At 46.5% G+C, this 1,153,433-nt stretch overlaps 8 protein-coding genes, 2 long non-coding RNA genes and 2 pseudogenes across 32 annotated transcripts; 4 read left to right on the top strand and 8 right to left on the bottom strand.

The window, feature by feature from the left end:
- Window positions 1–1,497: 1,497 nt before the first annotated feature.
- Window positions 1,498–1,553, bottom strand: LOC122484635 (annotated as a pseudogene).
- Window positions 1,554–158,661: 157,108 nt separating this feature from the next.
- LOC122483135 lies at window positions 158,662–162,246 on the bottom strand. The gene is made up of 3 exons (XR_006297312.1): window positions 162,016–162,246; window positions 160,454–160,706; window positions 158,662–158,916 (listed from the first exon to the last, which is right to left on the bottom strand). It is a non-coding gene; the product is annotated as an uncharacterized LOC122483135 (long non-coding RNA).
- Window positions 162,247–389,282: 227,036 nt separating this feature from the next.
- KIRREL3 (kirre like nephrin family adhesion molecule 3) lies at window positions 389,283–940,869 on the top strand. Of its 4 annotated transcripts, none has more exons than XM_043579789.1 (17): window positions 389,283–389,816; window positions 814,163–814,240; window positions 845,615–845,764; window positions 850,398–850,547; window positions 897,855–898,012; window positions 907,390–907,540; window positions 913,561–913,666; window positions 919,313–919,461; window positions 920,786–920,913; window positions 922,401–922,527; window positions 926,326–926,426; window positions 928,529–928,727; window positions 930,273–930,308; window positions 933,785–933,967; window positions 935,430–935,539; window positions 938,912–938,998; window positions 939,564–940,869. In XM_043579789.1, exons 1-17 carry the CDS (start codon window positions 389,762–389,764, stop codon window positions 940,005–940,007), a joined length of 2,412 nt encoding a protein of 803 aa, XP_043435724.1. In that variant the 5' UTR covers window positions 389,283–389,761; the 3' UTR covers window positions 940,008–940,869. The 4 variants fall into 4 exon arrangements, with proteins under 4 accessions (XP_043435724.1, XP_043435725.1, XP_043435726.1 ...); XM_043579791.1 differs by having other exon boundaries at window positions 389,286–389,816; window positions 933,785–933,892; XM_043579790.1 differs by lacking the exon at window positions 930,273–930,308 and having other exon boundaries at window positions 389,284–389,816.
- Window positions 447,600–449,611, top strand: LOC122483134. Its single transcript, XR_006297311.1, has 2 exons — window positions 447,600–448,558; window positions 448,960–449,611. It is a non-coding gene; the product is annotated as an uncharacterized LOC122483134 (long non-coding RNA).
- Window positions 940,870–951,998: 11,129 nt separating the features above from the next.
- ST3GAL4 (ST3 beta-galactoside alpha-2,3-sialyltransferase 4) lies at window positions 951,999–984,773 on the bottom strand. 7 transcript variants are annotated; one of them, XM_043579780.1, is made up of 13 exons: window positions 984,601–984,772; window positions 977,194–977,280; window positions 975,904–975,972; window positions 960,047–960,122; window positions 959,657–959,741; window positions 959,162–959,242; window positions 958,752–958,849; window positions 958,468–958,528; window positions 957,843–957,938; window positions 957,557–957,746; window positions 956,690–956,833; window positions 952,992–953,135; window positions 951,999–952,684 (listed from the first exon to the last, which is right to left on the bottom strand). In XM_043579780.1, exons 3-13 carry the CDS (start codon window positions 975,946–975,948, stop codon window positions 952,598–952,600), a joined length of 1,107 nt encoding a protein of 368 aa, XP_043435715.1. In that variant the 5' UTR covers window positions 975,949–975,972; window positions 977,194–977,280; window positions 984,601–984,772; the 3' UTR covers window positions 951,999–952,597. The 7 variants fall into 7 exon arrangements, with proteins under 7 accessions (XP_043435715.1, XP_043435720.1, XP_043435718.1 ...); XM_043579785.1 differs by lacking the exon at window positions 975,904–975,972 and having other exon boundaries at window positions 959,669–959,741; window positions 984,601–984,773; XM_043579783.1 differs by lacking the exon at window positions 975,904–975,972.
- Window positions 984,774–988,452: 3,679 nt separating this feature from the next.
- DCPS (decapping enzyme, scavenger) lies at window positions 988,453–1,038,622 on the bottom strand. 2 transcript variants are annotated; one of them, XM_043579786.1, is made up of 6 exons: window positions 1,038,371–1,038,619; window positions 1,036,781–1,036,955; window positions 1,005,481–1,005,626; window positions 999,396–999,509; window positions 994,836–994,946; window positions 988,453–992,833 (listed from the first exon to the last, which is right to left on the bottom strand). In XM_043579786.1, the coding sequence occupies exons 1-6, from the start codon at window positions 1,038,569–1,038,571 to the stop codon at window positions 992,567–992,569; spliced, it is 1,014 nt and encodes a 337-aa protein (XP_043435721.1). In that variant the 5' UTR covers window positions 1,038,572–1,038,619; the 3' UTR covers window positions 988,453–992,566. The 2 variants fall into 2 exon arrangements, with proteins under 2 accessions (XP_043435721.1, XP_043435723.1); XM_043579788.1 differs by lacking the exon at window positions 999,396–999,509 and having other exon boundaries at window positions 1,038,371–1,038,622.
- On the bottom strand, window positions 1,032,836–1,033,638 carry LOC122483132 (annotated as a pseudogene).
- A 6,249-nt stretch (window positions 1,038,623–1,044,871) lies between the features above and the next one.
- LOC122483129 (TIR domain containing adaptor protein) lies at window positions 1,044,872–1,061,787 on the bottom strand. 7 transcript variants are annotated; one of them, XM_043579772.1, is made up of 5 exons: window positions 1,060,798–1,061,787; window positions 1,052,532–1,052,591; window positions 1,049,819–1,049,974; window positions 1,047,555–1,048,156; window positions 1,044,872–1,047,001 (listed from the first exon to the last, which is right to left on the bottom strand). In XM_043579772.1, exons 3-5 carry the CDS (start codon window positions 1,049,880–1,049,882, stop codon window positions 1,046,927–1,046,929), a joined length of 741 nt encoding a protein of 246 aa, XP_043435707.1. In that variant the 5' UTR covers window positions 1,049,883–1,049,974; window positions 1,052,532–1,052,591; window positions 1,060,798–1,061,787; the 3' UTR covers window positions 1,044,872–1,046,926. The 7 variants fall into 7 exon arrangements, with proteins under 7 accessions (XP_043435707.1, XP_043435711.1, XP_043435705.1 ...); XM_043579776.1 differs by having other exon boundaries at window positions 1,047,569–1,048,156; XM_043579770.1 differs by lacking the exon at window positions 1,060,798–1,061,787 and adding an exon at window positions 1,060,355–1,060,779.
- Window positions 1,061,788–1,064,381: 2,594 nt separating this feature from the next.
- Window positions 1,064,382–1,071,730, bottom strand: FOXRED1 (FAD dependent oxidoreductase domain containing 1). 3 transcript variants are annotated; one of them, XM_043579766.1, is made up of 12 exons: window positions 1,071,546–1,071,675; window positions 1,069,396–1,069,616; window positions 1,068,585–1,068,695; window positions 1,068,193–1,068,311; window positions 1,066,948–1,067,042; window positions 1,066,572–1,066,673; window positions 1,066,146–1,066,222; window positions 1,065,800–1,065,960; window positions 1,065,560–1,065,689; window positions 1,065,234–1,065,338; window positions 1,064,752–1,065,010; window positions 1,064,382–1,064,680 (listed from the first exon to the last, which is right to left on the bottom strand). In XM_043579766.1, the coding sequence occupies exons 1-11, from the start codon at window positions 1,071,628–1,071,630 to the stop codon at window positions 1,064,756–1,064,758; spliced, it is 1,461 nt and encodes a 486-aa protein (XP_043435701.1). In that variant the 5' UTR covers window positions 1,071,631–1,071,675; the 3' UTR covers window positions 1,064,382–1,064,680; window positions 1,064,752–1,064,755. The 3 variants fall into 3 exon arrangements, with proteins under 3 accessions (XP_043435701.1, XP_043435699.1, XP_043435700.1); XM_043579764.1 differs by having other exon boundaries at window positions 1,064,382–1,065,010; window positions 1,071,546–1,071,730; XM_043579765.1 differs by having other exon boundaries at window positions 1,064,382–1,065,010; window positions 1,071,423–1,071,705.
- Window positions 1,071,731–1,071,831: 101 nt separating this feature from the next.
- On the top strand, window positions 1,071,832–1,077,872 carry SRPRA (SRP receptor subunit alpha). The gene is made up of 14 exons (XM_043579763.1): window positions 1,071,832–1,072,153; window positions 1,072,766–1,072,849; window positions 1,073,118–1,073,281; window positions 1,073,462–1,073,625; window positions 1,073,868–1,074,027; window positions 1,074,159–1,074,312; window positions 1,074,537–1,074,628; window positions 1,074,734–1,074,852; window positions 1,074,986–1,075,072; window positions 1,075,360–1,075,532; window positions 1,075,619–1,075,832; window positions 1,076,249–1,076,412; window positions 1,076,500–1,076,598; window positions 1,076,765–1,077,872. The coding sequence occupies exons 1-14, from the start codon at window positions 1,072,037–1,072,039 to the stop codon at window positions 1,076,891–1,076,893; spliced, it is 1,920 nt and encodes a 639-aa protein (XP_043435698.1). The 5' UTR covers window positions 1,071,832–1,072,036; the 3' UTR covers window positions 1,076,894–1,077,872.
- Window positions 1,077,873–1,078,129: 257 nt separating this feature from the next.
- FAM118B (family with sequence similarity 118 member B) lies at window positions 1,078,130–1,126,720 on the bottom strand. 5 transcript variants are annotated; one of them, XR_006297310.1, is made up of 10 exons: window positions 1,126,631–1,126,687; window positions 1,102,867–1,102,959; window positions 1,098,260–1,098,512; window positions 1,088,928–1,089,155; window positions 1,086,679–1,086,807; window positions 1,085,081–1,085,366; window positions 1,081,061–1,081,173; window positions 1,078,923–1,078,982; window positions 1,078,522–1,078,659; window positions 1,078,130–1,078,436 (listed from the first exon to the last, which is right to left on the bottom strand). XR_006297310.1 is itself a non-coding variant. In XM_043579768.1 (8 exons), exons 2-8 carry the CDS (start codon window positions 1,102,950–1,102,952, stop codon window positions 1,078,646–1,078,648), a joined length of 1,056 nt encoding a protein of 351 aa, XP_043435703.1. In that variant the 5' UTR covers window positions 1,102,953–1,102,959; window positions 1,126,631–1,126,720; the 3' UTR covers window positions 1,078,130–1,078,645. The 5 variants fall into 5 exon arrangements, 2 of the variants coding, with proteins under 2 accessions (XP_043435703.1, XP_043435704.1); XR_006297308.1 differs by having other exon boundaries at window positions 1,078,130–1,078,659; window positions 1,126,631–1,126,720; XR_006297309.1 differs by lacking the exon at window positions 1,126,631–1,126,687 and adding an exon at window positions 1,111,154–1,111,203 and having other exon boundaries at window positions 1,078,130–1,078,659.
- A 77-nt stretch (window positions 1,126,721–1,126,797) lies between these two features.
- On the top strand, window positions 1,126,798–1,136,388 carry RPUSD4 (RNA pseudouridine synthase D4). The gene is made up of 7 exons (XM_043579762.1): window positions 1,126,798–1,127,012; window positions 1,127,374–1,127,539; window positions 1,129,572–1,129,773; window positions 1,133,794–1,133,887; window positions 1,133,963–1,134,107; window positions 1,135,218–1,135,315; window positions 1,135,832–1,136,388. Exons 1-7 carry the CDS (start codon window positions 1,126,824–1,126,826, stop codon window positions 1,136,069–1,136,071), a joined length of 1,134 nt encoding a protein of 377 aa, XP_043435697.1. The 5' UTR covers window positions 1,126,798–1,126,823; the 3' UTR covers window positions 1,136,072–1,136,388.
- The last annotated feature ends 17,045 nt before the right edge of the window (window positions 1,136,389–1,153,433 follow it).

Genomic DNA, 1,153,433 nt, shown 5'->3' with positions numbered 1-1,153,433 from the left:
TCTCTCATACACACACACACACACACACACACACACACACACACACAATCTAAGCAGCACAGTGGTTGGCATTTAACAGTGTGAGTGGGAAAAGGAGAAAGCAAATGGTGGGTTTTACTCTTGAATGAGATGAGTGATGTTATCTACAACTAAGTTAAGGAGAATAGACAAGATAAAGCATTTGAGTTTTAATTTGTCAAGTTAGAGATGGTTATACACTGGATAATTTCTTTTTTGGCTATGTAGCATTGGAACTTGGGAGAGGCCAAGGCCATGAATAGAGACTTGAGAATCGTCATCGTATTGGATTGGATGAGATTCCCTGATCACACTGGACTGAATGAGAAAAAAGTCGGGGAATAAGACCCTGATGGGTTCCCTTCTGTAGGAATGGCAGACGCAGATGCCTCAACCAGAGGACTGAGAAGTAGAAGAAGAGGAGACAGAGCAGAGGATGTTAGCAAGGTAATGGTGAAAGGAAATGTACTAGGCGAAAGAAGGATATGTCAATATTATGAAATGGTACAAATTATTTTAATAACGCCTCCCAAACGCAAGAGAACATTCAGTAAAATAGTATAAAGGATGGTAAGAACAACACTGACCATTTATTGAAAATGTCACCATGCATCTGGTACTCAGCTGGAAATATTGTCCTGAGCCTTGGGAGGGAAGTATTTTCCTCCTATGTTTTTCAGATGAGGACAAGAAGGGATTAAAAGTTTAGGTAACTGTCTTTCACACACTAATCACACAGTCATAAATGGAGTGCTGAGAACTCAAACCCAGATCTCTATAACACCAGTAGCTATGTTTTTAACACTTAAAACAGGTTTTCCCAAATGTCACGTATCTCTCTGTCTCCGTTACTATTTTTGCCTAAAACGTTCCACCATCTACCATGTTTACCATTATTTCTCTAATATTTTTCATCCAATTTTTTTTTACTGTGGATTAGACTCATGTCCAAGGGTTTTATTTTGCATAAAGAAGAACTCTTACCGATTATACTTTATTAAATGCTCAATTAATTACATGCATATCTAATAAACATTAAACAAGTTTATTTAGAAATAGATGGATATATATTGTTAATAAAGTTTTTCTTAAACAAGTTAAGCCATATTTACAAATTTAGTATATCTAAGTCTTTTAAATATTTCAAACACCTTAAAAAAGCAGTACAACACAAATAGAGTTACTATCTATAGTATCTGGAGAAAGTGCTATACTCAATCTAAAACCCATTTTAAATTGTTGGTACCATGCATTTGGTTCATTTTGTCATTGTTTGTACACTTGTTTTTATACTTGCCTATACTTATAGTCATATGATACCATCCTAAGGCTATTCTCAAACTTATTCAGATATTTTCCGAAAGTCATAGTTATTTTCGACAAAAAGGATAAATGATAGCATCTCAGACCAGTCAAGGTTACAGGTTCTGGGTTATAAATTAATGGATTCTTGGCCAGGTGCAACATGTAGCTGTTTTTTCCTCTCCACAGAAATCTCTAGTAAAAGGCAACAGATTTATATGATCTGAAGAGAACCAGAGTATGTAGTTGCTTTTTCTGAATGTAACCCAAACTTGAGCTACGTAACATCAGATTCAGCTTCCTTTTTATGTCTTAACTTCACTAGGTATATTGATAAAGCTGTTGGGGCCCATGCCTTTTAGTTAGCTTTAAATATTTTGCCAACTGGGACTTTTACCTAGAATAATATTCTCTTAGAGTCATGTTTACCTGGCGTTATGTGGCTGTCTTGTTAATGTATTATATTTAACTGCCATTATTCACCATCACAACACGTTTACCAATTTTGCTATCATTGTTAAAAAAATAAGCCTTACAAGCATCTTTTTTTTTAAATTAGCAGTGTCAGTTGGAGGTATATGTCCTAGGATAAACAGAATCAATTGCATACTTAGTCTGCCTTGAAGGAGCATAGGGGGTATTATTTTGAAACAAACTAAACTTTGGCAGTAAATGGTAATTTGGTTATTTACCAACAAACCCTTTTCAAACTGATAAGCTACCAGGATAAGTATGATCAGTTTTATGGATAAGTTTTTTTAATGAGTACAGTTCCCAATTTGTCTAGAACTCTCTGGATTACTTCAAGTATTCTGTATCTACCAAAATCTATTTACACAGAAAAAGGCAAACAAGTATCTATGCTTTGCAACTATGTATTTTGAAGAACATATAAAATGCCCACATACAATAGCATTTGTTCAGTAATTAAACCGCTAAAATTAAAATTTCTGTTTTACCTTCTTTTGTGTGAAAACTTCCTAACCTTTCAAAACTTTGGTAATTAACCATAACTTTCATCCGCTTTAATATTCAAATGACTATAACCTTCCCAGTAGAGCTCCTTTGAGCCAACTTCTTTGTTCTTTATTACTGCCCTTGACAGTATTAAAAATGTCCTTGCCTTCTGTCAATAATAGTCATTTCTAGCACTATGCTGATTTTTTTCTTGACTCAAATTATTTTCCTTGGAAGTCTTAGTTCTTTTTTAGTGGAGAATATTGGAGACCAAATCTGAAATGAACTAGAAATGCTAGACATGAACATGACTGTTGGTATGGGCAAAAGTGTGGTGGCTACTGTTTGTCCATGTTTTGACTCAGAGGTGAAAAAAATATATATTTCCTTTTAGGAATCATTCATTACCTTTCTTTATCTCTTATTTCCTCAAGTTAACATGAAGTGTTGATGTTCCCTACTTCTGTAAGGGCTATGATTTTCATCACTACTAAGTCTTTCTACAGTCGAAACATATAGTTTCAATTCATTTACTTTTAAAAAGGAAACTTTAGGGTGCCTGGGTGGCTCAGTCAGTTGAGTGTGTGACTCTTGATTTCAGCTCAAGTCATGACCCCAAGGCTGTGGGATGGAGTTCAACAGCAGGCTCCAGACTGAGCAAAGCTTGCTTGAGGTCCTCTCTCTCCCTCTGCTCCTCTCCCCCACTCGTGCTCTCTGTCTCTCTCTCTCAATAAAAAAAAAAAGAAAGAAAGAAAGGAAGAAAGAGAAAAAGAAAGAAAGAAAAGAAAGAAAAAGAAAAAGGAAACTTTATGTCAGTACTTTAAATCACTACCAGTATAATCTGCCCTATGTTAAAAAAAAATCCTAAAAATAAGAGCCCAGCAATGCACCCTGGCAGCACACGCGCACGATGCGCGCACACACACACACACACACACTCAATCAAAATTACAGTGGGGACAATAATGTTTTGAGGATCTTTGAGGACCCACTTTCCAGCGAAACAATCATAATTGCTTAAAATTATTTTAGAAACAACCATTTAAAGTCTCTGGAAATTGTAAGGTTATGCAGCAAATGAGGAATCATTTATTCAAGACAGTCTACTAAATTTTGGTAAAAACAGTGAGATTTTCTGCCACTTGAGCCATAACATGTTACTTGGCTCCCCCCAGCCCAGCTGAGCATGATGGAAGCCCCACTTAAGGGACATATGGCCAAGAAGATAGAGCTGTCCATCAGCTTCCCATCAAGCACCATAGTACTTCCTGGGAGGGGCAGGTAACAGGCATTTGTCATTCCTCCCAGCTGCATGTTGCAGAAGCTACGTTCCAGGTAAGTATAGCTGAGAGAGGTGAGTAACTCCCTTTCTTCATGCATGCCCCACTGATAGAGTGGAAGACCACCTGAGAACACTGGAACCCTGTCCCTCCTCACTCCAGCTTGCTTATGAGAAGATCCTATACAGGAGAGAAAAGCCAAGAAGACCCAGAAGCTATTGCTGGCACCCATCTCTTTGAGTATAAAACAGAATATCTCTATGAGAGAAGCAGGCCACTGTCCCCATCTCACTTCTACATCAGTGGTTTAAAGATTTTGCCCAGGAAGAGAGTCAGGTAAAAAAAAAGAAAAAAGAAAAAACAGAGAATTATCCTCAAAGGAACAAATAGTTATTTGAAACAGAGTACTGATAGGGGAATTCGAGCCTCAAAAACGGTTGAGATTTTGATGGCAAGCAATTAAGAAAAGGTTGGTAGCTTCATGAGAGCAATAAGAGAAATTGTGGTCCAGCTAGTTTACCAGAGAGAACCAGGGAAAGAAAAAGCTATGAAGAGATCTCCCAAAGTTAGAACTAACCTCAAAGATTGACTTCAAAAGCTATTCCTGCTCAGGGTTCCAAACTGAATTGAATAAGACAGTGAAACAATTTATGCCCTTGGGTATTGTCAAAACCAATAGAACAATTAACTAGCAATTAGGGCAGTTTAAAGCTGGATGTAATGCCAACAGAGGCAGAAAGCTTATAATGGAAAGACACCGAGGGGGCCCTGCTAAAACCACTGTCATCACAAGGTGACTGTGTGCATGCCCAAGGCAGTGCCCTCTGTGGAGTGGCCTCAGAGACCTCACACTGGGGGAGAAACGTACTTCAATAAAATAGTCAGTGGAGCCAGGTCACTGAGAAAATAAACAAGCAAACAATGAGCAACAGAAAGCTCTGTGAGAGAGGATAATTATCTAGAGTTGCTAAATTATCAAAAATGTTAAGTTTTCAACAAAATGACTACAAGACATGCAAACATATAGGAAAGTGTGACTGTAATTTAAAAAAAAAAGGAAGCAACAAAAATTGCCTTTGATTCAGAAAGGGACTCAGAGGTTGGACTTGATAAAGACTTAAAATCAGTTATCTTGAAGATACATTAATAGACCATATGCAATCTGAAACATTGAGAGAAAAAGAAAAATTGACAAAGCCACAAAGAAATGTGTGTTACTAGTAAGTGCAACAAGATATTTGTAATGGCATTAGCAGAAGTAGAGAAGACGGTTGCAGAAAAAAAATATTGAATATATATTTCAAAAAACAATGGCAGAACATATCTCAAGTTTGATTAAAGTTGTTGATCTACACATCCAAGAAGCTCAAGAAGATTAAGGCAGAATAAATGCAAAGAGATCCACACCCCAATGTTTAATAGCAAAAATATTGAAACAAAAAGAAATCTTTAAAACAGCAAGAACAAAAATCTTGCCATGCACAGGAGACCATCAATAAGATTAAGGTCTTACTTCCTGTCAGAAGCAGTGGAGGCCAGGAGGCAGTTAATGACATATTCAAAGTGCTGTCACTAAGAACCAGAAAAACAATCCTTAAAAAGAAAAAGTAAAAACTTTCCCAGCTAAACAAAATTTGAAAGAGTATATTGCAAGCACACCCATTTTATAAGAAATACAAAGTTTTTAAGGCTGACAGCATCATTTTACTACGAAGGACATACCCAAGAAAATAATATGAACACACATAAAAAACCCACAAATGTGACCACAAATTCACCTATGTTCACACATTTGATAACTCAGATGACATGGACCAATTCTTGGAAAGATACAACCTGTCAAAGCACACACAAGAAGAAACAGACAATCTGAATAGGCCAATATCTATTTAAAATTTTGAAAAAAATAATCCATAACAGAAATGTCCAAAACAGAAAGCAGCAAATTCTCATGGATTCATGGTTAATTCTGTCACAAATTTAAGAAAGTCATACCAATTCTCTATGATCTCTTTCAGAGGACAGGAGCAGAAGGAACGTTTCCTAATTCATTCTATGAGGCCAGCGTTACCCCAATCCCAAAATCAGACAAAGACATTATAATAAATAAAACTATATACTAATATCTCTCATAAACGTAGATATGAAATTCTTAGTAAAATACTAGCAAATAAAAACCAACAATGTATGAAAAGAATTATATACCATAACCAAATGGGATTTATCTCAGGCATGCAAGGCTGGTTCAACATTCAAAAATAAATGTATAAAATCCATTAGATTAACAAGCTGAAAAAAAATCACATGATTTTATCAATAGTTGTGGAAAAAGCATTCCACAAAATCCAACACCTATTTATGGTAAAAACTCTTAGTAAACTAGAAATTGTGAGAAATTTCCTCAACCTCATGAAGAACATCTATAAAAAGACCATAGCTATCAACATACTTAATAGTGAAAAACTCAAAGCTTTCCTTCTAAGACTAGGTGAAATGCAAGGATGTCCCACTATACCACTCCTTTCCAACATCATACTGGAAGTCCTAGCTAATGCAATAAGAGAAGAAGAAAATAAACAGTACACAGATTGGGAAGAAAGAAATAAAACTGTTTTTGTTTGCAGAATACATATTCATCTATGTATAAAATCCAACTGAATCAACAAAAAAGCCTGCTGGAACCAATAAGCAATTATATTAGGTTGCAGGACTCAAGTTTAATATACGAAAGTCAATCACTTTCCTATAAACCAGCAATGGACAAGTGGAACTTTAAATTAAAAACATAATACTATTTATGTTAGCACCCCCCCTATGAGATAACTTAGGTAAAAATCTAGCAATATGGTACATTGTCAATGAGGAAGATAGCAAAAGTCTGATAAACAAAATCAAGGAATAACTAAATAAATGGAGAGATATTTGATGTCATGAAGAGGAAGACTCAATATGATCCAGCTGTCAATTCTTCCCAACTTCATCTATAGATTCAGTGCAATCCCAGTCAAAATGTTGTGAATATCAACAAGATGATGCTAAAATTTATGTGGAGAGACAAAAGACCCAGAATAGTCAATGCAATATCGATGTAGAAGAACAAAGTAGAAAGACTCACACTCTCTGACTTCAAGACTTATTTTATTTTTTTTATTATGAAATTTATTGTCAAATTGGTTTCCATACAACACCCAGTGCTCATCCCAACAGGTGCCCTCCTCAATGCCCATCACCCACCCACCCCTCCCTCCCATCCCCTATCAACCCTCAGTTAAACTGGCACCCTCTTGCACTGTTGGTGGGAATGCAAACTGTTGCAGCCGCTCTGGAAAACAGTGTGGAGGTTTCTCAAAAAATTAAAAAACAGACCTACCCAATGACCCAGCAGTAGCACTGCTAGGAATTTACCCAAGGGATACAGGAGTGCTGATGCATAGGGGCACTTGTACCCCAATGTTTACAGCAGCACTCTCAACAATAGCCAAATTATGCAAAGAGCCTAAATGTCCATCAACTGACAAATGGATAAAGAAATTGTGGTTTATATACACAATGGAGTACTACGTGGCAATGAAAAAGAATGAAATATGGCCTTTTGTAGCAACATGGATGGAACTGGAGAGTGTGATGCTAAGTGAAATAAGTCATACAGAGAGGGACAGATTCCATATGTGTTCACTCCTTTGTGGATCCTGAAAAACTTAACAGAAGACCATGGGGGAGGGGAAGAAAAAAAAAAAGATGGAGAGGGAGAGAGCCAAACCATAAGAGACTCTTAAAAAACTTCAAGACTTATTTTATTTTTTTTCAATATATGAAATCTATTGTCACATTGGTTTCCATACAACACCCAAGGCTCATCCCAACAGGTGCCCTCCTCAGTGCCCATCACCCACCCTCCCCTCCCTCCCACCCCCCATCAACCCTCAGTTTGTTCTCAGTTTTTGAGAGTCTCTTATGCTTTGGCTCTCTCCCACTCTAACCTCTTTTTTTTTCTTTTTTTCTTCCTTTTTTTTTTTCCTTTTTTTCCCCCTTCCCCTCCCCCATGGTTCAAGACTTATTTTAAAGCTACAGTTATCAAGACACTGTGGTACTGGCAAAAGAATAGAGAGCCCAGAAATAAACTCACATAAATATAGTCAACTGATCTTTGACAAAGGAGCAAAGGCAATACAAGAGAGTAAGATAGTCTTTTCAACAAACAATGCTGAGAAATCTGGACATTTACTTGAAAAAAAATCTAGACATAGACCTTACATTCTTCACAAAAAACTAATTCAAAATGGATCCCAGATCTAAATGTAAAGTATAATACTATGAAACATCTAGAAGATAACACAGGAGAAAACCTAGATGACCTTGGGTATGACAATGACTTTTTAGATAAAAACACCGAAGGCACCATTCATGAAAGAAATAATTGATAAGCTAGACTTCATTAAAATTAAAAACTTCTCTGTGAAAGATAATGTTAAGAGAATGAGAAGACCAGCCAAGGGCTGGAAGAAAGTATTTGCAAAGGACACATCTGATGAAAGACTATTATCCAAAATCTACAGAGAAGTCTTAAAACTTAACTATAAGAAAGCAAGCAACCCAAATAAAAAGTGGAAAGATATTAACAGACACCCCACCAAAGAAGATATACAGATGACAAATAAGAAAAGATGCTGTATATCATATGTCATCAGGAAATGCAAATTAAAACAACCACACTAAATGATAGTGAAGATGTGATACAAGAACTCTCATTCATTGCTGTGGGAATGCCAAATGGTTCCCTACTTTGGAAGACAATTTGTCAGTTTCTTATAAAACTAGCCTGACTCTTCATATGATCCGGGAATTGTGCTCCTCGATATTTACCTAAAACTCAAGATTTCTGTTGGCACAAAAATACACATACCAATATTTACAACAGCTTTATTCATAATTATGAAAACTTGAAAGCAACCAAAATGTCCTTCAGTAGGTAAATGGATAAACTGTGGCACATTAAGACAATGGAATAGTATCCAGCACTAGAAAGAAATGAGCTGTTAAGTCATAAAAAGACACGAAGGAATCTTAAATGAATATTACTTAGTGAATGAAGCCAACCTCAGGAGGCTACATATTGTATGATTCTAACTACACGTCATTCTGAAAAAAGCAAAATTAGGGAGACAATAAACAGTTCAGTGGTTGCTGGGGTTGGTGTGTGAATGGGTAGGAAATAGACAGAACACAGAGGATACTTAGGCCAGTAAAAATACTCTGTATGATGTTATAATAACGGATGTACGCTATTATACATTTGTCCAAATCCATGGAATACACAACACCAAGAGTGAACCCTAAAGTAAACTATAGACTTTGAGCGATTATAATGTGTCTGTGTAGGTTCATCCTTGGTAAAAAGAAATATACCATTTTGGAGAGTGATGTTGATAATGGGGGATGCTATTCATGAAAAGGAACTTAAAAGGATATTATTAAGAAACTGAAGGGGCAACCCACAGAAAGAGAGAAAAATTTACAAATTATACATGTTCCGAGGGTCTAGTATCCAGAATAAATAATTCTTACAATTCAATAATAAAAAGACAACTCAACTGAAAATGTGAAAAAAAAAGATCTGAATGGATAGATCTACAAAGAAGATATACAAATAGCTAATAAGCACACACAAAAAAACATCAACATAATTTGCCCCTATGGAAATGAAAATCAAAACCATCATGAAATACCACTTCATCACTTCTTTTGTAATCAAAAATAGAGATAATAAAAAGTGTTGTCAGGGTGATGGCTGCCCAGCTCTGTGTAAATACCAAAATTCATTGGATTGTGCACTTAAAATGGATGAACTTTGTTATGTGAATTCTGTTTCAATAAAGCTGTTTTTTTAAAAAAAACACCCACCTGGGTGGCTGTGACGATTGAGCGTCAGACTTCAGCTCAAAACGTGATCTCACACTTCATGGGTGAGAGCCCCATGTTAGGCTTTGGGCTGACAAAATATAAACATTACAAATATTGACAAAAATAAACATTAAAAAAAATGCTTGGGGAGTGTAATTTTTATGAGAATGTAGGGGTTTTTGTTGTTGTTGTTTATGTGTTTTTGAGGTAGAGAGTGCCAGTGGGGGCAGGGAAGGGGACAGAGGATCCCAAGCAGGCTCCACGCTGACAGCAGTGAGCCCGATGCCGGGCTTGAACCCAAGAACCCTGAGACCATGACCTGAGCCGAAGTCCTGATGCTCAACTGATTGAGCCACCCAGGTGTCCCTTATGAGAATGTAGTTTTATAAGAATATGGATAAGAGATCTTCAACTCAGCCTAGAGGTCCAGGATTTGGGAGAAGACAGCCTCTGGGCAACAGTTCTTGGATTTTAAAAGGAGTCATCTGGCCAACCAGAGAAAGAGAGAGACAAGGCCTGGAGTGGGGGTGGGGGATGGGGGCCAAGTGTAAAGAAAGAGAGAGATCATGTTGTGGTGGAGTATTCCATAGGAAAACTACAAATTCAGAGGTAACATGAACTCAGATGAAGCTTGCAAAGTAAGCAAAGGTCATAATACAGAGGGCTTTTTAATGCCAAGTTAAGATGTTCTAACTTAATTCTATGCCCGTTGTAAAACCATTGATGGACTTTTGATAAAAGACATAATGATGATGATGATGATGATGATGACGATGATGAAATTTGCATCTTCTGCACTGGGCAGTTGGATTCTTCAAGAAAAAAAGAAGCAGAATGGGAAGGATGAAACTGAAGGTGGTGACCACAGCTGAGATATAGACAAGAAATGATGACAGCAGGACATAGACCAAGGGGGATGGAGTTGAAGAGCAGTAGAGGAGGGAGCAGGTTGGAGGAAGACTGAGGAGGTTAACAAAAGGTGTTATGTCTGCTAGGTTTGTGATATTGCTTGCAAGGGGAAAGTAAGAAGAGAGAAGAATCCAGGCCCAGGCCCAAATTGCCAACAGAATCATCCAGTAATATCTGAACCAACAAGTGAGCTAGGGAACACAGGAGGAAGACTGTGTTTCGAAAATGCTGTGCGATGTTTGCTGTTGAAAATCAGTTATGTGCCTTTTTCATCTAGTAGATCCAACATATACTACACTGCAAAGCAAATAGCTGATGGGACATATTGCAATAGATCCAGATTCCCAAACCGAGTGTGCAAGAGCTCAAGTTCCTGCTGAGCCAATTCCCCTAAAGCCAAAAAGGAAATAGCCAGTGTTTGGGGCAAATGTGAGAAATAGCTGAACACTCTACAGTTTCTAAGCCTGCCTGGTCCTTCTACAAAATGAGGTCCCTGCCAAAGTTCATGGGGACAGGACTGGGGAGGGGAGGATGCTATTGGGGTGGAAAAATAGGAATGCTTTGCAGAATTTTGATTTAGAGCCTCAGCTGTAAATGCCCGTTGTTTCACTAACTTCATTTTGCTAATGCAAGAACAGCGTTTGCAGTAATAACATATTTCAGTGTGAATGTCTTTTTAATAATCCTTAATTTGAGTCCTAATTCCCTTGATAGCCACTTTGAGGAGACAACCGCATTCCAAAAGTAACATCGCATGAGCGCATTTGAGAAAAGACTAGCCATATGTGCACACACACACAAAATCATAAAGCGGGTACACGTATTTTAATTCATTATCATATTTCTTAAATGTCATCAAAGGAAGACCCCGAGCCCTGTAATAAGCAACCGTTCAGAATTTCATGGGCATCAGCAATTAACAGTCCGTACCTTATCACCAGTCAGAATTTGTGCAGGACGGAGATAGAAGACAGCGATGCTGTGATAAAAAGAGCAATAGCAGAGAAAGACAAAAGAGATGAATAGAGAAAAAAGCACTTCTAATGTAGCCACAGAAGCCAGGGCAAGCGCACAGCTATGGGGACAGCTGAATATATTTTATCATGGGATCTGATATAATTTAGCAACATTTTTTTTTTTTTTTTTATCCAGTGGAGAGAGCCAACAAGCTAAGTCGGATCAATGAGTTGACACTGATGGGTCCAGAGTAACAAAGCTGCCAAGAAAACATTAATGCCAACAAAGAAATATGTGTGTGCCCTCACCTCTCCCCTCCTGAGCCCTTGGTAGAATACATTTATTTTTGTGTTAAAGAAAATTGCTCACAGTAGCACCCCTACTCCTGATCCATTCCCAGCTGTTCTATTCTTCCCACCTGCAGTCATTCTTAACTCTTGCTCTGAGAACAGTTTCATGAGACCAGCTTTGAAATTTGGACCAGGAGTCTCAGAGAGGCTTAGACACCATAAAAGAAATACCAGCAACGCCATATGTTTATACAACATACTTCACCTAGCCCGCCTGGAGGGAAGAATTAATTAACAAAGGGGAAACCAAATATCAGATTCATTATTCTTCCACCTCCACAGTCCAGACCAAGTCAAGTCTCCTTGTTATCAGGGTTTTTTGTTTGATTATCATCCTACATTCCTCCTTTATTGTACTTATCAAAATGTTCTTGAATAATTAATTGTGTAAGTATTTTTTGTTGTCTGTTTCCCTGACTGTGAACTCCAGGAGAATAGGGACTGTGTTTGTTCACCAATCCCTTCCCCGAAGCTCATGAACACTCAGTAAATATGTGTTTAGTGGTTGAAGGAGGAAGCCAGGAAGAGGGAGGAAGGAAAAAGGCAAAAGGAGGACAGGTAAGACAAAAAGAAATGTCAACTCTTGGTTACTCATGAGCTGAGTATATAGCTAAACATTTCACAGGCATTTTGGTTCTATATGTTTAATAAGCATTTGGGCCATGTGACCCCACCAGAGTTTTACTCATACGTAAGAGGTCTTACAGTTTATGATCCAGGTTGCATTTGCCACAAGATATGCCTGCTACTGGCCTGCCATTTCTTTGTCCATTACTATGAACAGAGAAGGCAAGATCAGCTCTACAATTTATGAAATTTCTGTCTCAAGACCCAACAACGCACACATATTTAAACAGAAAGAAAAGCACAGCAGAGTGATCCAAAAGAAAAAAATACAGTAAGCATAATCTCATTTGATCACAACTCTCTACCTTTGCATTGGATAGTTCCATCATTTATGCACCACTTCAAAAGTAGCCCCAATCACAAGAAGTCTTAAACATCATGAAACAATCATCTACAAGTAGCAAAATAATTGTTCATTATTTCTGGTGATGCTATAAGTACAAAACACAACACACACACACACACACACACACACACACACACATGCACACATACGCACACATACAGATACCCCTGGTGGTGGCACCCTAAAGGTAACCCGTCTTTAAAATTTTCCAAAGGACATAGGTTCTACAGCACTAAGCAATAGAACTTTGTGGAATCATGATGTTCTTTATTGATGCCATCTCCAATAGGGTAGATTCTAGCCACATGTGCCTATTGAATACTTGAAATGTGGTTGATGAGACTACAAAATTAAATCTTTAATTTTATTTAATTTTAATCCATTTATATAAATTTTAATAGCCATATATGGTTACTGGCTACTGTGTAAGACAACTCATGATAACACTCAAACAACTTGGCTGACGAGGAAGTCTGGCCTTGACCTCATACTCTTTGACTTTCTAATTCCAAAAATAGTCTGAATAGGTACTTCTAGCAATATCTGACTATCCTTCAATTGATCAGCCAATAACTGGAGATACATTAAACTGTGCAAATAAATATTAACCCTCCGTTTCCATAATTTGAATTGAAATGTCTATTTCTGGAGTGACCTCTTTGGTTTATATACAACAGAGAAGGGGGCATTGTCTCTAAAATGTTGGAATGCACATGCCTTATATGAAAGAAGACATGTAACTAGGGATGCCTGGGTGGCTCAATCGGTTAAGCGTACAACTTTGGCTCAGGTCATGATCTTGCTGTTTGTGAGTTCAAGTCCTACATCGGGTTCTGTGCTAACAGCTCAGAGCCTGGAGTCTGCTTCAGAGTCTGTGTCTCCCCCTCTCTTTTCCCCTCCCATGCTCATGCTCTGTCTCTCTCTGTCTCTCAAAAATAAATAAACATTAAGAAGGAGAAGAAGGAGAAGGAGAAGGAGAAGAAGAAGACATGTAACTCTACGCCCTGGTGCGTCTAGGTAGTTCCAAATGTGGAAGACGATCGTGGGCAGGAAAGATCAGTGGAAATCTGAGAGGCTCAAACTGAGAGAAATAGAGTGGTTAGTTGACAGTCTGAATCTTACAAAGGCAGGAGATAGAAGTAGAGTGGATGTTTATTCTAACAAGGGCTCAGTAGAGGTTACCTAACTGTATACCAGTGAAAATCAGTCTGAATGCCACCTTAGCACTGTAGACTCTCAATACTCGTCCTGGATCATAAAGCACATAGAAACAAATTTCCGCCAAATAACTGTTCCTAAGGGTTCAAATAAACTTTAGGAATTATCTGAAGATTTTAGCTGTCAATGTTTCCTCTCTTTCTCATTCCCCTCCCCTAGTCTTTTACTTAATCAGTAATAGGGGCCCCTGGGTGGCTCAGTGGTTAAGCATCTGACTTTGGCTCAGGTCATGATCTTACGGTTCATGGGTTCGAGCCCCACATTGGGCTCTTTGCTGACAGCTCAGAGCCTGGAGTCTGTTTTGGATTCTGTGTCTCCCTCTCTCTGGCCCTCCCCTGCTCACACTCTGTCTCTCTCTTTCATTCAAAAGATAAATAAACATTAAAAAATATATATCAGTAATCAATTTTTGGCTATCTACTATGTTCCAGGCTCTGTATGGAGCATTAGGGGCTCACCAGTGAACTAGACCAAGACCTAACCTTTAAAGAGCCACCTTAGGTTGGAGAAACAAACAAGTAAACAGTATTAAGTTGCCCTAAAAAATAAAAAACTCATCGAAAAACTGACATCAAAAATTTTTGAGCTTCTGCTAAATGAAAGCTGGAATAAACACGTGGTATTTGCACACAGTTCCGGGCCCAGACACCACTACCACCAAGCTCACTGCCCTTACACGTACACAGGCACACACACAGGCACACACACACACACACACACATGCAATAACTTTTGTATACTCTACAAAGCCCAGAAAAATGACAGGGTGGACTTGTTTTTTTTTTCTTTTTGTTTTATTTTTATAGAAAATATTCATATCATGATTTTTGCCTGCCTTTACTTTTCCAGGATGCCAAAGGTAACACTATTCAAAATTTCCAAAACTTTTAATTAATTTATTTTGACTTTGCTACATATTTTACATTACTAAGGATACCAGGTATTGGTCAGTGGGATGACATAGAAACCAGGTAAAGATGCTGATGCCACCATCCAGGCTGGCAAGCTCTGTAGCCACATGCATTCAAGAAAAGCTCTAGCTTGGGCGTTAGTGTTGGATTGTTTACACTTATTTGGAGAAGGGGGATGTCGCCCTGACACACTTTTGTTCCAGAGGGATCCGTTGATTTTATAATTGAGCTGAGTTTAAAATGTGAAACAGATTGGCTTTGCTGGCAAACTCAGAGCACAGGTGTGTTTATTTCTTCATAAAACAATGGTGCTCCTATACAAAGCCCCAGGACCCCAGATGGACCCCCTATTTCTCTCCACCCAGCCTCATCACCTGAATCACAGATGGAACCTACTTAACTCATTCCTTATGCCTTCTACTCCTCTCTTAGGCTCACTTAATTACCCCGAGCTATTGCTGAGTTATTTTTCAAGGACATATCTTTAAAATTATATCTCTTAGTTTACCAACGGGCGTACATTTTTAAAAAAATAATCTGATGCCTGAGATGAATGAATATCTCTCTTCAGTAGTGAAAGTGCCATCTGTTCTTTAGAGTTTCAATTTCATGGAAATACTGTCTTTGCTTTGGTTGCCCTTGCTCCCACCCACCACGTTATCCTCTTATAATACTCCCCTCCCCCAAGATACTATCTCAGGATTCATCAAAAGCATTACACTTTGTCAAGTTTTCCCATGTTGAATTGAAACAGCCAGAATACTGAGTTTTCTTTTTATGTCCCTTTATTTATGACTCAGTATTCCTAACTCAACCTCTGCTATTGACCTTGGGTCACAGGGAAGAATATAACAAGAGGCTATTGTTTCAAATAACACACAATAAATAAAGGAGATGCGCAAGCAGTTTTAATACATGGCCATGCATATGATAATATAAGTATGATAACAAAGCTAGGATTAGATCAGAAAAAGAAGAGCAAGTCCGTATGAAGGGCCAAAAAACTCCCCAGAGGAGACTTCTTTTGTAGGGTTTGATAGGAGCCAATCATATATAAAAGCAGGAGGAGATTATTTGAGGTCAGAAGCAGGCAATTATTCCAGGTTTAAAGGATACATGACTGGGTGTTTATAACTAGAGATAGGTATAAGAAACTAAATATTTATTGAGCACTTGTTCTATGATAGACATTTAGTATGAATCTGAATACATTGTTTTATTTATTCCTACTGCCACCTAGAACCAGAGATAGTTTTCCCATCTTACAAGGGAAGGGACTGAAGCTTAGAGAGTGTAAGTAAACTACCTAAAGCCACAGAGCAAGAAGTAGGGACATAATTTAATACCATATGCAAAGTCTGTCTAGTTCTTCCACTATCTTTTGTAGGATTTTCTCAACTGATCTTCCTTCATGAGAAGCAGATTTGGCCAAGTTCATAGGCAAACATTATCTTGTGCTCTCTGCACCCCCCCACCCCCCGCCACCCCCAGAGTTCTATTCCTGTTATCAGATAACAGAACATCAAGTACAATTTCGTTCAGGGAGTGATGAATCCACAGGTAAGCTCTGGGAGTTCAGCATGCCTGGATACCTTTCTGGTGGGATGTCATCTCCACTGGAGGTCTCTGTTTCCCTCAACCCTTATTCCAAACTTTTAGAGAAACTGCTGGCAAGGTTATGCTAAGGATAAAGTTAAACTCTGCCTGACTTTCATCAGGCTCTAGGCTCTGGAAGTCAGTCCAAAGTCAAGAAAGCCAACAGTGCTTTTCCTGGTCATTAGGTTTATCAACTCTCTGTATCTCGTATACGCTCCATTAAAGGAGCTGTGTGACATCTACAAGAGAAACAAAACAACAGTCAGGATGACAGTAGCAGCAGCTCTTAAAATAATAGAACCACTTCCTTAGGGGGGAAAAACCTTAAAAGTTAAGTTACTTTCTCATTTAGTTATCTCTACCCATTATTCACACCAATGTACACTTAGCAGGGGAAACGCAAGGCAGCCCTTTATTGCAGTGAGTGGATTCTAACTTTATACAGGGTGCCAGTTTTCTGACATCTGTGGAGTTGCTCTCAGAACTTGTTCTTCCTGGGAATTAGACTGATGTCTCTTGGCCATGGCTGGTTAGCTCTGATGGTTAGGGCACTATGCTAATAAGGCCAGGCTCATGGGTTTGATGCCAGTGACATCCAGTCAACCATGCCTGTCCCTTTCCATTCATTCCACAGCCATTTATGGAATGTTTACTAGGTGCCAGATCATGTGGAAGGCAATACACAAAGTGAAAAGGGACTACTCCTATTCTGAAGGAACTCACAGTTTAATGGAAAGACAATGGCACAGACAGAATAAGTCATCAGTGGGCAAATGATCAAAGTGCTCTGACGGCAGACAGAGAAGCAATCCCAGAGCCTTGGCAGTTGTCAGGATATGGTACCATCCTTGGAGGATAAATGAACTGTACAGTGAAGAAACAATGGGCCTCACCAGACTTTCAGGTCATGCACACACGTACAGAGATGTTTGTTGCTAAATATGATGCAGCCTGCCTGTGAAAAATGAATGGATAACATCTTGGAAGAGCTGTGACTAATTCCACCTAAAATCGGCACCCAGTGGGTAGACCTCAGCCCCTGCAGTAAAAAGTCCCAAGATAGATTTCAGCCTAGGCCAGAAGCTCCTCTTCCAAATACCTGTCACAGTTAGTAAGGTTAATAAGGGCCAGTGAAGGTCTCCAACCTGATCCCTAGGAACGCTCTAGCCATAGAAACATACGTCCTTCCACCCATAACCATGAAGGAAAACAGCCAGGAGTATCTATCTGACCAATGTCTCTAAAATGGGAAAATGTGAATGGATCAATGCAAATCAACCACTCCTGAAGAAAGAAATCTCAAATTATATATCACACAAATTTTAGATATACATGCAATGCAGTAGTACAGCATTAATCTTACCACGGTGCTCTGGCAAAATTACTCTGCTGCATTTCCGATATTTGGAATGAGGGTGTTCTTCACATTTAAAATAGAAGGGCACTGAATCATGTAGCATAGGGATGACTTCTGCAAGGCTCTGTCATAATTCAGGAGTAAGGGCAGAAATAATAGAGTAACAAAGAGTAGTATGAGTAAGGAAACAATAGCCCTGCCCTTGGCTGTCAGCTAATCTCTCTAGAATGGGGGAATGGAAGGATCCTGGACCCAGACAGTCTTTGGCTCTGATCCTACCTCTGCCAATGATTGACTATGTAACCTAGTACAAGTTCACGGAATGTCCCCTGGCCTCAGTTCTTTATTTGTACAATAAAAGAATAATTCCACTGCCACGGGATGGCTGTGAGTTTTAAATAAGATATTGGATGCAGAGTACTTCAGATGACACATAGTAGAAATCAAAATATGCCAGTGGCCTTCTCTCATTTTGCTTGCATCTGAAAAATGTGTGCCACCTCCCAGATATGCAAAGCTCTGAGGTCCTGAGTGATAGATCTTCTAGAAATCCAAAGTCATTATTTGCGCTGTCACTTTATTCTGATATTTGAAAGATCTCTTTAGAACAGCCCCAACACGTGACTGGGATACAATTAGGGATTTGCATTATTTTGCTCCTGCTAACCTCTGGTCCTCCAAAACATAAGAGGGTTGAGCTAACTGACACATTATATGTTACAGAAACAGGCAGCTCACATTCAGGTTGAAGATTAAACTGAGCCTGCCTATTGCCAGAGCTTTGTTTATCACCTCTGCATGTTAACTGTTGCCATTTAGCAAGCCTGGGTGCTGTAATTATTACCTGAAGCAAATAATATAGTCAGCACTTTATAAGAAATGCAAACTCTTCACCCTTCCTTTGGTTCTCAGAGCAATACCATTAATTATGATAAATTCTTCTGATATTTCTGTGACTGTGGTAGGTAATTTCTTAGGTATTCCTCTGCAATTTGACATCAATCATTGTCCACTTAGCATAAATTAGGGCCAAGACTCCGTGGCTGAATTTCACCGCTTATTATGCCTCATTCAGGGGAGCTAATTCCTTCTTAAATATGTATGAAAAAATTTAAAGGTAATTTTTTTTAGCATTGAATGTTTTCAGGGCTACAGTTCTGTTGTTCCCCAGGCACAAAACTCATGCAGGGATTGTTAGAAGCCATCCTGTCTTTCTGCCCTATGAGGAGGATAAATTTCCTAGTAGAGTCCTGGAACTTCCAGATTCTGGGTTTTTGAATTTTGTACACAATGTTCAATTAACACATCCCACTACTTTGTCTAATTGTCTCTTGCCTTCCTCTTCTCCACAACTCATTTAATAAACTTGACAAAGTAGATTCTCATTAATTGAAAATCTGCAAAAGTGCTGGGCTATTGATTGCTTCTTTTCAGTGCATTTAAATCCTCAGAATAGATACCACCCAGGACGGAGGGTCAGAATAGTAGTATCTCCACATAGCAAGGTCACATGACATTGGGACACCACGAAGAACTTCCTGAGGAATTTGATCCCTCCTTTCTTTCCTCTCTTCTCATGGATTCAAACATCTGAAGTTGTCCCTGGAAAAAGTGGCTGACAGCTCTCCAGAGTAGCATGCCCATGTGAAGGAACCTCCCTGCTTATTGAATCTGCACTTAAAGTTGGGGACATCTTATGATTTCTATGATACAGGAATTTATCAGTAAACATTCATATAGCGATGTTCTAGAACTCAGCAAGGCACTACTGACACTAAGCAAACATGGGTATGGCCCACTGACTGTTGGGTGGGTGGGAGTTGTTTTCCTGGAATGGAATATAGCAGTGACAATTCCCACAGCTCAGTTGTCTGGCATTGAAAATAGCTTCTCCCATGTAATCAGATGTGGAATGAATCATAGGTCTGGAGATATAAGTGAGGATTCATGAGGAAGGTGAAATTTGAGTTGCAGCCTGAAGAATCCCCTGGGACAGGTAGGTGGGGTGGGTGTTATAATAATTATACTGGCATGAGAAGCAGTAAGTGGTTAAGAAGAGTGACATCCTTCACGAACCAAGGAGAAGGTTGGCGGTTGGCCTGCTGTGCAATAAAGGTCTGACTGGAGAGTGTAATGTCGGATGGGTTTGCTGAAGCCAACCTTACAGTGTTCATGCTCTTTCAGATCTAGGACCTTGGCACAGGACAAATATTGCAGCTTATGGGAGAGGGGGTAGGAACTTCTCTCTACTAAATAAAGAAGATAGTCTTGTAACCACTGTATAGACATCCCTCACAACTACAGAGTACAAAAAACACCATTTGACAAGGCAAAACAAAACAAAACAAAAAATGGTTAGACCCAAGACACTGAAACTCAACGTTTCATTTTTATAGATGAGGCTGGGTCTTGTACCTTTCGGTGACTTACCATCACATAGTCTGTCAGTGACTGCAAAGTGTTTCCTCTCGGACTACGGGGCCCTTTATTTTTGCTCTCCTTAACGACCCTCAACTCACTCCAACTTGTTCTACCCCTTTAGAGAAAAAACTTCCTAATGATCATTCACGAAGGCTGTCCCTCCACTAAAATCCTCTTCCATCCCAGATTAAGATTCCAAGGTCTAGCTCCAATGTCACCTCTCTGAAGAGGCTCTGCTGATTCTGGAGACCAGTCATGGTGCCGCCCCTTTCCTGAACTCACAGTCTTCCACCTGGAACTCTGATGGCTCTCGTTCTACGCAAGTCTTGTTCCTAGCCACTTAGATGCTTATCATATCTTTGAGATTATAAATCTCTCCAGGATGAGAATCTTGGGTTGTTCATCTTGGTATCCCCTCTTGGCTTAGCACTTAACGAATTTGGTGAATTATTGTACCAAGTGTATTCACATCAACCAGTAGCTATCAAACACAATGTGCCCGAGCCATGAGTAAAAGTCTAAGATATAGCTGAGGATGATGCCTCAGAAATGTATTTCAGAGCATTTCCCAACCTTCATCATCATCGTTATCATCATCATCATCATCATCATTATCACCGTTATTGCCCACGGTGTGCTAGGTGCTCATTGTGACTTAGAACATTACAAATGTATGGGCATTCTGCCCATAAGTGGAGCTACCAGTTGGGACAAGATATCCTCCCCTCTAAACTCACTCTGTGAAATGTTGGCAGGTCTGATGGATTTGCCAAGCTAGCCGGCTTTGGTGGGAACTGAAACAATTTGTCAAACTCCAAGGGTTTGTGAGCATGAACGTGTATGGGAAAGGAAACTTAATGTTGCCTGGAATGTGAATCCAGAACTTTTAGCCAAGGCCAGACAAACCAGAAAGGAAATATCCCAAGGACACTGAAGTGGGCAACACAAGCCCCTGTGCAATTGACTCTGGTTAAAGGTTGACAGCAGGGAAGATTGACATCCTTGATTTCTAAGCAGTGAGAGTGCCAGGCTCCTGCAGAAAGGGGGTTCAGCCTCAAATTAAAGCAGCTATTTATAGGGATGGAAGGGGAATTGAATTCCCAAACCACTACTCTCGCCCTTGGCCTCTACTGACGCTCAAGTGTTTGGGGGGGATTGTGTGCTGAGTCAACAAGCACAGGGAGTCAGAGAATTGCATGTAATAGTGATTTGAGGTACCTGTTGCTAAATAGGCATGGTCTTAGGTCTCTATCTTTAAGGAGCCTGGCCTCCGAATCAGGGGCTGTGATGGTGTTTAGAATCACAAAGTCTGAGTGACTGTGGAAATGCACTGGGAGGGAAAGGAAATTGGAATTGATCTATGTGATCTAGAGCGGGGTTTGAGGATAGGGATGGGTTGAGTATGGGGGGCGGGGAGATGCGGGAGTCCTGGAATGCCCACAAGCCACTATCTACCCACTGTGGGCACCTAATAAAAGTGGTCTGTTCCCAGACTGGTTGCTAGCTCTGTATCATCCAGCATTGTGACTTTAATTCATCGAACTCTGTGCCTAATCTTCTTCAGAGTATTACTGTGGTTAGACAGGCCAGGATGTTTCATTAACATGTCTCTATCAAACCCTGTCAGCAAAACTAATAATAGATACTATTTATCAGCTATTTATTTCAATGAACGTTGCTCTAAACTTTCCACATGTGTTCGTTTTACCCTCGTAAAAAGGCCAAGAGGTGGAAAATACTATCATTCTCCATTTTACTCATGAAAAAACCTTAGAGACAGAGAAGAGAGATAACCCAGTTGAGGCCACGCAGTTGGCAAGTGGGGGATCCTAATTCAGGCAGTCTACTCCAGACCCAACACTCTTCAGCTGTATGGGACACGGTTGCTGGAGCCCAGACTGCCAGAGATGCCTTAACCCCTGAGAAAGATGTGTTCACAGTAGGCTCCCCAAGATGGAGACTGGTCAACTTAGTCACAGAAATCTAATCTGATATAATCAACCCTTTGGTCTTCATGCCAAGGGCAGACTTCTCTTGTCTCTCCCCCTCCTCTGCCCACCCTGCTGACTGTGGCAGATGATAGACCTGACACTTGGGAAGGCAGGATAGACCACTGGCTTCTGCCTTTTTGCTCAGTTTCCCATTGACTCTGCAGGGGATTGGATGAGGGAACAGGAAGAAGAGAGGAGTCATAAACTTATAAGCATCGAAAAGTTCTCCTCTCACTCATCTGTCTTAAGGTGGCAGATGTTTAAGCCAATTCTCTGGACTCTGCATATTTCCCTGGGTTCCGAGCGCCGCTCCTGCTGGGCTCCTACACTGTAAATCCCAGGGTGCAGACCATGCATTCTATTCCCCCAGCTGCTGCTTCCTGCTAAGCCCAGGTAACTTTACCGGTCCACTCCACACAGACTTTTTCTTTGGAATCCATACCCTTTTAGAGTTTTAAACAGCCCCAGATTAACTCTCAATCTGTGGAGCCAACAGTATAGTCCATGACCCCATGTGGCACCTGCAGCTCTTTCTTATCCAAAGCAACTCACTAGCCCTCCTCTCCTATCCTCCAGATTATCTAAGTGTGAGTCAGATATTAGCCCACCACACCTGCCAAAGACACACTGGCGCCTTCTCAAGGTCTCTAAATGTAGGCTGACAGGAGGTTTCATGGCATTTCCATGGTTCCCTCACAAATTGTCTTCACCAAAAATTCTCAAATAGTAGACTCCTTTGAAATGACTCTGTCTGTGGGTGAAGGGAATTCAAGAGGCATAACACGTTTTCAGAGAGATCCTACTTTGCGTGTGCCTTATAGTGCACTGGCATCTTACTTTGGAATTTCTGTCATTATCTCAGTGCTTCAGTCAAAAGTTCCAACTCAACATCATTTCTTGAGCACTTGTGTTGTTTCAAGCACTATCAAAAGCATTCTAGGTGTATTACCTAAATTAAGTTTAAAAATAATTATAGAAGGGCGCCCCGGTGGTTCAGTCGGTTAAGTATCCAACTTCAGCTCAGGTCATGATCTCCCAGTTTGTGAGCTCAAGCCCCACATCGGGGTCTGTGCTGACAGCTTAGAGCCTGGAGCCTGATTTGGATTCTGTGTCCCTCTCTCTCTCTCTCTCTCTCTCTCTCTGCTCCTTCCCCAGCTCACACTCTGTCTCCCTCTCTCAAAAATAAATGAACATTAAAAAAAATTTTAGAACGTAAGAAATATCAATATCCACATTTTGAAGAGACTGCAACCTAGATTCCAAATACAGTTCAGTACAAAGTATGAACTCTTGGCCATTTTAAACAAAGGATCTGTACTTCTAAGTTGTCTACAACTCTACCATTTTACTCTGAAGCTCTTTCCAGTCTGACTCTCATCCCTCCCAACCTCATTAAAATGACTTTTTTGAAAGCCGTTGAGCACTTGTTGCCAGATCTTAGTACCTGATATAGTTGAGCACTTCTATCGTCTTGAAATACTTTATTCTCTACGATTCCACACACTCTTCTGATTTGTTTCCCACTTCACTGGTACCTCTCTGCTTAGTTGTTTGCTTGCTACTTCTCCATGTAGCTTTTACATGTTGACCTAGATCTTTGTATGAACCCTCTTCCCTTCTTTATTTACATTCTCACCCTAGGTTCTCAGCATGATGCTTTTAAATATCATGTCTATATTGATAACTCCAATGTATAAATCTCCATCCTGATATCTACAAGTAAATTTTTCACTTGGGCATCTTAATAGGTATATTTAGCAGAATTTTTCCAATATAGAACTTTTGATAACCTACTCAAATATGTTCTTCCTGCCCTCCGTCCAGATTTTCTTATCAAAAAATAGCATTATGGGGCACCTGGTGGCTCAATTGGTTAAGCATCTGACTCTTGATTTCAGCTCAGGTCATGATCTTACAGTTCATGGGATTGAGCCCCATGCCTCATGCTGTCAGCGCACAGGCTACTTGGGATTCTCTCGCTCCCTCTCTCTCTCTCTCTGTCCCTCCCTCACTCATGCTCTCTCTCTCTCAAAAATAAATAAACTTTAAAAATTAGCATCACAGTACAGCAACCATCCCTAAATGGTTACACCATCCATAAATACCCAGTGCCCTTATTCTCTACCTTTCTTCCATCATCAAATCCCATTGATTTTACTTTTTTAAATATATTTCAGTCTTCTGTAACTTCATCATTGCTTTAGTCCAAACCACCATCCCTTTCCTCCAGATTGCTATGATATATTCCAGCTAATCTTCCTGATCTCATTTTATGTTATTACATCATTACATGGGAGGCAAGGTGACTGCTTAGAACTCTACATCAGATCACATCATCACTCTTTGGACTGAAGCTTCTCAATGCTATCTCATTTCAATAAAATCCAAACTTGGTTCCATGGCCAACTTTTTTTTCCTTCCCCTCTCGAATTTCTTCTCTTCACTAATCATGCTTCAGCTGCAATGCCTACCCTTTATTTCTGAGCATGCCAAACCCTTTGCCATCTCTGGAAATTTACATTTGCTGTAACACAAAGTATTATTTATCCATGTGTTTGTTTGTTGGTCTCCCCTGCTAGTAACCAAACATCAAGGGAATATAGAACTTGTCTATCTTTTTGCTTGCTATATTCATGGGACCTCTCATACAGTAAGCACCCAAATATTTCTGATTGACTGGGTGAATCAGATGAATGAAGGAATGAACGGATGAAAGGCTGAATCATGATATGTTGATAGATTGAATACTCCATAAAGTAGGCAACCTATCAAATCCCTGAATAAAATGTAACAAATTAATATGCTACAAAATATTAAACAAAAAATGGATCCTGTTTTCAACTGGCCCCCAACTTTCCTACAGATAACAGAGTCCCTTTGGCAGTTGAAATCACAACACTCTCTTTCTAGGTAGGGTTCAGAGTGAAGGCTCAGAGAGGGAAACTCTGGACATCTGATGAGCCTGAGGCAGGCAGGGAGAATGGCAGTTAGAGGAAAATGACCTTTCCATCAGAAAAAAAGTCTCCAGTCAGCCTTCAGGATCCTGAATGATCACAGCACTGGAGGCTCCACTTGGAAGATTTTAATCTGAGAAAAATGGTTTAATACATAACATGCTGTGGGGATATTTGTCTGGGAGCAGATTGAGCTTAAGTCAAATACTCTGCATTTACAAATCCAACTGATTAATAAACAGCCAGAGAATTTTGCTCCTTCTCTACAATACACTCAGGAAAATGGATGGGTTTTATTATTCTACTTATTATTTTTTATCAGCAAAAGTAAAAAAAAAAGTGTTTTCACCCATCCCTCCTAAGCTGTAAAATGAGAGAGGCAGTATGATTATATATTGCTCGAAAGAGATGCAATTATAGAGAATTATAAATCATATTCTTTTGTTTGGTTGGCATTTTTTGTTTATTTGTGTCTAATGCAAAGAGCAGGAGATTTACCATAATTTGCGTTCTATAACCTGCAGTACATGTGACAGGAGAAAAAAAAATCTATTAGCAGAAATGTGTTTTGCCTTTCTGGGCCGAAAGCAAAATAGCACCAGGTTGAAATATTCATCCATTTCTCCTGCCAGGGTTTATTCCTTTTAGTGACAGTCGTCTACCCTTAAAAAACAAACAGACACTTCTACTCTTAAGAAACAGACACGTCTACCCTCAAAAAACAAACAGGCAAACAAAAACTCTTAGGGATTTTCTCAAAAAGATATTGGTCAAAATACAAAGCTTTGTCTCTGGGTCTGGTCTTTGCGGCTCATTAATAACTATAGTGATACACTTCTTACTGAGGAGAAAAAAGATTATTTCTCTTAGGTTTTGTTTGTAAAACAAATGTGAATGACCAAGTGTGTTTTGCACAGATTCTGACAGGAGGAAAATATGACTGGGAAATACATCTGCAGCATTATATGTACCCAAGGTAGGAATACGATATAGGAAAGAATTCTTCAACTGGGTTTTCATATGCTCTGCATTCTGAGGCCACATTTTATGGCAGTGTTTAAGCCTGTAAAAGAATAATGCTTTAATATATGAGCAGGTTTTGTGATCATTTTCTCTGTATTATTTTCTCTGCATCCATTCAGGGCAAGTCAAGAGGATATATATTTAAATGTTAGTATAAAATCTTTAAACTAGACAATTGGAAAGTCGTTTAAGCTCTGAGGATAATAAGATATGAGACTGTGTTCCTAAGACAGTCTGGATATTATAATCCATTCCAAATAATTTTAGTTTTGTGTTATATATTCAATGACATACTCCAGGGCAGATATAAAACAAGTAAACCCACATGTCTCTTTGTGTGTGATCTATACATTTACATAAAAAGTTGCCCTGAGATACACACACACACACACACACACATAATTAGTAAAGATGCTTATAATAAAAGGTCAAAATGAGATAGAGATATTTGACTTTTTATGCCTTTTTATTTACAGCACTTTCAAGTTCACTGGAAAATTAAGGGAAAGGTACAGAGAATTTCCATATGTCTCAGCCCCCCACCCCCACATTCATAGCCTCCGCTATGTCAACATCCCCCACCAGGATGGTACATTTCGCTGTGAGTGATGAACCTACACCGACACATCACAATCACCCAAAGTCTGTAGTTTACATTACAGCTCCTTCTCGGTGTTGTATGTTCTACGGGTTGGACAAATGTACAGTGACACGCATGCACCATTACAGTATTCCACAGAGTATTTTCACCACCTGAACCATCTTCTGGGCTCTGCCCATTCATTCTCCTCCCATTCCTCACAACCCCTGGCAACCATTAGTCTTTCTGATGTGTCCCCAGTTTAGTATTTTCCAGATTGTCATATAGTTGGAATCATACAGTCTTATAGACTTTGCAGATTGGTTTCTTTCATTTGGTAATATGCATTTGACTCTCCTCCATGTCTTAGCATGGCTTAATAGCTCAGTTCTTTTTGTGAAGAATAATATCCCATTGTCTGGATGCCCCAGAGTTTACGTATCCCGTCACCTATGCAAGGACATCTTGGTTGCCTCCAAGGGTTAACAATTATGAAGAAAGCTGCTACAAACATCTATGTGAACGTCTGGGTGTGGATGGAAGTTTTCAACCCCTTTGGGTAAACACCAAGGAGCATGACTGCTGGATCATACAGTGAACTGCCCAACTGTGTCCCAAAGTGGCTGTACCATTTTTCATTCCAACCAACAATGAATGCAAGTTTCCTTTGCTCTGCATCTGCACTGGCATTGGGTGTTGTCAGTGTTCCAGGCTTTGGCCATTTTAATAGGTGTGTGGTGGTATTTCACTGCAGTTTTAATTTTCATCTCCCTGCGGGCATATAATATGGGGCATCTTTTCATATGCTATTTGCCATTTGTATGCCTTCTTTGGTGAGGTGTCATTTAAGGTCTTTGGCTCTTTTTTAATTGGGTTGTTTGTTTTTTCATTGTCAGGTTTAAGAGTTCATATTTTGGGTAGCAGTCCTTTAGCAGATGTGCCTTCAAATACTTTCTCCCAGTGGTTTGTCCTTTCATTCTCTTCCATTTTCTTTCACAGAGCAGAAGATTTTACTTTTAATGAAGTCCAGAGTAGCAATTATTAATTATGGACCATACCTTTGGTGTTGTACCTAAAAGTGCATCCAAGGTCAGGTTTCCTTCTGTATTACATTCTAGGATTTATATAGTTTTATGTTACACCTTTAGTATGACCCATTTGGGGTTAATTTTTGTGAAGGATATAAGGTCTATGTCTAGATTCATTGTTTGGCATGGAGATGGCCAGTTGTTCTGGCATCATTTGTTGAAGAGATTATCTTTGCTCCATTGTATGAAGCATGGAATATCTCTCCATTCACTTAGTTCTTTGATTCTGCTCATGAGAGTTTTACAGTTTTCCTATATGGATTTTATATACACTATGTTACATACACATCTAAGTATTTCATTTTTTGCAGTGGTAATGTAAACAGTCTTCCTTTTTTTAATTTCAAATTTTACTTGTCCATTGCTGGTGTATAGGAAAGTGATTAACTTTTACCTATTAACCTTGAATCTTAGGTTTTAAAATGGATTCTGTTGGATTTTCTGCCTAGTCAACCATGTTATCTGTGAAATAAGAGTTTTATGTCTTCCTTCCCAACCTGTATGTTTTTTTCTTTTCTTTTCCTGCTTTATCGCATCAGCTAAAATTTTCAGCTCAAAGTTGGAAAGGAGTGACAAGAAGGGATATGCTCAATGTGAACCTGATCTTAGTGGGAAAGAATACCATTAAGTATCATTCTCACCATTAAGTAAGTTGGGGTTTTTTTTTGTTTTTTGTTGTTGTTGTTGTTGTTTTTGCTATAGGTTTGTTGTTGTTTTTTTTTTTTAGCATCTTTATTAAGTTGAGGAAGGTCCCCTCTATTCCTGGTTTACTGAGAGTTTTCGTCATGAATTGATGTTGGATTTTGTCAAACGCTTTTTCTCCATCTATTGATATGATCACGTGAATTTTCTTTTTTAGCCTGTTGATGAGATGGTTTATATTAATTGATTTTCAAGCATTGAAACAGCCTTGCATCTTGCATACTTAGATAAACCTCACCCCACTGCAGTACGTAATTTTACGCATTTTTAAATTCAATTTGCTAATATTTCATTGAGGATTTTTGCATTTATGTTCATGAGATACATATGCTGTCAGTTTTCTATTCTTGTAATGTCTTTGTCTGGTTTTAGTATTAGGGTAGTGCTAATTTTATAGAATGAGTTAGAAATTATCCTCTGTGCCCCTTTCCTCTGGAAGAGATTGTAGATAATCAGTTTAAATTCTTCTTTTAATGTTTGGTAGAATTCACCATTGGGCCAATCTGGGTCTGGAGCAATATTTGAGATTTTTGTGACAAAATGAGTTTTAGTCATGTGTGATATGATAGAAATTTGACAGAATAAAAGCCAGAAAGCATTAGGATTTGTTGGTTCCAGGGAAGCAAATATTAAGCATGATATCCAGCCTGTGATCTAAACTCAGATGTATGCAATAAATAAATGAAGAAAGACAAAAATAAAATCAGATACATGCAGAAGTAGAAGGAGGAGTTGTCAGAGAAAGACAAAGGCTAAAAGTTACCTAGGAACTGACAAGAGTCAGGCAGATCTTTTGCTACAAAAATAAGCTGAGGATAAATAACTAAGCAAAGTACCAGAAGAATCTGAAGAGGAGTAGCAAACAATGTTTTGGTGCAATCCAGCACAATCTTCTTAAATTTTATTCTCTATTGTAGAACTGCACTCATGCTAACTCTGGCTCCATGGATCCTAAGGACATCACCTATACCCTGACAGTTTTGAAGGTTAATGAGTTAATTGCCAGTTTGGTATGGGTTTGATTAAATCAGGAGAAGGCTTACTTTTTAGTGCGTGCGCACATACAGACTCTTATGCACTTTAACTCAAATAACTTTTATTAGTTCCCCATTGCTCAGGTAATCTATTTCTGTGCAACAAACCAACTAAAAACTTCTAAAAAATATACCCATGGAACTTAGGGGTAAGGAATTTGGACACAGAGTAGCAGAAATGGCTTGTGCAATGGATGACATGTGGGACCTCAATTTTGAAAAATTCAAAGACTTTGGGTGAGTTGTTGGCTGGAGCTTGGAAAGGTTTGGGGGGTTTTCAAGCACATCTGGCAGTTGATCCTAGCTGATTGCAGGAACCTCAGGTAAACTGTCAACATGGCCTTTTTGAGTGGTCTCTACATATGGGCTAATTTAGACTCTTTCTCAGCCTGGATGCTGAGTTCCAACATGTGCTCCAAGAGAACAAGGTGGAGGTGCATAACGTGTTTATGATGCAGCCTCAGAAATCACATAGTATCACTTCTGTAGTATATTCTTTATTAGCTGTTGCAGTCAAAAAGTTCTCCCCAGCTTCAAAGGAAGAGACATAGACAACACCACTTGATGGGAGGATGTCAAGGTCCTATTGGAAGAAAAGCATGAGGGATACAAGATATTGCATTGCCCATCTTTGGAAAATACAAACAACCACACCAGTAAATCAATACAAAAAATATCACTAAATTTACTAAAAATAGAACACAATAAAATAATTTTGACCTTCAAAAAATTATCAATATTGAGCTAATAATGGGATAGATTTTAAAACTCTCTCATTCAGCAGCATTTGAAAGACGAATTCAGTAAGTCAGAGTGATCATCTGTATCTGTGGTTCTCTACTTTGGGGACCCCCATCTTATGACATTGTTGGGCTCTTGTTAAGGACCAGACTGCTGAAATACAGGGGTGGCTTCACAGCTTGTTGCTTAAAAAGGCTTAAGATTTGTGTTTATACTCTTCAGATTATGAAAGCAAGAAGATGGGGTATGCAGTTTTCAAAAAAGCCTGAAACTGTGAAGAAAACTGATGGAGAAAGTTTTAAATAACCAGATCTCTTAAAGAGATACTGGATCCATTCATACAGCACGCTAACCTATCTGTCCCACTCCATAGTCTCTCAGGGATCCAAAACCTGGTTGTTCATCTTCATACATACCTTGGGCAATATCGGTATCCCAGGAGACATGAATGCTGATTTGGACCACCTCTTCAGCATCATTGCTTTCTAGTTTCTCAAATATCATCTCCAATGACATTTTCCATTCTACTTAAGCTACTCATTCCCATAGTCTCATTCTAGACCTTGGCATTACTCAGAATTTCTCTATCTCAAAATCGTCCATCCTTTTACTATTCATGGTCTTCAAAGTCATGGAGAATTTTCATCTATTAGCTATCTATTTTCACCTAATTCTTCATCCCTCTCTTTCGTCCTTTCTGCAACCATCTAGGATTACCCCCTTATTATCATCTCAGATTGCATGGTCTATCTTTAAAAAAAATTGTTTTAATGTTTATTTATTTTTGAGAGAGAAAGAGTGACATACAGCATGAGCAGGGGAGGGACAGAGAGAGAGGGAGACACAGAACCCAAAGCACACTCCAGGCTCTGAGCTGTCAACACGGACTCTGACACGGGGCTCGAACTCACGAACCATGAGATCATGATCTGAGCCAAAGTCAGTCGCTTAACTGACTGACCCACCAAGGCACCCCAATCTTTTTAATTATATTCTTGTCATTGCCCTTAAGCTCTGTTTTCCCTCCTTTTTAACCATTCATTCTCCTTAGGTCTTAGTCTTTGAAAACCAAAAGCAGGAAGACTCCTTCATTTTGACTTTCCCATAAGTCTTCTTGAGGCCATGCTTTTTTTATTATTATTATTATCTAAATTCAAGTTAGTTAACATACACTATAGTCTTGGCTTCAAGAGTAGAACCCAATGATTCATCTCTTACATATGACACCGAGTACTCCTCCCAAAAAAGTGCTCTCCTTAATACCCATCACCCATTTAACCCATCCCCCCACCCACCTCCCTTCCAAGCTCCCCTCCCCAGCAACCTTCAGTTTCTTCTCTGTATTTAAGAGTCTCTTATGGTTTGCCTCTCTCACTGTTTTTATCTTATTTTTCCTTCCCTTTCCCTATGTTTCTCAGGTTTCACACATGAGTGAAATCATGATATGTCTTTCTCTGACTGACTTATTTTGCCTAGCATAATACCCTCTAGTTCCATCCACATTGTTGCAAGTGGCAAGGTTTCATTCTTTTTTTCATTGCTGAGTAGTATTCCATTATATAGGCCATGCTCAAATGTGGGAAAAGGGAAAAGAGGAGAAATACCTGGAAGGAAAAACAAACTTGACTAATATTTAGCAAAGAATATCTGGCCACCTGAATAATTTAAAAGTTAATGTTGCTAACTACTGTCAAGGAGAAATTTGTTCACTATCAGAATATGTCATAGTGATCTTAACTGTTCCCTCATTAAGCGCCCAAGGAATAGGGTGAAGGCTTCTGATCATTAAAGCAATGATGCCCATCCTTCTCCCAGCATTTTATACTTAAAGTCGGTAAATCTGGCTCCCATCACCAAGAAATAAAGATGACGTAGTCTCCACTCCTCCTATGCAAGTTTCTCAGCATCCTGCTGCCTTTGATTTACTTTTGTTTGGAGGGCTTCCTTAGACAATTGTTTACTTTCCTCTAATTTTGTCTGAAAAATGATGATGGGTACAAGTGAGGATGATGCAAAGTGAAAGAGGGAAGTGAAAAATCTCCCCAAACCCGTCCTTCCCTTAGGATAAACCCTGACTCTGCATTTGTACCCCAGCACCCCTAGCATCTGGGGCCACAAAAATCACCATGAAAGGTGATTGGCATTGAACAAACCTGACATTCATCCTCTGTTGAGCTTTGGCAAAGAACATTAATTTCTAAGCGTAAGTAGTCTTTCTCTGGAAGTTAATGAGAGACAATCATTGTGTTCAAAGATGGAAAAAGAGACAAGGGCAAGAGCTTAAGTTACTATTAAGAATCAGCAACAAATTCTGAGTCTTGAATTCAAATCCCTTTTCATTTTTCCACCAAATGATCTGATCCATCCATGCCTGCTGACCATCAGCCACAGATCATTGGCTTGTCTTATGGCAAAGTCAGTACACGCCGGAACGTGGTTGCCTCATCTGAATGCCCGAGGAAAGTCTACAAGCTTCTCTCTCTTTCAAGTTGCTCTCTTTCTCGTCTGTCTCTTTGCACCAGATCTGCCAGCCTCCAGGAGCTGAGAGGGGCAAGATAGCGACGAGGCCCCATCCTAGTGTATGGTGTGTCAGTTGCTAACATGGGTTCGTGGTGGTGGGTCCTTCTGTCTGTATTCAAAATCATAGCAATCCATTTAGGCACCGCTGTTCCTTCCAGGCAAATGTGCAATAACACAGTTGGCCCATTAACATTGCAGCTGCATAGAAGATTAGTCACTTTGCGCTGTGCTGCCTGGTTAAAGCATCCACGACCACTTATGAATTTGGGAATAGCACTGCTGCAATGAGCTGATGCACTGTTTACAATCATTCTCAATACAGACAACACATCATTCTTGGTTTTCTGTGTGGGTTGGGTGGCTGAAAACATCTCCCACCAAGCTGATACTTTTTATACAGCTCTAGAGTGGGGGAGAAAAAGAGCCTTCCTGATGCTCCTTCTGCTCTCCATTGGGATTCTCCATTGAGGAAAAAGATGGGTTTCATCAACCGTCCCAAGAAAATAGGCTGATAACTTCCTCACTTAAACTGTGGCTTCTTAAATTCAGGGCTTGTGATTGGTTACAATGGTTCCTGAAGCCTCTACAGGATAAGAACTACGCATGATTCTCCTGAAGCATTTAACAGCATGGCACATGCTATTAGCCCCTTTGGTTTTAATTTATCCTGAGAAACGCATCTCTTTTCATGCAAATATTTTGCAGATATTGACGTATGGACAATTTAAAGATTTTAGGATCAATGGAATACAACTTTGCAGAAGCTATTTCCGTTTTCACTCCACGTCTTAAATATAAGGAAGAAAGGCCCTTGGCACAAAGGGTGAGCCTATTTCCAAACGTTCACTGGAGTCGGCTTCTTTGGCCCTCTCTGGGATGTGAAGCGACAACAATGTGAAATAGCTCTCAAGTGCAAAAATAACTAATGGCATCTGAAGGAGTTAGGCCAAAGATGGCAAATACCTCGTCCCAGGGTTTCAACTGAAAGCTGACCACACTTACCACATTTCCACTTTGGAACAAAATGAGGGGCGCCTGAGTGGCTCAGTCAGTTAAGCACCCAGCTCATGACTTTGCTCAGGTCATGATCTCATGGTTTGTGAGTTCGAGTCCCACATCAGGATCCGTGCCGTCAGCATGAGCACGTCCTGCTTGAGATTCTCTCTCCCTCTCTCTCTCTCTCTCTGCCCCTCCCCGATCATGCTCTCTGTCAAAATAAATAACTTAAAAAATAATTAAAAACAAGAAATATAGCACATCAAACTGTAATTAAAATAAAAACTTAAACAAATATATACATAGAACATACTAGAGAGATGGACGGGGGGGAAAGTCAGCTTTATTACTGGTAAAACATACTTAAGAAGTCTTTTTAAATGTGTCACTGCAACTGGGTTTGCTAACGCCTTCCCTAAAATGACAGCCTCACCCCTGTTGCCACAAGACATCACAGACAGCCCTGGAATTAGTCTGCTCAGGCTGCCGTAACAAAATACCACAGGCTGGGTGACTTAAACAACAGACATTTCTTTTCTGACAGTTCTGGAGGCTGGAAGTGCAGGAACAAGGTGTCAGAAGATTTGGTTCCTTCTGGGGTCTCTCTCCTTGGCCATCTTCTCGATGCACCCTCCTGTGGTCCTTTCTCCGCATGTGTCTATGTCCTAAATCTTCTCTTTTTATAAGGACACCAGTCAGATTGGAGTAGGGCCCACCCTACCGGCCTGATTTTAACTTAATTGCCTCTTTAAAAACCCTTTCTCCAAATAGGGTCACATTCTGGGGTACTGGGATTCGGTAGGCAAGAATTTTGAGGAGGTGAAATTCAGCCTGCAACATCCCTCCAGCAAGTGCAGACGGCTTGCTACAAGGAAAGGCAGAGAGGAGTTTATTTTTCTGGGGGACAGCTCAGCTGATCGTTTCTCAGTCCTGGCTGTACATTAGGGCCAGCCAGGGAACTTTGAAAGCCATCAGTGCCCGGAGCTCGACCACAGGTAAACTGAGGTCTAATCTCTGGGACTGGGGCCAAGATATGAGTGGGTTTTGGAAGCCCCACTAGATGATGATGGTGTGTAGTCAGCACTGAGATCCACCAGATTCACTCAAAAGAGGGAGAGAGAAAGGAGCAGGATGGGGGCACACACTCAGGTCCTTCTTACAGTATTCCCGATTCCACGAGGTGCTTCCCTTCAGAAAGATGAGAGGGGAAGGAAGGAGACTGACCACCCCTAAGTATTCCTTTCCCTATGCAGGATGTAGGAGACAGGGAGCCTGGCTTAGCAGAAACACATCAATTATGCCTGGCCTGGGGGGAGGAGTGTCTTGCCCCCCACCACTCCTCCTGACATCTGCAAAGGAGGCGAGGCTCAGTGTCTAAGAACCAGGTCCTGTATTGCCAGCTCAGGCACAACCTTCTCAAACCTTCATCTCCGACCATCTCCCTGGGGCAGCAAATTGTTCCAACCTGCCCTTTGCACGGGACACTGATGGACCGTGGGAAGCTGAGATTTAGTTCTCCATTTCCTGCACCCCTCTGGCTACTGGATCTCAATTCTGGGCAGCTGGTCAACCCATCAGGAATCCACTAAAGCAAATCATTTTGCTTCTCCACAGCAGGCTGACTTCAGTAACCACCAAGAATTCATTACTGCTCTGGTTTGTTTACACTCGCTAGGAACAGACAGTGCCTGTGAATTATTTGGAGACACGCCTTTCCCTATAAATCAGGTTTAATCTATGCTTCAGATATGTAGGACAGCATCTAGAGCTTCCTCTTTTTTCCCCTTTTGTTTCTTTAGTCAAATGGGTATGGAGGCACCTCCCTTTACAGGTCATATCCAGTAGGAAAAACAAAACAAACAACAACAACAAATAAATAAATACCTTCGAATTCAGCTGTATGGATCTGAAGTGGTTGGACACCTGGGTTTTAGCCCCAGCACCACTGATAGCCATTTATATGAATTTTGGAAAAGTTACTTATCTCATCTCTAAAAGGATGGAAGTATTAGACTCGCCATGATTTACATGATGTGGAATCTCTAGATGAATAATGACAAATGAAGACAGAAGAGAGACACTGGCCATTTTTCATTTAATTAAATTAACTAAATTGTTACTGATCACCTACTACGTGCTGGGACTGTGCTGGCATCGATATAAAGCCATCTAGAGCATGCCTCTGCCAAGAAGTCCACTTTTAAATACACACCTTGGTTAGCATGGTAGAGAATAAGCATCTTTACTGGCCATGGCAGTTATAAGGATGTCTTGATCGATTTCTTTAAAAGAACAAAATATTAAGGTTTGGGCTGCATATATATAAATTTCTTTGGAGAATGTTAGGAGCACCCTTTCCCCAGAGACAAGACAACCAATAGCGAAGGTAAAAAAAAAAAAAAAAAAAAAAAAAAGGTAAAACAGAAGCCCAAATTGAAAGAACAGCATCAATATTTAATCACAGCAGGCCACGGGCTGTTGAAGCAAAAGGTATTAAATGTAATTGAAACCAAAGTATTCCGATTCCCACTGCGGGGTATGAGGTGGACCAAGGGCCTTTTCTCTGGGTGTCTCTTTCCCACAACCTGCTGGAATATTCCCTAAGTGGATTGTGTCATTAGGAACACATCAAATCAATATCCTAGGAAGGGTTCGTGTGTGCGGGGCCAAAGCATACCTTGGGTAATTTCACCTCATGTAACAGATTGGTCTCTTAGCCATACAGTAACAGAAGCATTTTCTTTCTACAAAATGGATAGCACAGAAGAATAATCTAGCTAGCATACTAATAAAGGAAAATAAAGGTATCTGGGAAAACTCTTTGAAACCCTCAATGGCTAATTTGGGAATTCCAGACTTTGTTACTGGAGAGACGCAGTGAAGGTATTATTAAACAACTCTAATACACGAGATGTATTACATCAAGGATGCACTCTTACTTTTGTAATTGCCACTTATCTCAAACCTTTTATTCATGACCTCAGAGGACATTTTCAAAAGCTCATACTGTCACTATACCTTGATCAAGGTTAAGTGAGTCTTTCTTTTTCTTATAGAATGATCACCTTCCTGGTCCCTTCTCCCCAACTCTCCAGTTTAATAACTGTGTCTTTTCTGGGTACTGTTATTAACCTGGGGTTTAGGATCACCTCTCTGGAATATCAGTTTAATAATATCGCCCATCGTGAACCAGGGACAGAGTATCTACATTCTTTATGATTTGCCTTTTTGGGTGCCAACCTTGATTACAGTCTTAACTATGGTTGTGTGTTTGTATGTGTGTGTGTGTGTGTGTGTGTGTGTGTGTGTGTGTAGGGGGGAGAGAGATGTGGAGCTACCCGTTTTCTATACTTGGTCTTTTTGTCTTGTTTTGTTTTGTTTTGTTTTGTATATATACTTGTTCTTTAAAGGTAAGTGACTGGCCATATTCTTGGTCCACCTCTCCAAGTACAAACAATTTATGCATCCATGGGCCACCATCACACCCTTGGCAGAACTAGACATAGAATCAATAAAGAGATACTTTGAAGGTAAAGGGGAGAGGCAAAGTGACCCTCAGTCTTAAGCACAGCCACATGGTGGGTTGTCCCTTCATTAGACACAGATGCTCTGAGACATAGGCAATGACACTTGTGGGTGATCAGAAGACCCAGAACACATTGCTCTTGAAGCATCAAGTGAACCGGGAGCAGGATTTTATTTTCCCATAACTTTTCTCTTCACCAGAATTGTGTTCTGATGGGGTATTCAAAATATGCAGCCAAAAACATGTTTTGCAATCTGCTGGACCAAAGCTATTTAAAGATTGTTTTTCCCGAGAAAGAGAAAAATTCTAAGGAAAGGATGCATACCCGTGAGCACAGTTAATTTCAATAAATTGAAATGTTCTCATCACCATCATAACAAACATTGAGATACTAGGCAAGACACATAACTTTTTGGTGCCTCTGTTTTTCCATCTGTAAAATAAAGTGGAAATTACCATTTATGGAAAAGGTGATCCATGTATTATACGCTTCCCATATAGCGTGAAACAATTTGCACATTACGTTGGGAATATATGTTGTATTTATTTCAAAATCCAATGTATTTTTTAAATGAGATAAATAACAGTCAACATTTCTATAGTACCGATTTATGAATTTCCTTTATTCTTTTAATTTTGGAAGGGAATAAAATTCTGCTGAGTCCCTCAGTGCATGCCCGTTTCCACATAGATGCCATGGAAAGCTAACAGTTGTAAGATTCCCTTGGAGAAGACAGAGTCTTTAGTGTCCAATAACACCCAGAGTCATCCAGAATATTCTTATGATGTTTTGCAGGCCAATTTTTTCTTTACTCTTTTATTGTTCTTTAGCTAGTAAATTGATATAGGACAGATTAACAAGAGAAAAACAAATTTAATTATGTATGTATGGAAGCCACAAAAAATATGATACCCAAGGAAAAGTCAGGCAATTGGCACCAGGAAAGACACCCAATTTTGCCACCCTGAGCTAGGAGGGATGGAGTCCGGGGCTTCAAAAGGGAAGAGGGTAGTTCGTAAGACAATAAGAACAGATACTTGGTAATTAGATGTTTGCCCTGCCATACAGATAGGTCATTCAGATAAAACTTAGCTCTCTTTCTGAACCAGACCCCCTGTCTAAATGCTTTTAATTAGTTCAGGGCAAGGTAAAGTTTTTCTTGAGTTTGCTGGGTCTTGATGGCCTTCAGTTCAAAATAAGCCACACACCGAAGTGGCAGATTTGGGGGTCACATGTTCTGTTCTCCTTCAGTGACAGTGAGGCCTACAGACTTTTTACCTACACTTCCTGGTACCTGAGGTGTTGCTGACAGCACAGGACAGGCCCCAGGTCTTTTTTTCACTAGTAAAAGGCTTATCTGGAATTTAGATACGTGCATGACCTCACCCCTGGGCAAGCTGGTCAGGTGCAAAGAAAAGTGCTCTGGAGTTGTCAGGTAAAATGGGAGCAGTGACTTTGTAGGGCAAGATTAGGCAGGAATCTCCAATTTAGACTTGACTTTAGAGTGGAACTTTCCAGAGGACAATCAGATATTTGCTTGACAAGCAATTCAATAATCTAATTTTATAGAGCCTTTAGGGGTGATGTAATCTAATCCTGTATTGCTACAGATTAGGTTATAAGGGCACAGGGAAGTTAACTTACTTGCCAAGTCACATTGCTAATAAATGAAAAAGGAGACATTGATACCAGAAGTTCTGACTCAAATTCCAGTCTTTCTTCTCCATGACGTGTTGCAAGTGGGGGATCCTGAATTCTCTGCCTTGGTCTGGCTTTACGAAAGTCTGTCCAGTCTGCTTGGTATAATTCAGTCAAGCACAACTGAACTATCTCAGAAGAAACATCGCAGTACACAATGCCCTGCTAACCCAACCCTGGGCTCACTATTTTTATGACATCTTTATTTACGTACTGATTAACTCCACCAATACTTCCGGGATATACGCTTTGAATCAGTTTTTGACATTGTGATTTATGGGAAATGTATATTTGGTCATTCAGATGACCAAAGTACATTTTCCATATTGACTTAGCTTTTGTCCATGGTTTTTGGCTCACCGGTCCCCAAACCATAAGAGTTTGCTGAGCAGTAAAAGCCGATGGGAACAACTTTTTTTACAATATTTTGTCTCTTATCCAGTTTCTGAAAAGCTTCAGAGCCAAAAAAGTGAAATGGATGTCTTGTTATTCATAACAAGCCCCTTCCCACAACTGGGTTTATGCTAACGAGATGACTTTTGAAAGCACCTAAGAATAGGGGTTGGTTGCCAGGGGAACCAATCATGAATAGAGGGTTGGAATTTTCAGCTCCCCCCTCCAAGGCACACCTCCAAGGAGGCTAGAGGAGCTGCAGGTTGAATCAATTACCAACAGCCAATGATTTAATCAACCATGCCTATGTCATGAGACCTCCATAAAATATTTAACCAAAAAAAAAAAAAAAAAAAAAAAAAAAAAAAAAAGGAGGGGGCAGATTTTGGAGAGCTTCCAGCCTGAGGAATCAGAATGCTTCCACATATGCCACCATGCTGGGCCCCAAACTCCACAAGGGCAGAAACTCCTTTGTTTAGGACCTCACTCTATGTATTTCTTCATCTGGCTATTGATTCACATCCTTCAATATCCTTTGTGATATGTCTGTAATCTAGTGAGTAAATGGGTTTCCTGAGTTCTATGAGCCAAATTAATTGAACCCAAGGTGGGGGTTGTGGAAACCTCTGATTTATCACCAGTCAGTCAGAAACACAGGTTAACAACCTGGGCTTGTGAGTAGCCTCGGAAGTGTACCAGGGATGGTAAGCAGTCTTGTGGACTGACCCCTCAGCGTATATTTCTGAAGCGATTGCTGGGTAAGTAGTGTCAGAGTAGGACACCCAGCTGGTGTCCAGAGAGCTGTTGAATGGGTGGGAGAACCTCCTCCATACACCCGCATTATACTTGGTAGCCAGAATCTTGTGCGGTTACTACACTAGACTTGCGGGTACGATGTTAAGAAAGACTTAGCTCCTGGCCCTGATGAAATTTCAGTGTAATGAAGGAATCAGACGAATAGGGGAAAAACCTGCTATCATTGGTGCTACGAAAGAGGTAACCAAAGAAGGCTATAAGAACACATAGGGTGAGCATTCGGTCAGCAGTGGAAGTTAGGCAAGATTTACCAGGGGGGGATGAGGTCCAAGCTGAATTTTAAAGGAGGGATGGAAGAACAGAAGGTGATTCAGAAAGAAGGTATCATTAGTACCAGAGACAACAGAATGTTTAGCTGCACAGGGACAGGAAAACCAATGCAACGTTCAAGAAAACAAGTATTTGGACATGGCAGGAATGTGGATGTGGTGAAAGCTGAGCCTTGTGAAATACATAAGTGACAAAATATGAAGGAGCTTTATAGCATACTGTTAATAGGGCTTCAGCTGTAATTGGAAGGCAATGGGAAGCCATGGAAATGATCTACCAACATATCTGTTTTAAAAAACGTTCATTCTAATAGCTGAGTGAAAATAGATTAGGGTGGATTGGAGGTGGGGAAACTGGAAGCTCAGAGAAATCAGATAGGATGTTGTTTCAGTGACCCCCAAAATAAGTGTGGTGGACACTATAATGTACTACCCAGATCCCTCTTCAGGGACAAAGAGCTTATACCCCCAGCAGCTGGGAGTGCTGCCAGAAGGTGGACCTCAGTTGTCAGTCTTCTTTGAGGATTGCCTTGATAATTGCTGTGCCCAAGGTCACACCTTCCAGAAGCAACTCGTGCCTAATAACTGTTCAGCATGGGGTACAAACGCCCAGCTTTCTCCTCTTATCTCAAGACAACTCCAAAGGACTATGCAGCTATACAGCTCCCTCTGTGCTCAGATGAAGGCTTTATTCGGACTACATTGTGGTCCAGCTTCTCCTCCTACTCAGTTCTGTTTCCTTCCACTCCAAAGTGTTGATACCCAAAGCACCCCCTGGTAAATGACCTGCCCACTAATTGCTAAGATCCACCCAGGGTCTGTGTCCCCAGGAAAACCAACTTGTGATAAAGTTGCAGGTCTGTACCAGGATACTGGTATAAAGAAATTGGGGGAGGCACAGAAGTAATTCATATATATGTGTGTATATATATACCCATATATATGATTGACAGTATATATTAAGGACCAGTGGAGTACCAAAAAGAGGGACAATTTTCTGATGTGGATTATTGACTTAATGATCTTACTGTGAGATACCTGTAAGACAATGAGGAACTACATTACACAGACAATTGAATTCTTGAATTGAACCACAAAAGAAAGATCTGAAACTATATATATCTGAAACTATATATATATATATATATATATGAGATAGATTAGATAGGTAGATAGATAGATGATAGATAATATGCATATATTCCCTTTGGAGACATCATTTAATATTCTAGATGGAATTAAAAGCTATCTAAGTAGATGAAGTCATTAAGAAAAGAAAGAAGTCTCAAAACTGAAGAGGGCAAAATTCCAGTGTTCACAGATCTGGTAGGGGCAGCTCACACTGACTGAGAAGGAGCAACCAGAGAGACAGGGCAAAATAAAGACACTAAGATTTCACAAGAGCTAAGAAAAAGGAGGGAGGCTACTGTTGATTAAGTTAAAGTCTTTTGAGGAATCTAACTGAGCTGAGAACTAAAAATGTTATTGACTTCTTCAATATGGAAAATACAGATAACATTAGCAAGGGAAGTTTGGGGGATGTAATGAAGTAGGGGCCAAATCAAAGCAGGCAGAGGTGTGAATACGGCATCTATTTTTGAATAAAAATCTTGGATTGGGTAAAAAATGCTGGCATGAGTAAGCTGCAGGCTACATTTTTACCACATTCATAGAAATTACAGAAAAGCTTTAATTTTAAATCTTTAAACAATCTATAATAATAATGGAAAATGAGAAGGGGGCCCATCAGTGGGCCAGCTATTATGAAGAATCTCACACACGTGCAATGCAGATGGGTCAGACTGGATGAGGATACAAAGCTTCATTCTGGAGAGTTGTTCTAAGATGTCAGATATAACCAGCACCTGACGTTTGGTTGGAGAACAGAAAGAAGAACCATGCAGTCTGGCCCCTCCTCTACCTGAAGGCTGGGGCTGGAGAGGAGGAGCAGTGGCCTGTGTCTGGTGACACAAAGAGAAGAGGGGCATCAACTCACCACAAACCAGTTTCTAGAACATCCACTCAATAGTACTGAGCAGTACTCAGCAGTACCGAGTCACGGAAGACCGTCATCAAGACCAACATTTTAAGAGAAGGTGATAAGTTCATGATGAAACATCAGTATCTGAGGGAGACCACCACCAGAAAGAGGCATTTCTGCCCAAATCGGTAGACAGAGATATTTTTAATATAGTAGCAGGATAAGACAGGATTCATGACGTGAGGTACCCAGCAGCAGTTAGGGCACCTACACAAAGAAGCACCATCAACATGCTCAATAAATGAACACAGTGGACACAGCTGTGGAACCAGCTAGTGAAGTGGAACATCCAGTGGAAGAAATATCCCCCCAACGCAGAAGTTAGAGACACGAGGGATACATTTAGGTTTTCTCATACCTTTTACGGCAAATTGAGAAGCGACATTTCAGGATGTCAAAGACTAGAGAAAACCACAATGGCGTATGGAGATTTGGAGACGATGACCTCCAAAGGGATGGGAAGAAGACGGAGTAAGATTTATTACTAGCAGCGCTTCTTTCAAGAAGATAATAGAGATTACCTCTGAGGTAATGACGAAAAATAATTTTTGAACAACAGAAACACACTATTCCCAGCCATATTATCATTCAAGTATGAAAAGTAAACAAAGATATCTTCAGAAATCAAGAGTCTTAGAAATGTTACTGCTCTGTAAGAGTGTGTTACTAGCTCAGCTGCGTAAAAAAAATGAAAGAGGATGGGGTAAGGGGAGACATTGGTCACCTGCAGCTACTTCTATTCTCTCCTGAAATCTCACTAGCAGAACTCTAAAGGTATTTTAAAAGCAAAGCCCTCGAAAGATGGGAAGACAGGAGAAGAGAAAACAATACAATTTTGAAGGGTGTAAATCAAATAGACAATGAGTAACCTATTCCGGAGGCTTGAGAAAACTGAATCCCAAACAAGCAAGAAGGAGAGTTAAGAGCAAACCCAATTTATACCAGAATCTCTGAAAGACCCAGGAATTGAGGAAACAAAGCACCCTGGAAGCCAGTTTGAAGGGAAAGACCTAAATTAATGAGGACTGGTTGAAAATTGATTTAAGAAGCAGTCAGATCCTCTCACTAACCCGGGTTGGTGTCTTGCCAATCTTTCCCTCAACCTGGTGCAAGACTGGAGATTGGTGTTTTGAGAGAGGCAGCAGAAGCGCTCTGTACTGGTGGGCACAGGGCACAGGAAGGACAGGAGTCAGTATTCTAAAAACAGGGTACGTCAGTGCATTGCTTGGATACTGGATGCTGACAACTCCTGTCCTATTTTTCTTTTTCTTTTTCTTTTTCTTTCTTTTTTTTAATTTTAATTTTTGAGAGAGAGATAGAGCACACGAAAGTGAGGGGTAGGGCAGAAAGAGAGGGGAACAGAGGATCCAAAGTGGGCTTTGTGCTAACAGCAGTGAGCCCAACGTGAGGGAGCTCAAACTCACAAACCGTGAGATCGTGACCTGAGCCAAAGTCGGATGCTTAACCAACTGAACCACCCAGGCGCCCCCTATTTTTCTATTTACCTCCAAGAATGAGGGCAATCAGCTCTTCACCCACTAAACAAGAGACTAGTAGAAGCTTCTCTGCGGAATCTGACCCATGCCAAGAGAAGAGACCTCAAGAAACCGACCCTAGATGTTTCTCCACTCACTGGCCCAGCCAGATCACTCAAAGTCTACATAAACCACAGTCACTCACTCAGGGTTTCCCATAAGCTTGGTAAGGAAGATCCTGAAGCAAGAGCTGAAATCAAGGATTACCAAGCATCTGAAGATAGATTATAATACGAAAAACAGAAAACAAAACATCTAAATGAACACAATCGAGCAAAAACAGAGACTGTTCAGAGAGAAAAATATCTTTCTCTCTGCTTTCAAATAAGAAAAAAGTGCAACCATGAAATAGGAACAGGACGCAAAGTAAAGAAAGCCTGGGAGCTTAAAAAGAAAGCCCTGGAAATTACCATATGAAAAATATATAATATTTAATAATATAATACAATGATAAAAATTTATATGGGAGCCTGGGTGGCTCATTTGGTTAAGCGCCCGACTTTGGCTCAGGTCACAATCTTGCGGTTCATGAGTTCGAGCCCTGTATCAGGCTCTGTGCTAATGGCTCAGAGCCTGGAGATGGCTTTGGATTCTGTGTCTCCCTCTCTCTCTGCCCCTCCCCTGCTGACACTATGTCTCTCTCTCTCTTAAAATTAATAAACATTAAACATAATTTTAAAAAGGCAGATATCAGAAAGCATATATATATATATATCTCAAAGCAAAGGTGAGGAAATTATAGGGCAAGTGGAAGAGGTACAAATATAGATGAACATATATACAAATACATAGGATCAATATATGTTCAATATATATGTTCATATATACAAATATAGATGAACATACCCCCACCCCAGTCACTGGATTGCAGGTCCTCATGACCTCAAAGGATTGGAACTGTGCGGGTATTTGAGCAAGTGCATTCAAAGATCAGCATACTGGGAGGAACACTAGCAAAGAAAACAAGGGAGAGAATTCCCTGTGAGTTAGTGGGCTCTAATTCTGCAGCCAGGGCATATAAAGATGGAAAAAGAGTCATAATATTCCATAATCAACAGGCCATTGGTCATCGGGACCTTGGCAAGCAAAGTTCCCTAGCAGTGACAGGGGCAGAATCCAGATGGCACCGGACTGAGTACTGGTTGATAAATGATAATGTGAGAAAGTGACTGTTGGCTGCTTTTTACCTTTTTATTTGTAAGGAGGTAGGCGTGAATAGGGGTATGCCGTGCAGACAGGCCATGGACCTCACGTCAGCCACAGTGCACAGTGGGCTACCAGAGGTTTGGCCTAGAGGAAAGATTCCAGAAACCCACTTCCCACGCACAAGTCAATAAAAGTTTTCTCAAAAAATGAAAAACAAAACAAAGGCACAGGGAAGGACAGTCCTATCCCACCAGGGGAGGGATTCGGAGAGCTGGCCTTTGTCAGAAAGGGCCTCACTCAGCACCTTCCTCTTCCCAGGCTCCCCAACATCCCATAAATACTCGGGCCTGCATACATCATTGGATTTTGGAATCATTCTAGAACCTTCTCTCTGAATCTCCTTCAAGCTATCTTGACAGTGTATATACTGCAGACTTTTCAACCTCAGATCTGGATCCTCTTACACTTTTTCCTTGTCCTATCAGCACAGTGCCCGGTATCCCTCAAGCATAAAAGTCAGTTGTTTGCGTGGTTGGCGCTGTTAACAGGGACGACCAGCCAGTCACCTGCCCTCCGCCACAGCACAAAGGAAGCCGGGGCGAAAAGGGGGAAGGTGGGGGCTCTGAGCCGCCAGCCGTGGGCCATGCTACTCACCGTGTTCATTATTTCCTGTCATCTTCCTAATAATGCCGCAAGGCACCAGTCCACCCTAACTTTTGCCCATGAGGATTACAAGGCTTGGAGAAGGAAGAAACTTGCCCAGAGCTATTAGGTGGCTGAGCCAGGATCTGGGCCACTCTGCTGCCACGCCGCGCGGGGAAGCATTTGACAACTGATCGAGATGCGACCACCGCACCTCATTTCTAAGGCATTTGCTCTTCCGATTAATGTAACCTTCCCGAACCAGACGCACCATCCACAATCTGAATTGAAACGAGCTGACTAGTGTTCAGGCGCTGAATGAGCAAAAGGTATTCCAGGGGCATTTTGTTCTCGGGTCTCCTGCTGCCAAGGGACGATCAGATTACAGAATTTGGCCTGGAGGCCTTCGTTCCCCTCCCCGGTCCCCTCCATTTCTCCCCAAGTTAGTTTTCATTTCCTAACAGTCATTAGCCGAGCTCTGGGAATGGAGCGTAAAAATTTCCCCTCACCTCCGGAGCCCTAACTGGCAGAAGTTCCTTCAAACTCCGCAATCAGAGCTCCATTTAAACCATCAGAACCTCATCAATTAGGCCTCAATGTACAGGGACCACGTGGTCTGCCGGTCACGCTGAGACGGGCGCGGAGGAGTAGCGCAGGCCTCATTATTGGCCTTAAGCTTTTGTGAAATTCCTGAATAAGCAGCCCAGAGAGTGTCTGCAGAAGGGCTGCTTTTTTTTTTTTTTTTTTTCCTCCTGGCTTTAACAACCGCTTTTATGGACAATTTAACACTGTGGGTTGCCAGCTGTGTTAATGCCAGGCCCCCTTCCCTCATGATGTCGGCCTTGTGAAATGTCCATCATGTATAGAGCCCGTGCCCCCATCTTCCCAAGAAAACCGGGCCTTTCTTAACATCTAGGGCCAGGGATCCATGCCAAGGACAACGATTGTCGTCCCAGTTGCTGCTGGCACACAGGCCAAGGCACACACTACTGCCTGGGCTCATTTCAGAAGGGTGAGGTCTCTGGTCTGGCGCAACTAAGTGCATGAAGTCAGGGCTCCCCCACGCAGTTCACTGGTTACTGAGAAAAGGTTACAAATGGGGAGGAGTGATGTCCAGAGTCTAGGCTGCTTCTTGGGTGGGAGGGGTTAGCAGATGAGGAGCCCGAGGGTCGCTTTGGTCGCCATAGCTGTCTGCAGCCTCTACACTAAAGGGGCTGTGTTTTTATCTAAAGTGTTTATCTAAAGTGTTTTGATCTCATTTGTTCTCCAACTAAGGTAAGTCCATGTCTTGGATAATGTCTGGCTGTTCAGGCTGTGCCTCACGTAACTGGATCCAGCCAGATCCAAAGCATGCTTCTTCCTGTGAAAGATTCAGGAACTGAGTTTTATGGCTTTGCTCGGCGTTGATTAATTTCTAGGGTATCTAATAATCTGACGCGATTCCTATCAGATATAAACCAGGGGTCTGCAAATACAGTAATTTGCAGCGAAAAATATTAGAATACTTAGGTCCCATTGTCAATGTCTTCTCTCTTCTAAGACCTTAAGCAAAATAGAAAAAAATAAATAAGGAAACTGAAAGTGACTTGAAATCTATTTCGAAGCCATGAAAATATTCAGAAAATTTGAACCTGCAATTCCACTAAAAGAAACAAACTAAGGAAATCATTAGGATTATCACAAAGATTTAGTTATAGAAACTGCTGCTCATACAAATCTATTTTGAAAAAACCCCAATGTCCACAAATAGAAGATTGACTTTAAAAATTGATTTAACCATGCATATTAAATTTTAGATTACCATCCTTGGTGTAGGAATATAGTATGATGCTCTACATTCAACAGTGGGCAATACACTTCATTTTCTTGTGATAAATCAGGCTAAACAACCTGAACAACCCTCCTGCATAAAAAAAAAAATCTTTGGATGAATTATATATATTAAATATCTCCTGAAGGCCTATAAAAAATGAACAACCAAATAAAATGAGCATTTTTATTGCTTTGATTGTAGTTTTACACTATGATTTCCCATAAAAGAAGGCAGAACTTCTTGAAAAAATAGCGGAGTCTAAGTCTGGGGCAGGAGAAGGGCAAGAGGAGCCTGGAATATGTAGGGTCTTGTCAGAAGAGCTTTGGAGGGAACTTGATGAAACTGTCAAATAGGATGATGGAATGGATAAAAAAGTGAGACCCATCTATATGTGGCCTACGAGAGACTCACTTCAGACCAAAGACACGTGCGGATTGAAAGTCAGGGGATGGAAGAACATTTATCATGCAAATGGAAGTAAAGAAAGAGCAGAGGTAGCAATATTTATATTGGACAAAATAGACTTTAAAACAGACTGTAACAAGAGACAAAGAGGGACACCATATAATCATAAGGGAACAATCCAGTCCAATAAGAAGATACAACAATTATATGAGGTGCCTGGGTGGCTCAGTCGGTTGAGCGACTGACTTTGGCTCAGGTCATGATCTCACAGTCCATGGGTTCGAGCCCCACGTGGGGCTCTGTCCTGACAGCTCGGAGCCTGGAGCCTGCTTCTGATTCCGTCTCCATCTCTCTCTCTGCCCCTCCCCTGCTTGTGCATTCTCTCTCTCTCTCTCTCTCTCTCTCTCTCTCTCAAATATAAATAAATATTTAATTTTTTTTAAAAGAAGATACAACAATTGTAAATATTTATGCACCCAACATGGCTGCACTCAAATATATAAAGCAGCTAATAACAAACAGAAGGGAAGTAATTGGTAGTAATATAATAATAGTAGGGAACTCTAATACCCCCACTTATATCAGTGGACAGATCATCCAAACAGAAAATCAGTAAGGAAACAGTGGCTTTGAATGACACACTGGACTACCTGGATCTAACGGAACATTACATCTTAAAACAGCAGAATATCCATTCTTTTCAAGTATGCCTGGAATATTCTCCAGAATGGATCACATATTAGACCTCAAAGCAAGTCTCAGCAAATTCATGAAGATCAGAATCATACCATGCATCTGTTCTGACCACAATGCTATGAAATTAGAAGTCAATCCCAAGAAAGTATCAGGAAAGAACACAAATACACGGGCCATAAATAACATACTGCTAAACGATGAAGGGGTCAACTGAGAAGTCAAAGAGGAAATCAAAAAATACATGGAAACAAATGAAAACAAAAACACAATAGTCAAAATCTTTGGGATGCAGCAAACACTGGTCTAAGGGGGAAGTTTATAACAATACAGGCCTATGTCAAGAAGCAAGAAAAATCTCCAATAGACCACCTAACCTTATCCCTAAAGGAACTAGAAAAAGAAGAACAAACAAAACCCCAAACCAGTATAAGGAAGGAAATAATAAAGATTAGAGCAGAGATAAATGAAACAGAAACATTAAAAAACAGTAGAGCAGATCAATAAAACCAGGAGCTGGCTCTTTGAAAATATCAACAAAATTGATAAACCTTTAGCCAGACTCATCGAGAAAGAGAGAGGAGAGAGGGGGGGAAAACTCAAATAAGCAAAATCAGAACAAAATCATAAATGAAACAGGAGAAATGACAAATGACAACGGAAATACAAAGGATTATGACAGATTATTGTGAAAAGTTATATGCCATCAAATAGGACAACCTAGAGGAAATGAATAAATTCTGAGAAACACACAATCTTCTAAAGTTGAATCAAGAAGAAATACAAAATTTTAACAGACTCTAATTATCAGCAATGAACTGAATAAGTAATCAAAACATTACCAACAAACAAAAGTCCAGGACCAGATGGCTTTATAGGAGAATTCTACCAAAAAAAAAATATTTTTTTAATGTTTATTTTATTTTTGAGAGAGACAGACAGAGCATGACTAAGGTAGGGGCAGAGAAAGAGAGAAAACAGAATCTGAAGCAGGCTCCAGGATCTGAGCTGTTAGCACAGAACCTGACGTGGGGCTCAAACCCATGAATTGTGAGATCATGACCTGAGCTGAAGTCAGAAGCTTAACTGACTGAGCCACCCAGGCGCCCCTTACTAAAAATGTAAAGAAGAGTTAATACCTATTCTTCTCAAACTGTTCTAAAAATATAGAAGAGGAAGGAAAACTTCCAAATTTATTCTATGAGGCCAGCATTACCCTGATACCAAAACCAGATAAAGACACCACTAAAAAAAGAGAACTACAGGCCAATATATTTGATAAACATAGATGCACGATTTCTCAACAAAATACTAACAGACTGAACTGAACAATACATTAAAAAACTCATCACAATAAAGTGGAATTTATTCTTGGATTGAAGGGTGGTTCAATATTCACAAAGCAATCAACATGATACATCGCATTAATAAGAGAAAGGATAAGAACCACATGATCCTCTCAATAGATGCAGAAAAAGCATTTGACAAAGTACAACATCCATTCATGATAAAAACCCTCAACAAAGTAGGATTATAGGGAACATATCTCAACCTAATAAAGGCCATTTATGAAAAACCCACAGGGAACTATACTCAATGCTAAAATACTGAGAGCTTTTCCCTAAGGTCCACTGTCACCACTTATATTCAACATAGCAGTGGAAGTTCTAGCCACAGCAATCAAACAACAAAAAGAAAAATAAGGCAACTAAATTGGTAAGGAAGAAGTAAAACTCTAATTATTTGCATATGACATGATAGTATATAGAGAAAACCCTGAAGACTCCACCAAAAAACAACTAGAACTCCTAAGTGAATTCAGTGAGGTTGCAGGACACAAAATCAATATGAAGAAATCCATTGCATTTCTATATATTAGTAATGAAGCAACAGAAAGAGAAATTAAGAAAACAATCCCATTTACAATTGAACCAAAAATAATAAAATACCTAGGAATAAATTTAACTGAGAATGTGAAAGACCTATACTCTGGAAACTATAAAACACTGATGAAAGAAATTGAAGATGACACAAAGAAATGCAAAGATATTCTATGTTCATGAATTGGAAGAACAGATATTAAAATGTCCATGCTGCTCAAAGCAATCTTCAGATTGAATGCAATCCCTATGAACATATCAATAGCATTGTCCACAGAACCAGAGCAAATAATCCTAAAATAGCCAAAGCCATCTCAAAAAAGAACGATACCGGAGTATCACAATCCCCGATTTCAAAATATACTACAAATCTGTAGTTATCAAAACAGCATGATACTAGCACAAAAATAGGTACATAGATCAATACAACCGAATAGAGAGGGCAGAAATAAACCCATGTCAATTAATCTTTGACAAAGGAGGCAAGGATGTGCAATGGGAAAAAAAATTTCTTCACCAAATGGTGCTGGGAAAACTGGGCAGCCACATGCAAACGAATGAAACAGGAGCATTTTCTTACATTTCCTTGACATTGGCTGTAACAACATTTTTCTACATATGTCTCCTGAAGCAAGGGAAACAAAAGCAAAAATAAGTTATTGGACTACATCATAACAAAAAGGTTCTGCACAGCAAAGGAAACAATGAACAAAAGACAACCTACTAAATGGGAAAAGATATTTGCTAATGACATTATCTGATAAAGGGTTAATATCCAAAATATATAAAGAATTTATACAACTGAGTACCCTAAAACCAAAAAAATCCAATCAAAAAATGGACAGAAGATGTGAACAGACATTTTCCCAAAGAAGACATACAGATGGTAAATAGACATGTGAGAAGACACTCAACATCATTCATTATCAGGGAATCAAAACCACAGTGAGATAGCACCTGACACCTGTCAGATGGCTAAATAAAAAACACAAAAACAGTAAGTGTTGACAATGATGTGGAGAAAAAGGAACACTCTTGCACTGTTGGTGGAAGTCAAACTGATGCAGCTACTCTGGAAAACAGTATGGCGGTTTTCCTCAAAATTAAAATTCCCCTATTGGGTAATTACATAAAGAATATGAAAAACACTAATTCAGAAAGATATATACACCCCTATGTCTATTCAGTATTATTTACAATAGCCAAACTATGGAAGTAGCCCAAGTGTCCATGGATAGAATAGATTTTTTAAAAAATGTGGGGGGGGCGCCTGGGTGGCGCAGTCGGTTAAGCGTCCGACTTCAGCCAGGTCACGATCTCGCGGTCCGTGAGTTCGAGCCCCGCGTCCGGCTCTGGGCTGATGGCTCAGAGCCTGGAGCCTGTTTCCCATTCTGTGTCTCCCTTTCTCTCTGCCCCTCCCCCATTCATGCTCTGTCTCTCTGTCCCAAAAATAAATAAATGTTGAAAAAAAAAATTTAAAAAAAAAATGTGGGGTAGATTATATATTATATATAATGGAATATTACTCAGCCATAAAATGAAATCTTGCCATTTGCAACAACATGGGTGGATCCAGGAGTATAATGCTAAGTGAAATAAGTCAGTCAGAGAAAGACAAATACCATATGATTTCACTCATATGTGGAATTTAAGAAACAAAACAAACAAAGAAAAAAAGAACCGAACCAAAAACAGACTCTTAACTAGAGTCTGAGAACAAACTACTGACTGCCAGAAGGGAAGTGGAGGGGGGGGATAGGTGAAATAGGTGAAGGGGATTAAGAGTACACTCATCAAGATGAACAGTGAATAATGTATCAAATTGTTCAACCACTACATTGAACACCTGAAACTAATATAGCACTGTGTGTTAACTAAACTTGAATTAAAACTAAAAAAAAAGGGGGAGCCTGGTGGCTCAGTTGGTTGAGCATCCAACTTCGGCTCAGGTCATGATCTCGCAGTTTGTGTGTTCGAGCCCCACATCGGGCTCTGTGCTGACAACTCAGAGCCTGGAGCCTGCTTTGGATTCTGTGGTCTCCCCCTGTCTGCCCTTCCCCTGTTCATGTTCTGCCTCTCTCTCTCTCTCAAAGATAAATAAACATTTAAAAAATTTTTTAATTTGTCAGATATATTTAAATACGAGTGCTTAATTATATACCCACTGTGTCTATACATATTTCTATATATAAAATATAGTAAATATCAAATAATATATAAAAATATGTATGTGCATTCACACACTAATCACCTGCAGATGAATAGGAAATCAATTCACTAGAGTAAAAACTTGTATATAAACAAATCAAGCATTATTCTGCTTTTCCCATGTGAACTGTATCACTGGATAACCAGCTGGTTGATGAGAAGTATCTCTTTATAAAAAGATTCAAATTAATAAATGCAAAAGAAATGATAAAAATATCATCATTGACAACCCCTCATTAATGAATAGGTCAATGCATTGAGCGTAAACAGATGCTAATACCACATAAACAGAGACGACCAGATGTGATATGTCTCTTGATGAAAGTGCACACCACCATGGAAAGACATGCAAAACGCATGGAACCTAACCCTGGTGCAGCCTCTGGGTCTAGCTCACGATTTGCAGGCAATACAGAGAATAGAGGAACCTCTTGAACATCACTATGAATGCTTAATCAGCAAAACCCATTCTGGGCATTTGGGTTTTCAATAGATGAATTGTTAAGGAAAAGATAGGGTTATAGATGGGGCCCCGGTAAATTATAAAGGACTTCAAAGATACACCAAATAAGAAATGGACATGATTAAGCTTTAATGTCCATGAATGCACCTCTGGGATTGAACTACATGGAAACTCAAGAAAGCGATCACCATGAAGGCCAGGTTTGTGGTTATTTTTGGAGGAGAAAGAAAGATATGTGGTTGACACTGAACAGAAGATGGAGGTAAAGCCCTATTTCTAGACCTGAGCGTTGGGATTAGGGTGTGTGTGGTGTTCTGTATTTGCTTTTGACTCTACAGTAAAAGGTTAAAATACATTCAATACATCGTTGAGTTGGCAATAAAACAAAGCAAACCCTGGAAGTCCAAAACTGGAGCAAAAGGGTGAATTCAGAGAGGTCAATGAGGATTGGCGATAGCTTTCAACCTGAGGGCAAACGCTTCATCTTGAAGTCTTTGAGCCTCTCTGTTTCAAGGGCAACACGAGGTACTGGTTTGTAGGATCCCAGGGTCCCTGTCAGAAGAAAATTAAAATCCTCTCTGAAAGAGCACAGCTTCGGATCAGGCACCAAAAAGTTCCCACAGATGAACTTCAGAGGGTGTGAGCTCATAGTAAAAATGCTAAAACTCATGAGAAAACAAGGCACCATGACGATGAAACATGGAAATGACCAACAGCAGAATCAGGCCTGTAAAGAATTCAGAAAATGCAACTAAGAAAAGACAATAGATATTAAGTACGTTGAGTATGTTTTAAGAGAACAAAGTTTTGAAGGCAACCAAGTCGATTTTTGAAAAAACATCAAATGTAATTCTAAAAAATTTTTTTAGCATTTTGTTTATTTTTGAGACAGAGAGAGAGATAGAGCGTGAGCAGGGGAGGGACAGAGAGAGGGAGACACAGAATCTGAAGCCGGCTCCAGGCTCTGAGCTGTCAGCACAGAACTCGACTTGGGACTAGGACCATGAACCATGAGATCACGACCTGAGCCAACGCCAGAAGCTTAACTGACTGGGCCACCCAGGCACCCCTCAAATGTAATTCTATAAGTGAAAAGTAAATAAAACCAAAATTTATGACACCAGCGAGGGACATCCAAGTTCAAGTTTGATGAAACAGCCTGTGGCAGAGCAATGTTCTTGCCAAGAAAAATTGGAAACGCAGAATAAAATACATAGAAACATCTATTTGAGGAAATTGTAGAACCAGTAAGGTAAATCAGGTTTTGAGGGGGAAATTTTAGAAAAGAAGAAACCTCTGGAAGAATTGAATCCACTTCTGCAGCAGATTTTTACCTCATTGTAGTTGCCAGTGTGAGGTACAGGACAACAGTCTGATGTGCCAAGCCAAGAGCTTAGGCAGAAGGGCACACGCCGTCAGCCGGAGAAAACAGAGCCTATTTTGACAGTCCGGTGGGTTACAGAAGGAAAAAATTACAAACCCGAGGGGCCAGGTGCTTATACAAGAAGGGAGGGGTAAAGGTCTGAACCTAATTTTTTCCTTAAAGACCTGTAACAAATTCTGAAGCTGCTTGGGGCCTGAGGCTTAGAGGCCAACCAAGAAACAGCTATAAAAAGCGCTGGTAATCTGACATGGCCCGGGAGAAAAAGATGAGATTTTAGGACCTTCCAGTGAGGAAAGTCCTGGAGAATATTCCAGGCTCTCAGTTGGGAAGGGGACAAACCAGAGACAGATGAAACGCAGATGGCACAAAATAAAGTAATATTTTTTTAATCATTTAAAAATAGAGAATTAAAATGCAACATAACAGGGGCGCCTGGGTGGCTCAGTCAGTTGAGCATCCGACTTCGGCTCAGGTCATGATCTCACGGCTCGTGGGTTCAAGACCCACGTCGGGCTCTGTGTTGACAGCTCAGAGCCTGGAGCCTGCTTCATATTCTGGGTGTCCCTCTCTCTCTGCCCTCTCCCGCTCATGCTGTCTCTCTCTGTCTCTCAAAAATAAATAAACATTAAAAAAAATTTTTAATGCAACGTAACCATAATATAAAAGACAGGAGGCGTTTAATGGAATTCAAGTGTTGTGTGGTTTATGCTCTGTTAAATTATTAAAAAAAAAAAAAACTGACTAACCTGTTAGGAAAGCATGTTTTAATCTCAACATTTTCCACTGAAATAGTAGTAAAGTATATTCACGATCAAATAGAGGAAGATAAACAAAAACTTTGACTAAGCCAAAAGCAGGCTAAAAAGAAGAAAAAGAACACGCGACAGAGATAAAATAGCAAAATGGCGGATATACACTTAACTAAGTGAGCAAGTTCATTAAATGTAAATTAGACTAAACCCAATTAAAAGACTAGGAACTGCCAGACTGGAGCAAGCAAATATAAGTCACAAAAGATGTCACTCCAATCTGAAGATTGAGAAAAACTGAAAGTACAAGGACAGGAAAATGTGTTCCAAGTAAACACTAACACCGCTCCCCTTCCCAAACACCACCAGGACATGTGTGTAGTTTTAAAACATATGGCAATTTAGGCTTTCAAAAAAAGAAACAAGAAAAGAAGTAAAGAAGGCATTTTTAATAATAGAAAGATATCACAATCCTCCATCTACAGGCATCCAGTAACCCAGCTTCAAAACATATGAAGCAATAATTGACAGAACTAAAAGGAGAAATAGACAAACTCCCAATCATAGAAGGAGATGCAAACACAGCTCTTTCACTAAAGGCTAAAATGTGGATAAAAAACTGCAAAAAATATAGAAGATCTGGACCACATAAATAAGAAATGTAATCTAATGGATATTTATAGATTATGAATCCAATATTTATCTGATATTTACAGAATATAGATCCAATAAATTACAGTTGTTGGCAAACTTTTCCTTAAAGGTCCAGATAGTGAATATTTTAGACTTAACAGGCCATGTGCTCTCTGTAGCAACTTCTCAAATCTGCTATTGTAGGTGATCAGAGACATAGACAGTTCAAAAATGGATGGACGTAGCTGTGTTCTGATCAAACTTTATTTACAAATGCTCAGCAAATTCCAAATTGCGATCATTCAGAACACATTGCCTGACCACAGAAAATTTAAGTAGAAATAAATGAATAAAGATAGGTCGGAAATGGCCCATTATAAAATTAAGCATACAGTAAACTCTAGTTCAAAGAAAATCGCAAAGCAAATTAGAAATATGTTAAGCTAAATAAAATAACAATATCACATACGAAAACTCATGGGATATCTTAAAGCTGTAGTTAGAAGGATATTTATAGCTAAAAAAAAAAAAAAAAAAAAAAAAAAAAAAACAACACAGTTACCTAAGGATCTATGTGAAGGATTCAGAAAAAGAGCGAGATAACAGCAAAAGCATAAGCAGCAATTTAAAAAGAAACAAGTACGCCTATATCACACTAAAGAGCTTCTGCATGGCAGAAAAAACAACAAAATGAAAAGACAATCTACAGAATGGGGAGAAATATCTGCAAATCATAGATTGGATAAGGGTCAATGTCCAAAATACAGCTGACCCTTGAACAACATGGGTTTAAACTGTGCGGGTCCACTTATATGTGGATTTTTTTTTTCCAAGAAATAGAGCACAGTTCTGTAAATGTATTTTCTCTTCCTTATGATTTTATTAATGTTATTTTCTTTTCTCTAGCTCACTTTATTGTAAGAATCCAGTGTAGAATATACATAAAATATGTGTTAATTGATTGTTTATGTTATCAGCCAGGCTTCCAGTCAACAGTAAACTATCAGTAGTTAAGTTTGGGGAGCGGGAGGGGGAATCTAAAGTTACATATGGATGTTTGATTACATGGGGGTGGGAGTTGGCATCCCTAATTCCCGTGTTCCGTGTTGCCCAAGGGCCAACTTTATATTAAGAACTCATGCAACTCGACAGCAAAAAAACAAGTAACCCAATTTAAAAATCAGCAGAGGAACTGCATAGACCTTTTATGAAATAAGACATGCAAATGGACAACAGATACGTGAAAAGATGCTCAACATCACTCATCATTAGGGAAATGCAAATCAAAACCACAATGAGATATAATTCCTCACGCTTGTTAGAGTGGCTATCGTCAAAAAGACAAATGATAACAAATACTGGTATGGATTTGAAGAAAAGGGAAGCCTTGTGCACTGTTGCTAGGAAAGGAAATTGGTATAGCCTCTATGGAAAACAGTATAGAGGAGCCTCAAAATATTACAAATAAAAGTACCATATGATCCAGCAATTCCACTTATAGGAATATATTCAAAGGAAATGAAAACACTATGTCAAAGATATATCTGAACCATCATGTTCATTGAATTATTATTTCCAATAGCCAAGCTATGAAAGCAAATTAAGTGTCCATTGATAGGTGAATGGGTAAAGAAATTGTGTTTTATGTATATATATTCATATATATACACATACATATGAATATATACATATATATACACATATATATGAATATTATTCAGTCATAAAAAATATATGAATATATATTCATATATATGAATATATATACATATATACACATATATATGAATATTATTCAGTCATAAAAATATGTGAATATATTCATATATATGAATATATATATACATATATGTACACATATATATATACATGAATATATACATATATATACACATATATATGAATATTATTCGGTCATAAAAAAAGAAATCTTGACATTTATGACAACACAGATGGACCTTTCATTATGTTAAGTGAAATAGGTCAGAAAGGAAAGACAATGTATGATTACACCTTTATGTGGAATTTGACAAAACAAAAAACATCACAGAAAAAGAGATCAAATTTATGGTTACTAAAGGCCAAATGTAAATGTTGGAGGATTGGAGAAATGTGGTCAAGAGGTACAGACTTCCAGCTATCAGATAAATAAGTACTGGGGATGTCATGTACAATATGTCAACTATAGTTGGAGTAGATCCTAAGAGTTCCTAAAAGAACTGAAGTTTACCTACAGCTTGTCTAACCGATTTTGGGAGAACCACACCTCACCTACAGGTTTGTGAAAGTCAACAAGAAAACAAAAGCCTGTGGAAAGCCACTTACTTTTAAAGTTGTTTAGCATTATTGCAGTCAGTTTTGATTAATACGTCCTTGAAAAAAAATAAAAGCAATTTACCAATATTGAAAATAGAAGAAATAAGAAATCTACATATTCCTATGTATACTAAAGAACAGTATTATTTAAATACAAATTAATCAGTTAAAAACAAACTTCCTTGGGTCTTGATAATTTCTCCAGAAAGGTGTCCTAAATTAAAGAGAAAGGATTGTCAGTATAGCAAAAATTCTTCCACAGAATAAAAACAGAGTGAACATTTTATAACTCATTTTTAAAAATCATCATTGGGGCACCTGGGTGGCTCAGTCAGTTGAGTGTCCGATTTCAGCTCAGGTTATGATCTCATGGTCCATGAGTTTGAGCCCCGCATCTGGCTCTGTGCTGACAGCTCAGAGCCTGGAGCCTGTTTCAGATTCTGTGTCTCCCTCTCTCTCTGCCCCTCCCTCCACCATTCATGCTCTGTCTCTCTCTGTCAAAAATAAATAAACATTAAAAAGAATTTTAAAAAAATCATTGTCTGGATTACAAATCCTGGCAAGGAGATTATAAAAGAAATTAAGGCTATTCTCTCCTATGAACATAAGGGCAAAAATTGGTAATGGAATGTTATCATATAGAATCCAGTGATATATGAAAAGTATACTATATCATGGACTAAGTGGAATTTATTTCAGGTATGTTGGTAGAACTTCAAAAATCAATCATCATAATTCAGCATAGGGGAGAAACTAGGAAAATTGTACAATTATTTCAATAGAGGCAGAAAAAGCACTTGTAAAATGCAAACCCATCAATGATAATGGAAAAAAAATTACCAAATTAAGAGAAATGAAGCTTCCTTATGCTAATAAATGGTATATTTAAAAATAACTAGAAGAAAATATTTTTATTTGTGAAATATTGAAAGTTTTCCCTCCAAATTTGGGAGGAAAACAAATATGCATAATACTGTCAATTCTATTCAGCACAGAAATAATGGTTCTTTGGGGTGCCTGAGTGGCTCGGTCGGTTGAGTGTCCGACTTCGGCTCAGGTCATGATCTCGCAGTGTGTGAGTTCAAGCCCTGTGTCAGGATCTGTGCTAAAAGCTCAAAGCCTGGGGGCGCCTGGGTGGCGCAGTCGGTTAAGAGTCCGACTTCAGCTCAGGTCATGATCTCACGGTCCGTGAGTTCGAGCCCCGCGTCGGGCTCTGGGCTGATGGCTCAGGGCCTGGAGCCTGTTTCTGATTCTGTGTCTCCCTCTCTCTCTGCCCCTCCCCCGTTCATGCTGTGTCTCTCTCTGTCCCAAAAATAAATAAACGTTGAAAAAAAAAATTAAAAAAAAAAAAAAAGCTCAAAGCCTGGACCCTGCGTCATATTCTGTGTCTCCCTCTCTCTCTGCCCCTCCCCCACTCATGCTCTGTGTCTCTCTGTCTCTAAAAAATGAATAAATGTTAAAAACAAAAATTAAGAAAAAAAGAAATAAGGGTGCCTAAAAGTGCAATAAGTAAGGGGGGGAAAGAGCATAAAAATTAGAAAGAAGAAATAAAATTGTAATAATTCAGATATGGCATGACTCTGTTCAATGAGATAGATAAGTGATTGGATAATCTATCAGAATTAGTAGTGAATTTAGCAAGTTACTTAGATAAAATTAGCCAAAAGCATATTTTTGTATGCAAATATAAGTGAAAATTTAAAATAAACTATACCATTTATAATAGCAGAAATTCAAATATAATAAAAGATGTGTAATAGTCTATAATAGAAGCTATAAAACATAACTGAGAGAAATTTTAAAAGACCTAAAGAAATAGATAAATAAGCTATGTTCAAAATTGAAAGACTCAAAATTATAAAAACATTAATTCTATCCAAATTGATCTATAGAATATATAGAATGTCAATAAAAACTCCAGCAGAATAACTTATAGAAATAAACAAGTTGCCTTTAAAATTTACATAGAAATACAATAGAAATTTTTCATAAAATGTGTTAGGTCAATTGGATAGTCATATGAAAAAAAAATAAATCTTTATCCCTACCTCATACCATATATAAAAATTAATTCTAGATGGAGCATGGCTATAAAAGTAAAAGAACAATCAAGCTCTTAGAAGAAAACATAAAAGGATATTTTCATGACATTGTAGTAAACAACATTTTCTTTAATGCATACAACCACTAATCTTAAATAATATAATTGATGTATTGTACTACTTTAAAACTAAGAAATTTTATTTATCAAAAGTCACTGTTAAGAGTGTAGAATATGCCATAGAGTAGGAAAAGATATGAGTAGTATTCAATTAAAAATTTGCATCTATAATATTTAAAAACTCCTACTTACTATGAAAATACAGACTACTAAAAAGAAAAATATGAGCCAGTCTTGAATAGGCATTTTCCAAAAGAGGTTATCCAATGGCCAACAGAAATATAAAACTAAACTGAACTTCTTTAGCCCAAGAAATGTCAATTTAAACCACAATGTGACTGGACACTTCCCAGAAGGACTAAATTACACAATGTACATAATTCCAAACCCAAAAATGTGGAACAACTGGAACATTGTTCATGGAAGTGTGAATTGGTACAAGCACCTCGAAACAGTCCTAACAATATTTATTTAAAGCTGAGTATATGAGGGGCGCCTGGGTAGCTTGGTCGGTTAAGCGTCCGACTTCGGCTCAGGTCATGATCTCGCGGTCCGTGAGTTCGAGCCCCGCTTCAGGCTCTGTGCTGACAGCTCAGAGCCTGGAGCCTGTTTCAGATTCTGTGTCTCCCTTTCTCTGACCCTCCCCCGTTCATGCTCTGTCTCTCTCTGTCTCAAAAATAAAAAAACGTTAAAAAAAAAAAATAAAGCTGAGTATATGAACACCCACCAACCAGCAAGCCCATTTGACTACAAAGAAATACATACATATGTATACCAAAAGATACATATATAAGGAAGTTCCTAACACACTATGTAATGGACAAATATTGAAATTAACCCAAATGTCTACTGATGGTTGAATGGATGAAAGCAATAGAATATTCTACACCCATGAAAATGAGCTACATTTAGATGTAACAACATGATGAATCTCACAAACATAACTTTGAGCAAGAGAAGTCAGACATAAAAAAAATTTATATACTGTATAGCTCCATTGTATAAAGTCCATAAAAGGCAAAGCTAATCTAGGTTTTGAAATGGAAGATAGTGATTAACTTTGGGGGGTTATTTTAGAGGAAGGATCATGAGGGAAGCCTCTAGGGTGCTGTAATGTCCTATTTCTTGGCTAGGTGCTGGTTACGTGGGTGGATTTACTTACAAAAATTTCTTCAATCTGGACACTTCTGATTTCTGCATTTTTATGTGAGTATATTATGTAGCAATAAAAATGTGTTTAACTTTGAAATAAAAGTACTTTCTGACAAGCCAAACTGAGCATTATACTAACAGACCACAGACAGAGGCATTTCTGAGGGCTTTTATATGGAAGAAGTAAGTTGATTCCAGATAGACCTGAAATGCAAGAGGTAGTAGTTAGCAAAGGCACTAGTAAATAGGTGGTTAAAACAAAGAAGTAATGATATAAAAAGATTGTATTAATATTTTTATTTATTTTTTAAATTTTTTTAATGTTTATTTATTTTTGAGACAGAGAGAGACAGAGCATGAATCGGGGAGGGTCAGAGAGAGGGAGACACAGAATCTGAAACAGGCTCCAGGCTCTGAGCTGTCAGCACAGAGCCCAACACCGGGCTCGAACCCACGGACCTCGAGATCATGACCTGAGCTGAAGTCGGCGGCTTAACCGACTGAGCCACCCAGGCGCCCCTGTATTAATATTTTTAAATACGTTAGATAACTTTACCTTTCAGTTATAAGATGGAGAAGGTCTTAAATAAACATTTTTTAAAAATGTCAGTTTGCGCTGAGTGCGGTATGGAGCCTGCTTAAGATTCTCTGTCTCCCTCTCTCTCTGCCCCTCCCTCCCTCTCTCTGTCTCCCTCTCTCTCTGCCCCTCCTTCCCTCTCTCTGTCTCTTTCTCTCTCTCAAAAATGCATAAATAAACTTAAAAAAAAATGGAGAAGGTCTGAGTATCTAATGCACAATATGATGATAACATTGTTATGTATATTGAAATTTCCTAAGAAACTAGAACTTAGATGTTCCCACCCACCCCATCCCACTCCCCAATAAGTAAATATGTGAGGTGATGGATGTATTAATTAACTGGATGGGGGAGATCTTTTCACAAATAAAATAAATAAAAAAAATTATATCAGCAAGAGAATAGATTACTGGAAAAAATATAAGTTAAAAGGAAGGTAAATATATATACATTTAAATATATATATAATATATAAATATATAATAATATAATATAAATATATAGATACATACAGTAAATATGTATATGGTAATTTCAATTATTATGTGTGATATAATTTACTGAGTAACCACTAAAAGAGTAGCAATAGTTTATATTACTTCCAAACTAGTAGATGGGGTAAAAAAAAATCTTGAAATCAAAAAGAAAAAAATATGTATTTATATTTATACACCACACACACACACACACACACACGCACACACACACCACAGTATTAGTTATCTATTAGTGTAACAAATTTCTCCCAACACTAAGGTTGGGACTGTTTAAAAAAACAGTCATTTATTATCTTGCAATTTTTATGAGTCAAGAACTCAAGAGTGGCTTAGTGGAGCAGTTCTGGCTATCTTTTGTGAGTCTGCAGTCAAGATGTTTTCAGGGTTATAATAATCCCCTGAAGATCTGATGGGGATTGGGAGATAGGCTTCCAACATCACTAATGTGGCTGTTGGCAGATAGCCTTAGTTCCTTGCTGGCTATTGGATAAGGGCCTTAGTTCCTTACCACATGAAGCAAATATTAAGGAAACTCCAGGGGAAAATAGATGCATCATCCATTGTTGTGGGAGATTTTATTGTTCTTCTTAGTAATTGATAGATAAAAAACCAGTAAGGGTAAAAAATTCTGAGCAATAAAAGCGTCAATCTGGTCTAATGGACATTTATAAAGTATCAGCCGATAATTGGAGAACATATTTCCTTTTTCAGCATACATGAAACATTTACAAATATTGACTGCATCGTGAGCCATAAGTCAAACCTCAACAAGTATTCAAAAGCTAGGAAATCATATAACACAATGAAAATAGAAGTTAATAACAAAAAGATAGGAAGAGATATTCGCTTGGAAATTTAAAACACGTACTAAATAACTCAAGCATCAAGATGTGGTCACAATGACAGTAAGATAGTATTTAATGAAACACTATAACCAAAATGCTTGTAAATTTATAGACTCAAAATATACAACCTTAAATTATTATTTAAGAGAAGAAATAATTTTTAAGATGAATCAAACATTCAAATTAAGAAGTCAGGAAAAGAATAGCATAATAAAAACGGGCACCTGGGTAGCTCAGTCAGTTAAGTGTCTGACTCTTGATTTTGGCTCAGATCATGACCTCACTGTTCATGGGATCAAGCCCCACATCAGGCTCTGCACTGATGGTGTGGAGCCTGCTTGGGATTCTCTCTCCCCTCTCTCTCTGCTTATTAGCTTCTGACCCTTACCCTATCTTGCTTTCCTCACCTCTCTTCCCGAGAGCCTTCCTTCAATAAATCACATTCATAGAAATTGCCCTCTCAAGCTCTACTTAAGGAAGCTAACCAAAGACACAGCCTTAATTTTTTCCAGTTAAAAATTATATTAGATACCATGTTATGGTCATTACTACTGGATTAATCATTGTTTTGAGACCTTTGCAATGGAAAGACCTATGAAATACTTTTTCATGAAAAAATTATGACATTTCCAATTCAATTTTAGGATTATAGGGATTTACCTAACTTCTTTAATTTTATACCTGCAGTTTTCTCTCTCCTGCTGAAAATCCTGGCTCCTAACACATCAACATATCCATTTGCTAAATTAAAAGTTCTAAACATTGTTGACATTAGAACATAAACTGATAACGAAACAATACAATCTTTTGAATATTTAAATTTGTATTGTTTTAGTTCAATATTCTTTATGCAGAGTATAATTATTGCGTTAACTGAATTGCAAACCTATTATATAATAGCCCTTAATTATTAACTTCAACTAAGAGTTTATATTCTAAATAGTTTCTCTTTTTAAAGAATAATATTATGCGCCATTATTTCGTTCATATGAAACATGTCTTGTCATTTGATATTCTATCTACAGTTATGGCCACAAGAGGTAAAAAAGGATATGTTCTCCAGTTGACAATTAAGTTCTTTTCTTAGTGTTTGCTACTTATAATTGCCTCTTGATCACCTTGTACCTTTCATATTGCATGATAGTTTTATTTATTTGTTTGTTTATATTGAGATATAAGGGACATATAACATTGTATTCGTTTTATGTATACAACATAATGATTTGGTAGATGGAATTACAAAACCATCATATCTCCCTTTATTGACTATAAAACAATTTGATTCAGATCAAAATCCCAACAGCTATTTTCTTTTCTTTTTAATTAAAAGTGCATCTAAATATTTTGGTAGAATAAGACAATTCTGAGTTAATAAAATAATTTAGGGGAACTTTTCCTATCAGATATTAAGACTTTAAAACTATGGTAAAGCTATACAGTAATAGATCAATCAACAAATGGAACAAAATCAGAGTCTAAAAAGTGACCTCCACATAAATGGAAAATTAGACTCTCATCTTGGTCCAGAGCTGACATTGCCAATTAGTGAAAAAAAGATAGACTTTCAAATCAATTATTTTAAAGCAATTAGCTTTTCATGTGAAGGAAATGAAAATTGATTTCTATCAAGTCTCATCATATGCAAAATTTTATTAGAGTTGGATTCTATTTCAAACACCTTTAAAAGATAATATAGTCTATAAAGAAAATGAATAGACAAGCCAGCAATGGGGCACTGATATTTGCAAATGTTTGCAACGTTTGGCATAGAATCAGTGTAGAGAATATATAAAGAATGACGATAAATCAATAAGAAAAAGATAAGCAAATTAAAAGTTGGCAGAAGGCTTAAGTTATTATTTCACAGAAAAGAAAAATTGCCACAAACATAAGAAAATATCCTGAACATTATTAATGAGACACATGCAAACTAAAACCATAATACCATGGCATTTTACAGTCATCAAAAATTAGAAAGTCTGACAATTTTAAGTGCTGAAGAGAATAGGATATAATACTAATAATAATGTACTGCGCAGGGTAACGTTTATCATTGATCATTCTGGAAAAAAATTTAGCTTTGCCTAGGCTCCAAGAATTCCTTTTTTTTTTTTTTTAACATTTATTTATTTTTGAGACAGAGAGAGACACAGCATGAACGGGGGAGGGGCAGAGAGAGAGGGAGACACAGAATTGGAAACAGGCTCCAGGCTCTGAGCCATCAGCCCAGAGCCCGACGCGGGGCTCGAACTCACGGACCGCGAGATCGTGACCTGGCTGAAGTCGGACGCTTAACCGACTGCGCCACCCAGGCGCCCCTAGGCTCCAAGAATTCTAATGTGAGGCATATTCTGGTGCGTATGTGCCATAAGAATGACAGAAATTTTTAAGGAAATGTATAAATGACTTATAGTACATCTATATAATGGAGTACTATACAAGCAATCAATACATATGAATTCCATTTATATGATGAATCTCAGGAACATAAAACAAGATTAAAAGGAAAAAAAAGATACAGAAGAATATATTCAATATCATTCCACATATAAAGTTCAGAAAAATGTACATGTGGTTAACAATAAAAAAAAATTGAAGAGATATAAAACAGATTCCAGGATTATAATGTAATTATTTGAGGGGGAGAGGTGTGGGAAATGATGCAAATGGATAGGAAGTACATTCAGGCCTTAAAAGTACTGCTAATTTAATTTTTCTATGTGAGTCATTGCTTTGTTGTTTTTTAAGCCTGCACGTATATTAAAGCATTTTTGTATGAATTAAATATTTCAGAAAGCTTTGTTTAAAATTAGGCTATAAAAAGTGCAATATGATTACAAAAAGATAAAAGACAAGGAAGGAAAAGAAGGAAGGAAATTATAGAGATTATAACATTTTCAAAAACAACAAATTGATTATCTTAAATAAATATTTAAGTAATTAGTATGTGCCAGAAGAAAAAAAACCCTTATTTTTTAAATTAATTAATTTATTTTGAGAAAAACAGAGAGAGTGCCATTGGGGGAGAGGCACAGAGAGAGAGAGAGAGAAAGAGAGAGAGAGAGAGAGAGAGAGAGAATCCCAAACAAGTTCCATGCTATCAGCACTAAGCCCCATGCTAAACTCAATCTCACAAACCGTGAGATCATGACCTGAGCTGAAATCAAGAGTGGGATGCCCAGCGGCATCAGGGTGGCTCAGTCAGCTGAGCGTCCCACTCTTGATTTCAGCTTGGGTCACGATCTCAGGGTTGGTGGGATCCAGTCACACATTAGGCTCTACGCTGGTAGCACAGAACCTACTTGGAGTTCTCTCCCTCTCTCTCTGCCCCTCCTCTGCTTGCATTCTCTCTCTCAAAATAAATAAACTTAAAAAAAAAACAAAAACAAAGTGTGGGACACTTGACCAACTGAGCCATCCAAACTCCCCAAAGAAAGACTTATGCTTTTAGCGTATTGAATAGATGCGAGGCTCAGAGAGGTGATTTTCCACAGGTTGCCAAATTGCTAAATGGCAAACCAATATTTTAAACTGGTTCTTTTGATTTCAGGTTTTATTCTGTTTCTTTGATTTTGGCCTTCTTTCTAGGAAAATGCAAGCCAAAGTTTGGAAGTTTTTGAGTCTTTAATATCAATCAATATCCTCCATTATGAGGGTGTCTCATATCAAGACTGGACTTTAAAAAATGCTTATTAGGTTATTTATGGGCATTATGAATTTTTGCTTTACTTTGTAAATTAACATCCTACAGTGCTCACTTTAAAAAACAGATTATTTTGGGGCGCCTGGGTGGCGCAGTCGGTTAAGCGTCCGACTTCAGCCAGGTCACGATCTTGCGGTCCGTGAGTTCGAGCCCCGCGTCAGGCTCTGGGCTGATGGCTCAGAGCCTGGAGCCTGTTTCCGATTCTGTGTCTCCCTTTCTCTCTGCCCCTCCCCCGTTCAGGCTCTGTCTCTCTCTGTCCCAAAAATAAATAAACGTTGAAAAAAAAAATTTTTTTAAAAATAGATTATTTTCTAAGAATAATATAAAAACACAAACACTGTAATTTAAATGTTTGATTCATTTGACTACAACTATTTTTTTTTTTTTAGTTTCTGTGTGAAAAAAAAAGATCACCATAAACAAATTTGAAAACCAAGTGGAAATTTGGAAAACAAAACTGTTTATACCAGACAAAAATTTATATCTTCAATATCTTCAGTGATCTCTGGGAATTGGGGGGGAGGGGGAAGGGGGAAACCAAAATAACAAACAACAAAAAATAAAACTCCCCCCAAAAAAGAAAAGAAGGAGAAAAAGATACGGAAGTAACATTTCAAATAATAAATGCTAAAGATCCAAAAATACTGACTAATCAAAGGAACATAAAGAGGAACTTTAATTTATAATTATTATTATTATTACTATTATTGCTATTATTTTATTATTTACCCTTCAGTTAGCAAAAGATTGACAAGATAAAATGTTGTTAGACCTTGGCCCTATTTCTATTTTTATGCTCTACTGATACTAAAGTAACTTGGTTTCACTTTTCAAAAGTACATTTGGCAATGTTTCAAAAGACAAAATGTGCACATCTTTTGATAAGCAATTACATTTCTAGAAATGTTTTCTAAGGGGAAAAAAAAGCTTTTCAAAGACATATGTATTTGACGGTTTATCACAATATTCTTTAAATAACTAAAATTTGAAATAATACTTATCATTACTGGTTTAATAAATTATGGGTTGGTATAAATGGAATAATATGGAAACATTTAAATGATCATGTCAGTCAATATTGTTGACACAGAAAATATCTGATAGTTGGTTAAAAATGGATCATAGAACTTACACAGAATTCTCTGGATGATGGAATTTTATAGGATTTTCATTTTCTTCTCTACAAAGTTCTCTATTTGACAGTGAGCATATCTCTGTATAAATAAGCAAAAAAATAAAAGAGAGAGAGAGAAAATAAATCCTCTAATATACATTCATAGTATTAGCAAATGGGTTTTCAATAATATAACTGCTACCACTTACTGGATATCCATTTCACGTCAAATGTGAATTTCCAAAAACTCTGAAATATATGGCTCAGAAAAGTTAAGTGACATGTTAAGTAGCAAAGGAGTGGCTCAGTCATTATTTTGAATTCAAGTACCTCAGGCTTTCCTCAGTCCATGCTATTGTGTAAAGAAGCATCCCTTAACCTTGAATCAGTGAACCATGGGCAGGTTTTGGAGGGACTGTGAAGCTGCTGAAATCATAAGCAAAATTCTATTTGTATGTGAATTTTTCTGGGATAGAGTCCATTTATCATAAAGTTACCTTATCAGGTCTCAAAAGATTAAGGACCACTCCTTTTGAGGGAGCATGGATTCATGTAAGATCATTAATGGCGTTGATATTTCCCAACCAAAGAAAGCAACATGGTTTCCCTATTTCTCTGCCGTATTCTCTTGCTGACCCCAGCCCCTTGTCCCTGTGAGCTTCGGAAGTTTTCTCTCTTTTTAAGAGTGGCATTTACATATTTATTTAAATGAAGATTGTATGTATTGAAGCTGGGCTACATGAGGATTTGCTGTACATATTCGTGGTGAGAGCTTTCTTTGAGAGTAAGTGGGCAGATGCTCTGTGAGGCTGTTCCCGTGACTGTGCTGGCCAGCAACATCAGGTGTAGCTGGCTGGGCTACCTGGGAGCAACTCACTGCAGTCCAGTGTGTGTCTGTGTGACCAGGGCTTTCACCTTAGTGGGAGCATCAAATAGGGTCAAAACCTCTCCCTAGTTACCTTTTTACCTTCTTCCTGACACCAACCATCTGGCCACCCACCGGAGTACTATGATTGAATCCTAGCTCTAACGGCCAGGATTTAGTGCAGCTCCCACAGGTTGAAGGTCACATTCCCAGCAAGACTGCCCCCATTTCAGATGCCAGCCACACTTTGAGGGGTTCCAGGCCACCTACACTTCTAAACAACTGGTTACAAATTCAGGGGCCCTTCTGGTTTGAGAATTTGCTAGAGTGACTTCCAGAGCTCGGGGAAGTGTTACACTGATAATTACATTTGTATTATAAAGGAAGGAAATCACAAACAACCTCATGAAGAGACCCAAAGGGCAAGGCCTACGGGGGTCCTCAAATGCAAAGCTTCTATGCCTTCTCCTTATGGAATCAGGGTGTGCTCACTCCCCCAACATCACATCAATGTGTTCACCAACCAGGAAGCTCCATTCAGTGTCCAGAATTTCTACTGGAATCTCATTACATAAGTTGGGTTGGCTAAATCAGCAACCATGTGATTTAACTCCATATCCTTGCCTTCTCTCTTCGGGGGTTTGCCTGGCTCAAAGACCCAACAGTCTGATCACATGGTTGGTCTTTCTGGTGATCAGCCTCCATCCGTATCTGGAGGCCCACCATGAGTCACCACATTAGCTAAACTAGGGTTTGATTCATGTTACTGATGAATAGCAAAGGTACTTCTAACACTCAGGAACTTCCCAGGGTTTTGCAACCACGATGTCTGGAAACTGGGACAAAGACCAGCTCTTCATTCGGTAATACCTTACTCTCTCAACATCGGTTTCCCACCTCCTATTTTGCCTTCTTTCCTTAATTTGTACTCCCACCTTTCCTTAGTCCTTGCTTTGGTTTTTTGGGTTTTTTTTTTTTTTTATATTTTTTAATGTTTATTTTTGAGAGACAGAGAGAACAGAGAGTGAGCTGGGGAGGGGCAGAGAGAGAGAGGGAAACACAGAATCCGAAGCAGGCTCCAAGCTGTGAGCTGTCAGCACAGAGCCCAACGTGGGGCTCAAACTCACAAACCAGGAGATCATGACCTGAGCCGAAGTCGGATGCTTAACCGACTGAGCCAGCCAGGTGCCCCACCTTAGTCCTTGTTTTAACTGTTCCTCCCACTCTGTCCTATCACTTGAATTTTAAACTGAAAATGTTACCTACCCTTTGTCTCATGAACTTGTAAGAGGACACAGTTATAGGCACTACACAAACATCAACAATTGAGATTATCTGTAAGAGAAGGTTATATGAATGAACCCTCTGGTAACTGAAGGCAGGAATAATGAAAACTAAAAGTCACACACATGATGCAAGAGAAAAAAACAACACGCTACTTATTAAATTTTTTCTTTATGATTGAAAATGTTTCTACACTCTTAGGGCACTTATATGTTACCTGAGGGTCTTGTTAATATGCATATTTTATTTAGTACTTCTGAGTATTCACAGGACCACCTACATAAGGTGTGAAATCTAGGGCAAAATGGAAATTCAGGGTCCCTTGCTGAAAAATGAGGAATTTCAAGATGGTGACAACACTACATTAAACCAAGCACACAATCCTTCTGAACACAAGTCATGTGTCACTTATCTTGGGCTGTGCATTTTTAACAAGCACCCAGGTGAGACTAATGCTGATGATCCAGGGACCATAATTTGCGTACAAACGGAGGGGATTAAGAACAGTTCCCCCCAGAATGTGCCACTTTGGCATGCAGATTATTTTGAGCTGAAGGCAACTGAGACCCTATGGTCTCCAGAGAAACTTTTGCCCCTCCCTGAACTACATAGAAAAAAAATCTAAATTGGGGAGTCTTTCCTAGAATAAGGGTTATTAACAGAGATAAATTTGAACTGAGTGAGCCATCTGCATGGCAGGGCAGACATCTAATTACCAAATTTCTGTTCCTATTGCCCTGTGAAGTGCATTCCTTTTCTTTGAGGTCCCAGATCCCTACCAAATTCTCCTTAGTTCAGGATGACAGTCATTTTGCCTGACTGTCTTTGGAATTTCCATGTCTGTGTGGATTCCCTGTACCTACACTTTTAAGTTTGATTTTCTCCTGTTAATCTGTCTCTTGTCAATTTGCTTCTTAGTCCAGTTCAAAGGACCCTTGAAGGAAACCAGGAAATCTTTCTCCCTGAAAGAAAAACATCTAAATCTTCTAAATTGCCTGTCTTCCGTACTGGATTTATAATTCTGTGGGTTTATTGACTTTTGATTTTCCTTAAAACAAGATATTTAGCTGGTAAATTAACCAAGAAATTGGAACGCTAGGATCATCTCAGAGACAAATGTTTGTGTTTGTTTTTGCTGTAGGCTATTCAATAAATATTTGATAAATTCATCAATAATATGGTATAAGGACATATAAGAGATTTGTTCTTTTTTGCTCTTGAAGGGTAGCAGAAAATGCCACCCCAAAATATGCCTCTTTGGCATAAGAATTATTTTGAGCTGATTAGTTTTGTGAGACTCCAGGCACAGGAGAGGCTCTGAGAACAGAATGGACGATACCCTTTTGTAAGGAAAATTTACATTAAGAAGGAAGATTTACCAGGAAGAGAGTTACTGCCAAAGATAACTTTTTACCTAAGACACTCATCTACGTAATAAAGCAGCTTTGTTTATCAAACCTCTCTTCCTTTCACTGTCCAGTAAATTACCTCCCCCATACCTTTATGTGACTCTGGTATATACGTCATTAAAATTGTTTTGTTCTTGTTTGCTAATTAATCTGCCTTTCGTTACCAGGATGGTCCTAAACAAAATCCTAGAAAGGTAGAGGGAAAGTTGTTTCCTCCCCTATACCCTCTGTCCCTCCTTCCGTTCCTTCTTTTCTTCCTTCCCATCACTTCTTTTCTTTCCCCAATTCTGGACTTCAGATGACCTGCCTGAGCATTTTCTTCTTCCCCTACCCTCCGTTCTGCTCACATTAGTCTCTCCGGGAAGTTCATGCTACTGGCTCCCTTCTTGTGCGTGACTGTGGCATCTCAGCGGGTCATTCTGGTGACAGAAGTAGGTGAGTGACCTGTCTAAACTCTAGCAAGGAGAGGGTTTCGTTTCAAGTATCCTTAATTTTTGCAACCATTTTGTTATGGAAGTATTTCTAAACTGTATCATACAGAGACATTGCCTTTCAAACAGAAGATAAGATCCTAGCGTAAGATATGGCAGAACCCTTATAGGTATTGTGGTAGGTGAGGCTACTTGCTCCTACTTAGAGCGATCCAGCCCTCAGAAACACTGACTTCTTGTTTTCATGTTTTGTTTCCTGTTATTAAAAGTTCTCCCCAAGTGGTCACCTCTAGCATCCCAGTCTGGTCAGATTGTTTGCCTAAAATAGTATTTTCACTGTCACACTTTGCATTTTTTAAGTGTGGTTTTGGAAGACCATACAGACACGCTTATTATGATAATTTGGTGGCAAATTCTGTGGCAAATCAGTTATTTATGTAGACTGACTGTGGATGGGAGGAATTCACCATGAAGAAAGAACTGAACTGTAAGCTTTGGTACACGGACTCTATAACATCAATTCTGGATAATCAGAAACCTTTTACTCCTGTATTCTTGGTGAAACGATCAGTGATTCAACTTGTTGTGGTGTTTTCACAAGTTAGCCAGTAAAGTCCCCAATTTCAATTTGCATTTGGATTCCAACTGATCACTAGGTCTCTGTGGATAGTAATTGGTCTGCCATTTCCAAGTTTTTGAGGGTTTTTTTTTTTTGAACTGTGAAACAGCTTTAGTCCCTGCCATTAAAATGTTTCTAAGTTCATGTGTAATAAACCACTTTGCTATTCAACTGTTCAGAGGTCAGTCACTGTAGGGGCCAAGGTGACACATTTTGGTGTAGCCTGCCCTTGGCCTCTACATCATCCAGCATGTAGCTAATTTGATGCCTTTTCATTGTCACTGTATCCTTCCTATCTCACACACACACACACACACACACACACACACAGAAATAGACACGCACATATATACATATCACATTATGGAGAAATTGGAAAAGGGAAATGAACGAGGAGTTCCTAAGGTGAGCAATTGGCAGGAGAGAAATGACATGCCAACAGTAGTGAAATAAAAACACAGCACAGAGTCCTGTTCCTTCTGAGCTTCTGTTTCCATCGGGGTTACTGAAGCATTTTCAACTAGAATACAAAAATTTCAGAGAACAGAAAAGCTCTCCAGATTTATTTAAGCAAAACATAACCCATGACACAACAAAGCGCCTTTCGGAGGCCAAGGCAGGAGCAGGAGCTGAGGGAGGGATGAGGAGGAGGGAGTTTGGTGTAGACGCCATTCTCTGTCCAAGACGCAAAAGCCAGAACCACGGGTGGAAAAAGATATCTCAGTCCAAATACGTCGTCGGTGTTAAAGAGACTAAACATCCCTAACATTACCCGAGCTGAAAAGGAAACTTGGTACAGCTCCACTCACACGGGATGCATTTCCCTGGCACCATTTCTCTGTATAATTCTTACAGTTTGTGGTCAGAGACTCTGTTCTCCAAATCCCTCTGCTTTCTTTCTTCTTGACCTCAGACACCTCTGGGCATGTGCATTGCAGGAAGAGAGAAATGGCTTGGGCAGAGGCCTACGACGGTACACAATTCCGTCATGAGTTCATCTTAAATCAACTGAGCGCAAAAGAAATGTCTTCCCCAAACACTAGGAAACGACCGTCTTTATTTTTTCCTCATCCATGTAGCTTTGGGGCCACCAGATGGCGATGTTGCAGACCAGCGCTCAGAGCCTCTGGATGCAGGGGAAGCCTGAGAAATGACAGGAAATGTTCAAGCAAACCCAGTGTGTTGGGGGGTGTGTCCCTAAGGGAAAAACAAACAAAACAAACGTAGTGCGAAGAACAACAGCAACTTAAAGGTGATAACTTTCCTCCTAAAATTCATTCAGAAACAGCAGGAAGCTACTAAGCAGCTTCTATGGGATTCGATCAGTTTCCACCTTACCAGCCAGGTCACCAGTGAAAGGAAACACGTTTGCAGAGAGCCAAAGTGTACTTGATGACTCCAGAGCAAGAGGCAAAATTCAGTGAAACCAGTGGCATCAGTCAAAACAGGCTCTCAAAAAGCTCACATCACCCCTTTCCTCTGTTTTATTCTGTCCTTTGATCTGACTTGGTCCTCCCAGCTACCTCTCATTGCAACCAGTCACCCAGTCTGGCAACACGGGAACATGCTCACATTTTAGAACGGAAGTATTGCAGAATTACCAATAACCACCCTGGTCAACCAAAGACAGCTTCCATTGATTTCCTGTGTTGTAAATTGATCCAGATAATTTCTGTAGTTTAAGGGGCTCATTAACTCACTAATTTGAAATAATCTGAACATAAGCTGAGCTAAAGTTTTCTCTTGCCCTGTGTCCAGACTCATTTAACTCAATTTCTTGGAGCACACTGCTAAGAAGGCCAAAGCTCAATGTTCAATACCCACTTGATTTTACTGTTCCATTGACAAACTCCTGGCTCCCACGCTGGCTAGGATTAGGGTCAGAATAAAATTAAGGAGTGGGAACAGAATAAGAGTGTGAAAGGAGAAATACAAATACACTCTAATTGTTGGGGGAAGGGGAAAGACCTCAAATCCAATCTCTGGTTCGGGTGCAAAGCCACATAGAGTTAGCACAATTCACACTGTCTCTCCCATTGAATGCAGGTGTTCACGGTTCATTGACTAGCTCTCTGAGGTCTCTAAATAGTAAGTAGTAGCAGAAGGGTTAGGGAAGTAGACTAAAACTCAAAGTAGCACCAAATTGTCAGGGAGTTCCACGTTTTTCTTCCTCTTTCCCCCAGGGTGAAAGCATACTAGCATAAAACCTGGAGATGGGCGCTGACCTGTGCATAGAGGGCACTTTGGAAGAAGCCTGAAAAATAAATAAAACTGTCCCTGTTTACAGATGACATGATTTGCTATGCAGAAAATCTCAAGAAACCTACAAAATGTTCCCAGAAATAATACCTGAGTTTAGCAAAGTCCTGGGATGTAATAAGGCAACCCACAAGAATCAGTTGTGTTTATATACAGTGACAATCAAGAGTTGAAAACAGAAATTTAAAAAAAAAAAACAAACACTGCTTACAATGGCTTTAAAAAACGTAAAACACTTAGATATAAATCCCACAAAACCTGTACCGCCTCTCTGTGCTCACACTGTAAAATGTGCATGGAAGAAATCAAAGAAGACCTTAAGTAAATGGAAAGACATACAGTGCTCCTGTATTAGAAGACAATACAGTAAAGACAGCAATTCTCAAGCTGATTTATAGGCAACTCAATTCCAACAGTGAAAAACAAGCAACCCAACTAAAAATGGGCAAAAAATTTGAACACTTTACCTAAGAGGATGTGTGTATAGTAAAACACACACACACACACACACACACACACACACACACGGATAATCAATATCACTAGCCATTAGCTATTGGGGAAATGCAGACTAAAACTGCATATGCTACATCTATACATTTATAACAATGGCTAAAATATAACATACTGATAACGCCAAGTGCTGGTGCAGACACAGAGCAGATGGACCTCTCACCCACTTCTAGTGGGGATGCCAAATAGTGCAGCCACTTTAGAAAATAGTTTGGTAGCTTTTATAAAGCTACACATACATTCAGCAGGGGACCCGGAAATCCTACTCCTGGGTATCACCTTACAGATATGTAAATTTGTGTTCACACAAAAAGTGATACATCAAATGCCTACAGCAGCTGTATTCATAATTGCCAAATCTGGAAAGAACCCAAGTGTCCTTCAGTGAGTAAGCGAATAAACAAATGATGGGAAATAGTATTCCACTCGGCAAGAGAAAGGAAAAATTGGGGGCACCTGGGTGTGAACTCAGTCAGTCTGACTCAGGTCATGATCTCATGGTTCGGGAAATTGAGCCCCCTGTCGGGCTCCTCACTGACTGTGTGGAGCCTGCTTAGGATTCTCTCTCTCTGCCCCTTCCCCGCATGCATGCCTACTCCCTCTCTCTCTCTTTCTCAAAATAAGTAATAAACAAACTTAAAAAAAAAGAGAGAGAAACTACCGATACCCAACGGCAATTTGGGTGAATCTCAAAGGCATTATGTGGAGTGAAAGAAGCCAGTCTCAAAAGATCATATAATAATCATAATTCCATGTACATGATATTCTCAAAAGACTCTATAGTAATGGAGGGTTTATCAGTGTTTGCCAAGAGCCAGGGGTATGGGGAGTCTACAAAGACCTTGCACAAGGGAGTCTTTTGGGAACATGGGGGTATTTTGCGTCCTGTGGCTATTATAATCTCCTTACCTGTCCTTTGCACCTACTTTGGCTCAAGGGCTTAGGAACCTTTGCCTGGATGATTTTAATAGTATTATACACTGGTCATTGTGTGTCTGAGTACTCCCCACAGCCAAAAGAACCACACATATGTTTCTAAAACTCAACCTGATTTATATTACTTCATTACTTAAACTTTTTAAATAGATAAGATAGAGGCCAGACTATTTAGCAGAACATTCAGGACCCATTAAAATTAAAACTCCATCTTCCTTTCCAATATCATTTTCTGCTAGAAACCTATTTGTTATTCTCTGAACAGACTCCAGTTTTATCACCATCTTTACTTACGCTATTCTTTCTGCCAACAAGAACCTTTCTTCATTCTGCCACCTGACGAAACACTACTTGGCTGCAAGATCTAACTCAAATATTACTCCTTTAATAGAGACTTTCTCATCACCCACTATTGGAAAGAATTAAGTAACTTAGGTATGCAACGTGTCCATCACAGGGAGTAGCTTTTATAGGTACTCAATAAATCCTAGCTACTGTTAATCAAACCATCTCTCGCTCTCTCATAGTATTTCCTCACATTTTTCTTACAGCTCTCTCCCCTGTGTGGTAAGTAGCTATATATGTCTGTTTCCCTTGCTGAAATAAGACCTTTTTGAGGAAAGAAATTAAGCACGACTTATTTTGACAGTGTTTATTGCCGAGCCCAGCATGTAGTAAGTGGTCAGTAGATGTTGAGGGAAGAAAAGGAAGCAAGGGAAGGAAAAGAGGAAGAAAAGAATTAAGAGAGATTACTAGCCAGGAGGTGGGTTTTCTCCCAATGATGCAGAAAGACTGAGCCTACAATTAGCAGGAAAGGTTTCCCCAGAACACATTGGCAATGTCTTTAATGACTCTTCATCTTTTACTTTATCAATGCCAGGGAAGTGGGTAAAGATAATCTTCTTATGATTACAAGGAGCTGTAAGCTGCCAATAGATGTTTCACCAGCTAACCTCCTCTTAGCATCTGCCAGGAATTTAAGTGAAAACAAATCCATGGCTCACCGTACCAGCCTCTCTGATTTCCTGGTCTGGTTTGCAAGCTAATTGGGTGGATAATACAACCTTTGGGGAAATTTTTCAGTATATTCTGTGATTCCTTTGCACACACGAAATTAGTGACAATAACTATTAGTATTAATAATCATTAACACGATAATAGGATTCAATGTGCACCTACTATGTACATAGGCACAGTGCTTGGTGTTGTCTACAAGTTAATCAGAGGTAAAGAAAATCTGGACACAATTTATGTTTACGTGGGTGTTGAGCCATTTTCTTTTTTACTAGTGAACACAAACACACGAACAATTCTTGATCCAAAGTTCGGGAGAAGCAGTGTCTTAGGGAAGGAAAGCAGTATGCCTGGAGAAAGTAGACTTGTAGGCTCTGATTTGTTGTATGACACCATCTAATAGCTCTCTAGATCAGAGCCGCAATGTCCTAATCTATAAAATGAGGGCTTTGATCTAGAACAGTGCTCCCCAGACTTGAATGTGCACATAAATCACTCAGGGATCTCATTAAAAGGCATGATCTTACTCAGGAGGTCCGAGGTAGAAATTCCACATCCCTAGCCAGCTTTCTGGTGACGGCAAGGCTACTGTTCCTCGGAACACATTTTCAGTAGCAAGAATCTAGACGATCTCAGAGGTAACATTAAGTTCTAAAGTCCTAAACCAAGGAAGACATTGTCTGCAGGCCATATGGAGGTCTCTGGCTTACAATTTCAGGAATTCAACCCACCGCAGGAGCTATGAATGACAGGTGTCTCTCCTTCAGTATCCCTTGAGTCATGCGGGGATATGCTCCTATCCAACCTTCAAGAAGAAAAGCCATTGAAGAGAAAACAGGAGTGTGAATGCCATAGACCCTCCAAATCCAGTGAGCCCCATAGCACATTCCCTGCCACAAAAATTTGGAACACATTGCAAAAGCCCTATTTAATTCTAAAATCCTCTCTTTCCCTCCTGCCCCACCCACGCTGCCACACAACCCAATATTTTTTGAAAAAGCCCTGGGAGGCAAACCAGAGCTCAGAGCAAGGCTGGGGGTGGGGGATTATCAACGCAAATGGCTTCAACCCGGTTTTTTGTTTGTTTGTTTTTTTTTTTTACTTTCCTTCAAAGATCTTGGCCTATTCTTTCATTTCATGGACTAGACCTTATTAAGAAAGAAGAACTTCTTTTTTTTTTTTAACATTTTATTTATTTTTGAGACAGGGAGAGACAGAGCATGAACAGGGGAGGGTCAGAGAGAGGGAGACACAGAATCTGAAACAGGCTCCAGGCTCTGAGCTGGCAGCACAGAGCCCAACGCAGGGCTCAAACTCACGGACCGTGAGATCATGACCTGAGCCGAGGTCGGCCGCTTAACCGACTGAGCCACCCAGGCGCCCCAAGAAAGAAGAACTTCTAAGCACTACACTCTTCCAACTGCCAAAGCAGTGACTTTCCAAGTTGCATTGTAACACCAACTTTAGAAAGAGGGAAGCACAGGAGTAAAAAAGTACAATAGGGAGAATAAAACTGGATTCAAGAACATTCCTGAATGATCAATCCAGTCATGCTGGCTTATGACACATCCTAGGAATTAATTAGAAACCAGTTAATCTCTAATCTAAGAAAATAATATAGCATATCTTGCTTTAATATGTTTGAGTTTCGACTGACATTTCATTTCTTCAAGAGGATAGAGGATATATATATTTTTTTGTTCTTTCCTGTCAAGAGCCGTTGGCAAAGCTGTGTGTAATCAACTTGTTCATTCTGTCTGGCAAAGACTATTAGACGTTAAGACAGGGAGACGTACATTGCCTTTGTCATGGATTTGGATATACAGCATACGGATATACAGCCGTGAAACAGGAAGTTTTTAATGAGACACCTCAGCCCCCAAATGTGACCTGTTTGAATACCGTTCAAACTCTAACGCCCCCAATGCTCTCTGCTGGCATTTGCAAGGGGGACGGAAGTAGGCAACAGTAAATTGTCTTCCTGAGTCTGCAAATACCTTTCCCATGTGAGGTGCCTCCATTTCCCCCTCTGGAAAATGGTGATGGAAATGACCTACCTTATTTAATCAGTGTTTATAATACTTGATTAGCCCCTCAGGCCACAGCAGCGAGGTTAGGCTAAGAATGGAAAGTTCTGTGCATGGGGCTTTTACCTTTGCTGCTTCTGGGAGAGATTCAGCCTGCTCCAGCGCAGCTGACAAGAGCAAAGTGATTTTCAGCCCCATCCGGCCTAGGTGGATGGAAAATACGCAACTGTGAGAGGGAGTTAAAAATGAGGCACAGTTCAACTGGGCTCCTAGGAGAGCCTAAAATGGAAAATGGGCCAAACAAAATAATGTATATTTTTAACTTATAAATAGGCCAGCAAAACTGTATTCAGTCTTTAGAAAGTGCTCTGATAATAATCTGGCCACTAATATCTTCCTTTGCCTGGCCATCCCACATTTCTTAATACATTTGACTTTACTACATGAAGGAAATAATAGGAGGCTTTGTTAGCTGATGATTCTACAATCAAAAGGAATTAAAGAATATAAGTAATTACTTGGATGGTTTAAATTATCGTGGCTATTTTAACTCTAATCGCATGAGTATTTCAGGAAGGGTTTTATGCACCACCTTGCCCCCTACTTCCCAATAAAAATTATCTGGGTAAATATCGCTGTTCCCCTAAACACATTTTGTGTAGGCAAATTAAGTCCTCAGTTTTCTCACTGGGAAATTAAGTATTAAATCTTTCCAGCACCTAGATTCTATGACAAACTTTACATTGTAAATCATAACCCTGTCTTTAGATATTTACAAACCAAAAATTCATTCATTTACTCTTTTTTCTTTTTTTTTTTCAAGAAACAGCTCATGAGCATCCGTTATTTGCCAGGCACTGTTCTCTATATATGAGGGCGACCACAACCAATAAGTTCAGTGGTAAAGACAAGAAGTCAAATAATCAAACAAATAAATCCTACTTAACCACTGTATTAAGTGTCAGTTCTATGAAAGGTTAAGATTGGGGGACTTAATCTGTCCTGTGAAAGTGACATTTCACCTGAGCACTGACAGATAACAAGAGGCAGCTGGGTGAAGGGTGTAGTAAAGGATTGCAATCAGAGACAATGGCATGCACAAATGCCCTGGGGTAGGAGCAAGCACAGTGTATTTTTTTTTAAGTTTATGTATTCATTGTGAGAGAGACAGAGACAGCACAAGTGGGGGAGGGGCAGAGAGAGAGACAGAGACAGAGAGAGGGAGAGAGAGAATCCCAAGCAGGCTCTGCACTGCCAGTGCAGAGCCCTTTGTGGGGCTCAAACCTACGAACCACGAGACCATGACCTGAGCCAAGAGTCGGACGCTTAACCAACTGAGTCTCGGATGAAACCAAGAGTCAGACGCTTAACCAACTGACCCACCCAGGTGCCCCACAAACACAGTGTATTAAAATAAGTGAAATGAGGGGCGCCTGGGTGGCTCAGTCAGTTAAGCGTCTGACTTCGGCTCAGGTCATGATCTCACGGTCCGTGAGTTCGAGCCCCGTGTCAGGCTCTGTGCTGACAGCTCAGAGCCTGGAGCCTATTTCCGATTCTGTGTCTCCCTCTCTCTCTGACCCTCCCCTGTTCATGCTCTGTCTCTCTCTGTCTCAAAAATAAGTAAACGTTAAAAAAAAATTCTTAAAATAAGTGAAATGTGACTGGAATCAAGTTGCATGTAGCATAAACTGTACAAACAATGGATGCCCTAGAACATGAGAGAAGGTGTGGTTCCATTCAGGAGATGTGGTCAGAGAAAGCTTTCTAGGCAAAATGACTTGGAGCTCAACTTTTAAGAAAGTGAAGGTTTTAGAAAGGAAACTACTACATATTTCTGGCAACTGGCACAGCAAAAACAAGGGCATGAAAGAATGAAAGCATAAAACAGATTATTTCTTTTTTATTGACTTGCTCTCAATGTATGTATATGTGACCTGATTTATTTGAAAATCAAAGAAATATGTTGCCACACTTTCAAATTGAATTCTTACAGAGAAGGGACCTAATATGAAAAGGATTAATCCTTCGCACACAAAAATTAACTCAAAATAGATTACAGACTTAAATGTAAAAGGTAAAACTAGAAAACTCTCAGAAAAAAACGTAGGATAAGATTTTCAGGACTTAGGGCTGGGCAAAGAGTCCTTAAACCTGACACCAAAAGCACAATCTGTTAAAAAAAAAAAATGCTTGATACATTGAACCTCATCAAAATTAAAATTTTTGTTCTGCAAAAGCCCATGTGAAAAGTATGAAAAGACAAGCTAGAGACTGAGAGAGCATATTTGCAAACCAAATATCTGACAGAGGACTTGGATCTAGAATATGTAAAAAACTCTCAAAATTCAACAGTTACAAAAATGCAATTAGAAAATGAGCAAAAGACAGGAGGAGACATTTTGCTGAAGAAGATATACACGGAGGGTTGCTTTACATATTAGCCACCAAGAAAATGCAAGCGAAAAACCTTGGTGAAATGTCACTTTACACCTACCAGAATGGCTTAAACAAAACAGGGACCACACCAAATATAGGCAAGGATGTAGAGAAATGGGATCACTTCATTGCTGGTGAGAACATACGATGGTACGGCCATTTTAGGAAACAGTTCGATAGGTTTTATAAAATTAAATATTCAAAGACTATACGATCCATCACTTGCCTTCTTGAGAATTTGTCCCAGAGAAATAAAAACATATTCACACAAAAACCTGTGCATGACTGTTCATACCAGCTCTATTGATAATATCCCCAAACCAGAAATACCCCAGATGTCCTTCAACCAGTGAGTGTGTCACCAGCTAGACCCCAAGACCTGACATTTTACTGCCCACCTGCTTGTACTCACTAACCTTTGTGTTACATTTCTCCTTAAGCTCTTCTTTCTGACAAAAAGCTTTATCTTTAAACTCAGGAAAGTGAAATCAGAAACCACCCTTCAGAGGATGATGGCTTCCCCGAGAAGACCTCTCGTCCACACAGACCATCCAGACCTTTTGAGCTAACCCCCTGACTGGTGCCTGTGCAGATGGACCATGGAGTGGCCTCTGGAATGACCTACAATTACCTTTACCTCATCATAATACTAAAACCTGCACTCAAGAAGGACACGCAGCCTCATTTACATGACATGTAATATATGCATAGGCATGTTTCCTTAGGACACAGGAGAGGCCTTATGCTTGCCTCTACACTTGATGACAAAGCTTCCCTATTTAAATAGTCATCCCAACCCTAAACAAAAGTAACCCATTTACCCTCTCTTGAGGAGTCACAGCCTTGGAAGCCTTTCCCCATCCATGATCCCCTTATTTTCTGCAAGTAAAAGTTTTCTTTGTGTGACAACTCACCCTGGCTCAGCTTCTGACTTAACCAAGGAGTGAACTCATGTTAGTTTGATTATAGGTGGTCAAAGTGGGACACATACCTAGCATGCAGTCCTATCCAGAAATGAAAATTAACCAACTATTAGTATATACAGCCACTTGATGAATACCTGGGATTGTATCGAGTAGAAAAAAAGCCAAAGGTTTTATCTGTATAATTCCATTTATATAACATTTTGGGGAAAAAATTTTATACACGGAGAACATATTAGTGCCTGCCAGAAGTTAAGGACATTGAACATCCTCTATACCAAAAAAAAAAAAAAAAAAAAAAAAAGGATATTTGCCATCTAGAATATTATCTTCCCTTAGAACATTTTCTTCCAACAGGTAACGAGGGAAGTAGCAATCCCAAACCACCTTAACCCAATAAAAGATTTATATGATTAAAGCTAGGCATCCATCCATGCAAGATCTGATTCATTTAGGATTTACCCCTGCTCCTAACATATTTCCCTCTGTCTTCACCCAAGCATAAGAGATTCATCAAGGCCCTTGTACTTGTGGGCTGTGAACTCAAATACGTGTTCCCAAGTCATTCGAACTGGCTAAAGCTTGGCTCAGCCCTGCTTCTTAAGCCCATAGATGTCCCTCTAGTTAAAAGCTTACCCCTCTCTAGGCTTTCTTCTTAGGAAATTTTGGCTTCATACTTCATTGCCTTAATTCTCAGTACTTCAAACAGATTCTCTTTTCCAGATTTTCTGTTTTTTTCCCCATTGGGTCTAAGCTATTTAGCTGCCATTAGTAGAAGAGGAAGTCTCAGTTGCCTTTTTTATGTTGATTTTTATGTAACTTATCTCACATTGCCTCTGGAGACTTCCACTCAGGCCATCAATGCTTCCTCGACAATATAAAATTTTTACTCCCGATCCTTGCCCTGGTGAAATCTCAGAATTCTTTGTCCTCACATATCTTGACCTTATATGCATCCGATTCGACTGGAACTTTTTCTGGTTGTGGTCACGTAGTGCGACCACCACGTTCATTCAAATATTTGAAGGCATCTGCTGTGTTATCTCTCAGCACCCAGAGCTCCTGATGAGAACACAGCTTTATTGGATCTGAGGAATTCCCTTTCTCTGCTTCTTTTTCCTGTGCCTGTTTGCATATTTCTGTTCCTCCTCCTTTTCCATATCCTATTTTGTTCCTCCTTTCCCCCTACTCCTTCTTACTCTACCTTCTCCTTTGTTTATAAGTACTTCCCTTCTGTTTCTCCATGTTGAATTTACTACTTTTTAAAGTTTATTTATTTATTTAGAGAGAGACAGAGAGACAGAGAGACAGTGCACATGTGTGCACAAGTGGGGGGGGGGGCAAGAGGTGAAGAGAGAGAGAATCCCAAGCAGGTTCTGCGTTGCCAGCGCAGAGCCCGACATGGGGTTCGATCTCACAAACCACGAGATCATGACCTGAGCCTAAATTAAGAGTGGGTAGCCCAACCCACTGAGCCACCCAGGCGCCCCTCCATGGTGCATTTACTATTGTGTGGATGCTAGATGTTCATTACTAGTGATCTATATTCTTACTCTTGTTTTCCAAAATTTTACCTTTATGGTCTCTCATAATAAATTCTGAGCAGCATTCTCAATTTTTAAGTTTTATCCCTACTATCATATTTGTATGCATGTATTTCAGCAATCATATTCGTGATTTTTACCTTTAATTTTTCATAGTTTCTTCTTATTATCTCACTATTCCATTCTTGTAGTATTATGTGCTTATTTTAGAAATGAAGTAACCTCTTTTACTTAAGAATGTTCATTTTTGTATGTATCTTTATGTGGTGTTTTAAAAACATTTCTACAAAATCTTTTCAATCCATGCCTCAAATGATACAGACTAATTCCCCTCCCCTCGAGTGTGTGCTGAATTTAATGACTCACTTCTAATGAATGGAACATGGCAGAAGTTGTCACCAGTAAAATGCCAAATTGAACAGTTTACAATCTAGAAGTACAAATGTATATATCCTCCAATCTCATTTATCTGCTTTAATAAGTTATGGAGTAACTTCTCCATAACAATGCTTATGAATATTTCCAACTTAAATACAAGTTGAAATATTTTAGAAAAATGACATTTAAAAACAGAGGAGCAGGTTACTCGGATAGTGAGTTTAAATTACACAAGCTACTAGAGGTAGCTTTTATGCAATCAGGCAAGTTAAACCTTTCTTTTCCAGCAAAGCAAAATTTTCCATAAAGGACGAGGCAGAAAATAAATAAGATATGTGGGGGCACCTGGGTGGTTCAGCCAATTAGACGTCCGACTCTTGATTTCAGCTCTGGTCGTGATCTCGGAGTTTGTGGGATAGATCCCTGCATAGCAGTCTGTGCTGATAGCACAGAGCCTGGTTGGGGTTCTCTCTCCCTCTCTCTCTGCCCCTCCTCTGCTCATGCTTCCTCTCTCTCTCTCTTTCAAAATAAATAAATAAAAAGTCAAAACTAAACTAAACTAAAATAAAATAAAAAAATGCCAATTTAAAAAAATACAAATAAACCAATAAATAAATATCGTATTCAATTAGTGGGATATGTGATTCCATGTAGAGCAGACGGACAGATTGCTGGCTGAAGCTGCAATAACCCGGACCTAATGGTAAATGTACCAGTGGAAGTAACAAAATTTGGTTCACCGTCTATCATGAGGTTATAGTAATCCTTGCTAACTTAGTGGCGTAAATTACTGGCTCCTGAATGTGTGGATATTAACTCACAGGTTTTTGTTCTGTTTCGTTTTAGTAGTTGCCTGTGTCAGGCACTGAGCAAGGTGCTGGAGATAAAACGGCAGGCAAAAAAATAGACTTGGGGTCTGTTCTGAAACTTATTTTCATGAGAGAAATAGAAACATTAATCAAACAGTCACATCAATAATTATTACACTCAGTCAGCATTTCCCAAACTTTGGAACACAGAATTTATTAAAAATGAAAATGTATTGATGCAACACCAATAAAAGATCATAAGATATAATGTGCAAATGAATGAAAGTAGACAGCAGGAAGTGGTACCAGAGATTACTTAATTACTGTGAGGGGTGATAAAGAAATTGATTCATGTGGGGTTTTTATTCTATAATAGGAAGAAAACCAAATTATAGAGAGAAAATATTTTATTAGAAACAAGAATAAACAAGATAACAAAATATCACAATGCATGTAAAAAAATAAGATGAAATATACAAGATAGACCAGCAAAACCAAAATAGACCACATACATCAATATGATAGTTTGTAAATGCTGCCTATGCATCAGTGCACAAGCTGAATGTCATTTCTACATGCATCAGGTGATCAATCATGCAATATCTTGGCATTCTTCCTGACTGCACCCCACTTCTTAAAAGGCAGACGATAGCATAGTAAAGCAAACAGGGATCTAAACGTCCTTAACACTTTTTCTTACATATATATATATACATGTGTGTGTGTGTGTGTGTGTGTGTGTATATCTTAAAGATATATCTATATATAATATATACTATATATATCCATTATATATATATATAATATATATCTATCTATATATATTTCTTAAATACTTTTTTAAAAGTTTATTTTGGGGTGCCTGGGTGGCGCAGTCGGTTAAGCGTCCGACTTCAGCCAGGTCACGATCTCGTGGTCTGGGAGTTCGAGCCCCGCGTCAGGCTCTGGGCTGATGGCTCAGAGCCTGGAGCCTGTTTCCGTATCTGTGTCTCCCTCTCTCTCTGCCCCTCCCCCGTTCATGCTGTGTCTCTCTCTGTCCCAAAAATAAATAAATGTTGAAAAAAAAAATTTTTTTTTAAAAGTTTATTTTGAGAGAAAGAAAGAGAGCACAAGCGGGGGATGGGGGGAGGGGGAGAGAGAGAAGGAAAGAGAGAATCCCAAGCAGGGTCTACACTTTCAGCCCAGAGCCTGACGCAGGGCTTCATCTCAAGAATCATGAGATCATGACCTGAGCCGAGATCAAGAGTTGGATGTTTAACCAGCCGAGCCCTCCAGGCGCCCCTATATTTTAAATACTTTTTATAAGAAAACCTATTCCATGCATTGCTATCTTTTTTCATGGGTGCTCCCTCTCACCCAAGTAGTTTTTTTGTTTTTGTTTTTTTGGTTTTTTTCCCCCAGACACTCTGTTTAAGTACAAATGGGGAAATCTCTGGAGGAACATATTTTAACTCTTTATAGAATCACGAGATAATAGAAAGTTAGAAAAATGGACCTCAGAGATAATTTTAGTTAAAATCATCATAATACAAAAGAGGAAGTCCAATGTTTTCAGAAAATTGCAGTATTTTGGAGGTTAAAAATATCATAAAAGATATCTAAATGGACCTTCTATGGGAATGATGACATTGTACATAATTCTTAGTCAGCAGTCAGTAGTGTCTGCCTTGAAGTTTTCACTGATACATTCATCCCCCATTTGTTTATTCAGTGAAGTATTAATGGACAATTTTTGTTGTGTTAGAGATAATTACAAAGCTTCAGAAAGCATGATGTGGGAGGCCCTCAAACCACTTACAGTTTAATAAGGGGTCATAACAGCAATGAGGTCGTGCTTGACTTATGCTTCAATAGAGGAAAAACATGAAATACTACAGAACTTCAAATCAGTTAAAAATTAGAGACTCAGCATTCAATCTCAAGTTTATAAAAATATGTTAGTTTTTCATGTGCAATGTTTGGAATACAGAAGGAAAGCATTCTAAATGAAAGAACTCATGTTAATAGAGGCATGTAGGTAACCAGCCACTGATACATCTGGCTGGGGTGCATCTAATGTCTTCTTTATTGAAGTCTGTATTTTTTCCTTTCAACCAAGATAATGAATGTATCTGTGGACCCCAATTGTTTTCTTTTGCTCCCTTATAATTCCTCCCTCCCCTTCTACCCTCACACTAACACTAGGCAACCACTGATCTGCATTCAATCATATATCTTAGTTTACATTTTCTAAAATTTTATATATGTGAAATCACAAAGTGTGTACTCTGATTTTGCCTGGATTCTTTCACTCAGCATTATTATATTAAGATTTATATATGCAGCTACATGTATCAGTAGTTCATTCTGTTTTATTGCTGAATAGTAGTCCATTATATGGATATACCACAATCTGTTTATCTATTCATTTATTGACGGACCTTTAGTTTATTTCCAGTTTGGGGCAATTACAAATACAGCTGCTATAGCAAATTCTGTACCAGTCGTTGCATAAATATATGTTTTTATTTTTGTTACATCCATCAGTAGGAGGGGAAAGATTGAGTTGGATAATAGATGTATGTTTACTTTTTTTAATTTTTTTTTTCAACATTTATTTATTTTTGGGACAGAGAGAGACAGAGCATGAACGGGGGAGGGGCAGAGAGAGAGGGAGACACAGAATCGGAAACAGGCTCCAGGCTCTGAGCCATCAGCCCAGAGCCTGACGCGGGGCTCGAACTCACGGGCCGCGAGATCGTGACCTGGCTGAAGTCGGACGCTCAACCGACTGCACCACCCAGGCGCCCCAACTTTTTTTAAATGTTTATTTATTTCTGAGAGACAGAGAAAGACAGAGCACGAGCTGGGGAGGGGCAGAGAGAGGGAGACACAGAATCCTAAGCAGTTTCCAGGCTCAGAGCTGTCAGCACAGAGCCTGGCATGAGGCTTGAACCCACAAACCATGAGATCATGACCTGAGCCGAAGTAGGATGCTTAACCTACTGAACCACCCAGGGGCCCCTAGATATATGCTTACCTTTTTAGAGAAACTTTCAAACTCTTTTCCAAAACTCTTATTCATATCATTTCTTACCCCTGCCAGTAATATATGAATATTCTGGTTTTTTATATTCATCCAAATATTTGATATAGTCAGTCTTTAATTTTGGATATTCTACTACATGTGCAGTGATATCTTATGGTTTGATTTGCTTTTCCCTAATGGCTAATGAAGTTGGTCATGTTTTCCTGTGCTCTTTTGTCACTTATAGAATCTCTTACCTGTTTTATTATTGGGTTGTTACTGATTTTTCTTATCAACTTTGAGAGTTCTTTACATATTACAAAGGACACAGGTCCTTCATCAAACATGTGGTTTGCCAGAATTTTCTCCTAGTCTGTGACTTGCCTTCTCATTTTCCTAACAGAATCACTTAAAGGGCATTAAGTTCCTAATTTTAATGAAGTTCAGGGTGTTAAGGTTTTTTCATGGATTGTGCTCTCTGTGTTGAGACGTGTTTTATGGCCTAAAGCAGGGGTCAATAAATTTTTTTCTGTAAAAGTTCAAATCATTTAGACTTTGAGGCCATACGGTCTCTGTCATAAATACCTAGCTCTACAGTTGTCGTGCTCTCACAAAACTCTGTATTTATTAAAATATAGAAGGGGCTATATTTAGCCCGTGAGCCACAGTTTGCTGACTGCTCACCTAGAGGACCACCTATCTTGGTAAAGTTCCATGTACAGTTAAAAGAATGTGTATTTTGTTGTCGTGAGAATTGTTCTCTAAATGCAATTAGATCAAGTTAGTTGATAGTGTTAAGTCTTCTATAGTCAAGAAGCCTTATAATTATTAATTTGGCCATTTCCTTTATCAGTTCTCCTTCATGCACAGGCACACCTTGGAGATTGCAGGTTCAGTTCTAGACCACGACAATAAAGCAAACAGCACCAAAAAACATGTCAAATAAGTGTTTGGGTTCCCCAGCACATATAAAAGTTATGTTTACACCATAGTGTAGTCTATTAGGTGTGCAATACCATTATGTCTATAAGAACAATGTACATACCTAAATTTTAAAAATCCTTTACTGCCAAGAAAGGTTAGCCATCCATCTGAACTTCCAGTGAGTCATAATTTGTTTCCTGGGGGAAGATGTTGCTTCAGTGTCATGGTTGCTGACTGATCCGGGTGGTGGTTGCTGGAGGTGGGGCAGGTCTGGCAATTTCCTAAAATAAGAAAGCAAGCAACTCTGCCATATAGATTAACTCTCTTGTTCTTCTCGTGAACGGTTTCCCTGTAGCACGTGATGCTGGTTGATGACATTTTCCCCACAGTTAGAACATTTTTTTTTTTTTTTCAAAACTGGAGTGAATTCTTTCAAACCCCGCCACTGGCTTATCACAGAAGTCCATGCAATAGTCTAAATCCTTTGTCGTCACTTCAGCAATCTTCACAGCGTCTTCACCAGGAGGAGATTCTATTTCAAGAAAATGCTGACCACCATAACAAATATAACAACAACGAAAAAGCTTAAAGTATCGTGAGAGTTACCAAAATGCAGCCCAGAGACCCAAAGCGAGCAAATGCCCTTGGGAAAAACGGTGCCAACAGACTTGCCTGACACAGGGTTGACACAAAATTCCCATTTGCTAAAAAAAAAAAAAAAAAAAAAAAAATTTAATGAATATCTGAAGCGGAATAAAGCAAAGCACAATAAATGGGGGAAGGCTGTATTTTAGAACTGTTAACTGGGTAAAAAACTGCTTAGGATTATGTTCTCTGCTAAATCGACATCTTTATCACTATGAAATGACCCCCTTAGTCCCTGGTAATAATCTCTGCTCTAAAATCTGCTTTGTTGGACATTATTTGTGTTAATGAAATATCCTTTTATGGGGCGCCTGGGTGGCTCAGTAGGTTGAGCGTCCGACCTCAGCTCAGGTCATGATCCCACACTCCGTGAGTTGGAGCCCCGCATTGGGCTCTGTGCTGACAGCTCAGAGCCTGGAGCCTTCTTCGGATTCTGTGGCTCCCTCTCTGTCTCTGCCCCTCCCCTGCTCATGCTCTGTCTCTCTCTGTCTCAAAAATAAATAAAAACATTTAAAAATATATATCCTTTTATGATTCCATTTTTTTTATTTTTAGCTACAACTTTTCACTGCACTCTATTTGCTGTTTCTGATATACATCTTTAACTTATCAGTCCACCCTCAAGTGATACTATTTCATGTAAGCCTACAGTTTACTTCCACCTGTAGTCATTCTACACTTATGCTACTCTTGTTACGTATTTTCTTTCTACGTGTGTTATAAACTTCACAACGCATTGTCACTGTCTTTGGTATAGGCCCTCAATTATCTTTCATACAGATCTAAATAATTAAAAGTTTTCGTATTTACTCATATAATTCCCGTTTTCAGCAATCTTCGCTGTTTTTCATAGTTACAGATTCTAGCACCCATTTCTCCTTCCTTTACCATTTCTTACAAATCACGTCTGCTAGTAACGAATTCTTTCAGATTTGTATGCCTGAGAATGTTGCTATTTTACCTCAATTTTTGAAAACGAATAGCGTAGGGTGAAGAATTCTAAGTTGAAAGTTTTTGTAATGTTTTGTTTTCCTTTGTATTGCCTTAAAGATGTTCCACTGTCTGGGGGCGCCTGGGTGGCTCAGTCGATTGAGCGTCCGACTTCAGCTCAGGTCATGATCTCGTGGTCAGTGGGTCCGAGCCCCCCATCAGGCTCTGTGCGGCCAGCTCAGAGCCGGAGCCTGCTTTGGATTCTGTGTCTCCCTCTCTCTCTGTCCCTCCCCCACTCATGCTCTGTCTCTCTCTCTCTCTGTGTCAAAAATAAACATTAAAAAAAAAAAAAAAAGATGTTCTACTGTCTGGCCTGTGTTGTTCCTCATGAGGAATCTGCTATCTTACTCTTCTCACTCTTTAACTAACGTGTCCTTTTTTTGTCTGACCAATTTTAAGATTTTCTAGTTATCACTGATTTCATGCAAAGTGATTCTTATATAACTAGTGTACCTTCGTGAATCATGTGCTTGGGATTCACTGAGTTTCTCAGATCTGTGAGTTTCGAGTTCCATCGAATTTGGGAAAAAAGATTATCAATATGTTTCTGGCTTCCTTGGCCTCTCTGAACTCCCTATCCCATCTCCCTAACTCGGGGAGACTCCGGGCTCTTTTCTGGGTTCCTTCTTCTGGTACCACATTCTGGAAACCCTTTCCAGGCAGTGAGGTGGGACAATCATAGTCTCTCCTCAATGGATTTTTATCCCTGAAGGATCACTGTCCTTTATCACCTGATATCCAGTGTTTTAAGAAACATTTTAGATAATATTTTGTTCATTTCCTATGTTATTTCAGGTGGGAGAGGAAATTCAATCCTTATTACTCCATTTTACCCAGAAGCTGAAATCCATACTTGTAGGTTTGTAAGTCTCCCCTTTTTATGACTGGTTTTAAATTTTATTACGTTATGATTGGAGAAGATCATCTGTATGCATTGAACTTTTGAAATTTTCTTTTTAAAAAAATTTATTAAAAATTTTCTTTTTAGGGGCGCCTGGGTGGCGCAGTCGGTTGAGCGTCCGACTTTAGCCAGGTCACGATCTCGCAGTCCGTGAGTTCGAGCCCCACGTCGGGCTCTGGGCTGATGGCTCGGAGCCTGGAGCCTGTTTCCGATTCTGTGTCTCCCTCTCTCTCTGCCCCTCCCCCGTTCAGGCTCTGTCTCTCTCTGTCCCAAAAATAAATAAGAAACATTGAAAAAAAAAATTAAAAAAAAATTTTTTTCTTTTTAAATTTAATTTAAATTAAATTAAATTTATTATTAATTTATTCTTTTATTATTATTATTATTATTAATTTATTCTTTTTAAATTAAATTTATTAAAATTTTCTTTTTAAAAAAATTTATTTTGAGAGAGACAGAGAACATGCACACGAACAAGGGAGAGGCAGAGAAAAAGGAAAAGAGAGAATCCCAAGCAGGCTCCACACTGTCAGGTGGAGGCCCATGTGCTCCTCAAGCCCATGAACCATGAAATCATGACCTGAGTCGAAATCAAGAGCCTGACGCGTAACCAACTGAGCCACCCAGGTGCCCCTCTGAGACTTCTTTTCAGGTATAACACAGGATGCATGTTTATAAATATTACATGTATACTTGAAAAAGCATATTAAAAGATATGTTTGTCGGGTCTAAAATTCCACATATAGTTGCATGAGCTTAATAAGTTTATTGTTTATGTGTTTAAAGTATTTTCTCATGTTTTGTTCCTCTGTTCTATCAGTTTCTGAAAGGAATATGTGCAAACTCAATCTGAAATTTTTGTTTCATCAATTTCCCATTTCAGTTCTGATAGCTGTTCTTTAAAATATTTAGAGAATGTATGGATAAGTCCATATGAGTTTGTGCTGAATATTTCTTACTCTTTTATAGTCAATTTTAGCAGCATGAGATGTCATTCTTTGTTCTTTATAATATTATGGTCTTAATTCTGGCTTTCAAATATTAAGATTCATCATATAGCCTTTTTATGGCTCATATTTATCTACTGTATCTTTCTTATCCATTTATTTCCAACATTTATTAGTCTATTTTAAATGTACCCCTTTTGGATAATATAATATTAGCTCTTTTGAAAAATATTTACCATAACATTAGAAAACATGGGAATATGTATAACAGTAGATATTCAATATCCTGTCACAGAAAATGTAAAATGTTATGGAGATAAAATAAGGAATACTTAAATAAATACAGGCATATACTGTGTCCAAGTGTTGACAGATTTAATACTATAAAGATATCAATTCTACCAAATTGATCTATACATTAAATGCAATTCTAATAAAAAATCTCCCGAAGCTATTTTATAGAAATATATAAGCTGATTCTAAAATTAACTTGGAAATGCAGAACAATAAGAAGAACTAAGGTATTTGCCTTAGTCTGTTCAGACTGCTATAACAAAACGCCATAGACTGGGTAGCTTATAAAATACACATTTGTGTCTCCCAATTCTGGAGTCTGGGAAGTCCACGGTCAAGGCAACCGCAGATTTGGTGGCTGGTGAGGACTTGCTCTCTGGCTTAGAGATGATTGTCTTGTTGCTGTGTCTTCGCATGGCATAAGAGTCTCTGAAGTCTCTTTTTTATTTTTTTAAAGACTTTATTTATTTATTTATTTATCTAACGGGGGGGGGGGGGCGTGCGTCTATAAGTAGGGGAAGGATGGAGGGAGAGGAGAGAGAAAATATTAACAGGCTCCACTCCCAGTGTGGAGTTCAACATGGGGCTTGATCTCATGACCCTGAGATCATGACCTGAGCCAGAATCAAGACTTGGACGCTTCAGTGACTAAGCCACCCAGGTGCCCCTGAAGTCTCTTTTAGAAGGACACTAATCCCATTTATAAGGCTCCCACCTTTATGACCCAATCACCTCCCAAAGGACTCACATCCTAATACCACCATATTAAGGTTTAGAATTTAACATGCAAATTTTAAGGAAGTCACATTCGGTTGTAAGAGTAATCCTGAAGAGAACAGCAGTGAGTCTTACCTTACCAGATATCAAACTGTAGTAATTTTTTTTTTTGAAATGCAATATTGTCACAAGTATAGACTAACGGATAAGTTGAGCAGAATACTGTCTAACATCAGACCCACACCTGATTTATGATAAAGTTAGTAGTACAGACCATTGTAAAAGAACCGACTAAATAAGAAATGTACTATTCAATCAGTTATCTGTGTGGAAAAATGAAAACTGACTCTCATTTCACTTTACTTGCAAAAATAAATTCCAAGCAGATTGTAGATATGTGATTTCTATAAGTCAATATAGAACTCAGGATATAGAAGTTTTTCTTAAGCAAGACACAAAATCACTAGTTACAAAGGAAAAGTTGATAAATTATCCTAATTATAATGAAGAAGTTTTGTTCTTCAGAAAACACCATTAAGGAAGTAAAAATTCAAGACAGTAAAAAAATAAAAGATGATATTTACCCTGGTCACATTCTATAAATAAAAATTCACATATGTCAAGAAGAAAAAGAAAAGCAGCCAATAGTTAGGAGTGAAGGACTTGAATAGCTACCTGAATAAAATATTAAAATGGCCAAAAAATATGTAGAAGTGTAAAACCTCACTAACAATTAGAGAAATATGAATTAAAATAACAATTAGATATTACTAAAAGACCTCCCATAAGGATTAAAAAATTTTTTAAAAAACAACATATTGCCAATATTAGCATTGCCGAGGATATAGGACACCTGGAATCCTTACCTATCCCAAGTGGGAGTATACATTGGTGTGATTACTTTCAACAACAATTTGGCACTTCCTAAGTCTTATTCTATGACTTATGTGTACCAAGAGACATATACAGGAATATTCACAACAGTTTTATCCGTAATAGCCCCAAGTGGATACAACCCAAATGTCCGTCAAGGGTAGAATGAATACATTGTGTTGTTTTTACACAATGGAATGTTATGTAGCAATGAAATTATCTTAACTACAGTTACTAGAATGCATGAATTTTATAAAATATTTTTGAGAGCAAGAAAGCAAGAAAGAACATATACTATAAGAATATATATAAGGAATACTATAAAGAATATATACTATGTGATTCTATTTACATAAATTCAACAACATAGGGCTTAGGGATGGCTATTGGGTGGTAAGTCTGTAAACAAAGTAGGAAGTTAATTATTGAAAATCAGAACAGTTCTGAAAAAGGAAAGAAAGAAAATCAGAAAAGTTCTTATCTTGGGAAGACAGTGGAACCAATGATGGGAGGGGCACATGGGGTTTCTGGGGTGCTAGCAGCTTCCATTTCTCAACAGGGTATTTTCTTTTTAATAAATTGGGAAGACTAAATCTTTGCCTTATGTATTTTCTTTACTCGTATTTTATGTTAAAGATTTTTTAAAATATAAAATCTCCATATAATGAACTAAAATGTATCTCTCACAGTTTTATTAATTTTGCCTCTGTCTTTTGGGCTGCACAAAATGAACTTTACCCTCACTTTATAGAATATCCTTTCAACGATTTAAATACAGCAAAGCCATGTGGCTAAGGTTACACTGTTATTTAAATAGCAGCAGGGTTGAATATGAGATTCAGGTTCATTTGGTTCAACTATTCATCCACAAAGTTTTGTCCAGATTGATCTAACCAATACACAGATGTCTCAAAAAGCGAGGAATTCATGAAATATACAGGAGACGATACCATGTGGCAGATATATAATTAGAGCCCTGTGATAATAATAACACAAAATTTCTCAATATATCTCTATGTCACACTCGGTAACAGTCTTCACTGCTTCACAGATACTAATAGTTGTGTTTAATTTCACTAATTCCACTATTTTTCTTTGGAAAAGAATACCTTAAAAACTTCGTTTGAGTTGATTAGAAATAAGGGAACAGAAATGACATATTCCGTGGGGCATCTTTCTTTTTTTTTTTTTTTTAATTTTTTTTCAACGTTTATTTATTTTTGGGACAGAGAGAGACAGAGCATGAACGGGGGAGGGGCAGAGAGAGAGGGAGACACAGAATCGGAAACAGGCTCCAGGCTCCGAGCCATCAGTCCAGAGCCTGTCGCGGGGCTCGAACTCCCGGACCGCCAGATCGTGACCTGGCTGAAGTCTGAAGTCGGACGCTTAACCGACTGCGCCACCCAGGCGCCCCTGTGGGGCATCTTTCTAACTGCAGATTTCCAACCTGTCAATTCAGTTAAGTAGTCTTTGCCTTTCATAGGGAGAGATGATCTTTTCCGATGACTTAAATACTAAAGAAGGCTATTTAGGCATGAGAACAGGGTTGTGTCTTGGAAAGCAGGAAGGAAGAGGGTAGAAAGTTTTAGACAGTGGAAAGGACCTACCACGGATTAGTAAATAAATCAGGTATTGGGGCACCTGGGTGGCTCAGTTGGTTAAATATCTGACTTGGGCTCAAGTCATGATCTCACAGTTTGTGGGTTGGAGACATGCCATCAGCTCTCCGCTGTCAATGTGGAGCTCATTTGGGATTCTTTTTTTCCCTTGCTTTCTGCCCCTCCCCCACTGGTACACACTTTCTCACCTTCTCTCTCTCTCTCTCTCTCTGAAAAAGAGACATTAAACAATTATAAAAGAAAATAAGATAAATCTGGTATTATAATTAACCAGTTGGGATGGCCTGGTCTAACCCTTTGCCTTGCTGTTACGTTTTCCTCATACTACTACAGAAAGTAGCTTGGGGTTTTTGAAAGTATGCGCCACAATTAGGTCATGAAGCAATTTCTAAGTCTGGAGTCTTGCTTTGAGGCTTCAGTTAATTCCACTGAACTACGTGAGAAAAATTGCCTTTCCTAATGTCCTTTGTTTTAGTTATTACATGCCACTTATGTTGCAAGCAGTTAGAGTACTTTGAACTTGGAAGGCAAGTAGATCTTTCTCAGGAATTTGTTCAGTAGCATGCTAAAAGGTAACGGTAGATTGAATCTTGGAAAATCTACCAAGTCATCTGGTATTAGAGGGATATTTCCATTCTTTCTTGGAGCCTATACTCTGGATGTGTCATCCAGAATGCCTTTGCCCTTTTCATTTCACCAAATCCTTCCAAGGATGTATAAATGGTTGGCCCCCTTCAAGATGTTTCAAAAAACAAAACAAACAAAATAAACAGCTGTAGAAAATATACTTCTTTCTTTTTTAATGTTTATTTATTTTTGAGACAGAGAGAGACAGAGCATGAACGGGGGAGGGTCAGAGAGAGAGGGAGACACAGAATCTGAAACAGGCTCCGGGCTGTGAGCTGTCAGCACAGGGGCCCGACGCGGGGCTCGAACTCACGGACCGCGAGATCGTGACCTGAGCCGAAGTCGGCGCTCAACCGACGGAGCCACCCAGGCGCCCCGAAAATATACTTCTTTATAACTGGTATTCTATCATGTTTTACCAATCTGCTTACTAATTTGTTGACAAATGGGCTTCCTAGTTTGGAGCACACAATTTAGTTCTGAAAAATGTACAGCCTCTCCACTAGTGGGTACCTGCATCGTATGATTATCACCAAAGCTAATTTATAGACAATTTCCAGGTCCAGTTAAGATAGAGAAGGATACTCTATCCTGTCTCCGTTATTAAGTGCAATTAAAATTCTTGGATAAAATGAATACAACAGTTATGTAAAGACTCTGAAAGTAAGTGGTAGTACATGTGTTGGAGAAATAAACCAGAACTTCAGTTTCAATAGGTTAGCAGTGAATTTCCTGGTTTGTTTTTCCTTCCATATCTCTCGGCCTGGATTCAAAGGCAACATAAATCTTAGAGTTGTGCACCATGTATGGATTCAAAGGGCTCTGAGAGAAGCCTTCTCATTCTGATTCCTGAAGGGGGAGAAAGGCCCCCTATAGGGCAGAGAAAATATGATAAACTCTCTGTTCTTTTTTTTTTTTTTAATAGATTCACATGTATATTTTTGGAGAGAGGTTGTATAGCTTTCTCCAGATTCTCAAAGCAATCCATTGCTCTGAAAACGTTAACAGTCACTGTAATTAGAATTGCTTCTTTGTTAAAAAAAAAAAAAAAAAAACAGTCTCTAGGTTTTATACAAAGTATTGAAATTTTAGGTCTCTCTTGCTTGCCTAAGCTACCATCATTTCTCTTTATTTTCTAAATTATTCAGAGTAAAGGGATCATATTGTTCTGCCTTTTGTATTTTTTATTTTATTCTTGTCTATGTCTGGGTAACTTTCAGAAAAGCATAAATCTGTGTTTGCCTTCTCATATTACTCTTTTTTTGGCACAGGGCTTCAAACACATTTTATTTTTATTTTTTTAATAGAATTTATTGTCAAATTAGCTAACATACAGTGTATACAGTGAGCTCTCAGTTTCTGGGGTAGATTCCCGCGATTCATCACTTACACACAACACCCAGTGCTCATCCCAACAGGTGCCCTCTCCTCAATGCCCATCACCCATTTTCCCCTCTCCCCTGCCCCCACTATCAACCCTTAGTTTGCTCTCTGTATTTAAGAGTCTCTTATGGTTTGCCTCCCTCTCTGCTTGAAACTATTTTTCCCCTTCGCCTTTTTCCCCTTGGTCTTCTGTTAAGTTTCTCAAGTTCCACATATGAGTGAAAACATATGATATCTGCCTTTCTCTGACTGACTTATTTCACTTAGCATAATACCCTCCAGTTCCCTCCACGTTGCTGCAAATGTCAGGATTTCATTCTTTCTTATTGCCAAGCAGTATTCCATTGTATATAGAAACCACAACTTCTTATCCATTCATCAGTTGATAGACATTTGGGCTCTTTCCATAATTTGGCTATGTTGATGGCACTGCTATGAACATTGGGGTACATGTACCCCTATGAATCAGCACTCCTGTATCCTTTGGATAAATTCCTAGTAGTGCTCCTGCTGGGTCAGAGGGTAGTTCTATTCTCAATTTTTTGAGGAACCTCCACACTGTTTTCCAGAGTGGCTGCGTCAGTTGGCATTCCCACCAACAGTGCAAGAGGGTTCCTGTTTCTCCACATCTTTGCCAACATTTCTTGTTCCCTGAGTTGTTAATTTTAGCCACTCTGACCGGCGTGAGGTGGTATCTCAGTGTGGTTTTGATTTGCATTTCCCTGATGACGAGTGATATTGAGCATCTTTTCGTGTGTCTGTTGGCCCTCTGGATGTCTTCTTTGGAAAGTTGTCTATTCATGTCTTTTGCCCATTTCTTCACTGGATTGTTTGTTTTTTGGGTGTTGGGTTTGATAAGTTCTTTATAGGTTTTGGATACTAACCCTTTATCTGATATGTCTCTGTTCTTTTCTTTCTTTCATCGGTGCACCAGGCAACCCCACTCTCAAAGTGCAACTATTCTATGGTAGTTGCTACAGTGGCCATTCAGCTAAAACTCCAAGGGAGGAAAGTCATTCTCTCTGACCAGAGCAACTATGGTCTAAACGTGGGGCGGGGGGGGGGGGGGGGTGGACTCCTGGGTGCCTCAGACTTCAGGTCAGGTCACGGTCTCGCGGTTCGTGAATTCCATCCCTGGGGTGGGCTCTGTGCTGACAGTATGGGCCCCGCTTGGGATTCTGTCTCCCTCTCTCTCTGCTTCTCCCTGCTCCTCTCTCTCTCTCTCTCTCAAAATAAATAAACTTTTTTAAAAGTTAAAAAAAATAATGACTGTGTAGGGAACCCACATTGTTCTTTTCTCTTCCATTTTTCTGGTACTTGGCCCTGAAGACTAACTCAAATGTGAGAGATAAGCAGCAAAACACAGGCAGACTGAAGTCCCAGTTTTTTTTTCCCCAAAGGACAATAAAGGGGGACCCCTACAGTTCCAAATACTGTGAGTGAGAGAGCAAAGAGGACAGACTTTGAGAAAGAGAAGCTTCTGAGCTCAACCTAAGCTTCTCATGCAGGGATATGTCCCTAAAGGGCCTGGCAGGGTCTCAAAAACTGTGAGAACTGAGCTATGGCTGAGGCCACTGTCAGGCTGCATACTGCTCTTGGGACATCCCAATGGCACTAGAAGTCCTTTGAAAACAAAACTGACTTTAGCAACGTAGCCCACAGAAGATGAATCAGAACTTGTGGCCTGAACATAACCAGATTGATTGATGGCTAAAAAAGCAAAAATAAAAACACAATCTCTCTAAGATTTTTTTTTTTAAAGACTCGGAGTCTCATAACCTGATTTTCAAAATGTCCGGGACCCAATTCAAAATTACACAATATACATAAGAATAAGAAAATTTGACAACTTCTCAAAGGATGGGACAATAACAGAAGCCTTGAGATGATACCGGATAATCAGATACTTTGTCAGAATTATCTGACAAAGACTCGAAAGCAGCTGTTATCACCATCACGAAGTAAAAATGAACACTCCTGAAACAAATGAAAAGACAGAAAGTCTCAGCAGAGAAATAGAAGCTATAAAATAGAACAAATGGAAATTTTAGAGTTGAAAAATAGAAGAATTAATAAGAAAATTCAAAGGATAAGTTCCATAGCAGAATCGAGATGACGGAAGTAACAGGCAGTAAACTTGACAATGGTCGGTCAGTAGAAGTTACCCAGTCTGAAAAAGGATTAGAAAACTGGCATTTTTTTTAAATGAACAAAGCCTCAGGTACACCTTTAAGACAGTATAAGAAGGCCTGAAACATATGTTATCAGAGCCACAGAAGAAGAGGAGAAAGGGTTTGGTGCAGAAAATATATCCTAAGGAAATAATTACTGAAAACTTTCCAAATGTGTTGAAAGATATAAACTGACAGATAAAGAGGCTCAGGGCACCCCAAAAGGACACACTTAGAGAAATACATGCCCAAACGTATCACAGTCAAAGTACTGGGGGGGGGGGGGGGGCGGGAGAAAGAAAAAAATCTTAAAGGCAACCAAAAAACTCTAACACACCGCACATAGGTGAACGCTTGAGTAGATTGCAGTCAATTCAAACGACTACTGATTTCTCATGAAAAAGCATGGTGGTCAGAAAATACTGAAACAACATTTTTAAAGGGCTGAAAGCAAAGAACTGCTGACCTGCCATACCATATCCAGTTATTTTATATCTATATTCAGAAATAAAGGCAAAATAAAGATATTCTATGATGAAGGAGAACCAAGAGGATTCATCACCACGTGATAAGCTCTGAAAGCAATGCTTAAGAAAGCTCACAAGGGGCGCCTGGGTGGCTCAGTCGGTTAAGTGTTTCACTTCGACTCAAGTCACGATCATGATGTTCGTGGGTTCAAGCCCCGCTGTCGGGCTCTGTGCTGACACCTCAGAGCCTGCATCCTGCTTCCAATTCTGTGTCTCCCTCTCTCTCTGCTCTTGCCCTGCTCACACTCTGTCTCTTTATCTCTCAAAAATAAATAAACATTAAAAATTAAAAAAAAAAACCAGAAAGTTCACAAGAAAAAGATCTGTAACTACAAGAAAAGTTGGCACTTTAGGAATGAGGAAGAGCAAGAAACATTTCAATTCTCAATGTATATAATGGGCTAATCTTATGTTCTTAAATTCTTTAAAATGTGTATTCTAAAATATAAAAAATATATAACATTTTCTGAAGGAATTTCCAATTTACGTTGATAAGTACAACATGAAAGAGGAAGGGTAAAAGGACCTATATGCTGGCAAGCTTTATACATTCCATTTGAAAGGATAAAATATTAATTCTAAGTAGGCTGTGAACAGTTAAATATAAATATTGTATCCCTTGAGTGGCCATTGGGAAACATGAATAAAAGAGGTAGAGTTAGGAATCCCATAGAAAACATAAACATAAACAAAAGAGTCATACCGTGTTCATGGATTAAAGAACTCATTGCAGTAAATATGGATAATCTTCCCAAACTGATCTATTGATTTAATACAATTGTAATCAAAATATCAGCAGGATCTGTTTTTGTTTTCTTTTTGTGGAGACAAGCCTACTCTTAAGATCATGTAAAAAAGGCAAGTAAACTAGAATATTCCAGACAATTTTGAAAAAAGAAGAACAAAGGTAGAGGATAAAGACTATCCAATTTTAGGACTTACTATAAAGCTACAATGTCAAGACCGTGTGGTATCGATAGACACAGACCACTTGAACAGACTAGAGTCTAGATATACTCACATAAACAAGTTAATTTTTTGAGAAAGATACAAAAACAATTCTGTGAAGGAAAGGATAGTCTTCTCAAGCAATGGCATTTGGAGAATTGGAGATCTATGTGTTAAAAAGAAAAAGCACCTAAACCTATCCCTTATATCTCTTACATAAAGAGCCTGGGTGGCTCAGTCAGTTAAGCATCCAACTCTTGATTTCAGCTTGGGTCATGGTTAGTGAGTTCAAGACCCACTGTCAGCACAGAGCCTGCTTGGGATTCTCTCTTTCCCTCTATCTCTTGCCCCTCAGTGCTTGTGTTCTCTCTCCCTCTCTCTCTCTCTCTCTCTCTCTCTCTCAAAATTAATAAACATTTTTTTAAAGTAACTTGAAATAAACCATACATTTATTTGTAAAATGTAGAACTATAAAACTTTTAGAAGAAAATACAAGAAAGAATCTTCATACATTTTGTGTTTGGAAAATAATTCTAAAACGTGACCCAAGGCTACAATCCATAAATGGGAAAAAATGGACTAGATTTTAGCAAAATAAAAATCTTTAGTTCTTCAAAAGACACTTTTAAGAAAATTACAAGAACAGACCAACTTGCAATCCATGTATTTGACAGTGTTCAGATCCTGAATATATAAAGAACCCTCAAGACTCAACAATAAGAAAATAAAGAACCTATTTTAAAAACAAATAGGTTAGAGATTTGAACAGACACTTCACCAAAGATTTATGGATGGCAAATAAGCACATGGGTAGGTATTCAACATCATTAGACATTAGGGAAACACTAATGCACACCTATTAGAACAAATAAAGTAAAATAAAAACTATCAACCACTGGTGAGGATGCAGAACAATTCAAACTCTCATTGACTGCTGGTAGGTATGCAAAACTGCAAAGTCACTCTAGAAAAACAGTCTGGCAGTTTCTTAGAAAGTTAAATGTACGATTACCATATGACCCAGAAATTGCCCTCTTGTGTATTACTCTAGAAAAATTATAACTTATGTTCGCGTAAGAACCTATATGTGAATGTTTATAACAGTTTATTCATAAGTGCCAGAAACTGGAATCAATTCAAATGGCTTTCAATAAATGAATAAACAAACTGGGTGTCCATATAAAAAGGACCATAATAGTCCCCCCCCCTTATCTGCAGTTTTGCCTTCCACAGTTTCAGTTACCCACAGTCAAACACGGTGTGGACGCAGAAGGTCCTCCAGATGTATCCTCACAAGGTCAACAGCAGCATAACACTACGTCACGGTACCTCATTCCATCTCATCATGGAGGCATTTCATCATCTCACATCCTTACAAGAAGAAGGGAGGGTACAGAACAATAAGATATTTTGAGAGAAAGAGGCCACACTCACCTCGCACTATAGTATAACGTTATAATTGTTCTACTTTATGCTTAGTTATTTTTGTTCATTTCTTACTGTGCCTAATTTATAAATCAAACTTTATCATAGTTACATATGTATAGAAAAAATCATAGCATATACAGGGTTTGGGACTACCAGGGCTTTCAGACATCCACTGTGGGGCTTGGGAGGGATGCCCCATGGATAAGGGGAGGGTACTCAGAAAGAAAGAGGGGGCAGGTATTGATGCACATACAACCTGATGAATCTAAGTGAAGAATACAGTCTCAACAGGTTGCACGATTGTTATACAGCATTTTGGAAAGTGTAAAACTAAAGTACAGAAACTAGATTAGTAGTTACTAGGAACTGGGAGTGGGAGAGGATTTGACCATAGAAAAAGGGCAGCAAATGTATTTTTTTTTTATTAAAAGACCTGTTTTGTATCCTGATTGTGGTGGTGGCTACATGAATCTCCACACGTATGAAAACTCATAGATGTGTTCACACAAAAACATGAATTCTACAGTATGTTTATTTTTTTAAGTGACATTCCGATCTCTTCAAAGGCTGTAACTCTTATTTATACCTCTGGCAAAACCAGCAACACTAAAGATCATGCTAAGCACAGTTTCATCGATTTCTTTTTAAATTCTCAATAGACCACCATGTGAAACTTGAAACCATTTATGGCAATTAAATACACATGAATATTTTAGCAGTGTAATCAAGATCTATCAGGTAAAATTCACAACAAAGTTAATTTAACGTGTATGACTGTTATGAATCATGTTTTGGGTTGCAAGGTTTGCCGGCCATTTAAATGGCGGTGATCAGTATGACTTTTATAGTCAACTCATTTAGAAAATTTCACCAGTCTCTGCAACCATTGTCAATGTTTTTAAATCCTGATGCTCAACAGATGCAAACCCCCATTCCCTTCTCTTATTTGGGGGCACGAGTAACAAGAGAAAGAATTTCTTGGAAGTAGCAACGTTGATTTACTTAAGAGAAATGTTGGATTGAGTAGAAAACAAATTGTTCAAACTTAAGACTTCTACTAACCCGCAATGATTTAATGCACACCTATTGTGTACCGTGTAGTGCCTTAGAAATTTTAGCAGATACAATTACAAATAATCCAAGATCTCAGACCCTCAAAGAGATTCACAGAAGACTGAGAAATACAGTCCATGAGATAGCAGAATGCAAATTGTGTGAATTGTGAAGTGTTATCTGAAATATAAATAATACAAAGCAGGCTTTGATATCCATAGACGACACCAGAAATAATAACACGACTCTATAGGTTTTTATAGAGAGAAAAATTATTTGTAACTGAAAAGATCTAGGACCTTGTTGGGAAGACAGCGATTGAGTTGAACAAGTTAGAGGCAAGAGCGTGTCGAGGGTGCAATGGATATTTGCGGTGTCCATAGCTGAGCTGGGTGACCCATTGAGTTGGGACACATTGAAATGAGGCATGGATTACACTGAAATGCCAGTTGGAAGCTCAGGGTTGAAGTCAGAGGAGGAAGAGCAAAGTGCACAGAGGTAAGATAAGTAGAACAAAGGGAAAAGATATGAGCTCACCAAGAAAATGGATGAGAAAAAAGGATTGTGAACAAACACCTAAATCATATGGCTTTTAGTAGGAGAAGAAGTCAAGGTTATAGGCTGAGCAAGGGCTAGCAAGGTAGAACTAGGGAAGTTTATTAGAGAGTTAAGAGAGAAAACCGTATGAAACCCCAAAGGTCGCTGACGAATCGTTTTTCATAGGCTGATGTCAATGGAAGCCAAATTTTAGGTAAATGAAGACAGAATAAGAGTCTAGGAAGCAAAAACACAGAGTAAAGATGTTTTAGGATATTAAATATCAAGTGCAAAGACTATATAAGCCTGATTCTCTACGACATTACTTGGTCTCAAATGATGGTATGACCTCCGCAGACGTGTGGATTACATAAAGCATTGCCCCATTTCTTCTTAGAATAAAATATCTGTCCCTGGTTTGCCTCAGTCATTAAATTGATACGTGTAACTGTGTCTGGACAACATCAGAGGCTGGGAAGACATTGGGAGAGGCATTATTTTTCAGATTATTCGCAATCTTCTGAGAAAAATAATGAAAGAAATGTAAGTAGGACTTCTCTCCAGCTGTGACCAATTTCCTCGCACTGCATTCAGACAATCAGCTTGGAACCCGCAAACTTGGATAACTTGGGCTCTCAGTAGAACTCGGTGCACAGCCATGAGGGAATAAACAAGTATCACCTGTTTCTCAGGCCATGACTTTATTTTTTATTTTTTGTCATTTAGGGCACATTGTTATACCACCCATAACTGATTCCTTGGAAAATCTGGCCACAAGATTTTGTGGAGTATTCTTAAGGTTCAGGGTTCTGGCATTTCTTATTTGCTATGACCTACTCCCTGGTCAATAGTGGTAGAAATAGTCACAGTTTGACAGGTGGGAATCACAGGTGAACAAAGCAGACTAGCGACATTGAAACAGGCTTCTCTCTGGGGGCCCTTGTTCCATTTTTTTTTCCAGAGGTCACACATGATAGTAGTCCCAAGGGATGATTTGTGACATTTCACACCCAAGAAAACAGATAACAAAAATAGTTCCCCTCTTACACTACACCAGCCTCTTCCCCCAGGACTTGGCCACTCCGAGAGAGTAAAATATCCTCATGGAAACAGGCTAGTGGGTTGTCCTGGTATGTGCTTTTGTTTCATTTTACTGTAGTTTTATTCTACTGCTGTGGAGACCTGGCTTGAGGGTATTGGATAAATGCTAAATAATAATCAGGCTGAGAAAAAAAAAATGGATTTCCCAGCATAGTAGGTATAAAGAGAACAGGCTTAATTATTGATTCTCATTCCTGCCTTGTTCACACTTCGGCTCACATTCAAATAACTTGAGGGAGAAAAGAGTTCAGAATCTAGTAAAGCAGAAATTATTCTAAGGCTGTTAGGGTGTCAGTTCCATACTCCCTTTAACGTGGAAATGTATTTCTACACCGTTGTACTAGATCAATAAAGAAAATACAGGAAGAAAGTTTATTGATATATATTCTAGCTGCTGAAGTTGTAGTTTGCCAGATGAAAGATTAAGCCAAGGAGAAATCAGAGAGTATGGCCCGTGGGAAGTTCTGAGGCCACTTTTCTATAGGATTGTCAATTTAGAAATGTGTGCCTTTAACTACCAATTAGAAACCTCCTGGAACCCTTGGAGGGGAGGGATGACATGGCATGGATTTTGCTTTGGTATTTTGTAACAGTAAGATTTCAATCTCTTAAACTTTTTACTAAAGGGACGTATTTAAAAATTAAAGTCTTTCAAATTTATGCAAGTAGTTTCGAACTATCTCGTGGTATCTAAGGGTCAAATCCAATGAGTAAATTTGGATGGAAAAAAACATGTGCCAGAGACATATTACCTTTTCTGTTTTCAACATGAAACATGAGATTCAGGCTTTTCAGTGAAAAAAAAAAAAGCCTATGAATAATAGGAACATGTTTGTGATTGTTTCACAAGCTTGACTTTCAAGATGTTTCTACAGAAGCTCAGTGAAAAAGAGAGTTAGGCAATTACACATTCAATCTGGATGTCAGCTGAGGTCACCCTGTCCTTTGAGACTTAGATGAAATTAACGTCAGCCACTATTCCCATCTTTAATGAGAAGCTCGATATCCGCTCTAAGATTCTGGCATACATCTTAAATGTACTTTCTATGGTTATCTGTATTTTTAATTAACTATTCCCATTGAATTGCATTTCCCCTCCCATGACTGTTCTTGTTGTCCAGTGCTAATTCATACACTAACACAGCCCCTTTATTCCCTAAAACTCTATTCTTAAAAGACATTTATATGAAATAAATGGCTATTGAATTATAGCAATATACAGAATTAAATTTAAAATAAGTTGTCCTAAAATTCTTCCAGTCTTCCCTACCACCAGGAAATTTTGATTGTCCAGTCTTCTTTCCTTACTTCCTTCCTCCCTCCCTCCCTTCCACCCTCCCTTCCTCCCTTCCTTCCTTCCTTCCTTCCTTCCTTCCTTCCAACTAGAAGTTCATACCTCTGGATCCCCATCGCACAACCCACCTCTCCTTTGTCAACCACCAGTTTGTTCTCTGTATTTATGAGTCTGGTTCTGGTTTATTTGTTTGCTTTTTCATTTACTTTGTTCTTTATATTGTACCTATAAGTGAAATCATATGGTATTTGTCTTTTTCTATCTGACTTATTTCCCTGGGCATAATGCCCTCTAGCTCCATCCATATTGTCATAAATGGCAAGATTCCATTCTTTTTGTGGCTGAATAATATTCTCTCATATATATGTGTATGTATTTTCTTTATCCATTCATCTATCTATAGACACTTGAGTTGCTTCCATATCTTGGCTACTGCAAATAATGCTACAATAAACATAGGGGCACATACATATTTTTGAACTGGTGTTTTCATTTTCTTCAGGTAAATACCCACAAGTAGAATTGCTGGGTTCTATGTCATTTCTGTTTTTAACTTTGGGGGGACCCCTATATTGTTTTCCATAGTGGCTGCACAAATTTATTTTCCCACCAACAGTGTGTGAAAGTTCCTTTTTCTCCACATCATTGCCAACACTTGTGATTTCTTTCTTTTTTTTTTTTTAATATAAGCCATGTTGACTGGTATGAAGTGATATCTTACTGTGGTTTTGATTTGCCTTTTCTTGATGATTAGTGATGTTGAGCATCTTTTCATGTGTCTGTTGTACATCTGTATGTCTGCTTTGAAAAAATGTCTATTCAGGTCGTCTGCCTATTTGTAATCAGATTATTTGTTTTTGGTGTTGAGTTGTATGAGCTCTTTATGTATTTTGGATATTAACCCTTAATTAGATATATCATTTGCAAGTATATTTTCCTATTAAGTTGGTTGCCTTCATTGTCCAACTTTTCTTCATGGAATTCTTCCCATGTATCTCTGAACTTCTCTCAAGTTGCGTGGCCCTTTCTCCAGGTATCAGAACTTTCCCCCCTTCCCTTGCCTTTTGTTTTTTCAAATAAGCATTAACTTTCATGCCAAACAATTTAACTGTCTCTACATTCCATTATCTTCTTCCAGAGTTTCTTAGAGCTTCATCTATCATGCTTATGAGCAAGTTATTTTGCTAAACAGAAAACCATGCTCTTAGGAAAAACTCATGCCAGTTCCCTCTGAGACAAAATAGCAATTAGCTATCGTGAGTTTAAAAACATTTTTTTTCTATGTTAAATATAATCAAAGCAAGCCACAAAGTCAAGAGTACCTCATTGTTTAGATATTTTAGATCCTCAAGGTAGTGTCAGATAACCAATGATGCCATAACTCTTCCTTGAATATTTTCACTTAAGGACCAGCCTTAGACAGTCAACTGTGGTCACTTGGCCCATGAAAATGATATTAAATTTCATGTGACCTCCTATTAAATACAAATTACTAAACATGTGATCCTTTCTCAAAAGATAAGCAGATAAAAAAAATCAACTTATATGAGATATAATAGGGAACAAAGTTTTCATTTTCTGGAGAAAGAGACTATGGCTCACTCTACCTTCTCTTCTCTAAGATTATGGTTATATTGGGACAAGGAGCCTTGAGAAATAATCCAGCTCCTGGCCCAGATTCAGTCCCTAAAACACAACTGCTAATTAACAAATTACCAGATTCTTAGTATTTGAAGAGGGCTTGCAGAATATGAAGTCTTATCTTCCACGGAATTCCCGATAAAATATTTTATGAAATTTTATTCCAAGAATAGCAATAGTGTATTTGGAGAACATTAGATATTAGAAAAGTGAGGTATATGTGAAAATAAGATGGTGCAGTCTTGCTCATAATATAACCTCAACAAATGAGGTGTTAATTCCTTCCCACCTTTTCTCTTACTTCATACTGAAATGAACATTCCTCTTTTGAACTTCCATTCATCAGACACCATTCTATTGAATAAATAGAAAGGGGAATATGTACTTCCTCTTCGACATGAGAACACTTAAGATGCCGAAAGACAATTGTGTTGCCTTCTCTTTTACAGTTCCTTCAACATTATTTTACACGCTTGACTATCCTCCTTGTCCAACTCTGATTGCGTTCCCTGGTTCCTAGGACTTATACAAAGAAAAGAGCTCCAAATTTTGTCCAACCTGCACACAGTATGGTGAGGACAGCCTCTGCTTTGTGTTGACCATCAAACTATTAGCACAGTCCCCCTTGTTCTTGCTTTTTCAGGAACCTTGCCGCACCATCACTAATCCTGAAAATTGAGTCATCCGAAGGTATAGATATGTATGGGTTCTTTTTTTTTCCCCCTGATGGATTGTTGTTAAGCTATATTTCTCCATTCTGCATTTAATGGATATTCCTATACTTTAAGTATAGGAATATATATCTAGATATCTAGATATCTAGATATAGATATAGATATAGATATAGATATAGATACAGATACAGATATAGATACAAATCTTTTGAACTTCACACTGTGCTATTTGCCCTCATAAGTCCAATCTGTCGAGATCTTTTAGAATTTTGCTGCCCAGAATTTGGGTAGCACTAGCTCTAATTTACTTAAATCTATACCTGTTTCTAAACGTGTTTACAGGATATTAAAAAGTAATCATAATGAACAAGAAAGGCAGCAGTAGTTTTATGCCATGCTGTCTTAAAATGTACCAGGATTTGTTGTAACCAGATACGGTAAGAGACACAGACGTGGGAATGACTGTCACAAAGGAAGAAGTTGATACTCACAGCTTGAAAGCAAGGCACACAGCATGTCAGGGGGAGCCACACAGGGAAGCACCAGCACCATTCGGGAGTGAGGGGAAAACATGGTTGTGAGCCATTAGTGTGTTTTTTGTGGGAAGCAATGGGCAAGCCAGGCAGGGTAAACAGGGTAGGCAGACTTAGGATGGTCTATGTTGAATAATCACAGTGCACTCTGGGACACAGGGGTGGTCTGTCTAGTACCTGGCCCCTGGGTGACTTAAGGCAGGGAATAGTGTCCCAGCCTGCAGGCCCTGAAAAAAGAAGGCAGGAAGGGATATGGGCTTTGAATTGGTGGGTTTGCGTTTGGAGAGGGTACTGTCTTGAGAGTGTTTGCTATCTCTGGGCATTAGCTAACCTTAAGAAAGGTAGTCTCCTCCCAGATGGTGAGGTCGCGGACGCCAGAGCATCAAGAACATAGAAAAATGAGAAAATACAGTCAACACACACACCACTAAGGTCTTCTATTCGAGCCACCTAAAATAGCCATGAGGGAAACCGAGGCTTCTCTGACACTGTCCTACACCACTGGCACTGTCTCAGGCGCATTCCATGAATTAACTTTAATCTTCATTATTTCATGTAGGGTAAGTATCCTCATTGAAAGACGGGCAAACTTTAAGCAACTTGTTCTTCAAAACACACACATGTTAACAGTGGAACTGACCTGGTCATTCAAGCCCATCTGGCTCACAAACCCAAACTTCTTCTTTTATACCATGAAAGGTGCTCTTTCCATGCATAGCCTGCTCTGGATGCAGTTACTCAACCAACACAAATCCAACACGTGATGCCTAGCCCATGCTTCACACATTATCCGAAAGGATATCAAAATAAACTTGGCCAAAAAAAAAAAAAAAACTAGTTGCTGGTGAAAATGCACCAACCCTAAAGTTCTACTTTATCAACTACTCTTTTAATTCCTATTTTTTTTTAAGGGATGCCTGGTGGCTCAGTTGATTAAGCCTCTGACTCTTGATTTTGGCAAATGTCATGATCTTATGGTCTTGAGATCGAGCACCATGTTGGGCTCTGCCCTGGGCATGGAACCTGCTTGAGATTCTCTCTTTATCCCTCTCTCTCTCCCCCTCCCCCACTCACACTCTCTCTCACTCTCGAAATAAAATAAAATAAAATAAAATAAAATAAAATAAAATAAAATAAATCTTTTTAAAAAGTGACTAAAGTTGGTATAACTAAATTTCTTAACAATGAAGAATTAGTAACCTGTTCAAATTCAAGTTCCATTCAAATTTTAATTCAAGTTGTCTTCTCCGCTAAACACTTATATCGTTTATATACATATATGTATATATGTATATGTATATATTTAACTTTCCAGGGATAATTGTCAATGACCCTCTTCTCTACTTTAAAATCCACCTTTTTCCATAGAGAAAGAGTAAGACAAAGTTTGTTTATCTCAGGAAGTCTTTGGCATGGCTCCATCCTTCAAACTACACCACGATTGATTCCTGAATTGTTTCTGTCATTTTTTTTTCTATACCCTGGGATGTAAATTGTTTATACCAAGTAATCTGAACACAATTATACAGCCAGGCATCTTTTACCGGCTTTATTCTATATGGTTTTCCTTTACTTTCTTTGCCTCTGTTCCTCATCTGTTTTAGGTTTTATTTTCTAATTATAAAACAGTAGAGTTAAATCATAGAGAAGACAGTGGATTTTTTTTTTTAATGGGATTGGCTTTTGCATTTTGCTGTCAAGTATTTTGGTAGCTGTTGATTTCCAATAGATACCCTTTTGCAACTGAGGGCTTAATCTTCTAAACCTATTTTGTTTAACATGTTTGCACTTTTCTAAAAAGAAAAAAATTAAAGGAGTATTGATTGCTATCAAATATTTTAAAGCATCTTTTGAGATTATTTTTTCTTATATTGGACTTTGAAATATGGCATATTGTAATCACATCCCTGCTGGTAATACACCAGCCTTTCAATCTTAGTACAAATCCTACTTGGTCATGGATGATTATTTGAAGATATCTTGAATTTGATTTGTTAATAGTTCAAGAATTTTGCATCAGTATTTGTCAGTGAACTCATGTGTAGGTTTGGGGGATTTTTTTTTTTCCTGATAGGTGGGAACTTTCCCGTACTGGTCTTTTTACGACATTCGAGCTTAAGAAAATGAAGTAGATAACAAATCTGTCATTTTCAGTGCTTTAGAATAGTTTGCATAGCCTGGGAATTACCTCCTCTGTGAAATTCTAGCATAAAATCATTTGATCATGGATCTGTTATTGAGGACTTTTTTATTATTTTATATGATTGCTATATTCAGATATTCTACTCTTCCTAAACTTAATATTGGCCATTGATCTTTTTCCTATAAAATCATCCATTTAATGTAGTTTTTAAGTTTGTTAGCATAATGCGTATGTAATATTTCCTTGAATTAAAAACAAATCTCTTTTATTATGTTCCCATTTTTTTTAAAAAAAAAATTTTATTTTCTGTATTTTGTCTTGATGGGATTTTCTTTTTGTCATTTTTGTTTGTATTGGAATGTTGTGTTAAAAGAAACAGTTCTTAGATTTACTGATAAATGACATGTTTTTTGGTTTTGAATTCATTAAAAATCTCTCTTTACATTTATTACATGCTCTCCATTTTCTTAGGTTTATTTTGTGGTTGTTTTTCTAACTTATTGAGTTGATTATTAAATTCCTTTATTTTATTATTATTTTAATAATGAAAGCATTTAAGATGATTGCCTCTAAGAATTAGCTTTGGCTGCATTGCACTACAATAATAAGTAATTTTTTTATTTCTATTATTTTCTAAGTAGACTATATTGTAATTTTGATTTCTTTTTTGTCCTAATAGGTTTCTTAAAGAATGTTTTAAATTAGCAAATTGCTGGGTCTTATTTTTCCTTGTTTTTAAAACTTTGATTATTAATTTACTGTTTGTTATGTTGTGGCTGGACATTTTCCTGCTCAATTTCTGATTTAAGAGTTTGGTTTGTGACCTGGAATCTAATCAATTTCTATTGTTCTTTGAAATGTGAAGACACAATATATGCTCTGAGTGTAGCATATGAAGTTCAACATACCCATGAATTAAAATTCATTATATTAAAATTTTCTAAGTCTTCAAGAAATATTTTAATGTTTCCTGTAACAATCATGTTTCAATCAATTTCTTATTTATCCATTTAACAAGTGTTATTAAGCACTTTCTTTGTGACAGGCTCATCTCCGGGTGTTAGGGACACAGTAGTGGGCACAATGTGGGAGCACCTCTGAGGGCAGGAGCTAACCAGTGAGGCACTGAGGAAGCGAAACGAATAATCTGAGGTTGCACATGAGGCAAGAGATACATGAGTGGGTTATATGCACATATATACATATATATGCCCCACTTTTCAAATGCACATGGTAATGCTTCCATAAATACTATGCTTTCTGTACACACTGTTTTATCCTTCACTCTTTACCATTTTTCTTTTAATTTTAGTTGTAGTGCATCTTATTTTATTGTGTCTTCATGAATGTTGAGTGGAAAAACCTGGCACCACCAGCCAGACATTTTTAAATGGCTTCAGTTTTCCCTTGATTATGCTTGGCTTATCTCTTATAGTTTTGTGATTTTTTTCCCCCTTAATAGAGCAGCTGTAGTTGAGCTATTTTACTTTCCCTTTCTTCTCTCCGTGTACATGACACCATCTTCCTCAACCACTTCGTAGACAAACTTCAAACTCTAGGCTTCAGCCCTTAATTCCAGCCATGGCTGCAAGCCGCCGGTTCCCAGGAGGCTTCTGCCGACCCCAGCTACCACACCAGTGCCCAGTGTCCACTGTGATGTCTGGGGTAGCCAACTTAGTCCTCACCCAGTCGTGACCTGGAAGTGCAAGGGAATGAACACCCTGGGCACCAACCCCAAACCCCGAAGGATGGGAACTGATGGACGATGCATCCACCTTGCATTTGTAGGTCAGACAGACATAAGACCCACCTCAAAAGTGTTTTCAGAAGGTTCCGTGGTCTCCAGCACCGGTCCCTCTCAACACTGACCAAGTCTAATGTGTCCCTATATGGACTTTCCCTCCTTTCTTGTTTCACTCCCTCTGCCCCAGGCCTGCTCCTAGGGATGGCTTCTGAGCATGGTATCTGCACCCAAGCCTTTGTTTCTGGCTCTGCTTTCTGGGGAACCCAGGCTGAGGACTGAGACACCTTTCTTGCTCATCTCGCTCTATACATAGCTTTACATAGCTATACATAGCTTTTAAATTTCTTTTTGTTTTTTTTAAAGCATCTTTCTCAAATCTTTGTCTTATTTTAACATTTAGGCTACCTAACATTATCCCTATAGCCTGGTGCTGCTCTTTTGTATTCTCTTGATGTTTATTGTCCTCCTTCAATATTTAATATATGTCCTTTTAAAATATGAACTCGACTTTCAGCTATATTAATTCCTTCAGATTTATATCCTTTTTTCTTCATCATTAGAATAATTTCTGACTATATGGGGCTTACTTTCCAAGTGCTCAGACCATCTCATCTCTCCCAAGCTGTGTTACCTTTCAAGTCTCTTTCTGAAGTCATGTCTGTGTCTTTCTAGGCTTTCGTGAATGTCACAGGATGACTCTCTCCAAGGGCCTCGCCCCTCTCACAACAGTGACCAGTTTTGCCTCACTGCTCAGAATTAAATCAGCACAAAAATTTCCTCCTTGGGACTTTCTTTGCCATTTAAAATACAAAATAAAAGCAAGCCATGTCATGGCTTTAACAAGTTGCTCCGCCTCCAGAAGAGTCAGACTTCCAAGCGCTGCCTGGATAGTCACAAGAGCCCATCACGTCAGTAGCTTTCCCCTGAGGCATTTTTTGTACTACGATTAAGGTACATCTATATGGTGGGTTTAGAGAGTCTAGAACACTCCTCTGCCATGAAAACACTTCCATCCATTTCTGCTTTCCGCACACATTCAAATATGTGCCATTAGATTGCAATGGTTGGTGGAAGATTGCTACTGATATGCATATCTTTACACAGTGGTCTTCTGCAATTTCCATTAGATTAATTTTGGTGATGCAAGGTATCCCTTCTCTGTTACTACATTGCAGCCATCTTCTAATCCCTCTTAATGTCAGTGCTATTTTAATGAAATCATATACAGTGTGTATCCATATATATGTGTATACATACAACTTTGCATGTATGTTATATACAAATTATGTAGGTATAGATAACTTTGTATATACATTACTTTTTATTGAAATATACACCACATTTTACTTATTAACAATGTTCAGTGTCTGACACAGAGATACCTGAGGTCCACTGATATTTTCCTATTAGATTCATTATTTTCTCACTGTTTTTCTTTCCCCCTGAGGCACATATTTTGCTTTCCATGGCATTAATCAGTTTAATCTGGGGTTCCTCTGCCTTTTCATAAAATGTCTATTTTTAAAAATTTTGATCGCATTGGCAAGTATGTTTCCACAGTCTTCCAGGTGTCTGAGTAATGTTCTCCATCATTTCCTCAAGGGAACATTATTCTTTCATAACGAGCCATGGTGCAGAAAACCAATTTTAGTCCTTATTATTACGGCAGTCAGTAGATTATTTCTCATAGCCTCTTCCTAGTAATAATAAAAATAACAACTACAGTTGTAAGTAACTGAATTTCTTTGATGCACTAGATTTAATGCTTCTTATGTACATTGTATCTAATCCTGATGACAGCCAGGACAGATGAGGCCTCCTGGCCCCTTTTCCCAGTTAAGAAGACTGAGTTCTCATAACTAGAAAGTGGTGGAACCACTATTCACCCTAAGTTAGTCTAATTCCAAATCTCCTCTTTTTTACTACTGCAGTCTATGTGCAGATTATGCTTCCAAAGTTGTTGCAATGTCCCTTGGTTGTTACTATCACAGGGAAGACAGGCAAGACATTTTTTTAAAGCCTCATTGTTCATTATCTCATCAAGTATTCAGACTGAATACGGACGTTTTCTATTTTTCTTTGAACTCTACTTTTTCCCCTTGTGAAACACATGAACTAAGAAGTGCTCTGAGAAGTTGGTGATGTCAGCGCACAAGGAAGGCACCACCCTTTGCCATTTGCATGTTAGTTGTACGTTGGCTGTTTCTGGAGTGCTCGCCATGACAGTCTTGTCCTCCTGGGCGCGTAATGGGATCCCCTATGCCCTGTTCTGTTGCTCTGGGTAGCACGGGATGCCGATGCTTCTGCAAACATCCCGGCTTGGCCCTCCACGGGAAACTACCCCAAACTCTCAGGTTTCCCGTTTGAGCTTGTACTGTAGTGTCCAGTGGTGGGAGATGAATAGGTACCACAAATGAGTTCATTGATAATAAAAATAGTTGAATATTGTAAAGCGATGTTTAAATAGTAGAACTGACAGTGATATTCTCCCTACCTACTTGCACGTACTTGAGGAAATGAGAGAGAATTGTAATCTCGCCTGAATGAATGTCATTATTACTTAAAAACTCATTGAACTCATTCTTCCAGGAGTCCAGAGTCTGACCCTGAATGATGTCGACCCTGTCAAACTGAGCCCTCTTGAGTCAAGTTGACATCAAAAGTCAAAGAACGCTGATCCTTTTTTTGTGGAACGGATTTTTTTTTCCTTTTGAATGATGTTTATTTTTATGTTACAATTATGCACTCCCACTGCAGAATATTTTGAAAGTACATCGATGCATGCCAAAAAAAAAAAAATTAAAATTAAAACCCTTGCAATCTCCCCTCCAAAATATAACCACATCTGATTTTTATGCCCCTTTCTTTCAAATAATTCTTCCAGGATAATGTATGGCTCATGCTCAGATTGGAACAATCAGTTTCCATGTTCTCTTTCATTTGAAGAGACAGTTATTCCCAACCCACTCTGTTTCTGGAGACTTTCTTTTCAAGTTTTTGTTTAAATTCCAGTTGGTTAACATACTGTGTAATATTAGTTTCAGGTGGACAAGAGAGGGATTCAACACTTCCATATAATACCCAGTGCTCATCACGAGTGCCCTCTTTAATTCCCATCACCTATTTCACCCATTCCCCCCACCCACCTCTCTTTTTTGTGTGGAACTAATTTAAAGAGCCTTCCGTGCGATTCCAAGCTCCATCAGTTACTAGCTCTGTGTTCTTCAGAGAGTTACTTAGACTCTCTGTGCCTCAACTTCCTTACCTTCTACAGAGCTGGACTTTAATGTCCATAGCTACCATGGGAGTCCACGGTCCCCTTGGTGTCTCAAATGTCAATGAGTTGTGTAGATTGCAAATCAGTAAAGATTTCTGTGATGCTCTAAAAATCTCTGTAACCTTCTTATCTCTTGCTGCATTGCCCCTATGGTGGTGAAATTGCTATTTACCACTGTGAGGAGGAAATGCTCCATTTGGCAATTACTTTTTTTGGAAAAGTATCCATATCCATACGGCCCCAGACCTCAGTCCCTGCGTCTCTGAAATGTTTGCTTACTGTCTTCTGCAGGAGCCACCTTCTTTTTCCTGTGAGAGCGAATCCTTGACAGCCAACAAACAAGTTAATGGTTTACTTTTCTTTCCAAAGGAAAGCGAGGTTATACTTTCGTTTTCTAGGCGAAACTGGAATATACGTCTGAAAGAGACTAAGAAAATGTCCCAAGGTCTTATGGTGACCCACGTGAGGAAGCCAGGATCAAACCCCGATTTTCTACACACTAAATCCTATGTTTTTTAATTTCCACACTATTATTCCTGTGGGAAACGTATGTTGGCAAATATATTTATTTTCTTTTTTAAAATGCAAAAGGCATACTGCAAAGCAGATGAAATTTAAGAGGAAAGTAGGGTTTCAGGAGAGTGCTGGGATAAGATTTGGGACATTCTACGTAGAACCCTGCATAGAGGGCCTAGGAAGATGATGTGGACCCTGGAAGATCTCAGGAAGAAGGTTCTAAGGGGATAACAGCAGCATCAAACAGGTGAAAGCTCTCTGAGGACAAAATCAATTTTACAAATTCGTCTTTGGCTGACAGTAGTTCTTGAAGTTCTTTATGGGTCAATACCCAAAACATGAGATATTTCCTTCTGTCTTTTATATAATTAAGCTCAAATCTTCCATTGTAGGGGGAAAAAAGAGTAAAGTGCCCAGCAACCACGATTTTTAATAAATATTAATGGATGAGGAGGGGAGAAAGGAACGGAGACAGCAATGGTGTCTGGCCTTGGGACATCATGCAGAACCCACCTCTTTAGTTTTGATATTCCCAGGGGACTAGATACTAGTTTTGCTGCATTGATTGCTGTTTCATAATATAAAATTTAATTATCTCTATTATTTTACAATAAGCTTTTCTGCCTTGGGGCTTCTGGCACAGGGCACGGTTAGTAACAAATCTAATAAATAAAGAAATAAAACACTTCATTTCCTTTTCAAAAGGAAGTTGTGTTTTGCTCTGTATGCTTTGAGCTTAGGGGAATTCACTGTAGCTTTCCCAAACACACTTGTTCTTTGGCTCAGAAAGGCTACCATCCAGGGCCCCAGGACATCCAGCCACCGGGAACCATTGTGCTCCCCTCCCCAGCAGGGACTACAGTAAACAGATCGCACCTCTGCCCATGCTCTCAAGGGCTGTTTCTTACTCTTCATGCTTTTATCACTGGATTCCCCTTCATTGCATTTATGCAGTCCAAGAAGCATAGAATTAAGAACACTGATTTCAATTAATCCTTTACCCACTTACATTTTGTTTACCCTCCTGTTTTCTTTTGAGAAAAGATTCCAATATTAGCCAGATGCAGGTTAGCTGATACAACATGGAGCTTCTGAGAGATGAGACAATGCTATTGAGAGTGTAATTGAAGTCAAACCCTAAGCAGATTGTGCACAATAGTTTAGGAAGATGAGGAATAGATGAGCTATATTTATTACTAAGCTGTCCAGACTTTAGAGACTATGAAATAAAGGGTCCTCCATGCAAATATATCCTGTAGGTATCAACATCATGCCTTTAATAAGCATCTTATAAACATAATTTATGCATCGTCACTAGGTCAAGTGCTATTGAGGATACAAAAGAATCTGAGACAAACACTCTGCCTCTAAACGCCTAACCCAAGGGCTAAAATAAGAGAGCTGCAAAACTGTCTTACAAGGAAAAATACATGAACTCCTGGAAAATAAGGGAAAAATAAATGTTCCACCACAGGGCACATTGGATCAGGTAAAGGATGAGAAAGATTCCGTGGAAGAGATAGTGCTTATAGTAGGTCTGGGAAAACATGATCTCCTACTACACACACCAATGGGAATGAATAGTAAACATCATACTGACCAAGAAAACAACTCCAAAGAGGGTATCAGTCCCTCTACATATCACAATTTTAAAAATTAAAAATGCGTTGCTTAGAATACATGAACAGGTGGAAGTAGAAAGAAAGGTGGAAGGGTGAAGGGACCTGGCCCAGGGCTCTCTCCTAGCTCCTAGCTGCTGCTGACAGTCCTTGACATCCCTTGGCTGCAGCTGCGTCACTCTGATGTCTGACTGCGTGTTCACATGGCCTTCTCTGAATAAAAGGCAACATGCACTCTTCTGTCGTATAAAGTCAAACTCATCTACTCCAGGGAGTAGAGTGTGGACATTTCCTTTTGGAGGCGACCATTCAGCCTGCTACAGACCGGATGGTAAGCATTTCTGAAGATAACAATATGATCGCACACATTGGCATTATAATACACTTGCATCTTCTTCAATGAAAGCTTGATCCTTACTGATAGCAATATTTTTATTTCTACCTGGAAAACTCCCTCATTCCTTTCTTCAGAGATCGTTCCAAAATATTTTCAAATCCCAACTCCTCAACCTTCTACCTTACTTTCAGCAGATGACTTTGCCTCATATTTTCCAGGAAAACCAAGTTCACCCAGTACAAGTTCTTTAAAATTCTCTATTACCGGGGCACCTGGGTGGCGCAGTCGATTAAGCATCCGACTTCAGCCAGGTCACGATCTCGCGGTCCGTGAGTTCGAGCCCCGCGTCAGGCTCTGGGCTGATGGCTTGGAGCCTGGAGCCTGTTTCCGATTCTGTGTCTCCCTCTCTCTCTGCCCCTCCCCCATTCATGCTCTGTCTCTCTCTGTCCCAAAAATAAAATTAAAAAAGAAAAAAATTCTCTATTACCTACCCTTCCAACTCATTAAACAAAACACCTAAACTCTTCTTTTTTAATTTTTTTGACATTTATTTATTATTAAAAGACAGAGAGAGACAGAACGTGAGCAGAGGAGGGGCAGAGAGAGGGAGAGACACGGAATCCGAAGCAGGCTCCAGGCTCTGAGCTGTCAGCACAGAACCCAATGCAGGGCTCGAACTCATGAACCATGAGATCATGACCTGAGCCCAAGTTGGACGCTCAACTGACTGAGCCACCCAGGCGCCCCGCACCTAAACTCTTCTAAGTATTTGGGATATATCTGTGAATTAAAACAACAACAAAAATTACAAAATTACATAAGGAACATTCTGGAAGGGGGATAAAAACTAAATATAATAACTTACTAATGTATAATATGTTATCTGATGATAAGTACAGATGATCCTTGAACAACATGGATTTGAATTGTGTGGGTCCACTTACATGTGGATTTTTTCCAATAAATACACAAGAGTAGGGTAAATGTATTTTCTCTTCCTTATGATTTCCTTAATAACATTTTCCTTTCTCTAGCTTTCTTTATTAGAAGAATACAGTATAGGGGCGCCTGGGTGGCTCAGTTTGTTAAGAGTCAATCATGCTTCCAGCTCAGGTCATGACCTTACAGTTTGTGAGTTCAAACCCTGCTTTCGGTTCCATGCAGACAGACTGCTGGGATTCTATCTCTCTCCCTCTCTCTCTGCCCCTCCTCCACTTGCTCTCTCTCTTTCTCAATAAATAAACAAACATTTTTTTAAAAGAAAACAGTACATGATACATATAACAAAATATGTGTCAATCAACTATTTCTGTTATCAGTAAGACTTTCTATCAATTATAAGCTAGTAGTATTTCGGGGGGAGTAAAAAAATGTGAATTTTTAACTGTGCAGGGGGTCACTGCCCCTAACTCCTCGTGTTGTTCAAGAACCAACTGTACTATGGTAACAAGTAAAAGGCATAAGAAATAGCAGGCATGAAAATCAAAGGTAGGATAGATCTTGTTGTGAAGGTAAAATCTGAGCAGCCTTGAAGGAGGTGATGGAATTAGCTGACAGAGAGGAAGCAAGAGCACTCAGATCCAGGGAAGGGATAGAGCAAAAAGCTCAGTGATGGAAAGATGCCTGGTGTCTTAAGGAACCAAAGAAGAAGCCAATGTAGCTGGAGCAGAGTAAGCAAGGTGAAGAAGGTAGTGACATAGTCAGGAAGGTAAGGGTGCGGTGAGGGCAGATCAGGCAGAGTGTCACCAGTTGTAAGGACTTGGGAGTTTGCTCTGACAGAATTGGAAGGCCATTCCAGAATTTTACAAAAGAGAAGAGTTATGAGATGACATTGATTTTTAATGAGCCCCTCTAGCTTCCAAATTAGACTTTTCTTTAAATATAATTTATTGTCAAATTGGTTTCCATACAACAGCCAGTGCTCATCCCAACAAGTGCCCTCCTCCATGCCTGTCAGAGGGAAGACAAGTACAGAAGCAAGGAGACTGGTTAGGATGCAGCCACCATAAAGTATGTGACAGATGATCATGATTTAGACGTGGGACATAGTTGGGACGTGGGACGTCTATGTCCCACATAGACGTGGGACAAAGGTGGTGAGAAATAGCTGGGTGGGGGGTATATTTTGCATAGGGACAACAGAAGTTGTTGATAAGGTGCTAGAAGAAGAAGGGCTCTGACTGGCTTGAGCAACTAGGAAGATGGAGTGGTTATTATCTGAGATGGAGAAGATCACAGCGGAGCAGACCTGGAGGTGGGTGGAGATCTGTAGTTTAGTTATGGGCACAGTGAGTTTGAGGGGTCTACTATATAATATACTAATTGCATTATTATACAGCAATAGCTATTATACAATATAATAGAGGGGTCTATTATCCATAAATAACTATATATAATAAATGTATAAATTGTACATAGATACAATTTTATTGAATATAATAGATATTCATATATCTATTAAACTACTTATATGAATCTAGATACACAAATCCGGAATTTGGGAGATTATTCTGGACTGGAGATACGACGTCCATATTTCTCTAAATCTTTATCCATGAGTCCTTTGTCCTTCTGGGCCAGAGGAAGAAGTGATACCTTTCCCAAATCTAGCACCTAACCTATGCCCTTGATTCCACCCTTCACAATCCATTCCGATTTCTTCCTTCAGCTAGTCTCCATTTTTCTTTTGAATCACGAGTGTCTAATTCTACTTTGGCTTTTTTTTCCCCATTTCCTAAATCAACTAGAGCTTTTTCTATCCAAATCCACACCTCTCTACTCATGTAAATAGAAAGTTTTTAGATCTCTACTCTTCTTGATTCACCCTTTTCCCTGTCTTCTATCTTTCAAGGTCCAAAGCCTTGAAAGAATTGTCTATGCCTTACATCTCTAATTTTCTGACTGAGTTTCAAGATATTCCTGTATTCCAAGATATCTACTTCCTACCTTGATTTTTTTTTTAATCATGACCAAATTGGGAATATGACAAATAGCAGCCAATCATCTCCTTTCTTCAGTCTTTATACATTAAGAGGGAGACATAAGTGTGGTCCAAAACAGTAGCAAGAATAAAAATTGGGCTTTGACACTTTATATGATTTTATTTTATTTTATTTTATTTTATTTTATTTTTATTTTTATTTTTCATTTATTTATTTTGAGAGTGAGTGAGAGAGAGAGAGAATCCCAAGCAGGCTCCATGCTGTCAGCACAGAGCCTGATGCAGGGCTCAAAACTGTGAACCATGATGAGATCATGACCTGAGCCGACATCAACAGTTGGATGCTTAACCCACTGAGCCACCCAAGTGCCCCATGGTCTTTGACACTTTAGAATCAGTTGGAGGAATCCTAATAGCTCTCCTATTGGCTCATACTACTCCAGCCTCAGTAGCTTCCTTGCTAGTTCTGAAATACTTCAAGATTTAGCCTCAGTGCCTTTGAATATGCTATCTTGACACTCCACTTCCCCCCAGATATTCACATAGTTCACTCCCTCAGTTCACACAGGTCTCAGCTCACGTATGCACACCTCAGAGGGTCCTCCGGAACCACCCTCCTAAACTAGTACCTCTATCACTTCCCATTGCTTGACCCGCCTTTTTTCTGTCATTGACATTTTTTCTACCTAACATTTCATAAATTGAGATGCTTATTTGTTTTATCTGATGCCCACACTGAAATGTAAACTCTGTGAGAGGCAGGGCATTTTCTCCTCTGTGTGCTGCTGTTTCCCGAGTATTTGAAGCAAGTCCTGGCACATAGTAAGTTCTGATAATGATTTGCTCAATGAACGTGCTTGTGGTTGAGGGATTTGGCTCTTGTGCCCTAAGAGTTGGCCACACACCTGGCAAATAAATACCATGAGTATCTTCCTTTCCTGCTCTTCCTGCTGGCCAATGGGATACTACATTGGATGAGGACTGGAGTGAAAAATTAAAGAGAACAGCAGGGCTAAAAAACAATCATTCTTTCCACTTCAAGTCAGTTTTAGAAAGGATCCAGGCAGGGCGTCGCGGTGGTTCAGTCCGTTAAGTGTAGACTCTTGATTTCTGCTCAGGTCATGATCTCAGGGTTCAGACATGGAGTCTGCACCAGGCTCCATGCTGACAGAGCCTGCTTAGGATTCTCTCTCTTCCTCTCTCTCTCTGCCCCTCCCCCACGTGATACTTGCACTTGCACGTGCTCTCCCTCAAAATAAATACAGAAGCTTTAAAAAAAAGGATCTAGAACTCCTGGCGAATCTGAGGGCAACACCCAAGGTGGGTGTGTCCATAATCCCTTTATGGTACAACAAACAAACAAACAGGCACAATCAATCCCAACTTGGTTTAGAAAGCCTGTATAGCACCAGGATGAATTCCTTCCCAGCCACCTCTCCTGCCCTGCCTCCCTCCCAAGAAGATTATCCCTCTAATGTAAAAATACAGAAGTTACTAATATTGAAAAGATGAGTCAGATGTATTTTGATTCCGCTGAGCACGGGGAAGCTGATTCAAGATTTGGACACAACAGGAAAGGCTGCTCAAGTGCAAGGGTGGAGAGGGTCTGCTGAGTTTCACTAGAAGAAAGAACTGGCAAGAGCGGAGTGCAAATGAGGAAAATTAGGAGAGGGGAGGAGGAAACTTCCAGGGGTATCTAAGAACCGAGACTATGAGATCGTAAGTGTAGAGGTCTCCTCCTTATGGATGCTGTTTTCAACCTTCTGTTCTGCATACTATGAAGACTGTCTAAAAACCTACTCCTGGTGCCCCCATGCCAGTCTGCTCTTTCACTTCCTACTGACATCACATATGAGCAACTGTTGCATGTGGCTCCTTTCCTTTGAGCTTTCATGAGGTTTTGCGTGGTGAGACCATCCCACTGTGTTCATATTTTGTTTACCTACAATACTACTATACGGTATTGAATTGAAGAGCATTTGAAAAGTGGGATGAAAGGAAATGAAAGCTTGTCCTTACCTTGAATCTCATATCAGGAGCTGAAATTAGATCCCACCTACTGGGAAGGGAGAGAGATTGTGTCACCCAACAAAGCTCAGCCCCCTTGGCACATCCAAAGCCTCATATCCCTGCCCCCTGGCTTTGGCACCAGGGGTTCCACGGCTGTGCCCAGGATAAAAGCGCCGTCCCCAGCTTGCTCTCGGGCAAAGACAGCCTGCTTTTAATTAGGAGCAGGAGCCGTTGTTAGATTTGTATTTTTCTTTCCTTCCTTTCTTTTTTTTTTTTCCTATGCTTGATGGCATGATGTGTGTTACATATTTAATTAAAGAGGATCTAATGAGTACTTCTAACAGCCCTGGGGTCATAAGAGCCACTGCAGAGATTCATGCAAATGAGCCAGGCTTTATGGCTTCCCTAGTGAGCAGCAGTGAGGTTGTCCAAAATGGCAGAGCCTGTGGGAGCCCATCAGCTTTCCGACTCCCACAGGAAAAACCCAAGAGGAAGCACACAGAGGGTGGGGAGTAGAAGCTGCAGACTTTGTGTCTGGGCCCAGAAATAAGTCTAAATGTACAATGGGGTAAGTCTAAACTTTATGAAATAAAATGTGGAGGGGGGGAGCCAGTGGGGTCAATAGGCTGGGCCAGAGAGCAACCCAAGAGGACTAAGACTCTTTGGAACACACATCTGAGCATAGGAAGGTGAACCAGAGAACAGCGAAGGCAGAAGAGGTAAAGCAAAATGTGCTAAGGCATCTGGGTTTTATTTTATGGGAAACGGGCCATTAAATGTTTTTTATATGTACTTTCTTCACTGTGCTCTATGCTTATGTCTGTTATAGCACTTCTCTCGTGATTTATCTGCAGATATATCTATCTCCCTATTAGACTATGAACTGACTCCTCAAGAGTGAGGACCTCCTCTGTCTTTGCTCCCATGACTCGTATTAAACTTCCTCTGTTATTCCATTATACCAGATATCCTACTAGATTATAATTGCCTATTGAGTTTCTGCCTACCCTGCCTAATTGAAAGTTGATTGACTGTGAAGATTCTGGGTTTTCCCCCCATAATATTTTTCTCATATTTGTGTTTAGATGTCTAGCATCTACCACAGAGCCCAGAATGGAATATGCCCTCAATAAGTTATTGAATGAATGAATGAACGAATGATCCAAATATAATCAGTCTGATTTCAGGCCAACCTTAGCATATTTACCGCATCCGAACAAAGACAGACAGCAGATTTGCTCCTGAAAGCATTACAGAATTGTTTAGGATTTTAGTGAAAGTCAGCTACTTGGGCAAATGGAGAATGATGTTATATTGCATATTACACCATAAGATCTCTTTAGAATTTTGTTTAAACTAAGATATAGAATAAGAAATTTAATGCATTGTCCTTAATTGGATCCTACTTTGGGGGGAAAAAAAGAATCAGCTATTAAGGACATTTCTCAGATAATTGGGGGATAGTTGGTGTTAGATGATATTCAGAAACTATTTTTGTTGTGTGATAATAACCTTGGTTATATAATAGTTTGTCTTTGTGGTGGCTTTTAAAAATAGCTCCAAAGTCTTTCACACTCAGCCCATGCAGAGGAGGGGTTCTATGTCTCCGCCCTTGAATATGAGCTTGTTTATAGCTGCTTTGGCCAACAGGGTAGGGTAGAAATGAAGCTGGAAGGTTTCCAAAGCTACGTCAGAAAAGCCTAAGCAGGTTCTACCTAGTTTTCCTGGAATGGCCATTCCTTTTTTAAGATGCTCCTGAGAACACAAACGCCATGCTGTGAGATGCCCAAGTCACATGGAGGGGCCACATGTGGATGCCCCGTTCCATATACCCAACTAAGACCAGACTCCCTGAATCACTCCTAGGCTTATCTGTAGAATCTTCCAGATAATTCCAGCCCCCAGACATTTGAATACTCCCAAATGAAATCCCAGATATTGTGGATCAAGGGGAAGCCATCCCTCTGTGTATTACTGACCCACAGAATCCCTGAGTGTAATAAACAGTTGGTACTTTGTGCTACTAAATTCGGAGTGGTTTGTTCAGCAGAAACAGTAAGGACAGGCGTCTCTGACATTTTTCGGAGATGCATGCTAAAGAGCGTAAGGAGAAAGTGCCATGATACCTTCTGCTTGCTTTTAAATGGTTACCACAAAGTGTGTACAAAGACAGCACGATTGATCGAGCAAATACAGGAAACCATTGCAACTGTCAAATATAGATGGTGAATATGTTGTTTATTGAACTACTTTTTAAAAAATTTTGACAACCACAAAATTTTCTTTTACAGTGCTTTTTAAACTGCTCTTTGTTTCTCTAAAGTTCTCTATCTCAGGAAGACGTAAGTTTATCACTCATCTCTTTAATCTCTGAGTACAACCCTCTCTTCCAATGGGTCCTACTTCTTCCTCCTTCTTCCCTCAGGGGCTCTTCTTGTGGGCCATTGTGCCTTTCCCAGTGAAGAGCCAGCAAAACCCACCTCTCTCTTCTGAGATAAGTCATTTTTCAAGGCAGAGGAAGGGATTAGGGTTGGGATGACTAACACTTTAGTGTGATTTCTTTCAAATTAATGACATAATTTAAAAAAAGACTTTTAGAGGGGCACCTGGGTGGTTCAGTTGGTTAAGCTTCTGACTCTCGATTTCAGCTCCGGTCATGACCTTGAGGTTTGTGAGTTTGAGCCCTGCATTGGGCTCCACACTAGCACTTGGGATTCTCTCTCCCTCTCTCTGCCCCTCCTTTGCGCTCTCTCTCTCTCTCTCTCTCTCAAATAAGTAAACTTAAAAAAAAAGTTAAAAAAAAAAAGACTTATAGAAACTACTTAGTAAAAACACCAGAATGGAACCTCATCAGATTCAATATGTATTTAGTAAAGCAAGGGCAAGATTTCCTGCATTCAACACTTGAAATTTTCAAAGCAATTCAATGGATTATTATTCTCATCAAAAGAAACCAAAACATTTTTCTAAGTCATTGTAGGGAAAATAGACCCAAAAGGGGAACATTTAAAAAGGGCTCTGATAAAAAGTGCTTTTCCCTCTCTCCTGACTCCCTTCACTGTAGAATTGACTTTCAAAATTCCAGCGTGACTCCCTCCCTCTTTCCCCGGCTCCCGGTCTCTTCCCCAACAAGCTGCTCCCCCCCCTTTAACGTTCACTGCTTCCTTGAGGAACAGAACCAGGGTGAACCTTGGAACCCCAATCCTATTGTAGAAAAAAAATCTCTTACATTCTTTTTTTTCCCCGAATAATATTCCATTTTATTAATATACCACATTTTCTGTATCCATTCATCAGGTTCCCTTACATTCTTTTTTTTTTTAATTTTTTTTTTCAACGTTTATTTATTTTTGGGACAGAGAGAGACAGAGCATGAACGGGGGAGGGGCAGAGAGAGAGGGAGACACAGAATCGGAAACAGGCTCCAGGCTCTGAGCCATCAGCCCAGAGCCTGACGCGGGGCTCGAACTCACGGACCGCGAATTCGTGACCTGGCTGAAGTCGGACGCTTAACCGACTGCGCCACCCAGGCGCCCCACGTTCCCTTACATTCTTGATATTTTCTTCAAATACTCCTTCCCATCTGGCTATAAAAACTAAAACAACTTTCTCCCTGTTTAACACCACTTCCTACACACGCTTTCTAAAAATAGTAATCATTATTATTATAATCAACATGGAAGCTGATTTTTATTGAATACTTACTACATAGTGCATTTATGCTGCTCTCTTTTATTACTTCTTTCGATCAATCTTCTCACCAACCCCACGGGCGAGATATCGCCAGTATTCCCCTGCTGGAATTGAGGAGCTGGTAGCTTACCCATGACCAACCAGCTAGGAAGGGACGGAACCAGGATAGAAACCAGGTAGTCCGACCAGGGACCCCTACTTGGAACCATCATGCATCATTGTCTCCCCTTACTGGCTTCCCAACAAGCTTCATTCCTTTTTTTTTTTTTTTAATTTTTTTTAATGTTTATTTATTTTTGAGAGAAAAAGACAGAGCGCTAGTGGGGGAGGGACAGAGAGAGGGGAGACACAGAATCCGAAGCAGGCTCCAGGCTCTGAGCTGTCAGCACAGAGCCCAACGCGGGGCTCGAACTCAAGAAGTGTGAGATCGTGACCTGAGTCGAAGTCGGACGCTTAACGACTGAGCCACCCAGGCGCCCCTTCATTTCTTTACTCCCACCCCTGACAACGCAGAGCCAGAAGAAGGGGTTTGCGTGTGCATCCTGCAGCCTCCAAACCGGTGTCCCCTCATCCCCAGGCATCTGCTAATCTTTGAAGCCCATACCATACTGTCCTCCTTAGCTATGTAGTTCCAGGACACTCAGTCACTTCTTCCTTGACTTCAGCATGTGAATGCCATTATCGTCTGTGATTGTTCCCTGATCCATGATTGCAGCATTCATGCCCATATCTTATAACTACAGCATCCTCCGAAACTTGCTGCTCTGTGCACACTCACAGCCACACATCTCTGCTACTCAGAACCTACTCTTGTACATCTGGGGCCCTGAACATGCAGCAGCTCCTTTCTGATTTCTCGCTCCTTCTTCTCCATGTCCCTTTTGCCTTCGCTTACACTAAACTGGCTCTTTGGTTTAGCCATGAGTTGCAGTAAAGCATGGCTTGTTCCCCTTAACTCGTCACGTCCACTCTTAGCCTACTCCTCTCTCTACACACCTGAATGCTGAGTCATTCCCTACCACCCTCCAATGCCTTGCTGCCCTTGCCCTGTTTCTCCCTGGCAGCCCTCAACTCTGGAAAACTACTCTTTGCTTTTTCTATTCACCCTCCAAGGCTGTGAAATGCGACTGGAGAATTTCACGAAAACATGTTTAGTCTTCGTCATTTCAATCCAACTCAGTTGAATTTTTCATCTCCCCTGAAATCTCTTTGCATACTTCGTTCTTATCGACTCCACATTCCATTTCCCCTGCGAGTTGCCTGAAATCTTGCTATTTCCTCACCCACTCAACCTGTTTGTGCTCCAGCAGAATATTTACGCAAATCTTCCAGGAGACGAGAATGCCATTTTCTGCTGCTCCTTTTGTTCAAAGTCGTTGTACCAGAAGTAGCCCCCTGTTTTTTCATATGACCAAGCTCACCACATAGGTTCTTTCTATGCCTCTTTCTCCTTCTCAAAGACTATCAGAAACTCTCATCTTCTGTCTTTACCCATAGAGTGAAAAGTGATCTGTCTTCAATCACTCTTCACCCATAAAATTTAATGTCCTTCTGCTCTCTTGCTAACCTATTTCCTACTATCTTACTAAGCTGCTACCCTATCCCCTCAACAGAGTGCACCTCTAACCCCTCAGCAGACAGAACCACGTGCTACCCTAGTCATCCACTCACCAGTTAACTCTGCAAGATGATTTTCCCTCACCAGTCTCTCAAAATGGTTCTCCCGAGGACACCAGCAATCTCTGAATCTCTCAAGCCAAGAATTGTTTCTTAATCCCCATTCCTGACTTCTCTAAAGAATCTGAAACTTTTCATTGTTGTCAACAGCATGAAATTCTATCCCACATGAATGTCCTTGCTTTCTCACTTTTTCTCTCTTTCCCAGTTCTCTTTCTCAAAAAGAGACCTCTGAGATCAGGTCTTTTTACCCAAAGGCCCCATAAGATCCCTTTCCTTTCCTAAGCTCCTTCAGACTCTCAGCTTTATCTAAATTTACACATAAATGCATGTATTTCCCTATTTTTTCCTGACCTCCAAGCTGGAATTTCCAGCTGCTCCCAGAAAGCTCCATGAATTGCGTAGACATTTCAGATCCATCATCCAATCCTGGACCCCCAAAGTACTGAGTTCTTTCCATGACTCGTCTACTGCTATATAGTGCATCACTCTTTATCAGGTGCCTCTCTGCTCTACTGACACTGATTCAATTCCAACCTTTTGAACCCGCAGTCAAGTTCTTCCATCCTCCTAGGCACCCTCATTCTTCAGCGTTATCTCTTCTTCTATCACATCTTTATTCGTTTATCTGGGAAGTCAGTGTGTGAAGAGCTCCGCTTCTTTCTAAAACAGTATATCATCAACACATTTAGAAAACTACAGTGCAGGGGCGCCTGGATGGCTCAGTCGGTTAAGCGTCCGACTTCAGCTCAGGTCACAATCTCGCAGTCTGTGAGTTCGAGCCCCGTGTCAGGCTCTGGGCTGATGGCTCGGAGCCTGGAGCCTGCTTCCGATTCTGTGTCTCCCTCTCTCTCTGCCCCTCCCCCGTTCATCCTCTGTCTCTGTCTCAAAAATAAATAAAGTTTAAAAAGTTTTTTTTTTTAAATAAAAAAAAAAAAACTACAGTGCCTACCTCAACATGCCTCTGAATACCCTCTAGGAGAGTGTAGTGATTAAAGGCTTGGGCTGTGTGGTCACATTAAAGCCCCTTAGAATCCTGGTTGTGTGTTTGGGAGCTGTATGCCCTGGACAAGTTGTGCAAGTTCTCTAATCTTCAGGGTCCTCATCTGTAAAGTGGAAGTTTTAAGAATCAAATGAGATTCTGCCAGCAAAGTGCTGCCCGGAGTACCTAACATTATAAGTGCTTTCTATTTTTATCTTATCAAATTGTTCTATAATAATAGAGCTCTGCTCCTTCAAGCTGGGCCCCACCCAAAGAACATTAACTCCCAGCCACTTCATAAACAAGCAGTGGAATTGTATAGCAAAGAATTGGAATTGGATCTCATCAGGCAGGCAGAGTTCTACTGTTCTTGGTCAGGAGAACTGACCCAGGGATCTATGTAATCCCTCACTTTCCTGGAGGCCATTTAATTTAGTAAGTAAAACTGTCCAAAACAAACTGAAACCAGAAAATGAGCACTTGGGTTTTCTGAGCAGCCCAACAGAAGCCCAAGGATTCATTTACTAATTGGAGTTTCCCTCGTTTGTTATCTCTGACTCTGATCCCCCAACCAGCCGACCATGTTCTTTCCGAACTTGGAGTAGGGTATGTGAGTTCTCATTATGAATCCACAGGAGGTCTCTGTGTGACCAGGGTAAAGTACCTATCTTTTCTGGGTTTTCATTTTCTCAACCTCAAAATGAAAAAAACTCGGAATTCTCCCTGCTCTCACCTGAAAGCCCAGGAAATGGCACATGTTAGGCGCTCAATAAATAATCTGCTAAATGAATAAATGAGTAGGTGACTGAATAGCTTCTCTGAAGTCCACATGAGTTGTTAGGAGTAATCACGCTTTGAAAAAGGAAATAATAATTAAATTTACCCAACGAGCTATTAGATAGCAGACGATGAATACACCAACCACTTTAGGTTCAGGGCTTAAAGAGCTTCCCTCTCGTCTTCTAACTTCTCAAACCCTTCGGACTCTCCTAGAAGCCTTGACAGTATGCATACAGAACAACATAGCATGTGCATCACTAGCACTCAGAGACCCATCTAAATATCAATACTTTCTCCAAGATGCCTGTCACCAGTTCCTTTTAGCATCAAATGAGGCCAGAAAGCCACAAAAGCTCCTGGGTGCAGCACAAGCTCCTGGCTCCTGTCCTGGCCTGTCTGCTCTCCGCGTGACCCCAGCCTGCAGACAGCCCCCAGAGGTGGCTCCCTCGCACGCGAGCCCCAGAGCTCACTCCGATTGGCTCCCGGGCCCCAGCCCTCTCGGCTGAGAGGCAGTGACTGAGGTAAACCTTGGCACCACAAACCCCACAGCCATAAATTTCACGTACGTCTAGTAAAACACAGGCATCCAATTAAACCCATAATCCCATAAACTTGCCAGCAATCAAGCGCACGGTTAAAAATGAAGATGGACAGGTGCACTCAATCAATACCATCGAGGTTGCAGCCTGCAGTTTGTAAGCTGTTTTACATCGAATCTTCTGCAGTTTCTCGATGCGGTTTGTTTTCTGCCTGGGTAGAAATAACAAATGTTCTTGCTTACTCTTCCGGCACATTGTCCTGGGCGCTGGAGCATGGCTGAACCCTGAGGCCAACCAGATGCAGGACATGCAGGAGCCAGAGGAGGGCCTTCCTTGGTGTGGCCCTTCTCTCTGCAACCCCCCCACCCCCACCATGGTCCTTTTCTGGCCACACCACAGATTTACACCCTAGTACCTGGAGGGTACCAGGGACCTCTGCCTCAAGGGCCTCCTCTTACCTTTCCATTGATTTCCTTGGCCCTCTGGCCACCTCCACTGGTCGTGCCCGCCAGGAACAATTTATAATGCGCTGGCTTGCTATGGTTCTCCAGTTTATAGGCAACTTGGTTTAAAGATTAAAACATTTGAAGAGCATGAAAAAAGCTGATCAGTTAACATGTCAGTAGGCAGCAAGCGCGCTGAAGGGGAGCTGCTGAGTACAACCTCCAGCACTTTCCTCAAGATTCATCTAGCATCTCATTGTGTGTCTTCCTCCTCCCTTTCCTCCCGGTCATGCCATGCTCTCCTTTCCCTTCTGCCTGTCGCTCCCGTCTTCCTCTATGAATCCCTTCTTGTCTGCACACCTCTTTTCTTTCTCCAGCCCTGCGCAATATGAACTAACCTTACCTGATTGTTAAATGAAAGAGAAGTTACGGTTTCGTCTTCACCGTACTCTGATTTTTCCAAGAATAACATGTCTGTATGTCTCTCAATAGGTTACTTTGCGAGCCGATGTCTCCCAAAGCTCTCCTAGCCTGTTTTGCCAAGCTGAAATAAAGATGTATAATGGGGAATTTAAATAATCAGTAAGGAAAATCCATCTAAGAAACACATACAGGAACTATCATTTGCTAGAATCAAAGAAGATTTTGGTGTCTAATGCTTTTTTTTTTCCTCTCTGCAAATTCCTAATGGAGCTTCCAGTTGGACCTTCCGACTATTAGCTTCTCTGATGTGGACGTCTCCAGTTGGCTCTGGTACTAGGGACTGGCATTTGCCAAGTCTTGTTCGTTATCCTGGGGGCATGAGTCATTACAACATATAGAAGAAATGTTTCTGGCAGCACACATATCTGATCCCTGCAAGCAACAACATCAGCGAGATAGGAAGGCTTTGGAAGAATTTCAGCCCTACTCCTCATGTAAGCATCTATGTTTCCCTTGTCCACGGATCATGCAACTCTTGGATTAGGGGAAAGGGATGGATAAATGGCATAAAGAGGATTGCTTAGGAAATCCAATCACAGGGCAATATTCTTCCTCTGAAAAATCGTCCAACTCACATTCGCAAAACCGTATATACTATTCTTATACGGACATGATGTTGCTGCACAGCGAGATTAACTCTGTAGGCTTCATTGGTCAGATCCTGAGGCTGGAAGAGAACACAAGTCTTTTTACACTCTACCTCCAGCAAGGCTACCCATCAGCCAGAAAGCAAGCCCCACATGCTCCAAGTCAAGGGAGCTCATTTCACACACACATACCCACACACACACACGCTACAAAACAGCCTCTCAGTTATCAAAGACATCCAGACTAGTATATGCCAAGTATATTTGTGGTCTGGGCGCTTGACCCGTTGCTCCCACTAACAGTCTGGTTTCACTGTCAAGACAGCCCCATGACTTGACTGTTGTCGTTCCCATTTTGTAAGTGCGGTGTCATAGCCAGAACGGAGACCTAAACTTGGGTCTTCTGACTCTGCAGTTGGAGTCTGGCCCCTGCACAGTGCTGTCCCCGCCTGGGCGTGGGCTAACCTGGCACCCAAGAGAACCAGTCCCTACGCCATTTGGCGTGTTGGGCAAAGAAGACATTATCTGGCCAACTCAGCCCCAGAAGAGCGGCTTAGTGGTTCTTTCCCTCTCCTGCCCCTCCAAACCTGGTGACGGGTATAAGCCCCACAAAAAGAGTAGGCTTCAACGAGCATGGATAATCTCCTTCAGACACTGGTGGATGGGAAATATATACATATATATACTCCGTCATTAAAATAACCCCGTTTTTCTAAGCTGCTAATAGGATTATTCAAAATGTTTAAAGCAAAATCCCAAAGCCTGTTATTGGTTTGCCGAAGAAATGAAGCCTTTTTTATTTTTTTATTTTCATCTCTCTCTGATTGTCGATTCCGAGTCAGGCAAATGAATGAGCACCAGTTTCTCAGCTGTGCTACTCACTCAACATGCAAGGAGTTCCTAAGTAGGCTTCACCAGCACTGAGTCCCTAAGCATTGCTTTCTCCTCTCACCCCCTTCGCAGCCCCCTGCCGCCCCTTCTTTGCACCACCCCAAAACACAAATGTGTCAAATACTAACTCGCCAAGCTTTCCTGAAGTAACCCTAACAGATGAAGTCAGCCATTTTCTTGTTCTTCCCTTCAGCATTCAGGTACTCAGCTTGGAGAGTAAGAACTCATAGTTGTCTGAAGGTTATTTTGTAAGTGCTCTTGAGTCACTTAAAGTTAGTCTGTTCTCCCCCATCAATTAGACTTTAAGGAATTTGAGGACTAAGGTGGATTTCCGTTCCTTTATTCTGAGTTGTTGTGGCTCTGTCACTCAATGCTTCCTCGCCACCACACCTCGCGATAATCCGTTCATTGACGTAGGCACGGTACATGGTGCTGACTGGTTACGTGACAAAAACCAGGGTCAGAAGTCAGCCTTGGCAAAAGAGAACTGTTTCGTTTTGGTGTTGTTTTGTTTTGTTTTGTCTGAGGGAGTGATCATAGGTCCAATGAAACAGTATGGAAAATATTTTGGGGAAAGAACGCCCAAGCAGATCAAGACTGAGGAGTGAGATGCATAGAGATATAATATCCAGAGTGATCACACACTTGTGAACATAAGTTTGCAAGATGTTTATAAAAGCTATTTATGAAATGCAAAGCAGAACACCTGTCCAGCTAGCTAGCTAGCTAGCTTCTGCATGGTTTGTTTGGGTTTTTTTTCCTACCTCATATTCTCTATCCACCTCCTTTTCCCAATCTCCATTCTCCTCCTCACCCAAATACCCTATGCCATGGCCACTTAATATCACCGAGCCTCACTAGACATAAATATCACCTCTTTGTAAAAGTCTGCCCTGACCGTGAGTGGCCCTGCCCACACCTTCGCTAGCCCTGCTCCCAGCTGCACAGCTGTCCTTCTGAACTCAGAGTCCCCAGCGTACTTGGAGTTGAGGTCTACTTGCTCTTTTCCCACCGTAATTAGTTCATGTTCATTTTTCAAATGTCTAATGCCAAGAACATAAGGAGAGGTCATCGAGTGCATACTCAGCGAACATTTAAGGTATGAAAGAATTAACAAATGACTGAATGAATCAGATTGGCAAGTCCCTCAGCCAGGTTTTATCTCCACTTGTCATTCTTCCATATGTTGCCACCCTAAATACACACTGCTGAACTGTACGTCCCTCATTCTTCCACGTGGTGCGTCTCAGATTGTGCAAATAATGGCAGGAAAATTCCAGTATAATAATATGATGGCATTTATTTTTAGACTGTCATTTCCTCCTGTAACCTGACACTGTGCGTTTACATGTACAAGCACTGGCATGCTATGGTTGCAGTCTACCCAGGGGGCTGGCGAAGCCTTCCATGGATTGTGTTTGGAGGGATAGGTCATTTGTCTGAGAGATACGGGAGGAAGAGTTGATATTATGGTGAAAGAGAGAATTAGCATAATGGGGTCGTTAAATTGACAATGGAAGAAAGCACTGCTCCATGGTCCCCCAGAGCAATCAGGGTGCCCTGAAATGGGAGACTGGCAATGATAATAAAAGAAACAGAACATACTCCGCCTCCCTTTTGTAGTTCCCCTGGGTCCGGGTTTCAGTAGCATCTGTATCTGGGGAAGGCTCTGACCATGTCCGCTGCACTCAGATGCCTCTACTCTTGCAGCTAAGTGACCAGAGAACAGGAAAAGATGATAGGGAAAGGAGGCCGTAAAAAATGCTAAGACAGGGAAATTGGGAAAATTGCCAATGGAAACTTGTAGGCCAAAAAATCCTGGGGAGGCTTGAAAGGGAGCTGGTGTTTTTTGCAAATTCTTTTTCCTGGAACAAAAATTTGACCAGGGCTCTCACCTTCTAATGGGAAAATAGAAACCATCCCATGTAGGGTCTCTCGTTCTCCAAACCTCAAACCTATAAACTTGTTTTTCCTTCACCTTTCTTCTTCCTCCCTTCTGCCACAAATGGGCACCCCAGCCACTCATTCACTCAAGTGAGAGAAACAGTTCTCTTTGATTCTGTGCATTCTGCCACCGCCCTCCAGTGATGCACCAACAAATTCTCAGTATCTCTCGAATGTGTCCACCTGCTCTCCCTCCAAGGTCATAACCCTCATCGGGTGAGCACTCCTCTCTTACTTGGACCTGCACAATAGCTTCCTCACCCATGTCCGGTTTCCACTCCAGCCTCCCTCTGATCTATTCTCTACCCAGAAGTGGAGTGATCGCATCCATTTCCAAATTGGATAATGTTCCCATTCTGCTTAGAAGCCCCAGATCATGTCATATTCTACTTAGAATAAAGTCCAAGCTTCTTACTGTGATGTTTTAAGTCCTATAGGATCTGGTCCTCCGTGCCCCTCTCTCCAGCTTTCTGGACACACTTTTCTCTGTTCGCTAGCCAGTGGCCATGATGGGCTTCTATGGGTCTTAGAAAACGCCAAGCCCTTTTAGTCATTTACTTACAGCAGAAATGCTCTCCCCTGCGACTCACTTTGCTAATCCTTAGTCATCCTTAAGCCCTTTCCTGACTGCTCTGTCTAGAATAGACCCCTACCATAATTCTCTCCTTTATTGCTGCCTTATTGGTTTTCATAGACTTTTTACAGCTTGCAATGTATCAATTTATGTGTTCATTTACCTCTTCTTGGGTCACTCAGTAGATTGTAGGCTCCGTGAGGGCAGTTACCCTATGGGACAGTTTTGTTCACTGGGTTACCCCAGAATCCCCTACCATGCCTTGGACATATAGGCTTGGGGTTAATTGAGTGAACTCCAGCAAGTCAGATGAATCTAGAAATGAAATAGGGGACTAGCATAATTATAAAGAAATGCACTTTTGTGACTTTCAGGACATACAACGCATTCCTGAGGACGCCTAATTTATTGGATGGATAAGACTCATTTGTAGCTGGCAGCATCTTATTTGTACCGTCTGCATCCCAGTAATTAATGCCAAGTTCTTAGAAGCAGTCTGTTCCCTTAAGGAGGCTGAATCTGTGCTTAAATTTGATAGAAGTGGCCTGGGGAATAGCAGAACTTGACTATATCGTCTTAAATTGTTCTCTCATTTGTTCACGTGTCAGAGTCTTTTCAGACTAACTTTAAGACGTTCAATAGGGAGGATGTTGCCCTATATTTTCTCTCTTTATTAAAATCCTAAAAACTATACACTTTTCCCTCAGCTGATTCCAAAGAACGTATCCTTCATACATGAGATAAAGGAAGTGGGCCATGTATGCGTGCACAGGCGCGTGCGTGTATGTGCGTGCACGTGTGTGTGCGCGCGGAAGATTGTGTTGGCGCACTGTCACTGCCCCTATCGTGCAATGAATAACGTGTGAGAATCTCATACTACCCTTTAATTCAGGCGAAAAATATATTTCTGCTATGCCTCCCTCTGATTTTCGGTTTCTATCCCAAATATAATAAAAAAAAAAAAAAAAGTGGTTTAATTTCCTATAGTGTAAACTATGAATTCCGTGAGGGCAGGAGACAAGGTCTGTTTTGTTTGTCACCGATTTACCAGACAGCACATAGCAAGCACCATGCCTCCTGCATGGTAGATCCTCCATCGTGACTGAACTGAAATAAAAATTCCTATAGGTTTTGATTATTTTCATAGGATATTTCCTCTGCAGAGCCTCCTCCTGGCCCAGGACTTCACGGGGTTCATGGCAGGTACTTGCAAAATAAACACCTGCTGATTTTCCTTGACAGCTTAGCCTGTCGATGCCTTCCTATGGCTCCAATTCCTCCAGTTAAGCTCTTTTTGGGGGCGGGGCGGGGGGGAAGGAATAATACCTCCCCGGCAATTTCAGTAGCCACAGAGTTTATCTGTAGACAATTTTTAAAAATAGCCAAAACAAGCAAGGGGCGATGGGACCTAAAAGGAGGGTTTATTTCTGCCCAGCTCATAGGGGTAGCCCATAGGTCTGAGCCCTGCAGGGTCCTCGGGGAGGGACACTTTCCCGTCTGTTCCTTCTGGCACTTCCAGAGTTAATGCTTCAAGCATTTATCCCTGTACCTTCTCTGTTCTCAGATAACTCAGAAATGGTTGGATTAAGAATGTCAAACTTGGCCTTTAGGTAATCCTCAGTGCAGAAGGCAGCAGAGTTAAATTTGAAGGGAAAAATGGTTAAAAGATAAAGGAGTTCTGGAGCAGCATGAAGAGCCAGCACCCCACCCGTCGTTTTGGGGAACACAGAGACATTTTCAAAACCCTTGTCATCAATTAGATGGCATGGCATTTTCTGCATATTCCCCACGGCCCGTCTGGTGGGGGCTGCAGCAGGGCGAATGCAGAGGGGAACCTCGAAGACCCCCCCCCCCCCCCCCCCCGCCACGGGTTCCATCTCGGCTGGGGGACCCTCCCCTTGCTTTCAGCGCTGGGCGTGTCCTCCTGCTCCTGCCACGCGGAGCAAGCTGTGGGAACTGAGACAAATGACTCAACCTCTCGGAGCCTGTTCGTCCTCTGTCCAGTATCGGCAACAGTACTTGCTGTGGGGCACAGCGCATAGCGACTGCTTGCTCAAGTCAGCCCTCCTGCCATCCTCTTCCGGTTCATCACCGTCCTCCACGGCACCCAGCCCTTGCCTCTCCCTTCCCCAGCACCACAGGGTGGCACACCAGGACCACCATCCTACCTTGGCAAGAATGCGAGGACTCACCCCATGGTTCTCCCCTCCCCCACCCTGACTTAGGCTCCTGCCAGCTAAGGCCCCGACCCTGGGCCTGGCCACTTGGGCTCCAGAAGCTCTCCACCCCCAGATTCCCCCTGCTCACCTTTTCCTTTTTCTCTCTGATTCTGGCTCTGCTACTTAACGAGTCCTTACTCTTGTGGCCAGTGCGCATGTCTCCCTGCTCCCACGTAGCTTAGGTCCATCACTGTGGCCTTAGTCAACCCTTTTTAAGTACCTAGACTGTCCGCTCTCACATGTCTGCTTCTTCTATATAAATTCAGTTTAATGCCACCTTCTCCGTGAAGCTTTCCTTGACTATTACCTCGGATATCAAACCCTCAATTTCTCTAACACTTTATAGCCTATTTCTCTCTTTCAGGGACATGGTTAATCAGACACCACCTTATTCACGATTAATGTAGAATGCTATATTGGAGAACAAACAAATCCTGGTTCTGTCTATGTGACTTTGGAGAAGTTATTTAAACTCTTGGCAAATCAACAGATAATGTATAAAATGGAAGTAATTCCATATAGCTTGACTGGTTGTGTAGAAATAAAGTAATCTAAGACAAGTCATGTAGCATAGGCCAAGTTCATATTAGGCATTTAATAAACAGCAGTGGCATTGCCCTATGTTTGTGAATATCTAGGACCCCTTCAAGGACAGGGCTTTATGTTTCTTAGTATGCTCCATGTTGCCTAGAAATATGTCATACTCGCTATATACCCTTCGTTTATAATGATTAATACCTATTTGTTGAATGAATGAATGAATGAATGAATGAAATATATCTTCTCCTGTGTCAATTAATGTGTTTGCCATCCAGCTATTGTGGTGCTGTGTGTGTGTGTGTGTGTGTGTGAGCACATGTACCCACATGCATGCATGTTTTGCAATTCCTTTAATAGACCCATCTCCATATGTAAAATAATTAGAACCCTCTGGTGATCTTTGTGCTGACTTCTAATACCAAAGTGTCACCGAGACTGAAATTCCACAATCAGAGAGATTATCCTGTGGGGTACACATTGGACTTACCCGGCAGTCTTTCAGGTAATACAAAGCCTTGTATCAGGGTCTATATCCTTCAGCCTGGGCTGCCATGACAAAATGCACAGACTAGGGGACTGAGACAACAGAAATTTACTTTCTCACAGTTCTGGAGGCCGGGAAGTCCAAGATCAAGGTGCTGGTGGGGTCGGTACCTGGTGAGAGTCCCCTCCTTAGGCCCCCATCAGCTGCCTTCTCACTGTGTCCTCACGTGGACTTTCCTCAGTGCATGCAGGCAGAGAGTGAGATCTTTCTCTCTTCCGATCTTATAAGACTACCAATCTATCAGATCAGCAACCTGCTTTTATAACCTCATTTAACCTTAGTTACCTCCTAAAATACAATCACATTGTACGTTAAGGCTTCAACATAGGAATTTGGTGGTGGTGGTTGGGGGAACCATCCAGCCCGGAGAAAAGTCCTTTCTCCTTGGCCTTCCAGCAGCCGCTAGAGACTGAGGTCAGTTCTCCATAACAAAGGGACAGTGTAATTAGTTTCAAGTACCTGTCCCTATCTATGGGCCATCGTGAAGATCAAAGCCTTAAGGCCTACTGTCTGCTCAAAACACAGAGCAGATATCTCCATAAAAAAAAAAAAAAAAAAAAAAAAAGGACATTCAAGAGACAGAAAAACAAAAATTGAGTTGTCAAAACTCAGTGTGAACCAAGTTTCATAAATCACTGCCAGCCAGGAGGGGTTCTGGGATTGTTGGTGCTCTGTATTATTATGTATTTGCTCTCTTGTTGCTCTTAAACTAGAATCTTCCCCTTACCTTTATGTCTATGTGTGTGTGTGTGTGTGTGTGTGTGTCTGCATGTGGCCATGATTTTTTGGGTAGTACAAATCAATTGTCTTGTAAAATTCCCCTCCATTAGTTTCTTGTTGCTGCGAAACAAATTACCATAAGTTTAGAAGTTTAAAATAACACTTTGCTATCTCCCACTCTCTGTGAGTCTGGAGCCTAGGCCTGGGTTCCATGGGTCTTCTGCTGAGAGTCTTGCCCGGCTGAACTCAAGGTGCTAGAGATTGCAATCTCATCTGAGATTCGGAGTTCTCTTCCAGGTTCACTGGTGTTAGGAATCTGTTTGCAGCAGCTGTAGATCTGAGGCTCTTCATTCCCCAAGGCCACCACCTGCCACTTGGCCATCTCCATGACAAAGTAGCTTCCTTCTTTGAGGCTGAAAGGAGAATTTCTGCTCCTGCTTCTCTCCCTGGGGAAAGGGCTGAGCCCTGATCTCAGGCCATCTTAGCAATGAAGTTATTTCTGCCCAGATAATCTAATTTTTTTAAAGTCAACTGGTTAGGGACTTTAATTACATCGGCAAGTTCCTTTCACTTTTGTCATGTACGTACCATAATCAAGGGGTTGACTATCCTATCATCCACAGGCCCTGCCCCTCCAAGGTAGGAAGTTACAGAGGGCATGTGCTACTAAAGGCAGGAATCTGGGAGTTTGATGGTGGGAGAGGAAGGTTCTCCATGTTTGTCTACAGACTGTAATCCAGAGTGTCTGCATGGCTTCCTCAGTTGAACGTCCAACTCTTGATTTTGCTTTGGGTCATGATCTCATCGCTCATAGGACCACTCATTGGGCTCTGTGCTGACAGTGTGGAGCCTGCTTGGGATTCTCTCTCTCCCTCTCTCTGCCCCTCCTCTGCCCATTCTCTCTCTCTCTGTCTCCCTCCCTCTCTCAAAATAAATAAGCAAACTTGAAAGGCTCTAAACCCATCAGGGTATCAGCTGACTTAAATGGGCATCTCCCCAGGATGCCCCCATAAGAGGAAGAATCTAGTCCTAGTTGGGAGTACAGCTCCTGCAATGAGACTGCCTGAATTCAAATTCAGCATTTACTAGCCAGTGACTAAGTCTTCATTTTTCTATGTAGAAAATACAGACATTAATATCCCTGTATTGAGCCCAGCCTTAATATTATCAGGGTCTAGAACAAGAGGACAAATGGCAGCCTATATCAAAAAGTAAAATTTAAGCTACCAAATTACTGAATAAAACAGGTAATACCCTTCCACCTTGGCAAACATGTTTGTAATCACCTGGAAGCTCAAGGTTTGAGTTTAGAACTCTCAGCGGTATAGGACGTAACACACCCCACCTTTCTTCCCCTCCTCTTCCCACACCAGGCTCCGACCCTCATTACATGTCCTGTGGAAATAAGTTTACTGGTGTTCCAGCTCGCACAAAACACTCTCTGTGCACCTGTGGACCATGGGGAGAGCCGGCCCTTGGCTTGAAGATGTGGGATCATATTATGAACAGAGTTTGCATCAAAGGCAGACCCAAGTAGGAGGCCTCCTCAGAATCTCAGTTGGGTCCAGAGATATTAGAGAAGGAAACTGCTTTGTCCCAGGTGTCTGGTGGCACGTCCTTTGGTCCCCATGGAGCCGCTTCTCATCTTCTGGAGAGGATCACCCCTGAAGGAGAGCCAAAATAGACCCCCTGAAACAGGGTCCAGGTAGAGGCCTCTCTTGTCTGAGTCTAAGGGCAAAGTTGACCTCTCCCATGAGTTTGGGTGAGGAACAAATAAGATCATATGTGTTGAACGCTTAAACCAGCGTCTGATACGACATAAGCCTTTAACAAAGGTTACCTCTTACTGTTTTCGGATTCCCTACAGATTGAGAGGTAGATAAATAAATAGCTGAGCATATTCCCAGTTTCACCAGCCCCTGGCACTAACATCTTGCACTCCTGCATTTTCTAGCATCTTCTCAAAATTGAAGACAGACAGAGAGGGAAAGCTGTGGGCAAGTTGTATTCTCAAATCAATTTCTGCAGCCAGGGATGATGTTGTGTTCTAAGCCATGCAAGTCAAATTAAAATCCCTACATATTCCCCTACCTCAAATAGAGCCTGCCTGATCAAACCACTGCTCACAGACAGGGACAAAACACACATCTCGCTGTGTTTGACATCCCAGATTCCTTTTTCATTTGGCTCGTATTCATTCGCTGTCTCTCCGAACCCCTCATTCTGTTTGTGAGTTATCGTTAATTACAGAATAAATCAAGAATACATGCTAATCTGGAGGATCTTGTCTTTGAAAATCTTCTTCGTGCCTTCCCAGTGTGTAGAGAGCTGTGTTGGGAAGGCGAACGCATCCCCGGCTGGCAGACTTTGTCTTCCTTAGAATTTAGGTGTGATCTATATTCAAATGACAGTTTAATGAGCCTTTTCCTATTTCCAGAAACCTTATCACATCATTAAAGCGTAGAAATGAATAATACATCTAGCAGTTGGATTAAGCTGAACTTGAGACCTGACGCATCTTCAAAGAGGGGAAAGAAAAAGAAAAAAAAAAAACAAAAAAAAACTAGAGCACAGGCAAAACCGAGGGATGCTGAACTGAAAAGAAGGGGTTAAATGAGAGGTCAGGAGGGGCTATTTTTATTCTGATATACCAACATAGGTAAATGTCACCAGCATTTTTTCAAAGTCTTAATGGGGCCCTCCTATTTCTCTGAGCATAGACTGGAAGAGAATGTGGGAACATCATCTGCTGTCAGTCATCAGGGCTTAGGATGAAGAGTTGGCCTGCCATGACTTCATGTGAGTCAGGTGCAAGCTGCCTGTGTTAGCGTCCAACACCGTTTCCAGCCTCTTCCTCCGGGGTAGAGGAACTCACAATACTTAGAGACCGAAGCCTCAGGGTCAGAATTTCTGCTCTGTCCCCTATAAGCTGTGTGTCCTAGGGTTGAGTAGCTTGGCCTCTTTAAGCTTTGGTGGTTTTCGTCTGCAAAACGAGAGATAATAAACATACCTGTTTTGGTGGGTTGTGTAGAGGACCCAGGACCCAGTGAGTAAGCCTGGGTCAAATTCCCAGCATCGTGCTTGGTATACAGTAAGAGCACAATACATGTCAGCTATTCTTTTTAATCTCTTGGTATCTTGGCACACGCTCTTTTCTCTACGGGAAATGACCTTCACCCAGGTCGACTCTGTTGCCTCAATTCCCCAGTCCTTTTTCCTTGTGAACATTTCTATTCATCTTTCAAAACCCGGTTGAAATGTTCTCCACTATCCTCCTTCCTGATACCCTTAGATCAAATATTTCCTTTTCCAGATCTCTCTAATTCCCTTGACATGCTTTTGTGATCAAAATAACACTTTGTTGGGATTTTGTATTTTGCAGCGGGTTCTTAAATGTCGGCCGAATGAGTCTAGAGTCCCTTTTCTCTCCTTTCCAATGTTTAGAAATAGAGGTGATGGCACATTTCCAGGTGGCCTCAGGGCTTTCTGTCCAATCCTGACAGATGCACATGTTGGTGATGAGAGTTCTTTATTGCCCCAGAGAAAATCCCTATGATAGATGCTGCCAAGACAGCATAAATTCTAATCCAACCACACCCCATACAGAGTATTGGTATGAAAATGGCAAGTCCAGCCCCGTTCCACTGCCCTGGACAAAGTGTCCTAGAGATGTTAGAAGCCTGGAAGGTATCAATGACTGCTCCCTTTCACTCGCACACCACATTCTGGACACGGCACAGGTCTATAGGCTCTACTCAGGATGCTTCCATTCACCCCTTCTGTATCCCCCTTACCACATCCCTGGGTTCGCATCCTTAGCATCTCCTTTCAAGATCCAAAGTCTTCATCCTGGCTCTCATCCACCTTCCTGAGAAATAAATCTAATAATATCTTCTTCCTTTAAAAAAAAATGGCATTTTTTCCAACAAAAGGAGCCCAACTTCTAAGCCAAGAGTTAGAACCCTCCATACTCTGATCCGGCTTTCTTTTTAGATTTGCTTCCGACTGCTTTCCTTTGTGAGTGTTATCTTGAAGCTAAACCTCTGTGCCATTGTATTCCTTCAGCCAGTGATCTTTTAAATGTGAAAATCAAATCCTGCTACTCTTCTGTTTATACCCGTTTTTGTATAGCTGCATTGGAAAATGATCTGGAGATTCCAATAAAACTGATCACATGTATATGCTATGACCCAGCAATTTCTCTCCTGATATATACCCAACAGAAACCCACATGCAACTTCACCAGAAATATGCGTGCAAAGATGTTCAAAGGAGCATTATTTGTAATACCACTAAAGTGAAATATACCTAAATGCCCTAATAGTACAATGGTAAACTATGTTATCTTGACACAATGAAATACTATACATCAATGATAAAAAATTTTCTTGAGCTATATGCAACAATATGAATGAATCTCACAAACATAATTTTGAGGGGGAAGGGAAGCCAAACATAAATAGTATGAACTTTGTGATTCCTTTTATGTGAAGTAGAAAAACAGGTGAAACTATTAAAGTCAGAGAAGCATTGCCCTTGGGGAAGGAGTGACTAAAAGGGATTGCAGTGAGTTAAATTATATCTCCGAAAAATATGTTTCTGTTCCTCCTCCTTGATACTTGTGAACATGAGCATCTTTGGAAAATAGGGTTTCTGGAAATGTAATTAGTGAAGGACTTCAAGATGAGATCATTCTGGATTAGGGTGGTCCTAAAGTCCAATGGCTGGTGTCCTCATAAGAGAAAGGAGAGGGAGATGTGGGACACACAGAAGGGAAAGCCATGGGAAGGCTGAGACAGAGGTCAGAGTGATGCTTCTATGCGCCAAGCAGTGCTGAGAGGTGCTGGCAGACCCCAGAAGCCAGAAGGGAGAGACATGTGGAGTGGATTGTCCCTCAGAGCCTCCAGACGAAAATAACCATGCCAACACCTTGACTTTAGACTTCTGGCCTCCAGAACTGGAAGGAAATACATTTCTATTGTTTTAAGTCACTTGGGATTTGGTAATTTGTTACAGCAACCCAGAGAACCCCATGTAGGGGCATTACACAGGTTACTGGGTTGCAGCTAGAACTCTGTTTCTCATTCGAGGTTCAGTTTATGAAAATCCATTGCTCTGTGTACTTTATCACTGTGCACTTTTCAATACGTACACATTTCAAGTATACACTTTTTTTTTAAATTTTTTTTAATGTTTATTTATTTTTGAGACAGAGAGAGACAGAGCATGAACGGGGGAGGGTCAGAGAGAGGGAGACACAGAATCGGAAACAGGCTCCAGGCTCTGAGCAGTCAGCAACAGAGCCCGACGCGGAGCTCGAACTCACGCACTGCGAGATCATGACCTGAGCCGAAGTCGGCCGCTTAACCGACTGAGCCACCCAGGTGCCCCTCAAGTATACACTTTTTATTACACTTTGAAAGAAGCCTTCTTACCCCTGTGCAACAGTCAGAATAAGACAGGTTGTTGTCTAGTAACAAATAATCCCTATTGACCCACATCAGCAAAGGTCTGTATCTTGCCCACGCAGTATGTCTTCTGGGGGTCAGCTGTGGCTCTGCTTTACATCATCTTCATGAACCAGATTGAATTTTAACTCCTTCGTGGAGCTTTCCCGGAATTCTCCAGGCAGACAAGACAAGTAATACAACATAAGTGTCTTTCTCTAGTTACATTACTTTTATTTTGGCTATTTGCTTGCACCTTTATTTCTGGCACTAGGTGTGACTGCCCAGATTGCAGGCACATCATCTTTACAGAGTAGAACGATTGGAAGCACATTTTTCCTATCAGCCTTGATGTCAGGCAGATTTGAATTCCATCTCTAGTGATCTTCCAGTTAGTTTCAGTCTCCAGTCTCCCACCTGTACAACGAGGGTACTACTCCTCCTGACCTTATAATAGTGTGAGGATTACAAACAACATGTAGGGGTGCCTGGGTGGCTCAGTTAGTTAAGCGTCCGACTTCAGCTCAGGTCATGATCTCGTGGTTCACGAGTTCGAGCCCCGCATCGGGCTCTGTGCTGATGGCTCAGAGCCTGGAGCCTGCTTCCGATTCTGTGTCTCCCTCTCTCTCTGACCGCCCCCCCCCCATTCATGCTCTCTCTCTGTCTCAAAAATAAATAAACGTTAAAAAAATTTTTTTAAAACAACATGTGTAAAATTCTTAAAACAATCCAAGGCATAAAAAAGGCATTCAGTAAACATTCCCTATGTACTTAATATTATTGCGTTAACTATTACAAGTCAGGCTCCGATCCAGGGTTCTAGAATTAGTGGTGAATAAAGCAAAACCCTGGCCCTCAGTGGGCTGGGCTGCTATTGTCACTATTAGAGCTGTTATCTCTCTGTCCAGTAGCCAACCCAGTGACTGACACATAGTAGGCCCATGATAAATATTGTTAAACAAGTAATTCTCATCCTCTTACTCCAAAATGCCAAGCTTGCTCCTAACTTCTTGCCCTTATAGATGCTTCTTTAGTAGTGTTTTCTCCCTGGATTTTTGTTCTCTTTTTCTCATGACTCATTCCTCTGAAAAAATTAGCTTTTTGGGTGAGTGTTTGAGCCTAATCACGTTAGCATCGCATACATAATAATCCATGTTAACAGATGCCCTATTTACGGGGAAATGTAAAGTCATGATGTGGGGAAATTATTCATCTCATGTTTTTGTTGAAGAAGCAAAACACACAGTAAATTAAGTCTAGTCTTCTTGAAATTCTGCCTTTAAAAAATTGTGATCGAAACTAGGAAGCACACTCCGCACAATGCGGCATTAATTATTTAGCCATTCTGAATAGGTTTCAATTGCATTACATGGAAAAATGTAAGAGCCCTCCAGTGGCCAAATAATCCCTCTCAAATCCCAAGGGTTATTTGCTGCAGACGGCATCTCCAACTGAATGAAATGCCTCCTTCATCTTCTGCAAGGAAAGAAGGAGGGCAAGACCTATTAAAGTCCCATTTTCCCATTTTAAAAAGGACTCTTGTCTGATTCCAAACACTCAGACAAGTTTGAAGCAAATTGTTTTATCTCTTTAAGCAGAGATAATACCCTCTTTCTGATAGCTAACCACAGCAATCCAATAACACTTTCTTTTTTTTAATTGAGCACCTACTGTAGGTCCAACACTGGATTTTGTGGAAGGAAGTAGCCTATGGAGGGAGAGAGAAAGATGAGGTAGAACATACAGATTCTATTCTCGAGGGGCTTATGGTTGGCTGAGGAGGCAACACTGACTACTTTGGACATGTACAGTGCAAAACTCGATCTTTCTTGTCAGAAAGTGTATTCGGCACTCTCTTCAGGGCAGGGAAAAGAAGGTACCTCATAAGAATAAATTAAACTTACTCACAATTTACTTATTTTGCAAAGTATCGGAGGGGCCAGAATCAATATAGACATGGTCCCTTGCTTTGTTGGCCCTTAGAGTCTGTTGGGAGAGAAAAGGCATTGAATAAGCCCTTGTAAAGAGGTGTGTCAAGTGCTGGGGTAGAGAAAGTTCAGGAGCAATGAAGGCGTAGGGAGGAAGGAAGCAATGAGTCAAAACTGAGAAGGGAATGGTGGTCAGGGAAGGCTTCCTAGAGGTGGTGACTTTTATTTAGGTCAGTACCTGAAATGAAGAGATATTTATTAGCCAAGTGATGAGGTGACGGTTAGAATGTCCTAGGAAGAGAGAACAGAGCATGTTAAGAGCTGATGGTGGAGAGGGTGAGGGGTGGTGGAGAGGCTAAAAGATGTTCTGTGTGATTGGGACAGAAGGGAAGGTCATGGGGAGAGGGGAGGCGGGAACCATGTCACATGAATGGCAGCTAAGGCCAAGTCCCACTGCCCATCAGATTCCTGACCAGGCTCCAAAAAGCACGTTCTCCCATAATCTCCTATCCAATCACCATTGTGTCTAATCAGAATTCATTTTTTTTAAATTTCCAATTCCCAAAAATATATTTTTATTCTTGACCCTGGTTTATCTTCCAAATCCACCCATCCCTATATCAACCCCTTAGTGCCAACGTATTTCTGGTTCTTGGTCTTCCCTTTCACTTGCTAAGAAAATCCAATCCTCTCACAGGACCATTTTTCAATACTATTTCCCAAACCATTTCCTCCTGCCTTTCCTTGGCCAGTCCACACCATGGTTTAGCTCCTCCACTGGGCCCAGTTGAAGTTCCTGGAAGGAGTCAGCAGGGATGCCTGGGACAGGCAGGGGAATGCTAGGACACCTAGGAAGCCAACAGTATTGACACCTCAGGGGTCAGAGGGGGGCACCCTGCTGCCCTCACTGTCACCTGCAAGAATCACCAAATCAAGAAGGTGGAGGGAGTGGTCCAACATCAAAGTCAAGACAAGAGAAAACCAGGGGGGTTGCATATGAAACTTTTGGGTGGAATAAACTGCAAATCTGTCCTGAGCCTTGGACTTTGTTGTGAAATGATGCTCCTACCTAATACCACTGTGCATCAGCACTCCCCCTCCCAAGAATGAATTCACTCATAGGGGCAACAAGAGAGGGCACTGCCCTCTTCTGGATCTGACCCGGTTACATGCAAAACCATCCCCACCTCCCCTGGCCGACCTCATCCCAGTTGCCATTAAACCTCCCCATGCTTCACTGCCATCCTGAAAATGACCCGGCCTGCGATATGGGAAAGGAATGATTCTCAAAGGGAAATAAACACACTTTCTTTTTTCATCACAGAAAACACTTTGCAGGGGTGATAAGAAAGCCTAGACCTTTGAGCCACGTTAGCCTTGAAGGGTCAGGATGACAGAGTCACTCGTTCATATTTGTGCAGAAAGTAATTGGGGCCCAACAGCTTTCTGCTCAGTAGAGAGCAAACTGAGCAATTTCCATTAGCCAGGACTGCATGTTACCTGCTGCCCGATAACTTACTCTGGCTGTTACCGATCCCAGTGAGGTGGATTCCCAAGGGAAGATGCATGGGAATTTTGAAACTGAGGAGGGTTTTGAAACCATGAACAACAACCCCCGAATCTGTGCCTCCTTGCATTGCCATTGCCGAAGTTAAATGCAAACCCAGTTATGGCTTAACTTCCTGCATTTGCAACTCTGATCTCACTTCAGGACAAATTTTCAACCTTGGGGCTGTTTCAGTCTTTGGTAACAAGATGGAGAAGGGCAAAGTGTATAGAGATTCCATCCAAACAATTCTAGGCCTCTACTGCCTTTTCTGGGGATCCTGGGGAAAAAAATGCAATGTGAATTCTGTCACTCACCTACTGTGCCCATCTTCTTCCTGCCCCCCCCCCCAGTGTCTTTTTTTTTTTCCTTCTTCTTCTTTATTAGGACAAGAACATTTAACTTGAGATCTCCCTCCAGGCAAATTTTTAAGTGCATGATTCAGTTTTTGAGTTCAATAGGCACAATGCTGTACTGCAATCTCTGAAACATACTCATCTTTCTTAACTGAAACTTTATACCCATTGAATAGGAACCTCTCATTTCCCCCAACTCTCAGCCCCTGACAATCACCATTTTACTCCATTTCTTGAATTTGAAGGCATTTCTGAAACTTGGTAGCAATTAAAAAAAAAAAAAATGACCCTTAAATTGGGAGAAGGAATTGAGCAGACATTTCTCCCAAGATGACATTAAACTGGTCAAAAAGTGTATGAAAAGATGCTCAACATCACTATTCATCAGGAGATGCAGATCTCCCCCCTTAGTTTCTGAGTCATCTCTAGGCCAAAGGAGGAGGAAGAGAAATATATAAGGGTAACTCCCCATCCAATGATGCCCTAAGAGTGCATGCGCATGCGTGAATGTATGGGTTTGAAGGTCAGCAGAGGGAGAGAGTGGGAGGCTGGGGTGGGGCTGGTCAGTGGGTTCCCAGAGACTATGTTATGTGTGGCCTGGGATAAATGCTTTTTAGCCTGCAAGCCAGAGGTTTGAGTCCTGCCTCTGACACCTACTAGCCATGAGAGCTCAGCCAAATCAGAGTTATCTCTTAGTTATAGCTTCTTCACCTGTAAGAGGGGGAATAACAACAATGCCTTCCCTACGATGATCATGTGGTTTCACAAATACAGTAGGGAAGTCAGAAAATGCAGGGGACAATATGGCCCATTATAAACAGCAATAATGTAAAAGTTAAATCCACCTTGGTAGAAAACATGACAGGAAACCAGGGGCTGGGGCAAACTGGAAAGTGCATGCCCCAACATAAAGCATTTTAAATTCAATTTGAAACAGGATGATCAATGTACATCTGGGAGCCAAATATGGTTCATTGCCCCCCAACTTTTTATAGAAAAATGTCTGGCCCTGAAAATGAGGCTGTGGTTGTTCCATTACTATTCTCTCATCCAGGAAAAGTTCCAGCTCAGACATTCCAGACTTGTCCAAAGGTGCCTGGCCTAAATCAGAGCCTGCTCAGGAACCTGACTGCTTGTATGTCCAGTAGAGTAGAGGCCCTCCCTCATGGAGACCAACAAAGAACTGCTGATTCATGGATGGAAACAATGTCTATTTCCAGATGCTTCCATAGTTTCCTTCTGCTGCGGTGCCTCTTCTGTCTCCCTCCTCCCTCTCACTCTTGCTGCCAGCCCAAATCCAGGGACAGCCAGGAGAGCTGGCAAGGCCGCTTGGCTGACATCTCAGTAGTCGTGAGCCAAGTGTCTGTTCCGTCCCCTTTGGTCTCCTTCCACCTGCTCTCCTGACCACCCTGTATGATTAGGCTTTGGGGAGAGAAGCTTGCCCCTCCTTAGTCCTAGTTCTTGAGAAGCAGGACTGGGGTCTTGTAACAGCAGACTGATGACTTGTGGAACAGATCAGGAGCAAATTAGGTGGAATTTCTCGCTTGTCTCTGGGGAAGCCTTTATCCTAGAGGTTACAGACTGAAAATAGCCATTGACTCATGCTGATCCTCCCTAGAGGTCAGGGGCTTCTTCCCACCCAGACTGATCTTCCAATGTTAGGATACGAGAGAAAGAAGAGAGGAGAAGAGAAGAGAAGAGAAGAGAAGAGAAGAGAAGAGAAGAGAAGGAGAGGGAAGGGAGGAGAGGGAAGGGAGGGAAGGGAAAGGAGGGAAGGGAAGGGAAGGGAAGGGAAGAGAAGAGAAGAGAAGAGAAGAGAAGAGAAGAGGAGGGGAGGGGAGGGGAGGGAAGGGGAGGGGAGGGGAGGGAGGGAAGGGAAAGGAGGGAAGGGAAGAGAAGAGAAGAGAAGGGAAGAGAAGAGGAGGGGGGAGGGAAGGGAGGGAGGGGAGGGGAAGGGAGGGAGAGGAGGGGAGGGGAAGGGAAGGGATGAGAAAGAAGAGAAGAGAAAGGAGAGAAGAGAAGAAAAGAGAAGAGATGAGAAGGGAAGAAGAGGGGAGGGGAGGGAAGGGAAGGGCAGGGAAGAGCAGGGAAGGGAGAGAAGAGAAGAGAAGAGAATGGGAAGGGAGGGGAGGGGAGGAGAAGGCAGGGAAAGGGAAAGGAGGGGAGGGAAGGGAAGGGAAGGGAAGGGAAGGGAAGGAATGAGAAAGAAGAGAAGAGAAAAAAGAGAAGAGAAGAGAAGAGAAGGTGAGGGGAGGGGAGGGAAGGGGAGGGAGGGAAGGGAAGGGGAGGGATGGGAAAGAAGAGAAGAGAAAGAAGAGAAGAAAAGAGAAGAGAAGGCAAGGGGAGGGAAGGGGAGGGGAGGGGAGAGAAGGGAAAGGAAGGGAAGGGAAGGGAAGGGAAGAGAAGAAAAGAGAAGAGAAGAGAAGAGAAGAGAAGAGAAGAGAAGAGAAGAGAATGGGAAGGGAGGGGAGGGGAGGAGAAGGCAGGGAAGGGGAAAGGAGGGGAAGGAAGGGAAGGGAAGGGAAGGGGAGGGAAGGGAAGGGAAGGAATGAGAAAGAAGAGAAGAGAAAAAAGAGAAGAGAAGAGAAGAGAAGAGAAGAGAAGGTGAGGGGAGGGGAGGGAAGGGGAGGGAGGGAAGGGAAGGGAAGGGATGGGAAAGAAGAGAAGAGAAAGAAGAGAAGAAAAGAGAAGAGAAGGCAAGGGGAGGGAAGGGGAGGGGAGGCGAGGGGAGAGAAGGGAAGGGAAGGGAAGGGAAGGGAAGGGAAGGGAAGGGTAGGGAAGGGAAGGAATGAGAAAGAAGAGAAGAGAAAAAAGAGAAGAGAAGAGAAGAGAAGAGAAGAGAAGAGAAGAGAAGAGAAGAGAAGGGGAAGGGAGGGAAGGGGAGGGAGGGAAGGGATGGGAAAGAAGAGAAGAGAAAGAAGAGAAGAGAAGAAAAGAGAAGAGAAGGCAAGGGGAGGGAAGGGGAGGGGAGGGGAGGGAAGGGAAGGGAAGGGAAGGGAAGGGAAGGGAAGGGATGAGAGAGAAGAGAAGAGAAGAGAAGAGAAGAGAAGAGAAGAGAAGAGAAAGAAGAGAAGAGAAGAGAAGAGAATGGGAAGGGAGGGGAGGGGAGAGGAGGGGAGGGGAAGGCAGGGAAGAGGAGGGGAGGGGAGGGGAGGGGAGGGGAGGGGAGGGGAGGGGAGGGAAGGGAAGGGAAGGGAAGGGAAGGGAAGAGGGATGCTTTAGGTTTTACACTTTGACATCAATCACAGCATTGTGTTTCGTGGTTTGTGTGAGACACGAGTTATCTTGTACCTGGTTTCCACTTCCTATTTCTCCCGGAAGCCCTGAGGGCCAGAGACGGGCCTGGCTGAGATGGATGCTTTTTCATATCAAGTTGGTGGTCCACATCCCTACACACACAGACCTCATGCAGGGTATTTACCAGGGCAGATTAGGAAAAAGAATAGGCTGAGTCCTCAGGCTCTGGGGATTTCTTCCAGACTACCAAGGGACACTCACTCTATCCACTCCCTCCTCCAGGGTCAGGGAGAGACTTACTCCTTTCCTTGACAATCCCCAGGGTGCTTCAGAGTTGGTCTCTCTGTGCAGTCCCATTATTTACACAAGGGACTCTGTCAAATCCCCTCTTATGCAAAGTTGTGCAAAGTGCACACCTATCGCCCCTTCCCAGGAAATTCTCATTCAGTTGTTGAGAGTGCATTTTTTTCAAAATGTCCTCTGGTGGCTCCAACCGGAGCTCCTGGCTGAGCATCACTGCTCTGATGAATGGAGAAGAAGACAGGTGAGACCCCGGTGCCCTCTCGCACTTCCTGAGCTCCAGGAGGCAGGGGAACCACGACTTCCAAACATGCTGTTGTCATCAGAAGCTCGTGCCGTGTACTTCAAGAGACTTTTAGCGTCACAATTGTCCAACAGAGGTATAACCCAAATAACCAAATATGCCCACCGCATCCCCATTTCCTATGGAAATCGTGAGTGGGGGAGAGGGAGACAAGAGCACTCGACCAGGACATCTGAGTCCCCATCTGGTCGTGTCACCACGACTCCGGTGACCTTGAGCCAGGCAGGTAGGTGAACCCTTTCCTAATCTTACTTTTGTCACCAGTAACAAGATGGGAGTTGGGGTGGGGGGCACCTGGGTGGCTCAGTCAGTTCAGCATCGGACTTCGGCTCAGGTCATGATCCTGCAGTTCAGGAGTTCAAGCCCTGTGCTGACAGCTCAGAGCCTGGAGCCTGCTTTGGATTCTGTGTCTCCCTGTCTCTCTGCCCCACCCCCACTCATGCTCTGTCTTTCCCCAAAATAAATAAACACTAAAAAAATTTTTTTTGTAAAAGACAGAGTTGGGATACATAATAAGTTCCCTACTAATATCAAAATTGTGTCATTAGAATATGCAGGGAAATAGTTGGTGCTGGCAGAGCACCCGAGTCCCCAGAATTAGGCATGGGGCTAATGGGTTGTGGAACCCATGCCCTGGCATTCTCATCAAGGCCCAGTCCCAAATCTGGGGACTCCAGGTAGGGGCTAAACAAAACCTGTTGCTGAAACTCCTGGCCAAGAGAGGTTCTTTTCCCTCGCAAAAGATTCTGCAAAACAAAAAATCAGGGAGGGGGAAGAGGAGACAAATAGCTTTATTTGAAGTAGAATCCTGAATCTAAAGAGAATGTTTTCAAAGATTTCTACGATGCATCAGCAGCTCCTTAAAGTAACAGCAAACAGTTTAGATCCATTATTTAGTTTCCGTGGAAAATAAACAGGGTCGAGGAGAATAGTAATAGTGGATTTAGCTCTCTGTCCCCATTCATCTTCTGTGCCCATGCATTTTTAAGACAGGAAAGCATTTTCCCAATTATAGCTGGAACAGGAAGGAGGGGAGGGAGGTAAGCTGGCTTGCTAGATGCCTCTCTTGTGTCCTCAGGACCCAAGGTCAGAACAGATGTGCCACTGGGGGGAGAGTAGCTGAGCACTGGCTTCAGGGTCAAGGGGATACTTGGTCCACTCCAAGCCAGGCCAACCCCTGACCAGGAAGGAGACCCTAGAGGTTTAGGAGCCCACTTTGGCTATGCTGTTGCAGCAGAAATGTTTAGAACAGAGCACCTCCACCCCCAGGCTCTGTGTTCGATGCCCTGCCACTCGCTCTATCCATTCCCTCGCTGGGGTCAGACGTCATTCCTTTCTAGGACCTTCCTTGTCAATCCTCAGGGTGCTTCAGAGGGGTCTAAATCTGCCTATTCAGAAATTCTGCTCCGTGGCCCCAGCGCCCAGCCCGGGGACCTCACTCCGCCCCGTCATATCTTGTGCAGAAAATCCGTGCAGTTGCCTCCTGGAAAGCAGAGTGGGGAGACGATAAGAGTTTTTGCTTTCTCGTTCGCTGGGACAGATGCTAGGGCTCTGAAATGTGGGCTCTCGCTGTCTGACCACACTTCCTCACTTAAGAAATGACTTCACAAACCCAAAATAGCAGGAGCCAAGAAACAAAACGCAGTGAGCTTCTGAGGTTCAGGCACCAAGAGACATGGAGAAATGAAAACAAAAGGTAAAGAGGAGTATCTCCCCTCAGATATTCAAGGTGGGGCTGGAGTCTTCTCGCGGGGCTGTGACAAGGTGAGGTGGCCCTCCGGATGGCTCCCTTCTAACGAGGCGGCCGGGAAACTCGACTGAATGTTCCCAATATCCTGCCGTAGTCCTTTTATGAGAGCATTTTGAGTATGTCAGGTTTCACATGGGGTGGATTTGCCCAGATGTTTCACATGGGGTGGATTGGCACAGATTCTTCTGTGACCAGGGCACAAGGCATCCAGAATTCCAGAATTCCAAAAGTCGTCCCATCCTCTGGGGCCAGAGGGCTGCACTCTCCCTTGTCCGCGGACATTAACCCCGGGAGAGGGAACCGAAGCAGGCCAGCTCCAATCTCCCCCATCTCACCTTTCAGACTAAATTCGTGTCTAGCAATTACCGCCTGTGATTCTGAGCGGTAATACATAGTTATCAGCGAGCACTCATCAGAGAGGTTAGCAGAGCAGGGCTTCCCACGGTAGTCTCAGAGAAGAGGCTTCATTATGTTTTTGCTGAGTTTCTTCGCCCTGTGGCTGTTTATAGAGTTATCTCCTCTCAGCATGACTGTTCTGCTCTCCCCAGTCCTGATTATGGACCATTTCGCCTTCCTCCCCCTGGAAGCAGGGAAGAATTCACAAGAGCAGACTTCTGCCCCCCGGAAGAGGAACCACTAAGGCCTGTGGCACATTTTCCGAGTCCTTCACTCCTCCTTTCTCCTCCCAGGCGCACCAGCCTGTGGAGCCGGAGCCCTTACTTTTTAAGGTCTCAGCTGAATGGCCCTCGGACATATCCTTAATCACACTGGGGCTCAGCTTCCTCTTCTGTAAAATAGGAATCAGGAATACCAACCTCCTAGAGCTTTTGTGAGGCTGAAAATAAATAACAGGATTAAAACAATTAACATGTAGAAACTAAAGAGGATGTATGGTAGAGTTTGATCTGTACCCGCGGTGGCCTTATTTTAATACGTGTGAGTTTTGAGTATTGAGCAAAGACCACTTTTCTCTCCTCAGCTTCTGTCTCTATTTCCCTTTCCCCAAATCAACCTCTACGGGGAGGAGATGGTCGTCAGAATCCCCACAGAATCCCCCCACCCCAAGCCCAATTTTACCAGCCTGAGGGAGTCCCACATTAACAGAAACAGAAGTTTCTTGTGTCTAACCTTTTTAGCTGCCCTGGGAGGAAGAGGTTATTACTCCTCTTTTACTGTGATCCTTTTTTTTTAATGTTTATTTATTTTTGAGTGGGGGGGGGGGAGGTAGGGGCAGAGAGAGAGAGACGGAGACCTAGAACTGAAGCAGGCTCCAGGCTCTGAACTGTCAGCACAGAGCCCCACTCGGGGCTTGAACTCACGAACCAAACCGTGAGATCATGACCTGAGCTGAAGTCAGATGCCCAACCGACTGAGCCACCCAGGTGGCCCCCTCCCCATTTTTTCTCTCTCTCTCTCTTTTACTATGATTCTTAAAAGCTTGGCCTGGCTCAGCAACTCGCCCTGGGATGCGTACGTCGTCACGGGGGTGGGTCGGAGGAGATGGCGCGTGCGGAGTGTCTGGCTTGTGCTGGCACATGCCATCTCAGGGACCGATCTTTCCCCTCCCCTTGTCCCCTCTCAGGTGGCACCTCACTGTGTGGAAGCGGGTCCTGCCAATATCGTACCCGCCTCATCTCCGGCTCTACACCCCTCACGCCTCTTGCTGCAGCCATAGGGAGCTTCTCACCGGTATCCAAGCGCTGCCCTTTAACAGCCAAGCAGGCTTTGTCCGGGCAATCTTCCCCCTGCCCCCCAGCAAACTTCGCCACTCGCCGTTTTCTAAAAATTCCGCCAATAAGAAACTTGCCTGATTTCCTGAGAATGCTGGTCATTATCTTCCCCTGCTCCAACAACAACTGGCCATTTCATATCTCTGATTACAACTTCTCTTTTTATTTGACTTTCTCCCGCTAGCTTCAAAATATCGTGTGCCAGAGTTTGTCCATTTCTGTATTCCCGGCATCTAGCAGAAGGGCCGCACATAGTAGGCGTTTCATAAATAGTTAAGTGAATCGAGGAGGCCGTAGAACAAAACTGTGGACTCCCGTGATTTATCGGTCCTGGGCTGACTCGCTCGAACACGGACAAAGAAGGCTGAACTGTGGGCGTGATAGCAATCGAGAACCTGGAAAGAAGCACGGGTAAAATTAAGGCCCTGCCTAGAGACTTACCAGCCCAGGGCAGTGTCCGAGCAGGAGGCATTTCCATTCTTTCCAGCTCCCTGGAAACTCTGGCCACCCCTCTGTAGCGAAGAAGAATGGAGTGCCACCCCAGCCAATAACAGAGAAGTCTGTGGCATCCCCATTGGCCAACTCAGCCTGAAGACAGCAGCACAGAGCCTGAGAGCAGAAAGGTGAACTCTTCCAGGCCTGACACTGTGATCGAATAGTATTGCGGGCACTTCCAGGAGGCACTTTGGATGGTAGTCCTGGCCCAGTTTGCATGCAGCTGCAGAGAGCTGTGTGAGTTCCAGGAGAAGGCATTGGCATAAACGCACCCAACTTCCATTTTTCTTTTTCTCTTCTTTGTACGTTTTCCAGGACGGGGCCAGGCAGTCACCTGACTAGATGCTCACAACTGCCCAGCTGCATTGCCCAAAGCCAGACCAAGAAAGAGGGGGGAATTCTTAAAAGGCCAGGAGAAGGAAGATGGAGGAGAGCTCAATAAACAACACATCGGGGATGTATGCACATGACAAAAACCGGGGGCTGAGTCTAAGCAGAGGAGAGCGATCTAAACTGGTAGTCTGGGGGACGCCTGAGGGGCTCAATTGTTTAAGCCTCTGACTTTGGCTCAGGTCACGATCTTACGGTTCGTGGGTTCGGTTCGTGGGTTCGAGCCCCGTGTCAGGCTGTGTTGACAGCTCGGAGCCTGGAGGCTGCTTCAGATTCTGTGTCTCCCTCTCTCTCTGCCCCTCCCCCACTTGTGCCCTCTCTCTCTCTCTCTCTCTCTCTCAAAAATAAATAAAAACCTTAAACCAATAGCCTGAGAGATAGCATCCTTGCCGATAAGCCAGGGACTGACTCACCCCCTCTGAGTGAACCTGAACTTAGCCTGATCCTGGTCTACAAAATCAGGAGAGTACAGTTGCATCATCATAGTATAAGAAGAAACTCCAGAGATCTGATAGTCCAGAGACCCTAATTTCAAGAACAGGCAACAAAGGCTCAGAGAAGCCAAGTGATTTGCACAGGATCACACAGCCAGTGTGTGACAGAGCTGGGACAAGGACCCACATCTCCTTTCACCCGCAAGTAACACGTTTCCTGTGAACAGCATTGCAGATTCTTAGAAGACAACTCTCTGCCCCCCAATAAACGTATAGTGTCGCTCTGTGTTGAATCTGGTAACTGGAAGGCGTTAAGCACCAGCTCTAAAGCTTCGAGGGCTGCCGAGATAATTCGTCTAAGGTTTGTGCCTATGAATTTGTGTTTGTGGCTCGATGCTGCATTGAACATGAAAGTCAGGTAGTGTAAGGGAAGTATAACAATCAGATATTTCTTCCCCTGGTCCTGCTCTCTAACCCCAAACTTGATGAGGTCCCTAAGGATTTTTTTTTTCCACCGTGCTTTCATTCCTGAAGCTTCCATGATTTGATTTCCCATCAGCTCCTGCCCCGACCGTCCTGGTTTTCACACACCGGCATGCCCACCCACACTCACCAAACAGAAATAATTTTATCAAGTGGCCATGCTGCAGATTGCCTCTCAACAGCTGGGCTCAGGAAAAGCTCTGGGGATGAGTTCGGATCAGGAGTTATCTTCCCTGACACGCTGTTTCTGGATTTGCATACACATGGGTTGGATGTTTTAATTAGCACTGTCAGCTGGTCTGGTCACAGCTCCCCACCAACTGCTTTGCTTCTTAGGTGAGTGGCCGAAAGCTGTTGTGCTGTGAGGTTGAGTGCTCTGGTTTCTAGAAAAAGAAAACAGACACCTGAGTGTCTGCCTCCTATTTGTTCATTCATGTGCAACCACGTTTTATCGAAGCTCTGTTAAGTGTCAGGCACTCAGCTGCAATGAGGGGGTTCTAGGAGCGTCAGACGTGACTCGTCCTCATAAACAGACACACCTGAGGGACACTAAGTGGACATGTTATAAACAGATAATGGATGGTACAGGTGGATCCTTGACGATACAGAGATGCACAAGGTGCGATGAAAGACCAGAGGAGGAACATTTTACCCAGCCTTGGGTTTGTGGTAGGAGGGGGCCAAGGAGCGGTTTCCATTGCTGAGAATCTGGGAAGGCTTCCTGGAGGAAGAGAAGCTAATAAGAAACAAGATGGGGTTGGCAGCTGGAAGTAGTGTTGACGAGTGTTTGGGGGTGGAGAAAGGGAACGGGAGGAGGTGCAGGCAGGGGACGCATACTTGATATTCGTCTAGCAGCTCACAGTCTCTTGCTTCACAGGCACGGAGCAGCCTCATGAAGTGCACACGGGAGATGCCAGGCCCTCTTGGATCTACCAGTGGTCCCCCCATTACCAGCCCAGCGGTTCACCTTTCCTCTCCCTCCTGCTCCTGCACAGGCTGCTTTCCCCGCACCCATCGTCTCTCGGCCTCCAGGATCTCGTTCATTCCTGTGTTCCCCATAGCTCTCTGGCTTTCCCTTTCAACCTCCGCAATAGCCGATCGGCATCAGCATCAGCCCCAAGTGTTCCCTTCCCTGGGGAGGTACCCTCGGACCTCCATGCGCATTGCCATCACTACAGGTGCATCCACAAACCCAGGCAGCTCCTGCCTTTCCCCGGAGGCGTGGTCATCGACCCCTACCTGACCAAGCAGACACGTCTACGGAATATGTAGCAAGCACCTCATCAAATATGTCCAGAGGTGAACTCGCCATCTTTCCACCAGATCTTTTCCAAGCTGCAGTGTTGGTGTCGGGAAAACTAGATCTCATTCTCACTCTGCCTTACCCCCCACCCCCGAATCCTTCTTCTGCCCCCAAACCTCATCTATAAACTGTCTTTTCTCATTCAGGGCCATCTTCTAGATCAGCTCCTCTCACTCTGCCCACCCACCAGCTGCCCCCGTCATAAGAACTTCTTGCACGGAGGTCTACCACCAGTACTCTCTCCCCCAGGCTCTTATTTCCAATTTCACAGGAAATCCCTCCCCCCCCCCCCCCCCCCCCCCGCCAAAAAAATTCTCCATTGTCTCAGGATAAAAATCCAAATGTTTAGCTAGGCACGTATGACCCTTTATACCATTCTCCAGCCTTACCATTTTGCCCATAGACACTGCACTGGGGCGTGTGGTGCCCTTCCAAACTCCCAACCTGTCTTCTCGGCTTGAAATTCTTCCCCTGCCCCAGGCTGAGTTGGAGCTCCTTCTATAAGTGCTCATTACAACGTTTAACATTCCATATGGCAGTGGCTTGTCTCCCTAATCAGACTAAGCATCTTAGGGGTGGGATATTTGTCCCATTCACAGTCGTATCCCCGAAGCCTGGCACTATTAACTGATACAGGGAAGGAATACGCATGCGCACGCGTGCACACACGGCGGTTAATTTGCATTGAATTCTTCCTCTCGCCAATTCGCAGGTATTTGAGACCTTATTCAAATGTCACCTCTTCTATGAACACTTCCTTAATTCCACCAGGCATCCACAGATGTTTTCCAGGTCCCAATAGAGTGGAATTCCACTCAATAGAGTGGAATAATAATTCCACTTGTTACACTGCATTATTATCCCCTTTTTTAATTCATCTACCACCAGAGTTCCTAAAGGGTAGAGAATAGCACCCCACCCCAACACTGTGCCTGGTTCAAGGTTGAGACTCAAACATTATGTGATGACTGAATGAACCATCAGGTCACATGGAGGAAAACTGGGGTTTGGGGGAGAACATTGGTACATCTGCGACTCAAACTCTTGGCTCTGGGTTCACGGATTTTTCCTTTAAAGAAAAAACTAGCATCTCTGATCCCACCACACAGCTCCAGCTCTGCGGAGAGACTCTCCACAAGGCATCACTCTTTTTCCCGGGTGGCAGAACCTTCCGTGAGTTCACATCCCACTGCACGTAGGGCAGCCAGCCGTCCGCAGTGCAGGCCACCAGGTACTGAGAGCCCTCACAGTTGTGCGGCAAGTTAAGTTTTCCAAGTTATTCTTGGGAAACAGTGAGCCTCCCAACAGATACACGGAGCCACAGCCTGAGCTCCTAATATTGAGTCGTAGCTGCGTTCGACTCCAGCTCTGCCATTCGCCAGAACGTGACTTTAAGCAGGTCACACCTTACACTCGAATTTTCTCCAAGATAGGGATGAGTATAACGACTCTTCACAATTGTGCAGAAAATAGGTAACAGTATCAGTGCTGTATACATTTTTCATGTACCTTGTTATTGAATCTCTGTAAATATATCGACATAGCAGGAGCCCAATAAATGCTCACCATGAGTGGCATCAAGCTATGCTTGGTCTGTACAACAATCTGTTCTCTTTCCAATAATTTTTCTGAGCCCTGAATCCTCCTTAGCCCTCTGTGTTGACCTCCTAGACCTTGAGAGCGCATGGGAAGAAGAATTCTAATTCAAAAAAAAATTTTTAACGTTTATTTTTGAGAGAGATGGGGAGTGGGGGTAGGGGCAGAGAGAGAGGGGACACAGAATCCAAAGCAGCTCCAGGCTCTGAGCTGTCAGCACAGAGCCCGATGCGGGGCTCGAACTCATGAACCATGAGATCATGACCTGAGCCGAAGTCGGACACTTAACCAAGCCACTCTGCCCCAGAAGAATTCTAATTCAAAAAAGAAAAGAATTACACCGTCCTCTGATATGTTGTAGATCCACCATGGTTGTGTTTTGCATAGCTTCTGTGATCCTTATTGTGATCATTTTTTACAAGATGCTTTGATATACTCCAGGGGAAAAAAGGCATGCAGAGGAATCCTAGAGTAATGGTAGAAACCTATAGAAGAGGTATTCCCTGAAGGCTCAAGGCATTTTCCCAAATGGGCCCATGTGCACTGCATGTTTTTTTTTTTAATGTTTTTAAGTGTTTATTTTTGAGAGAGAGACAGAACATGAGTGGGGAAAAGGCAGAAAGAGAGGGAGACACAGAAGCCAAAGCAGGCCCCAGGCTCTGAGCTGTCAGCACAGAGCCAGATGTGGGACTCAAACCCACGGACTGCGAGATCATGACCTGAGCCGAAGTCGGACGCTCAACCGAATGAGTCACCCAGGTGCCCCTCCACAGTTTTCATGCTCCTCTGAAAGAAAGGGCCAGTCCGCTTCTGGTATTCAAAATCCAGCCAAACAGTCTAAGCATCCAGGAACATGTTATGTCTATTTCTGGGAATTCCCAAAGGCTTAGTTACCCCAACTTTTATATATCTCACAAGATAAAACAAAAATCTCCAACCCATGTGCCAAAGGTCCTTGAAGGATGTGGATTATGGCGGGCAGTTTCAAATTTGACCATACATTGAGTGTCGTCTCTCACCTAAAAAAAAAAATGAGTGTTTTGTAAATACGCCTACCTTTTTTTTAATTTCAAGTGTATTTGATATTGTTATAAGTAAATGTATATCTGTATAAGATCATTACTGAATTTTTAATAGCTGTTTGTAATTATACATTTCCCTACAAAATAAGTATTCAAAGGATTAATAATAACTTAAAATTTCATTGTGGGGAAATTGACAAGGGGCGTGTTTTGCAAAATGCTTGGCTTAAAAAGCAATGCCAACACCAGCAGCGTTTAGGATTCTTTTAAGTCAGGATCCAGGATCTGAGTGGACCAAGAAGGCAGCTTTCCCGAGCAACTCAGAAACATATGTATGTTGCAGAGTGACCTTGAGAAGGATCTTTCTGCTCCCGAAGATGGAGCTATTCGGGTCTCTCTGCCAACCTAATCCACCACGCAGCCCTGGCACGAGATGCAGGGAGAGCTAATCTTTCCTCCTTCCATCTGGGGGGCCCGGGCGGGGGTGGGGGGGAGCACAGCAGCAGCTGCCAGCCGAGGGCTACCAGGAGGATGAGCGGGGGCGGGGGGGGGGGGGGTGGAAAGGGCAGGACAGCACCACCCAGACAGACGCGGGGGTCTCTCCTCTGTTCCTCCCGGGTCCCTCTCCGTCAGCCCCCATGACAAAGTAGCAGCAGAAAGTAAGTCTGGCAGCCACGTGGCCAGGAGAACACAGAGGTAAGGAGCAAGGTGACTAACCTCATCAAGCCATCACAAATTAAATACTGTCTGTGCAGGAGAGTTCACCTCCCAGCTTGCTCTGGGAGCAGGAAGCTGAGATTTCCTGTGCTTGGACCAGATAAGAGGCTGCAAGCCAGGTAGCCAGCCTAGGTGAGGACAAGATGCGTGAACCATACGGACAGCAGGTGTGTGTCGGGTTGGCAACTAATTACCAACGGTACACACCGGTCACCGAGGCAGGTCACCCCCTGCCACTTTGGGTGACACGGACCTGGACCCTGTTAACCTGACTGAAGGCTCCTCTCTTCCCCACTGACCAGCGTTTCCAGAGGAGCAGGCCGCTGGGCGAGCCATGAACTCCATCCACCGTGCCTTTGTTTCCACGCAGGAGAAAGGGTGCTATTAATACCCGCTTCCCCTCCACAGGGGGCCGAGAGCCTTAATTAAGTGTGGTTTGTGAAGTGCTCTGAGGTTACCGGATGGAAGCTGAGCTCTGAGTGCAAACTATTATTGTTAATTAATTATTGTCAGTGGAATTATTTACTCTGTGTTTTCAGGTCTAGGAGCCCTTGTTTACAGCTCTAAGAGTGCTTTTGTTTGATATATTTTCCATTCTCCTCTCCCACCCACGTCTATGTTCCCTTTCGTCCCCTTCCCCTTTCTCTTGGCCCTGGCTGGAAAGCAAAGCATTTAGCTTCCCCCTTGCACCTCAGACATAAGCAGGCTTTCATAAAGAGAGGAAGAGAAATGCTTAGGAATGTAAATGTAAACTGAAACACACGAAAGAAGGGATCTAAGACAAAATACATGTAGCGTTGGCTGGGCAACACAGACCCCCCAGTGGTGGGGCGGGGGGGGGGGGGGGGGAGTATGCAATTAATCCTAAACAGAATATAGAGCTGAAATATGGAAGTCTCTTTGCCAAGATGGTTTCTGCCGGTGCATGATTATGACCTCTGAGGGGCAATGATACCCAAGATGAGGAGAAGGCGTCAGAAATTCTCAGAGCAGTGAGCCTATCGACAGGACCAGGAGGCCCCCTTTTTACAACACCCTCCCTCCGCACTCCAACCCCTGCAAAACAAAAACAAAAACAAAAACAAAACACAAGGCCGGCTCAACTTTAATTTCTATCTTCAATTAGTTAGGATAACAATCCTATAGAATTTCTAGAATAAAGTGTGCCTCTGAGATTAAAAAGAGGGAGACCAGAGGCATTAGGGGAACAAAGCAAACCGGATGGAACAATGCGTGACTTCCCATCTTGGCTGCCACCTGGCGCTCACCAAGCTGGCATCTGAATCAAGGGCATTGTGGATGCAAGACGAGAGAATCCCCAGTGAACTGTAGCTTTTATGAATAAATTGTACTTGCCAAAATTGGTCGGTTGTTTGTGGACATTGATTTATTTTCTCTGATTCTTTCTGATTGTTATATTTTGGATGGTGCTTACTGATGTGAAAAAGCCATCTAGTATTGCTGATAAATCTAGAGATAACGGCAGAGGTCAAAAAAGTGGAAAGAAGGAAAAGAAGGCGTGCTTGCCACACAATGGTAAAACTTTCTTATGTATAGAACAACTCGCTGGGGCCATTTACAGGCCCTTTTGCCCTGTTTCATAATTGTATAATTGGTGGGGTCACTTGTTTCTTTCTTCCCCTTCTGGAGTTAGAGGCAAAATGGAAGGGCTGTGTTTTATCTGGGTGTTCAGACATCGCGTTGCATGTATTTTTTACTTCTTTTCCTTCCCCTGTTTTTTCCTCTGCACATGCGTGTGCAGTGTGTGAATGCGTGCGTGTGCGTGGGTGCGTGGGTGAGAGAGAGAGAGAGCAGAGAAAGAAGGTGAGAGCAGGCTTTCAGCATAGTCACAGCACCAGTGGAGATCGGATTTTTTCTTAAGACTCCTTTGAGTGGAGACACCTAACATTTTCAAGGTCACGCAGTGGGCGCCTTCAATGCCTTCAGGGTGAGCCCGAACCTCTCTGATTCCCTGGGTCTCCACGCTCCCTATACTGGAGTTCTAGGGCCAAGCTTACCTCTTAAAAAAGGAGCGTGGAACTCAGTTAAACTTCCAAGTGGGATGGTTAGGCATTGAATGTGGAAACACGGGGAGGGGAAGCGGGGAATGAGAAGGTGGCAAAACGCTGCTGACTGACTCTGCTTCCACCTTTGTATCGCAACTCTTGAAACATTACACCTAAAATAGGTCGACGGGGATTGGGGATAAAGTGGGATAAGCCTTAGCTAATTACCCCGATGTGCAGAATGCCTGCTTTTAAATCTTGAGTCGGATTTCATCACAGAAGCTGAGAAGATCTCCCAACATCCAAATGCATTTGAAAATTGACCAGAGGGGCACTCTATCCAAAGAGATAGCTTGTTCCGTAATAGGGTAACAGACGTAACAATTGCACAGAGACAGGAGCATACAATGGCTCGTCTCTGTGCTGGCTCCTGGTGTCATTCAAAGGAGCAGCACAGCAGACAGAATTAAGGAGTGAGTGCTGGCTCTGATCATTTTTCCACATCCTCCCTGTCAGGCTGGGTCTCCTCAGCAGAACAAACCTCAAATTCAATACAACAGAGACACACAGAAAAAGACAAGGAACATCTGCGATCAATTGGTGGGGAGACATTAATAATGGAGATGCTGAGGTTGCGGGAGGGAAGATATTTTATTAAGCCTCGCTTTTAGATACGCGTTGTATTTTGAGTTATCTTCACTTTTCAGTAATCTTGCGGGAATGAGGGGACAATGTGGGTCCGTTTTAAAGAACACAAGCCCTGGGGCACCTGCGTGGCTCAGTCGGCGGCTCGGGTCATGATCTCACGGTCCATGAGTTCGAGCCCCGCGTCGGGCTCTGTGCTGACAGCTCAGAGCCTGGAGCCTGCTTCCCATTCTGTGTCTCCTTCTCTCTCTGTCCCGCCCCCGTTCATGCTCTGTCTCTCTCTGTCTCAAAAATAAATAAACATTAAAAAAAATAAAGAACACGAGCCCTCTTGAGGTAAATTGTCACTAAAAAGACTAGTTTTTGCCTATCAGCCTAACTTCAAGTTGATTTATTTCGGGAACAATTTGGAAACTATCACAGAAAATGGTTTGGATGATCCTCCACCGATAGCTTTTGAAAAAAATCTTTCCATGAACTTAGTGAAGCAGGTGGTCCAGAAAATACCTTCCCACACTTCTTTCTCAACCACAAATCTATCCTACCCCCTCCACTCACAAAGGCATCGCCCTTGGAAGGTCTGGTGTTGAAACTCTACCATCAGATCCCATGTTAGTTGGTTAGCTTTATATTTTAAATATGGTTTTGTTTTGTTTTGTTTTTTCCATTTGGCCATCTCCTTGCTAAACATCTCAAATCACATATTTGCATAGGGCAAGAATTACATCAATTTCAGTTTTTGTTGTTCAAAATCTCAAATACCACCATTTTGCAGAGAGCTGCAATATGGCTGATGTTCCGTCAATGGTGATAATGAACCGAATTGATCTAAGAAACATTTATTGAGTAGCGATTATGCATGAGGCATTGCAATGTTTGCAAAAATTTAAGAGTCCTTACCCTCAGGAAGTTTGTAAGCTAATGGGAGGGAGGGCCATAAGCAGAAGACATATGAATACACATAACTGAGGAAGAATAAACGGGCAAAACATGAGTGGTACAAATAACATGCTGTAAGAATACAGAGTAAGAAGGAATTTGCCTGGGCGCCTGGGTGGGTCAGTAGGTGGTGTTCAGGTGAACCTGAATCTTCGGTTCAGGTGGTGATCTCATGGTTCGTGAGTTCAAGCCCCACATGGGGTTCTCTGTTGTCAGCTCTGAACTTGCTTCAAGTGCTCTGTCCCCCTCTCTCCCTGGACCTCCCCCACTCCCACTCTCTCTCAAAAAAATTTAAAAATTAAAAAAAAATTTAGCAAAAAAAGATTTGCCTGAGATGACAAGGTGAGCCTCACAGAGAAGATGACAGAGGAATTAGATTTTATAGAAAATTAGGCTTTTGGTAGAAGAGGGCGGGAAAGGACTTCTAAGCTGACAAAGGTGGATGAGTCCAAACTCAGAGGAAAGTGACAGCCAGGTCCAACTATACAGGCAAACTAGCCTCTGCTTAGACAAGGGTTCCCAGACCGATGTGGTAAGGTCAAAGCCAAGTTTTCCTGCAGAATTAGCTCACCTGCTTGCTTCTAGGATTAAGGAATTCTGTTCAACACTCAGGACTCGGAGAAATCAAGTGACTTGCAAAATCACCTTATCACAGGAAGGCAGGGTCCACAAAGTGATCTTGGAGTCCCAACTCCCAGGTATCAGACAGATGAGGGCCCTGAGTTCCCCAGACGTCACTTCTGTAAAATCTCCAACCCCCATGCCCATGGGTCTTCTGAAAGGCCCCACACTGTCACAGGTACAGAGCTTTCTGCCAGACTTCAGAACAAGAATTTCACCTCGGAGGTGAGAACGGATATGAGAAATTTCAGCCCAACGAGTGATTTTCCCTCAAGGCTGTCATGAGCACCTGAAAACAGGGGTTTATAATGGAAGTGGCATCGCAACTGTGACTACGTGGCCGCAGAAGTGTGACACTGTCCTTAAGTACAGGAACTGTAATAAGAAGCAGCATTTGAATGGTGCTCAGAAGGACGGCCAGGATACACGCTCCTCCTTTTCTAGATCACCACGTCTCCCAATCTCTTACATTTCTAGCTAAAAAGACACACAAGTTAAGGGGGGGGGGGGACAACAACAACTTAGCGCAAGAACAGGAAGTTTGGTAACAAGAGAAAAATCAATTATGAAGGATGCTGGTCTCTGACTTGAGGCAACTGTCACAGGGAAGCTGTCATAACCTCAGGGCTCTTGGAGAGTTCACCAGGGTTCAATTCCCTCCTGGCCCCAGCCGGAGCCTCTCGCAGAAATTCCCAAGTATCATGCCGCAGCTAGTTACCTTAACATTCCATTCGAGTTTAGAATCAAACTGCAACTCTTTGCTAAGGAGCTGTAGCCAATGTGAACACAGAAGGAGGTTCTTTGTCCAACAGTCGCAGAAACCACTCCATTGATCTGCCTCCATGTACCGAGATCATCTAGAACGTCACCAAATTAGTAAAAATGCCCCAAGTCACAAAAGGAAACGATTGAAATTCACATGGGACATCAGGTTAAAAAAAAAAAACCTAACAGAAAATAAAAATCACCCATTCGTCATCAGAAAACCACGTGTGCGAGCGTGTGTGTGTGTGTGTGTGTGCGTGTGTGTACGTGAGTATGTACATTCACACATTGTATATACACAGTTCAAAGCTATAAGCAAGGTTTTACATTGCATATGCCTATGTAAATATCTTTTTGATACAACAGAGAACTATAGCAAAATCTGTGGGTCTCAGGCTTTCCCCCCCAACGTGAAATAGGGACAATTTAGCTAATTTACCTTGACTTTCATTCTGTTAGTAGAGTTCTTAGCCTCTTTGGATGGTTTGCTGATTTAAAGAATAACAAAAACCCCTCCTCCACATTTAGCTTAAGATAGCATTTATTGAGGGGTGTTTGATGTTCCAGGAAAAAAAAAGGCACATTAGTGTGGGGAAACCTCTGTATTTATATACTGAGAGTTCTGAGAAATCCTGCAAAAAGCCCACGGATTTTCCCAAACTTATTTCCCCATACTACTTAATATTCCCCATGCTGATCTTAATTATTTTCCTAACATGACAATTTTCTGTAGGAGCCCATGTGGGCAATTCTGGCATTAAAGGCCGCGTGCACTCTATATAGAATATAACAGATTAGAGGCCGAGGTCACCTGGACAGGCTGCAGTGTGGACGAGCAATATCCATCCCCTGGCTCGTGTTCCAACGCAGAAGTTCTTACACTAGAGAAATGCATCTGGCCACCTACTCTCTCCCCTCACTGGATCATGCCCGTCCTGGGCAGCTGGGGGCAAAGACTGGAGGTTAAGGGTAAAGTTTTAGCAAGTACCTTTGGTAATAAATCTAACGTTACAGTCTCCAAATGGTTTCACCTCCACACATTCTGGAGACATTCTGGAACTTGATCTCTGATCTCTGTTGTATCTATTGTTCAAATGGTCCTGAACTTGGGAGAATAGAAAGGTACCGTACTGACACCTTAAATTTAACTAGCAATGGAAGCGCTCCCCCCCCCACCCCGGCTTACACCCAGTAAATTGCTACTACAGTACTGAGCTCACTTCACAGGTGCACTATTCACAATGGCTTCTTTTCCTGCCCATGGGATGCTCTCAAGACCAACACGAGGAGCAGAATACACAGAAAGGTCTCCCAGGCAACTTTGCTAACTGAATATAGTTCACTGGCCTGTTAATGCTTAAAGTGAATTCTTTGACTTAAAGCCCTTAAAAATCGTCAAACGCACCTGGGAAGAGTGCATATTAAGCTGTGTAGACATCCTTGACATGAATGAGCTGATTAGATGCCACCTTGGAAGCAGGTCTGGAGGATGAGGAGAAAGCAACAAAAGATAGTGGGGGGTATTGGAGAAGATACTGGGGGGACTGGAATCGATAAGGCTACTTAGCAAAGGGACAGAGACAAGGGAGGGGAGTACGGAGTACTCAAAAGAGATGGCTTGATCCAGGCAAGCCACACACCAATGCTCATTCCTGATCACGTGCCTGTGGATGCTTTGGAGAGAATCCATCACCATTTCCTCACTAGGCACCCGGGGCACCTACTCGTTCATCAGGTTCATCTTTATATTCAAAAATATATAGGGGCACCTGGGTGGCTCAGTAGGTTAAGCGTCCGACTTCGGCTCAGGTCATGATCTCACAGTCTGTGAGTTCGAGCCCCACGTCGGGATCTGTGCTGACAGCTCAGAGCCTGGAGCCTGCTTCAGATTCTGTGTCTCCCTCTCTCTCTGCCCCTCCCCTGCTCACGCTCTGTCTCTGTCTCAAAAATGAATAAACTTAAAAAAAAAATGTTACAAAAGGCTTTTGACCAGGTTTTCTCAACCACGTCGAGATCAGCTCTCAAGCGGTGGTGACTTTTCTGAGATGGTGCAGGTGTATGGCCAACGGTAGAACCCACGGACCCTAACATCCAGCCTGCTGCATCAAGCGTAGAGTCAGGCTCTTATACATATTAAAGGTGAGACGGCTGCCTCTTTCCAGAAAGTTTACGTTGTTACAAACTCTTCTAATAACCTCCAAAAATAACGAGGACCAAGGTCTCTTTCCTTCTCATTGATATGACAGCCTAATAATTTGAAGTCTGTGAGGCACATCTTACATAAATAAAAGGCCTACAATTTATCGATGACTACAACCTTAGCAACAAGCACACACAATTTACTACCTTCTTTCTTCTTTCAGGTTCTCAGGACTGGCAGGTGGGAGAAAAGAGAGTCATCTGCTCATTCGATTTTGTAAAATCCCTCCCTGCAAAAGGACTTCTGGTTTTAAAAGAAGCCCAAGGAAGTGACCTCTGTTGTTATAGCCCACTCTCCGGATTCTGCTTTTCTCTCACCAGCCTGCACACATCCTACTTGAATAGGAAGGTGACAACGTGGAGAGAATTGTAACATGCCTTTCTTGAAGCCCAGGAGACAGTCATGCAGAGGCAGCTGGAAGGGGAGAAGGGGACTATGGAGGAACTCAGAGAGCTCATCCGGAAGTGGCTGTGCTCGGCGATGTGTGCCCTGTGCTTTGAGGATCCGCCCTCGGGGCAGTCTCCAGCCAGAGAAAGTTCTAGTTCTTCAAGACTCAAGCTCCCCCCACACCCGCCCCCGCACTGCACAGTCACTGTCTTGTCTCAGATGGTCACTTTTTCGAAGCTCCAAAAAGAAATCACTGCCATTCTGAGAGAAAAGGATTACAGATTTAATGTTGAACAGGACTTAACACCAGCGATAGTCTGTATTAGATGATTCACAGGACCTCACAGGACTGTATTAGATGAATCAAATGGACCTCAATTCAAATCTGGTGCCTCCCACTTGAAGTGAAACCCACTGAACGCAGCTACACATAATTGGAGACATGTATGGATTGAGAGGCAACATGTGGCAACGTGTGACCCTCCTCCACGATATTAGCATGAATGAATACATTAGATCACCAATGTCACTGCCCCTCCTCCCACAGCCCTGGGTAGAAAAGAAAGAGCAGGGACGCCTGGGTGGTCAAGCATCAGATTCTCGATTTTTTGATCCCAGGGTCGTGGGATCGAGCCCCATCTCAGGCTCCAAACTGAGCACGAAGCATGCTTAAGATTCTCTCTCTCTCTCTCTCTCTCTCTCTCTCTCTCAAAAACTTAAATAAATAAAAATAAAATAAAGAGCAGAAGGGCCAAGCCCACAGGACCTGATGGAGGAGCCCTAGGTAGGACAGACAGGAGAGAGCCCCAGTCAGAGATCTCTGGTAGTTAAGTCCAGTCCCTGCCTGTCTCCTCCGAGATGCTGCCTGAACTAATTCTGACCAGATAAATGAATTGCGACCCCCTGGCCACTAGGTTATTTCCTAGGATGCCAAGAAGGTACAGGGACCCTCTAGCACCAAACCCTACTCTATGGTTCAGCTAAATATGGCCCCGTGCCCAGCAACCTCCGCCCTCCCAGCCCCCAGGCAAGCAGGCCAGCCTCGGGGCCCCTCTGCAGAGCCCCACTGCACCGTGCCTTCAAGGGCAGCAACAGCCCCGTTATGGGCAAACATCGTGCATGTCATTTAAGTCTGCACCATCTGTTCTGGGCCTTCATTACGACTTCATGCTGAACATATGTGACAATTACATCTGTAAAAGGAAAAATGGGATTTTTGTGATTTAGCTTCAAGTAAATGCTCCTGGTGCAAGCAAGCATGCATTTGAGCGAGGCCTTTCTTTATTTTCGTTTCTTCCCCTACACTTGAGAAACTGTTTGCCACAGATAAGTTTTAGTTCTAGGCTCACCCACTGAGCTTAGAGTGACCAGAAATGAGAGACTGTAGCTCCCTGCTCTAAGAATAAAAAGTAAAGTGAAATAAAATAAGATAAGATAAGATAAAATAAAATGAAATAAAATAAAATAAAATAAAATAAAAATAAAGTAAAATAAAATAAATAAAATAAAATCTAGGTTTATCCCAGGGATTATAATCAAGTCAAGATGCAGTCAACAACCATACTGCAGAGCATGGGCCATGCAGGCTGACCTCTAGAGCTGAGTCTTTGCCCAACCACTTGCCAACCCTGTGACTTCAGGGCAGGTTGCCCTGAATCTTGTTGTCTCTGCATAATGGAAATAATACCAGCAATGCTGTCATAGAGTCATGAGGAGTAAGGACAGAAATCACACAAGGCAGTCAACACAGTGCCTGGCACACAGGGAAGGCACAAGACACAGGGTAGCTTCATCATGGGCTCTCCGTTTTCCCAACCTGGAGGTGGGGAATGCTTGACATTGAATAGATAGGTAGTTGGAAATAGATCTAGCCCTCACTCTTCAGCGGACTAGAGTCTTCCAATGACAAACCAGAAGGCTTAACACCTGAACAACAGTTTTTAGTATGTGTGTGTGGATGTGTGCGAGTGTAGACATTCATAGGTAGAGAGATAAAAGAGAGAGACAGAGAGATGGCAGGCACAGAGGACACAGGGAAAATAGGAGACCATATTTATCATTTTAATAACGATTTCCTCTGATAGCGGGATCGGAGAAACAGAGGAGGGAGGAAGTTTAGAAAAAGAAATGAAAAAAAATACCCCAAGTAAGGGGCTATATGAAGACTCTCGAGAGTACTGTCTGAAGAGTTAGGGGTCGAACACATGGATGAATGTAACAACGGGGGGCGAGGGGGGTTCTCTGTTCCTGACAGCCAACACAAGGAGCTATTACAGAATGCCCTGGATGTATTTGCATATATGCCAACCGGGTTAAGTTAAAATAAAATAGTTCTGAAACGTGGGAAACGGAACTCACCACCTGCCTCACCTGCCTCACCTGCCCCTCAGGAGGGTTTGATAATTTGGAAAAGCACCTGACGGGCACAGGGCACCAGGAGTGTGGCCGGGAGACTGACTGCGTGGCTCACGTCGGCAGCAGTCAGAATGAGCCAGGGTCCAGGAAAACAACTGTGCGCAGGGCCAAGGAGCTAGTTAATCCTATCTGAGCACTGCAGAGGGGTGGGGGAGAAGTCTGCCCCCCGAAAGCAAGTAGAAAAAGACCTGTAACATGCCCATGCCACATGGGGTAGATTTAATGAGCTTAACACTTCAGTCGGTTGCTTCTACCCCTAAAAGCAAAGAAAAAGCTTAGGGCCACCTGGCGAATGGTAATTGCTAGCTCTCCATCCGGGAGCAGATCAGGCAGAGCAATAATAGATTTTTTTTTTCTCCTAGAAGAGGTAGCGGCAGACAGCTAGCAATGCTCAGCCGATCCAAACTCTGCTTGGTAAGGGCCTCTGCGGCACCTGTGAGCCCAGAGTAGCATCGATTGCCCATGCATGGGTGGCCTAGATGATTCTATGGCACTCAGTACACCCAAGGCATTGCATGGAGGGCTTGGGGATATACTCAGTCCCGAATGGTAGCGCTTGACAGATGGGGAGTAAGGGCGGGGATCCATCCAGGGAAATGGAAAGTGACATGTGTTAGGGCTGTGAAGTCTCTTAATTCTACCCTTCACCTTGTTCGCTCTGGAGACCTGAACACACATAGTGATCACCAGCAAACTGAGAACTGAGTATCCTCCTTATTAATCTGCCAAAGTACCTCAGAGCCCCCACAATGTAAGGTTTGGGGTAAACCCCGCTGTCCAATACAGCTTTTTTCTTTTTTGTTGAGGTCAAAATGCAACATTCTATTTCTCCCCTTATACCTACCCCTTGTCCAGGTGGGCCTACCTTGAAGACATGGAAAATGAGAGCACGCACGGGACCTAATCCCAGAAGACCATTATCGGGGGGAAAGGATTCTGTTGGACTGATTTCTACCTTCAAGATACAGAATTCCACGCGCTAGAATAGATGACCCAGTGGACCTCCAAACTTAAACATTTGGTTTCGGCTACAACTCCTCCTGCCGTGGGGACAGAGGGAATGGACAGAGGGATTGGAAGTGACTTCTTTAACATTTCTCTGGTGTGGGGAGAGGCAGCAAACTGTTCTCTCCTTTCTAGAACTGGAAAACAGGAAAGTGCGTTCCCCCTTTTCAACATGGTCACCCCAACAAGTGGGGGTTCACTAGACCTTCCTTCCTTCTTGGGCCACCCCAGGAAGGAGATGCCGAGGAGGGCTTTGCTGCTCAGAGAGCTATTTCGGGATTCCATGCATTCTGACCTCCTCTACAGGCTTGAACTCCTCACTTCCTTCTGAAGTGCTTTCACTGTGCAGCCAAGAAAAGGCAAGTGTGGAGAGAGGAGTCGCAACACTCCCAGTGCAGAGAAGACTGAAATTTCTAAGTAGCCCTGGTTTGTTTGGGAACCAATTCAAAGGTTAATTTAGAGAGAACCTCCTGGTAAGCACACCTGCTCACACACAAAAGCCTGCATCATCTTTTATTTTTTAACTGAAACTTGGGTGACAGGGCTACAGCCACATTTCAAAGATCCTGTGGTTTAATCCTCCTTCTCCATTTTATATATAAGAGAAATGAATGAATCTTCCAAGGCGCAGGCTGTCTGAATGCTGTGGAGGGTTTTCCCTACTGCCTTGTCGATGACTCAATCTCTGCCTTTACCCATCGTTCTCTCTGATCATTACCTTTTGGTCTATAGTTTCCCACTTTTGAGAGATTTTTTAAAATGTCTATTTAATTTTGAGACAGAGAGAGGAGGTGGGGGGGGGGGCAGAGGGAGGAAGAGAGAGAGAGAGAGAGAGAGAGAGAGAGAGAGAGAATATCCAAGCAGGCTCCGCACCGTCAGCACAGAGCCCAGCACAGGGCTCGATCCCATGAACCGTGAGATCATGACCTGTGCCGAAATCAAGAGTCGGAGACTAAACTGGCTGAGCCACTCAGGCAACCCCCATTTTTGAGAGATTAAGTCTTGCTTAGTTCAGAGTGTATCCCAATCATCAGTCCTCAAGTTCCTGCCCCCTCATTGGCAGTAATCCTCCTCACTTGGAAATTGGGGTGAGGTTGTGGGGAGAGAGGATAAAATATTACAGTTTTCACTCAATCACATTAAAAATTATAGCTGAGGGGTGCCTGGGTGGCTCAATCCATTAAGTGTCTGACCCTTGGTTTCAGCTCAGGTCACGATCTTCCAGTTTCCTGAATTCGAGCCCTATGTCGGGCTCTGCACAGACAGTGTGGAAAGCGCTTGGGATTCTCTCTGTCTCTCTCTGTCTCTATGTCTCTCTCTCTCTGTCCCTCCTCGCTCATGCTGTGTCTGTCTCTCTCAAAATAAATACATTGTAATTATTGTAAGCATACAATAAATAAAATAATCAATAAAATAAAAATTATAGCTGAGATTCACTAGAAGGAACCATGGACTGGATGACTTCCTGCCTGTCCCCCTACCTCCTGGATCCCCCTGTCCACACCATTATGCAAATCTGATCCTGTTGGTGCCCTGTCTCTTGACCTTTAGTGGCGACCCATTTGAACCCAGGTATCTGACACCTGGGGGTCTTCAGACATAATTCAATAACATTAGGGATGTTTCTAATGTATCTTTTCATTTCTGATAATATAAAAATGAACACAGGCATTTTCTGGGTCACCAGGATGCTGGCCTCCTAATGGAACACAGCCAAGCAATCGAGTGTTTGTGTTTGTGTTTACGACAGCGATGGTGACAACTTATACTTGTTTAATACTGAAAGTTAATGAGAAAAGGGCACAGGCCAGCCAAATACATATGTTTTGCTTTCTTTCAAAGTGAAAGTCAAATGACCTCAATGTTCACTGTGTGAATGAAGATTTCCCAGTAGCTGGCACAGAGAGGATAGTAGAAAGTGAGTCACCGCACGGCATATGGTAATAGAAGTATGACCCACACAAAAAAGCCTGCGCAGTGGTGGTCAGTACCTCATATGACTGCAATTTAGACAAACGACCTCGTGCACCATATTGAACTCTGTTGTTAATTTTTATTTTATTGGCTTTCGGAGTTTTGTGTGCGTTTGGACATTTCTTCCAATTTTTTTCAGTTTGATTAGAGCTACGAAGACTGTATCCCTTAATATGCTTGCACATAAAAAGCTATGTTATAATAAACAATATTTTAGTCAATATTGAGGGTGGATGGGTGAATCAGTCAGGGTCCCAACAGGAAAGAGCTGGCACTTGTGGAAGGATTTCACTGATAAGAATTGAATGAAGGGGTATGAGCAGGGCTGAGGGACCCAACGAAGGTTGGTAAGGAATCCAAGAACCAGCAAGACTGGGCTGAGGGTCAAAGAGAGGCCCACCAGAGAGCAGAAGAAGGTAAAGCATCTGGAAGGCGGGTGCTTGACTGGAGAAATAGCCTACAGAAACTGAACTGCTTCCAGAACATGGCCTGAAGCAGGGAGGAAGTAGGGGAATAATACCTGTTTCCTCTTCCCACCACTCTCCAGTGCCTCCCCGCTGTCCCAACCATCTAGAAGCAGCGGGAAAGCAAACCCGGATAGTGCAATCCATTGAGAACAACCTTCTGGCCCACAGAGCAAGGCAAAGAAGGGTAGACACGGGTGTGGGGGCATCGGCAAAGAATAACCAGAATAATAGGGATTTTTATTTTTCCCTTTAGAAGTGGAACGCACATTATTCAAGTTTGAGAAACACTGTCCTGAAAGCTGATATCCATAATGTTGCCCCCAAGAGGCCCCTTTGCCTGGAGTCGGCCCACCTCTCCACCCTAATTTCTAGCCATGTGAAACTACCAGCAACTTCAACCAATTTCAGTCATGTTTCAAGCCTCTCTCCTTTCTCCAACATTAAATTCCCTGCCAAATCCTAATCCCACCTGCTTCTTTACCTTCAGTCTACAAACAGTAACTCAACTTGCAAGATTCAACACAAATATCAATCCTTCGACAAAACCTTCCTGATTCCCTTTTGCACAGATGAAACAATAAACTACTCCTCCTCTGGATTCCTAGTGCAATATCAGCACACTGGTACAAGAGCACTTAAGATAGTATGATAATGGTTGTCCTTAGCACTAGAGTTATATTCCTAAAGGGGAAAGTACAGCTCCGTATTTCACCAATTAAAAGAGTCTATCGTGTAACAGAACTCAATAACTGCTGGGAGGAAAGGAGGGAAGGAAGGAGGGAAGGAAGGAAGGAAGGATAGTAGGAAGGAAAGAAGGAAGGAAGGAAGCAAGGGAGGGAGGAAGGGGAAGGATAGGAAACATTAAATAAGACCACATGAGCATCTAAGTTTTGTCATTATATGGTCTTGAGCAATGTATAGCTTCTCTATAGATCTCAACATTCTTCTCAATAAAATGAAGAGAATAATATCAAGGTCCTCATGGATCTTGAAAGTACTAAATAAGGAAAGACAAATGCAAGCTCCCAGCACAGTAAATGACTTACTGAAGACAAGAAGGAATGTTTATTTATCTATTCATCCACTGTCTTTAGTCTTTCAGGGAAATGAAAACATTTGAAGCTCTGGTCCAGCCAGTTTTCTAGATCTACTCCTGAGCCTAACAGAGCAAGTGTGTGCCCCATGGATAGATCTGTCCATGGGTGCTTTTATTTCCCGCTAGACAGGAAAAAAATGATGCTTGGCTGAGCAGGAAGGAAGAAAGTACACTGTTAAAGAGATATGGATGGAAACATGTGTTCTTTCTGTTGAAGAACAAAAACAATATATACATATATATATATATATATATATATAATTTTCCTTCACATGACTGACTGGATGGATGGATGGATGGATGGATTTTCTTCGGTAAGTGAATATGTTACTTGCATGACTGGTTTCCCTGAAACACAGCTAATTTTACCCAAGGATAGAAATTTTAAATCCATGCAGAACCCACAGAAACCCCCAACTATATGGGAAGGAGAAGCATGAAATCAACACCCACTGCCTAAAATCAAGTTAAATCAACTCAGTCATTAAGATCTTACCTATAAGGTCATCACTGCCGGAAGATAGTACCCCAACAACCCTAAATCAGACTGAAACAAATTGAAAACAAGAAGTATTATCGAAGGCTCTAACATCTTTCATGAGTTTTGGTTTTACCCATAAATTCCCAGATGTCCAAATGGACCTCTATTGACTCGTGTGTTTCTTCCTCCAAGTTGAAAATGAATATCGAGTGTCTGTCGGTTGACAGAAAGGGATTTGCTCCCAGGCTCGTTCTGTTGGAGACATTGAGCCCATCTTGTGAGTCCCTGTGTAATGAGGCCATTCTACAAATGCCAATGTTATTTTTTTATTAGGCTCAACATATTATTACATCTTTGCACTGTTGCAGTAGAAAACTTACTAGTTTAGGGGCGCCTGGGTGGCGCAGTCGGTTAAGCGTCCGACTTCAGCCAGGTCACGATCTCGCGGTCCATGAGTTCGAGCCCCGCGTCAGGCTCTGGGCTGATGGCTCAGAGCCTGGAGCCTGTTTCCGATTCTGTGTCTCCCTCTGTCTCTGCCCCTCCCCCGTTCATGCTCTGTCTCTCTCTATCCCAAAAATAAATAAACGTTGAAAAAAAATTTTTTTTTAAATAAATAAATAAAAGAAAACTTCCTAGTTTATAAAACTTGGTTTCGGAGGTGCGTACTCTACAGGTGAGCCAACGAGTTCAACAGTGGCTCCTGTTGGATAGGTACTTTCTGTAACTCAGTTGCATGTACCGTTGTAAATGACCAGAGAAAGGGAATAAACCACCTGAGCAAAGAGGGTTGAGTTGACGACTCTCTGGAATGGAGGAAATTCTTCTGGCCCAGAACTATGTGAGGTTGCGACTTTCTAAATCTTCTCCAATTTGTCTGTATCTCCTTTAAAAGGCAATGCGTAAAATCCTAATAATATAGAGCAAGCTCTTGTGAATAGAGTACTTTAAAATTTTACAGTATCCTAGTACTTTCATTTCTATCCCACTATAGCATCTTCTTGCTGATTCATCTACAGCTTGTGATGCAGTGTGTGCTTTAGATCTTTCCTTTGATACTTCCCCCTTTTACCACATCTTAGGTATTTTGATTTTCTGGCTTTAAGCGTCCTATTTTGTACGTCTTCATTTTGAGTTTTACCTAGCTTGTCAAGGTCATGTCAATGACTTGCCAAGGTCATTCGGAAATTTCCTTTTTCTTTGCCACAGGTACATGTTATGTTTACATTGTCTCACTTCCGTGCTTGGAGCCTACAATGGTTTGACTCCCGTCTAAGGCCCGCTCTCTGAAATGCCACTTGAATGCACCTCTGGTTTGCTTACAAATTGACAACTACCTTTTGGGAATGGTGTTCAAAAGAATCGTTCACCCAACGAGCAAGATCATAACGTTTCAGCTTATAGTTGAAAATATTATATACACAATAAAAAACCTTATTGAGATTAAGAAAGATCATCGTCTGCTTTCAAATAGGAAACCGTATCGATTTACAAGCCTCACTTGTCAAAGTGTGGTCCGTCCATCGACAAGCAACACCACCAGCAGCAGCTTCTGGTAGCTTCTTCGAAATGCAGAATTGCAAACCCTACTTGAGACCTCCTGAATAAAAATCTGAATTTAACAAAGCCTTGCCGATGCATATGCATATTCAAGTTTGAGAACCAGCGCTCTAGATGATTTATGCCTTTGATAAAGTACCCCATGTTTTCCTAGGTGATTATAAATTGATAGGTTAATGATTTGCCTTGTGATTGCCCAGATATGGATGGGGCTGCAATTTTCAGGGTAATCATTCCTCAAGGGTGGCTCCACATGTGCCCTCCAGCAGTCCACAAAAGAATTTTCTACTCCCACATGATTTCTTTGCAGAAATATTTAGAAATTGTGTTGCCACCTCAACGTACTTCAAACTTTGCTCCTTCTCACTCCCCTCGCACGCAAAGGAACACTGAATAGTTCAACAGTTTCTATAGAGTAAAAATAAGATTATTGCCTTTCTTAGCGTGGGCACCAAGTGCCACATTCTTAACTGAATGGAAAGTGCAATGTTTAAGGAAAATATAAGCATAAACATACATGCTTACATTTACACGGTGGTAATTTGATTCTGAAGCCACTGACTCTTTGAATAAGCTGCTCTATGATCCCCTGGGCAACCACGTCACTTCTTTGGACCACCAGACTTCACTGTGTAATGTAAGAAGTGTGGGTTGGGACTGAGAGTCGGCTTGCAATGCTCACTCCATTACTAACTATGTGATGGTTGGCATATTGCTTAATGTCCCTCAGTTTCAGATTTACCATTTGTAAAATAGAAATAATAATGGTACCTATCTCATTATGTACTTATGAGAATCAAATAATATAAGGCATGAGAAAGTACCATCTGGACCATATGGAGTACCCAACAAGTCGTTGTTGTTACTGTTGTTGTTCTAACGTTAATTCTTATCAAGATCTCCAAAGATTGACGCCCCCACCCCCGAATTCATTCAATGTTTTATCTCCAGTACCTGGCATATGGAAGGGGTTCGTGAAATATGGGTTGAATTAACGCTTAAATAAATGGTGGATGGATGGATGGATGGATGGATGGATGGATAAATGGGTCTAGGGTTCCTAATCCGTAAAATGAGAAAATTTCACTAAATAATTACCAAATTCTCTTTTAATTTTGAATATTTGAGCTGTATCCTACATAATCCCTGGGTTTGTGTTTAGCACTGATTTCCAGGTAAGTCCCAATCTTAAAAGCAAGAATATGGGCAATTTCAGGAGAAAAATTGTGCTAAGGCCAAGGATAAAGTTACCAACCACAACGGAAGAAGCCAAGGGACAAAACTGTGATATCCCAGGGAACACATTCAGCCAGTCATTCTGGTTGTGAATGTCATCCATTGTTGCTTTCAGCAAACCAGGGATCCAGAAAATAGGTAAGTGCTAATGACCCCAAGGAAAAAGCAGCCTATCTATTTTCATACGCACACCTAGAAGAAATTACACCTTCCTGACAACTTGATTTAGATGAAATGTCATGAGAAAAAGAATGTGCACAATTTTTCAACAGGGGGAAAAAATCCAGTAGGGAACTCTGTCAGGTCTTGGGGGTGAGATTTTCTCAATATTAAGCTGATGATGCCCTGGGTATAAGATCAGCCCCCTTGACTTTTATTTGTATAAAGATCGTTTTCTTCACAGATTCAATCATTTGTAATCATTGTCCACGCTTGGAACCTGATCCCATCAGAGCAAGAGCTCAGAAAATATTTCTTGAATGGAATTAACCCTCACAACTACAATTCTGGGTGCTAGGAACAACAGGTTTAGGTATTTTTTATTTTATGGAACAAGGTACCAAGGCCTTGAGAGGTGAAAAATTATTTAAGTATATTTGGTAAACAGTAGTAAAGTGAGGTCTTGAACCACTGACCACCGCCCCGAAGTCAATGCACTCCCAGAATGCCACACTGCCTTTCTGTAGCTGCAGAAACTGAATTGGGACTAGGATTCATTCATTCAATTAATATTCATTGGGTACACGCTAGATCCTAAAGAAGTATACAATAATAAACAAATCAAGCATGATTGCTGCCTCAGGTAAACTTGTCAGGCTGGAAGAGGACAAAGATATATTGCCCACTTCCCACAAGGACTACCCTTTGGCAATTAGATAACCCATCTTAAAAATATTTTGAAACAACATATAACCTCTCGAATGACCTAGTGATAGACTTTCAAATAGAAAGGCTTTGTAACCAGGCAGATTTCCATGTAAATCTGTCTTCTATGCCTTGTTGACTGAAACACCAACAAAGGAGGTTCTTTTTTTTTTTCTTGAATTTTGTTTATTTATTTTGAGAGAAGGGGGGATGGAGGGCAGAGAGAGAGGGAGAGACAGAATCCCAAGCAGGCTCTGCAAAGCACTGTCATTGCGGAGCCCGGAGCCCAGTGCAGGATTTGAACTCACAAAAGGCGAGATCATGACCTGAGCTGAAATCAAGAGTCGAGCGCTTAGCAAACTGAGCCACCCAGACACCCCTGAGGTGCACCTTTCTGAACACCAGTTTCATCACCTGCAAAAACTGGGAAATAATGCACATTTTTTTTAATTTTTTTTCAACGTTTTTTATTTATTTTTGGGACAGAGAGAGACAGAGCATGAACGGGGGAGGGGCAGAGAGAGAGGGAGACACAGAATCGGAAACAGGCTCCAGGATCCGAGCCATCAGCCCAGAGCCTGACGCGGGGCTCGAACTCACGGACCGCGAGATCGTGACCTGGCTGAAGTTGGACGCTTAACCGACTGCGCCACCCAGGCGCCCCAGTGCACATTTTGAGAAGTCATGAGAATTAAACGAACTTTAATGCGAGAAAGCCTGGAATGTAGGGTCTATCATGTTAACAGAAGCTCAAACAACTTTATTGTCCTCCCCCTCTTTTTAATTTCCTAGCCTAAAAGCCAATGGCAAGCTCCCTGTTATTCTTCACAGACATAAAGTCTTATGAAAAGCAAACAAAAGAGGAATAGAAAGAAAAAGCAGAGTGATTGGATCCCCAATTGGAATACATATCAATGGCCGAATTGGGCTCCACATTTCAGCAAAGGAGACTGGATGATATCTTCCCTGCAGCCCCTGAAACATCCAAATAGGTGGCTCAGAGCCACTGACCATGTGACTTATCTGCCTGCAGAGTTTAAGCAAGCGGGCAGCCACGATTGCATGAGCCTTAGGGATGGCTCTCCCAGAAACCAAAAAGTGGAGTGGACAATCACCAAGGTCTCTGGCTCCAAGCATTCTGCATTTACAAAATGCTGAGCATCTTTGATGAAAATCTAACTATTAAAAATTATGATGGTGCTTCCATGATTTTTTTCCCCAATCTGTCTTTCTATTCTGTTCCACTAGTCACTCCTCCTTAAACATCATGTACTCAATCCAAACTGAAATATTTGATTTTCCTTCAGTTTGTTCTGAGTTTTTGTGACTTGGATCATGCTGCTTCTCCCCAGGGAATGACTCTGCTACTTCAAATCTTATCTATCCCACAAGACTGAGGCCAAACACTCCTTTTCCATCAAGCTTTCCCCGAAATACCCACCTCCCGTCCCACTGCCACCGAGAATTCAAACTCTCTCTGCTCTGATCTCTCATTGCACTTTGTATCTATTTCTTGCTGTATACTGGCTTTCTGTCTTGTAATGTTATTTCTGTATGTATCTTATCTTCCCTTTTAGGTCTGAACTTCCCTGAGGAGGGAACCACATTGGATTCCTTTTTATGTCCTGATGGAACCAGAGTGATTGATATATAATGAAGACTATACACGAATGAACGAAAACGAATGAAAATAATGGCAGCAGTGATTGATGATGATGGTGGTGGTGGTGGTGGTGGTGATAAGCCTCTATCATTAATTAATGGTAACTGTGGGGGTACCTGGGTAACTCAGTTGGTTGAGTACCCAACTCTTGGTTTTGGCTCAGGTCATTAATCCTAGGGTCGTGGGATCAAGCCCCATGTTGGGCTCCACAGTGAGCATAGAGCCTGCTTGGGATTCTCTCTCTCTCTCTCTCTCTCTCTCTTCCTCTCTCTCAAAAAATATAAATAATTAAGTAAATAAATAACAAAATAAGAAGGTAACTGGGTGCCATGCCTTCTTCTTGGGTTCTTTATATGGCTTATTTCAATGAATCCACTCAGTTAAACTTCTGCAATAGCTGTAGTTATGATCTTCATCTAGTAGATAACAGAACTGAGGCTCAGAGACGCTGAGTCACTTACTTAAAGTCCAAATTTAGAAGCAACAAGAAATAGGGTTTTAACCAAGTGATTCTTCTTCAGACATAGTAATAAGAATAATAGTAATTACTGCGATGGTTAACTTTATGTGTCAACTGGACCACGGCTGTCCAGAGTTAATACTGTTTCTGGGTATGTCTGTGAGAATATTTCTGGATGAGTTAGCATATGAATCTGTGCACTGAGTGAAATGGGTTGGCTTCCCCAGTGTGGGTGGGCATCTTCCAGTCCCTGAAGGGCCTGAAGAGGACAGAAAGGTAAGGAAGGAGTTCATGCCGTTTTTTTCCTGCCTCACTGCTTGAGCTGAGGCATCTAGTCTCAGTTGCTGCTGCGTATGGACTAAGATTCAGATCATTGGCTCCCCTGGTTCTCAGGCCCTCAGACTTGGACTGGAATCATAGCTTTCCTGGACTTCCAGCTTTTAAATGGGAAATTGTAGGACTTCTTAGCCTCACAATTGCAGGTCTCAATTCATCATAATAAACTAGGTGATAGAAATAAATAGATAGATAGATAGATAGATATGAAAAGATAGAGACAGAGGTATATAGAGATAGATGAAGAGGTAGAAGGAGACAGACAGAGAGAGAGACAGAGAGAGAGAGAGAGAGAGAGAGATGCCCTATTGGTTCTGGTTGTGTTTCTCTGGAGAACCCTGACAAATATAATTACCTAGCTCACCTTCTCTCTTGCTCTCACGTTCCCATAATTTTAGGAAAGCACCCCTGTAATTTTAGAACTATGTAGCTTCTGAAGAAAACTTTCAGACTCATTTCTTCTTTATATTCTTTTCTCCCCCTGTCTTTCAAAAATGAGGCTTTTAACAACCACTTAGTGAAAGGACATCTGTGGTTAATTCTGAGCGGACCAGAACTAAAAGGACACCCCCCACCGAGCAAAGACAAACCTTTGATGCCCACTGAGTCCCGGCTGAGTCAAGCGCTTTCAACTTCCTTTCAAAAGGAGTCATTCCTACAGGAATCTATTTAGAGCCCTGTAGATATTAACAAAAGCAGACAGCATGGGACAGCACTACATCCACTGAGGATGGTGAGAGAGAGGGGATCCCCACGTTCCTCCTTCATCCCACAGGTCAAGTTAAGTTGGTAAATCTCGTTGCAGCATGTGGACACCCTAAAGAAGTGGGTCTCTCTTTACCAGTTAGCATTCTAATGAGGAGACACATGGTTACATACGGTCAAGGGCTAAAATGGGTGCAGGCAGAATAACTGGGGAAGGGGAGAGAAATAATAAAAAAAAATAGCCTTGGGTCTAGCACAAGGCTAGGGTGTGATGGCCAGAGAAGAGGGTGATGGGATTCCAGAATCTCTGAGCTCTCTGCAACTCATCTTCCCCTCTGGAATGGTCCTCGGGGGTTCAAAGGTAAACAGAAGCGGTACAATTTGGGGGTTCATTAAAATGGCATGGGCTGCGATTCTATGAAAGTTCTTAACACGTGGATGGAGAATAAGGATCTTGGTCGTTCCCTGACTTGCCCTCTCCTCTGTCGCATTACCATAGCCCATTGTCTTGCTTTGCATTGAGCTCTTTCTAGTCTGGGGCACCATTTTCTCTGTATTATGAATTTGTTCAGCCCTTTCTGCTTACACTCGCCATGTACAAACATAGCATGTGGCCTTACGCTTTGTGGACACTCAAGAAACACTTGGGGCGCCTGCATGGCTCAGTTGGTTAAGTGTCCAACTTCCAGCTTCGGCTCAGGTCATGATCCTGCAGTCCATGAGTTCGAGCCCCATGTCGGGCTCTGTGCTGACAGTTCAGAGCCTGGAGTCTGCTTCAGATTCTGTCTCTCTCTCTCTCTCACTGCCCCTCCCCCTCTTGTGCTCTGTGTGTGTGTGTGTGTGTGTGTGTGTGTGTGTGTGTATGTGTGTGTGTGTGTGTGTCTCTCTCTCTCTCTCAAAAATAAACATTAAATTTAAAAAAAAAAACACTTATGGGGGCATGATTTTACAAAGATAGCCTAGTCTTTTTATCTTTGGCACTTAGCACATGATCAATAAATGCTGAATGGAATGGGATGAGGAATGTGCCGCCAAGGAAGGGTCTTTTGGAGCTCAGTGAACTCAATTGCTTGATTTCGGATAGCTGCTGTACCTTGGCAAGAAGGTATCCATCTCCAAATTTGAAGCATAAATTCCATTTAGTTAGTGACATGAACTAGACGCCCACAGCTGCTGTTTCTTACAATGGCCAAGGGCCTGGGGGGAATCACAGCAATGAGTGCAAAATCAATCAAAGGGGCAGGGAGGGAAGAGTGGGCACAGATGGGCTGTGAAGACCTCCTCCTACTCCACTGATCTTGACCCAGTGGAAGTGACGTCAGAGATGCAGAGACACCTAGCTCTTGGCATACTGGTTTTTGATTTCTCCAGGAGAGTCCTGGGGGCCCAATAGACTTTCATCTTTTTTGTTCTCATAAAAACAGGCAGAGAGAAGCCATGAAGCAGCAAAGTTTAGCGGACTAAACACCAAATTTACAATCAAAAGACCGAATTTAACACTTGACTCCATTTGCGACACCAGCCTCCTGCCCTCAAGCAACTCCTTGCATGGCTTGGAGCCTTAGTTTTCTAACCTGCTAAACGGGAATGACAATTCTAGCCCTACCCACCTCGATAATATATTGAAGTCAAGTGAGTTCATGTATAACAGGTACATGTTATGTAAAAAGCATCACGTAAATGCAGATGAATTAACAAATATTTACCAAGCAAGAGCCATGGCCTACTGCCCCAGTAGGGACTTTTTTTGCTCAATAATCTCATCCACTTTTAACAATACTCCTGTATAGTTATACTGTCCTCAATTTACATGGGAAGAAACTAAAGATAGTTTTTATGTTGGCCAGAAGTCACTGAGTTCACACACCCGGATTCACAATCCCTTTCAATCTTCCAACTCTTCATCTATCGTCCGTCCCTACTCCAATGTAAGCGGTGCCACTGACCCTGAGTCTAATTTCCCCTGTGGCTCACGTCCAGCTGAAAGCTTTCAAGTGCAGTATAGTTACTACCCTCTGAACTACCAGAGTCAGGAGCGACTCACTCAGCCCTCAATCTGCACGCTCCCACTCTGCATAAGGCGCTATTTCGGGCCCTGTGGAATGGTTCCAAATGCATTAGTGACAGTATCTTCCTTCATGGAGCTTGCATTCTGGAAAGAGGGACAAACCAGGCAAAATGATGCATAATAGCAAACATCACAGACAGATGACAACCACTGGTGGTATTAATCATATTTACTCTGTGCACTATGTTCCAAACTCTCTTCTGAGCATCTTCCCTATCCTGGTTGTGGAAATAAATGAAGACCATCTAAATGAGGAAAGGCAATTTATTCAGAGATCACTATGGCAAGGGAGTCAGTCACCAATACTAGCATTTGGGAAACACCCAACTGCAGGCAGAGAAGCGGGACAGCTTTCTAGAAGATGGGCGGGAAGGTTGCAAGTGTTCCCAAAGTGCAGGTTGTTGATGTGGACAAGCTGGAGGTTGGCTAATTAGAGGTAGTACATCCTAGGTGACCGGTGAGGAGAGCATATTTGGTTCTTTCCAGTAGTTGGTCCTAAGTTGGAAGTGTGGGCAAAAATCAGGGAAGCTGGCAATTATTGATTAACCCTTGACCATCAGGGGCAGTTTGCTACAGAGGCTGTGGTTTGATTTCCTGAACTAGTCACTGAAGATTGTGGGGTGTTCTATTTTTAGACATCATCTGGTCATTGTCTGTCTACTCAGCCTTTTATAATTCTCCTCAAGCTCACAAAAATCATGGGACAGAGACATTGTGTTGGCCAGAGGAAACTGAGGCACAGAGAGATTAATTAACCCGCCCAGAATCACATAGCTAGTAAGAGGCAGAACACGATTCTAACTAGTTTCCTCCAGAACCTGCACCCTCACCCACTATGCTAATACAGTTGAAAAGGAAAAGATCAATAACACAAAAAGAAATGGGCAAAGAACCTGAGCAGAGAGTTTACAAAAAAGAAATGCAGTAACCCTTAATATAAAAAAGGATGTGCAGATTCAGTCAAATTAAGGGAAATAGAAACTAAATTGTAATCAGAAAACCTTAGTATTTACCTATCTGGTTGGCAAATACCAAAAAGGTTGATGATATACATTGTCGGCAAAATTGTAAATTGAAAAATCTGTGCAGGGGAATTTGACAATATCTATCAAAATTACAAAGATACCTCTCCTTGACCGAGCAGTTTTATTCCTGCATATTTATTATACAGGTGTTAACCTGTGAGCGAAATGACATACATACAGGGATACTCATTGTCACATTTATCAGGGCAAACGCTGGAAATGACCTAAATGACCATCCACAGAGGATGGGTATATCCGTACCAGCAGGAACATATTTATACCACATGTGCCCTCACTATTCTGGATGCTTTACATGTATTAACTCATTTAATCTTGATAACAGTCCTTTGAGGTGGGTACTTTCACCATATGTTTTCTAGATGAGTCAGTCAAGTTAGAGGTTAAGTAAGCTGCCCAAGGTCATACAGAGGCTTTAGACTCAGGCGGTCTGACTCCAGTCTGTCCTTCTTTTTTTTTTTTTAAGTTTATTTTTATTTTGAGGGAGACAGAGAGAGTGCGAGCAGGGGAGGGGCAGAGAAAGAGGGAGAATCTCAAGCAGGCTCCGCACTGTCAGCACAGAGCCCATGCAGGGCTCAAACTCACAAAGCTGTGAGAACATTGCCTCAGAAGAAATCAAGAGTCGGACACTCAACCGACTGAGCCACACAGGCACCCCTCCATTTGTTTTTAACCACTATGCTAAACCCAACAGCTTTTAAAATAATGAATGGCACGGCGGCGGGGGGCACCAGGGGCGGGGCAGGGGGTGCTCAGGAGGCTCAGTTAGTTAAGAGCCGGACTCCTGATGTTCTTTCAGGTCATGATCTCACAGTTCGTGAGTTCAAATCCCATGTCGGGCTCTTCACTCACAGTGAGGAGTCTGCTTGGGATTCTCTCTCTCTGCCTCTCCTCTGCATGCTCTCTCTCTCAAAATAAATAAATAAACATTTAAAAACAGAATGACATCATTCTATATGTACCAATATATAATGATCTTCAAGGTATGTTATCAAGTGAAAACAAAAAAAAAAAGAGAGAGAAAGCTACAGAATACTATGCATGTATGTTTATTTTATATATAATAAAATATAACACTACCTGTTATATTATTATATATTATATTATATTATATTATATTATATTATATTATATCTACATTATATTATATATTATATGTATCTTGGATATGTATAAAATATACAATATATTCAAGAGGATATTCAACTTGGTAGGAAAGCTGAAGGACAGGGATGAGAAGGAAATAATTTGACCATAAAAACTTACTTTTTGAAGTTTGGACCATAGACATGTTTTTCTATGAAAAACATAACTATAAACACTAAGTCAGCTCATATCATCACATTCTTGCTGGACACCCTTTTCACCACTTCCTATGGCACTTAGAACAACCAGCTCCAGACTCCCACAGATAACAAGGTCCCACCTGATCTATGCCTTCTCCTTGTAAACTGTGCAGTTCTCCTGGCTTTCTCTCAGGCCTTCTTTTTCACAGGCCTTCTTTCAGAGCTGGAACTTGACAAACCTTTTCCTGCCTCAAGCCCTTTGCACACTCTGTGCCTGCTGCCTACTATCTCTTTCCCCATGTAGAGTGACTGATCAGCTGCCTTCACTTAGCTCCCCAAGCATTCAGTTTCATCACTTATCACAGGACCCTGTCTTATTGTTTTTCAAGTAGCTCTATTTAATAATAATAATGATTTAGAAATCATTATTTATTTTGATTCTACATTTTTACTGCCTTTTTTTTTTTTACTGGAATAGTCTTCATTTCTCTCCTGTTACATGATAGTGCTAGCACACAGCACAGAGCTTGGCAAATAGTAGGTACTCAATAAACATTTGGTTAATGTCGTTCACGTAGAAAGGAACCCAGCGTGTATGGGGATTTGAAAAACAGGATTTCTGATCCCAGCCTACAGTCAAGTAGGAGACAGGAGGTTTTTCCCAGGCACTCTTAGAGTCACTTCTTAAAAAGCTCCCCAAGGGGCGCCTGGGTGGCTCCGTCGGTTAAGCATCTGACTTTGGCTCAGGTCATGATCTCACCATTTGTGAGTTCAAGCCCCGTATCGGGCTCTGTGCTGACAGTTCAGAGCCTGGAGCCTGCTTTGGGTTCTGTGTCTCTCTCTGTCTTTCTCTACCCCTCCTCTGCTCATGCTCTGTCTCTCTCTCTCTCTCTCTCAAAAATAAATACTAAAAAAAATTTTTTTAAAAGGTCCCCAAAACTCTTGAATGAAAGTTGTATGATCTGTGGGGCAAAGATAGATGTGTAAGCTTTGAAAACAGGCAGGCCAGCATTCACATTTATGTCTAGCTGCACGTTCTGTGACTGGGGGTAAAAATTATTTAACATCTATGAGCTTGAATGGTGTCATGGGCAAAATCGAGGTGGTGGAAATATGGTGAGGACCAAATAAAACAAAAGCGTCAATCTTGGCCCATGCGAGTCCCTCGATTACTGGTAATTACAAAAGCGTCTCTCTCCATCCCTCTCTTAAATGCTCAGATACCTTCAGAAGCCAGAGACAAAGTGTGCTTGAAGGCCTGGCGTGCCTCAAAGTCTGGAAGGAGGGTCCTTCCGCCCCCCCACCCAGGACTCTGGGACTGCTATTTCTCAGGACCTGATGATGCTGATGATGCAAGACAGGAGCAAACCCTACAGCTACTATAACAGTCCCCACTACCCTCAGGCCCCCGCGTACTCTCCACCCTGCAGCACAATGCAGCTTTCTATAAGGAGCGCAGTGTGTTCCCGCGGATTGCTATTTCATTAGTATTACCCAAGTTCTGTTGTAGTAATAAATTTAGAGCACAATGACTGCATGTCAGTTCCTTTCAAATGCTTTGATGAAGGAGGATTTGGATGTCTTTTTTTTTTTTTTTTTTTTTGAATTCCATTTCTCCTTGGGCTGTGGAACCAAAGTTGGCTGGCTCCTGTCAAGCAACAAGCTGATCACTGACCTGCCTTTTCCCTCGGTCCCAGAAGATCAGAGAAGGCGAGTGCGCGGAAGAGGGGGAGGACCCCGGGACTTCAGGCAGGTCTGAGCCCCAGGGGAAGCTGTGCCCCAGATGGGCCTGAGCCACTCGCACATAAGTCACGCTTCCCCCTGACTGTCCGTCATGACTCACAGGAATGATCACAAAGAACTCTACACGGCAGTGCCCTTGGAGGTGGTGTCCTTCTAGCCCACCAGGAAGGGGACCATCAAAACTGAGCGGAGAGGGAGGCGGAAACTTCCTGAATGTCTTTACCCAACGCCGGAGGAAGGACGTGGACTCCCGGGGTGCTGTTTTCCTGAGACAGGCTTCCAGGCCCCTTAGACTTCTTGCCACCAGCCGGGAGGAAGAACTGCATTAGAAGGCTAGCCAAAGAAAGACAGAGTTCTGCCAGCCAAACTCATCGGTCTGTCTTCAGGCTCTGAGAGTGTGAAATGGAAATGGATGGTATCCAGGGAGCCTGCTCTCTGATTTTATAATTTCGAAACGCTCTGGACACAGCTCCACTCTCGTTGCCTAGAGTTTGGCTTGTTTCTCCTTCTCGTTCTTCCTTTAGGGGGCGGGGACACGACGCTCGGCGATACATTCACGGGGCAGAAGTATGTCTCCATCACACCCTCTCGACATGGGTCTCGTGTCTTCTGCGGGGGGCTGCTGCATCTCAGAGCCGGGCTCCCACTGAATCAAACTAGATGCATTTCTTCACTGCCGGCCCAAACAGCCAGGCCGTGCTCGTCAGGGAGAAGGGAGGGTCGAGAGCTACAGGGTGGCTATTCCCCTGTGCAGGGGCGGAGGGCACCCATCAATCTCCCGGCAGTCTGTTTCCCATCGTCAGGGGGTGTCCGTCCACTGTGCCGTGATGCAGACGGCCTTTCTCCGGCAGTGTTTAGCTGCCTTGCTTCCAGCGCCTCGAGGAACCCTGGCGGGAGGTGGGTCACCTAGAATGAGTGACAGTGTTGGCCTCCCCCAAGTTAGTGACCCTAACTGTTCCAGACACCATCTGTGCAGAACACGGACATCCAGAAAGCAGACAGTTCACCCTGCAAAGCAGCCACGGCCGTGCCAAGGGTTAATCTGAATAAGGCAGTGCTGCTCATGAAACCACCTGAGCCCTCCTCTTTCAAGAACAAACTCTCTGAATTCGTGGAACACATTTATCACCCTTGGTTTCCCCATCCGTTCAATGGGATGATTCCTAACTGAAAAAATGATGTTCTTTTTCTTTTTTTTTTTTTTCACATTTCTCATACACTATTTTATCTTATTATGTTTATTTTTATTTATTTTGAGAGAAAGAGCGAGAGCGAGTGGGGGAGGGGCAGAGAGAGAAGGAGACAGAATCCCACGCCGGATCCCCCTGGGGCTGGAATTCATGAAGCGCAAGATCCTGACCTGAGCCGAAATCAAGACTGGGAGGCTTAACTGACCGAGCCACCCAGGCGGTCCTCTCATACACGATTTTAAGTCCTTTGGCCTCTTTTAACATGTGCAATGTCTTCTTTTCCAAGGCAGCATGGAGGAGGGAAAAAACAAATAGGTTGCAATACACGACGATATCAGCTGAGGTCTTTGTTGTCCGGCCTTGGGTAAATTGTTTTACCTCTTTGTGCCTCAGTTTGCTCATTTGTACATTGAGGATTAACCCTGTCTGCCCTGGATGAAATGAGATAAAGATTTGAAACAGCTTAACATGGGTAGTCCCTCAGGTAGTTAGTGGTAACTAACTACCAGCAAGGAACGTGTTTTACGTAAACGTTCGATCCCCTTTCATACCCAGTACAGTGTCGGCATGGAGTAGATCCTCAGTAAATATCCGCTAATTGGTATGCTTTCAAGCTTCGAGGCAGAACAGAACCGTATCCACTGATGGTGTTATTCTTGCAGAATGATTTTATAACCCCATTAGTTTGAGAGAACGAAATGGAGCTAAAAATGTTCACGTCAAGAGTTGTAGTATCCAGGCCACTGAGACATTTGATTTTCTTCTCTCCATCAAGTGCCAGCGTGTGAGTGAATTCATCTCGACTCTCTCCATTTTGATGTCTGTCTTGATGCGAAACCTATCCTGGGAATGAGCTGATGACACCCAAACCGTAGCCTATTAACACATCTTCTTTTCAGAAGCGGCTGCTATTTTACAAAATGCCTTTGGGTGCCTTGCAGAGAAAACCGCCTGTGACAAAGGCATCTGGGCTTTGATCAGAATTGTTTTCCTTTGCACTTCTTCTTAGGCACCGCAGAAAGTTTCCTCTCGCAGCAGATTGACACAGTTATCCGTGGTTTTCGTGAAAATCAAGGTGAAATATTGCTTCCGTTCTCCCTGCATTTCTGATGCAAACACTCTTCCCGAGGACTGCAAGCCATGCAAGCGTTGATGTCCTGGTATGCGTGCGGTCCAGCCCTCACCACCTTGCCACTGAGGCTTTGGCAGTTTCGTAAGAACCGGTTTACTCATGGGGACCTGAATATCCCTGATCTGGGAAGCTGCGGTCACTTTGCCACCATCTACCGGTTCAAAGCCCACGCCCAGCCTGGGAGACTGAGCCTAACCCCACACAGGGATGATGCAGGTGCTCTAACTCAGAGCTTCTGCAATCCCCGTGCTGACAAAGATTATGAAATCAGACAGCCTGCAATGTCCCATTTATTCTTCTCAACAGCTCTGTAGGGCAGGTAGCAGTACCAAAGAGGTTAAATCTCTTATCCAGGTCCCATAGCCAGGAAGTGTTGGAGCTACTCAGTCAGACACGGGAGGGTAGAGGGGGGTGAAGGGGCTTTGTTTTTAACCCCTTCCACATCCCTGTCTCCCAGCTCTGCCTGTCCTTGTCCTGCAGCCTGATCTCCCCAATACCGCAGTCTCCTTCAGGACAGGACTTCTCGATCTTGACCTCTACACAGAACTTCTCAGACTTTTATGTGCATGTGCATTTCTTGTGAGTGACCTGGGGCAGGGCAGGGCTTGCCAGAGCAGGGAAGAGGAAGGGCATTCCAGGCAGAGAGAACAGCAGGGGTAAGGAATTACAGACAAGAGCAACCAGGGGACCGGCAAGCAGCCCAGCCCATCCGGCGATGAGTCAGTCTCCCTGGCAGTTCCCATCCTAATAACACGCTAGATTGCCAAGACCAGACTGTCCAGATGAGGCAAGAGACAGAGACAAGGCCTGACCTCCTGGACTGCCAGTGACATTCAAGGAAACCAGATGTGAGTTCCCCGAGAAGGGTACACGGAGCTGTAGGGCAAATCCCAAAGTCTAGAGCCGGCTTACCACGAGATCTAGCGCCCAAAGCATCAAAGAGAATGCAAAACATGGCACACATCCATCCCATCCCTGCCAGGACCAGCCAAGCAAAGTGTTAGGTAGCACAGGCTCCTGGCAGGGAGGCAATCCTTGGTTGACATATTGGGAGCCGGGCCCGCATTCACTAGATTTTTTACTATTCAAAACATGGTCTGGGACACAATATCACCTCTGTGGGATTCTTGCCAAAAATCCCTGAATCTCATTATGAAACATCAGCCAATCTCAAATTGAGGGGCATTCTACAAAATAACTGGCCTGTACTCTTTGAAATTGTCAAGGTCAAGGAAGACAAAAACAGCTGAGCAATTGTTCCAGATTACAGGAGACTCGGGAAACACATAACCAATGCAACGTATGCTCTTGAATTTGTATGCTGGACCCAGGGGGAGAAATCTCTGCAAAGGCATTGTTGAAACAATGAAACATTTTTTTTTTAATACTGTCTGTATTAGGTAATGATGTTGACCAATATTAAATTTCCTGATTTTGATAAATATAAGAAAATTTACTTTTTCTTACAAAACACACATGGGCTAAAGAATCTAGACGTAGAGGGGCACAGTGTCACCAACTTACTTCCATATAGTTCAGAAATGTGTGAGGATATAAATATGTGACGAGAAAGGAAGTAGGGCGAAATCGTTGAATTGGAATTATTTGAATCTGGGCAAAAGTATATAGTGTTTCTTGTACCACCCGTGCAACTCCTCTGTAAATTTAAAATGAATGTCAATTTTTTTAAGTTCCAAAAAACAAAGAAAAAAGTCTTGAGATATATAAGAAGCAAGAATAGGCCTTCAACCAGTAATTTACTAGAATGACAGACTCTCAGGCCCCAAACAGGACCCACAGAATAAGAATCTACATCTTAACAAAATTCCCATGTGATTTATATCCACATACAAGGTGGGGCATCTCCACCCTATTACAGTGCGGGCTGGCCACCTACCTGGTCCTGGCTGTGAGACATCTCAATCACACATCACCTCCAAGCTGTGCCCCAAACTCCTATTCATCCCTCAAAACACAGTTCAGACAACCAACTTCTGCATGAAAATGTTTTTTTTCCCCTCTGCCTGCAGCTGTCTTCTAAGATATCATGCTTTATTCAGTGCCTTCTAAGGAAATTTTTTAATTGTCTCCCCATTTTCATGTTATATTGGAATTCAGTGCCATTTTCCTATTTTACCGTTTTCAGTAATAGGATAATTTCCTATTAGAGTAAAATACTTATGTTTTGTGTATCCGCAGCACAGGCAAATGCTAGCACTAGGGAACTTTGGAGTCTATGAATGAAGAAATACTAAAGAAATAAACTCAGTTCTATGTTGTCAACTCCTATGCTTTTAGTCAAAGCTCCAGGAATCTACTGCTGGAGTCTCAGAAAGGACCGCAGGTACATTGGATTTGAGCAGACATCGGGTATCTCACCAGCGGGGAACCAAGGGGTTGGTAGGCAGAGAAGTTCCGGCGTGTAGATATCCAACCTCTAATCCGACATTGTTCCAACGTACTCAGCAGATAACTAGTTTCAAGTTTCCTCCCCATTCCAGCAGTTATATAAATTGCCACTGGCTTTATGACCCGGTAACACATTGTTATAGTAACAATTCATTGGTAATGTCCACTTGCCACAAGATGTGTGGGTGTTCCAAAAATACAATAAATAGCAAAAGATAAGCTTAGCCCACACCATGACTTAATCATGGTTACTAGGGGGAAAAAAAGAAGACAGGCCAGGGAGACACATATTAGGACGGGCTTGTTTGAAAGCATGTGACATTGTTATCCTAATGGATCTGCGCCTTTAAGAGCCAGCCCTTTCTCCCAGCTCTGGCAGGTGCAAACAGAGATACAGGACAGAACATCAGAAAACGCAAATGACTGGAAGGAAAGGAGAGGCTTTGGCTTGGGAGGCATGACGCCCCCTCCCCCTTGTCTTCAAATACATGATAAAGGATGGATTTATAATGAGCTGCTTCTATCCAAGAAGTGAAGCAAATTTAAAAGGACCTACTAGTTACAATCCAGCCTCCCTGGTGCTTTCAGTAAAAGGATAATTTCGAATATCAAACCGAAGCATCCTAGGGTACGGAAGGCTGTGTGGACTCTAGGTCTTTCAATACAGCCAAGATCTGCTACCACAGTACTTGCAGAAGAAATATTTTATTTTAACTCAACATGGAACTTTCTAAGAATTCCCCCAGGAACAGGGTTTCGCCAAAAACTGGAGCTTAATTTAATGAGGGTGAAAAGTTTAAGGAAGAAATATAAAAGGGAAGTCTTGAAAGCACAGAAGACATTTGGAGCAGGAGCCTGAGCCTAACTCGCTGAAACGTCTCAGCAATGGCACTGAGCAGATTCAGGCCCTGATGAAGTTCTGAGACTTCTCTGGGGATTTGCAGTGAAACTCTCATCAGCCTGCTGCATGTGCAGAAGCTTCTCAAATGTGCAAAGAAGAGCCACGTAGAATTGCTTGAGGGAGTTTATTTATTTTAATACCTACGGCGTGCTAGATAACTTCATTTGAGTCTGTAAGAAGGCAGCCTAACCCCCATTTTGTAGATACCAAGGCACCGAGAGACCACGGCGGCCTCCCCGAGATCACAGTCTTCGGAAAGGTCCCATCTCCCAACATGAGTGGGGCTACAAAAACCCTTTAAAAAGCCATCTCTGTTTATCAAGATACCTCTCTGGTGCCTTTTCCTACTCACCCTCTGAACCGCCTGGCCCTGCTGGTTTGCAGACAGACGCTTGCTCTGATCTCTACTTGGGACCCGTTTGCGTCTGCTGGTCCCCAATAGATTCATCATTTCAGTCTCCACCTTTGATCCAAAGGCCACCGTCTCTCGTGATGTGCCTTCAATTCCTTTTGGTTTCCACTGTAGCAGCCCAGAGCCCATGCACCCAGCAATTTTGCCTAGCGCTGGCTCCCAGGGTGCCAAGCCCACAGAACACACATCCCTGGGCTCTAGGAGAACTCGGATTGAAATCCAGATGTCTAACTCCAAGTCCAGGCTCATCCACGAAGCTTCTTGGCAGGAGGGACTTTGTTTCCAGACATAGAACAGGAGGCTCCATAATAAGTAAATCACATAGGATATAGATTCTAATGAAATTTGGATTCCATTGATTAAGAATGTGACTTTACCGGGGTGCCTGGGTGGCCTGATTCTTGGTTTCGGCTCAGGTCATGACCTCACGGTTCGTGGGTTTGAGCCCCACATCAGGCTCTGTGTTGACGGCATGGAGCCTGCTTGGGATTCTGTCTCCCTCTCTCTCTGCCCTTTCCCTGCTTTCTCTCTTAGAATGACCATCACCAGGAAGACAAAGGATATAGGCACCTGGGTGGCTCAGAAGGTTACGCGTCCAGCTCTTGGTTTGGGCTCAGGTCATGATTTTGTGGTCCATGAGTTCAAGCCCCCCATTAGGCTCTGTGCTGACAGCGCAGAGCCTGCTTGGGATCCTCTCTCTCTCCCTCTGTCTCTGCCCCTGCCCTGCTCATGCTCTCACTCTCTCTCTCTCTCTCTCTTTTTCAAAATAAGTAAAATTCAAAAAAAAAAAAAGAACAAGACAAAAGATAACAAATGCTGGCATGGATGTAGAGGAAAAGGGAACCCTTGCGCCCTGTCACTGGGAATGCAAATTAGCGCAGCCACAATGGAAAAGAGTATGGAGTTTCCTCAAAAAAATTAAAAATAGAACTACTATGTGATCCAGCAATTCCCCTTCTGGGAATAGATCCAACAGAAATGAAAACATTAACTCAAAAAGGTATCTCTACTCCCATGAACAAGGCAGCATTATTTCCAATAGCCAAGACATGGAAACCACCTAAGTGCCCTTCGAGAGATGAATGGATAAAGAAGCTGGGCTGTGGGTACACGACACAGTATCATTCAGCCATAAAAAATGAGAAATTCTTACTATCGGTGGCAGCACAGATAGACCTTGAAGGCACGAGGCTAAGTGAAGTAAATCAGACAAGAGAAAGACAAATACTGTGATCCCACTTACATGTGGACCCTAAAACACAAAACACACACACACACACACAAAAGCACCAAACTCATAGAAAAAGAGATCAGATCTGTAATTACCAGAGGCAGGGAGGAGGAAAAATGGGAGAAAGATGGTCAAAAGGAACAAACTTTAATGAGTCCTGGGGATGTCACGTACAACATGATGACTGTAGCCAATGCTGCCATAGGATAGATAGCAAAGGTGTTCAAAGAGTAGATCCTAAGTGCTCTCATCACAATGAGAAAGTGTTTTTTCTTTTTTTTAATTGTACATAGATATAATATATGAGATGATGGATGTTAACTAAATCTGTTGTGGTAATCACTTCACTATACATGGAAATCAAACAGTCATGGTGTATGCCTTAAACTTCTACAGTGATGTAGATCAATTATTTCTCAGTACAATTAAGGGGGAAATTCCAACAGAAAGAAAGGAATGTGGGGGCACCTGGGTGGCTCAGTTGGTTAAGTATTCGACTTCAGCTCAGGTCATGATCTCACGGTTCGTGGGTTCGAGCCCCGCATTGGGCTGTGTGCTGGCAGCTCAGAGCCTGGAGCCTGCTTCGGATTCACTCTCTCTCTCTCTCTCTCTCTCTCTCTCTCTCTTTGTCTCTCTCAAAAATAAACATAAAGAAAAGAATGTATCGTTATTCCAATGTTGGTAGGCCTGAAAATTTCCTTAATGATGTGTATGAAGAAAAGCCCATGTTAAGCAAATGAATGATATAAACAGAATCAAAGGGAAGAGGGAAGGAGGGCCTGTGGAGGACTCAGCCTATTTTACTGGCGGAGGGCAACCTGGAAACGGCAGAGTAGACGACAGAAAGAAAGAAGCCCAAATTGGGGTCCCAGCATGTCATAGATGGGGCGATGAAAAAGCAGGGAAATCAGGAGCAACTTCTGAACTATTTCAGTGAGAAAGAAGTTTCCAAATATTGTGCAGTCAGTGTCATAATTATTCAAGTGTTCTTTTTTTAAAGTATTAGTTTCAAGCAGGTAACTGAAGATTTTGATTTACATCGTTAGTCTCCTGTTCTGAAATACGTGGGTGCCCCCTCAGTGCCTACGGCGCCCGTGGGACTGAGAGACAGCTTTGATCTAGTGTGCTTACAACACCACACCATGTCTGGCACACACAAATTACCCAGTGAGTGTGTGCATTAACAAACGCATCGTGCTTTAAACTATATATTTGCTAATCATGTCGTTTTGTTTAATTATCTTTCTCTTTATAGACCACCAGCCTGTAAGCTTCATGAAGTGAGAGCCCACGTCCTGTTGTGTTTACCTCTCCAGATCAACTAGAGTTCCTACCTAACAGAAAAATTATTTGTCTTACGTGATCAACCACCAGTGACTGAGCCTGGCATTCATGATATTCAACAATCTGACCCAATCCAGCCTCACTAACATAATTTATCACTAATCCATTACCCAAATATTATACTTTGCTCCATCCAAATTAATGTTTTCTTAGCCCCCAAGTATACCCTGTATTCACAAGCATTATATCTCAAGCTCAAGGGGCTTTGTAAGATTCCCTTATATTCTACCCAGCAAAGCCCTGTTCTTTGACTTCTATTTCCATTAGCGTCCCTGGACCATTCTTTTCAACACCTTTGCAGCTAAGATCTCTTTGCCACTTAACTTAACCTGCCTTGCAAATTCCTTTAGCTTTTATAGCGCTCTGGTCTTCTCAATGCTAAGGGGAAGAAATATGGCGGCAAACACCAATGCCTTCTATTTTCTTTATACATAACCATACCTGAAATAATAGAACTAGGCAAACAGTAAGAATTTGATGATGTTGTGGGGTTGGAAATGATAATAATAAAACTGCATTTATACGATCATAAATTCAGAATGTATTGCATCTAATGTTCAAATAAGGACACCTAAGTGACTGGAAATTACCCCATGGTTCGGAAGAAGGGATAGCAGTTAGACTAGAGAAATTTACTTGTAGTGCTGTTCATTGTTTAAATATACCTTTTTGTCAGTTTAGTTTTTTTTTTTTCAAGTTCCACACTTCCCTTAGGTTTTCTTCTCAGCATCAGCTGACGATGTTCTGTGCTCTCTCATCCCTGTGGCTGGGCAACCAAACATATTGATGTGTCTGCTTCTCTGCTCCCAGGAGGAACTTGTCTTCTAAGTTGAGAGGCCTAATTTTTTCAAGATTCACAAATCAAATCCAAGGATTCTCCTGCTCACATCCCATTGTCCCACAACCAGCTTAAGAACCCCGTGATGCTCTATCATAGACCTGTAATATATTATTTAATCTAGGCCCTAACACAGTTAAAGTTTTCCAAAAAAAAAAAAAAAGAAGATATAAAATATTCATCTCTATCAATTACTCAATAAGTAAAAAAAAAAAAGAGTGCATGTCCTCTGACACTCATGGTATGAAGAGGGCAACAGGAAAGTGAGGTATTGGCAGATTGGGAGAAAAAACTGATGGTTCTCAACTTGTATGAGTCAAATTCTTTGTCTTCCAAAAAACTCAGTGCAAACAAGTTTATGCAGAATGGGGAAGTCATTGGCCCATCTTAAGACTATAGATAGAGTATGTTTGGCAACTCATACAAAGCGGGATGCTGATTAGCCTCTTTCTCTCACCTACCCCTTGTGAATATCACCTTCCATTTTTCATGCTAGGTATCTCCATGAGGCTGGACCCATGGCCACGGGCAGTTCTAGAACTTTTGTCTTCTCACCTTTATGACAGGGTGTACAGTAGTCTCTTTCTTTGGATTCATTTCAAAAGAAGTTCCCAGAGAAAGATTCTGATCGGCCTGATGTGGATCACATGACCAGCCCGATGGCCAGTAGGACTCAACCGAATAATTGCCCACGGATGGAATTTCAAATACGTTTCAGAGGAGAGGAGAAGTGAACTTCTCAGAAAAAACAATTGACCTCTATTGCATACTTAAAGGAGGGAAAAAAATGTTTTTTAATCCACAAGAGTTGATGGTTAGAATGAAAGAAAAAAGAAGAGAAGGCTTTACAGTGATGAATTCTATCCTTTCCTCTAGTGAGCCCCAATACACAGACACAGTATTTTGCTATAATCGGTGAAAAGGCTGAAATCAATATCTGCCATAGCCCCCATCACATTTCATTATAATTTCCTGTACAAGACTGTTTTCCCAATGACATCTGAGCTCCTTAAATTCAAGACCCTATTATATCTTTACCCCTAAGGCCAAACCCAGCACCAGAATATGGTAGAGGATTTTCTGCAAACACAGGAGCATGGAATAGAAAAGTAGAAGAGAGAGAGAAGAGATCTTTTACTCAAGTTGCCCACCATCTGGTGAAAGATGAGACGTGATGCAAGCCACTACCAACCAAGACAGAATAATTAATACTGAGTAGAATTTTAAAAGCATCCCTCAGGAGTTCAGAAGAAATGATTTCATCTACCGAAGAAAATCAGATAAAAATTCATCAGGAAGTTAACTTTTGAGTACTCCCAGGAAAACTCAATTCAGTGACTCCAAAAAAGGAGATGGTATTCAGATCAGTAACAACAGACAGAGACACTGCATTGCATGCAGCCTTAAAAGACAGCTGTCTTTCCTGCTTTATACACAAATAGGAGGATTTCAGGGTTTAAGGAAGACCTTTTGCCCCTTTTCTCCATAAAAATATCTTTTACCTATTCATATTTCCCGAGAATGGCTCGTAAGGAACAAAACCTTCCATCCACTCCATAATTAGGGATAAGGCTTTAAAATGCAAATATTCCTTAAAACAGAAACAGGGTGGTTTATGGTAAGGAGTAAATGACTGATAGTTCAGGCTTTCTTAGAAGCTAACTGTGCTAGAAGTATAAAATGCAGATCAGAATGATAGTGTCAAGTGGAAGGAAATAGAAAAGGAGATAGACCCGGTCCCAAGTGGGCAATTCCTGAATTGTACGTTGGGCTGGAAATCCACAGTGGCATTCCTTCTGATGCTTGACCCTCTGCTAGGAAGTAAGACAAGCAACCATTGGCTTTGTTTCAGCGTGTCGAAATTTTATTTTTTTTAATTTTATTGTAAAGTTGATTTATTTATTTTGAGAGAGAGGGCAGAGGAGAACAAGAGCTGGGGAGGGGCAGAGAGAAAGGGATGGAGAGACAATCCCAAGGAGACTCTACACCACCATCGTGGAGCCCAACGCAGGGCTCACACTCACAAACCTTGACATCACGACCTGAGCTGAAATCAAGAGTCGAACACTTAACTGACTGAGCCACCCAGGTGCCCCAACATGTCTGAAGTTTAGTAGATAAAACTTAGGTAGGGGCTTGGCTTACCACTGGACTCTATGCTCCGCCATGTCAGTGGAGATCAGTATTCTAATAAGAATCAAATTAGCCCATAAAAAGCAGGGAAGAGTTCTTGTTTAGTATAGCAGGTATCTTTTGTTGCACTGTTCTATATGACAAATTTAGGGACTTAAAAATAAACTTGTATCAATGTTCACAGGTACATGGTATGATGAATAATTTTATGGGCCAACTTGGCTAGGCTGTGGTTCCCAGTGGTTGATCAAACACCAGTCTAGATATTTCTGTGAAGGGATTTTGTAGATGCAATTAACATTTATAATCGGTAGGCTTTAAGTGAAGCAGATTACATTCCATAATATTGGTGGGCCTCATCTGAGCAGTTGAAGGCCTTAAAAGAAAAAAACTGAGCCCCCTGCCAAGGAAGAAGAAATTCTGCTGCAGGACTGCAGTGTAAAAACTCTGCTTGAGTTTCTCATCTTCTGCCCCAGTCCACATATTTTTAGACTTAAGACCACACTATCATCTTATTTGAATTTCCAGCCTGCGTGACTTCCCCACGGATTTCAGACTTGCCAACTGCTACAACGAATGAATGTGGCATGTGAATGAAAGCCAATGAATGGCATGAGCCAGTTCTTTAAAATCTGTCTCCTTCTCTCAATAGATGGATAGATGATGGATGGATGGATAGATAGATAGATAGATGGCAGACACTCTATTTCTCTGTAGAATCCTCACGAATACACATAATTGGATAGGTGGACAATTCTTTGGATCTCAGCTCCCCAGGGCTCTCTCACATATGTGGGTATCCAATATCTGTAAGCTGGCCTCCCATGTTCTCACAGGCAAGCCCAGGCTTGTTCTCAGGGTAGTACAGGCATGGCATAACAGTGAAGGTAAAGAAGCAAAAGAGAGGACGGAGGGCTTCCTAAGGCCTAGACCTCACTTCCACCACATTCTGTTGTCCGCGGCAGGTCACAAAGCCAGTATGAACTCAAGGGGTGAGACAGTAGACCCCACCCTTTGGTGGGAAGAGTGGCAAAGTCAATTACAATGGGTGTGGACCCAGGGAGGCCATTAGTTGGCGCCATTAATGCAGTCAACATAACTTTCTTAGAAAACGAGTCTGCAAAGACTTAATGATAATGCGTTTATGATCCGTCACCCAGTTTGATGACTACCCACCCCCTCTAGTTGACGGCGGGAATGTGGCTGTCTTCTGAGTTTTTCTTAACATTTGCCCAAGCAGCCAGGCTGTTAAAAGGAATACGTGCTGTCAGATGAAAAGTATCCTGTATATAATAATCTATAGATTTCATGTTTCTGGATACACAGCACTTAATACCTCACAAAACATTGTTATATTCAGTATCAGTTTGGATACATAAGATCCAGGAAGTGCTAAGGGTATACATGGAATTTAAAAAACTAATAATAAAACAAAAGGGAGTGTGAGGAATGAAGAAAGAAGGGGGTTGGGGCTTCAAGGCATTTCCACCTCAAGACAAATGCTACACAGAGTACTTCTGGGGAGACTCCTGTGAACCTAAGGGAAATCCTGAATTCGATTTGGAGATGGATAGTGAGTCGACCGAGATGACAGATGATATTAGGAGGGATATATGGCACCAACTCCTGGAGCAAAAGAGCAAAACAATATCTTTGGAAGATGAATTTAGAGAAGAAAGTCTTCCTAGGTGTAAACAAAAGTATATTAAATGTGGATATGTTTTTATTTGTTTGAAACACATTTGTTTGCACCACCTTCCCTTTCTTAGAAAAAGGGAGCAGGGGCAGGAGAAAGAAAGGGGCCCCGGGAAAGAATGCAGGAGAGGGAAAGAGCAGGGAAAGGCCTGTAGAGACTCTCCTGCGAATTACTCCTGAGGCGCTTCTAGAAGTCTGGAGGCCGAGTGGGCGGGTGCCGTGAGCCGTACAGGTGATGCCCAATATCGGAGCTACAATGCACGCGCGTGTTGCTGTGGCAAGGACTGGGAAAACTAAAGCAGCCCGGAGCCATTCACAGCCAGGCTTCGCTCTGAAACGACAAGAGATTTAGGCAGATGTGCTAAGAGTATGAACATCATTGTCCCGGTGGGCACCATCACAGAACTCCCCTCACGGCCGTCCCTGGAGTAAGGTCAAGTGTTAAAAACATAGCCAGGATTGAACGGTCTGATCACAGCATGAGGACCTTTTCAACTGCTCAGGGATATCAGGGCAGCAGTTTGATATTTATTAAATATCAGCGGGGGCTCAAGCAGAGTACCAATCCCTATGGAAGCTCAGGTCCCAGCTCAGAGCAATTTTAAAGGCGTAAAGCAAATGGGAGGCTGGGTCTGGGCAGTTAACCATCACCATAGAGTCAGGCTGAACTTTTATAATGTAGCCACTGTGAGCAGGGAACGAGTGCTTTTAGCATGAGATGTTTTATTAATCTTCTCCCTCTTGGAAACTTTTCTACAGTCAGCCATCAGAGAAAACCCTACATGATCAGGAAACGTTGGAGTACTTTCTCCAGCAGGGAGTATAAAAAGAGATCAGAATAAATGATAGGAGAAGGCAGGAAGGGCCGCAATCCACCCATTCCAGGATCCTCCCTGGTCACTTCCATCAGGGGAAGTGGCTGGGAATAGAGGGAAAGGGTCTGACTGGGCCCAGGTGGAAGAAAGAATATTCTGCTGAACAAATCCGTAAAAGGAAGTCCAAGGAATGAAAAGGAATTTTTAAAAATGGTATCCAATACCACAGATCAGAATTAATGTGAATTCAAGACGATTCTGGGAAAGAACATAAAACTAGAAATGTGATGAAGCGGGTTTAACGTCTGTGTCCACGACTTCCTGGTTGTCACTTCATCTTCGTGAACCTCAGTTTCTCCCTAGCGAAAGGGATAGTAACCCTAACTCACAGGATTTGGGGGAGCATCATGGAAAGAAGGTCTAGGGATGTGCCCAGGAAGCTATAAATGCAGCCATTCAAATGTCAATGTTCATAATTGATATTATCACCATGTTTGATAAAATGCTGATTCTGGCACGTAAATTTGCATATTCATTCAAAGCTATGAAAATGCTGATGTTATAACTACAGTCACTGATGAGGACGCTGTAGCCTTCTAGATGTATCAAAAAGAAAATTATAGGAACATGATTGAAGTAGACCAACCACCGCCCCCCCCCAACACTGATAAGGAAAATGAAAACTGGACCGTATCCTTAGCAAGAAGGTCTCTTTCACCATCTTCAAACTACATATTCATTCCTGCCAACTCTCCAAGCTATTCTGAGACAACACAGAGATCCCAGTTTTTCTCTTGGGGTTTTAATAGCCCCCATTTGTATGGATTGAAAAAGGGAAGCACATGGAACTACATGGCAGCTCGCTCCAAATCCATGTCTGGTGGAAACATCCAGACCTTTCCTACCCGAGAGGACACCCCTGCAGAGAGCCCAAGCGTCAAGCTGAGGAAAACACAGAAAAGATGTAAAATATTAAACAAATAAAGACCAAGTAGGGAAAAGAGATTGATCATATTCTGAGACATATTTTTAAAATAAGAAAGATAAATTTCAAGAATGAAACATGCCGGGAGAACAAGACAAATGTTGAAATAAATATGAAAAGGAGACAAATCTGGGCCCTATAGAAAGTGAAACTCTAACATGTTAAACAATGAGAGAAGAAAAGGTAAAACTGGCAGAGTAAGATAAACACCAAAGGGCAATAAATCATAGAAATAGCACTTCGGAGAATTCCGAAGAAAACGCAGCCCACAAAGTAAGTCCACGAGAGTAAGACAAATGCAGCGTGACTCACAGAATACAGATATCATGACAAGGATGGAAACCACTGTTGGGAAGATAAATGCCCAGGGTAAAACTGACCGCCCTGGCCTTCCATAGGGAATCCCATTTGTAAGACTTTCCCTAAACTCTTCCCCTCGCGTTGTTTCTCAGTCTCTATCTTCTCAAGTGGCGGTCACCTCTCTCTTGCCTGATGGTAGCTCCCATTTACATTGTGAGTGACAGCTGGACTCAGTCTTGGCTGGACTCCGTGTCTCAGGAGAGACACTGGGCTCCTGGGCCACCGACAACCTCTCCCTCGGGCAAGAGCCACAACACTGCTCTCTTATTCCCAGATCCAGGCCTTGTCACGTGGAGGTGAACGACTCCAGAGATGACTTTTGTCATCACACAGCGTGTTCATCTTTTCCCAAAAGCTCTCTCGCTACCTTCCCACAGGGCTGTCGAGTTCAGGGTTTCGGGTTAAGGTTCGTCATGAGATTCTACTGGGAAAATCCTTGGACGAGATCACTTGTCATGAAGAAGTCGAGACAGGCTTTGGAATCAGACAAACTAAGACTTGAAATTCTACAGCAGTGAGATCAGCTGTGTCACACTGACTAGGGAGTTAAAGTCTCTAAGGCCCCTGCTGCCTCACCTGGGGTATCGGAATAACACTTAACATTCAGGGATAGTTTGAGACAAGCATATATTTTACATAACACATCTAGCTTCTCTTGGGACTCAAAGACGGTAGCTTGCAGAATCGGTATAATTCATCACAGTCATAATCCTTACCTGCCTGTGGGATCTGGGTCCAGATAGACTGGAACCTGGCCACCACAGCAAAGACCAGAAATGGCCAAGATGAGATTGGAAAACTCCAGCGTCTCGTCTCTGAAAGCAGGAATGAGTCAAAGTAAGGAAATACAAAGCGTCCAGAACATAGTGATAACCAGTATGCGTAATATCTGTGTCACACGTTGCTGAGTTATCAAGTGCTTTCCACTCAAGAAGGGACTTCAACTTTGGCTACTGAGCATAAATGGCAGGATGGTAAGGCTCCTTACTCTCTAATTTATAAAACACATTTTGACTTTGTGAAGTAGGTTCACATCCATTATCTAACGTGATCACTTCCATTCCGTAAAGTCATTGGGGCAGGGGCTACCCATCAGCTTCTCACACAGGAGGAGCCTGAGGCCCACAAAAACACTGGGACCCACCCAAGGTCATGCAAGGTCGTGCAACTGGTAGGTGGCAGCTAAGTTAATGGCTCCAGAGAGACAATGATGCAGCCCCATTCTTCTGAAAAGAGAAACATTGTTATTTATGCTGCATCAAGAGGACCCTCTAGCTAAAAACACCTCATGCAAATGAATTCTCCTCCAGGGAAGAGAATACAGAACCAAACAATCAGTGAGGGAGTAAATGCAGGTTAAACAGGAAAATGGAGACCAGGAAATTGGCTCTCCTTTCCCCACTCAACGTGCCAGGTCCTCAAACCAGAAGCACTGAGTTACTTGTGTGCTTGTAAGAAATGCACAATTATTTGTCAATTATACCTCGATTAAAAGGAAAAAAGATAGGGCGCCTGGGTGGCTCAGTCGGTTGAGCGTCCTCCTTCAGCTCAGGTCATGATCTCTCAGTGGACGAGTTCGAGCCCCGCGTCGGGCTCCGTGCTGACAGCTCGGAGCCTGGATGGAGACTGCTTCGGATTCTGTGTCTCCCTCTCTCTCTGCCCCTCCCCCGCTCACGCTCTGTCTCTCTCTGTCTCAAAAATAATGGTAAACATTAAAAAGAATTTTTTTAAAAAAAGAGAGAAAGTTTTTTAAAAATGTGGAATCTAGGGATCCGCTCCAGACACCCTGAATCAGAATCTGCATGTTAATAAGATTTCCAGGTGATTCATACAGATTAACGTTTGAGAAGAACTAATCTAGAATAATGCAGACAGGAAATCATTTTGCCATTGATAAAGTTCTGAATTCACCCTGCCACGTGAGAGCTCTATTTTGCACTGCTGGACCAATATGACTTTTAGGATTTACCTACCTAATTACCTGTCCTCACTCCCTCCCTGAGCACACCCATCCAAATTGCCTATATCAATTTGTCTACCTCAATCCCAATTGGCTCTTCCCTCGATAGAACATACCCAAAGAGACCATAGTTGGGGAATATCTTTGCTTCAGAAACAGACTTCATAGAGCTGAAAAGGGAATGAACTTGACCTAACCTAGAGCATTTTAAAGGTCTCCTGCATTCCTAAAATCCCATGGTCCAGTGTTTCTGTATTGCATTCTTGGTTTGAGTTCCTTGTTCTATGTAGGTGTCAGAACTTTTGCTTGCCCTGATAGGTGACATTTCCCTGCCCTTTTAACCTATTTACCTGGAAATAGATTTACTTGCATAGTGACTATTCTCCTGACTGCTTCTGACCTATGTTATCTGGAGAGTCACCCAGTAATAATTGTCTGTCCATGGTCACTCTTATTTGAACTGCTACTTTTGGGGTCCCGAGGAACAGTTTCCTCAGAATATTCTTGAGAGAGGCATGCTCAGTCCATGACCCAGTTTCATTTGTTTTGCAAAAACTAAGGCAGCTATACCTGGCTCTTTCGCTCGGGAGCTGTGAGGCCACATTACATCATGCACGGGGAGGTCTCCGAGGGTCCCACACAAAGATGCATCATTATTGAACAGTATTATTATCCTATTGCCCTGCAATTAAAATAAGTAGCACTTAAAAATGCAGTAACAGCTGCTCCCAGCAGTGTCTCCTTGCAAAGCATTTGGGTTCTCAGTTTTCACTTTTCCCTACAGCCTTTTACATCTTTGTTTAAGCTGTGCTTCATACTTACCATTGTGAAATCCACAGGAATCTCAAATATGAGATGTCCAACTCAATCCAAAACCAAGAAAGAGCTAATGGCTCAAGAGGACGCTACATAATTCTCATACCTGGACCCTGAAGGCCCTTTCCTTTTCCCTAAGAGCATTTTGTAGCCATAGCTTTATTGGGTCTTCTTGCGATGCGGTCAAATCCATAGGCTTCACGCTTGGGTCCTATAAGAAGCTAGTGGCATGCAATGAAAGGAAACACAATATGTCAACTACATATGTTTACGATTGGGGAACAAATTCAAATGCATCTGACTTAAAAGAGAAGGATCTTCGTGCTTATTTTGTAGGGTACCTTTCGTGCCATAAAATAATTAGTGTCAAATACGGGAAGTTAAAAAAAATAATCGACGGATTGTTTTTAACTCTTCCTACCTTCTATTCTCTTCTCAGACTTCCAACAGCTCCTTCTTCTTCCTTACTCTTAGCTAATGACCTTCCTTCCTATTTCTGAGAGTTGGTGAAGAAGACCTTTCCTAAACCTGTATCTATCGCATCTTAGCTCTTATTCTGATCTTCCTTGTGTTAATCATTGATGAACAGAGCTTACTACTAGTCCAAACCAGCCCCGAACCACGGGCACCAGATCGCATCACCTCTTTCCACTCAAGAATATCACTACAGGGGGCGCCTGGGTGGCTCAGTCGGTTAAGCATCCGACTTCGGCTCAGGTCACGATCTCATGGTTTGTGAGTTTGAGCCCCGCGTAGGGCTCTGGGCTGATAGCTCAGAGCCTGGAGTCTGTTTCGGATTCTGTGTCTCCCTCTCTCTGCCCCTCCCCTGTTCACACTCTGTCTCTGTCTCTCTCAAAAATAAATAAACATTAATTTTTTTTTTAAAAGAATATCACTACAGAAATTCTCTTCTCTCTCATGCATCATCCCTTATTTCCTCTCACCTGCTGGACCATCCCCATAAACATCCAAACATACTGCATTTTTTCATATTAAAAAAAGACTCTTTTTAAATTACACCTACAGCTTTTTCAACTTGCTGACTGCCCCCCACCCCGCTTTATTTACTACTCCAAGAAACAAATTTCCCTGAAACTGTTGTCTATATTCACTGTCTTTGATTTTGTTTTCTTCTATTCCTTCTTGAATGCTTTCCAGCCTGGCTCACACCTTCTGCCCACCTCCAATAAAACTGCTCTTGTCAAGATCAACAGGAACAACATGAGGTTAAATCAACTTTGAATTTTCAGTCCTTATTTCATTTGGTCTATTAGCAGCATTTGATAGGATTAATCACTCCTTTCTTGGTACACTCTTTTTGCTCGGCTTCCAAGATTCAAAAGAACATTTTTTATTTTCTTTTTACCTTCTTAGTAGGTCCTTCTTGGTCTCCTTCTCTGGATCCTCCTCACTTCCTTGATTCTTAAACATCTGAGTGTCCATGGACTTGAGCCTCAGTCCTCTCCTTTTTCTGTCTACATTCATTCCCTTGGTGATCCCATCTGCATAAAGGCTTTTAATGTCATATTCATATGGGTCACTCCCAAATGTAGATAGCCAACACTGACATCTACCTGTAACTCCAAAAATTGGATATCTAGCAAACGTCTCAAACTCAGCCTGTCCCAAACTTCCATCCTTATCTTTCTCCTCAAAGCTATTCCTCCCTCAACTGTTCTCATTTCAGTTAATGGCAACTCATCTTTTATTTATTCAGGCCAAAACCATAACTTCACCTATGACTTCTTTCCTTCTCTCATACCCCACAGCCAATCCATCAACACTTCTGTTTTATTTACCATGAAATCATTGAGAACATGACTACTTCTCATCAACTACCTGTTCCCACCTTGGTTCAAGCCACCATTATTTCTCACCTCCTAAACAGCCTCTGGGTTTCTGTTCTCATTTTCCTCAGTTCACATAGCATCAGAATTGATCCTTTTAAAATACATTAAATCATGTCACTCTTCCACTCACTTTCTAATGGCTTCAAATCGTGCTCAATGGTTGAGCCAAGTTATCATGCTTAGGACTCCATTTATGCATTTGTGAAATGATGACAACAATACTGCCTACCTCATAGGATAATCATGAAAAGTAAACACAATAATGTTTATAGCTTGCTTAGGACAATTTCTGGAATGTTCTAAAAGCCCCAAAATATACACTACCACCATCATCATCACCATGCATACATTGACAATATATTTAATCAGTAGGATCAATAATACTATATGTCTACCAAATATAATATTTAAAGATAAAACTAGGAATTCTGTTCTACTTTCTGTCCATGCGTTCTAAAGAGCCAGACTTAACATCAGGCACATGATAAGCACTCTTAGGCATGGAAACAAATAAGATTGCTCGGTTGGCAATGAAAGTTTCTAGTGGAGACAAAAAGGTGACAGTAATAACAAAGTCAGTGAAGTAAGGAAAGTTAGTGATAACCACCAAGAATTCAGACAGGAGATCCACCCTGGGCACATCCGCCCATGGGCATTCCATCTCCCTGGCTTTTCTTCTGCCAACTCAAAACTCTGCAGCCCTGCCTCACGAGTAGAAGGCGTCCAGACATCCACAACAATCTGCAAGTGGACCCTTCAAGTCCCTCGTGCCACCTTACCTCCTCCCCTGAGCTCTGACATCCCCATTTCTGCCCCTTCCCCAAGTCCTCTCATGGGGCCCCTCTCTTGCTTTTTGAGGACAGCTGTGTCAGCTCTGCACCAGCTGGCAGAGACCCGTATGAAAAGGTGCATGTATCTTTGTGCTGGCGTCTGGTGATTTTTTCTCTGGGTGTGTGGTTTCTTTTTTTCCCCCTAAATTGACTATTACCATGTTCCTATTTTTTTTCTCTTTCCTATCTGAATGGCACCACTAATGCAGTGAGAGAGAAAAAGAAAAAAAGCCAAAGCCCATTAAAATATAACAACAAAATAACCCAAGGCTCAGAATGCTGAGGTGGCGCAAAGGAGTCCTCTTTCCCTTCTCATTATCTCTCTCCTTCAGCCACCTTCCCCCCACATCAAGCCCCTCCCTCTCCCGTGATATTTTCATTTTCCCCATTTGGCTTCCCAGGTGTCCACATTCTCTTTTCTTCCCTTCCACTGTCCCATCCCCTTCTTCTCTCCTTCCCTCCTTCCCTGAAAGATTTCCCTTTACAGCTTCAGCCTCTTTTCCTTTTGGGCCATTTGGTAGGGCTATTGTGACAGGGTCTGTGTGCTATTAATTCTCACAATGACAACATCCCCAGGACGAGGACGCCTTGAGGATGGTGGTGAATGACAACCAAAGCATGTAGAAGCCAAGCTGTTTCCACCTCGTAGCAATCCATTAGCAGCAGATGATGAGAGACTGGTAAAAAACAGGAATGGGGGCCTCCGCTGGGGAGAGCAAAGAGCACAGGGCTCTGAAACAGCAAGTCAGGTAAAAAAAAAAAAAAGAAAGAAAGAAAGAAAACTGGACGAGGAGAGAAGACAGGTTCCGTGGCGGAGTTGCTTGGAAACCAGGCACAGGTCATTAAGCTTTGTTAGTCTCACCTGTAAAATGGGCACCATGAACTCTACCTCCCTCTGAGCCTGGGAAGGTCAAGTGAATGGTAAGCAGGAGAAATTAGTACAACTACAAAGTGCTATACAAAATAAGGCGGTTCTCCTCACGCCAGTCAGAGTGGCTAAAATGAACCAATCAGGAGAGTATAGATGCTGGCGAGGATGGGGAGAAACGGGGACCCTCTTGCACCGTTGGTGGGAATGCAAACTGGCGCATTCGCTCTGGAAAACAGTGTGGAGGTTCCTCAAAAAATTAAAACTAGATCTACCCTATGACCCAGCAATAGCACTGCTAGGAATTTACCCAAGGGATACAGAAGTACTGATGCATAGGGGCACTTGTACCCCAATGTTTATAGCAGCACTCTCAACAATAGCCAAATTATGGAAAGAGCCTAAATGCCCATCCACTGATGAATGGATACAGAAATTGTGGTTTATATACACAATGGAATACTACGTAGCAATGAGAAAGAATGAAATATGGCCTTTTGTAGCAACGTGGATGGAACTGGAGAGTGTTATGCTAAGTGAAATAAGTCATACAGAGAAAGACAGATACCATATGTTTTCACTCTTATGTGGATCCTGAGAAACTTAACAGAAGACTATGGGGGAGGGGAAGGAAGAAAAAAAAGAGAGGGAGAGAGCCAAACCATAAGAGACTCTTAAAAACAGAATAAACTGAGGGTTGATGAGGGGTGGGAGGGAGGGGAGGGTGGGTGATGGGTATTGAGGAGGGCACCTGTTGGGATGAGCACTAGGTGTTGTATGGAAACTAATTTGACAATAAATTTCATATTAAAAAACAAAACAAGGCGGTTCTGATTACTCCTGTGGAATCTCTTTGAAGGACAAGATATATGTTTACTCATCCTCGCGGCCCCAGAATGAACAGATGACTTCATACATGGTAGGCAGAATTATCATGGAGTACAATGAATTATTGTGGACCTGAATTGACTTGAATTCCCATTCTTCTCACATACTCTGGAAAACCCCTAAATGTTTTATTTCAACAAGAGCCATTTTTTTCTACTTCTCAAAATTACCAGGACTAACTAAAACACATTACTGTCCTATCATGAAATACCATCTATGCAACCATTAAAAATTACCTGCTTAATGAGTTTGAATAGCCTGACAAAATGCTCTTGCTTTATTGTTCAGTTTTGAAAACAAGATACAAAGCTGCCTATATAATGAGTCCAAATTATTTGTGTTGCATATGCACATACTCCAAATATTACCGTGAATATCCAAAGTACTAATACACCAAAGTAGCATTCTTCTAAAATACCGATAGCAGGGATTTCTGGATTGTGAGGTTACAGTTGATTTAAATAATTTTTTGCCTTTTGGTAGTTTTCCACAATGATTATGTTATAGTTTCAGATAAAAAACATGAAATGTTATTTTATTATTTTTTAACAATTTTTTGAAGTTTGTTTGTTTTGAGATAGAGAGAACGAGACAGAGACAGAGAGAGCAAGGGAGGGGCAGAGAGAGCAGGAGAGAGAGAGAATCCTAAGCAGCCTCCACACTGTCAGTGTGGAGCCCGATACGGTACTTGAACTCATGAACCGTGAGATCATGACCTGAGCCGAAATCAAGAGTCAAAGAAAGCTTAACCGAATGAGCTACCTAGGTGCCCCCATAAAATTCTATTTTAAACAAAAATTACAATGGCCAGGAACAACTATACGAACCCTTCCCCACATCCACCTCACCAACAGTACTGGATTCTTCTAAGATGAGGAGAGAATGTAGGGTCAGAAAATCCATAAGAGCATATGAGTTACTTTATTTCTGGGGCATCACACCTAAAATCGCAATGCCTTCGTTCTCTCCAATATCAAAAATCTCATCTCTCTGGGCAGAAAATGTGAACTGTTGGTGAGTCCAAAGATGAGTTACCATACGGTAGGAGGCAAAGGCAGAAGGAGGTGTCCAGAGTCAGAATGCACGTAAACTTTCTGAGGTCTCCTCTCAATCATCTGACAGCGAAGGTCTGTGAGTAATTTATTTCTACTGAAGGAGATGTGCTCAGCGATCACTGAGGGAGAGTTAGCCAGTTGTTTTAAACCAGTGTGGAATCAACACGGTTAGTACATCAAGACCCTGCTGGATTGAACAAAATAAGGACACTCTTGATACAATAGGACACTCGATAATGGGCAAAGAGGAGGTAAGGTTTATGAAAAACACCACCTTTCTGTGAAAAACCTGTGTTTTGAGGTGTTCACTGATTTTCTAAAGGATACCACATCTATCCAAACACTGACTCATTCCATACCAAGCTCCCAATCTTCCCGTAGACAGTGGGGAATGTTTCCTCACACTTATTTGATGTTTTTACATACTAAAGGCTTCAATCATCTTACTCCAACCATCTCAGTCCTATTAGTTGCTGGAGAGGGCTTACATCTGCTTGTCTGGAACATCTCTTGGGTTAAGTGAGGCATACCAAAGGCTTCCAAGTCAAGAAAACTAAACAAAGGTTATCATTTTAAAGAAAGGAAAATGAAATATTTTAAACCTTCCAGATATAGTCTGAATCAGAAGGAACTACAATGTAAAATCATGGCAAAAGACAGGTCTTCTATGAAACTGTGACTTGAAATTTAATGCAACTACTTAATGGGAAGCTAACGATTGGCCAAGGTAAGCAAGGGCTCAGAAGAAAAAAGAGAAATTTCTTGGACTCCAGGAGTGAAACTGTTCCCCAGAGGCAGAATCTGTGTGGAGAAAATTCCATTCTTGGATCAGCCTTTTCTGGAACTCTATCCCTGGAAGACATTTTTTTTTAAGCATCTAAACAAAAATGTGCCTGTCAACTGTATTAGCCCTTGACTTGCGTCTTTTAACTGGAAAAAACCTCCAAATGAGAGAATCTCCGGTAACATTCTCTGGTGTATGCAAGCACTTCACGAATTTTGGTTTACTGGAAGAACTGTGTAAAGAGAAGCCGGGCTTATAATGTGGACCTGCGATTTAGTCTAGGTGTTCTTTATATTTACAGGGCACGCTTCATTTTTGTCTGCTCTGGCTGTGTGTGTGGCACATTCCATTGGGCACTCCACCTCACCTACCCTTTTCTTTTTTTTTTTTTTTTCCAACGTTTATTTATTTTTGGGACAGAGAGAGACAGAGCATGAACGGGGGAGGGGCAGAGAGAGAGGGAGACACAGAATCAGAAACAGGCTCCAGGCTCTGAGCCATCAGCCCAGAGCCTGACGCGGGGCTCGAACTCCCGGACCGCGAGATCGTGACCTGGCTGAAGTCGGACGCTTAACCGACTGCGCCACCCAGGCGCCCCATCACCTACCCTTTTCTAACATGAAATTCATGTATGGGAAGTCAAACAAATATCTTACGCCAGAATCCCAGCCCCCGTGATGAAAGAAAGGTGTGGTGATCATTTTTTCCTTAGGTTATCTGATACCGTATATATATCCCCTACTCCCAGTGTGTGTTATTTTTACTTCAAACTTTTACTTGAGTGAAAGTTCTCATTAATACCTGAGTCATTTATCTTAGCATGGACTACCCCCCCCACCCCACCCAATTTTTAAGCTTATAAGTTTTCAATTTTTGGTTGAATACCACTCCTGGGACACTTCTCAACCTTCACAATAAATCTTTATTTTTGATATTGGGTCACTGGGTACTTCATACCTTCCTACAAAGCCATTTATCCTAATCCATGTATTTGCTCATTGGCTGTATGAATACATATACGTTTTCTTGTTTCATTCACCTTGCAGCAGAGAGGGGAAAAAATGAACCCTGACAATATAACGTGGTCCTCTTCTGCCACAGTCACAGCAAGAAAAAGCAACACAGAGAATGTCAAAACCTGGAGAACGCCTGAAGTGCAAAGCCTTTTATAACTAGATTTTACAATAGAAACCACTTTGAGAAGCTTCCAGAATGGCAAGCGCAATAGTAAATCGACAGTGCCATCTGCCAAATGGCCTGGAGATGCGGAGAACCATTGGACTCATTAATTATTGATGACAATCAGAGTCAATTTGACTTCATTATGGGCCAAGAAGAGGAAATCATTAGGAGCTTGTTCTTAATGGACCTAAGAATAATGGGGGGTATCGTGGGGGTGGGAGAGTCCCTCTCCCACCTCTTCTAGTCCATCTCTTTGAGAGCAGCATTGTAACCAGAACTACGTGAAGTGTCTAAATAATTTAGGCAAAAGTCAAGTGGTAGGAGGCCCTGAGTTTCCAAAACATCTATCTGCGTGGCTCGCAGTTCGTCAGACAACCGTACTAGCCTCTCCTGCAGGGAGGGAGACTGTTTAACCAAAATTGGGTTTCTTCGAGAATTGGGACCTGTTGTTATTCCGCCTCTTGAGGGGATAACGCAAACCACCTCCCCGAAGATAACACTGAGGAAGTTAAGCCATGCCATTCAAGTGCGGGAATGCAAAGGGTACACTGAGGCTCTCTGTCGCACTTACTCAGCTTCCTGGGCCTTTCACTCACCCCTTGAATGCAGCCCTCTTTATCAGAGCACAGGCGTCAGAAAAGAAATGAAGCTGAGTACCATATCTGATTGGAACTGCAGGGGGCTTTCGGTAGACAGGATGCAATTACTCAACTTGGACTGCAGCCAGAGCCGAGACTCCTGTGATCACTCTGATTTCTTTGTATTTCTCTAGCACCTTCTCTAGCACAGCTCATTGCAGTTCTCCCATCAGACCTTAAGAACCTCCGTGCTTCCCCAGCAGCTTTTCTTTTACACAATCACTTCCACTGAACAACACAGAGCCTGTGATGTTCCCAGCGTTGTTAAGTCAGTCATAAGCAAAGCGTAAGGCCCAATGTATGTGATCGAGAAATTGAGTCTGTTTGTGGGCACAAAATCTAAACCAAAGAAATAATCAGAGAGCAGTAGAAAACATATGCGAGTGCAACAAGGGGCCACAAGCTAATGTTATTGTTATTCTTAGGTGGGAAACTGAAAGCGTACACTCTCTTCTCGGCTACAGGGAACACAAAAACTGATCTTGAATTTAGTCAATTTGTTAATGGTCATATCTAGACACTGGGAAATTAATTGGAATGGTATGGATGTGGTCTGATCATCGACACTATCTCAGTTCATTTCTCAGCGTTTAGACCTGGATGTTTTCTCCTTCCCCAAACGGGGGGTTTTTTAAATCGTACTTTCCTAGAATCGTTCGTTAGCAAGCGGTTTGATCACCGTGGTACTTCGCGCAACTCCTCTTCACTCAAAAACGAATGTGTTTTGAGCTTCCAGCGATGTGAACGCCCCTTAATCCTTAGCATGGTGGCACTTTACTTTCACAGTGTCGTATGCACTCATGTACCTTTCTCACTAGAAACTATAAGAAATTAACTCATAAAAACCTCTTCTGCTCTTTTGAAGTGTCCTTTGCAGTTCACTTGTGTTTATTCTTTAAAATTACTACTTTGGAATTTTAAATGGCCATGGAGTTTATTGGACATTCCTGGTAAGCCTAATAGGAAGCAAATCAAACACAATCTTGAGAAATGTCCATGTTCATTAGTGTCCAATATGCAGCTAGTGTGGTCCTTCCCAAAATCTATGCTAGAAAATTTATTTGAAGAATATTTCAGGAATACTGCTATTTTTCAATTCAGCAAAGTACCTTCATGACTATTCAAAGTACTCATACACACATTCTCATTATCGATTCTCATAAAAATACTCTGAGGTAGATTTCTCATCCTCATACTCCTGGCAAAGAAACTGACGTTCAGCATGCTTATGTGACTTGTCCAAGGTCACACTTCTAGGAAGTATCATAACCAGCTATCCTGACGCCTGGACAAGTGCTGTCTCTGCTGCAATCTTTTGTGACATTCTTAGAACTGAGAAATTAAGTAAGACAGATTTTACACTATTTGCAAGTTGACCAATTAGATCACCACAGTTTCATGGATGATGGCAGAAAATATGAAACTCCTGGTTCAGAAACAAAGGACTACTACTCATAGTAATCGTCACAGTCAGAATAACAGCATTTTATTCTCAGTTGCCATAACCCGGTTCCCTCAGTGAACTGGACCAGATGACTGCTGAGCCTGCAGTAAATCCCATTGTGGTAGAGTAACTGTAACTATTGGGAACCCAAGCCTTTTATAATGTGCATTAGGCATGCTTGCCCTTTGCTCTGGAAGGAAATACTCTATGATACCAGACAGTAAGAAAATCTCCCCTTCTCTTCAGAGGGATGTTTGTTATACACACATTCTTTAAAAAAGAGTCTACAACAAAGGCATTCAGTGCCTCTGTTTGTAAAATGTGCAGGAATATAGGAGACTGAGCAGAATTGTCTCATGATACTAAGTCGTGCAGGAATTACAGCTGGCTCCAATTTAAGCAACCAAGTGAAAAAAACTGGTAAGTGGTTGAGTGACATAGGATGTAAACTAATGCCTTTTTACTTTGGATTCCATATTCTATTATTCTCTGCTCCATGTTCCAGGCTGAGGCAATATTTGGGGACAATGAGTATCTCTATATCCATTAAGCCATACCTTTTGGCCAACCAAAAGGACTGAAGAAGAACTCTTCTTCAGTCCTGGTGTAGTGGAAATACCAAACATCAACTTCCCATACATATACTCTACCCCTTAGACGTAGCAGGAAAATGTGTTGTCACTCTGAAGAGAATAAAGATAGAAACAGAGGGACTTTTGATCCTTTGAGCTACTTGTCAAGAGTGTAAGTCAAAGATTTGGAGCCAGAGAGAAGTAGATTGCATTGAATTGAAGAGTAAGCAGACCTTGAAGTGGGAAGAGGAGGACCAAGAAGGAAAGGAGAATACCTGCAGAGCCTTAAGGGTAAAGGGAATAACGGCAGTTACTTAAGGAAACAGATTTAGCTAATAAGAAGGTCAATGTTATGTTTCACCTTAATGCCTTTGTAGGAGTTGTGTCTTTGGGAAGAATTGACAGAAGTGCTGCATTTCATTTCTGGGTCTCCATGGTTTAGAGACAGCATCAAAGCAAGGGTTCTGAAGACAAGGGAATCGAAAGATCACATCTCTCCAGAAGCTTACCAAAGTCTTAGGAAGGCTCAGAATGTTTCCAGAGATGTGTTATATTACAAAAAGTCAACTTGTATGGCCTGTATCAATTGACCTCCATCCCTTCCAGCTTCTAGTTGAGTTCAGCCAATGGGAGGGAGCAACTGAAGATCCAGAGGGCAGGAGGAAACCACCTCCAAAGCATTAATTTCCCCAGCTCCTTCCACAGTTGACTATCTCCTTCTACCTAACCTCACAGTTCTTGTCAAGTCTTTCTTTTCAGAGACCTACTCGCTCTAGCTTCATATCTTGATCTCAAAGAAAGCCCAGTTGCCATCATGGTAGAGTCAAGTGCATCTCTTGGGTTCCTTATTATTTTAATGTTGATTTATTTTGGAGAGAGAGAGAAAGAGAGAGAAAGAGAGAGGTGGGAAGGGGCGAAAAGAGAGGGAGACACAGAATCCAAAGCAGGTTCCATGCTCTGAGCTATCAGCACAGAGCCCCATGCAGGGCTCAAAGTCACAAACCATGAGATCATGACCTGAGCAGAAGTCGGATGCTTAAGCCACTGAGCCACCCAGGCATCCCACCATCTCTTGGGTTCTTAATTAAGCTTCACCACTTGCTACCTCTGTGACTTTGGTTAACTAATTAACTTCTCTGTGCCTGACATCTTTATGTATAAACTTGGGCTAAAAATACCTTGGAAGGATGTATAGGTTTAAATAAGGAAGGCTTCAACATAGTGCTTGGCATATAGCAAATAATTGATAAGCATTAGGTCATTTTTACTCATTTTGTTGTTGTTGTTATTGTTATTTTTCAACATCAACAATGTGTAAAAGAAGGAAATTTTGCTCTCAAAGCCCCATTAGCTTTTAAAACTGAAAGACCTAGCTAAGGACCCAGTAAATGTCAGTGAACATATGGTCCTCCTAAATGGAAAAATGTCTAGAACCTATCATATTCATAGCATATTCAGAGCATAGGTTGCAAATATTTCAATTGGCATGTCAAATATTAATAGCCCGTGTTTGAATATGTTCATTCAGTTCTAGAAAGATGTCATCTCCATATCAAGGGATTAAAATCATTGTGTGAATGTTTCCTCTAAGCTGAGATTTCTTGCACATTATAGGATTCTCTATTATTAATCATTTTCTTTAATATCTTAATAATGTGATAGGAAAATCAAATTAGGCTGGTAGAAATTTCCCATCAAACTATATTAACTGTCTACTAAAGACTTCAGTTTTCTTCCTAATGAAAATGCTAACAGCCAGCTTAGTCTGCACATTGCATGGATGGGACAAGCTCCCAACCCTTCCTTTTTGGAGACTGTGTCACAGACATCTTGGGATCTTTCCCCTTCGTTGCCATTTACAGCTGGTCAGTTTCCAATGCTTGTCAATTCTGCCTTTTTACCAGCTTCTCATTCTCTGTCTCGATACACCTGCAAAGGTTCCCATTAAGTCTTGTCTAGGTGACTATCAGAGCCTCCACCAATGGCCCCTGCTTGCCTGGTCTTTTAACACTCAAATTCATCTTCCACATTGCTGCCATATTAATTATCAAACACATATCCCTGATTATGTCATTTCCCTGTTCAAAAAGTCTTCTGTGATACCCCATTACCTACCAAAGGCAGCAGTAGGAGGATACTTTCTTAGCATTTCAGGTACTCCACATTCTGGTCCTAAATTACTTTTCCAACCTTATCTACTCTCTTTACTTTCTTTGATAGCCCAACTGGATTTGTAAGATGTGCTGGATATTTTCATTTTGCATATCTGTACAATATTTCTAAATGCACTCTCCACCTTCTCCACCCTGGTCTGTGCACCAGGAAGCTGAATAATGCGGGCTTTCCTTCTGTCTGGTTTCTAACTGGGTTTGACATTGGAAACATGAACAAGGGATCAGAGAGCTGGAGAAAAGTTAGTATAGGGTCCCTCTAACTAAAAGCCAGAGGTGCCGTCAGGAAGCCTTCTCCATACAGCTTTCTCTATTGTTGATCTAGTGACTTTCCTCTCCTCTCTAGGCAAGACTCCAGATACTAGACCCGCCTTTGTTGGTTTCTCTAAAGCCAGATCACACTTTTGCGGACAATCCCTTTATTAAACTCTCTTCACCTCTACATTTCACTATTTGCATCCAACTGTTCCTGCTGGCACCCTGGCTGATATAGTAAGAGGACCAAGACTGGCTCCAAGAAATGAACTCTCAAGTGTGATCCGGGGGATGGATTTGAGGAACACAGGGATAACCTAGAACTAGGAGAGTGATCACTGGTTATCCAGATTTCAATGTCATTAAGATTTTACAAATTAATTTCTCAAATTCAGTAGCATAGGACACATAGCCATCTGGAAGGTATGGCACTGTAATGACAATAACAATTCTAAAGTTGTGAGAGCAGATCAAACCACTCCAGCCAGTGAGAGAGAGAGAGAGAGAGAGTTCACTGGGGAAAAAAACATATTGAAGTCCTTCAATATTCAGCTCAGTCCATGGAAGGAAAATTAGAAAGGCTCCATAACAGCTTTGAAGGAGGCCCTGATCCCTGGAGTTGCAGGGCAGATACGGCTGAGCTGGGTCACAACGACAATTAAACCCCAGAATTTGCCAGATATCTCCTGTTAAAAAAAAATTAAGGGCACTGGTGGGACAGGAGTGGAGTCCCATGACACAAGGTGAGGACTTGTAGGCAGATGAACCAGAAGAGTCTGAGAACTCTGAACTTGGTAAATCCCCCTGCACCTCCCTCATCAGAAAAGGCAGCTCCTCCTCATTCCCACCTCTTCTAATAGAATCCACCTTTCCCTGCATAAAAAATTGTAGTGACTTACATGAGGTCATTACTTTATAAGGCAATACTGACTCTCCCACCACCACCACCTGAATTGCCTCCAGGACCGTGCTAAGAATCAGATCCCAGAAAGAGAAGCTTAAGGCCCAGTCCAGGAAGGTGTGTCCTGTGCATAGAAAGAGTTGAGGACTTTACCCCCTTTGGGGTGCACACCGTATAAAAATGGAAGACAGCAGATTTGAAGGATGTTAGGTCAAAGCTGCCATTGCTAATGCTATCCATCTATAGCAAGTTATAGCTCCTGTCTCGCAGCCTCTCCCCACTGCTCCCTTTTCTGGGTTTCAGTAATCGCTTCCTTCCCTTTACCCTTCAGATTCAGAGGTAGTCATGGTTCCCCATTGTTGCTAGCTAGCCCCAAGGAACTGCGTTACAACCCTCCTTGACTTCACTTAATTCTGCCCACGGTGTTGAACTTTCTTTAATTGCCCCATCCAGTGGGCTGATTCCTGCCAGGACCTTGACTGATACACTTCCTGGTTTCATGCTTTCTTGCCTTGGTGCTTTTATTCATGCCATTCCCCCTGCTCAGAATTTCTGCCTACTCATCCTTCAAAGCCCAACTTAAAAATCAGTTTGGAAATGATGTTTTCTTATTCCTGAAAGTGGTACTGATTTATTCCTCCCTGAAACCATATTTTTCTTCCTACATACCTCTTTGATGTTTCTTAGCAATTTCGTCCCTGCGCTGTTGCTATTTCTAAACATGACGTATTTCCTTTCTCCATCAATAAGCTTCCTGCAGGCAGTATTATGTTTAATTTTTGTTTTTATCCTTCATTGACCTTGTCAAGGTGCTGATAAATAACAACCTTTAATTTAATTATTTCTGTGTCACAAGTACCGTTCGATGCCCCCATTAACTGATTTGATCCTCTAGCAAACTTTAGAAGTTATTACTGTAATAATGTCCATTTTACAGAGAAGGAGTTGAGGCTCAGATAACTTGCTCAAGGTCATACAGCTAGTAAATAGAAGAATAGTCTTCAAGCCTAGCCTTCTGGCTCCAAAGCACATACTTTCAACCACAGGAATACAGTCTTCATTAAAATGAGCAGAAACAAAAAGGAAGGACATTGTGACGCACATTACGACATAGACAAACCTTGAGGACGCAATGCTACTGAAATAGAGTAGTCACAAAATGGCAAATACGATTCCACTTACATGAGATCAAAAAAAAAAAAAAAAAAGTCACAGAGAAAGAAAGTGGGAAGGTGGTGTCCGGGGGCTGGGAAGAGAGGAGAATGGAGTCATGACTCAACGGATATGGACTTTCAGTTTGGGAAGGGGAAAACTTTCTGGAGAAGGATGGTGGTTGCACAATAGTGGGAATATACTTAATGCCACCGAACTGTACTCTTAAAAATGGTAAAAATGGTGAATGCTATGCTGATGTACATTTTACCATGATTATCAATTCATTAATTTGTGAATGAATTTTAAAAAGTGAGTGGGAGGAATACATGAACCAATTAACTGGCTGACTGGGGCGCCTGGGTGGCTCAGTCAGTTAAGCGTCTGCCTTCAGCTCAGGTCACGATCTCACAGTTTGTGAGATAGAGACCCGCATTGGGCTCTCTGCTGTCCATGCAGAGCCTGCTGTCTCCTCCTCATTCTCTGCCCCTCCCCTGCTTGCACTTGCTTTCTCTCTCTCTCAAAAAAAAAAAAAAAAAAAAAAAAAAAAAAAAAAACCTTAAAAAAATAAAAGACCTACCAATTAATTAATGATGAGGTAGCTTGTGGAGTAGATGGCCGCGAGCCTGAGAAGGTGAGGCAAGGCCATCTCTCTGCATCCAGTTTTATCACACAATCTGGATCAGCTTTACTTCCGTGGCTGTGAGTTTAGGTTTTAGCATATAAGCCCTGAAGTTTCTTACATGGGGGCCCTAGAAATAAACTATAGCTGGTACCACCTAGCCTGAGGGAGAACCCCAATCACTTACCCCTAACCAATTAAGAAAATGATTGGTTGTCTTAGACTGTGAAAGAACTAATCCAATTACATCGGATTTTTCTAAGAAAATTGTGTCACAAGTAGGACCATAGTGAATGAGAACGGAACGTTGTGACCTTTTGTGAGCAGGCTCCCCTAGGAAAAGGGAAAGACCACCAGCTCTCCATGATGATCTGGGCCCCATCTTCCTTCCTCTTCTCTTGTTATTTACCTTCTCTCCCAGAGTGTTAAATACCCTCTACCAGCCAGTGGGGTGGAAGTCTGCTTCTCACCCCAATCCTTCCCATTTAAACAAATGCCACCATTCTCCAAACAATTGCTCAAGCACTAAAGCTAGAAGTCACTCTCAACTCTTTTATTCACTGAATCCACTCGCCCCCCTATTGCGATTTGCAAGTTCTCTCTACCCTACCTCCAAAACATATCCGAAACTTTACTATCATCACCTTTATCCAGTCCACACCCATTTCTCCCCCACCCTACTGCGGTCACTCCTACCTGGTCTCGCCTCCACTCTTACCTCCTGCAGTTCGTTATCCACGCAGAGCCACCGGAAATGTAATTTTAAACAACCTGAAGAATATCGTGGCAGCCTCTTGCCTGAATTCTTCCAATGTCTCCATTTGAACTTAGAATATAATCCAAATTCCTAAGGCCGCCTTACAAAACTCCATGTAACTTGGGCCCCCACCTACCTCTCACACTTCACCTCTTATCGTTTTTATTCTTGCCCGTTACACGGAAGCCTAGCTGCCTTATTATTATTCTTCAAAGAGGATGAGCTCATTCTTCTTTGATAGCCTTTACACTAAGCTGTTTCCTTTACTTGCTGTTTCCTGTACTCATACTACCCTTCCCTGTGATTATTCCATGCTTCCTCCTTTAAGTGACTCAGACTTTAGCTCAAAATTACTTCCTCAAGGAGGCCTTCCTTGACCACTCAATCTAAAGTAGACACTGACTCATTAGTCTTAATTAATTTCATAGTCTCCTTAACATTTCCCTTCCTTTCCCCTCCCTTTCTCCCTCCTTTCCTTCCCTCTGTCCCTCCATTCCATCCTTCCTTCCTTCCTTCCTTCTCTCCTTCCTTCCTTCCTTCCGTTTCTTCTATGTCTTTCCTTTTCTCTTTTCTTGTTACCTATCTCCGCAAATAGAATGAACATTTGTAATGAATAAAGACCATTTCTTTTTTTTTTTTTAATGTTTATTCATTTATTTTGAGAGAGAGAAAGAAAGAGCTCGAGCAAGGTAAGGGCAGAGAGAGAAAGAGAGGGAGAGAGAAGATCCCAAGCAGGCTTTGCACCGTCAGTGTGGAGCCCAGGGCATGGCTTGAACTCATGAACCATGAGATCATGAGCTGAATCCAAGAGTCAAATGCCTAACTGATTGAGCCACCCAGGTGCCCCAATAATGACCATTCTTTTTTTTTTTTTTTAATTTTTTAACGTTTATTTACTTTAGAGAGAGGGACAGACAGAGTGCAAGTGGGGGAGGGTCAGAGAGAGAGGGAGACACAGAATATGAAGCACAGAATATGAAGCAGGCTCCAGGCTCTGCACTGTCAGCCAGAGCACAAAGCAGGGCTCCAACCCACTAACCGTGAGACCATGACCCGAGCTGAAGTCGGACGCTTAACCAACTGAGCCACCCAGGTGCTCCAGTGACCATTTCTACCTTAAGTATATTCCCCATAATATCAAGTCGTATTTAGTACATAACACAGTAAGCACTCAATATATGTGTGTTGAATGTTGTTTGTATAAGGCATTTTCATTTCTGGTAAACCACTTGTCCAAATGGAGTACACATTTACTTGCGTTTAAAAGTTTATTTGAGCTTCATTGACCTTCCAGCCTGGGAACAAAGCAACAATGTTAAATTCCAGTGTAAGATATTATCCATAATAAGGAAACGTGGAAGCAACCTAAGAACCTACTAGCCGGTGAATGGATAAACAAAAGGTGGTATATCCATGGAGTGGAAAATGATTCCACGATAAAAAGGGATGAAATGCTAACACATGCTACAACATGGATGAATCTCAAACACATGATGTTAAGGTTGAAACATGAAACTAAATTTGAAACATGAAACTAGATACAAGGGACCACATGTTGTAAAATCCCATTCATACTAAATGTCCTGAATTGGTAAATCCACAGAAACAGAGATTAGTGGCTGCCTGGGGCTAGGATAAAATTGGGAACTAACCATCAAGGGACCTGAAGGTTCTTATCAGGATAATAAAACTGTTCTAAAACGGGATTACACTGATGGTTGTACAACTTGGTAAACTTACCAAAAAAAAATCTTTTAACTGTGCAATTAAAATGAATGAATTTTGTGATATATAAATTACTCCTCAATACAATTTTTTAAAAAAATTAAAAAGGACTGTTTTCCAAACCCCAGTGAATGCACTTATAAACCATTCCCAAGCATTGCCTGTTTGGGGATATAGATTCCTTCCTATTTTTAACTAGCTAACTAAATTGATTTTTTTTTTCCAGTCAGAAATCTACAGTTTTTCCTATTTACAGTGGCATCATGCTTAGCTCATCAACTTTTTTCAGCTCTTTCGTCTCAATGACACTTGGCACCTGTATTGCTGTAACATAAACACAAAGTAATGAGTTGTAGTTGCAATTTATAAGGCCCACAGGAAGAGAAAGAGAGTCCCAGAAACTGAGATTTTAAGCAACGACATGTAAAAATATCTCACTCTTATAAATGGCACTTTTCTAATCTTACACTTACCAAATTGGTAAAGAGCTCTATTTTTCTTACTGCCTTTTTACCTTAAATAACAAAGATAAATTTTAGAGCGATCACAAATATGCACCGTGAGCCTACTCTGTGTCAGACAATATATTACAGAAAGCATAATGGTGAACCACAGGGAAAGCAGGGTGGCGTGTTGGTTGAGTATAAATTTCAAAGTAAAACTCGAGGTCAAGTCTGGGCTATTCCCTTTATTAACTATGAGAACTGAGGTAATTTACTTAACCTCTTTAAGCCTATTTCCTCATCTATAAAATGGGGATGATGTATGACCTACCTCATAGGAATATTTACAGAGTAAGACAAGAGAATATATATGAAAGTCTTAGCACAGTGTGTAAATAGGTACTCAATAAAATTTACCTTTTATTTCCTGAGAGCGTTTGTGAAAAATGGTATTATTTTTTTTTTCTTTCAATGTTCAGAGAAATTGCCAGTGAACCAATCTGGGTCTGGAGTGTTCTTTGTGTGATAGTAAATTCAATTGCTTTAATAGATATAAGACTATTAAAATTTTCTATTTTACTAGAAATAGTGTAATAGTTGTATCAACTGGTGACTGTGTTTTTTAAAATACTTGATTCCCTCAACTAACTTGTTGAGTTTAATGACATTAGTTGTTTATAATATTTACTTATTATTTTTGTATGTGACATTTTATATATGATACATATATAATATAATAATGTATTATATATTATATACCATTTATTACATATTTGTGTATATATATATGTGTGTATATGTGTGTGTATATATATGTGTGTGTATATATATATATATATATATATACTTTTTTTTTCTTTTCTTCTTGATGAGTCTAGCTAGAAGTTTCTCAATTTTGTTGCTTTTCTCCTTAGAACGAAATTTTGGCTTTGTTTTCTCTATCTGTGATTTGCTCTTTCATTGATTTCTGCTCTTATCTGTTATTTCTTTTCTTACACATATTTTGGGTTTACTTTGATCTCCTTTTTCTACCTTCTTAAGATACAATCTTAGACCATTGATATTCTACCTCTTTTTTCTATAGTAGAAGCTTTTAATGTTATAAATTGCTTTCTAGGCACTGCTTTAGGAACAAATTCTAATATATTGCATTTTCATGATCATTTAGTTACATTTTCTGATGCTCTATGTGATTTCTTCTTTGACTCATGAATTATTTAGAAATTAGTTGTTTAATTAACAAATGTCCAAGTTTTCTAGCTAGCTTATTTTTGTTCATAATTTAATTCCATTGTAAAGAACATGCTGTGTATGATTTCAATCTTTTTAAACTATTGAGGTTTCATTTACAGCCCAGTATATAGTCTATCTTGGGGAACACATCACGTGCACTTGTAAAGAATATTATCTGGATATAATAGCTTATAAATATTAATTAGATCTGTGCTGTTCAGAGAGTCTATATCTTCAGTAATTTGGGAGGAGTCAAATAGTTTTACCAATAAGAGAGAAGGATGTTACGGTCATCATGTGATATTGTGGATTTTTCTGTATCTCCTTTAAATTCTGTCAATATCGTATTCATGCATTTTAAAGCTCTACTGTTAGGTGCATAACCCTTTGTAATTTATAATTGTTAAACGTTGTGGTATGTATGAATTGATTCTCTTATCATTATGAAATGTGTTGTTTTATCTCTGGTTATCCTCCTTGCTTTGGAATCTACTTTACCTGATATTAATGTAGCTGCTCCAGCTGTCTTACGCCTACTCTTTGTATGTTATATCTTTACCCATCCATTTTCTTTCAACCCACCTGTATCATTACATTTAAAGTGCATATCTTGTAAATAGCATATAATTATACCTTGCATTTTTTAACCCAGGCTGATACTCTCTGCCTTTAAACTGGAGTGTTTATAGTCCACTTACACTTAATGTATATATGATGCTGGATTTAAATCTATAGTATCACTGTATCTCTTTCTGTTTGTGCCTCTGTTACATGTTTCCACTTACTATTTTCGAGACTCTTTATTATTTTTGGTTTAGATTCAATTTTAATTTGTCTACTGGGCTCTTTAAGCTATACCTCTTTTCGTTTTCTAGTAGTTGCTAAGGATTACAATATATATCTTTAACTTTTCACCATATACTTAGAGTTAGTATTGGACCACATCATATAAAATGTAATAATCTTGCAACTATATGGATGTATTTATAACCTGTTGGTCCTTTTGGCTTTGATTGTCATATATATTATATCTACATATGTTATTAACCCTACAATGTACTACAATGTACTTTTTGCTCAGATAGTAGCATGAACTTTTTAAAACTTATAAATCAAAACTTTTTAAAACTTTTATATTTACTCAAACATTTAACATCCCTGTGCCTTTCAATTCTTCCTGAAAGTCCACCTTTCCATAATATGTAACTTTCTCTCAGCCTGAGAAACTTCATTTCGTACTTGTTGTCATGCAGATCTGCGGGTGATAAATTCTCTTCGTTTTTGTTTATCTGAAGATAATCTTTATCGTATTTTCATTTTAGAAGTACATTTTTACTGAATGTAAAATTCTAGCTTGATAGGTTTTGCCTTCTGCACTTTGAAGATGTTAGTCATTTTTTCTACCTCCTGGCCTCCATTGTTTCCAATGACAATTTTTTTTTTCATTTTGTTGAACATTTATTTATTTTTGAGAGAGAGAGAGAGCAGGGGTGGGGCAGAGAGAGGGAGACAGAAGATCTGAAGCAGGCTCCATGCTGGCAACAGTGACCCTGATGTGGGGCTTGAGCTCACGAACTGTGAGATCATGACCTGAGCTGAAGTCAGAGGCTTAACCAACTAAGCTACCCAGGCACCCCTCCAATGATAATTTTATAGACATCTTATCGTTCATTGTTCTCTGAATACTATGACTTTTTCTCTGGTTGCTTTCAAGATTTTCTTTGAACTTTTGGTTTTTAATAGTTTGTCTTTCATGTGTATAGATGTGTGTTTCTTTTTCTTTATCATCAGAGTTTTGAGCACTTCTTGAATCTGTAATTTATGTTTTTGCCAACCTTGAAAATGTTTCAGTCTTTGTTATTCAAATAGTTTTGCTGCACTCTCTCCTCTCCTTCTGAGACTCCAATTACATGTATGTTAGAATTTTGCCATGGTCTCTGACATTTCTGAGGTTTTTTTTCCTTTAAAAAATATTTTGTTCTTCAAATTGGATAATTTCTACTGATGTATTTTTAGCTATCCTAACTCTTTATTCTGTTTTCCTTTTGTCATTGACAGTAAATGCTTAGGCTTATTAAGTGAATTTTATCTTACTGTATTTTTTAATTCGAGAATTTTCATTTTATTCTTTTTTTATACTTACAGTTCCTCTAATGAAATTTCCTATTTTCTTATTCATTACTATCATATATTTTTTTTACATTCTTGAATTATGTATCTGCTAAATAAAATATCTGGATCAGTCTCTTTTGATTGCCTTATCTCTTGAATATAAGTTGCTACAGTTTTCTGTTTTGTTCTATGTCTAACAAATTTGTTTTTTATTTTTATTTTCTTCCAGGATTACTGAGTTATAACTGACATATATTATTGTGTACATTTTGGGGAACTTGGGTGGCTCAGTTAGTTGAGCATCCAACTTCACCTCAGATCATGATATCATCGTTCGTGAGTTTGAGCCCCACATCAGGCTCTTCTGCTGACAGCCTAGAGCCTGGAGCCTGCTTCAGACTCTGTGTCTCCCTTTCTCTCTCTCTGTCCCTCCCCCACTTGTGCTCTGTCTCTCAAAAATAAATAAACATTAAAAACAATAATATTGTGTAAATTTAAGGGGTACAACATATTGAACTGATATATTTACATCATGTAAAATAATCCCCACCATAGTATTAGCTAACACCCCCATCATGTCACATAATTGCCATTTCCTTTTTGTGTTGAGCACATGTAAGATTTACTTTTCAGTATATAATACAGTATTATTAACTATAATCATCATGCTGTACATTAGATCCCCAGTTCATCTTAGAACTGGAAATTTAGGGGCGCCTGGGTGGCGCAGTCGGTTAAGCGTCCGACTTCAGCCAGGTCACGATCTCGCGGTCCGTGAGTTCGAGCGCCGCATCAGACTCTGGGCTGATGGCTCGGAGCCTGGAGCCTGTTTCCGATTCTGTGTCTCCCTCTCTCTCTGCCCCTCCCCCGTTCATGCTCTGTCTCTCTCTGTCCCAAAAGTAAATAAACGTTGAAAAAAAAATTTAAAAAAAAACAAAAGAACTGGAAATTTATACCCGTTTACCAACATCTTCCCGTTTCTCCTAGCCACTATCTCCTTGTTATAGCTACCACTCTACTGTTTCTGAGTTCAGTTTTTGTGGATTTCACGTTTAAGTCGTATCATACAATATTTGTTCTTGCTCTGACTTGTTTTACCTAGCATAATGCCCTCGAGGCTTATCTATGTTGTTGCAAATAGCAGAATTTCCTTCTTTCTCACAGCTGAATATTTCATTTTACACTTATACATTTACTTTATTCATTCATCTGTTGATGAACATGTAGGTTGTTTATATATCATAGTCATTGTGAATGATGCTGCAACGGACATGGGGGTACAGATTCTCTTCTAGATTCTCTTCTCATTTCCTTTGGATATATACCCAGAAGTACAATCACTGGATCTTATGATACTTCTATTTTTTAATTTTTTGAGAAACCACCATACTGTTTTCACAGTGTATTTTTTCAAACGCCTTTTCATCTATTGAGATAAAAATCATATGATTTTTATATTTTGTCCTATTAATGTGGTATATTACATTTATTGATTTGCATAGGTTGAACAATCTTTGCATCCCAAAGATAAGTTCCTCTTGATCATTGTATATGATCTTTTTAATGTACTGTTAAATTTGGTTTGCTAATACTTTGTTGAGAATTTTTACAACTATATTCATCAGGGATATTGCTCTATAGTTTTATTCTCTTGTATCTTTATCTGGCTTTGGTATGTGGGTAATATTGGCTCCATAAAATGAGCTTGGAAATGTTCTCTTCTATTCAATTTTTTGGAAGTTGAGAAGACTTGGCATTAATTCTTTAAATGTTTGGTAAAATTCACCAGTGAAACCATCTGGTCCTGGGCTTTTCTGTGTTGGGAGGTGTTTGATTACAGATTCAGTCTTCTTACTAATTATCGGTGTGTTTACATGTTCTATTTTTCCATGATTCGGTGTTGGTAGGTCGTATGTTTCTAGGAATTTATCCATTCCTTCTAGATCATCTAATTTGGTGACATATAATTATTCATAGTGGTCTCTTACAATCCTTTGTGTTTCTGTAGTATCACTTGTAATGTCTCTGCTTTCATTTTTCATTTTAATGAGCTGACAGCTCAGAGCCTGGTGCCTGCTTCAGATTCTGTGTCTCCCTCTCTCTCTGCCCCTCCCCTACTCATCCCCTCTCTCTCTCTCAAAAATAAATAAACATAAAAGTTTTTTAATCTTCCCTATTTTTTAGTCTAGCAAAAGTTTTGCCAATGTTGTTTATCTCGTCAAAAAATAGCTCTTATTTTTGTTAATCATTTTTACTGTTTTTCTGGTCTGTATTTCATTTATTTCTGCTCTGATCTTTGTTATTTCTTTCCTTCTACTAACTTTGGGCTTAGTTTATTTTTCTTCTAGTTCCTTGTGGTGTAAAGTTAGGTTTTTTATTTGCCATCTTTTCTTTTTTTTTTTAATTTTTTTTCAATGTTTATTTATTTTTCTTTTTTTTTAACGTAGCATCTATCACTATAAACTTCCCTCTTAGAACTGCTTTTGCAGCATCCTATAGGCTTTGATATGTTGTCTTCCCCTTTTCATTTGTTTCAAAATATTTTTTATGTCCCTTTTGATTTCTTCTTTGGCCATTGATTTTTTAGGACTGTGTTGTTTAATATACACATATCTGAGAAATTTCCACCTTTCCTCCTGTTATGATTTCTAGTTTTATACCATGTGGTCAAAAAAGGTACTTGGTATGACCTTAAATTTGCTGAGTTGTTTTTCAGCCTCTCTTATGGTCTGTCCTGGAGAATGTCCCATGTACACTTGAAAAGAATGCATATTCTGCTGTTGGATGGAATATTCTATATATTCCTATAGGTTTATTTGGACTAAAATATGGTTCAAGTTCAACATTTCCTTTTCAATTTTCTGTCTAGATAATCTATCCATTGTTGAAAGTGGGGTACTAAAGGTTTTTACTATTGTACTGTTATCTGTTCTCCCTTCACTTAATATATTTAAGTTCTCTGATGTTGGGTGCATTTATACTTATAGTTGTTGTACCTTCCTTTTTTTAATGTTAATTTAACCTTTGTGAGGGGGGGGGGGTGGATAAAACAGATGGGGAGAGGCAGAGAGAGGGAGAAAGAGAATCCCAAGCAGGTTCCACGCTGTCAGCACAGAGCCCAATGCAGGGCTTCAACCCATGAACTGTGAGATCATGACCAGAGCCAAAATCAAGAGTCAGATGCTGAACTGACTGAACCACCTAGGCACCCTCTTTCTTTTTCAAAAAATGTCTATTTACCCATTTTGAGAGAGAGAGAGACAGCACAAACTAGGAGGGGCAGAGAGAGGTAGAGAGAAAATCCCAAGCAGGCTCTGGGCTGTCAGTACAGAGCAACTGTTGTATCATCTTGATGAATTGACCCCTTTATTACTGTATAATGATTTCGTTGTCTTTTTTAAGCATTTTTAACATAAAGTCTACTTTGGGTGATATAAACATAAATATAGCTACCTCTGCTCTTTTTTTTAATATTTTTTTTAAGTTTTGTTCAGTATCGAGAGACAGAGAGACAGAGCATGAGCTGGGGAGGGGCAAAGACAGCAGGAGACACAGAATCTGAAGCAGGCTCCAGGCTCTGAGCTGTCATCACAGAGCCCAATGCAGGGCTCGAACTCACGAATGCCAAGATCGTGACCTGAGCCAAAGCAGGCTGCCCAATTGACTGAGCCACCCAGGCACCCCTACCCCTGCTCTTTTTTGGTTCCCACTGGCATGAAGTATATTTTTTTATCTCTTCACTTTGAGCCTATGTGTGTCCTTAATGCTGCAGTGAGCCTCTGGTAGGCAGCATTTAGTTGGGTCTTGTTTTTGGTTTTGTTGTATCCATCCAGTCACTCTGCCTTTCGATTGAAGAATTCGATCCATTTCCATTTGGAGTAATTATTGAAAGGTAAGAACTTAATTAACACCATCTTATTAATTGTTTTCTGGCTGTTTTGTAGTTCCCCCGTTCCTTTCTTTCTCTTCCTGCCTTCCTTTGTGAATTGATGACTTTCCCATAGTGCTATGCTTTGATCTTCCTCCCTTGATCTTTAGAGTGTGTGCTATAGATTTTTGCTTTGCGGTTTCTATGAGGTTTGTACAAAATATCTTGTCAACATAATAGTTTATTTTACACCAATCGCGACATAATTGTGATCACGTACAAACACTCTCTTTCTTCTCTCTCTTTTATGGTGCTGATGCCACAGCTTACACCTTTTTATATAGTACACACATTAACAAATTATTATAACTGTAGCTATTTTTAATGCTTTTGTCCTTTACCATTTATACTAGATATAATTGGTTAACACATATAATGTAATACCATATTACATTATTACACATGTTACATTATATGAGTATTCTGAATCTGACTATATCCTTACCTTTATCTGCATATTGTATATGTTCATATCTTTTCATGTTACTAAGCAGTGTCCTTTCATTTCAGCTTGAAGAATTTATTTCAGCATTTCTTGTAAGGCAGGTCTACTGGTGATTAACTCTCCCAGCTTTTGTTTGTTAGGGGAAAAACTTTATGTCTCTTGCATTGATGAAGGGCAACTTACTGGGTAGAGTATTCTGGTCTGGCAGTTTCTTTATTTTAGCACTTGGAATATACCATCCCATTCTCTGCTGGCCTGTCAGGTCTCTGCTGAGAAATTTGCCAATAGTCCAAGAAGGGCTCCCTTGCAGGAGTTGTTTGTTGGTTGGTTTTGTTTTGTTTTGTTTTGTTTCCTCTTGCTGCTTTTAAAAATCTTTTTCTTTCATTTTACACTATTTTATTATGATGTGTCTTCTTAGAGAAGACAGTTTGAGATTAAACTTTTGGGGAGAATGATTAGCTTTATAAGTTTGGATGTTCAAATCTCTCCCCAGGTCTGGTAGGTTCTCAACCATTATTTCTTGAAATAGGCTTTCTACTCTTTTCTCCTTTCTTTCCTTCTAGGATGCCAGTGATATGTCCATTGTTTCTTTTAATAGTGTCCTTAAGTCCCATAGACTTTCTTCATTCTTTTTCATTCTTTTTTTTTTTTTCCTTTTTGCTCCCCTGGATAATTTCAGTTGATCTGTCTGCTAGCTCACATATTCCTTCTTCTGCCTAGTCAAGTCTGTTGTTGAAGCTGTCCATTAAATTCTCCAATGCAGGTATTATATTTTTCAGCTCCCAAATTTGTGTTCGATTCTTTTTTCTTTGTTGAACTTCTCATTCTGTTGTTGAATGGTTTTCCTGATGTTGGTAAATTATTTATCTGTGTTCTCTTATAGCTTTCCGTGCATCTTTAAAAACATTACTTTGAATTCTTTGTCAGTCGATTCCTGGACATCCATTTCTTTGGGACCAGTTACTTGATGTCACTGTATTCCTCTGGCAGAGTTAAGTTTCCCTGATTTTTCATGACCCCTATAGCCTTGTGTGGTTGTATGTATATTTGAAGAAGCGGTCACCTCTTCCAGACTTTATGGACTGACTTCACTAAGGTAAGACCCTATAACCCATGGGTTATAGCCTTCTGGAGCAGGTTGTGATCCCAGGTCTAGTGATACAAGGCACCAAATGCAGGGATGTGTGCCAGCACTGGATCTGAGGGCCAGTGGATGTGATTTCTCTTTGGCTCAGGTCGCTGTGATCCACAGCACCAACTGTGTGGTAGTTAGCAAGCACTACAGAGTTCTGCAGTGTCTACAAGGGGTGTTGGAATCATCAGCGGCAACTCTAGGTCCTGCGGCAGGTACAAGGGCAGGCGATAGTGGTGGCCAGAGTTATTGGTGTGCATACACTCACTCGGCTGCAGGGCCCAGCTGCGGGTGGCTGTGTGGTTCCAGGTTTTGCAATGGCAAGGGGCAGGGTGGGCAGCGAGAGTTGGGGCCAACTACAGGCTCACTGGTAGCTGTGGGGGCCTCTGCTGTCATTGTGTACCATCATGGCTCCTAGGTCTCACCATGGGCACATGGTAGTGGAGGTCTGTAACAGAAGTCAAGCCTGGAGTGTGCTGATGCACGGTTTTGTGTTCAGTGCTAACTACAGATGAACAAAGTGGTGCAGGCCACTGGCAGAAGACAGGGCCTGAATCAGAGCCTACAAGCATCTGTGGGGGCCCTGGATGTTGATGTGCTCTCCCATGGCCCCCCAAAACACCCCATGTGCATCCTACAGTAAAGGCCAGTAGCAGGCATCCAGGCCAGCAGCATGCAACAGCGTTTAAGAGGCCAGCCCCAAGCGCACACCCGGCAGTGGGGGTCAACTGTGATGATCGAGGGTGGCATCTCACGTCGGCACAGCTGCAGAGATCTGAGCTCACTGCTAAAGCAGTTCTTGGACTGAGGCAGAGGGGAGCAGAGACTCAGATGTATGACGTTAGCAAATACGAATACCTATGGCATAAAATCAGGTGAAATCTGCGGAATCAACAACAGCTGGGAAGACCACTGACTTCTTTGGTGGTGAAACCTGCTTGGTTTGTCTGCTGAGCAGGTCATTGCCAACTGCGATTGTTCCCACAGTGCGGTTGTTACTGGTAGTCCTTCTCTTCTTCCTGGTTCCTGGTCATCTCTATACATCGCAGCTTTGCTGGTCTGGGTTAGGTAAAACCCAAGTGGGACCACTAGGTTCTGTGCTCAGGAAAAACAGACAAACAAATGTAAAATCAGTCATTTGAAGATAAGTTGATAACACTGCAGAAATTAAATTGACAAACCTATCACCCGATTAGGGATAAAGGAGTACAGTAGAAATCAAAGATACACACACAGTTTCTCTCGTCTGGAAAGCCGTCCTCTCCTTCTGCACACACTGGAAGTCAATTCATCCTTCCAGGCACAGCCCAAGCTGCCCTGCCCAGTCCACCATCGCTCATTTCCATAAAACATCAAGTAGGCACAGCCTTAGGTTGTGTGGGATTGTGTGGAGTATATCCCTCGCACTACCCAAGGTGATTTCAAGCTCTCTGAAATTAAAAGCATGCTTTATGCATCACTGTACAGTCACATGGCCTATCACAGAGTAGGTGTTCCATAAATACCTTTTGATTAATTGATTCTCTGGCTAATCTCGTCTCACACTGTCTCTGATAGTAGAGAAATAGCTCCTAAGCATCTTTAATCCTTACCACGCCTTCTTAATACTTGCCAAATCTCTTCTCAGAAGGAATTGCTACTCTTGCTATCAAGTTGGCTCATCACTTTATAGTATCATGCCCATTTTAAAGGGACAGAGGAAATACCGTACCGAGAAGAGGGAACTATTCTTTTTGAGTAGCTAAATACCTGAGGAAATATAGTGGGCTGGTAAATATGTCCCGGTAGAGTGGCTCTAGCAATGCTGTGACTGTCTTTGATCAGAAAGAGGAGGAATGAAAGAAGGAAAAACATTGTCTGTAACCATAGGGCACTCCCTTTGGCCTCTACCTGTTGATGGGAGCCCAAAGAAAATCCAACTCTTAAAAATGCTGATGCACTACACTGTAGGCATAATAAATGTTAATATGCATCTGCTCACACCCAAAGGCTTCTTAGTATAAATAACAAAATGCAAAATTAGAATAAATAGAGGCTCTGTACTTCTAGAAACTTCCCAGAAGGCAGAAAATTGAAACAGCACAAAACCCCAAAGCAATAGTAACAGAGAGAAGAGCCAAGGTGCCTTGGGTCACTAAGCCCTGAAGAGCCCTTAGCAAGGCCAATGAAGAGAGCAGCTGGCATCTCCTATGAGAGAAGCACATGGCTAGCTGACAATTTGATGGATCCTGTTTTAAAACTGCACACACACACACACACACACACACACACTTAACCCCTCCTTCAATTAATGGAAAGAGGCAAGTCTGGAGATATAGAGAAGCCTCCAAACTTACTCACGTTATCTTTATGATGGCAAGATTGGCCTGATTGAAAGCAAAGCCTTGTTTAGAAACTTTTATGACAGAGGATGAGATTTAGGAGCCCAAGCAGAGACAAAGGTCAGACCAGAGCAGACATAGAAGAGGGTCAGGTTAGTCACTGCCTACCACCCTTCCAAAACCACCGCAGTCCTGCTCCACACACCTCTCCTGGATTTACAGCTGGTGATGCAGGAGAATGTTCCCTTCAGTTTTTTCTGGAATTTGACTAGTGAGCCCTTTATCCATTCTTTATTAAATAGCCCCTGCAGGTAGAACAGGTGCATCCAGATCCCTCATACCTTAACTAATCCTGCAGCTTCCACGACCTTGGGATAGGGTCAGTTCATCACGGGGACATCATTTGCTTCCTAGTCTCTGTTCCTGGATGATGAGCTCCATGATGACAGAGATGCCATCTAAGTTATTCTTGCAACCACCATGTTTGGCAAGATCGAGCTTGGCACATGGCACACAATGTGTGCCTCACTAGGTTTGTGTCTTGGTTGGTTTCCTCATCTTTAAATAGGGACAATTAAAATAGCTAACTCACAGGATCTCTTTGTTATAATGCATTAAATGAGTTTAAACATTTAAAACAGTAAATCAATGGTAAGCCACAATAAATAGCCACTAAGTGTTATTCATTATTATAATAGTTGTTATTGTTAACATTAAATTGGACCACTGAAAATGACCTTTTATTTTTTAAAAAATTGTGACTTTTGAGAACACCTAAAAAGACCTTCTATTTTAAGATGTTTTCCTCACTGAAATAAAAATTTTACATATAAAGATGCAGATACAAAGATTCCATACATAAAGATTATATATATATAATAAAAAATGTTCCCCTTTACATACTGATCTTTTTTTAACATAAAACCTCTGGATAGAGAAACACCTTAACTCTCAAAGTTTGGGTTTTTAATATGATTTTTCCCCAGGCAGAACAGCAGCACTGAGAATCTTGGAAGAGGTTGGGGGCTAACCCAAAGATAGAAACCAAAAGAAGAAATACCAACTTCTCTGGGGTTCAATTTTTCACTTATAAAAGCAAGTGCCTGGCCTACAGGATTTTTAATGAGCTTTCATTTCTAATAAGCCATAAGTGCATTTAATAAGCTAGTTTGGTTGAATTTAAAATTTCATCTACACTCAGACTTGCCAGTTGTTGGGGTAGAATCCAGCTCTCTTGGTTTTACTTCGGAAGCTGGCTTTCTGATTATCTGGACTTCCATTTTTCTGTCAAATGGGTTGAGAAGAAAACCTGAGAGCCTCCTTTGCAGTAACGGCTCACAATGAAGGACAGAACTGTTTGTTCCCAGTTGAGAGTCCAAAAAGAGTCCCACACCAAGAATTCATGACTACTACGATAGTCAGTCACCTACAATCTTCTGCGCAAATGTTCTTTCTTAGATCCCTGTACGTTGGCGTTATATGTAGGCAAACACTTCAATACAAAATGACTTTGTTCCTGCACTGGTTGTATGTGTGTGCACATAAATGCATACATGAACACAGGTAGAACAATGCTACCCAAAAATATTCTCCCAAACATCAGATTTATGAAGATACAACGTATTATGCCCATTTTACAGGTGCAGACAATTCTCTACAGAGTCCTACCTAAAAGTCGCCCCGAGGGCCAATCCTGAAGATACTAGAACACCCCGTGAATGGGTCCTTATGCTCTTGTGAGTAGGCTTCTTACAAGAAACACTCAGTAACATCTTGAGAATGAAGTACATATTTTCAAGGAGTAGAAATTCTAAGATCAACATAAAACTAATCAGATCCTATATCGCCATCAATCCCAACTCCAGAGAAAACTCATCCTGAACTATAAAATATTGCATACTCCCCAAAGAGCAGTTCAACAATAAAGGCCAGAAATCCTCCAAATAGTAAAGATTGCAACAGCAACAACAATACCTTGGTGTTACATCTAAAGGTGCAAATGCGACCTCGTATACACAACATTGCTCCTGGCTTCACTGGTGGTATCCAAACTTCTGCTTGCCTCATTCCGGCTGGTGTGGACCAACAGCACTGCTCCAGGCTGCTTCCGCCTTCTTTGTTCTAACTTCTGGGAAGATAAAGATGCCCAGTGGGTATTTTCAATTTTGCAGCCTCCTTACCTCCAGACTTAAAGAAAGGAGGTGGGAGTAGGGAGAAGGCCAAAGTGTCAACTTCTTTCTCTCTGTTCCTTTACCTTTTCAAATGGAAAGAAAGGGGAAAGGTGAGATGTTTAGGCTGATCTCCAAGCCAGGAAAAGAAAGATCTGAGGCCCTGCTCAGCAGAGTAAAGAAAAAGATCTCTTACATCCAGAGGTGAATAAGGAGGCATTTCTGCTTGCCAATAGACTCTAAGGGAAATATTTATTTACTTAGAAGCTGCCCAGGCTTCTGGGGTTCTTACGTGGAAGAAACTAGCTCATTGACCTCCCATTGACTGTTCTGGGGAATGTAGAGAATTCAAACACAGAAGTGTTGCAAGTAGGAAACAATCCCTCTCTGTCTGTGCCTTCTAGAAATGGCAGTAAGAAATGGCTCCTGGGTCCTGAGTGCTAGGGGCATGGAGCTCTGGGCCCCTATCATGGAGTCTGTGAGCAGCCCCTCAACAAAGAGAAAAGCCAGGGATCATAAAAGACAGGCAAATCTTGCTGATGTCCTTGGATGAATGGCAAAACCATGTCCATGAGAGCAAAGGTGAGCTCACACTGAAGGGGATTCCAGTCGGGCCATGGGGCTCCTGAGTTTCCAGAAAGATACACAGGGCTGAGCTAGAAAGACACACATTAATCTGGAAGGGGGGTGGCCTCAGTAGTCGAAACTAAGCCACTGCCCTGGAGAATAAGGGAGGGAAGGGTCTCCATTCAAGCAATAGTTGGCAGTAAGGCTGCTGTGGTAAAAAGGGGAGCCACAGGCTGGGGCTCCTGGGTGAGACCTTGGACCAGCCTCTTGGCTAATTTTTGGCGACCAGACCCCAAGTAGAATGAGTTCAGTGACTAGCTCTCCACCTGAAACCCTCCCCCGGATCAAACTGACAAAGAATGGAAGGTATTGGAGTTGTAGAATGACTTTCCTGGGGAAGGATACTATAGGGAAGTCTCTTGAAGCCCATAACATCTGCCTCTTATCAGTAGATTATTTTTAGCAATGTGGCAACAAACCACACCTGATTAAATTTAGAGGAATTAGGTAGATTTCTGATGATGGAAAATAAGAGACAATAGGGAAACATGAGTGTTTGTTTAACAAATAAATTTAGTCCAAGGGTTGTAAATGAATGCCTAAGACCTAAAACTGGAATTGGCTCTAGAAATACTATATATATGTATATATATATATATATATATACACACACACACACACACACACACATATATATATATATCCACACACACAGACACTTAAGTATATGATATATTTATACTTAAATAATACACCTTGTATAATATATATGGCATGCATTTTCCAATCTTCCCATTCAAGATGGCCCCACCAATCCCTACTGTAACTATATTACTTACCTGCTGGGCATTGTAAGTTTTTGAGCCTGTTACTGGTTGTGATCTTATTCCAATTCCTTTTATTTGATTGTTAAGGACACTGAGACCCAGTGAGTTAGGGGCAGAGATGCTTTTTCTTTAGGCTGCCTTTCGTTACGACATGCTCCTTCCTCTATGATAAGTAAATATAGGAATTATTTCTTCTAGTCCTCCAAGGTTTTTAGTTCTGTACAAAGAATTGGGTCATTTTCTGCCATAGAAACTCGGACAGCACCATTCCCATTTTTTGCATTGGCTTTGGGATGACATTGTTCTGTAGATGAATCCCCTGGTGAACGTTCCAGACCTGAATGAACTGTTCCATCTGGGTCCTTCTGACCTTTCCTGCATTCATCCAGTTCCTCCAGGTTGTAAGAAAGGTAATAGCACCTTTTCTCTCTTCTGCTCTCACAATTCATCACCTGATTCTCAATACAAGTCCATTACCTTTGAAAGGATCATGAAGAATTGTTTTCCTATTGTGAAATCTAAGTTGAAGCAAGTACTCTTATTTAAGCTTTGGCCTGAGATTTAACTGGCTTAGTCTCTAATAACACTTGCTAAATACCCCTCCTGGCAACTAAGTTACTGGCGATTTGTCAAGAGTTCACTTTTTTTGTTAGACGGTTGTTGCCTTGGCACCCTTTACCACTCAAAATTAAAGGGTACTTGGACCAAATGTTATAGGAATGTGGCTTCCTTGAAGGCCTTCAGACATGTGTCCCTCAAACCTAAGGGCTACACTCTTAATCAAGGCAGCTTTCAGAGAAAGGCAGGAAATTTGCCTGAATTTCTGATCTTACGGATCTCTTTTATGATTGCTTCCATTATCTGATCAAAAAACAAATGCTGTCAAATGACATCCTTGTTGCACAAATGAATGTATAATAATAGACTGAGGGGATGAATGAGCACATAAACGAATGCACGGGTGAATCAACAGAAGAAAACAACAAACAAAGTGGAATAGACTATAACCGGTTGAGTTGTTCAGATTTTCAATTCCATACTTTTACAGTTTAGAGAAGAAAGGTGCTAAGCATTCCTTGGGATAGTCCAAGAATTTTATCGCAGCAAGAAAACTTAGAATTAAATTCGTTATCTTCTTTGTACCACAATATCACTTGCTATTTTCTTGCGTTCTAAATCAAAGTCACCCAGACAAGGGAAAAGACGGGAAAGCACCCAGGTATTGGACTCCCGGATCCCGTGCACTGTCCACCACCCCAGGGCTCTCCTTAGCTGGACAGGTGTCAGGGAATTTTTGAATGTAGCAGTGGAGGCATTCCAGAAACTACCTTACAGCTTTTTTTTTGTTTGTTTTTTGAAGTACTCATTTCTTTTTGTTTCCCAATGTGGATGCCAATCTATGAGGGATAATGCACCTTTTAAACACAAATTTTGCCTGACACTATATTCTCAGAGAACAGTCAATAAATAACATTTCTCTAAAACACATATAAATGGCAAAAAATGATTATCTATCAAACGGGCTTGACATCAAGAAGAAAGGTTTGCATTATGCCTAATGGTCAATAGCCTGAAGTCATTCAAAACTCTGAAACTTTGACCTAAGAACTGTGTTCCTCGAGGAAAAAAATATTGTTTCAATCAGAGGACGGATGGCAAGGTGCAGAGGAAACTGATGTGACTTGAGCTACAAGTGTTTCTGACACTGAGGGATAGAGCAAGGCAGGGAAAGGTGATTGGCCATTTGACAGATCAGAAAGGAAAGGTAAAATTGTTGAGGTCATCAGGTCCACTGATCGTTATGGGCAGATCCAATTCGCTGCCCACTGACTCCAAAAAGGCCACTGTGCATTCAGAGGCCTTCGATCCGGCCTGGGTGGACTCCACAGCACCTTCATAAGGACTGACAGCTTGGCAGACAGATGGGACAGCACAGACACCCAGCCCTACTGCCTCACTGGTCATCCGTCAGCACTTTTAGAAAAGACACAGAATGTCTCTTGGAGGAAACAAAGGAAGAAAAGAGGGAGGGACACATCTCCTTAAAAATAAAAACGCTCATAGAATTTGCTCTGGTTTGAGCCCTGCCCATCCTTTCTCTTAATGTGAGTTAGATTTGGGCTGTCCTGCTAGGATGACCTTGACCAAGGGCTGTTTTACAGTCAGCAGACGAGCATGGGCTGCTTCAACATCCATCCAGTCATCCTGTGGGTGGCTGGAGTCTTGACTGCTTCCTGCCTTCTCCTAGCTAACCCAGGCAGTCCCCAGAAGCATGAACTTCACCATGAACTTATGGCCCGCATTACTGAGCTATGTTCCTCCCGCCTATGGCCCGTAATTCACCTCTCTGAGCCTGGAACTCTCGAGATCCCAAGAAGCAGTCTGTATCTGACTTGTTCAGTTATAGCAGTGGCTAGAAGATGGCAAACACAGGTCAGGTACTCAGAAATATCATGAATGAATGAATGAATGAATGAATGAATATGTGACATCCAACTGTAAACCAGACCAGAAATCTTGAATTGAACAGCTCACGATCTCACGAGTGCTAGAAGGAAAATCACCTTTCTGAACCCTCACTTCTTCTATCCTTTGTATTGTAGTTGCTACCTGATTTATTATAGGTAGTTATTTTTAACTTGGTAATGAGCTCTTTAGAGCAGAATCTGTGCTTGCTTCATCTTATATCATGCATTTGACACATGTTTATTGAATACTAACTGTTCTAATAGTTCTACAGAATAAAGAGATAAATTAAGTCGGTATTGTTTTCTCCAGCATGGGTGTCGGTTGGAGGTAGGAGGGAGAGAGGATGTATGCCTGAGTTGAACGGTGTGATGAGTGGGGAGAAGTGGATAATAGCTCATGGTTATTGGGTGCTTAGGTCTAACAGGTACCTTACTAGATGCTTTATAAGCATTATCTCAATCCTTACAAGACCCTCATGACATAGCCATAACGATTGTGCCCATTTTACAGATAAGGAAACGAACAGGCTCAGAATGGTTAAGTAATGAGCAAAGCAAAAGAGCCAGAAGACCTTTCTGATTCTAGAACCCATTCCTCTCACTCTCTCTCTCTCTCTGTCTCTCACACACATACACAAACACACACGCCACCACATACACATACCACACACACACACACACACACACACACACCACATTTGGGGCTGCGCTCGTATTTTAGTGGCCATAACTTCCCTATTACTTGAAAACCAGTCTCATGTGTGGAACTGTTGAATTCAATGAACTGGACTTGATGAAATACAACCAAAAGAGTAAATTTATTCTTCCTTCCGTAGGCCCTACAAAATCACTCTGGATTAGTCTTCTCTATCCCTCGGATAAAATTTCAGGAAAGTCTTAAAGCTGGCCAAGCTCCTTTTAATCACAAAAGGAGTCTCAATTCAGTAATTGAGTCCCCAAACGTCCAGTACAGGGTACTCATCAAAATGCCCAACTTCATTCAACTTTCAGGTTCTCCTTAAGCCTGAGTCTGAGTTCTTTTCAGTTGGCAGCCGGAAAGGAGGCAGTGAGCGTGTCTTTCTCTACTCCCCGCCCTGCTCTCCTCGTCCTATACCAGTCCCTGCCCCTGCAGGATGAGAGGGAATTAGCAGGAAACAACAGTTTTCATGGAAGGTGGAGCTGTAATCTGGAGACGGGCACCCTCTGGGTAGCAGATGCAGGGTTGCTAGCCTTTTTGCTATATTTTGTTTGCTGTCTTTCGTTTTTAAAAGCCTCCTGCTGGGACTTCTCACTGCATCTCCTATATATGAGCACAGTCTTCCCTCTAGGTATCACAGAGGACCTCCCTTCCAGAAACCCAGCCCGCCATTTTTGCCACCTTCAAGCAAAATCCCATGGAAACATTCCCAGGCCAGCCCCCTACTCCCACTCCTCTGGAGTCCACGTGCCGGTACTGGGACACATCTCGCCTTTATTAGAAGAGAAGTCACTCTCAAGAGTCTCTCTCTGTGCTGGCACCAGGTGACCAGCTCCAGCCTCAGACTTGGTCCTCCTCAGGCAGAAACTGAAGACCAGTCCTTGGGTTTCCCAAGCTCCAGAGGGCTCCTGGAAGGCTATCTGAGTAGCCCTCTTGAAGTTTTGTTTTGGTTTTTTTTTTTTCCTCATCTGCCTTAAAATAAGAAGAAATAAAAATGCCTCGTTATTCCAAAAACTCCCTCCCAGCCTCTCCAACTCCTGTGCGCTGGAGGAGGTGGCCTCTAACTATGAAGGAGCAGCTTCAGAACCTCCTAGAAGGTCCTGCATAGGTGATCTGGCACTCCCTTCTGGAAGCGAAACTGCTTGGCCCTTATCGTATGGTTCTCAGCCTGTCAGGCATCAGGGGAAATTGAGCCGGAAGGAGTCACTTTACCCTCTTATCATTTATTTGCTTGTAAGACCCCCACCCCCACCCCCAAGCACACTTACTTAACCATTGGTAGCAACACTGTCTCACTCTTGCATATAGGTACCCTTTCACTATCATGGTCCAAAGTCTTATTATTTGCTCTCAACCCGATTTTCCACAGGTTGCAAAGGTCATTCTAGCACCCTGATTCTGGACCCTGGACCCTAAGAATATCATGCTAAGAGCCCCCTCTGAAGGACTCTCCAGAGGATGCTCGTTGTCTGCTTTTGGGCACTGGCATAGCCCATGCTTCTGACCACCAGCCAGGTGGGCAAGGTAAGGGTTGCCCATGTTAAGGCTCGGGGATCTAGCAGGGGCAGGGAGCTGGGAGGGCAGGAAAGCACTATGAACAAGTACCGTGGCTAGGAAGGTCAAAATGACTAGCAGAGAAGTTTGATAGGGGAACAGTAGCCTAAAATGACTGTCATCAAATATCTGTTTGCCAGACATTGTTCTGGGTGCTCTACATATGCACTGACTGGTTTAACTCTTCACACGCTCCTAGGAGGGCTCTCCCACTCACTCCACTGGGCAGACGAGAACACTGAGGCACAGAGCATCTACCTAACTTGCCCGAATTCACACAGGGAGCAGGTGGAGAACAGGCAGGCTGGTTTCAGAACCCACGCTTGGAAGAACCTCACTCATTTGCCTCTCCTAGATACGGCAGTGGGAATTCAGAGGCGGACTGTGGAGGGCCACTTGTGCGTAAGATGTTTAGAGTTATCCTCTGCGAGTGGTGCAAACAATGGGCTGTTTTTGTATAGGCCATGAACTAAGAACAGATCTCTACATTGTTTAAGGGGTTGTGAAAAGCAACTCAAGTCACAGTAACAATAATATATGACAGAGTGACAGACGGATGTGGCCTGCAAAGCCCAAAATATTTACTATCTGTCCTTTATGAGAAGTTTGCTGAGCCCCGGCCGGACAATGGTTCTCATCTCGAGTTTTCGGGTTCTGCGAGGATTTCAGTGACCACTGACAAGGAAGCTAGTGGAGGTTACCAAGCAGGAAATACTCCAGATTTCTCCCTCAACATCCCCTGAATGGAACCACTCAGCATTCGTAAATATTCGAGCTGTGTGCTAATATATTGTGTTTCAAGGATTCTACCACAAAAAGAAAAACCTGTGTAAAGAAGAAAAGAAAGCCAGTGATGTGGCTACAGGAAACCATTGCTGGCCTGCCGCTGGGGGAGTGGGCAAGAAAGCAGAAAGAAGCAGAGGCTGGTCGTGGTGTTCAGGACCAACTAGAGGAACAGAAACTCAAGACAAGAATTAGAAAAAAGTTAGGAACCCATTTTAATCATCGCAGCCAGAGGCTCTGGGGACAGGACACGAGGGGCGATGACCGACAGGAAGGGCAGGGCCCGAGGGACACCGTGCAGGAGGACAGACGGGCCGAATAAGTTCCCACACAGAAGAAGATGGAAGTCTCAAGGCTGACGCCAAGATTTCAAACGTGGGTCGCTGGAGGAAAAGGATTCTGCTGAGGGAAGTAGGTACGACAAGAAAGATCTGGTGTGAGTGAGAAGGTGGAGCAAAGCCCATGTGTGTGCTGTGCTTCCTTACAGACCTTAGTGACTTAAGGGTTGTGTCTTCCGTTGCCCAGCCTGAGGCTCACAGGACGAGAAAGGAGACCCCGGCGAAGCAAGGTGATTCTGCATCCAAAGTCCAATCAACAAGGGGGAGTTCACAGATGTCCCAGCTCCAAGAGGGCTGGCCGCAAGTGTTTCTACTTAGTCACCTTCTGAGGAGGAAGAGCTGGGGTTTGGGCTTTCATAGGTTTCTTTCATCGCCTCTGTTTTCTCTCTCCAGATACATTTGATCAACAGAGAGTATGTTTTGTCTGCGTATCTGAAATGAAGTTCAATGCGATTTTATCTGACTCCCCGCCCCCCCACCCCCCAACCAATGAGCCTTAGAACTTTCTTCTTCCTTTAGGGGCACTAACAAGCTGCAATGGGTCCCTCGGACTGGATTCAACTTCCGGGTAAAGAATATCAACTTTCAGCCAGAAGACTTTAATTCTCTCCCATTCCTTTAGATCAGTGCCTGTGTCAGCAGGGTACTATTACAAGAGACTTTATTACATCTTATCCAACTGTTGGCAAGTTCTGAATCTTAAAGAGAACTGTTTTGTAGTACAAAGATTAGAGCGCTCCATAGAATACTAAAAAGGAAAAGAAAAAAAAAACTAAGTCATCAAGAAAAGTTTCTAAAAACCCTCTCTGCATATGCTTATTTGAAGAGCCTGGATTATGCACTTGGAATTTACTTTAATTATTAACATTGAAAGAAAACGTTTCTTCTAAGCATAGAAACTTCAAAGGGTAAATAGTCATCAGGGTTCAGGTACCTTCTTCTTACAGTGCTTCCATAATAGCTTTTGCAGCAATGAAGCTGTTTCGAGGTTTGGTTATTGTTGTTGCAGGGGTTTTTTTTGTTTTGTTTTGTTTTATTTTGTTTCATTTTGTTTTGTTTCGTTTTACTCAGTGATTGCAGGGTGCTTTATAAGGAAGAAAAATCAATAAGGCTTCCACCCAGTTGGAGTAAACTGGGATACACACTATGGCTTGGCCCCAGGTCATTCTGCCAGTCCTCAGAGCATGCCCTGTTGTCTACACTCATCAACAGTGGAGGAGCTAGCTTCTAAAGGAGAGTAAAAGAGGGATGCATGTGTGGCGGCCTGCTCATGCGAATATCTGAGACATGCCAAGGATGCCAACGCCAGGAAGAGAGGGATTGATTAGTGACACTCAAAGTCAGAAGGATGCAAACCACTGTTGGAAACTCACAAATCCAGCTGGATATACACACATGACCTTGGATGTCCTGTACGTGGCATGTGGTTCCCCAAAGCATTCTCCATCATTGGTGTGGTTTAACCTAAACTCAAGGACACACTGGCCCTCCATCCCCAGGGACAAGAAAACAACCAGCTAAGTCACTCGCTGTTTTCACATCTTCCCATCTGTAGTGCTAGGTAGTTCCACGCTCAACAATGGCTCAGAAGTCAGAGAAGAAGCTGTCTGGGTAACACTGACCTCTTGAAAAAGGTCATCACCATTTTTTAAGTTCTGGGGTAATTATTTCCCCCATCTAGCTCATATTTATTTGGCCAGATTTCCCTGCACTCCTTAAACACCCATTTTCACCTAGGCTGCCCTTCACCTTGTTACCCTGGGCTGGAAAGTTTCTTTTCAACTGTAGTCTCGTGACCTTGTCTCAGCCAATTAGATTCTATCGGTGTCTCCAAAAGTAACCTATATAGGAGGATGTAACCTTTATGCTCATACGTCCCTGGAGGTTGCCAAGAGACCTGTCACTAGAAATCCATGAAGTCACCTGCTTGGTTCTGTTGGGAGACATACGCGCGCGCGCACACACACACACACACACCATGCACTCAACATTGGTGTTTTTCGAAGATTAGAACTTGAAGGTGGCAGGAGAATAAAAAGAAGCACAAACGATAAACAACACTGACTGGCTCACTCGTGAATTCATTCAAGGAAAATTTCTTGAGTTTGTAAACTTAAAATATTCATTTGTACAGCCTTGTTCCTCAAGGAACTTGCTTCCACACAGAGTTCAGCAGAAGGCAATTATCTAATGAAATCAACCCTCAATGACTGACAATGTCAGCTAAGCAAACCCTGTACTCTCTCTTTTCTTGAACACTTTTGCCTTCATTTTTAGATAAATGCAGAATCCTAGGGCCAGCCCTACTTGCAATTAATCGCACACATTCAGCCTAATTTCAGGTTTCTCATCTTTAATAACGCTCACTTAATTGGTGTCATCATTGCCATTGTCATTGTCATCAATAAATATTTACGGAGCAGCCACTGGGTAGCTTGTACTAAACCAAGACCCTTAAGGATTTTACAACCCAGAGAATGTGCTGTCCCTGCTGTCTACAAACTTAAAGCAGTAGATGTTAAACAGATTAGCTAATTAATGGCAGACAGTTGTTAAAAAGCCATGGAGCTAACCAAACCTGAAGAAAAAATTCTCTGGTATAATCCGTTATTTTGGACTTGTGGAAAATACTCTCTCTTCCCTTCTCATAACAAGCAGGGAAATAGCTATTTTCTGTTTCGCCCATAGGGATCTCTGCATACAAATAATTCAAACAAAACTAAACTTTCAAACTTCATGCTTTCCCAAGGGAATCATCTTTTATTAGAAATAGTCACTTCAAAGGTTTGAGTAAATGTGGGTTTTTTTTTTTTTTTAACACTGCAAGCAATTTACATTTTTGTGTGCACATTCACTAAATGATTCTGATCAGATTCAGGGTATTTATCCTGCCAGGAGGGCTAGGAAAGTATGACACTTCCTACCACAGTGATGTCAACCAATTAGTGACAGAAATTGGGTGGGTGTTCAAATCGCCCCAGTGAGCTTTGGGTCAGATGATTTTTCTGACCCGAACTCAAAAAATGGTAGCAGGAGTTGGTGTGGACGCGAAACCTCTTCTCCAGCAATATCAAGGTCTTTTAAAGACATCCTACTTTCTGACAAATGTCATTTACAATAAGGACCTGACATTTTCTTAGCACCTTACCGAAGTTTCCAAAATGCTTTGTCACCCAAAATTTTACGCATGCCCCCTTTAAACAATTCCATGAGTGTGATCTTGTTATTCATCTCATTTTATGATCAGACTAAAGACTGAGCTCGACGAGAATTGCACAGCTCAAACATAAGATCTTGAAGCCAGATTTTATTTTAATATATTGGAATCTATCCTAAGCTGTTAGGGCCTGAAATTTTCAGATGGTTTTATATCAAACAGTATAGGGAGAGAAATGGTGATGGGAAAAGGAATCTAGATGATCCAGAATGGCAGTATACGCATTACAAATATTCTAGATTAGGAGCGCCTGGGTGGCTCAGTCGGTTAAGTGTCCGACTTGAGCTCAGGTCATGATCTCACGGTGCGTGAGTTCGAGCCCCGTGTCAGGCTCTGTGCTGACAGAGCCTGGAGCCTGCTTTGGATTCCCTCTCTCTCTCTCTCTCTCTCTCTGCCCCCCACCCCTGATCGCTCTCATTCCCCCCCCCTCTCTCTCTCTGCCCCCCACCCCTGATCGCTGTCTCTCTCTCTCAAAAATGAATAAACTTCAAAAAAAAATTTAAAAACAACAAATACTCTGGATTAATGGTGACCTTTTTACATCCCTTGATGCTAAGCTGGACTACATCAATAAAAGACTTAAATCAAATTGCCAACTAGTGCTGTCTTCCTAACCACTAAAACCATGCAATGTGGATAAACTAGCAAAGACCTGAGACTCAGTTAACATCCAGAGCTGGTAAGTATGAGTACACACTGGTACAACCAGGTTAGTTGTCAAGTACCAGCATCCTTCCTGATTACTGAGTACCTGCAATTAGATCTTAAATGCTTTCTATAAGCCCAACTCTAAGCTAGGCATTTTTTGAAATTGTAGCTCGTAGAACCCTAGCTCAGCACCACTCTGTGATAAGCATCAGCCTAATTTTGTTTTTTGTTCTTCTTTTTTGGGGGGGAGGGGGACGTCTTAAATAAATTGCAGAATCGTTGGTGGTGACGTTCTGTAACTCACACAGGCTGTAGGGACACACACTAGGAAAAGCAGAGGCTGGCTATATTTAGATGGAGGGGAGTGACACTAGGTATTTCATACAAGGGGCAATTATAACCTATTGTATAGTCATTGTAGGAGAGATGTGTTTTTTAATCTGCTTATCTTCCATTTAGGCTTTACTTGCCTTTGACAAGACCTCTCTCTTAGCATAGTCTTGCATAATATACAGCAGAATGCCAATGAAGCATGGATAGCTCTCAGTCCTAGAAATCCTTAGGAAATCATCAATTCCCCACAGGGACTGGAGTCATTGATTCCCTCCTGGGAATTGCCTTTAGAAAGAATGATCTCAGAGGAATTTAGAAGAAGCATTAGCTCTGTCAGTGAGCCCAGAGGGAAAAAGTAGAGACAAATTCTACTTTCAATTCAATTCAATTCAGCAAGTATTTATTGAGCCTAACACAGACTTCGGCATGTAAAGTTGGAAGACAGTCCTTGACCTCAAGGAGTTTGCCATCTTATGGTGGGGGGAGGGAAGCTGATCCCTTAGGCCTCCTTGAGCCCGTGTCCTACAGAGTGGACCTACATCGCCCCCAAAATAAGTTTTCCACTCCCATTGATCCACAAGACCAACTCCTTACCCTCGCCTACCTTGTTTTCCGAGACTTTGTCCGTGTTGGCACATCCCTGTAAGCGTTTGGGGTGTATCTCAACGTGGGCTACTGATACTTCCCAGCTGTTCTCTACCGATATCTTCCCTCTACTCTGTTCATGATAGTTTGTCAGCTTTCCTTTGTAAGCATCACAAGCTCACCTAACCACAGCACAGTAGTCCCTGAACACTGCGCTGATTTTCTCATTGGCCAACCTCTCTCTTTTTTGTTTCTCTCGGAAAGGGCAGAAAGATCTAGATTTGTTCTTTCCTTTGCAGTTGTTTTAACTCGGGTTTGTGTGGTATCTACACATGAATCAAGTTCCTAAATAAATAAAGCTCATAAAGAATGAGGTTCCGTAGAACAAAGAAAGCCTGTCAGACAGGCGCAGTGAGTTGGAGAAGAAGCTTAGGACCAATCAAGAGGATGATTTTGAAGAGGGGGGAAAAATGACAGCTTATTTTCTACCAACGAGTGTAAAATGGGTGTGCAGGTCAGACAGTACTAGTCAGATTTACCTTATTATCCTGAATTGGAAAATACTAGTTAGATAAATGTCAACTTCACGTGCGTGTGCACACAAGCACATACACACATACACTCACGTATACTCACACACACAAGATACAAATTCTATCAGCCAAAAGTAATCTTGCCTTGTAGGCATATTGGGGCTTATGCGAGAGAAGACCCACATCTCTGTCTAAATATTGGAAAACTTTAAATAATAAACTAAGTACAATCTGTGCCATTCTCCTACCATAAGTATAATGACCTAAAAGATCAGATTCGAATTTCAAATTGTGGCACTCCTCTGAGTTCTATGTTACAACCGTGCAAGGAGAGACCTGGTGCTTAGTCTGTTCACACCTCTGGCTCTGATCCACAACATGAAAAGCCTGATACACAGATCTGTGGACCCTAGTCTGCATAGGGTCATCCTTACCCAACTCCAAGCATCATCCTTACCCAACTCCAAGCCTCCCTCAGTTCCCCACAGGCCTAGTATGTGCCCATCAGTGGGCACCTCAGAAGGACAGACCACGAATGAGGACCATTCAGATGCAGTAAATGAGCTAAGAGCCTTTTGGGCGGAGAATTTGGGGATCCTGGGTAGCCAGAGAGGGACCTTGGAAAGGGATAAAGGTTCAGACTATGCACAGTCCCCTTACCTATGGACTCCTTACCCCACAAGGAAAAGTTGGACTCTGTGCTACCTCCAAAAGTCGTCTATGGATTAGCACCATCCACATCACCTAGGAGATTCCGGTTGCATTTTCTCGAGACCCTCAGATGAATTGAATGCAGTGATCCCCTGAAGTGTGGAGCCCCAAAGCAGCCAGTCTTGCCTGGGTCCAAGGTCAGGGCTGACCATAAGCAGTGTGTATCCCTCGGTCCCTCTCCCACCCCAAAGATACGCACAGAGTACCAAATCAATGGCCAGGGATTCTTCCCCCATTGCTTGACCACCTCCTGATATTGGATAGCGCCTAATGGTAAATCGTGATTTCAGCTGTGAGGCATTCAGTCACAAAGGAGGCTTCCCAGTTATTTCAAGTGTGCTTTCCTGGTCCTCGAATGCATGTGGGAGAGGCTCAGAGATTATCACAAGAAACACAACTTTGATACCAAAGAAAGTGCTTTCCTTCGTGACCCCAATGCAAAGTAGGTCAAGAAACTCAAAGATAATCAAAGTGTTTTAAATTGGAAATCAGCTCCCGGATACCCCATAATGGTTTGCAAATGCAGGCTTATCTTTTTCCTGTTTAATTCCTTGTAGTAGGTGCAGGTAGAGAGAGGCCTACTTTATTCCAAAATATCCTTAAGTCATAGCCCCTGGAATCCAGTTACTGCAAACATTACAACATCGATCAGAGCTATGATTCTGAGCTAACGGGTGTCTATTATTGGAAGATCCAGCTGCTAGACAACATCAAGAGGGCTAGAGGGACTTTAGAAGGACATTAAGAGGCCCTAAGACAGGAAAGAGTTCCCCTGACTGTCATGACTCCAATAGACAGATCCCAGAGTGAGGAAAGGTGGAGAGAGGTGCAAACACTGTTGAAGAAAATCAGGGCACTGACTTAGGAGATCCCATATCTCAGATAGGGTTCCTCCAACCTGTTGAATACTTGAGGCTAAGGTTTTCAGAAGGATCAAAAGCATTTGACCACAGGTGTTAGAAGATTTTAGGGATACCTCTTCTGATCCAGGTAAGGCAGACAGGCTGTTTTTGACACTTCCACATTTTAATTTTTATAAGGACTTTATTTATGCATGTTTCCCAAAGTTCAGGCTTTGTCATTCGCATTTTCCCACTTATAACCAAATGGAAATATTTGGACGGTGGAGTTTTCGTTCTGATATTTAAAGTGGGAAGACATGTTCCAGAAAGTCCATTTTTAGGAAAATGACTAATTAATTAGAGTCATTACTAATAGAACAGGTTGACATAACTCGAAGTGGAATGCAGGGACTTATCAAGATAATTTATAATTCAGTTCAAATGTGCAACAGAATGTCTGCCTTAAAATCCCAGTCTATTACATCAGTGGTTCTCAAAGTATGGACCCCAGACCGGCAGCATTGATAATGCTGGAAAATTCTCAAAAACACAAATTCTCAGACCCCGCCCCAAGCAGGATCAAAGTCTCTGGCTACAGAGCCCAGTAATCTGTGTTTTTACAGCATGATTCTGACGCACAATGAATTTCACTGCACTGGATCACTGGCTGGCCATCTTGGACGCTCATTGGAATTACCTGAGGAGCACTTCACAAATACCAACGCAGGGCCCACCTTAGACCAATTAAGACAGGATCCATTGGGGATTGTATTTTTTCAGCTCCCCAGGTGGTTCTAACATCCAGCCAAGGGCTGAGAATCCCTGTGCTGGATAATTTTAGTTGGGTAGACCTAACTCGCGTGTACTTCTATGAAAACTTTCATCCAAGAATCAGCAGGCCATTTACCAACAGGGGCATATTATAAAAGACCTATGCCATCGAGGTGTGATCACAAAGTCAACCCAGGCTTTGGCCGTACCTTGCTCAAAATTCCTGTATTCCAGGCTACCGAGCATCCTTTGCACAGCTACAATTATTTCAACTGGGTTAAAAATGAGAAGGAATTAAATTAGCTTGCAATCTTTTTACATGTTTCTAGAGAACATGTCACCTGTCACTCGGAATGAGATGTGCCTCTCCCTCTCTCAGGATGTGGTATAATGAGGTCTCTCTCTGAGCTCTGAATGCAGAAATGTATTTATGGCACAAAGGGAGATTTATGTATTTTCTAAAAATCCTGGCAGCCAATAATAGCCTTGACTGACTCTCTGGGGCTCCAAATGCAACTAGATTGTATTTGGATATAAATCTGGATGCATTGTAATCTTAGCTCTGCTTCCCTCCATTAAAGGCCAGATGGGGCAAAGGAGTTTGGAGGGGAAAAGTCATAAAATTATTGGTAAAATGCTTAAGAATAAAATACTGAGCCAGAGAAGGCCATTTCAGTATAATCTGTGCAAAATTCTCAGAGATACCATGCGTCAGCACCATCTTTGTGAGTATGCTAATGAATTGTGGGATAACAAGGATTCTATACAACCACAGCTTGGTGGGCAACAATTTTTTTTCCCTTAATGTCACCAAAAGTTGTAAGAAAAGTATATTCAGTAAAGGATTCATCCCAGGGTAGGGAAGAGATTCCAAAACTGTTTAACATCTGTCAGCTGATAATTCCTCTCTCCTGGATCATTTATTTCATCATTCAAAAAATTATTAACAAGACAATGAAACGTGAGGAATGGCACCAGCATACCCTGAGCCGCATCTGTAATTGATGGGCTGGCCCTCAGTCTCAAGTTGGCTGGGGCTGAGGCAGGTGGTAAAGAGTTCCAGAATCAGTGGCTCTGAAATGTTTTCCAACAGCTGCGTATTAGTGCTAAACAAACAAACAAAATCTTAAAAGAGTTGCCACGAAACAATCTCTGCAAATGTGCCAAGTAAGTAGCATTATCACTGTAAAAACTCAGAGAGGGGAGTCTTGAGCTGGGTCTATATGGTACCAGAATCTGCCAGTTCCATGAGACCTAGCCTCTACACCAGGATGGAGCATTCTTGGAACTTATTGTTTTTAAAACTAAGTGTCCTTCCGTACTGTTGGATCCTGACAAATTGTATCCACGGCCCAGCAGTTGGAACCAGCTGTAGATTCCTGACCACACAAATGAAGACACCAGCAGAGGCCCAGATCTGTGCACGCTGGGTGACCGAAGCCCAAGGGCCATTGTAAGTGCCCCAACTGAGGGTAGCAGGTCAACGCTGCCGTAAATTGCTATCCTCTTGGATGGTGACCTATATTAGTTTTGGCTACTGCCATTTGGAGACTTGAGAAGAAAAAAAAATTATCTGTCCTATAGAGCAGAACCAAGAGTAGCACAAATGCCCTAAAGACATTTTTCCAACTAAATTACATGCATTTATTTTTCACCATGGGGGTCAGAATCGAAAAGCTAACAGGCTCCAGAGGGACAGTGCATGCTAATTCCACTCATGGTAAAGGTCCTTTAAAATGCCACTCATGCCCGAAGCACTGATGAGTTTGTGAGTTGCCAGGCTCGAGGTATGCTGCTCACGCTCCCATTGGAACCCATTAGACGGCCCACAGATAGATGAGTTCTGTACAACCGCATATGTATACCCACCATTCAAAAGTTTAAAAAAATTACTAAGCAATTACACAGATTTTCCAGCTCTAACAACGAGGCTAATGGCAGCCCATTTGCAATTGAGTACAGTAGATTAGTATGGCACTAAGAGAACTGAACTGTTTAGCACCGAGCGCAAAGCTCCCATGGACCGTGCAAATTGCATTCAATTGCAATAATAGAAAATACTGGGGAGGGGGTGGGTTTTATGTCGCAAACATTGAGGACCACACTCACCCGTGTGGAAACAGACCATATCCAACCCCAACGTGAACACACCAAAAGCTACAGAGATGCTCTCCTGTGGAATATATAGACTCATAAACACGATCTTCAGGTATTCATAAAGTAGCATAGACGCGTCTTGCCGAAAGCAAACCTAGTTTGCCTATCCTTTATTTTATGAAGAAGGGAGACAATGAGACTTCCCAATTTATATGTGAACACACAGACACGCATACATGTGGACATGTACACATTCACACTCACACACGTGTAAGGGTGACCGACCGTCTCACTTTGTCCCAGGACTGTCCCAGGTTTTGCACTCAAAGTCTCATGTCCTGCAGAACCTCTCAGACCTGGGCAAACTGGGGTATTTGTTCACCATGATACACCTCTTTAATTAACCCCATCTAATCTAAAAAAGCTTGGGGCGCCCGGGTGGCGCAGTCGGTTAAGCGTCCGACTTCAGCCAGGTCACGATCTCGCGGTCCGTGAGTTCGAGCCCCGCGTCAGGCTCCGGGCTGATGGCTCGGAGCCTGGAGCCTGTTTCCAATTCTGTGTCTCTCTCTCTCTCTGCCCCTCCCCCGTTCATGCTCTGTCTCTCTCTGTCCCAAAAATAAATTAAAAACGTTGAAAAAAAAAAATTTTTTTTAATAAAATAAAAATAAAAAAGCTTAAAAAGCTGAGTACTATTACAGACTCTTCCAAAGGGGTATCATGCCAACAAAATTCTCTTCAACCAGTTACCCAGGTTGGGTTTCCAAAAGCACAAAGTACAGACACTATCCAGGTTTCTACCTATTGTCACATAAGTCGGAGCCCCATGGCACTTACCACAATTGTAATTAACAATCTACTGCACAACTGCTTGTCTAATATCTGCCACTTGCTGCTGTAAGTGCATGAGGACAAAGTGTGGTCACAGGTTTGTCTACTATCTTATGCCCAGTGCCTGGAACAGTCCCTGACACATGATAGGCATTCTACAAATATTTGTTGCATTTAAAGGACAAATTAAGAAAAATCAGGGGTCAGGGGTCATGGAGCAACCCCAGCAAAGCATTGCTTTTCTTTACCAATAAACCCAGAGAATATGCAGTTGCTCTCCCACAGGCACAAACTGCCTCACCCGATCGTGCAACCCTGATCTCAATCTTTGATTACTATGAATAACACTATTACATCTAATAATAACAATAATAGCTATAGCAAGAAAGTCTAGTGCTTTCTACATGTCAGTAAAGTATAAGGTACAAGTTTCATGCTATCTCAGGGCAGAACCACCATTCTCATAGCAAAGGATATTTGGGGAAGGCTTGTCACTCTCCACGGTGCCATCAGGCATTGGAAAGGATGGGCTGGACCCATTTCAGGAAGGTTAAATCTATCACTAGCCGGCTCTAAAAAGTAGGGTGGGCAAAGCCAGGCTGGGGTCTTCTCAGACAGGGCATTAGAAGGGCACCCAGCACTGAGTAGGAGTTCAAGAATGTTTGTTGGGGGAGAGCAGGAGGGGGTAAGGAAAGATGATAATTGAGGAAGAAAACAAGTGATCATGGCGACGATGCCTCACTCACTTTGTGTCTCCAGTTCTATCAGAGGAGACAGAACACGGTAAGTGCGCAATGATACAAAGGGAGATTTTTGGAGATTTACATTCTAAACTCAAGTACAGCTTCCTGAAATCTGAAGAGAAGGATCCAAAGTGATGAATGCTTTGTTTCTTCAAGGAAAATTACTTGGTCCATCAGCTCAGCAAATCAACTGAAGTCTCCCAATGTAACATGACTTGCACCTTTGATCTGACTGTTCCCTCCACCCTGCTACAAGAAACCTCAGCATCCAGTGACCCCCTGTCCACTCTGTGTCTCTCCTCGTCTGTTTCATTTCCTCCTGGAAGACCAGCTGCAGCTCAATTGTGGACCATGTAATTCAATAGATTCGCAGATACGTCTTGAGTCAATTTTAATTCTATTTAAAGGACAGTCGATAGAGTCATCTCTGGGGCTTTCTAAGACGAATTTCATATTCCATACACTGAACAAAATGGAAGGGAAAAACGCACTTCTCTTTAAAGACGTAACAACTTAAATTTCTAAAGTGTTCCGATTGGTCCCATTTCTCCATTTCATCAAGATTCTGGTTAAACTTGGGAGATTATTTAGAAAATCTGAATGGCACAGGAAGCATGAATTTATATAGAGAAAGTTTCAGACTGACCATTGTCCTTTGAGTTTGCCAAAATGGAACTTGTAGTCACTGGGGGTTTTTTTTGTTTGTTTTTTGTTTTTTGTTTTTTTTTTCAGGTATTTCTCAGTCTTGTACCTTTCCCTGAATGCATGCTATTCCCTCTGTCTGGGATGCCATTCCTTGCCTTTCCATATGTTCTTGTCCCTCCATGTTTCACAATCAAATGCCACGCCCGCCACGAACTTCCTTTTATCCCCTTCCCTGCCCACTCCCACGCCAGAAGAAACCTCCCATAAGCATTGTCTCTTGGGCACTTAATCATGCTGGATCTCCTACTTTTGCTATTAAATGTGTTCATTTTATTTTTCTAGTTCATCGGTAGGGTTCATCTAGTTCATCTAGTTCATCGGCAGGCCCTTGAGGGCAGGGTTTATAGATTTGATTTACTTTGTATCCTCCTGTATTAGGTTTTCCCATTATTAGTTTGCTGTTCTAATGATGTCTAATGAAGATACCCAAAGGTTCCCTGGATTACAACAGACATTGGCTTTCCCCCACTTGTGAGTCTAGCAATCAGCTGGGACCACTCTTCCCGAAGCTGAGTTCAGGTCTCTCTTCTGCTGGGCAGAAGCAGCAGCAGGTACCTGGGGCACGCTTTTCCTTTGGTGACTAGGAGGGGAGCAAGGGCTCAGGCTAAGCCACGAAAGTCTATTGAAAGCTTCCACTCATGTCATATCTACTCCCACATCATTGCTCAAAACATGGCATGTGGCCAAACCCAAAGTCAGTAGCGAAGGAATGCATCCTCTGCCCTGCAAAGTCACGTGGATAGATGTAATTCTTCCACATTTTCCTCACCCCCACAGCCTGCCGGCTTCTCGTGATGCTTGCCTGAGGATCTAGGAAGTCCAGTGGATGTCACGCCTATTCCTAGGAAGCATGGGCATGCCGCCTATTGCCTGTACTTGGCTCTGCACGTGTCCCAAAGTTTCTGAGAGTTCAACAAACAAGCAAGGGACTAGAGCCTGTAAAGCAACTTTGTATGCAACCCAGTCTAGCTCTTGGTGACTTCCCAGCCCAATGTATATATACAAATGGGTAAAGGGATGTCAGGAGAAAGCAGACAGTTGTTGCTAACTGATAGTTGAAAAGTTTTGGAGGAAACCGGGGTGCCTGGGGGGCTCAGTTAGTTAAGCGTCTGACTCTTGGTTTCGGCTCAGGTCATGATCTCACAGTTTCGTGATTTTGAGCCACAAGTCGGGCTCTGTGATGGCAGCCTGGAGCTTGCTTGGGATTCTCTCTCTCTCTGCCCTTCCCCCACTCGCACCGTCTCTGCCTCTCTCACATAAATAAATAAACTTAAAAAATCATAAAAAAAAGGGAAAAGTTTGGGGGGAAAGTAATCTATTTTAAGACACAAGTACTAGCAAGAGTATCGCCACTGGCCTTTATTGCCTGAATTCTGGAGATGGAAACAAAATCCCTGCTATTTAAGATTTTCATCCACTCCTGCTGCTTTTCCCCACCTGAAGCGCTAATCCTCTGCTGGCCTCGTCATAACCACCTCTGTGGCAAGACTCACCGCAGTGTCCAAACACTCAATTGTGGGTTCAGGTGGTGAATGGCCGGCAGGTGTGTTTGAAACAGACAAACAACTATAATCCCAATTTCTCTGGGACTGCAAAAAAATAAAAAGAGGGAAAGGAAGACAGATTGTCTAGGGAAGAGCCTCTTGCATGTACTTGACTTAGCCAAGTTCAAAATGTTGTCCCTACATTACTTCATGAATACTGAAGAGTAAGTAGTTTGGAAAGACAGTTCACACACCTGCTCTTCCTCAAAGGATAAAAAACAGGGGCCCAGGAGAGGCCGGTCATTTTCGGAAGGTCAACAGGGATTCAGCAGTTGGGCAAGGTCTCGCATGTCTAGAGGGTGCTTCCCAAAGGCGCTGTGCTTGTAGCCAGACCACAGTCCGGAAGGCAAGTGTTATTATTAAGGCGCTTATTTTGCTCTCGTATTTCATTCCAGTCAATGTTCGAGTGGGTTGTTAATTGTCTAATAAAGTCCATTTGTTTGATCCGCGATCCCAGCTTTCTAAATTGTGTTTGCTCCCATACACTGTAATCCACGCTGCTCACTGCTCGGCAATTAGTCAAGGCGGTCCCGGCCCTTAGTGTAAATTAATGAGCTTCTACCAGAATGGGCTTCTGAGGTTTTGATGAGACATGAGAATGGTTCTCTCTGCCCTCCTCCACTCCCATGATATATGATCAATTTATTTAACTCAAATTGCAATTTCAATAGCCTTCTCTTCCCAGAGTCAGCATGTCTGCTGTAACTTACGCTCGCGAAAGGGAGCGACAGGGCGGTGTGGCTGGAGATAAGCCGGGTAGAAATAAGAGTGTTTTCTTCTATGCTACCTTGGATAAGCACAGTGACATGTGGAGCACAGACAACAATGTCAGCGGCAGCCACGGTCCTCCTCAGCCGGGAACAATTACCTGGGGAGCATGGTGTTGCTTGGGCTTTCTGTAGAGATCTCTCGATGTAATGTTATTGGAATCATTAATGTATATCAAAGTGGAGCCTGGACCAAGTGGATATTTAAACAGTATACCATGGTCCCTTGTCAGATGGCTTCTTTTTTAACTGCTTCGAAAGCCCAAGTGAACATTTACTCTCCTATCAGCCCTCAGAAATGAACTTAAACGTCACTAATAATAGCATCACGTTAAAACATAAAGTCGAGAGAACATATTCTCCATCGTCACCACCATGGCATATTTGTCTCCTGCTTAATTTGCCCTCACTGTGTATTATTAGGAGTTAACACTGTAGTTTTGTTTAATAACTGGCTTCACCGCCCATGGCTGACTCCAAACTGATCACTCAGGCCTGCTGATGAAAGTCCTAATTCATCCTTGTTAGAGCAATTAGAGGGAAATTGGATAACCGTGCCACTTCTTACAAAGGTCTATATGCAGCTATAGCCTATCCCCCAAGAGGTTAAACAAATGCTCACTTTGGCTGCAAGTGAAATAGATACTTTCCTCGTAAGTGAGATAGTACCAAATTAATTTAGACTTCAAGAAGTTTTTAAGTGGGAGCTGGAGCTCAGCTTCTATTCTCCTCCTTGCTCCGTTCCTCTGTCTGCACCCGGCCAGGTTAAATGTTCTCTGCCATTAGAAATCAATTATGATTCCCTGCTATATTGCATATGCTGTTGTGGCATGAGCTACACCTCAGCATACTGACTTCAGCTGCCTTTTCTTCTTGCCCTTGACAGGAGAGTAGTAATTTGAAAGTGGAAAACTTCTCAGACCATTACAACACATCCTGTCTCAGACTGACTACATTTGCCCGGTGGGAATGTCACCATGTACGGCTCCGTTTCTGATCGGGAAGGTGGCGTTTCCGCTGCAGATGAATTGTCCACCAGATTGCGAAGGTTCAGGGGTTGGGGAGAGGGCTATGACACGCTGGAGACTGGGGAGGGGAAAAGAAATGCAAGCGTTACATGAGGTATGACGAGGGATGTCTGCTGGGTTGTGGCAGAGTCGGTGTGGACCCGGAGACCAAAGGAAAACGAGAAGCAAGTGCCATCCAAGTATCGTGAGATTTCAGATCCCTGGGCCAACGTTTCTGCCAATTTTGCTGCGAGCCTTGGGTATGTCATGGAACTGCTTGGGTCTCTCTTACCTGGTGTCTTATCTGTTAAATGAAGTGCTTGTGATCTCAGACATTCCTGCTGAGTCTGTAACAGTCAGGAAGGCTTTCTGTCACAAGTCACAGAACAACTGGGCTTCTTTGTGTCACATCACAAGAAGGCTAGAGACAAGTGGCTCTTGACATTAGCTCAGCAGCTTGTAGTTGACCAAGATCAGCACCCGTGCAATTCCTTGGGGCCCTTTCTCGTTTTGCCACCTGATGGTCACCTGGGGGGCTCCTGCCTTTCAGCTGTGACGTCCATGGTCCACACAAGAACAAGGAGGAACCTCCCTGTCCAGAGGCTCTGTCTTCTTGAGGAAAGAGAAGCTCTCCCAACAGATTTCTGCCTGTATCTGGACTCCCCAGAACACTTACTTGGCCACCCATCGGCACAAGAGAAGCTGGGAAGGATTCCCTTTCCAGTCTCCGTAGAAAAGGAGGCAAAACAGAAGGGTGCTGAGATGGGTGCTAATCGACCTGTAGTATCTGCCACAGGCTTTAAGGCTGGAAATGTGGCCCCCCACCTCAACTTGCCTATCGCTTTGCCTGTCTCAGACGTACGGGGTACTGCTCATAAACATTCCCGCTTCCTCTCCCTTTCCAGCCACATGGGAGACAGGTGCAGCCAGGTCACTTGCTCTGACCAGTAACATCATGTCGACAGGACATGTGTCCATTCCAGATGAAAGCATTGCTGGGCCAGGGCGCATTCCTAGTTCCTCCTCATCCCCCTACCCCTGCATCTAAAGATGTTCCGGACGGCAGAAGCTCCACCAGCCCTGGTCTGCGGTGAGGACAACGTGGAGCTGAGACGAGGGCCTCTTAGAGCCCCGCGGCTTTGTGCTGTGACGAGGCCCCATGCAGGCTCTCCTTTCAGGGTCTTTTTGTCAGGTTTCTCTCTAGCTCCTCAAAGCAGGAAAGAATAGGGATGCTTCCCAGGCCACAGCATGTAGAATCATTTTTGTGCTGTGGCAAATACGATAATAATAACAGCAATGGTTTTGTCACAAAGTTCCGTGCGATCCATTATCACCATCATCATCACCGCTCCCATCATCATCATTACTATTGATGTCACCTCTAATAACAGTTAACATTTAGGGAGCACACCCACTGGGCTAGGGATGGAAACATATAATCGCTTCCTACCGAAAATGCATCTTTTTGAAACAAAAATTTTTTGGGGGGTTTTATTTCCTTTTGAGAGACAGAGCACAAGCGGGGGAAGGGCAGAGAGAGAAGGAGACACAGAATCCGAAGCAGGCTCCAGGCTCTGAGCCGTCAGCACAGAGCCCGACGCGGGGCTCGAACTCACGAACCGTGAGATCCTGACCTGAGCCAAAGTTGGTCGCTCAAATGACTGAGCCGCCCAGACGCCCCAAGATGCATCTTTTTTTTTTATTTTATTTGAGAGCGAGAGCATGCACATGAGTGTGAGAGAGAGGCAGGGGGAATGAGAGAGAGAAAAAAAAATCCCAGGCAGGCTCCATGCTCAGCCCAGAGCCCGACTCGGGGCTCAATCTCACGACCCTGGGATCATGACCTGAACTGAAATCAAGAGTCAGAGGCTCAACTGACTGAGCCACCTGGGCACCCCGGGAATACACATCTTTATTTATTTACTTACTTACTTACTTATTTATTTATTATGTGCATCTTTAAATTTTTTTTTTCAAAGTTTTATTTATTTTTTTTGGGACAGAGAGAGACAGAGCATGAACGGGGGAGGGGCAGAGAGAGAGGGAGACACAGAATCAGAAACAGGCTCCAGGCTCCGAGCCATCAGCCCAGAGCCTGACGCGGGGCTCGAACTCGCGAGATCGTGACCTGGCTGAAGTCGGACGCTTAACCGACTGCGCCACCCAGGCGCCCCTATTATGCGCATCTTTAAAAAGCCACGGGGAGAAGCAAGTCACAGAAACCCCAAGAAAGATGGATATTCCTCACTTATAAATACAAAGAGAGGCAGAGTAAGGATGTGAGGAAGGAATGGACCAGGCATTCAGGAAATTCATTTCCTACTCACTTCTAGACTAACCTCTGTGACCTAAACAAGGCTCTTACCTTTCGGGGGTTCTGTTTTCTCCAACTGACTATTACAACTAAAGAAAATCTGCATGCGCTCAAAACCTTCCTGTATTTTAATGAGCCCAGAAAGACAAACGCGGACACCACATCGTATTTAGTCGTCACTTTTCCTCAGTCCCCTCCGACCTGTGATAACTTCTTTTTTTTTTTTTTAATTTTTTTTAATGTTTATTTTTGAGAGAGACAGAGACAGAATGCGAGTGGGTTAGGGGCAGAGAGAGGGGGAGACACAGAATCCAAAGCAGACTCCAGCTCTGAAGTGTCAGCACAGAGCCCGACGCGGGGCTCGAACTCACGAGCTGCGAGATCATGACCTGAGCCGAAGTCGGGTGCTCAACCGACTGAGCCACCCAGGCGCCCCATATAACTCTGTCTTTCCTGTGTTTCACAACGGTGGCAGCTTTAAAAGAGTGCTCATCAAGCCTTCTAGAGAATGTCCCTTGATTTGGATTTATCGAATGTTTCCCTCCTGATTAGATTGGGATGACGAGTTTTTATGGTGACTATGACAACGGGTGAAGTGTCCTGGCATCATGTATCGGGGTGGGGGGGGTACACAATATGGACACAACCTACCACTGCTTACGTGACCGTTGATCACAGGGTTGAGGTGGCCCCGTGCAATTCCTCCACCACAAAGTTAACAGTGGTTTCGTTCCCATACAGTTGTTCTGCTCTATTCTTTGGAGGCTCGGTCCACACGCAAGAAGAGGGGAGTTCAGCTACACCTCCACATCCTAATTTACATATGCTATTTAGAATTTTTTTGTGAGAAAGGTCTGTCCCTTCACCACCCTTCATTCATTTATGTTAGTATGAATTTATGTATATTTGTTTTAGACCTTGGGTTATAATTCAACACTATGTTATTTGTTTGCTCGCTCCAAATATTCCAGAATTGGCCACTGGGAGTGCTTTCAGGCTGATTCCTGTGTTCTTCTGATATGCCTCCACCTCCCTTCCTTCCCTCCTCCCTCCCTCCCTCCCTCCCTCTTTCCTTCCTTCCTTCCTTCCTTCCTTCCTTCTTTCCTCCCTCCCTCTTTTCCTTCCTCCCTCCCTTCTTTCCTCCTTTCCTCCCTCCTTCCCTTCTTCTCTTCCCTTCCCTTCCTTTCCCTTCTCTTCCCTTCCCTTCCCCTCCCCTCCCCTCCCTCCCTTCCCCTCCTTCCCTTCCTCCCTCCCTCCCTTCCTCCCTCCCTCCCTTCTTCCATCCCTCCCTTCTTTCCTTTCTTCCTCCCTCCCTCCCTTCCTCTCTCCCTTCCTCCCTCCCTCCCCCCTCCCTTCTTTCCTTTCTTCCTCCCTCCCTCCCTTCCTCTCTCCCTTCCTCCCTCCCTCCCCCCTCCCTTCTTTCCTTTCTTCCTCCCTTCCTCTCTCCCTTCCTTCTTCCCTCCCTCCCTCCCTTCCTTCCATCCTCCCTTCCTTCCTTCCTTCCTTCCTTCCTTCCTCTCTCCCTCTCTCTCTCTCTACATAAAATTTTGAGCACTTCCTTGCTGGCACTACAATATTCTCTAAACTCACCTTGCATGTTCCCTGCCCCAGCCTTCTCTGCAAGCATTGGTCCAAGGAACTCTAGCTCCTTTCATTGAAGAATGGTGTATAGAAACCAAATCCTAGTCCTGCATGTGCTGCTTGCTACTGGGGTGTCACTGCCTCTAGGCCTCAGCAAACTGATCTGGAAATATATGTATGCATACTATTGCATGTATGCATACATACATGTATCTGTACATATGTGTGCATAGAGACAAACATGAGTTAATACTGACGCCTCTGGCAGGAGCCCAGCACCATGGGATTCATTCTAGCCTTCCACCCTTACTTATTGGAAACGTCTTTCTCTGACAATTATTCCTATTATCTAAAATCCGTTTACTTATCTGTCCAACTTTTAACCTCATTTTAAGTCTCTCTAATCCTTCAGTCTCAGTCGGGTTCCTACGTATAATCTCTCCGCATGCCATTCATATCTTACAATACCTGGCACACAAACTACCCGCATGACGTCTGCCTCCCCTGCCATGTCGAGTCACCTCGATGGCAGGACCATGGTGACTTGCTCTCTGTTGCACACTGTGCAAGGATTTACTAAATGAATGAAAGAGAGAAGTAAGAAGCTCAAGGTGATAGCTGCCTTTATACAGATCCTTCCAGGCAGTTCTCATTTGTGCTATTGTCCCATTGTACAGAGGGAAGGATTCCTGACCACACCCCAGCATTCGATCACGTGACCCTGTTTTCTCATCTTCAGAGCAATTAGCGGCCGTTATCTTGATTGTTTCCTGTCTCCCCTCCACTAGCCAGTGAGTTCCACGTGGGCAGAGACCTTGTATCCCAGAACAGTAAATGATCCAAGGCAGATTCTTGATTTTTAAAATTACTGAATAATGAAAAAACTGCATAATTAGCAGTAATAGGAATGTTACTAAGATTATTGGTGTTTTGAGGGGTCCTGGGTAGCTCAGTCAGTTAAGGGTCCAACTCTTGATCTCAGCTCAGGTCATGATCTCGCAATTCATGAGTTTGAGACCCATGTTGGGTTCCCCACTGTCAGTGCAGAGCTGGCTTGGGATTCTCTCTCTCACCCTCTCTCTCTGTCCCTCCCCTGCTCTCTCTCTCTTTTAAAAATTTTTTTAAAAAGATTATTGGTTTTCCTAATTTATATCAATGCCTATATTAACCAGATGTGTGATTAGTGTTGTTATTTTTGGAATTTGTTTTGGTGACCTCATCATACAGGCGTATATCATACAAACAAAAAAAGACCTAAACAAAGGGGAAAGATGGGGTGCCTGGGTGACTCAGTTAGTTGAGCGCCTCACTCTTGATTCCGTCTCAGGTCATGATCCCAAGGTCATGGGACTGAACCCTGCATCAGGGTCCGTGCTGATCTTGGGGCCTGGTTAAGTTCCTCTCTCTCTCTCTCTCCCGATGCCCCTCTCCCCTACTCTTATTCTCTCTTTCTCTCTAAAAATAATAATAATAAATTTAAAAAAGAAAAAAGAAGGAAAAAATAAATGAAAGCCAACGTTAAGCGTCAATAAGAAAAGAAGTTTTTACAGATGCAGGTTTTAGAGGTCACAGTTCGAGTCATTTACAGCCGGGTTGGGGTTTTCTGGCATTTTTCTATAACGCTCTTCATATTTATTTGTGCAGCATTGTGTGCGCATACTGCTGGCTTATGCTTTTTCCCATTTCCCCTCCTTCATCCATCTTCCCCTCCCACAAAACTTATGAAACTTATGAAAAAATATAAATCACTCAAAACCCAAACGAACTGGAGATTTGTTGGCTGATGTGAAACAAGGCAAGGGTTTGCCCAGGCTGGAGATGACGTCAGACTTGCCGGTTTCCCCTGTTGATGACTTCGGTCCTTGGTTCTACTCCCAAGTCCTTCTTTCTGACTTCACCGATCTGTAAATGGCCTCACTTTGAGAATTGAAGCTTACGCACTGGGACACTTTTAAATCAACTTTAAGGAATTTTGGAAACATACCAGGATAATGTTTACTTCACCACTATTTGAAGGAACTGTTTCCCTCACTGGAGGCGTATAACCTGGCCACGCATCAGGGTCGCCTGAGATACTAAAATGCGGATTCCTGGGCATCACTCCAGCCCAACCAGAGCCCCACTCTGCAGAGGCTCAGCCTTAGAAGAGAGGCTTTAAACCCACTCCCAAGCAGCCCAGCCTTGGGCTGGGCCCAGTACATGTAATAATGATTTTGTAATGGTACTGCTTAAATTAAATAACACAACTTCTTCTCAAGAATTAGAGTTCTGCTGGGGTGCCTGGGTGTCTAAGTTGGTTGGGCAGCTGGCTCTTGGTTCTGGCTCAGGCCATGATCTCATAGTTTGTGGGTTCGAGCCCTGAGTTGGGCTCTGGGCTGACAGTATAGAATCTGCTGGGGATTCTCCCTCTCCTCTCTCTCTCTCTTCCCCTTTCCTGCTCGTGCTCTCTCTTTCTCTCTTCCTCTCTCTTCCTCTCTCTCTGTCAAAATAAATAAATAATTTTTAAAAAAGGATTAGAATTCTGTGTATTCAAACCTCTAATTAATTAATTTTTAAATAGTATCATTAAAGGAAGCCAAAGTTGTTTTTTGCCAGGACCTACAGGAAGAACCCCATTTCACATTGTGTTCCAGTATACATACACATACATGTATGTGTGGGCATGTATATAAACCAATAGAAAATGCACAAAATAATATAAAGTAAGAATGCAACTCATATAAATTATGATGTTTGATATGATAAAATCTCAAAGATCAAATAAAATGCAGAATCATCCCAAATAAACAATCCAAGAATATTCTAGTAAAAAAAAAAATCTATAAATATTGATTTTGTAACCCAGTAATGAGATTCAGTCTGTGGTTTAAAAACCACTGAACTAGCCCAGCCTCGATACCCCTGTGCGTTATTCCAGGCATTACAAGTATTTGAAAACATCAAAACTGCATTAAATTTGTTTTTCAAAATTGGGAAAACGAGCTCAAATTCCAAGGTGCTCTTGGATTTATGAAACTACTTCAGGCACTTTTGTAAGTTACAGCTGCAACACCAGTTACAAGGTTTGCTTGTTCAGAACGTTATTAACTTCTTAACTCTAAAAACTCACTTAACGATTCTCCCTTTTCCTACCCTGCTTTTTTTTCTGCAACTTACTACGTTTCCTCTCTCAGTTTGGACTCAGGGTTTTCAGGTATCATTTATTCCCTAGAGACCAGAGGAGTGGTGAGTCCAACCACACATTGTAGAGGGACCTTATATTAAACTGTTGGTGAACTGCTGTTCAAGTCCCTAAACCTTGTCTTTTCTCCTTGATGACTCATTTCCATAAAACAGACCACAATATCCCTTTTGATGTCTCTGTTTGCTCCACAACGCTACCGAATTCCTACGTACTCTGCAAAGTTTTAACCAAACTCTGTCCAAACCAACTATCCTGGCCACAAATCTTCTGTTTTTTATTTCCTATCTTGTGTTTTAAATACTGTCTTGTGCTCGGGGGGCCTGGGTGGCTCAGTCCATTAAGCGCCTGATTTCGGCTCGGGTCATGATCTCACGGTCCATGAGTTCGAGCCCTGGGTTGGGCTCTGTGCTGACAGCTCAGAGCCTGGAGCCTGTTTCGGATTCTGTGTCTGACCCTCCTCTACTCACACACTCTCTCTCTCTCTCTGTCTCTCAAAAATGAATAAATGTTTAAAAAAAAATTTAAATACTATCTTGTGCTCTTGAATGCTATTAACTGTGCTCATCTGCCTGTTCACACTTGATTCTTCTCTCTGCCCTTCTTGTTGCAAAGTTCATGGGATCAGGGTAATAACTTCATCATGTTGAATAATAACGTCAGAAGTGCTGATAATAATGATGATACAGTAAATCTATGTCAATCCCTCCTCCAGCACCTTGGGACACCCAAGCTTACAAAAATACTATATACAGAAACTCACTATTTTAGACTAGGGGAAATGGGGAAAGAAGGAGGCATTCTTTAAAACCTGAATTAAATACATATAATAAAGAAGTTTGGCTTCATTTTTAAAATGTAATTAATAATAAAAACCAGGTTTAAAAATTATGCACACTGGTGCAGCCACTCTGGAAAACAGTATGGAGGTTCCTCAAAAAATTAAAAATAGACCTATCCTACGACCCAGCAATCGCACTACTAGGTATTTATCCAAAGGATACAAGACTGCTGATTCAAAGGGGCACGTGCACCCCAATGTTTATGGCAGTGCTATCGACAATTGCCAAAGTATGGAAAGAGCCCAAATGTCCATTGACTGATGGATGGAGAAAGAAGATGATGGAATATACAATGGAATACTACTCAGTGATCGAAAAGAATGAAATCTTGCCATTTGCAACTACGTGGATGGAACTCGAGGGTATTATGCTAAGCGAAATGAGTCCGTCAGAGAAAAGACAAATGTCATATGATTTCACTCACATGTGGAGTTTGAGAAACACAACAGAGGAACATAGGAGAAGGGAAGGAAAAATAAGATAAGAACAGACAGGGAGGCAAACCATAAGAGACTCTTAAATAGAACAAACTGAGGGTTGTGGAGGGGAGGTGGGTGGGGGGATAGGCTAAATGGGTGATGGGCATTAAGGAGGGCACTTGTCGGGATGAGCACTGGGTGTTGTATGGAAGTGATGAACCACTGAATTCCACTCATTTTTTTAAACTTTTATTTATTTTTGAGGGAGAGACAGAGCACGAGCAGAGGAGGGGCAGATACAGAATCTGAAGCTGGCTCCAGGCTCTGAGCCGTCAGCACAGAGCCTGACGTGGGGCTCGAACTCATAAACCGTGAGATCATGACCTGAGCTGAAAATGGACGCTTAACCCACTGAGCCCCCCAGGTGCCCATACTGGGTTCTATTCCTGAAACCAATACTACGCTGTATGTTAACTAATTTGAGTTTGAAACAATAACAAATTAAACAATAATTGTTGAATATAGATCCTAAGGGACCCACTTTAACATAAGTAAATGCTATATACTTGGCATTTCACATCTGATCTTAACCCAACGTTAAATGCCAGTTTCCATAAACAGCAATGGAAATAGATAACTTTTTTCAGATGCTCACTGTGGACTGCTTTATCTGAGACTATCTACAGTGCACTATAATTATGCCCATTTACAGATTTGAGACTGAGAGGTCAAGATGTAATTTGCCCAGAGGTCACAGCTGACACATCCTGGGACCCAAAGTCTAATTTCGGAGCCCTTACTCTTAACCTCACTTCCTAAAACTTCATTTATTCTATTAACTTGCTTTGAAACCCCTGTACAGAGAAACTGAATTCCAAAGCTTTATCTGAATCGTTAAGAATTTGGAAGGAGAGCGGTCAGAAATGGTGAAATGTTACAGTAACTACCTTGGGATATAAGAAGTGAAGGAATGAATTGCTGAAAACAGGTCCATCATTTCAGGCTTTGCAAACAATTCCTCTGTGAACTTTTATTTCCAATTCTTATAAATATTACCAGATCAATTCTGTGGGGATGCCACTCGGTTCCACCTCACTTTGACTCAGAGGAGAGTCCTTTGGAGAGTTTCAGCTGAAGAGAGGTGCCCTTTGTGAGTTATAGGCCTGAGAAAAAATTAACGTGTTTGGGTTTGCTTGTTCTGTTTTGTTTTTAGAAAGTCAAGACCTTTTTTTCCCCAGCTCCCCATAAGTCACAAATAGCTTTTCTTTTCAAAGTTCAACCTTGTCAGGCCGTTAATCCTCCATGAGGAAAAGAGTGTGTGATAGGTTTAGAAAGGTTTGGCTTTCAAATAAGGAAGTTATTAACTTTTACATTCCTGTTTGACGCCTTCTCGATGGTTCTAGAAGTCTCTTGGGGCTAAATATCCCAGAAGCGCCCACAGTGAGGCAGCTACCAAAACCTTTTCCTCTGTGACTGCCTGCTCTTAGCTTTCTACTTTCTCTGTTAGGAGAAAAGGCACCCTGGCAGGAGAAGTCACCACAGGGCACAGGGCAAGGCCAGAAAAGGGAAGGACACTCAGGAGCTAGCCAGCCTTCTTGGATGGAGGCCACCTAGACTGGGGAGCATGGCAGGTGGGTCTCAGGATCCAAGAAGCGACTCACATGAGACTTCTACTCATGGAGGCCAAAGAGTGTAATTTAGGCCTCAAATATCTTTGGACATATTACCTTTCCTCTTCATTACCCATCCATTCATAAAGATATTACTCACCCAGATTTTCCAAGGCTGCTCTGAAAGGTGTATGCAAAAGAATGGGGACTTTTTTTTTTAATGTTTATTTATTTTTGAGAGAGAGAGAGACAGAGTACGGGCAGGGGAGGGGCAGAGAGAGAGGGAGACACAGAATCGGAAGCAGGCTCCAGGCTCCGAGCTGTCAGCACAGAGCCCAACGCGGGGCTCGAACCCACGAACTGTGAGATCATGACCTGAGCCGAAGTCAGACGCTCAACCGACTGAGCCACCCAGGTGCCCCAAAAACAGGGACTTTAAATCAGAACGCCCGGTTTTGAAACTCAGATCCAGTTTAAGACAAATCGACATCCCTGAGCTGGTATTTCTTTGGCTTTAAAATGGAGATCATAATATTTTTATGAAAATAATATTATCTGGTGTTTATCGAGTGCTCACTATGTGCCAAGCACTGTGGGTTTTCCCCCTTTTCTTTTTTTTAAATATAATTTATTATCAAATTGGCTAACACAGTGCACACAGTCTCTTTGTTCCGTTTCCCCCTTTTCTTATTTAACCCCACCCCTGCCCCCAGCAATCCTAGGAGGCACACACCTGTCATTATCCTCATTTTCCAGTTGAGGAAGCTGAAGTTGACGGAGGATGAGATAACGGTTAGCCCAGGAGAGCAGAGATCTTTTCCAGGCTAGTGCAGTTCAGACCCCACTCACTTAGCCATGGAGCACACTGCCTCCTGAGGTAATGAGTATGAGAGCATCTTGTAAATTCTAAAGGGCTGCACGAAGCCTTTCTCTGTATTGTCTTTATCAATATGTGACACCCTGAGTACAATTCCAGACTCCCCAAGTCACCTCAAACTAAACCCAGCAGAACAGAAGGAACCACGAGGCCCTGGCAAATGATTTTGTGTAATGCTGTGCTTCTCAAAGTTTAGCATATACTTCCGGAGAGTCCCATGGAGGGGTTCCTAAAATATGAATGATTGGGCCCCAAGCCCAAAGTTTCTGCTTCAATACGTCTGCAGTGGAGGGGCACCTGGGTGGCTCAGTTGGTTAAGCGTCCAGCTCTTGGTTTCGGCTCAGGTTGTGATCTCACGGTTCGTGTGTTCGAGCCCCACATCGAGCTTTGCGTTGCTGGTGCAGAGCCTGCTTCAGGTTCTCTCTCTCTCTCCCTTGTTCTCTGCCCCTCCCCTGCTCTCTCTCTCTCTCTCTCTCTCTCTCTCTCAAAATAAATAAATAAACTTTAAAGTTTATTTTAAAGCCGTGGGGCCCAAAACTTTACACTTCTCCCAGGTTTCTGGATGGAGCTGATGTTACTAGCCAGAACCACACTTTGAGCGCTTACTGGTATAGTGGTTTCAAACATGGGTCTTGGAACCAGACGTCTGTTTTGCCGCTGGCTGACTTCAGTGCTGTGAGTCTCAATCTTCTCATCTGCAAAACGTAAATAATACTAATATCTACCCTGTAGACTTTCAACGGAGGCTAGAAACAGCTCAACACCGTTAGAGTCAGATCTGGAGTATAAGAGGCACCATGGTAGCTGTTGTGCGGGGTGGGCATCCTGTCTTCTGCAGACCCAGCTCTGTATCCTTTAGGAAAATTTACCATCAAACCCTGAAAGAGTTAAATAGACTACTGTAACTTTATGTCTTTTAAAATCCGTAATTTCATCTTTCATTGAAAGGGGGAGGAAGTAATACTAACATGTTGTATCAGTCGGGGTCTCAACAGGAAACAGATGGTCTGCTCAAAATAGGAAAGTTCCAGGAGGGTTTATTTACAAAGGGACTGTTTCTAATGTGTGGGTGTTGGGGAACCACAAGGGATAGTACAGTAACCTGGAGCTTAATAGTAGGTAAGCTGATCTCACTCAAGACCAGAAGGAATAAAGAGGGAAGACGCAGTTATTGGAGCCATGGTGTGAAAGAATTGAGAGTTGACCACCTTGAAAGCTGTGATCTTTGGTGAAGGAATACAACCCGTATAGACTGCCCAGCAGGAAGACAGCCCAAGAAATTAACACTCACTCTCCTTCCTCCCTCTATCACCTGCCAGAGCTCCCAACTAAGGGCAGATTTGGACTCTTCAATCCAACAGCCACCAAACCCAACGGCAGGCCAGAGGGCATGGAAACCAGGATGAATCCAGCAGAAATGTGTTGACATGTGTTGTATCATTTGATCATTCTGCCAGCCCTCTTTTCTGCCCATTCCACAGATGAGGTAATGGAGTCAAACTACTGGAAGTAATTTACCCAATATCACACTATTTGGAAGTGGCTGAGAATTGAAACTCTTATTCTAGGGCCCATCCACTCAACAGCTATAGTAGAGGAAGCCTCTGGAGAGAAATAAAAGAAACTGAAATGTTTTATTCCTGGCTAGTACAAAAACAAATACTGTAAATGGTGGATGTCATCTAGCTGTGGGCTCTAGGGCCTTAGTGACCTCATCTGTCTTGTTAAGTTTAAAAATTAAAAAAAAAAATGGAAACAACTTTTTCTGTATACTACTATTATCAGCTGGTAAAATATGGATATGGCAATTGATAGAGTTGGCAATAATGGGACATTAGGATGATGAATGATTTTCTTTTTATTTTCCCCATTTCCTGAAGTTCTGTAACACGGCCAGATTGAACTTACATTTTTTAGCATAAAAGCAATCAAATAAAAATTTTAAAAATAAAGTAAAATGAAGGGTGAACCAGGCAATCTCTAAGTTCCCTTGAATGTTTTATGAGCCTACAATCTTGATGTCAATCTTTCTATTTCTCCTCTTTTAATATTAAAGCAATCCTACAAATACGAATAAAGGTCCACAGCATCCACGGCAAGCCTGTTGGTCTCATTCTTTAAGAAGACTGTGGGGGTAGGCATGAAATGAAAGAGGTAGGGCCAAAATGCAATGAATCCCCTGAGTAGAAACAGTTGTTGTTACCCTCTAGCTGCCTCTTATCCGTCTTCTGTAGCATTTCTGTGACTTTTAGAAAGGTCATAGAGATTTAGAATAGGGCTGGACAAAACTAATATGGGGAGAGAGTCTGCTGTGGAGACATCTCTGGCAGAAATGCCCCTGGAAGCTTAGTTCTTGAAATGAGAGTCGAAGTATCCCGTGATAGGCATCTTGCTTGGAACATGGGCATCACTGGCAACAGCCACAGGTTCTGGAAAGGCTTCCAGAGGGAGGTGTGGTTTGAATGGGGCTATAGGGATAGATCACGTGTTGTGCGAGTGATACACAAGCAAGAGCGTTCCGAGTGCCAAGACTAGGACAGAGCAAGAAAGGAATGTGGCCAAAAGTATGGAACAGTGGCTTAGCTCCACTGGAACAGCCCATAAAATGTTTGCAGGCGTTGTAAGGGAAACAAAGCCAGAGAGATTGGGTGGTGCCATGTTACGGAGTAGCAAGGAGTCACTGGAGGTGGTTGAACAGGAGATCAGCACTCCAAGAAGAAAATATGGACCAAATGTGAAGACTGGATTGGGACAGTTAGGAGATGGGGAGACCAGGCAAGGTTCGCGTTGATCTTAGCAGAAAGTAGTATGTCCTGAACTAAGGGGGCAAGAACTATGTACCTAGACATAAAACCTAGGTGTTCTGAGAGTTTCCGTATGTTTGATCATATTGAGTCACATCTTTGTACAGTCCTAAGTGGTCAAGGTGTGTGTATGGAGTTTACAAGATTGAGCTCGGCCTACATTATTCTCCGCCTGGTTGCGAACTCAGAGAACAGGAGCGGGTTGCTCGTGGGCAGGTATGTAAATTCTCACCAAAAGAAGATTACGCTGGCAGGAGCCAGTGACCCAGCAGGTGACCAGATAATGACAGACTCTTCTGATTCCCCAAAAGGTGATTACCAGGTGAAACGGACCAGGAGGTAGAGGTGAGAAATCCAACGTACATTTCTCTTCCTTGACACTAATGGCTGCCAGCATGTGTGGGGGTCCCTGAAACACCACTCACTAGGAATTCAAGGTTCTGCAAACCTGAAACCACATGTAAAATCGCTCCGCACACAGTACACAAACAGGCCCTTAGAGCAATTAAAGTCCTGGGCGTCTGCTCTCTCGCAGACTAATTGGCCAACGTGCAGCATGTGGCGTTGTGAGTCTAATTGCTCAGGGGCAGCAGGCTCTTTAGGCCTTCTGACCTAGATCCGGCACACGGAGACTGTTCACCCACCACCGTCTCTGCACGGAGAGGCCCTGTACTCCATCCGTCAGATGGAGACCTTGCTGCCCCATACTGTGGGAGGCAGATGTTTTCCTCTTTAATTGTTGCAGATTAAGGTTTGCAAACCCAAAAATAAAAACACCTCCCCCAGGCAATTATGGCCAATCAAATCACAGGCTTTGGGAAGAAAGATGATGGATATATCCTGTGCTCGTCCTGTGGGTGAATCACCCCCTCCTGAGTTCATTTGGCCACCCCGTGGCTTTGTGCTTCCCTCAGCAACCCTTGTTATCCCATGGTCTCGTCCACGAGAGCCAGGGAGGCTGGGCACTTGGTCCTCAGGGAACGTGTGTGTTTCACCCACTCATTTTGTCAAAAAAAAAACCCACAAGCCTATCCTTTCGAAGCACTGAGTTAGACACAATGAGGGATAAACGTGGAGATTCAAGTACTAGTTCACTCCAAATGAGAGAAATCAGGGAAGTCAGCTTTGAGCTGCTCTTTAAGGCTAGGAAGGATTTTAACAGGCAAAGATGAAAAAGAGGGCATTCTTTGGGAGAGAAATGGTCTCTGTAAAAAAAAAAAAAAATGTTAGGTGAATAATTACTAGTCATGTTTGGGGTCTAGTATGGTAAGCCAGATTGGGAGCATCACATGAGCAATTATATGCAGTTTATGCCTGAATTATGTGAAAAGATGAATAGATAAATCTTGTATTATTTGCATGACTGGCATAGCAGCAATAACCCTTTTTATATTTTATGGGAAATGTGCATGATCTAAAAGTGCTTCCAAGAGTTAACTTGGTTGCAGAACAATGTATGAAATCAAATTAGAATGTAACACACACACACACATATACACAAATTCTAATTGTCCTATAAAAGGAAAGAATTGATTTATCAGCAATTGTTCCTAATTAGACAAGTCCACTCCACTGTCTGGCTAGCCAGCTGGCAGACACAATAATCTTTATGCATCCACACTTGGCAAAAATGAGCTACAGTTCATTTTGAATCTCCAAGTTTGATTTGAAAATATATACACCCCTTTGGATCTAATGAGATACAATCTGAATGATAAATATCAGTTGATTAATGTATACAGGGCTTTGGTTTAATAACAGTTTAACAAAAAATTATTTGGCTATTGTTAAATCTTAATAAATGTTTTAAATAATAAATTGGCCTGTATTAACGGCTGGCTAATAGCTCTGTTATTTGTTATTATCTGCTAGCATAGCACTTTAGATTTAATAAGGCATTTATCATTGTTTACTTTCACAGTTATTGCTTACACCTAATACTGCATTTTTATTCCTCCAGATTTTCAGAATTCTTTTCTCATATTAACAATGACTTCCCTCTTTTTCTAAACCTCTGATGACCTCCACCCAAACACAGCTGTACCGCTGGGCTTGTTCAAGTACCTACCTACTCAAGTGAAGAATCTGCTTCCAGAATTCTTCCAGACTCTTGTCTTTCTAGGTCATGGTTTTGACTTGGTTTCCATTTCAATGATGCTTCAGGACTTACTGCAACCTGTGACTCATTCTGGTGATACGCACCTCTTGACGGGACTTCCCATGAATGCGAATTCCTCTTCTGTCCTCTTATTGTGATGAGGGGCTTGAAGAGTACATTTAACGAGAAGGAACCTGTGGCATCATAACAGAGGAAAGGACCCATAGTGCCCACGACACTGGATCTGATGGGGCTAGATCCCAGCCATCTGTTGGCTTGAACCCTTGGAACAGGTCTCGGCTCCTTTAAGAGCCTCCAGTGAGAATTTAATAATTGTCTCTGTGGAAAGTATGAGTTCCCCCTAGTGCAGCATGATAAATCTCGGATAATAATAGCTCTTTCCAAAATAATCCTTAGGCAGAAGCAAAATCCAACTGAGAAGGTTGTTCAGAGTCAAAACGTGGGACCTGGATCTGTCTTTTATTTAGCTCTATAAATACATGGAGTGTTTCTTTTGTCACTGCTGTTGGCATAATGTGTTATTATTACTATTCAGCTATTATTCCCTTAATGCCTATATTTTTGTTTGTGTGGTTGTTTTTTTTTAATTTCCTGATAAGTCTTCATTCAATAAGCCAACTGTCCACTTTTAACCCTTAGTCTTCTCCTGGCCAGATTGTAGTTCTAAGCCTCTCCACTTTTACTACCAAGAGTCAATACTAAATTTAGGGAGATTTCTAGAACCACTAGCCTAGTCGGGGTGGAGCAGACCCAGGCTTCAAACTTGCCCTGATTTTCACTCTCTGATGGTGGGAACTAATAGAGATGGGTGTTGTTTTTTTGTTTTTTTTGTTTTTTCCAGACATAATCTCCGTAGTATTTGTTATGTCATTTTCACAGGATAGAACAAATTGAACTTTTTATGTGTGTACACAGGGATCCTCAGAATGACTTCCAGCTCTGTTCTGACTATAACTCATTGTGATGGTTCGTTTTATGTGTCAATTTGACTGGGCTAAAGGATGCCCAGATAACTGGTGAACATTATTTCTGGCTATGTCTGTGAGGGTGTTTCTGGAAGAGATTAGCATTTGAATCCGCAGACTGAGTAAAGATCTCCTTCACGGATGGGGGTAGATATCATCCAATCCATTGAGGGCTCAAATAGAACAAAAAAGCAGAAGAGGGGCAAACTTTCCTTCCTCTTCAGCTGAGACAACAATCTTCTCCCGCCCTCAGACATCAGATCTCTAGGTTCCCAAGTCTTTGGACTTGGGGACTTGACACAAGGGGCCCCTCAGCTCTCAGGCCTTTGGCCTCAGGCTGAATCACATGACCAGTGCTCCTGAGTCTCCAGCTTGCAGAAGGCAGACTATGGGACTTCTTGGCCTCAGGAACCACATGAGGCAATTCCTGCAATACATCTCCTCTTGTATGTATCTACATGCATGCTATTGGTTCTGTTTCTCTGAAGAATCATGACTAATGCACTCAGCATCTTGGATTGGCTAAGATTGGCGATAGTGTGATTTACGTGGCAGAGACATGGGCATTTTGCCAGTGGAGTGTGCAAACAGAGGGTGATTCACCAGGTAGCTCCTGGTGGCTGCCACAGAACCTCCTGGAAAGCTGGCATCCCGTCCTGAAGACTCCATGTCTTCAACATTTCTACATTCCAAATCCCCTCTACTGTCTCCTGTGACACAGCTACCCACAGCCCACTAGGCCAGGCCCCATTATCAGGCACTTTAAGCATAAAACCTACGTTTCCAAGACCCCAGGTTATTACCTCATCTACAAGTTCATACTTTGCTTCTTTTTATTTATGGGACAAACCCGAATCATCATTCTATTTTAAAATATCATAAGGCAGATTGTTTCATTTTCCTTCTTTAGAGTGTAATTATTCCTAATTCCACAGTTACTTTGCAAAGTGACAGTGTAGTGATTAAGAACACTCACTTTTAGCAAATTTTTCTTATCACCAAACTCTATAAAAATTTAACTTCCTCCAAAAATTATGACGTTGTTGGGTAGTTTTTATTAGACAATTTTGGGACTTGAAATTTCTTTGTGACTAGTTCTCCCATACTCCGGCACATATATAATTATAATTAATTGCTTCTCTGCTCATTTCCTCTTTCTCTGGAAGGAAAGAAATAGTTTGGGGAAAATAAGAACAGTAGGAAAGGCAGGGAGGGGCCCTTTTCTTTGTTAATTGTATGGGGCTGACTGCCTTTCTAGCGTATAGTCAGCATTTCAATCAACCTGACGTTTCAAATCCTGGCTCTGAACAGCCAGAATGTGCTATGAGACATGGGCTAGGAAAAAGACCATGGCATTGCGTGCAGGCCTTCAAAACTAGCAATCAATCTCTCTGTCTCTCTGTCTCGGCCTCTCTCAGACACAGAGTGTGTACAGGGATTAGGAATTGAACTATCCCAAAGCCTGTCATTATGCAGACCAAAGCATGTCAGTTGGCAGACCTAGGCCCTTGGCCTTCTCTGAATTCCAAGTCGGACCGGAACCCCAAGTCAGGAAAAACCTAGGAGAACAAGTAGACTGTTCACTCAGGTGCATGCCCCTTAGCAGCCCGGTCAGTGATTGCACTTGCAGGTGGTTTGGAAAGTCTAGCTGCAAGTCTGGAGTCTCACCCGGCTGTGAGCTAAGGTTCAGATGCCCAGGGAGCTCACGGACTTAGAGGAATCGACTTTGGTCATGAACTTTCTCCCATCACCACAACAGAATCGGCCTCTATTTGGGGGTAGTTGTGACAGGTCAAGAAGAGAACGATACACCTTATTTAGATAATACAGTAGAAGGTGTATAGAAAAAATACATAGCATTTGATGGAGACCACAGGGAGGAATAATTCCTCATACCCGGGACTCTTAATTCTCCGAGACTCAATGAGATCTGGTTAATCCTCCTTCCATTTCCTCCGACCCCAGCTTTCTGACTTCAGACAATGGAATTTGAAGCTGAAAGCCGGTTTAAAGGCAGGGGGACATATCCTCATACTATTTCTAGGAGGAAGTGCCAGAGAGAGCTTGTGAAGCTTCCGTTTTTGCAAGCCCAAGAGGTGGGGATAAGAATAGCTCCCTGCTCTGTGTGTGTGCGCCCGTGCGCGCGTGCACACACACGCGCACGCACCCGTGTGCATGCCAAATATGCTAACTGCTGCTTAGACATTAGCTCGTGCAGACTCATGGTTCCCTAGTGCAGCAGGTGAAAAGCCCTGATGCCTATATCACACGTGTTGAACATCAACAATAAAAGAGGAAAGCCTCGGAGAAAGTCACCAGTGCCAAGAGAGTTGTTTCCCTCAGCAACACCAAGATCTAACAAATATGGGTTCAGGCTCTGCTCTGTGCCTCAAATTGTTTGGAGTGAAATAGACACACTGGGAAAATGGGAGATACCAGCCTTCTTCTTGATAACCTAACACTTTGAGGTCAGGAAAGCAAGCAATGTATGTGTGCCAAACAACTAGAGATGAAAAGAAGGCAACATGGCCCCGTGTGGGAGAACCGGGGTACGGACTATAATTACTGCTGAAATCCTCATGCTTTGGGCTTCAAGAGCAGCCTTGGTAGGAGACTGTTGTAGTTCTCTTTTTAATGTTACAAATAAACCATTTGGGACATGTGGGATCCCGCATAGAACTGCTGTCATGACTTCCACTAGTGTTAAGACTTCAGCGGTTTTGTTTTTGAGATTCTGGAACTGCTTTCAAGACTCGGTCTCCCTTGGAGTCCTCCAGCCCAGCTACCACAAGGACAAACGCACGTCCTGGAAACTGCTGATGGCCCCTCAGAGACGCAGTTGGAGCCCCTAGATGTTCCGGGGGGGCAGCTGACGGCCTCCGGTTGGGAGGGCGCACGTCTTCCCGTGAACTTGCACGCCGTGGTTCTTCCATTAACGAGCCGGCGGGTCAAACCCGGAGCTAAAGGTGGAGCACGATTCTGCACCGCCCTGGCCTCCCGCCTTAGGGTTGCGGAGGGGAGTCTCGAGGGCCCAGCTGGGCGGGGAGAGGCGTTCCCCCCCTGTCTCTCTGTCAAAAATAAAATAATAATAATAATAATAATGTTGATGATGAAAAGCCCATTATGGCTCGAGGGTGAAAATAACATTTTCCTTCTAAAGTCTATATGAGGCGTCGAGACATCTTCCCACAGAAAATGATGAACTTGCACATTGGGAAGTGCAAAGAGTATTTAATCAAAGCCTTTAAGAAGATCAAACCTAATCATGAGATGTTAAAAAAATATACAAAAGCAGATAAGAAGAGGTTTTGGCTGCATGACCAGAATCTAAAAATCAGAAAAGAGCTTTTTAGTTTCTTCCACGACAAGGGAAATATGTCATTTTTTCCCTCTCACTCAGCAATCCAATTTACTCACTACAGTGGGGACAAGATAGGACTTAAATAGCATGGCCAGTTAGACAGCCTGGAAAAGGGGGATGTTCTCCGCCTGGTTTGCTATTGACTGTCCCTTTTGTCTTGTTTTGGTTCGTTTTATAAATGATTTTTAGAAGAGGGAGAGGTAATAGAGACATTCCACAAGATATAAAGGAGCAGGTGCCATGGAAAAAATAAACGAGGTCTCAGGAGGGTGTGGGGGCCCCTCCTGCTGGCCCCTGGGGAGGCTCGAGGAGTCAGGTCTTCACCTTTATGACCAAGTCAAGGTCAGCCTCACAGAAGGCCCCCCGGTCAGACTCACAGAGGGCCCCGTATGGATAGTGGGATACAGAACCGCAAAGAAAGCTTATAGAGAAAACAGGGGTGGAAACAAACCATGGGGGCAAGGTCAAGGATTTAGGGTAGGCCAGGACTTTAATGCAGTGATGTATGCATTTGTTACGATTATTAATATGTCAGCGTGATTGAAGGCCATCAGTACAAATTGAAGTGTACCAGTGGGGGAACTGTTTATGACAACAGCTACCATTGGACATTTACCATGTGCCAAGCACGACCCAAGTACTTTTGTACATCGCATCTCATTCTGTCAACAACTGCTCCAAGTAGGCATCCTTTAACCTCATCTTGCCCAGAGTCAAAAAGTTTAAGTCACTTCAATGCTCTATGTCATAGCTCGAAAAAAACAAGACGTGGAACCCACCACAGAATCTGTGTCATTACAAAGGCTTTGCTCTTTTCCTTACTGAGTAATCCCCAGCTCTTTTAACTTTTTTTTTTTACGTTTATTTATTTTTGAGACAGAGACAGAGCATGAACGGGGGAGGGTCAGAGAGAGAAGGAGACACAGAATCGGAAGCAGGCTCCAGGCTCTGAGCCATCAGCACAGAGCCCGACGCGGGGCTCGAACTCACGGACCGTGAGATCATGACCTGAGCCGAAGTCGGACGCTTAACCGACTGAGCCACCCAAGCACCACCCCCCCAACTCTTTTAAAATATGAACACCTCTTTCTCTAACCACCTCCAAAAACAATTCTCAAGTTTTACAGAAAAGTAGTTGTACTTTCATGCACGTGGTCTGCAGGCAATACTTGATCTGCGCTCACCTTCATGGCCCCCAGCCATCTCTCTACAGCCCCAGAGGCTGTCATCCCTTATTGCAAAGAACTACTTTCCAAAAAAATGTACTTATATACATATATCCCGAATTAAGCACACAGGAGCAATGGGCAGGCTTCACACATTCTCGCGCCCCCAGCACTCCCCATATAGAAGAGAGAAAGAGGGTCAGTTAGCAAGTAGGCTACAAGACATAGCAGCAACCTTCGTCCCCACTGGCATCCTTGCAAGCTTCTTACCCTTGTGTAATATCCTCTTCCTCCAACATGAGTTCCAGATGGCTGCTTTCCTGCCATTTACTCGCCAGCCTCCCTCGATTAAGACAGCCACTGTCGTTTTGTCAGTTTTCATCCTCAGAAAATCATGGGGCAATTTCCCAGCCTCCTTATAATCTGCCAGGGATGGCTCTGGGTCGTTTGGTGGACAGGTGAACACATAAAACACACACACACACACACAAAATATGAGATATCAGCACATATAAGCACCTATCAGGACATAGGAGATATCAGCACAGCATAAACACATAGACATATAAATATAAATATATAAACAATATATAAGCGTATATAAACACGCATATGCTATAGTACTAATTATGATAGCATGAAAACGCACAGAATTACATTACTAAGAGTATGCGGCCGATAGAGGATGGGTAGCCACATGAAGTTATTTAAAAGAGGTTTTACTTAGGAAATGAGTTATAAACAGATTTTGAATGGAAGGGAGAGAAGATAAAATGAACAGTGCCACGATTAAAAGTAATCAAGTAGCAATTCAGGGAGAATAGAGAGCATGAGTTTTGATATGTTTACAATTGAGCTGAGGACAAATAAATCAAACCACATTAATAAAGGGAAAAGTACAGGAAACAATATAAAGCATCTTATAAAATGCCACTGAGTTTTGTTCTCTCCATGACCTTCTTCTTTCTGACCACCTCCCAGGGGAAGGACTACTCTGGGGTGGGGGTGAGGGGTGCCGGGTAGGGGGAAAGGAGACAAAAGGCCCCAGAACTAAGGCTGGGCTTTTACCCTTCCCTGGCTTCCTGTCCCAGCTTCTCTTGAGCCCAGGGCATCCCAAGAAACGCCAGCGGGAGATACATGCAGGGCACACAGTTTCTAAGCCAACGTTGCTTTGGAAATTGTACATGTGTTTGCTCCCACTTAGAAAAGAATAAAGATGAACGTAAGAGACGGCATAATGTCTGCACGTGCCTCTGTCTCTCTCTTGCTCAAACCTGTCACCTCTCAAGAAGGGAGTGAAAACAGGTCTCAAGAAGGCTTTTGCAGGGAGGGGTGCTGGTTGGTCTCCACATTCTGAGACAGCAGGGTGTGCCCCCGATGCCTGGGCTCCCTGGAAAGGACGGGAGTCTCAGCAACTTTTTTTTAAGTTTATCTCTTTATTTTGAGAAAGAGAGAGAGAGAGTGCACACACGTGCACTCACAAGTGGGGGAGGGGCAGAAAGAGAGGGAGACAGAGAGAATCTCAAGCAGCCTCCACACCCAGCACAGAGCCCGACACGGGGCTCGATCCCAAGAACCGTGAGATCTTGACCTGAGTGGAAATCAAGAGTCAGATTCCTAGCCCACTGAGCCGCCCAGGCACCCCAACCTCTGCAAGTGTGAGATAGCTTTTTTCACTCTTCCTGAGAACAACTTGATCTTACGATTAGTGTGGTTGTGTGATCAGCCAATACACCTGAGGGCTCCCACGCTTTAAAACATTCATCAAGAAGCTTCCTACCACTTTGGGGAAGTAGACTTTAATCGTCTCACATCATACATACATACAGAAACACTTAGAGATTATGGCTCCAAATCCTGGGACACTGGCCACCAGCATGGGGAGTTCTGGATACCAGGATATTCAGAAAGTCGTTATCTCCAGCCACATTGCTTCTTGCTGCTTTCTCAACTCGGCGGTTCGATCTGGCCTGGGGAGAAAATGCCACCCAGGTTTCCTGAGCACCTCTCTGCATTAAGCCCTCCCACATTCACTGGCTCCTTACAACAAGCCTTCCGGGGACGCGGTATTATTACCATCACTTTATGGGGAGGAAACGACAGTTCCTAAAATCAAACAGCCCGGCGGGGGCTGGTCCAAGGGCACATCAGTCTGACCCAAACCCCGGAATTCCCACCACGACGCGCTGTGAAGACAAGAACACGGACAACGTAAACAGACACCTGCTCTTTGGAAAACCCCTCGCAAAAGGGATGTCCAGAAAGTGCGGGTCTGAGGAGCAGAGGCCCATCCATGTTGTGGGAGCTGAACCCACTGCCAAGCTGCAAGCATGGTGCAGAGTAGCGAGGCTGGCCCCAGCGGCATCCCGGGAACCACGCAGTGCCCTGCTGGGCCCCACGGACGCCCACCTGGCCAAAGACGCAATCCCTTCTACCTTCCGCAAAACAGCGAAGCAGGAGACTGCGGTGTTGGTGTGCCCAGCCACCCACCTCGCCCCCCCCCCTAGTTCTCCCTTCCCAACATGGATTTAAAAATCTTCCCCTATGTTCCTTCCCCCCACATTGAATTTCTTGGAGGCGCGCGTCCTTTGTTTATGCTCTTCTAACCTTGGGTCTTGGTTTCCCCCTTCTCACTCTTGCCCCTTCTCCTTTCTGTAATACTCCCTTACTCCTTGCTCTCATTTCCCATCCTTTTTTTCCTCTCCTGAGATAGCAAAAGAACAAAAGAACGAGCATGGCAGAGATCCTTTCCATCGCCCTGAATGATTCATTATTTGAGTTGTTTTCATTACATTCTTTGAATGAGCTTCATAAGATCTATGGTAACCAGATACCCCATTTGTGTCAAATGCTCTTTTGATATGTTGGCACTGTCTCAGTAAGCATTTTGGAGCGTCTTCGTGCCCCTTTCTCTTTCGCAAGTCCGATGGTTGGGCTTCCAGCTACAGAGAAGAGAAGAAAGGGAAGAGAGAAAAGATTTGCAGAAAAGCCAGCCACTCAGAAAGCAGGCCCTCCTACTCCCTGGTCTATTTAGGCCTTTGTATTCCTGGGGGGAGGGGGAGGGGGAGGGGGCCGGGAAGACGGTCAGGATATGCCACCCCAAAATACGCCTCTTCGGCGTATTGATTACTCTGAGCTGAAGACACTTGAGAGACTGCAGGTACAGGAAGGGCTCTCTACCCTCCCCTTTTTAACCTAAAATCAGGTCATAAAATTTCCCACGAGACAGACGCCCTCCCTGTTCCAGGAAGAGAAGAACATTCTTATCACCAGAGACCGGGAGTCAGCAACAGACTGGATCTGCCCCAACAGACCTACCAAAATAACCCTGATCTTCCGTTAGTTTCCTCCACACATTTCCCAGTGACTGTGCCCCAATTTGCCACCCTGAATAGCTTAAGCCCCCATTCCTTTGTCTTGGCACTTCTCCACAAATTTATCTTTCTTTGTTAAAAACGTATACATCTGACACCTGGGTGGCTCAGTGGGTGGAGTGTCCAACTCTTGATTTTGGCTCGGGTAATGATCTTGTGGTTGTGGGTTCGAGTCTACCCCCCTTCCATTGGGCTCTGTGCTGAGCTTGGAGCCTCCTTGGAATTCTCTCTGCCCCTCCCCTGCTCATGCATGCTCTCTCTCTCTCTCTCTCTCTCTCAAAATAAATAACTAAACATTAAAAAAATGATATATAGACTCTCAGTCCTAACCACTCTTGTAGGCCTTCATTTTTCCTATGAAGGACTCCAGGTGTATGTGAAAGTATTTAATAAGATGTGTGTGCTTTTCTGCCATTATTCTGTCTTTTGTCTTTTGTCTTTTGTTCGTAGGCCCCCCGCCACAGAATGAAGAGGGTGGAGGAAAATTCTTTTCCTCCCCTACAGCAGCTGTGAGCGCACACACACACACACACACACACGTGCACGCACACATGCCAGGGCATGCACACGCCCCACAGACTCCAGAAATGTCTGAGTTAAAAATGTACAAAATCACATAGACCAGCCCTTTCACTTTGGAGCTACAGAAACTGAGACCCAGAGAAGCAAAGGGTCTTGAGGAAGATCTCACAAGCGGCTCGTGTTCACATGAGGACTAGAATCCGAGCACCTTGCCTCCCACTTTTCAGCGTTTTTTCCATTGACCCATCTAGAGATGGGGCTCTGAATCTTTCTGACTTTCCCTTTAGGAATCATTTTTGGCTCTATTATCCATGAACTTGTCTGAAGTCTTCTTGAAGCTATTTCTGTTTTCAGTGTCATGCTCCCAAGCAAGAGTCTGGAGCCACTGGGACAGAGGAAGAAGGGAATACGAATGGTTTTATTTTTGTGCTCTCTCAGATCCATGACCTCATTCCTTCCGAGAAAGTCAGAGGCCTCGCAACTTACGAGAGAGATCTAGAGGGGAGCCCTCTGTTTTGGAGGGGCCTCATGGCAAGCTAGAAGAATTTCCCAGGAAATGAGTTACCGTTCTTCCCGCAGGTAGAGGCTGGCAGCAGAGATGTAAGAAGTCATCTGGTCTGACTCTGTTCCTGGCCACCTGTCCGTTTCTTACAATATAACCCTCAGTGAGCTCAGAGTCAGGATGGCTGGTCAGTGGATGCCTCAGCCGGGGGCCCGACGGGCATCCAAATCTTCATCAGCCCCTAACAGACAGACATGGCACCAAACCACCCAAGTAGCCTCGAAATACTATGAAAACTAGCCAGTGGAAACCAGCCAGTTCCTTCTCTAGTACAGGATCCTGGGAGAGGCAGGAATACGACAAAGGTCCAGATTCCCGGGCAACCAGATCAAGTTTCGCTTGGTCCAGGGAGAGGTTTGCTTTGGCTTGGTCAGAATGTTCAGAATGGAGAGGTGTTTTTCAAATGTCTCTTGAAAATCAGAAGTTGGGGAAGGTCTTTTTAAGGATCTCAGCCCCCTCCTGTTAATTTCCCAGCAACGTGGCCTTTCATCTACCTCAGGTTCCACGTAAAAGGGCTTGGATCCAAGGAGAAAGAGATGGGAAGAAGATAACTGCGGGACCTCAGGGCTGGATTCTTTCCATTTAAACTCAGAGGATCCTGGCCGCTTGAAGGATTTGCATAATTAAAGGAGCCTCTGGATGGAAAAACCTGGGGTGAGCAGGGATAAAGAAGGCTACCTAAGGGGTGGGAGGCAATCGAGTGGGGAGTGCCACAGTAAAGACTGATGACGGGTCGTGCCACAGGAAAACGAACCAAATCGTTCCCTTTCTTCTTAAGGAAATTATCATTTCAACTTTGCTCTGTCTTCTCTGTGACCATTTAGAGGAAAGAAGGCTCCCAATCTGCATTTAAATGGAATGATTTCAGGAAGCACAGAATAGAGTGTAGGCTTTTCACCCGCCCTTCAGGAGGAGGCCTTAGCTGCATCAAAATTGACAACCGCTCTTTGCAAATGCACAGGGCAGAAACCTACCCATTTCCAGGGGCCCCGGACTGACCACAGGCTGCTGTGATTTGGTTTGGGGGATGAAAAAGGTCCTTTGCTCAAAGGAAAAAAAAAAATCGAATGCCGTCTGGAATCCCACCATTTAATTTAATTGAACTTCCTCCCATGTTGCTTTGATCTGGTTTTAAACAGCAGATGTCCCACAAGAGGTAAAGCGTTAACCTGGTATCAGTCACTTCTGGCTAGGTATGATGGGAGGAGGGGCTTCCAGAAGAGGTTTTCGTTCCTTTGACAAGTATGTGAGAAGGAGCTCAGCCAGGTAGGCATTGAGCTAGCTTCTGAGAATGCCACAGTGAACAAGACAGGCCCATGGCCTGGCTACCTGGCGGAGGGCTCTGCTTCCGGGGCGGGGGGGGGGGGGGGGGGGGCGGGAGGGGGAGAGGAGGAAGTAAAGAAGGCACAAAATGGAGAAGGGGAGTTTTAGCTCTATGGAAGGGAGGGCGGAACAGGAAAAGGATCTGGGGAGCAGTGAAGAAACGCGTCTGTGACATTTTTATGATTTTCCATTTCTGTCACGGGCTAGTCCTGTCTCTGATAAATGGCTCCCTGCTTGACTTCTGGGGATATAAGGCACCTGTCCTTATCACGCTATCCCCGAAAAGGCAAGCAAGGGACAGGAGCTGTTCCCATACACTGGGATTTTATTTCTAAGTCTCGTCCACCCCCACCCTGGGGCCACTTCGCTGCCCAAATGAGAGTCCCATCCTCTTATTTAAAATCTCCACTCCAGTTTGCTTGGTCAGCATGTGAAGCATGGAATGTGCCTTTTCATGAAGATTATGTCTATTTCTGACAGGCCCCCGGGTGGGTCATGGGGACAGACGCCTCAGTCCAGGGCTGACTGATGTCCCCTGCCACCATCGGTCTTGGTAATTACTTTTGGAGCTGGCTCCTCACACACCTGCGTTGCCTGTGGGCCAGGGAGGTCCCATAAACCCGTCTCAGTGGCTTTTGGAGACAAGGGAGGGAGAGATGGGTGAAGGGGTGTGTGGATGGGCACACACTACGAGGAGTGTGTGAAAGAACCCACGTAAGCACTTATCCTTGGCTTTCAGAAGAGATAAATCAGGGCTCACTGGGGAGGAGGGGTAGAGATGGTGGCACACCTCTCACAGCCTGGAATATTCACCAGGGAAGCCTCCTCAACAGGACAGGCTGCTCAGATCATTGCATTCACCCCCCCTCCCCCCCGAAAAGATCTTTATTCCATTCTTCCCTCTGAGGAATGAATTCTGCATTCTGGCTTTCCTACACAGGCCTTGGAAACCTTTAGAGAGGTGTTACTGGTTCATCCATGGGGAAAGGCTCGTTGCCGGTGGAGGGTGGGGGTTGGTGGAGTGTTGAAGACAGAGGCCCATTTGGAATGTCCCAAGAAGGTTGCCATCCTTGACCCTCACCACCTGGTAGGCCACCGCAAGGATTCAGGATTTGCCAGGCAGATCAGTAGAATTTCCAGGGTGTGCGGATTGATGGTCATGTGGATCAACACTTAGAGAGAAGCGCTCCTCACAGCCAGATAACGTTCAGGCAGAAAAGATCCTTAATACGACTATTTTTTCTTCCACAGCTGAGGTAAGCAACATCCCAAACGGTAAGGCTATTTCCCCAGGGCCCGTCGAGGATGGATGAGGGGGTTAGAACCCTGGTCTTCCTCCCGCTCAGGCAGGGATTCTCCTAAGCCCTTGTCCTCTCTATTTGGGGCTTAGAAGATGATGGGGGCTCAGGATAAGGAAGCCAGTACCACTGAGAAGACGTGCTCAGTTTCTGGGGCGAAGGAAGCTTCCTGGACCCCCAGCTTTCTACTCACCCTCACTGGGCAGTGGCTGGTCAAGGCTCTGTGGGGAGATAGTCGTCCCCACTGAAGAGTCATGATGGATCTTCTGCAGCAGCTTCTCTTGGGAACCAAAAAAGGCATTTTTCACAGTTGTTTCTCCTCCTACAAATGATCTCTATCTTGAGACAGTTGCCAGAAACTCATGGCCGCCAAACCAACTGTGTTATTCATCCATGCATTCATTTTTGAGCACACTGGCTTTGAGCGCAACTGGGCGACTGGGGGGGGGGGGCTGGTAGGGGACACCGAGATAAAGGGGACCAGACCCAGCCGGCCAGGAACTTACTACCCGATAGGGGTCCAGGCATCACCCCCCTCTCCCTCCTCGAGCTAATCTTTACAGATCAAGCTCCCGTCACTGTCCTTTGTGTTTCACGGATGTCCTGTCCTAGCTCAGAGCAAGCCCACGAGGTCACACGAGGTGCCAGGACTGTGACTCAAAGCTGGCTGTCTAGCAGCAGAGCCTGTGCTCTCAGCCACGACACTGAACCCAGGCAACCAGCTCGTGAGGAGGGCCGGAGTATCAAGAGAGTGCTGTGGTGTTTCAGAGGTGGGGGCCATCTCTTCCACTGCCACGGTGTCTGCTAGAGTGGCTTTTGAGAGCCGCTTCCCCTCCACCAGAACAATCTGGCAGCTTCCTTCCCTAGGCCAGCTCCCAGACAGGGGTTGGCCCGTGTCCAAGAATAGGAAATATTCCTCACTCCTTGGTCTTCTGGGTGAAGAGGGCCTCCCTCGTCTCCTCTCAGGGAGGAGCTCCCCGGGTTCTCTGCCTCTTGGAAGTAAGATAAATATTTAAACTGGGAGGGGCCTTAGAGATACCTAGTCAACTAGACCACCGCTGTCTGCCAGTGTACAAGGAAGGAAACTGAAGTTCAACTCACCTTATCAGTCACAGCCAGAGGCAAAGCGAGGACCTCAGCCCCCGGCCCTCTGAGTTCCAAATCTCTGCTATTTCTCCACTGGAGCTAAGCAGGGAGATACAAAGTCAGACTTCTTAAGGGGAGTGACTGGCTTTAGCATGTGCTCTCTAGTAGGTCAAACTGGGGAGAAACGGAGAAGCACTGATTTGGGAGTCTTAGCTTCTGTCAATCTCACCTCTTTCCCAAGCCTGACACTCGCTGAACATCAGATTCTGAAAACTCCCGTTTAAAGGAAATCTCTCTCTTTCTGTCTCTCTCTGTCTCTCTCTCTCTCTCTGTCTCTCTCTCGGCTGATTAACGCTGAGCTTTATCCTAACCAACAGCCTTTATTGAACATACCCTGCTAAGCTAAAGGTCCCTGGAGAATTGATTGTATGATCCTTGCTCTCCTAATTCAAGGGACTGAGTCTTTGGGAACACCTGGCCTGGAATTTCTCTCCAGGGTCTTGTGTCCATGTTCCCTCTTCTCAATCCCATCAACGAATGTGCAGCGATGGGCAACTTGGGGATGTTTTGAGACTGACCAAATCTGGCAATCTAAGGGGTGTGTGTGTGTGTGTGTGTGTGTGAAATTAACTCCTGCTGCCACAGGTTTTATGAATGAGGACCCAGGGTCATGCTGGATTTTGAGTTTGGAGAAGATGTATCACCCGGGGTCGTGTCCTCAGTAAGAGAGGTTGTGGAAATAGCGGGGAACGCGGAAGGGCTGGCGGTGGTGGAGATAACATCTCCACCCTGAGGAGCAAAGTGGATGATTTACAGGCCTGCGAGTCTAGAACCTGATTCAGCAGAAGCTCTTTGTTTTATTGTACCCGCTGAAATTCAATCATTCCCGGGGAGGGCCTTTGCCCGGGAAGGGGGAGAATCAGGCTCTTGTTAAGTGAGGATTAAATTGCTGATTTCAGCAAATGAAAACTAATAACCACTGACGGTCTCTCATTTGCAGGGGGTGCCTGCAGAGATAATTCAGCCTCCCCGGTGGGGTGGGGGGGGGGACGGGTTGAGCAGGATGAGGGTTTGGATGAACTTCTGGGGGTGGCGATGCTTTAGGGCAACTTGGCTTACCTCGTGGACTCTGACATTTCAAAGAACAGGATTCTTGCCGGGGCTTCCTTACTTTCTGAGTTGGCACAGAAAGGAGACAAGAGGGTGAAGACGTGAGCCCCGGTTTCTGGAACGGTCACCCAAAGGGTGTCTTGCAGGCTTTGGCACAAGTGGCAAATCAGTTAACCTGGGCTCAGGGCATTGGAGTCGCCTCTTTGAGTTTGCTTTGTGGAAAGTGTGGAAACATGTCTACCCCCACTTCAGCAGAAGCCACCGCAAGGGCAAGGGCAAGGGCGTGTCCAGTCTCTGTCTTCTCCCTCTCAGGGAAGGGCGGAAGACAGCTGCCCTCATTTAGGGGCAGTATCAATTTTCTGTCTTCTAGTATCTCCATCTCAAATGCAAATGCTTCCTTAGCCCAATGCCTCATCAGGCAACACATTAGCCTGGCTAATAACAATCAACTGATAGTAAAAATGAGACTTAGCATCTACAATAATGATATTATCTATTGAATAATTACTATGTGCCAGGCACTATGCTAAGCTTTCTGCAACAGTATCTTTCTTCCTTCTTTTCTTTTCTTTCCTTTCTTATATTTTCTTTTCTTTTCTTTTCTTTCTTCTTCTTCTTCTTCTTCTTCTTCTTCTTCTTCTTCTTAATCCTCACCACAGTTCTGAGGCAGGTATTGCATTTAATACTCAGAAAGGTTCAACAGCGCATCCAGGGTTACACATCAAATAAGTCAAGAGTCAGTTCATTTGACTCTCTTGCCCTCTGCTACAGGTGCTTAAGGTTGCAGAAAAAAAGTTGGGGGAAAGGGAACGCAGAGGTGGGGGAAATCTCGCTTCAAGGAGACAAGGAAATGAACAGAAGAGAGCATGATGTGATTGCATAGTTAATGCACTTAGAGTGAGACAGACCCTGATTCAAATCTCAGTTCTGATATACTCTCTCCAGCCTTGTGTGAGCTTGTCTCTCAAGGTCAGTTTCCCTATCTGGTAGATAAGGATAATGAGGCTGCCTTCCACCCACCTACTCTCAGGTCTCTGCTCAGGCGGTCTCTTTCTCTTGGAAGCTTCCTTGACCTTTCACCCCACACTTATTTAATGATATATGCAGGGCACACATCACACCTGTGTTTTAGCACTTCCTCAACCATATTCTTTAAAGACAGGGAATGTATTCTGTTCACTGTTATATCCTAGGAACCTCCTAAACATGAATGAATGAATGAATGAATGAGCTAGCAATGGGGAATAAGAGAACCTGGGACACAAAAGACATTCAAGAGATTCACCCCACTTGCCCCTTGGCAATTTTGCCTGGATCCGTTTCCATGCTAAGGCTCAGGAACACTGCTGCAAGGTGACAGCCATCAGGACGAAAAGACTTTTATTTTTAACATTTCCCAGCTTTCGTCATTCTGGTTCTTGGTCTGGGGCTAAAGTGTCCAGCAGAGTGGTGATGTGGTGCTCAGGGAGTTGAGTTTCTTGGAGGCACCAGTGTTTTTTTCAACCTTGCCCTTGACCAATCGTTCCGTGAATATTGAGTTGACTGAAGGTGGCATCCCTCTCTTGTGTGTGTTCACGAGGATGCTCGCCTCATTCTGAGCCCATTCTGAGGCCACAATGTGGGGTCTATATGGTGTAGAGTCGAGAGGCCACAGCTTGTGTGTGAAGGAATAAGTGCAGCCCAGGGAGTCAAGTGTGATCTCTGTGAAAGTGGATACAGGCAACTTTGTGGGAAGGGTCTGATGCACGCAGCTATGCAGCTAAGGCCTTGACGCTTTCTGCATCTGAAAAGGAAGAACCTACAAATAGCATTCCAGGAAGGTGGGGGGGGAGCAGCTGGATAGGAGAGAGGGTCGGGGCAGAGCACACTGCCTCATAAGGACAGATCCCTCCTCTCCACCTTCCTTTCTCTCCCAAATTTTTCCTCCGGCTCCCGGCTACTTCCCCTCCACGTCACATGCTTCCCCTCGGGCTCTTTGCCCCACAAAGCACTATGGGGTAGCAATAACAATAAAAGCTAATAGATCATAATTTGCCCGTCCTAATCTGAGCTCTCACAATAACCCTCTGAGGCAGGTACTATTATTCTACCCCTCTTACAGATGAACAGAAAACTGAGGCACAGACGGATTAATTAGGTAGCTTGCCCAAGGTCACACAGGTGGAGAAGCCTGAAATCAAGCCCAAATAGTCTGGCTTGAGAGTCTATGCTCCTGGGAGACAGAGGAAGAGAGGGTGGGCAAGGAGAGGGGGGATTGTGTGTAAACAATAGAATGAAATTATCCGCGGGGGGACAGCACGGGTCTCCTTTGAAGTTACTCTGTTTACCCTCAACCTTTCATTGACGTGCAACTGTGTCTCCCACTCACGACTGGGTGTTATGGTTGTTGGGGAACATGACATCAGAAATGTGCTCTTCACCTGGAAGGTGGCTGGTGGTGTAGTCTGTCCTCCAGGTAAATGTCAAGCCAGTTCCCTCACTTGGCAGACCCAGGACACAGAGACACCCCTCTACCAATCGCTCCATGGGTTCTGCACAGATGATGTCAGTGAGCTGAGACATTGAGCTTCCCAACACCCACTTTTCTCTCTTCCACACACACGCACGCACACACATACATGCACACACACACGCACACATTCACTTCTACCCTAAGCTTCACGGCGGGTGTCCGCTGCTCTCCTTCGCAGGGAGTGACGCCATTGCCTCGTGTCACAGGAACGGCCTCCTTCCCATGCACCTTCCTCACCCGGGTTGCCTTTTGACAACCAGGCAGATATTTTTCAAACCACTTTTGTTTTTTACCGAACAAAGAAAAAAGAAATGTCCCTGTCATTGTTCACTGTGCTGTTCCTTCCTCCTATTAGCTCTGCTGAGATGCACCCAAAGAAAAGAAAATACAATTGCATACAATTAGCAATGGAAATTATTAATAGGAGCAAGAGATTCAATCCATTCTACAAGTAATTCTGTAGTGATTTTAGTAATTGATAGTAATTAAACCCTAATTAATTCATTTCCCAACTAATGTATTTACTTTATTTATGGGTATTCACTTTAATTACATTTGTTTGCATTCCTTGGGTTAAGTAATACAAATTTGCTCTCTTTTCTGAAAATATTTATTCGGGCTTCTTTAAGTCATTCTTTGAGAACACGTGGGAACAAGGACTAATTGCTCTGAATTGCAGCTAACCACGTTGATTTTGTACTCTGGAATGTGGAGCTAATGGAAAGTGAGGTGTGCTGCCTACCTCTACTGGAAGAAGCCTCACCTCCGCTGCCTTAATTTTGGGTCCAGCAGTCCGGCAACACTTCCTGTGAGTTCTCTTTAGGAAAGATAAAAATGACTGTGGAATGTTCTCATTCCAGGGAATGAAAATCTCATTTCTGGGTCTCACATTGGCATGAGTACGATGGCCCTAGAGAGGTATGGCAGGCATGAGTCTGTTCTTTGGATTGAGTGGCTGTTAGCTAGAGTAGCAAACAGCCCCTGTCCCATCAGCCGCTCAGCTGATGCTCACATGTTTCTATCAGCTGGCCGTGCCGCCTGTGTATACACAGTTCTCCTGATGGGACACTCTTTCCAATATTCCATCTCTGGGCAGCTCCAACTGTCAGAAATTCTTCCTCACACTGAGCCTAAATCTGATACTTGGTAAGTATCTTCCTCCCTGATTCTTCCCTGACCCCCAACTACCCTATCCGTAGGCCATAGAGAGTAAATTCAGTCTGTTTCAATCTCTTTCTCTTTCAGAGGTTAGCCCATCTGATGCTCAACAATTAACATGGCAGCACCGGATACTCTGATTCGTTTAACCATTCTCAAGTAGAATGCATTTGTATCCCTTTAGCATCCTGTTGGCTAAAGGAAGTCTAGCCTCTTTTCATCTCCCCTGAAATATGTGAATGGCTATGGTCCGACCATTACAATGGAAAATGGAAATGACCTCTCTCAGTCAAGATTCTGTACTTCTGGGGCGCCTGGGTGGCGCAGTCGGTTAAGCGTCCGACTTCAGCCAGGTCACGATCTCGCGGTCCGTGAGTTCGAGCCCCGCGTCGGGCTCTGGGCTGATGGCTCAGAGCCTGGAGCCTGTTTCCGATTCTGTGTCTCCCTCTCTCTCTCCCCTCCCCCGTTCATGCTCTGTCTCTCTCTGTCCCCAAAATAAATAAAAAAACGTTGAAAAAAAAATTAAAAAAAAAAATCTCCACGTTTCCAATTGAAGTGCCCATGCTTTAAAAAAAAAAAAAAAAAAAAGATTCTGTACTTCTATTAATGAGTGCCTTAGCTTGGGTTGGCCACATAACAATAATAGCCCATTTGAGATATTGGCCCTGCTGAGAGCAACGAGGAGTATGCTGAGTGTTTCTGAGAACTGTTGGGAATACCGGCAAGGTCAAAGTATGAAAGAGACTCTCAGTCACAGAAAAGGTTTGGAAATCCCAGCCCTGGCATCTGATAGAGGAGATATTTGCCTCATTGTGCCTCCCTTTTTATACACGCCACGTTTTACCTCAGACTGGCCAAGAGCAAAATAGGTGAAGGGTCAACAAGTGAGACAAAGCATGTAGGTTGAGGATGGCAAGCAGGCCTCTACTCATAATGCATCATCTTGGCCCTTGGAGTCATCATTCAGCACCTCAAACCTCCCTTCCATCCTGGAAAGGAAGGAGGATGAGTTAGGGCAGCAGTAACTGAAGTAGGAAGGGACAGGAGAGTTGGGGGTGGGTCTATCTTTTGGGAAGCCCTGCGTTGAATTTCTATGACAAGTACATGACCCTGATAAAAGGTGAAGCCCCAAACACACTTAATTCCCACACTCAGGGGCCGCCCCATAAGACCATGATTGGATGTGTCATTTTTTTCACTAATTGGTCTAGACAAAGACAAAATGAGACGCTGAGGCTGCACAACTGGCTCATTGCTCCTTCACTGGCCTGTGGAGGCACTGGGCCCCTGTACCTCTGGCTGGCTGGAGCCAGAGGAAGGGAGCGGAAACCCAGGGAAACACTGGGTCAGAGGGCTCAGCCTGGAGCTGTCCAGAAGTGAGAGTGCTGAATCAGCCCTCAGCCCTGAGTAAGGAGGGTCTGTGGCAGCTGCCCCCAGGACCTGACTTCTGGCAATCCACCTTTTCAAGGAGGGCAAGAGGTGATGGAAATAGCCACCCAACCAAATTATTACAGAATTATATTTGGGATTTGAAATGCTAAAAGAATTACATTAGAGAAGGAGTTGGGGGGTAGTCCTGGAAGAAAGCCCCATTCCTGGCCTGGAGAAACACATGCATGTTCCTGATAAAGAACACCTGAACCCCAAAGGAAAATGGCAGGAATGACCATTATTCCCTTCCATGCTTGATGGAGCATCTGCGCCGGTGGAAGAGAACCCCAGACCTCCAATTCTCCCTATTAATGCCTGAGCTCTTAGAAACTCCTTTCATCCTATTAAATAACTCCTGCCTATTGTTTTGAAACTGCAAAGGGGATTTCCAACTATGTAGAAGTGAATAGATCAGCAATGTAGATGTATGTGGATTTGAATGAAAACTGTGTGTGTGTGTGTGTGTGTGTGTGTGTGCATGTGTGCATACCATCTAGAAATACACAGACGTATGGGGTTTAGTTTCACCAACATGCAGTGTAGGATTTGCATCTGCTAATCAGTTCAGGATCCAGAAGAAAAGTAGCTGCCGATAGAAAAACCCATTACTAGTCAGCCGGCTGTGAAATACTGTACCTGTTCCATACCTTATAAAGAAAGGCCTGTTTTCATCTCCTATACGCACACACACACACACACACACAAACACACACACACACACAAACACACACCACGTGACCCTGACATGCCACAGGGGAAATCAGCCAAGAATTCATGAAAAAGTCCATGAAAGAAGGGGAAAAAAAGTCAAGGTTCTTTGAATTTAGTTTTTCTATTAACTGGAATGAGATTTCAGGATGAGAATCTTTAACATGCTGTTTTATAATGAGGGAAGGAAGGAAGGAAGGAAGGAAGGAAGGAAAGGAAGGAGTGAGGGCAGGAGGGCAAGAGGGAAGGAGAGAGAGAGGAGGGAGAGAAGGAGGGGGGAAGGGCACTCTCACAGACACAGGGGAGGGCGTGCTTGGTGAAAAGCTACTAAGTTGAAATTGTAATTATGGGAATAAAGCACATCTTACCAAGAGAGGCCAGATTCTCTCACCGTCTTTCCTTCCCTCGTCATCACTGGAGAAGTGGCATTTAAGTATTGACTGGAGTTGCACCTCCCTGAGCCATTACTCACTGGGGTTTGGCTCCGAGAGTTTAACGTTAACTAAACTTTAAGGAAATGAGAGTATTAAAGAGAAAAGATATCAGATGGAGTGTAATGGAAGAAGAATGATAGGACATCACTGAGGATGAAGTCCATTATCGTGTTTGCGGCTCATCATGACCTTTTGCCTTGGTTTATTCTCCCCAAAAATAGAACCTTCCCACATTCAATGTGAGTTGTGTGTTTGACTAAATGTAGGGAAGGAGATTCCTAGCCCAAAAAAGTAAGGGGAACACAGCCACCCCTCTTTAAAGGGAATAATTCAAATTGGCAATGGAGCACAATCCCCACCATTCAGTACATAGGCTGGGACAAGCTAAATATTCTGACCAGTTTTCTATTTAAAGTGAATTTCATAATCAAAAGCCTAATTACTGAAAGTCTCTCATTGACATGAGATGAGAACTGGGGCAAAGCAAGTGACCTGACAATTTCGTACCTAATAAAAGACTAGGAGCCTAAAATGAAGCAAAATGAGCTGAGTAAACCAGACAGCATCTAATCAGGACTTGGAACCAAGGTAAGGGTTTGAGGAATCGACGTAACAAGAAAATATTCAGTTGCACATAGTACACTCTTGTGGATATATGATGATTCACTTAGTGCTCTCTCCCCATTCCCAATTTCGCCCCATTTCTTTCCTGCCCCTTGCTTATATAATTCTCCCCCCACTCTGGACACTTGGATCCACATGCGATGCGTGCGTGTGCTTGTACTGCTGTGAGCCTACCGCCTTCACCTACGAAACCAGCTGTTTATCCATCCTCATGCATTGCTCCTTTCCTGTATCTCACATTATTGATCAGCCCTATTCCCTTGATTACTGATACACTACCTTTCCTATTTTCTTTTGACCACGTGGAATTGAATGTACCAGGACTCCGGAGGTGCGTGCATTTTAATCTCTGTGTGGTCATGTTAGCTAGGGTTACTCCTCTTTTCCCTTCTCTCTTCCTTCTGCTTGTATATAAACATTAACCTCCACCAGCCCTTTAATTGTCTCTCTGTATGATCGCTCGTAACAACTGCATTCACTTAGGAGGCTTCAACTATCACCTCTATAAATATGATTATCAAATTTAACCTCAGTCGTGAAATCAGCCCTGAGAACCACATCAGCAAGTCAATGGCTTGCTGAACTTCTCCATCTGGATGTTCCCACCCAGACTTTACATGCAACCCTTCCCGACCTGAATTCACTCTTCTGCTGGTACCGCATCAAGAAGGAAACGAACTTCTCAGGGTCTCGCCTGTGTCTGTTATGATGCCTCTGCCATCTCAGGTCCCAGACCCTCATCATCCTCCTTCCTCCTCCACTCTGCAGCTGATCCAACTTTGAGGATTGTCTGTGGGCCTCCATGATATTTCCTTTATCTGCCTCTGCCACCGCCCTATTCAGATTCGCGTAAGCTGCCTTCCGGTTACTGTAATAACCTCGTAACTGCTTTTGATGCCTCTAGTCTTCCAAATCTTTAATTCGTTTTCCAAATCCCTGCCACAGTGATCTTCCTAAAGCACTGCTCTGATCATCTTACTCACCTGCCTAAAAAAGTTCCATGTCTCTTGTTTCACTCAATCCGAAAACGGACGATTTGATCTGCATGTTCAGCGTCCCAATGATCTAACACAGACTGACCACACCTCCCGCAGATCCCTTCACCCACCCCGAGCATTTCAGCCTGACTGAACCACTTGTTATTCACTAAATACCCCCATTTCTAAGCTCTATGCCTTCCTTGCTGGAGCTCACTTGGCTTGGGATGCAGCGTCCATTTCCACAGAATCCTTTAGTCAAGGACCATCTCCTCCTAGAAGTCGTTCCTGGTCTCCAGCTGAGAGCATGTTATATTCATCTGATCTCAAACACCTGTTTGCCACACAACACTTACCTGTGCCTTCTACACAGTGAGTGCGTAAGAGGCACTACATTAACGAGTACATGTATGAACAAATACAGATGTATAAATTCTCATACCTGTTCACTACACGTGCAGCCATTCATGGCGACAAAAATATGAATCAATCACTTATATAAATCAATCACTTAACCACAAATTTACAGCGTTCCTGCCGTGTGTATATAATGGAATGCCTACATGCTCTCGTGCTTAAAAAGACAGAAAAACTAACTCTTTAAACCCATGGGCAAGGATTCTTTCTCGGAGTACTGAAAGCCACGCTAGCATGAGCACCCGTGTAAAAGAAAAAGAAACCACCGGTGTTGCTCTGAAAATGCCAGACCAGGTGAGAGAGAGCCTGGGAAGGGAAGAAATCAGCCCACACATCGGACAGATGTGAGAGCAAGGACTGGGCCAACGCAAGCTGCCGCTGACGTGGAGAAGAACCCCAACACAAGAATGTGCTAAGGGGGAGATTGCTGAACTGCAGACAATCCCAAAATGGCTCGATGTGAAAAACAGCCTCCCAAATATACAGCAAACAGCATTGACATGGCTGATATGTAGCTGTGCGTGGGTGTGTGCATGGGGTGGGGAGGGAGAGGGGAATGAATGAATGAATGAATTCAGGGCGCCCTGATAAATTCCCCCTGGGATAAAATCCAAACGTCTGCTTCTAGGAGATAAACAGAAAGCTCTGCTCCTCAGAGGCATGGCCAGTGGCTGAACACCACACTAATCTCCTTTGCACCAGGTCCCAGGCACCACGGCAAATGTGTGTCAAAAAAAAAAAAAAAAAATTTTTTTTTAAAAAGAAAAAGAAAGAAAAAAAATGGAGGCAAAAAAGAGCATCTCACTGAAGGCAATAATGTGAATTCAAATACTCTTCGCAGTCCGGATGAAAGCAACCCAAATTGATGTTGTTTCAAAGAGGGTATAGAAGCAAGAGCAGAGGAATAGATTAATTTGGCTGGATAAATGAAGACGACTCCCTAGCTAAGGGGTGGGGACCGGCCAGCTGCCAATGAGCATAAAAATGCCATACGTTTCCCCAGCACTTTGTACTCTTCAGAGCACTCTCCCGTTTATTGTCTCACTTGATCTTCCAAGCACCACAGGGAGCAGCAGCAGGGGCACTATTCTCCCCTGACCCACCCTATGGAAGAGGTGAACTGAGGCCCAAGAGACCCCCAGACTGGCATCCATCTCCTAATCCGGAGCTTTGGCTGCTACTGCTAAGGCTTTAATGTAAACATCACCTGGAGAACGAATTGAAATTCAGATTCTAACTCCGGAAGTCCGAGGTGAGGCCTGAGATGCTGCATTTTATCACACGCCCGGGCGAGACCCACGCTGCCCCGTTCAGGACCACACTTTGAATAGCATGGCTTTGGATGTCCCATCAGGGCAACTTGCAAGACTTGTCTCAGTAAAGGCCAGACTATCGGCTCTTCATCTGGCAGGATAGTGTTGAATTTACACTACTGAGAGCCTAGAGCAGATGTCACAAACAGCTCCTGGTGAGGACTGAGCACCTTGAGCTCCGACACCCATGATCAGCTAGAGGAGATGCCTTCCCCTTCCTGACTCGGTGACTGTGTAAAGGTCACAGGCCCTCTCTAGATCTCTGTCCACATGAGCAAAATCGAAGCACATCCTGTCCCGTATCCTCAGCTATTGCTGAGCTGAAGGAGCCCAGAGGAGACCCCCTGTTTTGGTTGATTTGCCTCTTGCAAAGCCCTCAAAATGTCCCAGAACGCTGAGACTCCAAAGGATGTTCGTTGGTACCATGACATAAGCAAATTTGACTCCTTGTTTTCCTTCAAGAACCTCGACACACGTCATCGCCGTCTTCATGCTCCTCGTAGGGTAAGAGCAGGCGGATATCACCTCACCTTGAGGAAGAAGGAAGGAGAGCCCAGGGACACAGCCTCCCGGAGCGAGGTCAGGTTGGCATTCTGGTGCCCTGATGTCTGACCCTCTGCTTTGAGTTCAGAGTGCAAAGGAAAAGCCAGTTCCTTCATCCTCCCTCACTGACCAAGCACAATGCTTGCATCCCTCATTTAAAACATATTCCTTTGGGACTCTAAGGGGGTTTTTAGAGCTTCAACATGTGGTACAGACACACAATATTATTCAGACTTAAAAAGGAAGGAGATTCTGCCACGTGCTGCCACACGGATCAACCTTGAGGACACCATGCTGAGTGAAATAAGCCGGACACCAAAAAGACACACACCGTGTGATTCCATCCCCTTGAGGTATGGAGAAAAATCAAATTCGTAGAGGCAGAAAGTAGGATGGTGGGGGTCAGGGGCTGAGGCAGGGAGGGAATGGGGAGTTAGTGTTAATGGATACAGAGTTTCAGTTTTACAAGACGAAGAGAGTTCTGTGGGCCGAAGGGGGGAGGGGGATGGTTACCCAACAAATGCGCCTCATGCTCCTGAATTGTGTACTTCAAAATGGTTATTTTTTCACAATAAAGAAATGGGGGCGGGGGGTGGGGCGGGGGAGAAGTGTTTTTCTAAAACCATAAACCGTTCTGGGAGGAATGTTTAATGCCTTCAAACTCTAGTCCATTGACAACGTTTGGAGAATTCATTCGTTAGATTGCTTGGGACAAGCAACAACACAAAGGCAGTCCTAGAAGGAGGTAACGGAGAGGCATCTGGGGTAAGGGAGGGCCACTAAAAGCGGCGGAAAGAAGCCACCAAAGGCCACCATTGATTGTCTCCTAGTTCTGCAGAAAGCCAGACCTGTGTCCTCACTTGCCTCCCCTCCCCACCCACCGCCCAGGAACCTCTGGGGCCTGCTCGGGGTGCCTGGACTGACCTCAGAAGTCACATGGCCTGCACATCTCCCCGGCCAGATACGGTCCTTCCCCAGCCCCCTGCCCACACTCGGGCTGCGCTATAACTAGTTCAGGCCGGGGGGGGCCAGGGGGCCTTCGTGCTGTTTCAGAGGACGTGGCTTAGGGTCAGGGACACCGGGTTCACCGATTTTGCAGCAGCTCAGAGCTGAGCAGACACTCTTTGCCCTGACTGTTCTCAGCGGGCTCGCTGAGAAGATGACAAAGAAAGAGAACTCCAATATCTTGATTCCCCACTCTAGGGCCTGCCGCCTTGGCCTCGTCGCCAGCCCCAAATGCCCTTCAGAGACAGCAAACCTCCAGGAAAAATTAAATCCTCACCAAACACCCTTTAATTTTATCCACTTGGCTTAATGAAGGTTCCGGTATTAATGACCTCGGAGGCTTTTTGTCCGACAGTTCGGCCGGTAACTAAACCCTGTGCTATTCCCCCCTCCCCCCCCCCCCCCCACCCCGTTGCCTGAAATCTCAAGCATCGCCTCTAATCTTATTTTCTATTTCTGGGCTATATTGCATTAGCACCTTTTTATTTCTCCTGGCATGTTTGACAGTGAGTTCAGGCTAGTGAGAATCATCTCTTTGTGCTGGCAAATGGGGATTGCTTCAGTTGTTTTAGAATAATGACTTATAGTTAAAATTACCCCCAGGATATCATAATTATATGGTTGTAGCTTTCTTCTTTGACAAGGTGGAGAGGCGGAGCTCAGGTGGCCTGTGGGAAGTTGCTTGGGGTGGAAGGGAGAGGAGGGATAAACACATGTGTACCAAGAGCCCCCCAGGAGGCATGAGGACAAGGAACAGAAGCTTCAGCTTATAAGATGTGCTCGGGGAGAGAGCTGTTCACCCCCACCCCCTGCCACATGCCTTCTGCCCATCTGGATGGAAATAGCAGAGCCACAGCACCAGCCTCAAGAAGAGCCTCACAATTTACAGGAATCCCCCAAACTCCCAGTAACCTGAATATCACAGCCAATGGGGGGGAGGGGGCACCACCAAGCTATGTGAAATTCACAAATGCAATTTCCCTTTGGCCTAACTCATTAAACAAAAGGTCTCTGCTAGAAGGGAAATGTTATTTGGGAGGGGCCCTGTTATTAACATTAATAGCACCAGCTAGGTTAATTCTTGGATACTCTATTGCAATTTTTGGTTTTACATTTGTTTTCAGTAGGGAGACCAACATTCTCTTACCTGAACCCTATAGTAGAAAGCGGTGGCTGGCTGTATGTATGGAGCTTTGAACAGACTTCTGTCTCCTCAGCCCTCCCCCCACCATCCCCAAGTGCGTCCGATGAGGAATGGTGATGGGGACCCACCTTGATAGCCATTGCTCTACCTAAACTTCTAGCAGGGTTCTGAGGGAGTGATACCCAGAATCAGGGAAGGCAAAAGGTCGCAGATGCTGATTCTGCCCAGGTGAGGGGTCAAAGGGGAAGGTCTTGGCCCAGGCCGGGATGATAAGGGTACTGGACCCAGGGGAAAATGGTGTTGGGCCAGAAAAGGAGCAGAAATGGGAGGGGCGATAAATTAGTGCATCCTGGGAAATGACAAGTCACGCCAAGGGACCAATACAACAAGTGGATATACTCTTTGGAGTCAGACCTAGGATCTAACCCTAGTTCCAACAAGATGACCTGTGCTCTGGGCAGATCACTTAACTTCTCTGAGACCCAGTTTCCCCATTTCTAAAGTGGGAACAATGACAGAACCTAATGAACTGAGAGCTAGATCTGTTAGTGTAAAAATGTGCTTCACAAGTGTGTGGCACATGGCTTGCCTTTGATGAGCCCAAGCGATTCCATTCATAGGATTATTTCCAGGTAGCTCTTGTTAGAACTGCTCCCCTCAGCTGCCCCAAATTGCTATTATCTTGCTCTTCTCATTTAGAAGTCCCCCAGATTCCACAGTCAGCCCCTGGAAAAGGGGGTCAAGGAAACCATCCCACAGGAGGTGTGGAAATTGAATTAGTCGAGTCTGGAGTAGGTGCCTTTGTGAGGGATGAACCGGCTGAGCCTGGGACGGGTCCCCAGCTGTATTTACTGGTCAGGAGGGTGACCCGGAGCCTGATGGAGGACTGGCAAGTGAGGCAGGGGCCCGTGAGAAAGATGATTTTTTTTAAACACGATTTCTAATCTGTGTAATTACTTCTAATCTGTGTAATTACCTCCGCTGGGCCAAGGCACAGGAGAGGAGGAACCTTGTCGACCATCTTCTCTTGTTGTTTTCCTCTCCATCAGAGAGACCTTGAGACCTCCCCAAGGTTTTGAAACAAAATTACATTTTTTCCTACTGCAGGGCAGACTCCAGCCTGCAGGAATGAGGCTGCGGCTGTCTCCAGGATTGCCAACGGGGGCTCCAGCAGACATGAGTGTGCAACGGGCCATTTTTCAAATGACACTAATTAATATGGGATTATTGGGAAAGCACATCAACTTCACCTTCTTGATTAAAACCCTCTGTGTTCCCCGGCGACCCCTGTCTGTCCAATGGGCTTTGGCAGGCATTATGCTGGGGCCACTCTGGGAAAGAGGTACATTGCATGATCCCCGGTCTCCTTCCCAGCTCTGCCAGTGGGGCTAGTATGTCGCCTGAGAGGCTGACTCACGTTTTGCCCAGTCTCATGAGCGGGGGCGTGTGATCAGCACGGAGGAGGGGCGCAAAGAGCCTGTGTTATCTTAGGCAAGGACCCAGAAGACCCAAGTTTACAACCAGCTTTGTCTTTCCCTGATCAGGCTACCTCACCTCAGTGTCCTCGACGGCTATCAGGCTAGTACTGTCCACCCGCCTCACAAGCCTGTGTTGGAGGAAGCACTATGGTAATAGATATTAACGAGCCTTCTGAATCCCAAAGCCTTGCACAATGTGACGATCAGGAGGGTGCACAGAGACCCAGGAGGGGCGGAAAAATCCATTCATTCGGTAACACCATCATGGGCAGCGCAAGTCTCGGTCCTGCAGGGACAAGGGAGTGAGTCCATGGCTAGCCTGGCAGCCCGGTTCACCGTGACCTCCTCTGGCAACAGCTCTGTGTTAGAAAGATCTCCAGCCCAGGCTCCTCGACTCTCCTTTCTCTGAGGCTGCTTGTAGACATCTTCCTAAGCCCCGCCACTCTGAGGGCCACCCTGAGAGCCCCCCGGGTGAACAGGGAGCTCCTGCGGTCACTGAACTCACTCTCCACCCATGTGCTTTATTTTTGCACGTGTAGACGTCTTGCCTCCTCTCCGGACAGTAAGAGCTTTGGGGCTCTGTCTGCGGTACATTCCGAGCGCCCTCATGGCAGGGTGCCCGTGGCCTGGTGCATACAGGGGCTCAAAAGCAGATATTGACTGACCGAACTGAGTGCTCCCCCGGTTCTCTGAATGCCTGGCTTTGCGAGGAACCCCTGACTTCTTGGTTTTGTTACACCTGCAGGAACCTTGCTGAGGTCAGGATGCCTGTGCTGCCTCACTACAGGACCAGGCTGGAGAGCCCGAGGGCCCCCCACACACCCTCCTCTCTTGGAGAGAAGTGAACACCTTTCCCCAGCTGCCCACGCCCACCAGAGAGAGGACCAGGGCAAATCGTTGCAGGGCAGACATGTGAAGAGCCTGTCATAACAAGCCCCGCCTTCAAGTCAGCCGAACGAGATTAGCATTCTCTGTATCACTAGCTGTTATTCTCTTTATCTCTCTGGGCCTTGGCTTCCACATCTATCAAATAAGGGCCTTGAACCAGGTGACCCTGAAGTCCCTCCCACGTCTAAGACTCTAGAGTCCACCTAGAGGACAGGAGGGCAGCCAGGAATTACAGAAAAGAGGCTGAAGCTCAGACAGTCTGTTCCCACACGTGGGGGCTTCAGTTCTGGAGGGTTCTCCATCCTACCCCCTTTCCTAACCACGGGCAAGAGGCGCACAGGTGGTTGGACCTAAGCTTATAGATAAATGTGTTTTTATGTAGAAAGATCATTCCAACCCATGCCCTATATTGTGTCAATTTTACCTCAGTAAAACTGCTAAAATTGGGGGGGGGGGGGAATAATGGCTTACCAGAGAACATCTACTTTTCTACCACCACTTTGGCAATATCATTTTGCTGTTTCTATACAGGAAAGGAAAAGTAAGGGATTATTCAGGAGGCATGATGTCTATGTCCTGTTTTCTTGCTTTGTTGTGGCTCGGGAATAAATCGCATGTTATCCTGTGAGAGCGGAGGGATAGAGTTAAACCCTTTCATTTTATTTCATTTTATTTTATTTAAAAAAATGTTTAATGTTTATTTTTTTTTTGAGAGAGAGACAGTGAGAGTCAGGGAGGGGCAGAGAGACAGAGAGGGAGACACAGAATCCGAAGCAGGCTCCAGGCTCTGAGCCGTCAGCACAGAGCCTGACATGGAGCTTGAACCTACGAACTATGAGATCACGAGCTGAGCCGAAGGCGGATGCCCAACCGAGTGAGCCACCCTGGCACCCCAAGCCCTTTGATTTTAGAGTTGGTAGCTTGTGTTCAGATCCTGACTTTGTCTCTTACGAACTTTAGGACTCGGGCCAGGTGATCATTGCCCTGATCCTCAGTTTATCCATTTGAAAAATGGATGACAGGTGTATCTGTCAAAGGCTATTTGTGCCAAGATGATGTGATGCCTTGGGTGCCTGGCACATTGTCGGTGCTCCATAATTAGTTCAGGCATTAAAGCAGGGGTTTGGATGTGTAAGTCACACCCAGGACCATGTTAAGTTTCACCTGGCTTCTGAGCTCCAGCCCGTTTCTGTGAAATGTTTTAGGTCATTTTGTTTTAAATGGAAGGGATCTTCAAAATTACTCTTCAGGATCCAATATTATGAGACGTGACATATTGGGGTCCAGTGCTAACTAGATTGGCCCTGAGCTGACATCCCACGGCTCCTTTGTGATTTTTCCCCCTAATACACGTGCTTACCCCGTTTCTTTTACAGTAGAAGCTCTGCCTCTTCTCAGCTTTCTGAGCCATCCGGTCTCAGAGGCACCAGCTCCAAGCAGCGACCCCCCAATTCCAGAAGAATGCAAACAGTCTGGTTTCTTGGCACCTTAAAGCTGTGTCGTGCCACTCTCCTGAGATGGCAATTTCTTTTCTGTTGTTCTGTTGAATACATTTTTTTAAAAAAGATTCCCTTGGCCGCCGCCGCCGCCTCGCTTTTCTTTGTGGTTAGGATGCAATGACTAGAATCTTGCACGTACTTACAAGTCAATTTTCCTTTAATGATGATTTTACCTGCTCCGAAGCTTATCAGAAGGAGGGTTCACGCACCCGGGGTCTCGGCTGGAAGCTTTCAGTGGGCCTCAGCAGCTGTTCTATAGGCAGTGCACCTGTTTTGAATGTCGTCAATGCAATGCTAATATGCAAAACGATTTGTGGTGCAGGAAACCGGAACCAACAGCAAAAGAAACTGTGTTTGGGATTATAAATCACTTCCCCATCAGCTGCCGAGCTTTCTCTGGGATTCAGCGGAGGAGGCGCTGTGGGCAGTGGGACCCTGTGACAGCCCGTTTCCTGACTTATGTTCTCTGAGAGAAGGATCCAGAGGGACATTGTTATATCTGGCAAGAAGGGATTAGAGGAGGTCACAGTGGAGGAGGAACCTTCGGCAGAAGGAGGGAGCAAGGAAGAAGGAGTTTATTAGGCAAAAGGCACCAGGCATGTGCTTAGATCTGCTTCTATGGCTGTGGCCGGTAGCTTTTGCAGCGGTTTGAATAGAGCATTCTGGAAGGGCCGCTTACCACAAAGAAAGGGCTCCATTAAGGTTCATTAGAAACTAACGTCTCTAATCCCCACCTTAGACACCTTCCACTTCAGAGAGTTGCTCTTGTGACTGAATTAACCTACTTCCATTAGCCAAACAGGAGAGTGAAAGTGCACGTCCAGTAAGTGGCGCCGATAGCCTGGCTCCTTCCACAGCTGAGCGTCTTGACGTCCGTAGTCCCAAGAGCACCCCTGAATTGCAGTCCGGGCATGGCTGCCTCAGTTAGCACATCTGTGAAATGGGTTCAAACCATCTACTGAGGTGCCAGCCTGGAGAGTTTCTCTCTAATGAGAGCCATGCAGATTATGAGGCCCGAGCTCACCTCCTCTCTTGTTTCAGAAAGAATGTGGGCAGGTACAGCAGAAAACAGTCCCTGACCATTGGCCATAGCTCTACCTACAACTGCCACCCTTTTATTGTCACTCAAGCTACATGCTCATCATCTTTGAAAATAGGCTTAGGACTAGGCTGGAATTCTTCAGACCAAGCCATAGAGTTCACACTGGGTTTGTCAGTACTGGCGACTGAGAATTTTCTAGAAAGTTGCAGGGAAGGTTTGGGCTTGGGGGGCCAGGGGATAATAAGCTGGGGGTGGCAGCGGGTGAGAGGGACCGCTTTCAATCTGCGATGCTCCTAACCCAAGGATGAATTTGTAAGTTACTGCAGGATGTCAGCTCTGTGGGATAAACAATCCTGGGGCATCTGCTCCTTGCAGGACGCCAGGCAACCACCCGCCCTCAAAGAGTTTACATAGCCATAAAAAGCTAAATGAAAGCACAAGGTGGCATATCCCAAATGTAAGATCCTTAAATGCTGTAGGATTTCGAGGGAAGAAGAACTTATCACAGTGTGGGCAAAGAGGAGATGAAACTCAATCTGGAGCATACGGAACTGGCACGGAAGTAGCAGAGAACATTCTGGGCAGAAAGAGTGTCAGGACCAAAAGTGTGGCGATATGCGAGCATCACAGGGCCAGGCCACGGGGGCGCGAGGCGGGGCCTGAGGAAGCAGCAGGGGCGGAGCTACCGAGCGCTGGGGGAGGTGAAGGCCGTGCAGTAGAGGGAAGCAAGGAGGGGCAGGTGAGCAGGCCTGTAGTGGAGTCGGAAGGGAACCCAAAATTCAGAACTGGGGCTCTCGCTCCTGTGTGCCTGAGACGCAGGAGCGCTGAGGGGGCTGGTGGGGAACCCACCGAAAAGTCCTACCACCCCAGGGTGCAGGCTGTGTTTTCACAGCGGCAAATAGTCTGTTTTCATGGACACTAGAGGGGGTTAGCTGGCAGCGTGAGGACCTGCAGGTGTCTGGGAAGGGCGTTTCCAGCTCGGCTCACTCCCAGGCTCCGCGGGGACAAGCGTGGAGGGGGGGGGGCAGAGGGTGTCTCATCCACCTGAGAACAAGGATGAGAATCACCCGGCAAGTCAGCGGGTGCACGTCCCTGAAGCCCCATTCTGGGTATCATCGTTTTCAAAGCTGCAGTAGTCCCTAGTCCCTAGTCCCTCCGGATTTGCTGGGAGAAAGTAGTTATTTACTTCCTGGGTTTATTAAAAATGCACCCATTACCTGAATGCCTCCAGGCAATGGTACAAAAATACATTTTTACAGGGTGGGAATTCAATTAAGCAGACATGCAAATGAACCTCCAGCAAGTAGGCCAATGAGGCTAGCCCCTGTCAGGTGGATGACAGCCCAGATGACAGGTGTCCTCAGTACGTTCAGGCTCCCCCAGCCAGGAGCGGAAGAACCATGCAGATGTAAAGGTCCACGGGTGATTTCTCCTCTCTCTCCTCTTTTTCACTCCAACCCGGGGCTCCTACAGTGCTTCTCAGCCTGGGCGTCGTGTCTGTGATAAGGCCGGGAAGGGATGGGCCGTCTCGGGGAGCTGAGGTAGAAACATCTGGGAAGGGGATTTGGAAAACATTGCTTGGCAGCTGCCTGTGTAGTCTTTTAGCCTCATGCTCAGCTGTAATCTGAAACAGGTCTGTGGTGAGGCTGCGACTCTTTCTGCAGAAATCTTGTAGGGTAGGTAGCAATGTTTCTAAAACTCAGATGCAATGATGTCCATCAGGATCTCCGTAGGTCCCCGATGCATTGGGGTCCAGATCCCACCCTAACATGGTATGGGTAGTACTTTATGATCAGACTCAAAGTAAGAGACTAAGACTCAGAAAAGTGAACTTCCTTGCCTAAAGTCACAAGAAAGGTAAGGAGGTGGCAGAATTGGAATACACACCTGTGCTTAGCCAACTGCAAAGGCCCTGCCCAAATGTCTGAGCTCCCCACCCCCACCCCCAGGGTCTTCAAACCAGAAACACCAACCCCCGGCTGGTCTCTGCCCAAATGGCAAACCCATTTCCTCTACAGGTGAAATGCAGACTTCTGGGTTCTTCTGGCTGAAGAATTCAGGGAACCTTCTTCACGCTAATCATCCAGGGCAGCGATTCTGAGTTAAGTTTGGTATAGACATATTTGTTTATATCCGGAAAGCATAATAGTTTAATGGAAGGAGAAGGGGACTGAGGTCAGCTGCTAACCAATGAGACAATGTTACCATATCAGTTCCTTTCTAACCCTTCCTTTCTCCACTGTGATATAAAGATTTTGGAATCAATTACCTCTGTGGTCCCATCTATCTCTGATTTTCGGTGCTACATAAGTGAACTAAAAGAGCTAAGGCATCCCAGAGTCAAAATCAGCCCTGGGGTTGTCTGCTCTTGGATAACACACTGCTCCTGTCCTTGGGCTTGGATAATCAAAAGCTGGCGGTACGTTTCCCACGACCACCAAGGTGAGGTCACGGTGGTTAGGTGAGCCACAGGGAGAAAACATTCGTGCCAAGCGAAGATGGTTCAAGCCTCCCTGAGCTCCACCAGTCTCCTGGGGAGAGGGAAGCAGGTCAAGACCCAGGGCCTGCACCGTCTCCCCACACAGTGCTCAGAGACCAGTCCGTCCCTGCCCCACGGATCTAGGGAGGTGCTTATCTTGGAGGAGGAGACACTTAAGGAAACTGACACTCTCCCATCAGCTATACTGCAGGAGATTGATCAGCTGCTGGCCAAGCAGTTGCTACTAAGAGACCATTCTCCACTGGGGATCACAGCTGTGTTTACACTAACCGTCTAGGGTGACCTGCCTTCCCCAGAGGCTGCCCCCCCCCCCCCCCCCCCCCCCCCCCCCGCACACTTCGCACAGAGGCTCAGCTCCGAGAGGCTTTGCTTTCAAGGAAAGGCGTGTGTTTACCATCGATGTGATCATGCAACAGGGAGCCTGAGACCTGCCTGGCTTTGCCCGCAGCCGTGCAAATGGCTGTCATAAACTTCTCTCCGTCTGGCCCGGATCACCTAGAGCTGTCAGATAACCCTCCCTACTTAGCAAGTGGTTAGCGTCAGGGGCAACCATAAAGGCGTCGTCTCCAACAGGCTGCCCTTTGCTGACCCCAAGAGAAAGCCCCGGGTTGTAGGCACCGTCACCGGAGCTGTGCAAAGATGGCTCTTGGCGGGCTCCATCTACCATCGTCTCGTTGGCATTTATCCATAACAATGCCTACCTCACAGGTTTGTTGCAGAGGTGAAGGGATTAAGACATTCAAAGCCCTTAAAACAGCGTCTGGCACAGAGTATGCTCTTTGCAAGCAGTAGCTGTTATTTTTCTTCCTCAGTCCCCTGAATATTTAGGGAACACCTATTAGGTACCAGGTACTGAGCCAGGCACGGGAGATAGAAAGCGGGAAATGAAGACCCAGTTCCTTCCTGCCCTCGAGATGCCTCAGCTCTATGGGTGGCGCCCACAGGCATTCTTGGGGACCTCCTCCAGAGCACAGCCACCCACCCTAGGGGGGAGGTAAGAACAGTCACTCAAATCCCCACCTTCCAAGGTAGTAGGTGAGAAAAGTCGCTCACACTGACGTCAGCCTGCAAGGCAGGGGACGGTTCCTACCCTCTGAGCCTCCCCTTGGGCTCTCCAAAGCACCAGTGGTCAAAGCTGTTCCCGTGGACTGAAATCCTATGCCATTTTTGTCCCAACCCCGTACTTATCTACTGAAAAACTGCCTTTCGTCAAGGCTTTCAGATTTCATTTCCTAAGCAATCCATTCTAGTTAAAATTAATCCCCAACCCAACCCTGTCAGTTGTCCTTTGTCTATAAGAAACAAGCTAAATAAATAAATAAATAAATAAACAAAAACACTGAGAGAATTATCCCGTAGCCACCTTCTAATATCTCATTTCTGGTACCACGTAAAACCTTATTGTTAGGTGATGCTCTGATGTTAAATGGCTAATCTCCCTACTGCAGCTAAAACATCTCAAGCTGGCCTCCTTCTCTGCAGGCGTGGAAAGTAGCCACTCCATGTCCTCGGTGGATAACCCTGGGGGATGGAAGGTATCCAACACTCTGAAATGCCAAGCCCATATCAAGGAACATCTGGGATTCTTCTTAGGAATTAATTTTAATTGATCCAGCATTCAACAAATATTGACTCCATAGCATATACTAGGCACTGGAGGTAAGGAAGATAATAAGAAACATCTCTTCCTTCAAAGAGTTTGCAATCCTCTAGGAGACGACAAATGTGGAGAAGTCACAATACAGATAGATGAGTTTGATAATAGTAATATGCATCCAGTGACTCCTTACTGACAAGTCATTTGTTAAAAATGTTATCCCACTGCTAACATGCTTTCCATACGCAACTATTCTCATCTGTCCTCTGGAAATTCCTTGAACAGACCATGTTGATTGGTTCCTTTACCTGCCATGCCCTTCTTTCCCACTCTGGGTCTGTATGGCAAACTCCTTTTCATCCTTTAAAACTTTTTTCAGACTATCCCAATCATTTTAAGCATTCCTTTCCCTAAACTACTTCTCTACATTCTTTTCATGTTTCTCTTTTTGCACACATTATCTTATATTCTGATTAATCATTTGATATCCTTATTCTTTGCTAGAACATATGTTTCTTTAGGACTTTAATAAAGTACCTGCCTACACTAGATATTCTTAAACGTTCATTGAACTGAACTGTGTATAACAATATAATGATATCACTACTATGACTGCCATCATAACTACTATTTTTTTTGTATTTTTATGAATCAGGAATTATCATAAGTACTTCACATATATTTCCTCAATTTTTCCTCAAAACATCATTGAAAGTAGGAGGTATCATAGATGGTTTCTCCAGTAAGAAGTGATACCTAGCACAGAGTGTATTGTATGAATTGTTACTTTTCTTTCCTTCTTCACCTCTCTGTCTGTCTCTCTCTCTCCTCTCTCCTCTCTCCTCTCTCCTCTCTCCTCTCTCTCTCACACAGACACATACACACACACACACTCTCTTATAAGCCATGCTTGAACCTCTTTTACTATTTTGGAGTTGATATCTGACTTAGATGCCTCGTTTCTGTATTCCCATAGTACCCTTCATATGTCCATATAAACACATAGGAAGCTGCTATAACTACAGATTTAGCACTTTGCTTCCTTAAACTGTAAATTCTTTGAAGTCAGGCATGTCTCATTCATTTCTTTTACCCCAAATAAACATCATGCTGTCTAGTACACAGTAAGTGTTCAATGAGTATTTATGGTAAAAGGAAGGAAGGAAGGAAGGAAGGAAGGAAGGAAGGAAGGAAGGACATCTTCCACAGACGAGGTGAGTTATTTGGATAGAAAATACTATTTTTCATAAAACCCAAACACTCTTCAGCCAGGCAAAAGAGAAAGAAGATCAGTGAGCATACTAGAGCCTGGAATTACTGATACATGGCGTTTTTTATAGAACCCCCATTTTGTAAAGCGAAAACTAAGGAATATTGGTGAAATAAATGGCCTTCAAATTCTCAATTGACTTTGAGGTCTTTAACTTCTAGCCTGTCGCTTTCACTATGGAACCCAACAGTCTTCAAAGGCAACCCCATTGGCCTCTTGTACCCTCTAACTCCTCAAGCAAAAATGGGTAAGAAATGGAAATCGTGTGTCCACTTATTTAGGAACACTTTTTTGCCACTCATTCTGTGCCAGGTTCTCTACTAGGCGCTGGGGACACGGAGCCCTGTCCTCTGAGAGCTCCTATTTTTAGAACTGTCATCCACACTGCTATCTTATGCATCCTTCTACTCAAATCATCCAAGGTGAGCACATCAATATGATAACATCCACGTACTCAGCTAGCCGATACAAAGTTTCAGTACTTAAGGGACAAGGAGAGAAAAATAGTAAACATTCTGAAATTGAATTGGCGTCTGAGTTTAGCTTACATATTGGAGTGACTATGGGAAGAAAAGTTAGGCGTAGAAAATAAATGTAGAGTGTGCCCACTTTATTTTTCCCTGCAACATATTTAACAGTTATTTGGAAGAAAAAATATATATAAAAATAAAAAATCAGAGGCTTCTGGGTGGCTCAGTCACTTAAGCATCTGACTTAAGCTCAGGTCATGATCTCACATCGTGAGTTCGAGCCCCACGTCGGGCTCCGTGCTGACAGCTCGGAGCCTGGAACCTGCTTCGGATTCTGTCTCTCTCTCTCTCTCTCTCTCTCTCTCTCTTTTTCTCTCTCTCTCTGCCACTTCCCTGTTCACTCTCTGTCTCTGTCTGTTACAGGCAACCTCCTGCACATCTCATGGTCATGGGACAAAACTCGTCCTTCTCCTGAGACACTGGGGGTGGGGGTGGGGGTGTCGTTGTTTGTGCTGAGACGCCCATGGGTGTGGATGCTCCGAATGGTCCACCAACCTCCTTGATCACTTTCCCCATCTTCTCCACTAATAAGTGCACTGCTCCCCTCCCACCTTCTGACTTCTATGGGAGAGTCACTCAAGGTCAGTCTAGCCTGTCACCACTGACTCTCAGGTGGTAGTCGTTTACAGGATGAGCCAGATTCCAATTAAGCTGAGGGGAAGGAAATCGGAAATTCAGCTTCTTTGAGGTAGAAGCAAGCCCTCCCCCGCCCCCCACCCTCCGCCCGCTTGCAGAGCCGCTGCTCACCTTATCCTTCACCTTGAGACCTCCCAGACACCTGTGGCTACAAAGCCCCAGGCAAGTGTTAGGTTGTCACACCAAACCTTGATGCCCAACGTGCCCCCCACCCGCCAGGGCTGCTCAGGCAGCGGGGAGGCGATTAGAACCTGTAATTTCTCATCTCGGTTAGCAGGTGACAGGCTCCGATAACATGGCATCCATATGGTGTCACCCCTTCTGTTGAGCACAATTTTAGGGCAAGATTCATACCGCTTCTCTCTGTGCTCAAAATAGATGCCCAAAATTGGGATAGAATTTACATAAGTTGGCTGAAGAGACTGTGTTCAATTAAAAAGCTTTTGTCGCCAAGAAATTTTTTTAGTGGATACATATGCTCCTTTATTGCAGTCCTATGGTGGGGGGAGAGTTTGGTTCTCTCTCTCTCCTTTTCCTTTCTCCCTTTCTTCCTCCATCAATTAATAAATAAGGAGGGAGTGGTTATCTTCCCCAAAGGCTAAGTGAGCAACAAACGAAGGTGCAACCCATATGGAAATAACAGGGAACCAGGCCCATGAGAAAAAGAAGCAAATGGTGCCCTCTTGCCTAGCCTGGGGCAAGGCAGTCTGCAAATCTCCTCTCTGCATGTAATCTGGGCTGTGTCCCAGAGAGAATGGGCTGCCCCACTTTGCAGCCACCATAAATTCATTGGGATGCATTTTCAATTGCACTGACACTGAGGCATGAATTTAGAAATCTACAACGTGTTTTTTTTTTTTCAATCATGCAAGAATAGTATTCTTGGGCAAAAATTGGGAAACAAAAAGTATAAAGGAGAAGAAAACTCACCCGTGATTTTACTTTGCAAAGATGAAACTCAGTTAACATCACCGCGTATTTCCTGTAAGCCTTTGCTGGAACTGTGTACATTCATACAAATTTGGGATCCGAAGACACAAATACTTTTGTGTCTCTGCATTTGTGTTTACCGCTGTATCATAATTTCCTGAGCATTTTTCTATCTCAAGTACATTTCCAGAACATCACTTTTCATGGATATACTATCATGCAGTTAACTATTTCTCTATTTTGGAGATTTATGTCATTTCTAAATTTTTAGCTATCTTCCTACAAACACTGCTGCAATTAACAGCCTTGACTTTGTATGCACCTCCGATTACTTCCTTAGGATAAATTTGCATGGGTTGTGATTTGAGGTGTCTATTCCATCGTGAAGACAAGTTGCACAGAGCTTTTCACGTGCTTTGGGACTGGTTCATCTTATGATTAATGCATGCACTTTTTACAATGCCTGTTTAGCATCAGAAATGAAATCAGTGTTTAAGAAAGTAATTTGTTTCGAGTGTTTTCCTATGGAAAGCTAAATAACTCTGGATTGGACATCTGTTGTTTTTGCCTGTTCAGCATCCACCCCCTTCTCGCCTTTTTCTATATAAGAAATGTATTTACGGTTATATCCAATCTCCATTCTTGTGGCTCCAGTGGAGCTAAGGACCTTTGGATTCAGCAGTGGCCAATCAGACTCACAATGAGGGGCAGATTTTGGACTTTCATTAGGACTCAATCTTTCCTCTGAGTTTGCTGAGTGGGTAAAATATAAGCCCAGAGATGCTAAGACTCATCTTTGCTCTGACATGGAAATAGTCCATCCAAGTATCAGGTTGGCATGGAAGAAAGAAGAGGTAAGAGAGGGAGATGAATAGACTCCTGACGACATTTACAAATTCTGCTCTACCTGTGCTTGAAGCTAATGAAGTTACCCCCACAGATGTTTCAGTTATGCGAGTCGTCAAATCCCTTTATTACTTAAAACGATTTGAATTGGGTTTCCATCAGGTACAACCTTAAATGCCCAGCTAACATAGGCCACCTTCAGGAATCAAACTTAGAGACTTGGGTTTCATCGCATCTATGGCCTCTGCAAATAAGCCAACTGGTAAACCACACGATTCTCCGACACCTGCTGTGGGTGGAGTTGTATGCTATTATTCACTGGCAAAACCCCAGCTCCAGGCTTACAACAAACTGGAGGGCAGGACATAGGATCATGAGGGCGTTTGAAACTGGGCATTCCAAAGGATGTGTAGGTCATGCCTTACTAAAAGGGATAGAAATAGTTTGGTTTTGGTGGGATTTAACTTGAGCCTGGAAACACTGATAGGATTTTCATGGGCGGAGCTTGGGAATGAAGGGGTAACAGGACAAATTAAAACTGCATGAGAAAAAGGACCTAGGCAGGAAAGTGCTCGTGGTAGGCTGATGGCGAGTGAGGAGACATGTCCACACACCATTAACTGAAGAGGGAGCCAACCATTACCTGGAGTGCTATCATTATGGATTGATAATTGCCCTGGATTACATATTGCAATGACCTATTCCAATTGTTTTTTTCACCTACCGAACTGGAAGGCTACTTGATGCCGGGCACAGCCTTTCCTTTGTACACCAAGCTCTTGGTACATTGCCCTTTTGTACTACGCATATTCCCAGAAGATGCATTGACCAAAAAAATAGCGTAAAGCTGATTGCAACGTTCAGTTGAACATGATCTATCAGAAATTGAGAGATAACATCCTCCACCTGGTGTCAGTACCTCTCCTTGGAAGTAGGTCAGGCAAGTGAGTACATTCATCGCCTTAACCACCAAATGGCCGGTAGCTCTGATACCTGGCTCTTTTGCTTTCCAGGACATTCCTGACCTGACATGCAGGACCTAACAAGGCGCCTTGCTCAGAAATAAGAACTCAATAACTATTTGGTAAATTGAATTGATAAGCCCTGGACTTTGTTCTTCTGGTCCCTCCAGCTAGCCACACTCTTTGCCTCTCCCCTCATGACCTTTTCACGTCTTCCTAAAACAGCTATTCTAATGTCTGGTGCAAAGCTGGCCAATGAGTGTTACGGGCAGAATTCTCTGGCCCAAGGTTTATTTCCCAGCATAAGCTGATCATGAGAATCAGGTATGTGTGTACTCAATACACAGGTTATTGGGTCTCTCCTCTGGGAATTCTGATTCATAGGCTTGGATTAGGGTCCAGAAATCAGGGTTCTGGACGAGCACCTGAAGTGACGCTTTTGGGCAAGTTTGAGAAACCCTACAAATTAACAGACCCGTCCTGCTGTAACATGTTAGCTCGCCATAATCACAAGCAACTGGTTAACGCGTGGAAAAGCAGTCCTGCGGACTGGGAGAGACCACGGTCAAGGGAATCCACTATCTTGGACTCAGGGCCTAACGCTGACACTTGCCGGCTGGGAGGCTTTGAACAAATTATGTAACCTCTTTGAATGTGTGCTTCTGCCTTTGTAAAAAAGGAAGGGGCACTTGTCTCTTCCCCTCCAAGGAATCTAATTAGGTGGTGCATGTAAAAGTGTATCATATATGGGAAGAGTTTTTAGTTTGGTGTCTTGATTGGAAGCAAGAGCCCAAGGATCATCTGTCTGATGGAGGAGACAAGCCTTTTGCCACTGGTTATTTGTAACTATCAGCCCCACAAAACCACTCACTGCATGTTTCACCTCTTTTATGCCAACACACCGATGCCGGAAGGTCATCTCGATAAATAACAATTAGCATTTATTGAGCACTTGCTCTCCATCAGGCATAGTTCTTCTAGATGAATTATTCAGACTGATCAATGTAATCCTCACAACAGCTCCATGAAATAGGTACTATTTTTATTGCCATTTTTTGTTTTGAGTTGAGAAGAAACCGAGAGGTACCGAGGTATATTTAAATCATCCACCGCGAGGTAGCATCGGCGTATCATCAAATAACCTGTGAGAGGCCGCACAGTTATTAAGAAGCAGAGCTGGGCTTTGGATCCAGACAGTGTGACTCCAGAGTCCCTATTTCTGACCCACGAAACCACATGACTTCTCAAGATGATGGGTGGTCCCCATATTGATAGGCAGAACATTCAGGGTCTCCTATTATTTACTTCATCATCCCTCTTTTAAAAAAATGCAAAAGGGATCAATAAAAGAGGTAAGTAGACAGGACACAGAAGATTTGAGGGCAGCGAGTCACCCTGTATGACACTACAGCAATGGGTCCATGTCATTATACATTTGTCCAAACACACAGGATGGACAAATTGAGAGTGAACGCTAATGTCAACCATAAACTGTAGGTGCCAATGATGTGTCGATGTCGGCTCATAGATTGTAACTAAGTCTCACCTGGTGGGAGATGTGGCTCGTGGAGGAGCACACATGTGTGGGGGCAGAGGGTGTAGGGCCACCCTGTTCCTACCTCTCAGTTTTGCTGGGAGTCTAAAACTGCTCTAAAAAAAAAGCATATTAAAATAAAACTTCAAAAAGTAGTACTTTTCCTATAGACCACCCTATTGGTCAATAGTTATTACAGAGTATTAGCACTTGATGGTGTGCTGGCAAACGATGAATCTAGGAGGGGGGTCACAGAATAGAGGCCCACCTACCAAATGGGTCCCCACAACCTCCGAGTGCTCTTCAGTTTAAGAATGCCTTTTAGGGGCGCCTGGGTGGCTCCGTCGGTTAAGCGTCCGACTTCAGCTCAGGTCATCTCACATCGTGAGTTCGAGCCCCGCGTCGGGCTCTGGGCTGACAGCTCAGAGCCTGAAGCCTGCTTCCAATTCTGTGTCTCCCTCTCTCTCTGTTACATACACAAATAAATAAAACATTAAAACATTAAAAAAAAAAAAAAGGATGCCTTTCAGAAAGGCACACACTATGCACTTAGGTATTGTCTATACCTGGCCATTCACACCTGCATTACCTGCCTAGCCTCTAGAGGCACTTGAGTTAGCTCCTTTAATCCAATCTCATCCTTCTAAGAGGAAACAAAGAGCCCAGACAAATGAAATGCATTGCCCAAGTTCAAAGCAAATTAACAGCAGAGCCTGGAATAGATCCCAGCTCTCCCAATTCCAAACCACAATAAAGGAGAGACCACAGCAATGTCCTGGCGATGAGAAAACAAAACAAAATAAAGCAAAGCGAGCATGAAGCACAGACAGAGAGAGTGTGAGGGTGGTTGGAGGCAGGGAACAGAGGCCACTTAATGGTTCCCAGCACCCCTCCGAGTGGACTTGTCCTCGGCAGGGTTGGAGGACAGGACAGGTGCCCAGAGTGGCCACTCTGCCCTCACAGCACCCGGTAATTGCGTGGCCCCCCAGTCCCTTTGTTCATCGAAGCACCCCGCCGGGAAGGTGGGAGCACTTGGAAGGGCCCCTCTGCCCAGTGAGGCAGGAGAGGCGAGGCCGCACTTTAATTGAAGCCGGCAAACGAGAATTCTGGAGCCTGGCCGCCTTCTCTTTGCCCTGCGAAGAAAGGCCGGGGGAGGAGAGCGGCACAAAGCCGTGCACCCTGGGCTGCCTTCAGATTGCCGCCTCAGAGCGGCTTGTAGCTCTGGAGAACTTTTAATAGAAATCTGCCGAATGAAATGGGCTACAGCTGTTTGCCTTGATAAATATATTTTATGCTACATGCCTCAGCCGCCATCTGTTTGCTGATACGAGCACTTCTTCGTGGCAACTAAGGAGAAGTCATCAAAAGGAATAGCAGGAGCCGGGTTTCTGAGCAGGTAGAGAGGGTGAGGCAGACAGGCAGGGAGCAGGTTCCAGGCTGAAAGGGACCGGCCTGGGGATAAAGGAGGCGGCAGAGGGCAGGCGCAGAACCGAGGTGCACTGGACAGGTCAGATAAGCCACCCCACCCCATCCTCTGTCCCAGGATTTTTCAGCGTGCTCGCCTAGAGTCCTCAGTCTCTCTTCCCTCCACCTCCCGCCTTTGGCATCTAAAACGGAAAGCGAGAAGATGACAGGGAGTGCAAGGTGTCTGCCTCGGAGCCAGCACCGGCTGGTGAGCACCTCCAGTGAGCGCCCCACACCTGAGTCAGTCCTGGCCACCAAGAAGTCTAGGGTCCCTGCACTGATTCCACTGTCTGCTGAGCCCACGTCCCGATCTGGGGTGGGTGCAGACCAGTCCCAGGGAGGGGTTGAGGCCAGCGCCCCGAGAGTCATATCACCTATTCTGGGACCACCGAAATCAGGGAGTAGTTTCCCATCACCTCTGCCAAGCCCTGTGGACGCACAATTACCCAGCCCTGTGAGGACTGAAGAAATGGTCCACTATTTGCTTAGAATGGATACGAGGGAGGAGGGGTTTACCTGTTCTGGGTCTCTAAAGCATTTTGGTGAACGACAACAGATTTGTTTACTCTTGAACCATCAAAGCAAGAGAACACAGGAATATCCTTAAGAGAAACCAGCTTCTACAGGGAAAGGCTTCAAAGCCTCAAGATTTCCGATTTCTGAATGCAGAACCTATGTGAATTTCCTCCCTCCCTCCCTCCCTCCCTTCCTTCCTTCCTCCTTTCCTTCCTTCCTTCCCTCTCTCCCTCCCTCCCTCCCTTCCCTCCTCCCTCCCTTTCTTCCTTCCTCCTTTCCTCCCTTCCCTCCTCCCTTCCTCCTCCCTTCCTTCCTTCCTTCCCTCCCTCCCTCCCTTCCCTCCTCCCTTCCTCCTTCCTTCCTTCTTTCCATGCGCAGGGACAAATGTGAGAGGCCAATATGACACACAGCTGTCCTCAGCGGCTCCTTATTTCTGGCATCTCATGGCATCACCCTTGTCTCCCACCCACCAGCTCCTGTCACTCCATGAAGAGAAATGCAGCCTGCCTGGGAAACAGTGAGCACCACACAGAAGCAAACTGCCCCCCAGCGCGTCTCCCCCGCCCCTCCTCCTTCTTCCGCCCCTCCCTGAGTCATGGCAGGGAGGGTACCGCTCTGACCCCTCCTGTTGGCACTAAAAGGGGCAAAGTGTCCTGACCAGCTGCATCCTGGCGCTTCCTTCCTTCTCCTAATTGGCTCTGCAAATCCAGAACGGCCAGGTAGGAGCAGGTTTTGATGCTGAGGGGGAAGAAGAGCAAAGGAACAGCCCAGACACAGGCTGCAGCGAGAGGAAACGGGGATGTGTAATCGTGGAAAACAGGGCACAAGCTTCCAACACATATTAGTCAAAAACAAACTGGACGAAGCACCTGCTGCTCAATGCACCTCCTCCCAAGGACGTGGGCAGGGTGACTGCTGGTGACATGCTTTGAGACGCTCTGACAGAAGGCACTAAATCATTGTGTACTGAGGATTGTGATTTTCAGTCCAAGAAACCAAGTGCTTTGGACGCGCTTGTGAACTGCTGGCTGTTCATCGGAGCCAGAGCGGGCCTCCGGCTCCATCGGACCACCAGCCCCCGGTATTAATAAGTGTTTCCATGGCACTTGATATTTTATGATTATCTTTGCTAACATGTCTGCCTTAGCAGAAATAACCGGCCAAATGTAAATCCTTCTGCCCCCCGCCCCTGCTGCCCGCCAGCCTTGGAGGAAGAGGTCCCGGCTCGCTCAGACACCTCGAGAGGAGATTAGTAGGTCTCACCAGATCTCTGAGTTAGCACCCGCTTCCATCCACACCCACTTGCTGGCTCCACACTCATGCTTCCACTCCTCAGTCCTCATTCCCAGTCCAACTCAAGACAAACTCCACGCACTCATTCACCCTCTTACTCATTCCACAAATACCTGAGCACCTACTGGGTGCAAAACAGTGTAGGTCCTGAAGATACAGCCGTGAACGAAAGCAACAAACACCATAATCCTGTCCCCGTGTAACTTACATTCAGTGAGTTACCCCAGCTGAGGGGTAGAGAGTAATTGAGAAGGATATTATTATAGATCTAGCGATCCAATGGCCTGACATCCGAGCGGATATCTGAATTAAATGAGGGAGTAAGTTAGGCTTCTGGGGAAAACCACTGTAGGCAAAGGAGCCAGCAGGTGCAAAGGCTCTGAGGTGGGCACACAGTGTTGAGAAATAGCAAGGAGGCCGATTTGGTTGGATTGGAGCCAGGGCAAGGCGTGTGTTTCGTGTCATAGACATGGCGAGAGATGTAACCTTGCTCTCATCAGATGCCCTTTCTTCTCCCACAGGTCCGGCCCCCCGGGCTCACCCTTTTTTGAAATTCTATACTGGCCCTGCCTTCAGTGGTTCATTTGGACCTGCCTAACACCTATTTTGTGGTATTGCCATTTTATGCCTTTAAGTTTTCTGTATACATAGAAAAGCGGATGAAGGCTCCCCAGATTTCCTCCTGGATTGCTGTGTCTTTCCTGAGCCCCGTGGTAATCCTATCCATTCTTCCTTTTCGCACATCCTGACCATCTCTCCATTCCCCCCTTGACACCAGGTGTTGAGAAAGAATCACATTCCATCAGAAGCATGTTTCCAGGCACCCATCCGAGTACTCCTTGTGGAGCACATAGTACTCTATCTGCTAGACATTGTGCCAAATTCCGGGGATGAAAAGATGAGCAAGACGGGTTCGCCCAATAAGCAGCAAGTCTAGTGGGCAGGCAAGTTATCATAAAAGTAAATGCTCACAAAAGAAAAAAAAAAACAAGTAAAGGACAGAGGACCAAGCAATTAGCTGTTAACTCTTCCTGGAGAAGACAAGGAAAGCTTTACGGTGAGAGGACAGTAGAGGTAGGCATTGAAGATGAGTCAGTATGTAACAGGGAGACAAAGGAATGAGAAATGTTAGAATAGGGGTTCTCAAACGGGGGTGATTACAACTCCATGGGACATTTGCTGAAATCTGGGGACATCTTTGGTTGTCACGGCTGGAGGGAGGGAGGCGCTCCTGGCTTCTCCTTAGGTACAGAACAGCCCCTCCAGCAAAAACTACCCTGCCCCAGATGTCACCAGCACCGAGGCTGACAGACCCCACATTAGAGGCAAAGCACCAGGAGAAATAAAGAGCGAATGAAGACAGTGGCAGGACGTGGTCCTGGAAGCGGAGGTTGAGCCAGAGAAACGTCTCATGCCAGACTCTGAAGTTTTACTCTACAGACAATAAAGAGCCAATTAAAGAGAAGTCAGAAATAGATAAAAATTACAGCTGCCAATTACTGAGCCTCTACTCTGGGCTAGGTGCTTTACGGCATTACCTCTAATTTTCCAAAAGAGATACAGAGACAGAGAAACCTAGAGGGCATTTATTATTATTTCTACTTCACCGATGAGGAAATAGGGAAACCAAGGCTCAGAAAAGGGGAGCTGTTGGCTCAGGGGTAGTGACAACAAAAGATCCAGATCCAGGTGAGATCCATCCAGTTCTGGAGTCAGCAACATTGGGCCAAACAGCCTCTTGGGGTCTGATCCTGGGGGGCACTGTGAATCCACACTGGCTCCCGTGGAGAGCTACTCCCACTCATGGGTTATGACCACAGTGCTCTGAACATGGCAGGCACTGAATAAAACCCTTCTGAAGGAAAAGAACACTAGGTAACCCATAGATTTCTTTGGGAATCAGGTGACACGACATATTCTGTGTCCCAGGAAACATGCTTTAATTATTTCTGGAGAACAGTTGAGCATTTGCTGATCTTTCCCTCTTCTTTCTTTCCCTTCCTTCCTCCCTTCCTTCCTTCCTTCCTTCCTTCTTTCCTCCTTTCCTTCCTTCCTTCTTTCCTTCCTTCTTTCCTTCCTTCCTTCCTCCCTTCCTTTTTCGTGAAAAGATGTGCTTGGCAAACTATGAACATTCACCAAAACTCATTTCTGTTTCCTCCTGGGCACACAACCAAATGACATCCCCCAGCTGCCTTTGTGGCCATGTGACTGATTTCTGGCCAATGAGAACTCGGTGGAGGTGGCTAGTGCAGTATCTGGGTGTAGCCCACAAGAATCTCCCACATGCTATTCCTGCCAGCTTTCCCCACCCACTGCCTGCATCAAGAGGACACAGAGGGCATATAGTTCAGCAGAGATGGAAGGGGCAGAGCCACCTGAGTCCCAGAAAGCCTGCCCGCTAGCCCATTATCACTGCATTAGGCTTAATGTGAATGGCACTAGCATTGGGTGAAGCCAATAGGATTGGCAAGTTGTCGCTGTAGTTGGATTTACTTGCCCCACCTAAGACAGGGAGCACAGGGGAGAGGTAAGTAACATAGAACTGAGTTTCCCACTTGTACAGAAAATTCAAACACATGGCTTCTTAGGCAGAAGTCCCAAAGGCAACTCTGGGCAGCGATAGCAGTCATCCAGGAATCAGTGTCCTCCTAAATGTCTACTTCACTATCTCTCGTTACGTGATTCTGTCTTCGTATCGACCTCCAGATACAGATGCCCACACTTCGGGCAGAAAGAAGGAGGAAGGGCACATAGGAATTGCCCCCCGCCCCCCAGCTGAAGTCAGCCCCGTTGAAAGACTTGCCTAAAAGCCTCTCCTAATGACCGCTGCTCACGTCTGATGAGCCATGCGTCCTTGCAAAGGAGACGGGAAAACATCATCTCTTTCCTGGTATCTTGCCACCCAGGATAAAATCAGAGTCGTACAGGGAAGAGGAGGAGTGGATGTGTGTGGGAAACTAGGAGTCTTCATTAAAAGAAGGGAGAGAACAGGGGTTTTGAATCAGAAGATCCTGTCCCGGGGCGCCTGGGTGGCTCAGTCAGTTAAGCGTCCGACTTCGGCTCAGGTCACGATCTCGCGGTTTGTGGGTTCGAGCCCCGCGTCGGGCTCTGTGCCGACAGCTCAGAGCCTGGAGCCCGTTTCAGATTCTGTGTCTTCTTCTCTCTCTGCCCCTCCCCTGTTCATGCTCTGTCTCTCTCTGTCTCAAAAATAAATAATAAAAGCATTAAAAAATTTAAAACAAAAATAAAAAGAGGATTCTGCCCAGACTGGTTCTGTGACTGCTGGCTTCCCCTCTCTGCGCTGGACTGTCTCTGGTTTCAGTGGTCTGTGGGGTAAACATGTGGGTGGCTAAAATGGCTCTGCCTGAGACAGAACGCTTCCCCCACTCATCCCCTCCACTCAGGCCAAACCTCGTGCCCGCTCGCTATCACCTCATCTCCTGCGAGCCCGTCCCTGCACCGCAAAGCATCCCTCCTTTCCCCCGGTACCCCTTCCAGCACATACTCCCACAGCACAGAGCACCAGGGCTCCTGGGAAGGAGCTGCGTTTGCGCTCCTGAGCGCCGGCTGCTTTTCACCCCTCCACAGTTAACACCATAAAAACACACAATCTCCTGCCATCAGACGAAGCCAATTTCCAAGTCCTGCGTGAAGTTAACGCTGCTCTCTGCCTCTCCCTGCTTGGCGTTGCTAAACGCTGTTCCCTGTGGCACTCGGCACAGGCCTGCAGGGAGAAAATAACACAGAATTAACCTTGAACATAGGTGTGGGGGAGAAACTACAGCTTTACCAAAATGAGGATAATAAAGGGCCGGTAATCACCCCTTTAACGCCAGCGCTTTGGGGTGCCACGAGGGAAAAGAATCTGTGCTAGATTTTCCAGTTGTGTAATAGGACTTACTGCAGTCAATTAGTCCCTCTTCTTCCCACCTGTGTGCCCAAGCTGCAATAGCAAAGAGGCAAGTGGGGGAAATGGAAGTCAGCCCGGCCTGGCCTGTGACCCCCCATGAAGCAGGTATAGGAGAGGGGCCATCTGACTCCACGGTGCCACGGGTCACGGATGAAGAAGGCAGGCTCCTATAGCCTAGGCTCTGGTAACAGTGTGCCAGGATTTTAGAAATAGACTTCCCATAGTTTGGTAGAATGCAATGATTTCCCCAAAGATCAGAATGCCTCTTTGGGTTTTGCCCCCTTCTGTTTCATTGAGTCTCATTTCTTTCTCTCCCTCTTTTTTAAAAAAATTTTTCTTTAATGTTTATTTATTTTTGAGACAGAGAGAGACAGAGCATGAACGAGGGAGGGGCAGAGAGAGAGGGAGACACAGAATCAATCGGAAGCAGGCTCCAGGCTCCGAGCTGTCAGCCCAGAGCCCGACGTGGGGCTCGAACTCCCTGAATGCGAGATCGTGACCTGAGCTGAAGTCGGACGCTTAACCGACTGCGCCACCCAGGCGCCCCTCTTTCTCTCCCTCTTAATGAGAAAGATGAGTCGCCTTCCCCCATCAAGGAGGCTTGGGGAATCTAGAACAGGGCTTCCCAAATGCAAACGTACAGACACGTCACCTCGGAGATCTTGTTAAGTTGTAGAGCTGAGGGTGGGTCTGAGGGGCTCCTGAATTCTCACGGGCTCCCCAAGAATGCCAACGCGGCTGGTCCACGGACCAGACCTTGGCCTTGACATCCTGGACAAATGAACTTGGATTGAATTCAGCAACTGAGACTTGAAGGTATGTTTGTTAGAGCACGGTCTAGAGCACTGTCAGGACCTTGGATGCAAGAACCTATGACCTTTTTTTTTTTAAGCTTTGATTTAAATTCCAGTTTGAACACACAGTTTGATGTTAGTTTCGGGTGGACAAGACAGGAATTCAACACGTCCACCTATCGCCCGGTGCCCCTCACAAATAGTGCCCTCCATAATCCCCTATGTAACACATTGCCCCCCCCCACCTCCCTTCTGGTAACCATCAGTTTGTGAAGACCCCTATGACTTTTATTTTTTTATTTTTTTAACGTTTATTTATTTTTGAGACAGAGAGAGACAGAGCATGAACAGGGGAGGGGCAGAGAGAGAAGGAGACACAGAATCTGAAACGGGCTCCAGGCTCTGAGCTGTCAGCACAGAGCCCGACGCGGGGCTCGAACTCACAGACCGCGAGATCATGACCTGAGCCGAAGTCAGACGCTTAACCGACAGAGCCACCCAGGCACCCCCCATGACTTTTAGAATTGCTGATCCCTACAACCTCAAAAGGTCACGAGTCTAAGACTTGGAGGCATATTTGAAGTCGGAGTACTCTGACAAAGAGCCGCTCACTACACCAAGGCGTGTAGGATATGCATGCGTTGTTTCCTAGGGGCGCCGCTGACTTCACACAGGCTATGGGCAGCTGACTCTTCATTGTATGGCGGACCCGTGGAGAATTTTGTTTGCAAGTGGCCTCCCAAAACAGAGGCGTCAAAAGACATGTTCCCCAGAGCACAAATCTGAAGGCCCTTTCCTTTTAAACTAGCTTCCTAGTGATCACCTGACAGTGTTAGGAATCACAGTGCCCAGCTCGGCATCCACGACCATCTTCCAAGCACATACCAGGCGCCATGCGAAAGGGTGTGTTAAGGCTAGAGAATCCACAACAATACACTGAACCACTTTTTCTGCCCAGCACTTCGCCCCTCATCTGACCTTCCTTCTCTTGTCTCTCTTCTCGTTCTCTTCCTCTCCTAGATGCCGCCAGTGGTACTTTATGTTGTCTTTTCTTCACTCTTTGGATAGGACATACCCTACCGCCTTCACAATTACAACTGCGTTGCTTCAGTTTCTCTTGTCTCCCATTTCTGACTTTGGGATGAGAACTCTGTCCTGCAGCCACCTCAGGTAGGCCTCTTCCCCCTCCAGACTTTCTCCCAGGTGATCCCAACCACCCATGGTTTCAGTTCCCATCCGTGTGCCACGGTATCCCAAACTCCCATCTCCAGACCAGAGCTGTCTTCAGCATCCCAGACACAAACACGCACAGGCGCATCAGGTTCAAGGTGCTTTCAACAGTGCTGGTCATTAGATCTGAGAGAATAAAGGACAAGAGGTAGGGAAAGAACTTGCTCGTTAATCTCCCATCTCATGAAGTGACACTGTCACCTTCCCACCTGCTCTGGACTTCTGGGAGCCATCCCCCACTCTTCCTCCTTCTCAGCCTCCTACAGCTCAATCGACAGTTAGGTTCTGGAACTCCCATTCTCCGCATTTTGCTGTGGAACCTGCCATGTTTTAACTATTTCCGTGTCTTCACATAACCTTTCCTCTCCGCTTGGGTCATGTTCCTCCTCTTAAATGGCTTATTGTTAGCCACCTGGAGGACTCTGAGCCCATCTTCCTTAACTCTCCTGCAGGGTTTTACTGTCTGTTACAGAAAGAGCAGCATGGGAACACGAGGGACGAGCGACTCAGCCAGGAAAGGCTCTTGGTATATTAGAAGTTGTACCTGGAGCTGTATGGTCCTTGGCATTCCTGCCATTTAGCCAATGCTGTCGGGAACACTGATATTTTCCCCAGGAGAATAATTCCCAATTATTCCAAGAAAAAAAGAATCACCCCCATGACTCAGCATAGAACAGTAAACTCTGTCCACTCATGATTTTTTTTTTTTCATCTCTAGAGAGCTTGTCCCTGCAGGTGAAAGTTTGCCACACAAATTCCCCTCAGACTTATTTCTTGTCAACAGGGAGACAGGAGAGATTAGAGACTGTTTGGCAGAGGTTAATGAGCCCACGTGCCCGCTGTTCCAGAAGCATCGTCTTCCTCCCCTTCTTTATGCCTCTTCTGCCTCTGCCTAGAACACTTCGCATGCAAGGGTCCTTCTAGGCTGTCAGTTTTCTGAAGTGCCTCCTTTCCTGCATATCCCCCAATGCTTTGCAGGAGCTGATAAACGATGCAGACAAGTTACATAATTTCGTGTGAACTAGAATCTCAAGACTTGATTTTCAAATGCTGGGTCTGCCACTTGCCCGCGACGTGCAGGTGGGCAGGTTACGTAACATCGCCAAGGCTCAGTGTGTTCGTTTATAAAACGGATCCCTGCCTACCTCAGTTCTCATGCTAATTATTAAAAGTATTATCAGCATTTTACAAACTCTGAAGCATGCAACCAAAATAAATGCTACCACTAGGGCTGATAACAGCAATAAGTTATAAACAGGCTTTTATTTGTGGGGGTGGTTACAAACTGCTCCAAAAGCATTAAACATTATGAAGAGGAGAAGATCAAGCAGGGAGAAGATGACAGTGAATCATAAAAAGAAGAGAGAGGTTGATGATGGGTGCTTCGATTCTGGAAGAAAGGTGACAGGAGGTAGCTATGGGAATACAAGCAGCATCCGTTCATGTAGACCCATGGAGGCCCCATTAAGGAGTTTAGATGTTTTTCTGGAGACCCTGGGAGCCATAAAGTGCGCTAAGCAGCAGAGCTTCATGAGGAAGGTTTTATCTAATTAAGTCATTTATGCTGCACTGTGGATATTAGACGTGGGTGGGTCAAGACTGGAAGTAGGGAAAACAACTGAGGACTCTGGCAGTCACCCAAATGAGAAATGGCATTGGCACGGCTTGGAGAGCGCGGTGGGGATGGGAAGTGGTAGACAGATTCAAGAACTAATGGCCAGTCCCGTCCACATGTCACAATCTCATCTCTGAAATCTCAGCTCAGCAACTACAAAGGACTGTCTCTAGGAAGGAAGGCACTAGACTTCTAATCAAAAGATCTGTGTTGTGTTCGATCCCTAGACCGGCAGGTCATTAACTGGCATTAGCTTCAGGCATTTGGGAAATCTGCTAACAAGCCTCAGTTTTGTCATCTGTAAAATGGGGATAATAATAATTGCCCTGCCTCGCTTACCGGGTGGTTGTCTCAAGTCAGATGTGACACAGGAGGTCTGCTTTATAAATGGCTAAGAACTGCTTACATTATAAAGCAGCCACCAAACACAAATGGAATAGACAGAAGAGGAAAAGAACATTCAGCTCCTCATCTGGGCCTTCTGCCTGATGCTTCCCTGGCCCACCTTGACTTGTATTAGGCCAGGGCTTATTTCCAACGTTCTTTAAATTTTATAAAGCCTTTCGTAATGAGAAAACTTCGCGCGAATCTTATTAGACATAGCAAAGACCAAAATCAGCACAAAGCTCACATAGAAAAGCTTTAGGAAAAAAATAAGGATTTCTCTAGAGGCTCTATATGTGCTTAAATGGTGCAGAGAGCTAAATTGTGAAATTACAAATGAGATGTGGAATGGCATATTTGATTATACAGAGTCATCTGCAATGCCTCATAACATGTAAGAAATTTGAGAGACTGTTTATCTGGCACTGAGCTCCAGGAGGAATCTGCAGGAGAACTGGGTAAGCTCTAATAGGGCATTCAGAAGACAGAGGGTGTGCTTTGAGGGGAACCGCATGGGCTCATCTACCCACCTCGGGTCTCAGATCCACTTTCTCCCCCAAATTCCAAAGGCTCACGTGGACTTTAGTTGAATTGCCGTATTTGAGCAGAAATGGAAAGATTATCCCTGTTTCACAGGTAATGAGCCTGTGTCCTAAGACAATTACAAGAGATGGTCTCTACTCTCAACCAGCTGACAATCTAATCGGGTCCACACGATAGGTGTCTGATGCAAATACCCAGCCTCCGTGGCCCGGTGCTAACACACGGTGGAGAATAGAGGCGCTGAAGACAGGCAGACTGTAATTACGTCCTGACCGCTGCTTACTGGCCTCGAGGCCCTGGATAAGGTGCCTTAGTCTCCCTGAGCCTTGATTTCTTCCACTGTGAAGCAGGGAAAGCAACGCCTTGTCCTGCAGGGTCGGTGGGATCGAATAAATTGGGCACGTGGGGTGCGTACCCAGTGTCCCCCTCCATTAATATTCCGTGTGCATTGGAGGTGGTTACTACTCTACAGGTGTAGTGGGGAGTCATTCAGCGAGGCAGGGGTCACACAGAAGGGAGTATTGGGCCTCCTGTGATTACTGGATCAGAACAATTCTCTTCATCAAAGTCCCAAACATCACTTAGGTACACCTGGGTCCTAGCCGCGGTAGCCCAAGATACGGATGTTTCGGTAACAACCAAAGATTTCTATATTTCTCAAGTACAAGGCAACAGGATCAGACAAAAGCAGGTGACCGCCCTGATCCAGCTTCTGCTGGAGCATCCAGACCCGGTCTTCCATCCCCACCCAGCTGGGCCTCAGAGGGGCCCAAAGCTATTTGGGCCGGCTGGCTTCGGAAGACCAGCTTCCAGGGTTGCTGACGTTGCAACAGCACCCAGCAGGCAGGTGTGCAGGCGGGAGGCACTCACAGGAGGGAACAGATTGAGAAGGGCTTCGGGAAGTCTCCAGCACAGATGCCAAGGCAGAAGGGAAACTCTTCCCGTGCTCCATCCTCCTACCCCTCCCAGCAATTCAGGGACAGAGGCAAGGAATTTGAGATTGGAGCTGTTCATTTGAATCCAGCAATGTCTAGTGCCTTCTCTTCAAATCTGGGCAGTCAAGGCTGTGACTGTGACCCTGGAGGCCAGCGTCAAGGCGTATGTATTAAAGCCCCTGTGTGGCGTTCTGCACCACTCCTGACCATGAGGATTTATAATCTGACTGCAGAAAACACAGATGAGTTCTGCACAGGTAACAAACACGTAATGTGCGTGTGTGTGTGTGTGTGTGTGTGTGAGAGAGAGAGAGAGAGAGAGAGAGAGAAAGAGAGAGCATGTACTGGGATAGGGGGGCTAAATTTTAATTTGACTTAATTCTTAATCATTTATTAAAAGAATGAGGATGGGGCGCCTGGTGGCTCAGTCGGTTAAGCACCTGACTTCGGCTCAGGTCATGATCTCATGGTTCGTGAGTTCAAGCCCCGCGTCGAGCTCTGTGCAGACAGCTCGGAGCCTGGAGCCTACTTTGGATTCTGTGTCTCTCTCTCCCTCTCTCTCTCTCTGCCCATCCCCCGCGGCTCTATCTCTCTCTCAAAAATAAACAAACATTAAAAACAAACAAACAAAAAAGGATGAGGATGGGACTTGGAGAAAATAAGGAAAATAGGACAAAGGCTAAAAAAGAAGGATTTTTCCTGTTGGACCCTCCTGTTTTCCCTCAGGCCATAGATACCTCCCAAGGAGAACCTACAACAACATTTCCTCATATTGTCCCATTTTATAATTCATACACACCCATGCACACATGCAGGATTTAAGTAACATTTCTCAGCTTGGGGACACGTTGCTTAACCCTTTGTCTTAGAACTTGACATAGAAATATACGTTAAGAAATTTTGGTTATAAGACCCTCCCAGATAATCAAACCACACACCTTTCCAGATTCTGCTGTCTCCCCTAAATCAATCAACAGGCAGGTGTTAAATGCCCACCAAGGGCAGTGTCCTGTACAAGAACTTCCAGAAGACACAAGAAGGTCTGAGATTATTTTCTCCGCAGCTACAATCAATCACAAAGCTCTACTGATTCACTCCACTAAATTTATCTCTGATCTGCCAATTCCTCCCTCTCCCCACTGCCCTCATCATCTTATTCCCAGACCTCCAACTGGTTAGCCCAGTTTCCAGGTCCTCCAAGAAGACTCCCCCAACCCAATCCCAATCCCTGGCTTTGTTCAATGTTCCCCATCATTGTCCTGAGACCTTGAGTTTACATTTCTTGCAGCGCTTACCACCTGATATTAAAATAGCGCTATTAAAATCGCTTTTGGGTCTGTCCCTTACGCTAACCTGGTTGCAACTTCTTAAAGGGCTCTGTAAACCTTTAGTGTATAACACGGTGCCTCCACTCAGTTGACGTTCCAATGCTTAGCCTCTGTCGTACATAGCATGTGTTACTGTGCTTCAATGACTTTTGTAGCCGGCCACCTCACCTAACCAACTGTGGGGCCCATCAGGACAACACCTGATTCATCTTGGAATCCCCAGTGTCGAACGCAATGCTTGGTGCCCAGTTACAAATAAATGAAAGAATGAATGAATTACACATGAATGAATAAACCTCCGGATTCCCTATGATTTCTCTGAGGCTCTTTCTAATTCTAAAATAAGAGTTGATGTGTACCACATGAGTGCACAGACAATAAGCACTATTATATCTCTCGGGAGGGGAAGATCACGTTCAGCTGGAATGATTGGGGAAGATTTCAAAGAGAAAATGTGACTTCAGCCAGGACTGAAGGATGGGTAGGATCTGGGGGTGTGGATGGGGGGGGCGGGTAGAGGGAGAGCCTTCCAGGAGGAAGGAAGAGCAGCAGCAAGGGTGCAGAGTTGAGAAACAACAATCCTGATAACCACCAGATTTGTTTTCTGTGTCTGATCCATATGGAAAAGGGAGAAACAGCATGCACTTCAGCACTGTCAGAGCTAGCATGTTACCTGATGTGCTCTTCACATCTGATCTTTCATAATTAAAGTTTCTGGGGTGGGGGCGGGAGGGTCATAGCGTGACTGCCTGTCCCAGTTTGCTTAGGCTTCATGGGTTTTCGGGACTCAGGACTTCCAGCACTGAAACTGGAAAACCCCAGACCAATAGGGATGAGGCGGTCACCCTAGCCCCCAGGAAGCTACGGAGCCACTGAAAATAACCAAATGAAGCTTCTAGAACCACTTCGCCCCTCTCCCCCTCCCGTGGATCCTGGCTTCTGATGTATTTTCTCCTCTACAGACAACAGGAAGTGGTTTTACAACTGAAGGAAAATGATTTACCGTCTCCAAGAAACTTTCTCTCATGGCTTCCCCTCCTGATTGAGGTGCCCCACCTCAATGCTACCATATGAAAATTGCCATCGTGCGTTCACCAATTAACATGTGGCAGTGATCTGTCTACATTCCCCCAACCCACAATAAACCCTTTGCTGCCACGGACTGTGCCTTATTTATTCTTGCAGCCTCAACAGAGAGAGCACTGCCAACCACCCCGTGCATATTTGTTGAGGGAGTGGATGCATTCATTTGTTGGTTTCCTGGCTGGCTAGGTAACTGTGACTCGTTACTTGAATATTCCACAGAAACTAGTGGATCAGTCTGACAGTGACTAGTGTAGACCCTCCTGGGAACAATCAACTCTACTCGCAGTCCTCCATTTTCAAAGGAAGATTGAGGCAGCTTTTGCTGTTGAGTAGAAATACATCGTGTGACACCAACTTATAGTCTTAGGTACCAGTTCTGTGAGGCTGAAGGGCTAAGCAAGCCTTAGGCCACTGAGGCTCCTAACTCCCCAGACGCTCTCTTAGGTTCAATGATGAGCCAAACAGCTTTCATAATGGTCCCTGCTGGTGCGGCAGCAGAGCCCAGAGGTGGCAGCCGGTGGCCAGCCCTCTCCGCAGACTTGTTGGAGGCCCTGGCCCCAGTGGGCCATTAGGCTCCAAGCAACTCTTGCTATATCATGCTGAGATTTGGGGGAAGAGATGAGCTGAAAGGGGAGAAATTCCAATCTGGATACAGGAAAAAGAACATAGGGATGAACCAAGGTCAGCTAACTGTATTCTGCCCGGCTTTTATTTCTAAAACTTTCAAACTGGGGCTCCTGGGTGACTCAGTCGGGCAAGCGTCCTACTTCGGCTCCGGTCACGATCTCACAGTTCGTGGGTTTGAGCCCCACACCAGGCTTGGTGCCGGCAGATGAGAACCTGGAGCCTGCTTTGGATTCTGTGTCCTCCTCTCTCTCTGGCCCTTCCCCACTCGCACTGTCCCCGTCTCTCTCAAAAATAAAAAAAAATTAAAAATAAGTAAAAATAAGTAAACAGATAAAACTCAAACCTACAGAAGGTCGAAAGTATAGTAGGAGTGAAAACGCGTATACCTTTCTTTCCATTCCATTCCCTAATTGCTAACATTTTTGCTCTATTTGCTTGAGATGCCTCTGAATGTTCTTGCTAAACCTCATGAAAATTAGTTATAGATGCTTTGAAATTTGACCCCTGAAATATGATAGCATGCACCTCCTAAAAACTAAGCATTATCTTACATAAACACAACTGGGTTTTTTTTCACTCCCAAGACTGTTATCTCCCAAGACATTGATACAGTTATAGTATCTAATAGATCGCCCATGTGAAAATTTTCCCAATAGTCTTAGTAAGAGTCTTTATAACATTTTTTTCTGACCCAGCATCCAGTCAAGAATCACCTGCTCCATTGTCGTTCTCTTTGGTCTGGTTCATCTTTCGATCTAGAACAGTCTCTTACTTTGTCTTTTGTTTTTGTTTGTGTTTTTGTTTTTTGTTTGTTTTGTTTTGGTTTGGGTCTTTTATGATGGACAGTTTTGGCATCCAGATGAGTGTCTTATAGAATACCCTGTAGTCTAAATTTGGGAGTCTCTTTCTTCACTATCAGATCTAGAGTAGACATTTTTGCTGTAAGGACTGCATAGATGATATCGCAGCTTTCTCATCCCAGCTGCTCAGGGAGCTCAAATTGTCGTTTTGTTTCAGCGTTGACAGTGATCCCACCAGGCATGGAAGCCTGGGGAGCAAGACTGAATGAGGCAGTCGGGCAGGTTATTCTTTTTCTGTCACTTGGTTAAGGTGATGTCTGCCAGATTTTTCCACCACAAAGGATCTTCTACTCTTTGTAGGCAATAAGTCATCTATGGGGTGAGACCATGTGAAAAAGCTGTTCTCTAGCAGCATTCACCCAATGGATTTATCATCCGTTCATCGATGGTCTTTGTTCGCGTGGATTATGGCACTAGTGATTACAAGAGGTGATCTATCCGATTCTATCACTTCTTCTACACAAATAGGCTAGCATTTTTCCGTAAAGAACACCATCCCATCATCCACACACGTACACGCTCATTTGTTAGCTTTTTATCTTGAAATCATTATAGATCCACACAAAGTTGTAAAAATATTACAGGTGTTCAGTGCACCCCATACCTAGCTTCCCCCCCCCCATGATAACATCCTACATAGTACATTATCAAAACCAGGAAGTTGACCTTGGCACGATACGATTAGACTACACATGTCACGTGGATTGTGCTACTTTATTTTTCATTTTTAAGTTTTATCTTAATTTTGCATCATCACTTTAGACTCATTTTTTTCATTGGATTATAATCCATTACCACTGTTATTGTGTTTGATGCTTGAATGGTCTCAAGTTTGGCCTGTGAGAACCCCTACAAGCCAGTTCATGTACCTTGCTGTAAGCCACCCCAGCCTTTGAACTATATTCTTTGGTTTCTGGTACAAGGTGTCTCAAGCTCCACACCTGTAATTAGCCATTTCTCCAAGGACCCCAGGGTTTTCTTTCATTTTTTTTTTCCCTCAGAAACTCGATCCTGATTCCAAGCCTGGGTTTCTTTTCCCCAGGAATGATATTTAGATATAAGATCTGGGTACCAGGTGAGGTCGTTGCTATTGAAGTTTTGCTTCAAAGCCTTTTCAGTGGACAGACACCGGAGTCCCTCTGAATTAGAAACAGCACCAATGTATTTAACTCATTTGTGCATTCCTACAATATACTCAAAACTCTTGGCATTATTATACCAATACCACTACCAACAGCAGACCTACTAAGTAAGTTCAAGGTGTCCTTACAGTGCCTTTTTTTAACAACCTAGTCAAAATATACAGTTGAAACACTGTGCTTGAGTGTTTTGAATTCATGCTTTATTTTCTGTAAGCTTATGCTATCAATTTGATATGTGGTTGGCTTCCTTTGTTTCATTTGGTATTCAGCTTTAAGACGTATTTTGTATTTATCCTTACTGATCTAATTTTATTTTAAAATATAGGAAACATTGGTATGATTTATAAGTCAAAACCATATGGAAAGATGTATTCCGAGAAGTCTCACGATCACCCTGAATAATCCCTGTTCCCTTATTTCTGTGTATCCCACATTTTCTTTGGTTTCTGGTTCATCCTTCCTGCATTACTTTTTTTGAAGTTTATTTATTTTGAGAGAGAGAGAGACAGCATGAGCAGGGAAGGGGCAGAGGGAGAAGGAGAGAGAAAGGGAGAGGCAGAATCCCAAGCAGTCTCCACACTGTCAGCGCAGAGCCCGATGTGGGGCTAAAACTCATGAACTGTGAGATTATGACCTGAGTTGAAACCAAAAGTTCAGCCACTTAACTGACTGAATCATCCAGGCGCCCCTGCATTACTTAAAAAGAAAAAAGCAAAGAGCACCTGGGTGGCTCAGTCAATTGAGTGACCGGACCCTCGATTTCCGCTCAGGTCACGGTCTGGCGGTTTGTGAGTTTGAGCCCCGCCTCAGGCTCCACAGCTAGCAGCACAGATCCTGCTTAGAATTCTCTCTCTTTCTCTCTCCCTCTCTCTCTCTGCCCCTCCCCCCCTCACACTGTCTCTGTCTCATTCAAAATAAAGATGCTTTGAGAGAATAAAAAAAGCAAGGAAATAAGTACATGTTTTCTTGTTTCCCTCTTACATAAAAAATAACGTACTGTATTTACTCTTTCACATCTTACCGTTTGCTCTTAACATATCCTGGAAATCACGCTCTATCATTTCACAGAGAGCTTCCTCATTCTGTGTTACATTGTGTGTATTCTCTTGTGCGGGAATACCATACATTATCCACCATATCTTCTATAAAAGAACATTTAGGTTGACTCTGATGTCTCCTCACAATAAACAGCATCACAATGAATAACCTTATCACAAGTGGTTCGTATTTGTGGAAATGCATCTCGGGATAAATCCCAACAAGAATCATTGCTAGCTCAAAAAGTAAATGCACGGTTTTGTTCAACATGCCAGATTTTCCTCCATGGAGACAGATCATTTTGCTTTCCCACCGCAATTTACGAGAGTGTCCGTTTCCCTACAGCCTCGTCAAAGCGTGTATTGTCAAACTTTTGAATTCTGCCAACCTGACAGATAAAAAATAGCATCCGAGTGTAGTTTGATTTTGCATTTCTCCTATTAAGAGCAAGTTTGAACAGTTTTTTTTAATATGTTTAGAGACCGTTTGTGTATACTTTTCTCTGAAGTGTCTGCATCTCTGGCTCATGTTTCTTTCCAGTGTTTGGTCTTCCATTTCTTGATTTTCAAGTATTCTTTAGTATTTGGGAGGGATTAGTCCTTTATGATACACATTGCATAGACTTTCTCCAAGTTTGTTGCTTGTTCTTCTGACTTTGTGCGTTTGTATGTGCGTGGTTTTCTTTTAGCTATGCAAAATTTGGGGGTTTTTTTTAGTATTTAAACATTTTTAAAAATAGGTACTTTTATCAATCTTTTTTTCTTATTAAATCTGGATTTTTCAATCACGGTTAGAAATACTTTTTCTATACCCGGATTATAAAGAAATTCACTCACTTGTGTGGTTTCTTTTTTTTTTTTTTTCACATTTAAATCTCTGATCCATTTGGAGTTTAATTTAGGAGATGGTGTGAGATATGGATGCGTTTTTATCTTTTCCCAAATGGCCATCCGATTGTCCAATCCTTTATTAGGAACTTCATCTATTTTCCGGAGTTGCTTCAATTTGGTGGCTTTCTGCACACACAAGAAGTCCCACCATCAATATATTAGGCATGCCAAAACAGAATTCGACACTTAGAGCATTTTCTTTCTGTGCCTGTTCCATGTGAAACTGCCAAACCCTAAAAGGGCTGAGGGTTGGGAACTCAGAATTTCTAGCTTATATATTTTGTTTAATTTTTTTTTAATTTTTTTAATGTTTATTTTTGAGACAGAGAAAGACAGAGCATGAACGGGGGAGGGGCAGAGACAGAGGGAGACACAGAATCAGAAGTGGGCTCCAGGCTCTGAGCCATCAGCCCAGAGCCTGACACGAGGCTCAAACTCACGGACCACGAGATCGTGACCTGAGCCGAAGTCGGACGCTCAACCAACTGAGCCACCCAGGCGTCCTTGTTTAATATTTTTTAATGTTTATTAATTTTTGAGAGAGAGAGAGAGAGAGAGAGAGAGAGCATGAGTGGGGAAGGGGCAGAGAGATAGAGAGAGGGAGACAGAATTGGAAGCGGGCTCCAGGCTCCAGGCTGAAAGCACAGAGCCTGACGCAGGGCTTGAACTCAGGAAACCATGAGATCATGACCTGAGCTGAAGTCATGGGCTTAATCGACTGAGCCACCCAGGCTCCCCATATTTTGCTTAACATGTCTCAGAAGCCTATGTTAGTGACAAAAATTTCAAAAAGAACAAAAAGCTGTATCGTGAAAAGAAAAATCACCCTCTCATATCAGATCGCTCTAGAGGCCACTACTGCTTCCAGATTCTTTGTGTCCATTCACATAATATATGACTGTGCAGGCAAAGCAAATGAAAGAGAGGGGGAGAGAGGAGAGGCTTTTTTTTTTTTTAGTTCATCTATTTATCTTGAGAGACAGACAGCACGAGGGGGGGAAGGGGCAGAGAGAGAGGGAGGGAGAATCCCAAGCAGGCTCCGTGCTGTCAGCGCAGTGCCCGATACGGTGCTCAAACCCACGGATCACGCGATCACGATCTGAGCCGAAGCCAAGAATCAGGCTCTTAACCAACTGTGCCACCCGGGGGCCCCAAGAGATACTTTTAATGAAAGAGGAGGAAAGTGAGCTCTTATCTACTGAAAGATCCTTAAGCACCTGCAGGGTGTGGGTGGTCACCACAGGGAAATGGTTGCTCAGAGCTCATGGAGGGACACTAAGGAGCAGTCACAGCCCTCAAAAATGACTCGGCGGTAGGAGGAACAGGATATTCAGATTGCACCAAGAAATGAACATGTCATGTCATACTCACGTGCTCCTTGATGTGGAGCTCCCATGGTCATAAGGGCGGTGCATACATCAGGACAAAACCTCCCATCCCCACACATTGAATTTTTTCCGTAAGCTCTGCAACCAAGAAAGAAAAAAAAAATCAAAAGAAAACTGGATTGTGTCAAGAAACGTTAGCAGCTATGACTCAGGAATACATGGGGGGGGGCAGATCTGTTGACTCAGAGGGTCCATTTCTTAGTCACTTAGCAGCTTTTACCACACTTTAATCTTTTAGAAAAAGAAAGTGATTTACAATGTGGGGGGGGGGAGGTAAAAATAAAGGACTGTAACAGAAGGATTTGCTTCACAACAGCAGTTCCATGGCAGCATGCAAGAAAAATATAGAGGAGAAAGCATTGTTATTCTATTCTAGAGAGAGGGCTTTTGAATACCGAAGTAGATGGGTGTCAATTTCTGTATATTAAAACATTCAAAACACAGCTCCATTCTCACAGAAGTTCCCTCTATTGTAGCAGAAATGCATTTTTTTCTCATCTTTATGGATTACAACTCTGTAGAAGTGCACATGCTAGAAGGGGATGGGGGAATGGGGGAACAGCTCTCCTGGAAAGTTCACAAGCTGTTTTCCATTTCCCTGGGGGTTTTACTTCTTCTAGACTCAGGCGCTTGAACTGCTCCATGCCTTGAGATACTGGAGTGTCTGATTGGGATGGACTCTCCAATAGGCACTTCATTAGCACGTGGCAGAGTTCTAGCTCATGATCAATCCTACCTAGGCCCACTCTGTCCCCTTTCCACTACCCCCAGTTGTCACTACCACAATTTTGAGGCACTAGAATTCTGGATTCTATAGTTGAGCTACAGGTGTGTATATTCTGAACCTGCACTTCTCTTGCAAGGGTACTGTAGGCCTTGCACAGATGCCCATCTTTGCACGGATGCCCATCTTTGCATGGACGCCCATTCTTGCACGGATGCCCATTCTTGCACAGATTCCCATCTTTGCACAGATGCCCATCTTTGCATGGACGCCCATTCTTGCATGGATGCCCATTCTTGCACGGATGCCCATTCTTGCACAGATCCCCATCTTTGCATGGATGCCCATCTTTGCATGGACGCCCATTCTTGCATGGATGCCCATTCTTGCACGGATGCCCATTCTTGCACAGATCCCCATCTTTGCATGGATGCCCATCTTTGCATGGACGCCCATTCTTGCATGGATGCCCATTCTTGCACAGATGCCCATTCTTGCACAGATTCCCATCTTTGCATGGATGCCCATCTTTGCATGGATGCCCATCTTTGCATGGATGCCCATTCTTGCACAGATGCCCATTCTTGCACGGATGTCCATCTTTGGATAGATGCTCATGCAATGAGCTATTTGCCCGAGGACAAGTTTCCTTCCAGCACTTAACCTCTGACCTCCCAGCCTTACATTAATTCTCCTCCCTTTCTCCGTCCTTTACTTAATTCCCTTCAACTTCTATTCTACTCAGATTCTAGCCGAGGAAATATGCTATCCCCACTCATCTCTACAGTCAGGAATACTCCTCTGCTATTCCTAGCAAGTCTCCACACCCCTTCCCATTTAAAAATTCTATTAAAAATCCATGATTATAGCAAACCTCCTTGTTTCAAACCTACAATGTTTTAAGTAACTCCATTCTTACCCTTTAGCATCCATCTACCCATCCCTCAATGAGCGCATTTATTGGACACTTGCTATGTGGTAGACACTGCTAATATGAGGAAAAATGACATTTGTGTAATGCCTTACAGTTCGCAAGGCAGTCTCACATCTTTTTTCCTCTACGATCTCCACAGTAACCCCCAAAGTAGGAAGAGTAGATTTAATTACTAATCCCACATTACAGATTCGAAAGCTCAGGCCCAGAGAGGTCAGGTGGGTGCTGTGAAGTGACAAATCCAAATTTTCAAACACAAATCTTGTTGGGAGCTTAGGCTCTTTGTATTAACCACAAAGCCTTAAGCATGTGACCATCCACGAACCCCCTCCCCGAAGCCCACACACGCCAACACACGCAGAATCTATCTTTAGAGCTGCAATTTGGTTTAAGCATGTTTTTTTTCTGTTTCTCTAATGTGTTTGTTCTGTCTTCCCTTTAATCAATAAGGTCCCCATAGACTGGAGCCCAGAGTGGCTCTCTGAGCATGGTGCTGAAAGGGGTAAGGAAAAGTCAAATAAATCCACAGCTTCTAAGAGCAAAGCTGGGTAAAGGTTTCGACTTGCACAGATGCTATCCCATCTGAAATTGCAGCTAGAGGTATTGAAAGCCCATGCAGGTGAGCTCCTCGGTGCTTTACCCATTTAATAAGCATTAGTGTGTGTGTGTGTGTGTGTGTGTGTGTGTGTGCGTGTGTTGTAACGCAAACGCCATTCCATCAACAAAACCCAGAATGAACCAGCTCTGCCCTCCCAGGCATACTCCCTCCCCTAACACAAACGCCAGTGCACAAAAAAAGCCCCCACCGTGGGCATATAATTATCATCAGACTGCAAGCCCATTTCTCGAGGATCCTTTCCCATTGCTGGAGAACTGGATTAATCAGCACAGGCACAGTGGTTTTCGCATCTCTTAATTTACTACCAAACACTCCTTCCCTCCTGAGAGGAGATGTTTTGTTACGTGTAATTAGACCATGTACGCAATCCTATGTGGGACTTGTTACTTTTGCACAGGAGGATTACAGAGCTGTCTCCAGGTGCCGAACAGTGACATGCTGTATGAACAGAGGTATGCTGCATGTTCATTTGCAAACCTCGTCTGGCTGGGCGCAGGCTCGAGTGGGGAGATGTTAGGGCTGGAGGCGCACGTGGGCTCAGCAACTCTGCCTAATTGTCTGGGGCCTACAGGGCCAGAAGAGAAGGGCTGAAGCATATGGTCTCTACCGCTTCTGAGGTTTTCTGCCTCCTGAGAGCACGACTGGCGACAGCCAGCGCAAGGCCGAAGGGTCTGGCAGCGGCTTCGGAGCCCCTCCTTCGTTGGACACGTGTTGGGGACCATGGAATCTTTATGTGGAGCTGCATCTGATTTCAGGGAACCAAGAGGTGACCAGACTTTAGACAATGAGCATCCATCTGGGTCTTGAGCTCTGATCTGGGGGCTTTTCCTTGTGAAAGCCTGAAACCCCTAACTCCCAGCATCACCTGAAATGCAACTCTTGAAGCTCTGTATTATAGCAGAAGCAAAATGAAAAAAGAGTACTGAAGCACCATCCAGCCTGCTTCAAAACTTCTTCGCTAACTTGCTTGGAACCTCCACTCCTAACTCAAACTGTACTGGAAAAAGCCGTTCGGAATCCAAGTCTGTCGGTAAAAAACACACTACATTTCTGCGCTGGTCCTCAGCTGTCCTGATTTTCCTGTTAATGATGGAAAAGCAAGACCTGTTGAGATGACTTGTGGTCAAGTACTTCTCAGAAGCCAGAAGCACGCTGGTCAGACGGGAGGAGGGAGGTAATTGCTACCAACCACTAAGGCCGGGGTTAGGGGGCCCCAGAGTGTGGACGTGCCTTGGATCAGAGGTTCCCAGTTTCTGCTTCATCACTTACTAGCTGTGTGACTTTGGGCGACTCATGAGCTCTCTGGGCCGCCGTCTTCACAGATACCCGAGGATGGTAATAGTAATAACATCCGACCTCCCTCCCAGGGCCTTGGTAAGAATGAAATGAGACAATGGCCATGAAAGAGCTTTGTAAACCATATTCCGCTACACAAAGGAAGGGACTTGTTATTAAGAATAGTGACTCTTCCAGCTAGTAATAGCTCTACTCTGGGAGTTGGGGTGGGGGTTGGTCCTCCCACGCTGCCTGGCTCTGTTAAGTCTCTTTGTAAAGGAACAGCACTGAGGAGCTCCGCGTGTGCCTTGTCACTCACCAAGGGACCGCTGGCAGAAGACGCTGGAGGAGAGGCGCCAGGGCCTTGTGTCCCTCAGGTTTGACACAGCATAATTGTTTTGACATATGATGGAATTTGTCCTCGCATGGGTCAGAAAAAAGCCCAATACTGATGCTTTTCATCTAATTTCAATTACAGTCATTAAAACCCTTATTCCTGAGTCAAACCTTTCCAAAAAGCCATCAATGACAGCCCATTACAGATGAGTTATTTATAGCGGCGCATGTTAATTTTACAATACCACAGACCAATGATTCATGGCTTGGCATTGGTGAGAGACATCATTCACCGGGCTGAGTGATCTCTGACATAACAAGCGTTGCTCTGTGTCTCTTAGAGGACGATTCAAGGCCTCAGACGAAAGGGCCAGACCCTTCACAGAGCAGAATAACCAGAGTATCTTGGCCTTGGCCCATTCCACCTATGGAGAAATTCTGCCCTAAGTGGGGAAGAATGGTACAATCTGCATTGGTGTTGGAGCGTGACATCTATAGGATTCTGGCTGAGATGATATCTTGGCCTGGGCCAGAGTTTCAGCTTTTCTTTGTCACGATTATAGCTATTGGCACAGGCATTCAGTAGGCTTCAGATTATTTGCTGCTATTCAGTTAGCCTTGGGGGATCTGATATTCACCTGAACTTGATAGACAAAGATGGCTCTGAGGCCATCGAAAGCCCAGCATCCTTTTATCCAAACTACTTCAACCTCAGGTTCATAAGTACCACTTTGACCGATCAATATTGGGCCTCTTGATTCTTGGTCTATTTGTAGCTGAAATTCTCCCCCTTGATTAAAAATTCACCAAGAGGCAGCCTGATGTGACATTTATGAGTTCCTGGAAGTCCATAAATGTTGAATGTTAGAAATTAGCACCGAGTTTTTTTGATGATAGAAAGCAATAACAAAGCAAGAGGGCTAATATTCAACACTCTGGTATTTTTATTGTCTGTCTGTGGAAACTGATAGCCAAGTGGAACAACTAAAACTTCATACAAAGCACTTCCGTGTGGGATGAAGCTTTGTACCAGTCGGTTCCTACCTCTAAATTAAACCTCCTTCCAATGAAACTGTGTTGGTCTCCATGAAACCAACTGCCCTATTTCCTTCTGAGTTCGTAGCACTTGACAATGGGATGCTTGCCCAAGTTCCCTGCTGTATTTTCTTATGGGCCATGAGAAATACTGAAGTTAATCACTTTTGCTCTTTCTTCATATAATAGTAGCTCCAAAATCATTGAGAGGATAGGTTGGTAAAAAGAAATTTGTGACCTCAATATTTAGGAGTTTTAACCCACAGCACTGTTTTACACTCTATCCTTAATGATTTCTTCCAAATTATTTCCTGCCCATATCCCAGCACATTTCTGAGACGCTTTTCCCTTCTTTTACGTGACTTCTTCGGGTACTTCTATAATGTTCTCCCTGTAGACCCTCCTGGGCCATTGATCAGGGTTCTGGGAGCTTTGCACACTTCCTGGGAGGCCTTGTCTAGTCTAGGCTGAAGTCAATGATGAGACAGAGAAGGTTAAATGACTAAGGCTCTAATCACTACCCTGAGTGCCATTCTACTTCTTTTACTGCACGGTCGTCCGAAGAGTTTGTATCTGGAATTTCAATTCTGCCAGGTTGCTGGTACATTTTACAAAATATAATGAGATACTCTTCTTGACTCTCGAATGGAGAAAGCTTGCTATATTATGCATGGATGGAGGAGCGTGCAATGGGAAGAGGACAGAAGCTAGAGCCAAGTTGTTTGACTCGTCTCCAAGCTCTACCATTTCTTAGGTCTGTGACCTTGTTCTCTACCCTCTCTTTGCAACAATTTTGTCTTCCGTAAAATGAAAGTAATGCTGGTACCTATCTCAGATAGTAAATGAACTAATATTTGAAGGCGTTACCTAGCACATAGTAGATGCCAGATAAGTGTTTGCTAAATAAGTGGCTTTTTAATTTAAGAAATATTTATGGACTACCCGCCGTCCACCCGTATGGCATGATGTCAGGCAATGCGGGGATGTAGAAAATGAACCAAGCATGTCAGCCTTTAAGGACAATTGTGGGATGGGCATAGACGTAGATGGAAATAACCAAGAGAGTGGGGCTGGTACACGCTGTTTGTGGGTCTATCACACAAAGGTGATGATGGACATACAAAGGAGGGCGGGACCACTGTACCTGGGAGGGGACCAAGAAGGTTACACAACGAGAAATGGTATTCGAATTGCTCCTTGAAGGATGAGTCGTATTTCCATGGGCACTCAGTGCGGAGCAATTGACAGAAGGCGACCCCACATGCACCCGGCACCAGCACAAGGCCAAACTTCTACCCTCCATGTTCCCCAATGCCGTATTTGTCTTCCCTATATGTCTCGCTTCCTACGTCCACCTTTCTTTCTTCCTTTTATTCCATCCTTCCCTCCACCTGCACGTGGTCTCCACCGGCCACACCTTTTTTCTCCAAATACTGTCTTTTTTTTTTTCTTTCAAGTTTGTATTTCAATTCCAGTTAATTAACATACAGTGTAATATTAGTTTCGGGCACAGAATTTAGGGGTTCATCACTTACATACAACAGCCAGTGCTCATCGCAAGTACCCTCCTTAAGACCCAACATCCAATTAGCCCATTCCCCACCCACCTTCCTCCAGAGACCCTCGGTTTGTTCTCTATAGTTAAGAGTGTGTTTTCTGGTTTGCCTCTCCTTCCTCCCTCCACCACGTTAATCTGTTTTGTTTCTTTTTTTTCTTTTCTTCAATATAATTTATTGTCAAGCTGGTTAACATACAGTGTATACAGTGGGCTTGCAGCCTCAGGAGTAGATTCCCATGATTCATCGCTTACATACAACACCCAGTGCTCATCCTAAGTGCCCTCCTCAGTGCCCATCACCCATCTTCCCCTCTCCTCCACCACCCCCATCAGTCCTCAGTTTGTTCTCTGTATTTAAGAGTCTCTTACAGTTTGCCTCCGTGAGTTTGAAACTATTTTTTCCCCTTCCTTTTCCCCATGGTCTTCTGTTAAGTGTCTCAAATTCCACAGATGAGGGAAAACATATGATATCTGTCTTTCCCTGACTGACTTATTTCACTTAGCATAATACCCTCCAGTTCCATCCACGTTGTTGCAAATGGCAGGGTTTCATTCTTTCTCATCGCCAAGTAGTATTCCGTTGTATATATAAACCACATCTTCTTTATCCATTCTTCAGTTGATTTTGCTTTATTGCTCTTTTAATCTCAAAAGTTCCACAAGGAATTTTTAAATAAACCAAATGATAGAGAAAGCCACAACATGAAAAGCTAAATCTGTTTTTTCCACCCCCCTGCTCCCTGGAGGTGACAATGGTGTGGTGGTTATGAAACGTGGCCACGAATTCTTGATACCCCTCCCTCTGAAAGGAAGACCTTATATCCCTTCCCTGGAGTAGGCTTACAACTGCTTCCACCCAGAGAGAAGCACAGAAGTGATGGTGTGTGTCCCCCAAGGCTAAGGCGTAAATGGCCACGCAGCATCTACCTTGTGGGCCATGAGCTGCCGTTTAAGAAAGTCAGCTTCCCTGAGATAGCCCCGCAGGAGAAGCTACATTTGGGCACTCAGCTGGGTTGGCCCAGTCGCTCAGCTGTCTCCAGGCCTTACGTAGCCACGCCTCTTAGTTAACGTGTGCCATCCCACAAGTACACCACCCCTCATTTAACCACCTTTTAGTGACATCTATGTAGTAACTTCCAGGGTTGTTAGCAGTACAAAAAAAAAAAATCCAGCAATGAACACTCTTATCCGTAGATCTTTGTGCATTGTAAGGGTGTTTCTGCAGGAGAAACTCCTAGAAATAGTGTTGCTGAACCAAAGAGTATGTGATTTAAAAAAAAATTTTTTTTTTTAGTAGATACTACCAAATTGCTTTCCAAAAAGGCCCTGCCAATTGAGACTTTTCCCGATGGTGCGTAAGAGTACCTGTTTCCCTATAGCTTCACCAACACTGAGTGCTGTCCAACTTCTGCATCCTTACCATTCTGACGCCATCTCTGCCTTTGTTATGATGTGCCCTAGCTGTAAGCAAGCTATCCCAAACGTGTCTGGTCCAAACCTGCAAATCCATGGGGTTTAGGTGCTCGTGGAAGCGGGGAGGGAGCATTCGGGATGGTTAAGGACAAAGGTGATACAGAAGGGCAAGCTATTAATAACTTAGGGGGCAGAGAACTAATTTAACATAGAGGTGAGCCACAGAACATCACAGACTTGCAGAGCAAATGTGTCAGAATATAATGAAGTTCAGCTCAATGGCATTCTGCTAATGGCAGGTGTTATCCGAGATCCAGAAAGACCCAGATGGAAGAAGGTTAGGGGTTTATGAAATGAGGAGAGAGGAAAAAAGGAGGTTCTCTCATTCATCGGAGTGCTCGCTGGACAGCTGACTATAAATGGAACATTTTATAATGATTGATTTCAACGTGGGCAAGTCCATAGTACAGTCAAGAAGAGTGGTTCTCAAACCTAGCTGCCTAGCAATGTTACCTGGAGTGTTTTTTAGAAAAATATGCATATTTCATCTTCCTCACTGTCACCTTCAAACACATAGACAGTCATCATGGATTCGCATTCATTTGGCTTGCCCTTTTGACCAGTGCATGAGATAAATCTGAGACAAAGTTAAGGACAAGTTTCGTGGATCAGAGCTTCTTAAATTTGAGCACACGACAGCTTCCCTCGGGGGCCGGGGAGGGTGGGTATTAAAACACAGATTGCTTGTTATTTTGCAGAAAAGTGGGGCTGTAGTACCAGTTCTGTATGACTGTAATGGGTTATTATTGCTATCAATGAAACTTGACTCATTAGTCTTCTTTGAAGCAAAACTAGCAATTAACTAACTTACCCTTCGACAAAGGGTCCCCGGTAACATATCTGGGAGAAGAAAAATAAGTAAAGGTCAAGAGAGCAGTCATAATAATGAGGATGATGATGGGAAAAATCAAGACATGCTAGTATTTCTTTAGATATTTTCCAAGTGATTTTGTGGAATCTCCTTCACTTAAGATCTTCCAAAAAAGACAGATAAATGTAAACTATAAGATATTCATTTCCCAAGAATGGCAACAGGAATATTCCACTGGGCAGCGAGTTCTCAGAGGCTACACAAAGACAGGGGCAAACCATGGTCGCTAATGTGTTGCTCAATTTTGGCAAGTGTATGCGAATGTTTTATGGATGTGGTCATCGAAAAGCCGTTGTTAATACGAGACCAAAATCCTAGGACCACCTCAGCTTTGGTAACAAATCTCCAGGACAGTATCCCTTGCTGTCCAGTTTACGGGAAATGGTTGGTTTATGATTACTGAGTCCCTCCTGAGATAAGTTTAGAAGATGTTTCTCATACTGGCCTTGAAGCAAACTCACACTTTAGTAAGCAAGGGCCAGGACCTGAAGTTCCCCCAAGATTCTTCCAGCTCCACAAGATGCAATTACAATGTATTCATTCAATAAACATCAATCATGTGCTGAAAAATAAGAATAAAGCACAGATTGCTAGGCCCCACGACAATCACCTCTGATGCGGTAAATTTGCAGTCGGCCTGAGAATTCGCATTTCTAGCAAGCTTCCAGGTGACGCTGGTCCAGAGCGACAGCTTGAGGACCATCGCCACAGCAGCAACACCTGGGAGCTTGCTGGACATTCAGAATCATAAGCCCCTGATCAGACCTAAAGAACCTGAATCTGCATCTAACAAGATCCCCCAGGGATCTGTGTGTTTATCAAAGTTTGGGAAGTGTTCCCCTGTACGTTTTATTTCTCTTGCTTTGGATACTGTCCAAAGGAGAGAAGGCCTGAGGGAGTAGAAACCTGAAAAGTTGCAGGACAGACCTGGGTTCCAATCCCAGAGCTACTACTGATAATCCCAGTGCTACTACTGATAACAAATGACTTCACTAAAAAAACAAATCATTTCATTTCTAGTGGTTTCCTATTCCTTGTAAATAAAATGGACAGACTGGGCTAAGTAGTCTTTTAGATTCCTTTCTGTTTTTCCTATGATTCTTATGTAGCAATTTACCTGTTTTTATGGGCTGAATTGTCTACCCCCAAAATACAGAGGTCAAAGCCCTAACCCCTAATACCTCAGCGTGTGACCATATGTGGAGATGGGGTCTTTAAAGAGGTAATTAAGGTCAAGGGGAGGTCCTTAGCCAGGGTTCTAATCCAGTATGACAGGTGTCCTTACAAGAAGAGGCGACTGGGACACACATTTACAGAAGGCAGACCATGTGAGGACACAGTCAGAAGATGACTGCGTACAAACCAAGAAGAGAGGCCTCAGGAGAAACAAGCCCTAGCTGATACCTTGATCTTGGACTTCTAACCTCCAAAATTGTGAGGAAATAAATGTCTGTTGTTTAAGCCACCTCGTCTGTGGTCCTTTGTTCCAGCAGCCTTAACAGATTAAGACACACATATTGAGCTTTGTAACTAAATCCCGTTTAGATTCTAAACACTGAAGTCCAGCTTCTGGGGCGCATGGGTGGCTCAGTCAGTTAAGTGACTTCAGCTCAGGTCATGATCTCACCATTTGTGAGTTCAAGCCCCACGTTGGGCCCTGTGCTGACAGCTCAGAGCCTTGAGCCTGCTTCAGATTCTGTGTCTCCCTCTGTCACTCCCTTCCTCCACTCACACTCTCTCTCTCTTTCAAACATAAATAAACATTAATTAAAAAAATTTTAAACACTGAAGTCCAGCTTCTTATTACAGCTCATCTCCCCCAGCAGACGGATTAGCTCCCAAAGCAGGTTCTCCAAGAATGCCAGGACCCTCCCATATGCAATCCATCAAGTGTTCAAGGCAATACGCACACTGGTGGAAATTCATTTTCCTGGATTCCTTATCCAAGAACCATGGAATCCCATTTATGACCGAGCCCTCATCCACTTTCCCTGATCTCCTTGTCACTACGACACCAGCTCCCACCAGCCCTTCCCACCCTACCTGGGGTCAGCTTTACATTTTGATCTCTGACCTCTGATCTCCATAACCCCCTCTTTTCACAAATCAAGCAAATGACACTTCTATGCCCTGATCCTGGCTGTTTCATAATCCTTTTGCCCAAGAACAGATTTACATTGAATGCTTCTTCATTCAGGTCATTTTTTTTTTCCTGCTAAACCAAGGTACTCTTACAGTGCAAATATAAACGAGAAACATGTTGAGGATGTAAACCCTCCAGTGTAGGTGCATTCAGATTATTTTCCCTCTTCACTGTAGCTCCTAGAGTAATACAGTTTCAAACAAGGTTTCTAGGGTCATCTGGGTGCCTCAGTCAATTAAGCAGTGGACTCTTGATTTTGACACGGTCATGATCTCAGGGGTTGTGGGATCGAGCCCCGTGTCAGGCTCTGCTCTGGGCATGAAGCCTGATTAAAAGTCTCTTTCTGTCTCTCCCTCTGCCTTCTTCTCCTCCCCACTCTCAAAGAAAGAAAGAAAGAAAGAAGGAAGGAAAAAATAAGGATTTTAGAATTATTCTAGTCAAATGCAAAGACCAGGAATCAAAACATTAAGAGAAGAATCACCATCGTTTTGAGAGATCTAAGGTAAGGCTATTTTTCTTTTTTTTTTTTAATTTTTTAATGTTTATTTATTTTTGAGAGAGAGAGAGAGACAGAACATGAGTGGGTGAGGGGCAGAGAGAGAGGGAGACACAGAATCCGAAGCAGGCTCCAGGCTCCGAGCTGTCAGCACAGAGCCCGACACGGGGCTTGAACACATGGATCCAATCTCCTTGCTGTTCAAAGTATAACCAACAGACTAGCAGAGAGGGCTTCCACTTGGCGATTCTTGGAACCCCAGATCTACTGAACAGGACCCTCAGGCAGCATGCATGCATGTACGTTTACATTTGAGAAGCACAGCTCTAGACTACCTGCATGGAAAAACAAGAAAAAAAAAGAAAAAGTTTTGACACTTTCCTCATCGCTCAGAAAAAGTCTAAACATTTTTGCTTCTGTGGGACTTTGACTATTCTGTGTCTCTACTGAAAAATGCTCGAGGTACGTATTTCCTTTGCTTATGAAAAATAGCCTTGGGGCACCTGGGTGGCTCAGTCGGTTGAGCGTCCAACTTCGGCTCAGGTCATGATCTCGCTGTTCCGTGAGTTCGAGCCCCACATCGGGCTCTGTGCTGACAGCTCAGAGCCTGGAGCCTGCTTCACATTCTGTGTCTCCCTCTCTTTCTGCCCCTCCCCTGCTTACACTCTGTCTCTGTCTCTCTTTCAAGTAAATAAATAAATAAACATTAAATTTTTTTTAAAAAAAGAAAGTAAATCTAAGAAATTTACATTTAAAAAAGTCAACAGTTTTTTTTTTTAATTTTTTTTTCAACGTTTATTTATTTTTGGGACAGAGAGAGACAGAGCATGAAAGGCGGAGGGGCAGAGAGAGAGGGAGACACAGAATCGGAAACAGGCTCCAGGCTCTGAGCCATCAGCCCAGAGCCCGACGCGGGGCTCGAACTGACGGACCGCGAGATCGTGACCTGGCTGAAGTCGGATGCTCAACCGACTGCGCCACCCAGGCGCCCCAACAGTTTTTTTTAAAAAACAAAACTCAAAAAAAAGCTGATTAAGTTCAGATGAAATATAAAACCAGGAATAACAAAGAAAGCTCTGGAAATTAAGAATCATGCGAGAGGGGCACCTGGGTGGTTCAGTCGGCTGAGCGTCCAACTTCAGCTCAGGTCATGATCTCACGGTTCGTGGGTTCGAGCCCCGCGTTGGTCTCTGTGCTGACAGCTCAGAGCCTGCAGCCTGCTTCGGGTTCTGTGCCTCCCTCTCTCTCTGCCCCTCCCCTGCTCGTGCTCTGTCTCTGTCTCTCAACAATAAATAAATGTAAAAAAAGAAAGAAAGAAAGAAAGAAAGAAAGAAAGAAAGAAAGAAAGAAACGGCAATCATAGATGTCCTTTGTATCTCACCCAATTTTCTGAGTAAACCCATTGAGCAGTCTTCCAAAGTTGTCCGTATATTAGGGTCACCTGGGGAGCTTCAAAACTTGCTATTGCTGGTGTAATCCCAAAACACTGTGATTTAATTGGTCTGGGGTGTGCCCTGGGCTTTAGAATTTTCTTAAAGACCCCCACACCAACATGATTCAAATGTGCAAACAAGTTTCAGAATCACTGCTACAAGAGTATACGGATTGAGTGCAAGGATTGGGGGGAGAGAGGAGCTCTAGGTTTCTGAAGAGACCTGCCACTCAATTTTTTATTCATTCATGCGCTTATTCATACACACAGGCAGACGTATATGCAACAAATAATTAGAACAGATTTTGTACCAGTCCTACGCTGGGTCCTTAAGGTTCAAAGAAGAAACATGTAGCCCCTACCTTCTTAGGGTTTAGAGTCAAGGTGGGAGAGGTAGATGAGTAAACAAACAAGGAGGGTACAGTGAAAGGGTTCTAGGTCAGTGCCCTGGAATATCTAAGGGATGGGCACCTATGATACAGAGCCATGTCTCTTGTGCAATTACCTTGTCAGTTCAAGAAACCAGGTAACACTTTTGATGGGGTGAGCATGCTGTTTTCACTCATTCAACAAATATTTAGTGAGCACCTCACGTACCTATCATTGAGTGAGTTGCTGAGTAGGTTGTAAACGAAGCAGTCGATCCAGTAAGCACAAAATCTCATGCCCTTCTCAGAATCTCTGGACTTCCTGGTAGAGGAGATCTTTCTCGCCTTTACCTGCTTGCCATCCATTCTCCCTTCTGCCTAGTAGCAGAATTTCCTTTGCTTTCCTTTCCTTTGCACTCAGAATTTCCTTTGAGGAACAACTGATCTACCCTCCTCAGTCCCTGTTATCTGGGAGAGCTCCTCTCCTTTCCGTGGAGCATCAGATCTTCCTGGCTCTGATTTTATCCTCGGACTTAAACCAGGTATGTATGTAGACAACGGAGCTATTGGCCGCCATCTTGCAACCAATGGATAGAGGAGGAGGATGAAGGCAGCTTGGAGAAGAGAGCCAGGAAGTAGAGGCTGCATCCGACCACACTGTTTGCCTGGATGGAGCCATGCCTTTATCCCTACTACATATGCTCATAAATTTCCTTTGGGGCCTAATCCAGTTTGAGTTAGTGTTTCTGTTAGTTGCAACCTGAAGTGTCCTAGCTGCTGTAGCTAGAATGGAATTTTTTTCAGAAACATTTCCATTTGTGATTAAAAAAATAAACAAACCCATTACTATCTGTTCGTGAATTGCTCAGTTTCCTGTTTTGTGAAAATGTGTTTTTTACAGATTCTATTCTAATATGTATTTAGGCATATAAATGGAACTCTGTAAAGTAAGTCAGATCATGAGCTCAAGATGTTTTTCCGAGAAGTGTTTAAATGATGCTATACCTAGTTAGTGGCTGCCAGCTAAAAGCTCAAAGAGCAGATGGTGAGAAAAATTTCAGATTGTTCTATTCATCTTCTAACCGGTACCTGAGAAACCGAGGTTTCAAAGAGACTGAGTTGGGGGTTTTCACTTCTTGGATAGCATGGCTGCGGGATTGGGACCACAGAGGAAACAGAGCTGGGAATTACAGAGATGCCACAGCCATCTGGGAGTCCCAGAAGAAGGGCGCGCTCAGCTCCTAGAGGGGTAGGATGTCCTGAGCCCCAAGGTGCACAACGATCACCCGGAAGGTTGCAAAGGTTTGAGGTGAGCCGGACGACATATTGCTAAGCAAAGTGTATCTCTTCACCAAGTACTATTGCTCCTTCTAGATGTCTCTATAACTTACAGGCTTGATTCCAAACATACCAATATTTTGTCCAAATTCTCATCATCACCATCCTAAACTAAGAAAACTCCTCTTCAACCTTCAAAACCAATTCCTTCTTCAGGAAGCCTTTTCTAGAATCCTCCTACCTTTAAAGGCAATTTCTCCATCTTCTGTACTAATTTCCACTTACATTTCCCCCTGGCATTCTATTATATGTTTGTCCTTCTGCCTAAATTTGAGCCCTTTTAACATAGGACCCGTTTCTTATTCATTTTCCTGCCATATGGTAAGCACTCAGTAAATGTTCAGTGAATTAAACCGATTGCCTTTATGCTCAAGTCAGTGTTGAGAGTGAAAGAAACATCCTGATAATCTGGGATAGGATCCAAATTAAGTTGAAACGTGATGGGTAATAGCTAAGAAACAATAACAAACTTTACCCACATGTTGATGTCTTCTCTTAAGAATTATCTAATTTAAGGGGTGCCTGGGTGGCGCAGTCGGTTAAGCGTCCGACTTCAGCCAGGTCACGATCTCGTGGTCCATGAGTTCGAGCCCCGCGTCGGGCTCTGGGCTGATGGCTCGGAGCCTGGAGCCTGTTTCTGATTCTGTGTCTCCCTCTCTCTCTGCCCCTTCCCCTTTCATGCTCTGTCTCTCTCTGTCCCCAAAAAGTAAATAAACATTGAAAAAAAAATTTTTTTTTAAATAAAAAAAAAAAAAAGAATTATCTAATTTAACATGTAAAACTTACCATACTTGGCTTTTGCATTAGAAGTAATATATTGCGACGAATATCGAAAGAATGTGCATGTATAAAATGTGTAGGTTTGAGTCGGAATCTCCATAGAAATCTCAAACACTAACACCTTCTACTTCACTCTGGGGGGAAATGGGGTTCTAATTACCTACTCTAAATTAAGTACAAATGTCTAAGAGAAAAAGGAATTCTTTAAATAAATAAATAAAAAGACATTCCCTAATTCCTAATTATGCCCAACTAAAATTAACTAGTTGGGACAATCTAGGCTGTATCCCAGAGGGTCAGAGAAGGCAAAGGGAGAGAACAAATCCTCATCACCAGCCTGCCGCCCCGACTCAGGAGACGACGGGGTCCCTGAGCAATGATTTCCAAACAACCTAGCCCAGAGCCAGGGGCACGAACCAGATGGCCCCTCAATTTGTTTTTCTGAGCCCACATTCCCCCGGCTGTATCTGGGTTGTGTTTCCTTCTAGTAACCATTAGAGTTACAGCCTCACATCACACCAGCTGCAGTAAAAGAGAAAAAGGGAAAACGGCGAGCGAGAGGGAGCCAGAAATTGTCTTGTAAAATTGCGGAAGACTTTCACTTGCTTTTGGCTGGGGCTCTTAAGTTCAGAGCTGGTTTTCATGTTCCGGGGGCCCTGTTTTGTTACTGACCGACACTCAGCTGAAAAGGTAGGGAACCAGGGGGCATTTTCCCCCTGTTTTACCTCTTTGCTTGTATCACAACTTCCTCATAACACAACATTAGCCTTTCCCTACAGTGCAGGTGGCGCCCTCCCTGCCAAGGACACAATCAGGTTCGTAAGTACATTCAATCCTTAAAAAATAAAAATCAGCACTCAAGAGACAAATGTAACAACGTGGAATTTCTGGATTCCCCGCCAATTTAATTACAATGGCTGTGAAAGGACGTTTCCCTAATTAAACTGCCAATCAAGCCGAAATGATACGCATCCTATTTATACTAATGTTTACCCCTGGTTTCAACCAGTCCTGTTGACAGAGGAAGCAGCAACCAGTGAGTGATTCGAAGAGAAGAGAGATCAGGCGTCTCCACCAATGAGGAAAAGTAACTTAGCCTTGGAGGCTCAAATACTTCAGATTCTTCTCCTTTCCCTTAAAAAAATCATATCTTCTTATGGGAAATGCACATCATGTGTGTAGTTTGGTCAATGTCCCCAGATTGAATGCATCCATTTCCTAGCACCAATCACAGAACATGTCCAGCACCCCCAAAGTCCACCACTTTCCCCTTCTGGTAACTCACCCCTCTCCCACCCCCAGGATAGCCACCATCCTCACTTCTGTCACAGAGCTTAGTTGCGCCTGTTTTTGTCCTTTGTACACGTGGACCCGTAAAGAGTGTCCTCTTTTAAGTGCCTGTCTCTGCTCCTCGGCATGATGTTGTGAGATCCACCCACTGTGCTGTGTTTACGTTGTTCATTCCTACCACAGGATAGTATGATCCTGGGACTGTACCACAGTTCACTGATCCATTCTGCTCTGGGTATTTGAGTTGTGTCCCGTTTGGAACTATCATATGTACAGCTGACCCTTGAACGACACAGGTTTGAACGGCACGGGTCTACTTCATGTGGATATTTTTCAATGAATATATTGGACCATCTTTTTGAGATTTGAGACAATTTGAAAAAACTCCCAGGTGAACCTCATAGCCTCAAACTATTGAAAAAATAAAGAAAAATTTAGGGATGTCATGAATGCATAAGCTATATACAGAGATTGTCTATTATATCACTTACTACCATAAAATATACACAAATAAATAATAAAAAGTTAAAATTTATCCAAATTTACACCCAGAAGCACAGATCATGTATTATCTTTTAATTTGTGATGTCTAGTGTAAGTAATACATGTAGCATCTTACAGGGCTTTATATCCCAGGAGACAGTATGAATGTAGCTACTGACTGATGATTCATCTCATAAACAAATGACGTAAACTTACGGGTATTAATAAATACAGTATAGTACTGTAAATGTATTTTCTTTTCCTTGTGATTTTCTTAGTAATATTTTCTTTTCTGTAGCTGACTTTGTTGTAAGAAGACAGTATAGAATACATACATTGTACAAAATACATGTTAATCGACTGTTTACATTATCCATTAAGCTTCTGGTCAGCAACAGGCTATTAGTTGAGTTTGGGGGAGTCGGAAGTCATATGCAAATTTTCAACTGCAGAGGAGATTGGCACGCCTAACTCCTGTGTTGCCCAAGGGTCAATTGTATTGCTACCATTCCAGTACACGCCTTTTGGTGAAATACATTGTCCGGGACGATTGGGTATGTATGCGGGATTGTAATTGGCGGATCATAGATTATGCGTATGGTTAGCTTTCATTGATATCGCCACAATTTTCCAAAAACGGTTGTACCAGTTCACACTCCCTCCAGCCCGGGGACGCTAGCTGCCACTCGAATGCCCCTCTTGTGGTGCGGACTAGCCAGTGTGTCACAGCCTGTTTTCAGATGAAACAGAGAGCAAGAGACTTGCTGAGATAATGCTAAGTAACATCTAGGGCGCCAACTCAGGTCCTTATCACCTGAAAACTGGGGCTCTTATTCTCTAAGCTCACAGCCTCCCAGGGGTTCTTATTTGGCGTGGTGAAAGGTACCAACTACACCTTGTTCTTAAGGGAATTCCCAGGCTCCCTTCTCCTTTGTCTCGTGCTGTGGGGCTTGTTGACTTTACTCACCTCTACCGGTCATTTCACACTGTGGAAGACTCTACACCGAAGTGGCAAAAGCATCACTTGCCTTCCAGGGATCCGTGTCATTCTCATGCTCCTTCTCGATCTCTTTGCTGGTTCCTTCTCGCCCCCTCAACCTCAGTGTCACATGATCCCAGGACTCATCATTTGGCCTCCTTCTCTCTTGAAAGATTGCAGAGACCATGACTGCCCAGACTCCAGATGTTTCTGCCTCTCTGGCTTTCAGGCACACGCCGGGACCACTCTTGTGGTACTTCCTGATGCCTCTTGCACTTGGCTGTGTGTAGTCTGGCCAGTGACTGAGCAGAAGTGACGCGTGTCTCTCCTGAGCTAGAACATTTCATTGCCGATGCAAACCTCTCCAGAACTCTCCTTGCCCTCTGCCCGCTCTGTCAGCCTGAGTCCCGGAGTGAAGAAATACAGAGAAGGCTCACCATCAACTCACAGTGGGCATATGGCATAAACAAGAAAGAAGAATGTTGAAGTTACAAGCCACTAAGATTTGGGAAGGTGGCAGGGGGAGTATTTGTTACCTAGCATAACCAAACCCGTTCTAACCAATACAATGAGAACGTTTAGTTTTGCGAATTTAGTTACAACATATTTTGGCGGTTCCTAAATTCCCTCAGCTGATCTTGAGCCCTTAATTCCAAACTCATTTATCCTACTATCTTTTCTAAATTATCTCTTGGAAAAGCAATATATGTCTCAAATTGGACATGTCCAAAATGGAATTCCTGATCTCCACTCACCACCCCCCATCCCCCACTCACAATCTTCCACATCTCAGTGAATAGCAGCTACCATATTCCCATGACTCAGGACAAAAACCTTGAGAATGTTCTTGTCCCTCCTTTCTCTTATACCCCACGCTGAATCCATCAACAAGTCATACGTACTGACTTCATTTTCAAAATATATCCAGAATGTGGCCCTCCCTTGGTTATCTGATTCTAGCTACCGTGGCTTTTTCAAAAATGCATTCTTCTCTATATTAGCATTTGTAACCCCCTTTCTTTGAAACTTCTCACAACACGCCCTCTTACCCTAGCCCCGACCTATTTGCCATAACATCGTACTGTGCAGCTCTCCTATACTTCTTTCTTTCCTTGTAGTTCTCTACCCACAGTCTGTCCCTCACTTGAGCTCTCCTAATCCTCCTGTCGCTCTATTTCTATGAGAAAATCAGTGCTTCTTATGGCTTTAATTTTCATTTTTATCCACGTTTCACAAGATGCATAAACCACATGGGATAATGGTACCAGGAACAATTTTAGGAGGTATATGGCTGAATATTTCTATTTTAACAGTTAGTTTATTTTAATGTGTATTAGACAAAGTACAACTAGCACATAAAGCCTGAGGTTTCACAGACGTTACTGTTCACGGGAAGCCAAATAAATCAGCTTAAGTCAAACTACAGTAAAATACTAAATAAACAATGTTATAGGAAGTATGAGATAGGGAAGAAATGTAAGTACGCAAATGAAGTTGAGAGAACACAGTATGGATCCTCAAATAACAAATGCAGTTAGTTCTCCGTGGACGAATACTCCTGATGGCCACCCTGAGGGCTCCGTGTGGACAATGCCCTCAACATTAGTAAATAAACCTCAGATGGATTCTTCCCTTAAAATCTGTGCCTCCACTTATTCAATGATACCACTCTTCCGGAAGGCCATGCCCACTAAGTGGACATCTCTATCTTTTGTTGCCTTTACTCATTACATTTTAAGACCCTGAAATGATTGTCAGTTCACCCTTTCCTTTTTCTTCTCTTTAACATCATTCCAAGCCATGACCCATGTACCCAAATGCATACCCAAATCATTGCAATGACCTCCACACTAGTCTCTTGTCTCCATCTAAATCCAACTGCATTCTGTCAGTGCCCTAAAACCATCACTCCCATGTTCACTACCTCCAATAGCTTCCCCCAGAGGCAATGCCCAAGATCCCTAAGCCCATGCTAACAGTAACTAACATTTGCTCAGTTTTCTGTGCTAAAGGCCTTCCAGGAATTTTCTTAGTTAATCCTTACAACTCCATAAGGTAGGTCCTACGGATGAGGAAAGTCAAGTTTAGAGGTTAAACGACTTGCTAAGAGCTAGTCAGTGGCAGAGCAAGAATTCCATCCCAAAGAGCCTGCTCCCAGTATCTTCAAACAACCACGCTAATTTCCACATGTGTTACGGCTTCAGAGAAAGAGAGTCAGACGTGTGTCCTGCCTAGAGAAATCATGGGCTCACTGAGCATTTGGTCCACCAGGATTTTTTTTTTTTTTTTTGCTCTCTCAGTTTCTTTAATCTGCCAACTTCTTCCTTGAGTTGTCCTTTCTCCAGGAGAGCAGGAAAAGAAGTAAAGATGGTGAAGATAAGCTGTCTCTTCTGTTCTTTTTGCATAATAGAAGGCGACTAAAACCCCCCAAAAAGAACACAAAACAAAAACAAAAGCCCTCACCGAATCGGAAGGGAACCCATCATCTAGTCTCACCCGTCTATTTCAGAGAAGACAAAACTGAGGCTCTGGTAGGTAAAGTGACCCACGCAGGGTCACACAATTAGCAGCAGTTCTGGGATTGGAACACGGGACTTTGAACCCCAGCGAAGTTTTTTTTTAAATCCTGATTCTACTTAATGGGGTTATAAGCTTTTAAACATGGATTCGCCACAGAGTGTCTCTGGGATTCTGTGTTCTTAACTCCTCAACGAGGATAATAGGGATGATTACATCTATTTTAAAGGATTGTTAAAAGAATCAAAGTCAAATGAAATAAGTAGTGAGCAAGTGTTTAACACATAATAGTTGTTCAATAGATGTTCATTTATTCACTCAAGTGGTTAAGTCAGCTGACACGAAGGAAGATTCTGGAAACGACATATTTTAAGAAGATAACTGAAGGATTGGAGACCTAAGCACACAATGTTTCTGAGAAGCCGAGAGAGCTTTAAGATCAGGGTGGGGAGAAAGGGAGGCAGCAGTGAAGGGGGACTGTTAAATGGTGAAGGTGTCTCGTTTGTTTGTTTTTTAAAGAAAAAGGTGTGTGTCAGCTGGGTGACTCATGAAACACTAATTAAATTTTTGCTTCTTTTTATCCCCATAAAACAAACAAACCACTTTTAGCAATGCCGAGCTTTCTGAAGACCCAAGAAAATCATTGCCTGAGTTTCACATTAATTACTCCAAAAATTAGCTTTAAGTTTTAGTTGTGACTTTGTTTTTCAAGACGTTAGAACCAAGCCATGGGTTAGGTGGTGACTCCTAATCCAGAAGAACGAGGGGCAAAACTGAGGGGACTTATTCCCTGCTCTGTCACGCTGTCTGAATCGAAGATGTTGTCCCCTTACCGGGTCTCTATTCAGCACAGGGTGAGTGTTGTGCCTGGTCCCAGGGCTGGGATGTCACACCCAGTCTCTCTAGAGACTTGAAGGCTTAGAATTGGCTTCTGAGTGATCATATTGAATGATCAGGATAATTCTGATCTTGCAAAATATCCTGAGTTTTTTAATTATGAAAAATGTGTATGTGCAGGGAAGTACACAGAATCATTTAGCAGATACTCATGTACCACTCAGATTTGACATGGTAAGTGGTTTTTTTTCTATATACTTTAGAAAAGCAAGTTTAAAGCAAAAATTTACAGATAATTGAGCCCCCCCCATACCATTTTGCAACCTCCTCAGGGGTAACCAGCAGTCATGCAGTTGAAAGTCATATCTATATAGTTGATATTTTTACTGTTTGTATATTCACGAACAATATATCAATTTGTTCTTCCATTGTATATAAATGATATCTTCTGCATATATATTTTTGTAACTTGCCCTTCTCACTGCAGCACATGTGTTTGAGATTTATATACATTGACGCATTTGAATCTAGTTCATTTTGTTGCAGCTACTAGAAAATATTTCTCTGTATGAATGGACTACACTTTACCCATCATATTATTTATGGATATTTAGCTTGTTTGGAATTTTTCACAATTACTGACAAGACTATAATGAATTATTTTTGATCATATCTGCTTGTGTACATGTGTCAGATTTTCTCTAGGATATACAGCTAGAAGTCAATTCCTGGGTCATAGGGCATTTATATCTTAACTTTACCAGATATTGACAAATAGGTCACACTAATTTATAGTCCTATTTCCAGTTTATGACAGTTCTGTTTTCTTTGCAGTGCTTGATATGAGGAGAACTTTAACTTTTTTCCTAATCAAATGAATGTAAAAATGACCTTTCTTTGTTCAAACAGGTATTGTCTCTTTTACTAACAAGTTTACACATTTTAAAATGTATATCAGCTATTTGAATCTTCTGTTCTGTAGATCTTTTCATTCGTGTCTTTTTTTTTCCAACTCTCTTTTTTTTTTTTTTTTTTGACACATTTGTAGAAAGATACTTTCAATATTCTGGGAAATAATCCTTTGCTGGCCATGCAGTAATGACTTGCATGTTCCTGGACTCTCTGTTACTTCTACTAGGCCCTAAGACTCCAACGTGAGTGCAGCCACAGATAAACCCTCGTGTTCAGTTGCCCAAGTGCATTTTGTATTGGATAACCACAACAGATCTCTAAAGCAATATGGCAGAGTGGCTGGAACACTGGGTTTCTGAAGCCCTGGCTTCCTAGACTCAGTCTGACCCTTGATAATCTGAGAATTTTCAAGCCACTTTTTTTTCTCATCTTTGAAATCATATTAATACCAGCCTCAAGAGCTTTTGTGAAAAGCAAGTAAATAGATAATATCTAAAATCACCTTTGTAAATGCTCTACAAATGCTAGGTGTAATTAGTAACAGCAACTCGACTTCAAGGTCACTGTATTATTTTATGCAGGCTGCCATAACGGAATACTATAGACAGGAAGACTTAAATAATAGAAATTGATTTCCCTAGAGTTCTGGAGGCAGGAAGTCCAAGATCAAAGTGCCAGCATGATCTGGTTCAAGAACTCTCTTCACGGCTTGCAGATGACTGCCTTCTTAACGTGTCCTCACACAGCAAAGAAAGCAAGCTTTTCTGTTTCACCTCCTTCTTACAAGAGCACCAGCCCTATCGGATTAGGGCCCCCCCCACCCACCTCCTTAAGTCCTCACTGAATCTTTATCACCTCTTCATAAACCCTTGTCTCCTCCAAATATAGTCACGCCGGGTTTAGGGCCTCAACATAGAAATTTAAGGACAGCACTCAGTCTACAGCAGTAAGGGTACATTGATATCCACTCATTTATTTCCAAATGGACCTACACTTTTTAATTTTTCACCAGGACTAGATGGGAGCACCATTAGTTTTGTGAAGAAGTTATCTATGGCTTGCTCTGCTCAAAAGTGTTATGCTATCAAACTGAAGTTTGACCATTTCTGTGACTGTCATTCATAAGGGACAAACTCTATCAGTCCTGTTCCCATGCCTGTCAGCTTAAGAGTGATTGGGTAAGCAGCGTTATTTACAAGAGCCAAGATATGGAAGCAGCCCAAGTGGCTGTCGATTGATGAATGGATAAAGAAGATGCCGTGTGTGTGTGTGTGTGTATGTGTATACATACCCACACACATATATACACATACAAAATGGAATATTATTCAGCAATTAAAAATAATGGAATCTGGCCATTTGCAACAACATGGATGGAGCTAGAGAGAGTATTATGCAAAGCAAAATAAGTCAGACAGAGAAAGACAAATACCATATGATTTCACTCATATGTGGAATTTAAGAAACAAAACAAACAAGCAAAGGAAACAGTGAGAGCGAGAGAGAGTGAGACAGAGACAGAGAAAGAGTAAAAGTAAGAAAAAGACGGGAAGCCTGCGTGGCTCAGTCGGTTAAGCGACTGACTTTGGCTCAGGTCATGATCTCGCCGTTCATGGGTTCGAGCCCTGCGTTGGGCTCTGTGCTGACAGCTCAGAGCCTGGAGCCTGCTTCGGATTCGGGGTCTCCCTCTCTCTCTGCCCCTCCCCTGCTCGCTTTCTCTCTCTCTCTCTCAAAAATAAATAAATATTAAAAAATTTAGTTTTAAAAGCAAGAAGCAAACTCTTATAGAGAAAAAACTGGTGATTACCAGAGGGACTGGGTAGACGACATGGGTGAAATAGGTGATGGGGATTGAGGAGGGCACCTGTCGTGATGAGCACCGGGTATTGTATGCAAGTGTTGAATCACTATATTGTACTCCGGAAACTAACATAACACCGTACATTAACTAACTGGACTTAAAAACTTTAGAACAAGCGATTGGGTAAAGAGAATGCATCCGTGCTGTCAAACAGAACGTCCTGTGACATTAGAAATGGTCTATAAAATCCATAGCAACAGAAGCCACTAGCCACGTGTAGCTACTGAGCGCTTCACATGTGACTTGAATCACTGGAGAGGCGCATTTTTCACTTTACTTAATTTTTTTTTCTTAATTTTTTTTTTCAACGTTTATTTATTTTTGGGACAGAGAGAGACAGAGCATGAACGGGGGAGGGGCAGAGAGAGAGGGAGACACAGAATCGGAAACAGGCTCCAGGCTCTGAGCCATCAGCCCAGAGCCCGACGCGGGGCTCGAACTCGCGGACCGCGAGATTGTGACCTGGCTGAAGTCGGACGCCCAACCGACTGCGCCACCCAGGCGCCCCTCATTTTACTTAATTTTAATTAAAAGCAAGATTAGGCCTATAAATATGGAGAACAAACTAATAGCCGCCGGGGGGAAGTGGGGTAAAAGGGATGGGCAAAAAGGGTGACAGGGAGTGGGAGGTCCCAGCTTCCCGTTCCAGAATGAGTAAGTGACAGGAATAAAAGGCACAGCACTGGGAATAGAGTCAGTGGTGTCGTAATGGCCTTGTACGGTGACAGATGGCAGATGTACTTGCGCTGAGCACGGCACAACGTAGAGAGGTGTTGGGTCGCTACGTCGTGCACCTGAAGTTAATGTGACACTGTGTGTCAACTACACTCAAATTAAAAAAAAAGTTAATTAATTAAAGGTAAAGGCCACACATAGGCAGTGGCTACTGCATTAGGCGACGCAGGCCTACCTCATAGGAGCTCCCCACACGTGAAGCGACTACTCCAGGAGAAGTCCTGTCTTATTGCGTGCTCCTAGACCCCAGACTCTGTGCACAATGGTGCTTGGATATTGAACAGGAATATCTGATGACGAAAAGGAGCAAGAAGAGAAGTCAGAAGCTCACAGAATTCCAGACTAAAGTATGGGCGTGCATAGGCCGAGGCTTAGGGAGGCAGGAGTGGTCCAAAGTACGGAACAAACAAATCCTGGATGGAAACACTCTTGCAGAAAATGCAGCACTGGCATGTGCTTCGAAGACCAAGCATTTGGAAAACATCACATTTTTAGCTTTCCCAACTTTTCTTTTACTTTCAGGGAGTCTGTGACATAATCCCCAACAATAGAGGGTTTCCAGATTTATGATGGAGAGGTCCCCTTGCAACCACTCCAGACTAAAACTCGACACGCCTGAAATGAGAATCGAAAAGAAGCAGCCACTCGTTACTTCAAAAGGTTGCAGCTTTCGAAATGGTTTTCCCAGGGTCCCAAAGGTAAGGGGATCGCAGAGCAGAGACAATTCAATCACCGGTCAGACTGCAGGACCTGTCACCACCCCATCCCTTCCGGCTCCGTATTCTGCCCCCAGCTCTGGTCAGGACCCCCCCATGGAAAGTTACCAAACGTAAGTTCCCAGAGCGTCTGAAACCAAAAACAATTAGATTCAAATGAGCAAGGTCCCCTGGGCTCGTTGATAAGAAAGTACAATATCGTAGATATTTATGGAAGCCAAGATCCTGAATCATTTGTCAAAACCGAAGACAGACGGGTCCACATCTGTTCCAGAAAAGCAGGCTTTTTGACACCGCGTTTAGAATCTTGAAGGTACCTCTCCAAACACTGTGTCTGAGTTCCCCCTCGCTGTCTCTTCTCTTTGGCTCACCCCTGACGCAAACTCCCGAATTGTGTTTACCGGGTTTGTGATTTGGCAAATGCCTTTGTGTGTCTGACAATATAGGCGTTCGAGTTATGAGAACTATCTATTGTGTTCAGATCAATAAGCCAAACCCACACTTAGGTTTTCACTCAGAAAAAGCTTTCCGTTTGCTCCCCTCAAAGCCTTGAACATCTGGGCCTATAACCATCAAGCCAGGATGAACTGTTCCAGAGCTTGAGAAGGGAGGTGGGACAGAAGCCACGGGTTACCCCTTCATACAATCTGCCAGAATCTTAGAGGTTCTGACGTCCCAGAGGAAATCTTACGCTCCAAAGTGTCCACCCCCTAATGAAGTCACCCATCACTCCATGCTGCATTGTACAGACGCTTCCAAGGGCCACTGTGTGCCCCCTGCCCGCATGCCCTTGCTCATTGCAGTGGCTCTCCGAGGTGATGTCAGGACCCAGGTTACCACAGTGACATGATCTGGCCACCTCAGGGAGGAACAAAGCCCAGAAGAATCTCAATGACTTTCCCAAAGTCTTATTCTAACCCTATTATTGACTCGGTGGACAAAAAGAAGAATAACCAGCCAAGGTTGGAGAGTGATCTACAATTAACAGCACACTTTTTTTTTAAGTTTATTTATCCATTTTGAGAGAGAGAGAGAGACAGAGAGAGAGACAGAGAGAGAGTGCACGTAAGCATGAGTGGAGGAGAGGCAGAGAGAGAGAATCCCGAGCAGGCTCTGCACTGTCAGCCCAGAGCCCGACGTGGGGCCCAGTCTCATGAGCCATGAGATCATGATCTGAGCTGATATCAAGAGTCAGATGTTTAACCAACTCGGCCACCCAGGCACCCCAACAACACACTTTCTCTAGAGGGAAAGTTCTAGTGGCCACTCTAGCCAGTCCCCGCTTGGCCTTGGGAAACACTACTTAACCTCTCTCAGCCTTGTACCGTGGGGATCATAATAGTAACAGATCTCGTGTGGTTATTGGGACTTTCGAGAGAGAATTCTCCTTCAAGGGGCCTCCACGGGCACGGCGCATGCGCTGCCTATATTAAAACTTACACAAGGTGAGATAGCGCTGTTTCTCACCACCTCTTCTCTCACCTAGACTCAATAACAACAAATCATGATAGGTTTAACACTATCCATGGTGGCATTTGGCCACGTCTTGCACCTATAAATTTGAAAAAAAAAAAAGGAAAAAAAAGCAGCAGCCTCACTCGAGTCGTGCCATGAAACGAGCACAGCAGAGCTCAGGGGTTTGCAGTCTCTCGGCTGGGTGCCTTCTGTACTTCTCCCTCCCCGGATCCCCTTACTAACTTTCTTTACAAACTCACCTGCACAACCCTGTGGGCCTCGGAAGGCCCAGCCCTGGGGGCCCCAAGGCTTCCTCGCGGCTCGTAAGGACTCCTTGGCCGGTGCCTAAGAGCCAAGGTGTCCCTGACTTCTCCACAAATCCCCCTTCCCGTGAACTCCTAGAGACTTCGTGCCTGTGCCCTTGCTGATCCCATAGCAACAAGCAGAGGCAGCAGGGAGCAGCAGAACTGTTTCTTCGTTAGAGGTTTGGCACGTGTGCCCTCGGCCTTGGGGAGTTGCCAACCAGTGGTCCACTTGGCAATTCCTCCTGGGGATCCCTAAGACTGTGCTGCCGAATGTGCTGGAAATCCTGTCTGTGCCGAGCAGGTCTGTGTCCACCTACTGGTGAGAAACAGGAAGAGACCCTCTCAAGGAGCCCGGGAAGCAAGGCCAAGTCTGTGCAGGAAACAGCCAAGAAAACCAGCACTCGATCATCGGAAGAGAGAGAACACCAGACAAAGAAAAATGCTTTTAAAAGGAAAGATGGTATGTTTGGGGGTAGAATTTGCTTCGAATTATCATTGCACATGGGAGGTTTAGAAGGAATTCCTTTCCAGAAAGACCTGAATTTAAAACATGGGATTCAAATGTTAAAAATAAAGGGGGGCAGGGTCGCAAGGGGGTGCCGTGTGGAGAAATCAAGGAGCACAAAATAATTATGGGTTTTAGAGAAGCTGATCGTACTGTCTCTTTAGATTTTCTTTTTTTTATTGGATAAAAATCAGGTGCAACTTGGTTTTTTTGGAAAAGTCTGGCCACCAGTACTGATGTACAACCCAGTCCAAGGGACCCGGTGCCCAGTGTGCTGTGTGTATTTCCCCCAATTGTTACGTACTTACAGCGCGTAGGCAAAGCCCATTCCCAACCACAGATCAGCAAGCAGGAGAGAGAGCTATTTTTCCCGACGCATATGTTGATATGCAGAAAGGGGGACAGAGCTACTCGGTGCAAGCTGTCCTATTGAAGCCTCGTTTCCTGTCAATCTTCCTTTTTTTTTCCCCCATGAAGCTTTAATTTTTTGCCACAGCACTTTCTGCATTTTAGTTTCCTGCAAACCTCAGGAAATAGCCTGAAATTAATATCGTCAGATGCTTCTAAAAGTGCTGGCTTGGCGGCATTGCAGAAAGCTTTCGGATGCCATTTTTGGATTGAAATATACCAGTTATGCCCCCATTGTTTGTAGGAGGGATCTGTGAAAGGAATTGTGTCTGGGATTGGACCATATGGAAAGGTAGGTGCAGCAAAGTGCGAATGGAGACCCGACTTCTCAACACGGGCAGAGCCGGCAGGTAAACAAACTAGAAGAGCAAGCCGAGAGGAAACACGCCTCCAGGGATCCGAAGGCTTTCTCAGCACCCTACCGGCGGGCAAAACTGAGGCCAGAGCACCTCGCTCTCATTTTCCAGTTCGAATTTTCAAGCCCCGGGTACGACGACATCGAGGGCTCTAGTGCCTCGAGATCTGGCTCCAGACAGAACGACAGTGTGTCACGAGAAATAAAAAGAGGTAGAGAGATCGTTGATTAGCCCGTGTATTCCGGATCTAGTACTGAGCTGGAGGAGGAAGCACCCAAATCCTAGCTTTTCTCTCGTCTCGAAGGCCCTAAGGAGTCAGGTCAGTGGGCAGTTTTGAGGGCCAGCTCTGTCCCTGACCCGCCTTGACACTTGAAACGGATCCCTCTCCTCTCTACCGGGGAGAGGTGACAGGGTCTTCCTGCTTCATCGTGCAAGGGCATCACAATTATAAACTTGTAACAACTATCCAAGCATTCTTCAGGCTCTTGAGGGGGGACATGTGGCATCAATTGAAGTTATTTTTATTACTGTTGGCTTCTGCATCTATGACTTTCTAAGAGTGTTAGATGAGGTCACACTATTGCAACATCTCCAAAACTCTATTTTGAAATCTTTGTAATATTGAAGAATACTTGGTCGTTGATAACATGTCCTTTGCGTTCTCTTCACCTTTTGGATCAGTCGGCTACAGCATCTTCCCTCTACAACACACAGCCTCTGTCCAATCAATCTGGGAGACCTACTGATGGCACAACACTTTGTCCTGTATCTCCCGGCCCCTGGTTCAAGTCCTCACTGCCTTCTTTCTCTTCAAGTGTACAAATCACATAATTGCCTTTCCTGGTTTGAGCTCTTACTTCTTCAGGCAGTCTCCACGTTACCTCCTGCCATCTTCCCAATATGTTGCTCTAGTAAGGAAACAATGGGTCTCAATGGTCTTTCAGAGATCTTCCAAGAAAAGCTGTATTTTATAAGCGAGGACATTGTTCCCAGAAAGGCTAAGTGAACCACCCTGAGTCACCTCACTAACCAGGGGCCAGAACTGGACTAAAAGGCAGCCAGATCATGGAATACCATCTCTATACTATTATTTTTCATGTCCAGGGATAGAGATGGGCCAAAAGCAAAGTCCCCTAATACCGAGTGCATACCATGTCTTATTGGCCTACAGGGGTTCCACATATCCTACAGAATAAACTCAAGCACTCAAACACTGAACTAGTATATGCAGCTTCATATAACAGAAATCTGACTAGAGAGGCTTAAGAATTGGGGTCTGCTTTTTTCACATAACAGGAAGTCAGGATGTGGGTATTTCACCACTGCTGCGGCCGTTCCAGGAAGTCAGAGAACTCAGGTTCTACCTTGTTCCTTTTCTTCTCCCAAGTGTGAGCCTTTGCTTCAGGGTTACACGAAGTCTGTTCCACTCCCAGCCCTCAAGTTCACATTCTAAACAGGAAGAAGGAGAGACAAGCAACGGGCAAAAGGCATGGGCCAGATGAGTCCCATTTGACCCGTCATACACTGGCTTTCCGAGGAGCGGCCACTGGTGGGTTTCTATTGACCTGTGGGTGGTGAGAACTAGGTCACGTGATGCTCCTCTAGCTGCGAGGGAGCTGAGGAGGTTCATGGCTTTAAATGGAGGCAATGCCACTTTGAAAAACATTGAGGTCCTGTTAGAAAGGATAACGAGGATAAGGAATACTCAACAGGTAACTGGCCATCTCAGCCCCAAATGCCTTTGTGCTGCCATTCAGACATTCCAGGGCTCCACCCCGACCGATGTTTCTGGTCCCACTGCTTCCTGCCTCTTGCCACCTGCTCCATGTTCCAGCCACCCCAGAGCCTCCCTGCCCTCCCAGGCTGGTGCTGTGTTTGCCCACCTTTCAGCTTCACCCAGCACGTTGCCCACCTCTTCTTTAAAGTTCACCTCTTCTTCAAAACCCAGCTGAGAAAACCACTCCGCTCATCCCAACGCTCACAAATGCAGTCAAAACTAATCTCCAACTTTTCTATTCTCTTGTAATATATTGTATTTATCTCTATTAAAGCACTAATCACATCCTACTTGGGATTATCATTTGCCATGCACATATCTGCCTCACTGAGCACAATGTAAGCTTCAGAAGAGCTAGGATCATATCTTGTTCATCCCAAGCACAAAGTTTAAAATGCTCTGTGTCCCATTGCAAATGCCTCAGTGTTTATAACTGAAATGGTGGGTATTTTTTTTTTTCATTTTGCTTGCATGGCTAATGATAGGTGAAAATGAACAACTCACAAGATCGTGTGAGTAAAAACCTAGTACTACCCCCTTGGAGGCAGAAGTGTGAATTCTGTAATTCTCTTCCAGCCTGTGGAGTCTGTGATAGTGTCCATACCCAAAGGATCAGGGCTCTACAATTCAATGACTGGTGTTTTTACTCTGCATTCTTCAAGCTCTAAGCTCACTAGGGGGTATGGACCACACGTGGTTCTTTTGGTTTGGTTTTCCCTTTTGATTTGAGCTGAACCTCTTGCACCTCTGCCAAGTTTTTCTGCCCTGACCTGTTTTAGTTTCCAGTCTGAACCTTTATGAAGCTGAAGCGATGGCTATTCTCTGTATCCCCCTCACGGCTATCACACCACGGGGATTCCTTCTCTGACCTTCCTCACTCTGCCCTGTGCCCTGAGGCACTGCCTCTGTGGCATTCATCTCCAGATTCCTTTTCCTTCCAGTTTCTAGATGGAGTCACCAGAAAGAGACGGGAGTGCTGGGGGAGAGAGAGAGGGAACAGTATTTCTTCCACTGGTTCCCTTCTACTTCAGGGCTACATCCTGGCATCAGCGACGGCCTGTCCCTCTAGGACTTGAGCCCCTGCCAGGTGGCTCCCCTCCAGGCTTCGGTCCTCAGAAGCTCCAGTTACTGGTCCTTCCTCTCACTACTTCAGGGCTAGGGCAGCGATGGCTTAACCACCGCTCCTCGTCCCTGAACGCCTCAATACCAGCTCCTATCGGGTCCCTTTGTTCTGTCCACACCTCTGTATATAGTCTATGAAATTTCCCTCAGAATCCCAACTAAGTTATTTTGTGCCAGGATGCAGACTGGCGTGACCACCTGGGGCCTTGCTCCACGATCTATAGCAAACTTTTCAACATAACGACTATTCAGAATTTTGAACTGGCTCCACAAACCTGCTTTCAGTGACAGTCTCCAGGGAAGCCCGGGGTAGTGTTTTCCTTGCATTCTCCAAGGACTGAGTGAGTCTGCACCAAAGACTCAGATCCGGTGTCTGTTTCTACAACTGCACTACAGCCTTCCCATTCAAGAATCAATCCCCTTCTCTGATACAAAAAACCTGACACCTGTCCTGGGGAGGGGGACAGGGGATATGTGCCCAATGGATAGTAGAGGGTCTAGTCAACTGGATCCAAAAGCCAATAAGTTAAAGAATGCCTCCTCTGGGGCACCTGGGTGGCTCAGTCAGTTAAGCGGCCGACTTCGGCTCAGGTCATGATCTCGCGGTCCGTGAGTTTGAGCCCCGCGTCGGGCTCTGCGCTGACAGCTCAGAGCCTGGAGCTTGTTTCGGATTCTGTGTCTCCCTCTCTCTGACCCTCCCCCGTTCATGCTCTCTCTCTCTGTCTCAAAAATAAATAAAGGTTAAAAAAAAATTAAAAAAAAAAAAAGAAGAATGCTTCCTCAAAGACTCCATCCCTCTCCGGAGTCAAAAGGCTTGAATGGGGAGAGCTGATCTAAGAAACATTAGACGGTCACTCTGTGAACTCGGGAGAAACCCTTTCCTGCTTTGCTTGTGTGCCCTTGGATGGGCTGAGAGAATGGAAGTCCCCAAACTCTCCCCAAGATGGGGGCCAGAAAAACTCAGCCTCAAGAATGTAAAGGGCAGAGACAGGCTTTTTCTCTTGACTTTCTCTCTCTCTCTCTCCCTCCCTCCCTTCCTGCCTCCCCTTTCTTTTCACAGAAGAGGGACACTGGTGGAAAGAATATCACTAAAGCCACTTGCTAATTACAAACTGTGGGTTGATGGGGGTGGAAGGGAGGGGAAAGTGGGCAATGGGCATTGAGGAGGGCACCTGTTGGGATGAGCACTGGGTGTTGTATGGAAACCAATTTGACAATATATTATATTTAATAATAATAATAAAGGAAGTGATGAGCAAGTGTGAGCTTGATATGATTATTTGGAGGGCAAGGCTGTCTTGCCCCCTGAGGCCTGCTGATCGTTGTTTGCCTGTGTGTTTCAAGAGTTAAATTTCTGGTCCTGTTTTCATTTCCTATAGTTGGGCCAGAATAAAAAAACCCTGCAGACTCAGTGCGGCTCATATATTCACCTGTGCCCTCACCTCTTCCCTTGTGCCCCCTTTTCCTGATCAGGACAACAATGATTGCCTCACTGGGAGCTTGGATCAGATATGAATGAAAGAAAGGAGTCTTCCCTTGGAAAGCAAGGAACAAAAGGAAATGAATGCTCCCATTTCTGTTTCCTTCAGACATATTAAAGCAGGCTATCTTTGGAATATAAGAGATATATTGTTAAATTCAAAGGGGACATAATTGCAGAATAATATATATCATCTGTAGTTCCCATGCATATTTATACAGAGTGCCTATTCCTAAACGTGTCTGTAAACACATAACAAAAGACTAGAAGGGTCCACACAAAACCATGAATAGTGGTTACCTCTGAGAGTAGATCTGGGGTGAGGACTGGTGAAAGAAAGTGTTCACATTTTACTCTCTATGATGTAATATTTAATTTTTTTAAATGAGATTGTCTTTTTTAGCTTTTGCTTACATTAAGAAATATATAAATTCAATCACCAGTAGTGGTGAATTCTTTAAAAAAGCAATTTAGGTCTTTCCTTTCTTTCCCTTATGTTCTACAAGGAAGAACCAAATCAATTTTTTTAAGTTGAAAAAATAGAGATTTCTTCACTTGAAATACATTCTCTATCATGTTGGGGTGTCATTGTGCTTCCTGATGATGATTTAAAATAGATAGTAATGAATCATCTCCCACAGCAAGTTTGACTCAGTCAAGTAAAAATGATTCAAAGGAGATCAAAATTAGGAATTAATCTCATTCTCTGTTACAATTATGCTTCTCCTATCGGGTTTTATTGCTTGTGTTCTGGGAGATGGAACATGAAGTGGAAACTAAGGGGGCCGTGGGGTGTCAGCGTCTCTAACTTAACTGGGACTCCTGTCAGACTCGAACCCTGTCCCTTCCTGCTCTAGCTGAGGTCTTTTGCGAAACTTTTCTGCCCACCTCGCCCCCTTCTCAGAGCATCTATGTCACTAGATCACTGTCAGCTTATCTCAAAAGCTCATGCTATTGTCCTTTATGTCTTAACTAAACTGGATCAGCGTCCTAGAGGACAGAATGCAAATGTCCTTCATCTGGATGCTGTCAGCACCTGCATCGAATGCCTGACACAAAGTAGGTGCTCAATAAATGTACCACATGAATATTTGAATGTAGGAATTAATGGTTGGCTGAATCAAACAATGTGTCTGATTTGTGTCTTCAACTGCGTTGGAAGGTACTTGAGGACAGGGACCTGTCTCTTAAGTCTTCTACATTTTCTATAGTGTCCTAAGAGAGGTAAGCATTCAACAAATATCTGTGGATCAATTTCTATTTTAAAAGATGATAAAAAAATATTCACAGAGATTTATGTCTTGATTTTTTTTTTGCCAACCTGATGACAAGCAAGAGAAAAAGAGATGTATTCTTCCCCCCACTGTAGATAATTCAAGCGAGGTATAGACAAGTGGGAAATTCTGACAAATGAAGAAAATGGAAATTCATCTTCTGACTTTTTCAGGCTACGGTCTCAGAACTTTTCTGTTTCCCTCAAGAGCCCCGTGTTTTCGTGCTGTGTCCTTTCCCCTCCTCTTCAGAGAGCATGCCTGAAGGTAGAGAGTCCATTGCTGAGTGATCTCTGAATTTCAGGTAGTTAAAGTAGAAAGTGGCACTTCCTAATTATATAGTAATGGCATAATTATCTGAAGGTGCCTTATAATTACATCCCTCCTCCCCAAGCTCCTTGAGCTGCTTCAACTGGGATCCATGGTTCCTGACCCCTTCCTGCCCTGTGTCAATGCAATGCCACTGGGCCAATATTAAGTGTTTACCAGGGATGGTTGTATCTTAACAAAGAAGGAAACATCCAATGGATTCTCTCAAAAACTCAGAACTCACGGGCTATCACCGCTCCTATGCGGAAAACTCTATTCCAAATCATTTGCACGTATAGCTAGATAAATGAGATGGGAGGTTGAGAGATCATGGTGACGCCATTACATCTAGATCCTTCTTATATATTATCTCAAAAGGACTCTGTGACCTCAGTACACCATGCTGGAACACCACGCCCCCTCCTTACTGCCCTATGTAATTCTTCCTTATTTGTAATTTCCAATCCCATGACAACCAGACTGCCTATCGGGTTAGCTTTGAAAGGAGAGAAAAAAATCACCACCGCTCTCCCCCAAAGAAACATATCTGCATTTTTCCTTCCTGAGGCGGAATATAGCTCCAAACCGCCAACCTCTGAGCCAGCAACACACCCAAATATAAGGACAGAGAGTGAAAACAATCAGCTCAGGTGGGAATAGAAAGGGAACTTTCAGTCAATAGCCTACGTCACTTGCTTTGAAAAATGGCTCTCTGAATGAACACCCCGTCTCAAGAAAGGAAGGGCCAGGGGAGTCATCAATGAAAGCAAGAAACTCAGTTTTACATCTCATTCGAAAGATGGATTCACTGTACTCGTCTCGATCCAGGTGGGTGAGTTAGTTTAGTGTGGAATTTTTCTGCCCTCACTGAAAACTCCAGTTAGGCAATGAATTATTCCAAGTAAATTAAGTGTATCGATCCCCTCCCCTTTCTGACACTTTGCAGATATTGCTATCAAATCATGCTCCATGCAAGTGTCAGTTTTTGCCACAGACATCTGTAGAGGGGAGCAAATATTCTCTGGAATTTCTCAGAGCCTAATAAGTACTCGTAGAGTATAATAGAACTGGAGGGGCCCGGACAATGAGATACCCCTATGATGAGACGGGCTGGTTAACATGGAAAGGTAGCACACTCAGCTGATAAGATCAAGGTCATGGGTGTACCCTTGTACTTTTCAGGGAATATCAGGTCCTGGTCACTGGTTGTATCTTAACTCTGGCCCATTTTCATGCAAATGCAAGTGAAGGAACCATAGAGAACCAAATGCAAGAGAAAGAACCATAGGTCAGGCAAAAGAGTATGGAGAAAAATTGGGACTCTATCACGATTCTGGGAAAACAATCAGACCCTCTACCCCATGAGTAAGATGTAGCCTGAAACTTTTATAAACTGTAAGGGGTCAGCCTCTTTCAAGGTGAAGACGTGCATCATTTCCTTAGGATCCTCAAATAGGGCTTGCTTCTTTGACATTAATTTTTCATCGCCATCATAATGACCAGACTCATCGTTTTCTGAATAATAATTCTTAATCCAAAAAGGCAAAAAAAAAAAAAAAAGACATTTCTCTGTCTTATCTAGTTGAGCTGTCTTTTTGGGCCAAAAACCACCATACAAAGGCTGTGGAATGTATTTTAAGGATGAATTGCCTCAAGATGAATGGTCTGGCTCAGATATCTAACAAATGTATACTATAAAGTATTATTTTCATCCACATTAAAGTCCCTTATCACATCGTGAAATACTTACGGATGAAAGGATGCGACGTCTGAATTTGCTTCAAAATAATCCAGTGAGATGGGAGGAAGCAGGGAGGGATAGATGAAACAGAATTGGCCATGGCTTGATCATTGTTGAGGCTGGGTGATGGTCCTTGGAAGTTCTGATAGTGCTTCTCAAACATTAGCAGGCCTCAGAATTATCAGAAGGCTTGTTAAAACATGGGTGGCTGGGCCCCACACCAGGCATTGTAATTCTGGACGTCTGGGGCGGGACATAAGGACTTGCATTTCTTACAAGTCCTCATGGGAGGCTGATGCTCCTGGCCGAGGAACCCCACACTGAGAACCACTGCATTATACTATTGTCTCCGTTTCCATATGATTAAAGAAAATCAAGGGGGACCGAACTGGGCCGGCACAACAAAGGAAGGTGGAGAAGGAGTTTTTACCTTAGCCCACTCACACTCTGAGATAGCAACAAAACACAAAACAAAACAAAAACGGAAAAGAGATACAGACAACAGGAAGAAAAACAACACTGAACAATCAACTCAATCCAAACCGGATGGAGTTTGGGGAAAGTGATGTTGGCTTTCCTCACTTACGTTGAATCTGTATCCATATAATTAATTGTTGCGGAGTGGGCTAGCTTCTCCGCCGGTTTGGGCCCGTGCTGTTAAGCAATCTGAATAACCAGGGTTTCTAACTATTCCTTTAATACAAGAGCTAGAGTTGGGGTGGGGGTGGGGGGTGGGGCGCCTGGGTGGCTCAGTTGGTTAAGCCTCCAACTCTTTTTTTTTTTATTATTATTATTATTTTTCAACGTTTATTTTTGGGACAGAGAGAGACAGAGCATGAACGGGGGAGGGGCAGAGAGAGAGGGAGACACAGAATCGGAAACAGTCTCCAGGCTCTGAGCCATCAGCCCAGAGCCCGACACGGGGCTCGAACTCACGGACCGCGAGATCGTGACCTGGCTGAAGTCGGACACTTAACCAACTGCGCCACCCAGGCGCCCCAAGCCTCCAACTCTTGATTTCAGCTCAGGTCGTGATGGTTCATGAGATCGAGCCCCATGTCAGGCTCCAGCTTGGGATTCTCTCTCTCTCCATCCCTCTCTGCCCCTACCCTGCTCACTCGCGTGCGCTCTCTCTCAAAATAAATAAATAAACTTAAAAAAAAAAAGAGCTAGAGTTGGGCTGTGTCTTATATAGAATAATGGCACCACTTCCCCTATTTGTCTGACACTTGGGTTCAAAATGTGTACTCAGAAATCTTCCTTTCCAGTTTTTCAGATGTGCCTAGTTCCAGATGATTGATACGGAATTTCCTGGATCTCCTTGCATCTAAAAGCATCAGATGATGAAGAAGGAAAATCTCAAGCCTGAGATTGGAGAGTCACAGGAAGGACACCAAGACTTTTTCAGCCTAAGTGTATTTTGTTTAGGCACCATTTAGCAAATAATTACTATATGCCAGGCATCGACCAATACGCTCTGCAAAAATAAATTCCATAAAGTGGTCCTTGACCTTGAAGATCTCACGTACAGGATAGAAGGTAAACATGTAAATAAGTAATTATAACAATTAATAGTCACATAATAAAAGCTCATAAATGCTGTGGTAACTTAGATGAATAAGCTGTTCATTTTTTTTGACTGAAGGGAGGAAGAGGGAAGCAAGGTTCTCATGGGATGATAGCCCGGCTGGTTCTTGAGCAATGGGCACCTGTTCATAGGCAAAAGAGCGAGTGAAGGCAGAAAATCGTGCCAGGAGAGGAAACAGTATGAGAAAGGTGTGGAAGAAGAAAAGTGTCTCTAACCCATGAAGAGTAATTTGGCTTTAAGCGTGGGTTGTGAAGGAGGGGGCTGGCGATGAGGCAGAAAAGGCATGTTTGCTTGACAAACCCATGTATATAACATGACAGAAAGTTTATATTCTATCATAGGGAACACCCACATTTTTAAGCAGGGGAAGATATCGCAGAACTGAGTTTCAAATGGACTCATGTGGTACAACAGTGGGTGAGACTGGGCAATGAATTGAGGAGGCTGGGGTTTCAGACAGAGATGAAGAAAACTGGGTCTAGGGCTCCCGAGCTCAGAATATTGGGTAGGAGGTCCATTGCTAGCATTTAAATAGAAAAGGTGTGTGTGTGTGTGTGTGTGTGTGTGTGTGTAAAGTTTGAACATACATGAACTTATATAACTTTATAAAGATGGATGTATAAGTCTTATATCTATCTATTGATAGATTTTTTTATATAGATAGAAGGAAGGAAGAAAAGAAGGGAAGGAGGCAGAGATAAAGGGAGAAAACAGAAGGAAGGAAAAATACCACACACAATAAGCAGAAGTTAAACTTGTCACCTAGGAAGAAAGCTCTAAGAGGTTTCGAGGGAGGTACAGCTGTTGGATGCTGTGAAGGTTCACTAATATATCACATCAGTGTTTGTGTCGGGGGGGTGGTTATGAAAAAGAATAATGGAGAAAAAGAATAAACACAGTATAATTTCAAAGACTTTGAATATCACCAATGAGTCATAAACTGGAATTTCACTTTGTCTTCCCATATTTCCACAATTAGCCTATTCCTGTACACAAAAAGCACATGGCGTATTCTGAAATGACACAAGGCTTGTTGCAAGCCCTGAAGAGGGATGCTGAGACTTGTCTTCGGTGCCTTCCCCAGAGTCTGGACAGAGGTCCTGGCCTATGCACTCGGCCAACGCTGAGACAAGGCGTGAGGGATCTGTCACCTCCTTTCATAACGTTTCTCATATCTTTTCTTCCCTGTAAATTATCCTCTCCAGGCCTTTGCTGAGAGAGAGAATGCTGCTCCCATGTGAATTGAATACCCAGTGCCCTGCATGCATGAGTGTGTCAAGGCTAACCAGGTCTATTGTTCTTAAACAGGGCTGCCAGAGAATTGTCTCCTTGTGCAGAATGATGCTGGAGAGATAAAAATATCTTTCATTTCTATAGTGCTATGCATCTTAAAGTGTGTTCCACATTTTGCAAACTATATATAGGCTCAATTCATTACCCATCCCCATAAAATACAGCCAGAGCAGTGGCAGGCACATGCCAGATGTTTGACAATGGTTTAATAACACAGCGAAGAAGAAGTTAAATTGGATTCCGAAAACAGGAAATGGGATGTGGGGCACTGGGTAAAACTTTACCATTCATTCAACATTATGTACTGAGTGCCTACCACCCACCAGGGCGAGAGCTGGTGCACCCTTGTGAACCGAGGAAGCCCTGCCTCTGATCGCGAGGAAGATTCACAAGCAGGCACATTTTCCTGGCAAGGATGATTCGTATTGAGATGGAGTAAACATACAAGGTGCTGTGGTCCTTGTTGCCTTCCAAGGGAGTCTCTGGAGCTAGCCACCCCAGTATGCGCATTCCCTTGCTTTAATAAAAGGTCTGCCTCAATGCAGTTATAGAATGTATGCTCAAGAAAGCTGTTCTGGATCTCAGGATCCAGGCGTGGTTCTGGGGAAGATAAGCGGAGGAGGGAAGCCACAAGTTGAGCAGGTTGGGGAAAGATGGAGAGCATTCAGAGTAGGAGCGTGGAACAGCTTGGGGAAAAACTGTGACCAGTGAGAGTGGAGGGGGCTATGCAGATTCCAGGGCTGCCCAACTTGTTTTCCCATCAGTCACTCACAATCACCTGCCCTGACATGCGGAGCCTTGCGGAAGGGGCTCCAAATCTCTCCAGGCTGAGCGGTGTAACCTCTGGAGGATAGGCACCAGAGTTTCAGGACTGGGAGGGATCCTGGAGAGTCATTGCCCCAAACCAGTCATTTTCACAGATGAAGAAAGACATGTCCCAGTTCATTAAGGAGCTACAAAAGTTTGAGGTGTCCCGGCCAGAGCCCAGGTCAATAGACTCACCCTGATCCCCTCACTTAAGCTTGGTCTTAGGTGAATCAGGGGGACAGACTCATCCTGCCCTTTGAGAGATGCTCCTGGCAGCTGGAAACCTGGTCTTTGGGGCCCTTCTGCACTACGGACTCAGCACGGAAGCACAGCTCACCGTCTTATAATTCACCTCCGTAGATATAATCAAGAAATTTGGCTCAGATAATAAAAAAGAAATCAGCTAGAAGGTTGTGACTGTCCAGGCCAGACAGGCTGCCACCCAGGGAGGACCCCTGAAGACCATTTGGTCTCTGGAGGTATATGTGGCTTTGAGCCTTATTGACTTACCTGGGACAGAGAGTCAGATTACCCTAAACTCCCCGGAGGGGCCTGTTCAAGATGTGTTTAAATCCCTGGACAAGAGGGTATTAGCCAGCACTGGCAGGATATATGAAAAACAAAAGGAAATGTGGTTTATAATGTATCTGTGCAACAAATATTGTGAAGAGGCATTAAACAGGAAATGCTCCACTCGTGATGACTGCCTGTCTCATAAAACAGCCTCTCCCTCTTCCTCTCTTTATCCAGGGTGGTGACCCTTTGGGAACACAAGAAGACAGGGAGAGGGTGTCCGGCCATCAGGAGCGGTGCAGGGGAGCCCCAAGGGCAGGGCAGTGCAAACACAGGACCAAAGGTTGGGGCTCTGGGCTACATCTTAGCTGGGCAGTTTCCTGTACTGCCTCAGGCAAGTGGGCCTAGACAGACTCATCCAGAAAGGATCCAGCCTGACAGACAACCTCCAGGGCAATTTCTATCTTATTAAAGAGCCAATGAGATGTTTCCTATTTTTTCCCCATGTGTTTACTTTTCCCCAATTGGAGGACAAACTTTCCAAGAACAGGAATTCATGTATTCATTCCACACGTCGTTATTAAGTACCCAAACAGGCCTTTGCACAAATGGAGGAAACAATAAATATTCCAGACATCGCACTAACATCAAGGAACAGTCACTGGAAAGTAACGATGAGCTAGGGTCTGCATGGTCTGTGGGAACTCGGCCGCTCAGGGTATTGAGAGGCAGTATCCCCACAGCGCTGCACCTGGACCCCTCCCGCCTGGTCTCTTTGTCCCAGACCTCAGAAAACTCTAGGGGCACGCTTGCTGCCAGGAGAGCAGGGCTTGGAAGCAGTCCTGCGGAGACTTGGCCCTTCTGAAGCTTCTTGGCCAGCGAGCAGCAGAATTTGGAGCCAGCCCTATTCTCTGTGGGCTCCGGCCTCCGCGTATGTAACGCACGCCAGAGCCGGGTGGTTCAAAGGACACAGGACTGGGCACTGAAGGCCCTGGAGAAGGGGGCTGGGGATTGATGAACTCGGCCTCCTGGGCTATGGTCCAGGACAAGAAATGCTGGAGAGGATGCCACCTGCTGGTGAGGGACCACGGCTTGCACTGTGGGCGCATCAGAGACCTGGAGCCGGCATGTGCACAGAACAAGAATTCGGGCAGTTTTCCAAGTGTTGGTTTTCTGCTGTCTCTTTAGGGCTGTCACGTCCACAGGCCGTGCCCAGAGCCCCAGCGCCTCCTGTCCCGGGCTCTGGACGCGCAGGCTCCCACGGTGGGATGGGGGTGGGGAGGCGGTCTTCCTCTTTCCCTCCCCTCCACGTCCCTCCCCTCTCCTCGCCTCCCCTCCCCTCGCCTCGCCTCGCCGCGCCGCGCCGCCGTGCACGCCGAGGTCTAAGACTCTCCTCTCCATCAGGTGGAGCCGTCCGCGCCTCCCGCCTCCCGCCACCCGCCTCGCCCGCGAACTGCGCGCAGGCACCTTGCAGCGCCAGGAGGTTAACCGAACCCCCGGAGGAGGTGAGGCCAAGGACCCGCCGGGCGGAGATGGCCGGGCCGCCGTCGAGGCTGGCGCCAGAGCCCGGCCGGCTGTGGGTCCTGCAGGTACCGCTGTCGTTCTCGCTGCCCCACGTGGTGACTGCCGAAGATTGCCGTGGTTTTTCCGGCACTCAGGCTTGAAACGCCTCCCGGTCGTTTTAGAGGCAGGCAGCTCACCACTTAATCCAAGCTTTTTTTTTTTCCCCCCTTTCTGCCGGAGACCGGAGGCTGCGGGGAGAAGGGGGTGGGGGGGTGGGGTAGGCGGAGAAGGGAACAGGCCCAGCTGGCCAGGGAGATCAGAGCCAGTTTGAGGGTCACGAGGCCAGTCTCAGGGACCAGTGGGAGAGCAAAACAAGGTCCTTCCAACCTCAGATTCCTACCATCCGTCTCTTGTCCAAGGCTGAGCGTGACTGTGTGTGTGTGTGTGTGTATGTGTGTGTGTGAGCCTGATTTTCTTGTATTGCACAGTTCGCTAGCTTCCTGACCCCGGCTTTGCAATATTTCCCTGGGGGCCGAATTAAGCAAATCTGGGCCCCAGGCCACTTAGGAATTAACAGTCAACATGAAGCAGCAGCTTAAGGGATAAATGTTAGTTAAAACACCCAACGTTGCTTTGTGAAGTACAATCTACATTCTAATGTTATCCGTCTTACTCACTGCAAGGCTTGCCTTAGGAATGGTGCCCACACCTTAACATTTCTCCCCGCACCCAGTAGATTTCATGGAAAGCTCATGCCGTGTGCTCCCTCTTAATATGTTGTCTGGCATAGGTTGTTTAGAATTATCATTCATCTTATTTATGTGCTAGGTTTGCCTGTTCTGTTTCACTGCGTGGTCTGTCATCAGGTTGGCACGCTAAGGCTGTGCTGACACTCTGTTTCCGTACCTTGTTTGCTAATGTAGCTGTTAGGGTGCCTCTTTGGGGACCTCTGAGTTTCTGTTGCTCAGCATTTCTTTTTTTTCCCCCAAAGCTTGCTTACAAATTTCCCTTTGATATGTTTAACAGCCTCTAAGGGATGCAGTTAAATAAACTATTAAGTTAAGAATAGAAAAGTCAACAAAGCAGACACCTACTAATTTGTAGATCTTTGATGTCAACTACCAGATGTAAGCTCTTACCAGCACACACTTTCTCTTGGGGCCCTATTCCTCTTGTTCACCAATACCAAGGGATACATTTTTAAAGTTAACATCCATATGGAAACTTGGAGTTGGAAAGTGCCTTGAAGTCAGCAAAATCCCCCAAGTATGTAACACTGATGGAAGGAAGGCTAAGAGTTTCCCAGAAAGCCTCTCCAAGGTCCAGAGACTGAAGAAAGTAATGCTTGGTTTTATACTGAAAGGCACACATCAAGAGAACATCTTTCATTTTTCTCTCCTTACTCTTTACCCCCTCCCCCCCCCCCCCGCCTTCTTCCATGCAATGCTGCATATTAGACTTGGTTGTAACCATCCTTATAGTTTGTATCTTCTGTACATCCTCTGCTTCCACACTATACCGTGAGCTCTTGAAGACATGGTCTGTGCCCTAGGTTTTATTTCCCTCGGTGCCCGTGTACCCCAGGTATATCTAAATGTCCACCAAGAAAATAGGCCTAGGTAAATTCACTTTGTTATCACCCAAGACATGGAATTTGATTTGAGTGTAGGTTTCACCGCAGGTAAAAAAGACCTGAAGGTTCTTGGGAGGCAGTTGCCTATGACCTTGGCCTCTCCTTCGCAACAGGATTCACAGCACCACTTGGAGAAAAGACACTCTCGGAGTGATGGAGTGCTTATTAGAGGAGAGGCTGCAAATGCCAAGACGGGCTCCCGTCTCCTTTTTAGGAAATGCACAAACCACGGTGATGATAATAATAATAAATGGGCATGTGTCACATACCTGCTTGATTTCCCTCTCGGTCCTTCCTTTTGTTTTGCAGGAGTAGTGCAAAGCAAACTAAGGTTTGCACGTTCAGGTTTTATTACCTACCTCCCCCTCCTAGGAAAGTCTCCAAAAAAATGCAAAACGTGCTTATCTCTTCCCCAACTCCGGAGACTCCCGCTGCACACACTGGCCAAGTCCTTCCTGGGGAAAGATGCATCACCCCCCCCCCCCCCCCCGCTCCCTCCAACCCTCGCGGCTTCCCTTTTCCCTTTCAGCCGGTTCCCAGTCCCCTGTGCAAAAGGCAGGGCATGCATATTTTAATGCGTGTGCATGCATATAGTCATGCTTAACTTCACTCCCGTTGAACAACATTATGTGGTGTGGACAAAAAGTCACAGCCTGCTCCCTGTTCAAGATGCCTTTTGGTCAATAACGGTGACAAAAGCTGAATTTCCCCCTAAATGCGGGGGTGGGGGGTAGGGGGGTGGGGAGAGAAGGCGAGAAAGAACAGAGCCTCCCCCCTCCGCCCTCCGCTTCGCATAGATCTCCTTTCTCCAAGTGTTTCCTCTTTAATTATGACCTGTTTCCCCTCCCTCTCCCCCCGCCCCAGCTTCAGTGAAAGGAGCCCTTCTGTCACTCGTCACTGGCTCCCTCGCCCGCCCGCCCGCGAGCTCGCGGTGGGAGGAGCCCGCCGGAGGAAGCCGTGAGCCCGGGCTGCCGAGAGCCACAGAATGGATCTGCTCCGAGCGGGGACGTCGCTGACGATCCCGGCTTCCCGCGGCGGCTAGGAGCCGGCCACTGGCCTCGGCAGGCTGCGGAGACCCGGAGGCCCAGGGAGAGCCGGGGGCCGCGCGCGCGGAGGCACGGACGCACGGACGCGCGGACAGACAGATGGTTGGCGCGAACCCGGGAGGACCGCGGCGGAGGCTGAGCACGGCGAGCCGCCCGGGAAGAGAAACTAACTGCAAACCCAAGTTGCCCCGCCGGCTTCCCCTCGCTGCGCTAAGGAATGAAACCTTTCCAGCTCGACCTGCTCTTCGTGTGCTTCTTCCTGTTCAGTCAAGGTAGGACCCCCCGCGCGGCCGGAGTTGCAAAGAAAGTCGGCTGGGTTGTTGTCAGGGCGCGGGAGGCTGAGGGCAGGAATGGGGGTGCAGGCTTCGGAAACTCGAACTGAGGGACGCGTCCGAGATGCGCTGGCCTTGCTCCTTTGCCTTCGCAAATGCAACAAAATGGTACTGTTTATTTTCCTTTGGAAGGCAGGGGGTGGGAGGGGTGACTCTCTCCTCTCACTTGTCAACATCCAGCCCAAACTCTCCGATGCAAATGAGTTCTTTATGCTCCCGGTATGTTAATTAGGCGGTGGCTGTGTGGCGATGCCGCTCTGAACTTCTGGGCACCGCGTCTCCGCCAGACTCAGGTTGGAGAAGGAGAGGGTAGGGAAGGAGGGCTTTGTGCAAGGTGGATATTTCAGCTCCAATACGTTCTGACTTGCCTGAGTGTATTCCAAAGCCACTGTGTGCGGCTGCAGATTACCGAATGCACCGTGGGGGTAATTTGCAGCGGTTGGGAAAAGCTTGTAAAGCGTTTTCCTTGAATCTCATCGGGTCCTCTGAATAAGGCTGAATTCTGAATCCTACACAGCTGTGGATTCAGGGTCTCAAGTGAAATTTCGCCCCTGGTGCTGATTGTTTCCTTTCTGCAGCCTAGCAGGGGCAGAGAAGCTGGTGGACTTTTCTGCAAAGAACTTTGCTACCTCCGGGCTGGCTCCCTGCCTCTGGGAGCCTCGGGGCCAGGCGGTGTTCCTGAAGGGAGGGGAGGGCACTCTGGGGAGGGATTGCCAGTGCCTACTTAGCCAAAGGCATCAAAAGTCACCTGTGGAATTGAGTGTGAAGGGGATAAGTAAACCGCCTCCTTCCCACTCTTTTGGAATGCCAACGCTGCCTCTGCCATCTGAGGCAACATTTGTGCCAGCCAGCACGGCTCTGAGAGGGACAGGACTCTCTCAGAGAAATCCACAACAGAGCACGTCCATCTGTTGATTAAATGAAGGGTAAAAGTTTTCAAGAAAGCAGAGCTCCGCCATGGGTGGCTGGCTTTGCGAGCAAACAGTATGTCTCCTTCTCTCTCCCTGTCAGGGAGAAGCCACATGTAAGCAAAGACCCACGCCTCCTTCCTCTGCTTCTTGTGGTCACTGCAGATTCGCCCCCTGTCAAACTTTGCTTATGGCCATCCTCATTACCCCTGAGGGGCCTTTCCGCGTAACAGTATGTATACGCCCACCCCTGTATGTAATTATAATGTGTATACACACACACAGGCACACACACTCATGTATTCATATGGTTGTGTGCATCTCACCAGGGCTCCCTACAGCAGCAGGAAGATAAATTGCCTTCCCGAGAGTTTTCAGGCTGAATGAATACGAACTATCTCAGAACACTGGTACAGAAACAGTTTGGGTTCTATTACCATTTTGTGAGATTACCCTCTTTCTTGGATGCCCCTGTGCTTGCTTATGGGCGCGCGCGCACACACACACACACACACACACACACTCCTGTTCTCCTTTGCCTCTTACCAATTTACTCAGGAAGTTGCATGGAGAATCCCTAAAAGGAGGAGCCCACCAGACCCCTCCACCCATGTTCACGGGACTAGTGCACGTCTTAATCAGTCCACGAGTTGTTAGAAAGCTTGAGCTCTGATTCCCCTCTAGACTGGCATAAGAAGCCTTTGGTATCTAAGTGCCTCTTTGGCTGTCTGAAGCATCGCAGTGTGTGCATCTTCTGCTTTTCTTATCCTTTTCTCAGCACCGAGCTATTTCTTCTCTGTCTCATATGAATCTTTAAATATTTACCTATGGAGGTTAAATGCTGTGTTTCATCTACCCTTAGCCCTGAGAGCACTAGGAAGAAACCACAGCATCGTGCAGTGCCTGGTTTCTTATTCCTGAGCGTTCTGAGCTTGGTCAGCACTGGCCATCCTCCCAAATGATAGATGTCCTACCTAGCCCACGGGGCTCCAGAACGGGCCGAAAGAAAGACAATGAGACAAAGTGAATGTAGCCGGTCAGAATACTCCCTCCCCGGACCCTGTACATTTTGTGAATAGACAGCCTCTAATGACAGGAATTAAGGGCCAAGTGGGACAATTTCTGTGGACTTTTGTGATATACCTTCTGACTTGATCGGTGGACATGTATTTTAATGTGGATGCTGTTGCGAGTATCGTGAACTCCCCCCCCCCCCCAGGGGATTCTGTTTGACCCTCTGCACATACACGATTAGTTCACATCCTGTGCCCACCTCCAGAGTGCCATGTATTTACCAAGTTATTAGCCAGAGCGTGTCCACTTCCAAGAGGTCGTGAGGGGACGAGCCCGCAGGCCGTAGGTGACACCCGCGGACATCCCCCTGATGGAAGTTGCACCCTGCCTGGCGTGCCCCCCGCTGAGCCACCCATCTGACCCACCCCTCCTCCTCCTGGGCTACTTTTGGAGCAAAAGTGCAGAGACTCAGGAATGCCCCCCCCCCCCCCTCAGAGAAAACAAACGTCCAGGGTTCTTTTTAGGTCTTTCTCTGGCACTCTGGTGACACCTCCATCTGCTTCCCAGCACCTCTCACCCTGGGAGCCTATGTGTCATGTTAGAGTTTCTGGAAACACAATTCTGGTGCTTCCTGTTCCCGTCGCCTTCGTTTGCACAGTGAGGGAGAGCGCCCAACAGTGCTGTGAGGACTTTGATGCCGAAACATATAAGGAAAGACTCCTAGAGTCCCTCTCTTCTAAGTCGTCCATTCCTGGTTCACCTTTACTTTTCTCCGTAACCCTTTAGAGAGTGAAATTCAAGTATAACTGATGTCCGTGTCGTGCTGTATCCCCTCTTCTTTTAAAGTTTGGGCTTTTCGTGTAGATGGAGATTAAATATTCATTTCCCTTTCCTAAGGTGGCAGTAAAAGGCCAAATGGCATCCCTCCATTTCCGCCCCAGCCAACGTCCGTGGGCCTGGCTCCCCCCACAGAGAAATGGAGAGCTGCCAGTCTGTGCTGCGTGTGGGTTTCTCTCTTGCTGGGGTTGCCTCTTCCATCAGCTGTCAGGGCCGCGTGCTTTGTACAGAGAGGGATAATGTCACAGCACAATTTGCCTCCTGCAGAGACGAGGCATGTTCTGCCCCTGGGTGAAAAAGAATCGATTCTCTTGTCATCCATAAAGTTAGAACTTGCTGTATTTTTTTCCCTTTATCATTTAAGTTGGCCCACAACGATTTCCCTCTGTGCCCTCCTTCATCTTCAAGAGCCACCCCATCCAGCCCGCACATCCACCTCTTAAGTAGCTACGGAGGACTAGTGTTCTAGCAGGACTCAAGATCCCTGCCTTCCAGCCCATCTCAACGCCGAGACGGTCTGGGGAAGGGACAGGGACACAAAGGTGGTGGCTTGAACCCAGACGCTGTTTGCAAACTTGTTCTCCTCCCTGCTCGCTGACCTTTTCGCCTAGCACTCCCACGGAGTCTGGTCCGGCCTAATTACTTTGTGGATCTGAGGGTTCTAACTCTGGAGAGCCCAGACCTCTTGTTGGGTTGACATGTGTGCTGTGCTGCTCTGAACGTGTTGGGGTGGAAATGAAAACTCGCCTTTACCTGTCCATGACGTCCCTGAGTTGAGGATTAATCTGGGGTGTCACCTCCCCATTGGGAAGACTCTAAGTGACTTGCCCTCCTGACTTGCTGGCAGGAATCACCAAAAGAGCTGTCAGATGTCTACCAGAGGAGCAGGGAGGTTCGTGGTGACACGACTCTCGAAGGGAATAGGACAGCCTGAACCAGACGCGGGGCGCATAGCTTGTGAGTGGAGACAGCCGGCTAAGACGAGGGAAGCCACAGGGGATGGCAGGAAGCATGGAGAAGAAGGAGGCCTTAACTTGCAAGAAACGCCCTTGGGAACGGGGAGGGGCACCAGAAGATAGCCTGAGCACATCAGAGGCAGCCGAAAGAATGGAGGGATCATAGGGGGTACAGGCTGAGAAGGCACTGGAACAAGAAACTGGGAGTGAACAACTTAGCAGACATTTCCCCTTGCCCAGAACCGTCATATAACAAAAGATGAGGCAAGTAGCAAGCACGATGCTCCTCCCCCCACTGGCACCCCAAGTGATATGACGTCTTGTCTAGAGGAGGAAGAATAGCTTCTTTTGTCCTAGAAGGTCAATGCCCAACTGCCAAGGGTGCGGGACCACTTCTTTAACAGAGCTTCTGGGTGAGGGCAGCTGGGACGTGTCTCTTGGGCATGGGGGTGGTCTCTGTGAAAGCCCAGCAGGGAGCTTTCTGTTGCCAGCCGGACCTATTGAGGAAGGAAGAGATACTCCCCAGGGGAAGAGGGGTGCGGGTGGGGTCAGAGCCTTCACCCTGCACTTACAGGGTATGGAGTGGGGCCTCCCTCTTGGGTTACAAAGAAGGATCTTCCTTGGAACATGGCAGCAGCCAGCTAGGCATGGGACCAAGGAGCCGCTCTCCCTGGTGTGCCTGTGTGGGTGGGAGCCAGGGCCAGCAGGAGACGGGGTGGAGCAGGGGATTAGGCCTGAAGATGCAATTTTTCTTTTTTGTTCAGCCCAGTGGGGGTGACTTAGGCGGCATTATATTGCAGACCCAGAAAAGCACATGAATAATCCAGAGTGAATTCAAGAGATTTCAATAGCAAAATAATAACAATACTAATGATACCTTTGATTTGCAGAGTACTTTTCTTCCAAGGAGATAAAAAGATAAACTGTTTTGGAAACATGAACAAGGAGAAGAAAATTGCCTGCCTAGAGGAGTGAGCTGGGGTGGGGGGCAACAGCATTTCACTTTAGGGTCTCCTGTAAACCAGGGGTGGGGAGGGAGGCACATGGGCGCGGGCATTATCGCAGGCCACAGGCCTTATCCTTCTAAAACCCTGAACTTGTAGGTGAAACACCAGGGCAGGCATTTTTAATAGGGGTCAACCTAGAAAGAGTGAGGCCCTGTACCCCACCTGTGCCTGGGAGCAGGGACGCTCTAATTCAGCAGTGGGGAAGCTTCTAAAGATCATGAGCAGGCAAGACTCTTAACCACTCCAATAATCCTGATCTCATGGTGGTTCTTGCAGCACAGCGATTGGGGCTCCAGCCTTTCCGTAGGTCAGTGGACACCCCAGTGTTCATGGTGCCGGGGCTGGTAGGGGCTCCAGCTCCAGGCGTTGTCTGTTCCCCTTGGGTTTCACGTCCGCGTCACTGCTGTCCACAGGGAGTGAGGCAGTATCCCGTGCTGGAATGTACGAGCTTCCCCCTGTTTTCCAAATAGAGAGGGTTTTCATTCCCAGCGAGGGGAGTGATCCAGACAGCCCTCTACATTGAGGCACACTGCTGTCCCTGATGTCACTGCATATCACTTTCTTTTCCCTAGGGAAAACCAGAAACTACAGTTAGGTGTGCACGTCCAGTAGTACAGATACCTAGGGGCGCCTGGGTGGCTCAGTCAGTTACGCCTCTGATATCAGCTCAGGTCATGATCTCCTGGTTTGTGAGTTTGAGCCTTGCGTTGGGTTCTGTGCTCACAGCTCAGAGCCTGGAGTCTGCTTCAGATTCTGTGTCTCCCTCTCTTTCTGCCCCTCCCCTACTCTCTCTCTCTCCCCCTCCCAAAAATAAATAAACTTAAAAAAAAAAAAAAGAATATAGATACCTTATAGATCATTGGAATACTTCTCCCACATTCACGCAAAGAATGTCGTGTCCTGCTTTCTGCCAGAGCTTGGGAATTCAGCATAGAAGGGCTTCAACATTCCACCCGCTCTCAGAACCCACGCTGTTGCCATAGAGTAAGGATCTCCACCACCATATTTAACGTGAGCGTGAATTAACTTCTTGCTCCTGAGCCACTGAAGGAGCTAGGGATCAAACATTGTGCTTTTCCTCTTTTCTCTTCTCCTGACTTTAAAAATGAGTACTCTGGCTGTACATTTCTAGAAGTCAGTAAATGTCAATATTGGATAAGTGTTTCCTTTATATCACTGCAATTTAGCATAAGCTGCTTGGAAACAAATGTCTTCCGCAAGCATACAATGTTTCGGTGAGTACACAGTCAACACCACTACGAGGATTAAATAAATGTCAGCTTTTCTTGGGTATGCTCGTAACAAGGCAAACCCATGGAAATAGCGGCCAGCATGGATGAATCGTCCTCCCTGCGGAATCACTCTGTTGCAGCCCTTGCTGGGGCTTGGAGGGGAGAGTTCACACTCCCCCATCTCCTTCCTGGAAATAAAGGCAAGGGAGTAGCCAGATCCAGGTTCCTCGGGCATGCCCCGGGGAGGTTCCCCTCCCCCATCCCGCCCCACAGTCTAAAAGTCTTCTCTTGCCCTCTCCAGATTCCTCCCATCTGTGACCCCACCCTAGACGGACACCACTCATTGCTAAAGTGTAGCGATGTCCAGAACTTAGGACAGATCCGCCCTTTTCCTTTTCCTTTTCCTGAAAGGGGAGGTGAGATCCCCCCTGTAATCTTCCACCTGGGGTTGGTTTCCTCCTGGGCAGAGTGAGAGAGATTTTACCTGAGGCTGTTTTTTTTTGAAAACTGAAACCAAAACTGCCATGGCTGGATTGTCAGTATGAAAAAGATGTGTGATTATCAGGCTGAATTATCAAGATGGTCTTCTTACTTGGCCTGTGTTCCCTGGACAGTTATTGCAAGTTCAGTGTCTTTCTAACCGATGCCTAGAAGACAGGAGTTTGAAATCTGACACCGACTTGGAACAGTGACCACCAAGCCTCGCATTCGTCTTTCCACACTTTATCCCCAGGGGCTCCGTGTCGCCTGGTGTCTCAGAGAGCCACATTCTCTCAGTCCGTCCTTTGTGATCAGATAGCACGCTATGACACCGAAGCTCAGCCCTTGACCACTCGGCCAGCGCGCATCGTGGGCCTACTGTGCGGTGGGCACTGTGCCAGGGACTTTTGATTCCAAGACCCCTCAGACAGTATTTCTGCCCCAGTGGGGTCAGTCGGGTCAGGGAGCAGACACTTTGACCCACGGTCACAACGTGATGGGCTCAGAGTTGCCAGGAGTATTCTGAGAGCAGCCGAAATGGCCGAGGGCATCAGGAAAGGCTGTATCGATTTCAGAGGATGTCTGGGAGCCCTCCCGGCGGGGGGGTTGGGGGGAGAGAGAAGAGTATTTCAGGCTGTGGCTTAGAGTGTATGCAAAAGAAAGAAAGCAGGATAGAATGTCATATATTCGGAAGCAATGGGTAGTGTGGGTGGCTGGAATGTGAGTGCGCTGAGGGTAGTAAGAAGCTTGGGAAGGAGAGGGTCAGCTTGTCAAAAATACCATGCTAAATGTTTGATGATGGACCACCAGGATTAAATCTGTCTTTAGAAACATTGTTAGTATCTCTGGGTCTGTTCTCCTCTCTACGCCTTGGGTCCTATGGACAAAAAAGGGGGAAGAATCCACAGGTGATTTATTTTTCTTGGTATCCCCTGTTTCTTATATGGGACTTGAATGGAAAAATACTCACTCTTTCCAGTTCCTCTTCCTCCATAGCCAGCCTCCAAAGGGGTGGAAAAAAGTGAGCAAGAGGGTAAGTATGGACGAACCGACCTTAACTGTTGGTCTCCATTCCGGAGGAAGGCAGAGAAGAAGGTTGGGTAAACACACACTTAGGAACAGTGCGTTAGATACAGAATGTGGAAAGAAAGAAAGAGACATGGAAGCTGGGATGGCTGGGGACACACTGGATTGTTAGATGGTGTGTGCACCGAGGAATGGGATTTCCCCATGCCAGCCCCGCATTGAGGACGAATGGTAAACCAGGTAGGGAGACAAGAACAAGAAGGAGATAAGGGGGAAATGCCTAGAGACCTTCTGCTGATGATTTCTTTGCTCTTCTGAAGAGAAGCTGTGCTGTCTTTGGGGAAAACAAGGTTACAGGCTAAGTGATTCTACCCAGAAGACGTTAGGGATGCTTACAGGTCTCTCCCACCAAGTAACCTTTCTTTCAAGAGTAAAGAACGTCATCAGATCCTCTCATGTGTTCCGTGTTTGAGCCTGCTCTCATCAGGAGTGAGTGGGGACTAAGAACAAGCTCGATGGCGAAGCAAAACCTGCATTGTTTTGCAAGAAAATAGGCAGTGACGTTTCTCAGACGGTTGCTATTTAACTCTAGTGTCTAAGGCCAGCCTATTGAATAGTCTCCCATTGCTGAAAGCATTCTAAGAGTAGAATTCGGGCCACCAAGACTTGAAGAGTCCCTTCCCAAGCAGTGGATCAAAGAGTTAGAATAGATGTCATCCAGATTCCCCCCCCCCCCCAAAGATTCCCTGAATCTTATCTATTAGCCACAGCCTATTGATTTGGGCTAATGAATTTCTAGAAGATAGACGACGTGTTACAGATGGCTCTGTCCGGCACATTTTCTTGTCCGTGCCAGGCACATCCTTTTGGATGGTGGTGGTGGTGGTGGTAATAAGAATGTTTGCATGAGGATGATGAGGAGGAGCGTTGATACCGAGCTTCCCAAGCTGTGGAGTGCTATTCACAAGCACTGCTTATAGCATGAGAGGCAGCTGTCCTGCCCTCCGAAAGGTCGTGTCCCTTGACCAGAGTCACTCTCCTCTGGTTCCCTTTTTCGCCTGCCCTGGCGCTTCTCAAGACGCGGGGAGGCTTAAGCTGCTCCACGTCACCCACGCTGAAAATTGCGTAGAAAGTTCTAGGCCGTGGCACAAGACGGAACAGGTCCTCCTAACTTGTGGGAATCCTCCATGTTGAGGCATAGAGAAGGATTTCAAGGATTTCCGGTGACAATCAGGGAGCTGACCTTCGAACCACGACCTAGCCCTGCAGCTCTGTCTTTTGATTCCCGACTCTTTCTGAGTGGGTTCCTTCATCTTCTGGCATTCAGCTTTTACCTTGAGGGCACAAGGTTTCCCCAGGGGAATAAGAGGCCAGCCTCTTGGGTTGACTGGCAGTCAAGGAGATGTTGCTTGGGTAGTTCCTTTTGGAGCTGTTTTTTTTTTTTAAATTTTTTTTAAATGTTTATTTATTTTTGAGACAGAGAGAGACAGAGCATGAACGGGGGAGGGTCAGAGAGAGAGAGGGAGACACAGAATCCGAAACAGGCTCCAGGCTCTGAGCTGTCAGCACAGAGCCCGACGTGGGGCTCGAACTCACAGACCGTGAGATCATGACCTGAGCCGAAGTCGGACGCTTAACTGACTGAGCCACCCAGGCGCCCCCTTTTGGAGCTGTTTTAACACACACACACACACACACACACACACACACACACACACAAAAGGCAATGGCAGTGGGGAACTTTTATTCTCTGTTGGGTGATTAAAATATCCATTTCTTTTATCCATCCACCCATGTGGATGCTAGGCACGCTATTCGGCACATAGGGGACTCTGAATAAATGTTGAAATATTGGACTGAATGGTGAGAAACAGTAAAAGGAAGAGAAAGCCGTGTTTCTGACATCACACGTGCAGGGGCTGACAGGCCCCCACAGGAGGGCAGAGGAAGGATCCCCACTATTCGGAGTGGGAAGTTGTTCCTCTCCGAGTAAGGCCTTGAATGCCCACTGGGTCACCAGGGACGCTGCCAAGAGAAACATCCTCTGGCAAGCCACCCACTCCTCAGTTTCAGCGAAAAACCCAGCCCTGTCCTTCTGTTCTTTAATGCATGTCAGTTCCCATTTCTGTCAGTCACCTGCAAGTGTCACAGGTGACTCGGCTCTGGTGCAGTGTGACAGTCCACCTGTCACCCTTGGCGATGCTGGGAGCTATGACAGCTTCAGAGTGACACTGGGGCCAGGTTGGCTCATCATGCAGGCAACCAGGGGACAGAAACGTAGAGCTTTTTCCTGGAGACCCATCCCAGGTACCACAGGAGAAGCGACTGCCGCCCTCCCTGCCTGCCCCTTGTGACAGAGAGGTTGCCAGTTAACTTCCCAGTGGCTTTACCCTCCGTACTCTAGGACTCTTCCACACCTGGCTGAAGGATGCTACCCCACATTCACAGGGAGTCCCATTTCAGCAGGGAGCTGGCCTCTGAAGCCTTTTTCTTACAGAGAAAAGGCCGTGTGAGGGGCCACAGTCCCTTCTGCACCTGTGTGAGGGGCCACGGTCTGGGCCTGTTCTTCCCTTGGGTCCGCATCAGGCAGGAGCTGGCGGGAGGTTTGGGGACCTAAAATCCCGGGAAGGTTTGGGGACATAAAAAGAGCTGCAGTTCCTACATCCGCCTGATGGTGGCAGCAGCAGCGCTTACAAAGCCCAGGAGTGAGCTGAGCTGAGGCCCAGGGAGGCCCTTAGTAGCAGGAAGAGCCAGGCTCTCTAGTCAGGGTGCCTGGCCCTCCTTTGCCCACCACGGGTGGGGCTGGGGCATGGAAAAGGCACGGAGGGAAAGAGCAAGCCTTCCGGATGGCAGCAGCTCTCCTGGGAAGCTCGGGTCCTTCCTGCCTGTTTCTGATGGATGTGAGGGCAGAGTGCTAAGGGGAATGTCTGAAAAAAAAAGGTAGGTGGGTACAATTAAAAATGCCCAGGGACGAGAAGGAGCAGAGGACCTCAGCTAGCTGTCCATTTCCCCGTGGCACGTGTTTCCCTACGCTGGTGTCCCTCCTGTGGGTGATGAATGCATCATTCCCCTCCTGGGGCGGCTGGTAGCCAGGAGCTCCGTTTCCCCCCTGCCCCCAGCCCCCAGCCTGGGCCCACTGCCCCTCTCTCCAGGTGTCTGCCCCTTGAATGACCCCGGAGCCAATATTTCTGCCCACAGCTCCCCTCTCCTGCTGAAAAAGGCAAAACAAACAGTTGCGAAAATTCCTCCTTATTGTTCCTGATCTCCTGGCAGGCTGAAGAGGTGCTACTCTGTTTCCATCCCCCCCCCCCCCACACCGGACAGAAACAGACACCATTAAAACACACCTCCCTGGGCAGTGGCTGTTTGTTTCAGAGTGCAACTTACCAGGCTGGGTAGCCAGGTCCTGATGGCAGGCACTGGAAGAGGGGCCTCCCCTGCCGGGGGTAGCAGCTTGCCTTTTTCAACCTTTTGAGGATTGCCAAGGAGGATGTGTGTCAGACCCTGGAGTCTGTGTATGTGGGGCAGGGGTGAGGGAAGGGTGAGGCCATCCCTGGAGCAGCTCTCTCCTGGTCTCTGTGTGGCTCAAGTGGCTGGTAGACTGGCCGTTTATGCTGCTTGTTTGGTAGCTATCAAGTTTGGTTGCTGGTAGGATTTTAGACGAGGTTTGCTTAAACCCAAGTGGCCTTCTACACCTGATTCAGCTTTCTCACTAGCAAGGAGACTTGCCTCAGGCCCAGTCTGTCCATGCTGTCACACTGTCTGTCTTCCTGGGAGCCGGGGTGGGGTGGGAAGGGCGTGTGCAGTGGGGTTGGTGAGAAGGTAGGATCGCTCTGTCCATGTTATCGGTGTAGTCATGGCAGGTGACGACTCGAGCATCTCACACCAGAGAAGAAAACTTTTTGCCCAGAGTTGGCAAAACCTCATTTCAAACTGCACGGGTCAGCGAGGAAAACTAGAACCGTATAGTCTGAGAATTTGCTGAAAGTCGTGGAGATGGTTCCCCTCCCCGTAGAAAAAGATATTATACCAATGGGGTACGTGCTGTTGGCTCTGCTTATGTCTGGCCACCTGCTCGCCTTTCTACTTTCATAAACATGACCTTCATTAGGACTATGGGATCCCTCGATGGAAAGCTGAATGGGGGAGAGGGGAAATGGTGAGAATGGGAAAGAATCAAAATGTGTAACGGGCTCCAGATGCCGGCCTCGGAGCGTGTCTCTTCTCTCCGTTACTAATGCCTCGTGGTTGCTGCCTTGGAGCGAGCCATGGGGAGGCGTCATTGAGACCTAGAGCTAAGTTTTGCTAAGCTTTGCATGCATTTCCCTGTATCATCCTCCTAGCACCCCGGTAAAGCAGGGATTAGATTCCCGAGGCTTCGATTAGATTAGATTATGAGGCTTAGATGCCTTAACTTACCCACACGTCCCATAAACCTTGCCTCTCCCTACTGGCGAGTGATAGGACGGCCATTCAGACACTGATATGTGCACCTCGAATCCCCCCCCTCCCGTCCCGGCCACCTCTTCGGGAGGAATCCCCTTCGCACCGGTACCTGCACAGCCATGTGACTTGGCGGTATGCTGCAGAACCCCTGGCCCGGCCAAAGGTCCCCCGCCTTCCTAACTTGCAGGGCTTGGAAAGAAGAGTTGGTCCAAGTGGAAGGAGAGCTCTCCCCCAGGACAGAAGCTGAGTAAGAATTTGAGAAGCTCTGCTCCGTGGCTGGCAGCTGTTCTTACTTTCACAACCCGGCTCCAGTTTAGCTGAACATTTGGAAAGCCAAATGCTGATTTCTTAACAAGAGCCCATCATCACCTAACTTTCTTCCAGTGGCTTTAAAAGAAAGAAAGAAAGAAAGAAAGAAAGAAAGAAAGATTAAATCCCATTCTGCTTAGGGAGAGGTTCGCCTGGTGTTAGTTCTGTGCCGTCAGAGCGGAGCTACTCTGCATGAAAAGGCATTCCAGGACATCAAAACCCTCCTTTCTGTCAAGTCCAGGATCGTAAAAATGTCAGGAGACCACATGGTTCTGAAATGATTAATAATGGTCGTTAGGGAGAAATAGAAAAGACTCCTGGAACGTCAGAGGGTCTGAATGCCGTTCAGGCTCAGTTCTCCGCACTTTGGTTCCGGCAGGTACATCTTACCTGATGTCAGCAATCATTTCCGAGATGGCACGCATCCACCTAGGCCATGCTCGAGATCATAGTATTAGTTTAAGATAGACGCTTAAGATAAACTAGCAAAACACAAAAGTTCCTTGACGTTTTCAAAGCCCCTTTAAGACTGAGTCAGAGGAATACAGAGGAGGAACATGAGGCAGATCGCTGCGTGCAAGACATAACATTTCTTCTTTTCATGCCACAGTCTGAGCGTTTCAGTGGGACACACGGATCACATCGGCAGTGCATTGTCAGCTGTTACCAGGGCTCCAGTTCCACGTGGATGCCCCTTGCTCCGGCCATGAGCTTTGCTTTGGGTTTTCTCTTCATCGAACCAGGGCAGAGTTATTCACAGATACAAGTCCGTACTTTGTAGTAAAAACAACTAAATGCTGAGCTGACCAGACTCAAATACCATCCGGAAAACCTTACTATTTCCCTCCCCTGTTCTCCTGCTAATAATATTAGGTAATCTTAGGATGGCCTGGGTGGCTCAGCTGGTTGAGCGTCCGACTCTTAATTTCGGCTCAGGTCATGATCTCACTGTTGGTGAGTTCGAGCCCCGCATTGGGCTTCTCACTGACAGAGCAGAGCCTGCTTGGGATTCTCCGTCTCCCTCTCTCTCTGCCCCTCCTCCTGCTCTCTCGCTCTTCCTTTTTCTCTTTCAAAAATAAATAAATAAACATTAAAAAATTTAAAAAAAAAGGAAATCTGCGTTTCCCTCTCATCATCAGCAGTTATTTATTTTCTAAGATCCGTACCACCGAATTCTTGCCAAGGAAAGTGAAAATATATGTACTGCTGCATGTTTTCAGTAAAATTATCTTCTTTTTATGTTACGTCGTCTGCCTTAAATGTTCGCACAGTCAGGGCAGGGACGCTTGTATCATTCCTAAGGACGGTTGCAACCATATGGACTGAAAAAAAGAAAATTTTCCTGTGAAAGTAGGAATGCCCTTTGTACCAGGCCAGTTTGCCCCTTTTTATGGAATCAGTATTCAGAGTGTTTCAACGCTCACGTGGCACCAAGTGCATGGGGCATGGAGGTCACAACCTCCCTCTCAGTAATCATTGAGATGCTTGAAAACAGCTGCTTAGTAGAGACTTGTCCGGAGAAAGAAAACCAGTATCTGGAAGGGGCGTTTCCGGTACGGAAATCACCTGCATCCCGACTCCACCCTGCCCACCCCACCCCACAGGGGCCTCCCCTCCCTGTGAATATTGTTTATATTCACTTGGGCTGTACAAGTGCTCCTATTTAACCAGAGGAGGTAAGGTGACTCATGGGAGCTGCCTTGAAGAATTTTGATGTCACGTTATCCCAGGATGACATATACAGTGAGAATGGACTCGGGAACGACCACGGGTCCACATCAAACAAGAGGTAAGGCCAGCACATACAGTTTGGAGCATGATGGCTTTGCCAGTCTGTCACTGACGTCACTGCTTTCCTCACGGCGAAGAATGTGGGTCAGTCCTCTCCACGTGACTTGCTGCCTTGTCCCACCTGGGGAGAGCCCAGGAGGGCAACGTGATCATCTGTGCTGACAGGCAAGAATGTGGTTAAGAGCGCCATAGATTTTCTTCCACCTGCACACTAGAATGTTTATTTTAGGCCGACGCTGTGCACCAGAGATGCTCATGTCCATAAAGGATGGATTTTCTGCTTTGCACAGTGAAGAGATTCGCAATGTATATAATAATGCACCCCGAGAATTCTCGTTCTGTTTTTTAAAAATCTTCAAGGTCAATACAACCACAGACATTGCTATTCTCTTCATTGTGAACTGGGATCTACGAGCTGTGTACTGTCATTTTATTTTTCAATTCATAAAAAAAGATGTTCTCATCACCAGGCCTCTGGGCCTCTTTATTCAGCCCAGATCACCAATGGGAAACCAAATGCAGGAGCCGATGAATGCGGCAATGGAGAGGAGAGAGAGAGGTGGAACCAGGGCCAGATTTAAAGACACCCTCAACTTCCCTGCTGGCTGCTGTGTGCTTGTTGTGCACATTCCCGGATGGAGCGCGTAGTGATAGAAGAGAAGAAGGGGGAGGGGAGCACAGCTGGCTGTGGCTGTCAGTCTAGCGAGGAGGGACAGACAGGTGGAAAGATTGAGCAAGCTGAAATGTGTGTAGAAGACAGGCATTTTAGTCTTGTGGAGACCATAAGACCCCAGGATTCAGAACAACTGCTTTAACTCTCCCTCAGCCAGATGGGGACCAGGAAGGCTCACTCCTGTACACAAGAAGGTTTGGAAGTTTCCATTCATCAGCGTAGCCATGAAGAGAGCCAGTGTGCCAGATGTCAGGGACACAGAGGGCTCTGTCTTGGATGGTTGTCTCTTGCTTGAACAGCCATCCCAGCACCTTCAGGAGAAGGATCTTCAGGCCAGATGTCTGGCCTCTCTCCTCCTCCTCTCTCACACACACCCTTCCCTCCAGCCGAACCGAGCTGCTGCTGTCAAGGGTGTGCTCTGCTCCCTCACACGTCCTGGCTTGCTCATCCATCCTTTTTTCCCTCTGGAATGATGTCAGCTCTCCGCCGTGTTGGTCCAGCTACCTTCTACCCTGAGGATCTTCTCACTTTCCTTCCTGGAGGAAGTTTCCTTACCTCTCCCCTCACAAGCCAACTTACGTGCTCGCTCTTCTTCCTTCCACAGCCTTCTGTGCCAACCCCTTGTAGTGCTTGTAATAATATATTGAAGTGGCTTTTTCTTATCCGCCTTCCCTTCTAGACTGTGAGTTTCTGGAAGGCGGGGACTGGGTCCTGTTGACCTCAGTCTGTGCAGGGCCTCTGTCTGACTTGGGCACGTGGTCGGCACTTGACCAGTGGTTCTGGATCATTCTACCTTCTGTGCCTGGGATGTCACTTGCCAAGCTGTGAAAGTGCTTTATCAGAGAACGCACTCTACCTATCATTATTATTTCATTCTGCAACTAGAATACCTGTGAGCACAAAAGTAATCCTTGGGGAAGAGGTGATAATAATTTAATCCCTCCTTGCGTTTATAAAGCACGTTATGCTTTCCGAAACCCTTTCCCATTTATTAGGGTCGACTCTTACCCTCACCTTGAAAAATAAGAAAAACGAGACCGAGTGATGTTAAGTGGCCTCTTTTAGGTCATACGGGTGGTAGGTGTGGAAGGTAAGAGGAAAACCCAGGACTTCCTAATCCAGGCCCTGTGGTTCTCCCACCGCCCCTCCTGTGTCTCCCCCTGGGTTCCTCCCTCTGAGGAACTTACTCTTAGAGGGTGCCGGGTGCAGTGGGCCCTCGGGGGTATTTCCTGCATCATCCCATGGAGCGTCATGGGCTGAGTACCTCCACCGTGAGGCAGGATAGCAATGTCTGAGGAGCTCGGACAGAGGTGCTGGTGAAATAGTAACAGCTGGTTCCAGCTAAGGCACAGAGTTCTCTGTGCAGAGGCACACACACACACACACACACACACACACACACACTGCCCTTGACTGAGGCTCTCTTGTAACTGAGGCATCATAAAGAAAAGATAGCAGCTCCATTATAGTAAGGACGGTACCAGTGCCTGGGAGTAGCCTGGGTGCTCCCCCAGGGCAGCCTTAAATCATTGGCACATTGGCCATGACTCTTCCCATGGTGCATCTGCCACGAAGAGCCAGTTCGTCAGCCTGTCAGTACTGTTGAGTGTCCATTGCACCCTGTGCAGCTCTTCATCCCGAGCCTGTGACACGGGCTCTGGACAAGAGGCCAAGAGGCCGCTGCGCTGTCCCATACCGGTGGCCTGATTCTGGGCCTGGCCCTCAAAGGCAAAAGGGAACCAGGCTTCCTCTCCTACCTGCCCTCACAAAGTAGTTACTTACTAAGTGTGCCTTGAAACATTGTGAAGGCAACATTATTATGAGACACTGCGCAGAGGTGCAGTTCGGTGTTTCCAGATGTGTTGTGCTGGTGCCCAAGGACAGAATAAGACAGCTCAAGGGTCCCCGGTCTGTTTTCAAGACCCGATACTGGGTGGCTTTCTGGGGGAGCAGGTGAGGCCACGCAGCCCTACTCAGCAGAGTTCATCGGAAGAATTAAGCTCTGATGCCCTAAAGGCATCCATTGTATTAATGAAATAAACTATTTGCTAAGCATCTGAATCAGTGCTAGTTATGAGAAGAAAAAATATTTTATTTATTATTATTTGTATTATCTTCTGGGTTCAGACGAGAAACCCCAGTTGAGAAAAGCATTGTAGGGTCTGTTTTCGTTTCTTGCGTCTCCTGTGGCCACGGACAAACTTAAATGGCTTAAGACAACACAATTGTATTATAATTCTGGGTGTCTGAAGTCTACCGTGGGTGGGTCTCTGTGGGCTGAAGCTTACGTTGGTTCTTTCTGGAGGCTACAGGGGAAAACTGGTGTCCTGGCCTCTTCAGGCTTCCAGTACATTCCTTGGTTCGTGGCTTCTTCCTTGCATCATGGCAACCTCTGGCTTCCATCATCACCCCTCCTACTGAAGCTGGCCCTCTTTGCCTCTCTCCTGTATGGATCTTGTGATTCCCCGGGCCCACCCACATAATCCAGGATAATCTCCCCATCTCAGGATCTTTTAGCTGAATCACAGCTGCGGTGCTTTTTGCCTCATAAGGTAACATCTTCAAGATGTTCAAGGATTACCTTCAAAGAGTAGGACACGGATGTCTTTCTGGACTCATTATTCTGCCTACCACAGGAACCAGAGACAAGATGGAGTTGGGTGGCCCCCTCCTTTCAGGAAAATGTAGCCATTCTCTCTGTGTGAGAACTCTGTGCCTCAGTCTCCCTGTCTGTAAACTCAAATGATCTTTCTGCTCATTTATATTTATAAATGATAATGCCACTATCATTGGGTCTCATGGGGAAGAGATTAAGGGGAACATCTATTAGATTCTGTAGTTAAACCTCACTAAATGATTCTTAATAGCAATTTACTTTGGCTTCATTAGCGTGGAGTATGGGAACTCTCCTTTAAAATACCATATAGCACAGCCTCCTCCTGTCTTTGGAGTAATTGAAATGAAACAGAGATAAACAACAACAACAACAACAACAACAACAACAACAACAGTGTAAGACAAAGGAGAAATAGGCACTGTGTTTGTCTACATGTGATTTGCTGTAGGGTAGGAGGTTTATTGCCTGAACTTTGATTTTTCTCTCTTTGCCTCCATGCCTGGTTGAGTTTCTGGCTTTTGACTGAGGATCTGGCTGGGAAGGAGGCACGAGGGAGCGGATATAAACTGTGTGGAAGTGAATGTAGGGTTGCAGGCTCAGGGATGAGCTCGTGTGTCTTACCATGTGACAAAGCAAGGGAAAGCGTATATTATCTCGGTATTAGACACCCGCTTTGGGCCATTCAGGTCATGAGATTCAGTACAAGGGTAGACACATAAGGTTAGTAGCAGACCTGTCCACTGAAACCTGGCAGTTGTTACACCTTAAAGGCTTTATGAAGTCTTCCTCGGGTTAGAGTTTTAAGAAATTTGGAAGCTTAGCCCCTCCCTGTCTACCCCAGCATGAGATACACCAAGATGCTGTAGGAAGCTTGGGGCAGAGAGACCCCTTCCCTTGGTGTATGGGGAGGGCCAGACTGACCAATCCTGTCTGAGGCCAGTTCCTGGGCCTCCGGAAGTAGCAAAATTCTAGTCCCCCGGCCGGGCATCTGAGTCTGCCCCCATCCCGTGCCCACCCTCCCAGTTCCCCAAGAGTCTTGGAAGGGCAGGAAGAGACACAATCAGCGGACAATGATAGCATCTTTAGATATATAAAATGTTCAACCCTCCAAGAGCCTGGGCCCAGGAAAGGTTACGTGGTGGCTGAACAGTCCCAGGGAGAGCATCACAACTGGCCCTGGTTCTCAGGGCTCTGGGGAATTAAAGACAAGCCCTGAGAATGATTATAATCCCATTATGCAGAGCTCCCCCTATTTATTTCTTCCTATGGATGAATTTGTATATATTTGCATTTTGTTCTATCTGATAATATGCATAGAATTCAAATTGAAATGACTTGAATAGATTTGAATATTAATGAGGCGTTTAAAGGCTGCCATCCCTGGCAGAGCCCCTGCGAGGGAGTGTGTGGTGCAGGAGCTCAGAAATCTCCTAAGGCACCACCACCACCAGGCACGACCACCAGAGGCCCAGCTGGGCCCCGGGCTGGGGCAGGGGAGGGACCTTCTAGGGTGGGGTGAAGATAGTCGCCTCCCCTACAGCTTCCAGGCACCAAGCTTGGAGCCTACTTCACTGAAGGGGTGTGTTGAAAACAGCCCCCCAGATGTATGCGGCTTGAGGTCTTTTCAGACACACGGTGTTAATAACGCCATAAAAGGCAAGATGTTTTTCCTTCTTAAGAAAAACCTAATTGCCTTTCCCGCATAGAATTGGATAGTCAGGGGCAGAGTCCATTTTCAGCCAGACAGGTACAGGTGTGGAAGGGGCTGAACTATCTTCTGCTTGGAGCCCTCTAGCTATAGGATATCTAATACCTCCTGGTTATTTTTCTACAGATAATGGCAGTGAGTCAACATGCTTTCAGTGGGCCTGAAGGCCATCAGTCCTTCTCCAGGCTGTAGTGAGGGAATCGTTTGATGTCGGTCACTGCAGCCCCTCAGTGTTGACATCTACTGTAGCCTGCCTAGGCCCTGGGCTAAACTCGAAGAATATATAAGATAGAATAGCTTGTAAACATAAAGGCCCACTGGGGTTCTACTGGCCATATTTTCTTCTTTTTATCAAAAGTCATGGGTTCCTTCTCTTAGGACCTCTCAGGTGGGCCTGTGGTGTGGCTTCGATTACTCAGCCTTAAAATCTATAGGCCCGTTGTGTAAGAATAGCACTTTGTGGGAATTTCAGTTGGGTTACCAGTTGTCCCCTGCGTAGAGCTCTAAATATACCATCGTTCCTTGCTTACGTACTGGGGATCGACATTCCAAAGCGATCCCAAAGTGTTTTATCTTGTCCTAACCGAATCTTGGGTAGTTCCAAGTTTATGTTCCTTGCACACATGCCAGTGGCCAATTATGAGAGCAAGTAGCAATGAAAATATACTTGTGAGTCACTCAGTTTCCTGCTCCAAGAGGCTCTCGTGTGTACCATTGTCACGTCGAATTCAACAATCTGAAAATTAAACTCCTCGTTTTATCCCCCATTGTGGTCCTAATCTCAGTCAAGGGTAGCCCCGTATTCCCACCTTCTTCTGAAATCTGAGTCATTACCAGCCTCTCTCCTACATCCGACCAGTTCTCTGTCATGACAAATCGTATCCACATTGTCCCTTCTCTTCCCCTACTCATGCTCATCATTTTCTTCCAGAATATTACAGCATCCTATCAAGTCCATCACTTTTTTCCAAAGTCATCCATCACCACCGTCACTCTTCACTACGTGTATCTTCCTAGGTCACCTGTCAGATTCACTTCTTCCCCATCGCACCCAGGACCGTGGGCTATCCTTGGCTGATAAACTGAGGCCCAAACACCCCCACTTGCTCTCTGAGGTCTAACCATCACCTCACACTTAAAGTCCTCTAATATCTGGCACCAGCTGCTTATCTAGCATCATCTTGTCTGCATTCCTCTTTATTCTCCAAGCTGCAGGAAAAGAAAGAAAGAAAGAAAGAAAGAAAGAAAGAAAGAAAGAAAGAAAGAAAGAAAGAAAGATATTCTCTGGATATTCTCTACCTCATGTCTTTGTTTATGCTGTTCCTTTGGCTTAGAATGTTCATTCCTCACCATTTATTGAAATACTCTTCATATTTCAAGGCTCAACTCAAACATCACCTCTTCCCTGAAGTTATTTCCTGTGCCCAGCTCAGAGTCGCTCATTTCTTTGTCCTCCTGTGACATGACATATGTATTCTGTTGTCTCCTGTGTTCAGTGCTGTTCAGCTTGTTGTTTACTTGGTATCTTACCAACTCAATTGCAAGTACCATAAGGAGAGAAACCCTAATGCTTTAACATTTTTTGTACCATCTGATCATCTATGACAGTGCTCAACAGACGTTTAATGAGTAAATGAAATGAACCCGTGGGAAAGTTTCAGTATTGTTTAGGGCATGTCCAGGTCTCTGCATCATCCTGTTCAGTCCTGGCCCCTTTAGCACCCAGATATCTTGAAAAGACACTGACATTTATGAAGCACCTGCTCCGTATGCTCATGATCACTTAATTCTCCACTAAAAACACTGTGCAAAGATCCTCATTTCCATTTTGGAGGTGAGAAAATGGAGTCTCACTGAGGTTAAGAAATTTGTCCCAGGTCGTATCCCCGGTGGATAATGGAGCCAAAGTGAAAGAAAGCTCAAGCCTTCTGACTCCCCGTCTCAGGTTCTTGCCCATACCCCAAGCTGCCTGCAGTCAACCAGAGAGCAGCCAGACTCTCCGCTTTCCCCAGACTCTGTGTCAGGCTTCAGTGCTCTGGGAGAATGAGTTTCCCTCAAATCAATCCTGGATGCAGTTATTATTTTATAGGGATGTTGTAAGTTGATAAGGTAGCTGTTACATGTTAATAGCTATTGTAATGTTGTCCTTAAGGCCTATTACTTGTGCTAGTTTGTATTTTAATGTGTGCAAAGGTGATTACAACTTTAATATGAATGTTAAACAGATTAGCTGATTTATATGTAAAATAAATAAATAAAGGAAACTCATACTCTCATTGCTATTCATTTCTCTGTCCTTCTCTTCCCGCTCTGTCCAAGAGCAGATGTGGTCTGTGGAGCATTGACAATGGAACAAAAAGGGAGTGTTTTCTGGATGATAAATAATGGTTATAGATGGGTCTTTTGTTCCAGGTGAATTTGGACTCTATGTCCTTAATCGGCGCTTGTCTCAGACGGTGTGCTTCTGACAGTGTTGGGGAGTGCGGTTTTGTTTGAGAGTTGTGCATTTGCCATTCTCTCCCTTAAGTCCTATCTCCCACCTCTTGCTAAGGTCCCTGTTGTTTTCTCATGCCCACTGGAAAGTGTGCCAAACTTCCAGAAAGGCAAGTGCATCCCAATGTATCCAGGAGTGCAGGGCACAGAAGGGAAGACAGATAAGAACACAAACAATTAGAGTACAGAAAGAAGGGCACTGAGGGTGGGGGGAGGTCTGTGCACAGTTATTTCTGCGGGAGCAGACAGGAGGGGTGCTAACCCCCCTGGTGGGGAGGAAATACCTTTTGTGAGGCAAAAGTTCCAAAGATGAGTTGAAGGTAGCTGAGAAAATGGACAGAAGGAAGGGGGGTGGTGGGAGATAGGGAGAGAGCTTAGGGGAAAGAAAGGGCATTCCAGGCAGAGGAAATGCCATGTGCTAAATCCTGGGAGCGTGAGAATGCATCCCCCCATTCAAGGAGTTGCAAGGATCTCAGTGTGGCCCCAACCAGGGGCATTGAGGCCATTGGTAGCACCAGTGACTTAATGCACTGTGCACAGAACCAGAAGTCAAGAAGCTTCCCAGCCAAGGAAACGTGAAGGAAAATGAATACTAACCTTAAGAATTATGATAAAAACAGGACACTGAGCATGGTCAGATACCTATCCTAGGCTGTAGATCTATCACGGAAATCCGTAGAAAGGGAAGTTATAAAAAGATGCATGATCAAAAAAGGTGGCTCCAGAAAGATGGGAACTTCAAAAAACAAAAGTTACTTTGATAGTACCGTGCAAATTATCCTGATGAAGGGAAGAGGGCAGCATCTAAAGAAACCAACATAGCCTCACACACAACTGTCAAAGGAGCTCAGGTTGTAAATAGACATGTGCAAAGGATGGAAGGTGGGGCATAGAGCACGCAGTGGGGACAGAAGAGGAGGGCTCTGTAACCAAGTTAGCAGGTGACCTGAAGACACAGAATGAGCCAAGCTTACAAAAAAAGAAAAGAGTGAAAGATGACCGTGAGAAACAACAAAATGAAGATCTTTAGGCTCTACGAGAAGGAATGAAAAGGGCGGCTCGTCTTGAGAAATAAGCATAATACTAATCAGTTGCAGAGAACTTCTCAACTTCTCTCTTGGTATTACTTACTCTTCTGGAATGCTTTTCACATTTGAGGGAGAACAAACTTGGCCGAGAAAGGACTGAAACCTGGGATGGGTGTGGGATGGTAAGAGACTATGGCAGGTTACAGTGGAGGGTCACCTGGATCAAGGGCTGGGTGTCAGCTCCACCATGTAATAAATCTGTGCCAGTGGGAACCTCTCCTGGCTCAGTTTCCCCTTCTGTAAAAGAGAAATAAGTATATGTAAGTCAAATGTTTGTTGGGTAGATTAAGAGGTATGATGCAAATAAGGCACTCGGTGTCTGATACGTTAAAAAATTCATTGAATGCTATCTATCATGATGATGATGATGGTGGTGGTGATGATGCTTAAAACAAATCTGATTACCAGGCCCAATATAATTAACCTCCCAGGATATTGAAACAATTTGAAGGTATGATCCAGGAATCATTCTGGGTGAGCAGTAGTCAGGAAATATTGGGAAATAGGAGAGTCCAGAAAAATACCATGATTTTCTTTAAAGTGAGGGTAAGATGGCAGTAGATTCTAGAACAGTGGACAGGTGGACTTCATATAGACCTCCAGGAAAAAAGATCTGCCAAGAGATTAATTTCATGGTTCATAAACACCTTGAAAGTCACCGATGGTCACGAAACCTCCTTGGGCTTGCTGAGAGCAAATCGTGCTAACATCTCATTTAAGAAAGAAGAATAGGCATTTCGTGATAATTTCATAATCTGCCTCTCCTTTGTATGTTGTATTATTTGCCAATTTGATAAACAAATCTTTCTGTGTCAGGTGTACCATAGAGTCTTAATTAAAGGAGGTTTATTTATTGAAATCACAATATGAGCCAGTAGCATGGCATGGTTACAAATAATAGATGCTTTGGCTTTGTCAGTAGACAGAGCTGTGTTCATACTGGGGACGCAAGCAATCCCATGGTACTGTCTGCTGATGTAACCACATCTGGAATACGAAGAAGGCTTGGAGAGCCAGGATGGTGAAAAGTCTGGGAGTTATGTAATCTGAGGGAGGGTAGAAGAATTCAGCATTATTTAGGCAGAAAAGGCAAGACTTGGGGGTTCTCCAGCTTTATTGTGCATGAGAATCACCTGGGGTGTTTGTTTAAATTGCAGATTCCAGTGATTCCGGTCCCTAGATTTGTAGAGATTCCGATTCATTAATCCCAGGAGGAGCCCAGGAAATTACAATCAAACAAACATTCCAGGTGATTCTCATTCCAGCGGTCTAAGGACCATCTTTTAAGAAACATGACTTAGAAGGAACAAAATAACCATTTCCAGATATAAAAGTTAGAGTTTCCCATGTGGTCTAGAGGACAGAACCCTAACTAACAAGTCCTCAACTCTACCATCAGCCATTGGAGGGTGGGAAGCCTGGCGTGCTCATATCTGTATCTCTGGTTCCCAGTATGGTGTCAGGCACACAGTAGGTGGTCAGCAAATACTTGTCAATGAAGTTACAAGAAGGTCAGAGAAAGAAGCTTGCGAGAATGAAAGCTTATTGAAAATGAAGCAGGTGGCCTTGTTAGGCAGCCAGCCTGCCATCAACAACCATCTTTATGGGGAGCCTGGATAATAACGGGCCAGAGATAGCATAAAGGAGATTGCTGTATTGGAGGAGGGATTCACAAAGGTGACCGCCAGCACTTTCCACATTCTTAAAACTCAGTTGAAGAAATAAAACGTATTGGAACAACCCTCTGATGGCAGTACAGAAATAATGGAGTCAGGTATAGATAAGAAAGGAAGCATGGTGACAAGCACTATGGAAGAGTGAGAAGCAAACATTTGAAATACGAAGAGATGATACAATCTGAAGAACTGAACATAAAGCACTGAATGTTTCAGTTGTGGATATGGCACCTGCAGTGTTTATTATGCACAGATAGGAAGCAGAGTGGATTGGTCTCTGCTCTCCAGGACCTCACAGGGTAACTGAAGAGATCATGAGCTCTAGTTTTGCTCCCAGGATCACAGAACACGAACCTAACTCCTCTAGTCGGGAAAGAAAATGTGAGCACCACAAGGGAAGATCATTGTCTGTCCTGTAAACAGCTGGATCTTCAACACTGAGAATGGCCCTGGCACATGAATCAATGAACCAGCGAATGAATCGATGAATGAATGACACCAGCTTTAAATAAATCCCACCTTGTCAGACAGCGTATTGTATACTTTGTGTATATTATTGCTCTTAAGTCTCCCAAACTCTGTAGAAAGTACTATTGTTTTACAGGTGTCAGAATGGAAGCACTGTTGAGTTACGCGCCCAAGGTCATAAAGCTTATGAATGACAGCTGAGGTTCCTGAACTTGAGCTGTCTAACCTCCTAAACTTGGGCGAGGTTCCTGAACTTGAGCGATTCCTCAAGCGATAACCTCCTAAACTTGGGCGATTCTTCCACACCATCCTAGTCTAGACAGCTCCATTCTGGACAAGAGAATTGAGACTCAGAGAGGTGAAATGACTTCCTCAGGGTCGTCCAGATAGTTTGTACTAGAACTGGGTCTGAACCAAAGCCCTGAAGACTGGTTTCAGTAGCGGCCGGAGCTCCCCACACGGCAGCAGCCGACCCTGCTCTACCCACTGCCTTGTTTCCACTGACCCTGACAGACCCTCGCCCTTCACACAGCTCTCTCTTTCAAACTGATTGGAGGCTATCTCAGCATTGGTTGGGTCAGTTTGAACTTGGGAAGGCGGGGGGCTTCTAATCATAGTGATACAGAATTTCTAGGAAGACGCCCCCACCCTAAAAATGAGCAGATTTTTATGCAAAGGGACATTCGGGCTGTGATTAACATGCTTCTGCAGATTGGCCTCAGGACTCAATTTCTGTGTCTTTTTCTTGAGACTTGGGAGCTGACCGTGGAATAAGTTGTATGCTGGAGTACCTGGGTGGCTCAGTTAGTTAAGGGAGGGACTTTGGCTTAGCATGATCACACGGTTTGTGGGTTCAAGCCCCACGTCGGGCTCTGTACTGACAGCTCAGCGCCTGGAGTCTGCCTCAGATTCTGTGTCTCCGTTTCTCTCTGCCCTACCCTGCTCATGTTCTCTCTCTCTCTCTCTCAAAAATAAATTAAAAAAAAAAAAACATGAAAAAAATTTTTAAAAAATGTTGCATGCTAGATTGTTCTCCAGTCGCTGTGGGTTCAGCTCTGCCCTTACTTATATAAATGTATTTCCCGTTGACTTTGGCCAGTGCCCCGCTTGAGTGGAAGGGAGGGCAGATTTCAGCCTATCAACTCAATCAGAGTAGCATATTGTTCCTTCTTTGTCACTTTTTATGTGGATGATGGGGGGGGAAATGAAGAAAGGCCTCCCCCCCCCCCGCTCTGCAGTGTTTTCCAGCCAGCTGTAGCATACCATTTTTTCAACTTAAGAAAAGAAGACTGTGTAGTCAGGGAAGAGAAGCTGTGTGTGTTGTGTAGTGTGTGCCTGTGTGCGTACACGCATGGGTGTGTGGGCACTGCATCCATCAGGGGCTTTAGTGACGTGGCTGACCCTGCCTGGGTCTCGCCACAGCTGCCAGTGCTGCTGGGAGGGATTCTCTGTTTGACCCTTTCTTAGCATCACTAATGGTCCAGGGAGACTGAGTCTGGGAAGTGGGTCAGATTAGCAGCGACTAGGTCCTGGGTCTGCGCTCCAGTTGTAAGGGAGGACGAGAAAATCAGGATCTGGAATTTTGCAACTTCTACCTGGAGCCGGAAGGAGCCTGTGTTTCCCACCAAGACTCATCAAATGATGAATTTCCCCCCAGTCTAAGGAAGAGCAGCCATTAAGAATGATACCCACCACAGGCACACCTGATGGGCTTTTACTCTTACCCTTGGGGGGAAACACAGCGTGGGAAGGAATATGTTTGCACAGTCCTCTCTGCCTGGCTTTTTCTGCCCAATCAACAAGGTCTAGGAAATGCATACGAATTAATTATACCCTCTGACATTTTTCACCGGAGAAGAAGATGAGGTGTTACACACTCTAGCTCATCTGGAGTTCTGAACTTTCCAAACAAAAGAGACCAGATTAGCTTCTGTCACTTCCATGCAGTGGGTTTGTAATCATAAATTGGAGGAAAGGCTGTATACATCCTCTACCATGAACCTGTCTATCCTAGACTGATTGAATTTTCATACATACCTCTTACCCATTGAGTTCCCTTTCTGGCCATCCTGTCTACCTAAGGTACTGGGCCCAACTCACCCAGAACAGGCATATCTGGGTATCATTAGAGCTTTTTAACATAAATCACACGCTTTCCCTGCCTTTTACCCACAAGCCTTACAGGATGGACTGTAGGAAAGATGCAGAGGGAGTCTCTCCGTGCCCTTTGCTAATTTGGGTTCGAGATGTTAATTTATTGATGAGTGCCTGCCTTGAGAACACCTCCGATGGAGTTCGAAGCAGAGACCCAGGATGATATTTTTTCACTTCCATGGTTCCTCTGAGAGCTTTTACTATAGTAACTCCCCCTCAGAGGATTGCTGAGTTGAGGTAACGTGATCCTATTTTTCTGGGTGCAAAAAAGAAAGATTCTCAGTGATACGCCAAAGGTCAGATGACGGTATGGGAAGACGGCACCCAGCGCAGAGAAAAAGCCTGTCCAGCTCCCGGGGGCTTCTGATGCTCATTTTCACATCCAGCTGTTATCTCTTGAGAGTTTCCAAGCAATTTGTAATGATTACAATCTTTTAGATAAAGATCATTATTCTCGAGGTGTAGCTGGGAAAAGTGGGACGCCGAATGGGTTACTTCTGCAACCCCTTTCATTCAAGAATCAGGAACATACCTTGATGCTTTTCACTAATGGTTTAACCTCGCCGAACGGTGTACTCTTCGTGATGTTTATTCAGTTTTGTTTCTGGGATTTATGTCACCAGAAATAGAGGTTATACATTCAGCTCATAAATAGTCAAATACCACGTAAATAAGAATCTGCTTCTTAGAGGGAGATGACAATGAAGAGATACAAAGGAAGGCAAAAGCTGTTGTGTTTGGGGATAAACCATAAATTAAAGAAAAATTGAAATGCAGTATCTGTTTAATATTTTAAATCCTAAAACTGTCTGAGCTTTTCACAGCCACTGTAAGTGAGGGGGGTCAGGGAAACTGGAGGCCTAAGTAGAGGCCACAGCAGCACCACAGGGTCTGTCTGGCCTTCTGTTCCCGTGTAGACACGTACTAGAAACTCATCGGATTCTAACACATAAGCATTTCTACAGCTCCTTAGATATCACTTATTTGGAATTCAGCAAACATTGTTTTCAGTGAAGCAGCATTCGAAATTAAACCGGATTCCTTAGCCAATCCACAGAATTTTATCTAACTAGGAGTGTGGTTGAAAGGCTGTATGCTTGTCATTTCAGACAAAATAGGGGGGGATGCCTGGGTGGCTCGGTCAGTTAAGCGTCCGACTCTTGATTTCGGCTCAGGTCACGATCTCATGGTTCAGGAGTTCGAGCCCCATGGAGGGCTCTGCCCTGACAGCGTGGAGCCTGCTTGGGATTCTCTGTCTCCCTCTCTTTCTGCCCTCCCCCCTCAAAAATAAACTAAACCCTTAAAAAATAAAAAATAAAAAAACTAAATAAATTAATTAAATAGAAAAATCTCCTGTCACATCATCAGTAAACTCATTAGCAGTTGAATAATTGAATAAACAAAGATAAACTCCAAAGTCGTGTGTAATTTGCCCTTTAATAAGAATCAGGTTTTGTTAGGTGACAATATATTGGTGCTATACATACATGACTTTGTGGACCCTCTGAGAGGTTGACTGGGCACACTGGTCAACTGTAGATACTGGTTTCTTTCTGTCTAATTTTGCCCCAAATCCATGGTGTTGTGTTTAATTGATAGAGCCCTATCACTTAGCCTCATATTTATCTATCTGTAATAATTAGAATGCTGTTTAGTAGAAAGAATGTGGGAGAACAGAAGAAAGGAGAAGGCAGAATCAAAAGGCGAGAAGTTCCCAGGGAATTAAATTTTAAAAAGCAAAAAAGGAGCTAAAGAGAAATGTGTGTAAATACAGAAAACACAGTGACCGAAGTGGAATTCATTGAAATGTGACCAGTGAAAATCCGGGAAGAAGAGAGGACTTTTCAAATGCACGGTATCCCTGAGGGCAGGAGGATGACAGCAGAGAAGGGGTTTCCGTGTCAAATCCACAGGTGGCAGTGTCCATCTGGGGCACCTTGGCCGTCTGCGGTTTGGTTAAAAGGAGGCTCATTTCAGCCAGCTTTTCTTTTGTATCGTGTTGCCTTAACTCAGGTAGAGTCTTCCGTTAATCTCATTGACACAAAGCTCTCTCTGTTTCCCCTCATTGGCTTTGCTGGAATTAAAGGGCAACCCTCCAGAATTATTTTGTGTATGTGTTTGGACGCCAGCACTTTGCAGTTCCCGGGCAGTCTATAGGAGGGAGAAGGTAGAGGAGGAGAAAATTCAGGAAGGCTCTCTCTGTTGCCTCTTCCCTCCGTCCAACACGAGAATCCCGGAAGGAGCTCCTGTCCAACTTTGAGTAGATCCACCAAAATGAGCCATATTCAAGGATGTCCTCTCTCTTCCTCAGTTAACTCAGATTAGCCTTGTACCATCAATGGTGTGAGAGAACATCAGAGCCACCCACCGTCACACTTCACTGGAGGCTCTTTCTCTACTGAAAGATCATTCTTCTCTTTATTCCCTCGGGTGGGATTTGCCTACGTGGACATTTCTGTGTTCTACTGGGGGATGGCTTGCGGTGCCCCAAACACCCTGTTGCATCGTCCCCCTACCCACAGCCCCATAATCCTGACAGGGTGTTCTTACTCCTTCTGCCCTGATTCCAGAACACCTAACCCTAAACCCAGAATCCTGGAATTCTTGAGCTGGAAGGGCCCTCCGAGAGGCCACTTGGACAGAAGTCCTCATTCTCCCAGACTCTGCGTGGGGGTCACCTCCTCAGCAGATTTCTTTGCCTCTTTCTGTGAGTCCCCAGAGGAACCATGCTTCTCTCCGTCCTAGTACTCACGACGCCACACTGAACTGCCAGTACGCTTGCCCCGGTGGACAGCCCCCCTCTCCCTGGAAGACTAGCGTTTATAAAGATGGAAATCTGTCTGCTCTCGCCATTCCCAGTGCCCGTGGGAGGCGTTGAGCAAGTGTTGACTGAATAAGTGAATGCAGTGCATCTCCCTTGACCACACTGAGGTCTCCTGACCCTTTTGCCTCCAATCTGTTTTCCACCATTTCGAAAGGGCCTACTTGGCCCCTGCATGCCCTCTTCTGTCCAAGCAGAAGTTTGCCTGGTTCTCTGACACCTGGGTCACAGAGCGCTGGTTCTCAGATGCAGCCTGAAGATGTTTCCTCCTTTCAGAAATCTATTCAAGGGGCACCCGGGGGGTCCGTTGGTTAAGTGTCAGACTTTGGCTCGGGTCCTGATCTCTTGGTTTGTGACTTCGAGCCCTACATCAGGCTCTCTGCTGTCAGTGTGGAGCCTGCTTTGGATCCTCTGCCTCCCTCTCTCTCTGCCCCTCCCCTCCTCAAAAGTAAACATTAAAAAAAAAAAAGAAATCTGTTCAAGGATGAGGCAGTTTTTCTGTGTCTAAGACTGCCAAGAACACAACTAATTGTCGCCTTTTAGAGCTGAAGGGATCTCAGAGATCATCCAGTCACACCCCTCTTTTTACAGAATGAGGAACCGAGTCCCAGAGAAGTGCATCTCCTTTCCTGGAGTCACACAGCAAGCTTGCTGGCAGGCCTGTGGCTGGCAGTTTCATTTTCCACCCCGCCCCATTTCTATCGCAAAGTCCTAGTGTGCCCAATTCCTGATTCGTGGGCTCCCGAGAGCCTTCTCCTAGGATAAAGTAAGCAAAAGGGTGCCGTTTTATAAATGGGCTAAATAAATAAATATGGCAGCTCACCACCTTCGAGCAGCTTTCTTCGGGAGAAGCTTAGCGCGTTTAATAGGGTGCTTGTAAACAGGAGCGATTTGAATACTTTCTCCGGCACACTGTTAACATTTATACGTGCCCCATTTCATCTGTAATCTGCTTTTACAAGGCACTGGTGAGCCTTTGATGGCAGCAATGAATGACCCAGACGGCTTCTTCCCAAATGTTCACACCGAGCTGAAAATTTGGGAGAATCGAAGGTATTCATCTCCCTAAAAAATCCAAACACATCCACTGAAATCGCTCTCCTCCATCCAGATACATTAACTTCTTCTTCTTGTTTCCTTTCTTCCTTTTGCATTTGGCCATTACCATGTTCTGGTTATTGCCCACATCTGGAGCACGGCAGCTGTCCTGTAATGTGCAAGCTGCGGTATGTAATTTGGAGAACTTGAATACAAATATCTGTTAATTAAAAAAAAATACAGAACCATGTTTGTCAGCTTGTAATTATGTAAAGAAGAACACCAACTCCCAAACTAATTTAAAAAGCAAAATGAAAATAACTTTACCAGCGGCTTTATAAAATCCAGCAACTCTGCATTTAGCTATTAACTTTCTTCCGAGTATCCCAAAGTCCTTTGCAAACGTCTGCGAAGTTTCTCTGGGGAAAGCAGGTGGGCCCGACAGGGCAGGCAGGAGAGCAGGGCTGGGCCGAAGGTTGGGTCACTGGATTCTGCCATTTGCCCCCTTATGGTAAGTCTAGGGTGGGCTTCTCACCCCCAGCACGGTTGACATCGAGGCTGGGTGATTTTTGGTTGTGACGGACTGTCTTGTGCGTTGGGAAATGCTTAGTGACAACTTTGGCCTCTACTCACATGACGCCAGCGGCCAGTGGATGCCCTCCTCCCCACTTGTGACAAACAAAAATGTCTCCAGGCTTTAACAGGTCCCTGGGGAAGGAGGGGGTATCACCCCCAGTTGAGAACCACTGCCAGTTCCATTTGCTATGGAATGAAGGAAGGATCCCAGGCCTCGGCCCTGGAAGACCTGGGTTTAAGTGGCCGCTTCCTCATTGTACTGACATGACCCTGACCGACCGAATCGCCTGGCTTTTCTGTCCACCTGCTTCCTCATCTCCGAGGCAGGCGGTGGCGAAGATCAAATGAGATGTGGAAGATGTTCAAATGTAAAAAACGTCGTCACGAAGGTTAAGTTTTGTCATCACTATCATTGCAGGGTGGCTCCTGACGTGAAAGTTTGGAGGGATTGGCCCCGAGGGAAGCCACATCCTGTTAGGACACAGACGTCGTTAGTACAGAGCCCTCCACACTCAGGGCTTGAGGGGCAGGTAGAACTTTCCATGTTCTTTGCAGACCTCTGTGGGCATGGCGAAGGAGCACTGAGGGAAATAAAATTGCCGAGGAACAGCTCATACCAATGGACTCATTTTATGTACACAGGAGGGGGTGCTGAATGAGGGGCCCGACTCTCCTTCCTATACCGACTCTTCTCCCCAGAACAGGTCAAGAGGTGTTTGAGTTATTCAGGCCGCGCTGGGCTTGTGTAAACACTAGGTTTCGGGTCGGAGAGAGCTTCAGAATCTTTTCGAATGGTCTTTTAAAAGTAAATTGTCCACTGTCTGGGCTGATGGAGGGCAGGTGGATGGGTGAAGTGGCCTCTCGGTGGGCCCTTCCAGCTCAAGAATTCCAGGATTCTGGGTTTAGGGTCAGGTGTTCTGGAATCTGGACACTCCCTTATTTCATCGGCAGATTCCTGTGAAAGCAGTAATAACAGTAGCTGCCACTCACTGAGGATTGTTCTATGCCAGGAAGCGTGCCAAGTGTTTCTGGCTTATTTTTAAGTTTATTTGTCTATCTATCTATCTATCTATCTATCTAGAGACAGCATGAGCGGGGGAGGGGCAGAGAGAGAGAGGGAGAGAGAATCCCAAGCAGGCTCCACGCCATCAGCACAGAGCCCGATGCAGGGCTCGACCTCACAAACCGTGAGATCATGACGCGAGCAGAAATCAAGACCGAGCCACCAGGGTGCCTCGCGTTTTCGGTTTATTGTCTCATTTAATCTTCCAGACAATTCTGTAGAGTAGGTATTATTCCCATTTCACAAATGGGAAAGCTAAGGTGTTTACACGGGAGGTCCCCGGTCTCAGGGGGGTTAAGTGCTGTTTGCCAGAGCAAGTTTGTGAGTATCTCGTCGGAGCTCATGGCGAGAAGGGCCTGTGGCGTAACTCTGGACCCCACGCCCACGAGCACCAGGGGAAGGAGCCCGGTCGCGTGCCCCAGAGGAGGCTCACTGAGCTGCCACTTGCGGACGGAACCAGCATTCCCCGGGGGGCCCCTGGGTCTCCTCTGCTCAACGCTCCCCAGCCCCTCGGCCTCAAGTTTGAAGGCCAGGCGGTATGTGTGAGTTTAGCAGGATGCTGTGATGTTAAAAATAAAAAATAAAATAAAGACAGGAGGGAGAAGCTGACAGCTTGACTGGAGCACACACAATCAATACACCCAAGATAACAATTTCTGCAGAACGGTGCCTTGCTTATCCAGACCCCCAGGAGACGCATGCTTCTCTGACAATCGGCAGAAATTCTGACTGGCTGCAGATCTTTTCATCTCCTGCCTGCTCTTGCCGGCTTTTTCATTTTACATTATTAAATATTAAACCCTGTAAACAGTTTCGTTTGCCTGCACTATACTGTCAGTCAAATTACCCTTTTGTAACAGTATCAAATCATATTGGTATCACTTACTTCCCCGAGTAATTCCCAAATCCTGTCGCAGGATAAAACAATGATGTGCCTTAACTGCTGGGGGTCAGGACTCCTAAATTCTTTTTGTTTTTTTTCAGACCCTGGCATCAGCTAACCATTTATACCTCTTCAAGTCAAATCGGTTCCTTTCCAAGTGAGTGGAAGGGGCATGCTATTCAGACCCCACTCTTTCCCTCCAACAGATTTAAAGATGATTGAAATAACTTTGAAAATTCAACATTCTGGAAGTTGAGCCCCATCAACTCAAGTAGCTGTCTGTGGATTACACAGAGCACCTCATCAAGGCTGCCGTCTTGATACCCAGAGCGTGTCACATGCTGTCACTTCTCTGTCACTTCATTTCATTTCATTTCCCTTCCTTGGCTCTGGAATTACTCATTATTTCCCTGTGTTAAATATCCAGAGAAAAACATAATGAGGCCGACGTGATGCATGGGGAAATACTACATTCCAGAGTCAAAAGGAAGGAAGATTGTTGGGTTGGCTTATGTTTTGGGTTATCCAAGTCTCTGCCCTCTCCAAAGGTAATCAAAACTTCGTAATATTTAAAATTCCATTTTGAGGCAATACAAAAGAAAAGATAATTGGATCCATGTGTTCAAATGTCAGTTACTTACATGTTAGTGTTTCTCAGTACCACCATCCTAGGACTCTACTGTGAAAGTCAAGAAAGTCCTGAGAATTGGAATCGGATGATAACTATTGCACAAACAGAAGAGTAGTCCATGAATCTGTTCCCTCCCAGTGACCACCAGTGTGGTCAACTCTTCTTCAGAGTTGAGTACCCGTGTTCAAAGGATAGAGCTTATGATTTTAGAGCCTAAAATCATCCCTGGAAATAAGCAGCACAGTAGATTTTAGCAAGATTTTATGTAGGGTTTTACCAGGAATTTTAATGAAGGCAGTATCTTATAGACCTCTGCTAACCACCCCCCCCCCCCCATAACTCCCAACCCACCCTTATCCCCAGTGTTCTCATTCTTCTGCTGGTTTTTTTTTTTTTTTTTTCCTGTAGCCAGGGTGAAATTTTTTAACCTTTTCTTGGCTTCAATGATCCATCTGTTGAGTTGGGAGAACAAGGTTCTCTTGCATCTGGCAGAGGATGGTGCACTGTAATGAATGTTTGGAAAGTTCTTTGAACACGAGTGCTTAGTATTAATACTGCTTTCCAGTGCCCTAGACAGTCTGAGGAAATGGTGTCTTAATCTGTGTCACAGCTAATTCATTTTGGAACTGAATCTGCTGAATGCAGATTTCAGTTTGGGGGTCACTGGGAAGATTTATCTTTCCTTGGGGCAAATATTGACCTCCTGAGCCTCCATTAATATTTACCTCTTGGGTCAATAAATCTCAGTGTTGACCTTGATAAAAGTCAACATTTCTGCAGAACCTCGGGGTCTTCTTCGTCTGTGATGCCTTAGTTCCAAGTCTGTCGCTTGATTCTATTCCAATAAATCCTTATTTACAGGAGTTTATAGGACCAGCTGTTGGCGTGCCCTCAGGAATAAAGCTGTTGGGTGTATACCTGGGCACTTGTGTAGAAATGCTGAGGTGAACTTGTCAGAGTGCCTTCTAAGAGAATTCCTGATCTTGAGCTCACATTCTTCTTCTTGCAGGGAGGGATGTCCTAGGAGGGCCTACTGAACATGCGATAGGTGCAGGCCGTGTCATTCAGTAGTTGAATTCGTTGACTCTTTTTGCCAGGCCCTTTGCACAGAGAAAGTGCTGGCTCCCTCTCAGTTTCCACACTCGCCCACCATCTACTGGGGGCTGGGAATACAAAACTGCGTGAGACCAGGCACTGGCGCCGAGGGAACTTTCTCCATGATGTGGACGGGGTCAGTTGAATGGCTTCTTCATTTTTCCTACAGCTCACCTCATGCAAACACTCATACCCACACCCCTCCCACTGTGAACAAGTGTAGACGGGAGAGATGGTGCATGTGTAAATCTTTAGCTTTGGAGTCATGTGCTGACAGGACCGAGGAAGGCCATGCACTCCAGGGGCAGCCCTTCTAACCACCTTCAGACATTTTGCCAGCATCACATCTTCAGGGAATAATCAGGGAATTGGCCATGACAGAAGCGTGAGGAACATGATTTCAAAGAGGAGGGGGCATCTGTCTGCCTTGTAGGGCCTGTGGAGGGGGTGATGTACAAGAGGGAGAAGGGTAGTCGTGAAATGCCAAATCAATAGTGCGGCTGCTACGTTCATCACGTTTTGTCTTTGGGGTTTGAATTTAATTGCTTTCCGTATAGATTCAAGTAGAGAGAATGGTTCATCACAAAGTATTTTGTTCAGAAATGTTGCACAGATAAACAGATTTCTAAAACAAATGTATGTAAAACTGAAAACTCTGTCCAACATGTCCTATGATGAATGAGACTTTTTTATGCACTTCCCATTGATTTATCTGCTTTTAATGGGCCCATTGGAAAGCAGGAGTGCTTCCAAACTTTCAAGGATTGGACGTGTGTGTGTGTGTGTGCGTGTGTGTTTCTGTTTGGCAATGGATGGTAAGGGAGACGGCTAGCGGATCATTCCTATCAAAAAGGTGAACGTTGGAAGGCTAGGTCCCTTCCAGACCTGTTCTTTCTTCTCCATGATTTTGCTGGTGCTGTTAGTAACTCAAGCTATAAAAGCCAATTTTTCATTTCCCTAGACATTTCCAAATAGTTGAGGAAAATAGATTAAAAGGAAAGGGAACTCTGGAGTTGTTCATAAGTAGCCTCTAGTCTGGATTTTTTTTTCCCCCTTAATTTGCAGCTTTCCATCCTGCACTTTGCTGGGTCCTGGGTGCACTGTCTCCATCCAGGAGCCAGCTCAGCAGTCTGGTCTCTGGACTGTTAGCAGCTGCCTGGAACCACAATTCAAATCAAATTCATCTTGATGAGTTTGATTAATTGAGCTTCAGGAGTTTTGCTCTGGGCTATTTCTTTGAATCGAAGTCTTAAGATCCCAGGCAGTGTCTGTTGGGAGAACTTTAAATATACCCTAGGGTCTCTTTAGAAAGATTGGATTTTGTCCTAGACTCCATTTCTGAAAATGGCAAAACAAAAACAAACAAACAAACAAACAAACATAACCTCTTATAGCGGAGCTTGTCTTAGCCCACAGGGGATACTTAGGATGTTAGCTACCTTGCTCTTAAGAGAACTGCGTGTTTCTGTTTTCCTCATTTCAGATTTAATCAAGGAGAATTTGCCTTTTATTTATTTCTGAAAGATAAATTAACTTCTTTTTCTGTTTCTTGTTTCCTGGGGTCATGCCAAGGTCTTATCAGATGCTCTGCCTTTCTCCCTACTTGCCATGAACTTCCAAAGGAGGTCATTCATTCATTCATTCATTCAATCATTCATTCAGACAAGAGCCATTTATTAAGTATCTGATATTTGTCAAGCACTTTTCTGGGATTAAAAACATCAATCAGGGGGCACCTGGGTGGCTCTGTCGGTTAAGCATCCGACTTCGGTTCAGGTCATGATCTCACAGCTTGTGAGTTCGAGCCCTGCGTCGGGCTCCGTGCTGACAGCTCAGAGACTGGAGCCTGCTTCATAGTCTGGGTCTCCCTCTCTCTCTGCCCCTCCCCCGTTCATGCTCTGTCTGTCTCTCTCTCTTTGTCTCTGTCAAAAATAAATAAACATTAAAAAAAAAACTTAAAAAAAATCAATCAGGACTCCTGCCCAGAAAGAAGACAGAATCTAGCATAGAAGGACAGGTGTATACAAATATATGTAGTAGACACATAGAAGAGATGAGAAACAATGACCTAAGCAGGACTAATGGACACAGAGAGTAGAGTTGAGATATGAGAGGAGTCAAGAGGTTAAGTGTACTGTCCTGAGCATTAGTTGGATTTTGGGAGTGTCAGATGGATGGCCCCAAGGTTGGGTAACAGAGTGGAAGGTGGGACAGTCTCTGAAATGGGGACCAGTGCAGGGAAGGTAGGTTTGTATAGAAAATGCTTCCATCTGTCTTTGGACAAGCTGACTGGGGGGGGGGGGGTGGGCAAGGAGACATCCAAGGCAAGAGACTAGGTTGACAACTGAATATATGATATTGGAGCCGGAGCTCAGGAAGGATCTGGACCAAAGAGAAAGGTTTGCAATTTTTTAACATATGGGTGGTGGGTGGTTGGAGCCTTGGGAGTGGGTGAGATTATCTAAGTACAGCATGTGGAATAAAGAGAAAAAATGGTAAGACAAAGCCCCAGTAAAAAACCAACATTTAGGGGTCTATTAGGGTTCTCCAAATAAATAGAATCGATCGCATTTATATATACATATATATGTGTGTATATATATATATACACACACACACGTATATATATGTATATATGCATACACATATGTGTGTATATACATATATGTATACACGTATACACGTACACATATACGTGTATACATATATGTGTGTACATGTATGTGTATATACATATATGTATACACGTATACACGTATACATATATGTGTATACATATATGTGTGTACATACATATATGTATATATATATGTGTGTATGTATATATATATATATATGTATGGAATTGGCTTACTTGGTTATGGAGACTGAAAAGTCCAACAATCTGCCATCTCTAAGATGGAGAACCAGAAGAGCCAGTTGTACAAATGTCTGTCCAAAAGCTAGCAGGATAAAACGTGGGAAGAGCCAATGTTTTGGCTGAAGTCCAAAGGCAGGAGAAAGTTGACATTCTATGCAAACAGTCAAGCAGGAAGAGTTCCCTCTTCCTCTTGGGAGGTTCAGAACTTTTTGTGGTAACCAGGCGTTCAACTGATTGTATAAGGCCCACCAACATTAGGGAGGGCAATTAGTTTTACCCGGTCTACTGATTTAAATATTAATCTCATTCAGCAGTACTCTCACAGACATACCCAGAGAATTGGGTTTGACTAAATACTGGGCACCATGTGAACCAGTGAAATTGACACATAAAAATTAACCATCACAAGGAGCATGCAGAGGAGAAGGAAGGGAAAGAGACAGAGAAGGTAAAAGAAATGGAGGAAATGCTCTCTTTTTATGAGTAATCCTACAACCACCTTAATTGCCTTTTTCTAGGGAGGTTTGGGGCTGGCAGGTCTCAGGCTCCTGCAGGTGGGTCCCTCTTCTGCCTCATCACTTGGTGGTGGGGGAGGGGTCCCCTGAACCAGATAGTGGGAGCTGTGCTCACGTGAAGGAGATTCTTACAGACTTTTAACCGGAGTTTAAAGGAGGATATTTCCGTGGAGCAGTCCATGTAAACTTCACTTGGGATCTGGCCACCTCTGAAGACATCCCCGTGTTTTCCACGTTCTGCCTTTGTGCTTGATCACTGGTCACGATCACACGTTCATACTCACACTCGCAAAAGTCCTTTTATGTTGTTTCTTAAAACTCGAAAACACAACTGGTAGAAACTAGGGTAAGGGAACACTTGTGAAGTACCAGGCACCGTGTCCGACATACATCATCTCCTTCACCTCTTCCAGACATTCTTTGAAATAGTCCCGGGCACCTGGGTGGCTCAGTTGGTTAAGCATCCGACTCTTGATTTCAGCTCAGGGCGTGATCTCACGGTTCATGACTTCCAGCCCGGCGTTGGGCTCCACGCTGACGGTGTGGAGCCTGCTTGAGATTCTCTCTGTCTCTCTCTCTTTCCCTCCCGTGCACTCTCTCTCTCTCTCTCTCTCTCTCTCTTTCTCTCTCCCAAATAAATAAACTTTAAAAACAAAAAAGGCTACTTTGAAATAGTCCAGCAAACCTAACACTCAGTCCGCTTCAGATCATAAGAAGCCCCAAGGCTTTAAAGACAACAGAGACCTCTCTTCATTGTGCTTTGTAAGCTGCAAAGTAGCACACAGTTGAACCATATTATCACTGAGTAACACAGGAGCCTTTGACACAGAAGGCACCCTGCCCACTTTAGAGAAGAGGAAACAAAAGTTCCTTGAGACCGCTTTGCTAGTGAGTGATGAAGCTGCCACCAGATCCAGGTCTGGAGACATCTAGGTCTGTTGACACAGCCTGGCCCTTCAGGTGACCCTGTGGTCCTTCAGATTGCCTACGTAGGAAGAGGCCAGGGCGTGGCCTCATATCTCTCTTTTCTGCCCAGGCAGAAGTCAGCACTGACTCAGCAGGCAGCCTGAGACTTGCAACAGAGCCAACCTCGCCTCTCGCTTCTTAGAAACTTCTCCCATCGGAGAACTCACTAGACTGCCGTGGTCCCACCTTCCTCTGCAGCCTGTGCTCTTTCTCAGACTCCAAAACTGCAGATCTGGCTGTCCTAGAGGCTCTATCCCCAGATGGGCTGAACATCGGGTAAGGTAGGTCTGAGCTCTCACCTTCCCCTGGAAACCTTTGGAAAGCTTTTGCAATAAAATAAAATTACATATTAATACTTGACAATTAATCTCTGACTCGGAAGAGCCATATACACCATATGTGTAACCTCTGGACATTTCAATTTTCAATCTGCACAGTGAGATAACATCCTGAAAACGGAATGTAATCATCAATTAGCAATGTTCCTTAGGACAGACTGATCTGCAGTAGTGAGCAGTTTTCAGGATCTGAGCGATGGCTGGTTTTAAGCCAGAAGAAGAGTCAGAGGAGTCAGAGGAAGAAAAGACAGATGAGTATTTGAGCCTAGTGATAAGTCATAGAGGCTGGGCTGTGGAAAGCCAGCTTCCACGAGCCCCTGGCTAGCTCTGTCCTCCTAGGGCTTAGGAATGCGTCAGTGACAGCGACCATTGGCTGGGCCACAGTGGGGTTAACTGAGAGATATCAAAGAAGCAGAACATGTGGCCCCTGCTATGAAGACTTAGAAATTGTGTTGCGGAATCAGATCATACGCACGCAGAGTGGATTAAAAACACCACTCAAAGAGGCACACGCTGGCGAGTATGAATTGATACTGGGCCTGGTGGTCATGGACCTGTTTTCCTGCTTCTGTGTCACCAAGGATGACAACTAGAATCGCCGAGCAGCTGTTGTAACAAGTGCTTGTAGATCCATGGTGAGAAGTCATCAGGCCAGAACAGTGCATTGTGTTTTCTTATTATATTTAATGGAAAATTGAAGCGCTCGGATATTTCCAAAGTGTAATTTGTTCTGATGGGTAGGCCGACAGTGAATTGGGCTGCTTCACTAGGGAAGAGGCAAAAAAAATAAATTAAACAAATTAATGACTGTGACGCATTCCGGGGGAAGGAAAATGCAGTTGACAATCCACCCCCACTACCACCCCTGACAAAAATCATCATTTTTATTGCAGTCACATCTCCTTGGGCTGCTGCTTCTTGTGGGTATTTTTAAAGAAAACTTCCCCTCTCGTCGTTTTCTTTAGCCCAGTAAGCACAGTTGCTAATTTTCTCTCATTTGGAGATTCCCCCCTGGAACCATATGCCATTAAAAAGCTTAGACACGTGGAAATGGACTGATGGAGATATGAGGAGACAGGGAGTTTCAGACGAGGAGAGACTTTGTCAGATGGAATGACTCTGACATCGGATTCGCTAACCAAAAGAGAAAGATCCTGCCATGGAAGGCGAGGAAGAGAGCCTTTCCCTGGTCTCTGGAAGGGTCCAGAAGGCATGGTGTTCCCAGGGCACAGCTCAGGGCCCGGCCTCTAGCAAGTGCCCATCGGCTGAGAGAATGAATGAACATGAATGAACGAATGAGTGAGTGAATGAATGAATGAGTGAATAGGACAGATGAGCATCTCTGAAGCAGAGAGGCAGACCGGAGCCTGGGAGGCTGGTCACAATGAGAGGCAGGACTTGCGAGCAGGTTGGCATACGTGGGACTCAGATGACACAGAGCACCACAGAACACAGCACGGAGGTTCTGGCGAATACCCCTGATACAATAGGGACCCCTAGTTCCATGTCCCTTTTTCCATAGAACTTTTTTTATTTCGCATATATTTGAGTAATTATTCAGGTTCGTGTTTCCAGGGTAGTGTTCAAACTATTTAAGAAACGGGAACCCTCTTGCCCTTTTGGTGGGAATGCAAACTGGTGCAGCCACTCTGGAAAACAGTGTGGAGGTTCCTCAAAAAGTTAAAAATAGATCTACCTTAGGACCCAGCGATAGCACTGCTAGGAATTTACCCAAGGGATACAGGAGTGCTGATGCATAGGGGCACTTGTACCCCAGTGTTTACGGCAGCACTTTCAACAATAGCCAAATTACGGAAAGAGCCTAAATGTCCATCAACTGATGAGTGGATAAAGAAATTGTGGTTTTTATACACAATGGAATACTACGTGGCAATGAGAAAGAATGGAATATGGCCTTTTGTAGCAACGTGGATGGAACCGGAGAGTGTTATGCTAAGTGAAATAAGTCATACAGAGAAAGACAGACACCATATGTTTTCACTCTTATGTGGATCCTGAGAAACTTAACAGAAGACCATGGGGGGAGGGGGAGGAAAAAAAAAAAGAGAAGGGAGAGAGCCAGACCATAAGAGACTTTTAAAAACAGAATAAACTGAGGGTTGATGGGGGGTGGGAGGGAGGGGTGGGTGAGTGATGGGCACTGAGGAGGGCACCTGTTGGGATGAGCACTGGGTGTTGTATGGAAACCAATTTGACAATAAATTTCATATTTAAAAAAAAGCGTGGAGGGGGACAAAACATAAGAGACCCTTAAATATGGAGAACAAACTGAGAGTTACTGGAGGGGTTCTGGGAGGGGGAATGGGCTAAATGGGTAAGGGGCATTAAGGAATCTACTCCTAAAATCATTGTTGCACTATATACTGACTAATTTGGCTATAAATTTAAAAAAATAAAATAAAATAAATTTAAAATATTTAAAAAAACCCTGGTATATTGATGGCACCAACCATCCAGAGCAGATGCAATCAGTGGACACAGGCAGTACAGGCCCAGACCGCCATCCAGAATATAAGTCCTGAATGTTTCTCTCTCACTGGACCTAAGTTTTCTGGGGATGAGTATCATGTTGGCTTTTTCATGTATAATTTTTTTAATGTTTATGTATTCTTGAGAGAGAGAGAGACAGAGCTCAAGCAGGGGAGGGGCAGAGAGAGAGGGAGACAGAGACCCTGAAGCAGGCTCCAGGATCCCAGCTGAAGGCACAGAGCCCAACATGGGGCTCGAACTCAGGAACTGTGAGATCATGACCTGAGCTGAAGTCAGATGCTTAACTGACTGAGCCACCTAGTCGCCCCTTTTGCCTTTTTTTTTTTAAGTTTATCTGTTTATTTTGAGAGAAAGAATGAGAGAGAGTGTGAGCAGGGGTGGAGCAGTGAGAGAGAGAGAATGCCAAGCAGGCAGTCAGCCTGTCAGCACAGAGCCTGATGCGGGGCTCGATCTCGGGAATTGTGAGATCATGACCTGAGCCAAAATCAAGAGTCGACGCTTAACCAACTGAGCCACCCAGGCATCCCTCGCGTTTGCTTTTATACTTCATATCACACCTCAGCACCTAGATCGAGCCTTTGATATAAATACACTTCCTCAGTTTAGCCTGCTTTGCATTTAGTAGCCACTCAATAAATATTTGTGGAATGAATGAATGCATTACGCGAGGAAGAAATGCACTGAGGGGTGGGGGGGGGGGATGGAATGCAATGTAGCCTTGGAAATCCCCCTGGCCTGCTCAAACTACACAGCAACCTGCCCTCCCTCTGGGCTCCCTGGGACCACCCTAGCGCATTGGCATGCAGGATATGGGAGGGCAGAGGCGGATCCAGTTCTCTGGGCAGCCAGGGTATTTCCTGCAAAGCACTTTCCTTGACTTGTGTAAGTAAATCTGTTAATGCTCTCCTACTTCCTCCCCTTTGTTAGCGAGCCCAGTGTATTAATTAAAAACTGCAGGCAGCTGTAAGTATCTCCAGAAGAAGGATTAAGCCAGCTTTCTGTCAATTGCTTTCAAAGTGATTGCTATTTGCTAGAGAAACGCTTTCTTCAGGGGTTAAAGCAACCTATTTCCACTTTTCCGTCTCCTACATTACCTCATTAGCCCGCTGGCCCCTTCCCCGAATTCATGCTTCAAGCCCATTGTGGCAGGAAGACCGCAGTGATATGCCACATGCCTACGACAGTACCCCCTGGGACAGACATGGCCGTCTGGGCACTAATGCAATCAGAGCAAGGCGTCACCAGTGTAATCGTGAGCGGGTCAGTTCCCCTTCTTCCTGCTGACCTCTCAGCTTCGGCTGACTTAGGGCACCTGTGACATGTTTGTATCAACCATGCTTAGGGCGCTGATGAGGGGAAAAGCCAGGGACATGGCTGTCTCCTACACGATGTATCTATCTCAGTTAACCCTTCTTTTTTGCACCCGTCTATGGTACTGAGCACATCAGGAGAGACTTTTCTGCCTCACGCGAGGAAGAACGTTCTGACAGAGCCAGGCTGTCTCGAGATGAAACCTACCATGGTAGGCACTCAGTAACGACTGTTAAAATGAACTGCCCATGAGATTCAACCAGATGACCTTTAATGGCCCTTCCTGGGTTGAAATATAATGTTGTGAACCAGGCTGTCTTATGGGGTTTTCACTGAGTGAGTGGAAAAGACTATCTCCCTTCATGGACAGGCAAGGTTTTGCACTTTCTGGGCCATCTGCTCTGCCTGGCCAGTCTTAAGGGCAGAGAGGGAACAGGGCAAGGGGAGCGGGTGATGGACAGGATGGCACCAGAAAGCCAGGGTGGAAGGAAGTATTTCTGAGCCCCCAGACAATTTGTAACCTGCACAATTCATATTATCAGCAATGAATGTTAAGTAAATCAAATTCTCCATTGAAGTAATAAACAATCAGCTATCATAGCACAAAATATGTCTGAACTCAACTCTAATGTGACTGTAAAATAAAGTGTCAAATCTCAGGCAGTTTTTTTTTTTTTTTTTTTTTTTTTTTTTTTTGAGAGAGAGGACTGACTGATAGGAACTTCCCAAGCTCCTTCTATTCCTCCCTTGGGTGCGAGCAGTGGCTGACTCTCCGCCCTCTGGGCCCTACGGCAATGACTTCAGTTACTCAGTCCCTCTGCTTTGGAAACCCTGGGAAATTACATGTGTTATGAGAGATGCTCACAGCCCCTGGTGAGAATTGGGATTCTGGGCGAACACACACACCTACTCACACACGCATGCATGCACACCGCACATGCATGCACACACACGCCCGTGCACACGCGCCCACACGTCTGGCAGACTTGCATCTCCCCTGTATGCCACTCAGCCGATTGTGGTGTGAGACCCAGCCTCAGCAAAGAAAGAAAGGGGGGAAGAAAAGACCTAAGTCAGGATAACATAAATAAGTCTGTGGCAGGCAGAGAAAAACCCAAACAACTAATAGCACCAGAGAAAAGTCACTGCAGAATTTATATAAAAAAAAAGCGTATCAGAAAAGCTGTTCCAGAGGCCTCAGAGAGGCAGAAATCACGAAAATTCTTTCCTGCCAGCCTGTGGCTTAAATGTGTAAGAATTACTCTTTCGTGAAAAATCGGTGACCGATTTGATTATTTTCTGTCAACAGTCAGCCCTTTTGTTTGTCGTCATACTTGGTGGATTGACGGGTCTCTCCTTCTCCCTCTCCAATGTGTGTGTACGTGCATGCATGTGTGTGTGCGTGTATTTAACTCACATTGACGTCTTTGGTCTTCTTTTGCATTATCAACGTGTTTAAGTCAGAAACAGGTAAACAAAACTCCATCGGTGCTTAAACCCTTACTGTTCCTCTCTCTCCTGTCTTCATTTCAACCTTTTACAAGACAAATTTGTAGGATAAATATATAAATAGTTGTCCTAGCTGGCTTTTTTTTTTTTTTTTTTTTTGTAGCATGATTTCGGTTCTTCTTTCCCTTTTCCTTTGGCCGATTGCTTCTTCCCTCGAGAGGAGTTCATTGCTACAGACTTCAATAAAGTGGAAAGGCTGTCCAGGGAACATTTGGCCAATTCCTCTGCCTCTCTGCAGGATTGATTGGACCAGGCGATTTGTGACTCCTGCCTTTCCTTCCATCACTCAGAGGCTTAGTTTTCCTTCTGGTTGCTTTGTCTCCAGTGTCTCATATGCCAGCATGATGATTGGCACAACTGTCTTGAACACTTCAAGTGCAATTAGTCCTTCCGTGAGGAGGAGGAGGAGGAGGGAGGCAAGCGTTCCTCCTGACACAAAACAGTCTTCTTTTTTAGGACTGTCTACCACTTCGAGCCATTCCTAAGCAGAAGACACCCATCTTCCAGTAGCAGATACCCCCGTGCCTTCCTCGTTATGCCAACCCTCACATTGGTCAGTAAGGCATTATTGAGAGTCTGTTGTGGGTCCTGCAGAAAGTCAGATGCTCCGGGTGTCACGCTACAACTTTAAGACATGGCTTCTGCCCCTTTGAAGCTTACGTCTTAATTAGAGAAACATCCAAACATATGAAGGTCCTGATCAAATGCCTGAAGTGTGTCTACTGATGCACCCACCTCCAGTGTCTAGATTGTTAGGTCTTTTCTGTTTCTTTTATTTTATCCTACACGTTAAAAAGCATATGTGGCTTCTCCATTCCAAGGCTATCCTTAGCACATGTCCTTTGTACCTCTTGGGGTGGACAGATGATGGCCCCAGACGTGTTCACATCCTAATCCCCCGTGCCTGTGAATTTGTTACCTTACATGTCAAAAGTGACTTTGCAGATGAGATTTGGTGGAGATGCGATTTAAAATGGGGAGATTTTCCTAGATTATGTCGGTGGACTCCACATAATCACAAGACAGGGGCAGAGTCTGAGAGGGGGAGGTGGCAACAGAAGCGGAGCTTGGATGATGTGGGGCCGTGAGCCAATGAATGCAGGCAGCCTGTACAGCTTGGAAAAAACAAGGAAATAGACTTTCCCTTGAGCTTCCAGAAGGAACCCAGCCCTGCTGATAATGTTTTGAGTTCCGACTTCCAGAACTGTAACATAATACATTGGTGCTGTTCTCACCTACTGATTTTGTGATCATTTTAATACAGCAGCAGTAGGAAACATACATTGATTGAGCCATCCTTGGTCACCTGACCCACATTTGCGTCTTTGGTCTTTATCTTCTTTTCCGCAGGCTATGAGCGGCCAACAAATCTAGGTTATAAGTGAACAAAACTGTTTGTTTTTAAACTTTCATTGTTCCTCTACCTTCTGTCTTTTTCAACCTTTTGTAGCCAAGTTATTTTACAAACAGTCTGAGGCATTGATTCTCAGATCTGTCTATGCCCAGCATCACCTGAAAAGTTTTTCAAATAATGCGTCTGCTCAGGCTATTCCACGGATCTGCTGGAGTGGGACCCCCACCCCACATCCACTCACTGAACTGTAGCACCTACCACACCAGTAAAACAATTCGTGAGAAAGTTAATGAAGTTACTCTTTCCCACCCCCCATCTTCATAATCCCCAAATATGGCACCACATTCAGTCTGTAAACTCTGAAACTCTGCTACATCTAATGTGCTGATGATCACCTTATTTCTGGAGATTCTTTCTTGGCTTCCTAATTTTATCACTGATTGCCCATTTGTTTTCCTTCCTAACCTTAAAGATGAGTCCTCAGATCTGTGTATCTATGTTATCTATGTATGGATCTTTGTATCTATGTGTCTGGTTTTAGTGTTTCCATCATGAATTCCTGTCTCTCTTCCGTGGAGCTCAGCTGTCCTGAGCATCACTTCCTCCCTTGTGTGGACAACTTCTAAACTTGTAGCTTCTTCTTGGACCTCTCTTCCAGCCCCAGTATCGCTTTCCCAACTGGCTGCTAGACCATTCTCTGTAATAGCTACCATTTGTTAGATGTTTTTAGTCTTCACGACAGTCCCCCAAGATCTTAGTCCTGTATTCACAGATGAGGAATCTTAGGCTCGCAGAGGTTATGCAACCAGCCAGGAGTCATACGTCCCTGTGAACCAGATTCAAAATGTACCCTCAATATTCAGCGGAATCCTCAATTCTTCTTTTGGCAAGTTTTCAAAATCTATTTGCATAGGGAGCTTCCTTGGGGGGTTCTGCGGGCCCAGGTCCATTACCATCCTTCCGTTTCTTCTCAAGGCAAAGAGGGAATATATTTAAGTGTGTACATTTCAAGCGTGAGCTGTTCAAGAGAAGACACCAACTTTTCTCAGGGTGAGGCATTCCTTATTTTTCCACTTGTTTAAAACCTACCCTTCCTTCAGTACTCAACTGAAATGCCTCTGTGCACATGAGGTCTCCTAGACCCAGCTCACACAGAAGAAATTGCCTTTCCTTTGAACTAGGGGTTTTCAGGACTGTGACTATATAGTAAACATTTCTGTCCACACCCCTCCTAGCCCTGTGTATCTGGCAACATGCTTCTAGGGCTTTGCCAAAGAAGACTTGAATGATGAGACACTATTGGGAATATTTTGCTCTGCCATCCGGAAACTGGTTTTTCTGAACAGGTCACATATCTTTGAACTTTCTCCTACCTCTGAGTAAGTTCTCTGCCCTCATGGGGCAGGAACCCTCTCTCTAAACTAGGCTGGTCTTGGAAATTCCCTTTATTTGGAAGGATGAATGTTTCTTCCCTAAGAGGCCTCTCAGCTCAAGTTCTGCTTTATCACTTTTTCTACCAAGGAGTCTAAGTGCTCTGTGCAGATGAAACTCCTAATATCCAGCCCTAGCACCCTAGAATTCCAATGATAAATCTACAGATGGTGGCTCCCCACCTCCACCCTCTTCCGTGTAATGTGAGATGTGGAAAGAGAGAAATCAGCCCATCTCGACACCAACTGGTAGAGGCATCCCCAGCAGGACCTCAGAGAAGGATAGGTCTTCCTACATGGAGGAGGAAAGTGTAAGCTTCCTTTGTAATGCATCAAGCAAGAGTAGAGACTCACAGGTAGAAATAATGAGTGACAGGAGAAAGGCGGCCACAGTGGGGAGACCACCCTGGTTGAGCTGGAGCATTTAAGGGACATGACATTATCTCAGTAAATGGCTTCAGATTCCAAAGGATCTTAAACACCAGCCAATGGAGATTAGCCTTGACGTTAGGGGCACTGGGTATCCTTGTATATTTTAAAGCTGGAAAGTGATCTAATGCTTAGGTTTCCATAAATAAATAACCAAAAGGAAGAAGGGAAGAGTGGCCAAATGTCTTAAATTCCTCTTGGGCCTATTGCCTGATTTATCTTGGACCCCAAACACACAGACATGTGCAGATTTTCTTGGATTATTTATTTTGGTTTTAACGTACACAGTGGAGAACTCGATGTGAGCTTGGCTGGATGCTTCAGAGAAAAGGGCTGTGTTGTGTATGCATCTGTTGTTGCAACTGGTGCAGGCCATCTGTGGGTGGTTCCTGCCATTCTTAGCAGCCCTCCTTCTCTCTTGGAGAATGAAGGCTCCTACACTGAGTCATTTGGTGGCCGCTGAATTTTATTTTCGGAATGTGTCCTAAATACTGCAGGCTGCCCACTCACTATGCCGAAGAGAATGCCCTTTGAGAAGAGGATTCCTATTTGTCTAACAACAGCTTGCTGCTGGGGCGATCTCTCTCTTTTGTCACGGGCTGAATGGGGAAAGGCTCAGCCTTTGATCTCCAAGGCTGAGAGCGTCCAGGGAGGAAGCTGAGCAGCCCGCTATGGTTTGAGTCTGAAACACATCTTTATGTTGCTTCACACGACGTTGCATGTGGATCACTATCTCGGTGTTCTAGAGAAGAATCGGAATCGTAAAGTTTAAGAACTGGAGGGGACCCCAGAGTCCGGCTGCCTACAGATCACCTGAATGTCCTTTACAGTAGTTCCAATCAGGGGTCATTCTGCTGCGTCTTGCTAGCTTCTTGTGCCAGAAGACTCACTACCTTGAAAAGATTTCTAATCCAGGGTAGCCAGTGGCCTCATACAATACCCTGTTTATGTAAGCCTTTCTAGAGAGATTGAGTTAGGTGTTTTAAAAGCCCACCAAAAATCATACCTGCAGAGCCTGCAAATTCATATCGAGGAATGTGGCTAAGGAACTAAATGAATGAATGAAGCAAAATGTAATATTCCTTTCCATGGCCGGTAGTAAGGAGATAAAGTGAATTAAAAACCATGTTGTAGAATAGTAAGTGTTAATATGAAGAGGCAGTAGTAGCTATCATTTTAAGCACTTGTTCTACGTCTTTTCTAGAGCTTTCCATGTACTATTTTATTTATTATTCATTCATCATGTGTCATGATGTGTGTGTGTGTGTGTGTGTGTGTGTGTGTGTGTGTGTGTGTGTTTTGAAGGCTGGGAGGGTCAGGGATTCTGTGAACACTTTAGTTTTTTGAGGATGAGCTAATGGTGTCTTCCATCTCCTGTCTCCTACACTGGCTTCTGAATTGCTATCCCCGCCCCAGCCGTCTGCTTTCCTGAGGCTCCACGAAACATTTCCCCACTTTGCCTATCCTGTGGTTGGTTGGGGTCAGTCGCTTTTTCACTTCCATCAAGACAAGGCAGGCTCCCTGAGGAGGTAGGCTTTTTAGGAAGACTTAAAGGGGGTGAGGGACTATCATTAGGTAAAGCCCTGAAGAAAGGTACTGAATGATGGATCTTCTAAATGCATATTAATGCTTAATTGTTTCTGATGTTCTTTGGAGAGCCTGAGCCTCTCCTAATTTTCTTGATCTCTCAACCCTGAGGAAGAGCTGTACTATCTGTCACACTGGACCAGGAACTTGACCTCCCGCATGGCAGTTCTAGAACGATTCCACTGTCTTCCTAGCTATGAGCATAGGATGTGACAGTCTTGGACCTTAGTGAATATCACAGTGGTTACAAGAGTCTCTGGGTCCCTCCCCCTGGGCTCTCGCTCTCACTGAGATCCTTCTGTAGGGGGGCCCAGATGCATCCAGAGTTTTTCTCATGCTGTGTTTGAAACTTGACCATTTTTTTTAATGATAAAGAATAATTTCAATAATGTAGAGTTGGTTTCTTATTAAATCAAAGGAGAAAGATTATCAAGCGTGGTAGGTATTGTACTTTAAGTTGATTACAAAAAGCTTTATTGAGGGTTAACCACTAGGCAATGGATAGAAAATCAATTACACGGTAGTTAAACATCCAATAATATGTGTTGTAATGAACAATTCATATTTAACACCTCTTATGAAATAATGAGCTGTGTTGGAGTTTTGGGGTAGCCAAGCAGCAGTTGGGATATGAGAGTAAAATCTTGAGGAGGCTGACACCATGTTTTATCAAGTAGCATCTCACGGCATCATGGTTATGTGAGGGCTGGTTCACTTCCCATTCCGGTATCATGCCTCCTGACGGCTGCCATGACCACACAGCTTCTAAGAGTCACCAGTCTAGACTGAGACCCAAGACTGCACTGACGTCAGATTGGTACGAAAGAGCAAGTCGTTAAGTCACTAAGATGATGCTGTGCATCATGAAATTAACATTTCCAGATTTCCTTAGGTAATGTGGACAGCCAGGGGGTCCTTTTCTCATCCTATCCCAGTCTATAGAGACCCATCTCTTCACCGTCTGCCATATTGTCTCCCACGTGATACATAAAAGCCTGACTCAGAACTCTTTATATTTAAATGGTATTTGCATGTAGTGTGTTCATGAATAACTCAATTCAGTTGCTATTCATGCTTTTCCTTTTTCACCACACCGCCCAATCAAATGTGATTTCAAGATAGGAAGGGGCCATCCAGTCTCAAAACCTGCCAAGCCACCCACATTTCTGGCTTCACTGAAGGTTGTTCTGTAATTCCCTGTGTCTCCTTCTGCTCTGGGTTCTATAATATGAAGCTAGTATTTTCAAAGGAGTTCACAGTTTGTGCCTCCAGAATCAGACCATGGTAGAGTCCTTCAGTTTAGCCAATTCACAGATATTTGGCAGAGTTACAGGAGAGGTGAAGGAGAAAGCAAAGAGTGGAAGACAAGAAGAAAATAGCAGCGCTCAGGTGGCAATTGGAAATGAGAACCAGTGAAGCGGAGAGAATACAAAGCGGCTATTTCATGGGTAGAAGATCGCGATGGGGAAGGTTCACTCATGAGTAGGAGAAGCTGAGTGAGGAAAGGACAATAGGAGGGAGTAAGCTATTGGCTCAGAAAACACTGGCTTTGGCTGACATTGTGAAGATCATAAAACCAACCTGAGGTAAGTAGGATAGTTAGCATTTGGGAGCTTAGGCTCTAGAGCTTGGCAGACTAGATTTCTGGTCCTTTCTGCCACTTGATAGCTATGTGGTTGGGAATTTATTTAACCCCTCTGGGCCCAGTGATGCAAAATCTACGTGCTTACACCCAAGTACCTAGTATAAGATCTGCCGTATCCTTGTCACGCCATAAATATTGGACAATGTGTGTGTAATCGTATCTACTTTATATGGGCATTTTTGTGCAGACAGATTGCAAAAAGCCAGGTAGGACATTTCATGTATTGCCTGGTACATATAATATAATTATGAGCATACTTATTACTGCACTTATTTTTAAAATATGCAAGCATTTGATTTTCTGTAGCCATTTGATCTTACTACGTAAACGATGTCCCTCCTGTTGCTACCACGCTGGGAACTGCTGTGAATGCTGGGGCATATTTTGTGAGCTCCCATCATAGTGGCTGGCATTAAACATGCTCCCGAGATAGGTTAAATAAGTGAGTCGCTTGCGGAATCTTAAAGTGGGAGCTCACCTTACTGAACATCTAGTCTAGCCTGTAGATTTTATAGGCACAGCCTATAAATCCTTTTGGGACCAAGTAGAAATCGCTGTAGCAGCATGGCATTTTGTTAACGAGGATGCTGTGGCCCAGGGAGGCTAGGTGGTTTGGGCTGGGCAACCCAGTGTGTGATGACTAAACCAGAAGTATAGCCCAGGTCACGCAGTTCCCAGGGTGGTGGCAACCAAGCCTTCCCTTCCAGGGACAAGGGTGGCTAACCAGTTGTAGAGCCTGGGGGCCGCTGTGACTTTCTCATTTTGCAGTCTCCAGGGGCTCCAGTGTCTTTTCGGAGGAAGAGCTACAACCCGAGGCCTGGAATCTGAGGTCCGGGTTGTCACAAGGGGGTTGAGCCCAAATTCTAGGGCTGTGGGTTCCGAGGTAGAATTCTTGACAGTTCCCAGTAGGATTCTGGACTCCACCTGAATTTCTCAAACACCAGCCTGGGATTTGAGAGCTGGAGAGGCCCTGATGTATCAGCAGTCACGATAGGTTGTGGGAAAGGCATGTGAAAAGTGATGGGAATGAGATGAAGGAGGTGTCGAGGAGCAAGAATTCCCGTCCCCTTGAAGGTCCTTGTAGCTGGATTAGGAATCAGATTGACACGAGACAGAATAACAGGAGAAAACCAAATTTTACAGGTGTGTATAATGGGACATCCACATAGACATGGAAATTCCAAAGACCATCAGGCAGCATGGAGTATATATGTCATCCTGAAACTAAGGGGAAGGGGTAAGAGTCTGGGACTCCAGAGGAAAGGAGTGTACTTCACGGGACCATAAGAGGAACAGACGTTTGGTAATTAGATGTTTGCCCTGCCATACAGATGGGCCACTCCGAGAAAAACTGATCTGTTAATAACCCTTATTCTGGGGAAGACCCCCAATTTAGATTCTTCTGTGTGGTTAAGGGTGGGAGAAAAGTTTCTCTTCAGCCCGCAGGGACTCAATTGCCTTCAGCTCAAAATAATCCACATGCTAACGTGGCACTTTCTGGTTTGGGGGGCTTTCCTGAACACCATCAGAATCAGGGCATTTGTTGGGGGCGGGGAGTGGAAGTTCTGCTCCTTAGACAGGCCATCCTTACTGTTTACAGCTGGTGTGCTGGTTAATCCGAGGGGATTTGCATAGATGCAGGGACCAGGGAAGAGAAGATTTGGGGACCCTGGGGGACAGCAGAGCAAGAAGTGGGAAGGGTGTGTGAGGGCCTGCATCCAAGAAGCTTCCAGTCTCATGGCCCCTTCCATCCTGGTTTGCTATAACCCCTTTCCCTTGGGGCTTGAATCCAGGGAACTCTTAGGGAAAGACCTGACACATGACAAGTACTCAATAGGTATTTGATGAATGAATGAATGAATCCATGAATGAAAAGAATTTTAGAGCTAAAAGGGACTGTAATGGGCCTCAAGTGATGGCTATAACCAACACCATTCAATTATTAATTCCAATAAAGCAACTCTCAAAGCACTAACAGAAGCTTGAAAACGGAGAATTTATAATCACCAACATGCTTGCTGTCAAAGTCATGATGGTGGCCTGCTTGGGACCTGTCCCCCTCTTCTGCAGCTGCCTCAGGGAGATGAGAAGGCTTCGGTGTAGGAGCCCAGTGCAGCAGGGGGAACATCTGTGGTGAGTCTAATGAGGCTATTAGGGTGGAGGTAGGTTAGCAGCTTCCCCTGAAGGCACCAGGGGAGACCTGAGATCTGTCTCCCCACCGCCTGGGGGAACATATCTAAAGACTGGCTCAATTGCAGGTGCAGACTGAAAAGATACTGAACAGCCCCAGGCCACATTCTTCTAGGGACCTTGTGGAGACGTGGTGGGGGTGGTTTGGGGTGGGGGGCGCAGAGAATGACTTCTTTCAAAAGGCCTGGATGGGCTGGCTGGAAGGAGGGTGAAGAAAGGAGCAGAAATGGTTCTGCGGGCCCTCCAGGGAGCGAGCGGAGGTATTCTCCCGCCGCCCCCGACATAGCCCGTCGTGTCGCACTTGGGGGCTGAATGTCGCTGATAGGTAGCAGAGTAGCTGCTGACGCCGGGGAAGTCTGAGTGGTGGGTCTTGTCGTTACAGAAATCACACCGGACATGCAGCGAGGTAGGGGTGGGGACGGCAGAGAACAGGGCCCTGAGAATCTTCGAACGTGTCAAAAGCAGTTTTGTCACCGTGAAGGCAAACCCAAAGTGAAGCGTAATGGAGAACTCGAGGCAGATAGAGTCTGTCAGTGAGATTTAATTTGTTTCAGAACTGAGAGAGTTGCGAGAGCCCCCGTTCTTGATTGGAGTGGACAGCGGAGAGGTGGGAGCGCACAGGGCTGGAGCTACTCATTCCAGATAGGACTCCGGTAAACCAATCAGATAAATCTCTTCATTAGGGTCTTGAGTAAAAGGCAAGTGGAAAGAGGGCAGAGCGCAGCCTGTAGATTAAATTTGGTCAGAGCCAATATCTGACAATCCCCCATGCTGTTATCCAAATGAAAGCTAATGCAACTATGAATTAGCAGCCCCAGGAGCAATGGAGGAGGGAATTCAATTCTCTCCAACTCTGCTCCAGTCTAGACTGAAAGAGGAACCACGGGAGGCTGGCGTCACTCCCTCCAGGCATGCAGGTGTTGACTGGGGGGTGGTGGGGCACAAGGTGCCCCACTTGGGCTTCCCCACTCAAGTCTCGGAGTGTGGGCCTCAGTCATGTCTTAGGTCTGCTCAGCCAGCTCGGGGAAGGCCCAGGGTGAGCCCTACGTCTTCCAGAAGGTTTCAGCTGCAAGGGAGCCTCATCCCCTCTGAGGAAATTTCGCCTTGCCTTCCTCCTGCCAGCCTTGAGCATGACTCTTTTCTTCACAGTGAGCCCTGGACAGAGTTCCCCGGCTGGCCCTTGATATTTCTAAATCCAGAAGTCCCCCAGATGGTAGCTACGCTTGTCGTGAGCCCAGTCTGACATAGAGGATTGTCCAGTCACTGTGTCACCCACCTGAAACGAATGTAGCATCGCATGTCAGCTGTACTCCATCACAACAACAAAACATAAGGAGTCCCCACCTAGCCTGAATCCAGTGATAGTGTATCACTCTCCCCTGCCAAACCTTCAGAGCAACCGTTTCCCCTCTTTGTTTTCAACAGAACAGAATTTTAATGAAACTAAGAGCACATAGGGGGCCATGGATGGCCTTCCTTCCACTTATGGAGATTGATCTTTAATGCTTTCCTTGGAGGAAATGCCTGCCCTTGACCCCTCACATCTGTCATTCTGGTCCCACTGACCCTGCAGTCGTGCCCTTCGCCCTGCCTTCCAACCCACATGGCACTTACCCTCAGATATGTATTCGATATTAATGCATTATTGTTCATTTATCTTTCGGTCTGTTGATTTAATCTCGTCCTGGGCTTATCCTTCACCCGTGTGCCATGGTATCGTGTAAATATGCTCTTACGTTCCTAATAGGCAAAGTCAGCCGTGTCTAGGTAATTCTTCGGTTTGCACAATGCAATCTACAAAGGGGCCTTCTTTTCATGATGTTGGCGATAATGATATCAGATTGTATGGAGAAGGGCAGAGAAAAGCCGCGATTAGTTCCAAGAGGGAGGCATTGAGCGGCAGAGACGGAATCTCCTCCAGCCCTCCCTGGGACGGGGTCTCGCTGTCAGCTCGTGGGTAAGAGGAGAGAAGGAATGAAGATGAATGTTTTACCGTGGTGGCTGCCCAAGGCCCGAAGCCATCTCAAAAGCCAACCCCCGAGACCCCCAAGGGAAAGGGCCAGTGGTGCAGCACTGGGGGCCTATGGCCCTGATGGGAACATTTATCAGAAATCTGTGCAAATGAGAGCAGGGAAGCAGAGCTTGTCCCAAGAGACGTTGTCTGCACCGGGTGGGGGGGGGGTGGAGGGGGGATATCTTAGAATAAAATCCTTTAATGTTTCTCTCCACAGCAATATAGTCTCCTTAATATGACAAATCGGAGCTCCTGCCGTACTTTACTGCCTGCATGTTAATGAGCCGAGCCCGTGTAACAGAGCCATTTGGTGGAGGGAGTTTACAAACAACTTGGTTTTGAGATACTCAGAGAGAGAGGGAGAGAAGGAAGATGAGGTTGCATTGAGAGCCGTAGGTCTGACGGAGGAGGCTGCCTCCCTACAAGCCTTGGGACTCAAGGAGAGCCCCCTGGAAGAGTCTTTGCTCTTGGAGTGGCCACGCAAAGAGAGCCGGGGGAGACCTCTAAGACTCTGAGATTGCATTTCACTGAAGGACCCGATTCATTAAAATGATGTACAAAACACTCTCCAGGGGGCGCCCAGGTGGCTTAGTGGGTTGAGCATCCAAATTCGGCTCAGGTCATGATCTGGCGGTCTGTGGGTTCGAGCCCCGTATCGGGCCCTGTGCCGACAGCTCGGAGCCTGGAGCCTGCCTCAGATTCTGTGTCTCCCTCTCTCTGCCCCTTCCCCACTCATGTTCTCTCTCTTTGTCAAAAATAAATAAACATTAAAAAAAAAAAACACTCTCCAGCACGTGCTACAAGATTCCCAGGGTGAATGCAGGTCACTGTCCCCATCTGGCTGCCACTCTGTGGTGCTTGAGTGACCCTCTCCAGCTGGAAGAGCAGGGGGGAGAATGGGACCTAGGCTTTCACAGAATGGGTCAGCCTGTTTTCTGAATCCAGGGTTAGGGTAATGTCCAGATTCCTTATCACCAGGCTCGTGAGGTCACTTTGTTATCTCGACAGGGTGAAACAGTGGCCAGTGTGAGTGAGCCCTTTGGAACACTAGAGATCTAGTCATAATGACGACAATGATGGCGATGGTTATGATGATGATGGTGACAATGTCACATAACGTACTCTGTGCTTACCAGGTGCCAGACCCGGCAGTAGGGGTTTTAGATGCATGTATCATTTAATCCTTACTCAACTAAGTGCTTGATAATACTGTTATTCCATTTTTATGATGAGTAAAGTAAGGTTCGAAGAGTTCAGTATCTTGATCACAGTTACAAATCTCCTTAGTGATGTCACATGCAGAAGTATCAATCATTGGAAGGACATGTATGGAGCCTCCTTGAAGGATGTTGTATTACAGAATACTTGAACTAGAAGGAATCTTGACATGATCTGGCCCAACCTTTCTCACTATCCAGGTGGAAAAACCATCAGCCTGGAAAACAGAAGTGACCTCTGCAAGGCTAGGCCACCAGAAAATGGCAAAGCTGGGGTTAAAGTCCAGATCTTCTGAATTCCAGTGCTTTGTTCCTCTCTGGCACCCTCATTGTCTTTCAGTTTGGAGTGTTGCAGGATTTTAATTTTTAGGTAATGTGCTGATGGCTGGTGGTGAATTAAGCGCACGTGGGAACTAAAACATCTAAGAATTGGGAAAGAGCCGAGGGGAAAGCTGGTGTCCACTGAGCAGCTATAGTTGCACTGAGAAAGAGACCTGGGACACCCGCCATCTTGCTCTAGGGACGCATCACCTGAGATGGGAGCAGCCCCCTCAGGGAAGGCTGCGAAGGTGGGAGGTGTCTGGGTCTGGTTCTGGGATCCTTGTTCATCCAGGCTTGTACCTGAATACTCAAAGAGGATGAATTCCAGAGAACAGGGAAATGACCAGAGATGGGCCTTCTCTCCCATCCACCTGAGTGTGCCCAGCCCCTCATCTGGGCTGGAGGGATGTAAATGCCAACTTATGTACCATGTGGGGCTGGCTGCCTAAGAATCACCTGGAGAGTAATTTATAGACAGATTCCCAAGCCCTACTCCCAGAACTTCTGATTCAGAAAGTCTAGGTTACTATTCACCTATATTTTTTACATTGCCTCCAGGTGATTCTGATTATCAGCCAGAGTTGGAGCCACTACTGAAGGCTCTGATGTCATCGGGCAAACACAGAAGCAGGTGGAAAGATCAGCGAACGAGGAGAGCCAGTTAAATGCAAAAAAACGGTGATAGAGGGCTTTTGGGTGGTTTTTTGTTTTGTCTTTTGCTATAACCCCTGGGATCCTGCCAACGATGATGCTGAGGGTGATTCCAATGTTGAGGGACAAGAGAAAATGGACTTCTGGGTAAGATCCATTATCTTAATGCAGATGAAATTTTCAATAATTACAACTTCTTGTCAAACATGCAGGCTCAATTGAAATAAAGTCGTGAATGGTGCCAGGATTATCTAGATCAATTCTCCTGTATGTGTTATCCCTGGTAGTCTCTCGAGAGATAAAGCACCCATCATGCTAGGTAATTATGTGGATAAGTGTGGCAATTCCACAATAACCCAGCCATAAGTGAATTCAGTGGGAACAATTCAGGCTGATGTAGCTGGAGGAGAGGAGGGGACCAGAGCAAAGTCCAGATAGCATTGTGACAATCATGGCCTCATTTGTGCTGTCAGCAATGAAGCACTAAATCACTGCCTATAGGATAGGCACAAGGGTAAGTTAATTCTAGACCATCCCTCAGTTTTCCAGCTGGCAGATTCCCGAAGTGCAGCACTTATGAGCCATGTGACCGGAAGAACATGGCAAACTCAATATTAAGAACATGGCCTTAGCATGTAAGATCAGTGTGTGGCTCCTCTTGGTAAAGCAGAGAATGAACACGCACATGTGTGAGCACACACACACACACACACACACAGTCCATCAAAACGGGGAGAAGTTACTTCTCAATGTTGTAAATTTAAATGAAGTCCGGAGTAGTGAAGGCCATTTGTAAGGTCTGCTGAGCTAATGGATTCATAATGACTTTTCAAGCTTCGCTCGGGTAAGAAATACTGTTCATTTTTTAATTGCATATAATTATACTTTTTCATAATCTAGGGCAGCATAGCAAAAGTAAATCTACTGGCTTAATTATAAATCTTTTTATTATCTGGAACCCTGCTGAAATAAAAGGAAAGAAACAACTATTGTGTTTTTTTTTAATCTAGTAAAAAGGATTAAAAAAAAAAACCTCAATGTTAAATGAGTTACGATGTTTTTGATGGGAGAACACTGGTTTGTTTCACGTTTGATATTCTTTTGGTGGGGGGTGGGGGGGAAGGCTGTTTGTAGAAGTGCCCGGACATTCTGACCTGCCTGTGGTCCAAACTGCCTCCTGTCCTAAGGGAGTGAGCATTTGCTGGTCTTTTCAATAATCTGAGAGAGTCCTTTTTTTATCCCTAGAGGTGGAGTCTGGGAAGAGCTTCAAGCTTGAAGGTGCAGCAGGTTAGGGGGGGAAGGGGTTGCGTTCCGGGAAGAGGTGAGAAGTCTGAGGGAGCTGAAGCTCCCAGGATCATACTCGGATTATTCTTTCCACTGGGTTTCTCCTCCTGATCTTCCCAAGACTCTCCTGTGACTCTGTGGCTCGCTCAGAATGACCCTGGGGAGAAAGATGCACTTCTGAAGGACACGGGATGATAACCTGGCCAGGAAGATGCATTGCTTTCACGGAGATGAGATTGGCTGTACCCTTCGTTCCTTGTAGAGTAGAAATGCTGGACCAATCACGTGTAAGGGAGCAGCACCATTCCGGAGGCATGAGCAGGTTCGGGCCGATGCAACTGTGTCTGAGGCAAGGAGAGCAGGCTCACGAAAACACGGGCAGTTCTCCATATTCAGCTCTCCACTGTCACCCCACAAGTCAGAGAGGGTCGGAGGCACCTGCTTCCAGGTGGGCAGCAGAGGGCCTGTTAGCGCCGGAGCCTGGGGGAAGCGGGGAGCCCCTGGGCGGCACCAGCCGAGCCCTCGCCAAACCGTCCTGAAGACCTGGCTTCTCCCTGACCCAGAATTCCACGATCCCTTGAAAAGTCATCAATGCTGGATGCCCCTTGTTTAAGCGAATCAGGTACTCAGTCATTGCTGGGGAGGCAGGGAACCCAGAGAGAAAAACTAATTAAGCTCTTAAAGGCTCGGTAGCCCATATGGGCCTGATGGACATGGATGGGGTTGCAGCCCCGTCTCAGAAGAGGGGGACATTATCCTGAAAGGCGACGGCGGTTCGCAGTGAACATCTCTAAATCCCTCTGCGTTACTTCTTACCACTCTGGCCCCAATTCCGACCCCACGCACACGCCCCCGTGGCACCTCAAGTGTGGGACACACTATACATTCTGTGCTTCGAATGGCAACCGCCTCTGGTGGCGTGTGCAACCTGTGCCTGGCTCTGGCTGAGAGCCGCTTCTCTCCCTGCAGCCCCTGCTCCGGCAGCCACCTCTTCACCCCCGACGTAGGGGTTCCCTTCTCCTGGTACTTACTCTGGGCTCCAGATTGCTGTTATCAGGCCGGTGCTGCCAAAAAGTGGCCCCGAATTTGAACCCCTCTCTCCAGAAAGAAGCAGAATCTCACATCTCCCGTGGAGAACTCCCTTTCATGCCCTCTGATGCCTGCAATCAGGGAGGGGTTCCTGGAAGAGGTGAACTTGACAGTACAAGAGTGGTCGTGAGCAGTGAAAGGACAGTTGTGTCCAGAAAGTTGCTTTAGTAACGCATTAAAGTAAGAACCCCCCCCATCCTTGCAAGGGTGATGAGTCTGGGTAGCCAACCTGAATCCCACTAGGGATCATCCAGACCCATTTCCTAGGTATATGATGCTTTTCATCAGCCGGTCACTGAATCCCAGGGAGTATGCTTTACCCCTCTGGACTCTCCTCAGAACAGATAAGACACATGCCAGTTTAGACTCCTGGCACCACCACTTAAGAGCTATGTGGACTTTGACTTCATCTTTCTTAATCTCTATATGCTCATGCATAAAATGGGTATAATACTAGCGGGCCTGAAGAGTCCTAAGAATTAGAGAAAAGTCAAGGACCTAGTGAAGTCAGAGGCCTGCTACCTACTCAGTGCTCAATGGGTGTTTTTTGTTGTTGTTGTTGTTGTTTTTCTTTTTTTTTTTTTTGCTGTCTCTGTTGTGGCTATTACATTCCTAGATTCAGAAAGCTGGGTACACATTCCTGTTTTTCTCGTTGCTGGCAGCTTGGCCTTGGTTGAGTTGCATAGTTTTTCAAAGCTTTAGCTTGGGCGTCTGTGAAGTGCAGCTAATGACTTCTGCCTTAACCAGGTAGCGAGAGGTTTTGCAACAACCAGTAAAAGTAAAAGCCTAGCACAGTGATTTAAACAAGCAGGAAGTAACACCCCCTCACTTACAGAGCCTTCCAGGATATGCTGTCGCAGTTGGTTTGGCAGCTTGACCGTGTCAGGACGAGCATCTTTGGGGCTCTCTGGGCCCTTCTGTACCAGCTTTTCCCTTCGTGGTCCTTGACTTTTCTAATTCTTAGAAATGCCTTGCTCTAGGCACAGAGAAGGGGGAAGAGGAAGGGACAGAAGATCAGCCTCTCTGTGTCAGAAAGAGGAAAAGCTTTCCCAGAGCCCACCCGGTAAACGTACACTCACATCTCCTTGACTGTGACTGGATGAGGGTCAGGCCAGTCAGCCAGTGGTGTTCGTCCCACATCCACCGATGGGGCTGCTGTGAGAACAGACAGACGAGTGTATGTTAAAGCATTTTGTAAGAGGGTCACAAAAGTAAGTTACTATCCTTACTCTAGCTCTTGTACAAAGGAGAGGCCAGTCAACTGGGTAAGTGATAACTCTATTGTTCAGGCCTTTTAACCCCACCGAGATGAATGGAAGACATTCTGGAGGCCATGGTTGTTTTAGTACAGGCTCCTAGATCATAGCCTCTTTCTGGCCAAGCTGCGGGTTACCCGTTTCATTTTGCTAGTGGGATGAGGCTTGAATTGGGCTTGGTGACTTCAATTGTCTCTGCTTGATGTAAGTGGAAGACTATGTTTCCAGGTAAATATGGTGAATTTCTAGTGCCCAGCAGGAGGTATTCCTGAAAGGCTCATTCACCAGTAATGGGGTGATGTTACATTAATCATAGGTAGTCGTCTTAATGTGTGCCCTCCCATTCTTGTACCCTCATGACATCCTTAATAAGCATCTGCTATCTTTAACAGCTTTATTGAGGCATAATTTACATACCATAAAATTCGCTAAGTATACAATCGAATGATTTTTAGTAAATTGACACAGTTGTGCAACCGTTACTACGATGCAGTTTTAGAACAGTTCAGTCTCCCCTGAACAATCCTTCCTGCCCGTTTGCAGGCAATCTCTACAACCCCACCCGCTCTCACCGTGCTCCAGGCAATTACTAAGCTACTTTCTGTCTCTAGATTGCCTTTTCTGGACATTTCGCACCAACAGGATTGTACAATATGTAGCCTTCTGTGTCTGGCTTCTTTCACTTAGCATGTTGTTGAAGTTCACCCACATGGTAGCTATCAGTCGTTGGTCCATTTTTGTACGGATGAACAGTCGATGATGAACATTTTAGTTCCTTCCACTTTTTGCTCCTTATGACTTTTTGTTCCTCATGAAGATGCTGCTGTGAACATTCATATGTATGTCTTTTGTGGACATATATTTTCCTTTCTCTTGGATAGAGATCTAGGAAATGAGTTGCTGTGTCATATAACTTTATGTTTAACATTTTAAGAACCTGTCCAACTATTTTCCACCTTTTACCAGATTGTTACATTTGTTACTGTCGATGAACCTACACGGACACCTCATCACCCAAAGTCCATAGTCTACGTTACAGGGTTCGCTCCTGGTGTTATACACTCTGCGGGTCTTGACAAATGTATGATGACATGGATCCACCATGACAGTATTGTAGAGTAGTTTCACTGCTCTAAAAACCCTCTGTGCTCTACCTGTTGATCTGCCCTTCCCCTCAGTCCCTGGCAACCACTGATCTTTTTACCATCTCCATAGTTTTGCCTTTTCCAAAATGTCATGTGGTCATTCACAAAGTCTGTAGCCTTTTCAAGTTGTTGTTGTGTTTTCACTTCGTAATATGCATTTTAAGTGTCCTCCAGATCTTTTCATGGCCTTCTTCAGCTTATTTCCTTTTAGCTCCGAATACTATTCCATTGTATGGATGTACATGTATGTATCCATTTACCCGTTCCTACTGAAGGACATCTTGGTTGCTTCCACGTATTGCCAGTTATAAATAATTAGTTGCCATATGTGCAAGTTATGGTGTGGACATAAGTTTTCAACCCATTTAGGTAAATATCAGTATGCTTATTGGATCATAAGTGTATGTTTAGTTTTATAAGACACTGCCAACCAATCTTCCAAAATGGTTGTGCCATTTTGCATTCCCAGCAGCAATGAGTGAGAGTTCTCTTGCTCCACATCCTCACCAGCTCTTGCTGCTGTGTGTGTTTTGGATTTTGACCATTCGAATAGGTGTATAGCGTCGTCTTTTGGTTCTTTTTATTTGCAGTTCTGCAGTGGCACATGAGGTGGACCATCGTCTCATATGCTTATTCACCACGTGTATATCTTCTTAGGTGAGGTGCCTGTTCAGGTCTTTTGCCCATGTTTTAACCAGGCTGTTCGTTTTCTTATTGCTGAGTTTCAAAAGTTCTTTGTATGTTTTGGATAACAGTCCTTTCTGTCAACTATGTCTTTTGCAAATATCTTCCCTTCGTCTGTGACTTGTCTTCTCATTCTCTTTCTGCCCATTTTTCAGTTGGGTTGTTTGCTTTCTTATCATTGATTTTTTTGAAAAGAGTTGTTTCTGTGTTCTGGATACAAGTTATTTTATCAAAAGTATATGATTTTCAAAGCGTTCTCCCACTGTGTGGCTTATCTTTTCATTTGCGTAATGGTGTCTTTTGAAGTGCAAACGTTTTTAATTTTGATGAAATCCAAATTCTTAATGCATTCCTTTATGGATCATGCTTTTGTTGTTTATCAGGAAACTCTGCCTAACCCAAGGTCACAATGGTTTTCTACTGTGTCTTCTTGTAAAAGTTTTATAGTTTTAACTGTAACAGTTAGGTCCATATCAATTTGGGGTAAATTATTGTGGTGTGAGGCAAAGGTCTAAATTCACACTTTTGCATGTGACTATCCAACTGTTTCAGTACCATTTGTTGAAAAAACTATTCTTCTGCCATGGAATTGCCTTGACATCTTTTAAAAATAGCAATTGACCATAAATGTAAGGGTTTACTTCTGGACTCTCAATTCTGTTCCATTGATTTAAATGTCTATCCTTATGTCAAAGCCACACTGTGTGGGTTACTGTAGCATGTTTCAAAATCAGGAAATGTAAAATCCATAGTACTCCAACTTTCTTCTTTTTCAAAATTATTTTCACTCTTCTTAATTTCTTGCATTTCTATATAAATCTTGAGATTGGAGTGTCAAGTTTCTGAAAAAAAAACCTGCTGAGATTTTTATAGGGATTGTGTTTCTAATTAGAATAATTTGGGAAGAATTACCATTCAATATATTAAACACTTATTATTTATTTTGAGACAGAGAGAGAGAGAGGGAGAGAGAATTCCAAGCAGGCTGCACACTGTCAGCACCAAGCCAGACTTGGGACTTGATCTCGGGAACTGTGAGATCATGACCTGAGCCGAAGTCAAGACTCAGATGCTTAACCATTGAGCCACCCAGGTGCCCCGCCATTTAATATTTTGAAATCTTCTGTCCGCAACCGTGGAATGTCTCTTCATTTATCTACAACTTCTTTAATTTCTCTCAATGATGTTTTTTAGTTGGCAGCATATGAATTTTTCACTTCTTTGGTTAGATTTATTCCTAAGTGATTTATTGTTTTTGATACTATTGAAAATGGGATTGTTCTCTTAATTTTTTTTTAATTTGGATTATTGCCAGTATATAAAAAGAAAATTAATTTCTGTATATTGATCTCCTGTTCTGTGACCTCGTTGAAATCATTTATTAGTTCTAGTAATTTTTTCATAGATCCCTTAGGATTTCTTTACATATAAGGTCACCTACAAATAAAAGTAGTTTTTCTTCCGTCTTCCTTCCGATCTGATTGCCAAGTATCTGTTCCTCGATTTGAAGTTCCATAAAACACTCAAGAAGAGTACAGACGAGGTCTCCAGGGAAGATCATGTGACGAGCAGGGGGGGAGGCAGGGCCTGACCGTTGGAGCTCTGCGGCAGAGGGGATGGGGAGTTTCTCATTAAGCTGTGGTGACTTTAGGCTCCCTTCTTCATTTCCCAAGGTGCTAGCATGAAGGAACCACCAGAGAAAGGCATGCCAGGGTTTGATGGTAGAAAGTTCGATGGAGAGACAGAAGATGTATTATTGTTGAGGCCCTTTCCATGACAATTACTCTACTCCAGTATGGGTTTTTTTTTTTTGTTTTGTTTTTTGTACTTTGTTCCATGGAGACATGGTCTGTTCCTCTCCCATTAATGTGGATGTCCTCTTCTGCTAAGCAACGACTGGCTGGTACCCCACCCCTTCCAAATGGACATGGGGAACTAATGACACAGTGGAGGCCAGTGAAGAGTCAAAAAGGCCTTGTGTACGTGAGCGTATCGACTGCCACAACAGTGGTTCCAGACTCGAACGGCCACGCTTCCTCCTTTCCAGTGAAGTGCCTTTTAAATAATCCCTCATTATTTCACATGCAATGGCTATTATGGCTATGTGAGCTGTTATCTATTTATGTTGACTATTAATAAATTATTAGACCATATTGTGTGGGTTTTAATAACTCCATAGGAAGAGAAGCGTGGCCAGGAGGTGAAATCTCAAGCAATTACAAATTCATAGGTTGAGTTAATTTTTTTTCTAACACACAGAAGCTGTTCACTTACAAGTAAATTAAATACATAGGCCCGTTGCCCTTACTTAGAATTCTCGTCGTGCAGAGAGAAGAAGCTCACAGCAGATGCACGGCTCCTGGTAGGAAGTACCTGCGGGGAGTAGGCTGTTGCAGGGACTGCCCAAGGCAAGACCCAGGGCTTGTTAGGTTGCCTGCCTTGAACCTTGTCCTTGTGTGTGGGCCGAAAACCTCCATCAGGACATGAATGTTGATGGTCGCGGTCATATCTGGGTGAGACTAAGCAGGGCTTTTAAAATGCACTATTCTAAATCAACCTTGAAATACCGGCCCCCGAACTGGCCCACTTGACTGCTTCCCAGATGAGACTCAGGAAGCCACACTGTACCACTTGCACACATGTCCTTGCTTCTTCTAGACAAACCGGGGAGAGGCTCTTTGAAAGTCAGGATTAGAGTGTCAGCCCGGGAGATTCTTGATGAACTCTGCTCCGAGGGGTCAGACAGAGGCAGAGAAAGCACCGGGCTTCAGCCGCAAAATGGAAATGGACCCAAATCATTTTCTTGTCAGCCAGGATTTGAAAATCAATACGCAGCCTCCTTGATACATTTTTATTCTTTTTCTTCTTCTCTGGCTGTCTGCTGAGGGTGATGACAGATTTCCTTCTCCGGGTAGCTGTGGAAATGAAATCCTCCTACCCTCCTGGGGACAAGAGTGCTGTGTCCACACCCATGCAGGTTTGGAGCACAGCCTCCACAGCAGTCTGGGCGGCAGGTCGCCACGGTTCTGCAAACCACTTCTGCTCCTCTCCTCCTGGCTGTGAGGGGCGGAGTCCGCCTTGCCTCCCTTGTCGCTAACATCTGCAAACCGGTGACAGTCTTTCCTATGATGTCATGAGGAAGAATGAATATCGGTACATGGCTGTTTCCATTCCTTACTCGAGTTATTCACACGATGAGTACTGAGCGCCTGGGAGGCTCAGTCGTTAAGCGTCTGACTTCCGCCCAGGTCATGATCTCACAGTTCGTGAGTTCGAGTCCTGCTTCGGGTGAGCTCCAGCCTCGCATCTCTGAGCTCGAGCCCCACTTCAGATGATCATGAGCCCTGCTTTGGGTGAGCCCTCTTCTCTCTTTCCCCATCTCTCTCTCTCTCTCTCTCTCTCTCTCTCTCTCTCTCTCTGTTTCTGCCCCTCCTGGGATTCTCTTTCTCTTTGCCCCTTGATCACTTTTGCTCTCTCTCTTCTCTCTCTCTCAAAAAAAAAAAAAAAAACCAACAAGATGAGGACTACTCAAGATCTTTACTCTTCCCGTTGCTGCTAGAGAACAGATTTGGACATAACAGGGGTTCATTCTCTAGGATACCATCGTAGGGTGTTTATATAAGGGAGTGCTTGAAACATACATATTATGAGGGTGCCCCAAGTGTAGAGCCCACAGCACCTTGGGCTCCTGGAGCATGGGGGGGTTCTTATTTCTAACCCCCCCTCTTGTTCTCGTAGTAACAGTGAATGCTGCATAGTAATCGACACGAAAGCAGGGGAAAAAGGAAAGAGGAGGGTGAGAAAAGATGGGTAAGAGATTCCAGTCTGTCCACTCATTCCCTCAGTCTTGATTTCGGGACACATCATGTGCCAGGCATCCCTAATGGGTGCTGGACATACAGCAGCACCCAAGACACAGACCCTTCTCTTAAGAAGCTTCTCGACAAGCTGGGGAGGCGGGCAGTAAATGTAAGCAGACAGACATACATGGTGCGCCTAAGTCCTGTGCTCGGATAGGCACAGAGGGCTGTGGGAGCTCAAAGGGAGGATGCCCAGTTTCCCCAAGGTTTCTGAGAGGTGACATCTACACTTGTCATGTGTGAGAGTGGGAGATGGGTAGGGAAATTGGGCCAAGGAAAGTCCATGCCTAAGAAAGCTTAGAGAAAAATGACTGGCCTAGCCTGGCAATTTCCAGGTACGCTGTGTGACTGGGAAAGAGCATGGAGAGGAGAGTGGCAGGCCACATGGCTGGTGTGTTAACCAGTCTACAGATCATGAAGAGCCCGGTGAGAGGCCATGTGAAGGATTTGGGACACATCCCTGAGAGCAGGGAAGGCCGTGGGGGTAACCCATGCGGGCTACCCTTGGAGAAACTTCGAGGGAGGAAAGGAGAGCCCCTACCACAGGGCTCTGGGGAGCTCAGGAAGCTAAGGAGAGGCTTGCCCTCAACTCTGGAGGAGAACAGGAAGGTCACGGGCACCCAGCATGGACTTGGAGACAGTTGGGAGTGACCCAGGTCCAATGCACCGAACACGGGGCTCGACAGACAAGGGTGGGATCCAAAGATTACAAAGAATGGAGGAAAAGAAGGCTTTGGAGAGCACAATGGGGTTCATTCATGAACTTACCAGGTTGCTTCTGTTACCACAGTAACATGTCAAGGGTTTTTGCGGATCTGGGAGAATAAAAAAATCCCTGCGTTACAGTACTCAAAGCAAATTAGGTCACTGTTACGAGTTATTAATTTTAATGTATTAAGAAAAGTGTGCAGGGGGGAGTGAAGTGTTTTTTTTTTTTTTAAACACAGCAAATGGGAAGCAGCGAAAAGTACAACAATAATTATGCTGAAAGCAAAGTGAAGTGTTCCATAAAATGTAAGAAATGAAGAAATTACACACCCCTCCTCCCTCCTCCCTCCAGTGTGGTTAGGAGTCGGTGGGGGGGGGCGGTGGGTGACTCTCCCACGGCCTTCTGATGCAATTATGAGCTCTCATTTCACTTCTTTGTGTTATGTCGCGAGGTGTTACTTAAGCCCGGATGAAATCCCGCGTCGGAATGAAAGCACAGAGGGGCATTTTTCTGGGCTGGGTTATGTTTAGCGTGGAATCGCTCGTAGGCGAATGTGCAGTCTGAGGAGGGGAAATTGGAAGCTGTGAGTAGATTCTCCAGGAACTTTCGTACCCACGGGGACTCCAGGCAGGCCAGGGTTTTTGGTTTCTGGGCCTGTTTGACTTGCTCTGGCAGCCTACCTCCCGGCTGCAGAAAGCTGCAAAACTGGGTCATGTGCTGCTCCAGCGTGAAGAGGCGGCTTTGGGTGGTTTTTGTCCTGTCTCCTTTGACTTCCTGTTGCTGCCGCTGCTGTTGTTGTTTCATTTGGCTGTTTTCTATCCGATTGGTTTTGCTTTGCAGTTTCGGAGGGCACTCAGAAATTCCTCCTTCCAGATGGTGTCGCGTGTGAAATTGATCTCCTTTATCCTAGACACGAAAGGTCTCCCTCCCCCGCTGACCCTGTGTCCCTCTTCCTGAACACACGTGCCCACGCCTTTCCCCCCATCACTGCCCGTCAGGGTGACATTCGGGTTTAGGTGCGTTTTAGGCTGGGGCGGAGAATGGAGGGCTCAGCTCTAGGCTGCGGCTGCACGGTCTCACTTGCTCCTTGAAACACTTCTCTCCTTTCCTTGCAAGAAAATCCCATCTCGTGAGCCTTTTCTCCTCTCTCTGACCACACTGTGCGTCGTCCCTACTCTCTGATCCCACTCCCTGCCCACATTGTTTTAAATTTTTTTTTTTATTGCTTATTTTGAGAGAGAGAGAGAGAGAGACTATGAGAAGAGGGGCAGAGAGAGAGGGAGAGAGAGAGAATCCCGAGCAAGTTCAGCACTGTCAGTTCAGAGTCCCACGTGGCAGTCAAAGCCACGAACCATGAGTTCATGACCTGGGCCAAAACCAAGACTCTAATGCTTAACCGACTGAGCCACCCAGGCGCCTCATCCTTGCCCACATTCTTTTTTTTTAAATGTTTTATTTTTTTAAGTGTATTTATTTATTTTGAGAGAAAGAGAGAGAGAGAGAGCGAGAAAATGAGTGGAGGAGAGGCAGAGAGAGAAGGAGAGAGAGGCTCTGAAGTGGGCTCTGTGCTGACAGCAGAAAGCTTGATGCAGGGCTCGAACCTATGACCCATAAGATCGTGACCTGAGCCGAAGTCGGATGCTTAACCTACTGATTCACCCAGGTGCCCCTTTGCCCACATTCTTAAAAGCCCTGAAAGGGATCTCTTGTCTGGACTCCAACACCACCTTATCCTGTTCTCTGTTTTCTCCAGACTTCCTTCCTTCCTTCCTTCCTTCCTTCCTTCCTTCCTTCCTCCCTCCCTCCCTCCTTCCCTTCCTTCTTCCTTCCCTCCCCCCTTCCCTTCCTTCCTCCCTCCCCCCTTCCCTTCCTTCCTTCCCTCCTTCCTTCTGTCTACCAGTCAGAGATTTTCTCATGACTCCCACGCCCATAGTATGGCCTTAACCTTTAACCTAAGCTCAGAGGAACCAGTGAGGTGCCAACATCCACAGAGATCATAAGCACTACGAAACCATTTGTTTTAAAAACTAAACTCTTCTCCTAATTTTATCCTCCCCAAGCAAACAAATAAAACAACCTGACTTCTTTTTTATTTCTTACCATCATTGAAAAACAACATGTATCTCCCTGCCTGTTGCTCGGGTGAGGGGCCTTGAGTTAGCTGAAGTTTCACCCCTTCTCTCTGAGCATGACGAACGCTTCTGAAGAAGCCGTTGACTCTCCCTCTCCTCCTGCTGCTATCAGTCCTGGGCTCCAGCCCTCGCCCTCTCCAGCCCATGTACAGCTCTCTAGAACACAGGATCAGTCTGCAGGGCCCCCCATCTCTGGGCCATTCTCTGCATGGATTTCAGAGTTTTTCCAGAACCTGGCCCTGACTGGGACATTCCCTGCCCGTAGACGGAAGAGCTTCCTTGGTCTCAAGATGAAAGAGGAAGCATTTCCAGGCCCAGTGAAATCTGGCCTCCACCGGTCAACTTCCGCACTCTTCTTTTCTGGCTACTCTTCCCCACCCCGTGATCTAGTCACACGTCTGCTCTTCTCTAAATGCCCTGTGCATGCGTGCATGTCTGAATCCTTGCTGCCCATTTCCGTCTGTTGGAATCCATCCCGTGTCCTCTCTACCCAGCAAGTTCCCACTCATCCTCAATGCCACTGAAGCCACGGCGAAGACCGAGTCTCCCTTCTCTGGACTCTTGCAAAACACCTGTACTGTAGCACGTATCACAACACACTGTGTGCGTGCACACTTCTGGCTCACCCTCGTTAGATTGTGGACCCCTTGAGAAGCACTGTCTTTGAACCCTCACCCCAAACAGGAAAACTTCGTCCTTTGTTATTCTTTGTTCGTATCTTACTCTTTTCCTCGACTAAAATCTCCACTTATAGTGGAAAAGTTGGGCGGGTTCCTCATAGCCTACTTAAGACCGTTGATCCCAAAGATGGCAAGACAGAATGAAGTGTGAGGCAGAAGGGCTCAGATGGTGTCCTCTGGGTGACCGTCTTTCTCTAAGGTCACATGTTCTAAGAATGGATACTCTGAGAGTTTGAGAACCCTTGAGAGCTCCAGATGGATGACAAAACCAGTTCTCGTGCCTAGCTTTTATGTGACTCTTGCTGCAAGTTCAGGGGCTCCGGGGACGGGCAGGGGAAGGGGAGGAAATCCTTGAAATTCTGGTTTCTTTTCTCCTCTGTTATTAAATGGCTGTAGTAAAAGCCATGTCCACATCATTCTGTAAAGTAGTCCGAAGGCAGAGAGGGCAAAGGAGACCTGGCATCTTTCATTTACTACAATGATGCATTATTTTTATCAGAAAGGGAGAGAGAAAAACATGTAAGCCTGAGAGAATCTCACAGGAGCCCCGACGGATCCCATGCCCAGCGCCGCTGAGTAGGAACACGTATGGAATGGTGTGTGGGATTGGATAGCACATATAAATATATTCGTGTGTACACACACACGATCAGAAATCCGGCCGGTATTTGCTGAATAATCAGGTGTGCAGCGTGCGTGCGTGTGTGTGCGTGCGTGCGTGTGTGTGCGTGCGGGCGTGTGCGTGTGTGTGCGTGCATGTGTGTGCGTGCGGGTGTGTGCATACGTGCCACATGCTTTTCCTTTCAGTCATTTGTGTGACCCCATCTCAGCTTTCTAGCACATTCTGGACAGTGAGGAGGGGGAAACGGACTTTTTTTTTTTCAGAAGCTAATTTACCTTGTGAGGGCAAAGCTCCATTTTAATTGATTCTCTCTTTCAAGATCCAAGTAACCTATAATCTCCACTCAATTGTCAATATTTTGCCGGCATCATCCCTCAGCCTTTAACATGCAGATGGAGCGGGGGAAAAAGCGGCTGTCGTAGCTCAGGATGAAAAGCAAGAGCGGCTCAGGGTAATAATCTGCTTTTGATTTTTTTCCCTTCCTTTGCCTACACCCTCTCTCAAATCCACTAAAACGGGGGAAAATCCATAGCGATTAGAAAAACTTCTGACCGAGACATCTTTCTCCTTTCTCTTTCATTTTTTTCTCACCCTCTTTAGTATTCAGAAGCCACCCAAACATCAGAGGTTTCCACGATGCTCGGCTGTGCATGGCATCCCAAACAGAGTGGGAGAAGACATTCCCACTGGACGTTTTGAGGTGCCTTTTGGGCCAGTTCCAGGTGGCTTCCAGCACACTCCCAGGCGCGATTCTAGCAGCAGGTCACTGGGATAGGGATGGCAATGGTCCGGGGCCTTCTGCGGAGGCAAAGAGGACACGTAGGGATAGCAGTGCAGCAGGGAGCAGTCCCTGACTCTACTCACTGGGTCTTTCAGCAGCCCCTCAGAGCCATGGCTCTTCCCCGGGGAAGAGCCTGGGAGGTGAGACCTTGGGGTTTTATGGTGACTCCACAGAGAGCTGCATGGGTCACCTGTGACAGGAAAAATCTCAGGTTAACAAAGGAGACTCTATGATGATATCGGGTACGTGCTAGGAATGCTTAGTGTTAACATTCATTCTCATAACCCATGAGCCAGACAGTCTTCTCCCCATCTTCCAGAAGAGGAAACTGAACTGTTTGGCTAAAGTGGCCCAACCGGCAGGTGGCCGATCCAGGTTTCAAACCCAGCTGTACCTGCTCCTGTCCTTCGTTACCAGCGGGGCATCGTGGGCCTCCACTGTCTTATTAACCAGCATCTCCGCTCCTGGGGAGGTGGGCCAGGGCCTGATGTGACATGTAGACGAGGAGTCTAAGGCCTGGGGACATGGAAGAAGGGGAGGGTCACGCAGGGCTGGACGCCAGGGGAAGACGGCCAGAGCGTCTCGGTGTGATGACCGTCCTGTATAAGACAGGTTGGATTCTGGACGTGGATGTCCCAGGTCCGGGTGTGTCTGTTTTCTGTTGGCCTCAACCTGGCCGACAGCCCTGTTCTCTGATTGCTGCAGACCCAATGAGGAAGGCAGGTGCTGGGAACGCACAGTGGCAGAAGGGGGAAGGAGAAGACAGGTACTTGCACTCATAGGGCCTTGGCCAGGGAGCAGTGGAAGAGACGTGAGGGAAGGAGATGCTTTGAAGGCTCTTAACTTGGCCAAGTCCCCAGTGGCGACTCTGGGATATTGGCCGTCCTGAGCCCTGTGGAGAACGAAGCCAGGGGACTGGTGGTCACTGACAGCAGGGAGACTTAACACCAGGGAGGAGAGGGCAGACTGGGCAAGCTCCCAGTCACTGACATCTGCTCTCCAGATCAACCCTTGTACTGAGCTCACTCCAGTCCGATGGCCTCTTCCATTTAATCCATAAATCCCCCTGCTGCCTCACGTGGCCTCTATGACTCCATGCCTCTGTCGTGGGGTAGCCACGGAACTTTTCTGCTGTCCTCTCCATCCCTTTTACACTCCCTGGCTCCCATCACTGACTTGCGTGCTGGAGAAAAGCCGATGCTTGCTGCTGCCTGGAAGCCTCATCGTGACCGTGCGGCCCCCACGCACCTGTCAGGACATAGGCGCACGTGCAGTAGATCCCACAGCATTGACAGCCTGAGGAAAGGGCAGGGGAACCTTCCAGTTACCAGTAGATTGTAATGGTGTGTGGCAGGGGGAGGGGTGGCAGGGGTGCATCTCTGAAAGGGCTGGCATGATCCTGTCAACCTTCTCCCTTTTCCTTATGGAAGGAGGAAGCGTGGAAAAGCACACAGCAGTCTCCAGGAGAGCCCCTCTCAAGACCCTGTGCACCCCCTTTGGCTTTTCCCTGAAGCACAGCCCCGAGGGATTTCCTTTTATTCTTTTCCTGACTCTCTTACCGCACTAAACACACACACACACACACACACACACACACGCGCGCGCGCGGCCACAATGAACGTCTGTGCTGTTGCAAAGTGAAATGTGCTAACAACAGCCTCCATTCTCAAGATCCAGAGAAACAAACCAGGAGGGGTGGAGAAATGAGGGGAGTGTGTTAGTGAGACAGGGGTGAGCACACAGCCGGCTTCCAGTCACCACCATCAAGCCATGGCAGGGGTGAGGGGGGGCATCAGGGCGGCCACATTTGCTTAGAGAGACAGGGACTTTAATGGAGCAAAGAGTCTGTGTTTTTCTCTTTTTTTTAACGTTTATTTCTTTTTGAAGGAGAGAGAGAGAGCGTGAGTGGGTGAGGAGCAGAGACGGAGGGAGACCCAGAATCCCAAGCAGGCTCCAGGCTCGGAGCTGTCAGCACAGAGCCGGACACACGGCTCGAACCCACGAACCTTGAGATCTGACCTAAGCCAAAGTCGGACCTTCACCGACTGAGCCACCCAGATGCCCCGAGTCTGTTTTTTCCTTTAACCCTTCTTCCAGATCCCCCAGATGACCCTGCCTTTCAGTAAATGCTCCTCTGGGCCAGTTTCAGGGAGGAAGTAAACAGAAGCTGAAGAGCAGCCTGTGGGTTGAGTATGTGAGGCCAAATACGTTCCTTGTGGCAAATGAGCAAATACAATAATGACATAACATTAGTGGGCATTAGACTTCCTGTGTGTCTGGAAATCCTCTTATGTTAGATCCCAATCATTTTGTTCATTGAACAAATATTTTTGGAGCACTTGATAAGCATCTGGCACCACGTTAGGTGCTGGGAGGGAGCTCTCTGAAGGATATAATCAGGAGAGTTAGAAGGCCTGATGTGTGTTTTGAAAGGTCAGTCTGTCTACAGTGATGAGGATAGATGAGCCAGAAGAGGAAATGAAGGCAGGAAATCAGTTGGGCGGATTCATCCAGGTGAGAGATGGTGCTGGCCTGAGCTAAGAAAGTGGGGAAGGAACAGAGGGGTAGAGTCAGGACATGTCTGATCCACCAGCCACAAAATCCTTGTTTATTATTTACTCTCCGTAAGGCACAAGTGTTGGGAATGCAGTGATACAAATATTTATGAGTAAGATACAAAGAATGTAGGGATCGCCCGTAAGGAAAAGAAGATGCCATAGACGACTGGCTCTCTAGTTTCTGGGTGGACAGAAGAGCCATTCACGGTGATGGAGATCATGAGGAGGAGAAGGTTTGGGGGCAAAACCCTGAGTTCCATTTTTTACATGTTGAGCCAGAGTTGCTTCCGGGATCTCCAATTAGAGATGTCCAGGAAAAAGTGTGGCTGTAGGGGGCTGGGGCTTCAGAAAAGAATGAGCTTTGGGGTTATGGAAAGAACCTCGGCAGAATCCTCAGTGAATGCCAACATTTAAGAAAAGGGTTAAAAGAAAAAATAGGAGTCCATGAGTGGACTGGGAAGAAACATCCAGAAAAGCAACAGGAAAACCGGGAGAGCATGCTGTCATAGATGTCAAGGCAGGATTGGTTCAGTGAGAGAGAAATGACTCTAGTGACATTGAGACAACCCGTGGCCATTGGAATTCAGAGCCACAAGGTCAGTTAAACCTCAGAGAAAGATGTGTAGGAGGAAGCATAGACACAGACACTGAGAGGAGAAAATGGGGAAGTGGCTGCAGAGGAATACCAGGTGAAGGGACAGTTGTCAGTGCCGCCCTGTTTTTAAGATGGGAGATGTTGTCACATATGTGAATCCTATGGGGAAGAAGGAGAGAGGGTGAAATGGACAGGGCTCGGTCCTAGAAGTTGGAGGACGGAGAATCCGCACCACAGACGGAAGGATTAACCTTTCACTTGTCTCATATAACAGGAGGGAAGGTGGGACATGTGAGTACGGATGAAGTCAAGGTGAGGAGTTTGGATATAAGACATTGAGAAAATACTTATCTGGTGACATCTGCTTTCTCTGGGAAGCAGAGAGAGGTCGTCTGCTGAGAGTGGGAGCCAGGCAAGAAGCAGTAAAGTTTAAGAAGAGTGGAGAATGTTTGATTTAGCCTTTGTGGGGAGTGGCAGGGAGATCTAACCATAGAAGCACAGAGGTATTGGGGAGACGGTGTCGGAGGGGGCATCTAAGGTCGCAGATCAGACATACAAATGTGGCCAATCCGCGTGCTGGGGTGATTATCTCTGGCTCCTTGCAGCTTCCCAGGATTAGGCGCAGAGGAGGGAGATCGTGAAGTGATCTGGGGTTGGGGTTTTCTAGGAAGGTAAGCATTAGGGACGAGCGGTAAATGCGCTGGATGAAGCTATGGACCATGGAGTCTGAGCTGCATAGGGAAGAAAGTGAATGTACGGGGTGGGGTCTGTAGGTTAGGGAGAGAGTAAGGAGGCCATAGAGGGAGGTTTCAGTGATGACCAAGAACATCACGGTCTTAAAACTTACTCTGGGAAATAGCCAAGTGAGACCAGGAAAATCAGGAAGCTGTGAACAGGAAATAAAGTGTCTACATTTATCCTTCCAGAAAAAAAGGGCCATGACACTGCCCCACAAGGGAAAAAAAAAAAAAATGAATGCCAAGAGCATCTCCTCCCATGATGACTTCTTTAACTGGAATCACAAATCCAGATAGCGAATGGATTAATTCCGCAGTGAAGGGAGGATCCTTGACTTCACAGAGACTTAACTGTACCTTTTGTTTATCAGTGCAGTGATTTGACGGTAATTATTATAATGCTGTGCCTTTATCTTTTTCTAATCAATAGGTCTCTTGGGATCTATAGATACATGTTATGATGATAAAGAAAGGACATTTCATGGATAGAGGCAGCAGCGGGAGGGCGTACCAGATTGTGGGAAGGCAATAAAGCATGGTAGTTAAAAGCAGGAATTCGGGGGTCAGATTCCTAACCTAGCCACTTATTGTCATTTTGGCTTTAGGAAAGTTATTTCATCTTTCAAGAGCTTCCCGCTTATGCGGTAGGGAGAAAAAGTACTTCACGGGAGTGATGTGAAGGTTAATGGATAGAATTAAAACATGAAATTAAATAATAGAAACACATTTAGTTTCATATCAGGCACATAGTAATTGCTCAATAAATAACAGTGATGGTAGTAATGTTGTCACTGCTGACAGTGGAAGGGTAAACTAGAGTCTAGGTACGTGTCTAGGTGTCCCCGTCACGCCTGCGTTTTCCTCGGCCAGCTCAGCCAATCCCACACAGCCTCTACAGTTCGACCCCTGTCTGCTCCAGCGGCTCCTGCCTGCCCTTTCTGGAAGCCTTAAACGCCTCCACATCTAATCTGAAAGTCCCGTACTCCTATTTCACCCGTATCAGGCAAAGTATTTCTCTTCCAGACCACAGCTGACTGTGTGAGTTCAAAGAGCTTCTGCACAACTGGCTTCGCTAAACTGAAGCGTGTCCCTGGCACGACAGCTTGAACAACCAAATAGCCTGATCTCAGCTCTGTTATCTCCGCTAGCCAGAGAAGCGGGCCTGCCGCTGTGTTGAGGCCTTGGGTGGTGGTGGCTCGACATCAAGGACCTCGTTATCGATGATTCTAATTGGTATTCCTCACCATGGCCAGAGCTGCCAAGGTTTAAAGTAGCTTCCATCCTCCAGATCCATAAACTTGCCCTTGGCTTATTGAGCCAACCACACTAGTTTAACAGAAGTGATTTTAATTACTTAACTGGAGCTACAGAAAGGAGGAAGTGAGGAGACTATGTGGCTGTGATCAGTGTTTAACCAAAGGGCCCGGAATTCCCCTGTCTTGGGAGCAAAGACATTAACGATGGCCCTACCTACCGCACTGTTCTCTCCCACCCGCTATGCGCAAGCATCCACACAGAGGCGTCACACTTACTGAAATTCACAGAGGTCCTGTACCTTGATTCTACAAGTTGCACATGTATTTACCACTTGGAAGGTGGTGAAAACTTAAGTGGATGCGATAAAATTGTATTTCCTTTGGTCTGTAACAATATACCTCTTTGCCCCTGCTAGGAATGACTTTCAGTTCTAATTCTTACTCTCTCTAATGAAAATGGACCAGGAAGGCCTGGCACATGCTTGCTGCGATCCATTGGTACTGGCTGCCTTTCATTAATGTAGGGAAAGATGCTGATAAAGAACACTGTACTCGATTAGTAATGTCTGCCACAGGCACAGGCGTGAGGAATGAAGTATCCTCTGTGTGAACTTGCGATCCCTATCTTAGATTCTAAACTTCTAGGTGGCAGGGAATGGATTATCTTAGTTCTGTGTGTAAATGTACCTAACATATGTCATGAGTTACTGATGGTGATGGCAAAGACTATTTATGCAGAAATACAGTAATTTAACTAGTTAGCTAAAATCTGGTGATTGCCCTCCAGCCCATAAGCTTGCTCATCGCCTTGTCAGAGAATAAGCAACTCCGTTTACAAAAGACTTCATTCCTTACACTAAAACTACTTCGATAGTCTAAGCACTGTCATAAATATTAGACAACAAAATGTCAACATAAATGAAGGGGGAAGTTTTGTGGTGTGGCAAAACTTCTCTTCTGCTATTAAATCATGTTTATTTGCTTACTTGCAATTTGCTGGATGTCCCCAGCATCCAGTGATGTTTTTGAGGCTCAGCTGGACAGGAGAGGGAGCAGCATTCTGAGCAAATGAAGGACAAACATTCCTTTTGCCTCGGTACTATCTGCCTCACTCGAATTGCATGTCCTTCAATGGCTGTATCGTGGGTCTCTGTCTCTCCTCTGAGAGGCATGTATATCATTATGTCCTAACCTCGTATTTCTGAGAATGCACAAAACCAGTTTCCCAGGCAGCAATAAACGTGCCAGATATCGGTGCGGACTCTTATGGGAGCCTGGCTCGAGGAGATGGGTCACAAAATCTAAACTCTGCCCCATCCCCATAAGCTGCGTAATCACACCCCAAATGAAATAGAGGGCTCAGTGATGACCAGAGGCACAGCCCGGTTGGAGGGAGGAATAGGCATCCTGCTGCCTCTGTCATCCCATTCTCCAGAAACTTCACCCTGATTCTTGAAGTCCATCGCTAAGCTTAGGAAATTAGGGGAGGGCACAAAGTGAATATGTGTTGCAACCAGAAATCATGGCGGCCACCAAAAAATTTATACTGAGAACTAGATTTTTTGAATTCAGCATTATTCATCACCAAAAAAATTACACCTGTGTGGTGATGGATGGTCCCTGCAGGAGCAACTCCTGGAGAACCCCTGCCTGCCTTCGATCATGGCCAGCAGGGGAAGCGTCAGACTTCGGGAGGACCTGGGACGCTTGGTCGGGCATGGTTATCTGTCTAAACCTTCATGTTCTTTTCACAGGTGTAAAAATGAGTAGGTTGACGAGTTGGCCACTAATGTCCTTTCTAGCTCCAATATGTCAGTTTAATTAAGACTTAAATTCATATTCAATAAAATTTTAGCTAACATTCATTCAAAGTTGGAATCACCCATCCCATGATCTATATTAAGTGTGTTTGTTTTACTTTTTAATGAAGAAGGAAAAAGCTTTCTGCAATTAAGTTGCACAGCCTGGCTTTCCACACTGATTAGCTGACTGTGACGAACTTTGTCATAGTCTCAGAGAATGTTCGGTACTGTCTGTCTCTCTTGTGGGCTTTTGTTTTGCTCCTGAGAAGATATGACCTTCATGAGTGGTTCTCAAAGAGTGGTCCCAGGACCAGCAGTGTCAATATTGCCTGGGAACTTAATAGAAATGCAGATTCTGGTTCCTTCCTCAAGATGTGAATTGACACACTGGCTAGAGCTCAGAGATTTGTATTTTAATAAATCTTCCAGGTGATTTTAAGACATGCCAAACCTTCAGAAACACTGACCTACAGGGAAAAAAAATAGTACATGCTGAGAATCAGGGGACCAGTTTTCCCACTGACCGGCCATAAGATCTTAAGCTATTCACAGTAAACTAAGGATGACTTTGCCTTTGTTACCCACTCAGAGTATCAGCAGAATGCAACTTGTTGGTAGGTGTGGAAGTGCTGTAAAAGGTTGAATGTATCTTACATATGATTCGACTTTCATTTGTTCGTTCATTGAACAAATATCATTCATCATCTGTCTGTGCCAGAGAGCGTTCTAGGTGCGAAGGATGCTACATGAAGAAGACGGACGAGGCCCTTGCTGTCATGGAGCCCGCATCCTAGAATGGATCCTTTGTGAAATGTTTTGATAGTTGCAAGCAGTTATATGATCCATTTCAAGATTAGGTTCAGGGCTCTCAGGGGAATGAGAAACTGTGAAATGCTCATACCTAAGAAGAGTAAGAACAGGTTATGTCAGGCATAACAAGGAACCCGTTGACTTAAAGCAATGTCGGCCTCCAGGAAACAGCACAGGGCGACATTTAACACTTGTCAAGCTGGGTCTTGCCTTGATGAGACAGGAGACTTGAGAGAATGATACTCCCAAGTTTCATCCAGTTTATGATACTACAGTTCTACCCTCTTCATGTGAGTCAACTGTTCTGGCTTGTCTTGCACAAACCTGTACATTAAAAAGAGTAAAGCAAAGCATATATATACTTCCTGAGCTCTTTTCCAGAATCATAATTGACCAGATGTCTACCATCTGAGATGTGGGCCCAACGAGAATAGACAAATGTTCCTCAGATGGATGGGCCCCCAAACAAACTTTTAGAATTGGGGTTTTCATCCTTGGCCACTATCATTGACAAGCGGCTTTTTTTTTTCTTTTTAAAACCAGAGCTAAAATTCAATTTCCTAAATTTTATGAAAAGAAATGAAAAATATGCTTGGGGGAAAAGAGTGGCTCAAGAGAGTTTTTGGACTTCAAAAACCGTCAAAAATCTTTTAATGATTTAACTGTAAAGGAATCAGAAACACACTGATGAAATCCCCCTTGATATCCACATGGTGCTTACAGATTCTGGAGGGAAGATTCCAGCAATGAAATCTGCCGGGTTTTTTTATCAAACCCAAACCATTCGAGATGCCTGGTGAACTCCAATATGATGTAATCTTATCTTTTTCATAACAATCCTTTCTCCCCAAAGACAGAAGGGGAAGGAAAGGCCTAATTAAGGAACGTTGGTTTTTAAGGTCAGAGTCTTCGGGGGATATCAAGTTATCATATGCCGAGTTGCTTGTGATGTTTACACTGACCCACAGATGTGCCGTGAATGTACAAAATTAAAATGTTAATTGTCTAATCTTGTGCTACTTTTCAACATACGTCTGGCAAGACTTGTTGCGTGTTGAGTTCGAAAACAGTACATTTCCAAGCTGTCATAATATTGAAGCCTCCTGTGTATTGCTTGCTCTGCATAATTAATTGTAAAGTGATAATTTGTACACTAAGATATTTCCATTCAAACACGAAAGTGAACGTCTCAGCATCTTTGCCTCCAGCAGGCAGAAGAAAAAGTGCAGCGGAGTGTGGTCCCTGGGCATTCGCGGTGTCCCTCCTCTCATGGAGGCCCGCTGACAAGGTGGGCGGGGAACCTTCAGCTGGTCAGGCCTTGGCACCTACCTGTCGTTGGCCCCACTACTTTGTGAGTCTCATCCGTTCTCGAAGGTGGTCCCGGGTAGTGTACTCAATACTCTAGTCTCCTTCTTCTCTCTGACGTCCGGTGGCTTCCCTCGGTCTGTGTGCACAGGGTATCCCTGAATTCTGTACTCGTAATCCTTTCTGGTGTTTTCCTGTGTTTGTAACCTCCCTGAGAACAGACACCATGCTTCATAATCCTGTGTCTTCCAAATCTCTTTTCGGAGTCCTAAGAATATAGCGGCGCTCGATGTAGCCTTGTATTTGCTTGGCTACCATACCAATCAATCTCAGCGGCCTACCACAAGAAATATTTACTGCACATTCATGGCTCAAGCGGGCCGTGGGTCAGCTCTGGCTCTAATCCACATGCTTTTTCATTTTAGAGCCACAGTGGAGGGAGTAGCCCCTCTCTGAGACATTCCTTTCTTATTATGGAGGGAAGAAGTTGGCCAAGCCAAAAGGGACACCTGCCTTTAAAGTTGTCTGATCACCTGTGGCGTCCATCAGGTTCACTCATAGTCCATTAGCCAAAACAAGTGGCAGAGCCAAGTCCAATGCAAACCTAACAAAGGAGTGAGGAAGAAAGCTTTGCCTAGAGGGAGCACTACAAGTCATATGACAGTGGCAGCGGAGGGGGAGTCAGATAGCTGGGAACAAACTAGCGTCTCCCCTAATCCTGCTGATTCACTGTCCTGGAGGTGGAGAGCGATGATCTGTTCTCCATGAGCATGGATTAGTGTTCTGCCTGGTAATGAACTCCCTCTGAAGCCTGCATAAAAGTATCAATCAGAGAGACGCCCCTCCTCTGCTTTGCAACGCTCACAATCCACGTGCACTCTGTTCTGCCAGGTGCTCCGAACGCTCATAGGTGACGGTCTCTTCCCCAGCAGGCTTGAGAGGAGGTACTTTTCCTTAAAGTATTCTCTGGGCTTCAGATACCCAGAAACTAACTCCCGTTGGCTAAACCTATGAGAAGTTTTGCCGCCCATCATGGCCAGAAATCCAGAGTGAGGCACCGTTGAATGGAGGCACTGGGTCCATCTCTCTGTGTTTGTCATAGCCCTTCCTCCTCCATGGATTGGGATTGCCTTGTCCCCCCTTGCGGGCCTCCTTCTTGGCCACACAATAGCTAGTGACAGCGACGTAGGCAGTGTGCTAGGTTTACATCCATCACTCTGCGAACACCTTTCAGCCATCCTTTCTTGCATCTCTCGGGTCTAACGAGAGTCATAAGATCTTAGTTAGGTCACTAGTTCCTAGGGCCACTAGGCCACCCAGTTCTGAAGTGGTTACTGAGAAGGGGGATTGGAGAGCCCTTAAACCCATCAGGCTCATCCAAGGAGCTGGTCATTTCCTTAAGTGGTATTGCTGCTATCCGACAGAGGAGAAATGGAATGGATTCGGGGGGTAAACCACATCCGCCAACCACATCTCAAAAATCTGGTGTCACCTCTAGACACCACTGCTCCCAGGTCATCTCATGGAGAAGGGATATTATACAAAGATGGGAGAGATGAGCCCAGACCCTACAGGTGTTGGAGGACTACAACATTCTTAACCTCATCGGGTAATTAAGGCCAGAGGTGCGTTTTAAATTTCACCTGCCTATCAGCCACTTCAGTGAACTACATTTGCTTGGCTGAGAGCCTCTTCGAGAGAGCCGGTGGTTCCCAAAGGCATTGCCTCTCTTTCCTGTGCTGACTGATTGGTGCACCCCAGATGTCACGACTCAGCACCCTCTTGTGGGTCATCATGACACATCGGCACTGATAATTATAATAATGGATGAAGTTCATCACTAGGTTCCATTATCACTTCGAGTCCCTCTTGGCTACGCTTCACCTGCCAAGCCAGTGGGAATGAAGAGAGAGGCTGGTAATTAGGTTGATACCGCAGGATGCTTTGTGGTGCCTCCAATTCGAAACAAGAAACCCTGGAAACATTATATAATGAGTGGCAGGGGCAGGAGCCCCATAGCTACACAGCATGCTCTCGTGGATGAAGGCACGGTTCTTCTCCCTTCCTCTGTGCATCAGGATCTTATTCCAAACTAATGGACAGGATGAGTTATTTCCATCTCACAGCTCATGGTGGGTTGCCTGTTTTGTGTGCGGGTGTGAGATCTTCTTGGTTGGGGCCTAGTGTGAAAGTGCCAGGGCTGGAGTCACCGAAAGTCTTTAAGCAAGTTCGCTGAAGAAGTGGCACTTGCAAAGGGGTGATCGGTGTAGAAGAGGGTGAAGAGATACCTTGGAAGATAGCATACATGGTCCACAGAGCTGAAGGGACAGCAGGGGCTGAGGAGAGACGACGAGCTCAAGGCACATGCTGACAGCACGGTCTAGTCCCTCAGAGCCACTCTGGGCCACCTGAGCTTGCCAGGGGCCGGGGGGTACAGACTGTGGGCACACCTCCAGGGAATGTGTCCATGCTTCTTCCTACTCGCGCTTTCGCCCTGCCTTGTCTTCTTGAAAAGAGAGTTGGGTCTCCAGACTCGCCTTTTAGAGGCTGGATTCACTTTGTGGGCCCTCCAGACTTAGTCTCGCTCTTGCCGGTGGTCTGAATGACGATTTGGGCCTCTCTCCATAGAGAGAGGGCTTGTCGCTGGAAGAAGGGCTTCTTCCCCAGTCTCAACTGGGTCATCCCACATGCTGTCTTAATTAAAACATCCCCGTATCCACTGGGGCCCAGAAGAGGAAATTGCTCCGTAATAGTCCCTCTGTCCTCTCCCCTGACCTCTTACCCTTACCACTTCCTTGTCCGCATGTCAAATCATGCCTCTTGCGGGGAGAGGGGTGAGGCAAGGAGAAATCTGGGCTGAGCCTTCCCTTCTCTGGCTGCCAGTGGCCAGCAAGACCATGAAGGTAATTTAATGGCCGGGCAGCTTTAATACCAGAGTGCCTGCCCTTCTCTGTCTTTGCAACAAGATCCATGTTGGATTGAGCCATAGGGAGCCTCCTTCAGCAGATGCATTGGCCGCTTCCTTCTGTCTGCAAATTCTCCGTTAAGTTTTTTCTAATTAGACAGTGTCAGTTTTTCATTTGGGGTGAGAAACTGTTTTCCAAGTTTGACAACAATGCCATTTTTAAGGAAGAATCTCAGCATGAGGACTGTCTTTTATTTGGTAGCCTCCTATCCTTTTGTGACTCCTACTTAAGAGAGGAAGGGTGTTTCTGGAAATACGTCTTTGTCATTGTCATCGGCACCACCACCCTCTCTCTCGGTCATCCCTTGGAGCTTCATGCTTTTTGCTGCTTCCCCTCCCTCCCATCTCCTTCCACCCCTCTTCCTTCTGATCACAATGACTTTCTCCCCCAAAGAGGATAAAATACAGGGAGAGTCACTGTGGTCCAGGGGCAGTTGCAGAGCAGGGTTCAAAAGCCCACCCTTCCTTCCTTCTGGCCATTGGAACATGAATCTTTCAGTCTTGCTTACTGCTAAGCCCGAGGGTCCAGTCCAGAGTCGCTGCTGGGCCTCTCCTGCCATGGACGTCATCTGAGAGTGAGGATACCCAGTGGTCTCCTCCATCAGACATGTTGGCCTCTACCAACTGAATGGGTCCTGAAGGGTTAAGAATTTACTGTATTCCATCAGAGTAAATATACTATTTCTTGGGAAGCAAGGCATGTTCTGGCTAATGCATTAATGTAGATTAGTTTATTGGGGTTTGAGCTCCAACTGAGCTGCCCTATTAGCCATCTGGTGTTGAGCCTTGGAGACGCTGAGAAACTTGCCCAAGTTTCTCCTCCGTAAAATGGGGAATCTTGGATTTTACCTCATGGGATTGTCTAAGAATTGAATGGATTCGTTTATGAAAATACTTCAACATGGGATCTGGGCCTTAGTAAGCTCTTTGTAAATAGCAGGATTTATCATTCAAACTACCCACTGACTCAGGAGTCTGACATACTTCTTCTCAAACCCTTGTTATGCCTCTTGTCACCCATATAGACAACTAGAGCCCCATTCAAGGGTTTAATGGCCTTTTCTGATTGCTAGCCCCCAATTCCAGAAAGAACAGAAGATTCCCCAGAAGATCCCTTCTTCCAAGCCGGACAGAGTACTCCTTGGTTAACCCTTTCCTCTTCTTTTAAACGAGAGCCTTTGTACCAAGGGCTGTGTACGCACCAAATAGCTACCTCCTTTCCTCTTCTCGAGCACACATAGTCCACCTCCTCCAGGAAGCCCTGAGATGGGTCTTTTCAAAGCCCGGATGCTCCTGGGAGTGGAAGATGGACCTGTATGCCACGTCCAGGGGAGTCAAAACACTATAAAGAAAAAGATGTCTGGTGATAGACTCAGGACTGAGTTAGGTTTGTTGCTCTGAGTTCAGATAGACAATTTAGGGTGATTTTAATGACTCCGAAATGTTTTATCTTTTACAACCCTTGGAACTGCTGCTCTGCAACCTTAACAAATTGCTGGCTTTCCGTTTCTCGCTCCCTGTCATCTTCAGTTAATACAGGGTCCATTAGGAGTTGAGAAACTTATTATTGCAATAAAAAAATATATCCTATCCATATCACAGACCATATATCTGAATCTTGCATAACACCCTCCCAGGGATTAATCCATATTTTAACCAAGTGTTTTATAATGGTGGTGCTTCGGCCCCATGCACAACTATTTCCACGAATGCTGAGACAGTAATAGCCAAAGGTCATCTCTGAGGTCTGGATACTGCCTTTTCTGGGTTTATGGAGAACAAAGATCATTTCCCCTTCCCCTGGCGGCTTCCCAGGAGACTCCTCGCCTACTGAAAGAGTGGAAAGCACCACAGAGTCGGCTGCTGTTGTGACCCCGGTCAGCACAGCCCGTTTCCAGTTGTAAATTACCCATAGCGGTGTTGGGGGGTGTGTGTGTGTACCTGAATTTAGAGCATCCCTCTCATGGTCAGAGCCACACCGGTGAGTTGGTGCTTAGCAAGTGCTGAAGAAGCAGGCTTTGGCCTCATTCTGTGGGTACCTCTTGGGTGCACTCGCCAGGCATTTCTACAATACAAAGAAAGTCCTTGCTCTCTTGCCTTGAGGAAGTGTCAGGTTAGTGAAGAAGTCCACGGTCAATCCCATGGCCATCATCCGGTGATGGAAGGAGTCCTAGACTGGAACCTAGGTGGTTCCATGACTTCCATTAACTCCTTCCTCTCCAAATTCACCCCTGCCCTGTCTTACCCTACTCTACCCTACTGTAGAAACTAATTTATTCTCAGCCTTCAAGTCTCAGTGGGTGTGCTGTTTCTGGAAGGATGCCTCTGCATTACTCCTCAGCCTCTTGAGAATACAGATTAAGTCTTCCATCCTTCAAGGTCACAGTGGCCTATGTCTTCATAGCTCTCCTCTAGATGTTGATTATATGTATTTACATGACTCTTTGTTCAACATTCATTTCCCCACACAGATTACAGGCTCCCTAAAAGCAGATACTATTCTATTTAATCTGTTGCAAAATCCCCAGTGTCTGGTAGGTAGGAGGCACTTCAATATTTATTGAATGAGGTTGCCTGGGTGGCACAGTGGACTGAGTGTCTGACTCTTGATTTCAGCTCAGGTCATGATCTCACAACTCGTGAGATCGAGCCCCGTGTCAGGCTCTGCACTGACAGTGCTGAGCCTGCTTGAGATTTTTCTCTCTCCCTCTCTCTTTCTGCCCCTCCCCTACTCACATGCACATGATCTCTCTCTCTCTCTCTCTCTCTCTCTCTCTCTTTCTCTCTCTCAAAATAAATACATAAACAAATGAATAAATAAATAAATAAATAAATATTTGTTGAATGAATGAGCGATTTTGAACAAATTAGCTCTTGTAGCCTTGGTTTTGTTAATAATAGTCATAATATGTTTCTATAATGCTTATCTTATACCATGCCTGTTCTGAGTATTCTATATAATAATTATAATTAATCTTCATAAGAATTATGTGGGAGGGTCCCTATTATTGCCCCCATATTAGACATGAGAAAGCTGAGGCAGAGTGGGTAAGTGACTTGGGTAAGTGACCTACCCAAGGTCATACAGCTCATAAGGGAGGGGGCCCAGGTTTGAGTCAAGGCAGTCTGACTCCAGAGCCCCTGCTTTGGCTCGACGAAATGATCGCAAAGATCTCTTTAGTTTTTGGTGTTTAGGCACCAGTTGGAATGTTCACCTAGATTCAATTATTTAATCACTGTTTCTCAAATGTCCGTTCTCTGTCTGGGAGCAGGAGATACCATCCTAAACAAAACAAAGATCCCTGCCTTGGTGAAACTTAAATTCTGAGGTGGGGGAAGCAGGAGACTAAACAAAGTAAGTAACAGATGTGAAAGGTTGCACCATAAGTGCTCTGGAGTTAGGGAAGAGGCTTGGAGGGTCTTGGGCGTGGTGGTGTAATTTCACATGAGGCGGTCACCTTTCCGTTGGGAAGGTGACATGTAAGTAAAGGTCTGAAGGCAGTGAGCGAAGCAAGCAGGGCATGCAGACACTTGGGGGCAAAGCATCCCAGGCAGAGAGGTGAGCAGTGCAAAGGCCCTCAGGAGGGATGGGACTGGGTGTGGCAAAGAAACTGCAGAAAATGAGCAAGAGGGAAGGTGGGAAGAGATGAGAGAGAAGAGTAGCAGAAACCAGATCCTGCTGGCTTTGTGTTTGTCTCTGTCACTTCATTCTCATTTTCCGTTTATATGTTGGGTTCATCATTCTGTTACGTGAAGAGAAAGACCCATTCATCTTGCAGCTCCAGAGTTCAGCTCTGAACTGTCCCGTCCCACAGCTGGTCCCCAGAACACTTTTTGGACAAATGTTACATGTGCTACAAGAGCTCCAATCTCACACTTAAACAAAAAAAAAAATGTTTTGCTGGCTGAAGTTCTCTCTTGCTTTTCAACCTGTCCTTCCAGCAAAATACCTAGCCTGGTGACTGCAAGATGTCTTTTTCTTATATTTCACTACGTTACATGCCATTGGAAATGACCTTCCATTTCAATTTCCTCTCTGTTGCAGCCAACACAAAGTGCTGGGAGAACTGTGGTGTTCTTTGGTGAAAAGACTCATAACCATATTTGACATAGATGATGATTTGATAGAATGCCGACCTCCCCCCCTCACCCCAGGAGATAACACGGTATTCAGGGCATCTTTGGCAGATGTGGGAGGCATGGGGAGCTCAGGCTTATTTCCCGTGTCTGGTCAGTGCAGGGTCTGGGAAAGAGTTCAAGGGACACTTCTAGCTGGAAGAGAGGTGGTTTTACATTTTGACCAAGTCGAAATTGAAACGTAGCAATAGTAATAGTGACGCCATTTCCTGATTGATTCAGTGATCGATTGTGTGCCAGGCACCATGCGGACTGATAAGCATGAGACAGGTGCCCACGTTTGAACAAAACAAGGGAACTGAGGATACCTTCGTAGATTTGCTGCCTTTTCTCTTTGGGTGTCCAAATGATAAGCCTTTCTTTATGCTTTTCCCCTGTCAAATAGAATAACTCAGAAGCAGAAAATCTGGGCTTCAGCCAAACCACTGACTCGTTTCCTTGGAACTCAGAAAGGCAGAGCAATCCACAGTGAGGCAGACATGACAGAAGGAAGCGAAATGCAGCCTCATACGTGGGGCTACACCGGAGAGCTTTGGGGTCTGCTTTGTTTTATAATATGTGCAACGCACGTCTTTTTTTTAATACTCTGCCTGATTATTAGTGATAATATTCCCCCCAATGCTAAAAACTGTGAAAGGAAATGAGATCTGAAGCAAATACCCTGACTCCTGGGGCAGGAGAATCCCCATCCACTTATCTGCTGGAAGGAGATCTAAGTCAAGGCTACGAGGAAATCATTATTCAGGTCCTTGCCATCACATATGGTCTGCAACTTGTCTCTTTGGGAGTAATCTTGCTGTTAATACTTCCTTTGCCTGGGCCTCAGTTTCCCTCTACTGATAAAACACTAAGGATCCCAGTTCTTTTCCAGTGGCTCCTTATCTTTTCACTCTGCTCTTTGATGAAATTAACACCACCAACAGCCATGCGTGGCAGGGTAACTTTGATTTCGGAGACCGGGCATCACATCTTTGAACCTCCTGCCTCTTGAATGGTCAGCAGGCAGAAAGAGGGCCAGTCAAACAGTCTTCAAAGGAGACAGTATGCGGAGAAAGAGGGAGTGGGGTCTGCAATATGAGAATAGGGGAGGAGCAGGGCAGGGCTGGAGCCCACAGCCGTGTAAGCGAATCCTGGGGCTCGGCACACCTCCCAGCCTTGAAGTCGGCCTGGCATTTGGTTCTGCAAAGCATCCAGTTTAGCAGATAAGATGATTTTTGAACTAGAGACCAGAACTGACAACTGTGTACGAGCCCCAAACAGAGTCCCTCTGCCTGTTAGCCTGTTTCTCCTCCACACTTAACTCCGCTGCACCCGGAATCTTGCACTGGCAGGTGTGCCCAAGGGACTCCCTGGAACCCTCTGGGGACTCACGTTCCCGCTGTAACCACTCGCTCCTTAGCCACCCAGCCTGGACTGACAGCCTGCAGACAGGGCTCTGTGTTGTCAGGCGGAGGAGGTGGGTGATAACTCCACTTTATGTACGTCTCTGAGGTTTTGTTGTGGGTTCACAGCCAGACAGGTTGGACAGTAGGGACACGCCTTTCAGCACGCTGAATCGCATGCCAATCCAGCATGTGCAATGAGACTTTAGATGTGCTTGCAGATCACAAGTGGGACAGGTCCGATAAGGCCTCAAAAGAAAGACCCTCTCTCCCTACCGTCTGACCCCTGAGCAGTGAACAATAAACGCCACACATTGTCTCCTAGGCTTAGAATCCCAGTGAAAAAGAGAATTAATGGAAGCAGCTAGCTAATGTGTGGCCCTCACCCGAGTTGATGAATGGAGGCTGTTTAAGGGCTTTTTACCCCGTGGTACCATTTTGAAAATGAGAAAACAAGGCAGTTGAAAGAGGTTTTGCATTTGCCTCACGGGAATCCCATACACCTGGTTCAAATGCTCAGCCAGCAGCCCTCATAGCCTAATACCGTAAGCTTAGCTAATGCTGCCCTTTTGGCCAAAGCAGGGAATGATCCAGACTCCCACAGATTGTTTTTCCCCTGAAGCATTGCCACAAATACCCATCGAAGGCAGGTTAATACGTTACCTACTGGTTCTTTATCATAACATCATCCTCATCATCTATAGCCAATCATTTATTATATATTATAGCTATACTTGGAACTGCCCTGCATGCCTTCAAAGAACATTCCACAGCTTCTGTTCTCTGGGGTCTTAATGTCTCAGAAGAATAGCATTGATGCTTACAGATGCAGAGAGAATGTTACAATACTGAGTGAACATGGAATAAAAATAGATAAGATTAAATATGTACATTATGCATACCCCTCCCTTTACCCCTTTTCCCCCCAAGCTATGGATGTATTAAGTAGTGGCAGGAGACAGATTTTCTTGGTCCAAGTAGGAATAGTCTTTTTTTTGAGAGAGAGAGAGAGAAAGAGAGAGAGAGAGAGAGAGAGAGAGAGAGAGAGTGTGTGTGTGTGTGTGTGTGTGTGTGTGTGTGTGTGAGGGCGGGGGGAGGCGTAGAAGGAGAGAGAGAGAATCTTAAGCAGGCTCCACACCCAGCATAGGCTCAGTGCAGGGACTTGATCTCATGGCCAAGAGATCATGACCTGAGCTGAAATCAAGAGTTAGATGCTCAACCAACTGAGCCACCCCAGTGCCCCAATAGAAATAGTCTTAAAAAAGATATTTCTTGGGGCGCCTGGGTGGCGCAGTCGGTTAAGCGTCTGACTTCAGCCAGGTCACGATCTCGCGGTCCGTGAGTTCGAGCCCCGCGTCGGGTTCTGGGCTGATGGCTCGGAGCCTGGAGCCTGTTTCCGATTCTGTGTCTCCCTCTCTCTCTGCCCCTCCCCCGTTCATGCTCTGTCTCTCTCTGTCCCAAAAATAAATAAACGTTGAGATGCTGAAAAGATTTAAAAAAAAAAAAAAAAGATATTTCTTAAAAAAAAAAAAAAGATATTTCTTTCCCTGCTGTCAAAAATATATATTTAAAATCATCAGTAGAAAACGATCAGCAGCTGAGCTGAGAAGTGTGGCTATGAAATCCTAAGGAAATATTATTAAGAATGACCTCTTATTCATAAAAAATTTTGTGACCGGAAGTCTGCTCTGTTGGTGTTGCTTCAAACCTCGTCTCTTTTATCAGCTGTAATATCCCTACGAGTAATCAGTCTGATCAGAGTTGGAAATGCAGTAAATATCAAGGCACAATTTAACCCACAACAGCAAAATATCAAATAATCACAAGTGTGGGGGCCTTTGGCCATAAAAATGCAGACGTTTACCTTGAATGTTCATTTAAACTACCTAGATTTTGTGCCAAATGAAGCTTGAAATGTATCATGTGAAGTACAGTGTCCAACTGATAAAAAATAGTCCTGGAAGCTTTGCCTTTGTATTACAAAGGGGTTTCAAAAGGGATGGCCCTCTTAAAGCCAGGCAATTTGCTTTATGCTATCTTCATATAATCATAGCAAAAGACTTTCAGGGTCTTATAATCCAGCCTCCTTATAATGTTGAAAACCCCTGCTTGAGCATTACCTCTAGGGCAGACTTGAAATATGCTGCCTACCCAGAGCAGGTCTGTCTTGGGGTCACCTTGGGAAGGATTGGTTCTGGTCCAAGGCGAACCAAGGGATTGTGCTCGTGGTTGGTACCTAAAGTTAACACAAGCCTACCCAGCAAGGTGCCCAAATAACCCAGTCTCCCCAGGGGAGGTGGCAATACGGCTTGTGATACACTGAATTTTCTTTCTTTTAGGACCATCTTCTATTTCCAGCCAGTGGCAGCTACTGTTTTGTTGACCTATTAAGGTGACTCCGGAAAGTGTTGGTGGTCCAATGTATCTCATTTTCTTAATTGCCAGCCTCCTGCAGGTACAACCTTCTGAACATGTCATAAATCCAGTAGACTGAATGACTCCAGGAGCTCAGCAAAAAAGGCTACAGTTTTTTTGTTTCCACTGAGACCGGGGTTGTGAGTAGTAATAAACTCAGCAGTCAAGGTCAGAAATGTGATAATAGGGGGAAATGAGAAGAGCGACAGAAAAGAAAGCAAGGCCAGAAAGATGCTCAACTCTCCTTGCTTTGCTGAGTTTTCAAATTCATTAGCAACCTCGACTATTCAGTTCTTCAATTTTAATCTCTAATTAAACACTGCCACAGACTGTATCTGCGGAGGGTGGAATTTAAGTGGCCTCTTCTTAATAATTGTGCAACTATGATCCTTGTAGTGTTAACCCCCCAAAAGAAAGAAAAACAAGTCTATTAAAAAAAGGAAGGAAGGAAAAACATGAGTGTGTAAACCTCATACCAAATGGTAATTGTAGAGGGATGTTATTTTCCTTCTTTTTAAAAAAATTTTTTTAATGTTTTTATTTATTTTTTTTTGAAGGGGAAAGAGAGACAGAGCATGAGCGGGGGAGGAGCAGAGATAGAGGGAAGCACAAAATTCGAAGCAGGCTCCAGGCTCCGAGCCGTCAGCACAGAACCCGATGCGGGGCTCGAACCCACAAACCGTGAGATCATGACCTGAGCCGAAGCCGGACGCTCAACCCACTGAGCCACCTAAGCGCCCCTATTTTCCTTCTAAATATAGCAAAAATGACTACAAGGCTTGCAGCATTTTTCTATAATAATTTCTTAAATCAAAAGCATATTTGCAGACAAGAAAGTGCTTTACCACAGCTATTCTTTTTCGAATAATTAGACAAGCAAGAAGCCAACAGGCAGGAGTACAATATGGTGCTGGGTGAATGATGGTACTATTTTTTGCTTATTTCACAAGGTCAAAGAATCCTGTAAGCTTCTTTACAAGATTATTATGATTCAAGTGAAGGAATCGAGTAAATATAGCAAAGACGTTGGATGGTAGCATTTTGGTAACCAGATTTCTGTTTATTTAAAGAAAAGAGAGAGGGAAGTCACATCCACATATCCTCCAAAAGAAATGTGATTAAAACACAGGTTGGAGGAAAACAGAATGCCAGACTGCATCTTTTCCGTGATTGGAACTAGATTTTTCCATACAGACTATTGGAAGGAAACTGCGTCCTAGCGCTTGCCCAGCTTTCTGTCCACTTTGTCACACGCTATATTATCTCCAGTTTTCCCATTCATCTGCCCCAACAGATTGTGGATTCGTAAGGAATCACAGGAATCTTCTGTAGCCACAGGAATCGGCACTTAGCCTGACCACACAGCTGGTACCAAACAAATGTTTGTTTAAAGAATTTGCCACATCAGGGTGGTAGAGTTATGAGTTACATTCTTCTGAATTCCCTTTTATAAACTCATTTCACGGGAAATACACACTTTAAAGTGATGAGCAAATCTGCATGATGTAAATGCTGTGTGTGTGTGCGTACATATTTCAAATAGAATATTCAATGCAAAGAATCAAACTAAGAGTAAGCCATAAGTTTTTAACAAGGGGAAGGAACCCCAATGAAGACACAAAAGTATGTTCCATCCACCCAGGAACTGAGTCTTCTTGTCACTTATCTAGACCCCTCTACACAGTGGGTGTTTCCTTGCTAGTGTCACCCACAACACCTTTAGGTGGACCAGTTGGTTGGCCAACAGAACCCAAAGCCCTCTGCATGTTCCATGATGGTCACACCACCAGAGCAAGGCTCTGTGGGTGTCCTTGACGGAAGAGTGACACCCAGGATCCAGGATGTGCTTTGTAGGCCCCAGCGTGCTGGGCACTGGGGGGTGTTATTCCTTGTGCTGTGGAAGAAAAGAATGGGGCCACAGAGCCTCCGCTCCACTGCTCATGAGACATTTCATGCTGCGGTGGGGGTGTCCCAGCTGGGGTCACTTTAGCTGTGAACTCCAGGATGGCCTCAGTGCCAGGCAGACTCATTGGTTGTTTCTTTGTTTCAAGAAGGACAACACGTTATTGAACGAGTTATACTGGGCACCCTCCAGATGCATGTATTTGACTGAGACTGTCAAGTGACAAAAGGACCTTTTCAATCTACCCTCCAGAAGTCTACAGTTATGTAGGGACAATGAATTGAAATTACAGATCCACGTTTGGGGACTAGTCTTCCTGTTTTCAGCATCATATATGGTGGCTTCAGACACTCAAGTTGGGACTTACATAGGGAGGGCTATGGTTCAGATGATTGGATGGGATATAGAGGGCTTTTAGGCCCATTAAGAGGTTCCCTGCAGGGTGGTGATTGTCCCAAGCCATCCTCCATTCTTTGTCTGGTCACTATCGTGTTTCCTCGATAATTGAATTGCCCCGGGGCTCCTTCTGACTCTTCACATTGGCTTCCCAAGAGAATGGGGCTGCATTTGCTGAGACAGGGCAGATTTTCCAGCCTAGCAACTCTCTCCTCTTCAAGAAGCCCCTCCTCCCGCAAGGGAAAGGGGATAACTTCTTGCTGCAAGGGTGACAACAGGTCCTTTGTCAGCTCTTCCCACAGAACAGAAAAATGATGAAAGCGGAACACTAATAAGAATCTGTAACCTGAAGCAGGTCCCGTGTCCTGGCCCTGGTTCCTGGTTCCATATTTTGGTCTTTGCCATTGAGTTCCACGTTGAGTCTCCTCCAGCTTCCTCTCTCCTCCTCTTCCTCTCCCAACCTGCCCTCTTTCCCTATAGCTTCCAAGAAAAAGCAATTACCCGACTTAACTTGTAACTGTTTTGAAAGCGTCTTTAAATCAGTGCAGTGTATTCCCTCCAACAGAATACTCTGAGAGAGCTCAACAGCCCTGAAGATATACAATCAATACTTTGCCTGAACCATTGATACCCTTGCCCATCACTTAAATATCATTACAGGAAAGATTTCAACAAGATCACGGCACATTATACTTTAAAGTTTGACTTTAAAGGATGCCTGGGCTTTGCTGAAAGGCATTAGTAATGGAATTCTTTATCTCTGAGCTTAATTTATTCTAAGGAGAATAGGGCCATTATCTTAAATCTATTTTTTTTTTCCAACAGAGAAAACAGGCCTCAGAAGTCCAGCACTTATAAAGAAATCATTGTTTAATTACTTTTCTGTTTAACTCTTTGCAGAAAGTAGGGAATGTGAGCACGTTATTAGAAGACGAATGTGTAGTCCTGGGTTGTCATCGGTAGACTTGTAATGTCTTTTTTTGTCATTTCTGTTCCCATGCATCTCTGCATTTCGCACATCTGAGAACCCTACAGGCAAGACGTTTGGGTAGTTCTGAACCCCAACTGAATCCACCTCCTCCTTCATCATTGGTGGTGGAGGGATCTTTGGTTTAAGAATGCAGGGATGGGTAACCAAAGGAGTAATGTCCTGGTATTAAGCTACTTGCTACGCATTAGGCACATGAGAACTGTGTGTTTGCACACATGGGAACAGACACGCTTGCGTTTAGCGCCTTGACACTGGCAGTGTGTCTCCACCGTGCAAAACAGCTGGTTTGAGGAGCAGAGAAAATGATCGATCAACTGGCTGTTCCTTTCACAGAGCACCAACCACCGATCAATCAATATGACTCTTCGTAGCTTCCCTCCACCAGCAAATCTGCATAACTGAAGAGTGGTGATAGCTTTGTGGAAGGAGGTTTGTGTTCTGGAAGAGTCTCTGAGAAGCTGTCATGTATCTACAGCTTCTTCCAGGGCCTCTACTTGCTCACTTTTTCTGGTGTAACATGTAGAACGAAGCCCTGGGTCTCCATGGCACATCTTGGGCCAGGTTTGAGGATCACCTGTGAGCTAAAGGATGTATCCAAGTGTTGTAGAACAGGAACTGATACTTCACTAGCCCTAGGCTTAATCAGTGTCCCAACTCAGCCCTTTGGCTTGTGGCCCCTTTCCCTACAGCTGCTTCTAGAACCTCAGCCCTGGGAATCTTCTCATTGAGCATGCCAGTTGGTAAGAATGGCATGGCTTTCCCAAGGTTGGGGTGATCCATCTTTGAGGAAGTTCTGTCTTGCACTGCATTTTTGCAAATCGGTTAGATGGGAGAGAGAAAAGTAGACACCGTGATATTTCCAGGAACAGGAAGTTTATCAGTGTTCCACAACTGACTTTTTAGCTTCTTCCTTTCCTTTCTCATGATTTAGTGCCACTTTTTTTTTTCTACTGCTATTATCAGAGATTTTTTTGTTTAGTGGTTACTGGGTCACATTTTCACAAGTGCAAATAACTGATGACCTCCATCTACTTGGCTGTCTTCATGTCTGTAAGGAGTGACAGGCTATAAAGAATTCAGACAGGGTCCTGTTTTGATCAGCATTTCCAGGTGATCATTATACCCAAGTCACAAAGTCAGTGCCCTTCCCAAATTAGAGCCATATATATAGGAAATCTCCTTGTTACCAGAGTGTAGTGCATCTCTTGGATTTGTTTCCATTCTGGGAGGTCAGTTAGTTTGTAATGGTCTCTAATTGACCTTCTACCTTCTGTTAGCCTTTACTCCCTGATAGTCACAGGGAGCTCAAGAATGGGAGAGATTTTCCACCTGCTTTTGAATTCCCTCATTTTATGGCATCGTTACTGATATATATAAGATAAGTAGATGCAGAGAACAGTTGAAAGAGGGAGCCTGGATTGTAACCATCAGAATCACCATTTATGTTGGTATTTACTTTGTGTTCTAAGTTATGTGCTATTTTAGAAATTGAATGTAAGCTGCAAAGACCTGGGGTTAATCATAGTTCTCAGCTTATGGTGTATTCTCACCCACCTAAGAAGAACTCTCTGGTCTAGACTTTTCTACCTTTATCTGTGGTCCTCTTTCCTATATCCCTTCCTCTTCCCATAGGTAACTTTTCTGTGTTTGACATATGTGTATGAATAGATGTAAATATATGACTGCGAAATACGTAGCATTTTCTGTGTGAATGATTTTTAACGTTTATTTATTTTGAGAGAAAGAGAGGGAGAGAGGGAGAGAGAGAGAGAACGAGCACTGGAGGGTCAGAGAGGGAGGAAGAAAGAGAGTCCAAAGCAGGCTCCGCAATCAGCACAGAGCCCAACGTGGGGCTGATCTCATGAACTGTGGCATCATGATCTGGGCTGAAATCAAGTCAGATGCTTAACCAACTGAGTCACCCAGGCGCCCCGTGAATGATTCTAACTTATCTAAATGACACTGCACTACGTATATAAGTCTGTTTCTTCTTCCACCCGACTCTGCTTTTAAGAATCACTTGTATGGGGGCGCCTGGGTGGCGCAGTCGGTTAAGCGTCCGACTTCAACCAGGTCACGATCTCGCGGTCCGTGAGTTCGAGCCCCGCGTCGGGCTCTGGGCTGATGGCTCAGAGCCTGGAGCCTGTTTCCCATTCTGTGTCTCCCTCTCTCTCTGCTCCTCCCCCGTTCATGCTCTGTCTCTCTCTGTCCCAAAAATAAATAAATGTTGAAAAAAAAAAAATTTAAAAAAAAAAAAAAAAAAAAAAAGAATCACTTGTATGTTTAGATATTTACCTGGTTATTGTTTCTAGTTGACGTATTCCCAAAGTTTCCCTTATCCGTTCCCCTTTGATGGATCTCTAGGTTGCTTCTAGTTCCGTTCCCCATCCCGTGAACCTCTTTGAGAATTCTGGCATTCGTACCACCGGATGAGATTTCTTCGGATACCAGATTTCATTAAGTAGTGCCTGGTGTATTTTTAAATAATTGAAATATTTTATTAAATATTATTTTAAATATTATTATTATTAATAGTATTATATTATTAACATTATATTATTAATAAATAACATATTGTTATATTATTATTTTAAATAAATACTATTTTAAATAATAATATTTTTAAATAATTTGCATCCTCCCCATTAGTTCGCAGGGGTCCCGGTTTCCCTGCAGGCTCCCTGGCCCTCGGTATCCCCAACTTCTCTTATTCTTGCTTACCTCAGTGGTTCGAAGCAGCATCTGGCTGTTACTTTCTTTTTCCTCGTTACGACTCAACTATAACCTGGGAATGCCCGACATAAAATGCTCGGCCTCGTAAGGCAACTCTTCGGGCTTCTCAACCTCAGGCCTCATGACGACAGCGCGGATCCTGTAGGACTTTGGCGACTCCACCGTGTCTGAGCGGCTTGGACAACCCGAGCCTCTCCTCCCCCTGCCTGAGCAGAGACAGTTACATGTCCTCCCAGCCCCAGCTGCGACTTGAGGTGTCATACATCAGTGGCTACGTGCGGACTCACTTGGTTCAACGTTTCTGTCCGAGTAGCCCACGAGTGCCATCTTATCAGAGGATCAATTTTATAGCACAGGGTCATTAAATTCTTTTTCATGAGAACAAAATGGGCTTCCGCTGCCGCATGTACCGCTGCTCGTCTGAAACTAGAGAGGAAATCAAAGTGGAAGAGATTTAACCAAATTATCCATCTTCAGAAAATAAGCTCCGCTGCAAATGTATTTTTGATGTGGCGTTGTGCGACACAGAGAGGAGAAATAAAAACACCCTAATGGTCCCGTTATACGCAGGCGGGAGGAGGCTGTGAACTTAACCCCTCTGTGCAAGCAGGGCTTCCCTCTCCATCCTGTTGGCAGGTGCGGGTGGTGGGGAGTTTGCTGGGTGAAGGACAAAAGTCTAAAGCTCAGGATGGACCGAGGGCCCGTTGAGTTGGACGTTCGTTTTGTGTCTTTTTCCAGAAGAAGACCACACACGGGGGAGGCTTTTCAGCTTCTGTGAGGGTTTCAGTACCTTAAAGGGAGGTCCATCCTGAACGGTGTGGTCGCCCCTCACATCCCGTGACCGGCCTTCTCCCGTGGGATTTCCCACCAGCCCGGGAAGAACGTTCAGCAGCCTCCGTACCCCACCTGGCCGGCCTGCGCCAAATCCCTGCTCTCAGTGGGGCCCGTGCCCAGCAAATCCATTGTGGCCAGAGGGTTTGTTTTGTCGTGGCATTGCTTGCGGTCAGTATTCCTGAGATGCGTTTCTTCTGGCAGTAACTTGGGCAGTTGCAAGAGCAGGGCAGCATGTGTGGGGGGAGTTGAGCACAGGAAAGGCAACTGGGGCCCCTCGTCCGCTACTGCTGCTTCAGTGACTTCCTGCTTCCTAGTGTCCTGTGAGTGCACGGGCTCGGAGGACAAAGAAAAGGAGTCCGCGACATCAGGCAGAAGCCATGGCAATGTTTATGATAGTATCCACTGCGTGTGTGGTGCAGGATTACATGTGATTGGGCTCAGTAGGGGTGCAAACAGTAAAGAAAACGATAGAGAAAATGTGCTTGGATAAGACCTAAGGAGGCAAACAGTTGTACAGACCTACGGTGTCAAAGATCGCCAGGGTGGATGCTGTGGTCACGCTGCCCTGGGGTCCGCGAAGGACACCGGAGCCTCAGCCCGCTCACGCCATCTCCCACCCCTTGGATGGCGGGCGCTGAAGGCCCCACCTTCTCAGTGGTTTCCCGGGGCATCTGTGCCATTATTCCATCCATGGGGAACCCCCTTAGCTCTCCCTCCTGGATGTTGATGGTTTCTCCATCCCAAGTGAACGTAAAAAGTGTGCCCGTTGTGCTTGCGTGAAGGACACAGGTACGTGGCGGGGAGGTAAAGGAGGGCTGTGAAGCCTGCCTCAGAGCCCCGAACCTAATGTGGAGAAGACAGAGAGAAGCCTCCTGACCAGCTCAGGTTGCTCTGAGATGCGGCTCTAACTTGGGGATCGCTTTCCTCCTCGCAGACGCAACAAAGGGGCAGTTCTGCCTTGGATGGTACAGGGTTAGTTTCTTAGATACCCGACTCCCTCGCAGTGGATTAGAGGGCTCGTCATGTCCCGGAGAATGACTTCTCTGTGATTAATGGAGGCCTTGCCTTTAAAACGGCTACATTTTCTATTTGCCATAAGCCACGCATGTCTTCGTCAGAGAAAACAAGAATAGAAAAAACTATTTGCAAGATAAGTAAAGAGAAATGTAATCCCTGAGTGGAATGAAGGGTGCTTTGAAATGAATGGGGGATAATCCCTTTGTTGTCTATTACGAATGCACTTTATTTCTACATTATCTGGCTATGAGAGTGTGCCATTCGCTCTAGTGACAAAGCCACTGCACTTTCTTCCCTTTATGTCACATTAAGTGTGCTCTGCAAGTGGTGTTTATTGCCTGGGGCCTGAGGCTGCCTGGCCAATGGGCGCAGCTGGGCCATGCGGCCACTGAGGCTCCTGACAGAATGAGTTCTATATTGGGCTCAGGACAGCAGTAAAAGGGAGGCTGAGGGCCTTGGAGGCACAAATGTCTGACCCCCACCTGCTCCCGAGGCTGAAGAACCCAGCGCTCTATTCACCCAGGCTTTCAATAACTAAAGAGTCATAACTCAGTCCCTTGCTGTGTCTGAGACCTGGGACTAATCTCCTTGCTTCAAGATCTGCCATTCGGTTCCCTTAAAGGGACAGCAGGAAGATTCCAGGGGCTTGTGAGACAACATTGCTTTGGAGGTCCCTTTCTTCCCCCCACCCCCATCTCTTTCCTGGCCTCTCTGCCAGGAACAAGCCGCCCCATGGGAGAATCTCTGTTCCTGGGAGTAACTTTTCGGAAGCTTGCTTTTTCCCGGTGCTGATCTGTTGATTCTCACAGGTTAGAGTTCTACACCGCGCAGATTCCCAGAAAAGACGGAACACGTTACGGATGATCTTTACATCTCACACTCCTGGTGGGTAAAATGACTCCTGCGTTAGTACCCGGGATGCCCAAGAGCTCATGCGATCACTGGTCAGGAAGATATCATAGGGAGGGGATAAGTTATCATGTCACTGTCCTGTTTCAATGCTGCAGGGCCAAGGACACACGTAGAGGTCTGTGGCATGGCCGGCAGAGCTCTGCATGCTCGGACCGCAGCCTGGCCAGCCAGCCTCACCCAGTGCTGCCCTCTTCTTGTTCTTTTAGCTCTTTGCTCTTTTCTGCCCCAGGACTGTCACACATGCTACTGTCCATGTTTGTCTTAGAATCCCGGCTGGTCCCTTACAGCTCAGCTGAAGCATCCTTACCTCAAGGAGTCCCCTGAACCCCCACTGAGGAGGTCAGGCCATAGCATCCAGTCTTGCATAACGCCTTCATATGATTAAAAGTAAAGAATCAGTTGGGGCACCAGCTGCTTGCCATGGTGTCCCCACCGTGGCACATAATCTCAGGAGACCCGGATCATCGCGTCCCGGGATAGGCACTTATCGAGGGTCTAAAAGAATGAAGACAACCTAGCTTTGTCCGGTTTGCACATGTATCTCTCGATTGATGACTTACTTCACTGCTATCGAAGGAAGACAGGAAGGCTGGTTCTCTCCAGTGTCTCTCAAAACCACGGCATCCTGAGATTACCCCCCGTCCCCCCCACCCCTGCTCCTGACACGACAGTTCGGGCATTTCACCCATGGAAACATGTTTTGTCACGTCTTCCAGCTGAAGCTGGGGAGATTGATGCTCAGGCTGCTTGAACCTCATCATTATCATTGCCACTGTCCCATTATCTACAGCAGTGTCCCAGAAGCCCACCCAGAACTCTGAGCCACATGTGGGTTGGGGAGAGCCGCTTGTAGAGACTGTTTCGTGGGCTTGTGTTCTGCCTCCCAGGAGCTTACAGTTTAAGAAACAGAAACTGATTCCAGAAAATATATCCTGCACATGCTGACAGCATAATGGAAATATGGAACCGTGAACGTGAAGGTACTTATAACATACCTGCTTGAATAATATAATCTTTTTCTGATCGGGAAGAGGCAAGTTGAAGTGCATCTGGAGGTGGGAGATGAAGGTTGGCCAGCTAAGGCAGTTGGACAGAGAGGATGTAAAGTTCCAGTCCAAGGAAAAGCAAATGATTTTCTAGCAATAACCCAGATAGCTTGGCCTTAGAGAGGGTCGATCCCACTTCTAGCCCTTCAGGTGGCTGGTTCACTGGCTCCGTTTAAGGCATGAGCTCAGCAACAAATTAAGTAAAGTGTCCCCAATAAATGCTAATAAGCCCCAAGAGGAAACAGGGGCATTCCCATGCATACCAAATATACTCATTAGCATCCCTGCTATTACGAAGAATATCAAAATGACCTTGCAATCATTAGAAGCTTAAAATGCTATGACTTAAGTTTAGAGGGACACATATTACATTGTAAAACCTAATTAGTGTTACCTTTGCTAATTGCCGCCTAGCACTAAGCTGGATAAAATAAATGCATGATGGACGTTCGGGGACTTCAGATATAACCCCATCACCGTTTTTAAAGGAAGTGAAATTCTGGGAGAAGAGCCGTCTGAAAAGATGTTTATCTGAATTGTCAGTGGTTTGAGGGAAATGGGGGAAGCATGTGCAGTCAGTACATTTGTTTGTATGAATCCTAACTGCTGAAATTTTCTCCTGAGAACACTGTTCGTCTTCTATACTTCTCGAATGTGAATGCGGGGATGCCAAACAATAGGGGAAAATTACTGTAACACCAAAAACCCGTCCCCAGCATGAAAACAGGTGTGCAGGGATACAGGGAAATTGTATCTCTCAGGCAATTAGAAGACTCCACACTGTCCCGGCACAAACCTGCAGCCAGGACGTCAGGCAGCAGCACTGTGTGTCTAGGAGTGGCTTTGTCCACTAGATGAGCTCTGCTTGAGTCCCTCATTCACCCTTGGGGAGGCTCAGTGAGCTATGCGCACTCACGTGGGAATGTAAGGAAACTCCAAGCCCCTTACCAGCTCAGAGCCCCCGTGGCCATAAGATGCACAAAACTCGAGTCAGGTCATAATGTCTCTTTACCCTGCTACTGCCCCAAAACCGAAAATCATCAAGGGGTTGAACCTCCGACCACACCCACCCACTAGAAACGCGCTCACGCACACACACACACACGCACACACACACACACAGCCATGCCTTGCTTCCAGCTGTGCTCAACAATCATAATAAAGTTGTGAAAGGGAAATTATTTTCTCAGGCTTGTCAGGGTTTTTTCCTCCTTAAGAATAAGCAAGCGCTGACTTTGCCAGAAACAAGCCTGTCACCGGTGCCTCTCTCTCGGGGGCCCTCCTGAGTATATCCTAAATGGTACAGATTAAAATCAAGTCGTAAAGTTTTACAGCCCGCAGTAGTCGTAAAGCTAGTTTAGAGCTTTGTTTTTATGTTAGGATCTGAGAAGGGCCGGGGGTCCTCTGAGGTCTGTCCACGTCTGCTGGGGCACGAAGCGAGGAGGGAGGCCAGGCACAGAGCAGATGTGGCCCCCTTCCACCAAGGCAGGCCCTCTTAGCTACTTTAAATGTTGAGTTTGCATGTACAGTTTCATTTGGAAAAGCAAATCTCCCCGGCTAAAAATAGCTAGAAAAATCACCATGAGGCCATTGAAGACCAAGGAGGCAGTGTGGCTTCCCTCGGGTGCACCTGGCCACTGGCATGGCCGGAACCGGAATTCGGGTCTCCTGGATCCAGGTCTCTGTCTCGAGGTTGAGGTTCAAGGCAAGGGAGGAGCACCTCCCTTGTTCCCAAAGCTGGCGATGTCTTAGAATCCATGATTACTGACTTCGGAAAGGACATCAAACTCCAACCTTAACCTTTGCAGATACTCTTAGACATTCTTCAGTGAGATCCCTTTCACTGGGCTCCCTTTCCCAAGGATAACAGGAACCTCCTTTGGTGAGAGGAGGAGTCGTATTCTGCCTGCCTCTGCTGCCCCAGCATCGCCTCTCGCACTGCCCTGGCCCTAGAGATAGCAGATCCTGGTAGCCTTTCTTCTTTGACCCAGCTGGTCGGGGCTGGATTTCAGAAGTTAAATTGGCTCAGTGGGATTTCCGGAGTCTGTGCGTTTGCCTTGATTATGAGGCCACCTGGCTTCTCTGGGATAGGCTCCTGTCATTTGCTGCCTGCCAGTGCTGTTACCAGCAACACACCCTAGCAGCTGAAGCAGCCCCTGCCACCTGCAGCCCAGGACCCTCGGTACAGGGATGGCAGGATGTTCTCACGGGCAGCCATGACCCAAGACCTCAATAGCCCTGCCCCTTCACCCTCCTCTTCCTCCTCTCTGTCCTTCCTCCCAGCACCCCTCCCCCATCCTTTATAACAGTTGAAGATTTAAAAAACGGAGCTGCCGATAATTAAAATTAGATCTGTGTTCCACCAATGTATGCAACTCTAGGAAGTCATTATCAGAGTCAGACAGTGATATTTTGATATCCCAGGATCTTTTTGATACAAGGAATAAAGTTCTAAGGCACCAGGAGATAGAGCACCGTGCTACTTCCTGATCACCCTTTATAATTTGCAGTATCTTGGGAAGCTCCTCAGATGTTTCCACTGTGGCTTATGTACACTTCAAACCCATGTGCCGTTAAATGCAGAAGCGAGGTGCTGAATTAATGAAGGCAGCTTCAAAAGCCCACCTCTTTGGCAGGCTGAAGATCTAAGAGCAAACTCAAAGAGGGTGATGGGGCTTTGAAAATTACTAAGCACAAACAATAAACCTCATTAAATGAAGTCAGCAGAGTGGGCTCGGAGCTGTAATCAGGCGAGTGGGGGACAGAAGAGGTGACAGTCAGCTTGACAGTTGACTCTGCCGGGGAGCTGGGGTTGGGGGCTGGAAGAAGGGGTTGTGGTTTGGAAAAATCACGTGACCCACCCAGAAGCAGTGCTGAGGGCAGCCGTCGGGAGGAGGCCAGGAGAGCACGGGACACAGGCAGGTCACTGCGGGCCATCGTGGCCCCCCCCCCCCGGCAGGAGGGGGAGCCGTGGGCCGACAAGCAGACTCGAGACGTGGGGTCGCTGGCTCCTCTTTTACTCACCTCAGCCACTTCAGTGACGTGGAAAGAAGGCAGAGCATTTGAGCAGAGCCTACAGAGGCAGAGAGAAGCTGACAGAAACTGCTTGGCCATCCACATGAATTCCCTGAAGCCCTTGGCCCGCACATGCAGTCACTCTGTCACACAGAAGCAGAGCAGGGACTTCTCTGACCCTCAAGGTGCCTCTGCACACAGCCAGGGAGTAGGAAACTTGGGAACTCAATCACTACTAGACGGGAAGGGTCTTTGTGAGATTCCGTTGACAGCTGCCCGCACGCTGGCCAGTCACAGGGGCAGAGCGGTGTGTGGGTTTCCAAAAGTAGATTGGGGGCCACTGGATAAGACAAGAGGAGCCTGCATTAGGACACAGCAAGGGCAGGAAGGAACACTCAGCATTCAGGCACATGCTTTTCCCTCTAGACTCCCCCTGCAGATGAGCTGAGGGCCTTGGCCAAGCAAGGGCTGCCCCCCACCCGGGGATAGGCGCTGCAGACCCTTTTTCTGGCCATCATTGCTATCAGGGCGCCCACCCTGGGTACAAGGCACTCTCCGAAGGCTTCTCAGTGAGGACGCCAGTTCTCTTCCCTGACCTGCTGAGCTCCACGTCATTCTCCTGTTTCCAGCCCAACCCCCTCTAATAATTATATCTCTGTTGTAATTCAAGAATTTAGCTATAGAGATTCTACTGACCCTCCCGCCCAGAACAAAAGGACACGGGATCCTCCACCACATAGTTATTTGTGATTGTGGTTGGGGGTTTATGTAAACTAATTGTATTATTCATGACACTGACAATTTATGCAGTGAATGCAATTACAGGCTATGATTGGCTGCAGCAGCTAAAGGCTACAAGTGCCACTTCCTTGGATATGCAAGAAAGAAAGGCAAAGGATATTAGAAAAATAGTCACAGCGATATGTTTTTATACAGTGATTCCACCCCCCAAACCTTCATTGGAAAAAAAAAAAAAGCTAATTTAATTTCCCGAACACCCTGCAAAAGATATCTAATTATCCACTCTTAAATTGCTCTCATAATTTCTCCAAAGTTCTCTATTGTTTATGCCTCTGTGAGTTCTCCTTGTCTACAAGCAAAGAGGCTGCTGTCTCCGTGCCCAGGTCCCAACACAGCCTGCTCGAGATGACTCTTCCTGATGCTGTGCTCAGAAGTCCTGCTGTAGGTTCTAATGTGTTGGTTCATTAAATCAGGAAATAGCGAAGAGCTAAGACCTGAGCCGGGGCGCCTGGGTGGCTCAGTCGGTGAAGCGTCCAACTTTGGCTGAGGTCATGATCTCACCATTCATGTGTTCGATCTCGCATCGGGCTCTGCGCTGACAGTGTGGAGCCTGCTGGGGATTCTCTCTCTTTCTCTCTCTCTCTCTCTCTCTCTCTCTCTCTGCCTCTCCCTACATGTGCTTTTTCTCTTACTCAAAAATAAATACACATTAGAAGAAAGAAGACGTAAGACCTGAGTCATCATCATCTCCTGTCGTAGGAGGAATAGGAGTTGTCCTTTTTTTTTTTTTAATTTCCTTTTTCTTTTTTCTAAGAGGAAACCTTTCAAAAAAACAAGTGGACACCAAATCAGAGCACATTGTGGTGCATCCACACGATGGCATGGTCCTGAGCAGCAGCAGAAAGGAATAAAGTCCAGACGCATGCACAACACTGTAGACGAATCTCAAAATAGGCTGAGCGAAAGACACCAGCCAAGAAGGAGTTTCTACTACGTGATTCCATTTACATAAAGTACTGGAAGAAGCAAACTTATTTTTAAAAACAGCAGAAAATTGCTCGTCTGGAGGAGGGCAAAAGGGAGAGATTACAAAGACACTTGAGAGGAGCATCCGGGTGGCTCAATTGGTTAGCAGTCCCACTTCGGTTCAGGTCGTGATCTTGCAGTCGCGAGTTCGAGCCCCACCTTGGGCTCTGTGTTGACAGCTTGGGACCTGGAGCCTGCTTCGGATTCTGCGTCTCCCTTTCTCCCTGCCCCTCCCTTGCTCGTGCTCTGTCTCTCCCTCTTGCGCGCTGTCTCTCTGTAAAAAATAAGCATTAAAAATTTTTAAAAAGAAATAAAGATGTATGAGAAAACTTCCTTATCCCAATGGCAGGAATGGCTTCCTGGTGAACACTCGTCAAAACTTCTAAAATTACGCACTTTAAACAACTGCAGTTGACTGTATGCTGACTATACTTCAATAAACCTGTTGAAACAAACACGCCCTCAGTTAAGTCTTGGCTCCACCATTGACTAGGTGTGTGACCTTAACTTCTCTGGACAGTAGTTCATTCGCCTGTAAAATCGGAACGCTGAGGCGTACCCCACAGGGGTGTTGGGACCATCAGCACGAGAAAACAATCCAGGTATATATATGCACGCACCAATAAATTCACGAATGGCCTTCATCAGCTTGAATCACTGTGTAAGGGAAAGGATTCAAAGCGATTGCTCCAGGGCCTAGCCTGTTACCTTGCAGAGAGCAGGCACTCCGTCTTTATTTAACTGAACCGAAGGAAGATACCTGATGCATGACACTTAGTAAACGTCGAGTGGCACCACAGAGTCTAAATATTACCTATTCATTGAACTTCTGATAGGGAATCATAGAATCCTGGAATCGTACATCTTAGAATTTGTGGGAGACAAGGAGGGCCCAGGCACCACATCCTGGCTTTGGGTAGATGAGACAGAATGATGTCTAGCACCCAATTCGGAGCCCCTGGCTCTACCTTTACAAAGGATGCTTGATGAAGGAGAGAGTGGCGAATAGGGTGATGGGAACAAAAGTCCTAGAATGTTTGCTGTGTTCTCCTGCGCTCTTCTCTACTGTAGGAATTGATCTGTAGAGAGCCTGGTAAGGATCTGCGAAGAGCCCTTTAAATTCACAGCACAGCAAAGTGGAATTGAGGTTGGGGTTGAACTGTGCTCCCTTGCTTCAAAGACTCTTCCAGGCCCCAGAGAGCTCTGAATTGTAAATTGTCTGATGCCAGCCTTTGTGGCTGCTGTCCGGATTAGCAGCCTCAACTCTCAAAATTTTCTCCCCAGCTTCCCGGCAATCAGTTCAGCCCACTTGATCACGCACCTGCCTCATTCCAGCCGGCAGCGCGTGTTTGTTTATGTTGCCCTTTGCACATTCCAAAATAACTTTCACAAACCGATCACGTTTGGTCTTCATCTTGGTTCTGCGGGGTGTATAGAACAGGTCCTCCAGGACTCCTGTCTACGCTTAGAGGAATTGGCGCCCATGTGCCCAAGATGCCTCACTGAACAGAGGCCAGAGAAGAATCAGGTCTCTTCCTTCCAACATCTCTTCCTATACTCTTTCTCCTCATGCCGTCCCCAAGGAGATGAATGACCTCACCTCTGGCTCGCTGATTCTGAAGGCAATGTTATGCCTATTTTCATTTCTCAGATGTGATGGGGAAAAGTAATGTGACTTATGTAGGATCACACAGCGGCTGAGTAGAGATTTAGGTCCCACCAAATGCCCTCTTCCCCCATACGAATTTTGTCTGCCATGTCTGGTTAATTTCCAACATGATTTCCACCGTGTGTCATTCTGTTGCCTTTCCCCAAGGCTGGGGAAACCTGGGGGTGGTCGGGGCTGGTGGGGAGGAGAGGCTAAGAAATGTAAACCTACTCAGTAGGTCAGCCCGGATCCCTGCCTCTCCCATTTCCTCCCTGCAAAGATGGATGGGCTGTAGAATAACATCTCTCACAAGGTGATGAGGAAAAGAGCAGTGACCCTTTTGACTCCGTGAATTTGGAAAAAGAACAGCATGGAAGCTAAACTTGGGCAGGTAAGAGAATCCTCCTTGGAAACCACACTGACTATGACCATCATCAGTAACGCTCCTTACTCCTTGGCCTCCAATCCCCAAAGCGTCTCCCCGCCGTTCCACTCACAAGACACGCTTGTCTTTTAGTCTTAGAGTGATGAAGGCACGCTTGCTCTAATGTTCATAGGCTACATTCAAAACTGAACCTGAGCAATTATCAGGAGTTTTGGAAAGTCAGACTCAGATGTTGCAGATGACAAGATACCTCAATTATTCCGAAGCAACCATTTGCAAAGCGCCTTCCATGATTTTGTGCCTGGTGCCCCTTGCATGGATCCCTGCATGCTGCCCACCACCATTGCTCCCTCCCTTTTCCAGATTCTTCTGGGAGGGTAGTCAAGGTGAAGCACTGTGAGACAGGGAGACTGATCTCTAGCTCCTGTGCTAACCTCAGATTTTGACTTTCCTGAGCCCGCTCAGAGCCATTCTCCTCTTTTCTGAATGTTGAAGGTTTCTTTTTTTTTCCCCCCCGAGGGGACATTTATAAAACTGATCACCACTGGAATGTGAATTTCCCTGTCAAGGGTGGGACAGAATAAAGAATGTGACCATTATTCTGTGCTCATAAAAGATGCCTCCCTCCAGCTGTTATTCAAAAGATAATCTAAGCCCTCCTGGCACTGGGTCACCCTGCAGACTGGCATTCTCCAGGCAAGGACCAGCCCAATGCTTAGTGCATTGGGACCAAGGTGTCCACCGAATGCAGAGCTTGGCTCTTCAGCCCAACTGTTCAATAATGCTCTAATTAACTACTGCAAACTTCAGAGGGCCCAGCTAACTATAATTGAGAGATCAACAGAGGCGGCATGCAGTCAGACATGCATACTAATCACCGAATTATCCAACACCTGTTTTGGAATGTAGCACTGCAACATGGCTGTGTTTTCAGGCAAGAGACCTTGAGTTTAAGTGAAAAGTTTGTCTTTGGTGAAGAAAGTGAGGCCCACTACTGTCTGATGAACCATACCCTTATGTTGGCACTGGTAGCTGATCGAGTGAGGGCTAAGGGAGTACAGATGAAGTCGGTAAATGAAATGTCCATGCACCTAGACCTCAGGAGGGATTCCGAAGGGGAAGAAAGGGGCTGCTTACAATGGATATAAATGGCTACCTACATCAATAATCACGAAGGAAGCAATGCTCAGGGTTGGTGCATTTCAGGGCTGTTCCTGAATGTTGCCACGTTTCTGCTTTCTCTGCATCTGACTCCCCACCCCCCCCCCAGTCCCCTCAGAACTGGTTTACCCCATCATCTAAATGCTATTGATGAGCCAGCACCACTTAGCCCCTTCATTAAGACCAGGGGGAGTGAGGTGGGGGCAAGGATGTCAAGATACCAAGAGAGGGGAGGAAGGGGTGTAAAATACGATCTCGAAATGGAGAAGAGCAGAAAAACAAGGGCCGAGAGAGAAGAGAGGGTGCAGAATCAGAATGAGAAGTGAATGGAACATAAGGAGAAAAGGAGCTCTCCCGTAGTCCCATTCCTCATTTTTACTGATTTGCTTCAATAACCCATAACCAGCGAACTCAGACAGTGGCGACATCAAGCTTATCCTGTGAGCCTCACGATTTTTAGATGGAACATTTGTTGCCACGTAGAAAAATGGGACCTCTTTTCAAAGCCCCAAATGTCCTAGAATTATACAAGACCATGGGACATGCCCAAGACCTGCAACACTTGAGTTCGTGTGGAGCCAGCTGGTTGCCCTCTGCCCTGCACTGCCGCTAACCGAAAAGGTCTTACTCAGAACCTGTTACCATGAAAGAATTAAAAAATAAATAATAAATAAATGTGCAGATCCAGTAGTGCTGGCTTTTTCTCAGTTGGAAAAAGAATGCTTGATGATGGTGATGATGATGATGATGGTGATGGTGATGGCAATGATAGGGATAATTAATATGATCGTGGGCATTCGTCAAGAATGCAAACAAAACTTAAATAGGCCTAAGGTCTGCTGGAATTCTAGGATGATCTGTACTTATGCAATCTTTCCTAAGAAATTCAGTACCCTGGATAAAACTATGCCTGAAAAATTCGCAGGATTCCATTTCAGGAACACACACTATGTTTTCATGTTGCTGTCATTTCTCTAGGAAGGCTACATGAAAAATGAAAATGTGCTTGTTGAAAAAATAATTATTATTTTTAAAAATAATAGTACTCGTTTAAAATAAAGCATATCATGGGGAGCCCGGGTGGCTCAGTCGGTTGAGTGTCCGACTTCAACTCAGGTCGCGATCTCGCGGTCCGTGGGTTCGAGCCCCGCGTCGGGCTCTGGGCTGACGGCTCGGAGCCTGGAGCCTGCTTCCGATTCTGTGTCTCCCTCTCTCTCTGCCCCTCCCCCGTTCACGTTCTGTCTCTCTCTGTCTCAAAAATAAATAAACGTTAAAAAAAAAAATAAAGCATATCAGAGGGGAGGTGGGTGGGGAGATGGGGGAACTAGGTGAAGGGGACAAGAGTAGCCTGATCATGAGGAGCACCAAGTAATGATGTACAGAATGGTTGAATCACTGTATTCTACACCTGAGACTAATGCAGGGCTGTGTGTTAACTATACTGGAATTAAAATAAAAACTTAGCAAAAAAATAATGAGGACAACATGAACACTGCAGAAGATGTCGCCATACCGAGGTGTCTTTCGTTTCCTACCAAATTCCTGCTGCGGATCCAAGTGCGCTGTGAAAGTGGATCTTTCTAGACTAAACACCCTTCTGCATTTCAGACCTTGCTCGCTGCTGAAATATAAAAATGAAGAAATGGTCATTGTCCAAGACTGAAGAGTACAGTACCTATCAACAGCACATTTTTCTCACACGTTCAAGGCCTTAGCAGCCTTCGAAATAACCCTATATCCTACTACTGTCCAATCTGAATGTGGAGCTTCTGTATTAATTTTGAGTCCACGAAAGGGTTTATACATTAAAAAATAATCTACTGGCCTCTTAACCTGCTGCCCTTACACCCAACATTTATTCACAAGGGTGTGGTTGAATCTACTCCAAATGACATTACACTTTGCAGACATGGTCATATATTGATTGCCTAATTTGAAGATATCCCATTGCTAAGCGGCCATTTCACCCCTTGTATTTCTCAGATATTCACTGACCACTCCACGTCTGTGCTAAAATAGGGTTCTTGTGCTTTCCTGGATGAGCTTTTCCAACTCATTAGGCTCTCCTGAGAGGTAACATTGTGGCTTTTGAGCTGTCCACGAGCTTGGCAAATCTCTTCATCTCATTTCTCTGGGACTATGCCTCAAAATCTGCCATCCAGTTGATCCGTTAATTAGTTTTCTGGGTTGTGATCTTTGCTTGCTCACTCATTTGTCATCTTACCCTATGGACTTCCGTATCACTTCTGTGCCTGTGTCATTATCAACCCACACAGGCTTCCTCAGAGCTCCCCAAGCATGCTTTTGCTGAGATAACCCCTCAGCCTGGCAATTTGGCTTTGTAGACCTGCACTCCTCTCTCAACTTGGACCTTGAGCCCAAATTATAAATGGTTGTACCCACACGTATCAGGAGATACCTGCAGGTTGAGGTGAGGTGATGTCAACATAAAGAAAAATCCATCGAATGACAAGGCTTTTTTTTTTTATTAAATTTTTTTTTCAACGTTTATTTATTTTTGGGACAGAGAGAGACAGAGCATGAACGGGGGAGGGGCAGAGAGAGAGGGAGACACAGAATCGGAAACAGGCTCCAGGCTCCGAGCCATCAGCCCAGAGCCTGACGCGGGGCTCGAACTCACCGACCGAGAGATCGTGACCTGGCTGAAGTCGGACGCTTAACCGACTGCGCCACCCAGGCGCCCCAAAGGCTTTTAAGTCCACCGATTGGCAGAATCTAGAATGATATCTCTCCAATGATAGACCTGGAGCCGCTTCCGACAAAACGTCTAAAGCGATTGTTTAAAATGCAGGTTTCCAGTGATAGCCTCCACATTACTGTGCAAGGTTTTGTCCAGAATGGAGCTCAGGATTTCTAACGTGCTTCACAAGTGAATCTTACACGCGCTAAGCACCATGGTACGAGAGAGATTTTTCCCTAACTAGTAGACCCAAACAATTATTTATTCATTTATACAGGCCTAATGCTTCACAGAATCTGAAAGTTGAAAAGCATCATAGGGATCGTTGCAGTCATTTGTGTGGTCTCCTGAGGTGGCCAGACACCCTCCACTTTAATACCTGCAGAGACAGGAAGCTCATGATGTCCAGAGACTTCCGTTGTTGAGCTGCTCTACTGATCAGAAACTTCTTAGTACTGACTCAGAACCCATGATCTCTGCCCCTCCGTTCCAGTTTTTGACCCTGAATAAATACGTAACAATCCTTCTTTTATACAACATACTTTCTAATATCGGATCATAAGTTTAAATCATCAAGCCTTTTCGAGCACCTTCTATGAATCCAGCCATAAACCAACCTGTGGTAGGCCCTGCAGTTCCAAACCTAAGTTTTAGGCCTAACGTTTGTCTGTGAGGTCTTCATAGACCTGTGATGCGGGGAAGAGGAAATTAAATGCACAGGGAAGAAAGCGCCAACATAGAAGTGTTATGGGAGGTGCTCAGGTGAGAGCTATGACTTCTTCACCACAGAATGAGCGCCTTCCCCAAAACTTGAAGAGAGCGGTGGATTTTTCTCCAGGTAAGGAGACGGGAGTACAGGACACCCCAAGCCGAGATGCCAGCATGAGAGGAGTCATGAAAGTTGTGTTAGTGACCACGTACTTGGGAGTTCTGTGTGCACAGGACCAGGAAGACAGAGATGGAGGAAAAGGAGCTGACAGGAAGTGAGGCGAGGCATGTTTGGCGGGAACGGGCCGTGAAGGGCTTTCAACGCTGTGCTGTCGGAAGATCCCTCTCCTGCCACCTCTGATGACCTGGCCTTTCCGGTTGCCTCACTTTCGTCTTCACTGCTGCTGGCTTCTCCAGGACTCTCTACAGCATGTGATGACCCTCCTGTCTCCTGCTCAGCTGCCGTGGAGTTAGGCCCCAGAGTCACTATCTGACCCAGTCCCTTTTATGGAAGAGAAGAGCAAAGCACATTGAAGCAACAAATCTACCAACTTTCACTTGAATCTCAGGAGATGTATCCCTTGCAACTGAAATGCTGTTTGCTCTAGCGGGAGAAGCATGCACGGCCACCGAAATTAGGCTGCTAGCAGACAGGCTCAGCAAGCAGGCCTCTGAGGTCTGTCTAAACTCTTACCTCTGTCTCCACTGCACAGTCACTGGGTGTCCAACAGGTCCTATCAAGGGAGGAGAGCTTCTCTGAATCCATGGTCCCTAGAAGCTCCAAAGGGTTCTTTGTTTGGGTGACTTTTAAAGTTTCCGCAGATTTGGAAACCTGCCACTCGGTAGTGCACCTGATCGTCCCAGCATGGGATAGAAAGTTTTCCAGCAGCCATTGTGGTCACGGAAGGAAGATAAAGCCAACTTTCTGCTGTACGTCAGGCAGGTGGGGATGTCAGAGATGGCCTGCTGCCATTGCAGCCTTTGTCGGCGTCACCAGAAAGCATGAAGATCGGGGAAGGAAAATTGCTAAAGAGCAGAGGGTTTAGGGATCGAGTGTCTCCTTTCGTTCTGCTTTCCGTGGGCTGTCTCTCCAATCTCTCTTCGTACTGAGAACCAGAGCATTTCCTCTGGTTAGAGCCACACGCTCACATAAAGGGCAGAGCGGACGAGCCATCCCAGCATTTTGTAACAGCAAAATGCAAATAAGGAGGTGCGATTTGCATTGAGAGTTCAGTTAAGTGGCGGAGTGACTGTCCTAACTGGAAGGTTCGATTTATTCACACCAGGCTGTCTTACTGTACAGAAGAAGCAAGATGACAATGCTAAAATGGGTCCCCTGCTGAAAACAAGGTCTGCAATTACCAATCCAAGTGAGAAGGTGATGTGTGCACCTGCTCATACTTTAACAAGTGGTTGGCAATTTTTAGATACATCTGAAAGGATCCTTCAGTAAAAAGTGTTCTCAGAGAATGTCAAGAGGGCATGAGTCAAGGTGAGCGCAAGATTTCCAGAACTAAAGTGCTCATTTCCCACATGTTCCATAGCGCAAGAAAATGATATAGAAAATGACCTTCTCAGGGGCTCGTTTAGAGTTTGACCCCATCCTCGCACCCCAGGAAAGCTCCTGAGTGGGGCTTCTAATTTCTAAGCACTGCTTAGCTTAGTTCATCCTGATTCCGTAGCAGTTTTTCAAAACAGGCCACCTTTTTTTGTTTCCTTTAAGTTGCATCAAGAGCTTTAGGAAAAACCAGCCAGTTGCTAAGCAGGCCCTAGCCTAGGACATCATGTCTCGGTGACCATGACCAAGGAAAGTACAGCAGGGCTCCTTCTTAATGGATTGAACCAGGCCCCTTGGCTGGGAAGTCTGGCCTGAGTGGAGTTTTCATAATGCCAGCCCGTCTGTGGGCTCTGCAGCCTTTAACAAGGGCACTGCTCTGGAGGAGCCCGGAGAAAGGAAGTGGGGTTGTCTGGCACCTGAGAGAGGCCCCATTAGCAGAACATCGTGGGGGGGGGGGGGGGTGGAGAGGGAGCCCACACACAAGGTTCGGCCCATTTATGCCACTCGGTTCCATTCCGGCTAATAAAAGATACACTCCCCTATTAGGTACATTACACTGTCACTCTGATTGGTGGAGGGAGCAAAGTACTTATCAGCTGAGTGAGTATTGGCTGTCACTCCTGTTATCAAGCTGCCTGCTTATTTGCGATTTTATTTTCAGATGTGATTGACAGCTGGATGGCTCTGACATTCTCAGCGCAAACATACAGCCTGTTATTATGCTTGCATTAACATTTTGATAAACACATGGTGCAGCACTGGAAAAGTAATTATATGTCATCACTTCAGCGCTTCATCAAAGAAAAGTTTACTGTGTAATTGCTCTGTGATTTACCTAGGTAGAATGTGTTACATTCCACAAAGGCTCTCTCTATTTAATAGTTTACATTCACCCTTTAAAATACACAATATCCCTTCCCAGGGGCTTCCGTGGTCTAAAATAAACTTGGCAATATAATTTAGCTTTCCATAAATATACTTAGATATTACTGTGAAGTACTTTTGCATAATAGTTATTTAATGCTAAGTGTAAATACGCAGCGCATTATATTGGCTGAGCTATCAAAAAAAAAAAAAAAGAACTTTTTGACGACAAGGAAAAATAGAATATTGTTACCTTGGTTTCCGCATTAAGAAAAGGGCCTTTTGCCCTTATATTTATATCCGTGCTTTTCACAATGACATCTAATTTTACAATAAAGTGACTTGAGCTCAAGCGCCTAGCAGTAGAATCTAAAATATTGGTTCTTGTTAGTGTTTAAAGAGTTCTTCTGATGTGGCACTGAAAGGTATTCTGGAGGAAAGCACAAATGATTGCAGGGTACTTGGGAAACCGAGACGAAGGGATGGTTTGAGTGATGTTCGCTCAGTGGGATCTGTCTGAGCGGTTGGATGTCTAGTGAGCCAAAGGTGGGGGTGAGTGGATCGAAGCAAACAGTTGTTGAAAGCCCCCAACAGAATCTCAAAATATAAATTGCTTTTATGGCTGATATCGGCAGGGCACTTCGAGTTGTCCTGTGCTTTGTAATTATTGATGAGGAAATCCTCGCAGCTGCAGCCAAGGTCAAATAGGCAAAACCTTTCTAGGATGCTTAATGATCATTTGCACATCTGGGTTAGCCTCCATCCAAGAAAGGAGAGGCACAGGGAAGTGTTAGAGAGTGTTCGTGGGGTGGGCCAGATGACTCTCACAATAGCTCATACCTTTAGCTTTTCTACCTCGAGAGTTTTTCTCCAGTATGATGCTTCCCGGTAAATACTACGGCTTCCTTCTTGAATGACTGCGTTGGGGTGTGGGGGACAATGGCCTGTTCTCAGATGGAAGGCCCACAGTGGGCCAAGCACTCAGGAAGGGACGCAGTGTTGTAGGTCTCTGGAAGTAGAAGCTTCTGGGTCATGAGATCACCTGAGTCCTTGAGATGGCCCTCACCACTGATCTAAGTGGTCTCCCTGCCAAAGGATTGGTCTCTGAAAGGATAGGCACTCAAGGATCAGGGTGCCAAGGTGAAATGACTGAACCACGAAAATCTGGAAGAAACCGAAGCCTTTTGATTTTCTGGCTATTTCTCTATTCTTTTGGGAGAACTTGTCATTGCATGGAAAGTAGTTTGGCAGTGAGAGAATGGGGAGACATGGAAGAGATTGCAGCCTGACCTTGAAAGCGAAGGTGGGAAACTCACCTTTAGACAAAGGTAAAGAGGAGTGACAGAAGAACCAGAAGGGGCTGAGGACCGTGGTGTCGATCAGAAGGGCCTGTACTTGTCCCAACAGTATGACATCTGTTCAGCTGGGCCTAAAGAGCGATGGCAACTTTATCAGCTGCCTCTCCGGTGCAGCTGGCAGCCACAAAAAAGAAACAGTCAAAATACCCATTTCCAGATGTGTGTAACAGTTCAATAATTCCACGTTAGTGTATATTAATCCTCTCTGGAAATTGGCATTAACTCGGCTTTAGCACTAGTCTAAATAAACACATCAGCTCTTAGAGCAGGAGATTCTTTGCATAACAGCTGCATATAGCATCTGCATCCTGGTTATAGGTTCCCTCTGCATTACCTCTATAATGAGCTCCCCTTTCCCTCTTTACATTTAGCCGGACTCGGAATATTTCCTCCTTCTGCTGTCAGTGATGGGAAGAAAGATGCCATTGTAATTGCCAGTTGGCCTGCGGAGTAATGCCCTGTAATTGACAAAGATGGCTTAGCTGCAAGGAAGAAAGATACACTGATTAGGAGAGATCGTTTTTAATATTGCATTTAACCTGCACTCTTTTCTCCCCTTTGCTTTTCACCTGAGCCCTGGAAAGGATGTCTCACACTCTTTGCTGTGCCACTTCTCCTTGAGGGAAGTGCAGTGAGGTCCACAAGGGAACACTTGGTACCTTGGGAGTAATTTCACCGAGACAGGAGGGCCAGAAGCTTAGTATTGGTATATGCTGAACTACCCCAGCATACATGGTATATGCTGAACTACCCCAGGGGGTGAGTTTGTTCCCCATCACATTTAATGTAGTCTTTGACCTGCCAATCCCAGAGGTGGCCAAGGCTTCCACCGTTTTTCATCCGTGCCTCAAATTACTAGGTTAGATCTTTAGCTCTTCATTATACTTGGGTTTTTGTTTTGGCTTGTTTTGGTTTTTGCCTTTGCTTCTAAATTCAGGGTTTTGTTGCATTTTTTTTTCCTTGAGAATCACATTGACTTTTTTTTTTAAGAGAACTTTAAAAAATTGCACCGTTAGAAAAAAATATATATATGGGTTCAAATGCATTTTTCATGTCCTTTCATGCTCTATTGATTTTTTTCCTCTCATTTTTCTTACAAAAGAAAGTTTTAATGCAGTTTTGGGAAAAGAAAAGTAGTCAGCAGTTGCTGCCTCCCCCAGGACTAAAAATACCGGACACCTTGCTTAGAAATGCCAACAGTGTATATCTCTCTATCAGTCTCTCTCTATAAGGGCGTGGGAGGGGGTGAAACCCCATTAGTCATCTGTACATAACAGTGTTCTTCTCACTGAGTACTATTTTAATAGCTACAGGGGACTTCTAACTTGCCACAGTTTTTAACTCCGCAGTAAAGTTTAAATGTCCTACAGGGAGTTTTTGATATACCTGTGGGACATTCAATCTGAAGACAGAATAATTGTGTCTAAAAACTACACCACCTAGAGAATGCGTGTTTATCCATCATCTCCCATCCACATACCTACCCGTCTATGACCGAACGTCTGTGTGTCAAGTAGAAAAGCACTGGGTTAGGAGTAAAGGGCATCCAGGTTTGAATCACAGCTCTAAGACCTTGGACAAGTCACTTTCACTTTTAGCCTAGGACCCGTCATCTGTGAAATGAAAAGCTTGAGCTAGATCTCTGAGGAGGAATCCAGCCTTGACACTGTAATGGTTTAGCACCCACTATGTTAATTTTTTGCTATCTCATGCATAAGGAAAAATGTGAATGGTGAATTCAGGATCTCTCTGTTATTATATACTGCTGTATGTCACGTTCTCTATGTTATATTGTTTGCACCACCCCTGCAATTTTTGTCAGGCATTCTGTGCTCAGAGATATTTTAGCAATAATTCACCCAAGCTCTCTCCCTGCTCAAAGTTATACTTGCACATACACAGGTTATGCTAGCCAAATAAAGTTGATAAACAGGGATAATTTTCCAAATACCCAAGTCAAAAATGCTTTCATCTAAATCAGTTGATGCTGAAATCATTTTAGCTTTCAACATAATTTACTCCCTTTTTCTGGGATAGACCTTGTGTGCATGTAGGTGTGCTTGGGACATTGAAGAGGGAGGTGAGCGAAGGAGAGAGATTCTTTCCACTGCGGGATTGAAGACCTTAACCTGGCGGGGCTTGAGTTTCGTAGATCAAATGATCTTTCTCTGGCCCTTTACCAACCAAGCCCTGTCTCTTCACACATGCATTTGACCTGAATGTACAGAAGCCACAGGAAGATTTGGAAAATACATGTATATATGAAATCTGATGTTCGGATCTGAACCCAGGGGCACATGTAATTCACCTCTCGGCTGGCTGTCAGTCCCAGGAAGAGAACTCTTCCCTCCAATGGATCCAGGCTGCTTGCTATCAGCTAAGAGGCATGACAGTGTTCCTTCTCTCTTAATAGAGCTGGACATCTGTTTGGCTCCCCCACTTCCCGTTCAGAACATCTGCCAAGCCTCCTATCTGCCCAGCAAGGGGTCCCCAGCCCTGCTTGGCCAAGTGCCACAACCAACTTCTACGTTGATGTAAACTCAAACAGCCCCCCCGCCCCGCCGCTTATTTATCTGTTGTTCCTTTTCCTTTGTCCTCAGCAATCGCACCTTTTGCATCATTTTGGTGTCAGTCCGTCTTAAAGGCTTTTGTCATTTACTGCATGGGTTATCAATTACGGTATCAATTTTTGCTTAACGACAAAGTCACTATTTTTCTTCATTTGTTAAAAAATATTCACTGGGGTGCCTGGGTGGCTCCATCAGTTAGGCGTTCGATCTCGCGGTTCGTGAGTTTGAGCCCCGCATCGGGCTCTGTGCCGACAGCTCCGAGCCTGGAGCCTGCTTCAGATTCTGTGTGTCCCTCTCTGTCTGCTCCTCCCCAACTCATGCTGTCTCTGTCTCTGTCTCTCTCTCTCTCAAAAATCAATAAACATTAAATTTTTTTTTTAATTTACTGAGCAGATACTGTGAACCGAGCACTGTGATAGATGCTATACCACAGCAGACATAGTCTGTGCAAACCAGCCAGCTTCGTGCCTGTCTTTCCCTGAGTGTGATATGAGATTAAACCATCCAGATGGCCACCGGTCTTCTTTTTTTACTGCATTGGTGTCCCTTTTCCACATTTTTCTTTTCTCTGGTCAATGCCTTTAGCCTGGGAAACTGATTCAGTGATCATGCATCCAGCAGATACATTTCTTTCTGGACGGTGCCTCTGCAGACCAGCTACACAAAGCCTGGTCAGTGGAGAGAACTTGCTAGTGCTTATTCTTGGGGGAAAGAAAAAGACCCAAGCCTTATCTCAGTTGTCTGTTGAGCCTGTAGTATTTAGGCCAGACCCTTCTGAAGGTTGGATAGAACAAATACACTTTGAAGTGACTGTTTCCAACAGGAGGTGGCCTAGCAGGCCCCTCTGTGTGCCCTTCCCATCCCAAAGTCAAGCAGCAGCCCCATGCTGTGCTTTTAATCTCTCAGGAATCAGAGATTTAATTTCAGTTTCACCTCCAAGCTTTTTGCCTGCTTCTAACATCTTATGATATAGGGACAAGTTTTCCCGCGAGACGCCATGTTTTCTCTCAAAGTATTCATTTCATTAGTGATCACACTATGCTATTATGTTTTCCCTGTACCTTTCTATAGATCATTTTTATTATGTAGATACAAACTCTTTGATATTGTAATTGTGAAGTACGTATTATGAAGACAAATGCATTGGGCATAATGAGAATGGATTGCCAATAGAAGTTGAAAAACAATGAACCGTTTTTAAAAGCTATCCAGAGCCCTGTCAACTTCGAATGCTCTGCAGAAGGGCCTGTGGATGGAAGCGGCTTATTTTTAGTCTAACGTTGATAAAGGTTTGACTTTGGTAGCATCTTAATTATCTGATAAAAGCCAGAACCCTCTGCCTTGCTCACCTCTAATGTCTAATGCCTTCTGCTGGCATTAAAATTATTGCCACGACTCCAGAGAGAGAAACGAGGGACAGCGGAACTGGATTTCTGAGATGTGAATTAGAGTTTAAAGAGTCACTTGGTTTTGTTTAAGCAAATTACAAAAATAATGGGTTGCCCTTAAAAGGTCTGTTTCATGTATTGTTATCCTTCACTCGTGACTCCCCTGACAGCACCATTCCCGATGTTACGTCTCCCATCAGTCAGAGAACAGTGATTTCTGGGGGTCTCATCTGTGCTGGTGCACTTTGCTTCTGACTCTGAAGAAGAGAGAGAGGGTAAAGGAAAAGTGAGCCAGTGGTCCTGTGCCCTGAGCATAGGGTCACACGTGGAGCTGGACCGAAGTATACATTGGCTGGCGTAAGTTCACAACATCTGTAAATGCACACAGGGTCGGGGGAATACGAAAAGGAGCCAGAAATTGGGATTGGGATTCCCTAGAGGACAGTGGAGGCTTGTAAGACACACGGAAGAAACAAGAGCAGCTACAGACCTCTGCCCGTTGAGGGGCGATGGCCTCACAAGAGAGCGTAGTGTAGACCGGGCTGGTAGCTGTGTGACCTTGTTCAGGTCACTTCACCTCTCTGGACCTCTGTGTCTTAGCGGCTGGATGGGTGTCTCTGAGATTGCTTTTCTTTTAACGTTTCACGAGCCTCTGAGGGCCGGGACGCTGCAGCTCTGACTCCCAAGCACAGCCAACCAGAGGCTTCATTCGGAAAACCTCCCCTCTCAAAGAGAAAATGTGCCCGTTTAAGTATTTGAGGAAACATTTTGTCGGGTTGACCCAATTCCCACATTAAGGAAATAATGCCCAGGCCCATATGGCTAATTCCTTCCCAAACTGTTTGTTTGCCATCATGCAGACCTACCCTGAAAATAAAGTGTCTGCTCAAGTTTCAGAGTCCAAATGGAACAGAATGCAAATGAGGACGATAACGGTGAAAAGTACATTTACTCTGAGAATTCTTTCGGGTGCAGTCAGCAGCAGCAGAGGCGCTGGGAGTGTTGATTTTCAAACTATGCTGCTTCGCGATTTGAGCATGTTCGTGTTTACCTTGGAGAAAAGGTGTCTTTTATTGAATGCCTTCCCCCGTTCTGTTTTCTTGTAACTATTCTTATTTTTTTGTTTCATTATTATCATCATGCTTTGCTTAGGGCAACACTTAGCCCTGCTCATAAACATGATCAGAGCTCTGCAATACAGGCTTGTCTTTGCCCCAGCTCTCCACTATGACCTGGGGCCCAGAAAGGGTGGGAGAGCTCCTAAAAGCCATCTACCGGCTTCATCTGAGAGTCCTACCTACCTACCTGATGCCGGTGCGGAATAAGAGAACAGGGATGAAACAAGGTTTGACAAATGGGACCAGGCCAGAGGTTTTCATTTATTTTTTGTTAAATGTTTATTTTTGAGACAGAGAGAGACAGAGCATGAACGGGGGAGGAGCAGAGAGAGAGAGGGAGACACAGAATCTGAAGCCAACTCCAGGCTCTGAGCTGTTAGTACAGAGCCCAACGCGGGGCTCGAACTCACAGACCGCGAGATGGTGACCTGAGCCGAAGTCGGACGCTCAACCGACTGAGCCACCCAGGCGCTCCTGAAATTTAAATAATAGCTGGAGTGAGTGCCCTTGTGTCACCTTGATACATCAAAAACACACAGTGAAGAGAGACAGACACAGAGCCGTGGACGTTGTTGGGTTAATCTCGGCCGTGCCAGGCCCCCCTGCTGGAGAGATGGGATTCCTTAGGGGTAGTTTCTGGCAGGAGGAAGGGTGAGAGGTAGTCTCTGTGTCCCATGTGCCTTGCTGATTGGATTAACCTTGCAATTCGTATCTTGACATCGTTTTATACTAGGTAAACAGTTAGTGCTTCTCTGCTTGGATCCAGGTAGTGGAGTTAGGCTGGACAGGTGCACTCGCCCGGGGCAGCTGGTCCCACACAGAGGTGTCCGAAGGCCTTTGTTCTGGGTGTGAGTTACTCCTCTCCTTAGCTTTTAGTGCATTGAAAAATAATTTCTTATGGGCTGGTAATTATATAGAAATTGCTCTGGCTTTAAACAAGAATTATGCTTGAACCTTTTGAGCAAGAAGAAGAATGTGCAGAGGGAATCATTAATTTTGAATAAAAACACTTACTTTCCTGTAGCCAACAAGGGAGGGAAACGTGGAATTGGTGTTTTCTACACACAGCCCAGTGCCGTTCCCCCAATCTGTTTGCTTGATCTATTATCCAGTCACCTGCAAAGTTGAATGTCTTGTTTGGCCTGAAACTGACTTTTATTCTTTTCCCTCTACCTATTTTTTAAGGGCTGTGTTATATGCATACCTCAGCCTTCATTTGCATCACATTAAAGTAAAACATTTTAAATTTCTTCACAGCAGAAGTAAATCTGACAGACTTTATGAAGCTATTATACCTGCAGGTATTTCATACTTTTAAAATACATTCTTGTCAAGCTATCTTAATTATATTATTATATGTACTTTTGAACTTGTATCCGCTATTCCGTGATATATTACACTTTTGACAGAACTGTCCTAAAAAGCTACAATTTATATCAAAGTACTTTGGCTGAACAAAGATGTATCTGTTATGGATTTTGGAGGAATTTGTTAATTTACACGCTGGAATGTGTAACCGGTGATGGAGTAGGCTGCTTCAGTTTTCCATCCAGGTGATTATGAAAGGTGGTGCGTCACCCTTGGCCTTCAGGAGCGGTGGCCGGAGGAGTAGCTGATCTCCAGCTGCTGGATGACTCAGCTTCAGCTGGTGCACATTGGCCATCCTCCGGATGCCCTCAGGGTCTGTTCCAGGAGCCGGGCTGCCTTTCAAATCATCACAGTTGTCACCGGGGCACTGTTCGGGATGCCAAGAAAATAGAGGGCTGATCAGTAGCTAATTTGCTTTCTTATTTCCATTCAGCACCTTTCCGGCAGCACTGAGCAGGAAGGTGGCCACACTCCCAGAGAGGATGGAAACGACGCTGGGGTGGGGTGGGGTGGAGACAGAGAAAGAAAAGCTGCACACCCCAGAAAACTTTTCCAGAGGTACGAGGGGCTGAGGTCTCCCTGAGTGGCTGCTTGGGTCTCTGTGGAGAGGTTCTCTCTGCATGCAGGGCACAGGGGGGCACTGGGGTCTGTCGGGGCGGCCCGATCCAATTGAGGGATAGCCTGAGTCACTCAGGTCATGCCTCCTCCTTCACTCTCTGATGTTGGGGTGTCCTAGCAGGCTCCATGAAGGCTGGCACGGGGGCTGCAGCAGGCCCTTGGTGAGATGTGTAGAATGAAGGTAGAGCTGGTTTCCGTTCCAGACGCACGGGGCTCTCTGTCTCTTCTGGGCTCAGCTCTGCCTGCTTTCTCTTTCCTCACTGAGGACAGCACTCCTCTGATGGGTGTCCCCTCCCCCCACCACACACACACACACACACACACACACACACACACCCTTGATCTGAGAGACACAAGCTGGTTATCACGGACGTGCTCAAGCAAACGCCACAGAGGGGATTTCTCCTTCCAGGGAGAGGCTGGTGCAAATGACAAAAAGGCTCTTTTCCCCTCGGATCATCTACATTCTCCCATAGCAGGTCTGTGAGGTACATCTGCAAGGTGGCTCAGCTTTTCTGATGAAAGGCCAGGAGAATGACGATGTTAAGCTTTATTCAGGAGGCTCATTGCTTCCCTTGGATAAAACTTTATTCCTGCGTGGCTCAGTTTGGTTGAGCGTCCAGCTCCAGCTCAAGTCATGATCTCACAGCTCATGAGTTCGAGCCCCGTGTCGGGCTCTGTGCTGACAGCTCAGAGCCTGGAGCCTGCTTTGGATTCTGTGTCTCCCTCTCTCTCTGCCCCTCCCCAACTTGCGCTCTGTCTCTCCCTCTCTCTCTCAAAAATAAATAAACGTTAAAAAAAATTATAAATGGCGGACGTGGGGGGAGGGATCACCTGCTCTCGCTTATTCTTCCCACACACCACCCAAACCTGGGCATCAGAGCAGACCGTGGTATACCCAGCATACCCTGGCCGGCAGACCACAGCTGTTTGAGGGATGGAGATCTCTTCTGAAGAGCCTATTTGGACTGTTCTCGGCATCATTTTTACCAAAGAAGGCTCTTGATGTCTGCCCCTGATGTGGCTCCAGACCCACCCCAGGCTGGCTTCCAGATCATGGGCAGAACTGCTCGCCTAGAGATATGTGCCCCCACGCCTCTTAAGGGCAAGTGGAAGAATTTGGATCCAGTCTCTCTCTGAGGCAGGAAAAACACCCCCTTGCCCTGTGTGGAAAGCACACGTCCCAGCTGGCACCGTCTGCACCCTGTGGCCCGCACAGAGCCCTGCCTCCGGGCCCTCCTTTGTTCTCTGCCCAGAGCTTCACGTTCGGCGGGCAGAGCTCCAAGGCCTGAAGCGAGCATCGGCTGTGGCCAGGGCACCCGCTCGCCCTGCTCCGTGTGGCTCTCCTCCTCGGTGATAGCAGGAGGGGGCTACGCCCCGGGCCTCCTAGAGTTCACGCTCACATTATTGCTGCTGCCTTTGTGAGGAGTGGAATTGGAAGCGAGGTTAAGGGAGCATCTGTCTGTCCAATTTAGGGCCTGCCAAGCCTGGCACGATGGGGGCATAGCAAAGCCAGGAGGGCTTCACCACATGGTGTCTGGTTTTTCGTGACCGACTCCCCTTCTGGGAAACTTGCATCGCTAGGGACCAGGGACGGAAGCCTTGGGGAGAGCGCTCCAGCTCAGATGTGACCCTTTGGCTCTGAGCCAGGGATGGCAAACCGTCTCTGAGTGGCGATCCACTTGACTGCTTGGGGCCTCCAGCCCGGCTTCGGCACCGGAAGCCAGTCTGGCTCAGTTGCCACCTTTGATAATTATGTCCTCGGCAGTAGCCAGCCATCTAATGGATCGGCTGTCGAGCAAGAGGCACAGACGATCCCGGCCTCTCAGGGAGGGTGTGCAGCATGGGCCATGCTGCTGGGGAAGGAGGAGGATGCACTCTGTGCCCGGGGAAGGGTATGGGGCTGGGGCAGAGGGGACACAGCCTTGGCCTTGGGCCGTGGCCAGGAGCCCTGCCGACGACAGTGAGCACCAGAGCCACCAGTGCTGAGTCCTGCTCATTAATCACGGTGCTCGAGGGCTCCAGCTTCAAAGGAGGTGCCAGTCTGCACAAGTGTTGGATGAGCTTTATCAAGATGAGAGGCTGTTTAGGGCCATTTGAAACGGATTGAGGAAAGGGTGCTGGTGAGACCGTTTGAAAGGCCACTCAGGGTTGGTACAACAGGATAAATAAAATAACGAACCCATAACAAGGCACTTGCAAGCCACTGTGGCTTTGGTAACTGAACTTTTATCACGTCGGAAGCCAGAGAAAGGCATAGGGATTAGCTTGCTTTTGGACAGAGGGGTATTTTTTCTGCTTAACACGATCCAATTTAAAGACTATTCATCGAGCATCCAGTCTGTGAGAGGGACTTACACTAAAGACACGATGTGGCTCAGCCCCTGCTTTCAAAGATTTGACAACTCTAGTTGGGAGTGAGAGGAGGTAGGGGGCTGATAAATCAGACACTGGGATGAGTATACTATGAAAGGGGTACTGTCTGCGTCTAGGAGCATGCAAAACATTCAGAGCTAAGAATCTAGACATTATGAATGGGTCCACCTGGTTTACTCTACTTGGACAATTGGGGGAATTTATCTACTGGCAAATGTGCATATCTTTGCAATTAATAAAGACTACAGTGTCCTACTTTGGGTTTTCCCGGAAATAGACCCCACCCTCTAAGAGCAAGCGAGTTGATTTGGAAAGTGATCCCACTGAGGGAGGGTGGGAAGGAGAAGGGGAAGGGAAGGTAGCCAGTAGAGTTCATCATCCAACAAGAGCCAGCCAGAGCTCAAGTGTGTAGAGAACAGACCTCAGAATCATCCCAGCCAAGGGGCAGGGCAGCGGGGTATTTATCCACCTGCACCCATTTGTCTTTGGTTGAGGACTGCTTCCGCCTTGTCCTGGTAGGAAAAGACCCTTTAGGCCAAAGGTCCCACCATCAGCAGCCTTCAGCACATAGGGTCGAATGCTCCGGAGAGGACAGAGCAGGGCACTAGCAACCTACACGCTATACTGCTGTATTTTATCATGCTTTACCCTCATGACCAACCTGTAAGAAAGCCTGAGCAAGCACCATAGCTTAGTAGCCATCCTGAATAGTGGCCCAGTAGTCCAAATAAATCCCGACCCTACCATTATGCTTCGCCAAAGAGGGAAGGCGATGACTCAGGGTCAGTCTGTCTCTCATCTCCATGCTCTTGTCTGTCTCCTCACCTGCAGCAATGTTGTCCGTCCTCAAAGCCCTGCCGGCCCCCCCTTCTCCTGAAGCTCTCTCCCGCCACACCAATGACCCACGTTGATCTGTGCTTCCTGCGCTCTGTACCACATAAGCCAGCCCTCACCAAAGGTGGCCTTGCTTTGCTCTCCGGTTGTGTCTTCCTCTAGTGTCAACTTTGCCTCCTTTGTGACAGGAAGGTTTGCCACTCTGCCCTGACCTCCACATTTCTGGCATGTCATGCTATGTGCCTCCGCGGCATCTGGTTCATTGCTTTGAAGCAGCCCAGTATTAGACTTCCCTAAAGAGAAACTGGCTATGCCCTCCCACCCACACCCCACCAGTCTTCCAGCTTTGCTTTACTTAGGCTTTTCCATAATGAGGGGAGAGAAAGGGGGGCCCCAGTCTGGAAGCTGTCTGGCCAGTCGATGAATGATCAAGTTTATATTGAATGTCTACTGGGTGCGTAGCTCTGAGGTTAGGTGCTGTGGGGATTCAGAGATAGAAAACACGTGTGGCCTGCTTTGGGAACCCGCAGTTTGATTGTGGATCTAAACTAAACCCTAAGAATCAGTTACCTTGGAACTGATACTGGACTGAGAGGCAGTAAACGTAGTGTTTAAAGGCTCATAAAAAAAAAAAAAAAAGGCAGAAAGTCCGGGTCCAGATTCTGGCCAACTTCCTTAGCTCCCGGCTGAATGTAGCCTGAAGCAATGACCTCACACAGGCTAAGCCTCCATTCTTTCACCTGGAAATATTAACAGCATGTCTTGATGGGGCTGTTGGGAGAATGGATAGAGGTATCGCATGGAAAGCACGTGGCAGCTGGCTGGGGCTCAATGACATTTATTAGTGGTGTTACTTAACGTTAGTATTATCTGTTATCTAATTCAAGTCACTGCTGACTCGGAGTCTTTGGGAGTTCGGGGAAGTGAATAAGCAGAAAGAGCTGGCTTAGTCACGGGAAGAGTAGTAGAGAAAGTGGGTGTGAGGTTGGCCCTGGAAAGGGTTTTAGAAGCGGGAGCGGAAAGAGAGAGCAGTGCGGGCGGGGAGAGAGCAGCTGCAGGAGAAGCCAGGTGGCAAAGGCGTGGGGTGTGCGGGCGTCTCCAGGCACCTGCACCCACAGGGGCTGCAGGGTGAGCAGGAGGAGAGGCAGGATGCAGGTCCTAAAGCCTGGCACTCCTGGCCCGGAGTGACTCGACTTTCCTGGAAAACGGTTTTAGGTCCTCATGCAGGCGAATAGCATGATTATGGTGGGGTTTCAAGAAGGTAAATTCTCCTGGGGCTGTAGAATGGTTCAAGTTCAGGAACCTACTAGCAAGGAGACCACACAGGCTATGGCGAAGGAGCCCGCCCCGCTTGGCCAGTGGAAAGGGAAGCAGAATCGCCCTGCAAGACGCAAACCACTTTCCTCTCATTTTTTTTTTTTTTAAATCCTAACTGCTGGGTAGCCTGGCTTCACCGTGGTGTTCAGACCAGGGAGAAAGCCCAGTGCGCCTCCAGACCCCAATCAGTCTCCCAGGATCCCAGTCCGGACATACAACAGAAGCATGCATATTTCCCTTTCTTCTCTTTTTGTGCTCCAAAGACGGCCTGACATTGGTAAATCACTGCAGCAGGCTCTAAATGATGTATGAAATGAAAAATCCCTTCCCTGTGTATTGGGAGCCTCCTGCCTAGCACTGGGTTGCCTCTGCTGGGCTGGCTACTGTATTATTCAGCTCAGAGACGGCCAGAAACTCAGCGGAGGTGAGAAGCTTGGGATCACAAAGAAAAACAAAGTTAAAATTAAAAAAAAAAAAAAAGGAAAGAAAAAGATCTGCTGAAACATATACCAAGTCTTTCTCCCTGGCTCTCTCACCTTTTTAAAACAATTTCTGCTGAAGCTTTTTAGATAGGAAAACTTTTTCTCTATTTCTTGGGCGTGTTTCTCCTACCCAAACCCCTACTCTCATTCCTAAACTTCCCTGAAAGACAGAAACTTTTATTAACCGCATCAGAGCCCTGTCCAACGAGAGTATTTCTGTTCGTTTCTCAATGACCTTTCTCAACTCCTGTGAGCAGTTCCTGATGGTCAAGGTGGGAGGGACGCCCAATGGATTTGTGCAGATTGGCTCCCCTCCCCCAAGGAATCCTGCCCTGCGGCCCTGCAGCAACCTGAGTCTGCCTCAAGAAGCCAGGGAGGGGGGCGCCTGGGTGGCTCAGTAGGTTAAGCCTCCGACTTCAGCTCAGGTCACGATCTCACGGTCCGGGAGTTCGAGCCCCGCATCAGGCTCTGGGCTGATGGCTCAGAGCCTGGAGCCTGCTTCCGATTCTGTGTCTCCCTCTCTCTCTGCCCCTCCCCCGTTCATGCTCTGTCTCTGTCTCCCTCTCTCTCTGCCCCTCCCCCATTCATGCTCTGTCTCTCTCTGTCTCAAAAATAAATAAACGTTAAAAAAAAAAAATTAAAAAAAAAAAAAAGAAGCCAGGGAGGGAATTGCCCACCTGACCAATATCCCAGGATCTGCCGATCCCAGGCTAAACGCATCCGTGGCCCACTCTGTGAACCCCATCAGTACAGAAAGCCAACAGGCAGCCTCTTGCCTCTCAGACAGAGCTACAAATAGACTGAGAGCCTGCTCAGTCTGCAGGGAGAGCAGGCTTGATCAATTTGCTTTTAGCCGATGAAATAATCATTGATGTTTAGACGGACTTCTAATCTTGGCGTAGAACAGTCAAGAGGCATTTTAGCGATAGATGGTAAAAGGGTTCATCCCAGGATATATTTAGCAGTGTGGCCTGGGGGCAGGAGAGAAAGAGGCCTTGGGATCCAGGAGAACTTGTGGAACCTAGACCTGCTGTGTGCCTCGAGGTGAGTCACGTAATTGCCTCTGCTTTCCCTCAACTGCCCCTGGGCGTGTGCAGTGGGTTCGTGCACGAGTGTGTGCACGGAGTGGAGGGAAGGAACTCTGTGCTAGGTACTGGGTGTGCAATCATGAATACAGTGTGCACTCTGTCCATGCTTACAGGCCGGGAGGGAGACAGGCAGGTGAGTAGAAAACTGTGAGTGAACCTGTGTGCCGTGACAGGGAGGAGGGGTCCAGAGTTCTCGGAGCGCTCACCCAAGCAGCCGCGTCGCCTGGACTTGAATCCTGGGTGCATGAGCTTTGGGGCCAGGCACTTAGGCGACATTTCCCCTCCCTCCCTCGGTTTCCTGATCCATAAAACGGGGGTTCATCCATGCCAAACTCACAGGTTTGTTGTAAGGGACAAATACACGTAAAGCATGTGGTTCAGTGAAACGAGGGTCACCACCCCTGACGGAGAGAAGAGGAAGCAGGGGCCACCTGATCCCGAGTGGGAGGGGAGTCTACCTGAGACCAGTTCACACATAGCTGGAGTCCCATATTTGCATCTAAAAGGAGCAGGGCCAGGGTGCCTGGGTGGCTCAGGCAGTTAAGCATCTCAACTCTTGGTTTCGGCTCAGGCCATGATCTCACAGTTCGTGAGTTCCAGCCGTGCATCAGGCTCTGCGCTGACAGCAGGGAGCCTGCTTCCAATCCTCTCTCTGCTTCTCTCTCTCTCTGCCCCACCCCTGCTCGCTCGCTCTCTCTCAAAATAAATAAATAAACTTCAAAAAATAAAAGGAGCAGGGCCATGTACTTTCCCAAGTCATAAGAATTCTACAACTCTCATTCTACCATGTGGCCGCACGTGTCTCGGTGGCAAGGCAGATGTCGTAAAGAGGCACCTGGCTGTCCCGGGACCACTTCCACCTTTCTCCAGACTTCATAGGGAAAAGGGAAGGGGTGACCCTCCATTATCAGCATCCGTAGGATCATTCTGGAAGCCAGTCCCCTCTCACGAAGGAGACACAGATTCTAGGGTGGAGTGGGAGATTTGAGTTTGAACTAGGTGCCTGCAGCTGGTTCCTTCCTGGGACTCAGTTTCCTCATCCATGAAATGGGAATAATAACCCTATCTTCTTGATTTTGCGAGAGATATCGGTAAGGAAAGGGCTTTTCCAAACTGCACTGTACTCGATGCTTTAGAACATACTTTATCTGGTCAGACCTTCTCTTCAGCCGAGGGGTGAGCTTCAGCCAGGATGCACAGGGAGAGAAGAGGGAAAAGAGAATACCCACTTCACGACCTATGTCATCTGAACAAAGCCTGCTGTCCATGGGTTGACACATGGGGTGATAATAGTCCTCACAGAACTTGCTCGTGGCCCTCTGGCTCTGGCTGAGCCTTGGCAACCAGTCCAGACCTCCGCAGCCTCCTTTTGTCGCATGATCTTTGGCAAAGGAGGAAGGCAGGGTAGGGGAATAGCAGCTACCTGGGGTTTTGGAAAAGCCAGCAAAATCTCCCCTGAGCACCCAGCTTGAGGTGACTTCAACTATCTGAGCTTCACTGACTCTAGGCCTTTCTGTCCCAGGCACTGCATGTGCACGCACGTACACACTCACATACACGCGTGCATGCATATGCACACCACCCCCCAGCCTCCGTTCACATTTCTGGGACCCAGACTTTGGGCTGCGTCGTCTTGCTCGGCAGCCGGCCCCCAGCACAGAACGGCAGCTGAGCAGTCCTCCTGTCTTTTCCCCAGGTAGCGCGTCCCTAACCAGCAGCCCAGGTGCTGCAGAAACACCTCCGTACTTTCTTCCACACCTCGGTGCAGAGGAAGAAGGCAGTGAGGCCACAGCAGCCAGGCATCAGCAGGAGTTGCTGACAGCCTTTCAGACAGAAGGGAGCGAACAGGAGAGGGTGAGGCCAGTCCCTAACCATCACACTTCCTACGCCTTGAATTAACGCCTTGTCACTCACGGCTCGGTCTCCCAGTGCTGGCTGTCATGGCCACGGAGCAGGTGTGATGCCCAAGTTCTCGATGGTCAGAGAGCCACAGCGAGAAACTGCCAGCAAAACTCCCACTCTGTCTGTTTCTTGAATGCCTGGCAGTGTAGACTCAGCCTCCAGGGTCTACACTGTCAAATGTGTCACTCTCTGGCAGGTTGATTTCTCTGTGCCTTGTCTCTCTCTCAGAACCATAGAATGCAGAACTGGAGGGGCCCCTTGGGGTCATCGATGAAGTCCAGTGTGGTTAGAGTGGATGGTAGGGGTGGTTAATAGAAATTGGAGACCAGAGGTCCGATGCCTGCCTCCTGGCGCAGTGTTCTTTCTGTTGCCTCAGCATGGAGAGCGTCAGACCGGTTCATTCATTAGGGCTTCTCACTGCCATCAAGGGGCAGCGGGCCCCTTACCAATCCTGGCGTCCGTGTGCCTGTGCCCATCAAACTTGAACACCTGGTATCTGCTCAGATGGGTTCAGATTCATCCAGTGGAAGAAAGCAGCTCCCAGGAGGAACGGAGGTTTGTCAATACCCACAGCAGAGAGCAGGCCTGGTTTCCAGTAAGAGTCGGCGAAGCTGGGAAAATTACTCATTACAATTTTATTGATATTCACTTCACTCTGCAAATGACGTGGGATGGTTCTGACAGTATGTCTCCGTGGGACTGGCTGAGAATCCATTTGGGTGGATGTGGGTTAATGGGGCTGAAGAGACCAGAGGTTTCACTTGCGCTGGCCCTATTACCTGGGCATCTCCTTCATCATGAGGAGCAAATGACACAGGATAGTGCCCCGAGAGATGCCTGGAAATTCTCTGGTGTTTTTCCCCCTCTCTGCCCACCTGGATGGCATTGAACCTCTTCACTGGGCTGTGGCTTTGTTCCTGAGAGCTGCCCATGGCCAAGGAGGGGCCCCTCTCCAAGCCTGATGCTTACCTGCCATGCAGCTTAAACCGGTTCTGATACTACAGGTAGAGAAACACGTGCCTAGAGTCTCACCTTGAGCAAAAAGATTTCTTATCACCTGGGTATGAGCTGAGTGCTCCCACACATCGGTGACAGCCTGTCGGGTGGACGTGTCCCCTGGACGACCACCAGGGAAACAGTCCATCCTTCCCGACTCCAGATCCAGGTGGGGAGAGAATGAATTGATGCCTGAGCAGTGAAATGTGGGTTTTCTTCAAATGCCAGGCCACATTCCAACACACAAGCGCTAACAGGTTCGGAGCTACACTGGGGAATCTTTCTGTGATTTACAAAGGGCTTTGACCTAGATCATTCCATTTGATTCTCACCAACGTCCTGTGAGGTAAGTAGGGCTAAAGGTTTTTGGTGACTTCTCTATACAAGCATCCCCTGCCTTTGAAAGTTCATGGTACGCCATTTCACTTTACCCAAGACCTTCCATTAGTACCTGTTTGCTACCTGTTACCAGAGGTGGAGGACCCGTACCCCAAGCAGCGAGAGTGGCCCCGCCAAGCTCCTTCCCCAGGAACCACACTCAGCATCAAGCCGCCATAGTTTTGAACTGTCTGTGACCATCTGTGCTTCATCTCGATTGATTTTGTGCATCCATCAGAAAGATGTGTCCTAAGGTATCAGAAAAGCCTGGGAGAGGATTTGGGGTGGGGGGTATGAATGCTCAGAATTTCTTCTGCATAAATTAATGGTAATTGCTTCTTGGCTTCAGGCCATTTTGACTTCGTAAGTTTTCATAGGCATGCTCTACTTTCGGAGAGCGAGGGAAACCTGTGCTCGTCGTTTGCCTGTTTGTATGCTCAGATCCATTCCCCACCCCTCCCCTGCAAACTGTACCTTCCAGAGTTCCTTCCAACTGGCTTCCATACAGTTTCAGCCAGTGAAGGTTCTAGAAGGGGTTAGAGGGTGGTGGAGAGGGGAAGCCAGACTATTTCACCCTCCTATTACAGCTTTTGGTGGTCTCCAAGATGGCAGCCGTGTCTCTTGGGTGGTCCCAGTTCCCACCGGGGAGCCCTGACTCCTGAGTTTAGGGAGAGTGTCCTCCCTCTCCCCTTTTGGACAACCTGGCCTGGACTCTGTTGACCTGGCTACTACAGCCTGACTGATACATCCCCACAGATGATGAAACCAAGCCCAGGGCAACATAGGTATGAAGTGCCATATCCCTAGAGCAAAACAAGTTTCACACTTCCAGGACCTGGCCCTTTCCCAACCCACGTGAGGGCACAGAAGAGGAGTAATTAATACAAATCTCTGGAACCCAGAGGGAAAAGCAAACACAGGGCAGAAGAGCAGAAAGGATGGAGAATTTGTTTGCAGCAGGAGCCTTCGTGAAGACTCTGTGGGAGAGGTGGCTTTTGAGCTTGGCAGGATTTGAACGTTCTGAAATTGGTGTGGAGGAGGTGCTACGTCCTGAACTGCAGACAAGGGACAAGTGTAGGCTCGTCCCACTTGCAAAGTGTCCACGACGGCTAACCTGCATTCGTCCCTGTGCTTCACACCCTGAGGCTTCCAAGATTCTCATCTTTCCTCCCTCGGCCCAAGGCTGTGGTCTCCTCACTGGTCTGCCTGGCCGTTCTTCACCCACTTTTAGGAGGAATCTCTCTAAGAAACACATCCCGCCAGACCAGTCTCCTATCGAGAAACCATGGTCGACTCCCTGTTGCTTATAAGATTTGGCCCCCAACTCCCGAGGCCTGGACCCAAGGCTCTTGACAGTCTGGCCCTTCTGTCTCTAAACAGTCTGCTGTCTGGCCACACTGGGAGCAATCGCCAAGTCTCGAGTAGGTCATGCATTTCTCTTTCTTTGCCCAAGCTCTTGCCTCTGCCTGGAACGCCCTTCATTCATCCAGAAAATTTCCTTCTCCTCGTTTAATACTTTTAAATGGTATCACTTGAGGGGCGCCTGGGTGGCTCCGTCGGCTGAACATCCAACTTTGGCTCAGGTCATGATCTCGCAGTTTGTGGGTTTGAGCCCCACATCAGGCTGTATGCTGACAGCTCAGAGCCTGGAGCCTGCTTCAGATTCTTTGTTTCCCTCTCTCTCTCTCTCTCTGCCCCTCCCCTGCTGATGCTCTGTCTCTCTCTGTCTCTCAAAAATAAACAAATGTTAAAAAAAAATTAAATGATATCACTTGGGTAACTCTCCCCGGAACTTCTACCTGAAACATAAATAAAGGCACCTTTCTCTGTGCTCCCAGAACCCATTGCCCACGCTTTCATTAATTTTTTATCAAATTGTCATATCGTCGTGTATTTACGTGTCAGTTCGTGCCACACCTTCGAGCTCACAGCCTGGGGAGGGAGAGGTTGTCTTCTTCATTCCCCGCACTGAGCACCAAGCGACTGGCACATAATAAATGCTTGTCAGATGTTTGTTGCACTGAAATTAATTCCAATGTCATCCCTCCTCCTCCTTATCTCCTTACTCCTTTCCTGAATTCCCCCTACCTCAGCCACAGGTCAAAAGTGCCTGCTCCCTTCCAGCCTGTGATAGGCTCTCAGAATCTGGGGGCCTGGGGGATGAGAACGCTGAGCCACCAGTGGCCCAGGCACAACTTTTGGGGATTGTGCTTTTCACACAGTGGTAGGTACATTGTGAGAGTGAAACACAGCTATAAAGTCAAATCATAGCTGGGAAGAACAAAATTCAGAAGAAAATTCCAGAAAGAAATTGGTTTTCCATTAAAATAAGTCCAGATAAAAGAGAGGGAGGTAGGGGCGCCTGGGTGGCTCAGTCAGTTGAGTGTCCAACTTTGGCTCAGGTCGTGATCTCCCGGTTCGTGAGTTCGAGCCCCGCCTCAGGCTCACTGCTGTCAGTGCTGAGCACGTTTCAGGTCCTCTGTCCCCCGCCTCTCTCTGCCCCTCCCCCCTCTCAAAAATGAATAAACACTTTTAGAAAGTTAAAAAAAAACAGAGGAGGGGTAAGACAGGTAAACTGGCGAGACGTGATATGTTGTGTGAGACTCGGGCTGAGGTCGGTGCAGTGACAAGCAGTCTGTATACCTCATGGCCTCTCGGGACAGCTGCCTCCCTCTCTTGCACCCTGGCTCATTTGCAAGTTGCTTCCTCTTTCAGGAAACTGGGCAGTGTGTGTTTCTCCTCGGGATTGGGTTGTAGTTTTGCCTCTATTGGCAACTAGATGTATATGTGTTTTAGGCATTGTTTTAAGTCTTCTCCATGTGTATTTATGTGTGTGGTTTCTCCTGTGAGATTATTAATAAGCTCCACCCCTGAGAGGTGGAGGCCTTGAGAGGCCCTTGAGGACAGTCCCTTCCTTGTCCCTCTGGATGTGGCTCCTTCCCTATCATTAGAGACTACTCTCTAGGGTCCCATCCAGTTGCCTCTGTTTACACAGAGGCTGTTGGGCACCATGCTTAGAAGCACAGACTTCTGAACCAGATTGCCTGGTTCCAATCTCAGCTCTGCTAAATGGAGCTACAAGGCCTTGAGTGAATTTCCATGTCTCGGTTTCCTCACGAGTAAAAGCAGGCATGATGGCGGAAGTTTCTTCTTGTGAGGCTAATAAGCAAATATACGTACAGTGCCGAGAATAGTGCCTAATATGAACAGCTTTGTGTGAGTATTTGCTAGCAGTATGATTATTATTTGTCACCTGCAGACAGCCTGTGCTCCTCTCCTGTTCCCACTCGAGGGCTAGGGACAAGGGCTTTGATACCGTATACAGTCTCCTTTACAAGGCTCGGCCTCTAGGGGTAGCTCAGCAAACATCAACCATTGCCCTTGTCTAACTTTTTTCAAAAAGGGTTTATGCCCACAGCAGTTCATCAAACAAATTTGAAGGAACCCAGAACCCCTCAGTGGCTGAGACCTCTGTCCTAAGAGACTGGCCCTCCAGCCAATTCCAGGAACCCCAACCAGGGGCAGTACAGCAGCCTTGTTTAAACGAGCCTTGCTTCCCTTCCAAATTCCTTTCCCCAGCAAAACCCACAGCCGCTTCAAGCAGCCTGACATCTAGCTGAAGAATGGCCCGCCTCTCCAGCCGTAAATAGAACCGAGATGGTTCGGAAGAGGGTCTCTCCCTCAGCCTCACTTTGCAGAAGACTCTGCCTATCGGCTGCTGTGCAGGCCTGTTATGTGTCCTCCAACATGAGCAGTCCTGCCCCTCTTCCTTCTCAGAACCCAACAGAACACATGGACACGCACACGCGCGCGCACACACACACACACACACACGCTGCTAGTGACTCGACTTCGTAGGAGATGAGAGCCAAGAGATGGGCCTGCCTTGTGGATGGCAGGTGAGGAGTCACTCCGGCGCTGTGTGCATGTGTGTGCCTGCGTGTGCGTGTGGAAGAGAGAGGGGGAGGAGGGGAACATGCCAACCTCTTAGGAAGTCAGAACTGAGAGATGAAACTCCTTGGTCGATGACAAACAGCACTCAGCGGCCAACAGTATGCGGCTTGCCACAGCATCTCAGCCTTTGCCTTCCTCCTCCCACACACCCCTTCTCAGCACGTGAGGTGGCTCTCTGGTGTATTGAGAGGGAAAGTGCATTTGGCAGCGCTAACGTCTGCTCTTTAAGTCCTTTTGCCTCGTCGAGTCTGGCCTGGCTGCCTCTCGTGACGGCTTAACTCTACAGCGACCTTCAATGGGATGCGCGTCGTCCTTCAAGGTTAAGGAGAGAAAAGCACCATTGGACAAGCCTGGTCTCTATCTGTGTGTTTTGATGCCATGACATGATAGCTGAAATGGCCCGAGTCGCCTCCCGGCACGAGCGCACAGGAGTCTTTCTTGTGCTTTGGTACATGAGCCTCCTGGCCTGTTCGGCTGGGGCGGTCAGTGCGGTAAGTGGGGCTTTGGCCGGGTGCCTGCGTGATAGAGTTGCATGTCTAGTGCTTACATCATCTTCAACACGAGCTCTGTGCCCTTCAACTGCCTGGAGCAGGCAGGGCTGGGCACCCACTTAGAGTAATTTCTCCGAGGTGGGGAGGGGAAGCAGGAGAGGAGGGCTCCCACCACAACCCAGGCCGAGCTGGAGGACCCACTCTCATCCCTGTAGCCGATGACCAGGGCCACTCAGAGACTGTCCTCCACACCTGTCCGCTGCCTCCTTTGGGATCAGGCAAGGGGTCATGAGAGAAGAAACGTCCACTCAGGCATCCGGGAAATCTCCATTCAAATCCCAGATATCTTGCTTATAAGACATCTAACCTTGGGGAAAGTACCTGTCTCGTGTCAGAGGCTTAGATGCCGTCCCTGAGCAAGGATTCCTGAGTAAGGGCTCCCAGGAGAGACAGGAAGGACAGAGGGGAGCAGAATAGAGACGGGAAGAAGCCAAGCAAAGTGAGATTTTAGGCAGAGCCTCAGTCTCGGCTGATCCTGCAGAGAGAGATGTTCTGGAATGTAATTCACGTTAGAGCGTATCTAACTCTGAGCAAATACTCATCCCCCACACCAGTCATTGGCTAAGGGCCCCAAGGGATACAAATACTCTCAGGCACTTCTGAGGCTCTGCAAATTGGGGCAAACAGCAGGGCAAGGTATCTCCGAACCGGCCCAAGGGCACAACCACACAAGCACTCTGTAGTGCATGGAGAGTTGCAGGCGTGGGCCAGGGTCAGCAAAGCGCACAAGTGAGTAGAGATGGGCACACAGGACCGGTGGGAGGACACAGGGGTCTGTGTGGGGCACCAAACATGTCCCCACCACCCCCAAGCCCACTGAGCTTGACGGCACCTCTGTGTAAGTGGAAAATACCGGTAGGTACACCCTAAAGTTCATGCGTGAATAAAAGGCGGTCACTTAGGTAAACGATCCCACACCTGTAAGTGCACATAAATGCCAGCTCCCCTGTCTTCCGTACACCTGTCCGGTTTCCCGCCTCCCTTCGACACTTCTACTCAGTTAAAAAGCTGAATGAATGCTCATGGCACAGTGTTGAGTGGGAAATAGTTTCAGGCTGGAGAACAGAGCCCCTGACACGCTCACCATTTTATAAATCATACACGGCACATACACACCTAGAAAATACTATCGTGACTATCTCTGGGTGTTGGACTTACGAGTTATTTATCTCATCTTTATACTTTCCCGACTTTTCTCTCATCAGCCAGTGTTGTTTTTTATCGTAAAAAGATACTTTAAAACACTGAGGCTTAGAAAGACCGAGTAGTTTAATTAAATACTGTGAGAAAAACCTTAAAGGCCATCTTGTCTTCACTTGGGCCCAACTCCTATGTTTAGAGGCAGAGGCAGAGTCGTGAGGCGGAGATATTTTATCTTTGATTTCTACCCTAGTCATGCATGTGCACGGAGACCTTGGTGGATGCTGTGGCTGAAATCAACTTAAGCAGGTCTCATTACTGTGGACTTGCCAAGAGCCTTCAGTGTAGGAAAGTGCATTGTGACCCTTCTGGATAGATGGATAGACAGCCTATGAGTTATTGCCCAGGCAACAGGGGAGGGAGTGTTTTATTAATGTTTATTCATTTTTGAGAGACAGTGCAAGCAGGGGAGGGGCAGAGAGAGAGAGAGGGAGACATAGAATCTGAAGCAGGCTCCAGGCTCTGAGCTGTCAGCCCAGAGCCCGATGCAGGGCTCGAACCCACGAATGAAGAGACCTGAGCTGAAGTCGGACGCTTAACCGACTGAGCCACCAGGAGCCCTGGGAGTTTTATCCCAAGGACCAACTTGGGAAGTTCCAGACAAAAGGACGGTGGGGCTGTCAGTTGCCTTTCCAGGAAATGTTTGGGGCCAGGGGCATCTTTTGGTGCCGTCAGATCTCATGCTGGTGCCTGGTGGGTCTGCAGGCACTGAGTCAGCCCACAGCCTAGACCAGGTCCAGGGGAGCCCAGACCCTGAGAAGCTCTCACAGGTGAGCCACGAGCACACAGAGATGGTGCACAAGCACAGGTGGAAGAAGGGAAGAAAACGTAGCCCGTGATCCCGAAGAGGGGCTCATCGTGTCCTGGGCTAGACCTCACCCAGAGGGAGCCAGAGGAACAGGAGGGCAGAGCCTGAAGGACCAGAAAGGCTGGGGACAGGACCAGGCAGAGAGGCAGAATCTCGGCTTTCACTGAGGCTGGCCACAAACTGGACATGATGCTGCTTTTCTACAAAGCAGTTCTAAGTGGTAAAATAGCAAATTTGTGAAATAAGTTTGCAGAGAGGCTGGCCTACAGTCAGTTTCTCTGGGAGCCAATGCAACACGAAGATGATGTGCCCAAGCTCTGAAGCCACGTTGCCTCGAGATGAGTCCTGTCTGCACCAAGCTCCCGGGTGGAGGCCAGACCTCTCTACCTTGGACTCCTCATCTGTATCACGGGTGTTAAAGACAAGGAGGAATCTACATCTGTGGAGGATTTTTTAATGTTTATTTGTTTTTCATGGGGGAAGGGGCAGAGAGAGAGGGGGACAGAGGATCCCAAGCAGGCTCCATGCTGACAGCAAAGAGCCCTTTGTGGGGCTCGAACTCACAAACCGTGAGATCATGACTTGAGCCAAAGCCGGACGCTTAATCCACTGAGCTACCCAGGTACACATGTGGAGGATTATTTTAATTAGGACTGTGGCTAGTTATTCCATGTGGAAAGAGAGAGAGAGAGGCTGAAATGATTGCAAGGAACAAAATGGAACCCTGGGACATTGCTGGTGGGGATATAAACTGTGGTCAACAGTATGGTGGTTCCTCCAAAAAGTAAACATAGAATTACCATATGATTTAGCAAGGCCACTCCTGGGTATATACCCCAAAGAATGGAAAGCAGGAACTCAAACAGATACTCGCACACCCATGTTCGTAGCAGCGTTATTTCCAACAGCCCAAAGTGGAAGCGGCCCAAGTGTCCATCAGTGGATGAATGGATAAACAAAATGTTTTGGATCCATACAATGGGATATTAAAAAAGCCTTAAAAAGAAATTCAGGGGCGCCTGGGTCGCTCAGTCAGTTAAGCGACCAACTTCGGCTCAGGCCATGATCTCATGGTTCGTGAGTTCAAGTCCCACGTGGGGCTCCGCACTGACGGTGCAGGGCCTGCTTGGGATTCTCTCTGTCTCTCCCTCTCCCTCTGCCCCTCCCCTGCTTGTTCTCTCTCTCTCTCTCTCTCTCTCTCTCTCTCTCTCTCTCAAAAATAAATAAAACCTTAAAAAAAAGAAGAGGAAATTCTGACACATGCTATGACATGGATGAACCTTGAAAACATTCTCCTAAGTGAAATAAGGCAGACACCAAGGGACAAATGTTATATGTGATTTTGCCTATGTGCAGTACCCACAATAAAGCATACTCGTAAGGACAGAAAGTAGAATAATGGTTTTCTAGTTCTGGGGATGGGGGGAATGGATAATAGGGACTTATTATTTAATGGGTACAGAGTTTCAGTTTGAGAAAATGAAAAAAAAAATGGATAAGAGCGGTAATGACGGCTGCCTAACAAGTGAATGTACTCAATGCCCCTGAACTGCACACTTAAAAGTAGTTAGAATTGTAAATACTGGGTTATGAATGTTTATCACAATAAAGAAAAGAGAAATATCAACATCAAAGAACAAAGTAGAATCTAAAACAAAAAACAAAAAACAAAAAAAACCCACCCAACCGCGCGAGGAGTTGAGGCCAAATGTGTGGGGAGAAGGGTTTCCTCCTAGAAAAATCTCTGCGCACGTGCTTTCAGAACAGGCTGGTATGACACGGCTTCCGTGCATTATTTGCTGATGTGGAGGAGTGAACTAATTGACCTTGGAGATCAATCGCCATGCTTTTATTTTCTGCCCCACTACGAGTGTCATTAAGACTGAGAAACATATTGCTAGCCTCTGACATGCAAAGTCGCTGTCATGTATACAGAATGAAACAATTGCGGATTCTGCAAAATTGGCCCAGATTATGGAAAGGAGGCCCAGAAAGTGTGTGTGGGTTTTTTTTTTTTAATTTTTGTAAAAATGATTTTGGGAATTATTGTTACAGTATTGTTACAACTCCCTAAGAAGCATATGCGTGGTGACAGAAACTTGGAGGAAGCCGGGTAAATACAAAGCGCAGTCTGAGGCTGGCGGAAACTGTGGGTGGATGCTTCCCATGTTTTAATTCCTTTTGTGGCATCAAATATTGTTTTAATAATAAATAAAATTGACAAAACAATAAAAATAACATTCGAGAAACCAAACGCACGAAGAGCACATTAAGGCTGACATCACTTCACTTACTTACTTACAAACCCAGAGATGGGAGGAGAGAGACCCCTTATTCCAAACGAAAAGGTCTCCTCATATTAAAGACTCAAATTACGGCCACAAGATGACTTCATGAGACGGCAGTTCACAGAGTCCATAAAACTCCAGTTTGTTTGGAAAGCTAAGTTGCCCTTCTGCCAAAATACATATTTTGCAAATTGCTTAATTTACATTTGAAAGGACCAAACCTTAATTCTTCAAGAAGCTGAGTGGAGGGATGGAGAGAAAGTGAAGGAATTGAAAAAACAACAAAACAAAAAACAAAACAAAACAAAAAAACACGCAGAGCAAGCTAGGCATCCTTTTATGGTTCTGCAATAGACATAATTTGATTGAAGTTGATAGCATTTAGGACAAGGAACTATTTTTCATAAAAAGAATTACCACCAACAACACAAAAGCCTTGCCAGACATACATGAAGTCTTCGTTTTCAGTGAGCTTTTATGGACTCCAGAATGGAGACAGCACATTGCCAGGAGGAGTAACACCCCCTCTCCCCCAGCGGCAGTTACTTCCTCAGTCCACAGGTGCACTTGACAAAGGACATAGAAGTAGCTCCTGCTCCCTGGACACTGTCTGGGGGCATCTTTGTTCCAGTCTAGCCTGAGGACTGGCTGCCTTGCCTGCCTCCCAGAACTGGGCAAGGAATAAGAGCATGGAGACCAGGTTCCAAGTCTGCCGTTGCTCTGCTGTGGGAATTCTAGCCCAGGGCCTTGACCCCCATGCTTCTGTTTCTTCTTTGACAATTAACAGAATAGAAGCACAACCGATATTTTGACCTCAGATAATAATGTCTTAAATTTGTATAGGGATTTAGAATCTATGGGGGTTTTCTCTGTTGTTACCATGTCATCGTGTCACGGGTGCCCCCCAAACTGGTCGTATTAAAGTAGACAGAGCTCAGGCTTTGGAGCCACAGAGCTCAGGCTTTGGAGCCATTTGGTGGCCATATGCAGATGACTTACTAGCTCAAGAATGAGTTTCCTGGTTGTGGTGAGAAGTGAGAAAATATATATATGATGTCTGGCACGTAGTAGGTGCTCAGGAGTATCAGTGAGCTCCTTTCCAAACCATGCAAGTTGAACATCCTTTGATTTTACAGATGGGCTTAAGAGGGATTACATGATTGGTCTCAGGCCAGAGTGCTAATAAATAGCAGAGCTGAGACGAGAACCACAGTCTTCTCAATCCAACCAAGCCCAGTGGTTGTTCCACTCAGTCTGTCCCTGCCTTTTTCCCTAAAATTCCTGAAAAGTCATGCTTCATAAAAGCATAGCAAGTGGAAAGCCAGTGCGGTCAGGCAGGGAGATGGTAGCTGCCAAGGTCTCTGCCAGCCGCCTTCGCCACGGCAGAGAGGCTGTGGCCTGCTTTATAGCTGCTCGTGAGTCTCCCAGCTTGTTTATTGGAGCCACCTGCCTACGTGGACTTTGATGGCCCTGAGGGAGCTCGGAGGAACGATCCAGCTTTATGCTGTTCCATCAAAAATGAGCAAATAAAGAGCTTGCCTCCGTGCCAGGATGTCTCACGCTCTCTCACTGGGGCCCTGAGTCCACAACTTATGTCCCACAGGCCAAAAGAGAGAGAGAAACACACGAGGAGATAGGGTGGGTGACCCGAATAAAGGCGCTCAGGGCTCGCAGGGCCAAATATGTGGTTCCCAGGCCAGAGGGTGAGGGTGTTGAGTATGCTTTCTCTAACTGAGACAAACTGGGATATGTAGATACCACCCAGAGTGACTCCCAGAGAGGGCTCCAAAGTAGTTTCATCAATTGCTCACTTTCTCTAACGTAGCCATAAGTAGCAATGTGTGATTTTGCCGTTGTAGAGCAGGGCCTCCCCCAAGTATATAAGTGATGTCCTGACCCCTGGCCCAGGACTTCTTCCAGTGTACGTATTATCTACGACACCACAGCGCTGTGACCCCACACATTCACGTATCCAAAACACAGCCCTTCCATTCGATAGGTCACCTAAAAGCACGACACACACGTACACACGCACACACGCACACACACACGCACACAAGCAATCTGGTCCTGGCTGTAGGTGCACACAGGCAAATGGTTTGAGATCAAAGTCTTCTCTGTTCAGAATCCTTCACCTTCCCAACCCTTGGAACACCTACCCAGACAGCCAAAGGCCCTGTCACCTTCAGAGAGGAGCATGGAGGGACCCAGGTGGGCCAGCCATGTTAGTTACCTGAACTTCGAGGACCTAGTACTGCTCTGCATTTGACTCAGTTAGCGTTATGTGGCTCAACACCTATCTTATCCCCTCGTCTTCCGGTCTTACTGCCCCTTTGGCCTGGCTGTGTCTGTGGCTTCTCCTAGCGAGCCAACTGGGCGTTTCTCCTACAGGGCCCTAGTCTGTCAAACTCAGCATCCCTAAGCAGCCAGGGCCCCCCATAGCCTAGATTCCCAGGTCTGGCATTTCACCCAGTTGTTTCCTCCCTTTGATCTTGGTGATAAATATCGGCTGAACTACTGTCCTCTGAAGTTCCTGGCAGAAACATCCTCTGTTGCCAGAGGAGTTGCGAACCAGGGTCAGTCCACTCACCCCTACCCCTTAGCCCTTGTTAGTTCATACAGTTTGCCCATGGTCACTGTGGAAGGTGCAGAGAACATGACCCCAAAACAACGAGGTCCAAGAAGAGGCAGCGGTTTGGGCAGCGGAGGGGACAGGCCTGGGCTAGCCTTGCCTCCCCACCCAAGGGAGCATCCCTCTGGCGGTTCAATCCGGGCAGGAGGGCAGGTTGGCAAAGGCCAAGCTCCCCTGTTGTGGAGCGCCATCCCGGGTGACGACTGCCACAGGGGCAGAAGCCCAGCCATACCCTCTCTCTTCCTCCCCTTCCTCTTCCGAAAAGTAGAGATGATAAAATCCACCTGACAGGGTGATCGTGCAGCTCAGAGGAGACCACGTGGAGGAAATCTCTTCAGAACCCCCCAGTGTCCTGTTATAGCTGTGCCGTTAGCTGTTTCCCTCTGATTCCTAGAACCGAGGCCCCAGGCCTGGCCAGACTGCGGGGGCCTCACCTTTTCCTGGTGGCCAAGGCAAGATGGACCATTGCTACCTGACAAAAACAGGTTGTTGGTGATTACTGTTCACCTCTTATTTTAGAAAGTGAAATGAGTAAGACTTATGCAGGTCATGGACACTAAAGAGCCTTTTCATATCAATTTGGGAGGAGTTGTCAGCTTTGATTTATTAAGTAAAATTCTGAGACAGGCTGCTGGTGTGCCGTCAGTCTCCTGATAATGGATGGGCCTCACAGCTGACTGCGCCGAGATGGGTAAGCGTCCCAGCCCCATGGTCTTCGAGAGAGGCGGCCATTGAAAAGGCAGCACACACATGAAGACAGTCTCACCGTGTGGTCTCTTCCCTTCTCTTCAGCGCCCACCCCCCACCATATACCAGCTGTCCCTCAGACACCCGCCTTTGGCCAAGGGTTTGTGACTAGAAACATCTCTGGGGTTTCCAGGCCTGTCTCTTTCTCACCTGGTTGCTTATCTGTCACGAGGGACAGGGTGACTAGGAACACCCTACGTGACCAGGCTCCCCTTGAGACCCCATTTCTCTGCCAGACTTTCTGGCCTCACTCGTTAACAGTCAGTACTCTGATTGTCAATTTGGCTCATTTGGGGTTCATAGTACAACTGGTTAGGCTGTGAAGAGTCCCTGAGGGGAGAGACTGGGCAGGTCCAAACTAAATGCAGGAACTGGGGGGTTGGAATTGCTCCCTGTTATAATAAATCATAAAGTAAATGAGCTCACCCACTCCAGCACCTACCGTGAAATCTCTCTCTGTCAGGGCTTCACAAGGACGTTTACACTTGGAGATCTTCCAAATCCCCTGTGACTTCGAGGCAAGATCAAATCCTATCTCTAGACCTGCACACTTGCCTCTCATATGGTGGGGACACAGTTTATGCCGCATCACTGGGTTTTCCATTAGTGTTTCTTTTTTTTCTTGTTTTTGTCTTGCTCAGAGACTGTGTATGCCTCCTGGAGAGCTGTTCTGTATCATCTCTTGCTGGTCTGATCACGCAGGATATTGTCCTAAAGGGCAGGAGAGAACAAGGATGCTGCTGTATAGAAATAGGGACCGGCCCCTCAGTTTGGCTTTGGATATGTGCAGTTAGGCAGGGAGCCCAGGGATCAGATGAACTCAGAACTCTCAAGTGCTTCAGAGCACTAAGTAAAGGCCTTGCCTTTAAAGAAAGAAAAATATATATACACACACACACATATGTATCTGTGATGCTTGGTCCTTCTGAACTTGACCCATATTCTCTCCTGACTAAAAGGCCATCTCTCAGTCTGGCTGAGAGGATGTCATACTGAGTCAAAGTCATGGTCAGCCCAGTGTCTGCCTGTTGCAGGGACTGAAAGGGTGTTGGCCGTGTGGCAGGTGGCAGTCAGCTTTCTGAGGATAAATCTGTGTGCTCCTCACCAGTAACTTGCCCTCCACAGCCCCCTCAGTTGTGACTCCATCATCTCTGTGCCACCTCCCGTGGGAATGAGTTCCCTGGCCTCGTTGTGTAAACCATCATGTGCAGCCAGAGCCAGCTCTGACCGTGAAGCTCATGCAGATTCTTCTGCGTGAGGAGGGGGGACCACCGTTCCAGCACTGTTCTCAGGATTAGATCCCCAGGGAAGGTGACCCTGGGGGATGTTAGGGGACTTAGTCTGAAAAAAGAAGACGTTGAGACCTAACGTCATCATTCATGTCCAGTGAATAAGTCCTTATTACAAGAAAGGAGGAAGCCAGATATTGGCTCTCTCCACTTGGAAAAGAGTAGATAGAAAAGAATTGCATGATAGAATCTTAAGAGATTTAGATGTGATACAAGGGATAGGTTTCTCATAACGGAGAGAGCTAGGTCCTAACACAAGTTCATGGAAGCTTTTTAGAAGTTCACACATAGACAGCCAAGCATGTGGGTCCACTGCATACGGCAAGGGTCAGACTAGACTCAATGTCTAGTCTGACATTGGATGTACTGTCTTAGTCCATTGTCCTGGACGCAGAGCCCGGCACAGTGCCTGACATAGCTGAGCCTCCATAGCAGCCCCATCAGGGCAGGCTGAACAGCTCCTCTCCCCTCCCCCCACCTCATCCTGAGACTGCTCTCCTCTCTCCTGTGCTGCCTTTTCACCGAGGCAGAGCTCGGTGGAGCTGGCATGTGCAACCACTCCTCCCCCTGCCCTATCCCTGCTTGGCCCCAAACCCTGGGGCAGTACAGAGCTGGGGGTGGGGGGGGGGGGAGGAAAGAGAGCAGTGTTACTCCCTAGGACTGTGGCTTATTCCCTCTTGTTTCAACCCAAAGGTCTGCCTTGACCCTGGCCTTTGTCTTTTCCTGCAGAACCTAAGTAGAGAAAAGACGGTTGTTGGGTAGGAGCACATAAGAGTAAGACCTTTCTGGCCAGTTTAGGGAGAATCAGGAAGACCACCGTCAACAATAACTTAAAAAGGGCGCCTGGACCCTGCGAATGAACGTTTTCAGGCTGCACCTCAGCCACACGGTCCTACTTCCCATGACTCACAGAATCCGAGAGCTGGAAGGCTCTTAGGGACACAGATGATATTGTAGGGTACACAGGAGCTAATAAGTTTCAAGTTTATTGCTGCAATTAATTGAAATGTAATGGATATAACTTTCTTAACATTTATCAAGTACTTACGGTGCTTGGTCCTAGATGAGTAGAATAGGATGTGTGCCTTTGAGAGCCCAGCCACCGAGTGAGCCAGACTAACATGTAAGCAAATAATGAACTATAGTGACCTTACAAGTGCCATAAATAGGTTTATGCACTAAGCTGTGGACACCGGAGGCAGGATTCATACTGTAATGCCGCCTACATGCCTGGCATTGTGCTGGATGCTGGGGATTCATGGTAAAGAAACAGATACAGGCCTTGCCCTCATGGGGGCTTACGGTCAGGTGAGCAGCTGCCCTCACTCTGCCTCAGGAGCTCAGACAAGGCTCCAGGAGAAAGGGCCTGAGCCTTGACAAAGAGAACTTTAGTTGTTCCACAGACAGAAAAAGGGGTGAGGGCTGTCTAGATAGAGGAACAGAAAGTACAAGAATATAGAGATGCAGAAGCATGGCCCTGTCTATCATTTTGTAACCTCAGCCCCACCTGCCCTTCCAGCTCGGCCCTCGGATTCTGTGAGTCATGGGAAATAGGACCGTGCAGCTGAGGTGCAGCCTGAAAACGTTCACTCACATCCTTGGGCCTGACCCTGGCACTGGAACATTCTGATGAATTTTGACCGTCATGAGCCGGTCCTCGTGTCCATAAGATTCCTGCAGCAATCATATATAAACTGAGAAGCAACCCTTCTGGCTTTTAGTAAGTTCTAGGCCTGGAGATTTGCATGAGCTGCCTTTTTCTGATAATAGGAAGAATAAAATAATAACTCCTCAAACGTGGGTTCCTGTAAGAACAGCTTCCAGGCCAGATTTCTCAATGTCCATGTCCCCAGTGAGAAGTTGATTTTGTTGCTCTGGCTGTGGGCACTTTCCTGTCTAAAATCAAGAACATAGAAAGCATTCTGTAAGACGCACAGCAGAAAGAGGATTCATCCTTGTCCACTTAAACATTCCTGACAGCTCGCATTTTGGTCCAAAAAGACACTTGTTTATTTAGATAAGATTTAATTTATTCATAATTTACCTAAATTTGCAGGAGCGTGCGTGTACATTTTAGCGTGTAAGTAGCATAATACATAAAACATTACCGAAGGATGCAAATAGCACAGTGACAGCAGCCGAACCCGCCTGGATGTTTTAGGGAGATAACACGTTTGCACCAGAGCAAAGACCTCAACACAATGGCCTGGGATTGTTTGCCTGGAATGTGCTGACTCATCATTATCTTTTCACACAAGGCAGACTTCTCATTAAAAACGAAAATGTATATAATGTAAAGCGATGTTGAAGAACAGCTTCCGGGAACCAGTGTCGCGCTTTCTTCTCTTCTCCCTGGGCAGGAGTCACTTCCTTCATTGTTGACACCTTCTCCCCCACCGGCCCCCAAACAAAATAAAACGATAAATCGCAGTGCCCTCCGCGTTTCCAGTCGATCGATGCCAACTTTACATTCACTTGTTCCTTCATTACTAGTATCTGTTGTTCATTTGTTGCGTGCCAAGACTATTCTAGACTATTTCGGTAGCCTTGTCGGGTACCTCGTCTGTCTCCCCCACAAGACAATGAACTCTCTGAAAGCAGGCACTGTGTCTCATTCATTGCGGTCATTACAGCGGCCCACCCTGACCTTGGCATATTGTTAGTGATGGATAGATGTTGTCGGTGATCTTGGTCATTATTTTCAGCAACATATGGAAATTCTTAGGAATAGAGGGGAGAAAAGGTAACTGTCCACAAACATTTTCTCCGTGAAAAACCTTCTCCTGGCTCATCATTGGCTATGAGCCTGACGTGTTCTTCATCCTTACCTTACAGAAGAAGAAAGGTCCAGTTCTCACATAGAGCCAGCCAAGGGTGTGGCCTTTCTTTCTCGGTATTCAGGGTCTCTCCAGCTCGAGCACACCAATTATAGGCTTTGAAGGAGGAGTTGAAGAGACACAATCTGAAAAGAGTGTAAGAAGATTTAAAGGAAGGGGATTTGACTGGAGTCTTTGCTACCTAAAGGCATTAAAACTTTATAATGCCAAACAAGTCCCGTTTTTCTTTATTTATGGATCATATATCCCGCCCTTTATTACTGCCATACATTTTTCCAGCCTGACAGCTGATAACGCCAAAAATTCACTGCTAGCAAAAAATTCCATTTACCACTCTCCCCAAGATAATAATTTTTAAATTAAAGGAAAAAGATACGTATACATCTATCTGTAAAAATATCCATGTTTATTTTTAGCCCCTGAACCCGTGGTCCACACTGAATATGGATTTGAGATTGAGAGTCACATGATGATCAGAGTTCAGGGGGATTCTTTTAAAAACATAATGCTCAAACATCCTCTCTTACCTGTTAACTGTTAAGCCTGGGGAAGAAATATCAGAACAGGCCATCTTGGCTTCCCGGAGTTGGTGCAATTTAATTTCAATTTGTCAAACATGGCACTATGGCGGAGATTTGTTTTTCCCCTTGATTTATTAGAAATGTTCTAAGAGGGGCAGCCTGTCATTCAGGTTATTTCAGCCAGTCCCCTTGAAGTTTCTTTTCCTTTGACTTGCGATCCAGATCCACGGGAAGGGGAAAAACAGCCTGAGAGATAAAAACCACAAGGGGGAAAAAGAGAGAAATCAATGTGCTTTAAACATGATGACAGGATGGGTTGTTTAAATTGCTTCTGTACATTGATTTAAAGCATGCCCAGTAGAAACCTCCATTATATTAACAATCTTTTCCCTTCATTTCAATCATTGCCGTTGCTGTATCTTATTACCTTCCAGACAGATGATGTCCAAATATAATGTTGAGTACGATTTTTTTTTATTATTATTATTTGTTAGAGGAATGATGGGCAATGACTTAGAGGTCTGGGGACAGGATTAGTACCGTAAAGAATGTGAATTCCAAATAACCCGAGGTAATGATAAATCAACCTTGCATTTAACTATAGATTATTTCCTAGATGTGTTTCTATAAATGGCAGTTCTTTCAGGCTTTAGAAGTATAGAGATAGGACGGGATTCTGGCCATACACTGTAAGTTGTTGGAAATGGATAGCAAGTTGCTGTCCCATGTGAAATAAACAAAGCTTCCAGTGTGAGAGGTTGGGTTGTGTTTTGACAAAATCACCTTTAATCTCAATTGCCAGACTGCTGACATCTTTTGTAAAATTACTTGTAGCTGGACTACCTGTACTTCAATTCCAAGGAAATGGAGCCATTATTCCCCCTGTTGCTTTGATATTTTTATCCCAGAGTGACTCTGTGATGATCATAGGATAGGAAAAGGTGGAGGGAGGCTTCCTATTCTAGACCCATGTCTTAGATGACATCTGGGTCCCTTGTCATTATTACGGAAGTAATCCGATGATAGAGAATCCAACCCACCAATTCACTAGGTTTCTACTCCTACCCTGAGCCTCAGAACATCGTTGTGGATGAGGGTCACAGTCTTTAATTCGGGGTTTTGAAATGTTTTCTGAGCTGTATTTGGAAGTTTTCTTTTTTGCACATTGAGCAAGTGTTTTCACATTGTTGTCTCCCTCAGTCTGACAAGGCTGGGTAGATTAAACCCATTTCACGGTTGAAGACACTGAGTTTTAGACCATTGCCATCTTCCCAAAGTCACACACTTGTTAAACACTGAAATTATATTTGAACCAAGTGTTTTTGTGTTCCAGAACCTCTCTTCTTTCCTTTGTACTGCACTAGTCTGAAGTGCTTGTTTCGTTCATTTCATCTATTTAACCAGAAAATACTTACCCGATTCCTTCTGTACGTCAGGCACATCAGTGTCCAAGGTACCTAAGATCAAAGCAAGGTCCCGCTGACCCTGTTATTAGGGATCTCAGGTTTTGCCAGGGGGTAGTACACAGCTAAGTTTGCTGTGCTGTTAGAAGAGCTATAGCTGAGGCGTGCACATATCATGAGAGCATATCTTCATGACCACTAGCTTCAGGGAGAGCTTCCTGAAGGAGGGGGCCCTATCTGAAGTCTTATCATGAAACACTTGATGCTTCATGCCCTGGAACAATGGCCGTCTTGTGCACTTGGAGGTTATAATTTATAACTGGGGTCTATTGACCCATTCTGCCATTAGGAGTCAAGGAAAAATCTCTGCATGTTTTCTCTTCTCTACACAAGTCATATCTGCAAAGAGGAAGTTGGCTTTCTTGCTACCATGTACTTTCATGAGGCAAAAAATGGAAAGAAAGAAAGAAAAAAAGAAAGAAAGAAAGAAAGAGAAAGAGAAGAAAGGACAGAGAGAAGGAAGGAAGGAAGGAAGGAAGGGGGAGGGAGGGAGGGAAGGAGGGAGGGAAGAAAAACAGCTCCATTCTCTGGGAGTCTGAGAGGCATCTTTAACGGGATTGTCAGTACAGTAAAGACTTTTTGAACTATTTGGTTTAACTTAAATTCAGGCAGTCTGTTCATCTTCCTTATATCTGCTTGGCTCTGGTCCTTATCATTTACCTTAGAATCCTGGTAAGGAGAACAAAGGCTATTTATCAAGGCTTTGTTGGAGTCAGGACTTATACCAGGAAGGACCCTTGAAGATATCAGGTTTAATAGTTATTCTGTGGCACCTTTGTTCTCTGCCTACCAAACTCGCTCTCGCCCTTGTGTGAGTTAGACCAAGTGAATAATTAAACGAAACAATCCCCCCAAGAGATTACCTTACTTCTGACATCAACTACAAGTTCAAGAGTGTTCCCAAAACCACCCTTAGGTTTGGTCATTTCTTAGGGCAACTTAGAGAACTCACTGGAAACTATTATTCTCATAATTAAGGTTTTCTGCAGGGGAAGGTTTCAAGTCACCCAGTGGAAGAAGAGCTCAGGGCAGAATCTGGGGAAGTACTGAATGCAGAGCATCAATTGTCCTCTTTCTAGGGAGTCAGCGTGCATTACCATCCTGGTATTGATGTCTAACAGCTCATGGGGAGTGTTGCCAACCAGAGGAACTCACCAGAACCTCAGTGTTCAGTGTTTTTATTGGGGCTCCGTCATACAGGCATGATTGATTGATTGATTGATCATTCTCATGGTTGATCTCAGTCACCCATACCTTGCAACCCAAAGCCCCTGACCTAATTGGTAAACCACACAGTGTGAACCAAAGCTCCCAGGCAAATGAAGATGCTAGAAATACTGCCAAAGACACTGGCAAAGGCCAGACTCTTTGGGGGCAAGGCTAAATTCTTTACAACACCCTCCTCAGTACCCAGTTCACAGGTGCACCCCTGCATGTAAAATCAGCTTTTCTCTTCTGAGCAGCCCCAGGGCTTTGCCCATGCCTCTGTTTGCATTGGGTATACTGTAAACTCCTCGGGGCTAGAGATCAAGTCTGAACACTCTGCCTCCACACTCAGCACTTACAAGGTCAAGCACAGACTAGGTGTTTAATAAATGTTAATTGGGTTGAATTTTCCTATTTTATGAGCAAACCCAGATTTGTAAGGAGTTTGGATCTTACTGGCTGCTTTTCTTTTGCTCTCCGGCTGACGTGTACGTTTTCAGATGTGATTGTTCCCTTACATCCAAGGGCAGGACATCACACATTTGTTTTAAGTTTCCACCAGCCTGTAAAACCTGTGGCTACATCTTAGCTGCCACTAATGGTCACAGAACCTTCTTAAGCCTGAGCAAGTGCCATATAGCTTCCTGGGCATGTCAAGGATGTCTCTGGGAGAAAATTATTTCCAAACCCTGGGAGATACAGAGACCAAAGCAGCTATTCCTTGCTTTGTGTTATTTCTTCATGTGGTGACATTATTAAAGATAAGTCTGCGGAAGAATTCAGCCCACTGAGAATCAATCACAGGACATCGGTTAGAAAATTCCACAATAGGAGAAATAGAAAATTGCAAACAAAATGTAAAAAGTAGAGAAGTGGCAGGGAAGCCACTGAGAAATGCACAACTGGATGTACCTGTGTCCCCCCCACCCCGATATCTGTTTGTTGTCATATGTTTGTTGTCATGTGGGTGGAGCTGCTATGTTCTGAGCATGATCGATAGGAGGAACGCTCATGAAAAAAGCAATGATTTGCTTGCACTGAGCTTCTAATTATGTGCCAGCTGTGGAGTGTTCCTAACGTGTCTGGAAGGGTGCATGGACTAGCGGCCACTCTGCCAGCCTGTGCATAGGAGAATACTGCTGGCACTGGAGTACACACCGCCTGTCACACAGTGCTCGTCACCGAGCAAGGACTGTGAGTCAGTGGTTGCTGAGACTCCAGCCACGAGAATGATTTTCTTTACAAATTGGGATAGGGCAAGACTCTTATGTGGCAGAATTTCAGACCAACGGTGTCTCAAAATAATATTCAGTAATGGCATTCAGAGCGCCCCTGAGTGATCTAATCGTTCCTCAATAGTGAGTTGCTGGAATGATCTACAGCGTCATTGGTTTGTTCTTGCTCCTGCCAAGAGCCAGAGTCTGATAGACAGGATTCTCAGGGCTTCTAAAAGGAAAGTAACTACTGCATTGTGTCTATGACTCATGCTTTTCTCTTTGCCTCGAATTGGATAAGGTGTTAATTGCCATACCAATGAGTTGTTCCGCCCAGGTTTTGACCTGCTCCGATGGTTATTACAGTCATGTGGAAAGTCAGCTCTTGAAAGAAATCCTTCTCCAGCCAAATTCCAGGCCATGGCAGCTACGGCAGCGTCAGCACCCTGCCCCAATAGAAGGTCATGTGATGGGATCATAAGACCCCTACAGAGTGGCTCTGGGAATTATGGGTGATCTAACCTCAAACCGCAATTTGAAATTCTATGTGGATTGCCATAGATTTAATGGTTGTATTTTGGCTACCCCCCTTGTACAAAATTATAACATAGAAAAAAAATCTTAATTAGGAGAGAAGACAAGCTTTGTCCCCAGTACTGGTAAATTTGGGTGGGTGCTTTCAGGGGAGCAGGTGCTGAAGGCATAGAAGTTGAAAGAAGAGATGTGGCAAGCCCTGAAGACTGATACAAAACGTAGACTTCCAAGGGAATAAAACCATAGGAAGCGACATGGTCTTTCTTCCTCCTCATGAGTCTGGAGTCACATGGAGGCTGAACATCATTTCCAAGAGCGTAAGACTTATTCAGACCTGTAAAAACAAGGATCAGAGAGAAATATGGAGCTCAGGAAGATGGAGTGGTCGGAGTCATGATTTCCAATCAGGGTTTGTTGAACATGGCAGAGAGCTCCATGTGTCAGCAGCCTGTTCATCTACCTGGAGATACGCCATGCTCAGGGGGCTAAAGGTGTGAGGGTGTACATTCTTCAGACACGGTAGTGTGTCATCGCCTGTCTTCACAAAGGGATTCCAATTTGCATGTTTTGATGGAAGGGAACACTTGGCAACTCATTCCATGGTTCTCCTAGCGGAATGCTGCTGATACCCGAAAGGTTGCTTAATAAGTGGGAGCCGCAGATGAGTGGTTAACAAGGCAAAATTTAGCTCCTACGGCAAATGCGCAGGTAGAGGTCATCAAATGCATTTGTCTGTTGACCAGGAAGTGGCCACATGGGCCTGCAGTGAACAAACTGGCCTCCAGACCACCAGTGAGTCCCATTTGCCATCCATTATTTTAGCTGGCACTTGTGTGTGCCTTTGTGTGATGCGTTACGTGTGCCTATTTCATGCTTTCAAGGGCTCATTACCTCTGTAAGTAAAATATGTGGCAGAAAAGGGAAGACCAGGGGCCCCACGTTAAAGCAAGCTTGCTTTATGCTTGTGCTGTTTTCAGGAAGAAGGTGTGTGACAAATCACTTCTGTTTGAAATAGTCAGAGCCGAGCATCTAGGAGACTAGATAAGAGAACTTGAATGATCCTATTATAAGGATAACAGCGGTGAGAAGAGCCTATGGACAGCCGTACATGGGCACATTCAGTTGATTTAAAGGTGGGATGGCAGCCTGAAACTTGGAATTCTCTGCTTTGGATTGCTTCAGTGCAGACCTTTCACATTATTTTAACATAGCTTGATCTGTGTGCCACGGTGAAGTCTCCTCAAACAAGTCCATGTTAAAAGGAATATGCCTTCTGTGCCCCCAAACGGTAACACAGAAACAAGCCCTGTTAGGTCCTTGACGAGGAAAGGTTCAGAGAAAGAGTCCAGACTAAGAAGGAAGAGGTTTTCTGTTTTCCCAGTTGCTGAATCCTGGGCCACGCTGACCCTTCCAGAATGCACATCTGCTCATTAAGAAATTCCCAGTATGTGGACTCCACTCCTGAAATCATTATTGCACGATATGCTAACTGACTTGGATGTAAATTTTTAAAAATTAAAAAAACCATGTAGTTAAAACCACATGTAGTAGAAAATGGTTAGCAATAACCCTGTGCTCATTTCCTGACCCCTTCCAGACACAAAGTAATAAACTCTTTCCAAAGACTGAATAAGGACACTTAATGATTTGATGAAGTGTGCTTTGTCAGTGACGAGAAACAACGCATGCCCACTGGCCTTGGGAAGCAGTGGGAAAAGTATTTGACACTGCTTTGTCCTGGCTGGCCACATGAAGTACCAGTCTGTTGCAGTTACGTATCAAGCCACAGCCTGCAAGATGCACGAAACTGTCAGGTCCTAATTGGTGGGATCAGAGGGAACATATAGTTTAGGTCAGGGATCAAAATTGGGTGATTTTTCCCACCAGAGGATATTTGGCAATGTCTTACAGATAATTTTGGTTGTTGCAAATGGGAGGCACCTAGAGAGTGGAGATCAAGGGTGCTGCTAAACATCTCCCAGTGCACAGAATAGCCCCCTCTTTCCCAACAAAGTATCTAGCCCCAAGTATAAATAGTCCCAAGGTTGAGAAACCCCAGGTTAGGTGTATGTAAAATATGTACAGGAAATAGAGGCTGACCAGCCTTGCTGCGTTACAGATAGAGCAAAGGTTGGCAGATATTTTCTTTAAAGGGCCAGATAGTAAATATTTTAGGCCTTGTGGATCATATGGTGCCTGTTTCAACCATAGACAACGCTCATTAATGAAAGAGTCTGTGTGCCAATAAAACTGTATTTCTACAAACAGGTCATGAGCTGGATTTGGCCCCCAATAGGTAGTAGTTTGCCAAACCCAAGAGAGAGATTAGCTTGAATATTACTCAGTACTTTTGTCATTTATTGCATGATGCTAATAAACAACTATTTTACTGTTAAAAAAAAAAAATCCCAGTATGCAAGCCCGATGCGCCAGCTCAGAAAGCAGGGCCCTTCCAAAGAAAACCCTTTAGGAGTGTAAATTTGCAAGGGTAATACTGTGGTACCACGAGTTTATCTCCCGATCTGGTTCTACCCTAATGAGATATCCAGCTCTAGCTCTGAGTCATTTTGAATCTGCTGTCTTGAAATACACTCCAGCCTCCAGCTTTCCTTAGGATAATTTCAGCTACCGGGAGGTGGGGGAAGGGTTGCCTTTATGTACACTCTCTTCCAGGGATCTCCTTATAGGAGCAGGTTTATTTGAAAGCAATTGGAATTTTCTCATGTCCGTTTAGTTATTTTCTCCACCACATTTATCTCCCCACTGTATAATCATTGGGTGAGCTTCGCTTTTAATAGCCAATTTTTTTTTTAACGTTTATTTATTTTTGGGACAGAGAGAGACAGAGCATGAATGGGGGAGGGGCAGAGAGAGAGGGAGACACAGAATTGGAAACAGGCTCCAGGCTCTGAGCCATCAGCCCAGAGCCTGACGCGGGGCTCGAACTCACGGACCGCGAGATCGTGACCTGGCTGAAGTCGGACGCTTAACCGCCTGCGCCACCCAGGCGCCCCAAGGGTGAGCTTCGCTTTCAAAACAAACATACATTGACCCCAAGGCCTAACATTAGTAGATGCTGTTAATTCTCATTTAATGTAACACTGAGCCAAGGAAGAAACATTTATTAACACACAATGTACATACCTACATTCATTCCGAACATACCATTGAGCACATGAATAACTTGACCCTGTTTTTCCTCTTGGACCTTCACTTGCTGTGGAATCTGGGACCCGCGGCTCATTTGCCTTGTTTTAAAAGAAAATGCAGAAGTATTTGATGGGGAAATACTATTTAATTTTTCAGAGTTCCAAGGTTTAAATAGTAGAAAACCGATAAAATATAAAGACACGACTATATTATTTATGCAGTTTAGATAGATAGCTGGATGAATGAGTATCTGCATGTCAACCATTTATATGCCATGGAGGCAGTTTCTAAATAATTTTTACAAATAATAAGACTTTCCAACTGCTTGGCCAATGGTATGCCGTTAGTCCTTTGACCTACTCTGTCTACCCATCACCTTGACTAGTGTTTGCAAACTTACAACTTGACATTCTTGCTTTAGTAAGAAGGTATTAGGTTCCCCTCAGGAAGTATCCCAGGTCCAGTACATTTCAAACACAAAACCAAAACAAAACAAAATACATATTTTCTGTTATGTGTAACCCCACCGTATAAGTTTGGAGCACAAATTATTCAGGGACACATTCAACAGTTCCTGAGCCAATTAAGGAAGGTTGCATTTGTTGCTTCTAGAGTGCCTTGAGACCCTCAAAATTATGCATACCGATTTGAAAACACAATGGTTCTAGGGAATGCTTTCAGGCTATGTAGAGGTCACCTGATGGCTTAGATGGTTATTGAGAATAGAAGAGGATGGAAAGATGGATGGATGGATGGATGGATGGATGGGTGGGTGGATGCGTGGAGACAGAGGGAACGAGAGAGAGAAATTTACCAAATAGTGAGTACACCCCTTGAGAAAGCTGTGCCCTGACTTAATTTATTGAGTCCAGTGTTTCTCTAGCCCTCAGTCCCCTCTAGAACGTTACCTTGGTGAAGGTGATCTTGTATCAGTGAATAGATAGGATAGTGATCTCAAAATTGAGTTTAAGCCAGAAGCTATTCAGTAGGTATCGTGTCAGGTTTCTGATACTTATCCAGCAACCCTAAAGTAAATATCACTGTCCATGTTTTACAGATGCAGACGGTGTGACCCATACAGAATAAACAAGTTGCTTAAGACCAGAGAGCTAGAAAGTGACACTGCCAGGATTCCACCTCAATTTTGCACCATCCACAGTCCATGCCCTTAATTACTGTGCCAAGATTTAGTATCTATAAAGTCTGCATGATTTTAATACACTCAGATTTAAATTAATATTTGAACACCATACATAAAGACACATGTGGATGTACTCCTTGGCCGTAAAACAACATTCCAGTAGTTGTAGTGTGATCTATCTTCTGATTGTTCTAATGAAGGGCCATCTAATGACAAAATGGATGGAGGCTTCAGGATCCAGTCCTCGGTGACATAAACAATAATACCGCTTCTTGGCACAGGGAAGTGTACTGTTTGGGAAGAAATCATTTCAAGAGCTCTCACACTTCAGCTGCTATGCTAAGTTAGTTTTGCATCCAGGCAGTTAGGCGATGAATGCATCTGGCACCAACACCTTTCTAAATGCCTGCCTGTCCAATCCCTGCCTCGCTGGCTCTTAACAGCCACACTAAAATCGAAACACTAAGCAATGACTGTCACCAAGCCACCTGTAGAATCCAGGGATGCAAAAGGATAAGTTCCTCATTTAATTGTAAATGTGAGCTCCTTGCAGTCCAATTCAGAAGGCCGTCACTTAGAAATGTTAATGCTATTTATTGTAGCATGCATGGGATAATGGCATTTCTCAACATCTGTTTTCATTTAAAATTTCCGAGTTGCCTTTGTGTTCCGTTCTGCGGGCGCCACTTGGTAATGATGCTGTTCATACTTATGAAGCACGAGGGTGGAAGGTGGCAAGTGGGAACCCAAACAAAATATTATTAATGAATATTTGCAGCTGCTGGTGGGACTTGGTGAGTAGCTGCCCGCATCGATGACAGAATTTATCTTGTAAAATGTACCTATGATAAATACCAACGCGGAGTGATTAGCAAAGGTTGTTCATTCACGAATGGCTGGCAAGCACACCAGCAATTTGATTGCCACTGGTTAACGGGATGTATTGTTTTTTCTTTTGCGAGGCAACCAGGGGCTTACGATCATAACATGGCCACCATTGCCACCCTCGTGGTGTTCTTTCCGCACCTTGAGAGGTTTCGCCTGGAAGAAGAAAATAAAAGAAACGAAAGTGTCCGCATGTTTAAGAAATGAACTGTGGCAAGACCATGCACATACGGCTAAGGCTCAGGTCAAAACTCGTTTCTTCCCAACAGCCTTTTTGGCGACTTCGGCCTTCTGGAACCCTCCCTGCAAGTTCCCACTGCTCTCATCTGACTCTGTTCCATTCAGTGAGCATTTAATCATAGTTTGCCTTTTTATGGCAAAATCTTTCCCCTTGCATTTCTTAATCGTTCTTTGTATACTGCAGGTTCTTACGAGGCATCCAATTTTACCTCTTTCCAGCTATTGTCTTAACCCACCATACCCCCATGCTTGGTCCCTGGCCCCCAGCAGCTCTCATTAACTATTGCTTAAAGGAACAGCTATGTGAATAAACACTGAACAAGTAGTCTTCCCAAGCCAAGCTGACCCGCAAGACGAGGATTTTAAGTAATTCCAGAATAGGCAAGAAAGTGGCTTCACAGCATACGGGAATACAGTCATAATACTGTAACAACATTGTTGGCCACAGGTAGCGACTACTCTTATGGTGGTAAGCGTAAGGTACAGAACTGTTGAATCACTATGTTGTATACCTGAAACTAACATAACATCGTGTGTCAGCTGTACGTTCATGATCATTTTTTAAGTAGTTTGAACCTTGAGGCCCTTGAAATCGTACCTTGAAGGCAAATGGCTTACCTCTGACTGCATTTTAATGCCTGTAGAATCTAGGGGGTGACTCTTCGTCAAAAAGATTGACCAAGATCTTTTTAATCGCCCAGGAGTGATTAACAAAAGCTATTAATTCATGAATTACTTTACACACATATTGACTTCTTTTCACATCCATTTCTACACCTTGTGACTTTCACTCTTTGTCTTTCCTGGGGTGGGGGAAAATTCCCTTAGCTTGCCCTTACTGCCCTGTGACGCAGTCCCGTAGGTCTGTCTAAGATGTTAGCCCAAAGTGGTCTGGACAAGTCCATGGTTGCGGTCGCTCAGACTCCCCTCGTGCTTCCATCCTGCTAGATGGCTGTTTAGATAGAGGAGGCCCCAGAGCTTTCACCGATACCACAGGAGTCTTCTTGACCTGTGTACAAGGGTTCATGGAAGTCACCACTCCTCATTGGAGACAGGAACAGGGGATAGACTCCGCAGTCTCCTTTCTCCTGGGGACACATCTGGGAGGCACTCTGTGTACTTAGCAGGAGGTCCCAAATCAGCACTCCTAGAGGTAGGCTCAGTAACGTCCTCTTCTATTGACTTTCCTTTTCCGCATCTTGTTTTCCCACTCCTTCGTACCTGCCCCGGGCATCATCACCCCCCAGGAAATTCCCTACAGTCAGACCCTGATCACAGACACTACTTCCGGAGGAACCAAACTACTCAATCTGGGTCAGCTCTGACTTTAAAAAAAAAAAAAAAAAGAAAGAAAGAAAGAAATTAAATTTAATTAACTAATTAAAAGCGCCAGAACTTAGACATGAGGATGCTTTTCAAAGTCACCATCTTTAAAGGTTGCACACTCATTTCACAAGCTGCCATTGGCCTGGCCATTCCTGAGAGTACCTGCAGAGACTGCACAGGGCTGGGTAGGGGTGCAGGGGTGAGGCACCTAGAATGCCAGATGTAAGTGCTGATTGGCCCTTGGGGGTAGGGGGCTCTCTTTAGGTGTTCTCGTGCCTCCCCTCATCCTTGCTGTTTAGAAAGCACATTAGACAACCACTCCTGTTCTTAGAATCTCATTTCATTTTAAAATGTTGCATTCCAAGAAATCCAGAGCCCATATGCAATGACTTCCAAGATGTCTCCCTAGGAGACAGCAAAGGCACATGTGGGGACAGTAGCCCCAGGTGACAGAGGCCAGGAGAGCTACCTTCTAGGAGTTTCTCCAGTAGCTAACTATGCAGCCTCAAAACTCATGCCACCTCGCCATTCCCACCTCCAGACGAGAAGACAATGTCCGGTCTATAGAGTGGGTATATGGATTAACTGGGAGCCTATAAGGTGTAAAGCACTCATAAAGTAGAAGTCGTAAACCAGGATACACGGTGAGTCACTGGGTGAACCACTCGTTCTTAAAAATGCTGTCATTTAATGAAAGTTTACTAAGTGTCACGCACTGTGCTAAATACTTGGCGTGCTTTTTTCTATTTGATGCCCATAATTATCCTCTAAGGTAAGTAATAGTATCCTCTTTGTACAGATGAGAAACTAAATCAGAGAAGATAAGTAACACCCCCCCCCCCACCAAGGTGACATGTCAGCTGAGATTGGACCCAAATCAGTCTGATTCTATTTATTTATTTATTTATTTATTTATTTATTTATTTATTTTTAAGTTTATTTATTTATTTTGAGAGAGAGAGAGAGAGAGAGAGAGAGAGCTGGGGAGGAGCAGAGAGAGAGAGGAAGAGAATCTCAAACCCCAACGCAGGGGTTGAACCCACAAACCGTGAGATCCTGACCTGAGCTGACATCAAGAGTCCGTCGCTTCACCCACTGAGCCACCCAGGTGCCCCAGATCACTCTGATTCTAAAGCCCAGTGCTCTTAACGTTAGGTGACTTGTTGGAATTGTTTCCAGGGGACACCGTACGATAAGGTGATGCCATGTCCTATTTTGGAGTAGTTGAGGATTATTTGAAAAGCTAGTTCAAATGAGTATCTTCTGATGTCCATTTCTATGTTCCTCATCCTCAGAAGAGACAACACTATTTATTACCTTTAGAACAGGCCACATTGTCCAAAGCATGAAATTCAGTGAAGCAACTGAGCCTGGGAAGACTTTCAATGGAGAGTCCTGCTTCCTCAAATCATTTCTTAATATCGGGGGGGCACAGAGGAGTGGGTGACAGTTGATTCCTATTATTTATCTAAATACTGTACCAAGCAGTAAAACGGGAAACGTCAAAGTAAACCGAAGGCAGCTTGGGTGGCAAGCTCCCCCAAAACAGACAAGGGAAAGCACCTGATCCCACCATAATTCAAACAGACTGGGAAAGGGTGGGGGGGTGTCTCTGCTTCTGCTGTTGCATTTCAACACAGCGACGTAGAAACTGTGGCAGAAACTCTCTTTCTGGGTCAGAATGAAATGTCCTCATGGAAACATTATGTTTTATGGGGAAGCACTTCAGTCATGATGACAGATACCTGTTGGTTGCCTTCCCATCTTAGAAAGTCATTCCTAGAGGCAAGTAGAAATGGTAACACCAGGTTGAGACCCGACAGGCGCCCGCCTTTCGGCAGAGCAGAACACATACCTTTGGAAGAGAGCCAGCATCTGTGTTGAGTGATGTCTCCCGACGCCTCAAACAGCTATTTCCCAGAACATCTGAATCCTGGAAGTTCAAAGCAGAAATAACATTTGAAAAAATTGGAGGAGATTCAGGGGAGAGAAAGAATCATGATCCAGAGGCCTGAGAGACAAAAGGACCCATTTCATAAATAGCCATCAAAGAATCTTATGATTGGTTACGTGGTAATGTGGGGGCGGGGGTCAAGTTAAGTCAGTAATCATAGCGAAGAAATCGTGATGTCTCCAGGACTAGTGGTTCCTTCGGTCTCCATCATTCCCTCTGCACACGGTTACTGAGCATCTGCATTGTTCCAGGCATACAGATGAGGGGTTGGGGATATAAGGGTGATCAAAACCAGGTAGAGTCCCCAACTCAGGGCACTCACTATCTAGCAAGAGAAACAGATGTTAATGTAACAGTCACACTAATGGATGCTCACTCACCATGCTGGTTAAGTAGCGGGGGAAGAGACATTCAGAGCTGTGGACAAATGTAATGGGTGCGTGTCTATTCAGGGAAGACTTCTGTGAGGTGGGGGGTTGGGGGGGAATCTGAAGGATGACTAGGAGTAAACCAGGCCTAGGGAGGGAACAGCATGGAAAGAAAAGAGAAAGAAAGAAAGAAAGAAAGAAAGAAAGAAAGAAAGAAAGAAAGAAAGAAAGAAAGAAAGATGGAGGAAGGAAGGAAGGAAGGAAGGAAGGAAGGAAGGAAGGAAGGAAAAAGAAAATCTGCAGGAGGGGGAGTGGCTAGTAAAGAAGGTGAAGAACAGAAAAGACCTGGGGAGGGAGGAAGAGCAGGAGACAGGTCCACCTAAAATGGGGAGGGGCCATTCTCCTTGTGGTTCCTGACCCTGGTGAACTGGGCAGAGGAAGACAGGCAGGTTCAAACCCCAAAATGCGCCTGTCAGGCTGAACCCAATTAGGGAGAACCCAGAAGGAAGATTCTTTTTCAGATGTTACTTCCAAGCTGCAGAGTCCCCACTTAGAGAAAAAGAACGTCAACTCAATGACCTTGGGCAAGTTACTTAATGTCTGTGGCCCAGTTTTTCTTCATCTGTAAAATGGGGATAGTAGGAGTACCTATCTCACTGAGTTATCATGGGGATTAAATGTGTAAATATACGTGGTGTGCTTAGCCAGGGGAATTCAAGGGAGCCAATGAACTTGGATGGGGGGGGGGGGGGAAGAGCCATATTCTTTTTTCACCAACTTTGAACAGAAATTTACTACACCCTTTAATTATAAACATAGACAAAAGTGACAGTGGTAACAGCAGTTACCTGTGATTTTGTCACCGATTACAATCTCAGGTATTTCCATTGCACATTGCTGTTTTTGCAAAAGTCTCAACATATTGTTTATGCTCTTCCCTACTTGAAATAAGTCATTGGGGCACCTGGGTGGCTCAGTTCGTTAAGCATCTGACTTCGGCTCAGGTCATGATCTCATGGTTTTTGAGTTCGAGCCCCGCGTCGGGCTCTGTGCTGACAGCTCAGAGCCTGGTTCCTGCTTCAGATTCTGTGTCTCCCTCTCTCTCTGCCCCTCCCCCGCTCACACTCTGTTTGTCTCTGTCTCTCTCTCACAAATAAATAAACATTAAAAATTCTTTTATTAAAAAAAAAAGAAAGAAGTCATTAGTAGACCTTTACTAGATCTCATTGTGCATTGTATTAATAAAGAATCACATACTTTGCGACGCCTGGGTGGCTCAGTCAGTTGAGCATCTGACTTGGTTCATGAGTTCAGTCAAGCCCAGCATAGGGCTCTGTGCTGACAGGGCAGAGCCTGCTCGGGATTCTGTCTTTCTCTCTCTCTCTCTCCCCCTCTCTCTCTTTGCCCTTTCTGCACTCTCTCTTTCTCAAAAATAAATAAACTTTGAAAAAAAAAGCACATATTTCACTATGCCACAAATATGTTTTTTAATATCTTTTAGACGCATATTTCAGTGTAATTGCTTTCTTTTGTAATCCGGTATATTTTGTTTTATATTCGGAAACATTATCTGAGAAGAAGCCCATCATCAGCCTGCCAAAAGTTTGAGAATTCCTGTTCTGAGTCAAGTATTCAGAGTCTAAGCATATTTTTTTTTAGTTTATGTATTTATTTTAAGAGAGAGAGAGAGACAGAAAGCAAGCATAAGTGGGGGAGGAGCAGAGAGAGGGAGAAAGAGAATCCGGAGCAGACTCTGCACCGGTGTGGTGCTTAGTCTCACCAACCGTGAGATCACCACCTGAGTTGAAATTAACAGTCAGACACTTAACCCACTGAGCCATCCATGCGCCCCTCTAAGCGTAATTTGGAGGGTATTTTAAACCCAAGCGCCCCGTCTTTACTGTCCTCCCTGGAGCCATGTCCACACACATCCCCAGCGTATGTAGCTCCTGGATGGCGGAAAGCAGACTGGACTCAGGACCAGAAGGCCCATGTTTATACCTGGACTCCATGTGTGACTTTGGGCAAGTCGTTGACCCTCTCTGAATCTAAGTGTCCTCATAACAAAGCTTAGGTGGTGTAATGCCCGCCTCGCGGGGTTGTCATGAGGAGGAAACGAGGGTATTTCTGTGAAAGCACTTGGCATTAGGTAGGCCCTCCGTAAACGTTTTTTGAATCCGATTCAAGGCTGTGAGCTCTTTGGGTCATTTGCATATGCAGACATCAGCTTGTAAGATGAGAATGCTTTTCTGTCTCCCTCCTGCTGGGACTGGGGGCCCCCTGGGAGGCTCTGGGATGGCTCTGACAGCTAGGTGCCAAGAGGAAACCTGTGCTTCCATTTCCAGCCCTGTCCCCATGGGCGAACCACGCTGCAGCAAGGAGTTCACAAAGATCAGCATGAAAAGGAAAAACAATTTGTTCAGGGACCCTAGAGTCAGACACTCAGCATGCCAGGCTTGTGGGGGTTCTCAGCTCTAATCAGCATCAACTTGATCTTATTTTGAGGGATGCTAACGAGTCCAGAATATCTACAGGTAGCTCTGGCCAGGCACCCTGGCTCTCCACCTGGTCCCTTCCCCTTCCTCGCCACCCTCCTGATGGCCACTTGGCACTGAGTTGTCTGGACAGCTCCTTCTATACCCAGTTGTCAGCATCCGCTTCCATGGTTTCAGCTGGGGACAGCGTGGCAGCAGAAATTCTGTTTTCCCTTTCAGGCTTGTCAGGTTGGTTGGGTTTTTTTTTTTCCCCCCTCCTCTCTCTTCTTTTGTTGAGTTCCATTTTTCTGAAAAATAATTTATTGTGGCTGAAAAGACAGCAGACGGAGAACCCTGGAGACTGATTTCCCCCTATTTATCCGAGGCACTAGCCTGGTGCTAGCAATGACAAAGCATGTTCCCCATTGTAGGGACCCACCAATGAGACCAGCCAGGCTCTGGAGTTAAATGGCTTCTGTTCTCTGAGGAGCTCAAAGCACTTTAGAAACATGAGCTCGTTTGGAGTCCATTCTGACCTGGATTCAAAGAGCCCCGGGATCGTCCCAGGACACGGATGTCTAAGACAGCCTGCATTCCTGCTGAGGCCATTCTGTGTGCCTGGAGTCAGAAAAATGGAGGCATAAAGCTCAAGGTGGATGAGCCTGTAATGAAAAGCGAGTGCCCTGGAGGTTAGACGAGCGATATCAATTGGCACCCCATGGCCTCCAGGCTTTGGTTTGGGCCTTAACTGAAGCATCATGCTTTCTTTTCAGAGGATCAAAATAAATGATGAATATGAAAGCACGTAGCACAATGAGTTGCCAATAGCAGATAGTCAATAAATGCTAGTTGAATCCAGGACGTTTAGAGTGCATGTTGTGTTGCGGAGGACAGATAGCTCCGTCACTTGCATCCGTCCCCCATTTCTCTTTCTCTAGTTTATCTCTAGTGAACACAAGAGACGTGTGGTGGGTTGGAGAGGGCCACAAAGCCCATGACATCCTTCCCTTTGAGAGGTCCCGTCACTGGATCCCATTGAACCTGGGTGGGACCATTGACTCTCTGACCCATAAGAAATGGTGCCTGTAATGCTGTGTATTTCCTGGCCCAACCCTTAAGAAATGGTCTCTGGAAGCCCTGTCCGGAAGAAGTCCAAGTTAAGCACCCACAGAGGCCATGGAGAAAGAGCCATACCGCCCAGCCCCAGCTCTTTCAGCCAGCCCAACCCCGGCACCAGACACACGAGTGAAGCTGGCTGGGACCCTCCACTCGGACCACGTGAATAAGTCGGTGAAGCAGAAGAATCACTAGACCAAACTCAAAGCCCTCCCTGTCTGAATTCCTGACCCATGAATCATGAGCTATAACAAAGTTATGGCTACTTTAAGTCACTAAGTGCAGTTTGTTTTACGACAGTAAAACAACACTCATGTCAGTGTTACATGAGTGACAAAATTACCCAGGGTCAGACCACTTTCCTTAAGGAGATATATATTAAAATTAGATTAAAACAGGAACAGGGGGATGCCTGGGTGTCTCAGTCAGCTGGGCGTCCGACTTCGGCTCAGGTCATGATCTCGCATTCCATGGGTTCAAGCCCTGCATCAGGCTCTGTGCTGACAGCTCAGAGCCTGGAGCCTGCTGCGGATTCTGTGTCTCTCTCTCTGCCTCTCCCCTACTTGTGCTCCGTTTCTCTCTCTCTCTCGCTTGCTCTCTCTCTCCCTCTCTCTCCAAAATAAAAATAAACATTAAAAAAAAAACCAGGAACAAGGGAAACTAAGTAAATGCAGGCACCCTTGGAATGTGTGATCTGTGCCTGGATTATAACTGGGGCTACTGCAGTTAGAGGAAGAAAAGGTCCTAGAGCGGCAGCCACATCCCTTCTCCCTTCTCCTTCGCGTGTAACAAAAATAGTCACAGTTGTTATGTTTGAGAACATGCTCCATGGCCGGGCGGCCAGGCTGCAGCTACGTGCTTTATGTAATAGTAATACTATTCACCAGCACGTATGTGACCCTCACCATGTGTCAGGCAACATTCTAATACTTCACACGGATTAGTTCTTAATTCCTGGTAACAATCCCACAAGGTGGCTATATTATCATCCCCATTTTACACTTGAGACAACAGAGGAACAGAGAAGTCAAGAGTCCTATCCAAGGTTACAGATCTAGAGGTACATTATAACATTTAATTCTTCCATTAACTCTATCTAATGTTACATCCCAGTTGTTGCTGTAAGAAATTACCAGAAACTTAGTGGCTTGAAACAACACAAATGTATTATCTTACAGTGCTGGAGGTCAGAAGTCTAAAATGGATCTCACTGGGCTACACTGAAGGTGTCAGGAGAGCAGCGATCCTTCTAGAGGCCCTTGGGGTAGAATTCAGTTTCTTGCCTTTTCCAGCTTCTAGGGGCTGCCTACGTTACTTGGCTCATGGTCCCCCCGCAACTCCACCTTCAAAGCCAACAATGATCAGTCAAGCTTTTCTCACGTTGCACCATTCTTTTTTTTTTTTAACATTTATTTATTTTTAAGAGACAGAGAGAGAGCATGAACAGGAGAGGGGCAGAGAGAGAGGGAGGGAGACACAGAATTGGAAGCAGGCTCCAGGCTCTGAGCTGTCAGCACAGAGCCCGACGCGGGCTCAAATTCACAAACTGTGAGATCATGACCTGAGCCAAAGTCGGACGCTCAACCAACTGAGCCACCCAGGGGTTCCCAAATGCTGTACCATTCTGGAAAGAACACTCCTGCCTTCCCCTTTCACTTGGAAGGACCCTGGAGATTCCACTGGGCCACCTGGGTAACACAGGACAATCCCGCCATCCAGCTGAATAGCAACCTTAATTCCATCTGGGACCTCAGTCCCCTCCTTGCCATGTAACATAACATAACCTAGTCACATATTCTAGGACTTAAGATACAAACATCCGTTTTGTCAGGGAGGGCCCTTTTCTGCCTACCATCCCCTATAAGAAGGGAATGATTATATCTCCCCTTTTATAAATCATGGAGCTGAGGATCATGGTAGTTGAAGAATTTTTCCAGAGTCACACACACAAAATGCCACTTCACCTGAAAACTGTAGTGTCTCGGGCTAAAAAGTATTCTGGAAACTGGTCCGATAAGCCCTTCCCTGAGGTAGGGATGCTGTTTGGAAGTAAACTAAAGATCACTATGCCTTTCCACCAGGTCATGGAAATATAGTTTTCTGTCAGCTTTATGGCAGGGAGAAGTGTGATTGGGGCTTTTCCCCTGCCAGCTTGTCCAGCCCTAACAAAGGAGAGAGAAGTCTTGTCTGGGAAAACCCCTCTGAGATTGCTTGCTTATCTGTCCCTGAGAATTGAAGAAACAACATTTCTCATATCCAGTAAAGCTTTCTGATAATGAACTCCGTGATAAGGGGCCTCCATTCATAGTGAAGCCACAAATCGTGCCAGTGCATCAGCCCTTTCAGTCCCAAGAGAGATAAAGAGGCAGCGTTTTGGAGTTCCTTAAAAACATTTTACGTGCCCATCGTACCACAGACCTGAAAAGTTCGAAACATGCTAGCCCTGCCCCAAATGCAAGGCCTCACTCTAGCCAAGCTGCTCTGCTCGTTCTCCAGAGCACGGCACAAAATGGCGGCCATTCACTGAGGGCTAGCAGCAAGCCAGGCACTTGAGATGTATGACCTCAAATCTTCACAAAAACCCCTCGAGGTGCGTGTTAACCTGTCTTACCTTAGTTCCCACATCTGAGAAAATGGGGATAATTAGCTGCCAACAGCCAATAAGTGACAAAGACAGGGCTTGAAAACAGGTCTGCTTGGCCTGGGCCACTTTCCATTCTGCCTCCAACCTGTGTGCTCTTCCTGCTGCTCATCACTTGTCCTTCCAGACGGCTCTCCCCCCATCACTTAGGGACCAGAACTCCTGGCCCTTCCACCCCTATCCCACTCGCCATGATATCTACCCTGGATGCTCCAACTCTGCTCCCTGCTTTAACCAAAATCCTACACCTCTTACAGGGCGGTAGCCCGTAACTATGGTTCTTTATTCATCTGTATCCCTGGGTTTTATGCATTTTCCCAGTGCAGACTGTGAACTCTTCTGGGGCAGAATCCATACCTTACAGAGGATTTCGCTTGAGATCATCATGGAACCCACCATAGGATAAGCTGCAGTTGCCTGATAAGTATACCCTGACCTGTAGATGGGCTGACTTTCTCTTCAGAACTTCTTCATTATCATTTTGGAGAGGCTTGCTATAAAGTTTCGTTCAGAAAGTTAAGGAGCAGATCTTGCATCCATGGCCAACTTTATTGTTGGGCGAAACCTGGAACTCACATGCCCTATGTCCCAACCCCCCACCGCAGCACCCTCTGTACCCCATGGGCCAGGTGGCATCTCAGAGATGGGGCAGGGATTGTTGTATGCTTTGTTCCTTGGTGTGCCCAGAACAGTGTCTGTCCCGTGCATGATAGGAGCTCTAAAACTATTGCATCAGTGAATGAAAATTGTTGAAAATACTTTGAATACGAATTTCAGATGAGTACCTTAATTAGCTATTAATTAGACAATTAACTTCATTATCCTGGATCAAAAGGAATCCAAGTGCTCTGGACTCCAGGCAAGGGCAGAGAGTCCAACTCTGAGTGTTTGGAGTGGGGTCTAGATAATGAGTGATATTCTTCATATCCTTCCTCAATAATTCCAATAGTCTCTAAAGCTTAAGAATCACAGCTTTATTAGAGAATTGTTAGTTGTTCGTTCTGAACCTGGCAAAAAGCTGTAAGTCATATTGATAAATTGTCTGCAGGCACAATCCTTTTGATAGGGTTGGCCAAACGGACTCCTTGACCGTTTCACCCTTGTGCTTAGAGAAGCCTGTAGAGGACCACATCCTGCCTGCAGTCTTCCAAAGTCAGACCTGAGCCCCGCCCAAAGGACCTGGTGCCTTTGTAGCTGCGGGAGGAGCTGCCCTGAAGTGCTCTTGATTGGGGCGGCTGCACATGTCTAATTGGGAGGCCGCGTGGAAGAACCATCTATCAATTCTGCCGGTGACAAATGGCAGGAAGGAGCAACCTCCCACACAAGGGGTCTGCCCACTCCTGCTTGTCCACACCTCATTATGCCTGAGAAATTAATATTCATGTTGCTTTGCCTTGACAAGCAGGGCGGAGTAATGTCAGGTAGTTCCTTCCTGTTTCTTTGTCCTCTTTCTCCGGGTTGCTTGAGTGGCACATGGGGCTCGACCTGGATTCAGAGAGCTCCTGGCATGCTAAGGATCCCAGATTTCCTCGCCACGCTTCTGTTGATATCATCTCCTGGAGGCCCTGCCTCTCCCCCATCCTTCCTCTTCTTCCACCGGGCTGGTGGGAGTTCAGACACCTAAAGGTGCTCACATGTCTTCACCAGGAACTATGCCATCTTCCTGCTCGTTTCCTGGGGCCCTCCAAGTAGGTTCAGTTCAGTTTGACAAAATGTATTGAGGGTTCGCCACGGAGCAGGCTCTGAGCCAGGGTAGCCGCATAGGGATACGTTTCCTGCCGTTGCGGGACTCACAGTCTCGTAAATGCCTCATATCTAAGGAAGTTGAATGGCTGTGAAATCCCTGCAGCATTTGGGAACCAGAGACCAAGGGATGGACTCTAGGTTGAGGCAGACCTGGAATCAACAAATGCAGTAACTTTGTAAAGTCTGTACAAGGATGGGAAGCCCGCCAATCAACAAGGACTTGTTTCTCTGTAGTATTTCCTAAGCCTCCAGTTAATTCTAAAGAAGCACACACACACACACACACGCACACACACACACACACACACTTCAAACCAATTTCTACTTTAGACGACACACGTAGTAAAATGGAATGGTTAATATTTTATCGTCCCCTATGGCATTCTAGATGCTCTGTATACATGCTTTTATTTAATATATGCAACAACTCAGTGAAAGAGATGTCATCATAATCAAATAAGGAAACTAAGACTCAGAGAGGTTGGCGTACTTGCTCAAAGTCACGCAGCCAGTTAATGGCAGAGGCAGAATTCAAGTGTCTTCTGTCTTAACTCCAAAGCCAGTTGACTTTCTAAGTCATTTTTTTGCCTTCTTGAGGAGTCAGAAGCAACTGCAAAGAGCTGGCCCGTAATCTGTGCCTTTCCTTCCTACGAGAGCCACCCCCGACCTCCCCAACTCTGAACACACTTCCTCTGGCGCGTAGCTGTGCAGTGTGCCTGGCCCTAGACATTTAGACTCCTCTTACAAGCTGACCTCTGACAGATGCTCTCGCCCACCTGAGAGAGTTGCTGTGCCAGTTGTCTGCAGAGTCTCCACATCCTGGAAAGGTTCCCGATGCTCTCATTGAGATTGAGCCACACTTCCGTAGAGCACGGTGACTTAATCAGCTTCGGCTCTTTCGAGGCCCTCCCCACTGCTGAAGCCAGTGATTAGAGAGCTGACTGGCTCACCAGAGGCATTTGTGAAGAGGACCATCCCAGAGTCCAGCAGAAGGGACCCTGAGGTCCAGAGTCTGTTATCTGCGAACAAGTCAGACTCTTCCTCCCCCTCCCCCACCGTGGGTTACCAGGGGTTCCGCAGAATGACTCCCTCAAGCCCTCAGACCAGAGTGGAGCTGGGCAGCCAGATCCCCAGAGAGTCAAATCCAGATATGAGTCCACCACCTGCTACTCTTATGTTTTCTGTGGGTTCTGGGCATGAACAAGTTTGGGGAGCTCTGATCGCAGAGCTCCATGTAGCATTACAGTCCCTTTGGGACCTGACATTTGACATTGGATTACCCTTCTGCGTGCCATTTCATGAGTGTCATTTTGTTGTCTCTGGACTAGAAGGGACAAGAAGGCGAGCCATCATCTCTGGTTTGGCTGGGGGGTGGGGTGGGTAACTAATGCAAGGGTTCCACCAATAGGACATCAGAGGCTTGGTGATGTGGACGCCTGATTGGTCAGAGGAGGGGGCAGAGTTGGCCCATCCCTCCCTCTGGCCCTTGCATTGAGTGAACCATGAAGCAACATTGCTACCCCATCCCCTCCTGCCTCTGGAGACCAGGAGGCAGAAGCCCTTGGTCACCTGCAACCCTTGGCCAGCAATGTCATGTGAGTCAACATCAGCTTTTGCTAACTGGCTCTGCCATTGCCACCACCCTCAGCCCGCTGTGTCCTCCCTCCTTGGAAACCCATTCTGACTCAGGCAAATCCTCATTTCCTACCTTTTCAGTTGACGGATACAAAAGTAAACATCTTAAACACAGTGTGAATTGTTTATTTCCTCTGCCTCCTCTGGTCTTAGACGGGCTGGTATTTTTTTAATGTTTGTTTATTTTTGAAAGAAGGAGAGAGCACGAGCGGGTAGGGACAGAGAGAGAGGGAGACAGAGAATCCCAAGCAGGCTCCCTGCTGTCAGCACAGAGCCTGATGTGGGGCTCAAACTCACAAACTGTGAGATCATGACCTGAGCCGAAATCAGGAGCCAGATGCTTAACCGACTGAGCGACCCAGGTGCCACTTAAAGGGGCTGTTTTATATTATACACTTGGCTCTTTTGCTATGTATCAATGGTTCAGCCATTTATTTTTTCCCCCTCTTTCCTGTTAATTTGAATAGAGTTGGCTTTTTCCTTTTGGTCTTTTTTGGCTGCGCTCCTACAACTACCTGCTCCTTACCTTAGCCCTATTTTTAGTGCAGCAGGCTCTCCCTTCCATCAAATAACATGTTCCCTGTAACCTCTTTCGATTGTGCCCAGTACATCTGCATTTGTCTAACGAGGCTCTGCTCAGCTGCTCCTCTTAGGTGCTAAGCCTATGATTAGAAGCAGTGTCATGCGCATGCCATTTCTGGGTACTTTTTTAATAAATCAGTTATTTCTCTTCTCTGAGTATCTTTCCTGGACAGTTACTGATTGTGGTGAGCCTTCGCAGCTCCTAGAGTGGCCTTAGTCTATAGCAACATGGAGAGCAGGACTTGGAGCAAAGAAGAACCTTAGATTTTGCATTCATGTAGCCGCCAACTTCGCAGCTTGGGGGTAGGGAGGTGGAAAGGAGATTTAGGAGCATCCCTGAAACTTTTTGAACCCTTAGCAGATCCCTGGCTTGGAGATTTGTACCTGGGTCTGACCTTAACATTCAGCATTAGGGATTATAAATAAAACTGTAGCCAAGACTTTCTTTTTCCACAGTGGGTCTCTAACGTTACAATTCTAAGCAGTTCTAACACACTTAATTCAGAACTGAGGCACAGAACCCAGGGCACAGAGAGAAAACCTGTCATCAGCCCGCTCCTAAAGGCAGTGGCCATTATAAATAATACCATTGGCTTGCCAAACAATGGATTCCTCACTCAAGCTCAGGAAACATAAACTCAAAAAGAAGTCTTGCCCCAGAGGAGAAAAACAATTGGCCTATTGTCTGTGCAATTTTAGTATAATTGAGCTGACATGCATTTGAATGATAATGAATAAACACTATTCTTCTTTGTTATTTACCTACTTTCTCATTTTAACACATAGCACTAGTGATAATTACCAAAGTCTATATTTATAGAAAACTGACTCTTTCTTAGGAATCCAATGGGGCAATTATCTCCATACTGTATGTGCTGTTTTTCTATAAATGTTGAAAATTCAATAATTATCACTAGAACTCGTTGTAGCGTTTTGAATACAGACACATAATAAGGAAGGAGGTCATTTATTCATTAATATTCACAACACACACTAATTCTCCCTTTTCTATGGCGGATGAGCTCAGCTTTGGGTTTTGTAAGAACTTTACGTAGGCCAGTTAAAAACTCCGTTATCGTGTGGCTTTTGTTTATTGAGAGTAGATAAAACCTGCATCAAAGGGAAAATAGAACAAGAAACGTATCTTATAATAAAAATAATAGCTCACACTTATTGAATACTTATTATGTGTCCGGTATCGTGTGATCAGAAATTGTGCTCTTCATTTCTTTGAAAAGGCACTATCCTTCCCCCATGTTACAGAGAAGTAGGCTGTGGGTTCAGAGAAGTTAGTACTGTGCCGGCGGTCACACAGTGAGACAAGTGAGAGCCGACAAGAGAAGCAGGGTCTTTCTGGTTCTGTAGCCTTGTCCCTTCCACAGGAATCTAGAGGACACCCAAGTCATCTCCGTAGCTGTACTGGAAGCTTGATGCGTCTTGACTCAGACGGGGGATATAGCGTGCTAAGGGTTCTTATGGAAATGAACTCATAAGGGCTACTTGATCCTCAAGAATGATGGAAGCGTCCAGAGACTTTCGTTGTCTGTTTCAAGTAAGCCAATGCCATGAGAGTAGACTTCTTTTTTCATAAGGCTTTGGAGCCAAAAGAATGGGTCAACAGGTTTAGGTGCCTCCGTGTCACTGATTAGTCCTCTGGATTTGGGGCTCCAGGGCAGGAAAGTGACCTAAAAGAATCCACTGTTTTGTTTTCTTGGGGCTTTGGCTTTGTTTTAGCACTTTATAGATTCTGAATAGTAGTAAGCTCTGAGTTAAGGACCCTTTTCACTTACTCTTTACTTGGAAGTTCATTGTCAAAACCTCAGTATCGAGTATCTGTACTTATGGGTCCTAATGGCAAAAGGGTTCCTAGTAGTCAAGATGATAATGAAGCTACTAAGCTCTAAATGAGTTAGGGAATTCATTCTTCACTCTTTCTTTTGGGCAGAATTCCCACTCACTGTGGTGGAAGTCAGGTGAGAAAAATCTCAAGGTAATATTTTGGTCTGGAATATTTATAACTTTTTAACCAGAAATATCATCTTGACAGTATGGATGTGTGATAAGGAGATAAATGAGGAGCAACCCAAGGAGCTGTAAGCAACAGGGATCTGAGGTCCCACCAATTTATTTGTTTCACATGCAGGAGGCGAGAGGAGCTTTGGGCTAATGAACATGTTTTTAATGATTTTGAAGTGAATCCCAGAGCCTCGTTAATGCTCCAGTCACTAAGGGAAATAAGCTTATAAATGCCTTCATCTCTGTGCGTCCTGGGTATCTGAAGACATGGTCCCTGAATCAGGTTATTTTCAGCTCAAATGCATTGCTGAATCATTACGTCGAAATTTCTACCACTTTTCCAAAGTCTTGCAGTTATTACAAAGGAGAGGCAAGTCCTGCTTCCATGATGGAAGTCAGTTTATGCATCTGAACTGGGGAAAACAGGACCTGACACATAGTGAGCTGTGGTAATGAAATGGAGAACAGGCATTGACCTGCTCAGTGTGTGCTCAGGGTGGTCCCACCTGGCCATGAGCTCCAGTGGGAGCCCAGCCTCCTGTCGGAGCAGAGGTGAGCAGGCTCGCATAGCCCTCTTCCTATAAGACACTCCACGTTCTCAGGCAGGTGGATGGCGATTGTTCACACAGGACCAGAGAGACAGCGCTCCATCCACAACTGGATTGGAGTACAGGTTGACTGAAATGCATTGGCTGACTGCTTGAGCCTACGTCTCAGGGAAATAGTGACATAGCTGCTCGTCTCAACAGAAAGGACCTGAATATCCAGCACAGAGGCCAAAGTGAGAGCAGCCCAAGAAAGCCTAATTACTAAGCGTTACATTTCAATCTGAGATCTGATAGGTTAGAATCTAGTCATCTAGTAGTTGCTGGCCTTTGTGCAATATCTACCATGTGCCCGACACTGCTGAGTACTGGAGGTGCAGAATGGGTTCATGTGGATGCACTGCCTTACCTTTCTAGTGGGTAAGACACTTACCCCTAGAAATGTATCATTCTGTTTGCTGGGCAATGTTCATCATGGAGTGCTGTCAAAGTCCATCAAGAAATGCTGTCATACAATAGCCAAGTTATGGAAAGAGCCCAAATGTCCATTGAACGATGAATGGATAAAGACAATGTGGTATACATATATAATGGAGTATTACTCAGCGATCAAGAAGAATGACATCTTGCCATTTGCAACAGTGTGGGTGGGACGAGAGTGTATTATGCTAAGCAAAATAAATCAGTCAGAGAAAGACAAATATCATATGACTTTACTCATATGTGGAATTTAAGATACAAAAACAGATGAACGTAAGGGAAGGGAAGCAAAAATGAAATAAAAACAGAGAAGGAGACAAGCCATAAAAGACTCTTAAATACAGAGAACAAACTGAGGGTTGCTGGCAGGGTGTTGGTTGGGGGATGGGCTAAAGGGGCAAAGGGCAGTAAGTGGGCATCCCCACTTGCGGGGATGAACACTGGGTGTGATATGCGATGCATCACTAAATTCTATTCCTGAAATCATTATTACACTGTACGTTAACTAACGGGTGAAAATTTTAAATAATAATAATAAACGATAAAAAAGAAGTGCTGTCATAAAGCGTGAAGAGAGGCCGGGGTGGCTCAGTTGGTTAGGCATCCAACTCTTGATTTTGGCTCAGGTCATGATCTCAGGATCACGGGATCAATCCCTGCATCAGACTCTGCACTGAGCATGGAGCCTGCTTAGCATTCTCGCTCTCACTCTCTCTCTGCCCCTGCCCCACTTGCACTCACGCATGCATGCACATGCTCATGCTCTCTCTCTCTCTCAAAATAAATAAACTTTTTTTTTTAATTTTTTTTCAACGTTTATTTATTTTTGGGACAGAGAGAGACAGAGCATGAACGGGTGAGGGGCAGAGAGAGAGGGAGACACAGAATCGGAAACAGCCTCCAGGCTCTGAGCCATCAGCCCAGAGCCTGACGCGGGGCTCGAACTCCCGGACCGCGAGATCGTGACCTGGCTGAAGTCGGACGCTTAACCGACTGCGCCACCCAGACGCCCCAATAAACTTTTTTAAAAAACAAAAAAATACATAAAGTGTGAAGAAATTCTGGAAGGAGTCCTGCTCACTAAACGCAAAATAGGGTGGGGGTGTGCCTCACCCCCCCCCCAACTTGTTGTCACTGTTAATATCAGGTGCATCTTCAAAACAATATTAATGGGAGCCTACTAGAGACACAGCTTTAAAAGGTCCAAAGTTGGGACAGCCAATGTCTTTGGTCTTCTATTACGATCGCAATAGAAAAAAATTGGTTAAATGGTAGAAAATGACAAACCATGTGCTTAATAGGTCAAATCTATTATATCTGGTCATCAGGATAAACGGTTCACGTGTAAATTGAGGTTGAAAATTCTCCAGTCTTGCACGTGCCTTAACCTCCTATTTACCAGTGACAGTAGAAGGTCTGTAGTGTGTCAATATCAATGCTGGAGCAGCGGGAGGGCTGGATTCAGAAATAGTCTCTTGACTGTTAATTAATGTTTTGACGCCTTGGTCTGATTTCTTTTAGGCCTAAAGAAGTTCATTGCTAATGTTGAGTGTTCTAAAAGAAGGCTTAGCTGTAGCTGGCACCATTCCCGACCAACGCACACTGGTTCCTATTCATTTACTCATTCATTTTTCCATCCATCCATGCATTCAGTCAACAACTATTTATTAAGAATTCTCTACATATCGGGTACTTTGCAGGGCTCCAGGGACATGACAATAAGCAAACCAGACACGATCCCCTACCTTTTGGAGCTTAGAAGCCAGCAACCCCTCGAGGAGGTTCAGACAAGGACCACATGACTCTGTAACTAAGTCATTTGTTTTCTGAATTAAGGTTCTCCCGGAAGATGAGGGATGATGGAAGGGAGGGGAGGAGGGTGTTAGGGAGCACCTCCTTGAGAAGAGCAGGTGTCTCCGAGCAAGACAAAAGAGGCGACTGCGCCAGTGAGCCCTGGTGATACGCCAGGCACAGGGTTCCTTGCTGGCCTCTCAGAGCCTGACCACAGCAGGAGCCTAGAATCAGTGACTTAAACACTCCTGTTCGACCCTCGGCAGGGACCGGCGCCATGCCCAGGGGTGCGGCCTGAGCAGGCAGAGAGCCTAGGCGGCCAATAGGATGGCGCGGATGGGGTTTGTCGAAAGGGCTGCATGGCTGGTTGTCGCACACCCTCCTTTCTGCGCAGGCTCCGGCGTGCACGCGGACACCCGCAGCTCTTGGGGAAAGAGCACGGGGCTTGGGGGGCTTAAGGTGATCTCCAGACCAGCCGTCGCACTCTCGGGTGTGCAGCCAGGACGGCAACAAAAGGTGGAAACTGCTGTCTCCTGCTCAGCCTCCCTGATTAATTTTGTGTTTCAGACTCAGTAGTCCGTGAGGTCTTCCCTTGCAGTTACTCCTCCGAACAGATGTCCATTTTATGAGCCATTCCTAAGCCTTTCCTTGGGAGCCAATTTCCCCTCCTCGACATTAATACCTCGGGTTTCAACCAGCCTCCAGAATGCTGGCAATGCCCAGGTGTGCGGCTGGGCACCGAGAAGATCTCCGGGCTTATCGTTTTTGCTTGTGGTTCCACGCTTCCCTTTATGGGATGTTTGCAAGCTTACTTGACCTAACGACAGAAAGCACGTTACAGCTTGGAAACATGTAGGAACCAGAGATTCTGGAGGGACCCTACGGGACTGGGTGGGGGGGAGGGGGATTGACACAACATATTTTTTAAGTGCTGTCCAGAGAGAAAGCCTCCCAGAAGGTCCTCACGTGTGTACAGAAAGCTAATATATGGTAATCAGGGCAGTGGGGGAGCGCCTGTGAGTTCCAACAACATAACAAGGAACTTATCGCTGGTTTCCGCTGTTGCTGCATATTCCTAGAATCCTTGCTCGCTGGAGAGGCGTGAATAGAAGATTTATTTTGTATTGTTAGACTGTCAAGGCATTCTAGAGTAACAACTTTCAAATGATAACTTTCCAAGCCTACAGAAGTTGTGAATTACATGCTTTTAGTCCAGTGTGAGCCAGGGGCTGACAGCTCTCCCTCTCCCTGTCGTCCTTCACTTTGCCACTCAGTGCCCTATATGGTCAGAAACTCAACATGCTGCCCTTCCCAAACCCAATGGGGCCATTATTAAGAATGACAGAAATCTATTTCTAGCCATGAAGCAAGCTGAGGCGACTCACATGTCATCACAGAAAGAGAACTTTTGACACGTAGGCCCCCAGAGCCCCAGGAGAAACTTCTTTGCCAAAATTGAGACCGTCTCAAGTTAAGTGGTTGTGAGAAAGGCTTCTGAGGTTGGGTGGGGATGTGCGGGGGGATATGCAATGAGATGGGAGGTAGTCTCATGGATGTTTTGTCTCTGTTCTGCTTTGGCTGGTCACTTAAATCTTGGGGAGAACACAGCTATTCCCTAGAAGCAAGCCAGCATGAGAGCAAAGCCTTGTGTGGGGCAGGGCCCAAGACACTTTGCTCTTGACCTCCAAGCAGCTGACGACTCTGCGAAGCCTCTAACCTCTCCAGTTATCATAGTGCGATTGAGTTAGTTAATTAATTAATTAGTGAACAGATCTCTCAAGTGGGGTTACCAGTAGATCAATAGAATTAATTGATTAATTAGCGAACACATCTCTCAAACGGAGTTGCCAACAGATGGTCGTTCTCTTTTTTTTTTAAGTTTATTTTTTTATTTTGAGAGAGAGAAAGTGCAAGCGGGGAGAGGGGCAGAGAGAATGAGAGACAAAATCCCAAGCAGACTCCACGCTGTCAGCTCAGAGCCTGATGTGGGGCTCAAACTCACGAGCCATGGTGTCATGACCTGAGCCGAGATCAAGAGTCGGATGCTTGACCGACTGAGCCACCCAGGCACCCCTAGATCGTCATTCTAAAGACGAGGAATGGGACAGTTGAATTTTTCCTGCCTCTCCCTTTTTTTGCAACTGCATAGTACTGAGAACCCTTCTCATTCCACCCGGCAGAGTAGGTGCTTACCTGTCTCTCCCCCGTCTCCCCCCAGCTGCCCCCTGGATTATACAATGGGGGCACGGTCAGGGCCTTGTCTGCTGTCTTCTGTATCACCCAACATACAATGCACCGAGTACACACCCAGACGAAGGGCTGTTGGACGGAATTAGGGTCCCACCTGATGATGAGGCTGATGGTTTCCTAGTGCCCCTTCTTGAGCATGGAGAATATTGCCTTTCCCCTCAGCTTCTCGCTTAATTCCATTTGCTCCGAGGGCCTGCGAGTCAGGGCTCGTTTTCAAGATCGGGTGATACTCTTCTTCTCCACTGCCCCTTAATGAAGGTTCTGTTGAAGCCAAGGCCTCCGTGTTGTGAAACTGTTATTGTGGTGTTACTCGGGACTGCTGAGCAGCTAGCCATGCATTTGGGTTTATTATTAGAGGCCTGTACACAAGGGCTGGCTCCTTGCCTGTTTTTTTTTCCCCAAAGCAGCTGAAAACAGAATAGTTCCATTTGTTTTGAGAGGAAAAAAGAACTAGACTTTGCAAACAGTTATGAAAAAAGCAGAATTGGTCCATTTTGGAACCTCCCGACCTTGACAGTGTCCCTCTAATGCTATATAAACATTTGTTTTCGGTATTTAATAAGCTGCCAGCTGACAAATTGCGGAACTTTTTGCAAGAGCCCCTTATCTTTTCTAGAACCACTGAGATGGCAAAATATATTCTCTGTCTCAACAATTCACTCTATATTTGCATGTGGAAATTGGAAAGCAAGTTGTTTTTCTTCGTTTGCATGACAAAACTCAGACCCCAAAATACAATTCAGCATTTAATTTGAGCTAGTTAGAGAGTGCAGAAAAGGCCCCCAGCCAGTTTGGCTCAGGTTTGCTGCTGATGTTTCTGTTGTTACAATTAAAATTGATTTATAACGCTAAGGACGCAAAATACCTCCTTGAGTTGCATTGCTGTGAACCTGGGGTGTCAGCTGCCTCGGGAGGTCACTGGAAAAAAAAAAAACAAAACCATGAAAGGCAGCCTTCATTTTAAGGCCTTAATAACTCGGTTACAGCTTGACAGAGAATTCCCCACAGCAGGAGAGGGTGGCCAGTCAGCCTGAGGCAAGGATAAGATGTTGGAGTAACCCCATGGAAGCCGCCCTGATCACAGCTTGCCAAAGCAGATTGTGAAAGAGAATTTAGGACATTTAATTTTTAAATACGTAGACCCCTTTGCTAATGACTCCTCAGTAGGGTCAGCTTACTTCTTTTACCCTCCCAGCCTCAGGGCAGAGCCTCCTTCTCCCAACTGCTTTCTTATTCCTCACCCCCAGGGCAGTCCCTGCCTCCCCTCCGCTTGCATGGGATGAAGGCACCTACAGGTTGCACTGACTCCTCTCTACTCATCTTCTTCCTGATCCACAGGTCAGGACCTCCATTCATCACCATGTGTAGTGGGTGCTGACTGGCAGGTACACCCCAAGCCAGTCACTGATGCACACGTGCGCCCGGGCACACACACACACACACACACACACACACTCCATGCCCTCGAGCTCTAACTTGGGAGACTGGCCACTTAGAACACTAAGTGGTTCTGTGAACTTTGGGCAAGTTACATCCCTAACTTGAGTTTCGTTCCATCGTCTTCCTGGGAGAGCTGTGCTGAGAACTTCCTGGAGGCAATATACCCTGTGACCAGGGTGTCTGACCCTCAGTAGGCGCTACATAAATGGTAGCCACGTCTGTCCCATAAAAGGCTGTGGGACCTCGTAAAAGGGGCCCTGACCCACATCTCGGAGGAGGAACGTGGAACAATCCCAAACACCTTCTGGAAAAGCCTTGGAAGACCAGCTTGTAAAATCCAGGTGACTGGTGAGGGGAGAAGACGTTTCAGGCGGAAGAAGCAACAAGTTCCAAGACATGACAATGGGAAACAGTACAAGATCACCGGGTGCCTGTAAACGGTTTCCGGTGACAATGCATCGGGATGAGCCTTCGTTGCCTCTCATGCTGTGGACATATCAGAGGGGTGGGGGTCAAGGTGACCATTTAAACTTTTTAATGAAAACCCATTTAGAAACTTTCCATAGTTCTGTATGTACTTAATGGTTAGGCATATAGCCAATGAGAAAGTCTCAACAGCTGGAGGCTGAGGGTCAGCCTGAGCGCTGACTGGCGGTTAGAACATCTCTGTGCCGCAGAGAGCGTGGGGACAGGGCTGGGCGGCCTCAGTGACCAGGACTGTCCTTTCTCCCGGCATCTTTCCCGCTGCATGGACACACAACCAGCGTTCCTCTTAGCAGTCTCACGGTTTCCTGTGCTTTTTCTGATCTCTCAGCATGAGAAGTTCCTTCATTAGATGAGAAGCATAAGGTTTTATCAGTGGGAGTCAGTGTGGTCAGAAGAACTAAAAGTCTGGCAGGGGATGGGGTGTGGGCGGTCATTCCTTTCCCCTTCCCTACATCCTAGTCACAAGCATGCCGTGTATGGGAAAAGGCCATTCCTCTGTCATTTCAGGGATACCCCCTCTGCAGAAAATGCAGGTAATGTCTGGTCCTTACCTACTAATGCTATCATTGTCCCTGACTTACAGGTTAGGAGTCTGAGGCATGAGGGAGATCATATAACTTGCCCGAAGTGGCACACAGCAGGTACCCCACAGCACTCCCAAGTTCAGCTCTGAGAACGGCACCCCAAAGCCCGTGAAAAGTGTCCACAACACAGAGCTCTATCTCTGGCTGAACAAAGACTCCTCTAATTACTAAAACTATTAGAGCTCCCTGTCATGGAATTAGAGAATCTCACAACTGTAAAAGACTCATTCTCTTCCCAGCCCCCTTGTGTATACACGGAGGTCTGCAGGAATAAGTGATTGCTTGCCCAGGGCCCCAAGGCTACTCAGGGGCAATGCTAGTCAAGGGATGGTATTTGAAGGCAATATATTCTTTTTTATTACCATCACTGTTAGTACTCGTATTGTTGTTGTGAGTACATGAGGGAGAATATTATTCATGTTTTTATCGCCTCCATGAGGCTCATCAAGGCTGAAGAATCAAGACAATAGCTTTCCCTGAAGATCTTAGCTCGGTTTTCCTCTTACTCATTCCCCAAGCCTCTCTTTGTGTCTTTTGGAAGTTTGAACTCAAATTGGGAGATTCAAGGTCTGGATGTTTATATAACTGCTAGGCTGGTGGCTGTTCAGGCATCTAATTTGGCATGTGACGTGTTGGGTGTGGAATTTTCAAATTTGTTGCAGTAGTTGAAGGGAGGAGTTTGGGATTCAGGCACATGAAGGGGACAGCCGAGGAGCAGGTGCGCTAAGGCCTGCAGACCACTCAACTCACCACTGCCCAGGGGTTGGGTTCCGACCTCTGGGAGGTGGGGTGGGGGCTTAGAAGGAGAAGCTGAGCTGAGAAACTATGAAACAGGGCAAGGAGACCAATAACTCCTCCCTTCCTTCCTTCTTTTTCCTTCCTCCCTTCCTTTGTTTCTTCCCTCTTTCTTCCTTCCTTCCTTCCTTCCTCCCTCCCTTCCTTCCTTCCTCCCTTCTTTTCTTCCTCCCTTCTCCTTTTCTTCCTTCCTTCCTTCCTTCCTTCCTTCCTTCCTTCTTCCTTCCTCCCTTCTTCCCTTCCTCCCTTCCTAGGTTTTTCGTACTCCCTCTCTCCTTCCCTCCCTCTCTCTTCCTTCTGTCTTTCTCTCATTTATGTACTAAATAAATATTTAATGGCTACTAGATACTTTTAGCATGGAGCTTAGCATTCACCCCCAAAATAAATGTTCTCCAGATGTCAAGATGACAGGATGGGGAAGTATCATTTCATATATTCATTAATCAATGAATGTCAGCTTGGAGATGACAGTCTGCATTCCAGGAGGGGACTCCACACCACACCACAACAAACATTGGAGTTCAGAGCAAAGCCAGGTGGGGTGGGTTGTGGCTGGTGTAGTAAGTTGTCCAAATAATGCCCTAGGACCTTTGAGGTAGTTGAGCAGAACATTTGGGTAATTAAAGCCCCTCCATCCAGTATGGCTTCTAATGGGTTAATCTCTTTCCCCGCTCCAGATCTGTTCATTAATGAGAAGTAGCCCTTCATCAGAGCTGCAGTATGAGACCTAAATTTAGAAACAAGTCTTTTGATGGTTTTTAGAACACTTGTCATCGCTGCATTGTTTTATGTATTCATTTATGAGAGAATCTGAATACAAAGATGCCGTTTTAGTATGTTGATATATAAATGTATACATATACACATATACAACTTTTTCATTTAAAGTTAAGACTCATCTACTAAAACTTGTCAGACCTTATAAACTGTGTTCTTTAAATAAGCCCACCTTTGAAAAATCTCAATCCCCGGGTAACGCCTCCCACAACCACACATCCATCCAAACTCACCCATCCTCTGACGTCAACTCTTAGCCAAGAAATGTCCGATCAGTCACTAAAATGTGATCCTTGACCTTTTTGGTATCAGCAATCCCTTTGAAAACCTAATCAAATCCTGGAAACCCCCTCCCTCGAAAAATGTACCCAATATTTACAGGTGATTTCAGGTGGTTCATCTGTTCTAAGGGACTGAGCGTTCCCAGGTGGAGAAGAGATTGTTATATACCAGTGGCTTCCTAATTTCTGTTAGTAAATGTTGTGAATGTGATCTGTCTATGACTTGCAGTTTTGTTCAGCCTACAATGCCGATGCATTTTTCTTTTTTAAACAGAAAGAAGTGACTAATTTCAGCAGGGAGGTACATTACAGTTTCTTCCTCCTTCACTAAAATGTTTTTTTTTTTTGTCAAAAGATATTTACCCATATATCACCCCTCCCCCTCCTCTCCAATCCAGAAGCCAGTTTCAGACCTATTTCTCAAGGTGAAGTTTATCAGAGGACTCAGATTCACTGCCTCTGACATTCTTCCCATAAGCTCCTAAATGAATCCTCTGCTTTCTGCAAACAAGAGGGGATTTGCCATAGGAGAAGCATCTTTCAGTTTATAGACATTTCCCTTCCACCCTTATGTATTTAAGGAAGAAAATTGCCACTTATTTGTACAAAGTAAATTGGCTTATGCTCCATAATAGGCTTCTCCACTTTGCCTCTGCCAGGAAAAGGTCATCCTCAGACTTTTGCACTCCAAAGAACTCAGAGATTCTTGACAGCAGGTAGAGAAATCACACACTCCTAAACTGTAATTTCCTTCATGGATTAAGACCTCAGTGGTCACAGGTCTTTGGTATCAGCAAGTTTACTTCCTGGCGTGTGGCTGGCTATTGAGGGGGATGTAAATTGTACCTCATGTGCCCTTAATGAAATACAGCCAGAGTGTCTGAAGCATGCACACCCCTCCCCACACGAGTATACACACGCACGCATGCGCGCGCACACACACACACACACACACACACACACAGGTAAAGCAAACACACATACACAAGCAAACACACATACATAATACATACGTATGAACACACATACACACCTGCACATCAACATAGACGTACACGCAAGTTCACACGCAACTTGTCCTTGTTCTTTTCAGTTCGGATTACTTTTCCATGTACCATGATGCTATGTCCTACTGCAAAGGCACCTGTTTCAATTTGCTGTTGTTAGCCATTGCCTTGGCAACATAGATGTCATATGTGTGGTGATACAATCCCAGGTCGCTATGGAGCTCTTACCCTTGAGTGTATCTAGTGGATAGCTGAGACAAGATTCACATAGAACAAGCTAGAAAAACATAAAACATGTTAGAAAGGGGGTAAAAGCCCCATGTACTGTCCGAAGGCTAACAGTTAGCAATTGGCCAAAGAGTGTGTGTGGAAATCTCCCATCATACTGAGAAGGAAGGCCACCTTTGATTTGGAGGTCATCTTATCCTGAGGACTTAGTAATTTACAGAAGAATTTTATAGTAGCCAAATATTATGATTTTATGGATCATAGATTTATCTAATGGTGGGTCTATAATACGTATTCTTCTAGTCCTTTGGTAGAAGGTAAAGTCTCCTCACTTTAATCCTCTGTTCACACTCATGTGACTAGGTGCCACTCCTAGAGAGAATCAGGGACTTTAATACTTCTGTACCTTTTTATAAACTGTTCCCTCTGCTAATAATGCTGTTCCTTCAGCTCCGCCCTTGGTGATCTCTGTTTCTCGGCCCCGTTGCTTCATCTCCGTTGCTTCATCTCTGTTTACGCATCGCTCCAAACAGAATGGAATCATCACACTTTCTTAGGCAGCCCCACCGCACTACGAACATGCCTCCGGGGGAACATATGTTACATTTAATCAGTTAATCCTGGACTCCTCGGACTGGGTGTTTCAGAGGGCCAGGTGTTTCGGACGGGGTGTTTCACCCCTTCAGACTCCTCTCTGCTCCTCTTCACAGGATAGCACCTGGCCTCCTGTCTGGGCTGGCACCTATTTTCATACACTCCGTGTTTTAGAATTGATGAATGAAGGAGTCAATTAGGGAACGCTGTATTACCTCTTTAGGAGGCTCGCAGGGAATACAGCTCCCTCATATATAGAAACCGTTTCTCTGTGCCATGTGAATGATGAGCTCTCATACTGACGCCTTTGTTTCTGCCTTCACCTGCTGGAACCCGTGCCCGCTCCACGTGTCGGGTATTTAACCCCTCCATGGCTCCCTTCTCCAGGTGAGGCAGGGCCAACAAAGAAAGCAAGAGAAACCACAGCACATGACTCAGGCAGGAGGTAGAGGGGAATAGGCACCGTGACATTGACACAATTTCTGAGCGCCTACTGGCTTTGCTATTCTTTTCCACCATGGTCACAAATCATTGGTTGGTGGATCCTTTGCCTACAGAATAGCGGTTCATCGGGTTGTAATCAAGTGGGGTGTCGGGGAGCCAGTGGAGTTGATTCTCGTTTTAGTTTTGCTTCGCTTAGGTTTTAGAATAATTTAACTTTTTATTTTAAACTAATGTTAAGCGAGAATGTATCCCATGACAGGCACGATGCAGGCACGTGGGTCTCTTATTCCCGTCCCATGTTGTGGGCCATGTGTTTTGATCCCATCTTATAGGTGGTAAACAGGTAATGGAGATAAAGTCCCTGGCCAAGGTCCTGCAGCTGGTGAGTGGCAGAGCGAGGATTTGAACCCAGGACCTCTGACTCAGAGCCTTATCCTCTTTGCATTGAATCCCGGTGCTAACATGGCTCGTGTTGAAAGAGAATTGTTCTCTCATCCAATTTCCCGTACAACAGATCTAGGGATAGATAGCCCACGCAGAACACCCCATGGATCATAGAGTTTGTCTTGGGCTGTGTGCTCAGGGGCTAGGTCATCCCTGCTGGTGACTGGCAGTGATAGCCCAGCTCTTTGCATCGTGTGTGACAAGAGTGGAAACTCAAGAAATGAGTTAGATGAGAAATGGGATATTGTCTGAAGTCCCCAAAGACTGTGCAATCATTAATTAACTGTCCTCTAATACTTAGGATAGAAAAAAGAGAGCAAGTACATTAAAAATAAATAGTGGGGCGCCTGGGTGGCTCAGTCGGTTAAGCCTCTGACTTCGGCTCATGAGTTCAGGCCCCACGTGGGGCTCTGCTGACAGCTCAGAGCCTGGAGCCTGGTTTGGATTCTGTGTCTCCCTCTCTCTGCCTCTCTCCCACTCACGCTCTCTCTCTCTCTCCCTCTCTCTCTCTCGCACGCGCGCTCTCTTTCTCTCTCAAAAATAAGCATTTAAAAAAATTTTAAATAGTTTCTATAAAAATTGAAACTGAAAAAGGGTACAGTTCCGAGCTAACCCTCAATTATGCAAAATACCTATCTTTCTCAAGCCTTCGAGTTGATCAGAGTTTTACTACAAATCAGAAAGCCCAGCGAGATTGAAGTTTTGTAAATGTCAGGCCTATGGCACGCATGAGCCAGAGATATTAGGTGCTAAAGCAGTGTGCCCACTGTCCTCACTCCTAAATGTCCCTGTCCCTCACCAACCCCCAGCAGCCAGCAGACATCCTATTAACTGGAGCTTCCTAAAGATACAGCTCAGAACTCAGCCTCTCAGCTCTGCCATCCCATTATCCCCTGTCACAGCCGCATCCCTGTATAATGACACCTGGCTTCCTGTTTGCTTCCTCATTGTCCAGGGGTTGGATAGTTCTGTTCAGCGAGAAAGCCTGGGGTTCACGCCTGGCCCTCACACTGGCCTGTTTGTGTGCTGGGGACAGAGTGTTGCATCTCAGTCACTAATGGAACCGAAAAGGTGCCTGGGGCTCATTATTCTTGAGGTAAGCCTGAAGGTCACAGTCCCACAAATGCTGTTTGCAGGCGGAAAAGGCAGGAGAGAAGCATATATAAGAAATTTGAGAATCCTAGCACTTTTTTTTTTTTTGGCACATACAAGAGGGATAAAGTTTCTGATATTCCACTGCAGTTGAATCTTAATCAAGGGAGAAATCGCTCCCTGGAGACCTCTGTACCTGCCATTGGTGCCATTTACACTAATACCCTAGTGAGACTGTATTTCTCTCGGCCCCTGAGCCCCTCCCACCCAGGTTATCATAGTGCGGGCTGCTGCTTTATTGTGAAAATCTGGCTTTCCCCAGTCTAGAAGGTAGAGCAGGAGCTAGGGCCAAGGTTCTGGGAGAGAGAGAGAGGCTCTCGGTCCCACTCGGCTCGGATTCCAAGAGGCCCAGCCTGGTTTTCTGTTAGCCTAGGCCATTTCCCTGGCATCTCCCGGGAAATTCTTAATGATATCAAGCCCGTGGGCACAACAGATATGCCCTGCCTATAGGCCGTGGAGACCTGGTTGCAGGTAAGCCGGGACAGTGCAAAGAATGGTCCTCAGTCCAGGCTCGTCTCAGGATTGGTAACGGTTTGAATTTCTCATGTGATTCTAAAGAACGCAGAGTGGGGTCACTCTTCTGAAGCCTTCCCCACACCCAGCCTCGGCTCCTGTGCTCCTGGACACTGTTTGCCCCATTAACACCCCCTCGTCTCCTCACCCAGGGCAGGCTCAGCTCTTTGGAGTGTTCCCGTAAGAAATCTCGCATAGCAACCCTTCCGTCATTCTACTGGAAGTTCATCAAAATTAGGGGCAGAGGGTTTTCCAGGAACAAGGGATAGTTTCTGCCTCCTACCCAACCCCTTCACCTCCTCCTGGCTCCCTTCTTGCTCTGGAACAGCACCAGCTTCTCCCCTAGCTTTCTGCTGACTGGTAGTCCCACCCGGGCTCATGTTCCTGGGACCCTCATGGTTCCCCAAGCCCTTATCATCTGTTTTTTGCAATAAAAGCCATGCATACCAAGAAAAATCCTGAGGGCAGCTGTTAATATAATAATGTTTCCCGGGGTGCCTGGGTGGCTCAGTGGTTGAGCATCTGACTTCGGTTGAGGTCATGATCTCACTGATCGTGGGTTCAAACCCCACATCGGGGTTTGTGCTGACAGCTCAGAGCCTGGAGCCTGCTTCAGATTCTGTGTCTCCCTCTCACTCTGCCCCTCCCACACTTACACTCTGTCTCTGTCTCTCTCTCAAAAATAAATAAACATTGGGGCGCCTGGGTGGCGCAGTCGGTTAAGCGTCCGACTTCAGCCAGGTCACGATCTCGCGGTCCGTGAGTTCGAGCCCCGCATCAGGTTCTGGGCTGATGGCTCGGAGCCTGGAGCCTGTTTCCGATTCTGTGTCTCCCTCTCTTTCTGCCCCTCCCCTGTTCATGCTCTGTCTCTCTCTGTCTCAAAAATAAATAAAACGTTAAAAAAAAAAGAAAGAAAAAATAAATAAACATTAAAAAATTTTAATATAATAATGTTTCCTTCTCTTCATTGCACATGCACACACACACACACACACACACACACACATGCACACACAGACACCCTTCTGCAGTTCACAGAACTCGCCTCTGTGGCAAGCCCTACTGTAATCTTCATGTTACAGATAGAGAAACTGAGGCACAGGATGATTAAAATCACAGAGCCATTGAGAATTTGAATCTGGCTTTAGACCCCAAGCCCATGCTGTCTCCTCTTACAGCATCCGCCTCCACAATCAAAAAGTATTTCTTATGGTAATGCTATATACCACATCATTTCTCTTAAGAGATCCTGTGTGCTAACCCTGAAGACGTGGCCACACAGCCAGTTAGAACCATCGTAACCAAAAGGACCTATTAGGATCCTGAAAGGGCAGAGCCAGAGTGAGATATTCAGAGGCTCTATGTGTTAGAAAGGCTCTATGATGCCCCCTGAGCCCCAGGGGGCTCAGACTTCTAAATAACACTAATCCATAAAGTCAGTAAAAGGAAGACCCACAATGCTCTGTTTCTTCCTGATGGTGATCTCTTCAGTTCTTTTCATGAAATATCCAATGGCAAATTCTTTCCCCTAAAAGATGTTTTCCTAATTCTTTAGTTACCCCTGCTTTTCTGGGAACCAGAACATCTGTTTCTGTGGCTCACTAGACATGCAGCCCTGGGCACACCTCATAAGAGGCTCCCTTGGATGCCAGTCAGCAGGTTAGGGGTCCCAGTGGGCAAGATGCTCAGGAAAAGGAGAAGGCTGGGACAGGGAAGGAAGGAAGGAGAGAAAGCGGCTGCATGCCTGGGACCTCAGAGCAGGGCCTCTGTCAGTCTCTCTGGGCCATCGTTGGAGGGGAATGAATTAGGTAAGCCACGGGGGCTCTGCAAACGCCTTCCCAGGGCGCCCAGGGCACCCAGGGCAGGGGAATCAGACTGGCACAGTGGGGAGCAGAAATTCACCTGGCTCCAACATGGCCACCTTCCTCCTCCCTTCCAGGCACACGTGGGTGCTTGGAAAACCCAAAATCAAGCCAATGCATCACTTTGCCGTGTCCACATGCCCTCAGGATTTGCATGTACATGCAGATGAATTGTTTCAAGTGAGTCAGAATGCAATTATTTCATTTTCCTTCCTATTCCAAATTGTTGATGTTTAGAAATAAATTGCTCCCGGTGCTTCTGATTTACAAGGACAAAATGCGAATGCAGAAAACAGGTTCAGTGGAGTGATTTGAATTTCCATTACAATTACAGTTCTTTTCAACCATATGATTCTGTGCTCTCCTCATATACATCAGCCCAGAGCTGCCCGCACTCAGGGGCGGAAGCTGTCGCTGCGACGGGCCCATCAGCAGCCCCATCACACAGCCCAGCTGCCACAGGCCAGTGGGTGGATTGAGACTGAGCTCTGCCGTCAGCCCCTAATAAAACTGGAGTAGCCATCAGGGCTTGCCTCTGGGGGGTCAGCGGGGAGGCAGGGCCACTCTGCACCTAGGTTGGAGGGCCCTGGACACTGACCAGCAGATTCTGACTTCCAGCCAGCAGCAGCCACGCCATCGAAACTATTAGATCGAGGGGCGCCTGGGTGGCGCAGTCGGTTAAGCGTCCGACTTCAGCCAGGTCACGATCTCACGGTCCGTGAGTTCGAGCCCCGCGTCAGGCTCTGGGCTGACGGCTCAGAGCCTGGAGCCTGTTTCCGATTCTGTGTCTCCCTCTCTCTCTGCCCCTCCCCCGTTCATGCTCTGTCTCTCTCTGTCCCAAAAATAAATAAACGTTGAAAAAAAAATTAAAAAAAAAAAAAAAGAAACTATTAGATCGATATTGCGCTGGGTATTGTGCTAAGAACTTGGGATGTTTATACTCACAGCGGCTTTATAAGAAATAAGATTATTATAAGTGCATTTTATGGATGAGAAGTTGAGTTTCAGAGAGGTTCAGTGAGTGGCAGAGGCAGGGGTTAAACCTGAACCAGCAAGATGCTTGGAGCCCAGGCTCGAGATTCCTGCACAAGGCCACGTCCCCCAGATCTAGTGACATAAAGTTCAGACATCTACAGTAACACCCCCAGAGCTCCAGTTTGCTAATTCCAGGTGGTCCTGAATGTGGGCGTCAGGGAGTGTGACTGACTCTTTCCCTCTCCCTTTTCCCACCGGCACAAGTCCTACCCCAGAGAGGGTGCAGAAAGTCTGCACAGTATCAGCCTTTCTGACCCCAGCCCTGACACGAAACATCGTCTTTGGTATCTTTCGCCCTCCCAGCTCTGTGGTACTCTCCCCCACTATCAGGTGGGCCTTTTTCTGAGTCCCAGGGCCCTGTCAGACACCCCAGGGTTCTAAGCTGTAAATCTGCTTGGGAGCAGCAGCATTTAACATGAGCAGGAGAGAGGACAATACTTAACACAGGTAAGAACCCATGCCAATGTCTTTAGTGCCCTGTTACCCTCCGGGTGCCTGCTCACACTTTGCACAGGAAGGAGAATTTAGGTTCCATGGCAGAAGCATTGGGGCTTTTCAGATCACACCGCTTATGCAACCTGCTACTGCAGTTGTGAAATCCCTGCTTCTGCTGTTTAGACTGGTTGTGCATGTGGTTCCTGCTTTCCTCTAGATTTAGCAGTGCACGCCCAGTACAGCAGGACAGGACCCGCAGAATGAAATCTCTCCATACAAGAGAATCTTCAGTGTGGGACCAGGAAGCCGGGAAGCCAACAGGGATGGGGCCCCTCCCTTTTTACCCTGTTAACCAGGTCTTTGGGGTTTTGTTCACCATTTTAACATATAATCAGACAGGTCTTACTTTATGTCTTGCCTTTTATTTTCCCTTCCCCGAGCCGCTCCCCTGGTCACCTCTAGAGACTGAAGTATGTGTTCCAGATTCCAACTTTATTGTGTTAGCAGAACTAAAATAAAACTTATGTCCCCCCACGGAAACAGAAGTGTCCCAGTGAAAGGTTAGTCTAAATAACAAATTAAATGAAGATGTGATAGCAGAATAGCTTATTATTGGCTGTATGAATAGCAAAATAACCAGACAAGGTAATAGTTCAGCATGAAAAATGTGCTGTCATTTTTGATTCATGTTTTTCCCCGATGCCTGTGTGAGCTTTTACCCAGGGTGGGAATGAGCCTGGCTTTACTGAGGCTGGGCTGGCGTGGGAGAGCCGACGTTCCCTCCTAAGAGTTGTTTCTCTTGGGATACGGGGTGGGGGAGAAGAGTCAGTGGTTCAAGCGGCTCTGTAATTAATTTTTTTTAATTAACAGGCTTTGTTTCTTGGAGCAGTTTTATGCTTACAGGAAAATTGACAGAAAGTACAGATATTCCCATATACTCTCCCTCTACCCTATTTCCCCTGTGATTAGCATCTTACCATAGTTTGGTTTATTTGTTACTACTGATAATGCAGTATTGGTACATTATTATCAGTTAGAGTCCCTGGTTTAGATGAGGGTTTACTCTTTGTGTCCTATAATACTATGGGCCTTGCCAAATGTGTAACGTCATGTATTCACCATTACTGTATGATACAGAATAGTTTCACTGCCCTAAAAATCCACCTGTGGTCCTCCAAACCCCCAAAGGCTGGCTACCACTTACCTTTGCACGATCTCTGTAGTTTTATTTTTTCCAGAATATCCTGTAGTTGGAATCATACAATATACAACCTTTTCAGATTGGCTTCTTTCAGTTAGCAGTATGCATTTAAGCCTCCCCCATGGCTTTTCCTGACTTGAGAGCTCATTTTCTTTTCAGTGGTGAATAATATTCCATTGTCTAGATATACCACCATTTGTTTATCCATTTACCTGTTGAAGGACATCTTGGTTAATTCCAGTGTTTGACAGTTTGGGGGGAGGGAGGGGGAAGCTGCCATAAACATTCATGGACAGGTTTTTGTGTGGACATAACTTTTCAACTCATTTCAGTGAATACCCAAGGAGCGCAATTGTTGGATCAGATGGTAAGAGTATGTCTAGCTTTGTAAGAACCTGCCACACGGTCTTCCAAAGTGGGTGTACCATTTTGCATTCCCACCAGCAATGAGACGTCCTTTTGGTTCCTGTTGTCCTCAGCATCTGGTTACAATTTATTTTTACACACACCCAGGTTATAATACTTTTGTATTCGTGCAGACCGACATTATATGACATTTTCACATGCATTTCACATGGTAAGGAAGTCTGACAACGTTCTGATATTTGTCATGACAGCTAGAGTTATAGCCAAGAGACGTTTCAGGTGCCCGTAGGACACATTTTGATCTTTGTTCCCACTCTGCGAGGAAGCTTTTTTGCTATCCCCATTTTATAGATGAGAAAACTAGGCTCAGAAAGATTGTATGAAGAGCCCAAGGTCACATGCTAAATGACAAGAGCGGGGGCTGGAATCCAGTCATCTGAGTACAAAGTCCACATTCTCTTGCTTCTATCCCATTGAACCAGCCAAGGAGATGGTACCTAGGAGGGAACTTGGACCCAGGCCAACAGAGCTAGGTTACCCAGGCCGCAGACTGAATGTGTCCTACGGGCACCTGAATCATCTCTTGGCTATAACTCTAGCTGTCATGACCAACATCAGAACATTGTCGGGCTTCCTTACCATTGTTTTAGGTCTTCAGAATTGTTTGTATTTTACCATAACATTGGCGATGGCTCTCGGCGTCTCAGCCGCATTGGAAACTCAATTATCAGAAACGCATTCATTGAGGCCTTTATATAACTTTCCAGATTTTTCAGTAAGCACCTATTAAAATACAGGTACTGGTTGACAGTGAAGAGAAGCAACATGTGCTTGCAGGTTGCAAATGTATTCACAGTAGAGCTCAGATATGCAGAGGAAGTGGAGTTATTCATATCCGCCTCCTCCTTATCTGAACTTCTCATGAGCAGGCATTCGGTCCACTCCAGCGCTCAGTCCAGTGTAATGATTTACACATTTGCCTTAGTTAATTCTCAGTCTCTTTGGGTGAAATTGTTTAGTCTTGCAAATTGCACCGTCTTGCAAATTGCACCTCCTCCCTATCACACCCTCTTAGGAAACTTTCACACTGGCCCTGCAGTGATTTTTCAGCGAGGGTCACTGTTGGTGAACAGTGGCATCCACCTGCTGCCACGCGAGCCTTCTGCTGAGCCCCCTGGTGATGTCCGGGGCCGGCCTACCTCTCCGTGTTGTCTGTCTACCCTTCTGTCTTTCTCCTTCACCCTCTGGCTAACTCATCCGTCCCCTGATTCAGTGGCCATGTCCAAGGGAATTCAGGGAGGCTTGAAAGGCAAAGTCAACCCTCCCTCAGCCCGACCTGGGGTCTGGTGGCAGTGCCTGGGAGAAGCAGGGGACACTGCTCTCAGACCCCTCTGCCTACACAGCCTCCTGTCCCCACTCATTCATTTTCCTAAGTGCCCTAAGAATTCATTGCTTTTGAAAGAAGGCTGAGTAAAGGAAATAGATGGGCATGATGTGTACAGTTTTCTGCAAATCCTGTAAATGTCAGGAGTGGCTGGGCTTTCACTGCCCATGAGCTAAGGCCCAGATGAAACTCCTGTAAGCAGGAGCCCAGAGAGTGGGTCTCTAGCTGCATTCGACCCGGACCAGGGGCGAGGAATTGGAATTTTTATTATAACACTTTCTACTCTCCCTCTAGGATTTAATACCTGAACTATTTCCCGTCTCCTCAGGTCAACAAATAACAACAAAATTGTCGGTACAGGCCCCCAACAAAGTGTGCTCTTTTCTCGATAAGAGCTTTCCTCAGCACAGACCTTTCTTCTGAAGCAGACAGATCAGCACTCAGGAGGCAATTTCTGATCTTTTGTTCACAGAGATGGCTTTCCCTTCACCATCCTGGCGATAGACCGAGTCCATTCCAGGGACCCCTCTTTTTTTCCTCCCAAACATGACAAGTTAGCGCATTTTTATTTGCGTTCTCATTTGCAAATTCTCTATACCACCCGATTTAGTCAGTATGCTATTTTCTGCATAATTTTTAAAAAGAACACAGGCTGTTTCTAAGCGGAGTACAATAGGCATTGTTCTTGTTTATGATGTTTCCATCCATCACTTGCCCCTCTGGGAGCAGGAGCAGGAAAGGGAGACAGTGGCAAAGCCCAGCTGATGGTACAGACTGACAGGGACGGCGGAAGAGCGCCCCCTACCCGCACCCGAGCACCCAGGGCTCCCACTGCATCTGGAGTCAGGGTTGAAATGACTCTTTCCTCTGATTCATTGGTGATGATGTGTGCTCATTATTTATTCATTTGCTCATATGCTCTTTAGGTTTACGTCGGGCAGAGTGTAACACATGCCAAAACAACAGGAAAAAATCATTGATCAAATGGTTAGGTTGTTTGCATTATAGGTTTTTCTTTTTTTAGTTGAGCACGAGTCGAGCACTAACTACATGCTAGGTGTCATGCTACTGAACCCTTACAATGATCCTATGAGTTAGATGTTACTAGATTCATTTTACAAAGGGTGACACTGGGTCTTTACAAGATTCAAGTCCCGTGATCAGTGGCACCAAACAAATCAAGGGCAAGCCTCTTGCCATGATTGTGAGGCTACAAGTTCCAACTGGGAATGTAAGACTCTGGACCTTGCCTTCTGTTATTCACCCATTCTTTTATCCATTCATCATCCAACATACATTTACTCAGTATGTGAACCAAGTCTGTTCAATTAGCCAGCATCTGCCTACGACCGGGTGCAATGCCTGGCAGTTCAGACTGGGGGAAGAGAGACAAATGGACAAGTCTGGGGGGTCGATGAGAAGGTCCCTCAGAGTGGGGAAAAGTGGGGAGTCAGACATCCTGGCTTGAGCAGCTAGGTGGGACACAGATTTTAGCTACTAGGATTAAGAAGACTAAAAAAGGGTGTGGTGTGGGGAAAGCAATGAGAATAAAGAGGTTGGGTTGGAATGAGGTCAGTGTGAGGTGTCTGTGGCACATTCAAAGAGGGCGTCAAGTAGGCAGTTGGAAGTCATGGAAAGGTTGGGGCTGGAGATACAGATATGAGAACTGTCAATCCTATCTGATGGAATTGATGAGGTGATTGAAGAAGGCACAGCACAGAAGGAGGAAGGTCAAGGGGCGCCTGGGTGGCTCAGTCGGTTAAGCGTCCGACTTCGGCTCGGGTCCTGATCTCACGGTCGGTGGGTTCAAGCCCCACGTCAGGCTCTGTGCTGACAGCTCAGAGCCTGGAGCCTGCTTCAGATTCTGTGTCTCCCTCTCTCTCTGCCCCTTCCCCACTCGGGTTCTGTCTGTCTCTCTCAAAACTAAGTAAACATTAAAAAAAAATTTTTTTTTTAAAAAAGAGAAAGGTCAAGGCCAGGGTCCTATATTTAAGGAGTGTGAAGAGGAAGACCTTACCAGAAAGACTAAGAAGCCAAGAGAGAGGTATGAGTTGAAAGCAGAGTGCGCCCTGCCCCCCGAAAAGAACTGTATTTGGAGAAGTTGGGAGGAGGCCACCGTGTGGACTGTTTCCTAGAGCCAAACAAGATGGAGACAGAGGTAGACAGACCCCACGATTTGGCAACTCAAAGGCTGACAGTGGTCTTGACAAGAACACGTTTTTGTAACCAAAGGGTATAAACCAGAAAAGGGAGGTTCATGTGTGAATGAGAGGAGGCAAAGAGGAGCTAGTGTATATAAACAGCTTCTTCCAGAAGTTTGCTTGAGTAGGATGCAGAGAGATAGGATGATGGCCAGAGCAAGGTGTGGGGTGTCGGGGAGATTTCGAGAGTGGGAGGTAGTAGAATATGGGCTGGCTTGCTCTTTGACTCCTGGGGATGCCACAGGGAAGAGAGAAAGAGGTTCAGGTAACTCAAGGAATCCTTGAGAAGGCGGAAGACAGAACACAGAGCACATGGTGAAGAATTGGCTCTTGTCATAAGACACCAGACATAAAAGGACAGAGGAAGAAAACGATGAATGCAGATGTGTGTGGCAGGCTTGTAGATCTGGTGGCAGAAATATCTGGTTCTCCATGGACTACGAGAGTCATCAACATTTGGGGCACCTGGGTGGCTCACTCGGTTAAGCATCAGACTCTTGATTTCAGCCCAGGTCATGATCTCACGGTTCATGAGTTCGAGACTTGCATCAGGCTCTGCGCTAACAGTGCAGAGCCTGCTTGGGAATCTCTCTCTCTCCCTGTCTCTCTCTGCCCCTTCCCTGCTCATGCTCTTCTCTCTTTCTCTTTCTCTCAAAATAAATAAGTAAACATTAAAAAAAAAAAAAAGGCTGAGAGTCATCAACATTTAACCTATATGCAGGGCTTACTTATCCCTGGCATGCAAAGGGGATGAAAAGTAGTCCTTTCCCCTAAAGAGCTCATGCTCACACGGGGGAGATAGACACCTACCTTACAACCTCATTACGTGATGGAGTGTTTCACGGGATGTGGAATGCAGGAGAGAGGCACAACCCAGACTACCACAGGGTCAAAGAAAGCTTTTTTGTCTCCTGACGGGGTGCCCAGCCTCACTCACTAATAGGTGCTTAATAGGTATCATTCTTTGTTGATAATGATTGTTTAGAATTTTGACTTTCTACAAACGGGAGATCAGGCTTTGGGAACTGAAATCCACAAAACAGTTCGTTATTTCTCCCTCCTTCTCCCACGACACTGACAGTATAACGTGCAGCCGCCTGGATGACTTCAGATGGAACTCTGTCTCCAGATCAAAACAATCAGTTCCTTTGATAGTGATTGTAAATCTTTGGGGTCAATAATGTGGAGAAGTGGTGATGATGAGGCCAGTAAGGCTAAAGCTGGCTTTTAACCCAAGCATCGTAGAAACTACAGCACGGCATGGCAGAACAAAGACCCTCCCTCCATCCGTACAGCAGACCTCTCCATATGGGCTCAACTCCACGTTTCCCTCCAGCCCAATACCCCCCAACTCTTCCAGTATTGGCACCCTGCAGAGCTACTGCTCGGGAAAGGTCAGGGGAGGCAAGAAAGGGAGCCCAGCCCCATCTCATTCTCAAAGCCAAGGGCCACAGACCTGGAAGAAATGCAGATCACAATTTGCACACCCTCTCTGGGTCAGTGCACTGAGCAGAATCAATCATATCTCAGCCCGTGGGAAGGGAAGCCCAATGAGACCCCGTGGACGCTAAAGAACTGAGATCTGTAGAGCATCCCTGGGAGGTAGTTACGTCCATAGGAATGGAAGGGAAATGTCTCACCTTTCCCCAGCTCCAACTCCGTCCCCCACTGCCACACACCCACAGTGCCTAGCAGATGTTAGGTGCTAGGGGAGGCAGAGTATCGTCCTGGAGGAGACTGTGGGCTCTGGAGCCTGACTGCCAAGCCTGTCACATATCAACTATGGTGGCTCTTGACCTCTTTAGTGCTTTGGTTTCCCCGTCTATAAAATGGGGATGATGATGATGATGACAGCAGCTATATCATAGGGTTGTTAAAAGGAGGAAATTGAACAGTTCCTGGCACATAGGAGACATTTAAGGAATAAAAACTGGGTAAGTGCGGAGAGAAGAATTTGTCAGAGTAGACCGGCTGCCATTGTTAGAAGACAATCCAGGGAGGCCAATTCCTCAGGAGCTTTCCCTCCTAAGGGAGACTATCTCTACTGGCTGAGCGTGTGTCAGACTCAGAAACAAAGGCCCGGGCAGAGAGCATTTGTGCTTCACTGGGCGGTGAAAGGGAAAAGAAGTAACAAGAAGCAAGTTGATTGTATTCCTGAGACGGCTGTCCAAGCTGTAGCATCCCTTCACCAAACTAAGGAGCTAGGAGAACATTTACATTCATTAAAAATGTATCTTTCCAGGAAGGAAAAAAAAAAAAAAAAAAAAAAAAAAAGGACCGGTGCTTCTTTTCTTCTTAAGAAAAACATGAAAAGATTCCAGAAGTGGGCACAAAATGACGGGTCTCCCTTCTTTAGCTCTGGAAGGAAAACCGGGATGAAAAGTTCCGTTGTGCCTTTGGGCGTGTTTATGTTTATTTGGGTGGGGTTGCTTTGGGTTTATTGTTCTGAGCGTTTGGCAGAGATTGAAATTGTGTGAGGAGCAGACACCATAAGGCCACTGGCCCTTGTGATATTACTAATTGTGCCAACCCCCCAGGCATTAAGCAGGCTGTTTGCTTGTGGTCCACACATTGCAAATCAAAGAGGATCCTGAGAACGTGAACAACGGGGGGACGATAAAACCTAGGGTGATTGGCTCCATTATCCCATCATTCTGCCATTCGTTCTATCAGCTGCTCTCTCCTGTGAGTGGCCCCCTGGCTCAGCTAAAATTAACATCTGGCCCATCCTCCTACAGATAACGTAACTGCCCGCCCCCATCCCCCCACCCCACCCCCTCACTCCCGTGCTGGGAGCCCACCATGCTCCATCAGCCAAAATTTCCTCTAACTACAGATTAGGGGATACAGAGAGAGCCGCTGCCTCTCCCTTCAGACCCCCACTTGCAACAAACACCTGCTACTGATTGCTCATTCAAAACGATCCGGCTGCATTTCCTGCCCTCCTTTCCTACTGGCCTTCCATCACTATTGGCCGCCTGTCCGGCAACGGCAGCCCAATTAGGAAATCAAGCGAGGGCCTCATCCAAGGTGCCCTGCAAGCTGGACCAGCCCAGCCAGTGTGCTCCGTGGCTTCCGCCCGGGGAGCCCTGAGGCGGGGAGAACCGACAGAGGGGCAGGGGGCACATTTGCTCCTCGGCTGCCCAGCTGTGAGCAGCATGCAGGCTTGGAGTTGGCCAGCTTCCCCCCGTTCAGCCTAGCTTGACAAAACTCCCATCGCTTTGGTGAGAAAAAAAGCCCCCTAAAACGGATCCTGGAGGAAGTCAGGATGTCTGTGTCGGGAAGGCGTTATACCATTCTTGCACAGGCTGTGTTATTAATTTTTATTAAGGTTCTTTTATTATCGGTGGCCATTATTATGTTTTTCTACATCTACAAAGGAACCCCTTTCTACTCTTCATATGCATTGGGGGACAGGACTCGGCATATTTTTAAAATAATTTCTTCCATTAAGTTGTAATATTACCACATCATAGAAAATTCGGAAAATAGAGGAAAGGAAAAAGAATCAACTCAAATCCCACCAGTCTTATACGAACACTGTTAGCATTTTGGTGAATTTCCTTTGAGTCTTTTTCTTATGCATATTTTAACATAGTGGTAATTATCTTTACTTATACTTTCTTTCTTCCCCTGTTTTTCACTTAGTGTAGCTATCATACGCAATTTTCATATTATATAATTCTCATAAACAATCATTTTAAGGCTTCCATAATAGTCCATCAAGTTGTATGAACCATGTTTTGTTTAACCATTTCTCAACCATTGAATAGTTAGGCTATTTTTGCTATGACGCTTATAGACTTTTTTGGTGCGTAGAATAATTTTCTTAGAACAGGTTAACAAAGGAGGGGATTATGGAGTCAGAGGGTCTGAACGTACTTTTGACTACTGATACACCCTGCCAAACAGCTTACTTTTAACGTTTATTTATTTATTTTCAACGTTTATTTATTTTTGGGACAGAGACAGAGCATGAATGGGGGAGGGGCAGAGAGAGAGGGAGACACAGAATCGGAAACAGGCTCCAGGCTCTGAGCCACCAGCTCAGAGCCCGACGCGGGGCTCGAACTCACGGACCGCGAGATCGTGACCTGGCTGAGGTCGGACGCTTAACCGACTGCGCCACCCAGGCGCCCCTAACGTTTATTTATTTATTTTGAGAGAGAAAGCATGCGCTTGCACAAGGAAGAGAGAGGGGCAGAGAGAGAGAGGGATACCAAGCAGAGAGCCCAGCACGGGGCTCGAACTCACGAACTGTGAGATCATGACCCGAACTGAAATCAAGAGTCAGACGCCCAATGAACTGAGCCACCCAGACATCCTTGTCAAACTGCTTTCTAACTCATGTTCTAGTCTAACCATATTCCATGGCTTTTCTTTGGTCAGTCTTATTGTTTTTATGTTTTGGGGGGAGGACATATGACCCCTGTGTTGCATTCCTATGGTGAAAGTCTGAGCTAGCTTCCCCCTTACAGAAAAGGCCCTTTGAGAAACCCCCTTCCTACTCCCCTGGAATGCTTTGCACCATAGGGCACTTGATGGACTAGGAAGGAACAAATGAGTCCCTAACCATGCTGGAGGTGGCATAAGCCTTGGGAAGAAACATATCTGTGCATTTCTTTGTTAGGGTGAAAAGCAGAAAATTAATGTTAGACTTGTCATGCGTAACTCAAAATGCTTGTTTTGGCTGTATTAAGAGATTTTCTTGCAAAGAGACACCTGGCTAGCTGTCACAGGGCCACGTGTAAATAATGAAAAACAACTCTCTGAGGACAAAGCTCTGAATGGGTTCTTGTACTTGTCACCACCCCTGCCCCCCCGGCCCATCACCTTCCACACTTCTTTGCCCCCATGAGAGTTCAGTGGAGTTTGGAATAAGAGTCTCGCCCCTACTTTATCTTTGTGGGCAAAATGTAAGTTTGAGAATGCCTTCTCCATAAGAACACCAACTTCCTTGACACAGGAAGTTTCTTACCTCCAAACAGGTAGAAAACCAGTGCTATAATTCTCCAGGTTTGGAAAGCCATGCTTTCTTGAAGATGAAGCCATTGACCATTGGTGGCTCATGATGTTTATTCTGGAAACTCATAGGTGATCCCCATAGTGTACCCATTTATGATGCAACTGACTGTTCTTTTTAACACTATGTGCAGGTGAAGGATACAATCGAAGGCAAAATGATAGAGGGTAAGTTTGCCTTTAGGACTGCCACATGAGGTTGTGCGGGTTGTTCACTGCAGAGAGCACCTGGCTAATGGGGGAAGGGAAGTGGAGTAAGTTGAGACTGAGGCTCAGCCTACTAACCACTACTCAATTCATATACCCTATAACAGACTATGTCCACCTTTTAATCTTCTTCTAAGAGTACCATTTTCTTTGTTACAAGATGTTTACTTATTTTGGGGGAGAGAGTGCGAGAAAGAGCACAAGAGAGTGTGAGTGGGGGAGGGGCAGAGAGAGAGGCAGAGAGAGAGAACCCCATGCAGGCTCCACACTGTCAGCTCAGAGCCCGAGGTGGGGCTCAATCTCATGAGAACTGTGTGAGATCATGCCCCGAGCTGAAATCAAGAGTCAGACACTCAACCGACTGAGCCACCCAGGCACCCATCAGAGTACCTTTGTTTGAAGTAAGGTTGTTATAGATGTAACCATTTAAGATGAAGCTGTACTGGAGCATGGTAGCCAATTAATCCAATGTGACTAGTGTACTTATAAGAAGAGAGACACACACAGGGAGAAGACGCACATGTGGTGACAGAGGCAGAGATTGGACTGATGTATCTTCAAGCCAAGGAACACCAAAGATTGGCCCCAAACATCAGAAACTAGGAAGAGGCAGGCAAGAATTCTCCCTTACAGGTTTTGGAGGAAGCATGGCCCTGCTAACACCTTGATTTTAGACTTGTACTCTCTAGATCGTGGGACAATATTCCTGTTGTCTTAAGCCACCGAATGTTTCGTCCTTTATTATGGTGGCTCTAGGAAATGAACACAGAGAACTCCCTTATTTTCTAGCACTACATGATGCTCTAGACTCATCCTGTATGTGACTTTCCCCAGTCCTAGAATCAGCCACTCTTTCTAGGATCCCTGACTCCTTCTATTAGATAATGGTATTAGAAACCAAAATCTGGATGCGAGATGTGCTTTTCGCCACTGGAGTGTTGTTGCTTCGAGGACTTCCCCAAAAGACAGAGAGAGAGGAAATATGTATGTGAGCTAACCCTCCCATATGCACGTATCTGTACTATTTTATATGTAACGTTTCCACCAATGTTAAGCTCAATATATATTCATACTGATGTGTTCAGCTCTAAGCTGTTGCCACTTTCTACCCACCTCCTTTTGCTTACCTGTAACCTCCACTCCAACAGGAAGAAACCTGGTTTCCACCGTCCATCAGCCCTTTGCTTAACTCATCAACTCCCGTGTGCAAATATACTTTATCAGAATTGCTAACCCGGGGATTCCTTTTTCAGCGCACACAGAAGATACTCTGCGGGTTGGTGGCATCTCTACATCGCCTCCAAACTGAGTCTGCTCCCTGCAACCTCTGTACTTGCCCTGCCTTGTCTTCTCTAATATCAAACCTAGTCTCTCAAGAGGATTTGTTGCTGGTTATTTCTACTTTCACATTAGTCAGAATAAGCAAGGCTAAGCTCCGGGAAGAAATGAATGTTGAAATCTCAGCTTTGCTTAGCACAACAAAGCTGTATCTGACTCACATCAGATTCTGATGCAGCTTGGGCACTTTCCTCCACCTTTAGCTTTATCCTTTTGAACTTGTGGCCTCCAACGTGGGGACAGGAGAAAGAAGAGAGAGTTGAGAGATCGGGCAGAATGTTCTAAAGACGTAGGCCTGGAAGTCACCTACCTTCCTTCAGCCCACATGCCCATGACCAGAACTGTCTCATGGTCTGAAGCTAATTTGGGAAGGCTGAGTCTGCCTGCAAGCCTGGGGAAAAGGAACCGTATACTGAATCCATTACATCATCTCTGCCTGAATCTCTGTGTGAATTTTGGTCAGTGTGTTCACGGCCCCCAAACCAGTTTTGTTTTAAATCTTATTTTAACTTTGTAACAAAAGGGCTTGTTGTATGATAAAGGGATTTTAAACACAGGAGAAGAGAAAGGACAGGTTAGGAAAATTTTTTAGGGCTCCCTCCCCTAAAAAAAAAATCTATTATATAGACAGATTTTTTTTCTTCCAATGCATAAGGTCAAACTTCTTTTCTTATTTTTATTTTTATTTATTTATTTATTTATTTATTTATTTATTTATTTTTATTTTTCCATATATGAAATTTATTGTCAAATTGGTTTCCATACAACACACAGTGCTCATCCCAAAAGGTGCCCTCCTCAATACCCATCACCCACCCTCCCCACCCTCCCACCCCCCATCAACCCTCATCAAACTTCTTTTTTTTAATTTTTTAATGTTTACTATTTATTTTTGAGAGAGAGCGCGAGCGGGGGAAGGGCAGAGAGAGAGGGAGACACAGAATCCGAAGCAGGCGCCAGGCTCTGAGCCATCAGCACAGAGCCCGGCGTGGGACTTGAACCCACGAACTGTGAGATCACGACCTGAGCTGAAGTCGGACGCTCAGCCGACTGAGCCACCCAGGTGCCCCTCAAACTTCTTGATAGCTGATTTTTTTTTTAGAGCTCCATGACTTGTTGATGACTCATCAAAAACAGTCCTACAATTTGCTTTTATTCTCCAGGGCTAAGGTAGCAAATAAAAGTGGGTGGGCCAGGTGAGTCATGCAGCCCTTTGATGTCCTTGCAGGAGACATGGGCCAAAGGGAATTGAGGGGCCCCTTCACATGATTCCTGGTGTACTGTAGGAGAACAAAAGTTTTGAACATGGAAGGAGGTGGACCCCATTCTTCATAAGATTCTAGTGTCGAAGAAACCTTAAAAATGAGGCTTAAATAATTTTTTCGGACATAGGATGCTTATGATGCGTGGACATTGAGGGGGAGAAAAAGTCTGAAACAAGCCTGTACACACAGTGTGCTTTCACTCTGCAGTGTACTATGTACAGAGAAAGCAGAATACTCCAAAATACTAACAATGGTTTTTGCTGGGCGGTGGAGTGATGGGTGTTTTTAATGATCTCATTTAGACTTGTAGGTACTTTCGAGGCTTTCTGTACTGAATGTGCATGACTTTTATAGTATAAGAAGGAATGCTTAAAAAAAACTTTAAAAGATACCAAATCCAGCTCACCTCCCTATCATAGGCATGGGGAAACCAATGCACAAAGAGATTAATTGATTTGTCCCACATCACACAGATATTAAATTGAAAGGTCTGGAACCAAAGTGGTAGCATAGAACTCATTCTTTTCCGTGGCTCCCGATAGCACAGTAGATATAGGCTAAACCCTGGAGGGAACTTCACCCTCCTCGCACCCACACCACACACAAATCCACACACACACACACACACACACACACACACACACACACCTTTGCACTCTGATCCAAAACTTCCAGTTACAGAAGGTCCCTCGACCCTCTCTGTTTCAGCCCAGAGGCCTGGGAGCTCTTGCAGTCTCCAATATGGGGAAAGGAGCTTTTATCTAGCATCTGAGATAGGCAGGCACTGTGCTGGAAGTTTATACCTCACCAAGACACCATAATAAGAATGGGATGGGGAGGGTGGGGAGAGAATAACGAACATTTGATCTCATGACAGACTAAGCCATAAGGCTGCTTCATCCCCGCTTATAGATGAAAAAACTGAGGCACGCTCAAGGCCACCAGTGGCAGAGCCAGGATGCAGACTCATCCCAAGCGTTCTGGCCCAAGGACCCCACGTGAAGCACAACTGCTGCTAAACTTCACTACGTACCATGTTTCAGGTGCATATTAAAAGCTCCATGTATATTTGTGGAACGCATGGGAAAACCACAGATTGTATCCCATGCCTGGGGTTTCAGGAGGCTCTCAAACCTCACCCTGAAAACACCTGTCAGCTTAGCACAGATGGCCTGGCCTGCGTCCCGAGGTGATAGATATGATGCCAGATGTGGACATCTGGCCACTTCTGGGTACCCATTTACCTTTACATAGGACATCCCCCAGACCTGATGCCCTGTCATAAGGCTGCTCGGGGAAGATATATACTGATGAGAAACCTCAGCCCCCAAATTCATTTTTCAAAGAAGCCAAGCAGATCTGGTGATTTATTCTCTGTCATTCTGATCCCCAGCATATGTTCCACATCAGGTAAGTGAGATAGAGGGATGGTTCAGCAAACATTAAGTTAAAAGAAACCCTGTCAGGCCTCCCCCCCCCCCCCCCGCCGAATAGCTCCGTTTTATTTAAAGCCACCAAGTAATTAATTACACTGCGTAAAAAGCTAAGGCCCTCTCCTGCACAACACTTCTCAAGTGTTTTCAGCAGAAGATGCTGTTCTTATGCAATCGAACACACGCCCACGCTAACTTGGATTCCTGCTTCTTCCTCATTTTCTTCCTTCTTGTCTGCAGCCTGTCCCTGTTTGCCTTTAAATCTGACTCTCTCCCTGCCTGTCTCTGGTCTGTGCTTCCTGCCCATCTTCCCTCTCCTGATCCCATTCTCTCTCTTCCCTTCACTGCGACTCCTGTGTCTGGTCCCTGAAGCGCAGTCCTCCCTTCGGCACATAACGTGGCGTCTCCTGTTGGTGCCGTGACGCCAGGCTCAGCCCAGCTTCCCCCTCCAGCTCTGCCTCTGGTGATTGACCTAGAATTGGTTCTCTCCATCCCTGCCAGTTTGGTCTCCTCCTCAAGGTACACAGGTTGGCAGAGCTCTTGGTTCACTTGGTTCTATTTGATCCTAAGAAGCGAGTACTACTAGTTCTAGTGGTATTAGTGGAAAAAGCGATACTAGTTAGTGGAACCCAGAACACCACGTGAATAAGAGAACGGTATGATCATGTAGCCTGCTACCATAATGACTGCTGTAGATGAAGCCCTGTAGATAGACAGATGGAAGGAAGGAAGAAGAAAGGGAGGAAGGGTATCATCAGTCCATTCATACATTCATTCAAAAAGCACCTACTAAGCACCTGTTGGGCACTAACCTCGATGCCGGGTGTTGAGGATATGGACATAAAACAAGGTTCTGCTTCTGAACAGTAGTTGGGGGGATACACAAGACGACAGTCATTACGACAAAACGGGAGACTTGTTAGGGTGATCATGCGAGATTCGGGGTCTACAGAAGGAGGGGGTGACATTGCTTGGGTGGGGTGGGTAGAAAAGAGCATGAAGATGGGTTTCCCAAGAGACCCTCCTGCAGCCAAATAAGGGAGGAAAGGAAGCAAAGCAAATGTGCTTCGGGAACAGAGAATAGCCCTGTTCCAAGTCACAGAGGAATAAAGGGCTGAATTCTGTTAAGAGGCCACTAGGAGAAAAGGGCTGGGACACAGGTGAGTGGGGGGTGAAGCCACAGAGTCTCAACAGCAGGTTGTTGAGTTTTATAAGCCTTACCGAGGAGTCCAGACTTTGGTGTGTGGTCAGTGGGAAGCCACCGAAGACGGAAGCAAGGGAATGACATGGTCCCCGTTGCATTTTTTGCGAAGTCACTCTGGCAGCTGTATAGATTGGCTTGTAGGTGGTTGGAGACAGCTGTCCAGATAAGGAATGAGAAGGACGGTGCTGGGCACAGGTGGCAAGGGCATTTGTTGAGTGCCAGGCACTGGGCTAGGTGCTTTTATACGTACATATAACCTCATGTGTGTGTTCAGAAGCATGTCAACAAGTACATAGCTTGTCCTAGCAATACTGAGCACACACATCTGGGACACTATCACATAATAAGAATGACAGTTCTACCCTGAAATGGGATAGATGGATCCTTTAATGGAATTGAAATAGCTTGCCTTGGTGTTTATACAGACTACGCGATAGCTTTTGTTCAGAAAGAGCTAACATGGCAGTCTTCATGCATCGCTTGTGGGAATCGACGTTGGCACAACCTTTCTGGAGAGCATTCTGGTCATACTTTTCAAAAGCTGTAAAATCTGCAGTTTTTGTTCCAGCAAGTTCTATTCTAGAAATTCAAACTGACGAAAAATTAGGGACGTGTGCAAAGATTTAGCTAAAAGGATATTTATGGCGGCATTGTTGTAGTAAAAGGCAGATTGCAACAATCGAGGCATGGCTTAATGCACTCTAGCACAAGTATACAGTGGCATAGTTTTCAGCCATTAAATGCCAGGACGTGGAAGTATATGCATAGACATGGAAAGATGTTCACATCGATTTAGCCCCTCTTCACAGATGCAGTCTAAATAAAAATGGGGATCGCTATGCAAACACAGCTTCAAGACAAACTCCTTGCGCTAGTTTCCAATATATTTTTAAGTGAAGGAGCAGGATACAGAACAACATATATAGTATGATCCCATTTTAATTAAAAAGAAAAATGTGCACACGTGAATCTCATGAATATGCCCTAGAGAGGGTGGCAGGATATCTACTGAAATGTTATATGTGTTTACCACTGGGCAGAGAATCATAGAGGTTGGGTAACTTTAATTTAATCTTTTGGGTTGCCTATAGGTTTTTTTTTTCCCACCTTTTTATACAATGAGCATGTATTTCTTATATAAAAAAATAAAAGGAGAGTGGAGGAAGGAAACCCATCACAGTTTGCATAGCCATGCAGTGGGTGAGTCTAGCCTCCCCCATTGCTTCATTTATTCAACCATCATGCTTGATGTACCCATTATTTCTAGGCCCCGTGGAGTGTACCAGAGATACAAGGATAATGAAGCATGGTTCTTGTCCTTAGGGAACTCACAAGCTAACAAGGAAATTGATTAATAGATAAATAGTTATAATGCTATAACATGTTCTAGTATTATACATGTTATAATGGCTAGGTAAAACAGTGATAGAAATAATTTACATGGGGGGGGAGGGGGCGCCTGGGTGGCTCAGTCAGTTAAACTTCCGACTCTTGATTTTGGCTCAGGTCACAATCTCATGGTTTGTGAGATCAAGCCCTGAGCTTGGCTCCGTGCTGACAACACCGAGCCTGCTTAGGATTCTTTCTCCCTCTCTCTGCCCCTCCCCACCCCTCTCAAAATAAATAAATAAACTTAAAAAAAAAAGAGAAATATTTACATGGTTTTATGGAATCACAAGTGAGTCTGATTTTATCTTGTATGTATTAAAGAGTAATTTCCATTGGGTTGCTGTAATTCTGCTCTCCATGCCTCTATTCCGGTCTGGTCTAGCAAAGTGGCTGGGAAAGAGGCAGGGGAAAGTTTGTGGGGCAGAGAGCACTGTACTGGGAGTCAGATCTAGCCTATCCCTTCATCTCCTCCAGAAAACCTTTTTGTCTATGGGGCAAAACTTTGTGACAGGTGTACAAGACCTTTCTCTGGCCCCACCCACGTTTCCAGCCTTACCTGCATGGTTGCCTTCATTAACTCCACATTCCTGAATCACACCTGAACTGTCACCTTCCAGACCCTTGAACAACTTGATGACTTTAAGTATATTGTTCTCTTTATCTCTAGCCACATATCGACACCGTTGATATTTGGGGCCAGATAATTCTTGCACGTGGGGGGTCTTTACTGTGCCTGTGCATTGGAAGACGTTTCTAGCATCCCTGGCCTCCACTCACTAGATGCGGGACCATCTCTCCACTCATGACAATCAAAACTGCCTCCATATGGGACTCAGTTGAGCATCTGATTCTTGATTTCAGCTCAGGCCACGATCCCAGGGTTGTGGGACCGAGCTCCACGTCGGGCTCCATGCCGAGCATAGAGCCTGCTTCAGATTCTCTCCCTCCGTCTCCCTCTGCCCCTTCCCGCTTGCATGCGGCCCCCTCTCTCTGTCTCTCAAAATATAAAAATCAATTTTAGAAAATAAATAAAAATGCCTGCAGACAGTGTCACATGTCCCCTGGGATGCAGAATTGCCCCAGGTTGAGGAAGCACTGCAGTCATTGACCATGTCACCACAGAAAGGTCAGTTACCATCTCTGAGCCTGAGCCCTCATCCGGAAAGTTGGCCTGCGAAAATAGACGCAAGCTGTGTCCCCGCGGATCTGATGGTCCATGACTCGGTCAGTGCTTCCTGGGCTTCTCCCACATGCTCAAGATCGTGCTGTGGGTTGGCGGGGGGGCACTGGAAGAAATCTTGTGCCTGCTCCCTCAAGGGACTGGGGGGACAAAACCTTTATTTATCAGATAATTAACCAGCCGCAGACTGCAGCGTGTGAGTGGAGTCCAGCTCTGAGGCGAGGAGCGGTCCCAGGCTATAGGTCCGCTGGTGATGCTGTTCCAGGGTCCTGTGGAAAAGAGACGGTCTCTCTCTTGACCTGTGAGGTGTGGTAACACTCACAGATGGCAGTGCTGAGAGACATCTCTCGAGAAGCCACACGGGGCATCTATGGTCGCAAATCCGAATTTCCAAGACCTCCCAGAGGCCTCACGTGGACATTACTCTCCTGGGCTTCCGTTGAACTGCTTCAGGCAGTGCTGGCTGAGTGCAAGCCCCCATCCCCGAGGGCCCGTCTAAAAATGCTTCCCACAGGGAAAAACAACAGGCAGATAACTTGGTAAAAGCAAAAAAAAAAAAAAAAAAAAAAAATTCCACCAAGTAATCCCTCTGTTCTCTCTTTGGATTACTGCAAAGTCTTAATAGTTTACCTCTGTGACTCCCAAATCCTTATCTTGTCCCAGACTTGAGCGGAAGCTGAGTAGTCTCCCCAAACTTCAGAAGGATGCCCTGCATTGAGTCGGTCACTCGAGGGCCTATTGCTAGAAAAGGACTCAGTCCCTCTCAAGGGACCTGGATTAACCCTAGTGTTTGCTCACCTGGTATTGAAACCCGAGGTAGACCCGGTTTTGGAGCCAGTGTCCTGCAATCCCATAGGTTTGATGATACATCCTCCCATTTGATTCTCAGAAGCACCCCGAGAAGTCAGTGCTGGTGTCTTTATTCAGCCAGTGGTTCCGTGAGGTTTTATCACTTGCTGAAGAAGGCACAGAAGCCAGCACCCGAAACCTGGGTCTTCTGATTCCACACGCTGCCTGGCAGCTCAGAACATTCCATCTGAAACCCACATTCCCTCCCTCAGGCTCTTAATCCTTCCCCGTGTGGAGTATGAACAGAGCCTCGGAGAGACCAGAGCCCCTGCTGCAGTGGGCATGGGAGGGAAATCCCCTGGACACAAGGCTGGGCCAAGGATAGAGGCACAGAGAGCCCCCAAGCCAGTCTGATTGCTCTCTGGGGGGAATTCCTCGGGCCCCCACCATGCTGCCCCAGGAGCCTGGCCCCTGACCCGCAGAAAGGGCTGATGTTCGTCAAGCCACAGAAGTCGGGAGTCTTGAGGCGGCCTCTTTCTCCAGGTTCTGCAGGTAAAAAGAACAAGGGCATTGCCAGTGTGGTGCGTGAGAGCCCCCAACTTTGCTTGTGGAGAGGATTCAGATCCCGGCCTGCCTTTCCCACCTGGGTTCCCTCATCTGTAAGACACAAATAATAGCATTTGCCCCTCCAAGGTCTGCGATAGGCTTAAGATAAAAATTTAAAAAACACACCCACGTCATTTGTGTTCCTAGATTGCCTGTGACACGAAAGGCAGTTCTTTATCAGGAAATATTTCTTGAGCACTTCCGTCGCGGTGGGGTGAATGAGACAGGCTCAGTGCTGCCTCCATGGCGTGGAGACCAGGCGGGGCCTGACTGGGCTGCTCAGACTTGCTCAGAAGGATGGATTGGGGAAGCTTAGAGGAGGGACATGGCTGTCACAGGAATGAAAGGGAAGGGGCACTGTCCCAAGACTCTTATTTGTCTCTGAGGGAGTTAAGATGGGGACCTCGATCAAGGAGTTCCCACTCCCTTCCCCCCCCCCCCCGCCCCATACAAAGTTTACTTTATTAGAAGTGTCCATGCTGCTGGGAAAGATATGTGACTTCGTGCTTAACTCAGTGGGACTGGGGAGAATTCCATTTGGCGCTCGGGCACCAGCGTCCGATGCATCCATCTGAATTTTTAAATCGATCGACTCCTTAAGTGAGGGCATCTGGCAAACAGCTCCTTTTGCTCGCCTCCCATGGCTTTGCATATTCTCTTGCAGAAGGACTGCAGGCGAATGCAGTGATTTCTAAGAATGACGAGCTGTTCTGGGACCTGGGAGTTGGGGGTTTGTGGCATGTCCCAGCTGCTTAGAAATACTCAAGTGTACTGGACAACTGGTTATCAATAGCATAGTAAGAAACTCTGTCACTAGTTTATTAAGATAAGCCTCATTGAGGAGTTCTGGGGCCCAGCAGGGGGTCCATCCTGGGAGAAGCTTACAGACCGTGTCCAGGACTCGTTACAGAGCAGCACCTTTAAAAATAGAAGCTTTGCAGGGTGTGAGGCCATGAGGCAGCGGGAGCCGGCTGTCAGCTTGCTTCCCATTGAGGATGCGAATCCAATTGGCTCAGAAGATAGGTCAGCGTCTCCGAGAGAGCCCTGCCCTGCAGAAATCCACCCAGCCCAAGGGCTCAGCTGTCCAAAGGAGAATTTTCCCAACCGGAGCTGAAAGAACTTGACGGGAACCCCATTCTGCCTGTGGGGGAGACACAGGCCATACAAATACGGTATTGGGGTACAGGAGCGTGCAGCCCAGATCCACCCACAGCCCCCCGTGTGCACACTGCAGGCACACACACTGCATTTGGCTTGAGCGAAGGCACACATGGGTGTCCTGGGTATGGGTAGCCCAGAGCTCTCAAGACCAAAGCAAAATTCCACAATTGAAATCAATCCTAACCACTTCCAAGGCCTCCTCTGCCTGTGTATCTGAGGGCAAAGCCCGTCCCAAAGGCTGCAGAGGCCCCTCTCTGCTGCCGAAGGGACCCAGTGCACAGGCTCTGGGCACCAGCTAGAGGCGACTGAGGTGCATGGATTCCAAGGTCCTTCTCCCTCCTCACGTGCACACGGTATTCCTTCCTAGGGGGTATTTCTTGCTAGGATAGGGTTAGGTTTTAGAGCCTCTGTCCCTAACCCCCACCTCTTCTTCCTACCCCTTCTTCATTTATTTTTTAAAAATCATTACTATCTACTTCTTCATTTTGACATAAAGATTGCATGCAAGAGCCTGTACAGTGTCAGCTACAGAGAAAGCATCTGGTGTAAGGGGCTTCACGGTTCCCTCTGTTACCTCCAGGACCCCCATCACCTCTGCTTCTGGTCAGAGGCCCTGCATCCCTCTCTCCTGGTCTCATTCCTATCTGTCAAGATACTTGGGGGACAGGGGGTATAGGGAGTGGACTAGACTTTGTCCTGCTGCCTGTAGTTCTGGAAGGTCCCCGGAAACCTCCAACGAATTTAGAGTCACAAAAGTTTTCGCTTTTCATCACTCACTCACTAAATACGAAATGCTTCCCCTCTGCCAGGTTAGGGACTGAGACAGTAGAGATGAAGGAGGCATGCATGTTCCAGTTCCAGAAACTCCTAGGAAAACACACGCATGCACAGCTCGACGCCCTTCCTACAGCAGAAGCTAGCCCTCTCCCTGTAAGAACTGGGAGTTGTGCCCACAGCTTCTGCATCTCTGCCCTGACCTAGGTTCTAGACCCAGCTTTAGTCTGCATATCTCGATGGGCCTCGAATTAGTCAGTGTTCTCCAGAGAAAGAGAATTGACAGGATGTGTTTGTATATAGTGAGATAGATTTATTTTAAGGAATTGGCTCATCTGATTGTGGAGCCTGGCAAGTCCAAAGTCTGCAGGGTGGGCCAGCGGGCTGGAGGCTCCAGAAGAGTTGCAGGTCAACTGCAAGGTGGTCTGCTGGCAGCATTTCCTCTTGCTCTAGGGAGGTCAGTCTTTGTTCAACTCAGGCCTTCAGCAGATTGGGCGAAGCCCATCACAAGTAGCTCACATTGGAGGCCAACCTGCTTTACTCCAAGTCCACCAACCTAAATGCTGATCTCCTCCACAAACACCTTCACGGAAACGTCCAGAATATATTTGACTAAAAATCTGGGCACCATGGCCCAGCCAAGTCGACACATGAAATTAACCATCACAACCCCTTAACATCAGGAAACTGAATTGCAGTGATTTCGAAGATTCCCTCACTTCCAGTATTTTAGGAGTCTAACAGCTCTGGTAAATGAGACGCAGACAGTCCTTTCCCTGTTGGAACTTTCCAGGGAACCAAGATATCCTTAGCCATTTGCCCAAGATCACTGATGCCACCAAAATGATTCCCTAGCTCACTCCACATGACGAAACCTCAGCTCGGTGGCCCATTTCTAATGTTGATGAGAATCACCTGGGGAGCCTTCCACTCAACCGATTCCCAGCCCTGATCCGGATTCATTAGCTGTGGCATGTGGCACTGGGGGCCCGGGCCCTAAATCCTGACCAGCGAGGAAGTAGCTACTTGGGACCTGGGAAGAAACACCCCCAGGGCAGAGGGTGGCAGGAAGCACCAGGCCAGCACCCCAGGATGCTGCTCGATGAAGGAACCCCCAGGTGACTTCATCCCCAGTGGTCTGTGGGTACACTTTGAGAATGCTGGCTGGCCTCTCCAAAGCATCCCAGGCAGAAGCAGTGAGGGGGTCTGGTGAATACAAATGGGACACGTGCCTTGTGAAAAACAATTGAAATCAGTTAGCAACTTGCCCTTCCCCTTTGCTCTTTCCTACCTACCTGGATGCTCACCCACCCATTCCACCCTATGGCTGAAGCTACCTCCTCCCAAACCTGTTCTTCAAATTACATGCCATCCCTGCAAGGGATGGTGCATTGTGCTTCCCCTGAATACTTGTTCTCGATCCCAGAAGCGGTCTTAACAGACTCGAGTTTGAGGGTCTACTCCTGCAAAAAAAAAAAAAAAAAAAAAAAATAGACCAAGAAAGAATTGGCATTCTTTCTAAACACCACCACCCCCCCCCCCACTGAAAATCTTACCATCAGTTTTTGCTTTTAATTTGTAGTATGTGTTGGGGCACCTGGGTGGCTCCGTCGGTTAAGCATACAACTCTTGAGTTTGGCTCGGGTCATGATCCCAGGGCCGAGCGATGGAGCCCCACATCCGGATCTGTGCTGAGCGTGGAGCCTGCATGGGATTCTTTCTCTCTCCCTCTGTCTCTCTCTGTCTCTCTCTCTCAAAATAAATAAACATTTAAAAAAACTGGAGTACATCTTTCCTCCCAACTAACACTTGGAGATTTCATCAAACCTGCTCTGGCAGGTTTAGTAGTCTAAAATAGATGAGAGCCAAGGCATAAACGAGAGCTCGCCCTCACTCTGTCTGCCCAAGGAATCCACTGGAGCCTCCCTGCTCTCCAGGCAGGTGGAGAGATCGTGGTTCCCAGAGAGTGCCCCTTCCCGCCTCCTTAGACAGGAAGTGGGTGGAGAAGAGGGTTTTAGGGAGGCAAGACTGCATTGGAGGATATTATGCTATAGCCAAGGCCAGAGGATGCTGTTTTCTCTTGAAGGACGCCCAGCCTGTCAACAAAAGAATTATAAAGATGGGTCTCAGATCTTTGTTTCAGGGGTGGGTTCCTGCAGGACAAAAGCTATGTCTAGCTAGATTAGTCTGGACAAAATCTCTTGCTTCCCATGACAGTTGGTTTTTTTTGTTTTGTTTTGTTTTTAAATAAAGATGTTGATTGACCACCAGATGATCTTACATTGGTCACTTGCAATGTTTCATGGCCTCAGAGGAAGCCAGCCACTGATTCAGCAAACCTGCCCACAGGCATCAAGGTAGACATGGGCAATACAGCGCTGAAAATGAAAGACTGTGGCGCCCTGCCCTGGTAAAGCCTACAACAGAGCTAAGAAAAGAAGCAAACAAATAGTAGACAAGCGGATAATGAATAGCAGCTTTAAAGACTGTGAGGGAGAAGTGCAGGCAGCACTGTATAGCGGAGAAGGGTGTGGACTCCCTGATCGGGGTGCTTCAAAGTTTAAATCTCACTTCAGCTAAATGGCCTCAAGCCAATCATTTAACCTCTCTAAACCTCTGTTTCCGCATCTGTTTTTACAAAAAAATCATCAAGTGAGAGGGTAAAACTTTGCTTGCTGATTCGGTTAGGGGAGGACGGGGATAATGAGAGTAAAAACAGCTTGCGCAAGACTTGGTCTATAACCCTTTGTAGTAAATGTCAGTTCCCCTCTCAGCTCCTTCTATCTGCACAAGGCGCCGACTGACACTTCTCTTTCCTGCCTGGGATGACAGGTGGAGCCAAGGCACAGGCTTTGGGAAGAAGATGAGGTGGCCAGAGGGCGGGGGGGTCCTCCCTCAAATGTCATCTTTGAGGAGGAGGTCCAAGGATGCCAGAGGAGAGTTGAGGGAATCTCTCCTGTTTGGCATCACCGGGTGGAAATATCAGGTCATTCAAAACCTGCACATAACAGCCGCCTCCGTAATTACTTGCAACGAGAGGCATGATGTACTTCTCCTTCCGTTTTATAACCATCAAAGCATTTTGAAAAAGATTCTGTTAATTGCCACTTGCAGACGATTATTATCTATTCAGAATCCCCTGGCGCAAATGAATCACACCATACGTGTGTCTGAGCTCTTTCAACCCACTCACTGACCCCACGTGCCGTTGTAGTAACGAGAAGAGGAGGTGACTGACTGGCGGGGAAGAGGCAGAAGTCTTGGGAGCAAGCAGAAGACTCTTCCTGGTGTCTGTAGGTCAAGGGGAAAATTTATGATCTCTCTGGGGCACATTTAAGGCAAGAGGAGAGAAAGGAAGTAAATGGGTGGGTTCTGTTCACAACTGGAGAAGCAAATGGAGGTGGGTCCGTGGTGAGCATGCAGCAGGGAGGCTCGGACTGCCCTCACCCAACTCAGGCTCCCTGGTTGCTTTCTCTGTCGCTGTTCCAGGGTGAGCCAGCTATTTAGACTCTGAAGGCTTAGAATTTGGGAAGGGGGGGCGGGCATCTGGGTGGCTCAGTCGGTTAAGCGTCCAACTTCAGCTCAGGTCACGATCTCATGGTTCATGGGTTCAAGCCCCGCGTCGGGCTCTGTGCTGACAGCTCAGAGCCTGGAGCCCTGCTTCGGATTCTACGTCCCTGTCTCTGTGTCCCTCTCCCCCTCTCAAAAATAAATATTAAAGAATTTGGGAAGGAAGGTAGGAAGGGAGCTGGACCCACCTGCACAGAGTCTAGGTAGTTTTTAGTGGGATTTGCAAGCCCTCCTTAGAGGGATCTGGAGAGAACAATAACAATCAAGAACTGTTATTCATAGAGCTGTAGCTGAGTGCCCAACACTCTGCCAAGTCAACCTTACTAGGTATGCATTATTACCCTCATTTTATAAATGAGGAATCCAGGCTCAGGGAGGCAAAATCAGTTGCCCAAGGTCCTACAACTCATCAGAGTTAGTACTGAGACCCGCCTCTTTTTATTCCAGAACCCAGGCTGAAAACCATCATACTTTCCTGTCCCTTCCCTAGGATCTATAACATATGAGCTCACCAAGGACACATTTCTACTTCTTTGTCTTTCAAAGGGCCTAGCATTGTGCAGGATATTCAAGAGACAATTAAAAGTTGCTAAATGAAGGAAAGAACAAAAGGATTGAGAAGTCTCTCCATGCATTTTAGTATTAAATGGAAATATGCAAAATGCGTGAATATCATATGCAAATAAACATCTATCATACTCATTAACTGCCTGTGTTGGTGTCATACTGGAGAGAGGAAAAGATTGCCTAGCTTTCACTGGGGTGGGCTCCCCTTCCTGATGACAGTATCTTTCCAATCATGTCTCATGTTGACTTGAGCAGATATTGCAAGATTTGTATGACTCTGGCCTCTCTTTGTCATCTATCAAAATTCTATCCTACCTTCAAGATTTACTTCCATGGAGTCTACCCTGACTACTGGCCCTTATCAAATCTATTAAGCCCCTACCATGTTTCAGGCCCTTCGCCAGAGGAGACACATGTAAGCTGGTAATGGCAATGTGTTAGACTTTGTGCAATATGAGAGGTGTGTGTGAAGCATAGGAGGAAGAAAAAAGAGGGATTGGCCAGAGATGAGGCCTGCGGTACAGCTTTGCAGATGAAGAGATGCCACATCTCAAAGTCTGCATAGGAGACTGGCAGGTAAATAGGATGCAAAAGGGAGGTCCCAGGAGACAGCCTCTACAGAGACATGGAAGTGTGTATTTTGGAAACTGTAAGTACTGCTTGTTTGAAAAGATTTTGAAACACAGAGCAGACCGCATTACTTCTCTGCTTAAAACACTTCTCTGGTTCCCGCCCACATAGAAAGCAATCTCGATGCCTTGCCACAGTTGGCGTGGCCTGCCACATTCTAGCCCATGCCTTCTGCTCAGACGTCATGCCATGCCACCTCTTCCCCAGACTCATCAAGCTCCAGCCACAACAGCCTCCCGGAAAGACACCCAGCTCATTCCCACCCCCAGACCTTCACACCGGCTGTTCCATCCACCTGGAACTCTCTTTTCTCAACTCCACTCTCCCCTCCCCCCATTTTGGGGAGACAGATCTCACATTCAGGTCTCAGTGCAAATGTCCTATCTCCCAAGGGTCCCACTCTGACCACCCCCTCCAACATAGTCTTCTGATCTACCTCTGGTTACTCCTTACCCTGTGTTACTTTCTCCTTTGCACTTTTCATTGTCTTAATCATCTTACTTATTTCTTTATGTCTGTCTCTTCTCAACACACTAAACCACCATACGTTTATAAGATCCGCAGCTTGCCTGACTGATTCACGTGCATTCCCAGGGACCTGGAATACACAACGCCTGCACGTAATAAGCACTCAGTATTTGGGGAATAAGTGGATGGATGGGTGGGTGGATAGTTAGTGGACAAGGCTGATATGAGAAGCCATAACATTTTTTATCGTTCATTTGTTTTTGAGAGAGACACAGAGTGTGAGTGGGGGGAGGGCAGAGAGAAAGGGAGACACGCAATCCAAAGCAGGCTCCAGGCTCTGAGCTGTCAGTACAGAGTCTGGCATGGGGCTTGAACTCACAAACCATGACGAGATCATGACCTAAGCTAACCGACTGAGCCACCCAGGCACGCTGAGGAGCATAAAGTTTTAAATATGGAGAGATGTCCAGGGAACTGTGGATGTCATGAAGATTATTTGGACTTCATCCTGTAGCTTACAGGGGATATTAGGAAATTATCATTATCAGATAATTTAGTATTTGATTACCTCTTGCCTTGCATTGGCTTCTGACAGTTTCTTATGCCCAAACCTTATCTCACCAATTGAATTGCCAGCCACATAGCATTAGCCAATTTTTGCAGAGAATTCTACTTAGTCTTTCAACATCTGTTACTTTACTGGGTTCTTGTGGGCAAGTTTCCTTTCTTAAACCTCTCTGGCACTGGGTTGAACATTTAGTAAGTGCTCACTAAGCATCTGTTGATGGACTGAATGTCCAAGGTGATCCTTCAGAACAATAAAAAGAAAGAAATTGAAAGTCAGTGACAAGTATTGGGAAGGATGTGGAGAAAAGGGCACCTTCGTGCCCTGTTGGCGGGAATGTAAATTGGTGCAGCCACTGTGGAAAACAGAATGGACACTCCTTAAAAAGTGAAAGCCATAATGAGCACATGATCGAGCAAGTCCTCTCCTGGGGGAAATGAAAAGTAACTTGAAAAATATATATCCTCCCATGTTCATGACAACAATATTTCCAATAGTCAAGACATGAAGTGTCCACAGATGGATGAATAGATAAAGAAAATGTGGCATATCTACGCAATGGAATATTACTCAGCCATAAGAAAAGAAAACATTGCCATTTGGGACAACATGAATGGAACTTGAGGGCACAATGCTAAGTGAAATAAGCTTGACAAAGAAAGACAAATAGCATATGATCTCACTTGTATATGTAGAATCTTTACAAATACAAAGCTAAACACCAAACTCATAGATACAGAGAACAGATTGGTGATTGCTTTTTAGAGGTGGGGTGGGAGACACAAAATGGGTGAGGGAGATCCAAAGGTACAAAGTTCCAGTTATAAAATAAATAAATCCTGGAGATGTCATGTACAACGCAGTCACCATAATGAGTAATACTATATTGTATATTTGTATATGCTAAGGGAGTAGATCTTAGAAGTTCTCATTACAAGAAAAAAATGATAACTAAATACGATGATTAACGTGAACTGGATTTATTGTGGTGAGCATTTCCCTGTGTGTACAAATATTCAGTCATTATGTTGTACACCTGAAACTAACATAGAGTTTTATGTTGGTTTTATGTATACACACACACACACACACACACACACACGTGTATACATATATACATATGTATGTATATACATACATGTGTGTACATATACGTGTATACATATGTATATACGTGTATATGTATACATATATATATGTATATATACATAAAATCGGCATAAAACTCTATGTCAGTTTCAGGTGTACAACATAATGATTCAATATATATATATGTATATGTGTACATATATATATATACGTACATATATACATATGTATATAGGTATACAAATATAATTAGGTTGATTGGTTTTAAAAAAAGAAAAAACTAATGTGTACCTAGCACCGCGATACTACGATGCCTGGGCACTGGGCTGGGCGCTTCATGTACTCAGTCCCCACAGCTGCCCTGAGCAGTGTGTTACTCTCCCCCTTCATAGGTAAACCAGCAGCCTAGACCAGCAGTGGGGCCAGGATTCAAAGCCAGGGCTCAGGACTCTTTCCATCATGCCTTGCAGACATTCCATGTCTGCCCGCGTTCCTGGCTTCTGTAGTCCCTGGAAACGTCTATTCCAGCGGCCGACTCAGTGGCCACAACTGAACCAAGAGCTCAGCGGGGCTTTCTCTGGTCTCTGGAGCCTGATCACTAATGTCCTGAGCTGCCTCTTGCCCTGAGAGTGCCACCAGCCCCTTCCTGTCAGATTTGGTAGAAAATGCCCTTGGCCTTTCCAAGAAGTCCTTTGACCCTTGGGCTGGCTGCCTAGTAGAAAAAGCGTAGATAGTAAGGCTGATTCCTGGGCTTGTTGTCTCTTCCTGTGTCCTCGAGCATGCCACTGGGCCCTCTGTCTCCTCGTTCGATCCTGAAATCCGCTGGAAAACCCAGCACTCCCACCAATATACTTATGGCATCATTTCTGAACATCCCCATGCAGGAGGAGCTCGGGGGACCTCGGGGCAGGGTACATCTCTTTGTTGCATTAAACCAGCCCCCTGTAGCTCAGGCTGAATGTCCACCTCACCCACAAAGCAGCTTCCGCACCGCCTCCTCTGTGCAGAGCCCCCAGTCTATGCACCTGGACCAGTCTCTTGTGGTGGTCAGGACCAGTGCTTTGTCTCCGACCCCAGCTCTCTGTGCCTCAGTTTGCCCATATGCCAGATGGAACAGTCCCTTCCTCCTACCTCCACAAGGGAGTCCTAGGGACTAATTACTGTAAGCAAATCACTTTAATTATCATAATTATCAACCGCACTTTATGATCCCCAGTCAGAAAGATGATCATTAAATTCTACAGCGCTCCCCTCCCCCTGCCCAAGGCAGAAAGTTAATTCCATAAGTGCCTGTTGAGATTACGAAAGCCCCAGCAAAGCACGTCCATGAACATGCCCCATTTGGGGAAATGATAATGGAATAGCACTGCTATTTAGCTCCACCATGAGGCACAATCATCTCTTGGACGGTTCCCCAAGCCCCAAGTGATGCCATCCCCTTCCCTGGAAACACGTCTGCTGGTTCAGGGATATGTGGTTGCCTGCCTACTTATCTTTTTAACGGAATAAAAGAAAATGGAAGAGGAATAATGCCACATCTTAGGAGGGAAAAAGAGAAAGAACTCAAAGGAACACAAGATTCTAAGCCTGTCCCCTCTCTCCCCCATTTTTTCCCTTCTCTATGTAGGAGTGAGTGTTCTAATTCTGCAATGTGTCATTATCGTAATGGGGTTGGCAGGCCCATATTATAGCACCGAAGCTGTCAGGAATGGATGGATGACACAGTGTCTGTTATGGGTTCCTACTGTTCTCAGCCAACCGAGGGCCAGGAAGACAGGGGAGGACGAGAGGGGAGGAGGGGCGGGAGGGGGGGTGCGGGGGGTGCGGAGGAGAGGCTCCAGTTAGTTTAGGCATTCCAAGACATGATCGTTTTAACCCACTCACAACATTAGAGATGAAACGATACCAGATTCCACCCCTGGAGGGCTGGGTTATGGGAATCGGAAGGAAACAGCAAAACAGGGAGGTGAATTTACTCGCCTGAGAGCATCCTTCTCGTGTGGCCGAGAGCTCGGGTCGCTGGTGATGGATTCTGTAACATAAAGTTAGAACGGAAGCTATAGAGCACTGGATGACAAGGCTTGGCAAAGGGAATGCTTCCCTATTCAGGTAACGAATAAAAACTAAAAACAAACAAACAAACAAACAAACAAACAAATAAATAAATAAATAAAAGGCTTAACTCGGGAAAGAAATGATTAACTTACACCTAGCTGGAATATCCAGCTATGATCACTGTCTCACATTTCAGCAAGGCTACAGGATCCAGAGATAATTCATCACCCTGAGGAGAGAGTTATGTTTAACTGTCCCAGCTGAGGTCAACTTTGTTGCTGTGTCACTCCTTCGAAGTCTCCCTGGCTTCCTTTGCCTGAACTTGGACCTCATTAAAGGGAGACAGTAAAGAAAATTATAGCAGTGGCCTCTTCCTGGAGCCCAAAGGAAAAGGGCTTTCTTAAATAAAAATAACTGCAGAAGTAAATAGTGGTGACCCGGCAATTATCAGCACATTGTTTATTCTGTGGCTAAATGCGGAGCCACAACCCCACTGAGACACAGCGTTATGAACACCTATGATCAGGAAGCTCACAGGCCACGGGCTGTGCGAGGGCTGGTTGAGCAGCTGTGGCAGGGGGCTTGCTCATTTTTGGACGCCACTCCTGGTGCTCAGGAGGACTCGGGCACCATTGGGCACGTTGGCACGGGCCTTTGCTCTGCACTGCGCCTCCTACAGTTGGGAGTTTCCCTGGAAAGGAGGAATGCCAGGACGAGAAGAGGCAAGGGCACAGGGGCTTCACTTGGTGGGGCTGGAGTAAGTAGACAAATCCGTAGATGAACAATTAGGTCAAGATTCTCCTTATGACAGTCCCACAAGGCTGTCCCTCATCACGATGGCCATTTTACAGATGGGGAAACTGACACCTGGTCAGTAAAAAGAGTTTGCAAACCCATGGAATATAGCTGGGCCAGGGGTGTTTGGCGACCACCCGGGGCTTCTCAGTTACCAGTGTGTGGCCACAGAAGGCTTGAACATTCCAGATACTTTTAGCATTTTCTGATCTTAAATGAATGGCTTCCTTCTTGTATCTCTAGAAACGCCATGGTTGTCTCCCTTGTGCTGTCTCCAAGCGTATACCTTTCACTTTCCTTTACTTTGTGTACTATTTGTACCCCCAGAATTCTTCCAGCTGTAGCCAAGAACCTCTGTGCTTGACAAAAAGTGCTGGGGTATGGATGAAGATGCCATTTAGATGGTTCACTGAAGACGACCCAGGCCGGCAGTGTGGGGCTTTGGACCCATGGCCAGTCTGAGGTGGGGCCATGGAAATAGCTATGTTTATGGGGCCCCAGAGGCTGACAGCACAAGCTCTAAGCAGCTGTGTCAAATGTTCTACTCGTGTATGGAATAGAACTCTCATTCAGGGTCTACTTTTTAAAAAAAATTTTTTTAATGTTTATTTATTTTGAGAAAGAGAGACAGAGTGTGAGCTGGGGAGGGGCAGAGAGACAGAGGGACACAGAATCCAAAGCAGGCTCCAGGCTCTGGGCTGTCAGCACAGAGCCCAACTCGGGGCTTGAACTCACGAACCGTGAGATCATGCCCTGAGCCGAAGTCGGACACTCAACTGGCTGAGCCACCCAGGCGCCCCTAGGGTCTACCTTTTGAGAGACAGAGGAAGAGCAGTAACAAAGAATCACATAAACTAAGGCTCCTAAGAACAAGTGGGGAGTTGTTTAAGGCTTGAGATGGAGCTGTCATTGGCTCCCCGGGGGCTCAGGAACCTCCTGGGGCACTGCCCCCTGTTGGACAGACAGACTCTACAGCTTTCATTTAAGGCAGAACACAGCACAGCTGCCTCCAGCTTAGGAAGAGATGGTGAGCGGTGGGACGTGTGATGGAACCGGTATTTGCCAAGGTTGGTAGCCTTGCTCCTGTCGGCCCGTTGACCAGAATGACCTGCTGTCTGATGCCTTTCATGGAGAAACTGAGTTATGTTTCCTTTTGCCCCAGGGTATGTGGGTGAGTGGGTTAGACAGGAGAAGAGTTAGCATTTTATTCATTCTGATCTGAATCCCTTTTAAAACTCAAATGGCATGCATAATCTTCCCCTTAATTAAAGCTTCTGAAATATCACTGGGCATCTGGATAACCCCACCTTGCCTTGGCCTCTGCAAGGCAGGATGACGGGAGAACTTTACTGGGGAGGGGAGTGGGGGAGCAGGGTTGCAGGAAGATACAGGAAAAGAGGGAAAGATTCAGGAGGCACAAGTCAAGGCAGGGGGAACATCTACTGGAAACTTTATCAGGCAGTAGAGGCAGGGGAGGGGAGGGCAGTGACGAGAATCCCCCACGCCTACTGTGTGCCCTGTGTGTTACCATATTGCCTCCCCACGTTTGTACAGGTGTTTCTATTATCCTGATTCTACAAGTGAGGAGACTGAGGCTCAAAAGCTTAGAGACTCATTCAAGGTCAGATGGCAAGAACGAGGGAGAGCAGGCTTTGTGACACCACTCACCTCCTGCCAAACCCCACCTGTCCTTTGGTCCCTCAACAGAGACATGTTTCCTGAGTAGCTTACTAGGCTATTCCCGCAGATGCCTTGTGTGCACCGTGTGGCTCTGGAGAGACCAGACTCCTCAAGAAAAGGGCCCAGTCGTCTGTCACTCCGATGATGCCTCTATCCCTCTCCACCCACATTCCCCCTCCTCTCTCCCCTACGCCAGGCTCTGTTCAATGCTGAGCAAATAATGAGAAGTGAATGGAACTGCCGAGACCTTAGCATAGATGTGGACGTTCCTGAGGTCCTTTGCTTCATGTATTGAAAATGACACTGCAGCCACAAGGCTGGTCGTGGAATTGTCACTTTGTGACATGCTGAAGTTGGAAGGAATTCCAGAAATCATCCGGCCGCAGTCGCTCACTTAGCACCAAGAGGAGGGGAGTAGTACATGATCACACAGCTGGTGCGTGGCAGAGTTAGAATCGGCTCCTGACCCACCCAGCCCTCTTTGCTCTCTGCCACGTGTTGAAAGGAATGTGTGGAAGTTGGAGCTCCTGGGCTCCTGCCTCTGTCCTACTCTGTCACAATTTCAAACTTGAATCCCAAGAGCCCAGAGTATGAGTGGCCTCTGAGAGTGTATCTCCAGAGCTGTCAGCCACAACCAAAGGAAACGAAGAAACGAAGGAGAAATTCAAGGCCAAGCATGGGTTGGAAGGGCCAGTTTCAAGATGACCCCAAACTCAGTGGCCACGGAGAGCCCACTGAGCAGGCTGATGACAGGAGTCTCCACTCCAGGGCCCCCACAGAGGATTGCTGTCGTAGAGGTCTCCAGTCAGGGTATGTGACAAAGGCCCAACTTGACAATATGACAAACCACAATAAGTATTCATTTCTCTGTCACACAGTTAGAAAGTGGGCAAGAGAGCATGACTCCCACCTCTGGTCCCCAGTGATTGCTGCACACCCCACTGTCATGGCCAGATTTCAGTCGATGGAAAGAGGACGCACAGAAGGGGAACATTCGTCTCTTTCTTTCATGGGCATGACTTGTGCACCTCCCTTCTGCTCATGCCCCATTGGTCAAGCCTTGATCGCATGGCTGCCAGGGAGGGTAGGGAACGCGGGCTTCTTCCGGGCAGCCATATTTTCTAATATTTAGAGTGTCCTCTAGTAGTAGCTGAGGAAGAGTGGAAGGATGTCATTTAATAAATGACAGCTGGTAACTTTTGTCTCAGTGGACCCTACCTTCTAATGGACATTGCTCATCCGCTCTGGCAACCCATTGCAGCCCCATCCTGCAGTCAAGGGGTCCCGCTGCAGGACATAGCACTCCCCAGGGGAGCCACAAAATGAAAGGTGAGCAAGCCAAGATGAGCCACCAGGAGACCCAGCCGAAATTCAATTATGGGGAATTCAGAACCTCATATCAGAGACTGAGATTGATAGCAGGGAGCTACCTCCTGGGGAGGCTCCCCAAGAGATTTTCTAGTAATGAAGATAAAACCAAAAAGAAATAGTACAGACGATAACTCTGCTCAAGCCCCCAGCGGCTGACTGGGGTGCCCACTGGTCTAGCTCATAAGATCTAGTGATGTACAGAAACGATGCGGTAATTACATTTCTACGGGATTAGTCCACATTAAGAGCAACTGTGCCCCAAAGTAATAACAGTATCACCAAATAATCTGCTCTGTGAGTTAGGCTTGCATCTACTTTCTAAATCTATTCCTGTTTACTCATCTTGACACCTCAGGGCATTTACACTGAACTGGCAACTGCTCACCTCCCACTGAAGGACAAAGGATCCGGGATGGGACTGGCGTGGTCTTGCTCCCAGGAGGTGGCAGGAGAAACGGACTCCAGATGCTGCCCTCTGCTGGTGACCTATAGGCAAGTCACCTTCCACAGCTGGGTAAATGGGTAAAAAGCTCCTGGAGGTTGAGCCTCCACAGTCCCCTCCAGTGATCCTCCGGGAAGGTCTGTCAGTAATCTTTGCCTGGGAAGAGCGCGGGGGGCCTGACAGTCTGATTACCATCCCTCTTCCTTTGGGCCCTGCATGGCCCCAAGTTCCTGTCAACCCCATTACTGCACAGCTTCCATTCTTTTCCAACTGGTCAGGACAGGGATTCCAAACCCTAGCCAACTCTGGAGAAGAAAGGATGGATTGGAGAGTGGCCACCTCTGTACCCACCCTTGTGTCTCCCGTGGTCCAGCATCAAAGGGTGTGTAGAAGAAGTGACTTTCAGCTTCTCACTTCCAATTATATGTAATAGTATTGCCCTACAGGCTACAAATGGGCAATAGAATAAAGTCTTCCTTACCCACCGAACCAGACTGGTCACCCTCCTTTAACAGTAATAGTCTATAAGCCGTTTCCACACCCACTGTTTCACTGAATCCTGAAGACAGTCCTTCGGTAGGTATTATCATTCCTATTGATAAGGAAACTGAGACCCAAAGATAGAATTTGCCCAAGGCCATATCACCAATAAATGATGGAGCTGAGACCAGAATCATGGCCATCTGGCTTTAAGTCCTAGACATTTTCTAGTATTTCCCAACAGCCTCCCAATTCCTGGCAGATCCTGAGTGGAGCGCTAGCATGTACCCATGTCCTGCCATGTGATAGTGCTCCTGTGTAGCACAAATTTTTCCAATAATGCATAAGCTCAATAAGAACAGACACTGACTCTTAGGTGCTTCTTTGGATCATTCCAGCATCAAGGGCAAGATTGAACAAGAAGGAGGTCTTCAAAAATGAACGGGATAGTTGTTGATGGCCATAGAAATCCAACCTGTAAGAACACACTAGAACATAACAACACTCTGAAGGAGCCAGCTACCAGGAAGAAGTGAGGACAGTGCAGGTAGACTGGGCAAGGAAGGCTCCCACTCTCTATGAGAGGTCTTACCTCTCCTCCCACCATTAGAGCTCTGTCTGAGGACAATTTGATGATCCAGAAGACTTCTCACTAAGGGAGCAGTGAACAATAAATAGGAGCCATGAGCTGGCAACCTCTCAAATTTCCAGCGTGGAGACCTACGGGTGACCCCAGACAGAGAGTAGGGAGGAAAAGAGAATCTCAAGATTGTCGGGACCATGTCTGGCACATCTTGAACACCCAGTACATATTTGGGATTCAGTGATTGGGGAACAAGAGCAAAAGGCTAATAATGGGGAGAAGGAGAACTATACTAGATAAAAATCAGTTGCATGGAAAATCTCAGAGGTCTTTCTGTCTACATAGGGAGTGTGGGGGTTGGCGTGGGGTGCCTGTCGACTCTAGGCCTATGTTTGGGCTTGCTTAGCTGGTATTATTTCCTACTAATTTTCCATCTTGGCTGTTCTTCTCTGAAAACATCTCATCCTATCTTATTCTGGATGTATTGTCCTACCCCCAAAGATAACCGAATTCTGTCATTCTTCACTTTGAGAGACTGTGTGGGATAACTGTAGTTTTTCAAAAAAGCATATTTCTTTATGGTCTGAATAGATGGATGTATGAAGTGCTAGATATATTTATGTCCAATGTTTAGTCTGGCTTCTCTAGGGTATACAAGCATCATTTCTAGCACTATTTTTGTAGGTAGGGCTAATGAGCTTTTTCTTCTAGAAAATTCTATGTAATTTTGTAAATTCTAGGGTCATCCTCCTGGCCAGCACCATATGTGTTGTTTGCTAATGATTGCCGAAGATTTATTTACTTTTATTACTAACCTCCATCAACAAGAAGTTTCAGAATTCACCCAGAATGTATGCATTTTTATGGAAATTATAACCATATATTCTAGTTCTAATGTAATATACACACTTAAAATTTTTCTGCAAAAAAGACGGTAAAGAATTAAGAGATAAAATACTTTTTCCTGCACTGCCAAGGGTCAAATGACTCCCTGGGGTGCCCACAACCCACTTTGGAGGCCACGGGCTCACACAAAATGGCACCCAATACACCCAAATTACATATAACCAAAGAAGCACTTTTAATTGGTTTCTTGGGAAGCTCCTATTTTCCAAATCAGTGCTCAAACATTTCACTCTAAAAAGTTCCCCTCCATCTTGTAAGGGTTAAAAAAACAACAACATGCCAGACTCCATACCAGTCAAAGCTTTTTGCCACAGAAGCAGTTTTGAGGGAGAAATTGTCATCTAGCCCCACAGTTATGCAAATGTGATAGTTATTTTTGACACTCGTAAATAATAGTTCTGTATTCAGAGACGCTGTTTTCTTACCTTATCACGCAAGGTCTCAAGTCATAATTTAGATGTTCATAAGTGATTAGCATTTGGGGGTGATGGCAAGCAATTGATGCGGTGTTTCCCATTTATCTTCTACCTTGAAAAGGTGATTAGCACTTTGGGGGTTGTGGGGGGAGGGCATGTCTAACAAATTGCTTCTCTGATCAAGGCAAATCAAGCTGTCTGATGGGATGAGTGGCTGACATATGTATACAAGCCATACCCTGCATTGCCCCCATGTTCACATTAGAATCAACAAAGGCTGCCTTCATCAGAAATGTATCTGACTTCTCTTGAAACGGTGTGAAAATAACTACCCCCTCAAAATAGCACTACTACAAATTATTTGATGCGGAACAAAAATAGAATGAAAATACCCATGTGACATTGGTGATACCGCAAGCATAGTACTGTTACAAAAATCTTTAAAAGACTGCAAAACAGCCTTTCCAGCCCACTCTAAAAATAGCTAATTGAGAAAGATTTCTTTATGCTAATTCTCTTAATTGCCTGGGCAGCTTTATAGAGAAGTCAGTAGTTGTTGGCTACTACTTTGAGAGTCGTAATAGCCAAAACCAGGAGCCTGGTTAAATAATGTCGCAGTGGGAACCCCAGTGCCTTCCTGCACGGCTGTACTGGAAGTCTTTCTGGCTAATTAGTGAATCATAGCCATCATGCAAATGAGTACCTCCTGATTGGCAACAGCTTATATCTTTCTCCACCATCCATGCAAATGAGGCCAACAGAATGCTTGTTTGTCATCGAATGCAGAATACGAGGGATAAAATTTTAGAGCCAATCTCCTTTACAGATCGCATGGTCTAACTTCCCAATTTATTAGATGAGGAAACCGAGTCTTCAGAGATGAAGATCCTTGCTTAGAGTTCCTTAGCTACTGATAAAGCTGTACTTAATTCTAGGCTTTTTTTTTTTTTTAATTTCCAGGAGCCTCTTCCCCCCCCCCTTTAATTTTTATTTCATCTTGTAAACTTTGAGATTTTGCACACAGAAACCCATGAGACTTGATTATAAATAACAGGGAAACTGAGGTTGATATAATGAAGTGTCAGCAGATCAAGGTTCGAGGGAACCCTAGGACCACTGGACTCACCGCCCATCATGTGAATCTTGATCCCATGGGAAAATTCCTGTGTCTTCTAATGCGCCATTGGGAAAGGACATGAACGTGACTTTCATGAGCCCTTGAAACACCTTCCCCATGTTACTTAGGTTTGTCTTTTTCCCAAGGTTTTTCTTTTTCCCCCCAGAGGTCTGGGCTGAGGCCAATGGCTTCAGCCATAGCAAATTTGTGTATGAAGTCTCAACACTTCTGAATTGTGGCAGCTGTCCTTTCCTTTCCTTTCTTTTCCTTTTTTCCTTTCTTTTTATTTTCTTTTTCCTGTTCCTTTCTAATCATCTCAAAGCCAAGTGCTCATTTCCACCAGAACTTTAAACATTGTGCCTTTATGTAGCACAGCTTTTAATTTTCCTCCCTAACAGAAGTGATTGTTTATGTTGTAAATGCCACATTAGTCTCCATGAACTAGAGATGGAATTGATTTTCATTTCAGAGATTTCACAGCTTGCCCCAGAACTTTATGCTTGATTGCCAATGCTCAGAAATGCATGGGCTTCTGAGAGGTTCAGAAATGATGTGTGTAACATGGCATATAAAAATGTGAGAATTGGAGTCGCGTTTTTTGGGAGATGGTCCCCTGTGTCTCCGTAGCTGCGTCTGGCCAGGCACTCAAAGAAACTGATGTCTTGAGTCCAGGTGACACCTTCAAGAAACAGACTTCAGGCCCGAGTCAGCTCACCCACAGTACCACCAACTTTCCCTGCCAGAAGGCTCTGGAATATTTATTCTTTGATCCCTTCTTTCAGTGAGCGTTTCCTGAGCACCTGCCCAGAACTGCTTAAGCACGGTAGGACTAAATAGGGGGGTAGCATGCACCTTGAGAAGCTTATAATCTAATTGGAGAGAGAAATCACAGGATGCCACCAGCAAATTTGGCAGGCACATGTGGATATACTCCAAACGGAGCAGTATACACTGCTCAAAGCACAGGAATAGGAAATCTATGCAGGCGCGTTGGGGATGGAGGTGGAATGGAGGGCAGACGGCGGACTGACCCAAAGGAAAGGTTTCATCTTTGCTTCATCTCCCCTGCCACCTACAGAGCCCCTGCCGCCTCCTCCTTTGGGGGAACTGTTGCATTTCAGTGCTGAAGCCCAGATGACAGGTAGTTCCACTCTCTTCCGGGGGTGTAGATAATGCCGGTGGCATTCCATGGGCTTGTTTGGACCCATGTTACATCTGTCCTGGTCTTGGGAAGCTGTTGACCTGAGTATCCATGGGACACCCCTTCCAAGGAAATTGCCATACTTTCCTGGAAGCCCCTTCCTCTTTATGAACTCCTCCAAAACGGGAGTTTTTAGAACACGGTTGGCATTCAATACAATATGGTTAAGGCATTCCCTATCGTTCTGTTGACCACTGATCGCATTTGGCAGACCATTTCAAAGGGCTCACATTTAACTATAGGGTGGGCAGAATAGCATCTCAGTAGCACACACAATTTGCATGGCGGTGTTGGGGGTGGCGTAGGCTGCTGGAGAACATCAAAGGAATCTTATTTTGAATGATTACCATCATTGTTATTATGAACATCTCTACTTAATTATGTCTAGCTCCATCAAGCTATAAATACGTATATATTAATGTTCACAATATGAGCTTTATTGGCCAAAGACATAATCGGTGATTAAAACAGAAATCTCCCGATATGTCTAAAACTGCTATCCTAAATTAATGATAGAGTATAAAGGAGCCCCAGTCCCATTGCTAGTCAGTTAATGAATTTTTTTTTTATGTCAAGATAACAACTGAATGTGATTTAATATTCCGCAGTAAGGCTCCCAGATTGGGTGGCTGGGTCATTAACGCTGGTGAGTAAGGCGCTCTCTCTCTCTCTCTCTCTCTCTCTCTCTCTCTCGCTTTCGTGTGTCCATCTGTCTGTCTCTCCCCAAATGGCAGATGGCAAGCACATGTGCAGGGTAGGAGCGAGGGAGCAAAGAAGTGGCATGGACAAGAGTAGGGAGAGACATTTTGACAGGGAGAGGTGGGATTAGCAGCTGTCTGGGGGAACCTCTGGAGCTACAGGACCTGGGTTGTGAGTTGGGGGCGGGGCAGGGAAGGGGAGCCGGTGTCAGTATGTGGACCTTTTCCTAAACAGGCCATTTTCTTCTCCTGATCTGTTTTTTGTCTTGTCTTCTCTCTCTCTCTCTCTCTCGCTCCTTTTTTTCTTTTTTTTTTTTAACTTTCTGGTGTGTTTCTCTTTTAAAGAGAGCAGGGAGAGGAGGTGGCTTTATCAAGCCGAGTTCTCATTTTGCATCAGAGAACGGTATTGATTTTTCCACCCATGACTGCTGAAAATTAGAATTTCTTCATGAAGCTGGGTTCTTTTCTTGTCGTGTCCCTTATCTTTTTAAATATGATTACCTGCACTTCAGGGCTTCATGGCTAAAATCATAATGAACTTCCCCACCCACCCACCTACCGCAGTGCTGGGGACCAAGAGGGAACTGCCTGCAGGCCTGTGGCTGTTGGCTGTGGGAGGGCCAGCCGGGGCCTCTTGCTGGAAGACATTTTTCCCCCCTCTGGTTACTTAAGACCCTATCTTTGGGCCACAGGCTTATTGACTTACTACTAATTTTCTTGTCAGGATAATTCTTCCAGTCAAGATTTAAAACAAACTAGGAGGGTACTAAAGTGCTGGAGATTAAAACCTAATGCGTTTTTTTTTTTTTTTATTTGATTAAGATACTCTTATCTGAGTTCTTTGGGCCCAATTTAAACTTGGCACAAACCTTCCTTAAAGGGCCAGACTTGTTTGTTCCAAGCAAACACTCTTTCTTCACATCTGCCTCTCCTGCTGTGTATTTGCTCACTAGGAAGAAGATACAGATTATTCCCACCGCATCAACTTTTAGGCAGCTGCTGAGTGTGATTTTCTTCAATGTCTTGCCATGGGAAAAGAGACCAGTCATTTCCTAAGTGGTGATTCGAGGTGACCTATATTTTAGGAAACTGTTGGATTCACCATCAGGTCTCCTCCTGCCAACCTGTAGACGCAACGCCTTCCTAGAGAACTGCCCTGAGAGCGAAGATTATTGACAAGGAGGAGATAATTCAGAAAGAACATGGCACGGTCACCTGATGCCACTTAGATGCCCAGACTCACCCTGACTTTAAGGTGATCCTTGTATTTATTTCTGATCCCCATGCTCTGCTTCTCAGGGGATGTTGAGCCCCTTCATCGGGATCTGGTGACCTAGTTTATAGCCCATAAACCAAGTAGATATTGCCCCGCCCCTTCTGAAATTTTCCGCACGTGTTAATTAGCACTATCAAAAGAAAGCTCTCCAACTGAACATCCAGCCCAGCTACACGGTCTGAGTCAAAGACCAGAGACAGACATTTAGAGAGCATAAAGTTAGAGAGGTTCGTCCCGGGTTGTTGTTTTCAGCCCTGAACATCTTTATTTTCCATCAAGTTTTCTTTTAATCTTGCTTTCTATTAAAAGTCTTCTCAAAGCTAATGCAATAAATTTAGATCTGTAGCCAGATGCAAAGCAAAACTTTTGGCAGGGAATGCTCTATCAAAAGACATTGCAAATGAAATATGCTCTCCCTTGGGGATTATTCTACAGTTTAATTTAATTTGAAATATCAAATTAAATTAATTCAAATGGTTATGCAGTTTCCAGGGAAAACAGACTTCATTTATGATGTTCTGCCACCAAATTGTGGAGCAGCCATCATATATCTTACATTGTTAACTAAGAAAGATAAATAGTGACAAGGTAGGCTCTCACCCTCATTTCTCAGTCCCAGCCTTAAACAGAACATGAGCAAGTCCTCCAACGCCATGTATTCCCTTCTTGGGTAGCATAAATATTTAGTAAGATCGTTATAGTTCAGACGAATACTATCTGTGGACCCTTCTATCTAATCATTTCTAAGCATGTAATGAAAATGTGTACAGCCTCATGAGGGGAACAGATGTGACAATTCCCATTTTATAGACCAGGAGACGGGTGGTGGTGGGATTCACCCAGTCTCCCATGGGGAACCAGGATGGGAGGCAGGAGCTCTGATCCAGTGGCCAGGTTCTCAACCCTCTGCTATGTCAGGCTGTGTTCCCAGTTCGTACCCCCTCAGTAGGTCTTATTATCATCTGAACTGGGTCTATGCTGTTCAAGAAATTAGAAAATTGAGTCATTACTGAGGAAATGAACCAATATAGACATTTCCACCTGAGGAGTTGAGGAGAAGACTCTCGTGTCCCACAGTTGTCTTTAATTTTATTTTTAAGATGATCGTACAGTAAAACTGCCCTTTTTTTTTAGTTGTCTTCCCTACCCCCCTCCCAAATAATCTAGGCTACCAATATTCTTTGGCAAGTGTGGATAGCCAGGAAGGGAGCCCTGTGTCCCCGTGATGCAGGATGGAGGTTATGGCTCGCCAGGATAACTGAAGGACCTTCCTGTCTGGTTCCAGAAAGTCTGCCTAGCGGAGAGCAGGAGAAGGCACAAACCCTCCAAGGCAGTGAGTGATGCTTTGGTGCTCTGATGCTAGGTCACTTTAATTTGAGAAGTGTAGACAGTAGGCAAGCAAACATTTACCGACATGTTATGTCGTGGGGAACTTTTTTTGCCTGTTTTTCTTCTTTCCTTTATAGGGCAGGTTTATTGGATGTACGTTGTTCCTTGGATCCACTAATGTCCTGTCCCTAAACCCTCACGTCCGTATCGACGGGAGGAAGGCAGAACCTTTTGTGGAGGTCTTACGTCTCTGCTTAAGGCCTTCCTACCCACTGGCCACATGGAAGCTTCAAGGGTTATCTGCTAACCCAGAAGTTAATATTGTCACAAGAGACTCTGAAAGAGTACAGAAAGCTAGATTTACTGCATTTCTTTGCTACTTTCTTCAACAAAGGGTGCATGTTTTAGAGAAAAAAAGGGGCTTTATCTAGACCAGCATCTCCCCACCGCCTCCAACCCCACCCATTCCAGCCTCATGTCCTCCCAAAACCCACGAGGAAACAGGCAGAATCAATTACTCTTTTTCATACTCTCCCCTTTGAGACAGTCCTCCTTCAGGTAGAGCTAGGAGAATCCACGGCCTTAGATTCCTTTGTCCAAAGAAATGGAATGTTCATGCCTTTGACATGTGAAACTTTGTGGGGGTGGGGGGAGCGGGGAATGGTAATCATTAGAACAGTGATGGTACTTTACACAATAGAGGCTTGTAATTTGTACCTGAACGTGAAAGGGTTCGGTGTTCCTATAGTTCTATGTCCATTTTCAGGTACAACACCCAGCGGGCTTATTCTCCTGTAAGGATAATGCTATTATGCTATCATTATTAGTGGTACAGTAATGATCATGTTAATTCTACAGCTACATAATTAACTCACCAACCAGTCAGCACCTAGGATCTCTTGAACTCATAAATGCCTAACTAATCCTGACAATTTTTAATCGTTTCAGCTCTTAGGAGAGGAATCTGCAGAATCCCAAAGTGAAGAGGCTCCTAAAGATAGTTATATAAATATCTATCTATCTATCTATCTGTAATCTATAGATATAAAATCATAACTAGTTACATGCTTATGACCCTAGCCAGCTACTTGGTGTCAGAGAATTATAAGAGCTACAGTGTTTTTGAATAACCACCATGAGCCTGGAAAATGTTTAAATACAATATCCTTTTCCATCTTGACAACTCAGTGATAGAGTTTGGTCTTTTCTTTTCTTTTCTTTTTTTCTTATTTGCAAAAGAAGAAACTGAACCACAAGGAAATGAAGGACCTTGGTCAAGGTCACATCAAAGTCTAGGCAGAGCTGAGATTTGAAACTAGTTCTTTCTTGCTCTCAAGCTCCTATTCTTAACTGACTGTAGTCCTTGCCTACGCTGGCTTACAGATAAATGCTAATTGACAAGAATGCATTTTGTCTCACTCTCTTCATTCCCTTTCACTTTACCCTTTCAAGTTATTTCCTCTCTGGCTTTCTTATTATTATATGCACACAAACACTGGGATTTAGCACTAAGTTCTCACTCTTTCTTTTCTCTTTTTCACTCAATGAAAACGTTCGGTGAGGATTCACTTGGAGCAAGCATTGTCATAATTAGTGTGCATAGCTTTTTAACCAGTGGTCACTCTTGCACCCTACGATTTCACCTTCTAAAATTATTGTAATTCTCTTATCAAAGCTCTGGATGTGTTGAAAACGGTCTCTGCCTGTGACAAATACTAAACGAATCAAGTTTATTTAGCCAGCGGAAGAGAGACTTGAAGAGTGTTTTTAAAACAGCTTTCAAGTTCATAACAGAGATATTGAAAACTTCCCAGCTGTTCTCCATTGCCAGCAAGAATAGAACAGAAGGAAAAGTGGTTCGCTCAAAGCAATAGACACTCCGGTTATGTATAAGAACTTTCTGGCTGTGAAGAATTGTTAGATGAGGAGGTGGTTTACTGAGGCAGGTTGTCCTTGAAGACCTTTTAGAATAAGATGGTTTGCTTCCTGGGGCATTCAGTTCCGGGGAGTGGATTGAATGAGCTGAGTAGAAGGGTCATCCAGTCTGAGTCCTGTGGTTCTACAGAATGCATTCAGGCAGTTTGTCTACACTGTCAGCATAATGCGGGAGTCCATCACTATTTTGGTAAGGTCCACAGCACAGACATAAGATCAAATATATTTAGTCTAAATGATCCGAATCGATTTCCCTGTCTAAATCACATGTGTACACCTCCATGTGGAGAAACTAGACAAGATCATATTAAGATAACAAGCTTAATTGGATTTATAAAAATCCATAAATGTTTCTAGCTCCTTAGAGATAGGTGCCATGTAAATGAAGGCCGTCTCCAGAGCGATAGCCACTGAATATTTTATCAGCACATGCAAGAAAATGGAAAGAGAAGAGAAAAGCCTCATTCGCTGTGGACCTGGGTTCAAATTCTTGCCCTGCTGTTTACTTGCTTGTACAAGTCATATGATGTATCTGAGCATCCTCTTCCTTATCTACTACTTCCTGGTATGGGGGAAGCATTACACCTACTTCCTGGTATGGGGGGAGAGGAGGCTAAATTAGAGAGTGTAAACCACCTACTTCCTGGTATGGGGGGAGAGAGAGGCTAAATTAGAGAGTGTTTGTAAATCACCCAGCAGAGTGTTTGGCAATACACGTTGGTTCTTTCCCAGCGAAATGTTCCATGGAGCTTCATCCATTCTGGCTTGGGCTGGTGATCCCAGGCCAGCCCAGTAGCCCTCTCAAAGGCCTAGCGGTTATATTCACGGGCAAGTTCACACCACATTCCTAAGCCTCTTTCAGCCGAACCTCTCCAGTCTGGGCCCTTTCTTCCCAAGAGGATAGGATAGGGGTGTTTCTCCCTGGCTAACCTCACTTGAAGCTTCAGTGTGGCCTTTGAGCTCCTATCCATTTGAGCATCAAGCACTGTGTCATAATGGAGAACATTGTCATGGCCCCTTCATGGAACAGGAGTGTGTGTTCAATGGGAGGATATAGAGGAGGTAGCACCATATAGTTGAAGTACTGAACTGGGTTGCAAAAGACCCAGGCTCTGGCCCCAGGGTTAACCAAGGTGACTTTGGGCAGGGCATTCTAATGCTCTCCGCCTTAGTACTAATTAGCATTTCTTCTGTGCCCACTATGTGCCAAGAACCTGTTTATTACGTTCATTATTTTCAAAATCCATAGTAAGCCTCAAGGTGGAGAGTACAACCTTCCTTTTACAAATGAGAAACTGAGGCGCAGCAAAGTTGGAAACTTCATCTGATAGCACGTAAACAGATGAGTAGACATTAGAACCCGAGACGCGTGACATCAAAATGCACTTATACTCATACACGGCCCTGACTCAGTTTCCTCATATAGGACCTGAAGGTAGACTGAGATATCTAGGGTCTTGTATGGCCCAGAGATTTGATGAAGATCCTTGTGGACTTCTTCCCAACCTCAGCAGCCAGCCTGAGCACGTTAAGGGTGGAGCTATGGAAATGATCACAATCTCAATCTCTCTCTCTCCCCACCCCTTAATTTGTCTCCTTTCCCCCATAAAGACTATTTAGGAGTTCTCTTCAATTTCCTTCTTGGGGAAATAATTGTTGATGTTGTTTTTTTTTTAAGAGGGACTTTTTGGTGGGGGGCGGGGGCGGGGAGAATTGAAACAGTACTTTGGTAAAGAAGTCACTTGAAAAAGGATCCTATTTCCTTTGGGGATGCTCTTGTAATATAATTATGAACCATCTACTCATCTCCTCCCTCCTTGTACCATCATCCTGGTTTTTAGCCCCTTGGGGTCCCCCAGAGAAAACCGGTGAGGATGGGGGGATAGGCCTTCCCCACTGTGTGTCCAGGAACGGGCTACCTGAGTGAGGCTAGTCAGTGCCATTTAGCAAAGGTGTAGAAAATCCCAGCCAAGCATAAATACCAACAAATGTTCTAGGGATTAGCAGATAAGTCGTATCAGGAGAGAGCGGGAGAGCCAAATTTATATAGTTGAGAAAGGATCTGGCTCCGAGGGAACACAATCATGGTCTATAAATACCTCCATGAAAACAGTATAAATGAAGTAAGGGAATTAATCACCGTCTCCAAAGCCGGGAGGACGAGGTGCAGTGGCCCTCAGTGTGGCGCGGGAGATGGAAAGCACAATAGTAGAAAGTTCAGAGCTTAGACAAGCAATTGGGCACAAGCCCCAGGCTCTCCAGGGGAGGTGGCCGCGTTCCACGAGGCCTGGGGACCAAAGGCAGAGGAGATTAAATGCTAATATGAACACAAGTCCAAGGAGGCCCAGGAAGGCTAGATCGAGGTCAAATAAGATGACCTCAGTGGCTCTCCCACCTATGATTCAATGAACTGAGGAGTAATTACTTGCTCTTGCAAATTGCTTGGTAAATACGCTGAGTAAATCAAGGGAGCCCGTTTCAACAGCAGAGTAGCAGGGGAAGAGCGGACGGGAGGCTGCAGATGCCCAAGAGATCCCAGGCAGAGTTGGGTTTGTCCGGGGACTTTTTATCGTAACGTTGGATGGCACAACCACCCCGGTTTAATCCACAATTATTAACATGAAAAGTAGCTTCCCTTGTCAGACAGCGGGTGCCCAACCAAGGGCCACACCGCCTCAGCCTCCCCATCTCTTCCCGGTTCTGGAACTTGCCTCTGGACAGCACGAACTTTCTGCCCCACCCTCTCCCTTCAGCAATATAAATGGCTCCTGCCTAAATACCTGGGGGCCTCTCCTCCACAGAGCCTGTTTAGAGATGGCCTGAAATGCCTGCCGGGAATAATTCTGCCTGTAGGCAAACTCAAGAATTATTGATGAAATAACCTTTTGGGGCCTGAGTCTGGGGTTTTGCAGATGCAATGGCAAGATTATTGTTTAAGTGGGGACTTGATCAGGCGGTGACCTAGAAAACACTTAGTTCTTTTATTGCTTTCACAGCTTCCTGGGGCTAATGCTGTCTTCTGCCGCGGATGCCCAGGCAGCTTATTGGAAAAGGAAGTGAGGGGATGTGGGCAGTGGGACTGTGAGGTTGTCTGCACGCCCGAAGGCCAGAGTGTACCGAGAGGCAGCATCTGGCCTCAGGGGGAGAGGGCCCCGGGCCTCCTTGGAGTCACCGGACCTAGAGTGGCCTAAGACAGTTCAGCCTTGCAGTGCCTTGCTGTTTTTGCCTTAGAAGCTCAACCTCACCAGATTCGAGGAGCAGATCAATCAATCACAAGGGAGGCAATTAGTAACAGAGCAGCCCTTCCCAGGGGCCGCAGTGCTAGGCATGGTTTGGCTGGGGACTGAGAAAGAGCGGAGCAGAAAGTCATCTGGGAAGGGGGCATCCAGGACAAGAGGGACAGGGAAAGAGGACAGCGCCCCTCTCTAGTGGAGCCTTCCAGCTGACCACAGGTGTAGGCAAGGGCCACTGAGGGAACCTTCTGCAAAGAACAACTCTGCAACACATAGAAAGGGCTGTGGGGTCCTTTCTCTACTCTCTGCACGTCGTATTCTCACCCCATTCGTTCATTCCTTCGATTGTTAGCGGGCACCTGTCCTATGCCAGGCACTTTGCTAGGTTTGCAAATTCCAAAATAAATAACACAGCCTCTTGCTTCAAGGAGCTTGAAGGAGGTGCATTCCCAGTCGTACTAGGTGCTAAGACTACGATAGAGGATATCTGACACCTTCTTGATGAGCACAGTGGCAACTGCAGAAAGCACTGCTTTGCAAAGAGGTAAAGGAGTTTGAGGGATGAATAGGGGTTTTGAAGGGTGAATAGGAGTTTTCCAGTTGGAGGAGGGCAATCCAGATAGCTGGCAAAGAGATTGCATGACGTAACCCAGGAATAGCAAGTGGTCCAGGATAACTGGGTTGTGAGATCATAGTAGCTTTTAGGATTGAGGTCTTAACTGCCTACTGGATACCAAGCCGGGAGCTCTGCTGCCATTGTTTGACTTAATGTTCACAACTCTGAAGTGCAGAATGATTGTGTAACTTACCAAGAGTCACAGATTGTCAAGACAGAGTGGGGATGTGAGGTCCGCTGGCCTGGGATGTAGTCACACACCTAGCTCTCTGCTCTAAGTCTGACCGAAGGGCTTGGTGCAGTGGGGCGGGGGGTGGGGGGGGGCAGATTTTAGAATCCAGCGCACCAAAGCTGCAGAGGCCACGGAGGCCAAACTTTCCATTGATGGAGAATGAAAACAAGTTAGTTACGTATCTCAAAGGACCCTAGTCATTTTATGAAGGGCGGTCAATGGCACATTAAGAAGTTCAGAACCACTGGAGGTTTTTAAACCAAGGCAGGGCATGAGCCTGGCTGTGTTTCAGAATGTACCCTGGAGGCAGTGTGGACAAATGAAGACAGGACAGGGGACTGAAGGCAGAGGGACACCACCACTACACAGTGTGGTGCAAACCAGCCGCCTTAGAGCCACCGGAGGCCATTCCCCAGACCTGGCGAACCAGCCTCTCAGGCTAGGGACCGGGAAATATGCTTGTAATGAGCTCCCCGGGTGATTCATAAACACAGTGGGCATTGAAGCCAATGAATTGGGAAGCAATTGCAACACTTGAAATACTCCAGGTTAGAAACAACAAGGGCCCGATCGTGCCAGTGTAGGAGGAGGCAAGTCAGAACTTCAGAGAGACACAGCCATCAGGATGCCGTTGGGTGAGGGAGACAGAAAGGAGTCCAAGATCACTCTGAGGTTTCCCTCTTGGGTGGTAGGTGGCCGGTAATAGTGATGCACAGAGATTGGAGTTAAGTTTTGAAAAATCTTGACTTTGATATAGCTGCAGGATATACCAGTGGAGGCATCTGTCAAGTCATTTGAAACTCAAGTGTGGAGCTCCCAAGACAGGAGGTGGGTCGTGGCTAGAGACACGAATTTGGGAGTCTTGATGTAGCGTCACCTCCTGCGTGAAGTCGGTCCTGATGCACCAGGCAGCGTCGATCACTTATTCTTTGGCACATCCATGACACCTCGTATGGCCTATCACGCCATGTGGTATCTGTTCTATGAACCTGCTCCGGTACTAAACCTCAAGGCAAGGACCCGTCATTCATGTTCACACCCCCACATCCCAGCACAGTATCTGGCACGTACGAGGGTCTTTCAGATACTGCGGAACAAGTGCAGGAGAATAGAGAAGGTAGGCAAACTTGAGGAAAGTTCTGAGAACCTAATCTCGGGAACCGGCGACCTTTATGGGGTGAGGAGAAGAAGACAAGACTGCAAAGAAGCCTGACAAAGAGTGGTTGCTGTGGGATGAGGAAGAGCAAAAGAAAATGATGACAAGGAGGAGAGAGGGAAACCCTACAGGAATGGCAGGGTGGATGACAGCATCAGTGGCTGCAGAGAGGCCAAGCAGAGCTCTGGCTGGTGGTGGTGACCACTAGGGCTGTCCCTTTCAGGATGAGCGCTCAACCTCAGGCCTGACCTCAGGGACTTTTGGATGGTTCTTGGCTTGCAAATCCAAGCAGCCCTGGCATCATAGGGTTGGGAAGCCAGGAAAATCCACATTGTGTCGAGCAGCGAGGGGCTGGAAGAATCCAGAAGGCCACCGCAGGCTCAGCTTTCACTCTAGCCTCCCCTGGGAGCAGTGCTTAGCACTTAGACCACCGGAGCCCACATGGATACTTTTTTCTTAACTCCTTGATCTCCTGTTTGGGCCTCGTGAACCTGTTTTCATACAGGTATTGGGGGTTCGGTGGGAGAACCACTGGAAATGGCCTTAGCAAGTGTACCAAGTATTTACTGTAAACAGCCCGTTATCTGGGTTTCTGTTTTGTTTCATTCTGTTCCTTTTTCTTTTCTTCTCTCTTGTCTCGTGTTGCTCTTGTCCGCTCAGGGGACCATACTATAAAATTCCACTTTGTCTTTTTTTTTTTTTTTTCAGATGTTGAAAAGCAAACCAAATGCTGTTTTTAATGAGCTAGGAAATTGTTCAGGCTTCTCTCTCTCTCTCTCTCTCTTTTTTTCTTTTGAATTGCTATAGGGTGTACCTCAAAGCTTCAGTTGGAAGCCTGCAATTTCAGAGTACTTTTCTTTAGGCAAAAGAGGCCATCCTGTATCACAGAGATATCACCACAGCTAGAAATCAAAGAGTCTCTAGTGGAGGAACCAGGATACGGGGCTTGGAGAGTGGGAGGGTGGTGTTGGGGGATGGCCAGAGGCAGGGTGAATGTCAGGGAAGGAGGAGGTGCCCACTAGTCACCAGGGACCTCCCTCTCTACGCCGGACCTCTGGCCCAAATATTCACCTGCCCACTGGACATTGCCACCAGCATGGATTCCATCACCTCCACCTACTATGTCTTTTTTTTTTTTTAATTTTTTTTTTCAACGTTTATTTATTTTTGGGACAGAGAGAGACAGAGCATGAACGGGGGAGGGTCAGAGAGAGAGGGAGACACAGAATCGGAAACAGGCTCCAGGCTCTGAGCCATCAGCCCAGAGCCCGACGCGGGGCTCGAACTCACGGACCCTGCGAGATCGTGACCTGGCTGAAGTCGGACGCTTAACCGACTGCGCCACCCAGGCGCCCCATCCACCTACTATGTCTTGAACAGACACAACTGCTTTCCTCAGTGAACCAGTTCCTGGTTACTGTTTTCAACCCTTATTTAGTGTCCACTCTGTGGCACACATGATTTTAGGTGTTGGAGTCACAGGGAGCGACAAAATGGCCACAGTATCTGCCTCCTAAAGATCACATTCTAGCAGGAAAGCAGGTTTGAAATGTTGGTGACATGGTCATGAGTGTGACAGATGATAGTAGTAAGAATAAGGTTTATTGGGTCCTTGATGTCTACCAAACACTATGGTCAGTACCATAGGACATAGGACATTGAGCCCTGGCTTAGTCTAGAGGCTCGGGAAAGGCTCTGAGCCCTTTTCCTGAACCCTATTTAGTGGCCCTATTGGCCCCAGTATTCTTCCAGATACGCATTTTGGACACTGAGGTTGGCTTCTTCTCCCCACTTCTGTTCCAAAGAGTTACCAAGGCTTGGTGCCCCTGTGGTTACCTTCTCTCCCTCTCTCTAGCCCAGCAGCCTGTCACCTACCCCAGGAATATTACAACAGCCCCGGCCAGCCTGCCAGACGCTTCCTTTCTATCCTCTCTGTCCTGCATATCTCCAGATGAACTTTCGAGAAGGGCCGCTCCCTGCTCCACATCACTTATTCAGCAAATATTTGTCAAAAGGCTTGCCTTCCCCAAGGCAAGGTGTGTGTGTTTCAAAAGAGGAACTGATGCCAGCTGTGTCCCTTAACTAAAACTAAGCCAGCCTCCTTAGCCTGCACTCGAGGCCCTTCGCCCCAGGCCAGCTTCCCAGGTTGGTCTTCACAAATGGCCTGTTCGCGGTTTCCCCCAGCACGACTTCTGCCCCTCTCCATATGGGAACTCTACCCATCATGAAGGCCCCAGTCAAATGTCACCTCCCCAAGGAAGCTGCGCATGCGTGCCTGCATGTGTCCCCCACTCTCGTACGTGCCACACACACTCCTGAGAACCCTAGGAATCCATATGTGGACCTGTCATCGGTGAACCTTGGCTCTGCTCAGGAATTGGGCAGCAGCTCGGCCAGATGAGCTCTTGTAATCATCACAGCCCTCTTATGATGAAGGTGCCATAATTGCATCCCCATATTGCAGATGAGATCAAAGAGGCTAGGGGAATTGCATAAATAAGGTCACACAGCGAGGATGTGGCAAAGCAGAGATTCAAACCCAATTTTGACCTACTCCCCTGTATGTGATACCACACTGCCATTCACCAGGCAAGAATTCTTTCTTAAACAGTTATGTACCCCGGTTGCCTTGTATAGTGCTTTGCATGCAGTGTGTATTCACAGTTATATTCCCAGTATCTAACACAGGGTCCAGAACATCTCCTGCGTGTGCAGTAAACACCTGTGAATGAGTGAATGAAATGGTCGCTGGGCCTCACAACGAACCTTCTGAATCAGACTACCTGAACCTGGGTCCTGAGAGGCTCTAGGTTAGCAAACAAGCCAGGCGATTCGTGTGCAGACAGCCAGCGCCTGGCCACAGAATGGTGTTAAAAAAAACAAGTCCCAGGGGGCACCTGGGTGGTTCAGTTGGTTAAGCATCCACCTCTTGGTCCTGGCTCAGGTCCCGATCTCATGCTTCATGAGTTCAAGCCCCGAGTTGGGCTCTGTGCTGACAGCATGGAGCCTGCTTGGGATTCTCTCTCTCCCTCCCGCGCGCGTGCTCTCTCTCTCTCTCAAAATAAATAAGTAAATTTAAAAAAATAAAGGTTGAAATGTATTCGATTTAAAAAAAAAAAAAGAGTCTGGCTGCCCCATTTTATGAAAAGGGAAACTGAGGCCCACAGTAGTTAATTGACTTGCCCCAGGTTGGCAGCCCGCCTCCCATCCCCAAGCCATCTCTCTGGCCAGGCCTTTTATAGCCAGCTCCTCTTATTGTCAGCCTAGCTGTAAGATAAGATGCTAACATCGGGCAGAAAACAAGCCCGTATCTCCATCTGTCCTGTCTCTTAAAGGGGATCTTAAATTGGTTTTCCTGACTCTTCCCTCTGAGGAGGTCCTTACTGAGGGGCCTCATCTTAGATAAGCTGAGCAGGGGACAGCCTCTGAGCAGCTGACCTAGAAATTCCAAACCACAGAAAATCAAGTCTTTGACCTGAAAGTGCCTTGTTATTGGGTTTTGCTTCATGCAGATCCATCATCTTCGGGATCTACTTCTTGCCTCTTCAGAGAGGAGTCACGTTGCCCAGCAACCAGTGTGTCAGTGACGTGGCAAAGCTATTGATCAATAAAGTTCTGGCTGGGTCACCTCTCCCTGAAGCTGCGTGTGGCCTCGCTGGTTCTGAAAACCACTATGTGGTAATTTTGTAGCAGCTGGGTGGTGTATTCAAAGGAAAACAAGTTTGGAATTAGACATACCTGGGTTGATGTCCCAGTTCAACCACATACTGGCTGTGTGATCTTGACAAATAATTTGCCCTCTCTGATCCTCAGTTTCCTTATTCCTGTTGTGAGGGGAACGTAATGGAAAATCTCTGGTTCTTTCCAGTCCTGACATCTGTATTCTGTCAGGATCTGGGGTGTGACCTGCTCCTGTGATCCAGCATGAGCCTGATGAAGAGATTCGGTTCTGTTTCGTGTTGGCCATTCCGGGTCATCAGTCCAGCCCACTGAGGCATGAAAGTAAATCAGAACTCCTGAAAGTCTAGGACTTCTTATCCTTCCGTGAATACCACCCTCCTCTCAACCCCAAGTTTTGCCGTGATAATAAAACTCCATTGCGTACAGACAGACCGCACAACTCCCTGGGAAATCCTCAAGAAATGTCGTCCATATGTTTTTAAGTCATTTACACTGAACCCATCATAATATTGTTCTTTGAAGATCCATTTACATTTGTTCTAAAGGCTTATTTTAAAGCTTATGCAAATGAGCTAGATTAAGGTTGCATTCTGGAAGCTGAAGCTGGAGAATGGGAAGTTCATTTTCAGGCTTGGTGTAAATAGAGTTTCACATGTGTTCTAAATAATTCCCCCTCTTAGCCCACGTGTCCTCCATTCAACCCCTGGTATCCTCCGACGGGAGATTCTCTGGGAGAGCAGTGCTAATTGAGGGCAGTTAGGGGTAATGGAAGGAACAAGGGAATGGCAGTCTGATTCTCCCTCTTGACCGGCCGAATGGCCTTGCTGAAGTCACCGAGCTGTCCTCAGTTTCTGTTTCTTCATTTGGGACCCACACAAGACCTCCATGGCTCCCTAGTGGAAAGCAGCATTGGAATTGCCTGAGGTACAGATGCTGGAGCTCTCACCCCGACCTACCACATTAGTCTCCAAGGACGAAGCCTCAGAATCTGGATTTGTCACATGCTCCCCAAGTAATTCTGATGTGTGCCCAGGTATGAGAACCACCAGACCGGGTGATGTGCACTTGATAATCTGACTTCTCCTCTCTGCCTACAAGATTCTACAACTGGTTGCTGAAATATCCCTTTTTTCCCTACCTGCTTCCTAAACTCTCCCATGTGCTAACATTTCCCGTTCAGCCCATTCTTATGGCCCATTTGGACTCCAAAGTGTTTTCTTAGAAGAATCTTGCTGCCCTTGTTGAATTCCGGTTCGATGTAAGAAACCACCACTCGTCCCCCTCAACACACTCCAGCGGGGAACCTGAAGTTTAGAGCCTAGTATGTGGCTACATCATAGGCCCCAGGAAGTGTCCTTGAACTTGCCCTATGGAAGCTAGCAGACCAACTGGTGAACATGCAATACTCCATCAGTGAAAAGACATACGTATTAACACCCATATGCATATGTAGATGCTGGGTGAGTAGCATTTGGGGGATCTGGATTAGAATTTGGATCTGTGCTCCAAAGGGCTGGCAAAAGTGGAGATGGGGAGGAGAAGGCACAGCTCAAGGTCAGAAAGAAAAGGTCTGTGCATAGCAAAGAACTCCTTGTCTCTGACCTGAATTGCCTCTTCCTGCTGTTGAGAAGGAGGTTGGCCCATGTTACATAATGCTTGGGGGTGGTTTTCCATTCAGTGCCCGCAGAATTGAGTTCCTCGTGGTGAAACCTTCCCCCTGGTCCGCGCTTCCCCTCTTCTCATAGTCCCAGAGTAATAAGCACTGTCTGGTAATATTTCCAAGAGCCTGTCACTTGTTATACCACGTGGGGACTCTCATGGAACAATGTACATCTTCTGCTCAATGAGTCTGGCTTTTTCCAAGGAGCATGACCTCATTTTAATGTAAAATCTACCAAGAGTTACCTTCTCTGCTCCCAACAAGAAAAGGATATATCTGAGCCTGGTGAGGCGGAATTAGGGATTTGTCTAAATTTGTCTTTCGGTTTGTTTCTCTGCCCTACCCCGAACCCCTTCCTGGCCTCCCCACTCCATCAAGGCACCTAGCGCCCCTCTATGGGCTCCTCTGTCTTGGAGTCTCAGTCAAGCTACAGAGTAGGGGCTCATTTGTCTTTTCTTCCAAGCATGGTGGCAGAGAGCAATGCTTTGCCCCTGCAAATAAATCACAAAAATAAGCAAGGGGCTTCCCAGGTACGAGAGAGATTTGTAAGTGAGGGGGTTTTGTGTAGCCCCCACGTCAGAGCGCATAGTGACCACTGAAGGCTGGTCAGAAATCTCCAGACGGACCGTTCTCTAGACAACTTCCAGATGAGTGCACCCAACGTAGAACAAATACTATCTCGGTTGAATCTCGCAGTGGATCACTTTGGTTTCTTTCAGTCCTATTTATAAAACTGTATTTTACATTGTGGCTTCCATTCAGGGCCATCTGCATTCTCTCCCGTTAATCACACAGAACTCCCCACCATAGCTTTCATTACCTGCTCAAAAGGAATGTGGAGAGAAAACATAATTAGATGCCACTTTTTAAAAATAATACCTTGAAAACAAGGCAGTGACTTAAATAAAAAAGGAGGGAGGGAGGAAAACACACACACACACACACACACACACACACGCACAGTTTGAACTAATGGGCCAAATTTACCTCAGGTTAAGTTGGATTTTAAATCAGCGTTTTCTTTCTCCCCTTCCTTCTCTGCCCCCACCCCTCCTGTGAGTCATGACGGACGTACAGTTGGACTGGATGGATGATGAGATTTCCTCGTCTCGGCTGAAACAATGAAATATTTCTATAATATTAAACCCGTCACACTGATCAAAGCACAGTGTCAAAATTCTAAGGGCTCCTTCTTGCCCAATCCCCTCAGCTCTGGCAAAATGGAGCACATTTTATTTGCTGGCCCTAAACTCCCTGAGGTGTTTAAAATCTGACACACGCTGCCTGATTTGCAGTTTCTGCTGTGTTTCTGCTGTAGGTGTTCGCCAGCATCCAAACCAGTGGCAGGAACATATTTTTTGGGGGGGAGGGACGCCTCGCCCCCCAAGCTCCCCTCACGCCTCTTAGTAGTGTTTGCCCCTCCTTCTCAGCCCCGGCTGAAACTTAGATGTCAGTAGGATGCTATCATACAAAGCAGCTGGGCCGGGTGAGAGCACTGGGGAGAGAGCATCGGCTGGCCAGACCCAGGGGCTGCCTGGCACCCTGACCGACAGCCAGAACACTACTCAGGAGCTGCTCAGGGTCTCGGCTGCCGTATCCACAAAATGAGGGTAACCCAGTGATGCCGCTCAGCCCATCCCACAGGCTGTGGAAGCGGAGGAAAATTAAGTGATTTCTGGAGAAGCCTGCCCCCTTGCCAATAGGGGATCGATTTAACATTATAAGGAGTATCATCTGATGCGCTGTGGGCAGGTCTCGTGCAGAAGTTGGGCGAGTCGCCTTGGTGGGATCCGCCTGCAGACGGTTAGCGGGGAGCCCTGGGAAGAACCCCGCTTTGGAGCCGTACCTGTCTGGATTTGTGTTTCCGTCCTGCCACTTGCCGGCTGTGTGGCCTTGGGCAAGTTACTCGGTCCTTTGAACCGTATAAGGGAGAAAACACACGCTTGCCTTTTGAGACGGCTGAGGTGTCACGAGAATTAAGTGAAACATCCATTTAAGCACCTGGAACACAGTAGGCACTCAATAAATGATAGCTCTTTCACTGAGAGTATTTTGTTTACTAGACACTGTCTGGAGGAAAGAAGAAATGAGGGACTGTGCTCTCCCTTTAAGGAGTTTCTTGTCTGACGCCTAGAGGCCTAGGGGATGGAGGGGGCGGGTCAGGGAGTTTCTTTCTTTCCCTTTTTTTTCATAAACTTTTTTCAGGTCACTGCTTCACGAAGGCAGCCATGAACTTCTATCTAGGGTGGTTGTTGTCCTTGTTGTTTTTATGTGTTGTGTTGTGTTGCCTTGGCCTTCTGTTCCTGAGAACTGCTAAGGCTGAAGTAAGAAAGGGCATTTCTGGGAAGGGAAAAGGACAGAAGGAGCCAAAAGTGGGGTGGCTACAATGACTTCATTCCTTAACAAATGGGAAACAGGTTCAAGATGTACAGATTAAGTGCTATTAATTACCACCCAGCAAATATTGAACCACAATGTTGCACGCCTAGGAAAAAAAAACAGGACACTCAACCTGAATATTAACTAAAGAGCTCCATTAGCGCTCTGTGCAAACCCTGCCTCACACCCACATGGCACTGAGGGTACCGAGGCAGGCACAGGACCAGGAAGGTTCTGGCCCAGCCCTCTGGGAAGCCTGCATCCATCTGTTGTCTGTGTCTGGAACTCTGGGTGAGGAGGACAAGAGAGAGCTCCCTGCCCCAAGGACAGGCAAAGGACCAGATAAGGTGCGGTGAGTAGGCTGGGCTAATGGGGGCTGCTGGAGGCTTCTTGCCTTTGGATGAAAGACTCCAGGTTTTCTTCCTGGGCTTAGCCATTGGCCTTGCACACTTTGTAACTAACACACAGGAAGCCTCGGATATACTAGTGTATTTTATTCTTGTAAATGTTTTTGAGAGGGAGAGAGAGAGAGAGAGAGAGAGAGAGAGAGACGGAGCATGAGCAGGGGAGGGGCAGAGAGAGAGGGAGACACAGAATCCCAAGCAGGCTCCGGCTCCGAGCTGTCGGCACAGAGCCCGATGCGGGGCTCGAACTCACAAATCGCGAGACCATGACCTGAGCTGCAGTCGGACGCTTAACCGACCGAGCCACCCAGGCGCCCCCATACTAGTATATTTTAAATCTCCTGCCATGGCCAGCGTTCTGCGCACTGACGCCTCCTATAGCTCACCGTGTCCACATATGCTGGAGGACTCAGAGGGAAGAAGCATCGATTTGTCCTATGTGTCGTTGCCGTGTTAAGTATTCACGTAGGTGAGCCCACTCTGCCCACCACTGGTGTGATAGCCATCATCGTACCAGCAGGGAACCCGAGACTTAGAGATGCCGAGAATTTGCCAAGAACCTTCGCTGGGATCCACGTGTAACCCAGAAGCCCCTGTTCCTTCCTGTCCACAGGCTGCCCCTCCCCCAGACCCCTAGAACTGTGGGGGCTCCTTGGGTAGCAACACACGAGTGACAGGGTCACGAGAGAGCTGAAGTGTCATAAGAGAGCTCTGCCCTGAAGGTGTCCTGCTTCCCCCGCACGTTCCTGGGTCCCAGCCCAACGTGCTGACAGCCACCACTGTCTCTAAAGCAGCCCCCGGTTAGGAGGACACACTCGTTCTCCCCTTGGCAAGCACATCCCTTCTCAGCACGTTCCCAGATTCCACCGCAGCTGCATTAGAAAATTGCTAAACGGAGCAAAGTAGGAATCTTACTACTTGAGAAAACTTTACTCTTTTTCTTTTCTCTTTTTTTCTTTTCTTTTTTGTTTCTTTTCTTTTCTTTTTGTTTCTTTTCTTTTCTTTCTTTCTTTTTTTTTTTTTTTTTTTTTTTGCCTGAAATCTAAATAAGGGCACTGCTCCTGAGGATAATATTTTCTGATGTAACAAATTGCTGGCTCCCGTACGAAACTAGATAATGCCTCTCCATACCACGCTGTCTGAACCCTTTGAGTTCTTTCTCCTGGAGAGCACAGGGTGCAGGAAGGACTTTAGGAGAAGTGTGGTGATTCCCATGGACCTCTGTCCCGGTGAAATACGCATAACCTGGAACCCTACCCTCACCCCAACCCCTGCCTCAATTTTCTTATCTGTAAATCAGGAGATGGGTCTGGTTCAGGCTTTCTCAGCTTCGGCACTATTGACATTTCAGGTAGGATAATCCATTGTTGTGGGGCTGTCGTCAGCCTGGTAAGGTGTTGGGCAGCATCCCTGGCCTCTACCTATCATATGCCAGGAGCACATGCCCCCCTCCCCTCCACCTCGTTGTGACAACCAAAAATACCTTCAGACACTGTCAGATGTCGCCTGGGGAACAAAATCATCTCCCAGTTGGGAACCACTACCCAAGACGATTTCCGAGGGTCCCTCCAGCTCTCAAGTTCTCTGTCTAGAAGGTGACATAAACACTAAGCAGAGCTCAATTTGGGTCAGTTGTTGAGAAGTAGACCTCCATTAAAATCCCAGCTCTAGCATTTACATTTGAGCTTCTTCTAACTGGTCAAGTTACTTCACGTCTCTGAGCCTCAGTTTGCTTTTCTGCAAAAGGGGGACGACACAGTTCCGGTTTCATGGGGTTGTTTGGATGGTTCAGTGAGCAAGTGTGTGTAAAAACTTCTGGCACATAGTCTAGTGCCCAATAAATGGTGCTGTGATTGCTATGATTATGATTGAAAGTAAAGCAGACCATCTGCTTTCTCTAGACAGTCCCGTCTTGTGACCAAATTCACACAAATGCAAGGTAGCCAGCCAGCGGCAGTAACTGTGCAATAAGAGAAACTAACATACGTCTGGAACATCTACTGTGTGATAGGGCACCATGCTAGGCAGTTTCATACAAATTACCCTGCTAAATCAGGAGTTGAGATAGCCCTGAGAACTGATGGACATACCCACGCTGCTGTCAGACTGCTGATGCGCAGTGCCAGGATCTGGAACTATTAGGGTATTTAGTTTGTACTTTCATTAGCAGGAGTGATTCCCTTTTGCCATTAAGATTATCGAGGGGCCCCTGGGTGGCTCAGTCAGCTGAGCGTCTGGCTCTTGATTCCAGCTTAGGTCATGATCCCAGGGTCATGGATTGAGACCCCCATCGGGCTCCTCGCTGAGCAGAGAGCCTGCTTCAGATTCTCTCTCTCTCTCTCTCTCTCTCTCTCTCTCTCTCTTTGTCTCTCTCTCTCTCTCTCTCTTTGTCTCTCTCTCTCTCTCCCTCTTTGTCTCTCTCTCTCTCTCTCTCTGCCCCTCTCCCCAGCTCACTCTCTCTATATATAAAAATAAAAAATAAATAAAAATAAGAAACGTTATCCAGTCATCTGTTATCCATGATAAATGCCATATATGAGAAAGGAAGAAGTGGAAACGTGATGTTTAGCTGCATTTATTTGCTCGTCACGAGTTCATAGCTTCTCTTTGGTTCGGTTCTGCCCAAAGGGCAATTTACTTCCATTCGTACAGAAAGAGACAAGGCCATAATATCTGTCCTTAAGGTTTTGATCACCTCTCCTCTCATTTCCTGTTCTCCAGAGCCTGACAGCTGTCTGTTGCCTCCAAAGCTATTGTCTCCAGCAAGCCCGGATGGCTGAGAGCACGTCTCTGGTCTGGCCTGCCCCACAGAGAGGTTCTGCTCTTCAACAGAGGTGTCGATCTGTCGCTGGGTGCCAGAAAGAGTGGGCAGAGGAGGCTGGAAATGGGGCCAATGGAAGCTCTCCCTTTCTTTCTTCCTGGTCGGTCATCCCTCAGGTCTCCATTGCTCTAGGGTCGCAGCACTGTTTACCTGGCCTGTTCTTTTCCTTGTCTTTGCTGTTATCCACTTCCCCGCCCTGCACATCAACCTCAGGTTCAAGCTCAGATCCAGTCATGTTATGACACACCTACCAAGTGCCTGTTTCTTTCCCATATTCTCTCATCTAGCCTTCCCAGGAACCCATTTTACAGATCTTACAGAGAAGAAGAGGGTACCCATCAAAGGCTACCACTAGTAATCGCTAGAAATGAGTTGGTGCATCCTTCCCAACTCCGTTCTAGAGCCAGTTCCTGTGTCTAGCAGCAGCTGACCACAGTCCCAATGGGAAAAGCCTTTCCTTCCCGGGGATGGGGAAACACCACCTTTTGAGCCTCCATGCTACAGATACTGTGATTCCTGCAGGCAGTGCCTGGGGCTGCCCTTGACTGGAGCCAGAAGCAGGGCTGGCCCCGAGGGTAATACCATCCCGGCCATAAACTCTACCTGAAGAACATTTACACCTCTGTCTGTGTCTTTTAGTCCTTGCCTCTTGACCTCAACATGAATTATCCTCCCCAACCACCCCTTCTCTTCCGCCTGGTGAACTCCTAGTCGTCTTCAAGAATCAGTTCCAAAAAAGTCACCACTCCAATGACAGCTTCTCTGACATCTCCATTAGTCTCCGCTTCTGTGTGGCCTTAGCACCTGGCATGCTATTACAACAGGTAACCCCTCCACTTCTTACTTGTCACTTTCAGTAATTCCTAGCACGTGGCCTTACTAAACAAAGATTTCTTAGATCAACGAATGGATGAACAGAAAAATAGGGGAGATCTTGAAGCAAATAAGGAACACAGTAATTGAAGTATTTATGTAGAAATGGGCCTGGGACTGGGGCGCCTGGGTGGCTCAGTCAGTTAAGCGGCCAATTTCGGCTCAGGTCGTGATCTCACGGTTCGTGGGTTCGAGCCCCACGTCGGGTTCTGTGCTGACAGCTTGGAGCCTGCTTCAGGTTCTGTATGTATCTCCCTCTCTCTCTTCCTCTCCCCCACTCACACTCTGTCTCTGTCTTTCAAATATAAATAAACATTTAAAACAAGAAGAAATGGGCCTGAAAATCTGCCATAGGTCTTGGAAGTATAGCTTTTATTCCATGAAGGCCTGGGAATTTTGAGAGAGAGGCAGAGAGGGACCTATTTTCTTCCCATCTACCGGCTGATTTCCTTTAGTGCAGTGCTTCTCAAACTTTAATGTGCACACCAATCACCCAGGGATCTTGTCAAAATGCAGATTCTGAGTCCGTGGTTCTAGGGTGCGCCCCCCCACCCCCACCCCGCAGTGAGCCTGAGTTGCCAGACCGCACTTTGGGGAGCAGACTCTGATTTCTTCTGGGCCGTGTCCTACCTCGTCTGAAGTTGCTGGCCTGTCATTATGAGCCCCCAGCAGGGCCAGAACACCCTGGCATCCCTGTGCCAGCTTGGTAAAGCAGCTGTCTGCTGGTTTATTTATTCCCTCCGATTATCACCAGGGGAAGAGCATCCGTAGACATGCCACATCTTGTTTACAGCGAGCCTCAGAAAAGTTAAAAGTGCAAGTTTAAAAAAAAAATTGCATCAGCAGCCCCTTAGAATCACACATATCAGGGAAAAAAATGGGCTAAAGGAAATTCATAAAATATTAAATGACACTGTGTCAAGACACAGATAGGGGCAGAACAGTAATTAAAGTAAACAGCACATCAAAACTCTGGCTAAAGCCGTTATTTAAATTGAAAGTAAATGTAGGAACTGATCATGTAGCCTTGTATAAATGTGTTCCAAGAGCCTTTTAAGAATATTAATGATTATGGAAGTATAATGGCTGAATATCAATGATCATTTTTACAGCAAGTGACAGCTCAGAGGGAGAAGAAAAGAATCCAGATCCTTCCGAGGATGCATGCTGGTTTGATCTTCCCAGCATATTGCGTCCCTCCAGGGGACAGAGGGAGGACGATTAAGGTGTCCTGAGCTTGTGATGCCGCTTCCCTGTAGGTTTGAGGGACGGGAGGCCATTCGGACAGGGTGCTTTGGCCATGACCGTGGTCCTCCTTTTTCTCATCCAAGATACAGGCTGAGCTCCTACTGTGTGCGTGTCCCCCTGGCCATTACAATCTCTAAAAGTACTTTCCCAGCTTGATTTAAAGTTTTGGGAAAGTTCAGCAGCCAAAAGCCAAAAGTGCCACTGTAAAGTATGGTAACTGACTTTTGCACAAAGGTGCTGGGAGTCACAGGTCTGAATGGTTAAGGTTGTGCTCGCCCCATGTGTCTCCAGATGCTCCCAGAGCCCCGGGCTCATTTCCTCACTGCTCACAGTGGGGTCCAACCCTCCTCCTTTGACATCGGATTTCACCAACAGTATCTGGGAATACAGGGCACAATGTTGGGATCCAAAACAAAACACTTAAGCGCTGCTGTTGACTTTAGGGTTCAGCCTCATGCTAACTTCTGGTGTGCTTGGCTTTCTGATGAGATGAGGGGCTCCCCCTGCTGCCTTTTCTGCCCTGGAGCCTCCTCGGGTCACATCCCAAGATTCTCCTGAGCATTCTCTTTAGGCAAAACCTCCTGGTGGGTAGCGCCCCGGCATTTGAAAGGCCACATTCCTCAAAGTGTCTCCTGTCCCCTTTCCTGTGTTCTCCCAAATGTCAGCCAAACCAGAAGCGACATCCTGGTTCTGGGCCAAGCTTCCCAGGCCAACTCCAGCCCAGGAATCAGAGGGAGGTGCTCATTCTTCGTTATCGTTCTGGCTCTGGCTCTGGCCTTCCGGGGGCTTGGTGGTGCGTCAGATTGGCCATTGTCGTGAGGCTGCTTAGGCCCAACTCGCTTAGTAGAAAACACAGTCTCATTCGACTGACCAGACAGCTCCAGAGTTCTGAGCCCAAGCCCAGCTAACTCTAAAGCATTACCTTGCTTTCCTTTGTGTGCTTGTATTTTCTCAGTGTGATCTCATGAAGAGGCGTCGTTCCTTGAGGATTTGGGCGTTCGCGCATCCCTGGGCTCAAGAGAACAACTTATTAAATCATTGTATTGTTAGAAACTATAAAATCATTTTCTTTTTAATAACAGTTTCACATCGATTACTGTATTACTCCAGCCATTACTTGTAAGGCTCCTTCCTAGATTACCAGCTCTGATCTCCATTCCTGTAGTCCTGTAGGAGATCCTCAGTCTCCTAATGGAGCAGACTGTTGAGGCTTCGAGGCAGGGCGGCAAGGAGGTGAGATTAATGAGATCCCCCCACTCCTGGGGCTCCCCGGAAACCCACCACCAAGCCACTAGTGAGGCCCCTCTCTTTGTGATTTCTTTCACCTTCTGGCAGCCACTTCTTTCTCTCCTCCCTGCTGGGGGCTCAGTCCTCAGTTGCTTCCCTCAAAGACTTGCCTGCATCAAAGTAGTTAGTGCTCCCAGCATCTTTCTTTCATAGGCCTTTTTGTTCCTTGCTTTTGATCTGGCATATGCTGGGGGGCCAGGCTTTTGTCTTTCAGCTTGTGAATAAATGGAAGCACTTAGGGATGCAACGGCAGCCAGGCATGATGCATTTCTTGTTCTTCTCTGCCTGGGAGCTGGGGAGGTCAGGGAACTCAGGACCTCCCAGTGGCCTCCTTGAAGCCATCAGGTCTGATTAGCAAAGCATAGCCTGGGAGTCAGAAGACCTGAGTGCCAGTCATGGTCCTTCCAGCAACAAGGTTTGTGAAGTTCAGCCAAGCCTGCTTCCTGTGCCCATTCACTCACCAGGCACAGTGCAGGGCACTGGGTCTGCAGTGGTAATTAAGCCATGTCTTTGACCCCAAGAAGACTGCAGAAATGTGAGAAGTAGACCTCAGAATTCATACAAGCTGTGGTAGAGGTGACATCCGGCTGAGTCTGGAAGGAGAAGTCGGCACTGGCCAGATGCCGACAATGGGCAAGGTGGGATGGGCACGGAGACAGGGTCATGTGAAACATGAGCAAAGGCCGAGAGGCAAGCGAGACCATGATTTACTCAGAGAACTGCAGATTATCCGGTTTCACTGAAGCAGGGTTAGGAGAGAAGCGGAAGATGGGGCCCAAGAGGTAGCAGGCAGGGGCCAGACCCCACAGACGTTGCAGATCATGCAGAGAAGTTGGGAAGTAGGAGCCATGGGGACAGATTTGTTTGTCAGTCAAGAATCCTCTCATGAAGGCAGTGACAAGGGTGGCTTAAAGGGAAGGAATCTGATGACAGAAAAACCAGTTAGGAAAGCCTGGGGTGGTCCCAGCCAGGATTTTTTGGGTTTTTTTTTTTTAGCTCTGCACCATCGACATCTTGGATGGCCAGCTCCTGGTTGTGGGGGCTGTCCTGTGCACTGTAAGATGTCCAGCAGCACCCCTGGCCTCCCCCCACTCGGTGCCAGCAGCAACCACTCAGTCATGGCAATGAAAAATGTTCTCTCCTAATTTGTTTTGTGCCAAGACTAGAAATCTGCATCTAAACAAACTCCTGATCTGATATTTGAAGGTCATTGGTTTTGAAGCGCTGGAAATGAATGGAAGGCATAACTTCCACAAAATCGTATGTGAATATTAAAGCAGTTATAATCTGTTTGAGTCAGACGCCCTCTCAAGACAAAATAGATGCCAGTGTATCAATTATAGGGGACTAGATACACATAGACAGGTTTCAGGATAAATGGATATCGCTTGTGATAAATAGTTGAGGTAATCAAGTTATAAGCCAAATACAGTTGGGTCATGTCTGCACAAAATAATCAATCTTGTCTTGGAAATGATAGCATATAGTCTGTCGTGTGGACAGTGATTACACATGTCCATTTGGCTAGTCAGTCTATTCTTAATATGAATAAAAAGTAGACTAGTTACAAATTTAAGAAAATGGCTCCAGGTGTTGCCAAATATCCCCGAGGATGAGCGATGAGAAGCGCTCGCTTAAGCAAAGATGGCGAGATCCTGAACTAGGGTGTGAGCGTAGACACGTGAAGACGGGCACGGACTGAAGTCATATTTCCTATCAGGCTGGAAGGGTGAATGATCAGATGTGGGGTGGGGGAAGGGCTGAGACCAGGATGGCTCCCAGGTTCTGAGCGGACATCTAGGGGGTGTAGATGGTGCACTGGGATGGTGGGAAGCAGAGGTTGACCCGATCTGGTGGAGGAGGTAATTAGGTAGTTTAGACTCCTCACTCTTGAGGGACTGTGGGTCCCCTGGGTGGAGGGATCCGGCAGGCAGCTGGTTCCACGGGGTTGAGCGTAAGAGCCAGGGTGTGGATGAGACGCAAATCTGAAAGTCTCTGTGGGTGATGAGACTACGCCCCCCCCCCGGAAGGGCATCCCAAGCAAGAAGGGGGCTGAGGACAACACCCGGGGACGTCAACATTTAAGTGGCCAGGCAAAGGAAGGACAGTCAGGACAGGCCACTGAGAGGAAATGGTCAGAGAAGCTGATGGCAAATCGGAAAGAAGACAACAGCAGACTGTTTTCCGAGGAAAGGCGTCACAGAGCCAAATGTCACAGAAATGTCAAGGGAGGGAAGGGCCGAAAAGTGTCCATTGGCTACCTCAGAGGATTGTTTTTGGAGCAGATGAGCTTTTGAATGCGAAAGACTTGGAAAGGTTAAAAGCACGAGACAAACCTGACATTCTATTAGTGATTATGAGGTTTCCCTCCATAACCGGGAGCTCTCTGTGCTTCTGGCCTCAGTGATTGCCTATAAAATAGCAGGCGTGTGACCGGGGGTGGTGGGGGGGGGGGGCCTGTACTTCTGGCTCTGCCCCCACCCAGTGCCCACAGCAGGACCCAGGCCCACGCTCACCTGTGAGCTCCCTCGCCAGCCTGTCTTGGGTGCTCCCCACTGTCTGTGCAGCAAAACGCCAGGATGCTGGCTCCTGTCTGCCTCTCAGCTCCAGTGTTTACAAGGAGAGTCCCCAGACAGATTGAGGTGAGTCACTCCCTGACACAGCAAGAAGTGTGTGTCGCCCCACCGATTCCCTCCTGTGGCTCCGTGAGCACTCTGACCGTGGAGACCCGGCAGAATGGCCCACATTTTGACTTTCTGTCTCTCTTGCAATATGTCCCTAAAGTGATGCTCACCAGACCTCACTTCCTTCTTCTCTCTTTCCGTTCCTTATCCACGTACGACCTCCCTTCCCTGAAAGTTAGATTTGTTGTTGTTAAGCCCGAAGGAAGGAACTCTCGTGTTTCTCTGTCCATACTCTGTCCATACTCTGTCCGGCCGTTCCTTTGCCAACACCGCCCTGACCCCCCATCATCTTCCGCCCCACCTACAATTCAGGCAGGGCTCCAGTGAGAAGCAGGGAGGCGGCCAATTTGTGTTTCCCAGCCCAGGGGGCGCAGCCATCGCCTTGGCCCAATGCAAGCCTGCAAGGATGCATGCCTGTTCCAAAGCCGCCTTGCTCCTTGTCTTTTCAGCAACCAGAGAACCCACTGCCCAGCCCACGCCCCTCTCCTCCCACCCCTTCAGACTCTGAGTCCGGGCTCTGCCTTGAAGACAGACGGCACCCCGGGAATGCTGTGAGATGAGCCCTGCCCTGTGGCGGATTACCACAGGACGGGAAAGGGGCCCTGGAATCAGCACAGGGGGCAGGAGGGACTGGGGGCGCAGAATCTTTTTTCCCGGGGGTTGGGTTACGTGCTTGACAGATCTGCCCCCCTAAACCCTTCCTCATCCTCACTCCATTAGCAAGTACTCAGGGTTTCTTTGCCTCTGTTCCCCGCTCTGTATAAAGTCAACGTGGTCCAGGGCTTTGGGGATCCCACACTGGCATCGCTCAGCCTGGAAACGAATAACTGTGTACGGCAGGTGGCAAGCAATTTAACATCTATCATTTCAGCTCAGGTGAGCAAACACCACTGAGCTCCGTATGGACCAGGAAGGATGCTTAGCCCTGGGAATGAAACAGTCAATAAGACACATGCTGCCCCTCTAGGGGCCTACATTCTCGTGGGGAAAACACCTCCATGGGCGCCTCATTTTAGTACGGGGGAAAGTGTGACGTATAGTGTCGACACGCACGGAATATGTTGGTCCATGTAACACCCCCATACCCATTCTGTAGAGGGAAAAACTGAGGCTTAGGGGCTTCCAGTGACTCACCCTAGGTTACATAGCTTTTCAGAGGTCCTCTGACCCTGCACGTCTGTGTTTGTTTCACTGGGGCTGGCTTCCCTGATACGATGACCACAGATTATCTACAGGTGGCCCTGCCCTGCAGGGTCATTACCCCCACCACACCCAGCCCCTGTGATTCTGCCCATCTTTGTGAGTCTGGCATGTCCAGTGTTGGTTGGACTGCCTCCGTCCTGCTGTCATGCAGGAGGTGCTGGGAGGCTCCCAGACAGCACTGTTCTGCTTCTTCCAGAGCTTCTGCCTTGAGGTCTGCAGGGGGAGTGCTCACACATGGGGTGGGCCTGCTCCAAGCTAATCTCTTCCTTCTGGGTCTCTTCATCACTGGACTTTGGGGACCCAAGGCCTCAGACCAGCCTTGTGCTGCCTGCAGATGTCTTCCCCTGGGTCTGTATCAGATTAGGCCCTCAGACACCGTCGTGCCCCCCCGCTCCCACCCGCCCCCACCTGCCTTCGAAAGTCACAAGTTTGGCCCTTTGTCCTCATGCAGACGGTTAGTGTTTCCGTAGCAATTGTGGAAATGGATCGAGCTAAGCTAAATCTGATTTCCTTTGGGAGGAAAATCGAATTCTCCACTTTGTGAGGCAGACAGAGAGATGGGAAGGGGGAGGACCAGAAAAATACAGCTCACCCTAGGTGGAGTGGCCAGACACCCTGAGGGGCAGAGGGAAGGCAGTGCAGAGGGGCAACACCAGCCGGGCAGGGCTGGGTGCTCGAAGACACCTGGGCAGTTCTCAGCCTTTAGGCCTCCTGTCTTAACACGGAAGCCAGGTCCTCCAGATTTAGACTCGGCACCAAGCCAAGGGACTACTGTCCACTTACTTGTTTAAGATCTGTCAATTCTGTGGCCTTTCTTCCCAGGCTGAGGCCCTAAAGAGGCAAAATGCCGTGTTTGCACTTAGAATTGCAGAACACTTTCTTGGGGGGGGTAGGAGGTAAAAGAAGAAGAGGTAGGCTGACCTTCTGAGACTTGGCCTTGAGGCAGCGTGGGGGCAGCTGCGAGCAGACCTGACATCCAGCCAGCTCTTACGTGGGAGCTGCCCCAGCAGCCTCCCCTTCCAAATGCACAGTCATTTCACGTCCGCGTCTTGAGTCGTTTCTACCCATCGAGCTCTGTGCTGGGCACTGGGAGCTCAGAACTAAGTCTCTGTGTTCGAGAAGCTCTCATTCTGGGGGAAGATGGGCTTGTCTAAATGAGCCACCATAGACTATGCTGAGGTCTCTGTTAGGGGGGTGTCCCAGAGGGTAAGGCATCTTGGAGAAGGAAGCAGTTGACTGCCCTGTGTGAGTGAGTGTGAAATAAGACTTTTCAAGAGCAGGGGCATCTGAGCCAGGCTTTGAAGGATGAGTAGGGTTTTTCCAGGAGGAGAGTGGAAAGGGTATCCGTCCCTAGCACAGGAATAGCATAAACAAAGGCATGGAGACACAGAACGCATGGCAAGTCCAGAAATGGCGGGTAGTCGGATACCAAGTTTTGTTGGATGAAGGGAAATGATAGGATAGGGGTAGGGGAAGAGGCTGGAGAGGTGGACTGGAGCCACTTGTACGGAGGCATCCGAGAAGTTTGGACTGCTCTACGAGGCCAGATTTGTCCTCAGAGAACTCGTAAAGGAAGCACAAGGAAACTTCTAAGGAAAATTCTAGAAAACGTATCAGAGATCTTTCATAGATTAATGGATCCCCCGGAATCACTGAATGTCAGAGCTTTAAGAATTCAAGAGAGTCTCCATCTGTGGTTGTCAGACGGGGTTCAGTGGAGCCCAAGGGTTCCAAGAAGGGCCTTAGGGACCCCCTCTGGTAGGCAGACATCATAAGACAGGCCTTCAATTCCTGAATCAGCTACTGTCCACTTTTGAGAGATTACCCTCAAACCCTCACCTCTCTGAACCTCAGTCTTCTCATCTGTAAGACAGGAATGAAAACACCTACGACCACCACTTAGCACGCGGCCTGACACAAAACAAAGGCACGGGGAATCGTTATCAAATGCATGACTAATTGACAGGTTGAGCTGTGAGGAAGAATGCAGGAAGGTTGTTATTGTGGTTATTCAGAATCTAGTAAGAACCCCGGGCACATAAGCAGGTGTTGGTCCTGCTTTCCAAGCTCAGCATTCAGAAGCTGTCTCCCGATTCCCCTGGAATTGAAGAGGCGAAAGGCCTCAAGAAGGAAGGCGGCTAAAACATACACCTGGATTCAATCTTGGCCTGACATTTCTAGTGAACAGCTGAAGAGACCTCTCCATCCCTCGGGGAGAGAAAGGTTTTGCTCCAGCTGGAGATTCAGAGAGCCCACCCACCTCATTGACAGCCCCTCCCAGATCCTGCCTGGATCTTTGGAGAGGGCTGATAGGGAGTGACATGGCTCAGAACCTCCAGGGTGTCCATCTGCTAGCTCATTCACTCCGCATCTTGTCCATAAGAGGAATCAGCTATGACAGGACGTCTGCCTGTGCATGTGCATGTGTGTGAACCGGGCGAGGGGCCTGTCTTGCGATGATTTTAGTGTATCACAGCACAAGTGTCTAAGGTACGGAGGGAACGAGCCGATCTCAAGGAGACAGAAACAGAGAATCTCACATAGAAACCAGTCTTCCCCTTGCCATGGCCAAACAAAACCCTCCAAGGGGTGCAGTGGGGGTGACCATCTTCCCCTCGCTCCCTCCTAGGTCATCTCCAAGGCCAGTCAGGGTAAGGCATGGTGTCTGTCTCAATCCTCAGCAAGGGTCTTGGCTTTGACAAAGAGCCAGGTAGGACACAAAGGCTTAAAAGGGCACGTCAGCATTTCTATCCAGCACGCGTGGCCACGAGTCTGCTTCCACCTCCTGCACTCATCATGGAGCTTCAGCAATCAGACCTGTAGTATTTTTTGCAACTGTGTTCTAGAATAGAAGAAGATTCCCAGGGACCCTAGAGGGAGAGACAACAATGATGGTCTTTACCATCTCTTAAAGTATTCTGAGTGTCTTGTTGGTCGTTTGGTTTGCTTCCCAAGTTCCCAGTCCCAGCAAGCATTTGTGCTGATTGATGCCTTTCTTCCTGCTTCCCTTCCCCCGCCCCTCCCTTTCTCATATCGTGTCATTTCGTTATGTAATCGAGCACAAACTATGTGTTTGGTGCTGTGATCAGGTGCTGGTCTAGGAAGTGAGGGTGCAAACAAATAAGACACACTCACTACTCTCAACAGACTCTAGATAATATTCTGTCTGCTTTGGTTGCTCTCCGAGGACCTTTATTTTAAAACCACGGAAGAGAAGCATCCAGGAAATGCTTCGCCGTGAGACACAGGTACATGCCAGTCCCCGAGCATGTGAGTCAGGGGGCCGGGGAGAATCGGTTTCAGAAAATTGTTACTTCTTTATACCAGAGTGGGACAAAATAGAGGATACCCTTCTTTGCTTAATGATTTCTAGCTCCTTCTCTGTAGCCCCCACTGGACCAGTGCTTTCTGGTTCAGCCCAGTTTCCTTTGCCTTCCATTCCATTCCACAGATACAGCTGAGCCCTCTAAATGGGAAGGCTACAAGAGGTTTCAGTGGGGAAGTCCAGCCGTGTTCAGCGGCACCACCGTGCCACGACCAGCGTCACAGGCTCTGAGCCGGATGCCTGGGACAGAGATGACAAAACCACAGTCCCTGCCTATGAGGACATCAGTCAAATGGAGGAGTCCTCCATGTGCCAAACACTGCAATACCGTATTCCATGTGCAACCATAGCAAGCTATAAGAGTACCCCCACCATCACCCCTCCTTCAGTGCTCAGACTTCCCCATCAGACCCTTTGGTTCATGTCCCCAACTTCTCCCAATGTAAACTTCAGTCTCCAATCCTGTCGTCATCTTCTTAAGGAGCACAGCACGCTCCCTCTCTGTTGCCAGAGGAGCACCTATCATGTGCCATGACGCATGCATCGTGCTGGATGCCTGGCGTGCATTATTTATTCCCCAGAAGTCCTCAAGGAAGGTGCTATCACCCCTCATTTTGCAGACGAGGAAGGTGAGGCAGAGCATAGTCAGTGACACCCTCATGGTCCAAGTTCCAGAATATGAGACAAAGTCTGTCTGGACTCCATGTTTCTTGCCAAAGTACCATGTTGCTCCTCATTCCGTCAGCCCCAGAAAGCACTTGGGCTTCCTGCCAAAGTTGTTCTCCTTTCACCGCCCCTCTCTTACCGACTCATTTTGTGTCCCGTTAGCTTCCTTAGGAATCCCATCTCTCTCTCCTCTATGAGGCATGGGAAGTGGCCCCTCTCCCAGGACTGCTTCCAGCCTCTGCCCTTCTCATGTGTCAGACCAAATGCCCCAACACTTCTCTGCCCTCTCCCAGCTGCTCCCTCTTGCTTGGTCCCCTCTCTGTCTCCCTGCATTTGCCCAAGCATCTCCCTCAGCCCCGGCCCTCCAGCAGCATCATCAACCCCAGCCACCAGCCAGCCCCTTCCTCTCCGATTCAGGAGAGGAAGCGTGCCTGGGTTGGCTGGTGGCCGGGGCGTGTCCTGGCATGCTTATTAATAGCCCCCGTTCACCCCCCAAAGTGTCTCTGCTTGCATGATCAATGTCTTCACCCAGGCTGGACAGGAGAGGGAACGTGAATTTAAGCCCCTTGGATCTAAATTGAAAATACTTTTCAGTTTGTCCCCACATTTTACCCATCTAATGTTCTTATTTCCTTTTATGCATCCTGTAATCTAGCATATTTCCCTGGGCCCTGATTTTTAGCTACTGTGGCAACACCCTTCTTGGGGAGCATTTGGGCCCTCACTGGCACGTAGAACTCTGTCTCGCCAGAGAGCCAGGCATCTTGCCCCATCTTGCTGGCATGCCCCCTTCTGCACACAAGCAGCACTGTGCTGGTTGGTGGAAGAGGCAAAGACCCCAGAGTCACGCGGAGTTTAGATTCATCCCCTCAGCAAATATTCCCTGGACATCTAGTATGTGCCTGGTATCGGGCACCTCCTATTCCGAGCACTGGGGACACAGTCGTGGCCAAAACAGATAGAGCCCTGGCCTCAAAGAGCTGACATTCTAGCAGGAGGGGAGAGACACTCCACAAATCAGTATATGATGTCAGGTAATGGTGAGTTCAAGGGAGAAAAATAAGGCAAACTTAAAGAGATGGCAGGCATGAAAAAAAAAATAGCAAGAACCAAGATCCTGAGGCAAGAGCCTGCTTGGTGTATTTGAGAAAAAGCAAGGAGGTTAGTTTAGCCAAAGCAGAGTAAGTAAAGGGAAGATGTACGAGCTGAGATCAGAGAGGGAAGGGGCCCGATCCTGACCCTGGACCCCTGAAGCATTTAAACAGAGGAGCCACGGGGTTCTGTTTACCCCGGGCAAGGCTAGCTCTGGACCCTGGGCCCAGAAGACTATAGGACAAGAATAGAAGCGGGTCACCTCTTAGGAGTTCACGCTCTCTTCCAGGTGCAAGATGCCGCTGCCTGGGATCGGGGTGGCAACAGCAGGGATGGTGGGAAATAGTCATTTTCTGGATAAAAGATTGAATGCAAAGTGTTAAGGAAAGGGAGACAGCAAGGGTGACCTCTAAGGTTGTAGCTGAGCAAGAGGAAGAACAGAGTTGCCATCTAATGAGATAGGGATCAGGCAGGGGGCAAGAGGGTAGGCTGGGATGCAGGAGTCAGCTTTGGCTGGCTTACATTTTAGATGCCCATAAGACATCCAGATGGACATGTCAACCAAGGAGAGAGTCTTCGGCATGTGGATGCTGCTGAAAGCCATAGAACTGAATGAGATAATAATCGAGTGAATGTGGACAGCCCAGAGAAGCTCTGAGGTCCTCCAAAATTGGGGAATAATAGAGGTGGAGAAGAACCAACGCTCCCACCATGAGATAGGAGTGGACCCAAAAGAAATTTCTGTCCAGAAAAAGAGATTGCTCTCCCAGAGGCTGAAAAAAGAGAGCATTCAAATGGGAAGAGCTGATCAACCACGTCAGCCAAGAGTTGACCATTGGATTTGGCAGTAACCTTGAAAGGAACTGTCTCCGTGGAGCGCTGGGAGCAAAATCTGAGTGAGTGGGTTCAAGAGAAAATGGATGAAGGGGAATTGGAGGCAGGGAGAGACAGCTCTTTTGAATTCTATAAAAGAGAACACAGAAAACGAGCTGTAGCAGGAGGGAAACCAGGGTCAAGGGAGGTGTCTTCACTTTTAAAACTTAGAGATATAACAGCATTTTTGTAAGAAGATGATTAAATCGAGAACGGGGAAATGATGGTGCTGGAGGGAAAGGGGACAAATATTTGGATCAGCCTCCTTGGCTGTGTTTCAGCACCAAAGAGGAGGGTTTGACCTCAGGGGTGGAAAGACTGAGCGATGCCCCTCTAGTATCACACCAGTGGGGGGTGCCTGGCCAAGGTGGTGTTCCCAGAGCCCCTGGTGAACTTGGCAAATCACTTATTGTCCAATTATCAGATTCCATGTCTTAAGTATTAGCTCACCATGCCCACCTGAGATGATCCTTGGGCACAGTAAATAAAATATGTGGAGAGCACAGTCCTTCTCCCATTGTAGGGGCCCAGTAAAAGCTACCCTTCCTCCCATGATTTGCCCTCCAGGGTTTCTCTGGGGACCTCTGAGTCATCTTGAGAATCCTGGTTGGTCCTTCCGGCTTAGAGGCCAGTGGAGCTGAAGCAGGAGCAGCCGTGAGCGGTAGCTCTTCCCAAACACCTCTTCACCACATTTCCCTCAGATACTTAGCTGTGAGTTTGAGGAGTTATTTTTCTATGGCTATTTTTCACTGCCATGCAGCATCTTGTAGCTGGGTTCTGTAACCCACCCCCTGCTTGCTGCTAGGATCTTCAAAGAGCTACTGCCCACTGAGTGGAGCCCAGCCAGGGCCCTCTGCCCTCCCCCAGGGCCACCGTGCAGGACAGCTAGATGTCTGGCTGCACTTCCAGGGCAGCCCAGCCTGCCGGAGCCTGGGACAGAGGCCAGAAACACAGAGGCGGGAGGTGGAAGTCTCCCTCCTGACACCAGGCAGCCATGATGGAAGAGAGTCCCAGACCCAGCATGCCGCCCTTCTCTTAGCCTAAGCTCTGCACTGCTCCCTTGCCCGGGCAGGGGATCCAATGAATCCTTAGCCCAGGAAGACTGGGCTCTTGTCATGAGGAAAGGGTCATTTTAACTCCCATCCATGAACTTCCCAAGGAAGAAATTTAAAGTTCTGTCAAAACAGGTTAGCATATTGGCAATCACGGCTCACTACCATTGTACTTGTTCCGTTTGTGGCGTTATGACGGTTACCCACATTAATTATTTCGCTGCTGAAGTCCCTTCTAATTTCTGAACACCGTTATTTCTAAGAAAGATGGATATTAAATATGCCACACATCAGCACAGGGTGGCATTACAGCATGCTATGAAGTTCAGATGCTGAAGCTCTGGCAGAAAATAACTTTGCTATTTGTAATCACAATAAAGTGTTTTATACTGTGGCTCAAAATGAAGAACACCATTGATGGAAACTGATTTTCAAGTTGCACAGTGACCCTGAAGTCACCAAGAGAGGCAGACACCCTAGGCTGGGGTGGGTGGGCAACCCAAGGACAGAGATGAGTGGGGACGGGGGACAAGGTGTGCTTGAACCGTGATTCCCAAGCCTGACCATACCCACCGCAGACCTACCTGAGGCCCAGGTTCCAGAGAGAGCTCCCAGAGATTCCAGTTCAGTAGGTCGAGGAGGAGGTGTGACCAACTGTTAGAACATTCTGTCACTCCCGGTTCCCATAGCTTCTTGAGCCCCTATAAGAGAATTTACAGGAGGGTGAAGAACGGTGGTACTCCAGAAAACAATGGCCACTTTCAAAGTGCAGATTACAAACTGCATTCGCACATCCACTGTTTCTCTGGACATCATGACAGTCTTGGCAGGGAACCTTTATTATTATCATTACCAGGACAAAACAAGACATGTGGTCCTCCTCCTAACTCCCAACCCCACTCCACCCCACAAAAGACACCAGTTGGTTAAACAACTAAAACACCAAGAAGGTGGTCTTGAAGGTGATGTCCGACATGAAGATCCACGGTAAGCAAAGAAAGCTGTTTGTTTAAAAGCAACATTTGAGACTCCCATCTGACTGGACTTTGGTAGGATTAAATGCTTCTTCTTCAAGATCCCTTCCTGCTCAAGCATGTGTCTGTCCTCTCACTTGTTCATTCATTTATCAGAAATGTACAATGCCAGCCCTAGGCCAACAGAAGGGAGTGAAACAGACACAGCCTTGCCTTCCAAGGAAAACAGACAGAACCAGAGTAGACAAATAAGTCGTGAGCCCAAGTTGAGCAAAGGGAGCAAAACAGATACTGATGGAGAAATTAACAGGTAAATCCCATTTAGATGGAGTCCAGGATAAAGTAAAAATCAGCTGATATGAATCAGCTTTCTCAGCTGGTGCCCTCCCTGATCACCGAACTAATCCCCCACAAAGGCAAGCTAGCAAATAACTTTGCCTGACCTGGCTATTTCTTAGATCAATTGGCTTCCTATGTCTGCTGGGAAGACAGCTCCCCCTGGTGGTTGGAGGCCTAAGTTGTTCCATGCTACAGTGCAGTATAGGAATGAATGGCCTGTGCTTTGGTCCACAGCCCAGAGATCTGGAAAAGCAGGAGCTAGCCTGTTCCCCTGGGGTGGAGCCAATCTTGAACCACCTTAAACTTCCTTTATTCCTGAGTTTGAATCCCATCCTCAATATCGCGATTTGCGGACAAAGTGACTTAAATTTTCAGAGCCCCCAGTTCCTCACCTATAAAAAGGAGGGTGATAGCACCAATGAGATGTTGATATAAGGATTAAATAAGATAATGAAATGACGCCTCGGTCCATGTGTGGCACCTAGCAGGTCCTCCAAGGATGTCAGCTGCTTTGTTCTTCCCAGCTGAAGATTTTCCAAATCTCCTTCAGCTCCTTCCCTTCCCCTCTTCTCTCCCTACCTCTTATTCCTAAATTCTCATCCTGTCATTTCTTTTCTCCTTCCTAGCCCCCTCCCCTGTGTTCTTCCTTCTCTCCCTCCTGTCTCCTTCCCCCTCTCCATCTCCTTTCCTCTGCTTTTTTTCCCATCACCTCCCATCCCTGACCTCACTTCCCTACCCACCTCTTTTTACCCCACCCCACACCCCACAGCGCATCTTCCACACTTCTCACGTCCGACCTCTTGCCAAAACACCTAAGAACTAACTCCGGGCCCTATTGAGGTTCTGTCTGAAGATAAATGCATCCTGTGCTAAGTCAGGGAGGAGCCATTTTTCTGTTAGTCAATAACACCGCAGATTGCTCTTGTGTTCTTCAAATGGGCACCAAGAGCTTTCCTACACACTTCACGCTGCAACAGTAGTCCCTCTGCCACGGTGTTCAGCTTCGATGAGGTCCGAACATGCTCTGTATTCCCTGCCACTCTTTGAAAGGCTCTCTGATGGCCACTGCTCTGGCTTACTCCGTCTCCCCTCCCCGTGCCTGATGACTCTACCCCTTTTTCTCACCTCATCTTGTTTCTCTTTTACACCATTTCGCGTGCTCCCTGTCCCTTTCCTCTTGCTTTTTATTGACAGAATGGCCCATGTTCCCCTATATTCCCAAACTGCATTTCCTCAAGCAGCTTGCGATATCTCTTCCCTGTCACTGTAAAAGCTTTTTCATCTCCATTTGGAGCCATTTGCCCCGATCATTTCTCTCTTCGGGATCATACTGATGAGCCCATGTGGTCTTTAGCTGTCAACAATTCCCAGGAAAGGAGAGCACTTACTTAAAACTTGTATTTTAACTTGGGGCCCCATCAGGGGCTGGCCAATGCAGGAGGCGAGCCTATCAACTTGCCCAAACTGGCCCAATGCGCACCGAGACCTTTGGGAAGGAAACTGAAAAACACAGAATAGTCGAGTTTCTGTCCAAGATGGATGGCTGGAGTAGGGTAAGCAAAGATAGGTTTTCTCAAGTGATCCTTTCTCGGCACAGTTTTCTTTAAGGAGGAAGGAAGCAGAGTTATCAGATGACAAAACAGGAACTCCATCAGTTGTCTGGACATTTTTCCTAGGGCAGAAGAGCAGTAGGCTTGCACAAGGGGCCAACTGTTAGGAATGTAGGGATCTCAGCAACGCAGTCCCACAGAAAGGTAGTATTTGAATTTAGAATTAAAAACAAAAATGTGGGGGGCGCCTGGGTGGCTCAGTCGGTTGAGCATCCGACTTCGGCTCGGGTCAGGATCTCACAGTTTGTGAGTTCGAGCCCTACATTGGGCTCTGTGCTCAGAGCCTGGAGCCTGTTTCAGATTCTGTGTCTCCCTCTCTCTGCCCCTTCCCCGCTCCTGCTCTGTCTCTGTCTCTCAAAAATGAATAAATGTTAAAAAAAAAAAAGTTTAGGGGCGCCTGGGTGTTTCAGTCGGTTAAGCGTCGGACTTCAGCTCAGGTAACGATCTCGCGGTCTGTGAGTTTGAGCCCCGCGTCGGGTTCTGGGCTGATGGCTCAGAGCCTGGAGCCTGCTTCCAATTCTGTGTCTCCCTCTCTCTCTGCCCCTCCCCTGTTCATGCTCTGTCTCTCTCTGTCTCAAAAATAAATAAACATTAAAAAAAATTAAAAAAAAAAAGTTTAAAAACAAAAAAAATTTTAAGGCCACCTCCTCATCTTGTGGCTTGAGGCTTAGGGGAGGGGAAGGGTTTCATGCAAATGAAACCCTGTTAATTATCCAGAAGGCCTTTTTCCTCTACAGCAGGACGTGGTACAGGTACCTTCCGACACCTTGGGCAGCTCAGGGATATCTCACCATCTAGTTTGGGTCCCCTCAAAGCAGATTCTAGAACAAGGATTCAGATGCACGCAGGGGCGCCTGGGTGGCTCAGTCAGTTAAGCATCTGACTTCGGCTCTCAGGTCATGATCTCACGGTTCGTGGGTTGGAGCCCCGTGTTGGGCTCTGTGCTGACAGCTCAGAGCCTGGAGCCTGCTTTGGCTTCTGGGTCTCTCTCTCTCTCTCTCTCTCTGTGTCCCTCCCCCACTCACAGTCATTCTCTCTCTCTCAAAACTAAATGAATAAACATTAAGAAAAATGCACGTAATTTGTTTGGGGAGTGATCCCAGGAAGCATGGATGGGGCTGGTGAGCAAGAAAGGGAAGGAAAGGAGCCAGTGGAGGGCTCATTGTCAAGTCAGACATCACGGTGTGCAGTTGTGTTTAGTCCCTCCAGGCAGCTCTGGGGCCCGACCTTCTCCCCCACTGAGAAGCAAGGAAATTGGACTATTTATCCCCACAACCCCCCTATCGATCCATCATTTGTTGAGGGCTGCTTCCAGGGCAATAACTGGCCAGCACCTCCTGCTTGCCTTCTACATGGACTGTGCATGTTTCCGCAGCTAGGAATTGTGCTCCCCTCTGCCAGCCCCCTGCAGGGGCCCAGGTGTTCATACAGGTGGCTTCTGCCTGTAGAGCTGAGCGCTAAGGGGAGGTGGGCTGCACTCCAGTAGCATCGGTGCTTGGCCAGTAGCCCTCGCCCCCTCATGCTTGTGCTCTAGGCCAGAGGGGCAGCAAGGTTGTTCTTATTATAAAGGGCCAGAGAGCCAATGTTTTCGGCTTTGCAACCAGAGGTCTCCGTTGCAGCTACAACACCTTTGAACCACACAGGTTCAAACCATGCAGGTCTACTTGTGCCCAGATTTTTTTCTGTAAAGGAGCACAGCGCGGTGGACGTATTTTCTCTTCCTTGTGACTTTCTTTGTGACGTTTTCTCTTTTCTAGCTTCCCTTATCGTAAAAACACGGTATGCAGTAGATACGATGTACAAAATCTGTGTGAATCCAGTTTATGTTGTCGGCAAGGCGTCTGGTTCACAGTAGGTTATTAGTAGTTAAGTTTGGGGAGGGTCAAAACGTAGACGTGGCGTTTTGACTACACGGTAGGGGGCAACACCCCGGAACCTACTGTTGTTCCGAGGTCGACGGTACTCAATTCTGCCCCTGTAGGAAGGGAGTAAGAGGCAGGTAAGGGAATTCTGCAGGACTGTGGGGAAATGCTGGCTGGCTGCTTGGCAGGGCTGGGGCTGTGCGGGGGAAGGCCTCCCTAAATGGTGCACCCTGGACCCCTCCCTTCCCTCACTCTCATCCCTGCCTGACAGCATGAAAAAGTGTGTCAGCCACACCCACTGTGTACAGAAGCCGGTATGGCTGTGTTCCAGTGAAACTTCGCTGACAAAAGAGGCAGGCGGCTGTATTCGGCTCCCAGGCCATGGTTGGCCCTCCCCTGCTCTAGCCGGACTGGCCTCTAAGGTCCTCAGAGATGCCATACGTCCTCCTGCCTGCCCTGTCCACGTGCTGCTCCCTGCCCCGCCCACCACCTCAGCTCCAGGAAGCCTCCCCCACGCCCTTGGCCAGAGGGATCCTCCGATCTGCCCCCCAGTGGGCCCACACACCCGGTACTGTCCTTCAGAACATTTCTCACGCTGGTAATCGCATGATTAATTGTGTAATTGGTTGTCTAATGTCTGTCTCCCTCCCCAGAACGTAAGCCCCGTCAGTTCCCGAGGCCTGTTAAGTCTACTTCCTCACTCATCTGGAGCATCTCTCACCCAGGCCTCGGCAACAGTTCCTGCCTGACTCCTGGACGTGCCACTCCTCTGCTCAAAAGCACCCGGTGCTCCCCTGGGCCTTGTGAGAGCATCCAAACTTATAAGCAGCCCTCATGCCCTCTGCCAACCTCAGCCAACTCCCCTGGCTTCCACCATGCTGGTCTACCAGTTGTCCCTGACTTCCTCCATGAGAATGCCCCCCTTTCTGCGCTCCCCAACATCAGTGCAGGCGCTGGGCTTCCCTGAGAGACCCTTCCTTTGTCCTCTCCCAGAGCCTCGGTTAGCTGCCCGCACCTCCACGGCCCTCTGCGCTGACCCGATCTCGTGGTTCTTACACCGCATTGCAAATTACTGTTTATCTGACTGTCCTCCTTACTGGACTCTGAACTCCCTGAGGCCAGGAGCCAAGAACCTAGCCCCCAGCACCCAACACCCAACACGTAACACCGTGCCAGAGCTTAGGAGGCACTCAGTGTCTGGTGAATGACCAAAAACCCTTGGAACAGCTAAACTGTGGTTTCTCTCCAGATGACTGGCAGGGGCACTTGGGTGACCTCTGGACCACCTATTAGTTTGTGGGAGGAGCAAGGATGGACAGAGGGGGCCTGGGCTGAAAAGCAGTGCTGTCTCCACCTGCTTCTTTTCTCTACTGTTTTGTGTGGGGTTTTTTGGCAGCTTTTCGGTTGTCACCAACCTCAGAAAGCCATGGTCCTGAACTTGAAGACCTCCCGCGGCCTTCCTCTCCTTCCCACAAGCCCCACACAATGACTGCACAGAAGCAATGGCTTCTGATGTCAAGGGTACAGGACATCATGCCCAGGCCCTCACCTGTGCCCTGGCTCCTGAGGCGAAGGTGCCAGCACCAGGAGAATACGGGTAGCCACCATGGGCCTCCATTTTATCTTCTCCCACATCCCTGGGCAACAGAGGGGACAGGCTGGGATTGGACTAAAATCCAGGGGCTGGAGAGGAGGGACAGGAGGTGCTCCCTGGCTTGATGAGGTCCTGGCCTTCTGCTATCATAAGAGCAGACAGACCGAAGGGACTCTGAAGGACTCGTCCCTGTCATCCCTTTCCTCACTCAGAAAGGCCCCCTCTGGAGTTGCTTTGGTGTGGACAGCCCCGGCCCCCCAGTGTGTCCAGGCGTGCACACACACACACACACACACACACTCACACTCACACTCTCTCCCACCTTATCTGCAGCATACATTTCCTCCTCCAGGCTCCCGGCAGCCAGCTGTACTGTCACTTTTATGATTGCAGATAATTCACATTCAAACAAACTCTGACTCACCAGAGACACAGAAAGAAAATGCTCGTGAAGTAGGAACGCCTCAGCTCACTGTTTGCTCTCCCCTTTCCAGACATCTTTCATATCCGAAGAGGACCGTTGGGATAGGGGCTTGGCCAGCAATAGTGCAAGCCAGGGGACCACTCACGGAGGAACAGTAGGTCATTGTCACTAGGGAGTAGCCTCTCTGGACCCCAAGGGAGGCATTTCCAGTGGAACATTAGCTCTTCCATGTTCCTGGAATACCATATTCTTAGAAATGTTATTGCTTTCTATGATGAAATGCTCCATTGCTGGCCATGTGTCAGAATCACCTGGAGAGGTGGGCCAGGTGGGAGGGTAGCTCTTTGGTTTAAAGAACAAATCCCTGGCCTTTGCCAGCAAAACGTTGTCAGGCAACGGGGACTGTACTAGAAATCCCCACCTTACAGACCCTTAAATCAGACCTCTTAGCCTATCCCCACGAAATCTGAATTTCTATGGGACAAGGGACAGGACTACAGTCTTCCTTTTTTCTTCCTTGTAGCTAACACGATACTAGTTTTGCTACCTATGTGGGAACCATTGATTTGATAAATTAGTTCAAGAAGTCCCTTTAAACTCAGGTGGCTACCTGCTTCTGCGTCAGGCAGGATGGAGATCATTTTGCAGTAACTCCGTCCATCTGCCACCAGTTTGGTCCGTGAAAAAATGGAGCAGAGTCCTTTCTCTAAGGACGCAAAAGCACTTTACTGTCTCTTGGGGTTAGTGTTTGAAACCTGAACGCTCAGAGTGTTTGACAATTAAGTGGCTAATTTGATTCATGTAGACCCCTGATTTTTCTTGAGAGAGGGTGAACTTGGCCAGTTTCTTGCCATCATCAGCTGAACAGAGGCCCTGTCCCAAGGAAGGGACACCTAGAGCCCAGGGCTCCCCATGGCCGTTCTCCCACGTGAATCCTTCCCACAGAACTCTCCCCATCTCCCCCTGCTCCTTGTGAAGAGATCCGCAAGTCGAGACTGTTGTCATGCATTCATTAAAGCCTCATTAATTATTAAAATGGTATTTATTGGGGTTTAGCAACTCTGAAATAAGATTTCATGTTTGTGGCCGTTGTGGAACGCTGGTAATTCTGTTCTTAATAATCGATTGTGATCTGTTTGACTTGGAATCGCATTTCTTATTAAACCTAAACCAAACCTTTATTTGAGACACTTAATTATCAGGGACACTAATTTGCTTCCCCTCAAGGCACCAGGGATTCTAAGTCCACATTGGGATGAGGGAATCCCACTCTGAGGACAGAGGAGGGTGCCTTCCCCGGTAGATAGGAAGGGTGATGGTTATTCATGGAGAGTGCCATTTAGGGAAATAGTCCCCCAAGCTCCCATCTGCATACACGTTAACTGGCGCTTTAAGGACTGTGTTCTCATCTCTTTAGAATGTCAGCATGCCGTGGTGGGGTATACGTGAATGATACTAAGCTATCTCAGGAAGCTAACGTTGGCTCCCCATTTGGCTACTTCTGGGACCATGCTGGATATAAAGAGGAAGGGGAGGTGATTCAGTGTTTTGGTGGAAAGAACACTGAGCTGTTCCTCCTTTCCTCAACTCTGTGAAGTCCTGTGTTTCTGCCCCATGAACTTGATGAGCATTCCCTCCTAGACAAGGTACTGTTCCCAAAGCCACCTGCTAGTCAGGGCTCTGCTGCCTGTGGACAGGTCTGAGGTCCACCAATGCCAGCCCACCTGCTGACTCACACAGCACAGCACAGTAGAATGAGCACAGGCTTCACAGGAAGATAGGGGGTTCAAATCCCAGAGCTGATGCTCGTTATCTGTGTCTCCTGGAGATATTTACTATCCCTTGGAGCTTTGGACCCCATATCTCTGAAATGGCTGTGACAATAACTACCTTGCAGGATATTTGTGAGGATTAAAGGTAATGAATGTGAAATGCTTGCATAGTAGCATGGTGCTTGGCATACAGAAGGTGCTCAGTGAAGGTACCTACCTATCATCATCTATGCTCATGCCCATTGTCCCACTGCCCCCCTTCTTCAGCCAGGACCTGTGTGGGCTTTTGTATTAGTTTTCTGGGGCTTCCGTAAGAAAGCATCACAGACTGGGTGGCTTACACAAGAGAAATTTCTTCTCTCAGAGTTCTGGAGGCTAGAAGTCTGAAGTTGGTTTCTTCTGAGGCCTCCCTCCTTGTCTTGAAGTTGGCCATCTTTTCCCTGTGCCTTCACATGGTCTTCCCTCTGTGGGTGTCTGTGTCCTCTTTTTTTTTTTTTTTTAAGAAAGAGAGAGGGAGAGCACAAACAAGGGTGGGGCTGAGGGAGAGGGAGAGAGAGAATCCCAAGCAAGCTCCACGCTGTCAGCACAGAGCCCAACGCAGGACTCAGTCTCACAAGCGGTGAGATCATAAACTGAGCCAAAATCAAGAATGGGATGCTTAGCCAACTGAGCCACCCAGGTGCTCCTGTGTCCTCTTCTTATAAGGACATCAGTAGGATTGGATTAGAACGCTCCCTAATGGCTTCATTTTAACATAATCACCTCTTCAAAGACTCTCTCCAAATACAGTCACGTTCTGAAGCCCTGGAGGTTTGGACTTCAGCACATCGATTCTGGGTGACACAATTCAGCCTATAACAGATCCTATCACCACACAACCACTCATTGTCTGGAATTTATCCAGTTAGCTGTGAACTCTGCCTTTTCTGCTTGACCGTCCTTCTGCCATAGGACCTTTCCTTCCACTCCCTACTCCCCCTAGACAAGAGATGGGCCTGACTGGAATCAAGTTCCACTTGGGATGGAGTATTGATCCAGCCAAATAGTCAAATCAGAGGCATATTATGGGGAGATTTTTGGATACCAAGAAAAGGACGTGGAACTACTCTAATAATCTCATGGTCCTTTTGCTTAAGGATAATAAAACACACTTCCTAAAGTGGCTGACAGTATTAAGTGAAATAAGTAAAGAGTGTAACCCAGTGCCCAATGCAATGTAGGCATTCAAATATTGCTATCCTTCTCTCTTGACCAGAAGGGATATGCTGAATATAGTGTTAAAGGAAGATCCATCTGGCCATGATGACACAGGGCTGTACCCGGGTGGGGACAGAAACTATTGGATTAACATGGATCAGGGCAGTCACTGTGGGATAAAGAAGAAGAAACATTCAAGAGACACCTGAAGGAGAAACACTGAATATAGGGGCAGTTTGGAGATAAGGAGGGGAGAATGAAAAAGAAAGGGAGAGCTCAGAGTTGATCCCACGGTCTTAGACCTGGCTTAGTGGAGAGTGGTGCATTTGACAGAAAGCTGGAGGGGAGGGCGGGGGGAAGGGTGTTGATGAAGTCCACAGAGGTCGTGCTGAATGTGAGGGGACACCCTGGAGGCACTAGAGAAATGAGGGAGGCCATCTGCAGCCATCTGCTGAGATTGTCGCTTTTGGCTCTTCTGTTCCGGGTGCCTCTCCTGGACCCTTGAACCACATGCCTTCCCGACCATAGGAGGCCCACCTGGGAGCTGCAGCTTGTTAATTAAGCTGTTGTTACTGATGGTGATGACTCTGGTCTTGTGTGCCCTGGGCCAGGGTTGGAGACCTGAGATAAAGGACCCCATTTCCAGCCCTCCCCTCCAGTGGTTCTCTTTAAAAAGAAAATAGGGTATTCACAGCTGAATTACAGATCTGTTTTCCCCATTTTCCAGGAGGAAAACAAATAGAATTCCTAAGCAGGAGTGCTTTTCTAGCTAAATGCCCTTGGTGAGTAGGACATTGTTATTCCAATATTGTTTATTTCAGACTTTCCAGGCCTTCTCAGATGCTTGACTTCACACACTCATTTTGCCTGCTTTAGTGGCAATTTAACATTGTAAACTGCCAGGAATAAAAGGGAAGCGGTACAGGCAGATGAGTTTTCAGGCGGCATGAATATTTTCTGACTCCCTGGCCAGGGATTTCTTTCGCATGTGAAAAGTCGGTGGAAGAGAGAGACAGTTTATTTCTTGATCGTCAATGACACACGGGTACTTTAAGACCTGTGGCAATCATCACCTTATTCAGGAACACCTACTAGAGGTCCATCAATCTCCTGGTTTACTTTCCACTTACCAGACCAAGCTACCCCATCTAATATTGCAGGTGAGTGAACAGGCAGGAGAATGAATGAGTATGGATGGCCCATGAAAAGAGAACTATTTTCCCAGAGGAGGCCAGGAGAGGGAGGTTTTGGCTCGGGGTGGAAGGGTTCCAGGGAAGCGAGAAAAGCTAATCACAGTGACCAAGAGGAAGAGTTTAAGAGCAACTATTGAAAGGCATTTCTCTACTCAGGGAGAAATGATCCAGGGAAAGGGAAACTTTCTAAAGAAGTGCTGCAAAGAGTCTATGGAAGAAAAGAGTGGGTTAGAATAGAATGAAATGGAGGCATTATATCTGGGGCTGGCAACAAAGGCTGAGAACCCTAGACACTGGCTCCGAGAGCAAACTGAATCCCAGAGGAAATGCAGGCTGAAATAGCTGAGAAGCAGGCTTTAGGTACTGGCTGCCAGTAGAGAGAGATCAAGGGAACAAAACAGCACAGAAATAGACTCACATGTACATGTGGGGAGATAGCCTATGATAAAGGGGTGTTGCAAAGCAGGGGGGCGGGGAGATCAATTAATAAATGCTCTTGGGCAAGTAGCAGATAATTGGAAGAAAAAGATTAAATAGGATCTCTTCCTCACTCCTTATACCAAAACAAATCCCACCTGGATGAAGGATAGACAAAACCATAAAACAGGAGAAAAAGTAAATGTATCGTGTGTGTGTGTGTGTGTGTTTATGCACAAAGTCAAAGGCTAAAAAAATCATCTGTGAAAATATATCTGTAACACAAATGACGAAGGGCTAATTTCTTTCATTTTGTCATCCGAGAGTTCTTACTATTCAATAAGGAGAAAGAGTTCTTAAAATTCAATAAAGTAAAAAGTTCTTAGGAGCTAGTAGAAAAAATGGACAAAGGACATTCGCCGAGAAAGAAAAAAAAAATAGCTAATAAACATATCAAAAGACAAAGCACTTCAACCGTCATTGAAGAAATGCAAACTAAAACACAGCTGATTTTTTAAAAATCTGTCAGACAAGAAAAGATTAAAAGTTTGATTATATCCTCATAACCCTTATGGGCAAGGGTATAGAGAATCTGGCTCGTTCATACATTTTTGGTGGAAATACAAAATGTGGTAGGACACCTTTGGAGGATAATTTGGCAATAGCCATCAAAATTTTACATTCACACATTGTTCAATGAGAATTTTATGTTTAGGAATTTAACCTAGAGATATCTATTTACACATATGCACAAATACACATGTATAGGGTGTCCATTGCTCTGTCCCTGCAAGGGACTAGATATAATGAATATGCCCCTTCTTATGATACTAGTTTTATAAAGTTATAATATAGCTCATTGACGAACTAGTAGATAGGTATTAAAATGAGTAGAATTCATCAACGTTTCAGTTTTCTATTTCTGTGTAACCTGCCACCCCCAAACATAGTAGCTTAAGACAAAAGCTACTGTTCACTGGCTTTAATGGTTCTGTGGCATGACTGGGTTCAGTCCATCCAGTGGTGGTTCATTGCCTCTGTCCAGTATCACCTGGGGTGCGGCAGTCATCTGAAGGCTCGACTGGGCTGGAAGGCCCAAATGGATCACGCTCATGGCAGGCAATCGGTGCTGCAACTGAGCTCAGCTTGTGCTGTTAGCCAGTTGCCTCAGTTCTCCTCCTTGGGTCTCTCTATGTGATGTAGCTCTCACAGCATGGTGGCCCGGTTCCAAGAGGAAGCACTACACACATCTGAAAGCAGAAACAGCAGTGATACTGTGAAGGTTATGTCTCTGAAGCAGTACGTCTCTTTCTCCATGTTCTGTGGAAGAAGTGGCAAAATCTTTGTGGCCATCTGTAATCCTCTCCGGTGTGTTTTCCATGTATACACATACACACACATCTACATGTACACCCACATCTACATCTACATATATGTATGTAGATGTGTGTGTGTGTGTGTGTATACGCATGTAGGTACATTGCTGTGTGTAAATTTATAGAATGATGCACAAGAAACTGGTTATAATTTTGGCCTCGGTGAAAAAGGACTGACCTCTTTGTACCGTTGTATTCTTCCTATCTTCCAAGGGCTTGGGTGATCATTTATGGAGGCAGAAAACTGAGCTGTCATAGAGGACGGAGACTTTTGTCCCCAGGGCATGGTTTGAGGAACAGAATAGTATTTCCCTGAATGCTTTCTTCTAGGGGACCCTTGGCTTGTTTTGTCCTGAATTTTAATGTGTTTTCTGAGGTAAACTTTGGGACTGGTGTAGGCGATGGGGCCAAAATGCAGACGTCCAGTCACGGAAGCCCAGGTGTCAGGAACGACTCAGACTTCCCTTCTTAGCCCCAGCTTGTGGAAACGAAGACATCTTACAATAAAGTGCTATCTGTCTATAGAGAGTAAGCCCAGTACACACGTGTGCACACACACGTGGATGGGACGGCTTCCTAGAGAAAGACGCTGTAGAGCCACGGCTCTGCGGCTGAAGTTGTACTCTGCTGAGATGTCTCGGCCAGGTCGTCTAAGTAAGCAGACCCTGAGCCCCAGTCCACTGGGGACTGGCCCCTGCGGTCCTTTCCAAGCCTGTGTCCTGACAGTGCTATTTCTTCCTTCCGCCCCCCGCCCTTCCTCCACCCTCCACCTCTTCCTAGCTGTCATTCTGTGCTGCTGGGCTCATTTGGTTCTGCAGTTAAACGAGACCATCGTAGACATGCGCACACGTGTGTGTGCTATGTGAGTACATGGCTCACAGCTGTATGGGTGTGTACAGATTTGTGGGTGTGTGCAGGACTGTGTGACAGTTTTCTGGGCCTGCATATGAAGGAGCAGATGCTAAGAGACCCATGTAAAGTGCGCAAATATGTGACTATCGAGTCATATCTAATTGCACCTGCGTGGGGTCGATGGGGGGAGGGAGGAATGAGTCTGGTGGCCATCTCTCTGGAAAAACAGGCCTGGCAGTTCTAGAAAAGTGGTCCAAACGATCTGACCGCTCCATTTCTTCTTCTTTTTTGAGAAAGGGGAATGAAGCAAAGAACACGGATGCCCCCAGCACAGCCATTGCCGACACTGGTTCCTGAGTGAGAGTCATGATCCCTGTTACGGGAGGAATCCCAAGACAAGGATGACAGGGCCAAGGGAGGATTCTGCCACATTCAGCAAGAGCTTCCTTACCCCTTCCTTCCCATGGAGAGACAGGGCTTGGGAGCAGGCCACTGGACCAGACCCCGGACTCCTGGCTCCATGCTACCCGATACTCTCTTTTGCTGAGTGGATGGTCTTGCGGGAGGGGGCGTCTGGGTGGCTCCACTGGTTGTGTCCGACTCTTGATTCTGGCTCAGGTCATGATCTCACCGTCTGTGAGTTCGAGCCCCGCATCGAGCTCTGTGCTGACAGTGTGGAGTCTGCTTGGGATTCTTTTTCTCTCCCTGTCTCTCTGCCCCTCCCCTGCTCTCACTGTCTCCAAATAAATAAATAAACAACAAAACAAAAAGGAGCATGGTGTTGAGAATCAGCCAGCCCTGTGTTCAGATGACAGCTCTGTCACTCCCTATCTGACCAACGTGAGAGAAGTTGCCTAATCTCTCTGGCCTCAGTTTTCTCATTGGTAACATGGGAGTGAGGTAATAACAGTACCTACCTTGCAGGCTGTAGAAGGGGGTGAAATGTAAAATGCTTACTACGGAACTTTGGCTCAGGTCACGATCTCGCGGTTCGTGAGTTCGAGCCCTGTGTCGGGCTCTGTGCTGACAGCTCGGAGCCTGGAGCCTGCTTTAGATTCTGTGTCTCGCTCTCTCTCTCTCTGCCCCTCCCCTGTTCATGCTGTCTCTCTCTGTCTCAAAAATAAATAAAACATTAAAAAAATATTTTTAAAAAATGCTTGCTATGGAGCCTGACACAAAACAGGTAAGGACGCTGCTGCTCACAATGATTTTGTTTGCTCCTCACAAGAGCCCTGTGAGCAAAGCTGCTGCACAGCACAGCTCTCTGGAGCTCCAGTCATCCGTAGTCTGTGCAACTGGCAACCTCTGGCCTTGTGCAGTACGCGGCCTGCACAACCACCCATGGTGGCCTGGCCTGGGAGGTAGGCCAGACAAGGTAAATAGGCAGGAAGTGGCACAGCTGGAATGAATCCAGGCCTCCCGGCCTTTTAGAGCAGTTCCCACTCTGCCCCAGCTGCCAGGGGCCTGACCAGTAGTCATAGTTCAGAGAATATGCCATCCATATCCCTCCTCACTTTGGTTCACACTCACCCTGCACCATCCTTCACACCACCCCGAAAATAAACAGGCTCGTCAAGAGGAAAAGCAGCAATCGTCCATCAGGCGTTCCAGCCAGAATAAGAGATTGCAGCTGGCATGACCCTTCACGAGCAAGGCAGAACTGGGCCTTGTTTCCTCCTGCAGGCTGTCCCCTCCTGGGGATAGATTGGGCCCAGATGGCCCCCAGTTCCATCAGCCCCCTTCGGGGGACGACATGCTCCCTGTGAGGCAGCACACACACATCGCCGAGTGCCCGCCTTCTAAGACGAGCATCTTTGGCGCATGTGGAGACAGAATGGGACACACCCGAGGGGCCTGGCAGAGAGGGCCGCATCCATTCCTGGGGGCAGGATGAGGTGGGGAATCCGACAGCCTTCTAGAACACAAGTGTTTTTCATCTGGCAGCCATGGGTGTTTTGTTTTGCTCTGCTTTGCTCTGGAAAGTGTCCACGGAGGCCGTAGGACGCTGCTGAGAGAGGAGCCAGTGAGAGTGCAGGGCTGAGGCTCCCGTTCCCTCTAGCTCCCTGGAGCCAGCCTATCAGAGGAAGCTGTCTGTCTGGGCACCGATGCCCACGGCCCTTGGACTTCACATGAAGGTGCGACATGCCCAATAATGATCATAGTAATCACAATGTCATACACCTGTGAATTCCTGTGCACTTTTCAAGGAGATCTTGCTTGCCTTCATTTGTTTTCACTGCAAGTACAAGCTTGTACAAATACCTGTCACTACCATCAGTAGGCTACACTCCGTATGGCGAGCCCCATGCTAGGCATTTTTCATGCATCATCACCTAATTCTCACAACAGACCTAGGATGTACGTACTCTTCTCCCCCATTTCACAGATGAGGATCTCAATGGGAAACTTGGTTGGGGAACCCGTGGAGGCTTACACAAGATCATATAGCTGGTTAGTGGCAGAGCCCAGGTTCAAAATCAGGTATTTTTTTTTTTAATATTTATTTCTGGGAGATCACAAGCAGGGAGGGGCAGAGAGACGGGGACAGAAGACTGAAGCCGGCTCTGCACTGACAGCAGCGAGCCCGGGGTGGGGCTTGAACTCACAACCCTCGAGATCATGACCTGGGCCAAAGTTGGATGCTCAACCAACTGAACCACCCAGGCGCCTCTCAAAGTCAGATACCTTTGACTCCACGCCCACACCAGCAAACATCATGCTTTACTAATAAGTTAAATAGGGAGGTATGTTATGACCTTGTTATAAACAAAGAAATGGAAGCCTAACACATGTTAAAGAACTTGCCCAAGACCACAAAGCAAATTGATGATGGCTCTAGAACCCAGGACCTGGCCCACACTGACAAATCTAAGGGTCTTAACAAAATAAATTAAAAAAGAAAAAAAACACCTAAGAATCTTTTGTGACACCTTCATAGAATGTTTGCCTTCCCTCCTTATAGTGCAGGCCAGCAAAGTCTTGTTCAAACTCTCCCAGTAAGGATGGGGATTGGCTGTTCCCAGGCTGGGAGCGGACTCCGGGACTCCTTGTGGGAGCTTCCCTGAGGTGGGTGGGGTACCAGCTCATCTCCTCTGCCTTCTGCCTTTCCATCTCCCTCTTCTCTCAAAAAGGGAGTTCTGCAGTCTTCTGCTCCCCTTTGCTCGTTAGCACGCTGCAGGGGTTCCTGAGCACAACAGGAGAAAAGCTGCTCTTAAAGATAGCCAACCTAATGACTTTCCGAGGAGTCTCCGTTTCAACATGGTAGGCTGCAGGATGGTAGGTTGCAAGCTCAAAGCCACCGAGGAGAAAGGGCCATTGATTCAGAGTGTTTATGCCCTGCTGCCTCCCTGTTGCTTCTCTTGGATGTCCTTCTGTAGCAGTGGGAACACAATCCCCACTGCCTCTCCCACCATGACACAGAACCTAGGGGGCTCAGTGTCTCAGCATGGCATGTTACATTGCAATGGGTGCATAGACCCATCATTTGTGACATCAGCTCATCTGGGGATTCGTCATTGGAGGAGGGGGTCCTCACGCGTGCAAACACACATACACGCCAATCTGATCGTGCAGTTCATTTATTGTCAAAGAGACTGTGTTACTCAGAAATGAACCTTGGTGTTGGGAAGTGATTGAAATACATTGAGATAATTTCTCTGTAGCTACTGTGTTCAAATGGACCTTTCATGACAATACAGTGTGGTTTTTGCAAAGAGACACTGACATATGCCCAGGCTTTCAGAAGCTATTTTGGGATGAATGGACTGCTGGGCTGGCTTTTGTGGGTTCTCGTTAAATGAAATGAATCTGGAGGCCTTAATTCTGGGCTTTGTCTACATGACCGGACACAAAGCAAGGAGTTGCTGGCAGGGTTGAGACAGGAGCTGGGTTTAAAAGGATGGAGCTCATTAGCCCAACGCTGCCGAGGAGGGTGTGGGGATAAATGTCCTGCCTGATCTCAGGGTGATATTAGCCCACCACAAATTAAGGCCTGTTGGACATCATGGGGCAGGGATGGGGGTCGCAGGAGAAAAGATAGAAAGTGCTGAATGGTGGGATGAACCTCCCAGAGAGACAATACCTGCCCCCCCCCACCGGGGTTCCCACCTGCTTCTTGGGACCAGCTCCCCAGCCCTCTGAGAATGGTGCCCACTGGATTCCCCTCTGGGACAGGGTCTAGCCAGGGAGGGATTTGCCCTGGCAAGAAGGACAGCACAGCTCAGTGTCGTCCAGGAACAGAGAGAGAAGTTGGTAGAAGGAGATTATGGTACATGTAACGTACTGTGGTAACCGTGATTAGCTTTCCAGCCCCCTGCCTGTGCTGGGTTCTTAGGAAGAAAGGGGCCATATGGAAGGAAGAACAAGCCAAAGGGAAGAGTAAAAGGGGCTAAGGAGACAAGCCTGCTCTGGTAGGCGGCCTCCCAACAGCTCTACACAAATGGCAGGATGGGTTTCCCTCTCGGGAGTGTAAGGATTCCCAAGCTCATGTGACCCCGGGAGCTGGAAGAGGAAGATTTGAAGCGATCATGGTTGTAACCTGTATCCTTTAATTATAACCACAAAAGGGTGTGGGTTTGGGGCGCTCGGTGCGCAAGTGTAGGACCTTGGATTTAAGATGTCAACTTTGAGTTCAGTCCTCCAGGAGCGATGCCTTTGGCATGTGGTTCTTTATACAACATTCATTCATTCTGCAGACACCTCCTGAGTAGCTGGCGTGTGTTGGGCACTGTGTCGGGGCTATAGGATGCAGTGATAAACAAATCAGACATTTTCCCTGCCCTTGAGGAGTTCCCAGCCTGGGGACAGATGCGGATACATAACTTATTACAATTCCATAGCATACAGTAACAAATTATTTTTTAAAAGGGCAGAACAAGATACGGTGACAGTAACTGACTATTCGATGGGGGATGATCTAGGAAGTTTTAACAGAAGAAGAGACTTTTGAGCTGGTGTTTGAGGATAAGTAGGAGCTAGTAAGGAAGAGAGGAAACGTAGGTAATCCTGACACAAGGGAGCACGTACAGAATATCTAAGGCAAGAAAGAACAAGACAGTAGCAAGAGGTCAGAGGTGCACAGAGGCTGTGACATTCTTTCCTGGCACCGTTCATCCACCAAGAAGGGAAGGCAGCAGCCAACAAGCAGCCTTTGAGCGATGCTTGAAAGCCTTTCATATCCAGGATTTCATTTGCTTCTTCAAACAGCCTGGTGGGTATTAGCCCCATTCTACAGATGAGTGATGAGGTTGGGATTCGACACAACTTGTTGGAGGGGAGGGAGCCACCAACATTCAGTCTTCTCCCGCCAGAGTTGGTGTGGAGCATGAAGCCAAGAGGAAGGAGGGGTGGAGGAGCGAATTGGCCATGCTGTTCTTTCCATTGGTCCTAAAAGGAAATGAACTCCGCCTCATCTGGGATCAATGGCTCCAAATTATCAAACAGAATTTGTAAACCTTAGAAACTGTGAGGTGGATAGGGAATATTAAGATGTCTCTGCACCCGGGGACGCCAGGGTGACTCAGTTGGCTAAGCATCCGGCTCTTGATTTTGGCTCAGGTCATGATCTCATGGTTCGTGACATCAACCCCTGCATCAGGCTTTGCGCTGACAACATGGAACCTGCTTGGGGTTCTCTCCCTCTCTCTGCTCTTCCCCGCTCGTACATTCTCTCTGTCTCCCTCTCTCTCAAAATAAATAAGTAAACATTTAAAAGAAAGGTATCCCACTGAGAACAAACTGAGTGTTGATGGGAGAGGGAGGAGGGGAAGGTGGGTGATGGGCATTGAGGAGGGCACCTGTTGGGATGAGCACTGGGTGTTGTATGGAAACCAATTTGACAATAAATTATATTAAAAACTAAATAAATAAATAAATAAATAAATAATTTATAAATAAATAAATAAATAAAGCTGTCTCTGCAGCCATCCTACCACCTCAAAGCATGCTGGAGAGTCCTGAGAGTCTTGCAGGGAAGTGATTCCTATCAGTGCAGCAGCTGTCCCTGGTGGGGCCACTCTGCTGGTGTTCATCATATCACTATCCTTCCTGTTATCCAAGCTCAAAACCTTGGAAGTCAAATGTAACCGCTCCCTTCCTCCTGCACAACAATGAATTTTCAATAGCGCTGACATCCATCCATTCCCTTCCATTTCCATGACTCCCATGCTGCTTGAGACCTTTAACTCATCAACAGGCTTCTCTGAGTCCACTTCTGTCCCTTTCTCCTAGTGCAGTCCATCCCGTGTAACACCAGAAGAGCCCATGATCGTGATCTAACGCAGAATTTTGGCCACTTCACTTCGCCATTCAAAACCGCCGTAGCACAACATAAGCGCTCAGTAAATGGGTGAATGGAATAGACTTGAATGAGTGTCTACACCACCTATGCATTAAATGCAGATCCCTCCATCTGCATGCACACACTCCAACAACCGGGTCTCAAGCTACTTTTTCAGCCTTATCTTCAACTACTCACTCACACTTGGCCTGCTCCACAGATAATTGGGACATTGCTTTTCCCCGAGAGGAGCTTGTACTTTTCCATTCTACTTTGATGGTGGCCGGTCCTGAACAAGAAATCCCCTCCTCACTCCACCCTCGCCCATCTCTCTGTGGCAAAGTGCCTCCCATCTGTCAAGACCCTTGTGGGATGTTCCTCCACAGGCCATAGAAGGCCATTCCTAAAAGATGTGTGCATCCCCCTGTGTGTTTAAGAAACAAGGAGAGAAGCACATTACATTACTTCTCAGGTCACAAATCGTTTAGGTTCTCTGAATCTCATTTGTATTCATCTGTTCAAAAATAGTGGTATTGACTGTCCCTTATCTCACAAAATTGCCAGGAAGATCCAATGAGATCATGTATGGGAAGGTATTTAGCAAATGATTATCTGGAGTCAAGCATTAATAGTTACTATTCACTTATTATAATTATTGGTATACATACATTTTTCTCTTTCTGATTAGCCCAAGATCTGCACTAACCACTAGCCACATGTGGCCAATGAGCGCTTGAAATGTGGCTAGTCCAAACTGAGATGTGTTGTAAGTATGAATTTACCTACCAGATTTTAAAGACTTACCACCAAGGGGTGCCTGGATGGCTCAGTTGGCTAAGCATTTGACTTCAACTCAGGCCATGATCTCATGGTTTGCCAGGTTTGAGCCCGCATCGGGCTCTCCACTGACAACATGGAGACTGTTTTGGATTCTCTGTCTCCCTTTCTCTCTGCCCCTCCCCTACTCACACACTCTCTCTCCCTCTTTCCAAAATAAATACACACTTAAAAAAATAACAATAGAAAATAAAGACTTCCTACCAAAAAACAAGTAAAATATCCAATTAGCAATCTAATTAATAACTTTCCTGAGGATCGCATGTTGAACTAATAATATTTTGGGTACCCTCATTTAAATGAACCATACTGGGGCGCCTGGGTGGCGCAGTCGGTTAAGCGTCCGACTTCAGCCAGGTCACGATCTCGCGGTCCGTGAGTTCGAGCCCCGCGTCGGGCTCTGGGCTGATGGCTCAGAGCCTGGAGCCTGTTTCCGATTCTGTGTCTCCCTCTCTCTCTGCCCCTCCCCCGTTCATGCTCTGTCTCTCTCTGTCCCAAAAATAAATAAACGTTGAAAAAAATAAATAAATAAAAATAAATGAACCATACTATTGAAATAAACTTCACGGTTTTCTTTTGCATGCCATGTGGACACTAGGAAATTTCCAATGACATATGTAACTCGTTAGCTTTCTTTTGGACATCGCTGCCCTAGAGAATTGGAAGTGTGTTGTATTACATTCTAGAGTACCTTGTGGGAATACCATCTGTCCTTGTTGGATGGATTATGGTGTGAGTACACTCTTTTCTTCATCCATTCAGGAGGCTTGGAGGTGATATTAGACTGTGTGAGGACGGGTTGGGTGCAGGGACTCTGACTCTGCCATCGCCTCCTCTGCAGTCTCCTGTCTGTATGTGGCAACAGGTTACGCTCCGGTGGTGCCCACCATCACCACTACACCTCCTGGCCCTCAGAAGGCACCGGGCAGTGGCCTCACTTCCCCTTTTTCCTGGCCTGCTCCCCTGCCAACTGCCGTTCCCATGGTTAAGGGGTCCCACATATTGGAAGGGGAGGGGAGGTGAACTAGGGTGGGATTTTTCACGTGAAAGCGAAACTCCCTATTGAATCACCTGCAGGCACCTCTCTTCCCCAGAGTAACATCTTGAGATCAAGGTCCCCTGGCTTCCCTGTCTATGCAGCAGGACACGGGAAGCACTTTCTCTCCTGCATACAAAGAGGCGGTGACTTGGGCGGGAAACCTGGAGCCTTTCCTGCTAGGGAACATGATGAGGCCACCTGTCTTCTCTGGGAGTCACTGCCAGAGCAGGATGAGAAGCCAAAGGCAGTTGGAGTCCCTGAGACACTGGACGGTGACACCGGGCAGCACTCCTCAGGCCCGCCACAGGCCACAGACATTCCCAGTCTTTTCCCGCCTCTCCGACTCACTTTTCCCCTTCCATTTGGATTCCTCATCCTCCTCAGGCAGCAGAACCTTGGCTTTGCCACCGTGATGCAGTAAAGGGATAGCCCTGAGCAGGTGCCTTGACGGCCTGCCACCTTCAGGACACACGGGCCAGTGTCTCCGTGAAGGAGCGTCACCACCAGGCCCTGCTAGCGGCTGCCAGTAGTGACCTGTCATCTCCCCGCGGCTGACCCACCAAGACAAGCCTGCAGATGACAATACCCAAAGTGGGGGGACCCTGTGGCCCTGCCTCTTTTTGACTCCGTAATAGCATTTGAAGAGATTATATGACTTTTTAAAATAGAGTCTTAGCAGGCCTGGGAGAGGGATTTGTCTCTCCTGAGTGTCTTTTCTTCAGGATATGTGTCAGAAGGATTCTTAAATCTTCAAAAAACCTTCATCTCTCCGTGAGATGAGAACGTGGTAGCAGTAAGGCACAGTAAAAAACCCTGCTGATAGACAGATGGAATGGTGTAATTATACGCAGGAGGGAGAGAGAGCGCGTTTGCTGAAATTATTAGTGTGGGCAGACAATTAGAGGCTTTTCCAGAAGATTACACTTTTCCCTCCCATCTGCGCTCCATTTAGGAGTTTTTACATTCACAATGCTATTTCCTCCTCAGCTGTGCCATTTGCCATTTTGCCCAAATTATTATTGTGCTTGACTTTGCATTGGTTCAGACTTCCCCGGCATCCCGTCTTCTCTTCTTGGCACTTGGCCGCTCTCTGAGCCTGCTCCCGCTCTCCTTCTCGGCCTTCCAGGCTCTTTTTCCCTTCGCCCTCCCCCTCTTCCTACATCTCTTGCCCCCCAACTTGAAACTTGAAATGTCTACCAAAAGTATGGCTGCTCTCTGGGAGGCTGAGTAGGATGTGATCTGCTGTGAAATAAGAAAAGATGATCAAGGCAGTCTGTAGCACTGCTTTCTGCCCCTGGGACTCGCTCTGAAGCCGTAGAAGAGGCTGAGTCCCCAGGAATAAGCATTTAGCATCTGTGGTTTGGAGGGGGAGTAAAGAACCAGTGTTCTCTTTCGTCCAGTTTCACCTGAGTTCAGGCCACGGGATGGGTCCGAATCTTCTGACCTCATATGGGCCCTAGACTCCAGCACCTCATTCGTACTCCCTATTCATTCATTCATTCATTCATTCAACACAAAGGCATTGAACATCTGTCTATGGTGTCCAGATCTTTGAACTTAATCCCCAGAGAGTGGGAAAGAAGCAATGCTTATTCCATGGCTGCTTTGAGTCAGGGCCTGCGAAAGGTACTTTGGCAAGTAGGAATTATCTTCACATTCTACCCAGGAAAAGAGGTTCTAAGACGTTAGGTTACTTGCCCAGGTCAGAGACAGAGTATCACATCCTGGATCTCTAGCTTCAGAGCGAGTGCTCTCTACCATATACCTTTGGTCCCAGGAAAATGGAGGACGTCCCTGCCTTCTAGTAACCCTGTCATCCACTGGACAAACAAGCACATAAACGATTGCAATAGTAACTAAGGAGGGCACGAGCCAGGGGAACAAAGGTCTGCAGGAGCCGGGAGGAAGGAGCAACCAAGCATTTACAAGGAGCCAGAGGGGAACATGCTAGAACAGCAGCATGAACGATAAGTAAAGTTTGCCAGGGAGAGAAGCAGGAAAGGGCATTCTGGACAGCAGGCATATAAGGCAGGCGGTTGAAAGGAAGGAGCCAACGCTTCTCTTCAGTGCATTTTCTGTCCAGCTCTTTCGCATTCGTTATACCATTTAATCTTCAGGGCAACCCTCAGGTAGTCCTGTGTCTCCACTAATGCAGGTGAAGAAATGGAAGCTCAGGAAGGGTGAGTAACTTGCTTAGAGAGGAAGGTGAACAACAGATACACAGTCTGAGCCCTGGACAGTCTGACTGTAGTCTACCTCCTGACCTTTGCCTCGAGAGAGCTGAAGTGTGGACAGCTAAAGTTTGGACAATGGGCTCTATTTGGTGTGGCTAGCACACGGTGCAGACAGTACATGCAGGAGGAACTTCTGAGGCAGGAAGGGAGCCAGATGCCAACTCACCAAGGACAATGCAATGGGTTTGACCCATCTGTGGTGATGTGGCACCATTATGGGGTGTGGTGTGTTGATGGTGTGGTGTGTAGGTTGGCGGTAAACGACAGATATTGGGAGGATAGCCATGATGGAGAATAAGCCTGGACATTTGGAAATCACTTGGAAGGTGGTCCAGAGGTCAAGGTAAGAGGTGATGTGTCTGGGCGCCTGGGTGGCTCAGTTGGTTGGGAGTCCAACTTCGGCTCAGGTCATGATCTCACAGTCTGTGAGTTCAAGCCCCACATTGGACTCTGTGCTGATGGCTCAGAACCTGGAGTCTGCTTCCAATTCTGTGTCTTCCTCTCTCTCGTTCCATCCCCTGCTCTCTCTCTCTCTCTCCCTCTCCCCCTCTCTCTCAAAATTAAATAAGCATTAAAAAACAAGAGGTGAGGGGTGCCTGGGTGGCGCAGTCGGTTAAGCGTCCGACTTCAGCCAGGTCACGATCTCGCGGTCCGGGAGTTCGAGCCCCGCGTCGGGCTCTGGGCTGATGGCTCAGAGCCTGGAGCCTGTTTCCGATTCTGTGTCTCCCTCTCTCTCTGCCCCTCCCCCGTTCATGCTCTGTCTCTCTCTGTCCCAAAAATAAATAAACGTTGAAAAAAAAATTTAAAAAACAAAAACAAAAACAAAAACAAGAGGTGATATGCCTGATGTAAGGCTGTGGAAGCATCAGCAGGACTTGGTACCTGATTGGAGGTTAGGAACGAAGATTGTGTCTCAGTTGAGGACAACTCAGAAGTTAAGCCTAAGAAACTGGGTGGACGATGTTGCTGCTAACCAAGCTGGGAACTCCAGGAGGAAGAGAAGAAGGTTTGGGAAGAAAAGGGAGAAGGATGAATTAATCGAGAAGGGAGCTTTTAAGCCATCAAGGCTTTCTCAGCCAAGGCATCAGAGGAGGCAGCAATGTCAAAGAAGTGGGAATGTTCCCATGAATTATAGATAATCTCATGCCTTCCCACTAAAAATAAATTAAAAAACAAAGTTTTCCAGGTGACTGTACATCTGGCCACCTGCTCGAAAGTCTCCATGGGAGAAAGAGGATTCTCTCAAACCCAGAGCTCCCTCTCCCTGCTTCCTTCCCTTCTTGCAGACCCCAGCCCCCCCTTTGTAGTGCTTCAGAGCCCCAGCAACATGGAAGTCCACAGACAGGCAGACACGTGTAAACACACAAACAGACAGACCCCACACCAAGGAATTGGCCCGGTCCTCATCAGAGTTCTGGATGATGAGTGGTGGCCAGCATTGCTGGCTAGTAAAGAATTCTGGGGCAAGGGAACCCCAATGGCTCTGGAAGGGTTTGCTGAGCCTGGAAAGATGGGGGTGCACTGGCGAGGGGTATAGAAGGTGAAGCCTTGGGAAATGCGGGAGGGACTAATGCCAAGTTTATCAGCCAAATGGAATTCAGGCTGCCATGTGACTGAGAGACTTGGGAGGCAGAAGGAAGCAAAGCTAATCCCAGTGGTGGTGAGGTCTCTGTGCCATGGGACCGAGAGAAGAGCAAGCACTGAGCCAGGAATCAGGAAAACTGCCCTTCTAACTCAGACATTAGCTTAGTGATCTTGGACAGGTCACTTACTCTCTCAGCTCCCTCTGCCATTTTATAGCTCTGTGGTTGCTCTGATCACACAGATAGGAGCAACCCCAGAAATATCCATGCCGAGTAAGGGTCGGCACACTTTTTAAGAAGGATTTCTGGTTCTGTGGGCTCTACGAACTCATTCATAGCTAGTCATCTCTGCCTTCAGAGTGTAAAATCCACCACAGGGGCGCCTGGGTGGCTCAGTTGGTTAGGCGACCGACTTCAACTTGGGTCATGATCTCGTCGTGGTTTGTGAGTTTGAGCCCCATGTTGGGCTCTGTGCTGACAGCTCAGAGCCTGGAGCTTACTTCAGATTCTGTGTCTGCCCTTCTCTCTACCACTCCCCTGCTCACGCTCTGTGTCTCCCTGTCTCTCAATAACAAATAAACGTTAAAAAAAATTTTTTTAAGCCACCACAGAGAGAACACAAACAAATGGGCTTGGCTGTGTTCCAATACAGCTTTATTTACAAAAACAGAGAACAGCCAGATTTGGCCATTATTTGCTGACCCTTGACATAGAACATTCTGGGCACAGGGACCCTTGCAATCTTCCAATCAAAGCAACGGAGTGAGGGAGACTTCATCTCTTGGAGAGTCCCCAGACACACTGCACAAGTCCAAAAGAAGAGGTTATGTTGGATGTTAATCTGTCTTTTCCAGCTGGCCCTTAGAAGGCGGTTTTACATTTAGCGAGCCCCTGTCTTTACTAGGTAAGTCCTTCCATATATACAAAAAAAAATCTCCATCATCATCGGTATTAACAACATCTCTGCATTCATGACGTCTTATACAGGCTTAAAAAAAAAAGAGTGGCTCGTAGAGATTAAGTAACTGTTCTAAGATCTTATTGCTTAGGGTAGAACCAAGAGGAAATTTCAGAGAGTTGGAAAGGCACAGTACCATTCATTATCCAAAGAAGCAGATTCTTGTTTGTTTGAAGGCTGGGTCACCGCCCCCAAACCTGTCCCCAGACCAATTTTTCCCTGCACCCACCCAGAGCCAACAGAGGCCTGAGCAATCACTCTCCACACTTTTCCTTGCTTCCTCGGCAGTGTTTTCCTTCCCCACTTCTAAAATGTCATGGAGCATGGTGCTGACACAATCAGGCAGAATCCCCAGTCCAGACAGCCCCGCAGCCAGGGGAGACACAACTCCCGCACACGCACGCTAGGATACACTGGAAAAGTGCAATTCACTTTAAATAGATTCCCATAAATAAGCAATAAAACAGGAACAGCCATTTGCAGTGAGCATTTCCAAGGTGTGATGAGCTAGGAGTTCGGACGGGGGGGAAAACAAAGAGCCTTTTTCATTATTTCCCCAACCCTGCAATTTTCTTTTAGTGCCTGATGACTTTGAAAGGGAAAAAACGAGTGTGGCTCCCTTAGGGATGGAGCCAGTGCTCCCATCTCCTGCTGCAACCTGCCAAGTTCAACTTCCCGATTGTCTAAGTGCTACTTTGTGAACTATGCTTCTGTCCTTGTACGTCTTTGGCCTGTGGGTGCCTCAGCCTGCCTGCCTCCACTGACCTGACCTAGGCTTCTGACCTCAGGTTTTGCATGTTCTGGGAGATGAGGTGGGCAGACAGGGGTGGGTCCAGGGGAGGGGCAAGGACTAGGAGACTGAGACCAGAGAATCTGAGTTTTATAAAAGTGTCTCTAAAAGGTAAGAGGAGGGGGTGGAGCCCAGGCCAGGGCATCATCAGAAATGTCTTTGTTTCCTTCCTCTTTTTCTCTGACGTTAGATGTGATTGCTTGGCTAAGAGGTAACAACCCTGCCTCAGTTTACACTAATGAGAAAGCTACAGAGTCCGTCACTGGTGGACAGTGTTTCTTTTTGGAAGCTCACCTGACTTAAAATGCTGTAGTCTAGCTATGGACATCCGTGTGCACACGCACACATACGCATGTGCCCATGTGCATGTGCATGTGTCTGTGCGGGACATGACACACGCTCGTGTGTTCAGTCTGTTTGGAACCATGTCTCATACCATGAGCTGCATGCTTCTGTAGCATTCTTGCATCGTCTCTCTTTTCTTGTTGACTTTTAAAGGGTTCTTCACCTCCCAGTGGGAAGTTTCCATGTTATGACTTCCCACAATGCAACCAGTCTTACCCTGTATTTCAAGCATAGCCTGCTGGCAACCTCCTTTGACTCTGCTCTTTACCTTGAGCCCCAGCCACACTTAAAACCAAAAAATCAGGGGCACCTGGGGGGTTCAGTCAGTTAAGCATCCGACTCTTGGTTTCATCTCAGGTCATGAGCTCACGGTTCATGGGTTCAAGCCTTGCATCAGGCTCTGCAGCTGGTAGCACAGAGCCTGCTTGAGATTCTCTCTCTCTCCCTCTCCCTTTTCCCCTCCCCAGTTCACACCGTCTCTGTCTCTCTCAAAATAAATAAGTAAACCTAAAACAAAGCAAAACAAACAAAACAACAACAACAAATCAGCTCTAACCAAGATCAGATTTTCCTACTAGAATCAAACCATTCTTTCCATTCCTTCTTAGGACTATTTAGTGAGTACTAACCTTTAGTGAAGTCACTAACCTTCTTAGGACTATTTAGTGAGTGTGGAATCCCAGCAGAGTGACTACTCAGTGAAGCTCTCCTCGTTAGCCATGCTGCAGACCCACGTTACAGTTGACTGCACAGATGATACAACTTAACATTTGATTTGATATTATCATTTGTTGTTCTCATGTTGGTTTATGTGTGTTAAGTCTATTAAGCTGTCTGGATGTGAAAACTATACACATTCACACAGACATTTCTCAACCATCCTCACAGTATCAGTTAGCTATTGCCGTGTAAGAAATAATGCCAGACTTAAGAGCTGCAAAATAATAAACATTTCGTACTGCTCTTCTAGCTATGTGTCAGCTGGACGGTTTTGCTAATATGAGCCAGGATCAGCTAAACTTAACTGGACTCAGTCACCTGTCTGTCGTTACCTACAGGGACATCTTGGGTGGCCACACTCACGTGTCTGGTGGTTGTGTGGCTGTTGGCAGAGGTGACAGAGGTGGCTGAGCCATATGTCTGGCACCATCCAGCAGTTTATCACAAGCCTGTTTGCACAATGGCATCAGGGCTCTAAGAGAGTGCGTGGACCTCAGCTCCGAACCAGAACACTCTCACTTCCACTACATTCTGTTGGCCAAAAGCAAGTCACAAGGCTAGTTCCAATCCAAGGAATGAGGAAAGAGACTCTATTCCTTGATGGGAAAAGCAGCAGTCACATCGCAAAGTATGGATACAAGGAGAGGGGAGAATTGTCTGCCACCCTCACTAATGGATGTATACATAACATAAACCAGGTCAAATCCAAAAATTGATTCCGTTGCAACTGTACCCATTTATGTGTTCTCATCATCCTTTGTACCTAGCTCTGATCTCTTCCAAGTTTGGCCATGGTGTGGTCATCTCAGGACCCAGCTGCAGCTCGCGGGGGGAAGGTCTTTGTTGTTGCTAAATAGATAATCCAATTGGATAGGATCATCTATTATTCAGTGAGCCAACCTGTGAATTCATAGCATGATAGCAAATAAAGTATGAATCCAATAAGTTTCATTACCTCTTTTAATAAGCAATAAACAAGCATTCAAATCTTCTTCAGTCAAAGACGCTAGCCTAATCTTGCCCAGAGAACAGCACAAAGATCAAGGAAAAAGAATGTGGAAAAAGCTGTAATTTATGGCCTCTGGCCAGTCTCTCTCCTCCATGCTCAGACTCAATAATCATGTGCTCCAAGCTTTTCCTCGCTCCACATCAGGGTCATCAGGGAGGTTTCCATTTGTGGCCTCACTCCATTTCATCAATACCAGTGACCCAAGTTGAGACACAATCGAACTAAACACACCCACTAATCACATACTCTCGTCTTTAGTCCATGAGGGCTTTCTAAAATTTTATTTATTTCTTAATCTATGTGTTTGTTCTTATTTATGTGTTTGTTCGCTTTTGGTTTTGCTTTTGCTTTTGCTTTTGCTTTTGCTTTTGCTTTTGCTTTTGGTGGAGGGACAAGGTTGTTATGTTAGAGTTTTGTGTAATCTTTTTTTTTTTTTAACCTGGTTCTAACTGAACCAGAGATTCTTCCTGTGAACATTTGGTAATAATTTAGTGAGTGCTTATAGTGTAGCTCCTGCCTTTTCTTTTCATTGTGGTAAAAAATATAACATAAATTTTACCATCTTAACTATTTTTAAGTGCACAGTTCAGTAGTGTTAAATCTATTCACATTGCTGTGAAACAGAGCTCCAGAACTCTTTCATCTTGCAGTCTGAAAGTTTACCCATTAAATAACAAGTCTTCCTTTCTCCCTCCTCCAGCCCCTGCTAACCACCATTCTACTTTCTGTTTCTATGAGTTTGACTACTTTAGATATTTCACATAAGTGGAATCATGCAGTGTCTGTGTTTTTGTGGTTGGATTTTTTCACGTGGCGTAATGTCTTCCAGGTTCATTCATGGTGTAACATATGTCAGAATTCCCTCCCTTTTTAGGGCTGAATAGTATTCCATTGTATGTATCTCCCACGTTTGTTTATCCATTCAACTGTAGATGGACAGTTAGGTTGCCCCCACCTCTTGGCTATTGTGAATACGGATACTATGAATGTGAATGTGCAAATATCTCTGCCAGCCCTTACTTTCAAATGTTTTGGATACGTACCCAGAAGTGGAATTGTTGAATCATATGGTAGTTCTATTTTTTAATTTTTTAAGGAAACTCCATACTGTTTTCCATAGCAGCTGTACCATTTTGCATTCCCACGAATAGTTTCCGATTTCACCGCATCCTTGCCAGCACTTGTGTTTTCTGATGTTTTGTATAGTAGCCATCTTAATGAGTGTGAGGTGATATCTCATGACAGTTTTGATTTGCATTTCTCTGATAAGTAGTGATGTCGGGCAACTCTTCATGTTTGTTGGCCATTCGTATATTGGAGAAATACTCATGTTTAAGTGAGTCTTTGACTTTTTTTGTTTTTGTTGTTGCATTTGTGTATTTTTAAATACATTAATAAGTGTCCATTAAGTCACCAACAAACAGGGGAACTAGAGCATTGACATCAGTCTGTATTGTATTCCCCTCTTCCTGTGCCCAAAGTAACTAAACATTATTGAATCTTACGTTTCTTATTGCCTGGCTTTCCTTTTTTTTTTTTTTTTCCAAATAAGGTTTTATTATAACTCCATATTTTCTTTAAAAATAACATTTTGGCTTAGATTGATTTTAACTTTATACAAAGGTAACGTGCAATATTTGGTTTGGGGGGAGCTTGCTTTTTTTACGCAAATTCTATTACTAAGATTAATCCATATTGTTGCACAGAGCTGTTGCTCATTCATTTTGACTGAGGTTTATTATTGTATTATATACCCACACCAGAATACATTTATCCATTCTCCTTTCAGAATACATTTGTATGGTTTCTAGGGTTTTGCTGTTTATGAATAGTGCTGTTATGCGCATTTTCATACATGTCTGCTGGTGGACACGTGCATGGGTTGCCCTTCCGTATTTTCCTAAGAGCGAGATTTCTGGGTCATAAGGTATTTGAATGTTCAGCTTCACAAGATGATGCCAGACTGTTCCCAAAGTGGCTGCACAGTTTCACACTCCCACCAGCAATGTGCAAAAGGTTCTGTAGATCCACACTCTATGCAACACTTGACATTGTTGAACTTCTTAATTTTTGACAGTCAAATGGGTGAAGATTGAATCTCATTTGCCCTTGATATGCATTTCCCTGATCATTAATGAGGCTGAACATCTCTTCGTATGTTTATTGGCCATATGTGTTTCTTTAATCAAATTGAGAACTTCTGTTCATGAAGACACCGCAAAGAAAGTGAAAAACAAGTTACAAACCAAAGCGAGTTATTTGCCATGCACACCCTTGTCTATATTCTTCAGTGTGAAGAATATAAACAAGAAGAGGACAACTCACTCAAAAGAAAGTGGGCAAAAGAAATGGCAGGCATTTTGCAGGAAATCCTCCTAGTTTCTACTGTTAACTATAAAGATGTGTTTGGATCCCTATGAGCAGCTGGTCATAGAGTGGAGTATTCTGACATCAAATGGAAACTTCCTTTAGTGTAGACACAACTTTCCAAGGCCTTGTCCTTAGCTAGCTCAGAGAGTAGTCAGAAAAGTGTGCTATTTTCTCTCTTGCCAGCTAGAGAATTCATCTGAGTCCAGAAAAGGTGTTCACAGGGACAAAAGCTCAAAGCCAAGATACTCTCACACATGGTTGTCCAGGAACACTCAGGCCTTAGGAAACCCTAAAACTTAAGGCATGAAATAACCATCCTTCCCAAAGAGAACTCCTTAACACTTCCACCATCAGAGACCTTCCAGAGAATTCCCAAGGAAGGCAGGGAATCTTCCCATCACTATTCACACACTGAGGAAAGGAAGACCATTTCTTTTGGTCTAAACTGCTCTAAAACTGCACTCAGGCTAATGAAAACAAAAATAATAGTCTATATAGAACTAATGTCTCTCCAACATTCTTTGTAGCCAAAGAAATGGTTAGGCTTCAAAGGACTTCCTGCTGGGATGGAGTTTCTGGTGAAGAGTAAAGAGAAGGACTATAAGAGGTTAGCGAAAAAGAAGAAGAAGAAGGAGGAGGGGGAGGGGGAGGGGGAGGAGGGGGTCCATTCTGGAATGTAGCTGAGGCTTCTTTCCCAGGCTTCCTCCCGTGGCTAAGTAGGGACCTAGAGAAGGAAATGTCCAAGCTTTAGAAAAACATTGAGGCAGAGAGATAAATAGGGACTGAAATGAGAGTCGGCTCTCATGCTCCTGCTTCTGTTTCACTAACCAGCTTTCGAAGGTGTTGCTTGCCATTTGTGGTTAATAGCAAGTGTCTTCCCATATTTATTCACTTACCTGTCAGGGGTACCTATTCCCTGTGCAGCAGTGTGAAATCTGAATCGCAGATTATGCCTTCAGTGCTAACCTGTCAGTCCCAGGATATCCTCTGCTGAGACCCAGGCAGCCACAGAAAAGTGACAGGCAGACAGGTAGCTAGTTGCACTGACTTGAAGCAAAACTAACTAAAACCTGGACCCTTGCAATGGAAGCTACCAGAGGAACTGGCTAACAAGACATCTTTTCCAATCTCCAAGCTAGGTTTGGATGGAATGATTAGACATGTCTACACTGGGAAGTGTCAAGGTAAGACAGAGCTGGGTGACAAGACAGGCAGCTAGAAAGTCTGAAGGCTTCTCCTTCAGAACATAGGAAACATCCCCTTTGGAGCTTGAAGGAGCCAGAGTAGCCGAGCTTGTGATACCCTGCACACACATTGGAGAAGGGTGTTGAATGATCTGTCAGAAGACCTGGGGTCCCTGAATTCCTGGCTGGAATGTGCAACTCTGGTTGATTCGGTCCATCCTCCGGGTGACCCGTTCTCTCCCACAACTAGATGAAACAAATTCCTATACCACATATTAATCTCAGAGGCTGCTGGGCAGAACATACTAGCTCATTTGAAAATCATCTTTCTTAACTATTCCAGAATTCTTTCCAGTCACTAAAACAGCAAATCACAGATAGTTGGCATTTCTGACAGGATCACAGGTCAGTTTATCACCTGGTGAAAATGCGGCTGTTCACACCCAATACATCATTACAACTTGTTCATATTCTCTCTCTCTCTCTCTCTCTCTCTCTCTCTCTCTCACACACACACACACACACACACAACACACAGTACTTCTACATAGCTTTTCTTTATAGCCAGCCAAATAAAAGCAAGATTGAGAACCAGAAAAAAAAAAATTCCCCTGTCCAACCATTATATTTTTTGGCTTTTATTTCCTTCTTCATCATCTTCCTACCTCTCTTTGGGGCCGAGAGAGCTCTGGGTAGTTAGTGTTGGGTGCTATTAAGCAAAATTTCTTGTGACAGCCACCGTGTCATCTTGTAGTCTTTTGGCATTGACAGAGACAAGAACAGAGCTTATAAAAGACACACATTTCCTTCCTTACAGGAAACTGGGACAGCAACAGAGCTTATAAAATACACACTGTCCTGCTTACAGAAAACTGACACTGTATATTGAAAGCAAGTAACAACAATCCCTTCCTGTATTGTTTAATTATGAGCTGACGCAGCCAAGATAAAGGCCCAACCAATCTAGGGCTCAAAAATGTCAATCATTCTCTGAAGAAAGCTGAGGTTTACTCTCTCCTTTTATTATATTTGTTATGATTTTAGTTTGTTCAGCGGTAAATGCAATATTGACATTTTAGAACCTCTAGGAAAAAAAGAGACAGAGAGAAAGAAAGGAAGAAAAAGGCAACCAAAACATTGCTAGCTTCAAATATTTGAGCAGATTCCAACCGGAGGCCATGGGTTTTTCTCACTCTGCTTTTTTAATTGTATTTCCCTTCCCACTCCCTCCCAACATTTCCACGGAGGCACGTCTTCTAGTCAACAACGAATTTGCGATCAATATCCCTTATGTACAGCATGCACGCGATCATGTTCTAAATGGAAAAGGAAAGTTATTGAATGCACTTGTTGAGATCATCTGACTGTGGCCAGTGCTGGGTGAGGAGGTAGCCAGACAGTGGAGAGAAGAATGTTCTCTGTGTTATTAATATACGGTGTTGACCACCCTGCTGAGCTCCCCATCTACGTCCATCTTAAAGCCCAAATTATTTTAGATTTCTTGGTATTGACATACTGGCAGAGGCAGGAGTGGTTTTTAAAGAAGTGATGCATCTCCTTCCCCTTGACATTTTCATAAATATAATTATTTATCTCTCAAATCTAACTAGCGCCCAGGATACCTTTTATAGGCATTGAACCCTTTATTTTATTTTTCTAGACTTTTTTTTTTCTTTTTGGATAGGTGGGAGGGCTTCTCCTCTGCCAGCAGTGGTATCTGTGATTCAGGGCTGGGTCTCTCTAAAGTCCTGCTCACCCTGTCATTACACTGTTTCTCCTTCTGCCTACCATTATCCATGGACTTTTCCAGCTCTCTCACTAGACTATGAGCATTCTGGGTATAGAGGCCTTGTAGCATTCGTCTTGGTATATTTCCAATATCCCAAACACTGTCTTGCATGTAGGAACAATGTAAATTTGTTGAATTAACAAATGAAAAAAATGTATTAATGAATCAGTTAATCAATCAATCAGTTAACTAAACATATAAGATGGTAGCAGGAGAATGTTCTGGTAAACGGTAAAATCTGCTTGGAGCTAATAGGAAATTCAGTAATCCACCCACCACCACTACCACCACCATATTGTTTCCAAAACTTGCAACTCCAAAAGGCTGAAGGAATTCCTAGAAGCCTTGGTCTGTGTTTTATGGTTTTTCCACAAGAAAACTTCCAGCTGGGTGAGACGGCCTTGCTTCTAAGCTTTAATGTTCAACAATTAAAATATTTTAAAAACAGCTTTGGACTGGGGCACCTGGGTGGCCCAGTTGGTTGAGCACCTGACTTTGGCTCAGTTTACGATCTCACGAACCGTGAGTTCGAGCCCCACATTGGGCTCACTGCTGTCAGTGCAGAACCCGCTTTGGATCCTCTGTCCTCCTCTCTCTCTGCCCCTCCCCTGCTCGCTATCTCTCTCTCTGTCTCTCTCTCTCTCTCAAAAATAAAAATAAACATTTAAAAAATAACTTTGGACTAGGTAAGTTAAGGGCTGTTATGTCTGGGGGAGGGTGGGCAGTGAGAATTCTTTCTTGTCTGTGCCAGTCAGAAAGGGATTTTTTAATTAAATATGGTGCCTGAATCCGGGCAACTCTGTGAATTAGCTTTGGCAAGAAAGCCAGAAGAGAAAATAATGACTAGCACGTTGCCTGGCACGAAGCAGGGCTCAGCAAATGTTTGAGATAATATTGTATAATTTAATTAGCTCCTGTCTGTGGCATGCTTCTTTTACGCGCCCATCCGTGAACTTGAGCCCTTTTAGGCATGTCCCAAAGTCAGGCGTGCCCTAACTACCTCTGCAGCCTTGCCCCGTGCCTCTCACCCCCTTGAATCCCATAGCCAGCCGCACTAATGACTTGCGGTTCCAGGGATGCTATGCTCTATTTTGGGTTTTCATCCTTTTGAATTCAGTGCTTCCTCTTGTCCTTTGACAATTCCCCTATTACCATCTCCTTGATAGCTCGTACTTATCTTTCAAAATTTAGCTGAGGGTCCCAAGCCGAGGAAACTGTCCCTCCCCCGCCCTCCCCCTTCTTCAGTGACCCACCACCCCAACGTTGCCATAGCAGCCAGCGCGGTCTCCTGAAAACACTCAGCACACAGGACTCCCTTTGTCTGTGTACCTTCCGTTCTGTTGTTTGATAAGGTTCATGAGAGCAAACCGATGTCTTTTGAAAACCAGGACCAGCACCAAGCACAATGCCTAGGATGGTCCACGAATTTGTCCATTACTAATGAACAAACACATGGATAAATGAATGAAAGTATGCTGAACACCGAAAAAAAAAGTCCAGAAATGACCTTGGAGAAGCTATGCAGTATACAGAAAGCTGCCTCTAGACATGAGCCGTGAGTCAGAAGACATGAGCAGATAGATGGGTTGTGGGGAAGAAACTCAAGGTGAGCCAGAAAGCAGAGAGAGATCCCTGCCAACAAGCAGGACGAGAAAGAAAGGAGAAGTTTATGGAGTTGGGGGCTGCCTGGGTCAGGCTTTACGCAAACCGTGGGGATAGTGCCCACAAAGCCAGAGCAGAGAACCTTTCCTCGAGTCTAGAAGGCATGAGAAGGTAGGGGTAGGGTGGTGCCATATGAGTGAGGCTTTCACCTGGGGACTGGATTTAGCGCTAATCAGGTACTAGATGCAGTGTGACGAGCTAGCGTGGAGGAAAAGGCTCCGAGGAGTTCACCATCCCATTCTGAGGGGTTAGCATTGTTCTGGAAACTGGGTAATGTGCAGGCAGCGGCTCTGAACAGCCAAGATGTTGCTAGCAGTGGGGAAACATTCGCCGTCACAAGCAGGAGATCAAAATGAGATGGAAACGACATGTCACAGCATTTTAATTCCGCCATTGTATTTTGGAATGTTTTAATTAAGGTTTATCGGTTACCATTATGACTGTAATCCTGAGAAGCGCCAAGTCCGCCCTGGCAAGGGGAAAAGAGGAAGAAAACACATCATAATTAAAATAATTATTAATTTAACCTCATGAAGTATAGATGATTAATGATTGTTGCTATTTTTGTGCACTGGGGGCACACCCCTTCAGTGAACCTGTCTCATCAGCTTGTATGGAGGTGGAGCGGGGCCCGGGAGATCCTTCCTCTGACAAGACAGCCACCCCGTCTCCTTTCCCCCATTGAGTTTCTCTCCCCAGCCCTCCTTTGAGAAATCCTCCTGCACAGAATCTGCGCTGTGCTGGGTGGGAGAGAGAGGTTTCTGTGTTTCGTCGTGTGCCTGCCACTCTGCCTTTCACTCCCCTGGGTGGAGCTGGAAGCTCTGATCTCAGGGCCCCCTGTGGCCACCTGGCGTTCTTTATTGCACTGGGCTTCCTTGTTGGTCCCACTCCGAAGCAGGCCTGGAGCTCCCTGAAGAGATTTGTTTTGTGCCCCTCATCTTGGCATCTCCTCTGGTATCTCTTTCCATCCCAATATCTGAAGGGGAGACTGTGCCTAGTATTGCTTCGACATTGGGAGAAAGGAGGAAGGAGGAAAGGAGACAAAGAGGAAAGAAGAAGGGTGTTGGGGTGGTCATGAGATAAAAGGCAAAGAAACCAGTCCAGCCGAGGATCAGCAGCTTCTCCATCTTCCCGAGGGCCCATTCACCTGGGGCCCAGCCCCCACACCGTACACGTACATACGCGTGCGTGCGCGTGCACACACACACACACACACACACCGCTATATCTTCCATTCTTCATAGGTGTAAATGACTAATGAATATCAAAGCAAAGTGATTAGGTGGCCTTTACAAGCTTCAGTACCTTCCAGGATAACTATAAGTCACTGTGACATCATAAATGCCTTCTTGGAAAATGTAAACAAAAGGGGAGACCCACCCAGAGAAATGAATTTCATTCTAAAATGTTTCCTTTGTATTGGATCTTCTTGTGAGTAAAGTGAGACTTGCCCAGATTATAGGGTTCTACACCCAGTTCCAACGCGGCAGGGTGGTTGGTTGAGGGTGGGGGGTCCCCATACCACCACCAATCTCTGCCACGCTAGCTGGGCACCCTACAATCCAACTCAATTCTGATACTATAACTGGCGACAGCTTCAGATTCCACAGGTTAAGGGCTGGACCCCATTACACTGCCCCCACTTCTGAGGCCAATCACAAGTAGCAGGTCCCCAGGTTACACACAACCTCTGTCTGGCCTGGCTACAAATTGAAGGTTCCCGTGCCCCCCTCCTCAGGTTATATTAATTTGCTAGTGTGGCTCACAGAACTCAGGGAAATGCTTACTGATGTTTGCCAGTTTATTAACAGACATGATGAAGGATATAGGTGAAAGCTGGATGAATGGATACACAGGGCAAGGTCTGGGTGGGTCCAAAGCACGGGAGCTTCTGTCCCTGTGGAGCTGGGGTGCATCACCCTCCTGGTGTGGAGGTGGAAGCTCTCTTGAACCCCATACCACTGGGATTTTGCGTAGACGTGATGGATCATTGACTCCGTTTCCCTCCCTTCTTCCTTCTTTAGAGAATGGGGGTCAGGGCAGAAAATCCCAAGCCTCCGATCATGGCTTGATCTTTCCAGTGACTAGCCCCTATCCAGAAGCCCACCCGGAGTCACCTCATTAGAACAAAGGACACTCTTATCATTTACGAAATTACCAGAGATTCAGGAGCTCTGGGGAGTTCCTGTGCCAGGAACTGGGGGGCAGAGACCAACATACTTTTTTCTATTATCTCGCAGAGATATTCATCAAAATAACGAAGGGACGCAACTGGTCAGATGAAGTCATAGAATAATGGATGCAATTTACACTGATGGTTTCCCCAGTATTCCTCAGAGCCCTGAGGTTTCAAGGAAGTGCCTTAGAACCACTGTGGGGAGGTGGGGGGTGGAGCTGGTTTAACCAGTGAGTTCTACTTCCACTGTTTTATGTAACAGTTCTTTGTTTGAATCCAATTTGTGAAACGAGTTCTGCTGTGTAAAACAGCAGCCACTTTGAAACCCCTGGTCTAGTCCCCTGCCCTCTTCTAGAGCAGAAGAAATAGGTCCTCAAGTTCGGGGGTCCCGCAGCTGGTCGGTGGCAGAGGGGGGCACAGAGGCCATGTCAGCAACTCCAGCCCTGGCTCTTTCCACCACATCACACACTCTTCCCTTCCCTCCCCACCCCTCCGCCCTGCACAGTGAGCTTCCTGTTCCGGGGCTCCGAGCAACCCGAGATTTGGGCACACTGACCCACCGTGAAGTGCAGCTCAGCCCTCGGCTGCCAGCGGGCAAGATGCTCCACACTGAACTGCCTTCAGAAAGAACACCCAGAGGCCCAGCGCTGAATCCCGGGCTCCAGCTCCCAGAATCCTGGAAGGACCTCTGAGGCCACAGCCCTCCTAGTGCCCCTGCGAGGGGCCAGGCAGGAATCCTCCCGTGCCCCCGATAGACTGCTGATAGACCCGCTGGTCTGGGGCCTGGCCTGTGTTTCAAGAATGCATCTTGTTTTCACTCCGTAAGCAAGTTTACCTCCTGAGAGAAAGGAGGTTGCCCGTCGCGCTGAATGGAGCCTAATTGGCTACTTTCACTGCTCGCAGACAAAATGGAAAAGGGGCTGATATCAGCATACTTATTTTCAGCTCCTGTGCGTCAGATCCACATTCCTGAGGTCTCCGTGGCCCCTGTGTGCTGCAGCCGACGCCCTAGCTAGTCACTCACATCTGAACACTGTGTGTCAGGCAAGGTGCTAAGAACGTTATATGTTCTCTTCCCAGCGCCTCTTTATGATGGTGCTTACTGTTTTGCAGAGAAGAAGCGGAGGCTTGAGAGGGCCAGTGACCTGCCCAAAGTCAGAGATCCTCTAAGTAGAAAACACTGGCTGCTCCAGGTGGGATCCAGAAGTGTTTCCCCCCGTGGACCACAGCTGTCGGGAGGAAACACTCCTGATGTCACATAGTGTGTTCCACTTGTTCACAAGCCGTCACCCTATACAAACGTTCCCATACTTCAGAATCCTATTGCTACTAAATCCCAAATTCAGTTGATGCCCTTGGAAGTAGCTCCAAGAACTCTTGTCACATCATCTTTCCCAGTCAGGGGGTCAGAAAATTTATATCACAGTACCCATGTGATATAGACCAAAGGGCTTGACGTTGATTCTTATCCCTAAAAATACCCCGTAGAGGGATGCCTGGGTGGCTCGGTTGGGTTCAGCCTCCCACTCTTCGTTTCAAAGGTCATGATCACATGGTTCATGAGTTCAAGTCCCGCTTTGGGTTCCATGCTGATGTGGAGCCTGCTTGTGATTCTCTCTCTCTCTCTCTCTCTCTCTCTCTCTCTCTCTCTCTCCCTCCCTCCCTTTTAAGTTTAAATAAACTTTAAAAAATTCAATAAATTAAAAAAATAAAAATACCTCATGGAAAGATCTCTGAAATTCCACCGTGAGTTCTCTTTTTTTAATGGTAAACATTACTCCCTCCTGCTGTATTTTCTTAAAATATTAATACCCCTAACGGGTAACATAGTTACTTCCTAACATCTTAAGGTGAACCAATTTACCAGATTTCTTATCCTCCCTGAGAAGGCTGACAAAGGAGCTCACCCCTCAGAGATCATTGCTCATTTATGGAGAAGGGACATTATGCCCATCTCATTTCATCCTCGTGGCAGCCCTGGGAAGGAATATTATTATCTCATTTTACAGATGAGGACAGTGAGATTCAAAGAGGATACAAAACCTCCTCAATGTCACCCATTCCAGGCTAGAAGGAAGAGAAAGGGACCGTAGGGCTGTATAGGAGGTAACATATTCAAGAAAGGTTTCCGGACTTGATGTACATAGTCTTGGGTCCTGAGGACTCATGGACCAGGTACACATAATTGAGCACACATACTCAACACTAGTGTTGTGACACCCACACTTCCTTAACATAGGTTCTGCAGATGACTATTACAGTAGTTAGGGGAGGGAGGAATATTTTATTGCTTTGCTTCAAATAATAGATAACACAGAGCTTTAAATCCAGAAATGACTGTGAAGATTTAGTCCAATCTCGAATCGAGTCTCCTGATTCCCAAACTAATATTTTCTTTCTTCCTGCTAGGTTGTGTGATGTTTGAAATCTAGTGTATAAGAAAAAAACATTCTAAAAAATCTCTCTGTTACATGATTTCATTTTTTTTAAGGTACATTGGATTTGCTTGCAATGTATTTCTTGTCTCTCAGGACCTGGGATTCTGAAAGGCAGATTCCTCAGGAATACTGATCCAATATTATTAGCTTTGCAGGGTCTTGAAACAGAAGAGAACGTGAGAGGGATTGACGCTGAAAAACGTTCAATAAACAGGCATTGATTGAGCACCTACTGTGTGTGAGGCACCATGCTAACTCTGGTGACAATAATTTGCAAAGCTCAAGCTTTGACCTCCAGGTTATATGGTTGATCTGGTGCATGTGTCTGTGGATACATTTCCACGGGCGCACACATGAGCAAGTTATTGCCCCCCTCAGTTTTCCACTTTTCCCATGGTGAACTGAAATGAATAACCCCCCATAAACTACCTCCCTTATGAGAAACCTTGGAAATAAGTCCTATTTACAAATATTTCATCAGCCCACCTGCCTCAAGCCCTACATTCCCCCTGATGACTGTAGACAATAACATGAATAAAACTCAGAATGAGTTCCTTCTACTGGGCATCAGTCATAACCTTCCTGGGCAGATAGATAAGTGATTCAGTGCAAGGCTACTCTTGGAGGTGTTAGGGAATGTCTGCAAATTCTGGATACAAAAATCCATGACTTTTGGGCTTAGACCCTAGATAGCCAGTCTAGAGAAAGAGTAAACTGTATCCAGCTGAGGACAGGGGTGCCTTTGGCAAGCTCTGGACATTGTTTCTCGCATTTTACCACCTAGGAGGAAGCTACAAGTCCCTTTAGTCATTGCTACAGGAAAACGTTTTGACATGAACTCTCCTACATCATGACAGAGGTTAGTTACCAAAATGCACACATTTGCCTTAGCTGGTTTCATTTACTACCCTTTAAATTATTTCTCAGCCTTTGCAAATCTTGCTGTGACAGACAGAGTGAGGGGGGAACCACTAAGTGTTCATTTTTCATATAATATATTCCAATCCTGTTAGGTCGTGCTGCTGAAGGTAATATTTCTGGCATTCATTTAATGAAATTGACATTGATGAATGGTTAATTATACAAATTACATTCTTATTAAATCCCCTAGAATCAGTGCCTTAAAATTTCCTAGCTATGGGCTTCTTACGGTTGATACTTTTTTTTTTACTCTGAGTATCTCCTCTGTTGGCTGCTATAAGACTCATTCTGCATATTTTTCCTCCTCTAAGAAACTTTGAAAAGCATTAAAAATCCCCTAGTTAAGGCAATTACTGCAGATAAGTTAATCTGCACGGGATGTTTAAACCCCAGTTCTTGCATACGATTATTTGGATTTTTTTTCCCCTCTCTAGACAGTTTCTGCCCTAGAGGTGGTAGGAGGGAGGGGAAAACTTTACTGCCTGTTGGGTAATGGTCTGATGGCTGGGGTGGGGAGACAATAGCTGTATGGCCAACTCCCTCCATTGGCTGATAGAAGAGTTGATGCATGATAGACTAACAGGAAAGGACCAGTAAGTGGTCCCTAACATGCTAAGTACCATTGTTCAACACATGTTACCAAGAGAGCAGCCTGTGCTTTGTCTTTTCATTGGGGAATAAAAGGATGAATCCTCTCCATTAAAAGAACATTTTTTTCTATCCCCCTGATTGGTCATGAGGGCAACAGATATTCACTGAGCATCTGCTATGCAGCCGGCACAGAGTAGGCACCTCAGGGAATTGGAAACAGTCTCAAGTAATTCACACGGGGAAATTCTTGTCAAAGAACAATTGCAAACTTGCATTGTTTCTTCCAAAGTAGGAGAGGCAACAGAAGTGTTTCTGGGAGAACCAGACGCAGTTTGCAAAGCCATCTCAATCTTCGTTGGTTTTCAACAGCTATGGAAGAGGCTCCTCCCTGCTCTGCACTCACAAGCTGTGAGGTGGGCTCTGATGAGCTCCAGAGGCTCCGTGGGGGTTCTCGAGAGCTTCTCTGGGCACTTTTCTCCTTGCACCCCAGTCACTCTTTGACCATCTCATTGGCTGGGGCAGGTTAGGTTCATTTGACTGATTTCAACCTGTAAATAAATGTGGCTTGTTTGGATTCTTTGTGGTAGTTTGGGACAGATCAGATCACCAGTTAGGCTGAAGTTCACCTTATTCCAGAGGGTCATGTGGACAAACCTCTTGATTTATGTTCAGTGCCATTAAGTCATCCAGTCTCTAAGTAACTCATTCCCGTGCCTCAGTGCTCAAGTAAATGAACAATCTGTAAGGTTACACAGTACAGTTGACCACTGAACAATGATGCAAGGGTTAGGGACTCCAAGCCCCCACGCTTGAAAATCTGTGTGTAACTTTGACTCCCCCAAAACTTTACTATTACTAGCCTACTATTGATCAGAAACCTTACTGATAGCATAGAGTCAATTAACACATATTTTGTATGGCATGTGTATTATATACTGTATTCTTACAATAAAGAAAGCCAAGGAAAAGAAAATCATGAGGAAGAGAAAATACATTTACAGTACCATACTGTGAGCAACCCGCGTATAAGTGGACCCCCACAGTTCAAACCTGTGTTGTTCGAGGGTCTACTGTCTAATGGCTAAAAGTATTAACTCCCGGGTTCAAATCCAGACTCTGCTATTTCCTGGCTGTGTGACCTTTAATATACTTAAACCCAAGTGCTCATGTGCAAAATGGAGGTAATCGTAGCATCTGCTTTAAAGGGATTTTGTGAAGCTTCAAAATGCACATAAAGCACTTCCCAAAGGCATCCACGTGGGACTCAATAGGCGGGAGTCACTTATATTATTTGGGGATGTTTTTCAGCTACAAGGAACACGATGCCCTTCTGACTGTGGTTTAAACCATAAGGACATACATTGTTTGCTTAACAAAAAGTCCAGAGGTAGATGGTCTCAGAGTTGGTCTGCTAGCTGAGTAACGTCATTAAGAGCCCAGGCTCCCTCTATTTTACTATTGTACTATCCATTGCCTGTTACTTCTTGGTTTTTTTTTTAAGACATTCTATTTTTTTAATAGACTTTATTTTTTTAGAACAGTTCTAGGCTCACAGAAAAATTGGGTGGAAGGCACAGAGATTTCTCCTATACTCCCGGCCCCCAAACACGCACTGCCTGCTCCATTATCAACATCCACATGTTGTTACCTTTCCATCCTCATACTTGCAAGATGGCTGCAAAATATTATTTTTTTTTATTTTTTTTCAACGTTTATTTATTTTTGGGACAGAGAGAGACAGAGCATGAACGGGGGAGGGGCAGAGAGAGAGGGAGACACAGAATCGGAAACAGGCTCCAGGCTCTGAGCCATCAGCCCAGAGCCTGACGCGGGGCTCGAACCCACGGGCCGCGAGATTGTGACCTGGCTGAAGTCGGACACTTAACCGACTGCGCCACCCAGGTGCCCCCAAAATTTTAAGCATCACATCCGCATTCTATGCAGGAAGAAAGACGAGGAAAAAGCACCAGCAAACTCTCAAAGCAAACCTTTCCATTTTTTTAGAAAGCAAAATATTTTTCCCAGAAATCCTTTAGCAGATTTCTCCTTATATCTCATTGGTCAGAACTTGGCCATCCACCCAGCTCTTTCTTAGTAGGTAGGTAGGGAGCAGGAAGTTGGGGGTGGCTTTTGAGCAGTTCTGTCATCTAATTCTGCCCCACACTTTGTCTTAGTAGGTGAGGCTAGGCCCAGCCATCTTTCTGCCGATTCAAGGGTGTATTGCCACCTCCTTTGATATCCACTCTCCATGCAGAATCTGTCCCTGTCTTGCCAGAAGCACAGGAATGGTTAAGACCAGGTGAAGGGCATCAGTGTCCTTGTCTGCTGAAGTTCATTTACTTCCTTAGAAGCAGTTCTCATTTAAGCTGCAGGGATCTGACACCACCACCCTGACCCAGGAAGAAAAGTCCTTCTCCACTTATTCTGCTCAAAACCCATGGTCACTGGTGCTGAAGTCAGCCTGTGCAATCACATATTACCAGTTTTAATTGTATAGCAAGGGGGAAGATGGGAGATATTAATCAGGTGCTGTAAGCTCAGAGAGCGAATGTAATAAATAGACTATTAAGTTAACCAAGTTTTCGGCTTCACTAGTGAAAGCTGCCATCTATCTTGTGTGGTTTTCTGCATGCTTCATTACCACGTATAACCATACTGAAAAAAATATGCTTTATCCTTTATAATGAGATGATGAGTGCCCTGCAGTGGATGTAGCAGGGCTCTGATTCTGAAGCTCTACAAAGCCAGAGCATGCAGATGGGGTGTCCAGCTGTGTCCCGGGGCCTGGCACTGAGGCCAAGAACAGGGCAAAGGCTTGGTGGTAACAACAGCCTGAGTCATCTGGTCCGGAACATTCCCAGGGCACCAAGGTTCCTATGGGCTCAGACTCCTGCTACTCCCTCCCCGACAGGGAGAAGCAGTAAAAGAGGGAAGTTGGCTCCAACCCCCGGGTAAGCATCCACTTGGTGGTGGAATCAGCCTCACACTGCTCTGGTCCAGCAGCATCCACGGGACTCGGTGTGGCAGAGCCCACTCGTGCAAGCTGCTGGGGGTGGTTTGTCTTCCCTCACCCCTCCCGCCCCTCCTGTAGCACTTAGTAACCCAGCGAATGTGTGCAGCCAGACAGAGCTGAATGCCCATCGGGTACTGCTGCTCAGTGTCTCGGGGGCCTTCGGCAGGCATTTAATCTCTATGACCTTGACTCTCTCCTCTGTAAAATGGGGTTGACAAGGCTACCTTTCTGGAGAGGTGGAAAGAACTAGATGAGATCATAGAAAAGCACCCAGCCTTGTGCTTAATGCCTATATCCTTCCTCCGGAGTGAAGATTAAGTTATCAGATGGGACGATGAAATCCTTAAAAGCTATAGTCAACCACATATTGTATGGTTCCGTTCATAGGAAGTGTCCAGAACAGGGAAGTCTACAGAGACGGAAAGTAGATTAGTGGCTGCCTGGGGCTGGGGAGATGGGGGTGGAGGCTAAATCTAAAGGGATAGGAAGGTAATAGCTAAAGGGAGTAGGATTTCTTTTTGGGGTGATGAAAATATTCTAAAATTGACTGTGGTGATGGTCCTAAAAATCTGTGAACACGCTGAAACCCACTGAATTGTACATTTTAAATGGGTGAGTTGTATGGTATGAGAACTGTATCTTAATTCAACTATTAAAAAAGGGGAACCATCAGCTCTAATAAAAATAAAATGTTACAGTAACAAACATGGCACCCCATGGTGGCATGGCCCATGCTGGGATGCATGTGAGCCAGAGATGTATCTCTGGTCTAGGCAGGCCAAGGCACGCACCTCAAGTCCAGGTGCAGAGTCGTGGGCCACATCAGGGTATCTGGAACATGAGAACACACAGGCCCCTCAGAACAGTATGTATCTCAGGGGCAGATCTTTAGAGAAACACTCAGCACCTCCTCCATCCCCCACCAGCAGACAATAACAACCACAAAATACGGCGTCTACGGCTGTTAGTTTGAGAAACACTGGTCTAAGAGCAGTGTTGGTGAGGCCATTCTCCCAAGCCAGCCCTGCAGCCCTGGGCGGGGGCGGGGGGGGGGGCAGTGTGAGAAGCCCCCCTTGGGAGGGAATTTTCATGAGTGAGATAAGGATGGATGTGACAGAATTCCCTCCAAGACATTAACAGCACTTCCTTAGGCTCCTCCCTTCTAGAGCTTCTCTAGCTCCGCCTGACCCTTAGATGCTGTGCTCCTGACAGTTCTGTGCTTCTTTTCCTAAGTGATTGTACCTTTGCCATGGTGCCCACTACCACCGACACTGATAAAACCCCCGTTTGTATCTCCAGTGGCGTCTCTCTCTGGGGCTCTAAGACCCATAGGGCCAAATGAGCCACACAGTTCTACCTGCATGCCCCCAAACCACATCAAACCCAGCACCCCCAAAACCGAACCCATCATGCTCTCGCTCTCTCAGACTTCCTTGTCCTACTGGACTCCTCATTCTGGGTGTTGATCTCATCAGGCATTCGGTGTCTCAAACCAAAAGCAACACCTCCCTCTCCCGTCTCTCAGTCAACAAGTGTGTTCTCTTCTGCCTCCAAAAAATCTCTTCCTCTTCTCTGCTTGGATTACTGCTGTGGCCTCCAGGCTGCAAATCTTTCCTCACTAATCCATTACCCATACGGCTGCTGAAGTGATCATTTCCCCGCTTCAAATGGCTTCCCGTTGCCTACAGAATAAAGTTCAAACTCCTATGCATGGCTTACTAAACCTTTCATGAACTGACCCCGTGTGCTCATCTCTTTTTACTCCCTGCCTCCACCATGACCAGCTCCCAGTCAGCCAGGAAGCAGGCTCTTTGTTCCTGGGAGTGACAAAGACAGACAGTACGCATCGGGATGCTCCCCACTACATGCTGGTGATTGACCCCTTTGTCCCCACCACCCCCAACTAGAGAAAAATTGTCTAATAGTGTTGCCTGCAGGCTTCAGTCCTATGATAGCAACTTCTCTCCCCACTATCCGACTCCATCCTTGGCCCCCACGTGAAAGCAGACGTAAGCCATCGCTAAATGTTTTACATTGTAGCCTCAGTCCAAAATTGCGGGCTTTTAAAATATAGAATTGAGCCATAATTAGTAATATGCTGAGTGTATAATCACAGAGCAAAGCGAGGAGGGCCCAGCCCATTAGGTCAAACATGCTGAGTGCTGTGGAAGAGAAGAAATCCATTTCTAAAGACATGAACAGTAGCTGGAAACATAAAAGGTCAGATCATTGGCTCAGTTGGACTTGATTATATGAGACTAGCATGTAGATAAAGGGCCCCAAACTAGGATGGTGTGTTCAAGAGATAAATGAAATCAGCGGGAGAGGGGTGGTGCTGGTGTCATTCCCTCAGAGGATCTAAGGGGCCAGCTGGCATGGGCAGACAGCAAGCCTGGAGGTGAGGACCCTCCACAAACACTGAACTTGGAAGTGACCCAACAGAACCTCTTGACCCGAGGTAGACCCCTTCGTGGGTTCTCTGGTTAACATACCACTTCACCTGGTCCCTTACTTCTTTTCTGGTAGAGATAGAACACACTATGCCATCTCCTCGAGCCACCTAATGGTGTAGACAAGAATAATATGATTTCATGATTGCCCAGGCTATGGGATGCAAGGGAGGGTCCAGAGAAGGCAGATCGGCTTCTTAGAATCCATTGATGGTGACCGTCTCTTATGCAGAAGTTAAAATTCTTAGCCCCCAAGCAAAGACCCTGCCATCCTTCCCCACTAGCCCCTTGGAATAGTCCTTGCTACAGAACTGAAAGATAAATGAAAAGAATTTTTGCTTTTGTGGGAGCCCAAGCAGTACCAGGGCTTGGATAATATCAGTATTAGGGGATGGTTTCTTATGTGGGATGAGGAAAGAGAATGGATATTGAGCCACAGTGTCTGGATTCTGAGAGCAACAGGACAGACAGACTGTTGGAAGCTTTGCCTTACTAAGTACACTGATCACCGGCCCTCCTCTTACTGTTGACAGCCTGAACTTGTCCAAGCCTGCCCTTGGTGACACTGCTTTGCTCAGACACCTCAATAGAGAATCAGGACTTTCTAGCACCGGGCCTGGCACATCGTAGATACTCAGTGAGTACTTTTAAAGGCTGTGTCAACCTGGGCACAAGATCATTAGTATGCCTGAGAGGTCCCATCCTCTTGAGATGTAAACTGGGGATAAATCTCACATAAGGATAGAAGACATAGTCTTTGCAATTCTTTCCAGGCTACAGAATTCCCAAAATATTGTTCAGATAATAATTACTTTTTTTCTATAACATTCCACCAGAGCCAGACTATTTCCAATGCAGACCTAGCAAGCATTGAAAATTGGAAGTTAAAAGTCCTCTCATGCAAGCATTTCCATGAACGGGTAAGGACGTGGAGGCCCAGGAAGAGTTAAGAGGTTTTAGGAGAATATTCCAGAAGCTCCCCATTGCTCTGCTCCAGGAATCTCACATAAGGCACATGTGTGTTGAGAGGGGCCCTGGGCTCTGATTGTGCTTCCTTCTCCAGTCCCCGTGCCAGCCCCAACTGTGGCAACGAGTGAAAACACAGATGAATTTTGGAAACATATTAAGAAGCAATTATGAATTCCTTGCCGTTAGATGCTTCCTTTTTCCCCTTGGGCCCCAAGAATTAACATAAATTCCTTGGTCAGGAGAAGCTATCAAAATACTATCCATCTGGATCTAATTTCCAGAGCTTCTGGGCTACAGAGTGACCAGAGTTAAAGGTCTATTCATAAATTTCCCTCCCGGTGCTGCCTGCCTGAGCCCAAACTCTGCCTCCCATCCGCCTGTCCTGAGCAGGTAACAGATGGGACTGGCTCAGATTCTGCACATGCAGCACAGCTCTCTCGCCGACCAACTTCTCTCTCTGCCCTTCCACGCCAAAAACGGCCTTGTTTCCTTGAACTTCATTTGTCTGGGTCAGATCCTTCCCTGCGTGTCTTTTACAGGTGTGGCTGTCCAAGTTAGCAGAATACAACCAAATGCCCATTGTCTGGATCGGCTTCGCCTTTAAGCTCTCAACTATATTCCCCCTTCCTGGCTCAGCTGCACACTAGGGGGGGACCATTTCTGTTTTTAATGCTGTCTCCAGAGAGTGACAAGGGCCAGGAGAGGAGGAAACTCAATCCTCTTTATTGTATACCCTACTTTCTATAATTTGATGAAGGGAAGATTCCTAAAAATTGGCTGGAAAAAAAAAAGTTTGAGACTTAAGAAAAAGTTAACACAAAACAATTAGGACATGAGACAGGGAATGAGTTAGTTGCCTAACTAGTCAGTCAGCTGGTTTGTTGGTGTGATTAGGTGACAAGTAAGGGGGGGGGGGGGAAATTCGACGCTATAGATACAAGAAAAGAAATACTCTACCAGTTATCTAGCTAGATAGCAAATTCCCTAAGTATTCATAGAGCTGTTTCTATTATCTTTGTATCCTCCTAGCTCTTTGCCTGGAACCAAGAATGAGGATCAAATATATTTGTTACGATACTACATCACCATTACAGTATTGTGCAGAATAGCCTTTAAAAAAAAAAATTCCCGGGGGCGCCTGGGTGGCTCAGTCGGTTAAGCGTCCAATTTCTGCTCAGGTCATGGTCTCATGGTTTGTGAGTTCGAGCCCCGCGTCGGGCTCCGTGCTGACAGCTCAGAGCCTGGAGCCTGCTTCGGATTCCATGTCTCCCTCTCTCTCCGCCCCTCCCCCACTCATGCTCTGTCTCTCAAAAATAAATGTTAAAAAAATAATTCCTATGGTCCATCTATTCCACCCTCTCCCCTACCCAAGCCCCTGGTACCTCTTCTATGTTTGTTTTTTCCAGTGTCACATAAGTGAAATCATACCGTATATAGATTTGTTAGACCGGCTTCTTCCACTCATCAGTATGTATCTCAGATTCTTCCATATTGTGGCCTCATAGCTCATTTCTTTTTTGCCAAATAGTCTTCCATTATATGAACTTACTCAAGTTTGTTTACTGATTGCTTCCAGTTTTTGATAGCTATGAACAAAGTTACTATAGGCATCCACCTGGGTGCACATAACGTTTTCAAATCAATTGGGTAAATATGTAGAAGTGTAATGACTTGATCCTATGATCCGAGTGTATTTAGCGTTGTAAGAAATTCCCAGACCATCTTCCAAAGTGGTTGTGCCATTTTGCATTTCCGCCAGGGATGAATGGGAGTTCCTGTTGCTCTACATCTTTGCATTGTCTTGTCAGCTTTTTCAATTTTAGCCATTCCAGCAAGAGTGTAGAGTATCTCATTGTATTTTTAACTTGCATTTCCATAATGACATGATCTTGACTATCTTTTCTCTTTTCATAAGCTTACTTGCCATCTGCATACATTCTGTACTGAAGTCTGTTCAGATCTTTTGCCCATTTTTTTAATTGGGCTGTTTGTTTTCTTACTGGTGAGTTTTAAGAGGGTTTTGTTGTTGTTGCTGTTGTTGTTGTTTTTGGATACGAGTTCTTTATCTGAAATCTGATTTGCCAATATGTTCTCCCCATTAGTGACATGTTTTTTTTTTTCAATCTCTTAAGAGTATTTTTAGCAGAGCGAAAGTTTTTAACTTTAATAAAGTCTAAATTACCTTTTATGTTTGTTTGCCTAATGGATCTTTTTTTGGTGTTGTATCTAAATGCTCATCAACAAGCCCAAGGTCACGCTATGTTTTCTTCTAAAAGTTTTGTAGTTTCATATTTTACAGTTAGGTCTACGTCCCATTTTGAGTTAAGTTTTATGTAGGATATAAGATCTCTGTGTCTAGATTCTTTTTTTTTTTTTGTATAAAGACGGCCAATTGTTCTGCTACTATTTGTTGACAAGATTGTCCTTCCTTCATTGAATTGTCTTTGTGCCTTTGTGAAAAAGATCACTTGAATATATTTCTGTGGGTACGGTTCTGGTCTATTTTGTCTCCTCTTTCCACTGATCAGTTTGCCTGTTCCTTCACCAACACCATCCTGGCTTGATTGCTGTAGGTTTATAGTAAGTCTAGAAATTGGGTAGTATGAGTTTTCAACTTTGTTCTTCCTTTTTAGTGTTCCGGTGACTATTACAGGTTCTTTGCCTTTCCATATAAATTTTATGTTCGGTTTTCCTCTATTTACAAAATAGCTTAATGGCATTTTTATTGGGATTGTGCAGATTGAGTTGGGAAGAACTGACATCTTAACAAAACTAAATCTGCCAGTCCACAAACATGAAATGTTTCTCTGTTGTTTAGATCTTCTTTGATTTCTTTCATCAGAGTTTTATAGTTTTCCACATCTAGATCTTACACCTATTTTGTTAGGTTTATACCTAAGTCTGTCTGTCTATCTGTTTGTCTTTCTTTTTCCTTCTTGTTTCTCTCTTTGCTATTATGGATGCTTGTTGGGTTTTTTTTTTTTTATTTCCAATCCTTACTGTTTGTGACTACTATATAGGAAGGCAGTTGACTCTTCTTTTTGTTTTCATTAAAGGTATAAATTTTTATTTCCTTCCATTAAATTGTTGATTACATTCCATAAAAACTAAACTGTAGTCTTTAAGAGTGCCCCAAAGTAGGCACCATGCCATGATTCTGACTTTCTATTGAAAGCAGTTAACTGTCGTATATTCACCTTGTATTCTGCAACCTTGCTGTACTTGCTTATTAATTCCAGGATTTTCTTTTTTGGTGGATTCGTTGGGGTCTTAAACATAAACAATCATGTCATATGTAAATAAAGACAAGTTTTTTCCTTCTCAAGCTGTATACTTTTTCTTTCACGTGTCTTACTGTACTAGTGAAGACTTCTATAAATGGAAGTGGTGAGCAGGGAAAAGTATTCAGTCTTTCACTATTAAGTGTAACATGAGCTCCAGGTTTTTCTCACACTCCTTTTGTTAAAATTGTGATCTTGTCTTCTATCCCTTGCTTTTTGATAGCTTTTATTATGAACGGACATTGAATTTGGTCAAATATCGATTTGTTTTTAAAAGATCACTGTGCCTGCTGTACAGGACATGAATTTTTAGGAAGGAAAAAAAGAAGCAGAGGGACCAGTTGGGGAGACCAATGCAAGGGCCCACGCAAGAGCTGGTGGTGGCTTGAACTGGAATGTTGGTAGTGGACAGAAGTGAACAGATTCTAGATGTATTCTGGATCATGAGTCAATAGGACTTGCCGGGGTGTTGAATGTAGTAGAAGAAGGAAAGGAAGGAATCGAGACACGCGTTTAAATGTGAGCCTTGAGCAGTTTGATGCTTAGTATCTCAATGTACCAACATGCCAAAGACTGGGAGAGAAACAGACTGGGAGCTGGGTAGAAGTTACAGATCTTTTCTGGACATGCTACAGTTTTCAGTCATTATGAGATCTCCCCCCACCAAAAAAAAGATTCAAAATGGTAGTTGAATATAGAAATCTGGAACTCAGAGGATAGGCGAGTGCTGTATTTATAATTGTTAAAATCATTTGTATATCAATGGTGTATAAAACCTTGGGATTTCATGCAGTTACTTTGGGAGGGAAAAAAAATAAATAAGTGGAGAAAAGAGGAGAGCCCACAGCTGAGCCCTGAAGTCTTTCAAAGCTTGCTGGTTGACTGGGTAATCTGGGTCACAGGAGGGCTTGAATGAGTCAACCCCAGAGCTAGCAAGTATTTGGTGCATGCCACTGAGACCTATAGTCATGTGCTAGAAAAGACGGATTCATTCCAAATGGGGAGTTAAACATCTAACCATCCATAATTAACAAGGAAGTCCTTAGGGGAGCCTGGGTGGCTCAGTCGGTTAAACGTCCAACTTAGACTCAGGTCATGATCTTGCAATCCATGAGTTCGAGCCCCGCGTCGGGCTCTGTGTTGACAGCTCAGAGCCTGGAGCCTGCTTCGGATTCTCTGTCTCCCTCTCTCTCTGCCCCTCCCCTGCTCATGCTCTGTCTCTCTCTCTCTCTCTCTCAAATATAAACATTAAAAAAAAAGCAAAAAGAAAGAAATCCTTAAATACACATAGCTAGTACAAGAATTAACTAAAGATCTGGAAAGATGGGGGAATATGCTAGTGGGTTAAAAATAGATGGGGTTAAATAGGGGAAAGCTTCCTGAAGGAGGTGGCTCATGGTCTGAAATCTAAAGGAGAGGCAAGGCTTTGAGGAAGGGAAAGAACTTGTAAGTGTTTGAAATCATCGGGGTGGCGGTGGGGAGCTTACCTCGGGGTTGGAATACCAGCTCTAGAGGCCACTTTTACTTCCATCTGTCCAGCGGGTCTATCGACTTCCTATAGTCGTCACAGAAGGAAAAATCCTGCCAAAACAAACAAGAGAAGGATCCACGTGCTCCAGCGCAGTGCTCATGCAGGAAAAGCAAAAGAACAGGCAAGTTGGGGTGACACCAAGTTCTCTAGTTAGCTCCATACCAGACAACTTTCTGCCGGGAGTAGGGATGGAAAATCTTAACAGGTGAATAAAATCTCAGGGCGTCCCTGGAAACCACCCCCACACACCCACTCTCGGTGCACACAACCTCACCCACGGGCAAGAAGAAGGGAAGGGGACATTTTCGTTAACTCTAACGAAATAACCAGACACCCACAGGAATAGATATTTAGCGGCTCTCTCAGGGCTAGGGGTTTAAAATGGAGCTGAAAGTTATTAAAAACCCCGGTGAGCCACCTGGGGGAATTAAATTAAAAAAAAAAAAAAAAAAAAAAAGAGTGTCCTGCCAACGGCTCCTTATAGATTTGAAACTGCAAATGGCACGTTGCTGGCAGACTCTCAGCCATAATGAAAACCAAGAAGGGGTCCCTCTGTCATCCTGGGGAGTCAGGAGGAAACTAATGAGGAGGAGCAGGAGGAAAGGCCTCCACACTATCCAGGGTCCAGTTGACAGGGCCCTTCTCCCGCTGGGGAAGCTCCCCAAGCTTGGACAGGCAGTCAGACTGTGAGGGAGGGAAAAGCAGTCTGGGAAGAGGAAAACTCAGCCTCTTTCTGTAGCCAGGGGTTCTGCTATCCGCCCCTCATGAGGTGCTGAGGTTGCTCAGAGACAATTCCTGATATCCGTGATCACTAAAGAGTGTGACCAAACAGTCCCGGAGAACAGAAGCCACAGGGTTCCTTTCCAGGATGTGGGGGTTCCAAGATCTTTGTCCCAAGATCAGGACATACCAACATCCCTGGACCAGACAGATCTAGGACTTTTGTGCGCCATTCACACAAAAGGTCATGGCACCTGCCAAAGTGAGGTTTCCCTAACTATCATCAGCTTGGTTTGTTCTCTAAAATAATGGCTCCCCTCACATGCACACTCCTGGAGTTCTCCGAAGTGCTAGTTGTGAATATCCTAAATGAGGCCCCAGGAGGGGTCCCCGGATCCAAGTAGGATGACCTGGGCCATCTTGAGCTGAGATTCTGTCTGAGAGCGGGAGCATGGACTAAAATGTTTTTGAATCTGTCACAGCAAAGGAGAAGTCATTATAGTCATGGCCCTCCCGGGAAGGCAGGTTCTGGAGAGGCTGCCTTTCTCTCTCTATTCTCCCTTAATCTTCCCTCTACCTCGCTTCAAGAGTTGGAAATTCATCCTTAAAAACCTGCTGCTTTCCAGGCAATTCCCTCTTGCAAAACTCCGTTAAACACGTAAGCTACAACTATGTGCAAACAACCCAGCTCTCTCTGAAGCCACATTATTGCTCTTCCAGGAGCCACTTCTAGGCAGGCAGTTTTCATCCGAAATGTTTGTCAAGCAACTTTAATATCCAGCCTTGTGCATGCAGTTCTTCTGGAAGATATTTGCAACTGGAAATTGTCTAGAATTCAAGGGAATGGAAATGGACTTTTGCTGCGATTTAATTCATCAGAGGCACGTTCTCTGATTTTTTTTTTAATTTCCTATAAATCTCAACTTTCAAAGCTATTTCCTTCAGATGCTCCATCATGGAGTGGCTGGAGTTTTCCTCCCCCCCCCCCCCCGCCCTGCTTTGTTTTTTTTGATCCAAAGTGATATCTTTCCATGAAATAAATTGGACAAAAAGATGCAGAGCTTATTGACAAATGAAAAGTGCCTTGTGCAACAAGCTTCTTACTGACTGCAGCAACATTTTCTAGAATAAATGTTGGGTATCTGAATTGTGTAGGGCGGAGGGGGGGGGGACCCTGACTCTGAGGCTTTCGGTCAGGACCTTTCCCTCCCCAAGAATCTTTCAACAGATATTTTCCTGTTCCAGACCCGAAATGCACATACTCACATCAGCACTGCCCATTGATCAACACATAAGCTCAGTGACTGGTTCCTCAAGAACATGTTGTTGTGTTTTTTTTCATTCTTCTGATGAAAGACCCCGCAGTCAATACAAATAAAAATGGGGGGGGGGGGAAGCTCACCAGAGAGAAGAGACATTCAGCCCTAAGTGTTCATATCTCGCAGCAAGAAGATAAGCCAAGTTGGTAAAGAGACTGGATAACCAGGCAGCACAAATCACTGATATTGTTTTCTTGGTGCCACGGAAGTGAGAAAAATGTTTCTTCATTGTTTCTAAGCGAAGGAAATGGGTTATTGTTCAATAAGCTTTGCTGTAACTTTCTTCTCATTAGATTTGTCCCGTCTTGGTAAACCCTTGGAAGGCTCAGCAGCCCCCAGAGCTCTCACAACCATCAGCTCACTATTTCTCAGCAGCTCATTACAGAGTGGGTGGATTTCACACACACTTCCCTTCCTTCCTTCCCCTGCCTCTCAAGCACTTCCTTGCTCAACCTCATCCCTGCAGGAAGAGTTGCCCAGACAGGAGGTGAGATCGAAGACTCTTAGCGATATGGGGAGGAGGAGGAAGGTAGGCTAACCTGAAATAATTTGCCTGTGAGAATTGGATTCCAGGAATCTGTGCTCTTCCTGGTTAACCAAGATCCTACTGCACTTAGTATTTTCTCAACTTCTATTACAGACACAAGCCAATAGACTATTGGTTTTTTTTTTTAATTTATTTATTTCTGAGAGAGGGAGAGAGAGAGCAGGGGAGGGGCAGAGAGAGAGAGAGAGAGAGAGAGAGAGAATTCCAAGAAGGCTCCACTCTGTCAACGCAGAGCCAGATGCGGGGCTCAAACCCACAAACCGTGAGCTCATGGCCCAAGCCGAAACCAGGAGTCAGACGCTCAACCAACTGAGTCACCCTGGCACCCCAATAGACAATTGGTTTGAACCAAGGGTGCAAATCAGAATCTCCTGAGCAGCTCTTGCAAAACAAAAATGTCCAGATCATCCTTCCAGGGATTCTGATTCACTAATAACAATAGTAGAGACCATAGGAGTTTATACTTACATGGCATAAGTGGAAGCTATTCTAAATTCATATAAATTACCTCATATAATCTTCGTTAACAACCCTAGGTGATAGGTTCTGTTGTGATCCCATTTTACAAATAAAGAAATGGATACACGTAGAATTTAAGAAATCTTCCCAAGGTCACCAGCTGGGTGGTGTTGGAGGCAGGCCTCAAACCCATGTATGGTTCCAAACTCTGTGCTCTTTACCACTAGGGCTCGATCATTAAAATATCTCCCGAAACGCATATGTGGCTAAGAGCCACCATACTAAAATTTACTTTAAATATTCTCATAGCAGAATTTTTCCATCAGAGCTGGTAGACTCGCATGGCAAGATAGATGTGTGACACAAATAGAATGTGTCCACTGCATCCTCCCACAAGTGCCAATAACCGACTGGATTCACTGTGCGTGGATGTTCTTGTTAATGCACGTTGATTGGTTTGTCAGTAACAGTGACGAGGCTCACCTCGGATAAGGGCAGGGAAGTTTGCAACACTTCAACAAAATTTCATAAGCTAGCACTGTGTGACCTGCCCTTCCAATGATCATGGAGGATATGAGCTGAATGAAGTACAGCCTGTACTCACAGCATGAAGGGGAACAGAGACACTACAGAAGCCTCGACTAAGATCACAGTTGATTCTGCCTGGAGGCCAGCTTTCAAGCTGGCCACTGAAGGGATGAGCTCCAGTACCTGTGGGTGAAGCCGGGAGGGCATTCCTGTCAAAGAGCAGAGAGTGTTCATGTACTAGGAAGCAGTTTTGTGCGGCTACAGCTAAGGGTCGAAAGGGGTGCAGTTCAACAGGTGTCATTGAACCAAACTTTGAAACACCTGAAACGAGTGTACCAACTTCCAAGATGTCCCACAACCCAGAGAACAACAGTGGGCTTCTCCAAGGGATAAGTGGCGTTGGGGGTGTAGACAGAGCACAGCGGAGCTCCTAGTGGTGGAGATACTCTGCATAGCTCTGATACAGAAATGACCCCAAGAGGGTGAGGCCTAAACTCCTTCATCCCTGTCAGCATCCCCGGCCCCAACAGAAGACCTGCCGGCTTCTCTCCCTTCAAGATGGCTGCACTCCAATCTCATTCAGGCAAGGAAGGCATTCAGGGCAGGGAAGAGGGGAGCAGCACATCTCAATGCCGAAAAGTGAGGTCCATCCATGAGGTCTCAATATGCTGCGCTCCATGCTTCTACCAGCCACCTCTTTTATTCATTTCCTGTCTGTCACATCGGACAAGGGTGGGCTCTGTGTGATCCTCTCTGGACTTTGCCCGCTGTGTACATTAGGTGCTTGGGACGGACGATGCTAATAATGTTGGCGAAAATACAAATAGCCCCAGCAAAAGCACACAACCTCCCCACTGATCCTCAGATTGGTAATAGAGGGTGGAAGGTGCATTACGGATATTCCCACTCAACTTGCTCTAAACAGCTCCAGTATTAATGGAAATTTTAATGAAAAACTAAGCCTTGATTAGGTTGCCATGCAGAATTCCCACACAGGCAGAATCTGGTTAATTTCCCTTGTGCCAGGGGCATAGGCTGAAATACACACACACACACACACACACACACACACCTCTCAGCAGATTCCCTCCAATCTCCAGTCCAGTGACCCCCATGTTTTCTTCCACCAGCCTATTCCTTGAGTTTAACACAGGGCCTTGGGGGCTCTCCCATGCTTATTATCAGAGCAGGCTCAGGGGTTGAGAATTGCCAGAGAGTTCCAGAGGGAGGATTCAAGTTCTCAGCCTTCTCTAGCCACTCAGACGGAATCTGCAACTGGCTGCAGGGAGTGGTAGGTTCAGAGGTGGAAATCCAAGAGTCTAGGTGCTGGGCCCCTCCCCTGCTGGGCAGCCTGGTTCTCCCCACTCCCTGGGGATCCAGCTAATTGTGCAGCTTCCCCAAAACCACAGAGGCATACACTCCCCTGAGATGTTTTAATTATGACAAGCAACTCCATCTATCCCTGTGTAGTAGAAACCAGCACCTCCCTGGGGAGAATCAGGAGTTGCAGGAGAGAAGCCGTCAATGGCTTGGTCTTGTTAAAGCCAGCAGAGATGTGGAAACCTCCTCCAAGGCACCCTCCCGTCTCCAGGTCCTCATCCATCTTGCAGGTGAACTCGCTGGCACTCTCCCCACTGCTTCTTCCTGGACCAAGCCTGAGCAGTGCCCTGACACCTGTCCTTCCACGCATCTCTGCCGAGCAGAAGTCAGTGAAGAGAGAGCAGATCCCTGGCTCTTGTTCTGAGTAGAAATAAATGAGCAAGAAGACATATGAGACAAAGAAAGAATACAGAAACGACCAGAAAAAGTAAATGGCTACCCTCTAGAGGGCTAAAGACCCTAGAACTGAGAACCCACATGAAACCGGGTTTCTTCCTTCACTGCCCTTATGTTGCTTCCCGTTATGTCACATTCTGTGCTTTGCCTTAGTTTCTAACATCACCGTTCTCCAAAGGACCTGCCCCATTTTCTGGTTTCTTTGACGGTCAGTAGGTAGATTCCCCAAAGCCACTTACACTTGGTATGGTTAATGGACTCTTGGTCAGAGATGTGCATTTTTCATTTTAGTAGTCCCTGATGCTACTGTCCCACCAGTTACCTGACTCCTCTGTGATGGGGATGGAAGCACTAACTCACTGCTAGGTGATAACACTTGCCAGGGGGTAAGAGTGAGCATAACTTTCACCTTTCAGACCCTGGTTGCAAAACACTCCTCAGGGAAAGTCAATCTCATTTCTCTCCTCTCAGTAGGCTTTTAGCTCTCTCTCTGTTTCTCTTTCCCTCTTCCCTTCCCATATGCACCCGTGTCCCCCCGCTGCCATTTATTTCCTGGCATCCTATAAAGATGAAGAGTGCTCTTTCAAAAGGCTGAGTTTGATCCTCAGCTTTGTGAAGTGAGCCAGGGCCTTCTGGTTCACTCATGTCACAGTAGAGCCTCTTGCTCGGGCTTTCTCACCCTGGTCGCACGCAGAATCTTCTGGGTACTTCTTAAAATTACCCACATTGGGGGCCCACCTCAAACCAATTAAATCAGAATCTTTGGAGGTAGAGTTTAGGTATCTCTATTTTTTTTATTCTCCCCCCCACCCCAGGGTGATCCGTGCAGCCAGTGGTGAAAACCACTATGTCTAGCCCCATACCCAAAGCTATAGACAGCTCCCCTCAGAACCCTCCTCAGTAATCTTCCCAACTCACATCCTCTGGTTCTGATACGGCGGGGCCAGGGGGTGATCTGGAAGAAGTAGAGTTAGCAGAGGTCCTCTGCTAACAGAGACCTACTAAAAAGACCCCGTGGGTCCAGATTAACCCCAGACATAGGCTTTCTGACCCTCCTGAGTAATGTATCACCTCCTTCAATTACCTGTCAGTCCTGGTGATTCATTTCTCATTATTATTTGGGACAGAACACAGAACTGTAAAAGTTGTAGGGGACTTCTCTCATTCTTCTTGCAAAAGCAGCTCGTGAGCCTGACAATAGTATCTGTTCTCTTTGTGATAAACAGCATACAACCAAACAATACTTATCAGAAACCCACAGGAGGCATGACCCACCGCTAGCTACTATTTATTCTAAGAGACAGCGTCTGTGCCATTTGGGAGTTTATGTCATAAGAAAAATGACACCATCCAAAACATGTTACCCAGAAGACAGTTACAACTTTGTGCTGCCTTTCTTTCTTTCTTTTTTTTTTCTTAGTATGTTTTGGTTTTGAGATCTATTTGGGTATTTCACCAAGATGTTAAATGACAGAAGAGTATGTCTATGGCATATAAACATTGGTGGTTTCCTTAGAGTCTGAGTTTCTATAGAGGCTTAATCCTTACAAGCCTTTTTTCTGGTCTCAGATGATCTCCCCACTGGCCTCTATCTCATCCTTGCTATGCAAAAGTCAAAGCAAAAGCAGAGTTGTTTGCCAAACTTCCATCCCCTGTAGCTTCTTGGATGGTGTTAATACACAGCCCAGGGAAAACCATATTGCATCTTTTATTGGGTCTTGGAATGGCTTCATCCTTTACAAACCAAGTCTCATCTTTCTCAGAGTCAGTGCATGTTCTAGCTGTGGGACGGTTTTATGGTTTACTACCTTGGCAATCAATGTAGCCTGCCGAACAAGATTGCTTTCTCTGACTGGGTAATGGTCAGGTCGTCTTTAAAAGTTTGCTCCTCCTCCAGTGGGCATCACCCTGACGGATCCAGCCATTTACTTGGCACTTTCGAGGAACTCTTATCATCCAGGCAATGGGTTCCCTCCTTGGAAACAGTCCAAGACACCCAGTCGGTTCTCAATTAGCCATGCTAATGGAGATGAGCAGTGGTGCAGATAATCCAAAATAGCAGATTATCTGGAAATCATTTTTATTGGCTTTGGAATAAATGTAGTGACGCCGTGCATGTAAGTGTGTACGCATGAGTGTGTGTTCCAGCAGTGTCATGTTTTCTGTGAATTCTCTGTTTTATATGTACCAGAGTTTGCATTCTATGAGATAACATCATTGGAAAGCAGGAGTCAACATCCCAACTGCATCATGAGTAACAGAGGGAAGGCAACATGGAGTTTAAATTGGTCCCTAAAGTGTTTATGGAGGCAGTGAAGATGGCCATGGACCTCTATTTCAGTAGTTTTGTGGGCACTGCAAGGCTTGTCCCTTCCCACCAGGGGCCCCACTTTGCCTTGCATGCCCCCTGAGAGGTGGCTAGTACCCACTCTCTGCCCCAGATTCTGGCAAGGAGGTCAGGAGGACCACCAAGCCACTCTCTCCACAGGCTGCAGGGTTGCCCCTGCTTGTTGGCCAAACTATATTTGTATTGCCCCTCTTTAACACCGGAGTGCCACCTGAGACGTGGAGTCTGTCAGGTGCTCCTGCAGCCTAAGTACCTCATAACCTCCAGGCTTTCTTTGAAGTTTACTGCAAGCTCTTGAGGGTGGCCTTGAAAGGAAACTCTTGGTCCTCAAACTTTATTGAACATAGGATTCATGCAAGGATCTTGTTTCAGTTGCAGATACCTGGGCTCATAGAAATTCTAGTTCAGATGTCTGGGGGAGGTCCTTTAATTCACATTATTGTCAAGCACACCACCCTTTGAGAGACACCCTTTGAGACCCTCTGTGTAGAGAACCATTCTGACTGTTTCTGATCTGACAGTGAGCAGTGGCTTGAGTGGAGATGAACATTGGCCTTTTCACGGCTTTTTTCTCCATAAACTACTGTGTTTTGGTTCAAGTCTAATTTATGACGAGCCAGGAGGGAATGTAGATGTGGGAGTGGGACAATCTTCACTAGGTAGGCTTGGCAAAGTATACAGACACTCGAGCCAGGGTACATTCTTCCCAGCTTGACCATGTCCAGAAATTCATGGCCAACCCATAAGTCACAGAGCTTTCTTAGATGATACAATAATAATCATAGCTACTGTTTATTGAGCACTTACTAGGTGGCCAACATTATTGTAAGTGTTCCACATGAATTTTCTGATTGAATTCTCTTAATCCTATGAGGTGTTGTTCTCATTTGGGGAGGCCCTGTGGAGAAGCTATCTCAGTCTTTGTAGAGTCAATTTTAAAATAAGAGAAGAAAATAAACAAACCCAGCATGTTTGAGATTCTTGAAGAAAAGACAGCATGTAAATCAACTAATTATTATTAATATTCATGACTATATCCTTGCAGGCAAAAGAAAAAAAGTAGGATTTTCTGTAGTTTTCAAAGAGGTGTTTCAGACTAGAGCAATTAGTTAACTAATTGACCAGTTGAAATGGTTTTTTGTGATTCTCTTGATTTTTGCCCACTGGCCTGTTCTCCTTGTGAGATAGAAGCATAGGTCAATCCAACATCTGTGACCAGCTGCCTAAAATGAGGTTGTCACTTTAGACCATTTCCCATGCCCCAAAGAGCAGAGCGGACAAAGGATTAAGTCCAATTGTTTATGTGATCACTGACTCTCAAAAATAAGCAGTAGGATTCATGGTCACATGGAGGACCCTAATTCTGGTAGATTAACCAAATGTTATCAGGCTTCAGGCAGAATCAAGCAGGGTCTGGTGGAGAAGCAGCAAGTAGAATAAGGCCTAGAGGCAATAAGAAGAGAAAGCTGTTGACAGTGAAGCCCTAAAGACAAAGAAAAGATCTTAACAAGATGCAAATCCCATTCAGGAAAGCTCTCCAAGTCAGTAATTAAAGTACATCCAGGAATGTAGGTCTGACAAAGTATAAGAGATCAATAGGTTAAATACTTTATGTTGTTTAATCAGATACTTAGCACAGATCAAATATTACCTTATTGAGGTTATTAGGCTAAATGAGGGCACTGTGGTGGAGAGCATTCATTACGGAGATGCCAATGAATCATGAAAATAGCAAGGTACATCCCTGAGTCACCTCCAGCCCCAAGATGAGGAATAAGGCCAGAAAGCCCACACAGGACTAAAGTGGCATCTATGGAAGTTGGGGTTATGAGTTTCCCTCAGAGAATTAAGGTACCAAGTCCTGAAATGTATAGAAATATTGAATGATCTCCTTGAAGCTGAATATACCTACCGATGTGCAAAAGTGAAGTAAGGAGCCACATTATTCAGGACCATGGGAAGTTCCCTCATTCTTGTAAGACAGAACCTTCTTATTTTGTGTATTTCTGTAACAGACATGGTTGCGTGGGGGTATTAAAGCTGCAAGTCTTAAAAATAATCCCCTCAGAGGGATCCCATGGGAAAAAGAGCCTACTAGACTCTTCCTAAACTGGGAGAGCTGTGACTGAGTCATGAAGGGACCCATGACCTTGGGCTTTGGCAGTGCTCATCTTCTCTGTTAAACTAGTGGGTATCCTGGGGGAGATCTTTGTGGATTGATCGTTAATTATGCTCTGCCAACTTTGCTGGCCTGGATCTAGTCAAACCATTTCCTTGTCTTTTCCAGTAGACAGAAGTAAATCCAGATTGGGATTTTGCTGAAAACTAAGAGGAAGCAAGAGGGAAGAAAGCAATAAACTTACAAAAGTGTCATCAGGATAAAATATCCCAGGTTGTTGCATCAACACAGAGTTGCACAGCTCTACCTGTCCCCACCTGCAGACACCCCAACTGACCCTCACTCCTTTCCAGAGCCCACTCAGAGTCCTCTCTGGGGTGGGGACAGACCATCTCTGTATTATTGTCCCCATTCCCTTGTTCCACCTCACCTGCAACCCATCTGCAGGCCCTGAGTTTCCATACTTCTTGGCCCCGCTCTGGGTGAGAAAAAGAAAAAAAGCTCTGTTCTCTCTCTTCCAAAAAGCACATCTCTGGGCATCAGTTCCACCAGCAGTTACCTGGAAAACATGTGTCCTGCCCCACCTGGAGGCTTCTGATCCATTTCTTTCTGTGTTGGTTTGTTTGGTTCACTAAAACATGCTAACTAACAGGGTGTTAGGCTGGGCTGTACTTTTTTTGGAAATAATCCACCAGTGGTTTTAATAATATTCCAACCATCAGTTTTCTGACTGGGCCCCTCAGAGCCTTGGGGTTTCCAAAAAGTCCAAACTGCCTCTACAGGCAATCAGTGGGGAGGCTGGGCAGGCAGAGCCCAGGACCTAGCCACTGCCTGCCACCCACTGCCTTGTAGCTCACATGGACCAAATGTATGTGTTGAGGTTCCACATAAAATCTCATCTGAAAAATAATGTGCTACTACTGTTAAAAGGCTCAAAGTCATTAACCAAGTTTTTCTAGAGACTTCAGTGATAGTATCTGTTATTCTATTTCTTTTCCAAACCACAAAATAATAACAATAGTAAACAATTGTTGAAGGCTTATTGTGTGCCAAGAGTTTGGAATATATTGTCGTACTAAAGCCTTTTTTTTTTTTTTTTTTTTTTTTTTTTGCAAATGAAGACACTTTTCTGCAAATGAAGAAGCATAGAAAATGGTTAAGAAACCAGCCCAAGATCTCATAGGTAGGAAGGGTTAGAGCAAGAGCATCTTCCTGACCTTGGAATCCAAACTGCATAGTCCTTCCTGACCCCACTCACTTTCAAACACTGCTCCCATGAGCCCCTGCTGAGGCTTTGGCTTCCAGAGACATCTCCAGGTTCTTACTCCTTGGCAAAACGTAGATAACAGACAATCCCCTTGTCCAGTGAACTCACAGGACCTTCCCCGGTCAGATTCTCATTTCCACCCACTTCTAGAGAGCTCTAATTAGCTTCCAACATCTCCTCTCCCCGCTTCCCCACTCTCCCCCATCCTCAGGGGTCACATGTCTTACTGTGAAGACACCCTAGCCACCAGCAGCCTCAGGAACAAAAAAGAGTAAGAGCAAGTTCATTTTGTCCTCAAAATCCCAACAAGGGCTAATGTTTGTTGTTGCTGCTGCTGTCATTCTCCCGATTCTACTAGAGTTGGTGGGATTCCTATCACAGTATTGCCAAATAGAGACGTGAGCCCAGACAAGCCCAAGGAGACCAGGCCCCCAGGGCTCCCCCCACCTCATTCTATAGCCCATTGACACTCTCCGGGGAAGACTAGCACGTCCTGCTCCCCAGCCCACAACCAACTGTGCCGTGAACATCGCAGAGCCCCCTCTTCTCAAAGTGGCCTCCAGTCTCCAGAGTGATAACACAGTCGCTTCGTTCCCTGAGCAGAAATGAAACAACTTTGATAGGAGGAGGGAAAGCGGTTCGAGTTGACAAGTGAAGTGATGTTTGAACCTTCCAAATTCAGTTGTTTGGGGGGGGGGGAGGAGTGCAAGGGTGAGGGAGAAAAGAGGCAGGCGTGAAGGCTTCAGCAAGTCAGACTTCTCAGGGGAACAAAAAGGCATTTGTCAGAGCAGAGAGCTGTGTCAATTCCACCGAGAATTCAGGCAGTTCGCGCCTTGGTGAGCCCCTGCCTTCGCAAGCTGTGACCTGATTTGGAGAGGTGCCGTTCGTATTGTTTTCTGGATAAAAGCAAGCAACAGCGAAAGCTCTCCTGGATGAGGCCTTGACGTCAGGAAAAATTATCCTGACTTGGGTGACTATTTCCACCCTTCGCCCTCTCTCCCTGTACCCCAACCTTGCACCCTACCTTCTCCCTTTCCCGTCGCAAATCTTTGGCAGAGATGCTAAATCCCAGCCCATCAACACAAGGAGACGGACAGATGTGCTTCATCACCACCTGTCCGCAGTGGGTGAGACCCCCATGTAGCACACGGTCTCTGCCAGAGGCTGAGCTGGGAACGTCCCTCGGTGCCTTCTTCCATCCCAATTAAAATCCGTCCGTGTTAGCCGCCTGTTTCAAAAAGCCAGGAGAGAGCAGGGGGTTACCATAACCTGGGGCAAATGAATGGCCCTCTGCAGACCCCGTCCTATCACATAAAAGGTCAGTAATAATATGTAAGGAGAGGAGGCGAACGCTTTAAAGAAGCAAATCCTTCAAACGCTCCAGACTTAAAATCGAACGCAATGACGCAGCGTGGAAGGCAAAGAGAGTAGAGATGCCCCTGAAGTTCAAGCGTCGAGAGTCTGTGCTTCTGAGGGGTTCAGGCCTCCTGCAGTGTCAGGCTGTGTGGCTGTCCGGTGGGAGACACAAGCTTAAACGCCCCCTCCAGACAGACGCCTAAGGGGGTTTGGGGGCCATCGTGTGCTTAGGTGGCCCGAGAGAAGGACATCTCTCGGAAGAAGTGGAGCTTCGTCTCGAACTCCTCTTCGCCTTTAAAAGTGACCACAGGTCGTCTCTCCTCAGTGGAAACTCTCTTCTTGGAGGTCTTCCCACAAAGACCAATCCTCTAACCATCCTTCAACAGTTTAGAGGCATGATAAGCAGAGGTGGGAAAAAAGGGCCTGTCACTCACTTAAAATTCCTTTCAGCTTACACCCTCTAGACTCATCTCCCCGAGACTGATCTTTCACCCTATTTCTGAAGTAAAATTCCTGGGGGCGCCTGGGTGGCTCAGTCAGTTAAGCGTCCGACTTCAGCTCCGGTCATGATCTCACAGTTCGTGAGTTCGAGCCCCACATCAGGCTCTGTCATGACATTGTGGAGCTTGCTTGGGGTTCTCTGTTCGCCTCTCTCTCTCTCTGCCCCTCCCCCACTTGCACGTGCTCTCACTCTCTCTCTTTCTCAAAAATAAATAAACATTAAAAAAAAAAAAAGTCCTGGATGCTAAGGAGAAAATATCCTTCGGCAGCTTTTAGCAAAGCAACCAGTATCGCCAATAGAGAAGGTGCCCCCAGCCCCCACGCCCGGCCAAGTGTCCTAACCATGGGCCTCACTCATCAGCCTGTTGAAACTGAGTACAGAGATCCAAGGACAGTGCAAGAGATTCTCAGAGGAAAAATTAATATGTCCAGGCTCCCTTGGGAACCAGAAGTCCATGGTAGGAAGATGCAAGGACCTTAAACACTAGAACAGAAGGTTGTGGCCTCACTATGACTGAGGTTTAGATAGTGCTGGGCTGTGGGCCTGGTGTGGCAGGAGATAATAAAGACGCAGGGCCCCTTACCCTGAAGGCAGTTCCCCTGTGGGGAGACATTATAACTCCTTCCTGGATCCCGATATAGGCATTTACAAGATATTTTTTCAACTACCCTTTTTGGTATAACTAAATATGGCTCTAGTGCAACAAAGGTGTCCTTTTCCATTTGATAGCACAAGAGATGAGAGAAGCGTCAAGGGCCTCCCTTCCTCTTACTACTTCTCATTTCCTGGTCTCATTACACACCCCCTGTCGAGTCAATGAACCTTCAGGATCAGGCCTTGGCCTTATCACATCTCTCCCCGCTTCTCCAGCTTGGCTCCTTCATTGTCCCAGCCGGCAACATGGCGCCTCCATGCTGCCAGGACAGAGCTGGGCCTCAGTGTCCAGAGTTCTCCAGCTCAACTGTGGCACTTGGAGATTCGTGTGTGTAAAATGCCTGCCTCTGGGGTTGCTTTCTGTCATGCGATACCTGGCATTTGCCTTATACTTTACATCTGTGAGAGCGGGTTTATATCCATTTCCCTACTTGAATTTCATGGCACCCCTGTTATGTGTCATTATGTCCATCTTACAGGAAGGAAGTGAGGCACTAGAGAGTAACCCCTCAGCCACCTCCACAGGGAAACACCTAGTCACCGATTGAGGCCGGCGCTTAGCTTCCTGGCTGGGTCCAGCTAGGGCCCTCTGCTGCCCTGTCCCAGACCACCCTTCCATGAGCACTTCACACCCTGCTTCCTCTAAGAAACTTCCCTGGACCAGGCCCCGGTGCTATCTCCTCCATTTGACCATCATAGAAAGCTCATGGCATCTCTCAGTTGCCTGGTTATTCAATCACTCCCTTGTTTACTTAACTTTTCAGGTGTGCACATATATTCTTTCCAAGAAAATTATAAACAAGGTGTCTGGCATAAGCTTTATTATACCTGATCCCTTTCTCCCCTCCCCCAACAAAACCCAATTAAGAGTGTAAGAGACATTTAACAAATACCGGCTGCTGGATGCATGAATGAATGACTTTTTTAATCAAATGTAAATTAAACTGGTGTCTCATCCAAAGCAGAACTTCTTTTTGCATTAACCCCTGTGGAGCTTTCTCTGATAGCAGGAGGAGATCAGTGAGGTAGCTGGTCCTTCTGTTGCTGTTCCACAGAAGAGGACAATGGGGACGAAAGTCTAAAGGCCTCTGGCCTGGTGGATTGCCTGTAGAGTGAAGATCTGAGATTAAGATTTCCAAAAAAGAGTAACTCTTCAGAGTTCTCCATTTGGAGTAATGACAATAGGGGTCATAATGATGGGGCTGTATTAACAGCCTTGATGTTTGGGAGACATACAGGAGGCTGGGCTTCAGAATCAGACATCCTGTTGAGTTCCGGCCCCCCTGTGTACTGATTGAATGGGTAACTTCAGGCAAGTTACATGACCTCTTGTCCACAGTCCCCTGACTTGCAAAGTCAGAGGCGATGAGAGCATCTGCGCCATGGGGCTGTTAGGAGGATGAAATGATATGGTGTGTGTAAAGTGCCTAGCACTGTGTCTGCCGTTTGCAGTGTGCCCAAGGTATGGTAGTGATGGTGACTACTGCCATAGACCCCCCCCCCGAGTAAGTTTGATCCAGGCCCCCCTCTCCTGCCTAGGCTTCTCCTCACGACCTAAGGGACGAAGCTTACTGCCCACCAACCCACAGAGACTCCAGCCCAGGTTCATTGGCCAGAGGGTAATTCCACATGAAGAACTAAAAGGCCTCAGTATTTTTGATGATTATGGCTCTAGTGCAACAAAGGTGTCCTTTTCCATTTGAAAATGGAAACCTCCCAGCCTGAAGAAGTCAATCCCCCAGTTCTGAGGAACCAAAATCCCAGTTTGCCAGCGACTCCCAGAACCTTGGGTCCGTCTTACAGGAATCCTCCAGACGGATCAGATACCACATACACCTGTCTTCCTCCTGGCCAGAGTTGATAAGACCTTGCTGTTACAACAGGGTCGACTTTCCCTTTCCGCTTCATTCTCCCCATGGCATAGTGACTCCCTCCACCTTCTTTGAAACATCTGAGTTCAAAAACATTAATTAGGGACTTCCCACGACTCTATGGAGGTGTCATGATTAGACCTATTATTACCACCCCAAATGGGAAAATTGAACATCTACTGCTTTATGAACCCTTTATCACGATTAATGCTGCCTCCAAAGCTTCCTACTTATTGGGTTCTCTGGTATAATCCTTCCTTATATGTGTTTCAAGACCTTGTACAAGTACAAATAATTTAAACTAATTAGCTTATTATCAAAAAAGGAATGAAAACAAATGGCACATGAATGAATTGTGAGGTTTCCTATGGAATTAATATCTCCCTAATACCCACAAATTTGGTAAATTCATTATGCATCTATAATCAAACCTGATGAATCCCCTAGATAATTCAGAAGTAATTATGCACGAACCGCTGCCACTTATTTTAAAGTGCTACCAAAATAAGAGATTTATCCTCAAGATCCAGTTAGACTCCAGGGTACCTAGCACTCACCTGACATGTCCTGTCACAATCAGCCATTAGAAATTACACTGCCTTTGCATCCCTTGACACCTCCCCTGACATCTGTAAAAAGCAACACAAACCTGAGAAACATTCGGTGCTTGAAACATGGAGTTGAGTTTCCCTAGGGTTTGTGTGTGAGATTTGGGGAGGGTAGAGAGGGATCCCCAGCTGGAATAGCCAGCAAGGCCCAGTAAAAACCCTGCACATCGTACACGGTCACCAGTTCCCAAAAGCCATCCTTGATCCAGTCGAGGGAACTATTTTGTCCTGAAATTTCAATGTAGATTCCAGCTGTTCTCCAATACTAAACAGGACCATGATTGTAAAATCAGGGCCATGATTTTCTCAGGCCCATCCAACCAGGAAAATTTTCTACCCTTTACAATGTTTTTTTTTTTTAAGTTTTTTTATTTTTGAGAGAGAGACAGAATATGAGCAGGTTGGAGGCAGAGAGAGAGAGACAGAGTGAGAGAGAATCTGAAGCAGGCTCCAGGCTCCAAGCTGTCAGCACAGAGCCAAACACGGGGCTCGAACTCACGAACCGTAAGATCATGACCTGAGCCGAAGTCGGACACTCAACCAAATAAGCCACCTAGGTGCTTTTCTACCATTGAAACTATCATAGTTTTTTACGTCTAGCTTTCTTAAAATAGAACTCACTATTTTCAGATATAGCTCCTATTTGATCCTATGTTTCTTAAAGACTAGGCCAGTGCTATTTATTACACATACTGACTATAAAAATGACAAATACTTATTAAATATCTGTGTGTTAGGCATTAATACATCAGTCAGTAAAACAGACAAATGTCTTAAGTCTTCAGAGAGTTAATGTTCTGGAGGAGGAGACAAAAAGATAACCAGTAGGCAAGATAAATATATATCAAATGGGAATTAGCACTATAGAGGAAAAAGGAGCAGGTAAAACGCTATGGAGATGGGGGTACAGTGTAAGAGTGGGGTGCAGATTTTAAATAAGGTGGTCTGTCCCTGACAAGCCGATGACTGAGCATCGTCCTGAAGGAAGTGAGGAACTGGACCGTGTGCATGACTAAGGGCAGAATGTCTCAGGCAGAGGGAACATTAAGTGCAAAGACCCTGAGGCAGGAGCATGCCTGGCATGTTTGAGGAATATCAAATAGGCCAGAATGACTGGAGCAGAGGCAGCAAAAGGAAGAGTAGAGGATGAAGGTAAAGAGGGAACAAGGAAGCAAGGCCGTGTAGGGTGATGTACATCATGAAAAAGGTTTGGTTTTTAGGCTGAGATGAGAAGCCTCTGGGTGGTTTTGAACAGAGAAATGGCACCATCGGACTTCAGTTTTAAAGCATTTCCTGGACTACTGTTTTGAGAAGAGAGTGTCAAGAGGCAAGGGTAGAACCAGAGAGACCAGTGAGGAGCCTCTGGAAATAATCTAGGTGCAAGATCATCATAACTTGGCCCAGTGTTAGCAGTAGGGAGTGAGAAAGGTCAGATTCTGAGTTTACTTTGAAAAGAGTCAACAGGATTTTCTGACAGATTAGATTTTTTTTTTTTTTTTTTGGTAAACTTTTAGGCCCCCAGAAGAGCACCTTAAACCTAGAGGGTGTCCAGTAAATGTTTGCTGAATGAAGGGAGTAAACATGTGCATAAATGAAATATTCAAATAAGCTGGGTCTCACTTAGAGGGTTGGGGTTGAATTTGATTAGAGGAAAAAGGGCATACCTCATACAACTCAGTCTCTCTCCTGGGGCTGAGTTTCCTTACCTCGTAGAAACTCATTAAATATTTGTTGAATACGTGAATAAATGAGTTAATTAAGATAGGTGTGCAAGACCCGGGACTTTGTTCTGACTTCCAACTGAACCCCCAGCAGGTAGGTCCTGGGTCTGGGGGATTTTCTCCCCGTAGCCCCTGGCAGCATTGCAGGAGTAAGTCTGAGTTGCATAATTATTGCAAAATGGTGCTGAGGCTGAGGTCTCCTTTGGACTTGCGCAGGGAAGTGTCTTAAATGATCATCTGGCCTTCTGTTTGTCAGTGGTGGGAAGATGAGAAACATTTTGTAAGTGCTTAAATGTCATCATCATTACTAAATTGCTGTAGGAATAAAAATTCAGTTTATACTACTGAGGATCATTAAACCCTCTTCTAAATCTGATGCCAAAATTGAAATAATTGGCTCGTCGATGGTACAACATGGAATGTAACTGCATCGGCTGGTGGGGAAAAGTGTTTCAACATGAAGAATGGAACGGGAACTTGGGTAGGTAGATTGGTTTTGTTGGCAGAGTGTTGCTGTGGTGCGATCACAATTGACAGCGCACGTCATGATTAAAAATACTTGGAGCACAGATTTAGAGTTACAGGAAAATAAATGGATTTTGCAATTAAGCAAGAGTTTTTAAGTCCATTGGATTTTTCGAGGCATGGCTAAATTCTGTTTGGGGAGGTCAACTGCAGATCAAACATACCGATACTCGGCACAGGGAAGGGACTAAGTAAGAACAAAATAAATAACGAAAATAATAGATGGGGCTACAGTCCGAGAACAAAGATGTGTTTTAAATGAAAATCATTACTCACAGATGCTGGGATACAAACCCAGACGGATTCAGTGCTGACCCTAAGGTACGAGAGAGACCCACTGGGCGATCATATCGCTAACCTGTAGATGCTAATGCTGACCTGGGGAGGTGGGGGTGGGGGGGAGTGGGTTAATTAGCTGCCGGTTGTAAAGCATTATTGCTTTGCCGAGTATTATTATTTTAATAAAAGAGGCTCATGAAAACGTCTCTGGTGGTAACTCATGAGGAATCATTTTGAGGACAAGAGTACTCGTACATCATTCTGAGTGCCGCCTATGTATTTGAGTATCAACAAAAAATTTACTGTTTAAACATAAATCTCTGGAAGAAGTTGAAGTTAATTAAAAAGGTTTAACAGCATATGCATTAGTATTAGTCCTGGCCCTCTTTAGCATGGAAGGAAGGGAAGGAAATAAAACAAGGTATGTGAGGAAGCAGTCAATGTAGGCATTTAATTAAATGTGGTCCAAAGCATAAGCAAAGATACCACCTTATCTGCCATTCAGTGCAAGGAGAGAGAATGGAAGGCAGGGAATGTTCCCTGAAGAGCTATTCGTGTTTTTAATTAACAAAGGCTCTGAGAGTCCTTCCTAGATTCTTTTCTTTAGAAACCCAGAATTTCACCTTGTGCCATGATGCATTCCATTCAGATGTGGGAGGCCCCTGGCTAAGCACCGTCACCCAGTTTAAGTACCTAGCCTCTGATTTATGCCCAACTGTTACTCATTGATTGGTTCATCCACACCACAAATATTTGTGGAGTTCTCACTTGGCAGGATGCATGGAGCCCTATAGACTGAGGGGACTGCCCAGATAGATGGTGCTCTCTGTTCTGCAGTGGCTCACAGTAGAATGAGAAAGACTGGCTTGTCAACCAGCAGGGCTACATGGCAAATACTAGGAGATAGATGTGTCTTCAGTATCTGGGGATCATAGATGAGAATGTTTGGGGCCCATGTAAAAACTAAATGCTTCAATTGTCCCAAGCCTGTGACCACAGGAAAACCAACTTGGGGATATTTCGTTGCTTTTGAATTCTCATGACATCAGTGTGTGTGCCTCCGTCTTCTGGTCCCAGTGTTTTCTCCTCCATAACTCCCAGCCTGCATCCCTCCTACGCTAGCTTCAGAATATGCCTTGTTCATTCCACTTCCTCTCACTTATTCTCTCTCCCACTATTTGGAGTGCTCTTCTCCCTTCAGTTCCTACCCCTCCTTCAAGGTGCACCCCAGGTCCACCTCTTCCATGGTGGGTAACTGGACTCTTCTTGGCTGCAAGTTGCCTTATGGGACTTGGAATGTTTGCCATTTATCAAGTGGGCTGGTCAAAGGCACCAGACTTGAGCTATATGTGGCCAGCACCACACATTGTAGCACTCAACCTATTTGGTGTCTTTATAACCTACTGATTATTACTTGTTTCGTAGGTATCCTTTGACCCTTCAACCAAAGGCTTTAATTCTTTGAAGCATTTAGTAGGAAAGCGTTAAATTCATCCTGGGTATTGTTTTCTCCAGACCCTCTTCAGTTTAAGCTCTCTGCCCTAGTAATTGCGTCCATTGTACCACCTCTCTGTCCTTCTCACCTCATCTACAGATGTTCTGGGCATGGCCGCATCTTCCTCAAGGATGTGAGCAGCAAGCTCTTAGCCCTCCCCTCTCTTGGGCATCACCTCCTTCACCTTCAGTGACTTCCAGTCCTCTCAAACCCGACTCCTTCAGTTTCAAGGCTTCTCCACTCCACACACTTCTGTCTTTACCCTTTCTGCATCTTGAAACATACAACTCAGAGCTACTAAACACTCAGATTTTCAGTTGTCAAAATCCCTCTCTGTCCTCACCCATTTTCTCACTCCCTCTTGACCTGCTATCTGGTGTTCCCTCAGCCTTCAGTCATTGCACCTTTTCCCGTTTTCTCACTTCCCTCCCTGGCTTTCCTCAGTCTAAACCCAATGACCACAGGTTTTGCCTGAACTGCTGCAAACACTCTAGAATTCTTCACCTTTTTGCCCTTCTACCTACTTGGTTTTCCAGTCGCCTATTCTCAGGAGCCAGGGTTCTCTGGATCCACTTCAAGCCTAACATACCAGTCCCATAAGAGTTCTTTTAGCCACTTCTCAATCATACCCTTCCCCCACACTGCCAGTCATCACCCCTGCAAGACTTCCTGCAAGATTCCTAACTCAACGTCTAGAGCATAGCTTATTACCTTCTTCCAAAAACTCTTGCTTTTTCTGTGTTCCATGAACTATAGTTGGCATCATGATCTTCTCCTTTACCTCTCCCTAAATACTCAGGATCACCTTTGATCTTCCCTCTCCTTCACTCTCTACATCCCGTTGGTTACCAGCTCCTGTTAACTCTGTTTCCCTTTCCTTCATTTTTCCTATCACCAATTTTGTCAAGATTCTCATTTAAGCTCACTGAGATTATTATTACCTTCAAACTCATCTCCCTGTCTCCAATTAATTTCCTGCACAATCCTACTCTTTAATTGCCACACTGAGCTTCCTGACTCATGGCCACTCCTTTCACTAATGATTCACTGTTGCCCAAGGATCAAGCCCGTACTCTTTAGCCTAGCAATCAAGGCTTGCCCCAGTATAACCTCAACCCATATTTTCAGTCTTACTTTCCGCTACTTGCCTCTCCTGGAAGTGTGGCGAGTCATTCCAATGCTTATGCTGTTCTCTCTGCCTGAAATGGCTTTTCATCTACACCTGTCAAAATTGTCTTCACCCTTCAAAATCATCACAGATACTGTCCCTCCCAACTGTTGATCTCTCTGCTGTGTTTCCCTAACATTTCTCTGTTTATAATTCATTTGTTCAATGAATATCCACCAATTATCTACCATGTGTGAAGAAATTTAATATATATTATTTTATTTAATCCTCGCACGAACCCTATGAGATAGGCATCATTGATGTTCTTGTTATATGAAGAAGAAAACTGAAGTTAAGTGAGTTTGAATTTCCTGCCCAGTATCACAGAGTTAGTAAGTGGTGGAGCCAGTTTTCAAGCTTAATTCCTCTGCTTTTCACATCAGCCCTGAGCTACCCTTCCTTTAGTACAGTCTGCTTTTCATTGGGTGGAGAGTAAAAAAGGAAGGGAGGGAGAGATGGAGGGAGGGAGGGAGAGAGGGAAGGAGGACCGACAAAGAGGGAGGCAGGAGAGGAGGAATATCCAAATGCCCTTTTTTCTTTACTCTTCTAGATTGTAGGGTCTTTGAAATCAGAACCATACTTAGTTCACCTTTGAATTCTTCACTTAGAGCCTGACACAGAGGCGATGCTTGATACTTAATAAATAATAGGCATACTATTTAGAATTTTTAACATACAAAGTCATAAACCTGGAAGGGACATAAAAACACTATGTCAGTCATCCCCCTGCCTCTGAAAGACTATGACTATGCTGCTTTCTGGTCCCATCCTACCGCCATCTGTGTCATTACCCCCTAAAACCCCAATATGTCCATAACCACTTTTCCTGTCAGTTTCTCTGGACTTTTCTGAGACTTGTTGTTTGTTTATGGACTATTCCCTGTTAGCTTGGAGATTGTGGTCACCCAAGGAAGTCAGACCTATTCTTCATAGACTGAGAGTTCATTTGGAACAGGCAGAGGAGAGGGAGGGAATAGAAAGAGGAGGGCAGAGTTCACATTCTGTGAGTTTAGCTCAGGCTGGGCCACATGGTGGGTGATCTGCTCTCACAGAGAGGCAATTTCATCCTCCCCCTGTTCCCTGTTGGAGTCCTAAAGCAAACTCAGTGTTGTCTCCCAGGAATGCTTTGCCTGGATGGGCATAGCCATAGTATCTACAGGGAGGCTTGGCACAAACAGAGCCTCTTGCTGGTCTCAGATGAGGGAACAGTGAGAACTAATCACCAACCCCAGGGAGACCAGCACAGGGAGGATTTTGACATTGGTACTAGAAAGCAGGGAAGTATCTGTCAAAATCTGTTCCTTGACGTGCTAACAAGATTGCTGGCATTCCTTCTGTTCCTGTGGTGTATGGAGACCTTCCCCTTGCAGAGCAGCCTTTGGTTGTCCATGAATGTCCCTACAGCTGCCCACTGAGACCTGGGCTCCATCTGAAGCATTCAAGGACATCTGCACATTTCACAGGGAGACTCCTCCCCACTGGACACCTGCCTTTTGTGTAATGGAGAAGGGCCTTTTCAGGGCCACCACTTAGAACTGCAGAATTGACACTGTAGCCCAAACAAAGAGTGGAAGCTGGGGATATGCACAATCAAGCAGGGAAACTTGTGGGGAGAAGTTCAGTGGGCATCAAATGGTTCTATATAGAATTGGACTTACTCTGAATTCTCAAATATCCTGTAAATTAATATTTAAATGGTGTCCATCATTTAAATATAGTAGATATTCTGGATATTGGGGGAGGGGGGAGAAAAAAGGAGAGAACGAGAAACAAAGAGGCTTCTGTTATGTAATAGGGAAATGGAGCTAGCTGCAAGGATGGAGTGCAGCATCATGCACTCCCAAGCTCCCCATAAGAAGCCATGAGGCCCAGGGCGCCTAGATGTCTCAGTCAGTTGAGTGTCCAACTCTTGATTTCAGCTCAAGTCATGATCAGGGATCAAACCCCATGCTGAGCATGGAGCCTGCTTGGGATTCTCTCTCTCTCTCTCTCTCTCTCTCTCTCTCCCTCCCCCCCCCCCCGCCCATTCTCTCCCCGGGCTCTCTCTCTCTCTCTCTGCCCCTTCTCTCCCCAGGCTCACTCTCACGTGCACTCTCTCTCTCTCCTCTCCTCTCCAAAAAAAAAAAAAAAAAAAAAAAAACCAGAAAAAAGAAACCAGGAACCTCTTGTTGAGTAGAGTCTTGGTGAGATATATCCCACTGGCTGGAACTTTCTTAGCTTGCAGTCTAGGTGGGAATAGCAATTTCGTACTCTCCTACTGTTACTAACATCAAAGGTATCCCTTTACCTCAGATCTTTGTGGCCAAAACTTGTAAAACTCCACATGAGACCCTGAACCCTGATCTGATGAGAGTGGCAGAGAAAAACTTTGCAGCCACTTAGAGGCTCCTCTGAGGCAAGGCCTGGAGTAGATGTCCTGCTAAGCTTAGAAACATGAAGAGAGTGTAGCAGTCATCTGGGCAAGAACTGTGGTGGCTTGGACCAGGTGGTGGTGGAGGAAGTGGTGAGAGGTGGTTGGTCTGTGAATATATTTCAATACAACGGTCTATGTTGACAGATTGGATGTGGGCATGAAAGAAAGAGAAGAGTCAAAGACCACTCCAAGCTTTCTGACCTGAATAACTGGAAGGATAAAACCACCATCTAAAAGATGAGGAAGACAGTGAGAGGGCAGGTCTGTGGGAGAAGATCAGTTCTCTTTGTGACATGTTACACTGGAGATGCCCACCAGACATCCAAGTGGAGAGAAGAGGAATAGGTAGTTGGATATAGGAGTCTGGAGTTAAGGGGAGTGGTCCAGGCTATGGATATAAATGGGAAGGACATCAGATCAGAGCAGAGTTGGTGTTTAAAGCCATAAGACTTGAGTCTAGGCCAAGGAAAGAGATCCAAGGACAGAGCCCAGGGACGGTGCTGTAAAGGTCAAATGAAGGAGGGGAAGCCAGCAAGGAAGAGAGTTCTGTGACCTGGGAAAAATGACCAGAGTAGGGAACTCAGAAATATTGTTTCATACTTGTCTCTCTCCCGGGCTACTACTCCTCACATACTTAGGCATAGTCATAAATAAAAAAGGTCACTGTGGTTCACCCTGAGATTCAGAAAGAGCCTTTGTGAAATAGTACATGTAATATGAGAGGGTGTATCTTTAAGACCAAGTTGTGTTGTTCAGACCAAGTGCTCTGGGGTGTGTTATCTGACTGCTGGACCTTCTTAGCCATACTTTTCAGGTGCAGGCAGCCCAGGAGGAAAAGCTGACTTAATTCAGAGGCCAAATTCTTCCCTCAGATCTATGCATGTAATGTATGCAGGGAGCAGATTGGGATGCTTTTGATGTTGCTAATCTGAACTGACAGTCTGTTTTGCTAGTTCCAGATGAGGACGACTCTCAGTGTGTGTGTGTGTGTGTGTGTGTGTGTGTGTGTAGTGTTCAGTTAGTCTCAAAAGACTTTCCCATACCAAAGTGGGACCCAAGGACCCCCACTTCTCCATTGTCCATGGCTATCCCTCAGGGTGTCCCAAGCCCATCTCCACTCAACAAATGATAGGAGCTCACAGGGACCACTCAGCAGCTGAAAGGAAGTGATAGTTTCAGAAAATCATAGAGCTTCTATGCCTTATTTTTTTAGTGCAGTGCGGGGGAAAATAAAACAGTAATGGCTTGGGAAGGTGGGAGATTAATTGTCTTCTCTGGGCACGTTCATTTCATATTCATTGTCCCAGTACTGATCGTAATGAAGTTATTTAGTATTCATGCAGATGTCACATCAAGTTCCTCCATAGATGTTTTACTGTAATTTAGCATAAGTTAATGGATATCTATATTAAAGTGTTCCCAATTAAGCAAGCGGCCTTTCTATTCTACAGGCCAGATTGGATTGGATGGCCATGAAGTGTAAGCAAACTAAGCCTTCTCAGATCCCAGCCTCAGAGGTCAAACCTGAAATGAGTTTAGCTCCTTCTTGTGTCTATTTCACAAGAATCCTAGTGGCTCAAAAATAACTTTGTAATTGACTGATCCAGACAGATGAGTTGGAAAGTGGGTGATTGATGGGCCCAATATATTTGAACAAAATCAACACTGTGGAGAATACTAATTGCACAAATCAGGCCAGCTAGCACAGCGGACATGAGAATAGAGTCAGGATTAGCTGATCACATCTCCAGCTTGCAGAACCCTGAGACTTGTCGGCAACTGTCCTGGGATACAATTGGTGGTTGTTTAGCATCTGCCTTCTGAACTCTCCTGGATTAGAAGCTGCCACATTGGAAATGGTTTATTGAGCTCAGTGGAGGTTACTTTTCAAGGCTTAAGGGATTGGGCTCCATTAAAAAAAAAATACAAACAACTTTTAAATTAGGTTTGGTCAAGCAAAGGAATTCTTTTTCCTTTATGCGTACCCAGAAGTGGAAAAAGAAAAGGACCAAAAAATTCAAACAGAAATACAAATAGCTGTCTAGACTTTCATTGGAGATAGAACTGATTCAGTCAATACATAAGGTTTCTTTTTCTTAAATGTTATCAAAAGGTCAGAGCCAGTGGCCTTTGAAGGCAAATCTCATCTGACAGAGGTGGCCCTCCAGAGCTTTAGTCTCCAGATCCATTAGCACTGAAGTGTTGCATTTGACTGGGCTTTGGGATGATTGGGGGCTGGCCAAGTCACAAAGAAACTTCAGACTTTAACAACACAGCCCAACACTGAGAGACACCAGCAGGACACATGGAGATTCCTCTCATATTACTTGAGACTCTTAATTGATCCAACAACAACATCAAAAAAAAAATCATTAAATTGCATTGTCCCAGACCCTGGGGATACAGTAGTATGCAAAACAGAGCTTATATATTCTAGAAAAGGAGATGTGTAATAAATCAATATCCAAACCCTGTGCCTTCTGTCACTGGAGTTGTGGGAGACTGGATGATGCCTCAGTCACCACTTGGCTCTTCCCTTGTACCATGGTCCTCGACACTGGCAGCCTTCTCACCAAGATTCCTACACTGAGTGAATTTCAAGCCCTCAGCCTGGGCTTCCACTCACCATGACTGACCACCACAACTGGCCACCAAATGACTGCAGTGATGAGAAAGTGCAGGATAAGTGAGGGCAAAATAAAGAGGATGGAATTCTCCACAGACTGTGGGGCTGTTCTCTCCAGTCCATCTAAGGCAAAATGGCTTCCCTTCATCTGAGTGTCTCCACTTTTTGCTAACATTGCTCTGTATCCAGACAGTAATTATTTGTCTTGCCTAGACTCTTTGAGCCCAGGCTGGACCCACTATAGAATATAGAACAACTCTTGTAGTCTTAAGCTTAGTTGAAAAGGAGGGTTGGTGAGACATGAAGAGTTTCTGGCTCCTAAGAAGATTGGCTTTCACTGCAACCAGAGGACAAACAAGGTTTTCCAACAACAGGAGGTGATGGAATGAAAAAGGAAATTAGTGGAACTTTGGATTCTTCAAGAACAAGCCAGGTGTTTCTAGCTCAATCTCTCTGGCATGTTTTAGGAAAATCCTGTCAAGAGGAAGTGATATTCCCTCAGTGTTCTGAGTTCCATGATTCTGAGAAGTTAATGCTGAATGCCAAAGCAAAGTCAGCTATCATTCCTGTTCTGATCTCCACATTCCCAGTATATTACAGTTCTCCCCACACTGGAGCAGGTATAGACTTTATAAAGATTCTGGACCTTATGGACTAACCCTAACCCTAACCCTGGTACCACACATGTGCCAGTGAAAGGAAACTCTGTCAAGCTAAATTCTCTTCATTCCTCAATTTTAATTCAAGTGTCCCATTCCTCAGAGAAGCCATCCTCTCTGCCCACTGATTCAGATGTCTCTCCTCATGCTCCCAATGCACTCATAACATGTGTCACACCATGCAGTGATCATTGATTTACTTGTCAGTCTTCCCAGCTACCATCTGTGTGTCCCCAAAGCCCAGTGCTAGGCTTGGCACATTGTAGACACTCTGTAAATATTTATTGAATACAGAGATGGGTGAATGGATGGATGGATGGATGGATGGATGAACAGATAGATGTTGGAGCCACTGATTATGTTTTTGGTAAGGAAAACCCTTCTATGCATTTTTATCCTTTTTTAAGTGACCAACATTCAGGGGTAGCCAGCCTTAGGGAGAGAAATAGGTCCCCATTCTCCAAGTAGGATTTGATCAGCCCAGACACCACTAAGCCATATTTTCCTCAGGATTTAGACATGATTCATTTTTGTTCTTTTCTTCCAGCACTAAGAATTGAAATAAACCCATAGGTGGGATTTGCAAGAGGACAAGCTAGCTAAGTGTGCCTGCTGGGTTCCGAGCAAACAAGTAGGCAGAGACTTGGGCAAGAGGTTAGAAAAGAGAAGGGAGAAGGCTGACAGAGACTGACCCATCATGCTAAACAGGAAACATGGCATCTGCAGTGAGAACATGAGGCCAAGGGCCAAAGGAGGGTAAGACAGACTTAGCAAAGACATCCAAAGCATGCAAAAGAGAGAAGTGAGCAGAGGGTGGTTCAACATGATTCACTAATGCTGCTACTGCTAATTACTGAAATTTCTCAGTTACTCTGAAATCAGCCCATATGGAAATCAACACAGCACACCCATGAGGAAGCTCTGTTTTCCACTCCTAAAAATAGGTCCAGCTAAACATCCTACTTGAGGCTGGATCTAGGTTTTCCAGAGTACAATGAGGAGATGAGAGTGATCCTCTGAGGGATGAAGAGTGGGGTCTGAGTCATCTGAGAGGAAAAGCAAGCTCCCCACCCTACCCTCTACCCCTCCCTTGAGCAGGCTTCTGCACAGGAGGAACAAGAAGAGGAAGGAGGGAGGTAACCTAGTATTCACTAAGTACCTACCCTCCTAGGGGAAATAGGTAGGAGGAAGGTAGAAAGAGATGTGAACCTTCACATCTCCTCTCCTTTTATCCCTCAGTAATGCAATGAGAAAGGTGTACTTGTGGTGTGCATCACTCTCAATGTACTGACAAGGACACAGACTCAATGACATCAATCAACTTGCCTAAGGTCACACAGTAAGCAGTTAAGCCAGGATTTAAATCCAAGCCTGGGCTATCTGGACTCCCACTGTGGTGTTATCCCCATACTCTGGGGAGACACAAAGAGCCCATCCCATCAGGCCAAGACCATAACCAGCAGCAAAGAAGGGATCCCAGTCAGGTACCTAGACCAAGAGAACACCAGTAAGAGAGTCCTGGTGAGGGAGCACTAGTAAGGGAGCACTGATAAGAGGTGTAGAAGCACAGCGGGGAGAAATGTTGGGTCCAGAGAGCAACACAGAAGACAAGAAGCCAATATAAGAACAAGAGGGCAGTAAGCCCTGGGAGGCAGGATGAGGTGCAGATACTCAACATTCCGCAATGTGAACCCAGTATTAATACAGAGCTTCCACATAATTCATGGCTCCATCTACCTTTCCTGTTAGGGCTAATTCCAAGGTCTGGGCATTACTGGGCCCTCAAGAAAACAAGTAGAGTAAGGGAGAAAGAAGAAGACAACCCATTTATAGGACACACAGGTGCTGTTTACATGCCTCCTCATTTAACCTTCCAACTCTTAGAAATGGGTATTTTCTCCATATTTAGCAAAGACAATTAGCTCAAGAATGACAATAACAATAATGGTCCACATTTATGAAGTAGTCAGTACATGCCATGTGTTGTGTCTACATATTTAACCCTGTGTCATAATTCTGTGGATGTCTGAAGATAGTGCTATTTTTTTACAAATGGAAACTGAAATTTAGAATTTTATTTGATTTTTCCCAAGGTCATAAAAATAATAAGTAGCAGAACTGAGATGTATTCCCATGTCTGCCACAGGAGGGGGACTGGCTTTTGAGAGCAGAGTTTGACTCAGAGATATTCAAGTCTTATAGGAGACACATCACTTCCTATAGTAACCCCTCTCACTACCTATAGGCCTGCTGGCCCCTCCTGTGACTTAAAAATATCCAAGTTTATTCCCCAGAATTCTTCATTATTTTCACCTTGGAAATGAGAAACAAAGGAGGATGTCTCAGAGGAGAAGGGCAGGATTTCTCTTTCACACCTCATGCCTGGACCACACTCTGCTCTTTACAAAGTATTTTTTACACTAATTGGCTCTTTAGACTCTTACACCAACCTCGTGGTAGGGAGAGCAGGTATTTCTATCCACGTTTTACAGGTGAGGAAGCTGAAGCCCAAGAGGTTTCACAGCCTGACCAAATCTCTAGTTGGTGTCAAAGCCATGTCTTAAACCTAGGTCTGTCTGACTTTTGACCCAGAATCTCTGCTCTCTCTGCACGATCTGGCAGGGGTACCAATCCCTGCGGATACACAATGGCCAGCTGAGAGGACATCTCAGCCACCAGTCTCTTCTCCTCCAACTGTCTCCTACACCAGACCTTTGGTCACTGTTCAGCTCCCTCTCCTGTGGCCCTTGAATACACCCAACCCCCCAACCCATTTTAATGATGAAGCTTCTCTGTTCCTTATAACCCTAATGTAATCCTCAAGTCCAACCTCTATGGGAGAAGTGAGGGAAAAAAAACTGAAGATAGTGATTTGCTATGGACTAGGAGGGGCTATGCCTCTGTCTTTGAAGTTTAGAGCATCTTTTATGGTGAGGAGATTTCTTCTTTGGGCTCATTCTCAAACCCAGCATTATTCCTGATGAGTTTAGGAGCAAGTCGTCCAAAAGCTGGAATGGTACCCACTTCCTAACTAAGTGCAGCATCTATAACTAGAGGCTGCATGAAGGGCTGTGCTGTCTTTCTTCCCTGAGTGCATAGACCCTCTCCTCTTTGCTCCCCATATTAAAATTAGCCCTTCTTGAAGACTAGAGGGGCAAGAGGCATAATGGAAAGAACAACACTGAGGGCCACCAAACCAAGAGGAGCCAGACCTGTAGCCCAGGGGTGAGAGTGGCTTTTTTGGGAAATATGATTCTTCCCTGAACAAGGAGCAGGCTATAAATGTGGTATGAGGAGGGCTGGATGAGGGAGAATTTTTATCCACTAAGTTTGATTGGCGGCAGCTTTGATTCCTGCCGGGTTTACTCAGGGCAAGTCTAACCAAAGATGCCTGGTTCCTGTAGTACTATTGTTAGAAGAAGGCAACCCTTAAATTCTTGGGATCCAAGAGAAAAGCCTCATTTACTACACAAAGCCCCCCCACCCAGCCTCTCTCATTCAAGTGGTTCTTCCTCTCAACTCCACAGAGTTGTTCTACCCTCCCCATTTCACCCACCCTCTGAGCCAATCACCTGCTTCACCTTGATTAGGCCCAGAGTTGTCCCAAGCATCAGGAGTGAGGCCAGATATTCATCCATAGAGGACACCGACTGTAGTATTGTGATGAGCACAGCCTTTGGAGTGGAGACTCCTGGCTCTTTCTCTGGTCAGCTCTAAAATGGGGAGGAAGAAAAGCCACCTTCCCCAGTCAATTACTGTGAAGACTAAATGTAATAATTCATGTCAACTGCTTATTACAGAGTCTGGCACAAAGTACATGCTCAACTGGTAGATCTCACCACTCAGTAAGGGAAAGTTAAGTCAAGTCTATTCCCACCCTACCTGTTGATGGAGCAGTATAGGCAACACATAGAGTCTGCATGCAAATTGGCCTTCTACATGGGATCAGTCCAGAAAGAGAGACTGTTTTCCCTTTGAACGAGAGCTTTGGAGGAAGCTAAGCCAGTTCACTAAACCAGACCTTCGGAGTAAGACAGAAGGATTCTCTTGTGGCCAGGTCTCATTCACGTGGAGTAGACTGTACTTGCTGACAAGGTGGAAGGAGACTAGAAATGGTGTCTGAACATGGACCTTGCATCAGGAACATGCCTGAACCATGTGAAACAAATGTCTATTGGACACATCCATCCCTTCAATCCTTTACAGGTCTACACTATAGATAAGTTGTCAGCACCCAAGTTCTGCCTAAATAAATATATTTGCTGGTACAAAAATATGTACTGATGGATGATTTAAAAGGAAGACAAGATGGTGTTTAACAGCTAAGGAGTGGTATTTTAATATTTATTTATTTATTTTGAGAGAGAGAGAGAGCACAAGCGGGGGAAGGGTCAGAGAGAAAGAGAGAGAGAGAGAAAGCAGGAGAGGGGCAGAGAGCAAGGGAGAGAGAGAATCCCAAGCAGGCTCTGTGCTGACAGCATGGGGCTCAAACTCACAAACTGTGAGATCATGACCTGAGCCGAAATCAAGAGTCAGACGCTGAACCAACTGCTGCTCCTAAGAGCTAAGTAGTGATGTTTTAGAAACGTTTAGATCTCAGTATCATAGGGAAAGAAGGACCAATGAGGAGTTATATAAGTATATTCCTCACACCTATAGCTAGTATGCAGTTGAGGGGGCTGGGAGCTGTCCAGGGTTCTGACAACATCTCTGCATCTCCTGAGTGCCCAGAGCACCAGGAGCCAGAAATGAGGGGCTCAGATGAATAACATGTTTTTCCAGAATTGTCCAGCTAGAGACAGAAGCTAGATTCAGAGGTATTTAAAAAGGTATGCAAAATAAGAAAACAGATAATTCTGCCTTTGGCAGGATGCATAGACTCTGCCACAGCACTCTAACAGTTGCCTCCCTGCATAGCGTGTATGCCAAGGTCAGCTCACACCTGTCGTGAGGTGGACAGCTGAGCTGTAGTGCACTGCCCCTGAGTGGACATACAAAAGGCTTGGGAGAAATGGAACGTGAAGAAGAAGGACACGTAAGAAAGCTTTACAAGGTCTTCCTCCAGTTTGGCCAAGGGGCCTGCACGTGGTGCTCCCACTCACTAACATTGCTTCCTTCACAGGCCCACTTTGTAGGCAGAACAGAAAAGAAGCAGCACAGGGAAAGGGGGCTGGCAGCAGGGAGGGGTGTGAGCAAACAAGGATGCAGATAAGAAAATAAACGCTCAGTGCTGGGAGTAGGGAAAGGGGAGGGTAAGAAGGTAATCTGTGTTATTGCCAATGTGTCAGTCACAATTACTCACTAGCGAGAAAAGTAATAAAGTTACATTATTCACACATTACGTGGAACAAGCTATTCAATGCTGCCTTCCTCCCAGCCAAATATTGTGATAATTTTAGAGATCACAACTTAATTGAACAATGAATTAATAATCTCATGTGTGGACATTCTCCTTTTGTGTGTATGAACCAAAAAGCCTGAGGTTTTCTTTCCCATTCTCTGGGCCACACAGCAGTCAGTCACTGAAGCAAGACGCACACGAATTTCTCACCCTAGACCCACAGGGGCAATTCTTTCTTTGTCTGGGATTTCTTTAGCCCACAATATGAGCCCAGGTTAAATAGCCATGAGACATTGCCTGATATCAGTGGTTCCCAAAATGTGTGGTCCCCAGACCAGCAGCAGCAGCAGCACCTGGGAACCTATTGGAAATGCAGACTCTTGGGCCTCCCAGACCTTCTGAATCAAAAACTCTGGGGTGGGGCCCAGAAATCTCTGATAGCCTTCCAGGTAATTCTGATGCCTAGTGAGATTTGAGAACTACCACTTTATATAGTCTAAGTGGCATGGAGCCCAGGAGGGAGGGGTTTCTGGGAGTCTGGAAAGCCAGGCTTACCCTCAAATGGCTCAAAATCAGAACGAGATGAAGAAGAAATAGAGGCATACCGCCCAGACCATGAGACCGGGAGTCCGTCATCCAGGTTTTCATCCAGGATCCCCCACTTGGGAAAAATTATGTAACCTCACCTGAGCCTGCTCATCTGCAAGTAAGAATAACAATTCTTGCCACTTTGCAAGATTGTTGTGGGGATAAAATGAGCTAATGGATTTGCAAGTGCTGTGAAAGCTACAAAGTGCTACACAAAAGTAAGGGATTGTTATTATGTCAATACAGGAAAAGACTGTGACAGCCTGATATGCACTCCCTTCAGCTACAGATGCAAATCATCTCAGGGTGATTTGGCTCCACCTGCACCTGCCCCCTCCTCCCCTTCTCTCTCAAGACTTCTCATCTCTCTTTGTACACACACAGTGATACCTGCTCCGAGCACAGCCGATGGAAGTGTGGTTTGGGGAAGAAGGAGAGAGAATCTGCCCAGGACCTTTTACTTCTATATAGGAACAATTTCAGATTGTCTGCAAATAGAAACATCATGCTGGGATTTGAGAGGACAAGTTCCAGTGTCTTACTACCTGCTTCAAACCCTGGCTCCAACACTCACCAGCTGTGTGGCCCTCAGCAAGCCACCCCTGACACCTGTTTCCTCCTGTGTAGAATGGCAGTGAGAAAAGAACATACCTAATAGAGGTATGTGAGTATTGAATAAGATAATGTTCACAAATTCAGGCACCTGGAGGTTGTTCGATAGCAAAAGAATAAATGAATAAGCAGATGAATGAATATTGATTGAATGTACAGACACCTGAATGAAGAGTATGGATGGAGTAGCTGCTGTGGCATTGTGGACAAGAAGAGAGGTTCAATTCCACATTTTGGTGTGGGGAGTACTGGGCAGGGTGGAAGCTAACATTTTAGGCAGGACATATCAAGGAGAAAGTGCCTCTCTCTCTCTGCCAGTCGGTCAGGGAACTCCACTAGGAGAAATGGAACAGAAAGAGACGGATGTTGAGGGATGAGCAGACCCACAGTGCAGCCAGTCACAGCATCAGGGCAGGGATAGTTTCACCTTGTCAGGCTACTGTGGATGCTGGCATAACCTGAGTCCAGGCCTTGTGGCATTGAGAACACCAACCCAAATCACCGAACGAAAGGGTCAGTCAGGAGTCAAAGATGAGCCCCTTTGCTGAGGGCGAGGCATACTTTTAAAAGTTCAAGGTCCTGGAATGGGACACCTGTAGGAGGCCATCAATCAGCTAAACCAAGATCAGACCCTACTCAGGGGCTGGCTCCAGAGAGAGGTAGGGAGGTAAACCAATCACTTCATGAGAAGAGTCCTAGAAGCCTGGCCTTATAAGAGGCTCCATCTCAATAGAGTCTTTTCTGCCCTGAGGTCAATGCTCTTACTCACTTCCTCACAGAATCCTTGAGATCAGTCTTCACAGTCAACAGGGAGCAAACTAAAGAGAAAAGGAGCGAAAGAGGGAGAGGTTCTCACCAATTTCTAGAACACCTGCTTCAGTTCTTTCCCAAGTGTTAGTAAGCCAGAGCATGCCCCTCAAATTCCTGTCAAGTGACATAAATGCTGTAGCCGTACCCATAAACAAGAATAGCACCATAGCCTGCATAAAGCATTCTGGGGAGGAATGAGCCCCATTCCCACCTCACCCCCCAACATACACACACACACAAGGCTTCTGCTTCACCCTACAAAGACCTGTGGATCAGTTTGAGGCCTATTACTGGGTCCTAGGGAGCAGACTCACCAGGGCCTTTCCAAAACCAATTCGTCTACCTGGAAATGGGGCCTTTTATCACCAATAAGACTTTGAATTCTGTTCCACATCAAAGCTGGCATCCCAGGAATAAGCTGAAGCAAACACGATAATTCTAACCATGTGTCCAACGAAAGGGAGTGGCCTGGAAGGGAAGTGATTCTATCAGGATCCTGGGAGAAAACAGATGACACACGTCATCTGTTCCTTTATTAATAAAGTTATTAAAGTTTATTTTTAAAGTGCTTTAATAATAAATAATAATAAAGTTTATTAATAAAGTCCTTTATTAAGAAAGGAACTGTTTCCGAAGTCGTGCTCAGGGACTACACAAGGAACGATAGAGTACTCTAGGGCTAGAAAGAGAGGCAGACCTTACTACCCTATGCTTGCAGGGGGGAGGGAAGGGAGTGTTTAATAGAACCAGGAAGGAGAGCATCTCATAAGGTAATCTCCTTAACAAGAAATTGTGAACTTCAGTCGAGAGGCAGACCATCCCCCCATGATCCCCCAAAGAAAGATTCACTGGAATAAATAGTCTAGCCTCATTGTCTTGCTTCCCTCCAGTGTACCGCCAAGGCTTCCTCATTGGCCAGATCCCATCCAAAGCCTATGGCAAGGAATCGTACTGATGAAGTCCACACAGTTCAGATTCCCAGGGCACAGGGCAGGGTGGATGGATCTGGAGAAGCAAACAGGAGGTATTTTCCAGCACAGCACCCTTTCCACTCCTAGAGGAAGCAGTGCAAACAAAGCCTTTTTCTCGCAGCTGCTTTTGCTTCCCACTCACTTTAGCCATTTGGAAAGAAAAGTGTCACGAGAGGCCCAAGAAACACCCCTTTGGCCCGGAAGTCCCTCAGCTGGTCCCCCCCAGCCCTCACCCCAGAGCTTCACCCCAGAAAGCTCACGAGGCTGGCAGCTGCCACTTATTCATGAGCTCTTTGGATCCCCGCTGTGCTTCCTGGGGTACAGACATCTGCTTGGCTCCAGGCAGCATAGTGAACTCCTGGTTTCCCCCACCCATGTGTGCACAGCCTTTGTCAAACCACCACTGTCAAAACACAGTGGACCCATGCTAAAGAGGAGCTCTAAATCCCTCAGAGAGCAACCTAGTCAAAGGCAATAGGAGACGCTCTCCTTTTGTACGGGCCTGGTCCAGAAATAAGAAATATGCACCGCGAGGGGGTTGGAGACAAAGGAGAGGAAAGGGGAAACCGAAAAGGCGTTCTAATTAAAATCTTCAGCTCGCATTCCATGGCCAGTCATTCCTGGCTCCATTCATCAGGATATGCCCTGTAAATGCTCATTATGAAAGATTCACGGGTTGGATGCCTCTGCTGGGTTGGGAAAGCCGGCCTCCGTGCCACAACCAGACACTTTCGTGACCTCCGCAGTTGCTCTGACTTTATCCAGGACAGACCCTATCAGGGAGCCAGGGCTGGGGGCAGGCAACTGGCACCAGATTACAGGCTGGACTCAGGGAATCTGAAGTCTGGAAGAAGACAGAGTGCTCAGTGTTACTGTCCCACTATAGGGGGAGAGGATGGCAATCCAATTTCCATTCTCTGATAGGGACAGACAAAGCAGAAACAAATATGCACTGCCCCAAGGGACATGTAGATTAGACCTCAGAAGGACTATAGGAAAGCCAAAAATAGAACAAATTGTTGAAAAAAATCATGAGACCACCCACCATTGCTGTGAGAGCTGCAAGAAGGAGATATACTGCTTTTCCTGTTCAACAGACTTTGACCAACTGCCAACTATGTGCTCTCAGGGTACAGAGTCTAGACCTCAAAATCAAGGGGTAGGGGGTGGGCTAAGTATGTCCACAAAGTCACTGGAAGGTGGACTTTCCCACAGAGCCCAGGGTAGCCAAAGGAAAGAGAGCATTTCCTTCTGGGACTTTCTCATGTTTCTTCTTATGGAGAAGGTGAGGTGGGTGGGGCCTCCAAGGAGGGAGGGGGTTTGGTAGGCTTCAAGAGGGGAGAGCAAGGGCTTGATATATTGAGCAATGAGATGATACAGGCAGGAGGCCCTGGAAGGATACGTGAGGTACGTCCAGAGAAATACCATAGGCCTGATCTTGCCTGAGCAAAGGATGCTCCCCCAGAGCCCCAAATTAGAACCGTGCTTTAAACTTGTTATTTCATAGTATTTAGGGCTTTTACCCTTTAGAATGTCTGTTTTCTCACTAGAGCCACTCGGCAAGCCCACGAGGTAGGTTGGGCTGGGATAGAGCTTTGGCTTGTCCCTCCGGGCTGTTACAACGACTTACCATAGACCATGTGGATTTAGCAACAGAGATGGTTCTGGAGGCTGGAAGTCTGAGATGAGGGTGCCTGCATGGTGGGATTCGCAGTGAGGACCCTCCCTCTTCACGTGGCCTTTCCTTCGTGTGTGCAGAAAGAGGGATCTTGTTTTTCTTAATCCCAGCGTGGAGCTCCGCTTCGTGAGCTTATCTGAACCTACTCTTCTCCCCAACTCCCACCTCTGATACCACCACATTGAGAGTTAGGGCTTTGACATATGGACGGAGGGGGACACCTAGCCCTGCTGGGTGGTGGGAGAGACAGACTGGGGAAACAGGCCTCCCAGTTCCCGGCCCAGTATTCTGACTACAGCGCCACCCCCCATCCTGTCACACACCAAGGAAAGAAGCCCACTGGGCCCTGTGAGTTCTCTCTGAACATCTGACATCCCTCTCAGCCTGCCAACACCCCTCTCCACAAAGAGCATCCCTCCCCCTCCGCCCTGCTGCCTGCACCATCTCCCTTCTCTCGAGCTAATGAGGCAGCAGGCCCCACACAGGGTCCCAGTGACAGCTGCTAGGAGCATGTTTACTGAAGCCAACCGCTGGACCTGACAAGACGTGTTAATTAGGAGATGATGTACCGTAGTAGGACACGTCGGCCACATGGCAGCCGGACGGGCAGCGTCAGTCACCATGGAGCCAGGGAGGCTGCCATGACATTCTTAATTAAGGAGAAGCTTGTCCTCCACACCAGGTGACAGCCCCAGACTGGGTGAAGACAGTAGCACTGGTTGTCCCAGTAAGGGCCACCCTGAAGCCTGCCCCGCAATGATAAGGTTTGGCTAGAGGGCTGCCTGTGGGAACAGAGGTGAGCTAACAGTGCTTCTGCATGGCTTTCAAGGTCCTTCGCAACCTGGCCTCAACCTACTTCTCCTTCCCCATAGCCCCCGGCGATTCCAAGCATCGTGCCCCATCACCTTTCCCAAACAGGCCCGTTCACACTTCTGTGAACTCATTCACAGGCCTGAAATTCCTTTCTCTCTACCTCCTTCTCCTTATATTGAAATACATATACAAGTTAAAAGTTCAGCTCAAATGCTGCCTTCTTATGAAAGCTTTCCCTCATTCCTCCATACACGCGTCTACACACACACACACACACACACCCCTTCCTTTGAGGGTGGGTTCAATATTTTGCTATTCTTTAGTTGTATTTATCATGCTAGCACACACCAGTACAGCAGTCCCAGGGTGAGTACTGAGACATTTTTATACTGACTGGTAAAGAATGACTATTCCAAGCCCCCGAACCCAACATGCTTCGACTATTCCCAGACCTTGCTTGAAGATACCCTTTACTGTCCAACACCTAAAGAGTTATGCTGGCCGTAAAGGACCCCTCTTTGATTGGCCAATGCACATGCCATGGCAGTGACTGAATATTTGAATATCAACCTTGCTCATCAGTCTAGTATCTATCAAAGTAGAGTGTGCTGTTTCCTCTGTTAGAATGTCAGCCTCTGTTCCCCAAGGAGCCTATGGTTGTACATTAAGCTCAGGCCCGTTGATTTCAAATAACTTGGTAGTAGGGGCGCCTGGGTGGCTCAGTCAGTTGAGCGTCTGACTTCAGCTCAGGTCATGATCAGGTTTGTGAGTTCGAGCCCTGCGTCGGGCTCTGTGCTGACAGCTCAGAGCCTGGAGCCTGCTTCGGATTCTGTGTCTCCCTCTCTCTTCGTCCCTCCCATGCTCATGCTCTGTCTCTCTCTGTCTCTCAATAATAAATAAACGTTAGTAAAAGGGCACACCCCACCGAGACCCCCATATGATGCTGAGTTAAGGCACTGCTTGTCTGCCTTCTAAGTCTCCATCCTCTGAGGGTCCATCCTGGACCCAGGACTATAGAAATGTGTTTCACAGGGCCAGTGTATGCTCCCTAACCCTTACTGACATTTCCTGCCCCAATTTTCTATTCCAATATACATTACCCTACTCATTGAATGAGCACATTGAGTACACCTACTGTGTGCCAAGAAGTAGAATACAGAAACGAAAAAGGCACAACCCCTCACCACAGAAATTCACATTGTGATGGACATAGATAAGTAAACACATGAAGACAGCACAGCAAAAAGGCTCTTATAATGCAGATACAAGAAAGGATGAGCCCTGTTCTGTGAGATCTCAGAGGAGGATCTGGTCCTCAGTACACAGAAGAGACGGGGTGGTTCTCAGGGGCAGGATGGTACTGGCTGTTTTTAAGGATGGATAGAAGTTTCCCAGGTAGTTAAGTGGGGGAAAGCCGTTGAAGTTAGAATTACACATATAAAATGTGCAGTGGTTAAGAGGGCATAGGATGGTCAGCAATGTCCGGACTGGCTGGGAACAGGTGGGGCAGGACATCAAACTGAAGATGGGAAGGGACTGTCCTCTGAACGTCATGCCAAGGAGTTTACCCTGTCAGCAGAGAGGGGCTGATGGAGGTCTTTATGCCAGAAGTGACAAGATCAGATTGTCTTGTAGCAAGATAACCTGAGTGGCAGTACGGAGACTGAATTGGAATGGAGGAAAGACCGGGCAGCCTGCAGAATTTGACTGAAATGGGTTTTGTTTGTAATTGATTTCTTACAATTACTAACCCTGAGGTTTTTACAGAGCTTTGGGGGAAGGAAATGTCACTTGTTTCAGGTCAGGTCATATATTCAAATAGTTTTCAGAGATCCTGTCTAAAGGTGACTGGGAATAGACCTGGATTCTAGCCTAGCCCATGACTTACCTCGCTCGGTGACCTTGAGGAAGAAAATTAATCTCTCTGGAAGAAGTCACTGGAATCATGCACTAAAGTAGTCCTACGCTCAGCTCAAGCAGGGTACAGGGGAGGAGATGTTTTCCAGGGCCCACGAGCGTAGGACCAGAGGAGTGATTTTTATTTGAAGGAGGGAGGGGAAATTCGCCCTCTCCTCTGCAACAGGGCAGGGTCTGACTTCCCAGGGCCTGGCAAGCTCTTGTGATAAGAGTGTAGGTTGCTCCTGCTTTCTGATAATCAGGCACCTTTGTGATGAGTCCCTAGGAAATGCTGTCAACAGTCACCTCTGCTTCGACCGCCCCCACCCTGCCCCACCCCGGCTCCCACCATCCTTAGCTTGGTAGGTCTTGAAAAACTACAGGCTACCTCGCTAAGCCCAGGGTCAGTCTCCAAGGGCCCCTGCCAGCAGCCCCATCCTCACAGTTGGCCTCAAGTCAAGCATCTTGAGGTCGCCCTGCATTACATCATGACAGATGTTATTGATGCTTGGGAATTACTCAGCCCTTTGAAAAATCACAGCCACAATATTTGTCTCCATTAACATCCATGGCAGCACTTCAGTGAATCAATAGGATACTTAATGCTGAATTACACGACAGGCCCAGGCAGCCTGCCTCTGCGGAGTATAATCTGTCAGGTGAATAACATGGGAGAGTGTTCCAAGCCCACAGTGAAGGTACCCGGACTGGGAAGGGGAGACCCGGATTTTTACACCAGTATAAATGTGCATTTGTTTACCTGCTAGAAATGAACCACAACTTCTTGGGCTTTTCCAATTATAATTGCTTTTTAAGCACCTGATGTTGCTTTCTTCATCTTTCTGGTGTAAATGATTCATGCTTCATGGTCTGAGACAGATCTGGGGTTTTGGTGTTTTTCCTAGTGGAAATCAGAGGAGAAGAAAAGAATAATCTGTTTAGTGAGAATAACAGATGATCCCAGCTGCACAGACTTATCACCATTCTGTGACCCTCCTATCTTTCATTCTGGCTTTTTCCCTTTACGTGTCCTTGTCCTTCATTCCTATTGATTTGACCCAAAATGCCATTTTCCTTGTTAGTAGCCTGACCTGTCCTCCAGGGATCTCAAAGCACTAAATCAACATCCATCGCCAGCAAGGATGGTCCTTTCTTTAACCAGGCCACAGGTGAGAAAGCAGCCATTGCAGATAAAGAAGAAACTAGGCCTTCTGGCCTCCTCATGTGAGCTTCTGTCTCTCTGATTCTGACCAGTTCAAGCATTATTTACTGAATTCAGACAGCTTCTCCCTATTACTTTCTCAATGGACTCAAATATCTACCTGTCAGCCCCTTGAGAACTAGTGGGGGGTGGGGGTAGGGGGGAGCCATAACTTATTGCTGGGTCCAACACAGGACCAAATACATGGAAAAGGACTTTTCTGGCTGGTTTGTTCACTTTCTTGAGGACCTAGAATTTCACTGTATGTCTTTATTTTCCAGCTTGACATTTAGTCGGTGAATTTCTCCTTACCTCCTTTGGCCGGTCTGTTATTTTAAGAAAACAAAAGAGGATGCCCTGCACACCCCTAGATCTGACGCCAGGGATCCTCTCTTCCCTTGCTGGCCCATCTTCTGAAGCCCCTTTTACCTTCCTCATCACTCTTGGCTAATTTCTCTTCCTTCTTCATCATTCAAGATTCACATAGATGCTTTTCTGATTATTCCAACGGCTATAAAATCTCTTCAGTACATCAGGCAGTCAACATCAAAAAATTCCAACATAGTCTCTTCCTTCAAAGACCTTGGAATCGTAGTGAAGTAGCAACAAGCTGAGAAAAGCACATTGGAGCCGATGCCCATGAGATGCACGGGAACTAAGAATCCACCCCCTTCCTTGATCCACTTGTGCATAATCCATCCTGAGACCATTTGCTGCTCCAGTGCCACTCCCCAGGGGGCTTCCTTCATGCACCGTTAAGGAGGGACATGATTTCCGGTGAGGCAGAGACTGCGCATGTGCAGGGGCCCTTGGCTTCCCTTTTAAAGGACATGTTGATGTGCCTTCCCCCCGCCTTGTAGGTGTGTTTAGGAGAGGGAAAGAGCAGGAAAGCTGTCCTGCTAGCGGGTTTTGGCCATGTCACCGTGGACAAATGACTGCCTTTTTCTGTTACCTTACCTCTAATTCTAAAAGGGAACCAAAGGTTGTCAGGAAGATCAAATGACATAATTAGTGGGTAATACTTTGTAAACTATAAATGTTGTATGAATGTAATTAATTAAGAGCCTGAACTCTGGAAGTCAGATTGCCCGGGTTAGAATTCTGGATCCACCACTCCCTGGTTGTATGAACTTGTGCAAAATACCCTTTCAGTGCCTCAGTTTCTTCATTGTAAAATGGGGACCCAAATACCATCTGCCTTGTGAGATCTGTTGTAAGGATTAAAAGAATGAATACAGATAAAGTATTTAGAACCGTGTCTGGCATGCAGTTAGCATATAAAAAATGTGGCTGTTGGGGCGCCTGGGTGGCTCAGTCAGTTAAGCATCCGACTTCGGCTCAGGTCACGATCTCGTGGTCCGTGAGTTCAAGCCCTGCGTCGGGCTCTGTGCTGACGGCTCACAGCCTGGAGCCTGTTTCAGATTCTGTGTCTCCCTCTCTCTGACCCTCCCCTGTTCATGCTCTGTCTCAAAAATAAATAAACGTTTAAAAAAATTTTTTAAATAAAATAAAATAAAAAATAAAAAATGTGGCTGTTGTGATTATTTCTTACTTCCAGAATTTGAGGTCCTGGGCATCAAGGAGGTAGCCTCCCCTCAAGCGCAATGAAGTTGCCAACTTAATTGCCTTGGTACCTGATGAGAGCACGTGACATCTTGCTGTGATCACAGGGGCATCTGATTGCTGCCCTAATGCAGGGGTTATCAGTAGCTGCCCTCCCTCCAGAGGGAACAGTAGCTTCATCGCTTCAGAGCCAGAACAAGCTACTGCCTTTCCGCCTGCAGCAAAACCTTTGTCCGGAGAATAGATAATCAAAGTTCAGCATGTGATAAAAATGTGTCACCATTTTCAACAGCATCAAAAGGTACCTTTAAGAAGAGTAATTAAAACAGTACCCACAGGGGCAATGACTTTCTTGAAGAACACGAAGTTCTCCACTGGAGAGTCTAGCATGTGAACAATTACTGTCTGCAAAGTACTTGGAAGATACCGTAAGAGCCACAAACCCCAAGAGAGATTGGCAACTATAGCAAAATAGTGACATAAATGCAAACCCAGATACCTTCTCTAACCTGCGCCTGGGCCCCGTCCCCACGCCTACCAGTGCCCAGCCATCCCAGGCACAGTACCTCAGAGCTGTCCACTCCAGAAATAACAAAACGGACAGCCCCAGGGACTGCCAACTACTTCCCTTGCCCCTGGGTCCCCAAGTCTGTCAACAGCCAAAAATGAGCATTTTTCACCCATGGTGGACAAGATAATTATCTTCGTAAGGTTTAAGAAACGTGATGATGTATCTCATTTTATACAGCACATTAAGGTTAGAATTTAGTGCAAAGCAGTAAAACAAATCTAAAAATATAAGGTAACATAGTAAAATCAATAGGGATTATTAGGAGCAAAGTGTTGCATCTGAAGCGATAAAGCCTTGGAAATGCAAGAAAACAATGTTCTAGTAAAACTGTAATAAATGAGTATGATTTAATCACTTGGCAAATAACTCGGTATTGCGATGGGTTTTATAGTTTTGTGGTGTAAAAAAAGAAATGCACATTAGGGATTCATCCAACATGGTTCTTATAAAGAGTGTATCCAAGAGTAGTATCATTTTGGCAATTTATGCTTTTAAATAATAGTATATTATTTTCTACGTAGATCTACTTTTTAAGCCTCTCACATGCTTTTAAGATTTCACTTGCCATTACACCATCATTCTGCAGATTCAAGCCTTTGAGCATACAAAATTATATTATTCATTACCTTCTCCCACTTCATAGAACAGGCAGGCTTGGGAATTCCTAGAGGACCTTGATTTTCCTGTTTTTCCTTTAGCTGGGTACTAATTCCAAAGGTTGGTTTAGAAACTAGGAAGCCATTTTACTTGAAGTTCACATCACCTATTTAAATAACCCAAATCAAAAGGGACTCTCCCCATCCCCGACTCAGAGCTGTTCCAAATAGTCAAATGAAGATTGAACTCTTGATTTAAGTAGCTACATCTTGGCAGTAATTAACATGTACATCAAATACTTTTTTTTTCCCTTTGATATGATATGGTACTAGAATTTAAACCCTGATGATGGGGCCAAAATTAACTGCAATGGGAAATGAATAATAATTCTTTCAAGATGACTTTGCCCTTTGCATGAGCTCACATTCAAGCCCTTTACCAGACTCTGTGCTCTGCTCTTAAGAAATCTGCAAGCCAGGCACACGGGTCAGTTCCAAAGATCTATGAGTCCAGGGGAAAAAGAAAAAAGAACCCTCGGCCCCATGCCCATTTCTTTATATGTTCTCAATCTGTCCATTGGACACAGCCTTCCTCGCTAGTCTCTTCTCTAAGAAAAAAGTAGAGCTTGTCTTCTCTGGGTTTGGATGATTTATAAGAAGCCAGAGAAGGAATTTAAAGTGGGGTGTGAGGCAGGAAGAAGAGATCAAGAGACCTGTAAAAGGCATTTGAAGCAGGCAGAAAGAGAATGAATGTAGGACTAGAGGAGAGGCTAATTGTAGTTTCTCCTTAGTGTCAAAATCCCTCGATTTAACTTTTTAAAACAAGGGTTCTCTATTTTTGAGGTGACCAACACTTGAGACTTGAAAGTGTTTCTTCCCAGAAATGCATATGTGCGTGCACATACGTACACCATCGTGAATGAGGTGGGTGGACCCCATCCATGGACTCAGAAGCCTCACGTAAAGAGTTACTGCCCCTTACACATTTGGTCTACTACTCTTCGTTAGTGGATGCCCATGGAATTAATAGTCCCTCTGAATCCCGGGCTGGTCTAATGGATGTTTAATCCTGGGTACCACATTTTTAAGAGGATCTGGACAAAGGAGAGACTAGTGAATGAGGAATGATCGAGATGGTGGCGAGTCTAGAATCCAAGCAACAATTGAAATAACAGGGGAAGTGTAGCACTGAACGCAAATGTGACAGCTGATAAAAATTTGAAGAGGGAGGGAGCCTCAACTGGGGGTTTTGTTCTAGTTCTCAGTATAAGAGTCATTACTAGAAAAACCACGTTTGGTCAGTAGGAGAAGGAATCATCTTCCCAACAATTAGAAGCACCTCTTTGCAAACTGATCTTCACAGAGCATCTTTCTAAATTATGAATCAGATCATGTCACTTCCCCATTTAGACCCACTCAATGGCTTCCCACCACTTAGGACAAAAGCCCAAGTCCCCCACTATGGTGGGCCCTAGACCATCTGGCCTCGGCCTTCCTCTCCAACCTCCACTCCTTCCATCCCCCTCCTACTTGATTTTTCTCCAGGCCGTTGGCCTTCTTTAATGTGACAAACTCGGGCTCACCTCAAAGTCTTGCCGTCTCCTGGTTGCTCTGCTCCAAATGCTCTCCCCTAGAAATTTGGAGGGTGAATGCTTCTTCTCACTGCAGTCTCCGCTCAGCCGTCGCCTCTTTAGAAAGGTCTTCCCTGACTGTCCAACCTAAAGTGGTCCCCACGCCCCGGCCCTCTCTGCTGCTCTGTTCCATCACTTCTGATACATTTATCGCCACCTGAAACTCATGTTTATTTACTTTTTAAATTTCTGATCCTAGCTCCGCCAAGTAGAAATCAAGATTCATGAGAAGCGGGCCCTTATCTGGCTTGCTGGCTTCCAGAATAGTGCCTGATACATCTTAGACATTTATTAGGTATTCCTGAATATCTAATGAAACTGAAACTTCTACCCCCACGGGGTAATTAACGAGACTTCCACCAGGAGAGGCGGGCAGATCAAGTCACAGCCCTTCTCAGGGATGCTCTGGGAAGGATCCTTCCACTGGGGAGGTAAATTGAGCCGAACTCTAGATTTTAGTTCTGACATTTGCATATTTCACAGCCTCATGCCGCCGACTGAGAAGAGCACGAGGTCTTAAGTCAGACAGGCCTGGGTTTAAATCTCAGTTTTGCTGCTTATTCGTGGTGGACGACTCTGGGTACGTCAGTTCATCTTTCTGGGTTTCAGAACTCCTCATCCAAAAACTGGGAATAAAAATACCTGTCTCGCTGGGTTGTGAGGCATATTCAAAAGCATACCATGTGTAATGTACCTAACACAGTGCCACACATCTAGTAGGGATTCCACAATGGCAGTGCTACTTACACATCGTCATTTGCTCAACAACCCATAAACATTTGGTAAGAAGGCTGATTTGTAGGCAATATTCAATCTAGAAGAATTTTTAGAGGGTGTTTTCGTTTCCTGAGAAAATAATATGCCTCTGCAAATAAGTTTTAAAAGCAGCTAAGTGTAAATTCTGAAAAACAGAAATCAAAATGAATGCCCAGCCTTGTATTTCTGTTCTAAATATCAGCTTACCCATGCCCTAGACAAAGCTCTGGACTCCTCTGTAGTAAATCTGGGGCTCCTCCTCCTCCCTCAGAGTTAAATGAGAGAAGGGAACCATGTTCCTTCAGTGACCTGCCATCTAATTTCTCGGCATGTGCGCTGACCACATCTGTGTCTGTTTGGTGATGAGAGCAGCTTTCTATCCTGCAGGTGCCCTGGGACTGTGGCCTCTGCCTGGCTGGGCTAGGAGGACCTCCTCCTAGAGCTCACTTGGAAAATCCATGGGGCTATTAGCCTGTGAGAACCTCCTCAGACAGCACCCTCCCAAATCTCCAGCTTTAGTCCGGGCTGCCCTGAGTGGATCTCGTCTGGAAGAGAGTACGATATAGTGGAATGAACACAAGGGTTTAAGTCACGTGAAGATGAGACTCTCTCACTCTTATTTGTAATTTAATCTTCAAACCCCTCTGAGCCTCAGTTTTGTCATCCATATAATGGCAATCCTATCACCTATCCCAGCCGTTTATGATCGGCCGCTAGTAGGATAGCGTGTCTTTGGCTCCAGATTCTCAAACGTTCACTCCCTTCCCTGTCCTTACCATCTCATCACCGCCAACTCCTGGCCCCTCCAGAGAAGGAGTTTCTGGGACACCTCTGTGCCCAGCTGGTCTACCAGGAAGGTCACCACTGCATCTTGCCAAACTCCCTCTTTCTGCGTGCGGCTTGATGTTGGCCACGTGAAAGAAGGCCACAAGCTTTAACGCAGCACACATTGTGTTAAGAAGTCCCCAGTCTTGGGGCACCTGGGTGGCTCAGTGGGTTAAGCCTCCGACTCTTGGTTTCAGCTCAGGTCACGGTCTCATGGTTTCTGAGTTCAAGCCCCAGTTGGGGCTCCATGCCGACAGCACAGAGCCTGCTTGGGATTCTCGCTCTCCTGCTTTCTCTTCCCCTCCCTCTCTGTCTTTCCCAAAATAAATAAATAAATAAATAAACTTTTGGAAAAAAGAAAGGCGTTAAATAAATCCCCAGCCTCACCATCTCTTCCTTCCCCTCCCCCATCTCCCCCCCTCCCCCATGCTAGCTCCTCCCCCACACCTCCATCTCCTGTAGCCTTCCACTAATTGGCAATGCCACCTCAGGAATATTGTTTCTGTGCCTTTAGCTACACCATCACTCTGCTGGAAGACTTCCTTGGAGCCCTCCCTCCTTCATCAGCCACTTCCACCCTCTGCCTTCCACCCTGAGCCATGCGGCTACGCAATCACGGAGAGGCTAACACAAATTCTCATGGCCAAAGCAGCCGTGCGTCTTGCCCCCACACACCCAAACGCCACTCCCCATTCTGCCCTGTTGCCAGGGGCACGCAGAGGAGTCTGCTCCCCTGACATGTGACGATGGGGTTTGTTGAGGAGAGCAGGCAGGTGGCAGAGGAGACCACAAGGACTTGCAGCCACCGAGGGAACAGCTCCATGCGTGGCCCGTGTGGCCAAAGGGAGTGAGGCTCTGCCTCTGGACCAAGCCAAAACCTTGCCTGCTGGTAGGGGCTGATGGGAGCAGTTACCAGGTGACCCAAGACTTCAGAAATCTGCCCAGCTCTTGGAGCTGTCATCATCGGGGTCCATTCTAACTGGGTCCATACTCAGCCATGGCAGAACCAGGTCACTTCAACCTGAATACCTCTGGGGTTGGGGAGCCCTCTACCTCCATAGGCAGCCCACTCCGGGCCCTGGCAGACAGGGCAGCACAACAGGAGCACGGGTTTTAGGGTCGCCTGGGTGGCTCAATCGGTAGAGTGTCTGACTCTTGATTTTGGCTCAGGTCATGGAGCCCACATGGGGCTCCATGCAGAGCATGGAGGCTGCTTAAGATTCTCTCTCTCTCCCTGTCTCTCTCTGTCCCTCCCCTGTTCATTCTCATTCTCTCTCTCTCTCAAAAAAAGGAGCGCAGGTTTTAAGTCAGACAGGCTTGAGTTCACAGCCCACCTCTGCTACGTACTAGCTGCGACTTCGTACATTTTGCACGTAACCTCCCTGGTTGGAAATCTCTGGTTTCCTTAACTGTAGAATGCGGCAGTAAATATACCCACCTCTTAAAGCATTGGAAGGGTCAAAGGAAACAAGCAAGGAAAGTGCTTTGCATAATGGGCATTAATAACAATCGTAGAAATGACCATAAACATTTGTTGAGGACTACGTCAGGAACTGGATTAGGTACAGGACCACAGAGACGAAAAAGATACCGTCTCAAGGTAGAGCCAGCAGTGATAAAAGCGGGTGATGGGGACTATGGGAGCACAGCTCTGTATTACAACAACTCTTCCTTATAATGCAACAGAGTCCATTTTCCCACCCTCTACCCACTGCCCCAAGTTCGGCCCCCTGGAGCATCTGAAATCACTCCAATCCCTCTTCCACATGACAGCCTTTCAACCACTTGCAGACCGCAAATCGTGTCCTTGTAAGTCCACTCTTTTCCGGGCTAAACAACCCCCTATTCCACTCCAAAAATAATAAGCCCGCCTTATCTTTCTACCTGCCTTTCTCCAAGAAACAAGAGGTGTTTTAGCAGCCCTGCCTCATCCATGTGCCCAGCACCACAGGCCCACAAAGAAAGGAAGATTCACCCACCCCAAGGCAGGCCTGATACCAAGAGAAATTCAGTTCCATTCCAGCTCCATCCTGGGCTCCCCCCAGCCCCTAATCGCGATCCAGAGATTGTGGCCCAGTTGTCTGTGAGTGCATCTCACCAACTCTGACTGGTGAGGCATCACTACCCCAGCTCATAGCATCGGGCAACCGGAAATCCAGGGGGAAACTTTGAGATCGCCCGAACCAGGGCTGAGAAGAGACAGCCAGACAGGGCTTCATGAGACAATCACCTGAGACGTGTTTAATAGAGACAACATTGTCTCTATTAAAGGCCCATTCACCCACCCGGGAGAAATTGCAATTTAATTGATCTCAGGGCCTGACTATCAAAATAGTTTTCAGATTCCCCCAGGGCATTCTCATACACAGCCGGGATTTAAAAACCCATTCATCTAGCTCACCTGTTCTTTTGCCCTTGAAAAAATAACCAAAAGAGCAGAAATGATCTGTCCGAGGTCACAAAGCTAGTCAGAGGGGAAAGCAGGACTAGGAGTTCTGGCTTCTGCCTTACAATCTGGTATCTTTTTCACTAGGCTACCTGGAGGTTAACATCTCAGCTTCAAACCAGAATCCCCCATGTGTTCCATTAGACGCTACGGAGACACAGATCATGGACCTAGCTCTTCTGACCCCTAAGCGCCCCCATGTTATTCCCTGTCCTCTTTCTAGGTCTGCTCTATTCCTCCCTCACCTCTGTACCCCGGTCTTAAAATGTGGTGTCAAAATGCCATCCTCAAAGGGAGAGCTCTCTTCAGTTTTCAGCCGAAAGAATTACACAGGAAAGAACCGCGTGGTAAATCAAGAACCGAAAGCAATTCTTAAAACCGAATTAAGGTCCTGGGCATTCAGCAATGCCTTTTTGGAAACCAACCCTTCAGGTTCACTTCCCTGCGAGATAAAGGCTACTGGGGACGAGGGGAGGGGGAGAAGAACAGTATTAAAATTCCGGAAATATAATCTGAAATAAGTACGCGATATTTTCTGGCCAAGGTAATGCAAGGGTTTTAGTTCCCAATGTGATGGAGCTACTTTACATTTTAATAAATGCACATTGAGAAAATAATATTATTGCTCTGATATTGGGAGATTATTTGTGAACATAAAATATTAGAACTTGTCAGGAAGGCATTTATTTTCTTCCTCCTTCTTTCTCTACTGCAATATTCTTTCACCTAATAGAAGATGATTGCAAAAATAATTATATCAAACAGTGGCCAACACACACAAAATAAATGGGAAAAAATGAAGGTTATCTGGCATGAGATTGCAAACATGAGAAAGGGAAGCAAGTGTCGAAACAGGGGGAGATAATTGCACATCAATCAGATGATTAGAGAGTGGGCGGAAAAAAATTAAGGGGACTGATTGGCTGCTGAATGTTCCGATCCCAGATGGAAATCAGAACATGGATCGGAACTCATTAGTCAAATTATCCATTTCCTGTATCCATGTGGAAAAGCCAAAAATGTAGATGGAGTTCTGTGTTTGAGAAAATAATCTAACCTTAAAATGCTGCCGTGTGTGTGCCTGTAATCACAGAACATTGGGATCCATAGACAATTTCTGACCTTTCTTGAACTCCCAGAATTCTGTGCACTCACGCATACACATGAAGAGATTCCATGGTTTTCAATATAATTCTAAAAGAGCTCTTTATCAAAAATATGGGGTGCCTGGGTGACTCAGTCGGTTAAGCATCTGACTCTTGATTTGGGTTCAGGTCATGATCTCACAGTGCGTGAGTTTGAGCCTTGCATCAGGCTCTTTGCTGACATCACAGAGCCTGGTTGGGATTCTCTGTCTCCCTCTCTCTTTGCTCCCCACCTCCTCAAAAATAAATAAATAAACATTTTAAAAATTTATAAAAAATAAAAAAGTAAGCACTACTAAACTGGGCCATCCCCTTCATTTAATAAATAAGCAAACAAACAAGTGAAACTATTCCCAGAAAACAAATTGACGTTTCTGCAAAGAAGCTCAACATAGAGGTGCCATGTGACCTAGCAATTCCACTCCTGAGTATACACCCAAAAGAAATGAAAACGTTTGTTCACACAAAAACTTTACACAAACATTCACAGCAGCTTTATTTGTAAGAGCCGAAAAGTAGAAACTCAAATGGCCATCTTTTTTTTTTATTAAAAAAAAATTTTTTTTTGCATGTATTTATTTTTGAGAGACAGAGAGCGACAGAGCACGAGTGGGGGAGAGGCAGAGAAAGAATGAGACACAGAATTCGAGGCAGGCTGAAGGCTCGGAGCTGTCAGCACAGAGCCCTACGCGGGGCTCGGACTCACGGACCGAGAGATCATGACCTGAGCCGAAGTCAGGTACTTAACTGACTGAGCCACCCGGGCCCCCCTCACATACCCATTTCTTGATGAGTAGATAAGCAAGATGTGCTGTGTGCATAATGGAATATTATCCAACCATAAAAAGGAGTGGAGTATCGGGGCACCTGGGTGGCTCAGTCGGTTAAGTGTCTGACTCTTGATTTCGGCTCAAGTCATGATCTCATGGGTTCGTGAGTTTGAGCCCTACATTGCACTCCATGCTGTCAGCACGGAGCCTGCTTAGGATTCTCCGTCTCCCTCTCTCTCTGCCCCTCTCCTGCTCATGCTCGTTCTCTCTCTCCCTCTCTCAAAAATAAATAAACTTTAAAAAAGGAATGGAGCATTGATACAATATTGTATACAATGATACTACAATATGGATGAATCTTGAAAGCATTATGTTAAGTGACAGAAGGCAGTCTCAAAAGGGCTTCATGTTGTATGATCCCATTTCTATGAAATGTCCGGAATAGTCAAACCCATAAAGACAGAAAGTAGGTTAGCGGTTGCCAACAGCGGGGTAGGAGTTGGGAGTGGCTGCTAATGGGCACAGGCTTATTTTTAGGGTAATGCAGATATTCTGCAATTAGTTAATGGTGCTGGTTGCAGAATGTTGCAAATATACTTAAAACCCGCAGGGCCATACATTTTTAAAGGGCGAATTTCAGTTACGTGAACTATCTCTTGTTTTTTAAACGAGCGTACTAAAAAAACACAAACACAAACAAAAACAAACTATCTCCAATAACGTACTCCTACACGCACCAGACCGTAGCAGAGCCAGATAATAGAGGAGCATAGTGAGAACAGGGATAAGATGGAGAAAATTAATCCAAATTAATCCAAACATGTATTTATTTATTCAAAAATTGATGGAGCGTTTATTAGATGCCTGGCGCGCCCGGGCCCCAGTGACACCGTAGTGAACACACAGAGACACTCTCGCTCTCTTGGAGTCACATTCCAGTGGAGGGGAGAGAGTTTACCAAATACACAATAATTGCTCAACTATAAATGAGAGAGGTGAATGAGAACGAGAGAGCAACCAGAGAGGTAAAAACGAATCCCGGGTGAAATAAGAGTGTGTGACGGGGCCTGGGTGGGGGAGCCTTCCTGGAGGAGGGGGGCATCTGAGTGGGGTAGAGCAGGGATGTTAAGGAATCAAAGATCCATGTGGCCGCAGGCACCAGAGAAGGACAGAGGGACATGACAGTTTCTAGAGAGACAACAGGGGCCTGTCTCTAAGGACTTGGGTCTTTAGCCTTGGCTGATGTCAAGCTGGGGTGTGATCTGTCCCCAAAGCATCCCACTGGCTGATCTATGGAGAATGATGGGGGTGGGGGGAGGAGATGTAGTCCTGACCTGCGTGCAGAGAGCGTGGGAGGCCACCGTGGTCTTCTCGTCTTGTCGTCAGGGGATGCCTGAGTGCCTCAGTTGGTTAAGTGTCTGACCGGTTTGTGTGCTCTCAGCACAGAGCCTGCTTCAGGGCCTCTGTCCCCCCACCTCTCTCTCTGCCCCTCCCTCACTCGTGTGTGTGTGTGTGTGTGTGTGTGTGTGTCTCTCTCTTTCTCTCTCAAAATATATAAAACTTACAAAAAGAAAAGAAAAGCAGTCCATGGACAAAAAGCACCCAAATGCATACATCCCAAAGAGCAACCAACTGTGGGATACTTAGGGGAAGGACACAGGAAGGCAAATCCGGGCTGATTCTGTTAAAGCATCTGGACTCGGGCACGTCCTTCTGTCTGCCACAGCTTCAAGAGAGATAGGGGAGGCAGAAAATGGTAAAGTGAGAATGAGGACAGTGAGGGGAGGCACATGAAGACGGCCTGGTGTCCCCAGGGTCCAGTTTGAAGACGCGTGGCTGAAAGGGAATGTGGCTTCAGTGTATGTGCTCAGCAAGGGTACACACAAAGAGAACACAGGCCGCGGAATCAATCAGATAGAGAACCACCCTTGAAGTCCGCAAGGAGCCTAAACCTACACAAGCCATTATCCCTCAAAGGTGCCAGAAGCAGAACGTGTTAACAGGCTATGGAAGGAAAGTAATGGAGAAGGTTTCCGTGATGCTAACGACAATAACAATAGCCAGTATTGTTGTATCATTGAGCATGGTGGGCCAAGAACAGGGCTAAGTATGTTCCATGTGTTACTCCATTTAATTTTCCCCTGACCCTGGGAGAGAGCTCCCGTTGTTACCGCCACATTTCAGACAAGGCCATTTGGACGTCGGTTAAGACACTTTCCCAAGTTCCCATGGCTAGGAAGAAGTGGACCCAGACCTTACCACGGGCAGTGAGCATCCCCGCCCGCCCCGTACCTGCCCTCAGCCCTAGGGCAGCCGGCTTTCTCCCTCTAGCATCTCCATCACAGCTCGTCTGAAGCTGTAAGACGTGTCTGGGCTCCTCCTGGATCTTGGAGCTGTCTGGCCAATAGCCCCAGCCTTCAAACCCCTGCCCCGTTTGGCTGTGAGGTCCAAGGGCATCTTAGGCTGTGCGAGGAACTGATACTCTCTGCTCCCTGAGGGTGAAGCTCCTGCCCATGCCTGCATGAGCCAGAGAGCCCACTGAGGTGGCCTCACATGGCCGTAAAGGAAATGGCTCCAAGAGAGATAAAGACCCTCCAGGTGACCACAGGGACAGCCGCTTCCTCTTTCCCTTGGCCCCGTCCATAGTCGGGGCCCCTCCAGGCTCTTGTTGGCTCCTTCGTCCCCCGTCTGATGATAGCACCGAAGCCTTGTATTTGTCAGGTGCTTTGCAGCCCACAGAGTCGCATCGAAAATATTCTCTCTCAGTGAGTACATGGTGGTCAGTGAAGGGAAGGAAACATTCTTCTCTACCCTCAAAGTCTTCCAGCTGGACTGAGAATTACATTTACATGAGACAGATGAACAGGAGGGAAAAAAAAAAAAAACGCCAAAACTGTATTACGTGCACGTGGAGGCCAGTCGTGAAATCGAGACTTAAGGAAATGATCGAGACAGGCAGGTTTTATACCTTTTAGACCGAGGCAGTACGTTTGTGAGGAACTTACAGGATAAGGAAAACAGGTGTTTGGACCGAGGTAATAGATGAGTAAAAAAGTAACAAGGTTTATTTCTGCAGTTTTGTTTTGGTTTCTGGTTTTGTTTTTTTTTTTTTTTACTTTAAAGTCATTCTTCCTGGCGATAAAGATGTCTTTTTACTTCTTCGTATAGGGAGGATATTTTCATATGGGAGATTTGTTTTCTGCTTTCCGGGGAGACTGAGCGTTCTTGCACCAGCATTTCTTAAGTAGCTTTTATTTAAAATAATATGTCCAAGTGGTTCATCTGCGGAGGCTGCCCTTGACCCCTACCTACATCAGTTTCTCACATCACTGGCATACCCTGTTGCCCAAAGTATATCCCTTTGTCTCAGAGCCCAAAGGTTCATTTGTGAATATGAAGCGTTGCTTAGGAAACTCCGTAACAAAATCCTCTTACAGATGGGCCATCAAAATGCCTTTCACTGTCTTGCCACCTTTTGAATGTTCTTCTGAAGTGGGATGCCGTGTTGTATAAATGTCTAAGGCCACAGGTTTTGGAGTCCAGCCTAGTTCTGCAACTGAATAAATGTGTGACCTTGGGCCAGGTTACCTCCTTCCCTGAGTGTCAGCCTCTTCATCTGTAAAACAGAAATGATAATAGCATCTTCCACCGACATTGGGTTCTGAGGATTTGCTGCAACTACCTCCATAAAAATCTTATCTTTATGCCTGTCACATAGTAATAGTTAATATTAGCTATTATTAGTATTGGTTAACAGAAAAAATGGTCACAATGAGTTGGAACAGTGGTTCTCAACCTTTGCTGTATTTTAGAATCACCTGCGGAGCTTCTAAAATTCTCATCTGGAGTTAACCCCATACCAGTCAAATCGAATCTCGGTGAGAGAACCAGTTGTCAGTATTTGTCAAAGCTCTCAGATGATTCCCAACACGCAGCCAAAGTTGAGAACCACTGGAACACGCTAACCTAGATCCCAGTTCCTTCCCAGCTCCACCCAGCTGAACTTAACACAAGAAAGCCTACATCGAGGTTCCCCCAAGGAGCTGAGCTAAAGGTGAAGCTGTCCCCTCAATTTCAGGCACATTCAGACACAGTCACCCACCCCTCTCTCCAAGCCTGTGCCCCAGCGTTTGCCTTGACAGGGAGCCACTCTTGGCCTCAAGGTCACTCCAGGTAGGGTGACAAGGAACTTTCCTCCCAAGGCAAGGCAGGAAGAACTCCCGTCAGCTAGCCATGCTATCACACTCAGGATAGACAAAAGGAAATCATAAGTAATGAATGCTACATAAACAATATGCAATTAACCCAGCCTCCAGCCCCGGAGTGGGGGAGGGGGCTGGGGGGGGAGGGGGAGGGGGAGGGATGGAGGGAAGACCCCATCAGCCCCCCTAGCAAGAGGCTAAAAGGGAGACATTAAGGAAGCTACCCAGGGTCTCTCAGAAGCTGCCAGCTTCCTCCCAGCCCCCCTCCTGGGTCCCAGCCTCAGCAGCGCATGAAGGGGGTGGCCAGTCCTCAATTTAGCCCAATTAAATGTGGAGTTAGAGTTGGCAGTAACTTTAGCCCTGTCTCCATGGGAGATTTTTCCATGTAGGAGATTTTCTCCTATAATACTAATTGCATTTCTCGTCCATAACTGACCCCCTGGCCCGAGGGTTTCTGCTGCGTACCCGACAGTGATCATTTGTTTATCAGGGGCTCAGAGCATCGTTCGCCTGGCTCAGGAGCCACTAGCCCTGTGCTCCTTCCTGCTTCGGGCATCAGTCTCTCCACTGAGCATACCCACCGCCCATCCCTGCACCAGAAGCACACTCCATGCGCCACTGCAGTTAGGGCCCCGGAAACTGCAAATGCGCGAGTTACCAGCTTGCAAGTGTGCCCAGGGTCTCCCCCTCCTGATAGAGTTCCCTGTACCACCCAGGACCACCATCCCCTTAGGCAGGAGGAAAAAGTAGGAGCCAAGAGGCTGTGTGGATGGACCAGTTCAGGGTGATTACTAGCTCAGCAAAAAGCAGCTGTGATTAAGGCCATTTGGGGGAGGGGAGGGGTGTGGTGTGTTCCTAAAACACCTGCCTGAGAACAAACTCTAGTAAAGCCAGACGTGCACCGCCCACAGACACAGGAAGGGCACCAGGGGCTAAAACCAGTCGAAGAGCAAGGTTAGTGAATTTAATGAGGTGATTTTAGGCAGCTTAATTCAGTTCGATAGCCTGGGGCTAGAGGAGGGCCCCCCTCCCCCCACATACACACATACACCGGAAGTCAGGAATTAAGGCTATGCTAATTAGATTTCACAAATGCCTTTGTTATTCAGCCTGCCCAGTGGAGGGGACGCTCCCATGGGGGCTTCTAAGCCATTTCCCACCCCCCACCCCAATTCAGAAGCCTCCAGCCTTTCTCTCCCACCTACCTGGAGCAGCACCGCCCATCCCTACCCCCATCCGTGTTCCTGGAAGTTGGCACCCAGCTCAGACTCCACGGGGCCTTCCCTGTCCCGTGCGGTGGTGTGGATGGAGCAGAGACACCTACCCTTCTCTTCCGGTTGGTAAGATACTGGCCTGGCAGGCAAATGGGCTGGCAAGAAAGGCTTAGGAGAGACCTCAGTGGCACCTCCTGACCCCGGTGTTTGCTGCCCTGGGGCTGGGTTCCTTTCCGACGTGGTGGCTTTTGTCCTGCAGTGGGTGATGATCTTGACAGTCCTGTCTTTGGGCCCTTATTGGTTGCACGCTCCGGAGGGCAACACCCCTCTCCCTTCACTTGTGCCACCAGCAGGGCTAGGACTTTCCTGAAGGGAAAGGAGGGGTGGCCCATCCAGGTGGATTGGGCCCTCAATTAAGCAAGGAATGGAAGACTCAGTTTCTCCGTCTGTAAAATGGCTAACTGCCGAGGACCCTCAGGGAGGGACAGATGATCAGAGTCTTGCAGGAGTAAAGCCTTGTTTTGACCTCGCTGCTCGAGTGTTACTGATGGAGCTTGGGGGTGATGGTGGGGTGGTCCGGAGCCAACGGCCAAGAAAGGCTTCTTGAAGACGTCTTTGGTGCAAAAAGGTGATTTTATTAAAGCATGGGGACAGAGCCCTTGGGCAGAAAAAAAACTACACTTGGGTTGTGACAGGTAACTGATTATATACCCTCAGGTTGGGAGGAGCTTAGGGACAGGGTAAATCTCTAAGAAATTTTGGAAGCAAGGTTTCCAGGACCTCGGGGGGCTAGCTGTTGCTAGGAAAACCCCATTTATTACCGTTTAGTAAAACCTCAGTCACGAGACCCTTCAGATGTATAGCAGGAGGGCATAAACTTGGAGTATGATTGCCAGCATACGTCTTGGGGAAGTTGAGATAAAGGAAGTTTCCAAAGGAATTTTTATATGTTAAAGTAGACTCGCAGGATCCTGGGGCGGGGTGGGGGGGGGTCAGGATAATGTTAAGCCAAGTTTCCCTATTGCCCCTAACAAAGCGTCATCCTTGAGGCAGCTGAGCTCCTGGAGGGAGGTCACTCTGCCTGTTTCAAGGACTTGTCAATGGGCTGTAGGCAGTAAGGGAATTTAATTTTTCATTTGCCTTAGTTTCCCACATTACCCACTTAAACCCCTTTCCTTTGTTCTTGGGGAGCCAGGGGTGTCCAGGGAATATCACACCTATTCCACTTGGGTGGTGGGCGTGGAGGGGTATTAGCTGTACCTTGCCCTCAGCTTGCCCCACGCTCTCTCATCATTCCTACTCTAAGGACAGGGGAAGCCACTTAATGCCTACAGGATAATAACAGTGAGCAATTAATAATGGCAATAACAGTTATTTGAACACAGAGGGCCGCTTCTCTGCAGGCGTGCGTGCAGGAGAGGAGTTCCTGCTCCCCAGGGACAGCCCCACCTGTGGACAGGCTGCTCCCTCCAGTGGAGGACGAGGGTTTTGGTCAGCAAACTCCAGCCTCCTCGCCTCTCCCTCCAGATCTGGCCTTCAGCTCCTTTCCCAGCCAGCAGTGTTCACAGTTGCATCAGAAAATAGTGCGGACGATCACAAACCCACTCGGTCTGACACCTCAATGTGATAAAGGGAGGCGACCACGTTGCCAGCCCAGCCTTGGTTTCCTTTCCTGTAAAAGGAAAATCACAGCTGAGTGACTACATCGCTCCCCTGGGCTGTGGAGCCAGAGACCCCACCTGCTCCCTTGCCACGGCCCCCCACCACTCCGATGGCCTCCTGGAAGGCACCGGCTACCCCCAAGCCCCAGATGAGCCCTGTGGCTGGCTCACGGGCACCCAGGAGAGCCCCTTGGAAGGGCCTAACTGCTCACTGAGTAAACCCTCGGCGTTGCAATTCACAAAGCCCTAGAATGGCAGGCTGTGGCAGGCAGGTTCTTAAACTGCTTGCTTCCGCCAGAAATTACCTGCCTGCTGTGTTGGTCTGAGCTCCCTCCTCCCACCCCACAAGGTCTCCCTACCCCACCCCCCCAAATCCTTCCCTTCTTCGAGGTCTAAGCATTTAGAGGGGGAAAAAAAATAACAGTTCAGAGGAAAGCAAGCCTGTTGATGCGTGGCACTTCAGGGAAGCTTTAAGGCCTCTAGCCAGAGAAGAATGTCCCCGGAATGTTAAACGGGCCTCCTGGGTTCCCTCCCCTCACTGTCAACCTTGGACCAAGTCACTGGGCTTGGGAACTCAGTCTGGAGTTGTCTGGCCCCTGCTCCCCCTCCCCACCCCCCACACACACTGCAGTGTCTGGGATCAGACTTGATCCGCTCCGCCATGTGACTACTCTTAGGTGGCGAAATCGCGAAGATGGTCCCCAAGGAGCCCGGACTCTCCTCCCCGTGGCCCTGTGAAATCAGCAATGATGATAAGGATAATTCTGAAAGTTTCATTATGATATCCCAGCCCTGTTCTAGAGGATTTTTACACATCTCAATGATTCAGTCCCCACAGTAACCCTAGGAGATGGGTCTTATTTCTTTCCTGTGCTTCACAGATGATGAAACTGGGGCACAGAAGGGTGAAGTCACTTGTCTAACATCACACAGCTAATAAGTGCTAGACCCGAAATCTGAACCCAGGGGGTCTAGCTCCAGACCCCCTATAAATATTAGGCTGAGCTGTTTCTTCCTAAAATACCATTGTAAATTTATTATTGTTGGCCCTGACTCAAGGGCTTCATATGCTAGGCAGTGTGCTAAGAGCTTTGCCTGCACCAGGTCATGGGATGCTTACCGCGGTCCTGTCGGTCAAGTGCTGTCACTGCCTCCCTCCCAACAGCTAAAGCAGTGGAGGTTCAGAGAGGTTAAACAACCAGCCCAAAGTCACAGAGATGGCGAGCAGCCAACTGGGATGCCTTCCCAAGTCGGCCTGAGTTCAGAGCCTGAGCCCGCTTGGTGATTTTAGCCCCGGATGCTCCCTTCCAAAGGGACAGTCTAAATTCCTGCTTTCCCCTAGCCAAAAGATGAATGCAAGCTTCTCTGGGGGCTCCCTTCTGCCTGTGTGCCTCTGATTTGGCCCTGGAGGAAAGGTGCAGTGAGAGGAAGGGCTCTGCCTAACTCCGAAGAGGGACCCTGTCCTCCTGAGGGCCCAGACCTCAGCTCTCCACTAAGGCGCCCCGTGTTTGCACCCCGCCACCCCGCTCCCAACATGCCTGCTCTCCTGGGCAGGGATGCACAACTCCAGGCCCAGCGTGACAGATACGTATGGCCAAGAATGGTGATGTATCCATTAAGTGAAACCGACAACTTTCATTAACCCAAGTAGACATTATTAAAACGCGCTGGTTGTCTCCGGGAAATAAAGTGTCGGGCGCAGGCTGTGAGCGGAGCCCCTACTTGCATGCTCCAAGCTGCTGAGTGTGGGCTAGGCCTCCCTCTGGCATCCTGTGTGTCATCCATCATTTCCCATGAAGCGGGTTCCAGCCTGAGCCCCCACGCTACCCCCCTGACAGCACTCAACACGTGACTTCTCCCTCTGGCATCCCTCTGATTCAGGAATCCGAGGCCCAGGTGGCCGGAGGCCTGGAGACCAGGGGCACTCCATCATTCACACTGTCTGCCCCTAGAGATGAAGCTGCCTGCTGGGCCCCTGATTGACGACATTAAAGGCACCACTGGACACATGGCGGGGTGGGGTCCCAGCTTTCGGGGCCACTGCAGTCAGTGACTAGAGTTATCCACAGGGACCCCAGTCAGGGTAGGTGGGAGACCAGGGATGCGAAGAGGCAAGAGGGTGGGAGGAACTGAGTAGAAGCGGTAAGAGAAGGAAGGGTGAGAAACAGGGGGGCACCTGGGGGGGCTCGGTCGGTCAAGCATCCAACTCTTGATTTCGGCTCAGGTCACGATCTCACAGTTGCTGAGTTCGAGCCGCTCTGACAGCCCAGAGCCTGCTTGGGATTCTCTGTCTCCCTTGCTCTCTGCCCCTCCCCTGCTCCCTCCCTATATGTATCTCAAAAATAAATAAATAAACATTTTAAAAAACAAAAACAGGGTTGACAGGGCAGGACCCGGCCCTGTGTCTGTGATCACAGGTCTTAGCTGATGTTGGAGAAGCAGTAATAGTAATCACATCCACCACTTTGCAATTTTCAAAGCGCTTTTACATAGCCGTCTCCTTTGCTTCTCCTAAGCCCTGCTGCGAGGGAGATCACATCAGTCTGCTTTCCCTTTTGCCCCCGTGATGGGAGGAGGCGCAGAGAGGTCACGTAACACTAGTGAGCTTGCAAAGTTGGCAAGTGACAGCTCCAGGCTGAGTGCCTGGGCCCCTGACCCTACGTCTAGTGCTGTTTCCCGACTTCACCTCATCTTGAAGGTCTTTTATTCAGTTCCAAGCACGGACGCCTGGGCACACGCATGCCCAGGTGCACTAGGGGTCCAAGCAGTATGCTGTGCACGCCCTGCCACCTGTCCCTTGTGGCCATGGGATGGAAGCCTCTGGCCACCGAAGTGGCACCGAGGAGCGCAGATGTCAGGACTGGCCAGCAAGGACGGTGCTACCCCTGACTGGTCACTGGACGTCCCCTCCTTATGTGTGCGGTGAGTTCTCTGTAGGCCCGCAGGGGAGGCTAGATGAGGCGCTCTGCACAGATTGTCTGGTGCAGGCCTGGCACACAGTAGGTGTTTCACAAAAATGGATCTTAAAGTTCTTAAAGAATAGCAGAACTACTAGACAAGAGTGCAGTGGGGCCGGTATTTATTGAACTGCTCTTATCCTCGGTGAGGAGCAGCATGTCTCATACTTTCACGGATGGTCTTCATGCCTGTTCCCCTATGTGCACTCACCCTTGTCACCTCCGTGTCCTCATTTGTGGTCCAGAAATACAATCGTTGTAATGCTGGACACCCAGAGGAGACAGAACAAGGACAGGGGCTGTAGCTTATTCACCTTTTATTTCCACTGCCTCGCATCTTGCCTGATGTGATGGATTATCAATAAGTGTTAATAGATGGATAGAAGGGAAGGAGGAAGGGAAAAGGCCAAATAAACAAAAAAATCAGACGGGTGATACAAATCATGACAGTCTCCGGCCAATTGGCTATCTCCACAAATTCAAACTCATCTTGAAGACAGGGCTGTACAGCTGGTCTTGGGCCAGTGGGAGGAAGGGCGTCTATTTGGGGGGCTTGGGTAAGAGCCCTGCGTTGGGGGCACTGCAGGACCTGTCCCTACTCCCTGGCCTGTTGTGCTCTGATGTATGGCTCCAGCCCAGTGGCTCACCCGGCCGAGACCCCGTGTTCCTTCTTCTCCATCATGTCTGTGGAGAAAAGGAAACAGAGGTGGGGCTTGGATGGGGGCCATTTGCTGATATTTCTGGGCCTTCTTCTCCCCTTCTATGTCCCTCTCTGCTTTGTCAAGGCCCCCTGCCCTTGGTGCATGTCAACACCTGGCCCCAGCGCTACCCCTTCCCATGACCTCTCCTGCCCTAGGCTCCAGGGTGGCTCCTGCTCCCTGACTTATCAGGAATTAGGACTCTCACTACAGGGGAGGAAGATATTTCTCCGCTATGAGATGATGCCAGGAAGGAGCAGGAGCCGGCATAAGCCCCCACCTGCCTGCCCATCGGTATTCAGTTGAAATTATTGTTTTAATCAAAGCGCTAAGCTAAATGGGGAGCCCCCCTATCCTCACCCTGGCATAGGGCTTAGCAGCTCTGGAAATAGGTAGAGGGGTCTCAAGATGACAATCTATCCAATGCAAAATGAATTCCCTCCTCAGAATGTCGCCAGACGCCCTCTCCTGCTGGGTGACCAGGAGTAAGTGGGGAGAAGCACAAAGTAGGTTTCTCAGAGTCTAACCCAGTAGAGAAAGTATCTCTTACTGGTCCCTATGCCTCACCCAGTCAGACCCTCAATAATCATTTATTGAGGGCCCTGCAGACATGGCTGTGTGAGAGAGGCCTGCCCCACACTTGGGTTGACCCTCACCACAGCCTCAAACTTTCCTAGAGCACTTCCTGGAAAGCTCATCCACTCTTGCCTCTCCGTCCAGCCCTGGTGAACTGCCCCAGACTGAACGGAAAGCCTAGGGTAAATGAGTATATCAAGGTTATGGTTCCAAGGTACAAGTGAGGGTCGCAAGTTGGAACCCAGCCCAAGTGATTCAGGCCCAACGCTAGGGTGACATTTGCACCTTAATCATGCAGCCTCGTCCCCTCCTTTCTGCAAGGCAACTGCCAGAGAATGAAGACATCAGAGGCATTGAAGTCAAGAGACCCGGATGCAAGTCTCAGTTCTGTCACTTAACAAGCTGTGTGACTTCAGGCGAAGAGCTTGACCTCTCTGAGCCTATCCCTCATCTATCTGATGAGGACGTTTTCATAGTATGGCTGTGAGGATCAAATGAGATAATGTTTGTAGAGGTGCTGTATAATCCACAAGGCACTTGACAAAGGCAAGTTTGCTAGTATTTTGGTATCTGCGGCCGGAAGTACAGAGGGCCAAGGGCCAGGCCCGGAGAGCGGAGTTGGAAGGAGCACTGCCTCCCGAATAACCCCACACACCACAAGCTCCATAACCCTAAAAAGCTCCCAGGGCTAAGGTCTCCCGGCTGGAGCCACCTCTGACAGTGCCCGCACAATGAGCTCTTACTCAGAGCAGCCAATTCCCGCATTCATCAAAAGGCAAACAGAAATGCTGCCGGGGCTGACCTCTTTGCCACAGCTCCTGGGGAAAGACTTTGTTTTGTGAAGAGGGCGGGGAGCCATTCCTCATCTCGGTAAACAAACCCAGCCATTCAATTAGCTCCTGCGTGGTGTTGATCATGCAACAGGAAAAGGCCGCCGCCCTGCTGTGCTGAGCTGGTCTGCTCCCGAGACTTTGCCTGGAGAATCAAAGAGGCAACCTCCGGTGACCTTGTTTCCTCTCAGAGGCACACAGGATCCCTTGTCTCCTAAGACTCCTGCCGTCCCTGTGCACAGTTCTCTGGCCAAGGTGGCCACTTTTGATGCAGGGTCCTTAAGGGGGGTGGGGGCAGATGCCAAGGAACGAAGGACGGACCTGGGAGGGAAGGCGCCGGCTTTTATTGGGCACCTACTGTGTGCCGTGTTGACCTGGGGTAAAGAGAGAGCAGACTGAAAAGAGACTGCTGTGAGCTGAGGGAGAAGGTGTGGCCCACACGCAGGGTATGCCTCACGCCCCATTCTTTCCTCCGAATTCTGCCATCTCTTGTCTGCCCCGGAAGATGGGTTGCGTTTGGAGGGGAGGTGGGCACCAGGGAACAAATTCCACAAAGGGAGCGCAGCGGGGGAAATTGTGATTTGGGGATCAGCAGGAGGCAGATGAACCTCGGAACAGGTGTCAAGGTGAGAGGATACGTGGCCTTGTAGGGTGACAGAGGAGACTGGGCGCGGGCAGCCCAGACCAGGTGGGAAAGCAGGAACATCCCAGTTTCTCTCAGGTGCCAGAGCCGGGAGAAGGACTGGCTGAGTGGCGAAGTAGAAAGCTTCTGTTTACAGCCATCTATCTCCCATAATTAGCCATTTAGGAAGAAAATAGCCTTCAAATTCAAAGGTAAATTGACTTACATTGGGATAATAATGTTTGATTGAGCACAGGAAGTTCATCTTTAGAGTATGAGAGCAAACAAATTGCTTTTCTTCCCCGGTGCTGGGGAAGAAACAAGATGAGATTGCAGGTGCTCCCAGAGCTGTGTTCCCATCGCGTCGGGGCATTAGCAGGCCCAGGGCTCAGCCACCACACCGAAGGTGGGCACGGCTCAGTCCCTGCCGGTCGTTTTCCTGATCCTTGTTTTAGAGAGTTTTTAAATTATATTGCATCGCATTGATGCAGCAATCAGTTATTATTGTCAACAAGAGCATGAAGAGATATAAATTCCCTCCCTTAGATAGAGGCTGGTTCATAAATACATTTCTTTATTGCTTCCTAGATTGGAGAAATTGCTCTGCTTTGACTTCCCAGAACATTGGGGTGGGGGCGGGGGCGCAGAGGGTTTTAGATTTTGCTTCTGATTAAGGTTGTGAAATCCTGGATGATTTCCTCGAGACAGCACTGCATTTTGAGCTTCCTGGAATGGGGGGGCTTGGGGGGAGAGAGAGTGAAGAGGGAGCACACAAATAATTAAAATATAACGTGATATGTGCTGTGATAGAAATATGAACGGATGTGGGACTCAGATCGGGAACAGTAACTCTCGCTGGAGAAGTCAGGTAATTTTTTTCAGAGGAGGAAAGTTTAAGTCAAGCGTTGAAATGGTAAGGTATGGAACTGAATTATCAGAGATGCCCAGAGACCCCCACGGCCTCCTTGGTCAAGCCCCTTCTGGCATTTTGGGTTCTGGCAGAAATTCAAATTTTTACTTAGGTTACTAATAGACACCGAGAATCACTTCAGTAGAGCTTTATCTCAACCATGTCTTTCTTCCATTAATTCTGATAATATATTTTTGGAATAAGGGTGAAGAGACCCGGGCAGTCATAGATTTGAATGTGTGTGTAGATGTGCACACAAATGCAACCACCGAGGTCGCTCACAGATGTGAAAGTTTAAGTGCTCGAGTCTAAATATAAAGGAGCAAATCAAAGACAGACTTTCTTAAAGCTAAGAGAGACCTGTATTGGTTACCTATTGCTGAGTAACAAATTACCCCCAAATTAGCAGCTTAAGACAATACACATTTATTATCTCAAAATCGCTATGGGTCAGGAATCTAAGCATGGCTCAGCTGGGTTCTCAGCTTCAAGATCAGTTTCTCTGAAGGCTGCAGTCAAGGCATTGGCCGGGGCTATAGTCAGCTCAAACCTTACCTGTGGAAGGATCTGCTTTCAGAGCTCCAGTTCGGCTGGATCCAGTTCTTTGCAGGCTGTTGAATTGAGGGCCTCAGTTCCTCACTGGATGTTGGCCAACAGCCACCCAGTTCTTGCCACTTGGGTCTCTCCAACATGGCACCTTTCTTCTTCAAAGTAAGCAGCCAAGAAGACAAGAGAAAGAGTGTGGGTGACAGCAAGACAGAACTCAGAAGTCACAGTCTTTTATAGTTTAATTACAGATTGACCTCTCATCACTCCGGCTGGCTATATTCTATTCCCTAGAAACAAGTCACTAGGTCCAGCCCACACTCGAGGGAGGGGAGTAAACACACACACACACACACACACACACACACACAGGTTTGAAAACCAGGAGAGAGATCATTGGAAGCTGCCTGCCACCAGACCTTGGTCATCAAGTCAAATCCCCTGAATGTAGACTAAGACAGTGGAAACCCAGCTGAGAGTCGAAGCCAAGAACAGAGCCCAGGCTCTCTCCCCAGAGCCCCTTCAACCACAGGGAAGGTTGCATATCAGAAGGGTGGTCAGCGGGATGCATTAGAGCCGGGCGGGTAGGGGGTGGGGAAGGATGTTGGAGAAACAGACCCAAAGCTTATCTACCTAACAGCTGTCAGCAAGTCCCTTGCAAAGGCTACTGATGATCCCAGGACTCTTCTCTAGGCATGACAGGCCCCTAGAGGTTTTTGTTTGAAGGAAAAGCCAAATGGGCCCCAGATTCTGTACGGGCACCTGTGTGCCTGACCCAGCTAGAGCCAAATGCCAGGAGAGGAAGGGTGAAGCAGAGAGCCACCCCCCGAGGTTAGAGGAATAAACAGCCCAAGAAGAGAGGTCACCTCTTTCTTTACTTTGAGAGTTAAAGGCAACAGAGAAGAAGAAGAAAAGAGGGGATGAAATCACAGGCAAAGCCCAAAGCAGGCCTGCCTCAGAGAGAGTCCATTAGGGGCCAAGACACCACCAGGAACAATGCAGCTGAGGCAGCGGAAGCTGCTGAAAAGCCCTGGAAATAGGGTGCCCAGACTCCCGCTCTGGGACGTCTTAACAGATTAATAAGGCTTTTGAGGATTTCCAGAAATGTTTCTATGAGTCAGAGCCTAAGAGGGGCCAACATGGGGCTCTTTGAAGCCTCCTTTTCAGCAGCTTGAAACAGCAGCTGTCTCTGCACCCAGCAAGGAGGGGCGAGGCCGGGCGAGCCAGGAAAAGCTATTGTGTCTCTAGAAAATGGAAGCCCACAAGGGGACTTTATAACAGCCCTGAGCAAGCCATTGAAGTTGGAAGGCAGGCACATGCCTTCGTCCAGGAACAATTACCCGGCCCAACAATGGTAGGGAGGCAGCCTCCGCTCAGATACAAAAACCACCTGATCTTCAGACGGAAGCCCTGTGAGGAGGCCCTAGAAGTCAGAGATAAGGTTTACAAGGCAAAACCAGAATTATTATTCCCATTGTAGAGGTAAGGAAACTGAAGCTCAAAGACATTTAATGACTTACCCAGAGTCTTTCAGGAATAAATGGTAGGCGTGGGTGGTCATTTTTGTTTTAGTTTGGCATTCAGTTGTTAGCAGCTGAGATCCAGACTACCAGTGGTATAAACAAGAGGGGGGGTAGTTAATCCTATCTCACATAACATAAAGTCTAGAGGAGGGTAGGCAGCCCATCCTGAACACTGGCTTCCATGAGGTTATACCTCATGGCCATAAAATGGCTGCCAAAGCCCTAAGCCATCAGCTGCACATTTCAGGCAAGAAGAAGAGGAAGGAGCAAAGGAAGTGAAGTGTACCCTCCGGGGGGGAACCTGCCGTCTTTAATTTTTTTTTTAACGTTTATTTCTTTTTGAGACAATGCGAGAGACAGAGTGCAGTCAGCAGAGGGGCAGACAGAGGGAGACACAGAATCTGAAGCGGGCTCCAGGCTCTGAGCTGTCAGCCAAAGCCTGAAGCGGGGCTCGAACTCACAAACCGTGAGATCATGACCTGAGCCGAAGTTGGACGCTTCACCGACTGAGCCACTCAGGCGCCCCGGAACCTGCCGTCTTTAAAGAAGCCCACCCAATCAGTGGTTCCTGGTTGTATCTCAGTGGCCACCTTTCGCTTTTCAAGGGAGGCTAGGAATTCATATTTTGTTAGTTTAGTTTCATTTCCAGCTCAACAATATAAGGATCCTGATGGTAAATAAGTAGAAGAATCTATATTATATAAGCAGGAAGTACTTTTTGCCACAAGACCCCCATTTCCTGAATCTATACCCAAAGTCTTTCCACCACCTAGACTGCTTGTGGCAAAGCATGGACAGAATGGCCCAGACGACTGTCCACTACCATGTGCCCTGGCCCTAGCACAAAGTCACTGGCTATTATACTGCATTATCCAGCATCCAGAGGGTCCTGATGCCCAGGCATCGGTGCTGAGCCAAGGGAAACATTATTGTGCCTGCTCAGACTCGAGTCCCATTAGCTCCTGGCTGGCCCACATCTCCTCTCCAGGAGGTGCTGTCCACTCTGCTTGAATGCACACAAGTCTCTACGCCTCTTTGGGCTTCATAGAACCAGTCATAGGTCTTTGCTTTTATTGTAGGATCATGACGGGATGTGGAAAGGGGGAAATCAGTGACTCTGGACATAACGGTATTTACCAAAAATGCAGTGTTGGTCAAGTTAGGTTAAAACGTGCATGCAGGGGCACCTGGGTGGCTGAGTCGGTTAAGCATCCGACTTTGGCTCAGGTCAGGATCTCACGGTTTGTGAGTTCGTGCCCCACGTCGGGCTTTGTGCTGACCACTCAGAGTCTGGAGCCTGCTTCGGATTCTGTGTCTCCCTCTCCCTCTGCCCCTTCCCCGCTCATGCTCTGTCTCTCTCTCTCTCTCTTTCTCTCTCTCTCTCTTTCAAAAATAAATAAACATTAAAAAAAAAAGTGCATGTAGGAATCAGAGCAGCAGAATGGCGGTCAGTTACATATTTTTTTGTAATTCCCCAGAGGTCAGAAACAAGTCGCTACATTCCGCCCCACGGATACCAACTTTTATTCCGTGTCAGGGAACACAAGGGTCCCATCTTTCACTGGTGCAGCAAAGAGCCCCGAGACCAGTTAGGGGGGAAGGTACTGGAGACAGCAGAGTAAGGCCACTTGCCCTTTGAGACCAAAATAGTTTGGAGCCCCAGATGGCGACTGCAAAGCTGATGGCACAACAATGTGACAGGGCCATCCTTTCCACCAGCTTCCTGTTGCCCCACTTCCGAATTTCTTCCTGTGACATTTCAAGTTACAAGGCTCCCATCTCAGAACTTTGACTTTGAATGTCTTTTCATATTGGCCTTAAAGAAGATGGTGTCATCAGTGACCTTTTTAAAAGACCACGGGGGCTTAATTAAAAACTAAACTTGGCCACTTAATTCAGACGATTCTGTCGAGTCCTCGGCACTGAAGTGAACTCAGCCTTGTCAGCTTGCAGCAGGCTCCTGGCACTGCCCTTTGGTGTCCCAGCACTGAGGAGCCACAGAGCGACAGGCAGACCCTGGCCCAGGCCCTGGGACCACCCAGTGCCGCTCTTGGCAGCCACCGAAAGCCCAAGGGCTCTGCAGAGAATGGAGGAGCCCACTGGGGGGACTGAGGCGTCTGTGCAGGGAAAGCCGCCAAAGAAAGAGAATGGGGGCCACACGGGCTCCTGGCGATGGCGAGTCTGGAGCAAGGGAATTTCTCCTATGACCTAGCTTCCCTCTGAGTGACTCAGTGGAGGGACCAGGACCCACATGATGACCCCCACCCCCACCCTGCTCCCACCTCCTGCTTTACAGATCCTAGTCATTGGCAAATGGATGTGCTGGCACATGTCCAGTGGTCCCTAGGAACCGCAGCCTGGGCTCTCTCTTCCCAGCCCCCATCACCAGAGGCCATCAAACTCATCTGGAAGACCAGATTAGAGGGTTGTTTCTGTTCTTTATTTGTAGTGGCTTTTATTGCCCCTTCTCGAAAGAGGAAAGCAGGGCTCAAGGTACGTTAAGTTAGCCTTGAAGAGTTTCATGCTCTCCACCTCAGCTCTCTGGAGCCAGTCAGGAGAAGAGGCTGACTCCAGCTCTGCCCAAAGTGGGCGGAGCCCACTCAGGCCCCTCCTCTCTGCTCAAGTGACTTAAGAGCTCTGGAAAGAGAAGAGGAGGTCGATGAAGTAGATCTCGAGTGCTCTCCAGCCAGCTGTCAGCCAAGGACCTTGTCACCGTCCCCCCACCTCCACCCCAGCTCTGGGGAAATAATGCCACAGTAGCCAAGGGGAACTCTGTGTCCATAGGCAGTGCCTGCTTGAGAACGGTGCCGCGTTCACGACAACCAGGAAGACCCTGCTGGGTCGGGCGTCCTGGGCGGCTGCAGCGTGGCTTTTGCCAGGAAGTGCCACTGGCACAGAGGACTGAGAGGTGCACGACAGGAGGCTTTTGCAGCAAGCATTCAGCAACTCCTAAACACGAGTTCCTTCTCTGCGCCTTCAGAATTTTGTGTATCTGTAGGACAATGACTTTTTCTATGTTCTTGAATGGGACCCACAGCTGGACAGAGAAGAGAACTGGACAGGAGTGTGCCTTAGACCTCAGAGAATTTTAGAGCTGGCGGAGGCCTACTGAAGGGTCTCTACTGCGGCCTCTTTGTACCCTTGAAGGTCCCACTCATCGGGCCTCTGAAGCCCAGGGTTAAATGGCCTGGAGGTTCCAGCAGTGACTCGCCACACTGCCGGGGAAGAAAAGAGTTGCCTCCCACCCCAGAGCCTCAGTTTCCCCCAGGCCCTCCATCCTTCCCGGCCCACTCCTCTGCTTTCCTCCCTTCTCCAGGTAAATTGAGTCCCACGTCCTCCTGCAGATCCGCACCGCACAGGCCCTGTGACCAGTGTGGGGGATGAGGTCCTGAGAATAGAAGGGAGGTACACTGTGCCAACAGGTGACGGAAGGCAGGGGGCCAGGACGTCTGGCTTCTTTTCCCCATGAAGGCAGAAAGGAGAGGCAGGAGGCTCTGCCAGTGCGAGGTGTACATGATCTCTTCTTGTGGTTTGTCGGTCAGTCAGCAAACATCCACGCGTCTAGAGAGCACAGCCGAGCAAAGCACAGGCCTGGCTTTGCCCTCCTGGAGGACAGTCAGAACGCACTGCCCGATGCCCTGAGTACCACACCAGTAACGGCAACAATCAGTGGGTTTACCTGCAGAGCTTTCTGGAGAGGGGGTGTGAGAACGATGACTTCCCTCCCAGCTTTTGCTGGGGGCAGGGGTCACACAGCCTCATGAGCACCTGCTGAAAGCTCTGAACATTCTCCTTCCTTAAAAGCGTATATGCACATTCACTCAGAATTAGGGAACCGGGCAAGTCCTGCAAACACCTCACTGCGTGCCAACGACCCCAGTTGAGGCCGCTGTTCCAGAGGGTCTCACGCAGACAGGGCAGGGTGGTCCCAGGGAAATCAACAGCAGGCCAGCCAAGTCGGCAGATCAGTCAGCAGGGAGTCGGGCCACCAGGGGGTTCCGTCACCCGCCCCAAACCCAGAGGGCGTGCAGCACGCTGGCAAGTGCCGGCCGGGCCGCTGCGTGCCCTGAGCACGCTGCCCGGTGCCCACAGGGAGCAGGGAGGAACGAGGCTGGGGGCTGGGGACAGTAGGACAGGCCTGCTTGCTGCTGTCAGCCAGAGAGAGCTAGTGGCTTGGAAACGTGGCGCCCCTGCAGCCTCCTGATAACAGGGCTAAATAAAGGTAATTTTCAAGTCACCAGTGAACAATGGCTGAGCGCGCAAGCAGTGACCGAAGAGTCAGTCAATTACTGGGCGAGCTGTCAGGGAACTGCTCTAAGAGCCACCTGGCCCATGGTCTGCGTCCACACAAAAATGACCTGCAGAAAACAGCATCTTGGTGCCGCGGGGAACCCAGCCCGCGACATTTGCTTCTCCAAAGCCGTGGCATTTTTTTTCCTGTTGAAGGACTGTTCAGATAAGCCACGAGTCTGCAGAAAGGGTGGGCTCCGTGGGCTTCTGCCTGAGAAGCTCTTGGTGCCGGCCTCCTAATGTGGCTCACTCCAATGCCTCCTCCCCGAAGCCCCTCCCAGCCCCAGCCTGTCCCCAGGCCTCTGTGTCCTCTGCTTCCCTGAAGCGGGCCTCTCCCAACCGAGTGGAGACTCTTTCCTTCAGGCCCCTTCCCCCTGTGGCCATACCCTGCTTGGTACGCCAGCTTTCATTTCCCAGAGCACACACTGCCTAACCTGGGACTGGTTCCAAACTCACTTCCTCCCCTTGGCCTCCCCAAGGAGCCCTGCTGGGCCCATTCTTCCGGCTTTCTCGGCCCTGACCTGAACCAAAGGGTTATTTCAAGGCACTGGCACATTGCTCACTTGTGCGGGAGAGGCTTACGCAGGGCACCGTGTCTTCTTGGCCATGATCCTTTTTATCCTGGTGCGGTCTGTCCTCCCCACTGGACCCGACTCCTCAAGGAATCTGCCTCCTCTAGACCCCTCTGTTTCTTGGGAAGCTACATGGTGTAGGAGAAAGAGCTTGAACTTTGGAATCAGTCGAAACTGTCAAATTTTGGTGCCCCTACCTCCTCGCTGTGTGACTTTTGACTTTGTTCAGCCTCAGTTTTCCTCAGTTAAACTCAGTAAAAGCCTCAGTTTAAGGAAATGAGGTTTACAATAACCATTTGAAAAATACTCATGACAAAGCCTGAAACATCATAGGCACCAATATGCGTAAGTCCCCCTGTGAGGGGCCCAACAGAAGGTTCTGGAATTTTACTTCATGGCCCAGCCAGGGCTGTGAACAAGCCCTTAGCTACCTCAGGGACGTCTCTGAAGGATCCCATGGCTGGGAGCCCCCAGCCTGTCACTGCTGGCCCCCAGAATGTCAGTGCCCTGAGGGGCTCAGCAAGAAGCCTGGGGTTGCTTGGACTCCAGGAATGATGGGCTATGTGACCTTGGCCAAGATCTCTCTGAGTTTCCTCATCCTAAGGAAAGTCTCCACCCACCTTGTCAACTCCAACATGATTGTGATGAGCCATGGAAGCACCTTCAGCCGGGAAATGCTGGTTATGGGAGAAGCAGTGTCCCAGAGGGCATAACCACTTGGGGTTTGCCCTGCCCAAACTACCTCCCTGCCAGTTCCCTGGGATTTATGCCTTCAGGTTAAGGGATTCTTTTGTTAAAGTATTTATACCCTCGGGTTATGGCTGGTTGCAAGCATCAAGCCAATTTTTAGACTTTAACACCTTAATACCACATTAGTGCATTAGATCACTTTCTAACAAGGCGAGTTCTCAAGGGAATGGGGTGAGATGAGACCCGCAGGACAAGTAAATGGTGGTGAGAGAAGGAGCGGAGAGAATAGGGAAGGGAGACCTGGGTGGGGTGCCCAGCAGGGGAGGGCCCTAGAAGTCTGAGCTCCTGGATGCCAAGGTGGGGTGAGGGAAAGAGGCGGAGACAAAGCCGGGAAAATGAGAGGGTAACAGAGACAGCTTTGCTCCCTCCCAAGCTTTTCTAGGGCTGTTTCCTACCTCACTTCATTCCTATTCTTATTCCCCATCCGCACGCCCACCCACACACTCCCAGGAATGATCAGGGATTAGCAGTTACCAGGTCAGAAAGCCTCCTATGCTGCTCTTCCTCGCCCTGGACAGGCTGGCACGCTCCTTCCCCCACCTTGGGGAGGACAGAGACTACTGTCTGTGTCCCCAGCCTCCTTGAGCCAGGGACAGCAGCCCCCACAGGCACCGCTCAGGCCCTAATTACACCCTCCATCACTTTCCCACTGAGGCTGAAATGGGGACAGATCGCTCGCCAAGCAGTGGCAGTGACCTTCACAGGCTGTTTCACCTCCATCCAGGCCCCTCCTTGCTGGAGACCATGTTCTCTTTCATCTGGAGCCTTCACTGAATGCCACAGCAAAGCCAAGTGCAGCCATTGGAGACACAACCTGGGTGGTCGGGGGGAGGGGGGGGGCGTCCTTCAGCCCTTGGCTGTGCAAGAGGGCAACAAAAACAGGTTTGCCCACAGTGGTTAGTTTCTGGAAGACCTGGAGACTTAGGGCTGGCTGAAAAGCCTAATAGTTACCAACTCTGGGAATTGAGGCCCACGAAAAGTGAGTGTGATCTTAGACTGCATTATTTGCAAAATGATGTCCAAAACAGGGAGGGGACGTCCCCCTGAGCTGCACTTAGTCAGGCCACATCTAGAGTTTTGCATTCAGTTCTAGAAGTCTGTTTAAAAAGGGATGTTAACAAGACAGAGAATACCAGGGTGGTTTAGGAAAAGAATTATGTCATAGGAGGAAGAGGCGGACATATAATGGTTAAGAACACAGACCTCAAGAGTCAGCGTCCTGGGTTCACATCTGAGACTCAGATAAGCCAGCATTTGTATTCATATTCGTATTCATGTTAATATGGGCGCCCAGAGGATACGGTCTGCTGCAGTTGGCCCTGGTTGGTATTCAGAGGGTGAGCTCTTATTCCTCAGGATGAGACACAGTAGAAGGAAGGGATCTCAGGTGGTGACTGAAACGGCACCTCGGCCAGCAGCGAGGGCACCACGATGGGACCAGCAGCCCAAGCCTGGCAGGGGCAAGACGCTGGCAAGGTTAGGCCAGGTGGCAGCACGCAGCAGGTTGAGGGACAGGGCGCTTCTCCCGAGCATCGGTAACAGGTGCACGAGCGGAATCTGAGGCTGGGAGGTCAGGGGCTGCCCTCGCACCCTGTAGTGAGTGTCCTCACCCCACAGGTCCCAGGTGCCTGAGACGTGCCAGCCCTGCCACTTACGGAGCCCTGTGACCAAAGCGCAAAGTAGTCCACTTCCTGAATTTGTTTCCTCATTTGAAAACAGCAGTAGCTGATTTCACGGGGCAGGAAAGAGGGGGGAAGCACTTAGCAAGACCAACACCCTCGACCCCGAAGGAATGAATGCCAGCTGCCTCTCAGTTTCCCAAGTGCTCAGGCCTCTGAGGCGGTGCCTGCCCTGCATGCAGGAGGGTGGGCGGACAGCTGGCCCCAGTGGCCCTGCTTCCTTGGCCGACACCGACACTGGTCACGGACACGCGCGGCCACAGCCCAAGTCCTAGAAGATTCAGAGGGTGGCTACGTCCCATTTCAGGGAGTCCCTTTTCTTCCCTTCCACGCAGATGCAGCGATAGCCCAGACCTTTCCAGCTCTGGAGGGCTCGAAGGGCCCTTCATCTGCCGTCATGTTATTTGTTGTCCCTGTTGTCATGAGGGACAGAAGAGAAATATCGTCTCCAGCCAGAGCCGCAGGAGGCAGACACCTCGAGAGACAGCGACTCAGGGCTGCAGTAATTGCTCCGATTGGAAGGCATTTTGTCAGGTTGCTGGGAGGGACCCAGGAAATTCAGCAAGTTGCAGGTGCCCAGGGGTTCCGGGAAGCTCCTGGGGGCTTGTGGCTCCCTTGAAGAATGGGTGCCCGGTTCCACGCGCCAAATTGCTGTTATTTCTTTCTCCCTGCAGCAAGCTCCCTGCTGGAGTGACTAATGCTCTCGGTTTTCCCCGGTTCCCCCGCCATCTCCCCAAACTCACCTCAGTTATTCTCAGAAGACAGAATTCTAGCCTCACTCATAAATCCATTCATTGGACAAATATTTCCTGAGTGCCTCCCGACTGCCAAGCTGTGTTCTAGGTCCTTGGGGTCTATCAGGGAATAAGAAGGTCCCCGAACCAGGGGGACAGACTCTAAACAAAAACATAACAAAGAAGTTAGTTATGTCTCCAAGGATACACATGGCTAAGTGCACTCATTCCCATTCTGGAAACGGGGGCTCTGGGAGGCTGAGTAATGAAGGCCAAGGACACGCAGTTCTAGTAAGTGGCAGAGCCAGAACTTGGCCAGGACTTAGGCTCCCCATCTGTGCTCTCAGCCACGACACAGTGTCGCTCTCACATTCCTGATCTCATTCTGGCCAAAACCATTCCATGACTCAGGAATGGTAAAGCCCACTTTGTTCCTGGAAAACTAAGACTCAGAGAGTTTAAGTAACTTACCTAAAGTCACACAGCTAGCAATTGGCAGAGCCCAGACTTATCCCAGATGTGCCTCCTGGGTCAGTGCTCTCTCCCTGCGCCCCAGATCCCATATCTTCTCAGGTCAGCCTCTCCCTCCTTCTCGAAGCCCTCTCAAGATGGACCTCAGCCCCTCTCTGCACTCAGACCCTGGCTTTTCTTGAAGTCATTCGTTCTTTGCCATCAGTCGCCCCTATGAGCACTAAAAAGAAGGGAAAAGATAGATGGCTGTAAGGATTGTGTTCAACTATTTTACTTAAGTCATAATTATTCCTAATCTAAATTTGCAGGAATGTATTACATAGTCTAATCGTTCACATATATTGTACTGCACTTTCAATTTAGAGAAAAGTAAAAGCCATTCAGAAGGCAGAAATACATTAAATGAACAACTCCCGGGTTACTTCGGTTAGATAAAGCACAGCGGGGAGGTGTCGGGTGGTTTTTTTGTTTGGGGGGGTTTTCTGTTGGGGGGGTGATTCAGGGATTGGTGTTATCTACTGTGGTTGGGGTGCACTTCTGGCTCCCCCTTCACATTACAATTAAAAGCTGATGAGTCCAAAGCAAAATGAAGACCCTGAAGGCTAGGGGTTGGTGTGAGGGAGTCGCTTTGGTTTGGGAGACATGGTGGCCCCGAGGACTCACACACCTGATGGAGAAGACCGGTGGCTAGGGTCTACTACCTGCTCCCGGCTGACCCCTTGGCCCACCGCCCCAACACTCCCCCTCTAGATCCGTTCCAGCCCGGACTGGGTGTGCCATCCCTGGAACACAACGCGCTCTTTCTGACCTCTGCATTTGCACGTGCTGTCTCCTCAGCCTGGAACCCTCTGCAGCCCCATCTTGATCAGCTGGCCTCCTATTTGTCCCTCGGGTTTCAGCTTAGATGGCATGTCCCCCGTGAACATTCCCTAAGAAGTGCCAAGTCTGGTTAGCGACTCTCCCTGCACGTCGTCTTCTGTCATTGGGGCATTCGTCACACTGTATTATAATTGTCTGCCCACCCATCTCTCCCACTAAACTACCCACTCCTTGAGGGCAGGGACTCTGTCTTGTTCATAGGTGTGTCCCTCCACCTAGCCATAGCAGGTGCTCGATAAATGGGCTTTGTAAAAAATGTTTATTTATTTTTGAAAGAGAGAGAGAGAGAATGAACACAAGTGGGAGAGGGGCAGAGAGAGAGGGGGAGACGGAATCTCAATCAGGCTCCATACTGTCAGCGCAGAGCCCAACGTGGGGCTCAGCGTAGGGCTCGACCTCACAACCGAAAGATCACGATCTGGGCGGAAATTGAGAGTTGGACGCTTAGCCGACTGAGCCACCCGGGTGCCCCTAAATGTTGATTGGATGAATTGATAATCCCTAGCATTTACACACTTCCAGGGCCTTTGCCGTATAGCTGCTTCAAGACCACATCGTGAGCTCAGCCGGGTGTTCTCCTTGCCCAACCAAGTGACCTCACTGAGCCCCCAGCAGATCAGTGGCCAGGTGGTGTGAACCCAAGACCTAGGTGCTGGTCCAGTGGCTCCCCCCTGCACCACCTTGTAATAGCCACTTCAGTCTGGGCAAGTGGCAGTACTGAAGTCCTCACGGCCCAAAAAAGGTGATGAGGCTTGATGTGCATCATAAAAACTGGATTTGAAGCCAAAAGACCCTCGTTCAGCCTCAAGTCCGATGCATACAGTGTGTGTGACTCTGAACAGGGTGTCTGATTAATCTCTCTGAGCCTGAATTTCAGGTTTATAAAATGAAGGCTACCGGTGTCAGAGTGTTGTTATAAAGACTGAATGACAAGCAAAGGATGAGGGGAGTTACACGCTTTAAGGTGGCCGTACCCCCTTGAGCAGAGAAGCCGTCAGACCCCCACCCAGCCACATGTTACAACGGGGGCGGGGGGCGCTCAGCAAGACAACTTGGTACTTGGCCGTGAGCATCCAGCTCCAGTTGGATTACCTAGTTACCCAGTTACTCCATAATGATTTAGACCTGCAACATGGCGGCACTAAGCAATGTGATTCTTATTGATTTTGGCTCTGTGTCCCTCATGAACAAGGACACGTGAAGAGTGGCCTCTGTAATTCAAGATCCTCAGGTGCCTTTTCAGAGCCAAACATCTTGCTGTGTTTTCCCAAACGTGCACTGTAATCTGAGCTCATCCTTCACATCCCGTCTTGGAAACGCGGCCACGTCAGGGGAGGGATCCTGCGGCTGAGTAATGCTCTCCAATAGAGAGTTTGTTTTTAAAGAGAGGAAGTAAAGAATAATGTTCCCGTTCCAAGCTGCTGAGGGAATTAGGAAGGCAGACGGCCATTACTCAGTTGGAATCCTGCCAGGGCTTATGATATCATATTTATTTGCCAAGAAAAACACCTCCTTCGTATCTCTCAGGCAGTGAAGGGAAGCCAAAGCCCAACCCCAAACACGTTTTGTGCGGAAGGTTTAAGGCACACAGACGGAGCTTAATGATAACGGTGGCCATTTACATTTATGTAGTACCTTTTAGCTAGATGGACCCCCAGAGTTTGACAAGCATCAAGGACAGATGAACAGACAGGCGTGAAGTGCTACACAGATCCCTTTGTACTCGCATTTCTTAAAGGCAGCCTCCCTCGGGCCCTCTTTGCCATTTGGCATGAAGGTAGAAAATCAAACGCTGTCCTATCCGGTCCTCTGCTTCCAAACACTGTTAAGAAAACAGGGGATAAAGGTACCTCCTGTTGGTAACGTTCCACAGACTGTCTTGATAAAGGTTAACTCCTTTACCGTGCATTCCATAGAGCTATGCAAATGAATCCCGAGACGTCTGATAGCTGACTTCGTTGAGTTAAATGGCCGTTGTCGGAGATCTGGCCTGTTGGCTGTGGCACATGTGTGGTGGTGGCATCTAACCTGCGACTTTGATGATGTCAAGGTGAGGAAGCTCTTCCCGAGTCTTAACGCACCCCTCTCCCCTCCTCCACCCTGCTCCAGTGAGACAGAAAGAGAGGGGCTGGTAGGGCCAACAGCCATTCCTCTGAGCGTACTGGTGCGAGAGGACAATTAGGCCCACGTAGAAAACTTGGAAAAGCCACCTTTGCTCTGCTCAGCCTGCCTGGACAACAAGGCTGGGCCAAGCTCACGGGATTGGGGCCGAGCCAGAGAAACGTACGCAAGATGCATTTCCACTGCATCCACTGAGGCCATCCCACTGAGGGCCAAGCGATGGGAAGGAAGGAGGGGATCATCTGAGAATCCAGCAGCATGAGGAGCAACTCTGACAAGTTCCAAGGACAGGCAGTGACAGAGAACATGGACAGGAATTGGCCAGACCACGTAGGGTATTTTACAGAATCTACATCTGGATAGCAAAGAGTTGGGAACCCCAACACCCCGCTTCTGGGCCACCAGCCATGACCACCCTCTGTCCAGGAGCTGGACCGTGCTCCGAGGGTGCACGGATAGTATTTATTCTCCTCCCTTGAGCACCCGGTCCACACCTGCAATCATGCACCGGGTGCCCTGATGGCCACTGACTTGTATTTCTCAGATTTCGCTCATGAGGACGGCTTTGTGGCGGATACAGCATCTCATTTTCCAGGAGGTCCTGAGGGGGCAGCCACCAGACTCTACATGCTGAATGTCAGCTACATTAAGCTAACACATCGCATCATTGAAAAACCCTATTTACACATGATAAACATGGGGATAGATGCCACGGAGGAAATAATACAGTATTGATTAAAACAATGGCCTGTAATGCCTTCTCAAAGGCTGCAGTCACCAGTAGGTTCCTCAGAGGTCCCCCCACCACATACACAGGCAGCCCTAACCCCGCCCCCCGCACCCTGCACCGGGCAGCCTCAGCCGTCATTCTCCAAACTGAGAAGACAGGCCTTTCCATGGGCCAAGGCTAGTGAGCAGGGACCACCTTTTATGGAGCCCCCGCTGTGTGCCAGGCACCGTGCTAAGTGCTTGGTCTCGTTTTACCCCCATAGCAGCTCTTTGAGGTGGGCGGTACCATTATTCCCATTTTACAAAGAAGGAAGCGGACACAGAGAAGAGTTAAATGTCTTGCCTATGGCTGTACAACCGACAAGCAGGGGGAGCCAGGATGTGAAGCCAGGTCAGTCTAACTCCAGAGCACATGCTCTCTTCATTATGCTAGGCTCCTTTGTGTATCTGTTCCGTGTCTATATATGTACATACATAGATGGGGAGTGAGAGAGCCACTCCCAGTAGTAGGCTGGGCATTAGGGGCTGGGGCGCTGGACAAGACTGTTATTACCGATTGGGGTTGGTGCGGGGGGTCACCATTAAGAAGCTCAACAATAGCCATGATCCAGGCTGTCCTGTGCTGGGATGCACCTGCCATTCAGCAACTCTGGAGGTTTCAGAGGCTCAAAAATGGAAGACCTCAGTTTGGAAAGATAACTTATTGCCCTAGAGCTGCTGGCAAGCCTAGAGCAGGAGTTATTTTCCCTAGTAACCACGCCATCCCCTCCGTTCTGAAGGAGTCCATAACCAGCTGAGGGCAGCAGGAGGGTCTGTGACCATAGATTGGTGAGTCAGACAGAGGAGGCTTCGATTGCACACAGGAGGTGTAGGGTCAGGGGAGCAGGCTAGAGATGTGTCTGGCTAATTTTCCATGATGACGTGTGGCTGGTATCAGACTAGGGGAGACATGGAAGGGTCTGGCCCCCAAGAACAGATAGTGGTATCCCCATCCGTAAGGAGCAGCGCTTCTCTGCTCTGTCATTTACTGGTTGTGTGACTTTGGGCAAGCCACTTAAGCCATCTGAACCTCATACCAAAACTAAGGATAATCCCGCTTCTGGGTCAGTGCTGTGAGGACTTAATAGGAAAATGAGCGACTGCAGGGAGCAGTGTAGCCAGCGCTCAATAGAATCTGAGTGCAGACGGGGAGTACTTGGTGACCTGCCCTTTCCGTCCTCATGGACTGTAGGCCTGCGGAGATCCAGAGACCTCTGCGTTCGGCTCTCCCTCCCTCCCTTGGGGAGACCAGGAGCTGAGGGAGCCAGCCCGCGTCTCAGCCTTCCCTGCTGAGCCGCCTAGAATTGGAAGGTAAATGGGCAGATTTTGCATCTAGCCGAAATCCTTGCTTTGCCGGGTTCGCTTGCTTCCGCTGTAGCAGAGGATTTCTACTAAACCCTCCAACCGTGTCTGGATTATTGCTTCCGGCAGCATCAGGGGAGTGCGTTCTGATACCAACTCTCACAAAACATTGAGAGCAGAAACACACACCAGGGCTTAGCAAGGCTGGGAAAGGCAGTCATGGGCACTGCTGGAGAAGTGCAAACCACCTAGCAAACAGCCCATCCTGGAGGCGGCCCCTGGTCTCTAATCGGAGCAGGCGGCCAATGGAGAGTTCACCCTCTCATTGGAGAGATGAGAAACTTGAAGCCCAGAGAGGGTCATTGATTTGCTCAAGTTCACCCAGTAAGGCCAGAGAAACCACACAGGCAGACCAGGGCCAAGAAAAGGGAAGGACCCTGGTTCTGGAATCGGCAGCCACTTAGATGTGTGACCTTGGGTAGGGTGCTTAACTCCCAAGAGTCTCTGTTTCCCCATCTGTGCAGTGAGACTGACTCCGTACCTCACATAACCAGGGAGCCATGAGGCCAGGCCTGGTCTGTTACAGGTGCTCAGTTAAGAGTCGCCTGCTAGCACCTTCCCTCTTCTCTCCCCGGGTGAGTCTTTCCCTTCCTTATCAGAACACACCAGGGGCGCCTGGGTGGCGCAGTCGGTTAAGCCTCCGACTTCAGCCAGGTCACGATCTCACGGTCCGTGAGTTCGAGCCCCGCGTCAGGCTCTGGGCTGATGGCTCAGAGCCTGGAGCCTGTTTCCGATTCTGTGTCTCCCTCTCTCTCTGCCCCTCCCCCGTTCATGCTCTGTCTCTCTCTGTCCCAAAAATAAATAAACGTTGAAAAAAAAATATTTAAAAAAAAAAAAAAAAGAACACACCAGAGGCCACCCCTGTGCAAGAACCAGTATCTTACTCTCGTTCTGAGACTTAATCCTGGCTTAAGAGGAGACTCATGGATCAGGCCGTGGTCAGGGCGGACAGAGGGTCCCTCAAACCAGAAAAGTCCAGGGCTGGTTCTTGCTTGTTGGGCTCGGAGAGGAAGACAGCAGAGCAGTCTCAGGCTACATGTGGCCCTGCTTGTCCAGGGTGCACAGACACCATGCCAACCGCCTGGCCCGACTCACCAGGAAGGCAGTGCATGAATTCCTGGGACCACAGGAGGGTTGGTCTGGGCAAGCTAAAGACTCTCTGTCGCAGGAGGAGAGGGACTTCTGGGCTCCTTCCCCATTCACAGCCCTCCACAGTTTGCCTCAACCTCCCTTTCTTGATTTCCCTATACGGATCCTTGCCCTGCTGCCACACTCAGTGCTCCCCCTTGTCCGTTCCCAGCCTGAACCTTCGCTCAAGCCATTCCTCCTCCTTCGAATGCTCTCGCCCCCATCTCCCGGCCTGTCCTTGGCATCCTGTGAGGCCCAGGTCTAGTCCCACCTCCTCCATGAAACGCTCCGTGGCCAGACGAGCACAGCGGTTATTGGTTGCCCTTTGTGTGTGCATCCCATGTCCCCAGCTGTGGGGGGCCCTGGAGGGCTGAAATGTGCCCAGTGCATCCGTATGCTTTCATACAATGTCTGGCCCAGTCAGCATATAAATTCCTATGGACAGTCACAGTGACGTGTACCAGTATTAAAAAAATGATGTGACCTGTTTTTAAAGACTTTGTCATCCAAGGAGACAGGCAGACAGATGAGGCAGACAAATAACCTTAACAACAGAAGTAGAAAGCAGTGGGGGACATGGGAGCAGAGAGGGTGTTTGGGCACCCAGGTTACCAGCGACAGAAACTTGCAAGCATCATCCAGATCCAGGTGCAAGTCCAGATGTTGAGAAGGACGCAAATGCCATCCCGCTCATCCCCGTGGGGCCAACGTCGCATGGGTTCCTATGCGCATCCCCCTGTTTTCTGCCCCTGCCCCTCGTGTCCCTCTCTCCAGCTCTCCCCGCCGACCCTTGCCAGCTTCCGGCTTCATCCTGTGCCCTGTCTGGTTCATGAGAGAAGTTACTGGTTAAGCGAGAGAGTGGGTCCTGGGGACCCTGAGTGTTCTGCTGAGCAAAGGCCCAGTGGAAATCTAATAAGCAGATCAGAGGGATAAAAGCTCAGGCAACAAGCAGGAGGATTTGAGGAAATGAGGATATTCAGTCCTGAGTACCTGAGGACGTCGTAATTGACAGAGCAGAGACTGAGCTCCCCAGGCCCCACGTGGAATTTAAGAAATTGGATTTTACACTCACCTGTGTTTGGGAACTAACTACCCTCCCAAGTGATAAATTCCAAGGGCTCTGGGGGGAAATCACCAGAAGCCACACCACCATCATTTGTTTAGTCTCTACCTGTTCGTCTTCCAGGACCATGGACGGCCGGTGGGGAGGGAGCCCTTCAGAGACATTGGTGAGCTCTGGCGTAGACCTTCCCCGGCTCCTGCTTCATAAAAGTGACATGTGTTGGGGGACAGAGCGCCGGCTTCGGGTTAGATTCTGATCTGGTTCTACTGCTCCCTAGCTGTGTAGCCTCAGACCGTCATGCCACTTTGCTGATCCCCGGCGTCTTCACAAGTCAAGTGGTGATTCCTGTCTCTAGGTGTGGGGAAGGTAAAATGAGAGAATGTATGGAAAGCCGTCTCACGGGGTCGAAACTTGCTCGTGGACTCCTCGGGGTTGGTAAGCCCAGACCTGCCGTGACAGGAGAGGCTGGAACGTTTACATTTCCAAGGGTTGTGGATAGGTCTTCGAGACAGAAGAGACAGTACTTGTGCTGAGTCAGAGGGGCAGAAGCCTACTGACTGGCCAGGAGCAGTTTGCTAGCACATTCAGAGAGTTCTCCATGGGGAGAGGCAGATTCCAAGCCACAGGAGCATCGTTACAGCCCCTCCCCAGGGCCCACACAAGCAGTGTGTGTGCACACAAGCTCACCCACGCACCCCATACACTCTCACACAGGTGAGACACTCCCTGCTCACCACACATCCACCCACAGCGACACACGCACCCACCTGTTCCGATGTGCGCATACACACCCTGACTTGTATTAGACACGTGGGAGTCATACCCATGTGGAATTCCATATCCAAGATTCAGATCTCTATCTTCCCTTTCCTGGGACATGTGAGGCCAGGATTCCTCCGGGGGATTCCCATTTTGCCCTCCTCCTTCTTCGAGAGATGCTAAAGAGTGAATGAAGACGGGGGTGCCTGGGTGGCTCAGTCAGTTTAGTGGCCGACTTTGGTTCAGGTCATGATCTCGTGGTTTTGGGGTTCGAGCCCCATGTTGGGCTCTGCTGACAGCTCAGAGCTTGGAGCCTGCTTCAGATTCTATGTCTCCCTCTCTCTCTCTGCCCTTCCCCTGCTCGAGCTCTGTCTCTCTCCCCTGCCCCCCCCAAAAATAAATAAACATAAAATTTAAAAAAAAAAAAAACAGTGAATGAAGACAAGTCCTTAAATGTACAGAGAAGCAGGGGTGCAGGGGGTGTTTTCCTGCTGCAAGCATCCCAGGTCCCAAAACTCCCAAGGGTTGTTTTTCTTGGAGAAGAAAGTACTGTTTAACTGTAGGGTAGTTGGGTAGCAGAGGGATTGGTCTGGTTCAGTGCTGGTTTGGTCAGGACAAATGAGTCAGAGTTGCAGGGCAGGAGGGGATATTTAAGCTCAATATAAAAGAACTTTTAAATTATCATAGCTCTCCAAAAATGAAAAGCCCAGCCTTGTAAAGTAATGGGCTCCCGTCTCTAGAAGGATCCAGGGGGAAACCATGTGACTACTTTATGGCATAAAGGGGGATCCTGCACCAGACTTGAGGGTGAGTCTGAATGACCTCAAAGGCCCTTTCTGTGTGAAGAATCCAGAACTGGGGTGTCGCCACTCAGCTTCTCCCTCAGCTACTTTTGCTGAAGGCAAGGATGGAATCTATAACGGAGGAGGGATGACCCGTCTCCAGGATGCTGGTCCCCACGTCGGACTCCCCCTCCAGGTTATTGGACTCACGCTGTGCAACAGATGCTCAGAACTTCTCCTTCCAGAGACCCGTGTTGCCTGCATTCTGCCTCTGCCCTCTGCCATCGACCCGACTGAGTGCAGAAGTCCAGAGACTGAATTTCTCTCGGGTGACATTTTGATGAATTTAGACCCAAAGTCACTTGGCTTATTGATCCCAGAGAAAATGTTCATCCTTTAAAGACCACCCAACTGCATACTTAATCCATGTGCCACACACCGGGTCGATATGAAACACCGCCAAGACAAACATGTTGCTGAGGCCTTTGTTGAAAGAGGACTTTGTGACTTTCTAGTTCTCTCTTCCTTCCACTCCAGCAGAGCTGTCTCGCCATGTGGGGAAATGCCCACTGGGAGATTGAGTGGGATCGGCAGGAAAGCCGTGGGTTTGGGTTCTCAGCCTGTGCCACGGCCAACGATGTGCTCAGGGACTGTGAGCCAGCCCGTTAGCTGCCCTGTGCCTTAGTTTTCCCGTCTGAGAAATAGGAGCCTGACCGCCCCCTCTCCAGTCACACGGTGAATGGCATCGCCATGTGTAACAGCGGCCTAGCACAGGGTAGCTCCGAAGTGTCCTGCTCCTGAGCTGATTAGAAAGGGCCCTCTCGATGTGCCTCCAGAAACAAAGCATGAGGGAAGAGAGGAAACACATCAGCTGGCTCCCAGCAGCCCGTGCAGCCACAGTCAGAACAGCCAGGAGCGCCAGCCCCAGCCACGTGCGGGCCGAGCTGTGGCGCCTGACGCCCGCTGCCGGCTCGCGTTGGGCTCCAGTGACAGCAGGTTGTAGATGGAGATGCTGAGGCCCGGTGACTTGTCCAAGTGATGTGACACTTCCTAGCACTAAGTGATGTGCAAGGGAAAGGGACTAAATAGATGCTGTCTAAAACAGAAGCTCGGGGAAGCAAAAATTGTCTGTCTTAGTCGCACGGTATCCATAGCGACCAGAACCGATGCCTAGTGAGCTCTCAACAAATACGGAACGAGTGACTGAGTCAGTGAATGATGAACAGGAAAAAAAAAAAAAAACCATCAACGATATGAACCTGAATGACTAACCACATGAGGCTGACTTACAGCACATTTCTGCAAAAGTGAAAAAGGCCAGCGAAAAGCAGAAGATGTACCGAGTCCGGTTCTCAAACCACCAGAAGAACTCTCAGGTCTGTGCCCTCACCTTGGCCCCTAAGGTTTGGAAGGGAACTCGGGTGCCAAATCAGTTGGCGATCTGTCAGGACGTAGGGGCAGATTTTCCTGTCTGTTAAATCACTCACCCCATGTAAGCATTTATTGAGTGCCTGCTGTGCGCCAGGCTCTGTGCGAGGTGACAGAGATGCAAGCTCGTCCCCACCTCACAGCCACAAGGCTGGAGCCATTGTCTCCTCCATAGGAAGTCCCATAGCAAAGGGATGTGTGAGGTGTGCGGTGTCCAAGGAGGAGGTGCCCACCTGCAGGGCTGAGTGGGAGAAGGCCACGTGGAGAGGGTGTTTCCCTACGGGGGGTCTTGAGCTAGGAGTGGGATGAGGTGTTTGAGTCTCTGGCAGAAGAATGGCCAGGTCCCAGGCCCAGAACTGGAATCAGCAGGGCACATTCTCAGGCCTGCGCACCATGACCGGCCCTGCGGTCGGGCAGAGGGCCGGTCAGGCCACAAGACTGGGGAAGGTGCTGGGCAGTCATCCCTGCCGGTCAGGGCGCCCCCAGGATGGGAAAGGGGAAGGACGCAGCTCTGCCACTGGTGGCTCTGGGAGATGACCTCACTCCTCTGACGGTTAGTTTCTTCCTCTGTCCCTGGTTGAATGGGGTGATTTCTAAGTTCCCTTCCAGTTCTAACATTCTATGACATTTCTGACTAATGCACCAGATCAGATATGTACACAAGACCAGAGGCGTAAGAAAATACACAAAGAAACGTGGGTTAATCTAGTGCAAACAGTGTAAGAACTGAATAGGCTGGCTACACGGGCAGTGCTTGAAATACCTATGGACTCACCCTTCCGGGCCTCAGATCCTGGCTTGCAGAACCGTGGTTCCTCCCCAGCCCTCAGGGAAGGGGAACATGCCCAGCTGAGCCCCAGGGAAGTCTGGGCCTGCGTGAACTAAGTGTCCCCAGGTGACAGTAGCCTTTGTGTGGTGCCAGGGACTGAAACAGACGTTACACCTCGTCCCACAGAGCTCCCGACACACAGGGAAAAAATACTTTGGTAAAAAGTAGTAGGAGTCCTCCCGTGGCCCTCAGTCCCCTACAGGCAGCATTATTTCTAAGCTGCAGTCATCAAGGAAGGGGGCCTCTCAGACCCAACAAATCCAAAAGCTAGGGGGACCTTAGCGATCTTTTTGGTGAGAGGCTATTAGTTCTTTGGTGGGAGAGCATCATCCCCTCTGAGAATACACAAAAGTCATGGTTCTCTCCTAGAAAAATGTATACACACTCAGTTTTGTATGCAAATTCAGGAGGGTATGAGATGCCCTGATTGAGGTCCCCTAGAGGTCCCCAGACACCAGGTTAAGTCTCCTGCCCTAGTTCAGACTCTCTATTTCCTAAGTGAGGAAATTGAGTCCCAGAAAGCGCAGGTGACTCATCCAAGTTCACCCAGTTAATTAGAGCAGAGGCGAGTTCCCAGGAAAATCAGGCCAGCATCTGCCCCAAGCAGGGATGCTGCCAGCAGGGCACAGGATTGCTGATGTCTGACGTGGAGCTCGGTCCCTGCAGATGCCATGGCTCAACTCTGGCAGGGAGCGCAGATAAGAGGGGCAACCAGGCCCCGGTGGCTGGCCCCCAAAGCTTCCGGCTTCTGCTGCCTCTCTGTCCATAGCAGAGAGGGACTTGGGTGATAGCACGCTGACTCAGCACCCTCTGACACGTCATTCCACGCACCACACAGAAGGTCCTTCAGGGAACACTGGACAGGCACTCAGAGCTGCCCGCATCCTCACCCCCACGGTGTAGACAGGAGATTTGGATTTGTGAGTGGTGAAGTCCTATACCTGGGGGGAGTGGGCGGGGCACCAGGATCTGATAGGACTCAGACCAGATTCAGGTCTCGGCTCTGCTGCTCTATAGCTGAGCTGCCATTGGTGAGGTATTTAACCTTCCCGAGCCCCGGTTTCCTCAACTGCACAACCAAGACCATCATGGTGCCTCTTCCCAGGACTGGTGTAAGAATTAACTGAGATAATTTATATGAAGTACCATGCCTGGCAATACATGATAGCTGTTTTGTCACACTGCCCGGGGCAGGGGACCTTACGGTGGTAAATCCTTCCCTTCAGGATCTCACGCCCAGCTTCTTACCGATACCCTCCCTGGTAGCGATGGATGTAGGAAGAAATCCCTCTTCCCACTGTTCCAAGCATTTGCTGAAGAGTGCAGCAGGGGGCCTCTGCAGAAGCATCTGGAAGAACTTGCTGCCATTAGCAGATGCTGCCCATGCAGAGGTTGTGAGTTTGCCCCCTCTGAAGATCCTAAAAGCACGTCAGTCGTGACCTTTCTGGAATGGTGGAGTGGCAGTCCTGCCAGGAGGTGAGGGAGGGAACCACATGAGCCATCGTGGCCATCCAGTCAGCAGCTTCAGCTCAGCAAGTCATCAGCAAAAACAGGATGAGACATGGAGGGATGGTGACTCACAGGACAGGAAGCAGAAATCACAGGTGGAGGCCCTCAGTCACGTCTGAAAGACCTGGAAGCCGGAACCAGGGTAAACAGACCCCTCTTCAGATGTTAAAACTCAGCCAGGGGTGTGCTGGTAACCCAGCCCTCGGGAAGGAGAGCGTGCGGGGGAAAAGCCTTCACAGCAGCCTTGTCCTACTCCTTGGTGGAAATACTCACCATGGCCAGTTTGAGGCTGCCAATGTGACCTCACCGAATGCAGATGGGAACCAGATTCCAGCTGGCACAACATCACTACTCCACTGGCTGCAGCCGACACCCCAGGATGGGACAACGGTGTACATTCCCTGGGCTCCAGTCTGACCTTAGTCCTTGCAAAGAGACCCTAGCACCTTGCACTGAAGATAACTTCTTTTTTTCTACTGAAATGAAACCTGCCTCCTTACAGTCCCCACCGCCTGGTCCAAACTCATTGCCCTAAAGCCCCACAGTCAGTCTTTTCTCTTTCCTACTTGCACACCCCAACTCTTCACCTGTGCCTCTTGTGGCAAGACTTACAGACACTTGCTGGCCTGGCACCAGCCTCTGGGTGCTGCTGGGTCTGCCCTGCGCCCCTTGAAGAATGGCTTACAGAGCCTGGCGCCACCTTCCATGTGGGTCTGAGCTGTGCCAGGTTAGAACCTTCCATCACCTGCTTGAACTGAACCGGTCACGAGAGGACCTTTATCTGGGTCTTCCTCCAGGTTTGTTCTAATTCCTTGGCTGGTTTATAAGACCCCAAGGGTGGACCTTAACCTTCTTTCTACCCCAATGCCCAGCACGTGCCCTGTGCTCACTCTGCAGTTACTCAATAGCTGCTGGCAAGGTTGACGATGACCATTTTCAGGCCCCTTGGCTTCTCTGATTCTACAAAGCACCAGCTGTAGCCCTACATTACCATGCAAGCCATGGGTTATAGGGCCCTGGAGGATCATCATGAGCCAGCCCCTTTCCAGAGAGCTGAGCGTAGCTGTCCCCCAAGCGGCTATGGACATCGTCTTCACAACGGTATAAGAGCCTCTATTCAGAACCAGAGCCCTCAGGCTAAACTGCAGGCTTATTTTATTCTTGTTCTGACTTTCAGCACACCCGTGCTTTTTATAATAATATATTACGTTGTTATTTTTCTAACGCCTCTTTGTGGAGTTGTTTACAATATGTCCAGCCTTCGTTCCATATGTTTGAACAGGTCATAGGAACACACCTGTCCTCACCTTTACCTTCCAGCTCTTTGCATAAATTATCCCCCAGTCCTCACCACAGCCCAAGAGATCTCCACTTCACAGACTGAGGAAATGAAGCGGATACCTCCGATCAAAAGGCTACACTACTGTGTGAGAAGTCCCAAGGGGGATGGACCCAGTGGTCCAAGCTTCCTTGACTGGCTTCTCTTAGCCTCAGGAGCCAGGGGAGGACCTGGCTGTCCTATCCAAGATCTGTAAGTCAGAACAGCTGTGGACAATCTGCTCCCCAAATCCCTCAGTTTAAAGGCTGTCCTTGTCTTAGACCAGGTTACCTCACTGTGTCCTCCAACCAGAGAACCTTCTCCAAACTAACAAGAGGTACACATCCTTCCATAGTTCGGGCCTGGGCCACCAACTTCCTTCATGTGGCTGTGCCATCCTCTGTGGTCAGGACAGAGCCTGAGTCAAGGTCCCTCATGGTTTCTTATGGACAGACTGGTCACAGACACACATGGGCTGCCACTGGCCACATGCACTAAAACCTTGTGAGTTCCCTTGCTCCAGAACAGACCAGGAGTGGTCGGTGTGGATGCAGGTCTTTGGTGGTACCGCCCATCCCTGCTCTGAGAAGTATTTAATGGCCCACAAATGATCCAACCAGCAGGTTGGCGGGTACACGTAGGCAAGGGAGAAGATGGTGAATGGTACCATTTTCTCTGCAGGGGAGATTTGTCTAAGGTGTGAGCTGGAGTCTGGAATTCCTTCCCATTCTCTCACCATAATATAGGAGCAGATGCATTCTCTCTTTTTCATACTATCCCAGTCAACCTCGTCCTCTCCTCAAATGGGCTCCCGTCTCTGGGACTCAGCTATCAATGTGCAAGGCCTGTGCAGTCCCCTGCATGCCTGATGGCAATCAGCCTCTCACTGGGATAGCCTTGTGGGGAGTAAACTCTATGTTCTTATTAAGTGATGGCTGGTGTTCCAGAATCACTCCCGTGGATCTGTTTGGGGTTGGTTCCTAATCAAAGCTCTCAGGCTCTCCTTTGCCCCCCCCTCACTGCCGAAAGGTTAGCATTAAAGAGAAGAAAGGTGCTCTGGTTTCTGTTGCTGGGCTGCCAGCTTGGATCTGGGGTTCTAGGGAAGATGAGAAGGCTTGATTTTGTCCCAATTCTTGTGTTCAGATCCCAACTCTGCCATTACCAGCTGGGTGACTTCTGGCAACTCTCAGAACCTCTCTGGTCCTTGTGCCCGCCTCCAAGAATATCTCGGGTGTCGTGAGGGTTCAAGGAGAGCTTGTATCCAGCAGGTGCACGGAAGACAACAAACTTGTGTTAACTGCTGATACCCAGTCACAACCACATTCTCCGACCCATGTTCTATCCCTCAGGAGTAAGGCGCTTCCATGGAGCTTTCTGGAATCAGTGGACCTTCCATAGGCATGTTGGGCAAGAACAAAGGGGTGGAACCAGCCTGTGGTGGTCACCCTGGCCCTCTCCCAGAGGGACCCTCCAACAACAGCTCACCCTGCGGGTCCTACAGCTCCTGCCCACATACACCAGTGGGGAGAGACTGCATTTGCACACCCTCATTTTCTCGAAGGCACAAGAAACCCTGCACTAGGGCCTCCATGTAGCTACATGGGTAGCTAGATAAATAATCACTAAATAAATAAATAAATAAAAATAAACAAAGAAAGCCTCCAATGAGCTTGAATTGCTGCCGTGCTGAGAGGTAACTGGCAGATTCAATTTAATTATAAGATACAGAGTTGTAATGGGGTGTGTGAGGCTCAAGGAGGATTTCAGTAATGGGAGGACAGCAGGGGTTCTCTGCCTTCTCTGCTGGCTCTTCTCCTAACCCCACCGCCTCCTTTCCTCTCTCGCCGTGTGAGCTGGGGCAGTGGCGGGGAGCTCGACACTGCTCTCGAGGACAATGTCTGGCCCACCCTCAGGGCCTCTGCTCCTCTCTAGCCTCAGCTCCTGGGATCACCCAAGTTACCAGGCCCGGGCTGGTCCTCACTCAGGAAGATGGTGTGGTGGGGGCAGCAAGGGGCTCCATGCTCACAGCCCCTGCCTTCTTCTGCTCCAGAGAAGGTGCCCAGCGAGGTACCGGCCCCTGCTGCAAGGCCAGGTGAACAGGCAACTCTGATCTGTTTGCCTGAGGACAAAAGCAAACTATTGCCTGGCCTGCCTCTTGTACAGCTTTCTACCCAGAAAGTGGAGGGGCATCCTCCAGCCTACTGAGGCTTAGCCAATGCCCTTCCATCCTAGGACCTTATAATAGGCGACCATGTGCCTCCTCTCCTCTCTGTCTCTCTCTGTCTCTCTGTCTCTCTCTCTCTCTCTCTTTCTCATACCATCCCAGCTGCCCTCATTGTCTCCTCGGGTGGGACTGCCAGATTGGATGGCCCTACGCTTCGTACACCGCCCCCCCCCCAACTCCCAGAACACTGTTTCCTTCTGCCGCCCCTTTCCTTGTACCCGGTGAGAGCAACCGTCTCTGTCTACCCCCACCCTATTCAGCAGAGGGCTTGAGGGCAGAGGCTGGCCATATCTGACTCCACTGATAAATTCCTTAAGCCCAGCTCCTGGCCCTTATGGGACTCTCTTGGTTAATCCTCGCCTTTTATGATTTTATTGGGGCCATAAATGGGTGACACAGAGGTTTGCAAGCACATAACTAAACAGCAGCCGTTCTCCATGCTTCCATGTCCTGCCTCCACCTCCCTGTCTCCCAGGGAGGTGATCCATCCTTCTCCAGGCATGGACTTTCCAGGGCCTGACTCCCACAAAGATTTCTCAGTGCCCCCTAACCCCCTGGCAGCAATGCCCATGACTCCATTGGCCTGCACCCTCTGAGCCCATATGGTCCCCTTCTTCCCACTGGGGTCTCTGCTGGTCACCTGGGCTCAGCATCCAGACCATATCCCAGCAGAATGGCACAGCCCGGGCTCTGGGATCAAATGGGCCTAGATTTTGGTCCTGGCTCCTCCACTTCCCAGCTGTGTGACTTCAGGTAAATTACTCAACTTCCCTGAACCCCACCTATACAATGGGGCTGATAATCCATATCTCCAGGAATCTGTGTGAAGATTAAATCCATGCATCAAGTTTATATTCATAGCCTTTTGTCGGGCCTCTGCCTTCCCAAAGATCTGGGCCTCAAGTCCATGGACTGGGGTATGAGTGTGGGGAGGTAGGGGGGACTTTGGAGGCTTCCTCGTGGCGCTCGGTCTTAGTCCTTTGGGGACACTTTTGGTCCTAAAAGAAAAAGGAGAAAAGAGATGCCCTCTTTCTGCCTGGCCTCCTAGCTGTGATTGACTGGCTGTACCAGGCTGAGCCTCCCCAGGGACAGGGCACACAGCTGTCAAGCATCTGGTCCCATTCAGACATTACTCACCAACTTCCAACTTTCTCTCAGGAAAAGTCTAAAAGCCTTGCAGGCATATGGCCTTCAGCAGTCCCTGTCCCTCACAGGATAAGCAGAATGATGACAGGCCAGGGGGGAGGGATGGCCTTCATGATCCTGTTTCTCTGTCATATTCCCTCACAGAGCAATTAACCCCATGGGATCAGACATCTTAAACCAGAGATGGCTGAGGTAATCTTGTACATGTGATAAAACTGTTTCCATAAAATTCTTCAACCAATATTGCTAAACTCTCCCCCTATTCCCTGCACCTCTTACAAAGATATTATACCAGTTATCCAAAAAAACCTCACTCATAATCAGGTTTACTGGCTTCCACACTTACTAGCTGTATGACCCTGAGTGAGTTATTGAATCATTTGGATTATCAGTTTCCCATTCTAGCAGATAGGAATAATAATAGTACTTACAGAATTTTTATGATTGAAGAAGATAATGCGTACAAAGTATCTAACACAGAGACTAATAAATCATAAGCAATCAGCAAATTGCAACTGTTTTTTTTTTCTTAATGTTTCTTGATTTTTGAGGAAAAGAGAGAGAGTGAGTAGGGGAGAGGCAGAGAGAGCGGAACAGAGGATCTGAAGCGGGCTCCTCACTGACAGCAGCAAAGCAAGTTTGATGTGGGGCTTGAACTCATGACCCATGAGATCATGACCTGAGCCAAAGTCAGATGCTCAACCAACTGAGTCACCCAGGTGCCCCTATAAATGGCAACTTTGATTGTGATGATGAATGAAGTGAGCTTGGCCACAGATGGGGGAGCCCTTGGTGATACCAACCAGTGGAGAGGGGCAAGGCTGGGCTGCATCCAGCCCCCAGGAGGTAGGGTAACCTGTGTCCCAGTTCCAGGGTGTAGAGGAGTGTGGGAGGAGTGCAACCCCTGGGGTCTGCATTGATGCCCAAGTGGCGCAGAGGAAGGCCACATTCTCAGTCAGTTGGTGGCCATGTTGGAATTCCAAGCAATTAATTAGTTGGGAGAAAGACCCCAGGCAGTATCTGAGGGTAGAAGATGAGCCCAACCTTCTGTGAAAAGAAAGATGGCAGGAGCCAGGCAAGGTCTCCAAGAGCCAGCCCGGTGGGCAGAGACTCAGTTCTCATGGAGGACTGAGACAGAGCATGGCAAGGTGCACCAGGCATGAAGTCAGGCAGACAGGTGGACTCAAGCTTTGCCACTCAATAGCTGAGGGACCCTAGGTGACTCCTTACCCATCTAAAATTTCCATTTCTTTATAAATAAAGATAAGAATAGTAACACCTGTCTTTACAAGGTCGGTGTGAAGGGGAAACAGGATGAGAAAAGTCAAACGCCCATTGCCACCCAGTAAATGTCCGATTTGTCTTGAGCACAACGTAGAGTCGGGCCAGTGGACCAGGAGTTTGGGGAAGCCAGAGGAGTGGTGACCACATGGGCACCAGACTTCCTGTAGGCACGTGGGGTCTGGGGCCAGCGGCAACATGGGCAGTCATGGACCCCACAGCTGGTGGTGAGGAATCACTGAAAGACTGCCTGCCTTAGCCGCCCTGTGGATAGGGCCGTGCCAGCCAGTAAGGGCAGGCTGAGGCAGCTGAGGAGGCCAGGGGCTAGTAAAGGGCTTCCCCAGTGTTACTTCTTGCCATTGCTGCATATGAAGCTGAAGCTTCTTACCATCAGGTATCGGAGGGAGGTCTGCCCCTGCAGGAACTAGCAGGGATGAGCTGGTGGGTCACAAAGACCTTTGGGAATTATCACAATGATTGCTGACCCTTCCTGAAAGAAGATAACGCCACTTGAGCTTTGCCATCTAATTTATTATCTTAAAAACTTAAGACTATAGCCAGTTCAGGTTTCTCCTACAAGAATTTAATTGGTATGTAATAGCACAGGCAATTAAATAGAAATCAATAGTTAAAAACAACTAATTGATACTTAATATGAATGGGGAAAAACTTAGTTCTAATATAATTAACTCATATTAAATAGGTAATGAAATAGCAATTATGTCTTTACAACAATGTAAAGTTTATAGTTCTTTAATAAACTTAGAGTTAGCAAGCAATGAGAGTCAAAAATTATGAAACAGGTATTATTGGGCTATTAAACATTTATTACTTGTCCTGGAGGACCAGAGGCAGACACTAGTCAGGATTAATAAACCTTTGCTATTCCCCACTTCAGGCCTCTTTACTATAGAGGTTGATCAGAAAACTGTGATCTCTGCGCGATTTATGGGCACCATTATTGCCCGGGATGTGAGTAATAATGCTGAAACCAGGGTGAGGCAGAACTGAAGCAGAAAGCAGGAGCTTAGCAGAATCAAGGTGAGGACTTCTCAAACACGAGGCTCTGGCATCCTGTGATCACCCAGGCATCCTGGCAAGACTGGCTTTTGATGAGTCAGGCCATCGGTATGGCCGCCCACCAAGGGCAACCCCCCAGACAAATCTCCAGCCTTTGGGGGCCCTTGGCGAGAGCCACCCCATGACCTGTAGCAATTATTGCCATTAGTGTGGAAATAATTCACATGCTGCTAATGACACTTTGTTTTACTGAACTACAGTGTTTGATTTTCGTTCACCTTTTCACAAGTATATGCCTTACATAGTCAACTGGATTATCATCTCATTGTGGGAGGAAGCTTGCCTTACATGTTTTTGTCTTGCACATGGTGCACTTAGGAGCCTCTCCATGAGCGTCTGTGGACCGGATACCATACCTGTCACACTTTATAAATACGTGCTGGTTGTGCAGGGCTGGTACTAACACTTGTGGCAGAGTCTACCCATATATTATTCCATTGCTTTCTATGTTATTCATTACATAATGACTTGATCTACAGAAGACATCTGCTCTCTGAGGTCAGTAAAGCTGATTGAAAAGGTATTTCTTCAAGGGCGCCTGGGTGGGTGGCTCAGTAGGTTAAGCATCTGACTTCAGCCTAGATCACGATCTCATGGTTCATGAGTTCGAGCCACACATCAGGCTCCTCATTGACAGGGTGCATTCTCATTCTCTCTCTCTCTCTCTCTGCCCCTGCCCCTCCCCACTTTCTCTCTCTCTCTCTCTCTCTCATTTTTTTAATTTTTTTCACCACCTATTAGTTTTTAATTCTTGTCAGATGATAATAATTACATATTTATTTTAAATAAATTAAAATAAATGCACAGGTAAAGACTATTACCTGTGTAATGTAGTAAGGAAAATATTTTAATAAAAGTAGATATAAAGCCATGTTCTAACAGCATACTTTTTCATAAAGTTCTATACAACATACATGTGTGAATTCTATTTTTTTTCTTATTCTTTTTTCCCCTTTTTATTTTTTTCATTTTATTTTTTATTTTTTAAAATTTACATCCAAATTAGCATATAGTGCAACGACTTCAGGAGTAGATTCCTTAGTGCCCCTTACCCATTTAGCCCATCCCCCTCCCACAACTCCTCCAGTAACCCTCAGTTTGTTCTCCATATTTATGAGTCTCTTCTGTTTTGTCCCCCTCCCTGTTTTTATATTATTTTTGTTTCCATTCCCTTATGTTCATCTGTTCTGTCTCTTAAAGTCCTCCTATGAGTGAAGTCGTATGATTTTTGTCTTTCTCTGACTAATTTCACTTAGCATAATACCCTCCAGTTCCATCCACGTAGTTGCAAATGGCAAGATTTCATTCTTTTTTATTGCCAAGTAATACTCCATTGTGTATTCTTTATCCATTCATCCATCAATGGACATTTGGGCTCTTTCCATATTTGGGCTATTGTTGATAGTGCTGCTATAAACATGGGGGTGCACGTGTCCCTTCGAAACAGCACACCTGTATCCCATGGATAAATGCCTAGTAGTGCAATTTTTAGTTTTTTGAGGAACCTCTATATTGTTTTCCAGAGTGGCTGCACCAGCTTGCATTCCCAGCTTGCTCTCTCTCTTTTAAAATAAGTAAATAAACTTTCTAAAGATGTATTTCTTCATAGCTCATGTAATCATCCAAGACTGCTTCACTTGGGAACCCCATCACCTCAAACACAAGAAGTCCAGAAATGCACCATTATCCGCCCCCCCCCCCCATGGCCTAATTGGCTTCCTTTGTCAGCTGCTTCTGACACAGACACCTCTCTTCCCCCAACCTCCCCAACTAAAGCCACTGTGGTCATCTGCCCCCTTCTGCTTGGCCACTCTGGCACTCAGCCCATAGTCTCTTCCCAGAATGTCTTTCAGATTCACCATGTTCTCTCCATCTTCGGCCCCTCTGGGGCCTCAGCCTCACCTGCTGTACCCACCTGGCTGGTCTTCCTGACTCACTTCCTCTTCCAGTCCCTCAACTTGTAGCTACCACAATAGCCTCCAAAGAACACCGCCCCAAAGTTCATTATTCATTATATCACTTTGGATGAGTCTCCCCTTTCATACCTGTAAAGAAGGGGGAGGAATTTAACGGTCCCTACTCCCCAATCTGACATTTCATTTCTATTTGTTGAGCTCGCCCTTACCAGCTACTTCATTGTAGGCATTCTTCACCAAGTGCATCTGATTTTCATACTAACCATGTGCAGAGCGTCTTACTATTAGTATCCACATTTTATACAGTGCAGGGACACCCAGAGCATGGCTCACTCTGGAGTGCTAGAGCAAGGCTCCAGCCAACACTGAGAGTTTCGAAGCACACATGGCCTCCCTGTGACTCTAGCCAGGTCCAGCTGACGCCTTCTCCATATGGTCTCAGGAACCATCTGGTGAGCTATTTTCAGCCTCTCCACTGCTCTCCTGTGTCAAGGTGGCAGGGATGGAGAGGCTCTGAATGTCTCCCTGAGAAAGCTCAGGGTCCTTTCACTTGCTTTCTGATCTCAGGCTGTCTTCAGAGAGTGGGGAGAGAGAGAGCAGATGTCAGCCCATCATCTCTCACCAGGAGTACTGCAATAGTCAAACAATGGCGCTCTCTTGTCTGGGCTTACCCCTCCCCATCCATCCTCTGCACCAGTGCCAAAATGGTCTTTATAAGATGCAAACCTGGCCTGTAGGTTCCTTCAGAGCTCTCTGAGAGAAGAATCTGCTCCAGGCCTCTCTCTTGGCTTGTAGATGGCTGTCTTCATGTTCATATGGTGTTTTCCCTGTATGTGTGTCTGTCTCCAAATGTCCCCTTTTTATGAGGACACCAGGGGCATTGGCTTAGGGCCCCTCTAATGAGCATTTTAACTTGATTATCTCTGTCAAGGCCTTATCTTCAAATAAAGTCACGTTCTCTGGTGAATCCACATTCCACATGTGAATGAGGGGGAGAGGGGAAGGGCAGGGAAGAGACATAGTTCAACCCACAACACTGTCCTAGCCAGGGCCACCAACATCTGTTCTCTATTGTCTGGTCTGTCTTGATTCACAGCCTCGGCAGCCCTGGGATCCGAGACCTTCCCCTGAGAAAGCTAGAAATCAGACCCGGCTTCTAACCTGAGTACTATTATCAGCTCGTACTTTGCCCTTGAACTGCCCTTTTACTTCTCTGAACCTCAGTCTCTGAAACCAAACTGGAGGAAATAGACCATTCTTCCTCACCTAGTTCACAGAGCTACTGTGGGAATCTAATAAGGTAGTGAATATGACAGCATCGTGTAAAAATAAGGGTCCTGCAAATGTGAAGTAATAGCACTGTATCATTGTTATTACCTCTAAGAATAAAGAAATCCTAAGGCTAGAAAAAGTCCCATCGTCACCCTGTGAAACTGAAGGAAAACGGTTCCATTTACAAAGTCAGCCCTTTTTATTCCTCCCAGAGGAAAGCTCCGTTTCCTAGACTTCTTTTCCAATGAATTTACAACTTTCATTCACTCGGCCACGATCCTCACCTAGCTGACTCTATTGTGCCACGTTTCAGCCCACCTGGTTTGATTCTGACCTGGGTAGGGGAGAGCAGGCTACTGCCCAATAGTCTTTAGTTGGTGCTTACATCGAATCATCAGATTTGTCCTGAGCTCCTGCCATGTGCCAGGCACTGTGTTGGGGACTAAGGGCTCAGAGCTGAAAATGGCACAATCCTGGCCCTTCTGTGGCTCACAGTCCAGGAATTCCTGGGGTTCATTCACTTCTTCCCAAGAAACAATGCCCTTTCCCCATAAATGTTTCCTTGCAGAATAGTATTTCTTAAGCCTTTGCTCTCCTCAGACAGTGCCCTCCCCACCCCATCTGCCGGTGACCCTGGACTTCTTTGCTGTGAACTTTCCTTTTAAGCGAGGATGACTCAATTCCTATTCATCATTTTCCACGGCTGCCTTTGGTACATCTGATGGTTCTGTACTGATAAGTGCTCAACCAAAGGCTGCAGCCCTAAGGTCCACATGGAGAAGACCCCGACATCTTGCTGTTAAAATGGGCATCTGTGATCTGATTCCACTGTCGGTCCCAGCCTTGTGTGACAAGGAAGGTGGCAGTCTGGTGGCTGGTCTAGCTCACAAAGTGAAAGATTCTTTGTGTCACAGTCCATCATCTTTCCCCTAAGAGAAGCCTGCTTCGTTTGGTGGGGGTAGAGTTTCTCCAAGACAAAGCGATTACTTCCCGATGCCACCCCCGCCACGCCCCACCCAGCCCTCTCTCTGCTCAGTGCCTTTGACAACACACCTCCTCCCTTCTTGGATTTCCACATTCTCCTCCCCTCCCCCACCTCATCCCTGCTTCCTCCTGTGGACCCAGTGACCTCTAATTTAGCTCTGCAAATCTCTCCAAAGAACATCCCAAATTTTCATATGTGGATAGCTATCTAATTCTCACTTCACTAATTCTCCAACCTGCTCGTTCTTGCAAGGATCCCAGTGGCTTCTCCCCACTTCTCAGTGAGGACTCAGTTGGAGAGCCCTCTCACTTAATACATTTCTTCAGTGTGCTTATTAGCGCCTTGTAATATAGCTGCCTAAATAATTAAGACTAACCCACACGTGTCAAATTAAATGAGCCAAATACATTGAGAAATTGCCTCACCCTCCATTTCTTTTATTAATCAGGTTTTTAAAAAATTCTTTTCCTGCTCATTTGCAAAAATCAAACATGGTCCGTGAGACTCTTACTTACAATAACCATCCATGTGGCCTCTTTCCTCAGGCAGTCACCCTGGGGGCAACCTATTATGTGACACACGATGGGTTGAGTTGGGGTGGCAGAGACAGCCAACATAGGCGATCTGGACTCAACAGGTCGCCCACACTCTCTCAATCTTTAGGAGAATTATGCCTGCTCCATTTTCTTGAGAGCTTAGGGGATGGTCCAGCAAGACCAACAGGAATGTTGGCCTAAATCCATCCAGCACCTTCTGCCCCCACTCCTCCGTGCTTCCCTGGGCTCATTGCAGGAACCCCAGCTCCTTTTCTCATTAGGAGTCACTGCTGATGTGCTTTAGATGGGCATAAGAAGTCAATGGAAAATATAATAAGAACCGTCAGCAGTTTTATCATTGTGGTGATGAACAATGGTCGTGCAATTATAATGGGCTGGTTAACTCTGCCTGTCGTCAGCATGTTGAGGCTTCTATACAGTCCCAGAGTCTCAGGCAAGGGGCTATTGTTCGCAGGGGCTGAGAGCCTCCTCATAGCTTGTACTTCCTCTGGCCCCCTCCTGGCAGGCTGCATTCCTGCCTCTTGAAGGTGGTTGTTAGAAAGAATCCACAAATATAGTAAGTAAACATCAAAGGGGCTTTGATCCACAGGGCCCTCGACAGAGCAGGAGCCCTTGAAGAAAGAGCCAAGGCCTTGGATGAGGGAACTTAACATCGTCAATTTGGGCGCCTGAGATGTAAAGCTGTTTGAAGTGAGGTTGGCTTGGCCGTGCCTTCAGAAGAGCGTGCTCGTGGAGGGGACAGAAGAGAAGTGAGCGCCTTTGGAAAAGGCACGCTCAGATCTGCTTCTCTGCTCTTTACTGATAGTTAATAAACCCCTTTAGAGAATCAAGAGATCAAAGCTAGTAACCTCCCTGGGCCGTGGCATTCTGCCACCGAACGCCATGCTTTGTTTTTCTCTAGGGCAAGAGCCCCTAAGCTTGACTTATCTGTCTCTCATGGACCCTTTCATCCTGCAACCCATGGAGGGTAGACCTGGGTGACAAGAGGTGGATGGAGAGGTAGGGAGGAGAAATGAGCCCATCCTGTCTAAGCTCTAACAGCCTAGATGTTAACCTCCAGGGCTCAGAGAAACACCCAGTGTCCCAAGAGAAGTTGCTCTAATGCAGCACTCACTGGGACCCACCTTCCCTGAGACACGAATGGAGGGAACCCTTAGGTGCCCAGAAAGCCTGGCAAGCCCTGGGAGGGGGGGGTGCAGTCACATTTCCTCTTCCAGAAATCATACCCCTTGTCCATTCGCCAAGTTTATGGCAGCTGTCACATTTGTATGAGTTCCAAGCAAAGAAGTGGGGCAGGGGGTCTAAAATAATCCTGGGAAGTCATTTGACATCTTTGAACTTTGGGTTTCCCATCTGCATAGTATGAATAGCAGTAACCTATCTGCTCACCTCATGGGGTGCTGTGGGGGATCAGAAGAGGAATTTGGTGTAGAATTGCTTCAAAGCCCATAAAGCGCTTAAGACAGATCAGAATTAGAGGATAAAAACCAGAGGGGAAATCTCGTTCTCTCGTGAGGCAGATGTACTCTAGTCCAACGCCCACACACGGTGGGCACCCATTTACCAAATGCCGTGGGAAAACAAAACAAAACAAAACAAAAAAAACCTCTTGCATTTGCTACCTAGAATCGTTGTCCTGACTTATTTTTTCTGTTGTGTCAAAGTCTCGTGGGACCAGAATCTGTGTCTTGTGTCTCTTAGCCATTCCAATCCCTGTGCTCCACACTTGAGTCCACACCTCATAAGTGCTTGAGGACGGCACTGCCTTGCGCCGGAATATAGGAATGTATGGGAATCCCCAGACCCAGAAACTCACTCTCTCCCAAAAGGTAGACTCTTCTACCCCTACCTCCACCCCCACGTCTTCCCCCAAATTCACCCAACCGCTTCGTCATTCTTCTGAATCACCCCCTGTGTCTGGTTGCCTTGCTCCATCCCGGACACCACTAGCTGGACTCTGCCTCTTTTTTTGGCAGGCCTGATCACAACCACAGCATGATCTGGGTATAGGCCCCCAGCCTGTATAGAGAGCCTCATTAACCTGTGAGTAGTGGTTACGAGCGTGGACTCTGGAGCCATACTGCCTAGATTCAAACTCCTGGTTTTGCCACCAGCTGGTTCTTCCATTTAAGACTGCCTACTCAATACATCTGTAAACGGGGATGTTATAAAATGGAGATAATGGTACGCACCTCACAGAGTTATCGTGCAGATCAAATGAGGAGTTATTGGCTTAAAATGATGCCTGGACCATAGCAAGTACTACATAAATGTTAAATAAGTAGCCCTGTTTATAAAGGCAGCAGCTTCATAGCCCCTGCAGAGGGGCCTTCAATGACACCTGATCCATTCTAAGCTCACTCACCTGTGCTTTTCTTCCAGAGCTGGGCCTCCAGAAGAGAGGATGCTGTCTGGTGCTGGGCTACATGGCCAAGGACAAGTTTCGGAGAATGAATGAAGGTCAGTGAGAACCTGCCCACACTCTTGGGGGTAAGGTGGAGGGTTAAATCCTCCCTGCAGCTGCCCTGCTGCTATGGTAGCAGGAAGAAGAACCTGGGACAGTGGGCAGAGCGGTTGGATTTCCATGAAGCTATTTATATAGTAATGTGGGGAAGAGTAGCTAATGCCTAAAACACAGCATGCTGATTGGTAAGCACGTTTCCTTCTGCTATCTTCCCTACTGCCTTTGTGCCCTCTACTTGTCTTCCTCTCTCCTTCCTACCTTTGTTCCCCAACCACTCACCCAGCACAATTAAATCTGCTTCTATTATCTTTTTTAATCCAGGCCTCTCTACCTTTCTCTTCAATCATTCACATTTTTTGAATGCCTATTGAATAAACAGCACCTTACAGGGCACTTGGGAAAACAGTAAAGAATAAGGCAGAGCTTTTATTTTCATAGAACTTACAATTGGAAATCTGCTGTCTTTTCCAACTCCACTGGCCCTATCTCTCCCTCTTACTCATGGGCTGTTCTGCCTTCCTTTTGCTCTGGGTCTTTCCTCTGAGGCTTCACTGGGTCACAGAAGGCTCTAGGAAGGTATTGACATTGATGTGGAGGCTGGGAAGTAAAAGGGGGGCTGTCACTTGTGGGCCTGCTATAATAAAGAGCCAATCCCCTCATCCCCAGCCATCTGTCTCCGTGCAGCTAATAACCCTCTCCATCAGATGCCACAGACTGTTTGTCAGGATTCAAAAGTAGATAAACAATGGCTGGGGATGCCATTTATTCATTAAAGTCAGACAAATGAAGCCTTGGCTCCCCACCAGCCAGCTTGCCATGAGCTGGGCCCCTCCCCTCCCAAGGCCCAGAGCCCCTGGAGCCTCATTCCCATCCCAGGCATGGAGGAGGCAGCTCACCTGTACCATCTCTACCCCCAAAGTTATACCAAACTTCTGAGGCCCTCTTCCCATGCTCCTTTGCTGGCTCTTCTCCCAGCCCATGGTCCGTGACACCCACACCACCATGGTCTCCCCAGTCCTGATACCTTGCCAGCTGTAGGTTTGTTACCAGCACCCATCATGGTGACAGTTTGACAAGAGTTAGGCCAGCACAACTGAGTACAAGGAGAATCCGATTCCTCCTGCGTTGTGCAGCCTGTGTAAGAAGGCAGCAGCATCAAGAAGGCACTTGTCATTTGTAGGAGCCCCATGGCTGAGCATAGCCAGGGTTAGGGGCTGCATTGTCCACATCCTGCCAGGTGGTCTTCCTCCCTGATTTGTCTCTTGCTCAGCCCACCTCCTCCCTCCCCAATACCACCTTTGTGAGAGTGCTAACCAGTAACTTCTAATTTGTGGGAATTGACAGGGTGCCTCTGTCCGTAGTGCTGAATAGACACATTCTCTTGCTGGCAACGCTCATTAGAGAAGCTGAAAATGAGGTTCGCAGGGATTGGGGAAGCCAGAAAGTCAGGAGCTAGGCTGGATTAGAAACCTCAAGTTCCAAGTGTCTGACCCCAGCAGAAGGATAGTGACTCCAGATCCTGGGGCCTAAAAAGAATCATGCCACAAGGCTGATGAACACCCCCTACAACCTTTCATCAGTGGCTAAGGGAGGGGTATATTCGTCAGCCCAGGCTGCCATAACAATATGCTGCAGACTAGATGGCTTTAACCACAGAAATTTATTTCTTCACAGTTCTGGAGGCTGAAAGTCCAAGAGCAAGGTGGCAGCAGGGGGAGGTTCTGGTGAGAGCTCTCTGGCTGGCTTGCAGATGGCCACTTCTCACTGTACCCTCACTGGGGCACAGAGAGAGAGAGAACTGGATCTCTGGTGTCTCTTCTTATAAGAACACTAATCCTGTCCGATCAGGGATCCACCCTTATGACTTGCTTAACCTTAATTATTCTTGTAAAGGCCCTGTCTCCAAATATATAGTCACATTGGAGGTTAGGGGCTTTAACACAGAAATGGCAGGGGGAACACACAATTCATTATGTAGCAAGGGTTCTGAATGCATCTGCCACAGCAGAAAGGTATAATGATAATACTCTGAACCAGGGATTTAAAAAATGGTAGGATGGAACTGGAGACTGTTATGCTAAGTGAAATAAGTCATACAGAGAAAGACAGATACCATATGTTTTCACTCTTATGTGGATCCTGAGAAACTTAAAAGAACACCATGGGGGAGGGGAATGGAAAAAAAAAGTTAGAGAGGGAGAGAGCCAAGCCATAAGAGACTCTTAAAAACTGAGAATAAAGGGGCGCCTGGGTGGCTCAGTCGGTTAAGCGTCTGACTTCGGCTCAGGTCACGATCTCGCGGTCCGTGAGTTCGAGCCCCGCGTCGGGCTCTGGGCTGATGGCTCAGAGCCTGGAGCCTGCTTCCGATTCTGTGTCTCCCTCTCTCTCTGACCCTCCCCCGTTCATGCTCTGTCTCTCTCTGTCTCAAAAATAAATAAACTTTAAAAAAAACCTGAGAATAAACTGAGGGTTGATGGGGGGTGGGAGGGAGGGGAGGGGAGGGGAGGGTGGGTGATGGGCATTGAGGAGGGCACCTGTTGGGATGAGCACTGGGTGTTGTATGGAAACCAATTTGACAATAAATTTCATATTAAAAAAATAAAAATAAAAATGGTAGAAAAAAATTTAATATTAAGTAGACATTAGATACTGTTTAATTAAAAAGGGAAGGAAGGGAGTCAGAGGGGGGACTACAGGAGGACTTGGAACCAAGACTAGGATCTGATTATTTCTGAGGACAGTTAGCTTTGCTGTCTGCAAAAACCAAACTAAGATGGCATTTTTAAAAATGTTTTATGTTTGTTTATTTTGAGAGAAAAAGACAGGGCACGAGCAGGGGAGGGGCAGACAGAAAGGGAGAGAGAGAATCCCAAGCAGGCTCCGCACTGTCAGAGCAGAGCCTGATGCGGGGCTTGAACCCACAAACTGTGAGATCGTGACCTGAGTCAAAATCAAGAGTTGGACGCTTAACCAGCTGAGCCACCCAGGTGCCCTGCAGATGGCATTTTAAAGAGTTTTTTTCTTGTCAAAATGGGAAGATACCAAAACAGTGCCTCTTCTCTCTGAGCCCCTTCTCCAAACACATGCAATCCACCCAAATGTGTTATTCTTTTTCCCCTGGCTGTGGTGGACTTGGTTAAGAATGAGCAATCCCAGGTACCTTACCCCTGCCAAAACCCTCCCCCTAGTGAAGATTAATTGGGAATAAAGCAAGTTATTCAGAAAGAGGGAGGGAATAGAGGCATTAGCCCAATGGGTAACAGAGCAGCTAACTCCCTACCCTGCCTCCCCCTTTGCCTGTCGTTCTCACCCCTCCCAACTTCCCCAACACAGACATTCGTGCACATACACACAGCCACACACACAGTAGCTGCTGCTGCTGCTGCTGCTGCTGGGTAAACAAGGAGACAAAGGGGTGGCAAGCAAGCTAAGCCACCGCATATGATGAGTTCCACATCTCAACAACAAATAGACCAGATGGGAGGAGGGTGAGACAGTGGGGAGATGCAGGCTATGGACTGGCTTTGGCTCTGGAGGGTGGGAGGCACGGAAGGAGAGGAGAAAGGAACTGCGGGGGAGGCAAAGGCTCCTCTGCTCCCCACTGCAGCCAGTCTTGCTACCCCAAGTGCCACATTATGCATGTTCTCTGTCTCTAAAACGCGCATGCCCAAATTCCAGCACGTCTGCGGATAAGAAAAGGCATCAGCAAGCATGGGGAGCTGTTTTATGGTTTATAATTATCTTGTACCAATACTCAAAATAATTATAACTTCCACCTATTAATAATTGAACTGGAATCGCAGCCATGACATAGATCAAGAAACAGAGATCGCTGTCCACACTTAGGTATAAATTGAACAATTGGTAAAATGGTAAAAAATAATTTTCTCCCAGATGCTGGAATTAGTGAGATATTGGAACAATTAGCTGCTTCTCCCATTAAAGATAAGGTGGTGATCATAATATTTCCAATTTAGAATAAATATAAAAGACCTACTTGTTCCGTATTAAAGCATATTTGTTCTGTTTTAGCAGTATCTAATAGGGTGTCTGTCACCGGAAGAGAAGTGGTCTCCTATTTCATCTGTCTCCTTGTTAATTTGGTATCTTTTTATCTCCTTCTTCCTCTTCCCTCGCCCTACTCCTTGCTACAGTCTAAATAATAATAATAATAATAATAATAGCTTGAGAAGGAGCAAGAGAAAAAATAATGAATGAACAGGAGTTTTATAGATCTGGGGTTTATCATCAGCTAGAGTAATCGCAATTGGTGCTGTTAAACTACACAAAGCAATAAAAAGAAAACACTATTCAAAGATCGTTTAAGGAGGCATGTGATAGTCAATGAGAGGTTTGCTCTATTTGGGAGCGCTTAATAGCTTCTCGGGTAGAATCTGCAGCATTTGGTGGGTAATGTGTTGGTGGGGGGAGGGGTGTGTGTGTTCTTTCCTGTTTGGACTCAACACATCTGAGGCATCACATGGAGACACAAACAAAATTCAGTGAAGGGCAGACGAGAGAGGAGGAAATAAAGACAGATTAGGCATAAGAATATCAGGTGTGTTCGACATAATTGTCTTCATGTGATTAAGTACATGGTGCTTTAAATAGGAACTGCTGGAAGGAGATCATTTATTTATTCATCAAAAGTTCATTGAACACCTACCATAAAAATAATACCAATTGGCGTAATAAATGCCAGACACTGTTCTAAGCACTGGAGCTTTCACAGGAAATAAGACATCATCCCTGCCCTCAAGGAGCCCACAGTTCAAACACACAGGTACCTCCCCGTGTTACTGTCACCTTCATAAAGAAATCCTTCCGGACTGCCTTACCTAAATTAGATGCCCCTCTTCCCCCACCATTATGCTCCATCATGGCAACCGGCTTATTTATTTTGTGGCACTTACTCTAATTGGGGATTATTGATAAGGCTGTCCCACCTAAGAGTTAGGCAAAGATATTCCTCGCCTACCCGTGGGCCTTTGCCCAGTGTCTCACACATAAGGAGTAGTCCATCAATTGTAATGTAACTAATGAATCAGTGCCCTGACTGACAACAGAGGGATACACGAAGTCATCCACAGGTGTAAGGTGGGTCTTGAGAAAGAGCCACCAGGCAGAGCAAATTGACATGGAGCTTTCCACAAAATGAGTGTCCTAAGTCTTACCTCTCAGCCCTCCTCCTATTCTGGTACAATAGCCCCTTACTGGAGGCCAGGGCCCGGGCAGGACAGCCGAGGGGAGGCCTCCACAGGTGGTCTCCCTCCTCTCTGCACCAGCTCTCCATCCTCTCCCCATCTACTGCTGGGCCACATCCTCGGGGCATCTCTAGACAGATATGCCCACCAAATCTGCAAAGGGAACTGTTCCCACTGTTTCCTTATCCCACACCCCTGACACACACACACACACACACACACACACACACACACACCTGTATTCCCTTCCCTTTTCCTGGCTCTTCTCAAAACTGGCTCTCTCCAGTTTTCCTGGAGATCCCAGCCAGAACCACTCACCTTGTCAATGTACATTGCCTCCCCAGGGTTGACACTATTCATAGGCAGGATAGAAAGCTTTCACATGGCATCTGCTGAGGGGCGCTGCCTGCCTCTTGAAAAGCTTGGTATTCCTCTGTGTTAGAACTTCAACAACCCTAGAGTTATAGGGCGACCACCAACTCAGGGAGGCCCAGGATCGTTGAGTGGCTTGCCTAGGCTCAATGGGAAGTTGCCGGAAGAGCCAGGACCACATTCCAGGTCTCCTGACATCCAGCCCAGTGCTCTTGGAATTCCAAAAGAGGAGGCCATGAACAGAAGGGAAGCCCCTAACGCTTTAACTTGGTTTGGTTTTCAGGGCAGCTGAAGATACAGAGAAAGTGGGAGGGGCTGGGGGAAGGGGGGCAGAACACAGAAGTCTCTCAGGCCTGGACTGAGAGACGTAGACCAGGGAAGATCATTTCTAAGGAACCAGAAAATTCTATTAGCCCCTAGGACTCTTGAGAAGGGGAAATGAGGAAGAGGATGTTTAATGGAGAAGAAAGGAGACAGCAAAGTCCTGGCCTTCCTTCCTGCTAGTTTTCTGAGGCCAAGGTGCGCCTGCGCGGGAGGCCCTGCCTCCTCCCCACAGGCGCACCCTCTGCGGCGCACAGCTGGCAGGGCGGGGGTTTTCCAGGACTTTCCGCAGTGACCGATTGCTTCTCCCAGCTCAGTGAAGGGAAAGCAGAAATGCCTCCTAGCGCTGTCGTTTTCATCTTCCTAGGAAGAAACAAATGCAAGTGATTAGCAAAGGCAGCTTCTGTTCACTGGAGACCTCTGGGCCCCTGGGGAGGGGCTCGAACCCCCGGGAAGGAGAAAGCCGGTCCCACAGATGGAGGCCCCCTACAGGCTCATGCGTGCCCTGCAGCTCCTGGGCTGCGCCGTCCTCCTAGTCCAGACTCAACGCAAACACACCTCCACCACGATGCCCTCTGCCCGTCCTCACCTCTCACCCATGCGCAGGGGTGGGAACTCCGGGAGGATGGGAGCCCAGGAGTCTTCAGCAGCTCTCTGAACTATCTGTGCCGGCATGGAGTCTATCCTTTCTTTCCGCACCCCTGTTCCCCAGTTCACAGAAATTTGCCTAAAATGCCCCCTGTTTCCTGTCTCTCCCTTAACAGAGTTGGTAAGAAAAAGAGGTGCCCCCATCAGTGTAGCAGAAGGAGCACCTAAACGTACGGAGCCAGCTGTGTGACCTTGGGCAAGTCCCTGAACATCCAGATGTCAACCTTCTCGTGTATGAAAGTGAATAATGTTGGATATGATCATCTCTAAGCCTTTGAAATGCGATGAATCAAAAAAAAAAAATCTATCTTGGCTCCCAGCACGCTGCGTACACCCTATTCTCACCACTCACCCCCTAATTTTAAATGCTCTGGTCACCAAAGGAACCAGGACCAGGGTATTGATGGGCTGGCTTTGCTCAGCTGCCTCAGAAGGCAGAGCTGTGTTTCTTTTTCCTGTCTGTTCTCTGAGAGTGAATTCAGGCCCATGTCAGCTGTCCCCTGGGTGGCAATGAGGCAGTCAAGCAGGCCTACAGGATAGTCTGCACTTTTTTTTCAGAGCAGAGGGGCAGCAGGACCCTGGCCCAGGGACCTGATCTAGTGGAGAACGGGTCTGATGACTTCTGAACCCCTGCCCCTCTGGCTGGTGCAGCCAGGGCAGGCTGGCTTATGCTGAGGCCCCACAGCTTCCAGAGACTATTCTTTCACTGCCTGCAAGAGCCCCCAGGATGTTGGCTAATACTGTCATTTTGTTCGTTGGGGCTTTTGGGTGCATTTTTTCTTATTTCATTTTTCTTACTGATGTGTTTTCTTCCACTGGGGCTGCAAAGCTGGTTATTTGTATAACGTTCCTGTTTATTATTTATGGCAAGACGCAGATTTCCAGGGCACTTTATGATTGTTATTTAATTCACTTGGCATTTTGGAACAAGAGACTCGCCATTGCCATTCTCCTTCCGTGACCTGATGGAGAATTCCAGAGACTTTTCTGGGTCCCATGCCTCCAGCCACCATTCCTACTGGGAAACCTGCTTATCTAAGGTGGTCCTTGGCCACAGACCCTGCCCAGCTCCTTTCTAAACTTCCTTTTCCTTGGGGCACCTGGGTGGCTTAGTCGGTTAAGCCTCCGACTTCAGCTCAGGTCATGATCTTGTGGTTTGTGGGTTGGAGCCCTACGTCAGGCTCTGTGCTGACAGCTTGGAGCCTGGAGCCTGCTTCAGGTTCTGTGTCTCCCTCTCTCTCTCTACTCCTCTCTCTCTCTCTCTCTCTCTCTCAAAAATAAATAAACGTTAAAAAAAATGTTCTTAACTTCCTTTTCCCTCATCCACATCCAGTTCTCAGCAAGACCTAGAAATGTCACCTCCCAAATGTCTCTTGAGCCCAACCACCTGTGTTCACCTCCCAGCCACTGCCCTTGTCCCCATCACCACTGTTCCTCACTGGACTACTGAAGCGCTCTCCTAGCAGATTCCTTGCACCCACTATGCCCCCGCCTTCCCCCTCAATTCGTTTTCCCACTTCAGCCAGAGCAATATTTCAAAATGCAAATCTGATGTCACCGTCCTCTTGAAAACATGTGAATGGCTTTGTATTGCTTTTAGAAAAAATATCAAAATCTTTGGCATATTTTACAAGGCTATAAATGATCCAGTCCTCATCTTTGTCCCCTTAACACTGTACCCCAGACACATTAGCCTCTTTCAGCTCCTCAAACAGGAATGGCCCGTCTGCCACAGGGCCTTTGTCTCTACTGGTCCTTTTTAGCTCAGTCTGTACATATAAGTTCTTATTGCCATTATTTAACTAATACTTGTCTTCCCTACCCTTCCCTTAATCTGTAAGCTCCGTTGGGTCTCCACTACATCCCAGGACCCTAGCATAACATTTGTACAGCGTAGACATTGAAAGAAGAGCGAGGGAAGTAACCTTCTCTGCCCCTGGTCGGTGGCTCCCAAGATGCTGGGACTGGGTGATCTGAGAATCAGGGACCCCTAGAAGAAACATTACAGATCACGTGAGGAGGAGGAAACTGAGACTCAGGAAAGTCATGTGACTTGCCCTGAGTATCTCAGCCTGCAAGCGATAGAGCCAAGACTTGAACCCAGGCTTCTGACCCTAGGTGGGGTCCTCCTGTCTCTTTACCATGCTGAGTCTTGGAAGTCAGGGAGTCACAGGGTTGGGTGGACCAATCAGGGAAGTCTGCCCACAAAATATGGGTTGAGGCTGTGTTTTGAAAGAGACGAGAAGCAAAGAGAAAAGGAAGGGGAGTAGGTTCTTTGATGTGGACATGACGCAGAGAGAGTAGAGCCATCGCCCCCTGTGAGCCCAGCACTGTGCCTGGCTTAGGAACCTCAGAGAGGCTGGACACAGCCCCGTCCTCAGGAACTTTGCCCGCCCCTTGGGGGAGACTGCATATATTTCATACCAAGCTGCTACTGCGGTTGTTTTGTTTTCGTTTTTCCTTTCAGCGTTGTGGTTAGTATGCTTGCTGGCTAAGCACTGTAGCTGGGGAGTCAGAAGAGTCTAGATTCTAATCCCAGGCATCGTCAGAGCAGTTTAGAACCATATCATCTGAGGTGCTCAAGGCCAGAAGGGACCAAAGATCACCCAGTCCACACCCCCTTCTGATGGTCGGTATCCCCGCCAAGTACCAATGCACAGGAACACTTGTGAATGCTGTGGTGCTGTGCGCTCCCTTAGTCCCCAGTGCCTCGCCCTGTGCTAGGTAGGCCCTCAGTGTGTAATGACACAATTCCTGCCTCCAAGGATATCGCGGCAATTAACATACAATGGCACAATTGCTGTAACCAGCTATGCACAGGAGGAGATAAAGGGAATCCAGTCAAACTCTAGGCCAAGTGAGTACTGCCCAGGAGCGCCCTCATACGTTTTTTGTGAGGCCATTGCAACCTATGTTTGCATCCCTCCAGAGAGGGAAAACTTGCTGTCTACCAAGGCCATGGGCACCTCCTCGGCCAGGCTCTCACAAAGGGCTTCAACCCCTTCAACCCCCGAACATCTACAGTTTATCATCTAACTGCACTGATGGCCATGGAACCAAGTGACTTAGGTGACAGCCACTGGCAAAATCCTGGGGTCTCACCCTCTGCGCACTGTGTCCTGAGGAGGCTTCCTTCCTTCTCTCTGCCTCCTTTCCCTCCATCCTCAGTGAGCTCCAAAAGCTTCATCCCTGAATGCCAAGACCCTCCCTCCACCCCTCTCCCTAGGGTGAAAGAGTCTGAATAAATGAGCGTGCTTAATGGCCTGCGGTGCCATAAAGTTTTTAGAGCTGTGTGCTGGAATGAGCAGGTTCAGGCTGAGATGAATTATCCACGGCTCTTATCAAAGGAGAGTCAATAAAAACCTGAAGGAGCTTGCCCCATCTCCGTGGAGTGGCCATGTCACGTCACTGGGTCCTGCGTTCTGGAAATAATAATCGGACGGACGCATTTTTTCCCCCCTGTTCCATCTGCTTTCTTCCCTGTGCCTTTCCTTCTCAAATGTATTAGTTTCTATGGAAACTGTGTTGTTACTGGTATAGGAGGAGTTTAATGACATTCAGAAGTACCAAATCAAGTCCATTTATATAATGGTTTGAAATACACATAATGGCCTATGGAATATAGGACACGGCGACAGTTTCAGTAACTGCGTACAGAGTGTGGGATAAATAGAGCAATGTAATACTCCCCACCTCCAAGTCAAATGTGCCAGGAATAACCACTATTCTTCATACTAAAGAACAGCACTTCTCAACCATTATTCATGAACGAATCTCAAACACTATACCAAGCTGTTCTCCTCTCCCTGAGGAAGGACGGTGGCTGGACACTGGGGACTCTGCACCCAGAGCTTTGATCGGAGCAGGTACAGAGGAGGGAGTCTGACCTCAAGGAAGAGAGGAGGGGAGGAGCCATTCTGCAATGGGATCCTTGGGCCCCGCCCCCTGGCCTGCCCCCTGGACTACATTCCTCCCCCATCTATTCCTCTGGCTCGTTTCTGTCTGATTCAGAGAAGATTTATCAGGCACCTGCTGTGTGCCGAGTGCTGTGGGAGACATGGAGATGAATGACAGAGAGAGGATGCCTCATCTTAGCTCAGGTTCAGCCAGCAACAGGCCCTGAGCAAGGTCTTGCCTATAATGGTCCATCTGGGAGGTCCAGAGAGTGCCAGAAGGATGACAGGGAATCGACACGGGAAAGGGAGGGCATCCAACACAGGTGGTCTCATCAAGCCGGCTACTAGACTGGGTGGCTGGAGTCCACCCCCAGTGGGAATGCCAGAGAAGGGAGGTGGCATTTACACCTCAAATTTGGACCACCCAAAGAGTGAGGAATGGGTCTGCCAGCTCCTGTCAGTAACTGGTTGTGACCTGTTGGGGTGGGTTTATAAATTCCCTGGCACTTCTGGCCTGCCCTCCATGAGGCCGAGTGTCCTTTGGCTTAAGAGAGACCTCAGGTTGCCGATACCAGGGATTAGCAGTTAGCTTTCGGTCACTAAAGTGGTCAAGAGTCAAGAATACGGCAAGGGAGGCGGGCCATCTGACACAGTTGGCTGCAGCTCTCGGAGAATTTTGAGTCCAGTGGGGAGACAGGCATATAATAAAACAGCAGAAGGCAGGGTAATGGGAGAGCTATGGAAGTATATGGGCGATATGTTCTTAGAGCAGAGAGGTGGGGCAAGCCATTGGTTCTGACTTGAGTAATACTGGGGGACCCTGAGAAATCAGGAGAAGGGTGGGGAGCTAATCTACAAAGACACAGGGAGGCACTTACACACACTTACATCGTGTAATCCTCATCACATCACAAAGTAGGTATGTTATCTCCATTTTGAGCATAAACAGAGGCTCAGAAAGATTAAGTCATCCAGCTATTACCTGGTGAAGCTAAGACTCAGACCCTGGTCTTCTTATCTCCGCTCTGCCTCAGGTAGCTTTGTGTATTAGGGAGATGAGGGTGGGGTGACTCCCTCCATCACCATGACCGAGCGCCTGTCATGGACCTGTGTAGACTTCTCCCTCATGGCCACTGACCACTGTCTCCCATATCTCCCTGCATTACGCTGCCCATGGAGACCCCCCCATCAGCCATCAGGGCGCCCCTCTAACCCTGCCTCAGATATAGACTGGACTGACTACACCTAACACTGAGTGAATTATCTGGAATTCACTGCCTTAGGGGTGTAGGAAGGAGGAGAGAAAGCATGGGGAGGGGGTACCTCAGTTATGGTGGCCCCACAAGCATGCTTTCCACCCTGTCCTCAGCCTCTCCTCTCCCAGCCCTGCTCGAAAGCCCATGCCTTCAGAAAGAGGAAGAGGGACCAGACATACACATTTCCCTGGAGCAGCGTTTCCGTAGCATGGTAATAGGTTTTCCATGAAAACCAGGCTCCATGGTTAAATAAGCAGGGGCGGGGCGGGGCGGGGAGAAGCTGGGTCAGCCCCCACTAAACAGGTCCATCCTACAGAACGCATCAGAGATTTTAATATGCCAAAGGGCACAGGGAACCACCGAAAGGGGTATATGGTTCTCAGAGTTTCCCAAACTTGTTTGACTACAAAACGGTTTTCCTTAGAGTGTGTTTTAGGACTAATGTTCCTTGGAATCCATTTTGGGAAATGATGGTTTAAGGCCCAGATCTGCCGCCAACTTGTGTGAGTTTTGTCAGATAGGCAAAACTCAAGCCTGCCTTGTGAGGACCAGAAAAATAGCACATTGTAAAGTACAATACAAATAAGATGGTGCTCCTATTTTTTTACATGAAACAAACACATTCAGTTTCCCAGAGAACATTTCATCACAAGTCAAACAGTCAACAAATAAATGTTTTTAAAAGTAAGTTTGGTTCCTGACTAGGTGTGTGGCCTTGACCTTGATCTCTCTTGACCTAGGCTTTCTCATCTGCAAAATGGGCATACGCGTGATGCTCATACAGGTTCTTTGAGAAAGCACAAAGCACCACAAGATGCAAGGCATTACTACGAGAGTTCCAGGCTAAAACCTTCAATTCAGTCCCATTTTGCTGAGATCAAAACAGGGAGTGTGCGGGGGGAGGGAGCTGGCTGGTGGGAGAAATAACAATGGCAATAATTTTCATCCATATTTATGATGTTAGGAGCCTTGTATGAGCATGTCGCTGAGGGGAGAAAATGAATATTTCATGAGTAAACACTAAATGTAGTATTAAGATAAAATGGACGGAAAGGCCCCAACTTAACCTCTGCAACCAGGTTCAACTGGGGAGGTCACTGCAGGCCGTGTGACTGGGCTCCAGGGAGCAGGGCAGTTGGTCAGGAGGAAAGAGCTCAGTCTCTCAGCATAGATGGGGAGCTGTCCCCCGTGACTGGAGGAGATAATCCTGCTCTGGGACGCAGAAGAGCCAATGCCCACACATGTACCAGCTGAGTAGCCTTGAACAAGTTACCATAACCATTCTCCTCCAAGTTCACACTATAAAATGGGGATGATAAGATCAGCCTTGCGTGTCTGTGAGGTCTCAGTCCAAGCCCAGCTGTTTGGAAGAGAGCTTTATAATGCACACAGGTGGGAAGTGTTATTATTCATTTATTCACTCAGCAGACATTTATTGAACACCTACTACGTGCCAGTCACCGCCACGGCTGCTTATTTATCATTTGCTGTGTGCCATGCACCGTGTTCATCATTTTATACACATCACCTCACTTATCATCACGGCCATCTGAGAGGTATCTGTTACTACTCCCATTTTCCACATAAGGAAACGAAATTCTGGAAGGATAAATAACTTGCCCAAAGCTGGATAGCTAGTCAATGGCAGAGTCCAGAGCTGTATGAAGCCAAAGCCCTTTATTCGACATTAAATGGCCCATCCTTGTCCATACTGCTTCTGCAGAGTCAGTGGGGCGCCCTGCCTCCACCTCCAGCCAGCTCTTCCCTGTTCTGTCCATGCTTTGTGCTTCTTATCGCCAGTGCTGCTTCCTCACCCAAAGGGGAAAGCCTCGCGGTGCCCTCTTTTGGCTCCCCAGGATACCCTCCCTTTGTGTTCTGTCCCCACTCTCTTCTCCCAGCCTCTGTCTGATGGTCTGTCCTCCATAGTACAGTCACCCTGGGGTGTTCATTTCCATCCCCATCCAATAGGACTTTAGCCTCTCAAGCCCCTGGACAGCCTGTATGTCTTATCTGGGCGACCCATTGGGTGATGTGAACATGAAACACCTCCTACCCGTGAAACACCCTTAGAAGATGGAGGAAAGACATCAGGTGGGGCAGTGCCGGGATTAAACCTAGCCAGATCTTCCCTGGCCCTCTCTGCCCACCGCACAGCACGAGGACACAACCATCTCTGCAAATCTCCTCCCTCCGGGGAAGTTCCATGTTATCTTGCCTCATTCTTTCTCCAGAGATGAAGAGATTGTTTTAAACCTGCCGCCCCACCCGCTCTGCTCCTGGCTTCCAACGCCATTAAGTTTCATTATAACAAATAAACACCACAATGACATTTATAAGTTACCACTGAGCACAGAAGCACAAATATGAAGCAGATAAACTGCATTTGATCCAAATAATTACTGCAGGCAATATCGGGCTTAGTCTGAGCTGGCAGCCGGGTACCGAGTAATTTATTAGATTGCGTAAGGCAATGTTGCACGTTGAGTTTTTCATTATTGCGTCTCTTCCCCTCTCCGTGGTCTAAATAGGTTAGGGGAGTTTAGACAGTGCGTGGCCAAACAAAGACAGACTTTGCTCAAGCAGATTAAGGCTGGGAATTCCAGCCAAGTGTCCGGGTATGGCTGCTTCCCAACCAACGTGGCACTTGAGAGAGAAGAGAGGGTTTAGGATTATCGTGATAGTGCCAGCCAAGGGCAGTTCCCCGTGTGTACTCCCCACCCACTGGCCCAGATACAAAAAGAGGCCTCACGAGGGAGTAAATGGAAGGATGGATGGAGCCCCCAGGACACCAAGCCTAGGTTCCTGCTGGGTTCCTTTGTGCTCAGCCAAAGACCCTCTCTACCAAAAGGCCCTCCGTAGCTCTGGGCAGCCTCAGACCCCAGTCCCAGACCTCTCCTGCAATAAATAAAGGGAAGGAAGCAGTCTGCCAGCCAACTCTGCAAAACAAAGCAATGAGAGCTGGCTACCGGCAGCCACCTCCCTGCCAAACCCAAACTCATAAAGTTTGATTCAAGGGGTTACAATGCCTCCTATTCAGAGTCCCTCCTGCCCCATTCCCCCAGCCTTAGTAAATTACCCAATAAGCAGCAAGGACCTGTAGTTATTGTGTAGTTAAATGGTATTTGCCCAGTAAATCCTGAGCAGAGTACTAACGGTGATATACAGTAACTAATTACGGACATGAATTCTCTCCCCAAGACGCCAAGTGTTACCAAATATTGTTGCATTTAGGGGAAGAGGCTTGAGAGCGCCTCTGTTCCCTCTAGCGCAGCCGGGAGTAACTCTTCTATTAGAGGAGCTGCTGCACTCCTGGCTGGAAAATAGGGATGTCCTGGAGGCAGGCGGGAATGGGGCCTGGGAAAAAACTCCCATTCGCTGCCCCTGATCCCATGCCCCAGCAGAAGGGCCTCTCCGGGCAGCAGCTGGTCCTCCTTGGGCGGTCTCAGAACAGATAAGAGGCTCAGCACTACGGTGTCGCAAAGGCCAGAGCCCCCAACCGTGCAGGGAATGGAAGTCATTATTCACCCAGCCCAGGACTCAGCAAGAAAGCTAGTGTAGGGGGTGGGCCTCTGCAAAAAAGCTTCTGAATGGGGATGCAGCAGGGTAGGATCAAAAATGCCCGGTGCCTCTGCCTAGCTGTGGACGACTCTTGCCCTGAATTATTGCTCGTGGACCTGATCTCAGCCCCAAGGGTGCCCGGGAGTATCAGAGGTTTCTCTGGCTGATTGTGGTCTGCAGGTGGGGCAAAGCCTGTGCCCGAGGCAAGAAGCAGATGTCCTGTCAGGTTCCTGTCTGTTTTTGGAGCACAGCTGGGGGCAGCTGGAGGACAGAGTACAGCCAGTCTCTGCTTTCTGAAGAGGAAACTAACTACACAGCTCAAGCGCTCTCTGTGCTTACGGGGAACTATCGAGTAAACAAAGGCCCAGAGCCGGAGTCTGCCAGCTCCAGCACAAGCTGTGACCTTGGACAGGTTACTTAACCTCTCCGAGCTTCTGTTTCCTAGTCCATACAATAGAAGAGATTCTCCCTATCTCTGAGGACTGTGGATGTGAAAACAACCAGGCTGGAGCTGGGGTTACCCCTCCAAGGAGCCGGTTCCATCCTTCTGGCCACCAGCTCATCTGCTGAGATGGGCTCAGAGACCCAGACTAAGCCTGCTAGGCACTAAGCAGAGCCCTCAGCCCAGCCTGGGTGCCCCCAGCAGCGTGCACAAACTCTGTCCCTCCTCTCAAGGTGATCACAGACAAAATCTCTCCTTGACCAACGTTTCCATTGAAGCAATCAAAGACTGGCGCAATCGTTGCAAATTTGTTTTGTTTCGCGTGTTGTTTGCGGACACATTTTCAGGGTTGAAACAAATGATCGGAGCCCTTGCCAGGGTCACAGTTAGGTGGTGACTGAAGAGGCCGAGTGAGGTGGACACGGGCTGGGTTGGGAGGCATACACTTGCTGTGGAACATGAGGCCAGCCGGGGTGTGAGCCTTGGCATTCAAGTCTCTCCATCAGGACGGAGGGACAGACATTAGAACCTTCTCCACAGGAGGTCGTGAGGGCAGATTGAGTAAAATCACATATGTGAAGTTCTTTGTGAAGTAGAAACTATACACAAGAGTTAGCCATGGTTAATATCCCAAACCAACCAGAAGAGGACACCCAGAATCCCAGAGCAGCGAGAACAAGAATCACTTTTTTAATTAGGACACATATAGAGTCAGCTCTCAATTATCTGTTGGCAAATGGTCCCCATTCCTGGCAAATGCTATCACCAAGATTGCTCAAGGAAGTCCTCTGTTAACCATTTCACAACTTCTTATTTTGCTCTTATTTGCATGAGTCCCAAAGGGAATGAAAGTCCTTTAAAGGCAAAATCAGTTAATATCCCCGCCCCCTTCTAGGGAAGGTGTTGAGCCATAAACACAGGGACGGGGTGGGGGGGGGGGGATGGAGTATGGCCGGACTCTAGCTGAGAGCCAGAACCAGAGGTGATGTTCTGCACCCAGCTGAGCAGGCGGTGGGAGGGAGCTCCGTCCCTGGGTTTTGTTTTGTTGAGTATTAAAACTTCCCAGAACATCAAACACATCCATATTCAAACGTGAATACCAAAACGCATCCCAAAGTTGAAAATGAATGTTACTTAGGATTACTCATGATTTTGGAATGTCCATCATTTTTGGAGTATTCACACCCTTGCTCCTCTCCATTAACGAAGATAATTAAGAGTTGATTGTATTTGGGCTCCAAGACGGGAGAAATTCAGGACATTGCGATTTACTCCCTGTTGGGAACGACACCGGAAGCCATGAGAAGATTTGTCTGTAAACACCGGGTCTGAGTTGTGGTTGCCGATGCAAAGTGGCATAAAAGTAGCTCATCCTTAGTCAGGTAAGCATCCGACTCTTGATCACGGGATCCTGAGTTCGAGCCCCACATTGGATTCCGGTACTGGGTGTGACGCCCGCTTTAAAAAAAAATGTAAAACGTAGCTCATACTTCAAGACCAGACTGCATTATCCACACAGTGCACGCTGGCTTTTGTACCTGTCGGTGGCAAACAGCCATGCTGCACTACATGAGACACCTGGAGACCATCAGAACTGCACAGGACCTTCTGATTCCTTGAGCACGTCACAGAGGGACCTTGGGGTCCACTGCAAGGGGGCCAAGGGGCTGGACTCAGTCCCCCCCCCCCCGCCCTGCTTCACCCAGCCTGTCTCCGCCCACTTCACACACTGGCGCTCCATATGAGATCCCACTGGCAAAGGATACCATGCACTGAAAAAAAAAAGACACTGTGAAAACCACTGGCTTCATCCTATGCCCTCACCGAGCCGTGAAGGAAACCCTGGTGCGCCCAGAGAGAAACAGCAGCCAGATCAAGGCAATACAATGACAGCCAAAAACAGAAAGAACCCCGTTCCCCTGACCCTGCGCTGTTTGCATTGAACAGTGCCTCCCAAATATTCACCAAACCCGCCTGCGGCAGGATTACCCAGGAAGGGGGGGCAAAATGCAGACTCCTTGGCCTAGCTCAGATCTGCTGTCCCTGCATTTCTGGCTTGGAACCCAGGAAACTGCATTTTCAGCAAATTCCCCAGGTGATTCTTAGGCATAGGAGACTTTTAGAACAATTTCCCACTGGCAAGGTCTATACGAGGATAAAATGGTTGTTTTAAGATGTTTGTTTAAAAAAAAAAACGAGGGGGAAAAATGAGGTTTAAGGACACGGATCTTCCTCAAACAGACCAAGTGTCCTTGGGAGATTTGCTTTTACTTCCACATGCCTCGGTTTTATTCTTCTTCAGCCGTGGGTCCTCCCCACTCAAAAATAAGACTTTGTATAAACCAGAACAAAGAGCCTTCCTTCCGGCTGAAAGGGAGGGACCTAATACACTGAGTCTAAATCCTACATTTTACACGTGGGGAGTCTTAGAGAAGGGAAGTATCAGGCCCGAGGGCACACAGCTAAGAAGCAGCACAGGCAGCACCTGATGGTACCTTCTGAGCCTGGGTGCTCACCAAGAGGACAGCTTCCTGTGTCTTTACAGTATCTCTTCTAAAAGGGAACAGAGAGGGTTGCCTGGGTGGCTCAGTTGGTTAAGCGTAGACTCTTAATTTCAGCTCAGGTCATGACCTCACGGTTCGTGAGTTCGAACCCCACATCGGCCTCTGCACTGAAAGCACAGAGCCTGCTTGGGACTCTCTCCCTCGCTCTCTGCCCCTCCCCTGCTCACTCTCTGTCTCTCAATAATAAATAAACTTTGAAAATATTTTAAAAACATAGGGCGCCTGGGTGGCTCAGTCGGTTGAGCACCCGACTTCAGCTCAGGTCATGATCTCGCAGTTCGTGAGTTCGAGCCCCGCGTCGGGTTCTGTGCTGACAGCTCGGAGCTCAGAGCCTGCTTTGGATTCTGTGTGTGTGTATGTGTGTGTGTGTGTCTCTCTGCTCCTCCCTACTCACACTCTGTGTCTCTCTCTGCCTCTCAAAAATAAACATTTTTTAAAATTTTTGAAAAAATTAAAAAATAAAAGGGAACAGAGATGCTGGACACCTTGGGGTCAGTCAGTCCACAGCCCTGCCTCCCAGTGGTTCCCACACTGATATGCCCTAAGAGGGCAACCATACGAGCTCAGTCTGCCCAAGGCCCAAGGCCTACACTTGCTTTCAAGCTAACGACCTAGCTCTGTCCTGCTCTTCAGCATCACCTCCTTTCTCTCATGCTGCTCCTCCCCTTCCCTAACAGTGGTGTAGAGAGCACATACTCCTGAACATATAAGTGCCTGAGGCTCAGAGAAAGAAAGGGACTTAGCCTGGGCCCCATAGTCAGCCTGCAGCAAGCCTGAGACAGCATCCAGGCCTCCAGCTTTCATGGGCTGCCTGGAGCATCTCCCCTCTATAGTGTATACCCTCCCTCCACCGTCACCACCACAGCCCACACAACTCTGCCCTTCCCATCTCAGTCAGACTCTGGGCTGACCGCAGGCAGGGATGGATGGGCTCCTTCACAGGTACCGATGCACCAGTATTTCCAGCAGCACTTATCAGCGTCTTCTTGGCATCCAGAACTTGGCTGAATGGATTGAGGATTATCTCTCCCTGCCACTAATGAGGACAGTGCAGGCTCTGGCCCGGGCCACGGGCTGATAATCAGTAGGCGAAGGATTTATAGTGACTTTAGAGTCACCCTGCCTCGGCCAGCCCCATTGCTCTTCATTAAAGACCCATGCTGTCCAGGACAACCTTGGCGGATTGTGCATCCTGACGAGAGGTGTGTGAGACCGGGAGAATCGCAGGCAAACCGGGCTGCCCCAGCTCAGACAAGGAGCGAGGGCAGGAAAGCGTGGCCTCCAAATTTCTGCCCCACATCCAGCCCTGGGAAGAGCAGTCTGGCTGTCCTGTGCAAGCCCAAATAAAAATCCAGGCAGTTTCTGGAACATGTGTGATATTGGCAAGCTTCTCCTCACCCATGTGTCCAAATCAAGCTACTAGTGGCTGCAAATGATAATGTTGAGGGTGAAAGTGTTTTCAAGTCCCTCTCCCAGCAGAGAGGTCTAGAAGACACAATGGAGAGATGTCCCCCCGCCCCTTCCACCCCTGCCTTGTTCTTCCGGCTTCCCTGTTTGTATTTCCAGTCCCAATCCAAGGGAAGATAGGGTTGGGTGACCTCTTGCCATCCCGACAGGGCTCTAAGCCTATGCAAAGCTGATAGGAGTTAACTGTACCACCCAAGCCAGCTGTGCCCAAGACACCCAGCATGGAGTAACCATGTCCCTCTTAGACAGCCACGTCAACATTCATAACTCTCCGTATCTGGAGATGAACTCCCAGGTCAACACCAAAAGTTGAGGACCCATTGTAGAACCGCGTCTCTACTGCCTGAGCCATGTAAGTGCTCAGTAAGCATGAGTTATTCACACCAGCTTCCTCCGGACCCACAGACCCAATTATACCCAGGACACCTTCTCCTGATGATTCGGGGCCCTTCTCCATCAACATATTTACAGCTGAACTCACTGCCCCCCAACACGCTTCCCCTCCTGATACAGAAATGGTTCCACAAGTAAGTCATCTGTTCCCCCTTCCCACCTGTCCTACAGGCCAGGGGGAGGGGCGCCTTTATGCCCCCACGTCTCTCATCCACTGTCATCCAAGTGACTCCTAAATCCACTTGCTTCTTTCCACGGACGCAGCTTTAGCCTGAGCTCTGTTGACAGCAAAATCTTCCTGATCAGGCTTCCCATCTTCAGATTATCCTCCTTCATCCACCCTACTCGCTGTCACCGCTGTGATCTTCCTAAAACTCAGATCTGAGCATGTGGGTCAGAACCCTTTGATGATTTCGCATCAAGTGCCAACTTCTTAGCATGCATTGGAGGGCCTACACAGTCAGACCTACCATGATTCCCTAGACATGCGTCCTGCTGAACACCTGACATGCCCACGTGCCATGCACCCATCCTACAGGTCCGTAGTGATGGAAGCGGCTCTGTTGTGGAAGGCGTGCAGGGCTCTGGGCTCTTCACACATATCGTCCTGTTTAATTCTCACAAACAACCCAGCAAGCACTGGTTACTATCCCGATGGGGAAACTCGGGTTCAGAGGGCCTGAGGAACGTGCCCAGGGACACTCTGCAATGGCGGAGCCAGAGATCAAGACAAAACCATGCAGCCTCAGCTCTTATTCTCTGAGCACATTTTCTTTCTTTCTTTCTTTCTTTCTTTCTTTCTTTCTCTCTTTCTTTTGAGAGAGAGAGCATGAGCATGAGTGGGAGGGGGGCAGAGGGAGAGAGAAAGAGAATCCCAAGCAGGCTCCACACTCTTAGTGCAGAGCCCAACGCGGGGCTTGAACTCATGAACCGAGAGATCATGACCTGAGCCAAAACCAAGAGTCAGAGGCTTAACTGACTGAGCCACCCAGGCGTCCCATCCCTGAGCCCGTTCTGACCTCCATGCTCTATTCATGCTGTTTCCGATCCCAGGAAACATTTCCTTCTTGCCCTCATCTCATTTACCCTTCGAGGCCACTTCAGAAGCCAAGCCTTCTGTGACTCGTGCCCTCCTTCCCTCAGAAGGAACAACGTTCCTTCCTCGGGACTTTACACCTCACTTTCGGCACTGACTGTGTGGCGTCAGTTATTCCGGTCCCTTGTGCACCTGTTTGTCTCCCCCGGGCTCTAAGCTCCTTGTCACAGAAAATACGTCAGTCCCCACTCTGCATCCCCGCACCCAGCCAGAGGCCTTGGAGACACGGGGACCTGCCCCTGCCTGTGGCCGGCACCGTCAAAGGTACCGTTCCACTCTCCCTAACAACCAGCTTAATTAGTCAGTGGGCTCAGACATAACCCCATCACCCCCAGTCCTCTCCCCGGAGTAGGACATGACAAGCCATTCTGGAAACTTCCCAGAATTCATTCTCCTGCATCAGGAGCTGGTCCTGTGCTGAGCAGCAGGAAAACAGCAGAAGTCCAAGACTTGGGCTTCCAGGTGTGATCTATCTTGCCCTGGCCCCTTCCCACTCTGCCTGGCATTATTTCGTTACCAGCTAGGGGCCTCTGAGCTGGCTCCTTCCTCCTCTTCAGGGAAGAAGATTTCTGCTGGCTTCTGGGGATGGGGGCGGTTTCCTTTCATCTCCTATGAAGCAATTTGCATCCTCCAGGCTAAGAGAAAGCTGGCGATAAATATCCCCAGTACAAGTATGCTTAAAGCCTTCCCCAATTGGTCACTAATAGCAGAGCAGACGGCAACATTTGAGCCTTTTCTGCATGGCTGACCAGGCAGCTCCATGAGACTGACGTTGGCTGGGACCATGGCAATGACAGAGCTACAGGAGGCCCCAAATGCTCTCTCTCACCTGCATGACTCATGGGAAGAAGCAGATTCTAATCAGTCCAACTTCAGATTTGCAGAGCCTCCCTTCCCAGCTCTGGGATCCTTCACTCCAGGTGCTGTGTGGCTCCATTTTTGACAGTCCTGGGCTCGTGGATGGTGAGGCAAAGAAGAACAACCCTTTATGAAACACCTGAGTGTGCCAGGATCATTTACACATGAGTCCTCTCCTCATGGCAGCTTTGCAAAGTAGGCATGCCACTTCCATTTTCCAGATGAGGAAACTGAGGCTGGGAGTGGGTGAGGAATAGGGCCCAGATCATATTGCTCATGACGGGGCCAGAGTTCCTTCCCTGGCTTGCCTGTCCCTGTGTCCTTTCCACTATCCGAGACCCAGGCCCTGGCAGGTGCTCAAAGCAGGTCCCTGAAGTTACTCATCACTCATGTTTTCCCTTGCACGTTTCTCCTAACCCAGAATGACACCTGTCCTCCACTGCATTCCCTATTATCATGATTCCTCCTCCAGGAAGCCTCTAGGTTTCCTCCCTCCAGCCCTCGTGCTTGCAGTAGGCCTTTCTCAACCCCAAAGAACTTTATGTGACCTCTCGAGGAGACTGAGCACTTTCTGCCTTGCAGCCTCGTGACTTGTGGCAAATGTGGCCATCCACACACTCGCAGTAAGTTTTTGCAGAATGTCCTGAGATTTGAAGCAGGCAGGATTTCACTGGGCTGCCCCACGCTCAGGCACAGGGGTGGTGGTGGCTGCTTCCCCAGGGCACTGGAGACCTTACTCCACCTGTTCCTGGGCCACTGGGCATCCCCAGGGCACACTCAGCCTCTCAGGACCCTGCTCCTCTGCCAGTTTTCTCCCACTCTGAAGGAGCAGGATGAGGGTGGCTGTGTGCACGTGTTTGCAGAGCACTGGGCTCCTTAGAAGCCGGGCAATTGTTCCAGGTGGCCTAGCTCCTGCCCAGGTCAAGCTGGGATTAACCCTAAGGACAGTGGTCACTTCCCTTCCGTCTGCTGCTGGAGCAAAGTCTTGACCAAAGTGCCCAGTCCAAGAGACGAGACGGGGAGAGTGAGCCCCGCATGCCATCTCTGGACTGCCTCTGGTCTGACCGCTGAGCACAGACTGAAAAAAAAGGGATGTCAGGGACATGGGGACATCAGCAACCCTGCTTCCCATATCAGGCTCCACTGCTGTGTGCACTGAGGCTTTCTCTCTTTGGTTACACTAACCCCAAACCTCATGTTGTTTGCACCAGCCCATGCTGACCCTGTGCGTATTCCCTCTCACCACCGCCATGGAACTGCCGAATACCAGATCAGTGACTAGGGGAGAGGCACTAACACATACGCCCATAGAGGTATTCACCAAACACAGGACACTTAGAGTACCAGAAGGTATCCCCCAAGGATCTGGGGTTGACAGTTATGGGTGGCAAGGGTGGGTGACCTGATCCTGACATTAAGGACCCTGACCACCATGTACATGGGTCCACTGGGCCCTCTTCCTACTTGTTACACACACACACACACACACACGCACGCACATGTGCGTGCACACATGTGTGCCTGCACACACCACAGCACCCAGGCCCCCAGAGGCACTGCTATAAAAAACTCTCACTCTGGGGGCGCCTGGGTGGCGCAGTCGGTTAAGCGTCTGACTTCAGCCAGGTCACGATCTCGCGGTCCGCGAGTTCGAGCCCCGCGTCAGGCTCTGGGCTGATGGCTCAGAGCCTGGAGCCTGTTTCCGATTCTGTGTCTCCCTCTCTCTCTGCCCCTCCCCCGTTCATGCTCTGTCTCTCTCTGTCCCAAAATTAAATAAACATTGAAAAAAAAAATTTAAAAACTCTCACTCTGAGTAATTTGGCCCTCACAGCCTCAGTCTTCCATTGAAAACGCCTCTTCCCTCCCCAAGAAATAATTAGGAATTGAGAGGTGATTTCAGGTCAAGGGCCAGAGGTGTATGAGCTCATAGAGAATCATGGGGTCTTCAGCACTTTAAATATTTTACTGGAAGACACTGGGGACCTCCCAGAGCCAGATGGTGATGGTTCATTCCGTGCTAATGTGTGCCGCAAGTCCTCCAAAAGAGTCTAAGGTGAGGGGCCGTGCGGTCAGGGCTGGGAGGGGGTGGCCCCTTCAGGGAGACTCGTGGGCTGATGGAGATGAAGGTGGGAGGAGAGATGGGAATCTGGGTGGTGGTGGGGGGGGGCTTTGAAGAAAGCAGTGTGGGCAAGTTGTGAGGAGGGAGAAGCTGACCTGTGAGGCTCCTGAGCAGAGAGCAGAAGGAAACAGCTGGCTGGAGGACAGGGCAGGCAGGGAGGCAGGAGGGGAGGTCTCTGAGCTGTGCTGTGGTGGGGGCAGGGGCGCTCTGCCCCAGGACCAGAGCCCTCCAGGGGCTTTCTGATGCCACTTCCCCGGGCCGGCTGCACCTGCACCTGTCCTTTTCAGCACAGAAGAGCTGAAAGCCCTCCTGCCACCTGCCACCGCTGTGTCGCCCCCATACCTCCTCCCGCCTGCCAGTCACCAGCGCCTGCCTCGCTGCAGCCGTCCTGACTCAGAACCTGCCACATGGGGGGCACACATGGCTCATCAGGATGGGGCGTCAGAGCCTGCCCTCCTCTGAAACCTTCCTAGCCAGCTACCGCTCCTGCTTCCTGCAGTTTGAAGAGAAGGCCCCACCTGGCCTCCAGACTCTTGCTTCCCACCTGCTGAGCAGGTGGAGGGAGGTCTCCGTGCTGGGAGCCTTCAGAGCCAGGCTCTAATCCCCACTGAGCCACTGCAGGACCTTGAGGCTGGCGCTTCTCCTCTTGAGCCCAGTAGGGAGAAGCACTTCCCTCCCAAGTTCAGTGTCCTAAAGGCCCAGCTGGAGTGTTGGGAAGGTGCCCTCTTGGCCTGAAAAGTCCGCAGCAGCCTGGGCATGCAGGGAGCGTGCAGGCTGCCCACAGTCACCTCGGGGGCTCTGCAGGGCCCCTCCCTTCCTGGGACAGCCGACAGGAAAGTGTGCCCGCAGCCACCACTGGGAACACATCTCACTCCGTCTGACCCACCAAGTGTGTTTCCATCAGGCCCTCCCTTAGAGTTTCCCTTAGACTTTTCAGTCCTGGCCAAGGGCAAGAGAGAGTGCAGTCTCCAGTGGGTTCTTTGACTTCCCAGGGTCTCTGTGCTGACAGCTCGGAGCCTGGAGCCTGCTTTGGATTCTGTGTCTCCCTCTCTCTCTGCCCCTCCCCCACTCGCACTCTGTCTCTCTCTCAAAATAAATAAACATTTTAAAAAGATAAATATTAAAAAAATTTTAAAAAGAAAGTTAGCTATTAGTAATTCTACAACAATAAAAATATTATTTATAATACATAGCTAGTTATATGTATTTATATAATAACATAGTTATATAGATAATGACTATTTATATAATAATAAGTACCAATAATTATTACACCTCCTGTCATTCCCCCACAGTGGCCAGTGCTGGACTCCACCCTGAACCCTGGCTTAGTGTTGTTGACCACCAGCTGGCAGGAGGCTATGTAAACTTAGGGGAGAACCAAGAAATTGCTTTCCGCTCCGAAGATCCTCATCCTCTCTTTAGAGGGTCTGAGGGGAATGGTTGCAGGGTTGATTGGGGTGAATACAAGTTTATAAATAAAAATCCAAGTTCGAGACCCTTCATTTAATAACCAACATGGGATAGTGGCAAGAAAACAGGGTTTTCTTATTTAAAAAAAGACACTGGGGTCTGAATTATACCTCGGCCCATTGTGTGACCTTGAAGTGCACCTGGGACCACTACATGACCTTGAATGACACCTGGGCCCACTGGGTGACCTTGAATTGCATCTGGACCCACTAGGAGCCTCCATTCATCCGTGAAATGTAGATAGTAACACCTAACTAGCAAGAATTGGTTAAAGTAGGTCTTCCATGAATAATTCAGTTATTTTTATCCTGTAAAGCCTGACTCCTTGAGATGCTGTCCCTTCCCCCTGATTTCTCACTTCCCTCCTTCCGTGTAGTGTGCTCAGCACAATACCTGCCTAATCAGTACTTTATATCATAAAAACAGTTTTCCTTCATGACCGCAGATCTCAGGAGCCAAACTAGCATAGGTAGGCCACAAGGTCACAAGCTTGAGTTTATTTGCTGCTTACACACCGGACCAGGTGCTGAGAATACAAGATGAAAAAGACAGCCGTGGGCCCTACCCTCAAAAGTTTACCCTCCGTTTCTCATTTACTTCGGTTCCTTTCTGTGTCTGATATACAGTAAGTGCTCAATGAAGGTTTGAAGAAATTAAGGGAGATAAGAAGGAAGAAATAGTAGGGATGAGGGGAGAAGAGAGAAGATTTCCCTTCGGTGACAGGCAGTGCCTAGAGATACAGGCAAAGCTCGTGGAGAAGAACGTGGCCTTCAGTGCGGGCAGGGCTGGTCAGGGGGACCCTGGGAGAGGGGTGAGGGGTGATTCCAGAATGGCGGAACACCGGTGACATGGGACAACATGAGTGAACGGCCAGCACAGGTGACTATTGAGCACCGAGGAAGAAGGGAGTCAGATTTTAGAGAAGCCTGTCAGGTGCCTGTGGGCAATGGGAAGCCATTAGAGTTTCCACCCTTAGAAAAGGGAGAGCACATGAGGAAAACGGTGCCTTAGGAAGAACCCTCCAGGGCAGGACCTGAAGGCATTCACAGACTGTTGAAAGAAGCCAGGTTGAGGTGGTGAGGGCCCAGACTTTGGATTATAGCGATAGGAATGGAGAGGAAAGGGTGCGTCTGAGAGGTGCTGTGGGGGAGGGCTGGGCCACACTTGGTGATGGTGACAGATTGAAAACAAAGCAGGAAAAGGAGGTTACCCTGACTGCCAGGCTTCACTGCAGAAGAAGGCCAGGGGGCACAATGAGAAACTGAGGCAGAAATCCTGGGATGGATGGTGCAAGGGGTGTCGAGTCGGTGCGGCACATGCTCTGTGCCCACATCAGAGCCGTCTGGGTGTGGTGGGCGAACAGACGTTAGCTCCTGGAGGGAAGGACCACGTCGTATCTGTCTGCTTCTCACGAGACCGTGCGATGCCTGCCTGATACCAGGTCTCAATAAATGTGTGAATCAACAGATGTTCTCAAGGAGCTTCCTGGCTGCTTACCATACCACCCAGGAGGTTCTAGAAAAGATCCCAGGCTCGTTTGCAGTTCACATCCTCAGAGTCAGAAAGACAGGGAGCAGAAAACGGGATATGAGGGACTGGGTGAAGACTACCTTTTGGGCAAGAAACGACAACGGGGGCTTGTCCGCTATGTTCCTAGAGGCGCTTAAGCCTGAAAGAGAAGCCTCAAGGTGTGCCCTATGGGTGAAAAGACAACGTGCCCCGTCCCTCCATATCCCCTCCACCCACAGCACCTTGACTTTTATCTGCTCTAGTGACACTCCACTCATGATTGTTTGAAAAAGCATCTCATTGATTTGAAAGAAAAAGTATTCCTAGTGGCTTGTATTTAATGCACAGAAAATAAAATTAGATGGAAAAAGGAAATTGTCAGAGCACCAATCCTTCCCTCCCAAAAAATGAATGGGTGAATAATGTCGTTTGCGTGGTGTTTCTGAGGCTGTTCTCCTGTGTATCTGTCTCCCCACCCTGCCCCACCCAGAGACATTCTTTTCATTTTATTTTTTTTTAATTTTTTTAACGTTTATTCATTTTTGAGACATAGAGAGACAGAGCATGAATGGGGGAAGGTCAGAGAGAGAGGGAGACACAGAATCTGAAACAGGCTCCAGGCTCTGAGCTGTCAGCACAGAGCCTGACGCGGGGCTCAAACTCACGGACCACGAGATCATGACCTGAGCCGAAGTCAGACGCCCAACCGACTGAGCCACCCAGGCGCCCCTATTTTATTTTATTTTTACATTTATTTATTTTTGAGAGACAGAGAGACAGAGCATGAGCCAAGGAGGGGCAGAGAGAGAGGGAGACACGGAATCCGAAGCAGGCTCCGGGCTCTGAGCCGTCAGCACAGAGCCCGACGCGGGGCCTGAACTCATAGACCGCGAGATCCTGACCTGAGCCAAAGTCGGATGCTTAACCCACGGAGCCACCCAGGTGCCCCAGAGACATTCTTTCCATAGAAAAGTCGAAGGGATCCAAACAGACCCCACGTGGGTGCCCAAAGCTCTCTGAAGCCTGGGGGTATGTTCTTCCCTGTCCCTCCTGGCTGCTCTCTGTGGGCTCAGGGCTTATCCTGGGGGATCGTGTAGCTGCCCCAACTCCTGGCTCTGAGACACTATCCAAAGTGGGTAGTGACCACTCAGCGTCCTCCTCCAGGGCCAGTCTCCTGATGGCAGCCCCTCTCCTCCCTCAGGGCACGGCCCTGCTCCCACCTTCCGCTTTCCCCGCACCACCCACGGCTCACCCCCACCCCACCCGCACCCCCTCGGGATGCTCCCTGTACCCCCATTCTCTGTTGTCCTCCCCCACACCCAGAGGAAGCGGATCTGGAGGTGGGAGAAAGTGACACTTCCCACTGCAGGCTCCACACCATTTGTCTGGGGCCCTTCTCCATCTAACCCCTCCGCCCCCAGCTGACAACCTGCTAATTCTGAGAACACAATCTCTGGCAGCCATTGCGGCTGTCTTGACACTGTCTTTCTCGCAAGAAAGATTTTGATATAAGAGAAGGAGCTGTGAAATCATCATCGAGCCAGGGAAAAAAGAGCCTCAGAAAGGAGTGCCCCTCCCAGCCCTCCCTTCTCCTCCCCTCCCCCCCCTCCTCCCCCCCCTCCTCCCTCCCTGTCTCCCTTCTTCTGGCCTCTCCAACCCTCCCCTTTCTCCCTCACCCCGTCCTCTTCCGCTTTCTCCAGCTACCTGCCCCCCTCCCCCACTTCTCCTTTCTCTTCTCCCTTCTCTTTCTCCTTCTTTCTCTCTTGCTTCGGTGCCAGAAACGGTCTAATTACAACAGAGAACTTGAAGAGACTGAGAGGAAAGAAATAAATAAACCCACCACACATAGCTGATTAAAATGTCCTATGAAATCTAATTTGTAAAGCTCAAATCAGAATAAAAAGTGTTACTCCCACAATTCAGGGCCAATTTGATTTTTAATGAGACTCCTCAGAGACCCAGCCAAGATCTCATCAGGTTGTAAACGCGGCTACCTTCCCCCCTGCCATGAGTTCTCTGATGTGGATTCCTGGCTCCTCTCGGGGAGCCCCCGCCCCCACTTGGCCACCATGCCCAGCTTCCCTCGGGTTCTGTATACGTCAGTCACCCCCTTATTGGGGCCGTCTGCTGCTAAGAGCATGGCCTTACCTGTGGTCCAAGCCTGGGGTATTGTGTCCCCAGGATGGGCAACAGCTAGCATCCAGGACCTCCGTGTCTGTCCCTGGCTCTCCCACGTTGGGGAGAAGAGGCCGTGGAAACAACCTGCCCACCAGGTCCACCTTCCCTCAGCGTGTATCTGTATCTGCCAGGCAGGGCGTGGGAAAGAATGCGGGCTTGGAAGCCACATGGACCCCCATCGAACCCCAGCTCCACCACTCATTAGCTGTATGATCTTGGGCAGCTTACTTTGCCTCTCTGATCCTGTTTACTTTGCCGTAAAATTGGGATATTTCTGCCCTGCAATGTAACTATGCAGGTAACAGAATGGAGGCCACTGTGGGTCGGGGGCTCAGGAAACGTCGGTGTCCTGTTGTCCGTTCGGCTGTGGCCTCCTGGGGAAGAGGGATCACATCACCCTGCTTCCTCAGCATTCCCCGCAGGACCAGCTTAGGGATCTGGGCACAGCACAGCTCAGCAGGTGAAAACACGGTCTTCAGAGCCAGAAAGTCTTCGTCTACAGCCCTAGTCCTGCCAGGAGACAATTCCCGGATGATTTAGTTAACCTCCAAGCCCCTGCGAACTGGGGCTGGTGAGATCCGGATGTGATGGTTACTGTAACAACTAAAGGGGATACATGCTCAGTACTTGCTAAGTCATCACCAAGCACAGCTCCTGTTCATATTTTTTACCTCCTCAGGCCTCATTTCCTCGTCCAGAAAACAGGGATCAAAATAGTAGCTACCTCATAGTTTGTTACGAAGATGAAAATAGTAAAGAGCTAGCATTTGAAAATCTTACAGCAACGCCTGGCATATTGCATGCACTGTGGGTGTGTTTGTGTAATAAAGCATGAACTGGGGTGCTTGGGTGGCTCAGTGGGTTAAGCGTCCAACTCTTGATTTTGGCTCGCGTCATGATCTCACTGTTCGTGGGTTCGAGCCCCGCATCAGGCTCTGTGCCGACTGCATGAAGCCTGCTTGGGATTCTGTCTCCTTCTCTCTGCCCCTCCCCCACTTGCTCTCTATCTCTCAAAATAAATAAACACTAAAAAAAAAAAAAAAAAAAAAAAAATAGGGGCACCTGGGTGGCTCAATTGGTTGGGCATCCAACTTTGGCTCAGGTCACGATCTCATGGTCTATGAGTTCAAGCCCCGCGTCGGGCTCTGTGCTGACAGCTCAGAGCCCGGAGCCTGCTTCGGATTCTGTGTCTCCCTCTCTCTCTGCCCCTCCCCTGCTCATGCTCTGTCTCTCTCTGTGGCAAAAATAAATAAAAACATTTTTTTTTAATTTTAAAGAAAATAAAAATAAATAAAATGAATACATGAACTGACCTGCTGAGATGGCTCAGTGCCTTCTTGCTCTGCAGTGTCTAGGGGAGAGCTGGGGGTCACCCTGGCGATGTTCCCCCAGGTGACAGTGAGGCCAGAATTGGGTGTGCCATCGGAAAGAGAGGGACAAAGAGGGTGAGTCGAGGTGACTTCCAGCTCCTGCCAGCACACTCTGGACCACACTATACCACCACGTGTCCTGTGGAATTTGGCCGTAGGCCCAAATTAAACAGTAATATCTTTCCCAGGTTCTCGGGTTTTTAAGCAAACCACACCACTCCCCCCCGACCTTGCCTTCTTGAGGCACCTCCCAAGGATGCTCGCAGCTGGAAGGCTCTCTCCTCCTCTGCCCTGTTGTGGCGCAAGCATGTGGCGGTAGGTAGGAGCCAAATGGAAAGTGGCAGAGATCGTCCCACGCACGGCGGGCACGGCCTCTTTGGGGGCTGGGGAGGCCGCCTCACAGTGTGAATGTGTGTTAAGGATGGATGAGCAGGGAGGCTGAGCCGAGAGCCAGCTGCTGAGAGCAGGGAATTAAGCAGGGGGCAGACAGGAAGTGCCGCTGGGCTGCAGGCAGGAAGTCAGATGCTGGCGAGGGAGAGAGAGCTGCTTATCCCCTGGGCCAACTGCTCTGCTTCTTAACTTGAGGAGAAGCCGTCCAGGCACTGCTCCCTGCACTAACTGACCCCTGTGCTTGTCTCCTTCCCAGGCCAAGTATACTCCTTCAGCCAGCAGCCCCAGGACCAGGCCGTGGTGTCGGGCCAGCCAGTGACACTGCTGTGCGCCATCCCCGAGTATGATGGCTTCGTTCTGTGGATCAAAGATGGCTTGGCTCTGGGTGTGGGCAGGGACCTCTCAAGTGAGTACCCGCAAGAGCTCCCTGGGAAGGCCTGGAACCCCTTCTCGCATGACCCACCCACCCCCCTGGGGAGAACCCCATCTTCATTGGTACTTGGAGATCAAATCTCCAGCTCTCGTGGAATATCCCCTGGGCAGAGTCAGATTAGGCAAGCCCTGGGCCCGGGATCCATGGGACTTCAAGGGCCCTCTGACTCCTGGTGAGGAATTACAAGCAAACCCTCAATTCCGGTGGTCGGTCCTGAACCTAATAGACTTTTGCTCCGGAGGGTCTATTCTAAAGTCAGACACGACTCCTGTAAAGTCACATTTCCAAAGGTAAAGTGTCCCTGTATCTGGGTCCAAAATGTATTCCCCACTTACGTCACAGCCTGGCTTTTCCTAGCTCCCATCGATCAGCGGGAGCCAAAGAAACTGAAAACTCACAACCAAACTGCTTGGTTTTAGGGGTTAGCATGTGATGGGAAGAAAAGAGAAGGAGCATTTAAAGTACAAACCCTGTTGAGCCCCCTGCCCAGGCTGGTGTCGAGCAGAGATGTCCTAGTAGGTTCCTGTGGCTGGCATCTGACCTCCCTGCTCAATGCCACAGGCCCTGTCATCTGTTAACGATTGTGGATGTCAGTCCTTAAGCTCATACAGATGTCTTTGCGGTCCATCCTCTCTCCCTGGGGAGAAAAAAGAATAGCATCATCCTCCTGGTCACTCAGCCCCCAGCAATTATCATTCTCCCCTGGGGAAAGTAAACATGGGACTGCTGGGTTTAGCATAACCTATAAAATTCAGAACAAGAGATCTGGGCGTCCCTGCCATTGGGGAACCGCTGAGGGTGGAGGTGTAGAAAAACATACGTATTCGACTGAGAAGTAGCTTTGCTTCTCTCGTGGCGTACAGCTGCAGGAAAATAAAAATCGAAGTGCACTCGGGAACATGATGGTTGGGAAATTAATATTTTAAAATGTGAGTTATGTCTTGCCAAAAATGTATATTGAAACGTTATAGCCGTGGTCAATAGCATCGCTGGGTTGGAGTGCTGCAGCCCAGCTGAGCATGGGTAAAATACACAATAATATCTCCAAAATATACTGTGCTGCGTAAAATTTAAGCATTATGGGAACCAGTCAATTTCAGGGGTTCTGAACTTCCTTACTCTAGAGAAATCTGGGGGAATGATATCACCTTCCCAAACTAGAATCACTTATGCTTCACGTGGCTCTGAACTTGGTCCAGCATCTTTGCTAGTTAAGGAGGTACTCTGGGTTCCTAGTCAGTGGTTTGCAGCCTTCAGTCAAGGACTGGGGTCTTTTGACCAAGAGGTGGCCAAGAGGAAGCCCCAGGTCACCACAGATGTTCATCACCTCATGGAAAATTGACCTTCTGGAATCCATTCCATGAACGACTTTTGGGATCAGGATTGCGTCAATGGGGTTTTAAGGAACTGGGGTCGACTACTCTCTGATTTGACTCCATTGATACAAATAAGGCTGTCCCTGTCCTTGCAGAGCCAATAAATTCAAATTCCTGGGAAAGTATTTTCTGTGTTTGATCACCTGTCCCCCGAAAAAGCATCACGACAATAATGACAGAGACTCACATGCTCAATAAATACCGTTTGCTTCCCAGACAAGAAAGTGAGACTAACAGATCAAAATTCAATCCAGCAAGGATTCGCAGAGCACTTAATACTGCACAGCTTTTCCTGTGGGGAAACTGAGGCCCACAGTGGCTAGACTTTAACCTGCCGCAGGTCTGTCCTCTTCTGTTTTGACTATGTGGCCTGGCTCCATCCACCAGCATTCACGCCCTAACTGAAGATCTGTCTTTCTGGTCACAGAGGCTGGAAAAAACATTCAAAGGAAATGATTTATAAATATATGCCCTCATATTGATAGAACATTCTTCATCAAAGAAGCTCAAATAATTCTCAGACATTATGTCACAAATCTACAGTGATCTACAGGGAGAAAAAGCAGGATTTCTCCCCTTTATTTGACAGGTAAACAAAGTCACAAGTCTAGAAAGAAACTGATTCAAACATATACCGAACCTCAATGTGTGGGATCCTGGCTCCTAACCCCCCCAAACCCTAACACCCTGTCTGTTCTCACTTTTAAAGATGGGGACCTTTCTGGTTGCCCTGTCTTACTGTCGTTTTCCTTTAAACCAGCATTTATGGGGACACCTAGGTGGCTGAGTCGGTTGAGCATCTGACTCTTGATTTCGACTCAGGTCATGATCCCAGGGTCATCCCACACTCGGTGCGGAGTCTGCTTGAGATTCTCTTTCTCTCTGTCTCCCTCTGCCCCTCTCCCCCACTCATGCTCTCTCTCTCTAAAAAAATTTTTTTTAATAAATAAATAAACCAGCATTAACAGACTTACTGTGTGCCACACACTTAACATGGATTATCCCAGTTAATCTTCACCATGAGATAGTGGTGACGAAGCACAAAGAAGTTAAAGTAACTTACCCAAGACAACAGAGCTAGGAAGTAACAGAGTTGGCATTTGAGCCCAGGCGCTTTGACTGGAGAACCCAGATTCCCCAACATCTTGCTTCCCCTGAGGGCAGCAAGAGAGAGTAATGATACTGTGGAAGGAGCTAGAACTTGCTCAGAATCTATGCTTCTGGGCCTGTGTTTTCCAAAGATGCTGCCAGTCCTTGCGAGAGCGTCTCAGCTCGTTGCCTAATTAGGCAAATACAAACAAACCCATCACTGATGTTTTCAGCAGCTCGTGAGAGCGAAATCCTGCTGCTGATAGCCTGCAAGACAACAAAAACACAAGCTCCAGCCAAGATGCCTGCAGGAGACCAGGGACTAATCAAGGACAGCGGGATCCAGAGGCTGGGCCGGAAGGGTTGGGGGCGGTGAGCCAGCTACATTGAGGGCAGCAGCGGGGAGAGGGCTGGACTGGAACCCATTCCCAGCCCCTCCTCCTGGCCCTGGGGAGAGCCAGCTTAACTTACCTGGGCTTCTTCCCAAAGCCCAGCAGAGGGCAGGAAGGGCGGGCAGGAGGGGAGGTGATGCTCTTGGGGGTAGAGCTGATTGCCCTGTGAGCATCTCTGGCCAGGCCAGAACAGCTGTGCAGGGCGGGCCGTTTGGTTGCACGATGGGGACGATGGAGCCATGAAGACATGAGATGAAGGGCTCAGCCACACAGGAAGCCCCCAGAATACTTACTGGGAAGGATCACCACTATCTCCCTGCCGAGGAATGAGTGCCTGTGACCCCTGTACAGATCACCTTTGGGGAGCCCTGCCCTGTCTCTGCAAGACCCTTAGCTTATGATGGGAGGGGTTAGAGCTCCAATATTCCATCTAGAATAGAAATCTCCTCTGCAGTGCTCCTAACAGGTGATCACCAGCATCTGCTTGGATATAGCCACTGATGGGGACCTCATCACCACCTGTGGCAGCCCAGATCCTTGTGGGACATTTCAAATTGTATTAAGAATATTCCAAAGTATTTCCCCATGTGGTGCTAATGCAATCCCTGGGAGCTACTTGAACACATCTAATCCACACTTAGAGACTGAAATACTGGAGAGCTGTTGCATAGCCCAGTCTCTCTGTTTCCGTCTCTCTCTCTCTCTGTCTCTCTCTCTCTCAACTTGCTTAAGCCCTCATCTTCTCTTTAAAAAGCCAGATGTGGTGAACCCCCTCCTCCTGTGGCACATTTCTGAGAATTCACACTGTTCTGGTGAAGGTCTTTCAGAAAGAGGAGTGGTTTGGGCTGCTGGAGGGTGGGTGGAAGGAAGAGAGCAGGAGGAAGTATCTGTAAGAGGCTGGCGGGGGGAAGGCAGAGCTCAGGTATGGGCACGATGGAAAAGAGACCCTTCTGGGAGAGACTATGGAGGTCTAGGGCCCAAGGCCTGGGCCAGAGGACCTGCCAGCCACGACTTGTGTAGGCATTTGCATTCACCCTACACAGCAGCAGGAAAGCTGATTAATGTTCTCATTCTCAAATTTTTATTTATCCATTATGCATCGCCAGTAGTGTAGGGGACCCCAAATTCCTAAGTGTCCTGAGTACCTCGTAAGTGCTTAATCAGGTCCTGGGGTCTGGGGTAGGTAGGAGGAGTGACCAGAAAAGTACCCTTTATGGTTCAAAAGGGCCCGAGGATCCCAGGCATTGGTAGGAGGGGCTGGGATTTCTACTTGCTGTCCATCCTGAACAAAACATTCCCCCCAAAGTCATTCTTGATTCTGTTCCAGAGATTTTTGGTTTCTTCTCTCTCTCTTTCTTACTCTGTCTGCTCTCTGTGGCTCTCAGCCTGGGTCTCTCTGTCTCTCTGTGTGTCTCCTTATCAAAATGCATGTCTGCTTGGTAAACCGCAGGGCTGAGCACACCACTTTGCAGGGTATTGTCCCCGCTGTGTCTGCCCACACTTGGTATTTCCATCTCTGCTCTCTCCTTCCTCTCTGATAATAGTTCCTCCAACATTCCTGAACCTACACACACACACACACACACACGCACACACACACACACTGTCCAAAAGCCAGGGAAAACTCTCGTTTTTTCTCCTTACACCAAGACCGGCCCCTCCTCAGATGTCCCACCCCCTCCCCTATTTGTCGTGAATGCCTCCTCCACCCCGGCCCCGCCCCCCTTGACCTGCCTGCTGTCTCCACAGGTTACCCACAGTACCTGGTGGTAGGGAACCACCTGTCAGGGGAACATCACCTGAAGATCCTGCGGGCGGAGCTGCAAGATGATGCCGTGTATGAGTGCCAGGCCATCCAGGCCGCCATACGGTCTCGCCCCGCACGCCTCACCGTCCTGGGTAAGAACTGTTGACTCTCGGGGGCAAAGATGCTACGGGAAGCACACGGGCTCAGCTCCAGAAGGGCATCCCCACGGGACAAGCCCCAAGGTGTTATCCCATGCGGCTCCGTCCACTGCCGCCCCATGGTGGCAGTAACCCCCCTTCTCCCCCAAGAAAGGGAAAGTGAAAGTTCCTGCTCTGGAAATCAGGCCAACGCTAACTGACCTGTGACCCTGTCCAACCCCAGTGTGTTTGACTCCAGCTGAAGGGGCTCCTGAATGCTTATTTGTTCAATCAGGAAGCGCATTCTGCATGCACGATGGGTGTCAGACCCTGTGTTAGGCGATGGAGATACAGAGAAGACCTACGACACAGCCTCCACATCCTCGAGCCTGAGTCCCGTTCTTTCTGGGTTGACTTCCCAGTAGGTGCTAACGAAGCATGATTTCAGCATGGCCTCCGCCACACCTGTTCCTTCCCCACCCTTCGCTGCTCCCTGTGAACCCCAGCTCCTTTCCTAAATCATCCCTGGGAGAATTCATTTCAGGCCCTTATCCCACATCAGACCTCCACTCCTTGGTCTTTCTTCATCTTGATTTCCCAGGATCCCAGTACCCCCTGGGACTGGGCACTGCCTGAGAGGTCCCCACTCCTTCACTCAGGCAGACCTGCCTGAACACAAGTGAGCGAGCTCACCTGCCTCTTAAACTGCCTCATTCCGATTTCAAGTGCAGCCCCCCGTCAGCTCCCTCCTCCGGCCAGATGTTACTGAGGACCAAGTCCCCTGGGAACGGAGCTGTGCACATAAGGCATAATAGCAAACATATGCATACGTTTTACAGCACCTCTCAAAGCACTTCCCCTTATGTTATCACCTCAGCTGTTCTGCGCAAGGCTATGGCACAGGGATTGTTGCCCCAGGTGAGAAACTGAGGCTCAGAGAAGCCAAGGGCCCTGCCCGGGGTCTCCCAGCTAGGGTCCCCACACCACCGCACTGCCTCCTCGGTGAGTCTCCTCCAGGCCAGGTGTGGGACAGGGCACACACAGCGAAACAGGGGAGCCTGGGCTCCACCCTGCCCTCCTCTTAGCTGCTGCTGTCGAGGTTTGACAACAGGGTCGGCAGCTGGGGTTCTGCCTCCTCACCTGATAGATAAGGCGCATGGCTGTTCAGGGATGAAATATTTAACAGCGTGTCAGGTTATCTTCAGATCTACACGACAGCACACAGGGCAGATTATCCCAAGCACAGCAACAAGTCCCGGAGGACCACTTACCGGGCTTGGCTTCTTGAGACAGGAGGCAGAGCTCAGGGCCAACCTCAGAAACCTCCCTCCACCTCTGAGTCTCTTCTTGGCCTGGGATGAAGGAAAGAAAACATACACCAGGTCTGGCAGGGTAAATAAGCTGGGATAGCTTGGTCCCGAATGGGGTCCTGAATGGGTCCAGAAAAGTAACCGGGCATTGTAAAGGAGAGGCAGACATCTTCTTCATTCGCGAGATGGGGCTAAAAACAGAACGGGTCTACAGTTTGGTGTGGAGGCTGAGGGATTTAGCGCCTAAGTGATTTTCTGGTTTTTTTGGGTACTGAACAATGCCGGAACAGATTTGTTAGCGCAGTTATAAGATCATCCTCTCCAAGGGTTACTCAGCTCCCCATCCTTAGAAGGATCCGCCTTTTGCTGCCTTGTACCCCTTCTAGAAGGTACCAAAGGATGCTAAATCAAGAAGATTCTAAGCACTGCCCACCGCTGACTTCACGTGTATTCAGGACCTACGCTAAATAGAGACGGACCTCGTCCTCAAGTTCTTGTCCTGGCCTCAGAGCTTTGCCCGCTCACACTCCACCATTCACAGCCTCCCTCCTGTCTGCTATCTCGAGTCCAAATTATTCCCTGTGTTTTACAGATGAGGAAATTGAGACTCAGAGAGCAAAGCCACTCACGGCTTCATTACCACCCAAAATAGACTCCAGATTTTCCAACTCCAAACCAGTGCTGTCTGCGTGCCCAAGTGCCAACAGAATTTCCTTTGTCTGGTTGCTTAAGAGCCGGGTTCCTGACAGCGGGGCCTTGGAATCTGATCTGAACATCAGTTTTGTCTTAGGTCACTCCTAAAAGGTACTCATTCCCCCGTCTCGCTCTGGTTGGCAGTGCCTTCTGGGCACAGAGCTGGCTTGTGCGGGGGAAAATGTTTACAAGTCTGGAAGGCAGTGGAAGACGAAGAAGGAGGAGTTTCCAGGTGACCCCAGACGACGAGCCTGGTGGATTCTGGAGAGCCGGAAAGGGACCTTTCCTTCAGACTCTACTGACACCACTCCTAACAAACTAACCTGAGGCAAGAAAGAGCTGCCCCAGGCTCCGCCTCCAGCCCTTCCTGACCACCCTGGGTCCCCACCCCTGAGCTGGTCCTTCAGGTCCGCACCCCTAAACCGGCTCTGTAGGTCCCTACCCCTCTAATGGCCCAGCAGGTCTGTGCCTGAGGCACCCAGCCTGGCTGAGTTTCTTTTTTTTTTTTTTTTAATTTTTTTTTTAACGTTTATTTATTTTTGAGACAGAGAGAGACAGAGCATGAACGGGGGAGGGTCAGAGAGAGAGGGAGACACAGAATCTGAAGCAGGCTCCAGGCTCTGAGCTGTCAGCACAGAGCCCGACGCGGGGCTCAAACTCACAGACTGCGAGATCATGACCTGAGCCGAAGTGGGCCGCTTAACTGACTGAGCCACCCAGGCGCCCCTGGCTGAGTTTCTCTATAATATACAGCCCCACCTGCTGCCCTGAAGAGAAGCCCTTCTTGCAGAAGCTGACCCAGCCTTCTGGAAGGGGAGCTCTGGTCTGCTCCCGGTGGTGAATAGACAGAGCAGCTACAGCGGGAAGGGGTGTTTTCTACCCTGGCCAGCCAGCTTCCCAACCAAGACCCCATCTGCTTTGCTGTGACATCTCAGCCCGGGAAAATGTCCCAGCCAGTTCCCCGGTGGGGGGCTGCCTTCCCTGTGTTCCGGGAATGAGAGAGCTTCCTAATTTAGTCTGTATTTGCCTGAGATAGATTTTTAATTAAATAAAGTAAGAGCCTGATTAGAACCTGCGGAAGATGTGAGAACAGAATCAGATGGTATTCCAGCAAAATTGCAAAGCAAACACTTTGGCTGGAACAGAGGGAGACCCCTGGGGGTCTTCCATCAAAGCACCAAGTGAGGAGGGCAAATACGAGAGATTATATAGCCAACAGATGTGCATTGTTAAAATATGCATCTGCCGGCAGCCTGCTTGGAGAAGCCAGAGGGCCAGCTCACAGAGCCTGCTCCGGGAAGGGCGTGGGGACCCAGCCCCGGCAGCCAAGCCTAGAGTCACAGACACATTAATTAGCCTTGTGTTTCCAGCTCTCAGATGTAATCAGGCAAGGAGCAACTTCGAGCTGAGCGTTTGCTACCCTGGGAGGCAGAGGGAGGGAGCTAGGGGACCAGGAGGGGAGGAGAGGGAAGGGGCAGAGCTTGTGAGGCTGAACAAGGCAAAGACTCCGGGGCAGGTCGAGGTTAATGGCCAGGCTGCACTCCCTCTGTGGCACAGAGGACCATGCCTTGACTCTGGAGACAGGCATCTTTCCATACGCAAAACATCTCAGGACTCACGGTATCACAGAGCAGCGGACTTGGAGACAGCAATCGTGGTCTTGCCACTAAGCAGGTGTGTGATCTTGCCCTGTTGCCCAGCCTGTCTGGGTCTCAGTTTCCTCATCTGTAACATGAAAGTGGTGATAAATAAGACGGCCTCTAAGAACCGTCCAGCCCCCAGGGTGCCTGGGGGGCTCAGTCAGCTGAGCGTCCGACCTCGGCTCAGATCACAATCTTGTGGTTCGTGAGTTCAAGCCCCATGTCAGGCTCGCTGCCGTCAGCGCTGAGCCCGCTTTGGATCCTCTGTCCTCCTTTCTCTGCCCCTACCCCTGCCCCACTTGCACTCTTTCTCTCTCTCTCTCAAAAAAAATAAGCATTAAAAATAATAATAAAAAAATAAAGAACTGTCCAGCTCCCAAAAAGCCCACAATAAGGAGTCAACCTTGCTGCACCAACTAGTTTAGGAAAGTGGTCCGTCCCCACCGCTGGAACCAGAATTCAGATGGTGAGTGCAGCACCGTGGACAGCATCCCACTTTGAGTCCGGAGAGGGGACCTCTCAAAGTCCTGCCCAGCCCTGGGGTTCTGGACTTGACTGCACACCTTAACCCCACAGTCCTCCCTCTGTAGCCAGCTTCCTGCATACCCAGCCATGTCTACAGGGACCCCACTTAGGTGGACATCACAGGACCCCCCCTTGCACATGTGCAAAGCTGCGGTGTAGGAGGAAGAGCCATGGGCCGGAAGCAGAATTCCTGCACGCGGCTCACCGTGTGTGTGTGTGTGTGTGTGTGTGACCTTGGTGAGGCCCTCAGCGCTCCCACTGGGCCTCTGGTTCAACTCTCTATGACCAGCTCTGAGTATAGGGTAGGCCCTCAGTAATACTGGGCAGTTTTTAAAATAAATGAATGAGCGAGTGAGGGAATGAATGCGGTTTCTCATTCTTATCTGTAAAATGAAGATAAGAAAAACACCAATCTCCCAGAATCGTTGTGAGCACCAGACTAACACATACACCCCAACGCTAAAGAGCCATATGCTTGGAAGTTACGTGCACGTGCACGCAAGTATGCGTACGTGCAGGCTGCTCCTGCAGGAGGCCCCCCCCCCCCCGGTTCACAAATATCTAAACTGTTCCATGGCCAGAGCTGTAAGGATGACACTACATTTGGTCTTTCTAACTGCCTGAAAATTTGAGAAGCGAGGACCCAGGGCAGGGAGGAAATGAAAGCCAAGGTTTTGATCAACAAGTATTTACTGAGCAGCTATTATGTGCCAAGAAGTAATCTAGACACGAAAGATTCATCGGTCAATGAAAAAAAAAGGCCAGCCTTGCCCTGGTGGAGCTTGTGTTCTAGCAGAGAGAGACAGAGTCAGTAAACAACAAACACAGTAATTACGTAGGTATGTAGGATGTCAGATGGTAACGAATGCTTCGAAACAGAGAAACAGCAGGGTGAAGGGGGCTGGAAATAGGAGGGGGAGGATGGTGGATGGCAAATTAATTATTAAAAAGGGTGTTTTCCTAGTCTTCCTCCCCATTTCCCTCATCTTCCTGGCCCGTTCTAATATTAACTGTGCTGTCTCGTGGCTCCCATTAGAAACAAAGCTTTCTAAATCAACATGAATTATTTAATGATGGAGACTAAGTCAGTCCAAATAAAGAGGGCGTCTTTAAAACGATCTCAAGCTCCAGACACTGAGGGGGCAAACAGAGAAGGCCCAAATGGGTCCCTGAGTTTGCAGAACCGTGAACTCTCCTACACCTCTCCACCAGGGGAGCTGCAGGGCAGAGGTCTCCTAAATCTTGGGTATTGGCAGCACAGCCCCCCCCCCCCCCGCCGCCCCAATTTCCAATCCCCTAATCTCCTGGGTGGGTGGGTCCAGAGAAAGACCGTGAATAACTCAGGTCATACAACAAGGGAAGGCAGAGCTGAAACACAGCCCGAGAGCACTGGCTTCTCAAACTGTTCTTCCAAAAACATGGCAAGAAACCCGGCCACAGTCACCCTGTCAGTAGGGGACAGTCTGTCCCCTACAGCCCTTCTTTAGGAGGTGAGAAAGCACCTCCACAGAACAAAGCCCAAGCCCCCTGCATAATGCATGGCGGGGAGGGGGGCGCCTCTGAGGCCTGCCCTCTGCTTTCCCCTAGCCCCTGCTCCAGCACCCCCTTTTTGCCAGGGATAGCTGCCAGCTTGCAGCTCCCTCCACTGCCCACACTTCTGTGCCTTCCCTCCTGTGTGCTTCCGCCTGGACTGTCCTTCCCACCTTTCTTCTCTTGGCCAACTCTTGCTCCCCAGTCAGGATTCATCCTAGACATCACCTCCTCCAGGAAGCCTTCCCTGAACCCCACAGGGCCTGGCTGTCCCACTTGGTGCTCTCTTAGCCTTCCGGATTCATCCTAGACATCACCTCCTCCAGGAAGCCTTCCCTGAACCCCCAGGGCCTGGCTGTCCCACTCAGTGCTCTCTTAGCCTTCCGTCCACAGCTCAGTCACAACACTCGACACATTATATTGAAAGTAACTATTTCCATGTCTCCCTCCCCCGGTTTCCATGTCTGGGTCTCTCGGCACTTTGCATCTGTCCCGCCTAGTAGAGCCTGCAGGCTTGTCCTATGCAGGTGCTCAGTAACGGCCATCACGTAACTGTAGCAACGGGGTTTGGGCCAAGCTAGAGGGAGTTTGCACTGAACCTCATCCTGGAGAACAGTACCTGGCAGATACTAAGCCCTACACACAAGTAACAGTTGCGTCCTATCTTGCCGCGCTGTGTTATGCTGTGTTTAGGGGGCAACACAGCTTCGCGGTAAGAGCCCCGACTCTGAACTCCAGATTGCCTACACTGGAAACCTAGCTCTGTCACTTTACCAGTGCTGTGACCTTGGACGAATCACCTAACCGCTCTGTGCCTCAGTTTCCTCATGTGTAAAATAGACGAATAATCACATACAATCATATTGAAGAAGGAATAATGCCTTCTTACGGTTATACAGAAGATTCGATGGGATAATTTCTCAAAACCGTGCCTGGGAAGCAGCAGGAAGCCATATAAGTACTGGCTTTTTTATCGTACCTGTTGTGGCTGTTATTACTATTATTCTTGCAATGCTGAGCAACACCAGCAAGCGACCCTTCCTTCCTGGGGGACCAGGCTCTGTGTCCTAGAGAAGCTTTGCCATCCAGCGCGCAAGGCAGCAAGATGCGATTCCTGCAGGCCCCTCCCGGCTCGCACGCCTGGGAAGACAAGCAGAATTGATTTCCTTATCTCCTTATTAAGCGTGTTTTGCCTGGGCCCCGGCCTGGTCTTAGGTGCCGTATCTCATTTGTGCTGCGTGCCTGCTTCCTGCCACATTCATTACCCTGCAATCACCCCCCAAATGGGGGCAGCAAACAAGCCAGGGATGGGAGAGAGGAGCAAAGAAAGCATCCTTATCTCCTGAAGTTCCAGACGGGAGCTGGTGTCGGAGCTATTAATGCACCTCACCCCCACCCCTCCAGCGCACCACCCCGGCCGCCAGCTCCTTCCCACTCTCTTCCTGCTCCTCCACCCTTCTGGGGGGCCCAGGCCACCCCCAGCATTTCCCTGGGCCAGAAGCAGATTCCCCTCCACACTGCCCGCCCCTCTTGGCCCTCCTGATTTAACTCCGCGCTAACCTGCGTAGGCAGGTCACAAGGTGAGTGAGGTCCCTGAGTTACCTCAAACTGACTAAGAGTCTCTGTCTCCTACATTATCTTATCAGCTCCTTGAGGGTAGAGAGCCCTATACCCCCCTGAGTAACTGCCCGTAACAGTTGTTGGTGGCAAGTGGAGGCTGGGGACGCAGTGATGGAGGGCCTCTCTGGAGATCCCTGTAGCCACCAGGCCAGGGTGCATTGACTTCAGAGCTGGGTCACTCTGGGCCCTCCTTCCTGCTGCTCCTCCCCCTCCCCAGCAGTCTCCCTGGTTCTCTAATCTGCCATGGAAGGAATGGAGCCCCTGCCTGCCTCCCACGTCCCTGCTCTTCATTTCAACCCCAGTGTCAGAACGGCCAGCAAGCTCCAGAGGGCTTGGGGGGCCCATCAGGGATGGAGGCAAACTCAGTGCTTTCCCTCTCGGCCCGCATGTAGCAGTCAGATGGCAAAACAGGAAGTGAAGAGACCAGATGCAAGGGACGCCCTGCCTTACCTACCCAGACTCAGCCAGTGAGAAGAGAGCTAACCCACCTTGTGAAGCGGCCCAACACCGCCTCCGGCTGGAGGCGGCATCCCAAATGGCGAACCCAGGGCCGGCCCCTCTCCTCCTCGTTCCAGCATCTCGTGCATTCAACACCATCACAAGGGCGGGCAGGGAGGTGCCGTAGGGGCCCAACAGGCCTGCTGCACACACAAGGTGCTCAGCCTCCTGCTCCTGGCCCCCAACAGCACGCCATTCGTCATTCTGCTGACCCCCCAGTGACCCCATCACTAAGTGGCTCCCCAGGTAGCCCCGCACCCCTGAAGGGTGATCATACCCAGGGCACCGGCATTTCTGCGGGTCTGAGCCAGGACAAGGGCCCTCACCTGGAGGTCGGAAGGCATGGGAGGCCCGGGTCTTAGTCACGAGACCTGGGATAATGATGCTTTGGACACGCACACTCTCTTTCTCTGATAAAATCAGGAGCCGAAAGGAGGGAATGCAAATCCACGCCACAGTTTGACTGTGATCCGCCTTCATTGATCCTGGTTTGGGGGTCGGACCTGGGGGACATTGTTCCCATTGTTCCCTGGCTCTCAGGAGCAAAGATAATATGTTCTTCCATTGCCTTAACCAAGTGTGACCCTGGGAGAGGCTGAGCAGGCTCCAGTCTTCAGCAAAGGGGAGCGTGAGCTCAGAGCAAGTTAGAACCTTGATCCTCTGAAGTCCGCCATTTCCCATTCTGCATGGAACCAGCAGCTTGGGGCTGCCTGTGAAATGAGAGCCACTTTCCTGTGACTTTGAGGACGTAGCTGCCTTGAGGGGGCTCTCAGCCACTCTGCCATCACGGAGCTACTTTCTGTGGCTTGGGCATGGCTTCCAGCATCCCTGCATGCTTGGGAAAAAACAGGCAAGAGCCCACTTCTGTCCAGGAGCCTTACCAGAGTCCTCCGTCAGGAAGCCCAGCTGGCCGTGTACAAGGCTCCCTGTTCATGCATCAATCTTATTACACACACACAGACCCCTTACCTCAAGGACAAATGCACTGGTGTGTGCGCGTGCACAAACACGCACACACACACACACAAAATTCAAAGCATGGCCGGCTCATGATGGAAAGACAAGGAGACACTGTCGCCGTTGGGAATCTGTCACTGTTGGGACATGGATAGATCTTGGTAGCTCAACAGAAGTATTGACCCTCCCTCCCTGTCGGGCCCAGAAATGAATGGAGTAGGTGGAGCATGATATCCCCAGCAGGAATTCCCACTTCTCTATTGATCCCCCCTAATGAAAAATGGAGTGAAGGGGGAAGAGAGTCGCAGCCAACTGAGAGGGAGGGCCAGGACAAGCCAGTCCCACCCAGGAATGGATTGCCTCTCTCCGGACTCTGGCCTCCCGGGCACCGTGGATATCACACCCAGGTCCGTGGCCAAGGCCAGCCCCGGGAAAGCCCAAAACCGGCTGAGCTTGGCAGGGAGACCTCCAAGGGTAAAAATAGCTCACCGCTTCTCTGCTCCGACCTCAGCCCAGGCCTGAGACGAGGGTTTCATGGCAAATTATGGATTTAAAACTAGCAATGAATCTCCATTACAGCATGAAATGAGAAAGGAAAATGCCACTAAATGGAAGCCTTCCCCCGGCAGCCAGTGGGGCCAGGGAGGGGTCTAGTTTTAGGAGGGGGTTAGAGCTGCAGTCACACGCCCACAGCAGACTCACAGGAGTGGTCCCAGAAAGAGGGCCCTGGGAGAGTGGGCAGGGGCCGGAGCCCAGGGGAGATCCCTGCTGTCCCAGATCAGCATAGGGTGCCACAGTAGCAGGGGATGCCTGGCTGCAGGCACGTTCCTGCAAAGGAAACAGGCACAGCTGTCTTAGCAGTGGGAACAGCCAGAGCTTTGTTATTTTGGTGCTGTGTTGGGATGACACCTACAGGGTAGGTCCAGCCAGAGAGGGGCATTTCAGGAACCTTGGGTCATCCACCCGGGTGCCTGTATTTATCCTTTCACCGTCTCCCATCATGTCTGCCAGCAGGCCCCACATCTCTTTTTGTAGTTGAGAAAGCTGGGGCACAAAGAGACCCGTTAACTTTCCCAAGGTCATACAAGAAAAAATAAAAAGAGCTAGAATCTGGACGCAGGTCTTTCAGGCTCTAAAATTCTTGCTCTTTCTGCTAAGTCCTGCCTCTCCCCTTTTCTAAATTCTGCTCAGACTTTCTGCTGACTCCTCCCCTTAGGATCCTAGACCACCATGATATAGGTCTCTTTCTGGCCCCAAGGAATTCCAGGAGCCCTGTCTGAGCCCCAACACTGTCCCAGGACCCCCACAGTCAGAGAGGGGCCTGCACAATGAGCTGAAGACTTCCTGCCAGCCCCCATTCCCCCGATGCGTCTTGGGAGCCAGGGCCTCTAGACCCACAGCATCTATTTTCTTCCCATTAAGTCTCATTATCAGAGGACTGCCCACTGCCCCTTTCCCCATCACTCTGGGCCTCTACATTATTCTGTCCCTGCGGAGGAGATTTACCCAAGTGGGAGCTTCCTAAGGCACCCAGAAGCCCACACAGGTGCCTCCATTTCACAAAAATAAGTAGCTGAGACCTACAGCCCAAGAAGGCTGGCTTCCAAGAGAGTGTCACATTTCACAAGTCGATCAAGGTGTTTGTAAATGTTTATAGAAAGGAGGAACTTTCCATATGTAAATATGTCAGGAACTGTGTTAGCAGCTGGAAAATCACCTGGTGCCTGCCGGGAACACCAGTGCAGCCGCAGTGGTGGATGGTGGCCACACAGCCATCCCGCTGGAAGAGCCGGTCCTGCTCTGCCTCCCACCCTCTGCTCACTTCTCTCTATCTATGCACAGAGATGGACACACACACATTCCCTAGGATGGTGGGAAGACCTCATTTTGCAGGTGGGTCAACTGAGGTCGAAAAGGAAAGGAAATATGCCCGAGGCTGCGCAATGCATGGAAAGGAAAGCGAGTTACCTCTGACTCTACAAGACAGAGAAAGTTGGGCTCTGAAGCAGGGTCACCTGGGACGACCCTGCCTCTCCTCCAGCCCCGGCCCCAAATACCAAGTTGGGTATCAGTTGTACTGAGACCAAACCTAACCTTGATTAGAGAATCAGAGCTGGAAGGAATCCACCAATCAAGGGTTCTTTTGTTCCATTTTCCAACATGTATCTATGCACCTTCCATGTGCCAGGTACTGTTCTAGGCACTGGGAATATACATCAGTGTATAGAGCTGATAGGCTATAAACAGAGTCAAATCTCCTGGCTTCATGGAGCATGTATTCTAGTGGAGGGAGTTAGACAATAAGCAATAAACATTTTTTAAAATGTTATCGTCTCTTAGAAGGTGGTAAGTGCTATCAAATAAAGTAGAACAGAGTCTATGGAGTTGAGTTTCGTAGGGAAAGGATAGGTAGAACAATCAGGGTAGACCTCCCAGAAGAGGTGAGGTTTTTTTCATCTTTCCCTTTATTTTTTAACAGCTGTATTGAGGTATGATTTACACACCATTAAATTCAACCATTGTAAGTTTATAGCTCAATGATTTTTAGGGTTGAGAGACCATTGCCACAGTCTTCTGTTAGGCCATTCCCATCACCCTGAAAAGCTTCCTTGTCAGTCTCTCTTCCACCCTCAGTCCCAGGAACCACTGATCCTCCTTCTGTGTCTATGGATTTGCCTTTTCTGGACATTTCATCTAAATGGAATCGAACAATATGCGTCCTTGCCATCTGGCTCCTTTCACTCAGCGTAGTATTTTTGAGTTTGCCTATGGGGTAGCATGTATCCATAGTTCATTTCTTGTTATTGCTGAATAGGATTGTTTGGACAGACCACATATTGTTTATCCATTCACCCCTTGATGGACATTTGGGCTGTTCCAGTTTAATGCTGCTATGAACATCCACATACAAGGCTGTGTGGGTATATGTTTTCCTTTTTCATGGGTACATTCCTAGGAGTGAAGCAAGTAGCTCATGCGGAAAGCTTACGCTTAACTTTTTAAGAAAGTGCCAAACTCTTTCCCAAAATGGTGGTGTCATTTTATTCTGTTCTCACTGACAGTTTGTGAGAGTTCCAGTTCCTCTACATCCTCCCCAACACTCATTGTTGTTTGGCTTTTCTATTATGGTTATTCTAGCACGTTTAAAGTGGTATCCCATTATGGTTTTGATTGCATTCTTCTAATGATTAATGATGTTGAGCATCTTTTGATGTGATAATTATCAATGTTTATGTTCTTTGGTGAAATGTCTATTCATACTTTTTGCCCATTTTTAAATTGGGCCATTTGCCTTATTATTATTGTGTTAGAAGAATTCTTTATACTTTCTGGGTACAAGTCTTTTATCAGATATATGATTTGCACATATTTTCTTCCAGTTTGTGGCTTCTCTCTTCATTTTCTTAAGCGTGCCTTTTAAAGTACAAAAACTTCTCATTTTAATCAAGTCTAATTTTGTAGAGTTTTTTTGTTCTGCTATGAATTGTGCTTTTGATATTATATCTAAGAACTTTGTCTCACCCAAGATCACAAAGATTGACTCCTATATTTTCTTCTACAAGTTCTATAAGTTTTAGCTCTTACATTTAGTGTATGGCTGGCTCATTTTAAGTTAATTTCTGTGTAATTTGTGAGGTCAGGACCTAAATTCATCATGTTTGCATACAGCTATCCAGTTGACCCCATATCACTTGATGAAAAAGCCTATCCTTTACTGAATTGCCTTCACGTCTTTGTCAAACATCAACTGACCAAAAATGTCAGGGCTTCTTTCCAGACTCTCAATTCTGATGCATTGATCTATAAGTCTCTTCTTTATGCCAGTACTACGCTGGCCTAATTACTATGACTTTATAGCAAGTTTTGAAGTCAGGAATGGTAACTCCTCCAATTCTTTTTCAAAGTGGTTTTAACTAGTTTGGCTCCTTTGCATTTCCATATAAATTCTAGGATCAACTTAGCGATTTCTGCAAATATGGTTGCTGAAGTTTGATAGAAACTGTGTTGAAGCTATAGACCAATTCGAGGACTGCCATCTTAACAATACTGAGTCCTCTAATCCATGATCATGGGATGTCACTCCATTTATTTAGATCTCTAATTTTTCCCAGCAATATTTGTAGTTGTCAGTGCATGCCCTGTACTTTTGTTTTATTCCTGAGTATCCTATTCTTTGTGATGCTACCATGAATAAAATGGCTTTCTTAATTTCTTTTTCACATTGTTCATTGCTAATATACAAAAGCACAAGCAATATTTGTATATGGATCTTGGATCCTGTAACCTTGCTGAAACCACATTTTTTATATTTTAATAGTTTTTTGTGAATTCCTTAAGATTTTCTCTCTATATATTTTCTATATATATTATTTTGTTTAAGAGTAAAGACAGTTTTACTTCTTTTCCAATCTGATGCCTTTTTTCCCTTGTTGAAATCACTAGAACTTCCAGAACAAAGTTGAATACAAGTGGTGAGAGCAGACATCCTGGCTTTATTTCCAGTCTCTTTCACCATAAAGTATGCTAGCCGTAAGTTTCACATAGATACCCTATATCCAGTTGAGGAAGTTTCCATCTGTTCCTGGTTTGTTGGGAGCTTTTACCATGAATGATACTGGGTTTTATGAAATACTCTTACTACATCTATTGCAACGATCATGTGGGTTTTGTTCTTTATTCTGTTATTGTGGCATATTACATTTATTGATTTTCAAATATCAAACCAAGCATGCATTCCTGGGATAAATTTTATTTAGTCATGGTGTATAATCTTTTTTATATGTTTCTGCATTTGGTTTGCTAATTTTTGGTTGGGGGCTTTTCCTCTATACTCATGACGGACCATAGTCTATAGTTCTCTTTTCTTGTGATATCTTTGTCTGGCTTTAGTGTCAGGGCAATACTGGTCTTATAGAATGAATTGGAAAGTGTTTCTTCCTCTACATTCTGGAGTGTTTTACGAAGGGTTGGTATCATATCTTCTTTAAACATTTGATAGAATTTATCATTTCTTTAATTGACATAGCTGTATTCAGCTTTTCCACGTAGAAGGTGGCGTTCGAACAAAGACTTGAAGAGGTGAAGAAGTTAGCTGTGAATCTTGGAGTAGGATCGTATGCTAAGTGAAACAACAATCATTGAAGTGTTCTTAATCGAGGAGTGGATGATCCAAGTCCCGTTTCGAAAGGATCACCATGGCTGCCGAATTGCGTACAAACTATGAAAGGACAGAGTAAGGAGACCCTTTAAGAGGTTCCTGTACTGATATAGGTGAAAGGTGTGCGTACTCAGACCAGGATGGTGGCAGTGGAGGTAGGAGACAACAGGTGTGAGAGAAATAGAGGAGTCAAGCACAGAGCCAATTGTAAAGTTGGATGCAAAATTCTGAATGTAGAGGTGCATTTCTGGGGGAATGTTTCACATTCTCATAGGAGCTTAGTCAGTAAGCTCCCAAAAACTTAATAACTAATATAGACCAACTTCTTTAGTTTCCTAAAAATAAAAGCCCCGCATTGGGCTCTGTGCTGACAGCTCAGATCTTGGAGCCTGTTTTGGGTTCTGTGTCTCCCCCTTTTTTTGCCCCTCCCCTGCTCATGCTCTATCAATAGTAAATAAACGTTTAAAAAAAAAAAAAAGCTTGGACTATCCCAGGAGCTTCCCCAATGCCTTGAGGGCTTGCATGAGGGTATGTGTGATTGGACCCCTCCCCCCCAAGTGTAATGAGACCCACTCACCCCTGTCTAGGAGCACCTAGGGGAGAGGGCAGGTATCCTGGGATAGCCTGACCTCTACTTCCGGCTTCTAGTGTCCACCTGCCTTCCAGACCAGGGTGGCCCTCCCAGGGCTCACATCTGCCTTCACAGTAATCTGCCCTCCTCTCCAAACATTGCCCTTGGTCCATCTGGGGTCACCAGGCTCTGAAGCCTCCGCAGGCAGATCTGGGAGAAAGCCTTTTTGCCATCCACAGCTCCCTTTCCACACAGAATGACAGAAAAACAGCAGCTTATCTGTTTAAGAGAATGAGAGTCCTTGGCTTTTATCTGTGCGGGAATCTTATCTAAACAGGTTCAGGTAGCAAGAGTGAGAGAGAAAAATAATTAAGGGAAAGGCAGGTAAAACGTTGACATTATTATTACTTAAGTGCCAGAAAGCTTTTAGTTCTTGTTTTTATACCAGTGACACCCAGTGAGGGGAAATCAGCTTGGCCCATTATCTGAGCCACACACACCCGTTCACCCCACCTCCCCGCCACCTATAAATCTTATCCAATGGCTTCCATTGGCAAGACAGAAAAATAATTAAAGCGAAGGTGGGTGAAATGTTGATGTTATTACTGTAATGCAACAGCCTGTTTAGTTTCTACACCAATGAAATGCAACCGAGGGAAATCAGTTTTCAAGATTACCTTTCCAAGATGCAAATCAGAGAGGCGAAACAGGGCTTAGAGGAGGCAGGAGCCAAAACAGGAAACATTTCCAAGTCTGTGGCAGTCTCTCAGGGGCTTTTAAGCCCACAATTTACCTTTCGACTGCATCCTATTTTCTCTCAAATCCTTTATTTCCCACTTATTTATTGACTAGAGACACAGCACCAAAAGGGAGAAAACGAGAGAGAAAGAGTGATTCTCCAACCGCTGGTCTTAAAAATCCATCGCAGGAAATGGTTCTCCAGAGGCAGGATTCCAGCACTCACTGTGAACCAGTTCCTAATTGAATCACTTTACTCCAAGGTGTGTCCACCTGGAGGGATGGCTTCTTCTGAGACTGCTCCTGGACAGAGGAGCTGTCCCATCTTGTCCTGGCCAGATGAGGGCGTGGGGCACTCCCAGGACAGGCCTCTGGGCCCTACACATGCAACCAGGCTGGGACTCTGCCTTCCCTGTAGACATGCTGCTCCCAGAATAGCTTTAGAGTTTTTTTAAATCATTGCCAACATTTAAGATTCTGAAGGGTCTTGCGTTAAAAATTCAGATTTCTGGGGGCGCATGGGTGGCTCAGTGGGTTAAGAGTGTGACCTCCGCTCAGATCATGATCTTGCCATTCATGGGTTCGAGCTCCGAGTTGGGTCCTGTGCTGACAGCTCCGAACCTGGGGCCTGCCCCTCCCCAAGTCATGAGTGTGTGCTCGCTCGCTCTCTCTCTCTCAAAAATAAACATTAAAAAAAATTTTTTAATAAAAATTCAGATTTCTGGCTTCTCTTGCAAAGATCTGGCAAATCAGGACCATTTGCCTGCTTGGCATCAAGGGTGTGGTGGACGCCCCCTTCAGTGCGTGGTGGCCCGCTGGTCCCCACTCATTGTCGCTGTCTTCAGCCACTTGGTGCATTCACACTACACTGAAATCCTCTGTCCCTGATCTCACCAACGCCCTGTGTGGACCGGCCTTCCTGGAACGCACAGCATGCACCTGGCCTGGTGATAGAAACAGAAGCAGGACGAGGAGGGAAGGGGTACAGAAGGCCAGCAGCTCCCAGCCGCACTAGCGAAGTCACTGAGGGGGGGCTCGAAGGAGGGTTTGAGGTGAGGTTTGAGGCATAAGTGGAATTTAGACAAATTAATCAATTTGTCACAGATGAGTGGACAGCGTGTTCCTTCCCCACTAACAGCTGCTCTATTGTAAGGAGCCCAGAACTTGTGACTGAGCTCTCTTCCTGCCAGTCACTGCCTAGTATGAAAATGCTCCGGACAGAGCCTGCCCCATAAACAGGACCCATGACAAGCTGGAGTAGGAGAATCTGCCCGGCGGGCAGCGAATTAAGTAAAATTATTCTCGCCTTCCCCAACATGGTAGGGAGAGGCATTTCCCTAGTTAATCTTGTATCCTGGTTAACAGAGAGTTATCGGATCAACATCAGACCCCCATCAGCACTGAAAAATATAAGAATGCGCTGAAACTATGTCCCTTTTTCCAACTGAAACTAATTGGAGTCCCCAGAATTACTTGTGGCTAGCCTCATTTGACACAAAGTAGCCCTTGGTTCTATGCCCTTTGTGCCAGGCTGTATAATAGGGTCTCTGAGGACCCACGGTGGAGCCTCTAGAGCTGTGCTGATCCAGCAGCCACTAGCCACAAGTGGCTATTTGATTCTAATTTCGAGGGAATTAAGAGCAAATAAAACTAAAAATAGAGCTCCTCAGTCACACTAGCCTCACTTCGAGGGCTCAGTAGCCACATGTGGCTTCGAGAAAGCCGGTCTAAATGGGACTCAGGCATTCCTGGGTCCTCTCGCCAAATTCCATCTCATCATACTCCCAACAGCCCAACAGCATCCAATAGTAGGGACCGTCTCAAAGGCTTAGACCTGGAGATGTAGAGGTCGGCTTCCCAGGAGTTAGCATGAATACCATGATGCGGTCACTGAGTAGAAGCTTCCCGTTAATTCATTCACTCCTTTATTTAGCAAATCTTTATTAAATTCCTGCTGTGTGTGAAAGTGTCAGATACCAAGGGGAGAGGCAGAAATAGTAAAACATCATCTGTACCCTCGAGGCATTTATAGCCACAGGAGAGAAAAAAACATATAAAGCACTTACTGTCATATGAGGCAGAGTGAGAGAGGTGTTTGAATACATAAGCAAAATACAGAGAAAGTGTTCATTTCAACCGAGAAAATCTGGGAAGACTTCCCAAGGGAAGTGGCTCTTGAACTCTCTCTTAAAGAATCAGTGGGATTTTAGTAGAAAGAGGATGAAAAAGTGATCATAAGAACACAAGCAAAAGCACAGAGACATCGAAGAATTAGCATACTCTGAAGGAAGAGCCAGGGTTCAGAGATGACTGGAGCAGATGAGAAAGGAATGGACTGGATGAGTGGAAGTGAGTGATGGAGTGGAAGAGGAAGTGATGGGATAGATGAGTAAAAATGGAACAGGGAAGTGATGGAGTGGATAGTGGAAGTGATGGAGTAGATGAATGGAAGTGAGGGAGTAGATGAAGTGATGGAGTAGATGAGTAGAAGTGTTGGACTGGAAGAGGAAATGGTGGAGTAGAAGAGGAAGTGATAGAATAGATGAGAAGTTGAATAGATGAGGAAGTGAAGGAGTAGATGAATGGAAGTGAGGGAGTAGATGAAGAAGTGATGGAGTAGATGAGTAGAAGCGATGGAGTGGAAGAGGAAATGGTGAAGTAGAAGAGGAAGTGATAGAATAGATGAGAAGTGGAATAGATGAGGAAGTGAAGGAGTAGATGAATGGAAGTGAGGGAGTAGATGAAGAAGTGATGGAGTAGATGAGTAGAAGCGATGGAGTGGAAGAGGAAATGGTGAAGTAGAAGAGGAAGCGATAGAATAGATGAGAAGTGGAATAGATGAGGAAGTGATAGATTAGATGAGGAAGGGTAATAGCAAATGGGGCTCCATAGGAAAAGGCCTTGAGCCATGCCAAAGAGTTTGAACCTTGGGTTATAAGCAGTGGGGACCACTGTAGGTGTTTGAGAAAGTTCATCTGATCTGGTGGTGCCTGGAAGAGAGCCATGTGGTGTGTGGGGCCTGGATCTGAAGGCAGGAAAGTGCTGGTTAGTTAGATACTGGTTAACACAAGGTAGGACAACCAAGAGTTTGCTGAAGCACTTGCTAGAGACTAGAAAGGGGAAGTGCTGGGGCGGGGGTACTGGAGTGGGGTTGGAGGGTTTATTAGCCAGGGGACTCCTATGTAATGCCTTGAATCCCATTCAGTTCAACAATGATTCTAGCAGCAAATATCCCATGATGCCTAAGCAATGCACAGTTTCTCTAATAATCAGAAGTTTCCATACCTCGGGATCCCGAGCCATTTAATGATTGGTATTTGCTGAAGGCCCACTGTGGGCAGCTCTGCGGAGTACCTCAACCCCAGAGCACGGGGGGGAAAGTGCTGGTCACATGAGCCAGGGGACCCGAGTGCTGGCCCAGCTCCGCCCGCATAGACTCACCTATGAGCCATGCAATCTCTCAGAGTCGCTAGAAGGTTAGAGGATGAAAATCACGGGTGCGAGGTCGCCTGCGCCCCCACGAGCCCCTTCCCCCTGTGTCTGTGGCAGTCGGCACGCCCCGGAGACTATTAGCACCTCTCTGGGAATATTTAACTGAAAACAATTTCTAGTTGGGATCTGTTATAATTACTAATTAGATCTGATTATAATTATCTCTTGCTGCCATCCCTTACCTGACACACAGGATAGCACAAGGCCTGGCGACAATTAGCAGTGAGTCTTTCCTGATACACTGGCTGATTAGGAACACAATTGCAGGGTCGGGGGGGAAGAGCCCGGCTTATTAAAGGAGGCTGCTGTTTACTGAGGAATGTTGTGATCAAATTAGATTAAAATTAATGAGGGGGAAACTCAGAGTGTGGAAATGTGCGTTTTTTCCCTCAACTATCTCCTTTGTGTCTCAGCTGATGACATCATTTGGGGGAAGAAGCTGAACCCCCCCTTTGTGCCCCTTGGGCTTTCGGGGGTTTTGATGGCCCACCCCACCTCTTGCCCCCTGCCGCTCACCAGCCCAATCCAGCCCGGAGTGAGGCAGTGGATCTGATTAACAGACTCTGGGAAAGTCGCTTGAACTCTCTGAGCCTCAGCTTCCTCGTCTGTAAAATGGGGAAGACACTTGCCTCTGAGCCAGACACCTGCCCCAGTTACCCGCAGGGGACTGGGAAGGGCTATGCGCACAACAGGGGTTCTGGAAGCCAGAGACCTTGGCTTAGTCATCTGGGAATCTCTGGGCTCAGCCCCAGGCTTGACTCAGAGAAAGCACTGGTAACTGAAGGAGGAACCGCACTAAACCCCCATCCAGCACCAGGACAGGAGCTTCCCCGCCCCCAAGAGCAGCAGGCCCCACGTGGGGAAGAGATGCCAGCTGAGATGCGGCCACCTTTCCCTGGGCACTCACGCGGGTGCCCTCAGCATGGTTTCCTTACCGGGCAAACAAGTGGATAACTTCTCCATCCGAATGGATCACCTCGGAGAGAGGAGACCTGAGAGCCAGTTGTGCAACGTGGGGCAAGACACCTTCCTTCTCTGGCCTGGAGCATCTTTATCCATAAAGAGTGCCCTAGGCAACCCGAGCTGATTCTGACGAGCAGAGGCAAGCTTGGGACACATGCAGTGCGCCATTACGTGATCGGTCTGGTGCCTGCGGGCTCGGGCACTGGGGAGACCTGAATGATTTGTTTGAAACACCCTTGACGTGCTACGTACTGGCGAGAGACAGCAGAGATGCTGGGCACACAGGCAACGGCCCTTCTCCGTTGTTTTGGTGAAGACAGGACACGCACGCACACACACACACACACACACACGCATGCAAATGCACATGCACGAGCAGACACAACCACCAAATAGGCCCTTAGGCCCGGGCACATGCAGAGTATACTCCCCTGTATAAAGCATGCTAATTTATGCACCAGCTCTGGCAAAGTACTTGACCTGCTATCTGAAGGGACTCTCAGAGGGATCCAGGAGTACATTTTCCTCTGCCCTTACCCCTGCTTCAAGAGTAGGTCCCCCCTCCCTGCACCACTTGGTTTCTCCCCAGCAAGTCCCTCCCATCCTCCTGGGCCTCCAAGAAGCAGTTCTGGGTGAACTAGGAGGGGTTGGGGGGCGGTGGCCCCAGCTCCTGGGGCTCCAGAGAGAAGTTTCTGGGACTTAGGATCTGTGTCTGTCCCAGTGGGCCAAGCCCTGCTTCCCAAGGCCTGGATCCCTGCCCAGCACACAGGGCACCCAGTCTTCATCTCTGCCCCCCACCCAGCCTTTCTGGGGGCTTCTCTGTTCAGAGTTCTGATCTCGTGAGAAAGCAAGCCAGGGCTAGCCCTCAGTGCTTGGCAATCTACCCTGGGCTTAACCTCCTTTTCTGGGAATCTCCACCCCACCCTACCTCCCTCGAGGCCTTCTTTCCTGTTGCGTCCATCATACCCACCCTTCACTCTGCACTGGGGAATCCAAGACCTGGATTCTCATGTAGTTGAGAAGTGCGTTGGCAAGGAGCCATGGTGTGGTAGAGAAGGCACCAGACTCATAACCACATTCCTAAGCCCTAGTACTGTGTGACCTTGTCCAAATCACTTAGCCTCTCTGACCCTCCATTTCTTCTTCTACAAGAATTAAGAATCCCTGCCTTGCCAGTGTTCATGGCTATTATGAAAAGAAAGATGAATATGTATAGGAAAGCCTGTTACAAACAGCACAGTGCCTCACAATGTTCTGAGCACAGGTACCTTTGAGATTGGCTGTCCATTTCTGCAAAACTCGGTTCCGGTTGTCTATTGCCGTGTGACAAATCACCCCACACCCAAGGGCTTTAAACAACAGTGATCGTTTATTAGCTCTCACAGTCTGTGCAGGTCAAGGAGTTAAAACCAGCCCAGCAGGATGGTTCCGGCTCAGGGTGTCTCGTTGCAATCAGACGTAGGAGGGGCTAGGGTCATGTCAAAGTCTCCTTTCCTTGTGCACCTGAAGCCTGGACTGGAGTGTGGAGCTCCCCGGGCATCTCCCTCCATCTGTGCACGGTCTCTCCTCACGGTGTCTCAGCATGGTGGCTGCAGGGCAGTGAACTTCTCACATGGCCGCTTAGGGCTCCAAACCGCGTGTCTAGCGCCCACTGGGAAATGCACCAGAAGTGCTCTGTTGCCCCCTGGGGCACCCCAGCAGAGTGAGGCCTCCGCCCATCTGCCCCTTTGTTAGCCATCTGCATGTGGGAGCCCCGGTCTTCCTCTCTCCCTGACACACGGCCTCCCCTGCTGGCTCCCACCAGCCCTGGTGTCTTATGGCCAGAACCCACGTGTGGCACTTGCTGACCCCAGCCCACCCCCACCCTGTGTGGACTTGCTCTGTGTCCGGGGACGGGAAGGCGGGGCAAGGGCGACGGCTGTCTTTCCTGCCTCCACTGAGCTCTGGAGAGCCGGGGATTTAAGACCAGCAAACGGGAGGTCGGTTTGCCAGAATCCTGAATCCAAATGTGGCTTTGACTGACTCTGGCCAGGCTGGCATCTGCCTCGTGGCACTCCACATTCGCAGATTCCAGCAAACTCCTAGAGACCGAGCACTCTCAGAATATCGGGCCGTGGAGGGTCAGAGCTGGAAAGGCACTGGGGACCCACCGATGCAGAACCAGAGGCCCAGGGTGGGAAGCGTCTGACTTAAGGCCTAACTCCCTCTGGCCTCAGCTTCTCCCCACTGCGCGCCCCCTCCTCCGTCATTTTCCCCCAAGGCTTTGCTCACATGACTGTCTCTCACCTCCCTCTGCATTAGACTCCTCTCCCTCGACGCCCCCACCCTGCATGCTACAGAGGCCCTTCAGGCCCCAGCCTTCCCTGAGCTCCCCAGTCGGGTTAAGATTCCTTCTAGGTTCCCATGTACCTGCATCTCCCTGTGTCAGCACTTAACACACAGTCCTGCCTTGGGTAGGTCCCTCCCCGGACTGGTCTATATGTCCCCTGTGGTCAGGACCTGGGTATCCTTGCTGTCTGCACCCAGCGCCTAGCACAGGCCCAACAGATAGCAGCCCTCAGTAAGGTCCATGGAATAAATGCATGACCGCCAAGGTCACCTGCAAGGTCAGGCAGCTTTACCTTCAGCAGCAGCCGTCCAGTGCGTTGGGGGGCCCGAGGCCTGCTCTGATTGATGGAGGAGCGCCTGGAGGATCACCCAGGCTTGGTGCCCCTTGCTCCTCCCCTGTCCTGGCTGCATCCGCAGCAAGAGAGCAGAGCCCTCCCCTCCCACCTCCAACAAAGCAGTTCATCTTTCAGCCTCGTCTGATAAAAGGACGTAATAACTGCCCATCTAAAAGGGCTGTTGGGGTGCCTGGATGGCTCAGCCAGTTAACATCCGACTCTTGGTTTCAGCTCAGGTCATAATCCTAACAATTCGTAGGTTCAAGCCCTGCGTCAGGCTCTGCATTGGCAGCGTGGGGTCTGCTTGGGATTCTGTCTCTCTCCCTGTCTCCCTCCCCTTCTCGTTCTCTCTCTCTCTCTCTCTCAAAATAAATAAACTTTAAAAAATATATAAATAAATAAGTAAATAAATACATAAATAAATAAGTAGGCTGTTACAAAAATCAGGTGAGTGCTGTATGTCCAAGTGTTTACAGACTGTGAGGTTCTGAAGGGAAGTTAGAAGCCATCACACAGGCCCAGGGGTGGGCTGGAGGCGGCTGGTACTGTGCGTGAGAGCCAATGGTGTATTCTCTTCCCAGTAGGTGGCATTTTGGTAGCTACTGGGGGCCATCAGGGGAGTGGTCGCGCCGTAGAAATTGCCAAACACTACAGTCAGGGTTTTGTCCGGTGGGGTGCGATGTTTGGAATGCTGGTTGACTGACACACTATGGCTCCAGCCCCTCCCCGGACCTAACCTGAGCCCCACGGCAGGTGATTGCACCTTTCTGAGTGCCCGTTTCCCTAACTGTAAAATAGGAACGCGCATCCCTGGCCGTCCCCGCTCTTCAGAAGGCTGTTGGAAATGAGTGTGAGCATCCCGAGCTCTTTAGCAAAACCAGGCTGGAGAACTCCCAAGTGTGAGCCATCATTCCCTGTGATTAATGGCCTTTATTATAATCACCCTTCATCGTAAAACAAGCCAGAGCAGTGAGTAAGCAGTGACTCATAACTGGAGCTGGGCCCAGAAGGGAGAGACGAGGGACTTGCTCAGCAGCGTCCCGAGGAGCTGGTCTGGGCACGGGCCCCATAAGGGCACCCATGGATCAGGCCACAGGGCCACCCTGGAAAAAGGGGGATGATAAGGCTGGGCTCCAGGGGCCTGAGCTCGGCCCGGGGCGCTACCCTTAACTCACAGGTGACCTCAAGCTTCTCACTTCACCACTGTGAGCCTCCAGGGGTCGCCAAGGAGGTGAAATAAGATCCTATATGTAAAGCTATTGGAAAAGTAAAAAGTGCTCAGCTCACACAAAGTCGGGACCAGGGGGTGCAGAGGGGGCCTTCAACCGGAGCATGAGAGCTAGAATGTAGTCCATCCACCCACATGCAGATGGGAGAACTCTGGCCCCCATTTTGCAGTCAGTAGCCATCATATTAAGCACCTCATATTAAGCACTTACTGTGTGCTCTCGCTATTCTAGGCACCAAGGACACAACAGTGAACAAAACAGGAAAAGTTACTGCTCTCACAGAGCTTCTACCATTGGAGGGAGACAGACGATAAACAGTTGTATCATGTCGTGAGTGCCATAAAGCGACACAAAGTAGGGTGAGGAGGGGGAGAGGGAGAGGGGTGGTGCAGAGGTACTGTTTTATCTAGATAACCAAGGAAGTCGTCTTTGAGTAAGTAACATATAACCAAAGAGGAGAGGAAGAGAACGCACCAAGCAAACGTTTAGAGAAAGAACAGTCCAGACAGGGAGCACAGCACATGCAAAGGCCCTGGGGCAGGAGTGTTCTTGTCATTTTCCAGAAACAGCAAAGAGATCTGTGTGGCTGACACAGAGTACATAAAGGAGAGACTGATGGAAATTAGGTTAGAGGGAACAACGGGCCAGATCTTATAGGATCTTGTAGCCCACAGTAACTCAGATTTTACTCTGAGATAGGGAAGCCCCAGAAGCTTTGAGCAGAGGAGAGACATATTGTGAAAATGATTTCCCCGGGGGGTGTGGGAGAGGCAGGACAAGTATGATTGCAGAAACCAGTTAGGAAGCCACTGCCAAGTTAGGTCATGGTGACCTGCCTGGGGTAGCAGCAGCACAGGTGTGGAAAGAGATGAGATCTCCCCATCTTCACATGGTCGAGCCACAACAATAGGGGTGTGAGAGGCAGAACAAAGTCAAGGGCACATCGAAGCATCTGGCCCGAGCTCTTGAGATATCAGGAACGGAACCCCTGTGTCCTGAGCAGAGGGCACCCAAGAGGGACCAGATGTGATCCCTGAGCTTCCCTCCTGTCCATGGTCCTGACTGTGACACTAACGGGGCCCCTTCCTCAGGCAGCCACCCCGCCTCCCACCCTCCACTCAACTTGGAGAGCCATAGGTCTGAGGGCACACACAGGGTCACCTCATCCCTAAGGCACTGCAGCCAGCATGGCACCAGGCTCCGAGGAGGAAACCCAGGTATAAGCAGTCACGCAGGCTCTCAGAGAATCGGGTCTGCCTGGGGAGCTGACTTAAAAACATACGAGACGGTTCCATATGGAAACTTGGCCAGAAAGAGTAAGTGGGACAGGGACAGATGTGGACAGTCAGGGAAGGCTTTGGGGGGAAGCAGAATTTGGATCTGGAGCATGAACCACTTGGGTCATCCAGGAAAGGTGGAGGGCCCTGGAGGTGGGGAGATGTGGGCGGTTCACATGGAGAAACTTTGATAGGTCAGAGGGCAAGGGAGGCTGGCACCAGGTCACAGAGGGCCTTGAAGTCAAGCTGAGGGTTCAGACTCCATTCTGCAGACAGGGGGAAGCCACTGAGAAGACAAAAAAGAACAAGTTTGTAGGCCCACCACTGAGCCGTGCCTCTCTATCTGCTTCCATTCCCCCACTGCCTTCCTGTAGTCCCCTCCCAGCCCACAGCCCACAGCTCCCAGCCCGGCCCAGCCCAGGGTTTGAGCAGCAGAGCTGGGTCCTACCTGGAAGACAGGAGCTAAGGCGGACCGGCAAAGTGTATGGCACTCCCCGGAATTGGTCAGTGCACAGCCTGGCCACCCTGGCTGAGCCTTACCCCATCAGGCACTAGCTCAAAGCCTGCAGGTGCCTCTGACTTCTCCCTGCCTCCCCGTCTCTGAGGCCCAGGTTCCTCCTGGCCCGATTAAGGTGTGTCAGCGCACTGAGAACTTGATGGATGGCCTCAGGAATGGCTGCCCCTCTCTATCCGTAGAGCCTCGGGAGCCCATCCATCTTCCCTTGGCAGCCTGCTCCCACCCCAGTGCTCACGTCCCCTAGGACGTTTCTGGGCCTGAACATGCCCCCGGTGGGTCCCAAGAGCCTGAGGCGTCGGCCTGCATTTTGTCCCTGCCAGGGACAGGGAAGCAGGCCGCTCCCCTCCCTGGGGAAGTAGTTGAAGCGGGACCAAGGTTGGGGTGAGGCACAAAATTTGAGAGACATCAAAAAAGCTCAGGGAAGCCACGTGATATTTTAATGCAGAATTTTTCAAAATCAGAATTAATGCAAAAAATCATTAATTTCTGAATAAAATGTCAAAATATTAGCTAGAGACAGGATTAGTAACAACACCAAGCCAAACCATCCTGGAGCCTGAGGCAAGAGGGAAAACGTGTACCCCTGTACCCATGATTTTACATAATTTTTTAGCGGTTAATTTTCTTTTTAGAACGTTAAAGAACTTGAAAAACTATTGAAACATTTAGGAGTAGGCTTCCTAAAACACACAGTATTATTTTCAGCCTTAAATACTTTATTTACAACAAAGACAGTTTACGGTCATTCTGCTTTCCTGGCTTTGATGGGAGCAAACAAGTAATAATATCATCTCCTTCTCTTTGCTTACCTCATTTTCGTTGAGAGAATTGCCACATTTGATCATTTCTCTCAACCGAGTGATCACCTTAAATCATTTTAAGTGGATTTCAGCTTAATTAATCATGTCTTTATTTAAAATTGTGATATGTTGTTCACCACGGATGTTTTTGCATTAGTTGTGATTTACCTTTTTTTTTTTATGTTTATTTTTTGAGAGAGACAGACTGTGAGCAGGGGAAGGGCACAGAGAGAGGGAGACATAGAATCCGAAGCAGGCTCCAGGCTCTGAGCTGTCAGCACAGAGCCCGACGCGGGGCTCGAACTCACACACCGAGAGATCATGACCTGAGCCGAAGTCAGACACTTAACCGACTGAGCCACCCAGGCGCGCCCCTTAAATTTTTATTCAAGTATTATTTCTCTCCATGACTGAGGTTTGGAGGGGCACGTCCTTACATTTTGTATCCAGCCCTGAGTTGGAGCAGAGTGCTGGACCACCTGCCCCCAGCCTGCACCGGGAAAGGGTCCTGGGACCCAGGGCTGGAGGGAGGAGCAGGAGGAATAAGCCAGCTCTGGGTCAGCGACTGAGCGCCACATGGCGGGCCAGCTGGGGATGGTGAGCGCAAGATACAGGTGGTAGAGTCAGGTGCTGCGGGGAAACCACTGACCTGAAGTTCAGGTTCCAGCTCAAATCTCGCTGCGTGATGTTGGGCGGCAATCTGATCACCGATGGGCGTTTTCCTCCTGAGTCGAGGAGGGCTACTCACACCCCCTCCCCCGCCTCACTGGGTCATAGGTAAACAACCCACAAGGAGGCTCTACAACCTTGGATGTGAATGACCGTCCATTGCTGGTGACCCGAGTACCCGAGGCTATTCTACGGCCTTCTTGGTCACCGAGTGCAGCTTCAGAAAATTCCGCTTCTTGTCGAACTTAATTCCTCCACCCTCACTCCGTGGTCCATCCTTTCTGGAAGACCAGCCTCTTTGTCCTGCCAGGAGGTCTCTATTTAGTCCTATGGCCGCTGGCTCCCAGCCAGGGCTCTGGGGCTGCACCTTGACATCTCTCTCCCGAGCATCAGAAAGGCAGGGAGGGAGGAGCTGGGGGTTCAGAGCAGCTAAGAAGACAAAATCTTCCCCTGCATAGCCTACCGCCGAGCCCCCTTCGGCATCTTGGTATTTCACCATTAATGACCGTCGAGGCATGAACCATTCGCAAGAAAAGGCCCTTTCAGAGTTAAATGATCAAAGTTTGGTCGGAAGCTGTAAAAATTGCACAGTGATTGTTTCCCTCCCAACAGCAGGAGCCGGCTAGGAGCAGAGGCATGTTGTCTGACGGGAAGTCAGTAGGCTCGCCCTCCCCTACGCCCCGGCCCCTGCACTCTTCTCCCCTCCCCTGCAAGTAGAAACACCTCTCAGAGAATTGGATAGACAGAGGCTAATTGGGAGCACGGAAGAAACTGCAGGAAAGCTAATGAGCAAGTGTGTAAGTGGACATGAGTTGAGATGGGCTTTGAGAAGCCATCAGGTCCATCCCCCTGCCTCAGGGTCACCTCCTGCTCCAGGGTCATGTCTGCACATCGCACTCAACTCATCTCTGACCTGGGGGCCAGGGGACTTTGGAAAAAAGAGACAGGACATCTCTCCCCTAGCTGCGTCTCTAACGACAGTTCTTCCTGACGTCTAACCTCCATCCCTCGTGCTGCAACTTGAGCCCATCTTCCCCTTTCAGCGCAGAAGGAGACTGTCTACTGACCCTTCTCCACGTATCAGTGCCCTCTGCTGCTGGATCTCCATCCGTAAATTATCCTTGTACTGTATAAGTCCTGAGGAAACAGGCAAGCAAGGCAGGCTGGCTCATTGAAGACAAGAAACTAAAGTCTGGATTCTGAAATCATCCTTCCTGAAAAAACAAATCTGTGCTGCACCTCTCTATCACCAGAGAGGTGATAACTTGCTGTTTCGCCTGGGGCACGTCACCCACCGTCTCCGGGCCAGCTCTCTCCTCCGTCAAATAAGGGAAGTGTATGGGATCAGAACGGCTCTGAGGGCCTTCCGCCCTGACCGTCTCCGTGCGGCCCATGCTCACACACCTGGGTCTTTGCTCTGGGGATGGATGTAAGCAGGTGCTCCTGATACGGCCTCCTTACCTGCCGCAGACCTTGACTGGAGAGGCAAACGCAGGAGCCAAACAGCTGAGCCCCGAGCAGAGCAGGAAGCCATGTGGCAGCCTTGAGCCAGACTCCTGTGACCTTGGGTTCGTTCTCAGCCAGCCTCTCAGGAAGAGAGGGCTTTCTTTTCCCCCATAGAGCAATGGGAGAAGTGAAAAAGTGCCCCCTCACCTACATGTAAGCAGTTCCACAGCAGCACCCCCTTCCTCAGCCCTGGCCATAGTTCTGGAAGCCTGCACCGAGTTCTGTGTTCACAAGTTCACTCATCTTCTCTTGGCCTTCAGGACCCTCTGACAATATTTGCCGTTATGCCCACTTTACAGTTGTGAACACTGAGGACTGGAGAGATGAGACTTGCCCAGGTAAATGCAGCTAGAAGGCAGGGGCCCTGAGACTCAAGTCTCATCTTTGGGACTCCAGCTTCACGCTGATCTGAAGCCCTCCTTTCTCTGCACTTCGGCCTCCTTTTCACCACAGAGTGGACACAAAACCCAGACAGAGCCCCATCCCAGTTCTGCAAGGAAAGACCATCCCCTCCTTCTCTCTAAAACCCCTCCCTGGGAAGGGGGGCTGTGAATGACCCCCTGCTTCCCTAAGAGCAAATGACCATCTCTGCCCACCCTCTTACTCCAGAGGTCTCCCTGCCTGGCCACGAGGACTGTTCCGGACTTTGCTTGGCCTCTCGGACCCCCAGACTACCATCCGGCAGGGGATGGAGGAGGCAGAACCATTCTTTGGGAGATGAGGTTGGAGAAGAGAGAAGAAAGGGCTCATAGAATTCCACTTCATAGAACCAGCCCACCGACCATTCAGAGTAGGTAGTATTACCTCTTCTGTTTTATGATGGAGACACAGGCTCGGAGAACTAATTAAGTGCCCCAAGGCCACACAGCTAGTAACAGGGGAGGCCACAAAGCAGCTCCAGATCTGACTCAAAACACAGCACTGCGTCCCTGGCCTGATGGCATGCTCACGGAGACAGCATGTTAGTCCTCAGGAATTCTGAGTACCTGTGGGACCCGGTGGCCTGCCGTGTGAACGAGTGCAGGCTGAGGAATGCCTCATGCAGAGTGAACTCTGCCGCCCTCTCCCAGTGATCGTGTCCAGTAAATGCAAATTAACCCTAACGGGAGTCTGAAATAAACATACCAGAAAGTACAGCTGCCTTTCCTCCCCTCCCCCCGCCCCAGCGCACACATGCTCTCACACAGTGCCTTCCAAAGTCAAATGCAAATGATATTTTCAATTACAGACCAGATTTGGATAATCCGTGCCTCTGGCCACCAACATTAGTGCCCATCACGGGGAGCTGACTGGCTTGAAGACACATCCAATACATTTCACCTCAAATGAGCAATGAAGAGCTCACCCCATCCACTCCTCAGAGCAGCTAATGGACTCCTCCTGAATGACCCATTTGCATTTGGACCAATACATACAGCTCTGACACCCCCAGACTACCATGTATCACCATGACAGTGATACAGATGTGAGCTGAGACCCATATTTTCTGACTTGGGCTGATCCCAGGACACTCACAGCAACTCAGCGCTGCCCTGTCTCTTTATATAGAGCATCCACTGTGCAGAGACAACTTTCTACAGCGAGTCAAGTGCTAATCAAAGGGAAAGGGAAGCCTTGGAGGAGAGAAGGGAAGGGAGGTGATTAAGAATCCAAGTGTCACCAGCCTAGCCAATGGGTCCCAGAGAAAGGGGTGGTGGCAGATGGACAGTGGGGAACACAGAGGGTAAAAGACTGGTCCGAAGGCTCAGGAAAGCCAAGAGACACCAGCTGTCCTGGGTCCCAAAGTCAGTGATTCAAATGCCTCTAGGGGCGCCTGGGTGGCTCAGTTGGTTGAGCATCCGACTTCAGCCCAGGTCATGATCTCACAGTTCGTGGGTTCTAGCCCCACATCGGGCTCTGTGCTGATGGTTCAGAGCCTGGAGCCTGCTTCGGATTCTGTGTCTCCCTCTCTCTTTGCCCCTCCCCCTCTCATGCTCTGTCTCTCTCTCCTTCAAAAATAAACATTAAAAAAAAATTAAAAAACAAAAGCCTATAGCTATCTCCAAACAATGTCCATATAAAGCCCCAAATCCCAGTATCTCCCCAACATGGAATGCCAGTAGGACCATATGGGCCCTTCTGGAACATAGTAGGTACTCAATACGTATCGGTGTTTATTAGTGTTTTCTAGATCTACCCCCTATCAAAGTATCCCCATCTGGAAGCCTAGTTTTTCCTGTCCGTAGCCCCCTTTACACAGGCATTTCTTTTTACTCTTCTCTCATTTATTCAGTGCTCATCTGTTGAGCACCAGCTCTAGGCAAGCTCTCAGCCGGGACAGAAGAGACAAGGAGGAACATGACAGGGCTGCTTCCCTCAAGAAGTGACCCCCAGCTAGGCACCTCCACCCAGCCACCCACAAACTCTGCAGGACTGAAGCACAGTCTCACCCTGAGCTCAGCCCCACAGCTCTGGCAGAGGTGCTGTGCTGGACAGCAGGACCCACAAAGACAAAACTGGCCCCTGCCCTACAGATGTTCAGTCATAGTCCAGCGGAGTCCGGAGGTGGTGTTTCAGCAGAACCTGAAGGTCACATAAGCATCCACAAGTCAGAAAGGAAGGGACTGGCATTCCAGGCAGACAGAGCGGCCTCTGGAGACGGGAGGGTGACTACACAGTGGGTTAATTGTGGGGGGAGAACCTGGCACAGTGGCTCGCCCCCAGGAGCGTCGTCACCATCTGTATTGTTAAGTGGGAAGTTAGTAAAAAGACGAGAAAAATCCGAGGAGCATCCTTCTCCAGTCCGGGCCACTCCCCCCACCCAGTTCTGCACCTGTCACAACTTAACCTGTCCTGTATGGCACTCTTGGGCAGATCTGATAAGATCATTCATGGCTGCTGTCAGCATGAGACACTGGCGCTCTTTCTGTGTTGTTTCTCCTACATTGCACATTAGCGTCTGACTTGAGCTTTTCTCCCCCAGCTTTATTGAGCTATAATTGACATAATACTGTGTAAGTTTAAGGTACACAATGTTAGTTTGACGCATTAAGCATTATTATGAAATGATACTACCATTACATTAGCTAACACCTCCGTCCGATCACATAATTACCTTTTCCTTTTTGTGGTGAGAATATATAAGATCTTTTCTCTCAGCAACATTCAAATATATAATATAGTAGTATTAGTCATAATCCCCATGCTGTACATGAGATCCCCAGAACTTGTTAATAACTGGAAGTTCAGGGGCACATGGATGACTCGGTTAAGCCTCGGACCCTTGGTTTCGGTTTGGGTCATGATCTTGCGGTTTGTGAGTTCGAGCCCCACGTCACGTTCCATGCTGGCGGTGCAGAGCCTGCTGGGATTCTGTGTCTCCCTCTCTCTCTGCCCCTCCCCCACTCGCTCTCTCTGTGTCTCAAAAATAAACTTAAAAAAATTTTAATAAAAAAAATAAGTGGAAGTTCATACCCTTTGACCAATATCGCTCCCATTCCCCCCCCCCCCCCCCCGCCCAATGCCTGGTAACAGTCTCTCTACTGTCTGTTTCTCTGAGTTAGGTTGTTGTCGATTTCACATATAAGTGAGATCATATGGTATTTGTCTTTCTTTGATTTATTTCATTATTGCATTATACCCTCCAGTTTCATCCTGTCACAAATGGCAGGATCTCCTTCCTTCTCGTGGCTGAATAGTATTCCATTATATATACCTTCTTTCTCCACATCCAAAACATATGAGGAATTCATACAACTCAATAGGAAAAAAAAACCCACAATTTTTAAATGGGCAGAAGACCTGAACAGACAGCTTTCTAAAGAAGACAGACATACGAGTGGCCAATGGGCATATGAAAAAGTACTCAACATCACTAATCATTAAGAGAAATGCAAATCAAGACCATCATGAGCTATCATCTCCTACCAATTAGAATGGCTGCCATCCCAAAGACAAGAGATGACAAGTACTGGGGAGGATGTGGAGAAAGGAACCCTCCAGCACTATTTTGGGGAATGTAAATTGGGTCAGCCACTGCGGAAAACAGTATGGAGGTCCCTCAAAAAATTAAAAACAGAACTACCGTATGATCCTGTCATTCCACTTCTGGGTATATATCCCAAGTAATTGAAATCAGGATCTCGCAGAGATATCTTCACTCTCCTGTTCATTGCAGCATTATTCACCATAACCAAGATGTGGAAACAACCTGTCTGCCAAAGGATGAATGGATAAAGAAAAGGTGGTCTGTACATACAATGGAATATTGCTCAGCCGTAAGAAGGAAGGAAATCCTAATATTTACATGGAACCATAAAAGACCCCGGATAGCCAAAGCCATCATGAGAAAGAAGAAGAAAGCCGGAGACATCACACTTCTTGATTTCAAACTATCCTCCAGAGCTATAGTAATCAAAACAGTATAGTCCTGCTATCAAAACAGACACCCAGATCAGTGGAACAGAATAGAGAGCCCAGAAATAAACCCACGCCTATATGGTCAACTAACACTTTATGGGGAGCCAAGGAACCTCAATGGGGAAAGGACATTCTCTTCCGTAAGTGGTGTTGGGAAGAATGGATACACACGGGCAGGAAAATGAAATTGGACCCGCATTTACACCACTCACAAAAATGAACTCAAAATGGACCAAATACTGAAACATAAGACTTGAAACTCTGCCTAAAACTCCTAGAAGAAAACACACGGAGCCATCCTCAGCATGGCCTTGGCCGCGATTTCCTGGATATAATACCAAAAGCACAAGGAACAAGAGCAAAATTCTACAAGTGGGGGCCACATCAAACTAAAACACTCCTACACAGCAAAGGAAACCATCAACACCATGAAAAGGCCACCTGTAGGTTGGGAGAACGCATTTGCAAACCATACATTTGATTGAGCTTTCTTGACACCCTGCCTTGACCCGTGGGAAGGCACAGGTCACCTTAGCGCAGACCTGGCTCACGGCTACCCCCCCCACCACCACCGCCGCCGAACACCTGCTACATCCCCACACGGTTCCTACATTCCCTCATTTGGTCCTGCGCCTTGTGAGGCCCGTTTAACTCCACTTTACAGATGAGGAAACTGAAGCCCGGGAAGGTTTAGAAACTTGCCCAAGGTCACCGTGTAACACAGTTCCCAACTCTGTCTGAGAGCGAAGACTGCTCTTTCCTTACCCCACATACATTGCTCCCCTGGGGCTTTAGATGCAAGGGCCGGGTGGCCCCAAAGACTAGCTGTGGGGATAACCAGAGTCAGATGGGAAGTCCTTCCCCGTCCTAGTGGCAGGACCACACCCCACAGTAGGGATCATCATCTCCTCGCCAACTACCCAAGCTCTGCCCCTGAGGGGACGTCTTCTGATACAGAGCACTCTGGTGCCAACACCACCCCACCCCCACCTCAACAGTGATGAGAAAAAGGGGACACTCAGAGAAGAGGCCTTACCCCCCACCTCTTATGGGTCCCACCCCTGCACTGGATGCCATGACGTACCAGCAAGATTCCTCTTCCCTCTTCAGGACAGGAGGACAGACAGACTCATTCCCTAGCTGCCAGTGTGTCAGAGATGGCCACATCTGCTGAGTCCCTCTCTGGGGACTACCTGTGGCTAAAGGGAGGAAGCCCCCTCCCAATGACAGGCCCCCACAGAGTAGAAGGCCAGCCCCGTGCCCCGGAATGGGATGACCCTAAGGTCCGTCCCAGATTCACAGCTCCTGTAGGATCTGCTCAGACCGTCATGGTGCTGCCATCAGAGTTCGGGTGGCCGCCCTGTCCAATCTTGCTTTCTTCGCTCCTGTCGGGGTGGTCCGGAGAGGCCTCCACCCTAGGCTTCTGCAGCTCTCTATCTCAGAGTCGGCTTGCAGGAGCCCAACCCGCAACAATCCCACATGAGCCCTCCACAGGCTGGACATAACCGGATTTCTCCCAGGGATGCCCCGGAATTGCGAAGAGGCAATAGACTCTAGATGCCTTCCACTGGCATCAAGTGTGATGCGGGCACAGTCACCCGTAAAATGTACCCTCTGTACAGAATATGAAATGCCAGCACTCTCCAGCTCCTGAGGAGAAGTGTGGTCTCTTCTCCGTGAAAAATGAGAAAGATAGGAGATTTCAAAAATATCTATGATGCTAAACTACAGATGAGCATTAAGACACTTTTTTTTTTAATATAATGAATTCCAGAAGCGTTGCCCTTTTGCAGATTTAGAGGCACGTACCTTTTCAAAAACAGGCTCAGATCAGAAAAAGACTTTGACTTTTTCCTTGAGGATTCTGGCACATCGTGGATTTGGTAAATTTGCATAAAGTTGAAAGGTACACTTAGTGGTTTTCTGGGATTCCCTGAAATGAATTTCTGTGGCAAGAGGCCTGGAGAAAGCACTTTGCTTTTCTCCTGACTTGGCACGCGGCCGTCTGGTCTCACGGTTCTCTGTTGCAAGGGACGGTGTATTTTCTCTCCTCACATTTATCTCCTTCCTGAGCAGGTGGCTTGCACGTCTCCACTCTGTCTCTTTTGCTCTTTGCCTGTCTTTCCCTATTTGTCCCCCTCCCTGGACTTCTCTGTCCCTGTCACTTCGCCTCTCCTCTTCCCACCCCCTCCCTCCCCCCGCCGCCTCCCCCTTGCCGCTCCAGCCAACGGTGACAGGGAACATAGGCACATTTTCATAATGCAAAAGCAGCCTTCCGAAGCCCTCGTTTTAAAAGCCAATTATTGGAATTTCTTATGTTGGTTTTGTAAATCCCTTAATGAGGTGACCCTTTCTCCTGCGCCCCTCTATGTCTGTAATTCCTTCTGAGGCTCCTGGTACGGGCAGAGAAGGTTTCCTCCTGGCTGCATTTCCCTCCCTAGCGAAAGCCACACAGCAACTTGAGGAGGCTGACTTGCCAGATGGGAACCCGTAGCACAACCAGCCATATCGGTTCTGCTTTCTATTTATGGGACCTGAGTCCCACCAGCCTTTTGCTGGGGCAGGATGGCTGCCTTGAAGCTGTGAAAGCAACCGAGGGCACAGAGACGATTTCTCGTACGTAAGCAGCCACACAGCACTGAGGTTAGGAGTGGGCCGCCGGCCTCACAGGGGCCCGAGCCGGATTCCTGGTTCCCCCACTTGTGAGTTGTGTAACTTGCCGCAAGTGCATGGGCCTTGATGCCTCAGTTTCCCCATCTGTACAATAAGGACTCGAGGGCCCACAGCAAGAGGCCACCGTGAGATTTAAATCTGTAAACAGCAGCCCGTGCCACCATGATAGGTTTCTCCCCCAGACCCATCCGTGTTGACCAGGTGAGCTCCAAAATCAAGTCAAGGTCAGAACTCGCTGGAGAGCTTTGACAGACACCATGAGGCAGCCTCGTGCCCGTGTTTTCCTGCGAACAACGTCGAGAAACGCGCTCGCGTTGCCCTGTGGCCATCTGCACAGGAGCCGAGCTGAGGAAAGAGCAGGTCCCTTCCTTGGCAGGACAGCCCCCATCCCAGGTGGCCGAAGGAGGACACCCACGCCCTCGGCTTGCCTTCCCCTCCTGCCCCTGCCTGTGCCCGCGGTCCCAATATGCTCCCCCATGGCACGCTGTTCCTTCTGCGGCTGCTCTCACGGGACGCCCTTTCCCTGGTGACTTCTCCCTCTGGCCGCCACAGGGGCTACTTCAAGCTTCCCACGCTCCCCAGCTTCCACTCACTCGTCACACATCACCCACCAGTGCGAGGTGCTCCCGTGGACACGCATGCACACGGGCGCACACACACACACACATGCACGCATATGCCCTTCTGTTTGCGTGGAGCCTGCCGTCTGCTGCCCTCCCCCTCCCCACCACAGTCTTCCCTCCCTCTGCTCTGCATACATCCTGTGGCTTCTTTTTCTGCTCAGTATTAATGAATCATCCGTCTCCTTGCAAACAGCGCCTCACTGATGAGATGGCTCAGACCTTCTTTCAGGGCTTAATTCGAAATAAACAGAAGGCTCGCCCTTCCTAATTTGAGGGGGGGAAACACGGGACTTTGTCTGTCTGACGTGGCATCTGCCAACCTCTGCCTCCCCTGCCCCCACCCCACCACCGTGGCCCCCTCCTCCCTGGAGGGTCCCCTGCCCATCCCATCTCTGTCTCTGTGCTGCCTTTTGGCCTCTAACCTCCTCCTCATTTTGCGAAGAGGCAAGGTGCTGACCGTGACATCTAGGAAGGCTGAGGCTGGGGGCACGGAACAAGTGCAGAACGAGGGACTGAAACAGGCTATTTCACGTACAATACTCTGCTTTCTGTTTCCATGTGAGTTCCTTATTGAACACACAGTGATATCAAGAGCTAGCATGTACAGAGTTCTTACTACGGTGCCAAGCTCTGAAACAAGGCACTCGCAGTGACTCATTCAATCTGCACAACAGCCCAATGAAACAGATACTATCATATCTATGACATAGAGATTATCTTGCAGAGAATTCAGTGATTCGCCCCCAGTCATGCAGCCACGAGCTGGGAGCCAGGAGCCGAACCAGGCGCTCTGCCTGCCGTCTTAGCCCCTGCACATCCGAAGCTCCAAGGGAGAGGTGGGCCTCCCAACATCCTGAACCTTTGCAGGTCACTGGAGTCAGGGGACCTCCGAGATAAGCTAGTGCCTCGGTTTCCACATTTCTCAAATATGCATGACTGTATCTGCCTTATACGGGGCTGTTGCAAGGATTGAATGATTACCTTCAAAGTACGAGAACAGTTCTCGAAGTCCTGTAAGTTCTGCAAGTATGGTAACTAGATCAATCCACATAACGATTGCTCATTATTTTTATTGTTCTCTTATGACGGTGTCCAAGGTAATGTGCTAGGTGGTGGGGAAAATGCAAAAGGCATCAAGACTCCTACCCTGGAGCAGTAGGGAATCTGAAACTGGTCCACAAATAAATGCAGGTTGTGGTGAGCGCCGGTGTAAAACGTACGAGCACCGGGTTAGGGAAGAAGGAAAAGTTTGCTTCAACACCCCTGGGGCAGCCAAGGCACCAGTCAACAAATATTGACTAAGCTCTCACTGTGGGCTGGATACTCAACACTGGGGTGGGAAAAAGAACCCGGCAAGGACTGGGCCTCAAGAACCTCACAGCTATCGGGGCAGCCAACAGCCCACAGTGAGAGGCAGGGACTAAGATCAAGAGGGGACTTCTTAGAGGATGTGACAATAACCTGAGACTTAAAGAATGACCAAGAGTTAACAAGGCAAAGGTAGGCTTTGAGCTGACTGGAGAGAGGCTGGGATTCCAGCCAGTTGAGACTCAGAGTAAGGACATTTCCAGAAGAGACAACTTCACAAACAAAAGCATGTCATTCTAAAAGGGCAGGCTGTCCCTGCAGAGGGGTAAACAATGAGTCCAGCTAAAGCATGAGAGAAAGAGCTGGAGAGACAAGGCCTAACTGTAGAGAACCTTGAATATGTTCCATGCTGAGGAATTGGTTTTGATCCTGGAGCGTTGGGGAGCCAGTGGACCTTGTGAGTAGTAGAGACTGGGCTTCCAGAAGAGTTACCTGGCTTTAAACGGAGGTGAAAAGGAGCGGAGTGGAGAGAGTCAGTGATGAGGGCCCAGTTCTGAGATTACTACAGGAGCGCAGAGACTCGGACAGTCTTGCAGGAGCAAACCAGATGGTAGGTTACTACTAAGTATATCAGTCAGCTTCTGCTGTGTAACAACCCCCACCCCCAACTCCAGGATTTAGTGAGTCTGCAATGTGGCTGAGCTCAGCTGAGATGGCCCATCTCTCCTCCACATGGAGTTAGCTGGGCTCATACACACCTTTGTAGCCAACTAGCAGTAATGGCTTCACCTTCATGGGCACAGAATGTGGGGGGTGCTTTAGGAAGGAGAAGCCAAGCCAGGCAGAGCAGCATGGGGTTACCCCGTGGGGGTGGGCATCCGGGTCTTCACCCAATGCCTGCTGAGGACAGGGCAACAGAAAAGGAGAGCGACCTCTACTTTCCCAAAGAGACAGAGCATCAGACTTCTAAGCCCCAGGCACCTCACCCATCATCTTCAAGGGAATGAACCCTTCTGCTTGGAGAACCAATTACATTTGCCACTGGCAAAGGGCTCTCCCACACTGGAGGTCACTTGATCCTGGCAACTACACAGCAATCCTGGTTTTGTCATATTCCCAACTCTACAGAAAAGGACACTGAGGCACAGAGAGGCCAAGCAACTTGCCCATGACCACAAGCTAGTAAGTAAAGGACTCAGGAGGCACCTGGGTGGCTCAGTCGGTTGAGCGTCCAACTTCAGCTCAGGTCATAATCTCACAGTTGTGAGTTTGAGCTCTGCGTCGGGCTCTGTGCTGACAGCTCAGAGCCCAGAGCCTACTTCGGATTCTGTGTCTCCCTCTCTGTCTCTGTCCCTCCCCTGCTCATTCTTTGTCTCTCTCTGTCTCTCAAAAATAAATAAACATTAAAAATTTTTTAAGAAATAAAGGACCCAGGATTTGAACCCACACTGCTTGACCTTCAAGTTAGCCCAACAAAGGGAGAGGGACAATTGGGGAAGAGTGACTTATTCCAAGAATTGCAGATCATTCTTATCCAAAAAAGGAATTTGAGTTTAAAAGGGGTGAAAATGAGGCTGGAGAGGTTGGAAGGAGCCTAAAAGTTCAGACTTTATCCAGATGGCAGGGGGGAACCTTTGAGTGATTTTAAACAAAGGAATGCTAGATATTCGGCAAATGGTAAGGGAATGGATGGATAACCAGACATTTGTAAAGATCACTCTGGGACAGTGTGCAGCTGGGGGCGAGGGGGTTAGGTATTATCATCTAAGCAAGAAATGCTGAGGGCCTAGCCAGGAAGACTGTCCAGAATGGACAGGGAGAAACAAATTTGAAAGGTATTTCAAAGAATTATCCAGGACGGTTAGCCATACAGGATGAAGGAGAGTACAATCCAGAAAGATTCGCAGATTTGTGGCTTTGCTAATTCAATGATGGTGCCATTCCCCAAAACGGGGAACATGCGTGTTTGGGATTTATCTGCACACAGATATTGGCCGAGTCTGCAGGAAAGCAATGTGCTTCTCCATAGACCGTGTGTAGAATGACACGGGCCAGGCAAGGGCAAACCGTGGGCAAGACCAACAGTTAAGGGTGCGAAGAAGACAGAAAGTCACATCCAGGAAGGACAGGAGAAGACCAGGAGAGAATCCTGGAGCCAACTCAGAATCAAGTTATTCCCTACCTGATCTTATTTTCTTCTTAGTACTTAATAGCATTGTATTATATCAACCCAACATTGCACTGTGTGTTTATTCGTTTGCTGTCTGTCTCTCCCAGTAGAATGTAAACCCCTCTAGGGCAGGAGCTCTGCATCCCCAGAGCTTCAAACCAGGCCTGGCACATAGTGGGTGCTCAATCCAAATTTTCCGAATGAATGTTGAACCCGCCCTGAGAAGCAGTTCTGCAAACACAGGCACATTCCCTGTCCTGTCTTGACGGTCTGTAGTTCTGTACTTTGGCCATTAGGTGGCGCATCCACGGGAGGGAGGAAACCGGAGGCTGGGGTTACCCATGGTCCAGAACCTGACAACAGGGCAGAATGACAAAAGCGAGCAGTGGGTGGATCCGAACAGCAAAAATCGCTCATCCACTCCCTTAGTCAACATCTCTCAAGCACCAGCTGCAAGCCAGGCCTATGCTTCCTAGAGCCCTCTGAAGTCGGGTTGTGGAGGGGAGCTCACAGGCATAGGCAGAGCCTGTCGGGCATCTGAGTGGGGATATGCGATCATGAGTGATCGTGATGAGGTCAGGAGGGTTGGTGGGAAGGCCTGGGAAGGGCTTCCACAGCTTTACGGGCAGGTCTGTGGGTGGCTCTGACTCTAGCAGAAAATATTACAGGGTCAAACCTGGATCTAAATTCCAACCGTACCGCTGATCTGCTGTGTTATCTTTGCCAGGTGATTTGCCCTCTCTGAGCGTGTATCCTCCTCGACACTATGGAGATCCCAGTTAGTACCTATTTGCAAGGATAATGAGGATAAAACAAGAGGGCCCTTGGCACAGTGTCTTTCACATAGCACCCAAACTAGATATTATTCTTAAAATATTGGACATAATAACCAGTATTTGCATAAGCCTTTACACAGCTGTCTCTGAAGTCTCCCTATCATAAAAGTAATCCTCATAATAATCCTGCAGGTATCTTTATTACCCCACTTTTCCGATAAGAGGGTGAGGGTTGTCAGATTATGTAACTTGCCCACAATCATACAGCTCGTAAAGTAATGGACTCAAGCCAGGTCCAGCTCAGCAAACATATATGGGGTATCCCGAGAGGCGGACGCTATGCCAGGTGGAGGGGATCCAGGATGAACGAGGTTGCAGTCTAGGGGAGAGACTAACACCTGCAGATCACGTCCATAGACCAGGTTAGCTACCGAGATAGAAGAATGCCCAGGATCCTTTGGGATCACAGACAAAAGTCATTTGGGCCAGCCCTGGCCAAAGATTCCAGAAAGACCTCAGGGACTGGGAAATCCCTTAGCTACGCCTTGAAGGCTGGGTCACAGTGACCCAGGAGAAGACAGGGAATGAGAACTCTAGCATTCCAAGTTCAAGAGATGCCCTGGGCAGAGGAAATTGTTTTGAAACATGCTCACGCTGGGCTGTGACTTCAAACCCAGGATCCAGCAAGCAGCGTATACCCTCTCTCTGACTTAAGTGCCAGGAAGTCTTGGAGGGAGTAGGGCACTAACAAAGGGAGAACGCCCCCTATGTGCTCTCATTGTCCAATGAGCTCTTGCTTCAAAGCACTCTCATCAGTTTGTAATTATTCTAGGGGCCCTCCAGGGCAGTGCTCCTCAAACACTGAAGTACATACAAACTATCTGGGGTGTTTTTTTTTAATTTTTTTAATGTTTACTCATTTTGAGAGACAGAGACACAGAGCATGAGCAGGGGAGGGGCACAGAGGGAGAGGGAGACACAGAATCCTAAGCAGGCTCCAGGCTCCGAGCCATCAGCACAGAGCCCGACATGGGGCTCAAACCCCCGGACCGTGAGATCATGACCTGAGCTGAAGTCGGACGCTCAACCGACTGAGCTGCCCAGGCACCCCTGGGGTCTTTTTTCAATGCTGGTTGTGATTCCAGAGCTCCTGAGGTAGAGCTCAAACATCTGCATTTCTAAACAAGCTCCCAGGTGAAGCAGTGGCTACGGGACCATCCTGGGCGCACGCTTTGAGTAACAAAGGTCTCCCCGTCGGCGTCAAGAGGGCAGGCTGTGTCTGGTATTACTCAACCATCTTATACTCAGATTGTGACATGGAAGAGGCTGAATGAACGAAAGGGAAGGATAAAGGGCAGAAGGTAGAAGGGAATAATGCTGAACACTGGTTGGCCTACAGGCCTGAAGCTAGAGACAAGAGATGGGCCCGGGGATTCTCCCTCCGTGGGGTCAGCTCTGGCACTCCCAGCATGAACTAAGCCCACGCCGTACCCCACCCAGGTCCCTTGGGGCTGAACACCAATGCCTAAAAACAAAGAAGAGCAGTGTCAGCAGCAAACCTCATCCTGCTCTCGGCCAAGTGTCTCTAATCTGTCACCATGCTTAGCCCACAGCCTTCTCCCCAGCCTATGATCCAAATTGGGCTGGTGTCCCTCCTCCACCAGAAGGCATGGTGCTACCTCGAAACAGGCTGAGAACCACCCCCGCTTCCACCCCCAAGCCATTCCAGCCCACGCTGCCCTCTCCAGAAATGACAGGAAGCAGCTAGTCCCCCAGCGTCGCAGCATAGAGTTTCTGCACTGCTGTCCCAGGGAGGGCTAGCAGGCTCCCCCTTTTTGCTACCCACCCCCCCAACACTCACTCGTCCACCATCCCCAACTCTACCCCACCACACACACACACACACACACGCACACACACACACAGAGTGTAAAAAGTGCTGACCCCAAAAGTCAATGCCCATGACAGACCTCCCACCCAGCAATCTTCAGTTTATTAACTCAACAAATTCTTGAGCTCCTACTATATGCCAGGCACTGATCCAGACACAGAACTACTGCAATGACCAGGACAGATAAGGTCTTTCTTTGGTGTCAGGAAGCCTCCTTTGTAATATGGGAAGACAGATAATAAATGAACCTGGCGATAAGGAAAATAAAGTGGGGGGATCTAACAGAGAATAATGGAGGGGCTATTGTACAGGGTGGCCAGGCCCCCCTGAGGAGATGACATTTAAGCTGTGTCCTCACTGACAGGAAGAAGCCAGCAAGACAAGGATACAGAAAAGAGATTCCAGAGAAGAGCAAGGACAAGGCCTGGGCCAGGGGTGAGCTTGGCTTGTTCGGCAGACAGGAAGGCCGTGGGCAGGGTAGAGTGGGTGAGGGGGTGGTGGAAGGAAGTCAGTCGCAGATGCAGCCCAGGGCTGAAGGTGCAGGTGCTTGTAGGCAACAGAGAGGAGTTCAAACTATGTTCTAGGTAAAGTATGGGCCACTGGCAGGTTTGAAACTGAGCAGGGACACAACCGGATTCATGTTTTTAATAGAACGCTTGCGGAGAATGCACTGTGTGTGAGTTGAACGAGACCCAGAGCTGCCCTCCTTAGCTTAGTGTCTGCGAGGTGCTCTGCCAGGCCGTTGGGGGCAGGAAGGTGGCCTGGCTGACCTCCCACTCTTCCTTCTCCAGCAACCACTGGGCAGAATAACCCTCTGTGTCCCTGCTGCTGGCCTCTGTCGGCTGACAGGCCCCATCTGGGCTGACGGAGCCTCTGAGGAATCCCAGAAGCGTGGTCAGGGGCCTACTTAGGTGACCAACTGGATTTGGGAGGAAACGCCCACGGTGCTGCCCTTGGCCTGGCACCAAGGGCATCTTCCTAGCCAGTTCTGGTAAGGTTGGCCAACTGAGCAAACCAAGACCAATGAGTCAAATGAGCTTCATGCTGTATAGTCACTGGGCAGGGGCAGTGAGCACTTTCAGAACAGGGCAGAAACCCTCTGACCCCAGCTCCACTTTGCCCTCCGTCCAGTTGGTGGCCTGGGGGAAGAACAGCCAGATGGTCACCCGGAGCCTATGCTCTAGTCCAGAAGCTCAAGGCCTTCTGATTGCAGGATCCCTTCTTAGAGTTAGTTGTGGGGCTGGCTGGTGCTTCCTCAGCTTTTAGCTGTGGCTTTTAGGCACAGAATCTCTTGTTCCCTAAGACGGTATAAAGAGCCTCAGGTATATAAAACGGATCAAAGCTTCACCCCGCTGGTGGAGCCAAGAGGCACTTCCCAAGCCCAAGTCCATGCTTCTTTGCCCTCATTCACCGATAACTTTGGGCAGCACTTGTGCTCTCTGACCTCAGTTTCCTCCTCTGTCATGGTGGAACTCAACCGTATCTCCTTGCAACACCTTGCCACACAAGCCCCCTTGCCCTTTGCAGCAGAGCTCCGAGAAAAGTCCTCAAGGGCCCCCTCGGCGCAGCGAGAGACACGGGTGCCCCATGTTGCCCACCCACATGTGTGGCACAGTTTGCAGGGCAGAGAAGAGGGGAGACCACCCCCCCCCCAGCCGCCTGCCCCAACCCTGGACGCTAGGAGAGCAAAGTGCGTGGGCCAAGCCGCCCTACAGTGGTAAGGCTGGAATTGGCATGATCCGTTCCTTCCACAAGCAGCGCCCAGGAGCCAGCCCCTGAGGCAGGCTTGTGCCCCTCCTCGGGCCAACATCCAGCTCTGGAGACCGGCTCTGCTTGGGGTGCACTCGGGCCTTCCTCGGGCCTCAGTCACCCAACAGTTAACGCGTTTCTTCTTGACTGACAACCAGCATAACACCAAAACAGTCAACTATTTTTATCTCCGGATTAATCACAAAAGGCTAACGCTTCCACCTTCCCTGTGATTAAAAATTAGGAGACCAAACTCTATAGTGGTTCAGGATAATAACCAATCCTGTGAGGGCGAGGTATGAATAATGCATCTCCAGGCTTGGGCGGCTGGCGCCTTCCCCCCACCCCCCACCCCTCCGCCTGGGCCCCAGTCCCAGCTCCAGGACCCGGGCCTGAATGGAGACGTAATGAGTCGCCCCCTTCCATCGAAGCAACAGCTGCCAAGAACGACTGTTGATTTCTATTCAGCCTCGTGGCCCCCAAACATCCTCCCTCCTCACCCACTCCCACCCCCACACCCCAGCCCCATCCGCACCCCCTCCTACCCCATCTGGTGTGCAGCGAGGCGAAGGCCAATCAATAATGCATAGCTACATGAATAACCGCATGATAACCACTTATTTGGGAAGATATAATCAGGACCCATTCTGCGGCTGGGGGTGTGTGTGTGTGCGTGTGTGTGAGTGTGCGTGTGTGTGCGCGCGCCTGGGTACTCACAAAACAGGGTCCTCCTCCCCCCTCCCCTCCTCTGCACGCCCTCTAATCCAATATTCCAGAACACAGCACTAGGCAGCAAGAAGGAAGCCTGGCCCCTCACTGTATTTGGTTTCGAGAAAGCCCTCCTCAGGCTCCATGCTGTGATCACAGTGTGCTGTGCACCTGAGCAAAGGCCCAGAGACCATGGGTTCTCAAACTTGGTCACGCGCCAGAATCATCCGGGGAGTTGTAAAAACTCCTGGTGCTTAGGGTCCATCTCCAGAGATTGGGACTGCCAACAGGATTTTTTTAAAACCGCCCCGGAAGATTATGATATGCAACCAAGGTTGAGAACCACTGCCTCGGACCCAAGAAATGTCAGCGCCACAGAGAACTTTCCAGATCTCCTGTTGTCCTTTCATATGTTGTATCTGGTGAAATAAAGCCACCAGGAGGGACAAGCTTCCCCAATTTACCCTCTGATTTAGGGCACTCGCCACAAGACCACACCAGTTGGCTCTTCACTGGGGAACCCACGGAGACAAGGATGGCCAGGTGTTTCTTCTATTCCCAGAGCTGCCAATGGTTCTTTCCATCTCCCCTGGCTCTCCCCAAGCTCAGCCAGAGCACTCCATCCTGGGCACCTAATGGAGAGAAAGCTGCCACCACAGAAGAAAGCCCCAGCCCAGCCCTCCCGCCCAGCCCGTTGCATAGAGACAAAATTCCCCTCGTCGGCAACTGTCACACCCACCCCCCATTTGTGGAAAGCCCACATCAGCCTCCCTTTTGCTCTCTGGCCACACCAGCACCAAGGAGGCCTCTGGCACTGATGAGGGAGTTTGGGGTGGGCAGGGGGTGGGGGGTTGTCCTTATCATCCAGCCCACAGCCAACATCTGCCTAAGCCCCGAGCCCCCTGGGGAGGCCAGGCCGGGTTGGATGAGGCCAACTTCCTCCCTGGGCCAGGATCTCGGGTGGAGTTCTGGGGCTGATGATAGCGTCTTGTAAGCCCTGATGGTTTATTTTTCCTCAGAAAATGGAAACTTGGGGGTTGGCACACACTGGGCTATAGTAATGAACCGCGCCTCCTCCGAGGCCAGGAAGGAACAGGGCAGGGCCACTAGTGGAAGGTGTGCAGCTTTGGGTGTTTACCTGGAGTTTTCCTGAGGAGCCTGGATGCACCAGGAGAGTGGCAGATGGGGGGAGGCCCTGGGCAGGGGAGGGAAGCCAGGCAGGTTGTGGGAACGTGCCCTGAGGGGCAGAGGCTGGACAGCACAGCCTGCTAGGTCAGAACTGGCCCAGCCCTGCTCTCTGGTTCTGCTGCGTCTGTCTTCTCTGAGCCCGTAGTGCAGAAACTTACACAGGACCTGGGTGAAAGGATAGACTTTCCCTGGCAACTGGGCAAAGAAGGTCTTTTGTGCTGGGACCCCATCTCATCACCCAGTCTCCTCTTCACTCGTTCACCGAGCAAACATGCGGTTCAGGCCTCCGGCACTGACCCACCCAGCCATTCCCTGGGGGAGGAAGACCAGAGATTCATCAGGTGGTCTCCAGGGAGACCTTCCCCTTCTGTGGTTTGTCCAGGGAGGAGAGTCAGGAAGCTGCAGAGGCCTGAGACCCTCCCTGTGTCCATAAGCACGAACATAAGAAGAGGCTCTGTAACCTGAAGCCAGTCACTTAACTTCTCTGGGCCTCCTCTCCAAGTGATGGTCATCTATCATCATAACTGCCCATCCTACATCCCATGGTCACCGTGGGGATCACAGGGGTGACTCCAAGGGACTTGGGCAAATGTTTATGGAGTTTATGCCACCAGGCACTGGGCCCTGAGTGGGGCAGGGTGGGAGCCTCAGCCCCTGCCGTGGATGTCCTTCCCCTGTGGCACTCCCATCTCGAGAGCCACAAGTCTCCGGCCACCCTGTGATGAACTGCAGCGGGAGAAGTGGGCAGCAGAGATCCCCGACTCTGGGATGAGGCAGTTGGAGCCACTCTGGAAGAATCCGGCACTCAGGAGATGCCAGGGGTCACACAGCCGTCTGAAACACTGACTCAGCCTTCCGAGGAGTCCCCTCACCTGTCACCTGCCCCCCTGCAAGGAAAGGGGCTGGCTGGGAGCTGCAGGTGTCAGAGGACCCGGGTGGCATCCCTGGCTCTGGTGCTGATTCTGTTCATTCCCCGAGCGACCTTGAGCAAGTCATTTAATCCTGCTGGGCCTCGATTTCCGGATCCGTGTAATTGGGATAATAATAATGTTTACTTTGCAAGACTGTTGTAAGGATTAAATCAGACAACAGATGTGCCAGTGCTTTGTTTAAGAGAGAGAGAGAGAGAGAGAGAAGTTAAAAAGAAAGAAAGTACAGATAGTATCTAGGCAGCGGCACTTTGCTTCCCAATCTGTGAAACGAGGCTAATGATGCCTGCCCTGTCCCCTCACAGGCGCGTCGTGAGCTTCGGATGAGATGATGGCATGAACATTGTCTGCAAATAAACATGCAGTGCATATGTCAGAGATTACTGCTGTTGTTGCTATTATAGTTAGAATACAAGGGGATTATACATTTTATTAAAGTATGATAATTATTGTTTGTCGGCGGCTCCATAAAATCCGCCCAGCACAGAGCCTGCCAGCCCTGCCGGAGGCCAAGTGTGCCCTCAGCCTGACCTCTCTGCTCCTCTCCCCGCAGTGCCGCCCGATGACCCGGTCATCCTGGGGGGCCCTGTGATCAGCCTGAGGGCGGGGGACCCACTCAACCTCACCTGCCACGCAGACAACGCCAAGCCTGCGGCCTCCATCATCTGGTTGCGGAAGGGAGAGGTCATCAATGGGGCCACCTACTCCAAGGTGAGGCCTGGGGGCAGGAGGAAGGGCGGGGCTTCGTGGGGATGGGGCGGGGCCTCGTGGGCGTGGGGCGGGGCTGCGTGACCACTCCCCATCTCTATCGCTCTTGCTCCCTCTGTGTGTGCTTTTTGTCTCTCATTCTTTGCTACCTCTCTGTGTCTTTCTTTTTCTCTCGCGCTGTGTGTCACTTTTTCCCTCTCGTGCTGTGTTTCTATTTATCTGACCTTTTCTGTTTCCCCGACTGTGTAACTCTGCCTTCTCTTCTTTCCTGGGGTAATTACTGGGCTCGGCCAAGACCCTACGAAGAGAGTATGGTCGGAAGAGGAGACTCAGGGGCAGAAGTGGCCAGGGCCTAGGGTTGCCAGATAAAATACAGGACACCCAGTTACATTTGAATTTCAGTATAAGTATGCCCCAAATATCACATGGGGCATCATTATGCACCATACTAATCTAAAACAATTATTCATTGTGTGTCTGCAATTCAGATTTAATGCAATTCAGAGTGTCCTGTATTTTTATTTGCTAAATCTGGCCACCTTTCCAGGGCTACTGGGTAAGGCTGTTAAGTTCTCCCCGGCCCCAGATGCACCTGACTCAGGGGCCAGGGAAGGCTGGAATCCAGCCCAGACTCCCTTACCTTGCCCTGCACCCTCCTCTACCTACCCGCAGGGGTGCCTTTCTGTCATTCACATGAAGTGCAATGAATTGGAAGTGCCCTGAACTCACCCCTGTATTAGTTAGGTTTTTTTATTTTCTATATTTTTTGATGCTTTGACATCTCAAAGCCTTGCAGATGAGGAGGGACTTTCACTCCCAGGGTTAGCTAATTCCTGGAGACAGCAAACCAAGGTGCTGAGAACAGGCCTTTGCTGGGCCAACCTAACAATCCCACATCCGTACCCACACCTTGTCCTTTATCAGGCTGGCAGTCCCAGGTGCGAATCCTCCTACCCTAAATCCTCAGGGCTGGATCCTGGGTAACTAAAGATCACTCCTAGGGCTTAGAGCCTGTGGAAATTGTTCAGACCACCCAATCCTAAACTCTTTCAGCTGCCCACGCTGCCTTGTCCATTCTTTCCCACAAAACTACAATAAAGACTTGCACCGTATTTTCCCCTCGCTCCCTCTGTCTCCTGACCAACCCTTCCGCCCTCCGTGGACCCGCAAGCGAAACTGTGAGGAGCAAACTACCTTCTTCATGGCAGTCATCTCCTGAGCTGCCGGCCTCACCCCTACCTGAATAAAAATAAAATCCCAGGGAAATGTTAAAGCAGCTTCCACCAAACTCCAGTTAAGGAAAATTGTAAATAGCGTCCTAGACTGCATTTATATACCACAGAGCCTTTAAAGATGAACAGGACTGTAGAGGAGGGCCGGTCCAGTTCCCTTGATCCGCAGGTAGAAAACCGAGGCCTGACAAGAGAAGTGACTGCCCTTCTCAGTTGGTGAGTGGCTGGAAGGACAGTGTCATGGTGCCTAGGGCTTCAGTCCTTCCTGTGTTCCTCTCAGTACTGCCTCAGACAGATGGGCGGCTGCTGAGAGGTTGTGTCAGGCCCCAGGGCCAGCCAACACGCCCTGGCTCTGTAACTAGAGGTCTCTCCTCTCCCTGTGGCTCTCCCTGGCCTCAGAAAGTGGGGAGATGCATACGACCTGTTCCCCACTCCCACCCAACCACCAGCTCCACTCCCTGGGTCTTGAAAAGATAAGCAAGGGGGTGCCTGGGTGGCCCAGTCAGTTAAGCGTCCGACTTTGGCTCAGGTCATGATCTCGAGGTTTGTGAGTTCGAGCCCCACATGGGGCTCTGTGCTGACAGCTCGGAGCCTGGAGCCTGCTTCAGATTCTGTGTCTCCCTTTCTCTCTGCCCCTGCCCTGCTCAAGCTCCGTCTCTCTCTCTCAAACATAAATAAACATTAAAAAAATTTTCTTTTAAAAAGAAACTGGAAGCAAGGCTTTCACCATCAGTGGAGGGTATGAGGCAGGACTGATGCTTCTCTGAGAGTGTGTCCTTCCTATCCAAAGCTGACCACCCCATCAAGGCCTCACGCGGAGCCTGGTGCCAGAACCCAGGACAAATGCTTCCCTCGGGCATAAGTCCACCCAGGGGGAAGCTGCCCATTGAGAAATAAATCCCTCACCCATGTCCTGGGCTGGAGCCACTCTGTTGTGTTATGAAATACAAAAATACAGCACAGGGAGTACATCACCCACATAAGGATGAAAAGGAAGGTAAGGGGTGTTCCTTCCTATCTGGGCATCTGTCCATTCCCTCTCTGAAGTTGGGCCAGCCTGGCCCCTGCCAAGGTTTGCTTCCTGCAGAGGACACGCCCCCATGGTAAAAAGAAAGGTCAGAGTCACCGTGCTGAACCTGTCCCGGGGCCGCCCTTGCCCCCAGCATGTTGCCCTCATGATGTGGATTCGGCCCCGCTGAGAGTCTGGAACCATGCTACAGCTGACCAGAGCAGGGAGGCTTGCTCACCCTCTGTCCCACCCAACCCTGTTCACACTCCCGCAGGCCTATGGCCTGTGTGACAACACCAGGCAGTGAGGGGCCAGCATTCCAGACCCTGCTCTGTGAACCTCAGGAGAGTCATTCCTTGGGCATCAGTTTCCTTTCCCATAAAACAAAGGGGTTGGATCAGACCCTCTGTGTTAGTAGGCTTGGGCCGCATAGCAAAATACCACAGACCAGTGGCTTAAACAATAGGCATTTGTTTCTCACAGGTCTGGAGGCTGGAAGTCCAAGATCAAGGTGCCAGCTCTGGTGACTTCTCTCTTCCTGGAAGACTGCACGTTCTCTCTGTGTCTTCACATGGCCTTTCCTTTGTGTGTGCAGAGAGAGGCAGATCTCTGGTGTCTCTTCCTCTCCTTATAAGGACACCAGTCCTCTTGGATCAGGGCCCCACCCTTATGACCTCACTTAACCTCCATGACCTCCTTAAAGTCCCCATAGCCTCATGTAGTCACATTGGGGGTCAGGGCTTCTCCATATGAATTCTGGGCAGGGGGACAGACCCGTCCATAACAAGTGCCTGCCGGCTCTGACAAGGTATAAACCTACAACTTGGAGCTCACGGAGACGGGGGATGATCCAGCAGTGTTCACATGGAACCAGCTCTATGGGCTATCAGGCCCCACCCCTCTGCCTCTCTGCTTCTTCCGGGATTGCAAGGACCATTAACACAGGCACTGCCGACATCCGGAAGGCAGAGCAGCCCCAGACAAGCTATGCATGAGGGGCCAGGGCCATGAGCAGCTGAAACAGACAGGGACAGAGAGAGAGATTGAGAGAGCGCACAAGTGCACACACAGCCAAACTGTGTCCAGAGTCCACAGAAAAGATCCCCCGGGGACAGCCCTGACAGCCTTGAGTTCTCAAGCCCTCGGTATGTGTCACATAGTGGTGGGTCAGCCCCTGGGCCTGGGAGCTGGGCAGCCTCACTTTGAATCCAGCCTCCACCACCTTCCGGCTGCCTAACCTTGCCGTGCCTCGGCGTCCCCATCTATACAGTGGGACCCAGAACGGCACCTGCCTCAAGGGATACCTGTGAGGCTTGAATGAAAACCCTGCCTGGCCCTCCCTTGATCCTCACAGGCCCCGGGGTTCGCCCTGCTGTCCGCTTTCTTAGATGAGAATGCCCACGTCACAGTCGGGCTCTGTCACATATTATGGTAATTTAATCTTTCTGCCTCAGTTTCCCCAGCTGGAAAACAGGATGACATTAACCATGGACGCCCGTGAGGATGGCTGAAACACGGAAAAGGAATTATGCATTGAAGGCACCTGGCATAGAGTCAGAGCGTCGGTCGTGTTAGTCCCTCCCCTCAGAGCTCTGCCTCATTCACCCCACTTCTCCCTCCTCAGAGGTCACACAGCAGTCCTGGTTTCATGGAACCTTCTTTCTGCTGTCCAGCAGGGAAGCAGGGGAAGGATGAGCTGGTAGGATGGAGGGCAGCACTATTGAGGATGGCCAGGCCCCTTGACCTGGGAGGTCAGTCAGGAAAAAGAAGCACCCTCTGGCCCACCGCCCACCCCCCAGCATAGGCTGTGGTGCCTCTCCCTAAACATGCTGTCACCAGAGCCCTCCTGGCCCGGTCACTTGGGTGCATGCCTGGGACTCTGGCAGGTGTCTGGCTGGGGCAGCATGGGAGCTGGTGGCAAGGCTTCACTCCAAGTCCTCTCCGACTGGACGTCCAGCCTCAGGCTGCCTTCTCTGGGCCTGGCACCAGAGTGGAGGCCACACGGCATTCATTTGGAAAGCCAGCAGATTCACAAACCAGGGGAGGCACGACAGGTTAGGGAAAAGGGGGGAAGACGAGCCGGGCTGAGCCCAGAGACAAATCTTCCCGGAGAGCCAGCTTCTTGCTCCATCTGTTACCTCCCCAACAACTGCCAGGTGGCAGGACACAGCCTTGACCCTGATGGGGGAGGGGGAGCCGGAAGGAAAGTTGTTTGGTCTTAGGACCCTCGAGTCATGTATGTATCTACCTTGAAGCCCCTTATTCTCCAGCCCTACCTCTCTGCTCCCTCCAGCTTCGGGCTGCTGCCTGCCCAGGGGCCACCCACACACCATCAGGACCAGGAGCCCCCTTAGGGCCCCTGCTAAGAGGGACCCTGGAAGAACACTCCTTAAGGCCCTCACTGGGACCCAACTCCCTCCATGAGCCCCCTCCACTGTGCCTTCTCTCCCCACTAGTCACCCCGGCTCTGCCCTCCACCCCCTCTGTTTATCTTAAGGGCCTAGAGTCTCTACCCAGGGTGGCAGTTGCCTGTCATCTGGGCCTCCTTTGTGAAGGGCATCCATTCTCAACCAGGGCACAAGACTGGGGTCCCTGAGGATGCAGGGTCTGGGGCAAATGGCACTGTGGTTCTCCACCTTTCCTTACAGCCCTCATTCAAGCCATGTGACCACAGGCCATAATGGATCCCCCAGGCAACTATAAAAAGGGGAAAGCAGAGAGTAGATTTAAAAAAAAAAAAAAGGACACGGCAGGTGGGGGAGGTGAGTGAGGAAGGGAGAAGAGAGGAGGCCTTGTTGCCAGGCAATCAGGCCTCACTCAAGGGCTTTCCAGTCTGTTTGCATATCAATGAGCTTCCCAGATTTAGCACCAGGGATGGGGCACCCACCCCCTGCATTCCCTCCACATCTCGCACATCCACCCCTCCCCACCTGTGGTTCCCACCCAGACATCACCAGGCCTCCCATCTCTTGGGGTGCAGCCCGGCTCTCCACTGCCCAGCTGAGGCCCTGGGGGCTTTGGAAAGAGCAGAGCGGCCACTGCTGGACGACCGCACACAGGAAGCGCTCTGTCCCCCCAGCCCCACTTCCAGGTCACTGCCAGTTGAATGCCAAGTGCCTGCCCTCAGGGATGGCTCAATGGGGCTGGGTACACAGGAAGCTGCAAGGGGCAGGCAGGGTAAGCGGCGCCTCACACAACCACTGGGACAGTCTAGAAAGTTCCTTGGAAGTCCCTAGTGGATGGAGGCCATTGGACACAGAGGAGTGGAAGCCCTCCCATGAAGGCTTCTGCTCTGACACTCCTGTGCACCTGCCTCTGCTCCATATCTACATACATGGGTGGGCTGGGTCCCGGTAGAGCCTCGGGAGCTGCCATCAGGGTCCCATGAGCCAGGCTGAGTGACTCTGAGGTTGGGGGTTAGCAGCACACTTCTGCCCACCAAGCTGGAGGGAGGGCTGCCCCAGGTCTTAGAGGTGGTGGCCCCAGAAACAAAGTGACTTGCCATTAATCATCCACTTACACTCCCTGAGCTGATCTGCATCTTAATGAAGGTTTCTGGAGCAGGAGCTGGGAGGCTGGGGCCCAACGTGTGTCCCCAGAGTCAAGTTCAGTGAAGGGAAGACAGGGAGAAGGAGCCGGGAGGGGAAGGGAAGCAGGCTGTGACAAGAACCAGCAAATGATAGAATGTTCCACCTGGCCTGTACCTTCAAGGCCACAAAATCCAAAGGCTTCATTTGCATGTGAGAAAAGGGGAGAGTGGGGAGATCTGTGAGAGGGAAATGTAGGAAAAGAAGAGAGAAAAGAGAAAGAAGAGGAGAGAAGATAAGGAAGACAGGAGGAAGGAAGGAAAACTAGGTTGAGAATTGGGACTGAGGCCAAGCACTGCCTGCGGAGCAGACAGGCCACCGGGCCAGACGGGGCTCGGCTTTACACCTGCAGGTCGGCCCACCAGCCTGGCCCTCCCCAGGACCACCCTACTCCATTGCCTGCACACTGGCGCTCCTCTGCCCAGGGTCTGGATCCCAAGGAGCTGGAGCCCAGGGTGAGATGCTCAGAGCCGCTCCCAAGGGGGCGCCAGCTTCCCAGCCCTGCCTTCCTCTCGCTCTCCCCTTGGTTAATGAACACGTCTCCCTTTTCTCTAATTAGCTGGAACAAACAACTTGAACCAGAATTTTTAGTTCCCAGAAAAGCACATGCCCGGACACAGTAAATATGTCATTAATCATCATTCTGAGGCACAGGAGCACCCCGGGTACTGGGAGGAAGGGAAGCAGTCAGAGGGCCTAATTAGGAGCTCAGGCCTCCCCGCTCCCCTCCCGCCAGCACCCCGGCAGCCCTGTTCCTTTCCACCAGGCAGAGAGCAGATCAATTGGAGAGGTTCCCGGCAGAGTCAAACTTAATGTAAATGTTCTTGTTAGCACAAGGGTAAAAGGAAAGGAAAGGGGATGAGGAAGAACAATACCCACCTCTTTCCCCCCTCCCCCCCTCCCCCCACCCTACCCCAGGTCTTCTTTCCATCCAGGAAATTGTTCTTATTATCGCTTTGCTATTTATAGACACATGAAGTCTGCTGAAGAGTCCGGAACCGTCACTGTGGTGCGGCCACAGCTCCCTCTGCTCTGACTTGGCTTGGGGCTAAACCGCTCTCCCCTCACCCCTGTTTGGCTGGCCTCCAGTTTAGCACCCTGGCCCTGAGACTGATCTGCAGACCCTTATCCCACTGACTTATCCCACACCCACCCCTTGGCTTGCTGGGGCTGACCACATCGCTCCCCCCGGCCCTGACCCAGCCCCAGAACCCCTCTGCCCAGGGCTGAGGCCCAGGAAAGATCGTGCGGTGAGGCCTCAAGCCACGGGAGCCTGCCCAGGCCCAGGTAGTTCTAGAACACGCAAGAGAAATAGTCTGGACCACTGCCCTGCTCTGTGGATCTCTCTGGCATCAGGACCTGGCTTTGTCTAAAGCTGGATATGCTGTTCTAGACAGAGGCTCATGTCATGTTCTCCTGGTGTTGGAGGCTACAGGCTTTGCCCCATGCTGAGAAGGACCCCCCAGAACTGAGGACCCAGAGAGCAGGTTCCAGCTGCCTATGTGCTGTTAAACAACAAAAATTCAACTAAGTAAATGTAAAGATCTAATTGGCTTTAGTAAATGATTCATAAATTGGGAGGCATCTCATCTAGGAACTGGAAAGTTCCAAGGAGGTCTACAAAATGGAAGGTTTTTAAAGGCAGAGAAGGGGCAGAATAAAAGGAAATTATAATCAAAGAATGAATTATTTCAGGCAAGTTCACTCTTAGGCGGTAACGGAGGGATGACCTCCTCCTGCTAACCAAGAATTTCTAGGTTGGCTGGTGAAATGTCACATTCCGGCAGGGCTGGGGTTTGAAACTGCATTAAGTTAGGTGTTAAGTCCTTGCTGATGTGGGGCCCTTAACATAAGTAACTCCATTTTGGGCCTGCTTTCTCCTTTTCAACACTGCTGAGTAGCTCAATGAACGTAAAGTGCTTAATCCCTCGAATTGTTCCCGCCTTCAAGTGAAGATCATATTAACCACCATCTAGCTTTCAGGGAGCCGTGGTATGAGGGTCCTGGGCTCTGGGGGTCACCATTCTCAAGTGCAAATCCCAGCCCTGCCTAGCAAGTCCCCGACTCACTTTGAACTAAGTTTTCTACTAAGTGGAGATAATGCTCCCTTCCTTGTGGGGTCCGGTGAGAACAGTGTCGCTGTTATCTTAAGGGAGGTTTTGAGAAGTAACGTCTATTCGTCTATCCCGTGGCCCTAAGCAAGCCAAAATAAGATGGCGTCCAGCACCCTTCTCTGGAGGGGGTTAAGGAGCTTCCCAGGATCAGAAGTCTCTGAGTACCGAACAAGTCCAGTCCCACCTTGGAAGTGGCTCCCCTGCCTGACACAGCTCCCCAGCACCTTACCTTAGTGGATCACCGTGAGCTCACGGTGCGGTGCGGGGCACCAAACTGATGGGGAGGTAGCCGGAAGGGGGCGCAGCAGTGATGGCGGAACTAGCTGCAGCATGAGCCCCTGAAAACAAAGGAATGGAAGGCCGGAGACCGAAAGGCTTTCAGGCTTTGCGTTTGTTCCCAAGGACTGCCCTAACGAAGCACCTCAGCTGGTGCTTAAGACAACCAAAATGTATTGTCTCTGGGTTGTGGAGGCCAAAAAATCTGAAAGCAAGGTGTCAGCAGGCTGTGATCCCTCCAGGGAGAGTCCTTCCTTGCCTCTTCCACTCCCGGAGGCTCCCAGCGTTCCTTGGCTTGTGGCCACATCGTTCCGGGCTCTGCCCGTCTTCAGGTGACCTTCCTTGTTTCTTTCTGTGTCCTCTCCTCTTCGTCTGAGGACATTAGTCATTGACTTTACCCTCTCCCCCAAATCCAGGGTGATCTCAAGATCTTAACAAGTTCCCGATGACTTAGCTTATCTCTGAAGACCCTAATTCCAAATAAGTTGCCATTCTGAGGTTCCGTGAAGACATGGATTGGGGGGGTGGGGACGCTCTTCAGCCCCCTGTTGGACCCTCTTACTTTTCTCAACCCCAGCTTGAAGGGTAAGTTCGGTGGAGCTGCGTGGGCTCTCCTGAGCTTACCTGTTTTCTCATCTGTCATGTGGAAGATAATGGCATCTGTCCTGCCTGTGATGGGTTGGGGCTCTAATGAGGTCAGGAAGTGAAATGACTTGAAACGTTGGAAGGGTTCACATAGATAAAGCAATACCTGCATCCCCGCTCCAGCCCTGCCCTTACCCCCATGCCCCAACTGCACCGTCTGCCGCTGGGCACATTCTCAGTGCTGCCTGCAGACCCAGAGGCTCCCCCCAACACCAGAGGACACCTGCAACCTGATTTCCTTTGGGCCTAGCCTGGTTTCTTTTACGCTTTGGGGTATACAAGTCCAGGCTGATTGTCCCCCATGATAGAAAACCTAGTTTCTTTTTCCTTCTGCAGCCCAGTGCTCGAGTAACCCCCCAGCTCTCCACAGAGACTTGCACCCCTGGGTGTCCCGACCTGAGGGCTCCTTCTCCTTTCAGCGAGGCTGGAGCATGTCTTCCTGCCCAGGACATCCCCTCTGAGTGACATGTGGCCTTCTTTCCCTGCCCTCCTCCCCTCCCCCCCCGCCCCGCCCCAGACTCTGCTTCGAGACGGCAAGCGTGAGAGCATCGTGAGCACGCTCTTTGTCTCCCCCGGCGATGTGGAGAATGGACAGAGTATCGTGTGCCGAGCCACCAACAAAGCCATCCCTGGAGGGAAGGAGACTTCAGTCACCATCGACATCCAGCGTGAGTACTAACGCGGCCCTCCCAGCCGGGCCAGGCCTGGGGCCGGAACCACCCGGCAGTCCCTGCCCGGAGCACGGATTGGGGGAAAAAGCCAGGCCTGGATAACCAGCTCCCTAGAGCCACACGCCAGCTTCTTCTTGCCCCCTCTCTGGGGGGTGTCCGGAGACCGGAAATGGGTCAGACAGCTCCCTGGACTGGCCGGCTTTGTATTTATGGGCACCCAAAGGTCTTGTCCTTCTTATTGTCACATGAAGTAACAACATCAGATGAGGACCTTTGGCAAATGACATGGTCAAGCCACATGTCCAAACCTGTATGAGGTAGAACTTCCACATCAGTAAATATCTGAGTCAGTCCCCGGGCCTGCTTTCACCAGGGGGCCCCTTCTTGAAGAGGAAGCCAGAGCAGAGATACTGGGGGCCACAGGGTGTTCGGGGCCCCGGAGTGGGTGAGCAGCACATACCCTACAGAAGCTAGGGACCCAGGGGCCCCTCTCGTGGAAGGGGCGGTCAGGGAGAGAAGAAGAGTGGTCATTCAGTCAGCCCACACTTTCCACGTATTATTTCATCTTTACAACAACCATTTGGGTAGGTGGACAGTGGTCCCTATGTGGGGACACCGAGGCACCCAGAGGTTGATCAGCTTGCCCAAGGCCACATAAGTGTCAAACGCAGACAGCCTCGCTTTCCAGAGCCCGCACTGGTAACCCCTCCTCTACACTTCCCCACGGCGGGCCCTCAGCGAGCGTCTGTCCTCAGAATTAACGTTAACAGGATTGATGCGTTAAAACTCCCCCAGCATCCTATTCCAAAAGTCACCTAAAAAGTCTCCTTAACAGTCTCCTAAAACCTCCCTAAATTTCTGTCAGCCCCAGAGAACAACAACAACAACAACAAAAATGTTCAACAAGGTGGTCCTGCGGCCTTCCTCCCAGTACCGGACTAGTTTAGGTCTGAGGTCTCAACACTCAAAAGTTGACTTTTCTTCTCTTAAATCCCCCTCCCTGCCAGGGAGCGTGAGGCCACCATGTGCCGGGGGCTGTTTTGGTGCTACGCTAAGCGCTACGGGCTGGCATTCATTTCCTTCTTATTATTTCATTCATTTTAAATCAAATTCATTTACAAACCTTTCCCAACAGCCTGGCTCATCTCAGCCTTCTGGATTCTGAGCTCCACCTGGCTCCGCAGGCAGGGATCTGGAGTCCAGAGGGGTGGGGCCCAGCGAGCCGAAGTCCTTACTCTGTCTAGAATCCTGGCAGCTGCCACTTAGATCCCAGAGGGCAGAAGAAACAGTTGTAACCCTCAGTCTCGCTCTAGAGACTCAGACACAGCGGAGTTCTTGGAGAAGGCTTCATCTTCTCTGTCCTCACTGGCTAGTAACCCCTACTCCCTCATCACCACCAACTATTCTATTCCTCATCTAATGAGAGCCAAGAACAGTGGGGCTCTTGCCAAACCCAGGACCAGGCTGAGGGGAGGGAGCAGCTCACTCGGAGGATCCCGGATCCCGTGAATACGGGGCTGCCCTGAGGGAGCTGCCTGTCTTGCCCCAGCCCTGGCTGTCCACACCCACCAGCTTCTTCTGAGCAGCAGCTGTGGGCCCAGCTCTTGAGAAAAAGCAAAATACTCCGGGGATCAGGTGGTCCAGCATGCAAAAAGGCCGCACCACCATGGGCTGTGCGGGCCTAAGCTTGTCACTTTATTCTGGGGATACCCGTTCCTTGTCCTGTGACCGAATGACATCCAGAGTTTCTTCTTGCCCTTGGATTGACCGTGATCAGAGCTGTCTTCAAACACAAGCCAGATCTGGGAGGCATGTGGGTGGGGGACAAGAGACATCCAAGCCTCCCACTGCTGGGCTGCTGGTGTGCCCCCCGCCAAGCCCCAACCTGGTCAGGAGGCCCACGCCAGCTACGGAATCCGGAATCCGCACAAAAGGAGCCAGCCGGCAGCCCCCCACGGCAGCAGCCTGGCCCCGGCAGGGGGACACCTGGTGGCAGCCACACTCCCCTCCAGGCCATTCTCCATCACACCAGGAGAAGCTCTCCTGTCAACAAGAAAGGCATCATCCTAATAGCCCACCAACTATTACTAATGCCCTCTAATGAGATGATCAATTCACCAGGGCACACAGATGACGGTCTGCATCAGAGGAGGAGGACGCCAGCCTTGCCGGGTCTCTGCGCCCTGGCTGGATGTCTTTCCAAGGACACCTCAGCCCCAGGAGGTGGGAAGCATCAGGAATGAGATCGGAGAGTGGCCGAGGACCCAGGTGCCCGGTTCCTAGGTGGGCCCCGTCTGAGGCAGGACAGGGAAGTGGTTAAGGCCACAGCATTGTTCCTGGTTTGAATTCTGGCTCCTGCCCCCTACTGAAGGATGTTGGCCTGGTTAGTTAACCCCTTTGTGCCTCAGTTTCCTCATCTGTATGTGGAAGTGGCAATGCTGACTTCATCTGGTGGCTGTGAGGATCAAATTAAGTCCTTCAGGTGGCGTTTGGAGCACAGGCAGGCTCAGGCACAAGGGGAGCACTCCCCATGTGCGGTGCCCCTCCCAGCCCTGACAGGGGACAGGCCTCTGTCCATTTGCGCCCTCTCCTCAGGTGCTTGCGTGGACCTGCCCAGCAGAAGCACGCGCTCCCTCCGCCACCTCCCCCAGACTCCTTCCTCCTCCATTTTTCCATTTGTTCGTTTAGTAAGCGTCCAGCTGTTTACCGTGGACACCATGGGCGGGATCAGAGCCGCCTTTGCAAACCTGCTCATTTTCTCAGTCAACCAAGAAGCATCCAAACTCAGCAAAAGCGCATTTGTTGTTTGTTTCCCTTGGTCTTTATATGTTACCCAACGGAAGACAAAACCCCCAGATTGAGTAATGGGAGAGAAAGCTTAACACCCCCAAAGTCTCGCTACATCTGGACGCTGCCATCCAGCTGCCAAGTTTCAAATGAATGTGCTATAAAATCACTGAGTCATGGAGTTTCTCTCTTTTCCACCCCCTCCTCGATGTAATGCTTCCCCTGAACACACACACACACACACACACGCGCGCGCGCGCGCACACACACACGCACGCACACACTCGCGCACACAGGTTGCTGATGGAAACACTAACAGACTCTCAGCTGTAACATCTGTTCAATATGATCTCAGTTCCACCAGCTACATCAAAGCTGCCCTCCTGCAAGTTAATGCAACCGACATCACAAGTGGGATTAAAATCGTGTTTAATAGTTGGATATGACATACACTATTTATACCTCGGGAGCCTGCTAGACTCCTGAAAATTCATACCCTGCACATCCAGAGGAGAGGGGTGGACAGAGGGACACAGGCACCTCGGGGTCTGGGGTGGAGGTGCAGGTGAGACTAGCAAGTGTATAAGCCGCCTAGGGACCCATTCTCTTGGGGCCCTTCAAGAAAGGGGGGAGGGTGCCGAGGATTTTGCAGAGGTAAGGAAGCTTCGGGAGAGAGGCACGCACAGGATGAGCTCAGCATGGCAGGTGTGCAATGGAGAAGGGGAACGGGCAGCAGGATGGGTCCCACAACAGGCATATGATGCTCCATTGCCCTGCTCCCCAGGACTCAAAACCCTATAAAGGACATCCAGGTGGGGAGGGGCCTCCTGGAACTACCCCCTCAAGTTCTGTGGCAGATAGATTCTAGATTCTACCCAACTGGCACCATCGCCTCCTCAAATAAGAGTCAGATTGAGGGACTCCACTCTGCCTCCCAGGATTGGGTGGACATGGGCCAGCCATGCGTTTGGTTCCAGATGGTGAGCACCAGATTCCTCTGCCTCAGAACATGCTTCTCGAACACACAGCAAGATGCAAGCTCCTCCCTAGGTCTCCACATCTCTAGGATGGTGCCATCAGAGCCCTGGGGTGCCCAGGTTAGCTGGCTAGCCCTGCACAGAAAGAGGGCCCCTGACTGCCATGACGTGGAAAGCTGGCGGCCCTCAGCTTGGGTTGGGGCAAGTGGCACGGAGCGGATGGGCAGCAGCTGGTAGACGCTACAGGGTTCTGGGGGGTCTCAGCTCTCCTAGGGGGTGGGAGGAGAGCTCTCATGGCTAAGTCCCTGCCGCACTCGTCACTACTTGAATTACGCTTTAGAGACGAAGACTGAGATCATTGAAATACCTGTCACTTAGCTTGTAATTCTCCATGAAATTCCTCCACTGCTGCAGTAGCAGATGCTCCCAGGATCGTGCTCAGCCTCCGGAACTGGGGGCTCATGTGGGGAGATCAGGGTCCCCAGAACAGTCAGCCACCTGCTGCGCAGGGACCAGAGTTCTCTCCCCACCACCCCCGCCCCTGCATCTCTCAAGCCGTCTGCAGATACCAGCACAGCCCTGCCGGCCACCTCCCTGGCCCCAGCTCTGTGCAGGGAGGCAAGATCCAGCTTAGGCACCGGCAGGACAAAGCGGGGCCACAGGCTCAAATGATTCCCAGCTCTGTGGTGGGCTAGGCTCAGTTCCAGCAGGTGACTCCCTGAGGGTTTCAGAACCCCAACTGTGGTCCCAAACAGAGGCTCAGGCCGGGCCAGTTGGAGCCCTGCTCCCCTCGCGGTGCCCTTCACACACGCCCTAGAGGGGTCAGCATTTTTCTCAATGGTCTCTGAGAAATCGCCTTCTTCTTTTCCTGAAAATAGGCTGGACTGAACCCCTAGGAAGCCCACATGCCCTTCTGCAGTTTGCTGTGCTCATGGGTGAGGACCAGCCCAAAGATGCAGCCCGGGACCCTGGCTGGGTGGCGGGCACCAAGCTGCCCTCCTCACTCACCCCCGACTTGAATCCCGTAGACCGTGACAAGGAAGAATGGGTTCTGGTCTCTGTTTCCACCTTTCCATCTCTCCGCATCTTTCTCCCCATCCCTTTTCTCTAGTTCTCATTACTGTGTGGTCTTTGTCCCCAACACCCTGTCGCCTTCTGTCTGCTTGTCTCCTCTGGTCTTTTTGCTTTTAGTCTGAAGTCTTTGTCTGATTATGTGCTCCTGTGTATACATGTCTCTCCATTTCTCTGCTCTCTGCTTCTCTCTGTCTCTTTTTCTTCTTCTTCCTCTGCATTTCTCAGTCTCTGTCTGTCTGTGTCTCTGTGTCGCTCTCTCATCTCCATGTCTCTCTTCTATGTTAGTACCCTGCCTGCCTCCCATCTCTTTGGTCTCTGTGTCTCTGTTTCCTGTCCCTCCCCCCTCTCTACCTCTCCCTTCCCTCCCTCCCTCTCTTTTTCCCTCCCCCCTCTCTCCCTCCCCTTCTCTTCCTCCCCCCTCTCTACCTCCCTTTCCCCCCACCCTCCCTCTCCCTTTCCCTCCCCCCCTCCCATGTTCCCTCCCTCTTCCACCTCCCCCTTTCTCTCTCCCTCCCTCTCTTCCGGCCTCCTCCACCTCCTACCATTTAGCACCTCAGAGCCTGGCTTCCCCTCACATTGAATGAGAAAGACTAGCCCAGCCTGGGGAGCTGAGGGCTGGGTGACACCAGTCAGGGCCCAGCAGAGATGATTAGGCTGATGAAAGGGTGTAAATGCCACTTTGAAGTTAACAGATACACCAGAACCTTTCACAGACAGATATGAAACACACATTTCAAAGACAAAAAAAAAGTGTATTTAAATGGGGCTTAGTGCCCACCACCCCCCACTCTGTGTGCCCCCTGCACCCCCTTTGCCCACCTCTCCTGTCTGAAGTGTTTTGCTCCCTCTCACAAATGGAAGATGGGCAGGCAGCAGGCTTCTGGGGGCCCAGACAACTGTGCTTCCTGGCTGGCTGTTCCTTTAAGCACCAGGCCTTGAATCCACAGTGGGAGCCCAGACCCCACCACCGCCAGTAGTGCTGAAGCAGGCACCCCCAGGGAGCAAGGGAGCCCTCTGCTCAGCGCCCCAACTTTCTAGGGGGCCCACCAGCGGGTGGCTACTCACCAGAATCTCTGGCCTTTGTCCCCCATGTCACCCTGGGAAACTTCCTGCCCCATTTTTCCCCCCAAACCATGGCCACAGTTCCCCAGCCTGCAAGGGAATCTCTTCTCTCTTCAGACCCCCCACTCGTCAACCTGTCGGTGGAACCACAGCCGGTGCTGGAGGACAATGTCGTCACGTTCCACTGCTCCGCAAAGGCCAACCCAGCTGTCACCCAGTACAGGTAAGAGTCCTGCTAAGGAGGCACCACCTGGCCACTGGACCCCTCCCCACCCCTGCTGCCTATCACAGAGGGTGTCGATTATGGCCCTGGGCACGCAGCACAGTGCTTGCTTCACTACCGGTGTCCAGGATCCTTCTCCCCTCCCCGCACACCCATCCAACCCCTGGCCAGGTAGACTTTTCCTTTCTCTCACGCCCATGAAATTTCACGCACGTACCTTCCACTGGAAACAGGAGGTATTCCCCCTTCTGTCTGGATCGCTTGTTTATCCCTTCTCTCTGAAAAGAGGCAGAGAAGCTCAGGGAAAAAAAAAAAAAGTCAAAACAACCAGGAAGAGCAGTAAGATCAGAACCCAGATTCTAGCCGCGTGCTTGCCAAACCGTTCACCTGCGTGGGGTAAGATTTCCGGGGCCGCTGGCCCTATCCAGCAGGCACCTAGGATCGTCTATACCCTTATCCCCTGCGCGCCCCTTGCTCGCAACACTGATAAAAGCACCACTGCTTTTACATGCTTATCTTTCCCTGTTGATGGAGCGTCTCGAAGGCAAGAACTGTAATTTAGCCACTTAGGGCGCTCAGCGTGGAGCACAGCGCGGGGCACATACCAGGCACTTCATAATGCGGGCTGACTCATCGGGGCACCTTCCTGCCTGTGCACCGCCACCGCACAAGATTTCAGGGGATGGCGTGCCCTCGGAGACGCTCAAGGGCAGACACTCACCTCCTTGAGATGCCGTGTGGAACTCGCCACGGCCCTGACTCTGTCCGGTCCTTCCCCACCAGCCCAGCGGCCCTAACTCTGTCCAGTCCTTCCCCACCAGCCCAGCCTTGATGGTCGAGCCCAGAGTGTCGCCTCTGCCATGGAGATGGGTTATTAAGCTGCAGCATCAGCCGGTGCCAGGGATGCTAATGGTCCCAGACTAGATAATCAGCCGGCCAGTGGGAGTGGAGGACAGGGGAGATGAGAGGCGGTGCAGCCCAGAGGGCACAATAAGAGGAAATGGGCCAAAGAGGCAGCTAGAGATTCAGGTTGGAAGCAAGGAGGAGCTCCCTGCAGTGCAGATAATTAAACGACACTGGAACCAAAAACCAGGAAAGGCATGGAGACTTTATCCTTGAGGATATTTTAAGAGAGGCTGGAGCCCATCTGTCCTGTCCAATTTAACCATTCACTGGGCTAGAGGCAGGAGAAGGATCCCCGAGACTGTGCGGCCCTGGAGGTCTGGAGGGCAGGTCTGGTTTGGCTGAGATCCGGCATCTGTCTTCAGATGCAAAACAAAGACCCAAAGAGATTCCCTTTCTCTGGGCTTCTACCCTGCACCTGCGATGCCTGGGCTCCTCTCTACAGGGTCAGCTTCTCTCTGCTGTCTGCTCCAGCTGTCTTCCCGCAATCCCTCAACACTAGGGCCCGCAAATGCCCATTCCCCTGGGCAGCCCTTGACCCCCACAGGCACCCAAGCAGACACATCCCACATTCACCCTCATAGCCATCCCAAGAATGCCTATTGGACCTAGGAGACCAGAGCATACAACTTCCATTTCTCTTCGCGGCCAGGCTCTGGGTCATCTGCAGGTTATGAAGGGCTGGGCAGAGGGCAAGGCTGTGCCCTAGGACCCAGCGATGTCCCCCACTCCACCCCTGCCCTCTGACCAGGACAGGGTGAGCAAACACCCAAGAAACCAGGCTGCTGGGCCTGATTGTCAGGGGCACCACTCTCCAAAGGCAGAACACCAGTGATGTGGATGATAAGGTTCAAATCTCCGTATGGAGAGATCATCCATCATAAAGAAATATGACAAGATATTAACAACTAGTGAATCTAAGTGAAGGGAATATGGCACTTAATTGGTCTACTTTTGCAACTTTTCTACAATTTCAAAGTGGTTTTGTGTGTGCGTGTGTGTGTGTGTGTGTGTGTTGTAGTTTTGTTGTCATTTTTGTTTATTGAGAGAGAAAGCATGAGCAGGGGAAGGGCAGAGAGAGAGAAGGGAGAGAGAGAATCCCAAGCAGGCTTCCCAGCAGCCGGCAGCTTAGAGCCCAACCGGAGGCTTGAACTCACAAACCGCAAGATCATGAGCTGAGCCAAAACCAAGAGTCAGAGACTTTGCTGACTGAGCCGCCCAGGTGCCCCACAATGTTTTGGGTTTTTTTTTTTTTTTAACTAAAAAGTCAACAGATAAACAAACAAGCACAGAGCATGTAGGTTCTCTTGGTCTCCAGGTCCCTGGTCACAGGTCAGCCCCTGGTTACAGAGGGGCAGCTGTGTGGTGCAGGGAGGGACAGACCTCCCTGCAAATGTTCACTCCCCTTCACGGCCCTCTGATTAGCCAAAGGCCCTGAAAACACTTCAGTGTGGACCACGCTCCCTTCGGGACTCCAGAGACTTTTAGGGAACCCCTCTGGCCACTAGGAAAATTCCGGAGAGAAGGGAGAGGAGGAGAAAGGAGGGGGCAGCCCCGCCCTGCACCCACCCACGCTGGCTCCACCCCCTGAGAGAGGGCTCGCCCAGCCGGCAGATGGTCCTTCTAGATGTGGTGCTGGGATCCAAGAGGCAAAGCCTTAAACAAATCTCCTCACATAAGTACATCGATTTTCCCCAACTGACTTTGACAAGACTGCAGGGATCTGTGTTTCTTTACTTCCATTCATCTTGATTGCTTCCTCCTGTTCCACGAAGAGGCTGTGATCTCAGAAAGTAGAGCTTCCCTCCACCCCCGCACCCAGAAAGGGGACACGGGTGGGCATGGGAACAGGTGCAGCTGCCCCCCAGGACCAGGAGCCCGAGGCGGGCAGAACAGGCCCGAGTTCACCATGAAGTGTGGCTTCCCACCTGCTTCTCGGTGTTGTCCTCCAGGCTCTCCCATGCCCCCCACGCCCCCCACAGGTACCAGGGAGGGGGGACCACCACCTAGCGTAAAACGCAGGGCTACTTAAGGACAGCCTGTCGGCTGTGACAGCCAGGCCTCCTGATTCTGTGATATAAATAATTAATCCTCTTACATTTACTCCGGCCAAATTAGACATTGATTGGGAAAGGCTTAATCTGACTCCTTCTCAGAGGGGCTCAGGGAGGCGGTGGAGACAACAGTGGAGGCAGAGGTGGGGTGGAGGGGGAGTGCACAGGATCCAACTGAAAGGAGGAGGAGGAGGAGAAAGCAAAGCCAAAGGAGAGAGAGGAAAGGGGAGGGCGGAGAGCTGCGGGTTTGCTCCTGGATCACCCCTGACCCTGTGGCCAACTGCTTGAAGGAGTGGTCTGAGCTTCTGGAAGAAATCCCTACAGAGGGTTTTATTGGTGTGGGAGGGGAATATAGAGGAAAGGAGGAAAAAGACTGAGCAGGATTAGGAGGAGACCCCTGGGGTGTCCCCAAAAGGCCTTGGTGTGGGGCTGCGAAGGGCCCAGCCTCCACAGCCAGCTCCTGCCCGCAACCCTGGGACAGGAGAGTCTAGGAAATCCTCCTGCGCCCCATTCTGCCACTGAGGTAGGGCCAGGCCTTAGGGGGCTAAGGGTAGCCGCTGCATAGGGGGGCAGGCTCCCACAGCACAGCACAGCTGGGAACAAGAAAGCTCGGTCCCCCAGCCATCCTGCTGGGCTCCAGGCCTATGGGAGTCCCAGCAGTTCTAAGCTTCTCAGGGCTAAGCAGGTGGAGCTTTCTCCCTCTGTGACTTACACCATGAAAGGCCCCAGAGAAGAGGAGAAAGCCCCATCTTCTCCAGGAACTCCAATGACAGAAGACAATGGCCCTGTGAAACCAGCTGGCCTGGGCCCTAGCTTCCCTACCCCCTGCCAGAGGCAGGCCTGGGAGAGCAGGAGAGGCTCACGCTCCCCTCCTCCAGGTCTGGCCAGCTGCAGCCCCCCTCAGCCTCCCACCACCTGACCCCACGCTTCCTTCATTCAGCAAGGCCGAAGGAGCCAGTGGTTGGATGTAGATCCCCAACCGTGTGCCTGGGACTGAATTCATCTGCCTCAGGCAGGGGCTGTGCCTGACTGTGAAGTCTGGTCATTAAATTAAAGTTAGAAATTGAAATGATTCATGAATAACTCATAATAGTTTGTTGGGAAGCTCCTTAAGCTCTCGGGGAGCTATGGTTCTCTCTGTTGTTAAACTATAATTGTTATTATTAATCATGTTCTTAATAATTATGTGATATTAACTCACGATAATAACCACATGGTGCCAGCCTGGGCGCCTTATGCGATGCCAAGACGTGGCCATCTCTCGGGGCTGGCCGGGCCGGACTGAGCATGAAGCCGGGGGAGAGAAGGCAAGAGATGGTTCTCTGTGGTGCTGGGAAAGGCTCCAGGAGCACGAGAAGGGGCAGGTGAAGAAGGCAGGGAGGCTGTGGGTACCGGGAGTCACGATCCTGGGGTAACAAAGAAAAACACCCCCCAAAATAGGCTTGGAATAGGAGGAGCCTGGTTGGAGGTTCTGTGATTTAAAAAGTAATTGTTGTCGGGGCGCCTGGGTGGCTCAGTCGGTTAAGAATCCAACTTCGGCTCAGGTCATGATCTCACAGTCAGTGAGTTCAAGCCCCGCGTCCGGCTCTGTGCTGACAGCTTGGAGCCTGGACCCTGCTTCGGATTCTGTCACCCCGTCTCTCTGCTCCTCCCCAGCTCACTCTCTGTCTCTCAAAAATGAATAAACGTTAAAAAAATTTTTTTTAAAGTAAGTGTTGTCCACAATGAGGTTAAACCAGAGGAAGCTATTGAACTCTCTCCCTGGAGATCTGTAAAGAAAGGCCCACCCTCACACACACACACACACACACCTGGGGGCTCCTAGCACTGCCTTAGCTGCCCAGTCACTGGTCCAGTGCAGAGGTCACCGCCCCAGGGCCTGGACCAAGTCAAGCACAGGGCTTTTCAGTCTCTCCCCTCGGTGGGACCGATTGGCCGATGACAGATGACAGATGTCCGCACAGCCCTCTTCCCACCTGTCTGACCAAACTTGAAGGAGCCAAGGCCCTGGGGAGCGAAGCCAGGGTGGGAGTGTAGAGACTGGGCAGGAAAAAGAGCAAGTGCCCGCCATGGGAGGGGAGAGAGGGCACAATGAGGGGACCTACCCTAGGGACAGGGGTCGAGGCAGGAGAGGTAGTGAGCTGGCTGAGTGCAAGGAAGGGCCATCGGGACCCCTGGCTGATACCCCTCCCACAACTCCTCACCTTGTCTGGAAATCAAATTTCTCTGTATGTGTGTGTGCATGCATGTGCATGTGTGTGTGTGCACGCATGTGCATGGTGGGGGGGGGTGCAGGTGTGTGTGTGGGTGCAGGTGTGCATGCATGTATGGGCACATGACATTAGACCTCGGCCTTTCCAGCATGGATCTCAATAAGACAGCACCCTCAGTAGAGCTCAGGGCGGGATGGCCAAGCTGTTGGGGGACCAAGGCGGGGGGGGGGTTTATCCATTTCCTAGCCATCCAGCCGGGCTGACCCACTGAGTAGTCCACCCCCCTCCCTCCAGAACAACCTGCTTGTCACGTATCCCTCTGTGGAGATTCCACGGGACCCCTAGGGGAGCCTGCCCCATGCGTGACTCACTTTCCTGAGGGATGGGGGTTTCCAGCTCCCAGAGAGATGCCCCTGGGTGGGAGGAACACCCTGGCCACTGGAGGTCCACAGCCGCATGTGGGGTCCGTATTGCAGGTGGGCCAAGAGGGGCCAGATCATCAAGGAAGCATCCGGAGAAGTGTACCGGACAGCTGTGGACTACACGTACTTCTCAGAGCCTGTCTCCTGTGAGGTGACCAACGCCCTGGGCAGCACCAACATCAGCCGCACGGTGGACGTCTACTGTGAGTGCAGCTGCTGGGGGTTTCCCCAGGCCAGCCGGCCCTGGGGTATCTCTGCTCAGGGCCAGAGGGACCGTTGCTGGACTCAACGCACACAACATAACAACGCCTCACAAGCTCACAGCGCTCCCTGCTTTAAGAAAAGCTTCCTCGTGTGCTGTTTTGGGTTTACCTTGACCCTCGTAGTAACCCAGGGAGGAAGGATTATTATTCCCGTCACTCAGATGAGGGGAAAGAGGCCCAAAGTCACTCAGTGAGCAAGTGGCAAAAGGAGAACTCAGGCCAGGCTCCTTGGGAATCTGCTCCCTCCCTTTGGAGACCCGAGGACACATCCCTTCCAACGGCCTGGGAGGGACCCCGGTGAACCAGCCCATCACTGACGGGCAGGCCGGATGTGTTCACGGCAATAAGCGTTAGCTCATCTACTACACTTTCTGATTTTAAAGGCACTTTGACAAACTTTCTTATATCTGACCCCTCCCCTTGCCCCAGTGGCCCTAACAGAAAGTGCTATTACTCCCTTTTTACGTCAAGGGACTAATTCCGGTCTCCTGACCCTGGATTTCACACTCTTCTGCTCCTCCAAAGCAGCTAAGCGGCTCCCTGCACACCCTCCCTTCACTGCGCCTACAATTCCACCATTGCACCCACTCTGGGGACCAAGGCTTGGTCTGCAGAAGGCTCTGGTTACAGGTGTTCTGCGCTGGGGAACCGGAGAGGAGCTTCCATTAACGCTCACCAACCCTTAGCAGGGGCATGGGAAACTGGACCAGGCCCAGCTACTTCCCAGGGGTTAGAAAGAAGCTGGGCAGGGCTGGAACAGAGGATAACCTGAGGGCCCGGGGGAGCGGAGAATACAGGGAGAGGCCTGGCTTCCTCTACCTTGTACTCCTTATCTCAGAGCCCCTTGGAGGACCCTGGGAGGGCTCTGGGACCTGGGCTCTGGGACCCTGTGCACAGGGTAACTCAACTCCAGGGCACAGAACTGAAGCATGGAGGAGGTGGGCAATTGCCCAGAAGGCAGACACATAAAGATCCTAATGCCCAGGATTTCTGGGGCAGGAGGAAGTCCCCTCTGCCTGTGCACTGGGGCTGGGGTAGGGGGAGGGGTGGAGAGGACTTCCCAGAACCAGGACAAAGGGCAGGAGATGGGAGAGCCCTGGAGGCAAATCGTGGCAGAAATAGGGCTGTTGCTGCCAGTGGGTGGGCCCAAGGGAGGCCAGGCTGGAGGACAGGCGTCTCTTACTTCCGGTGTCCCTCTCTGGGACCCCTCTCCTCAAGCTCCCAACCCATCAAGAGCCCTGTCTCCCCCTTCCTCCCTTCACAGTTGGGCCCAGGATGACCACGGAGCCCCAATCGCTGCTCGTGGATCTGGGCTCTGATGCTGTCTTCAGCTGTGCCTGGACAGGCAACCCATCCTTGACCATCGTCTGGATGAAGCGGGGCTCTGGTGTGGTAAGTCCTCAACTCAGACCCCACAGGGCCTTTGACCATGGGAACTGCCTTCTGGGGCCCCTCACACTCTTAGATTGGGGGCATCAGCTTCCAGAGTGAGCTGAAGGGAGAAGAGCCCCAGAAAGAGGAGAGGGATGGGGCACCTGGGTGGATCAGTCGGTTGAGCGTCCGACTTTGGCTCAGGTCATGATCCCACGGCTTGTGAGTTCGGGGCCCTGCATCCGTCTTTGTGCGGACAGCTCAGAGCCTGGAGCCTGCTTCGGATTCTGTGCCTCCCTCTCTCTCTGCCCCTCCCCCACTTACGCTCTGTCTCTTTCTGCCTCTCAAAAATAAAGAAAAATAATTTAAAAAAAAAGAGGAGAGGGACCCCAGTACCCACATGAACCCCTTTAACCCTAAACACATTGAACCATTACAATTTTGCCCTATCACAAACTCTACTAAAAAAAAAAAGAAAAGAAAAAGCAAGTGGGGGCGCCTGGGTGGCTTAGTCAATTGAGCATCTGACTCTTGATTTTGGCTCAAGTCGTGATCTCACGGTTCATGAGTTCAAGCCCCGAATCAGGCTCCGCACTGATGGTGTCCAGCCTGCCTGGGATTCTCTCTCTCTGTCCCCCTCTCTCTGCCCCTCCCCCCACAAATAAATAAATAAACTTAAAAAAAAAAAAAGCTGGCGGCCACCAATAATGCTGGGAGTAAAAGTCTCTAGAAAGGCTTTTCAACTTCCCCCAAATAGTTAAGTAATCCTTCAGCTTTTGAGTTAAATGCTGCTTTCTTCTTGTGTTCCTCTTTTAAAATATATGTGTTCTTTAGTGTGTGTATGTTTATCAGACGTCCCTCCCCTCAGGAGGACCAGCGAGAGCCTTGGGGAGGGAAGTAAAGGGAGAGGCAGATAGAAACCGACCTCTGTGCAGCCTAGTACGTGCCGGCACTGCACCACCCCATGAGCACGACTGCCCCCCACTGCAGAAATAAGGAAAGCTCAGCAGAGCAGATATGCAACTCCTGAAAGCCACCCAGGTGGTCACTGCCAAGGTCAAGATTCGAACTCAGAGCTAGCTAATGCCAAAGTCTTTGGGTCACCCCAAATTCTATCTCAAAAGGATACTGAAAATGCCTCAGAAAAGACAGGTGCAGGCACCCCCAAACAAGTTCAGTGGGACCAGCCCAGTACCGGCTGGTGGGGAGCCCTGCCTGTGTGAGAAAGCCTCAGGACCCCAGCCAGGAGGTGCCCCTCCCCCTTCCACACTCACCCCTCCCCCCATGTGCCTGGCCCTTAGACACTGTGGCATCTGTGCTGTGGACCTCCTCTGGACAGCTCAGTGGCCACCCTGCCTCCTACCCCGCCCCTGGTTCTTACTGAGGTGCTGGAGACCGTTGTCACGTCCAGCAGGCCTGGGACACAGGCCTTCAGGTTCTTCAGGTTCTGGGACACAGAGAGAGTCAGGCTCTGTTTTCTGTATCTGATCCTCCCCCAATTCTCCTAGGTCCTGAGCAATGAAAAGACACTGACCCTCAAAACCGTCCGTCAAGAGGATGCTGGGAAATATGTGTGCAGAGCCGTGGTGCCCCGGGTGGGAGCTGGAGAGCGAGAGGTGACCCTGACAGTCAATGGTAAGACCCTCACTCATGCTGGGGGGAGGTGGGAGGGAGCAGAGAGGGACCCAAGGCATCTTGGTCCCGGGCATTGCCTCAGAGGGGCTGTCGCTGGTTCTGGACCTTGCTCCCACCTCCAACCCTGGATCCATAGCAATTCTGTCCACCTCTTCGAGCCTGTGTCTAAGCCCAGCCCTGAGAGGAGGAAAGACCTGGCTAGATGGGTCACCTTCCTCCTTCTTTGTTACTCCTAAGGGGTCCCAGCCCTAACAGTGGTAGCTAATGAATTTTATCCTGGCCAGGCAGAGAGGGTCAGAGGGTCACTAGACAGTCACTTTAGATCCCGTGTCTACCCTTGACCTTGACCTTGGCCCTGCAGGGCATTTAAGGGAGCATCTCCGTGACTCCTGGTTGGCGCCTTCCCATTGCATTAGAGCTGCTCAAGCAGAGAGACCTGCCACAATTTCCACAAGACCAAGCATTCAGGGGGTCCTCCTGAAGGCACAGAACGTGTCTTATTACACATGATAAAACCAGTACAGCAGGAGAGCGTTTTCATATCTCTCCAAGAACACAGTTCGGGTTACTAGATGACTGTTAAATGACACATTTAGGGGATGGCGCGTCGAACCAGGCTCGGATGGTGGGATGCAGAAGGTCACAGAGAAGTTGGGTCAAACCCAAGAAGTCTGTAGCACCAAGATGGAAATCTGACGTCCCTGTCACGATACGTGCTTGGGCCATGGTGGGGAACCAAAGCTGCCGGTTTGAGAGAGCGAGAAAAGCTAAGACCAAGTCCCTCTGGTGTTTCCAAACTTCCTCTCTCCACCGGGCTTTTGGTTTCCCTTTTCAAGCCCCCTCGCCCCCGTAGTCTGCCTCATGCCTCAGGTCAAAGTCCTGGGGCTCTGAGCCCCAGACCCACACGTACAGGGCCTCTGGGTCCTGTCCCCAGATGGGGGTCCTGAGGAGGGGCTGAGTCATGTTCTAGAAATCTGCCCCGCCGGCTTCATCTTGATCCAGGAAGCTGCCCGCAGGCAGCCTCATCTACTCTCCCCCTTCGCTAGCAAACTGAAACCGGCCTGGTGCCTCCACAGCCATCCCCTTCTGACTTCTTCATTAGCCAGACCCGCTCCATCGATTTCTTTTCCTCTCCTCCTCCCCAAGAGCCAGGGCAGCCCCAGAGGGAGGGTGAATCTGCTCAGACCCCGGGGGCACTCACAGGCCGCCTGTCCTGGGCAGAACCCTGACTCAGGAGTCTTCCTGCCTTCCTCTGTGTCCCCAGGACTCCACCAATAAATTGGCGCTGCAGGGCTAAAAATAACAGCATCTGATCGCGCGCCTCCGTATATCCATGGCAACACAGGCTGCAGCCTTTTCCTGTTGCTCTGGAGTCTAACACTCAGCTCCGGCACCAGGCCCTGGTGAAATCAGCAGCTTCCCCCACTGCCCTGCCCATGACTGCGGCCACCGGGCTGGGGGCCTTCAGACTCCCACGTGGCCTCCAGGGTCCCTACTCCTGAAGCTGTTCAAGGAACATCCTCGTTTCCGGGGAAAACAGTGGCTAAAGGAGGGACTGACATCCCATTGCCACTTTACACATTCAGGCATTTCTTAATAGGGATTCAAAGTGGTTTCCTGGTGAGGGAGGCGAGGGGGACGCACACATTGGAGGGACATTTCTCTTGGAAGGGGCACCCCAGCCTGTGCCCTGGCTCCTACCCAGGGTTTAATCTGCACCTGCCAGGGATCATGTTTACACCCCCTCCTCTGCCTCCAGTCGTGGCACCAGCTCCCCCAGGTCTCCAGGAAGAGAAACGCCCAAGGGATCAGAGTGAAGCAAGGAAGCCGTTCGTTTGTTTCTGCCAAACTAAGGTCATCTTGCCCTGATGCCCGGGGATGGATTAAGTGGCCCAGGGGGAAGAGCCTGCCAGCCGGGCACAGGAGAGGAACTGTCTAGAGAACAGGTGCAGGGATGGCGGAGCCTTTTGGAAAGGGGCCTGCACTGGGCTCAAGAGACAGGACGGTATGAAAGGATCCAAAACGAGATGGGGTTCTCATCACAGCAGATCCCGGCTGGTGGGCGACTGCGTCCCGTTGGTTGCCCTTTGGGGAGCAAACTGGCACATGTCTCAACTGGTTTGGCTCCAACCCGGGATCTATGGGCAAGGGGAGATAAACCACACTCCCGCTGTGCTTTGATTGCCCAACCCCATCTACCTTTGTTCTGATTTCTTTTTTCCTCTAAAAAGCCCTTAAACACACACATTTGCCTGATGGCTTTTAGAATGCCTGAGGACCACCCCTGGAGAACTCCTAGCTCCTGGGAGGTGGAGGGAAACAGTTTTGTGGTATCATTACTTTCAGCTAACAGCGAAACAAAGTGCCCTCCAAGTTCCTAAAACATCCAGCCCTCCTGCCTTTTTGGCCAAGGACTTCTTGGAGCATAAATATCCAGAGAGAAACTAGGCCCACCCACATTCAGAGGCACCCCGGGGTGGAAGCCCTTATCTGGAGGGTCCCAGCTGTTAGCCATCCTGAACTCAGTAGCAGTCACCTGAGTGTCTCCCAGTACCCCCCCCCAAACCCGTTGGCTGAGAGGTACTCATAGAAATGCAAATCTGTTTTAATTAAGGTGGCTAATAAACAGCAATTATGTTTGCGCGATTTTTGTTTTGTTCCCAGCATAAATTTGCCTGTCCTCCAGATCCCTTGTTCCAGCTCTTTTTCCTCGCTTTTCTGCCACCAGAGCTCCAACCTTTGCCCCGGGGATTGGGAAAGGAGCATGAAGGTCTCCATCCCTACACCCCTTGTTCAACCGCCCAGTCCAGCCAGGAAGTTAGCTGAACAAATGGCTGAATTAGCCTCTCCTCCCTCCCCTTCTCCCTGCCGGGTGGGCGTCCTGTAGGAAAGACTTAGGTTAGATAAAAGGCAGAACTGGACGGGAAGCACTCTTAGATTTCAGGTTCCAGGTGGACTGTCTAGGCTGTGGGATGAGGTGGATAAGGCAGGTACTCCTGGAGACATCGACAAACATTACCCTCTCTGTCTCTCTCTCCCTTCCTCCCCCCGCCACACTAGATGGGATGTCAGGATCAGCTTTGGAGCGTGGTCTCACCTGGTGTGTAAGTGGAAGCAGGCAAAGCAATGAACCACGGGCTCTCCTAAGACACCTAAGAGATGAGAGCTGTGAACATGTCCGGCCATTGGTGATCCCCAATGTGATCTCCCCTTGGTAGAGGAACAACATCCCACCATTTATTTCTCTTCCTCCCGGGCTTGCCCAACCTTGCGAGGACTCCTGGTTTGTTAGGCAAGAGCACCCTCTCCTGGCCGTGGGGGAAAATGGCTTGAAAATGGAAACCCCTGGGTAAGGCGGAGGTGACATTAGAGCCAGCATTACTTAGTGGCTTTCCTCCCAGACACTTCCCCTTCTCCCTTCTCAGTTTCCCACCTCCTTCATAAAGCTTTCCCCACCATCCGCCAGGCAGAACTATTCTCTCTCCTCTGAAGTCGGTCAGCACTTCATCCGTACTGCTCCATGGTACAAACACTCACCACCTTTTATTACAGTTATTTATGTCTTCTGGGCATTCTGACTTAGAAGCGTTCACTCGTCATCCCTTGAGAGGTTTATGACTGAACGCCTAATTTATCTTCGAGTCTTCTGCCTTGCACTTTACCTTACACATACAGGCCTTCGGTAAATGTTTGCTGAATACTTGAATTAATGGATCAACTTCTGAACAACCCCAAGAAGGGTCCAGCCAGGGAACCTGCCTTTCCTGAATCCCTGATGTGATGCTGTCTCCCCCACAGGACCCCCCATCATCTCCAGCACCCAGACCCAGCATGCCCTCCACGGGGAGAAGGGTCAGATCAAGTGCTTTATCCGGAGCACGCCGCCCCCCGACCGAATTGTAAGTGCCCTGGGGCCGGGAGGGGAGGGTTTGGGGTTCTGCCAGCACAGCCAGCAACCTGGCAGGTCACCTCAGCCCACAGCTTGTAACCACTGGGCCAGTCAGTGCACAACCTCCAAGCTTCCTGTCCTCTGTGGGGGAAAGTATACCTGCCTTGTGTCTCTTGGAAAGGCATCACGAAGACAAGGTGATCCCAGGGTTCATCTGCAAGTGCATTTAACTCTGCTGTCCAGCTGTGCCCTAACAGTAATGCTTCCAAGCAAAATCTGCATGCTGGGAGCAGAGGGGCAAGCGAGGTTGGCTGAAAGAAATGCCCGGTGAGGGGTGCCTGGGTGGCTCAGTCAGTTGAGCGTCCGACTTCCGCTCAGGTCATGATCTTGAGGTCTGTGAGTTCGAGCCCCACATCGGGCTCTATGCTGACAGCTCAGAGCCTGGAGCTTGCTTTGAATTCTGTGTCTCCCTCTCTCTCTGCCCCTCCCCTGCACATGCTCTGTCTCTGTCAAAAATAAACATTAAAAAAAAAAAAACTTAAAAAAAAAAAGCCAGGTGATTTCTTCCCTTTCCTGGGTTCAAGGCAAACTTTGGCAAAATCTTAAAGAGTATGGTTTATAGTCCGCAGACTCCCTTTCTGCATGCCCTAGAGTCTTTTTATGTTGGCCTCCACTGCCCTAATGCCCACGGAGAGCCCTACCCCACTTATCAAGGTTTCGCCTCTAAAAGTATCTCTAAAAGTATCATTCCATTTCCCCTCCCTTCCTCAAAACTCACGCCACAGCTAAGGCAGCCTGAAGAGTTCACACTTTGGCCCTGCTGGGTGTTTGCGTTTGCAAAAGCAAGGGTCTTCACCCAAGTCCATCGGAAACTGGTGCAAGCCCAGGCACGAAAACAAAGATGAGCATTTTCCAGCATTCCTGGGAGTCAGATACTATTTTTAGTAAATCCCCATTGCCTAGGACAGACATCTATTCTATCAGGACACAGAAGACTGCTCCAGGGTCAGCTCCACAGGGCTGTTCGACCCTCCCACAGTGCGTTGGTGCCAGGGAGGGCGTAGGGGACGCGCACTGAACAACAGGTGCCTGTGACTGCCAGAGGCTGGGCTGCTGAGGCTTTAAAGCTAAAGATGTCATTCTGTAAACTCCGATTATTATCAGAGTATTATTGCTGTTACATACTTTCTCAGGCATTCAATTCACTCACCATCCAAAAATTCACACAAAAATTGCAAGAATTTACCCATAGAAATGATACCTACACCTCCCCTTTCGCTTCACTCTTTAATATTTTAAAATGAGGGGCACCTGGGTGGCTCAGTCAATTAAGCGCGCGACTCTTGGTTTCGACTCTCTGTGAGATCGAGCCCCGCATCAGGCTCTGTGCTGGCAGGGTGAAGCCTGCTTGGGATTCTCTCTCTCTCCCTCTCTGCCCTTCCCCCCATTCTCCCACATGCTCTCTCTCTTTCAAAATAAATAAATAAACGTGTTTAAAATTTTTAAATGATAACTGCAACACATGCCCATTGCAGAATAGTCGACTCACTCTTGATCTCTCTCTTCATAGAGCTCTGACTCTTGGCCAGTGGTTCTCAACTGGGACAATCTTGCTCCCCCACCTCCACCCCGGGGGACATTTACCATTGTCTGAAGACATTTTTGTTTGTCACAATTGGAAGGGGGCCACCAGCATCGAGTGGGTGGAAGCCAGGGATAGTGCCAAACTTCCCTCAGTGTGTGGGACAGCCCCCACAACCACGAATGATCCAGTCCAAAATGTCACCCACCCCAAGCATGAGAAAGCACTGTTGGCTCCCCAGTGCCCTCCAAGCATTTGCCTGCACTGACCACCACCTTCTCACAAGATGAGGCTCAGTCACTCTGGGGCTGGTCTTCTGCCTCTACCTTCCAGGGCAGCACAGGGTCAGGGGTACCCGCACAGGCCAGCCGAGGGAAGGCTCCAATCGCTGTCACAGCGTTCCTTGTTTGCGTGGAAAATGTCCCAGTGCAGACCCACTTAAGGCTTCCCTTAAGACGATGGAAATACCGTCTGGGAGGCAGCATGGTGGCTCTGGTAGGCATCTTCTCCTAACTGAGCAACTTGGACAGGCCTGGTCCTGGAAGGAGAACGTGCTGGAGTCTGGGACGTCGGGGCGCTACACGGTGGAGACGGTCAGCACCGAGGAGGGGGTCATCTCCACCCTGACCATCAGCAACATCGTTCGGGCTGACTTCCAGACCATCTACAACTGCACCGCCTGGAACAGCTTCGGCTCTGACACGGAGATCATCCGGCTCAAGGAACAAGGTAGGAGCCTCCAGGGCCACCAGGGGGTGATGGGACCAGCAGGCCCCCTCCCCACCTAGGGCAGGGCCCCAGGCGAGGTCTTCCGGGGTCCTGAGGGGACAGAGCCCAGCTAAGGCTACAGGCAGATTGAGCCCAAGGACAAGTCACAGCGCTCTTCCTAATGTGCTACACGGCCTTGGTCAGGTCACCGAAGGGGCCCTCTTTGGTCCAGGTCCCCCAAGACAAAGCCATTATCCCACACCAGGAAAGGAGACGGGGAGAAAGCTGCTGAGGATGATGGTTCTTCAGGGCAACGTTTCAGGGATAGGTGACCGACCACAGAGCAAGCCAAATTGACTGCCATGATCAGCCTTCCAGCAGCTTCTAAGGGCCCTGGCTTCTGTGCACTTGGCATCTCCCTAGTGCTCTTAGGGGTGTGTGATCCACTGAGGACTGTCCCTGCGGGGATATACCAGAAGCGATGTGTTGGGGAGCCTGGCCTAGCCTGTTAAGATGACAAGCCAGTCCGGTCACCTGAAAGTCCCCCAAAGTACACATGCTAGGCTGAGGGGCAGCACTGGAGCTGCCCCAGTCCCCGGAACTTGGGGGGTCAGGTTCAGATCACCTGCACTTCCTCCAGGAACATAGGAAACATACACACCACTGTGCTCTGAAGGGCCCCCCCCCCACCCCATCAGAGAGCAGCGCTGGGCAGGAGGGCTCAGACCTGCTGGGTGCGTGAGAGGGAGGAGGAGAAGGGGGAGGAACAAGGCTCACCCCACCGTGGCCCCATGTACAGACTGCCCAGCTCCTGGTCAGGGAGATGCTGAGTACTCCAGTGTCTGCTCTAAGGTCTCATGTGGACCAGAGGGTGGGAGCCTCAGAGGGGCGCGGCAGCACGGTTCCCGGAAGCTCAGCGGACGGCTGGTCCTGGGACGGGCGGCACATCTTGCCCCTTTGCCAGGGGACTCGGTCTGTGGCAGACAGGACGGTCCAGGGTCCTCGGCCCTGGCGGTGTCTGACTCCTCCAAGATGAAGGCTCACCCACAGGCTGTCAGGCCCCGGCAAGAGTTTCTGGGCCCAACAGGTGGTCTCAGCTGGACCCTTTGGACCTCAGCACTACCCTGTGGATCAATGTCTCCCTACACCTCTTCACTAATAGGTGCTGCTTTGCATAATGCTTTGCACATAATTTGCATACTATCATCTACACATCATCCTAAACCCTCCCAGCGCCCCCCCCCTTGCTTGCCCTCCATGTCTTCCCCTCAGTGCCCCCACCTCCATGCCCTCCCCTTAGTGTTCAAACGCCAACCTCTCCAGACACTCCCACCCTCCCAAGCTTAACTTCTCTCTCTGGTCCCTCCCCCGCTCTGGAGTCTCTTCTAAGTCAGTCTGAAAGAACTCCAAGTTCAGTTCAGTTAGCTTGGGTCTGTGGGATGGTCCCGGAACCGTGAGAGAGGAGGGAGCCCCTCATCCCAATCCCCACCAGACGGCCGGCCCCAGTCCCACCCCACCCTGGCCAGCCAGGCCCTGGCTGTGGACGCTTGCTTTATTTCCAAACAGGTTCGGAAATGAAGTCGGGAGCCGGGCTGGAAGCAGGTACGGAAGGAGACATGAGAGCTCCCTGGGCGGGGAGGAAGGGACCTCTGGGCTAGTGGGGGAGGGACCCTAAAAGGGGGAGGGAGGCCTGTGCAGGCCACTAACTTCTCTGCCCTCCCCCCGCTTCCAGGCTTTAGTGCAGCCAGAGCAGGGAGAGGGGTTCCCAGCCAGCTTGGGTCCACGGACTCCAGAGACCTGCCCCCTCTGTCACTGCCACTAGAGCCCAAAGGCTCCTCGCAGCCCAGGACACTGGTTCTTGCTCCTCCCCCTCTGTCCCTCCCATCCCTTCTCTTCTTGGAAGCCCCACTCCTCCCCTCTCGGGTCAGCTCGCCCCCAGGCCTGGCCTCCCTCTGTGTCCAGGCTCTCCCTGACTCTTCCTGCTTCTCAACATCATCACCAGCTTGGCCGTGCTTCCCAGGATGCCAGGGCCTCCCAGCACCTTGGCTGCATAATCCATGCTAATCCATGCTTTCTGCTCAGCTGCCTCTGCCCCCCTTCCCCAACACAGCTCCCCATGGAATTGTCATCGCACCCACCCTGCTGAGGCTGCTGGGCAGTGCCTCCCTCTCTAGGCTCCCAGCAGCAAAGCGGTCATCAGGCTCCCAGGAGTCAGTGGCTCTGTCTTGGGACCCCACAGGAGGACCACTGCCCCGACTGTCCAAGCAGGAACCCAAAAGGAGAATCAGGGCATTGCAAGCCAGACGCCACGGGGCCCGACAAAGACCATAAGGAAGATGTGGGGGGTCCTCTGCCACATGGACCCTGAAGGAGCTAGGCCCTGCCAGTTCCTTCATCAGACTCCTTGTGAGCCCCCCACACCCTCCCCTTTGGGCGGACATGCCCCTTTAAGAGCATCAACCCTGGCACAAGCCAACTCCCAGGCAGCACAGTAGAGCTCCTGCTGTATTCTCCCTGTCACCCCTCAGAGCCACTCCCAGCGCTGGAGGTGGTGCCGCCTTCCTGTCTCCATCTCACCCGTGTCTGTTCACACTCATCTGCAGTCCCTGACACCTTCCTTCATGGCAGAGTCCAGTCCCCCTCCTTGGAAGGAGGAGAGGCTGAGCAGGCCACCCCTCCCTCCAGGCCCTCTCCAGGGGACATCCGAGAAGTAAAACCTGCACAGGTGGCCTAGAGCAGACCTCAGGGAGCCAGGCAAGGAGAAAATACACAAGCGGGTTGCACAGGGAATGCCACCCTGGTGGTCCCCCTGTTCCCAGCAGACTCTCTCTCTCTCTCTCTCTCTCTCTCTCTCTGCCCCTGCCTGCCCACTCAGGAACAGTTCTCCAGATAAGTCGGTGCCTTCCCAGCTGTTAACAAGTTGAGGAAAGGTGGCCTCACAGGATGCCAGAGTCAAAAGTCACCTTAGATACCATTCATTGCCTGGTTCTCTAGTTTTATGGGAGAATATTGAGGTATGGAGAGCTTAAGGAACTTTTCATGGTCATCCTTTGGCTCTGAGCTCGTCTGAGACAAGACTCCAGTTTTTCCAAGGAGACTCACTAGGAATCGAGGAGGAACTAAATCAAACGCAAATTAATAAAAGTCAAAAGTACAGAACCAATGAGCTTTCCTTTCCTAAAAGAATTAAAACCTGGAGATAGAATCATCTTATTTGCCCAGAGCAAGCTCATGGGTCTGAGTTCTACTGAGCTCTGGTCCCCTCTTCCACTTCTGAGTGTTGAGCCCAACCCAAACACTTCCCATTTTTCATCCCTGAGTGTTCTCCACATCCACCTTCTCCTGTCCCCTCCCCTGTCACTCTAACAGTGATCTTGGCCACCAAGAGGCAGGTGATGGGTGCACTACTGTGCATAACCCTGGGGTGGAAGGAGAGTACCAGCATCATCACCAATACTGTCATCCCCAGGCATCTCTCCCCCTGGGGGGAAGACACCCGCCACCGCCCCCCAGCTGCATCCAGAGACCGGAGCTTGAGGGCTTCTTCCTCTCTTCCTTGCTTTAAAGCAAACAACAGCAATGAGAGGCTAACCCCCAGCCCAAGACAAATCCCTAGACGTCCTGCAGTCATCCACACTGACGATGTGGGACAGGTTAGGGGACAGGGAGGCTCTAAAAGGACTTTTCTTCTCATCTAAGGTTCTGACCTGTTACATTTCTTCCCATACAGAAACAGGAGAAAATACTTGAATAGACCTGGAGCCAGGCTCAGTTCCAAGGACTTTACCTGCATTCACTCATCTAATGTTTATTTATTTCTTGAGAGAGAGACAGAGACAGAGCGAGAGTAAGGGAGGGGCAGAGAGAGAGGGAAACACAGAATCCAAAGCAGGCTCCAGGCTCAGCTGTCAGCTCAGAGCCCGATGCAGGGCTCGAACTCGCGGACCACAGGATCATGACCTGAGCTGAAGTTGGCCACTTAACTGACTGAGCCACCCAGGCGCCCCTGCATTCACTCATCTAAACCCCATAACAACCCCCCTGAGTTGGGTACTATAATTATCCCATTTTAGAGAAAAGAGAGGTGAAGTAAGTTTCTCAGAAGAAGTGATGGAGTCTGGGCTGTACCAAGCACGTGAACTTTAGAGGATGCTGTGTGATACAGCAGACAGAGCTAGGTAGGGAGCAAGAGGAAGCCTGGATTTGCCCTGGCTCTACTGTAGCTGTGTGTCCTTGACCAAGTCAAGTGACTTCTCTGGACCTCAGTGTTTCCATCTACAAATGGGAGGCTTGGACTCAGCAGGCTGTAAGGTCTCCCTGCCCCCGCATTTTCTAATTCTATCCCCAGTGGAACTCTTCAGGGCTCCAAATCCCGTGCTCCAGCCCATATGCAGCCACAGAAGGACCAGGGCTATCTGGAACACCCCTCCCCCCATACCTGCCCTTCCCCTTCTGCATCTCTACTGGGCTAGGGAGCTAGACTGCGAAAGAAACTCAGCAGGGAGTGAGGGCTTGCCTAGCTGGAGGCTTCTCTCCCGGAGGGCTGCCTAGATGCCCAGAGCACTGGCCCAAGAGGACTGGGGGGTGGGGAGGTTCTAGGAAAAGGATAGTTTCTCCTTAAAGAGGTGGGAGGGGGGAGATGCGATCCCATGCACACCCCAACCCCCTCCACCCCAGCACCTCAGACTTGGGCCTCTGGCGGCTACTACCCTGATGCCCAGCAGGCCCCTGCAGCCACTGCCCGACAGAGTATTCCTGGTTTAGTACAGAGGGGAGCTAAAGAGTACCCAGCCTTGCTTCTCATCTCCGGGTAGCCCTCCCCGCCCCGCCCCTCCCCGTGTCTGCTTGCCTCCCTCCCCACCCGCCCCTGCTCCTGCCCTCCCCCTATCCTCCCACCCCTCCTCCACCCTGAGTCCCGCTGGAGCTGACCCCTGTTGGACTCGGCCTATGCCCGCCCAGGCCCGCGAGGCACTGCCCAGGAGGGCCTGAGCGCAGTGGTCCAAGACCCTGGCCAAGGCCCCCGCGGGGAGTTGGTTTCCCTGGATTTCCCATCAGCCCTGCCCGCTTCTCTCCCACAGAGTCTGTGCCGATGGCCGTCATCATCGGGGTGGCCGTAGGAGCCGGCGTGGCCTTCCTCGTCCTTATGGCAACCATCGTGGCCTTCTGCTGTGCGCGCTCCCAGAGAAGTACGGGAGGGACCCCCGGGATCTCAGGGAGGGGGACAGAGAAAAAGGCCAGGCTTAGACTGCCCCGGAGAGCAAGTAAGCAGGAGTGCAACGATCAGGGGGCCCTAACGGTGCTGTGAGCTGCTGGGGCAGGGATGGGGTCTTTGTTTGCACCTCTGTACGTGCAGTGCTGTGTGTATTGTCTGGCACATAGTGGGCTCTCAGCTGATGCGGAACTGGACCGAACTGGAACTCTGACAAGGCAGTCAGCCAGCACTTTGGATGGAACGCGTGCGGCTGCATAGGAGGCAGAGAAATCTGGGAGGGCGGGGAGGGGGAGAGGTGGTTTGATCTTTGTCCCCTCCAACTTCTGCTAGTCTAACCAGAAAGGCAGGTCACCTACACATGGGGTTGGGGGGGCGGGTGCGGAGAAGCATTCGAGGAATCCCTTTGTGAAGACTTTTAAAGGTCTGTAGTCACTAGCAATAAAATTCTGGCACGGGTGCACTCTTGAAGAATCACGTGTGCCTGGAGTTTCACCCCGGCCGTAGCTCTGACGTTTCGTGCGACAGACACACGCGTGGAAGCGTCAGACGGGATGGCTGAGTGGAGGAAAACAGTGGAGACATGGTCTTCTAGCCCTACCTTTTTCCGCCATGTGAGCTTGGGCAAGCCACCATTACTCTAGGCCTCAGTTTCCTCGTGTCTAACAGCAAGGGATAGCATGGTGTGACATTTATGGCCTCCCTGGCTCTAACGTTCTATGATTCTAAGGCACAAAATGAATAATCAGAGTAAGCCTACTCCCTCCACCGCTCGGCAGCTCTCATGTACTAGAAGAAAGCTGGATGTCCCCCACGAGGTTTCCTCCACTGCAAATTCCGCAGCCTTGGCCCTCTTGACTTCCCCCAGTGAGGTGGTCCTAGAAGCTCCCTCACCCCCTTCTCAGTGGAAATTACAGGGGAGAATGTTTTAGCAAGAATTTTCTGACAGAGCTCTCCAGAGGATTAATGGGCTGCCCCCTCTAGAAGGCGTTAACACCTCCACTGTGAAAACACTGACACAGGAACTGAACCACCCCATGTGGTCCATGTGATGTTTCCGCTTTGGGCAAGGGGGGTTGGCCCCAGGACCTTGAGGTCCTTTCTACCAGTAAGATTTGTGACTCTCTACATGGAGAGATCAGAGCCTGGTAGAGTAGGCCAGAGAAGACTTCTAGAAGAAGGTGAGAATTGAGAGGGATAAAAAGCACCTAGCTCTGTAAAGCAAATGGATGTGGATGGCATCTGAAGCCAGGACAACAGCAGCGAGAGGCCGAAATGCATGCAGTAGGGCCAACAGAGGAAGAGAGCTGAGGCCCCAACAGCCCACAGCACATCCACACGGGTGTTCTACTTGTGGGGGGGGGGGCGGTGCGGGGAGCCTGAAGCCACTGAGTTCAGGGACTGAAGGGTAAGCCCTGGGGGTGGCGGGGGTGGCAGGGGCTCGACATCTCAGGCCCTAACACCTGAGGATGAGGACTGAACCTGTCATCTGTCCTTGCCTATTTTACGTCCAGATCTCAAAGGGGTTGTGTCGGCCAAGAATGACATCCGAGTGGAGATTGTCCACAAAGAGCCTGCGTCTGGTCGGGAGGCTGAGGAACACCCTACCATCAAGCAGCTGATGGTGAGAACGCCATCTTATCCCCACCCCACCCCGATCTCGATGCCCTGAAGGTCCTGGTTCCAGAGGCTTCTTGGTCGCCTGGATGCTCTCCAGAAGTAGCGCATCAGTCAAGATGTGCCCTCCCCCCCCCCCCCCATAATAGGTCAGACACCTACTCTCAGCCAACAATGAGTTGTCGTCCGTCTATTACATTGCACTTGGTGTTCTGGGAGACTCGAAGATGTAGTCCCAGCTTTCAAAGAACCTATTCGGTAGAGAGACAAGACATATGCATAAATTGCCATAACGTTGTTGTTGCATAATACATAATTCTTTTTTTTAATTTTTTAAATGTTTTTATTTATTTTTGAGACAGAGAGAGACAGAGCATGAGCAGGGGAGGGGCAGAGAGAGTAGGAGACACAGAATCCGAAGCCGACTCCAGGCTCTGAGCTGTTAGTACAGAGTCCGACACGGGGCTCAAACTCACGGACCGTGAGATCATGACCTGAGCCGAAATCAGACACTCAACCAACTGAGCCACCCAGGCGCAGTATAGAATACATATGTATTCTATACATAATTCTATACACGCATGAATATTATAGATATTTGGTACATGCCCTGCCCCTCCCCCACCCCTTCCCCCCAAAAAGTCTGCAAGAAACATAGGTTCCTCTTCGGAAACTAGACTGCTTACCAGAAGCAAACTCATAACTTTTCCAGCAAACCTAAGCCTGCCCCTCCTCTTCCTGATTCCCGTTGATAGACGGTAATCCACCCAGTTATACGAGCAGGAATCTGGAAAGCCATGCTAGAAAACTCTAGTGCATACTATGTCATGGTTAAAATACCTTGGAGTAGCAGCAGCAGGCAAGGGCGTGGAGAGCATGGACTTCTCTGTGCCTCAGTCTCCTCATCTGTGAAGTGGGGATGAAAGTCATAGAGCACAGGGAGGTGGTGACAGCTGAATGGGTAAACGCAGAAAGAGCTTGGAGCCCAAGGAACACAGTTAAGTGCTCAAGAAACGTGAGCCATGGTGTGTGGCTCTGAAATCACCCCTTCCCTTATCTGTCTCCACTAGACGGTGAGCGAGCTGCCTGTTCGTCCCTGTGTCTCAGAGCCTCACAGTTCCTGGTAGATGCTCACCGACATTATTGAATCGAACAGACATTTTCCTCATTGGTCTTTTTCTTTCTAATTCTCATTCTCAGGTCCTTTCAACTGCACCTCAAAAAACTGTCTCAAATATGTGCCCTTGCCTCTATCCCACCATCACTTCCCTACTAGGGCCTCATCGTGGCTCCCTGGACTACAACGGCTTAGTGGTCTCACCACCTTATTTATTTATTTTTTTTACCACCTGATTCAGCCCACCCTCCAGAGTCCACCAAAATGGGTCCTTCTAGAATGCAAATCGGATCCTGTTACTAGCCTGCTTAAAATCCTTCGGTGGCTCCCCGTGTCGACTAGATAAAGTCCGACCACCAAGCATGTCAGCAGGCCCTTCCTTCATCAAGAGGTGGCTGCTGGCCTTTCCAGCCCCATCTTCCTACGAAACGCACCCAGCCCTCCAGACATTCCAAAACGTTGCAGTTCCTGGCCTTTGAGTCTGTTTTTACCTTGGAGGCTTTCCACAGGCTCTTCCCTCTGCCTGTTGGTTTTGTCTGTTGAATTTCACACTCTCCTATGAGAATCAGCTCAAATGTCACCTCCTCCATAATTGTCTGTCCTTGCCCTCCCCCTGCAGGAAGAGCCACGCACTTCCTGCTCTCCCCCCAACACTTTGCCTGCTCCTCTTTTATAGTGCATCGTTCTGCTTACGTGTCAGCCCCCCAGTTTTCTCGGAGTTCCACCAAGGGCACGTTCCCAAGTCTTTGCATGTCTCTTTCCTCCAGGCCTAACACAGTGCCTGACGCCTGACGTCACAAGAGTGGAAACCGGAGCCTAGATCCGGGAAGGGACGGGGGTCTCCGTAGATGGGTTTCATCAAGGCTGGTGTGGAAGGACCCTGGCCTGTCCTCCATCCCAAACAGGGCCTTAAATTCCCTTCACTTCTGGTTGCCTCAGACTGTCTCTAAAAGAGTGCGGGTTGCTGTGCAGTCGCTTAAGAGGGTGTGTGTGGTTGGGTGGGGTGGAGGGGGAGGGACCTGCTGAGGGCTTTGTCCCTAAGCCTCCCGTTGGGGAGACCTTAGTTCCCCGACTCCCTCTACCCCCAGGCCCCTGTATGGCTCTTCTAAGCCTGATGGGGGGGCAGGCTTAGAAGTTGAATCTGGGAGGAAAGAACTCTAATCCAGGCAGAACCAGAGCACTGGCTGGAATGAAACAGTATGGAAGCCCTCTGGTTGATTCATGAGGCTCCAGAAAGAGACCAAGAAAGTGAGTCACAAGGAACAAGAAACGTCCCAGCTCAGAGAGTGGGTGGGAGCCTGTCCTAGATCATGTCACGTGCAGAAGGGATGCCGGGGAGGCATCTGTGTGCCACAAAATAAGCATCACTGTGGTTATTCAGATTCATGTACCCACTGTGTGCCAAGCATGCTTCATTCTCCACCTTCAGTCTGTTATTTTAATTTTCAGTCATTTAGAGCTATGCCATTTCATTCATCCATCCAACAGAAACAGGACATTTGTGACGGCCCTACCATATACTGGGCACTGCGCTAGGCATGACAAATCAAGATGATTGCCTATGATTCCGTTCCAAAAGCACTCTGGTCAATGACCACGATATACAAGGCGCTGTACCGGGTGTGCTGGGGACCCAAAGAGAAGCAGGAAGTGACCCTTGCCCCTAGGTTCTTTGGCCTCTGCTAAGAAGATAACCCTTAGGACATTCAAGTCATTGCTATGAATAACAGGTGTGGCCCCTGTTGCCAGCATCTCACAGGTAGTTATGCATTGTGATTCTTTCCAAAAACCTTCATTAAGCCTTCAGTGCCCAGCAGTCGAGGTCCTATAATTATCTACAGATCCAGCTCCCTGATGCGTACACCTATATCTTCATGCACCTCAATCTGCGTACGCCTGGCCCACAATTCAATACATGCTCCATGGATTGAATGGAATCATCCAAGTGAGATGCTCTAGCCCAAGGAAAGAAAGTGTGGTCTTAGCAAACCTCCCCTCCCCCACTCTGCCCCCACCCCTACCCCTACCCCTCCTGCCTGTCTCTCTCTGTCTCTCAAGACGGGGCTTCGGGAACAATGACAACATCTGGAGTCTCCTCCTGCCTCCTTTACCTGCCTTCCATGGGCCAGGCAGCCAGAGGAGGTGGGGAGGGGGAGGCAGAGATGACCAGCCTCTTTTGCGTTCATTTCTCTATCTTTTCCTTGGGGGAAGCAAACGTTTAGCCCACCTCCAATCCACTGAGCGGCCGTTTCTGGGTTGTAGATGGACCGGGGTGAATTCCAACAAGACTCAGTACTGAAGCAGCTGGAGGTCCTCAAAGAGGAGGAGAAGGAGTTTCAGAACCTGAAGGTAAGAATAGTGGCAGGTTAGAAGTCCCAGCTGTGGAAGCCGGTCTTCGGAGCTCCTCCGATGCCCAAGCCTCAGATCCAAACAATGACAGGAAACCGAGAGAGGCCAGAGGTCACCGTGGGGACAGGTGCCTAAGCCAAGACACTCATCTGCCCAAGGAGGCAAGAGAGTTAACGCTGGGGTCCCACTGTTCTCTCCTACAGCTTCCTCACAAACAAAAAATTTTAAATCCATGCTCTGGACAAAAACAAGAAACAGAGTCTGGTTCTCAAATGGCTTTGCACTGCCCTGACATAGTGACACATAGCCAGGGGAGAGAGCCACGGGTTGCATCCCTTTGGGGTCTAGCCTCCCTGTTGGCCCCTGAACACCTTCCAGCCCCCTCCCCTCGGGCACCAGGCTGCTCCTTCCAGCAACACCCCCCCCCCCATGTCCCCAGCTGTCCCCTTCCTCCTGTGTCTCCTTCAGCCCTTCCTGTGTAAAAGAGGACTGGCTCAGCCCAGAAAGCCCCCCTCACGGCCACTGCCCACCCAGTGACGCCGCTCTCGCTCTGGCCCCCTCCCAGGACCCCACCAACGGCTACTACAGCGTCAACACCTTCAAAGAGCACCACTCGACGCCCACCATCTCGCTAAGCAGCTGCCAGCCGGACCTGCGTCCCGCAGGCAAGCAGCGAGTGCCCACAGGCATGTCCTTCACCAACATCTACAGCACCCTGAGCGGCCAGGGCCGCCTGTACGACTACGGGCAGAGGTTCGTGCTGGGCATGGGCAGCTCGTCCATCGAGCTCTGCGAGCGGGAGTTCCAGAGAGGCTCTCTCAGCGACAGCAGCTCCTTCCTGGACACGCAGTGTGACAGCAGCGTCAGCAGCAGCGGCAAGCAGGACGGCTACGTGCAGTTCGACAAGGCCAGCAAGGCCTCCGCCTCCTCCTCCCACCACTCCCAGTCCTCCTCCCAAAACTCTGACCCCAGCCGACCCCTGCAGCGGAGGATGCAGACTCACGTCTGAGGATCCCAGCCCCGAGGCCGGGAAGGGCGGGGAAGGGGCCGCGCCACCTGCTGGCTCCCCAGAGACTAAGGGGCGGGGGCTGCGCAGAGGACCCCAGAGGCAGCGGCCTCCAGGACAGCCCCCCGCCCCCAGCGCCTCTGCCGCCACCCTCCTCCGAAGCCCTGATCAAGCACAAACTCGGGTCCCCAGCTGCAGCGTGCCAGGGGCGGGGAGGGCGGGGGGGGGGGGGGGGAGGGTTACATGGTCAGAGGAGTACATTATGAGTGCGCTGTGCTCCTTACCGGACACTCTGGTCCCCACCCCTTTCCCGGAGGCCCCTCCCACAGGCTCTAGAGGCAGCTATAACTTTGCTTTAATGAAACTGCCGTCTGCTCTCCGGCCTCCCCTTGAGCTCTATATTGCTGCCCCACAGCCCTACCCCTGTGCCTGTGTTCCTCCACAACCCTGGGGAGAAAGGGGGGTGAAGTGCTTCCCAGCACTCAGCTGCCCCAGAGACCCCAGTGCCCTCAGCTGCTCAGAGCCCAGACTCTGGATGCTGAGAAGTCAGAAAATGGCCCTGGAGCATCTCTCCCACCGCACTGGCCGCCGGCCCACCCCCAATTTGTTCGGTGTTTCGTGTCCATACTCTTGCAGTTCTGTCCTTGGACTTGAGGCCTCTGAACTCTGAGGTGGGACTGGGCCAGTCAGAGACTGGTGTCCTGGGAGGGCGAGGGAGGGGCAAGAGGGAACATGGGAACACTTGGGGAAACTCGCGGGACAAGCCCCTTGCCAGGCTGTGCGATTCAGAGCCTCCCCACCCACCCCTGCTTCGTGTACTGCCCTACAGCACAATCAGAGTTAATATAAGCAGTGTGAGAGCTTCTCTGGCCAGGGTTCTTCAAATAGTCATTGGAGAGAGTGTTTCCTGGGCCTTGAGGGGACCAGAGGTCAAGTCTTTAAAATGGTGAGACTCCCCTTCTCAGCTGATGAATCTCCAGGGGCCTCGATCCACACAAGGAACAATGGTCCTGTCTTTAGTAAGACTCCACGGGCAAGAGAGAGTGTATCTACACATCACCCCACCTACTCACCACCTGAAAAGAAATGTTAGGGCCGTTACTCCAACAAATCCATTCTGTCCTTTTGTTCCTGCAGAGCCACAGGAAGAAGCCAAGAGCTCAGGGTATGCTCTGGGAACGCACGCTTCTTTGCCCTTCTTTGATTCGGTTTTCCCAGATAATGAAAGCAGGTGATGGCTCTGGTTGCACTGGCAATAACACCTACAGCAGGCTCCTCTCCTTGTGGTCGGATTCAAGCCAGAGGGCGTGCAGACACAGGACCCCTGCCATGTTCAGCTCAGAGGCAACGTGGCCATACTGGGCTCTGAAGGGGTCATTCTAGGCCTGTCTCTCAGCAATATTCTGCAAGGGAAGCTGCTTCCGTTAGGGGTTCGGGGCAGGAGGCCCTCTTCAAAGAGTCTATGTCACCAAACACTCTGAGATTCCAATACTGTAAGAATGGCCTTGTTTGAATGGAAGGCTGGAGATTGCGATGGCAGACCAGGTCAGACGGAGAGGTACAGGCAAGTTAGGGTGCTGGTTCAGGAGCAGGATCCAAATGGAACTTCGGAAAACCCAGTGTCCCTACGGGGGGAGGTTCCTCTTAGGTTAGACCCTCTTTCTCCAACCTTCCCCGGTAATCCTTACCCATCATGAGAACCTTCATCTCAAAAGTCTGTGCTTCCTTCCATGCACTGATTCCTTGGATGGCCCCAACCACAGGTTCTCTATATGACTCTCATAGCACCTCCATCCAGAGGAGTGTTCTGCTTCTTCCATATTTCCTATTGCTTCAACATTCTCCAGTTCCCTAGATAAGTTCTTTTGCAGCCCCCAAGCCCAAGAGGGTGGAAACTGAGAAGAAATGTCGGTGTACATCCCAGTCCCCATCCTGCTCCTAGTACCATTCTGGCCGCACACAGAGGCCAGGATGTTGGCCCCCGCGTGTTCGAGGTTAACCTTGACAAGCCTTCTCCTTTCCCGGACATGTTTTGCCCCTGCCAACAAGAAACAAAGATCTGAAACCAGATGCAAAATGTCATGTTATATGAAAAGACGATGACTCAAGATTAGTTAATCCTCCCGGCCTTCCTCAACCTGGGTGGCAAATCTACCTGCTAAACCGCACCACACCCACCCTGCCCCTGACCCCTTGCCCCTGTCACACACCCAGTCCACAGTTCTCAGAATAAGGTGGAGATACCCATTCTGTCCTGGCACCCCAGGTTAGGACAATAACCGGAAGAATAAGTGAGAAACCTATTCTCCCATAGAACAGGAAGAGCTCTCTCCCTCTTGATCATCAGGTACTCCAGGGTAAGAACATGGACAACCATTGGCAAACAGGGAGCACAGGGGCTGCGTGGTCAAGACTCAGCCATGCAGGGCCCAACCCCACAAGCTCCCTCCAGTGCACAAGTACAGCAAAGAATTGCTGAAGGGCTAGGAGGTCACAAGTCAGGCCTTGGTGAAAGAGAAGAACACAGAAGCCTGGAGCTTCTGGAAAGTTGGGGCCTTGAGAAGGAGCCGAGGCTGCACTCCGTACACCCCTCGGTTGTCCCCAGCCCCCTTTACTTCCTGCTGAAGAGTGAGGCTGCAAGAAACTGGTAAAGGGAGGGCTTAAAAAAAAGTTTTCAGGCAGAGGGAAGCCCTGAACTCTCCTGTAGAGGATTTCAAATTAACCGAAATGAGTGCTTTACATTTGTAATCATACTTAACCCTGAGAATTCTACACAGGATCATCATTTTACAGACGGGGGAATGAGGCTTCAAGAAGCCAAAAGATTTGCCCAAGTTCACAGGGCTAACAAGCGGCAAAGGTGACATTTAGACACACATGATTTCCGCTACAAAATGTTTCCATCCGAAACGCAAACTCAAGGCCACTGTCATCCCAGAATATGATGAAAATGGCCGACGCTAAAGGCCACCTGCTCATTCCTGCTGTAGGAAGGCTAAGCAAGGACGGACCACAGCTCCGTTAGGAAGGGGGGGGGGGGGGGGGAACCGGCATCCTCCACCTCAAGTCCCCAGGCGACCTGGAAAGACCTCAACTCCTGGGAAACAAAGCTATGCTGTGTATCCAGTCACCCCCCACCCCCACCCCACCCCTACCAAGGCCAGTATCCAGTTTTCTGATAGCTTTAAAATTCATTATTGGCTCCGAGTCCCTGGATGGGAGCCCGGTTTCTAATTCTCAGGCTCGCTATCAGTCTGGAAAGCCCGGGGTCATTTCCAGTACTTCTTCAACTTTCATGGAACAGGAAGCACCCTCACGTGGTGAGCTAGAATACCACAGCAAATCCGTTTCTGATGACGCTGATTGTAGCAAGTGCTCTTAAGTAATAGGCCTCGAAGCTGCCTTTGCGCTTCCGGAGTGGAGAGGACCCAGGGAAAAGAAAGCAAACATGATGCAGTGCTTGGGAAGCTTCTCAGACCTGGAGAAAAGGAGCCAACAGGAATTCATTCCGTCTCTCACTGCCTGCACTGGAGGCGTACAGGCGACGCAGGGCGTTTGCTATTATGGTATCAGTGTAGAAATCACAAGGTACACACCCCAAGTTCCGTTAGCTCTGCCCAGGTATCGTGTGTGCTGTTTAGGAGGGCACCAGACAAAAAGACCAAGGGGAGTCCCGCCATTGGTTTATGTTTTAGGAAGCTTCTCCACACGATAAACGTTATTAAAATTGAAGTATACGTATTGAAATAGAAACTGTATTTCCACATAGATTTTTATTTAAAAGACCACTTGGTGTGCCTATTTAAAGAAACATTTTAGACGTAGCCCAATGGCATCTCAGCTAAATCTTACATCTTACTTCCCTTTTACAAAAGTCTGTGAAAAGCCTCTTATCGAAGTTGTTTTTAGGAGATGTAACTGTACACCAGCCATTTGCAGCTTTAGCCTCAAACTTAGCAGCAGTCTTCGAGAATCACTGAGAAAGAGCTCTCACTCCGATGGTTACTTCTCCTTAACAGTAAGGCTCCAATCGTCTTTTCCCCAACCCCCTATGTCTCATTCTTCCTAACTAGGTCATAAACTGGGGGAAATGAGAAAATTTCAAGCAAGTCCTCTTTCTAAAAATAAAGATTTGTTTCCCTGGATGCATACATTTTTGTCATAAGGAGAGGAGGATCATCCCTTCTCTCTCTAACTGCTATTCCTCCTGGGTCCATCTCCCTACTCCTCTCTAATGGCAAAGTCTTTGACATACACGAAAAGCTTTCATTATTACAGGCCCTGTAGGTTGTTAGGGTCTTGGGTTTTTTTTGTGTTTTTTTGGTTTTTTTTTTTTTTAGCTCCTACCCGGCCCTCATCTTTAAATGGCCTTTTGTGAATATACGCCATTCACAAGCTACATGGTTGAATTGTGGTCTACATCCCTGTGCCACTCCATGTTCCCAGAGCTCCTCTCTGGAACAATCTACTCATCCCACCCCCAGGTCTGGGACATCCTCAACCCCGGAGCTTCCCGATCAGGGAGCCCGAGCTATGCAAAGGAATCTCCTTCCACTGCTTTTTTTTTTAATTTAAATCCAAGTTAGTTAACGTATGGTGTAATAATGATTTCAGGAATAGAATTTAGTGATTCCTCACTTACATATAACACCCAGTGCTCATCCCGGCAAGTGTCCTCCTTAATGCCCCTTGCTCATCTGGCCTATGCCCCTACCCACCTCCCCTCCAGCAACCCTCATTTTGTTCTCTGTATTTAAGAATCTCTTATGGCTTGTCTCCCTCTCTGTTTTTATATTAGTTTTACTTCCCTTCCCTTATGTGCATCTGTTTTGTATCTTAAATTCCACATATGACTGAAGTCATATGATATTTGTCTTTCTCTGACTGACTTATTTCGCTTAGCATAATACACTTTAGTTCCATCCACGTTGTTGCAAATGGCAAGATTTCATTCTTTTTGACCGCCGAGTAATATTCCAGTGTGTGTGTGTGTGTGTGTGTGTGTGTGTGTGTATACACCACATCTTCTTTATCCATTCATCCATCGATGGCCATTTGGGCTCTTTCCATACTTTGGCTATTGTGGATAGTGCTGCTAAAAACATTGAGGTGTATGTGCCCCTTTGATATAGCATTCCTGTATCTTTTGGATAAATACCCAGTAGTGCAATTGCTGGGTCATAGGGCAGTTCTATTTTTAATTTTTGGAGGAACCTCCATACTGTTTTCCAGAGTGGCTGCACCAGCTTGCATTCCCACCAGCAGTGCAAAAGGGATCCTCTTTCTCTGCATCCTTGCCAACATCCGTTCTTGTCTGAGTTGTTAATTTTAGCCATTCTGACAGGTGGTTCTGATTTGTACTTCTCTGATGATAAGTGATGTTGAGCGTCTTTTCATGTGTCGGTTAGCTATCTGGATGTCTTCTTTGGAGAAGTGTCTATTCATATCTTTTGCCCATTTCTTCACTGGATTATTTGGTTTTTGGGTGTTGATTTTGATACATTCTTTATAAATTTTGGATACTAACCCTTTTTCTGATATGTCATTTGCAAATATCTTCTCCCATTCCATTGGTTGCCTTTTAGTTTTGCTGATTGTTTCCTTCACTGTGCAACAGATTTTATCTTAATGAGGTCCCAATAGTTCATTTTTGCTTTTGTTTCCCTTGCCTCCAGAGACATGTCAAGTAAGAACTTTCTGTAACCGAGGTCAAACAGGTTGTTGCCTGTTTTCCTGTCTAGGATTTTGATGGCTTCCTGCCTTACGTTTAGGTCTTTCATCCATTTTGAGTTTATTTTTGTGTCTGGTGTAAGAAAGTGGTCCAGGTTCATTCCTCTGCATGTCGTGTCCAGTTTTCCCAACACCACTTGCTGAAGAGACTGTCGTTTTTTTCCATTGGATACTCTTTCCTGTTTTATCAAAAATTAGTTGGCCATATGTTTGTGGGTCCCTTTCTGGGTTCTTTATCCTGTTCCATTGATCTGTGTGTCTGTTTTTGTGGCAGGACCATACTGTCTGGATGATTACAGCTTTGTAATACAGTTTGAAATCCAGGATTGTGATGCCTCCAGCTTTGGTTTTCTTTTTCAGGATTGCTTTGGCTATTCAGGGTCTTTTCTGGTTCCACACAAACTTTAGGATTATTTGTTCTAGCTCTGTGAAGAATGCTGGTGTTATTTTGATAGGGATTGCATTGAATATGTAGATTGCTTTGGGTTGTATCGACATTTTAACAATATTTGTTCTTTCACCCCATGAGCATGGAATGTTTTTCATTTTGTGTGTATGTGTGTCTTCTTCAACTTCTTTCAGAATTTTTCTACAGTTTTCAGTGTATAGATTTTTCCTCTTTGGTTAGGTTTATTCCTAGGTATTTTATGGGTTTTGGTGCAATTGTAAATGAGATCAGTTCCTTGATTTCTCTTTCTGCTGCTTCATTATTGGTGTGTAGAAATGCAACCAATTTCAATACATTGATTTTATATGCTGCGACTTAGCTGAATTCATGGATCAGTTCTAGCAGTTTTTTGGTGGAATCTTTTGGGTTTTCCATATAGAGTATCATGTCATCTGCGAAGAGTGGAAGTTCGACTTCCTCCTTGCCTTTTATTCCTTTGTGTTGTCTGACTGCTGAGGCTAGGACTTCCATCACTATGTTGAATAACAGTGGCGAGAGTGGATGTTTCCACTGCTTCTTAACCCTTGTAAGTATCTTGGAACGCTATGAGACCATTCAGTTAATGCTCCCTTATAACTGTCCTCCGTGCAGTGACTCTAAAGTATTAATGTTCAAAGACAAGGGAAATGAAGTCTCAGGAAACAGGTCTTCTTTGGGAGAATTTGGGTCTTAATTAACTGGGGCTTCTCTGAAATCTGTTCCCAATTATGCCAGGGGAAAAGTGCTACTCGGGATAGGAGCTAAATATGGGGATTCATCCCCTTGAAGGTCACCCTCGATTAGGCAAAGACATTGTCAGGGGGATTAAATTAAAAGAAACAACTTTCACCCCTTTGGTAAGGAAATTAAAAGGCCCTGCTGCCCAATGAGTAGGCAGCGTATTGATGACACTAATGGACTTGCACTTGAGAGAAATGCTGAATTGGAGAAGGGATTTTTTGGATGAAAACCTCCTCTCTGACTTTTAATTTAAAAGTTTCTCTAGCTCGGGGCGCCTGGGTGGCGCAGTCGGTTAAGCGTCCGACTTCAGCCAGGTCGCCATCTCGCGGTCCGTGAGTTCGAGCCCCGCGTCGGGCTCTGGGCTGATGGCTCGGAGCCTGGAGCTTGTTTCCGATTCTGTGTCTCCCTCTCTCTGCCCCTCCCCCGTTCATGCTCTGTCTCTCTCTGTCCCAAAAATAAATAAAAAAAAAACATTGAAAAAATTAAAAAAAAAAAAGAAAAAAAAGAAAAAAAAAAGTTTCTCTAGCTCTCCTGCCAAGCAGGGTCTCCATCAGTGGGACATAAATCCATAGAGAAAAGAGAACTGAACTGGACAGAATCTCCCTACCAGACTCTAATGTCTACTCTTGTGAGTTTTTTTTCCCCAGGAGAGAAACACATTTTTAAGCAAGAGAAGATACTCCTTAAGTGTTAAAGTTGGTGATGTATGTAAACAGTGTTTTAGGAAGCCTCAGAATAATAGATGGTTCTGGAATAGCTTAGTTCAGTAATTCCAACTTCTATCCCCTGGGGTGATTTCAACATCTGAGCCTTCTATCATTGCGTCCACCCAGCTCCACCCTCCCAGTCCTGAGAGAAAGCCATGCCTCTCTTGAGGGGTGGGTGGGCTTTAAATTGTTGGTCTTCCTTGGGACCCTGAAATCAAGCCCCAAAAGTTCATTTTCCCCCTAAAACTTCTGTCAGATCCTCTGTGCTAACCCTCCTAGACAGGACGGTGGTCTCTCCCACCTGCTCCCAGCTCTCTGTAATCACTTTACACAAAGTGATTACACCAAATCTGACACCTGAGACTCGAGGGTCACTGCTCGGGCACAGGATCCCCAAAATCTCTCACAGGAGAGGTAAACTCACCGAGAAGGAACTGGACAGGAAAACAGGCTATCACTACAGACACTCACACGTCCGTCCCTCCTTAAACTTTTAAGTTGGAAAGGTTTCCTGACTCCGCATCTGGTACAGAACCATGGGAGTACTCAAAACTAACAAATCGTTTTCTGAAGCTATAATTATGACATCAAAAAGGTCAGAGGGTCTAGAGGAGAGCGTCCCAACTCTGACACTGTCCTTCTCAACTTGAGTTTAGGAACCTCCTGTCGTATGCCGCATGCCATCAAAATGGATCCTGTCGCCCAAGAAACCACACTCTCCAAAAACCCGGAAGGCAACTGACTTCAGCTTGAAAACCACTACCAGAGAACACTTTGAACTCACTGTTCATTGTGTGATTAGGCCAAGCCTGCAGTTGAGTCATTTTCACCAATGTCTTACTTTCCCCTACTTAGCTTGTGGGTGATTTGAAGACAAAGGCTTTTCTGTTAACCAGCCATGTTACTCAGTACCTGGGCAAATATTTGGCCCTCCAGATGTGTGTACCTCACCTGTTTCATAGGCTTTCTGGTATTTTTCACCATGCAAGGCAGCTTTCCAACCTAATATTTATATCATACTTTACAGTCTACACAATGTTTTCCCAACCATATTCCCATTAGGTCCTTAGAACCTCATTGTGAGATAGGCATGCATTTTTACAGATGGAGGGACAGAGGGGTGCTTGGCTCATTACATGACCCAGCAGGGAGAACCCACGATCCAACCACCGCCCCGTATTTTGTGTGTGCTACACCTTGCTGCCTCAAAGCCAGAACTGTTTCCAAGCTCAGTGTTTTCATAAGCTAGACAGCCTCTGGGGTAAAACAACTGGATGTACTTATGTCCTCGGAAAGTGTAAATAAAAACCCGAACTGTCCAAAATGAAGGCAACGCCATGTGATGTGAACATAGAGTATCATTTAAATGGGTTCCTGAGCTACGTAAAAGGCCTAAACTCTGTCTTGCCCACTTAGGTGGTCGAGCTGGGCGTCCCTTCGCTTCTCCAGGCCTCAGTTTCCCCCTCTGTGGAGGAGGGCTGGTCCTACAGTCTACACTGGATGAAGATCTCTTCCGCTCCCTTGCTGTCCAAGCCTGTTTCACCCCCGGCCTCTGCGGTGAACTCAACGTAGGTCACGCAAAGGAGGCCCAGCGGGAGGCAGAGGAGCCCTGGTCTTCCCTGCCTGAGCAAACGGGGACAGAAGGGCGCGGACCCCGTAGCCCGCCCCGTCATCCCTCTGCAGCCCCGCAGCCGCAGCCGTAGCCAGGGGCCTGAGCGGGTTGCCAGGGAGGCGCCGGCCAAGGAACGAGGCGGGGCGCTGGGGTCTGCGGCGCCCCGAGAGGCCTCGGGGCGGACTGCGGGAGGTCCCCTCTTCGCCTCGGCCACCCCCACCCGGTTCCCACAGCCGCCAAGGCCAGCCCCGAGCCAGCGCCCACGACGCATGCGCGCCCCAGACTCGGCCACCGGCGCTGGGGGCGGGGCAGGCCAAGCGCAGTTGCCGCTCAGGCGCCCGAACACCGCCCGCGGGAGAAAGGCGCGCGTGTCTAATTAACACAGCTCAAGGACACCAGGGATTAGGATGGGCTGTGCGCGCAGACCTTAGAGTTGAAAGAGGCCATGAGATCATCCTGAAGTCTAGACTGCTGGAGCAGTGGTTCTGGGTGCTTGTTAAAATTCCAGATTCCTGGGCCTCATCCCCAGCGGCCTGGATGCGACCCAAGAATCCATTCTTTACACCACCCTCCAGATAATTCTGGCATAAGTGGTCATTGACTAGGCCCACCCTCTCATTTCAATGAATATACGAGTCGGATCATAGACATAGAAATGATTGGCCCAGGGGCATCTGGGTGGCTCAGTTGGTTAAGAGTCCAACTTAACTCAGGGCATGATCTCCTGGCTCGTGGGTTCAAGCCCTGCATCAGGCTCTGTGCTGACAGCTCAGAGCCTGGAGCCTGCTTCGGATTCTGTGTCTCCCTCTATCTGCCCCTCTCCCGCTCCCGCTCTGTCTCTCTCACGTGCAAATATAAATACACGTTTACAAAATGAAAAAAAGAAACGATTGGCCCAAGATTGTACAGAATGAAGTGGCAGAGCCTGGTGTCCCAAATTTGTGGACTTGCACTCAAGTGCTTTCCCCTCCGGTTCCGTCCTTCCCCTCCTGCCTCATGTTCAGGGCATGTTTAATAAGTACCAGGCAGGCTGGAAGGCAGTTCACTTCCATTGGTTGAGCTAAGTGAAGAATGACAGTCCCTTTCTCAGAACACCAAAGAATCCCATCCAGCGACTCCACATCAAAGCTCCACTCCTGGCTCTGACCTTGGGCCAGTACTGACTCACTCTGCGTTGGGGTTGGGGCATCCTGGAGAGAGCTAAGCCCACCAGAGGGAACGGTGACCAATTTGGGTGTATACGTTCCCTCCCCGTACACACCCCTTGTCAGTATGTCAGTGTGAAAGACTCTGCATATGGCATTAGAGGCATAACCCAACAAGAATGTAAAATGCTCCCGTGTCTTTATGCATGTGTGTGGAGTTGCGGGGGAGGCGGGGGCAGGGTCTGACCCATCCAAGTGTGCTGGATTCTGGCTCAAGTTTAGGCGTGTTCAGTAACAGGCAGTGGCCCCAGTCCAGGACAGCTGGATCATATGTGCTGACAGCCACTTTCAATGGCCCTGGATGGGGAAATGGACACTCCCTTGCATACCCTCACGAAAAGCCGAGAAGCCGCTGGGGAAGCATCAGGGATAAGCAGAGATAAGATCCCTGCACAGGTTCGCACCCCTGCTGGAGTCAGCCGGTTGTCCCCCGTCTCCTCCCAGGTCAAAGCCTGGGAGACAAAGCCTGCCCCTGTAGAGAGGGGAGGGGGCTTGCGGCTGCAGATGCTGGGACCTATTTGCTTTCAGAATTCCCCTCTCCCCTGGAGGGAGAGCAGCTAGCCAAGCAATTACACCAGGCGATTCCATTGCCAGTGACGGTCCTCAGGACCGTTCCGTGGCACGAGGCTGGGTGTTTTCAAGGCTACTCCGACACTCGGTCCAGGAGTATGTCATCTGCCTCTGCTTCTCCCAAATCTCTGCCCCTCTTTATCTGTCCTGACCCAGCCTCGCTGTCTCAAAACCTCAAAGCTGCAACTCTTTCCGAGAAAGCCAGGAACACAGCTGTGAGTCCCATTCCCTGTGGGGGAGTTCCAGCTCTCCCTCCTGGCTCCAGATGTAAAGGAACAGCTGTGGGGGTGGCAAGATGCCTAGCTGGCAGCTAAGTGGGGCCTGGGAAGATGGAGAACAAAGCAGGGAGATACAGGCAAATGGCAGGGCTCTCGTAATTCTAGAGACTCGGGGAAAACAGCATTTTGTCCCCTGGCCCGGCAACTGGCTGGATGGGCCTTGCCAAATCCCTCAGACGTTGCCTGAGTCCTGCCCATCCCCATCCTGGCAGCCTGGGCCACTGGCAAGACCTTCTCTAAACTCCATTTTATGATTCCCACTTAATCTGAGAAAGGAAACTTGGCTTCCTTTGTCTGGCTCCACCCCTGCCCTCAGACGCACACCTCCCGGCATGAGGTTCTAGAAGCTTAAGGCTGGAGAGGGAAAGACAGGGAGTGGGGGGAGGGTTCTGCCACTCCCATCTGGCATCCTCCCACCCCCTCCTACCTCTGGAACGCTAAACCAGGATGCAAGATGCCAGGTTGGCTGTCCAGAGACGGGCTGCTCTGGGCCCCACCTGCTCGCCTGGCTGCACCCGGATGACAACGTATGACTTGGCACCGAGCGCCAAACCCAGTAACCATTTCCGGAAGGACCATGGCCTACGCTGGGTCCCACGGGGTCCCAGAGCCACTGCCGGTCTTTAGCAACCCTGTCTACTGCTGGGACAGGGGGCCCCCTGCCGTGATCCACTGCCCCATCCATGCTCTCCCCAACTTGAAGGACACAGGGTATCACAACTCCTTCCGTTTTAGGAAAAATAGTTTAATGATAGGTTTCAAACCTCTTTTCTAGACGAGGTCCCATTCTCCGTGGAACCCCCATACCAGTGCTCTTCCCATGCCTGCTGGGAGGTAGCAGCCCCTCTCTGGAGGGCGCCCACCCACTCCGGACATCCCTGCCCTCCTGGGAGGTCTGCTCTGGGTCTAGGCTTTGGTGGGCCCAGCACTTTTGTGTTTTTTATAAAAAGCGGGCAGAACACTGTACTATGCCCTCTCTTCCAGATACCATGGGACCAGCCCATGGCACATTCCTACCTTTTAATTAAATAGCCCATTAAATAACTTCCAGGTGCTGGTGGAGAAGGGATGCCACAGCCAACAGACCCCATGCCTCGAACGGCCTCCCACCACCCCAGGGCCTCCACCCTGACGGGATCGGGCCTCCACAAGAGCAGCCCGGGGCACGGCCTCATCTCAGACCTGGCCAGTACCAGGACCCCTCTCCACACAGGGGATGGTCAGTCCAGGCAGGTCCTGCTGGTGCCAGGCACCCCCACAGCCAGGGATGGGGCCGCTCAGGTGGCAGAGCGGGCAGACTGTTGGGTAGAACTCCTGCCCAAGTCAGAAGAAGGTGAGGTTCTTGACTGCTCCAATCTCCAGCATCCGCTTGATGGCCAGGGCCTCTTGGGAGACGTTGTGGCCTGACCCCTGTGGAGACAGCCAAGGAAGCAAACTGAAGGACTCCCAGGGACCTCCCTGGCCCAAGAAGGTGCCTCTGGTGCTCTCCACGGCCCTGCACTTCCGGGACCTCCCTTCCCCGTGCTGGCTCCCACAGGGAAGACAGGACCCGTGTGGCCAGACACAGAGGACTCCGGCCAGGAGTCCAGGGGTCTCGGTTCCAGTTCTGACCCTCTGAGTTCCTCACCACGAGCCACCTCTGGGCCCCTGGCACCACTCTCACTCACCCAGTGTCCCCAGCCCCGCCCCACCCAGCTCGGAAGCAGGGGCCGCTTACCGCCATGGATTTGAGCGTGATCTGTTCGTAGTAGTGAATGGTCTGCTTCCTGTTGTGGGCGTCTGGGTAGCCAAAGCCAGCGATGTGCACCAGGTCGCAGAGGTGGAGTGCCAGGGTGATGGCCAGCAGGCCTGTGGTGGGCTTCTGAGGGACAAGGGGGTGGGGAAATATTAGAGGGAGCCCTTCTGCCTTCCCCACCTTCTAGGCCAGCGCTCTGCAACAGACTCTGTCATCCCCACGGTGTTCTTCATGTCCCGTCTATACAGCAGTCACCAGCCTCGTGCGGCTACTGGGCATAGGGGCGGGGCTCGTGCAGCAGCAGTAGAGCTGGATCTCTTCCTTTATTTAATTTTATACTTAATTAATTTAACTTTTTAAATTTAAATAGCCACAAGTGGTTCATGGCTACCAGACTGGACAGTATAACCCAACGCGTCGCAGGGAGGTTTGGGCCTTTCAGGCATGATGATGGCACTCAGGATGACAATGATGATGACAATAATAATAATAATAATAATAACATCTATTACCTTTTGAGCACTTACTGTGTGCCAGACACTATGTTAAGCATCTTACCCCGTATAATATATTATTGCCTCCAGTCCTCACAAAAACACTTTGAGGTAGACCTTATGATGGGCCCCGTTTTACCAATGGGGAAACTGAGGCTTACAACTGTTAAAAAAAACTTGCTCAAGGAGTGGAAAGGCTCTGCTCTCCGCCTCGGAAAACCTCATCTCTTTCAGAAAACCCGGGCTCTCTCACTCACGGGCCGTGGGCCTCGTGATGAGGGTGGGGTGGGCTCTCCCCTTCCGTGAAGTGGGGACAGCACCCTCTGGGCTGCTATGGGGACCTACCTTCTCCATCCCTAATTCATCCATGGCGAGGGGCAACCTGATACCCTAGGCTCGCAAATCCTGCCTTCCTCAGCTCCGGCAACCTGCCTTGCTGACCACTTGAGCTGCCCGCTCCCATTTAGGAACCGCTCCCTAGACCTTGTCAGGCCTTCCACTGCCAGGTTTTTCCTGGTGTCCCTGCCGAGCTCTCCTGTTGATTCAGCTGTCCCTTCCTGCCTGGGCCTTCTGTTCCACCCCTGCTGCTTCAACCACCACTGCGTTATCTTATCCAGTTCGCACCTTTGCCGAACCCCATCTCCATGGCCTTCGAGCCAGCTCTGCCTAGACACGGGCTCCTGAAACTTGCCAGACTCTCCCCTCCCCGCCGAACCCCCTCTATTGGTGAAGCACGTTGCCGTCCAGCCAGCTGTCTCAGCCGGAAACCTAGAAGTGTTATAAATCTCTCAACTTCACTGAGAAATAAATGGTGTCGCAGGAGATCCCTAAGATAACCCCCAATGACCCCTGAGTGCCTACAAATCTGAGATATATTACATTATACTGCTCCGCAGGTGCCATCGGCCGTAAGATAGAGAGATAATCCTGGTGGGTTTGACCTAATCACCTGAGCTTTTTGCCTCTGGGTCTAGAGGGGGGCCATGGAGGAAGTCAGGGGTGTGAAGCACAAGAAGGATTTATCATGTCATTGCTGGCTGGAAGGCGGACGGGGGCTGTATCGTAAGAAACACGCACAATCTCTAAGACCCGAGGGTGTCAAGGCTGAGAACCGGCAAAGGAAACGAGACCTCAGTCCTGAAACCACAAGGAACTGAATTCCTCTGACAAGAAGAGTCTCGGGGGTGCCTGGGTGGCTCAGTCGGTTAAGCCCCCAACTCTTGATTCCAGCTCAGGTCATGATCCCATGGTTCACGAGTTCGAGCCCCGCGTCTGCTCTGCGCTGACAGCTCGGAGCCTGCTTGGAATTCTGTCTCCCTCTCTCCCTGCCCCTCCTCCACTCGCTCTCTCTCACTTTCAAAATGAATAAGTAAACATTAAAAAATATTTGTAGGGGCGCCTGGGTGGCGCAGTCGGTTAAGCGTCCGACTTCAGCCAGGTCACGATCTCACGGTCCGTGAGTTCGAGCCCCGCGTCAGGCTCTGGGCTGATGGCTCGGAGCCTGGAGCCTGTTTCCGATTCTGTGTCTCCCTCTCTCTCTGCCCCTCCCCCGTTCATGCTCTGTCTCTCTCTGTCCCAAAAATAAATTTTAAAAGTTGAAAAAAAAAAATTAAAAAAAAAAATATTTGTAAACAAAAAGGATCTTGGAAGCGCATTCTCCCCCCTCAGCCTCCAGGTAAGAACTCAGTCCAGCTGCCAAGTGGATTTCAGCCTCGGACACCCTGCGCAGAGAAGCCAGCCGTCGTGCTGAACTTCTGGCCTCCAGAACTGTGAGGCCATCAACAGGTATTGCTTTAGGCCACTCAACTGTGGTGATTTGTGAGGTGGGCAGCAATGGGAAATGACTACATCAGGGACATCTTTTCCCATTCCCTTCCCATGCCCGGCTCCGGCCTTCCCCTTCTGCCCCACACCCCATCAGGGCCCTAAAACGTCACCTTGCTGCTCCCCTCCAACCTCACTTGCACTAGAACTCAATGCTGGAGAAGCTGGCTGGTCTTGCCAAAAGAAATACCTTTTCCCCAAGTCTCTGCCCGATGGGCCCCATGACCCCTCAAGGCCCAACTGCAACCTCCTCTGGGTGGGGCCGGGGTGGGGGGGCTCCTCCCAGGCAGCCCCAGGCAGAGGTCTGCCCCTCCCCCCAGATCCTACAACATTTGAAACAACTTTCTATTAGCGCATTCTGCCACTCCATGTTGCAACCCGTGTGTTTATTCTGCTGGACTGAGTGTCCTTAGGGCAAGGTACAGGTCTTACCACCCCCCAGGCATGCAAATTTGGGGCTGGGACTGACCGGCTACAAAAGGAGGCATTCAACATATGGACCTAAATCACAGTAGATGTTCAGTGAAGAATAAAATTATCTATTCAAAATTTGGCACATAGAGTGAGCACCCACTGTGTACCAAGCTCCATAACAGGCATGTTACAGAATCATGTTTTTTTAATTCTACAAGGGCCTTAAGAAGTCAGTCCTAATACTGTCCCCACCACACAGATAAGGAGAGCGAGGTTCAAAGTGGCTGATCTGCCCAAGGCCATAGAGTAAGCTGGACAGCCGAGTCCCATCTGTTTGTTGGTTGCCTCTGAAACTATCCCACACAGCCTCTCTGCGGGCTCAGAGGACATGTGCGGAAGTCCTTGGGAAGGTACGAGCTGGTGGCTAAACTGTAACTTGCAAAACTATACCATGACTCCCAAAATTGACACGTCGCACCAAGCCAAGACAAACTGAAGCTCCTTTAGTTCATTCTGACTAATACTTTCCAATGTAAGATCGCAGATAAAGTGACCTAACAGCAACTGCACAGATTCAGGTTGCTCCAAAGTCAAGGCCATGGACGGTCCCAGCAACTCCCTAGTTTATAAGTTCTGACCAGTGCCTACCAAAACCTCGAACTCCGGCCCCACGCCGTATACAGACCCTTCCCTCACTCCCCGCTCTGCAGATGCCCCATGGTTCTAAAAAGAGCTCACTCTCCCTTCCTGCAGACTTCGAACAAACCAGACTGAATACAGGGGTGCGCCTGGAGGCGTGGTCCAGAGGCCGTCACAGGTGCTGCTCAAATGCCAACTGTCATCTCTGTTGTTACTTTCCCCTCTCACGGGGTCCTCCGAGGCTTCCCAGGCCTCTAGAAATGTCCCAGCCCGACACTCTGGCTTCCCTGCCCACAGCCCCACCATCACCTGCTTAATCTTGCGAGGCTGCTGCATGGGCAGGTTCAGCAGTTTGTCAGCTGCGATCTCCATGAAGAAGGGGTTGAGAATCCGCACCTGTCTGGGGTTGACGTCCCAGATGAGGGGAGGCTGCTTCCAGAAGCCCTTTCGCACCTAGAGGGCACAGGGTTGGAAGGGAGATATGAGGATGTGAGGACCTTTATCAAGTCCAGCCCGGTGGTCATCAGAGGTGGGGTCCGTGAGGTGGCAGAGGCCCTCGGGAATGAGGGGTGAGAAGGGGAGGGAGGTGGAGGCCAGCGCCGGAGAGGGGAAGGGAGACCGGAGGAGAGAATCAGGGGGAGAGAGAAAGGAGGGCACTCCCCAGGAGAGGCCAGGTGACACAGTGTTTAGAATATGGGGTCCAACCACTGCCCACTTCCAAGGATATCCAAACAGGTGGAAGGGGCTTGAGTTTGAGGTTGTCGAAACATCTGGCAAAAATGCGAGATGAGACCATTCAGCATTTGACTGGATGGAAAAAAGACACAGTGGACCCAACCCGGAGGGGCAGATGTCCTGTTCTAACCTACACCCTGCCTGGAGATCACTACTGACAAGTTCCTCTGCCCCAGATTTCTCACACATATTCTGGCAGCTTCCGTGTCCCAGGCAGCCTCAAGCCTGGGGTGCCCCTGGCTACCGCCACCTGGCTCCTGCAGTCCGTCAGGCCCTGGCTGCTGGGGTGGCCTCTCAGAAGCCCCACAGAACATGGGGTTCACGCCTTCCCCTCCTGGCCTCTTCAGGACCACAGGGCAGACATGGTGGAGCATGACATCCTGAGACAGGCAGTGTCCCATCCTGGGCCTCGACCCCTCCCCTCCCAGTCTCCCCACTCACCCTCTTCTTATCACTCAGGATGGTCTCAATCCAGTGGAAGTCCATTGCCTTGAAAGCTACCAGGACAAGGAGTGTGTCTGGATTGTTCTCCACTTTGGGGTTGAAGTGGGCAGACTCAGGGTAGAAGAGACGCATGGTGGTCTTGGAGCCCACGTCGCCCTCATAGCCAGCCACTGGGGCGTTGTTCAATCTGGGAGGCGGGGTGGAGGGTGCCTGTCACCCAGAGCCCCGCTGGCCCATCTACAGTCACTCCCAAGCAGAAGGGGCGAGGGCCAGTCCCACAGACCTGATGACCACGTCGTACTTGTTGATGGCGTCTCCCAGCGAGCTATTGCGAAGCCGGTGCCCATTCCCCACCACCACGCAGCGGCGACATTTGAGACTGCCAACGGGAGAGGGTGATCAGCCCCAGGAGTGACCCCTGCCCTGGGTCTGCCTGGGGCCTGGCTTAGGATTCCTTTCCAGGCCACCTCGGCCCTTGATCCCCACGGACCAGGCATCTCCCATGGGTCCTGCTTTCGTGCTCCTGCTGACTCCACAGCCCTGGGCTTTGACAGGAGAGGAGACTGAGCAGAGCACAGAAGACACAGGAGGAACGGAGGGAAACCCCTGGCAGGGGGGACTAATAAGAAGCCCCATTTCAAAGCCCCCTCGCCTGCTGTCCAGGCCTGCCCGTTGCCACGGCGACACCCTGCCCGCTATGGCCCCCTGGATGCCCGGGCTCAGTTGCCGTGGACACTGGCCTCCCTGCCTCCTCTGGAGACAGGCAGGCTAGGGAGAAGGGTCAAATTGGCCACAGGGGACCAGAGACAGGAAGGCTCACTGGGAGAAGCTGGCCCACGACTGGCACCTGGGACCTGGGGGCAGGAAGGGGAAGGCGTTCAGACCCAGTGCAAGGAGCGGCTCCTTACCTCTGGATGCTCTCTGGAATGGAGTAGCTGGTGATAGCTAGAACCCGGAGAAGCAGGTCCTCTACAAAAAGATGAGGATTGGGAGGGGTGATGACAACAGTAGCTTTGCAAAGGCTAAACACTGTCCCTCCACTGCTCCCCAGAGGCTTGGCTGCCTCTTCCTCCCCTGACGTCAGCATCAGAGCCTGGCTCACAGCGTGGGCGCTGGGACCACGGGCAGTGAAGAACAAGAAGCCGTGTGGCCAAATTGAGCCCACCATTCCCATCAATCCCACACGTCTTACCGCTCCCCTTGGTCCCGTAGGGCAGCTCGTAGGCAGACGGCGTCTTGACCCAGAAATAATCCTTCAGCTGCAGGAAGATGGGCTGATCTCGGGAGTAGCTGCACAGAGGTGAAAGCAGGGTGGGGATGAGAAAGGGATTAATCTTGAAGCCCGAATCAGGGTCAGGTCAGGTTCCGGACTGATATGAGGGATCAGGAGGATGTCCGCTCTCTGGACGGCCTCCCCGGAAACAGCTCTATGCTGACATGTTCAAGGGCCTCTCCTCCCCTCACGGGTTAACCCCGTGACCTAACCCATGTCCGCTAACGCGGTCCCCTCCACCTTGCCGGCACTGAGGCCCCCACCCTGTGCAACCCTCAATCCACCTCACCCTGGCCATGCCCTGTCCCGCCTAAGCCTCAAGTACTTACTTGCCAAAGAGCTTAGAGGCCTTCCTCTCTGCCTCACCCTGGAAGCACGGCTCCTTCTTCTCTGGGCTGGGAAAATAAAAGCTGGAGACAGAAAAGGAGAGGAGGCGGGAGCTCCGGTCACACCTCATGGACCCAGGGGCCAGCATCCCAGGCAGCCCCAACTTTCTCCCACGGCGCGGGCGGTATGACGTGATAGCAGCATACAATCCTGTCAACCCAAGTTCGCCCTTCGCCCTGAAACCAACTCGTTCTGGATCCAGCTCTTCCCTTCTCCTGAACTCCCCAGGTGGGGGCCCTGGGGAGCCATCCCAGACCCTACCCGCCAAACCCACCACCTGCCCTCCTGGAGGCATTTCGTGCTAGTAGCTCAAGGGAGGGGTCACGCCCCGGCCCTCAATACCCTCCTGGCCCCACTACGTCTGCCGCCTCATGACGCCCCATCCCTGAGCCCACGCCTGAGTAGAACCAATGGAAGGACATGGAAACTGGACTCACAGCTCAATGTACCTGTCTTCTCGGGAGATGGAATACCACACCATGACGATCAGGACCAGCGTCAACATGGCCAGGAGCTTCAAGCCTGCAGGGCACATGCACAGAGGAGCTAGAGGCTGAGACAGGCAGGTAGAGCGCCAGTCCACCTGCCCTGTTTTGGGCCCTTACAACCTCCAGCTCAAGCAGACCCAGTCGTTGGCCCTCGCCTGGCCCTAGTTTTCCAGCAGAGGGCTTGGACCTGAGTGTTTCCACGGTCTTTGAAGATGAAGAGAGGGCCCCCTGGCTCCCTGCCTGTCCCTCCACAACCCCCAGGGGGACCCAGGATGACGCTGAAGACAGCTTCTGGGGGGCCCATCCTTCAGGGTGGGGGAGCCCTGGGACAACACTCACGGGATTTGCTGATCATGTTTCTCAGCGGGTAGCAGGGTTCCTGGGGAGAGCTGTCATCCCGGCTGCCTCGGGCCACCTAGGAGGTAGGAGTCATGTGTGGTCAGCTCGGCAAACTTCCTGCCTAGACACTAGAGTAGGACACACGCGCCTGCCTTCCCTTCTCCAGAAAGCACAGAGCTGCTTCCGGGGAGGCCATCCAGAGAGCGGACATCCTCCTAATCCCTCAAGGGCGGCATCAGGGGTCCAGGTGGGGCATATGCCACAGAAAGGGAAACCAAGCCCCACCCCTCGAAGATTAGGTCTCAAGCCAGACTGGCCTCTTCCAGCTTCCCTGGCGTGGTTTCTCGGGGCTCCGTGTCCTCTTCCTCACTTGGATCTGGGAAGGGCCAGCTCCAGGAGACAGACGGACACCTCGACTCACCTTGCTGAGCTTTACCTATCCTCCGCCATCCAAAGCATTCCCTCAGTTCTGGCGGCCGCCCACCTCTCCATCCTCAGTCTCCCACTACTAAGCCAAACAGGTCCTCTCAGGCCAGACACTGGGGCAACGATGCACCATGGGACGGTCCGTACAGCCTCCTCCAGATCTTCTGGACTCTGACTAAAACGCAGTGCCCAAACCCTTAGCATCCCAGTGCTGGAGGGGGAGGAGGAGGGCGGGGAGTCCATGAAGGCAAGTGTTTGAAGGGGAGTGCAGGGAGGGAGGAGGGTCTGGTTGGTAGAGGAAGAGACAGGAGACCCCTCTGGGTAAGGGCAAAGGACAAAGCGCATGGCAAGGACAGGGCTCTGGAAAGGGGCCAGCTGCTATATGCACAGAAGCAGAGAGGTCCCGACACACAGACTCAGCCAGGGCTATGCTGCAGAGTCACTGGGGAAGAAATTTCGGCATCTTGCCCAGCCACACGAAGGGGAGCAGGACACCAAGCATTTTTTTTCTTTTTTTTTTTTTTTGTCGTCCACACGGTGTTCCTCAGTGCCCTGGATCAGAAGAATTGCCCTGGGCCACTTACTGAAAACATAGATTCCAGGGCCCCTCCCGGGGATTGCTGAGTCAGCCAGGGTGGGACCCGGGGACAGGCATTTTCACAAGCAGCCCAGGTGATTCTTGTGATCCACCTGGAAAGGGAGGGAATCTCTAGTGTTTGCGCTCTCTCACAGAGACCTGGAAAACCTCAAATTATGTCTTCAGGACCAGAGCTGGGTTTTGTTACAAATCATAAATCAGTTATCCCGAACACTGTCCTATTATGAAGTTGATGTTTTGCCCCCAGGCTCCGCTCTGAGTCCACAAACACCAAGGAAGAATTTTAGTCTTGGAGGGGGGAGGAGAGAGCAGGGTAGGGGCGGGTGAGGGAGGGGGACCAGAGACAGACATCCTCCATAGAGTCATGAGCACCCATCCCCAAACCCCAGATGGAAGATGACCCTGCCCAGTAAGGAAAAGTTCTGGGGCACCTTGGTGGCTCAGTCGGTTAAACGCCTGACTTCAGCTCAGGTCATGATCTTACAGCTCATGAGTTCAAGCCCCACGTCGGGGTCTGTGCTGACAGCTCAGAGCCTGAAGCCTTCTTTGGATTCTGTGTCTCTGTCTCTCTCAGCCCCTCTCTTGCTTGCGCTCTGTCTCTGTCTCTCTCTCAAAAATAAATACACATTAAAAATTTTTTAAAAAAAGAAAAGAAAAGTTCTGGATTTGTAGTTAGAAGACCCAGTAAGGGGGCTCCTGGGTAGCTCAGTTGGCTAAGCACCTGACTCTTGGTTTTGGCTCAGGTCATGATCTCACAGTTCATGAGATTGAGTCCCATGTAGGGGTCTGCACTGACAGTGTGGAGCCTGCTTGGGATTCTCTCCTCCCTCTCTCTCTGCCCCTCCCCTGCTCATGCACTTGTGCACCTACTCTCTCTCTCTCTCAAAATAAATAAACTTAAAAAAAAAAAAAAAAAAGACACCAGTGAAAGCCATGGTTCTAGTAACTTCCCTGACCACTATCCCGAAAGTGACATGGCTTCTTCCATACCTACCTACAGCCACAGCCAAGTCATACCTTCCCTAGCACCTTCCAGAGCACTTCTCCTGATCTGTAATGAGCTTAGATGCTTACTTTCTATCTGTCTCCCCCACTGGAATATGAGCTCTGTGAGGGTAGCAATGAGGTCAGTCTTATTCCCAGCATCCAGCACACTGCCTGGCACAGAACCAGTGCTCAGGAAGTACTGAATGAGTAAGTAACACCTTGGGTTACCTTGGAGGAGTCACATCTCCCTCTCTGACCCTCGGTTTCTTTGGTTATAAAACTGGGAAGTTAGCTTAGTAGATGCTTGCAGCTCAAAATATACTTATCAGGTCAGCAGCATGGGCATCACTAGGGACCATATCAGAAATATATTAATCTCCGGGCACCTGGGTGGCTGGGTCGGTTGAGCATCCAACTTCGGCTCAGGTCATGATCTCACAGTTGGTGGGTTCAAGCCCCGTGTCGGGCTCTGTGCTAACAACTCAGAGCCTGGAGCCTGCTTCAGATTCTGTGTCTCCCTCTCTCTCTCTGCCCCTCACCTGCTGACGCTCTCTCTCTCAAAAGTAAACAAACATTTAAAAAGTATAAAATAAATAAACATTAAAAAAAAATTTTTAATGCATAATCTCAGGCCCCTCCACACCTACAAAATCAGGATCTGCATTTGAATAAGATCTCCTGATCAATGAGAGGTACATTCAAGTTTAAGAAACACTAGTTAAACTGGGTGTTTTTGATCTTGGCTGAACAGGAAAATCACCTGGGGTGCTAAATAATTTTTAAAGTAAAGTATAATTAAGAGTATCTGGGTCCCACGCCTAGGAATTCTCACTTAATGTGACTGGCCCAGCACTGGAATTTGTGCAAGCATTTCAGGTGATTCTAACACGCAGCCAAGCAAAATTGCACCTGCATTCTTCTCAAAGATAGAACAAACGATCCTAAAATTTGTATGGAACCACAAAAGACCACGAAGAGCCAAAGTGATACTGAAAAAGAAACCAAAGCAGGAGGCATCACAATCCCAGACTTTAGCCTCTACTACAAAGCTGTAATCATCAAGACAGTATGGTATTGGCACAAAACAGACAAACAGACCAACGGAATAGAATACAGAACCCAGAATTGGACCCACAAATGTATGGCCAACTAATCTTTGACAAAGCAGGAAAGAGTATCCAATGGAAAAAAGACAGTCTTTTTAGCAAATGGTGCTGGGAGAACTGGACAGTAACATGCAGAAAAATGAAACTAGACCACTTTCTTACACCATACACAAAAATAAACTCAAAATGGATGAAAGACCTGAATGTGAGACAGGAAACCACCAAAACCCGAGAGGAGAAAGCAGGCAACAACCTCTTTGACCTCAGCTGCAGCAATTTCTTACTTGACACATCTCCAAAGGCAAGGGAATTAAAAGCAAAAATGAACTACTGGGACCTCATCAAGATAAAAAGCTTCTGCACTACAAAGGAAACAATCAACAAAACTAAAAGGCAACTGACGGAATGGGAAAAGACATTTGCAAATGACATATCTGGTAAAGGGCTAGTATCTAAAATCTGTTAAAGAACTCACCAAACTCCACACCCGAAAAACAAATAATCCAGTGAAGAAATGGGCAGAAGACATGAATAGACACTTTTCCAAAGAAGACATCCAGATGGCCAACCGACGCAAGGAGCGATGCTCAGCGTCCCTCATCATCAGGGAAATACAAATGAAAGCCACACTGAGATACCACCTCACACCAGTCAGAGTGGCTAAAATGAACAAATCAGGAGACTATAACGCTGGAGAGGATGTGGAGAAACGGGAACCCTCACGCACTGTTGGTGGGAATGCAAACTGGTGCAGCCGCTCTGGAAAACAGTGTGAAGGTTCCTCAAAAAATTAAAAATAGACTACCCTATGACCCAGCAATAGCACTGCTAGGAATTTACCCAAGGGATACAGGAGTGCTGACGCATAGGGGCACGTGTACCCCAGTGTTTACAGCAGCGCTTTCAACAATAGGCAAATTATGGAAAGTGCCTAAATGTCCAACAACTGACGAATGGATAAAGAAGATGTGGTTTATGTATACAGTGGAATACTACTTGGCAATGAGAAAAGAATGAAATCATGCCATCTGCAGCAACGTGGATGGAACTGGAGGGTATTAGGCTAAGTCAGTCAGAGAAAGACAGATATCATATGTTTTCACTCATATGTGGATCTTGAGAAACTTAACAGAAGACCATGGGGGAAGGGAAGGGGAGGAAAAAAACAGTTACAAACAGAGAGAGAAGGAGGCAAACCATAAGACACCCTTAAATACAGAAAACAAACTGAGGGTTGATGGGGCGTCGGGGAGAGGGGAAAGTGGGTGATGGGAAGGGAGGAAGGCACTGGTTGGGATGAGCACTAGGTATTGTATGGAAGCTAATTTGACAATAAATTATATTAAAATAAAAGGAACTACTGAGGAGGAGGAGGAGGAGGAGGACGAGGAGGAGGAGGAGGAAGAAGAAGAGGGTGGGAAGAATAAGGGGGTGGGAGGAGGAGGAAGGAGGGAGGGGGGAAGGCGGAGGAGGTAGGGGAGAGGAGGGGGAAGCAGAGGAGGAGGAGGAAGGGGAGGATAATGAGGATGTCCGAATGAATGACCAAAGCAGGCTGCTCAACCTTGATGTGTACATCCTGACTCAGTGGGTGTGGCTGGGTATGAATTCTAACTCCCAGGTGGTGCCCTGCTGCTGGGCTAGGACCACACTCTGTGTTCGAGAGCTCCACACCAGGATCCTGAGAGCTCAGGACTTGAAGAACCACACCCTCTCCTACCCTCTACTCCCTCTCAATCTTTCATGACAGGATTCACTCCATTTCACTTCATATCCTTTTGTATCAGTAGGTCACGACATCGGTGACCTGACTAGCACAAGGCCAGCACCTGAGAAATATGAAAATATATAGATGTCTACGTCCCCTTCTCCGAGATTGTTATTTAATTGGTTAAGGGCAGGGCACAGGCATTCCTAAACAAAACAAACCCCCACCTCCCTGGTGATTCTAACAGGAAGCCGGGATGAAAAATACCACATACCGAGCTCCACAGTAACTGAAAGACGCATACCCAGCCACCCTCCAGGCCCCACCTGGATGGAGGAGACCTTTGGCACCGGGAGGTGAGCACAGCTGACTAGTCCGGGTCCCCAGCAACAAGACAACTAGCCATCTTGGACCTCTTCCCCGGAAATCTGCACTGGTATGTCTTTGTTCCCAAACTGTGCTGGTCCGTGTGAAGCAGACTGCCCGGACTTTGAGCTTGCTCCAAGATCCCCAATCAGGGATTTCATCAGCCCACCCCTTCCCCTTGCTGGGCCAAGCCGAAGACCAGCAGCCCCGGACAATCCCGGAGCACAGGCTTCTTGGGCCTGCCTCAGGTCAACTGATAGCCTTCTCCCAGCAGCTGTCCCACATTACTGATCAGGCATGAGAAAAAGTCACAGTAGAGTACCTGGGTAGAACAGCGGGAATCTGATCCGCTCACGTCCAACGTGCACCAGCCCCTACCACCAACTGCCGAGGAAACCAGCTCACCCAACTCACTAGGCAAAGTGACCCCAGGGCAGGAAGGCCGTGTGCTCTTAAGATGCTTGGCCAAATAGCAGTGTCCCTTGCAGAGGTGAGGCTATGAGCACAGCCCCAGACATCACGAAAGGGCAGAACCAGGGGCACAGGGTGAAGAATTAAGGCCCCATGGAAGCAGCAAGCGTGTCTCATGCTGCACAGACACTCACAGCCTGACACACAGCAGGTACCCAGCAGGTACTGTACCTGCTGACCCAGGAGGGACAGTATCCCCCTAAGGGCACAGCATTATGCCAGGCCCCTCGAGCCCTGGGGCCTATCAAAGGGATATGGTGTAATGTCCCTGAGAAGGGGTCCAGGAAGACCCGTGGGGGCAGAGGCACCGGCTCTGTTCTTACTGGTTCGCAGACCTTGAGCGAGTCACGTAATACACGTCCCTCAGTTCTAGAGGGAAAAACTGGAGCTACCTGTCTGCCACCTCTAGACTCACCTACCCCTCTTGTTCCCTCCTAATCCTTCCACCTGGACACCGATCCCCGCTCACCTTGCCAGTACTGTTCCCCATCAGTGGTCCCCTTTGCCCTTCTCTCCTTCACTCCTCTCTAATAAACATATTTAAATCTCCCTCCTCCCTCTTTGCCTCTACCTCCTCCTCCAGCTACCCCTGCATCTGCCCCCTTACCTCCAGTGGTCACACTTCTGTATCTGTGCTGTTTCCACTCACTCCTTCAGCCCTACACCACCACCCACGTTTTATGCGGAAATAGCTCCTGCGAAAGCCATCAGCGGCCTCGTAACTGTCCAACCTGAGGAAGGACTGTCTTCACTCTCCCTCATACTCTGAAGCCTTTGATACAGTCCGCTGATACCTCCTTCTTGGCTTCTGGGTCAAGAACTTCTCCAGGTTTCCCTCCTAGCTCTGTGCCAGTCTGTTCTGACCCCACTTCAGTCAGGTGCTGGCATTCCCTAGGGATCTATCCTTGACCCTCTGCTCTCCCCTGCCTGTTTTCACAGGACAAGTGCATTCACTATCAGACGACTGACCACTACTCCTACCCTGATGATCCAAACCCTTTGATTCCTCCCCAGATCCCATCCTACTATTTCTGGTTGTCTGCTGCACATCCTACCCAGATGATCATAAACGCTTCAAACTCCACATGCCCAAACTGGACCCGTTTCTCTCCACTCTCCGCTGCCCCCCCACCCAGGCCCCACATCATCCTAAACTCAGCCTGCCAACATCTGCCTCCCCTCATGCCATCCCTACTGAACAGTTACTAAATATGATTGATTCTACCCCAATTCCTCATCCCAACCAGTGCTCTCTGGGCTCCTAATGAACTGAATGTTCGGCATTGTGGGAGGCACTGGGCATGTGAAGCTTTAAAAAACCTGGCTGCGGCACAAAGGTCACATGGTCTAGAGCCTCAGAAACACTTTAGAATACAGTCCCTCCATGTCTTCTTGAGACACATAGAGTCTAGATCCCACCCCAGCTTCCCTGCTTCCTAATTGGTCTCTGCCCAATTAGTCTTTCTACACTCAACCCCCTCCTTTGGAACTGCCAACATGAGATGCTTCTAAGAAATAACTTGGATCAAAGCACCCTCCTGCCTCAGTTGCTCCCATTCCTTAAATGAAAAGCCAAAGCTCCTTAGTGGTCACCAGGACCCTGCACCCTCGGGTCACACGCCCTGCAGGTGCACCTGCTATCCTCTTCCCAAGCACATCACCTCCTCTGCAGACTTCCCTCCGGTGGGACACCCTAAGCCCCTCCCCGCCCCATTCATTGGAACCACCTCACTCCAGCGTCATCTCAAAGGGTTCCTCCTCTATGAAATCTTTTCCGACATTTCTAAGCAACTGATGTTTCTCTTCCCACAAAATGTCGTTTGTAACTTGCTTCTGGCACTTCACAGGTAATATAATTTCATATTATATAATTACTGCTCTTCCTGTTTTGCCCACTATCTCCTGACCTCTGAAATTGGAGGCTTGTTTATACCAAGAGTCTATCAGAGTGCCTGGATTACAGAAGATGCTGTATCACATAATATGATTTTATATTATATTATGTGTTTTGTATCTTGCCCAGGAGACTATGACCTCTGTGGTCTGGGACTTCATTATATTTTCAGACTCTATTATAGAGTTCAAAATGTAGCAGATGTTTTGTAAACATCCGACACACAAGTAATAAGATGAGATTAAACATGTGTTACATCCCTTATTAATTGCTAAAATGTATGGTGCATTTACCATGTGGGATATCAGGAGGGTTCCTACCCCATCGCCATTGCTTTGGGGACCAGAGAAGTCACTGTTGTGAGGGGCTGTGTTTAGCGACATCTTTGACCTCTACCCACCAGATGCCACTCCCCAGTAGGAACCCCACTCCCCAGTTGTGACAACCACATTGTCTCCAGACATGACCAGATGTTGAGAACTAGTCTGCTAGACACTTTTAGGGGCTGTCCAAGTATGATCTCAACCCTAGGAGTTAAACACCATGACGACCTGCATCACAGAGACAGGGACCCGATGTGCAGGAAGGGTCAGCAACTTGCCCAAGGGCGAAGGGCTAGTGAGAAGGACTGGGACTCAGGCTGCTTGGCTCTGGAGCCCACATGCCCGACCCTCTACTGCCTCAAAAACTCTCCTGTGAAGGAATGGCTCCCTCGATTCCTTTACTTCCTCGAGCAAGTAAAGGAAGTCAGCCCTCTACCAGATCAAAGTCTTTCAAACGCTTACAGCAGCTACCAGCAGCCTTCCTTGCTCCTTCTCAGGCAGCTTCCTTATGAGACACAGTCTCTATTTGCCACCCAACCCCCTCCCCGTAGCCCGAGGCTCCTCTGGAAGCTCTCCAGCAGGCTTCCAATGCATACAACTGTATCCACAGGATTAGTACCGCCTTCCATCTGGACACCAGACTTCCATGAATGCTGGCTAAGACTGCGCTCACTTTCCTGCCACCACAACACGCCCGTGGCATGGGACTAAAATCCCTCAGCCAGGCCTCCTGAACTTGTGTGGCTACCCTTTTGAACCTAAGAGCAGATCTGTTCTACACCTGCTCATGTGCATTTCATCTTAGGAATCTGGGGTCGCATTTCCACCTGTCAAAGTGAGTGAATCTCAGTGGTGCCAGCCAGCCCACCATGATTCCTCCCAGCTCGGAGTCCTCTGCTAATATTCCAGAGGGGACTCAAGCTGGACTATGAAGTCCACATGACTTGATGCTGTTGCTCGGTAAGGCGAGATGACACACGCCATTGGGGTTCTGTGGGACTATACCCTACTTTAATCAGTCATTCTTGGGTGCAGATGGCTAAGTGCGTGCAATTCTCCCGAACATATCAGTCACCTACAACACTTCTCAGCTCAAAAACGCTCCATGGGCTCCTTGTCTACCCAGAGAGACATGGGTTTGACATCTCTTCACTGATCTCTTTATTCACCTTCTCTACCTGCCATCGAGAGTTCCATGCACACCCAACATTTCCGATCCCCCTTCCCTGCTTGTAAAGATTCTGTTGTTGTTTTGTTTGCTGGTGTATCACCAATGTCTAGAATAGTGACCTGTACACAGTAGGCTCTCAATACAAATTCACTGAATTCATAAATGGATCTATTGGCCGGGGACATCACTGGACCAAGAGAAGAGGAAGCAGCAACAGTGGGTCCCATACTCGCTTCATCCCCTCCGGCCCACCCCCTGGCTAGACACAGCCTGCAGACTGTGTCCTCTCCCCATCACTGAACAGCACAGCATGACCACGGCACGCCCAATGGGGAGTGAGGCCTGCCTTGGCCCCAGCTCATGTGAGACAGCCCAGGGCTGCGTAATTGACCAACTGCCTCAAGGCCCGTGAGTGGGCAGATGGGGGCATCTGTCTGGCCATCCAAGGTTGGAGGGAAAGGGGCCTGACAGGCTTCCCACTGAAGCACAGAAGGCTCTCTGTTCCCCATTCATGGGGTCCACAGGCTGCCGCGCCCCCCATCAGACACCCCAACCAGCCCAGCACTTGCAGCCTCCTGCACAGAAACACTGTATCATCCACTTTATCAGCTGCCAGTCACAAGACACCACGGGGAACCACTTGAAAATCATACTTCTGGTGTCCTTCTGGGTGGGGCAGAAGCTTTGAATTCCAGAAAGCTGAAGCTGTGGCAGGGTAGAGAATCAACGGTACAGACTCATAGCCAGGATTTAAAAAAGGAACAGTATGGTGTGGCTGTGGACCTGCCCCAGGTCCCAGGCAGGGGCTTAGGGTATGTTTCCTTCCCCAGACTTTTCACCCAGGAGTCGACGAATTTGGCCCCAAGATGCCAAGGCTAAAGGCACTACCGGAGTTGGAGCCTGAACTCAGCTCCCCACCAATCTGGCCAGTCCCCTTCCTCCTCTGGCCTCCAGATTCCTCTTCTGAAAACGGTGGAAGGCACCAGCCCTGCCCCATCCCACATGTGGCTATGGAGTACTTGCAGTGTGGCTGGTTCACACTGAATGTGTTGCAAGTGGAAAACATATGCGGTGAGGAAGACACTTGTTGGGATGAGCGCTGGGTGTTAGACATAGGGGATGAATCACTGGATCCACTCCTGAAATCCTAATTGCACTACATGCTAACTAACTTGGATGTAAATTATAAATAAATACGTGAATACATCAATAAATAAAGTTACACTAACAATAAAAAAAAAAAAAGAAAACATGCTGGATTTCAAAGACTTAGTACCAAAAAAAGTGAACTGTCACCTTAAAAATCTATTTGATTGATCACACACTGAACTAATACTTTGGCTATACTGGGTTAAAATATTCAAAATTTATTTCACCTCCTTATTTTTGCTTTTTAAAAATGTAGCTAACTTAACATTAAAAAAATTTTTTTGAACATTTATTTATTATTGAGAGACAGAAAGAGACAGACTGTTAGCAGGGGAGGGGCAGAGAGAGAGGGAGACACAGAACCTGAAGCAGGCTCCAGGCTCTGAGCTATCAGCACAGAGCCCGGCGGGGGGCTTGAACTCACACACCGCGAGATCATGACCTGAGCCGAAGTCGGACGCTTAACTGACTGAGCCACCCAGGTGCCCCTAAGTTAACATTTTTTTTAAATATGTTTATTTTCAGTAATCTCTATACTCAATGTGGGGCCCAAACTCACAGCCCCGAGATCAAGAGTCACATGCTCTTCCAACTGAGCCAGCCAGGAACCCTAACTTAACCTCTTTTAAAATTTAAAATTACCTATGTGGCTTGAGTTTGTGGTTCCCACTGTTTTTTTTGTTTTGTTTTGTTTTGTTTTGTTTTGTTTTGTTTTGTTTTGTTTTGTTTGAGAGTGAGAGAACATGGGGGAGGGGCAGAGAGAGAGAGAGAGAGAGATTGAGAATATCAAGCAGACCTGGATACGGGCTCAATCTCACAACCTTGGGCTCATGACCTGAGCCGAAATCAAGAGTCAAATGCTCAACTGGCTGAGACACCCAGGCGCCTGCCCCCCAGTGCATTTCCACTGGACAGCGCTGGACCAGGCAATCTCTGAGATCCTACTGGAAGCACCTGTAGAGCACATTAAGCTGCACACGCTTCCTGGACCCCAGCTCAGGAAGGCTAAATCAGAGTGTCCGAGATGCCTCCAGAGGGCCCTGGTCACTCTGACAGTCACAGTGAGCACTGTCTCAAGGTCTCTAGAGTGTCAGAGTTGAGAAGACTCCACTCTTCCCCAGCATCCGTTCCCCTCTTCCTGGGCTGTCAGGGTTCTGGATGCACAGCCACAGTTCAAGGTGACATTGGCACCTGGCACACCAGCCCAATCTCCGCTCTGCCCACATCCAACGTCTTCCTGACCCTGGCAACTCGCCCCAGTGCCTGAGCAGAACTGGCCTCACGGCTACGCCTCGCACACCACACCCTCCCGGGGTCCACGTGGACGGCCATGTTTAGGTTGGCAAGCGGGTCACATGGAACTGTCTTGCCAGAACCTTCGCTCCTCCTCAGGCCAAGAGCTGTGCCTGGGGCACTGGCCAGTGGGCCTGAACCCTGCCTCTGCCACTTAGCATCCCTAAGCCTTGGTCTCCCCATCTGTAGAATGGAGGCCAAGAGCCCCTGCCACAAGTCCCACTGTGCTGGTTAACATGATAACATAGGAAAGACACATGGGAAACGCTCAGCGAATAGCAACTATTAGCCATACTTCTTCATGTGCTAAGTGAAATCCAAAAGCTGCGGCTGTGTGGAATGCAGGGTGGATTAAAACATCATTTTAAAAACACTATTTTTTGGTGGGGCGCCTGGATGGTGCAGTCAGTGGAGTGTGCAGCCCTTGATCTCTGGGTTGTACTTAAAAATAAAAATTTTTAAAAAAATAATAAAAAATAAATGAAAAAAACCACGATTTTTCACTCAGTCTGTTGTGCGACCAAAGGCAAAGAAATAAACACTGAACCTTACGTGATGCCCATGTGACTGTCCACCGAACAGAGAAAGTCCCCGATGACCCCTGGGCTTCCCCAGCGCTTCCTAAACACACCCTCCCCTCCCCAAAGAGAAGAAGTTTAGCTTGCACGCCCCCTCCACACCTGACCCCCATTTGAGAATGGAGACAGGGCTAAAGATTCCCATCTGAGTCCTTGTCTTGGCAGGGGCTGACGGCAGGATAAATGGTGTGGGATCTGGAATCACAAGCCCAGACCTCCGTCCCTGGCTTCCCTTGTCCTGGCCACTCTCCCTTTCATGCTGCCCCTCAAGCCAGGGTCCCAGACTACCCAATCTAGGAGTCTCCTCCCGGCCCCCAGTCTTGCCTCCTCACTCCGTTTTGCTTCCTTTGTAGCAGTGACACCACGCTATTTCCCGTACCCCAAGAAAGCAGGGACTCCTTGTGGCCGACAGTATCTCTCGCACCAAATTTAATGCATGTCACGTGGTAGGTAACTGACAAACACTGAAATGAACACGTGTCTAAATGAACGAGCAAATGAGCAGGACAAGCGTGGACAGAAAACTTTCGTCAGATTAGACCATCCCAGACCCTTATTCTGCAAAGACCTGAGCACACAAGGCACTAGGAGCCTGCTAGAGGCTGGGCTCAGGGGCTGGCGGAGGCACCAAGTGTCACAACTTTTGCCAAACACACATGGCTGAGCTCACAAACATACCCTTATCACCAAGAAGGCGTGGCTTCTGCACCACCTTTGACTCACCTTAATCACCACCAGCTCCAGGGCTATTGGACCACACGATGAGCTGATGTCAACCAACAGACCTATCGAGATCCCAGGAGAGCCTCGAAGATGCCCTATTACCTCACATCCCCTTTATTTGTTCCCCAAGAGGGCCAGCCTAGGCTAAAACCTCAGCCACCCCTCCCTGCACCTCAAAGGACCTTTGGCATCCTGGAGGCAGAGGAGAGGGGTCTGGACACAAACCTGAGGTTCAATCCCACCTCTGCAGTCACAGGCCAGGCAGTCCTGAACAAGCTCCTGTATCTCTCAGGACCTCAGATTCCTCATCTGTGAAATTCAGGTCACAAGAGCAAGTTTTGGGAGGTGTGTGATCCTCGAAAGCCATCCTGAGATCGAAAAGCCTTAGTACAGGCCAGGCCGACACCATGGGAGGGGTCCACAACCACAACCATACTCCCCTCTCCTCCCAGCTGCTGTCTCCATGGCACACTACGAGGGCACACGCAGCTGCTCGGTCAGAGGGGGAGGAGCAGTGCCACCCAGGCTCTGCCCTGCACGAAACCCAGGTCCTGTGTACTGGTCAGACTGGAGTTGCACTGCTGTCACGTGAGAAGCACGGGATAGGAGAGAGGGAGCAGGCCTCACTGCAGAAGCCACTGTCTCTGGGCATAGCATGTTCTAGAGAAGGTGCCCAGACCCCCAATCAGTCCCATCCCACAGGCATAGAGATGGGCCCCCTCCCCTGAGCAGCGCCCCCTCTCCATAGCAGTTCCAGAAGCAGTACCCTCCTCACTTATTTCCAAAGTGATATTCCCTCTGCTGGTTCTCCCCTGTCTCGGGCAGGTACTCCCAAAGTCCTCAGGCAGGGACAGTGCAGGGCAATGAAAAACATTCTAGCTCTGACCCAAGAACGGTGGCTATCAGCACGGCTGTTTGGGAACATCTGGGAATAGCAGGGAAACAGCTCTCCCCTGTCTATCCAAGCTGTCCTGCCATGGTGGTTCTGGAACACGGAGGTTTCAGGAGGTCAACAGGGGGAGGACCCGCTCCTGAATTCCTATTAGGAGCCCAACCGAGTTAGGGGAGCTGAGGGTGGGGGTAGGGAAAAGAGGGAAGTGCCATGTGGCAATGTAGCACCTGCGGTGGGGGCTCTGAGAAATGAAACCAGGAAGAAGGAAAAGCAAGACCCCATTTCCTGCAGTAGCTGTCCCCAAGGAAGAGCGAAGCCAGCAAGGCCCTTTTAAGGTTCCACATCAGTTAAGACTTTCAATGAACCGACTCTCCTCCAAGTAAAAGGTTGACGAGGAGCTAAGGGGGTGGGGCGGCTAGCATTCTAGGTGCTGCTGGGGAAGGTGCAGACCTTCCAGGGCAAGCAGTGGTCCCTGGGGGCAGAGGCCAGAGCAGAGCAGGTGGGAATGCTGGCTGGAGGGCCGGCTGATGCTCAGGTTATCAAAGATGCCCCAGGACCACCTCTGCCCCTGGGGCTCCTCCACGGGGGACATGTCCAGCAAATCCGTCCGAGTGCTCACAGCCCCATCCATAACCCAGAGCCAGGAGGCACCAGGGAGACACTCTGAAAGCCTTCTCAAGCCCACCCTGCTCCGGTCCGTTCCGACCCTCCCGCGTCGAAAACCTCCAAAGGCATCTCTGTGCAAAAACACACCCGTCTCTGCTCACCCACAGGCACACCCCCAAACCAACCCTGGAAACACACAGAAATGTAGTGACCCCTACACACACGTGCACACACCCCTCATTCCTTCTTCCCTGCCCACCCCACCCCACCCCACCCACCCCCAACGTACAGCTTCTGAGGTCTGCTGAGCCCCCTCCGCCAGGGCGCTCTCTTCCCCCATCCTGCGGCCCAGGGCACGGGCCACAGGGCTTCACCTTCAGCTCCCGCTCCAGCCCGGTTTGTTTGTCAGGCTGCAGGTCCCTGGAGCTATCAGCCAGGGAGCACTTCAAGAGCAGGGAGTGGCTAAGCCAGCCCTCTGGGGATCTCTTCACCTCTGAAAGTTGGGTAAAGAGAAACTCTGGACTTCTGGCCCTCGGCCTGGCCAAGCCCGGCTGCCAGCGACAGAGTCACACTCCTGTTATGCTCAGAGGTTCTTGGGGAGGTGGGCGCTGGGGGAGGGGGAGGGCTACAGGAAAGTGAACGACAGGAAGATACACAGCCTCAAAGGGATGTCCCCGGTGGGGCTAGGGAGTGTCCCAAGGCAGCCGGGGACCTCAGTCACACACAGGACAGAGGCAGCTGCCCGGGAACCTCAGTCACACACGGGACAGAGGACACCCCCACCCAGCACCCTCATAGCGCTCACTCACCATCCTCCTGGCCTGGTCTCTTTGTCCAGGCACCTAACCCTGATTCGTGTGAGAGGGGCCATCCTCCTGGCCCACCCACCCACAGATCGGGAAACTCCTAAGCCCTCTCCTAGCCATCCCCCTTCCCCAAACAGACCTTTCTGTCTCGAGCCCTGAGGCATTAGCAATTGCAGGAGCATCCCAGCACCCAGACCTGGGGCAGGTGGTGGGAGGCAAGCCACAAGCTGGTCAGGGCCTAGGGACTGAGGATTCCAGAGTCTAGGGCTCGTTCAGCAGGTTTGGGCCTCGCCCACACCATCTCTCCGCAGAGTTATGGCTTGGTTTCTATAGGATACCTCCTGGGCAGACACCTTAAAATCGAATCGAGGGAGGTGCTAGGGGTCAAGCCAAGTGCCAGAACCCAGAGAATCTGGGGCCTTGCCAGCAGCTCCTCCCCCCTCTGTTGTTTTCAGGTTAGAAGAATACAGCCCTGTTAATCCACTGCAGCCTGGGGACAAGCACTACCCTTTAGGGCCAAATGGAATCCAGAGGCTCTTTTCAAGGAAGCCTGTGCCAGAAAAGGACTGGGGAAAACTGAGGCACAGGGAAGAAAACCTGAGAAAACTCAGGAGACCACGCCGTCACTGGGGCCCTGGCCCTACTGGTCCTCCTGCCCTCTTCCCAGTGTCTGTTTGCTCCTGCCTAGGAGCTGGCAGGATCAGGGCCCTGGGACAAGGTACCTCCCACCCCCGAAAGCACCCCCAAAGCCTGGCCAGCTCACCTGGCCTTCCCGGCTGTCAGTCCAGCTGTTCCGGAAAGAGAACATTTTCTTCCCCCTCTATTTGGACAGCTGCAGGGACAGTGATGGCAAAAAGAGAAGGTCTGATTACTGAGGGAGGGGACAGTGCAGGGACAGGGCCACAGGGCCTCCGACGGGGTGGCCAGAGGGTCTGGAGCTAGGGGGAGGTCCCAGACAGGAGACTGGGCCAGGGACCTAGGTGGGGCCTTGAGCAGCCCAACAGGGTACAGGGAACAGCTGCCATCCAGAGGGTAGCAAGAGGGGCTTCTAGAGCCAGGCCTGGGACCTGGAGTCATGAATGGACGCCCGAGAGCAAGGGAGGAGAATGACTCCCTTCTTTACCAAAGCACTCAGCTACAGGGTGGGGCTAAGGATGGCCCTCGGGCCCAGCCCCGAACCCTTCCTCCCAGGCAGATCCCCAGCAGATCCAGGGCTGGTGGGTGGGGTGCAAGGAGGGGAAGACAAGGCAGCTACAGGACAAAAGTCAGAAGACCCAGAAATCCAGCTCCTTCCCAATCAGGAGGCCGGAAGTAGAACAGTAGGGCCAAGACGCACACTTTTCCTCCTCTCTCTGCTTCCCGACGGTCTCTCTCTCACTCCCCTGCCCCTCCTCCCGGTCCCTGTCCCCTTTCCAACCATCATGTCCTGGTGTCTCCCTGTCCCCATCTCCACCTCCCCCCCATCGCCTCCCTCCCCCCCCCCCAGCCCCCCACCCTCGGGTTATGTAAGGGGCCTGAGAACAACACAGAGGGAGCTTTGTTGTCAAACCAAATCCATACGGAGCCGGAATCGGCCAACGCAGCTGTTCCCCATTCCCTCCGCCTTGGCAGAGTTGAGATGCTGGGCAGGAAGCCCCCACACGCCTCCATTTTGGGAGGTGGGGGGCAAACGCTGGCCCTAGGGGCCCCGGGCAGCTAAACGGGTGGCCAGAGATCAGTCACCATTGCGTGGGACCACAGCAGGGGACCAGCCGGCTCCCAAGACAGAAGGGAGTCCCAGTGCAAAGCCAAGGTCACACAGACCACAGAGAGGAGAGCACCAGGCTAGAAGCAGGCCTGGATAGTGGCAGGCCTAGAAGGCGGGGGGGGGGGGGGGGGGGGGGGGGGGACAGGACACAACCTCCCACAGGCCCACCCGTGTTCTTGTCCACACACGGATGCATGCCTATGCTCTCTCTCTCCCACACAACCCACGGACACGCTCATGCACACACAGCGCACGCGCGCATGAACACACACATCGGCCCAAGCACAACACGCCGTGTGTGCTCACCTGGAAGGTGTCTGAATGGAAATCTCCTCCCTGCTCTGGCCAGCCTCCTCCATCCCAGCAGGTACCTCTGGAGAAAGAGCTGGAGCTCTGGAGAGAGGAGGGCGGGGGGGCAGAGGTCAGAAGCCAGAGAAGCTCCACCACCAGGTTCTTCTTTGCCGACCCTCAGGCTCCAGGACAAGGTCCCACTGTCCTTACCAGGGCGGTGTCCAAGAAGGGGGGGACGGGGGGGGGGGGCAGGGAGCTGAGTTGAAGTTTACTTTGAGTTTACTTTGGGCTGGCACCGTCCCTTCACCAAGCTCAGGGGCTGGAAGAGCCATCTCACTAGAAAATGCTGGAGCTGCCAAGAACAGCAGGCTCTCCTGAGCCTCCACAGCCCAGCAGGGCACCTCCCCGGCCACCGGAAGTCCGGCTGCCAGTGTCAGGACAAGTTGGATGTTGAGGCAAGGGGGGTGAGGACCCCGGGGGAAAGAACAGATGTCAGACACGAAGGGAGAGGGAGGAAAAGGGAAGAAAGGAAGGCAGAAAACGGTCAACAAAAGACAGAAAAAGACAGGACCCAGGAGCGGACCAGAGGAGAACAGTGAGTGTGGCGAGAAGGGCCCAAGAGCCCAGGAGGATGGGCTCCCCCTCTCCCTGAACGCACTCTCCCCAGCCAGGCCTTGGCTAAGCCCCTGGGAGGACAGAGCCAGCCTGGGAGAAGCAGGACAGAAGTGGACATTTCCAGGGGTGTCCTAGTCCACCAGCTCCTCCGCCAGCCATGCCCCGGGGGATTTCAGCCTCCCCAGTCCTGGGTCTTTGGGGCCTGGAGAACAGAAAGCCCGAATAACGTCAGGACCTCAGAGACAGGGATGAGACAGAGGCAGCGGTGGACGGAGGGGCAGAGAGAGCGGGGGTCACTCCTGAGACAGTCTCCTTCCTCCCTGTGGGGAGAGACACTCTGTGACCTCCAAGGGCAAGTTACTAAAACAACAACAATAAAAAAACAACAACACCCCAGCGAGTTACTTTTCTGAGTCTCAGCTCCCTCATTTGCAAAAGGAAACAGTTACTGAGAGGCCACCGTGTGCCAGCACGGTGCCAGGTGCTGGGAACACCAGGGTAAGGCAGTCGCAATCCTGCCCTATGGTGACCTCTGAGGCCTCTGCCAGCTTGTTTACCTCATTTGCGTTTCACAGACCTGGGAGGTGGGGCAGATACTATTAGCCCAATTAACAGATGTGCTGATGGAGAACGAATAATGGCCACGGCTCTGCCTGAGGTCACAGACCTGGGGAGTAGACAGAGAGGAGACCAAGGATGCCATCCGGCTCCTGCCAGGCCGCCTGCCCCTGGCTGCTGGGCCGGCAGGGAGACACCTGTCAGTGTCTGGGCCCCACCTGGAACCACAGAAAACACAGCAGCCAGCATTTACAGGGTGCTGGATTCCGCGCACTGGGATGTCACTAGAAACGCTCTCTCGTTCAGAAGTGTGAGCTCCTCGGGGGAAACCGAGGCTCTGTGTCGGGCCCACGGCTGGGCAGCCGGGAAAGGAGTCAAGCCGTGGCTCCCTGTACCACACCACCGTCCCTGCACAACGTGGCCAGCATGGGAGCTGAGGGGAGCGGGGTGCACAGGGAGAGGTGGCAGTGTTCTGGGTGGCCGGGGAGGCTTCCGAGAGCACAGCCTCGGGCTGGATGCCCACGGACACTTGCAATTTAGGAAGATGGCTACCGATGGCACCTGGGCCATACCCGGGGGGGCCGGCCAGAACAAAGGCCAGGAGGTGAGAACACACATGGCGTGCTCCTGGGAAAATAAAAAGTCTTAATGTGGCTGGATGGGGGCTTTCAAATAAAACTCTTTAGAGCCAAGAAACCCTCTGTCCTACTTTCAAAGGGAATTTTATGTGGAAACCCAATATGGAGAAAGAAGAGAAGTGTAGTTGTTTGGGTAGAAGCAAGAACAGGGGTGAACCGTGCCTCCCGAGAGGACACCTGAGAGAGGCTCCTTAGGGCCAGTCTGTGCAAGGTCTTAAAGTCTGGGCTGAGGAGGTGAAACAGGAACAGGGAGGGGACCCACTGAGCCCAGGGCAGGTAGAAGGAGGGGCCTGCTCTCCTCAGGGGGGCAGAAGCCTGCCCATCCTTACCTGGGGCTCCTGCCTGCCTCCCGGGTGCCCAGAGAGACCCCCAGGGGAGGGGGAGACCCCAGGCAGCCAGGCCAGGCCCTTCTCTGACCAACAGCTCACCTGTCTGCTCACTGCCTTTGCCCCAAGAAAAGGAGGAAGGAAAAACAGGAACGCAGTGAAGACAAAGTCAGAAAACCCAAGCTATGTCTTCCATTCATTTATCAAACAAATATTTACTGAGCACTTGTTATTTGCTAGACATGATTCCAGGCATGAAGAATATAGCAGTAAACAAGACAGACAAGTTCTGGGAGCTTTACACCAAAATCCTAAAATCTCAGCGAGAAAATGCCTTAAAAGTTTTCAGATCTGCTCCACACCACAAACGTGCTCCTGCTATGCCCACATCTCCTTTGGCCTGTCCCCATCAAGGTCACCAGTCGATGCGTACGCATCTTCCACGATAGGGAACGTGTCCCCTCCACAGGCAGGAGCATGCTCCAGAGCCTCCAGATGGCCACACCAGAAGACCCCCGCTGGTGTCCCTCCCCACCCAGCCTAGGCAGAGCCTGAGGCAAGGGAGTCAACAGAGCGTCAAATGCACTGTTAGAATGTGCAGGTTTTATTCTATATCAACACAAAATATAAGGATTCCTTGCTAGTTCTGCTGATTCTGAGTCAATGGCCTGGGACCAAGGGAAATGAGTCAGCCCCGTTCTCACCTGCCCAGAGCTCCCGGGCCCCTCAGCCTCTGCCACCGTGACTGCCCTGTTCGCTTCCCTCCCAGAACCCCCCAGCAGTCGTCCCCAGAGCGTGCCTGCGCTGGTGCCCACTTCTCTCCTGCCGTCGCTTCCAGCCAGGCCTCCCTCCTCCTGACCTGTGCACCTGCAAAGGGCAGAGGGGGCTGTGGAAGCTGCGAGGCAGAAGGAGAAGCCCGCCACTAGGACCTCTCCAGGCCGGGGCCAGGCCAGGGCGGGTGTCAAGCAAGGACCCTGGAGCAAAGGTGCTCCTGTCTGGCAGGAATGTGGGGATGCCAGGCCCCGGAGCAGCCGCCTTGGCCCAGATCCCCCTGCTCGGACCTGTAGGGCCCCTCCCCATCTCCACGTGTGGCCACCGTTGCCGGATGAGGCCTTGCAGCCCTGTGGGCGGCAGCTGGGGGAGCCGCTGCATTTCCAAAGGAATAGGAGCCGGCAGGCGGGCCAGATGGAAGCAATTACGGGGGAAAGCAGGAGAGGTGGGGGCTAGGAGGGGCTGGGAGGGCCAGCGGTGGGGAGGGAGGACGAGAGAGAGAGAGAGAGAGAGAGAGAGAGAGAGAGAGAGAGAGAGAGAGAGGACAGCCCCGCCCTGCCGGACCACAGGGGGCTGACAAGCAAAGTGCCTGCACTCACAGGAAGGGGGCCACATGGGCAAATGGGCAGGGCAAGATGTGGGGTTCGCAAGGGCTCTGGCCTGGGAATCAGGAGGCGGAGGCTATGGTCGGCCTTAGTCACCGATACACTGTGGCCCTGAGCAAAGCCCTTCACACCTCTGAGACTCTTCAGCCATCACAGGAAAGGGGAGGAGGAGCTTGGGGAAGCAGTGCTGGACTCAACTGGCAAGTGCAGGTTTCCTAAACAGGACTAGATACAAAGTCTCCGCTCAGCTGCTCCCAAGCAGTGTGAGCAGTGTGACCGTGGCCATGCCGTTTACGCTTCTCCAGGCTCCGTTTCTTCGTTTATAAATGGGCTGAGAGAAAGGGTTGTGTGAGGCTTACGTGATTTAAATAAGTATATAGAGCACCTTTTTTTTTTTCTTGTAAGTTTACTGGGCCAGGCTTTTAAGAAGTGCTTGATTGACAAATGGTAACTATTTTTGTTATCTGCTAAGTCTTTTTTATTCTAAGGAGGTCTTTACAGAGGCTGCATGGGCAGAGGACACAGGGCAGGTGGGGGGCATGGATCCCACACCCTGGAGGAGGGGTGGGATCCAAGGCAGGAACAACAGTGTGCGGGCCCAGCACTCTGCAAAGTGGTCCCTGTCCTCTCCAGCCATCACCACCCTCCCCACCCCACACAGGAAAGCAAGAGCCTGGAGCCCCTGAGCCACTGGGCTGGGCTTCGGAGGGAAGCTCCAGGCAGGAGGAAGGGACTATCCTATAACAGCTCCTCTGGGCTTCCAGAGCCAGGCCTTCTCCCGCTCAAGGCCCAGGTAGACACGGAGGGCTTCACCTAGGCCCGCACCTCCCCTCAGCCCCAGCAGCAGCATCTCTTCCCTGCTGGACAGAAGCCAGGGCCTCAGATTCTAGAGCAGTCACATCATCTTTCTACAGGCAGCTTTGCAGGGGGCAGGGTGGGCAGAGATAGTGAGATAGTGCCAGGAGCCGCCTGTCTGCTGGTCCCAGGCAAGGGGCCAAGACCAGAAGAAAACCTGCAGTTCTGGACACCGATGGCCCTCACACCCTGAAAAGCAAGCGACCCCACACAACCCCTTGGCAGAGTTCAGCCCCTGCTGGGCTCAAGGGGTACCCATCAGGGGCCCCAGGGGAACTGGCTGGGGTCCAGGCGTCACATACAGCTACATTCAACCACTTCCTCCATCTGTAGCACAAATAGTGTCTCTCTCTCTCTCACACACACACACACACACACACACACACAGGGAATGTGGTAGAGGTCAGGGGTGCTTCTGAGGCCAGGGGTGGCCAGCAGCGTACCCAGGGTCTCTCAGAACACGCATATGCAGAAGTGCTGAGCATTCTGGGAAGGGGGCAACCAAGGAGAGATGGGGGAACAAGTGACTACAGCTCCAAAACCTGCCTAGCCTAGTTGTTTTGTCAAGGCAACCAAAAGTTTCAGATCAAGGTCCCAGGTCTTAAGAAGGAAGGAGGGCCCTGGGGGGTCAGGGAAACAGCAGCTGCCTGCCACAGGGGAAATGTCTACCCAGAGGGCAGCTAAGGAGTCCACAGGGAGGGAGCAAGTGCTCTCCTTTTCCTGAGGGCCCTCCCCTCACTACCTGACCACCCCCACCCTCCAGAGCCCAGGGCCCATCTCCAGGGATTCAGGAGCTCAACTGGGCTCTGGTGCCTGCCTCGATCTCAATCTGTAGACCTGACCCTCAGACTCTGGAATGTTCTGTGACACTGATCTGGAGGGTCCTATTTAGGAGGCTGAGCCTCTCCCTCTCCTGTGAGCTGGAACCATTTTGTATTATTCTAAGATACAGTGACCCCTTCACCAAGACAGAGGGTGTAAACTTTTGAGCCATTTTGAGAGGAGGAATTCATAGCTCCACTGGGACAGCCTCTCTGAGGCGAGACCCATAGAATGTGCCCAGATAGGGCCCGAGGGGGGACCCAATGCAGGGCAGAGGCCAGGCCAGGGTAGGGCCACTACGGGATGACCACAGGTTAAGCTAGAACAGAGAAAGGGGATCCAACTTCTCTGCTCCTGCTGGTGAGGGTGGTAGTGGTGTGGGGGGGGGGGGGCTTCCAAGATCTGTTACAATTCCAGAAAGGATCAGATTCTTGGTTCTACCCAGAAAACTGGATCCTAAAAGGGCTGAGAGGGTGGAGGGGACAAAAAACTCGGTTTCTGAGGAGTGGGAAGTGCTTTGGGTAGAGAAGGAGGTGAGGGAGGAAAGAGAAGACAGCCCAGAAGACACGGCCAGCCTCCATGGCCGGAGTCTCTGCTCTCAGAAAAGGGGGTCCCTGTTGTCTTGAGCAGTAACCTACACCTGAGCTACAGAAGCCCTCTTAGCCCACAGTCCAAGCAGACGATTCCTACTTTCCCTTCCTACATTCTTTCAGCTATGCTTCCCTCCTAACCCCTCAACTTGGACTGGTCGGTGGAGGACTGGCCACAACTCCTGCCTCTCCTACAACTGCTTGATGAAACCCAGGAACCACGGGACAGCCTAAGATCTCCCACTCAGCCTAACGATGCTGAGGGACAGGGCACAGAGAGGGTTTAGAGTGGAGACAGGAGCAGAGCAAGGTCAGAGGGTATGCCCAGATGAGCTTCCAGCAAAGAGAAAAAGCCCCCACCAGGTAATTTCCAGGCCCCAATAGCTGGCGCCTCCCAGACAACCTCTCTGGAATTATGGGGCAGCTTTGCAGAGTAAGTGTGGCAGAAACATCACTAACAGCACTTACATACCTCTTCCTCTGTGCAGGCAGCTTTCAAAGCACTTAGCACATATCAACACATTTAAAATCGCCCTGGCAAATGCCAGGGTCAGGGCCCGGCGGAGGACGCAGCTCGGGAGAGAGCAGTATTGGTCTGTGCCTCTAGTGACACCCTAGCCCCTACCAGGCCCGTTCCCAAGGTTCTGCAAAGAATAAGTCAGCCTGAACTTGGCTTCAACGCTGTGCCTCCCTCCAGTGGTAGAAAGCAAGGCTTCCCTGAGAAGCCAGTGGGGGTGCCAGCCTGTGGGTGGTCATGAGGTCAGACAAGCACAGTTGAGCACCTGAAGGCTGCCTACAAGCCCCCTCCCCCTGTCTTCCAGCAGCAGCCCCCCAAGCCAGGCCCTCAGGACGTGTGAAGTGGCAGAAGTACATGAGGCCTTAGATGGCCCAGACGGAGCTTCCCCCCAAGACTGGAAATGGAGGGGGCAGCACAGGCGGACATGTTGGCAACCCTGGGCCGGCCAGGAGGTCCCTGCCAGCATGGGCCCCAGGGAGGCACCCGGGGCAGACAGCTGAGCCCAGGGGTCCTGTCGCACCCTGGGGCCCCACCCTCACCGCAAACCCACCCCTTCCCACTGCCCACCACCCAGCAGCTCTGAGGCACCGTGGCTTAGGCCCAAAGGCCCCCCACAAGGTGGACCTGGTATCCCGGGCACTGCCAGCCTGCAGCCAGCAACCCCCGCCTTCGGGCTCTGCTGGGCGACCTTGCGAATCCTGTCCACAGATGGACCCAGCAAAGCCTGTCACCTCTAGCAAAGCCAGCCCACCCGATCTTCTGGACTCAATGGGGGCAGTGGTGCGAGAAACCCTGGCTCAGAGGATGCTGAAGGTGGGGACGTCTCTTCAGCCCGGGCGCAGGGGTGGGGGCTAGAAAGTTTCCGGAGAAGAGAACCATCCCGTTCGCTCACTCCGAGGGAGAGAGGAGCACCGGCTTCCCGCGAAAATCTGGTCCAGAGAAAGGGATCCCAGGGCTGCGGCCGCCCCACCCGGGCCGGCCCCGCGCTGCGCCCACGTGCCGGGCCGACCACCTCCCCGGCCGCCGCGGCGCGGGGCCGGGGGCCCGGCAGCCGGGCCCTCGCGGCGCTCCCGCCCTCCCTCCCCCCGCCCCGGGCCCCACGGGGACCGGCCGCCGCGTACTCACCCTCGCGGGTGGAGCGGGGCGGGGCACGACACTTTCGCGCACAGCTCCGATCCGCTAGGCGCACGGGCTGGCGGCGCGGCGCTGGCGCTGCGGCTCCGCTCCGCCGGGTCCCTGTCCCGGGCGCGGGGCCGGCCTGGGAGCGGGCAAGTCCGCCTGCGGGGAGGCGGGGGCCCGGGCCCGGGCCCGGGCGGGGGGCGGGGAAGGGGCCGGACACGCTTGCGCACACGGCCGGGGAGCCGACTCCGGGGAGCGGGCGGGCTGGAGGAGGAAGGGCGGGGAGGAGGAGGAAGAGCTGGGGCGCTGCCGCGCGCGGGCGGGGCCGACGCCCGCCGGCCGGGGACTGTGTGGGAGCAGCGGAGGCCACGGAGGGGAGGGGAGGGGGGGAGGGGGCGGGGGCGGGGGAGGGGGCCGGGGCGCGGAGGGGCGGAAGGGGAGGCCGGATGGGGTGAGGGTAGAGCCCGGCGGGCGCTGCCTCCGTGTGAGTGGCGCCAGGCTGGATGTGCCCAGCGCAGCCTCCGCACACCCTCCTGGGAACAATGAGACCCAACAAAGGGTTCTCGGCTCTCCCACGTGGTGAACAGCGTCCTTCCCTCATTGGGGAAAGTGAGGCACGGAAGAGGGAGGACCTTGCTCCGGGAGCCTCCCCCCCTTCCCCCAGGGCACAGCGGTGAGGTGCCCTGGACCGAGACCTGGGCCTTTCTCTGCCCTAGTCTGCACCTGCAGCTCCCACACTGCTCTCTGCACCCCTCTTCTGCACACCTATTTTGGCCTTGAGAAAGCCTCTCAGTTTCTGTTCCTTACTGAAGGCGTCAGGCATCCTGTCGCCATCAGGCTCCTGACCCTACTTGGTTGGGCTCAGACATCCCCAATCAAACCTGGAAACAGCAGTCCAGAAGTCACCGCCAGGACAACCCCCAGCCCCCAGCCCCGAGGCACTCCTTTTCCTGGGTGAGTGGTATTTACCAAGCCCCCAGTGTGAACAGCCTGGTGCCTGAGGCTCCAGGAGCTCCAGGGAAAGTCTAAGACCCAGTCCCTGTCTCCAAGAAGCTTACCATCCAGCCACGGAGAGAAAGCTTACAAAGGACTTCTGTTCAAGAAGAAGGCAAGAGAGGATGTGACTAAGTGTCAGGGCATGAGTCACTGAGGGTAAATGCAAAGGGGGTTCGGAGAAGTGCCAACTCCAGGTTCACTGCAGATGAAACTGAAGGGCTTATCTGTTGAGAACAGGTGCCTCGGGAAGCTCAGCTCTGCAGGAGCAAAGTGGAGAAGGCTTGGGTTAACAGAGGCGGCCTCCAAGTTCTTCCAGAAGTGACCGTTCTGTCCTAAATCACACCTTGCACAAAGGTGGTTTTTTTCCTGCGTTTCCCCATTGTCTAACATCATTACGTTTGAATGGTGCCTTTGGCTTGGTCAGGCAAGCATTCATTCAACAGCTACTTACTGCACGTCAGCTCCAGGCCTGGAGCTAACCTAGGTGGAAAGAAGCCAGTGACTAAAGTCCTTGCCCTGAGCAAGTCCAGGGGACAGGGGGCTCTCCTTTTACACATAGGAAACCTGGTCCAGAGAGAGTGAGCAACTACCAGAAGCACCTGGGTAAGTCTGGCCAAGCTGACCTGAGAATCTGCCCAGTTCTAAACTTTGCTAACTCTTCGATGAACGAGATCTAAACACAGTTTGCCGTTCTTGCTGTGAACCACGTAAACTTCGCTCTGCCAGAGACTAGAACTGAAGGGCCTGCTCTCACTCCTGGAGACCTGATTCCCAAATCTGCCTCTGTCATCACATGGCTTTAGTTTTCTTACTAAACAAACAAACAAACAACACCCCCCCCAAAAAAAAACCTTACTAAAAAAAATGGAGGGGGTGCCTGGGTGGCTCAGTCGGTCAAGTGTCTGACTTCGGCTCAGGTCATGATCTCGTGGTTGGTGAGTTCAAGTCCCGCGTCGGGCTCTGTGCTGACAGCTCAGAGCCTGGAGCCTATTTCAGATTCTGTGTCTCCCTCTCTCTCTGCCCCTCCCCTGCCTATGTGCTGTCTCTCTCTCTCCTTCTCTCTCTAAACAAAATAAACATTAAAAAAGGAAATAACTGTGTTTAGTTAAAGGTATTAAATTAGGCAATGGATAGGAACTTGCTCTCAAGCTCTTGTGCTTTGCAAGTGTGTGTCATTCTATTATGCAGGCGGCTTCCCTTCTCTAACCTTTAAGAGTATTCGGGTCCCCTCCCCTCCCCCTCCCCCAGCTTGTCCTGGGCCTGGTTACTGGGTGTCCAGAAGCCAACTGTAATTCTGACTCCTCCCCTTCAGCCACAGTGTGCTTACTCATGATCTTTCTTTCCCCTTCAGTTTCTTAATGGCACAACCAGATGCTTTGCTAGCTGCCTAGAAGCCTTATCACCAGTGGGGCAGGAGGGAAGCAATTCGGGTGCCTTTCGACCCCAGGTGAGGGGTTCTGGAGCCATCTGAGCACCTCCCAGCTCCTCGCACCCTTGCAACACACTACTCAGCAAGAGGCTATGTGATGGAGCAAGCAGGGCTTTGGCTCCTGGGGGAAGGTTCTTCCCGGAAGCTGGCTCTGCTCTGCCAAGCTCAGGTCAAGACAACCTGACGGACGGCAATCTGGGTCCCAGTCCCCCTCTGAGCCACGCTGCTTCCGTTCCTGTTTCCTCTGCCTCCCTTTAGCTCTGTGGCTCTGTCTCCACGGTGGAGGAACTGGAGGACACCTCTGCTGGGGCAACCAGCAGAGGGAAGAGGCAGAGGAGCGAGGGGCCCTGAAGGGGCAGGTGCACGTAGGGCTGGGGAGCCCTGGCCCCAGAGGCTCCTCCTTGGCAGGCCGCGGGTGTGGGTAGGAGGCACATTGCCGCTTGACAAATGTGCCTCACAGGCTTCTGGCTCCTGTCCCTCACATGTGCCACGTTAGCATCCTGCCCACCAGGAGGAGGGAACAGCAAGATGCCGTGTGAGGAAGAAATAAACCCAATCCAGCATCTCAGATGCTTTTAAAAATAGCAACTCTGGGATGGTATTTCAGCTCCTATTTTTATCAGATTTATATGACTGGACCATGAAGCTGAGCTGTTCCCAGGGTTCTCAATAGCAGGGGACATCACTGTTGTAGTCTTAGAAACCTGCCAGTAGGCCAAGGCATTCCAGGAACCTTTAGTCTGGAAGAGATCCCAAGAAGTCACTGCGTGCAGTGCTTGCCTGTTTAAGGCCACAATCAATTAACCACAGATCGTTCATGGCTTGCTTTTTGCCTTAAAGTCACTTGGTTGCTATGCCTCCGCTGAATCATCTAGGATTTTACAGCCCTTCGGATCAGTTAGTTTTTTTTAATATCTAGCCCAAATATCTCTGGTTACGTCCTCTTTGGGCCTTCTCACAGTAGGACAATAGTTAACGTTTACCGAGTGACCGCTACGTCCACAAAATCCTCTTAGTGAATCCCGACAAAACCCCTCGTGGTGGGCACTATTATCATTCCTAATTTAGGAGCAGTTATGTAACTTGCCCAAGGTCATACCTGGGTGCGGGGCAGATTCTGTGATGGAACCATCAGACCCCACTGCCTCTTAGGCACTCGCACAGTCCTGAAGGAAAAACTGGCTGGCGTTCTAATTGTGCACGCGTGCCTCATGCTGGCTTAGGTCGAGGCCCCCCAGCGTGCTGAGCCATGCTCTTTCCAACTGCTGGGCCTACGATTGTGCGGGCCTTTGCTATCAAGCTTAGCCTAGAAATGTGGCGTCTCTTTGCGTAAGGTCTCACAGCCCCCTCTGCTTTTTTGAAGGCATTCGCCACTCTTGTAATTACTTTGCAAATTAATGAAGTGCAATGTAATTGAATTGAAACACTCTAAACAGATTCCGTCCATGTTTATTTTTTAAGTGGTTAAAACATGGGAACTTCCAGTTTATGTAGATTTCAGAATCCAATATAATTTTCCTAATAATAACAATACAATAAACGCAGGGTTGCCGACACGTGTGTTGCTAAATGAGGGTATTTTAAAAATGACTACCTTTCATTATCACCACCTTCCTCTTAGAAAAAAGACACTTTCACTTTATACATACATGTTTAGAATAACGATTTTGTCCTTCCTGAGAAGCAAGGGTTGGCCGGCCTACATTAGTCTGGCTAGAAATAAAATAGATATGCTAACCTGTTTTGGATATGGAAGTATTACAAGAGAAACAATTTCAAGTATTACTTTGTATGTAATTATCTCTTGATTTGTTTCTCAGGACGGGGATGGGTGTTCAACAGGGACATGCAGAGTAGACCCTCAGTGTCCAGCTTGTTATTTTTCTCAAATTCATGAAGGAATGTTGACAAATCCAGAACACTCAGCAATTTTGCTCTCGGAGGAAACTTTTAGGCAAACTGAAAGGAGCCAAGAAACAATAGCAGTCATGCCTCCAACTGCTTCCTTCCTTCTCCAGCCACATGCCAAGGGGATAGTGGGCCAAGCCCCGGGGCTGACAGCCAATTGTGGACGTGTCCAGGATTTTTCTGGGAAGGGTGACATCCACCACTGCTCCAACAGAGCAGGGACACAGGCACGTATGCTGAGGACACGCGATCAAACACAGAAGGCACGCGGGACAGATTATGCTGCCGGAGGGGGGTGGGGGGAGGTGGCATTTGCTAGTTAGTTAAGGTGGGGCCGAGAAACCCTGGTCATGCTCAGGAAGTTCTCTCAGGGGAGGCAGGATGTTGGGCACTGCAACGTGTCATCAAGGGGAAAACTGGGGCAGAGAGGGGTAGCTCTAATTCTATATCCCCCGGAAAACCAAGAGACCTGGACTGAGCTCCTTTACAGGAGGGGACAGCCCTTGCGGTGGGGGTGCAGGTGGGGGTGCGGGTGGGGGTGGCAAATTGCTGCACCTGCCTCAGGCCCACGGGCCCCAACGTGGAGTGAGCTGCCCCTGGGAACAGACTCCCTAGAAACGACAGGAAGTGGCATTCATGTGTGGTCAGAAACCGTGGGTCTTAGAGAAGAGTCCTGCCAGGCCCTCTGGGATTTCAGTGAGGTGTAACAGAGAGATGGGCCCCTTGACTCAGTCAGTTCTTCCCTGCAGCTTGAGGCCCCAGGATTCAGGTGAGACGGAGTCTCGTGTGGTTACAGGGGCAAATAGGTATATGACAAGAGACTCAGCAGGATCCATTTCATGGCTCACCACACATCTGACCAGCTGTTTCCTGGAGAGGAGCAGCAAACACTCTTGTGCGCAGTGACACCGGCCCCTGCTGGGGCCTTTGGGGGCACGAGGCCAAACTCCTGAGGTCTTCTCCAAGCTCGCAGGGCTGCCCTCTGGGCCTTCATGACTCCCACTCCAGGCACCAGGGGAGAACTGACCCCCTCCTCCCCTCGGAAAGCAGAATCGGTCCCGACAGAGGAGCACCTCCCGGCACTACAAAGGAGCACAGCCTTTAGAACCTCCCTCTAGAACAGCCTTTACCTACTGTCTCGTCCTATGCTCCCCTGCCCCACTGAGTCATGCTCCCCGAAGGTACAGACCCGCAAGACCTTGTTCCTGTCAGCGCCTTGCAGTGCTGGCCCATGCAGGATGTTTGGTACAAACTTGATGGGTGAGTAAACCCGAGAGGGAGGAGGAGGGATGGGACAGATCAGGCGAGAGAGCCAAGGCTGGGAATGCCTTCACAGGGCTTAGTCCCAGGGAGCTAGAGATCTTGTCCCCTGGGAGGCTCCTGAGTGCTCTCCTTTTTGGTTCAGGACTGGCCACCTGCTGGTCTTCTCTAAGCACGCACCCTGTGTGCCCCACCGGCAGCAACTGATCTGCCCAGGAGAAGAGGACACTCCCAGGATTGGGTCCCTCCACTCTGTCTGCGAGGAGGGGCCTCTGGGTTGGTGTCCCCTCCACTCCTCTGCTCGCCTCGTTTGTCTTTGCAACAGTTTTTATTTTTTTTAAGTTTATTTATTTTGAGAGAGCAAGGGAGAGTGAGGGAGAGCACAAGCAGGGAAGAGGCAGAGAGAGAGGATCCCAAGCAGGCTCTGTGCTGTCAGTGCCGAGCCCGACGTGGGGCTCGAACTCCTGAATCCTGAGATCATGATCCATGCTGAAATCAAGTATCTGATGCTGAACCGACTGAGCCACCCAGGCGCCCCCTACGACAGCTCTGCCGCATGGGAGAAAGACCAGCTGCCTTCATTTCCACCTGCAGAAGGTGCGGGCCACACCTCTCTCCCTGTAACCAGCCCCCTCCGGCCTCACCACCCTCATCACCTTGCTCCAGTTCGGTGGCCCTGCCGAGCACTGTCGGGATTCTGAAAGCATCCCCCGCGTGTCTTCCTAGGGGAAGCTTGTACTCGAGCCTGTCTCACATACCTGTTTTCAAGATAACTACCCGGGCGTTGCCTTTTTACTCCTACGTTCCTTGGCTGTCTGCCCCAGTAGCCTGGAGGGTAGGTAGGAGCTTTGTTTTCCCAGCACTTAAAATACCGTCTGGCTCAAGAGTTGATCGGTAAGTCAAAGTTTAGCATAAAGCAACATTAGCACACGGTACGTTTACACGGCAGGACACTTCATGGACCCTCATCCCCGCTCTCTTTCACAAAGCAACAGGCTCAGGACTCGTTAGGGCTGGTGTAACGTTAGGGGGTGAAGGTCGGCTCCCGGAGGAGAGACTTCTGTCTGTTCACCACTTACCAGTCTCTGGGGCAGTGCCTGGCCAGCAGCATGTGTTCAATAAACATCTGATTCTGTTTCTCAGTCCAGGGATTGCAGAATAGGAGCCGCCCCTCTCTGCCTTATGCTTCCCTCTTACCACCTGGCGGAACCCGACATCCCGTTTCCCCCGAGAAAGCCCCCTGAGGAGGTGCAACCTGGTGTCCTTCAGCCCCAGCTTGACTAACCAGCAATGCCAGCCCCTCTGTAGCGGCGTGACAGAGCTGTCCTCTGTGCCGATACAAGCGCCTTCTGTCTTCAACCGCGTGCCCTCGCATGCGTGCCTGTGTCCCTGTGCTGCTGGAGCCATGGTAGATGTCACCCTTCCCAGATAAGCACCCGAAGGCTCCCTACAGGCCACCAGCCCCAGACACCTTGAAGTCCCTTCCTGGCCTCCAGATTCTATGGACAGGGGACCTGTGACGCTCCAGTCCCACCTCGAACCGGAGCCCCTCAGAGCTTTGTCCTCCACTGCAAACGCCTCGTTTTGCCCTTGTTGATACAGTTTTGCATGTGATCTCCTGGCTGCTCTATGTGAGTCTGTTTTGTCTTCCTGCCTAGATAATAAACTCAAGGCCAGGGACTCGCCGACCGAGTAACAGAGGCAAAGGCAGGCTTTTTGGGCTTTTGCCTCATCTGATTCTTATTAAAGCCCTCCCACTTCCAGGCGGTCATCCTTCATCCTTGTCAACAAGAAGTTTATCAGCAGGGTTGACTCACACACGGGAGGTGCAATCTCAATTCTGGGCAGGGAAAGAGGAAGCGCTGTCAAAAAAACTTCTATAGATTATTTCCAGAGTTTTTGTATTTGGTTTTTTTGGGGAACTCCCAGACACGTGGGCCCAGAAAACCATTAGGAAGATGTCGAAAATGGAAGGAGGGACAGGGGCGTGATGGCGGAGTAAGGCTTGCAGACGGGGAGAGGTGCTGTCGGATTCGGGACTCGGCAATCACCAGGGATGGCGCTCCCAGGGATTTGCAGAAAGCCCTCGGCACGCTCCCAGGTCAGCTGAAGCCACCGCCCCCCGACTTGGCTGCTCTTTTCTCAGGATCTGCCCACCCCGCTCTCTCGCACCACCTGCCTCCCCAGGCCCTGGCGTCAGTCCACACCGAACGAGACCAATACTTTATTCACATACTAGAAATAAGCCGGTACAAAATACAATTTTGAAAAATCCACTTGGTGCGAAAACTCCCTCCGTCCCTCCCCGCCCCCCCACCCCCCCCCCCCCCAGCCCGCACATCTGTGTTCCTGTCCCAGGGGACGGCCCCTGGGCCACACTCAGCTCCTCTGGGCCTCCTGCAAGAGCTGGAGCAGGGGGTCGTCGGCCCGGAGGGCAAAGGTGAGGGTGCGCCGCTGGTAGTGCTCCGGGTCACACTCCAGGTTCTCGATCACCTCTGCTAACAGGTGAGCCCGCTCCACCGCCGAGCCAGGGGCCTCGAAGCCCAGGGCGGTGAAGTGCACGTGCAGGTGGTAGTAGGAAGGCAGGTAGTGCAGGGACACTCGGAGGCGGTCCCCCTTCACCCCGTAGCGCTGCAGGATGGCTTCCTGAGAAAGGGCAGCGGCGGGACGGGTTACCGTGCTGCCCACGGGCCAGCGCCAGAACCCTCCTCTAGGCCCAATCCCCGACTAGCCTCCGGACGTCTGATAAAACCCTGCAAACAGCTCCCTGCCCACGGTTTGCTGCGGGTCTCTGCGTTCCATTCCAGGGAGTCAACAAAAGCAGGTGACAGCCGCAAGGGGGAGGCTCCTTCTCCCAAATGAAGGGAACGGTGGCCTCCACTGGGGTTCCACACGCCAACCTGCACACAACACTCAGGCTCCTCAGACAGTCGCTACTGGGAATCTAGGAAGTCCCAGTGCCAAGAGACAGGCCCCAGATGCCCAAGACTATGGGGACCATCCTCCCCCCAGGTGACCGATGCGTGCTTAAGTCACCGGGTAAGTGGGAGGGAGGCTTGTACCCACTCTTAGCATGGAAGAGTGCACAGCCGGGAACAAGGGTGACAGGGACGGGGCTGAGCCGAGGCCTGGTGGAAGAGAGAGGGTGGGGGAGGGTGCATGGGAAGGGCTGCCCCTAGAAGATCCGGGGAAGGTCTTGCTGGACTCCTGGAGGAAGCGGGGAACACGGACCTTGGCCCTGGCTCCCTCTGACCACCCTCCACCTTGCTCAGGGGTTAGGGTTTTTTCTACCGAACTCCCTTTCAGGAGCCTCCTAGGCTTGGCATTGACAGGAGACTCTGATTTCCATTCTGGGTGAATCCCTGAGGAGGTCAGAGGTGAAGAGAAAAAGACTAGGGCCTCAGTGGGCTCAGAATACACGCCACAATTACATCCTGGACTTGGAACTCCGCCTGGGGATCTCTGCAGCAGTGTGAGGTCAAGGCCGGGGCACCCAAAGGCCTTCCGGGGATACGTATGGCTGGCCTGTCTGGGCGAGGCTGCCTGAGCTGCAGGGCAAGTCCAAGTGTAGGCCCCGCACCTCCCGGAGAGAAAGACACCACTCTCTGACATCCGCAGGCATTTCAGCAGAGAAGCAAATGACTCCAAAAAGAGACAGGTGGCCAGAGAGACAGTGATGTGGGCAGGCGGGAGGAAGAAGGCCGGGCAGCTGGGGTCTAGAGGTTAGCAGAGAGCGGACCCACGAGAGCCCCTCCCCCAGGCCTGCGGCAAAGCCTCTGAGCAGCAAGGTGGCGAGCTTCTCTCCTGGCCAGGCACCCTGGTGACTGCTGGGCCCTGGCACGGGGGCTGCATCTTTGATTGTTTCTGAAACATCTCTGAATGTTTCTGAGAACGACATCACAGAATGGGATTTAGCAGCATTGCATCCAGATACTGAGGCCCAGAGAGGTGAGGTGAAGAGTCCTGCCCAGAGTCTCTCTGGTGGTTAGGATCAAAATGTCAGAATCAAGACCACAACTCAGGATTCTAGACTCACTTCTCCCACCTTCCTTTGCCTCTTTACTTTCTATTTATTTATTTTTTTGAAAGGGGGAGGGTACAAGTCAGTGATGGGCAGAGAGAGAGAGAGAGAGAATGGGGCTTGAGCTCACCCAATGTGGGACTCGAACTCATGAACCATGAGATCATGACCTGAGCTGAAGTCAGATGCTTAACTGACTGAGCCACCCAGGCGCCCCAGGGCTCCTCTTTACTTTCATGTGATTCAACAAATATCCCAGTATAAAGCACCCCAGAATGCCAGGTGCTACAAAATTCAGTCTCTGGCCATAGGGGACCCATCTCCCCAAGAAACATGTCTGGTGCAATGTGGCTGTCATGAGCAGACACAGGTGATCCTGGGATGGGAGGGGAACCTTGGCGGAAGAAAGGTGGCTGAAAGTAGAGCTGAAGGGTAGGGCAGGACCAGGAGACAAGGGCCTTGTGAGTCCATCTAAAGGACCTTCGTGAGGTCCTGGGACTGGCATCCAGAGACAGGCCCCTTTCACAGATGGACTTCTGGAAAGGGTGAGGAAAGCGGCCACGAACACACTGGAATTGGAATATGATTCCTCTGGGCTTCAGTACGGATGTGGCCAAGGCAACTCACCTGCCCCTCCCGGAGGATGTTCCTGAGCAGCGGCAGGTGCTCTGGAGTAAGGTCCCGCAGTGATCTGATGCCCCGGCGATGGCAGATGGCAATCAGGTACAGGTCATCTAGCTGCGCAGAGATCGGCACGGGTAAACCAGGCTCAGCAGGGGACAGAGCCAGGGGAGGCTGCCAGTCCTGGAATTCTGCAGGGAAGCCAGGAAGTACCCACCCCCAGGCCTGCTGTAGCACCAGCCACAGGCGATCCCGGGGAGCCCACAGGAGGACCAATCCCTGGGCAGTGGGGGCCTCCACATGCCTGGGATGAGTGGGACAGTCTAAGGATAGAACTTCTGTTTATTCTTCCTGCTAAAGAGTACCATATAGGAATATTTATATACTCACAGAGCTGACGAGGGGGTGGGAGGAGAAGGTTCAAAGAAGTGCCAAGGACAACTTTCCCTCCAAGACTTTAAAATCTAATAGCATATAGGTGAGTAACTACTACAAGACACAAAGTGATAAAAGTACAGGAGGAAGAAGGAAAGACTATCTAGCTAGGGTGATCCAGACATGCTTCCTGGAAGAGGAGGTAGGGGACCCAGGTCCTAAAGAAGGGGTAGCATTTAGAGGAAGAGCATTCAGGTTAGAAGGAACAGTGACAGCAAAGGCTCAGAGACAAGAAAGTATACAGCATGTGAGGGGCAGAGTAAGTAATTCGATTTGTCTGGAGTCCAGTGTAGGGGAAGGATGTAGAAGGATTTGAAAGGTGGAAGGGGGCCCCGGAGCCAGCTCAGCAATGAGCACCACCAGAGCGCTTAACCTTTTCCTCTCTTCCCCTAACGCACAGGGCTCACAGGCCAACGCTTCCGGCTGTCCTTCCTGAAAACAGCGCCTGGCCGAAAACCTGGAGGTCACAACAGTGTAAAGAACCAAAGTCAACAAGATCTTGTGCCAGAGAGCAAATAAACTCTTCTGCCCAGAAAACCTTCCCGCCCTCCCTGCTCACCCACACTGGCCCTGGCCGACTATCACATCCATGTGCGAGGCAGGCCCCAGACACCAGGGCTCCAAGGAGCAAGACGCAGGAGGAAGCCGGCAGCACTCAGCCAGGCAGCGTGAGCTGCTAGATCCCTCAAGGACATAATCTGGGGACCATGAGTCACCAACCAAATCCCCAAGGGCCCCAGTTTGAAAACTGAGAAGACGGTTTTCCATATGGTGCCTGGTGTCCAACTGTGCCCCTTCAGGCCAACAGAGTCTCTTCCTACCACATTCTTCTCTGCACGAGTTCCAACAATCCGGGCTCTCTGCCTCGGGCCGGCTACAGACCAGCCCCGTGGGAACCGCCCAGCAGCTGGCTGAGCTGTGCCTACCTAGGCCTCAGTTTTGCCCATCGGTCTCTCCCAGACTCTCCCTTCTCATGGCCTGTGCCCAGGACATTTGCTCTGTCCCTCGTGAGGAGCCCAAGAGAAGCAGGAAACAGAACTGCTTGAACTCGGGGTGTACATGTGCCTGGCAGTGTCTCCAGCCGTTCTTATATGTCACTGTCACAGACCCTCAAATAACAGTGGCATTTGTTTTAGATGATGTCTGCTGACAAATCACAAACGTGGCATTAAATCACACCTGTCTGCTCCACTGGCAGGGAAAGAAACCCATTCTGTGATAGGCAGACGTGAGCCCAGATTTTCTGCAGGCAGCCCAAGGGCCCCCGGCCCAGAGAAATGGCATGAAGAAAGCCAGACAAGGAGCTGGCAAGGGTCTCAGGCTGGCATCCCTCAAGCTGGCCCATCGGTCACTTCGGGCAGGCAGTCACCACTGATCTCTTTTTACAAGGCAGGACAGCAGAGTCAAAGGAATGGCTTCCTGGCAAGGGGCACGGTGGAGAATGGCCGGAGGGCCATCTTTCCACCTCTGGAGCGACCCAGAGGAAGAGTTTCTTGGTCTGAGCCCTTTAGATCAAAGAACCTACATTATATGAGCAGAAAGTGCATGTTGTGTCCATAGAAACACACCCTATATACTTATATACACAACGTGCAGAGACGATACCTGGAAGGAGAGACAAAGACATAATCTCTTTTGAGAAACTGTCCCTTCTGGGGAACGGAAGTGGAAGAATGTGGGGTGAGGGAACTTGCTTTCACCGCACTATTTATTCTATTCTGCACTTTTACCTCGTGCATGTCTTAACTAGACCTTAAAAAAAAAAAAAAAGCAAATAAAAGAGAATATACAAGTGATCTCTTAAAAGAACTGAGGAAGGGATATTATAAACTCCAGGGAGGCAAGATTCTCTAACAGACATTAGGCATTTGATAAATCTTGTGGAATGGATAGATGGGTGGATGGATGGACATATGGACAAAGTCTCTTTAATCCTGGGCCAGCAGCTGCGAGGCGAGAAGATTCCTGGGTGGCTAGGAAGGCTCCTTAGGGCAAATATGGCGGGTTCCTCTCTCCTCAACCCTCCTCTAGTACAAGGATGAAGTCCAGGTCCGGTCTGCCTCGCCTGCTGGCCACGCTGCCAAATTCTAAGGGAGCAGTCAATTTCAGTGTTCTGTCACAAGCCAAGGATTTGAGACAACGAAATATGGCACCACTAAGAGACAAGTGCTAATTAAGGAAAGGTTAAGAACAATTGCACCTGTATGACCATTAAGGGAAACGTGACATTTAAGCTGGCCTATTCACAACCCCCAAGGGCAAGTCGCCCCAGCCCTGTGGCTGGGAGCCCAGTGCAGCTCCTGAAGACTTTTCTGTCTTAAAGGGAACAGAGAGACAGGGCAGTTCCACCGGCAGGCCCAGCGGGATGCCTGCCAGCACAAGGTCAAAAGGACAATGGATTTTCATTCTCAGGGCCCTGGGCTCAAGTGTGTTCAAGGGCTTCTTGAATGGAGATGCAGGAGTCAATCTTTTGCTATCCCCGCCTGGCCCTCAGACCACCACCTCCTACGAGTCACAAGCTCCTTAGTCTTCAAAGATCTCGTGAGGCAGAAGTTCCTTCCACCTCACATCCCATCTCCCGTGACCCAGTCTGTGACCCGGGGCCTCCAGGCATGGGGCTGCCCAAGGGGACAGACAGGGGGTTTGCAGAGCTGCACTCCCGCTCTGTGGCTTTGTCCCCGCTCCCAGACGACTCCAGGGCCAGACCTGGCTTCTTCCCTCAAGGCCTGAGACGGAGATAAGCTGAAGGGCAGGGGGTAGGGGCATGGACACAGGAACCCCTGCAGCCTCTCTCCGCCACAACACCCCACTAGTGGACAGTTATCTCCTTCCGTCTCACTTGCCTCACACAAATCATCACTCAGTGCTACAACTTCTGAAAATCCCTTCAGATTCTCTACCACCCCTCAGGCCAAGTTCAGTAACTCCCAGGAGCTGCTCTTAAGAGGCAGCTGGCACTCACTTGCCCGTGTACCTCTGAGCTGAAGTCCTGTCCCTTTACCCCAACTGCAGGCCCTCGCCCCCCTTTTCTGGGTAGTGAAGGAGTGGCATTGTAGATCTAGAAATCACCAAATCAAAACCAAGTAAACTGCGGGTGAGCCCAGTTTAGGACCCAAAGGCAGGCCATGACTGAGAAAGCGGGAGGGAAGGTGTGCGTGGGGAGGTGACTGACCGGACTCTAGAACGCCACCTGTGTGAGGAGCCCAGGAACCAGAAGAGTCCACCGGAGGGCAGCGCGGCAAACCCACGCTCGGGTGACTCAAAGATCTAAACCAGAAGAGAGAGTTTACCTCCTCTCCACTTCCTACCCAGCAATCCCGCGTCTGGCTTCCTTGGCCTCACCGTGGCCCCTGGCCCGCCACAGGCTGAGCCCGGCCCAGGTCCACGTTCCAGTCCGTGACGTGAACAGCCCTTCCTGCAGCACAGTTCTCTGCCTGCTGCTGATGCCAGGGGTATCCAGTCTACCCAAAGAGGTGGTGGTCCATTGCAGCTTTGGTGGTGGGCTGGGGTGGCAGTGAGGAAGGGAGGCGAAAAAGAGAGAGACGGAGGCTACGGAGAACCAGACAGAGAGGGTGAGTGAGGTCAGCTCACCCTGGAAACCTGCTCCTTGGGACAGTGGAAGCGAGGGGCATGGAGAGCAGGAAACAGCTGAGAGGCCCGAGTGGAAGCCTGGGCCACTGGAAGACCCCTCTTGGTCTCAGGCAGTGGAGGGAACCCTTTGTGTTGGTTGCCATGGCTCCTTCCTATCAGTGCTTCAGGTCTTAGGCCTGCCTGGATCTGCTGGTATGCAGGGGCATGGAAAGAATGTAAACAGTCCTCTTTAGGGCTCCAGGTGCTCCTGGGAGGGAGGGTGGCAGCTGAGCCACTTGGCTGGTTAAAAAATGGCCGTATGCTTATGGGTGCAAACATCATGCCATTCTTTCCCCCCTGCGTGGGAGGACAGCCAGAGAGAACTTCAAGTGGACATGTTAAGGTGTGAATGTTTGCGCACAGCTCAGGTTTCTGTTGTTGGTTAATTAAAATCAGCTTAGAGAGAGGAACCAAGGTGAGAAAGAAGGGCAGGACTAAGGAGGCCCAACAACCTAGAGCAAGTATTGGGAGACCAGAGAGCCCCAGCAAGAAAGCTTTTACCTGCTGTTGGTTCCACTTGAGATCGGGGATGAGGACAAAGCCATCAGAGGGATCTGGGTTCTCAAAAACAATCCGGTCAGCTTCAGCCTTCTTATCGAGAATGTTGTACACCCACTGGAAGGAGGGGGGGGGGGGTCACATAGCTACTCACAACCTCTGGGGAAACACCACAGACCAGGCTAGCTAAGCTCTCCAACCCCTCCAGGAAGGACAGCCAAGCCATATAGGGTCACTGAGCTCAGGGGGTCTACACTCAGGCTGCCTTGTCCCCACTGATCTGCTCTTGGGGGTCCAGAAGAGACTTCCCCTCTCCCACCACAGCCATCCCCTCAGGGGCCACTGCAGCTCGGATGGGGCCGTTTCTTTGGGTCCTTCCTGCGTTTAGGCCATGTACATGCTCTGCCGTGGCCTCGCCGGCCTGTGTGCATCCATCCCCGCTCCTGCCCGCGGGACTCACGAACAGCGGTCTCCGTGGGCCCCTTCCCACTTTCTTCATGACCACAGACAAAGACAGGGTGGGACTTCCTTCTGCGGAGGGAGCCAGCTGCACACCAGGCCTAGACATGGATGTGTATGGGTTTCCCACCCTGCTGGGTGGGACTCTCATTTGTGGTGGGATTGGCGCCTCTGCCCACCTGCAGCCACAGCGGCTTCCGCTGACACGGCCCTTGTGTGACAACACAGAATGGGCACAGCTGGGAGACAGCAATTACATGGACCTTTCCTGTCAAGCCAGGGCCTCCAGCCCCTCTCAGACCCTTTTACCGGCTGCTGGCAGTCTTCAGAGGACCCTTCCTTGAGTACTGTGTGGATGCCGAGGATGTCGTTTTACCTTTAGGGTCCTGGTGGCCTCTGTGAAGAAGCCAGCCTGCAGGGGGGTTAAGAGAAGAAAGCCCCTGTTCTCACGGGGCTCATAGAGACCTCCTCTCTTCACTTCCCCAGAGCTCTGAGTCAACTCCCAGCTTGAAATCCGAGACAGAAGGCTGCTGCAGAGCCAGACAGAGGGCAGCGGCTGGGCCTGCGCCCGGGAAGAGCCTTCCGGCTCACCGAGGGGGCGGATCGAGAGGCCCGGGCACGGACACGGCCAGGCCGGCGGAGGGCTCCTCTGCCCGCTCCCGGGAGTTCTGGCACAAGCGTGTCCGCGAAGGCCGGGGGGCCGTGGGAGCTGATCTGCTGAGTCCACATCCTCGCTCTCGGCCGGTGCGGCCAAGGTCAAACGCGACCGTCTGAGACGGAGAGAGCAGAGGGTACCTGCCTGGGAGTATCTGGGGTTCCCAGACCCCTGGTAAGGCCAACAGGTCGGTCACCATGTGGCCCGCCCACTACAAAAGAGGGGCCTTCCCGCCACTTCCTGGGAGTGGACTGGAGCACAGCCAGCAGTGGCTGCCCCACGCAGTCCCGGGGTCTCCCACGGACGCATTTCCTCTCCTGCTGGAAGTCTCGCTGGGAACGTGCTGCGCCAAAAAAAAAAAGCCAGCCAGAATGTGACCCAAAGCGCCCCAACGGTAAAGATGAGGGAGGTGAAAGATGACGCTCTGTGGAGAGCCCTGGAGCGGCCTCCCTGGGGCCTGGGCTGTCTCTTGCCCCCAGATAAGCAGCCCCCTCAGACTGGAAAGTTGTGTAGTCGTAGACAGAGAACAAACTGGTCCTGGTGTCCTCTCCCGCCTCCTCGCTAACTAGCTGACACCTTGGGCAAAGTGGTGTACTCTCTGAGCCTCAGTTTCCCCCTTTGAGAGGGGACTGGAGTCTCCCCCTCTGAGACGATACCTGCACGGCACAGAGTGGTGAGGAGTGAAAAGTGACTGACAGCGCCTGGCACAGAGGAGGCCCCATAAAGGCAGAGGGAAGTGCTCAGAAAGCTCCAGCAAGAGAGGGCGTTGAGCCGCAGCCTCGTGGCGATGACAACAGGCGCTCTGCCGGAGGCCGCTGCACCGAGAGCAGAGGCCTGGCGGTGGTGAGCAGCCCTCCCACGTGCGGGCCCTGTTCTCAGGGCCTCCCAGGGACTAGCGCGCAGCAACCCGGTCAAGCTGGTGTCGCTGTCGTCCTCACGTTGTAAGGAAAAAGCAAGCATGAGGAAGTCCAACCAATTCCAACCGAGTCTGGCCCCACAGCTCCGGCTTCAGGTCACGGGAGCAGGCCTCTGGGAGAGCAGGGGCGGGGGGTGTGAATCCACGTGAAGTCCCAGGCCAGCAGCCCAGCTGAGAAAGGGAGGGGGCCAGGGAACAGAATTCACACAAATCATGGTGGGGGGGGGGGGGGGCGGGGAGGGGAGGGGCAGGGCCTGTAACGGGGAGTGAGCCCATCAGGATGCAAGCCCGGGGGACTCAGCCACTCCCGGCTTCTGGCAGGCACCTGGCATAGCTTCCTTGTGGCAGGTGACACCGGCAAGTCTCCCATGGGATACCTCACTCCCTGTTCGCTCTCCTCCTGCTTTTCTGCTCGCCCCCCTGCTAGCCTCTCTCCTCCGGCCACCCCTCGCCTGTCCACACCTCCGCTGTATCGGCACTGCCCTCCCCTGACCTCCCCTGTCCTCGGAATGGGACCTGTGTGTGCACAACGGCAGCTACCGTCCTGGTGCCCAGTCTGTGCTGGAACCAACAGCGGGGACGTGATCTGTGGTGCCCCTCTCAATCCCCACTGGGACCCCACTTGCATTTTCCAGGCGAAGAAATGGGCTCAGAATGGCAGGACACTCACACTGCTCGGAGACGGCAGAATGGGAATCCAAACCCTGGACGGACACTAACCTCAACCTGACGACTCACAGACCAACACTTTTAGCCTGATGGTCTCTAACGCTCGGGATCCAGATGTCAGATGGCAGTACTTTTCTCTTTTCTCTTTTCCTTTCTTTCGTTCCTTTCATTCACTTATTAATGTTTATTTCTTTTTGAGGGGGGAGGGGGAGAGGGGCAGAGAGAGAGGGAGACACAGAATTCGAAGCAGGCTCCAGTCTCTGAGCTGAACCCACGAACTGTGAGATCATGACCTGAGGCGAAGTTGGATGCTTAACTGACTGAGTCACCCAGACGCCCCTGATGGCATTATATACTGAGGAGTTACAAGAACCTCAAATTGAGGAGCCAAATAGGGTGGTCGGCTGGCAGCATGGGCACCGGGGTGACACTGACGGGCTGTGAATCTCGTCTCCAAATTGCTGCTGAGTAGAGTCAATGAGGGAATGCACAGAGAAAGCTGAAACAGTCCCGGGCACCTGGTGAGTGCACCCAAGTCCCAAACTCAACTGTTTCCGACATAAACCCTCTCCGCTGCCCACAACCCCTGTCCTGGTTAGTGACCCCGCTACCTATCCATGCTCCATCCAAGCTGGACCTGGAGCCACCCCCAGACTCTGCTCGCCTCTCGAATCCGCCAGCTTCGAGCCCTACTTCTCAAATCACTGCCGAAGCCTTCCCCACTGTCTCGGCCTGGGCCGGGGCCCATGCTGGTCTTTAGAGCCCTCCACACTCACCGAACTCGAGCAATTCTTTAAATCTCGTGGAACCCATATACTTAAACCCGTCTAGGGGGACCCTCATTGCCTGTGGCAACTGTTCTCAAATCTGATGATCATTAGAAACATATTTTTTAAAAATACAGATTTCCCGGGGTGCCCGGGTGGCTCAGTGGGTTGACTGTCCCACTCCTGATTTCGGCTCCGGTCATGATCCCATGGCTCGTGGGCTGGAGCCCCGTGTCGGGCTCTGCTCTGACAGCGTGAAGGCTGCTTGAGATTCTCTCTCTCTCCCTCTCTCTCTGCCCCTCCCGTTTGTCCACATGCTCGCTCGCTCTCTCTCTCTCTCTCTCTCTCAAAATAAATAAATAAACCTTAAAAAAAAATACAGATTTTCCATGGGACGCCTGGATGGCTTAGTTGGTTAAACATCGACTTTGGCTCAGGTCATGATCTCACGGTTTGTGAGTTGGAGCCCTGCATCACATCCGTGATGGCAACACGGAGCCCACTTCAGATCCTCTGTCCCCCTCTCTCTCTGCCCCTTCCCTGCTCATTCTCTCTCTGCAAAATAAAAGAAATAAATACAGATTTCCCAGCTCCACTCCCTGAACATCCTGATTCAGTAGACATGGAGTAGGGCCCCATGCTCTGTATTTTAAAAAATCTCCCCAGGCAATCCTGATGATCAGCCAGGTTTGGGAGCTCCTGGTGTCCTGACAGGTGCACACACCTGCTTCTGGCCCCTGCCCGTCTGCTCCTGGTTTGTCCTGCTGACCCTCCAGCTCTCGGGGCCTACCTTTGTTCTTCCCTCTGCCTGGAATGCCCTTCTCTGCCTTGTCCATTTGGCAAACTTCCATCTGTCCCTTAAGACCCAACTGGAGGATCCCTTCCTCTGTAAAGCCCCCCACTGTCCAGGCTGATCACCTCCCTTTGTGTCACCACTGAACCTTGGATACAAACCACCCGCGGGGGAGTACTTATCCCATTGTACTCTGCCGGTCAGACTCCATGTCTGCCTTCCCCACAAGACTCTGGGGGCATTACAAGTGTTCACCCTGGTGACCCTCCAGAGCCTAGTACATGGCCTGGTACACAGTAGGTGCACAATTAATACAATGAGTGTTGCCAGTTGAGCTGAGTGCTTTGTAAACCTACTAGAAACGGTCAAGAAAGAATACACTAATACTTGCGTCAAACAGAACTTGGCCGAGTAGTAGGAGAATCTGGCTGTATTATTTTCCAAGAGGAAGTACACGGCAGTGGATAAGACAGTACACATACAAGTCACACCGACTTTAAGAGCATCCTCCTTTGGATCCCATATTTGTGCAACTAGTGCCACAGAACATATATTCCAGGAGATCCCTCTGGGACCCTGAATGGCAGCAGCCATCTAGCAAGATGCAGACATATCTCCTTTCCATGTAGAAGACAGAGCAAGTATAGGGACTTAAAAAAAAAAAAAAAAATCACGCCAGCTTGAGCCAGAGGAACCTAGTGCAAATGTGGCACAGGGGGACGAGGACTCCCAGTCAGCCGGGTCTTCCCAAGTAGGAAAGCGGGCTGTCACCCCACACGGCCTCCTGCACACCTGCCAACCACCCTTTCCTTACTTCTCCCATGTATAACTGACTTGGCGGGGCCCTTGGCCCCCACAGCCAAGGGCCCCCTCCCTTCTTCTGGCCCGGGAGACATGGCAATGAGTGCCCTGTGTCTGACCACCCCCAAAAGCCACAACCTGGATCTTGGGCAGAGTGGGTGAGAAACGCTCAAAGAGAACAAGGGTGAATGATGAAGAGACAGAGACGGTGAGAGCCAGCAAGTGAGCAAGGAAACGCCTCATCCATCATATTTAAGGCTGAGCATTCACTCGGGGCCGACTGCAGGCGCAGGCTCTGGTTGGCACTGGGCCTCGGCCCATCAAGAACTCGGGATCTCTTCGCTAAATGGCCTTGCATCTGGTCTAGTGGCTGAAGACACCGCCAAACCTCACATCAGCCTTTGGGAGAGGAGGCCCTGTGCTAAGCCACCAGGCACATCAGGACCCTGCTCTCTGGGGAACGAATGCAAGGGGAACGAGTGAATGAAGTTTTTAACTCTGGGACTCGACTCCCAGAGGCGGGTTTGCACAGGCAGAACCAGGAATAAAAAGTCTGGAACGGGGTGGGGTGGCTACCCTGGCGTCAGTCTTGACCCATTCATAGACCCAGGTGAGGGCACAGTCATTCTGAGACAGTATCAGCGCTGAGGCAGATACAAATTCTCCAAAGGCCTGGGCTGCTCTGAGAGTCCCACAGAGCCTCAGCGGCACGCCCAGGACCAGGGTCGAGCCTCTGGCCATCCTGGATAAAACAGCGGCCACCCCAGTCCAGCATTTCCCGTGCTACTCACCCTGGTTGCTTTTCCCCACAGCACACTCACCCTCTCCCGTCTTGTGCAGTTACTTGCACATCCGTGCGTTCACTCCTGCACAAGGAGGGGGCAGGGGTTCCACAGTGCTGCTTGTGCTACCCCAAACCTGTGGAACTGTGCTGGCCCTGCCAGATCCTCGAGACAGAGACTCCGGCCACAGGGAGCACTCTGTGTCCGCACCCCCTGGGGCCAGTCTGAGGCGCGGCGGCCAGTCACCTGGATGCTGAGGCTCTGGGACTCCAGGTGGGGCAAGGTGACGTTCTTGTAATCGGCCCCCGTCTCTCGGACCAGGTGGAGGTCCTGGCGCAGGTACTTTTCTAGGTGCTTCTCTGTGGCAGGGTAAACCACGGTTGTCTTTACGTCTGTAATGACAAACACAGCCCGGGACTCCAAAGTTAGGTGCACGCTCTGCACAGTCCTGTCACACTCTGGTCCCCAGCACAGAGAGGTGACCCCCACCCCCATCTCTGATTCCCCAACGAAAGGAGCCGAAGGCTAAGAGGTTAGGGTCACCCGGGACCCATGAGGCGCCTCACGCCAGTAAATTCATAAGTTGAATCACACTCAGCATCTGGGAGTCACAGGGTTTTTTTTCACTGATGATGGGTCGCTGGGCCCCTCACCACCCTTCCCCACTCTGTTTTCTAGGCACAGGAATGAAAGGTTTCTGACTCTTGTCACATAGCAAATTTCTTGGTATGTGGCTTTCTAGACCCAAAGCTGAAGATCTGACTTAAAGCTAAGTGGTCTTCCCTCATGCAAAGCAGAGCAGCAGAGCACCATGGTTAAAGGCGTGGACTCCGGAGCTGGACTGAGTTCAAGTCCTGGCTCTGCCTGTTCCTTCCTCAGGACCCTGACCCTGGTCCAGTTATTTAACCTTACCAAGCCCCTACTCCCCCATCTGTCAACGGAGGATAATAATAGCTCCTATGTCACAGAGTTGGGAGGATTAAACAAGTTAATACCTGTGAAGCACTTAGAACACTGTCTGACACAAAGCAAATACTATGTAAGTGCTGGCTATTTTTAATCAGCCTTTCTCAACCCTGGCACGGTCCATATTTTGGACAGATAATTCTTGTCATATGGGGACTGTCCTGTATGCTACAGGATGGTTACCAGAACAGCAGATTTCTACCAGGATGTTAGTAAAATCCTGTCTCCAGCTAGGACAGCCAAAAACGTCTCCAGACATTGCCAAATGCCCCCTGGGGGATGAAATTGCCCCCAGTTGAGAACTGCTGTTTTCATCAGCAGGAAGTCTTATAGTTTTCCTAAACAGACACTAGGCTAGGGTTCTAGTCCAACACCACCTGGCTTTGGTTAAATCCTTTTCCCTACTTCTAATAACATCTGCTACAACTGTTATCATTTATACATAGTGCTTCCACATAGATCTTAAGGGCAGGAGAGGAAAATGGTGTTCTAAAATCAGGAGACATTTCTAATATGAACGACCCAAGGTTAATATCCTCAATGGGGAACTACTGAGAGCTTTCCCCCTAAGGTCAGGAACAAGACCGGGATGTCCACTCTCGCCACTGTTATTCAACATAGTATTGGAAGTCTTAGCTTCTGTAGTCAGACAACACAAAGAAATAAAAGGCATCCAAATCAGCCAGGAGGAGGTCAAACTTTCACTCTTCGCAGATGACATGATACTCTATAAGGAAAACCCAAAAGATTCCACACCAAAAAACTGCTAGAACTGATTCATGAATTCGGCAAAGTTTCAGGATATAAAATCAATGCACAGAAATCAGATGCATTCCTATACACCAACAATGAAGCAGCAGAAAGAGAAATCAAGGAATCGATCCCATTTACAATTGCACCAAAAACCATAAAATACCTAGGAATAAATCTAAACAAAGAGGTGAAAAATCTATATGCTGAAAACTACAGAAAACTTATGAAAGAAACTGAAGGAGACACAAAAAAATGGAAAAAGATTCCATGCTCCTGGATAGGAAGAACAAATATTGTTAAAATGTCGACACTACCCAAAGCAATCTACATATTCAATGCAATCCCTATCAAAATAACACCAGCATTCTTCACAGAGCTAGCACAAACAATCCTAAAATTTGTATGGAACCAGAAAAGACCCCGAATAGCCAAAGCAATCTTGAAAAACAAAACCAAAGCGGGAGGCATCACAATCCTAGACTTCAAGCTATACTACAAAGCTGTAATCATCAAGACAGTATGATACTGGCACAAGAACAGACACTCAGATTAATGGAACAGAATAGAGAACCCAGAAATGGACCCACAAACATATGGCCACCTAATCTTTGACAAAGCAGGAAAGAATATCCAATGGAATCAAGACAGTCTCTTCAGCAAGTGGTGCTGGGAAAACTGGACAGTGACATGCAGAAGAATGAACCTGGACCACTTTCTTACACCATACACAAAAAGAAACTCAAAATGGATGAAAGCCCTCACTGTATGACAGGAAGCCATCAAAATCCTCGAGGAGAAAGCAGGAAAAAAACCTCTTTGATCTTGGCCTCAGCAACTTCTTACTCAACATGTCCCTGGAGGCAAGGGAAACCAAAGCAAAAATGAACTATTGGGACCTTATCAAAATAAAAACCTTCTGCACAGCGAAGGAAACAATCAGCAAAACTAAAAGGCAACCAACAGAATGGGAGAAGATATTTGCAAATGACATATCAGATAAAGGGTTAGTATCTAAAATCTATAAAAAAAAAAAAAACCTATCAAACTCAACACCCAAAAAAACAATCCAGTAAAGAAATGGGCAAAAGACATGAATAGGCACTTCTCCAAGGAAGACATCCAGATGGCCAACCGACACAGGAAAAAATGCTCAACATCACTCATCATCAGGGAAATACAAATCAAAACCACAATGAGATACCACCTTACACTTGTCAGAATGGCTAACATTAACAACTCAGGCAACAACAGATGTTGGCGAGGATGCAGAGAAAGAGGATCTCTTTTGCATTGTTGGTGGGAATGCAAGCTGGTGCAGCCACTCTGGAAAACAGTATGGAGGTTCCTCAAAAAACGAAAAATAGAACTACCTTATGACCCAGCAACTGCAGTACTAGGCATTTATCCACGGGATACAGGTGTGCTGGTTTGAAGGGACACATGCACCCCCATGTTTATAGCAGCACTATCAACAAGAGCCAAGTATGGAAAGAGCCCAAATGTCCATCGACAGATGAATGGATAAAGAAGATGTGGTGTATATATATATACATATATACGTACATATGTACATATATATACATATATATGTACATATGTATATATACATATATGTATATATGTATGCACATACATATGTATATATACATATGTATGCATATATTCATATATGCATCTGTACATATACACATACATATACATGTATACATATATACATATATATATGTACACAATGGAGTATTACTCGACAATCAAAAAGAATGAAATCTTGCCATCTGCAACTACGTGGATGGAACTGGAGGGTGTGATGCTAAGTGAAATTATTCAGAGAAAGACAAAAATCATATGACTCCACTCATATGAGGACTTTAAGAGACAAAACAGATGAACATAAGGGAAGGGAAACAAAAATAATATAAAAACAGGGAGGGGGACAAAACAGAAGAGACTCATAAATATGGAGAACAAACTGAGGGTTACTGGAGGGGTTGTGGGAGGGGGGACGGGCTAAATGGGTAAGGGACACTAAGGAATCTACTCCTGAAATCATCGTTGTACTGTATGCTAACAAATTTGGATGTAAATTAAAAAAAATAAAAAATAAAATTAAAAAAAAAACTAATTCAGGATGTTTCTCAACAGACCCATGTCCTGCCCGACTCTCTTACTCTCGATTCAGAGTGCTCGCCCAGGGTAACCTGAGGGAAGCCCAGCAGGCACACTTTAAAACTCCAGAAATTCCCGTACACACCTACACTTTCGTACGTGGTCTGAGGACGTAGGCAATTTGAATCCCTGTTTCACAGGTAAGTGGGTTCACAGGAGTCAGGACTTCTGCCTCGAGATGTGGCAGAGTCAATGCCAAACGTGAGGTTTCCTTACCCTAAAAGCTGGTGCTCTTCAAACACCTGCCTGCTGGCCGCATATTATTCCAATAGTCCAGTGGGGACAGACCGAGGTGCTAACCCAGCACACAAGTTCCAGTGAGCATCAAACACCAGTCCTTCAGCTCTGGGAGGCACAGCAGCTCAGCGCAAAGACACAGGCTCTGGACCTGAGTTGACACCACACTCCCCCCCACCACCGCTTACAGACAGTCCGACCTTGGGTGTGTTATTTAACCTCTCGGGGCCCCAGTTTCCTCATCTGTTAAAGACTGGTCACAAAATCTGCCCTTAGGGTTGCTGTCAACATTAAACGAAACATGTCATCTGGACCAGTGTGGGGCACCACGTCCCCTCCACTTCCTGGGAATCTCTGGATCTGACCCTGAAATGGAGGCACAAAGGCCTCCTCACAACCCTCGAGGTGGCAGCAAAAGTACTTCCTCACTCCCAAAACCCTCTAATGGCCCTGGGCGAAAGGCCAGAGGTCAAGTACACCAGGTCCCAAGAGATAAGAAATTGCCAGAAATAGACCCAATGGCATTGCCTTGACCCTTGCAGTGTGCTCCAGGAAAATCCCTTATCCAAGAGTAGCTTTGCAGAGAAGAACGGAGATTCTAGCACCAGTCGGCCTGGGTTCAAATACTGGCTCTGCACTCAGCTGTGTAACCGGGCGCAGGTGACCTACTGTATAGGGTGGTTATGAGAACTCAGTGAGCAGTAGGTGGGAAGTATTCAGCAGGTGCCCACCCCCACCCCCATGCCCCCTGCACAGAGAAGTTCTCTCACAGGCTAGCTCTCACTGTTGCTGTGTTTGCTGTTACTTTGGTAGCCTGGGCTGGGCAGCGGGGAGAAAAGCCGTGAGCGGAGGAGCTCCCTCCGTATGGGGGAGCCGGCCGGAGACAAAGGCCACACTCACGTTGGAGAACAGCCCGCCCTGCTGGCAATGACCACCGAGCCCGGGCTCACAGCCTGGGGCTCCCTGGCTGTTTCAGATCAGAAAGCCGCTGGGCCCAGGAGCGCGCCCCTGTCTGCCAAGGCTTGTCAGAGACCGCCCCAGCCACCCAGGGTGCTGGGAAGCGGGCGCCTCCCCAGGCCAGCCCCCTCCTGCCTGCCCCTTCCTCCCGCCTTCCCCTTCTGCGGCAGGGAAAACAGAAAAAGGCATCTTCCAGCTCCTTACTTCCTGCCATCTTTCTTCCTTTTCTAAGAAACTCCTGCTTGGATGTGGATGCAGAAGCCCCACTGCTGGACCCTGGACCCCCTCAGAGCTAGTCACTCTTGGGGGCCAGGCCTCTGTCAGGCCACCACTAGCAGCCCCGGGCAGGAGTGGGCTGGCTTCACGTGCTGTTGACAGGGGTGGGGGCTGCCCCCCTTCAAACCTGGACCGTTCCCCTGGGTTCCCAGCATTGTCTACACAGCCCTCAGCCACCCTGCTCTAGCCCTTTCTCCAACCTCATTCACCACCATCACCCCCTCGATGTCTCTGCCCCGGCCACACAGACCTCTTTACAGTTCCACTAACTCACATCCCATCTCTAGGCCTCTGACCAGCTGCTCTCACCTAAGTCAAGGTTGGAGTTCTCCACCAGCCCTGCTGAAGGAGCTCCCCTTACCTCATCCCTGTCTATCTCACCGATGGCTTGCTTCTTCCTCACTCCTTACCACCTGACAGTACAGTACAGATTTATTGTCTGATTCTCCCATTAGAATGCAGCTTCCAGGAGGACAGGGGTTTTTGTCTACCTTTAAAAATTGTTTTAATCATTTTATCCCCAGCACCAGGAATAGCACTTGGCCTGCAGGAGGCACTCAACGAAGACTGAACAAGTGGATAAATGAATCTAGCCTTTTAGGCTTAAGCCCCAGGAAGGGCATTTTTGAGCCAAATGGATTAAAACTTCTCTGATAAAAATCAGTATGCTTCCCAATGCTAAGTTTTTTTATTGGCAAGCAAAAGTAAACTTTGGTGTCTATCTAAATGCCAAATCGAGATGTTGACCTGCAAGTGAACTTCATGAGGATTTTGGTCAAGTGTCAATGCCCAATAAATGCTCAAACCACCAGGTGAAAATATGTTGGGGAACAGGATGTCCACACACAGTCTCAAAGTATCTTCCTGTAGATTACTTATTAATGACAAAGGGCCCAGGTGCTCAGAGTTAACATCACTCCTAACAGGACACACTGCCATCAGGAGCCTCCTGAGGGATGTGCCGAGGTATTCTGGCCCAAAATGCATGCTCCGAATCGGATCATGAGGAAAAATTAGCCCACCCTAATCCAGGGACATTCTACAAAACAAGTGGCTTGATAACTCTTCAAAAGGGTCAAAGAGAAAATAAAGGAAGGCAGAAAGGCTGTTCTGGATTAAAGGACACTAGAAACTGGACTGGATCCTGGATGGGGGAGAGGTGTCCTGCTGGAAAGATGGTATTGGAACAAGCGGTAAAATTTCATAATGGTGTCTACGTTACAAACTAGCTTGGTATACATGGGAGATTTCCCAAAATTCACCACTTTACTCTGGTTCCTAGGAAACATACACTGAAGTGCTTAGCAAGGAAGGTTACAATGTCTGCAACTTACTTTTCAGTAATAACAAGAGTGAGCAAAATATCGAGAGAGAAAAGGCAAAAGTGGTAAGATGTTAGCAATAAGGCTTTTACAAGGGAGTTCTTTGCAGTATTCTTACAACTTTTCTGTAGGGTTGATTTTTTTTGTTTTTTTTTTTTTTCAAAATAAAAAGTAAAAAACAAAAAAGTGTCAATATCCTCTGGACCCTCAGCGCTAATTGCGAAAAGACATACCAGGCGCTGTTCTAAGCCCTATACGTGCATTAACTCATTCACTCCTCACAACCAGTGGGAGGTGAGTGTTATTAGGGTCCCCACTTGACACAGAAAGAAACGGGTGCCCTCGATCCCACAGCTCCATCTGGCTCGGGACTGGGCTTCAGCTGTGGCATCATGGTGCCAACCCCGTAGGTCAACAAATGAGGCCTGAGCACCTTCCTGGTGCCCTCTGCCAACCTCCGCTTAGCAAACTGACTGCCCAGGGTAAGCATACCTGGCACGTCCCCACCCAGCGTTCCCCTGTGGCTAGAGAAACAACAAGGAGACCCCCACCCAATCCTGCCCTCCTACTGGTATTCTTAAAATAACAGCTTGGAACAATTTCGAACCCCCTCAAAACCCATCTCTCGATAATGTTCACAGTACAGCTGACCCCTGAACAACACAGGTTTGAACTGCATGGGTTCACTTAGCGATTTTTTCCCCCAATAAATACAACAGAATATTGGAAATGTGTTTTCTCTTCCTTATGGTTTTAACACCATTTTCTTTTCTCTAGCTTACTTCACTGTAAGAACACAGTACAAAATACATACAACACACAAAATATGTGTTCGTCAACTGCTTCTACCATCGGCAAAGCTTCCAGTCAACAGCAGGTTATTAACTTTGGGGACAGCTCAAAGTTGTATGTGGATTTTCAGCTGCATGAAGGGTTAAGTTTGGGGGGAGTAGTTAAGTTTTCAGGGAGTTTTCGCCGGGAGTTAATTTAGAGGGGAGTGGATTTTCAGCTGCACGGGGGACTGATACCCCTAACCCCCGCACCGTTCAAGGGACAATTGTACGTTAAGAGGACTTCCCTGATACTCCTTATGAAACCACTCCACCTATTGTGCTTTTTCAAACTTTGCTTTTATTTTTAATTCAAGGCATGCTGGCACACAGGTTAGTCACATGAAGCCAGAAGTTTCCTGCTTTTCCCCACACACCACTTTCAATTCTTCTTGCCGTTTCTTTGCTCGTGTACTTCCACAGTTTTAATTACAGATATTTTTCTATCTTGTTCCCCCTTGACTTCTCACTTTTACTATTACTTATTAACTTCCCATTACAGAGGTAAGGATTTAGCTTTTTTACCAGCTATCAAAAGCATGTGTGCATGTGGGGACCCTCCCTGCACACTCTTTTCTCTCTTACCCCCTAATCTCACAATACAACTATTGTACAATTTTGGAGAAGTCAGAATAAAATGGTAACACTACCATGATGCTATAAATGCTTTCACTGCTGAATACTACGACTAGTTTTCCTTTTCAGCACAACTTTGGCTATGTGTAGTTAGTCATTACTCTTTTATCTGCTCACTTTTCTATTAACTTGTCACTAATTCATCCCTACATCTACTTCCGTTTACAGAAATCTCTTTTAAGTTTATTTGAGAGGGGTGGGGCGAGACAGACTCCCAAGCAGGCTCTGAACCATCAGCGTGTAGAGCCTGACGTGGGGCTCCGTCTCACAAACTGTGAGATCTTGGCCCGAGCAGAAATCAAGAGTTGGACACTTAACTGACTGAGCCACCCAGGTGCCCCTATATAAATCTCTTAATGTTCAAACCCAGAAGAACACAAGCAATGTGTCCTCCCGGAGCCTCTGACCCACTCCAGCAGGTGTCTGTGAGGAGCTATGCCCGGGAGCTCAATGCACCACCATCTGGCAGCCGTCTCCCCTTCTCTCTATTGCTGGACGTTTTGCTTCCTGGATCCCCACTATCTTCCTCTTTCCTGTTTGCATCTTTATTTTGCTAAAGCAGTGGTTCCCAAACTGCACTGTGCACCAGAACCACCTGACTGAGGACATCTGGGGTGGGCCAAGATGCCTTTTTTAAGAAGTTGCCAGGTGCAGCCACTGCCACTGGTCCTGGTTCCAGGACCACACATTAAGGACCACAACACTAAGGCACAAAGTCAAGTTGCTTCCAGAGCTGTGGAACAAGCGAGATACATTTAGAGACTTGGAACATCTGAAAATGTCTGTGTTCTACTGTCACAATTAAGAGTTTGGTGAAAGGGGCGCCTGGGTGGCTCAGTCGGTTGAGCGTCCGACTTCAGCTCGGGTCATGATCTCACAGTCTGTGAGTTTGAGCCCTGCATCAGGCTGTGTGCTGACAGCTCAGAGCCTGGAGTCTGTTTCGGATTCTGTGTCTCCCTCTCTCTCTGACCCCGTTCATGCTCTGTCTCGGTCTCAAAAATAAATAAACGTAAAAAAAAAAAAAATTAAAAAAAAAAAGTTTGGCAAAAGAATTTTATGATGCAAAGCAGTGACCCTCAAAATATGAAAGCTCCACGATTTTCTAGATTGCGATGATGCTGTTGAGAAGTTTGAGGTCTTTCTGATCCCCATACCTTTGTACTGACCCGTTTTCTTGTTGTCCTCAATGTCCCAACCATGTTGATGGGTCTCTGAGTGGTTTCTATTCATCCCCTGATCTGGGTAAATGGACTTTCAATCTCGAAAATCCCGTTCTTCAGTCCTGGAAAACCTCTTATTTCTCTGATTATTTTCTCCCCCATTTTCCCCACCCTGTCTTTCTAGAATGCCTATCTGAATATTTAATATTTAGCTTTTTAGATCCATCTTCCACTTTGCTTTTCTCTCCCATTTTCCAATCTGTGTCTTTTTTTTTTTTTTTAGTTTTTGTTTTTTTTTGAGCAGCAGGCAAAAGTTTATTAGAGCATAAGATCAGAAAGTAAGAACAGTAGGAAAGCTCTCTTTACAGAGGGGGTGTTAGAAAGTGAATGCCCTCTGTGTCTTACCGCTCTAATTTTAAGGAAGTTTTAACTTCTTGTATTGAAATTTTCAGTTCTACTGTGCATTTAATTTCCAAGAGCTTCTTAAAAAAACTCCTTGTTGATGGTATCTTATTCTTATGCCTTTGATATATCATTTGTCTCGGACGTTAACGACAGTTTTTGCAAATTTCTTCTCCCCACATAGTTTCTGTTTCTTCCGAGTTCTTTTCTTTTCCTTCCTCTCTTTTTCAACTGACACTTTCCTCAAGTCTGGTCACCCTTGCCTGTCCACTCACTCATATTGGAGGGCCAAACACTACAAAGCTGATAGGAAGCTCTGTGGACATACGTGTGTTCACCTGAAGCTTCATTTTAGGATGGTCAGGCTATGCCCTTGCATGACGGAATCCCCAAAGGTTTGTCTTCTCTCTTGTGCTGGTCAGATTCTCCACACGTGACTCTTCCAATCTCGTACATGGAGTACAAGCCTGGCTGACCGCATTCTGAGTGACAGGAAGGAGAAGCAGCTGGCGGGCAGGGGGAGAGGGCACTAACACTGAATAGGTAAGCTTCCACTTAAGACTCTACATTTCAGTACCCTGAGCCCCCCTCAACTGCACTGAGAACCTCCAGACCTTGTTTGAACCTCTGTAGACGCTGGATCTCTGGGAAGGGCCGTTACCAGTTGGGTGAAGTGGGACAGAATTTATGGGACCTGCTGGCTCAGGTTTCCCTCTCCCACATCCGTGAGGTCAGTCACTCCTCCCGTCACTTCCTAGGTTTGTCTCCTCTTCCTTCTCTAGTCGCTGCAGGATAACTTTTTGTAAGGCAGTTTCTTTAATGTCATTTCTAGTGAGGGTTTTAGAGGAAACAGGTGGGCAAAATGCCCTCTTGTAACTGGAAGCCCATGTCCCTGTCTTTCTGTCTCCCTTATAATGCTTTCTTTTTTTTTTTATTTGTGTGTGTGTGGCGGAGGGGGTGGGGGTCAGCGGGAGGAACAGAGAGGAAGACAGAAAATCTTAAGCAGGCTCCGCACTGCGGAGCCCCACGTGAGGCTGGATCTCACAGTGCTGAAACCATGACCTGAACCAAAATCAAGAGTCAGACGCTTAACTAACTGAGCCACCCAGGTGCCCCACAGTGCTTTCTTTTTTATTATTTTTTAAATGTTTATTTATTTTTGAGAGAGCACACACGGGAGAGGGGCACAGAGAGGGACAGAGCATCTGAAGTGGGCTCTACACAGACAGCAGCAAGCCCGATGTGGAGCTTGAACTCACAGACCATGAGCTCAACAGACTGAGCCACTCAGGTACCCCATAAGGCTTTATTACTATTATTTTTTAATGCTTACTTATTTTTGAGAGAGAGGGAGCAGGAGAGAGGCAGAGAGAGAGGGAGACAGAATCTGAAGGAGGCTCCGTGCTGACAGCAGACAGCCCGATGCGGGGCTCGAGCCCATAAATAACTGTGAGATCATGACCCGAGCCAAAGTCTTATGTTTAACTGACTGAGCCACCTGGGCACCCCCATAATGCTTTACTTTCAAAAATGCATTTTTGAAGTGTATGTGATGTACAATGTTCTATTAGTTTCAGGTGTACAATATATCAAATTTGACAATTCTTTTTTTTAATGTTGATTTATTTTTGAGAGAGAGAGAGAGAGAGAGAGAGAGAGACAGAGCATGAGTGGGGGAGGGGCAGACAGAGAGGGAGACACAGAATCCGAAGCAGGCTCCAGGCTCTGAGCTGTCAGCACACAGCCTGACGCAGGGCTCGAACTCACAAACTGTGAGATCATGACCTGAACCGAGGTCAGACGCTTAACCGACTCAGCTACCCAGGTGCCCCATCAAATTGGACAATTCTATAATATTACTCAGCACTCCCCAAGATACATGTAGTCACCATCTGTCACCATACCATGTGATCCAGGAATTCCACTACTGGGTATTTACCTAAGGAAAACGAAAATACTAATTCAAAAAGACATAGGCAGCCCTATGTTTATGGCAGCATTATTTACAAGAGCCAAAATCTGGAAGCAGCCCAAGTGTCCATCAATAGATTAATGGATAAAAAAGTGGTATATACATACACTGGAACATTACTCAGCCATTAAAAAAAAAAAAAAAAGAAATTTTGACATTTGTAACAACATGGATGGACCTAGAGTATATTATGCCAAATGAAATAAGTCACTTACAGAAAAACAAATACCATATAATTTTATTTTCATGTAGAATCTAAAAACTAAAACAAATGAACAAAAAACCCAAAAGTCTGTTTCAGTTATAAAAAAAAAAAAAAATGTCACGAAGAGGAAAGGTACAGCATCAAGGACATAGTCAATAATACGGTAGTAACACTGTTTAATACTTTCTTTTTCTTCTTAGCTGTTTATTACCACTTGACCTATTTGTTTATTTATGGTTCATCTCCTCCAACTGGACATAAGCTCCTTGAGAGCAGAGGCGTTGTTTTACATACTGTGTGTGCAGAGCCTAAAGCAGCACCTCATATGTATTAGGTCCTTACGATGAAGTTACAGAACAGAATATATATTATGCTATTTTACTTTTTAAAGAATGTGTGCATGCATAACTGCATACACATAAACACACACAGAAAAAAGCCTGAATTTCAGGACATGGTCCAAGATGTGGAACGGTTACCACTGGGTGGTGGAATTACACATAATTGTAATTTTTAAAATTAATTTGGGGGGGGGATTTATTACATTTTCCAAAACAAATGTGGATCACTTATGTAACAAGTACATTAAAAACTGAAAAATAAGCCCCTCCTTAAATAAGCCCCAGAGAGGTTAAGTGATTTGGCCAAGGCCACACAGCTAAGAAGGTGCAGAGCTGAGATGTGAACCCAAGCAGTCTGGCTCCTCTGTGCAACATTGCTTTCCCAGTGGCAGAGGGCCATTCCCTTTCAGACCTTTCCCTAAGAAGCCTGTCCTACCTCCGTGTTCTCCAAAAAGCAGCCCCATCAGATGGGAGCAACGTGATTAGTTCCAGTCCCTCCCAAAGACATGTAAACAGCTGTCAGCAAAACCAAAGGGCATAACAAGGTGCCAGAGAGATTGGGGCTGCAGACTGGGAGGTCTGGAAACACATCACAACACACGGGACCAACAGCAGCACTGGTGTCCATCTGTCGTGCTTCCTGGGGAGGGAGTGGGGCAGGGGCACAGACGCGGAGGTACTCGCGAAGTACTGATCGCCAGGGTACACTGTGGCCGGATGCTGGGCGAGAACGGGCTCTGGTGGGGTGCACGGAGGGATGGAAGACGACCCCGCTCGCACTAGGGGACAACGGCTGTTTCAGCTTATGTGCGTCGCGTCACCCCCCACTGCCCCCCACCAGATGACGGCGCTGGCTCTCAGGGAAGGCGGCCTGCGTGCGGTCCGAGCAGAGGGGCCTTGTGGTGGCACCGCAGCCCGTGAATCACTGCCCTATACACGCATGTTCCTTCTCTCTGCAGCGCAGGAGGGCAGGTCGCTGTGCTCCTGGATAGGACAGCTCTGTGCTGTCGGAAAAGACCCCTAAGAGTGTCCTGAAAGGCCTTCTCCAATAAAGAAGCCCACCCCCTGTCCTCCGCCCAACTGCCTTCAGAGGCGGGGAGGCAGGGCTACGGAGAGGAAAAGAGCAGCTGCCTTTCTTGCTCTCTGCCAAAGCTGGCTTAGCCAAATCCCCAGGAAAACGCTGCTGCACATGAAACATGAAAATGCAAACCACAGACAGTCTGCTCTCCTTCCCATACACATGTTCAAACAAGACTGCTTTCCAGCCGTTACTGATGACTTCTACACGATGAGGTAATTCCTATGGCTCAGTCTGTGGCTTTTGCTCTCCTTTCATTATGATGAGCCAGTTTCAACTTATTTGACCCAGATGTGCCGGCTCGGGGGAGCCTGGAGAGAAGCAACAGCAAAGCAGGATCTGCGTGTGACACCCACCCCCACGTCCCCTTCCACCAGGGCCCGGGCAGAGCCACCCAGGTGATGGGCAGATGCCCAAAACTGGCGGGGCGCTCCATCAAAGAACGCTGGCGGAAAGGCCGGCAAGGGAGCGAGGCTGCAGGGTCTCCTGGGGACTTGTGTTATTTTCCCTCCTCCTGGGGATCTCCCCTGAGGTGTCCAGGGAGAGCAGGCTGGAGGCCCAAGAGGCGGTGGTCATTGTCCTGCACAAGCAGGCATGCTGCAAGTACTCCAGGGGAGGCCTGGAGAGACCCCCAGATTAAAAAAAGAAAAAAAACGGGGTGAAGGGTGTGGGCAGGGTCCTGCAGGCAGCTCTGGCCACCCCACAGCAAACCTGTCTCAATGAAAGCAGAGATGCTATTAGAAGCAGGGGAGAGGTAAATACTGATTTTTAGCCAGGCCCTGGATGTGACAGGCTCCTTCCCTCCTTCTCCTCAGTTCTCCAAGGCCCAGGAAGGACATATGACAGCCAGTGGCCCACAAGCAAATACAAGCAAATCCGGGGACTCTGAATGCCGCCCCAGGGCTGCCTGAGGTGGCCTTTGGCTACACGGTATCAGAGGTGGTCCTTTAGGAATGAGAAATGCTGCTACAGGATGGCTGTGGGACTTACTGCATTCCACAAAGTTCCATTTGAATAGAAGGACTGAGAACTGGTATCTAATGAGATAATGGAGCCACTGGTGGACAGTCCCACCATTAGGACTGTGAGATCCCCCATGTTCCCAAATACAGGAAGAAGCTATTCTGGGGATAAGCAGATCAGACTGCAAAAGCTACTGGACCAAACACTTGGGAGCTCCAAAACATGGCCCCTCTCTCAAATTCCTGTCTAAAGGCATTTCCTTATTCACTCCGAGAGGAGCACAGGTACCCAGTCTCAGGGCAACATCAATGGACACTGCCACAGTATGAGTGTTGGTGGGAAGGGAGAAAGCCCAAGGCACAGGATACATCCCCCATCGAGATGGGCCCAGGCTACCAGAATTCTAGGTTATCATTCACTGAGAAGTATGGATCAGAAGGGGACAACGGAACCAGGCTGCCGTAGGCCGGCAGCCACAGCTGGAGCCAAGCAATGAAGTGGAACCAGCTATCCTGTGGGTAATCCGCCTTCGCCCACTGGTCCTGAGTAAGCTGACTTTTCTGCTGACTTGAGCCTCAAGACTGCCACAGAGTCTTGGGAACTTGCCCCATCTGGGAGACAGAGAGAAAGAGAACACCACTAGTGCTGGTGACTGCATCTCAGTCGTTCAGGATCTACTCACTTCTACTCATTTCTGAAAGACATGGCTTCTCCTGGCTTCATGGAAGCCAGGTGTCTAAATGGAGAATTGAACAGAGGGAAAGGAGGAGACGGGGGTGCAGAGGAGGCAGTGTGCAAGGGTTCCCTGAGCTTAGGTGGCAGGGGAAGGAGAGAATGAGTCAATTAGACTGCCAAGGGAAAGGGAGAACCCAAGGTCTGGGTCAAGAATTTTACCCAGGCTGGGGCACCTGCGTGGCTCAGTTAGTTAACTGTCCGACTTCGGCTCAGGTCATGACCTCATGGTTCATGAGTTCGAGCTCCACATCGGGCTCTGGGCTGACAGCTGGGTGCCTGAAGCCTGTTTCGGACTCTGTGTCTCCCTCTCTGCCCCTCCCTGGTTTGTGCTTTGTCTCTCTCTCAAAAATAAATAAACATTAAAAAAAATTTTTTTAAACAATTTTACCCAGGTGTAAGAAACCTTTCCATCTTGCCCATAACCAGTAAAGAAATCAAATTAGTAATCAAAAATCTCCCAAAAAACAAGAGTCCAGGGCCAGATGGTTTTCCAGGGGAATTCTACCAAACATTTAAGGAAGAGTTAACACCTATACTCTTGAAGCTGTTCCAAAAATAGAAATAGAAGGAAAACTTCCAAACTCTTTCTATGAAGCCAGCATTACCTTGATTCTAAAACCAGACAAACACCACTCTAAAAAGGAGAACTATAGACCAACTTCCACGGATGAAATAATCCTCAACAAGATATCAGCCAACTGGATCCAGCAATGCATTAAAAAAATTATGCACCATGACCAAGTGGAATTTATACCTGGGATGCAGGGCTGGTTCAATATCTGCAAAACAATCAATGTGATTCATCCCATCAATAAAAGAAAGGACAGGAACCACATGATCTTCTCAACAGATGCAGAGAAAGCATCTGACAAAATACAGCACACTTTCTTACTAAAAAACCTCAAGAGGGGCGCCTGGGCGGCGCAGTCGGTTAAGCGTCCGACTTCAGCCAGGTCACGATCTCGCGGTCCGTGAGTTCGAGCCCCGCGTCAGGCTCTGGGCTGATGGCTCAGAGCCTGGAGCCTGTTTCCGATTCTGTGTCTCCCTCTCTCTCTGCCCCTCCCCCGTTCATGCTCTGTCTCTCTCTGTCCCAAAAATAAATAAACGTTGAAAAAAATATTTAAAAAAAAAAAAAAAAAACCTCAAGAAAGTTGGGATAAAAGGATCATACCTCAAGATCACAAAAGCCATATATGAAAGACCCAATGCTAATATTATCTTCCATGGGGAAAAAGTGAGAGCTTTCCCCCTAAGGTCAGGAACAAGACCGGGATGTCCACTCTCGCCACTGTTATTCAACATAGTATTAGAAGTCTTAGCCTCAGCCATCAGACAACACAAAGAAATAAAAGGCATCCAAATCAGCCAAGAGGAGGTCAAACTTTCACTCTTCGCAGATGACATGATACTCTATATAGAAAACCCAAAAGATTCCACCAAAAAACTGCTAGAACTGATTCATGAATTCGGCAAAGTTTCAGGATATAAAATCAATGCACAGAAATCAGATGCATTCCTATACACCAACAATGAAGCAGCAGAAAGAGAAATCAAGGAATCGATCCCATTTACAGTTGCACCAAAAACCATAAAATACCTAGGAATAAATCTAAACAAAGAGGTGAAAAATCTATATGCTGAAAACTACAGAAAACTTATGAAAGAAACTGAAGGAGACACAAAAAAATGGAAAAAGATTCCATGCTCCTGGATAGGAAGAACAAATATTGTTAAAATGTCGACACTACCCAAAGCAATCTACATATTCAATGCAATCCCTATCAAAATAACACCAGCATTCTTCACAGAGCTAGCACAAACAATCCTAAAATTTGTATGGAACCAGAAAAGACCCCGAATAGCCAAAGCAATCTTGAAAAACAAAACCAAAGCGGGAGGCATCACAATCCCAGACTTCAAGCTATACTACAAAGCTGTAATCATCAAGACTGGCACAAGAACAGACACTCAGATCAATGGAACAGAATAGAGAACCCAGAAATGGACCCACAAACCTATGGCCACCTAATCTTTGACAAAGCAGGAAAGAATATCCAATGGAATCAAGACAGTCTCTTCAGCAAGTGGTGCTGGCAAAATTGGACAGTGACATGCAGAAGAATGAACCTGGACCACTTTCTTACACCATACACAAAAAGAAACTCAAAATGGATGAAAGCCATTCTGTCAATGTAAGACAGGAAGCCATCAAAATCCTCGAGGAGAAAGCAGGAAAAAAAACCTCTTTGATCTTGGCCTCAGCAACTTCTTACTCAACATGTCCCTGGAGGCAAGGGAAACCAAAGCAAAAATGAACTATTGGGACCTTATCAAAATAAAATTCTGCACAGCGAAGGAAACAATCAGCAAAACTAAAAGGCAACCGACAGAATGGGAGAAGATATTTGCAAATGACGTATCAGATAAAGAGTTAGTATACAAAATCTATAAAGAACTTATCAAACTCCACACCCAAAAAACAAATAATCCAGTAAAGAAATGGGCAAAAGACATGAATAGACACTTCTCCAAGGAAGACATCCAGATGGCCAACCGACACAGGAAAAAATGTTCAACATCACTCATCATCAGGGAAATACAAATCAAAACCACAATGAGATACCACCTCACACCTGTCAGAATGGCTAACATTCACAACTCAGGCAACAACAGATGCTGGCGAGGATGCGGAGAAAGAGGATCTTTTGCATTGTTGGTGGGAATGCAAGCTGGTGCAGCCACTCTGGAAAATGGTATGGAGGTTCTTCAAAAAATTAAAGATAGAACTACCCTACAACCCAGCAATTACATTATTGGGTATTTATCGAAGGGATACAGGTATGCTGTTTCAAAGGGACACAAGCACCCCAATGTTTATAGTAGCACTATCAACAATAGCCAAAGTATGGAAAGAGCCCAAATGTCCATTGATGGATGAATGGATAAAGAAGACGTGGTGTGTATGTGTGTGTGCGTGTGCACACACACACATGCTGGAGTATTACTCGGCAATCAAAAAGAATGAAATCTTGCCATTTGCAACTATGTGGATGAAACTAGAGGATATTATGCTAAGCAAAATAAGTCAGTCAGAGAAAGACAAGTATCATATGACTTCACTCATATGAGGACTTTAAGACACAGAACAGATGAACACAAGGGAAGGGAAGCAAAAATAATATAAAAACAGGGAGGGAGACAAAACACAAGAGACTCTTAAATATGGAGAACAAACAGAGGGTTCCTGGAGGGGTTGTGGGAGGGGGGGATGGGTTAAATGGGTAAGGAGCATTAAAGAATCTACTCCCGAAACCATTGTTGCACTATACGCTAACTTGGATGTAAATTTAAGAAATAAAATAAAATAAATTTAAAAAAAGAAAGAAACCTTTCCATCTTGAAATGAAAAGTTGTCATTCTACCGTCTCTCCAAGCCCCAGAAGGGGCTTGGTTCACTGGTGTCACAAGCTCTAAAGCACCCAGGGAGAAAAGTAGGCAGAAATCTGCCATTATCAGGTGGCCTCAAGGGATGAAACCAAAGGAGCAAATACCCCTTTGCCCCTACCTCATTTCAAAGCCCAGCTAATGTGAGGAGCCCACTCCACAGCTCTGTCTACACTATTACCCTCACCCAGAATACCCCTTCTACTTCTCACCCTCCCATCACCAAGTCCAGCCATCCCAGGAGCTACCATGTCCCCAGCTGTGGGAGAAACCACGTCCGCACACTCCAACCCACCGGCTCCCAGTATGCACCCTTCTGTGCTACATACCCAGCTGGCTCTAAGCAACCAGGTACAGAGGACAGGAGGGGAAATGAAGCTGGAAGCTGGAATCAACCAAAGGGCTATCTAGAGAATAGCTGCACCAACTCGTTTCACCCTGTGCCACAACACCGCCCCAGGGGCAGCCACTTCATGCCAGACGAAAACAGGAGGGCTGTCCTCCAAAGGCATCAAACCACGGACCAGAGCAGTGGTAGGCAAGCTTTTCTGGAAAACGTGACAGCAGATATTTTAGGTGTTGTAGGCCATGCCGTCTCTTTCTCATTTTCTTCTTAATGTTTTTTAAAACAACCCTTTAAAAATGCAACAACCATTCTTAGCTCACAGGCCATACGAAAAGCAGCAGGCCAGATCTGGCCCATAAGCTGGAGTGGACAAGAGAGCGTTGAGGGCTCCAGAGCGGGTGCTGGTACGTCTGGAATGCCACTCAAACTGCACCCTGAGGCATGGCCAGCAGGCCAGCTAAAAAGGTCCGCTCCCCATCCGCACGGCAATGGGCCAGATACTCATCCAGGAGAGGCCTGTTGTGGAAACAGACCTACCAAGTGGATAGCAGACAAAGCCCATATCAACTCACTAGACTATCAGCCTGCTTCTTCATTTGTAAACATCGATGAGCTAACGTTCACCAGACGTTAAGAGAAAACCAGCAGCCTGAAAAAGAATGACCAAAATAAACAACCAGAACCAGATCCCAGAGGAAATGAGATCAGGGAAGGGTCAAGAGATAATTCTGAAAACTATTCTAATTAGTGGGTCAGAGAAAGTCAACCCAGTTTGGACCCTGTAAAGCCAGAGCAAGATGCTAAGAAAATGAAACAGAGAATCAGAAGGAAGAAAATTAAAAATATGACTGCCAATTAAGACCTCCACCAGGAGGTCTGGAAGATAAAGTTAAGACAATCTACTGGCCTGTAAAAAGAAAAGACCTAGATGGGAAAAGCGGGAGAACACAGGAGCAATACACAGGATCACTCTAGGAGTCTCACACCTAAGAGGGTTTCCAGTAACAGGAAAATAAAGGAAACAGGGAAGGAAATCATCAAAGAAATAACAGAAAAAAATTTACAGAGCGGAAGAATGACATAAGACTTTAAATCAAAAGGGTCCAAAAGTACCGAGCACAATGAATGAAAAAAAAAAAAAAAATCCAACCTCAACACGGCCTTACGTATTTCAGTACACCTAAGATAAACAGAGCATACTAACATAAGCTCCAGAAAAGGAAACTGACAAAGCAGGGGGGAAAAAAAAAAAGAATGAAAATGCAAAACCAAGTTAATTGTAAGGAAGTGAAAATCGAACTGGCATCAGATGTCTTGTTAACAACAATGGATGCTTGAAGTCAACAGATCAGTGTCTCCAATGTTTTGAGGGAAAGAAATTTAAATTCTGTATTCAGCCATGCATCAATCAAGAGTGAGGGCAAAATGAAGGATTCAAGGTTTACCTTTCATGTGTTCTTTCTGAGGAAGTACTTAAAGACTACACTTTAGCTAAACAAGAGACTAAAAACCAGAGAGAAAGACATCAAATCCAGAAAACATTGTATCTAACTCAGAAGAGCTGTGAAAGGAAGTCTCAAGTTGACAGCCATGCAGCATGCCGAAAGCATCAGCTGTCCAGATTGGAGGAGCAGGAAAGAGTATTCTGGAAGCAACATTTCCAGGAAGGAAGGACTTATCATGTAATGAATCATCAAACCAGTAGCTGGATAATTTCAAAAACAGAGTAAAGGCTCAGGCTTCTTCCTGCCACAAGTCAAAAAAAAAGGGGGGGGGGGGGCAGGACAACTAGAAACTTTATGAAATGAAAAAGGAAAAGCATAAAATAATGGTTCAAATAGGAAATAAACTAAAAACAGCATGATTTGGAAGAACATGTTGGGAGGTGAGAACAGAAAATCTGTTTGACCTATACATCAGACACATCCCGGGGGCATGAGGGTCCACTGCACAGGGCAGGTAGGAGAGGAACCAGAGCCCTAACACACTCTGTGTGAGTGTGTAGCACACATTAAACTGGCCACCATACCGTCTGGCAACTCAGAATCAGAGAAAACACACAAGACCTGATTACAATCATGCAACAGAAAATACCGTGACAGTGTGAAGTACAAGCATGGCTGACAGAGAAGCTGGGAGACAGCAAAGGCCAGAGGCATGGGTGTTCCTACCCGACAGAGTGACAAGAGGGACGCAGGGCTACAGGTTTCAGTATGTGTACGATTCCAGAGGCAATTTTTTAAGACTCTAAAAGCAATAATATAAACATAAATATTGGAAGGAGAGGGGAGACAGGGCAAGGAGAGTATAAAGAAGCCTAAACCTCTCAATTTCCACTGTGGAGGACTGATAGGGTCAAAATTGTACAAATCAAGAAGTTGTATGACCTTATTTTTCAGCTAAGTGTTTGGAGGAAATTACCAGAAGCACCAAACCCAGAAATTCTCTTCATGGTAGTTGCTTCTGGAAAGCAGGACCAGGGTGGGGCAGAGCAGTATAAGAGCCTGTTCCTGGCCATGTAGATAAGCCCCTCAGGGCTATCTGATGAGCTGACCATGGGACTGTATGACTGTGATGAATGGCCTAATCCCACCACAGAGGTTTATTCAGTAGGTCCAGATTTGTATTCGAAAAGCTCTTTAAGCAATCCTGATGAAAAGTTCCAGTTAAGAATCACATTACTAAATAAACGTCGAGTTCCATTCAAACCTGAGAGACTGTGGTTCCATGATCTCATATGATACAGAAGTCCACTGAGGTGGGCTAGCCAGCTATTGGATTCCTCGTTTTTCTTTCAGAGAAACTGAGTCCCAGGGCAATTCCATGACTTGCGCTGGTGTCACCTCCTGGCATGGGGCTCTTCAAAACCCCCCCTCAGGTGGAAACCCGTCTGGTGAGACTTTCCCTGTGGGTCACTGCTCACAGAACTCTGGTCGTTCAGCTCAGCTGCAACGGGAGGCCTGCCGAGGACACCCACGGAGGAGGGAGCGACAGGCCTGTGCCAGCGTGTGCTGGAGTAGAGCCCACAGAGCCTGGTACCAAGCCTTCTCTTCCAGGTGCTGGAGGACCTCCCCACATTGCCCTCTTCTGCCGGGGCCGGCACTGTCCTGGCACGTGCTCCAGCACAGCACGGGCTCCCCTGTCCACAAGAGACAAAAGAGCCAGGCTCTGCCACTTCTCTGCCCCAGAGAGAAGGACAGAAGTCTAGTGCCCAAAACCCAGAGGAAGGAGGCTTTAATCAAACACTTAATTTCAGCAACCATGTCTAGAAACCAAATTTGAGAATGAAAGCAGAGCCCTAAAATGTAATGGGGGAGTGTTCTTAGTTCTTCTAAGGACCTACTAGTTTTTCTTACCTCTTATTGGCCAATACGTTATATGACAACAGCTAACAGCAGCTGTTACACACACGTGTAAAACAACAGGTGTACACATATGGACACATTTATATACGTGTGTATATGTACATAAATATAAGGGGCGCCTGGGTGGCTCGGTCGGTGAAGCGTCCAACTTCAGCTCAGGTCATGATCTTGCGGTCTGTGAGTTCGAGCCCCGCATCAGGCTCTGTGCTGATGGCTCGGAGCCTGGAGCCTGCTTCCGATTCTGTGTCTCCCTCTCTCTCTGCCCCTCCCCTGTTCACGCTCTGTCTCTTAATAATAAATAAACGTTAAAAAAACTTTTAAACAAATAAAATAAAATAAAATAAAAATAAATATAAAAATAGGTACCATTTGGGGCACCTGGGTGGCTCAGTCGGTTGAGCGTCCGACTTCAGCTTAGGTCATGATCTCACAGCTCATGAGTTCGAGCCCCGCATCAGGCTCTGTGCTGACAGCTCAGACCCTGGAGCCTGCTTCTGCTTCTGTGTCACTCTCTCTCTCTGCCCCTAACCCACTCGCATTCTGTCTCTGTCTCTCTCAAAAGTAAATAAACATTAAAAAAAAAAATTAAAAAAAATACGTACCATTTGAAGACCTAAAATAAAACAAAAGAACACCTGTGCATGGAGCGTGCAGTCCAAGAAACAGAGCCTTACCAGACTTTTGACATCCTTTCTGCCCTGCCTCCACCAGCGATAATCACTTTGCTGAATCAGGCATTAATCATTTCTTTATCTTCTAAATTCTATTACGTATGCATGTATCCCTAAGCAGTATATTGTTCAGCTCTGCTTGTTTTCAACTTTATCTAATTGGAATCACACTGTGTATTCTGTGTCTTGCTTTTCTGGCTCTACATGGTGAGATTCTTGACATGTATAGCTGTAGTTCATTCATTTCCCCTGCCCGGAAGAAGCAGTCTGGTGCAGGAAAACACCTTGATTTACTTATGTATTCTACTGTTCGCTGATAACTGGATTGTTTCTAGATTTTTCTATCATGAACAATGCTATCAGGGAATGGCTAGTTTAAAAAAAAATTTTTTTTTTTTTTTACTATTTATTTTTATTTTTGCGAGAAAGAGAGACAGAGCGTGAGCAGGGGAGAGGGAGAGACAGGGAAACAGAATCTGAAGCAGGCTCCAGGTTCTGAGCTGTCAGCATAGAGCCCCAGGCAGGGCTCGAACCCTCGAAGGGAATAGCTAGTTTTTAAAATGCTCCCTCCAAACAAGCCCTCACTCTGGACTCCAGGGGTCCTGGTTTTGCCTCTGTAAGGAGCACAGGGAGGAAAACTGTGCCTGTAGCTATAATACTAAAATGCAGAGTTCTCTGCAACCGAAAGACGATGTGATTCCCAGGTTCTCTCCACACCCTGCCCTGGCCTCACTCCCACACAGACGCCTTCTCCTCCTCTGAACCTGAGATTCCACACCCCTGCTCTACATCGGGGAAAACAATTGGCCTTTTTAGACACAGTCTGGATTTCTGAGTCACACCCCTCTCTCTACTATCTCCCCCCCGTTCTCCCCCAGGTAAGGGAGAACAGAGATCCTGATGAAAGGGCTCCATTGATAGGCCACGGGTATGAGAGCGTGAGAGCCGGAAAAGCAGATGATCCAGGCTCTGCCCTGCATGGATGGCCAGGGAAGCATGGAGATGCCAGCCATCTGGCCCACCCGGCCCTCACATTTGCCACATGGCCACGGGGGGAAGAAAGGAGACCTGCCCACGGTCAGGGCCAGGCACCTAATGTACACTATTTCCATTTAAGGCCCATACAATCTTAAAGGTAGAAAAGTAATAATAGAAAATGACTAACACTTACCAAGTACACAGATAAGCGAGTCACGGGCCATATGTGCTTTGTGTCATGAGCCATAACCCATGACTGTGATGACGAAATTAATTTAGGAAGTTAAGACCAGCATTTAAACGGAAACAAACAAGACTGGAATTAAGTTGGAAATACTGGTGACTGTCCGGTAAAGTAAGGGTTAAGTACTGTTGTGTGAACCTTCTGTGTCCCTCAAATCCACTTACATTTATTCACAGGTACTGGGTCCCAACGTAGAATGTATCTCTCCTTGTGGGCAGAGGCGAAAACATTTTATGTCATTTATTTCATAACAGTCCTGAACTAACCTAATTTAACAATAACTGGAGCTACTTCCCCAACTACATCTGTATCACACACCACAGACATCAACTGCCCCCTCAAGCTCCTGACAAAATGGCCTCTTTTCTGTTCCTCTTTCCTCGTCCAGAACACATGCTGTGCCCTGAACATTCTCCCACCCCCCTCACCAGCTCTTAGCACAGCTGGTTCCTCTCCATCCTGCAGGTTTCGGCTGGAGCGTCATGGCCGCAGAGAGCCAGCCCCTCTCCTGCCCGTGGCCATGTAACACTTGTTTCCTTGTTTGCTGTCTGCCTCTGTGCCCCCAGCTACCACTCCAAGGACAGAGCGAGTATCTGATGCACTCACCGATATATACCTAGCACAGCACCAAACAGGTGGAAGGCACTCTGTCTCTGTTAAATGAATACAAAAACTTACCAAGTCTTCACAGCTGGTAAAGGGACAAAGCCAGGATTCCAGCACAGATTATGTCTGACTCGAGGCTTGCTCTTAACCTCTGCACTACATTAAAACTCAGAAACAGCACAACACTGCCTTGGGCCACACCGCTAGTAAGTAAACGTTAGCACTGGGACAGGACTCGAGCACGTCCAACTCCAACGCTCATGCTCTATTGTGTCAACAGGGTGGGGGGCCATGAGTGGCTCAAAGGGGCAGTCTCTTATAGTCAGCTGAGAATTTGGAAGGGATAAAGGAGGAGAATGCAAAAATCATCAGGCTGGTAGGGAAGAAATGAGTAGAGAGATAACAGAAGAAATCAAGAGAGCAGGTAGCTCAGAAATCGAGGGGAGGGATGCCTGGGTGGCTCAGTCTGTTGAGTGTCTGACTCTGGATTTCGGCTCAGGTAATGATCCCAGGGTCATAGGACTGAGCCCCATGTTGGGCTCCACACTGAGCATGAAGCCTGCTTAAGATTCTCTCTCTCTCCATCTGCTCCTTTACCCTTCTCGCATGCTCTCTCCCTCTCTCTCTAAAATAAAGAGAAGAGAAGAGAAGAGAAAAGACTGAAAGAAAGAAAGAAATTGAGGGGAGAAGGGCTTCCCTACGCAAGCAATATTGTGGGGAAGGAGGTCTGGAGGAACAGCCAGAGTTGGCAGAAAAACTCAAAGCAGCAACTGTGCAGGGGGCTCAGAGGGCTGAGGCCGCAGGAACCCTGCCTGAAGGCCTCTACAGGCAGTGTTAGCAGTTGGTGACTCTGAGGTTGGAGAGGTGGGGCTGAGAAGGCTCCTGCACACAGGCCAAGGGAGCGGGCCAAGGGAGCGGGCCAAGGGAATGCTTTGGTAATGCCGCCACCTTGTGGCTGTGCAATGCTTTGCCCATAGGAAAAAAAAACCGGCTGAGTTAGTTTGTGGGTTCATTTTCCAGCAGCATTTGTTGAGCACCTAATATGGATGGGGTTGCTGGGGACCGGAAATGGGTCTGACATGGCTCCAAATTTCCAGGACCTCTGTCCCTACATCCAGGTGGTGACTAAACCTTGCTCAGTTTACTTCCCTCTTTCATAGTAACTTGTAGGGTGTCCTTCCCCAAACAAGACTGCAGAGCAGAAAGGGTATCCTACTCACTGCAAGTTACAGAAACCAGCATAGAATGCAGCACATGAGAATAATCATAGCGGCTATTATTTAATATGGGTTAAGTGTTGGGGCGCCTGGGTGGCGCAGTCGGTTAAGCGTCCGACTTCAGCCAGGTCACGATCTCGCGGTCCGTGAGTTCGAGCCCCGCGTCAGGCTCTGGGCTGGCTGATGGCTCAGAGCCTGGAGCCTGTTTCCGATTCTGTGTCTCCCTCTCTCTCTGCCCCTCCCCCGTTCATGCTCTGTCTCTCTCTGTCCCAAAAATAAATAAACGTTGAAAAAAAAAAAGAATTAAAAAAATATATATATGGGTTAAGTGTTTTTAAAAACATTGGCACACCTGGGTGGCTCAGTCGGTTGAGCGTCCGACTTTGGCTCAGGTCATGACCTCACAGTCCGTGAGTTCGAGCCCTGCGTCGGGCTCTGTGCTGACAGCTCAGAGCCTGGAGCCTGCTTCGGATTCTGTGTCTCCCTCTCTCTCTGACCCTCCCCCATTCATGCTCTGTCTCTCTCTGTCTCAAAAATAAATAAACATTAAAAAAAATTTTTTTTAATAAAAAATTAAAAAAATAAAAAATAAAAACATTAGCACATGGGGTGCCTGGGTGGCTCAGTTGGTTAAGCGTCTGACTTTGGCTCAGGTCATGATCTCATGGTTCATGAGTCTGAGCCCCATATAGGGCTCTGTGCTGCCAGCTCGGAGCCTGGATCCTGCTTTGCATTTTGTGTCTCCCTCTCTGCCCTTTCCCACTTATGCTCTGCTTCTCCGTCTCTCTCAAAAATAAATGAGGGGCGCCTGGGTGGCTCAGTCAGTTGAGCGTCCGACTTCGGCTCAGGTCATGATCTCACAGCTCGTGAGTTCGAGCCCCACATCGGGCTCTGTGCTGACAGCTCGGAGCCTGGAGCCTGTTTTGGATTCTGTGTCTCCCTCTCTCTCTGCCCCTCCCCCGTTCATGCTCGGTCTCTCTCTGTCTCAAAAATAAATAAAAAACATTAAAAAAATTTTTTTTTAAATAAATGAGTATTAAAATAAATAATAAATGAATAAAGACATTTGTGTGTCTGAGTCTCAAACAGCTTACCTATGTGGGAGCTCCGGAGAGAGAGGTCAGGTAGGCGCTTACTGCAATGAGCCTGAGGTTCGTGGAGAGGGCAGGGGTGGAGAAACAAACACGGGCAGCACCGCACACAGATGGTGTTTAAAGACCAGCACCTCTCAAAGTCCGATGTGCCTACGACTCGCCTGGGGGCTTGGCTAAAATGCAGATACTAATGCTGACTTCTGAAGCTGGGTCTGAGATTCCGCATGTCTAACGAGCTCCTGGGTGACAGTAATACTGCTGGTCCATAGACCACACTTGGGAGTGGGAAAAATCTGGACCGGGTTAACGAACTGTGGCCAAAAGGTCAACTCCACCGCATGGCCTGTTTTTCCACATACAGCAAGCTAAAAGTGGCGTTTTCTTTCTTTTTTCCCTTCCCCCCAGTCACAATGGAGAACTTTACTGGACTCAGCTCAGCTCGAGAGCCTTGCAGGCCCAGCACGCTGGCCCGCGGCTCTGGGCAGCCAGAGCTGGAGGACGGGATTCCATCCGACGAGTCTCAGAGCGAACGGTAACCCCACAACCCAACACTCTACCTAAGATTACCTAGTTGGGAGACAGGGCTGCGCCACGACGCATGAACAGATCAAATCTTTGTTAAGTAAGAAACATCCAGTGAAGAGAAAACGACAATTTAATTCACCCGTCTACACACAGCGCTCTAGGGCAGATGAGTGGGGGTGTCTGGCCTGGGTGGGTAATGAGTGGGCCGGGATGTCCACGGCACTGGGCAAGCAGGGGCAAGGCCCAGGGTAGCAGACAACAGGCACCGGGACACTGAACTTTTACAAGACTGACTTCTGGGGGGGTGGCTGTCCCATGCGTGCGTGTCAGGCTGTTCATTTCGGAATGAGGGGGTGGTCTTGACATCGCCTTCTTGGTGCACTCAGAGAGAGGCTACTTTGTGGGGAGGATGAGGGCAACAAGGAGACTGCAGGGGCCGCGCATCTCGGAGAAGATGAGGGTCAGGATCATGCCCATGAAGAGCGGGGGCTGCTGGGCCATGCCATGCACACCGGCGTCCCCACAGCCACCAGCCCGCTCAGGCCAGCACCCAGCTGGAGGAAACTCCTCTGGAGACTGCTGCCGTCATTCAGGGAATCAGCGACAAGGACCGCCACCACTAGCCCGTAGATGGCGATGATACCAGGGACAATGTGGGGATGATGGACTTCACGGTTGGTTCTGGTTGCATGACAGACATGGCCACGATGCTGGGCCACTCTTGGCCATGCCATGGGAGGCACCCAGGGCGCTGAAGACCATGGCGGCCAAGGTGCCCGTGAACGTGAAAAAGGAGGTGTACTTGGGGCCATTCTTGGCCTTGGACGTGCCTGCGGGTGGGCAGAGGGTGAGCTCAGGGGGCCAAGGGGGCGGCGAGGATGGGCCGGGCACAGCAAGCGAGTGGGAGGTGCACAGTCAGGTGACTATGAAGGTGACCTGGCTCGTCAGCTGCTGCACCCTGAATGAAAATTGCATTTTCATTTTTAAAGCAGTGGTTTAAAAAAAAAAAAGAAAAGGGGCGCCTGGGTGGCTTACTCGGTTAAGCATCTGACTCTTGATTTCGGCTCAGGTCATGATCCTGTGGTTTGTGAGACCAAGCCCTGCATCGGGCTCTGACAGCATGGAGCCTGCTTGGGATTCTCTCTCTCCCTCTCTCTCTGCCTCTTCCCCACTTGCGTGCTCTCTGTCTCTCTCTCAAAAATAAATAAGCATTAGCCGCTCTGGAAAACAGTGTGGAGGTTCCTCAAAAAATTAAAAATAGACCTACCCTATGACCCAGCAATAGCACTGCTAGGAATTTACCCAAGGGATACAGGAGTACTGATGCATAGTGGCACATGTACCCCAATGTTTATAGCAGCACTCTCAACAATAGCCAAATTATGGAAAGAGCCTAAATGTCGATCAACTGATGAATGGATAAAGAAATTGTGGTTTAGGGGCGCCTGGGTGGCGCAGTCGGTTAAGCGTCCGACTTCAGCCAGGTCACGATCTCGCGGTCCGGGAGTTCGAGCCCCGCGTCGGGCTCTGGGCTGATGGCTCAGAACCTGGAGCCTGTTTCCGATTCTGTGTCTCCCTCTCTCTCTGCCCCTCCCCCATTCATGCTCTGTCTCTCTCTGTCCCAAAAATAAATAAACGTTGAAAAAAAAATTAAAAAAAAAAAAAAAAAAAAAAAAGAAATTGTGGTTTATATACACAATGGAATACTACATGGCAATGAGAAAGAATGAAATATGGCCTTTTGTAGCAACGTGGATGGAACTGGAGAGTGTTATGCTAAGTGAAATAAGTCATACAGAGAAAGACAGACACCATATGTTTTCACTCTTATGTGGATCCTGAGAAACTTAACAGAAGTCTATGGAGGAGGGGAAGAAGAAAAAAAAAAAAAAAAAAAAGAGGTTAGAAAGGGAGAGAGCCAAAGCATAAGAGACTCTTAAAAGCTGAGAACAAACTGAGGGTAGATGGGGGGTGGGTGATGGGCATTGAGGAGAGCACCTGTTGGGATGAGCACTGGGTGTTGTATGGAAACCAATTTGACAATAAATTTCATATTAAAAAAAAAATAAGCATTAACAAAATGTTTTTTAAATAGATAACAATAAAAAAACTTTTAAAAGGACGAATATGTGACAGAGACCATTTATGGGGCTCATAAAGCTTAAAATATTTCCTCCCTGGTCCTTTACAGTAAAAGTTTGTCAACCCTGATCTAGAATACCATCCAGGGACAGGGTGTATGGCTCTACAAGAGAGAGAGGAGTTCTGAACACTGAAAAAATTTTTATAACTTCTGATCACCATGCCTAGTTTGGGGGAAGAAAATAAAAGTATAATGCACTCCATGTATGCTAATGTTTCTGCCAAGACCCCGAGCCCTGCGAAGGATGAGCTAACACAGGAGGCCGCCAGGTGGGAGTGGGCAGCACTGGAGAAGAGGCAGAGAGACATTTGGGGTTGTCAGTGGGGAGGAAGACCTGTAGCGAGCAGATGACTGACTGCCTCTTTCAGTCTTTAGCTCAGAAAGAAAAAAAAAAAGACAAAAAACAGAAAGACAGGGCAGTGGCCACCACCACTTGTGTGCAAGATCACAGAAGTACTGGAAAAATTACATGAAAAGGAAAGGCTGGGCATTCCACAGGGTTTCTCTGTGCAGCAGAACCTTCTGTATTTTGGCTGAGAGAGAGAGGCACTGGGGAAGATGAGAGAAAGGGGTGGTAGCAGGATAATGACCTCGGAGCCTATAGTTTGGGGACTGCCCCGAGGGGTGTTTGGCTACAGAACCTTCTGTCATGCTTCTGCCACCCCATGTGGAAGACTACATTTGCTTAAATGTCAGCTCCTGAGAAAGTAAATACAGCTGTCCATTCCCATCAACTCACACCAATCAATCTGGCTCGCTTTCTGCGGAGGACCAGGCTGTTTTGCCTTCAGTTGTGAACGGTCTGCCGGTTTCTCATCGAGTGTTCACATGCATTTCCAAAGGACAACAAGTAACGGCACCCTTTTTTGGGGGTGCAGAAAAGAGCAAACCTACCAAAAAGCCTGCGGCAGGGTATCTGTAAAGGCAAATTGTTCCTCAATGCTGGAGGACAAATAAAAAGATAGAAGGATATTACAGAACCACCACATGCTACAAAGCAGATCCCAGAATTTCCTGGTTGGAAGGAACCTTCAAGGTCGACCTGTGTCCTTCATGCTTCCGACAAAGCTGCTTGTTAAACCTGACCAGCTAAAGGCAAAAAGCCCACATCGTGCCTGGCTTTTGACATGGAAGCTGAAATAAATTCTTCCTCTTCTTAGTAAATAAAAAATCCTGGCAATCCAAAACAAATCTCTGCCTTTTAACCAATGAATTCCTTCCCTTCCCAAGTCCATCCCCCTCGATCACACTCCTTTTCTCAGGGACTAGAAAGTGAGTTCTTTCAGGGAAATAACTGATCTTTGCAGCACCCCACACACTGCTCATGGTGCGTGAGTCCGCTGTCTACTGAAAGATCTTAGTTTTTCTGCCCCCCATGGGCTGTGATCTTGGATAAGTTACTTAACCTTTCAAAATCTCAGTTCCCTCAGTCCTATCACAGCAGGGCTATTCTGAGTACTAAATACAATGATACATATAGGACACTTAGAATGGTGGCTGGCACAGTAGTAAGAGTTTACTAAGTGTTGACGACCACTATCATTCAATTAGTAGACATTCTACACCACGAATCACACTACCTCCCCAAAATACACTACACCAACCTCAGCACTGACATTTCTTTGTTATGAGGTCCCATTCTGGGCTTCGCAGGATATTCACGAGCAGCCCTGGCCTCTACCCTCTAGGTACCAGCGGCTCCCCCATTTTCCCAGTTCTGACAACCAAAACTGTCTTCAGAAATTGCCAAGTGTCTCGAGGCGGGGGCGGTTTGCACAAAATCTCCTCCCCCTTCCACAGAGAACTATTGAACGAGCATATGCAAATCAGTTTTGTAGAGTAGCCACCACACCCCCTAATTTCCCACCAAACCCCTCTCCCCACATGAAGCCACTTTAGACACCACTTGCTTACCACTCAGCTGCCGTGGAGGAAACAGGTGATAGGTGCTGTAAATATCATTGGAGAACTGCAGCTGGAGCTCAGGGCTGCCCATCAGGAGCTGGGCCACATGCTCCACCTGAAATGGTGTCTTCTCCAGGATCACAATGGCATCCTCTCCATCCCCGTCCCCAGAGGCCTCATTTACCTGGAGGCAGAGACACCATCGGTGAGCCCAGAAACAGAAACAGTAGCTCTGGGGCCTCCCGTTCCTTCTCCCAGAGCAGGCATCTCATTAACCCAAATGCTTGTGCATTCACATCTTTCTTCTCAAAGATGCAAAACTTCTCTACTTTCTTCTGCTTCAGACTTGGAGGGCCTTTGTCAAATTCTCTCCATTTCACAGATGAAGAAATATGTCTAGAGAGATTAAGTGACTTGCCCAAGGTCACATGAACAGTCAGTGTTGAAAAAAGAAACTAGAGGGGTGCCTGGGTGGCTCAGTCAGTTAGGCGACCGACTCTTGATTTTGGCTCAGGCCATGATCTCACTGTTGATGAGTTCGAGCTCCGCGGTGGGTTCTGAGCTGACAGCGCAGAGCCTGCTTAGGATTCTCTCTCTCTCTCTCTCTCTCTCTCTCTCTCTCTCTCTCTGCCCCACCCCAGCTCTCTTGAGCGTTCTTGCAAACACTTTCTCTCAGAAATAATAAATAAGCATTAAAAGAGAGAGAGAGAGAGAGAAACTAGAATCTGGGCATCCCAGTTAACTCCTAGCTCAAAGGTTCTTATGGCTAAAATCTTCAGCAAGTGCTGCAGACTGAAGACAGGTGGGGTTGAGAGAACTAGACAGAACCTTTGTAAAAAAACAAAACAAAATAAGACACAGAGAGGCATGGTAGCCCAGGCCAAGGTCCCCCTGATCCTCCCCAAATGAGAGCTCCTGCTAGGGGTTCTGAGGAATCCTAGTAACCTACCCTTGGCTGGGCCTCGTCACTAGTTCCCAGGATGGTCTCCAGTCTCTTCTCAGTCCCTTCTGTAGAGCTGAGCACATGGTATTAGGGACAGCTATCTACCAGATATTCTGCATTCTGAAAATCAGGGATAGTAACTTACATCTCTACATCCCCAGCACCTAGCTCAGTGCTGTCAGTGCATGATATGTGCAACTGAATTCGCAATTTAATAAACCGTCTCCTCTGTTAGGTCTGAAATCCTGCACACCTGGGATCCTATCTCCTACAGTCTCTAGTCGTTCCACAGATGATCCAGCAACACTGCGTTCCTAGCACCTCTAATTCGTTCAGAGAATACAGGATGACTGGCTTGGAGAACTCGACAAGTGATTTTTATACAAGTGTTAGTTACTTTTGGTAAAGGAGTTATTAAGAAAACCCTACGCCTGTTGATTTCCTTGATTCTACGAGTAAACTTGTCTCCCATAGCACCCCCACACACACACAATCTAGTGGTACACTTCCCCCCCCCCCCCCCCGCCCCGCCTCCAGGAGTGCGATTGGTATTTTCCGGCTGAGCTCGGGTTTTAAAAAAAAAAAAAAAAAAAAAAAATCCGCCTCCAAGGCGATGATTGATTGGCTCACTCCAACCCAGGGTTGCCTAATGGTACCTTCCCATGGAGAAAAATGATTTTGTCCCGCGCGGACTCCCGCAGCACTTTTTTCACTCTAAAGCCGGAGAACGGTAAGCGCACAGGAGCGGAGGTACCATTCTCAACGCCCGCTTCCTTTGCCTCTGTGCTGGCAGCTTCCGCCTCCTCGGCGTCCAGTTCGCGTTTTCTCTTGCTGGGTTGAGTCGCTAGGTCCGCCATGCTTCCCGGTTGGAGCTGTGCGCCTGCGCAAACCCCAGCCGCGGCCCCGCCCTTCTCGGCGCAGAGGCCGCCGCAGCTTGTCTCTTCCGCGAGGGCGTGACGACTACAACTCCCGAAGTGCTCCGCGAGGAAGCCGGCCGAGGTCCCGGCCCTAGGGAACCTCGGAGCGCTGGTTCGTGTGATCTGTCTCCAAGGAGCGTTTTTAATTAAGGCTCCTGGCTTTTGTCCCCTCGCGCTGACCGGTCCGAGTTGAGCCTGGTGCTGAGGGAAGAGAAAGAAGACAGCGAGTCCCTAACCAGGCCGGCTAATGATGCTGCAGAGGAGGGGGCACTCGCCGCCCCGGGTGCCAGAGCTAGAAAACACCCTTTGGACTCTGTGGGTGCTTTGACACCTGACACACCGTGGGTTGGATACTGACGTTTTTATTAAGAATTATGCCAACATTGCGTAGCGTGGAAGGAATGTTTCTGAAACAGAGCTGTTGAGCCAATCGTACTTCTTGGTCGATTTTCGATAGGAGAGCCATTAAACCATTTCCATTTTTCACCCATTTTCCACCCATTTTCATTTCACAGAAATTTTCATCTTACTCGGTGCTGAAAAGAAAGGTAAGTGAACAGGGCAGAAATGCATGTCCACCATCTTCTTTTCTACCAGGCTAGGGGCTTCTGCCTCCTGTGTTACCTAGTTTGTCCGTAAGTCTGCTATGCTATTCTAGAGATGTGATTTGCAGCTAGAATATGAATCATCTATCAGAATTTCTTTTCTTTACTTTTTTTTTGCCATATAAAATTTTCACTTATAATTTCTCCCTTTTTAAATTTTTTTTTAATGTTTATTTGTTTTTGAGACAGAGCGCGTGCACAAGCTGGGGAGGGGCAGAGAGAGAGGGAGACACAGAATCCCAAGCAGGCTCCAGGCTCTGAGCTGTCAGCACAGAGCCCCACGCGGGGGCTCGAACTCACAGACCAAGAGATCATGACCTGAGCGGAAGTTGGTTGCTTAACCAACTGAACCATCCATTTCTCCCTTTGTAAGTTTCCTTTGTAGCTGTTATTTCTGGCTGGTCCATTTGATGGATTAGATAATTTGACAGAAATTTTATCAAATAGTCCATCAAAAATTGTGCTATTTTCGCTAATGTCAGTTTTATTTTGAGGTTTTTTTTTTTTTTTCAGACAAATCTAATGGGGGAGGCAATTTTTGCAATTTCCAATCAGTCAATAACAGTATTCTGTATGTCAATGACAGTTTGGTTTGGGGTTATTTCTACCAGAAATACTATTATGAGTTGGAGAAAAGTCTAATTGTTCTGTGAAGTAGAGACCATTAGTAAGGGAGTCTTAGGATCTGGAATAATTATCTTCAACCAAAAACATATGCTGCTTGTTCACAAGTTTCCTGGATGACATCCCCACCTTCTCGGAATGTAAAATCAGAAGTCATAAACTGTGTGCAAGACCAGAGCAAAAGAAGGTCAGCTATGTTTTAACAAAAAGAGCCCTGAATTGGGAGCCATGAAGTCTGGCTCCAGCACTGACCAGCTGTGTGACTTTAGGAAAGTCACTTACCCTCTCTAGGCTTCCATTTTCTGTGTGCCAGACACTGTGTATCTTGAACAAGACAGGGGAGATCTCTACTTTCACAGAATTCATATTCAAATGGAGATGAGGTAAACAAATATGATAATTGTAGATAATTGAGTGTTATTTATAGAATAAAACAGGACAATGTGATAGATCCTGGGGATAGGGAGGAGATAAGTTGTTCAGGGATGGCTTCTCAGGAGGTGACATTGAGCTGAGACTGGAATGAGGAGAAGGAACCAGCCATGTGAAGTGACCAGGGAAAGTGTATTTCAGGAAGAGATGTCAGATGCTGAAGACCCTAAAGCGGTAATGAACTTGACATTTTTTTGGAAACAAATATGGCTCTTGTGGCTGGAATGTAGTGAGCAAAGAAGATATATATATACATATACACACACACACACACACACACACACATATATATATATATATATACACACACACACACACACACATATATATATATATATTTTTTAATGTTTATTTATATTTGAGAGAGACAGAGTGTGAGCAGGGGAGGGGCAGAGAGAGACGGAGACACAGAATTCGAAGCAAACTCCAGGCCCTGAGCTGTCAGCACAGAGCCCAACATGGGGCTCGAACTCATGGACAGCAAGAGTCGAAGTCAGCCCCTTAACCGACTGAGCCACCCAGGTGCCCCAAGCAAAGGAGAAATATAAAATGAAGTTTTAGAGAGGTTTATTCATTAGAAGCAAATTCATCAACACCAATGTGATTTTGATTTAAATATCCATTAAGGTTAGAATTCCACTCCTACAAGTCCTGGCTGAAGGAAAGAATGAACTTCTAGGAAGCCTCAACCGTCAAAGGACCGATTAGAATACCAGACAGCAGAGTGCAGCAGACCTTTATGGTGGCAGCACATGTCTTCGCTTGGCGCAGAGGCATTTGTCTGTTGATGATTTTTTAGATCCTCTTGTTTGTAAACATTAGAAGGCATTGCACTGTCCCACCTAATAGCCACTAGCCATATGTAGATAGTTACATTTAAATTAACTGGATTGAGATAAATTAAAATTTCAATTCCCCTGTCATACAGCCGTGTTTCCAGTGCCTGATAGCCTCTTATGACTACTGGCTACAACATTGGCTAGCACAGATATGGATTGTTTCTACCGTAACAGAAGGTTTAACTGCTGTATTAGAAGGTTATTACTGGAAAGCCCTCATCTGTCTATAAGCATCAGTCCTTCAGTCTTGTTGAGAAAGTTCAAAACCTCTCCCAAGTCTTTTTATTTTTTTTATTTTAAAGACTAGACAGGGGCGCCTGGGTGGCGCAGTCGGTTAAGCGTCCGACTTCAGCCAGGTCACGATCTCGCGGTCCGTGAGTTCGAGCCCCGCGTCAGGCTCTGGGCTGATGGCTCAGAGCCTGGAGCCTGTTTCCGATTCTGTGTCTCCCTCTCTCTCTGCCCCTCCCCCATTCATGCTCTGTCTCTCTCTGTCCCAAAAATAAATAAAAAATGAAAAAAAAAATTTATTAAAAAACACCTGGGTGCAAAATTTAAAACATCCATTTGGTTACATTGCTGCTGTCTTTTTTTTTTTTTTTTCAACATTTATTTATTTTTGGGACAGAGAGAGACAGAGCATGAATGGGGGAGGGGCAGAGAGAGAGGGAGACACAGAATCGGAAACAGGCTCCAGGCTCTGAGCCATCAGCCCAGAGCCTGACGCGGGGCTCGAACTCCCGGACCGCGAGATCGTGACCTGGCTGAAGTCGGACGCTTAACCGACTGTGCCACCCAGGCGGCCCTACTGCTGTCTTAATAAAATTTTCAGCAACGAAAAATGTGGGAACATGAATCTATAAGATGATAAGTGGACACTGAAGCTTAAGTTCTAAGAGTGATTGGTTATTTCTGGAAATCTAGAGCCTTGGGCTTTCAATGTGATGTTTAAGGCACAGAAGACAAGACCCAGGGGCTTGGAAGAGAGCATTTCCCTTAGAGCCAAAATCTTTAAGGTCCACCACCTCAGTGAAAGGGCCAACTATTAAAAACTAAATAAAAATTGTCCCCGTAAAGGAGACGAGATACTTAAATTTATCTGCCTCGACATCTGGATGTGGTGGGAAGAAAAAAAATCCCCTGAATATTCATAACCACAGGCCAGTCTTCATGCAGGTTTAGAATTCAGATTTGTTCTGTCTACTTGGTCCAGGAAATTGAAATTGAAAACTTATTCAAGCTGGTCTTGTATTTTTCATTTACTGTTTTACTCTATGCCAAATTGACTCCAGAAGAAACGGAACATCTAAATAGATCTATAACTGTTTAAGACATTGAAATTGGGGTTTTAAATCTTCCCATAAAGAAAATGCTAGGCCTCGGGGCACCTGGATGGCTCAGTCGGTTGAGTGTCGGAGTTCAGCTCAGGTCATGATCTCACGGTTTGTGGGTTTGAGCCGCGCATCAGGCTTTGTGTTGACAGCTCAGAGCCTTCTTCAGATTCTCTGTCTCCCTTTCACTCCGCCCCTCCCCCACTCACACTTTTTCTCTCAAAAATGAACATTAAAATTTTTTTAAAAAAGCAAATGCTAGGCCCAAATCGATTGACAGATGAGGTTACTGAACATTCAAGGACTAATAAATTCCAAGCTTAAACTCTTAATGAATAGAAAAAAGGGACCACTCCCCAGCTATCTTTTAAATGAATGGTTAACATACAATATCGTATTAGCTTCAGGTGTACAACAAAGTGATTTGATATTTATATACGTTATAAAATGGTCACCACTGTAAGTCTAGTTACCACCTGTCACCATGCAAAGTTGTTAACAATGTTATGGACTGTATTGCCTATGCCTTACATTATATCCCTGGGTCTCTTTTATTTTATAACTGGCAATTGTACCTCTTAATCCCCTTCACCCATTTCATCTATTCCCCAACTATTTTGTAAAGCTGGTGTAACCTTGGTAACACAACCAGAGAGGGTTAATATAAGAAAAGACAATTATGGGCCTATTGTACATGTGAACAGATATAAAACTCTAAAGAAAATGTTAGCAATCTGAAACCTGTGACTTATAACAAAGATATTGTATTCATCATGGCCAAATTGAGTTTACCCCAGGAATACAAGGCCGGCTTAACATTTGAAAGTCTAATGTTAGGGACACCTGGCTGGCTTGGTTAGTAGAGCATGCAACTCTTCACCTCAGGCTCATGAGTTCAAGCCCCATGTTGGGCATGGAGCCTCCTTCAAAGAGAACAAGCAAGGGCACCTAGGTGGCTTAGTTGGTTAAGCGTCCAACTTCCACTCAGGTCATGATCTCACGGTTCATGAGTGCAAGCCCTGCATAAGGCTCTCTGCTGTCAGGGCAGAGCCCGCCTCGGATTCTCTGTCCCCCCTTCTCTCTGCACCTTCCCCGCTCATGCTCTCTCAAAAATAAATAAACATTTAAAAATAAATGAAAACAAAAGCATAAGTGAGACAAAGATGGCCGCTATTGTCACTTTCAACACTTTGCTGGTTATCCTAGGCGGCACAGAAAGACAAGGAACTAAAGCTTTTCTCTTTTGCAAACTATATGGTTGTCTTTATAGAAACCCAGCAAAGTCTATGGTCTTATAAGTAGTTCAGCAGGTTGCTTATTAGATCAATATGCAAAATAATTGTGATCCTTCCTATTGGTAATAGATAAAAAATATAAAAATACCATTTACAATGGCAACAGGAAATATGAAGTACTAAGGAATAAATCTAGTAAAAGTGATTGGCCAAAATGGAAAAGATTATAAAATGTTATTGAAATACATTTAAAGAGATTGCTAATGGAGACACACCATTTTTATGGAGAGAAAAATTCAATGTAAGAAAAATCAGTTCTTCCCAAATGAATCTCTCAGCTCAGTATAAGCCTAGTAAAAAAACTAACAGACATCAAGAATTTTTTAAAATGTTTATTTATTTTATTTTTGAGAGAGAGAGAGAGAAAGAGCATGAGTTGGGGGAAGGTCAGAGAGAGAGAGAGAGAGAGAGAGGGAGACAGAGAATCCTAAGCAGGCTCCACACTGTCAGTACAGAGCCCGATGTGGGGCTCAAACTCACAAACCGTGAGATCATGACCTGAGCTGAAGTCAGATGCTTAACCGACTGAGCCACCCAGGTGGCCTGTGACTTCCTTAAAAACCATAGTAAGTGGGGGCGCCTGGGTGGCGCAGTCGGTTAAGCGTCCGACTTCAGCCAGGTCACGATCTCACGGTCCGGGAGTTCGAGCCCCGCGTCAGGCTCTGGGCTGATGGCTCAGAGCCTGGAGCCTGTTTCTGATTCTGTGTCTCCCTCTCTCTCTGCCCCTCCCCCATTCATGCTCTGTCTCTCTCTGTCCCAAAAATAAACGTTGAAAAAAAAAATTAAAAAAAAAAAAAACAAAACATAGTAAGTGAACCAGTGTGCCACTGATGCAGGGATTCACAAACACACAGAAGAGACCCCCACACATGATAATATAATGACAGCAGTGACATCACAATCAGTGGGAGGAAAGGACAGACTCGTAGTCAGTAAAGAATAGCCATTCAAATGGGAAAAAGAAATTGGACCTTTGACTTATAAGCCCAGAACAACAACAAAAACCCAAACAAAGCATCCTGGTGGATTAAAGACCTAAATGTGAAATAGCTCCAGAAGAAAATACAGGAATAGGGAAGGATTTCCTAAACAAGATACAAAAACACAGACTACAAAGTAATAGGTAAAAGGTTTTATATTAAAAAATAAAGCATTCTGTTCTTTAAAAGATACATTTTTTTGGGAAAACTTCTAAAAAGATACACAGTTTGATATGTAGGAATAAAATAATGCCTGGGATTTGCTTCAAAGGGACCTGGTGGGGAGGGAATGAGTGGGGTGATTGTTGATATCAGCTTAGCTCTGAGTTGGTAATTGTTGAAGCCAGGTGATGGGTATATGGGTATTGGTCAAATTTTTCTCTTCGGTTTATGACATACAAAGAATTTCTCACACACATACACCAAAACAGTTTAAAAAGAATAAAAGAATAGGATACCAGTTTTCACCCACCAGGTCAACAAACATTTTCCAATCCGATAATTCTAAGTGTTAGTAAGAACATGAAAAAGTGGGAAATCTCACACACTAATGGTGGGAACATACATGGACACAACCAATTTGGAAGAAAATTTGGCATGTTCTACCGAAACTGAAGATGTGTATTTACTACCCAGCTGTTCCCCATCTAGGCTAAGTCCTAGAAAATCTTGCTCATGGAAACACGCACAAAAATGTTCATAAACTCATTGTTTTTACTAGCAACAAATGGCAAACAACCAAATGTCTGTTTGTAAAGGAATGTGTGACTAAATCGTGGTATGTTTACATAATAGAACCATAGTGAAGTTCCTGGTGTTCGTTACATGCATCCACATGGATAAATCTTAACATGGTTAAAAAAAAAAAAAAAAGAATTTGTAGAGTACGAACATTATAATACCACTAGATACAGTACAAAACCATGTAAAAGTAAATATGTTCTCAGGGATGTATATGTGAAAAGCTAACAATGATGAATTCAAAATTCAGAAGGGTGATTGCTTCTGATGGGAAAAGGGAGGAGAATGTAATTAAAGGCACAAAGGGAGTACCATAGGGATTGTAAGGTTGGACTTCTTAAGCTGAGTGGAATATACAGGAATGTACATTATATTCTTGAGTCTTTTTGTATGTAATAAAATAATGCATAATGAAAATAGAAAATGTTTTCACAATATATATAAATGTCAAATCATGTTTTATACCTGAAACTAATGTTAATATATTAATTATATCTCACATATATATATATATATATACGTATATATATGTGTGTGTACATATATATATATATATATGAATTTTTCCAGTAAAAGGAGGGGACGTGGTAGGGAGAAGTGAGAGAAGTGGCACAAAAGTACACATCAGGGGAATGTATTCGAAATTCATTTCGGTTCAACAACAGACTTATTGAGAACAGGTGAATGAAACCTTGTCCTACAAGGCCCACAGTCATCTGCCAGAAGAAGACAGCTCATCTCTCTCAGTGCAGACGTAAAGAAGCTTGTAAAAGCTTGGCTTCTAGTCAGACCTTTGATGAGGCCCCCATGAGTCAGAGCATCGGTGGGTGGGCTTCTGACCCAGGTGCAGGGTCTGAGCTTCTCCTTGCCTCCACCCCTGCTGCTCCCTGCCACCTCCTGTCTATTCAGAATGGTTTCTAGATGTGTCTTAATGACACGTGCAATAAAAATTCAGGACAGCGCTGAATGCATCTTTCGTGTAGATTTCTGAAGTGAACAACGTCCCTGGGAAAGAGAAGGGCAGTAGTGTGAGTGTGAAGGATCGGTACCTGTTGCTTTCTCCTGATGCCAGGCAACTGGGGACACCATCCCCTCTGAAGCATGCGGTGTAGGCTTCTAGCCCATGAATCAGGTAAGTGACCTTTCCAGGTGCCGGGGCTTCATGTGTCCAGTTGGGCCAGAGGCAAAACACTGGTGATCATCATGGTATCACCACCTCCCACCACCTACAATTTCTGGCTTCCCCATGGCCTTCCTGGGGAGTCCCCAGTTTCCTCATGCCTTCCTCAGGGGGAGTCCCCAGCTTCCCCATGGCCTTCGTGGGGGAGTCCCCGGTAATGGGTGCCTGATGGGCAATCTGAGCCCAGGATCACATACAAAGTGCTACAGACTGGTTCTTTACACCTCGTCACAGCTGCCAGAATCCAAGACCCTGTGAGACCCTGGGCTCTCTAACTCGATTTCCGGCTTTGCTCCAACTTTCTGGGTCCCGTGGTGATAGAAGTGTCAGCTGATGGTCTGCAGATCTGAAAGAGACCAAACAGAATGGCAGGGCTTGTCACCCTTCCCAGACCCCAGCATCTGTTTCCCGCAGTGGGTCCTGCCACTTCTACCTTTTATCTATTTCACTTTCCAAACCTACCGTAATAGCAAGTCCCCACCCCCAGATACACAATTCTTTCCTATTATTTTGTACCACTGACCCTCCTGGCATTTTCCTGGGTCTGGGGGAACATCTCCAACGTGACTTCAGAGAGAGATACCATTAATACCTACTACTATTAATACCTATAATGATAATGGCTATTTTCTGAAGACTTGACAGGTGCTAGGCCCTGCCCGTTATGAGTACTTTACATGCGCCAGGCCATAGTCTGAACACTTGTTTAGTGTATATACTCCTTCAGGTATATACTGTCCTCACTTTACCAGTGGGGAAACCCAAGTACAGAGGACTTGGAATAACTTCCAGCCTTTTCCAGAGCCTGCATCTTGAGCTACTGGGCTACAGTGACTGTCTCCTAAAAGCCGAAGTCGATCAGATGCTGTGGCCGAAGCCACCTTCCCATTCTCCCTTACCCCTAATAGCTTACAACGCATGACAGCTTCCTTGACTTGGCGAAAGCCACCGTCGGGGCCCCGGCCGTCCACGAAGTACATGAACCGGAGCTCAGCGGGGTAGGCGGCTCTGGCGAGGCCTGACATCAGGGGGATGGTGCGGCCCTCTGCCCCGGGAGCCTCACTCAGGGCCTGCAGCATCTGGTACTTGCACCACGGGTCCTGCAGGAAGCCTGGGGTGATGAGCAGCACGCGGCAGTGACTGTTGCTCAGTGCCTGGCACAGCTCGGACACGATGGCGCCGCCTGGGGTTGCATCCCGCAGCTGCAGGAAGCAGCGCAGGCTGGCAGTGCTGCCTTCCAGGTAAGAGACCAGCTCCTGGGCGGCTGCCAGGTCCTCCTCGCTGTGGCACACACAGACATCATAGTCCTTGCTCCAGCGGCCGCTGCTGCCGCTGCTGCTGCCGCTGCTGCTGGCGACCACGTGTGTTGGAGACGAGGTTGAGCTGAGGCCCAGGCGTGGGGGGTGGTCCTGGGAGCTCGGCTGTGAGACGTCACTGGAGGGGCCGTCTGAGGATTCCAGTATCTTCTTGGGCTTCTTCGACAGGGCCTGCCTGAACCAGTCTGTGGGGAGAGAAACACCACTCAGCCTTGGTATTCTCACCAGGCTGCCCTGGACAGAGCCCAGCCCAGCGCCCTGCTCTGGCTACCATGCCACATTGCTCTCAGAGACCTACTGCTCTATTTCGTACATCCTGCAGGACTGGCTTTAAGGTCCCATTATCTTCAAACGTTTTGGAAGTCACGAAAACTCTGGCTCTTTTATAAGTCATGAGAATGTAACGAACGGCATGCCGACTAGTGAATAATACTGTCTTCCATATTTGAAAGTTGCCAAGAGAGGAAACCTTAAAAATTCTCATCACGAGAAGAAAAGTTCTGTAATTATCACTGGTAATGGATGTTAACGAGACTTCTGGTGATCGTTTCGCAATATGTACAAATACTGAATCATTATGTTGTATACTTGAAACTAATATAATGTATGTTAATTATACTTCAATAACTAAATTAAAAAAAATCCTTTGTATAACAACAATATGAAAATTAAAAAGGGAAAGGAAAGAACTCTGACTGTTTCACCCACCTGATTAGGAAAGATGGCTTTGCCCTATTCCAGGCCCTTCAATTTCTGGTACCCTCCGCTAACGCTACCCAGAACTTCCCGCTAGCGCTGACTAGCCAACCGTCTGCTGCTAGTCTGTAAGTGGAGCTGTGTTAAGCTGGGAAGAATCAATCAGTCTCCAAACCCACTCTCTGCACTGAGGGGAAGTGGATTTAGATTAAGGTGGGCAACCCGTTATGGGAGGGAAAGAGGGGAGGGATTGGCATCTGTCTGGCCCGGAGGAATCCCAGAGTGTTGTTGCTAAGTGGTAAAACAAAAGCATGGGAGAGGATTACTACTCAGAGCTCCTGAAGAGCAGAGAGCTTAGCGATTCACAACCTACACTTCGGAGCCAGGCGTAGATTTGATTGTAGACCTACTGCTTGCTTTCTACATGACCCTACGCAAGTCAGTCTCTGTCTCCATTTCCTCACCTGGAAAATGGGTTCATTTTAATTGTTGTTGAAGATTAATGGAGATAATGCCGTGTCTGAGATATTGTAAGTATTCCATAATGATATCAGCTCAGCTTCTCCAGGCTCTTTAAAAAAAATTTTTTTTAATGTTTGTTTATTTTTGAGAGAGCATGAGCAGGGAAGGGACAGAGAGAGCAGGAGACACAGAATCTGAAGCAAGCTCCAGGCTCCGAGCTGTGGCCCGACGTGGGGCTCAAACTTGCAAACTGCGAGATCATGACCTAAGCCGAAGGGAGACGCTCAACCGACTGAGCCACCCAGGCGCCCCTCCAGCTTTTCATAGGGACAGAAAGTTTAATGTTCTGGAGATTTGTTTTCTCACTCTGCCTGGCTCCTTCTTCTGATAGGTTCTGAAAGACTTAGATGACAAGAAACATGATGCTAGGTGCTCAGCACAATGGTTTCCAGGCTAGGAAATGAGCCGAGCATGCGTGCAAAAGTTGTGAGCCCATAGGATTGAATGTTCTATGATGCATGCCTCTCTCCTCACTCACCACAAAGCTTCTGGGCTCTGAGGTCAAGGCAGGAGGCCTCTATCTTCAGCCTCCCTAGCATTTCCTGCTGCATTTGGCCCAGGCAGCCTTCCACCTCGCTAACACTCATAGCTGTGAACAAGAACACAATTAGGAGTCTATTTCCACTCACCAGCCATCTTGCCCAGAGGCTTCCTGGACCGGGAGCGAGGAGCTGAGGAGGTTGATGATGCCATAGTGTTGGGCTCAAAACTAACCCCATGAGACCAGGCATTGGTAAAGTGGGAGAAGGGAGGGGACTCAGTCTTGATCTTATGGAACAGCCATCCTATAAGAGACAGAGAGAGAGGATCACAAAAACTGGTCTTACCTTACTCCTAGTCCCAGCGTGTGGGCTCTAGATGTTCTCTCCTAATGCCCAACAGAGGCTCAATCTCTCTAGCCCTCATCCCTATCCCTTATCCACCACTGTGACTGGAGCTGGCTTCCAAAAAAACCCAGATCTGTGTGATGTGGTGAGACTTACAGAGTAAGGAGTTCAGCATGACCAGTTGAGGGATTGTCCTGTGCTGCCTCTGGCCAGGAGCACCCTGGGGATGTGGGGAAGGGTGGCTGGCACGAAGCCGCCATGGTAAGGACTTCCTGTGTTGGAAGAGCGGGGAAAGATGGCATGGGAGGAGGAGGACCCTGGGCTCATAGGAACACATAACTCTCAGGTCATCCTAAATACCCCAGAAATCAACCTGAAGACTGGCAGAGCAAACTCCACAACTAAAGGGGGAGAAAAGGCCACAAGAAGAAGGTAAGAAGCATGGAGATGTGGTTTGGGGTGGGGGGGAAGGGATCCTGGCTGCTGCAGAGGGGAGGGAGCTGCAGTCACGGAGAACCGTGTGAGAGAGAGAGAAGTTCTAGGAGATGAGTATCAGGAGACAAGTTGAACGTTTTCCCAAAGCCATTGGCTACTGAAGCAAGAGGAGCTGAATTTCATGAGATTTTGCAACCAGCAGGGCTTAAAGGCTGGAGTTGTAAAGGTTGGAGGGCTTGGCTGGGATAGAGCCGGAGGGCGCTGCCCTGCTCCCAGTGGGCAAGTAAGCTGGAGAGCAATAGGGAAAAGTGATCTGAAGAGGGCCTGGGGCACACAAGAGAGATCATTGCTCTTCTCCTGAGAGGCAGTTCACAGAGAACTTTCCTGGAACAAAGGAGCAAGCCAGCACCATTTCCCTCCTCCTCCCCCCTCCCCCTTACCTCAGCGTAAACAGGGAACCACTGGGGGAGGCAGCTCAGAGGGACGCTGGCTGCCTAACCTGCTTATGCCTAGCCCCGCTCTCCTGCTCCTCCCTTGCTGTCTGGTGGGACTGCCCCACTCCAGCAAGCATGACTCAGTCCCAGCACAGGGGGCAGAGGGCCCCTGTCCCAGAAGACCAACACAAACCCTTGCCCACACCACATCTCCTGACCAGAGAGTTCTGCCGGGCTTCGGCTCTATTAGAAGCAGTATCAGGTCTCATTTAACAAGCAGACCTAGTTAAAACTTCCCATGCTCAGATCAGGACCAAACACTGCCCACTGCAGGCAAGGAGAGCTTCTGCAGACAACTGGCCTGAAGGACAGAGCAGCCAAAACACAGCAGCAGAGTGCATGTAGCACGCACCAGAGACCCTCCCTGAAGCCCCAGGCCCTGGGCACTCCATGACCTCTTCTACAGAAGGCCATTGCTTTCAGGAGCAGCAGACATAACCTGCTCTTCTAACACAGAGAAGAAGGCAGAGACTTAGACAAAATGTGAAAATGGAGGAATTTATCCCCAATGAAAGAACAAAATAAGGCCAGAGCCAGAAATCTAAGAAAAACAGGCATAAGTAACCTGTTTAATGGGGAATTTAAAGTAATGCTCATAAGAGTGCTTGGTAGACTTGAGGAGAAAATGGAAAACTTCAAGGAGACCCTTACCACAGAGAGAAGAGAGTTAAAAAAGAATCAGATATTTTAAAAAGTGCAATAAATGAGATTGAAAACACGCTTGATGCAATGAACGGCAGAATGGAAGAAGCAAAAGAACAAACTAGTGACCTAGAAGATAAAGTAGTAGAAAGTAATCAGCTGAACACAAGAGAGAAAAGGATTATGCAAAACAAGAACAGACTTAGGGATCTCAGTGACTTCATCAAACATAATAACATTCATATAATAGGGATCCCAGAGGGAGAAGAGAGAGAAAAGGAAGCAGAAAATACATTTGAAGAAATAGTAGCTGAAAACTTCCCTCATCTGGAGCAGGAAACAGATATCCATATCCAGGAGGCAGAGAGAATCCCCAACAAAATCCCCAACAAAATCAACCAAGGCATGTTGTAATTAAACTGGCAAAATATAGCAATAAGGAAAAAATCTTAAAAGCAGCAAGAGAAAAGAAGATGGTTACTTATAAGGGAAAACCCATAAGGCTAGCAGCAGATTTTTCAGCACAAACTCTGCAAGCCAGAAGGTATGATATATTCAAAGAGCTGAGTGGGAAAAATATGCAGCCAAGAATACTCTATCCAGCAAGGCTAACATTCAAAATAGAAGGAGAAGTAAGTTTTACAAACAAGAACTTCCTGTGCCAGTGCTGAAATGGGAGAAGGACAGGTGCTATTTGGACAAGTAATTATGCATCCAGGTAGGCAGATGCTGAAGAGCAGAGAAAGAGCACATGCAAGAAACCTTGGGAGATTTTTCCGCCAGTCTGCCTTCCCTTGAATGACTCCCTCCTTCCACCTATCCATCCAAACACCCATGCCTCCCTCTCTCCCCCTTGCTTCCTCCCTTCCTTCCCCACTCCCTGAGCTAGTGTCGCATAGTGGTGAAGTCTACAGACTCTGCAGGTAGAGTGCCTGGATGCTTACCTCTTATTAACTGTGGCCTTTGGCAAGATACTTAATCTTGCTAAGCTTCGGCTTCTCCATCTGTGAAATGAAAATAAAACTAGAACTGCTCAGCTTTATTGTGAAGACCACATGAGACAATTTATGTAAAGTGCTAATGGTTCATGGCATAGAATGTTCAGAAAATAGTGTGGGTTAGCATGTATTTAAAACAATCTAGATATTGGAGGGATACATGATGTTCACAGTTTAGAAGACTTAGTAATGTAATCAATTTTCCCCAAGCTAATCTTAAGATCAGTGTTATCCAAATTCTGGAATTTGCAGCGGGGAGTGGGGGGGGGGTGTGTGGGATTGTCAGTCTGCTTCTAAATTTAAAGGGATATGCAAAGGATTTATAACCTCTTCAATGTTTCCTGGGATTGTCAAAAAGCAGAGGCTTGCTTTCTCACTCCAACCTATCTGCAGAGGTCAAAACAGACTCCTGGGAAATCAAAGAGAACTTGTCCTATGAAACACAGAGTAGAAGATAAGTTTCCCAATTGAACGGATGTTATTCAATATTGAGGATGATGCTCTGTTCCTTGCTAAATGCTGAACACCTTTATGCCAAGCCAATGACTATCAGACAAGATACTGATGATTCATGAAACTGTATCAAAGTTCAAAAAAGAGAGGGAGAACTTAAACGCCTGCAGCAAGAGGGGCAGAAAGAAGAAGTGGAATGGGCACAGGAACCAGAGACATACCGAAAGAGAAGAGCAGTTGGCTGCTAAGCTAGCCAAGGGGACACAAAAAAGGTGAAGTCTGGCATGTATATGTGGTTCTTTTGCTACCTCATATTCTTTGGATTTCAGAGAGCCTCAGTGGTGCACTGAGGTTAAGGCAGTGCCTGATGGCCACTGATTTTGAAGTCCTTTTCCAGGTCTGGGGTTGCTGTCCCGCAACATCTTCATTTCAACCAATCCAGATGTCCTTTCTCTCCTGCAGTAGTAGACAAAATGTCTCTGGGCTTTTATATCATTTCAACAGTTTGTCAATTTTGTTTTAATTTTAAAATTCATTATGTGGCCTCGATAGACTTGTAAACTAGAGAACCATTTGATATTTTTAGTGATAGCTTAAAGGTTAGAAATTAACATAATGCTTTAATCTTAACACATGTAGATTTAAAAGTTTCAGTTTCTCATGTTATGACATGACTTGGCCATACATGCTGATTTTTGGTAATTGCCTTTTTTTCATTGCTTGGTTAAGAAATCCAATTGCCCAACCGCATATGCCACTGTAAGTGGGTTGGTACAAGCCCTTTGACTAATGTTATGGACAAGTTTAAACACAGGAAATAACAGCATCTTTGACACAGGATAATTCAGCAAGATGGCAGACAAGTTCCCTTAACCCTATACACTGTCTACTTCCTGGAATCTAACTCTCCACTACACCTTTCTTGTTATCTTTCAGTTCTTGTGCAGCTGAAGTGGTGAGGCTATCACACTTAAATATGCTTTAATCTTTACAAGATTTAGTACTAGTAATATATATTGAGATAGAGGAGACATCGTTGTCAAACAGATGAGCAGATAACGAACCCAAATCTCCAAAAGGAGGGTCTAATCACTAGCTCTGTCTACTTAGGGACTGGTTGTATTGTCTTACATGTAGTCACTTTCCCTTGTGCTTTTTACAAAATTCACAAAAGGATAGACACCTAAGTACCTACCTTGTAGATAATGACAAAGTCTTGATAAAAAAAATTAGTGAAAACTTCTTTTAAAAAAGCAACGGTATTATATCTTTAGTGGTTTTTATTTTTATTTTTTTAAGTTTATTTATTTATTTTGAGAGAGCATATGAGCAAGGGGGAAGCAGAGAGAGAGGGAGGGAGGGAGAGAGGGAATCCCGAGCAGGCTCCACGCTGGCCATGCAGAGCCTGATGCAGGGCCTGAACTCAACAAACCATGAGCGCATGACGGGAGCTGAGGTCAAGAGTTGGATGCTTAACCGACTGAGCCACCCAGCCCCCCTTTAGTGTTTCTTAGAATCCTTTTGCAACGTTATATGTAGAATGTGTTATGTGAGGAAAAATATGAAGTTTCACTGTACAAAATACAAAGTGTATTAAGTATTATCCAATACCCTATTGGGTCTCCAATATCTATTGGTATAGGGAATGTACTGAAACATAAGAAGACATATGATTACGATATGTATCTTACATTTCTGTTAGGCTGGACTCACTTTCTATGGTGGACAGGATAATGGTCCCCGAAAGATGTCCACATCCGAGTCCTTAGAACCAGGGAATATGCTACCTTACATGGCAAAAATAGATTTTGCAGATTAGATTAAGGATCTTGAGGGGTGCCTGGGTGGCTCAGTTGGTTATGCATCTGACTCTTGATTTTAGCTCAAGTCATGATCTCTGTTGGTGAGATCAGAGCCCTGCATTGGGCTCTGTGCTAATGGTGCAGAGCCTACTTGGGATTCTCTCTCTCTGCCCCTCCCTTGCTTGCTCCCTCTCTCTCTCTCTCTTTCTCTCTCTCTCTCTCCCCCTCTCTCTCTTTCAAAATAAATAAATAAACATTAAAAAAAAAAAAAAAAAAGGATCTTGAGATGTGAAGAGTATCCTGGATGACCCTAGAGGGGAAGGCTGAATGTTGTCACAAGGGTCCTTATAAGAGGAAGGCAGGAGTTGGGGGAGGGTTAGAGGAGAAGTGACAACAGAAGCAGAGGTCTGTGTGACATGCAGCCATGGGCGGAGAATGCAGGCAGCCTTTAGAAGTGGAAAGGCAAGTACATGGATTTTTCTCTACAGCCTCCAGAAGAACATAGCCCTGCTGGTCCATTTTAGACTTCTGATTGCCGCCACTGTAAGCTAATAAATGTATGTTGTATTAAGCCACTAAGTTTTTGGTAATTTGTTACAGAGCAGTTGGAAACTACTGCACTATCCTTGATTGTATGTCAGGCCATGAATGGAGCAAGCGTCGAATCTTAAGACTGGTCTGTTTAAAGGTTTAAATTGTTTGAGTTCTTCACTTCTTTGATGAATAAATTATCATCACATTTCACTTGATTTGGACTTTAAATAAAGAATATCGGTTTCAAAGGCTAAGTTTGCTTCTCAAACATTTGCTAAAACACTTGTCGGGCAGGATTTGTTAGGACTTAAAGGACACTGTCACTTAAAAGTGCTCAGTGTAACGGGGCACCTGGGTGGCTCAGTCGGTTGAGCAACCAACTCTTGATTTCGCCTCAGGTCATGATCCCACTTAAACACACACACACACGTATGTGTGTCGAGCCCCATGTCAAGCCCACATCGAGCCCACATCAGTCTCTGCGCTAAGCGTGGAGCCTGCTTAAGATTCTGTCCCTCTCCTCCTTCCCTGCTTGCACTCTCTCTAAAAAGAAACAAAAACAACAATAAAGTGCTCAACTAAATTGTTAATAGCTTGATAGACACAATATTGTGTTTCTCAGAGTGATTTATAGAGCAGTTACTTTATATATGATGTGTACTGTCTGTATATGCATTTATAAGTATATATACACACTACGTATATTTACCATATAAGATGTGTACATGTGAGGTGCCTGGCTGGCTCAGTCGGTAGAGCATACAGCTCTTAATCTTGGGGTCATGAGTTCGAGCCCCACATTGGGTGTAGAGATTACTTAAAAAAAAAGATACTTAAAAATATGTACACGTGAATGTAGCATGTATATGAATATTGTGTCATACTTATGTATGTGCATACGTGTGCGTGTTTAATCGTAACTTAGCAGACTAGAGAGAGACTCCCATTCTGACTTTGAAGAATTTACCAGGAAATTGCAGGCAGCCTCTAGAAGCTGAGTGATCTCTACAATTAACCTCTAGAAGAGAAGTGATCTCCAGGTGACAGCCAGCAAGAAAACCTTAGACCCGCAGTCTTAGAACCGCAAGGAGATGAATTCTGCCAACAAAGAACAACCTGAGGGAGCTTGGTAGTGGATCTTTCCCCATTTGAATCCCCAGTGGCACTGTGGCCCCAGCTAAAACCTGAAGGTAAGCCAGGTGAGACCCCAGCAGAAGAATCAGCCAAGCCTTGCCTGGGCCCTTGACCCACAGAAACTACCAGATAATAAGTGTTGGTTTAAAACGCTGAACTTGTAACAATTTGTTACCCAGCCCAGAAAACAAATACAATGATGGTTTAAAATGCCAGTTCCTGTGCCCCACCCCAAATCTACTGAATTAGATCTCTGGGTGTAAAACTTGGGAAACTGATTTTTAAACAGTAACTTCGGAAGACTTGAAAAATGCCAAAAAAGTACATATATGTGCACGTGTGTGTGCATTTAAAAGCACCTGTTTTTAAAAATTTAATTATAAGTCAAAAGTATTCTAACTGGTTATTCAAATCTAAAACTTTAGCTGAAGTTCAGCCACGTGGGAACATATCTTACTGATCAAACATGAGTGGGAAACATAATAATGTCTTTTGCAAAAAGTAGCAACTCGGTCTCGGGAAAACACCAGTTTCTTAGTTTTAAAAAATTCTCTTTGTTTTGAAACTATATCCTATAGGTACTAAAGCCCATTTTAACTAAAATAAGGTGAATTTATTTTGTATTTACTTTGCTGTAGATCTGATGTAAATATGCAGGCATTGAATGTAACATAGATTGTGTCAGCAGTAAATCGGTGGATGGATACAGTTTACAAATTATGCCAGTTACATACCCTTTTACATTAGTACTCTATTGAGCTTACAAAACGACTGCTTTTTATATATTTCTTAAAAAGGCTTTGGGAGGAGTAGTTAAATAAAAAATACCTAAGATCTTAAAGAAGAGCAATGCTGAGAGCTTCCACCACCAGAATAATAGAGATTATAAAGCAACCATTAAGGCAGCGTGCTAATGTGCACAAGGACAGACAGACGATGGAAGAACAGGGTGTCCAGAAACAGACCCACATCTCTACCGTCTCCTGATTTATGACAAGGCTGACACCGCCATGCAGTGGGGAAAATTGTCTTTTTAACAGATGGTGCTGCATCAATTTTGATAGCCTTGTAGAAAAAAATAAATTTGACCCTATTTCACACCACACAAAAAACTTAATTTCAAGTAGATAGAAGTGAGAATAACCATAAAACTTTCAGAGGAGAATATAGGAAATTATCTTCCTGACGTTATCTTCTGATTTATTTAAAATTGTCACGGGGGCAGCTGGGTGGCTCAGTCAGTTGAGCGTCCGGCTTTGGCTCAAGTCATGATCTCACGGTTTGTGAGTTCGAGCCCTGCATCAGGCTCTCTGCTGGCATGAAGAGCTCGCTTTGGATCCTCTGTCTCTCCCGCTCTCTGCCCCTCCTCCACAAGCTCTCTCTGTCTCTCTCAAAAATAAATTAAAAAAAAATTGAGATATAATTGACATATAATAGTTTCAGATGCACAACATGATGATCCAACATATGTGTATATTATGAAATGGTCACCGCAATAAATCTAGCTAACATCCATCACTACATAATTACACATTTTTTTCTTGTAACGAGAATAAATCCACTCTCTTAGCAACCTTCAAATATGCAATAGTTTTTATGACTCTAGTAACTATGGTGTAAATTTACATCCCCAGGATTTATTTATTTTATAACTGAGTTTGTACCTTCTGACTACCTTCACTCATTCTTCCCACCCACCACCCCTTGGGTAAGTAAAGAGTTTTTCAACTGGCCATAAATAATACAACCATCCAGAAAAAAAAAAAAAAAAGATACACTGGGCAACATTAAACTGAACTTCTGCTCATCAAAAGGTATCATTAAGAGAGTGAAAAGGCAACCTCCTGAGAGAGAGAGAAGGTATTTTAAAAATACATATGCCATAGGGGCGCCTGAGTGGCTCAGTCGGTTAAGCATCCGACTTCAGCTCAGGTCATGATCTCACGGTTCGTGAGTTCGAGCCCCGTGTCGGGCTGTGGGCTGACAGCTCAGAGCCTGGAGCCCGCTTCAGATTCTGTGTCTCCCTCTGTCTGCCCCTCCGCTGCTTGCACTCTGTCTCTCGCATTGTCTCAAAAATAAATAAACATTAAAAAAATACATATGCCATAAATATTTCATATCCAGAATATTTAAGAAGTCTTACAAACTAGGAAGAAACAGAGACAATCTACTGACAAAATGGGTAGAAGAATTGAACACTTTGCAAAAAGGCTATCCAAATGCCCAGCAGACACATGAAAAGATGCAGATTCATTAGTCATAAGAGGAATGCAAATTAACACCTCAGTGCAACACCACGGCCCATGCACTGAGCAGAGTGGCTACAATGAAAAAGAGGGACCATATCGCGTATTGGTGAAGGTGTGGAGGAATAGGAACTCACACTGCAGATGGGAGTGTAAATTCGTACAACCGCTTTGGAAAACCATTTGGCACGAAACTATGCTAAAGCTGAACACACCCAGCAATTCCACACTTAGGAACATTCCTATCAGAACTGCTTATGTTCACCTGAAGACAAGTACGAGAATGCCTCGTGGCATTATTTCAAAAAATAAAAAAAAAACAACCCGAACGGGAAACAACCCGTGTCCATCCATCCAAGTGTCCAGCAGAAAGTAGAAATAAATTGTGCTCTCTCTGTACAGTGCAAAATTATGCATCAGTTGAGAGTAAATGAATTACTGCTAAATGCAACACGGCTGCATCTCACATACTGTCCACGTGTCATAAGTTCAAAACCAAGTAAAACGATTTTATGATGTGAGAAGCCAGGATAATAGTTGCCCTTAGATGAAAGTAGCCGTGGGAAGTGGACATTGAGGGCTTCTGGAGTGCTAGTGGTATTTTATTTATTCTGGATGCAGGTTGCACAGGAAATCCACTGTGTGAAAACTGGGTAAGCTGTAAGGTCGCACTGCAATATATATATATATTTTTTAAGTTAAAAAACAAACAAACAAACCAACAACAAACCGGGCACCTGGTGGCTCAGTCGGTTAAGCCGTTAAGTGACTTCTGCTGTCAGCACAGAGCCCGCTTCTGATCCCCTGTCCCTCTCTCAGTCTCTGCCCCTCCCCCCCTCAGAAATAAACAAACATTAAAAAATAATAATGTTTAAAACACAAACAACCAAACTAGATGCGACTCTCTCGGACAGCCAGTGAATCCTGACCCTAGGTGCTCCCCAGCTTAGGTGTCCTAGCTACCAGAGTACTCCGGGCTGCCCCTCTCTCTTGGTGGCACTTAGCAGGGCGACTTGTAATTTCTAATTTACCCGTCTCCAGGGAGACGACAGGGCTGAACCTTTCCTGTCCAATGATGTCACTCCAGCACTGCACAGGTATCCCAGTCCTTGACAGATGTTCATGAAAGGCCTCCGTAGGTCATGAACCCTAACTAAAGCCATCTCCTCGCTGGAACACCCACACACAGACCCATCAGAAGAGCAAAGAAGGATGCGAGGAGACCGTGGTGGAGACCCTCTCTCTACAGTTAAAGATGGAAACAACCTGACCGAGCCGGGCTGTTCAACACAAACTAAAGGGCGCGGGGGTGGGAGTGGGGGTGGGGGGAGGTTCCCTGCACCAGCTCCTTTGCGACGGAGAAGGTGACAACTTTCTCGGAGAGCCTGCTCACCCAGTTTCCGTATTCGGGGTGCTGGAAGCAGCCAGGAAAAGGGGGCAGGAGAGAGGAAAGCGGCGTCCCGGCCAAGGGACAAGGACAGGGCCGGTCCCGGCGCAGGGCCCCCCCGCAGTCCCCGGGGACCCTCCTCCGCCCCGCCCACCACCCGCGGTGACCCCCACCCGGCGCCGCCCCCGTCCCCGCGTCCCCGCGAGCGCTCACCAGCGCATGGGTGGCGGCGACCCCGCCGCGGTGCTGGCGGAGAGGCTGGCTCCGGCTCCCGCGCGGTGCCGGCCGCCTCCGGCGAGGGGAAGTGCGGCGCGCAGGCCCCTGGCCGCCGGCCGCCCGCCCGGTTCCCCCGGCTCCGCCGGAAGCGGCGAGGCGGCCCGGCCCGCGGCCCCTCCTCCTCCCCGGCCCGCGCCCTGACTCTGCGAGGAGCTCCCGCCGCCGCGTCACCCGGCCCGGGAGCCGCGTCTCCCTGCTGCCCGCCGGCGGGGCCCTGGGAGCTCCGGAGCCCGCAACCGGGCGGAAACCCGGAGAAGAGGCTGTCCTCCCGCGTCCCTCGGAAACCCGCCGCGACACTGTCCCGCGTCGGGGAGAAGGAAAAGAAACCCGTGTTCCACGCATTTCGTCCTCTTGACACCCTGCAAGGCAAGATCCCATACCTTTTTTTCCTTTTCTACAGTTAAGAAAAGCGGAGCTTGAACTTGTCCAGAGGCCGCACGGTAGGTTGGGAACGTGGCTCTCGTATGCCGAAGGGGGCCGCCCGGGACACCGAAGCCGGGGCGGGAAGCCGATGCCGGCCCCTGCGCTGCGCCCCACTGCGATTCCCGAAAGGGCGCGAGGAGCGCTGCTCTGCAGGGTGACAGAGCTGCCGCACAAATGTAGTGAGCAAGACGTTGGCCGAGTCCGGGGTTAAACAGGGTGCAGGATTTCTTTACCTGCCCATTTGCACCGTGATGAACCCGGTTTGGGTGGGGGAGGGAACACAACATGTAGCATTTCCCAAACTTGTTTCACCGTAGTAGAAATATCGGGGTCTTCCTGAGCAGGGGTCCATGGCACGCCAGTTTGGGAAACACTCCTACAACCGTGCGCACGAAATGCTTGGAAGATGCCGGTAGTTTAACAGGGCCAATGGAAGATTCACCATCTCCCTTTCAGTCTGATTTCCTCCTTTTCTCACCAGCCAGCAGAGAGAATTAGTGGCTAATCCCGGCAGGCAGTGTAGTATAAGGCTGGGCAGGAGGGCTCTGGAGTAAGATTGCTGGAGTTCGCATCCAGAGCTCGTCACTTACTAGCCCTCCGACCTTGGAAGTGTGCAGCCTGCGGAGGCTCACTTTACTCATCATCGAATTTTAGGATCTGGTTCCTGGTGCTGTGGGGAGGAGTCCATGAGATAAAGTAGGTAGGAGGTACAGGAAGGGCTTCTGGGTTTCTTTTACTCTTTATGAAACTCACCTCAGCTTTCCTTGCTGGGTGCTTGATTTCTGCTGTTCCCTCCACCCGCGGGGTCCCCCCTTTCCGTGCTGCCATCCTCAAACGCCCCTCTTGTGGCAAGCCTCAATTCTGCAACTTACAAAGGAAATCCTTTCTTAACCCTGCCCCTCTGGCCTCTTTCCCTACAATCCCTGTGTTGTTCCCTACAAACCTTGTGTTGTCTGGAATTGGGCTGATGAGGGTTAGCCCTCCCATTTGACTGAAAAGTCTCAGAGGCCAGGGATGCCCTTCGGGCTCGGGTGCAGAGCAGAGTTACTCCAGGAGACACGGACAGCTCGGTGTTGGGACACAGGTGAAGAAGGCTTGGGCCCCAACTCTCGTACGGTTTGATAGATGCAATGAATGCTCTCCTACAAGCTTGAATAAAGCCCTGTGGATCTCTCTCCCTCTCTCTGCCCCTCCCCTGCTCACACTCTCTCTCTCCCTCTCAAAATAAACTTTAAAAAGACCTGTGGGGACGCCTGGGTGGCTCAGGTGGCTAAGCCTCCGACTTCGACTCAGGTCATGATCTCGCAGTCTGTGAGTTCGAGCCCCACGTCGGGCTCTGTGCTGACAGCTCAGAGCCTGGAGCCTGCCTCAGAATCTGTCTCCTCCTCTCTCTGCCCCTCCCCTGCTCATGCTCTGTCTCTCTGTGTCTCTCAATAATAAATAAACATTTAAAAAAATTAAAAAAAAAAAGACCTGTGGAAGTATGGAGGATTCATCAATGTGTTCTTAATAAATAAGTACAGTATTTGTCATCTTGATGTCGCTTCGGGGTGAGGAGCCAGATGAAGCCCATTTTCCTTCTGACCCATAGATGGGAGTATTTGTACCAAAGGAAGGGGGAGTGAATATCAGGCACCTGACAAGGCCTGCTTACAGGGTTAACACAGATGTTGGGTTTGGCCTGAGTTGTCACTGCCTTGTGCCCCTGGCCAAGTTCCTTCCTGTCTTTCAGCACTGGTGGCTCTTCCTCTTTTGCTCACCTGATCAGTCCTGGCTGTCCCCCACCCCCACCCCCACAGGGGCTCCTCCTGTTACCTCACTGGCATCTCCCCTGGCCTCCCTCCCTTACACAACCGATAATCAGTCACGTCCATCTCTTGTGTTTCCTTCTTCTCCCCAAAGGCCGCTTTTCAAGGGGAATGAACACTTTCCTAGATATTTCTGCTCCCACCCGCTTCTCCCTTCTGGACAGCTGTCACCTCAAACCCCACCTTCTTCCCAGAACTGCTCTCCCTCAGGTCCCCACTGACCTACTTGGTACCGATCCAGCCAGTGCACGTGCGTGGGTAGCATCGCCCATTCCTTCTAGGTTCCCATGATACCTCATGCTCCTGGCTTTTTTCCTGCCTCTCTGGCCACCTCTTCAGCTTCCTCTCCTTTGGTTCATCCCTTAAACGTCAGTGTCCAGTGTCCCCCTTGGTTCCCTACTCTTCTCCCCTCGTGGGGGTGATGCCCTTCTCTTCCATGGTGTTCGCAGCCTGGATCATCCTGAGTGCCATGACAATAAACTCAACTCCTCATTAGACACCTCTACCAGGCACCTTTGACTCGACAGGTCTCAAACTGCTTCATTTTGTCCTCCACACGGCTCCTCCCTGGCATCCCTCACCTCTACGAAAGCAAGATAATACATCTAGTTGTCCAAGCCAGATGCCTGAGTGTCATGCTTGACCCCGTTTCTTGTTACTACCGTCACCTCTTTGGATACACAAGCTTCTTGCAGTGACAGCGTGGGCACTATTGTTTCTGCCACATGGACTGCAGCAAAGCCTCCCATCTGGCCTCCTGCTTTGACGCCACAATCTGTTCTCCACAAGGCAGTCAGAGTGATTTTTCTGAAAGGAAAATCTGCGGCGCCCAAGTGGCTCAGTTGGTGAAACTGCTGACTCACGATTTCAGCTCTGGACATGATCTCACGGTTCCTGAGCTGTCAGTGCAGAGCCTGCTTGGGATTCTCTCTCTCTGTCTCTCCCTCTCCGCCCCTCTGCCCCTTCCCTACTCATGTGCATACTTTCTCCCTCTCTCTCAAAATAAAAAAATAAACTCAAAAAAAAAAAAAAAAAAAAGGAAAATCTGAGCATGTCACTTCCCTACGGAAAGCCCATGGAATACAGCCTGAGCTCCACACCTGGCTCTTCAGCCCCTGGCCCTGCCCTACTCCTTACTACCCCTCTTCACTCCATGATCTAGCCAGGACATCACTTATCCTCCCTCGAATCCTGCGAAGTCTTGGTCCTAGGCATTTGTATACAATCTTCCTCACAGCCTGCGGTCCCCACCCCACCCCCGGTCCCTGCTGTGCCTTCACTGTGTTCAACCGCTCATCCTATAGGTTCAGCTCAGAGGTCGGCTTCCCCGGGGGAGCTCTGTGGAGACACAGCTGAGATGAGGTGTCCGTGACCTGCGCTTCTTCCTGGCACTGCAGGGACGGCACTTGGTCTGCTCTGGGCTGCGGGGCGGGCACAGATAAGAACGCTCCAGTGAAGATGCAGAGGATGCCCCGCCTGGTGGTAGATCTCTGATATCTGAGCCTGGGCCTGGCTGAGAGTTGGAGCCGAAAAAATGCTGAATAAAGGAATGAACCATCCCTTCCTTCTGCAGCAACTCAGGAAGGGAAGGCACTAGTTTGCCAACAAGCTGCCTACACCTAGGACGGGAGAATGCTGCCGGGAGGGGAAGGCCGTGTGGCCTGGTCCCAAAGGCTACCGGTGCTTCAGAAGCAACTGCCATGAGGTCAAAGGAGAAGGGGCAGAAGACTGAGTGGAAAGAGTAATAACATTTATTGATTGATGAGTAGGTAAACGGTCACTAAATCCGCACCAGCCGCCCTGGAAGGCTCCCTGCCTGGGCTCCGGGGTAGCCTGCCAAGAGGGGCATAGGTGATCTTGCTGGCTCAGTACCAGGAAGAAGGCAGTCTTGGGCCACGTGCTCAGGTATTCTGTCCGGCTGCACTGCCTTGGCGGGTGGCCTCAGCCCGGGCCGTCAGTCCTGGGGTCTCCCCCTCCAACACTCTCTGTTGGCCTGGGCCTCACAGCCTGTAGTCGGCCTGCGCGCCCAGCCCTGTGGGGACAGGAGAGTGTAGGGAGGCCACGGGGGGCGGACAGGGCGGCGGGGCCCAGCGAAGAGCTTACAGGCTCAGATGATGTTGTGCTCCTGGACCTTCTCTCCCGAGTAAAAGCGGCTGAAGAGGAAGGAGCTCAGGTTGATGGTCTGGAAGTGGCCCTCCAGCACCATCTCCGCCACAGCTCGCCCCACGGCAGGGGCCTGCTGGAGCCCGTGGCCGCTGAAGCCCGTGGCAAAATACATGTTGATGACCAGTGGGTGAGGACCCACCACGCCATTCTGGTCAAAGGTGTTGTAGTCGTAATAGCCGGCCCAAGCGCTCCGAACCTGCGGGTGTACAAGACACAGGCGTGCCTGGGAAGGTGCCGACACGTGCCACCCTCACTCCTGCTCTGGGGACAGACGCGGCACCCTCTTCCAGCCCCCGAGGGGTCAGTGGGATGGGTCCCTAGACCAAGAGTCCTTAGCAGTTGTGAGGCAGAGGGCGAGTGGCAGTGGACAAGCTTTCCAAGCCGACCCAGGTGCTCCAGGCTCATGGGTCTCCTGTTACCTTCAGAGTTTCAAAAGCCGGTACCCTCTGGGCCAAAGGGGGCCACACCCTGTCCTGGAAGAAATCATGGTCCACCTCCAGGTTCCCTGGATCCGGTTCCTCCTCCTACGGTGAGAGGTGGGGACATGGCTTATGTTGCCTGGGACACAAGGGCTGACCCAGACCTCACTGAGCCCCTCAGTAGGAGGGGACGGGGAGAAAAGATCCCAGTTCAAACCCAGAGGAGGCTCAACGTCAGTGAGAGTGCTGGGCCGTCCAAAGAGCCTGACTCTTCGATGACAGTGGCCTATGTCCCCTGCCCAGCACCCCAACCCCGCTTAGCTTACCTCAGTGGGGCTACAGCCACCCAGGTAGTTATGGCCTAATCCTTCTCGGCGGAAATAGGTTCCACTGGGGTCTATAACGAATGGGGTCTCCAGGCCTGGTCCCTGGGGGCAGTGCCACAAGTACACGTACCTGCCACAACCAGCAGGTTAGGAAATCCCCTTCCCAGCACATTTACCAAACTCTTACATTGCTTCTTTCCCTCTCTCACCGACCTCCTCAGCTGCCCTGAGGGAAGTTACCTTTTTCTCAGCTCCACAGGTAGCTTGGTGCCCTGGAGGGTGCCAGGTGGCCCCTTCCCAATGCCAGCCAGCTCTGCAACCTGGCCAGACCAGGCCCCTGCTGCGTTGACCACTATGGCACATTCCACGGGCTGGTACTCCAGGCTTTGGTCTATCTTCACCTGAAGGCACCAGAAGGGGAGGTGAAGGAGGGCCTGGCCCACATACCAGGCCCTGTGAGAGGTACATTTCTTCCCCAGCCTTAGTTTACCCAGACTGGAAGTGGGTAGAGAAAGACCAAAATGACAGCCATTACCTTTTCCACCCTTGCACTTTGGTAAGGAAGATGCGCAGGCTGGCAACTTACATGAACTTCGTGGATCCTTTTCAAATTCACTTCTTCCCCACCTGCAGTCTTCATGAGGTTAGACGAAGACACGAAACCTGCAGGAAAAAGAAGCGCCTGAGGCCTGAAGAAGACGAGACTGGGATTCTGTGCACTTCATTAGGAAAGCAACCTGGAAGACCGGAGCTTTCCCGCAAACAGATATGGGGTAACCAAGATGACCCTGACTGTATGCAAAATGGGAGCAAGCTGAAACCTTCACGTGCAACACGAGTCCTGAGAAAGCCTACTTAGGAGCTGGAGTCAGGATGCTCAGGACCAGGCCGCAGGGAGAACCCCATTCCCCACCAACCCTTGCTTAGCCTGTGAGTGAAGATAAGACCCCATCTAGGCCTGTGCCCCAGCTGGCAGAGGGAAGGAGCAGTGGGCACGGGGCCTCAGACTCACGTGTCACCTCTCCGCGGCAGAAGAGGACCCCCATGGACTGGACCTTTCGCCGAAGCCCCTGGAGCAGACACCAGGGGTCAAACCAACCTTCATGCTCCATCCCTGTGATAAGAAAGAGGACTCAGGAGGTGGGATTAGGACCCTCCTGTTGGATTTCCTGTGCCCCCAACTCCTCTTTAGGGAAGCCAGGGAAGGTTCATGTTGACCAAGTGTACCAGAGTGAAATCCTGTGGAAGGACAGAGAGCTAGCAGGGGCCGAGGGAGGCTCTGCTGGCCCGGGGGGAAGCACTGCTTCTAGAGGCGGGTTACAGGATGCTGAGACTTCCAACGTTGAGGCGCCCCTCAACCCCTGATCCCCTCTGCAAGCACGTTTTACCATAAGATGCCAAAGCCACGCCCTCTGTGTTTATCCAGGGAAATTTGTTCCGAAGCTGCTCAGGAGACATCAGGCAAACTTTGGCTCCTTCCTGCCTGAGAGAAATGCGCGACTGTGTGCCTGTGTGTCAGAGGCGAGGATTGTGCAGAGAAGGCGAAGTATGGACCCCGACTCCACAAGTGGGGATTCCGATTCATTCACGTAACTTCTCTGCCCCAAACCCCCAAGTTTTCCTCCCTGTTGAACGTGTAAAGGCCAAGCGTCCTAGTCATGGCTCTTCAGCTGACCCCTCTTTCCTTTCCTACCCCCTGGTATCCCTTTGACCACACTAAAGTCCCTGACATCCCCTAACTATCCTGTATCCTTTTACAACAGGGCAGACCACTGTGTCCCTTCTGCTTGTCTCCTTCCCTTCTGCCTGGAATGACCTTCCTGTCTACCTTCTAGTACAGTCCTGCTCACTAGCACAATTATCTCCTATGGGACACTGTCCGCGAAAGGCAGCAACGCAGACCCTAAAACAACACACTCGCAAGCCCGACTGCCTGGTTCAGATCCCAGTGCCACCACTTGCTAGCTACCTTGTGCCTCGGTTTACCCACATGTGAAATGGGGATGTCTTGGTGACTAAATGAATAACTACTGCATCTGGGACATTACCCGATGTCCCTAGTAAGACCCGCAAGACTGTTATAGATAGACACATGCTCCTGACCGATCACGAGACGCACTTAGGAGAGGGCTTGCCCCAACCAGCCTGCTGCATTTTTGTACCTGAGTCACACTGATTCATTTCTCTTTTTGCCTATATCTTGTCCCTGACTGCTTCTGTTTCAACTACAAAGCTGAATGACGGCAGCATATGGCCCCCGAAGCCTAAAATGTGTACTATCTGGCCCTTGCAGGAAAAGTCTGCAGATTCCTGGGCCCTTCCCTAGAGGCTCTGGCTTATTAGGTCTGGGATTTCCCGGGTGGTTTTTGTGATCTGGCCGATTTAGGAACCACCGCAGCAGTGTGTTGTCTGTATCCATGTTCGAGCACTTAGCACAGGGTACTGGAGGTCTGCATGTGTCTGTGCTTCCCGACAGACTCCTGTCAGAGCTCCTACACAGCAGGGACCTATCTCATCAACCCCCTCCCCATCCCCGCCCCACCGGGTTTCTCAGTTCCTAACTTGGTGTCGGAGCTTGCTACATGCACACAGCTGAGCAGCAGATGGGTGGTCGTGCCAGGCACCCCACCCACCTCTGCACCTTCACGTTGTTCTCCATGATGGCAGCACCCTTTTCTGAAGCCAGCAAGAGATAACCTGATGGGTTGAACTGGATGTCCAGGGGAGGGTCATCAGCTACAGCCAGGTACTCCTGTGTGTGCGCAAAGAAAAAAAAAAAAGTTCTTTAGAGAAACTGATTTAAAGGAGGGAGGGAGGGAGAGCTTTCCTGGCCTCCTCACCAACAGCTCCCAGGGCTCAGAGAAGCCCCCCTCTGGGTACCACCACTGGGGAGAAAACTGGTGGTTCCAACTCCTAGTGGCCCGAACTGCTTCCGCTCCCTGATCCCCCTGGCCAACTGGGCTGCTCCTCTCTCTGGGCTGAAGGAGTGCTCACCACCCCAGTCCCCAAATCTCTTTGCACATACATTGATGTTCCGTAGAAAGTCAATTGAAAAGAGGGAGAGCTGGACGTTCTCAGGCACCGAGAACTGCTGACGAATCCCGCCCACGGAAAGCACAGTGGAGGCCCGGGAATACTGTGGAAAGACAAAAGTAACTGAGGGAGACCAGTACCCTGTCACCTGGGAGCAGAATACTGGAACGGAAGCCCCTCGGGGTAATGGGGGGTCCTACTTGCACGTTTATAATCTAAGAGGAGTTGAGGTGGATAAACCTGTATGCAAGTCAACCAGCACCCAAAGAGGACAACAATTATTAAAATCCTTCTTAGCAGATGTGCAGAGCAGAGAGAGCCAGTCATCTAAAAGGGCTGGGCACTGTGGCACAAAATGGTAATGGCCTTGAAGTCCAAGGGCAGGAGATTAACACTTCATCTACTAATTGGAAAATAGAGGAATATGACCAAACTAGTAAGATTCGTGGCTAACTCTCAATGGCTAATTGGAACTAAAGTGCAAAAACTCAGAAGTAAAGGAACCTGGAAGGGGGAGGGGATAGCTGTTTGTGTTGATTCCAGCTGGAATGCAGGCTCTCAGACGGACCTGTGGGCGCCCAAAAGATCTGACATTGTGAAATGTGCTTTTACAAGCAACTCTATGGCCAAAGTCTCTAATTTGAAGGAAGAACCCGGGACTGTTTCTCAACAAGAGTCAAAGTACAGTCCCTGCCCTTTAGACCTCCAAAGATCGAAGTCTTTCCTCCCTTCCCCTCCCCTTGCCCCTTAATAAAATAGGAGTCCGTGCCCCAGTCATGACACTGCTCTACCCCACACCTCACCGTGTGGTCCCGTTCCACCACCAGCACTCGAATGGCACCTCGTGGCTTCTCCAACTTCTTCAGCCAATAGGCCACGGACAGGCCAAGCACCCCACCCCCCACAATCACCACATCCGAGCTCTCAGGGGGCAGGTAGCTGGTGTCGTACAGTGGATTCCAGTCCCCGCCGGGAAGGATTGACTGGATCTTCTTCTTGATCTCGGACATCTTTCCATCTCGGTCTGTGGGACGCAGTTATGGTCAGAAGGCCATACATTTTCTTTACAGGTGGTAGGGGGTTAGAGGATGGGCACAGGAGAAGGTTGGCTAAACGGAAACGGACACTGAGCTGGCTGTTCCCACGGTCATCCCCTCTCATAAGGTCAGTCTGCACCCAGCAGTATTCCACAGCTTCGCCATGTGGTCTGTGTGCCATCAGGCTCTCTTCCCGTCTCACGCATCATGCCCAGCACTGCAAGATTCAACTTCTCAAAAAGAACACTCTATACTCTCTCCCTAGGCCAGGTGACTTACGCGTGCTTATCTCCTGCGCAGACTGCTCTTTCCCTTGAATCACAGGCTCATATATTCAACTGCATTTCCCTCTCCTCTCGGAGAGGAGGGTTCCAGGCTCCTGGACCAATAGGTCCTGGCACACTCCAAGCGGCAGTGTCCTCTGAAGCATGATACCTCTGAGTGGCACCTTATCCTGGATATCCGTCACCACCGACAAAGCTACATTCATGTCCTATCTGTTGTCAAGTCCTGATGTCTTTGCCTCCTAAAGATCTCTCCAATCTGTCCCCGTTTCCTCCCCATCTCCGCCACCACCACCTTAGCCTGAACTACCATGACCTCTCACCTGGACGAACACAAAAGCCTTACTGTTTCCACTAATCCTCCTCTTACCACCTGACTCTTTCGCATCACAGCTAGAATATTTTCTAAGCACTAATTCAATCACATACTCTCCTGCTTAAAACCTTCCAATGGTTTACCATTACTCTAAGAATAAAAGTCCAAAATCTTCAACATGGATGAGGCACAGCACACTCTGGCTCTGGTTTACCTTTTTCTCTCCCCATTCTCCCACTCCGCCCCCTTCGACACCTCGATGGTGGCAGGGAATCTACATAGGTGTTCTCTCGACTTTGAAACCGTGTCCGCTTCTTTGCCTGGTTAACTCTTTGCTTCTTTTAGCTTTCAGCTCAGTTCTCATTTTTCTCAGGGAAGTCTTTCCTGACTCCGTGGACTGTCAGAATCTCCTGTCAAACGGTCTCATTACCTCATGCAACACATCTGCAATTTTGAGTTTAAGTGTCATTGCTTCATATGGTACTATGCCTACCTTCTTCACCAATGAGTCTTCAGCCTAGCACAGAACCTGGTATGCCATCAGTGCCTTGAATCAATGAATCCTTTCATCTTTCACACCTAACACACAAATCTCCAAGTCGTCTCACCGACTCCAATACAAAATTCAAACTCTTCTCGGCAATGTTGGAATCTTTCTTTGATCTAGGCTTACCTCACCCATCCACACTACGTTTCCTATCTCTGCTCTCTACCTACGTGGCTTTTGTTAGATTCTTGCACAAAACCAATACTTCTAATTTTCGCTGGGTTCTCCGCAACCTGGAACACACACCTTCCCTGAGCCAGTAAACGATATCCATCAAGGCTGATCTCAGTTCCCATCTGCTCACTGTACTTCTCCAGTTACACTAGCTTCGGGGACTAGCAGTGCAGGGCATTTGTCCAAATTGGATTCTATCCAGTCTTGAACTGGTCTATTTAAGTCTTCACTCTCCGGCTGCACTCCAGGCCGCACACTGAACCTTCTTTCTCTTCCCTCCTTAACAGCCACACGCTAAGTGCGGCATCCTGCACGCGAGCAGGACTTTAAGGCACAGCTAGCTCTGCAACCAATCAACCTGGCTCTCTGTTATGCTGGTGGTAAGCTGAGGCATAGAACGATCTGCAATTTGTCACCTGAGAGGGGCTTCCTGGGAAGCCCAGCCTTTACAAGCTCCGGCAGGAAAGCTTACCCCCTCCTCCCAGCCGACCCACTGTCTTTACGTCGTGGGCCGGGTCCTGAGTCCGGAAGGTCACAGAGCTGGAGCTTGGGGCCATCCAAGAACCACAATACCCTCCGCGGCCCTCAACTTTACCCAGAATAGAGCCTCCTCTGTGTGTGCCTAGACCCCGGCCCAAGGGGCCCCGGCCCAAGCCCAAAAGCAACGTCCTGCGAAGCATGACCACTCAGAGCCCAGGCCCTCTGGGAGAATCCCCCCACCCCACCCCACCTCCCGACGCCAGCCCCACTCTGCCGTCACTTCTCCGCGCCGCAGGCCGTTCAGAAGAGCGCGCCCATTGGCCAGCGGGTCCTGAGGGCCACGCCCCTCCGCGCTGTAGGCCGTCCTCTCTGAGAGCCCCGCCCAGGTCCGCCCCCACCCGCCATTGGAGAGCCTGGCGCCTGCGTCAGTGTTGCGCGCCCTCGGGCGGAGGCGGAGAAAGAACACAGCAGCTCGGAGCGGAAGTGCGGCTGAGCCGGTTTCCGGGACCGCTGGTGTGACGTGTCCCGAGCTTGGCGCAGCAGGAAGCGGCGGCGATCGCGGCCTGAGTTCCCGGCGCCGGCCCCGGCTCCTTTCCCGCTGCCGCCATGCTCGACTTCTTCACCATTTTCTCCAAAGGCGGGCTTGTGCTCTGGTGCTTCCAGGGCGTGAGCGACTCATGCACCGGGCCCGTTAATGCGTTGATTCGTTCTGTGCTGCTGCAGGTATAGCCCCCTCGGGATCAAAACTACGGGCTCGGCCCCCTGAACTTTGGTCCATAGCCCCTTCAACTGATCCCACGCCCCCCTCCCACCTTCTCCGCCTACCCCAAACTGGCCACTCACTCATTGCCAGTATTCCGCTTCTCTTTCCCGCTCCCCTGGGACCTCTAGCAACTTTGCGACGCCCCTTCCCCCTCTGTCTCTGGGACTCTAGCCGAATCCCGGCGTCTCTTGAGATTTCCCATAGTTCCCTCCATTGACCCCCTAGCAGCTTAATTTTCTGTTGTGTCGAAGGCTGGGTGCTGGGCGAGATAATGGAAAAACGCTTTAAAAAAGCTGTAAATAGCGTACAGCTGCTAGTAAATCTGATTGTGTGATTCTCTCTTCTGGCTCCCACGTGTCTTTCTTTCCCCCTTAACCGTCCCCCTCCCAACTTGGCACCTCCTTTTCTCCCTGATGGGATGCTGCTAGAGAGCAGTGCCCCAGCATCCTCTTGTCCTGGGGACGACAGGTTTGACTTTGAGGGAAGTGTCTGGTTCTTTCCCATAGGTAATCCTTGAGGGGCTCAAGTATGGGTTTTCTGGGTAGTCTGAACTCTTTTTTTTTTTCTTCCAGGAAAGGGGAGGTAACAACTCCTTCACCCATGAGGCACTCACACTCAAGTACAAATTGGACAACCAGTTTGAGCTGGTGTTTGTGGTAAGTGGGGCTATTTTAGAAGGATAATGATTACACTTTTGTTTAATCCTGATTGAGAACCCTCATTAATTGAGCCCAGTGTATACGGTGAAGTAACTGAGAAGACAGACAGTGGAGGGGGAAAGGGAAGACGCTCCTGAGCCCAGGCAGAGACCTTGGCTGCCCCTCAGGTCGGGGAAACATGCCAGGCCGCTGGGCCAGTCTCTGGAGGCCTGGAGTGAGCTGGCTTGTAAGCAGATCTGTTGGCTCTGTTTCTTTCCCTGAACAGGTTGGTTTTCAGAAGATCCTCACGCTGACGTATGTAGACAAATTGATAGATGATGTGCACCGGCTGTTTCGGGACAAGTACCGTACAGAGATCCAACAGCAAAGTGCTCTAAGTCTATTGAATGGCACTTTTGATTTCCAAAATGACTTCCTGCGGCTCCTTCGGTGAGAGGCCTCCCCTCTGCACAATTGATTTCCATGACCTGATAATCTCCCTTCCTTCCTGAGGGCGGTTCCAGGGGAGTGAATTGTTTATCAGAGCACACGGAATTTGCTGTCCAGTTGTAACTGGCCTCTTGGTGTGAGGGTCCTTTCTCTGGACTTTGATCATTCTCTTCTTTCTAGTGAAGCAGAGGAGAGCAGTAAGATCCGTGCTCCCACAACCATGAAGAAATTTGAAGATTCTGAAAAGGCCAAGAAACCTGTGAGGTCCATGATTGAGACACGGGGTGAAAAACCCAAAGAAAAAGCAAAGAACAGCAAAAAAAACAAGGGGGCCAAGAAGGAGAGTGAGTTTGAGCTCCTTGGGCATAGCAGGGCATGAAAAGTTAATGTGATAGTATGGACTGAAATTGTTTCATCTTTCCCTTGGTCGTTGCTTACCTCCCTTGCTCAGATGCCCGTCACCTAATCATCCTGTCCTTGTGATCCCCAAGGTGTTTGCCCCTAGTTTCCTCTTAAGGATTTGGAAGACTTTATTTCCCGTTGTAGGAATTTGGTTGTTTTTCTCCAGTGAGTTTTCTCCTAACAGGTTCTGATGGCCCTTTGGTTACCAGCAAAGCTGTCCCTGCTGAAAAGTCCGGTCTCCTGGTGGGGCCTGAGAATGGGGTAGAACTTTCCAAAGAAGAGCTGATACGTAGGAAGCGAGAGGAATTCATTCAGAAGCATGGGAGAGGTATGGAGAAGTCCAGGTGAGCATTCTAACTTTCACCACAAATGTTATCTAGCCACAGTGGGGGCAAGGGAGCGCTTATCCCTGGTTCTTGAGTGGATGTTTCCTTTCCTACTGCACCGTAACCTTTTGTGCTATAACCCTTTACAGCAAGTCCATGAAATCAGATGCTCCAAAGGAGAAGGGCAAAAAAGCACCCCGGGTGTGGGCTCTGGGTGGCTGTGCAAACAAGGAAGTCTTGGATTATAGCACCCCCACCACCAACGGAGCTCCTGAGGTTGCCCCACCTGAGGATATCAACTTGGTAAGAGGCAATAGGGGCCAGTGAGAGTTACCATTAGTAAGCAATTGGGGAGGAGGTAGAGACTAGGAGGGTAGTACCTTTGGTTGCTTTGAATGAAGGGGTGGGTTACATTTGGAGTTTTCCAAATCAGAGATGGAATGAGGACAGGGTAAATCCTGGGCTTCTTCCCCTTCAGCTCTCGAGAGTTCCTGATCCCCTCTTACTCCTTTCCCTGTACCCTCCAGATTCGAGGTACTGGGCCTGGGGGGCAGCTTCAGGATCTGGACTGCAGCAGCTCAGAGGATGAGGCGGCCACTCAAAACTCCACCAAACCTAGGTAGGGGAACTTCAGGTGGTGAGTGGGAGGTACGGCTCCAGAACAGATGAAACTTCATTCCTGCCTGCTGGCTTTATACATATCCATCATTTCCTGTGCCTGCAGTGCTACCAAGGGAACTCTGGGTGGCATGTTTGGGATGCTGAAGGGCCTTGTGGGGTCCAAGAGCTTGAGTCGTGCAGACATGGAATCTGTGCTGGACAAGATGCGTGATCATCTCATTGGTAAGTTCTGAGAACAGGCGGACTCGTGTGTACGGGACAGAGATGGTGGAGAGTAGAACCACCTAGAACTCTCAGCTGTACTACAGGTTGTTTACTGTGGACGTGGCACTCACACCTGTTCCTGTCTCTCCAGCTAAGAATGTGGCAGCAGACATTGCAGTCCAGCTCTGTGAATCTGTGGCCAACAAGTTGGAAGGGAAGGTGATGGGGACATTCAGCAGTAAGTATCTCCCTAAACCAGAAAGTGCTCAAGGGATTACACTTACTAGGAGGTGAAGAGCATTGTTCTCCATTCTTGCTAGATGTATGGCTTCTGGCAAACTCCTTCACCTCTAAACGGCTATTACAGAACTTAGACTTTAAGAGTTATCACAACTAAATGAGTTTAAGTGCTTGGAACACGATCACTTATGGTGTGGATTCCTGGGACAAGGTCCCAGCTCCCTTAGGTGTTGGGTGTTCTTCGAGTACGTTCCTTGGGTTTCATGGATCCACCTCCCTTTTTAGCGGTGACTTCCACAGTAAAGCAAGCCCTACAGGAGTCCCTGGTACAGATTCTGCAGCCACAGCGTCGTGTTGACATGCTGCGGGATATCATGGATGCCCAGCGTCATCAGCGCCCTTACGTTGTCACCTTCTGCGGTGTTAATGGAGTGGGGAAGTCTACTAATCTTGCCAAGGTCAGTAGAGCTCCCCATTTTCTTCACTCTCCATGTCTTAGCAATTCTCATTCTAGATGACTGGTTTCTTTGCTTTTTTTCCACAGATTTCTTTCTGGCTGTTAGAGAATGGCTTCAGTGTCCTCATTGCGGCCTGTGACACATTTCGTGCCGGGGCCGTGGAGCAGCTGCGTACACACACCCGGCGTTTGAGTGCCCTACACCCCCCAGAGAATCACGGTGGCCGCACTATGGTGCAGTTGTTTGAAAAGGGCTACGGCAAGGACGCTGCTGGAATCGCCATGGAAGCGATTGCCTTTGGTATGGCGCAGAGAAAGCGTGGGGGAGCTTGTGTGGGCCCCGTTCCTCCTTGGGTTTCCTTGGGATTGGCAGAAGGTCAGGGTTAGCCTCCTACCAACTTACTGCTCTGTAACAAGTCAGGATTGGGAACTTGCAGTGCTCTGCCTTGGGTAACAGGAGTACTAGCTGCAGGCAAAATACATTCCCACCAAAGAAACCTGTTTGCTCTCCTCTATCCTGTTGCCATCTTTTCCTGGATGTTCTTGATTGCCAAGCACAGAATAGTTTTTTGCTCATATAACCTTACAGCCAGATCCAGAGCCCAAGAAAGTAAACACATAGGCTTTTAATACAGCCAGGTTATGACTTCTTGAGAGAAAGCTGGGAATGAACAGGATATTCCAGATGTTTTGAGTTGACCACTTTTTTCTCTTTAGCACGTAACCAAGGCTTTGATGTGGTGCTGGTGGACACAGCTGGCCGCATGCAAGACAATGCCCCTCTGATGACTGCCCTGGCTAAGCTCATTACTGTCAACACACCCGACTTGGTGCTGTTTGTGGGGGAGGCCTTAGTAGGCAATGAGGCCGTGGACCAGCTGGTGAGGGCTAGGGCCTAGTTCTTTCCCCAGCCTTATCTTTGGACAGTTGGGTGCTTCTTACAGTTACATCATGTTTCTCCCTTACAGGTCAAATTCAACAGAGCCTTGGCTGACCATTCTATGGCTCAAACACCTCGGCTCATTGATGGCATCGTCCTTACCAAATTTGATACCATTGATGACAAGGTAAATACGGATGATACAGAATAGAGTGAGATGGGGGCAGGAAGGGCAGCCTTTACAAGGGAGCTGATGCTATAAGGGTATGTTGTTGGCTCCAAAGATTCCTGTTACTGAGGGGGTAAAAAGAAGCGGCCTTGAGTTGATTGGGTATCCCCTTTCTCCACTTCAGGTGGGAGCTGCTATTTCTATGACCTACATCACAAGCAAACCCATCGTCTTTGTGGGCACTGGCCAGACCTACTGTGACCTACGCAGTCTCAACGCTAAGGCTGTGGTGGCTGCCCTCATGAAGGCTTAATGTGGCTCTTGCCTAAAACCAAATCACTGCTTCCCCCCAAAGCGCCCCCTGCATCAAGAATGTGCTTTAGAGTATGTGAGCGACTTCTCTTCAGTGTAGTACAGAGGCAGGGTGAGGGGAGCTCCAGGGGCTGCAGCTCCCCTGCCCCACTCCCTGGCAGCCCAGCCTCCACCTGCAAGGAGGGCCTAATCATGTTACAGTCACTGCCCATCACCCCCTTCCGTGACAGCCCCCCACCCCCACCCCCCAGGCATTCCCTTCACTCTGCCTACACACTCAGCCTCACTATAGCTCTGGCCAGTGGTCGGCAGAGCCAACATCAGAGCTTTGCTAATTCGTATGGTCACAGGGATGTCTGAGCACAACGAGCAGTCTGAAGTCCCAGCTCGAATAGGTTAAGAGACTTCCAGAGCCAACTCTGGGTTCTCCCTTGGATACATAGCTTTCAGGTCCCTGGGGACCAAGATGATACCCACCACACTGTGGCAGAGTATGGCCTGTTCTTAATTGCTGCTAATTCTGATGATGACCCCATCCCCATTGTTTCCTCAAAGCATCAGCAGAGGCCAGAGTGAGTTGTTATAAATGAACGAAAGGAGTTCCTGCTTCTCAAAATTAAAGGGAGCTGAGCTGTAGTGCTGCACTGGGCTTCTCAGCCTTCCAACTCTTACCCGCTCCCAAACTCCAAATGTAAGCTTTGCATGTTCCCTTTCCTGGGAGAAAACCAACTGTCAGAAGGGTAGACGAGTTGCCCCTCTCCCCCACCCCACTCTCCACTTGAGCGGATCCTGCCTTTTCCTCTTCTTTCTCTCTACAGTGCCTGGTAGACAAGTGCTACATTGAAGAATACAAACCTCTTGTTAAGACTTGTCCTGTAGCTTGGTATTACAGATGTGCTATTAGTGCAATAAGGTGAAGGCTGTCTGCCCAGAGAAATACATAATTTATATAAGAAAATAAATTTCATAAATAAATTGCCTTTTATGTCTCGGAATTCTTTTACATAGGATTTAAAGCTAAGATCTCACATCACGCTAACTATGGTTCTGGGCCTTGTGGTACGAAGGGAAATAAAACAAGAACTGGTAACGAATGGTTGTCCAGAGAACAAGATCACCCACCTCAATGTGAAAGGAGAGCACTTTTAAATTAAGGGACAAAAACTAGGCTCCTCTAATGCCTCTGCAGGTTTGTTTTCTAAAGGGACTCTAAAAGTAGAGCCAGGGCCCTGGGAAGTAAATGAACAAGCTTTTAATACAGCTCAGTTATGTAAAATACTGTACACTGTAAAAGGTCTAGAAAACTAGAGCTTCGAGTCATGTTTTAAAAAAGCCATTGAGCTTAATTGAAAAACCAAGTATAGAGTACAAAACTGCAACAAGGGCCATGGCGGTCCCACAGCATCCAGATCCCAAGTCCTTCATGCAGGGCTGTAGCCACGGTCAGTGGAGGTGTTGCACTGATCTGCTGTGTGGACACAGGCATGTGCACCCAGGGGTGGGGGAGCTGCATTGGGTCCCACTGTCACTTGGGGATTCTTGAACTGGAATAGGACGCAGAAGATCAAGAACCAGTGGGCATGAAGGATTGAGCTGGAACACCCCCTACCCCCAACTCTCCCCCCCAACCTTCAACCGCTGGGTTTTGGTACTTCCACGGAGCTGTGTTGGGTTCTTGTAAGTTTACTTGTTAAATACTCTCCACAGTCAGGCCTGACGGTTTGGTCTAATGGTGATGATCTCTCTAGCCCTCTCATGTTCTACAGTCTGTGGAAAGAAAGAAAAGAGAATAAAATGAAGTCTCACAAAACTGATGTGTACATCTAAAGCTGCAGATAAATATTTAAGTCCAGCTTAACCCGTCAGAAGACAAGACATCACAGATATTAGGAATCTTGTGATAGACTCGATAGGAAAATACAGACTCCTTAACAGGTAGGAGAGATAAGTCATTCTCCAAGGTCTTAACCAACCCCCAGGAAAACATTTTCTGCCAAGAAAACTGACAAACAGACCAGGAAATAGTATACCTCTTATTTCACTGTGTGCTGTGGACGAGCCATTGAGCTGACCTTCTCTCACCATCCCTGCTAAACAGAATGCACATCAGAATCAGCATTAGACTGGGAAGCCAAAACTTTAAAAAAAATTTTTTTTTTATTTTAGAGAGCATGTGAATGGGAGACGGGGCAAAAGGAGGGAGAGAATCCCAAGCAGGCTCCATGCTGTGTGGAGCCCAATGCGGGGCTCAATTCCATGACCCTGGGATCATGACCTGAGCCTAAATCAAGAGATGCTCAAGCAACTGAGCCACCCAGAACCCCAACTCTTAACAGTAGAAAGAAAACCAAGCAACTAATGGGGAATAAAACCATATGGTCTAACAAGAATGGCATTATTTAGTAATGACCATATCACAGAGGAAGATAAAGGAGGTGGAGAGAATGAACTGGATTAGTCTTCAGACTATATCAAATAACGGAAGCAGTAAGTCTGCACTAACGCTGTCTGTAAAGAAAACGTTAAATGGGCAAAGTGTGCATGTTGTCCCTAACTCCTCAAAAAGGCCAAGTTTAGGTAAAAATCCAGGGATGGAGATGGGGAGCAGCATGCAAGTGAGCAAACTCAACCAAGTAGAAGAGTGAAAAGGAGCAGACGCTCTGACAACACAAAATGAGTTAAATCTGAGCTGTCCAGTAAGGTGCTGTTGGCCACACGTGGCTATACACTTTTATGTTAGAAATTCTGTTCTTTAGTCACACTAACCACATTTCAAATGCTCAACAGCCACATGTGGCATGTGGTTACAATACTGGACAGGGAAGATAACAATATTTCTATCACTGCAGAAAATTCTATTGGACAGCCCTGAGATAGATAATAGCGCAGGAAAAAAGTTTGAACACATGGAAGAAAACCCTAGTCAGAATTATGACCATTTAGAGTATAAATAAATAAAAGCACTCATACATACAAATTAGTATTGATATTCCCCCATCTTAAAAAGAACTTTAGAGGATGCCTGGGTGCTCAGTTGAGCGTCCAACTCTTGATATCAGCTCAGGTCATGATCCCAGGGTCGTGGGTTCGAGCCCCATGTCGGGCTCCATGCTGAGCGTGGAGCCTGCTTAAGAGTCTCCCCCACCAAACCCCTCTCTCCTACTTATGTTAAAAAAAAAAAAATTTAGCAAGTTATCGACCACTAAAATTCTCATTCCCTTTGACTAGTAATTGTACTGAGAACCCATCCTAAGGAAATTACTGGCAAAAGGAAAACTTGCAAGGATGAACATATAATTCACCACAACAGTACTTACAATAGAAAAAAAAAACTAGAAAAAAGTAGAAGATGGCTAACACAGGGGAAAAATTAGGTAAACTAACATCCACACTGGAGTATATCAGAGTCATTAAAAATAGTGGTTATGAAAACTAGCCATGTGGGAAAATGTATGAGATGTACAACTGAATAAAAAATGTACCAAGACTATGTATACTTCGTTTACAGCTATGAAAAAATCAACAGGGAAAATTGTTAATTGAAATATACCAAAATAACTGCTTGTATTACAATAATGAATTATAAAAGAATTATTTTTTCCTTCCCCATTACTTGATTTTTCTGAAATAAATGTACTACGTCCTACAGAATCATTTGAATTCAAGTAACTTTCACTATGCAAAATCAAGTACACAGCACAATGCCAGGAACATAGCAAATTTCAGTGTTAACAGCAAAAGACCTCTTATTAGGATGTATCTACAAAAACGCAAATCATAACCAAGCATGGAAGATAAGCTTGACTGGTCTCAAAATGAAATAATGTTTTTAACCTAAAACTACTCTGCTCGATTTCCAATCACAAACTCAAGCTGACCACTCAAATAAAGCCCCCTGGGTCATACTGAGAATCCTTCATTTTTGAAAGTTCAGAATGCCCAACTGAGTGATAACTTTGGGGAAAGCCCCTTTGGGAGGAAGCCCATGTAGCTAACAGGATTTGTGCCACTCTACAACACTTCTAATGATGTTTGTTAAGAAAAGATTTTGTTTAACAGGAACAGCTGAACAGGGGGATTTTGTTATTGCTTTTAATTTTAGCATCATCTCTGGGTAGAAGGTCTCAAAATGCGGATCAAGAGAAATATGCAGAGCTTGGGTAGGTACCTCTTGTTTGATGACAATACAATATGCTCAGTGGAAAAGCCTACTGAAAAGTCCTAAGTGTGGGCCAACAACAGAAGAATCTGAAGCATGGCAGGACAGCAGAAAATGCATCCCTAAAGAAAGAATAGCAAATTGTTTTCACAAGAGACAAACCCAAAGGTTTGTCTTTTGAAAGGATTTTCTAAAAACCATAAAAAATCCTACAAAAGAACACAGGCAGTAACCTCTTTGACATTGGTCGTAGCAATTTTTTTTCTACATATGTCTCCTGAGGCAAGGGAAACAAAAGCAAAAATAAAATATTGGGACTACATCAAAATAAAAAGCTTCTGCACAGCAAAAGAAACAATCCGCAAAACTAAAAGGCAACCTACTAAATGCAGGAGAAGATATCTGCATATAACCTATCTGATAAAGGGTTAGTATCCAAAATATATAAAGAACTTATAAAACTCAACACACCCCAACCCCCCCCCCCCCAATAATCCAATTAAAAAACCGGCAGAAGGGGTGCCTGGGTGGCTCAGTCAGGTGAGCATCCGACTTCAGCTCAGGTCATGATCTCACAGTCCGCGAGTTCGAGCCCTGCATCGGGCTCTGTGCTGACAGCTCAGAGCCTGGAACTTGCTTCCAATTCTGTGTCTCCCTCTCTCTCTGCCCCTCCGCCACTGGCGTCTGTCTTTCTCTCTCTCTCAAAAACTAAATAAACAAACAAACAAATTAAAACAAAAAACAGGCAGAAGACATGAACAGACATTTCTCCAAAGAAGACCTATAGATGGCCAACAGAAACATGAAAACATGTTCACCATTACTTACCATCAAGGAAAAACAAATCAAAACTACAGTGAGATATCACCTCACACCTGTCATATTGGCTAAAATCAACATAAGAAACAACTGGTGTTGGCGAGAATGTAGAGAAAAAGAACCCTTGTGCACTGTGGTAGGAATGCAAACTGGTACACACACTGTGGAAAACAGTATAGAGGGTCCTCAAAAAGTTAAAAATAGAACTACCCTATGACCCAGCAATCACACTATTGGATATTTACCCAAAGAATATAAAAACACTAATTCCAAGGGATACATGCACCCCTGTTTATAGCAGGAGTATTTACAATAGCCAGGAAATGGAAACAGCCCAAGTGTCTATCACTTGATGAATGGATAAAGATGTGAGGGTGTGTGTGTGTGTGTGTGTGTGTGTGTGTGTGTGTGTGTACTGGAATAGTACTCAGCCATAAAAAAGAATGAAATCTTGCCATTAGCAATGACATGCATGAAGCTGGAGAGTATAATGCTAAGCAAAATAAGTCAGAGAAAGGACAAATACCATAGGATCTCACCTGTGTAATTTAAGAAACAAAAAATGAACAAAGGAGGAAAAAAAGAGAGAGACAAATCACAAAACAGATTCTTAACTACAGAGAGCCAACTTAGAGTTACCAGAGGAAAGGTGGGTGAGGGAATGGGTAAACAGATGATGGGGATTAAGGAATGCATGTGTGGCGGTGAGCACCAGGTGATGTATGAAAGTGATGAATTGCTATATTGTACATGTGAAACTAATATACTGGAATTAAAATAAAAACATTAAAAAAAGGTTTTCTGGGGGCACCTGGGTGACTCAGTCTGTTAAGCATCCGACTCTTGGTTTCAGCTCAGGTCATGATCACACAGTTTGTGGGTTCAAGCCCCACATTGGGCTCTGTGCTGACAGTGTGGAGCCTGCTTGGGATTCTCCCCCCCCACCATCTCTCTGACCTTTCCCCACTCTCTCTCTCTCAAAATAAGTAAACTTAAAAAAAAAAAAAAAAGAGGGGGGACAGTTCTAAAGTCTTTGGGAAAAAGGGTTGATATCGTTTTTGGTGTTCAGTTATGGTGATGCCTTTTACAAATCTGGTTCCATCAAAGCATAGCCATTGATATCTAAGAGCTTGTGGAATTTCTCATTATAGGAGAACTCCACTTGAAACAATGTGATTCAGAAAAGAAATATCAGATTTAGGAAAATTTCTCTCTATATTAAATTACCTGTACTTTCTTAGGTCCCCTAAGATGCATTCAGATTGACAATGAAAATATATATTAACATACACTTTTCAGAATATATACTACATACAACAGCAAAGTGGGTTGTTTGTGGGATTTTTATTTTAGAGAAGAGAGTGTACATGAGTGGGGAAGAGGGGCAGAAGGAGAGAATCTTCAGCAGGCTCCAGGCTCAGCAAGGAGCCCAAAGCAGAGCTTGATCCCATAACCCCGAGATCATGACCTGAGCTGAAATCAAGAGTCAGACACTTGACTGAGACTGAACCACCCAGGCGCCCCACAACAGCAAAGTTTTAAAAAGCATTCTCCAATTTAGCTGATACCAAAAAATTCTGCATTTTGTAGGGTACTGGGAGCTTGTCTGGAGCCATTAATAAACCAAACCTTTTATCCCCATTTAGCTTTGTCAGAACCTGGAGGCAGGGGTTCCTGGATTCTCTGTCCCTCTCTCTCTGCCCCGCTCCCGCACCTATGGGCATGCGTGCTCACTCGCTCTCTCTCCCTCTAAAGATAAATAAACTTAAAAAAAAAAAAAAAAAAAAGCTGGAGGTAAAATAACGAGTGGTACCACTAACCTCTATATTTAATACCACCATAACAGTTTCCAAATAATATTTTAGGTGTTTTTTCTATTTGTAAAGATAATACATAATCACTGTTGGAAATGCTAACAGAAAAACACTGAAAAAGAAACACCTTAAATCCTACCCCAAAAAGAAACCAGAGTTAATTTAATAAACATCATTCCGGATATTTCTCAATACAGACACAAACAAAAATAGAATACATCTACAATTCTGTATGAATAGGACGGACCATCGCATTCTACAACCTGCTGTTCTTTATGCACAGTATTAGGTGTCTGATGTCTTTTTGGGCAACAAAATTTTCCCTCTTATGGCTTGTGTTTCATCAATTAAAAAATGCTGATGTATTTGCAAATTCCATATTAACTGGAATATTTTAGGTTGCTTCCTTTTTTTTGGCCATTATATTCAAAACTGATTACATTCCCGCACGTGTTATCTCTATGCAATTACGTAGTATAACTGTGCAATTGTCTAATTATCTCCTTAGGAGAAGTATGTAAGATAAATTGCATCAAGTGGGATTTCTAGGTCAAAAGTTTTTAAATTTTGAGGAATATTCCAAAACTTCCCCTTCAGAAAAGCTGTACTAATTTTACCTTCCCACCAACATGATGTGAATACATTTCTTTCCTCATAGCTGTAGCCAAAACTGAGTTATCTATCATTCTTTTTGATTTCGAAATCTAAATTTTATTATTTTACTTTTTTATTAAAAAACTTTTTTTTAATGTTTACTTGTGAGAGAGACAGAGGCAGAGCACGAATGGGGGAGGGGCAGAGAGAGAAGGACAGACAGAATCCCAAACAGGCTCCAGGCTCTGGGCTTACGATGCGGGGCTCGAACCCATAAACCATGAGATCATGTCACCTGAGGAAAGCAGACGCTTAATGGACTGAGCCACCCAGGTACCCCTATTTTTTTTTTTAAAGTTTATTTGAGAGAGACAGAGACACCATGAGTTGGGGGAGGGACAGAGAGAAGGTAAGAATCCTAAGCAGGCTTTGCACTGCCAGCACAGCACAGAGCCAGAATGTGGGGCCTGAACTCATGAGACCATGAGGTCACGACCTGAGAGCCAAAACCAAGAGTCGGACGCTTAACTAACTGAGCCATCTAGGCGCCCTACAATCTAAATTTTAATTGCATTTCACTGACAATTAGGCTTTTTTTATTCTTCCCACTTCTATATTAAACTGCTTGACTATGTCTTGGTCCACTTTCCTAATATCCAAATGGCACTTAGTCTAACGCAAAGACTAACCATGATCTCCCTTCATAATATGGTTGCGATTATAGTCCTTGTGTTGGTAATGATTTTACTCATCACAAATACATAAAAGGAGCTGTTATTCTCAGTGTCAAAATACATCTTACCTGATCTACCCCTCGTGGAGATCTCACATGTCAGTCGCCTGAAATATTCTGGGAGATCAGCATATTCATTTCCATAGGAGATGACCTTAATTCCTTTGTCCAGCATGTTTTCTCGAAGCTTCTTGAACTCATCCACATCTCCTCTCCGAACCAGCATGAAATGTTCTAAGTCAGATTTATGCTTCACAGCCTCCAGAAAAAGGGCTTGGAAAGTGGTATCATCCACAGTCCAGCCACAGCCCAGGAAAAGAAATGACTTGTTCTCATACAGTTTCTGAATCTCTCTCTTGCAGGAAAAGAAACGACATATTAAATGACACTGTGAAGACACACGCAAGGCATGTCAAAAACAAAAAAGTCAACAGGCTCACAACTGCTACATTTAGCAGCCTGTGATGATCACTCAATGAAAATTTAAGGAGGTATATTCATTCCACAAAGGAGTCTGATCCTGTATATTCCTGTAAGTTGATGACTAGTCCAAAATTTTATCTTTACCTAGCATTCTATTACTCTCTATTCAGGCTTTCACTGGGTTGGCACTGGTCAAATGGCTATATAGTTTATTTGTCAGACCTACGTGCCCAGAGGCCATAAAGCAATGAGAAGTTTTCAATATATCTTACTCTTTCCATTTTCTGGATCATATTTTCTTTTTTTGCTTTACAAACTGAACCATGGATCACCAGAGAAGATCACTCCATCACCAGATTTGCTCAAAAAAAGCTAAGACACTTAGAACATCAACATGTGTGTATATGTACATATATGTATATATACGTACATATAAAAACATCAGAAATGATTCTGCTTATGGATCACTCAATGTCAATGATGGATGCAATTAAAACCAACGTCAGGGAAAGCGTGGAAAAGAGGAAAGGTGGAAAAGAGTCCCTTGTGCTTTTCCTGGTCTTTCTTTTGCTGCATCATGCAAAGATACTATCATCCAGCCCTGAAAACAGCCAGTATATACCAGTCTCAGAGTTGGAGAGTTGGGGGGCCAGTGAATTTTCCCCACATATCCCTGGCCAGAGAGTGTTTCTGGTGTTCACACATACATATAAACAAGTCTAAAATTTGTGTCCCCAAAAAGCAACAAGCTTTTCCACAAAGCTTTTTTGTCACGCTAATTTTTTTCAATTTTTGCACTGAGCAGTGTGAATAAGTGTGTTACTTCAATATAAGCCCATCCCTGTTCACACACAGTCTCTTAGAATGTATGTTCTAGGAGTGATTGGTCAGCAAAAAGGTACATAAATTGTTTTTGGCAGAGAGAGGGTTATTAATACTATAACAAACCAAAGGATGAAGAAGGGTAATAATGTATTCTTTGTATGCAAGGATGATGCCAATGACAGAGTGCCATCTGCTGGCTGTCAATCAGGAATAAAGTAAAACCCTATGGCTTGATACCTGAAGAGACGTTCCAAAATTCCTAAGATGGCCTGCACAACCACAAGCTAAGAAGCACAGAAAGAATGTCTGAACTTCCAGTTTTAACTCATAGGGAAAATGTCATCCCATGAAGACCAACAGTATATTTAGAGGTTTCCCAGGAAGGCCTTCTTGAGACCAGCAAGACCAGCACTACTCACCATAACTTCAGTGTTCCTGAGCACATTCTGATACCCTGCTGGGTGCAGAACAATGCCACTAGGATTGGTGTAGACTCCATGGATGTGTAAGACGCTCAGCTTCCGCTTCTCCTGAGCCCACTCTAGAACCTATATAACACAAATATAGCTCAACCAGGTCGGCAGGGCTGAGCACCTGCTTAAAGGTCCCCATGGGTAAGAGACTGTTTTTATGGATCAGGCTGCTGACATAACTCTTTACATCACAGGGCAAGAACGCAAAACCCAATGTGGCCTCAGTTTCCATTTGAGGTGTGGCTGTTAGGACTGATAGAAGCACGTCTGGCAATTTCTCTTTGAAAGTAGCCATCAAAAATTAGGTATTACTTATCATCAGTTGCAGAAATGACAGGGCTCTTACCACTGGTGATATACATGACAGCTATGGATGACTGTTTCAGTAATGATCCCTAAGATATCAAGCCTCCTTGTATCCAGGCCCTGTGTAGTCCCTTTTCGCACTTACTCCAGGCTTGGCCACTGGCCTGCTTCAGCCAACGTGGCGTTAGCAAACACAATGCATGCAGCAACTTGAAAAATGTTGGTGTGAGTCTCCTTTCTCTTTTGCTGCTTTTGGAACCCAGCTACCGTGTGAAGCAGCCTTGGCTAGCCCGCTAGAGATGTGTGGCCCAGCCACTGCCTGTACCACCAGACATGGAAACAAGGGCCACCTGACACCACCCAGACTTAGTCTAGCCCTCGGATGACTGCAACCATGTGGGGAACCGGTAAAACCAGCAGGACTGCCAAACTGAGCCTCTAAGCCCAGCTCAGATCACTCATTCACATTATCATGGGCAAATAAAATGTTTGAAGCTCCAGCGTTTAGGGTGGTTTCTTGTGCAGCTGATAAGCAACACAAGAATCACTTCGGTCTCGCCTGAGTTACCTAAAAGGTTACCAATGAAGAACAGTCACTTAGGGACAATGATAACAATAGCCACCTGGATGCCATGGTTCCATTTACTCAAGACCCTGAGAAAGCATAATTTTATTCTCTTAACATTCTAGAGAAATTAGGTATGGGTTAGGAAAAATAGTAAACAGGCGGACAGATACTGAATCTGAATATCACTAGGCCCCATTCTGACTACCAGTCAATGGCTTTAACCACTAGACTTCAATATGGCCCTCGTGTGAACTAAAAATACAAAGCAAATCTTGAGGTTCCAAGATTTAAAAGAGAAAGAAAATAGCAAGTCTGATACTAGCCTTAACATTTGATTTCCTTTCAAAACCTGACTTCAAGGTCAGCAAAATCACAAGAAATCTCAAGAATGATATTGTAGCTACTTCTCTGGCAGAGACAGTGTACTGGGACAATGAATGCCAGTGGGTGAAACACTTTTCTATCCAAACTCTAGTTATTTGGGCTCTAGGTTGGACACAAAGACAGGTTCCTTGGAAAACAAAGTGTAGAAGGAAAATTACAAAAATACAAAGCAGGGCACATGAAACCTGGTGGCATTTTACAACCTGCTTTTTTCTTTTTTTTTCTTCTTCTTCTTCTTTGATCATGTCTCTGACATCTTTTTATGGCGATAAAAATATTTTCCCTTTCATGGCTTCACCGTATTTCATCAATTAGGTAAATGTTGGTGTATCTACAGAATCTCCTATTGGTGCTAGAGTTCAAATTACAAATTCAAGTGACCAGTCTAAGAAAAAAGCCTCATCTTATTAGTTGACCTAGATCAACATAATATCATGGTAAATGGCTTGGGTACAGTATGAACTATATTAATAATAATAAAAAAAAAAAAGGCTCTCAAGGTTTCCACTGAACATTAACTTTAACCCAGCTATCACTTTGCTTGAAAGTTGCTCTCCAGACATCATAAAGTAGTTTTCATACATTTCCAATGTCATGAAGAATATATCCTAAGATATCTAAATCAGTATTACACTCACCTGATGTTCACAAACGTTAAAGAGATCTTACAGTTCTAATGACTTTTTATAACCTTGCTTTGAAATTTGGTGAAACTGTCAAAACTCACAGAACTGAACACTTTTAAGGTCTGTGCATTTTACTTCATGTTGATTTTATCTCAAAAACCAAAAAAAAAAAAAAATCCAACCAAAGACAAGAATCTTCCTTTCTACCTTGACATAAATACCAGTAAATGTATAATATACCAACTAGAAAATAGTTTTTCTGAAGACACAACCCATTAGCCCAAAGAAGAGAGTAATCCTTTACTTTTTACCTTTTTCTCATCAGTAAGGTCAAGGGATTCGAGTTGTTTTCCCTGATCAGCTGCATACAGTTCCAGGAGATTATCAAAATTTGTAGTTAATACGAGGGCTCCATTTTCCATCAGGTGGAGAACTGACTGAAGGAGTTGTTTTCCAGAATCTTCCATCTTTGACTCCAAGTCATCAAATACTTCATATAAACAGTCTTTGAAAAATGTGGATCGAACATTACTAGTTCTCTGGGGAGGGATTTGAAAGAGAAAAATTAATTCTAGGTGTTGTGGTAGGTCATTTGTTTTAATTACAATTATACAGCAAATTTTTGAAGAGAACACTCTGTACTTAAAATAAGGATAAAATACTGTCTACCTCAAAGAGTTATAGGAAAAATAGGATGATACATGCCAAATGCTTAGCACAATGCCTAGCACATAATAAGTGATCGGTACTATTACATCATATGCAAAAAAAAGAAGTTCTCTAAATAAGCATTTTCATAGATTAAAAGACAGCTCTAAAATGTGGTTTAGTGTCTCTTTTTCTAATCCTGGGTGCTTTTTACAGATGCTTATAGATTTAAGAAAAACTGCTTACTTTTCTCTCTGCCTGTTTTTTTCCCCTAGCATAATTTAGGAATTCATTTACATATATGCTAGGAAAAATACTTAGGGTATAACAAAGGTTATCAAAATTATGCATTTTGCAACTATTAAAAATACCAAACACTAATGAGTTAAAAAAAACAGACATCCTACTTCTTTACATATGGTTTATCTGAATAAGTGCTTTCCCAGGTTCATTCTGAATGTATGTAAATGTCAAGAACTAATGAGGAACTATAATACAAACCTCAGGTAGGAAGGTGGCTTTATTTTTTGTAATTTTTATTATTTTTTTCATTAAAAAAACTTTTTTTAAATTTTTATTATTTTTGAGAGAGAGAGAGAGAGAGAGAGAGAGAGAGAGAGAGAGAACACGAGTGGGGGAGGGACAGAGAAAAAGGGAGACGGAATCCAAAGCAGGCTCCAGGCTCTCAGCTATCAGCACAGAGCCCAACGCTGGGCTAGAACCCACAAACTGTGAGATCATGACCTGAGCTGAAGTCAGATGCTTAACCAGACACTTAACTGACTGAGCCACCTAGGCGCCCCAGGAAGGTGGCTTTATAACTTGAAAGACAAAGTGGCCCTGGGGCACAGGAATTTCAAATGGGAAGGTAACTATGTAATGTGCTACAACAAATGCCTGATCCCTATCTTGTTCCTGCAATACTATTTCAGTAGATAATATCAGAGCAAGAATTAGTTCATACAGGCGCCAATATTTCCCATTCAAACTCCAAGCAATTGCCATTAGCAGCTAGACAGGTAGATAATGAGCTCCTTCTGCTTTTCCTCAAAGTAGTCCCCCTACCTTCCTGGTTTCCTTTGTGTATCTTTCTAATAGCACAATGCTCAGAGAAAAATCCGTTTCCATGGAACCACATAAGCAGATTCATAAAATACACTTCCATGTGCCAAATTCTTTTCCTAATTTTTCCAGGTATTTTTAAAAACTATCCATTCTTTAAAAATTATACCTACCAAAAAATGGTAAATATTTAAACTGTAGAAAAACTGGAGCACAGGGGTGAAACAGTATCTCTGTATTTGATGGTGAGACACCTTGAAGTTTATCTTGTCTATCAATCACTATTCCATGCTGTATCTACCACTAGACAGGCTTCTCATTCATCAGCGTGCTCAAAGATCCTCTTCTAGGGCTAACTAGATGCTACAGACCATATTTATGTGGCTAAGAATGTGGGTCATGTTTTTCAACTTGTCCATTTTCATTACATAATGGCACTAATAATTACATCACATACTAGCAACCCACAGACAACCAACTGGGGACTCTAACACTTTATCAGAATGAACGATCTGATCAGAAACTGTGAAGAACCTATAATCACACTTACCAAAAATATGATGCCCCTGTAATACCTACCAAAATTACAACCCAATTACCCTACAGTCTTGCAGTTCCATTTCGGGGAATATATCCCACAGATATACTTCAAACAAATGAAATGACATATACAAGATTATCACTGCTCTGTTATCTGTAGTGGTAAAAAACGGGAAACAAGCGAAGTATCCACATGTAGGAGATGGATATGGCCAAGAACCCATATAAAGGAAGCTGGTATGGAAAGATCTCCAGGATATACTGTTAAGTAAAACAAACAAGGTGCAGAACAGTACCTTTAGAACGTACCTGGGGTGCCTGAGTGGCTTAGTTGGTTAAGCACCCAACTTCGGCTCAGGTTATGATCTCATGGTTCGTGAGTATGAGCCCCCACATGAGGATCTGTGCTGAGAATGCAGAGCTTGCTTAGGATTCTCTTTCTCTCTCTCTGGCCCCCCTGTGTGCGTGCTCTCTCTCTCTCAAAATAAATAATCTTAAAACAAATCTATTAAAAAAATAAAAAAAGAATGTACCTATTGACATGGGGGATGGAGGAGGTAGTGAGGTAAGAATATTTGCTTGTTTTACAAAGAGGAACACTGGAAGGATGCTCAAAAAGCTAGTAAGAGTGGTGACCTATGGGGGAGGGGTGAATGTGGGAAGAGGAGATAGACAAAGACATGGTGGGAGTGAAGTGTCACAACATAATGTAGACCTTTTTACATCATTTTGATTTCTGCAATGTGCATAATACCTACTCAAAAAAAGCGAAATTAAGTTTCAAATGAAATAAAAACTATAGTGATTTTAAAAACTTCCTTATTGGGCTTTATATCTTCATTTTGTACTCTGATTCATACAAAGTCATATAATAGTATATTCTAGAGCCAGTTAATCATTACGCACACAGATAAAAACACCTGAGTATACAATCAGGTAGGTAATCACGGGTATGGAATAGTTCCTTGCTTCTAAGGAAAGAGATACAAAAGGTTAAAGCCTGGGAATAAATGTTATAGGTCATTTATTTCAGCTATCTCTTAGTTCTATTCCTTTAAGTTATCACATCTTGCATATCAACACCGAGAGGAACGAGAGAGACTTCTGCAGCTGTACTGATTTCCTCAGACTTTAAAACGAACACTTCTCTCCCTGAAAGCATGTGACCCTAGAACTAAGTTTCCCACCAGCAGTCTAAGCAAAGACAAAGGAATGAAAACAAACAAGGAGGTTCCATGGTCCAAAGGAAATGCCAAACTCCCACACAATTTTAAGGACATGTTCTCATTCATTTAAAACAGTGAATTGAATCCAGTGCTACTTCATTTCCTTTTTACCCTGTAACTCGCATCTTTCTGATACCAGATACAGTAAGAAACAAAATCCTGACTCTTCCCAACGAAGGTTATGACCATTTATAGTACATTTACTATGTGCCAAACACTTCATATACATTATCTCACTTGTTCTTCACATGAGTTAAGTAGTATTAGCCCAGTTTTTACAGGTGCAAAAATAGATTCTGAGAAGTTCAGTGATTTTCCCAGGGTCCTAGTTCATTTAAATGCCAAGTCTGATTCTGAAACCCAAGTTCTCTGCATTGAATGCACAATGTCACCGCCTTACAAAAAACTGGCCCAGTAGACAGGTCTATTAACCCTGCCATGTTACTGCTGTTAGATTCTTAAAAAAAAAAAAAAAAAAAAAAAAAAAAAAAAAGAAAAGAAAGAAAGAAAAAAAAAGGACATTTTCAAAACATGTAAAAGTAAAAAGAACATAATGCCCCCTGTAGACCCATCATCCAGTTTCAACAATTACCACACATGGCCCATCTTATTTCATCTAAGCTCCCCTCTACCACACCCCTGCCACCTTCTCCCCTTCGTGGAATTTCTTCTGAAGCGATTCCCAAACATCATTTCATGCAGATACTTCAACAGTTCCCTAAAAGATAAGGACTCCCCTTTACATATAAAACAAAACTGCAATACCACCTATCACACCTAAAAAAAAAAAAGCAGTAATACGAATTCCTTAATATCAAATACCTAGTGTTCAAATTTTCAAGTTTGTGTGTGTGTCTTTTTAAAATTTGGCTTTAAGTTTATTTATTTAGAGAGAGAAAGCACGCATGAGTGAGGGAGGGGCAGAGAGAGGGGAACAGAGGATTCTAAAGCAGACTCTGTGCTGACAGCAGAGAGCCTAATGCGGGGGACTGAACTCAGGAACCATGAGATCATGATCTGAGCCGAAGTCGGACACTTAACCGACTGAGCTTCCCAGGCGCCCCGGTGTATCTTTTTCTTAAAGCCTCTGGGTTGCCTGTTATTTTTTTCTTACATATCCTCTATTAAAGTGGTTTTCAAAATGTGGCCCATGGACCCCATGGATCTCTAAGATCCTTTAATGAGTCTGAAAAGTAAAATTATTTTCATAATAATATTAAGGTGATTTTTGTCTTTTAAACTGTGCTGATATTTGCACTGATGGTACAAAAGCAACGGTGGGTAAAACTGTTGGTGCCTTAGTGTGAATCCAGACAGTGGAACCAAGCTGTGCCAGTGATCACTGTATTCTTCACTACCAAAGACTTACAGTAAGAAAAAAACCTCAGTTTCCCTTAAGAATGCCCTTAACGAAACAGTAAAAATTACTAACTGTATTAAACCTTGCTCCTTGAGCACATGTCTGCTTAAGAGTCTGTGTGAAGCAACAGGAGCTCTGCACAGAGCACAGGTGCTGCAGACTGAAGTATGATGGCTGTCTCCAGGCAAAACACTTGTGTGGCCGAGCTGTAAACTCAACTGGCCACCTGTTCTCATCAAACGTTATTTTTACTTGAATGAATGACACACACACTACAGTTATTCAGATTTGGGTTTTCTCAGGCAATGTTGCAAAAATAAAGTGAGCCTGCCGTTTCGAGGAAAACAACGGAGCATTGCTGCCATGGCTGCCAATGACAAAAGTTGAGCTTTCAAGCAAAAACCAGAATTTTATAAAATCTTATTCTGCCACCATGAGCTCGACTGCTTCCAGATACCTCTGTGAGGGATGGGTGGTGTCATTAATGGATGCAATTTTGGTGATGCTGTAGTGAAATGTGTCAGTATCTAGAAGATATATATAACTCAACGAACCAATATTTTCCAAATGACAAATGCACGATATTGCAAAAGGGTGAAAGATGGGGGAAAGATTCATCCTAAATGCAAGATGGCGGGGCACCTGGGTGGCTTAGTCAGTTGAGTGTCTGACTTCGGCTCAGGCCATGATCTCGCGGTCACGGGTTTGAGCCCTGCATCTGGACTCTTTTTTGTCAGCGCAGAACCCACTTTGGATCTTCTGTCGACCTCTTTCTCTGCCCTTCCCCCGCTCACATTCGTTCTCTCTCTCTCCCAAAAATAAACAATTAAAAAAAATAAATAAATGCAAGATGGATCACGGATTTTAATGCAACAAAATAGGAGAAGTTCAGATTCCATATTCCTATTAATATGGATTTGACTTCAGATTCCCTATTGCTATTAATCTGAAGGAAGGAAGCCACTACTTACCTAGTTTTTAGTGTACTATCAACAATAAATATCTATAATTATCTAAAAAGACTATTAAAATACTTTCTTTTTCAACTACATATCTGTGAGACCTGATTTTTTCCACATACTTACACCAAAACAACACACACTATAGAACACAGATATGAGACTCCAACTGTTTTTGATTAAGCCAGACCTTAAAGAGATTTGTAGAAGTGTGAAACAATACTATTCTTTTCACTAATTTATTTTTGTTTTGGAAAATAGAATTATTTTTCACAAACATGTTAGTTATGTTAACATGTAATAGGTTTATTGTCACTTTTTTTTAAACTTTGTTATTTTGAAAGAGAGCTTGAGCAAAGGAGAGGTACACAGAGTGGGAGAGAGAGAATCCCAATTAGGCTCCTTACTGTCAGCACAGAGCCCGACGTGGGGCTCAATCCCAGGACTGTGACATTATAACTTGAGCCAAAATCAAGAGTTAGATGCTTAACCAACTGAGCCACCCAGGCGCCCTGGTTTATTGCTATTTTTAAGTTAATTAGTGTTTTAAACATTTCTCAATTTTTTTTTACCGTTTATTTATTTTTGAGAGACAGAGAGAGAGAGCATGAGTGAGTGTGGGGCAGACAGAGAGGGAGACACAGAATCCCAAACAGGCTCTAGGCCCTGAGCTGTCAGCACAGAGCCCGATGCGGGACCCGAACCCACGAACGGTGAGATCATGACCCGAGCTGAAGTCAGATGCTTAATCGACTGAGCCACCCAGGTGCCCCTAAACATTTCTCAATTTTTAATACAGTGAATATTGACAGATATACTTCACAAGAACAAAAGTTGTTTGAGATTCTCAAAAATTTTTAGGCGTATAAAGGAAGTCTTGAGACCAAAAGGTTTGATAATTGCTCCTCTAATGCAACTGACACTAACCCACAACTACACTTTCAGGCTAATAATAAATCTTCATCCAAAGATAATTAGTGACCCCAGTCTGGTACATTTGGTAGGTATACACTTAATGACACTGACTTTAAATCTCATTACTTTCAATCATAACTCATCCAGCTAGCAAAATCATGTTTTCTGTTCTCAGGAGACCATGGTGATGGATTAGAGAAGGCTATGGCCAAGACAATAGAAGGCATGACAACACTACATCCTAGTTGGAAACAGAACTTCTTCATCCACAGACCAATCCTCCTAGTCGGACACAGTACTCTTTTTCCTCATGAGTTCTCTTTCCTTCTTTTTTTTTTCTCCCCCAGAAAGATAACATTTTTTAAATTAATTAGCTGACACATTTCCAATAACATTTTCCCTTGTATTTTCTGGCTATATACTCTTTAATTGACTCTTTATATGACAGTATTTTGGATTATTTTTTAGACATTAAGAAATTATGTTTTAAGTCTTTCCTCCCTGTTCTCAAGTGTACTTTATCAGATATTAATATAGCCACTCTCACTTTCTATTGATCAGTGTTTGAATCATACCTGTTTTCTATCCTTTTACCTTTATTTCTACAGCTGTGCTGAGATACAATTTTCATGACGTACAATTCACTTATTTGAAGTGTAAATTCAATGATAATTTTTAGATTCACAGATACCGCAACTGTCGCCACAGTCAATGTTAGGACATTTCATCATATCAAAAAGAAACCAGGTACTCTTTAAATATCACCCAGCTGCCCTCCATCCATGCTCCAGCCCTCAACAAGTACTACTATACTTTTTCTAACAGGTTTCCCTATTCTGGACATTCTGTATGAATGGAATCATCTAGTATGGGGTCTTTTGTAAATGGCTCCTACTTAGCATACATTATGCTAAGGTCATTCATGCTGCAGCATGTATCAGTACTGAATTTCCTTTTATTGGCAAGTAGTATTCCATTGTATGAATATGCCACATTTTGATTATTCATTTAACAGCTGACAGACCTCTGGATTACTTCCACCTTTTAGCTATTATGAATAATGCTATCAATGTTTGCTTGTAAGTTTTTGTCTGAACATGTTTTCATTTCTCTTGGGTGTATCTAGAAGTGGAACTGTTGGGTCAGATGGTAGCTCTATATTTAACTGTTTGAGGAACTGCCAGACCGTGTTCCACATTGTCCGCACCATTTCACAAGCCCAGCAGTGCATGAGGATTTCAATTTCTCCACATCCTCGCCAACACTTAATTATCTGACCGTCTGACTCTGGCTGTCCTGGCCCAAGTGAAGTAGCACCTCAGGTGGTTCTGATTTGCACTCTGCTAATGACGTCTCATGTGGAGCCTCTTTTCGTGTGCTTATTGGCCGTTTCCCTTGGACCAATGTCTATTCAAGTCCTTTGCCATTTAAAAATTGAATTATTTGCCTTTTTATTGTTAAGTTATAATACTTCTTTATATATTCTGGATACTACACCTTTAGAAGATACAGGAGTTGCTAATATTTTCTCCCATTCTGGGGGGCTCTCTTTTCACTTTCTTATAGACAGTGGTCGTTGAGCCTAACAGATTTTATGTTTGGTAAAGTGCAGTGTTATCTATCTTTTGTTACTTGTGCTTTTTTGATGTTATGTTTAAAACACTGCTGCCAGATTCAAAGTCATTAAGTTTTAAATCTGTTTTCTTCTAGAGTTTTATAGTTTTAGCTCCATATTTAGGTCTTTAATCCATTTTGAGTTCATTTCTGTAAATGGTACCGGACAGAGGTCACATGAGCCCTTTAAAAGCCTATTATTGGGGCGCCTGGGTGGCGCAGTCGGTTAAGCGTCCGACTTCAGCCAGGTCACGATCTCGCGGTCTGTGAGTTCGAGCCCCGCGTCGGGCTCTGGGCTGATGGCTCAGAGCCTGGAGCCTGTTTCCGATTCTGTGTCTCCCTCTCTCTCTGCCCCTCCCCCGTTCATGCTCTGTCTCTCTCTGTCCCAAAAATAAATAAACGTTGAAAAAAAAAAAAAAATTTTAAAAGCCTATTATTTATTTACATTATTCTAGGTTAGTAACAGTTTATCACAACTAAGGATAAGGAAATGAAAAGAGGACGTAAAACATACTAAGTTTCTGAAATGAGTCATGAACCATTTTTCTTCAAAATGTTTCTTCTTTCTCTTCAAAAATATGACTTAGTAAGATTTACAACATGCAAGTTAAAAAATAAATAAACAAAAATGTTAAAATGCACTATATGCTAACTTGGACGTATATTAAAAAATAAATAAAATTAAAAGAAAAGATTTACAACATGCTTTGGCTACTCTATTATTTGCAAATATATAAATATATTAAATGAATCCTGATTTTGAAGGCATGTTGAAGACAATACAAGACAAGGAGGCCCTTATCATTCAGGATCCTGTGAGTCTTCTTTAGCATATGAAAGTCCCCTTGGTAACTTCCCCTAATCTTTACTTCCCCCAACTCCCAAGTAGTATATATATAATCAGTCACCCCTCACGATCCCAGTGCAGCTCTTTAGCCCACAGGTCCTGTCCCCGTGCTTTAATAAAACCACCTTTTTGCACCAAAGATGTCTCAAGAATTCTTTCTTGGCCATTGGCTCCGAACTCTAACATTTCCACATCACTCAGAAACAACAACATCATCATCACCATCATCACCACCATCACCACCACAACACACACACACACACACACACACACACACACACACACACGCACGCACACACACACAAATGGGTCAAGATAACTACCCTGAATAGGGTCCATAAACAGACATGTTGTAAAAGAGCAAAATGTTATGCAAATCTATAAACTAGAAATGAATATTCTTATTACATTTGGCATATGTGCCATGGTTTCAAAAAATATCAAATCCCAGGGTACACAGGAGGGTACTCACAGGAGAGAGTTTCTGGATAAGGTCATGGGCAACATGGACAAGGTTTTTGTCTTCATGGAGACATTTCTGAAATTTTCTGCTTTCCTCATCTTCTAGAAGATCAAAATCAATGGCAGCATCCAGTAAGGCCTGAATTAACCCCTTCCAGGACTTTAGGGCTGGAACCTGAGGGGCAACTGCAGCACTAATGCCTGTTCCGATCACCAGCACGAGCTCCCGGGGCTTCTTAGTTTTTAAGCTTGGAAGCAGCTTCCTGAAAAAGTCAACCAAATGAAGAGGATTGGAACATCCAACAGATAAGGGGAGGCACACGGAAGGACTGTTGAAAATCACGGTTTTCAGCTATCACTTTCATAATTGCAAAGAGGATAAAGTACCAGTTTCTGATACCTCTCCTAAGTATCTTTTTTTTTTAATGTTTGTTTATTTATTTTGAGAGAGAGCAAGGGCACGTGTGCGCGCATGGGGGGGGAGGGGCAGAGAAAGAGGGAGTGAGAGAATCCCAAGCAGGCTCCATGCTGTCAGCACAGAGCTCGACGTGAGGCTTGATCTCAAGAACCGTGAGATCTTGACCCGAGTCAAAGTCAAGACACCTAACCAGCTGAGACAGGTAGGTGCCCCATCCTCTCCTGAGTATCTCAAGCAAAAAGACCAGAATTTTGTGCCAAGACTTGCTGAAAAACCTATTTCAGGAATCGTAAAAGGCACTCTCAAAATCAATTTTCTCCCTCATAGTTTTCTCAACCTAAAAAAACCCACTAACAGTAGGAAAAGATCTGATCACATTACAGCCCAGCTGAGTTTTACTAACTTATATTTTAAACCAACACTGAATTTCAAAAAACATGGACTCCAGATAGAAAAGAAATCCATACAAATTAAATTCCCACTGTTGGCAAATATAAAAGAAGAGATGAAAGAAAGCCAAATTTAAGCTCAGATTTCATACACACTATTAAGATAAAATTGAGAATGAGACAGTCAAATATGGGAACAAATTCCACTTCGGTTTTGTTCTAGATTATCTTGAGGCAAAAAAAAAAAAAAAAAAAAAAAGGAAGGAAGGAAGAAAAAAAAGTAGTTAAGAGAAATGTGAAACACAGGACCTTCACATTACCTAAATAAACAAAGAAAAAAACTATTCAACAGATACGACAAGAAGAGAAAACATTCCTTTCTTATCATGAGAAGCACCACAGAGTTCTGTTTTGAAGAGATAGCAGGGGCACAATTTTTGTGTTTTGCCCCCCCACTTCAATCTGGAAACTACATTAAAATGTGTTTGAAATATGTTTATTCACTTTAATTTTTGCTAATTTAGCTTTAATTTTAGCTAATTTTGCTAATTTCCAAGAAATTGCCTTTCTCAATCTTTTGTCAAAATAATAAAATAGAAAAAGGATTCGCATTTTGGCATAACGTAAGAAACAGCCTTGGGAAACCTGTTTTGGGAAACCAAACTTTAGAACTGCCTTCCCTATCCCCAACTCCTGCATTCAGTCATTCAACAAATATGAAAAACTTACAAAGTACTAGACATAAGGGTAGGCACTAATGATGTTCCTATGAATAAAATCAAGTCCCCAATCTCAAAAGTTTAGTCTATGGGAAAAGACTTGACAATAGATATCAGAAACTGATGATGAAAAATAAGTTTCAGTTCAAGGGAATTAAAATATTGAAACATAAAAAAATACATACAGAAAATTTCTAGAAGGGTTCACAAGAACGGTTAATAGTGGTTAGCTCTGGGGATTGGGGAGAACAATGATTTTTACTTCTCACTTGATTGTGCTGTATTACTTGAACTTTTTACCTCATCCATTATAGGTCTGAGGTGTAATTTTGCCTCACTTTTCGTTTCTGATTCTTCCTAAAACCACTAAGTAATTATAAAGTAATTTTTTTAGAAGGCATAAGTTCATAAAAAACAGAATAGGAAAAGATGACAGCAGACAACACAGGCCCACAAAATTTTAGAAGTTGTAAGGTAAGAGCTGATTCCCTCGACAGAACCTTGGGAATGTTCAAATAAGTCTGAAGGTAGAGGGGCAGGTGGGGCCAAGATAAGAGAAGTCACTGCAAGGCTGTCTTAGAAGCAGTTAGAATTCTAAGACTGGAGCCTTGCTCTCCAGAGAGGCTGAGTATTTGAGAACACTGTGCACAGCTTGTTCTCAAGGGGAGAGATTGGGGAAGGAGATTAAGTAAAAGTCAGTATATGAAATGCAAGACTCTCCTTTGCCCCCTTCTCCCAGAGGAAGACTCTCAGACACTGGCAGTGAACCTTATACCTGCACGCTATTCCCCATCCACTCATCTTCTTTTGGGGATAACAGCCAGCATGAGAGAAAAGACCCACAGGTTCTGACAGGCGGCGATTCCTCAGCTCCAGAACCATGCTTGACACCCCCAATGAAGCACGAGAGACCAAGTCCTTTACACACACACAGATTCTCCAACTGGCTCTTTAGCGTCTTCTCTTAAATATGAGCAGACAAAGAAAGGTCACCTTACATTTGAACAAAGCCCCCAATGTGAGAGTTACATCTAAACAAACTAGTACCTAGAAAGAAAACCTGCAGGAAACAAGGGACAATACCAGAGAAAGAAGAAAAACTGAAAACAGTTATCTCCATAAATTTAAAAAAAAAAAAAAAAAAAAAGGCATCTATGAAACATGAACATTAGAAGGCTGTATGGGGCACCTGGGTGGCTCGGTCGGTTAAGTGTTGGACTTCTGCTCAGGTCACGATCTCACGGTTGTGGGTTCGAGGCCCGCATTGGGCTGTGCTGACAGCTCAGAGCCTGGAACCTGCTTCAGATTCTGTGTCTCCCTCTCTCTCTTCCCCTCCCCCCCCCCCAGAACTAGCTCCCGTTCTGTCTCACTCTGTCTCTCAAAAATAAATAAACATGAAACAAACAAACAAAGAATGCTATAAAAGGGGTGGGCATGGGGCACCTGGGCAGCTTGCTCAGTTAAGCATCGGACTACTGATTTTGGCTCAGGTCATGATCTTGCAGTTCTTAAGTTCAAGCCCTGCATCTGGCTCTGCGCTGACAGTGCAGAGCCTGCTTGGGATTCTTTCTCTCTCCCTGCCCTTCCTCTGCTCTTTCTCTCTCAAAATAAATAAATAAACTTAAGAAAAAAAGGAGGGGGGTGGGCAAACAAAAAGATTTCTTGGAAATTAAAAATATAACAAATAAAAAATTCGTAAGGTTGGAAGAAAACAAAATTACTTGAGACAGCAGAATGATAAAAACAAAAGCAATAGAAAAATATAAAAAACTAGAGTCCTACTCCAGAAGGTCCAATATCTGAATACCAAGAGTTCTACAAAGACACAATACAGAAAAAACTGTAAAGGAAATTATCAAATAAAAAAATTTTTCAAAAATGAATTATCAGTAGACAGCTCTGAAGAGCCACCTGATGTCTAGACTCATATGAAGGTACATCTCCATGAAATTTCAGGTTGCTGAGAATAAAATAACTATCCTTACAAGCTTCTAATGAGAAAAGAAGAGGCCACATGACACAAATGACTGGGAATCAGCACAGAGTCCCTATTTTGGCAGAAGACTTAGCTGCTAGCAGAGAATGAGCAGTAACTTCAGAACTCTAAGGAAAATGACTTCCTCCCTAAAATTCTACACTCAGCCAAATCATCAAATCAATGTACAAATATGATAAAGACATTTGCATATGTCTCCAAAAACCCTTCTCATGTGAATCCTTACTAAGGAAGCTAATGAAAATAGTTTTCAGCAAAATGAAGGACCACACCAAAAAGGTGACATGGTATCTAGGAAACAGAGGCTCCAATACAGGAGAGATGTAAGAGGAATCCTTGAGGTCATGGGGAAGGAAAATGGCAAATATCAGCCATTTTCAGCAGGCCTGGAAAACTATCCTCAGCAGAATATGGTCCAAAAGGAAAACCCCACGAAACAATTTAAACTAGTAAATTACTGATGAGTGTCAGCATATCTAAGAGATTTACTCTTCTGTCACCTGTATGATAGGTACATAGAAAACAAAGCAAACCAAAAAAAAAAAAAAAAAAAAGAGAGAGAGAGAGACAATCTTTAATAACTTGGAGGAAAAAATGGACAAAAAAGTGTAATTTCAAAACACGATTAGGCTCACCTATGAACTATTTATACAGTCATGTAATGTAACTATTAAAAACTGACTTAACCAAAAATTATGATATAAAACACACTGGGGAGGGGGGCAACATGTGAGGAAAGGCTCCAGAAGAGCAAGCCTAATCCTCATCTTTCTTAACTGGAAATAGATAAAACCAAAACACTAAAAAACAGCAGTACATACAAAGTATTTAAAAATATGAATGGAAATATTAAAGAAATCAATTAAAAGGCTGCAGGTGATTATCTCTATAGAGGGACAAGGCATTATAAGCTTTCAGGTACTGACTTTAAAATTATGTACATTTATGACCTGGATAAAAATAAAAATTGAATCCAAAATGAAAATAATTTAATTTTTATATGAAGACCAATATTAACTTCTGAAAACAACTGGGATGTGGGGCAAGTCTGTTTGGTAATTTACTGTGTTCCTCAGATTCCCTTCCCTTGTTTACCTGGGCTTTTTGGTGGGGGGTGCGCCATCACTGAAGAATCCAAGAATCTTGTCTATATCAGAGGCCTGGCTCCCTGTAGAAGCCATCCAGTTTCTAAAATAGATTAAACACCACAGACCACAATTAGATCTGTAATATATACCATTCAAAATAGCATATACATTAAACAGTTTTAATGAGCTGTATACCCTAAAGGTGCTCTAGAGATATCCCCTGCTTAAGAGAAATCCACTAATTAATGAGCATCCCAAACTTCAGGAACTCAATTCATCTTGAAATTATGACTGGTGCTCCATACTGTCATCTTGTTTGTGTTCCTGAAGGCTCCCCTGCAACCTCCCACCACCCTGCAAAAACAAAAAAAAACCTGTGTCAATTCATGTCAATTGCTGGCCATCACTTTGTGGAGCCTAAGAAATACCTGTTATTCTCCCATGAGATAGGCTTTGGAAGACTTAGGGGATTAAAAACAACACATGGATAAGTGTGCTAATAGCCCCCAATTATCTACTTACTACTATCAGCTAAAGAAATCACTGGGTCAAGAATAGAACAATCAACACTAATTTGCTGATTGTTAGACATTCCTTGTTGCTGAACAAGTGTGTCCTGGCAGGCAGTGAGGCATGTCTCCCGAGCTCAACAGTGTGGACTCTGAGACACGGTGATAAATGGGAAAGGTATGGATTGTCAAGCAAAGATGCATGAGAAATGACAGACTGTGCTCAGGTGATGGGATAACTAGCAAAAGAGAATTGCCATGGATTAGAATGAAGATTGTAATGAGAAGTTTTAACTGCTCACAATTTTAGTAAATTTGCTAAATCGAAGGACCAATAATTCTAAAACAGCAGTATTTTAAATAGTGTGTACACACACCCAACAAAAGACAATACACATTACCAGAGTTTTGGGTGCTTTATTATTGCTTCATTATCGATATTTAGAATTAACTGAATCAATACAAGTTATCTCAAGGTTATTATTTTATGAGAAAGCTTTTTTCTTTATGGAAACATTTTTTTAAAGTTTGCTGAATTAATTTTTCTGGCAAATAGAAGGCTCAGTTCCTCACCCCATATTGCATCACATGTAATGGAATTATCTGATATCATAATCATTAGATAGGAATCTCAAAATCATAAAGTGAGTTAGGAAGCAGACCATCTTTCTAGTCAAATCTTTGATTCTGTTGGTCAGAAAGCTGGGGTTCAGAGAAGACACACAATACTTAACTCTGTAAACTGTTTCTTAATAATCATCTGAGAGATTTGTTAAATGTGTACGTTTTTAAAAGAAAAAAATCTATCAATTGACTTAAAAAAGTGTATGTTCTCAAGATCCAAACCCGAATTACTGAACCAGAATTTCCAGAATCCTCAGGAAATTCTTATGGTGAGGCAAATAGAAAACAACCAAATGAAATGCAAGCAACTTTTCTACAATCCAGCTATTTTGTTAAATGTAAGCATACCAGATGTCATCCTCCATTCATTTAAATGTACAAATCATTTGTAAAAATAAATAAATAAATGTACAAATCATTTGTTACTCAACACCTTCCCAGTTTACTAAGTTAATCACCATTTAAAATACTGAAATAGTTCCATTAAGTTTTAATTTATGTGAAGTCATTTTCTACTCTAAAGTGTAGCCTGGGCTCTAGACTGGAGAAGTGCTTAGAGTTATTAAGTACATTATCCTATTTTAGGGATGAGAAACACTGAAGGACAGAAAGGCTGGGTGCCATAATTCAAACCAAGGCAGTCTGCCTTCCAAGTTCATGCTCTGAACCACTCTATTACAACCTAAAAGTGTCCTCCAAGTTTTAGCAACTCACTTTTTTTTTTTTAAAGTAGGCTTCATGCCCAGGGGAGAGCCCAATGTGGAACTTGAACTCATGACCCTGAGATCAAGACCTGAGCCGAGATCAAGAGTCTGATGCTTAATGGACTGAGCCACCCAGGTGCCCCTGTTTGTTTTTAATTTGCACACCAAAACTATCAAAAAAGGAGATCCCACATTCCAGACAGATTTATACAAAATAATTCTGGGTAATGCTTGATAGCTGCTATATGACCAGGCACTCTGCTGATATAATCATGGCACTCACCTAAATTCAGAAGCTGAATGAAACAGCTTTTTCTGGTGACAGATGCCATTTGTTACGTACCCCCTACCACCACTAATCTACATAGACTGGTCGTGTCATTTTCTCCTGGAAAATATGCTAGGCCACTTTCCCTGGATTCTAACAGATGGTAAATTCTTGGTGTCTGTCTACACCTGAATACTAAGCTTTCTTTTTTTCTTTACAAAATCAACTATTCTTTTGTTTGTTTAAAAATATTTTTTTCTAACGTTTATTTATTATTTTTGAGAGACAAGAACGTGAGCAGGGAAGGGGCAGATAGAGGGAGACACAGAATCCAAAGCAGGCTCCAGGCTCTGAGCTGTCAGCACAGAGCCCAATGTGGGGCTCAGACCCACGAGCCATTAGATCATGATCTGAGCTGAAGTCGAACGGTTAACCAACTGAGCCACTCAGGTGCCCCAGAGTCAACTATTCTTAAGGTCCATTCTATCTACGTAATTTAAGAGAACTGAATATGGCCAACGGGTCCTAAGAATTGTTACTGCAACATTTTGGGTCCTCTTATTTAGGAACTAAATGAGAAGAAATTCAATATGGCCACATTAGATGTAATCATACACACATCCTGTTTTCTAACAGGATAACATCTTTCCTTCAGGCAAAAGGATGCCTCATACAATCTCACATATACACTCTAGTGGCACTGGAGCATAAACCGTATCCTATTTCTTCTAGAGTACTATTTCAGTAAAAAAACCAAACAAACCCATTTTAGTGTTTACCCTAAACAACATGCAGTTACCCATAAAGATCTTTCACAGTGATTACGAAAATCTTACAAGGAATTCTTTTTTTTTTTTTAATGTTTGTTTATTTTTGAGAGCGAGAGAGAAACAGAGAGAGCAAGTGGGGGAGGGTCAGAGACAGAAGGAGACACAGAATCCCAAGGAGGCTCCAGGCTCTGAGCTGTCAGCACAGAGCTCGACCTGGGGCTCGAACTCAAAACTGTGAGATCATGACCTGAGCTGAAGTCAGAAGCTTAATGGACTGAGCCACCCAGGCGCCCCGACAAGGAATTCTTAACATGCATCAACTAGTTCACACACTTATGTATGTGATCACTGAGTTTTCATTTTAGGGGGACTTGCTATGTACAACAGAGGGGGGAAAAGCTTTTCTGCCACAAGAAGACAAAGGCAATCACCTGTGGCAGTGTCTTTGTTACTATAATTACTGCTAAAGCCGCTGAAAAATCCTTCAAGGCCGAGAGAGTTCAGCAAAATAAAAGTCAGATATTTGGTAAATGCTGAGGAAAGTAACAGCAACCTCATTAACAATTTTTTAAGGCCTAAGTCTTCACATAGAACACATACACTTTGAAACCCATCAGCTTGGCAAGAAATAGAATGCTTCTATCTTGTGAATGAAAGGGAAAAATCAAGGCGAGCATCCTTGGAAAAATCCATTAAGGAACACAGAAAAAGGACAAGTGGAAAGGGGGCTGAAATTAACTTCATATAAACTAGAGGACTTGTGGATTTGAAAACAGTGAAAAATCGCAGTAGCACTTGCTCTTGGTGCTACAATGACAGCAAAATCTGGTTCCCTGAAGAATGAGAGTGAGGTCTCCCAGCCTGCTTTCTTCACGCTGACCTCGTGGTCTCTCCCCAGGCTTCCAGTGTGTAATCTTCAGCTCAAACAACTGACAGGCCAAAAGGAACTCAGGATAATATATTTTGGTATATGGGCAGACAGAACAAATCAAAAGGAGAGAAAAATTCTAATGATGGCATTTTTGCCTGGAAATAAAAAAATCTACAAATGACTAGCTTGAGGAAGTGGTACATCTCTTGCCTTAAAAGACCAGCTCTGGGGTGCCGGCATGGCTCAGTGGGTTAAGCATCCAATTTAGGTCATGATCTCACAGTTCGTGAGTTTGAGTCCTGCGTCAGGCTCGGTACTGACAGCTCAGAGCCTGGGGCCTTCTTCAGGTTCTGTGTCTCCCTCTCTCTCTGCCCCTCACCCACTCACTCGCTCTCAAAAATAAACAAAATTTAAAAAACTTAAAAAAAATAAAAGACCAGCTGTATTTACAGTAAGCTCTCCCCCATTCTATTAAATATATAAAACCTTGACTAGAATAAAGACTGGCTTATTTCTCTAGCATAAACACAGAAAAGGGTTAACTTCAGTTTTTAAGAGAAAAAGATAGTCACCCTCTGACTTGGAAGAAACCAAATCCTTCTAGTTGTGGCTTTTGGACTAATTCCAACACATCTGGTTTTCAGTAACTATGGGGGAGGAATGAAGGAAAAGATATCCAGTATAAAGTACTACAAAAGTAATACAAAAGCAACAAGCTCATTGCCAATTAACAAATTAATTTTACTAAAGTAGTTGATGAATTCAGTTCTATAACATAGATTGCACCCCTTCCTATCAATGTGTAAAACAAACTTTCCATTTCTTCCTAATAACACAGAGAGGTGAAACTGATATATAAGAACTATATGTGAGGACTGGATTCCTCTGTGTACCCCCCAGTCTTGAAGTGTTTCCTCTACCTCTGGTTAACTTAGTTTGCTCTTACTTCTGTATCTAAATTGTATGTGCCTGATATCCTCTATCTTCTGTCACATAAGATCTGTCACACTTATTTCCTGAAAATATGCTTTAATGTAGTCACTGATAAAATGCCAGACTGACACTACTTACTGTTGGTATTTTACCAAGCAATGACCCATATATGAGCAATATGAGAACGACCTCATCAGAGGCAGGGTTTCTGAAAAACTTTAAGGAATTGAGAGGTTTACCCCAAATTCTATGGTCTTTTTATTCAAGTCCTAAAATCAACCACATTGGTATTCCAGGCTCAAGAGCTCAGATGTTATTTGTCTCAGTTATTTTCAATTATAAAACCAAAGTAACACATCACATATATATAAGGAATAAAATTGTTCTTTTTCAATTTTTTAAAAAATTTTATTTTAGAGAGAGCCAGCATGAGTGGCGAGAGCGGCAATGAGAAAGAGAGGGGATCTTAAGCAGCCTCCACACTCAGCACGGAGCCTGATGCAGGGGATCAATCCCACAACCCTGGGATCATGAATGACCTAAGCCAAAATCAAGAGTTGAATGCTCAACTGACTGAGCCACCCAGGTGCCCCCAAAATTGTTTTAAGAAGGAATAGTAAGACACCCAAATTAAAATTTCATTTGAATTAGAAGTTGGTGACTAAAGTTGATGATTTTATCATGCAAAAAATAACTTCCTTCTTTGTCACTGCTTTCTCTCCTGTGAAGCTTCTGAGAAGGTATATCCTGAAAACAAGAACACGTGTTGCTAACAAAGGAGACTTTTTAAAAAATTTTACTTTTGAGAGAGAGACACACAGAGGACACGCAGGGGAGGGGCAGAGAGAGAGGGAGACACAGAATCTGAAGCAGGCTCCAGGCTCTGAGCTGTCAGCACAGAGCTCCACGCTGGGCTCAAACTCTTGAACTGTGAGATCATGACCTGAGCTGAAGTCAGATGCTTAACCGACTGAGCCACCCAGGCGCCCTGGAAGGAGACTTTTTAATAAAATATTTTCCACGTATCAAATAGTACAATCAGACAATTTCATCACAAATGACACAGACTATTCAAAGAAAATGAGATTAAGTAAATCTTTAAGGGCAAGGTTTTATGTTCTATGGAGTCCTTGAAAACTAAATCTCTCCTCTGAAGACAGTGTGGAGAAACCCTCAAGGGCTTACTGTTCTTGCCAAAAGAGCACACAGGATACTGCTGCATACAAATGTAGATTCATCCCAGTTTGGGCGACCCCAGAAGATATTCTCATTACAGAGTGTTGCTCTTTGAGTTAATTTGACAAGTCTTAAAGGGAAGACTTTTCTGTCATAATAAAAATAAAAACGTTTACTAAGATTATGCCACCTAATTTCCACTCCCTGCTGCTTTTTACTTTCTTGAGGATTTCTGACTCAAACAGTACTGAGTTTGACGATTAAAAAAAAAGTTCTATTTTGACAACATGAAGTTTGGCAAATGCAGTTGGTTAAGCATCCGACTCTTGATTTTGGCTCAGGTCATGATCTCACGGTTTGTGAGATGGAGTCCCACACTGGGTTCTGTGCTGAGCGCGGAGCCTGCTTAAGATTCTCTGTCTCTGCCCATGCTCACTCTAAAATAAAAAAAACAAAAATAAAAAACAATTTTGCTCCTTACACGTGATATGCTACTTTGGTTTTATAATTGAAAATAACTGATATAAACAATAGGGAGCCGGCTTGGGATTCTCATTCCCCCTCTTTGCCCCTCCCCTGCTCAGGTTCGCTCTCTGTCCAAATAAATAAATAAATAAACATTAAAAAAAAGCCCTAAGTGTATTGAATGTTAATAATGATAGAGGTGCCTGGGTGGCTCAGTCGGTTGAGCATCCGACTTTGGCTCAGGTCATGATCTCACAGCTCGTGAGTTCGAGCCCTGCATCAGGCTCTGTGCTGACAGCTCGGAGCCAGGAGCCTGCTTTGGATTCCGTGTCTCCCTCTCTCTCTGCCCCTGATCCACTCACATTCTGTCTCTGTCTCTGTCAAAAATAAATAAAATAAACATTAAAAAAAAATTTTTTTTTTAAATAATGATTAAGTGAATTCACGTTAACACAAGGTGAAACACCTCAGAGGTCCCCACATTGTGGGTTTGTAATCCAAATTCCATTAAACAGCAAAAACAAGGTCAGAATATAAGATACAAAGTAGATTTGTTTTACAATTACTCTTAGAGTTAACTAAAAGGAAAAGAAAATGTTCTTCAACATTAAGATAAACAAAAAAAATTACTGAGGTTCAACTTATTCATTACTTTCAAGTTCATGTTCAAGTGCACAGTTAACTTTAACAGATATAGCAGATAAAAAATAATTGAATAGGGGCACCTAAGTGGCTCAGTCAGTTAAGTGTCAGACACTTGACTTTGGCTCAGGTCATGATCTCGCGGTTTGTGAGGATCTGTAAGTTTGAGCCTGGTGTTTGGATGTGTGCTGACAATTTGGAGCCTGGTTGTGATTCTCTATCTCCTTCTCTCTGCCCCTCCTCTGTGCTCGCTCTCTCTCTCAAAAATAAATAAATAAACATAAGAAAAATTTGAATAGACACCTATCTTAGGTTAATTATGTTAAAAACTCAGTTATCAGAATGCCCAAGAAAGAGTGATTTTAAGAATAAGCTCACTTTGAGTGTATTCAATTTCTTTTAATCTTGTCATACAATAAAGCTATAATGTCTACCAAAATGCTAGGCTCTTGAACTTCCCACTTAGAATGGCAATGGATTGGTGGCTTAAAGAGATTGTGATATTTCCTTTTAACAAAAAGACGGTAAGAATGCTAAATTCTTGGGTGATTCATATACAGTCCTATCTGGAGGAAGAAGGAAAAAAAGCCCTGCAATGTTTTCAAAAGCACTTCTAATTTGCAGTTCTATGAATGCATACCATTTTCCTTTTTTCCAGTGAGCATAAAGTACAGATGAACCTTGAACAATGGGGGGTACCCCAAACCCCTCTGCTCAGTCGAAAATTCACACATAACTTTTGACTCCCCCAAACCAATAATAGCCTACTGTTGACCATAAGCCTTACCAGTAAATGAACAGTTGGTTAACATATATTTTGTATGTTATATGTATTATGTACTGTACTCTTATAATGAAGTAAGCTAAAGAAAATAAAATGGTAAGAAAATCACAAGGCAGAGAAAATGCATTTACAGTAGTGTCCTATATTTATCAAAAACAAATCTGCATATAATAAAACAATCTCATGTACAATTGCACCAAAAACAATAAAATATCTAGGAATAAACCTAACCAAAGAGGTGAAAGACCTGTATTCTAAAAACTCTGAAACACTGATGAAAGGAATTCAAGACAACGCAAAGAAATGGGAAGACACTCTGTGCCCATGGGTTGGAAGAACAAATATTGTTAAAATGTCTATACTACCTGGGACACGTGGGTGGCTCAGTCTGCTGAGCATCTCACTTCAGCTCAGGTTACGACCTCATGGTTCATGAGTTTGAGCCCTGCATTGGGGGCCATGCTGACAGTGCTGAGCCTGCTTTGGGTCCTAGGTCTCCCTCTCTCTCTGCTCCTTCCCTTCTTGTGCTCTCTCAAAAATAAGTGAACATTGGGGCGCCTGGGTGGCGCAGTCGGTTAAGCGTCCGACTTCAGCCAGGTCACGATCTCGCGGTCCGTGAGTTCGAGCCCCGCGTCGGGCTCTGGGCTGATGGCTCAGAGCCTGGAGCCTGTTTCCGATTCTGTGTCTCCCTCTCTCTCTGCCCCTCCCCCATTCATGCTCTATCTCTCTCTGTCCCAAAAATAAATAAACGTTGAAAAAAAAAAATTAAAAAAAAAAAAGTGAACATTAAAAAAAAATGTCCATATTACCCAAAACAATCTACAGATCTAATGCAATCCCTTTCAATATACCAATGACATTTTTCGCAGAACTAGATCAATCCTAAAATTTGTACGCAACCACAAAGGACCATGAATAGCCAAAGCAATCTTGTATAAGAAAAACAAAACTGGAAGTATCGCAGTTCCATATTTCAAGTTATGTTACAAAGCAGAAGTAATTAAAACTGTATGGAATTGCCACAGAAATAGACACATAGATCAATGAAATAGAACAGAAAACCTAGAAAGAAACTCAAAATTATACGGCCACTTAATCTTCTACAAAGGAGGACTGAATACACAATGGGAGAAAGACAGTCTCTTTAACAAATGGTGTTGGAATAGCTGGACATACACATGTAAAAGAATGAAACTAGACCATTTTCTTTCACCATACACAAAAGTAAAACTCAAAATGGATTAAAGACCTAAATATGAGGGGTGCCTGAGTGGCTCAGTTGGTTAAATGTCCATCTCTGGGTTTGGCTCAGGTCATCATCTCATGGTTCACGAGTTCAAGTCCGGAGCTGCGCTTTTTGCTAACAGCAAGGAGCCTGCTTGGGATTCTCTCTCCCTTTCTCTCTGCCCCTCCCTCGCTCTCTCTCTCTCTCACAATAAATAAACTTAAAAAAAAAAAAAAAGACCTAAATATGAGACATGAAACCATAAAAATCCTAGAAAAGAACACAGTCAGTAATTTTTCTGACACTGGCCATAGCAACATTTTTCTAGATATGTCTCTTGAGGCAAGAGAAACAAAAGCAAAAATAAACTATTAGGACTACATGAGAATAAAAAGTTTCTGCACAATGAAAGAAACAATCCACAAAACGAAAAGGCAACCTACTGAATGAGAGAAGATATTTACAAATGACATATCTGATAAAGAATTAGTATCCAAAATATATAAAGAACTGGTACAACTCAATACCCCAAAACCAAAAAATCCAATTAAAAGGGGGCAGAAGACATGAACAGACATTTCTCCCAAGACATCCAACAGACACATTAAAAATACTTAACATTACTCATCATCAGGGAAATGCAAATCAAAACTACAATGAGGTATCACCTTATACCTGGAAGAATGGCTAAAATAAACAAAACAAGAAACAGCAAGTGTTAAGGATGTGGAGAAAAAGGAACCCTCTTGTACTGTTGATGGGGATGCAAATTGGTACAACCTTTGTGGAAAACAGTTGGGAAGTTCCTCAAAAAATTAAAAATAGAACTACCCTACAACCCAAGAATTGCACTACTGGGTATTTACTCAAAGAATACGAAAACACTAACTCAAAGGGATACATGCACCCCTATGTTTATTGCAGCATTATTTACAATAGTCAAAACTATGAAACTAGCCCAAGTGTTCATCGATAGATGAATGGATAAAGAAAAAGTGATAGACACACACTGGAATATTATTCAGTCATAAAAAAAGAATGAAATTTTGCCATTAGCAACAACATGGATAGAGCCAGAGAGTATAATGCTAAGTGAAATAAGTCAGTCAGAGAAAGATATATACCATATGATCTCATTCATATGTGGAATTTAAGAAACAAAACAAAGGAGCAAAGGGGGAAAAAAAAGACAAGCCAAGAAACAGACTCTTACCTATAGAAAACTAACTGATGGTTTCCAGAGGAGTGGTGGGCAGGGAGGGGATTAAAGAGTACACTTATCGTGATGAAAAAAAATCTGCATATAAGGAGACCCATGCAGTTCAAACCTGTGTTGTTCAAGGGTCAACTGCAGAATGTTTTGCTTCAGAAAGTCAAAGACCCATGCTTCTGAGCATTTTCTTCAGTGATCTTACTTCAACTTCAACCTCAGGGGAAACTAGGCTAGAAACAACGAACACCAATTCACAGACAGGACTCAAATATAAAAAACAACCATGACACATTGGGAAAGGAATAGATGATAAAGAAGTTTAAGAAAGTACACAAAGATACTCTATGAAAAACAAAATTCAGAAACATAAGAAAAGATTATGGCAAGTACGGGTGGAATAACTCCAGTGATTGTCCTGGATGAACTGGTTCTTTTTAAAGCACTGTGCTTCGGAAACAAAAGACCCTGGGGGCACCTGGGTGGCCCCTTCAGTGAAGCATCTGACTTCAGCTCAGGTCATGATCTCATTCATGGGTTCAAGCCCCACACTGGGCTCTCTGCTGTCAGCACCGAGCTCGCTTCAGATCCCCTGTCCCCACCTCTCTCTGCCCCTCCCCAACTCGTGAGCATGTGTGCACTCTCTGTCAAAAGTAAACATTAATTTTTTTTTTTAAAGGACACTGAATACATATACCAATGTAATACACTTGGTATGCATGGGACATAGGCTATACTCTATTAGATTGTTATTGCTGAGGACCTTATGAATGTAATGATTTATTTAGACTGGAAACTTAAAAAACAAGGAAAACGGCACAGAGTCAAAACAGAAAATTAGACCACCTAATTAAAAAAGTTAAAAGGAAGGGTGCCTGGGTGGCTCAGTCGATTAAGCATCCAACTCTTGATTTAGGCTCAGGTCACATGATCTCAAGGTTCTGGAATTTGAGCCTACTGAACTCTGTGCTGACAGCAAGGAGCCTGCTTGGGATTATCTCTGTCCCTCCCCATCCCCCACCTCTCCCTCTTCCACTCTCTCTGTCCCTCGGTCTCTTGTGCGCACTCTCCCAAAATAAACATTAAAAAAAATGTTAAAAGGATTTAGAGCTACTGAGTTTGAAAGAAATCAGGGAAGTAAACCAAATCTGCTCTTAAAGGGCACTTTCTCCCTAAGCCCAAACCTCAAGGCTATCACTGCCCTTCTTAAAGACAAGAACATTTGGCACCCTTGCCATCTTTGCTATAAAACAAAGCCTTCTGGCTTTTAATCTGGAAATGTATAAACTGGAATGTTAAGTTTCAGTTTCTACTAAATGCTAGGTCTTAAAAGCATGTGATCCAACATCACTTCTTATTGATAGAAAAAGATTTTTTTTGTATAGGTTCCCTATGAAATTAACTTAAATTTTGTGTTACTTTGGAATTACCAGATTCAAGACATGAATCTAGGTATTCATCAATTACCATCTACATAACATTTGAAGGATGGAAATTCTATGCCCTCTTATTCATTTATTTTGGCTTATGAACTTTTTTGAAATTGAGGAGAAACTTGTTCCTAGAAAGCCAAGGAACTCCCTCCCTTCCTCTGAACACACTGGCCTCTTTCCTGGTCCTCAAACAAGCCTGGTACACTCTGGCCTTGGGGCTTTTTTTTGTATTCGTTGTTCCCTCTGCCTGGTATGCTCTTCCCAAGTTCCAAGTCGTTGCTCCAATCACACCTTCTCAATCATGCTACCCCGACCACCCTATTTAAAAGTGCAACTTCTGGGGCGCCTGGGTGGCTCAGTCGGTTGGGCGTCCGACTTCGGCTCAGGTCATGATCTCGCAGTCGGTGAGTTTGAGCCCCACATCGGGCTCTGTGCTGACAGCTCAGAGCCTGGAGCCTATTTCAGATTCTGTGTCTTCCTCTCTCTCTGACCCTCCCCCGTTCATGCTCTGTCTCTGTCTCAAAAATAAATAAAGTTAAAAATAAATAAATAAATAAATAAATAAATAAATGTGCAACTTCTCCACTCAACGCATTAACTGCTCTAGTTTTTATTTCAAAACACATACCACCCTCTAACGTACTAATTATTTTTATGATTAGTATAATAAATACACTAATTATGTTTATTTTTGGTCATCTGTCTCCTCCCAGTGGGAAGTAAGCTTTTCAAAGGTAGGAATCTTTGTTTAGTTCACAATATACCCCAAGATCCTAGAACGGTACCTGGAACAGAGTAGGCATTCAGATATTTATTGAATGAATTAACTCAAATGCAAAATGCTGCTCATGATTAGAACTACAAGAATTTCCCATGACAGAAAAAGCATTTCCTACTAAGAGAAATACCCACCCCATTAATGCTTTTTCTTTATTTAAGTTTATTTATTTTGAAAGAAAGAGAGTGAGGTAGCACATGGTAGGGGCAGGGAGAGGGAGACCGAGAGAAACCCAAACAGGCTCCACACTGTCAGTGTGGAGGCTGACGTGGGGCTCGAACTCGTGAACCATGAGACAATGGCCTGAGCCAAAATCAAGAGTCAGATGCTTAACCAACTGAGATAACCAGGTGCACGTCCCTCCCATTAATGCTTTTAATACAGCAAAAACCATGAAAGACCGTTTCTTTTTTTTTTTTTAATTTTTTTCAACGTTTATTTATTTTTGGGACAGAGAGAGACAGAGCATGAATGAGGGAGGGGCAGAGAGAGGGGAGACACAGAATCGGAAACAGGCTCCAGGCTCTGAGCCATCAGCCCAGAGCCCTACGCGGGGCTCGAACTCACGGACCGCGAGATCGTGACCTGGCTGAAGTCAGATGCTTAACCGACTGCGCCACCCAGGCGCCCCGACCGTTTCTTTTTTTTAAGTGAAACATGGGAAAAGTCACATTCCTGTGAACACTTGTGTGCACAGTAAATCAACATTCAGACTATCATTTTCCAGACATGGCAACGAGGGACGGTAATCTGATTCTAGCAGGCAATAGGATTTCAGACTTAAGGTTTCAAGACTATCCTCTGTCACTAATTGAACAATTTTATACATGAATCATTTTATGTTTATAACTCAAGTTTCTGATATCTAAGATGTAAACTGATTCTTAAGGGTGGATTCTTAAGGCAAGAACTCTTTCTGGCAAATGACTCAAGGACATCAGTACATCAGTATTTCGGGCTAAGATATCAGTTTCTGTATTTTATAAATTAAATCTATCTAAAGTACTTTCTTTACACATGACTAGAGAAGAAGAAAAGCTTATGTAGCAGTAAAAGGGATTTCAAAACACAAATTGGATTAAGTCATAGTTTAAAACCATTCAATGGCTTCTCACTGTGGTTAATAACATTAAATTCCTTACATCAAGGCTACAAGACAGGCTTGATCTGACATCTGCAGCCCTCTTCACAATATCCCATCCAGCCCTCTCCCTCATTCACCAGGCTCTAGAGCCACATGGGACACACACTGTCGTGGCCCACACACCGAACACGGCTAAGGGTGGTATATTGTATAAGTATTTCTGGCTCCATCCCATCCTTGAAGCCTCAGCTTACCTGTTACTTTACAGGGGCTGGTCATCTGCCCCTTCCTCACCCCATTTGGCTCCTTATCTGCATCCCTAACACCTGCAATTATTGGCCTCTCCCTTAAGAACTAAAGCTCTTTAAAGACAAGTACAGTTGGTCTTATTTATAGTCCTATCCCCAGCCCCTAGCACAATCTCTGTTATACAGTTAAGTGTCTATACAGAGCAGTAAATGCTCAAATATTTTCTGGCTGAATGAGTATGCACCTACCATGAATTAAAGTAAGGTTTAAGAGATCAAATTAAGGTCTAAAAGATACTTTTAATTCTATAAGCTGTAAAAACAAGATGAATGGGTGAAGTGTTATTTTATGCCACACAAATACCTTCTGTGACTGATATCCACTGGCTACCTGTTTACAACAAATGTTCAGCACTACACATAAAAATTCTCACCTGCTTTGGAAATCTTCATCTTTCAGTTTTCTCCTTCCCCACCACATGAAAAGAAACTGAGTACTTTTGTAAAAAGTCTATAGATTTGTTTTATAAAACAAAGCTACATGCACTGAACTCTGTCCACTTCTATTCTCCTATTCTATTCTATCTATTCTACAATTTTCCTATGGCTGGTTATGGCTACATTCTGTATATGCTTACAGAGTTGAAAATGACAGGGATTGTATTAGTCCCAAGTTGTTGAATTTTCACATTCAAAAGTCCATTAAATGCCAGGCACTATGCTAACAATGTTATTACCACCACATCCAGCTCCCCTCCACCAAACACTACATAATATTTACAATGAGCCAGGCACTGGTGTCTACACCTTAAAATGTTCACTCTTCTGTGAAGCAGACACTACTATCATCACACACCACAGACATCACAGACGATGGCATTGAATCAGAGATGTTAAGTAACTTGCTATAGGTCACACAGCTATTAATACACTGGGAGGCTGATTCCAGAGACCATGTTGTGAACACACAATGCAACACTATTCCACAAAGGTGACTAAGACCATACCCTGAAGGGCCATACCCTTCAAAAGTCTCCACCTTTTAGGGGAAACAGAACTGTAAACTATTTATGACACACTGGTGCTAAGTTTAATATGTTTGTATGTGGTACAGTAAAGACTAACAGTTGTGTTCAAGGAAGATCAAGAAAAGGGGACACAGATCCCTCCATGGCAAAATTCAGTGAAATAATCAGTATTTATCTTCCTTTAGGTCTTGGAAACATCTGACACTTAATTCCATTCTCTTCTGGACATAGGATTTTCCTGATTTTCCTCCTGTCCCTCTAGAGGAAGCTCTTCTTCCTCCTCCATCTAATCCCTAAATGTTGAGGGTCCTCAGCAAACTGCTTTCAGTTCTCCATATAATCACTTCATGTATTCCCTCGCCTCCCCTTCCAGTTACTCCAATGATTTAAAATACCAACTAAATGCTAGCAACTCCCACATCTCAATCTTCAGCTCAGATCTCTCCTGTGTTGCAGACCCAGGAGATACCTGGGTTACACAGTCCTTCACATACTTTAAGGTACTTTAAGACATACTTCAAACTTAAAGGTCAAAAAACAGTTCAACAATCTGTTCCTTATCATGTGGTGTTAGGTCTATGACCCGTACAAGTAATCTCTGGGTCACAGGGTTACAGGTGATTATTTCCCTCTTTCTGTTGCAAGCACCAACACAATTATTTTTTGATTTTGAAAGAACTATCATATACTTTAGGAATGTACTTAGAAAGCAATTTCAACCATCCTTAAGAACAAGAGAATGATAAATGACAGGCAACTCAGGAAAGTGGTTTTAGCTTCTAACCTTAATCTGGCTTGATATTCTTTTCAGGATATTTGCTTTTTTCTAACAAAAATTAACTCAAAAATATTCTCTTTGATCTGGAAATGAACTCCAAGATGAAAGCATTATTTAGACCAAACCAAGAATCTGAAAGCTAAAAAAAAAAAAAAAAAAAGAAAAAAGAAAAAAGAAAAAAGAAAAGGCATCATCTGCCACAGAGGCCACCAGAACAACTAGAAAGATCAGGCTAAGGGAGAAGAAACAGCTTTAAAAGCACTGCTTTGCTGACAGGTAGCATCAGTGTTAAAAAGCAGCAGTGAAAAAAACTGAGGAAACAAAATAGGTGAGAGAAAAAAAGGTTAGGAAGACCTAAAAACATACTTTGTTAGAAGTGCAAAGGAGGTCAGTGCTAGATGGAGGGAGGACCTGGAGGTTGAAGCAAGAGTGGGCTGAGCAGCTTGAGCCCAAGGGACATGGACATAATAAAGTACCCCTCCTCCTTGACTAGAGAGGAAAAGGTCCCCCCCTAGGCCCTGCAGGAAACATGTTAAGTACAGTAAAGTACAAACAGCAAATGAAAACCACCCTGTAATCCTACCTGGAGATAACAACTGCTGACATTTTGGTTTATGTGTTGATATTTTGGCAGTTTTCAAGAGAAACTCTCGGAGAAAGTGCAAGCATCCTGGTTTCATGCTCATCAATTCAAAAAAACTTTGCTAGAGTTTGCAGTTGCTTTTACACTGTAAATTTTCTATATTACACACCAGCCCCTCTTTTCGTTTATTTTTCTTTCAACTTTTCTTCATTTATCTTATTTTTCTTTCAACTTTTCCTCATTTATCTTAGTAAAATGAACTTTGAACAGTACTCAAATAGCTCACGGATTCATCAAAAGAGCAGCAGTAGAGGTTTCTACTGAATAAAGCAGCAGTACATTCCTAGTGCCTGAGGGCAGTGAGGAAATCAGGATGAATGGGAACTGGGAGGGAGTGTGAGGAAGGCTAGATCCTGCCAGTCCCGGAGCACATGGCTTCATGCAATCTACAAAACTGAGGGGTGAAGCACTAAGCTCTTCTCACAAGCAGGGCTTGCCATTATTTGGGGGTTGATATTCATTCTGGCAATAGATCTTAAACCTACTCCAATGCAGAGAGCAAAAGTGAAAAACTTTAATGGGTCCTCTTTGAAGTTATCCTATCCACATAGCAAGAATAGATATTATGAAAAAGAATCAAAGAAAAAGAAGAGATGGAGAGGGACAGAAATCAGAGGAATAATAGAAGAAAATGTCCCAGAACTGAAGGATATGAATTTCCAGAATGAAAAAGTCCACTGAATACCCAGAACAACAGTTGAGGAAAGACTCACACCATGGTATGTCATTAAGAGATTCCAGAACATCAGGGACAGAATATTCTCAAAGCTTCCAGTAAGAGAGGGGGAAAAAAAACCCAATAAAATGAGGTCTCATAAAAAAAGGATTTGAGTTGCTATGTCTGTAGAGCAATTACAGATACCAGATTGTACAGCCATGCCTTCAAAATTCTGAGGGAAAATTACTTCCAACCTAGAATTCTGCAACATTTCCAAACTATCAAACAAGTGTGTGGGCAAATACTTCTTAGGAAATAAAGATGTAAGCCAAGAAATGGGACATGGGTGACAGCCCATGTTCCTGAATGATATACCTGGATAGTAGTTCTCCATAGGAAACATCAAGTGACACATCTGAGCTCACAGAAAAGGTTACTGGTAAGAATGTGACAATTATGTTTGAGCATCTGGAAAAAAATTAACGGTATGTAGGTATGTGGGGAAAAAACAGGCAAAGGTCAACCTAAACACAAGAGTGGAGCTGAGACAAATCATCTAGCTCAACAGGCCAAACACTGGAGGGAGAAAAAAGCAAGAAATAACATATCAAATGATTTAGAGGGGTGCCTGGGTGGTTCAGTCCATTAAGCGTCCGACTCTTGATTTTGGCCCAGGTTGTGATCTCAGGGTTGTGAAACTGAGCCCCAGCTGGGGCTCCATGCTGAGCACGGAGCCTGCTTGGGATTCTCTCTCTCCCTCCCGTGCACAGCCACGCACTCTCTCACCCAAAATAAACAAAAATTTAAACAAAAAAAAAGAAAGAAAGAAATATGAAGATAATACCTAAGGAAAGTAAAAGAATAACTGAGGGGCTACCTCTAAAGAATGAGATTATGAGGTGGGGAGAATGGAGGGAATGGCTTTTTTTCCCCATTAAGTCTTTCAGCACTACCTGACTCTTTAAACCATACACGTGAATTACTTTGATAAAAAACAAAATTAAAATGGGGAAATGTTGCCTAGTATACTGGGATCAGTAGACTCCAGCGTGGATTTGGTTTTCTTTCTTTTTTTTAATTTTTAAATTTTTTTTTAGTGTTTATTTATTTTTGAGAGAGAGAGAGAGAGAGGGAGACAGAGACAGACAGCGAGCGGGGGAGGGGCAGAGAGAGGGAGACACAGAATCCAAAGCAAGCTCCAGGCTCTGAGCTGTCAGCACAGAGCCCAATGCGGGGCTCAAACTCACAAACCACGAGATCATAACCTTAGCCAAAGTCAGAGGCGCTCAACCGACTGAGTCACCCAGGCACCCCTGTATTTGGTTTTCTAACTCAGTTACACTACAGCTCTCCTACTAACTGCTAGTGGAGGTTATTTTCATTACCCTAACAGTATTATTAAACACTTACAGCATGTTCCAATTATTAACTGAAAAACACACAAACAACAATCTACTTTAACTTATTGTTCAAATTTTCAAATAATGCAGAAAATAGGTTTATTCAACTTAAGCAACTAGTTGTTGCAAATACCTTCTTAAATTTCTCTAGGGACCCTGACATCCTCCGGCTTTTCCAACCACAAAGGTTGAACAGTCCCTCAATTTTCCATTGTTCATGTTCTGGAAACATGGTTTCCATGTTCACCCTTCCAATGTATATTCCTTTTCCCTTAAGATACTCTGTTCATCTTCATTTATATAAACACCACAAAATACATATTTCTTCACAACTGAAAATACTCTAACGTAATGATCTTATTTTAACTTATAATCATGAAATGCTGACTAATAATTTGAATATCTTCTACATGCTAGGCACCATATATATATATTGATCTCAGCACTTACTGCAACAATACTAGGTTAGGTAGTATTAATTCCATTATACATATGAAAAAACTGAAGCTGAGGAGAATTAACACTTATAAATGGCAAAGCGTGATGCAAACCTCAGTCTCTTTCTAAAAATACCAAGCTGCCTTACTTCTAGCAAGCACTGGGATTTTAGAAATCATCATTGTTCACCCCACCTGCTTTTTGGGGTGTGCAATTTAAGGTCCGAAACACTGAAGTGTTATCACCTAAGTGGCAGAATTAGACTAAATTCCATACCCCTTGATTCTTACCCTGTTTAAGACCTTTTAAACAAATCTATACACCTGGTGCTATACTGTATGCAGGACATACCTAATATTTTTTGAGCCTTAACTATGTGCTAAACTCTACACGAGTGCTTTAGCCCACATTAACTCACTTACTCCTTACAGCAGTCCTAAGGCAAGCATCATCCACGTTTCACAGGGTAAAAAATCTAAAGAGAAGTAACCTGCACGAGGTTACACAGCCAGCAAGTAGCAGAGCCAGGATTCCAAAACCATCTTTCTGACTCCCAAGTGTAAGCTCTAAGCCAGTGTACCAAGCACCTTTAAGGTACAGGCCACACATCTCCTCTGAATGCCCACAGTTTTGTTCTTCTAATTAAAAGAATATGCATGATATGCGGACTTTTCTTGAATCCCAATTCAAACAAATTAACTATTAAAAAGAGAAATCCAACTGAAAATGTGTCAACTGCTTGCTTGATGATACTAAGAAATATACTGAAAGGGTGATAATGGTGTGGTTTTGGTAAAAACCAGTGCTTACCTTTTATAGATACATACTGGCGTCTTTACCAATGGTTTAAAACCATCTCAGAGATCAGGGTAGGGTGGAAAACAAGAGTGGCCCTGTATTGGCTGGTTGTAGAAACTGGCAGATGGAAACATGGGGTTCATTATATTCTCTACTTCTATAAATGTGTGAATTTACAATTAAGAAAAAAAATGCAAGCTTAAAAAAACCTGAGAAAAAACATTTTAACCATATTTGGGAAACAGAGCTATGAATGATTTTTTCCCATCTTTTTTTGTTACTATTTTACACATTTTTTGTATTACTTTTATAATGGAAAACATAAAATACACTTTTTAAAGAAATTCTCTATCTTCTAAAGAGGCAGAGCAAAACTGCCCATAATCTAATTAGGTCAAAACATTGTGACAAAAGCATTCCCCATCTCTTCATCAATTAACTACTTTTTACAAACTTTTAGAAGGGCCACTTTGTAAGGATAAGTATGATCCTTAGATATAAACTAGCTAAGAGCATAAAGGCACATAAGAGAGAAATAAATTAGAAGCGGACTTAACAAACATAACTGATAATACAATTCCTCCCAATAGAGTTTGGGTCCAAGCCCTTGATTTTGTAACGCTGACCTTCCTAATGGTCAAAAAGGCTACAGGCTAGGGATCCCCTCAGCCTAAGGTGGAGTCAGGTGGGGTCAGCCTCAGCATCCAGGCCAGTTGTCCTCCGTGGGTCACCTCCAGTTTTCCTCCATGAAACAATTATTTCCACACATACCATGATATGGAAAAGTTTGGGAAGACTAGTTTAAGCCAGACCTGTCTTGAGCATCATTCAAGAGCCGAATAAAAGTACAACGAGGGGTAGGAGGATAACGGAATCTCTAAAATGCTGATATGGAAAAAAGAACTAACATCCAGAGTATAGGTTATAACACAATGTTTTAGAAAACCACTGTTTTCTAATATATATATATATATATATATTTTTTTTTTTTCCTCTATCTGTACTCTCTCTTATGCTCCACTTAGGAAATCTTAAGGTATATTCCAGCACCAAAGAGGTGGGTGACCCCCAAATATAAATGTTAGCTCAGTGGCTCTGGCGACAAGAGCAGAATCCTGATTCTCTGTGCTTATGCTAAATGTATGCAACACAAGTCTGAAATAAATCCTGTTTGTTAAGAAAGTACTTAAGTGTCAATGGAAAATCTTCAACGAATCGAAGCTTAGAGCCCAAATGACTTGGTTCACAGGAGCTGACCTGGGACTAGTACCCAGATCTCCCAGCTGCCAACAACTTCACTTTCCTGGACACCTCCAGGGAGCTCCTGCTAATTGCTTCCTTGAATCTAAAACCATAAAATGATATCCACATACTTCCTGCTCTTGAGGGAACTGAATTGCTGGTTAATCTGCAACTAGCAAATCACTGTTTAAGGAGCCAGAATCTACCTTCATGCCACTAATCAATCTTCACTTTGTGATATTTAAACACAAGTTCCTTTATTAGTCACTGTTTGTATTTGTGAAATAAAAAGGTGACCATGTTCTTGCCCAGCAGGAAATGCCCTCAAAAATGAATTATCAAGTGCTTCTTTATATTTTTTTAAAAATTTCAAATGTTTATTTATCTTTGAGAGAAAGAGCGTGAGAGCATGCAAGCAGGGGGAGGGGCAGAGAGAGAGGGAGACACAGAATCGGAAGCAGGCTCCAGGCTCTGAGCTGTTAGCACAGAGCTTGATACGGGGCTTGAACTTACAAACAGTGAAATATGACCTGAGCGGAAGTCAGACACTTAACCAACTGAACCACCCAGGTGCCCCTCAAGTGCTTCTTTAAATGGTTATTTTGGGGGAACACATTATGACATACCAAAATCTATGCAAAAAAGTCATGTTTGTACTCTCTAAGAATGAAGATACCACCACACCCCTCTAGTAGAATTTGCTTCCTTGTATTGAGAAAACAGTACAGACTGCTTCCTGTCTGTACAGAAAGGAGGCAATATAGCATTAAGATACAATATAGCATTACAAAAACAAAAGACAGAAAATGTATTTGCATAAGTTCTTGTATATGCAGAGAGCGGCTCTACTTTAAATGACCAAATGCCTAGACTCCTAGGAGAAGCATTAAGATCTAACTTCTGTGCCCATATTGGCTAAAGTTGTACTGTGAAAACAAGCAAAGAAAACCTTTGAACTCTTCAAATATCTTACAGTTACAAAAAGAAAAACCTGAAAGTTCCTTCTTCAGAAAAAAAGTGACCAGTTTTTTTTATTCTTCAGTATTATTACAGTTTGTACCTTGGGTTACCCTGAAACCCAAGAACACAAGCTCTGTTGTCACCAGCATTGACATCTGAGTTGGTTCATTTGTTTCGTGCTACAGAATGCCAATTCTGCAAGAACAGGTGTCATTTCTTGAATGCCAAGCAGAGGTTAAGGCAGAAACAGCCCTTACACAAAATTATAAAAATACCATACCTAAAACAAGTTCATAATTAACACAAGGATCTGAATTTAAATCCTGACATCCATATTTCAGAGTCCTTGGAAAAGGAGGCTTCATGTCCCTAACTGAAATTAATCAAATTTGAACCCGCATCTGGAGAATATCAGTAAAAGATAGTAATTCTCACCTTTTACAGATCTATGTCTTACCTGTAAATGTGAAGAAAAAAAAAGAAAAAGAAGAAAAGTTGTTTTCCAACCTCCCTCAGGATTCTTCAAATTTATATCGTGATCACCTGTCTTATTACAGAAACATACACAAGCCTTCCTTCCCATTCTTCATACATTTACTCCCACACTTCCATTCTTCAGGTCAAAAACTGACAGAAAGAAGACAATTCGAATGTTCAGACACATCTAACACATGTCTGTGATGCATGCAGCCAACTAAAGAATGAATATTTGTGAGTTTACTCTGTGCCAGATGCGGGTTTCACAACGAAAACATGAGCAATCCTCAAGGGACTCAGGCTTCAACAGCAGCTGCCAATGATACATCCTGACCTGTATTCAAAAGCAATTCAAACTCAAAGAACAGTACCGTGTAGGGGAAAAGACCACCGGATGAAGCATAACCTCTTTACTGATCGTCTAGATTGAAGTATCCCAGCTGATTTCCCCGCTATCAAAGCCTTCCTCTCTTTAATCTGTCCTGCATTCAACTGCCAGATTCATTTCTAGAATTCCAACTTCCAGGAGTCTCTCCTGCTCAAGAAGCTTCAAACACTCAATACTTATCACATCTAGTTCAAACTCTTCTTCAACTTAAAGTTTTCCATAGGTTAGCTCCACTTACTTGTTCAACTTTATTGCATGCCCAATATGGCTCCCTTCTGCCCGTCCCTTTCGAAGGGGCGTAATCGCAAACCTAATTCCACTACCTACACTAATTCCTCAGGGAACCTTCATTCTAAGCAATCTTAAAAATTGTGTCCTCTAGTGTCGGTACAGATCCATTGGTTTTACAAACAGCTCTTCGGAACTCGCCACTAGGTTTCTTAACAAATGGCAGGTATGTCCCGAGATACTTTTCCCATTATCACCCCCAACCAGATGTTCATCTTTTCGGCCACCCCCGGGGTGAAGTCACAGGGAGTCGCTTACAGTTTGGGCATGAGAGTCCCAACACCGCACCTTGTTAAGAGAGGGAGAGAGGGTCTAGGGCGGTTGCAAAGTAGGGAGGGGAAAAAAAAAATGAAGGAAGCAGCAAAGGGAAAGGAAGGTGCGTGCTCTGTACTCTATTTTCAGTCTTTGGAAGGAGCAGGGAGAGCGTAGGGGGAGAGGAGACTCCAAAACAAACAAGCAAAAAATGAATTCTTGAAGAGTAACATAAGAAACTCAAGGTATTCCCTAAGGAGGAAATACGGGCTGGGGCCCCTGGGTAACCGAGGGGCTCCCCATCATCCCCGGGAGAGAAGGACAGGTTACAACCTGAAACAAAGAGGAGGTGAGGGGTGGAGAGGCTACAGAGATCCGGGCATCTCCGAAGGTCGAACGGCAAGGAAATGAGAGGTGACACGACGCGTCCCTCAGGGGACTCGCCGGACACCAGGGATGTGGTTGCCAAGAGGGACGAGGTAAGCGCCCAAGAAGGCTCTGGGGCGAGCGTTTATGGGGCATCGCTTCCACGGGGCGCGGGGGCGGGGAGGTGTTCGTGAGTGGGATATTCTCGCAAAGGGAGAAACGGTTCCCAGTGCAATGCTCTCCGAGAACAGAAACCCCAGAGTCGTGAAAACGTTAAAGCATTGATGAACCGGCATTTCCCAACCCGAGCCTGCCTTCCCAACACACTCACCGAGTCTCCTCCAAACGCCACCGCTCCAGCTGCAGCTACCGGCCGGCGCAGCCGCACTCTGCGCGCACCGTCCCACGTGACTCGGCCGAGAGCCCGCCTCACGCCCACGTGATCCCGAGAGCCCGCCCATCCCCTCCTTCGCCGAGCCCCTCTTTCGCACGTGGTCTTGGCTCGCCCCTCCCTTTTTGACAAGATGGCGGCGCCCAGCTGTAATGCTCTCGGCCTTTGGGTGAAGGGTTCCGGGCAGTGTTTAGGGAGTCTTTTCATTCTCGCCTGCCAGCCATTTTGTTCCTCCGCTGCTGCGTCTGGGACTCTGAATGCCCAGAGGTTAGCGGAGAAACTCCGATCCCAGAAACAGGAACAAAAGACGAAGAAGCAACCGGTGAGTTCGAAAGGACCACAACTCCCAAGAGGCAGCGCGTTAATTGGATTCCTGGGCTGGAAGTGAGGTAGGAGGGTCCTCTGACAGCTGTTAAGCAAATGTGGAGGACATGTGGGAGAATGGGGAGAAAGGGAAAGGGAAGAGGTCCGTGTCTTCCTGCGGGCTGTGTCTTTGGCTTCTGCCGGCCTCGCTCCTGAACCCTGCGATGGGACAAATTAAGACAGACGCGCACCGCTGCTCTCAAATTATTCGGGGAAGGCGCGAGTCCAATGCAGAGATAGTCATTCCCAACCTAGATTCTCACCCAGGCTTATTGAAGATCTTCACCAGGCTTTTCCTGTCGCTCCTTCTCTCCCCGTAGGTGCCCACAAACCCTGTTCAGCGGAGAGTGCAGGAACTCGTGCGGTTCACACAGCAGCTGCAACGAGTCCACCCCAACGTGCTTGCTAAGGCACTGAGCCGAGGGATTGTGCACCAAGACAAGGATCTCGTGGTCATCAATAAACCCTACGGTCTCCCCGTGCATGGTAAGGACCACGTGAGAAGGAGAGGGGTGCTGCTGGTTCTGTTTTCGCTACACCTATGGACAATTCGGACACATTACTTGTGGGGCTTCTTGAAGCCTTGCATTCAAAATAATTAAGCTTTGGGGGAGTACTCTGTAAGACACTACATATATATATATATATATATAGTCCTGTATGAGGCACTACTGAGGATACTGGGATATATAGGTCAGTCTCTGCATTACAAACATTTGGCAGTCAGCAGTGATATATGGAATGTGCCGTGTGTAGACCACCACAGGGATTTTTATAGAGAGATACTAAGGCTGTGTGGTTCTTGTCTTCATGTTGTTTTCCATCAAAACTGAGAAAAAAGAAATGACATAAGAAAAAAACAGGACAATATATTAAGGTTCCCTTCACTTCCCCTTTCGATAGTGACACCACTATATTTTAGTCTTTGTTAACAATTTTCCCACTTTCACTAATTTTCATAAATACTGTTTGTATTTTCATCCTGTAAATCTCTTATGGGTAATGTATTCTGATAGTTTATTACCTCTGTAAGTAGGAGTATTTCAATATAGTGGCTCTGAATTTGCTTCAGTTGTCTTTTTTTAACCAGGTTGATTTAATGCACAATTTTGTTCACATGATCCAGACAATAATTTCATCATTTAAGTCCAGATCAAGAAAAGCATTCTGTCTTCATTGAACAAAGATCAGAAAATCTCAATCCAGGAGCCCAAAACTGCAGCATAAATCAGTCACCCACCTCAAGCCCTGAGTGGAGACAGAATAGTCTTAGACAAATCAGATCTTTTACTATGCATGGCAAAGATCAAATAGGGATCACCTAAACATGCAGAAGCTCCAATCACAGAAACCAGTATGAAAACCGGTAAGAAAATGGAGCTCCAGCCAAAGCAGAAATTAAACTGCTCTGTAGACGGGCCTCCGCTACTAAAAACATACTCAGGACCCACGCACCCACAAAGACATATATAAACCTGTGTAGAAGATAACTTTCTTTAAAGATGTCGTAGAAATTACAAAATATAGAAGATACTCATGTTGTTATAAAATTCAGGTGCCCAAAAATACATAATAAATTATGCATTCATAATATATTAAAAAGGAATTAAAAAACATATGAGGTGTGTGTGTGTCGGAGTATGCCTAACAAAACCCCAAGATGCCTAGAACTCGATGGACAATGAAATGTTTTTGAATAACTGTTGAATGTAGTTGTCTGAGACAGTTGGAGTGTGACCAGTGGAGAGTGATAGGAAAAAAATGCACTTGGGAAAGGGATGTGCTGGAGGAAAAAGCATAGTTGAACTAGAAGAATGCTTTTTGAGGAGGTGTAGATAAAAGCATACAGAACGAATTAAGTCAGACATTGCCATGTGTTTTGTGTGTTTTCTTTTTCACTCTTGATCCTTCTCATTCTCCATTAGATAATTATTATACAGATATTTGCATTTTATAGATGAGAAAACTGTACCTTAGAAAGACTAAATAATCTGTTCAAGCTCAACGGCTACTTAGGCATAGAATAGTTCTGAGAAATGTCTCACGTAAAGTCCCGTCTTCTTTACGGGAAGATGTGATGCCTGTAATACCCCAGAAGAGCTTCACAGTCTTGTATGTATCACTTGAGTTTACTTGGCAGAGTCTCAAGCCTTTGTTTATATAGTGAAATATCCGACTTCCTCATTTTGATTGCTGATTTTATTGCGAGTATTCAAGTAGGTTAATAAGTATATATATGTCTGAGGAGAAAGCCACATGCTCTGGGACATTGCTTCTCAAAGTTTAATACGAGTGTGAGTCACGTGGACATCTTGTTAAAATGCAGATTTTGATTTAATAGTCTGAGTTGGAGGCCTGAGATTCCTTCCCAGCAAGCTCCCTGGGCATACTGATGTTGTTAGTTCCTGGCCCACATTTCAGTAATAAGGCTCTAGAAAGCACTGACTCTTTTCCCAAGCAGAGTTCTTTGGTGGGATCTTTTACTAGCCACTAAAACCTCTGATTCTCCCCTTCTTAGGTGGCCCTGGGGTCCAGCTCTGCATCAGCGATGTATTGCCTATCCTGGCAAAAATGCTTCGTGGTCACAAGGCAGAGCCATTGCATCTGTGCCACCGGCTGGACAAGGAAACCACAGGTGTAATGGTGTTGGCATGGGAGAAGGAAATGGCACATCGAGTTCAAGAGTTGTTTAGAACCCGTCAAGTGGTAAAGAAGTACTGGTATGAAGGCCATCGCTGGTGGTAGAGTTGGTATCAATGAGGGCATCCTTTTATCTCTTTGTTCATTTGTACGGAAGGACCTCCTGTTAGGAGAAGGCACTGTGCTAGGACCTGTGGGCATATGAGGAGTGTAGGAAACAGACTGAGTGCTTAGCCTATTGGAGTCTGATAGAATAGTGGTTCCTAATTACGGTTGTACATAAAAATTACTGATAATTATTTACAGAAGTAACACATGATTTCATTCCTGTAGTGAAATAATCAAAGATCAAGCAAAAAAACTCCTGGAGAATCCACCCACTCTGTCATTCTAGTCCCTTCCCTTGGGATAGTTTGGTTTTTATTCCCCTGGTCCTCACCCAATGCGTTTATGTACATGTCTAGTATATACAGTGTGATTGTGTATTACATTGTACAGTGTCCACTGTACTTTTATTATTTTTTTTAATGTTTATTTATCTTTGAGAAAGAGAAAGAACAGAGCACGGGCAGTGTTCTCACGAATCATGAGATCATGACCTGAGCTGAAGTTGGACGCTTAACCAACTGAGCCACCCAGGCGTCTCTACACTTTACTTTTCTCACTTAACTGTCTTGGAGATCTTTCCACGTTAGTACATTTAAGTTTACCTCCATTTTTTTTTTAAAGTTTATTCACTTATTATTTTGGAGAGAGAAAGGGAGAGAGAGAGAGCTAGAGAGAGAGAGAGAGCACATGTGCACAAGTGGGGGGAAGGGCAGAGAGAGAGGGGGGGACACAGAATCTGAAGCAGGCTCCAGGCTTTGAGCTGTCAGCACAGAGCCCGATGTGGGGCTTGAACTCACAAACCACAAGATCATGGCCTGAGGTGAATTCAGACACTTAGCTGACTGAGCCACCCAGGAGCCACACCTCCATTTTTTTTAATAGAGGAAAGATACATGAACAAAACTATAACCTACTCCTGTCCCCCGTCTGCTGAATTTTCTTCCAGAGGCAACCAGTATTCTACTATCTTGTGTAAACTTCCAGAGTCATACCGGGCATGTATAAATGAATTATTATATGGCAATGTATTTTGCACTGCTTTGGATCCTGCTTTTTTTCACTTGGGAAATATATCTTGGAGAGCATTTTGTGTGTGCTTTTAGTTAATTTTTATTTTTTTTTAAGTTATTGTAAATTTATTTTGAGAGAGAGTGCACAAGCAGGGGAAGGGCAGAGAGAGAGAGGGAGGGAGGATCCGAAGCAGGCTCTGAGCTATCAGCAGGGAGCATGATGGGGGCTCACACCCACGATCCATGAAATCGTGACCTGAGCTGAGATCAGGAGTCTGAAGCTTAACCGACTGAGCCACCCAGATACCCCTGTGTGTACATTCTGAGCTCTATAGTATTCTGTTGTATGGCTATATCATAATTTCCTCATTAATGGATGTTTGGTTAACTTCCCATTTTTCTGAGCCTATTGCAAAGAATATGTGAGTATATTTTTAAGACAGATTCCTAAAGATGGAATTGCTAGGTTGAAACATTTAATATTTGAATGTTACTACCCTTAGGTGGGCCAGGTTTTCCTCCCAATAGAGTAGTGAGTACCCACCTCCCCTTATAGCTGACCAACTCATTTTTCAAAGGTTTGCCACTCTGATGAGTTAAAAAAAAAAAAAGTTTTCTGTTTCTTGTGTACCAGCAATGTTATGCCTGCATGTTTATTGGCTTCTCATGTTTATTGAGTTTCCTTTTCTGTGAGCAAACTGTTTATTTCTTTTGCCCAGTTTCTGTTGGATTGCTTATTACTTTCTATTTGATTCATGGGTATTCTTTTTATCTTTTGGATATTAGTTCTTTTGGTGTTACAGATTTCGCAGCTACTTTGTGGTGTTGGGAGCCTTCAAAAAATCTCTGCTGAGGCCCACCCACAGAAGCTCCACAAGTGACTCTGATGAGGAATTAAATGTAAGAACTGCTGTACAAAGAGATTGTAGATAATGGAGGAAGTTTAGCAGAGTAGCTCAGAGCTCAGCAAGATCTGTGTTCGCCTGTCAGCTGTGCCATTTAACAGCGGGAGTCCTGAGGCAGGTTATGAAACTTCTCTAAGCTTTGTCTGTATATGAAAAATGAGAATAATGGAGTTGAGGAGAGAATTAAGTGAGACAATGCATGTAAAGCGTTTTGACCCAGTATGTAACTCATAGTAAAAGCTGAAAGGCAGAAAATTGAGGCTATTTTCATGCATATAAGTAATCCAGATGTTAAGTCTATCAAAAAGTGTTATGTTATTTGTGAAAATTGTTTATGAGAGTTTAGAATCACTAACCATTCTGAGGATCGGGCTTCATGGAGGAATTGAAATCAGTTAATTGTGTCTTGATGAATGAATAGGATTTGAAAGACAAGATGGAGAAACGTGTTATAGATTGTACAAACGGTAGGCACAAAAGGATAGAACATGCAGTCTAGTCTGGAGTGGAGAATGGTGACAGATAACGCTGGAAAGTTGACTGGAACACAGTTAATGCTGACCTTAAATATTAAATACCAAGTGCAGGAAGTAGGAGTTAGAACATAGTAGGCAACCAATTAGTATTTGCTGACTTAACTATGATAGCAACTTGTTACAGTTACTTGTTTGAATCTTCTAACTAAATTTCGAATTCCTTGAAAGCAGGGATTTTTGTCTTGCTCTTCTATACAGAACTAGTACCTACCTAAATCAGTGCCTCTTTACATTCACTGAATGTGGAGCGAGCGAACATTAGTAATGTTAGGTCCTTAGGAAGAGTGAGCTAGCAGTTAAAACTCAGTCTAAGTGTGATAAACTATGTCAGAGAACAGCCCAAACTGCTACCAACCCAACGTGAGGAGTCCAGGGTGTGAAATGTATGAGGGTCAGTCAGTGATAGGCCACCAAGTGCCCAGGAGGATTCCTTTGTGATTTACCTGGAAGATGCGTAAGCAAGGGGACAGATTAGAGAGTCTTCTACCCGTAATGAAAGGAGACCTCCAACAAACGTGATCTGGAATGGTTATCTCGTGGTGGTAGTTGCTTCTGTGACCTTGAGCACGGAGCACAGTTCCCCTGGTTTTGTGTATCTGGCAAACCTGGCAGGAGCAGTTCTGTGAATTCGTTTACTTGTTCATCCACTTCACGTGCAGCCAGAACTTAGCCATCTTTTAAAAACCAAGATACCTGGGGGCTCTGGGTGGCTCACTCGGTTGAGTGGCTGACTCTTGATTTCGGCTCAGGTCATGATCTCATGGTTTGTGAGTTCGAGCCCCGCATCGGGCTCTGCACTGACAGTGTGGAGCCTGCTTGGGATTCTCTCTTTCCCTCTCTCTCTACCCTCCCCTGTTCTCTCTTAAAAACAAGTAAATAAGCTGTAAATGGTAAACAAACAACAACAACAAAAAAAACCCAAACAACTGGGATACATGGGAGCCTGGGCGGCTCAGTAGGTTAAGCATCCAACTCTTGATTTCAGCTCAGGTCGTACGTGATCTTACAGTTTGTGAGTTTGCACTGTGCTGACAGTGCAGACTCTGCTTGGGATTCTTTCTCTCTGCCCCTCCCCTACTCTTTCTTTCTTTCTTTCTTTCCTTCCTTCCTTCCTTCCTTCCTTCCTCCCTCCCTTCCTTCCTTCCTTCTGTCTCTCAAAATAAATAAATAAACTTAAAAAGATAATAAGAAAAACCAGGATACAAAACCATATTACCCCGATTTTGTTTTAAACTATAAATATTCATTTTTAAAGGCTAGAATGAAAGAGCATGCTACTATGATAAATTTTCTATTGTTTTATCCCAAATATTCTGTAATTAGTAGATATTAGTAATTAGTATATATGTAATATTACTTTGGTAGAAAAACGGATGTGTTTGTATCAAGCTCTCAGGCTAAGTGCTATCATGAGAGGTCATTTGGGATGCTCCCGTCTTAAGAACTGACCACGGAAGGTCCAGTGCTAACGCCTCTAGCCAAATCCGAGGAGTTTCCCCTTCACCTTGTGGCTTAAGTGAGGGTCTGTGTGTCACTCCCAGGGCCATCGCTGTGCGTGTCCCGGTACCCTCAGCGGGAGTTGTGGATATCCCCATCGTTGAGAAGGAGGTGCAAGGCCCGCAGCAGCACTACAAGGTGGGTGAGCTGTGGCCCAGAGGGATGGGTTTTCTGCTCTTCCTTTGCGACGTATCTTGATTTTTTTGGTTTCAGATGACGCTGTCCCCAGGCTACCGCATGGACAATGGGAAGATGGTGAGAGCACGAACGAGCCGGAACGCGCATGTAGCTGTGACTCAATACCAGGTGCTAAGCAGCACTCTGTCCTCCGCCCTCTTAGAGCTCCAGCCAATTACCGGTGAGGGGCCACTGTTGTGCAGTGGGATCGGTGGGACAGCGAAACCCCAGGGCCACCCAGCTCTGTCCGGGGCCTTGTGCTGGACTCTGCCCTTCTTCTGAGCAGCTGGTATTGTGGGAAGGCTGGGAGCTCCAATGGGGATGATTGTTGTTTAAAAAAAAAGGAAAGAAAGAAAGAAAAAACACTAGGTAGCAGAGGGATATAATTAGTTCGGTTATATTTATTTAAAAATTTGCAAAAATGATTTCTCAAAAAACTAAGCATAGAATTACCATTCAGCAATTCTCATGGGTATAAACCCAAAAGAATTGCAAGCGGGTATTCGAGAAGATACATGCACACCAGTGTTCATAGCAGCATTATTTGCAGTAGCCACAAGGTGAAGTCAACCCAGATGTCCACGGACAAGGTGAATGGATAAACAAAATCTGGTCTATACATATGATGCAATATTATCCGGCCTTGACAAGGAAGGAAATTCTGACACGTGTTACAGCATAGATGAACTTCATGCTAAGTGAAAGATGCCAAACGCGGGAGGACAAATATTGTATGGTGCCATGTATGAGATCCCTAGAATACTCAAATTCAAAGACCAAGTAGAATAGTGGTTACCAGGGGCTGGGGGGAACGGGGGCAGGAATGGGGAGCTGTTGTTTAATTGGTTCAGAGTTTCAGTGTGGGAGGAGGAAGAAGTTCTGGAGAGGGATGGCGGTGATGGCTGCACAACACAGTGACTGTACTCCGTGCCACAGAACCGCACACTTAAAAATGGCTAAACTGATACATTTTTTGTTCTGTATATTTTGCTACAGTGAGAAAATGTGGAAAGCAATACTATTTAGCATTATGTAATAAAGCTAAAAAAAAAAAAAAAAAAAGCCCAGGTTATATGTGGTGGAAGGGGAACCGTGGAGGGTGGAGAGGGGAATTTAGAGGCTCAACGGTATGTATAATGTTTGCTCCCTGGTAGCTTACAGTTTGTTGTTGTTCTTTATACTTTATTGTAGGTGGGGCTTTGCCAGTTTTACTGTGCTTTGATTTAACATGGTTGGAAGTGGTGGTATGGTTTCTGTCGCTCCTCAGGTTTTCTCTCTTTTTTTTTTAAAGGCATAAAACATCAGCTTCGAGTTCACCTGTCTTTTGGATTGGATTGCCCAATCCTTGGTGATCACAAGTACTCAGACTGGAATAAGCTGGCCCCCCAGGTGATACTGGTTTGACCCAAGGTGCAACAGATAAGGGGGAGAACTTAATGCTTTCCCCTTGTTAAGCCCTGAAGTGAGTCACCACAAGGCTGTGTAAGTTCCCGAGCTTATAGAGAAACAGCCACTGTTCTTATGGAGCTGCACCATCTGTTAGCAAAACCTTTGTGCTTTATTCCTTAGTCTCAGATTTTGTTAGGAGGTCGGAGGCAGGGGGAGCAGACTTTCTGAAGGCTCTGAGCAGCCTTTCACGCTATTGCTGAAGAGCTTTTTATCTCTTGATGTTACAGCCTGTTCTCTAGGAAGGCCAGAGCATTGGCTGATACGAGCTTCTCTGGTGTGGTTTTTCTCTTACCTGGGTTCTGAACCTTCCTGGCAATGTCCCTGACGGGCTGTCCACCACTGTGTCTTCCAGGGGGTTAGTGTTGGTTCCTTTAGGTGGAAGGCCTCTGGCCCTGCGTGCTGCTCAAGGATGAGCCATTGGCCTGGCTCTCAAGAAGCTCTTTTGTCTTTGTACAGAAGCTGTCTGTCGGTACCCTGAAGAAGCTGGGGCTGAAACAGGCGAAGGCCCGCCACATCCCCCTTCACCTGCATGCCCGCCAGCTGGTCCTGCCAGCCCTGGGGTCCAGGAAGGAGGAACTCAACTTGGTCTGCAAGCCTCCTCGATACTTTCTGTGCTCCCTGAGACGTCTGGACTTACGGATGCCAAGTCAGGATCAAAGTGGGGACGATGAAGCTGGACGTCTGAGAGCACAGTGAAGACCCTTGGGCAGTTTGGCCCCTGAATTCTTCACTGTTTAGTGGACTCTGCTAGCTTCTCGCCGGGGACAGACTCCAGAAGGGCCAGGTGCTATAAGTGGAAGAAACCCAGCTGCTTCTGGGCTTTTACTGGACACTGAATATTTACCAATGCTCTGGCCATTCTCTGGAAGAGCTTGCGGGAAGTCTCCCTGCCAAGATAGAAGAGAGCCCGGGACCGGGCCGATTGGGTCAATGATCGGAAAAGGAGAACTACGGCACGGAATCTGCTCAGAAACTGGTTACGTCCAACAATAAAGTTCTTGATCTATCGGGAAGGTTCCTGTGCTTGGAAAGAGCCTATAATGGTTCTCTAACTGATAGATTCAGAAGCAGTGAGTTACTGTCCTCATGGACAAATGGAGCAGAACCTTTCTGCTCCATTTGCTTAGTCTTGCATTTTGTAGACCCGTGTCCTAGAATGCAGGGTGCTCTGCTGCTGGAGCCCAGGAGCCTTGCTGCAGGAGTGACTGGAGCCTGCGAAGGGGTGTTTGATAAGCAAGAAAAGCAGATGTAAATGGCAGGCGAGGTGTGAGGCCCCGGTGGGGAGCACACGCACCATCCAGAGAGGGCAAGTGTTAGCTCCAGCTGGGTGTTGCAATGTGGAAACAGATTCTCTAATTTTTTCCAAGAAACCCAGATACACTTGACCCTTGAACAGCATTGAGGGGTTTGGGGGCACCGGCCTCCCCCCTGCTCCGCTGCACAGTAAAAAATTCACGCATAACTTTTGATTCCCCAAAAACTTTACTGATAGCCTACAGTGGACCAGAAGCCTCACTGGTAACAGTGGATTAACACATATTTTGTATGTTGTATATATTCTATACTGTATTCTTTACAATAAAGAGGGAAAAAAATGTTATTAAGAGCATCATAAGGAAAAGAAATACATTTACAGAACTGTACTGTATTTATCAAAGAAAATCCGTGTGTAAGTGGCCTATGCAGTGCAAACCCGTGTTCTTTGCAGATCAGCTATGTTTATGTGAAATCTCCAAGTATATCACTCACTAAATAAGATTTGTAAACAAACACCTGTCCCCAAACCCAGGTGGTCACAAACATGGTGCCCTGTTTGGCTCTAGAACCCCTTCTCTGGAGATGTGCTTTCCTCTTTAATCCTACCACGTCTTCCTGAGCACTGGCTCCACTCCCTCCGACTGTGATAGGATAGTTCCCACCAGAAACCAAATGCAGACGGGAGTGTCGAGACCATCCCCAGGTCCCTAAGTTTCCCTAAAGTCAGAGAGGGTAGGGTGGTTCCAACTAGGACAGGGACATCACGAAACACATTGTTACGTTTGCCCCATCTGTTGCCCTGTGCTCTCGGGGCTCCTTTTAGCCAGAGTGCCTGCTAGGATATACAAAGACACAACCTTTTATCTGCTGCCGCAAAGCATGCCTTAGGGATGCAGACTCCTTTTCCTCAGTGGGGTGGAAAGTGCTGGCTTGGTGCAGTGTAAGTCCGATACTGACTGCCCAGGGTGAGGCCAGTCTCCACAAGTTAAGTGCAGTGACCCCCCCCCCCCCACCCCAGACTCCTCCAGACACCAGCTACAAGCTTGGAATCCCAGACAATCCCCCACCCTTCTGACCAACGTAAGGGAGGGATAAGTTTTGGTCAACCTCTAACGGGCTCAAGGGAAACGAGCTCACGGCTGGAAGGGTCCCAAACAGACCAGGTCTGGCCCAAAGGCAGGGTGGAGGTGAAACAGGACGAATTTATTTCAGCGAGGCCAACACCAGGAAGACCGCAGACCAGCGTCTCAAAGACCATCTCCAAGGTGCCAAAAGTACCTCCAGGTTGATAGAAGGAAAATGTGGGGCAAAGGTTGGTGGGTACATGCAGGTGGGCGGTAGAGGTCAGGTCCATCATTGTCTTGGAGTTGATCACGTGGGGTCTTGCTGGTGTCAGGACAGCTGTTACTGCTTCAGGGGGTAGTTTCAGTTCCCATCACGGGATGCATTGCCCTTGGGGTCTTTGGCCTGAGTTAAGAGAGAAGCTGGAACTTAAGCGGTTAGGAAGTACAGACTGAGATCAAAATGGAGGCAGCTGAAGTCCTCTTTCAAACCCTCTTAGGTCCTTGGCTGGATCTAAAAAATTAAACCGACAGATACAACTGGAGAAAAACAAGTTTATGTGATCATGAGTTTTACACAGCATGGGGGTCTTCATAAGGAAATGAAGATCCAAAAAATGAGAATTGTGGTGGTGTTTTTAAAATGTATGTTTGTTTATTTAGAGGGAGAGAGAGAGAGAGTGAGCGATCAGGGAAGGGGCAGAGAGAAAGAGGAGAAAGAATCCAAGCAGGCTGTGCACCACCAGCACAGAGCCAGATGCAGGGCTCGAACTCACCAACTGTGAGATCATGACCTGAGCTGAAATCAAGAGTCAGATGCTTAACCAGCTGAGTCACCCAGGTGTCCCCAGACTTGTGTATTTTTATGCTGCATGTGATGAGGAGTGGATGGATGGTCATGGAATATGGTAGGTGAAGAAATGTGAGGTCATCGTAAACCGAGGGAAAACTTAGCAAAGCGTGTTAGAATTCTTGGCGTCTCTCTGTCTTTGGACAAAGGAGATTCTCCTTTCCTTGGGTATAGAGAGGGCACCTCCCAAATGAGGGCATGACCTCATGTGAATGAGGGGTGAGAGGTCAAAGCGACCCTCCTGGTTCTGCCATTTTCTCAAGCTTCTTCAGCTTAAAATATTCAGTGTGCCAAGGGACCTGTTTTGGGGTAGTATGTCCTGAACCCCGTTGCCTAGCAGCCACAAATTCAGAGGTTCCCGTTCCCTTCTCAGGCTCAATAATTCACTGGAACAACTCCCAGAACTCAGGAAAGTGCTATACTTACTGCTTTATTAGTAGCAATAAAAGGATACAAGTCGGGACAGCCAAAAGGAGGAAAGGGCGAGGTCTGGGAAGGTTCTGAACTTAAAGCTACCATGTCCCCTCCCTGAGGAATCAGGACACGGCACCCTCTTGGCACATAGATGTGTGTTCTCAGCCAGGAAGGTCACTTAAGGTACCATGTTGAGTGTTCATTGGGGCTCAGCTCTTCAGCAGGACTGATTAGAGCAGTGGCCAATCTAGCTGAACTCAATCTAGCTCTTTTCTCCGTCTCAAAGCCCCAACCCTCCAGTCCCAAGGTTAACCTTTTCACAAGGCCAGCCCCATTCTGGAAGCTCCATGGGGTCACTTATTAGCACATACTATCCGGGCCCATCCCAAATAACAAAGCCACTCCTATCACTTGGGGAACTCTGTGTGGATTTAGAGGCTCCCTCCCAGGAAGGAGCCAAGGACAAAGGCCAGGCAGATTCCTTCCAACATTCAGTTTCCCCCTCCACCCCAGCTCCCTCCAGATCCCTTCACCTTTCTGTCCCCTAGTGAGTGACAGTCTTGGTGGCCTGTCTATGTCGATGCCTCCATCTGCTGCACCCGTAGGGTCCTTTAGGCAAGTGACCTTGAGATATTTCTGTTCACTTCCTTGCATCCCACTTAGCACACTGCTATCTGCTACAGTCCAGAGGTGAAAATGGATTTTAATGGGGGCTGATCACACAGGGCAAAGCCCTTCTTTCATGGGCTTTTTCACTTGCTGTGTAGATGCAGTCACAGCGACTTGTACCCAAACATGTCCCAAATGCACAAGTAACCCATGCCTTCTAGCTCCCATCGGTACGTCCGTACACACAAACACTCCACCCTAGAGGTGTCGACACATCAGAAGCCCCACACTATTCATACCAGCTCTCTTTAAGATCCACTCCACCCCCGACCCCAGACTGATTCCCACTCTCACACCTGCAGGGCTATTTGCCTGTTGATCACCCTATGGGACTCGTCAATTGGTGTGTCCAGAATATTTTGGGGGGAGATAAGCAGAGGAGTAGGGAGACTGGTAAAGGGCTCATGCAACAGTCCAGGTGAGATGTGACAGTTGCCTGCACCAGGGCAAGGCCCTGGGGTGGACTAGACAGGTTTAAAATGCAGCCCAGAAGACCAATGAGTAGAAATGATCGAATATGGGGTAGAGGTTGAGTCTAGACTCCCAGGGAGTCTGTTTGAGCAACCAAGGAGATGAGGTGACTTAGCAATAAATAGGGAGGGAACAGGTTTGGGGGTAGCCCTCCCAAGTCCATGTCTTTCACACATGTGCAGAAGGAGATCCGGAAGATGGTCATTACCCTGTGTCCCCAAAGCACCATGAGCATGTCATTGAGCACTTACTACAGAGCATCTTAATCATTGCCTGTAATTCTGTCTGCCTCCTCCCAGATGCGACCGTCTTGTGGGCAGTCACCAAGTCCTTCAAATTTGTGTCTGTGGCCTCCAAGCCCTATACTTGTAAACCCTCCAAAAGCGACTAGTGAACAAAGGCAGCTGTAGCACTGGAAGGTGGGGGAAGTTAGTCCTCAGGCTCTGAAGCCAGATGGGCTTTGGGTTAAAATGCTGGCTCTGCTATTTATTTGCTGTGACAGTAGGTAATTTATTTAACTTCTCTGAGCCTCAGTTCACTCACCTGCAAAATGGGTCAAATAATAGTACCTTTATTAGATGTCTTAAGGATTAAATGAATTTATAGTACGTTTCCAGAATAGTTCCTGACATATTATAAGAGCCCAATTAATAATAGGTTAGGTTGAAACGGATTAAATTTGCCATGTGGAAAACCTCTTTTTTGAGATAAACTTCACAATACAATAAAATTCACCCATTTAACTCAATAGTTTTATGTTCCCAGAATTGGATCACCATCTAACCTAATTTTAGAATATTTTCACTCTTAAAAAAGAAACCTTACACCCATTTGGCACTCTTAATTCCCACGCACACCCAGCGACACCACCGATTCATCTATTTTCTGTCTCTAGACATTTGCCTAGTTTGCATACTTCCTATAAATAAAATCATGCCATGTATGGCGTTTTGTGCCTAGCTTCTTCCACTCAACGTTCCCAAGGCTTCCCACTTCAATGTTCCCAAGGCTCATCCATGTTGTAACATATATCAGCATTTCATTTCTTTTTATCGCTGAATAGCATTCTGTGATATAAGTTTGCCAATTCTTGCTTGTCCGTTTATCAGTTAATGATTTTTCCACTTTTGGGCTCTTACGGAACATTCATTTATAAGTTTTTACGTGGATGTATGTTCTCATTTCTCTTGGGTACTCCTAGGGATCTAGGAGTGGAATTGTTGGGTCATGTGGTAACACTGCTTAATACTTGCAAAATTGCCAAGACAGTACTCCAAAGGGGTTGACACTATTTTACACTCCCAGCAACAAATGTATGAGGGTTCCAGCTTCTCACCAACGTTTGTGATTACCTGTCTTTCTGATTATCACCATCCCAGTAGATGTGAAGTGATTTCCTGTGTTGTGTTTTAATTGAAGTACAACTGACGTATAACATACGAGTTTCAAGTGTATGACATAACGATCCGATTTTTCTGTGTATGGCAAAATGTATCACCATACATAATAATACATGTTTTTCTCATGGTGAGAACTTTTAAGATCTACGCTCTTTGAAACTTTCTTCTTTTTTAAAAATGTTTACTTATTTATTTGGGGGAGAGAGAGAGACAGGGAGACACAGAATCTAAAGCAGGCTCCAGGATCTGAGCTGTCAGTGCAGAGCCCGATGCGGGGCTCGAACTCACAGACCGTGAGATCACGACCTGAGCTGAAGTTGGACACTTAACTGAGTGAGCCACCCAGACGCCCCTCTTCATAACTTTCAACTATGCAATACAGTTATTATTAACAATGGTCACCATGCTGTCCATGACATCCCCAGGATTTATTTCATTACTGCAGGTTTGTACCTTCTGACCCTGTTCACCTATTTCACTCACCGCCCCCCCCCCCCAGCCCTGGCCCCTGGCAACCACCAATCTATTCTATCTATGAGCTCTTTGTTTTGTTTTAGATTCCACATGTAAGCGGGGTCATACAGTATTTGTCTTTCTCTGTGTGACTCATTTGCTTAGTATAATACCCTGAAGGTCCTTCCATATTGTTGCAGATGGCAAGATTTTCCCCTTTTTTAATGTCAGGGCATTATTTCACTGTGTATATATACTACATTTTCTGTATCCGTTCATCCATTGATAGACACTTAGGTTGTTTCCATATGTTGGCGTTATCATTGTGGTTTTGATTTGCATTTCACTGATGGTTAATGATATCGAGCATCTTTTTGTGTGTTTACTAGCCATTTATACATTTTGTTGGGAGAAATATCTTCAAACATCTTGCCCATTTTAAAATTGGGTTATTTGGGGCACCTGAGTGGCTCAGTTGGTTAAGCATCCAACTCTTGATCTCAGCTCAGGTCTTGATCTCAGGGTTGTGAGGTCAAGTCCCACATTGGGCTCTGTGCTGTGCATGGAACCTCCTTATAAAAATAAATTAGGTTATTTGTCCTTTCTTACGAAGTTGCAAGAGTTCTTTATTCTGGTACCAGTCCCTGATCAGACATATGATTTGCAAGTGTCTTCTTGCCTCCTGTTGTCCTTTCACTTTCTTGAGTACATCACCTAGATCACAGAAGTCTTTCTGATATAGTACAATTCATTTTTCCTTTTGTTGGGTGTGCTGCTGGCGTTTTATATATAAGAAAACATTGTCTAGCCCAAAATCAGGGAAATTTCCTCCTATATTTTCTTCTAGTAGTTCTCTAGTTTAACTCTTGCATTTAGGTCTGATCCATTTTAAGTTAATTTTTGTATATGATCTAAGGAAGGTGTCCAGCTTTGCGTGGGGGCAGCCAGTTGCCCCCAGCACCATTTGTTGAAAAGATTATTCTTGGGGCACCTGGGTGGCTCAGTCGGTTGAGCATCCGACTCTTGATTTCAGCTCAGGTCGTGATCCCAGGGTCATGGGATCGAGCCCTGCATCGGACTCCATGCTGAGTGTGGAGCCTGCTTGAGATTCTCTCCCCCTCTGCCCCTCTCCCACATGCGCACGCTCTCTCTCAAATTAAAAAAAAAAATTATTCTTTCCCCCATAGAACTGTTGTGGTAAATTTCCATTTCTGAAAGTCGTACTTGGTGGAATCTAGATAATCTCACAGGTTACAATTTAGTTTTAGTACAGTACTAAATGCAAAGAGAAAAATAATTGCAGTTTCTGATTAGGCCACCAGATGGCAGCAGTCGCCAAGATTTTATTCCTCTCCGGCTGAGCTCCTCTAAAAAGGGGGAACAGGTTTTCATCAAGGATCAAGTATCCTCCAGAAGTCTTTTGCTGTCTTTCTTTAACCTTATGATAACCCTGACTTTGGTTACCCCAGGCTTGTAAATCTCAGTCCCCTAATTTTTTTTTTTTTTTTTTTTTTTTTTTTTTTTTTTTTTTTTTTAAGTAGAAAATCTGGAGTTTTCTGCTCTCTGGTGGAGAGAGACAGTGGGGGGAGGATGTGGTTTGGACTCCCTTGGTGAATTTGAAATAGAATTTGATTCATAAACACTCAGAAAAGCATGACAGGTTCATTACAGAAATGTAGAATGCATAGTCAAGTTGTTCTCAACTACCAAAACGTCTACTGGAAATACAGTTACCCACCACGTGGTCGCACCCCTTAGCTAAAACGTCAAGAGTTCTTAGGTCTTTGTTGATTTTATTTTGGCTCAATTGTAGGAAAACGCTACAATCTCTTTGTTGATCAGAAGCATTGATTGATGGTTATGTATGATTCTGACTATTAAAAACAGGCTGATGTCATACTATTTAATAAATAATGGAGGGAAGGGGTGCTGGGGTGACTCAGTTAAGTGTCCGACTCTGGATTTCGGCTCAGGTCACGATCTCACGGTTCGTGGGTTCGAGCCCCATACGGGGCTCCATGCTGATGGCGTGGAGCCTGCTTGGGACTCTCTGTCTGCCCCTCCCCTGCTTGCACTTGTTCTCTCAAAATAAATAAACTTAAAGACGATAAACAAATAATGGAGGAAAAATCAGGGTAACAAGTCTGGCAGCCTCTGGGACAATAATGGACTTTGGGCACATCAGAAGTGTGAGTGACTTCTACTGCTGGTCTCCCCTCCCCCATTCCTCCTGAGTGATAAGCTCCTTCAGAGCCAGGCCTCACCCCTTCTTCCTCCACTGCCTTCCTGACACTGATGTAGGAGCCCCAGACCCCTTGCCCCTCCTGTGCCTTCCGCCTGCATCTTTGGGTGTCAAGGCTGACTGTGCACCCCTTTTCCCAGCACAGACTGTCCTGGGAGAGCTTCGAGGGTGGCGGGGGGGGGGGGGCGGTGGGCAGCGGGACAGCGGAGATGGCAGCCTCCCCTTACAGAGAGCCAATGAAGGCCAGTTCTGACTGCAGAGGCCCATGCGCACCAAGCCTTCCTTCAGCACTCTGGGAGCGATTACCGCCTGTCTGTCAGCAGCTCCAAGGACCCAGGCAGCATGGTCTGGACCCATTCAGGGAGCAGAGCAAGGGGAAGAGGTCCCCTCTTTGATGTGAGCCACGAGGTCAGGCAGGGAGCAGGAGGTGAGGGCCCCGGGGAGGGCCTGCCGGAGACAATCTCCTCTCCCATCTCAGCCTTCCCCCGGGAAGACGCCAGCTTGTCTTGTCGCCCCTTTCATCTCTCCCTTGTCTGGGGCCAGGTCTCTGCCCAAGCCTCTGGGCTGCTCTGGGCTCCTTGTCCCAAACCCGCATTCTGCATGTAGCTCCTTGTCCCGCCTTTCATGGTGTCCTGGGCCTGCTCACATGCCCGCTTTGGGGGGGGGGGGGGGTGCGAGGAGGGACTGTGGGGATGCCTAGGATGGGGGCTAAACCCACCTACTCGGTCTGTAGTTGACTCTACGGAGCCTGTGGTATGGTAATTACTTCAGGCAGGAAAGTCAGGGAAGAGTATTTCCCTTGAGTGCCATGAGTCCAGTGCTGGGAGGGGCCTCAGAGGTCACTGGCTCCACCGTAAGTATATTCCCAACAGGTGCTGCCTATCCTGGTCCCCCATGCTGGCACTGCAGATAACTCACCAACTCCTGAGGGTTCCCACCTCTCTGGTGGGGGAGAGTGAGGTCAAGAGCGGGAGGGAGGGAGGAGGAGGAAGACAGAAGGATGGACAGGGAGGAGAGGTCCACTGCCCCCTCTGAGCTCCCCAAAGTTCTCTGAGTAACACACACACACACACACACACACACCCCAGGGCCTCCTCCAGGCAGGCCTGAAAAGCTGCCAGCTCATCCTGGCCCAGCCCTGGAGTCTGGCCTTTTTCCTGTCTAAAGTTACAGAATTTTCCAGAAGTTTCCCCGTGTTTTGTTTTGTTTTTGTTTTTCTTTTTTTTTTTCCTGGAGTTATAAACCAGATTTCCCCTATCCCCTTACTTCTCCAGCCTAGGAAAGAAAAGCCAAAGAGGGACAGAAAGCAAGACAGAGGGCCCACGATCAAACCCAAGGTTTATCCTTCTTTCCTTTCTCCTACAGGGAGTTCCAGAAACCTGACTATAACAGTAATTGCAATATTCGATGTTCGTTGCCCACCCAGAACCTCTTACCTGAGGTTATTTAAAGCCCCCAATGATAACCTTGTGAGGAATATACTATTCTCCTGAATTTTCATTTCTCTTTTATAGACGAGGACCATGAAGCCCAGAGCGGTCAGTGGACTCCCTGAGGTCACATCTGCTTCCACAGCAGAGCTGGGTTTTGACCCAAGCCTAACTTCGGAGCCCTTGCGTTCAGTCTGCATCTCCCCCCGTGACCAGGTGTCCTAGACATCACCAGAGCGGTCCCTTCCCAGGTCCCCAATGGGATGGACACAGCCCTGAGGAGAGAGAAAGGCTTGCAACGTGAGCTGGGTGTGTCCCATTCCCTCTGGGCCTCAGTGTCCTCACCTGTAGAATGGGCAGGATGAGACAAAGCCTACCATCTCCGTCTCTAACTAAGACAATCTCTGACACCCCTCTGGTTGCAGGACCCTGAGTCTGATTATGCCGAGATTATGGATTTGGGAGAAGTATCACCCTCGTCCCCTTGCCCCACACAGTCCCTGCCTGAGAATGTTCTGTGTCTCAGAGAGGGCAGAGTAGTAACTCAATATTTGGACGCCGTTGAGGAGTCTTGTCTGTCATTGGAAAAAGAGCCTCCCGGAGCCCCAGTGGCAACTGCCACCGTCCTGGGTGGTGAGTGATCATACCAGCCATTATAGTTAGAGCAACGGCCACTCCCTTTCGCTGAGCACTTAGAGTGCAGCGGCCACCCTGCCGTCTACTTTATCTGTGAGATCTTATTAAAGCCTCAGAAGAGTTCCCCAAAGTAGGTAATTGACAGACCAGGAAATCAAGTGGAGCAGCTTGCCTGAGGCCTGGAAGCGAGGGGCTGGGATTTGAACCCACCTTCTTACCCATCATTGCTGCCCGACTTCAGATGCAGCCTTAGATTCTCAACGATGTTTCTAGAAAGGAGGCAGGTGTCATGTTAGACTCTTTGGACCACTAGTATGTTTTCCTAGAGTCCCCAGGAGGTGAAAACAGCCCCCACTATGCTATTCTTACTACGTTTTGGGGAGAAGTAGGAAGAGAAAGGGAGACGTGTCCTCCCCACTGCAGACAGAGATTGGACGTCCAAGCTGGACGTGTGGAGGCCTTGATTTGGGAACTGAGCGGTCAGAACCCCAGGAGCCAATGTGAGGAGCCTCTGGAGCAGCTCAGGAGATCACCCTGAAACAGGGTACACTGATGGTGTCCCCCAGATGGGGTTGTCCACCAAAGACGGAGCTGGAGACCAGAACGCAGGGAGGGAAGGATGCGGCAGGTAGCCCGGCAGTCCCCAGGCTGGAAGGGTGCAGGCGTGCAGGAGAACACAGCACCCGCAGCCTCTGAAGGGTCTGGGCTCCTTGAGGAGTGTAGGGTGGTTCGAAGTGCTCACGTGAAGCCAGGGTTCTTTGGTTCCCGACTCGAGGGTCAGAAGCCCCGCACACCAGGGCTACGGGAACCCCCACATCCTTTCCCTGTCCCAAAATCAGGGTGAGGGGAGGGTTGAGGTTGCTATGTCCTCAAGCTTTCTTTCCTCCCCGTTGAACAGAGCCCAGCGCCCAGCATCAATCATCCCTGGGCCATTTAGCTGACACCGTGCCTATTTGGTGCAGAGGGAGGGTAAAAGGAGGCAGGGGAGAGGGAGAGCGGGGGTGGGGGGAGGCCCTGGGGCATGAGGGACACCAGAAGCATTGTCCCTGCGCCCACTTTTAGGGAGGGAGGGGTGGGGGTCAGCAGTGGCCCCATACTTATTGGCAAGCGCCCTGTGTCTGGGTCAGGGAATTAAGCTGTCCTCGCCTCTGCGGCATGGATAAGGCCTGGGGGGCCTGTGACAAGAGCTGTCAGTGCTGGTATCCTGTCTCAGCAATTGCTGACAAGGCCAGGCAGCTCAGGACACCTGGGAAAGACAGGACTGGAAGAGCAGGGCCCGGGGCCCGCCAGGGGGAGGAGGGCAGGTGGGGACACAGCAACCTTTGTATGCACCTGACCAGCTCTGGTCACGGGCTGCTTCCTGTCAGGGGGCTCTGTCCCTGTCCTGCGTCCCCACACCTGGACTCAGCACACTGTGTCTCTCCCCCACCCCCGCCTGGCACCTGCTCAGGGCCAGGTACTGAACGCCACCGGAGAGCTCGTCCTGATGAGGACAGGGACGAGCTTCAAGGTGAAGCTGGTGACAGCGACCATCTTGGCATCGGTCTGGTGTCTGCCCTCCCTGTCCTCTCCTCTCTGTTTTCTGCTGTGCAGATGCCAACCAGCCTGTCAAACGCTGGAGGCCAGTTGGGAAGTGTGTGAGCTGGTGGGAGGTGTCCTCGTGGGTGGGCACCCGGGTGACCCCCAAAGCCGCCCCGCACAGGCCTGTCCTGGGAGGAGTCTGAGCCTCTGTGGGAGCTGAGCCCTAAGCAGAGAGGAGCAGAAGTACCTCAGGTCAGGCCTCGCCGGTCCCCAAGTCCTCCTGGGCCTTACAGCCTGACACCCTCATCAAGCAGAGCCCTTAACAGGCTTGGGTTTCTGTGGGGGAAGTTTTGGGGACTGAGGTTGTAAGCCCTGGGCCTCAACCCAGCTCATTCCAAAGGCATCAGGCCAAGTGACTATGCCCACGGGCAGGGCAAGACGGGCCACCTCCCTGGGCAGCAGCTGGACGAGCAGCCCAGGACGGTCTCTCTCTCGATGTGCTGGCGTGTTGGGGGAATGTGGGCACTACCTCAGCAGGAAATGTGCATCTGAGTGGCTCTCTGCCTCCTCTAACTGCCTCAGTATTTTCCATAGACAAGTGCCCTCATCACCAGCCTCCAATTCCATCCTCTCCTCTGGACTGTCCCCAGGTCAACCTGGAGGGGGGCTCCGGGCCAGGGTTCAGAGTATTGGGAAGGAGAGGGAGCATCTCTGACCTTGCAGTTCCTGGAAAGGGGTGAAATCCCAGGTGAACTTAGAACCTTCCTGGTGCCTGTGAGCTCTGAGTGATGCCCTGAATTCAGCCTGGCCCCCGGGGCCACAGCGTGGCTTCCACTCCTCTTCTGGTCCACGAGTGTCTAAAGTCGGACAGGGGCAGAAGCAGAGTGAGACGCAGCCCCTGCACCCAAGGGAGTTGCAGTCTAGCTGGAAAGCCAAACATGAAGTGGGAACCAACTCCCGGGGTGACTGGTGAGCTGTGGCTTATAATCATTCCCCCACATCCATCCACCCAACACCTACAGGGTCTGGGCTCTGCTGGACAGGGGTGGACACACACACGATGCTCAGCCTTGTCCTAAGTCTCCATTCCAGACACTGTGGGCGATGCTTCCGGGGTGTTAGGAGATCACCAGCAAATGCAGGTGCAGCCCGGGCAGTGGGGTCGCCCAGTGGAGGGTGGGGAAGGGCATCCGAAGGAAAGAGGGCAGGTTTACGGCTGGGTCTGCAGGTAGTGTGGTCTAACTGGAGGGCAGGGCCTGGGGCAGGAAGGGGCAGGGCTGGGGAGGAAGCTCCAGCCTGGTGGGCTGGGTTCAGGAGCCCGGACTCTAACCTGCAGATGGGGGAGTCAAGGGGTCAGAGGCCAGGGAAGTCTAGTGTGGTGGGTAGGGCAGGGGCTGCCGTGGGGCAGTGCTGTGGGGGACTGAAAGGCTGAGGCCCCTGGATGCTGTCAGCTGGTGACTGAAGGACATGGCTCTTCGTGGGTCCGAGGTCTCCATTCAGCCCCCCTGTGTCCCAGGTGGGCCTGGAAGGGGCCTTGAGGAGTCTCTTTGATCGGCAGCACTTAGGATCCTTCTGGGGGTTCCTGACACCCCACAAACAGCCTCCCCTGCTGCCCAGGGCCGGCTTCGGGTGGACTGCTCACAGACCCAGCGCCCCAGCCGGACTGCCCCGGAGGAGTCTTTGTCCGCACAACAGATCTCACAGAGACTATGGGGAGGCTTGAAACTGCCCCTAGGGTTCCAGTGGGAGAAAGGGAGAGGAAGGTGTCTATTGGAGGGCACACGCCTCTGTCCTGACCCCCAGGATCCAGGTCAAGAACTGTCCTAACAGGTTCAGGCTCTGAGATACGACAGGCTGCCCATCACCTGTTTCTCTGCTCTGTTGTACCTTCTGCTGGGGTCTCTCTTGATCCTTCTCTCTTCCTCTTTCGGTCTCTCTCTCTCAGCCTCTGTATGTGTCCATCCCTCTGCTGTTTCCTCTATTTAGTACCTTCTCCTTTCTGTTTCGACTTGGATCTTTCCCCTCTGTTGCCGGCTCTCTGCCTCTTGAGGTCTGTCTTTCCTTTGTGTGAGTGCCCTTCCCTCCTCTGGGTGGCGGCTGCCTGCTCTCTCCAGCCTCCCCTTTCCCCTGAAGCCTCACCCCGTCCATCCTAGCCCTGGGACACCCTTCCCTTCGCAGAGACCACAGCATGCATGGCGCTCTTCTCCCTGGCCCCCCGAAGCTGGGGAACTGGGCGGGGGGAGGCTTTAGCCCCTGATAGTCCCCACCCCCTCTCCACCCAGATAAACAACCTAAGGACAAAAGGTGCTGCTCTATAAATGGTTCCAGACCAGCCCCTCACATCCCCTTCTAGGAGGGCTGCCTCCCCTGAGCCCCTCCAGCACAGGATGGACTGACACCTCCATCACCCAAAGGCTGTCTTCAACCTGAGGCCCCACACCCAGAGCGTCCTGCTGGCAGTGGGGAGACAGCCCTCTGCCGTGGAGAAATGGGGGAGGGGCGGGCAGCAGGGGCTTCCGTCCACTGGGATCTTGAGGACAATCCCGGGGTCTGACTTCCAAGCTGGGTTCGCTCCATGGCTCACACAGCAGCTTGAAGACTAGAAAGAAGGATGGGGCACACCACGCCACGTCATCACCCACTTCCTCAGAAGCTTCCAGTCTTCCTCGGATAGTCTGGAATTTTCCCTGTGTCCTGGAGGAGACCTGCCTGCATCCTGCTCACCTCTCTGGGCCCTCACCTTGTTGCTTTCACTCACGGCCACCTCATCTCTTTCCCCCTGGTCCTCAGATGGGCCAGGCTCCTCCCTGACTCGGATCTGGCCTCGCACGTGTCTGCCTCTCCTCCGTCTGGCTCCTCTGTGCCCCCAAGGCCCCTTGGCCTGGCTGCAGTCTCTCCTTCAGACCTCCTCTTGACCATCCCTGTCTCAGGGAATACCGGCCAACCCTCTACACAACTGCTGGTCCTTCTCCATGGTCTGGCCACCTCCGCCACGCCGTCATGCGGTTGACATGACTGAAGCTAACTCTGTGGCCTTCACGGGCTCGGGGAGACCATGTTTGCTGGAAATCTACAGCATGCCAGCTGCTAAGCCAGGATTTTCAGATGGCCTACCTCACTGAATCATCTTAGGAATCCTGCCTTTATAGAGGAAGGAACTGAGGATCAGAGAGGCAGAAAGTCAGCCCAGGGCACACAGCAGCAAAGCTGGGATTTGACACCAGATGTGCGACCCTCTTTCTCCACATCCACCTCCTCCTCAGGACTCTGCCTGAGGCATCGACACTGACTGCCAAGTGTGGGTTGAGCCGTGGCTGCTAAGATGCCCGTTGTATGCACTTACAAATTCTCGAGTTTCACAAACACTCGTCAGTCAAGTACGATCTCTACACCGGCCACTGGGCTAGTTTGGGGGCCTGAACTTGCCAAGATGGGTGTGAGCGGGCATCTCCAGGAAGTCACCTGTCTGCGTCTGACCACTTGTTCTCCAACCAAGGTCTGTGTTGACGCCCGGGCAGGGCTGAATGGAGGAGGGGCAGACGTGGGCATGTGTGGGGTGGGCTGTGGGGTGAGGTGGGGGGGACGGGGGTGGAGGGGGACTGGGTTTAATGAGGTGACTGCCACTTGTAAATGAAACAGAAGGCGGAGCAGCTTGTGTGAACTTTGACCTCTCTTGTCTGTCCTGCCTTTCAACGGGAGCTTTACGAGCAGGCGCCTGACTCAGAAGGGACCCACCGCATGCAGCCTGGGGAAGGCCGGACTGGGGATGCTCAGCCCCAGGGTGGAGAGAAGGAGAACTGGAGTCAGGGGTGAAGGCTAGGTTCATCGCAGCCCTGCACCTCTGCTCTCCCTAAACAGGAGCTTCGGAAAACAGAAGCAGGAGGCTAGATCTGAGAGGCGTCCATGGCAAACCTGGAAACTTCTAGAACTGCAAATTCCCAGGCCCCATCCCCGGAGGTTCTGTGGTCATTTCTTCGGTACGTGTGGGTTGGAGTTTGGAAACCTGTATTAAAAAAAAAAAAAATCTCCCACAGTGGTTCTTTTGCTCAGCCAAGTTCAGCAAATGCCATTTCGGAACACACGGGAATGTCACTGAGCTACGGAATCTTCAGCTCACCGGTGGTAGGAAACTCCGGTTCTCAGGTTCTCCGCTGCTAAGTGCTTTACAGCCATTGGCCCCTTGGGCCCTCCAAGGTAGATGGCATTACCTACATTCCACACGACAAAGTGTGAATAATGGCTCGAAGATGGAAAAGGTTGCCCAGAAGGGCACAGAGCTGAGATCTGAAAACGGTTCTGACTCGAAAAGTTCTGTTTTTAAGCAGATGCCAGGCCATTGCCTTTATGGACCTACATAAAGGTCGCCATTAACATTGAGGGGTCTGGTATCCAGGAACCCAGAAATCATTGTCTCATTGCATTCTAAATACAGTCCTGGGGCCAGCTTTGGACTTCATGGTTAAAGACCCCTCCGGGCAGAGACACCTGTCTGTCTGTCTTATTCATGACTGTATCCCCCGGGGCCTAGCACAGGTCTGGCTTGTAAAAAATGCTTGATTAATTTTTATCAAATGGTTGGTAAATATTATTTAAAAAAAGAAAAGGATTCTCAGTAGAAAGTACACAGCGTCCCCTTCCTCACTGGGTGCCCGTTCAGACAACAGAAGAGTTTCTTCCTTTCTCTTTGGAGCAGGTAAGTGGGGGTAGCTAAAAAGGGTAAGAGAGGCGTGCAATTCGAGAGAGAGGGACAGCTATGAAAGAGAAGGGCTCCTTTCCCTCTGCCCCGCCAACCTCCTGCCTGCATCCGGAGGGGTTATGTGGGATCTGCCCCCCACCCCCACCCCCTGCGCCCTTCCAGAAAGGGTGTTATCAAGAGCTGCCCGCTCCCGGGTCTAGGCCCGTACTTTTTCCAGTATTTCATTCTCTTGACAATGACTTACTGAAAGTAACCATTTATGGAGCACTTACATTAGCCAGGCACTAGCAATATACAGTGGAAGGGACAGGGTTTGGGATCGTAAGGAACAGAGAAGACTGGGCACTGATGACAGGTAGGAGACATAAATGTCAAGGAGTTGGGATTTTTCAGTCTGGACTGAGGGAGAAGGCTGCGGCCCCCCCCCCCGCCCCGCCCCGCCCCGGGTAACAGAGGAACGGCATCTCTGCCCTTGAAGAGATTTGTGGGGAGATGCCCCCTCCCCTGAAGACAGCTGGCATGGGAGGTGAGACCCTGACCTGTCCTCTCCTGCCGAGGCCCTTAGGGAACCCTGCAGGCAGGGGATGGCCTGGGGGCCCCTGAAGTGGCCCTCATCCCCAGGAAGCCATGCCCATCCCCCCCTCAGAGGGACAATTAAACGTCTCTTCCAAACCGGGATGCTGTTGAGAGTGCAAGAGGGCGCTCAATAATTGCACCAGGACAACAGGCTTAAACCAGGACTGTCCGTAAGCAACCGGGACTGTAGTCACCCTACTTTGGGGTCACTCCGCCTTCAGAGTTGGGGGCGCTGGAAGCCGTGAGTTCCCACTTCCAGTTGATGGCTGGAGTGAGCAGCAGCGGCAGGATGTGGAGCTTTGGCCCTGGAGGGAAGGGCGACAGGGTGGGGTGTGGGGCGGACAGGGGTCCTCGAGGTGAAGGGGCTGGAAGGGCTCAAAGC

Source organism: Prionailurus bengalensis, chromosome D1 (assembly GCF_016509475.1).
Source record: "Prionailurus bengalensis isolate Pbe53 chromosome D1, Fcat_Pben_1.1_paternal_pri, whole genome shotgun sequence".
Lineage (NCBI taxonomy): Eukaryota > Metazoa > Chordata > Mammalia > Carnivora > Felidae > Prionailurus > Prionailurus bengalensis.
The sequence above is the reverse complement of the archived record's forward strand: the minus strand, read 5'-3'. Positions and strand labels throughout refer to the sequence as shown.

What these genes read in the sequence shown, in the direction of transcription:
- SRPRA (XM_043579763.1), top strand. Translation starts at nt 1,072,037, where the DNA reads ATGCTCGACTTCTTCACCATTTTCTCCAAAGGCGGGCTTGTGCTCTGG. An exon ending in CAAGGGGGCCAAGAAGGAGA is followed by an intron (nt 1,073,626 to 1,073,867) that starts GTGAGTTTGAGC and finishes TTCTCCTAACAG; the next exon opens with GTTCTGATGGCCCTTTGGTT. An exon ending in CATGGAAGCGATTGCCTTTG is followed by an intron (nt 1,075,833 to 1,076,248) that starts GTATGGCGCAGA and finishes TTTTCTCTTTAG; the next exon opens with CACGTAACCAAGGCTTTGAT.
- FOXRED1 (XM_043579765.1), bottom strand. Translation starts at nt 1,071,630, where the DNA reads ATGCTTCGCAGGACGTTGCTTTTGGGCTTGGGCCGGGGCCCCTTGGGC. An exon ending in ACTTTCTACGGAACATCAAT is followed by an intron (nt 1,068,312 to 1,068,584) that starts GTATGTGCAAAG and finishes GCGCACACACAG; the next exon opens with GAGTACCTGGCTGTAGCTGA. An exon ending in CCTGTGGAGCTGAGAAAAAG is followed by an intron (nt 1,065,690 to 1,065,799) that starts GTAACTTCCCTC and finishes TGGTTGTGGCAG; the next exon opens with GTACGTGTACTTGTGGCACT.
- DCPS (XM_043579786.1), bottom strand. Translation starts at nt 1,038,571, where the DNA reads ATGGCGGACCTAGCGACTCAACCCAGCAAGAGAAAACGCGAACTGGAC. An exon ending in TCATTTTTCTCCATGGGAAG is followed by an intron (nt 1,036,956 to 1,038,370) that starts GTACCATTAGGC and finishes CTCTGCCTCCAG; the next exon opens with GTAAATGAGGCCTCTGGGGA. An exon ending in TCCTCCACGGCAGCTGAGTG is followed by an intron (nt 1,005,627 to 1,036,780) that starts GTAAGCAAGTGG and finishes TTGTCATTACAG; the next exon opens with ACGTAAAGACAACCGTGGTT.
- ST3GAL4 (XM_043579779.1), bottom strand. Translation starts at nt 974,674, where the DNA reads ATGGGGGAAGAGAGCGCCCTGGCGGAGGGGGCTCAGCAGACCTCAGAA. An exon ending in ATTCCAGAGAGCATCCAGAG is followed by an intron (nt 957,939 to 958,467) that starts GTAAGGAGCCGC and finishes TCCCGTTGGCAG; the next exon opens with TCTCAAATGTCGCCGCTGCG. An exon ending in AGCCTCGCAAGATTAAGCAG is followed by an intron (nt 953,136 to 956,689) that starts GTGATGGTGGGG and finishes CTTGTCCCTCAG; the next exon opens with AAGCCCACCACAGGCCTGCT.
- KIRREL3 (XM_043579789.1), top strand. Translation starts at nt 389,762, where the DNA reads ATGAAACCTTTCCAGCTCGACCTGCTCTTCGTGTGCTTCTTCCTGTTC. An exon ending in CCAGCTGTCACCCAGTACAG is followed by an intron (nt 913,667 to 919,312) that starts GTAAGAGTCCTG and finishes TCCGTATTGCAG; the next exon opens with GTGGGCCAAGAGGGGCCAGA. An exon ending in GGGAGCCGGGCTGGAAGCAG is followed by an intron (nt 930,309 to 933,784) that starts GTACGGAAGGAG and finishes TCTCTCCCACAG; the next exon opens with AGTCTGTGCCGATGGCCGTC.
- LOC122483129 (XM_043579772.1), bottom strand. Translation starts at nt 1,049,882, where the DNA reads ATGGCATCATCAACCTCCTCAGCTCCTCGCTCCCGGTCCAGGAAGCCT. An exon ending in GCCTCTGGGCAAGATGGCTG is followed by an intron (nt 1,048,157 to 1,049,818) that starts GTGAGTGGAAAT and finishes CTCTCCCCACAG; the next exon opens with ACTGGTTCAGGCAGGCCCTG. An exon ending in TGCGTTGTAAGCTATTAGGG is followed by an intron (nt 1,047,002 to 1,047,554) that starts GTAAGGGAGAAT and finishes GGTCTCTTTCAG; the next exon opens with ATCTGCAGACCATCAGCTGA.
- RPUSD4 (XM_043579762.1), top strand. Translation starts at nt 1,126,824, where the DNA reads ATGGCGGCGCCCAGCTGTAATGCTCTCGGCCTTTGGGTGAAGGGTTCC. An exon ending in CAAGTGGTAAAGAAGTACTG is followed by an intron (nt 1,129,774 to 1,133,793) that starts GTATGAAGGCCA and finishes TGTCACTCCCAG; the next exon opens with GGCCATCGCTGTGCGTGTCC. An exon ending in AGAGCTCCAGCCAATTACCG is followed by an intron (nt 1,134,108 to 1,135,217) that starts GTGAGGGGCCAC and finishes TTTTTTTTAAAG; the next exon opens with GCATAAAACATCAGCTTCGA.
- FAM118B (XM_043579768.1), bottom strand. Translation starts at nt 1,102,952, where the DNA reads ATGGCTTCTACAGGGAGCCAGGCCTCTGATATAGACAAGATTCTTGGA. An exon ending in TCAGGAACACTGAAGTTATG is followed by an intron (nt 1,085,367 to 1,086,678) that starts GTGAGTAGTGCT and finishes TTTTCCTGCAAG; the next exon opens with AGAGAGATTCAGAAACTGTA. An exon ending in CTCCACGAGGGGTAGATCAG is followed by an intron (nt 1,078,983 to 1,085,080) that starts GTAAGATGTATT and finishes CATTCTGTTTAG; the next exon opens with CAGGGATGGTGAGAGAAGGT.